The following is a 1,153,433-nucleotide window of genomic DNA, read 5'->3' on the forward strand; positions in this document are numbered from 1 at the left end:
TCATCAACGGTTGAGATCGATTTCAATCAATTGTCAGGATTAAAGGTGAAGTTCAGTCATAAAGGGAGATTTCCAAATTAAAGGGAGTTAACTAATTTAATTTGAGTAAAATAAGGAGTTAACTGATTCAATTTGAGTAGAAAAAGGAGTTAACTGATTTAACTCATTTTTTATCAATAGTGAAATGAAAATTTCCCTTTTTGAACTGAAGAGAGATTTTGTTGAGATATTTAATTTAATAAAATGAGATATGCTCCCATAATTACATTTTGTATTTAATGAAATAATCTTTAATTAATTAAAGACACTTTTCTAATTCAATTAAATAACTTCATTTAATTAGTTAGGAATGGCTTCTCATTTAATTAAATAACTTTGTTTAATTATTTATAATTAAGTACTTCATTTAATTAAATAATTTCTTTTAATTTGTCATGCCCAAAAATTATGGCCAAAAAAAACACACCAATTTTTTTTTTTTTTAATTTTTTTATTTAAATGTATTTATTTAAACTTAAGTGCACTAAGTTGATACAGTAAGTTCACATGAAACAAGGATGCCAAGAAGGCGGTTACACGAACTCTTAACAATCAATTGATTCAGTTAACAACCCCTCTTATTTAATTAGAAGACCCAATTAATTGATAGATTTAATAAATCCCTTTAAAAGATTTACACTCTAAGAACATTAGTAAATTTCTTAAATACAACTTTATTTCAATTTTACATATGAATTTGTCGTCAACTTCGACAAGGAGTAAAACTAAAATTATCATTCATTTTATGAGTTAATCTGGATTGCATGACCCTCCAATAGACATAGATCAATTTTAAACTATAAAATTCTAATGTTTAAGACTTATAAATTTAAACCACATTTTACTAATCCCGAAAATAAAACTTCCCATTAAGAACTGCTAATCGACTAATTAAACTTAATTAAGTTATCCTTAACTACATTAAATAATAACTATATTGCATTCACAGAGTTTAATAATTAACGTTACAAATTAACAATTAATAAATAAACAGATAAAACTATTTTAGAACGATTCTTTAATTAACAATATTCATTAATTATTAAATTCGCTAAGCTAAAATTATTAAATTTATAAGTTGTTAATGAACTTCATTAATACACATTATAATTTAAACTAATAATTAAATAGAATAAAAATAAAAACTACTAACAACTATTTTTAACTAATCTATATAAACGAAAATTTAATTTAAACTAAACTATATAAATGAAAATTTAATTTTAACTAAACTATAAAAAAAAATTTTAAAAAAATAATAAAAAAAAATTTAAAACGCCGCCCCACGCATATATATGCGTGGGGGATCCCACGCAATATATGCGTGGGCCTCACGCATACACATGCGTGGGGATCCCACGCATTTAAATGCATGGTCCTCACACATGGGTATGCGTGGGGTCTCCCACGCGTACGGGGACTGGCCGCCGGGTACGAGCCGCAGGCTCTGCCCGAAATTCGAATTTTTTTTTGTTTTTTTTTTTTTAAAATTTTTTTTTTGATGGGTTGTATTAAATAAGGTAGGTCGCCCACCCTTTGAAGCCTTATAATAGGAGGGTGATTTACTATAATTTATTGACTGTAATAGAGGGGTCTCCCCTTTTTTTTTTGCCCATACATTTTCCAGCAAGTTTGAGCACCTACAGGCCTCTATTTTTTTTTGGAGATTAAGTCTTTATCAAATTTCTCCATTGATCTTGAGACATGGGTGTCAATAGATTGGTGAATCTATACATTGCATATTACATCATGAACACAACCATACATTAATCAAATGATATGCTTATAACATTTTTTTTTTTTAAACTAACTTTAGTTCCTCTTCCTTTGTTGTTGGATCAATACAATTCTATTTTCTTTCACATACAAATGCAACAACTGCATATGAATCCAATTTTATACATAATGCAACTAATTACTCTATGGGAATGGAAAATAGAAAGATCACAATGGATGTTTAAATTCTCTATAATTTCATATGCATATATTTTCTCCATACCATTCTAATGTCTATTTGAACTCAGCCTTTCCTAACATAATTCCTTCATATACAAGATTAACATTCAACATTCTCAATCCATCATACAAGATATAAGATAACTCAATACCTCTTTCCTTTCTTTCTTCAATACATCCCAAGGTTTGAGAGTAATTAATATAGTTTCACACAACCAACAATTCTCCCTTACATATCCATTTTTTTTTGTTATACATCCATCACAATAATATGCATGAACAAAAAGGTGGTTGAATTGGCTATAACAAGTTTCACAAAATGAGAAGACCATTTAACATACATTACGCAAATTTTCCAAAGAACATGGGAGGAATGCAAGGAAATTCTCATAATCTCTTTTTTTTTTGTATTATTCATCCTGGTTCAAGGGCTCCACTCGGGAAAGAACCAGTAAGAAAACCCGAGGTCATTGCCCAATACTTCCAAGTTTCCAATCCATTTTACATCATTTTACAACTCACATAAATCTCTACAAACTTCCAACATTTGCTATCTTCCAAATAACTTCAAAATCACAATAAAGGATAATGGGGAAGACAAAACTAAAACAAGGTGGATAATCACAACAACATCAAATCAAACATACACTCCAAACCCGGTTTGCACAATAGATCTATACATGGAATCAAAACAAGGGGGGGGGTGGATTTTCCCAATGGGAGAAGTCAATCACCATTCCATTACATGGCCCTTTCGGGGCTTGAATTTTAAGAATTTCCATTCTATATAAGGCCCTTTCGGGGCTCCAATCACAAGGATACTCATTTTCTCTTCATACACATGATTTCACAACATCAATAAGGAAGGTGATGACAAGTAGGGGCCCATACACCCTACCCTTTTTTCCTTCCTCTCACCATGAAAGGAGACTCTCACCAATGAGGTCCAACTAAAGCCCTACCCCCATACATGGCCACTTCTTCCCTATCCAAGGGTGAGTGATGCCATCACAATCCCCATGAAAACTCAAAGAACAAGGTCTCAACAAAGCAAGAAATGAAATCCAAAACAAGGTAAAATTCCCTCCAATATCCTCCCAATACACACAACATAAAAGGACAAGAACCTTCACAATACTATAACAAGATTCACACATGATCAACAAAAAGGAAAGCTAAGCCCATGAGAGAGAAATTCCTACCTCCACAAGTGTTATGGCAACAATGGAAGTTTTTGAGAAGAGCTTCTTTCCTTTCTCCTTCCTTTAATCTTCAAGCTTGCTCTCTAAAAACTAGAGATTGGGTAACCCCCTTCACTACTTCCCAAGTGCCTCTAAATAAGAATCTACTTAACTAGGCTTAGGGTAACCCCTTGGTGGAGTCAAGGTCACCAACCTATGAAGTGACAACCAATTTCGAATTCAAGCAAAGATGGAGTGTTTGAGTGACCATAAAGGTCAACCAAGGAGACTTGGGGAGTGGAAAACACTCCCAACCCAAACCCTTACCCTTAGGGTAATTAATTTTGAAGTTTTAAGACTTAAGGATTTAATAAGGACAATAAAACTAGGGGAAAAAAACTACCAAAAGAAATACACCTTAAAGATGGACTAGGTAAAAAAAGAATATAGCACAAAATAAACACGGGGTTCAGCTTTTGTCTTCCCATTGGATTTCCCGGCTAAATTTCTTGCACACTCATTGCACACGTCAGTAATTCGAGAAGCACATGTATATATATATATATAAAAATACGCATCAACAATTTCATGAAATTTAAAACATCCATTCTTCCATAATCTATTCATTCATCTCATTCTACTCATTAAAATTGGAGATTCAAAGTGTTAGTTTGCATTCATTCATTTTATCAGCATATACGTTATAAAACATTAAACTACAGAAATCAAATATCTGAAATAAAGCATCATACATCATAATTAGCAAAATAATGTTCAGTGCCACAAATAATGCTCTGACATATCGAGCCATAAAAAATATATATATATAGTATCATCGAGGCTAGGATGGGTCGAGGCGGGGCCTCACATAATTATTTCTAAATTTTTTTCAAAACTAATCAACTCAAGTATACCATGCTTAAATTTGGTCAACTATTGGTCAAACTTGATCTTTGCGTATGTGAATATGAGTAAATGTGAGTATGAATTCTAGCAATAATTCGATGCAAATTCTCATTCAACCTTTCAAAATGAAGGGATGAGGGTCTCTTAAATAGACTTTCCTGGAATTCATCAATAGTTGAGATCGATTTCAATCAACGGTCAGGATTAAAGGTGAAGTTCACTCATAAAAGGAGCTTTCCAAATTAAAATGAGTTAAATAATTTAATTTGAGTAAAGTAAGGAGTTAACTGATTCAATTTGAGTAGAAAAAAGAGTTGACTGATTTAACTCATTTTTTATCAATAGTGAACTGGAAATTTTCTTCTTTGAACTGAAGAGAGATTTTGTTGAGATATTTAATTTAATAAAATGAGATATGCTCTCATAATTAATTTTTCTATTTAATTAAATAATCTTTAATTAATTAAAAACACTTTTTTTATTTAATTAAATAACTTCATTTAATTAGTTAGGAATAGCTTCTCATTTAATTAGTTAGGAATAGCTTCTTATTTAATTAAATAACTTTGTTTAATTAATTAGAAGTAAATACTTCATTTAGTTAAATACTTTCGTTTAATTATTTCAAAATTCTTTTCGAAAGTAGTCAACTCAAGTCAATTGTGGTTAAATCTGGTCAACTTTTTGTCAAACTTGATCTTTGCGTATGTGAATTTGAGCAAATATGAGTTTGAATTCCAGCAACAATTCGATGCAAATTCTCATTCAACCTTTCAAAATGAAAAGATAAGGGAGTTAACAGATTTAATTTGAGTAAAATAAAGAGTTAACTGAAGAGAGATTTTGTTAAGATATTTAATTTAATAAAAACAAAGATGATCTCATAATTACTTTTTCTATTTAATTAAATAATATTTAATTAATTAGAGACACTTTTTTTATTTAATTAAATAACTTCATTTAATTAGTTAAGAATGGCTTCTCATTTAATTAAATAAGTTTGTTTAATTAATTAGAAGTAAGTAATCCATTTAATTAAATAATTTTGTTTAATTATTTCAAAATTCTTTTCGAAACTAGTCAACTCAACTCAACTGTGGTTAAATCTGGTCAAGTTTTGGTCAAACTTGATCTTTGCGTATGTGAATATGAGCAAATAAAAGTATGAATTCCAGCAACAATGCGATGAAAATTCTAATTCAACCTTTCAAAATGAAGAGATGAGTGTCTTAGAAATAGACTTTTCTGGAATTCATCAACGTTTGAGACATATTTCAATCAACAGTCAAGATTAAAGGTGAAGTTCAGTCATAAAGGGAGATTTCCAAATTAAAGTGAGATAACAGATTTAATTTAAGTAAAATAAGGAGTTAACTGATTCAATTTGAGTAAAAAAAGGAGTTAACTGATTTAACTCATTTTTGATCAATAGTGAACTGAAAATTTTTCTTTTTGAACTGAAGAAATTTTTTTTTGAGATGTTTAATTTAATAAAATGAGATATGCTCTCATAATTACATTTTCTATTTAATTAAATAATCTTTAATTAATTAAAAACACATTACTTATTTAATTAAATAACATCATTTAATTAATTAGGAATGGCTTCTCATTTAATTAAATAACTCTGTTTAATTAGTTAGAAGTAAGCACACCATTTAATTAAATAATTACATTTAATTATTTCAAAATTCTTTTTGAAACTAGTCAACTCAAGTCAACCGTGGTTAAATCTGGTCAACTTTTTGTCAAACTTGATATTTGCGTATGTGAATATGAGCAAATGTGAGTATGAATTCCAACAACAATTCCATGCAAATTCTCATTGAACTTTTCAAAATGAAGAGATGAGGGTCTCTTAAATAGACTTTCCTAGAATTCATCAACAGTTGAGATTGATTTCAATCAACAGTCAGGATTAAAGTTGAAGTTCAGTCATAAAGGGAGATTTCCAAATTAAAAGGAGTTAACAGATTTAATTTGAGTGAAATAATGAGTTAACTGATTCAATTTGAGTAGAAAAAGAAGTTAACTGATTTAACTCATTTTTTATCAATAGTGAAGTAGAAATTTCTCTTTTTGATCTGAAGAGAGATTTTGTTAAGATATTTAATTTAATAAAATGAGATGTGCTCTCATAATTTCTTTTTCTATTTAATTAAATAATCTTTAATTAATTAGAGACACTTTTCTTATTTAATTAAATGATTTCATTTAATTAATTAGGAATGGCTTCTCATTTAATTAAATAACTTTGTTTAATTAATTAGAAGTAAGTACTCAGTTTAATTAAATAGTTTTGTCTAATTATTTCAAAATTCTTTTCGAAACTAGTTGACTCAAGTCAACCGTGGTTTAATCTAGTCAACTTTTAGTCAAACTTGATCTTTGCGTATGTGAATATGAGCAAATGTGAGTATGAATTTCAGCAACAATTCGATGCAAATTCTCATTCAATCTTCCAAAATAAAGAGATGAGGGTCTCTTAAATAGACTTTTTTGGAATTCATCAAGAGTTGAGATCGATTTCAATCAATAGTAAGGATTAAATGTGATGTTCAGTCATAAAGGGAGATTTTCAAATTAAAGAGAGTTAACAGAATTAATTTGAGTAAAATAAGGAGTTATCTGATTCAATTTGAGTAGAAAAAGGAGTTAATTGATTTAACTCATTTTTTATCAATAGTGAACTGTAAATTTTCCTTTTTGAACTGAAGAGAGATTTTGTTCAGATATTTAATTTAATAAAATGAGATATCCTCTCATAACTACTTTTTCTATTTAATTAAATAATATTTAATTAATTAAAGACACTTTTCTTATTTAATTAAATAACTTCATTTCATTAATTAGAAATGGCTTCTCATTTAATTAAAGAACTTTGTTTAATTACTTAGAAATAAGTACTCTATTTAGTTAAATAATTTTTTTTAATTATTTGAAAATTCTTTTCGAAACTAGTCAACTCAAGTCATCCGTCGTTAAATCTGGACAACTTTTGCTCTAACTTGATCTTTGCGTATGTGAATATGAGCAAATGTGAGTATGAATTCTAGCAAGAATTCGATGCAAATTCTCATTCAACCTTTCAAAATGAAGAGATGAGGGTCTCTTAAATAGAGTTTCCTAGAATTCATCAACGGTTGAGCTTGATTTCAATCAACGTTCATGATTAAAGGTGAAGTTCAGTCATAAAGGAAGATTTTCAAATTAAAGTGAGTTAACAGATTTAATTTGAGTAAAATAAAGAGTTAACTGATTCAATTTGAGTAGAAAACGGTGTTTACTGATTTAACTCATTTATGATCAATAGTGAACTGAAAATTTCTCTTTTTGAACTGAAGAGAGATTTTGTTGAGATATTTACAATAATAAATGAAATATGCTCTCATAATTACTTTTTCTATCTAATTAAGTAATCTTTAATTAATTAGAGACACTTTTCTTATTTAATTAAATAACTGTGTTTAATTAATTAGAAGTAAGTACTCCATTTAATTAAATAATTTTGTTTTATTATTTCAAAATTCTTTTCGAAACTAGTCAACTCAAGTCAACCGTGATTAAATTTGGTCAACTTTTGGTCAAACTTGATCTTTGCGTATATGAATATGAGCAAATGTGAGATTGAATTTTGGCAACAATTCGATGCAAATTCTCATTCAAACTTTCAAACTGAAGAGATGAGGGTCTCTTAAATAGACTTTCATGAAATTCATCAATGGTTGAGATCGATTTCAATCAACGGTCAAAATTAAACTTGAAGTTTAGTCATAAAAGGAGATTTCCAAATTAAAGGAAGTTAACAAGTTTAATTTGAGTAAAATAAGGAGTTAACTAGATTCAATTTGAGTAGAAAAAGGAGTTAACCGATTTAAGTCATTTTTGATCAATAGTGAACTAGAAATTTCCCTTTTTGAACTGAAGGAAGATTTTGTTAAGATATTTAATTTAATAAAATGAGGTATGTTCTCATAATTACTTTTTCTATTTAAATAAATAATCTATAATTAATTAGAGACACTTTTCTTATTTAATTAATTAGGAATGGCTTCTCATTTAATTAAATAATTTTGTTTAATTATTTCAAAATTCTTTTCGAAACTAGTCACCTCAAGTCAACCGTGGTTAAATCTGGTCAACTTTTGGTCAAACTTGATCTTTGTGTATGTGAATATGAGCAAATGTGAGTATGAATTCTAGCAACAATTCGATGCAAATTCTCATTCAAGCTTTTAAAATGAAAAGATGAGGGTCTCTTAAATAGAATTTTTTGAAATTCATCAACTGTTGAGATCGATTTCAATCAACGGTCTGGATTAAAGGTGAAGTTCAGTCATAAAGGGAGATTTCCAAATTAAAGAAAGTTAACAGATTTAATTTGAGTAAAATAACGAGCTAACTGAATCAATTTGAGTAAAAAAAAGTGTTAACTGATTTCACTCATTTTTGATCAATAGTTAACTAAAAATTTCCCTTTTTGAACTAATGAGAGATTTTGTTGAGATATTTAATTGAATAAAAGGAGATATGCTCTCATAATTACTTTTTCTATTTAATTAAATAATCTTTAATTAATTAAAGACACTTTTCTTATTTAATTAAATAACTTCATTTCATTAATTAGGAATGGCTTCTCATTTAATTAAAAAACTTTTTTTAATTAATTAGAAGTAAGTACTCCATTTAATTAAATAAATTCTTTTAATTATTTCAAAATTCTTTAATTAAATGAAGTTATTTAATTAAATAAGAAAAGTGTCTCTAGTTAATTAAAAATTATTTATTTAAATAGAAAAAGTAATTATGAGAGCATATCTCATTTTATTAAATTAAATATCTCAACAAAATCACTCTTCAGTTCAAAAAAGAAAATTTTTATTTCACTATTGATCAAAAATGAGTTAAATCAGTTAACTCTTTTTTCTACTCAAATTGAATTAGTTAACTCATTATTTTACTCAAATTAAATCTATTAACTCCCTTTAATTTGGAAATCTCCCTTTATGACTGAACTTCACCTTTAATCCTGACTGTTGATTGAAATCGATCTCAACCGTTGATGAATTCCAAGAAAGTCTATTTAAGAGACCCTCATCTCTTCATTTTGAAAAGTTGAATGAGAATTTGCATCAAATTTTTGCTGGAACTCATACTCACATTTGCTCATATTCACATACGCAAAGATCAAGTTTGACCAAAAGTTGACCAGATTTAACCACGGTTGACTTGAATTCACTAGTTTCGAAAAGAATTTTGAAATAATTAAACAAAATTATTTAATTAAATGGAGTACTTACTTCTAATTAATAAAAAAAAGTTATTTAATTAAATGAGAAGCCATTCCTAATTAATTAAATGAAGTTATTTAATTAAATAAGAAAAGCGTCTCTAATTAATTAAAGATTATTTAATTAAATAGGAAAAGTAATTATGAGAGCATATTTGATTTTATTAAATTAAATATCTCAACAAAATCTTTGTTCAGTTCGAAAAAACAAATTTCTAGTTCACTATTGATCGAAAATGAGTTAAATCAGTTAACTCCTTTTTCTACTCAAATTGAATCAGTTAACTCCTTATTTTACTCAAATTAAATCTGATCACTCTCTTTAATTTGAAAATCTCCCTTTATGATTGAACTTCACCTTTAATCCCGACCGTTGATTTAAATCGATCTCAACCGTTGATGAATTCTAGGAAAGTTTATTTAAGAGACCCTCGTCTCTTCGTTTTGAAAGGTTGAATGAGAATTTGCATCGAATTGTTGCTGGAATTCATACTCACATTTGCTCATATTCACATATGCAAATATCATGTTTGACAAAAAGTTGACCAGATTTAACCATGGTTGACTTGAGTTGACTAGTTTCGAAAAGAATTTTGAAATAATTAAACAAAATTATTTAATTAAACGGAGGACTTACTTCTAATTAATTAAATAAAGTTATTTATTGAAATAAGAAGCCATTCCTAATTAATTAAATGAAGTTATTTAATTAAATAAGAAAAGTGTCTCTACTTAATTAAAGATTATTTAATTAAATAGAAAAAGTAATTACGAGAGCATATCTCATTTTATTAAATTAAATATCTCAACAAAATCTCTCTTCAGTTCAAAAAGAAAAATTTTCAGTTCACTGTTCATCAAAAATGAACTTCAACCGTTGACGAATTCTGACTGTTGATTTAAATCGACCTCAACCATTGACGAATTCTAGAAAATTCTATTTAAGAAACCCTCATCTCTTCATTTTGAAAGGTTGAATGAGAATTTGCATCGAATTGTTGCTGGAATTCATACTCACATTTTCTCATATTCACATACGCAAAGATAAAGTTTGACGAAAAGTTCACTAAATTTAACCACGGTTGACTTGAGTTGACTAGTTTCGAAAATAATTTTCAAATAATTAAACGAAATTATTTAATTAAATAGAGTACATACTTCAAATTAATTAAACAAAGTTATTTAATTAATTGAGAAACCATTCTTAATTAATTAAATGAAGTTATTTAATTAAATAAGAAAAGTGTCTCTAATTAATTAAAGATTATTTAATTAAATAGAAAATGTAATTATGAGAGCATATCTCATTTTATTAAATTAAATATCTCAACAAAATCTCTCTTTAGTTCAAAAAGGGAAATTTCCAGTTCACTATTGATAAAAAAGGAATTAAATGAGTTAACTCCTTCTTCTACTCAAATTGAATCAGTTAGCTCCTTATTTTACTCAAATTAAATCTGTTAACTCTTTTTAATTTGAAAATCTCCCTTTATGACTGAACTTCAGGTTTAATCTTGACCGTTGATTGAAATCAATCTCAACCGTTGATGAATTCCAAGAAAGTCTATTTAAGAGACCCTCATCTCTTCATTTTGAAAGGTTGAATGAGAATTTGCATGGAATTGTTGCTGGAATTCATACTCACATTTGCTCAGATTCACATACGCAAAGATCAAGTTTGACCAAAAGTTGATCAGATTTAACCATGGTTTACTTGAGTTGACTAGTTTCGAAAAGAGTTTTGAAATAATTAAACAAAATTATTTAATTAAATGGAGTACTTACTTCTAATTAATTAAACAAAGTGATTTAATTAAATGAAAAGCTATTCCTAATTAATTAAATGAAGTTATTTAATTCAATAAGAAAAGTGTCTCTAATTAATTAAAGATTATTTAATTAAACAGAAAAAGTAATTATGAGAGCATATCTCATTTTGTTAAATTAAATATCTCAACAAAATCTCTCTTCAGTTCAAAAAGGGAAATTTCCAATTCAGTATTGATAAAAAATGAGTTAAATTAGTTAACTTTTTTTCTACTCAAATTGAATCAGTTAACTCCTTATTTTACTCAAATTAAATCTGTTAACTCCCTTTAATTTGAAAATCTCCCTTTATGACTGAACTTCACCTTTAATCCTGACCGTTGATTAAAATCGATCTCAGTCGTTGATGAATTCCAAGAAAGTCTATTTAAGAGACCTTCATGTTTTCATTTTGAAAGGTTGAATGAAAATTTGCATCAAATTGTTGCTAGAATTCATACTCACATTTGCTCATATTCACATACGCAAAGATCAAGTTTGACCAAAAGTTGACCAGATTTAACCACGGTTGACTTGAGTTGACTAATTTCGAAAAGAATTTTAAAATAATTAAACGAAATTATTTAATTAAATGGAGTACTTCTAATTAATTAAACAAAGTTATTTAATTAAATGAGAAGCCATTCCTGATTAATTAAATAAAGTTATTTAATTAAATAAGAAAAGAGTCTCTAATTAATTAAAGATTATTTAATTAAATAGAAAAAGAAAATATGAGAGCATATCTCATTTTATTAAATTAAATATCTTAACAAAATATCTCTTTAGTTCAAAAAGGAAAATTTTCAGTTCACTATTGATAAAAACTGAGTTAAATGAGTTAACTCCTTTTTCTACTCAAATTGAATCAGTTAACTCCTTATTTTACTCAAATTAAATTTGTTAACTCCCTTTAATTTGGAAATCTTCCTTTATGACTAAACTTCGCCTTTAATCCTGACCGTTGATTGAAATCGACCTCAACTGTTGATGAATTTTAGGAAAGTCTATTTAACAGACCCCCATCTCTTCATTTTGAAAGGTTGAATGAGAATTTGCATCGAATTGTTGCTGGAATTCATACTCACATTTGCTTATATTCACATAAGCAAATATCAAGTTTGACCAAAAGTTGACCAGATTTAACCACGGTTGACTTGAGTTGACTAGTTTCAAAAAAAAAAATTGAAATAATTAAACAAAACTATTTAATTAAATGGAGTACTTACTTCTAATTAATTAAATAAAGTTATTTAATTAAATGAGAATCCATTCCTAATTAATTAAATGAAGTTATTTAATTAAATAAGAAAAGTGTCTCTAATTAATTAAAGTTTATTTAATTAAATAGAAAAAGTAATTATGAGAGTATATCTCATTTTGTTAAATTAAATATCTCAGCAAAATCTCTCTTCAGTTCAAAAAGGGAAATTTCTAGTTCACTATTGATAAAAAATGCGTTAAATCAGTTGACTCCTTTTTCTTCTCAAATTGAATCAGTTAACTCCTTATTTTACTCAAATTAAATCTGTTAACTCTCTAATGCCCCGCCAAGGGATCCAAAGAATTTCACTATGTTTACCAAACAATTTTTTTTTTTAAACATGAGATATAAACCATTCATAACATTCGCGGAAGCAATAGCAATAACCATTTAAAAGTAAACATAACATAAGATAACAGGTTACATTCTTTAAGGATTCCTTAATGTTGTATCACATCTAAATTAACTATTCATCTAACATCACATCCTTAGCAATGATATATCTAATGTACTTAAACAATACATAAGTGTCCTTTAAAATTTACATTTCAGATTGCTCAATCATCCACTGTACATGTTACAAGGTATTAAAAGCTTGAAAGAATAAACATACATCATCATCAAATACTAATCCATGATGCAATAACATAAATGAAACCACATTTTATACATGATATATCATCACAAAAGATATAAACATCCATCATAAAAGATAACCATAAATCACAAATATAAATAAGTGCACGGTTCCTTCCAACCGTAAATAGCATCATTAGACCATCGTGAATCCTAGCCATCCCTCCGTGCGTAACATTCTAAAGTACCGAAGACATCATTGGTATTAACATAGTAGGAATGTCACTCCTATAAATATCCTACTAACATGCAAAGTAAAGCATAATAAATCATCAACTAACATATGCAAATCATCAATGTAAGGAACATACCAGCAAATACATCCATCATAAAGTATATAGCACAAATCTCAAGTCTCAAACAGGCTATCAAATTCATATAGCCCAAATCTCTAATAGTCCAAGAATCTTAAAAGTATACTAACTCAAACGTTTCATCACACAAAATCGACATCTAATTCTCAGAGGCACAACAATGACATGTATGAAACCTACTATGCAAGCAAAAAAGTGTCATCGCATTTATCACGTACAAGTTACCCTCGTAGTTAGCTAAACTCCATGGGTCCATACTGATCTCATGCGGCCACTAGTATCCTCTCATACTAACGAGGCATACTACAAAATTTGCAAGGTCGCAACCATGCGTTCTCACTACTCCCATCCTAGCCTGTACAAGCTCTCAAGGCATGGGTGAGAACCAAAACAATTATCTTTTTACGTTCATTTAATCTCCATTTAGTGTGTAAATATTATCACTTATTAACCAAACTTACAATGAGTTACCTTGGCAACCACTTAGGGCCTCGGCTCCCATTGCAAGCCACTTCCCGACACTACAAGTAGATTACCTACCCTAAGCTCATGGAATTATAAATCTCAAAATCACAAAAGATAATCTATAGTAAAATCATCAAATATGAATAAAATCATCAAATATCCATAATAAGAATCATCAAATCTCCATGAGCATCTGAAAAAGTATCCATAGAAAATCATGAATATAATAGTTCTCTATTGAAAACTGAAGGCATCACTTATAATCATAATAATCATTGGTTCTCAATAATCAAAATACATCTCAAAATAAATCACAATATCCATTGGTTCTCAATAAGCAACCAAGAATATCTCAAAATCATACTGATCGAAGACTCCAAAATAGTTGAGTCAAACATGTCACAACATGACATGATCAAGAAATAAATCCGCATTTCAGTTCCATCATGGCAACTAGAAAATAATCCAAAGATAACTGATCGATGACTCAAAAATGATTAACTCAAGTGTCTCATACACATACATCTCAGCTTCACACATGAAGACTGATAAACAAATACAAACATTTCATAGAGCGTACGGTCACATAAATATAGTTGGGCTTATAAAGATCGAGACCAAATAAGATCAACATACCAACACATCTCATAACCCCCGAGCCTCTGGTAACAACCTAGGACTGGTCAACACTAGTCAACTCAAAACTCAAAACAAGAAGCATATAGAATACACGATGCAAATACATGTTTTGGTTTACTAAATTCACATAGTTGAATAATGTGTAGAGGTATCTAGTTTTCTATTTGCAAGTATACTTTTGAGTGTCTTAAGTTTCATCATTTGACCTACACATGAACCCATTTGTTTCCCCGATAGCATTATCCTTCCATTATTAAGAATTACATTCTAAGAATAACTTAAGGATAAATATTCGCTAAACTGACCATCGTTGACTTTTAATTAATTTGTTCTCTATATTTAACCATGATCCATATTTTAGTTGATTAACTTTTCAATTTTTCTAAAATCATTATTCATTTATAAAAGAACCAATTATCAATCTTCGAATAAGAAGAAGATAACTTTATTAGAATGATCAATTAATATCGGTTTACAATCCTTGACCTTTTATCATTCTAATAATTCTCAATTATATATTACTAAGTCTTCACAATTAAAATATCTAAAGTCGTTATTCTAGTCATCGGAATAAGACCTATCAACTTTGATATCAGTATTTCTACAATCTCATTAAAGAATTATATGAATTAAATTTCTATTACATAACTTAATTATTAATTAAATCTAATTAGCTCTAGTTAATTGATTTAATTAATAATTTCACAACCAAACCATCAACCCAATGAGTATTAGTTGACTAACAATAGTTTGTACGTCAAAGTCAACTTCAATCCAATACACAAATATTAATATTTCAATAATAATAAAATTAACAAGTTATCTTAGAAATCTTATCAATAATGACTACATTTATCTTTCTTAACGATTTCGTATTAATGATAATCATTTCAAGTTAAAACTCTATCACATAATATAATTATATTGATAACTCAATGAATATCAATTGATTAAAATCAATTATAATCCAACTCCAAAAATTATTATCTTTTACACAACTTCAATCAATAAATAATTTCCACTAGATTAACTCTAATCAAATTTGTTAATATATATTTAAACCATTATTTATTAATAGTTTGCTAGTCCTTACAAACATTAATAAATAATAATCTCCTCAAACTATAAATACTGGATCTATAGAATCCTTCCATAAACTCATTAGTTAATATTTGGATAACTCTTAACTGCATTAAATTATTCAACGTATTAACCAATGACATAATAATTTAATCTTAATCCAATATCATATAAATTATCATCTTACAATTATTTAATCAATATTAAAATTAACCATTAGACTCTATTTTCTAATTGTTCTAATAATATTTTGTCTATATAAACGTTATTTGAAAAAGATCCCTATCACAAACCAATAAGACTCATTGTAAATTTTAACATGAATAATTTCTAAATTTTTAACATTATCATCTTCATTAAACAACTCTATATTTTAAATAGTATTCAATATACATTATAAAAGGTCCACTATATAAACTATATTAAAATCTCTTTTCTTTTAATTTTCTCTCATTTAAAAATCCATTTACTTAGATTGACTAATAATTAATTACACTTCTACTATTAACTAATCTTAATTAGATTAGATAATATACCATATAAAACTAATGCATATTAATAAGATTCTAATAAGGGAAGATTACAATAATATCTTTAATTTATTCCATGCTTTGATATATTATTTTTGTGAAATTTAAGCATAAAGAACTCTTAGTTATGAGAAATGGAGAAATATCTCTCCTTGAAAAAAATACTCTCAATACGACAGCCATATCTTCTAATCCTTCTTTAATTTCGAATAAAGGCTAATCCCATCATTTCCTACCCCTAATCCCAACTCAAAATATTTAATTAAGATTAAATATTAATCCTCATGTTTATTAAAAAAGTTTTAATAAATATCTCCTCAACCCAAACCCTTGAAATAAATAAAACTTTATTTATTTCCTAAAAATCTAATTTATCCTCATCTTAAGAAGTTCTAGACTCTTCTAGAAAGTCTTCATCCTTATCTTAGGAAATTCTAGACTATTCTAGAAAGTCTTTATCCTCATCCAAAGTCTAGACTCTTCTAGAAGATGTTTTTAAACCTAATCCTAATCCCCTCCTAACCTTGTCACATTCCCTAAACATGGGTTAAGAATTACTAACCCAAGCCAAAGTTAACAAATATCTCCTCCTTCACCCACCCTCATTAAATGCCATCCACTTGCCTATCCCTAAACTAATCCTAAACCATCCTAATCCATCCTCTAATCATTTGCACAAGCCTAAGCAAGCTTAAAACCTTCCTAATCAAGTCCAAGTCAAATTTGCTCTCATCACCCTCAAAATATCTCAACCATAAAACTTTATGAAGTCCACTAGGTCATAAATGACTCTTACAAGCCCTTTTATTGCTCTTACAAGTCATTATGAGGGTCTTTCTGAAGATTTTATCCCTTGAGCCTCCTTTGTTGACTCATCCTTCCCCTTTTCTCCATCCTCTCACCATGTGACATGTTTCACTCCTTGATTGGTTGTAAGGAAGCACAATCCATGTGCTCTCCTCTCATGCAATCTAAGCCCTCTATGAGCTTTTTCCCATCCTTGCATCTTAGCCCTCAATCCCTCAAGCCTCTTGCCTATAAATTGGATCCTTCCCCTTTGCAAAATAACACAATCCATGAAGTAAAGTTATAATGCTATTTTGAGAGCCAAATCCATACTAAAGCCATCTATCCACACCAAAAATCCACAATTATCCATTGAAGCCTTTGGAAGCATATTGAGCATACATCCTATCCATTTAGATAAAGCTACTCAACAAGAGAGCTTCTTATTGAGAGAGTCCATTAATGGCTCATATTCTCAATTGAGAGCTCATCTTAGTCTATCTTTAAGTTTATGAATTTTGTTTAGTTTGTAGAAGCTTTATTTAAATTTAGTTTCTATTAGCATACTAACATTTTCTCATATACATTTTGGCACGCCCGGTGGGACCCCGCATGGGTCATCTTCATTAGCTTTTTTAGTCAAGTTTTGTATGTCATTTGCTTATTTTGGCTAATTTTTCTTATTTTTGTGATTGGTAGGATTGTATAAATTGCTTTTGTAGGTCCACATGAGCATGAAGAAGACAAAGGAACTCATAATCTATCTCAAAGTGTTTGCAGATTTTTCAAGCTTATAGGTGGACAAAGAACTTGAAATTCTTCTTCCTCTTCTTGTCTATATTCTTCTTATTCCATCTACTTATTCTTCTTCTTCTTGTGGGAGATCTTGGCCATTTTTTTTTAAGGAAGCCAAATCATACACACTTCTTTTTAGTGCTTAAAATGAACCCCCAAATCATACTTAAATCCATTGAAAAATTAAAAATTTGCAAAAAAAAAAAAATCTTTTAAAAAGTGAAACTAAACCAATCTAATCATTTGCATCCTTGCAACATCAAGGTTTTAGATACATTCATGCAAAATTAGGAACACTTCATTTTTGAGAATTTAAAAAGAACTTCAAGTTTCCATTTCAAAAGGTTCAAAATCAACACTAAGTGCACACTAAAGTTCTTTTAAAAAAATCTCATGAAAACTAAGAGTCCTAAATGGTTGCCAAAAATTGTTCTAAAAGCTTTGTTATTTGTTCCAAAAAAATGTTTTATTGAAAAATCTTGAATGTTTCTTAGTTTTTTCATGCATCAAAACAATTTAGGAATATCATTTTTGGGCTTAAAATATGCAAACTAGAACACAAAATCTTGAATGAAAACCAAAGTCCAAAGAGTCATTTTCACTTTTGAGTCCAAAACAATCTTGAATGATCTAAGGTTAAAACAAAGCACTTCAAAGTTCTTAAAACAACACACAAAATCTCAATCTTGAATGCTCAAAAGAAAACACTTGAATGTTTAACCACTTGTCTTTGAATGCATGTTGCTAAAATCACTCTTGAATGCCATGGATTAAAATCAAATTTTCCTTGAATGCATGATTAAAACAACAAATCCAATCTTGAATTCTAAGGATCAATTAACCATTGCAATATCAAACACTTCATTTGGAGCTTCTAAAAATTGAACAAAACAAATCTCTTTTCCACATGCAATCTAGGTAAAGTTTGATTTTTGGACATTTAAGAAACCTTGTTAAGTTAAAATACAAATTTGAAAAAATGAATTTGAGTAGCTCCTTGGACTCACCTCTTTTCTAATCACCCATCAAATATTAACCATTGGTTTCAATCTCAGCGCCATTTATGGGGATGGATCTACTTGAAAAAGGTGTTAAATGTTCCACAATCTAACTCACTCACTTGGTCTTTGAATGTTTGTTTTAACTTTATCAAAATTCTTAAATGATCAAAACTCTAGATTAAATCGATTACACTTCAAGTTTGGGCACTAAAATTGAACAACAACTGACGTGGAGAGCCTTCAGGCGCGCGCTTGAAATCGAATCTCACACACTTTTATTTTGGGCTTAAAACAAACTCACACTCAATCTTGAGTGCCTTAAAGAAAATTAATCGATACTTGACGTGGAGGGCCTCTGGGTGCGCGAGTTTTCTTTTGTTGACCCTAACTCTTCTTATTGTTTGCATTCTTTGATCGATTTACTTTTGTTGGCACTTCAAGTTGGAATTGAACATTGTCTCTTAAACATGAGTGCTTGCAAAGTCTAGATTAGCACACATAAGAGTCAGTTGGTAAAAGAACATGCGTGTTTTTTAGCCCAAGGTCATCCAAGTCTTCTCTCCCCTTGTCGTCTTTCAAGGCCATCTTGGGTGCATAAGATTAGGATCCAAAACCTTGTTTCTTTTTAGGAGGCCTGCTTGAGGATTTTATCACCCCTTGGATGACCTCAACTCTAGTGTTCTGGCGGAGTATAAGAATCGGGAGGTGAATCAAAAGAGACCTCTCTTGGGATCAAGATTTTGTCACTCGGGCTAAGCCTAAAGGAACTTTATACCCTTGAGAAGTGAAAGAGGATAAGTGGGTTACCGCTCCTCTCAGCTGTGTGACATCTTTTTGGTCTCATCTACAGATTTGGGCCTCACGTACCTTGGGTATATCGAGGACTCCTTAGCTAAACCAACTATCAGCCTTATAGACAACCATCTAGGATGTTAATGTGTTTGAAGTGACTGATCGAAAAATTTGTAGAACATACACACTCCTTGGCACAAGTATCACTTTCTGAGGATCAAAAACTTCTATCTGGTTGTTTCTATCTATTGGTTGATCTTTTATTTGTTGAATGAATGTTTGCCAAACTTGGTCAATCCTAGCTTAGGGCATACTTAGCGTAGTCACTGCCTATTCCAGAAGTTGAACGAGTTGAAGCAAAACAACCAAGATCTTTCAAAGCCAAGTAGATTCAGGAATTGATGTCAGAGCGACCCAAGCCCAAACAAAAGTTCCACAAAGTTAAACTCAAACCATCTCTAGCATACCAAGAACTTTCAGCCAAGAGAAAAGAAATAACACCAAGCCCACGAATTGCCAAACTCCACAAAGCAGAGGACAAAGCCACTGACGAAGCACTTCAAGAGACCTGGTTAGAGCACACCATCAAATTTAGCAAAAATCCAGGAGTTAATCCTGCTTATGCCTTACCAACTAGGCATGATTTCTATGATTAGACCCCCTTGTTTCTCCACATCTTCTTGGATAAGCTTCACTTTAGAGTCATCTTTGTAGAAAAGCCAGCCATCTTAGGTTATCCCCTTAAGCATTATTAGCTCATCCATCTCATTTAGAATCAAACCATCTAGCCAACAATCAAAACCTCACATCCAAGCCTTCAAAATTGTTGTCACTTTTGCCAAAAGTTTGCCACTCCTAAAAACTTCCAAATCCATCAATCTCACCAAGGTTATCCCTTTGACAGAGCTTTGTCTAGGGTAATCCAGCTTTGTCACTTGTTATCCCTCATCACCTTGAGCTAAAGGTTGGGATCCACAAGTGGTCAATCTCGTGTTCTTCCTAAAGGATCATTAGTCTATCCTTAAGTTGACACAATCATCACCAAGCTTGCACATAGGAAAGTAGACCTTTCGTGCTTTGGCAACATATCTTTGAAGTTAGAATCTCCAACCCAATCCTCCTTAGGTTTTGTCATATAGCTTTGCCTTAACCTAGGAAATCATTTGCATAGAGAAGCCTTCCCCCTTTTGCATCCATCAACATTATTGCATCTCATCCCTAGCAGCATTTTTCATGCCACCCGTCACTCACTTAGCCAAGAAGAAAGAAACAATGGAGCCCTATCATTTGGATCGAACAGCCTCACCCCCCTTGAGCACTAAACCATCCTTCAGCCCAGAGAAAGCTATGCCATCATGTACTGACATTGAAGCTTTCATGAACCAACCAGGAAATGCAGTATTGGTAAATGCCATTATAGACAAGAACAAAGAGACAATCATGGCTAATTTTTGAAGGGAAAATGTAGGAACCTTTGACTTTGGAAGACCCCCTCCATTATCAGATCCATCTCACCCATTGTTTGGGCAGCTACCACCACCCATAGGCTCTTATGATCCAAATTATCCTCAATATATGCCAAAAGAAGAGCCTTCAGCCAATCCATATGATCCAACAGACCCAAACATACCATCATCCACCCAAGTTGAAATCTCCATGCCGCAAGCCAACCCAGCCACCACCACTCCATCCTTGGTTCATACCTCTCCGCTCCAAACCCCCTTTACCCAAAATAGCTCACCATTCACCCCCTTCACTATTGCTGCTGCTGCTCCCCAACCCAGCCTTCCAAATCCACCCATCTCCCAAATCAGTGCTAGCATCTTTGGCCAACCTCAGCAATATACAACAGGGATGCCACCCATGGGGCCAAGTAATCAACCGTTCATCACCCTCAGCTTGTTCACTGCAGCCCAACGCACAATCCCATCATTTCCATTAGGTCTTGGGAGCTCAATACCATTATCCACAAATCTACAAGCTACTACCCTCACTCCACAAAGCTATCAAATCCCACAAGCTACTACCAATTTTCTACCAAGCTCCCAAGTGACCCCTGCCACCACTCTACCAAGCTTCCAAATCCAACCACAAAGCTATCAAACCCCATCAATTCCATTCCCAAGCTTTCAATTCCCACCACCTCCACCACCAACTAATCCATTACCTCCAATTACCAACTACTTTTCAATGCCACTTCTAGGAGGTAATCCACCACCCCAGCCAACCACCAATTATTTGCAGATACCATCCCAAATGGGGGCACAACCCACATATATTGGTCAAACCCCACAAGCCCCCCGATCCTTTCCCCAAGCCTCTCAACCATCTTATACCTTACCTCCACAAAGCAATCCATTTATCCCACAGCCAGCTTATGTTTCTCAATCCCAACCTCAAATCCCATATCAACAGCAAGCCTCACAGCACATGCAGCAATATGCACCACCTCCCCCTCAACAACCTGTCATCCACCATGTAGCTGCCCAAACAATGTACAATCCCTATCAGCAAATCCCTCATAGCCATCCATATTCAGTGGCCCCATCCAGCACATACCTACCTCAAGGCACTCCTACATTGGGGGCGCCCCAGCCATCACCTATCAATTCAAAATGGGAGCAAATGAAGATAGGTCTGAAAGCCATCCAAGAAGGGAATGATCCAAAGACATTCAAGTTTGAGAATGTGTGTCCTTACCCATTTGACAGAGCCATTACCATGACACCATTTCCCAAACACTTTGAGGTACCCAAATTTGACAAATTCAGAGGAAAAGGAGACCCTGTCACACATATCAAAGAATTTTACATGCACTGCCAGGACATAGCATACAATGATGTCTTCCTCTTGCGCCTTTTTCCCAATAGCTTGGCTGGACCAGCTCTTGAATGGTTTTATAGAATCCCCTATGGCACAATTAAAAACTTTGTTGAATTATCTGAGGCATTTGTAGCCCAATATGCCCATCTTATTGAAACAGAGCTATCAATAGTTGATCTTGTCCACACCAAGCAAAGAGGTGGAGAAAGCCTTGCCGAATACCTGCAAAGATGGCAAACCCTTACCACCCGCATATCCTGCACCTTGCCAGAACGCCATGTGGTGAAAATGTTTATTGATAATGCCCATCCTAGCTTGGCTAACCACATGACCATGAACTATTTGCAGACCTACAAAGATATCAAAGAGAAAGAAATGATCCTTGAGCAAGGACTCATTAAAGATGGTGTGGTCAAGATTTACAAGGAAGCCAACCAAAATCAATCACATTCCAATGATAAGTCTAGGTATTGGAACAAAAACAAGCATGTTGCAACAGATGGCGTCACTGACACCAGACATGTGAATAATGTTGGTCCTTCTCACAACCAGTCCAACCCACCATATCAACCAAACAATCAACAAGCTATCAACTACCAACAAAAGAATAACCAAAGCTATCAAAACCACAATCCAAGACCTAACTTCCAAGGGTCTAGCAATCAAGCTAATGCCATCAATGTAGCTGCAGGACAAAAGCCTAGATTCCAACCTACACCTAGAAACTATACACCCCTTGGTGAGCCATTGGATGTCATTTTTGAGAAATTAGTCAAGGAAAACCTCATCAAATTTCCTCCTACCCAGCAAATTGACCCAAGCCAATCCAAAGCTGCATGGTACAAAGATAATGAGTACTGCAAATTTCATAGGGTAAAAGGTCACACTACCCTCAGATGCATGAAATTGAAAGACTATGTGCAGGACCTCATTGATCGGAAGGAAATCACTATTGGTGCCCAAACCTCTCCCAATGCAGGCTTACAGATCTATCAAAATGCTTTTCCTCCACACCACAACCAAAATCTTGGAAAAAGACCTATCCAAACCAACAACAACAACACCAACAACCGTCAGCCAAACCAACAGCATGGGAAGAACAATGACCACACTTCATCCTATATAGACTATGGTAGCCTTATAGGTTGTATATCCAAGAAAGAGCCTTCCGTCAATGTTATCAATATCCAAGGACCAAGGAAGAGCGCAATTTAACATCGCAGGCCCACCTGTTACACCAACACCATCAACTCCATCAAAAAGCCAGTACAATATCTTGGAACACCTTGGGAACATGCCAGCCCAAATCTCCATTTTAGACCTTCTTCGCACTAGTCCTGTGTACAAGAACATCCTTGACAGTGCTCTCATAGAATCCTATGTCCCTTCTGATATCAATGCTACTGATTTTCGTAATCTTGTTGGACACCTCTCATCCTCATGTGCCCTATCGTTCAAACCCATCAACATACCCGTGGTCGAGCCAGATCACACCCTTCCGCTTCGCATAGCCATCATGGTATCCAAATTTGCTGTGAAAAGAGTAATGATAGATAATGGATCAGCCTTGAATATTTGCACCCTAAAATTCATAAAACAAGCTAGGTATACTGAGGCAGATATCATCAGTGAGGTTATCACCATCAAAGCTTATGACAACTTGGAAAGAACCACAGAAGGAACTATTTTGCTGCCAATCAAGGTTGGGCCAGTCATCCAAGAGACACTCTGCCATGTTATTGATCTAAACCTACCATTTAACATCCTCCTTGGTCGCCCATGGATTCATGCCATGAAAGGTGTTCCATCCACTTACCATCAGTGCATCAAATTTCTGCATCAAGGCACTGAGGTAACCATCCATGCCGATCCAGAACCCTTTGCTTACTGCAATGCAGTTGAAGCTTCATATACAAACCATTGCCTTGGAATTGATATCGGCACATCCATCGCCAGCTCATCCCACACTTATAATGACCCAGAAACCATCCTTTCCTCTACCCTGTCTACTGTGAAGATCAATAACAAAGGTTGTGGAGAGTATAGTCTGTCAAATGCATTTGCTGTCGGGGCACTCCCACTTGATCCACATGCCCATGGACGACCGACATATCACAAAGCTAAGGAGATTCCACCTCCTCGATACAAATAGTTTGGCCCAACAACCTTTGTATCCTCGAAAATCCCTCTTCATGAGGAGCTCACTCCAGATATCAACAAATGGTTACATAAGGATGCACCTCAAAGAAATCAAACATGCCTTGATCGCTTCAGCCAAAAGTATCCCCAAGAACATAAGCTCATCACTAACAAATGGAACTATCAAGGTGGTGGTCTAGGACTAGAAGAAAGAGGCATGCAGTGCCCCATTGACGCACACAAGTGGGAATCGAAGTCAGGTCTTGGCTTTGGCATACCCACAACTGGGGGCACCAATGAGAATGGTCACGCTTTTTTGAACATTCACCGCAACCTTGTCAAAATTGAAGACATTCCTGAGGAAGTTGAAAAGAGAGCCTACGATGATATCCTAGACCAAATCTCCCTCGGAGACTCTATTCTCCAAGAACTATCCATCCACCTCATTGACCTACCACTCGCCCATCCACAACTCATAGATTGGGACCAACCAAGTGTCATACACATCGATGAGTTCACATCAGAGGAGGCACTTCTAAGATTCATGGGAGCTGAAACTCCTCACAAGAAAACAAAGCCAGATTCTGCCTATATCTACAAGCTAGATTCCAAGGGGTATTTTGGACAAAATCCCCAACCTAGTTTCGATACACCCAAAACTGGAACTAAGGTGAATCTGAGACTAGCTAAGGCAACGAAGAGAATCCCTCAGCAAGAAAATCCAGAGCCACAAGAAGAACATGAGGATTTAGCATTGCCTCCTCAAGATAATCGACCAGAGGTGTCTTCTATTCTAATTGAGGATATTCGAGAAGTCAACATTGGTTCTTTAGAGATCCCCAGACTTGTTCACATTGCTACATCCCTATCACAAGACCAAGCTGACCTCCTCTTTGAGGTCTTAAGAGAGAACATTGGCCGATTTGCATGGTCATATCAGGACATGCCAGGACTTGATCCAAAGCTTGTAGTTCATCATCTTGTAGTTGATCCAAAGATCAAGCCCGTCAGACAAAAGCTTAGAAAAATGCACCCCAAGGTGGCATTATTGGTCAAAGCTGAATTAGAAAGAATGTTAGCTGCTAAGGTTATCCGACCTATCGACTACTCAGAGTGGATCTCCAACATGGTCCCTGTCACTAAACCTTCCGGTGACATCAGAATCTACACTGATTTTAGAGATCTTAACAAAGCTTGTCCAAAAGATGATTTTCCCTTGCCCAACATAGATATGATTGTAGATCTTACAGTTGGACATGAAATTTTGTCCCTCATGGATGGATTTTCTGGGTATAATCAAATCAAGATTGCAGAAGAGGATCAGCATAAGACAACATTCACTACCCCTTGGGGAACCTTTTGCTACAACATGATGCCTTTTGGCCTAAAGAATGCTGGGGCTACCTATCAAAGAGCTATGCCAGCCATTTTTCATGATCTCATCCATAGATTTTTGGAGGATTATGTGGATGATATCTTGGTCAAGTCTCATACCTTCATGGATCATCTTGCTGACCTGGAGAAAGTCTTTGATAGGTTAGCCAAATATCATCTCATGCTGAATCCCAAGAAATGTGTCTTTGGGGTCACATCTGGCAAGCTTCTAAGCTTCATAGTTTCTAAATGAGGTATAGAGATCGACCCCAAGAAGGTCAAGGTTATCTTAGACATGCCTCCTGCCCAGACACTGCGACAGCTTCGCTCTCTTCAAGGAAAGCTCCAATCTGTTCGGCGCTTCATCTCCCAGCTTGCAGATAAGTGTACGCCATTTTCACATTTACTGAAGAAGGATGAGAACTTCAAGTGGGATCCTTTATGTCAGCGCAACTTCGACCATCTCAAGCAGTATCTCATCAATCCCCCTATCTTGGTTCCACCAGTTCCTGGTCGTCCCCTGATTTTGTACATATCAGCAACACCTACTTCTCTAGGGGTACTTCTAGCACAACTTGATGACTACAACAGAGAAAGAGCCATCTACTACATCAGTAGAACCCTAGTTGGTTATGAACTCAATTACACTCCTATGGAAAAAGCTTGTTTGGCAGTTGTTTTCTCAACTCAAATGCTTCGCCATTACATGCTAAGTCATACCATCCAACTAGTCTCCAAGATTGACCCTCTCAAGTATATGCTCTATAGAACAACACTTACAGGCCGTTTGGCCAAATGGGTTATGCTCCTTAGTGAATTTGACATCCAGTATGTGGATAGAAAGGCAATCAAAGGGCAAGCTATAGCAAATCACCTAGCCGATGCACCTCTAATAGATGCTTATCCATTGATCACAGAATTTCCAGATGAGCATATCTATCTAATTCAAGAACAACCCCCATGGAAACTTTATTTTGATGGCTCATACACATCTCATGGATCAGGGGCAGGAATATTGTTGGTCACACCTCAAGGAGATTACATTCCAAAAGCCTTCAAGCTACAATTCCCTAGCACCAACAATATAGCTGAATATGAGGCCCTCATAGCAGGATTAAAGATAGCTGCAAAATGGAACATTGTTGAGCTACAAATCTTTGGCGATTCTCAGTTCATCATCAAGAAAGCCCTAAATGAATATCAAACCAAAGATGAAAAGCTATTACCCTACAAAGAGCTAGTTGATTAGCTAACCCAACATTTTACAAAGCTTCAGTTTACACAAGTGCCTCGAATACAGAACAAAGAAGCAAATGCTATGGCTACTATAGGCTCGCTCTTGGAAATTCCCCAAGCAGCTACACAATATGAGTTTTTAGTGGAGCAGCTCCTCACACCCGCCTATGCAAATGAGGATTCAAACTGTGTTTGTATCTTGGTTGGTCCCCAATCCCCTTGGTACCATGAGATTCACGCTTACCTTAACGATGGTATCATATCCCCTCACCTCACACGTACCCAATGCCAGAACCTCATCCAAAAATCATCCCGCTATGTTATCATAGCCAATACCCTATATCGTCAGGGTTATCACGATACTCTCTCTCGATGTTTAGACCAAAATGAGGCCGCAATCGTGTTAAAGGAAGTACACTCTGGACTTTGTGGTGCCCATACGAGTGGTATTGTCCTAGCGCGACAAATCCTTAGAGCATGCTACTATTGGCCTACCATTGAAGAAGACTCTTGTGACTTTGTCAAAAAGTGTCTCCCATGTCAACAGCATGCAAATCTTGTGTACGCTCCAGCACAGGATCTACAGCCTATTGCACCACCTTGGCCTTTCACTTGTTGGGGCCTTGATCTAGTTGGAACTATCACACCCCTCTCATCTGATGGACATAAATGGATAATAACAGCTATAGACTATTTCACTAAATGGGTGGAAGCAGTCCCCCTAGTCTCAGCTACAGGAGTTCAGGTCTCCAAGTTCATCTTGTACCACATTGTTTGCCGCTTCGGTGTCCCATCCACCATCTTCACCGACCACGGAGGTAACTTTGAAAATCTCAACATGGAAGAATTATGCACTTCCCTCCGCATCCATCACCGCTTTTCTAGCCCATATTTCCCACAAGGTAACGGCCAGGCAGAGGCAACTAACAAAACCATCCTCAAAATTCTAAAAAAAGTTGTCAATGATTCCGGCCGTGATTGGTACCTACAAATAAATCCAGCCCTATGGACCTATCGAACTTCCTTCCGTACATCCACAGGCACAACTCCATACTCCCTAGTCTATGGTGCCGAAGTGGTACTACCTATAGAGGTTGAACTTCCCTCCTTGCGCATATCTTTGCAAGGGCAAATATCAGATGAAGAATATAGAGTAGCTCGACTCACCCAGCTAGATCTTTTAGACGAAAAGCGACAACAAGCCTATGATCATCTCATAGTCTATCAAGCTCGTCTCAAAAGGAATTTCAACAAGAAGGTGCTTCCACGAAACTTTTAGCCAGGTGACATGGTCCTCAAAGAAAACATGAAAGTTCAAGTAGATCGAGAAAAGAAAGGCAAGTTTGAACCTACATGGCTTGGTCCTTATGTTGTCACTGCTTCCTTTGGCTCCGGAGCTTATCAGCTATCTACACCAGAAGGAGAACTCTTGAATAATCCTACTAACATCATTCATCTCAAGAAGTTATATACTTGAAGATCCTTGGTATACTCAGCTTTTGAAAAATACAAAAGAAAAAAATAGTAAAGAGAAACAAGCGTCCAATGGTGAAAACTTGGCAATTCAAGCACCTTGGATAGGTACCTTGGTGAAAACCTAGTAATTCAGGCGCCTTGTGTACTAAAGACTAATCCATTATCTATCACTATCCTATCCCTCATCCATTCACCCACCATCCCATAAGACACACTTGGTTGTTCCCTTGGTGTTCCAACCAAATATCCAAAATCTGATGAAGCTTGTAAATACCTCTTGTACAGCTTGTAAATCTTGTACCAAAGCTTGTATTATACCTTGTAAATCTTGTACCATACCTCGTCTATCTGAATCTTGTCCAAGGTTTGTACCATATTCTAGCCTATAAATAATTTTGTATCCTAGCTTGTATACTATCACGTGCACACACAAAACCCCATTTTCACTTAAGCTTTTCGCAAACCATCTACCTATCCACCTATCACCTATTATAGACATCCCATCCTTCACAAACATTTCCATCTCACAAAAACCAAAACATGAACATACTTGTACATTTGTAACATATCTTGGTCCATCAGCTTGTACATCCTCTTTAGCTTAGTACCATTATATCTATCTAGTGTTCGTGTTAGTTCATCCTTGATCAACATCTTGCACCCATCACACATCTTGGTTAGCTATTCCAACGCATCCTTTAGCTAGATTTCCTATCACCAAAGTGTTATCTTTCTTAGTTCAGCTTGCCAGATGCATCACTTATCCAAATCTACCAGCTTTGGTGCTCTCTGATAGGTCCTTGCAAGATATAGCTTTCCTCATGTCTGATCTTGGTCCGTTAGTACCTTGTCCTACCCATCTCGTTGGCAAACGGCTCTCTTTTGGATTTTCACTTTCTTTTGATTTGGGATCTTCCCTTTTGGGTCTTGAAGTATCTTTTCCAAGCAATCTCCTTGTTCCCTCCTCAAGGTTGCCATTATCTTCCATATCATGGTATGCTGCGAATGGGGCAATTAGAGCGTAAGGTCTTGATCAAGTCTTTCATTTGTTTTTCTTTTCTGCTTGTGGGTTCTCCAGTGTCGTTTCCACGCTGCTTCCTCTAAGATTCATGTGTGATGCTGGGGCAATCCTTGTGTGTTTGTTTTGGGTTAGTTTGTCAGTCCTCTGGACAGTTGGTGAAAAGGCCTTGATGTTCTTGGTAACCTTGGCAATTAACCAATAGTCCTATAGAAAATCTAGTGCTCAACTACATGGTGGTACTTCTCTTTGAAGTATCCCCCCGCTCAAAAAGCTTCAATGGTTTTCCTTCATCTCCATTATCCCCCATCCATATCCAGCATCCGTCTCTCCTACCCCAGCTGATGCATCAGTATCTCTTTGAATCACTCATCACTCTTAGCTTTAGGGATCCACAATCCTAGTCTTAGGGATCCACCAATCCAAATCAACCCACCAAGCCTCATCTTTCGAGATCCACAATCCTAGTCCTAGGGATCTCCGAAACCCATCTTTCGCCAATCTAACTCTTTGAAATCCTGTTGCATCAGCTTTATAATCCCCTCATCCATCTCCCTATCCTGGATTCTTTTTTATAGCGCTCCGCTCCTTCATCCTCTGCAATCCCTGAGATCTTAAGCTTACTTCCTCTTGTGCCTCTGATTCTCCCTTTATCATTCTCCCATAGTAAGAGTTTGAGCTAACTAAACCTCTTCTCTTAATCTAATCTGAGTCTCCTTGCTCATCCCAAATTCTTGTATTTTTCAAGAAGCCACCAAGCCTCGCTTTCTCTCCCCGCTGCCTTCTTGAGGGGGCATCTCACAGTCCATTCTCTCCTCTTCTGCTCTAGCCTTGGGCATCTTATTTTCTTATCTTTGATGGCATGCCACTTGCGACATCACATCAAAGAGGGGCAAAATGTAGACACCTAAAAATCCTTTAGAAAATAAAATATTTTTATTTTCTGAAAAAATTCCTGATGACATCATCATTAATTAATTAATTTTTATGCCATTAAATCCCTTTATCTTAATTAAAAATATTTAATTAAGGAATCCCTCCCAAAAATGTTTAAATCTTATTTAAACATTATTTCCTTATTTATTAATTATTTAATTAATAAATTGACCAAAAATTCTAAAATAAATAAAAAATTTATTTTTTGCCCAAAACTTGGCCAATTTCCTTATGACAATTTCAAAATGAAGGGATGAGGGTCTCTTAAATAGACTTTCCTGGAATTCATCAATAGTTGAGATCGATTTCAATCAACGGTCAGGATTAAAGGTGAAGTTCAGTCATAAAGGGAGCTTTCCAAATTAAAACGAGTTAAATAATTTAATTTGAGTAAAGTAAGGAGTTAACTGATTCAATTTGAGTAGAAAAAGGAGTTGACTGATTTAACTCGTTTTTTATCAATAGTGAACTGGAAATTTTCTTTTTTGAACTGAAGAGAGATTTTGTTGAGATATTTAATTTAATAAAATGAGATATGCTCTCATAATTACTTTTTCTATTTAATTAAATAATCTTTAATTAATTAAAAACACTTTTCTTATTTAATTAAATAACTTCATTTAATTAGTTAGGAATAGCTTCTCATTTAATTAGTTAGGAATAGCTTCTCATTTAATTAAATAACTTTGTTTAATTAATTAGAAGTAAATACTCCATTTAGTTAAATACTTTCGTTTAATTATTTCAAAATTCTTTTCGAAAGTAGTCAACTCAAGTCAACCGTGGTTAAATTTGGTCAACATTTTGTCAAACTTGATCTTTGCGTATGTGAATTTGAGCAAATATGAGTTTGAATTCCAGCAACAATTCGATGCAAATTCTCATTCAACCTTTCAAAATGAAAAGATGAGAGTCTCTTAAATAGACTTTCATGGAATTCATCAATAGTTAAGATCGATTTCAATCAACGGTCAGGATTAAAGGCGAAGTTTAGTCATAAAGGGAGATTTCCAAATTAAAGGGAGTTAACAGATTTAATTTGAGTAAAATAAAGAGTTAACTGATTCAATTTGAGTAGAAAAAGGATTTAACTGATTTAACTCATTTTTGATCAATAGTGAACTGAAAATTTTCCTTTTTGAGCTGAAGAGAGATTTTGTTAAGATATTTAATTTAATAAAATCAGAGATGCTCTCATAATTACTTTTTCTATTTAATTAAATAATATTTAATTAATTAGAGACACTTTTTTTATTTAATTAAATAACTTCATTTAATTAGTTAAGAATGGCTTCTCATTTAATTAAATAAGTTTGTTTAATTAATTAGAAGTAAGTAATCCATTTAATTAAATAATTTTGTTTAATTATTTCAAAATTCTTTTCGAAACTAGTCAACTCAAGTCAACTGTGGTTAAATCTGGTCAAGTTTTGGTCAAACTTGATCTTTACATATGTGAATATGAGCAAATAAGAGTATGAATTCCAGCAACAATGCGATGTAAATTCTAATTCAACCTTTCAAAATGAAGAGATGAGTGTCTTAGAAATACACTTTTCTGGAATTCATCAACGTTTGAGACCGATTTTAATCAACAGTCAAGATTAAAGGTGAAGTTCAGTCATAAAGAGAGATTTCCAAATTAAAGTGAGATAACAGATTTAATTTAAGTAAAATAAGGAGTTAACTGATTCAATTTGAGTAAAAAAAGGAGTTAACTGATTTAACTCATTTTTTATCAATAGTGAACTGAAATTTTTTCTTTTTGAACTGAAGAAATTTTTTTTTGAGATGTTTAATTTATAAAATGAGATATGCTCTCATAATTACATTTTCTATTTAATTAAATAATCTTTAATTAATTAAAAACACATTTCTTATTTAATTAAATAACATCATCTAATTAATTAGGAATGACTTCTCATTTAATTAAATAACTCTGTTTAATTAATTAGAAGTAAGCACACCATTTAATTAAATAATTTCATTTATTTATTTCAAAATTCTTTTTGAAACTAGTCAACTCAAGTCAATCGTGGTTAAATCTGGTCAACTTTTTGTAAAACTTGATATTTGCGTATGTGAATATGAGCAAATGTGAGTATGAATTCCAGCAACAATTCCATGCAAATTCTCATTGAACTTTTCAAAATGAAAAGATGAGGGTCTCTTAAATAGACTTTCCTAGAATTCATCAACAGTTGAGATCGATTTCAATCAACAGTCAGGATTAAAGTTGAAGTTCAGTCATAAACGGAGATTTCCAAATTAAAAGGAGTTAACAGATTTAATTTGAGTAAAATAATGAGTTAACTGATTCAATTTGAGTAGAAAAAGGAGTTAACTGATTAAACTCATTTTTTATCAATAGTGAAGTAGAAATTTCTCTTTTTGATCTGAAGAGAGATTTTGTTAAGATATTTAATTTAATAAAATGAGATATGCTCTCATAATTACTTTTTCTATTTAATTAAATAATCTTTAATTAATTAGAGACACTTTTCTTATTTAATTAAATGATTTCATTTAATTAATTAGGAATGGCTTCTCATTCAATCGATGCAAATTCTCATTCAATCTTCCAAAATGAAGAGATGAGGGTCTCTTAAATAGACTTTTCTGGAATTCATCAAGAGTTGAGATCGATTTCAATCAACAGTAAGGATTAAAGGTGATGTTCAGTCATAAAGGGAGATTTTCAAATTAAAGAGAGTTAACAGATTTAATTTGAGTAAAATAAGGAGTTATCTGATTCAATTTGAGTAGAAAAAGGAGTTAACTAATTTAACTCATTTTTTATCAATAGTGAACTGCAAATTTTCCTTTTTGAACTGAAGAGAGATTTTGTTCAGATATTTAATTTAATAAAATGAGATATCCTCTCATAACTACTTTTTCTATTTAATTAAATAATCTTTAATTAATTAAAGACACTTTTCTTATTTAATTAAATAACTTCATTTCATTAATTAGAAATGGCTTCTCATTTAATTAAAGAAATTTGTTTAATTACTTAGAAGTAAGTACTCTATTTAGTTAAATAATTTTTTTTAATTATTTGAAAATTCTTTTTGAAACTAGTCAACTCAAGTCATCCGTCGTTAAATCTGGACAACTTTTGCTCTAACTTGATCTTTGCGTATGTGAATATGAGAAAATGTGAGTATGAATTCTAGCAAGAATTCGATGCAAATTCTCATTCAACCTTTCAAAATGAAGAGATGAGGGTCTCTTAAATAGAGTTTCCTAGAATTCATCAACTGTTGAGCTTGATTTCAATCAACGTTCAGGATTAAAGGTGAAGTTCAGTCATAAAGGGAGATTTTCAAATTAAAGTGAGTTAACAGATTTAATTTGAGTAAAATAAAGAGTTAACTGATTCAATTTGAGTAGAAAACGGTGTTTACTAATTTAACTCATTTATGATCAATAGTGAACTGAAAATTTCTCTTTTTGAACTAAAGAGAGATTTTGTTGAGATATTTACAATAATAAATGAAATATGCTCTAATAATTACTTTTTCTATCTAATTAAGTAATCTTTAATTAATTAGAGACACTTTTCTTATTTAATTAAATAACTGTGTTTAATTAATTAGAAGTAAGTACTCCATTTAATTAAATAATTTCATTTTATTATTTCAAAATTCTTTTCAAAACTAGTCAACTCAAGTCAACCGTTGTTAAATTTGGTCAACTTTTGGTCAAACTTGATCTTTGCGTATGTGAATATGAGCAAATGTGAGATTGAATTTTGGCAACAATTCGATGCAAATTCCCATTCAAACTTTCAAACTGAAGAGATGAGGGTCTCTTAAATAGACTTTCATGAAATTCATCAATGGTTGAGATCGATTTCAATCAACGGTCAAAATTAAACTTGAAGTTCAGTCATAAAGGGAGATTTCCAAATTAAAGGAAGTTAACAGGTTTAATTTGAGTAAAATAAGGAGTTAACTAGATTCAATTTGAGTAGAAAAAGGAGTTAACTGATTTAAGTCATTTTTGATCAATAGTGAAATAGAAATTTCCCTTTTTGAACTGAAGGGAGATTTTGTTAAGATATTTAATTTAATAAAATGAGGTATGCTCTCATAATTACTTTTTCTATTTAAATAAATAATCTTTAATTAATTAGAGACACTTTTCTTATTTAATTAATTAGGAATGGCTTCTCATTTAATTAAATAACTTTGTTTAATTAATTAGAAGTAAGTACTCCACTTAATTAAATAATTTCATTTAATTATTTCAAAATTCTTTTCGAAACTAGTCACCTCAAGTTAACCGTGGTTAAATTTGATCAACTTTTGGTCAAACCTGATATTTGTGTATGTGAATATGAGCAAATGTGAGTATGAATTCTAGCAACAATTCGATGCAAATTCTCATTCAAGCTTTTAAAATGAATAGATGAGGGTCTCTTAAATAGAATTTTCTGAAATTCATCAACTGTTGAGATCGATTTCAATCAACGGTCTGGATTAAAGGTGAAGTTCAATCATAAAGGGAGATTTCCAAATTAAAGAAAGTTAACAGATTTAATTTGAGTAAAATAACGAGCTAACTGAATCAATTTGAGTAAAAAAAGGTGTTAACTGATTTCACTCATTTTTGATCAATAGTTAACTAAAAATTTCCCTTTTTGAACTAATGAGAGATTTTGTTGAGATATTTAATTGAATAAAATGAGATATGCTCTCATAATTACTTTTTCTATTTAATTAAATAATCTTTAATTAATTAAAGACACTTTTCTTATTTAATTAAATAACTTCATTTCATTAATTAGGAATGGCTTCTCATTTAATTAAAAAACTTTTTTTAATTAATTAGAAGTAAGTACTCCATTTAAATAAATAAATTCTTTTAATTATTTCAAAATTCTTTAATTAAATGAAGTTATTTAATTAAATAAGAAAAGTGTCTCTAGTTAATTAAAAATTATTTATTTAAATAGAAAAAGTAATTATGAGAACATATCTCATTTTATTAAATTAAATATCTCAACAAAATCACTCTTCAGTTCAAAAAAGAAAATTTTCAGTTCACTATTGATCAAAAATGAGTTAAATCAGTTAACTCTTTTTTCTACTCAAATTGAATCAGTTAACTCCTTATTTTACTCAAATTAAATCTATTAACTCCCTTTAATTTGGAAATCTCCCTTTATGACTGAACTTCACCTTTAATCCTGACTGTTGATTGAAATCGATCTCAACCATTGATGAATTCCAAGAAAGTCTATTTAAGAGACCCTCATCTCTTCATTTTGAAAAGTTGAATGAGAATTTGCATCAAATTTTTGCTGGAACTCATACTCACATTTGCTCATATTCACATACGCAAAGATCAAGTTTGACCAAAAGTTGACCAGATTTAACCATGGTTGACTTGAATTCACTAGTTTTGAAAAGAATTTTGAAATAATTAAACAAAATTATTTAATTAAATGGAGTACTTACTTCTAATTAATAAAAAAAAGTTATTTAATTAAATGAGAAGCCATTCCTAATTAATTAAATGAAGTTATTTAATTAAATAAGAAAAGCGTCTCTAATTAATTAAAGATTATTTAATTAAATAGAAAAAGTAATTATGAGAGCATATTTGATTTTATTAAATTAAATATCTCAACAAAATCTTTGTTCAGTTCAAAAAAGCAAATTTCTAGTTCACTATTGATCGAAAATGAGTTAAATCAGTTAACTCCTTTTTCTACTCAAATTGAATCAGTTAACTCCTTATTTTACTCAAATTAAATCTGTTAACTCCCTTTAATTTGAAAATCTCCCTTTATGACTGAACTTCACCTTTAATCCCGACCGTTGATTTAAATCGATCTCAACCGTTGATGAATTCCAGGAAAGTCTATTTAAGAGACCCTCGTCTCTTTGTTTTGAAAGGTTGAATGAAAATTTGCATCGAATTGTTGCTGGAATTCATACTCACATTTGCTCATATTCACATACGCAAATATCATGTTTGACCAAAAGTTGACCAGATTTAACCATGGTTGACTTGAGTTGACTAGTTTCGAAAAGAATTTTAAAATAATTAAACAAAATTATTTAATTAAACGGAAGACTTACTTCTAATTAATTAAATAAAGTTATTTATTGAAATAAGAAGCCATTCCTAATTAATTAAATGAAGTTATTTAATTAAATAAGAAAAGTGTCTCTACTTAATTAAAGATTATTTAATTAAATAGAAAAAGTAATTACGAGAGCATATCTCATTTTATTAAATTAAATATCTCAACAAAATCTCTCTTCAGTTCAAAAAAAAAAATTTTCAGTTCACTGTTCATCAAAAATGAACTTCAACCGTTGACGAATTCTGACTGTTGATTGAAATCGACCTCAACCGTTGACGAATTCTAGAAAAGTCTATTTAAGAGACCCTCATCTCTTCATTTTGAAAGGTTGAATGAGAATTTGCATCGAATTGTTGCTGGAATTCATACTCACATTTTCTCATATTCACATACGCAAAGATAAAGTTTGACAAAAAGTTGACTAAATTTAACCATGGTTGACTTGAGTTGACTAGTTTTGAAAAGAATTTTGAAATAATTAAACGAAATTATTTAATTAAATGGAGTACTTTTAATTAATTAAACAAAGTTATTTAATTAAATAAGAAACCATTCCTAATTAATTAAATGAAGTTATTTAATTAAATAAGAAAAGTGTCTCTAATTAATTAAAGATTATTTAATTAAATAGAAAACATAATTATGAGAGCATATCTCATTTTATTAAATTAAATATCTCAACAAAATCTCTCTTCAGTTCAAAAAGGGAAATTTCCAGTTCACTATTGATAAAAAAGGAATTAAATGAGTTAACTCCTTCTTCTACTCAAATTGAATCAGTTAGCTCCTTATTTTACTCAAATTAAATCTGTTAACTCTTTTTAAATAGGAAATCTTCCTTTATGACTGAACTTCAGGTTTAATCTTGACCGTTGATTGAAATCAATCTCAACCGTTGATGAATTTCAGGAAAGTCTATTTAAGAGATCCTCATCTCTTCATTTTGAAAGGTTGAATGAGAATTTGCATGGAATTGTTGCTGGAATTCATACTCACATTTGCTCATATTCACATACGCAAAGATCAAGTTTGACCAAAAGTTGATCAGATTTAACCACGGTTTACTTGAGTTGACTAGTTTCGAAAAGAGTTTTGAAATAATTAAACAAAATTATTTAATTAAATGAAGTACATACTTCTAATTAATTAAACAAAGTGATTTAATTAAATGAGAAGCCATTCCTAATTAATTAAATGAAGTTATTTAATTCAATAAGAAAAGTGTCTCTAATTAATTAAAGATTATTTAATTAAACAGAAAAAGTAATTATGAGAGCATATCTCATTTTATTAAATTAAATATCTCAACAAAATCTCTCTTCAGTTCAAAAAGGGAAATTTCTAGTTCAGTATTGATAGAAAATGAGTTAAATTAGTTAACTCTTTTTTCTACTCAAATTGAATCAGTTAACTCTTTATTTTACTCAAATTAAATCTATTAACTCCCTTTAATTTCAAAATCTCCCTTTGTGACTGAACTTCACCTTTAATCCTGACCGTTGATTAAAATCGATCTCAGTCGTTGATGAATTCCAAGAAAGTCTATTTAAGAGACCTTCATCTTTTCATTTTGAAAGGTTGAATAAAAATTTGCATCAAATTGTTGCTGGAATTCATACTCACATTTGCTCATATTCACATACGCAAATATCAAGTTTGACCAAAAGTTGACCAAATTTAACCACGGTTGACTTGAGTTGACTAATTTCGAAAAGAATTTTAAAATAATTAAATGAAATTATTTAATTAAATGGAGTACTTACTTCTAATTAATTAAACAAAGTTATTTAATTAAATGAGAAACCATTCCTAATTAATTAAATGAAGTTATTTAATTAAATAAGAAAAGAGTCTCTAATTAATTAAAGATTATTTAATTAAATAGAAAAATAAAATATGAGAGCATATCTCATTTTATTAAATTAAATATCTTAACAAAATATCTCTTTAGTTCAAAAAGGGAAATTTTCAGTTCACTATTGATAAAAAATGAGTTAAATGAGTTAACTCCTTTTTCTACTCAAATTGAATCAGTTAACTCCTTATTTTACTCAAATTAAATCTGTTAACTCTCTTTAATTTGGAAATCTTCCTTTATGACTAAACTTCGCCTTTAATCCTGACCGTTGATTGAAATCGACCTCAACTGTTGATGAATTTTAGGAAAGTCTATTTAACAGACCCCCATCTCTTCATTTTGAAAGGTTGAATGAGAATTTGCATCGAATTATTGCTGGAATTCATACTCACATTTGCTTATATTCACATAAGCAAATATCAAGTTTGACCAAAAGTTGACCAGATTTAACCACGGTTGACTTGAGTTGACTAGTTTAAAAAAAAAAATTTGAAATAATTAAACAAAATTATTTAATTAAATGGAGTACTTACTTCTAATTAATTAAATAAAGTTATTTAATTAAATGAGAAACCATTCCTAATTAATTAAATGAAGTTATTTAATTAAATAAGAAAAGTGTCTCTAATTAATTAAAGTTTATTTAATTAAATAGAAAAAGTAATTATGAGAGCATATCTCATTTTGTTAAATTAAACATCTCAGCAAAATCTCTCTTCAGTTCAAAAAGGGAAATTTCCAGTTCACTATTGATAAAAAATGAGTTAAATCAGTTGACTCCTTTTTCTTCTCAAATTGAATCAGTTAACTCCTTATTTTACTCAAATTAAATTTGTTAACTCTCTAATGCCCCGCCAAGGGATCCAAAGAATTTCACTATGTTTACCAAACAAATTTTTTTTTTAAAACATGAGATATAAACCATTCATAACATTCGCGGAAGCAATAGCAATAACCATTTAAAAGTAAACATAACATAAGATAACAAGTTACATTCTTTAAGGATTCCTTAACGTTGTATCACATCTAAATTAACTATTCATCTAACATCACATCCTTAGCAATGATATATCTAATGTACTTAAACAATACATAAGTGTCCTTTGAAATTTACATTTCAGATTGCTCAATCATCCACTGTACATGTTACAAGGTATTAAAAGCTTAAAAGAATAAACATACATCATCATCAAATACTAATCCATGATGCAATAACATAAATGAAACCACATTTTATACATGATATATCATCACAAAAGATATAAACATCCATCATAAAAGATAACCATAAATCACAAATATAAATAAGTGCACGGTTCCTTCCAACCGTAAATAGCATCATTAGACCATCGTGAATCCTAGCCATCCCTCCGTGCGTAACATTCTAAAGTACCGAAGACATCATTGGTATTAACATAGTAGGAATGTCACTCCTATAAATATCCTACTAACATGCAAATTAAAGCATAATAAATCATCAACTAACATATGCAAATCATCAATGTAAGGAACATACCAGCAAATACATCCATCATAAAGTATATAGCACAAATCTCAAGTCTCAAACAGGCTATCAAATTCATATAGCCCAAATCTCTAATAGTCCAAGAATCCTAAAAGTATACTAACTCAAACGTTTCATCACACAAAACTGACATCTAATTCTCAGAGGCACAACAATGACATGTATGAAGCCTACTGTGCAAGCGAAAAAGTGTCATTGCATTTATCACATACAAGTTACCCTCGTAGTTAGCTAAACTTCATGAGTCCATACTGATCTCATGCGGCCACTAGTATCCTCTCATACTAACGAGGCATACTACAGAATTTGCAAGGTCGCAACCATGCATTCTCACTACTCCCATCCTAGCCTGTAAAAGCTCTCAAAGCATGGGTGAGAACCAAAACAATTATCTTTTTACGTTCATTTAATCTCCATTTAGTGTGTAAATATTATCACTTATTAACCAAACTTACAATGAGTTACCTTGGCAACCACTTAGGGCCTCGGCTCCCATTGCAAGCCACTTCCTGACACTACAAGTAGATTACCTACTCTAAGCTCATGGAATTATAAATCTCAAAATCACAAAAGATAATCTATAGTAAAATCATCAAATATGAATAAAATCATCAAATATCCGTAATAAGAATCATCAAATCTCCATGAGCATCTGAAAAAGTATCCATAGAAAATCATGAATATAATAGTTCTCTATTGAAAACTGAAGGCATCACTTATAATCATAATAATCATTGATTCTCAATAATCAAAATACATCTCAAAATAAATCACAATATCCATTGGTTCTCAATAAGCAACCAAGAATATCTCAAAATCATACTGATCGAAGACTCCAAAATAGTTGAGTCAAACATGTCACAACATGACATGATCAAGAAATAAATCCACATTTCAGTTCCATCATGGCAACTAGAAAATAATCCAAGGATAACTGATCGATGACTCAAAAATGATTAACTCAAGTGTCTCATACACATACATCTGAGCTTCACACATGAAGACTGATAAACAAATACAAACATTTCATAGAGCATACGGTCACATAAATATAGTTGGGCTTATAAAGATCGAGACCAAATAAGATCAACATACCAACACATCTCATAACCCTTGAGCCTCTGGTAACAGCCTAGGACTGGTCAACACTAGTCAACTCAAAACTCAAAACAAGAAGCATATAGAATACATGATGCAAATACAGGTTTTGGTTTACTAAATTCACATAGTTGAATAATGTGTAGGGGTATCTAGTTTTCTGTTCGCAAGTATACTTTTGAGTGTCTTAAGTTTCATCATTTGACCTACACATGAACCCATTTGTTTCCCCGATAGCATTATCCTTCCATTATTAAGAATTACATTCTAAGAATAACTTAAGTATAAATATTCGCTAAACTGACCATCATTAACTTTTAATTAATTTGTTCTCTATATTTAACCATGATCCATATTTTAGTTGATTAACTTTTCAATTTTTCTAAAATCATTATTCATTTATAAAAGAACCAATTATCAATCTTCAAATAAGAAAAAGATAAATTTATTAGAATGATCAATTAATATCAGTTTACAATCCTTGACCTTTTATCATTCTAATAATTCTCAATTATATATTACTAAGTCTTCACAATTAAAATATCTAAAGTCGTTATTCTAGTCATCGGAATAAGACCTATCAACTTTGATATCAGTATTTCCACAATCTCATTAAAGAATTATATGAATTAAATTTCTATTACATAACTTAATTATTAATTAAATCTAATTAGCTCTAGTTAATTGATTTAATTAATAATTTCACAACCAAACCATCAACCCAATGAGTATTAGTTGACTAACAATAGTTTTTACGTCAAAGTCAACTTCAATCCAATACACAAATATTAATATTTCAATAATAATAAAATTAACAATATATCTTAGAAATCTTATCAATAATGACTACATTTATCTTTCTTAACGATTTCGCATTAATGATAATCATTTCAAGTTAAAAATCTATCACATAATATAATTATATTGATAACTCAATGAATATCAATTGATTAAAATCAATTATAATCCAACTCCAAAAATTATTATCTTTTACACAACTTCAATCAATAAATAATTTTCACTAGATTAACTCTAATCAAATTTGTTAATATATATTTAAACCATTATTTATTAATAGTTTGCTAGTCCTTACAAACATTAATAAATAATAAACTCCTCAAACTATAAATACTGGATCTATAGAATCCTTCCATAAACTCATTAGTTAATATTTGGATAACTCTTAACTGCATTAAATTATTCAACGTATTAACCAATGACATAATAATTTAATCTTAATCCAATATCATATAAATTATCATCTTACAATTATTTAATCAATATTAAAATTAACCATTAGACTCTATTTTCTAATTGTTCTAATAATATTTTGTCTATATAAATGTTATTTGAAAAAGATCCCTATCACAAACCAATAAGACTCATTGTAAATTTTAACATGAATAATTTCTAAATTTTTAACATTATCATCTTCATTAAACAACTCTATATATTAAATAGTATTCAATATACATTATAAAAGGTCCACTATATAAACTATATTAAAATCTCTTTTCTTTTAATTTTCTCTCATTTAAAAATCCATTTACTTAGATTGACTAATAATTAATTACACTTCTTCTACTATTAACTAATCTTAATTAGATTAGATAATATACCATATAAAACTAATGCATATTAATAAGATTCTAATAAGGGAAGATTACAATAATATCTTTAATTTATTCCATGCTTTGATATATTATTTTTGTGAAATTTAAGCATAAAGAACTCTTAGTTATGAGAAATGGAGAAATATCTGTCCTTGAAAAAAATACTCTCAATACGACAGCCATATCTTCTAATCCTTCTTTAATTTTGATTAAAGGCTAATCCCATCATTTCCTACCCCTAATCCCAACTCAAAATATTTAATTAAGATTAAATATTAATCCTCATGTTTATTAAAAAAATTTTAATAAATATCTCCTCAACCCAAACCCTTGAAATAAATAAAACTTTATTTATTTCCTAAAAATCTAATTTATCCTCATCCTAAGAAGTTCTAGACTCTTCTAGAAAGTCTTCATCCTTATCTTAGAAAATTCTAGACTATTCTAGAAAGTCTTTATCCTCATCCAAAGTCTAGACTCTTCTAGAAGATGTTTTAAAACCTAATCCTAATCCCCTCCTAACCTTGTCACATATCCTAAACATGGGTTAAGAATTACTAACCCAAGCCAAAGTTAACAAATATCTCCTCCTTCACCCACCCTCATTAAATGCCATCCACTTGCCTATCTCTAAGCTAATCCTAAACCATCCTAATCCATCCTCTAATCATTTGCACAAGCCTAAGCAAGCTTAAAACCTTCCTAATCAAGTCCAAGTCGAATTTACTCTCATCACCCTCAAAATATCTCAACCATAAAACTTTATGAAGTCCACTAGGTCATAAATGACTCTTACAAGCCCTTTTATTGCTCTTACAAGTCATTATGAGGGTCTTTATGAAAATTTTATCCCTTGAGCCTCCTTTTTTGACTCATCCTTCCCCTTTTCTCCATCCTCTCACCATGTGACATGTGTCACTCCTTGATTGGTTTTAAGAAAGCACAATCCATGTGCTCTCCTCTCATGCAATCTAAGCCCTCCATGAGCTTTTTCCCATCCTTGCATCTTAGCCCTCAATCCCTCAAGCCTCTTGCCTATAAATTGGATCCTTCCCCTTTGCAAAATAACACAATCCATGAAGTAAAGTTATAATGCTATTTTGAGAGCCAAATCCATACTAAAGCCATCTATCCACACCAAAAATCCACAATCATCCATTGAAGCCTTTGGAAGCATATTGAGCATACATCCTATCCATTTAGATAAAGCTACTCAACAAGAGAGCTTCTTATTGAGAGAGTCCATTAATGGCTCATATTCTCAATTGAGAGCTCATCTTAGTCTATCTTGAAGTCTATGAATTTTGTTTAGTTTGTAAAAGGTTTATTTAAATTTAGTTTCTATTAGCATACTAACATTTTCTCATATATAGAAATAACTAGAAGATAAGCATGACAAGCAAGCATGGGTCTTCTTCAACCTTCTAGATAAGTCTTAAGGTTGTAGACACCATGTGCTCAAATAAATGCTAACTTTTAAGTGTAGACAACTAGTGCATTCTTAGAGTGCAAACTCTTGTGTTGTCTACATGACAACTCTCGAGAACTTGTCAATTCCTATGTGCACAATAATTAATATAATATTTACTTTACTCTTTCCAATTTAATTTATTAATTAATTTATTATTAAATCTCATGCACTAACTTTAATAATTTCACTTTTCAATCTTAATATATTTATATTTTAATGACATGAGATTTAGAATCTTTTATTAATTTACATATATTTTTCACTTTTAAATTTTATTTTCCAAAACTTAAATTGCTAAAATATTTATTAGCTTTAATAATAATATTATTTAGTCATTTATTTAAAAATGAGCTTCAAATATATTATTATTAAAATAAATATTGTCACATTCCAAATTTAAACTTTTAACTTTTATTTTCAAATTTAATTATTTTATTTAATTAATTTTTCAATTAATTAAATAAAATAAATATTAAAATATCATATTAATGTTCCATTTAATTAAACCATTAATTAAATCTTTTAATTAGGCTTAATTAATAGAAAATATATCAAAGACTCATAAGGTAAAAAAATGAAAAAATTCATCATAGCCAAAATACATACAAAATCAAACCAAGGGTTAATATCACGAATTACGTTATTTGACGCATTCGAAGGGTACTCAACTCAGATACTTGTCCTAATTTTCCAATTAGAACAAATGGCTTAAAGGGTTGGGATTTGGACTTGAGAATTTATCTCCCCTCTCTTATCATTGAGATAGTGTGATAGGGTACGCTCATCCTGGCAATTTAGAGAAGTTGATATCCGGTACCTGAAACCTGCATAAAAACTATGCATGTACAAGCACAATATATATATTAAACTAAACAGACAATGGCAAGAAGTGGTGCATCGTGTAGATTTCGACTAGCAGGTGACTACGACTCCCTTCCTTAACCACATCAGACATGCTATACAAAAGCAAAGACGCAAAGCAAACACGCACACCATACACATGCAAGTATGGGGTAAGTATCCATAGAAAACCACATATGACAATAAATCATCTTACTAATCATTATTAATAATTCCAAACATTGAAAAATAATCATCATGCATACATGAAATGCAAAATCTAACTAATCTCATCACATAATAAACTGAATCCATAGCACAATACCTGATAATCTCAAAAGAATGCTGCCAACGAACAACATAAAACTAGCTCTAAAAGAGTTCAACAATGATAAAAAAAATGTGACCTAGGGGCAGGCACTACATCCACCCCCCTTGAAATTAGGCTTACTCCTAGAAGCCTACAAGAATGAAAAAGTAAGATACTCACTATGTGGGTCCCATTGATCCCTTTCCCTCTGTAGGGAGATATGATTCCATTGAATATATTACAACACTCTTAGAGCAATATGATTCTGGTTCAATGGTAAACCAAAAACCACATTGATCGAACATTCAGTCTTTTAACAACTACTAAAATAAATCTCTTAATACATTCTAAACAAGAGCAACTTAATGCTTGCAAAGATAAACATAAGTTTTCTACCTTACAACATAGATAAAAGATACATGTTTTGCAACTAAAATGAGTTTCAATTTTCAGTTTTGCCCTCGTTTAGGTTTTCAGTAGAATTTTTAGTTTTGAAAGCTAAGTGTTGAAGTATGAAAAATATGCAAGTAACAGTTTTAAGCTCTATTTCAGTTCACCTAGTTTCAAGTTTTTAGTTTGAAAGAGATACACATGATAGTTCAAAGTTTTCATTTTGTTCAACTAGTTGACACTAATGGCATTCAAATATACTCAGAGCTCCCAATGTTGAAACTCGGGCTCTGATACCAAATGTAATGCCCCACCAAGGGATCCAAAGAATTTCACTATGTTTACCAAACAATTTTTTTTTTAAACATGAAATATAAACCATTCAGAACATTCGCGGAAGCAATAATAATAACCATTTAAAAGTAAACATAACATAAGATATCAGGTTACATTCTTTAAGGATTCCTTACCGTTGTATCACATCTAAATTAACTATTCATCTAACATCACATCCTTAGCAATGATATATCCAATGTACTTAAACAATACATAAGTGTCCTTTGAAATTTACATTTTAGATTGCTCAATCATCCGCTTTACATGTTACAAGTTATGAAAAGCTTGAAAGAATAAACATACATCATCATCAAATACTAATCTATGATGCAATAACATAAATGAAACCACATGTCATACATGATACAACATCACAAAAGATATAAACAGCCATCATAAAATATAACCATAAATCACAAACATAAATAACTTAGTGCACGGTTCCTCCCAATTGTAAATAACATCATTAGACCATCGTGGATTCTAGTCATCCTTCCGTGAGTAACATTTCAAAGCACCGAAGAGATCATCGGTATTAACATAGTAGGAATGTCACTTCTATAAACATCCTACTAACATGCAAAGTAAAACATAATAAATTATCAACTAACATATGCAAATCATCAATGTAAGAAATATACCAACAAATACACCCATTATAAAGTATATCATCTATCATAATGCTCCAAGAACATGGTGAAGATAAATACCAACCAAGATAGCATTATCCACGGTGTCTATGGATGGATCTCAAATGATAAGAGTGGAAATACACTACCACCTGACCGCGTGGATCCTAAGTCGTCCACTCCCACCGTGCTCAGGAGATAATCTCAAGTCTCAAATAGGCTATCAAAATCACATAGCACAAATCTCTAATAGTCTAGGAATCTTAAAAGTATACTAACTCAAAGGTTCCATCACACAAAATCGACATCTAATTCCCAGAGGCACAACAATGACATGTAGGAAACCTACTATGCAAGCAAGAAAGTGTCATCACATTTATCACGTACAAGTTACCCTGGCAGTTAGCTAAACTCCACGGGTCCATACTGATCTCATGCGGCCACTAGTATCCTCTCATACTGACGAGGCATACTACGAAATGCAAGGTTGCAACCATGCGTTCTCACTACTCCCATCCTAGCATGTACAAGCACTCAAGGCGTGGGCGAGAACCAAAACAATTATCTTTATAGGTTCATTTAATCTCTATTTAGTGTGTAAATGTTATCACTTATTAACCAAACTTACAATGAGTTACACTGGCAACCACTTAGGGCCCCGACCCCTATTGCAAGCCACTTCCTGACACTACAAGTAGATTACCTACCCTAAGCTCATAGAATCATAAATCTCAAAATCACAAAAGATAATCTAAAATAAAATCATCAAATATGCATAAAATCATCAAATATCCATAATAAGAATAATCAAATCTCTATGAGCATCTGGAAAAGTATCCATAGAAAATCATGACCACAACAGTTCTTTATTGGCAACTGAAGGCATCACTGATAATCATAATAATCATTGGTTCTCAATAGCCAAAATACATCTCAAAATAATTCACAATATCCATTGGTTCTCAACAAGAAACCAAGAATATCTCAAAATCATACTGATCGAAGACTCCAAAATAGTTGAGTCAAACATGTCACAACATGACATCATCAAGAAATAAATTCACATTTCAGTCCCATCATGACAACTAGAAAATAATCCAAGGATAATTGATCGATAACTCAAAAATAATTAGCTCAAGTGTCTAATACACATACATCTCAGCTTCACACATGAAGACTAATGAACAAATACAAACATTTCATAGAGCATACAATCATATAACCATGGTTGGGCTTATAAAGATCGAGACCAAATAAGATCAACATACCAACACATCTCATAACCCCCGAGCCTCTGGTAACAACCTAGGACTGGTCAACACTAGTCAACTCAAAACTCAAAACAAGAAGCATATAGAATACACGATACAAATACATGTTTTGGTTTACTAAATTCACATAGTTGAATAATGTGTAGAGGTATCTAGTTTTCTGTTCGCAAGTATACTTTTGAGTGTCTTAAGTTTCATCATTTGACCTACACATGAACCCATTTGTTTCCCCGATAGCATTATCCTTCCATTATTAAGAATTACATTCTAAGAATAACTTAAGGATAAATATTCGCTAAACTAACCATCGTTGACTTTTAATTAATTTGTTCTCTATATTTAACCATGATCCATATTTTAGTTGATTAACTTTTCAATTTTTCTAAAATCATTATTCATTTATAAAAGAACCAATTATCAATCTTCGAATAAGAAGAAGATAACTTTATTAGAATGATCAATTAATATCGGTTTACAATCCTTGACCTTTTATCATTCTAATAATTCTCAATTATATATTACTAAGTCTTCACAATTAAAATATCTAAAGTCGTTATTCTAGTCATCGGAATAAGACCTATCAACTTTGATATCAGTATTTCTACAATCTCATTAAAGAATTATATCAATTAAATCTCTATTACATAACTTAATTATTAATTAAATGCAATTAGCTCTAGTTAATTGATTTAATTAATAATTTCACAACCAAACCATCAACCCAATGAGTATTAGTTGACTAATAATAGTTTGTACGTCAAAGTCAACTTCAATCCAATACACAAATATTAATATTTTAATAATAATAAAATTAACAAGTTATTTTAGAAATCTTATCCATAATGACTGCATTCATCTTTCTTAACGATTTCGTATTAATGATAATCATTTCAAATTAAAACTCTATCACATAATATAATTATATTGACAACTCAATAAATATCAATTGATTAAAATCAATTATAATCCAACTCCAAAAATTATTATCTTTTACAAAACTTCAATCAATAAATAATCTCCACTAGATTAACTCTAATCAGATTTGTTGATATATATTTAAACCATTATTTATTAATAGTTTGCTAGTCCTTACAAATATTAATAAATAATAAACTTCTCAAACTATAAATACTGGATCTATAGAATCCTTCCATAAACTCATTAGTTAATATTTGGATAACTCTTAACTCTATTAAAGTATTCAACGTATTAACCAATAACATAATAATTTAATATTAATCCAATATCATATAAATTATCATCTTACAATTATTTAATCAATATTAAAATCAACCATTAGACTCTATTTTTTTAATTGTTCTAATAATATTTTGTCTATATAAACGTTGTTTTCAAAATGGATCTCTATTACAAATCAATAAGACTCATTGTAAATTTTAACATGAATAATTTTCAAATTCTTAACTCATTAAACAATTCTATATATTAAATAGTATTCAATATACATTATAAAAGGTCCACTATATAAACTATATTAAAATCTCTTTTCTTTTAATTTTCTTTCATTTAAAAATCTATTTACTTAGATTGACTAATAATTAATTACACTTCTTCTACTATTAACTAATCTTAATTAGATTAGATAATATACCATATAAAACTAATGCATATTAATAAGATTCTAATAAGGGAAGATTACAATAATATCTTTAATTCATTCCATGCTTTGATATATTATTTTTGTGAAGTTTAAGCATAAAGAACTCTTGGTTATGGAAAATGGAGAAATTTTTTTCTTTGAATAAAATAGTCTCAATACGACGGCCATATCTCCCTAATGAATCATTAGATTAGGCTAAAATTTAAATATGTTGGAGAGGGCCAAGTTGCTTAAATTTTGACTACAGTGATCGAATAAATTCGATCACGATAAAAAGTTATGAATGACTGAGTTCGAGTCTATCCAAGGGGCAGCGACAGGGCAGTTTGTGATGAATTGAGAATTCCTTTTAAAATAATTGTTCTCTAAATTTATTTAATAATTTTACTAATGGATTTGGCCATAAATATTGAAACCATTTTCAAATCTATTTCAATTTGATTCTAATTCAAACCCAAATCCGTTTAGATCTAATTTCTTCCTTAATTGGATCTAAGGTTTTCTATTATTTTCTTTGCAACTATACATATCTAGATTCCAATTTAATTGTAGAGTCAATTACAAAGAGTATTCAGACACATATAACAAACATGATGAAGATAGGAAGAGAAATAGTGTAAAGAGAATATGCGAATATCATGAGTGCACCTGGACACTGATGCTAATCCGCCATGCCTCAGAAGTTCATAGAAAATCCCTTCCTTCTCCATCATTCACAATTCTTCTAAGATCTAAGCCAACCGAATTCTCCAAGTGATTGGAAGTGCTATAAGGAACATAAAAACATGTAGAAAATATACGAGCATATGAACTTCTCCAATGTATGTAAGCTTTGAAGCTTCCATTCTAAGCTTGTAACTTGTAGCTTTTATTTAAACTTGTAGCTTGTAGCTTCCATTAAGGTTTCATTTAAGCTCGCCAAAACACACTAGGAGAGTCTCTATTTAAAAGCCTCTAAGGTGCATCTAGAGTGTCTGTAGAAACCACTAAAAGATAAGCATGACAACCAAGTACGAGTCTTCTTCAACCTTCTAGATAAGTCTTAAGGTTGTAGACACCATGTGCTCAAATAAAATGCTAACTTTTAAGTGTAGACAACTAGTGCATTCTTAGAGTGAAAACTCCTATGTTGTCTACATGACAATTCCTAAGAACTTGTCAAATCCTATGTGCACAATAATTAATATAATATTTACTTTACTCTTTCTAATTTAATTTATTAATTTATTTATTATTAAATCTCATTCACCAACTTTAATAATTTCACTTTTCAATCTTAATATATTTATATTTTAACCACATGAGATTTAGAATATTTTATTAATTTAAATATATTTTTCACTTTTAAATTTTATTTTTTAAAACTTAAATTGCTAAAATATTTATTAGCTTTAATAATAATATTATTTAGTCATTTATTTAAAAATGAGCTCCAAATATATTATTATTAAAATGAATATTGTCACATTCCAAATTTAAAATTTTTATTTTTATTTTCAAATTTAAATATTTTATTTAATTAATTTTTTAATTAATTAAATAAAATAAATATTAAAATATCATATTAATTTTCTATTTAATTAAACCATTAATTAAATCTTTTAATGAGGCTTAATTAATAGAAAATACATCAAGGACTAATAAGGTAAAAAAAATGAAAAAACTCATCATAGCTAAAATACATACAAAATTAAATCAAGAGTTAATATCACGAATTATGTTATCTGACACATTCGGAGGCTACTCAACTCGGATACTTGTCCTAATTTTTCAATTAGAAAAAATGGCTTAAAGGGTTGGGATTTGGACTTGAGAATTTATCTCCCCTCTCTTATTATTGAGATAGTGTGATAGGGTACGCTCATCCTAACAATTCAAAAAAGTCAATACTCGGTACCTGCAATCTGCATAAAAATTACGCATGTACAAGAACAATATATATACTAAACTAAACAAACAATGGCAGGAAGTGGTGCATCATGTAGATCTCGACAAGTAGGTGACTACGACTCACTTCCTTAACCACATAAGACACGCTATACAAAAGCAAACACACAAAGCAAACATGCACACCATACACATGCAAGTATGGGGTAAGTATCCATAAGAAAACACATATGACAATAAATCATCTTACTAATCATCATTAATAACTCCAAACATTGAAAAATAATCATCATGCATACATGAAATGCAAAATTTAAGTAATCTCATTACATAATAAACTGAATCCATAACACAATATCTGATAATCTCAAAAGAATGCTACCAACCAACAACATAAAACTAGCTCTAAAAGAGTTCAACAATGATAATAAAAATGCGACCTAGGGGCAGGCACTACAAACTCCCTTTAATTTGGAAATCTGCCTTTATGACTGAACTTCAATTTTAATTCTAACTATTGATTGAAATCGATCTCAACCGTTGATGAATTCCAAAAAAGTCTATTTAAAAGACCCTCATCTCTTCATTTTGAAAGGTTGAATGAGAATTTGCATCGAATTGTTACTGGAATTCATACTCACATTTGCTCATATTCACATACGCAAAGATCAAGTTTGACCAAAAGTTGACAAGATTTAACCACGATCGACTTAAGTTGACTAGTTTCAAAATAAATTTTAAAATAATTAAATAAAATTATTAAATTAAATGAACTACTTCTAATTAATTAAACAAAGTCATTTAACTAAGTGAGAACCCATTCCTAATTAATTAAATGAAGTTATTTAATTAAATAAGAAAAGTGTCTCTAATTAATTAAAGATTATTTAATTAAATAGAAAAAGTAATTATGAGAGCATAACTCATTTTATAAAATTAGAAATCTCAACAAAATCTCTCTTCAGTTCAAAAAGGGAAATTTTCAGTTCACTATTAATAAAAAATGAGTTAAATCAGTTAACTCCTTTTTCTACTCAAATTGAATCAGTTAACTCCTTATTTTACTCAAATTAAATCTGTTAACTCCCTTTAATTTGAAAATCTCCCTTTATGACTGAACTTCACCTTTAATCCTAACCGTTGATTGAAATCGATCTCAACCATTGATGAATTCCACGAAAGTCTATTTAAAAGACCCTCATCTCTTCATTTTGAAAGGTTGAATGAGAATTTGCATCGACCAAAAATTGACCAGATTTAACCACAGTTGACTAGTTTCAAAATTTTGTTTGAAATAATTAAACAAAATTATTTAATTAAATGGAGTACTTACTTCTAATTAATTAAACAAAGTTATTTAATTAAATGAGAAGCCATTCCTAATTAATTAAATGAAGTTATTTAATTAAATAAGAAAAGTGTCTTTAATTAATTAAAGATTATTTAATTAAATAGAAAAAGTAATTATGAGAGCATATCTCATTTTATAAAATTAAATGTCTCAACAAAATTTCTTTTCAGTTCAAAAAGGAAAATTTTCAGTTCACTATTGATAAAAAATGAGTTAAATGAGTTAACTCCTTTTTCTACTCAAATTGAATCAGTTAACTCCTTATTTTACTCAAATTAAATCTGTTAACTCCCTTCAATTTGAAAATCTCCCTTCATGACTGAACTTCACCTTTAATCCTGACCGTTGATTGAAATTGATCTCAACCGTTGATGAATTCCAGAAAAGTCTATTTGAGAGACTCTCATCTCTTCATTTTGAAAGGTTGAATGAGAATTTGCATTAAATTGTTGCTGAAATTCATACTCACATTTGCTCATATTATTATACGCAAAGATCAAGTTTGACCCAAAGTTGACCAGATTTAACCATAGTTGACTTGAGTTGACTAGTTTTGAAATTTTTTTTAAATAATTAAATGAAATTATTTAATTAAATAGAGTACTTCTAATTAATTAAACAAAGTTATATAATTAAATGAGAAGCCATTCTTAATTAATTAAATGCAGTTATTTAATTAAATAAGAAAATTGTCTCTAATTAATTAAAAATTATTTAATTAAATATAAAAAGTAATTATGAGAGCATATCTCATTTTATTAAATTAAATATCTCAACAAAATCTCTCTTCAGATCAAAAAGGGAAATTTTCAGTTCACTATTGATAAAAAATGAGTTAAATGAGTTAACTCATTTTTCTACTCAAATTGAATCAGTTAACTCTTTATTTTACTCAAATTAAATTTGTTAACTCCCATTAATTTGAAAATCTTCCTTTATGACTGAACTTCACCTTTAATCCTGACTGTTGATTGAAATCGATCTCAACCATTGATGAATTCTAGTAAAGACTATTTAAGAGACCCTCATCTTTTCATTTTGAAAGGTTGAATGAGAATTTGCATCAAATTGTCGTTGGAATTCATACTCACATTTGCTCATATTTACATACATAAAGATTAAGTTTGACCAAGAGTTTATCAGATTTAAGCACGGTTGACTTCAATTGACCAATTTTGAAAAGAATTTTGAAATAATTAAACAAAATTATTTAATTAAATAGAGTACTTACTTCTAATTAATTAAACAAATTTATTTAATTAAATGAGAAGCCATTCCTAATTAATTAAATGAAGTTATTTAATTAAATAGAAAAAGTGTCTCTAACTAATTAAAGATTATTTAATTAAACAGAAAAAGTAATTATGAGAGCATATCTCATTTTATTAAATTAAATATCTCTACAAAATCTCTCTTCAGTTCAAAAAAAGAAATTTTTAATTCACTATTGATAAAAAATGAGTTAAATTAGTTAACTCCTTTTTGTACTCAAATTGAATCAGTTAACTCCTTATTTTACTCAAATTAAATCTGTTAACTCCCTTTAATTTGAAAATCTCCCTTTATGACTGAACTTCACCTTTAATCATGACCGTTGATTGAAATCAATCTCAACCATTGATAAATTCTATGAAAGTCTATTTAAGAGACCCTCATCTCTTCATATTGAAAGGTTGAATGAGAATTTGCATCAAATTGTTGCTAGAATTCATACTCACATTTGCTCATATTTACATATGCAAATATCAAGTTTGACCAAAAGTTGACCAAATTTAACGACGACTGACTTGAGTTGACTAGTTTCGAAAAGAATTTTGAAATAATTAAATAAAATTATTTAATTAAATGAAATACTTGTAATTAATTAAACAAAGTTATTTAATTAAATGAGAAGCAATTCTTAATTAATTAAATAAAATTTAATTAAATAAAAAGAGTGTCTCTAATTAATTAAAGATTATTTAATTAAATAGAAAAAGTAATTATGAGAGCATATCTCATTTTATTAAATTAAATATCTCAACAAAATCTCTCTTTAGATCAAAAAGAAAAATTTTCAGTTCACTATTGATAATAAATGAGTTAAATCAGTTAACTCTTTTTTCTACTCAAATTGAATCAGTTAATTAATTAATTAAAGAGTTAAATTATTTAATTCTTTTTTCTACTCAAATGGAGTACTTACTTCTAATTAATTAAACAAAGTTATTTAATTAAATGAGAAGCTATTCCTAATTACTTAAATGAAGTTATTTAATTAAATAATAAAAGTGTCTCCAATTAATTAAAGATTATTTTATTAAATAAAAAAAGTAATTATGAGAGCATATCTCATTTTATTAAATTAAATATCTCAACAAAATCTCTCTTCAGATCAAAAAGAAAAATTTTCAGTTCACTATTGATAAAAAAATGAGTTAAATTATTTAAATCCTTATTTTACTCAAATTAAATTTATTAACTCCCTTTAATTTAGAAAATCTCCCTTTATGACTGAACTTCACCTTTAATCCTGACCATTGATTGAAATCGATTTCAACCATTGAATTTCAAGAAAGTCTATTTAAGAGACCCTCATCTCTACATTTTGAAAGGTTGAATTAGAATTTACATAGAATTGTTGCTGGAATTCATACTCACATTTGCTCATATTCACATACGCAAAGATCAAGTTTGACCAAAAGTTGACCAGATTTAATCACGGTTGACTTGAGTTAACCAGTTTCGAAAATAATTTTGAAATCATTAAACGAAATTATTTAATTAAATGGAGTACTTACTTTTAATTAATTAAACAAAGTTATTTAATTCAATGAGAAGCCATTCCTAATTAATTAAATGAAGTTATTTAATTAAATAAGAAAAGTGACTCTAATTAATAAAATATTATTTAAATAAATATAAAATGTAATTATGAGAGCATATCTCATTTTATTAAATTAAATATCTCAACAAAATCTCTCTTCAGTTCAAAAAGGGAAATTTCCAGTCCACTATTGATCAAAAATGAGTTAAATCAGTTAACTCCTTTTTCTACTCAAATTGAATCAGTTAACTATTTTTTTACTCAAATTAAATCTATTAACTCCGTTTAATTTGAAAATCTTCCTTTATGAGTGAACTTCACCTTTAATCCTGACCGTTGATTGAAATCGATCTCCACTATTGATGAATTCTAAAAAAGTCTATTTAAGAGACCCTCATCTCTTCATTTTGAAAGGTTGAATGAGAATTTGCATCGAATTGTTGCTAGAATTCATGCTCACATTTGCTCATATTCAGATACGCAAAGATTAAGTTTGACCAAAAGTTGACCAGATTTAGCCACGGTTGACTTGAGTTTACTAGTTTCAATTTTTTTTAAAAAATAATTAAACAAAATTATTTAATTAAATGGATTACTTACTTCTAATTAATTAAACAAAGTTATTTAATTAAATGAGAAACCATTCCTAATTAATTAAATGAAGTTATTTAATTAAATAAGAAAAGTGTCTCTAATTAATTAAAGATTATTTAATTAAATATAAAAAGTAATTATGAGAGCATATCTCATTTTATTAAATTAAATATCTCAACAAAATCTCTCTTCAGTTCAAAAAAAGAAATTTTCAGTTCATTATTGATAAAAAATGAGTTAAATCAGCTAACTCCTTTTTCTACTCAAATTGAATCAGTTAACTCCTTATTTTACTCATATTAAATCTATTAACTCCCTTTAATTTGAAAATCTCCCTTTATGACTGAACTTCACCTTTAATCCTAACCGTTGATTGAAATCGATCTCAACTGTTGATGAATTTCAGGAAAGTCTACTTAAGAGACCCTCATCTCTTCATTTTGAAAGGTTGAATGAGAATTTGCATCGAATTGTTGCTGTAATTCATACTCACATTTGCTCATATTCTCATATGGAAAGATTAATTTTGACAAAAAGTTAACCAGATTTAACCATGGTTGACTTGAGTTGACTAGTTTTGAAAAAAAAATTGAAATAAATAAACAAAATTATTCAATTAAATGGAATACTTACTTGTAATTAATTAAACAAAGTTATTTAATTAAATGAGAAGCCATTCCTAATTAATTAAATGAAGTTATTTAATTAAATAAGAAAAGTGTCTCTAATTAATTAAAGATTATTTAATTAAATACAAAAAGTAATTATGAGAGCATATCTCATTTTATTAAATTAAATATCTCAACAAAATCTCTCTTCAGTTGAAAAAGGGAAATTTTCAGTTCACTATTGATAAAAAATGAGTTAAATGAGTTAACTCCTTTTTCTACTAAAATTGAATCAGTTAACTCCTTATTTTACTCATATTAAATCTATTAACTCCCTTTAATTTGGAAATCTCCCTTTATGACTGAACTTCACTTTTAATCCTAACTATTGATTGAAATCGATCTCAACCGTTGATGAATTTCAGGAAAGTCTACTTAAGAGACCCTCATCTCTTCATTTTGAAAGGTTGAATGAGAATTTGCATCGAATTATTGGTTGAATTCATACTCACATTTGCTCATATTCTCATATGCAAAGATCAAGTTTGACCAAATATTGACCAGATTTAACCACGGTTGACTTGAGTTGACTAGTTTTGAAACAAATTTTGAAATAATTAAACGAAATTATTTAATTAAATGAAATACTTACTTGTAATTAATTAAACAAAGTTATTTAATTAAATGAGAAGCCATTCCTAATTAATTAAATGAAGTTATTTAATTAAATAAGAAAAGTGTCTCTAATTAATTAAAGATTATTTAATTCAATAGAAAATGTAATTATGAGAGCATATCTTATTTTATTAAATTAAATATCTCAACAAAATCTCTCTTCAGTTCAAAAAGGGAAATTTTCAGTTCACTATTGATCAAAAATGAGTTAAATCAGTTAACTCCTTTATCTACTCAAATTGAATAAGTTAACTCTTTATTTTACTCAAATTAAATTTGTTAACTCTTTTTAATTTGAAAATCTTTCTTTATGACTGAACTTCGCCTTTAATTCTGACCGTTGATTGAAATCGATCTCAACCGTTGATGAATTTTAAGAAAGTCTATTTAAGAGACCCTCATCTCTTCATTTTGAAAGGTTGAATGAGAATTTGCATCGAATTGTTGCTAGAATTCATACTCACATTTGCTCATATTCACATATGCAAATATCAAGTTTGACCAAAAGTTGAACAGATTTAACCACAATTGACTTGAGTTGACTAGTTTCGAAAAGAATTTTGATGTAATGCCCCACCAAGGGATCCAAAAAAAATTTCACTAAGTTTGATAAATAATTTTTTTTTTTAAAACATAAAAGCAAAACCATTCATAACATTTGTGGAAGCAATAGTAACATTCAACTGAAAATAACATAACAGATTACATTTTTTAAGGATCTCTTAACATTGAATCACATCTAAATTAACTATTCATCTAACATCACATCCTTATGAAATAACAATGATACATCCAATGTTCTTAAACAATATTACATGTGTCCTTTTTAGTAATCCCATTTTAGATTACTCAATCATCCACTGTACATGTTACAAGGTATGAAAAGCTTAAAAGAATAAATATCCGTGTAAGTAAAGTACATCATCATCCAATATTAATCCATGATGCAATTAAAGTAAATGAAACCACATATCATACATGTTACATCATCACAAAAGATATAAACATCCATCATAAAAGATAACCATATATCACAAACATAATAACTAAGTGCACGGTTCCTCCCAACCGTTAATAGCATCATTAGACCATCGTGGATCCTAGCCATCCTTCGGTGCGTAACATTCTAAAGCACCGAAGAGATCATCGATATTAACATAGTAGGAATGTCACTCCTAAAAACATCCTACTACCATGCAAAGTAAAGCATAAGATAACATCATCTAACATATGCAAATCATCAATATAAGAAACATACCAATAAATACATCTATCATAAGGTATATCATCTATCATAATGATTCGAGAACACAATGAAGATAAATACCAACCAAGAAAGCATCAGCCACAGTGTCTCCGACGAATCTCAAATGATAAGAGTGATAAAACACTAACACCCTACCACGTGGAACCTAAGTGGTCCACTTCCACCATGCTGACGAGACAATCTCAAGTCCCAAACAGGCTATCAAAACCACAAAGTATAAATCTCTATAAGTCTAGGAATCTTAAAAGTATACTAACTCAAAGGTTCCAAGCACAAAATTGACATCTAATCCCAGAGGCACCCAAAGACATGTAAGAAACCTACTATGCAAGCGGGAAAGTGTCATCGCAATTATCACGTACAAGTTACACTAGCAGTTAGCTAAACTCCACAGGTCCATACTTATCTCATGCGACCACTAGTATCCTCTCATACTAACGAGGCATACTACGAAATGCAAGGTCGCAACCATGTGTTCTCACTACTCCTATCCTAGCCTATACAAGCACTCAAGGCATGGGCGAGAACATCAAAATAATTATCTTTTTAGGTTCATTTAATCTCTATTTAGTGTGTAAATGTTATCACTTATTAATCAAACTTACAATGAGTTACCCTGGCAACCACTTAGGGCTTCGACCCCCATTGCAAGCCACTTCTCGACACTACAAGTAGATTACCTACCCTAAGCTCATGAAATCATAAAATCACCACAGTCCTATACAAGCGACTGTAAAGAAAATTCAAAAGATAATATAAAAAGAATCATCAAATATCCACAATATAAGCATCAAATATCCATAATAAGAATCATCAAATCTCCAAGATAAGAATCATTAAATCTCCATGAGCATCTGAAAAGCATCCATAAAAAATCATGACCACAGCAGTTCTCTGTTGGCAACTGAAGGCATCACTGATAATCATAATAATCATTGGTTCTCAATAACCAAAATATATCTCAAGATAAATCACAATATCTATTGGTTCTCAACCAGCAACCAAGAATATCTCAAAATCATACTGATTGAAGAATCCAAAATGGTTGAGTCAAAACATTCACAACATGACATCATCAAGAAATAAATCCACATTTCAGTCCCATCATGGTGACTAAAAAATAATCCAAGGATAACTTATCAATGACTCAAAAATAATTAGCTCAGGTGTCTCATACACATACATCTCAACTTCACACATGAAGACTGATAAACAATAACAATCAGTAAATACAAATATTTCATAGAGCATACGATCACATTACCATAGTTGGGCTTATAAACATCGAGACCAATTAAGATCAACATGCCAACACATCTCATAATCCCCGAGCCCCTGGTCACAACTTAAGACTGGTCAACACTAGTCAACCCAAAATTCAAAACAAGAAGCATATAGAATACACAATGCAAACACATGTTTTGGTTTACTAAATTCACATAGTTGAATAATGTGTAAGAGTTTCTAATTTTTCGTTTACAAGTATACTTTCTAGTGTCTTAACTTTCATCATTTGACCTACAAGTCAACCCAATTGTTCTCCGATAGCATTATCCTTCCATTATTAAGAATTACATTCTAAGAATAACTTAAGGATAAATATTCACTAAACTGATCATCATTGACTTTTAATTAAATTGCTCTCTATATTTAACCATGATCCATATTCTAATTGATTAACTCTTCTTTAATGTTACTTCAACTTTTCAACATAATAAAAAATCATTATTCGTTATATTATAAGAGGACCAATTATCATTCTTCGAATAAGAGGCTATAACTTTATTAGAACGATCAATTAATATCGATTCACAATCCTTGACCTTTTATCATCCTAATAATTATCAATTATATATTACTAAGTCTACACCATTAAAATATCTAAAGTCATTATTCAAGTCATCGGAATAAGACCTATCAACTTTGATATCAATATTTCTACAATTTTATTAAAAGAATTATATCAATTAAATCTCTATTACATAACTTAATTATTAATTAAAATTCAATTAGCTCTAGTTAATTGATTTAATTAATAATTTCACAACCAAACTATCAACCCAATAAGTATTAGTTGACTAACAATAGTTTGTACGTCAAAGTCAACTTCAATCTAATACACAAATATTAATATTTTAATAATAATAATATTAATAAGTTATTTTGGAAATCTTATCCATAATGACTACATTCATCTTTTTTAACGATTTCGTATTAATGATAATCATTTCAAGTTAAAACTCTATCGCATAATATAATTATATTGACAACTCAATGAATATCAATTGATTAAAATCAATTATAATCCAACTCCAAAAATTATTATCTTTTACAAAACTTGAATCAATAAATAATCTTCACTAGATTAATTCTAATCAAATTTGTTGATATCTATTTAAACCATTATTTATTAATAGTTTGCTAGTCCTTACAAACATTAATAAATAATAAACTCCTCAAACTATAAATATTGGATCTATAGAATCCTTCCATAAACTCATTAGTTAATATTTGGCTAACTGTTAACTTCATTAAGGTATTCAAATGTATTAACCAATAACATAATAATTTAGTCTTAATCCAATATCATTTAGAGTTTCTAAAATTAAATCAACATAATATAAATTATCATCTTACAATTATTTAATCAATATTAAAATCAACCATTAGACTCTATTTTCTAATTGTTCTAATAATATTTTGTCTATATAAACGTTGTTTGAAAAAGATCCCTATCACAAACCAATAAGACTCATTGTAGATTTTAACATGAATAATTAATTAGACTTTTTTTTTTTAAATTTTCTCTCATTTAACCAATTTAATTTTCTTTTAATTTTTTTTTAATTTTAATGAATAAGACTCTTTTCTTTTAATTTTCTCTCATTTAAAAATCTATTTACTTAGATTGACTAATAATTAATTATAATTCTTCTACTATTAACCAATCTTAATTAAATTTGATTTAATTAGATTAGATAATAAACCATATAAAACTAATACATATTAATAAAGATTCTAATAAGGGAAGATTGCAAAAATATCTTACTTTATTCCATGCTTTAATTTTTTTTTTGTGAAGTTTAAGCATAAAGAACTCTTGGTTATGAGAAATGGAGAAATATTTGTCCTTGAATAAAATAGTCTTAGTACGACAGTCATATCTCCCTAATGAACTGTTGGATCGGGCTGAAATTGAAATATGGTGGAGAGGGCCAAGTTGCGTCACTTCTGACCGGAGTGATCAAATAAATTTGATCACGATAAAAAGTTATGAATGACTGAGTTCGGGTCTATTCAAGGGGAAGCGACAAGACAATTTGTGATGAATTAAGAATTTTCTCTTAAAATAATTGTTTATTAATTTCTAAATAGGTTTGACTATAGATTAAGAAATCCCTTTTTCAAATCTATTTATCAATTTGATTCTAATTCGAATCCAAACTCATTTAGATCTAATTTCTTCCTTAATTGGATATAGGGTTTTCTAATGTTTTCTTTGCAACTCTACATATCTCGATTCCAATTTAATTGTAGATTCATTCACAAGAGTATACAGACACATATAACAGACATGATGAAGATAAGAAGAGAAATAGTGCAAAGAGAATATGTGAATATCACGAGTGCACCTGGACACTGATTCTAATCCGCCATGCCTCAGAAGTCCATAGAAAATCCCTTCCTTCTCCATCATTTGCAATTCCTCCAAGATCCAAGCCAACCGAATCCTCCAAGTGACTGGAAGTGTTAGAAGAAGCATAGTGTCATGCCCAAAAATTATGGCCAAAAAAAAACACACCAATTTTTTTTTTTTTTTTTTTTTTTTTTTTCTTTTAATTTTTTTATTTAAATGTATTTATTTAAACTTAAGTGCACTAAGTTGATACAGTAAGTTCACATGAAACAAGGATGCCAAGAAGGCGGTTACACGAACTCTTAACAATCAATTGATTCAGTTAACAACCCCTCTTATTTAATTAGAAGACCCAATTCATTGATAGATTTAATAAATCCCTTTAAAAGATTTACACTCTAAGAACATTAGTAAATTTCTTAAATACAATTTTATTTCAATTTTACATATGAATTTGTCGTCAACTTCGACAAGGAGTAAAACTAAAATTATCATTCATTTTATGAGTTAATCTGGATTGCATGACCCTCCAATAGACATAGATCAATTTTAAACTATAAAATTCTAATGTTTAAGACTTATAAATTTAAACCACATTTTACTAATCCCGAAAATAAAACTTCCCATTAAGAACTGCTAATCGACTAATTAAACTTAATTAAGTTATCCTTAACTACATTAAATAATAACTATATTGCATTCACAGAATTTAATAATTAACGTTACAAATTAACAATTAATAAATAAACAGATAAAACTATTTTAGAACGATTCTTTAATTAATAATATTCATTAATTATTAAATTCGCTAAGCTAAAATTATTAAATTTATAAGTTGTTAATGAACTTCATTAATACACATTATAATTTAAACTAATAATTAAATAAAATAAAAATAAAAACTACTAACAACTATTTTTAACTAATCTATATAAACGAAAATTTAATTTAAACTAAACTATATAAATGAAAATTTAATTTTAACTAAACTATAAAAAAATTTTTTAAAAAAAATAATAAAAAAAAAAATTAAAACGCCGCCCCACGCATATATATGCGTGGGGGATCCCACGCAATATATGCGTGGGCCTCACGCATACACATGCGTGGGGATCCCACGCATTTAAATGCGTGGTCCTCACGCATGGGTATGCGTGGGGTCTTCCACACATACGGGGACTGGCCGCCGGGTACGAGCCGCAGGCTCTGCCCGAAATTCGAATTTTTTTTTTTTTAAAATTTTTTTTTGATGGGTTGTAATAAATAAGGTAGGTCGCCCACCCTTTGAAGCCTTATAATAGGAGGGTGATTTACTATAATTTATTGACTGTAATAGAGGGGTCTCCCCTTTTTTTTTTTGCCCATACATTTTCCAGCAAGTTTGAGCACCTACAGGCCTCTATTTTTTTTGGAGATTAAGTCTTTATCAAATTTCTCCATTGATCTTGAGACATGGGTGTCAATAGATTGGTGAATCTATACATTGCATATTACATCATGAACACAACCATACATTAATCAAATGATATGCTTATAACATTTTTTTTTTAAAAACTAACTTTAGTTCCTCTTCCTTTGTTGTTGGATCAATACAATTCTATTTTCTTTCACATACAAATGCAACAACTGCATATGAATCCAATTTTATACATAATGCAACTAATTACTCTATGGGAATGGAAAATAGAAAGATCACAATGGATGTTTAAATTCTCTAAAATTTCATATGCATATATTTTCTCCATACCATTCTAATGTCTATTTGAACTCAGCCTTTCCTAACATAATTCCTTCATATACAAGATTAACATTCAACATTCTCAATCCATCATACAAGATATAAGATAACTCAATACCTCTTTCATTTCTTTCTTCAATACATCCCAAGGTTTGAGAGTAATTAATATAGTTTCACACAACCAACAATTCTCCCTTACATATCCATTTTTTTTTTGTTATACATCCATCACAATAATATGCATGAACAAAAAGGTGGTTGAATTGGCTATAACAAGTTTCACAAAATGAGAAGACCATTTAACATACATTACGCAAATTTTCCAAAGAACATGGGAGCAATGCAAGGAAATTATCATAATCTCTTTTTTTTGGTATTATTCATCCTGGTTCAAAGGCTCCACTCGGGAAAGAACCAGTAAGAAAACCCGAGGTCATTGCCCAATACTTCCAAGTTTCCAATCCATTTTACATCATTTTACAACTCACATAAATCTCTACAAACTTCCAACATGTGCTATCTTCCAAATAACTTCAAAATTACAATAAAGGATAATGGGGAAGACAAAACTAAAACAAGGTGGATAATCACAACAACATCAAATCAAACATACACTCCAAACCCGGTTTGCACAATAGATCTATACATGGAATCAAAACAAGGGGGGAGGTGGATTTTCCCAATGGGAGAAGTCAATCACCATTCCATTACATTACCCTTTCGGGGCTTGAATTTTAAGAATTTCCATTCTATATAAGGCCCTTTCGGGGCTCCAATCACAAGGATACTCATTTTCTCTTCATACACATGATTTCACAACATCAATAAGGAAGGTGATGACAAGTAGGGGCCCATACACCCTACCCTTTTTTCCTTCCTCTCACCATGAAAGGAGACTCTCACCAATGAGGTCCAACTAAAGCCCTACCCCCATACATGGCCACTTCTTCCCTATCCAAGGGTGAGTGATGCCATCACAATCCCCATGAAAACTCAAAGAACAAGGTCTCAACAAAGCAAGAAATGAAATCCAAAACAAGGTAAAATTCCCTCCAATATCCTCCCAATACACACAACATAAAAGGACAAGAACCTTCACAATACTATAACAAGATTCACACATGATCAACAAAAAAGGAAAGCTAAGCCCATGAGAGAGAAATTCCTACCTCCACAAGTGTTATGGAAACAATGGAAGTTTTTGAGAAGAGCTTCTTTCCTTTCTCCTTCCTTCAATCTTCAAGCTTGCTCTCTAAAAACTAGAGATTGGGTAACCCCTTTCACTACTTCCCAAGTGCCTCTAAATAAGAATCTACTTAACTAGGCTTAGGGTAACCCCTTGGTGGAGTCAAGGTCACCAACCTATGAAGTGACAACCAATTTCGAATTCAAGCAAAGATGGAGTGTTTGAGTGACCATAAAGGTCAACCAAGGAGACTTGGGGAGTGGAAAACACTCCCAACCCAAACCCTTACCCTTAGGGTAATTAATTTTGAAGTTTTAAGACTTAAGGATTTAATAAGGACAATAAAACTAGGGGAAACAAACTACCAAAAGAAATACACCTTAAAGATGGACTAGGTAAAAAAAAAATATAGCACAAAATAAACATGGGGTTCAGCTTTTGTCTTCCCATTGGATTTCCCGGCTAAATTTCCTGCACACTCATTGCACACGTCAGTAATTCGAGAAGCACATGTATATATATATATATATACACACACATCAACAATTTCATGAAATTTAAAACATCCATTCTTCCATAATCTATTCATTCATCTCATTCTAAATAAACATGGGGTTCAGCTTTTGTCTTCCCATTGGATTTCCCGGCTAAATTTCCTGCACACTCATTGCACACGTCAGTAATTCGAGAAGCACATATATATATATATATATATATATATATATATATATATATATATACACACACATCAACAATTTCATGAAATTTAAAACATCCATTCTTCCATAATCTATTCATTCATCTCATTCTACTCATTAAAATTGGAGATTCAAAGTGTTAGTTTGCATTCATTCATTTTATCAGCATATACGTTATAAAACATTAAACTACAGAAATCAAATATCTGAAATAAAGCATCATACATCATAATTAGCAAAATAATGTTCAGTGCCACAAATAATGCTCTGACATATCGAGCCATAAAAAAAAATAATATATAGTATCATCGAGGCTAGGATGGGTCGAGGCGGGGCCTCACACATAGAAGCATGTAGAAAATATACGAGCATGAAGAAACATATGATCTTCTCAATTAATGTAAGCTTTGAAGCTTCCATTTTAGCTTGAAGCTTGTAGCTTGTAGCTTCCATTCAGCTTGTCCAAACACACTAGGAGAGCCTCTATTTAAAAGCCTCTAAGATGCATCTAGAGTGTCTGTAGAAACAATTAGAAGATAAGCATGACAACCAAGCATTAGTCTTTTCCAACCTTCTAAATGAGTCATAAGGTTGTAGACACCATGTGCTCAAATAAAATGCTAACTCCTAAGTGTAGACAACTTATGCATTCTTAGAGTGCAAACTCCTGTGTTGTCTATATGACATCTTTCGAGAATTTACCAACTCCTATGTGAGCAAATATTAATATAATGGATATTAGTTAATTCAATATTTACTTTTACTCTTTTCAATTTAATTTATTTATATATTAAATCTCATGCACTTACTTTAATAATTTCAATTTTCAATCTTAATATATTTATATTTTAATCTCATGAAATCTATAATCTTTTAATAATTTTAAATATATTTTTCACTTTTAAATTTTATTTTCAAAACTTAATTGCTAAAATATTTGTCAGTTTTAATAATAATATTATTTAGTCATTTATTTAAAAATGAACTCCAAATATATTATTATTAAAATAAATATTGTCACATTCCAAATTTAAACTTTTAACTTTTTATTTTTAAATTTAATTAATTTTTCAATTAATTAAATTAAATAAATATTAAAATATCATATTAATTTTTTATTTAATTAAACCATTAATTAAATTTTTTTAATTAGGCTTAATTAATAAAAAATACATCAAAGATTCATAAGGTAAAAATATGAAAAACCATCATAGTCAAAATATATACAAAATCAAACCAAAGGTTTAAATCATGAATTATGTCATCCAACGTATTCAGAGGGTACTCAACTCAGATACTTGTCCTAATTTTTCAATTAGAACAAATAGCTTAAAGGGTTGGAATTTGGACTTCAGAATTTATCTTCTTTCTCTTATCATTGAGATAGTCTGATAAGGTATGCTCATCTTGGCAATTCAGAGAAGTCGATACCCAGTACCTGTAATCTCTATAAAAACTATGCATGTACAAATACAATATACTAAACTAAACAGGCAATGGCAAGAAGTGGTGCATCGTGTAAATCCCGATTAGCAAGTGACTACGACTCCCTTCCTTAACCACATTAGACACGCCATACAAAAGCAAACACACAAAACAAACATGCACACCATACACATGCAAGTATGGGGTAAGTATAGATAAAAAAACACATATGATAATAAATCATCTTACTAATCATCATTAATAACTGCAAATACTGAAAATAATCATTATACATACATGAAATTAAAAATCTAAGTAATCTCATCACATATCAACTGAATCCATAGCACAATATCTAATAGTCTCAAAAAAATGCTACTAATCAACAACATAAAACAAGCTCTAAAAGAGTTTAGCAAAGAATACAAAATGCGAACTAGAGGCAGGCACTACATTTGAAATAATTAAACGAAATTATTTAATTAAATGGAGTACTTACTTCTAATTAATTAAACAAAGTTATTTAATTAAATGAGAAGTCATTCCTAATTAATTAAATGAAGTTATTTATTTAAATAAGAAAAGTGTCTCTAATTAATTAAAGATTATTTAATTAAACAGAAAAAGTAATTATAAGAGCATATCTCATTTTATTAAATTAAATATCTCAACAAAATTTCTCTTCAGTTCAAAAAGGGAAATTTCCAGTTCACTATTGATAAAAAATGAGTTAAATGAGTTAACTCCTTTTTCTACTCAAATTGAATCAGTTAACTCTTTATTTTACTCAAATTAAATCTGTTAACTCCCTTTAATCTGGAAATCTCCCTTTATAACTGAACTTCATCTTTAATCCTGACCGTTGATTGAAATCAATCTCTATCGTTGATGAATTTAAAGAAAGTCTATTTAAGAGACCCTCATCTCTTCATTTTGAAAAGTTGAATGATAATTTGCATTGAATTGTTGCTGGAATTCATACTCACATTTACTAATATTCACATATGCAAAGATCAAGTTTGACCAAAAGTTGACCAGATTTAACCATGGTTGACTTGAGTTGACTAGTTTCAAAAAAAAAATTTAAATAATTAAATGAAATTATTTAATTAAATAGAGTACTTACTTCTAATTAATTAAATAAAGTTATTTAATTAAATGAGAAGCAATTCCTAATTAATTAAATGAAGTTATTTAATTAAATAAGAAGAGTGTCTCTAATTAATTAAAGATTATTTAATTAAATAGAAAAAGTAATTATGAGAGCATATCTCATTTTATTAAATTAAATATTTCAAAAAAATCTCTCTTCAGTTCAAAAAGAGAAATTTTCAATTCACCATTGATTAAAAATGAGTTAAATCAGTTAACTCATTTTTTCTACTCAAATTGAATTAGTTAACTTCTTATTTTACTCAAATTAAATCTGTTAACTCCCTTTAATTTGAAAATCTCCCTTTATGACTGAACTTCACCTTTAATCTTGACCGTTGATTGAAATCGATCTCAACCGTTGATGAATTCTAGGAAAGTCTATTTAAGAGACCCTCATCTCTGAATTTTGAAAGATTGAATGAGAATTTGCATAGCATTGTTGCTGGAATTAATACTCACATTTTCTCATATTCACATACGCAAATATCAAGTTTGAACAAAAGTTGACCAGATTTAACCACGGTTGACTTGAGTTGACTAGTTTGGAAAATAATTTTGAAATAATTAAATAAAATTATTTAATTAAATGGAGTACTTACTTCTAATTAATTAAAGAAAGTTATTTAACTAAATGAGAAGCCATTCCTAATTAGTTAAATGAAGTTATTTAATTAAATAAGAAAAGTGTCTCTAATTAATTAAAGATTTTTTAATTAAATAGAAAAAGTAATTATGAGAGCATATCTCATTTTATTAAATTAAATATCTCAACAAAATCTCTCTTCAATTCAAAAAAGGAAATTTTCAGTTCACTATAGATCAAAAATGAGTTAAATCAGTTAACTCTTTTTTCTACTCAAATTGAATTAGTTACCTCTTTATTTTACTCAAATTAAATCTGTTAACGCCCTTTAATTTGGAAATCTCCCTTTATGACTGAACTTCACTTTTAATCCTGACCGTTGATTGAAATCGATCTCAACCGTTAATGAATTCTAAGAAAGTCTATTTAATAGACCCTCGTCTCTTAATTTTGAAAGGTTGAATGAGAATTTGCATCGAATTGTTGCTAGAATTCATACTCACATTTGCTCATACTCACATACGAAAAGATCAAGTTTGATCAAAAGTTGACCTGATTTAACCACGGCTGACTTGAGTTGACTAGTTTCGAAAAGAATTTTGAAATAATTAAACGAAATTATTTAATTAAATGGAGTACTCACTTCTAATTAATTAAACAAAATTATTTAATTAAATGAGAAGTCATTCCTAATTAACTAAATGAAGTTATTTAATTAAATAAGAAGTGTCTCTAATTAATACTGGAATTCATCAACGATTTAGATCGATTTCAATCAACGGTCAGGATTAAAGGTGAAGTTCAGTCATAAATAGAGATTTCCAAATTAATGGTAGCTAACAGATTGAAGTTGAGTAAAATAAGGAGTTAACTGATTCAATTTGAGTAAAAAAAGGAGTTAACTGATTTAACTCATTTTTAATCAATAGTGAACTGGAAATTTCTATTTTTGAACTGAAGAGAGATTTTGTTAAGATATTTAATTTAATAAAATTAGATATGCTCTCATAATTACTTTTTCCATTTAATTAAATAATCTTTAATTAATTAGAGACACTTTTCTTATTTAATTAAATAACTTCATTTATTTAATTAGGAATGGCTTCTCATTTAATTAAATAACATTGTTTAATTAATTAAAAGTAAGTACTCCGTTTAATTAAACAATTTCGATTAATTATTTCAAAATTCTTTTCGACATTAGTCAACTCAAGTCAAACATGGTTAAATTTGGTCAACTTTTGGTAAAACTTGATCTTTGCGTATGTGAATATGAGCAAATGTGAGTATGAATTCTAGCAACAATTCGATGCAAATTTTTATTCAACCTTTCAAAACGAAGAGATGAGGGTCTCTTAAATAGACTTTCTTAGAATTCATCAACGGTTGAGATCGATTTCAATCAACGATCAGGATTAAAGGTGAAGTTCAGTCATAAAGGAAGATTTTGAAATTAAAAGGAGGTAACAAATTTACTTTGAGTAAAATAAGGAGTTAACTAATTCAATTTGAGTAGAAAAAGGAGTTAACTGATTTAACTCATTTTTTATCAATAGTGAACTGGAAATTTCCCTTTTTGAACTGAAGAAAGATTTTGTTGAGATATTTAATTTAATAAAATGAGATATGCTCTCATAATTACTTTTTCTATTCAATTAAATAATCTTTAATTAATTAGAGACACATTTCTTATTTAAATAAATAACTTCATTTAATTAATTAGGAATTGCTTCTCATTTAATTAAATAACTTTGTTTAATTAATTAAAAGTAAGTACTCCATTTAATTAAATAATTTAGTTTAGTTATTTAAAAATTCTTTTCAAAACTAGTCAACTCAAGTCAACTGTGGTTAAATCTGGTCAACTTTTGGTCAAACTTGATCTTTGCATATGTCAATATGAGCAAATGTGATTATGAATTCCAGCAACAATTCGATGCAAATTCTCATTCAACCTTTCAAAATGAAGAGATAAGGGTCTCTTAAACAAACTTTTCTAGAATTCATCAACGGTTGAGATCGATTTCAATCAACAGTCAGGATTAAAGGTGAAGTTCAGTCATAAAGAGATATTTCCAAATTAAAGTGAGTTAATAGATTTAATTTGAGTAAAATAAAGAGGTAACTGATTCAATTTGAGTAAAAAAAGGAGTTAACTGATTTAACTCATTTTTGATCAATAGTGAACTGAAAATTTCTCTTTTTGAACTGAAGAGACATTTTGTTGAGATATTTAATTTTATAAAATAAGATATGCTCTCATAATTACTTTTTCTATTTAATTAAATAATCTTTAATTAATTAGAGACACTTTTCTTATTTAATTAAATAACTTCATTTAATTAATTAGGAATGGATTCTCATTTAATTAAATAATTTTGTTTAATTAATTAGAAGTAAGCACTCCATTTAATTAAATAATTTAGTTTAATTATTTCAAAATTCTTTTCTAAACTAGTCAACTCAAATAAATTGTGGTTAAATCTGGTCAACTTTTGGTCAAAATTGATCTTTGCGTATGTGAATATGAGGAAATGTGAGTATGAATTCCAGCAACAATTCGATGCAAATTCTCATTCAACCTTTCAAAATGAAGAGATGAGGGTCTCTTAAATATACTTTCCTGGAATTCATCCACGGTTGAGATCGATTTTAATCAACGGTCAGGATTAAAGGTGAAGTTCAATCATAAATAGAGATTTCCAAATTAAAGAGTGTTAACAGATTTAATTTGAGTAAAATAAGGAGTTAACTGATTCAACTTGAGTAAGAAAAGGCATTAACTGATTTAACTCATTTTTTATCAATAGTGAACTGAAAATTTTCCTTTTTGAACTGAAGAGAGATTTTGTTAAGATATTTAATTTAATAAAATGAGATATGCTCTCATAATTACTTTTTCTATTTAATTAAAATATCTTTAATTAATTAGAGACACTTTTCTTATTTAATTAAATAACTTCATTTAATTAGTTAAGAATGGCTTCTCATTTAATTAAATAACTTTGTTTAATTAATTAGAAGTAAGTACTCCATTTAATTAAATAATTTCGTTTAATTATTTTAAAATTCTTTTCGAAACTAGTCAACTCAAGTCAACCGTATTTAAATTTGGTCAACTTTTGGTCAAACTTGATCTTTGCGTATGTGAATATGAGCAAATGTGAGTATGAATTCTAGCAACAATTCGATGCAAATTCTCATTCAACCTTTCAAAATGAAGAGATGAAAGTCTCTTAAATAGACTTTCTTAGAATTCATCAACGGTTGTGATCGATTTCAATCAACGGTCAGGATTAAAGGTGAAGTTCAGTCATAAAGGGAGATTTCCAAATTAAAAGGAGTTAACAGATATAATTTGAGTAAAATAAAGAGTTAACTGATTCAATTTGAGTAAAAAAAGGAGGTAACTGATTTAACTCATTTTTGATCAATAGTGAACTGAAAATTTCCCTTTTTGAACTGAAGAAAGATTTTGTTGAGATATTTAATTTAATAAAATGAGATATGCTCTTGTAATTACTTTTTTTATTTAATTAAATAATCTTTAATTAATTAGAGACACTTTTGTTATTTAATCAAATAACTTCTTTTAATTAATTAGGAATGGCTTCTCATTTAATTAAATAACTTTTTTTAATTAATTAGAAGTAAGTACTCCATTTAATTAAATAATTTATTTTAATTATTTCAAAATTCTTTTCGAAACTAGTCAACTCAAATCAACCATGGTTAGATCTGGTCAACTTTTGGTCAAACTTGATCTTTGTGTATGTGTATATGAGCAAATGTGAGTATGAATTCGAACAACAATTCGATGCAAATTCACATTAAACCTTTCAAAACGAAGAGATGAGGGTCTCTTAAATAGACTTTGTTGGAATTTATCAATGGTTGAGATCAATTTCAATCAACGGTCAGGATTAAAGGTGAAGTTCAGTCATAAAGGTAGATTTTCAAATTAAAAGGAGTTAACAGATTTAATTTGAGTAAAATAACGAGTTAATTGATTCAATTTGAGTAGAAAAAGGAGTTAACTGATTTAACTCATTTTTGATTAATAGTGAAATAAAAATTTTCCTTTTTGAACTGAAGAGAGATTTTGTTGAGATATTTAATTTAATAAAATGAGATATGCTCTCATAATTACTTTTTCTATTTAATTAAATAATCTTTAATTAATTAAAGACACTTTTCTTATTTAATTAAATAACTTCATTTAATTAATTAGGAATGGGTTCTCATTTAATTAAATAACTTTATTTAATTAATTAGACGTAAGTACTCTATTTAATTAAATAATTTTGTTTAAATATTTCAAAATTATTTTTGAAACTAGTCAACTCATGACAGCCGTGGTTAAATCTGTTCAAATTTTGGTCATACTTGATCTTTGCGTATGTGAATATGAGCAAACGTGAGTATGAATTTCAGCAACAATTTGATGCAAATTCTCATTCAACCTTCCAAAATGAAGAGATGAGGGTCTCTCAAATAGACTTTCTTGGAATTCATCAACAGGTGAGATCGATTTCAATCAACAGTCAGGATTAAAGGTGAAGTTCAGCCATAAATGGAGATTTCCAAATTAAAAAGAGTTAACGGATTTAATTTGAGTAAAATAAGGAGTTAACTGATTCAATTTGAGTAGAAAAAGGAGTTAACTCATTTAACTCATTTTTGTTCAATAGTGAACTGGAAATTTTCCTTTTTGAACTGAAGAGAGATTTTGTTGAGATATTTAATTTAATAAAATGAGATATGCTCTCATAATTACTTTTTCTATTTAATTAAATCATCTTTAATTAATTAGAGACAATTTTCTTATTTAATTAAATAACTTCATTTAATTAATTAGGAATGACTTCTCATTCAATTAAATAACTTTGTTTAATTAATTAGAAATAAGTACTCCATTTAATTAAATAATTTTGTTTAATTATTTCAAAATTCTTTTTGAAACTAGTCAACTCAAGTCAACCGTGGTTAAATCTGGTCAACTTTTGGTCAGACTTTATCTTTGCATATGTGAATATGAGAAAATGTGAGTATGAATTCCAGCAACAATTCGATGCAAATTCTATTTCAACCTTTCAAAATGAAGAGATGAGGGTCTCTTAAATAGACTTTTCTAGAATTCATCAACGGTTGAGATCAATTTCAATCAACGATTAGGAATAAAGGTGAAGTTCAATCAGAAAGAGAGATTTCCAAATTAAAGGGAGTTAATAGACTTAATTTGAGTAAAATAAAGAGTTAACTGATTCAATTTGAGTAGAAAAAGCAGTTAACTGATTTAACTCATTTTTTATCAATAGTGAACTGAAAATTTCCCTTTTTGAACTGAAGAGAGATTTTGTTGAGATATTTAATTTAATAAAATGAGATATGCTCTTATAATAACTTTTTCTATTTAATTAAATAATCTTTAATTAATTAAAGACACTTTTCTTATTTAATTAAATAACTTCATTTAATTAATTAACAAAGGGTTCTCATTTAATTAAATAACTTTGTTTAATTAATTAGACATAAGTACTCCATTTAATTAAATAATTTTGTTTAATTATTTCAAAATTATTTTCGAAACTAGTCAACTCATGTCAGCCGTGGTTAAATCTGTTCAAATTTTGGTCAAACTTGATCTTTGCGTATGTGAATATGAGCAAACGTGAGTATGAATTTCAGCAACAATTTGATGCAAATTCTCATTCAACCTTTCAAAATGAAGAGATGAGGGTCTCTTAAATAGACTTTCCTAAAATTCATCAACAGGTGAGATCGATTTCAATCAACGGTCAGGATTAAAGGTGAAGTTCAGCCATAAAAGGAGATTTTCAAATTAAAAAGAGTTAACGGATTTAATTTGAGCAAAATAAGGAGTTAACTGATTTAATTTGAGTAGAAAAAGGAGTTAACTCATTTAACTCATTTTTGTTCAATAGTGAACTGGAAATTTCCCTTTTTGAACTGAAGAGGGATTTTGTTGAGATATTTAATTTAATAAAATGAGATATGCTCTCATAATTACTTTTTCTATTTAATTAAATCATCTTTAATTAATTAGAGACAATTTTCTTATTTAATTAAATAACTTCATTTAATTAATTAGGAATGACTTATCATTCAATTAAATAACTTTGTTTAATTAATTAGAAATAAGTACTCCATTTAAGTAAATAATTTTGTTTAATTATTTCAAAATTCTTTTTGAAACTAGTCAACTCAAGTCAGCCGTGGTTTTAATCTGGTCAACTTTTGGTCAAACTTGATCTTTGAATATGTGAATATGAGAAAATGTGAGTATGAATTCCAGCAACAATTCGATGCAAATTCTCATTCAACCTTTCAAAATGAAGAGATGAGGGTCTCTTAAATAGTCTTTTCTAAAATTCATCAATGGTTGAGATCAATTTCAATCAACGGTTAGAAATAAAGGTGAAGTTCAATCAGAAAGAGAGATTTCCAAATTAAAGGGAGTTAATAGATTTAATTTGAGTAAAATAAAGAGTTAACTGATTCAATTTGAGTAGAAAAAACAGTTAACTTATTTAACTCATTTTTCATCAATAGCGAATTGAAAATTTCTCTTTTTGAACTGAAAAGAGATTTTGTTGAGATATTTAATTTAATAAAATGAGATATGCTCTCATAATTACTTTTTTTATTTAATTAAATAATCTTTAATTAATTAAAGACACTTTTCTTATTTAATTAAATAACTTCATTTAATTAATTAGGAATGGGTTCTCATTTAATTAAATAACTTTGTTTAATTAATTAGACGTAAGTATTCCATTTAATTAAATAATTTCGTTTAATTATTTCAAAATTATTTTTGACACTAGTCAACTCATGTCAGCCATGGTTAAATCTGTTCAAATTTTGGTTAAACTTGATCTTTGCGTATGTGAATATGAGCAAACGTGAGTATGAATTTCAGCAACAATTTGATGCAAATTCTCATTCAACCTTTCAAAATGAAGAGATGAGGGTCTCTTAAATAGACTTTCCTGGAATTCATCAACGGGTGAGATCGATTTCAATCAACGGTCAGGATTAAAGATGAAGTTCAGCCATAAAGGGAGATTTCCAAATTAAAAAGAGTTAACGGATTTAATTTGAGTAAAATAAGGAGTTAACTGATTCAATTTGAGTAGAAAAAAGAGTTAACTCATTTAACTCATTTTTGTTCAATAGTGAACTAGAAATTTCCGTTTTTGAACTGAAGAGAGATTTTGTTGAGATATTTAATTTAATAAAATGAGATATGCTCTCATAATTACTTTTTCTATTTAATTAAATCATCTTTAATTAATTAGAGACAATTTTCTTATTTAATTAAATAACTTCATTTAAATAATTAGGAATGGCTTATCATTCAATTAAATAACTTTGTTTAAATAATTAGAAATAAGTACTCCATTTAATTAAATAATTTTGTTTAATTATTTCAAATTTTTTTTTGAAACTAGTCAACTCAAGTCAACCATGGTTCAATCTGGTCAACTTTTGATCAAACTTGATCTTTGCATATGTGAATATGAGAAAATGTGAGTATGAATTTCAGCAAAAATTTGATGCAAATTCTCATTCAACCTTTCAAAATCAAGAGATAAGGGTCTCTTAAATAGACTTTCCTGGAATTCATCAACGGGTGAGATCGATTTCAATCAACGGTCAGGATTAAAGGTGAACTTCAGCCATAAAGGGAGATTTCCAAATTAAAAAGAGTTAATGGATTTAATTTGAGTAAAATAAGGAGTTAACTGATTCAATTTGAGTAGAAAAAGGAGTTAACTCATTTAACTCATTTTTGATCAATAGTGAACTGGAAATTTTCTTTTTTGAACTGAAGAGAGATTTTGTTGAGATATTTAATTTAATAAAATGAGATATGCTCTCATAATTACATTATCTATTTAATCAAATAATTTTTAATTAATTAGAGACACTTTTCTTATTTAATTAAATAACTTCATTTAATTAATTAGGAATGGCTTCTCATTTAATTAAATATATTTGTTTAATTAATTAGAAGTAAGTACTCCATTTAATTAAATAATTTCATTTAATTATTTCAAAAAAAAAATTTGAAACTAGTCAACTCAAGTCAGCCGTGGTTAAATCAGGTCAACTTTTGGTCAAACTTCATCTTTGCGTATGTGAATATGAGCAAATGTGAGTATGAATTCCAGCAACAATTTGATGCAAATTCTCATTCATCCTTTCAAAATGAAGAGATGAGGGTCACTTAAATAAACTTTCTTGGAATTCATCAACGGTTGAGATTGATTTCAATCAACGGTCAGGATTAAATGTGAAGTTCTATCATAAAGGGAGATTTGCAAATTAAAGGGAGTTAATGGATTTAATTTGATTAAAATAAGGAGTTAACTGATTTAACACATTTTTGATCAATAGTGAACTAGAAATTTCCCTTTTTGAACTGATGAGAGATTTTGTTGAGATATTTCATTTAATAAAATGAGATATGCTCTCATAATTACTTTTTGTATTTAATTAAATAATCTTTAATTAATTAGAGACACTTTTCTTATTTAATTAAATAACTTCATTTAATTAATTATGAATGGCTTCTCATTTAATTAAATAACTTTGTTTAATTAATTACAAGTAAGTACTCCATTTAATTAAATAATTTCATTTAATTATTTCAAAACTCTTTTTGAAACTAGTCAACTCAAGTCAGCTGTGGTTAAATCTGGTCAACTTTTGGTCAAACTTGATTTTTGCATATGTGAATATGAGCAAATGCGAGTATGAATTCCAGCAACAATTCCATGCAGATTCTCATTCAACCTTTCAAAATGAAGAGATGAGGGTCTCTTAAATAGACTTTCCTGAAATTCATCAACGGTTGAGATTGATTTCAATCAACGGTCAGGATTAAAGGTGAAGTTCAGTGATAAAGGGAGATTTTCAAATTAAAGGGAGTTAACTGATTTAATTTGATTAAAATAAGGAGTTAAATGATTCAATTTGAGTAGGAAAAGGAGTTAACTGATTTAACTCATTTTTTATCAATAGTGAACTAGAAATTTCTCTTTTTGAACTGAAGAGAGATTTTGTTGAGATTTTTAATTTAATAAAATGAGATATGCTCTCATAATTACTTTTTCTATTTAATTAAATAACTTCATTTAATTAACTAGGAATAGCTTTTCATTTAATTATATAACTTTGTTTAATTAATTAGAAGTAAGTACTCCATTTAATTAAATAATTTTGTTTAATTATTTCAAAATTCTTTTCGAAATTAGTCAACTCAAGTCAACCATGGTTAAATCTAGTCAACTTTTGGTCAAACTTGATCTTTGCGTATGTGAATATGAGCAAATGTGAGTATGAATTTCAGCAACAATTCGATGCAAATTCTCATTCAACTTTTCAAAACGAAGAGATGAGGGTCTCTTAAATAGACTTTCCTAGAATTCATCAATGGTTGAGATCAATTTCAATCAATAGTAAGGATTAAAGGTGAAGTTCAGTCATAAAGAGAGATTTCAAAATTTAAGAGAGTTAATGGATTTAATTTGAGTAAAATAAGGAGTTAACTGATTCAATTTGAGTAGAAAAAGGAGTTAACTGATTTAACTCATTTTTGATCAATAGTGAAATAGAAATTTTCCTTTTTGAACTGAAGAGAGATTTTGTTGAGATATTTAATTTAATAAAATGAGATATGCTCTCATAATTACTTTTTCTATTTAATTAAATAATCTTTAATTAATTAGAGACAGTTTTCTTATTTAATTATGTCATGCCCTAAATTTACCCTAAATGTACATTAAGCACAATTTTTAAAAAAAAATATTATTATTATTATTATTATTCTTAATTAATTAATTTCATAATTCTAAATAACCTCCAAAAGACATATGTTGCAGTGCCTACCCTTGTTCACATCTTTTCTGGACATTGATGCTATTATTATCAGACTGTGTTAGACTAGTTTTATGTTAATGGATTATTGGTATTGTTTTGACACTATCAGACATTATGTTATGGATTTAGTGGTTATATGATGAGATCATTTAAATTTTGTATTTTGTTCATACATGATGATCATTATACTATTTTCAATTATTACTGATGATTAGATGGATGGTTTATTATCTTATATGTTTTATTATGGATACTTACCCCATACTTGCATGTGTATGGTGTGTGTGTTTTCTTATTGTATGGCATTTCTGATGTGGTTAAGGAAGGGAGTCGTAGTCACCTACTTAGTCGAGATCTACACGATGCACCACTTCCCGCCATTGTCTGTTTAGCTTAGCATTATATATATTGTATGTACATGCATGGTTTTTCTGCAGGTTACAGGTACCAGGTATCAACTTCTCTGAATTGTCAGGATGAGCGTACCCTATTATACTATCTCAATGATAAGAGAAGGGAGATAAATTCTCAAGTCCAAATCTCAAACTCTTAAACCATTTATTTTAGTGAGTTAGGACAAGTATCAGAGTTGAGTACCCACCGAATGTGTTGGATGACATATTTCATGATTTTTAACCCTTTAGACTGATTTTGAGTAATTTTCTCTATGATGGGTTTTCATATTTTATCTTGGAGGTCTATGGTGAATTTTCTATTAATTAAGTCTTAATAAATAGATTTAATTAATAAATTAATTAGGATTTAATTAATAAATTAATTATTTGAGAAGATTAATATAAAATATCATGTTATTTGATATTTTGATTGTAATTAATTAAATGAAAATTATTGAGGAAAATGAATTAAATAAAAGAAAATTAGAAATTAAAATTAATAATAATAATAAAATAATAATAAAGTAATAAATAAATAATAATAATAAAAGTTATAAAAATTAAAATGAAAGTTATAAATATTTAAATAGAAATTATATAAAAAGTAAATTGGAGTTATAAGCTTGCATGGGAGTTAACGCACTTTTTTATTTCTCATGTGTCAACAACACAGGGGTTAGTGCATTAATTAAGCACATGGTGTCTACAACCCTATGGCTCATCTTGAAGGTTAGAAAAGACCCATTCTTAGTTGGTGACACCTTCCAGCTATTTCTAGAAACATTCTAGAGGTTTCCTGAGAGCTCTTTATATTCAGGCATCCCTAGAAGCTTAGAGATAGCGTTTGGAGTGCAATTGGAGCATTGGAGGATTCAAGAATTCTGAAGAAGGGAGCTTGCTCTGTGGGTATTCTGAGAAAGAGTGAATTAGCATTAGAATCTAAGTAGATTCTTGTGATTTTACTTATGCTATTTCAGCATCTTGCATTCCCTGTCTTCTTCGTGTCTTCCATATGTCTTCTAAGGAATTTCATATTTTTATTGTATGCATTCTCAATATGGGCAATTGAATTTATGTGGAAATCTTTATATGCATAGATCTAAAAGAAAACGGGGCTAGGGTTTAAATTCATAGCCAAACCTATTAGATTATTTATTGGATAAATTTGAAGATCAAAGATTTAAAGGAAAATTTTGAAAATTAAAATTTCTAAGTAAACTATGTATATTCTTGAATCTGCATACACAAATACGTATATATCATTATATACATATATATGTACTGTGATGGTGATAAACTCTGCGTGTGTATACACACACACACACAAACATATATATATACATATATATATATATATACATATATATATATATATATATATATATATATATACATATATATATATATATATATATATATATATATATATATATGTATACATACATATGTATATATATACATATATAGTAATCAAATGTCAAATTGCGGTAGAGTTTCATGTTAATAGTATTTCATATCGCATGGGAACGTTTTTATAAAAAATGTTATTAAAAATTGCGTTAAAATAAAATATATATATGATGTTGGACGGGTATTATATACCCCACCCACCGCAGGCTTGCGAGATCGCAGGGTACCTACGACTGTAGTGTACCTGCGGTGGGGATGTATTGGGTTGCTCGATTTTAAAATCGCACTGTGATTTGAGTTTGGTTTTAAATTATATAAAATTTTATTTGCAACGTTATTTCATATGAGATTTGGATATGAATCTCAATTTTGTTGCAATATCATTAATTATTAAATGTTATTATATATATATATATATTTATGTATATATATATATATATTTATGTATATATATATATATATTTATGTATATATATATGTATATAAGTATATATGTATATATAATTAATTATAAATGAATATTATAAAGTTCTAAATTAATGTATCACTCTTTTAATGATTTAAAATATTGATATTGAGCTTGTCAATTATGAAGAGATATTAATAATTAATTTAATCAAACTCAGTTTAATTAAGATTAGTTATTAGAATATATAATCGAAGTTTTGATTCATTGAGAGTGTCAATTTTCAAACAATGTTATATAAACAAAATATTATTAGATCAATTAGAAAATTGAGTCTAATAGTTTTGGGGAGAAACTTTTATCTATCAAACAAATACATGGGTTAGGAAAAACGTGAAATTTCTCCACTTAATATAATTTGGAAAAAACGTAAACTAAGACTTTTAAATTCAAATTTGAAAACTTAGCAAAACCAAAACATGTGTTTACATTGTGTATTCTTGTTGCTATTATTTTGGATTTTGGGTTGACTAGTGTTGACCAGTATAGGACGTCTACCAGAGGCTTGGGGGTTATGTGATTGTGGTGACATGATGATCTTTTAATCTCAATCTTTATAAACCCAACCATAGTTTGTGATGGAATGCTCTATGTATTGGATGTGATTACTGATTGTTATAATTGAGATTCTTGTGTATGAGACTCTTGACCTAATACTAACTAAATGAACCTAAAAAGATAAGTGTTTTGTTCTTGCCCATGCCTTAAGCGCTTGTACAGGCTAGGATGGGAGTAGTGAGATGCATGGTTGCGACCTTGCATTCCGTAGTATGCCTCGTCAGTATGAGAGGATACTAGTGGCTGTATGAAATCAGTATGGACCCGTGGAGTTTAGCTAACTGCTAGGGTAATTTGTACATGATAATTGTGATGACACTTTTTCGCTTGCATAGTAGGTTCCTACATGTCACTGTGTGCCTTTGGAGATTAGATGTCAAATTTTGTGTTAGGAACCTTTGAGTTAGTATACTTTTAGGATTCTTGGACTTATAGAGATTTGTGCTATGTGATTTTGATACCCTGTTTGGGACTTGAGATAATCTCCTCAGCACGGTGGGAGTGGACCACTTAGGTACCACGCGGTCGGGTGGTAGTGTATTTTCCACTCTTATCATTTTGAGATTTATTGAGACATCGTGGTTGATGCGTCCTTCATGATGGTGGATGTGTATCCTTTTTTATTGATGATTAGCATATGTTAGATGATGTTATCTTATGCTTTTATTTGCATGTTAGATTACTTTCTACATATGATATTGTATACATTAGGAGTGACATTCCTACTATGTTAGTATTGATGATCTCTTCAATGATTTGGAATGTTACGCACGGAGGGATGGCTAGGATCCACGATGGTCTAATGATGCTATTAACGGTTGGGAGGAACCGTGCACTTAGTTTATTATATTTGATCTTTATGATGGATGTATATGTCTTCTATGATGATGTATCATGTGTATCATGTGATTATCTCTACTTTGATGTATCATGGATTAGAATAGGATGATGTACCTTATTCTATGTATGTATATTTTTGAGCTTGTCATACCCTGTGACATGTACAGTGGATGAATGAGCATTTGAAATGTAATGTGTAATCATTGGACTTATCATTTCATGAAGTTTTTGTACTAGTTGGATTCATGTATGTAATTCAACATTAAGGGATCTTAAAGAATGTAATCTATTATGTATGTTATGTTTACTTTGAGATGAATATTTCTATTGCTTCCGTTATTGTGCATAAGTTATATGTGATGTTTACTATTATGAAAAAAAAAATGCTACTAATCTTAGTGAAATTCTAGGTTAATTCTTTGGATCTCTTGGTGGGGCATTACATTTGGTATCAGAGCTCGAGTTTCTACATTGGGAGCTCTGGGTATTTTGGAACAACTAGAACTTTGAACTATCAAGTGTATCTGTTCAATTTGAAAACTAGGTGAGCTGAAATAGAACTTGAACTGTTACTTGTATATTTTTCATACTCCAACACTTAGTTTTCAAAACTAGAAATTTTACTTAAACCTAGACATAGAACTGAACTTAGTACCTTGTACTGTTGTAGGATGGTATCTGGGACTAGGTCTTCTATTAGAGTTTGTGGTAGAGGCTGTGGTAGAGGCCATGGCAATGGCAGAACTATCAGTGTCCATGGGTCTGCCCATGAGGGATTGGCTCATGTAGAGAGCAGGGAAGAGCACTCTAGTAGGTAGCAGGAAGAGAGCCGTAGAGAGGACCAAGCTGAGTCTGAAGAGGTTGGTTTGAGATAGATGATGCGAACTATTCCAGAATGTCTACCTCCTATTCAAGAACAACCTAAAGTTCATCAGACAGAACAAGAGCATAGACCCAAGTCTAGGAGTCCTCAAAAGGAACGTCAGAGGTCCATTGTGTCCACTCAGATGAAGGATCTTTCAAGATCCAAGGTTAAGCCTTTCAATGGGCAAGGTTCTGGTTATGTGGTTGAGCAGTGGCTTATTTCCCTTGACAAGATTTTTTCCATGCAGGAGTTTGACACCAATGTTAAGGCAAGGTTTGTGATCACTAATTTAGAGAATTTTGGGGCTACTTGGTGGACAATTGAGGAGAAGAAGTTGGAAATTGATATGAGCAGTGTTACATGGGAGTTATTCCTAGAGAGTTTATATGAACGATTCCTACCAGAGGAATGGAAACAACAAAAGCCTGATGAATTTCATAATCTCAGACAGTACACCTTGTCAATGACCGAGTATGAGCGTAAGTTTTATGAGCTCGTGCCTTTTTTAGGGTTCAATGAAAATTCAGCTTAGTTGACACAACATTTTATTAGGGGTTTGAATGACAGTATTATTGGGGGAGTTAAGGTATTTGAGCCAAAAACCCTCAAGGATGCGGTGCATCGAGCAATCCTTGTTGAGCAAAGTGTCAACCTTGCTCAAGGTGGTTTTGTAGGAGCACGAGCAGTATCAGGATCTAAAAGAAACTACAATTTAGGTGGTAACAAGAAGTTTTCTTTCTCTAAGGGAAACAGTATCAGCAGCAGTCTCAACAGACATAGCAATAGAAGGGCTCAAATTCTCAAGCTCAAGGTGGTGGTAAAGGTTCTAACACCAAGAACAACTGAAATGCTCAACACAATAAACAGAATCAAACCAATCAGCTAGCTCAGAGTAGCCAGTCTTTTGTTAGCAGGAACAGTCGCCAACAATCTAATGTACCACCTATGGGAAGAGGTTCTAGCAGAAATATGGAATGTTTTTCATGTGGTCAGATTGGACATTATGCAGCTCAGTATCCTCAGCGAGCACCTCAGTTTTTAGGACCTAGACCTACAATTTCAGAGCCTACAGTTGGTGATGCAGGTAGAGCTCATAGAGTTTTTGCAGTAGTTGATCAGCATCAGATAGATCATCAAGGAAGAGTGGTTGAAACGACAGGTGCTATTAGAGGTATATCTCTTTCAGTATTGTTTAATTCAGGAGCTACAGATTCATTTATTTCACCATCTATAGTTTCTAAGTGTAAGTTGGATGTGGTGAAGCAAGATCATGGTTGGCAAGTGGAACTAGCCTCAAGCATTAAGGTTTCCACAGATTTCGTAGTTCATAAGTGTGGGCTTAGTTTAGAAAGCTTCGATACGACAGTGGATCTTCGAGTCATACCCCTTCATTCCTATGATGTGGTTTTAGGCATGGATGGGCTTGGATCTCATAGAGCTAGTATAGATTGTAGGAAGAAGATAATTTTGTGCCAAGATGACCAAGGGAATGATGTGCAGATAGTTGGGATACCGAGGCCTATATCTTTGTGGATGATTTTTGCTATGCAAATGAAGCAAAGTTTCCGTAAGGGATGTCAGATATTTTCTGTTATGGTAAATGATCTTGATGAGGAAGATCCTATGAGGAAGACTTTGGATCACCCGATTTTACAGGAGTACGTGGATGTTTTTCCAAGTGAGATTCCAGGCATGCCTCCAAAGAGGGACATTGACTTCAGTATTGATCTGATTCCTGGAGCGGAGCCTATCTCTAAAGCTCCTTATCACATGACTACATAGGAATTGGGTGAGCTACGTCTTCAGCTAGAGGAACTTCTGGCCAAAGGGAGCATTTGACCCAGTGTATCACCATGGGGAGCTCTAGTGCTCTTTGTGAAGAATAAAGATGGTTCTTTGGGCTTTTGTATTGACTACAGATAGTTGAATAAGGTGACTATTAAGAATAGGTATCCTTTGCCTAGGATTGATGACTTATTCGATCAGATCAAGGGAGCTACAGTATTCTCCAAGATTGATCTTAAGTCAGGATACCACCAGCTTCGCATGAAGGAAGCAGATATTCACAAGATCGCTTTTCAAATGCGCTATGGGCATTATGAGTTCACAGTGGTACCTTTTGGGTTGACTAATGCTCCATCGGTTTTCATGAGTTTGATGAATGGTGTTTTTCGATCATATCTTGACAGGTTTATACTTGTGTTTCTTGATGACATATTGATATATTCTAAGACTCAGAAGGAGCATGAGGAACACCTGCGGTTGGTATTGCAGTGTTTGAGGGACAATCAGCTTTATGCTAATGCAGCCAAGTGTGAATTCATCACAAATGAAGATTTAGTAGTTAAGGCATTTATTTTAGGTGATGGTATTTTAGTGGATCCTGCAAAGATTTAGGCGATAATAGATTGGTCGACACCGACTAATGTGTCAGAGGTTCGTAGTTTCATGGGTTTAGCTGGTTATTATAGTAGATTTGTCCAGAACTTCTCTAGGATAGCACATCCTATCACTTCTCTTCAGAGGAAAGGAAAGAAGTTTGTGTGGATAGAGAAATGTGAGGAATCTTTCCAGAAGCTCAAGGAGCTTTTGACCAATGCACCGATTCTAGCCGTACCTGATCTAGAAGGTGATTTCGTGGTATGTACAGATGCTTCTCTTGAAGGGATTGGGGTAGTGTTGATGTAGAATGGATGGGTGATTACGTATGAATCATGCAAGCTCAAGGATCATGAGTTAAATTATCCTACGCATGATTTGAGTTAGCAGCAGTAGTTCATGCTTTGATAAGGTGGAGACATTTCTTGTTGGGGCACAGATTTGAGCCACACAACGATCATCGTAGTCTTCAGTACATTTTTACTTAGCCTAATTTGAATGCTCGCTAGAGGCGATGGATGGAGTTTCTATGCGAGTATGATTTTGAGGTTAAGTACATTCAGGGTAAGGAGAATGTGGTGGCAGATGCTTTGAGTCGCAGGAGACATGTGGTATCATCGATGACCCTTAGTGTGGATTTGAGGAGTCGAATACTTCAGGTAGTTCCTACAGATTCCTGGTATCAGGAAGTGTGCAGAGATATTGGTTCAGGAAGATCTTTGGAAGGTAAGTTTGCAAGTTACGTTCGAGAGTCAGATGGTCTTTTGAGAAATTTGGGGAGAATTTATGTGCCATTTTCGAATGAGCTTCACACCTTGATATTGGCAGAAGCCCATCGTACACCTTACCTAGTACATCCAGGTGTCAAGAAGATGCATGGTAATGTGATCGTATGCTCTATGAAATATTTGTATTTAGTGATTGTTATTGTTCATCAGTCTTCATGTGTGAAGCTAAGAGGTATGTGTATGAGACACTTGAGCTAATCATTTTTGAGTCATCGATCAGTTATCCTTGGATTACTTTCTAGTCACCATGATGGGACTAAAATGTGGATTTATTCTTGATGATGTCATGTTGTGACATATTTGACTCAACCAGGGTAACTCATTATAAGTTTGGTTAATAAGTGATAACATTTACACACTAAATGAGGATTAAATGAACCTAAAAAGATAATTGTTGATGTTCTCGCCCATGCCTTGAGTGCTTGTATAGGCTAGGATGGGAGTAGTGAGAATGCCTGTTTGTGACCGTGCATTCCGTAGTATGCCTCGTCAGTATGAAGGATACTAGTGGCTGCATGAGATCAGTATGTACCTGTGGAGTTTAGCTAACTGCCAGGGTAACTTGTACGTGATAATTGTGATGACACTTTCCTACTTGCAGAGTAGGTTTCCTACATGTCTTTGTGTGCCTCTGGGAATTAGATGTTAGTTTTGTGTGATGGAACCTTTGAGTTAGTATACCTTTAAGATTCTTAAACTTTTTATGCTATGTGTATTGATATCCTATTTGGGACTTGAGATTATCTCCTCAGCACGGTGGGAATGCACCACTTAGGTTCCACACGGTTGGGTGGTAGTGTATTTTCACTCTTATCATTTGAGATCCGTCCGAGACACCATGGCTGGAGTATCCTTAGTTGGTAATTATTCTTCATTATGTTCTTGGAGCATTATGATAGATAATATACCTTATGATGGATGTATTTATTGGTATGTTTCTTATAGTGATGATTTGCTTTACTTTGCATATGTTAGTTGATGATTTATTGTGCTTTACTTTGCATGTTAGTATGATGTTTTAGGAGTGACATTCCTACTATGTTAATATAGATGATCTCTTCGGTGCTTTGGAATGTTACGCACGGAGGGATGGCTAGGATTCACGATGCTCTAATTATGCTATTTACAGTTGGGAGGAACCATGCACTTAGTTATTTATGTTTGTGATATATGGTTATCTTTTGTGATGGATGTTCATATCTTTTGTGATGATGTATCATATGTGGTTTCATTTATGTTATTGCATCATGGATTAATATTAGATGATGATGATATACTTTATTTACTTGGATGTTTATTCTTTTAAGCTTTTCATACCCTGTGATATGTACAGTGGATGATTGAGCTAAACTAAAATATAATTACAAAAGGACACTTCTATATTGTTTAAGTACATTGGATGTATCATTGTTATTTCATAAGGATAGGATGTTACATGAATAGTTAATTTAGATGTGATACAACGTTAAGCGATCTTAAAGAATGCAGCTTGTTATGTATATATGTTATGTTTATTTTCATTTGAATTGTTGCTATTGCTTCCGCAAATGTTATGAATTGTTTTATGTTTCATGTTTTAAAAAAAAAATTGTTTGGCAAACTTAGTAAAATTCTTTGGATCCCTTGGCAGGGCATTACAAGTCATAAAGGGAGATTTCCAAATTAAAGGGAGTTAACAAATTTAATTTGAGTAAAATAAGGAGTTAACTGATTCAATTTGAGTAGAAAAAGGAGCCAACTGATTTAACTCATTTTTTATTAATAGTGAACTGGAAATTTCCCTTTTTGAACTAAAAAGAGATTTTGTTGAGATATTTAATTTAATAAAATGAGATATGCTCTCATAATTACTTTTTCTATTTAATTAAATAATCTTTAATTAATTAGAGACACTTTTCTTATTTAATTAAATAACTTTATTTAATTAATTAGGAATGGCTTCTCATTTAATTAAATAACTTTGTCTAATTAATTAGACGTAAGTACTGCATTTAATTAAATAATTTTGCTTAATTACCGTGGTTAAAATTGGTCAACTTTTGGTCAAACTTGATCTTTGCATATGTGAATATGAGCAAATGTGAGTATGAATTCTAGCAACAATTCGATGTAAATTCTCATTCAACCTTTCAAAATGAAGAGATGAGGGTCTCTTAAATAGACTTTCTTGGAATTCATCAACGGTTGAGATCTATTTCAATCAACGGTCATGATTAAAGGTGAAGTTCAGTCATAAAGGGAGATTTTCAAATTAAAGGGAGTTAACAGATTTAATTTGAGTAAATTAAGGAGTTAACTGATTCAATTTGAGTAGAAAAAGGAGTTAACTGATTTAACTCATTTTTGATCAATAGTGAACTAGAAATTTCCCTTTTTGAACTAAAGAGAGATTTTGTTGAGATATTTAATTTAATAAAATGAGATATGCTCTCATAATTACTTTTTCTATTTAATTAAACAATCTTTAATTAATTAGAGACACTTTTCTTATTTAATTAAATAACTTCATTTAATTATTAGGAATGGCTTCTCATTTAATTGAATAACTTTGTTTAATTAATTACAAGTAAGTACTCCATTTAATTAAATAATTTTGTTTAATTATTTCAAAATTCTTTTCGAAACTAGTCAACTCAAGTCAACCGTTGTTAAATATGGTCAACTTTTGGTCAAACTTGATCTTTGCGTATGTGAATATGAGCAAATGTGAGTATGAATTCCAACAACAATTCGATGCAAATTCTCATTCAACCTTTCAAAATGAAGAGATGAGGGTCTCTTAAATAGACTTTCCTGGAATTCATCAACGGTTGAGATCTATTTCAATCAACGGTCAGGATTAAAGGTGAAGTTCAGTCATAAAAGTAGATTTCCAAATTAAAGGGAGTTAACAGATTTAATTTGAGTAAAATAAGGAGTTAACTGATTCAATTTGAGTAAAAAAAGGAGTTAACTGATTTAGCTCATTTTTGATCAATAGTGAATCGAAATTTTGCCTTTTTGAACTAAAGAGAGATTTTGTTGAGATATTTAATTTAATAAAATGAGATATGCTCTCATATTTACTTTTTTTATTTAATTAAATAATCTTTAATTAATTAGAGGCATTTTTTTATTTAATTAAATAACTTCATTTAATTAATTAGGAATGGCTTCTCATTTAATTAAATATCTTTGTTTAATTAATTAGAAGTAAGTACTCCATTTAATTAAATAATTTCATTTAATTATTTCAAAATTCTTTTCGAAACTAGTCAACTCAAGTCAACCGTGGTTAAATCTGGTCAACTTTTGGTCAAACTTGATCTTTCCGTATGTGAATATGAGCAAATGTGAGTATGAATTTCAGTAACAATTCGATGCAAATTCTCATTCAACCTTTCAAAATGAAAAGATGAGGGTCTCTTAAATAGACTTTCCTAGAATTCATCAACGGTTGAGATCGATTTCAATGAACGGTCAGGATTAAAGGTGAAGTTTAGTCATAAAGGGAGATTTCCAAATTAAAGGGAGTTAACAGATTTAATTTGAGTAAAATAATGAGTTAACTGATTCAATTTGAGTAGAAAAAAGAGTTAACTGATTTAACTCATTTTTAATCAATAGTGAACTGGAAATTTCCCTTTTTGAATTGAAGAGAGATTTTGTTGAGATATTTAATTTAATAAAATGAGATATGCTCTCATTGTTACTTTTTCTATTTAATTAAATAATCTTTAATTAATTAGAGACACTTTTCTTATTTAATTAAATGTCATGCCCAAACTACGAGGGCAAAAAAACACACACAATTTTTTTTTTTAATAATAATTAAATTGCTGTATGTTTGAAATGATTAAGATAGAAGTTTTAGTAAAGGTTCTCTCCACTATGTCTTAAGATTATAAACATGAGTACAATTACATCGTTAAGATATTGAAGCTTTTGTTATAAGATTGATATTGATCAAAGGGTACGTTATATAATTAACTTACAACAATTTGAAACCATTATTTAGATGATAATGTAAATGTATTCGAGTTTAGATTAATTGAAAGTATCTAATCAATATCAACTATAAATCTCTTGGACAATTATCGATTGACAATCTTAATCGATATAGGATAGTCACTCTAAGAAAACAATTAACTAAAATTAAAACTGAATATATATATATATATATATATATATATATATATATATATATATATATATATATATATATATATATATATATATATATATATATATATATATATATATATATATATATATATATATATATATATATATATATATATATATATATATATATATATATATATATATATATATATATATATATATATATATATATATATATATATATCTAAAATTTATTAACTTAAACATTCCGACTATTTTAACATAAAGTTCAACTATCATAAACTTACTAATTTAAAATTTAATCCACTAAAAACTAAATAAATTCTAACTAATTATGAAATTTAAACCTTCCTAAAAAAATTAAACAATTAAAACAAATCTAAAAACCTAAACTATCTAAATCTAATATCTATACTTAAATAAATTAAAACTGACTTGTCTTAAATTCATTCGAATTATCAAAACAAGAACTCATTAAGAGACATCTCGCATCTACCCATACACCTATATAAACTATACTTAATTTTATTCCAATCATAATTTTATAAAAAATCAAATAAAACATTTCTAATATAATGACCATATGAATTTAAATTAAGATAATAAAAATATTTCATGAAACGTTATCTACAATTTTTAACAATACTTTAGCAAAACTAGAACATTATTAGTTATAATTTTAAAGCAATCATTCTGATTATCATTTTAATAAAGTCTATTAATTAACTAATCATTAATTTAAAACTTTCTAAAATAGTAAAACAACTAAATTGCTTTAAAACTAAACTAACTCCAATTGAATTCTATCTTAATTTTTGATACAAAACTAAGCTAAACTATATTTAACTAATATATCATCAATATAAAAATTAACATTACTAAGAAAATTATATATTAAAATTTTGAACAATGGATTACACCAATAACACAAGTAATAACTAACTAAAACTTACTTAATTTACGTTTACAACTTAACTAATTAAAATAAATAACAATTAGCAAAACAATAAATAAAGTAACTATAAAATTGAATATATTCTACTAACTAAAAACAAAATTAATTTAAATTAACAAAATGAACAACTAACTTAATCTTTAAATAGTTAACTATCTACTAATATCAACTAACACATTAATTTACATTTAAAATTTGCTTAATTAAAAAATATATGAAAAGACAATAATAAAAATAAATACTTACTAAAACATATTTTACACTAATCTAATATTAAACAAAATAACTAACAAAAAAACAAAACTTAATACTAACTTACACCTAACCATCTAACCTAACCCTCACCCCCCCCCCCCCGCCCCCCCCTACACCCCCTACCAACATACTTGGGCGGATACCAAAGCTTCCCCACGTAGCCCAAGGTCTGCAAGGCGCAGTCCAAACTTGGGTCAAGTACGTGGGCAGTACAATGGCAAGCCCCAACAAAGGAAACAACGCCCAAGCAAACTTTAAACATAGCAACAACAACTTTCATAAATGAGAAGGCAATTGAGCGCTCAAATAGAGGGGATGGGACATGGGGAAAAGAATAAGGTTTTAAATATATGTTGTCACTTAATCCCAAGGCCTCACGTTTCCTCATGAGCTGAGACAAGCACAAAGTCAAGGTGGGGTGCAGAATAGGGGTGACGTCATCATTATGATGATACAAAGAGTAAGTAAATAAAACATTTTTTATATAAATATTCTGAAACCTTCTTCCAACTGACGTCCAAGTAGAGGTGAGGAAACATTAATGACAATAAAGTTTATATGGTAGGAAAGGATATAAGAAGCTAGGATATTTAGATGTTTATAGAGTATTGTTTTTAAATCATTGAGGGTCTATTATTATATTAAACTATAATAGTATGAACCTTTTTTTTTTTTTTGCCATACAATTTCCAGAATGATATATGTGCTCCTACAGGCCTTTTTTTTTTTTTTACATGCATTTGAAAACTTACTTGTAGGTTTAAGTCTTACTATGGAGTTTTATAGGATTCATGTTTTTATTCATAATGATATTAACTTATCGCCTTATTATGTATCATGCTCAACAAAATCAACTATATATTCATTTAACTATCTACTATAACTGATGGAGCAAAATTTGAATAACATAGAGACTAACTAATCTTAGGGCAATTGAGAAAATAAAGAGATCAAAAAAAGATAATGCTCTATTCATTTGAAGGGAGTATCAAAACACACCGTGTGCTTTCCTCTATCATGTTTCAAATTTAAGTTTGGATATCTTGACATAATTCTTTCCTACATGTCCTTGCAAATTTACTTTCAACACAAACAACCATGAACTAAATCATATCAAACTCAAAAGAGATACCATACATTTACAAATTGAATCTTGCATAATTGAACATCATCAATTCATCTCATCTTTAATATACATTCAAGTGACCAAATAAAATATGAAAACTTCAAGAGAACCAAGGATTACTCAACCACTTATTTTATTAACAACCTGATTCAAGGACTCAGTCGGGAAAGAATCAGGAAGAAACCCGGCTTGGTTGTCATTACAACATAGTTTTGAGATACAAATTACATAGGATTTCAATTCTGAATACAACACTTAAATGAAATTTCCTTCATGACCCTCAACAAGGGTTCCATATCCAATTCTGCAACACATTTCTATGAACCATGAAGGAAACAAAATCTGAATAGGTGATAACAAGCATGACCAAGAAACAAGACAAACATGCATATTCATATAAGGTTTTCACTATAAGATTCACAATGAATCAACACTAGGGAAAGGTGGATTCTTCCAACTAGGAGAAGTCAAGCACAACACCAACAGATGCCCAATCGGGGCTATATACCAAGAACTTCTATTCTTCCATTTCAACATACCATAATCATACAAGGTTTGTGCTGATAGTTAGGGGCCCATAACACCCTACCCTTTCTCCCTCTTCTCATCCTGAGAAGAGACTCTACACTGATTGGAGTCCGACCAAACAAACCTTTCCAAAAATTGGTCACTTCTGCCCTCTCCAAGGGTGAGTAATACCAAAACACCCATGCAGAAAAAATTTCAAAATTGCAAACATGAACATGAAAGGAAATCATCCAAAAATAACATGGTTTTCAAAGCTTCCCAACATACCCACAAAACATACAACCATTGAAACAATAACAAAGTAGCATAAGCATGAAACAAGAATGAAATATGAACAAGGGAGATGAAAATTCCTCCCTGCACAAAGAGGTAATGGCAATCAACAAATTTGAGTAGAGTTTCCACTTCCTTCCTTACATCTTCAAAACTTCTCTCTAAATGTAGAGATTTGGTAACCACCTCCACAAGTCCAAGAAGGGCCTCTAAATAAGCCTCAAACTCAACCACCCAAAAGGACCAATAACTTCACCCACCCACTTACAATTCTAGAAACTCCTAACTCAACCCATACCATGGTTAAAAACTAAGTGGAGGTGGGGTGAGACAACTCATGGCAACCACTTGCAATTTTTGCACATAGGCAAAAAGAGACTTTTTGAGTGCCCTCAAAAGTCAACAAAGGGGGCTTAGGGGTTGGAAAAGACCCCTACCCCATACCCATACCCTTGGGGTATAAATATTCCATGTTTTGAAGCCTTAGAAATAGGTTTAGAGCCAAACAAAGGCTAGGAAATAATTAGGATCAAACTAACAACTCTAAAATGCAGATTAAACACTAATCTAGATTAAGGGAAGACTAACCTTGATTAAGAACCCAAAAGAAAACTGACACCAACTAAATCAACTTGGGTCTAAAGTTTAAACAACTAACCCTAAACAACACATTGAAGCACATAAACAATTTACAAGTGTCAAGCGACAGTAAAAGAACATAATTACAATATTAACATTTACTGAAAACAGAAATAAAATACATACATCTCATAGTACAATACTTGAATTACGAACAACAAGGTTTCCAAAATTAGCCCATAGAGATCAGTTCTGTTCCTTTGTCGGTTTCCTCGACTAAAATATCTGCACACTCATTGCACATTCAGTAGTCCCAAAAATCACATGTATATGTATCCAAAATTCACATAAATTGAACAATACATCAATCAGGGTTTCTTTCATCCTACTTAATTCTTAACCATAAAAAAAAACTCTTAAATCAAGGTATCAATCATACATTTACCGATTTCATCAACATACATATACATAAAACATTAAATGACAAACATCAATATATCTGAAAGTAAAATCACATAACATGAAATAATATAATATGTTCTAAGTATCAGATAATGTCTCAACATCTCAAGTCGTGAAAAACAAAAAGATAAAGCAACAACTAAGGCTACGAAGGGTCGGGGCAAGGCCTCACATTAAATAACTTCATTTAATTAATTAAGAATGGCTTCTCATTTAATTAAATAACTTTGTTCAATTAATTAGAAGTAAGTACTCCATTTAATTAAATAATTTCGTTTAATTATTTAAAAATTATTTTTGAAACTAGTCAACTCAAGACAACCGTGGTTAGATCTGGTCAAATTTTGGTCAAACTTGATCTTTACATATGTGAATATGAGCAAATGTGAGTATGAATTCCAGCAACAAATCGATGCAAATTCTAATTCAACTTTTCAAAACGAAGAGATGAAGGTCTCTTAAATAGACTTTCCTGGAATTCATCAACGGTTGAGATCGATTTCAATAAACGGTCAAGATTAAAGGTGAAGTTCATTCATAAAATGAGATTTCCAAATTAAAGGGAGTTAACAAATTTAATTTGAGTAAAATAAGGAGTTAACTAATTCAGTTTGAGTAGAAAAAGGAGTTAACTCATTTAACTCATTTTTGATCAATAGTGAACTGGAAATTTCCATTTTTGAACTGAAGAGAGATTTTGTTGAGATATTTAATTTAATAAAATGAGATATCCTCTCATAATTACTTTTTCTATTTAATTGAATAATCTTTAATTAATCAGAGCCACTTTTCTTATTTAATTAAATAACTTCATTTAACTAATTAGGAATGGCTTCTCATTTAATTAAATAACTTTGTTTAATTAATTAGAAGTAAATACTCCATTTAATTATTTCAAATTTTTTTTTGAAACTAGTCAACTCAAGTCAACCATGGTTAAATCTGGTCAACTTTTGGTCAAACTTGATATTTGCGTATGTGAATATGAGCAAATGTGAGTATGAATTCTAGCAACAATTCGATGCAAATTCTCATTCCACCTGTCAAAATGAAGAGATGAGGGTCTCTTAAATAGACTTTCCTGAAATTCATCAACGGTTGAGATCGATTTCAATCAACGGTCACAATAAAAAGTGAAGTTCAGTCATAAAGGGAGATTTCCAAATTAAAGGGAGTTAACAGATTTAATTTGACTAAAATAAGGAGTTAACTGATTCAATTTGAGTAGAAAAAGGAGTTAACTGATTTAACTCATTTTTTATCAATAGTGAACTGGAAATTTCCCTTTTCGAACTAAAGAGATATTTTGTTGAGATATTTAATTTAATAAAATGAGATATGCTCTCATAATTACTTTTTCTATTTAATTAAATAATCTTTAATTAAATAGAGGCACTTTTTCTTATTTAATTAAATAACTTCATTTAAATAATTAGGAATGGCTTCTCATTTAATTAAATAACTTTGTTTAATTAATTAGAAGTAAGTACTCCATTTAATTAAATAATTTTATTTAATTATTTCAAAATTCTTTTCGAAATTAGTCAACTCAAGTCAACCTTGGTTAAATCTGATCAAATTTTGATCAAATTTGATCTTTGCGTATGTGAGTATGAGCAAATGTGAGTATGAATTTCAGCAACAATATGATGCAAATTCTCATTCAACCTTTCAAAATGAAGAGATGAGGGTCTCTTAAATAGACTTTCTTGAAATCGATCAACGATTGAGATCGATTTCAATCAACGGTCAGGATTAAAGGTGAAGTTTAGTCATAAAAGGAGATTTCCAAATTAAACAGAGTTAACAGATTTCATTTGAGTAAAATAACGAGTTAACTTATTCAATTTGAGTAGAAAAAGGAGTTAACTGATTTAACTCATTTTTGATCAATAGTGAACTGAAAATTTCCCTTTTTGAACTGAAGAGAGATTTTGTTGAGATATTTAATTTAATAAAATGAGATATGCTCTCATAATTACTTTTTCTATTTGATTAAATAATATTTAATTAATTAGAGACACTTTTCTTATTTAATTAAATAACTTCATTTAATTAATTAGGAATGGCTTCTCATTTAATTAAATAACTTTGTTTAATTAATTAGAAGTAAGTACTCTATTTAATTAAATAATTTTGTATAATTATTTCAAAATTTCTTTCGAAACTAGTCAACTCAAGTCAACCATGGTTAAATCTGGTCAACTTTTGGTCAAACTTGATCTTTGCGTATGTGAATATTAGAAAATGTGAGTATGAATTTCAGCAACAATTCGATGCAAATTCTCTCTCAATATTTCAAAATGAAGAGATGAGGGTCTCTTAAATAAACTTTCCTAGAATTCATCAATGGTTGACATCGATTTTAATCAACGGTCAGGATTAAAGGTGAAGTTCAGTCATAAAGGGAGATTTTCAAATTGAAGGGAGTTAACAGATTTAATTTGAGTAAAATAACGAGTTAACTGATTCATTTGGAATAGAAAAAGGAGTCAACTGATTTAACTCATTTTTTATCAATAGTGAATTGAAAATTTCTCTTTTTGAACTTAAGAGAGATTTTGTTGAGATATTTAATTTAATAAAGTGAGATATGCTCTCATAATTACTTTTTCTGTTTAATTAATTTTTTAAAAATTAATTAGAGACACTTTTCTTATTAAATTAAATAACTTCATTTAATTAATTAGGAATGGCTTCTCATTTGATTAAATAACTTTGTTTAATTAATTAGAAGTAAGTACTCCATTTAATTAAATAATTTTGTTTAATTATTTATAAATTCTTTTTGAAACTAGTCAACTCAACTCAACCGTAGTTAAACCTAGTCAACTTTTGGTCAAACTTGATCTTTGCATATGTGAATATGAGCAAATGTGAGTATGAATTTCAGCAATAATTTGATACAAATTTCCATTCAACCTTTCAAAATGAATAGATGAGGGTCTCTTAAATTGACTTTCTTAGAATTCATCAACGGTTGAGATCTATTTCAATCAACGGTCAAGATTAAAGGTGAAGTTCAGTCATAAAGGAAGATTTCCAAATTAAAGAGAGTTAACATATTTAATTTGAGTAAAATAAGGAGTTAACTGATTCAATTTGAGTAGAAAAAGGAGTTAACTGATTTAACTCATTTTTGATCTATAGTGAACTGAAAATTTCCCTTTTTGAACTGAAGAGAGATTTTGTTGAGATATTTAATTTAATAAAATGAGATATGCTCTCATAATTACTTTTTCTATTTAATTAAATAATCTCTAATTAATTAGAGTCACTTTTTTTATTTAATTAAATAACTTCATTTAATTAATTAGGAATCGCTTCTCATTTAATTAAATAAGTTTGTTTGATTAATTAGAAGTAAGTACTCCATTTAATTAAATAATTTCGTTTAATTATTTCAAAATTCTTTTCGAAACTAGTCAACTCAAGTCAACTGTGATTAAATGTGGTCATCTTTTGGTCAAACTTGATCTTTGCGTATGTGAATATGAGCAAATGTGAATATGAATTCCAGCAACAATTCAATGCAAATTCTCATTCAACCTTTCAAAATGAAGAGATGACGGTCTCTTAAATAGACTTTCCTTAAATTCATTAACGGTTGAGATTGATTTCAATAAACGGTCAGGATTAAAATTGAAGTTTAGTCATAAAGGGAGATTTTCAAATTAAAGGGAGTTAACAGATTTAATTTGAGTAAAATAAGGAGTTAACTGATTCAATTTGAGTAGAAAAAGGAGTTAACTGATTTAACTCATTTTTTATCAATAGTGAACTGAAAATTTCCCTTTTTGAACTGAAGAGAGATTTTGTTAAGATATTTAATTTAATAAAATGAGATATGCTCTCATAATTACTTTTTCTATTTAATTAAATAATCTTTAATTAATTAGAGTCACTTTTCATATTTAATTAAATAACTTCATTTAATTAATTAGGAATCGCTTCTCATTTAATTAAATAATTTTGTTTAATTAATTCAAAGTAAGTACTCCATTTAATTAAATAATTTCGTTTAATTATTTCAAAATTCTTTTCGAAACTAGTCAACTCAAGTCAATCATGGTTAAATTTGGTCAACTTTTGGTCAAACTTGATCTTTGTGTATGGGATCTTTGGTCAAACTTGATCAGGATTAAAGGTGAAGTTCAGTCTTAAAGGGATATTTCCAAATTGAAGGGAGTTAACAAATTTAATTTGAGTAAAATAAGGAGTTAATTGATTCAAGTTGAGTAGAAAAAGGAGTCAACTGATTTAACTCATTTTTGATCAATAGTGAATTGAAAATTATTCTTTTTGAAATGAAAAGAGATTTTGTTGAGATATTTAATTTAATAAAATGAGATATGCTCTCATTATTACTTTTTCTATTTAATTAAATAATTTTGTTAAATTATTTCAAAATTTCTTTTTGAAACTAGTCAACTTAAGTCAACCGTGGTTAAATCTAGTCAACTTTTGGTCAAACTTGATCTTTGCGTATGTGAATATGAGCAAATACGAGTATGAATTGCACCAACAATTCGATGCAAATTCTCATTCAACATTTCAAAATGAAGAGATGAGGGTCTCTTAAACAGACTTTCTTGGAATTCATCAGCGGTTGAGATCGATTTCAATCAACGGTCAGGATTAAAGGTGAAGTTCAGTCATAAAAGGAGATTTCCAAATTGAAGGGAGTTAACAAATTTAATTTGAGTAAAATAAGGAGTTAACTGATTCAATTTGAGTAGAAAAAGGAGTCAACTGATTTAACTTATTTTTGATCAATAGTGAACTAAAAATTTCTCTTTATGAACTGAAGAGAGATTTTGTTGAGATATTTAATTTAATAAAATGAGATATGCTCTCATAATTACTTTTTCTATTTAATTAATTTTTTAAAATTAATTACAGACACTTTTCTCATTTAATTAAACAACTTCATTTAATTAATTAGGAATGACTTCTCATTTAATTAAATAACTTTGTTTGATTAATTAGAAGTAAGTCCTCCATTTAATTAAATAATTTCGTTTAATTATTTCAAAATTCTTTTCGAAACTAGTTAACTCAAGTCAACCGTGGTTAAATCTAGTCAACTTTTGGTCAAACTTGATTTTTGCATATGTGAATATGAGCAAATATGAGTATGAATTCTAGCAACAATTTGATGCAAATTCTCATTCAACCTTTCAAAATGAAGAGATCAGGGTCTCTTAAATAGACTTTCTTGGAATTCATCAATGGTTGGGATCGATTTCAATCAACGGTCAGGATTAAAGGTGAAGTTCAGTCATAAAGGGAGATTTCCAGGTTAAACAAAGTTAACATATTTAATTTGAGTAAAATAAGGAGTTAACTGATTCAATTTGAGTAGAAAAAGGAGTTAACCGATTTAACTCATTTTTTATCAATAGTGAATTGGAAATTTCCCTTTTTGAACTGAAAAGAGATTTTGTTGAGATATTTAATTTAATAAAATTAGATATGCTCTCATAATTACATTTTTTATTCAATTAAATAGAGGCAATTTTCGTATTTAATTAAATAAGTTCATTTAATTAATTAGGAATGGCTTCTCATTTAATTAAATAACTTTGTTTAATTAATTAGAAGTAAGTACTCCATTTAATTAAATAATTTCTTTTAATAATTTCAAAATTCTTTTCAAAACTAATCAACTCAAGTCAGCCGTGTTTAAATCTGGTCAACTTTTGGTCAAACTTGATATTTGCGTATGTGAATATGAGCAAATGTGAGTATGAATTCTAGCAATAATTCAATGCAAATTCTCATTCAACCTTTCAAGATGAAGAGATCAGGGTCTCTTAAATAGACTTTCTTGGAATTCATCAACGGTTGAGATCGATTTTCATCAACGGTCAGGATTAAAGTTAAAGTTCAATCATAAAGGGAGATTTCCAAATTAAAGGGAGTTAACAGATTTAATTTGAGTAAAATAAGGACTTCACTAATTCAATTTGATTAGTAAAAGGAGTGAACTGATTTAACTCATTTTTTATCAATAATGAACTCAAAATTTCCCTTTTTGAACTGAAGAGAGATTTTGTTGAGATATTTAATTTAATAAAATGAGATATGCTCTCATAATTACTTTTTCTATTTAATTAAATAATCTTTAATTAATTAGAGGCACTTTACCTATTTAATTAAATAACTTCATTTAATTAATTAGGAATAGCTTCTCATTTAATTAAATATCTTTGTTTAATTAATTAGAATTAAATACTCTATTTAATTAAATAATTTCGTTTAATTATTTCAAAATTTTTTTCTTAATTAGTAAACTCAAGTCAACCATGGTTAAATCTGGTCAACTTTTTGTGAAACTTGATCTTAGCATATATGAATATGAGCAAATGTGAGTATGAATTCCAGCAACAAGTCGATGGAAATTCTCATTCAACCTGTCAAAATTAAGAGATGAGGGTCTCTTAAATAGACATTCTTGGAATTCATCAATGGCTGAAATCGATTTCAATTAACAGTCGAGATTAAAGGTGAAGTTCAGTCATAAAAGGAGATTTCCAAATTAAAGGGAGTTAACAGCTTTAATTTGAGTAAAATAAGGAGTTAACTGATTTAATTTGAGTAGAAAAAGGAGTTAACTGATTCAATTTGAGTAGAAAAAGGAGTTAACTGATTTAACTCATTCTTGATCAATAGTGAACTAGAAATTTCCATTTTTGATCTGAAAGGAGATTTTGTTGAGATATTTAATTTAATAAAATGAGATACGCTCTCATAATTACTTTTTCTATTTAATTAAATAATCTTTCATTAATTAGAGGCACTTTTCTTATTTAACTGAATAACTTCATTTAATTAATTAGGAATGACTTCTCATTTAATTAAATAACTTTGTTTAGTTAATTAAATGTAAGTACTCCATTTAATGAAATTATTTCGTTAATTATTTCAAAATTCTTTTCGAAACTAGTCAACTCAAGTCAACCGTGGTTAAATATGGTCAACTTTTGGTCAAACTTGATCTTTACGTATGTGAATATGAGCAAATCTCAGTATGAATTCTAGCAACAAATCGATGAAAATTCTCATTGAACTTTTCAAAATGAAGAGATGAGAGTCTCTTAAATAGACTTTCTTGGAATTCATCAATGGTTGAGATCGATTGTAATCAACGGTCAGGATTAAAGGTGAAGTTCAGTCATAAAGGGAGATTTTTAAATTAAAGGGAGTAAACATGTTTAATTTGAGTAAAATAAGGAGTTAACTGACTTAATTTGAGTAGAAAAAGGAGTTAACTGATTTAACTCATTTTTGATCAATAGTGAACTGGAAATTTCCCTTTTTGAACTAAAAGGAGATTTTCTTGAAATTTTTAATTTAATAAAATGAGATATGCTCTCATAATTACTTTTTATATTTAATTAAATAATCTTTAATTAATTAGAGGCACTTTTTTTATTTAATTAAATAACTTCATTTAATTAATCAGGAATGGCTTCTTATTTAATTAAATAACTTTGTTTAAGTAATTAAAACTAAGTACTCCATTTAATTAAATAATTTTGTTTAATTATTTCAAAATTCTTTTCGAAACTAGTCAACTCAAGTCAACCGTGGTTAAATCTAGTCAACTTTTGGTCAAACTTGATCTTTGTGTATGTGAATATGAGCAAATCTCAGTATGAATTCTAGCAACAAATCGATGGAAATTCTCACTTAACTTTTCAAAATGAAAAGATGACGATCTATTAAATAGACTTTCTTAGAATTCATCAACGGTTGAGATTGATTTTAATCAACGGTCAGGACTAAAGGTGAAGTTCAGTCATAAAGGGAGATTTTCAAATTAAAGGGAGTTAACAGATTTAATTTGAGTAAAGTAAGGAGTTAACTGATTCAATTTGAGTAGAAAAGGAGTTAACTGATTTAACTCATTTTTGATCAATAGTGAACTGGAAATTTCCCTTTTTGAACTAAAATGAGATTTTGTTGAGATATTTAATTTAATAAAATGAGATATGCTCTTATAATTACTTTTTCTACTTAATTAAATAATCTTTAATTAATTAGAGGCACTTTTCTTAGTTAATCAAATAACTTCATTTAATTAATTAGGAATGGCTTCTCATTTAATTAAATAACTATGTTTAATTAATTAAAAGTAAGTACTTCATTTAATTAAATAATTTCGTTTAATTATTTCAAAATTCTTTTCGAAACTAGTGAGCTCAAGTCAACCATGGTTAAATCTAGTCAACTTTTGGTAAAACTTGATATTTGCGTATGTGAATATGAGCAAATGTGAGTATGAATTCCAACAACAATGCAATGCAAATTCTCATTCAACTTGTCAAAATGAAAAGATGAGGGTCTCTTAAATAGACTTTCCATAAATTCATCAACGGTTGAGATCGATTTCAATTAAAGGTCAGGATTAAAGGTGAAGTTCAGTCATAAAGGGAGATTTCCAAATTAGAGGGAGTTAATAGATTTAATTTGAGTAAAATAAGGAGTTAACTGATTCAATTTGAGTAGAAAAAGGAGTCAACTAATTCAGCTCATTTTGGATCAATAGTGATCTGGAAATTTCTCTTTTTGAACTGAAGAGAGATTTTGTTGAGATACTTAATTTAATAAAATGAGATATGCTCTCATAATTATATTTTCTATTTAATTAAATAATCTTTAATTAATTAGAGGCACTTTCCCTATTTAATTAAATAACTTCACTTAATTAATTAGGAATGGCTTCTCATTTAATTAAATAACTTTATTTAATTAATTAGAAGAGATGAGGATCTCTTATTTTAATGCAAATTCTAATTCAACTTTTCAAAATGAAGAGATGAGGGTCTCTTAAATAGACTTTTTTGGAATTCATGAACGGTTGAGATCGATTTCAATCAACGGTCTGGATTAAAGCTGAAGTTAAGTCATAAAAGGAGATTTCCAAATTAAAAGGAGTTAACATATTTAATTTGAGTAAAATGAGGAGTTAACTAATTCAATTTTATTAGAAAAAGGAGTTAACTCATTTATCTCATTTTTTATCAATAGTGAAATGAAAATTTCTCTTTTTGAACTGAAGAGAGATTTTGTTATGATACTTAATGTAATAAAATGAGATATGCTCTCATAATTACTTTTTCTATTTAATTAAATAATCTTTAATTAATTAGTGGCACTTTTCTTATTTAATTAAATAACTTCATTTAATTAATTAGGAATGGCTTCTCATTTAATTAAATAACTTTGTTTAATTAATTAGAAGTGAATACTCCATTTAATTAAACAATTTCATTTAATTATTACAAAATTCTTTTTGAAATTAGTGAACTCAAGTCAACCATGGTTAAATCTAGTCAACTTTTTGTAAAACTTGATATTTGCATATGTGAATATGAGCAAATGTGAGTATGAATTCCAACAACAATGCGATGCAAATTCTCATTCAACTTGTCAAAATGAAGAGATGAGGGTCTCTTAAATAGACTTTCCATAAATTCATCAACGGTTGAGATCGATTTCAATTAAAGTTTAGGATTAAAGATGAAGTTCAGTGATAAAGGGAGATTTCCAAATTAGAGGGAGTTAACAGATTTAATTTGAGTAAAATAAGGAGTTAACTGATTCAATTTGAGTAGAAAAAGGAATCAACTGATTTAGCTCATTTTGGATCAATAGTGATCTGGAAATTTCTCTTTTTGAACTGAAGAGAGATTTTGTTGAGATACTTAATTTAATAAAATGAGATATGCTCTCATAATTATATTTTCTATTTAATTAAATAATCTTTAATTAATTAGAGGCACTTTACCTATTTAATTAAATAACTTCATTTAATTAATTAGGAATGGCTTCTCATTTAATTAAATAACTTTATTTAATTAATTAGAAGTAAGTACTCCATTTAATTAAATAATTTTGATTAATAATTTCAAAATTCTTTTCGAAACTAGTCAACTCAAGTCAACAATGATTAAATTTGGTCAACTTTTGGTCAAACTTGATCTTTGCATATGTGAATATGAGCAAATGTGAGTATGAATTTCAGCAACAATTCGATGCAAATTCTCATTGAATCTTTCAAAATGAAGAGATGAGGGTCTATTAAATAGACTTTCCTGGAATTCATCAATGGTTGAGATCGATTTCAATTAACGGTCAGGATTAAAAGTGAAGTTCAGTCATAAATGAAGATTTTCAAATTAAAGGGAGTTAACAGATTTAATTTGAGGAAAATAAAGAGTTAACTGATTCAATTTGAGTAGAAAAAGGAGTTAACTCATTTAACTCATTTTTTATCACTAGTGAACTGGAAATTTCCCTTTTTGAACTTAAGAGAGATTTTTTTGAAATATTTAATTTAATTAAATGAGATATGCTCTCATAATTACTTTTTCTATTTAATTAAATAATCCTTAATTAAATAGAGGCACTTTTCTTATTTAATTAAATAACTTCATTTAATTAATTAGGAATGGCTTCTCATTTAATTAAATAATTTTTTTTAATTAATTCGAAGTAAGTACTCCATTTAATTAAATAATTTGGTTTAATTATTTTAGAATTCTTTTTGAAACTAGTCAACTCAAGTCAACCGTGGTTATATCTGGTAAACTTTTGTTGAAACTTGATCTTTGCGTATGTGAATATGAGCAAATGTGAATATGAATTGTAGAAACAATTCGATGCAAATTCTTATTCAACCTTTCAAAATGAAGAGATGAGGGTCTCTTAAATAGACTTTCTTGGAATTCATCAACGATTGAGATCGATTTCAATCAGCGGTCGGGATTAAAGGTGAAGTTCAGTCATAAAGGGAGATTTTCAAATTAAAGAGAGTTAACAGATTTAACTTGAGTAAAATAAAGAGTTAACTAATTCAATTTGAGTAGAAAAAGGAGTTAACTAATTTAACTCATTTTTTATCAATGGGGAACTGGAAATTTTCTTTTTTGAACTGAAGAGACATTTTGTTGAGATATTTAATTTAATAAAATGAGATATGCTCTCATAATTACTTTTTCTATTTAATTAAATAATCTTTAATTAATTAGAGGCACTTTTCTTATTTAATTAAATAACTTCATTTAATTAATTAAGAATGGCTTCTCATTTAATTAAATAACTTTGTTTAATTAATTAGAAGTAAGTACTCCATTTAATTAAATAATTTCGTTTTATTATTTCAAAAAAAAATTAGAAACTAGTCAACTCAAGTCAACCGTGAATAAATCTGATCAACTATTCGTCAAACTTGATATTTGTGTATCTGAATATGAGCAAATGTGAGTATGAATTCCACAAACAATTTGATGCAAATTCTCATTCAGCCTTTCAAAATGAAGAGATGAGGGTCTCTTAAATAGACTTTCTTGAAATTCATCAACGGTTGAGATCGATCTCAATCAACGGTCAGGATTAAAAGTGAAGTTTAGTCATAAGGGAAGATTTCCAAATTAAAGCGAGTTAACAAATTTAATTTAAGTAAAATAAGGATTTAACTGATTCAATTTGAGTAGAAAAAGGAGTTAACTGATTTAACTCATTTTTGATCAATAGTAAACTGAAAATTTCTCTTTTTGATCTGAAGAGAGATTTTGTTGAGATATTTAATTTAATAAAATGAGATATGATCTCATAATTACTTTTTCTATTTAATTAAATAACTTCATTTAATTAATTAGGAATGGCTTCTCATTTGATTAAATAACTTTGTTTAATTAATTAGAAGTAAGTACTCCATTTAATTAAATAATTTCGTTTAATTATTTCAAAATTCTTTTCGAAACTAGTCAACTCAAGTCAACCGTAGTTAAAATTGGTCAAATTTTGGTCAACCTTGATCTTTGCGTATGTGAATATGAGCAAATGTGAGTATGAGTTCCAGCAACAATTCGATGCAAATTCTCATTCAAACTTTCAAAATGAAAAGATGAGGGTCTCTTAAATTGACTTTCTTAAAATTCATCAATAGTTGAGATCTATTTCAATCAACGATCAGGATTAAAGGTGAAGTTCAGTCATAAAGGGAGATTTTCATATTAAAGGGAGTTAACAGATTTAATTTGAGTAAAATAAGGAGTTAACTGATTCAATTTGAGTAGAGAAAGGAGTTAACTGATTTACCCCATTTTTTATCAATAGTGAACTGAAAATTTCCCTTTTTGAACTGAAGAGAGATTTTGTTGAGATATTTAATTTAATAAAATGAGATATGCTCTCATAATTACTTTTTCTATTTAATTAAATAATTTTTAATTAATCAGAGACACTTTTCTTATTTAATTAAATAACTTCATTTAATTAATTAGGAATGGATTCTCATTTAATTAAATAAATTTGTTTAATTAATTAGAAGTAAGTATTCCTTTTAATTAAATAATTTTATTTAATTATTTCAAAATTTTTCTCGAAACTAGTCGACTCAAGTCAACCATGGTTAAATTTGGTCAACTTTTGGTCAAACTTGATCTTTACGTATGAGAATATGAGCAAATGTGAGTATGAATTTCAGCAACAATTCGACGCAAATTCTCATTCAACCTTTCAAAATGAAGAGATGAGGGTCTCTTAAATAGACTTTCCTTGAATTCATTAACGGTTGAGATTGATTTCAATAAACAGTCAGGATTAAAGGTGAAGTTCAGTCATAAAGGGAGATTTCCAAATTAAATAGAATTAACAGATTTAATTTGAGTAAAATAAGGAGTAATTTGAGTAGAAAAAGGAGTCAACTGATTTAACTCATTTTTGATCAATGGTGAACTGAAAATTTTCCTTTTTGAACTGAAGAGATATTTTGTTGAGATATTTAATTTAATAAAATGAGATATGCTCTCATAATTATTTTTTCTATTTAATTAAATAATCTTTAATTAATTAGAGTCACTTTTCTTATTTAATTAAATAACATTATTTAATTAATTAGGAATGGCTTCTCATTTAATTAAATAATTTTGTTTAATTAATTAGAAGTAAGTACTCCATTTAATTAAATAATTTTATTTAATTATTTCAAAATTCTTTTCGAAACTAGTCAACACAAGTCAATCATGGTTAAATCTGGTCAACTTTTGGTCAAACTTGATCTTTGCGTAGGTGAATATGAGCAAATGTGAGTATGAATTCCAGCAACAATTCGACGCAAATTCTCATTCAACCTTTGAAAATGAAGAGATGAGGGTCTCTTAAATAGACTTTCATTGAATTCATTAACGGTTGAGATTGATTTCAATAAACGGTCAAGATTAAAGGTGAAGTTCAGTCATAAAGGAAGATTTCCAAATTAAATGGAGTTAACAGATTTAATTTGAGTAAAATAAAGAGTTAACTTATTCGAATTGAGTAGAAAAAGGAGTCAACTGATTTAACTCATTTTTTACCAATAGTGAACTAAAAATTTCTCTTTTTGAACTGAGGAGAGATTTTGTTGAGATATTTAATTTAATAAAATGAGATATGCTCTGATAATTACTTTTTCTATTTAATTAAATAATCTTTAATTAATTAGAGACACTTTTCTTATTTAATTAAATAACTTTGTTTAATTAATTAGAAGTAAGTACTCTATTTAATTAAATAATATTGTTTAGTTACTTCAAAATTTCTTTCGAAACTAGTCAACTCAAGTCAACCATGGTTAAATCTGGTCAACTTTTGGTCAAACTTGATCTTTGCGTATGTGAATATGAGCAAATGTGAGCATGAATTCCAGTAACAATTCGATGCAAATTCTCATTCAACATTTCAAAATGAAGAGATGAGGGTCTCTTAAATATACTTTCCTAAAATTCATCAATGGTTGACATCGATTTCAATCAACGGTCATGATTAAAGGTGAAGTTCAGTCATAAAGGGAGATTTCCAAATTGAAGGGAGTTAACAGATTTAATTTGAGTAAAATAACGAGTTAATTGGTTCAATTTGAGTAGAAAAAGGAGTCAACTGATTTAACTCATTTTTTATCAATAGTGAAATGAAAATCTCTTTTTGAACTGAAGAGAGATTTTGTTGAGATATTTAATTTAATAAAATGAGATATGCTCTCATAATTACTTTTTCTGTTTAATTAATTTTTTTAAAATTAATTAGAGACACTTTTCTTATTTAATTAAATAACTTCATTTAATTAATTAGGAATGGCTTCTCATTTAATTAAATAACTTTGTTTAATTAATTAGAAGTATGTACTCCATTTAATTAAATAATTTCATTTAATTATTAAAAAAAATTTGAAACTAGTCAACTCAAGTCAACTGTGGTTAAATCTGGTCAACTTTTGGTCAAACTTAATCTTTGCGTATGTGAATATAAGCAAATGTGAGTATGAATTCCAGCAACAATTTGATGCAAATCCTCATTCAACCTTTCAAAATGAAGAGATGAGGGTTTCTTAAATAGACTTTTCTTGAATTCATCAACGGTTGAGATTGATTTCAATCAATTGTCAGGATTAATGGTGAAGTTTAGTCATAAAGGGAGATTTCTAAATTAAAGGGAGTTAACAGATTTAATTTGAGTAAAATAAGGAGTTAACTGATTCAATTTGAGTAAAAAAATGAGTCAACTAATTTAACTCTTTTTTGATCAATAATGAACTAAAAAATTTCCTTTTTGAACTAAAGAGAGATTTTGGTGAGATATTTAATTTAATAAAATGAGATATGCTCTCATAATTACTTTTTATATTTATTTTGTAGTGCCTGCCCCTGGTTCACATTTTGTTATTGTTGCTGAACTCTTTTAGAGCTAGTTTTATATTGTTGGTTAGCAGCATTTTTTTGATATTATCAGATATTGTGCTATGGATTCAATTTATTATGTGTTGTGATTATTTAGACTCTACATTTAATGTATGTATATTATTATTTTTAGTGTTCTCAATTATTGATGATGATTATTACATTGCTTTCAGTTTTTAATGATAATTAGTAAGATGATTTATTATCATATGTGCTTTCTTATGGATACTTACCCCATACTTGCATATTTATGGTGTGCATGTTTGTCTTGCGTGTTTGCTTTTGTATGGCGTGTATGATGTGGTTAAGAAAAGGATTCGTAGTCACCTGCTAGTCAGGATCTACACGATGCACCACTTCCTACCGTTGTCTGTTTCGTTTAATATATATTGTGTTTGTATATGCATAATTTTTATGCAGGTTGTAGGTACCAGGTATCGACTTTTTTGAATTGCTAGGATGAGCGTACCCTATCACATTATCTCAATGATAAGAGAGGGGAGATAAATTCTCAAGTCCAAATTCCAACCCTTCGAGCCATTTGTCCTAATTGAAAACTTAGGACAAGTATCTGAGTTGAATATCCACCGAATGTGTCGGATGACATATTTCGTAATTTTTAACCCTTTAGATTTATTTTGTATGATTTGTTCTATGATAGATTTTCATATTTTATCTTGAAGGTCTATGGTGAATTTTCTATTAATTAAGTCTTAATAAATAGATTTAATTAATAAATTATTTATTTGAAAAAATTAATAAAATATCATGATCTTTGATATTTTGATTGTAATTAATTAAATTTGAATTATTGGAAAAAAAATTAAATAAAAAAAAACTAGAAATTAAAATGAATAATAATTATAAAATAATAATAAAGTAATAAATAAAATAATAATAATAAAAGTTATAAAAATTAAAATGAAAGTTATAAAATTTAAATAGAAATTATTTAAAAAGTAAATTAGAGTTATAAGCTTGCATGAGAATTACCATGTGTCAACAACACGGGAGTTAGTGCATCAATTAAAAATAAGGTGTCTACAATTCTATGACTCGTCAAAAAGAATTGAAAAAGACCCATACTTAGTTGGTGACACGTTTCAGTGGTTTCAAAAAGCATTTCAAAGGTTTCTTGAGAGCTCTTGATATTCAGGCATTCATAGAAGTTTAAATGAAAAACTTAATGAAAGCTACAAGCTTAATGGAAGCCTCGAGCTACAAGTTAAAAAAAATAAAAACTTCAAAGCTTACATGCATGGAAGAAGATTCATATGCTCATATACTTTCTACTTGCTTCTATGCTCCTTCTAGCTCTTCTAATCACTTGGAGGATTCGATCGGCTTGGATTCTTGGAAAAATTGTGAATGATGTAAAAAGGAGGGATTTTTCATGGACTTCTAAGGCATGAAAAATTAGCATTAGTGTCTAGGTGCACTCGTGATATTCGTATATTCTCTTTGCACTCTTTCTCTTCCTGTCTTCATCATATCTGTTTTATGTGTCTAAATACTCTCTGTATTTGAAATTAAAATCTAGATATTTTATTTGGATGAGAAGATAACAATAAAAAAATTCTAGATCCAATTAAAGAGAAATAATTAGATCTTAATCGGGTTTGGGTTCGAATTTATATTGTGAAATTAGATAGATAAGATTTGAAATTAAAATAGAAATTCTAAGTTTAAAATTAGTATGATTAGATGTAATCTTTCTATCAAATTATAATTTCGGATGCATATGGACAAACCTATTAGATGGATGAATGGGTAAATTTAGAGAACAACTACATTTTAAGAAAAAATTCTTAATTCATCACAAATTGTCCTGTCGTTGCCCCTTGGATAGACCCGCACTCAGTCATTCATAACTTTTTATCAGGATCGAATTTATTTGATCGCTCCAATCAGAATTGGCGTAACTTGGCCCTCTCCAACATATTTAAATTTTAGCCCGATCCAAAGGTTCATTAGGGAGATATGACCGTCATACTAGGACTATTTTATTCAAGGACAAATATTTTTCTATTTCCCATAACCAAAAGTTCTTTATACTTAAACTTCACAAAATTAATATATCAAAACATGGAATGAATTAAAGATAGTATTGAAATCTTTCCTTATTAGAATCTTATTAATATGCATTAGTTTTATATGGTTTATTATCTAATCTAATTAAATTAAATTTATTTAAGATTAATTAATAGTAGAAGAAGTGTAATTAATTATTAGTCAATCTAAGTAAATGGATGAGATAAAATTAAAAGAAAATATATTTTAATATAGTTTATATAGTGGACTTTTTATAATGTATATTGAATACTATTTAATATATATTAAACAATTTTAGAGTTGTTTAATGAAGATGATAATGTTAAGAATTTGGAGATTATTCATTTTAATATTGATTAAATAATTGTAAGATGATAATTTATGTTATGTTGATTTAAATTTAGAAACTCTGAATGATATTGGATTAAGATTGAATTATTATGTTATTGGTTAATATGTTTGAATACTTTAATGGAGTTAAGAGTTAGCCAAATATTAACTAATGAGTTTATGGAAGGGTTCTATAGATCGAGTATGTATAGTTTGAGAAATTTATTATTTATTAATGTTTGTAAGGACTAGCAAACTATTAATAAATAATGGTTTAAATAGATATCAACAAATTTGATTAGAGTTAATCTAGTGGAGATTATTTATTAATTGAAGTTTGGTAAAAGATAATAATTTTTGAAGCTGGATTATAATTGATTTTTAATCAATTCATATTCATTGAGTTGATATTATAACTATGATATTAATATTAAGTTGTGCGATAGAGTCTTATTTGAAAAGATTAATGGTAATACGAATTTGTTAAGGGAATGTTGGTATTCTTTGAAAGATGACGAATATGGTTATTTAAGATTTTTAATAATTATTATTGAATTATTAATATGATCTTTTGAGTATTGAATTATAGTTGACTTTTATCATACAAAATTATATCTAGTTATTAGTTAACTGATATTAATTGGAACGTTGCTATGATTATGTAATTATTAATTAAATCAATCAATGAGAGTTAATTAGATTTAATTAATAATTAAGTTAAGTAATGAAGATTTAATTGATATAATTCTTTTAATAAGATTGTAAAAATATTGATATCAAATTGATAGGTCTTATTCTTATGACTTGAATAATAATCTTAGCTATTTAATGGTGAAGACTTAGTAATATTTAACTGAAAACTATTAGAATATGGACCTATTTTAATTGATTGATGTAATTGATCATTTTAATAAAGTTATCATCTCTTATTCGAAGAATGATAATTGCTTCTCTTATAATATAATGAATAATGATTTTAAGAAAAGTTGAAAAGTTAATCAATTAGAATATGGATCATGGTCAAATATAAAGGACAATTTAATTAAGGTCAATGATGATCAGTTTAGTGAATATTTATCTTTAAGTTATTCTTAAAATGTAATTCTTAATAATGGAAGGGTAATGCTATCGGGGAACAATTGGGTTGACTTGTAAGTCAAATGATGAAACTTAAACCACTTGAAGTATACTTGCAAACAGAAAACTGAAAATCCCTACACATTATTCAACTATGTGAATTTAGTAAATCAAAACATGTGTTTGCATCGTGTATTCTATATGCTTCTTATTTTGGGTTTTGGGTTGACTAGTGTTGACCAGTCCTAGGTTATTACAAGAGGCTCGGGGGTTATGAGATGTGATGGCATGTTGATCTTATTTAGTTTTGATTTTTATAAGCCAAACCATGGTTATGTAATCGTATGCTATATGAAATATTTCTATTTGTTCTTTAGCCTTCATTTGTGAAGCTGAGATGTATATATATCTGAGATGCTTGAGCTAATCATTTTGGAGTCATCGATTAGTTATCCTTGGATTACTTTCTAGTCACCATGATAGGACTGAAATGTGGATTTATTTCTTGATGATGTCATGTTGTGACATGTTTAACTCAACCATTTTCGAGTCTTCGATCAGTATGATTTTGAGATATTCTTGGTTGCTTGTTGAGAACCATTTATCTTGAGATATATTTTGGTTATTGAGAACCAATTGATACTTATGATTATCAGTGATGCCTTCAGTTTCCAATAGAGAACTGTTGTGGTCATGATTTTCTATGAATTTTTTTCAAATGCTCATGGAGATTTGATGATTCTTATTTTGGAGATTTGATGATTCTTATTATGGATATTTGATGTTTTTATGCATATTTGATGATTTTATTATGGATTATCTTTTATGATTTTGAGATTTATGATTCCATGAGCTTAGGGTAGGTAATCTACTTGTAGTGTCGGGAAGTGGCTTGCAATGGGGGTCGAGGCCCTAAGTGGTTGCCAGGGTAACTCATTGTAAGTTTGTTTAATAAGTGATAACATTTACACACTAAATGGGGATTAAATAAACTTAAAAAGATAATTGTTTTGATGTTCTTGCCCATGCCTTGAGTGCTTGTATAGGCTAGGATGGGAGTAGTGACAATGCATGGTTGCGACCGTGCATTCCGTAGTATGCCTTGCCAGTATGAGAGGATACTAGTGGCCGCATGAGATCAGTATGGACCCGCGGAGTTTAGCTAACTGTCAGGGTAACTTGTACGTGATAAATGTGATTACACTTTCCCGCTTGCAGAGTAAGTTTCCTACATGTCTTTGTGTGCCTCTGGAAATTAGATGTCAGTTTTGTGTGATGGAACCTTTGTGTTAGTATATTTTTAAGATTCCTGGACTTATAGAGATTTGTGCTTCGTGAATTGATATCCTATTTGAGACTTGAGATTATCTCTTCAGCATAGTGGGAGTGGACCACTTAGGTTCCATGCGGTCAGGTGGTAGTGTATTTTCACTCCTATCATTTGAGATCCGTCCGAGAGACTGTGGTTGGAGTGCCCTTGATTGGTATATATTCTTCATTATGTTCTTGGAGCATTATGATAGATAATATACCTTATGATGGATATATTTACTGGTATGTTTCTTATATTGATGATTTGTTTTACTTTGCATATGTTAGTTGATAATTTATTATGCTTTACTTTGCATGTTAGTAGGATGTTTTATGAGTGACATTCCTACTATGTTAATACCGATGATCTCTTCGATGCTTTGGAATGTTATGCACAGAGGGATGGCTAGGATCCATGATGGTCTAATGATGTTATTTACTGTTGGGAGGAATTGTGCACTTAGTTATTTATGTTTGTGATATATGGTTATCTTTTGTGATGGATGTTTATATCTTTTGTGATGATATATCATGTATGATATGTGGTTTCATTTATGTTATTGCATCATGGATTAATATTAGATGATGATGATGTACTTTATTTACTTGGATGTTTATTCTTTTAAGCTTTTCATACCTTTTGCTATGTACAGTGGATGATTGAGCTAAACTAAAATATAATTAAAAAAGGACACTTGTATAATGTTTAAATAAATTGGATGTATCATTGTTATGGGATGTTAGATGAATAGTTAATTTAGATGTGATACTACATTAAGGGATCTTTAAACAATGTAGCATGTTATGTATATATGTTATGTTTATTTTCATTTGAAATGTTGCTATTGCTTCCGCAAATGTTATGAATGGTTTTATCTTTCATATTTAAAAAAAAATTGTTTGGCAAACTTAGTAAAATTCTTTGGATCCCTTGGCAGGGCATTACATAATTAAATAATCTTTAATTAATTAGAGATACTTTTCTTATTTAATTAAATAACTTCACTTAATTAATTAGGAATGGCTCCTCATTTAATTAAATAACTTTGTTTAATTAATTAGAAGTAAGTAGTCCATTTAATTAAATAATTTCATTTAATTATTTCAAAATTCTTTTCGAAACTAGTCAACTCAAGTCAACTGTGGTTAAATCTCATCAACTTTTAGTCAAACTTGAACTTTCCGTATGTGAATATGAGCAAATGTGAGTATGAATTCCAACAAGAATTCGATGCAAATTCTCATTCAAACTTTCAAAATGAAGAGATGCGAGTTTCATAAATAGACTTTCCTCGAATTCATCAACGGTTGAGATCGATTTCAATCAACGGTCAAGATTAAAGGTGAAGTTCAGTCATAAAGAGAGATTTCAAAAAAAGGGAGTTAACATATTTAATTTGAGTAAAATAAAGAGTTAACTGATTCAATTTGAGTAGAAAAAGGAGTCAACTGATTTAACTCATTTTTTATCAATAGTGAACTGAAAATTTCCCTTTTTGAACTGAAAAGAGAATTTGTTGAGATATTTAATTTGATATAATTAGATATGCTCTCATAATTACGTTTTCTATTTAATTAAATAATTTTTAATTAATTAAAAGCACTTTTCTTATTTAATTAAATAACTCCATTTAATTAATTAGGAATGGCTTTTCATTTAACTAGTTAACTTGTTTAATTAATTAGAAGTAAGTACTCCATTTAATTAAATAATTTCGTTTAATTATTTCAAAATTATTTTTGAAACTAGTCAACTCAAGTCAACTGTGGTTAAATCTAGTCAACTTTTGGTCAAACTTGATCTTTGCGTATGTGAATATGAGCAAATGTGAGTATGAATTTCAGCAACAATTAGATGCAAATTCTCATTCAACCTGTCAAAGTGAAGAGATGAGGGTCTCTTCAATAGACTTTCAATAAATTCATCAACGGTTGAGATCGATTTCAATTAACGGTCAGGATTAAAGGTGAAATTCAGTCATAAAGGGAGATTTCCAAATTATAGGGAGTTAACAGATTAAATTTCAGTAAAATAAGGAGTTAACTAATTCAATTTGAGTAGAAAAAGGAGTTAACTGATTTAACTCATTTTTAATCAATAGTGAAATGGAAATTTCCCTTTTTGAACTAAAAAGAGATTTTGTTAAGATATTTAATTTAATAAAATGAGATATTTAATTTAATAAAATGAAATATGCTCTCATAATTACTTTTTCTATTTAATTAAATAATCTTTAATTAATTAGAGGCACTTTTCTTATTTAATTAAATAACTTCATTTAGTTAATTAGGAATGGCTTCTCATTTGATTAAATAACTTTGTTTAATTAATTAGAAGTAAGTACTCCACTTAATTAAATAATTTTATTTAATTATTTTTTAAAAAAATTGTAACTAGTCAACTCAAGTCAACCGTAGTTAAATCTGATCAACTTTTGGTCAAACTTGATCTTTGCGTATGTGAATATGAGCAAATGTGAGTATGAATTCTAGCAACAATTTGATGAAAATTCTCATTCAACCTTTCAAAATGAAGAGATGAGAGTTTCTTAAATTGACTTTCTTAGAATTCATCAATGGTTGAGATCTATTTCAATCAACGGTCAAGATTAAAGGTGAAGTTCAGTCATAAAGAGAGATTTCCAAATTAAATGGAGTTAACAGATTTAATTTGAGTAAAATAAGGAGTTAACTGATTCAATTTGAGTAGAAAAAGTAGTTAATTCATTTAACTCATTTTTTATCAATAGTGAACTGAAAATTTCCCTTTTTGAACTGAATAGAGATTTTGTTGAGATATTTAATTTAATAAAATGAGATATGCTCTCATAATTACTTTTTCTATTTAATTAAATAATCTTTAATTAATTAGAGTTACTTTTCTTATTTAATTAAATAACTTCATTTAATTAATTAGGAATGGCTTCTCATTTAATTAAATAACATTATTTAATTAATTAGAAGTAAGTACTCCATTTAATTAAATAATTTCGTTTAATTATTTCAAAATTCTTTTCGAAACTAGTCAACTCAAGTCAACCGTGGTTAAATCTGGTCAACTTTTGGTCAAACTTGATCTTCGCGTATGTGAATATGGACAAATGTGAGTATGAATTCCAGCAACAATTTGATGCAAATTCTAATTCAACATTTCAGAATGAAGAGATGAGGGTCTCTTAAATAGACTTTCCTACAATTCATTAACGGTTGAGATTGATTTCAATAAATGGTCAGGATTAAAGATGAAGTTCAGTCATAAAGGGAGATTTTCAAATTAAAGAGAGTTAAGAGATTTAATTTGAGTAAAATAAAGAGTTAACTGATTTAATTTGAGTAGAAAAAAGAGTCAACTAATTTAACTCATTTTTTATGAATAGTGAACTGAAAATTTTCCTTTTTGAACTGAAGAGAGATTTTGATGAGATAATTAATTTAATAAAATGAGATATACTCTCATAATTACTTTTTCTATTTAATTAAATAATCTTTAATTACCTAGAGACACTTTTCTTATTTAATTAAATAACTTCATTTATTTAATTAGGAATGGCTTCTCATTTAATAAAATAATTTTGTTTACTTAATTAGAAGTAAGTACTCAATTTAATTAAATAATTTTATTTAATTATTTTAAAATTCTTTTCGAAACTAGTCAACTCAAGTCAACTGTGGTAAAATATGGTCAACTTTTGGTCAAACTTGATCTTTGCGTATGTGAATATGAGCAAATGTGAGTATGAATTCCAGCAACAATTCGATGCAAATTCTCATTCAACATTTCAAAATGAAGAGATGAGAGTCTTTTAAATAGGCTTTCCTGGAATTAATCAACGGTTGAGATCGATTTCAATCAACGATCAGGATTAAAGGTGAAGTTCAGTCATAAAGGGAGATTTCCAAATTAAAGGGAGTTACCAGATTTAATTTGAGTAAAATAAGGAGTTAACTGATTCAATTTGAGTAGAAAAGGGATTCAACTGATTTAACTTATTTTTTATCAATATTGAACTGAAAATTTTCCTTTTTGAACTGAAGAGAGATTTTTTTGAGATATTTAATTTAATAAAATGAGATGTGTTCTCATAATTACTTAATAGACTTTTTTGAAATTCATCAATGGTTGAGATCGATTTCAATCAACGGTCAGGATTAAAGGTGAAGTTCAGTCATAAAAGGAGATTTCATAATTAAAGAGAATTAACAAATTTAATTGTATTAAAATGAGGAGTTAACTAATTCAATTTGAGTAGAAAAAGGAGTTAACTGATTTAAGTAATATTTTGTCAATAGTGAACTGAAAATTTCTCTTTTTGAACTAAAGAGAGATTTTGTTGAGATATTTAATTTAATAAAATAAGATATGCTCTCATAATTACCTTTTCTATTTAATTAAATAATCTTTAGTTAATTAGAGACACTTTTCTTATTTAATTAAATATCTTCATTTAATTAATTAGGAATGGCTTCTCATTTAATTAAATAATTTTGTTTAATTAATTAGAAGTAAGTACTCCATTTAATTAAATAATTTCGTTTAATTATTTCAAAATTCTTTTCGAAACTAGTCAACTCAAGTCAACCGTGGTTAAATCTGGTCAACTTTTGGTCAAACTTGATCTTTGCTTATGTGAATATGAGCAAATGTGAGTATGAATTTTAACAACAATTCGATGCAAATTCTCATTCAACCTTTCAAAATGAAGAGATGAGGGTCTCTTAAATAGACTTTCCTAGAAGTCATCAACGGTTGAGATCGATTTCAATCAATGTTTAGGATTAAAGGTGAAGTACAGTCATAAAGGGAGATTTTCAAATTAAAGGGAGTTAATAGATTTAATTTGAGTAAAATAAGGAGTTAACTGATTCAATTTGAGTAGAAGACGGAGTTAACTAATTTAGCTCATTTTTTATCAATAGTGAACTGGAAATTTTCCTTTTTGAACTGAAGAGATATTTTTTTGAGATATTTAATTTAATAAAATGAGATATGCTCTCATAATTACATTGTAGTGTCTACCCCTGGTTTGCATTTTGTTATCGTTGCTGAACTCTTTTGGAGCTAGTTTTATGTTGTTGGTTAGCAGCATTCTTTTGAGATTATCAGATATTGTGCTATGGATTTAGTTGATATGTGATGAGATTACTTAGACTTTACATTTCATGTATGTATGATGTTTATTTTTAGTGTTCACAATTATTGATGATGATTATTACATTGCTTCCAATTATTAATGATGATTAGTAAGATGATTTATTATCATATATGTTTTCTTATGGATACTTACCTCATACTTGCATGTATATGGTGTGCGTGTTTGCTTTTGTATGGTGTGTCTAATGTGGTTAAGGAAGGGAGTCGTAGTCACTTGCTAGTCAGGATCGACACGATGCATCACTTCCTGCCATTGCTTATTTAGTTTAGTATATATTGTGCTTGTACATGCATGGATTTTATGGAGGTTGCAGGTACCAGGTATTGACTTCCCTGAATTGCCAGGATGAGCGTACCCTATCACATTATCTCAATGATAAGAGAGGAGAGATAAATTCTCAAGTCCAAATCCTAACCCTTTAAGCTATTTGCCCTAATTGAAAAATTAGGACAAGTATCCGAGTTGAGTACCCTCCGAATACGTTGGATAATGTAATTTTTGATATAAACCCTTGGTTTGATTTTGTATGTATTTTGGCTATGATGGGTTTTCATATTTTTTGCTTATGAGTCTTTGATGTATTTTCTTTTAATTAAGCCTAATTAAAAGATTTAATTAATGGTTTAATTTAATGGTAAATTAATAGGATATTTTAATATTTATTTTATTTAATTAATTGAGAAATTAATTAAATAAAATAATTAAATTTGAAAATAAAAAGTTTAAAGGTTAAATTTAGAATGTGACAATATTTATTTTAATAATAATATATTTGGAGCTCATTTTTAAATAAATGACTAGATAATAATATTATTAAAGTGAATAAATATTTTAGCAATTGAAGTTTTGGAAAAAAAAATTTAAATGTGAAAAATATATTTAAATTAATAAAAGATTCTAAATCTCATGTGATTAAAATATAAATATATTAAGACTGAAAAGTGGAATTATTAGAGTAAGTGCATGAGATTTAATAAATAAACAAATTAAATTAGAAAGAGTAAATTAAATATTATATTAATATTTTCTCACATAGGAGTTGGCGAATTCTCGAGAGTTGTCATGTAGACAACACTGGAGTTTGCACTCTAAGAATGCACTAGTTGTCTATACTTAGGAGTTAGCATATTATTTTGAGCACATGGTGTCTACAACCTTAAGACTTATCTAGAAGGTTAGAGAAGACTCATGCTTGGTTGTCATGCTTATCTTCTAGTTGTTTCTAGAGACACTCTAGATGCATCTTAGAGGCTTTTAATAGAGGCTCTCCTAGTGTGTTTGGAGAAGCTTAAAGGAAAGCTGAATGGAAGCTACAAGCTACAAGCTTAAAATGGAAGCTTCAAAGCTTACATGCATTGGAGAAGTTCATATGCTCGTATATTTTTTACATGCTTCTATGTTCCTTCTAGCTATTCTAGTCACTTGGCGGATTTGGTTGGCTTTAATCTTGGAGGAATTGCGAATGATGGAGAAGGAAGGGATTTTCTATGAACTTCTGAGGCATGGCTGATTAGCATCAGTGTCTAGGTGCACTCATGATATTCGCATATTCTCTTTGCACTATTTCTCTTCTTGTCTTCATCATGTTTTTTATATGTGTCTAAATACTCTTTGTGATTGAATCTACAATTAAATTAGAATCTAGATATGTATGGTTGCAAAGAAAATAATAGAAAAAATTTAAATCCAATTAAGTAAGAAATTAGATCTAAACAGGTTTGGGTTCGAATTAGAATCAAATTGAGATAGATTTGAAAATGGTTTCAAGATTTATGGCCAAATTCATTGGTGAAATTATTGGTTAAATTTAGAGAACAATTACCTTTTAAGAGGAAATTCTTAATTCATCACAAACTGTCCTGTCACTGCCCCTTAGATAGACCCGAACACAGTCATTCATAACTTTTTATTGTAATCGAATTTATTCGATCGCTCCAGTCAAAAGTGGCACAACTTGGCCCTCTCCAACATATTTCAATTTTAGCTTGATCCAACGGTTCATTAGGGAGATATGGCCATCGTACTGAGACTATTTTATTCAATGACAGATATTTCTCTATTTTTCATAACCAAGAGTTCTTTATGCTTAAACTTCACAAAAATAATTTATCAAAGCATGGAATGGATTAAATATATTATTGCAATCTTTCCTGAGTAGAATCTTATTAATATGCATTAGTTTTATATAAATTATTATCTAATCTAATTAAATCAAATTTAATTAAGATTAGTTAATAGTAGAAGAAGTTTAATTAATTATTAGTCAATCTAAGTAAATAGATTTTTAAATGAGAGAAAAAAATTTAAAAAAAGAGGTTTTAATATAGTTTATATAGTGGACTTTTTATAATGTATATTAAATACTATTTAATAATCGAGAGATGGTAATTTTATATTACATTTTTTTTAAATGAAGAGACTTTAATGATAATTGATTAAGATTTAATTGACATGGAGTCATTATTATAACATTACTTTAAGTAGAAATGTTTTTGATAAGGTAAACAGGTTTTAAGGGGTCCTGAAACCCATAAGTTTAACAACAAGAAAGGCTGAAAATAAGCAAAAAAATGCCCAGCCAAAACATAAGCCTTACGGCTGAAAATAAGCCCAAAGGCCCAGCCCGAAACAACTGCCCACTAAAAAGGCCAAAGAACCAACCAAAAAAATAGAGACCAGACAAAAAGCCAAAGCCAGGAGAAACAAAAACCAAAGGACAGAGACCCAACCTAGTAGACTACTTCTCCATCTCGAGCATGGTCTGGGCAGCTTCGGCGCACTCTTGTTGCTCTTCTGCCTTATGATCCTGGGCGTTTATCAAATCCTGCTCCATAGTGTTGTCCTTGGCTTTATCCACATCTAGCCTATCTTTGTCTCTGTTCTGTTTATCATCTTCCTCCATCTGGTTCTTGTCTTTGAGATTTTCCAAGAGAGAGAGGATGTTGTCGTTGATCGAAGCGAGGAGGGAGATCATTTGACTTGCCAGGTTGTGATTGTAGTTCTCAATATTTTTTACTCTCCTCTCCATCAGAGTCTCCCAGCTGTTCCGGTCGCCTTGGCTTTTTGCACCTATCTTGCTCTTGATTTTTTCCATTTGGGAAACCCTATCTCTGACATCCTCAAGCTCATGGAAAAGCCATTTAATTGATCTGAAGTTGTCGATCATGCTATTGCGGGCATTGTTCAACAGATTCATGCCCGTTTCTCTTGCATTATCAGAAATAGCCACCATAGCCGGGTTAATTAGCTCATTGAGTCTAGGCTTCTCGAGGTCGTCCACCAGGAGTTGGGGGTTCATCGCCTCTCTGTAGATTCCCATAGTGGTCATTCTCACATTGAAGTTCTTCCAAGCCTACCTTCTGTTATTAACTTGCACTTCCCCCTCAATCTGTCCAGAGTTGTCATCTTCCTCCAAAGGAGGCTGAGGATGTATAGGGGAGAGGGGAATGGGCAGAGAATCCTTTCCCTGACTACTGGAGCGCTCCATGCTCTCTCCCTCCCTCTTCTGTCTTTTTCTCAGTTTCTCCTCATCCAGCTCCTCCTTCGAAACCTTGTCAGAATCATCAGTATCCATTTCCTCCTCCACCTCAGCAGAGCCAGTTTTAGCTGGGGTATGACCTCTAGGGCTCTTTCTGCTGGGTAATTTGATAGAGGGGTAATCCTTCTTATGGCTTTTAGTCTTCTTAACTGAATGCTCAAAAACCTCATTAGAGCTGATGCTCTCGACATCGTCGAAATCTGAGAAAAAACTAGAGCTGCTCTTGTCAACATCCGCCCCCTGGATAGGGTTTTTGCTAATGGTTTGAGCATGGAAATGCTCATGAATCAGAAGCAGAAGACCCTCATGCAGGGCCGGGTTGACGATAGCTTTCTTTTTAAAATTAGAAATGGCCTTGTTCATCGAGTTAAAAAGATAATACGGGAAGGAGATCTTACTACCATGGCGAAAATGATTCAGAATCACAAAATGGTGAGTCCTAACCCTATCAAACCTGGGGTCTAGGGTTATATATTCAATGACAGCGTAGAGAACATACCTCCAGAGCTTCTTTATAGTATCCGTTACAAAAAAATGTCTCTTTCTTGCCCAGCTTGTTCAGCTCTTCAGTGTTTTTCACAAAATCCTTGATTGCATTAGAAGACATCTTCTTGTCTCTGAAGAATTTATGCCCCTCCATCGGAATCCCCATGACTTCAGCAACCACATCTTCAGTAATTTGAAAGTAGACCCCGTTCACCTTAACCTTACCATTATTCCACGAATTCACCATGCTGTTAGTGATCTCAGGATCCGAGCCATGAAGTTTCTCGAAGAAATTAGTAACCCCACCCTTTTCTAGCTCTCTCCAAACTTTGGCCTTGTTCTTCCACTTCTGAACTTCCCCCACCGGCTCCTTTCTGCTCCTCTCACCCGTCATGTTTACCTGATCAACTTCCACAATTCTCATGAACTCTGAACTGTGCAAGTTATTTGCATTCGAAAAAATGGTGATGTTTCTTTTATGATACCCGTGAATATACCCCTTTCTGAAAATAATGGTATCGTCCTTTCGAACGTGTCAAAATGTCAGAGGAAACCCCTTTTGCTGGTGAAAATCATGATGCCAATAATGGAACTTACCATTTATTAAGCAATCTTCATTATCCATAATTGCATTGGATTTGAGCCGTCCTTCCCAAGATTTTCTTGGTCGATAAGCAACTTTGCCTCCGCCAGAATCTTTTCCGGCATGCCAGGTCTGATTATTGGTGGCGTTAACCCCTTTATTAGCAAACCAATCAGTGACTGGGTTTGCCTCTCTGTAAACATGAGTGACGTGGACCTTATCGAACTTTGTGAGAGTGGCGCAAGTCTCAGCAATTATGTTCGCAATCATCCACGAGGGAGGGGAAATACCATTAATGGTATTAATAATGTTTTTGGAGTCCCCCTCAAGCCAGAGTTTAGTAATCCCGGCTTCAAAAGCCAACTTGACCACTTTAAGTAGAATTGTTATTATTAATACGTTATGTATTATTAGATAACTTATTGATATACCTTAATGGTGATTAGAGTTAGCCAATGAAATTTTATGTAAAGGTTCTATAGATCGAGTATTTATAGTTTCATGAGTTCATTATTTATTAATGTTTGTAAGGACTAGAAAACTATTAATAAATAATTATTTAAATAATTATCAATAAATTTGATTAGAGATAATCTAGTGGATATTATTTATTGATTGAAGTTTTGTAAAAGATAATAATTTTTAGATTTGGATTATAATTGATTTTAATCAATTGATGTTTATTGAGTTGTTAATATAATTATATGCGATAGAAATGATTATCATGATGAATGTGATCTATTAATAAGATTCCTAATATAGCTTGTCATTAAATATTAGCAAGTTATTATTATTGAACTAAGAACATGAATATTTGTGTATGGCTTGCTTTTAGTTATTAGTCAACTAATATTCATCGGGTTGATGGTTTGGTTGTGAAGTTATTAATTAGATCAATTAACTAGAGTTAATTGGATTTAATTAATAATTAAGTTATGTAATAAAAATTTAATTGATATAATTCTATTAATGAGATTGTAGAAATACTGATATCAAAGTTGATAGGTTTTATTCCGATAACTTGAGTTATGACTTTAGATATTATATGGTTGTCAATGATGGTGACGAATAAATTAAAAGACTCAAACTTTAGTAATACTTAATTAAATTTCTATTTGAAAACTAATAAGATGTTAATAGGTCATGCATGGTGCACCTATGTTAATGGATTGAGATAAATAAAGTTATGATCTTCTTATTCAAAGAATAATAAATGGCTTTCTTATATTTTAACGAATAATGATCCTTGATTTATGTTGCAAGTTGAAGTAATCTTAAAAGAAAAGTTAATTAATTTGAATGTGGATCATGGTTAAATATAGAGAACAATTTAATTAAAGGTCAATGATGATCATGTTTAGTTAATATTTATCCTTAAGTTATTCTTAGAATGTAATTCTTAATAATGGAAGGATAATGCTATCGGGGAACAATTGGGTTGACTTGTAAGTCAAATGATGAAACTTAAGACACCTGAAAGTATACTTGCAAACAAAAAATAGGAAACCCCTACACATTATTCAACTATGTGAATTTAGTAAACCAAAACATGTGTTTGCATCGTGTATTCTCTATCCTTATTGTTTTGGGTTTTGAGTTGACTAGTGTTGACCAGTCTTAGGTTGTTACCAGAGACTCGAGGGTTATGAGATATGATGGCATGTTGATTTTATTTGGTTTCAATCTTTATAAGCCCAACCATGGTAATGTGATCGTATGATCTATGAAATGTTTGTATTTACTGATTGTTATTGTTTATCAGTCTGCATGTGTGAAGCTGAGATGTATGTGTTGAGACACTTGAGCTAATCTTTTTTGAGTCATTGATCAGTTATCCTTGGTTTATTTTATATTCACCATGATGGGACTGAAATGTTGATTTATTGATGATGTCATGTTGTGACATGTTTGACTCAACCATTTTGGAGTCTTCGATCAGTATGATTTTGAGATATTCCTGGTTGCTTGTTGAAGAACCAATGGATATGGTGATTTATTTTGAGATATATTTTGGTTATTGAGAACCAATGGATATTTATGATTATCAGTGATGCCTTCAGTTGCCAAGAGAGAACTGTTGTGGTCATGATTTTCTATGGATGCTCATGGAGATTTGACGATTCTTATCTTGGATATTTGATTATTCTTATTATGGATATTTGATGCTTTTATCATGAATATTTTATGATTCTTTTTATGGATTATCTTTTGGATTTTTTTTACAGTCGCTTGTACAGGACTGTGGTGATTTATGATTCCATGAGCTTAGGGTAGGTTATCTACTTGTAGTGTCGGGAAGTGGCTTGCAATGGGGGCCAGGGCCCTAAGTGGCTGCCAGGGTAACTCATTGTAAGTTTGGTTAATAAGTGATATCATGTACACACTAAATGGGGATTAAATGAACCTAAAAAGATAATTGTTTTGGTTCTGACCCATGCCTTGAGTGCTTGTACAGGCTAGGATGGGAGTAGTGAGAACGCATGGTTGCGACCTTGAATTTCGTAGTATGCCTTGTCAGTATGAGAGGATGCTAGTGGCCGCATGAGATCAGTATGGACCTGTGGAGTTTAGCTAACTACCAGGATAACTTGTACGTGATAAATGTGATGACACTTTTTCGCTTGCTTAGTAGGTTTCCTACATGTTTTTGTGTGCCTCTGGGAATTAGATGTCAATTTTGTGTGATGGAACCTTTGAGTAGTATACTTTTAGGATTCTTGGACTATTAGAGATTTGTGTTATGTGGTTTTGATAACCTGTTTGGTACTTGAGATTATCTCCTCAGCACGGTGGGAGTGGACCACTTAGGTTCCACGCAATCGGGTGGAAGTGTATTTTCCACTCTTATCATTTGAGATCCGTCCGAGACACCGTGGCTAGAGTACTCTTGGTTGGTATTTATCTTCATTCTATTCTTGGAGCATTATGATAGATGATGTACCTTATGATGGATGTATTTACTGGTATGTTTCTTACATTGATGATTTGCTTATGTTAGATGATGATATCTTATGCTTTATTTTGCATGTTAGTAGGATATTTTTAAGAGTGACATTCCTACAACGATAATACCGATGATCTCTTCGGTGCTTTGGAATGTTATGCACAGAGTGATGGCTAGGATCCATGATGTTCTAATGATGCTATTTACAGTTGGGAGGAACCGTGCACTTAGTTACTTATGTTTGTAATATATGATTATCTTTTATGATGGATGTTTATATCTTTCGTGATGATGTATCATATATGGTATGTGGTTTCATTTACTTTAATTGCATCATAGGTTAATATTGGATGATGATGTACTTTATTTACATGGATGTTAATTTTTTTAAGTTTTCCATACCTTATAACATGTACTTTCATTTGAATTGTTGATATTGCTTCTGTTACTATGTATAAGTTGTGAATAGTTTTACTTTCATATTTTAAAAAAAACTATTTGGCAAAATTAGTAAAATTCTAGATTAATTCTTTGGATCCCTAGGCGGGGCATTACATACTTTTTCCATTTAATTAAATAATCTTTAATTAATTAAAGACACTTTTCTTTTTTAACTAAATAACTTCATTTAATTAATTAGGAATGACTTCTCATTTAATTAAATAACTTTGTTTAATTAATTAGAAGTAAGTACTCCATTTAATTAAATAATTTTGTTTAATTATTTCAAAATTCTTTTTGAAACTAGTCAACTCAAGTCAACAGTGTTTAAATCTGGTCAACTTTTGGTCAAACTTGATCTTTGCGTATGTGAATATGAGTAAATGTGAGTATGAATTCCAGCAACAATTCGATGCAAATTCTCATTCAACCTTTCAAAATGAAGAGATGAGGGTCTCTTAAATAGATTTTCCTAGAATTCATCAACGGTTGAGATCGATTTCAATCAACGGTCAGGATTAAAAGTGAAGTTTAGTCATAAAGGGAGATTTCAAAATTAAAGGAAGTTAACAGAATTAATCTGAGTAAAATAAAGGGTTAACTGATTCAATTTGAGTAGAAAAAGGAGTTAACTGATTTAACTCAATTTTGATAAATAGTGAACTGGAAATTTCTCTTTTTGAACTGAAGAGAGATTTTGTTGAATATTCAATTTAATAAAATGAGATATGCTCTCATAATTACTTTTTTTATTTAATTAAATAATCTTTAATTAATTAGAGACACTTTTCTTATTTAATTAAATAACTTCATTTAATTAATTAGGAATGGCTTCTCATTTAATTAAATAACTTTGTTTAATTAATTAGAAGTAAGTACTCCATTTAATTAAATACCTTCATTTAATTATTTCAAAATTCTTTTCGAAACTAGTCAATTCAAGTCAACCGTGGTTAAATCTGGTCAACTTTTGATCAAACTTGATCTTTTCGTATGTGAATGTGAGCAAATGTGAGTATGAATTCCAGCAACAATTCGATGCAAATTCTCATTGAACCTTTCAAAATGAAGAGGTGAGGGTCTCTTAAATAGACTTTCCTAAAATTCATCAATAGTTGAGATCGATTTCAATTAACGGTCAAGATTAAAGGTGAAGTTCAGTCATAAAGGGAGATTTTCAAATTAAAGGGAGTTAACAGATTTAATTTGAGTAAAATAAGGAGTTAACTAATTCAATTTGAGGAAAAAAAGGAGTTAACTCATTTAACTCATTTTTTATCAATAACAAACTAAAAATTTCCTTTTTTGAACTGAAGAGAGATTTTGTTGAGATATTTAATTTAATAAAATGAAATATGCTCTCATAATGACTTTTTCTATTTAATTAAATAATCTTTAATTAATTAGAGACACTTTTCTTATTTAATTAAATAACTTCATTTAATTAATTAGGAATGGCTTCTCATTTAATTAAATAATTTTGTTTAATTAATTAGAAGTAAGTACTCCATTTAATTAACTAATTTTGTTTAATTATTTCAAAAAAAAATTTGAAACTAGTCAACTCAAGTCAACCATGGTTAAATCTGGTCAAGTTTTGGTCAAACTTGATCTTTGCGTATGTGAATATAAGCAAATGTGAGTGTGAATTCCAGCAACAATTTGATACAAATTCTCGTTCAACCTTTCAAAATGAAAAGATGAGGGTCTCCTAAATATACTTTCCTAAAATTCATCAACGATTATGATCGATTTCAATCAACGGTCAGGATTAAAGGTGAAGTTCAGTCATTAAGGGAGATTTCCAAATTAAAGGGAGTTAACAGATTTAATTTGAGTAAAATAAGGAGTTAACTGATTCAATTTGAGTAGAAAAAGGAGTTAACTGATTTAACTCATTTTTTATCAATAGTGAACTAGAAATTTTCCTTTTTGAACTGAAGAGAGATTTTATTTAGATATTTAATTTAATAAAATGAGATATGCTCTCATAATTACTTTTTCTATTTAATTAAATAATCTTAAATTAATTAGAGACACTTTTCTTATTTAATTAAAAAACTTCATTTAATTAATTAGGAATGGCTTCTCATTTGATTAAATAACTTTGTTTAATTAATTAGAAGTACTCCATTTAATTAAATAATTTCATTTAATTATTTCAAAATTCTTTTCGAAACTAGTCAACTCAAGTAAATCGTGGTTAAATCTGGTCAACTTTTGGTCAAACTTGATCTTTGCATATGTGAATATGAGCAAATGTGAGTACGAATTCCACCAACAATTTGATGCAAATTCTGATTTAACCTTTCAAAATGAAGAGATGAGGGTCTCTTAAATAGACTTTATTGGAATTCATCAACGGTTGAGATCGATTTCAATAAACGGTTAGGATTAAAGGTAAAGTTTAGTCATAAAGGAAGATTTCCAAATTAAAGGGAGTTAAAAGATTTAATTTGAGTAAAATAAGGAGTTAACTGATTCAATTTGAGTAGAAAAAAGAGTCAACTCATTCAACTCATATTTTATCAATAGTGAACTGAAAATTTCCCTTTTTGAACTGAAGAGAGATTTTGTTGAGATATTTAATTTAATAAAATGAGATATGCTCTTATAATTACTTTTTCTATTTAATTAAATAATTTTTAATTAATTAGAGACGCTTTTCTTATTTAATTAAATAACTTCATTTAATTAATTAGGAATGGCTTCTAATTTAATTAAATAACTTTGTTTAATTAATTAGAAATAAGTACTTCATTTAATTAAATAATTTCGTTTAATTATTTCAAAATTCTTTTTGAAACTAGTCAACTCAAGTCAACCGTGGTTAAATCTGGCCAACTTTTGGTCAAACTTGATCTTTGCGTATGTGAATATGAGCAAATTTGAGTATGAATTCTGGCAACAATTCGATGCAAATTCTCATTCAACCTTTCAAAATGAAGCGATGAGGGTCTGTTCAATAGACTTTCATAGAATTCATCAACGGTTGAAATAGATTTCAATCAATAGTCAAGATTAAAGGTGAAGTTTAGTCATAAAAGGAAATTTTCAAATTAAATGGAGTTAACAGATTTAATTTCAGTAAAATAAGGAGTTAACTGATTCAATTTGAGTAGAAAAAGGATTCAACTAATTTAACTCATTTTTTATCAATAGTGAACTTAAAATTTCCCTTTTTGAACTGAAGAGAGATATTTAATTTAATAAAATGAGATATGCTCTCATAATTACTTTTTCTATTTAATTAAATAATCTTTAATTAATTAGAGACAAATTTCTTATTTAATTAAATAACTTGAGTTAATTAATTAGGAATGGCTTCACATTTAATTAAATAACTTTGTTTAATTAATTAGAAGTAAGTACTTCATTTAATTAAATAATTTCATTTAATTATTTCAAAATTCTTTTCGAAACTAGTTAACTCAAGTCAACCGTGGTTAACTCTGCTCAAATTTTGGTCAAACTTGATCTTTGCGTATGTCAATATGAGCAAATGTGAGTATGAATTCCAACAGCAATTCGATGCAAATTCTCATTCAACCTTTCAAAATGAAGAGATGAGGGTCTCTTAAATAGACTTCCCTGGAATTCATCAAGGGTTGAGATCGATTTCAATCAACGGTCAAGATTAAAGGTGAAGTTCAGTTAAAAAGGGATATTTTCAAATTAAAGGGAGTTAACAGATTTAATTTCAGTAAAATAAGGAGTTAACTGATTTAATTTGAGTAGAAAAAGGAGTAAACTGATTTAACTCATTTTCTATCAATAGTGAACTGGAAATTTTCCTTTTTGAACTGAAGAGAGATTTTGTTAAGATTTTTAATTTAACAAAATGAGATATGCTCTCATAATTACTTTTTCTATTTAATTAAATAATCTTTAATTAATTAGAGACACTTTTCTTATTTAATTAAATAACTTCATTTAATTAATTAGGAATGGCTTCTCATTTAATTAAATAACTTTATTTAATTAATTAGAAGTAAGTACTTCATTTAATTAATTAATTTTTTAAAAATTTTTCATAAAAAATTTGAAACTACTTAACTAAAGTCAACCGTGGTTAAATCTGGTCAACTTTTGGTCAAACTTGATCCTTGCGTATATGAATATGAGCAAATGTGAGTATGAATTCCAGCAACAAGTCGATGCAAATTTTCATTCAACCTTTCAAAATGAAGAGATGAGGGTCTCTTAAATAGACTTTCCAAGAATTCATCAACGGTTGAGATCGATTTCAATGAACGGTTAGGATTAAAGGTGAAGTTCAGTCATAAAGGGAGATTTCCAAATTAAAGGGAGCTAACAGATTTAATTTGAGTCAAATAAGGAGTTAACTGATTCAATTTGAGTAGTAAAATGATTCAACTGATTTAACTCATTTTTGATCAATAGCGAACTAAAAATTTCTCTTTTTGAAATGAAGAGAGATTTTGTTGAGATAATTAATTTAATAAAATGAGATATGCTCTCATAATTACATTTTCTATTTAATTAAAAAATCTTTAATTAATTAAGAATGGCTTCTTATTTAATTAAATAACATTGTTTAATTAATTACAAGTATGTACTCCATTTAATTAAATAATTTCGTTTAATTATTTCAAAATTCTTTTCAAAACTAGTCAACTCAAGTCAACCGTGGTTAAATCTGGTCAACTTTTGATCAAACTTAATCTTTACGTATGTGAATATGAGCAAATGTGAGTATGAATTCCAGTAATAATTCGATGCAAATTCTCATTCAACCTTTCAAAATGAAGAGATGAGGGTCTCTTAAATGGACTTTCTTGGAATTCATCAACGGTTGAGATCGATTTCAATCAACAGTTAGGATTAGAGATGAAGTTCCGTCATAAAGGGAAATTTCAAAATTAAAGAGAGTTAATAGATTTAATTTGAGTAAAATAAAGAGTTAACTAATTCAATTTGAGTAGAAAAAGGAGTTAACTGATTTAACTCATTTTTTATCAATAGTGAACTTGAAATTTCTCTTTTTGAACTAAAGACAGATTTTGTTGAGATATTTAATTTAATAAAATGAGATATGCTCTCATAATTACTTTTTCTATTTAATTAAATAATCTTTAATTAATTAGAGACACTTTTCTTATTTAATTGAATAACTTCATTTAATTAATTAGGAATGGCTTCTCATTTAATTAAATAACTTTGTTTAATTAATTAGAAGTAAGTACTGAATTTAATTATATAATTTCGTTTAATTATTTTAAAATTATTTTCGAAACTAGTCAACTCAAGTCAACCGTAGTTAAATCTGGTCAACTTTTGGTCAAACTTAATCTTTGCATATGTGAATATGAGCAAATGTGAGTATGAGTTCCAGCAACAATTCGATGCAAATTCTCATTCAACCTTTCAAAATGAAGAGATCGGGGTCTCTTAAATAGACATTCCTGGAATTCATCAACGGTTGAGATTGATTTCAACCAATGGTCAGGATTAAAGGTGAAGTTCAGTCATAAAGAGAGATTTTCAAATTAAAGGGAGTTAACAGATTTAATTTGAGTAAAATAAGGAGTTAACTGATTCAATTTGAGTAGAAAAAAGAGTTAACTAAGTTAACTCATTTTTTATCAATAGTGAATTGAAAATTTCCCTTTTTTGAACTAAAGAGAATTTTTTGAGATATTTATTTTAATAAAATAAGATATGCTCTCATAATTACTTTTTCTATTTAATTAAATAATCTTTAATTATTTAGAGACACTTCTTATTTAATTAAATAACTTGATTTAATTAATTAGGAATGACTTCTCATTTAATTAAATAACTTTTTTTAATTAATTAGAAGTAAGTACTCTATTTAATTAAATAATTTCGTTTAATTATTTCAAAATTCTTTTCGAAAGTAGTCAACTTAAGTCAACCATAGTTAAATCTGGTCAACTTTTGGTCAAACTTGATCTTTCCGTATGTGAATATGAGCAAATGTGAGTATGAATTCCAACAACAATTCGATGCAAATTCTCATTCAACCTTTCAAAATAAAGAGATGAGGGTCTCTTGAATAGACTTTCTTAGAATTCATCAATAGTTGAGATCGATTTAAATCAACGGTCAGGATTGAAGGTGAAGTTCAGTCATAAAGGGAGATTTGCAAATTGAAGAGAGTTAATAGATTTAATTTGAGTAAAATAAAGAGTTAACTGATTCAATTTGAGTAGAAAAAGGAGTTAACTGATTTAACTCATTTTTGATCAACAGTGAACTAAAAATTTCCCTTTTTGAACTGAAGAGAGATTTTGTTGAGATATTTAATTTAATTAAATGAGATATGCTCTCATAATTACTTTTTCTATTTAATTAAATAATCTTTAATTAATTAGAGACACTTTTCTTATTTAATTAAATAACTTCATTTAATTAATTAGGAATGGCTTCTCATTTAATTAAATAACTTTGTTTAATTAATTATAAGTAAGTACTCCATTTAATTAAATAATTTGGTTTAATTATTTCAAAATTCTTTTTAAAACTAGTCAACTCAAGTCAACCGTGGTTAAATCTAGTCAACTTTTGGTCAAACTTGATCTTTGCGTATGTGAATATGAGCAAATGTCAGTATGAATTTCAGCAACAATTCGATGCAAATTCTCATTCAACATTTGAAAATGAAGAGATGAGGGTCTCTTAAATAGACTTTTGTGGAATTCATCAACGGTTGAAATCGATTTCAATCAACGTTCAAAATTAAAGGTGAAGTTCAATCATAAATGAAGATTTCCAAATTAAAGGGAGTTAACTGATTTAATTTGAGTAAAATAAGGAGTTAACTGATTCAATTTGAGTAGAAAATGGAGTTAACTGATTTAACTCATTTTTTATCAATAGTGAACTAGAAATTTTCCTTTTTGAACTGAAGACAGATTTTGTTAAGATATTTAATTTAGTAAAATGAGATATGCTCTCATAATTACTTTGTAGTGCCTACCCCTGGTTCGCATTTTGTTATCGTTGTTGAACTCTTTTGGAGCTAGTTTTATGTTGTTGGTTAGCAGTATTCTTTTGAGATTATCAGATATTGTGCTATGGATTCAGTTGATATGTGATGAGATTACTTAGACTTTACATTTCATGTATGTATGATGATTATTTTTAATGTTCACAATTATTGATAATGATTATTACATTTCTTCCAGTTATTAATGATGATAAGTAAGATAATTTATTATCATATGTATTTTCTTATGGATACTGATCCCATACTTGCGTATGTATGGTGTGCATGTTTTCTTTGTGTGTTTACTTTTGTATGGTGTATCTAATGTGGTTAAGGAAGGGAGTCGTAGTCACCTGCTAGTCGAAATCTACATGATGCACCACTTCCTGCCATTGCTTATTTAGTTTACTATATATTGTGCTTGTACATGAATGACTTTTATGCAGGTTGCAGGTACCGGGCATCCACTTCTTTGAATTGCCAAGATGAGCATATCCTATCAGATTATCTCAATCATAAGAGAGGGGAGATAAATTCTCAAGTCCAAATCCTAACCCTTTAAGCTATTGCCCTAATTGAAAAATTAGGACAAGTATCTGAGTTGAGTACTCTTCGAATATGTTAGATAACGTAATTCGTGATATAAACCCTTGGTTTGATTTTGTATGTATTTTGGCCATGATGGGTTTTCATATTTTTACTTTACGAGTTTTTGATGTATTTTCTATTAATTAAGCCTAATTAAAACATTTAATTAATGGTTTACTTTAAGGAAAAATTAATATGATATTTTAATATTTATTTTATTTAATTAATTGAGAAATTAATTTAATTAAATAATTAAATTTGAAAATAAAAAGTTTAAAGTTTAAATTTGGAATGTGACAATATTTATTTTAATAATAATATATTTGGAGCTCATTTTTAAATAAATGACTAAATAATAATATTATTAAAGCTAATAAATATTTTAGCAATTTAAGTTTTGGAAAATGAAATTTAAAAGTGGAAAATATATTTAAATTAATAAAAGATTCTAAATCTCATGTGATTAAAATATAAATATATTAAGATTGAAAAGTGGAATTATTAAAGTAAGTGCATGAGATTTAATAAATAAATAAATTAAATTAGAAAGAGTAAATTAAATATTATATTAATATTTGCTCACATAGGAGTTGGCAAATTCTCGAGAGTTGTTATTGTTATTGTTCATCAGTCTTTATGTGTGAAGCTGAGATGTATGTGTTGAGAGAGTTGAGCTAATCATTTTTGAGTCATCGATCAGTTATCTTTAGTTTATTTTATATTCGCCATGATGAGACTGAAATGTTGATTTATTGATGATGTCATGTTGTGACATGTTTGACTCAACCATTTTGGAGTCTTCGATCAGTATGATTTTGAGATATTCTTAGTTGCTTGTTGAAGAACCAATGGATATGGTGATTTATTTTGAGATATATTTGTGTTATTGAGACCCAATGGATATTTATGATTATCAGTGATGCCTTCAGTTGCCAAGAGAGAATTGTTGTGGTCATGATTTTCTATAGATGCTCATGGAGATTTGATGATTCTTATCTTGGATATTTGATGCTTTTATCATGGATATTTGATGATTCCTTTTATGGATTATCTTTTGGATTTTTTTTACAGTCGCTTGTACAGGACTGTGGTGATTTATAATTCCATGAGCTTAGGGTAGGTTATCCACTTGTAGTGTCGAAAAGTGGCTTGCAATGAGGGTCGGGGCCCTAAGTGGCTGCCAGGGTAACTCATTGTAAGTTTGGTTAATAAGTGATAATATTTAAACACTAAATGGGGATTAAATAAACCTAAAAAGATAATTATTTTTGTTCTCGCCCATGCCTTGAGTGCTTGTACAGGCTAGGATGGGAGTAGTGAGAGCGCATGGTTGTGACTTTTCATTCTGTAGTATGTCTTGTCAGTATGAGAGGATACTAGTGGTCATATAAGATCAGTATGGACTCGTAGAGTTTAGCTAACTGCCAGGGTAACTTGTACGTGATAAATGTGATGACACTTTCTCGCTTGCATAGTAGGTTTCTTACATGTTTTTGTGTGCCTCTGTGAATTAGATGTCAGTTTTGTGTGATAGAACCTTTGAGTAGTATACTTTTAGGATTCCTGGACTATTAGAGATTTGTGCTATGTGGTTTTGATAGCCTATTTGGGACTTGAGATTATCTCCTCAGCACGGTGGGAGTGGACCACTTAGGTTCCACGTGGTCAGGTGGTAGTGTATTTTCCACTCTTATCATTTGAGATCTGTCCGAGACACCATGGCTGGAGTATTCTTAGTTGGTATTTATCTTCATTCTGTTCTTGGAGCATTATGATAGATGATGTACCTTATGATGGATGTATTTACTGGTATGTTTCTTACATTGATGATTTGCATATGTTAGATGATGATATCCTATGCTTTATTTTGCATGTTAGTAGGATGTTTTTAGGAGTGACATTTCTACTATGATAATACCGATGATCTCTTCGGTGCTTTGGAATGTTACGCACGGTGGGATGGTTGGGATCCATGATGGTCTAATGATGTTATTTACAGTTGGGAGGAACCGTGCACTTAGTTATTTATGTTTGTAATATATGATTATCTTTTATGATGGATGTTTATATCTTTTGTGATGATGTATCATGTATGATATGTGGTTTCATTTACTTTAATTGCATCATAGGTTAATATTGGATGATGATGTACTTTATTTACATGGATGTTTATTCTTTTAAGTTTTTCATACCTTGTAACATGTACAGTGGATGATTGAGCCAAATTAAAATGTAATTACAGAAAGATACTTGTATATTGTTTAAGATCATTGGATGTAACATTTCTAAGGATGTGATGTTAGATGAATAATTATGATTAGATGTGATTCAACGTTAAGGGATCTTTAAAGAACGTAATCTGTTATGTATGTTATGTTTACTTTCATTTGAATTGGTTATATTGCTTCTGTTACTATGTATAAGTTGTGAATGGTTTTACTTTCATGTTTTTAAAAAAATTGTTTGGAAAACTTAGTGAAATTTTAGATTAATTCTTTGGATCCCTTGGCGGGGCATTACATTTGGTATCAGAGCCCGAGTTTCAACATTGGGAGCTCTGGGTATATTTGGAATGCCACTAGTTGTTAACTAGTTGAACAAAATAAAAACTTTGAGCTATCATGTGTATCTCTTTAGAACTGAAAACTTGAAACTAGGTGAACTGAAACAGAATCTAAACTGTTACTTGTATATTTTTCATGCTTCAACACTTAGCTTTCAAATATGAAAATTCTACTTAATCCTGAACATGGGCAAAACTGAAAAAATTGGAACTCATTCTAGTTGTAAAGCATGTATCTTTTATCTATGATTTAAGGTAGTATACTTTTGTTATTTTTGCAAGCATTAAGTTGCTCTTATTTATAATATATTAAAAGATCTATTTTAGTAGTTTTTAAAGGAATGAATGTTGGATCGATATGATTTTCGATTCACCATTAAACTAGAACCATATTGCTCTAAGGGTGTTGTAGTATCTTCAGTGGAATCATATTTCTTTACGAGGGAAAAGGGTTCAATGGGACCCACATAGTGAGTATTTTAGCTTTTCATTCTTGTAGGCTTCCAACAGTAAGCCTAATCCCAAGGGGGGTGGATGTAGTGCCTGCCCCTGATTCGCATTTTGTTATCGTTGCTGAACTCTTTTGGAGATAGTTTTATGTTGTTGGTTAGCAGCATTCTTTTGAGATTATCAGATATTGTGCTATGGATTCAGTTGATATGTGATGAGATTACTTAGACTTTACATTTTATGTATGTATGATGATTATTTTTAGTGTTCACAATTATTGATGATGATTGTTACATTGCTTCTAGTTATTAATGATGATTAGTAAGATGATTTATTATCATATATGTTTTCTTATGGATACTTACCCCATACTTGCATGTGTATGGTGTGCGTGTTTGCTTTTGTATGGTTTGTCTGATGTGGTTAAGGAAGGGAGTTGTAGTCACCTGCTAATCAGAATCTACACGATGCACCACTTCCTACCATTGCTTATTTAGTTTAGTATATATTGTGCTTGTACATGCATGACTTTTATGCAGGTTGCAAGTACCGAGTATCGACTTCCCTGAATTGCTAGGATGAGCATACCCTATCACATTATCTCAATGATAAGAGAGGGGAGATAAACTCTCAAGTCCAAATCTCAACCCTTTAATCTATTTTCCCTAATTGAAAAATTAGGACAAGTATCCGAGTTGAGTACCCTCCGAATACATTGGATAACGTAATTCTTGATATAAACTCTTGGTTTGATTTTGTATGTATTTTGGCTATGATGGGGTTTTCATATTTTTACCTTACGAGTCTTTGATGTATTTTTTATTAATTAAGCCTAATTAAAATATTTAATTAATGGTTTAATTTAATAGAAAATTAATAATGATATTTTAATATTTATTTTATTTAATTAATTGAGAAATTAATTAAATAAAATAATTAAATTCGAAAATAAAAAGTTAAAAGTTTAAATTTGGAATGTGATAATATTTATTTTAATAATAATATATTTGGAGCTCATTTTTAAATAAATGACTAAATAATAATATTATTAAAGCTAATAAATATTTTAGCAATTTAAGTTTTGGAAAATGAAATTTAAAAGTGGAAAATATATTTAAATTAATAAAATATTCTAAATCTCATGTGATTAAAATATAAATGTATTAAGATTGAAAAGTGAAATTATTACAGTAAGTGCATGAGATCTAATAAATAAATAAATTAAATTAGAAAGAGTAAATTAAATATTATATTAATAGTTGCTCACATAAGAGTTGGCAAATTCTCGAGAGTTGTCATGTAGACAACACTGGAGTTTGCACTCTAAGAAAGCACTAGTTGTCTATACTTAGGAGTTATCATATTATTTTGAGCACATGGTGTCTACAACCTTAAGACTTATCTAGAAGGTTGGAGAAGACTCATGCTTGGTTGTCATGCTTATCTTCTAGTTGTTTCTAGAGACACTCTAGATGCATCTTAGAGGCTTTCAAATAGAGGCTCTCTTAGTGTGTTTGGACAAGCTTAAAGGAAAGCTGAATGGAAGCTACAAGCTACAAGCTTAAAATGGAAGCTTCATACATGCATTGGAGAAGTTCATATGCTCGTATATTTTTTACATGCTTCTATGTTCCTTTTAGCTCTTCTAATCACTTGGAGGATTTGGTTGGCTTGGATCTTGGAGAAATTGCGAATGATGGAGAAGGAAGAGATTTTTTATGGACTTCTGAAGCATGGCAGATTAGCATCAGTGTCGAGGTGCACTCGTGATATTTGCATATTCTCTTTGCACTATTTCTCTTCCTGTCTTCATCATGTTTGTTATATGTGTCTAAATACTCTTTGTGATTGAATCTACAATTAAATTAGAATCTAGATATATATGGTTGCAAAGAAAACAATAAAAAAATCTTAGATCCAATTAAGGAAGAAATTAGATCTAAACGGGTTTGGGTTCGAATTAGAATCAAATTGAGATAGATATGAAAATGGTTTCAAGATTTATGACCAAATCCATCAGTGAAATTATTGGATAAAATTAGAGAACAATTACCTTTTAAGAAGAAATTCTTAATTCATCACAAACTGTCCTGTCGCTGCCCCTTGGATAGACCCGAACTCAGTCATTCATAACTTTTTATCATGAACGAATTTATTCGATCGCTCCTGTCAGAAGTGGCGTAACTTGGCCCTCTCCAACATATTTTAATTTCAGCCCGATCCAACGGTTCATTAGGGAGATATGGTCGTCGTACTAAGACTGTTTTATTCAAGGACAGATATTTCTCTATTTTCCATAACCAAGAGTTCTTTATGCTTAAACTTCACAAAAATAATATATCAAAGCATGGAATGGATTAAATATATTATTGCAATCTTCCCTTAGTATAATCTTATTAAAATGCATTAGTTTTATATAGATTATTATCTAATCTAAATAAATCAAATTTAAATAAGATTAGTTAATAGTAGAAGAAGTGTAATTAATTATTAGTTAATCTAAGTAAATAGATTTTTAAATGAGAGATTTTTTTTTAAAAAGAGATTTTAATATAGTTTATATAGTGGACTTTTTATAATGTATATTAAATACTATTCAATAATCTAGAGATGGTAATTTTATATTACGTTTTTTTAAATGAAGAGACTTTAATGATAATTGATTAAGATTTAGTTTACATGGAGTCATTATTATAACATTACTTTAAGTAGAATTGTTATTATTAATACGTTATGTATTATTAGATAACTTGTTGATATACCTTAATGGTGATTAGAGTTAGCCAATGAAATTTTATATAAAGGTTCTATAGATCGAGTATTTATAGTTTGATGAGTTCATTATTTATTAATGTTTGTAAGGACTAGCAAACTATTAATAAATAATGATTTAAATAATTAACAATAAATTTGATTAGAGATAATCTAGTGGAGATTATTTATTGATTGAAATTTTGTAAAAGATAATAATTTTTGGATTTGGATTATAATTGATTTTAATCAATTGATGTTTATTGAGTTGTCAATATAATTATATGCGATAGAAATGATTATCATGATGAATGTGATCTATTAATAAGATTCTCAAAATAGCTTGTCATTAAATATTAGCAAGTTATTATTATTGAACTAAGAACATGAATATTTGTGTATGGCTGACTTTTAGTTATTAGTCAACTAATATTCATCAGGTTGATGGTTTGGTTGTGAAGTTATTAATTAAATCAATTAACTAGAGTTAATTGGATTTAATTAATAATTAAGTTATGTAATGAAAATTTAATTGATATAATTCTATTAATGAGATTGTAGAAATACTGATATCAAAATTGATAGGTTTTATTCCAATAACTTGAATTATGACTTTAGATATTATATGGTTGTCAACGATGGTGACGATTAAATTAAAAGACTCAAACTTTAGTAATACTTAGTTAAGTTTCTATTTGAAAACTAATAAGATGTTAATAGGTCATGGATGGTGCACCTATGTTAATGGATTGAGATAAATAAAGTTATGATCTTCTTATTCAAAGAATGATAATTGGCTTTCTTATATTTTAACGAATAATGATCCTTGATTTATGTTGGAAGTTGAAGTAACCTTAAAAGAAGAGTTAATCAATTTAAATGTGGATCATGGTTAAATATAGAGAACAATTTAATTAAAGGTCAATGATGATCAGGTTTAGTGAATATTTATCCTTAAGTTACTCTTAGAATGTAATTCTTAATAATGGAAGGATAATGCTATCAGGGAACAATTGGGTTGACTTGTAGGTCAAATGATGAAACTTAAGACACTTGAATGTATACTTGCAAATAGAAAATAAGAAACCCCTACACATTATTCAACTATGTGAATTTAGTAAACCAAAACATGTGTTTGCATCATGTATTGTCTATGCTTCTTGTTTTGAGTTTTGGGTTGACCAGTGTTGACCAATCTTAGGTTGTTACGAGAGGCTCAAGGGTTACGAGATATGATGGCATGTTGATTTTATTTGGTCTCGATCTTTATAAGCCCAACCATGTTAATGTGATCGTATGCTCTATGAAATGTTTGTTTTACTGATTGTTATTGTTTATCAGTCTTCATGTGTGAAGCTGAGATGTATGTGTTGAGACACTTGAGCTAATCACTTTTGAGTCATCGATCAGTTATCCTTGATTTATTTTATAGTCACCATGATGAGACTGAAATGTTGATTTATTGATGATATCATGTTGTGACATGTTTGACTCAACCATTTTGGAGTCTTCGATCAGTATGATTTTGAGATATGCTTAGTTGCTTATTGAAGAACCAATGGATATGATGATTTATTTTGAGATATATTTTGGTTATTGAGAACCAATGGATATTTATGATTATCAGTGATGCCTTCAGTTGCCAAGAGAGAACTGTTGTGGTAATGATTTTCTATAGATGCTTTTTTAGATGCTCATGGAGATTTGATGATTCTTATCTTGGAGATTTGATGATTCTTATTATGGATATTTGATGCTTTTATCATGGATATTTGATGATTCTTTTTATGGATTATCTTTTGAATTTTTTTACAGTCACTTGTACAGGACTGTGACGATTTATGATTCCATGAGCTTAGGGTAGGTTATCTACTTGTAGTGTCGGGAAGTGGCTTGCAATGGGGGCCAGGGCCCTAAGTGGCTGCTAGGGTAACTCATTGTAAGTTTGGTTAATAAGCGATAAAATTTACACACTAAATAGGGATTAAATGAACCTAAAAAGATAATTTTTTTGGTTGTTTCCCATGCCTTGAGTGCTTGTACAAGCTAGGATGGGAGTAGTGAGAACGCATGGTTGCAACGTTGCATTCTGTAATATGCCTCGTCAGTATGAGAGGATACTAGTGGCCGCATGAGATCAGTATGGACCTGTGGAGTTTAGCTAACTACCAGGGTAACTTGTACGTGATAAATGCGATGACACTTTTTCACTTGCATAGTAGGTTTCCTACATGTTTTTGTGTGCCTCTAGGAATTAGATGTCGATTTTGTGTGATGAAACTTTTGAGTAGCATACTTTTAGGATTCCTAGACTATTAGAGATTTGTGCTATGTGATTTTGCTAGCTTGTTTGGGACTTGAGATTATCCCCTCAGCACAGTGGGAGTGGACCACTTAGGTTCCACGCGGTCGGGTGGTAGTGTATTTTCCACTCTTATCATTTGATATCCATCCGAGACACCGTGGCTAGAGTATTCTTGGTTGGTATTTATCTTCATTCTATTCTTGGAGCATTATAATAGATAATGTACCTTATGATGGATGTATTTACTGGTATGTTTCTTACATTGATGATTTTCATATGTTAGATGACGATATCTTATGCTTTATTTTGCATATTAGTAGGATGTTTTTAGCAGTGACATTCCTACTATGATAATACCAATGATCTCTTTGGTGCTTTGGAATGTAATGCACGGAGGGATGGCTAGGATCCACGATGGTCTAATGATGCTATTTACAGTTGGGAGGAACCGTGGATTTAGTTATTTATGTTTGTAATATATGATTATCTTTTATGATGGATGTTTATATCTTTTGTGATAATGTATAATGTATGATTTGTGATTTCATTTACTTTAATTGCATCATAGGTTAATATTGGATGATGATGTACTTTATTTGCATGGATGTTAATTCTTCTAAGTTTTTCATACCTTGTAACATGTACAGTGGATGGTTGAGCCAAATTAAAATGTAATTACAGAAGGATACTTGTATATTGTTTATGAGCATTGTATGTAACATTGCTAAGGATGTGATGTTGGATGAATAGTTATGATCAGATGTGATTCAACGTTAAGGGATCTTTAAAGAACATAATCTGTTATGTATGTTATGTTTACTTTCATTTGAACTGTTGATATTGCTTCTGCTACTATATATAAGTTGTGAATGATATTACTTTCATGTTTTAAAAAATTTTTTTTGGCAAACTTAATAAAAATTTAGACTAATTCTTTGGATCCCTTGGCGGGGCATTACATACTTTTTCTATTTAATTAAATAATCTTTAATTAATTAGAGACACTTTTCTTATTTAACTAAATAACTTCATTTAATTAATTAGGAATGGCTTCTCATTTAATTAAATAACTTTGTTTAATTAATTAGAAGTAATTACTCCATTTAATTAAATAATTTCGTTTGATTATTTCTAAATTCTTTTCGGAACTAGTCAACTCAGGTCAACCGTGGTTAAATTTGGTCAACTTTTGGTCAATTTTGATTTTTGGGTATGTGAATATGAGCAAATGTGAATATGAATTCCAGCAACAATTCAATGCAAATTCTCATTCAACCTTTCAAAATGAAGAGATGAGGGTCTCTTAAATAGACTTTCCTAGAATTCATCAACGGTCAGGATTAAAGGTGAAATTCAATCATAAAGGGAGATTTCCAAATTAAAGGGAGTTAACAGATTTAATTTGAGTAAAATAAAGAGTTAACTAATTCAATTTGAGTAGAAAAAGGAGTTAACTGATTTAACTCAATTTTGATCAATAGTGAACTGAAAATATCTCTTTTTGAACTGAAGAGAGATTTTGTTGAGATATTTAATTAAATAAAATGAGATATGCTCTCATAATTACTTTTTCTATTTAATTAAATAATCTTTAATTAATTAGAGACACTTTTCTTATTTAATTAAATAAATTCATTTAATTAATTAGGAATGACTTTTCATTTAATGAAATAACTGTGTTTAATTAATTAGAAGTAAGTACTCCATTTAATTAAATAATTTTGTTTAATTATTTCAAAATTCTTTTCAACACTAGTCAACTCAAGTCAAGCGTGATTAAATCTGGTCAACTTTTGGTCAAACTTGATCTTTTCGTATGTGAATATGAGCAAATGTCAGTATGAATTCCAACAACAATTCGATGCGAATTCTCATTCAACCTTTCAAAATGTAGAGGTGAGGGTCTCTTAAATAAACTTTCTTGAAATTCATCAACGGTTGAGATTGATTTCAATCAATGGTCAGGATTAAAGTTGAATTTTAGTCATAAAGGGAGATTTCCAAATTAAAGAGAGTTAACAGATTTAATTTGAGTAAAATAAGGAGTTAACTGATTCAATTTGACTAAAAAAAGGAGTTAACTGATTTAACTCATTTTTTATCAATAGTGAACTAAAAATTTTCCTTTTTGAACTGAAGAGAGATTTTGTTGAGATATTTAATTTAATAAAATGAGATATGCTCTCATAATTACTTTTTCTATTAAATCAAATAATCATTAATTAATTAGAGACACTTTTCTTATTTAATGAAATAACTTTATTTAATTAATTAGGAATGGCTTCTCATTTAATTAAATAACTTTATTTAATTAATTAGAAGTAAGTACTCCATTTATTTAAATAATTTTGTTGAATTATGTCAAAATTCTTTTCAAAACTAGTCAACTCAAGTCAACCGTGGTTAAATCAGGTCAACTTTTGGTCAAACTTGATCTTTGTGTATGTGAATATGAGCAAATGTGAGTATGAACTCCAGCAACAATTCGATGTAAATCCTCATTCAACCTTTCAAAATGAAAAGATGAGGATCTCTTAAATAGACTTTCTTGAAATTCATCAACGGTTGAGATCGATTTCAATCAATGGTCAGGATTAATGGTGAAGTTCAGTCATAAAGGGAGATTTCCAAATTAAAGGGTGTTAACAGATCAAAAAGGAAAATTTCTAATTCACTATTGATCAAAAATGAGTTAAATTAGTTAACTCTTTTTTCTACTCAAATTGAATCAATTAACTCCTTATTTTACTCAAATTAAATCTGTTAACACCCTTTAATTTGAAAATCTCCCTTTATGACTGAACTTCACCTTTAATCCTAACCGTTCATTAAAATCGATCTCAACCGTTGATGAATTCTAATAAAGTCTATTTAAGAGACCCTCATCTCTTCATTTTGAAAGGTTGAATGAGAATTTCCATCAAATTGTTGTTGGAATTCATACTCACATTTGCTCATATTCACATACGCAAAGATCAAGTTTGACCGAAAGTTCACCAGATTTAACCACAGTTAACTTGAGTTGACTAGTTTCAAATTTTTTTTAAAAATAATTAAACGAAATTATTTAATTAAATGGAGTACTTAATTCTAATTAAATAAAGAAAGTTATTTTATTAAATGAGAAGCCATTCTTAATTAATTAAATTAAGTTATTTAATTAAATAAGAAAAGTGTCTCTAATTAATTAAAGATTGTTTAATTAAATAGAAAAAGTAATTATGAATATCTCATTTTATGAAATTAAATATCACAACAAAATCTCTCTTCAGTTCAAAAAGGGAAATTTCGAGTTCACTATCGATAAAAAATGAGTTAAATGAGTTGACTCCTTTTTCTACTCAAATTGAATCAGTGAACTCCTTATTTTAGTCAAATTAAATCTATTAACTCTCTTTAATTTGAAAATCTCCCTTTATGACTAAACTTCAGCTTTAATCCTGTCCGTTGATTGAAATAGATCTCAACAGTTGATGAATTCTTGGAAAGTCTATTTAAGAGACCCTCATCTCTTCATTTTGAAAGGTTGAATGAGAATTTGCATCGAATTATTTCTAAAATTCATACTCACATTTGCTCATATTCACATACGCAAAGATCAAGTTTGACCAAAAGTTGACCAGATTTAACCACGGTTGACTTGAGTTGACTAGTTTTGAAAAGAATTTTGAAATAATTAAATGAAATTGTTTAATTAAATGGAGTACTTACTTCTAATTAATTAAAAAGAGTTATTTAATTAAATGAGAAGCCATTCCTAAATTATTTTTGCAAAAAGAGGGGTAAAAATTTATTAAGACATAAAGGAATACAACAAGGAGAGCTCAATAAGGAGCTCGATCCTGAGAAACAAGATCATCAAATTCTTGCACCATCTCAAAGGACAGTTGCCCCCTATCCCTAATATTCCAACCCGGATCATGACTAGAATCCCATTTGGCTAAAAAATCAGCAGTTCTATTCCATTCACGAAGAATATACATGAACCTAATGAACTGAAAAGAGGAAGAGGAGAATAGAATCTGCTTAACAACAGTGGCCAGCTGCCAACTAACATTCTCAAGCTCTTGCGAAGAAAGCATGTTCACCACCACCTGAGAATCAGACTCACAAATAATCTTATTCCATCCCCGCAAGCAACATTGTTCCACAGCATATTAAATAAGAAAAATGTCTCTAATTAATTAAAGATTATTTAATTAAATAGAAAAAGTAATTATGAGAGCATATCCCATTTTTTTAAATTAAATATCTCAACAAAATCTCTCTTTAGTTCAAAAAGGGAAATTTTCAATTCACTATTGATCAAAAATGAGTTAAATCAGTTGACTCCTTTTTCTACTCAAATTGAATCAGTCAATTCCTTATTTTACACAAATTAAATCTGTCAACTCCCTTTAATTTGGAAATCTCCCTTAATGACTGAACTTCACCTTTAATCTTGATCGTTGATTGAAATCGATCTCAACCGTTGATGAATTCCAGGAAAGTCTATTTAAGAGACTCTCATCTCTTCATTTCGAAATGTTGAATGAGAATTTGCATCGAATTGTTGCTGGATTTAATACTCACATTTGCTCATATTCACATACGCAAAGATCAAGTTTGACCAAAAGTTGACCAGATTTAACCACGGTTGACTTGAGTTGACTAGTTTCAAAAAGAATTTTGAAATAATTAAATGAAATTATTTAATTAAATGGAGTACGTACTTCTAATTAATTAAACAAAGTTATTTAATTAAATGAGAAGCCACTCCTAATTAATTAAATAAAGTTATTTAATTAAATAAGAAAAGTGTCTCTAATTAATTAAAGATTATTTAATTAAATAGAAAAAGTAATTATGAGAGCATATCTCATTTTATTAAATTAAATATCTAAACAAAATCTCTCTTCAGTTCAAAAAGGAAAATTTTCAGTTCACTATTGATAAAAAATGAGTTAAATCAGTTAACTCTTTTTTCTACTCAAATTGAATCAGTTAATTCCTTATTTTACTCAAATTAAATCTATTAACTCCCTTTAATTTGAAAATCTTCCTTTATGACTGAACTTCACCTTTAATACTGACCATTGATTGAAATCGATCTCAACGGTTGATGAATTTTAGGAAAGTCTACTTAAAAGACCCTCATCTCTTCATTTTGAAAGGTTGAATGAGAATTTGCATTGAATTGTTGCTGGAATTCATACTCACATTTGCTCATATTCACATATTCAAAGATCACGTTTGACCAAAAGTTGACCAGATTTATCCACAGTTGACTTGAGTTGACTAGTTACGAAAAGAATTTTGAAATAATTAAATGAAATTATTTAATTAAATGGAGTACTTACTTATAATTAATTAAACAAAGTTATTTTACTAAATGAGAAGCCATTCCTAATTATTTGAATGAAGTTATTTAATTAAATTAGTAAATTGCCTCTAATTAATTAGAGATTATTTAATTAAATAGAAAAAGTAATTATGAGAGCATATCTCATTTTATTAAATTAAATATCTCAACAAAATCTCTCTTCAGTTTAAAAAGGGAAATTTCCAGTTCACTATTAATAAAAAATGAGTTAAATGAGTTAACTCCTTTTTCTACTCAAATTGAATCAGTTAACTCCTTATTTTATTCAAATTAAATCTGTTAACTCCTTTTAATTTTGAAATCTCCCTTTATGACCGAACTTAACCTTTAATCCCTACCGTTGATTTAAATTGATATCAATTGTTGATGAATTGTGAGAAAGTCTATTTAAGAGACCCTCATCTCTTCATTTTGAAAAGTTGAATGAGAATTTGCATCGAATTGTTGCTGGAATTAATACTCACATTTGCTCATATTCACATACGCAAAGATCAAGTTTGACCAAAAGTTGATCAGATTTAACTACGGTTGACTTGAGTTGACTAGTTTTGCAAAGAATTTTGAAATAATTAAACGAAATTATTTAATTAAATGGAGTACTTACTTCTAATTAATTTTAAAAAGTTATTTAATTAAATGAGAAGCCATTCCTAATTAATTAAATAAAGTTATTTAATTAATCAAAAAGGGAAATTCCCAGTTCACTATTGATCAAAAATGAGTTAAATCAGTTAACTCCTTTTTCTACTCAAATTGAATCAGTTAACTCCTTATTTTACTCAAATTAAATCTGTTAACTCCCTTTAATTTGGAAATCTCCCTTTATGACTGAACTTCACCTTTAATCCTGACCGTTGATTGAAATCGATCTCAACCATTTATGAATTCTAGGAAAGTCTATTTAAGAGACCCTCATCTCTTCATTTTGAAAGGTTGAATGAGAATTTGCATCGAATTGTTGTTGGAATTCATACTCACATTTGCTCATATTGAGATTAACAAAGATCAAGTTTGACCAAAAGTTGACCAGATTTAACCACCATTGACTTGTGTTGACTAGTTTCAAAAAGAATTTTGAAATAATTAAAAGAAATTATTTAATTAAATGGAGTACTTACTTCTAATTAATTAAAAAAAGTTATTTAATTAAATAAAAAGTCATTCCTAATTAATTAAATGAAGTTGTTTAATTAAATAAGAAAAGTGTCTCTAATTAATTAAAGATTATTTTATTAAATAGAAAAAGTAGTTATGAGAGCATATCTCATTTTATTAAATTAAATATCTCAACAAAATATCTCTTCAGTTCAAAAAGGGAAATTTTCAGTTCACTATTGATAAAAAATGAGTTAAATCATGTAGTGCCTGCCCCTAGTTCGCATTTTTTATCATTGGTGAACTCTTTTAGAGCTAGTTTTATGTTGTTGGTTATCAGCATTCTTATGAGATTATCAGATATTATGCTAAAAATTCCGTTTATTATGTGATGAGATCACGTAAATTTTACATTTCATGTATGCATGATGATTATTTTCAGTGTTTGCAGTTATTAATGATGATTAGTAAGATGATTTATTATCATATGTGTTTTTTTATGGATACTTACCCCATACTTGCATGTGTATGGTGTGCATGTTTATTTTTGTATAGTGTGTCTGATGTGGTTAAGGAAGGGAGTCGTAGTCACCTACTGGTTGGGATCTACACGATGCACCACTTCCTGCCATTGCCTGTTTAGCTTAGTATATATATTGTGCTTGTACATGCATAATTTTTATGCAGGTTGCAGGTACCCGGTATCGACTTCCCTGAATTGCCAGGATGAGCGTACCCTATCACACTATCTTAATGATAAGAGAGGGGAGATAAATTCTCAAGTCCAAATCCCAACCCTTTAAGCCATTTGTCCTAATTGAAAAATTAGGACAAGTACCTGAGTTGAGTACCCTCTGAATGCGTCAGATGACGTAATTCGTGATTTAAACCTTTGGTTTGATTTTCTATGTATTTTGGCTATGATGGATTTTCATATTTTTACCTTATGAGTCTTTGATGTATTTTCTATTAATTAAGCCTAATTAATGGTTTAATTAAATGGAAAATTAATATAGTATTTTAATATTTATTTTATTTAATTAATTGGAAAATTAATTAAATAAAATAATTAAATTTGAAAATAAAAAGTGAAAAGTTTAAATTTGTAATGTGACAATATTTATTTTAATAATAATATATTTAGTGTTCATTTTTAAATAAATGACTAAATAATATTATTATTAAGCTAATAAATATTTTAGCAAATTAAGTTTTGGAAAATAAAATTTAAAAGTGGAAAATATATTTTAAAATTATTAAAAGATTCTAAATCTCATGTGATTAAAATATAAATATATTAAGATTGAAAAGTGGAGTTATTAAAGTTAGTGTATGAAATTTAATAAATTAATTAATTAAATTTGGAAAGAGTAAAGTAAATATTATATTAATTATTGTGCATTATTTTAATATTTGCTCACATAGGAGTTTGCAAATTCTCGGGAATTGTCATGTAGACAACACAGGGGTTTGCACTCTAAGAATGCACTAAGTTGTCTACACTTAGGAGTTAGCATTTGATTTGAGCATATGGTGTCTACAACCTTAAGACTCATCTAGAAGGTTGGAGAAGACCCATGCTTGGTTGTCATGCTTATCTTCTAGTTGTTTTTAGAGATACTCTAGATGCATCTTAGAGGCCTTTATATAGAGTCTCTCTTAGTGTGTACGATCATCTTGATAGGCATCTACAAGCTTATATGCATTTGAGAAGCTCATAAGCTTCAACATCCTCATCTGCTTCTACAAGCTCTTCTAGACACTCGGAAGGAGGTTCGATTGTCGAAGGAATTGCGAATGTTGAAGAAAGAGGGGATATACCTATGGCCTCCGAAGGAATAGTGGTTTTGCATCAGAGTCTAGCTAATAACCCAAGATCATTCTACATATTCCATTACTCTCTATTCTTCTACCTTCTTCATGTCTGTTAGTGTTGGGAGAATAACTCTTTGTGAATGAGTCTTAGATTTCATGACATTGTTGGCTATAGGAAAGTTCAAATATATATGAATCTATCATTCCATGAGTAGAATTCAAATTGGTGAAATAATTCGGGAAATAATTTAAGATAGAATTGAAAATTAAGTGATGAATGTGTTCTTTTCCCAACAACTTATTGAAACTTTATCTAAGGTTGACCCGTAGCTGTCTTGCATCTTGATTGAATGTAAGTAATTGCTTTAAATGATGTACTCAATGGTACTGCTCTACGATTCCAAATTTGGCAAAAATTGATGTAACAATAGACAGATTAATGAAGTTTATATGCTATATTGTTTTATATGATTCGAGGACTTAGTGATACATTAGATCTGGGAGTGACGATAATAGATCAGGGAAGTTCCCATCTAAATTGTCGGGAACACATTTATATAAGGAGCCGAGAGGGAATGATCTTGTGTCCCTCACCTTTCTCCTTGTCACCTTTTCCATGTTGATCGAGCAGCAGGCTCTACTGCTAATGCAGCACCCCTTCCTGGCCGCATGACGTCTATGTTTTCAGGTCAGTGGTGCAATCATTATACAATGATTTAGTTACATTTGAATACTCCCTCATAGAGTACCCAGAGATCGGGAAAGACTGGCCTCCTTGTATCCATCTCTCCTTAGGTTAGAGCCTTATATATATATATATATATATATATCCTAGCTCCACTGCGCGCCATACCGAATACTCCAAGTAAGCACACTGATTACAGTCTCTATGTGCAGGCGATGAATTTGGAATTGATTGATTGGATCAACATTACTTTCAACCAGTATAATTTGTGAAACAAAAGAAGTCACTGATCCTCACAATATCGACCACTGAGCAATAGCAGCAGTGTAAGACTATTTTTCTATTGTTGGCAGTGGCTATAATAGCTTAGTCTCATACCTATGAGAATTATGAAGGGTGGTTGTTAATAATTTATTTTTATAAAAACATATATATATATATATATACACACACACACATAGTTAGGGTTTGTTTTCTAATTTATGTATAGATCTCATCAATCGAACACATCATGCTTGGTCCTACCTTTAGTTATATACGTCATTCTCAAATATAGTTTATTATCTCATTTACGTGAGCTTTTAAGGTTTTACGATCTTCTATACTATTATGAGGATCACAGAAAGAATGAGTAATCAAACGGCTAACAAATAGAAAACCAATAGGCATAGTCCCTGTTCAATTGCAGAACATGAAGATTGAAGCCGTGGCATGTCATAATCAATGGGTAAAGATGACTTAGACTTCTTGTGATGCAGAGATACATCATGAGAAATCTGCAAATGGGGACTTTTATCCTTTTACAATCAACAGGGGGCATTGATAATGTCTCACGGCAAGGATACAAACAACTCAAGACTGTAGTGGACTGTGAGGCCTCGCCCCCGACCCATCGTAGCATAGTGATACATTACTCTAATTTTGTTATCCGCGACTCGAGATGTCGAGACATTATTTGATGCTTAGAACATATTTTATTATTTCATGTTGTGTGATGTTATTTCCTAATATATTTGATGATTGTCATTAAATGCTCATGTATATGTATGTTGATGAAATCAGTAAAATGTGGGATTAACACATTGAGTTGGAATCTTTATGATTAAGGATATAAGTAGGATGCAAGAAAACCCTGATTTATGTATGTTTCAAATTATGTAAATTTCTGATACATATATATGTACATGTGATTTTCGGGACTACTGATGTGTGCAATGAGTGTTCAGATATTTAGCTGAGAAACCCTACGGAGGAACAAAACTGATCTCCATGTGCTAAGATTTGGAAACCCTATTGTTCGTAATTATGCTCTTTCAGTGTCGCTTGACACTCGTAAAATGTTTACGTGCTTAATTTGCTAGTTAGAGTTGTTAGATGGACCTATTTTATTCCTAGATTTTATTTTGTCTCTTAACCTCTTTCCTAAGGCTTTTAACATGTTTTTATTCTAACCTATGGGTATGGGTATGGGTTAGGGGTCTTTTCCAACCCCTAAGCCCCTAGCTTTGACTTTTGAGGGCACTCAAAAAGTCCCTTTTTGCCTTTGTGCGAAAATTGCAAGTGGTTGTCATGAGTTGTCTTACCCCACCTCCTCTTAGAGTTTAACCATGGTGTGGGTTGAGTTAGGAGTTTCTAGTGTGGCTAGTGGGTGGAAATAGTTATTGCTCCTTTTGGGTGGTTGAGTTGGAGGCTTATTTAGAGGCCTTCCTTGGTCTAGTGGTTTGGTTACCCAATCTCTACATTTAGAGAATATTTCTTGAAGCTTGAAGGAAGGAGGGATACTCTACTCAAATTTGTTCATTGCCATTACCTCTTTGAGAAGGTAGGAAACTCCCATCTCCCTTATTCAATTTTTATGTTTTGTTTCATGTTCTTGTTACCTTGTTGTTGTATTACTGTTGTATGGTTGTGGGTATGTTGGGAAGATTTTTAAACCTTGTTATTTTGGTTGTTTTCCTTTCTTATTTATGTTTGCAATTTTGAGTTTTCTTGCATGGGTGTTTTGGTATTACTCACCCTAGGAGAGGGCAGAAGTGATCAATTTTGGGAGAGGTCTATTTAGTTCGACTCCAACCTGTGTAGAGTCTCTTCTCAGGATGAGAAGAGGGATAAAGGGTAGGGTGTTACCCGTCAGCACAAACCTGGTATGAGTATGGCAAGTTAAAATGGAAGAACGGAAGTTCTTGGTTATTGGCCCCGATTGGGCATCTGAATTGGTGTTGTGCTTGACTTCTCCAGTTGGAAGAATCCACCTCTTCCTAGTCTTGATTCACTATGAATCTTATTGTGTAAACCATGTATGATTATGCATGCTTGATGTTCTTTTGGTTCTGCTTGGTTGTCACCCGATCAGTTATTGGTTTCTTCCATGGTTCTTGAAATGAGATTTAGAAGACATTACAAACTCCTTGATTTGATCATGAAGAAAATTTGATAAAATTATTGAAAATTGGGATTGCGATCCTATTGTAAATTGTATTTTTTAAACCTTATTATATATGGCAACGAAGCCGGGTTTTCTTCCTGATTCTTTCCCGGCTGAGCCTTGAATTAGGTTGATAATAAAATAAGTGATTGAGTAAATTTACTTCTCTTAAAATTTTCATATCCTATGTTGTCATATGAATGTGTATCAAAGATAAGATGCAACAATGATGTTCAATTATACATGATTCAATTTGTGATGTATGGTGATGCCTCTAGTCATATGGACGGTAGAGAGAGATGTTGCTAATCCATGTAAATGTATGGTGTCTTTATCAAGTTTGAAATGATTTAGTTCATGGTTGATTGTGTTGAAAATAAATTTGCAAGAACATGTAGGAAGAATTATGTCAAGAGATCCAAGCTAAAATTGAAACATGATAGAGAAATAACTTTGTGTATTTTGATACTCCTTTCAAAAGGAATGGAGCATTATCATTTTGATCTCTTATTTTTTCAATTGCCTTAAGACTAGTTTAGTCATTATGTTGATCCATCAATTTTATTAAATAGTTAAATGAATACGTAGATGGTTATTTCATGTAATGTGGTTTCATTGAAATGCATGGTCATTTGAGGTTCATGGAGATGATAAACTAGAAATTTATTAGAGAATGCAAACACCTATTGTGGTAATATAATTGCAAAAGAAAAATATACATTGAGTTTCAAGAGAGAGAGAGAGAGAGTAGACAAATTATCAAATAATCCACCTACAGGATGCTGGAGTTTGTATGAGAGAATGTGATAATCCTTGTTTTGCAACAGAGAATATTCTAAGAATCTATTAGTGTTTAAAATTAGAAATAAAACAATATATATATAAATGATATCTAATACAATGCATAAGTTATTAAGCCTTTATAACTTTAATATTCTGAATATCTTTTCTTCGCCTATAAAACTTTATGTTTTTATTGCCCTCCTTGGCCTTGCACGTCAGTTTAAGCTTGCCTTAAAGAGGTCTTTTTGTGTCTGCCTCATGTCATAGTGGATGGGATGGGTGGGTGATGTCACCCTGCCACCTTGTCCCATCCCCACCCTCCTCCATTCCTAGCGGCCAGTTGTGGGAAAGGTGGCATTAATGTTGTGAAGGGAAAATTTGAATGGCCACCTTCATTTCCTTAACCCTTCCTTGCCCACCTCTGTTCACATGCCCCCTCTTGGGCTGCATTTTCCTTACCTCGGGCTGTGTGGCAAGTGGAGTGGAGAGAGTGTTATGTCATGATATGACATTGCAATTGGACGTTGGTTTAGTTTGGGGATGGTTTTGTTGTTAGTTAGTTTTTTTTGCTTGTTTTAAAACCTTAGTCCTTGTTTCCCCCTGCGTACCTTCTCTTGGATGTGCAGGTTTGGGATTGCGTGGGGCCTAGGGAGAGGAGTAGGGAGGGGTCACATCCACTTGACTTGTGGTCAAGTGGATGTTAGAGGCTAGGGTGTAGGTTAGGTCTTAGGACAGGAGGGTTAGTGGTTAGATGCTAGTCAATAGGTAGGCTTAGTTAGTAGTGTATGATTTAATTGTTTTTTTTTTTAGTTTGATTGTAGTTAGAATTAGAATATAATTTAGTATTAGATTAGCTAGTTAGTATTTAGTTAATTTAGTTATTTTATAAATGTTAATTAGATTTTTAGATTAATTTAAGTCCATTAAAATTGTTTTTTTTAGTTGACAAAATTCTGAATGTAATTAGTTAATTAGTTTAAATCTTTAAGTTATTTTATTTTAGCATGTTAGTTTAGTTAGTTTCTTTTTATATATTATTTTTAAATTTTAAATTGTTAGTTTTAAAATGATATTCTAATTTGTTAAAGTGTACTTAGTTTAATTTAGTAAAGTTTTAAGTTAGTATTACGTTGAAATTTTTATAATCATTTAATTATTAAGTTAGTTGATAACTATGTTGTTTAATTGTGAGTTGGTTTTAGGTTATCTGTTTTAATATAGTTAGTATAAATTTTAAACATTTAAGGTCTTAGCAAACTCATTTTGAAACTATCATCTGTTTCATTACGTTAGCATATGTTAAAACCAATAGAAAATGTTGGATTGTTTCCTTTATCTTTTAGTCAAAAGTTAAGTGTAACTTACACTATTAATATCTTTTGATATGTTTAATTCTTAAATGGCATAACTTAAGATTGATATCAATCTAGTAACAAAAGTTTCAAAATCTTAACAATGTAATCACCCTCATGTTTATAACCTTAAGACGTAAAGTAAAGAACCTCTACTAAAACTATTATCAATCATTTCAAACCTAGGGCATGTTTAATTATTAATTCAAAAAAAAAATTTGTGTGTGTGTTTTTGCCTTCAAGTTTTTGGGCATGACATGGACCACTTAGGTTCCACGCGGTCGGGTGGTAGTGTATTTTCCACTCTTATCATTTGAGATCCGTTTGAGACACCGTGGTTGATGCTTTCTTGGTTGTTATTTATCTTCATTATGATCTTGGAGCATTATGATAGATGATATACCTTATGATGGATGTATTTACTGGTATGTTTCTTATATTGATGATTTGCATATGTTAGATGATGGTATCCTCTTCTTTACTATGCATGCTAGTAGGATGTTTTAGGAGTGACATTCCTACTATGTTAATACTGATGATCTCTTCGGTGCTTTGGAATGTTATGCACGGAGGGATGGCTAGGATCCACGATGGTCTAATGATGCTATTTATGGTTGGGAGGAACTGTGCACTTAGTTATTTATGTTTGTGGTATATGGTTATCTTTTATGATGTATGATTATATCTTTTGAGATGATGTACCATATATGATTTGTGGTTTCATTTATGTTATTGCATCATGGATTAGAGTTAGTATGATGATGTATTTTATTTATACAGATGTGTATTCTTTTAAGCCTTTCAAACCTTGTAACATGTACAGTGGATGATTGAGCAATCTAAAATGGGATTACTAAAAGGACACTTGTATATGGTTTAAGAATATTGGATGTATCATTGTTATTTCATGTGTTGTTAGATAAATAATTAATTTAGATGTGATACAACGTTAAGGGATTTTAAAGAATGTAATCTATTATGTTATGTTTTCTTTTAGTTGGATGTTACTATTGCTTCCACAGATGTTATGAATGGTTTTACTTTCATGTTTTAAAAAAAAATTGTTTGGCAAACTTTAGGTTAATTCATTGGATCCCTTAGCGGGGCATTATATTTGGTATCAGAGCCCGAGTTTCAACATTGGGAGCTTTGGGTATATTTGAATGCCACTAGTTAAAAACTAGTTGAACAAAATGAAAACTTTAAACTATCATGTGTATTTCTCTCAAACTGAAAACTTGAAACTAAGTGAACTGAAACAGAACTTAAAACTGTTACTTGCATATTTTTCATACTTCAACACTTAGCTTTCAAAACTGAAAATTTTACTTAAACCTAAACATGGGTAAAACTGGAAAATTGAAACTTATTCTAGTTGCAAAACATGTATCTTTTATCTATGTTGTAAGGTAGTATGCCCTTGATTATCTTTGTAAGCATTAAGTTGCTCTTGTTTATAATGTATTAGAGGATCTATTTTAGTAGTTGTTAAAAGGATAAATGTTGGATCGATATGGTTTTTGGTTTACCATTAAACCAGAATCATATTGCTCTAAGTGCGTTATAGTATCTTCAGTGGAATCATGTTTCCCTATAGGGAGGAAAGGGGTCAATGGGACCCGCAAAGTGAGTAACTTAGTTTCTTATTCTTGTAGGCTTCCAGGAGTAAGCCTAATCCCAAGGGGGGTGGATGTAGTGCCTGCCCCTAGTTCGCATTTTGTTATCATTGTTGAAGTCTTTTAGAGCTAGTTTTATGTTGTTGGTTAGCAGCATTCTTATGAGATTATCAGATATTGTGCTATAAATTCAGTTTATTATGTGATGAAATCACTTAGATTTTACATTTCATGTATGCATGATGATTATTTTTAGTGTTTGTAGTTATTAATGGTGATTAGTAAGATGATTTATTATCATATGTGTTTTTTTATGGATACTTACCCCATACTTGCATGTGTATGGTGTGCATGTTTTCTTTTGTATGGCATGTCTGATGTGGTTAAGGAAGGCAGTTGTAGTCACCTGTTGGTTGGGATCTACACGATGCACCACTTCCTGCCATTGCCTGTTTATCTTAGTATATATATTATGCTTGTACATGCATGGTTTTTATGTAGGTTGTAGGTACCGGGTATCAACTTCCCTGAATTGCCAGGATGAGCGTACCCTATCACACTATCTCAATGATAAGAGAGGGGAGATAAATTCTCAAGTCTGAATCCCAACCCTTTAAGCCATTTTTCCTAATTGAAAAATCAGGACAAGTACCCGAGTTGAGTACCCTCCGAATGCGTCAGATGAAGTAATTCGTGATTTAAACATTTGGTTTGATTTTGTATGTATTTTGGCTATGATGGATTTTCATATTTTTACCTTATGAGTCTTTGATGCATTTTCTATTAATTAAGCCTAATTAATGGTTTAATTAAATGGAAAATTAATATAGTATTTTAATATTTATTTTATTTAATTAATTGGAAAATTAATTAAATAAAATAATTAAATTTGAAAATAAAAAGTGAAAAGTTTAAATTTGTAATGTGACAATATTTATTTTAATAATAATATATTTAGTGTTCATTTTTAAATAAATGACTAAATAATATTATTATTAAGCTAATAAATATTTTAGCAAATTAAGTTTTGGAAAATGAAATTTAAAAGTGGAAAATATATTTTAAAATTATTAAAAGATTCTAAATCTCATGTGATTAAAATATAAATATATTAAGATTGAAAAGTGGAGTTATTAAAGTTAGTGCATGAGATTTAATAAATTAATTAATTAAAATTGGAAAGAGTAAAGTAAATATTATATTAATTATTGTGCATTATTTTAATATTTGCTCACATAGGAGTTTGCTAATTCTCGGGAGTTGTCATGTAGACAACACAGGGGTTTGCACTCTAAGAATGCACTAAGTTGTCTACACTTAGGAGTTAGCATTTGATTTGAGCACATGGTGTCTACAACCTTAAGACTCATCTAGAAGGTTGGAGAAGACCCATGCTTGGTTGTCATGCTTATCTTCTAGTTGTTTCTAGAGATACTCTAGATGCATCTTAGAGGCCTTTATATAGAGGCTCTCTTAGTGTGTACGATCATCTTGATAGGCATCTACAAGCTTATATGCATTTGAGAAGCTCATATGCTTCAACATCCTCGTCTACTTCTACAAGCCCTTCTAGACACTTGGAAGGAGGTTCGATTGTCAAAGGAATTGTGAACGTTGAAGAAAGAGGGGATATACTTACGGCCTTCGAAGGCATAGTGGTTTAGCATCAGAGTCCAGCTAAGTACCCAAGATCATTCTGCATATTCCATTACTCTCTCTTCTTCTACCTTCTTCGTGTCTGTTAGTGTTGGTAGAATAACTCTTTGTGAATGAGTCTTAGATTTCATGACATTGTTGGCTATAGGAAAGTTCAAATATATATGAATCTATCATTCCATGAGAAGAATTCAAATTGGTGAAATAAGTCGGGAAAGAATTTAAGATAGAATTGAAAATTAAGTGATGAATGTGTTCTTTTTCCAACAACTCATTGAAATTTTATCTAAGGTCAAGACCCGTAGCTATATTGCATCTTGATTGAATTTAAGTGATTGCTTTAAATGATGTACTCAACAGTACTGCTTTACGATTCCAAATTTAGCAAAAACTGATGTAACAATAGACAGATTAATGAAGTTTATATGCTTCATTGTTTTATATAATTCGAGGACTTAGTGATACATTAGATCTACGAGTGACGATAATAGATCAAGGAAGTTCCCATCTAAATTTTCGAGAACACATGTATATAAGGAGTCGAGAGGGAACGATCTTGTGTCCCTCACCTTTCTCCTTGTCACCTTTTCCATGTCGATCGAGCAACAGGCTATGTTGTTAATGCAACACCCCTTCTCGGCCGCACGACTTCTATGTTTTTAGGTCAGCGGTGAAATCATTATACAATGATTTAGTTACATTTGAATAATCCCTCATAGAGTACCCCGAGATCGGGAAAGACTGGCCTCCTTGTATCCGTCTCTCCTTGGGTTAGAGCCTTATATATATATATATATATATATCTTACTTCTACTGCGTGCCATACCGAATACTCCAAGGAAGTACATTGATTACAGTCTCTATGTGTGGGCGATGAATTTGGAACTAATTGATTTGATCAACATTACTTTCAACCAGTATAATTTATGAAACAAAAGAAGTCACCGATCCCCACAATATCGATCGTTGAGCAATAGCAACAGTGTAAGACTATTTTTCTATTGTTGGCAGTGGCTATAATAGCTTAGGCTCATACCTATGAGAATTATTAAGGGTGGTTGTTAATAATTTATTATTATAAAAACATATATATATATATATATACAGTTAGGGTTTGTTTTCTGATTTATGTATAGATCTCACCAATCGAACACATCATGCTTGGTCCTACCTTTAGTTATATATGTCATTCTCAAATATAGTTTATTATCACATTTACCCGAGCTTTTAAGGTTTTACAATCTTCTATACTATTATGAGGATCACAGAAAGAATGAGTAATCAAACGGCTAACAAATAGAAAATCGATAGGCATAGTCCCTGTTCAATTGCAGAACATGAAGATTGAAGCTGTGGCATGTCATAATCAATGGGTAAAGATGACTTAGACTTCTTGTGATGCAGAGATACATCATGAGAAATCTACAAATGGGGACTTTTATCCTTTTACAATCAACAAGGGGCATTGATAATGTCTCATGGCAAGGATGCAAACAACTCAAGACTATGATAAGACAATTCAACATGTAGTGGTGCTGTTAAGATAGATGGTCTTTTTGCACAACCCTGGGTTGATATTATTCATGGCCTATAAAAGCCATTTGCAGTATTTTTTTATATAGTAAGTTTCATGTTGTCCTCTTTTAATAATAGAAAATTTCCCAATTTGAAAGTGGGAAGCTCTCCTCTGCAACGCCCCACCAAGGGATCCAAAAGAATTAACCTAAAGTTTCACTAAGTTTGTTAAACTTTTTCTTTTTCTTTTTTTTTTTAAAGTAAGAATGTACAACATACACATCAAACACATAGTAGCGGAAGCAATAACATGTAATCATCGATAACCATACCTTGCAAGTTACACCTTAAGGATCCCAAGACGTTGAGTCACGTTTAAATTTAATTAATTCTAAGTCAAACAATTACCACATACATATGAAAGAATAATCAAAAAGTCCCATGTCCATATTATACATTTTATCCGAATGCCTCTTGGCAAATTAATTCGAAATGCTCAATCATCCACTGTACAAGTCACAGGGTATGAAAGGCTTAAAAGAATATACATATGTCAAAATAGAAATGCATCAACCTCCACGAATCCATGATACAAAGTACAGTAAAAATATATAAAACTATTCACCATACATGATACATCCATACATCCATAATGATAAAACATCTATCATAAAATCTAACCATCTAACATAATAATCCAAGAACATAGTGAAGGTAAATGCCAATCACGAAAACTCCAACCACGGTGACCACGAAATGGATCTCAATGGTAAGAGTAAAAGAACTATCACCCGACCGCGTGGAACCTAAATGGTCCACTCCCACCACGCTGAGGAGATAGTCTCAAGTCCCAAACAAGGTATCAAAACACAAAACACAAGTACTCTCTAAGTCTGGAAATCCTAAAAGTATACTAACTCAAGGGTTCCAATATAGATAGACATCTAGACCCAGAGGCACCACAAAGACATATAGGAAACCTAATATGCAAGTGGGAAAGTGTCATCGCAAAAGTCACGTAGAAGTTACTCGAGCAATCCCTTAGGAATCTTGGGTCCCTACTGATCCCTACGGCCACTAGTATCCTCTCGTACTGACGAGGCATACTATGGAATGCAAGGTCGTAACCAAGCGTTCTCTCTACCCCATCCTAGTCTGTACTAGCACTCAAGGCATGGGAGAGAACATACAATTATCTTATTAGGTTCATTTTAATCCCCATTTAGTGTAAACATTTTCACTTATTAAAACAACTTACAATGGGTTACTCCAGGCAGCCTCTTAGGGCCCCGATCCCCATTGCAAGCCACTTCCCGACACTACACATAGATAACCTACCCTAGGCTCATGAAATCACAAATCAAAGAATCAAAATAAAATCGCCTCAGTCCTATACAAGCGACTGAAAACATCATAAAAGATAAGCCACAATAATCACATCAGTTCTCATGAGCAACTGACAAGCATCAAATAAAAATCATATGATCACAACAGTTCTCTATCAACAACTGAAGGTATCAATGATAAATCACAATATCCACTGGTTCTCTAATGAGCAACCAAAAAGTATCCCAAAATAAATCACAATACTGATCGAAGACTCTGAAATGGTCAAGTCAAAACATGTCACACAATGACATCATCAAGAACAAATCATACACTTCAATCCTCGCAAAGCAACCAGAAGTAACCCAAGTATAACTGATCGAGACTCAAAAATAGTTATCAAATATAACTGATCGAGACTCAAAAATGGTTAAGTTAGGTATCTCAAATACATACACTTCAGCTTCACGCAAGGAAACTGGAAAGCAATAACAAACAGTAAATACATCCATCATAGAGCCTACTATCACATTACCTTGGTTGGTTTGAAAAGATCGAGAAAAAATCATCATAACATCACATTCATATAACTCCCAAGCCTCTGGTAAAAAACCTAAATTGGTCAAAGCTAAGTCAACCCCAAAACATAAACAGTACAAGAAAACATCATAATCTCATAATTTGGTTTGATTTGAAAACACATAGTTTTGAGTTTAACAATAAGGTTTAAATTTTCCAATGTTCGTGTTCAAGTAATAGTCTCATAGTTCAATTTGATTGATAATATACTGTTGAGTTAATGTGAGGTTTCCATTTCCAGTTGAACGTATGTTTTAAAAAGACAGAACCCATAGTTTATCCTTACAAATTATCCCATTCCTATATCCAAATGGTACGCACAATTACCCCTAATTAATTATAGTAAATTTTCTCAAAAATAGTCAAAGGTAATAATTTATTTATTAAATAATAATTAAATAAATTAAAAACTTCATTTTACAACTTCCTTTATTAATTAACTTTAATTAAACTAAATTAAATTAAATTAATTATTAAATATAAAACTATATCAATATTATTTAATTGATTAATAATATGTAATAATAAATTTTATTAACAATATTAATAATTAATAATTTAAATTCATTATAAATTAAATTTAATAACATTAATAATTAATTATTTAAATTAAATACAATTTAAATAGATTATCATTGAACAATTTATATTAAATATAATTTATTTTTAATAAATTAATAATTTTAAAAAAATCATAATAATAATTTTTTTATAATAAAAACAACCAACGTATATTTGAAAAGCCCGCCAGCTTTAAAATGAAGTCGTGCGGCCTTCTACGTCCGCAGACGGCCTGCTGTCGCAGGCAGTAGTTATTACTACTGCTGCATATAGCAATACGCCTACGTACGCAGAGTAATGTACGCCACGGGGAAGGTAAGAAGTGGGGTAGGGGGGGTTGGTGCTCCCCACCCTCCCAATCAATTTTTTTTAAATTTTTTTTTTTTATAAAATAAGACCCTTCACAATATATATATATATATATATATATATATATATATATATATATATATATATATATATATATATATATATATTTTAAATTTTTTTATTTAAAAAAAAAAAAACATTTGTAACCATAGTCTGATAGGAGAAATACGGACAACCATACAAATTTCCAACTTAGAATATTCAATTTTCAATCTCAATTCTTTCCCAAGTTATCTGATAGGAAGATTCGATTAACCGTTTTAATTTCTAAATTAAATTTTTTTTTAAATCTCAAAATCTCCCAAAAAAAAATGCAATTTTCTTTAAACTATGGATGAGGTTTTCAAATTAATTTATTTTCTTTCAACCATAATATAAGATGGGATATAATTCACACATCATAGATTTAGAACAAGGGAGCAAAAGATTCATGCAACGAAAACCCAGAGAATCAATTTCCACAATCACAAAGAGGATAGGATTATCTAATTGCATAATTCAACCAGTGATCAAACACAAGACCCTACTTGAACCTGATGCTCACACGCAACCAACTAAGAATTGTGAGAAGATTCGCTTCCAAAATCCATGTCCCAAATTCATCTCCCAAAATCTGTCTCCAAATTCCTGTCTCAAAAAAAATTCCCCAAGAATGAACTCCCAAAGTTGTGATAAGCAATTTTCTCCTCAAATCGGGGCACTAATTGTGCGTTCACCCGAGAAGACTCTTTGCACAACTGAGTTAACTCCCAAATTAACCTTTATTATCTTTTCTTTTATTTTGCATTCATCTTTCATGCACATTAAGTTGATTTATTAAATAACTTTATTTAATATTCCACTTGACTTCTATTTTAAATTAATTTATTACTTTAATCTCATGTGCACTTTATGAAATTAAAATAACGTTATTAATTTTTATTATTTAATCTTTTAATTTATTTCTCATATTTAAACTCATGCTTAGATCATGCGATCTAAAATCCTTTAATAATTTAATATCTTTCAACTTTTAAATTTGTTTTAGAACCTAATCGATAACATATTTAATTAATTTAAATAACAATAATATTTAGTATTTATTTAAAAATGAACTCCAAATATATTATTATTAAATTAAATAAATATTATCCTCTTCTAAATTTATCTTTGAACTTTAATCTCCAAATTTAGTTCTTTTATTTAATTAATTTCTCAATTAATTAAATATTAAAGACATCATATTAATTCTCCATTAAATTAAATCATTAATTAATCTTTTTAATTAGACTTAATTAATGGAAAACACATCAAGGACTCATATAACAACATACGAAAACCCTATATAGAAAAATACATACTAAATCAAACAAAAAGGGTTATAATCACGAAATTACATCCTTTGATGCATTTGGAGGGTACTTAACTCAGATACTTGTCCTAATTATCAATTAGGACAATTGGCTAAAGGGTTTAGGATTTGGACTTAAGAGTTTGTCTCCCCTCTCTTACCATTGAGACAATGCGATAGGGTATGCTCATCCTGGCAATTCAGGGAATTCGATACCCAGTACCTACAACCTACATAAAATTCATGCATGTACAAACACAATATTCTAAGCTAAATAGACAATGGCAGGAAGTGGTGCATCGTGTAGATCTCGACTAGCAGGTGACTACGACTCCCTTCTTTAACCACATCAGAAACACCATACGTAAATAAAACAAACACGCACACCATACACATGCAGTATGGGGTAAGTATCCATAAGAAAGCATGTATGATAATAAACTATCTAACTAATCGTCATCGATAACTAAAAATATTGAATAATCATCATACATGCATGAAATATAGAGTAGCAAGTAATCTCATCATATAATAAACTGAATGTAAACCAACATTGGATAATCTCTAAAATAATAATACTAATCATCCAACATAAATTTGCCTAAAAGAGTTTGGCAAGATAACTAAAAATACGACTTAGGGGCAGGCACTACATCCTCACTGAAGATGGGCATTTTCTACGTGCACTACCGAATTAATGTTCAAGCTCTAGATACCAGAAAATCTCTAAAGCTTTCTTAACAAATTCATTTTGAAGCTTTTGCATATGAATTAGTATGTTGTTGTAGATGCGAGGTATCTTTTTAAGATGTCTCTAAAGCTTGATTGATAAGACTCAACTGCACAATTTTGTAGGGTTGTAGTAATATATTAAATGATATTAAAACTATTATATGTTATCTAGAATATATTATTCTTATTCAACTAGTAATAGGTTTTAACTTATAAAATAGTAATGTATGATTATTATTTAATAATTAATATTAAATATTAATTATTAAATAATATTTGTTTTGCCTTTAGAGGTTGTAATTACTAAATATGGAGTATTAAATACTAGTTTTTCTCTAAAGAGTTATAAACTTTATTTAAAGCAATGTGGGTTATTATTAACCACTTGAAATGGTGTTTAATTAAATTATTATAAATAATAAGTTAATTGAGAGGTTTGAATTATGATAAAATTTAGTGAGTTCTCAATTGAGTTTTTATTTAAGGATTTGGGTTAGGTTTGGATCAATAGTCAAATACTATTACTTACTTTCAAGCCATGTTATGACTTATTAAATGTACAGGAGCAAAAACACAATGGTGACTCTTATTGACTCGAAAGTTTATATGGAAATTGAAATCTCCTTATTATGCATAAGTGTTAATTAATATAATTAAAATTAATTTAATTAAGATTAGTTATATTGGAAGAATTGTAATTAATTAACAGTTAACTTGGGTGAATGGATTTTACGTAAGATCGATTCAAAAGAAATGAGATATTGACATAAGTGTCTAACAAAATTATGTACTATTGAACTATTAATAAGATTTATGGTGATCTTGTTTTAAAACAAGGGAAGATTATTTTAAATAAATGATCATTCTTGAAGTGCTCTAAGACAATTACTAATTAAACATTCAAAAGCTGATTTGTATCGTCCAATGGTTTGATTCTATGTCTCAAACGAGGGGATAAATGGGTTGACCTATAGATTAAATGATGAATCTTATTCACTTGAAATATATGGCAAAAATGAAACCCCACATTTATCCCAACTATGTAATTTAATTAAACTAAAACATGTGTTTGCATTGTGTATTTTATATGCTTCTTGTTTTGGGTTTTCGGTTGACTAGTATTGATCAGTTATAGGATGTCTACCAGAGGCTCAAGGGGTTATGATTGTGATGTCATGATGATGTCTTAATTTTGATCTTTATAAATGCAACCATGGTTTTTGATGGAATGCTCTATGTATTGGATGTGATTACTGATTGTTATAGTTGAGATTCTTGTGTTTGAGACACTTGACCTAACCATTATTTTGGTCATCGATCAGTTATCCTTGATTATTTTCTAGTCGCCATGATGGGACTGAAATGTTGATTTATTTCTTAATGATGTCATGTTGTGACATGTTTTGACTCAACCATTTTGGAGTCTTCGATCAGTATGATTTTGAGATATATTTTGGTTGCTTGTTAAAGAACCAATGGATATTGTGATTCATGTTGGAGATTATATTTATGAGGTATATTTTTTGGTGCTTTTATGTGTTCTTGGATGGGAGAACCATCTTATTGTCAGGTTGCCTATTAAAGAACCGAGTTTGATCTTTAAGAGTGTTGTGGTATGGGACACAACTGTGGATTTGTGTGCTTAGGAGAGGTTGTCTAGGTACATGACTATGGGAGTGGCTTGCATAGGGGTCCGGGGCCCAAAGTGGTCAGTACCAGGGTAACCTAATGCAAGTTATGTAATAAGTGATAATCTAGTAATTAAAATTTATGGGAGGGAAAAGACACTAAAAAGATAAGTAAGAGATATTTAAACCACCCATGCCTTGAGTGCTTGTATAGACTAATGATGGGAGAAGTGCCTCATCTTCTTGAGAGGGCTTCTTGGTTTCCACATGTGCCACGTTAAGGGTCCGAGGTTCAGAGTAACCAGTCCAGGGTAACTCAACGCTTGAGGGTCCGGGGTATAATGAGAGACCAGTCTAGGGTAACTCAAGCAGCCATGTGATGACACTCCCTAGTATGTAGCCTGAGTCTCCTCTATAGATTTTGTGTACCTTTGGTGGTGTACTTATTGTTGTGCCTCTAGAATTAGATGTTGATTTTGTGATTGGAACCTTTGAGTTAGTATACTTTTAGGATTTCTATTTTAGAAAGTGTTTGTGCTATGTGATTTGATATTCTTGGGACTTGAGATTATCTCTTTAGCACGGTGGGAGTGGACCACTTAGGTTTCACGCGGTCGGGTGGTAGTGTATTTTCCACTCTTATCATTTGAGATTCGTTTGAGACACCGTGGCTAATGCTTTCTTGGTTGGTATTTATCTTCATTATGATCTTGGAGCATTAAGATAGATGATATATCTTATGATGGATGTATTTACTGGTATGTTTCTTATATTGATGATTTGCATATGTTAGATGATGGTATCCTATGCTTTACTGTGCATGTTAGTAGTATGTTTTAGGAGTGGCATTCCTACTATGTTAATACCGATGATCTCTTCAGTGCTTTGGAATGTTATGCATTGAGGGATGGCTAGAATCCATGATGGTCTAATGATGCTATTTATGGTTGAGAGGAACCGTGCACTTAATTATTTATATTTATGGTATATGGTTATCTTTTATGATGGATGATTATATCTTTTGAGATGATGTATCATGTATGATTTGTGGTTTCATTTATGTTACTGCATCATGGCTTAGAGTTAGCATGATGATATATTTCATTTCTACGGATGTGTATTCTTTTAAGCCTTTCAAACCTTGTAACATGTACAATGGATGATTGAGCAATCTAAAATGGGATTGCTAAAAGGACACTTGTATATGGTTTAAGAATATTGGATGTATCATTGTTATTTCATGTGTTGTTAGATAAATAGTTAATTTAGATGTGATACAACGTTAAAGAATTTTAAAGAATGTAATCTGTTATGTTATGTTTTCTTTCAATTGGATATTACTATTGCTTCCGCAGATGTTATGAATAGTTTTACTTTCATGTTTAAAAAAAAAATTTGTTTGGCAAACATTAGGTTAATTCTTTGGATTCCTTAGCGGGGCATTACAAATCAGTTAACTCATTTTTCTACTCAAATTGAATCAGTTAACTCCTTATTTTACTTAAATTAAATCTGTTAACTCCCTTTAATTTGGAAATCTCCCTTTATGACTGAACTTCACCTTTAATCCTGACCGTTGATTAAAATCGATCTCAACCGTTGATGAATTTTAGAAAAATCTATTTTAGAGACCCTCATCTCTTCATTTTGAAAGGTTGAATGAGAATTTGCATCGAATTGTTGCTGGAATTCATACTCACATTTGCTCATATTCACATACGAAAAAATTAAGATTGACCAAAAGTTGACCAGATTTAACCACGGTTAGCATGAGTTGACTAGTTTCGAGTTTTTCTTTGAAATAATTAAACGAAATTATTTAATTAAATCGAGTACTTACTTCTAATTAATTAAACAAAGTCATTTAATTAAATGAGAAGCCATTCCTAATTAATTAAATGAAGTTATTTAATTAAATAAGAAAAGTCTCTCTAATTAATTAAAGATTATTTAATTAAATTGAAAAAGTAATTATGAGAGCATATCTCATTTTATTAAATTAAATATCTCAACAAAATCCCTCTTCAGTTCAAAAAGGAAAATTTCTAGTTCACTGTTGATCAGAAATGAGTTAAGTCAATTAACTCTTTTTTCTACTCAAATTGAATCAGTTAACTCCTTATTTTACTCAAATTAAATCTTTTAACTCCCTTTAATTTAGAAATCTCCCTTTATGACTGAACTTCACCTTTAATCCTGACTATTGATTGAAATCGATCTCAACTGTTGATGAATTCCAGGAAAGTCTGTTTAAGAGACCCTCATCTTTTCATTTTGAAAGGTTGAATGAGAATTTGCATCGAAATGTTGCTAGAACTCATACTCACATTTGCTCATATTCACATACGCAAAGATCAAGTTTGACCAAAAGTTGACCAGATTTAACCACGATTGACTTGAGTTGACCAATTTCAAAAATAATTTTGAAATATTTAAAAGAAATTATTTAATTAAATGGAGTACTTACTTCTAATTAATTAAACAAAGTTACTTAATTAAATGAGAAGCCATTCCAAATTAATTAAATGAAGTTATTTAATTAAATAAGAAAAGTGTCTCTATTTAATTAAAGATTATTTAATTAAATAGAAAAAGTAATTATGAGAGCATATCCCATTTTATTAAATTAAATATCTCAACAAAATCTCTCTTCAGTTCAAAAAGGGAAATTTCGAGTTCACTATTGATCAAAAATGAGTTAAATCAATTAACTCCTATTTCTACTCAAATTGAATCAGTTAACTCCTTATTTTACTCAAATTAAATCTGTTAACTCCCTTTAATTTTTAAATCTTCCTTTATGAACGAACATCACCTTTAATCCTAACCGTTGATTGAAATCGATCTCAACCGCTGATGAATTCCAAGAAAGTCTATTTAAGAGACCCTGATCTCCTCATTTTGAAAGGTTGAATGAGAATTTGCATCAAATTGTTGCTAGAATTCATACTCACATTTGCTCATATTCACATACGCAAAGATCAAGTTTGACCAAAAGTTGATCAGATTTAACCATGGTTGACTTGAGTTAACTAGTTTCGAAAAGCATTTTTAAATAATTAAAACAAATTATTTAATTAAATGGAGTACTTACTTCTAATTAATTAAACAAAGTTATTTAATTAAATGAGAAGCCATTCCTAATTAATTAAATGAAGTTATTTAATTAAATACGAAAAAGTGTCTCTAATTAATTAAAAATTATTTAATTAAATAGAAAAAGTAATTATGAGACCATATCTCATTTTATTAAATTAAATATCTCAACAAAATCTCTCTTCAGTTCAAAAGGGGAAATTGCCAGTTCACAATTGATCAAAAATGAGTTAAATCAGTTAACTCCTTTTTTTACTCAAATTCAATAAGTTAACTCCCCATTTTACTCAAATTAAATCTCTTAACTCCTTTTAATTTGGAAATCTCCCTTTATGACTGAACTTCACCTTTAATCTTAACCATTGATTGAAATCGATCGCAACCATTGCTGAATTTCAAGAAAGTCTATTTAAGAGACCCTTATCTCTTCATTTTGAAAGGTTGAATGAGAATTTGCATCGAATTGTTGCTAGAATTCATACTCACATTTGCTCATATTGACATACACAAAGATCAAGTTTAACCAAAAGTTGACCAGATTTAACCACGGTTGACTTGAGTTGACCAGTGTCGAAAAGAATTTTGAAATAATTAAACAAAATTATTTAATTAAATAGAGTACTTACTTCAAATTAATTAAAAAAAGTTATTTAATTAAATGAGAAGTCATTCCTAATTAATTAAATGAAGTTATTTAATTAAATAAGAAAAGTGTCTCTAATTAATTAAAGATTATTTAATTAAATAGAAAAAGTAATTATGAGAGCATATCTCATTTTATTAAATTAAATATCTCAACAAAATCTCTCTTCAGTTCAAAAAGGGAAATTTTCAGTTCACTATTGATCAAAATTGAGTTAAATCAGTTAACTCCTTTTTCTACTCAAATTGAATCAGTTAACTCCTTATTTTACTCAAATTAAATCTGTTAACTCCCTTTAATTTAAAAATCTCCCTTTATGACTGAACTTCACCTTTAATCTTGACCGTTGATTGAAATCAATCTCAACTGTTGATGAATTTCAGGAAAGTCTATTTAAGACACCCTCATCTCTTCATTTTGAAAGGTTGAATGAGAATTTGCATCGAATTGTTGCTGGAATTCATACTCACATTTGCTCATATTCACATACGCAAAGATCAAGTTTGACCAAAAGTTGACCAGATTTAACCACGGTTGACTTGAGTTGACTAGTTTCGAAAAGAATTTTGAAATAACTAAACAAAATTATTTAATTAAATGGAGTACTTACTTCTAATTTATTAAACAAAGTTATTTAATTAAATGAGAATCCATTCCTAATTAATTAAATGAAGTTATTTAATTAAATAGGAAAAGTGTTTCTAATTAATTAAAGATTATTTAATTAAATAGAAAACGTAATTATGAGAGCATATCTCATTTTATTAAATTAAATATCTCAACAATATCTCTCTTCAGTTCAAAAAGGGGAATTTTCAGTTCACTATTGATAAAAAATGAGTTAAATGAATTAACTCCTATTTCTACTCAAATTGATTTAGTTAACTCCTTATTTTGCTCAAATTAAATCCGTTAACTTTATTTAATTTGAAAATCTTAATTTATGAGTGAACTTCACCTTTAATCTTGACCGTTGATTGAAATCGATCTCAACCGTTGATGAATTTCAGGAAAGTCTATTTAACAGACCCTCATCTCTTCATTTTGAAAGGTTGAATGAGAATTTGCATTGAATTGTTGTTGGAATTCATACTCACATTTGTTCATATTCACATACGCAAAGATCAAGTTTGACAAAAAGTTGACCAAATTTAACTACGGTTGACTTGAGTTGACTAATTTTGAAAATAATTTTAAAATAATTAAACGAAATTATTTAATTAAGTGGAGTACTTACTTCTAATTAATTAAACAAAGTTATTTAATTAAATGAGAAGCCATTCATAATTAATTAAATAAAATTATTTAATTAAATAAGAAAAGTGTCTCTAACTAATTAAAGATTATTTAAATAAATAGAAAAAGTAATTATGAAAGCATATCTCATTTTATTAAATTAAATATCTCAAGAAAATCTCTCTTCAGTTCAAAAAAGGAAATTTCCAGTTCACTATTAATTAAAAATGAGTTAAATTAGTTAACTCCTTTTTCTACTCAAATTGAATCAGTTAACTCCTTATTTTACTCAAATTAAATTTGTTAACTCCCTGTAATTTGGAAATCTCCCTTTATGACTAAACTTCACCTTTAATCCTGACCGTTGACTGAGATCGATCTCAACCGTTGATGAATTTCAAGAAAGTCTATTTAAGAGACCCTCATCTCTTCATTTTGAAAGGTTGAATGAGAATTTGCATCGAATTGTTGCTAGAATTCATACTCACATTTGGTCATATCCACATATGCAAAGATCAAGTTTAACCAAAATTTGACCAGATTTAACCACGATTGACTTGAGTTGACTAGTTTCGAAAAGAATTTTGAAATAATTAAACGAAATTATTTAATTAAATGGAGTACTTATTTCTAATTAATTAAACAAAGGCATTTAATTAAATGAGAAGCCATTCCTAATTAATTAAATGAAGTTATTTAATTAAATAAGGAAATTGTATCTAATTAATTAAAGATTATTTAATTAAATAGAAAAAATAATTATGAGAGCATATCTCATTTTAGTAAATTAAATATCTTAACAAAATCTCTCTTTAGTTCAAAAATGGAAATTTCCAGTTCACTATTGATGAAAAAAGAGTTAAATCAGTTAACTCCTTTTTCTACTCAAATTGAATCAGTTAACTCCTTATTTTACTCAAATTAAATCTGTTAACTCTTTTTGATTTGAAAATCTTCCTTTATGACTGAACTTCGCCTTTAATCCTGACCGTTGATTGAATTCGATCTCAACTATTGATAAATTCTAAGAAAGTCTATTTAAGAGACCCTCATCTCTTCATTTTTAAAATTTGAATGAGAATTTGCATTAGATTGTTGCTAGAATTCATACTCACATTTGTTCATATTCACATACACAAAAATCAAGTTTGACCAAAAGTTGACCAGATCTAACCATGGTTGACCTGAGTTGACTAATTTCAAATTTTTTTTTTGAAATAATTAAACAAAATTATTTAATTAAATGCAGTACTTACTTCTAATTAATTAAACAAAGTCATTTAATTAAATGAGAAGCCATTCCTAATTAATTAAAGAAGTTATTTAATTAAATACGAAAAGTGTCTATTATTAATTAAAGATTATTTAATTAAATAGAAAAGTAATTATGAGAGCATATCTCATTTTATTAAATTAAATATCTCAACAAAATCTCTCTTTAGTTCAAAAAGGGAAATTTTCAGTTCACTATTGATCAAAAATGAATTAAATCAGTTAACTCCTTTTTGTACTTAAATTGAATCAGTTAACTCCTTATTTTATCCAAATTAAATCTGTTAACTCTCTTTAATTTGGAAAGCTCCCTTTATGACTAAACTTCACCTTTAATCTTGACCGTTGATTGAAATCGATCTCAACCATTGATGAATTTCGGGAAAGTCTATTTAAAAGACCCTCATCTCTTCATTTTGAAAAGTTGAATGAGAATTTGCATCGAATTGGTTCTGGAATTCATACTCACATTTGCTCATATTCACATACGCAAATATCAAGTTTGACCAAAAGTTGACCAAATTTAACCACGGTTGACTTGAGTTGACTAGTTTCGAAAAGAATTTTGAAATAATTAAACGAAATCATTTAATTAATTAGGAATGGCTTCTTATTTAATTAAATAACTTTGTTTCATTAATTAGAAGTAAGTACTCCATTTAATTAAATAATTTCGTTTAATTATTTCAAAAAAAAATTCAAAACTACTCAAGTCAACCATGGTTAAATCTGGTCAACTTTTGGTCAAACTTGATCTTTGCGTATGTGAATATGAGAAAATTTGAGTATGAATTTCAGTAACAATTCGATGCAAATTATCATTCAACCTTTCAAAACGAAGAGATGAGGGTCTCTTAAATAGACTTTTTTTGAATTCATCAATGATTGAGATCGATTTCAATCAACGGTCAGGATTAAAGATGAAGTTCAGTCATAAAGGAAGATTTCCAAATTAAAGGGAGTTAACAGATTTAGTTTGAGTAAAATAAGGAGTTAATTGATTCAATTTGAGTAGAAAAAGGAGTTAACTGATTTAACTCATTTTTCATCAATAGTGAACTAGAAATTTCCCTTTTTGAACTAGAGAGAGGTTTTGTTGAAATATTTAATTTAATAAAATGAGATATGCGCTCATAATTACTTTTTCTATTTAATTAAATAATCTTTAATTAATTAGAGACACTTTTCTTATTTACATAAATAACTTCATTTAATTAATTAGGAATGGCTTTTCATTTAATTAAATAACTTTGTTTGTTTAATTAGAAGTAAGTACTCCATTTAATTAAATAATTTCGTTTAGTTATTTAAATTTTTTTTTCAAAATTGGTCATCTCAAGTCAACCATGGTTAAATCTTGTCAACTTTTGGTCAAACTTGATCTTTGCGTATTTGAATATGAGCAAATGTGAGTATGAATTTCAGTTCTAATTCGATGCAAATTCTCATTCAACATTTAAAAATGAAGAGATGAGGGTCTTTTAAAAAGACTTTCCTAGAACTCATCAACGGTTGAAATCGATTTCAATCAACGATCAGAATTAAAGGTGAAGTTCAATCATAAAGGGATATTTTCAAATTAAAGGGAGTTAACAGATTTAATTTGAGTAAAATAAGGAGTTAACTGATTCAATTTGAGTAGAAAAAGGAGTTAACTGATTTAACTTATTTTTGATCAATAGTGAACTGGAAATTTCCCTTTTTAAAGTGAAGAGAGATTTTGTTGAGATATTTAATTTAATAAAATGAGATATGCTCTCATAATTACTTTTTCTATTTAATTAAATAATCTTTAATTAATTAGAGACACTTTTTTTATTTAATTAAATAACTTCATTTAATTAATTACGAATGGCTTCTCATTTAATTAAATAACTTTATTTAATTAATTAGAAGTAAGTACTTCATTTAATTAAATAATTTTATTTAATTATTTAAATTTTTTTTGAAACTAGTCAACTCAAGTCAACTGTGGTTAAATTTGGTCAACTTTTGGTGAAACTTGATCTTTGTGTATGTGAATATGAGCAACTGTGACTATGAATTCCAGAAAGAATTTGATGCAAATTCTCATTCAACCTTTCAAAATGAAGAGATGATGGTTTCTTAAATAGACTTTCCTGTAATTCATCAACGGTTGAGATCGATTTCAATCAGCGGTCAGGATTAAAGGTGAAGTTCAGTCATAAAGGAAGATTTCCAAATTAAAAGGAGTTAACAAATTTAATTTGAGTAAAATAAGGAGTTAACTGATTCAATTTGAGTAGAAAAAAGAATTAACTGATTTAACTCATTTTTTATCAATAGTGAACTCAAATTTCCCTTTTTGAACTAAAGAGAGATTTTGTTGAGATATTTAATTTAATAAAATGAGATATGCTCTCATAATTACTTTTTCTATTTAATTAAATAATCTTTAATTAATTAGATACACTTTTCTTATTTTATTAAATAACTTCATTTAATTAATTTGGAATGACTTCTCATTTATTTAAATAACTTTGTTTAATTAATTAGAAGTAAGTACTCCATTTAATTAAATAATTTTGTAATGCCCCGTCAAGCGATCCAAAGAATAACCTAGAATTTCACTAAGTTCGGTAACTTTTTTTTTTCATGAAAGTAAATACCACATATAACTTATGCACAATAACGAAAGCAATAGCAATGTCCATTTAAAGAGTAAACATAACATACTCAACAGATTACATTCTTTAACATCGCTTAACGTTGAATTACATACATGAATCCATCTAGTACAACAACCACATGAAATAATAATGATAAGTCGAATGTTCAAATATTACATTCAAAATGCTCAATCATCTACTGTACATGTCATAGGGTATGAAGACTTAAAAGAATATACATATGTAGAATAAGGTACATCATCCTATTCTAATCCATGATACATCAAGTAAAGATAATCATATGATACATCCATCATAAGATCAAACAAAATAAACTAAGTGCACGGTTCCTTCCAACCGTTAATAGCATCATTAGACCATCGTGGGCCCTAGCCATCCCTCCGTGCGTAACATCCCAAATCACCGAAGAGATCATCGATATTAACATAGTAGGAATGTCACTCCTAATAAATACAACATCATATGCAGAAAGTAATCTAACATGCAAATATAAGCATAAGATAACATCATCTAACATATGCTAATCATCAATGAAAGGATACATATCTACCATCACGAAGGACGCTTCAGCCACGATGTCTCAATGAATTTCAAATGATAAGAGTGAAAAATACACTACCACTCAACCGCGTGGTACCTAAGTGGTCCACTCCCACTGTGCTGAGGAGATAATCTCAAATTCCAAACAGGCTATCAAAATCACATAGCACAAGTCTCTAAAGTCCAGGAATCCTAAAAGTATACTAACTCAAAGGTTTCAATCACAAAACAAACATCTACTTCCGAGAGGCACACAATGACATATAGGAACTTACTATGCAAGTGGGAAAGTGTCATCGCATTTATCTCGTACAAGTTACCCTGGAAGTTAGTTAAACTCCACGGGTCCATACAGATCTCATGCGGCCACTAGTATCCTTTCATACTGACAAGGCATACTATGGAATGCAAGGTCGCAACCATGCATTCTCACTACTCCCATCCTAGCCTGTACAAGCACTCAAGGCATGGGCGAGAACCAAAAACTCTTATCTTTTTAGGTTCATTCAGTTAGTATTAGGTGTGAATGTTATCACTTATTAATCCAACTTACAATGAGTTACCCTGACAGCCTCTTAGGGCCCCGGGCCCCATTGCAAGCCACTTCCTGACACTACATGCAGATATCCTACCCTAATGCTCATGGTATCATAAATCATCAAGATCACCAAAGAAAATCCATAATAAAATCATCAAATATCCACAATAAGAATCATTAAATATGCATAAAAGCATCAAATCTCCATGACCAAGTATCCATAGAAAATCATGACCACAACAGCTCTCTATTGGCAACTGAAGTATCACTGATAATCAAAGTATCCATTGGTTCTCAATAACCAAAATATATCTCAAAATAGATCACCATATCCTTTGGTTCTCAACAAGCAATCAAGAATATCTCAAAATCATACTAATCAAAGACTCCAAAATGGTTGAGTCAAACATGTCACAACATGACATCATCAAGAATAAATTCACATTTTAGTCCCATCATGGTGACTAGAAAGTAATCCAAGGATAACTGATCGATGACTCAAAAATGATTAGCTCAAGTCTCTCATACGCATACATCTCAGCTTCACACATGAAGACTGATGAACAATAACAATCAGTAAATACAACCATTTCATAGAGCATACGATCACATTACCATGGTTGGGCTTATAAAAATCGAGACCAAATAAGATCAACATGCCAACACATCTCATAACCCCCGAGCCTTTGGTAACAACCTAAGACTGGTCAACACTAGTCAACCCACAAACCCAAAACAAGAAGCATAAAAAATACACGATGCAAACACATGTTTTAGTTTTGCTATCTTACATAGTTGAATCAAGTGTAGAGGCTTCCAGTTTTCTGTTTGTAAGTATATTTTCAAGTGTCTCAAGTTTCATCATTTGACCTACAAGTCAACCCGTTTGTTCCCCAATAACATTATCCTTCCATTAATAAGAATTACATTTAAAGAATAACTTAAAGATAAATATTCACTAAACTGATCATCATTAACCATTAATTAAATTGTTCTCTTATTTAACCATGATCCATATTCTAATTGATTAACCTTTCAACTTTTCTAAGATCATTATTCGTTATATTATAAGAGAACCAATTATCATTCTTCGAATAAGAGATTATAACTTTATTTATCTCAATCCGTTAATATAGCTACACCATCCATGACCTATTAACATCTTTTTAATTTTCAATTAGAAACTTAATTAAGTATTACTAAAGTTTGAGTTTTTGAATTTAATCGTCGCCATCATTGACAACCATACAATATCTAAAGTCATAATTCAAGTCATAAGAATAAGACCTATCAACTTTAATATAGATATTCTACAATCTCGTTAAAAGAATTATATCAAATAAATTTCTATTACATAACTTAATTATTAATTAAATCTAATTAACTCTCATTAATTGATTTAATTAATAATTGTATAACCATAGAAACGTTCTAATTAACATCAATTGACTAATAACTAACTAGAATTTTGTAAGTTAAAAGTCAACTATAATTCAATACTCAAATGATCATATTAATAATTCAATAATAATAACTTGTTAATATTTAATGACAAGCTATTTTGGAAATCTTACTATTAAATCTTTAATGATCACATACATCACTCTGCAACAATGTTCTCATTTATATTTTAATAATAACAAGTTATAATAAATCTTCAATGCCAGGTATTATTATCTAAAATAAGTTTTCTCTATGTACGTTGATTCAGTTAACTGATAATCCTCCAAATTATTAACCAATTCAATTTAATTAATATCGTTTACAGTACTTTGATCATTAACTAATCTCCTTTAGAGTAACTCTGTTCGTATTAGTTGATAACTATTTAAACTATTTATACTATTATTTATTAATAGTTTGTTAGACTCAACAAACATTAATAAATAATAAACTTATCACAACTATAAATAATCAATCTAGAGAACTTTTACATAGAACTTCATTAGCTAACTTTTAATACCATTAAGGTATTCAAACGTATTAACCAATAACATAATAATTCAATCTTAATCCAATATCATTTAAAATTTCTAAATTTAAATCAACATAATGTAACTTATCATCTTACAATTATTTAATCAATATTAAAATCAACCATTAGACTCCATTTTCTAATTGTTCTAATAATATTTTGTCTATACAAAAGTTGTCTGAAAAAGATCCCTATCACAAACCAATAAGACTCATTGTAGATTTTAACATGAACAATTTTCAAATTCTTAACATTATCATCTTCATTAAACAACTCTAAAATTGTTTAATAGTATTCAATATACATTATAAAAAGTCCACTATATAAACTATATTAAAATCTCTTTTCTTTTAATCCATTTACTTAAATTGACTAATAATTAACTACACTTCTTCTACTATTAACTAATCTTCATTAAATTTGATTTAATTAGATTAGATAATAGGCCATATAAAACTAATACATATCAATAAGATTCTAATAAGGGATAATTAAATAATTTCCAATAGATTATCTCTAATCAAATTTGTTGATAACTATTTAAACCATTATTTATTAATAGTTTGTTAGACCTAACAAACATTAATAAATAATAAACTCATCAAATTATATTTCTATAAGCCCCATTAGTTATTATTTAACTAACCTTTAAGGCATATCAATAATTCAAATCGCAGTTATGTTATAACAATGTTATAATGTAACTATGACTCCTTGTCAATATAATAATTCTTATTTAAATCTAAATTCAATATCATTAAAATTTGAGTCTCTTAATAATCATTATTAAACACTTTTACCACCCCTTAACTATATATTAAATAGTATTTCATATACATTAAATAATTAATATTAAAAGTCATCCATTCTCTATTGAATTCAATATCTCTATCCATCAGCTTCATCCACAAACTTTCCATTAGAAATCTCCATTAATTCATTTAGAACATTCTTATTAGTCTTTAGACTAATTAAATAATTATTAAATTTTAATTATATTACTTTGATATATTATTTTTGTGAAGTTTAAGCATAAAAAACTCTTGGTTATGGGAAATGAAGAGACATCCGTTTTTGAATAAAACAGTCTCAGTATGACGGCCATATCTCCCTAATGAACCATTGGATCGAGTTGAAATTTAAATATGTTGGAGAGGGCTAAGTTGTGTCAATTCTGACTGGAGTGATCAAATAAATTCTATCCCGATAAAAAGTTATGAATGACTGAATGCGGGTCTATCAAAGAGGCAGCGACAGGACAATTTGTGATGAATTAAGAATTTTCTCTTAAAATAATTGTTCTCTAAATTTAACCATAAAAGGGTTTGTTTATATGCATCTAAAAATATAATTGATAGGAAGATTACATCTAATCATTCAAATTTTCACCATAAAATTTTTATTTTTATTTCAAATCTTGTCTATCTAATTTCACAATATAAATTCGAACCCAAACCCGATCAAGATCTAATTATTTCTCTTTAATTGAATCTAAAAAATTTCTATTGTTTTCTTCTCAACCAAATAAAATATCTTGATTCCAATTTCAAATAGTAGATTCAATCACAAAGAGTATTCAGACACGTAAAACAAATATGATAAAGACAGGAAGAGAAAGAGTGCAAAGGAAATATGAGAATATCACGAGTGCACCTGGACATTGATGCTAATTTGTTATGCCTCAGAAGTCCATAGAAAATCCCTTCCTTCTCCATCATTCGCAATTCTTTCAAGAATCCAAACCGATCAAATCCTCCAAGTGATTAGAAGTGCTAGAAGGAGCATAGAAGCAAGTAGAAAATATATGAGCATATGAATCTTTACCCCTGCATGTAAGCTTTGAAGCTTCTATTTTTTTTCTTGTAACTCGTGGCTTCCATTAAAATTGTAGCTTCCATTAAACTGGTAGCTTCCATTAAGCTTTTCTTTTAAGCTTCTATGAATGCCTGAATATCAAGAGCTCTCAAGAAACTTTTGGAATGCGTCTTGAAACCGTTGAAAGGTGTCACCAACTAAGCATGGGTCTTTTCCAATTCTTTTTTGATGAGTCATAGAATTGTAGACACCTTGTGCTTAATTGATGCACTAACCCCCGTGTTGTTGGCACATGTTAATTCTCATGTAAGCTTATAACTCCAATTTACTTTACTCTTTTCAATTTTATTTATTAAGTCTCATGCACTAACTTTAATACCTCTACTATTCAATCTTAATATATTTATATTTTAATCATATGAGATCTAGAATGTTTTAATAATTTAAAATATATTTTCCACTTTTAAATTTTATTTTTCAAAACTTTATTGTTAAAATATTTATTAGCTTTAATAATAATATTATTTAGTCATCTATTTAAAAATGACCTCCAAATATATTATTATTAAAGTAAATATTGTCACATTCTAAATTTAATATTATAACTTTTATCTTCCAATTTAATTATTTTATTTAATTAATTTTCTAATTAATTAAATAAAATAAATATCAAAATACCATATTAATTTTCTATTAAATTAAACCATTAACTAAATCTTTTAATTAGGCTTAATTAATAGAAAATACTCCAAAGACTCACAAAGGTAAAAGTACAAAAAATCCATCATAGCCAATATACATACAAATCAAACCAAAGGGTTTATATCACGAATTACATCATTTGACACATTCGGAGGGTAGTCAACTCAGATACTTGTTCTAATTTTTCAATTAGAACAAATGGATTAAAAGATTGAGATTTGGACTTGAGAATTTATCTCCCCTCTCTTATCATTGAGATTATGTGATAGGGTACGCTCATCTTGGCAATTCAGGAAAGTCGATACCCAGTACCTGCAACCTACATAAAAATCATGCATGTACAAGCACAATATATACTAAACTAAATAGGCAATGGTAGGAAGTGGTGCATCATGTAGATCCCGACTAGCAGATGACTACGACTCCCTTCCTTAACCACATCAACCACACCATACAAAAGTAAACACACAAAGCAAACACGCACACCATACACATGCAAGTATGGGGTAAGTATCCATAAAAAAAATACATATGATAATAAATCATCTTAATAATCATCATTAATAACTGCAAACACTGAAAATAATCATCATACATACATGAAATGTAGAGTCTAAGTAATCTCATCACATATCAACTGAATCCATAGCACAATATCTGATAATCTCATAATAATGTTACTAACCATCAACATGAAACTAGCTCTAAAAGAGTTCAGTAATGATAACAAAATGCAAAAAAAGGGTAAGCACTACATCCACCCCCCCTAGGATTAGGCTTACTCCTGGAAGCCTACAAGAATGAAAAGCTAAGATACCCACTATGCGGGTCCTATTGAACCCTTTTCCTCCTTACAGGGGAATATGATTCCACTGAGAATTTTACAACACACTTAGAGCAATATGATTCTAGTTTAATATTAAATCAAAAATCATATCGATCCAACATCATTCTTTTAACAACTACTGAAATATATCCCTTAATGCATTCTAAACAAGAGCAACTTAATGCTTGCAAAGATAAACAAAGGTATACTACCTTGAAACTTAGATAAAAGATACATATTTTGCAACTAAAATAAGTTTCAATTTTTAGTTTTGCCCTCATTTAAGTTTTCATTAGAATTTTCAATTTTGAAAGCTAAGTGTTGAAGTATGAAAAATATGCAAGTAACAGTTTTAAATTCTGTTTTTAGTTTACCTAGTTTTCAAGTTTTCAGTTTGAAAGAGATACACATGATAGTTCAAAGTTTTTATTTTGTTTAACTAGTTAATAACTAATAACATTTCAATATACGCAGAGCTCCCAATGTTAAAACTTAGGCTCTAATACCAAATGTAATGCCTCGTCAAGGGATCCAAAGAATAACCTAAAATTTTACTAAGTTTGGTAACTTTTTTTTTTTCATGAAAGTAAATACCACATACAACTTATGCACAATAATGGAAACAATAGCAATGTCCATCTAAAGAGTAAACATAACATACTCAACAGATTATATTCTTTAAGATCCCTTAACATTGAATTACATACATGAATCCATCTAGTAAAAAAACTACATGAAATAATAATGATAAGTTGAATGTTCAAATATTACATTCAAAATGCTCAATCATCCACTGTACATGTCACAAGGTATGAAAGTTTAAAAGAATATACATATGTAGAATAAGGTACATCATCCTATTCTAATCCATGATACATCAAGTAAAGATAATCACATGATACATCCATCATAAGATCAAACAAAATAAACTAAGTGCACGGTTTCTCCCAACCGTTAATAGCATCATTAGACCATCGTGGGCCCTAGCCATCCCTCCGTGCGTAACATCCCAAATCATCGAAGAGATCATCGGTATTAACATAGTAGGAATGCCACTCCTAATAAATACAACATCATATGCAAAAAGTAATATAACATGCAAATATAAACATAATATAACATCATCTAACACATGCTAATCATCAATGAAAGGATACATATCCACCATCATGAAGGACACTTCAGCCACGATGTCTCAATGAATCTCAAATGATAAGAGTGGAAAATACACTACCACCCGATCGCGTGGTACCTAAGTGGTCCACTCCCACCGTGCTGAGGAGATAATCTCAAGTCTCAAATAGGCTATCAAAATCACATAGCACAAGTCTCTAAAGTCCAGGAATCTTAAAAGTATACTAACTAAAAGGTTCCAATCACAAAACAAACATCTACTTCCCAGAAGCACACAATGACATGTAGGAACCTACTATGCAAGCGGGAAAGTGTCATCGCATTTATCTCGTACAAGTTACCCTGGTAGTTAGCTAAAATCCACGAGTCCATATAGATTTCATGCGGCCACTAGTATCCTTTCATACTAACAAGGCATACTATGGAATGCAAGGCCGCAACCATGCGTTCTCACTACTCCCATCCTAGCCTGTACAAGCACTCAAGGCATGGACGAGAACCAAAAACTCTTATCTTTTTAGGTTCATTCAGTTAGTATTAGGTGTGAATGTTATTACTTGTTAATCCAACTTACAATGAGTTACCCTGACAGCCTCTTAGGGCCCCGGCCCCTATTGCAAGCCACTTCCTGACACTACATGCAGATATCCTACCCTAATGCTCATGGTATTATAAATCATCAAGATCACCAAAGAAAATTCATAATAAAATCATCAAATATCCACAATAATAATCATCAAATATGCATAAAAGCATCAAATCTCTATGACCAAGTATCCATAAAAAATCATGACCACAACAGCTCTCTATTGGCAACTGAAGTATCACTGATAATCAAAGTATCCATTGGTTCTCAATAACCAAAATATATCTCAAAATAAATCACTATATCCATTAATTCTCAACAAGCAACCAAGAATATCTCAAAATCATACTGATCGAAGACTCCAAAATGGTTGAGTCAAATATGTCACAATATGACATCATCAAGAATAAATCCACATTTTAGTCCCATCATGGTGACTAGAAAGTAATCCAAAGATAACTGATCGATGACTCAAAAATGATTAGCTCAAGTGTCTCATACGCATACATCTCAGCTTCACACATGAAGACTGATGAACAATAACAATCAGTAAATACAACCATTTCATAGAGCATATGATCACATTACCATGGTTGGGCTTATAAAAATTGAGACCAAATAAGATCAACATGCCAACACATCTCATAACCCTCGAGCCTCTGGTAACAACTTAAGACTGGTCAACACTAGTCAACCCATAAACCCAAAATAAGAAGCATAAAGAATACACGATGCAAACACATGTTTTGGTTTTGCTATCTTACATAGTTGAATCAAGTGTAGAGGTTTTCAATTTTTTGTTTGCGAGTATATTTTCAAGTGTCTCAAGTTTCATTATTTGACTTATAAGTCCACCTGTTTGTTCCCCGATAACATTATCCTTCTATTAATAAGAATTACATTTAAATAATAACTTAAGGATAATTATTCACTAAACTGATCATCATTAACCTTTAATTAAATTGTTCTCTTATTTAACCATGATCCATATTCTAATTGATTAACCTTTCAACTTTTCTAAGATCATTATTCATTATATTATAAGAGAACCAATTATTATTCTTCGAATAAGAGATTATAACTTTATTTATCTCAATCCATTAACATAGGTACACCATCCATGACCTATTAACATCTTTTTAGTTTTCAATTAGAAACTTAATTAAGTATTACTAAAGTTTGAGTCTTTGAATTTAATCGTCACCATCATTGACAACCATACAATATCTAAAGTCATAATTCAAGTCATAAGAATAAGACCTATCAACTTCAATATAAATATTCTACAATCTCGTTAAAAAAATTATATCAAATAAATCTCTATTACATAACTTAATTATTAATTAAATCTAATTGACTCTCATTAATTTATTTAATTAATAATTGTATAACCATAGAAACATTCTAATTAACATCAGTTGACTAATAACTAACTAAAATTTTGTAAATTAAAAGTCAACTATAATTCAATACTCAAATGATCACATTAATAATTCAATAATAATAACTTGTTAATATTTAATGACAAGCTATATTGGAAATATTACTATTAAATCTTTAATGATCACATACATCACTCTGCAACAATGTTCTCATTTATATTTTAATAATAACAAGTTATAATAAATTCTCAATACCAGGTATTATTATCTCAAATAAGTTTTCTCTATGTACGTTGATTCAGTTAACTGATAATCCTCTAAATTATTAACCAATTCAATTTGATAACTAATCATTAACTAATCTCTTTTAGAGTAACTCTGTTCGTATTAGTTGATAACTATTTAAACTATTTATACTATTATTTATTAATAGTTTGTTAGACTCAACAAACATTAATAAATAATCAATCTAGAGAACTTTTACATAGAACTTCATTAGCTAACTTTTAATACCATTAAGGTATTCAAACGTATTAACCAATAATATAATAATTCAATTTTAATCCAATATCATTTAGAATTTCTAAATTTAAATCAACATAATATAACTTATCATCTTACAATTATTTAATCAATGTTAAAATCAACCATTAGACTCTATTTTCTAATTGTTCTAATAATATTTTGTCTATACAAAAGTTGTTTGAAAAAGATCCCTATCACAAACCAATAAGACTCATTGTAGATTTTAACATGAATAATTTTCAAATTCTTAGCATTATCATCTTCATTAAACAACTCTAAAATTATTTAATAGTATTCAATATACATTATAAAAAGTCCACTATATAAACTATATTAAAATCTCTTTTCTTTTAATCCATTTACTTAGATTGACTAATAATTAACTACACTTCTTCTACTATTAACTAATCTTAATTAAATTTGATTTAATTAGATTAGATAATAGACCATATAAAACTAATGCATATTAATAAGATTCTAATAAGGGATAATTAAATAATCTCCAATAGATTATCTCTAATCAAATTTGTTGATAACTATTTAAACCATTATTTATTAATAGTTTGTTAGACCTAACAAACATTAATAACTAATAAACTCATCAAACTATATTTTCATAAGTCCCATTAGTTATTATTTAACTAACCTTTAAGGCATATCAATAATTCAAATCGTAGCTATGTTATAACAATGTTATAATGTAACTATGACTCTTTGTCAATATAATAATTTTTATTTAAATCTAAATTCAATATCATTAAAATTTGAGTCTCTTAATAATCATCATTAAACACTTTTACCACCCCTTAACTATTTATTAAATAGTATTTAATATACATTAAATAATTAATATTAAAAGTCATCCATTCTCTATTGAATTCAATATCTCTATCCATCAGCTCTATCCACAAACTTTCCATTAAAAATTTCCATTAATTCATTTAGAACATTCTTATTAGTCTTTAGACTAATTAAATAATTATTAAATTCTAATTATATTACTTTGATATATTATTTTTGTGAAGTTTAAGCATAAAGAACTCTTGGTTATGGGAAATGAAGAAACATTCGTTCTTTAATAAAATAGTCCCAGTACGATAGCCATATCTCTCTAATGAACCGTTGGATCGGGCTAAAATTTAAATATGTTGGAGAGGGTCAAGTTGCGCCAATTCTGACTGGAGCGATTGAATAAATTCGATCCTGATAAAAAGTTATGAATGACTGAATTCGGGTCTATCCAAGAGGCAGCGACAGGACAATTTGTGATGAATTAAGAATTTCGTCTTAAAATAATTGTTCTCTAAATTTAACCATAAAAGAGTTTGTTCATATGCATCTAAAATATAATTGATAGAAAGATTACATCTAATCATTTGAATTTTCAACATAAAATTTTTATTTTAATTCCAAATCTTGTCTATCTAATTTCACAATATAAATTCGAACCCAAACTCGATTAAGATCTAATTATTTCTCCTTAATTGGATCTAAAATTTTTCTATTATTTTTTTCTCAACCAAATAAAATATCTTGATTCCAATTTCAAATAGTAGATTCAATCAAAAAGAGTATTCAAACACCTAAAACAAATATAATAAAGATAGGAAGAGAAAGAGTGCAAAAGAAATATGAGAATATCACGAGTGCACCTGGACACTGATGCTAATTTTTTATGCCTCAGAAGTCCATAGAAAATTCTTTCCTTCTCCATCATTCGCAATTCTTCCAAGAATCCAAGCCGATCGAATCCTCCAAGTGATTAGAAGTGCTAGAAGGAGCATAGAAGCAAGTAGAAAATATATGAGCATATGAATCTTTACCCATGCATGTAAGCTTTGAAGCTTATATTTTTTTGCTTGTAGCTTCCATTAAGCTTTTCTTTTAAGCTTTTATGAATGCCTGAATATCAAAAGCTCTCAAGAAACTTTTGAAATGCTTCTTGAAACCGCTGAAAGGTGTCACCAACTAAGCATGGATCTTTTCCAATTTTTTTTTGATGAGTCATAGAATTGTAGACACTTTGTGCTTAATTAATGCACTAACCCCCGTGTTGTTGACACATGTTAATTCTCATGCAAGCTTATAACTTGAATTTACTTTACTCTTTCCAATTTTATTTAGTAAGTCTCATGCACTAACTTTAATATCTCCACTTTTCAATCTTAATATATTTATATTTTAATCATATGAGATCTAGAATCTTTTAATAATTTAAAATATATTTTTCACTTTTAAATTTTATTTTTCGCAATTTTATTGTTAAAATATTTATTAGCTTTAATAATATTATTATTTAGTCATCTATTTAAAAATGACCTCCAAATATATTATTATTAAAGTAAATATTGTCACATTCTAAATTTAATATTATAACTTTTATTTTTTAATTTAATTATTTTATGTAATTAATTTTTTAATTAATTAAATAAAATAAATATCAAAATACCATATTAATTTTTTATTAAATTAAACCATTAACTAAATCTTTTAATTAGGCTTAATTAATAGAAAATACTCCAAAGACTCACAAAGGTAAAAATATGAAAAATCCATCATAGCCAATATACATACAAATCAAACTAAGGTGTTTATATCACGAATTACATCATCTGACGCATTCGGAGGGTACTCAACTTAGATACTTGTCCTAATTTTTTAATTAGATCAAATGGTTTAAAGGATTGAGATTTGGACTTGAGAATTTATCTCCCCTCTTATCATTGAGATAATGTGATAGGGTACGCTTATCCTGGCAATTCAGGAAAGTCGATACCCGTTACTTGCAACTTGCATAAAAACTATGCATGTACAAGCACAATATATACTAAACTAAACAAGCAATGGCAGGAAGTAGTGCATCGTGTAGATCCTGACTAGCAGGTGACTACGACTCCTTTCCTTAACCACATCAGACACACCATACAAAAGCAAACACACAAAGCAAACACGCACACTATACACATGCAAGTATGGGGTAAGTATCCATAAAAAAAATACATATGATAATAAATTATCTTACTAATCATCATTAATAACTGCAAACACTGAAAATAATCATCATACATAAATGAAATGTAGAGTCTAAGTAATCTCATCACATATCAATTGTATCTATAGCACAATATCTGATAATCTCATAATAATGTTACTAACCATCAACATGAAACTAGCTCTAAAAGAGTTCAGTAATGATAACAAAATTCAAACCAAGGGCAGGCACTACAAATTTTATTTAATTGTTTCAATTTTTTTTTCGAAACTAGTCAACTCAAGTCAATCGTGGTTAAATCTGGTCAATTTTTTGTCAAACTTGATCTTTGCGTATGTGAATATGAGCAAATGTGAGTATGAATTCTAGCAACAATTTTATGCAAATTCTCATTCAACCTTTCAAAATGAAGAGATGAGTGTAATGCCCTACTAAGGGATCCAAAGAATTTTATTAAGCTTGCCAAACAATTTTTTTTTTTAAACATGAAAGATTAAAACATTTATAGCATTTGTGGAAGCAATAGCAACAATTCAAATAAAAATCAATATAACATATATAAATAATAGGCTACATTCTTTAAAGATCCCTTAACGTTGTATCACATCTAAATTATGTATTCATCTAGCATCCCATCCTTATGAAATAATAATGATACATTCAATGTACTTAAACAATATAAAAGTGTCTTTTTGTAATTATATTTTAGTTTAGCTCAGTCATCCACTGTACATATCACAGGGTATGAAAAGCTTAAAAGAATAAACATCCAAGTAAATAAAGTACATCATCATCATCTAATATTAATTCATGATGCAATACTCTAAATGAAACCACATATCATACATGATACATCATCACAAAAGATATAAACATCCATCACAAAAGATAACCATATATCACAAACATAAATAACTAATTGCACGGTTCCTCCCAATTGTAAATAGCATCATTAGACCATCGTGGATCCTAGCCATCCCTCTGTGCATAACATTCCAAAGCACTGAAGAATTCATCGGTATTAACATAGTAGGAATGTCACTCCTAAAACATCCTACTAACATGTAAAGTAAAACATAATAAATCATCAACTAACATATGCAAAGTAAAGAAAATCATCAATATAAAAAATATACCAGTAAATACATCCATCATAAGGTATATTATCTATCATAATGCTCCAAGAACATAATGAAAAATAAATACCAACCAAGGATACTCTAGCTACGGTGTCTCGGATGGATCTCAAATGATAAGAGTGAAAATACACTACCACCCGACCGCGTGGAACCTAAGTGGTCCACTCCCACCATGCTGAGGAGATAATCTCAAGTCTCAAACAGGATATCAATTCATGAAGAAAAAATCTCTATAAGTTCAAGAATCTTAAAAGTATACTAACTCAAAGGTTTCATCACACAAAATTGACATCTAATTCCCTGAGGAACACAAAGACATGTAGGAAACCTACTCTGCAAACGAGAAAGTGTCATCGCAATTATCTCGTACAAGTTACCCTGGCAATTAGCTAAACTCGACGGGTCCATACTGATCTCATGCGGCCACTAGTATCCTCTCATACTAAAAAGGCATACTATGAAATGCACGGTCGCAACCATGCGTTCTCACTACTCCCATCCTAACCTGTACAAGCACTCAAGGCATGGGCAAGAACATCAAAACAATTATCTTTTTAGGTTCATTTAATCTCCATTTAGTGTGTAAATGTTATCACTTATTAACCAAACTTATAATGAGTTACCCTAAGAGCCACTTAGGGCCTCGGTCCCCATTGCAAGCCACTTCCCGACACTACAAGTAAATTACCTACCCTAAGCTCATGGAATCATAAATCTCAAAATCATAAAAGATAATCTATAATAAAATCATCAAATATGCATAAAAGCATCCAATATCTATAATAAGAATCATCAAATCTCCAAGATAAGAATCATCAAATCTCCATGAGCATCTGAAAAAGCATCCATAGAAAATTATGACCACAACAGTTCTCTATTTGCAACTGAAAGCATCACTGATAATCATAATAATCATTGGTTCTCAACAAGTAATCAAAAATATCTCAAAATCATACTGATCGAAGACTCCAAAATGGTTGAGTCAAACATGTCACAATATGACATCATCAAGGAATAAATTCACATTTCAGTCTCATCATGACGACTAGAAAATAATCCAAGGATAACTGATCGATGAGTCAAAAATGATTAGCTGAAGTGTCTCATACACATACCTCTCAGCTTCACACATGAAGACTGATGAACAATAACAATCAGCAAATAAAAATATTTCATAGAGCATACGATCACATTACCATGGTTGGGCTTATAAAGATCAAGACCAAATAAGATCAACATGCCATCATATCTCATAACCCCCGAGCCTCTGGTAACATCGTAGGACTAGTCAACACTAGTCAACCCAAAACCCAAAACAAGAAGCATAGAAAATACACGATGCAGACACATGTTTTGGTTTACTAAATTAACATAGTTGAATAATGTGTAGGGGTTTCCAATTTTTTGTTTGCAAGTATACTCTCAAGTGTTTTAAGTTTCATCATTTGACCTACAAGTCAACCTATTTGTTCCCCGATAGCATTATCCTTCCATTATTAAGAATTACATTCTAAGAATAACTTAAGGGTAAATATTCACTAAATTGATCATCATTGACCTTTAATTAAATTGCTTTCTTTATTTAACTAAGATCCATATTCTAATTGATTAACTCTCCTTTATAAATCAAGGATCATTATTCATTTATAAAAGAACCAATTATCAAACTAAGAAGAATTATAACTTTATTAAAAAGATCAATTAAATCAAACAATTAACATAGGTACACCATCCATGACCTATTAACATCTAATAGTTTATAATTCAATAATACTAAATCTCACCATTAAAACATCTAAGGTCGTTATTCAAGTCATGAAAGTATGACTTATGAACTTCGATGTAAATACTTCACAACTTTGCTAGAGGAATCGATATTAGCATATCAATTAAAACACTATTACATAACTTAATTATTAATTAAATCTAATTAACTCTAATTAATTTAATTAATAATTACATATCCAAGACAACATTCCAATTAATATCAGTTTTCTAATAATTAACTATAATTCTGTATGATAAAAGTAAACTATAATTCAATACTCAAAAGATCATATTAATAATTCAATAATAATTATTGAAATTTTTAAAAGACCATATTCGTCATCTTTCAAAAAATACCAACATTCTCTTGACAAATTTGTATTATCATTAATCTTTTCAAAGAAGACTCTATCGTACAACTTAATTATTAATATCATAGTTATAATATCAACTCAATGAATATCAATTGATTAAAAATCAATTATAATCCAACTCTAAAAATTATTATCTTTTACCAAACTTCAATCAATAAATAATCTCCACTAGATTAACTCTTATCAAATTTGTTGATATCTATTTAAACCATTATTTATTAATAGTTTGCTAGTTCTTACAAATATTAATAAATAATAAACTCTTCAAACTATACATACTCAATCTATAGAATCTTTCCATAAACTTATTAGTTAATATTTGGCTAACTCTTAACTTCATTAAGGTATTCAAATGTATTAACCAATAACATAGTAATTCAGTCTTAATCCAAAATCATTTAGAGTTTCTAAATTTAAATCAATATAATATAAATTATCATCTTACAATTATTTAATCAATATTAAAATCAACCATTAGACTTCATTTTCTAATTGTTCTAATAATATTTTGTCTATATAAACGTTGTTTGAAAGAGATCCCTATTACAAACCAATAAGACTCATTGTAGATTTTAGCATGATTAATCTTCAAATTCTTAACATTATCATCTTCATTAAACAACTCTAAAATTGTTTAATATATATTAAATAGTATTCAATATATATTATAAAAAGTTCACTATATAAACTATATTAAAATCTCTTTTCTTTTAATTTTCTCTCATCCATTTGCTTAGATTGACTAATAATTAATTATAAATAGTATTCAATATATATTATAAAAAGTTCACTATATAAACTATATTAAAATCTCTTTTCTTTTAATTTTCTCTCATCCATTTGCTTAGATTGACTAATAATTAATTACACTTCTTCTACTATTAATTAATCTTAATTAAATTTAATTTAATTAGATTAGATAATAAACCATATAAAATTAATGCATATTAATAAGATTCTAATAAAAGAAGATTTCAATAATATCTTTAATTTATTTCATGTTCTGATATATTATTTTTGTGAAGTTTAAGCATAAAGAACTCTTGGTTATGGAAAATGGAAAAATATTTGTCTTTAAATAAAAGAGTTCCAGTATGACGGTCATATCTCCCTAATGAACCATTGGATCGGGTTGAAATTTAAATATGTTGGAGAGAGCCAAGTTGCACCAATTCTGACCAGAGCGATCGAATAAATTTGATCACGATAAAAAATTATGAATAACTGAGTTTGGATCTATCCAAAGGGCAGCGATAGGTCAATTTGTGATGAATTAAGAATTTCCTGTTAAAATAATTGTTCTCTAAATTTAACCATAAAAGGGTTTGTTCATATGCATCTAAAAATATAATTGATAGAAAGATTACATCTAATCATTCGAATTTTCACCATAAAATTTCTATTTTAATTCCAAATCTTGTCTATCTAATTTTACAATATAAATTCGAACCCAAACTCGATTAAGATCTAATTATTTCTCCTTAATTGAATTTAAGATTTTTCTATTGTTTTCTTCTCATCCAAATAAAATATGTAGATTCCAATTTCAAATACAGAGAGTATTCAGACACATAAAACATATATGATGAAAACAGGAAGAGAAAGAGTGCAAAGGGAATATGAGAATATCACGAGTGCACCTGGACACTGATGTTAATTTGTCATGCCTTAGAAGTCCATAGAAAATTCCTTCTTTCTCCATCATTCACAATTCTTTCAAGAATCCAAGTCGATCGAATCCTCCAAATGATTAGAAAAGCTAGAAGGAGCATAGAAGCAAGTAAAAAATATATGAGCATATGAATCTTCTCCCATGCATGTAAGCTTTGAAGTTTTCTATATTTGTTTTTAGCTTGTAGCTCGAGGCTTCCATTAAGCTTGTAGCTTCCATTAAGCTTTTCATTTAAGCTTCTATGAATGCCTGAATATCAAGAGCTCTCAAAATTTTTTTGGAATGCTTCTTGAAACAGCTGAAAGGTGTCACCAACTAAGCATGATTCTTTTCCAATTTTTTTTGATGAGTCATAGAATTGTAGACACCTTGTGCTTAATTGATGCACTAACCCCCGTGTTGTTGACACATTTTAATTCTCATGCAAACTTATAACTCCAATTTACTTTTTAAATAATCTATATTTAAATTTTATAACTTTCATTTTAATTTTTATAACTTTTATTATTATTATTTTATTTATTACTTTATTATTATTTTATAATTATTATTAATTTTAATTTCTAGTTTTCTTTTATTTAATTTCTTTTCTCCAATAATTCACATTTAATTAATTACAATTAAAATATCAAAGATCATGATATTTTATTAATTTTTTCAAATAAATAATTTATTAATTAAATCTATTTATTAAGACTTAATTAATAGAAAATTCACCATAGACTTCCAAGATAAAATATGAAAATTAATCATAGAACAAATCATACAAAATAAATCTAAAGGGTTAAAAATCATGAAATATGTCATCTGACACATTCAGTGGGTATTCAACTCAGATACTTGTCCTAATTTTTCAATTAGGACAAATGGCTCAAAGGGTTGGGATTTGGACTTGAGAATTTATCTCCCCTCTTATCATTGAGATAATGTGATAGGGTGCGCTCATCTTGGCAATTCAGAAAAGTCGATACCCGGTACCTGCAACCTGCATAAAAACTATGCATGTACAAACACAATATATACTAAACTAAACAGAAAATAGTAAGAAGTGGTGCATCGTGTAGATCCCGACTAGCAGGTGACTACGACTCCCTTCCTTAACCACATCAGACACGCCATACAAAAGCAAACACGCAAGGCAAACACGCACACCATACACATGCAAGTATGGGGTAAGTATCCATAAGAAAACACATATGATAATAAATCATCTTACTAATCATCATTAATAATTGAAAGCAATGTAATAATCATCATCAATAATTGTGAACACTAAAAATAATCATCATACATACATGAAATGTAGAGTCTAAGTAATCTCATCACATAATAAATTGAATTCATAGCACAATATCTGATAATCTTAAAAGAATGCTGCTAACCAACAACATAAAACTAGTTTTAAAAGAGTTCAGCAACGATAACAAAATGTGATTCAGGGGCAGGCACTACATTCACCCCCTTAGGATTAGACTTACTCCTGGAAGCCTACAAGAATGAAAAACTAAGATACTCATTATGTGAGTCCCATTGAACCCTTTCCCTCTGTAGAAAAACATGTTTCCATTGAGGACATTACAACACGCTTAGAGCAATATGATTCTGGTTTAATGGTAAACCGAAAATCATATCGATCTAACATTCTTTTTAAACAAGAGCAACTTAATGATTGCAAAGATAAACAGAGGTTTACTACCTTACAACATAGATAAAAGATACATGTTTTGCAGCTATAATGAGTTTCAATTTTTAGTTTTTCCTTCGTTTAGATTTTTAGTAAAATTTTTAGTTTTGAAAGCTAAGTGTTGAAATATAAGAAAAATATGCAAGTAACAGTTTTAAGTTCTATTTCAGTTCACCTAGTTTCAAGTTTTCAGTTTGAAAAAGATACACATGATAGTTTTATGTTTTTGTTTTATTCAATTAGTTAATAACTAGTAGCATTCCAATATACCCTGAGCTCCCAATGTTGAAACTCGGGCTCTGATACCAAATGTAATGCCCTGCCAAGGGATCCAAAATTTTTTACTAAGTTTGCCAAACAATTTTTTTTTTTAAACATGAAAGATAAAACCATTTATAACATTTGCGGAAGCAATAGCAACAATTTAAATAAAAATAAACATAACATATATACATAACAGACTACATTCTTTAAAGATCCCTTAACGTTGTATCACATCTAAATTATCTATTCATCTAACATCCCATCCTTATGAAATAACAATGATACATCAAATGTACTTAAATAATGTACAAGTGTCCTTTTGTAATTATATTTTAGTTTAGCTCAATCATCCACTGTACATATCACAAGATATGAAAAGCTTAAAAGAATAAACATTCAAGTAAATAAAGAACATCATCATCTAATATTAATCTATGATGCAATAACATAAATGAAGCCACATATCATACATGATACATCATTACAAAAGATATAAACATTCATCACAAAAGATAACCATATATCACAAACATAAATAACTAAGTGCACGGTTCTTCTCAACCGTAAATAGCATCATTAGACCATCGTGGATCTTAGTCATCCCTCCGTGCGTAACATTCCAAAGCACCGAAGAGATCATCGGTATTAACATAGTAGGAATGTCACTCCTAAAACATCCTAATAACATGAAAAATAAAGCATAATAAATCATCAATTGATATATGCAAAGTAAAGAAAATCATCAATATAAGAAATATACCAATAAATACATCTATCATAAAGTATATTATCTATCATAATGCTCCAAAAACATAATGAAAAATAAATACCAACCAAGAATACTCCAGCCATGGTGTCTCAGACGGATCTCAAATGATAAGAGTGAAAATACACTACCACCCGACCGCATAGAACCTAAGTGGTCCACTCCCACCATGCTGAGGAGATAATCTTCAGTCCTAAATAGGATATCAATTCACGAAGCACAAATCTCTATAAGTCTAGGAATTATAAAAGTATACTGACTCAAAAGTTCCATCACACAAAATCGACATCTAATTCCCAAAGGCACACAAAGACATGTAGGAAACTTACTCTACAAGCGAGAAAGTGTCATCGCAATTATCATGTACAGGTTACCCTGGCAGTTAGCTAAACTCCACGGATCCATACTGATCTCATGTGGCCACTAGTATCCTCTCATACTGACAAGGCATACTACAGAATGCATGATCGCAACCATGCGTTCTCACTACTCCCATCCTAGCCTGTACAAGCACTCAAGGCATGGGCAAGAACATCAAAACAATTATCTTTTTAGGTTCATTTAATTCTCATTTAGTGTGTAAATGTTATCACTTATTAACCAAACTTACAATGAGTTACCCTAGCAGCCACTTAGGGCCCCGACCCCCATTGCAAGCCACTTCCCGACACTACAAGTAGATTACCTACCTTAAGATCATGGAATCATAAATCTCAAAATTATAAAAGATAATCTATAATAAAATCATCAAATATGCATAAAAGCATCAAATATCTATAATAAGAATCATCAAATCTCCAAGATAAGAATCATCAAATCTCCATGAGTATCTCAAAAAGTATCCATAGAAAATCATGACCACAACAGTTCTCTATTAGCAACTGAAAGCATCACTGATAATCATAATAATCATTGGTTCTCAACAAGCAACCAAAAATATCTCAAAATCATACTGATCGAAAACTCCAAAATATTTGAGTCAAACATGTCACAACATGACATCATCAAGAAATAAATTGACATTTTAGTTCCATCATGGCGACTAGAAAATAATCCTAGGATAACTGATCAATGACTCAAAAATGATTAGCTCAAGTGTCTCATACACATACCTTTCAGCTTCACAGATGAAGACTAATGAACAATAACAATCAGTAAATACAAACATTTCATAGAGCATACGATCACATTACCATGGTTGGGCTTATAAAGATCAAGACCAAATAAGATCAACATGCCATCATATCTCATAACCCCCGAGCCTCTGGTAACATCCTAGGACTGGTCAATATTAGTCAACCCAAAACTCAAAACAAGAAGCATGTAGAATACATGATGCAAATACATGTTTTTGATTTACTAAATTCATATAATTGAATAATGTGTAGGAGTTTTCATTTTTCTGTTTGCAAGTATACTTTCAAGTGTATAAAGTTATCATTTGACCTACAAGTCAACCCATTTGTTCCTCGATAGCATTATTTTAAAAATAACTTAAAGATAATTATTTACTCATTAAACTGATCATCACTGACCTTTAATTAAATTGCTTTCTTTATTTAACTAAGATCCATATTCTAATTGATTAACTCTCATTCGTAAATCAAGGATCATTATTCATTTATAAAAGAACCAATTATCAAACTAAGAAGAATTATAACTTTATTAAAATGATCAATTAAATCAAACAATTAACATATGTACACCATTCATGACCTATTAACATCTAATAGTTTCCAATTCAATAATACTAAGTCTCACCATTAAAAATCTAAAGTCGTTATTCAAGTCATGAGAGTACGACTTATCAACTTCGATGTAAATACTTCACAACTTTGCTAGAGGAATCGATATTAGCATATCAATTAAAACACTATTACATAACTTGATTATTAATTAAATTTAATTAACTCTAATTAATTTAATTAATAATCACATATGCAAGAAAATATTTCAATTAATATCAGTTGACTAATAACTAACTATAATTTTATAAGTTAAAAGTTATCTATAATTTAGTACACAAATATTCATATTCATAGTTCAATAATAATAACTTGTTAATATTTAATAACAAGCTATATTGGAAATCTTATTAATAAATCTATACTGACCACATTCATCATTCTTTCAACAATGTTTCCATTTTATTTTAATAATAACAAGTTATAATAAATCCTCAATACTAAGTATAATTATCTCAAATAAGTTTTCCCTATGTACGATAATTCAATTAATTAATACTTCAAATTATTACCAATTCAATTTGATTAATATCTTTTACAGTACTTCAATGTTTACCAATCTCCTATAGATTAACTCTAACCAAATTTATTGATATCTATTTAAACCATTATTTATTAATAGTTTGCTAGTCCTTACAAACATTAATAAATCTTCAAACTGTACATACTCGATCTATAGAGTCCTTCTATAAATTCATTAGTTAATATTTGGCTAACTCTTAACTCCATTAAGGTATTCGAACGTATTAACTAATAACATAAAAATTCAGTCTTAATCCAATATCATTTAAAATTTCTAAATTTAAATCAACATAATATAAATTATCATCTTACAATTATTTAATCAATATTAAAATCAACCATTAGACTCCATTTTCTAATTGTTCTAATAATATTTTGTCTATATAACCGTTGTTTGAAAGAGATCTTTATCACAAACCAATAAGACTCATTGTAGATTTAAACATGAATAATCTCCAAATTCTTAACATTATCATCTTCATTAAACAACTCTAAAATTGTTTAATATATATTAAATAGTATTCAATATACATTATAAAAAGTCCACTATATAAACTATATTAAAAAATATTTTTTTTTTTAAATTTCTCTTATTTAAAAATCTATTTACTTAGATTGACTAATAATTAATTACACTTCTTCTACTATTAACTAATCTTAATTAAATTTGATTTAATTAGATTAGATAATAAATCATATAAAACTAATGCATATTAATAAGATTCTAATAAGGGAAGATTTAAATAATATCTTTAATTCATTTCATGCTTTGGTATATTATTTTTGTGAAGTTTAATCATAAAAAACTCTTTATTATGGGAAATGGAGAAATATCTGTCTTTGAATAAAATAGTCTCAGTACGAAGATCATATCTCTCTAATGAACCATTAGATCGGGCTGAAATTAAAATATGTTGGAGAGGGCTAAGTTGCACCAATTCTGACCAGAGCGATTGAATAAATTCGATCTTGATGAAAAGTTATGAATAACTGAGTTCGGATCTATCCAAGGGGTAGTGACAGAACAATTAAAAATTTCTTCTTAAAAGGTAATTGTTCTCTAAATTTATCCAATAATTTCACTAATGAATTTGGTCATAAATCTTGAAACCATTTTCAAATCTATTTTAATTAGATTCTAATTCGAACCCAAACCTGTTTTCTATTTTTTTTAAATCCATGCATATAAGATTATCAAATAAATTTAATTGCCCAAATTGAAAATGCATACAATAAAAATTTAAAATTTCTCAGAAGACATATGGAAGACATGAAGAAGACAAGAATGCATGATGCAGAAATAGCATAAGAAAAATCACAAAAATCTAACCGGATTCTGATACTAATTCGCTCTTCCTCAGAAAACTCGCAGAGCAAGCTCCCTTCTTCAGAGTTCTTGAGTCTTCCAATGCTCCAATTGTTCTCCACCTCCCCTCTAAGCTTCTATGAATGTCTGAATATATAGAGCTCTCAATAAACTTTTGGATTGCTTCTTAAAACTGCTGAAAGGTGTCACCAACTAAGCATGGGTTTTTTTCAATTCTTTTTTGATGAGTCATAGAATTGTAGACACTTTGTGCTTAATTGATGCACTAACCCCTATGTTGTTAACACATGTTAATTCTTATGCAAGCTTATAACTCCAAGTTACTTTTAAAATAATCTCTATTTAAATTTTATAACTTTCATTTTAATTTTTATAACTTTTATTAATATTATTTCATTTATTACTTTATTATTATTTTATAATTATTATTAATTTTTATTTGTAGATTTCTTTTATTTAATTCTTTTTTTTTCAATAATTCACATTTAATTAATTACAATCAAAATATCAAAGATTATGATATTTTATTAATTTTTTCAAATAAATAATTTATTAATTAAATCTATTTATTAAGACTTAATTAATAGAAAATTCACCATAGACTCCCAAGATAAAATATGAAAACTCATTATAGAACAAATCATACAAAATAAATCTAAAGGGTTAAAAATCACAAAATATGTCATCCGACACATTTGGTGGGTATTCAACTCAGATACTTGTCCTAACTTTCCAATTAGGACAAATGAATCAAAGGGTTGGGATTTGGACTTAAGAATTTATCTTCCCTCTCTTATCATTGAGATAATGTGATAGGGTACACTCATTTTGAAAATTCAAGGAAGTTGATACCCGGTACCTGTAACCTGCATAAAAATTATGCATGTACAAACATAATATATACTAAACTAAACACACAATGGTAAGAAGTGGTGCATCGTGTAGATCCCGACTAGCAGGTGACTACGACTCCCTTCCTTAACCACATCAGACACGACATACAAAAAAAAATAAGCAAGGTAAGCACACACACCATACACATACAAGTATGAGGTAAGTATCCATAACAAAGCACATATGATAATAAATCATCTTACTAATCATCAATAACAATTGAAAGCAATGTAATAATCATCATCAATAGTTATGAACACTAAAAATAATCATTATACATACATGAAATGTAGAGTCTAAGTAATCTCATCACATAATAAACTAAATCCATAGCACAATATCTGATAATCTCAAAAGAATGCTGCTAACCAACAACATAAAACTAGTTCTAAAAGAGTTCAGCAACAACAACAAAATGTGAACCAGGGGTAGGCACTACATATGTGAATATGAGCAAATGTGAGTATGAATTCTAGCACCAATTCGATGCAAATTCTCATTCAACATTTTAAAATAAACAGATGAGGGTCTCTTAAATAGACTTTTCTAAAATTCATCAACAGTTGAGATCGATTTCAATCAATAGTCAGGATTAAAGGTGAAGTTCAGTCATAAAAGGAGATTTTCAAATTAAAGGAAGTTAACAGATTTAATTTGAGTAAAATAAGGAGTTAACTGATTCAATTTGAGTAGAAAAAAGAGTTAAATGATTTAACTCATTTTTTATCAATAGTGAACTGAAAATTTTTCTTTTTGAACTGAAGAGAGATTTTGTTGAGATATTTAATTTAATAAAATGAGATATGCTCTCATAATTACTTTTTCTATTTAATTAAATAATCTTTAATTAATTAGAGACACTTTTCTTATTTAATTAAATAACTTTATTTAATTAATTAGAAATGGCTTCTCATTTAATTAAATAACTTTTTTTAATTAATTAGAAGTAAGTACCCCATTTAATTAAATAATTTTTTAAAATTATTTCAAAATTCTTTTCGAAACTAGTCAACTCAAGTCAACCATGGTTAAATCTGATCAACTTTTGGTCAAACTTGATATTTGTGTATGAGAATATGAGCAAATGTGAGTATGAATTCTAGCAACAATTCGATGCAAATTCTCATTCAACCTTCCAAAATGAAGAGATGAGGGTCTCTTAAATAAACTTTCTTAGAATTCATCAACGCTTGAGATCGATTTCAATAAATGGTCAGGATTAAAGGTGAAGTTTAGTCATAAAAGGAGATTTTCAAATTAAAGAGAGTTAAAATATTTAATTTGAGTAAAATAAACAGTTAACTGATTCAATTTGAGTAGAAAAAGGACTTAACTGATTTAACTCATTTTTGATCAATAGTGAAATAGAAATTTTTCTTTTTGAACTGAAGAGAGATTTTATTGAGATATTTAATTTAATAAAATGAGATATGCTCTCATAATTAACTTTTTCTATTTAATTAAATAATGTTTAATTAATTAGAGACACTTTTCTTATTTAATTAAATACTTTCAATTAATTAATTTGGAATGACTTCTCATTTAAATAAATAACTTTGTTTAATTAATTAGAACTAAGTACTCCATTTAATTAAATAATTTTATTGAATTATTTTAAAATTCTTTTCGAAACTAGTCAGCTCAAGTAAATCGTAGTTAAATCTGGTCAAGTTTTGGTCACACTTTATCTTTGCGTATGTGAATATGAGCAAATGTGAGTATGAATTCTAGCAACAATTTCATGCAAATTTTCATTGAAGCTTTCAAAATGAAGAGATGAGGGTCTCTTAAATAAATTTTCCTAGAATTTATCAATGATTGAGATTGATTTCAATCAACGGTCAGGATTAAATGTGAAGTTCAGTCATAAAGCGAGATTTCCAAAATAAATGGAGTCAATGGATTTAATTTGAGTAAAATAAGGAGTTAACTGATTCAATTTGAGTAGAAAAATGAGTTAACTGATTTAACTCATTTTTTATCAATAGTGAATTAGAAATTTTCTTTTTTGAACTGAAGAGAGATTTTGTTGAGATATTTAATTTAATAAAATGATATATACTCTCATAATTACTTTTTCTATTTAATTAAATAATCTATAATTAATTTTAGACACTTTTCTTATTTAATTAACTAACTTAATTTAATTAATTAGGAATGGCTTCTCATTTAATTAAATGATTTTGTTTAATTAATTTAAAGTAAGTACTCCATTTAATTAAATAATTTCGTTTAATTATTTCAAATTTTTTTTTGAAACTAGTCAACCGTGATTAAATCTGATAAACTTTTGGTCAAATTTGATCTTTGCGTATGCGAATATGAGCAAATGTGAGTATGAATTTTAACAACAATTCGCTGCAAGTTCTCATTCAGCCTTTCAAAATGAAGAGATGAGGGTCTCTTAAACAGACTTTCCTAGAATTCATCTATGGTTGAGATCGATTTCAATCAACGGTTAGGATTAAAGGTGAAGTCCAGTCATAAAGAGAGATTTTCAAATTAAAGGGAGTTAATAGATTTAATTTGAGTAAAATAAAGAGTTAACTGATTCAATTTGAGTAGAAAAAAGAGTTAACTCATTTAACTCATTTTTGATCAATAGTGAACTGGAAATTTTCTTTTTTTAACTGAAGAGAGATTTTGTTTAGATATTTAATTTACTAAAATGAGATATGCTCTCATAATTACTTTTTTTATTTAACTAAATAATCTTTATTTAATTAGAGACACTTTTCTTATTCAACTAAATAACTTCATTTAATTAATTAGGAATGCCTTCTCATTTAATTAAATGACTTTATTTAATTAATTAGAAGTAAGTACTCAATTTAATTAAATAATTTTATTTAATCATTTCAAAAAAAAATTCGAAACTAGTCAAGTCAAGTCAACCGTGGTTAAATCTTGTCAACTTTTAGTCAAACTTGATCTATGCGTATGTGAATATGAGCAAATGTGAGTATGAATTTCAGCATCAATTCGATGCAAATTCTCATTCAAATTTTCAAAATGAAGAGATGAGGGTCTCTTAAATAGACTTTGCTGGAATTCATCAACGGTTGAGATCGATTTCAATCAACAGTCAAGATTAAAAGTGAAATTCAGTCATAAATGGAGATTTCCAAAGTAAAGGTAGTTAATAGATTTAATTATAGTAAAATAAGGAGTTAACTGATTCAATTTGAGTAGAAAAAGGAGTTAACTGATTTAACTCATTTTTTATCAATAGTGAACTGAAAATTTTACTTTTTGAACTGAAGAGAGATTTTGTTGAGATATATAATTTAATAAAATGAGATATGCTCTCATAATGACTTTTTCTATTTAATTAAATAATTTTGTTTAATTATTTCAAAATACTTTTTGAAACTAGTCAACTCAAGTCAATTGTGGTTAAATCTGGTCAAGTTTTTGTCAAATTTGATCTTTGCATATGTAAATATGAGCAAATGTGAGTATGAATTCCAGCAACAATTCGATGCAAATTCTCATTCAACCTTTCAAAATGAATAGCTGAGGGTCTCTTAAATAGACTTTTCTTGAATTTATCAACGGTTGAGATCGATTTCAATTAGCGGTCAGGATTAAAGGTGAAGTTCAGTCATAAAGGGAGATTTCCAAATTAAAGGGAGTTAACAGATTTAATTTGAGTAAAATAAAGAGTTAATTGATTCAATTTGAGTAGAAAAAGGAGTTAACTAGTTTAACTCATTTTTTATCAATAGTGAACTGAAAATTTTCCTTTTTGAACTGAAGAGAGATATTGTTGAGATATTTAATTTAATAAAATGAGATATGCTCTCATAATGACTTTTTCTATTTAATTAAATAATCTTTAATTAATTAGAGACACTTTTCTTATTTAGTTAAATAATTTCATTTAATTAATTAGGAATGGCTTCTCATTTAATTAAATAACTTTGTTTAATTAATTATAAGTAAGTACTTCATTTAATTAAATAATTTCGTTTAATGATTTCAAAATTCTTTTCAAAACTAGTGAACCCGAGTCAACCGCGGTTAAATCTAGTCAACTTTTAGTCAAACTTGATATTTGCATATGTGAATATGAGCAAATGTGACTATGAATTCCAACAACAATTCAATGCAAATTCTCATTCAACTTTTGAAAATGAATAGATAAGGGTCTCTTACATAGACTTTCTTGGAATTCATCAACGGTTGAGATCGATTTCAATCAGCGGTCAGGATTAAAGGTGAAGTTCAGTCATAAAGGGAGATTTCCAAATTAAAAGGAGTTAATAGATTTAATTTGAGTAAAATAAGGAGTTAACTGATTCAATTTGAGTAGAAAAAATATCTAACTCATTTAACTCATTTTTTATCAATTGTGAACTGCAAATTTCTCTTTTTGAATTGAAAAGAGATTTTGTTGAAATATTTAATTTAATAAAATGAGATATGCTCTCATAATGACTTTTTTTATTTAATTAAATAATCTTTAATTAATTAGAGACACTTTTCTTTTTTAATTAAATAACTTCATTTAATTAATTAGGAATGGCTTCTCATTTAATTAAATGACTTTGTTTAATTAATTAGAAGTAAGTACTCCATTTAATTAAATGATTTTGTTTAATTATTTCAAAATTCTTTTCGAAACTAGTCAACTCAAGTCAACTATGGTTAAATCTAGTCAACTTTTGATCAAACTTGATCTTTGCGTATGTGAATATGAGCAAATGTGAGTATGAATTCCAACAACAATTTGATGCAAATTCTCATTCAACCTTTCAAAATGAAGAGATGAGGGTCTCTTAAATAGACTTTTTTTGAATTCATCAACGGTTGAGATTGATTTCAATCAATGATCAGGATTAAAGGTGAAGTTCAGTCATAAAGGGAGATTTTCAAATTAAAGGGAGTGAATAGATTTAATTTGAGTACAATAAGGAGTTAACTGATTCAATTTGAGTGAAAAAAAGAGTTAACTCATTTAACTCATTTTTTATCAATAGTAAACTGAAAATTTCCTTTTTTGAACTGATGAGAGATTTTGTTGAGCTATTTAATTTACTAAAATGAGATACGCTCTCATAATTTCTTTTTCTATTTAATTAAATAATATTTAATTAATTAGAGACACTTTTTTTATTTAATTAAATAACTTCATTTAATTAATTAAGAATGGCTTCTCATTTAATTAAATGACTTTCTTTAATTAATTAAAAGTAAGTACTCCATTTAATTAAATAATTTCCTTTAATTATTTCAAAAGTATTTTCGAAACTAGTCAACTCAAGTCAACCGTGGTTAAATCTGGTCAACTTTTGGTCAAACTTGATCTTTACGTATGTGAATATAAGCAAACGTGAGTATGAATTCCAGCAACAATTTGATGCAAATTCTCATTCAACCTTTCAAAATGAAGAGACGAGGGTCTCTTAAATAGACTTTCCTGAAATTCATCAACAGTTGAGATCGATTTCAATCAACGGTCAGGATTAAAAGTGAAGTTCAGTCATAAAGGAAGATTTCTAAATTAAAGGGAGTTAACAGATTTAATTTGAGTAAAATAAGAGATAACTGATTCAATTTGAGTAGAAAAAAGAGTTAACTCATTTAACTCATTTTTGATCAATAGTGAACTAGAAATTTTTCTTTTTAACTGAAAAGAGATTTTGCTGAGATATTTAATTTAATAAAATGAGATATGCTCTCATAATTACTTTTTCTATTTAATTAAATAATCTTGAATTAATTAGAGACACTTTTCTTATTTAATTAAATAACTCCAATTAATTAATTAGGAATGGCTTCTTATTTAATTAAATGACTTTGTTTAATTAATTAGAAGTAAGTATTTCATTTAATTAAATAATTTTATTTAATTATTTCAAAAAAAAATTGAAATTAGTCAACTCAAGTCAACCGTTGTTAAATCTGGTCAACTTTTGGTCAAACTTGATCTTTGCATATGTGAATATGAGCAAATGTGAGTATGAATTCCAGCAACAATTCGATGCAAATTCTCATTCAACATTTTAAAATGAAGAGATAAGGGTCTCTTAAATAGACTTTCCTTAAATTCATCAACGGTTGAAATCGATTTCAATCAACGGTCAAGATTAAAGGTGAAGTTCAGTCATAAAAGAAGATTTCCAAATTAAAGGTGGTTAACAAATTTAATTTGAGTAACCTAAGGAGTTAACTGATTCAATTTGAGTAGAAAAAGGAGTTAATTGATTTAACTCATTTTTTATCAATAGTGAACTGGAAATTTCCCTTTTTGAACTGAAAAAAAATTTCGTTGAGATATTTAATTTAATAAAATGAGATATGCTCTCATAATTACTTTTTCTATTTAATTAAATAATCTTGAATTAATTAGAGACACTTTTCTTATTTAATTAAATAACTCCAATTAATTAATTAGGAATGACTTCTCATTTAATTAAAAGACTTTGTTTAATTAATTAGAAGTAATTACTTCATTTAGTTAAATAATTTCGTTTAATTATTTCAAAATTCTTTTCGAAACTAGTCAACACAAGTTAACCGTGGTTAAATCAGGTCAACTTTTGATCAAATTTGGTCTTTGCATATGTGAATATGAGAAAATGTGAGAATGAATTCCAACAACAATTCGATGCAAATTTTCATTCAACCTTTCAAAATGAAGAGATGAGGATCTCTTAAATAGACTTTCCTGAAATTCATCAACGGTTGACATCGATTTCAATCAACGGTCAAGATTAAAGGTGAAGTTCAGTCATAAAGGGAGATTTTCAAATTAAAGAGAGTTAAGAGATTTAATTTGAGTAAAATAAGGAGTTAACTGATTCAATTTGAGTAGAAAAAAGAGTTAATTGTTTTAACTCATTTTTGATCAATAGTGAACTGGAAATTTTCCTTTTTGAACTGAAGAGAGATTTTGTTAAAATATTTAATTTAATAAAATGAGATATGCTCTCATAATTACTTTTTCTATTTAATTAAATAATCTTTAATTAATTAGAGACACTTTTCTTATTTAATTAAATAACTTAATTTAATTAATTAAGAATGGCTTCTCGTTTAATACTTATCAACTTCAATGTAAATACTTCACAACTTTGCTAGAGGAATCGATATTAGCATATCAATTAAAACACTATTACACAACTTCATTATTAATTAGATCTAATTAACTTTAATTAATTTAATTAATAATTACATATCCAAGGCAACATTCCAATTAATATCAGTTGATTAATAATTAACTATAATTCTGTATAATAAAGTTAACTATAATTCAATACTCAAAGGATCATATTAATAATTCAATAATTATTATTGAAAATTTTTAATGATCATATTCATCATCTTTCAAAGAATACCAACATTCTTTTAACAAATTCGTATTATCATTAATCTTTTCAAAAAAGACTCTATCGCACAACTTACTTATTAATATCATAGTTATAATATCAACTCAATGAATATCAATTGATTAAAAATCAATTATAATCCAACTTCAAAAATTATTATCTTTTACCAAACTTCAATTAATAAATAATCTCCACTAAATTAACTCTAATCAAATTTGTTGATATCTATTTAAACCATTATTTATTAATAGTTTGCTAGTCCTTACAAACATTAATAAATAATAAACTCCTCAAACTATACATAATCGATCTATAGAATCCTTCCATAAACTCATTAGTTAATATTTGGCTAACTCTTAACTTCATTAAGGTATTCAAACGTATTAACCAATAACATAGTAATTCAGTCTTAATTCAATATCATTTAGAGTTTCTAAATTTAAATCAACATAATATAAATTATCATCCTACAATTATTTAATCAATATTAAAATCAACTATTAGACTTCATTTTCTAATTGTTCTAATAATATTTTGTCGATATAAACGTTGTTTGAAAGAGATCCTTATCACAAACCAATAAGTCTCATTGTAGATTTTAACATGATTAATTTCCAAATTCTTAACATTATCATCTTCATTAAACAACTCTAAAATTGTTTAATATATATTAAATAATATTCAATATATATTATAAAAAGTCTACTATATAAACTATATTAAAATTTATTTTCTTTTAATTTTCTCTCATCTATTTACTTAGATTGACTAATAATTAATTACACTTCTTCTACTATTAATTAATTTTAATTAAATTTAATTTAATTAGATTAGATAATAAATCATATAAAACTAATGCATATTAATAAGATTCTAATAATGGAATATTTCAATAATATTTTTAATTCATTTCATGCTTTGATATATTATTTTTGTGAAGTTTAAGCATAAAGAACTCTTGATTATGGAAAATGAAGAAATATCTGTCCTTGAATAAAATAGTCTCAGTACGATGGTCATATCTCCCTAATGAACCGTTGGATCGGGCTGAAATTTAAATATGTTGGAGAGAGCCAAGTTGCGCCAATTCTGATCAGAGCGATCGAATAAATTTGATCACGATACAAAGTTATGAATAACTGAGTTCACTGATAAATCTTAAACCCGAACTCAGTCATTCATAACTTTTTATTGTGATCAAATTTATTCAATCGCTTCGATCAAAAGTGGTGCAGTTTGACCCTCTCCAACATATTTTAATTTCAGCCTGATCCAATAGTTCATTAGGGAGATATGGCCATCTTACTGAGACTGTTTTATTTAAGGATATATATTTTTCCATTTCCCATAACTAAGAGTTTTTTATACTTAAACTTCACAAAAATAATATATCAAAGTATGAAATGAATTAAAGATATTATTGCAATCTTCCCTTATTAGAATCTTATTAATATGCATTAGTTTTATATGATTTATTAACTAATCTAATTTAATTAAGATTAGTTAATAGTAGAAGAAGTATAATTAATCTATTTATCAACCAACATATGAGGTATTTAGTTGAGATATTAATATTGAATATTTATTATAATTCTTATTAGTAAAGTAATAATTTGAACATTGATGGAATGATACATAGTTGACTCTTAATAAACGAAACTATTATCAACTTATAATCATGTAGTTATTGACATAGCTACTAGTTAATTTAATTGTAGAATTAATTAAATTTAATTGATAATAGAGTTTTAACTATTTTATCAAGAGAATATTAGTATTCATTGTAAGAATTACGAATCTGGTTATTATAAATAGGATTTCCAATATCGCTTGTCATTAAATATTAACAAGTTATTATTATTGAACTATGAATATGAATATTTGTGTACTAGATTATAGTTGACTTTTAACTTACAAAATTATAGTTAGTTATTAGTCAACTGATACTTATTGGAACGTTGTCATGGATATGTAATTATTAATTATATTAATTAGAGTTAATTAGATCGAAGTTGACAAGTACTCTCATGACTTGAATAATGACCTTAGATATTTTAATAGTGAGACTTAGTAATATTGAATTGAAAACTATTAGAATGTTAATAGGTCATGGATGGTGTACCTATTGATTTAATTGATCATTTTAATAAAATTATATTCTTCTTATTCGAAGACTAGTAATTGGTTCTTTTATAAATGAATAATGATTCTTTGATTACGTTAAAAGTTGAAGTAACATTAAAGAAGAGTTAATCAATTAGAATATGGATCATAGTTAAATAAAGAGAACAAGTTGATTAAGAGTCAATTATGATCAATTTAATGAGTAAATAATTATTCTTAAGTTATTCTTAAGAATAGTGCTATCGGGGAACAAAAGGGTTGACATGTAAGTCAAATGGTAAATCCTATACACTTGAAGTATTCTCGCAAACAGAAAACTCAAAAACTCTACACTTAATTCAACTGTGATATTAGTAAACCAAAACATGTGTTTGCATCGTGTATTCTCTATGTTTCTTGTTTTAGATTTTGGGTTGACTAGTGTTGACCAGTCTTAAGTTGTTACCAGAGGCTCGGGAGTTATGAGATATGATGGCATGTTGATTTTATTTGGTCCCAATCTTTATAAGCCCAACCATCATAATGTGATCGTATACTCTATGAAATGTTTGTATTACTGATTGTTATTGTTCATCAGTCTTCATGTGTGAAGTTGAGCTGTATGTGTATGAGATACTTGAGCTAATCATTTTTGGGTCATCGATTAGTTATCCTTGGATTATTTTCTAGTCGCCATGATGGGACTGAAATGTGGATTTATTTTTTGATAATGTCATGTTGTGACATGTTTGACTCAACCATTTAGAGTCTTCGATCAGTATAATTTTGAGATATTCTTGGTTGCTTGTTGAGAACCAATGGATATTGTGATTTATTTTGAGATATATTTTGGTTATTGAGAACCAATGGATACTTATGATTATCAGTGATTCCTTCAGTTGCCAATAGAGAATTGTTATGGTCATGATTTTCTATGGATACTTTTTCAGATGCTCATGGAGATTTGATGATTCTTATCTTGGTGATTTGATGATTCTTATTATGGGTATTTGATGCTTTTATCATGGATATTTGATGATTCTTTTTATAGATTATCTTTTAGATTTTCTTTACAATCGCTTGTACAGGACTGAGGTGATTTATGATTTCATGAGCTTAGGGTAGGTAATCTACTTGTAGTGTCGGGAAGTGACTTGCAATGGGGGTCGGGGCCCTAAGTGGCTGCCAGGGTAACTCATTGTAAGTTTGGTTAATAAGTGATAACATTTACACACTAAATGGAGATTAAATGAACCTAAAAAGATAATTTTTTTGGTTCTCGTCCATGCCTTGAGCGCTTGTATAAGCTAGGATGGGAGTAGTGAGAACGCATGTTTGCGATCGTGCATTCCGTAGTTTGCCTCGTCAGTATGAGAGGATACTAGTAGCCGCATGAGATCACTATTGACCCATGGAGTTTAGCTAACTGCCAAGGTAACTTGTACGTGATAAATGCGATGACACATTTTTGCTTGCATAGTAGGTTTCCTACATGTCATTGTGTGCCTCTAGGTATTAGATGTCAATTTTGTTGAGATATTTAATTTAATAAAATGAGATATTTAATTTAATAAAATGAGATATGCTTTCATAATTACTTTTTCTATTTAATTAAATAATTTTTATTTAATTAGAGACACTTTTCTTACTTAATTAAATAACTTAATTTAATTAATTAGAATGGCTTTTCATTTAATTAAATAACTTTATTTAATTAATTAGAAGTAAGAAATCTATTTAATTATTTCAAAAATTTTTTTGAAACTAGTCAACTCAAGTCAACCGTGGTTAAATCTGGTCAAATTTTCGTCAAACTTGATCTTTGCGTATGTGAATATGAGCAAATGTGAGTATGAATTCCAGCAAAAATTCGATGCAAATTCTCATTCAACCTTTCAAAATGAAGAGATGAGGGTTTCTTAAATAGACTTTATTAGAATTCATCAACGGTTGATATCGATTTCAATCAACGGTCAGGATTAAAGGTGAAGTTCAGTCATAAAGGAAGATTTTCAAATTAAAGGGAGTTAACAGATTTAGTTTGATTATAATAAAGAGTTAACTGATTCAATTTGAGTAGAAAAAAGAGTTAACTGATTTAACTCATTTTTTATCAATAGTGAACTGAAAATTTTCTTTTTGAACTGACGAGAGATTTTGTTGAGATATTTAATTTAATAAAATGAGCTATGCTCTCATAATTACTTTTTTTATTTAATTAAATAATATTTAATTAATTAAAGACACTTTTCTTATTTAATTAAATAACTTCATTTAATTAATTAAGAATGGCTTCTCATTTATTTAAATAACTTTGTTTAATTAATTAGAAGAAATTACTTCATTTAATTAAATAATTTCGTTTAATTATTTCAATTTTTTTTTTGAAATTAGTCAACTCAAGTCAACCATGGTTAAATCTGGTCAACTTTTGGTCAAACTTGATCTTTGCGTATGTGAATATGAGCAAATTTAAGTATGAATTCTAGCAACAATTCGATGCAAATTCTCATTCAACCTTTCAAAATGAAGAGATGAGGGTCTCTTAAATAGGCTTTCCTAGAATTCATCAATGGTTGAGATCGATTTCAATCAATAGTAAAGATTAAAGGTGAAGTTCAGTCATAAAGGGAGATTTTCAAATTAAACGGAGTTAACAGATTTAATTTGAGTAAAATAAGGCGTTAACTGATTCAATTTGAGTAGAAAAAAGATTTAACTAATTTCACTCATTTTTTATCGATAGTGAAGAGGAAATTTCCCTTTTTGAACAGAAGAGAGATTTTCTTCAGATATTTAATTTAATAAAATGAGATATAGTCCCATAATTACATTTTATATTTAATTAAATAATCTTTAATTAATTAGAGACAATTTTCTTATTTAATTAAATAACTTCATTTAATTAATTAAGAATGACTTCTCATTTAATTAAATAACTTTGTTTAATTAATTTGAAGTAAGTACTCCATTTAATTAAATAATTTTATTTAATTATTTCAAAATTCTTTTCGAAACTTGTCAACTCAAGTCAACTATGGTTAAATCTGTCCAACTTTTGGTCAAACTTGATCTTTGCATATGTGAATATGAACAAATGTGAGTATGAATTCCAGCAACAATTCGATGCAAATTCTCATTCAACCTTTCAAAATGAAGAGATGAGGGTCTTTTAAATAGACTTTTTTTGGAATTCATCAACGGTTGAGATCGATTTCAATCAACGATCAAGATTAAAGGTGAAGTTCAGTCATAAAGGGAGATTTTCAAATTAAATGGAGTTAACAGATTTAATTTGAGTAAAATAAGGAGTTAGCTGATTCAATTTGAGTAGAAAAAGGAGTTAAATGGTTTAACTTATTTTTAATCAATAGTAAATAGGAAATTTCCCTTTTTGAACTAAAGAGAGATTTTGTTGAGTTAACTGATTCAATTTGAGTAGAAAAAAGAGTCAACTGATTTAACTCATTTTTTATCAATAGTGAACTAGAAATTTCTCTTTTTGAACTGAAGAGAGATTTTGTTGAGATATTTAATTTAATAAAATGAGATATACTCTTATAATTACTTTTTCTATTTAATTAAATAATCTTTAATTAATTAGAGACACTTTTCTTATTTAATTAAATAACTTCATTTAATTAATTAGGAATGGCTTCTCATTTAATTAAATAACTTTGTTTAATTAATTAGAAGTAGGTACTCCATTTAATTAAATAATTTCGTTTAATTATTTCAAAAAAAATTTAAAACTAGTCAACTCAAGTCAACCGTGGTTAAATATGGTTAAATTTTGGTCAAACTTGATTTTTGCATATGTGAATATGAGCAAATGTGAGTATGAATTCTAGCAACAATTCGACACAAATTCTCATTCAACCTTTCAAAATGAAGAGATGAGGGTCTCTTAAATAGAATTTCTTGCAATTCGTCAATGTTTGAGATCGATTTCAATCAACAGTCAGGATTAGAGGTGAAGTTCAATCAGAAAGGGAGATTTCCAAATTATAAGGAGTTAACAGATTTAATTTGAGTAAAATAAGGAGTTAACTGATTCAATTTGAGTAGAAAAAAGAGTTAACTGATTTAACTCATTTTTGATAAAAATTGAAATAAAAATTTCTCTTTTTGAACTGAAGAGAGATTTTGTTGAGATATTTAATTTAATAAAATGAGATATGCTCTCATAATTACTTTTTTTATTTAATTAAATAACTTCATTCAATTAATTAAGAATGACTTCTCATTTAATTAAATAACTTTGTTTAATTATTCAGAAGTAAGTATTCCATTTAATTAAATAATTTTGTTTAATTATTTAAAAATTCTTTTCGAAACTAGTCAACTCAAGTCAATCGTGGTTAAATCTGGTCAACTTTTTGTCAAACTTAATCTTTGCGTATGTGAATATGAGCAAATGTGAGTATGAATTCTACCAACAATTCAATGCAAATTCTCATTCAACCTTTCAAAATGAAGAGATGAGGGTCTCTTAAATTGACTTTCTTGGAATTCATCAACGGTTGCCATCGATTTTGTCAATAGTGAATAGGAAATTTCCCTTTTTGAACTAAAGAGAGATTTTGTTGAGATATTTAATTTAATAAAATAAGATATGCTCTCATAATTATTTTTTATATTTAATTAAATAATCTTTAATTAATTAGAGACACTTTTCTTATTTAATTAAATAACTTTATTTAATTAATTAAGAATGGCTTCTCATTTAATTAAATAACTTTGTTTAATTAATTAGAAGTAAGTAGTCCATTTAATTAAATAATTTTGTTTAATTATTTCAAAATTCTTTTCGAAACTAGTCAACTCAACTCAACTGTGGTTAAATCTGGTCAACTTTTGGTCAAACTTGATCTTTGCGTATGTGAATATGAGCAAATGTGAGTATAATTTCAGCAAAAATTCAATGTAAATTCTCATTCAACCTTTCAAAATTAAGAGATGAGGGTCTCTTAAATAGACTTTCCTGGAATTCATCAATGGTTGAGATCGATTTCAATCAACGGTCAGGATTAAAGATGAAGTTCAGTCATAAAGGGAGATTTCTAAATTAAAGAGAGTTAACAGATTTAATTTGAGTAAAATAAGGAGATAACTGCTTCAATTTGAGTAGAAAAAAGAGTTAACTAATTTAACTCATTTTTGAATAATAGTGAACTGGAAATTTCTCTTTTTGAACTGAAGAAAGATTTTGTTGAGATATTTAATTTAATAAAATGAGATATGCTTTCATAATTACATTTTCTATTTAAGTAAATAATCTTTAATTAATTAAAGACAATTTTCTTATTTAATTAAATAACTTCATTTAATCAATTAAGAATGTCTTCTCATTCAATTAGATAATTTTGTTTAATTAATTCGAAGTAAGTACTCCATTTAATTAAATAATTTCGTTTAATTATTTCAAAATTCTTTTCAAAACTAATCAACTCAAGCCAACCGTGGTTAAATTTGGTCAACTTTTGGTCAAACTTGATCTTTGTGTATGTGAATATGAGAAAATGTGAGTATGAATTCTAGCAACAATTCGATGCAAATTCTCATTGAACCTTTCAAAATGAAGAGATAAGGGTCTCTCAAATAGACTTTCTTGGAATTCATCAACGGTTGAGATTGATTTCAATCAACGGTCAGAATTAAAAGTGAAGTTCAGTCATAAAGGGAGATTTTCAAGTTAAAGGGAGTTAAGAGATTTAATTTGAGTAAAATAACGAGTTAACTAATTTAATTTGAGTAGGAAAAAGAGTTAACTAATTGAACTCATTTTTGATCAATAGTGAACTAGAAATTTCCCTTTTTGAACTAAAGAGAGATTTTGTTAAGATATTTAATTTAATAAAATAAGATATACTCTCATAATTACTTTTTCTATTTAATTAAATAATCTTTAGTTAATCAGAGACACTTTTCTTATTTAATTAAATAACTTCATTTAATTAATTAGGAATGACTTCTCATTTAATTACTTTGTTTATTTAATTAGAAGTAAGTACTACATTTTATTAAATAATTTCGCTTGATTATTTCAAATTTTTTTTTGAAACTAGTCAACTCAAGTCAACCGTGGTTAAATCTGGTCAACTTTTGGTCAAAATTGATCTTTCCGTATGTCAATATGAGCAAATGTGAGTATAAATTCCAACAACAATTCGATGCAAATTCTCATTCAACCTTTCAAAATGAAGAGATGAGGGTCTCTTAAATAGACTTTACTGGAATTCATCAACAGTTGAGATCGATTTCAATCAGCGGTCAGGATTAAAGGTGAAGTTCAGTCATAAAGAGAGATTTCCAAATTAAAAGGAGTTAACAGATTTAATTTGAGTAAAATAAGGAGATAACTGATTCAATTTGAGTAGAAAAAAGAGTCAAGTAATTCAACTCATTTTTTATCAATAGTGAACTGGAAATTTCCCTTTTTGAACTGAAGAGAGATTTTGTTGAGATATTTAATTTAATAAAATGAGATATGCTCTCAGAATTACTTTATCTATTTAATTAAATAATCTTTAATTAATTAAAGACACTTTTTTTATTTAATTAAATAACTTCATTTAATTAATTAGGAATGGCTTCTCATTTAATTAAATAACTTTGTTTAATTAATTAGAAGTAAGTACTCCATTTAATTAATTAATTTCGTTTAATTATTTCAAAATTCATTTTCAAACTAGTCAACTCAAGTCAACCATGGTTAAATTTTGTCAACTTTTGATCAAACTTGATCTTTGTGTATGTGAATATGAGCAAATGTGAGTATGAATTCCACCAACAATTCGATGCAAATTCTCATTCAACCTTTCAAAATGAAGAGATGAGGGTCTGTTAAATAGACTTTCCTTAAATTCATCAACGGTTGAGATTGATTTCAATCAACGGTCAGGATTAAAGGTGAAGTTCAGTCATAACGAAAGATTTCTAAATTAAAGGGAGTTAACAGATTTAATTTGAGTAAAATAAGTAGTTAACTGATTCAATTTGAGTATAAAAAGGAGTCAACTCATTTAACTCATTTTTGATCAATAGTGAACTGAAAATTTCTCTTTTTGAACTGAAGAGAGATTTTGTTGAGATATTTAATTTAATAAAATGAGATATGCTCTCATAATTACTTTCTCTATTTAATTAAATAATTTTTAATTAATTAGAGACACTTTTCTTATTTAATTAAATAACTTCATTTAATTAATTAGGATTGGCTTCTCATTTAATTAAATAACTTTGTTTAATTAATTAAAAGTAAGTACTCCATTTAATTGAATAATTTAATTTAATTATTTCAAAATTCTTTTCGAAACTAGTCAACTCAAGTCAACCGTGGTTAAATCTTGTAAATTTTTAGTCAAAATTGATCTTTGCGTATGTGAATATGAGCAAATGTGAGTATGAATTCCAACAACAATTCGATGCAAATTCTCATTCAACCTTTCAAAATGAAGAGATGATGGTCTCTTAAATAGACTTTCCTGGATTTCATCAATGGTTGAGATCGATTTCAATCAACGGTCAGGATTAAAGGTGAAGTTCAGTCATAAAGGGAGATTTCGAAATTAAAGAGAGTTAACAGATTTAATTTGAGTAAAATAAAGAGTTATCTGATTCATTTTGAGTAGAAAAAGGGGTGAACTGATTTAACTCATTTTTGATCTATAGTGAACTGAAAATTTCCCTTTTTGAACTGAAGAGAGATTTTGTTGAGTTATTTAATTTAATAAAATGAGATATGCTGTCATAATTACTTTTTCTATTTAATTAAATAATCTTTAATTAATTAAAGACACTTTTCTTATTTAATTAAATAACTTAGTTTAATTAATTAAGAATGGCTTCTCATTTAATTAAATAACTTTATTTAATTAATTAGAAGTAAGTACTCCATTTAATTAAATAATTTTGTTTAATTATTTCAAAATTCTTTATGAAACTAGTCAACTCAAGTCAACTATGGTTAAATCTGGTTAACTTTTGGTCAAACTTGATTTTTGCGTATGTGAATATGAGCAAATGTGAGTATGAATTCCAGCAACAATTTGATGCAAATTCTCATTCAACCTTTTAAAATGAAGAGATGAGGGTCTCTTAAATAGACTTTCTTGGAATTCATCAACGGTTGAGATCGATTTCAATCAACGGTCAAGATTAAAGGTGAAGTTCAGTCATAAATAAAGATTTTCAAATTAAAGGGAGTTAACAGATTTAATTTGAGTAAAATAAGGAGTTAACTAATTCAATTTGTGTAGAAAAAGGAGTTAACTCATTTAACTCATTTTTGATCAATAGTGAACTGAAAATTTTCCTTTTTGAACTGAAGAGAGATTTTGTTGAGATATTTAATTTAATAAAATGAGATATGCTCTCATAATTACTTTTTCTATTTAATTAAATAATTTTTAATTAGTTAGAGACACTTTTCTCATTTAATTAAATAACTTCATTTAATTAATTAGGAAGGGCTTCTCATTTAATTAAATAACTTTGTTTAATTAATTAAAAGTAAGTACTCTATTTAATTAAATAATTTCGTTTAATTATTTCAAAATTCTTTTCAAAACTAGTCAACTCAAGTCAATCATGTTTAAATTTGGTAAACTTTTGGTTAAACTTGATCTTTGCGTATGTGAATATGAGCAAATGTGAGTATGAATTCCAGCAACAATTTGATGCAAATTGTTATTCAACCTTTCAAAATGAAGAGATGAGGGTCTATTAAATAGACTTTCTTAGAATTCATCAACGACTGAGATCGATTTCAATCAAGGGTCAAGATTAAAGGTGAAGTTCAGTCATAAAGAAAGATTTCTAAATTAAAGGAAGTTAATAGATTTAATTTGAGTAAAATAAGGAGTTAACTAATTCAATTTGAGTAGAAAAATGAGTTAACTCATTTAACTCATTTTTTATCAATAGTGAACTGGAAATTTCTCTTTTTGAACTGAAGAAAGATTTTGTTGAGATATTTAATTTTAAAAAATGAGATATTCTCTCAGAATTATTATTTTTATTTAATTAAATAATCTTTAATTAATTCGAGACACTTTTCTTATTTAATTGAATAACTTCATTTAATTAATTAGGAATGGCTTCAAATTTAATTAAATAACTTTGTTTAATTAATTAGAAGTAAGTACTCCTTTTAATTAAATAATTTTGTTTAATTATTTAATTTTTTTTTTTTGAAACTAGTCAACTCAAGTCAATCATGGTTAAATCTGGTCAATTTTTGGTCAACCTTGACTTTTGCGTATGTGAATATGAGCAAATGTGAGTATCAATTCCAGCAACAATTCGATGCAAATTATCATTCAACCTTTCAAAATGAAGAGATGAGGGTCTCTTAAATAGACTTTCTTGGAATTCATCAATGGTTGAGATCGATTTTAATCAATGGTCAGGATTAAAGGTGAAGTTCAGTCATAAAGAGAGATTTCCAAATTAAAGGGAGTTAACAGATTTAATTTGAGTAAAATAAGTAGTTAATTGATTCAATTTGAGTAGAAAAAGGAGTTAACTGATTTAAATCATTATTTATCAATAGTGAAATAGAAATTTCCCTTTTTGAACTGAAAAGAGATTTTGTTGAGATATTTAATTTAATAAAATGAAATATGTTCTCACAATTACTTTTTTTATTTAATTAAATAATCTTTAATTAATTAGCATATGTGAATATGAGCAAATGTTAGTATGAGTTCCAGCAACAACTTGATGCAAATTCTCATTCAACCTTTCAAAATAAAGAGGTGGGGGTCTCTTAAATAGACTTTCCTGAAATTCATCAACAGTTGAGATCGATTTCAATCAACGGTCAGAATTAAAGGTGAAGTTCAGTGATAAAAAGAGATTTGCAAATTAAAGTGAGTTAACAGATTTAATTTGAGTAAAATAAGGAGTTAACTGATTCAATTTGAGTAGAAAAATGAGTTAACTCATTTAACTAATTTTTTATCAATAATGAACTGAAAATTTCCCTTCTTGAACTGAAGAGAGATTTTGTTGAGATATTTAATTTAATAAAATGAGATATGCTCTCATAATTACTTTTCCTGTTTAATTAAATAATTTTTAATTAATTAAGACACTTTTGTTATTTAATTAAATAATTTCATTTAATCAATTAGGAATGGCTTCTCATTTAAGTTAATTTTAAGTCAAACTTGATCTTTGCGTATGTGAATATGAGCAAATGTGAGTATGAATTCCAGCAACAATTCGATGCAAATTCTCATTCAATCTTTCAAAATGAAGAGATGAGGGTCTCTTAAATAGACTTTTATGGAATTCATCAACGGTTGAGATCGATTTCAATCAACGGTCAGCATTAAAGGTGAAGTTCCGTCATAAAGAGAGACTTTCAAATTAATGGAAGTTAATAGATTTAATTTAAGTAAAATAAGGATTTTTCTCGTTTTGAACTAAAGAGAGATTTTATTGAGATATTTAATTTAATAAAATGAGATATGCTCTCATAATTACTTTTTCTATTTAATTAAATAATCTTTAATTAATTAGAGACACTTTTCTTATTTAATTAAATAACTTCATTTATTTAATTAGGAATGGCTTCTCATTTAATTAAATAACTTTGTTTAATTAATTAGAAGTAAGTACTCCATTTAATTAAATAATTTCGTTTAATTACTTGAAAATTCTTTTCTAAACTAATCAACTCAAATCAACCGTGTTTAAATCTGGTCAACTTTTGGTCAAACTTGATTTTTGCGTATGTGAATATGAGCAAATGTGAGTGTGAATTTCAGCAATAACTTGATACAAATTCTCATTCAACCTTTCAAAGTGAAGAGATGAGGGTCTCTTAAATAAACTTTCTTTAAATTCATCAATAGTTGAGATCGATTTCAATCAACGGTCTAGATTGAAGGTGAAGTTCAGTCATAAAGGGAGATTTCCGAATTAAAGGGAGTCAACAGATTTAATTTGAGTAAAATAAGGAGTTAACAATTCCAGCAACAATTCGACGCAAATTCTCATTCAACCTTTCAAAATGAAGAGATGACGGTCTCTTAAATAGACTTTCGTGAAATTCATCAACGATTGAGATCGATTTCAATCAACTGTCAGGATTAATGGTGAAGTTCAGTCATAAAGGGAGATTTACAAATTAAAAGTAGGTAACAGATTTAATTTGAGTAAAATAAGGAGTTAACTGATTCAATTTGAGTAGAAAAAAGAGTTAACTGATATAACTCATTTTTTATCAATAGTGAACTGGAAATTTCTCTTTTTGAATTGAAGACAGATTTTGTCGAGATATTTAATTTAATAAAATTAGATATGCTCTCATAATTACTTTTTCTATTTAATTAAATAATATTTAATTAATTAAAGACACTTTTCTTATTTAATTAAATAACTTCATTTAATTAATTAGGAATGGCTTCTCATTTAATTAAATAGCTTTGTTTAATTAATTAGAAGTAAGTACTCCATTTAATTAAATAATTTCGTTTAATTATTTCAAAATTCTTTTCAAAACTAGTCAACTCAAGTCAACCATGGTTAAATATTGTCAATTTTTGGTCAAACTTGATCTTTGCGTATATGAATATGAGCAAATGTGAGTATGAATTCCAACAACAATTCGATGCAAATTCTCATTCAACCTTTCAAAATGTAGAGATGAGGGTCTTTTAAATAAACTTTCCTAAAATTCATCAATGGTTGAGATCAATTTAAATCAACGGTCAGGATTAAAGGTGAAGTTAGGTCATAAATGGAGATTTCCAAATTAAAGGGAGTTAACAGATTTAATTTGAGTAAAATAAGGAGTTAGCTGATTCAATTTGAGTAGAAAAAGAAGTTAACTGATTTAACTCATTTTTTATCAATAGTGAACTAGAAATTTGCCTTTTCGAACCGAAGAGAGATTTTGTTAAGGTATTTAATTTAATAAAATGATATATACTCTCATAATTATTTTTTCTATTTAATTAAATAATCTTTAATTAATTAGAGACACATTTCTTATTTAATTAGATAAATTCATTTAATTAATTAGGAATGGCTTCTCATTTAATTAAATAACCTTTAATTAATTGGAAGTAAGTACCGCATTTAATTAAATAATTTTATTTAATTATTTCAAAAAAAAATTCGAAACTAGTCAACTCAAGTCAACTGTGGTTAAATCTAGTCAACTGTTGGTCAAACTTGATCTTTGCGTATGTGAATACAAGCAAATGTGAGTATGAATTTCAGCAATAATTCGATGCAAATTCTCATTCAACCTTTGAAAATGAAGAGATGAGGGTCTCTTAAATAGAGTTTTCTGAAATTCATCAATAGTTGAGATCGATTTCAATCAACAGTCAGGATTAAATGTGAAGTTTAGTCATAAAGAGAGATTGTCAAATTAAAGGGAGTTAATAGATTTAATTTGAATAAAATAAGGAGTTAACTAATTCAATTTGAGTAGAAAAAGGAGTTAACTGATTTAACTCATTTTTTATCAATAATGAACCGAAAATTTTCCTTTTTGAACTGAAGAGAGATTTTGTTGAGATATTTAATTTAATAAAATGAAATATGCTCTCATAAATACTTTTTCTATTTAATTAAATAATCTTTAATTAATTAGAGACACTTTTCTTATTTAATTAAATAACTTCATTTAATTAAATAGGAATGGATTCTCATTTAATTAAATAACTTTGTTTAATTAATTAGAAGTAAGTACTCCATTTAATTAAATAATTTCATTTCATTATTTCAAAATTCTTTTCGAAACTATTCAACCCTATAATTCATCAATGCTTAACTGGAAATTTCCCTTTTTGAACTGAATACAAATTTTGTTGACATATTTAATTTAATAAAATGAGATATGCTCTCATAATTAATTTTTCTATTTAATTAAATAATCTTTAATTAATTAGAGACACTTTTCTTATTTAATTAAATAAATTTATTTAATTAATTAGCAATGGCTTCTTATGTAATTAAATAAATTTGTTTACTTAATTAAAAATAAGTACTCCATTTAATTAAATAATTTCGTTTAATTATTTTAAAATTCTTTTCGAAACTAGTCAACTCAAGTCAACCGTGGTTAAATATAATCAACTTTTTGTCAAACTTGATCTTTGCATATGTGAATATGAGCAAATGTGAGTATGAATTCCAACAACAATTCGATGCAAATTCTCATTCAACCTTTCAAAATGAAGAGATGAGGGTCTCTCAAATAGACTTTTCTAAAATTCATCAACGGTTGAGATCGATTTCAGTCAACAATCAAGATTCAAGGTGAAGTTCAGTCATAAAGAGAGATTTTCAAATTAAAGGGAGTCAACATATTTAATTTGAGTAAAATAAGGAGTTAACTAATTCAATTTGGGTAGAAAAAGAAGTTAACTGATTTAACTCATTTTTGATCAATAGTGATTTAGAAATTTCCCTTTTTGAACTGAAGAGAGATTTTGTTGAGATATTTAATTTAATAAAATGAGATATCCTCTCATAATTACTTTTTCTATTTAATTAAATAATTTTTAATTAATTAGAGACACTTTTTTTATTTAATTAAATAACTTCATTTAATTAATTAGGAATGGCTTCTCATTTAATAAATAAATTTGTTTAATTAATTAGAAGTAAGTACTCCATATAATTAAATAATTTCGTTTAATTATTTCAAAATTATTTTCAAAACTAGTCAACTCAAGTTAACCGTAGTTAAATCTAGTCAACTTTTGGTCAAACTTGATCTTTGCGTATGTGAATATGAGCAAATGTGAGTATGAATTCTAACAACAATTCGATGCAAATTCTCATTCAAATTTTTAAAATGAAGAGATAAGGGTCTCTTAAATAGACTTTTTTTGAATTCATCAACGTTTGAGATCAATTTATATCAACAGTCGATATTAAAGGTGAACTTTAGTCATAAAGGGAGATTTCCAAATTAAAAGGAGTTAACAAATTTAATTTGAGTAAAATAAGGAGTTAATTGATTCAATTTGAGAAGAAAAAGGACTTAACTGATTTAACTCATTTTTTATCAATAGTGAACTGGAAATTTCCCTTTTTGAACTGAAGAGAGATTTTGTTGAGATGTTTAATTTAATAAAATGAGATATGCTCTCATAATTACGTTTTCTATTTAATTAAATAATCTTTAATTAATTAGAGACACTTTTCTCATTTAATTAAATAACTTCATTTAATTAATTAGGAATGGCTTCTCATTTAATTAAATAACTTTTTTTCATTAATTATATGTAAGTACTCTATTTAATTAAATAATTTCACTTAATTATTTCAAAAAAAAAATTGAAACTAGTCAACTCAAGTCAACCATGGTTAAATCTAGTCAACTTTTGGTCAAACTTGATCTTTGTGTATGTGAATATGAGCAAATGTGAGTATAAATTTCAACAACAATTTGATGCAAATTCTCATTCAACCTTTCAAAATGAAGAGATGAGGGTCTCTTAAATAGACTTTCTCGCTATTCATCAACGGTTGAGATCGATTTCAATCAACGGTCAGGATTAAAAGTGAAGTTTACTCATAAAAGGAGATTTCCAAATTAAAGGCAGTTAACAGATTTAATTTGAGTAAAATAAGGAGTTAACTAATTCAATTTGAGTAGAAAAAGGAGTTAACTCATTTAACTCATTTTTGATCAATAGTGAATTAGAAATTTCCCTTTTTGAACTGAAGAGAGATTTTGTTGAGATATTTAATTTAATAAAATGAGATATGCTCTCATAATTTCTTTTTCTATTTAATTAAAAAATCTTTAATTAATTAGAGACACTTTTCTTATTTAATTAAATAACTTCATTGAATTAAATAGGAATGGATTCTCATTTAATTAAATAACTTTGTTTAATTAATTAGAAGTAAGTACTCCATTTAATTAAATAATTTTATTTCATTATTTCAAAATTCTTTTCGAAACTAGTCAACCGTGGTTAAATCTGGTCAACTTTTGGTCAAACTTGGTCTTTGCGTATGTGAATATGAGCAAATGTGAGTATGAATTCCAGCAACAATTCAATGCAAATTCTCATTCAACCTTTCAAAATGAAGAGATGAGGGTCTCTTAAATAGACTTTCTTGGAATTCATCAAAGATTGAGATCGATTTCAATCAACGGTCAGGATTAAACGTGAAGTTCAGTCATAAAGGGGGATTTTCAAATTAAAGGGAGTTAACAGATTTAATTTGAGTAAAATAAGGAGTTAACTGATTCAATTTCAGTAGAAAAAGGAGTTAACTGATTTAACTCATTTTTGATCAATAGTGAACTGGAAATTTCTCTTTTTGAACTGAAGAGAGATTTTGTTGAGATATTTAATTTAATAAAATGAGATATGCTCTCATAATTACTTTTTCTATTTAATTAAATAATCTTTAATTAATTAGAGACACTTTTTTTATTTAATTAAATAACTTCATTTAATTAATTAGGAATGGCTTCTCATGTAATTAAATAACTTTGTTTAGTTAATTAGAAGTAAGTACTCCATTTAATTAAATAATTTCGTTTAATTATTTCAAAATTCTTTTTGAAACTAGTCAACTCAAGTCAACTGTGGTTAAATCTAGTCAACTTTTGGTCAAACTTGATCTTTGCGTATGTGAATATGAGCAAATGTGAGTATGAATTCCAACAACAATTCGATGCAAATTCTTCTTCAACCTTTGAAAATGAAATGATGAGGGTTTCTTAAATAGACTTTTCTGAAATTCATCAATGGCTGATATCGATTTTAGTCAACTATCAAAATTAAAGGTGAAGTTCAGTCATAAAGGGAGATTTCCAAATTAAAGGAAGTTAACAGATTTAATTTGAGTAAAATAAGGAGTTAACTGATTCAATTTGAGTAGAAAAAAGAGTTAACTCATTTAACTCATTTTTTATCAATAGTGAACTGAAAATTTCCCTTTTTGAACTGAAGAGAGATTTTGTTGATATATTTAATTTAATAAAATGAGATATGCTCTCATAATTACTTTTTCTATTTAATTAAATAATCTTTAATTAATTAGAGACACTTTTCTTATTTAATTAAATAACTTCATTTAATTAATTAGGAATGGTTTCTCATTTAATTAAATAATTTTATTTAATTAATTAGAAGTAAGTACTCCATTTAATTAAATAATTTCGTTTAATTATTTTAAAATTCTTTTCAAAATTAGTCAACTCAAGTCAACCGTGTTTAAATCTGGTCAGCTTTTTGTCAAACTTGATCTTTGCGTATGTTAATATGAGCAAATGTGAGTATGAATTCCAGCAACAATTCAATGCAAATTCCCATTCAACCTTTCAAAATGAAGAGATGAGGGTCTCTTAAATAGACTTTCCTGGAATTCATCAACGATTGAGATCGATTTTAATCAACGGTCAGGATTAAAAGTGAAGTTCAGTCATAAATGGAGATTACCAAATTAAAGGGAGTTAACAGATTTAATTTGAGTAAAATAAGGAGTTAATTGATTCAATTTGAGTAGAAAAAAGAGTTAACTCATTTAACTCATTTATTATTTATAGTGAACTGGAAATTTCTCTTTTTTGTGCTGAAGTGAGATATTGTTGAGATATTTAATTTAATAAAATGAGATATGTGTGAGGCCTCGCCCTGGCCCATCCTAGCACCGATGATACATTGTTATTTTGATACTCATGCTCATCATGTCAGAACATTATTGGATACATTGAACATTGTTAAGCTATTTTTTTTACGATGTGTGATGCTTACTTTAGTTATTTGATTTTGTCATTTAATGCTTATTAATATGTATAACGATGAAGAAAATATATGCAACACTAACACATTTGTTTATGCAGGTTGAAAGGTTACAAATATGAGTAGAACTAGATAAACAATTATTTATTAAGAAATGGATGCTTTAATTTATATAATTCCTCTAATATGTAATTCACATTATGCATGTGGTTTTGGACCTACTAATGTGTGCAATGAGTGTGCAGGAAAATTAGCTGAGACAACTCAACCGAAAAGTGGAGCTAAACTACTTATTAATTTTATGCGAACCTTATATTGTAATTCTTTAAAGGTTGTAATTTGATCTTACTATTCTCCTAACTTTTAATTATTCCTAATAAGCCTTTAAAGGCTTAGAAACATTAAATTTAAGTACCCCTATGAGTAAGGGTATGGGTGGGGGTACTTTCCAACCCTTTAGCCTCCTAGGTTGATTCTTAGGGTCTCTTAAAAACCCTATTATAGGCTGATTTCGAAAATGGGTTGCTCTTTACTTGGGTTAGTGAAACCAAACCTCCATCTTGAGTTACTTGAAGCTTGGTGGAGTTAAGGAGCATACTTAGAGGCATTTTTGGGAGAGTTTAGTTTTTGGCACCCAATCCTCTAGTTTTGGAGGAAGTCTTGAAGATTGAAGGAAGAAAAAGGGAAGCTCTTCTCAAACCACCATTACCATAACTCTTTTAATAAGGTAGGAGTTCTTCACTCCATGAATGGTTCTTCATGTGTGTTCATATTTGGATCTTGCTTGAATCATGTCGGAGACATTATGTAGTTTTGCTTTTTTTGTTGTGTATTGGGGGTGGATTTGGGAGGGATTTTATCTTGTTTTCTTTTGAGGTTATTCATATGTCTTCTTGGTGTGTTGATTGTTTTTGAGAGATTTTCATGGGGATGTTTTTGGCAACACTCACCCTTGGATAGGAAAGAAGTGGTCATGCTTGGAGAAATGACATTAGTTGGACCTCAATAGTGTAGAGACTCCTCTCATGGAGAGAGGAGGGAGAAAGGGTAGGGTGTATGGGCCCCTAATTGTCATCCAATACCTTGTTGTTATTAAGAATTCTTGAATGTGGAATAGAATAAAAATCTTTGTGGATATAGCCTCGAAAGGGCCTTGTGAAAGAATGGAAGTTCTTGAAGTTTTAGCCTCGAAAGGGCTAGGTGAAGATATGTTGATTGACTTCTCCTATTGAGAAAATCCACCTTTCCCCTATATTGGTCCATTGTTGGACCTATTGTGCAACCAGGTAGGAATGCATATTCAAATTGCTTACCTCCTTGTGTTGTTATTTCCATGTTCATTCTTGTCTCTTTCATGTTTTTCCTTGATGCAATGAAGACATTTGAAAAAAGTTATGTTGTGCAAGCCTTGAAGAAAACTCAATGAATTGTAATATTATGTAAATTGTAATTGAATTTGATGTAGTGGCAAAGACATCAAGTTTTCTTACTGGTTCTTTCCCGATGGAGCCTTGAACCAGGATGAATAATAGAGGAAAGAAAAAGATGACGAAATTTTCCTTGCAAATGTCCTCATGTGTTTTTCCAAACTCTGGCATACGTATGGGAGAAATTAGAATGAGAGTAAATGTCTTAAATTGGGAACTCTGAGTTTCAATTATAATAATGAAAGGCAATAGATGTATTGAAGTTTCAATTCAATGTCTTGAACATTACCATGTTATAATATCAATCCTATATTGTGATCACCAAGCTAGCACTTTCATTATTAAGTTACACTAGTGATATAATTAAATTTGATAAGGATTAATTCATCACCTTTTTTGAACTTTGATTATAAGATCATAATTCCTTGTTAAGCTTCATAAGGAATAAAATCAAATTTGATTAAGAAGATTATAATCCTTTGCATGCTTTTGAATCAATTTGATTAAGAGGATTATCACTCCATATTGCCTCTAGAAATGGTTAAACTCATCTTGCATATCAAAGAACTTAAGCAAGAAAGCATGCCAACACTTAGTCAAATTGGCTTTTAAAAAATAAAATAAAAACAAATGTGCACCTCTAGGTCTAAAAAGGCTCTCTGGAAAATGTATGGAGAAGCCTTAAAATTCCCCATGTCACAGAGAATATTCCATAAAATATCCTTCCTTGCATTGCAATTTAAAATTATTGTTATTTCATTTAACTATACAACTTTAATTAGATGGATTATAAAGTATATATATGTATGTATGTATGTATGTATGTATGTATATATATATATATGTATATGTATGTATGTATGTATGTATGTATGTATGTATGTATGTATGTATGTATGTATGTATGTATATATATATGTTAATGCTTTTAAAATCACATCCCTCAACTATAAAACTTTTACATTTACTCCTAGTAGCTAGGAGGCAAGGCTCTAAACTAGGACCCTATGTCCATCCTTTTTTTAAAAAAATCAAATAAATCTAAATCTCACCCACCTTAGTACTACACTTTCCATCTTCTATACTATTTTATTTAGCCTTATCAATGCTAGGCGTGGACTTTACCACCACCTGTATTGTACCCAAGCCAATCGATGGCTAGGTCACGTCATAAGGGGCAAAGTAAGTGTCTCACAAAAACAAATTTAATGCAAGGTGAATGTTGTCACCTCCCCTCCCAAGCGCAGGCTTCATTCCCCCCCCAAATCACGCAAAGACTTAAAGAGGAGTCAGGGAAATAGGTCTACGTACTGCAGACTTAGGGAAGCGTAGGACTAGTCTGTGTACTGCAAACCTAGAGCAGCACGTAGTCATTGGGATGTGGGGGAAACGTGGGCAGCTAGCCCACTTGGTCTAGGGTAAGGGGGTATGGGTAGGTAAGGTTGGTGGTTAAAACAAATGTCAGGTTAGTATAGCTAGTTATGTTTATGTAGTCAGGTTTTATTGTATTAGTTAGTTAATTTCTTCTTGTTTTGATTAAGTTAGCTTAGATTAAGATTGTAGAGTTTAGTAATTAATGGCTTTTAAATCTAGTCTAGTATTAAATTAATATTTGATTGGGTAATTTTAAGTTAGTAAGTTTAGTTTGGATTAAGAATCATTAGTTTAGTTAGTATTATGAGCTTTTTAAATTTTAGAGCAATTAGATTTAGTTGTAATTTCAAATTAGTAGTAGTCATGTTAAATTAGTAATTAGGTTAGTTGTGTAGATGGACTTCCAGATTTTAGTTAGTTAAGTTGTGTTTCAATATGAAGTTAGCTAGGATAGTTTTAAATTTATTTGAGTTAAATTTAGTTGTTACATTGTTAGTGTAGTGCTAAATCATGTTAATTTAAAATTTAATTTATGTTAATTTATATTAATAGTCCAGGTTCATTCAAGTTAATATTTATGTTTAGTTAGTGGAAATGTATGTTAGTTTTGAATGAGGATTTGTGGTTATTGTTACTTGATCAATAGTATTCAAGCTAGGGTATTAGATGTTTAGATAAATTATAGATTGTTTATAGTTTTAATTAAGGATGGCATTAATCGATAAACTAGATTTGAAATTTGATGGCATTAGGAGGTAATGTATTGTGTTAAGAAATGTTGTTAATATTAAATTAGTTATTTAAAGAGTTTTAAATGCAAAATTTGAATATTCCAATTAGAACGATTTTAACATTTTATTAATTAGTTCTATATTATTATGAGCTTTATAGATCAATGTTAATATGGACTTAAATTTTATGATGGTTCAAACAAAGCTTAGATTAAAATATAGAGTATTAAATTATTCTTGTCATCAATGTTAATAATAAATAATAAACTAATTAATCAGATTGTAGAAGTATGTTGGAGTTAATTGTCAATTAAGATGATAAGATTGGTAAGGAAAGTTAATGGATGCATTAAATATTAATTTTCATAGTATGCTTTAGATTAGGTTTCTTCATTTAGACTTAATTTATAATTATCTCTTAGGTAGTTGTAAAAATTCAGTTTTAAATTAGGGATAGTTGAATTTGTAAATTAGCTCAATATCATTTATGATGAAAGATTAATTAATTTTTAATTCACGTGAGAAAATTATAAAACTTAGATGTAGTGTAGAGAACCTTGCTTAAATTTGAGCACAAGTATATCAAGCCTACAGTGGTTTAAGTTTTAACAGTTTAAAAAAAATAAAAAATTTGTGTGTGTTTTTGCCCTTACTTTTTGGGCATGACATTTTGGTATCAAAGCGCGTGTTTCAACACTAGGAACCTAAAACAATTATGCTTTTGAACTTAACTAAAAACTTTAATTGTGTAGGATGCCTCCTGTTACATGGAGCAACCGTCGAGGTAGAGGTCATAAGGTGAGAGGTGGTAGAGCAGGACAGGAGGATGGACCTCCACCTCCGCCACCACCTCCACCTCCACCACCACTGAACCCGAACTAGGACATTATAGATGCACTTCAAACTTTGATCAGTGTAGTTCAGTAGAGAGTAGAACCTGTAGTTCAGCCAGGTCAACAGATTCCAGTTGTGGAAGCAAAAGGGCCTAGAGGAGGCGGACCTAGAGTCTGAGAGAGGACTAGGAGTCCCCCACCGAGACAGTTAGAGGGTCAGGGTGAGCACGAGGGAGAGTAAATAAACCAAAGAGGACCCCCACGTGACAGACCTCCTAGACATATAGGAGATGATATTAAGGAATTGATTCGACTCGGGCCACCTTTATTTATCGATTCCACTGAGGGGACAGTAGTAGAGGCATGGTTGCAGAGCCTACAGCGGTGCTTTGTATTACGTCCGTATGGGAGTAATCTAAAGGCACAACTAGCAGTTCATCAGTTGAGAGGTGATGCCTCCAATTGGTGGCATCAAGAGGAGACCATTGGAGGAGTGAGCATGGATAACCTCACTTGGGAGTCATTCCTAGAGAGGTTCAGGGAGAGGTACCTGTCTAAGCATTTCAGGCAGAAGTAGATAGAGAAATTTCATTCACTACATCAGAGGGGTCTCACCATGGCTCAGTATGAGAGCAGGTTTCTCGAGCTCCTTCCATATGTTGAGTACATGAAGGATGAGAAACTACGAGTGCATCGATTTATCATGGGCCTAAATTTCTCACTTCAGGGTCCAGTTTGCATGGCCTTTCCTACCACCTTCAGACAGGTTGTTGAGATGGCACTAGTGGCAGGGGACACTCGAGGTAGACAGGAGTCACGGGATCGGTCTCATAACCAAAAATCTACCTAGCAGAAACCCCCTTGGAAAGGGAATCAGAACTACACAGCAGGGTCCCCTAAGGGCCAACAGTCTCAGCAGCAGAAACCCCAACAGCAGCAATAGAAACCCTCACAGGCTTATCAGGGCTCCAAGCCCAAGTAGTGGCATTCATAGGGTCTGAGGTAGGATCAGAAAGTACAGGCCCCACAGTCATGGCCAATGAAAACTCAACAGTCTTCTAGGGGTGGATTCAGTGGATCTAGTAGGTCAGGAGGCCCACAGCGGTCTGGATCACAGGGTGCCCAATCCTATACACGAGGTCCATGTTACACTTGTGGTGGCATGGGGCATATTGCTAGAGAGTGTTCTTAGGGACAGTCCTCTAGTGGTCAGAGAGGGGCTTTTTTAGAGCCGATAGTTGGCGACGTAGGCAGATCTCACAAAATTTTTGCAGTGGTTGACAACCGCCAGGTCGAGCATCAGGCCACAGTTATTAAGGCTATAGGTAGTATACGAGGTAGCATGGTTACTATTTTGTTTGATTCTAGATCTATTGATTCATTTATATCTCCTTTCGTTGTGGAGCGTTGTGAGCTAGTGGTAGTTAGTTAGGATATCAGCTGGGAGTTAGAGTTAGCCTCAGGAGCTAGAGTGTCAGTTAGTTCCATGGTGCATGGTTGCCCGATTTAGATTGGAGACATGTCCACGATGTCTGATCTACATATTACCCCTCTAGGTTCTTATGATGTTGTTCTTGGTATGGATTGGTTGTATGCCCATAGTGCCAAGATGGATTGTCGACAAAAGAGGGTGGAATGTGTGGATGAGTATGGTATCTCTAGAGTGATCCTTGGGGTTAAGAGACCCATATCCCTTCGTATGATTTCCGCTATGCAGCTTAGACGGTGCATGCGGAAGGGATGTCAGTTGTTTACTATCACCATCAGCGACAGGGAGGAAGATCCTAAGGGGGACCCATCCCTTGATGATTTTCCTATACTGCAGGAGTTTTCAGATGTCTTTCCTTCAGAGCTTCCTAGTAGGCCTCCACCTAGAGAAGTGGATTTTCATATTGATCTTGTGCCAAGAGTAGAGCCAGTGTCGAGAGCACCCTACAGGATGACTACTCATGAGCTTAGTGAACTTAAGATTCAGTTGGAAGAACTCTTAGAGAAGGGGCATATTCGACCTAGTGTGTCACCTTGGGGCGCACCAGTGATCTTTGTTAAGAAGAAGGACGGATCACTTAGGTTGTGTATTGATTATCGACAATTAAACAAAGTAACCATCAAGAACCGATACCCTCTTCCTAGGATTGATGACCTCTTTGATCAGTTGCAGGGCACTCAAGTATTTTCAAAGATTGATCTCAAGTTAGGCTATCATCAGTTGAGGATTGTGGATAGTGATATTCCTAAGACTGCATTTCGTACTAGGTATGGCCACTACGAGTTCACTGTGGTACCATTTGGCCTCACGAATGCTCCAGCTATATTCATGAGCCTCATGAGTAGAGTATTTCATACCTTTTTGGATAAGTTTCTAGTTGTTTTTTTGGATGACATCTTGATATATTCACGTGATGAGAAGGAGCATGAAGAGCACTTGAGACAAGTATTGTAGAAATTGAGGGAGAACCAATTGTTTGGTAGCTTGTCAAAGTGTGCATTCTTTAGACTTGAGATACGTTATTTGGGTCATGTCATATCAGGCGATGGTGTCTCAGTGGACCCATCGAAGATTAGGGCCATCATGGATTAGCTGGCACCCACCAGTGTCACTGAGGTGAGGAGCTTTATGGGACTAGCAGGGTATTATCGACGCTTCATTGCAGGATTCTCTAGATATGCACATCCCATCAGATCTCTTCAAAGGAAGGAAAAGAAGTATGAGTGGATGGAGAAGTGTGATAGAGCTTTTCAAGAGCTCAAGAGAGCCCTCATGAGTGTAATGCCCCGACAAGGGATCCAAAAAATTACACTAAGTTTGCCAAACAATTTTTTTTTTTAAACATGAAAGTAAAACCATTCATAACATTCACATAGTAACGAAAGCAATAGTAACATCCATTTGAAAGTAATCATAACATAACATAACAGATCAGATTCCTTTAAAGATCCCTTAACTTTGTATCACATCTAAATTAACTGTTCATCTAACATCACATCCTTATGAAATAACAATGATACACCCAATGTTCCTAACAATATACAAGTTCCTTTATTTTTAATTACATTTTAGATTGCTCAATCATCCATTGTACATGTTACAATGTATAAAAAAACATAAAAGAATAAACATCCATGTAAATAAAATACTTCATCATCCAATATTAATCCATGATACAATAACATAAATGAAACCACATGTCATACATGATACATCATCACAAAAGATGTAAACATCCATCATAAAAGATAACTATATATCACAAACATAAATAACTAAGTGCACAGTTCCTCCCAATCGTAAATAGCATCATTAGACCATCATGGATCTTAGCCATCCTTCTGTGCATAACATTCCAAAGCATTGAAGAGATCATCAGTATTATCATAGTAAAAATGTCACTCCTAAAACATCCTACTAACATACAAAGTAAAGCATAAGATATCATCATCTAACATATACAAATCATCAGTATAAGAAACATATCAGTAAATACATCCATCATAAGGTATATCATCTATCATAATGATCCAAGAACATAATGAAGATAAATACCAACCAAGAATACTCCAGCCATAGTATCTCGGACAGATCTCAAATGATAAGAGTGGAAAATACACTACCACCCGACCGCGTGGAACCTAAGTGGTCCACTCCCACTGTACTAAGGAGATAATCTCAAGTCTCAAACAGGATATCAAATCACATAGAATAAATATCTATAGTCTAAGAATCTTAAAAGTATACTAACTCAAAGGTTCCATTACACAAAATCGACATCTAATTCCCAGAGGCACACAATGACATGTAGGAAACCTACTCTGCAAGCAGGAAAGTGTCATCGCATTTGTCACATGCAAGTTACCCTGGTAGTAGCTAAACTCCACGGGTCCATACTGATCTCATGCGGCCACTAGTATCCTCTCATACTGACGAGGCATACTACGGAATGCACGGTCGCAACCATGCATTCTCACTACTCCCATCCTAGCCTGTACAAGCACTCAAGGCATGGGCAAGAACGAAAACAATTATCTTTTTAGGTTCATTTAATCCCCATTTAGTGTGTAAATGTTATCACTTATTAACAAAACTTACAATGAGTTACCCTGGCAGCCACTTAGGGCCCCGACCCCCATTGCAAGCCACTTCCCGACACTACAAGTAGATAACCTACCCTAAGCTCATGGAATCATAAAATCTCCACAGTCCTGTACAAGTGACTGTAAAGAAAATCCAAAAAATAATCCATAAAAAGAATCATCAAATATCCATGATAAAAGCATCAAAAATCTATAATAAGAATCATCAAATCTCCAAGATAAGAATCATCAAATCTCCATGAGCATCTGAAAAAGCATTCATAGAAAATCATGACCACAACAGTTCTCTATTGGCAACTGAAGTATCACTGATAATCATAATAATAATTGTTTCTCAATAACCAAAATATATCTCAAAATAGATCACAGTATCCATTGGTTCTCAACAAGCAACCAAGAATATCTCAAAATCATATTGATCGAAGACTCCAAAATGTTTGAGTCAAACATATCACAACATGACATCATCAAGAAATAAATCAACATTTTAGTCCCATCATGGCAACTAGAAAGTAATCCAAGGATAACTGATCGATGACTCAAAAATGATTAGCTCAAGTGTCTCATACACATACCTCTCAACTTCACACATGAAGATTGATGAACAATAACAATCAGTAAATACAAACATTTCATATTAGAGCATACGATCACATAACCATGGTTGGGCTTATAAAGATCGAGACCAAATAAGATCAACATGCCAACACATCTCATAACCCTCGAGCCTCTGGTAACAACCTAGGACTTGTCAACACTAGTCAACCCAAAATCCAAAACAAGAAGCATATAGAATACACAATGCAAACACATGTTTTGGTTTACTAAATTCACATAGCTAAATAAATTGTAGAGGTTTCCAATTTTCGTTTCAAGTATACTTCAAGTATCTTAAGTTCATCATTTGACCTACAAGTCAACCTATTTGTTTCCCGATAGCATTATCCTACCATTATTAAGAATTACATTCTAAGAATAACTTAAAGATAAATATTCACTAAAATTGATCATCATTGACCTTTAATTAAATTGTTCTCTATATTTAACCATGATCCATATTCCAATTAATTAACTCTTCTTTAATGTTATTTCAACTTTTCAACATAATCAAAGATCACTATTCATTTATAAAAGAACCAATTATCAATCTTCGATTAAGAAGATTATAACTTAATTAAAATGATCAACTTGATCAATCAATTAACATAGGTACACCATCCATGACCTATTAACATTCTAATAGTCTTCAATTAGAAACATAATTAAGTATTACTAAAGCTTGAGTCTTTTAAATTAATCGTTATCATCATTGATAACCATATAATATCTAAAGTCATAATTCAAGTCATAAGACTTATCAACTTCAATATAGATAATCTACAATCTCGTTAAAAAAATTATATCAAATAAATCTCTGTTACATAACTTAATTAATAATTAAATCCAATTAACTCTAGTTAATTGATTTAGTTAATAACTTCACAACCAAACCATCAACCCAATGGATATTAGTTGACTAATAACTAAAAGTTAGCCATACACAAATATTCATGTTCTTAATTCAATAATAATAACTGGTTAATATTTAATAATAGATCACATTCATCATGATAATCGTTTCAAGTTAAAACTCTATCGCATATAATCATATTGTCAACTCAATGAACATTAATTGATTAAAATCAATTATAATCCAAATCCAAAAACTAATATCTTTTACAAAACATTAATCATTAAATAATCTTCACTAGATTAACTCTAATCGAGTTAGTTGATATTTAATTAAACCATTTATACTATTATTTATTAATAGTTTGTTAGATCCAACCAACATTAATAAATAATAAATTTATCAAAACTATTATTAATTGATCTTAAAGAAACCTTACAAGCTTTATTAGTTAATATTTAGCTTAATTCTTAGCACAATTAAGGTGCTCCATTAATCTATTAAACGTATTAATAATTCAGACCTTTGCTATATTATAACAAGGTTATAATGTAACTATGACTCCTTGTCAATATAATAATTCTTATTTAAATCTAAATCCAATATCATTAAAATTTGAGTCTCTTAATAATCATCATTAAACACCTATATAAATTACCACCTCTTAACTATTTAATATATATTAAATAATATTGAATATACATTAAACAGTTAATATTAAAAGTTCGCTCTTCTCTATTAACAAATTATTGAGAACCTCAAATAATAGATAACTTAAATATTTAAAGCTTCATAACAAGTTAAAAATTCCATTAACAAATTATATATATATTAATTAATAATTAATTATATAATGATCAATATATATATAATAATTTAATAATCAACATCTTTTCAATTAATGACAAATTGTTTCTTTTACAATTATCAACATAAAATAACATTTATAAAATAACAATGTTAAAGTCAATTTATATATAATATATATTTACATATATATATACATATACCCATATATATATATATATATACATATATATATATATATATATATATATACATATATATATATATATACATATATATATATATATACATATATATATATATATACATATATATATATATATATACATATATATATATATACATATATATATATATATATGTATATATATATATATATATAACTTTATAAAATACAGTCATGCGGATATAATGCAAGCGCGGATTCTTGCAATTTTGTACTCACCCTGCGGCTTGATACGTAAGCGATTTCAAATCGCTGGCCGACTTTTCTTTTAAAATAATAGTCGTGCCATGACTGTCCCACCATCCCGTCGTTGGTCGCAGGTACTCTGCGATCGTAGGTACCCTACGACCACCACCGCCGTGAGGGTAGAGGGGAGTACGGGGCATGGGTCCGTCCCCCCCCAGTATCAATATATATATATGTATAACGATTTATGAGGTATAATAAACACTTTTATCATATATGAATTTGGATTTGTAAATAAAGTTTCTCATTTTGACTTACATGAATATATATACATATATGTATATATGTATATACGTATATGTGTGTGTATATATATATATATATATATATATATATACAAAATTTGTTATCAATTATCACTGCATTTAAAAATATATATATATTTATATATATATGTAGATTTTACAAAAGAGAACATATATTTAGATCAAAATAAAAAGGGCTTTTCTAACAAGAATTTTTTTCCTTTTAAATAATTGTTTCCTAAACATGACTATTAATCCATCCAATAAGTCTAACTATAAATTTGAAATCATTATTCTCAATTTGATTATAATTCAAACCCAAACCCGTTTAGAACTAATGTCTCTTTAATTGAATCTAGAGTTTTCTAATATTTTCTTCTCAACCAAATAAAATATCTAAATTCCAATTTAATTGTAGATTCAATCACAAAGAGTATTCAGACACATATAACAGACATGATGAAGACAGGAAGAGAAATAGTGCAAAGAGAATATGTGAATATCACGAGTGCACCTGGACACTGATGCTAATCCGTCATGCCTCAGAAGTCCATAGAAAATCCCTTCCTTCTCCATCATTCGCAACTCCTCCAAGATCCAAGCCAATTGAATCCTCCAAGTGACTAGAAGAGCTAGAAGGAACATAGAAGCATGTAGAAAATATATGAGCATATGAACTTCTCCAATTCATGTAAGCTTTGAAGCTTCCATTTTAGCTTTTAGCTTGTAGCTTCCATTAAGCTTGTCCAAACACACTAAGAGAGCCTCTATTTAAAGGCCTCTAAGATGCATCTAGAGTGTCGCTAGAAACAACTAGAAGATAAGCATGACAACCAAGCATGAGTCTTTTCCAACCTTCTAGATGAGTCTTAGGGTTGTAGACACCATGTGCTCAAATAAAATGCTAACTTCTAAGTGTAGACAACTTGTGCATTCTTAGAGTGCAAACTCCAATGTTGTCTACAGGACAATTCTCAAGAATTTGCCAACTCCTATGTGAGCAAATAATGCACAATAATTAATATAATATTTACTTTATTCTTTTCAAATTAATTAATTTATTTATTAAATCTCATGCACTAACTTTAATAATTCCACTTTTCAAACTTAATATATTTATATTTTAATTACATGAGATTTAGAATCTTTTAATAATTTATAATATATTTTCCACTTTTAAATTTTATTTTCCAAAACTTAATTGCTAAAATATTTATTGGCTTTAATTATTTAGTCATTTATTTAAAAATGAGCTCCAAATATATTATTATTAAAATAAATATTGTCACATTCCAAATTTAAACTTTTAACTTTTTATTTTCAAATTTAATTATTTTATTGAATTAATTTTCCAATTAATTAAATAAAATAAATATTAAAATACCATATTAATTTTTAATTTAATTAAACCATTAATTAAATCTTTTAATTAGGCTTAATTAATAAAAAATACATCAAAGACTCGTAAGGTAAAAATATGAAAAACTCATCATAGCCAAAATATATACAAAATCAAACCAAGGGTTAATATCACGAATTACATTATCTGACGCATTTAGAGGGTACTCAATTCAAATACTTGTCCTAATTTTTCAATTAGAACAAATGGCTTAAAGGGTTGGGATTTGGACTTGAGAATTTATCTCCCCTCTCTTATCATTGAGATAATGTGATAGGGTACGCTCATCCTAGCAATTCAGGAAAGTCGATACCCGATACTTGCAACCTACATAAAAACCATGCATGCATGTATAAGCACAAATATACTAAACTAAACAGGCAATGGCAGGAAATGGTGCATCGTGTAGATCTCGACTAGCAGGTGACTACGACTCCCTTAATCACATCAGACACACCATACATAAGCAAACACGCAAAACAAACACGCACACCATACACATGCAAGTATGGGGTAAGTATCCATAAGAAACACATATGATAATAAATCATCTTACTAATCATCATTAATAATCGAAAGCAATGTAATAATCATCATCAATAATTGCGAACACTAAAAATAATCATCATACATACATGAAATGTAGAGTTTAAGTAATCTCATCACATAATAAGCTGAATCCATAGCACAATATTTGATAGTCTCAAAATAATGATGCTAACCAACAACATAAAACTAGCTCTAAAAGAGTTCAGCAACGATAACAAAATGCAAACTAGGGGCAGACACTACAACGAGTGCACCGATTCTTGCAGTACCAGATCCATCCGCGGACTTCGTGGTGTGTAGTGATACATCTTTAGATGGTATAGGGGCAGTCCTTATGCAGGATGGCTGACCCATTTCCTTTGAGTCTAGGAAGTTGAAGACTCATAAACTCAACTACCCTACTCATGACGTAGAGCTTGCGACAGAAGTTCATGCCTTAGTGAGGTGGCGACACTTTCTACTGGGTCATTTATTTGAGCTTCATTCCGACCACCAGAGCTTATAGTACATATTCACACAACCGAACCTTAATGCTAGGCAGAGAAGGTGGATGGAGTTCCTTTGTGAGTACGATTTTGATGTCCATTACATCAAGGGGAAGGAGAATGTAGTTGCGAATGCCTTAAGTAGAAGGTGCCATGAGTTATCATCTATGACTACTTGTACTCATTTGAGGGAAAGGATTTTTCAGCACTTGCCAGTAGATGAGCTTTATACAAAGGTTAGTCAGGTGGTGCGTTCTCAGAGACCCTTAGAAGAGAAGTATTTAGAGTATTCCTTGGAGTCTGATGGACTCTTGTGCCATAGAGGACGTATGTATGTACTTTCCACTAGGGGTTTGCATGAGTTCATTATACTTGAGGCTCAAAGAGCACCTTATGCAGCGCACCCCGGTGTCAAGAAGTTACATGTAGATTTGAGGCAATTATATCACTGGCCAGGCATGAGAGTGCAGATTGCTAACATAGTTGTGAGATGCCTCGAGTGTCAGAGGGTGAAGGCAGAGCATCGGCATCCCAGTGGGCTCCTTCAGCCTCATGAGATCGCTGAGTGGAAGTGGGATGTTATATCTATGGACTTTATTGTTGGTCTCCCCCTGTTGTCTCATCGCCATGATGCCATTTTGGTGATAGTTGACACATTGACCAAGGTTGCCCACTTCTCTCCTATGCGTACTACATATACAATACGAAACATAGTGCAGGTGTTTCTACGAGATATTGTTAGACTTCATGGAATTCTCCATAAGATCATCTCCGATAAGGACTCGTTGTTCACCTCGTCTTTTTGGAGAGAGTTACAATTGGCATTGGGCACTAAGCTCAATTTTAGTATAGCGTACCATCCTCAGACCGATGGGCAGACCGAGCGAGTGAATCAAGTTTTGGAGGACATGTTGCATATGTACGTGATGGACCATCAGGTCAAGTGGGATGAATACCTACACCTTGTCGAGTTTTTCTATAACAATGGGCACCATTCTTCCATAGGTATGCCACCTTATGAGGCCTTGTATGGAAGACCTTGCAGGATGTCGTTGAGTTGGGATAGGATCGAGGACCGAGTATCTATTGGCCCTCATTAAGTTAAGGAGATGGAGCAGTAGGTGACTCTGGTTAGACAATGCCTAAGAGAGGCACAGGGTCGACAGAAGAAGTATGCAGATGCAAAGAGGATAGATCAGGAATATCAGGTTGGCGATAGAGTTTTCTTGAGGGTGCGGCCACATAAGAGTCTGATTTGATTCGAAAAGGGCTCTAAGTTGGTGCCCCGGTTCGTTGGACCATTCGAGATCCTAGAGAGGATAAGACCAATTGCCTATTGTTTAGTCTTGCCACCTAGCCCGTCACGCATCCATGATGTGTTTCATATTTCTGTACTTAAAGGATACATTTATGATGAGTCTCATATTATAGATTGGGATACTTTGCAGGTGGAGTCGGACGGCCAGTTAGCGCTATAGCTCATCCGTATTATTGCCCGAAAAACCCTAGCACTTCGAGGTCGAGAACTAGACCAGGTTAGAGTCTAGTGGGATTGCTACGATGAGGTTACAGCTTCTTGGGAGGATGCAGCGCAGATGCGAGCACAGTACCCTTATCTTTTTGATGAACTCCAGGAGGAAGTTCATGCCTAGTGGGGGAGGATGTGAGGCCTCACCCCGACCCATCCTAGCACCGATGAGACATTTTTATTTTGATACTCATGCTCGTCATGTCAGAACATTATTGGATACATTGAACATTGTTAAGCTATTTTTTTTTTACGATGTGTGATGCTTACTTCAGTTATTTGATTTTGTCATTTAATGCTTATAAATATGTATAACGATGAAGAAAATGTATGCAACACTAACACATTTGGTTATGCAGGTCGAAAGGTTAGAAATATGAGTACAACTAGATAAACAATTATTTATTGAGAAATGAATGCTTTAATTTATATAATTCCTCTAATATGTAATTCACATTATGCATATGGTTTTGAACCTACTAATGTGTGCAATGAGTGTGCAGGAAAATTAGTTGAGACAACTCAATGGAAAAGTGAAGCTAAACTACTTGTTAATTTTGTGCGAACCTTATATTGTAATTCTTTAAAGGTTGTAATTTGATCTTACTATTCTCCTACCTTTTAATTGTTCCTAATAAGCCTTTAAAGGCTTAGAAACATTAAATTTAAGTACCCCTATGGGAAAGGGTATGGGTGGGGGTACTTTGCAGCCCTTTAGCCTCCTAGGTTGACTCTAAGGGTCTCTTAAAAACCCTATTATAGGCTGATTTCGAAAATGGGTTGCTCTTTACTTGGGTTAGTGAAACCAAACCTCCATCTTGAGTTACTTGAAGCTTGGTGGAGTTAAGGAGCATACTTAGAGGAATTTTTGGGGGAGTTTAGTTTTTGTCACCCAATCCTCTAGTTTTGGAGGAAGTCTTGAAGATTGAAGGAAGAAAAAGGGAAGCTCTTCTCAAACCACCATTACCATAACTCTTTTAATAAAGTAGGAGTTCTTCACTCCATGAATGGTTCTTCATGTGTGTTCATATTTGGATCTTTCTTGAATCATGTTGGAGACATTATGTAGTTTTTCTTTTTTTTGTTGTGTGTTGGGGGTGGATTTGGGAGGGATTTTATCTTGTTTTCTTTTGAGGTTATTCATATGCCTTCTTGGTGTGTTGATTGTTTTTGAGAGATTTTCATGGGGATTTTTTTGGCAACACTCACCCTTGGATAGGAAAGAAGTCGCCATGCTTGGGGAAAGGGCATTAGTTGGACCTCAATAGTGTAGAGTCTCCTCTCATAGAGAGAGGAGGGAGAAAGGGTAGGGTGTATGGGCCCCTACTTTTCATCTCATACTTTGTTGTTATTGAGAATTCTTGAATGTGGAATAAAATGAAAATTCTTGTGGATATAGCCTCAAAAGGGCCTTGTGAAAGAATGGAAGTTCTTGAAGTTTTAGCCTCGAAAGGGCTAAGTGAAGGTATGGTGATTGACTTCTCCTATTGAGAAAATCCTCCTTTCCCCTATATTGGTCCATTGTTGGACCTATTGTGCAACCGGGTGGGAATGCATGTTCAAATTGCTTATCTCCTTGTGTTGTTATCTCCATGTTGATTCATGTCTCTTTCATGTTTTTCCTTGATGCAATGAAGACATTTGATAAAAGTTCTGTTGTGCAAGCCTTGAAGAAAACTCAATGAATTGTAATATTATGTAAATTGTAATATTATGTAAATTGTAATTGAATTTGATGTAGTGGCAAAGACATCGGATTTTCTTACTAGTTCTTTTTCGATGGAGCCTTGAACCAGGATGAATAATAGACGAAAGAAAAGGATGACAAAATTTTCCTTGCAAATGCCCTCATGTGTTTTTCCAAACTCTGGCATATGTATGTGAGAAATTAGAATGATAGTAAATGTCTTAAATTGGGAATTCTAAGTTTCAATTATGATAATGAAAGGCAATGGATGTATTGAAGTTTCAATTCAATGTCTTGAACATTACCATGTTATAATATCAATCCTATATTGTGATCACCAAGCTAGCACTTTCATTGTTAAGTTACACTAGTGATACAATTAAATTTGATAAGGATTAATTCATCACCTTTTTTGAACTCTGATTATAAGATCATAATTCCTTGTTAAGCTTCATAAGGAATAAAATCAAATTTGATTAAGAAGATTATAATCCTTTGCATGCTTTTGAATCAATTTGATTAAGAGGATTACCACTCCATATTGTCTCTAGAAATGGTTAAACTCATCTTGCATATCAAAGAACTTAAGCAAGAAAGCATGCCAACACTTGGTCAAATTGGCTTTAAAAAAAAAAAAAAAAAAAAATGTGCACCTCCATGTCTAAAAAGGCTCTCTGGAAAATATATGGAGAAGCCTTAAAATTCCCCATGTCATAGAGAATATTTCATAAAATATCCTTCCTTGCATTGCAATTTAAAATTATTGTTATTTCATTTAACTATACAACTTTAATTAGATGGATTATAAAGCATATATATATATATATATATATATATATATATATATATATATGTTAATGCTTTTAAAATCACATCCCTCAACTATAAAACTTTTACATTTACTCCTAGTAGCTAGGAGGCAAGGCTCTAAACTAGGACCCTATGTCCATCCTTTTTTTTTTAAAATCAAATAAATCTAAATCTCACCCACCTTAGTACTACCCTTTCCATCTTCTATACTATTTTCTTTAGCCTTATCAATGCTAGGCGTGGACTTTACCACCACCTACATTGTACCCAAGCAAATCGATGGCTAGGTCACGTCATAAGGGGCAAAGTAAGTGTCTCACAAAAACAAATTTAATGCAAGGCAAATGCTGTCACCTCCCCTCCCAAGCGCTGGCTTCATTCCCCCCCCCCCCCCCCCCCCAAAATCACGCAAAGACATAAAGAGGAGCTAGGGAAATAGGTCTGCTTACTGCAGACTTAGGGAAGCATAGGACTGGTCTGCGTACTGCAGACCTAATGTAATGCCCCACCAAGGGATCCAAAGAATTTTACTAGGTTTGTCAAACAAATTTTTTTTTTTTTTAACATGAAAGATAAAACCATTCATAACATTTTTGGAAGCAATAGAAACAATTCAAATGAAAATAAACATAACATATATACATAACAGACTACATTCTTTAAAGATCCCTTAACGTTGTATCACATCTAAATTAACTATTCATCTAACATCCCATCCTTATGAAATAACAATGATAGATCCAATGTACTTAAACAATATACAAGTGTCTTTTTGTAATTATATTTTAGTTTGGCTCAATCATCCATTGTACATATCATAGGGTAAGAAAAGCTTAAAAGAATAAACATCCAAGTAAATAAAGTACATCATCATCATGTAATATTAATCCATGATGCAATAACATAAATGAAACCACATATCATACATGATACATCATCACAAAAGATATAAACATCCATCACAAAAGATAATCATATATCACAAACATAAATAACTAAGTGCACGATTTCCTGCCAACCATAAATAGCATCATTAGACCATCGTGGATCCTAGCCATCCCTCCGTGTGTAACATTTCAAAGCACCGAAGAGATCATCGGTATTAACACAGTAGGAATGTCACTCCTAAAACATCTTACTAACATGCAAAGTAAAGCATAATAAATCATTAACTAACATATGCAATGTAAAGCAAATCATCAATATAAGAAACATACCAGTAAATAAATCCATCATAAAGTATATTATCTATCATAATACTCAAAAAACATAATGAAGAATAAATACCAACCAAGGATACTCCAGCCACGGTGTCTCGGACAAATCTCAAATGATAAGAGTGAAAATACAATACCACCCGATTGCGTAGAACCTAATTGGTCCACTTCCACCGTGCTGAGGAGATAATATCAAGTCTCAAACAGGATATCAATTCATGAAGCAAAAATCTCTATAAGTCTAGAAATCCTAAAAGTATACTAACTCAAAGGTTTCAACACACAAAAAATTGACATCTAATTCCTAGAGGCACACAAAGACATGTAGGAAACCTACTCTGCAAGCGAAAAAGTGTCATCACAATTATCACGTACAAGTTACCCTGGCAGTTAGCTAAACTCTACGGGTCTATATTGATCTCATGCAGCCACTAGTATCCTCTCATACTGACGAGGCATAGTACGAAATGCACAATCGCAACCATGCGTTCTCACTACTCCCATCCTAGCCTGTACAAGCACTCAAGGCATGGGCGAGAACATCAAAATAATTATCTTTTTAAGTTTATTTAATTCCCATTTAGTGTGTAAATGTTATCACTTATTAACCAAACTTATAATGAGTTACTCTAGCAACCACTTAGGGCCCCAGACCCCATTGCAAGCCACTTCCCGACACTACAAGTAGATTACCTACTCTAAGCTCATGGAATCATAAATCTCAAAATCATAAAAGATAATCCATAATAAAATCATCAAATATGAATAAAAGCATCAAATATCCATAATAAGAATCATCAAATCTCCAAGATAAGAATCATCAAATCTCCATGAGCATCTGAAAAAGCATCCATAAAAAATCATGACCACAACAGTTCTCTATTGGCAACTGAAGGCATCACTGATAATCATAAGTATCAATTGGTTCTCAATAACCAAAAAATATCTCAAGCTAAATGGTTCTCAACAAGCAACAAGGAATATCTCAAAATCATATTGATCGAAGGCTCTAAAATGGTTGAGTCAAACATGAACAATATGACATCATCAAGAAATAAATTCATATTTCAGTCCCATCATGGCAACTAGAAAATAATCGAAGGATAATTGATCGATGACTCAAAAATGATTAGCTCAAGCATCTCAGATATATATACATCTCAGCTTCACACATGAAGGCTAAAGAACAAATACAAATATTTCATAGAGTATACGATCACATAACCATGGTTGGGCTTATAAAGATCAAGACCAAATAAAATCAACATGCCATCACATCTCATAACCCCCGAGCCTCTAGTAACAACCTAGGACTGATTAACACTAGTCAACCCAAAATCCAAAACAAGAAGCATATAGAATACACGATGCAAACATATTTTTTGGTTTACTAAATTCACATAGTTGAATAATGTGTAGGAGTTTTTAGTTTTATGTTTGCAAGTATACTTTCAAGTATTTTAAGTTTCATCATTTGACCTACAGGTCAACCCAATTGTTCCCCGATAGCATTACCCTTCCATTATTAAGAATTACATTCTAAAAATAACCTAAGGATAAATATTCACTAAACTAATCATCATTGACCTTAATTAAATTGTCTTTTATATTTAACCATGATCCATATTCTAATTGATTAAGCTTTCAACTTTTTTAGGATCATTATTCGTTATATTATAAGAGGACCAATTATCATTTTTCGAATAAGAGATTATAACTTTATTAAAATGATCAATTACATCAATCAATTAACATAGGTTCATATTCTAATAGTCCTCAATTAAATATTACTAAGTCTTCACCATTAAATATCTAAAGTCATCATTTAAGTCATAAGAATAAGACCTATCAACTTGATATCAATATTTCTACAATGTTATTAGAAGAATTATATCAATTAAATCTTCATTACTTAGCTTAATTGTTAATTAAATTTAATTAACTCTTATTGATTGATTTAATTAATAATTACATAATCATAGCAACATTCCAATTAATATCAGTTGACTAATAACTAACTATAATTCTGTATGATAAAAGTCAACTATAATTCAATACTCAAAAGATCATATTAATAATTCAATAATAATTATTGAAAATCTTAAATGACCATATTCGTCATCTTTTAAAGAATACCAACATTCCTTTAACAAATTCGTATTATCATTAATCTTTTCAAATAAGACTCTATCGCACAACTTAATTATTAATATCATAGTTATAATATCAACTCAATGAATATCAATTGATTAAAAATCAATTATAATCCAACTCCAAAAATTATTATCTTTTACCAAACTTCAATAAATAAATAATCTCCACTAGATTAACTCTAATCAAATTTTTTGATATCTATTTAAACCATTATTTATTAATAGTTTGCTAGTCCTTACAAACATTTATAAATAATAAACTCTTCAAACTATACATACTCGATTTATAGAATCCTTCCATAAACTCATTAGTTAATATTTGGCTAACTCTTAACTCCATTAAGGTATTCAAACGTAGTAACCAATAACATAATAATTAAGTCTTAATCCAATATCATTCAGAGTTTCTAAATTTAAATCAACATAATATAAATTATCATCTTACAATTATTTAATCAATATTAAAATCAACCATTAGACTCCATTTTCTAATTGTTCTAATAATATTTTATTTATATAAACGTTATTTTAAAAAATATCCCTATCACAAACCAATAAGACTCATTGTAGATTTTAACATGAATAATCTCCAAATTTTTAACATTATCATCTTCATTAAACAACTCTAAAATTGTTTAATATATATTAAATAGTATCCAATATACATTATAAAAAGTCCACTATATAAACTATATTAAAATATCTTTTCTTTTAATTTTTTCTCATCCATTTACTTAGATTGACTAATAATTAATTAAATTTCTTCTACTATTAATTAATCTTAATTAAATTTGATTTAATTAGATTAGATAATAAACCATATAAAACTAATGCATATTAATAAGATTCTAATAAAAGAAGATTTCAATAATATCTTTAATTCATTCCATGCTTTGATATATTATTTTTGTGAAGTTAAGCATAAAGAACACTTGGTTATGAGAAATAGAGAAATATTTTTCTTTGAATAAAACAGTCCCAGTACGACGGCCATATCTCCCTAATGAACCGTTGGATCGGGCTGAAATTTAAATATGTTGGAAAGGGTCAAGTTGTGCTACTTCTGATCAGAGCGATCGAATAAATTCAATCATGATAAAAAGTTATGAATGACCGAGTTCGGATCTATCCAAGAGGCAGCGACAAGACAATTTGTGATGAATTAATAATTTCCTGTTAAAATAATTGTTCTCTAAATTTAACCATAAAAGGGTTTGTTCATATGCATCTAAAAATATAATTGATACAAAGATTACATCTAATCATTCGAATTTTCACCATAAAATTTCTATTTTAATTCCAAATCTTGTCTTTCTAATTTAATATAAATTCGAACCCAAACCCGATTAAAATCTATTTTCTTTCTCGTTTGGAACTAGGGTTTTTCTATTATTTTCTTCTCATTCAAATAAAATATCTAGATTCCAATTTCAAATACAGAGAGTATTCAAATACATAAAACAGATATGATGAAGACAGGAAGAGAAAGAGTGCAAAGAGAATATGAAAATATCACGAGTGCACTTGGACACTGATGCTAATTTGCCATGTCTCAGAAGTCCATAGAAAATCCCTTCCTTCTCCATCATTCGTAATTCTTCCAATAATCGAAGTCGATCGAATGCTCCAAGTGATTAGAAGTGCTAGAAGAAGCATAGAAGCAAGTAAAAAATATATGAGCATATGAATCTTCTCCCATGCATGTAAGCTTTGAAGCTTCTTTTTTTTTTTTTAGCTTGTAGCTTGTAGCTTCCATTCTCCAATTGCTCTCCACGCTCTATCTAAGCTTCTATGAATGCCTGAATATGAAGAGCTCTCAAAAAAATTTTGGAATGCTTCTTGAGACCGTTAAAAGGTGTCACCAATTAAGCATGAATCTTTTCCAATTCTTTTTTATGAGTCATAGAGTTGTAGACACCTTGTGCTTAATTAATGCACTAACCCCCGTGTTGTTGACACATGTTAATTCTCATGCAAGCTTATAACTCCAATTTACTTTTTAAATAATTTCTATTTAAATTTTATAACTTTCATTTTAATTTTTATAACTTTTATTATTATTATTTTATTTATTACTTTATTATTATTTTATAATTATTATTAATTTTAATTTCTAGTTTTTTTATTTAATTCTTTTTCTCCAATAATTCACATTTAATTAATTACAATCAAAATATCAAAGATCATGATATTTTATTAATTTTTTCAAATAAATAATTTATTAATTAAATCTATTTATTAAGGCTTAATTAATGAAAAATTCACCATAGACCTCCAAGATAAAATATAAAAACTCATCATAGAACAAATCATACAAAATAAATCTAAAGGGTTAAAAATCACGAAATATGTCATTCGACACATTCGGTGGGTATTCAACTCAGATACTTGTCCTAATTTTTCAATTAGGACAAATGGCTCAAAGCGTTGGGATTTGGACTTGAGAATTTATCTCTCCTCTCTTGTCATTGAGATAATGTGATAGGGTACGCTCATCCTGACAATTCAGAGAAGTCGATACCCGGTACATGCAACCTGCATAAGAACTATGCATGTACAAACACAATATATACTAAACTAAATAGACAATGATAGGAAGTGGTGCATCATGTAAATTTTGACTAGCAGGTGACTACGACTCCCTACTTTAACCACATCAGACATGCCATACAAATGCAAAAATGCAAGGCAAACATGCACACCATACACATGAAATTATGGGGTAAGTATCTATAAGAAAGCACATATGATAATAAATCATTTTACTAATCATCATTAATAATCGAAAGCAATGTAATAATCATCATCAATAATTGTGAACACTAAAAATAATCATCATACATACATGAAATGTAGAGTCTAAGTAATCTCATCACATAATAAACTAAATCCATAACATAATATCTGATAATCTCAATAGAATACTGCTAACCAACAACATAAAACTAGTTATAAAAGAGTTTAGCAATGATAACAAAATTTGAACTAGGGGCAGGCAGTACATCCACCTCCCTTGGGATTAGGCTTACTCCTGGAAGCCTACAAGAATGAAAAACTAAGATACTCACTTTGCGGGTCCTATTGAACCTTTTTCCCTCTGTCGGAAAACATGATTCCACTACAGATATTACAACACACTTAGAGCAATATGATTCTAGTTTAATGGTAAACCAAAAATTATATTGATTCAACATCATTCCTTTAACAACTACTGAAATAGATCCCTTAATTCATTCTAAACAAGAGCAACTTAATGATTGTAAAGATAAATAGAGGTTTACTACCTTATAATATAGATAAAAGATACATGTTTTGCAGCTAGAATGAGTTTTAATTTTTAGTTTTGCCTTAATTTAAATTTTCAGTAAAAATTTTAGTTTTGAAAGCTAAGTGTTGAAATATAAAAAAATATGCAAGTAACAGTTTTAAGTTCTGTTTCAGTTCACCTAGTTTCAAGTTTTCAGTTTGAAAAAGATACACATGATAGTTTTAAGTTTTCATTTTATTCAACTAGTTAATAACTAGTAGCATTCCAATATACCTAGAGCTCCCAATGTTGAAACTTGGGCTCTGATACCAAATGTAATGCCCTGCCAAGGGATCCAAAGAATTTTACTAGGTTTGTCAAACAAATTTTTTTTTTAAAACATGAAAGATAAAACTATTCATAACATTTGCGAAAGAAATGACAATAATTCAAATAAAAATAAACATAACATATATACATAACAGGCTACATTCTTTAAAGATCCCTTAACATTGTATCACATCTAAATTAACTATTCATCTAACATCCCATCCTTATGAAATAACATTGATACATCCAATGTACTTAAACAATATACAAGTGTCTTTTTGTAATTATATTTTAGTTTAGCTGAATCATCCACTGTACATATCACAAGGTATGAAAAGCTTAATAGAATAAATATCCAAGTAAATAAAGTACATCATCATCATCTAATATTAATTCATGATGCAATAACATAAATGAAACCACATATCATACATGATACATCATCACAAAAGATATAAACATCCATCACAAAAGATGATCATATATCACAAACATAAATAACTAAGTGCACGGTTCCTCCCAACCGTAAATAGCATCATTAGACCATCCTGGATCCTAGCCATTCCTCTGTGTGTAACATTCCAAAACACTGAAGAGATCATCGGTATTAACATAGTAAGAATGTCACTCCTAAAACATCCTACTAACATGCAAAGTAAAGCATAATAAATCATCAACTAACATATGCAAAGTAAAGAAAATCATCAATATAAGAAACATACCAGTAAATACATCCATCATAAGGTATATTATCTATCATAATGCTCCAAGAACATAATAAAGAATAAATACCAACCAAGGATACTCTAGCAACGGTGCCTCGGATGGATCTCAAATGATAAGAGTGAAAATACACTACCACCCGACTGCGTGGAAACCTAATTCTCAGAGGCACACAAAGACATGTAGGAAACCTATTCTACAAGAGGGAAAGTGTCATCGCAATTATCACGTACAAGTTACGCTGGCAGTTAACTAAACTCCACAGGTCCATACTGATCTCATGCGGCCACTAGTATCCTCTCATACTGACGAGGCATACTAGAAAATTTATGGTCGCAACCATGCGTTCTCACTACTCCCATCTTAGCCTATACAAGATCTCAAGGCATGGGCGAGAATATCAAAAAAATTATCTTTTTAGGTTCATTTAATCTCCATTTAGTGTGTAAATGTTATCACTTATTAACCAAACTTACAATGAGTTACCCTGGCACCCACTTAGGGCCCCGGCCCCCATTTCAAGCCACTTCTTGACACTACAAGTAAATTACCTACCCTAAGCTCATGGAATCATAAATCTCAAAATCATAAAAGATAATCTATAATAAAATTATCAAATATGCATAAAAGCATCAAATATCCATAATAAGAATCATCAAATCTTCAAGATAAGAATAATCAAATCTCCATGAGCATCTGAAAAAGCATCCATAGAAAATCATGACCACAACAGTTCTCTATTGGCAACTGAAGGCATCACTGATAATCATAAGTATCAATTGGTTCTCAATAACCAAAATATATCTCAAGATAAATGGTTCTCAACAAGCAACCAAGAATATCTCAAAATCATACTGATCGAAGACTCCAAAATGGTTGAGTCAAACATGAACAACATGACATCATCAAGAAATAAATACATATTTTAGTCCCATCATGGCGACTAGAAAATAATTCAAGTATAACTGATCGATGACTCAAAAATGATTAGCTCAAGCATCTAAGATATATATACATCTCAGCTTCACACATGAAGGCTGAAGAACAAATACAAACATTTCATAGAGCATACGATCCCATAACCATGGTTGGGCTTATAAAGATTAAGACCAAATAAGATCAACATGTCATCACATCTCATAACCCTCGAGCCTCTGGTAACAACCTAAGACTGGTCAATACTAGTCAACCAAAAATCCAAAACAAGAAGCATATAGAATACATGATGCAAACACATATTTTGGTTTACTAAATTCACATAGTTGAATAATGTGTAGGGGTTTCCCATTTTCTGTTTGCAAATATACTTTCAAGTGTTTTAAGATTCATCATTTGACCTACAAGTCAACCCAATTGTTTTCTGATAGCATTACCCTTTCATTATTAAGAATTACATTCTAAGAATAACCTAACGACAAATATTCACTAAACTGATCATCATTGACCTTAATTAAATTGTCTTTTATATTTAACCATGATCCATATTCTAATTGATTAATCTTTCAACATTTTTAAGATCATTATTCGTTATATTATAAGAGGACCAATTATCAAAATGAATAGATGAGGGTCTCTTAAATAGACTTTCTTGAAATTCATCAATGGTTGAGATCGATTTCAATCAACAGTCAGGATTAAAGGTGAAGTTCAGTCATAAGGGGAGATTTTCAAATTAAAGGGAGTTAACAGATTTAATTTGAGTAAAATAAGGAGTTAACTGATTCAATTTGAGTAGAAAAATGAGTTAACTGATTTAACTCATTTTTTTTCAATAGTGAACTAGAAATTTTCTTTTTCGAACTGAAGAGAGATTTTTTTAAGATATATAATTTAATAAAATGAGATATGCTCTCATAATTAATTAGAGACACTTTTCTTATTTAATTAAATAACTTCATTTAAATAATTAGGAATAGCTTCTCATTTAATTAAATAACTTTGTTTAATTAATTAGAAATAAGTACTCCATTTAATTAAATAATTTCGTTTAGTTCTTTCAAAATTCTTTTCGAAACTAGTCAACTCAACTCAATCGTGGTTAAATCTGGTCAACTTTTGGTCAAACTTAATCTTTGCATATGTGAATACGAGCAAATATGAGAATGAATTTCAGCAACAATTCGATGCAAATTCTCATTCAACTTTTCAAATTAAAGAGATGAGGGTCTCTTAAATAGACTTTCCTAGAATTCATCAATGGTTGAGATCGATTTCAATCAACGGTCAAGATTAAAGGTGAAGTTCAGTCATAAAGGGAGATTTCCAAATTAAAGGGAGTTAACAGATTTAATTTGAGTAAATTAAAAAGTTAATTGATTCAATTTGAGTAGAAAAATGAGTTAACTAATTTAACACATTTTTGATCAATAGTGAACTGAAAATTTCCTTTTTTGAACTGAACAGAGATTTGTTGAGATATTTAATTTAATAAAATGAGACATGCTCTCATAATTACTTTTTCTATTTAATTAAATAATCTTTAATTAATTAGAGACACTTTTCTTATTTAATTAAATAACTTCATTTAATTAATTAGGAATGGCTTCTCATTTAATTAAATAACTTAGTTTAATTAATTAGAAGTAAGTACTCCATTTCATTAAATAATTTTGTTTAATTATTTCAAAATTCTTTTCGAAACTAGTCAACTCAAGTCAACCATGGTTAAATCTAGTCAACTTTTGGTCAAACTTGATCTTTGCGTATGTGAATATGAGCAAATGTGAGTATGAATTTCAAAAACAATTCGATGCAAATTCCCATTTAACCTTTCAAAATGAAGAGATGAGGGTCTCTTAAATAGACTTTCTTGGAATTAATCAACGGTTGAGATCGATTTCAATCAACGGTCAAGATTAAAGGTGAAGTTGAGTCATAAAGAGAGATTTCCAAATTAAACGGAGTTAATAGATTTAATTTGAGTAAAATAAGGAGTTAACTGATTCAATTTGAGTAGAAAAAGGAGTTAACTGATTTAACTCATTTTTGATCAATAGTGAATTGAAAATTTCCCTTTTTGAACTTAAGAGAGATTTTGTTGAGATATTTAATTTAATAAAATGAGATATACTCTCATAATTACTTTTTCTATTTAATTAAATAATCTTTAATTAATTAGAGATACTTTTCTTATTTAATTAAATAACTTCATTTCATTAATTAGGAATGGCTTCTCATTTAATTAAATAACTTTGTTTAATTAATTAGAAGTAAGTACTCCATTCAATTAAATAATTTCAAAAAATATTTGAAACTAGTCAACTCAAGTCAACCATGGTTAAATCTAGTCAACTTTTGGTCAAACTTGATCTTTGCGTATGTGATTATGAACAAACGTGAGTATGAATTTTAACAACAATTCGATGCAAATTCTCATTCAACCTTTCAAAATGAACAGATGAGGGTCTCTTAAATAGATTTTCTTGGAATTGATCCACGGTTGAGATCGATTTCAATCAACGGTCAGGATTAAAAGTGAAGTTCAGTCATAAAGGGAGATTTCCAAATTAAAGGGAGTTAACAGATTTAGTTTGAGTAAAATAAGGAGTTAACTGATTCAATTTAAGTAGAAAAATGAGTTAACTGATTAACTCATTTTTGATCAATAGTGAATTGAAAATTTCTCTTTTTTAACTGAAGAGAGATTTTCGTGAGATATTTAATTTAATAAAATGAGATATGCTCTCATAATTACTTTTTCTATTTAATCAAATAATCTTTAATTAATTAGAGACAATTTTCTTATTTAATTAAATAACTTCATTTAATTAATTAGGAATGGCTTCTCATTTAGTTAAATAACTTTGTTTAATTAATTATAAGTAAGTACTCCATTTAATTAAATAATTTCATTTAATTATTTCAAAATTCTTTTCGAAACTAGTCAACTCAAGTCAACTGTGGTTAAATCTGGTCAACTTTTGGTCAATTTTGATCTTTGCATATGTGAATATGAGCAAATGTGAGTATGAATTCCAGCAACAATTCGATGCAAGTTCTCATTCAACTTTTCAAAATGAAGAGATGATGGTCTCTTAAATAGACTTTCCTAAAATTCATCAACGGTTGAGTTCGATTCCAATCAACGGTCAAGATTAAAGGTGAAGTTCAATCATTAAGGGAGATTTGCAAATTAAAGTGAGTTAACAGATTTAATTTCAGTAAAATAAAGAATTAACTGATTCAATTTGAGTAGAAAAAAGAGTTAACTAATTTAACTCATTTTTTATCAATAGTGAATTAGAAATTTCCCTTTTTGAACTGAAGAGAGATTTTGTTGAGATATTTAATTTAATAAAATGAGATATTCTCTCATAATTATTTTTTCTATTTAATTAAATAATATTTAATTAATTAAAGACACTTTTCTTATTTAATTAAATAACTTCATTTAATTAATTAGGAATGGCTTCTCATTTAATTAATTAGAAGTAATTACTCCATTTAATTAAATAATTTCGTTTAATTATTTCAAAATTCTTTTCGAAACTAGTCAACCGTGGTTAAATCTGGTCAACTTTTGGTCAAACTTGATCTTTGCATATGTGAATATGAGCAAATGTGAGTATGAATTCTAGCAACAATTCGATGCAAATTCTCATTCAACCTTTCAAAATGAAGAGATCAGAGTCTCTTAAATAGACTTTCCTAAAATTTATCAATGGTTGAGATCGATTTCAATCAACGGTCAAGATTAAAGGTGAAGTTCAGTGATAAAGAGAGATTTCCAAATTAAAGGGAGTTAAAAGATTGAATTTGAATAAAATAAGAGGTTAACTGATTCAATTTGAGGAGAAAAAGGAGTTAACTGATTTAACTCATTTTTGATCAATAGTGAACTGGAAATTTCTCTTTTTGAACTGAAGAGAGATTTTGTCGATATATTTAATTTAATAAAATGAGATATGCTCTCATAATTAATTTTTCTATTTAATTAAATAATCTTTAATTAATTAGAGACACTTTTTTTATTTAATTAAATAACTTCATTTAATTAATTAGGAATGGCTTCGCATTTTATTAAATAACTTTAATTAATTAATTAGAAGTAAGTACTCCATTTAATTAAATAATTTTATTTAATTATTTTAAATTTTTTTTTGAAACTAGTCAACTCAAGTCAACCGTGGTTAAATCTGGTCAACTTTTGGTCAAACTTGATCTTTGCGTATGTGAATATGAGCAAATGTGAGTATGAATTCCAACAACAATTCGATGCAAATTCTCATTCAACCTTTCAAAATGAATAGATGAGGGTCTCTTAAATAGACTTTCTTGGAATTCATCAAGGTTTGAGATCAATTTTAATCAACAATCAGGATTAAAGGCGAAGTTTCGTCATAAAAGCAAATTTCCAAATTAAAGGGAGTTAACAGATTTAATTTGAGTAAAATAAGGAGTTAACTGATTCAATTTGAGTAGAAAAAGTAGTTAACTGATTTAACTAATTTTTGATCAATAGTGAATTAAAAATTTCCCTTTTTGAACTGAAGAGAGATTTTGTCGAGATATTTAATTTAATAAAATGAGATATGCTCTCATAATTACTTTTTCTATTTAATTAAATAATCTTTAATTAATTAGAGACACCTTTCTTATTTAATTAAATAACTTCATTTATTTAATTAGGAATGGTTTCTCATTTAATTAAATAACTTTGTTTAATTAATTAGAAGTAAGTACTCCACTTAATTAAATAATTTCATTTAATTATTTAAATTTTTTTTTCAAAACTAGTCAACTCAAGTCAATTGTGGTTAAATCTGGTCAGCTTTTGGTCGAACTTGATCTTTGCGTATGTGAATATGAGAAAATGTGAATCTGAATTCCAACAACAATTTGATGCAAATTCTCTTTCAACCTTTCAAAATGAAAAGATGAGGGTCTCTTAAATAGACTTTCCTGAAATTCATCAACGGTGGAGATCGATTTCAATCAACGGTAAGGATTTAAAGGTGAAGTTCAGTCATAAAGGGAGAATTCCAAATTAAAGAGATATAACAGATTTAATTTGAGTAAAATAAGGAGTTAACTAATTCAATTTGAGTAGAAAAAGGAGTTAACTGATTTAACTCATTTTTTATCAATTGTGAACTGGAAATTTCTCTTTTTAAACTAAAGAGAGATTTTGTTGAGATATTTAATTTAATAAAATGAGATATGCTCTCATAATTACTTTTTCTATTTAATTAAATAATCTTTAATTAATTAGAGACACTTTTCTTATTTAATTAAATAACTTCATTTAATTAATTAGGAATGGCTTCTCATTTAATTAAATAACTTTGTTTAATTAATTAAAAGTAAGTACTCCATTTAATTAAATAATTTTGTTTAATTATTTTAAAATTCTTTTTGAAACTAGTCAACTCAAGTCCACCATGGTTAAATCTGGTCAACTTTTTGTCAAACTTGATCTTTGCCTATGTGAATATGAGAATCTGTGAGTATGAATTTCAGCAACAATTCGATGCAAATTCTCATTCAACCTTTCAAAATGAAGAGATGAGGGTCTCTAAAATAGACTTTCCTGGAATTTATCAATGGTTGAGATCGATTTCAATCAACGGTCAAGATTAAAGGTGAAGTTCAGTCATAAAGAGAGATTTCCAAATTAAAGGGAGTTAATAGATTTAATTTGATTAAAATAAAGAGTTAACTGATTCAATTTGAGTAGAAAAGTGAGTTAATTGATTTAACTCATTTGTAATGCCCCGCCAAGGGATCCAAATAATTTTACTAAGTTTGCCAAACATTTTTTTTTTTTAAACATAAAAGATAAAACCATTCATAACATTTGCGGAAGCAATAATAACAATTCAAATGAAAATAAACATAACATATATACATAACAGGCTACATTCTTTAAAGATTCCTTAACGTTGTATCACATCTAAATTAACTATTTATCTAACATCCCATCCTTATGAAATAACAATTGATACATTCAATGTACTTGAACAATATACAAGTGTCCTTTTGTAATTATATTTTAGTTTAGCTCAATCATCCATTGTACATATCACAGGGCATGAAAAGCTTAAAAGAATAAACATTCAAGTAAATAAAGTACATCATCATCATCTAATATTAATTCATGATGCAATAACATAAATGAAACCACATATCATACATGATACATCATAAAAAAAGATATAAACATCCATCACAAAAGATAACCATATATCACAAACATAAATAATTAAGTGCACGGTTCCTTCCAACCGTAAATAGCATCATTAGACCATTGTGGATCCTAGCCATCCCTCCATGCTTAACATTCCAAAGCACCGAAAAGATCATCGATATTAACATAGTAGGAATGTCACTCCTAAAACATCCTACTAACATGCAAAGTAAAGCATAATAAATTATCAACTAACATATGTAAAGTAAAGTAAATCATCAATATATGAAACATACCAGTAAATACATCCATCATAAGGTATATTATCTATCATAATGCTCCAAGAACATAATGAAGAATAAATACCAACCAATGATACTCTAGACACGGTGTCTAAGACGGATCTGAAATGATAAGAGTGAAAATACACTACCACCCGACCGCGTGGAACCTAAGTGGTCCACTCCCACTGTGCTGAGGAGATAATCTCAAGTCCCAAATAGGATATCAATACACATAGCATAACAAGTTTAGAAATCCTAAAAGTATACTAACTCAAAGGTTCCAACACACACAAAATCGACATCTAATTCCTAAAGGCACACAATGACATGTAGGAAACCTACTCTGCAAGCGAGAAAGTGTCATCGCAATTATCACGTACAAGTTACTCTGGTAGTTAGCTAAACTCCACGGGTCCATACTGATCTCATGTGGCCACTAGTATCCTCTCATACTGACGAGGCATACTACAGAATGCACGGTTGCAACTATGCGTTCTCACTACTCCCATCCTAGCCTGTACAAGCACTCAAGGCATGGGTGAGAACCAAAACAATTATCTTTTTAGATTCATTTAATCCCCATTTAGTGTGTAAATGTTATCATTTATTAACCAAACTTACAATGAGTTACCCTAGCACCCACTTAGGGCCCTGACCCCCATTGCAAGCCACTTCCCGACACTACAAGTAGATTACCTAACCTAAGCTCATAGAATCATAAATCTCAAAATCATAAAAGATAATCCATAATAAAATCATCAAATATTCATGATAAAAGCATCAAATATCAACAATAAGAATCATCATATCTCCAAGATAAGAATCATCAAATCTCCATGAGCATCCGAAAAGCATTCATAGAAAATCATGACCACAACAGTTTTCTATTGGCAATTGAAGGCATCACTGATAATCATAAGTATCAATGGGTTCTCAACAAGCAACCAAGAATGTCTCAAAATCATACTGATCGAAGACTCCAAAATGGTTGAGTCAAATATGTCACAACATGACATCATCAAGAAATAAATCTACATTTCAGTCCCATCATGGTGATTAGAAAGTAATCCAAGGATAACTGATCGATGACTCAAAAATGATTAGCTCAAGTATCTCAAATATATATACATCTCAGCTTCACACATGAAGTTTGAAGAACAAATAAAAACATTTCATAGAGCATACGATCACATTACCATGGTTGGGCTTATAAAGATCGAGACCAAATAAGATCAACATGCCATCATATCTCATAACCTTCGAGCCTCTAGTAACAACCAAGGACTGGTCAACACTAGTCAACCCAAAACCCAAAACAAGAAGCATATAGAATACATGATGCAAACACATGTTTTGATTTACTAAATTCACATAGTTGAATAATGTGTAGAGATTTTCAGTTTTCTGTTTACAAGTATACTTCAAGTGTTTAAAGTTATCATTTGACCTTCAAGTCCACCCATTTGTTCCCCGATAGCATTATTCTAAGAATAATTTAAAAATAAATATTTACTCATTAAATCATTTGCTTTACTTGCTAAGATCCATAGTACTAATTGGATAACTCTTCTTTAATGTTACTTCTACATTTCAACATAATCAAACGATCATTGTTCATTCATAAAAGAATCAATTATTAGTCTTCGATTAAGAAGATCATAACTTAATTAAAATGATCAATTTAATTTACCAATTAACGTAGGTACATGATTCTATGACTTTTTTCATTTAATAGTTTTCAATTCAATATTACTACGTCTCACCATTAAAACATCTAAGATTATTATTCAAGTCATGAGAATAAGGCCTATCAACTTTGATATCAATATTTTACAATCTCGTTAAAAGAATCATATCAATTAAATCTTTATTGCATAACATAATTATTGATTAAATCCAATTAACTTTAGTTAATTGATTTAATTAATAATTTCACAACTAAACCATCAACCCAATGAATATTAGTTGACTAATAACTAAAAGTCAACCATACACAAATGTTCATATTCATAGTTCAATAATAATAACTTGCTAATATTTAATGACAAACTATACTAGAAATCTTATTAATAAATCTATAATGACCACATTCGCCATTCTATCAATGAAAACTAACTTTTCTTTGACAAACCTGTATTATTGATAATCATTTAGTTAAACCTCATTTGATTCAACTAATTATCAATCAACTATATTCCATTTCATTAACATTAGGATTAGTAATAGTTTAATAACTAATAACAAGTTAAAATAAATCTATGATAATAGATTTTATTATTATTTTTGCTAACAATGATGTCACTAGTAAATTAAATATAACTTCTTTAAGAATCGTTCCTCGAATAAGATTTACCAATAATCAATAGGTAATCATTTGTCCAAAATAATTTTTGATGATTCTAAGTATAATGATCACCAACTTCATTAATCACAATTTCATTCATGATAACATGAATTCATTTCCATTGTAGTTTTCCCCTTTTAATTTGATCTCAACTAAATTCTTAATACTATACTTCAATTATTAACTAATCTCAATTAGATTGAACTTAATTGAATCAATTAATAATTATATAAACTTATATATACTATCTTTCATTAATAATTTGTTAAACTTAAAATTTATTAATAAATAATAACTCGCTAATAATTCCAATATTCAATTATAATGATTGGTATTCGAACCAATCAATGAATAACAACTAAATCATTAGTATCTCTTTTCTTTTATTTTTCTCTCATCCATTTACTTAGATTGACTAGTAATTAATTACACTTCTTCTACTATTAATTAATCTTAATTAAATTTGATTTAATTAGATTAGATAATAAACCATATAAAACTAATGCATGTTAATAAGATTCTAATAAAGGAAGATTTTAATAATATCTTTAATTCATTCCATGCTTTGATATATTATTTTTCTGAAGTTTAAGGATAAAGAACTCTTGGTTATTGGAAATGGAGAAATATATCTCTTTAAATAAAACAGTCCCAGTATGACGGCCATATCTCCCTAATGAATTGGTGGATCGGGCTGAAATTTAAATATGTTGGAGAGGGCCAAGTTGCACCAATTCAGACTAGAGCGATCAAATAAATTCGATCTCGATAAAAAGTTATGAATGACTAAGTTCGGGTCTATCCAAGGGGCAGCGACAGGACAATCTGTGATGAATTAAGAATTTCCTCTTAAAATGTAATTGTTCTCTAAATTTACTCATTCATCCATCTAATAGGTTTGTCCATACGCATCTGAAAATATAATTTGATAGAAAGATTACATCTAATCATATGAATTTTTAACTTAGAATTTCTATTATAATTTCAAATCTTGTCTATCTAATTTCACAATATAAATTCGAACCCAAACTCGATTAAGATCTAATTATTTCTCCTTAATTGGATCTAAGATTTTTTAATTGTTTTCTTCTCATCCAAATAAAATATCTAGATTGTAATTTCAAATATAGAGAGTATTCAAACACATAAAATAGATATGATGAAGACAGGAAGAGAAAGAGTCAAAAAGAATATGAGAATATCACGAGTGCACCTGGACACTGATGCTAATTTGCCATGCCTCAGAAGTCCATAAAAAATCCTTTCCTGCTCCATCATTCACAATTCTTCCAAGAATTCAAGCCGATCGAATCCTCCAAGTGATTAGAAGTGCTAGAAGGAGCATAGAAGCAAGTAGAAAATATATAAGCATATGAATCTTCTCCATGCATGTAAGCTTTGAAGCTTCTATTTTAGCTTGTAGCTCGTGGCTTCCCTTAAGCTTATAGCTTCCATTAAACTTGTAGCTTTCATTAAGCTTTTCATTTAAGCTTCTATGAATGCTTGAATATCAAGAGCTCTCAAGAAACTTTTGGAATGCTTCTTAAAACCGCTGAAAGGTGTCACCAACTAAGCATGGGTCTTTTCTAATTCTTTTTTTGATGAGTCATAGAATTGTAGACACCTTGTGCTTAATTGATGCATTAACCCCCGTGTTGTTGACACATGTTAATTTCCATGCAAGCTTATAACTCCAATTTACTTTTTAAATAATCTCTATTTAAATTTTATAACTTTCATTTTAATTTTTATAACTTTTATTATTATTACTTTATTTATTACTTTATTATTATTTTATAATTATTATTAATTTTAATTTCTAATTTTCGTTTATTTAATTCCTTTTTCCCAATAATTCACATTTAATTAATTACAATCAAAATATCAAAGATCATGATATTTTATTAATTTTTTCAAATAAATAATTTATTAATTAAATCTATTTATTAAGGCTTAATTAATGAAAAATTCACCATAGACCTCCAAGATAAAATATAAAAACTCATCATAGAACAAATCATACAAAATAAATCTAAAGGGTTAAAAATCACGAAATATGTCATTCGACACATTCGGTGGGTATTCAACTCAGATACTTGTCCTAATTTTTCAATTAGGACAAATGGCTCAAAGCGTTGGGATTTGGATTTGAGAATTTATCTCCCCTCTCTTGTCATTGAGATAATGTGATAGGGTACGCTCATCCTGACAATTTAGAGAAGTCGATACCCGGTACATGCAACCTGCATAAGAACTATGCATGTACAAACACAATATATACTAAACTAAATAGACAATGGTAGGAAGTGGTGCATCGTGTAGATCCTGACTACCAGGTGACTACAACTCCCTTCATTAACCACATCAGACACACCATACAAAAGCAAACACGCAAAGCAAACACACACACCATACACATACAATTATGGGGTAAGTATCCATAAGAAAATACATATGATAATAAATCATCTTACTAATTATCATTAATAATTGAAAGTAATGTAATAATCATCATCAATAAATGTGAACACTAAAAATAATCATCATAGATACATGAAATGTAGAGTCTAAATAATCTCATCACATAATAAACTGAATCCATAACACAATATCTGATAATCTCAAAATAATGCTGCTAACCAACAACATAAAACTAGTTTTAAAAGAGTTCAGCAACGATAACAAAATGTGAACTAGGGGCATGCACTACATCATTTTTGATCAATAGTGAACTGAAAATTTCTCTTTTTGAACTGAAGAGAGATTTTGTTGAGATATTTAATTTAATAAAATGAGATATGCTCTCATAATTACTTTTTCTATTTAATTAAATAATCTTTAATTAATTAGAGACACTTTTCTTATTTAATTAAATAATCTTTAATTAATTAGAGACACTTTTTTTATTTAATTAAATAACTTCATTTAATTAATTAGGAATGACTTCTCATTTAATTAATTAACTTTGTTTAATTAATTAGAAGTAAGTACTCCATTTAATTACATAATTTCTTTTAATTATTTCAAAATTCTTTTCGAAACTAGTCAACCGTGCTTAAATCTAGTCAACTTTTGGTCAAACTTGATCTTTGCGTATGTGAATATGAGCAAATGTGAGTATGAATTCTAGCAACAATTCGATGCATATTCTCATTCAACCTTTCAAAATGAAGAGATGAGGGTCTCTTAAATAAAATTTCTTAGAATTCATCAACGATTGAGATCGATTTCAATCAACGGTCAGGATTAAAGGTGAAGTTCAGTCATAAAAGGAAATTTTCAGATTAAAGAGAGTTAACAGATTTAATTTGAATAAAATAAGAAGTTAACTGATTCAATTTGAGTAGAAAAAGGAGTTAACTGATTTAACTCATTTTTTATCAATAGTGAACTGGAAATTTCTCTCTTTGAACTAAAGAGAGATTTTGTTGAGATATTTAATTTAATAAAATGAGATATGCTCTCATAATTACTTTTTCTATTTAATTAAATAATCTTTAATTAATTAGAGACACTTTTCTTATTTAATTAAATGACTTCATTTAATTAATTAGGAATAGCTTCTCATTAAATTAAATAACTTTGTTTAATTAATTAGAAGCAAGTACTCCATTTAATTAAATAATTTCGTTTAATTATATTAATTTTTTTTTCGAAACTAGTCAACTCAAGTCAATCGTGGTTAAATATGGTCAACTTTTGGTCAAACTTGATCTTTGCGTATGTGAATATTGCAAATGTGAGTATGAATTCTAGCAACAATTCGATGCAAATTCTCGTTCAAGCTTTCAAAATGAAGAGATAAGGGTCTCTTAAATAGACTTTCCTGAAATTCATCAACGGTTCAGATCGATTTCAATCCACGGTCAGGATTAAAGGTGAAGTTCAATGATAAAGAAAGATTTCCAAATTAAATGGAGTTAACAGATTTAATTTGAGTTTAGTAAAGATTTAACTAATTCAATTTGAGTAGAAAAAGGAGTTAACTGATTTAACTCATTTTTAATCAATAATGAACTGAAAATTTCTATTTTAGAACTGAAGAGATATTTTGTTGACATATTTAATTTAATAAAATGAAATATGCTCTCATAATTACTTTTTCTATTTAAATAAATAATCTTTAATTAAGTAGAGACACTTTTCTTATTTAATTAAATAACTTCATTTAATTAATTAGGAATGACTTCTCATTTAGTTAAATAACTTTGTTTAATTACTTAGAAGTAAGTACTTTATTTAATAAAATAATTTCTTTTAATTATTTTACAATTTTTTTTTAAAACTAATCAACTCAAGTCAACCGTGGTTAAATCTGGTAAACTTTTGGTCAAACCTGATCTTTGCATATGTGAATATGAGCAAATGTGAGTATGAATTCCAACAACAATTCGATGCAAATTCTCATTCAACTTTTCAAAATGAAGAGATGAGGGTCTTTTAAATAAACTTTATTAGAATTCATCAACAGTTGAGATCGATTTCAATCAACGATCATGATTAAAGGTGAAGTTCAGTTATAAAGAGAGATTTCCAAATTAAACAGAGTTAACAAATTTAATTTGAGTAAAATAAAGAGTTCACCGATTCAATTTGAGTAGAAAAAGGAGTTAACTAATTTAACTCATTTTTGATCAATAGTGAACTGTAAATTTTCCTTTTTCAACTGAAAAGAGATTTTTTTTAGATATTTAATTTAATAAAATGAGATATGCTCTCATAATTAATTTTTCTATTTAATTAAATAATCTTTAATTAATTAGAGACAATTTTCTTATTTATTTAAATAAATTCATTTAATTAATTAGGAATGGCTTCTCATTTAATTAAATAACTTTGTTTAATTAATTAGAAGTAAGTACTGTATTTAATTAAATAATTTCATTTAATTATTTTAAATTTTTTTTCGAAACTAGTCAACTCAAGTCAACCGTGGTTAAATCTGGTCAACTTTTGGTGAAACTTGATCTTTGCGTATGTGAATATGAGCAAATGTGAGTATGAATTCCAGCAACAATTCGATGCAAATTCTCATTCAACCTTTCAAAATGAAGAGATGAGGGTCTCTTAAATAGACTTTCCTGGAATTCATCAATGGTTGAGATCAATTTCAATCAACGGTCAAGATTAAAGGTGGAGTTCAGTCATAAAGGGAGATTTCTAAATTAAAGTGAGTTAACAGATTTAATTTGAGTAAAATAAGGAGTTAACTGATTCAATTTGAGTAGAAAAAAGAGTTAACTAATTTGACTCATTTTTGATCAATAGTGAACTGGAAATTTCCCTTTTAGAACTGAAGAGAGATTTTGTTGAGATATTTAAATTAATAAAATGAGATATGCCGTCATAATTACTTTTTCTATTTAATTAAATAATCTTTAATTAATTAGAGATACATTTCTTATTTAATTAAATAACTTCATTTAATTAAGTAGGAATGGCTTCTCATTTAAATAAATAACCTTGTTTAATTAACTAGAAGTAAGTACTCCATTTAATTAAATAAATTTGTTTAGTTATTTTAAATTTTTTTTCGAAACTAGTCAACTCAAGTCAACCGTGGTTAAATCTAGTTAACTTTTGCTCAAACTTGATATTTGTGTATGTGAATATGAGCGAATGTGAGTATGAATTCTAGCAACACTTCGATGCAAATACTCATTGAACCTTTCAAAATGAAGAGATGAGAGTCTCTTAAATAAACTTTCCTGAAATTCATCAACCGTTAAGATTGATTTCAATCAACAGTCAGGATTAAAGGTGAAGTTCAGTCATAAAGGGAGATTTTCAAATGAAACGGAGTTAACAGATTTAATTTGAGTAAAATAAAGAGTTAACTGATTCAATTTGAGTAGAAAAAGCAGTTAACTGATTTAACTCATTTTTGATCAATAGTGAATTAGAAATTTCCCTTTTTGAATTGAAGAGAGATTTTGTCGAGATATTTAATTTAATAAAATGAGATATGCTCTGATAATTAATTTTTCTATTTAATTAAATATTTTTCAATTAATTCGAGACACTTTTCTTATTTATTTAAACAACTTCATTTAATTAATTAGGAATGGCTTCTCATTTAAATAAATAACTTTGTTTAATTAATTAAAAGTAAGTACTCCATTTAATTAAATAATTTTGTTTAATTATTTCAAAATTTTTTTCGAAACTAGTCAACTCAAGTCAATCGTGGTTAAATGTGGTCAAATTTTGGTCAAATTTGATCTTTGCATATGTGAATATGAGCAAATGTGAGTATGAATTTCAGCAACAATTCGATGCAAATTCTCATTCAACCTTTCAAAATGAAGAGATGAGGGTCTCTTAAATAGACTTTCCTGAAATTCATCAATGGTTGAGATCAATTTCAATCAACAGTCAAGATTAAATATAAAGTTCAGTCATAAAGGGAGATTTCCAAATTAAAGTGAGTTAACAGATTTAATTTGAGTAAAATAAGGAGTTAACTAATTCAATTTGAGTAGAAAAAGGAGTCGATTGATTTAACTCATTTTTGATCAATAGTGAACTAGAAATTTCCCTTTTTGAACTGAAGAAAGATTTTGTTGAGATATTTAATTTAATAAAATGAGATATGCTCTCATAGTTGCTTTTTCTATTTAATTAAATAATCTTTAATTAATTAGAGACACTTTTTTTGTTTAATTAAATAACTTCATTTAATTAATTAGGAATGGCTTTTCATTTAATTAAATAACTTTGTTTAATTAATTAGAAGCAAGTACTCCATTTAATTAAATAATTTGGTTTAATTATTTAAAAATGCTTTTTGAAACTAGTCAACTCAAGTCAACTGTGGTTAAATCTGGTCAACTTTTGGTCAAACATGATCTTTACGTATGTGATTATGAGCAAATGTGACTATGAATTTCAGCAACAATTCGATGCAAATTCTCATTCAACCTTTTAAAATTAAGAGATGAGGGTCTCTTAAATAGACTTTCCTTGAATTCACCAATGGTTGAGATCGATTTCAATCAACGGTTAAGATTTAAAGGTGACGTTTAGTCATAAAGTAAGATTTTCAAACTAAAGGTAGTTAACATATTTAATTTGAGTAAAATAAGGAGTTAACTGATTCAATTAGAGTAGAAAAAGGAGTTCCCTGATTTAACTCATTTTTGATCAATAGTGAACTAGAAATTTTCCTTTTTAAACTGAAGAAAGATTTTGTTGAGATATTTAATTTACTAAAATGAGACATGCTCTCATAATTACTTTTTCCATTTAATTAAATAATCTTTAATTAATTAGAGACACCTTTCTTATTTAATTAAAATACTTCATTTAATTAATTAAGAATGGCTTCTCATTTGATTAAATAATTTTGTTTAATTAATTAGAAGTAAGTACTTCATTTAATTAAATAATTTTGTTTAATTATTTTAAAATTCTTTTCGAAACAAGTCAACTCAAGTCAACCGTGGTTAAATCTAGTCAACTTTTGGTAAAACTTGATCTTTGCATGTGTGCATATGAGCAAATGTGAGTGTGAATTTCAGCAACAATTCGATGCAAATTCTCATTCAACCTTTCAAAATGAAGAGATGAGGGTCTCTTAAATAGACTTTCTCTAAATTCATCAACGGTTGAGATCGATTTCAATCAACGGTCAGAATTTAAAAGTGAAGTTCAGTCATAAAGGGAGATTTCCAAATTAAAGGGAGTTAACATATTCAATTTGAGTAAAAAAATGAGTTAACTGATTCAATTTGAGTAGAAAAAGGTTATAATTGATTTAACTCATTTTTTATCAATAGTGAACTGAAAATTTTCCTTTTTGAACTAAAGAGAGATTTTGTTGAGATATTTAATTTAATAAAATGAGATATGCTATCATAATTACTTTTTCTATTTATTTAAATAATCTTTAATTAATTAGAGACACTTTTCTTATTTAATTAAATAACTTCATTTAATTAATTAGGAATGACTTCTCATTTAATTAAATAACTTTGTTTAATTAATTAGAACCAAGTAGTCCATTCAATTAAATAATTTCGTTTAATTATTTCAAAATTCTTTTTGAAACTAGGCAACTCAAGTCAACTGTGGTTAAATCTAGTCAACTTTTGGTCAAACCTAATTTTTGCGTATGTGAATATGAGCAAATGTGAGTATGAATTCCAGCAACAATTCGATGTAAATTTTCGTTCAACCTTTCAAAATGAAGATATGAGGGTTTCTTAAATAGACTTTCCTGGAATTCATCAACGGTTGAGATCGATTTCAATCAACGGTCAAGATTTAAAGGTGAAGTTTAGTCATAATGGGAGATTTCCAAATTAAAGGGAGTTAACAGATTTAATTTGAGTAAAATAAAGAGTTAACTGATTCAATTTGAGTAGAAAAAGGAGTTTACTGATTTAACTCATTTCTGATTAATAGTGACCTGAAAATTTCCTTTTTTGAACTGTAGAGAAATTTTGTTGAGATATTTAATTTAATAAAATGAGATATGCTCTCATAATTACTTTTTCTATTTAATTAAATAATCTTTAGATAATTAGAGACACTTTTCTTATTTAATTAAATAACTTCATTTAATTAATTAGGAATGGCTTCTCATTTAATTAAATAACTTTGTTTAATTAATTAGAAGTAAGTACTCCATTTAAATAAATAATTTTATTTAATTATTTCAAAAAAAATTTAAAACTAGTCAACTCAAGTCAACTGTGGTTAAATCTCGTCAACTTTTGGTCAAACTTGATCTTTGCGTATGTGAATATGAGCAAAGGTGAGTATGAATTCCAGCAACAATTCGATGCAAATTCTCATTCGACCTTTCAAAATGAAGAGATGAGGGTCTCTTAAATAGACTTTCCTAAAATTCATCAACGGTTGAGATCGATTTCAATCAATGGTTAGGATTAAAAGTGAAGTTCAGTCATAAAGGAAGATTTCCAAATTAAAGGGAGTTAACAGATTTAATTTGAGTAAAATAAGGAGTTAACCGATTCAATTTTAGTAGAAAAAGGAGTTAACTCATTTAACTCATTTTTGATCAATAGTGAATTGGAAATTTTCCTTTTTGAACTGAAGAGAGATTTTGTTGAGATATTTAATTTAATAAAATGAGATATGCTCTCATAATTACTTTTTCTATTTAATTAAATAATCTTTAAATAATTAGAGACACTTTTCTGATTTAATTAAATAACTTCATTTAATTAATTAGGAATGACTTCTCATTTAATTAAATAACTTTGTTTAATTAATTAGAAGTAACTACTACGTTTAATTAAATAATTTCGTTTAATTATTTCATAATTCTTTTCAAAACTAGTCAATCGTGGTTAAATCTGGTCAACTTTTTGTCAAACTTGATCTTTGTGTATGTGAATATGACCAAATGTGAGTATGACTTCCAGCAACAATTCGATGCAAATTCTCATTCAACCTTTCAAAATGAAGAGATGAAGGTCTCTTAAATAAACTTTCGTGGAATTCATCAACAGTTGAGATCGATTTCAATCAACGGTCAGGATTAAACGTGAAGTTCAGTCATAAAGAGAGATTTCCAAATTAAAAGGAGTTAACAGATTTAATTTGAGTAAAACAAGGAGTTAACTGATTCAATTTGAGTAGAAAAAGGAGTGAACTCATTTAACTTATTTTTGATCAATAGAGAACAGAAAATTTCTCTTTTTGAACTGAAGAGAGATTTTGTTGAGATAATTTAATAAAATGAGACATGCTCTCATAATTACTTTTTCTATTTAATTAAATAATCTTTAATTAATTAGAGACACCTTTCTTATTTAATTAAAAAACTTCATTTAATTAATTAAGAATGGCTTCTCATTTGATTAAATAACTTTGTTTAATTAATTAGAAGTAAGTACTCCATTTAATTAAATAATTTTGTTTTATTATTTCAAAATTCTTTTCGAAATTAGTCAATTCAAGTCAACCATGGTTAAATCTGGTCAACTTTTCGTAAAACTTGATCTTTGCATGTGTGCATATGAGCAAATGTGAGCATGAATTTCAGCAACAATTCGATGCAAATTCTCATTTAACCTTTCAAAATGTAGAGATGAGGGTCTCTTAAATAGACTTTCTTGAAATTCATCAACGGTTGAGATCGATTTCAATCAACGGTCAGTATTTAAAGGTGAATTTCAGCCATAAAGGGAGATTTCCAAATTAAAGGGAGTTAACATATTTAATTTGAGTTAAAAAATGAGTTAACTGATTCAATTTGAGTAGAAAAAGGTTATAATTGATTTAACTCATTTTTGATCAATAGTGAACTGAAAATTTTCCTTTTTGAACTAAAGAGAGATTTTGTTGAGATATTTAATTTAATAAAATGAGATATGCTATCATAATTACTTTTTCTATTTATTTAAATAATCTTTAATTAATTAGAGACATTTTTCTTATTTAATTAAATAACTTCATTTAATTAATTAGGAATGACTTCTCATTTAATTAAATAACTTTGTTTAATTAATTAGAACCAAGTAGTCCATTTAATTAAATAATTTCGTTTAATTATTTCAAAATTCTTTTCGAAACTAGGCAACTCAAGTCAGCTGTGGTTAAATCTAGTCAACTTTTGGTCAAACCTAATTTTTGCATATGTGAATATGAGCGAATATGAGTATGAATTCCAGCAACAATTCGATGCAAATTTTCGTTCAACCTTGCAAAATGAAGAGATGAGGGTCTCTTAAATAGACTTTCCTAGAATTCATCAACGGTTGAGATCGATTTCAATCAACGGTCAAGATTTAAAGGTGAAGTTTAGTCATAATGGGAGATTTCCAAGTTAAAGGGAGTTAACAGATTTAATTTGAGTAAAATAAGGAGTTAACTGATTCAATTTGAGTAGAAAAAGGAGTTAACTGATTTAACTAATTTCTGATCAATAGTAAACTAGAAATTTCATTTTTTGAACTGTAGAAAAATTTTGTTGAGATATTTAATTTAATAAAATGAGATATGCTCTCATAATTACTTTTTCTATTTAATTAAATAATCTTTAATTAATTAGAGACACTTTTCTTATTTAATTAAATAACTTCATTTAATTAATTAGGAATGGCTTCTCATTTAATTAAATAACTTTGTTTAATTAATTAGAATTAAGTACTCCATTTAAATAAATAATTTCATTTAATTGTTTCAAAAAAAATTTGAAACTAGTCAACTCAAGTCAACTGTGGTTAAATCTGGTCAACTTTTGGTCAAAATTGATCTTTGCGTATGTGAATATAAGCAAAGGTGAGTATGAATTCCAGCAACATGTAACGCCCTACACGAGAACCCAAGAGAAATAAACTTAACATGTTACAATGTTTACTGAACTTTTTTTTTTTTGAAGTTTAAACAACATCAAGATAACATTAATGCGGAAGTAATAAGAACATACATATCAAATACACATAATCAATTACAGATATAGTTTCAATTCCTCAAGAGTTCCTTTACGTTGAGTCACATTTAATGATTTTAAATTAATTAGTTTAAGTTTTGAGTATAATGTCTCATGATCATAAAGAAATAACAGATACATAATCGCATAAGCAAAGCATAAGTATAAACAATACAATGAAAGTACATCCACTAAATAACATCCACTGCACATGTCGCAGGGTATGTGAAAATAGATACAATAAATTAGAATACATGATAACATATATACATCATCTGAAAAGAAGTCTCTAAGATAAGAAATAAGAATGATAAAGGTACATCTTCTGCAACGAATATCCAATAGCTGACAATGTGAAGGGGGACCCAAATGGTAAGAAGGCACTACCTCCCGACCGCGTGGTTACCTAGTCAGGCTTCCACTCCCACCATGCAGGGAAGATAATGAACGATCCACAAACAGCTATCAAACATAAAACATTCCTAGGCAAGGTACCCCTAATAGCCAAAACTACCTCAAAGGTAACACATGCTACTCAAGAAGATAAAATAATCCAAAAGTAAGAACGCTCAATCTAATACCGACACCACATAACCAAACATCATACACAAACCAAGTATAAACCAAATACCAAGATCATAAGATAAAGTCAACGAAAGATAATCATCTCAAGTCAAAAGCCACATGTCAAAAGTACAACATCCATGAATCACCAATCATCCTCAATGAAAGTAAGTAACTATAATAAACACATCCGACAATGGATACACCACCAGAGGTACACACAAAATCTACAGAGGAGACTTAGGGTATATACTAGGGAGTGTCATCACATGGCTGCTTGAGTTACCCTGGACTGATCTCTTAAGAGACCCCGGACCCTCAAGCGTTGAGTTACCCTGGACTGGTTACTATGAACCCTGGACTGGTTACTATGTACCCCAGACCCTCAACATCACACATATGGAAACTAGAAAGCCCTCTCAAGAAGATGAGGCACTCATCTTATTCCCATCCTTAGTCTATACAAGCACTAAAGGCATGGGTAGATCAAATATCTCTAACTTATCTTTTTAGTTTATTTTTCCCCCCATAAATTTTAGTTACTAGAGTATCACTTATTACATAACTTGCATTAGGTTACCCTGGTACTGACCACTTTGGGTTCTGGACCTCTATGCAAGACACTCCCAAGTCACATACCTAGACAACCTCTCCTAAGCACATAAAAACATAGTTGTGTCCCATACCACAACACCCATAAAGATCAAACTCGGTTCCTTAACAGGAAACCTGATAATAAGATCGTTCTCCCATCCAAGTACACATAAATGCTCCACAAGATAAACCTCATAAATATAATCTCCAATATGAATCACAAAACTCATCATAACATCCAGCCACTTAAAATAGTATCAAAGAAATCTAACAAGGCCTCTGGTGTACATCCTAGACTGGTCAACATCTAACCAACTCTAAAAACTCAAAGCATAGACAGTATAAGCAAACAATACAGTTTCATAGTTTGGGTTTGATTTGAAAAGATATTGTTGATATTAAAGTAGGGTTTAAGTTCTAGTGCATATATTTTCAAGTAATAAGTTTCCACATTTAGCCCTTTCAATTAACCTATTTGTCATTCTTATAATTAGAAAATCATATCATAACTTAAGAGCAATAGTAATCATTTATTAAATTAACAATTTATTGATTATTAAATTCAATACTCCCAATTCCATTAATAATCCAATTATTAAATAATAAATATAACTAACATCATTAATTGATATTTATCATTAATTCAATCTTATTCTAATAATTGCATGCATTATTAAGTAATTAATAATCAAGTTATTGGTAAAATTCTTAGATAAATCATAATAATCAAATTAATAATTAATATTTAAATTATGAATTAAATCCTTTTGTAAATAAGATTTACTAATTCACCACTTAATTAAATAATTAATAATAAAATTATTAATTAAAAATTAATAATGACTAATGAGTTAAAAATACATTTAAATTAGTAAATTATATTATTTTAAATGAATTCATATTAACATGGATATATAAAAATATACTATAGGTAATTAATTATATAACATTAATAATAAACTTATCTAACAATTTACATTGAATATCATATAGAACATTTAAACAAAATTAATTAAAAGAAATGGTTTTAACCTAAACCACCACGCGTGGCCTAAATTAATGCAGGCGCCATATACTCACCTTGAATTAAAGAATGGCTCCCACGCTATATGCCCGGTTATATCAGCCGCTTAAAATGGTAAGTGGGGTATGGGGTAAAATGAAGATGTGTTTTATTTTTATGTTTAAAGCAAAATAACCCCCATCGCATGCAAACTGCGATCCACGCAGGCATAGAAAACATGAAGCTGCCGACAGTATGAGAGGTAAGTCGGGGGTGGTGAAACCCCTCTCAACATACATTATATTATATTTAATAATTAATTTTGGTTTTTATTTTATTTTTATAAAAAGATTTAAAATAAACAATCTCCCCTCTAAAGAATATATATGTATGTATATATATATATATATATATATATATATATATATATATATATATATATAATTCAAATAATTTTGTTTTATTTAATACAAAACTCTCCTTCCTAATAATAATCAAATTTTAATATATATATATATTTTGCAATTATCATCTGATAGAGAAAATCCTATTAACCATTCGAATTTTCAATTAAAATTTTTTATTTCCAAAATCAAACATTTATCCAAATTTAAATTTCTCAATCCCATTTTAATTCAACCCAAATCTCGATTTAATATTAATTCCTTTCAATTGTAGAAATACGGTTTTCTAAATAGTTTTTTCAACTCAGGATTCACAGATGAAATCGAATAGTAAAAGATCCAGAACGAAGGATGGCAAGATTCAGACAACAAAATTTGAGAAACAACTTTCAACAAGCACAAAGAAGACAAAGATCTGAAAGTGTTTCTAGAATGGTTCACAAACCCTACCTTGATCTGATGCTAACAATCTGGTGAAACCCTTGCTAATCCGAACCCTTCCAAGCTTCCAAAGATTTCTTTGTTCCCCTTTCCAAAAGTGTGTTCCCTGAAACCTATCTTCAAAAAATCTCCCTTCAAAAATGAACCCTCAAATTTTGATAAGGAGTTCTTTTCCTACAATTGGGGCACTAATTGTGCGTTTACCCAAGAGGTCTCTTGATCCATTTCGTTAACTCTAAAATCAACCTTTATTTATCTTATCTTTCATATTTTCATGCATGTTAAATGGATTATTAAATCTCTTTATTAAATTTCCACTCAACTTCTATTTTAATCAATTTATAACTTATAAATCTCATGCGCACTTAATTTGATTAAATATCTTTATTAATTTCACTTGTTTAATCTTTTCAATTAATTTCTTTTATTTTCAACTCATGCATAAATCATGCGAACTATAATCTTTATGATAATTAAATATCTTTTCACTTTTAATTTCATTTTTAGAAACTTAATTGATAAAATATTTATTAACTTAAATAACAATAATATTTAGCATTTATTTAAAAATGCACTCTAAATATATTATTATTAAATTAAATAAATATAATCACGTTCTAAATTTAAACTTTAACTTTTATCTCCAATATTTAATTCTCTCTTATTTAATTAATTCATTCATGCACAATTAATTTCCTTTTTAAATTAAAATATTCTTTTATTATTCCTTCATGCACTTTAAGTGAATTGTTAAATTACTTTATTTAACTTTCCACTTTACTTTACTTTAATAAATTTATAACTTTAATCTCATGCGCACTATAATAAAATATCTTAATCAAGTTCACATATTTTATCTTTTAAACTAATCTCTTATATTTAAAACTCATTCATGCGAGCTTAAATCTTTTCCATAAATTAATATCTTTTTCCTTTTTAATATATTTTTGAACATTTTAATTTGATAAATATTTATTAACTTAAATAACAATAATATTTAGCATTTATTTAAAAATGAACTCTAAATATATTATTATTAAATTAATAAATCTTATTACGTTCTAAATTTAATCTTAAAACTTTTATCTTCAATTTAATTCTTTATATTTAATTAATTTCTCAATTAATTAAATATAATTAAATATTCATAATATCATAATAATTTTCCATTAAATTAAATCATTAATTTAATCTTTTAATTTAATTAACAGAAAATTCATCAAAGACTCACAAAACAACATACACACACAAATACTCACGGGTTTAAAAAGGGTAGACAGTCTGTTACGAGTCCTCCTTGCAGGACAAGTATTATAGGCTTATGGCTAGGAGTGGACCTGATCATTATCTTCCCATTCTCACCATTTGAGTATTTGTAATAGGGCACGCTCATCTTGGCAATTCAGGGAAGTCGATGCCCGGTACCTGCATCCTGCATAAAAGACGAGCATGTACATGTATATAATATATCTAAACTAAACAGGCAATGGTAGAGAGTGGTTCATCGTGTAGATCTTGACTAGCAGGTGACTACGACTCCCTTCCTTAACCACATCAAACACATCAGACAGAAAAATAAAACAAACACGCACACCATACACATGCAAGTATGGGGTAAGTATTGTAAAAATCATAAGTCTAACATCAAATGCGTACGTATAATAATGCATCTCTATCAATACAACATAATCATCATTAAAGACAACATGTTAACATTTTTATGAAAGAAACCATATTTACTAACTAGGATCATTAAGACATCATTAACGTCATGTGAAATAAAATCAACAAGTATATATATATGTAATCCAAAACATGAAATAATATCATAATATTGTAAATCCAGTATCTCTAAACTAATCAAAGCATAAAATCAACCTAAAGAAAATTGACAATGATAATAGAAATGCGATCTAGGGGCAGACACTACACAACAATTCGATGCAAATTCTCATTCGACCTTTCAAAATGAAGAGATGAGGGTCTCTTAAATAGACTTTCCTAGAATTCATCAACGGTTGAGATCGATTTCAATCAACGGTCAGGATTAAAGGTGAAGTTCAGTCATAAAGTGAGATTTCCAAATGAAAGGGAGTTAACAGATTTAATTTCAGTAAAATAAGGAGTTAACTGATTCAATTTGAGTAGAAAAAGGATTTAACTGATTTAACTCATTTTTAATCAATGGTGAACTGGAAATCTCCCTTTTTGAACTAAAGAGAGATTTTGTTGAGATATTTAATTTAATAAAATGAGATATGCTCTCATAATTACTTTTTCTATTTAATTAAATAACTTCATTTAATTAATTAGGAATGGCTTCTCATTTAATTAAATAACTTTGTTTAATTAATTAGAAGTAACTACTACATTTAATTATTTCATAATTCTTTTCAAAACTAGTCAACTCAAGTCAACCGTGGTTAAATCTGGTCAACTTTTGGTCAAACTTGATCTTTGTGTATGTGAATATGAGCAAATGTGAGTATGACTTCCAGCAACAATTCGATGCAAATTCTCATTCAACCTTTCAAAATGAAGAGATGAAGGTCTCTTAAATAGACTTTCTTGGAATTCATCAACAGTTGAGATCGATTTCAATCAATGGTCAGGATTAAACGTGAAGTTCAGTCATAAAGAGAGATTTCCAAATTAAAGGGAGTTAACAGATTTAATTTGAGTAAAACAAGGAGTTAACTGATTCAATTTGAGTAGAAAAAGGAGTGAACTCATTTAACTTATTTTTGATCAATAGAGAACAAGAAATTTCCTTTTTTGAACTGAAGAGAGATTTTGTTGAGATATTTAATTTAATAAAATGAGATATGCTCTCATAATTACTTTTTCTATTTAATTAAATAATCTTTAATTAATTAGAGACACAATTCTTATTTAATTAAATAACTTTATTTAATTAATTCGGAATGGCTTCTGATTTAATTAAATAACTTTGTTTAATTAATTAGAAGCAAGCACTCCATTTAATTAAATAATTTCGTTTAATTATTTCAAAATTCTTTTCGAAACTGGTCAACTCAAGTCAACTGTGGTTAAATTTGGTCAACTTTTGGTCAAACTTGATCTTTGCGTATGTGTATATGAGCAAATATGAGTATGAATTCTAGCAACAATTCGATGCAAATTCTCATTCAACCTTTCAAAATAAAGAGATGAGAGTCTTTTAAATAAACTTTCTTGGAATTCATCAACAGTTAAGATCGATTTCAATCAACGGTCAGGATTAAAGGTGAAGTTCAATCATCAAGGGAGATTTTCAAATTAAAGGGCGTTAACAGATTTAACTTGAGTAAAATAAGGAGTTCACAGATTCAATTTGAGTAGAAAAAGGAGTTAACTGATATAACTCATTTTTGATCAATAGTGAACTGAAAATTTTTCTTTTTGAACTGAAGAGAGATTTTCTTGAGATATTTAATTTAATAAAATGAGATATGCTCTCATAATTACTTTTTCTATTTAATTAAATAATCTTTAATTAATTAGAGACACTTTACTTATTTAATTAAATACCTTCATTTAATTAATTAGGAATGGCTTCTCATTTGATTAAATAACTTTGTTTAATTAATTAGAAGTAAGTACTCCATTTCATTAAATAATTTAGTTTAATTATTTTAAAATTCTTTTCGAAGCTAGTCAACTCAAGTCAACCATGGTTAAATTTGGTCAACTTTTGGTCAAACTTGATCTTTGCGTATGTGAATATGAGCAAATTTGAGTATGAATTCCAGCAACAATTCGATGCAAATTCTCATTCAACCTTTCAAAATGAAGAGATGAGGGTCTCTTAAATAGACTTTCCTAGAATTCATCAACGGTTGAGATCAATTTCAATCAACGGTCAGGATTAAAGGTGAAGTTCAATCATAAAAGGAGATTTCTAAATTAAAGGGAGTTAACAGATTTAATTTGAGTAAAATAAGGAGTTAACTGATTCAATTTGAGTAGAAAAAGGAGTTCCATGATTTAACTCATTTTTGATCAACAATGAACTGAAAATTTCCCTTTTTGAACTGAAGACAGATTTTGTTGAGATATTTAATTTAATAAAATGAGATATTCTCTCATAATTACTTTTTCTATTTAATTAAATAATCTTTAATTAATTAGAGACACTTTTCTTATTTAATTAAATAACTTCATTTAATTAATTAGGAATGGCTTCTCATTTAATTAAATAACTTTATTTAATTAATTAGAAGTAAGTACTCTATTTAATTAAATAATTTCATTTAATTATTTCAAAAAAAAATTCAAAACTAATCAACTCAACTCGACCGTGGTTAAATCTGGTCAACTTTTAGTCAAACTTGATCTTTGCGTATATGAATATGAGCAAATGTGAGTATGAATTTCAGCAACAATTTGATGCAAATTCTCATTCAACCTTTCAAAATGAAGAGATGAGGGTCTCTTAAATAGGCTTTCCTGAAACTCATCAACGGTTGAAATCGATTTCAATCAACGGTCAAGATTAAAGGTGAAGTTCAGTCATAAAGGGAGATTTCCAAATTATTGAGAGTTAACAGATTTAATTTGAGTAAAATAAGGAGTTAAATGATTAAATTTGAGTAGAAAAAGGAGTTAATTGATTTAACTCATTTTTGATCAATAGTAAACTGGAAATTTCCCTTTTTGAACTAAAGAGAGATTTAGTTGAGATATTTAATTTATTAAAATGAGATATCCTCTCCTAATTACTTTTTCTATTTAATTAGATAAACATTAATCAATTAGAGACACTTTTCTTATTTAATTAAACAACTTCATTTAATTAATTAGGAATGGCTTCTCATTTAATTAAATAACTTTGTTTAATTAATTTGAAGTAAGTACCCCATTTAATTAAATAATTTCATTTAATTATTTCAAAATTCTTTTCGAATGTAGTCAACTCAAATCAACCATGGTTAAATCTGGTCAACTTTTGCTCAAACTTGATCTTTGCGTATGTGAATATGAGCAAATGTGAGTATGAATTCCAGCAACAATTCGATGCAAATTCTCATTCAACCTTTCAAAATGAAGAGACGGGGATCTCTTAAATAGACTTTTTTGGAATTTATCAACAGTTGAGATCGATTTCAATCAACAGTCAGGATTAAAGGTGAAGTTTAGTCATAAAGGGAGATTTCCAAATAAAGGGGAGTTAACATATTTAATTTGAGTAATATAAGGAGTTAACTGATTCAGTTTGAGTAGAAAAAGTAGTTAACTCATTTAACTCATTTTTTATCAATAGTGAACTGGAAATTTCTCTTTTTGAACTGAAGAGAGATTTTGTTGAGATATTTAATTTAATAAAATGAGATATGCTCTCATAATTACTTTTTCTATTTAATTAAATAATCTTTAGTTAATTAGAGACACTTTTCTTATTTAATTACATAACTTCATTTAATTAATTAGGAATGGCTTCTAATTTAATTAAATAACTTTTTTTAATTAATTAGAAGTAAGTACTCTATTTAATTAAATAATTTTGTTTAATTATTTCAAAATTCTTTTCGAAACTAGTCAACACAAGTCAACTGTGGTTAAATCTTGTCAACTTTTGGTCAAACTTGATATTTCCTTATGTGAATATGAGAAAATGTGAGTGTGATTTCCAGCAACAATTCGATGCAAATTCTCATTCAACCTTTCAAAATGAAGAGATGAGGGTCTCTTAAATAGACTTTCCTGAAATTCATCAACTGTTGAGATCGATTTCAATCAACGGTGAGGATTAAAGGTGAAGTTCAGTCATAAAGGGAGATTTCCAAATTAAAGGGAGTTAACAGATTTAATTTGAGTAAAATAAGGAGTTAACTAAATCAATTTGAGTAGAAAAAGTAGTTAACTGATTTTACTCAGTTTTGATCAATAGTGAACTCTAAAATTTTTCTTTTTGAACTTAAGAGATATTTTGTTGAGATATTTAATTTAATAAAATGAGATATGCTCTCATAATTACTTTTTCTATTTAATTAAATAATCTTCAATTAATTAGAGAAACTTTTCTTAATTAATTAAATAACTTCATTTAATTAATTAAGAATGGCTTCTAATTTAATTAAATAACTTTGCTTAATTAATTAGAAGCAAGTACTCCATTTAATTAAATAATTTTGTTTAATTATTTCAAAATTCTTTTCGAAACTAGTCAACACAAGTCAACTGTGGTTAAATTTGGTCCACTTTTGGTCAAACTTGATCTTTGCGTATGTGAATATGAGCAAATGTGAGTATGAATTCTAGCAACAATTCGATGCAAATTCTCATTCAACCTTTTGAAATGAAGAGATGACGGTCTCTTAAATAGACTTTCCTGGAATTCATCAACGGTTTAGATCGATTTGAATCAATAGTCAGTATTAAAGGTGAAGTTTAGTCATAAAGGGAGCTTTCCAAATTAAAGGGAGATAACAGTTTTAATTTGAGTAAAATAAGGAGTTAACTGATTCAATTTGAGTAGAAAAAGGAGTTAAGTGATTTAACTCATTTTTCATCAATAGTGAACTGGAAATTTCCCTTTTTGAATTGAAGAGAGATTTTGTTGAGATATTTAATTTAATAAAATGAGATATGCTCTTATAATTACTCTTTCTATTTAATTAAATAATCTTTAATTAATTAGAGACAGTTTTCATATTTAATTAAATAACTTCATTTAATTAATTAGAAATGGCTTCTCATTTAATAAAATAACTTTGTTTAATTAATTAGAAGTACTCCATTTAATTAAATAATTTCGTTTAATTATTTTTAAAAAAATTTCGAAACTAGTCAACTCAAGTCAACCGTAGTTAAATCTGGTCAACTTTTGGTCAAACTTGATCTTTGCATATGTTAATATGAGAAAATGTGAGTATGAATTCCAATAACAATTCGATGCAAATTCTCATTCAACCTTTCAAAATGAATACATGAGGGTCTCTTAAATAGACTTTCTTGGAATTCATCAACAGTTGAGATCGATTTCAATCAACGGTCAAGATTTAAAGGTGAAGTTCAGTCATAAAGGGAGATTTCCAAATTAAAGGGAGTTAACAGATTTAATTTGAGTAAAATAAGGGGTTAACTGATTCAATTTGAGTAGAAAAAGGAGTTAACTGATTTAACTCATTTTTTATCAATAGTGAACTAGAAATTTCCCTTTTTGAACTGAAGAGAGATTTTGTTGAGATATTTAATTTAATAAAATGAGATATGCTCTCATAATTACTTTTTCTATTTAATTAATTAGAGACACTTTTCTTATTTAATTAAATAACTTCATTTAATTAATTAGGAATGGCTTCTCATTTAATTAAATAACTTTGTTGAATTAATTAGAAGTAAGTACTTAATTTAATTAAATAATTTTGTTTAATTGTTTCAAAATTCTTTTCAAAACTAGTCAACTCAAGTCAACTGTGGTTAAATGTGGTCAACTTTTGGTCAAACTTGATATTTGCGTATGTGAATATGAGCAAATGTGAGTATGAATTCCAGCAACAATTCGATGCAAATTCTCATTCAACCTTTCAAAATAAAAAGATGAGGGTCTCTTAAATAGACTTTCCTGGACTTTATCAACGGTTGAGATCGATTTCAATCAACGGTCAAGATTTAAAAGTGAAGTTCAATTATAAAGGGAGATTTCCAAATTAAAGGGAGTTAACAGATTTAATTTCAGTAAAATAAGGAGCTAACTGATTCAATTTGAGTAGAAAAAGTAGTTAATTGATTTAACTCATTTTTTATCAATAGTGAACTGAAAATTTCTCTTTTTGAACTGAAGAGAGATTTTGATGAGATATTTAATTTAATAAAATGAGATATGCTCTCATAATTACTTGTTCTATTTAATTAAATAATCTTTAATGAATTATATACACATTTCTTATTTAATTAAATAACTTCATTTAATTAATTAGGAATGGGTTCTCATTTAATTAAATAACTTTGTTTAATTAATTAGAAGAAAGTACTCCATTTAATTAAATAATTTTGTTTAATTATTTCAAAATTCTTTTCGAAACTAGTCAACTCAAGTCAACCGTGGTTAAATCTGGTCAACTTTTGGTCAAACTTGATCTTTGTGTATGTGAATATGAGCCAATGTGAGTATGAATTCCAGCAATAATTCGATGCAAATTCTCATTCAATCTTTCAAAATGAAGAGATGAGGGTCTCTTAAATAGACTTTCCTGGAATTCATCAACGGTTGAGATCGATTTCAATCAACGGTCAGGATTAAAGGTGAAGTTCAATCATAAAGTGAGATTTCCAAATGAAAGGGAGTTAACAGATTTAATTTCAGTAAAATAAGGAGTTAACTGATTCAATTTGAGTAGAAAAAGGATTTAACTGATTTAACTCATTTTTAATCAATGGTGAACTGGAAATCTCCCTTTTTGAACTAAAGAGAGATTTTGTTGAGATATTTAATTTAATAAAATGAGATATGCTCTCATAATTACTTTTTCTATTTAATTAAATAATCTTTAGTTAATTAGAGACACTTTTCTTATTTAATTAAATAAGTTTATTCAATTAATTAGGAATGGCTTCTCATTTAATTAAATAATTTTGTTTAATTAATTAGAAGTAAGTACTTCATTTATTTAAATAATTTCTTTTAATTATTTCAAAAAAAATTTCGAAACTAGTCAACTCAAGTGTGAGGCGTCGCCCTGACCCTTCATAGCCTTAGTTGTTATTTTATCATTTTGGCGCTCACGACTCGAGATGTCAAGACATTATCTGATACTTAGAACATATTATATTATTTAATATTATGTGGTGTTACTTTCAGATATATTGATGTTTTTCATGTAATTTTTTATATATATGTATGTGTATGAAATCGGTAAATGTACGATTGATACTTTGATTTAAGAGATTTTTTTTTAATGGTTAAGAATTAAGTAAGATGAAAGAAACTCTGATTGATGTATGTTTCAATTTATGTGAATTTCTAATATGTATATATGTACATGTGATATTTGGGACTACTAATGTGTGCAATGAGTGTGTAGATATTTTAGTCGAGGAAACTGACAGAGGAACAAAACTATTCTCTATGTGCTAATTTTGGAAACTTTGTTGTTCGTAATTCACGTATTGTACTGTGAGATGTATGTATGTATCTTCATTGTTCAGTGAATGTTAATATTCGTAATTATGTTCTTTTAGTGTCGCTTGACACTCGTAAAGTGTTTATGTACTTTATTGTGCTATTTAGGGTTAGTTGTTTAACCTTTGGACCCAAGTTGGTTTATTTGTTGTCAGTTTGCTAATTGGGTTCTTAATTGAGGTTAGTCATCCCTTAATCCAAATTAGTGTTTAATCTACAATGTTAGAGTAGTTAGATGGTCCTATTTTATTTCTAGATTTTGTTTGGTTCTAAACCTCTTTCCTAAGGCTTAAAACTTGATATAATTATACCCAAAGGGTATGGGTATGGGTTAGGGGTCGTTTCCAACCCCTAATCCCCTTTTATTGACTTTTGAGGTCACTCAAAAAGTCTCTTTTTACCTTTGTGCGAAAATTGACCATGGTTATCTTGAGTTACCTCACCTCATATCCACTTAGGGTTTAACCATAGTGTAGGTTGAGTTAGGAGTTTCTAGAACTACCAGTGGGTGGGGGTAGTTATTGAGCCCTTGGGTGGTTGAGTTGGAGGCCTATTTAGAGGTCCTTCTTGGACTTGTGGAGGTTGTTACCCAATCTCTACATTTAGAGAGGAGTTCTTGAAGATTGAAGCAAGAAAAGGGAAGGTCTACTCAAAATTGTTCATTGCCATTACCTCTTTTTGAAGGTTGGAATTCCCATCTCCCTTGTTTAGATTTCTTTCTAGTTTCATGCTTTACCTGTTTGTTGTTTCAATGTTTGTATGTTTGTGGGTATGTTGGGAAGATTTGAAAACCATGTTATTTTGGATGATTTTTTTTCATGTTTTTGTTGCAATTTTGAGATTTTTTTCTTGCATGGGTGTTTTGGTATTACTTACCCTTGGAGAGGGCAGAAGTGACCAATTTTGGGAAAGGTCTGTTTAGTCGGACTTCAACCAGTGTAGAGTCTCTTCTCAAGATGAGAAGAGGGAGAAAGGATAGGGTGTTATGGGCCCCTACCTGTTAGCACAAACCTTGTATGATTATGGTATGTTGAAATGGAAGAACGGAAGTTCTTGGTATATAGCCCCGATTGGGCATCTGCTCGACTTCTCTTGGTTGGAAGAATCCACCTTTCCCTAGTTTTGATTCATTGTGAATCCCATTGTGTAAACCTTGTATGAATATTCATGCTTGATTTGTTTCTTGGTCATGCTTGTTATCACCTGATCAGATTTTGTTTCCTCCTCGGTTCGTAGAAATGTGTTGCAGAATTAGATATGGAACCCTTGTTGAAGGTCATGAAAGAAATTTTATTTAATTGTTGTAATTCAGGATTGAAATCCTATGTAAATTGTATCTCAAAACTTTGTTCGATTGGCAATGAAGCCGGGTTTTCTTCTTGATTCTTTCCCAGCTGAGCCTTTGAATCAAGTTAGCCAATAAAATAATGGTTGAGTATATTTTCTACTCATAAGATTTAATCATAATGTTCAGTTGTATGGATGCTCATCAAAATAGGATGAATAATAGATAAAGGAAACGATTATGGGAATCTCCTTGCATTGTTCTCATGTGATTTCAAAAAAAATAAATGTGTATATATAGGTGAGAAATTAGAATCATAGATAATGTCTTGAATTGTGATATTTCAAGTTTTTAATTTGTTAATGAAGAGAGTTTGATATGATGAAACTTCCAAGTTGATGTATAAGTATTGGATGAATTAGGATTCCTAATTTGAGATCTCAAATTATCTCTTCTTTGTTAAATTTCCTTATGAACAAATCATTTGGACTAAGAGATTATGGATCTCCTTGAATTTTTAAAGCATGAACACACACCTTGAATATAGTATGATTGATAAAACTTAGATTATTGGAGAGAAGGAGAAATTATAAACCTTGTTTTCATCCTTGTTAGTATGTTTGTTAGGATTCATGTAATCCTTAGGGAAGAGTGTACTATTAAGATAATATAAATATAGCAAAGTAATATGCCAACACTTAGTCTAAAATGGGCTTCAAAAAAAATTGCATCTCCAGGAGTGAAAAACCTCTTTGGAAAATACATGGAGAAAAATTAAATTCCTTCTTGGACCAAAGAGAATATTCTCTATATTATTCCTTTGACTTGCAATTGAAATCTAATATTAATTCATATAAAAAGAATATAAATCAATTACCTTTGAAAATTGAAAGTAATTCAATACATGGTTGTTGTTAATCTTCAACCATAAAACTTTTGCATTAATCCTTAGTAGCTAGGAAGCAAAGCTAGCCTGGAACCCTATGTTCTTTTCAAATTCTAAACCATTATGAAATTCAATCTCTACCCACTTAATTAACTTTTCTCTTACCTTTTTCCTCTAACCCTAAGGGCTCGGCGTGGGCAAGGTACTTTGGTCAGCATGCCACATAAGGCACGTCATGTCTTGGGAGAGCAAGTATAGTTTTTTTTTTAAAAAAAAAAATTTATCTTTCCTTCATTGCTTGCCACCCACCCTTTTCCCTTTCCCCATGTTTCCACTTTTGGTTTCACTACCTTCACTCATGCAAGGGGACGTGAAGGGGGAGACAAGGCCTGCAGCGCACAGACCTTGAGCAACACGTAGGTCTTGGGAAGTGGGGTGGGGCACGTTGGGTTAGGGGTGGGAAATAGTTTTTAAGGGGGGGGTTAAGAGTTAAGTTAGCAGTGTTAAGGGTTAGTGGTAGGTTTAGGTTAGTCTAGGTGTGTTAGTAATGATAGTTTTTTTGTTTAAATTGTTATTTATAGATTTAAATTTTGTATTAGTATTAGTGTTAGGATTAGTTTTAGTTTAGTATAGGGATTAAGTTAATTTAATATTTAAGTTGTGAGCGTATTTTATGTAGGGTTAGCATTAGAATTTGTGGTAGTTTCAATTAGATTGTAATAACATTTTATCTTAGCTTTAGATTAATAAGATTTTAGTTTCATGTTTTTTTCTATTTATTTGATAATATTAGCGGTATTAAAAGTATGTTAGAATATTTGTGTTACTTTAAAGTTTTTGTTTTAAAGTTAGTTATAAATTAAGTTAGTTTAGTGTTAAATTAAAATTAAATGTATTATAGTTCAAATTTTAAATTTGTTAGTATTTCTAAATATTTATGGTAATATAATTTAGTTGCGAATACAGTTTAAATTTACTATTAATTAAATTTGGTACTTGATTTGTGATTGTAATAGAATTATAACGATAAGTTTAGATTTGTTATGAATATAGTATCATGTTAAATTAATATAAATTCATAGGTTCTATAATCATTTAAATTTGTGTAACTTTAGTTCTATACAAATATGATTTTAAACTAGTTTAAATGTATTATTGATTTATATTTAGCTAGTGGTTATTTATTTGATTAAGTGTATTTAGTTAAGTTTTTTTTTTTGTTAAGTGTTTGAATGAGTAAATAAGTTTATATGTCTTTCCTTAAATTTTAGTTAGTAATAATTATAAATTTAAAATGCTTAGCAAATTTTTATATATTTTCTTCCTCAGGATTTTGAGCTTAAGAGGTAATGTAGAGAACCTGTACTTGCAATGTTATCTCAATCATTTCAACTTAGAGCACTTTAATTAATAATTATAATTTAAAACAAAAAAAATTGTGTGTTTTTGCCCTCGTAGTTTGGGCATGACATCAAGTCAACCGTGGTTAAATCTGGTCCACTTTTGGTCAAACTTGATATTTGTGTATGTGAATATGAGCAAATGTGAGTATGAATTCCAGCAACAATTCGATACAAATTCTAATTCAACCTTTCAAAATGAAGAGATGACGGTCTCTTAAATAGACTTTCTTGGAATTCATCAATGGTTGAGATCGATTTCAATCAACGGTAAGTATTAAAGGTGAAGTTCAATCATAAAAGGAGATTTCCAAATTAAAGGGAGTTAATATATTTAATTTGAGTAAAATAAGGAGTTAACTGATTCAATTTGAGTAGAAAAAGGAGTTAACTCATTTACTCATTTTTGATCAATAGTGAACTAAAAATTTCCCTTTTTGAACTGAAGAGAGATTTTGTTGAGATATTTAATTTAATAAAATGAGATATGCTCTCATAATTACTTTTTCTATTTAATTAAATAATATTTAATTAATTAGAGACACTTTTCTTATTTAATTAAATAACTTCATTTAATTAATTAGGAATGACTTCTCATTTAATTAAACAACTTTGTTTAATTAATTAGAAGTAAGTACTCCATTTAATTAAATAATTTCATTTAATTATTTCAAAATTCTTTTCGAAACTAGTCAACTCAAGTCAACCGTGGTTAAGTCTGGTCAACTTTTGGTCAAACTTGATCTTTGCGTATGTGAATATGAGCAAATGTGAGTATGAATTTCAACAACAATTCAATGCAAATTCTCATTCAACCTTTCAAAATGAAGAGATGAGGGTCTCTTAAATAAACTTTCCTGGAATTCATCAACGGTTGAGATTGATTTCAATCAACGGTCAGGATTAAAGGTGAAGTTCAGTCATAAAGGGAGATTTCCAAATTAAAGGGAGTTAACGGATTTAATTTGAGTAAAATAAGGAGTTAACTGATTCAATTTGAGTAGAAAAAGGAGTTAACTGATCGAACTCATTTCTGATCAATAGTGAACTGAAAATTTTCCTTTTTGAACTGAAGACAGATTTTGTTGAGATATTTAATTTAATAAAATGAGATATGCTCTCATAATTACTTTTTCTATTTAATTAAGTAATCTTTAATTAATTACAAACACTTTTCTTATTTAATTAAATAACTTCATTTAATTAATTAGGAATGGCTTCTCATTTAATTAAATAACTTTGTTTAATTAATTAGAAGTAAGTACTCCATTTAGTTAAATAATTTTGTTTAATTATTTAAAAATAAATTTGAAACTAGTCAACCGTGGTTAAATCTGATCAACTTTTGGTCAAACTTGATCTTTGTGTATGTGAATATGAGCAAATGTGAGTATGATTTCCAACAACAATTCAATGGAAATTCTCATTCAACCTTCCAAAATGAAGAGATGAGGGTCTCTTAAATAGAATTTCCTAGAATTCATCAACTGTTGAAATCGATTTCAATCAACGATCGAGATTAATCGTGAAGTTCAGTCATAAAGGGAGATTTCCAAATTAAAGCGAGTTAACAGATTTAATTTGAGTAAAATAAGGAGTTAACTGATTCAATTTGAGTAGAAAAAGGATTTAACTGATTTAACTCATTTTTGATCAATAGTGAACTGAAAATTTCCCTTTCTGAACTGAAGGGAGATTTTGTTGAGATATTTAATTTAATAAAATGAGATATGCTCTCATAATTACTTTTTCTATTTAATTAAGTAATCTTTAATTAATTAGAGACACCTTCTTTATTTAATTAAATAATTTCATTTGATTAATTAGGAATGGCTTCTCATTTAATTAAATAACTTTATTTAATTAATTAGAAGTAAGTACTCCATTTAATTAAATAATTTTATTTAATTATTTCAAAATTCTTTTTGAAACTAGTCAACTCAAGTCAACTGTGGTTAAATCTGGTCAACTTTTGGTCAAACTTGATCTTTGCGCATGTGAATATGAGCAAATGTGAGTATGAATTGAAGGGAGTTAACTGATTCAACTCATTTCTGATCAATAGTGAATTGGAAATTTTCCTTTTTCAACTGAAGAGAGATTTTGTTGAGATATTTAATTTAATAAAATGAGAGATGCTCTCATAATTACTTTTTCTATTTAATTAAGTAATCTTTAATTAATTAGAGACACTTTTCTTATTTAATTAAATAACTTCATTTAATTAATTAGGAATGGCTTCTCATTTAATTAAATAACTTTGTTTAATTAATTATAAGTAATTACTCTATTTAATTAAATAATTTCGTTTAATTACTTTAAAATTCTTTTCGAAACTAGTCAACTCAAGTCAACCGTGGTTAAATCTGGTGAACTTTTGGTCAAGCTTGATGTTTGCGTATGTGAATATGAGCAAATGTGAGTATGAATTCCAGCAACAATTTATTTAATTAAATAACTTCATTTAATTAATTAGGAGTGGCTTCTCATTTAATTAAATAACTTTTTTTAATTAATTAGAACTAAGCACTCCATTTAATTAAATCTAGTCAACTTTTGGTCAAGCTTGATCTTTACGTTTGTGAATATGAGAAAATGTGCGTATGAATTATAGCAACAATTCGATACAAATTCTCATTCAACCTTTCAAAATTAAGAGATGAGGGTCTCTTAAATAGACTTTCCCAGAATTCATCAACGGTTGAGATCGATTTCAATCAATAGTCAGGATTAAAAGTGAAGTTCAGTCATAAAGGGAGATTTCCAAATTAAAGGGAGTAGACAGATTTAATTTGAGTAAAATAAGGAGTTAACTGATTCAATTTGAGTAGAAAAAGGAGTTAACTGATTTAACTCATTTCTGATCAATAGTGAAATAGAAATTTCCCTTTTTCAACTGAAGAGAGATTTTGTTGAGATATTTAATTTAATAAAATGAGATATGCTCTCATAATTACTTTTTCTATTTAATTAAGTAATCTTTAATTAATTAGAGTCACTTTTCTTATTTAATTAAATAACTTCATTTAATTAATTAGGAATGGCTTCTCATTTATTTAAATAACTTTGTTTAATTAGTTAGAAGTAATTAATCTATTTAATTAAATAATTTTGTTTAATTATTTAAAAATTCTTTTCGAAACTAGTCAACCGTGGTTAAATCTGGTCAACTTTTGGTCAAACATGATCTTTGCGTATGTGAATATGAGCAAATGTGAGCATGAATTTTAAAAACAATTCGATTAAAATTCTCGTTCAACCTTTTAAAATGAAGAGATGAGGGTCTCTTAAATATACTTTTCTAGAATTCATCAACTGTTGAGATCGATTTCAATCAATGATCGAGATTAATGGTGAAGTTCAGTCATAAAGGGAGATTTCCAAATTAAAGGGAGTTAACAGATTTAATTTGAGTAAAATAAGGAGTTAACTGATTCAATTTGAGTAGAAAAAAGAGTTAACTCATTTAACTCATTTTTTATCAATAGTGAATTGAAAATTTCACTTTCTGAACTGAAGAGAGATTTTGTTCAGATATTTAATTTAATAAAATGAGATATGCTCTCATAATTACTTTTTCTATTTAATTAAGTAATCTTTAATTAATTAGAGACACTTTCTTTATTTAATTAAATAACTTCATTTAATTAATTAGGAATGGCTTCTCATTTAATTAAATAACTCTGTTTAATTAATTAGAAGTAAGTACTCCATTTAATTAAATAATTGCGTTTAATTATTTAAAAAAAATTTTGAAACTAGTCAACTCAAGTCAACCGTGTTAAATCTAGTCAACTTTTGGTCAAGCTTGATCTTTTCGTATGTGAATATGAGAAAATGTGCGTATGAATTCCAGCAACAATTCGATGCAAATTCTCATTCAACCTTTCAAAATTAAGAGATGAGGGTCTCTTAAATAGACTTTCCTAGAATTCATCAACGGTTGAGATCGATTTTAATCAACAGTCAGGATTAAAAGTGAAGTTCAGTCATAAAGGGAGATTTCAAAATTAAAAGGAGTAGACAGATTTAATTTGAGTAAAATAAGGAGTTAACTGATTCAATTTGAGTAGAAAAAGGAGTAAACTCATTTAACTCATTTTTTATCAATAGTGAAATAGAAATTTTCCTTTTTCAACTTAAGAGAGATTTTGTTGAGATATTTAATTTAATAAAATGAGATATGCTCTCTTAATTACTTTTTTTTATTTAATTAAGTAATTTTTAATTAATTAGAGCCACTTTTCTTATTTAATTAAATAACTTCATTTAATTAATTAGGAATGGCTTCTCATTTAATTAAATAACTTTGTTTAATTAATTAAAAGTAATTACTCCGTTTATTTAAATAATTAAGTTTAATTATTTCAAAATTCTTTTCGAAACTAGTCAACTCAAGTCAACCGCGGTAAAATCTGGTCAACTTTTGGTCAAACTTGATCTTTGCGTATGTGAATATGAGCAAATGTGAGTATGAATTTCAGCAACAATTCGATGCAAATTCTCATTCAACTTTTCAAAATTAAGAGATGAGGGTCTCTTAAATAGACTTTCCTGGAATTCATCAACAGTTGAGATCGATTTCAATCAACGGTCAAGATTAAAGGTGAAGTTCAGTCATAAAGAGAGATTTCCAAATTAAAAGGAGTTAACTAATTTAATTTGAGTAAAATAAAGAGTTAACTGATTCAATTTAAGAAAAAAAAGGAGTTAACTGATTTAACCCATTTTTTATCAATAGTGAAATAGAAATTTTCCTTTTTCAACTGAAGAGAGATTTTGTTGAGATATTTAATTTAATAAAATGAGATATGCTCTCTTAATTACTTTTTCTATTTAATTAAGTAATCTTTAATTAATTAGAGTCACTTTTGTTATTTAATTAAATAACTTCATTTAATTAATTAGGAATGGCTTCTCATTTAATTAAATAACTTTGTTTAATTAATTAGAAGTAATTACTCCATTTAATTAAATAATTAAGTTTAATTATTTCAAAATTCTTTTCGAAACTAGTCAACTCAAGTCAACTGTGGTTAAATCTGGTACACTTTTGGTCAAACTTGATCTTTGCGTATGTGAATATGAGAAAATGTGAGTATGAATTTCAGTAACAATTCGATGCAAATTCTCATTCAACATTTCAAAATGAAGATATGAGAGTCTCTTAAATAGAATTTCCTGAAATTCATCGACGGTTGAGATCGATTTCAATCAACGGTCGGGATTAAAGGTCAAGTTCAGTCATAAAGAGAGATTTCCAAATTAAAGTGAGTGAACAGATTTATTTTGAGTAAAATAAAGAGTTAACTAATTCAATTTGATAAGAAAAAGGAGTTAACTCATTTAACTCATTTTTGATCAATAGTGAACTAGAAATTTCCTTTTTTGAACTGAAGAGAGATTTTGTTGAGATATTTAATTTAATAAAATGAGATATGCTCTCATAATTACTTTTTTTATTTAATTAAGTAATCTTTAATTAATTAAAGACACTTTTCTTATTTAATTAAACAACTTCATTTAATTAATTAGGAATGCCTTCACATTTAATTAAATAACTATGTTTAATTAATTAGAAGTAAGTACTCCATTTAATTAAATAAATTTTTTAATTATTTAAAAATTCTTTTCGAAACTAGTCAACCGTGGTTAAATCTAGTCTACTTTTGGTCAAACTTGATCTTTGCGTATGTGAATATGAAAATATGTGAGTATGAATTCCAGCAACAATTTGATGAAAATTCTCATTCAACCTTTCAAAATGAAGACATGAGTGTCTTTTAAATAGACTTTCCTAGAATTCATCAACTGTTGAGATCGATTTCAATCAATGATCGGGATTAATGGTGAAGTTCAGTCATAAAAGGAGATTTCCAAATTAAAGGGAGTTAACAGATTTAATTTGAGTGAAAGGAGTTAACTCATTCAATTTGAGTAGAAAAAGGAGTTAACTGATTTAACTCATTTTTGATCAATAGTGAATTGAAAATTTCCCTTTTTGAACTGAAGAGAGATTTTGTTCAGATATTTAATTTAATAAAATGAGATATGCTCTCATAATTACTTTTTCTATTTAATTAAGTAATATTTAATTAATTAGAGACACTTTCTTTATTTAATTAAATAATTTCATTTAATTAATTAGAAATGGCTTCTCATTTAATTAAATAACTTTGTTTAATTAATTAGAAGTAAGTACTCCATTTAATTAAATAATTGCGTTTAATTATTTCAAATTTTTTTTTGAAACTAGTCAACTCAAGTCAACCGTTGTTAAATCTAGTCAACTTTTGGTCAAGCTTGATGTTTGCGTATGTGAATATGAGCAAATGTGAGTATGAATTTTCGCAACAATTTGATGCAAATTCTCATTCAACCTTTCAAAATTAAGAGATGAGGGTCTCTTAAATAGACTTTCCTAGAATTTATCGACGGTTGAGATTGATTTCAAACAACAGTCAAGATTAAAGGTGAAGTTCAGTCATAAATGGAGATTTCCAAATTAAAGGGAGTAAATAGATTTAATTTGAGTAAAATAAGGAGTTAATTGATTTAATTTGAGTAGAAAAAAGAGTTAACTTATTTAACTCATTTTTGATCAATAGTGAACTGAAAATTTCTCTTTTTCAACTAAAAAGAGATTTTGTTGACATATTTAATTTAATAAAATGAGATATGCTCTCATAATTACTTTTTCTATTTAATTAAGTGATCTTTAACTAATTAGAGACACTTTTCTTATTTAATTAAATAACTTCATTTAATTAATTAGGATTGGTTTCTCATTTAATTAAATAACTTTGTTTATTTAATTAGAAGTAAGTACTCCATTTAATTAAATAATTTTGTTTAATTATTTAAAATTTTTTTTCGAAACTGTTGAGATCGATTTCAATCAACGATCGGGATTAATGGTGAAGTTCAGTCATAAAGAGAGATTTCCATATTAAAGGGAGTTAACAGATTTAATTTGAGTAAAATAAGGAGTTAACTGATTCAATTTGAGTAGAAAAAAGAGTTAACTCATTTAACTCATTTTTTATCAATAAGTAATTGAAAATTTCCCTTTCTGAATTGAAGAGAGATTTTGTTTAGATATTTGATTTAATAAAATGAGATATGCTCTCATAATTACTTTTTCTATTTAATTAAGTAATCTTTAATTAATTAGAGACACTTTCTTTATTTAATTAAATAACTTCATTTAATTAATTAGGAATGGCTTCTCATTTAATTAAATAACTTTTTTTAATTAATTAGAAGTAAGTACTCCATTTAATTAAATAATTGCATTTAATTATTTAAATTTTTTTTTGAAACTAGTCAACTCAAGTCAACCGTATTAAATCTAGTCAACTTTTGGTCAAGCTTGATCTTTACGTTTGTGAATATTAGAAAATGTGCGTATGAATTCCAACAACAATTCGATACAAATTCTCATTCAACCTTTCAAAATTAAGAGATGAGGGTCTCTTAAATAGACTTTCCTAGAATTCATCAATGGTTGAGATCGATTTCAATCAACAGTCAGGATTAAAAATGAAGTTCACTCAGAAAGGGAGATTTCCAAATTAAAGGGAGTAGACAGATTTAATTTGAGCAAAATAAGGAGTTAACTGATTCAATTTGAGTAGAAAAAGGAGTTAACTGATTTAACTCATTTCTGATCAATAGTGAAATAGAAATTTCCCTTTTTCAACTGAAGAGAGATTTTGTTGAGATATTTAATTTAATAAAATGAGATATGCTCTCATAATTACTTTTTCTATTTAATTAAGTAAACTTTAATTAATTAAAGTCACTTTTCGTATTTAATTAAATAACTTCATTTAATTAATTAGGAATGGCTTCTCATTTAGTTAAATAACTTTGTTTAATTAATTAGAAGTAATTAATCTATTTAATTAAATAATTTTGTTTAATTATTTAAAAAAAAATTTCGAAACTAGTCAACTCAAGTCAACTGTGGTTAAATCTAGTGAACTTTTGGTCAAACTTGATTTTTGCGTATGTGAATATGAGCAAATGTGAGTATGAATTCCAGCAACAATTCGATGCAAATTCTCATTCAACCTTTCAAAATGAAGAGATGAGGGTCTCTTAAATAGACATTCCTAGAATTCATCAACAGTTGAGATCGATTTCAATCAACGGTCAGGATTAAAGAAGAAGTTCAGTCATAAAGGGAGATTTCGAAATTAATGGGAGTTAACTGATTTAATTTGAGTAAAATAAAGAGTTAACTGATTCAATTTGAGTAGAAAAAGGAGTTAACTCATTTAACTCATTTTTTATCAATAGTGAATTGAAAATTTTCCTTTTTGAACTGAAGAGAGATTTTGTTGAGATATTTAATTTACTAAAATGAGATATGCTCTCATAATTACTTTTTCTATTTAATTAAATAATCTTTAATTAATTATAGACACTTTTCTTATTTAATTAAATCACTTCATTTAATTAATTAAGAATGGCTTATGATTTAATTAAATGGCTTTGTTTAATTAATTAGAAGTAAGTACTTCATTTAATTAAATAATTTTGTTTAATTATTTCAAAATTCTTTTCGAAACTAGTCAACTCAAGTCAACCATAGTTTAATCTAGTCAACTTTTGGTCAAACTTGATCTTTGCGTATGTGAATATGAGAAAATGTGAGTATGAGTTTCAGTAACAATTCGATACAAATTCTCATTCAACCTTTCAAAATGAAGAGATGAGCGTCTCTTAAATAGACTTTCTTGAAATTCATCAACGGTTTAGATCGATTTCAATCAACAGTCGGGATTAAAGGTGAAGTTCAGTCATAAAAGGAGATTTTCAAATTAAAGGGAGTTGACAGATTTAATTTGAGTAAAATAAAGAGTTAACTGATTCAATTTGAGTAGAAAAAGGAGTTAACTCATTTAGCTCATTTTTTATCAATAGTGAATTGAAAATTTCTCTTTTTGAACTGAAAAGTGATTTTATTGAGATATTTAATTTAATAAAATGAGATATGCTCTCATAATTACTTTTTCTATTTAATTAAGTAATCTTTAATTAAATAGAGACACTTTTCTTATTTAATTAAATAACTTCATTTAATTAATTAGGAATGGCTTCTCATTTAATTAAATAACTTTGTTTAATTAATTAGAAGTAAGTGCTCCATTTAATTAAATAATTTCGTTTAATTATTTCAAAAAAAAATTTGAAACTAGTAAACCGTGGTTAAATCTGGTCAACTTTTGGTCAAACTTGATCTTTAAGTATGTGAATATGAGAAAATGTGAGTATGAATTTCAGCAACAATTCGATGGAAATTCTCATTCAACCTTTCAAAATGAAGAAATGAGGGTCTCTTAAATAGACTTTCCTAAAATCCATCAACTATTGAGATCCATTTTAATCAACGATCAGGATTAATGGTCAAATTCAGTCATAAAGGGAGATTTTCAAATTAAAGGGAGTTAACAGATTTAATTTGAGTAAAATAATGAGTTATTTGATTCAATTTGAGTAGAAAGAGGAGTTAACTGATTTAACTCATTTTTTATCAATAGTGAATTAAAAATTTCCCTTTTTGAACTGAAGAGAGATTTTGTTAAGATATTTAATTTTATAAAATGAGATATGCTCTCATAATTACTTTTTCTATTTAATTAAGTAATCTTTAATTAATTAGAGACACTTTCTTTATTTAATTAACTTCATTTAACTAATTAGGAATGACTTCTCATTTAATTAAATAACGTTGTTTAATTAATTAGAAGAAATTAATCCATTTAATTAAATAATTTTGTTTAATTATTTCAAAATACTTTTTAAAACTAGTCAACTTAAGTCAACCATAGTTAAATTTGGTCAACTTTTGGTCAAACTTGATCTTTGCGTATGTGAATATGAGCAAATGTGAGTATGAATTCCAGCAACAATTCGATGCAAATTCTTATTCAACCTTTCAAAATGAAGAGATGAGGGTCTCTTAAATAGAGTTTCTTTGAATTCATCAACGGTTGAGATCGATTTCAATCAACGGTTGGGATTAAAGGTGAAGATCAGTCATAAAGGGAGATTTTCAATTTAAAAAGAGTTAACAGATTTAATTTGAGTAAAATAAGGAGTTAAGTGATTCAATTTGAGTAGAAAAAGGAGTTAACCGATTTAACTCATTTTTGATCAATAGTGAACTGGAAATTTCCCTTTTTCAACTGAAGAGAGATTTTGTTGAGATATTTAATTTAATAAAATGAGATATGCTCTAATAATTAGTTTTTCTATTTAATTAAGTAATCTTTAATTAATTATAGACACTTTTCTTATTTAATTATATAACTTCATTTAATTAATTAGGATTGGTTTCTCATTTAATTAAATAACTTTGTTTAATTAATTAGAAGTAAGTACTCCATTTAATTAAATAATTTAGTTTAATTATTTTTAAAAAAAATTTGAAACTAGTCAACTCAAGTCAACCGTGGTTATATCTGGTCAACTTTTGGTCAAACTTGATCTTTGCGTATATCAATATGAGCAAATGTGAGTATGAATTTCAGCAACAATTCGATGCAAATTCTCATTCAACCTTTGAAAATGAAGAGATGTGGTTCTCTTAAATAGACTTTCATGGAATTCATCAATGCTTGAGATTGATTTCAATCAGCGGTCAAGATTAATGGTGAAGTTCAGTCATAAAGCGAGATTTCCAAATTAAAGGGAGTTAACAGATTTAATTTGAGCAAAATAAGGAGTTAACTGATTCAATTTGAGTAGAAAAAGGAGTTAACTGATTTAACTCATTTTTTATCAATAGTGAAATGGAAATTTCTCTTTTTGAACTGAAGAAAGATTTTGTTGAGATATTTAATTTAATAAAATGAGATATGCTCTCATAATTACTTTTCCTATTTAATTAAATAATCTTTAATTAATTAGATACACTTTTCTTATTTAATTAAATAACTTCATTTAATTAATTAGGAATGGCTTCTCATTTAATTAAATAACTTTGTTTAATTAATTAGAAGTAAGTAATCTATTTAATTAAATAATTTCGTTTAATTATTTCAAAAAAAATTTTGAAACTAGTCAACTCAAGTCAACCATGGTTAAATTTGGTTAACTTTTGGTCAAACTTGATATTTGCGTATGTGAATATGAGCAAATCTGAGTATGAATTCCAACAACAATTCAATGCAAATTCTCATTCAACCTTTTAAAATGAAGAGATGAGGGTCTCTTAAATAGACTTTTCTGATATTCAGCAATGGTTGAGATCCATTTCAATCAACGGTCAGGATTAAAGGTGAAGTTCAGTCATAAAGGAAGATTTTCAAATTAAAGGGAGTTAACGTATTTAATTTGAGTGAAATAAGGAGTTAACTGATTCAATTTGAGTAGAAAAAGGAGTTAACTCATTTAACTCATTTTTGATCAATAGTAAACTGGAAATTTCCCTTTTTGAACTGAAGAGAGATTTTGTTGAGATATTTAATTTAATAAAATGAGATATGCTCTCATAATTACTTTTTCTATTTGATTAAATAATCTTTAATTAATTATAGACACTTTTCTTATTTAATTAAATAAATTCATTTAATTAATTTGGAATGACTTCTCATTTAATTAGATGACTTTGTTTAATTAATTAGAAATAAGTAATCCATTTAATTAAATAATTTCATTTAAATATTTTAAAATTCTTTTCGAAACTAGTCAACTCTTGAGTCAACCGTGGTTAAATTTGGTCAACTTTTGGTCAAACTTGACCTTTGCGTATGTGAATATGAGAAAATGTGAGTATGAATTCCAGCAACAGTTCGATGCAAATTCTCATTCAACGTTGCAAAATGAAGAGATGAGGGTCTCTTAAATAGACTTTCCTGGAATTCATCAACGGTTGAGATCGATTTCAACCATCTTTCAAGATTAAAAGGGAAGTTCAGTCATAAATGAAGATTTCCAAATTAAAAAGAGTTAACAGATTTAATTTGAGTAAAATAAGAAGTTAACTGATTCAATTTGAGTAGAAAAAGGAGTTAACTGATTTAACTCATTTTTGATTAATAGTGAACTCAATATTTCTCTTTTTGAACTCAAAAGAGGTTTTGTTGAGATATTTAATTTAATAAAATGAGATATGCTCTCATAATTACTTTTTTTATTTAATTAAATAATCTTTAATTAATTAGAGACACTTTTCTTATTTAATAAAATAGCTTCATTTAATTAATTAGGAATGGGTTCTCATTTAATTAAATGACTTTGTTTAATTAATTAGAATTAAGTACTCCATTTAATTATTTCAAAATTCTTTTCGAAACTAGTAAACTCAAGTCAACCGTGCTTAAATCTAGTCAACTTTTGGTCAAACTTGATCTTTGCGTATGTGAATATGAGCAAATGTGAGTATGAATTTCAGCAATAATTTGATGCAAGTTCTCATTCAACCTTTCAAAATGAAGAGATGAGGGTCTCTTAAAAAGACTTTCTTGAAATTCATCAACGGTTTAGATCGATTTCAATCAACGGTCAGGATTAAAGGTGATGTTCAGTCATAAAGGGAGATTTCCAAAATAAACAGAGTTAACAGATTTAATTTGAGTAAAATACAGAGTTAACTGATTCAATTTGAGTAGAAAAAATAGTTAACTTATTTATCTCATTTTTGATCAATAGTGAACTGGAAATTTCCCTTTTTGAATTGAAGAGAGATTTTGTTGAGATATTTAATTTAATAAAATGAGATATGCTCTCATAATTACTTTTTATATTTAATTATTAATCTTTAATTAATTAGAGACACTTTTTTTATTTAATTAAATAACTTCATTTAATTAATTAAGAATGGTTTCTCATTTAATTAAATAACTTTGTTTAATTAATTAGAAGTAAGTACTCCATTTAATTAACTAATTTCGTTTATTTATTTCAATTTTTTTTCTGAAATTAGTCAATCGTGGTTAAATTTGATCAACTTTTTGTCAATCTTGATCTTTGCATATGTGAATATGAGTAAATGTCAGTATGAATTTCAGCAACAATTCGATGCAAATTCTCATTCAAGCTTTCAAAATGAAAGGATGAGGGTCTCTTAAATAGATTTTCTTAGAATTCATCAATGGTTGAGATCGATTTCAATCAACGATCAGGATTAAAGTTGAGGTTCTGTCATAAAGGGAGATTTTCAAATTAAAGAGAGTTAACAGATTTAATTTAAATAAAATAAAGAGTTAACTGATTCAATTTGTGTAGAAAAAGGAGTTAACTGATTTAACTCATTTTTGATCAATAGTGAATTTGAAATTTCCTTTTTTGAACCAAAGAGAGATTTTGTTGAGATATTTAATTTAATAAAATGAGATATGCTCTCATAATTACTTTTTCTATTTAATTAAGTAATCTTTAATTAATTAGAGACACTTTTCTTATTTAATTAAATAACTTCATTTAATTAATTAGGAATAGCTTCTCATTTAATTAAATAAATTTGTTTAATTAATTAGAAGTAAGTACTCCATTTACTTAAATAATTTCATTTAATAATTTCAAAATTCTTTTTGAAACTAGTCAACTCAAGTCAATCGTGGTTAAATTTGGTCAACTTTTGGTCAAACTTGATCTTTGCGTATGTGAATATGAGCAAATGTGAGTATGAATTAAAGTAACAATTTCATGCAAATTCTCATTCAACGTTTCAAAATGAAGAGATGAGGGTCTCTTAAATGACTTTCCTATAATTCATCAACGGTTGAGATCGATTTCAATCAACGGTCAGGATTTAATGTGAAGTTCAGTCATAAAGGGATATTTCCATATTAAAGTGAGTTAACAAATTTAATTTGAGTAAAATAAGGAGTTAACTAATTCAATTTGAGTAAAAAAAAGAGTTAACTCATTTAACTCATTTTTTATCAATAGTGAACTAAAAATTTCCATTTTTGAACTGAAGAGAGATTTTGGTAAGATATTTAATTTAATAAAATGAGATATGCTCTCATAATTATTTTTTCTATTTAATTAAATAATCTTTAATTAATTAGAGACACTTTTCTTATTTAATTAAATAATTTCATTTAATTAATTAGGAATGGCTTCTCATTTAATTAAATAACTTTGTTTAATTAATTAGAAGTAAGTATTTCATTTAATTATTTCAAAAAAAAATTTGAAACTAGGCAACTCAAGTCAATCGTGGTTAAATCTAGTCAACTTTTGGTCAAACTTGATCTTTGCGTATGTGAATATGAGCAAATGTGAGTATGAATTTCAGCAACAATTCGATGCAAATTCTCATTCAACCTTTCAAAATGAAGAGATGAGGGTCTCTGAAATAGACTTTCTTGGAATTCATCAACGGTTGAGATCGATTTCAATCAACGGTCAGGATCAACAGTGAAGTTCAGTCATAAAGGGAGATTTCCAAATTAATGGGAGTTAACAGATTTAATTTGAGTAAAATAAGAAGGTAAATGATTCAATTTGAGTAAAAAATGGAGTTAACTGATTTAACTCATTTTTGATCAATAGTGAACTGGAAATTTCCCTTTTTGAACAAAAGAGAGATTTTGTTGAGATATTTAATTTAATAAAATGACATATGCTCTCATAATAACCTTTTCTATTTAATTATATAATTTTTAATTAATTAGAGACACTTTTCTTATTTAATTAAATAACTTTATTTAATTAATTAGGAATGGCTTCTCATTTAATTAAATAACTTTGTTTAATTAATTACAAGTAAGTACTCCATTTTATTAAATAATTTCGTTTAATTATTTTTAAAAAAATTTTGAGACTAGTCAACTCAAGTCAATCGCGGCTAAATTTGGTCAACTTTTGGTCAAACTTGATCTTTGCGTATGTGAATATGAGCAAATGTGAGTATGAATTCAAGCAACACTTCGATGCAAATTCTCATTCAACCTTTCAAAATGAAGAGATGGCGGTCTCTTAAATAAACTTTCTTTAAATTCATCAACGGTTGAAATCGATTTCAATCAACGGTAAAGATTAAAGGTGAAGTTCAGTCATAAATAGAGATTTCCAAATTAAAGGGAGTTAACAGATTTAATTTTAATAAAATAAGGAGTTAACTATTTCAATTTGAGTAGAAAAAAGAGTTAACAAATTTAACTCATTTTTAACAATAGTGAATTGGAAATTTCCTTTTTTGAATTGAACTGAATTAGAATTAAGTACTCCATTTAATTAAATAATTTTATTTAATTATTTCAAAATTCTTTTTAAAACAAGTCAACTTAAGTCAACCATGGTTAAATCTGGTTAACTTTTAGTCAAATTTGATCTTTGCGTATGTGAATATGAGCAAATGTGAGTATGAATTCCAGCAACAATTCGATGCAAATTCTCATTCAAACTTTCAAAATGAAGAGATGAGGGTCTGTTAAATAGACTTTCGTGGAGTTCATCAATAGTTGAGATCGATTTCAATCAACGATCAGGATTAAAGGTGAAGTTCAATCATAAAGAGAGATTTTCAAATTAAAGGAAGTTAACAGATTTAATTTGAGTAAAATAAGAAGTTAACTTATTCAATTTGAGTAGAAAAAGGAGTTAACTGTTTTAACTCTTTTTTGATCAATAGCGAACTGGAAATTTTTCTTTTTGAACTGAAGAGAGATTTTGTTGAGATATTTAATTTAATAAAATGAGATATGCTCTCATAATTACTTTTTCTATTTAATTAAGTATTCTTTAATTAATTAGAAACACTTTTCTAATTTAATTAAATAACTTTATTTAATTAATTAGGAATGGCTTCTCATTTAATTAAATAACTTTGTTTAATTAATTAGAATGCAAATTCTCATTCAACCTTTCAAAATTAAGAGATGAGGGTCTCTTAAATAGACTTTCTTGAAATTCATCAACAGTTGATATCGATTTCAATCAACGGTCAGCATTAAAAGTGAGGTTCAGTCACAAGGGGAGATTTTCAAATTAAAGGGAGTAATAGATTTAATTTGAGTAAAATAAGGAGTTAACTGATTCAATTTGAGTAGAAAAAAGAGTTAAATGATTTAACTCATTTTTTATCAATAATGAACTGGAAATTTCCCTTTTTGAACTGAACAGAGATTTTGTTGAGATATTTAATTTAATAAAATGAGATATGCTCTCATAATTACTTTTTCTATTTAATTAAGTAATCTTTAATTAATTAGAGACACTTTTCTTATTTAATTAAATAATTTCATTTAATTAATTAGGAATGGCTTCTCATTTAATTAAATAACTTTGTTTAATTAATTAGAATTAAGTACTCCATTTAATTAAATAATTTTGTTTAATTATTTCAAATTTTTTTTTGAAACTAATCAACTCAAGTCAACCGTGGTTAAATCTGATAAGCTTTTGGTCAAACTTGATCATTGCGTATGTGAATATGAGTAAATATGAGTATGAATTTCAGCAACAATTCGATGCAAATTCTCATTCAACCTTTCAAAATGAAGAGATGAGGGTCTCTTAAATAGACTTTCCTGAAATTCATCAACGGTTGAGATCGATTTCAATCAACGATCAGGATTAAAGGTGAAGTTCAATTATAAAGGGAGATTTGTAAATTAAAGGGAGTTAACAGATTTAATTTGAGTAAAATAAGGACTTAACTGATTCAATTTAAGTAGAGAAAGGAGTTAACTCATTTAACTCATTTTTGATCAATAGTGAATTAGAAATTTTCCTTTTTGAAGAGAGATTTTGTTAAAATATTTAATTTAATAAAATGAGATATGCTCTCTTAATTACTTTTTCTATTTAATTAAGTAATCTTTAATTAATTAGAGACACTTTTCTTAATTAATTAAATAACTTCATTTAATTAATTAAGAATGGCTTCTCATTTAATTAAATAACTTTATTTAATTAATTAGAAGTAAGTAATTCATTTAATTAAATAATTTTGTTTAATTATTTTTTAAAAAAATTTGAAACTAGTCAACTCAAGTCAAATGTGGTTAAATCTAGTCAACTTTTGGTCAAACTTGATCTTTGCGTATGTGAATATGAGCAAATGTGAGTATGAATTTCAGCATCATTTCGATGCAAATTCTCATTCAACCTTTCAAAATGAAGAGATGAGGGTCTCTTAAATAAGCTTTCCTGGAATTCATCAACGATTGAGATCGATTTCAATCAGCAATCAGGATTAAAGGTGAAGTTCAGTCATAAAGGAAGATTTTCAAATTAAATGGTGTTAACAAATTTAATTTGAGTAAAATAAGGAGTTAACTGATTCAATTTGAGTATAAAAAAGAGTTAACTCATTTAACTCATTTTTTATCAATAGTGAAATAAAAAAAATTCTTTTTGAACTGAAGAGAGATTTTGTTTAGATATTTAATTTAATAAAATGAGATATGCTCTTATAATTAATTTTTCTATTTAATTAAATAATCTTTACTTAATTAGAGACACTTTTCTATTTTAATTTAATAACTTCATTTAATTAATTAGGAATGGCTTCTCATTTAATTAAACAACTTTGTTTAATTAATTAGAAGTAAGTACTTCATTTAATTAAATAATTTTGTTTAATTATTTCAAAATTCTTTTGAAAACTAGTCAACTCAAGTCAACTATAGTGTCTGCCCCTAGTTCACATTTTGTTGTCATTGCTGAACTCTTTTACAATTAGTTTTATGTTGTTGGTTAGCAGTATTCTTTTGAGATTATCAGATATTGTGCTATGGATTCAATTAATTATGTGATGAGATTACTTAGACTCTACATTTCATGTATGTATGATGATTATTTTTAGTGTTCACAATTATTGATGATGATTATTACATTGCTTTTAAATATTAATGATGATTAGTAAGATAATTTATTATCATATGTGTTTTTTTATGGATACTTACCCCATACTTGCATGTGTATGGTGTGCGTGTTTTCCTTGAGTGTTTGCTTTTGTATGGCATGTCTAATGTGGTTAAGGAAGGGAGTCGTAGTCACCTGCTAGTCGGGATCTACACGATGCACCACTTCTTACCATTATCTGTTTAGTTTAGTATATATTGTGTTTGTACATGCATGATTTTTATGCAGGTTGCAGGTATCGGATATCGACTTTCCTAAATTGCTAAGATGAGTGTACCCTATCACATTATCTCAATGATAAAAGAGGGGAGATAAATTCTCATGTCCAAATTCCAACCCTTTGAGCCATTTATCCTAATTGGAAAAATTAAGATAAGTATCTGAGTTGAATACCTACTGAATGTGTCGGATGACATATTTTGTGATTTTTAACGCTTTAGATTTATTTTGTATGATTTGTTCTATGATGGGTTTTCATATTTTATCTTGGAGGTCTATGGTGATTTTTTCATTAATTAAGTCTTAATAAATAGATTTAATTAATAAATTATTTATTTGAAAAAATTAATAAAATATCATGATCTTTGATATTTTGATTGTAATTAATTAAATGTGAATTATTAGGGAAAAAGAATTAAATAAAAGAAAACTAAAAATTAAAATTAATAATAATAAAGTAATATATAAAATAATCATAATAAAAGTTATAAAAATTAAAATGAAAGTTATAAAATTTAAATAGAGATTATTTAAAAAGTAAATTAGAGTTATAAGCTTGCATGAGAATTAACATGTGTCAACAACACGAGGGTTAGTGCATCAATTAAGCACAAGGTGTCTACAATTCTATGACTTATCAAAAAGAATTGAAAAAGACCCATGATTAGTTGGTGATTTTCAGCGATTTCGAGAAGCATTCCAAAGGTTTTTTGAGACCTTTTGATATTCAAGCATTCATAGAGGCTTAAATAAAAAGCTTAATGGAAGCCACGAGCTACAAGCTAAAATAGAAGCTTCAAAACTTACATGCATGAGAGAAGATTCATATGCTCATATATTTTCTACTTGTTTCTATGCTCCTTCTAGCACTTCTAATCACTTGGGGGATTCGATTGGCTTGGATTTTTGGAAGAATTGCAAATGATGGAGAAGGAAGGAATTTTCTATGAACTTCTGTGGCATGACAAATTAGCATCAGTGTCTAAGTGCACTCATGATATTCTCATATTCCCTTTGCACTCTTTCCTTTCCTGTCTTCATTATATCTATTTTATGTGTCTGAATACTCTCTATATTTGAAATTAGAATCTAGATATTTTATTTGGATGAGAAGAAAATAATAGAAAAATTCTAAATCCAATTAAGGAGAAATAATTAGATCTTAATCAGGTTTGGGTTCGAATTTATATTGTGAAATTAGATAGACAAGATTTGAAATTAAAATAGAAATTCTAAGTTGAAAATTCGTATGATTAGATGTAATCTTTCTATCAAATTATATTTTCAGATGCGTATGGACAAACCTATTAGATGGATGAATGGGTAAATTTAGAGAACAATTACATTTTAAGAGGAAATTCTTAATTCATCACAAATTGTCCTATCGCTGCCCTTTGGATATACTCAAATTCAGTCATTCATAACTTTTTATCCGGATCGAATTTATTCCATCGCTCCAGTCAGAATTAGCGCAACTTGGCCCTCTCCAACATATTTAAATTTCAGCTCGATCCAACGGTTCATTAAGGAGATATGACCATTGTACTGGGACTGTTTTATTCAAGGACAAATATTTCTCCATTTTTCATAACCAAGAGTTCTTTATGCTTAACTTCACAAAAATAATATATCAAAGCTGTGAATAAATTAAAGATAGTATTGAAATCTTCCCTTATTAGAATCTTATTAATATGCATTAGTTTTATATGATTTATTATCTGATCTAATTAAATCAAATTTAATTAAGATTAGTTATTAGTAGAAGTGTAATTAATTATTAGTAAATGGATTTTTAAATGAGAGAAAATTAATAGAGAAAAAATATTAATATAGTTTATGTAGTGAATATTTAATATTAATTATTTAATATATATTAAATACTATTTAGTATATATTAAATAGTTAAGAGGTGGTAATTTATAAAAGTGTTTAAATGATGATTATTAAGAGACTCAAATTTTAATGATATTGGATTTGGACTTAAATAAGGAGTCATAGTTACCTTATAACCTTGTTATAATATAGCAATGGTTTGAATTATTAATATGAATAATGGTACACCTTAATTGTGCTAAGAATTAGTTAAATATTAACCAATGAAGTTTGTAAGATTTCTTAATAATAGTTTTGATGAGTTTATTATTTATTAATGCTTGTTGGGTCTAACAAACTATTAATAAATAATGCTGTAGATAGTTATCAATAAATTCGATTAGATTTAATCTAGTACAGATTACTTAATTATTAAGAGTTTTGTTAAGATAATAATTTTTGGAGTTGGATTATAATTGATTTTTAATCAATTGATATTCATTGAGTTGATATTATAACTATGATATTAATAATTAAGATGTGCGATAGAGTCTTATTTGAAAATATTAATGATAATACGAATTTGTTAAGGAAATGTTGGTATTCTTTGAAAGATGACGAATATGGTCATTTAAGATTTTCAATAATTGTTATTGAATTATTAATATGATCTTTTGAGTATTGAATTATAGTTGACTTTTATCATACAAAATTATAATTAGTTAGTAGTCAACTGATGTTAATTAGAACATTGCTATGGTTATACAATTATTAATTAAATCAATTAATGAGAGTTAATTAGATTTAATTAATAATTAAGTTATGTAATAGAGATTTATTTGATATAATTCTTTTAACGAGATTATAAATTATCTATATTGAAGTTGATAGGTCTTATTCTTATGACTTTAGATATTGTATTGTTGTCAACGATGGTGACGATTAAATTCAAAGACTCAAACTTTAGTAATACTTAATTAAGTTTCTAATTGAAAACTAATAAGATGTTAATAGGTCATGGATGGTGTACCTATGTTAATGGATTGAGATAAATAAATTTATAATCTTTTATTCGAAGAATGATAATTGGTCCTCTTATAATATAACGAATAATGATCTTAGAAAAGTTGAAAGGTTAATCAATTAGAATATGGATCATGGTTAAATATAAAGGACAATTTAATTAAGGTCAATGATAATCAGTTTAGTGAATATTTATCCTTAAGTTATTCTTAGAATGTAATTCTTAATAATGAAGAGATAATGCTATCGGGGAACAAATGGGTGGACGTGTACATCAAATGATAAATCCAATACACTTGAAGTATACTTACAAACAGAAAACAGAAAATCCCTACACATTATTCAACTATGTGAATTTAGTAAACCAAAACATGTGTTTGCATCGTGTATTCTATATGCTTCTTATTTTGGGTTTTGGGTTGACTAGTGTTGACCAGTCTTAGGTTGTTACCAGAAGCACAGGGGTTATGAGATGTGATGGCATGTTGATCTTATTTGGTCTTGATCTTTATAAGCCCAACCATGGTTATGTGATCGTATGCTCTATGAAATATTTATATTTGTTCTTCAGCTTCCATGTGTGAAGCTGAGATGTATATATATATATATATATCTGAGATGCTTGAGCTAATCATTTTTGAGTCATTGATCAGTTATCCTTGGATTATTTTCTAGTCGCCATGATGGGACTGAAATGTGAATTTATTTCTTGATGATGTCATATTGTGACATGTTTGACTCAACCATTTTGGAGTCCTCGATCAGTATGATTTTGAGATATTCTTGGTTGCTTGTTGAGAACCAATGGATATTATGATTTATCTTGAGATATATTGTGGTTATTGAGAACCAATTGTTACTTGTGATTATCAGTGATGCCTTCAGTTGCCAATAGAGAACTGTTGTGGTCATGATTTTCTATGGATGCTTTTTCGAATGCTCATGGAGATTTGATGATTCTTATCTTGGAGATTTGATGATTCTTATTATGGATATTTGATGCTTTTATGCATATTTGATGATTTTATGGATTATCTTTTATGATTTTGGGATTTATGATTCTATGAGCTTAGGGTAGGTAATCTACTTGTAGTGTCGAGAAGTGACTTGCAATGGGGGTCGGGGCCCTAAGTGGCTGCCAAGGTAACTCATTGTAAGTTTGGTTAATAAGTGATAACATTTACACACCAAATGAAAATTAAATGAACCTAAAAAGATAATTGTTTTGATGTTCTCGCCCATGCCTTGAGTGCTTGTACAGGTTAGGATGCGAGTAGTGAGAACGCATGGTTGCGATCGTGCATTCGGTAGTATGTCTCGTCAGTATGAGAGGATACTAGTGGCCGCATGAGATCAGTATGGACTCGTAGAGTTTAGCTAACTGCCAGGGTAACTTGTACGTGATAATTGCAATGACACTTTCTCGCTTGCAGAGTAGGTTTCCTACATGTCTTTGTGTGTGTCTGAGAATTAGATGTCAATTTTGTGTGATGGAACCTTTGAGTTAGTATACTTTTAGGATTCTTGAACTTTTTATGCTATGTGTATTGATATCCTGTTTGGGACTTGAGATTATCTTCTCAGCATGGTGGGAGTGGACCACTTAGGTTCCACGCGGTCGGGTGGTAGTGTATTTTTACTCTTATCATTTCAGATCCGTACGAGACACCGTGGCTGGAGTATCTTTGGTTGGTATTTATTCTTCATTATGTTCTCTGAGCATTATGATAGATAATATATCTTATGATAGATGTATTTACTAGTATGTTTCTTATATTGATGATGTATTTACTTTGCATATGTTAGTTGATGATTTATTACGCTTTACTTTGCATGTTAGTAGGATGTTTTAGGAGTGACATTCCTACTATGTTAATACCGATGATCTCTTCGGTGCTTTGAATTATTACGCACTGAGGGATAGCTAGAATCCATGATGGTTTAATGATGCTATTAACGGTTGGGAGGAACCGTCCACTCAGTTATTTATGTTTGTGATATATGATTATCTTTTGTGATGGATGTTTATATCTTTTGTGATGATGTATCATGTATGATATGTGGTTTCATTTATGTTATTGCATCATGGATTAATATTAGATGATGATGATGTACTTTATTTATTTGGATGTTTATTATTTTAAGCTTTTCATACCCTGTGATATATATAGTGGATGATTGAGCTAAACTAAAATATAATTACAAAATGACACTTGTATATTGTTTAAGTACTTTGGATGTATCATTGTTATTTCATAAGGATGGGATGTTAGATAAATAGTTAATTTAGATGTGATACAATGTTAAGGGATCTTTAAAGAATGTAGCCTGTTATGTATATATGTTATATTTATTTTCATTTAAATTGTTGCTTTTGCTTCTACAAATGTTATGAATGGTTTTATCTTTCATGTTTAAAAAAAATTGTTTGGCAAACTTAGTAAAAAAATTTGAATCCCTTGACGGGGCATTACATAAACTGTGGTTAAATCTGGTCAACTTTTGGTCAAACTTGATCTTTGTGTATGTGAATATGTCCAAAGTATGAATTCAAACAACAATTAGATGCAAATTTTCATTCAACCTTTCAAAATGAAGAGATGAGGGTCTCTTAAATAGACTTTTCTGAAATTCATCAACCGTTGAAATCGATTTTAATCAACGGTTAGGATTAAAGATGAAGTTCAGTCATAAAGAGAGATTTTTAAATTGTAGTGCCTGCCCCTGGTTCACATTTTGTTATTGTTGATGAAATATTTTAGAACTAATTTTATGTTGTTGGTTAGCAGCATTCTTTTGAGATTATCAAATATTATGCTATGGATTCAATTTATTATGTGATGAGGTTACTTAGACTCTACATTTCATGTATGTATGATGATTATTTTTAGTGTTCACAATTATTGATGATGATTATTACATTTCTTTCAATTATTAATGATGATTAGTAAGATGATTTATTATCATATGTGCTTTCTTATGGATACTTACCCTATACTTGCATGTGTATGATGTGCATGTTTGCCTTGCGTGTTTGCTTTTGTATGGCGTGTCTAATGTGGTTAAGGAAGGGAGTTGTAGTCACCTCATAGTCGAGATCTACATGATGCACCACTTCCTACCATTGTCTTTTTAGTTTAGTATATATTGTGTTTGTACATGCATGGTTTTTATGCAGGTTGCAGGTACTAGGTATCGACTTTTTTGAATTGCCAAGATGAGCGTACCCTATCACATTATCTCAATGATAAGAGAGGAGAGATAAATTTTCAAGTCCAAAATCTAATCCTTTGAGCCATTTATCCTAATTAGAAAATTAGGACAAGTATCTAAGTTGAATACCCACCGAATGTGTCGAATGACATATTTCGTGATTTTTAACCCTTTAGATTTATTTTGTATGATTTGTTCTATGATGGATTTTCATATTTTATCTTAGAGGTCTATGGTGAATTTTATATTAATTAAGTCTTAATAAATAGATTTAATTAATAAATTATTTATTTGAAAAAATTAATAAAATATCATGATCTTTGATATTTTGATTGTAATTAATTAAATGTGAATTATTGGAGAAAAGGAATTAAATAAAAGAAAACTAGAAATTTAAATTAATAATAATTATAAAATAATAATAAAGTAATAAATAAAATAATAATAATAAAAGTTATAAAAATTAAAATGAAAGTTATAAAAGTTAAATAGAGATTATTTAAAAAGTAAATTGGAGTTATAAGCTTGCATGAGAATTAGCATGTGTCAACAACACGGGGGTTAGTGCATCAATTAAGCACAAGATGTCTACAACTCTATGACTCATCAAAAAGGTTGGAAAAGATCCATGCTTAGTTAGTGACACCTTTCAGTGGTTTCAAGAGGCAATCCGAAGGTTTCTTGAGAGCTCTTTATATTCAGGCATTCATAGAAGCTTAGGGAGGGGGTGGAGAGCAATTGGAGCATTGGAGGACTCAAGAACTCTGAAGAAGGGAGCTTGCTCTGCGAGTTTTCTGAGGAAGAGAGAATTAGCATCAGAATTCGAGTAGATTCTTGAGATTTTTCTTATGCTATTTTCGCATCATGCACTCTTGTCTTTTTCGTGTCTTCCATATGTCTTCTGAGGAATTTCATATTTTTATTGTATGCATTTTCAATTTGGGCAATTAAATTTATTTGAGAATCTTATATGCATGGATTTTAAAAAAAGAAAATTGTTGATGTTCTCGCCCATGCCTTGAGTGCTTGTACAGGCTAGGATGAGAGTAGTGAGAACGCATGGTTGCGACCGTGCATTCCGTAGTATGCGTCGTCAGTATGAGAGGATACTAGTGTCCACATGAGATCAGTATGGACCCGTAGAGTTTAGCTAACTGCCAAGGTAACTTGTACATGATAATTGCGATGACACTTTCCGACTTGCAGAGTAGGTTTTCTACATGTCTTTGTGTGCCTCTGAGAATTAGATGTCGATTTTGTGTGATGGAACCTTTGAGTTAGTATACTTTTAGGATTCCTAGACATATAGAGATTTGTGCTTCATGAATTGATATCCTATTTGGGAGTTGAGATTATGTCCTCAGCACGGTGGGAGTGGACCACTTAGGTTCCATGCAGTCGGGTGGTAGTGTATTTTCACTCTTATCATTTGAGATCTGTCCGAAACATCGTAGCTGGAGTATCTTTGGTTGGTATTTATTCTTCATTATGTTCTTGAAGCATTATGATAGATAATATACCTTATGATGGATATATTTACTGGTATGTTTCTTATATTTAGGAGTTGCTTTGCTTTGCATATGTTAGTTGATGATTCATTATGCTTTACTTTGCATGTTAGTAGGATGTTTTATGAGTGACATTCCTACTATGTTAATACCAATGATCTCTTCGGTACTTTGGAATGTTATGCATGGAGGGATGGCTAGCATCCACGATGGTCTAATGATGATATTTACGGTTGGAAGGAACCATGCACTTAGTTATTTATGTTTGTGATATATGGTTATCTTTTGTGATGGATGTTTATATCTTTTGTATTGATGTATCATGTATGATATGTGATTTCATTTATGTTATTGCATCATGGATTAATATTAGATGATGATGATGTACTTTATTTACTTGGATGTTTATTCTTTTAAGATTTTCATACCCTATGATATATACAGTGGATGATTGAGCTAAACTAAAATATAATTACAAAAGGACACTTGTATATTGTTTAAGTACATTGGATGTATCATTGTTATTTCATAAGGATGGAATGTTAGATGAATAGTTAATTTAGATGTGATACAACGTTAAGGGATCTTTAAAGAATGTAGCCTGTTATGTATATATGTTATGTTTATTTTCATTTGAATTGTTGATATTACTTCCGCAAATGTTATGAATGGTTTTATCTTTTATGTTTAAAAAAAAAATTGTTTGGAAAACTTAGTAAAAATTTTTGGATCCCTTGGCGGGGCATTATATTTAGTATCAGAGCCCAAGTTTCAACATTGGGAGCTTTGGGTATATTGGAATGCTACTAGTTATTAATTAGTTGAATAAAACAAAAACTTAAAACTATCATGTGTATCTTTTTCAAACTGAAAACTTGAAACTAGGTGATCTGAAACAGAACTTAAAACTGTTACTTGCATAATTTTTATATTTCAACACTTAGCTTTCAAAACTAAAAATTTTACTAAAAATTTAAACAAAGGCAAAACTAAAAATTGAAACTCATTCTAGCTGCAAAACATGTATCATTCTATCTATGTTGTAAGGTAGTAAACTTTTGTTTATCTTTGCAAACATTAGGTTGCTCTTGTTTAGAATATATTAAGGGATCTATTTTAGTAAATGCTAAAGGAATGAATGTTGGATTGATATGGTTTTCGGTTTACCATTAAACCATAATCATATTGCTCTAAGGGTGTTGTAATATCCTCAATGAAAACATGTTTTCCTACAGAGGGAAAGGGTTTAATGGGACCCACATAGTGAGTATCTTAGTTTTTCATTCCTGTAGGCTTCCAAGAGTAAGCCTAATTCCAAGGGAGGTGGATGTAGTGTCTGCCCCTGGTTCACATTTTGTTATCGTTGCTGAACTCTTTTAGAACTAGTTTTATGTTGTTGGTTAGCAGCATTCTTTTGAGATTATTAGATATTGTGCTATGGATTTAGTTTATTATGTGATGAGATTACTTAGACTTTACATTTCATGTATGTATGATGATTATTTGTAGTGTTCACAATTATTGATGATGATTATTAAATTGCTTTTAATTATTAATGATGACTAGTAAGATGATTTATTATCATATGTGCTTTCTTATGGATACTTACCCCATACTTGCATGTGTATGGTGTGCGTGTTTGCTTTGCATGTTTGCTTTTGTATGGCGTGTCTGATGTGGTTAAGGAAGGGATTCATAGTTACCTACTAGTCGGGATCTACACAATGCACCACTTCCTACCATTATCTGTTTAGTTTAGTATATATTGTGTTTGCACATGCATAGTTTTTATGTAAGTTTCAAGTACCGAGTATTGACTTCCTTGAATTGCTAGGATGAGCGTACCCTATCACATTATCTCAATGATAAGAGAGGGGAGATAAATTCTCAAGTCCAAATCCCAACCCTTTGAGCCATTTGTCCTAATTAAAAAATTAAGACAAGTATCTGAGTTGAATACCCACCGAATGTGTCAGATGACATATTTCGTGATTTTTAACCCTTTAAATTTATTTTGTATGATTTGTTCTATGATGGATTTTCATATTTTATCTTGGAGGTCTATGGTGAATTTTCTATTAATTAAGTCTTAATAAATAGATTTAATTAATAAATTATTTATTTGAGAAAATTAATAAAATATCATGATCTTTGATATTTTGATTGTAATTAATTAAATGTGAATTATTGAGAAAAAAGAATTAAATAAAAGAAAACTAGAAATTAAAATTAATAATAATTATAAAAGAATAATAAAGTAATAAATAAAATAATAATAATAAAAGTTATAAAAATTAAAATGAAAGTTATAAAATTTAAATAGAGATTATTTAAAAAGTAAATTGGAATTATAAGCTTGCATGGGAATTAACATGTGTCAACAACACAGGGGTTAATGCATCAATTAAGCTTAAGGTGTCTACAACTCTATGACTCATCAAAAAGGTTGGAAAAGACCTATGCTTAGTTGGTGACACCTTTCAACAGTTTCAAGAGGCAATCCAAAAATTTCTTGAGAGCTCTTTATATTCAAGCATTCATAGAAGCTTAGAGAGAGGGTGGAGAGAAATTAGAGCATTGGAGTACTCAAGAACTCTGAAGAAGGGAGCTTGCTCTGCGAATTTTCTGAGGAAGAGCGAATTAGCATCGGAATCCAAGTAGATTCTTGTAATTTTTCTTATGCTATTTCTACATCATGCATTCCTGTCTTCTTCATATCTTCCATATGTCTTCTGAGGAATTTCATATTTTTATTGTATGCATTTTCATTAGTGAAATTATTGGATAAATTTAGAGAACAATTACTTTTTAAGAAGAAATTTTTAATTGTTTTGTCGCTGCCCTTTGGATAGACCCGAACTCAATTATTCATAACTTTTTAGCAGGATCGAATTTATTTTATTGCTCTAGTAAAAATTGGCACAACTTGGCCCTTTTTCAACATATTTCAATTTCAGCCCGATCCACCAATTCATTAGGGAGATATGGCCGTCGTACTGAACTGTTTTATTCAAAAACAGATATTTTTCCATTTCCCATAACCAAGAGTTCTTTATACTTAACTTAACAAAAATAATATATCAAAGCATGGAATGAATTAAAGATATTATTGAAATCTTCTCTTATTAGAATCTTATTAATATGCATTAGTTTTATATAGTTTATTATCTAATTTAATTTAATAAAATTTAATTAAGATTAATTAATAGTAGAAGAAGTGTAATTAATTACTAGTCAATGTAAGTAAATGGATGAGAGAAAATTTAAAAAAAAAAAAATTTAATATAGTTTATATAGTAAAATTTTTATAATGTATATTGAATACTATTTAATATATATTAAACAATTTTAGAGTTGTTTAATGAAGATGATAATGTTAAGAATTTGGAGATTATTCATGTTAAAATCTACAATGAGTCTTATTGGTTTATGATAGGGATCTCTTTCAAACAACGTTTATATCAAAAAAATATTATTAGAACAATTAGAAAATGGAGTCTAATGGTTGATTTTAATATTGATTAAATAATTGTAAGATGATAATTTATATTATGTTGATTTAAATTTAGAAATTCTGAATGATATTGGATTAAGACTGAATTATTATGTTATTGATTAATACATTTGAATACCTTAATGGAGTTAAGAGTTAGCCAAATATTAACTAATGAGTTTATGGAAGGATTCTATAGATCGAGTATGTATAGTTTGAGGAGTTTATTATTTATTAATGTTTGTAAGGACTAGCAAATTATTAATAAATAATGGTTTAAATAGATATCAACAAATTTGATTAGAGTTAATCTAGTGGAGATTATTTATTGATTGAAGTTTGGTAAAAGATAATAATTTTTGGAGTTGGATTATAATTAATTTTTAATCAATTGATATTCATTGAGTTGATATTATAACTATGATATTAATAATTAAGTTGTGCGATAGAGTCTTATTTGAAAAGATTAATGATAATACGAATTTGTTAAGGGAATGTTGGTATTCTTTAAAAGATGATGAATATGGTCATTTAAGATTTTCATAAATTATTATTAAATTATTAATATGATCTTTTGACTATTGAATTATAGTTGACTTCTATCATATAGAATTATAATTAGTTATTAGTCAATTGATATTAATTGGAACATTGCTATGATTATGTAATTATTAATTAAATCAATCAATGAGAGTTAATTAGATTTAATTAAAAATTAAGTTAAGTAATGAAGATTTAATTGATATAATTCTTTTAATAAGATTGTAGAAATATTGATATCAAGTTCATAGGTCTTATTCTTATGACTTGAATGATGACCTAAGATATTTAATGGTGAAGACTTCGTAATATTTAATTGAGGACTATCAGAATATGAACCTATGTTAATTGTTTGATTTAATTGATCATTTTAACAAAGTTGTAAGTATTCTTAGTTTGATAATTGGTCCTCTTATAATATAATGAATAATGATCCTAAAAAAAGTTGAAAGGTTAATTAATTAGAATATGGATCATGGTTAAATATAAAGAACAATTTAATTAAGGTCAATGATGATCAGTTTAGTGAATATTTATCCTTAAGTTATTCTTAGAATGTAATTCTTAATAATGGAAGGGTAATGCTATCGGAAAACAATTGGGTTAACTTGTAGGTCAAATGATGAAACTTAAAACACTTGAAATATACTTGCAAAAAGAAAACTGAAACCCCTACACATTATTCAACTATGTGAATTTAGTAAACCAAAACATGTGTTTGCATCGTGTATTCTACTTGCTTCTTGTTTTGGGTTGACTAGTGTTGACCAGTCTTAGGATGTTACCAGAGGCTCGGGGGTTATGATATGTGATGACATATTGATCTTATTTGGTCTTGATCTTTATAATCCCAACCATGGTTATGTAATCGTATGCCATATGAAATGTTTGTATTTGTTCTTCAGCCTTCATGTGTGAAGCTGAGATGTATATATATCTGAAATTTTTGAGCTAATCCTTTTTAAGTCATCGATCAGTTATCCTTGGATTAATTTCGAGTCGCCATGATGGGATTGAAATATGGATTTAAATCTTGATGATATCATGTTGTGACATGTTTGACTCAACTATTTTGGAGTCTTCGATCAGTATGATTTTGAAATATTCTTGGTTGCTTGTTGAGAACCATTTATCTTGAGATATATTTTGGTTATTGAGAACCAATTGATACTTATGATTATCAGTGATGCCTTCAGTTGACAATAGAGAACTGTTGTGATCATGATTTTCTATGGATACTTTTTCAGATGCTCATGGAGATTTGATGATTCTTATCTTGGAGATTTGATGATTCTTATTATGGATATTTGATTCTTTTATGCATATTTGATGATTTTATTTTGGATTATCTTTTATGATTTTGAGATTTATGATTCCATGAGGTTAGGGTAGGTAATCTATTTGTAGTGTCGAGAAATGACTTGAAATGGGGGTCAGGGCCCTAAGTGGCTGCCAAGGTAACTCATTATAAGTTTGGTTAATAAGTGATAACATTTACACATCAAATGGGGATTAAATGAACCTAAAAAAATAATTTTTGATGTTCTCGCCCATGCCTTGAGTGCTTGTACAAGCTAGGATGGGAGTAGTGAAAACGCATGGTTGCAACCATGCATTTCGTAGTATGCCTCGTCAGTATGAGAGGATACTAGTGGCCGCATGAGATCAGTATGAACCCGTGGAGTTTAGCTAACTACCAGGGTAACTTGTACGTGATAATTGCGATGACACTTTTCGGCTTGCAGAGTAGGTTTCCTACATGTCTTTGTGTACCTCTAAGAATTATATATCATTTTTGTGTGTTGGAACCTTTGAGTTAATATACTTTTAGGATTCTTGGAATTATAGAGATTTGTGCTTCGTGAACTGATATCCTATTTGGAACTTGAGATTATCTCCTCAGCACGGTGGGAGTGGACCACTTAGGTTTCACGCGGTCGGGTGGTAGTGTATTTTCACTCTTATCATTTGAGATCCGTCCGAGACACCGTGGCTGGAGTATCTTTGGTTGGTATTTATTCTTCATTATGTTCTTGGAGCATTATGATAGATAATATACTTTATAATTGATGTATTTACTGGTACATTTCTTATATTGATGATTTGCTTTACTTTGCATATGTTAGTTGATGATTTATTATGCTTTACTTTGCATATTAATAAGATATTTTAGGAGTGATATTCCTACTATGTTAATACCAATGATCTCTTCGGTGCTTTGGAATGTTACGCATAGAGGGATGGCTAGAATCCACGATGGTCTAATGATGCTATTTTCGGTTGGGAGGAACCATGCACTTATTATTTATGTTTGTGATATATGGTTATCTTTTGTGATGGATGTTTATATCTTTTGTAATGATGTATCATGTATGATATGTGGTTTCATTTATGTTATTGCATCATTGATTAATATTACATAATGATGATGTACTTTATTTAATTGGATGTTTATTCTTTTAAGCTTTTCATACCATGTGATATGTACAGTGGATGATTGAGCTAAACTAAAATATAATTACAAAAAGATACTTGTATATTGTTTAAGTACATATGATGTATCATTGTTATTTCATCAGGATGGTATGTTAGATGAATAGTTAATTTAGATGTGATACAATGTTAATGGATCTTTAAAAAATGTAGCCTGTTATATATATATGTTATGTTTATTTTCATTTGAATTGTTGCTATTGCTTTCGCAAATGTTATGAATGGTTTTATCTTTCATGTTTAAAAAAAAAATTGTTTGGAAAACTTAGTAAAATTCTTTGGATCCCTTGGCGGGGCATTACACAAATTAAAGGGAGTTAACAGATTTAATTTGAGTAAAATAAAGAGTTAACTGATTCAATTTGAGTAGATAAAGGAGTTAACTGATTTAACTCATTTTTTATCAATAGTGAATTGAATTTTTTTTTATTTGAACTAAAGAGAGATTTTGTTGAGATATTTAATTTAATAAAATAATATATGCTCTGATAATTACTTTTTCTATTTAATTAAGTAATCTTTAATTAATTAGAGACACTTTTCTTATTTAATTAAATAACTTCATTTAATTAATTAGGAATGGCTTCTCATTTAATTAAATAATTTTGTTTAAGTAATTACAAATAAGTACTTCATTTAATTAAATAATTTCGTTTAATTATTTCAAACAAAAATTTAAATCTAGTCAACTTAAGTCAACCATGGTTAAATCTGGTCAACTTTTGGTCAAACTTGATCTTTGCGTATTTGAATATGAGCAAATGTGAGTAAGAATTTTAGCAATAATTCTATAAAATTTCTCATTCAACCTTTCAAAATGAAGAGATGAGGGTCTCTTAAATAGAGTTTCCTGTAATTCATCAACGGTTGAGATTAATTTCAATCAACGGTCAGGATTAAAAGTCAAGTTCAGTCATAAAGGGAGATTTTCAAATTAAAGGGAGTTAACAAATTTAATTTGAGTACAATAAGGAGTTAACAGATTCAATTTGAGTAGAAAAATGAGTTAACTGATTTAACTCAGTTTTGATCAATAGTGAAATGGAAATTTCCCTTTTGTAACTAAAGAGAGATTTTGTTGAGATATTTTATTTAAAAAAATGAGATATGCTCTCATAATTACTTTTTCTATTTAATTAAGTAATCTTTAATTAATTAGATACACTTTTCTAATTTAATTAAATAACTTAATTTAATTAATTAGAAATGCCTTCTCATTTAATTAAATAACTTTGTTTAATTAATTAGAAATAAGTACTCCATTTAATTAAATAATTTCGTTTAATTATTTAAAAATTCTTTTTGAAACTAGTCAACTCAAGTCAACCGTGGTTAAATCTGGTCAACTTTTGGTCAAACTTGATATTTGCGTATGTGAATATGAGCAAATGTGAGTATGAATTCCAGCAACAATTCGATGCAAATTCTCATTCAACCTTTCAAAATGAAGAGATGAAGGTCTCTTAAATAGACTTTCTTGAAATTCATCAACAGTTGAGATCGATTACAATCAACGGTCAGGATTAAAGGTGAAGTTCAGTCATGAAGAAAAATTTTTAAATTAAAAAGAGTTAACAGATTTTATTTGAGTAAAATAAGGAGTGAACTGATTCAATTTGAGTAGAAAAAGGAGTTAAATAATTTAACTCATTTTTCAACAATAGTGAACTGAAAATTTCCCTTTTTGAACTGAAGAGAGATTTTGTTGAGATATTTAATTTAATAAAATGAGATATGCTCTCATAATTACTTTTTCTATTTAATTAAGTAATCTTTAATTAATTAGAGACACTTTTCTAATTTAATTAAATAACTTCATTTAATTAATTAAGAATGGCTTCTCATTTAATTAAATAACTTTATTTAATTAATTAGAAATACGTACTCCATTTAATTAAATAATTTTGTTTAATTATTTCAAAATAAATTTCGAAACTAGTCAACTCAAGTTAATCGTGGTTAAATTTGGTCAACTTTTGGTCAAACTTGATGTTTGCGTATGTGAATATGAGCAAATGTGAGTATGAATTCTAGCAACAATTCTATGAAAATTCTCATTCAACTTTTCAGAATGAAAAGATCACGGTCTCTTAAATAGACTTTACTGTAATTCATCAACGGTTGAGATCAATTTCAATCAACGGTCAGGATTAAAGGTGAAGTTCAGTCATAAAGGGAAATTTTCAAATTAAAGGGAGTTAACAGATTTAATTTGAGTAAAACAAGGAGTGAACTGATATAATTTGAGTAGAAAAAGGAGTTAACTGATTTAACTCATTTTTTATTAATAGTGAATTGAAAATTTCCTTTTTTGAACTGAAGAGAGATTTTGTTGAGATATTTAATTTAATAAAATGAGATATGCTCTCATAATTACTTTTTCTATTTAATTAAGTACTTTAATTAATTAGAGACCATTTTTTTATTTAATTAAATAAATTCATTTAATTAATTAGGAATGGCCTCTAATTTAATTAACTTTGTTTAATTAATTAGAAGTAAGTACTCCATTTAATTAAATAATTTTGTTTACTTATTTCAAAAAAAAATTCGAAACAAGTCAACTCAAGTCAACCGTGGTTAAATCTAGTCAACTTTTGGTCAAATTTGATCTTTGCGCATGTGAATATGAACAAGTGTGATTATAAATTTCAACAACAATTTGATGCAAATTCTCATTCAACCTTTCAAAATGAAGAGATCGGGTTCTCTTAAATAGACTTTTCTGAAATTTATCAATGGTTGAGATCGATTCCAATCAATGGTCAGGATTAAAGGTGAAGTTCAGTCATAAAGGGAGATTTTCAAATTAAAAGGAGTTAACATATTTAATTTGAGTAAAATGATTCAATTTGAGTAGAAAATGGAGTTAACTAATTTAATTCATTTTTGATCAATAGTGAACTGTGAAATTCATTTTTTGAACTGAAGAGAGATTTTGTTGAGATATTTAATTTAATAAAATGAGATATGCTCTCATAATTAATTTTTCTATTTAATTAAATAATTTTTAATTAATTAGAGACACTTTTCTTATTTAATTAAATAACTTCATTTAATTAATTAGGAATGGCTTCTCATTTAATTAAATAACTTTGTTTAATTAATTAGAAGTAAGTACTCCATTTAATTAAATAATTTTGTTTAATTATTTCAAAATTATTTTCCAAACTAGTCAACTCAAGTCAACCGTCATTAAATCTGGTCAACTTTTGGTCAAACTTGATCTTTGCGTATGTGAATATGAGCAAATGTGAGTATGAATTCTAGCAACAATTCGATCCAAATTCTCATTCAACCGTTCAAAATGAAGAGATGAGGGTCTCTTAAATAAAATTTTCTGAAATTCATCAACAGTTGAGATTGATTTCAATCAACGGTCAAAATTAAAGGTGAAGTTCAGTCATAAAGGGATATTTTCAAATTAAAGGGAGTTAACAGATTTAATTTGAGTAAAATAAAGAATTAACTGATTCAATTTTAGTAGAAAAAAGAGTTAAATGATTTAACTCATTTTTTAAATCAATAGTAACTGGAAATTTTCATTTTTGAACTGAACAGAGATTTTGTTGAGATATTTAATTTAATAAAATGAGATATGCTCTCATAATTATGTTTTCTATTTAATAAAGTAATCTTTAATTAAATAGACACCTTTTTTTATTTAATTAAATAACTTCATTTAATTAATTAAGAATGGCTTCTCATTTAATTAAATAACTTTGTTTAATTAATTAAAAGTAAGTATTCCATTTAATTAAATAATTTCATTTAATTATTTCAAAATTCTTTTCGAAACTAGTCAACTCAAGTCAACTGTGGTTAAATCTGGTCAACTTTTGGACAATCTTCATCTTTGCGTATGTAAATATGAGCAAAGGTGAGTATGAATTCCAGCAACAATTCGATGCAAATTCTCATTAAACCTTTCAAAATGAAGATATGAGGGTCTCTTAAATAGACTTTCTTGAAATTCATCAACGGTTGAGATCAGTTTCAATCAACGGTCAGGATTAAAGGTGAAGTTCAGTCATAAAGGGAGATTTCCAAATTAAAGGGAGTTAACAGATTTAATTTGAGTAGAAAAAGGAGTTAACTAATTTAACTAATTTTTAAACAATAGTGAAAACGAAATTTCCCTTTTCGAACTGAAGAGAGATTGTGTTTAGATATTTAATTTAATAAATTGAGATATGCTCTCATAATTACATTTCCTATTTAATTAAGTAATCTTTAATTAATTAGAGACACTTTTCTTATTTGATTAAATAACTTCATTTAATTAATTAAGAATGGCTTCTCATTTAATTAAATAACTTTGTTTAATTAATTAGAAGTAAGTACTCCATTTAATTAAATAATTTCGTTTAATTATTTCAAAATTCTTTTCGAAACTAGTCAACTCAAGTCAACTGTGGTTAAATCTGGTCAACTTTTGGTTAAATTTGATCTTTGCGTATGTGAATATGAATTCCAGCAACAATTCGATGCAAATTCTCATTCAACCTTTCAAAATGAAGAGATGATGGTCTCTTAAATAGACTTTCCTGGAATTCATCGACGGTTGAGATCGATTTCAATCAGCGGTCAAGATTAAAGGTGAAGTACAGTCATTAAGGGAGATTTTCAAATTAAAGGGAGTTAGCATATTTAATTTGAGTAAAATAAGGAGTTAACTGATTCAATTTGTGTAAAAAAAAGTGTTAACTGATTTAACTCATTTTTGATCAATAGTGAACTGGAAATTTCCCTTTTTGAACTGAAGAGAGATTTTGATGAGATATTTAATTTAATAAAATGAGATATGCTCTCATAATTACTTTTTCTATTTAATTAAGTAATCTTTAATTAATTGGAGACACTTTTCTTATTTAATTAAATAACTTCATTTAATTAGTTTGGAATGGCTTCTCGTTTAATTAAATAAATTTGTTTAATTAATTAGAAGTAAGTACTCCATTTAATTAAATAATTTCGTTTAATTATTTCAAAATTCTTTTCGAATCTAGTCAACTCAAATCAACCGTGGTTAAATCTGGTCAACTTTTGGTCAAACTTGATCTTTGCATATATGAATATGAGCAAATGTGAGTACGAATTTCAGCAACAATTCGATGCAAATTCTCATTCAACCTTTCAAAACGAAGAGATGAGGGTTTCTTAAATAGACTTTCTTCGAATTCATTAATAGTTGAGATCGATTTCAATCAACATTCAAGATTAAAGCTGAAGTTCAGTCATAAATGCAGATTTCAAAATTAAAAAGAGTTAACATATTTCATTTGAGTAAAATAAAGAGTTAACCGATTCAATTTGAGTAGAATAAGGAGTTAATTAATTAAATAATCTTTAATTAATTAGAGGCACTTTTCTTATTTAATTAAATAACTTCATTTAATTAGTTAAGAATGGCTTCAAATTTAATTAAATAACATTGTTTAATTAATTAGAAGTAACTACTTCATTTAATTAAATAATTTTGTTTAATTATTTCAAAATTCTTTTCGAAACTAGTCAACTCAAGTCAACCGTGGTTAAATCTGGTCAACTTTTCATCAAACTTGATCTTTGCGTATGTGAATATGAGCAAATGTGAGTATGAATTCCAGCAACAATTTGGTGCAAATTCTCATTCAACCTTTCAAAATGAAGAGATGAGGGTCTCTTAAATAGACTTTCTTGGAACTCATCAACGGCTAAGATCGATTTCAATCAATTGTCAGGATTAGAGGTGAGGTTCAGTCACAAAGAGAGATTTCCAAATTAAAAAGAGTTAACAGATTTAATTTGAGTAAAATAAGCAGTTAACTGATTCAATTTGAGTAGAAAAAAGAGTTAACTGATTTAACCCATTTTTGATCAATAGTGAACTGAAAATTTTCTTTTTTGAACTGAAGAGAGATTTTGTTGAGATATTTAATTTATTAAAATGAGATATGCTCTCATAATTACTTTTTCTATTTAATTAAGTAATCTTTAATTAATTAGAGACACTTTTCTCATTTAATTAAATAACTTTGTTTAATTAATTAGAAATGGCTTCTCATTTAATTAAATAACTTTGTTTAAATAATTAGAAGTAAGTACTTCATTTAATTAAATAATTTTGTTTAATTATTTCAAAATTCTTTTTGAAACTAGTCAACTCAAGTCAATCGTGGTTAAATCTGGTCAACCTTTGATCAATCTTGATCTTTGCGTATGTGAATATGAGCAAATGTGAGTATGAATTCCGACAACAATTGGATACAAATTCTCATTCAACCTTTCAAAATGAAGAGATGAGGGTTTCTTAAATAGACTTTCTTGGAATTCATGAACGGTTGAGATCGATTTCAATCAACAGTCAGCATAAAAGGTGAAGTTCAGTCATAAAGGGAGATTTCCAAATTAAAGGGAGTTAACAGATTTAATTTGAGTAAAATAAGGAGTTAACTGATTCAATTTGAGTAGAAAAAAGAGTTAATTGGTTCAGCTCATTTTTTATCAAAAGTGAACAAAAAATTTCTCTTTTTGAATTGAACAGAGATTTTGTTGAGATATTTAATTTAATAAAATGAGATGTGCTCTCATAATTACTTTTTCTATTTAATTAAGTAATCTTTAATTAATTAGAGACACTTTTCTTATTAAATTAAATAACTTCATTTAATTAATTAGGAATGGCTTCTCATTTAATTAAATAACTTTGTGTAATTAATTAGAAGTAAGTGCTCCATTTAATTAAATAATTTCATTTAATTATTTTAATTTTTTTCTGAAACTAGTCTTCTAAAGTCAATTGTGGTTAAATCTGGTCAACTTTTGGTCAAACTTGATCTTTGCGAATGTGAATACAAGCAAATGTGTGTATGAAATCCAGCAACAATTTGATGCAAATTCTCATTCAACCTTTCAAAATGAAGAGATGAGGGTCTCTTAAATAGACTTTCCTAAAATTCATCAACGGTTGAGATCGATTTCAATCAGCAGTCAGGATTAAAGGTGAAGTTCAGTCATAAAGGGACATTTTTAAATTAAAGGTAGTTAACAGATTTAATTTGAGTAAAATAACAAGTTAACTGATTCAATTTGAGTAGAAAAAGGAGTTGATTGATTTAACTCATTTTTTATCAATAGTGAACTGAGAATTTTCTTTTTTGAACTGAAGAGAGATTTTGTTGAGATATTTAATTTAATAAAATGAGATATGCTCTCATAATTACTTTTTCTATTTAATTAAGTAATCTTTAATTAATTAGAGACACTTTTCTTATTTAATTAAATAACTTCATTTAATTAATTAGGAATGGCTTCTCATTTAATTAAATAACTTTGTTTAATTAATTAGAAGTAAGTACTTCATTTAATTAAATAATTTCGTTTAATTATTTCAAAAAAAAATTCAAAAATAGTCAATTCAAGTCAACTGTGGTTAAATCTGGTCAACTTTTGGTCAAATTTGATCTTTGCGTATGTGAATATGAGCAAATGTGAGTATGAATTCTAGCAACAATTCGATGCAAATTCTCACTCAACCTTTCAAAACGAAGAGATGAGGGTCTCTTAAATAGACTTTCCTAGAATTCGTCAACGATTGAGATCGATTTCAATCAGCAGTCAAGATTAAAGGTAAAGTTCAGTCATAAAGGGAGATTCCAAATTACTGGGAGTTAACAGATTTTATTTCAGTAAAATACTGAGTTAATTGATTCAATTTGAGTAGAAAAAGGAGTCAACTCATTTAACTCATTTTTGATCAATAGTGAACTAGAAATTTCTCGTTTTGAACTGAAGAGAGATTTTGTTGAGATATCTAATTTAATTAAATGAGATATACTCTCATAATTACTTTTTCTATTTAATTAGGTAATCTTTAATTAATTAGAGACACTTTTCTTATTTAATTAAATAACTTAAATTAATTACTTAGGAATGGCTTCTCATTTAGTTAAATAAATTTGTTTAATTAATTAGAAGTAAGTACTCCTTTAAATAAATAATTTTTTTTAATTATTTGAAAATTCTTTTCGAAACTAGTCAACTCAAGTCAACCGTGGTTAAATTCAATCAACTTTTGGTGAAACTTGATCTTTGCGTGTTTGAATATAAGCAAATGTGAGTATGAATTCCAGCAACAATTCAATGCAAATTCTCATTCAACCTTTCAAAATGAAGGGATGAGGGTCTCTTAATTAGACTTTCTTGAAATTCATCAATAGTTGAGATCAATTTCAATCAGCGGTCAGGATTAAAGCTGAAGTTCAGTCATAAATGGAGATTTCAAAATTAAAAGGAGTTAACAGATTTAATTTCAGTAAAATAAAGAGTTAACCGATTCAATTTGAGTAGAAAAAGGAGTTAATTGATTTAACTAATTTTTGATCAATAGTGAACTGGAAATTTCTCTTTTCGAACTGAAGAGAGATTTTGTTTAGATATTTAATTTAATAAAATGAGATATGCTCACATAATTACTTTTTCTATTTAATTAAATAATCTTTAATTAATCAAAGACACTTTTCTTATTTAATTAAATAATTTTATTTAATTAATTAGGAATGGATTCTCATTTAATTAAATAACTTTGTTTAATTAATTAGAAGTAAGTACTCCATTTAATTAAATAATTTTATTTAATTATCTCAAAATTCTTTTCGAAACTAGTCAACTCAAGTCAACTATAGTTAAATCTGGTCAACTTTTGGTCAAACTTGATCTTTGCGTATGTGAATATGAGCAAATGTGAGTATGAATTCTAGCAACAATTCGATGCAAATTCTCATTCAACCTTTCAAAATGAAGAGATGATGGTCTCTTATATAGACTTTCCTAAAATTCATCAACGGTTGAGATCGATTTCAATCAACAGTCAGGATTAAAGGTAAAGTTCAGTCATAAAAAGAGATTTCCAAATTAAAAGGAGTTAACATATTTAATTTGAGTAAAATAAGGATCTAACTGATTCAATTTGAGTAGAAAAAGGAGCTAACTCATTTAACTCATTTTAGATCAATAATAAACTATAAGTTTCCCTTTTTGAACTGAAGAAAGATTTTATTTGAGATATTTAATTTAATAAAATGAGATATGCTTTCATAATTACTTTTTCTATTTAATTAAGTAATCTTTAATTAATTAGAGATACTTTTCTTATTTAATTAAATAACTTCATTTAATTAATTAAGATTGACTTCTCATTTAATTAAATAACTTTGTTTAATTAATTAGAAGTAAGTACTCCATTTAATTAAATAATTTCATTTAATTATTTTAAAATTCTTTTTGAAACTTGTCAACTCAAGTCAACCGTGGTTAAATTTGGTCAACTTTTGGTCAAACTTGATCTTTGCGTATGTGAATATGACCAAATGTGAGTATGAATTCCAATAACAATTCGATGCAAATTCTCATTCAACATTTCAAAATGAAGAGATGAGGGTATCTTAAATAGACTTTCTTGGAATTCATCAACGATTGAGATCGATTTCAATCAGCGATCAGGATTAAAGGTGAAGTTTAGTCATAAAGAGAGATTTCCAAATTAAAGGGAGTTAACAGATTCAATTTGAGTAAAATAAGGAGTTAACTGATTCACTTTTGAGTAGAAAAATGAGTGAACTCATTTTACTAATTTTTGATCAATAGTGAACTAAAAATTTTCCTTTTTGAACTGAAGAGAGATTTTGTTGAAATATTTAATTTAATAAAATGAGATATGCTCTCATAATTACTTTTTCTATTTAATTAAATAATCTTTAATTAATTAGAGACACTTTTCTTATTTAATTGAATAACTTCATTTAATTAACTGGGAATGGTTTCTCATTTAATTAAATAACTTTGTTTAATTAATTAGAAGTAAGTACTCCATTTAATTAAATAATTTCGTTTAATTATTTCAAAATTATTTTCGAAACTAGTCAACTCAAGTCAATCGTTGTTAAATTTGGTCAAACTTGATCTTTGCGTATGTGAATATGACCAACTGTGAGTATGAATTCCAACAATAATTCGATTTTAATCAGCGGTCAGGATTAATGGTGAAGTTCAGTCATAAATGAAGATTTCCAAATTAAAGGGAGTGAATAAATTTAATTTCAGTAAAATAAGGAGCTAACTAATTCAATTTGAGTTGAAAAACGAGTTAACTGGTTTAACTCATTTTTAATCAATAGTGAACTGAAAATTTCCCTTTTTGAACTGAAGAGAGATTTTGTTGAGATATTTAATTTAATAAAATGAGATATGGTCTCATAATTACTTTTCTATTTAATTAAATAATCTTTAATTAATTAGAGACACTTTTCTTATTTAATTAAATAACTTCATTTAATTAATTAGGAATGGATTCTCATTTAATTAAATAACTTTGTTTAATTAATTAGAAGTAAGTACACTATTTAATTAAATAATTTCGTTTAATTATTTCAAAATTCTTTTCGAAACTAATCAACTCAAGTCAACTATGGTTAAATCTGGTCAACTTTTGGTCAAACTTGATATTTGCGTATGTGAATATGAGAAAATGTGAGTATGAATTCCAGCAACAATTCGATGCAAATTCTCATTCAACCTTTCAAAATGAAGAGATGAGGGTCTCTTAAATAGACTTTCCTGGAATTCATTAATGGTTGAGATCGATTTCAATCAACGGTCAGGATTAAAGGTGAAGTTCAATCATAAAGGGAGATTTCAAAATTAAAAGGAGTTAATAGATTTAATTTGGGTAAAACAAAGAGTTAGCTGATTCAATTTGAGTAGAAAAAGGACTTAATTCATTTAACTCATTTTTGATCAAAAGTGAACTAAAAATTTCTCTTTTTGAACTGAAGAGAGATTTTGTTGAGATATTTAATTTAATAAAATGAGATATGCTCTCATAATTGCTTTTTCTATTTAATTAAGTAATCTTTAATTAATTAGAGACACTTTTCTTATTAAATTAAATAACTTTATTTAATTAATTAGGAATGACTTATCATTTAATTAAATAACTTTGTTTATTTAATTAGAAGTATGTACTCCATTTAATTAAATAAATTCGTTTAATTATTTCAAAATTCTTTTCGAAACTAATCAACTCAACTCAATTGTGGTTAAATCTGGTCAACTTTTGGTCAAACTTGATCTTTGCGTATGTGAATATGAGCAAATGTGGTTATGAATTCCAGCAAGAATTCGATGCAAATTCTCATTCAACCTTTGAAAATGAAGAGATGAGGGTCTCTTAAATAGACTTTCCTGAAATTCATCAACGGTTGAGATAGATTTCAATCAGCAATCAAGATTAAAAGTAAAGTTCAATCATAAAGGGAGATTTTCAAATTAAAGGGAGTTAATAGATTTAATTTGAGTAAAATAAGGAGTTAACTGATTCAATTTGAGTAGAAAAGGGAGTTAACTGATTTAACTCATCTTTTATCAATAGTGAACTAGAAATTTCCCTTTTTGAACTGAAGAGAGAATTTGTTGAGATATTTAATTTAATAAAATTAAATATGCTCTCATAATTACTTTTTTTATTTAATTAAATAATCTTTAATTAATTAAAGACACTTTTCTTATTTAATTAAATAACTTCATTTAATTAATTAGGAATGGCTTCTCATTTAATTAAATAACTTTGTTTAATTAATTAGAAGTAAGTAATCCATTTAATTAAATAATTTCATTTAATTATATTTAAAAAAAATTTTAAAATAGTCAACTCAAGTCAACTGTGGTTAAATCTGGTCAACTTTTGGTCAAACTTGATCTTTGCATATGTGAATATGAGGAAATGTGTGTATGAATTCTAGCAGCAATTCGATGCAAATTCTCATTCAACCTTCCAAAATGAAGAGATGAGGGTATCTTAAATAGACTTTCCTGAAATTCATCAACGGTTGAGATCGATTTCAATCAGCGGTCAGGATTAAAGGTGAAGTTCAGTCATAAAGGGAGATTTCCAAATTAAAAGAAGTTAACAGATTTAATTTGAGTAAAATAAGGAATTAACTGATTCAATTTGAGTAGAAAAAAGAGTTAACTGACTTAACTCATTTTTGATCAATAGTGAACTGAAAATTTTCTTTTTTGAACTGAAGAGAGATTTTGTTGAGATATTTAATTTAATAAAATGAGATATGCTCTCATAATTACGTTTTCTATTTAATTAAATAATCTTTAATTAATTATAGACACTTTTCTTATTTAATTAAATAACTTCATCTAATTAATTAGGAATGGCTTATCATTTAATTAAATAACATTGTTTAATTAATTAAAAGTAAGTACTCCCTTTAATTAAATAATTTCATTTAATTATTTCAAATTTTTTTTTCAAAACTAGTCAACTCAAGTCAACTGTGGTTAAATCTGGACAACTTTTGGTCAAATTTAATATTTGTGTATGTGAATATGAGCAAATGTGAGTATGAGTTCTAGCAACAATTCGATGCAAATTCTCATTCAACCTTTCAAAATGAAGAGATGAGGGTCTCTTAAATAGACTTTCCTAGAATTCAAGAACGGTTGAGATCAATTTCAATCAACGGTCAGGATTAAAGATAATGTTCAGTCATAAAGGGACATTTTCAAATTAAAGGGAGTTAACAGATTTAATTTGAGTAAAACAGGGAGTTAACTGATTCAATTTGAGTAGAAAATGGAATTAATTGATTTAACTCATTTTTTATCAATAGTGAACTGGAAATTTCTCTTTTTGAATTGAAGAGAGATTTTGTTGAGATATTTAATTTAATAAAATGAGATATGCTCTCATAATTACTTTTTCTATTTAATTAAATAACTTTATTTAATTAATTAGGAATGGCTTATCATTTAATTAAATTACTTTGTTTAATTAATTAGAAGTAAATACTCCATTTAATTAAATAATTTCGTTTAATTATTTCGAATTTTTTTTAAAGCTAGTCAACTCAAGTCAATTGTGGTTAAATCAGGTCAATTTTTGGTCAAACTTGATCTTTGCGTATGTGAATATGAGCAAATGTGAGTATGAATTCTAGCAACAATTCGATGCAAATTCTTATTCAACCTTCCAAAATGAAGTGATGAGGGTCTCTTAAATAGACTTTCTTGAAATTCATCAACGGCTGATATCGATTTCAATCAGCGGTCAGGATAAAAGGCGAAGTTCTGTCATAAAGAGAGATTTCCAAATTAAAGGGAGTTAACAGATTTAATTTGAGTAAAATAAAGAGTTAACTGATTCAATTTGAGTAGAAAAAGGAGTTAACTGATTTAACTCATTTTTGATCAATAGTGAACTAAAAATTTCTATTTTTGAACTAAAGAGAGATTTGGTTGAGATATTTAATTTAATAAAATTAGATATGCTCTCATAATTACTTTTTCTATTTAATTAAATAATTTTTAATTAATTAGAAACACTTTTCTTATTTAATTAAATAACTTCATTTAATTAATTAGGAATGGCTTCTCATTTAATTAAATAACTTTGTTTAATTAATTAAAAGTAAGTACTCCATTTAATTAAATAATTTTGTTTAATTATTTCAAAAAAAAATTCAAAACTAGGCAACTCAAGATAACTGTGGTTAAATCTAGTCAACTTTTAGTCAAACTTGATCTTTGCGTATGTGAATATGACCAAATGTTAGTATGAATTCCAACAACAATTCGATGCAAATTCTCATTCAACCTTTCAAAATGAAGAGATGAGGGTCTCTTAAATAGACTTTCCTAGAATTCATCAATGGTTGAGATAAATTTCAATCAACGGTCAGGATTAAATGAGAAGTTCAGTCATAAAGGGAGATTTTCAAATTAAAGGGAGTTAACAGATTTAATTTGAGTAAAATAAGCAGTTAACTGATTCAATTTTAGTAGAAAAAGGAGATAACTGATTTAACTCATTTTTTATCAATAGTGAACTGAAAATTTCCCTTTTTGAACTGAAGACAGATTTTGTTAAGATATTTAATTTAATAAAATGAGATATGTTCTCATAATTACTTTTTCTATTTAATTAAGTAATCTTCAATTAATTAGAGACACTTTTCTTATTTAATTAAATAACTTTATTTAATTAATTAGGAATGGCTTCTCATTTAATTAAATAAATTTTTTTAATTAATTAGAAGTAAGTACTCCATTTAATTAAATAATTTCGTTTAATTATTTAAATTTTTTTTTCGAAACTAGTCAACTCATGTCAACTGTGGTTAAATCTGGTCAACTTTTGGTCAAACTTGATCTTTACGTATGTGAATATGAGCAAATGTGAGTATGAATTCTAGCAACAATTCGATGCAAATTCTCATTCAACCTTTCAAAATGAAGAGATGAGGGTCTCTTAAATAGATTTTTCTGAAATTCATCAACAGTTGAGATTGATTTTAATCAGCGGTAAGGAATAAAGTTGAAGTTCAGTCGTAAAGGGAGATTTCAAAATTAAAGAGAGTTAACAGATTTAATTTGAGTAAAATAAGGATTTAACTGATTCAATTTGAGTAGAAAAAGGAGTTAACTTTTATAACTCATTTTTTATCAATAGTGAACTGGAAATTTTCCTTTTTTAACTGAAGAGAGATTTTGTTGAGATATTTAATTTAATAAAATGAGATATGCTCTCATCATTACTTTTTCTATTTAATTAAATAATCTTCAATTAATTAGAGACAGATTTCTTATTTAATTAAATAACTTCATTTAATTAATTAGGAATGGCTTCTCATTTAATTAAATAACTTTGTTTAATTAATTAGAAGAATTCCATTTAATTAAATAATTTCGTTTAATTATTTCAAAATTTTTTTTGAAACTAGTCAACTCAAGTCAATCATGGTTAAATTCGGGCAACTTTTGGTCAAACTTGATTTTTGCGTATGAGAATATTAGCAAATGTGAGTATGAATTCCAACAACAATTTGATACAAATTCTCATTCAGCCTTTCAAAATGAAGTGATGAGGGTCTCTTAAATAGACTTTCTTGGAATTCATCAACAGCTGAGATCGATTTCAATCATTGGTCAGGATTAAAGGTGAAGTTCAGTTACAAAGGGAGATTTCCAAATTAAAGGGAGTTAACAGATTTAATTTGAGTAAAATAGGGAGTTAACTGATTCAATTTGAGTAGAAAAAGGAGTTAATTGATTTAACTCATTTTTTTATCAATAGTGAACTGAAAATTTCCCTTTTTGAACTGAAGAAAGATTTTGTTGAGATATTTAATTTATTAAAATGAGATATGCTCTCATAATTACTTTTTCTATTTAATTAAGTAATCTTTAATTAATTACAGACACTTTTATTATTTAATTAAATAAGTTCATTTAATTAATTAGGAATGACTTCCTATTTAATTAAATAACTTTGTTTAATTAATTAGAAGTAAAAAATCCAGTAATTAAATAATTTCATTTAATTATTTCAATAATCTTTTCAAAACTAGTCAACTCAAGCCAATCGTGGTTAAATCTAGTCAACTTTTTTCCAAACTTGATCTTAATGTATGTGAATATGAGCAAATGTGAGTATGAATTCCAGCAACAATTTGATTCAAATTCTCATTCAACCTTTCAAAATGAAGAGATGAGGGACTCTTAAATATACTTTCCTAGAATTCATCAATAGTTGAGATCGATTTCAATCAATGGTCAGGATTAAAGATGAAGTTCAGTCATAAAATGAGATTTCCAAATGAAAGAGAGTTAATAGATTTAATTTGAGTAAAATAATGAGTTAACTGAATCAATTTGAGTAGAAAAGGGAGTTAACTGATTTAACTGATTTTTGATCAATAGTGAACTGAAAATTTTCCTTTTTGAACTGAAGAGAGATTTTCTTGAGATATTTAATTTAATAAAATGAGATATTCTCTCATAATTACTTTTTCTATTTAATTAAGTAATTTTTAATTAATTAGAGACACTTTTCTTATTTAATTAAATAACTTCATTTAATTAATTAGGAATGGCTTCTCATTTAATTAAATAACTTTGTTTAATTAATTAGAAGTATGTACTCCATGTAATTAAATAATTTCATTTAATTATCTTAAAATTCTTTTCAAAACTAGTTAACTCAAGTCAATCGTGGTTAAATCTAGTCAACTTTTGGTCAAACTTGATCTTTGTGTATGTGAATATGAGTTAATGTGAGTACGAATTCTAGCAACAATTCGATGCATATTCTCATTCAACCTTTCAAAATGAAGAGATGAGGGTCTCTTAAATAGACTTTCTTAGAATTCATCAACGGTTGAGATCGATTTCAACCAGTGGTCAGGATTAAAGCTGAAGTTCAGTCATAAAGGGAGATTTTCAAATTAAAGGGAGTTAACAGATTTAATTTGAGTAAAATAAAGAGTTAACCGATTCAATTTGAGTAGAAAATGGAGTTAACTTATTTAACTCATTTTTTATCAATAGTGAACTGGAAATTTCCCTTTTTGAACTGAAGAGAAATTTTGTTGAGATATTTAATTTAATAAAATAAGATATGCTCTCATAATTACTTTTTCTATTTAATTAAATAATCTTTAATTAATTAGAGACACTTTTCTTATTTATTTAAATCACTTCATTTAATTAATAAGGAATGGCTTCTCATTTAATTAAATAACTTTGTCTAATTAATTAGAAGAACTCCATTTAATTAAATAATTCTGTTTAATTATTTCAAAAAAAAATTTAAAATTAGTCAACTCAAGTCAACCATGGTTAAATCCAGTCAACTTTTGGTCAAACTTGATTTTTGCGTATGAGAATATGAGCAAATGTGAGTATAAATTCTAACAACAATTTGATACAAATTCTCTTTCAACCTTTCAAAATGAAGTGATGAGGGTCTCTTAAATAGACTTTTCTAGAACTCATCAACGGTTGAGATCGATTTCAATCAACGGTTAGGATTAAAGGTGAAGTTCGATCATAAAGGAAGATTTCCAAATTAAATGATGTTAATAGATTTAATTTGAGTAAAATAAGGAGTTAACTAATTCAATTTGAGTAGAAAAAGAAGTTAACTAATTTAACTCAATTTTTATCAATAGTGAACTGAAAATTTCCCTTTTTGAACTGAAGAGAGATTTTGTTGAGATATTTAATTTAATAAAATGAGATATGCTCTCATAATTACTTTATTTATTTATTTAAGTAATCTTTAGTTAATTAGAAACACTTTTATTATTTAATTAAATAGCTTAATTTAATTAATTAGGAATGGCTTCTCTTTTCATTAAAAAACTTTTTTTAATTAATTAGAAGTAAGTACTCCATTTAATTAAATAATTTCGTTTAATTATTTCAAAGAAAATTTTGAAACAAGTCAACTCAAGTCAACCGTGGTTAAATGTGGTCAACTTTTGGTCAAACTTGATCTTTGCGTATGTGAATATGCGCAAATGTGAGTACGAATTCCAGCAACAATTCGATGCAAATTCTCATTCAACCTTTCAAAATGAAGAGATGAGGGTCTCTTAAATAGACTTTTTAAAAATTCATCAATGGTTGAGATCGATTTCAATCAACGGTCAGGATTAAAGGTGAAGTTCGGTCATAAAGGGAGATTTTCAAATTAAATGATGTTAACAGATTTAATTTGAGTAAAATGAAGAGTTAACTGATTCAATTTGAGTAGAAAAAGGAGTTAACTGATTTAACTCATTTTTTATCAATAGTTAACTGAAAATTTCCCTTTTTGAACTGAAGAGAGATTTTGTTAAGATATTTAATTTAATAAAATGAGATATGCTCTCATAATTACTTTTTCTAATTAATTAAATAATCTTTAATTAATTAGAGACACTTATCTTATTTGAATATGAGCAAATGTGAGTATGAATTCTAAAACCAATTTGATGCAAATTCTCATTCAACCTTTCAAAATGAAGAGATTAGGGTCTCTTAAATGGAATTTCTTGAAATTCATCCACGGTTGAGATCGATTTGTATCAGCAGTCAGGATTAAAGGTGAAGTTCAGCCATAAAGGGAGATTTCCAAATTAAAGGGAGTTAACAGATTTAATTTGAGTAAAATAAGGAGTTAACCGATTCAATTTGAGTAGAAAAAGGAGTTAACTGATTTAACTCCTTTTTGATCAATAGTGAATTGGAAATTTCCCTTTTCGAACTGAAGAGAGATTTTGTTGAGATTATTTAATTTTTAAAAATGAGATATTCTATTATAATTACTTTTTCTATGTAATTACGTAATCTTTAATTAATTAGAGACACTTTTCTGATTTAATTAAATAACTTCATTTTATTAATTAGGAATGGCTTCTCGTTTAATTAAATAAATTTGTTTAATTAATTAGAAGTAAGTAGTCCATTTAATTAAATAATTTTATTTAATTATTTCAAAAAAAAATTTGAATCTAGTCAACTCAAGTCAATCGTGGTTAAATATGTTCAACTTTTGGTCAAACTTGATCTTCGCGTATGTGAATATGAGCAAATGTGAGTATGAATTCCAACAACAATTCGATGCAAATTCTTATTCAACCTTTCAAAATGAAGAGACGAGGGTCTCTTAAATAGACTTTCCTAGAATTCATCAATGGTTGAGATCGATTTCAATCAACGGTCGGGATTAAAGGTGAAGTTCAGTCATAAAGGGAGATTTCCAAATTAAAGTGAGTTAACAGATTTAATTTGAGTAAAATAAGGAGTTAACTGATTGAATTTAAGTAGAAAAAAGATTTAACTCATTTAACTCATTTTTTATCAATAGTGAACTAGAAATTTTCCTTTTTGAACTGAAGAGAGATTTTGTTGAGATATTTAATTTAATAAAATGAGATATGCTCTCGTAATTACTTTTTCTATTTAATGAAATAATCTTTAATTAATTATAGACACTTTTCTTATTTAATTAAATAACTTCATTTAATTAATTAGGAATGGCTTCTCATTTAATTAAATAACCATGTTTAATCAATTAGAAGCAAGTACTCCATTTAGTTAGATAATTTCGTTTAATTGTTCCAAAATTCATTTCAAAAATAGTCAACTCAAGTCAATCGTGCTTAAATCTGGTCAACTTTTGGTCAAACTTGATCTTTGCGTATGTGAATATGAGCAAATGTGAGTATGAATTTCAGCAAAAATTCGATGCAAATTCTCATTCAACCTTTCAAAATGAAGAGATGAGGGTCTCTTAAATAGACTTTCCTGGAATTCATCAGCGGTTGAGATCGATTTCAATCAACGGTCAGGATTAAAGGTGAAGTTCAGTCATAAAGGGAGATTTCCAAATTAAAGGGAGTTAACAGATTTAATTTGAGTAAAATAAGGAGTTAACTGATTCAATTTGAGTAGAAAAAGGAGTTAACTTATTTAACTCATTTTTGATCAATAGTGAATTAGAAATTTCCCTTTTGAACTGAAGAGAGATTTTGTTGAGATATTTAATTTAATAAAATGAGATATGTTCTCGTATTTTTTTTTCATATTTAATTAAATAATCTTTAATTAATTAGAGAAACTTTTCTTATTTAATTAAATAACTTCATTTAATTAATTAGGAATGACTTCTTATTTAATTAAATAACTTTGTTTAATTAATTAGAATTAAATACTCCATTTAATTAAATAATTCCATTTAATTATTTCAAAATTCTTTTCGAAACTAGTCAGCTTAAGTCAACTGTGGTTAAACCTGGTCAACTTTTGGTCAAACTTGATCTTTGCGTATATGTATATGAGCAAATGTGAGTATGAATTTGAGCAACAATTCGATGCAAATTCTGTTCAACCTTTCAAAATGAAGAGATGAGGGTCTCTTAAATAGACTTTCCTAGAATTCATCAACGGTTAAGATCAATTTCAATCAACGGTTAGGATTAAAGGTGAAGTTCAGTCATAAAGGGATATTTCCAAATTAAAGGGAGTTAATAGATTTAATTTGAGTAAAATAAGGATTTAACTTATCAATTTGAGTAGAAAAAGGAGTTAACTGATTTAACTCATTTTTTATCAATATTGAACTAGAAATTTTCCTTTTTGAACTGAAGAGAGATTTTGTCGAGATATTTTATTTAATAAAATGAGATATGCTCTCGTAATTACTTTTTCTATTTAATTAAATAATCTTTAATTAATTAGAGACACTTTTCTTATTTAATTAAATAGCTTCATTTAATTAATTAGGAATGGCTTCTCATTTAATTAAATAACTTTGTTTAATTAATTAGAAGTAACTACTCCATTTAATTAAATAATTTTTTAAATTTATTTCAAAATTCTTTTCGAAACTAGTTAACTCAAGTCAACGATGGATAAAGTGGTCAATTTTTTGTCAAAATTGATCTTTGCGTATGTGAATATGAGTAAATGTGAGTATAAATTCTAGCAACAATTCGATGCAAATTCTCATGCAAACTTTCAAAATGAAGAGATGAGGGTCTCTTAAATAGACTTTCTTGGAATTCATCAATGGTTGAGATCGATTTCAATCAACGGTTAGGATTAAAGGTGAAGTTCAGTCCTAAAGGAAGATTTCCAAGTTAAAGGGAGCTAACAGATTTAATTTGAGTAAAATAAGGAGTTAACTGATTCAATTTGAGTAGAAAAAGGAGTTAACTGATTTAACTCATTTTTTATCAATAGTGAACTGGAAATTTCTCTTTTTGAACTGAAGAAAGATTTTTTTGGGATATTTAATTTAATAAAATGAGATATGCTCTCATAATTACTTCTTCTATTTAATTAAATAGTCTTTAATTAATTAGAGACACTTTTCTTATTTAATTAAATAACTTCATTTAATTAATTAGGAATGCCTTCTCATTTAATTAAATAACTTTGTTGAATTAATTAGAAGTAAGTACTCCATTTAATTAAATAATTTCGTTTAATTGTTTCAAAATTCTTTTTAAAACTAGTCAACTCAAGTCAACCGTGGTTAAATCTAGACGAATTTTGGTCAAACTTGATCTTTGCGTATGTGAATATGAGCAAATGTGAGTATGATTTCCAGCAACAATTCGATGCATACTCTCATTCAACCTTTCAAAATGAAGGGATGAGGGTCTCTTAAATAGACTTTTTTGGAATTCATCAATGGTTGAGATCGATTGCAATCAACTGTCAGGATTAAAGGTGAACTTCAGTCATAAAAGGAGATTTGCAAATTAAAGGGAGTTAACAGATTTAATTTGAGTAAAATAATGAGTTAACTGATTCAATTTGAGTAGAAAAAGGAGTTAACTGATTTAACTCATTTTTGATCGATAGTGAACTAGAAATTTCCCTTTTTGAACTGAGGAGAGATTTTGGTGAGATATTTAATTTAATAAAATGAGATATGCTCTCATAATTACTTTTTCTATTTAATGAAATAATCTTTAGTTAATTATAGACACTTTTCTTATTTAATTAAATAACTTCATTTAATTAATTAGTAATGGCTTCTCATTTAATTAAATAACTTTGTTTAATTAATTAGAAGTAAGTACTTCATTTAATTATATAATTTTGTTTAATTATTTTAAAAAAAAATTTGAAACTAGTCAACTCAAGTCAACCGCGGTTAAATTTGGTCAACTTTTGGTCAAACTTGATCTTTGCGTATGTGAATATGAGCAAATGTGAGTATGAATTCCATCAACAATTCGATGCAAATTCTCAAATGATGACTTACCAAAAAGGTTGTAATAACCCTTCGAGCACCTCTATTATCCTTCTCTCTACTATTTTTCCCAACGCTATTGAGAGCACTAAAAAGATTCTTCACAATAATGGCATTTCTTTCCAACTTTTTATTGACACAAATTTTCAATTTGTAAAGCATAGGTCTCATCTTTTGCATCTTTAATAAGTACATGAAAAGCTGACATTGCTCTACCACTGTCTTGTTGCCGAAAAACATCTGATATAGTCTTGAAGCCCATAACCGAATGGTTCTTTCTGATTTTTTTCCTTCCAAACTAGTCATAATCGTTTCATCAATTTCAATTATCCATTTTGGTGTTTTAGAACCTTCATGTTAATTATAATTAGGAGATATGTAAGGTTCTTGTGCATTAGGTTCCTATGCATTGTCATCTTCGACAAGGTCAATTATGCAATTTGGATTATGACCTGGTGTCATTTCTTCTTCAAAATCTTCAATCTCTACATTTTCAATTTTCGCATTATCGTTTTCAAGAGATACATTTTCATTCCCCAACTGTACATTTTTATTATCTGACTCTATGATTTCACCTTCTATTAATTCATCATCAACTTTATTGATATTTAGAATACTTTGTCTTTTTTTTCGGTGTTTCATTTTGTCCTTTTCTCTATATGCCGCAATGTCTTCATTGGATATCTTCTTTTTACGTTTATTCTTTCGACGACTACTGCTCCCCATTTAGATGACAAATTTGAACACCTAAGGTTATATTTTTGAATTCTTTTCGATTGGTTGGGCCCCAAAACGCGACTTTTTACAAATTCCGTGAAAAAAAAAGGTAAAAAAGTAATGTTGTTGGGTCTGTAGGGATAGTCAAATATTTGAAATTGATGCCAGTAAAATCGGATATCCGACCGATATGAAATCAGATATCCGATATGGGAAAATGACTTTTGGGGGGAAAACTTGCTAAGGTTTCCCTCCTTTGCCACAATAATATTAATATTATGAAAATATTTGAAGGCAAACAACTTTAATTTATAACTAAGTTAATATTATATTAGTATTAGTATAAAATTTCAATAATATTAATATATAATAGTATTAATATACCTATAGTATCAATATTATTATTATACCTATAATAGTATTAATATTATTAATATAGATATAATAGTGTAAATATATAGTGTTTATTTATATTAAGCTACAATATATAGTATTAATATATATTACTATTATAGCTATAATAGTATTATTATTATTACTATACATATAATAATATTAATATTTAGTGTTTATTTATATTATAATTATTATCCTAAAATATTACGTTATATATACTAAAATATTACATTATTATATAGATATATTAATAATATACATATTAATATAATAATATTTATAGTATATATTATATTTAATAATAATATTACATTGCTATATATATATTATATTATTATACATATTAATATAATAATATATAATACAAAGAGGGTCATCGTTTAATGGGTCAAAGAGGGTCATAGGTCACCCTATGACCCCCTTTGACCCATATGAATGATTCGACTATTTCCCTAGGGTTCCTAGGACCCCTAGGGACATATGTCATCGTTTAATGGGTCAGAGAGGGTCATAGGTCATCCTATGACCCCCTTTGACCCATAATACCCATTCGAATATGTCCCTAGGGGTCATAGGACCGCTAGAGACATATATCATCGTTTAATGGGTAAAAGAAGGTCATAGGTCACCCTATGACCCCCTTTGATCAATATGAACGATTCAAATATGTCCTTAGGGGTCCTAGGACCCCTAGGGACATATGTCGTTGTTTAATGGGTCGATCCCATTTGACCCATATTACCCATTCAAATATGTCCCTAGGGGTCCTAGGACCCTTAGGGACATATGTCATCATTTAATGGGTCAAAAGGGGTTATAGGTCACCCTATGACCCCCTTTGACTCATATGAACGATTCGAATATGTCCCTAGGGTCGTAGGACCCCTAGGGACATATGTTATCATTTAATGGGTCAAAGAGGGTCATAGGTCACCCCATGACCCCCTTTGACCCATATTACCCATTCGAATATGTCCCTTGGGGTCCGAGGACCCTTAGGGATATATGTCATCATTTAATGGGTCAAAGGGGGTCATAGGTCACCCTATGACTCCCTTTGACCCATATTACCCATTCGAATATGTCCCTAGGGGTCCTAGGACCCCTAGTGACATATATCGTCATTTAATGGGTCAAAAGGGTCATAAGTCACCCTATGACCCCCTTTGACCCATATGAATGATTCGAATATGTCCTTAGGGGTCCTAGGACCCCTAGGGACATATGTCATCGTTTAATAGGTCAAAGAGGGTCATAGGTTACCCTATGACCCTATTTGACCCATATTACCCATTCGAATATGTCCCTAGTGGTCTTAGGACCTCTAGGGACATATGTCATCTTTTAATGGGTCAAAGGGGGTCATAGGGTACCTATGACCCCCTTTGACCCGTATGAACGATTCAAATATTCCTTAGGACCCCTGGGGACATATGTCCTCATTTAATGGGTCAAAGGGAGTCATAGGTCACCCTATGACCCCCTTTGACCCATATGAACGATTCGAATATGTCCCTAGGGGTCTGAGTACCCCTAGGGACATATGTCAGCGTTTAATGGGTCAAAGAGGGTCATAGGTCACCCTATGAACCCCTTTGACCCATATTACCCATTTGAATATGTCCCTAGGGGTCCGAGGACCCCTAGGGACATATGTCATCGTTTAATGGGTCAAAGAGGGTCATAGGTCACCCTATGACCCCCTTTGACCCACATTACCCTTTCGAATATGTCCCTTGGGGTCCAAGGACCCCTAGGGACATATGTCATCATTTAATGGGTCAAAGGGGGTCATAGGGTGACCTATGACCCCCTTTGACCCATATGAACGATTCGACTATGTCCTTAGCAGTCCTAGGACCGCTAGGGACATATGTCATCGTTTAATGGGTCAAAGAAGGTCATAGGTCACCCTATGAGCTCCTTTGACCCATATGAATGATTCGAATATGTCCCTAGGGGTCCTAGGACCCTTAGGGACATATGTCATCATTTAATTAGTCAAAGAGAGTCATAGGTTACCCTATGACTCCATTTGACCCATATTACCCATTCGAATATGTCCTTAGAGGTCCTAGGACCCCTAGGGACATATGTCATCATTTAATAAGTGAAAGGGGGTCATAGGTCACCCTATGACCCCGTTTGACCCATATTACCCATTCAAATATGTCTCTAGGGGTCCTACGACCGCTAGAGACATATATCATCGTTTAATGGGTCAAGAGGGTCATAGGTCACCCTATGACCCCCTTTGACCCATATGAACGATTCGAATATGTTCTTAGGGGTCGTAGGACCCCTACAGACATATATCATCATTTAATGGGTCAGAGAGGGTCATAGGTCACCCTATGACCCCCTTTGACCCATATTACCCATTCGAATATGTCCCTAGGGAAAGAGGGTCATAGGTCATCCTATGACCCCCTTTGACCCATATGAATGATTCAAATATGTCCCTAGGGGTCCTAGGACCCCTAGGGACATATGTCATTGTTTAATGGGTCAAAGGGGGTCATAGGTCACCCTATGACCTCTTTTGACCCATATGAACGATTCAACTATGTCCACCCTATGACCCCCTTTGACCCATAATACCCAATCGAATATGTCTCTAGGGGTCCTAGGACCCGTAGAGACATATATCGTTGTTTAATGGGTCAAAGAGGGTCATAGGTCACCCTATGACCCCTTTTGACCCATATGAACGATTCAAATATGTCCCTAGGGGTCTTAGGACCCCTAGGGACATATGTCGTCATTTAATGGGTCAAAGAGGGTCATAGGTTACCTTACGACCCTATTTGATCCATATTAACCATTCGAATATGTTCTTGGGGGTCCTAGGACCCCTAGGAACATATGTTGTCGTTTAATGGGTCAAAGGGGGTCATAGGTCACCCTATGACCCCTTTTGATCCATATGAACGATTCGAATATGTCCCTAAGGTCCTAGGACCCCTAGGGACATATGTCATCGTTTAATGGGTGAAAGAGGGTCATAGGTCACCCTATGACCCCCTTTTACCCATATTACCCATTCGAATATGTCCCTTGGGGTCCGAGGACCCCTAGGGACATATGTCGTCATTTAATGGGTCAAAGGGGGTCATAGGTCACCTTATGACCCCCTTTGACCCATATGAATGATTCGACTCTGTCCCTAAGGGTCCTAGGATCCCTAGGGACATATGTCATCATTTATTGGGTCAAAGGGGGTAACCTACGACCCCCTTTGATCCATATGAACGATTCGACTATGTCCCTAGGAGTCCTAGGACCCCTAGGGACATATTTCATCGTTTAATGGGCCAAAGAGGGTCATAGATCACCCTATGACCCCCTTTGACCCATAATACCCATTCGAATATGTTCCTAGGGGTCCTAGGATCCCTAGGGACATATATCGTCGTTTAATGGTTCAAAGAAGGTCATAGGTCACCCTATGATCCCCTTTGACTCTTATATATTAATAATATACATATATATTAATAATATACATATTAATATAATAATATATATACATATACATATTACATTATTATATTTAATGAAAATATTACGTTATTATATAGATATATTAATAACATACATATTAATGTAATAATATTTATAATATATATTATATTTAATAAAAATATTACGTTGTTATATATATTATATTATTATACATATTAATATAATATTATATAATATGTATTTTATATATATAAATAAATTACTTTATTATATTTAGTAAAAGTAATAATAATATATATTATATTTATAGATTCTAATAAGATTAACATAAGATATTATTATATATTACTAGATTATATCTTGTATGTTTACATTACGGTATTATATATATATATATATATATATATATGCTTTTACATATTAATATAAGTGAAATAATTTAAAAATAAAAAACTATAACGTTTAAATCGAATTTCTTTCCAAAATTTAAAATTTTTTGAAATTTGACTACCGAGCCATATCGAATATCTCATGTCAAATTGGATATCCGATTTTGAATCGGATATTCGACCAGGCTTGTTATTTACGAAGCTTGCTCGGTCAACCCCAAAGACGTGTTTATAGAAACTTTTAGCGATACTCAGATTTTGGGTAGCCGTCTGCCAATGTTATTTTGATCGAAATTGAATGAAATGAAATGAGTTTTTTAATATCGCTCTCTAGATTCCATCAATATAACTTCTGTCAAATTTTAAGTTCGATATGTATTTATTAGTTAATTATCAATGAAGATTATTGTAAAGTGCTAATTGACATACTGAATGAAAAATAGCTATAACTTTCAAACGGTATAACATTTTTTAAATCTAAAAGTTGCGTCACATTCTATACTTTGCCTAGTATAAGAAAAAATAATAATAATAAATTTGATTAAATTTTCTATTAGTTAGGGTGGTCAGACACGAGACTTTTTTTAATCCGAAAATATTTTCATAAAAAATTCATATTTAATTATTTATTTTGAATAAAAATATCAAAAAATATGCGTCACATCCGAGCATGAGTCTAGTTTTCATATCTATAATTATATTAAAAAAATATTATGATTTGATTTTGATTAAGCTGGTCAGACATACACCTACTTTTTATTTTTGCCCTGAAATTTTCTTAGTACTGCATTAAAATTCAAAATTTTGACCAATCAATTATTTCTTTCTCCTAATAAGGCCTAGTAGTTTAGAATCTAAATTCAATTTTTTACAAATTATTTTCTTACAACTTTTTCATATAAAGTCCATAAGCACTTCAAAATTATGTGTCAAGTTGACATAAACTTGATTTGCTGATTTTTCATTGCCACTTAAAGCCATAGTTTGGTACACCATGATCTTGCACATACCTTACTCCATTTAATTAAATAATTTCGTTTAATTATTTTAAAATTCTTTTCGAAACTAGTCAACTCAAGTCAATCGTGGTAAAATGTGATCAACATTTGGTCAAACTTGATCTTTGCATATGTGAATATGAGAAAATGTGAGTATGAATTCTACCAACAATTCGATGCGAATTTTCATTCAACATTTCAAAATGAAGAGATAAGGGTCTCTTAAATAGACTTTTCTGGAATTCATCAACGGTTGAGATCGATTTCAATCAACGGTGAGGATTAAAGGTGAAGTTCAGTCATAAAGAGAGATTTCCAAATTAAAGTGAGTTAACAGATTTAATTTGAGTAAAATAAGGAGTTAACTGATTCAATTTGAGTAGAAAAAGGAGTCAACTGATTTAACTCATTTTTGATCAATAGTGAATTGGAAATTTCTCTTTTTGAACTGAAGAGAGATTTTGTTGAGATATTAAATTTAATAAAATAAAATATGCTCTCATAATTACTTTTTCTATTTAATTAAATAATCTTTAATTAATTAGAGACAATTTTCTTATTTAATTAAATAATTTCATTTAATTAATTAGGAATGACTTCTCATTTAATTAAATAACTTTGTTTAATTAATTAGAAGTAAGTACTCCATTTAGCTAAATAATTTCGTTTAATTATTTCAAAATTCTTTTCGAAACTAGTCAACCGTGGCTAAATTTGGTCAACTTTTGGTCAAACTTGATCTTTCCATATGTAAATATGAGCAAATATGAGTATGAATTCTAGCGAAAATTCGATGCAAATTCTCATTCAACCTTTCAAAATGAAGAGATGAGGGTCTCTTAAATAGACTTTCTTGGAATTTATCAATGGTTGAGATCGACTTCAATCAACGGTCAGGATTAAAGGTGAAGTTCAATCATAAAGGCAGATTTCCAAATTAAAGGGAGTTAACAGATTTAATTTGAGTAAAATAAGAAGTTAACTGATTCAATTTGAGTAGAAATAGGAGTTAACTGATTTAACTCATTTTTTATCAATAGTGAACTGAAAATTTCCCTTTTTGAGCTGAAGAGAGATTTTGTTGAGATATTTAATTTAATAAAATGAGATATGCTCTCATAATTACTTTTTCTATTTAATTAAATAATCTTTAATTAATTAGAGACACTTTTCTTATTTAATTAAATAACTTCATTTAATTAATTAAGAATGGCTTCTCATTTAATTAAATAAATTTGTTTAATTAATTAGAAGTAAGTACTCCATTTAATTAAATGATTTCATTTAATTATTTCAAAAAATTTTTCAAAACTAGTCAACTCAAGTCAACCGTGGTTAAATCTAGTCAACTTTTGGTCAAACTTGATCTTTGTGTATGTGAATATGAGAAAATGTGAGTATGAATTCCAACAACAATTCGATACAAATTCTCATTCAACCTTTCAAAATAAAGAGATGAGGGTCTCTTAAATAGACTTTCCTGGAAATCATCAACGGTTGAGGTCGATTTCAATCAACGGTCAGGATTAAATGTGAAGTTCATTCATAAAAGAAGATTTTCAAATTAAAGGGAGTTAACAGATTTAATTTGAGTAAAATGAGGAGTTAACTGATTCAATTTGAGTAGAAAAAGGAGTTAACTGATTTAAATCCATTTTTATCAATAATGAACTGAAAATTTCCCTTTTTGAACTGAAGAGAGATTTTGTTGAGATATTTAATTTAATAAAATAAGATATGCTCTCATAATTACATTTTCTATTTAATTAAATAATCTTTAATTATTTAGAGACACTTTTCTTATTTAATGAAATAACTTCATTTAATTAATTAGGAATGGCTTCTCATTTAATTAAATAACTTTGTTTAATTAATTAGAAGTAAGTACTCCATTTAATTAAATAATTTTGTTTAATTATTTACAAATTCTTTTCGAAACTAGTCAACCGTGGTTAAATCTGGTCAACTTTTAGTCAAACTTGATTTTTGCGTATGTGAATATGAGCAAATGCGATAATGAATTCCAATGAAAATTCAATGCAAATTCTCATTCAACCTTTCAAAATGAAGAGATGAGGGTCTCTTAAATAGACTTTCCTGGAAATCATCAACGGTTGAGGTCGATTTCAATCAACGGTTAGGATTAAATGAGAAGTTCAGTCATAAAGGGAGATTTTCAAATTAAAGGGAGTTAACAAATTTAATTTGAGTAAAATGAAGAGTTAACTGATTCAATCTGAGTAGAAAAAGGAGTTAATTGATTTAACTCAATTTTGATCAATAGTGAACTGAAAATTTCTCTTTTCGAACTGAAGAGAGATTTTGTTGAGATATTTAATTTAATAAAATAAGATATGCTCTCATAATTACTTTTTCTATTTAACTAAATAATCTTTAATTATTTAGAGACACTTTTCTTATTTAATTAAATAACTTCATTTAATTAATTAGAGTTGGCTTCTCATTTAATTAAATAACTTTTTTTAATTAATTAGAACTAAGTACTGCATTTAATTAAATAATTTTGATTAATTATTTACAAATTCTTTTCGAAACTAGTCAACTCATGTCAACTATGGTTAAATCTGGTCAACTTTTAGTCAAATTTGATCTTTGCGTATGTGAATATGAGCAAATGTGAGTATGAATTCCAGCAACAATTCGATGCAAATTCTCATTCAACCTTTCAAAATGAAGAGATGAGGGTCTCTTAAATAGACTTTCCTGGAATTCATCAACAGTTGAGAACGATTTCAATCAATGGTCAGGATTAAAGGTGAAGTTTAGTCATAAAGGGAGATTTGCAAATTAAAGGGAGTTAGCAGATTTAATTTGAGTAAAATAAGGAGTTGACTGATTCAATTTGAGTAGAAATAGGAGTTAACTGATTTAACTCATTTTTGATCAATAGTGAACTGGAAATTTTTCTTTTTGAACTGAAGAGAAATTTTGTTGAAATATTTAATTTAATAAAATGAGATATGCTCTCATAATTATTTTTTCTATTTAATTAAATAATCTTTAATTAATTAAAGACACTTTACTTAAATAATCTTTAATTAATTAGAGACAATTTTATTATTTAATTATATAACTTCATTTAATTAATTAGGAATGGCTTCTCATTTAATTAAATAGCTTTGTTTAATTAATTAAGAGTAAGTACTCTATTTAATTAAATAATTTCGTTTAATTATTTTAAAATTCTTTTCGAAACTAGTTAACTCAAGTCAACCGTGGTAAAATTTGGTCAACTTTTGGTCAAACTTGATCTTTGCGTATGTGAATATGAGCAAATGTGAGTATGAATTCCAGCAACAATTCGATACAAATTCTCATTCAACCTTTCAAAATGAAGAGATGAGGGTCTCTTAAATAGACTTTCCTAGAATTCATGAACGGTTGAGATTGATTTCAATCAACGGTTAGGATTAAAGGTGAAGTTCAGTCATAAAGGGAGATTTTCAAATTAAAGGGAGTTAATAGATTTAGTTTGAGTAAAATAAGGAGTTAACTCAATCAATTTGAGTAGAAAAAAGAGTTAACTGATTTAACTCATTTTTTATCAATAGTGAACTAAATATTTCTCTCTTTGAACTGAAGAGAGATTTTGTTGAGATATTTAATTTAATAAAGTGAGAAATGCTCTCATAATTACTTTTTCTATTTAATTAAATAATCTTTAATTAATTAGAGACAATTTTCTTATTTAATTAAATAACTTCATTTAATTAATTAGGAATGGCTTCTAGTTTAATTAAATAACTTTGTTTAATTAATTAGAAGTAAGTACTCCATTTAATTAAATAATTTAATTTAATTATTTATAAATTCTTTTTGAAACTAGTCAACTCAAGTCAACCGTGGTTAAATCTGGTCAATTTTTGGTGAAACTTGATCTTTGCGTATGTGAATATGAGCAAATGTGAGTATGAATTCCAGAAACAATTCGATGCAAATTCTCATTCAACCCTTCAAAATGAAGAGATGAGGGTCTCTTAAATAGACTTTCCTGGAATTGATCAACGGTTGAGAATGATTTCAATCATTGTTCATGATTAAAGGTGATGTTTAGTCATAAAGGGAGATTTTCAAATTAAAGGGTGTTAACAGATTTCATTTGAGTCAAATGAAGAGTTGACTGATTCAATTTGAGTAGAAATAGGAGTTAACTTATTTAACTCATTTTTGATCAATAGTGAACTGGAAATTTTTCTTTTTGAACTGAAGAAAAATTTTGTTGAAATATTTAATTTAATAAAATGAGATATGCTCTCATAATTATTTTTTCTATTTAATTAAATAATCTTTAATTAATTAAAGACACTTTACTTATTTAATTAAATAACTTCATTTAATTAATAAGGAATGGCTTCTCATTTAATTAAATAACTTTGTTTAATTAATTATAACTAAGTACTCCATTTAATTAAATAATTTCGTTTAATTATTTCAATTTTGTTTCTAAACTTGTCAACTCAAGTCAACCGTGGTTAAATTTGGTCAACTTTTGGTCAAACTTGATGTTTGCGTATGTGAATATGAGCAAATGTGAGTATGAATTCTAGCAACAATTCGATGCAAATTCTCATTGAACCTTTCAAAATGAAGAGATGACGGTCTCTTAAATAGACTTTCCTAGAATTCATCAACTTTTGAGATCGATATCAATCAATAGAAGATTAAATGTGAAGTTCAGTAATAAAGGGAGATTTCCAAATTAAAAGGAGTTAACAGATTTAATTTGAGTAGAATAAGGAGTTAACTGATTCAATTTGAGTAAAAAAATGAGTTAACTGATTTAACTCATTTTTTATCAATAGTGAATTGGAAATTTCCTTTTTTGAATTGAAGAGAGATTTTGCTGAGATATTTAATTAAATAAAATGAGATATGCTGTCATAATTACTTTATTTATTTAATTAAATAATATTTAATTAATTGGGGACACTTTTCTTATTTAATTAAATAAATTCATTTAACTAATTAGGAATGAGTTATCATTTAATTAAATAACATTGTTTAATTAATTAGAAGTAAGTACTCCATTTAATTAAATAATTTCATTTAATTATTTCCAAATTATTTTTCAAACTAGTTAACACAAGTCAACCCTGGTTAAATCTGGTCAAATTTTGGTCAAACTTGATCTTGCGTATATGAATATGAGCAAATGTCAGTATGAATTCTAGCAACAATTTGATGAAAATTCTCATTCAACCTTTCAAAATGAAGAGATGAGGGTCTCTTAAATAGACTTTCTTGGAATTCATCAACGGTTGAGATCGATTTCAATCAACGGTCAGGATTAAATGTGAAGTTCAGTCATAAAGGGAGATTTCCAAATTAAAGGGAGTTAACAAATTTAGTTTGAGTAAAATAAGGAGTTAAATGATTCAATTTGAGTAGAAAAAGGAGTTAACTGATTTAACTCATTTTTTATCAATAGTGAACTGGAAATTTCCTTTTTTGAACTAAAGAGAGATTTTGTTGAGATATTTAATTTAATAAAATTAGATGTGCTCTCATAATTACTTTTTCTATTTAATTAAATAATCTTTAATTAATTAGTGACACTTTTTTTATTTAATTAAATAACTTCATTTAATTAATTAGGAATGGGTTCTCATTTAATTAAATAACTTTGTTTAATTAATTAGAAGTAAGTACTCTATTTAATTAAATAATTTTATTTAATTATTTTAAAATTCTTTTCGAAACTAGTTAACTCAAGTCAACCGTGATAAAATTTGGTCAACTTTTGGTCAAACTTGATCTTTGCGTATGTGAATATGAGCAAATGTGAGTATGAATTCCAGCAACAATTCGATGCAAATTCTCATTCAACCTTCCAAAATGAAGAGATGAGGGTCTCTTGAATTAGTTAGTTAGAGACACTTTTCTTATTTAATTAAATAACTTCTTTTAATTAATTAGGTATGACTTCTCATTTAATTAAATAACTTTGTTTAATTAATTAGAAGTAAGTACTCCATTTACTTAAATAATTTTAAAAAAAAATTCGAAACTAGTCAACTCAAGTCAACCGTGGTTAAATTTGGTCAACTTTAGGTCAAACTTGATTTTATCGTATGTGAATATGTGCAAATGTGAGTATGAATTCCAACAACAATTCGATGCAAATTCTCATTCAAACTTTCAAAATGAAGAGATGAGAGTCTCTTAAATAGACTTTCGTAAAATTCATCAATGGTTGAGATCAATTAAAATCAACGATCAAGATTAAATGTGAAGTTCAGTCATAAAAGGAGATTTCAAAATTAAAGGTAGTTAATAGATTTAATTTGAGTAAAATAAGGAGTTAACTGTTTCAATTTGAGAAGAAAAAGGAGTTAACTGATTTAACTCATTTTTGATCAATAGTGAATTGGAAATTTTTCTTTTTGAACTGAAGAGAGATTTTGTTGAGATATTTAATTTAATAAAATGAGATATGCTCTCATAATTACTTTTTCTATTTAATTAAATAATCTTTAATTAATTAGATACACTTTTCTTATTTAATTAAATAACTTTATTTAATTAATTAGGAATGGCTTCTCATTTAATTAAATAACTTTGGTTAATTAGTTAGAAGTAAGTATTCCATTTAATTAAATAATTTCATTTAATTATTTCAAAATTCTTTTTGAAACTAGTAAACTCAAGTCAACCGTGGTTAAATCTAGTCAACTTTTGGTCAAACTTGATCTTTGCATATGTGAATATGAGCAAATGTGAGTATGAATTTAAGCAACAATTCAATGCAAATTCACATTCAACCTTTCAAAATGAAGAGATGAGGGTCTCTTAAATAGACTTTCCTAGATTTCATCAACGGTTGAGAGTGATTTCAATCAACAGTCAGGATTAAATGTGAAGTTCAGTCATAAAGGGAGATTTCCAAATTCAAAAGAGTTAACAAATTTAATTTGAGTAAAATAAGGAGTTAACTGATTCAATTTGAGTAGAAAAAAGAGTTAACTGATTTAACTCATTTTTGATCAATAGTGAACTAAAAATTTCCCTTTTTGAACTGAAGAGAGATTTTGTTGAGATATTTAATTTAATAAAATGAGATTTGCTCTCATAATTACTTTTTCTATTTAATTAAATAATCTTTAATTAATTAGAGACACTTTTCTTATTTAGTTAAATAACTTCATTTAATTATTTAGGAATGGCTTCTCATTTGATTAAATAACTTTGTTTAATTAATTAGAAGTAAGTACATCATTTAATTAAATAATTTCGGTTAATTATTTCAATATTCTTTTCGAAACTAGTCAAGTCAAGTCAACCGTGGTTAAATTTGGTCAACTTTTTGTCAAACTTTATCTTTGCGTATATGAATATGAGCAAATGTGAGTATGAATTCCAGCAACAACTTGATGGAAATTCTCATTCAACCTTTTGATGCAGGAGCATCCAGAGGTATAAGGGCAATCCTGTGTCACCCAAAAAAAAATGTACTTAGACTTAGTTTCTATTTTATGTCTTTGCATTTTTGGATACCCATTTGGCTCAAATAAAGGTTCCAACTCTCATAGTTCAACTATCAGTGCATTTAAAAATCCTGAAAAAATAGGAGCATGCAATTTGACCATCATTTTGGTAACCTAGAAGGTGTGACTTGGCCAGATGAATGTAATCAAGATTTAGAGCATTCCAGAAAAAGAATCAGGTCAAAAGGCCCCACGGTTTGAAAGTTATTGCAGTTTTTCGGGTTTTGGAGACCCCCTAAGAATGCTTCAAAGTTAGGTTTGGGGCATTAAATGACCTTGAAAAGGGTCAAAAAATGGAGGACAAGCGAAGCTGGTCCATAGGGCTATAGAGTGCTTCGAGAGCTTTCCGAAAATGTAAACGGTTCGTCAATCGGAGTTACGGTTCAAAAGTTATGCCTCCCGAAAGTTCGGCTACCGTTTCTGGATTCTTCTAGAATTGCACCGACTTCTAACGCAGCTTCCGGAACATTCTATTTTGTCGGTGGATGCCTACTAGCACTTTCTAGAATGTACTCCTAGTCCTTAACCCTCCGGGGTCTATTTAAGGAGATTTCTAGCATTGTAAAAGGCAGTTCGGATTGGAGCTTGAGAGGAGGTGCTAAAAGGAGAAATATTCTCCAGATTTATGCTATTGTAAGCCCGCAGGGCATGTTTTGAGTTTATTTTCTCTGCACTGTTTGTACCAGCTTATTTTCTCAGTTAATATAATTTCCCCTTTCTATTGTGTCTATTCTGGTTGTTGGGTTGTGTCCCCATCACCTTTCAAAATGAAGAGATGAGGGTCTCTTAAATAGACTTTCTTAGAATTCATCAACAGTTGAGATCGATCTCTATCAACGGTCAGGATTAAAGGTGAAGTTCAGTCATAAAGGAAGATTTTCAAATTAAAAGGAGTTAATAGATTTAATTTGAGTAAAATAAGGAGTTAACTAATTCAATTTGTGTAGAAAAAGGAGTTAACTGATTTAACTCATTTTTGATCAATAGTGAATTGGAAATTTCTCTTTTCGAACTGAAGGGAGATTTTGTTTAGATATTTAATTTAATAAAATTAGATATGTTCTCATAATTACTTTTTCTTTTTAATTAAGTAATCTTTAATTAATTAGGAATGGCTTCTCATTTAATTAAACAACTTTTTTTAATTAATTCGAAGTAAGTACTTCATTTAATTAAATAATTTCGTTTAATTATTTGAAAATTCTTTTCATAACTAGTCAACTCAAGTTAACTGTGGTTAAATCTGGTCAACTTTTGGTAAAATTTAACCTTTGCATATGTGAATATGAGCATATGTGATTATGAATTTCAGCAACAATTTGATGCAAATTCTCGTTCACCCTTTCAAAATAAAGAGATGAGGTTCTCTTAAATAGACTTTCATGGAATTTATCAACAGTTGAGATCGATTTCAATCAACAGTCGGGATAAAAGGTGAAGTTCAGTCATAAAGGTAGATCTCAAAATTAAAGGGAGTTAACAGATTAAATTTGAGTAAAATAAAGAGTTAACTGATTCAATTTGAGTAGAAAAAGGAGTTAACTAATTTAACTCATTTTTGATCAACAGTGAACTAGAAATTTCCCTTTTTGAACTGAAAAGATTTAATTAAATAATTTCGTTTAATTATTTCAAAATTCTTTTCGAAACTAGTCAACTCAAGTCTACCGTGGTTAAATTTGGTCAACTTTTAGTCAAACTTGAACTTTGCATATGTGAATATGAGCAAATGTGAGTATGAATTTCAGCAACAACTCGATGCAAATTCTCATTCAACATTTCAAAATAAAGAGATGAGGGTCTCTTTAATAGAATTTCTTAGAATTCATCAACAGTTGAGATCGATTTCAATCAACGGTCAGGATAAAAGGTGAAGTTAAGTCATAAAGGGAGATTTCCAAATTAAAGGGAGTTAACAGATTTAATTTGAGTAAAATAAGGAGTTAACTTATTCAATTTGAGTAGAAAAAGGAGTTAACTGATTTAACTCATTTTTTATCAATAGTGAACGGGAAATTTCTCTTTTTGAACTGAAGAGAGATTTTGTCGAGATATTTAATTTAATAAAATGCGATATGTTTTCATAATTACTTTTTCTATTTAATTGAGTAATCTTTAATTAATTAAAGACACATTCCTTATTTAATTAAATAACTTCATTTAATTAAGTAGGAATGGCTTCTCATTTAATTAAATAACTTTGTTTAATTAATTAGAAGTAAGTACTCCATTTCATTAAATAATTTCATTTAATTATTTCAAAATTCTTTTCGAAACTAGTCATCTCAAGTCAACCGTGGTTAAATGTGGTCAACTTTTGGTCAAACTTGATCTTTTCGTATGTGAATATGAGCAAAAGTGAGTATGAATTCCAGCAACAATTCAATGCAAATTCTCATTCAACTTTTCAAAATGAAGAGATGAGGGTCTCTTAAATAGACTTTCCTGAAATTCATCAACGGTTGAGATCGATTTTAATCAACAATCAGGATTAAAGGTGAAGTTCAGTCATAAAGGGAGATTTCCAAATTAAAGGGAGTTAATAGATTTAATTTGAGTAAAATAAGGAGTTAACTGATTCAATTTGTGTAGAAAAAGGAGTTAACTCATTTAACTCATTTTTTATCAATAATAAACTGTAAATTTCCCTTTTTGAACTAAAGAGGGATTTTGTTGAGATATTTAATTTAATAAAATGAGATATGCTCTCATAATTACTTTTTCTATTTAAATAAGTAATCTTTAATTAATTAGAGACACTTTTCTTATTTAATTAAATAACTTCATTTAATTAATTAGGAATGGCTTCTCATTTAATTAAATCACTTTGTTTAATTAATTAAAATTAAGTACTCCATTTAATTAAATAATTTCATTTAATTATTTCAATTTTTTTTCAAAATTAGTCAACTCAAGTCAACCGTGGTTAAATTTGGTCAACTTTTGGTCAAACTTTATATTTGCGTATGTGAATATGAGCAAATGTGAGTAGGAATTCCAGCAACAATTCGATGCAAATTCTCATTCAACCTTTCAAAATGAAGAGATGAGGGTCTCTTAAATAGACTTTCTTGGAATTCATCAATGGTTGAGATCGTTTTCAATAAGCGATCAGGATTAAAGGTGAACTTCAGTCATAAAGGGAGATTTCCAAATTAAAGTGAGTTAACAAATAAAGAGTTAACTGATTCAATTTGAGTAGAAAAAGTAGTTAACTGATTTAACTCATTTTTTATCAATAGTGAACTAAAAATTTCCCTTTTTGACCTGAAGAGAGATTTTGTTGAGATATTTAATTTAATAAAATGAGATATGCTCTCATAATTACTTTTTCTATTTAATTAAGTAATTTTTAATTAATTAGAGACACTTGTCTTATTTAATTAATTGGGAATGGCTTCTCATTTAATGAAGTAACTTTGTTTAATTAATTAGAAGTAAGTACTCCATTTAATAAAATAATTTTGTTCAATTATTTCAAAATTCTTTTCGAAACTAGTCAACTCAAGTCAGCCGTGGTTAAATCTGGTCAACTTTTGGTCAAACTTGATCTTTGCGTATGTGAATATGAGCAAATGTGAGTATGAATTCCAGCCACAATTCGATGCAAATTCTCATTCCACCTTTAAATATGAAGAGATGAGGGTCTCTTAAATAGACTTTCTTGGAATTCATCAATGGTTGAGATCGATTTCAATCAGCGGTCAGGATTAAAGGTGAAGTTCAATCATAAAGGGAGATTTCCAAATTAAAGGGAGTTAACAGATTTAATTTGAGTAAAATAAGGAGTTAACTGATTCAATTTGAGTAGAAAAAGGTGTTAAATGATTTAACTCATTTTTGATCAATAATTAACTGAAAGTTTCCCTTTTTGAACTGAAGAGATTTTTTTTTGGGATATTTAATTTAATAAAATGAGATATGCTCTCATAATTACTTTTGCTATTTAATTATATAATCTTTAATTAATTAGAGACACTTTTCTTATTTAATTAAATAACTTCATTTAATTAATTAGGAATGGCTTCTCATTTAATTAAATAACTTTTTTTAATTAATTATAAGTAAGTACTCCATTTAATTAAATAATTTCGTTAATTGAGATAGGCATGACTGGAGGTGAACGTGATGGGTTTCTGTGCGAGTTCGATGAGCTAGGGCTGTCGTGCCCTAGCTTTGTTTTGAGTCTTCTGTGCGTGCGTCTGCAGAGGAAGGTGTTCCAGTTGCCGTGAGGGTGGGTGCCTGGTCTTTTGCGCCATTCTTTGCAGGTTGTTCTTTTGTCTTGGGTCGGTCTGCAGGCTGTAAGGATGGTGGGGTGTGTGATGCCTAGTTTATTGTCCCCTACTATGTTCTCTCCAGGCCGGGGGTAGAATGATGAGGGGTGAACCATCAGGGGTCTCACCTGACATTGTTTTGCATGATGCGGAGGACATGCATCCACCAAATCAAGGGGTGAGGGTGTTTGATAATGCCCTTTTTTCTTAGAGTTTAGGAGTTATAGGATCAAATCCATCTAGCAGTTCCTGGATCACAAAGATTAACGGGTGCTTGGAGCAGTGCAAAGAAAGACCTAAATTTGTAATCTGTTTTGAGTTGATTGCTAAGGATGTGGAATACTATTCAAAGCATTCACTATACTGTAAATTTCTATGTTTAAGAGCATCCCTTCAATTTCTAGAAAATTGGGCTCAGAGAGTCTGGGAGCCAGAGTGTGAAATGGATGTCACGTTGCTTGCAAACAACTTTTTCATGGTTACATTCATTTGCATGGCAGATCGTAGCAGGGTTTTTGAGGGCGGCCCCTATTTTTACAACTAGGTTGGATTATTTTTTAAGCCATGGCATGCAAGCTTTAATCCCTCTAAGGAGCTTCCGAATCACATTCCAGTGTGGGTTCGACTACCCAGATTTCCAATAGAGTGTTGTCGGGAAGATGTTTTTCATATGCTCACTTTGATGTTGGGGAAACCGGTTGGGTCCCCAACCCAAACCCTTGGGAAAAGGGTTATGACTTTTGCTCCAATCTATGTGGAGCTTGATTTGAGTAGACCATTGCCAGATGAAGTTGAATTGTGCGCGAGCTCACATTCTTGGGTGCAGCAACTCGATTATGAGACCGTTCCCTTCCGATGCTGACTTTGTCATGAATATGGCCACCTGCTGCGTAGGTGCCCGAAGGCCAAGATGGTTCATCAGCAGCCTATGCCCCCTCCTTGTCACAATCTTGGGGCTGATAAAGGGAAGAAGCCAAGTTTAGGAGAGAAAAAGGATGATTAGGGATTTGTACAGGTCAAGGCTCGCAGCCGTAATAGAGGTCAAAAGAGGACTTTGATGGAGAGACAGAAGGAGGATACCTTTAATAGATTTGAAGTCCTAAATGAGCTGGGGCAGCAAGAATTTATTCCAGGATCTAGTAGCTTGGCTCAATTGGTTGTGGAGCCTAATCAGGAGATTGTCTCTTCTGACCGTCCTCCTACTCCACAGGTTGAACCTGCTATGCCTATGGTCACTGATGGGCAGGCAGGGGCTTAGGTGTCTATTGGGTTAAATGTTGGTTGGGATCAAGAAGCAGGGGGTGTGGCCCTTCCTGCAAGGAGTGTAGTTTCAGATATGGATAAGCATGGCAAGTCTTCTCCTCACTTGGGTATTCTTCAGAAGGATGGCAAGAAGGGGGTTTCTGAGAAAAGTGGTAAAAGTGGGCGTAATAAGGACATGGAGAAGATTAAGATGATTGGTGAGAATCTGGTGGAGTCAGGAGCTATCAAGACCTTGGATTCTCATTTCCCAGCTTCCTAGAAATGATCATTATTTCATGGAATTCAAGGGGCTTGAACAGCGGCCCTAGACAAAAAGTTGTTTGAGATTTGGTTAGAATTCATTCTCCTATTGTTCTTTTTCTTTAGGAGACCAAAGTTTCTGTTGAGAGTATGATGAGTATAGCTCCTAAATTGTGGAAGAATGGTCAATGTCAGTGCATTGGAGCGCAGGGATCTTCAGGGGGGGTAGCTTGCCTCTGGAGCCCTCGAAAGATCTAGCCTATGTGGTGGATATCCTTTAGATCTTCTATTTCCTTGGTCTCTCTATGCTACGAATCAGGAGAGTATGTTCTTCTCTCCAACATCTATGCCCCTGTTGAGCTCCAAGGTAAGATCCTTACATGGAATAATATTCATTTTGTTCATGGGTTATTTCCTTATCTGCCATGGATTATTGCTAGATATTTTAATGCTATTCTAGATCTCTCTGAAAAATGGGGGGGTATCGCAAGACTTGAGCCCTCCTCTGTGCTTCTTCGGGATAACATTTTGGCACTCAATCTTGTTGATATCAAGCCTAGTAATGGCCAGTTCACCTAGAATAATAGAAGAATAGGAGATAATTGCATTGCAGAAAGACTAGATCGCTTCATAGTGTCTTGTTTTTGGGTGGGTGGATTATGGTCATCCAAGTCTGAGATTTTAGATTGGAGAGGGTCAGATCACTGACCCATTAAGTTAGTTATTTCCTCCAATCGGTTGCCTCAGAAGCCACCTTTTAAATTCCAGCTTATGTGGTTAAGGGACCCTAACCTATATGGCTATGTTGCTGAGTGGTGGAAGGATGGTAGACCTGCCTTTGGTACAACAATGTATATCTTTGCTAAACTCCTACAATATGTTAAATTTCAGCTTAAAAGATGGAACAGGTATTGCTTTGGTAATATTTTCCAAGAGAAATATGTGGCCCAAGCTGAGTTGAATGATATTACCATTTTGTTAAGGGAAGAGGGAGTGTCAGATTATTTGTTGCAGGAGAAAGCTAGGGCTCTAAAAACTTTGGAGGAGTGGGAATTGAGAGAGGAAATCTACTGGAAACAAAAAGCTCATATTGTATGGCTTCAAGAAGGTGATAAGAATACTGCTTTCTTCGTCAATTTAGTTAAGGCCAAACAACATGGTAACTCCATATCAACCTTGGTGAATGCTAGGGGAGAGACGCTCTCTTCTTCTCGGGATATTTTCAGCGAAGTTGTACAGTATTTTGAGTCTTTATTTAGGGAGGTTTCACAAGGGGACTCAGTTGAAGAGGCCTAGGTCCTTTCTTGTATTCCTTCTTTAGTCTCTTTGGAAATGAAAGAGCATCTTATGAGTGCCATGTCTTCGAAGGAATTAGAGGGGACTATTTTCCAAATGAAGAAAGGAAAAGCTCCAAGTCCAGACGGCTTTCCGATTGAGTTCTTCCAGGAATTTTGGGATATTATCAAGATAGATTTACTGGTAGTTGTTTAGGAATCCTAGAGAAACAAGAAAATGCTCCGGGATTTGAATTCTACTTTCCTTGCTATCATCCCCAAGGAGGAAGGGGCTGATCGGATTAGTCAATTTTGCCCTATCTCTCTATGCAATGTTGTTTATAAAATTATATCTAAGCTGATAGCTAACATGTTAAAAAAGTGGCTTCCCAAGTTAATTTCTAAAGAACAGAGTGGCTTTGTGATGGGGCGCCAGATCTTGGATGGGGTGGTTATGGCGACTGAGACTATTCACTCTATTGCCAATTCTAAAGACAAGGCTATGTTCATTAAGTTGGACATGGCTAAGGCATATGACAGAGTTCATTGGTCCTTTCTCCAAAGGATTCTAGCTGCCTTTGGTTTTGAAGAGGAATGGATTTGGTGGGTTTTGAGTTGTGTGAATTCGACTTCTTTCTCAGTCTTGATTAATGGGGAACACTCTAATCTCTTTGGTGCTTCTCCAAGTTTACGGCAGGGCGATCCCCTATCTCCTTATTTGTTTCTTCTTTTGGTAGAAGGTCTGGGCCAGCTGATAAATAATAATGTGGAAGGGGGCTTTATTCAAGGATGGCAATGGGGTGGAGGTCTCCTTGTGCAATCTCACCTATAGTTTGTGGATGATAGAGCCTTGATGAGTATGGCTATCGTTCGGGAGGCTTCTAATATACGCAAAGTGTTGGATGTTTATCTTGCTACTTCAAGTCAGATGATTAATGAGGACAACTCTTCCATTTATTTCTTTAATACTCCACCTTCTATTCAGAGGAGAATAGCTCATATTCTCAGATTCCAAATTGGAAGTCTTTCAATGTTCTACCTCGACATTCCTATCTCTGGTGGTAGGCATTCTAAAGAATCATAGCAGGTTATTCTTGATAAGCTTTGGGCCAAAGTTACTCATTGGACTCACCGCTGGCTTTCCTTTGTGGGATGAGTCCAACTGATTCAATCTATGGTTCAAGCTCTTCCTCTTTATAGGAGTATGGTTCAGGTGGCGCCATTGAGCTTTGTTAGGGAATTGGATTCCTTAGCAAGACAATTTTTATGGGTTGGTAATCTATCTTCAACCAAGTGGAGTCTTGTCAAATGGGAGGTTGTCTGTAGTCCAAAACGGTTTGGTGGTCTTGGCTTACGACAATCAGTGCTGACTGGTACTGCTCTGGCTGCTAAATTGTATTAGCGTTAGTGTGTGGAAAAAGAAAAGGTTTGGGCTAGGATTTTGTCTCTGAAGTACCTTCCAGGGATCCCCCATAATGATATTCCTCGGTATGGCTTGTGTGGGAAAGGCTCTGTGATTTGGAGTACTCTCAAGAAAGGAGCAACGCTCATTAAGGGTGGCTTACACTGGATCTGCAAGAGTGGCTCAAAGGCTCAGTTCTAGCATGATGCTTGGGATGTTTATCCTTCCTTGGTTATTTAGTATCCTCATTTGCACAGGCTGGCTCAGAGTTTCTGTGATGCTGGATGGTCTAGAGTGTGTGACTTTAAATCCTTTTCCCCTCAGGGTCGGCTGGTGGAGGCAAGGTGGAAGAATCCAGAGGAGTGGCCTATTCTTGGTTCAAAAGTGGAGCGGGTTGAGCTCCAATTCCTTCTTTTAAGGCGGGACTGTAATGCCCTTTGGGGTGTGGATGTGTTGGCCTGGTCCCCTATTCCCAAGGGAATTTATACTGTTTCCTCTAGTTATCAGGAGTTGCTCTCCCAACAGCTGGTGGGAGGGGAGGTTCATTGGTGGAAGAAAGTTTGGAATAAGTTTTCTTGGCCAAAATGTAACTGCTTTATTTGGACCTTGGCTTGGAACAAGTGTCTGACATGGGGAAAATATTTGGAAGAGGGGTTTTTCTGGCCTTTCGAGATGTATTTTGTGTAGTAGTAGGGAAGAAGACTCTATGCATTTATTCTTCCAGCACTCTTTCACTCTATAGTTATGGCATTTCTGGTGGGAGGTTTGGAAATTCCCGTGCATTCATGCCTCCTCTCTGATAGAGTTTTGGTTGAGACTGGGGAGGCCCCCATCCTTGGCTTCCTTTTTGCAGGATTTTTGGAATACTGGTCCTACCTTTTTGCTTTGGCAAGTCTGGCTGGAACAAAATCGAAGAATATTTTGGGGTGAAGCTTTGGGGATTCAGCAGGTTTGGAGTAGAATCCTGGGAATGATTCAGGACACAATCTTAGTTAAAAGTGAGGTGGTGATGCCTCTCGAGAGGGACGATGCTGTAATGGTTGACAAGTTTGGAATTCAAGGAATTCCTCCAGACTCGGCCTGTGTTAGGAGAGGCAAAAGGGGGAAACATAAAGTCCAAAGGATAGGGAAGTCGATGTCCCCTCCGGATGGCATTTTGAAAGTTAATACTAATGGTTCATCTAGGGGAAACCCAGGGCCTGTTGGTATAGGTGGGATTGGCAGGGACTGTTCTGGGAGGGTGGTTTTTATATTCTTAGTCAATAAAGGGATGCAAACTATTAATAGAATGGAAGGTTTAGCTATTCTTTATGCATTGTAGAGGGCATATGCTTTGGGGTGGCGCAAGGTGATTTGTGAATTTGACTCTCAGGTTCTTGTGAATCTTCTACTTGAGAGAAAGTGTTCAGATGTTACTTGGGAGCTGTCTTTGATAGTGCAATAGATTTTACAGGTTAGTTATATGATGGATTCAGTGTATTATACCAATATTCCAAGGGAGTGGAATAGGGCAGCTAATAGTTTGGCAAAGTGGGCATCTAGAAATGTAGATGGTTGGTGGATTGATGAGTGGGAGCAGCTGCCAGGTGAGTTACGTCAAGACTTGGAGAGAACGTTGTCAGATGATGTAAGTGGAATCAAGGAGAGTTGATTTTGCCTCTACAATTTTTTTGTGGTTTCTAGTGTTTCTTGGGGTTTAGGCCCTGTTCTTTTTTGTACTGATTTGATCTCATTCGCAATAAAGTTTTTACCCCTCTTTTTCAAAAAAAAATATTAAATAATTTCGTTTAATTATTTCAAAATTCTTTTCGAAACTAGGCAACTCAAGTCAACCGTGGTTAAATCTGGTCAACTTTTGATCAAACTTCATCTTTGCATATATGAATATGAGCAAATGTGAGTATGAATTCCAGCAACAATTCCATGCAAATTCTCATTCAACCTTTCAAAATGAAGAGACGAGGGTCTCTTAAATAGACATTCCTGGAATTCATCAACGATTGAGATCGATTTCAATCAGCGATCAGGATTAAAGGTGAAGTTCAGTCATAAAGGCAGATTTCCAAATTAAAGGGAGCTAACAGATTTAATTTGAGTAAAATAAGGAGTTAACTGATTCAATTTGAATAGAAAAAGGAGTTAACTGATTTAACTCATTTTTGATCAATAGTGAACTGAAAATTTTCCTTTTTGAACTGAAGAGAGATTTTGTTGAGATATTTAATTTAATAAAATGAGATATGCTCTCATAATTACTTTTTCTATTTAATTAAATAATCTTTAATTAATTAGAGCCACTTTTCTTAATTAACTAAATAACTTCATTTAATTAATTAGGAATGGCTTCTCTTTTCATTAAATAACTTTGTTTAATTAATTAGAAGTAAGTACTCCATTTAATTAAATAATTTTGTCTTATTATTTCAAAAAATATTTCAAAACTAGTCAACTCAAGTCAACCGTGGTTAAATTTGGTCAACTTTTGGTCAAACTTGATCTTTGCGTATGTGAATATGAGCAAATGTGAGTATGAATTCTAGCAACAATTCAATGCAAATTCTCATTCAACCTTTCAAAATTAAGAGATGAGGGTCTATTAAATAGACTGTTCTGGAATTCATCAACGGTTGAGATCGATTTCAATCAACGGTCGGGATTAAAGGTGAACTTCAGTCATAAAGGTAGATTTCCAAATTAAAGGGAGTTAACAGATTTAATTTGAGTAAAATAAGGAGTTAACTAATTCAATTTAAGTAGAAAAAGGATTTAAGTGATGTAACTCATTTTTTATCAGTAGTGAACTGAAAATTTCTCTTTTTGAACTGAATAGAGATTTTGTTGAGATACTTAATTTAATAAAATGAGATATGCTCTCATAATTACTTTTTCTATTTAATTAAATAATCTTTAATTAATTAGAGATACTTTTCTTATTTAATTAAATAACTTCATTTAATTAATTAGGAATGGCTTCTCATTTATTTAAATAACTTTGTTTATTTAATCAGAAGTAAGTAGTCCATTTAATTAAATAATTTCGTCTAATTATTTCAAAATTCTTTTTGAAACTAGTCAACTCAAGTCAACCGTGGTTAAATCTGGTCAACTTTTAGTCAAACTTCATATTTGCGTATGTGAATATGGGCACATGTGAGTATGAATTCCAGCAACAATTCGATGCAAATTCTCATTCAACCTTTCAAAATGAAGAGATGAGAGTCTCTTAAATAGACTTTCCTGAAATTCATCAACGGTTGAGATCGATTTCAATAAACGGTCAGGATTAAAGGTGAAGTTCAGTCATTAAGGGAGATTTCCAAATTAAAGGGAGTTAACAGATTTAATTTGAGTAAAAGAAGGAGTTAATTGATTCAATTTGAGTAGAAAAAGGAGTTAACTGGTTTAAATCATTTTTGATCAATAGTGAACTGAAAATTTCCCTTTTTGAACTGAAGAGAGATTTTGTTGAGATATTTAATTTAATAAAATGAGATATCCTCTAATAATTACTTTTTCTATTTAATTAAATAATCTTAAATTAATTAGAGACACTTTTCTTATTTAATTAAATAACTTCATTTAATTAATTAGGAATGGCTTCTCATTTAATTAAATAACTTTGTTTAATTAATTAGAAGTACTCCATTTAATTAAATAAATTCGTTTAATTATTTCAAAATTCTTTTCAAAACTAGTCAACTCAAGTCAACCGTGGTTAAATCTGGTCAACTTTTGGTCAAACTTCATTTTTGCATATGTGAATATAAGCAAATGTGAGTATGAATTCCAGCAACAATTCGATGCAAATTCTCATTCAACCTTTCAAAATGAAGAGATGAGGGTCTCTTAAATAGACTTTCTTGGAATTCATCAATGGTTGAGATCGATTTCAATCAACGGTCAGGATTAAAGGTGAAGTTCAGTCATCAAGGGAGATTTCCAAATTAAAGGGAGTTAACAGATTTAATTTGAGTAAAATAAGGAGTTAACTAATTCAATTTGAGTACAAAAAAGGAGTTAACTGATTTAGCTCATTTTTTATCAATAGTGAACTGGAAATTTCCCTTTTTGAACTGAAGAGAGATTTTGTTGAGATATTTAATTTAATAAAATGAGATATGCTCTAATAATTACTTTTTCTATTTAATTAAATAATCTTTAATTAATTAGAGACACTTTTCTTATTTAATTAAATAACTTCATTTAATTAATTAGGAATGGCTTCTCATTTAATTAAATAACTTTTTTTAATTAATTAGAAGTAAGTACTCCATTTAATTAAATAATTTCGTTTAATTATTTGAAAATTCTTTTTAAAACTAGTCAACTCAAGTCAACCGTGGTTAAATCTGGTCAACTTTTGGTCAAACTTGATCTCTGCGTATGTGAATATGAGCAAATGTGAGTATGAATTCCAGCAACAATTTGATGCAAATTCTCATTCAACCTTTCAAAATGAAGAGATGGGAGTCTCTTAAATAGACTTTCATGGAATTCATCAACGGTTGAGATCGATTTCAATCAACGGTCAAGATTACAGGTGAAGTTCAATCATAAAGGGAGATTTCCAAATTAAAGGGAGATAACAGATTTAATTTGAGTAAAATAAGGTGTTAACTGATTCAATTTGTGTAGAAAAAGGAGTTAACTGATTTAACACATTTTTGATCAATAGCGAACTAGAAATTTCCGTTATTGAACTAAAGAGAGAATTTGTTGAGATATTTAATTTAATAAAATGAGATGTGCTCTCATAATTACATTTTCTATTTAATTAAATAATCTTTAATTAATTAGAGACACTTTTCTTATTTAATTAAATAACTTCATTTAATTAATTAGGGATGGCTTCTCATTTAATTAAATAACTTTGTTTAATTAATTAGAAGTAAGTACTCAATTTAATTAAGTAATTTCATTTAATTATTTCAAAATTCTTTTCGAAACTGGTCAACTCAAGTCAACCGTGGTTAAATCTGGTCAACTTTTGGTCAAACTTGATCTTTGCGGATGTGAATATGAGAAAATGTGAGTATGAATTCCAACAAAAATTTGATGCATATTCTCATTCAACCTTTCAAAATGAAGAGATGAGGGTCACTTAAATGGACTTTCCTAGAATTCATCAATGGTTGAGATCGATTTCAATCAACGGTCAGGATTAAAGGTGAAGTTCAGTCATAAAGAGAGATTTCCAAATTAGAGGGAGTTAACAGATTTAATTTGAGTCAAATAAGGAGTTAACTGATTCAATTTGAGTAGAAAAAGGAGTTAATTGATTTAACTCATTTTTGATCAATAGTGAACTTGAAATTTCCCTTTTTCAACTATAGAGAGATTTTGTAATGCCCCGCTAGTGGATCCAAAGAATTAACCTATAATTTCACTAAGATTATTAGCATTTTTTTTTTCATAGAAGTAAACATCACATATAACTTATGCACAATAATGAAAGTAATAGCATTTTCCATCTGAAAGTAAACATAACATAAATCCAGATCACATTCTTTAAGATCCCTTAACATTGAATTACATACATGAATCCATCTTGTACATCATCCACATGAAATAATAATGATACATCCAATATACAAATGTCCTTTCTGAATTACATTCTAGAATGCACAATCATCCACTGTTCATGTCATAGGGTATGATAGGCACAAAGAATATACATATATAGAATAAGGTACATCATCCTATTCTAATCCATGATACATCAAAGTAGAGATAATCACATGATACAGCATCATAGAAGACATATACATCCATCATAAAGATCAAATATAATAAACTAAGTGCACAATTCCTCCCAACCATTAATAGCATCATTAGACCATCGTGGATCCTAGCCATCCCTCCGTGCGTAACATTCCAAATCACGAAAGAGATCATCGGTACTAACATAGTAGGAATGTCACTCCTAATATATACAACATCATATGTATAAAGTAATCTAACATGCAAATAAAAGCATAAGATAACATCATTTAACATATGCTAATCATCAATGAAAAAGGATACACATCCACCATCATGAAGGACGCATCAACCATGATGTCTTAATGAATCTCAAAATGATAAGAGTGAAAAATACACTACCACCCGACTGCATGGTACCTAAGTGGTCCACTCTCACCATGCTGAGGAGATAATCTCAAGTCCCAAATAGGCTGTCAAAATCACATAGCACAAATCTCCATAAGTCCAGGAATCCTAGAAGTATAATAACTCAAAGGTCCCTAACACAAAATTTGACATCTAATCTTCAGAGGCACACAATGACATGTAGGAACCTACTATGCAAGTGGAAAAGTGTCATTGCAATTATTACGTACAAGTTACCCTGGCAGTTAGCTAAACTCCATGGGTCCATACTGATTTCATGTGGCCACTAGTATCCTCTCATACAGACGAGGCATACTACGAAATGAAAGGTTGTAACCATGTGTCTCACTACTCCCATCCTAGCCTATACAAGTGCTCATCGCATGGGTGAGAACAAAACACTTATCTTTTTAGGTTCATTCAGTTGGTATTAGGTGTGAATGTTATCACTTATTAATCCAACTTACAATGAGTTACCCTGGCAGCCTCTTAGGGCCCCGGCCCCCATTGCAAGCCACTTCCCGTCACTACATGCAGATATCCTACCCTAATGCTCATAGACTCATAAATCTCAAAATCACAAAAGATAATCCATAAAATCATCAAATATGCATAAAAGCATCAAATCTCCATAAGCTAACATCCATAGAAAATCATGAACACAACAGCTCTCTATTGGAACCTGAAGTATCACTGATAATCAAATATCCAATGGTTCTCAATAACCCAAATATATATCTCAATCATACTGATCGAAGACTCCAAAAATGGTTGAGTCAAACATGTCACAACATGACATCATTAAGAATAAATCCACATCTCAGTCCCATCATGGTGACTAGAAAATAATCAAGGATAACTGATCGATGACCAAAATAATGGTTGGGTCAAGAGTCTCATACATCTAATCATCAATAATAATTGAAAATAGTATAATGATCATAATGTATGCATGAAATGAAAAATCTAAATGATCTCATCATATAACCACTGAATCCATAACATAATGTCTGATAGTGTCAAAACAATACCATGTCTGATAGTGTCATAAGGGTCTCTTAAGTAGACTTTCCTAGAATTCATCAACAGTTGAGATCGATTTCAATCAACGGTCAGAATTAAAGGTGAAGTTCTATCATAAAGGTAGACTTTCAAATTAAAGGGAGTTAATAGATTTAATATGAGTAAAATAAGGAGCTAACTAATTCAATTTGAGCAGAAAAATGAGTTAACTGATTTAACTCATTTTTTTATCAATAGTGAATTGAAAATTTCCTTTTTTGAACTGAAGAGAGATTTTGTTGAGATATTTAATTTAATAAAATGAGATATGCTCTCATAATTACATTTTCTATATAATTAAATAATCTTTAATTCTTTAGTGACACTTTTCTTATTTAATTAAATAACTTCATTTAATTAATTAGGAATGGCTTCTCATTTAATTAAATAACTTTGTTTAATTAATTAGAAGTAACTAATCAATTTAATTAAATAATTTCATTTAATTATTTGAAAAAAAAATTGAAACTAGTGAATTCAAGTCAACCGTGGTTAAATCTGGTCAACTATTGGTCAAACTTGATGTTTGCGTATGTGAATATGAGCAAATGTGAGTATGAATTCCAGCAAAATTTGATGCAAATTTTCATTCAACCTTTCAAAATTTAGAGATGAGGATCTCTTAAATAGACTTTCTTGAAATTCATCAACGGTTGAGATCGATTTCAATCAACGGTCAAGATTAAAGGTGAAGTTCAGTCATAAAGTGAGATTTCCAAATTAAAGGGAGATAACAGATTTAATTTGAGTAAAATAAGGAGTTAACTGATTCAATTTGAGTAGAAAAAGGAGTTAACTGATTTAACTCATTTTTTATCAATAGTGAATTGGAAATTTCCTTTTTTGAACTGAAGAGAGATTTTGTTGAGATATTTAATTTAATAAAATGAGATATACTCTCATAATTACTTTTTCTATTTAATTAAATAATCTTTAATTAATTAGAGACACTTTTTGTATTCAATTAAATAACTTCATTTAATTAATTAGAAATGGCTTCTCATTTAATTAAATAACTTTGTTTAATTAATTAGAAATAAGTACTCCATTTAATTATATAATTTTGTTTAATTATTATAAAAAAAATTTGAAACTAGTCAACTCAAGTCAACCGTGGTTAAATCTAGTCAACTTTTGGTCAAACTTGATCTTTGCGTATGTGAATATGAGCAAATGTGAGTATGAATTCCAACAACAATTCGATGCAAATTCTCATTCAACCTTTCAAAATGAAGAGATGAGGGTCTCTTAAATAGACTTTCTTGGAAGTCATCAACGGTTGAGATCGATTTCAATCAACGGTCAGGATTAAAGGTGAAGTTCAGTCATAAAGGGAGATTTCCATATTAAAGGGAGTTAATAGATTTAATTTGAGTAAAATAAGGAGTTAACTGATTCAATTTGAGTAGAAAAATGAGTTAACTGATTTAACTCATTTTTGATCAATAGTGAACTAAAAATTTCCCTTTCTTTACTGAAATGAGATTCTGTTGAGATATTTAATTTAATAAAATGATATTTGCTCTCATAATTACTTTTTCTATTTAACTAAATAATCTTTAATTAATTAGAGACACTTTTCTTATTTAATTAAATAACTTCATTTAATTAATTAGGAATGGCTTCTTATTTAATTAAATAACTTTGATTAATTAATTAGAAGTAAGTACTCCATTTAATTAAATAATTTTGTTTAATTATTTCAAAAAAATTTCGGAGCTAGTCAACTCAAGTCAACCATGGTTAAATTTGGTCAACTTTTGGTCAAACTTGATCCTTGCGTATGTGAATATGAGTAAATGTGAGTATGAATTCCAGCAACAATTCGATGCAAATTCTCATTCAATCTTTCAAAATGAAGTGATGAGGGTCTCTTAAATAGAATTTCCTGGAATTCATCAACGGTCAGGATTAAAGGTGAAGTTCAGTCATAAAGGGACATTTCCAAACTAAAGGGAGTTAACAGATTTAATTTGAGTAAAATAAGGAGTTAGTTGATTCAATTTGAGTAGAAAAATGAGTTAACTGATTTAACTTATTTTTTATTTAACTTATTTAATTAAATAACTTCGTTTAATTAATTACGAATGGCTTCTCATTTAATTAAATAACTTTGTTTAATTAATTAGAAGTAAGTACACCATTTAATTAAATAATTTCGTTTAATTATTTTAAAATTCTTTTCGAAACTAGTCAACTCAAGTCAACCGTGGTTAAATTTGGTCAACTTTTGGTCAAACTTGATCTTTGCATATGTGAATATGAGCAAATGTGAGTATCAATTCCAGCAACAATTCGATGCAAATTCTCATTCAACCTTTGCAGACTTGAGTTGACTAGTTTCGAAAGAATTTTGAAATAATTAAACAAAATTATTTAATTAAATGGAGTACTTAATTCTAATTAATTAAACAAAGTTATTTAATTAAATGAGAAGCCCTTCCTAATTAACTAAATGAAGTTATTTAATTCAATAAGAAAAGTGTCTCCTATTAATTAAAGATTATTTAATTAAATAAAAAATTAATTAGGAGAGCATATTTCATTTTATTAAATTAAATATCTCAACAAAATCTTTCTTCAGTTCAAAAAAGGAAATTTCCATTTCACTATTGATCAAAAATGAGTTAAATCAGTTAACTCTTTTTTCTACTCAAATTGAATCAGTTAACTCCTTATTTTACTCGAATTAAATCTATTAACTCCCTTTAATTTGAAAATCTCCCTTTGTGACTGAACTTCACCTTTAATCTGGACCGTTGATTGAAATCAATCCCAACCGTTGATGAATTCCAGGAAAGTCTATTTAAGAGACCATCATCTCTTCATTTTGAAAGGTTGAATGAGAATTTGCATCGAATTGATTCTGGAATTCATACTCACATTTGCTCATATTCACATACGCAAAGATAGAGATTGACCAAAAGTTGACCAGGTTTAACCACGGTTGACTTGAGTTGACAAGGTTTGAAATAATTAAACAAAATTATTTAATTAAATGGAGTACTTAGTTCTAATTAATTAAACAAAGTAATTTAATTAAATAAGAAGCCATTCCTAATTAATTAAATGAAGTTATTTAATTAAATAAGAAAAGTGTGTCTAATTAATTAAAGATTATTTAATTAAATAGAAAAAGTAATTATGAGAGCATATCTCATTTTAAGAAATTAAATATCTCAACAAAATCTCTCTTTAGTTCAAAAAGGGAAATTTTCAGTTCACTATTGATAAAAAATGAATTAAATCAGTTAACTCCATTTTCTACACAAATTGAATCAGTTAACTCCTTATTTTACTCAAATTAAATCTGTTAACTCCCTTTAATTTGAAAATCTCCCTTTATGACTGAACTTCTCCTTTAATCCAGACCGTTGACTGAAATCGATCTCAACCGTTGATGAATTCTAGGAAAGCCTATTTAAGAGACCCTCATCTCTTCATTTTGAAAAGTTAAATGAGAATTTCCATCGAATTGTTGGTGGAATTTATACTCACATTTGCTCATATTCACATATGCAAAGATCAAGTTTGACCAAAAGTTGACCAGATTAAACCATGGTTGACTTGAGTTGACTAGTTTCGAAAAGAATTTTGAAATAATTAAACAAAATTATTTAATTAACTGGAGTACTTGCTTCTAATTAATCAAACAAAGTTGTTTAATTAAATGAGAAGCCATTTGTAATTAATTAAATGAAGTTATTTAATTGAATAAGAAAAGTGTCTCTAATTAATTAAAGATTATCTAATTAAATAGAAAAAGTAATTATGAGAGCATATCTCATTTTATTAAATTAAAAATCTCAACAAAATCTCTCTTCAGTTCAAAAAGGGAAATTTCCAATTCACTATTGATCAAAAATTAGTTAAATCAGTTTACTCCTTTTTCTACTCAAATTGAATCAATTAATTCCTTATATTAGTCAAATTAAATCTGTTAACTCCTTTTAATTTGGAAATCTCTCTTTGTGACTAAACTTCACCTTTCATCCTGACCATTGATTGAAATCAATCTCAACCGTTGATGAATTCCAGGAAAGTCTATTTAAGAGACCCTCATCTCTTCATTTTGAAAGGTTGAATGAGAATTTGCATCGAATTGTTGCTAGAATTCAGACTCACATTTGCTCATATTCACATATGCAAAGATCAAGTTTGACCAAAAGTTGGCCAGATTTAACCATGGTTGACTTGAGTTGACTAGCTTCGAAAAGAATTTTGAAATAATTAAACAAAATTATTTAATTAAATGGAGTACTTACTTCTAATTAATTAAACAAAGTTATTTAATTAAATAAGAAGCCATTCCTAATTAATTAAATGAAGTTATTTAATTAAATAAGAAAAGTGTCTCTAATTAATTAAAGATTATTTAATTAAATAGAAAAAGTAATTATGAGAGCATATCTCATTTTATTAAATTAAATATCTCAACAAGATCTCTCTTGAGTTCAAAAAGGGAAATTTCCAGTTCACTATTGATCAAAAATGTGTTAAATCAGTTAACTCATTTTTCTACTCAAATTGAATCAGTTAACTGTTTATTTTACTCAAATTAAATTGGTTAACTTCCTTTAATTTGAAAATCTACTTTTATGACTGAACTTCACCTTTAATCTTGACCGTTGATTGAAATCGATCTCAACCGTTGATGAATTCAGGGAAAGTCTATTTAAGAGACCCTCATCTCTTCATTTTGAAAGGTGAATGAAAATTTGCATCGAATTGTTGCTGGAATTCATACTCACATTTGCTCATATTCGCATACACAAAGATCAAGTTTGACCAAAAGTTGATCAGATTTAACCACGGTTGACTTGAGTTGACTAGTTTTGAAAAGAATTTCAATATAATTAAATGAAATTATTTAATTAAATGGAGTACTTACTTCTAATTAATTAAACAAAGTTATTTAATTAAATGAGAAGCCATTCCTAATTAATTAAATGAAGTTATTTAATTAAATAAGAAAAGTGTCTCTAATTAATTAAAGATTATTTAATTAAATAGAAAAAGTAATTATGAGAGCATATCTCATTTTATTAAATTAAATATCTCATTAAAATCTCTCTTCAGTTCAAAAAAGGAAATTTTCAGTTCACTATTGATAAAAAATGAGTTAAATCAATTGACTCCTTTTTCTACTTAAATTGAATCAGTTAACTCTCTATTTTACTCAAAATTAATCTGTTAACTCCCTTTAATTTGGAAATCTCCTTTTATGACTGAACTTCACCTTTAATCCTGACCGTTGATTGAAATCGATCTCAACCGTTGATGAATTCTAGGAAAGTCTATTTAAGAGACCATCATCTCTTCATTTTGGAAGGTTGAATGAGAATTTCCATCGAGTTGTTGCTGGAATTCATACTCACATTTGCTCATATTCACATACGCAAAGATCAAGTTTGACCAAAAGTTGACTAGATTTAACAATGGTTGACTAGTTTCAATTTTTTTTTTGAAATAATTAAATGAAATTATTTAACTAAATGGAGTACTTACTTCTAATTAATTAAATAAAGTTATTTAATTAAATGAGAAGCCATTCGTAATTAATTAAATGAAGTTATTTAATTAAATAAGAAAAGTGTCTCTAATTAATTAAAGATTATTTAATTAAATAGAAAAAGTAATTATGAGAGCATATCTCATTTTATTAAATTAAATATCTCAACAAAATCTTTCTTCAGTTCAAAAGGGGAAATTTTCAGTACGCTATTGATCAAAAATGAGTTAAATCAGTTAACTCTTTTTTGTACTCAAATTGAATCAATTAACTCCTTATTTTACTCAAATTAAATCTGTTAACTCCTTTTAATTTTGAAATCTCTCTTTATGACTGAACTTCACCTTTAATCCTGACCGTTGATTGAAATCGATCTCAACCGTTGATGAATTCCAGGAAAGTCTATTTAAGAGACCCTTATCTCTTCATTTTGAAATGTTGAATGAGAATTTCCATTGAATTGTTGCTTGAATTTATACTCACATTTTCTCATATTCACATATGTAAAGATTAGGTTTGAGCAAAAGTTGACAAGATTTAACCACGGTTGACTTGAGTTGACTAGTTTCGAAAAGAATTTTGAAATAATTAATAGAAATTATTTAATTAAATGCAATACTTACTTCTAATTAATTAAACAAAGTTATTTAATTAAATGAGAAGCCATTCCTAATTAATTAAATGAAGTGTAATGCCCTACCAAGAGATCCAAAGAATTAACCTAGTGTTTCACTAAGTTTGGTAACATTTTTCTTTTTTCATGATAGTAAATATCACATATAACTTATGCATAATAACAGAAGCAATAGCAATGTCCATCTGAAAATAAACATAACATACATAACAAATTACATTTTTTAAAGATCCCTTAACGTGAATTATATACATGAATTCATCTAGTACAACATCCACATGAAATAATAATGATACATCCAATATACAAATGTCTTTTCTGATTTACATTCTAGAATGCACAATCATCCAATATACATGTCTCATGGTATGAAGGCTCAAAGAATATAGATATTTAGAATAAGGTACGTCATCCTTTTCTAATGCATGATACATCAAAGTAGAGATAATCACATGATACATCATCATAGAAGACATATACATCCATCATAAAGATCAAACATAATAAACTAACTGCACGGTTCCTCCCAACCGTCAATAGCATCATTAGACCATCGCGGGCCCAAGCCAACCCTCCGTGCGTAATATCTCAAATCACCGAAGAGATAATCGGTATTAACATAGTAGGAATGTCACTCCTAATAAATACAACATCATATGTAGAAAGTAATCTAACATTCAAATATAAGCATAAGATAACATCATCTAACATATGCTAATCATCAATGAAAAAGGATACATATCCACCATCACGAGGGACGCATCAGCCACGATGTTTCAATGAGTATCAAATGATAAGAGTGGAAAATATACTACCACCTGACCACGTGGTACCTAAGTGGTCCGCTCCCACCGTGCTGAGGAGATAATATCAAGTCCCAAACAGGCTATCCATAACACATAACACATATCTCTATAAGTCTAGGAACCCTTAAGGTATACTAACTCAAAGGTTCCAATCACAAAACTGACATCTACTTCCCAAAGGCACACAATGACATGTAGGAACCTACTATGCAAGCGGAAAAGTGTCATCGCATTTATCATGTACAAGTTACCCTGGTAGTTAGCTAAACTCTACGGGTCCATACTGATCTCATGCAGCCACTAGTATCCTCTCATACTGACAAGGCATACTATGGAATGCAAGGTCGCAACCATGCATCTCACTACTCCCATCCTAGCCTGTACAAGCACTCAAGGCATGGGTGAGAAAAAAACACTTATCTTTTTAGGTTCATTCAGTTAGTATTAGGTGTGAATGTTATCACTTATTAATCCAACTTACAATGAGTTACCCTGGTAGCCTCTTAGGACCCCGGCCCCCATTGCAAGCCACTTCCCGTCACTGCATGCATATATCCTACCCTAATGCTCATGGACTCATAAATCTCAAAATTACAAAACATAATCTGTAATAAAATCATCAAATATGCATAAAAGCATCAAATCTTCATGAGCAAACATCCATAGAAAATCATGAACACAACAGCTCTCTATTGGCAACTGAAGTATCACTGATAATCAAAAGTATCCAATGGTTTTCAATAACCAAAATATATCTCAATCATACTGATCGAAGACTCCAAAAATGGTTGAGTCAAACATGTCACAACATGACATCATCAAGAATAAATCCACATTTCAGTCCCATCATGGCGACTAGAAAATAACCAAGGATAACTGATCGATGACCAAAATTAATGGTTAGGTCAAGTGTCTCATATACAAGAATCTCAACTATAACAATTAGTAATCACATCCAATACATAGAGCATTCCATCACATAACCATGGTTGGGTTTATAAATATCGAGATTAAAACATCATCATGACATTACAATCACATAACCCTCAAGCCTCTGGTAGACGTCCTATAACTGGTCAACACTAGTCAACCCAAAACCCAAAACAATAGCATAAAGAATACACAATGTAAACACATGTTTTGGTTTTGCTAAGTTTTTAAATTTGAATTCAAATGCAAAAGTCTCAGTTTACGTTTCCAAATTTAGTGAAAGAATTAGAGGAACATTTTGTACATTTTTCCATGTATTGTTTTTGGATGGATAAAAGTTTTTCTTTTATAAGTCTAAAACCCAATTTCCAATTACAATATTCTGTTGAAATCATTCCCCACCAACTTTTAATTCAATTTCATATACTTTATATATTTTATAATTTAAAGCTATTAATTAAATTTTAATAGTTAAATTATAAAATTACAAAATATTATTATAAAAAAAGAATTCCTAAATCTTTTATCAAATAATTTTAAATTTATTAATAACATATTTACTTATTACATATATACATATATATATATATATATATTTATATTTAAATATATATATACATACATATATAATAAATAAATATTTATTATAATCGAATAACATCGAAGTCGATTGAAACAAAATAACATATGAAAACTGATTACGATTTCATTTATATCAAATGTTAAAATAACTTTTAAACAAGCATATATACGTGACCCGCGGATCGCCGGGTACACTGCGGTCGCAGGTACACTGCACACCGTAGGTACTCTGCGGTACCACAGTCTATTTGGCATTGTCGCTGGCGAGGGTGGGAAAAAATCATGTCCCCTCTGCCCATTCACATTTTAAATTATATTTTTAAATGTTGCATTTTATTAAAATGCCTTCCTCGATTGCGATGTGTCATTCGCTCACTATGAAATATTTGACATTCAATTTTTTTTTAATGAAATATATATATAAATTTCAGTTCTCAGAATTTTCTTATAAGTTTTTAAATCAAAAATTAATCCAAATATTAATCTAATGGATTTGGCCACAATTTAAACCCTAGCCCCATCTTCCTTTCAGATCTATGCAAATAAAATTCTCAAATAAATTTAATTGCCCATATTGAAAATGCATAAAGATATGAAATTCCTCAGAAGACATACGGAAGACACGAAAAAGACAGGGAAAGCAAGATGTGAAAATAGCATAAGTAAAATCACAAGAATCTACTCGGATTCTGATGCTAAATCGCTCTTCCTCAGAAAAATCACAGAGCAAGCTCCCTTCTTCAGGACTCTCGAATCCTCCAATGCTCCAATTGCACTCTAAACGCAATGTCTATGCTTCTAGGGATGTCTGAATATAAAGAGCTCTCAGGAAACCTCTAGAATGCTTCTAGAAATAGCTAGAAGGTGTCACCAACTAAGCATGGGTCTTTTCCAACCTTTTTGATGAGCCATAGGGTTGTAGACACCATGTGCTTAATTGATGCACTAACCCCCATGTTGTTGACACAAGAGAAATAGAAAATGTGTTAATTCTCATGCAAGCTTATAACTCCAATTTACTTTTTAAAATAATTTCTATTTAAATTTTATAACTTTCATTTTAATTTTTATAACTTTTATTATTATTATTTTATTTATTACTTTATTATTATTTTATAATTATTATTAATTTTAATTTACAGATTTTCTTTTATTTAATTCTTTTTCCTCAATTTAGTTCTCATTTAATTAATTATAATCACAATATCAAAAATCATGATATTTCATTAATTTTCTCAAATAATTAATTTATTAATTAAATCTATTTATTAAGACTTAATTAATAGAAAATTTACCATAGACCTCCAAGATAAAATATGAAAATGCATCATAGAACAAATCATACAAAATCAGTCTAAAGGGTTAAAATCATGAATTATGTCATCTAACACATTCGGTGGGTACTCAACTCTGATACTTGTCCTAACTCACTAGGACAAATGGTTTTAGGGTTTGGGATTTGGACTTGAGAATTTATCTCCCTTCTCTTATCATTGAGATAGTATAATAGGGTACGTTCATCCTGGCAATTCAAGGAAGTCGATACCCGATACCTGCAACCTACAGAAAAACTATGCATGTACATATAATATATAATTCTCAGCTAAACAGACAATGGCAGGAAGTGGTGCATCATGTAGATCCTAACTAAGTAGGGGACTATGACTCCCTTCCTTAACCACATCAGAAATGCCATACAATAAGAAAAATGCACACCATACACATGCAAGTATGGCGTAAGTATCCATAATAAAACACATGAGATAATAAACCATCTAACTAATCAACATTAATAATTGAAAACAATATAATGATCATCATGTATGCATGAAATGTAAAGTCTAAATGATCACATCATATAACCACTAAATTCATAACATAATGTCTGATAGTCTCAAAACAATACCACTAATCCATCAAAATAATACTAGTCCATCAAAGTCTGATAAAAATAGCAACAATGAGTCTAGAAAAGATGTGAACGAGGGTAGGCACTACATCCAACCCCCCTTGGATTAGGCTTACTCCTAGAAGCCTACAAACAAGTAGGGATATAACTCCCGTAATCTAGCTGCATCCTCCCAAGTAGCTGAAGAATCATCAATAGGGTCCCGTTGGACCCTTACCTGCTCGATGGTTTGACCCCTGAGGGTCAACCCCTGCTGCTCCAGAATGTGAACTGGCTCCAAAGCCAGCTGCCCATCCTCTACCTGCAATGCATTCGAATCAAGAACATGTACAACATCAAGAGTATACTGCCTAAGCACTGAAACATGGAAAACATCATGAATGTGAGCTAAGCTGGGCAATAGAGCAAGACAGTAAGCAACCGGGCCAATCCTCTCCAAAATCTCAAATGGTCCCACAAAGTGAGGTGCTAGCTTAGAACCCTTTCCATATCGGATCAGACTCTTTTACGGTCGCACTCTCAAGAAAACCTTATCTCCCACAAAAAACTGCTTATCAATCCTATAAGCATCGGCATACTTCTTCTGCCTATCCTGTGCCGTAATCAAATGCTCATGGATACACACTACCTATTGCTCTATATCATGAAGCATCTCAGGACCCAATAGGATGTGATCCTCAAGATTATCCCAACTCAAGGGTGTACGACAAAGACGTCCATATAATGCCTGAAAAGATGCCATGCCAATACAACTATGATACCCATTGTTGTAAGCAAACTCCACTAGGTAGAGATAGTCCTCCCAATGTGTCTGCCTATCCATCACATACATCCATAACATATACTCCAAAACCTGGTTCACCCTCTTTGTCTGACCATCAGTCTTTGGATGATATGCCGAACTGAAGTTTAGCTACGCTCCAAGCTCATGCTGCAATGATGTCCAGAATGTGGATGTGAATATAGGATCCCTGTCAAAAATGATCTTTCTAAAAATACCATGTAATCTCACAATGTCATGCATGAAGACATTTGCTACAGAAGCTGCTATGTAGGAAGACCTAATAGTGAAAAATGTGCCACCTTAGTCAACCGATCAATGGTAACCATGATAGCATCATGACATTGAACTTTCATAGGTAATCCTACTATAAAATTCATGGAGATGATATCCCACTTCCAAGAAGGAATGAGATTTGGCTGCAATAGTCTAGCCGGGTGCTGGTGTTCTGCCTTGACTCTTTGACACTTAAGGCAGCACCTAGCCACAAAATCAACAATGTCTCGCTTCATCCCAGACCAAAAGAACAAACGTCTCAAATCAGCATGCATCTTCTCGACACCTGGATGTGCTGAGTAAGGTGTACGATGGGCTTCTACTAGTATCAAAGTGCGAAGCTCATCCAGTAATGGCACATAAATCCTCCCTAAATGTCTCAAAAGACCATCTGATTCTCGAATGTAACCTACAAACTTACCTTCCAAGGGTCTTCCTGAATCAATCTCTCTGCACACTTCCTGATACCAGGAATCTGTAGGAAGTGCTTGAAGAATCTGACTCCTCAAATCCACACTAAGAGTCATCAATGATACCACATGTCTCCTACGACTCAAAGCATCTGCCACCACATTCTCCTTACCCTGAATGTACTTAACCTCAAAATCATACTCGCATAAAAATTCCATCCATCGTCTCTGGCAAGCATTCAAATTAGGCTGAGTAAAAATATACTAAAGACTATGATGAGTGCTATGTAGCTCAAACCTGTGCCCCAACAAGAAATCTCTCCATCTTGTCAAAGCATGAACTACTGCTGCTAACTCAAAATCATGTGTAGGATAATTTAACTCATGATCTTTGAGCTTGTGTGATTCATATGCAATCACCTATCCATTCTGCATCAACACTGCTCCAATCCCTTCAAGAGAAGCATCTGTACACACCATGAAATCACCTTCTGGATTAGGTACAGCTAAAATCGGTGCACTATTCAAAAGCTCCTTGAGCCCCTAAAAAGATTCCTCACATTTCTCTGTCCACACAAACTTCTTACCTTTCCTCTGAAGAGAAGTGATAGGATGTGCTATCCTAGAGAAGTTCTGGACAAATCTATGATAATAACCAGCTAGGCCCATGAAACTACGAATCTCTGACACATTAGTCAGAGTAGGCCAATCTATTATTGCCTGAATCATTGCAGGATCCACTGAAATACAATCACCTAAGATGACATGCCCTAAATACTGAATCTTTGATTTGAAGAATTCACACTTAGTTGCATTGGCATAAAGCTGATTGTCTCTTAAACACTGCAAAACCAACCGCAGGTGTTCCTTATGCTCCTTCTAAGTCTTAGAATATATCAATATGTCATCAAGAAACATGAGAACAAACCTATCAAGATATGATCGAAAAACATCATTCATCAAACTCATGAACATTGATGGAGCATTAGTCAACCCAAACGGTACCACTGTAAACTCGTAATGCCCATAGTGAGTTCAAAAAGTGGTCTTGTGAATATCAGCTTCCTTGATGTGAAGTTGGTGGTATCCTGACTTAAGGTCAATCTTGGAGAATATTGCAGCTCCCTTGATTTGATCAAATAAGTCATCAATCCCAGGCAAAGGATACCTATTCTTAATAGTCACCTTGTTCAACTGTCTATAGTCAATACAAAGGTGCAAAGAACCATCTTTCTTCTTCACAAAGAGCACTGGAGCTCCCCATGGTGATATGATAGGTCAAATGCTCCCTTTGGCCAGAAGTTCCTCTAGCTAAAGACGTAGCTCACCCAATTTACGAGTAGTCATACGATAAGGAGCTTTAGAGATAGGCTCCGCTCCAGGAATTAGATCAATACTAAAATCAATGTCGCTCTTTGGAGGCATGCCTGGAATCTCACTTGGAAAAACATCTGTGTACTCCTGCAAAATTGAGTGATCTAAAGTCTTCCTCATAGGATCTTCCTCATCAAGATCATTTACCATAACAAAAAATATCTGACATCCCTTGCAGAAACTCTGCTTCATTTGCATAGCAGAAATCATCTGCAGAGATATAGGCCTTGGTATCCCAACTATTTTCACATCATTCCCTTGGTCATCTTGGCACAAAATAATCTTCTTCCTGTAATCTATACTGGCTCTATGAGATCCAAGCCAATCCATGCCTAAAACCACATCATAGGAACTAAGGGGTATGACTCAAAGATCCACTGTAGTATCAAAGCTTCCTAATCTAAGCCCACACTTATGAACCACAGAATCCGTGGAGACCTTAATCCCTAAGGCTAGTTCCACTTGCCAACCATGATCTTGCTTCACCGCATCCAGCTTACACTTAGAAACTATAGATGGTGAAATAAATGAATTTGTGGCTCCTGAATCAAACAATACTGAAAGAGATATACCTCGAATAGCACCTGTGGTCTCAACCATTGTTCCCTGATAATCTGCCTGACGCTGATCAACTGCTGCAAAAAATCTATGAGCTCTACCTGCATCACCAATTGTAGGCTCTGAAGCTGTAGGCCTAGGTCCTGAAAATTGAGGTGCCCACTATGGACACTAAGCTGTATAATGTCCAATCTGTCCACATGAAAAACATTCTGTATTCCTGCCAGATCCTCTACCCATAGGTGGTACATTAGATTGCTGGCGACTATTCCTGCTAACAAAAGACTGGCTACTCTGAGCTAGTTGATTGGGTTGATTTTGTTTATTGCATTGTACATTGCAGTTGTTCTTAAAGTTAGAACCTTTGCCACCACCTTAAGCCTGGGAATTTGATCCTTTCTGCTGCTGCGTCTGCTGAGACTGTTGCTGATACTATTTTCCCTTAGAAAAGAAAGGCTTCTTGTTACCACCTGAATTGAAGTTGCCTTTAGATCCTGATGCTGTTGGTGCTCCTACAAAACCACCTTGACCAAGGTTGACACTTTTCTCAACAAGGATTTCTCGATGTACTACATCCTTGAGAGTTTTTGGCTCAAATACCTTGATACCCCCAATTATATGGTTATTCAAACTCCTAATAAAGTGTTCTATCAACTGAGCTAAATTTTCTCTGAACCCTGAAAAAGACATGAGCTCATAAAACTTACGCTCATACTCGATCATTGACAAGGTGTACTGTCTGAGATTATGAAATTCATCTGCCCTTTGCTACTTCCATTCCTCTGGTGGGAATCGTTCACAGAAACTCTCTAAGAATAGTTCCCACGTGACACTACTCATATCGACTCCCAGCTTCTTCTCCTCAATCGTCCACCAAGTGGCCCCAAAATTCTCTAAATTGGTAATCGCAAATCTTGCCTTAACATTGCTATCAAAATCTTGCATAGCAAAAATCCTGTCGAGGGAATTAAGCCACTGCTTGGCCACATAACCAGAACCTTGCCCATTGAAAGTCTTGACCTTGGATCTTGAAAGATCCTTCATTTGAGTGGACACAATGGACCTCTGACGATCCTTTCAAGGACTTCTAGATCTAGGTCTATGCTCTTGTTCTGTCTGATGCACTTTAGGCTATTCTTGAACAGGAGAGGTAGATGTTTCAAAATAGTTTGCATCATCTATCTCAAACCAACCTCTTCAAACTCAGCTTGGTCCTCTTTACGGCTCTCGTCCTGCTGCCTACTAGAGTGCTCTTCCCTTCTCTCTACATGAGTTGATCCCTCATGGGCAGACTTATGGGCACTGACAGCTCTTCCATGACCACAGCCTCTTCCACAGCCTCTACCACGGCCTCTAACAGAAGACCTAGTCCCAGATACTATCCTACAATAGTACAAAGTACTATTAGAATCAAAAGATGCATGTTTGCAATAGAATAAGTTCAATTCTATGTTTAGGTTTAAGTAAAATTTCCAATTTTGAAAACTAAGTGTTGAAGTATGAAAAATATTCAAGTAACAGTTCAGGTTCTGTTTCAGTTCACCTAGTTTCAATGTTGAAGAGATACACTTTATAGTTCAAAGTTTTAGTTGTTCCAAAATACCCAGAGCTCCCAATGTAGAAACTCGGGCTCTGATACCAAATGTAATGCCCCGCCAAGGGATCCAAAGAATTAACTTAGAGTTTCACTAAGTTTGCTAACATTTTTTTTTTTCATGATAGTAAACATCACATATAACTTATGCACAATAACGGAAGCAATAGCAATGTCCATCTAAAAATAAACATAACATACATAACAGATTACATTCTTTAAAGATCCCTTAACATGAATTACATACATGAATTCATCTAGTACAACATCCACATGAAATAATAATGATACATCCAATATACAAATGTCTTTTCTGAATTACATTCCAGAATGCACAATCATCCACTATACATGTCACAGGGTATGAAGGCTCAAAGAATATAGATATGTAGAATAAGGTACATCATCTTTTTCTAATCCATGATACATCAAAGTAGAAATAATCACATGATACATCATCATAGAAGACATATATATCCATCATAAAGATCAAACATAATAAACTAACTGCACGGTTCCTCCCAACCATCAATAGCATCATTAGACCATCGTGGGCCCTAGCCATCCCTCCCTGCGTAACATCCCAAATCATTGAAGAGATCATCAGTATTAACATAGTAGGAATGTCACTCCTAATAAATACAACATCATATGTAGAAAGTAATCTAACATGCAAATATAAGAATAAGATAACATCATCTAACATATATTAATCATCAATGAAAAAGGATACATATCCACCATCACGAAGGACGCATCAGCCACGATGTCTCAATGAGTCTCAAATGATAAGAGTGGAAAATACACTACCACCTGAGTACGTGGTACCTAAGTGGTTCACTCCCACCGTGCTGAGGAGATAATCTCAAGTCCCAAACAGGCTATCCATAACACATAGCACATATCTCTATAAGTCCAGGAATCCTTAAGGTATACTAACTCAAAGGTTCCAATCACAAAACTGACATCTACTTCCTAGAGGCACACAATGACATGTAGGAACCTACTATGCAAGCAGAAAAGTGTCATCGCATTTATCATGTACAAGTTACCCTGGCAGTTAGCTAAACTCCATGGGTTTATACTGATCTCATGCGGCCACTAGCATCCTCTTATACTGACAAGGCATACTATGGAATGCAAGTTCGCAACCATGCATCTCACTACTCCCATCCTAGCCTGTACAAGCACTCAAGGCATGGGCAAGAACAAAACTCTTATCTTTTTAAGTTCATTCAGTTAGTATTAGGTGTGAATGTTATCACTTATTAATCAAACTTACAATGAGTTACCCTGGTAGCCTCTTAGGACCCTGGCCCCCATTGCAAGCCACTTCTTGTCACTACATGCAGATATCCTACCCTAACACTCATGGACTCATAAATCTCAAAATTACAAAAGATAATCCATAATAAAATCATCAAATATGCATAAAAGCATCAAATCTCCATGAGCAAACATCCATAGAAAATCATGAACACAACAGCTCTCTGTTGGCAACTGAAGTATCACTGATAATCAAAAGTATCCAATGGTTCTCAATAACCAAAATATATCTCAATCATACTGATCGAAGACTACAAAAACGGTTGAGTCAAACATGTCACAACATGACATCATCAAGAATAAATCCACATTTCAGTCACATCATTGCGACTAGGAAATAACCAAGGATAACTGATCGATGACCAAAATTAATGGTTAGGTCAAGTGTCTCATACACAAGAATCTCAACTATAACAATCAATAATCACATCCAATACATATAGCATTCCATCACATAACCATGGTTGGGTTTATAAAGATCGAGATTAAAACATCATCATGACATCACAATCACATAACCCTCAAGTCTCTGGAAGACGTCCTATAATTGGTCAACACTAGTCAACCCAAAACTCAAAACAATAGCATAAAGAATACACAATGTAAACACATGTTTTGGTTTTTCTAAGTTTCCAAATTTGAATTCAAATGCATAAGTCTCAGTCTACGTTTCCAAGTTTAGTGAAAGAATTAGAGGAACATTTTGTACGTTTTTCCATGTATTGTTTTTGGATGGATCAAAGTTTTTCTTTTATAAGTCTAAAATCCAATTTCCAATTACAATATTATGTTGAAATCGTTCCCCACCAACTTTTAATTAAATTTCATTTACTTTATATATTTTATAATTTAAAACTATTAATTAAATTTTAATAGTTAAATTATAAAATTACAAAATTATTCATTATTATAAAAAAAGAATTCTTAAATCTTTTATCAAATAATTTTAAATTTATTAATAACATATTTACATATTACATATATACACACATATATATTTATATTTAAATATATATATACATACATATATAATATATAAATATTTATTATTATCGAATAACATCAATATTTATTATTATCGCATTTTATAAAATCGAATAATATCGAATTTGATTGAAATGAAATAACATATGAAAGTCGATTACGATTTCATTTATATCAAATGTTAAAAGAACTTTTAAAGAAGCATATATACGTGACCTGCAGATCGCAGGGTATACTGCAGTCGCAGGTACACTGCAGACCGTAGGTACTCTGCGGTACTGCAATCCGTTAGGCATTGCCACCGGCGGGGGTGGGAAAAAAAATCACGTTCCCTCCACCCATTTACATTTTAAATTATATTTTTAAATGTTGCGTTTTATTAAAATGCCTTCCTCGATCGCGATGTGTCATTCGCTCGCTGTGAAATATGTGACATTCAAATTTTTTTTAACGAAATATATATATATATATATATATATATATATATAAATTTTAGTTCTTAGAATTTTCCTATAAGTTTTTAAATCACAAAATTATCCAAATATTAATCTAATGGATTTGGCCACAATTTAAACCCTAACCCCATCTTCCTTTCAGATCTATGCAAATAAAATTCTCAAATAAATTGAATTGCCCATATTGAAAATGCATAAAGATATGAAATTCGTCAGAAGACATATGGAAGACACGAAGAAAACAGGGAAAGCAAGATGCGAAAACAACATAAGTAAAATCACAAGAATCTACTTGGATTCTGATGCTAAATCGCTCTTCCTCAGAAAACCCGCAGAGCAAGCTCCTTTCTTGAGGACTCTCGAATCCTCCAATGCTCCAATTGCACTCCAATTGCTATGTCTAAGCTTCTAGGGATTCCTGAATATAAAGAGCTCTCAGGAAACTTCTAGAATGCTTCTAGAAACAGCTAGAAGGTGTCACCAACTAAGCATGGGTCTTTTCCAACCTTTTTGATGAGCCATAGGGTTGTCGACACCATGTGCTTAATTGATGCACTAACCCCTATGTTGTTGACACAAGAGAAATAGAAAATGCGTTAATTCTCATGCAAGCTTATAACTCCAATTTAACTTTTAAAATAATTTCTATTTAAATTTTATAACTTTCATTTTAATTTTTATAACTTTTATTATTATTATTTTATTTCTTACATTATTATTATTTTATAATTATTATTAATTTTAATTTACTAATTTTCTTTTATTTAATTCTTTTTCTTCAATTTAAATCTCATTTAATTAATTATAATCATAATATCAAAAATCATGATGTTTCATTAATTTTCTAAAATAATTAATTTATCAATTAAATCTATTTATTAAGACTTAATTAATAGAAAATTCACCATAGACCTCCAAGATAAAATATGAAAACCCATCATAGAATAAATCATACAAAATCAGTCTAAAGGGTTAAAAATCACGAATCATGTCATCCGACACATTCGGTGGGTACTCAACTATGATACTTGTCCTAACTCACTAGCACAAATGGTTTTAGGGTTTGGGATTTTGACTTGAGAATTTATCTCCCTTCTCTTATCATTGAGATAGTATAATAGGGTACGCTCATCCTGGCAATTCAGGAAAGTCGATACTCGGTACCTGCAACCTACAGAAAAACCATGCATGTACATACAATATATAATGCTAAGCTAAACAAACAATGGCAGGAAGTGGTGCATCGTGTAGATCCTGACTAAGTAGGGGACTACGACTCCCTTCTTTAACCACATCAAAAATGTCATACAATAAGAAAACACGCACACCATACACATGCAAGTATGGGGTAAGTATCCATAATAAAACACATGCGATAATAAACCATCTGACTAATCACCATTAATAACTAAAAACTATATAATGATCATCATGTATGCATGAAATGTAAAGTCTAAATGATCACATCATATAACCACCGAATCCATAACAAAATGTCTGATAGTCTCAAAACAATACCACTAATCCATCAACATAATACTAAACCATCAAATTCTGATAATAATAGCAACAATGAGTCTAGAAAAGATGTGAACGAGGGTAGGCACTAGATGAAGTTATTTAATTAAATAAGAAAAGTGTCTCTATTTAATTGAAGATTATTTAATTAAATAAAAAAGTAATTATGAGATCATATCTCATTTTATTAAATTAAATATCTCAACAAAATCTCTCTTCAGTTCAGAAAGCAAAATTTCCATTTCACTATTGATCAAAAATGAGTTAAATCAGTTGACTCCTTTTTCTACTCAAATTGAATCAGTTAACTCCTTATTTTACTCAAATTAAATCTGTTGACTCCCTTTAATTTGGAAATCTCCCTTTTTGACTGAACTACACCTTTAATCCTGACTGTTGATTGAAATCGATCTCAACCGTTAATGACTTCCAGGAAAGTCTATTAAAGAGACCCTCATCTCTTCATTTTGAAAGGTTGAATGAGAATTTGCATTGAATTGTTGCTAGAATTCATACTCACATTTGCTCATATTCACATATGCAAATATCAAGTTTGACTAAAAGTTGACCAGATTTAACCACGGTTGACTTGAGTTAACTAGTTTTGAAAAGAATTTTGAAATAATTAAACGAAATTATTTAATTAAATTGAGTACTTACTTCTAATTAATTAAACAAACTTATTTAATTAAATGAGAAGCCATTCCTAATTAATTAAATGAAGTTATTTAATTAAATAAGAAAAGTATCTCTAATTAATTAAAGTTTATTTAATTAAATAGAAAAAGTAATTATGAGAGCATATCTCATTTTATTAAATAAAATATCTCAACAAAATCTCTGTTCAGTTCAAAAAAGGAAATTTCCAGTTCACTATTGATAAAAAATGAGTTAAATGAGTTAACTCCTTTTTCTACACAAATTGAATCAGTTAACTCTTTATTTTACTCAAATTAAATCTGTTAACTCCCTTTAATTTGGAAATCTCCCTTTATGACTGAACTTCACCTTTAATCTTGCCCGTTGATTGAAATCGATCTCAAACGTTGATGAGTTTCAGGAAAGTCTATTTAAGAGACCCTCATCTCTTCATTTTGAAAGGTTGAATGAGAATTTGCATCAAATTGTTGCCGGAATTCATACTCACATTTGCTTATATTCACATACGCAAAGTTCAAGTTTGACCAAAAGTTGACCAAATTTAGCCACAGTTGACTTGAGTTGACTAGTTTCGAAAACAATTTTGAAATAATTAAACAAAATTATTTAATTAAATGGAGTACTTACTTCTAATTAATTAAACAAAGTTATTTAATTAAATGAGAAGCCATTCCTAATTAATTAAATGAAGTTATTTAATTAAATAAGAAAAGTGTCTCTAATTAATTAAAGATTATTTAATTAAATAGAAAAAGTAATTATTAGAGCATATCTCATTTTATTAAATTAAATATCTCAACAAAGTCTCTCTTCAGTTCAAAAAGAGAAATTTCCAGTTCACTATTGATCAAAAATGAGTTAAATGAGTTAACTCTTTTTTCTACTCAAATTGAATCAGTTAACTCCTTATTTTACTCAAATTAAATCTGTTAACTCCCTTTAATTTGGAAATCTCCCTTGATGACTAAACTTCACCTTTAATCCTGACCGTTGATTGAAACCAATCTCAACCGTTAATGAGTTCCAGGAAAGTCTATTCAAGAGACCCTCATCTCTTCATTTTGAAAGGTTGAATGAGAATTTTAATCGAATTGTTGCTGGAATTCATACTCACATTTGCTCATATTCACATACGCAAAGATCAAGTTTGACCAAAAAGTGACCAGATTTAACCACGGTTGACTTGAGTTGACTAGTTTCAAAAAGAATTTTGAAATAATTTTAAAAAAAATTATTTAATTAAATGGAGTACTTACTTCTAATTAATTAAACAAACTTATTTAATTAAATGAGAAGCCATTCCTAATTAATTAAATAAGGTTATTTAATTAACTAAGAAAAGTGACTCTAATTAATTAAAGATTATTTAATTAAATAGAAAAATTAATTATGAGAGCATACCTAATTTTATTAAATTAAATATCTCACCAAAATCTCTCTTCAGTTCAAAAAGGGAAATTTCCAATTCACTATTGATCAAAAATGAGTTAAATGAGTTAACTCATTTTTCTACTCAAATTGAATCAATTAACTCTTTATTTTACTCAAATTAAATCTGCTAACTCCATTTAATTTTGAAATCTTCCTTTATGACTGAACTTCACCTTTAATCCTGATCGTTGATTGAAATCGATCTCAATCGTTGATGAATTTCAAGAAAGTCTATTTAAGAGACCCTCATCTCTTCATTTTGAAAGGTTGAATGAGAATTTCCATCAAATTGTTGTTGGAATTCATTGTCACATTTGCCCATATTCACATACCCAAAGATCAAGTTTGGCCAAAAGTTGAGTAGATTTAACCACGGTTGACTTGAGTTGACTAGTTTTGAAAAGAATTTTGAAATAATTAAACAAAATTATTTAATTAAATGGAGTACTTACTTCGAATTAATTAAAAAAAGTTATTTAATTAAATGAGAATCCATTCCTAATTAATTAAATGAAGTTATTTAATTAAATAAGAAAAGTGTTTCTAATTAATTAAAGATTATTTAATTAGATAGAAAAAGTAATTATGAGAGCATATCTCATTTTATTAAATTAAATATCTCAAAAAAATCTCTCTTCAGTTCAAAAAGGTAAATTTCCAATTCACTGTTGATCAAAAATGAGTTAAATTAGTTAACTCCTTTTTCTACTCAAATTGAATCAATTAACTCCTTATTTTACTGAAATTAAATCTCTTAACTCCCTTTAATTTAGAAATCTCCCTTTATGACCGAACTTCACCTTTAATCCTGACCGTTGATTGAAATCGATCTCAACCGTTGATGAATTCCAAGAAAGTCTATTTAAGAGACCCTGATCTCGTCATTTTGAAAGGTCGAATGAGAATTTACATCAAATTTTTGCTAAAATTCGTACTCAGATTTACTCGTATTCATATACACAAAGATCAAGTGTCACCAAAAGTTGACAAGATTTAACCACGGTTGACTTGAGTTGACTAGTTTCGAAAAGAATTTTGAAATAATTAAACAAAATTATTTAATTAAATGGAGTGCTTACTTCTAAGTAATTACACAAATTTATTTAATTTAATGAGAAGCCATTCCTAATTAATTAAATGAAGTTATTTAATTAAATAAGAAAAGTGTCTCTAATTAATTAAAGAATATTTAATTAAATAGAAAAAGTAATTATGAGAGCATATCTCATTTTATTAAATTAAATATCTCAATAAAATCTCTCTTGAGTTCAAAAAGAGAAATTTCCAGTTCACTATTGATCAAAAATGAGTTAAATGAGTTAACTCCTTTTTCTACTCAAATTGAATCAGTTAACTCCTTATTTTACTCAAATTAAATCTGTTAACTCCATTTAATTTGAAAATCTCCCTTTATGACTGAACTTCACCTTTAATCCTGACCATTGGTTGAAATCGATCTCAACCGTTGATGAATTCCAAGAAAGTCTATTTCAGAGACCCTCATCTCTTCATTTTGAAAGGTTGAATGAGAATTTGCATCGAATTGTTGCTGAAATTCATACTCACATTTGCTCATATTCACATATGCAAAGACTAAGTTTGACCAAAAGTTGACCAGATTTAACCACGGTTGACTTGACTTAACTAGTTTTGAAAAGAAGTTTGTAATAATTAAATAAAATTATTTAATTAAATGGAGTACTTACTTCTAAGTAATTAAACATTGTTATTTAATTAAATGAGAAGCCATTCCTAATTAATTAAATGAAGTTGTTTAATTAAATATGAAAAGTGTCTGTTATTAATTATAGATTATTTAATTAAATAGAAAAAGTAATTATGAGAGCATATCTCACTTTATTAAATTAAATATCTCAACAAAATCTCTCTTTAGTTCAAAAAAAAATAAATTTCAGTTCATTGTTGATCAAAAATGAGTTAAATGAGTTAACTCCTTTTTCTACTCAAATTGAATTAGTTAACTCCTTATTTTAATCAAATTAAATCTGTTAACTCCCTTTAATTTGGAAATCTCCCTTTATGATTGAACTTCACCTTTAATCCTGACCGTTGATTGAAATCGAACTCAACCATTGATGAGTTCTAAGAAAGTCTATTTAAGAGACGCTCATCTATTCATTTTGAAAGGTTGAGTGAGAATTTGCATCGAATTGTTGCTGGAATTCATACTCACATTTGCTCATTTTCACATACGCAAAGATCAAGTTAGACCAAAAGTTGACCAGATTTAACCATGGTTGACTTGAGTTGACTAGTTTCGAAAAGAATTTTGAAATAATTAAATGAAATTATTTAATTAAATGGAGTACTTACTTTTAATTAATTAAACAAAATTATTTAATTAAATGAGAAGCCATTCCTAATTAATTAAATGAAGTTATTTAATTAAATAAAAAAATTGTCTCTAATTAATTAAAGAATATTTAATTAAATAGAAAAAGTAATTATGAGAGCATATCTCATTTTATTAAATTAAATATCTCAATAAAATCTCTCTTGAGTTCAAAAAGGGAAATTTCCAGTTCACTATTGATCAAAAATGAGTTAAATGAGTTAACTCCTTTTTCTACTCAAATTGAATCAGGTAACTCCTTATTTTACTCAAATTAAATCTGTTAACTCCATTTAATTTGAAAATCTCCCTTTATGACTGAACTTCACCTTTAATCCTGACCATTGGTTGAAATCGATCTCAACCGTTGATGAATTCCAAGAAAGTCTATTTCAGAGACCCTCATCTCTTCATTTTGAAAGGTTGAATGAGAATTTGCATCGAATTGTTGCTGAAATTCATACTCACATTTGCTCATATTCACATACGCAAAGACTAAGTTTGACCAAAAGTTGACCAGATTTAACCACGGTTGACTTGACTTTACTAGTTTTGAAAAGAAGTTTGTAATAATTAAATAAAATTATTTAATTAAATGGAGTACTTACTTCTAAGTAATTAAACAATGTTATTTAATTAAATGAGAAGCCATTCCTAATTAATTAAATGAAGTTGTTTAATTAAATATGAAAAGTGTCTGTTATTAATTATAGATTATTTAATTAAATAGAAAAAGTAATTATGAGAGCATATCTCACTTTATTAAATTAAATATCTCAACAAAATCTCTCTTTAGTTCAAAAAAAAATAAATTTCAGTTCACTGTTGATCAAAAATGAGTTAAATGAGTTAACTCCTTTTTCTACTCAAATTGAATCAGTTAACTCTTTATTTTAATCAAATTAAATCTGTTTACTCCCTTTAATTTGGAAATCTCCCTTTATGACTGAACTTCACCTTTAATCCTGACCGTTGATTGAAATCGAACTCAACCATTGATGAGTTCTAAGAAAGTCTATTTAAGAGACCCTCATCTCTTCATTTTGAAAGGTTGAGTGAGAATTTGCATCGAATTGTTGCTGGAATTCATACTCACATTTGCTCATATTCACATACGCAAAGATCAAGTTAGACCAAAAGTTGACCAGATTTAACCATGTTTGACTTGAGTTGACTAGTTTCGAAAAGAATTTTGAAATAATTAAACGAAATTTTTTAATTAAATGGAGTACTTACTTTTAATTAATTAAACAAAATTATTTAATTAAATGAGAAGCCATTCCTAATTAATTAAATGAAGTTATTTAATTAAATAAAAAAATTGTCTCTAATTAATTAAAGATTATTTAATTAAATAGAAAAAGTAATTATGAGAGCATATCTCATTTTATTAAATTAAATATCTCAACAAAATATCTCTTTAGTTAAAGAAGAAAAATTTTCAATTCACTATTGATCAAAAATGAGTTAAATGAGTTAACTCCTTTTTTTACTCAAATTGAATCAGTTAACTCCTTATTTTACTCAAATTAAATTTGTTAACTATCTTTAATTTGGAAATCTCCTTTTATGACTGAACTTCACCTGTAATCCTTACCATTGATTGAAATCGATCTCAACCGTTGATGACTTTTAGGAAAGTCTATTTAAGAGACCCTCATCTCTTCATTTTGAAAGGTTGAATGAGAATTTGCATCAAATTGTTGCTGGAATTCATACTCACATTTGCTCATATTTACATACGAAAAAGTTGAGTTTGACCAAAAGTTGACTAGATTTAACCATTGTTGACTTGAGTTGACTAGTTTCAAATTTTTTTTTGAAATAATTAAACGAAATTATTTAATTAAATGGAGTACTTACTTCTAATTAATTAAACAATGTTATTTAATTAAATGAGAAGCCATTCCTAATTAATTAAATGAAGTTATTTAATTAAATAAGAAAAGTGTCTCTAATTAATTAAAGATTATTTAATTAAATAGAAAAAGTAATTATGAGAGCATATCTCATTTTATTAAATTAAATATTTGAACAAAATCTCTCTTCAGTTCAAGAAGAGAAATTTCCAGTTCTATATTGATCAAAAATGAGTTAAATGAGTTAACTCCTTTTTCTACTCAAATTGAATCAGTTAACTCCTTATTTTACTCAAATTAAATCTGTTAACTCCCTTTAATTTGGAAATCTCCCTTTATGATTGAACTTCACCTTTAATCTTGACCATTGATTGAAATCGAACTCAACCATTGATGAGTTCCAAGAAAGTCTATTTAAGAGACCCTCATCTCTTCATTTTGAAAGGTTGAGTGAGAATTTGCATCGAATTGTTGCTGGAATTCATACTCACATTTGCTCATATTCACATATGCAAAGATCAAGTTTGACCAAAAGTTGACCAGATTTAACCACGGTTGACTTGAGTTAACTAGTTTCGAAAAGAATTTTGAAATAATTAAATGAAATTATTTAATTAAATGGAGTACTTACTTCTAATTAATTAAACAAATTTATTTAAATAAATTAGAAGCCATTCCTAATTAATTAAATGAAGTTGTTTGCAACGCCCCGCTCGAGAACCCAAGAGAATTAAACCTAACATGTTACAATGTTTACTGAACTATTTTTTTTTTTTTAAGTTTAAAAGTTTAAACAACATCCAGATAACATTAATGCGGAAGCAATATGAACATACACATCAAGTCAATTACAGATATAATTTCAATTCCTCAAAGGTTCCTTTACGTTGAGTCACATTTAATGATTTTAAGTTAATTAGTTTAAGTTCCACGTACAATGTCTCAAGATCATAAAGGAATAACAGATACATAATCACATAAGCAAATGCATAAGTATATCTAACACAGTGAAAGTACATCCAATAAATAACATCCACTGCTTATGTCACAGGGTATGTGAAAATAGATACAATAAATCAGAATACATGATAACATATATACATCATCTGAGAAGAAGTCTCTGAGATAAGAAATAAGAATGATAAAGGTACATCTTCTGCAATGAACATCCAACAGCTGGCAATGTGAAGGGGGACCCAAATGGTAAGAAGGCACTACCTCCCGACCGCGTGGTTACCTAGTCAGGCTTCCACTCCCACCGTGCAGGGAAGATAATGAACGATCCACCTACGGCTATCAAACATAAAACATTCCTGGGAAAGGTACCCCTAATAGCCAAAAATACCTCAAAGGTAACACATGCTACTCAAGAAGATAAAATAATCCAAAGAGAAAGAACACTCAATCCAATACTGACACCTCATAATCAAACATCAATCACAAACCAACTATAAACCAAATACCAAAATCACAAAATAAAGTCAACAAAAGACAATCACCTCAAGTCAAAAGCCACATGTCAAAAGTACATCATCCATGAATCACCAATCTTCATGTAAGAAATGATAAGATTGAGCACGAAACGATAAACAATCCAAGTAAGTTAAGTGTGAAACAATGTTACCACAAGATAAGAAAAATCCAAGAGCATACACCAAGATGGTTCAACATTGGAGACAAAGATTTATAAGGGGAAAGCAAAGAAAACCCCTTGTGAGTATTATGAATGAAGGCAAATGCCTAGAGAAGAGAGAGAGAGAGTGTTGGAGCAAAATAACTCAATACAATAACATCAAGTGCTAAGAGTGAAGAAGAAAGAAGGAGAAGCATCTCTTATATAGAGATGAGAAAGGAGTTGCATTTGTAACTCCCATTTCTATGAATGCCACATTCATAATAGGTGTGTGCAAAGTGTCACAATCCTCTTAAGGAGGATAAACTAAATAAAGGAATAAAAAAGAGTTGTCCTTACATGTGGAATAAAGTACAAAAAATGACATGTCCTCCACATGTGTACAATAGGACAAATTACATTTAGGGATCCTTGGAATATCCCAATTAATACATCCAAGGAAAGATTAACCTTTCTAACACCCCCCCTTAATCTTTACTTGGGGAGTTTACATCAACGGGTTGTAAACCCATATTTTTACAATGGAACTTAAATCTCTCTTTAGAAAGTGGTTTGGTTAAAATATCAGTCACTTGATCTTCTCCTTTACAATAAATAAGAGTAATTTGCTTGTCTTCAACTTGTTCTCGAATGAAGTGATGTTGAAGTGAAATATGTTTGGTTCGTGCATGAAAAACTGGATTCTTTGCCAAGGCAATAGCACTTTGATTATCACAATCTATAGGGGTAGGTGATGGTTGAGGTAGACCCAAATCGTCAAGAAGTCTTCTAATCCATAAAGCTTCCTTAGCTGCATTGGTACAACCTTTGTATTCAGATTCAGTTGAGAAAAGGGAAATAGAATGTTCTTTTTTGCTTTTCCAAAAAATTGCACCTGAACTAACAAAGAAACAATAACCACAAGTGGATTTCCCATCATTGGGATCTCCACCTAGATCAGAATCAGTATAGCCATGTAAAATAAATTCAGAATTTGCATCATAAAATAATCCCATATTAATAGTGCCTTTAATGTACCTTAAGATTCGTTTAGCAACTTTAAAATGAGTTTGTTGAGGTTTAGACATAAATCGAGAAACTAAACCAACACTATAAGCAATATTAGGTCTAGTAAGAGTTAAATAATTTAAACTTGCTACCAACAGTCTATACAAAGTTTCATCAACAAAAGGGGTATTCATATCAGCCATTAATTTAGTTCCTAATTCACATGGAATTGAAACATGGTTAGAGTCATTCATCTGAAATTTTTCTAAAAGATCATAAGCATACTTGCTTTGAGAAAGAGAGATACCCTTAGGAGTTTGGCAAATTTGCATACCTAAGAAGTAATGTAAGATACCTAAATCAGTCATCTGAAATTTCTATTTAAGCTGGAACTTGATATCAGAAATCAAAGCGTCTGAACTAGAAGTGAGAATTAGATCATCTACATCAACAATAACAATGATAATATCATCGTTAGTATGTTTAATATACAAATTAGGATCATTCTTACTTCTAGCAAAACCTTGAGAAATAAAGAAAGAATTAATTTTAGAATACCATTCTCTAGGTGATTGTTTAAGACCATAAATAGATTTGTTCAATTTGCAAACCAGATTTTCACTACCTTTCTTAACAAATCCAGGAGGTTGAGCCATATATATTTCTTCATGTAAATCACCATTTAAGAAGGCACTTTTAACATCCATTTGATGAATGGGCCAATTCATTTTAGATGCTAAAGCAAGAACTAATTTGATAGTAGGCATTTTAGCAACAGGAGCAAAAGTTTCATTATAGTCTAATCCTTCAATTTGTGAAAAACCTCTAGCAACTAGTCTAGCCTTAAATTTACTAATTTCATTATTAGTATTCAATTTTTTTTTGTATAACCATTTACATGAAACTATATTCTTGCCATGAGGTAACTTGACTAAGTCCCAAGTTTGATTAGCCATTAAAGAATCATATTCCTCTTGCATGGCTTTCTGCCAATGAGGTTGAGAGTTAGCTTGATCAAAAGACTTAGGATCGTTAGAATTCATAATAGTAGTCATCAAAGCATAATTACAATAATTAATCCTTCTATGTTTAATTCCACCAAATCTAGAAATGTAATCATCACCTTCATTGATTAAGTTTTGAGCCCATTTAGGTTTACGTTTAGTTGCAATGGAATTATCACTAGAGGAAGAATCATTAGCAATAAAAGCATCATTAGTAGCTACTTGAATATCATGACTTGTAGGAGCAGAAATAATAGGGGGTACTTGAGTTGAAGGGTTAAGAGGAGGAGTAGGGTTAAGAGAAGGAGGTTGGTCCTCCACCAGCACAATTTTAGTGCCACTGAATTCTGCATCATGTGTAGTAGAATAGTCATGGACTCCATTTTCTACAATACAAACATCTCTAGCAACTTGAACTTTGTTAGTAGTGGAATCATAAACACGATAACCCTTAGTGTTTTCATCATAACCAACAAATATATAAGGAGATGACTTAGCATCTAATTTATGCCTTTTCTGTTTAGGAGTATGAACATAAGCAATAGATCCAAAAATCCGCAAATGATGTAAATTAGGTTTCCTACCAGACCAAGCCTCTTCTAGAGTAATAACCTTGAGAGCTTTGGTAGGAGTCCTATTAAGAATATAAGTTGCACAAAACATGGCTTCAGCCCAAAATTTATAATGCATATTCTTAGCATGCAACATGCTTCTAGCCATTTCAACAATGGTCTGATGCTTTCTTTCTGCCACACCATTTTGTTGTGGTGTATAAGGAATAGTAAGCTCGTGTTTAATTCCACATGATTTCAAATAAGAGTGAAAAGAATTATTCACATATTCCTTTCCATTATCAGTTCTGAGAATTTTAAGTTTAAAACCAGATTGCCTTTCAACATATAACTGAAATTCAATGAATATATCAAGAACTTGATCCTTGCTATGAAAAAAATAGATCCAAGTTTGTCTAGAAAAATCATCAACAAAGGTAAGTGCATACCGAGAACCTTGGATGGAGTTCTTCTCCATGGGGCCCAATAGGTCACTATGGACAAGATGCAACTTATGAGTTTCCTGCCACGATTTTCCACTTGGAAAGGGCTCCCTATGCATCTTACCACTCATAAAACCTGTACAGGAAATCTTAGAAGGAATAATGTGAGGCAAGCCATCAACCATATTGTGCTTTTGCATGAAAGTAATATAATCTGAATTTAAATGGCCAAGTCTTTCATGCCATATATTGAAATCAATAGAAGTATGTAACGAATATCGTGAACTAGCAAATTCATGGAATTTAAACAAATTCTCATTATCCATTTTAGCATGAGCAATCACTTTTTGAGTTTGAGGATCTATGACATAACATGTATCTTTGTAGAATTCAACTTTATAGTCCTGACATAACTGTGAAACAGAAAGAAAATTAGTTTTCAAATTAGGTACATACAATAAATCATGCAATTTACCATTAGGAATAGTTACATCACCTAAACCTTCAACTTTACAAGTCTGATTATTAGCTAATTGAATAGGAATGTTAGCAATATCAGGTTGTAGAGAATCAAAAATTTCTTTATGAGAAGTTACATGTTGTGATGCACCACTGTCAACAATCCATTCTAAAGGTCTACAAAGATTAAAGCTACAAGTAAAAGCATGACGAGAATTAGAACCAGTAGAGTTACCTTTTTTATGATTTGATTTTTGATTATTGTTACTATTGTTCATAGGTTTTTTATCATTTTTCTTTTTAAAACAGTTATTGACAATATGACCATCTTTGCCACAATAAGAACAATGAGGTTTGGAATTGGAATGATTCCTTTGATTATTAGTATTACGATTTTTATTATGATGATTGTTATTATTGTTATATTTCGCATGAAATTTATTGTTGGAATTATTTGAATTAGTATTATATTGTTTGTTGTTATTATTATTATTATTATTGGAACGAAAATTATTATTTGAATTTTGAGACACAAATGCATGTTTAGTTGATTTAAGGGTACCAAACTGAATTAGCTTAGCTTCTTCCTGTCTTAATAAATTTTGAAAAATAACATAAGTTAACTGAGAAGTTAAAGTAGGAATAGCAAGCTGTGCATGAATATTAGTTATAAACTGTTGAAACTGTCTAGGAAGACACTTTTTAAGAATAAGATGAATTAAAAAAATGTCCTCTAATTGAACACCTAAGGAAATAATTTGTCTTTTAAGAGAATCAAATTTTAACAGAAATTCATCCATACTCTTAAAATCTACATACCTAAGATCTTCAAGTTGATCCTGCAAATGTATTTTGCAGTATTCATCTCCACTATCACACTTGGTTTGCAAGATTGACCAGGCATCATGAGCTTTAGAACAGTGAGCAATTAACACATATAAATCTAGAATAATGGAAATACCAATTAAACCTAAAGCTTCTTCATTTTTAGATTTCCAAGTATCTTTTTCGTCTTGGGTAGCTGCTGAACCAGGTTCAAGAGAAGGATCAGCGGCTATTTCGAAGAGGTGTTTAAAACGAAAAATGAATGAGATATGAGTTTTCCAAGAATGATAATTAGAATAACTAAGTTTTATTTCTGGAATTAAGGTTGACATTCTTATGAATAAAAATGCCCCCCCTAATAGAAATATGACTTATACGTTAACTTGAATAAAAAACGTGATGATGGAACTGAACAAAAATAATAATAATAATTCTGCAACAAAACGTTAGTACAAGGATAAACCTGAAAAAGAATCCTGTAGAAGCGTTATTAGGATGATAATAGAAAATGAATCTAATTCTCTATATTTAGGATGCCTATATTAATGATATGCCAAATAAAAACAATGATTGAATGCAAAACAATTGCATGCAAGAAGGAAACAAAATTTCAAATGCTTCTGACGCTATTTGATAAAAATAGCACCCAAAACATTTAAGATGAAACACTTGGAACAAAGTTAAAAATGTATTTGCAGGAAAAAATGATAATGAAAGTGACACGTATCAAAAAGCATCACATGCATCAACTCAGGTAGGAGCGTTTCACTGCGACTACTGCATGGATTCAGAATCGACCTTCAGGAATCAGTAAGCATGGGTGCTCAGAAGAGAAGTGGTGCCATGTTTCCAAGCAAAAATGGGAATATTGAGGGTAAGGGTTTGTTTTTACTATCATATAGAAAAATGTGCAGTAGGGTTCCGTTATGTAAAACGGAGAATGGAGTGGATTCTCAGCTGTGTGGATATAGCTGCTAAACTTATTTCGAGGAATACTCTTGGGATAATATCAACAACAGTTTGTACCTGGAATGAGGTTGGGAGGTACCCAGCTACAAAATTTTATTGTTCCTTTAGTTCGACAAGGCCAGCAAGGCCAGTATCCAAGTGTAAGAAGAGCACTATAGCAACAGCAACTCCAGCCTCAACCACAGTTTCAACAACAGATGATTCTAAGAGGGAGTCGTATGATGCGATACCCACTGGTGAGGAGTGTTCCCGAGGGTTCTTTACCCGAAATCGCTGGAGGAATGCTGTCGTGAAGAGCAAAAAGACACTCTGTACTTCACTAGTTGCCGCTTCCTCTCGCGAATAGAGTCATGGAAACTATTGTTGCAGCCAAATCGGTCTCGTTGGCCTCGAAGGCCTTTTCCAATGATGAAGGAGGCAGGTCGAAGGGAAGAAGCCTAAGCAAATGTATCAGAGCTTCTGTAGCTTCATCTCCGAGGAAGTCAAAATGGGCGAGGCATGCAGAAGACAAAAAGAATGATATTTCTAATACGCAAAGAAAGCAGCTAAAAGAGCGTTCTTATTGCATGCAAGCCTGTGAACAACAGGAAAAAAGAAAGTTTCTAAAAGATCTGAGTGATCATTAAGAGTTAAAAAAGGTAAAAAACAATGAAAAGTTTATGGATAAGAGAGTTTTAATTAAAAACTCATAATTTTTTTTTAAAAAATTGCCAAATAGATATAGATTATAATATATAAAAAATGTATTAGATTTTTTTAAAATTTATAACTCAAAATAGATATTTATTTATTTTTTTAAAAATATGCATATGAATATCTCAAATGAGATATAAAATTTAAAATAGAAATATCAGGAATGATTTAAATTTCAAAAATTTTTTAATAAAAATTCTATTGAATGACTTAAATATTTTAAAAGCACACTTTAAATAATGATATCCTTCAATAATAATAAATAAATGATATGAAGTAATTTATTTATTTTTGCTTTGGCAGCTCGCCTTCCAAAACAAAAAAAATTGAAATCTTTATAGGAAAACCCTTTGGCAGCAAGCCTTCCAAAGAGGGTTAGTAAACAATGATAAAAAAAATGATACACTAAAAATCTGCACACAAAAGATGTTAGAGTAAGCAGAAAATTGCAACACAAACTTCTTCTCTCAATGACGTCTCCAAATAAGGTGTCCTCCAATGAATGGCAATCTTCAACACAAAACTTAAAACAAGGATTAGATAGCCAATCTCTGATACCATGTAAGAAATGATAAGATTGAGCAAGGAATGAGAAACAATCCAAGTAAGTTAAGTGTGAAACAATGTTACCACAAGATAAGAAAAATCCAAGAGCATACACCAAGATGGTTCAACAATGGAGACAAGGATTTATAAGGGGAAAGAAAAGAAAACCCCTTGTGAGTATTATGAATGAGGGAAAATGCCTAGAGAAGAGAGAGAGAGAGTGTTGGAGCAAAATAGCTCAATACAATAACATCATGTGCTAAGAGTGAAGAAAAAAGAAGGAGGAGCGTCTCTTATATAAAGATGAGAAAGGAGTTGCATTTGTAACTCCCATTTCTATGAATGCCACATTCATAATAGGTGTGTGCAAAGTGTCACAATCCTCTTAAGGAGGATAAACTAAATAAAGGAATAAAAAAGAGTTGTCGTTACATGTGGAATAAAGGACAAACAATGACATGTCCTCCACATGTGTACAATAGAAAAAACTACATTTAGGGATCCTTGGAATATCCCAATTAATACATCCAAGGAAAGATTAACCTTTCTAACACTTCATCAATGAAAGTAAATAACCATAATAAACACATCCGACAATAAATACACCACCAGAGGTACACATAGTCTACAGAGGAGACTCAGGCTACATACTAGGGAGTGTCATCACATGGCTTCTTGAGTTACCCTGGACTGATCTCTTAAAAGACCCCGGACCCTCAAGCATTGAGTTACCCTGGACTGGTTACTCTGCACCCCGAACCCTTAACATCACACATATGGAAACCAGAAAGCCCTCTCAAGAAGACGAGGAACTCATCCCATTCCATCCTTAGTCTATACAAGCACTCAAAGCATGGGTGGATCAAATCTCTAACTTATCTTTTTAGTGTGTTTCCCCCCCATAAATTTTAATAACTAGATTTTCACTTATTACATAACTTGCATTAGGTTACCTTGGCACTGACCACTTTGGGTCCCAGACCCCTATGCAAGCCACTCCCAAGTCACATACCTAGACAACCTCTCCTAAGCACATAAAAACATAGTTGTGTCCAATACCACAACACCCATAAAGATCAAACTCGGTTCTTTAACAGGCAACCTGAAAATAAGATGGTTCTCCCATTCGAGTACACATAAAAGCTCCACAAGGTAAATCTCATAAATATAATATCAATTTGAATCACAAAACACATCATGACATCCAGCCATATAAATAGTATAAAATAAATCTCACAAAAACCTCTGGTGTACTCTCTAGACTAGTCGACATCTAATCAACACCAAAATTCAAAGCATAGACAATACAAGCAAAACAATACAGTTCCATCAATATATTTCTGAATTAATAAAAAGTTCCAGTTTGCAGTAAGATTCCAATTTCGTTACAGTACAATTTTTTGAATAAATATGAACTATAGTTTTACCCTTACGATTAAACTCATTCTCGTTCTTATAATTAAAATAATAACATGACTTAAAAGTAATGGTAATCATTTATTAAAATAATAATAATTGATTATTAAAAGGGAATACTCCCAATTCCATGAATAATCAAATTTTACATAATATAATTAACATTATTTAATCGATAGTTATCATTAATCCAAATTATTCCAATTTTATTAAGCCAATATCATAATTTTAAAATAAACTCCAAATATATATATATATATATATATATATATATATATATAACTTAAGTAAATTTCATTTATTTAAGCTAATTAATAAAATAAAAATAATCTTACTCTTTTATTAAATATTTATTAAAACAATAAATATTAATAAATTCATGTAAATAATAACACTCATTAATCAAATTACTAAATACTAATAAAACTTGTTAATAAAATATTATTCAATATTAATTAAAATTCATTAATAAATAATAGTTAATTTTATGTAAAATTATTATTAAATATTAATAAATATTAATAAACTTTAATAATAATTAAAGAAAAACAAACTTTATAAAAGAAACAAATGTACCATTTTATAAAAAGGCCGCTGATATAATAAAGGTAAGTGGGTACTTTTTTATATAATATTTTTATATTTAAAAATTGACATATATTAAGTAATATTAATATTTATTAAATCTCATATATTAATACTAATTAATTAATACATATATTATTAATTGAAAACTATAATTAAACCTCATCATATTAAAACTTATAAATCAAAATGCAAGTGTTTTTTTTCCTTGAAAATCACTGCATGAACTAATTAAGCCGCACGTGAACAGTCACCAAGATTTAGAAAGAGGTAAGTGGGGTTTGTTTTGATATATATATATATATATATATATTTTATTCTTTTATTTATTTATTTAATTAAAGATATATGTTGTTTTGTAATTTTAAATTTTATTTATTACAAAAACTTTTAAAACATTTTTCTAATGTATGTTTTATTTTTATTTAAATATCAATAATAATATTTTAAATAAAAATAATAATTTTTCTTTATTCTATTATGATTATTGTATGATTTTCTTCTGTAAATATAAATAATGAGAGACTAATTTCAATCAATCACATCTGGAAAAACAATCAAAACGACATATAGAATTTCACCACCCAAACAAACACGAAGCAAACAGATATTTTTCAATTGAAATGCTTTCACGAAATTTCAAACCCTACCTCATACTGATGCTAAACTCTGACAACTAGATGCAAAATTCCTACTGCAACAAAAATCTTTCAAGCCACGTAAAATTATTTTCTTTCCGAACCCTTCGAATTGCTCTCCATGAACCTGTGTGTGCCCTGAAACCTGTGTGTGCAATAATGACCCGAAAACCCCTAATATAGAGTCTAATTACCTTTTAGGGTTTTTGTCTCCACAACACTAAAATTGTAATTATTTTATTTAATTAATTCTTTCATGCACAATTAATTCGTATTTAATTAAAATATTATTTTATTATTCCTTCATGCACTTTAAGTGAATTATTAAATTACTTTATTTAATCTTTCCACTAGACTTTACTTTAATAAATTTATAACTTTAATCTGATGCGCACTTTATTAAAATATCTTAATCATGTGCACATATTTTATCTTTTAATTAATTTCTTATATTTTAAACTCATTCATGCGAACTTAAATCTTTTTCATAATTTAATATCTTTTCACTTCTTAATTTATTTTTGAAAGTTTAATTTGATAAATATTTATTAACTTAAATAACAATAATATTTAGCATTTTATTTAAAAATGAACTCTAAATATATTATTATTAAATTAAATTAATATTATCACGTTCTAAATTTAATCTTATAGCTTTTATCTTCCAATTCAATTCTTTATATTTAATTAATTTCTCAATTAATTAAATAAAATTAAATATTAAAATGTCATAATAATCTTCTATTAAATTAAGTTATTAATTTAATCTTTTAATTAGACTTAATTAACAGAAAATTCACCAAAGACTCACAAAACAACATACGCACAAAAATACTCACGGGTTTAAAAAAAGTAGATAGTCTGTTACGAGTCCTCCTTGCAGGACAAGTATTATAGGCTTATGGCTAGGATTGGACCTGGTCATTATCTTCCCATTCTCACCATTTGAGTATTTGTAATAGGGCATGCTCATCTTGGCAATTCAGGGAAGTCAATGCTCGATACCTACATCCTACATAAAAGATGAGCATGTACATGTATATAATATATCTAAACTAAACAGACAATGGTGGGGAGTGGTTCATCATGTAGATCTCGACAAGCAGGTGACTACGACTCCCTCCCTTTACCACATCAAAGACGTCAGACAGAAGGACAAAACAACACACGCACCATACACATGCAAGTATGGAGTAAGTATCGTAAAAATCACAACTCTAACATCAAATGCGTGCATATAATAATGCATCTCTATCAATACAACATAATCATCACTAAAGACATCATGCTAACATTGTTACAAAAGAAACCACATTTACTAATTAGGAATCATTAAGACATCATTAACATCATGTAAAATGAAATCAACAAGTATATATGTAATCCAAAACATGAAATAATATCATAATATTGTAAATCCAATATCTCTAAACTAATCAAAGCATAAAATCAACCTAAAATAATTTGACAATGATACAGAAATGCGATCTAGGGGCAGGCACTACATCCACCCCCCCTAGAATAAGGCTTACTCCTAGAAGCCCATTACAAAGAAACATGAATCAACACAAAACTAAGGTCCACGATCGGGGCAATTGGTTGCTCTATGACCATATTGTCCACAAAAGTAGCAATCTCCACTAAAGCCTCCCTAAGCTCTAGGTGCACGCGACTGATCAAAACTACCAACACTAGCATCCTCGCTGAGAGCCCAAGGAACTCGATCTAACCTATTGCGCATACTACGCTTCCAGTTACAATGGTTCCCTGACTATGAACCACCACTGTTACCATGAAAGAACTTTCTTCCTGGCTTCTCCTGATTACCTTTAGAGAAGTTAGGAGAATTTCTAGAACTTCTAGCCCCCTGAGACTGGTTATCCCTCAATGCTCCTAAATAAAGTGCCCCTCTAGCCTGGACACCTGGTAGGCCACCTTGGCCCAAAGTCACACTCATCTCAACCAAAGTAGCTCGCAATACAACATCCTTAAGGGTTTTAGGTTGGAAAACCTTAACACCCACAATGATGTTAGCATTAAGTCCTCTAATGAAATGTTGGACCATCAATGGTGAACTATCACTAACTCTTGCATAAGACATAAGCTCGAAGAACTTATGCTCATACTCCACCACGGTCTTGGTACCCTGTCTCAAGTCATGAAACTCATCTGCCCTCTGTAGTTGCCACTGCTCTGATAGAAATCGCTCATGGAAGTGTTCGTGGAACATCTCCCATGTGACGGTCTGCATATTTATCCCAAGTTTCTTCTCCTCCATATTCCACCAAATCGCTACAGAGTGCTCTAAATGGGTGATGGCATATCTTGCTTTGACATTGGAGTCAAAGTCTTGCATGGAAAAAAATATATCTAGAGCAATCAACCAATTCTCAGCATCATATCCAGTACCTTCTCCATTAAAAGGTTTGATCTTGACCCGTAATAGGTCCTTCATCTGGATGGATTGGCTAGACTGCCTTATGCTCTCTAGGTTCCTCCCTCTAGGACTCATGGACCTATCTCTATCTCCATGCTCTGAATTATGAGCTCTATCCTGCAATTGTAGGCATGTTAGGATCTCCTTGACCAAGTCCCTAGTGATCGGTCCTTCTGTCTCAGCATCTTGCTTAACACTATCATCCTCTCTAGCCTCTTCCTGAATAGGGTCCCCTGAATGGACCAAGGAAGGAATACGGGGACTAACTCTCCCACGACTCCTACCATGTCCTGAGCTACGACCCCTAGCAATGGATGTAGAACCAGAAGTCATCTCTCCTACAACACCCAAACACAACAACGACATCTAAGAATCCATCATAACCATAGGGTCATAACTTACCGACATAAAGCAATAATCCAAAAAGTTTTATAAGTTTTCTAGTTCCATGTTCAGAATTTGTATTGTTTCAAAGTTTGTTGTTCAACAGTTTGGTTTCAAGTTTGATGTCAATATAAGTTTTTCGTTTAAATAAGTTGCAAGTTTACTAATTGCTCAAGTGATGGCGCACATAATGCCCAGAGTTCTCAATGTTGAAACTCAGGCTCTGATACCATATGTAATGCCCTGCTCAGGAACCCAAGAGAATTAAATCTAACATGTTACAATGTTTACTGAACTTTTTTTTTTTTTTGAAGTTTAAAAGTTTAAACAACATCCAGATAACATTAATGCGGAAGCAATATGAACATACACATCAAATCAATTACAGATATAGTTTCAATTCCTCAAAGGTTCCTTTACGTTGAGTCACATTTAATGATTTTAAATTAATTAGTTTAAGTTCCACGTACAATGTCTCAAGATCATAAAGGAATAACAGATACATAATCGCATTAGCAGAAGCATTAGTATATCTAACACAATGAAAGTACATCCAATAAATAACATCCACTGCACATTTCACAGAGTATGTGAAAATAGATACAATAAATCAGAATACATGATAACATATATACATCATCTGAAAAGAAGTCTCTAAGATAAGAAATAAGAATGATAAAGGTACATCTTCTGCAACGAACATCCAACAGCTGGCAATGTGAAGGGGGACCCAAATGGTAAGAAGGCACTACCTCCCGATCGCGTGGTTACCTAGTTAGGCTTCCACTCCCACCGTGCAGAGAAGGTAATGAACGATCCACATACGGCTATCAAACATAAAACATTCCTAGGCAAGGTACCCCTAATAGCCAAAACTATCTCAAAGGTAACACATGCTACTGAAGAAGATAAAATAATCCAAAGAGAAAGAACACTCAATCCAATACCGACACCTCATAATCAAACATCAATCACAAACCAAGTACAAACCAAATACCAAAATCACAAGATAAAGTCAACAAAAGACAATCACCTCAAGTCAAAAGCCACATGTCAAAAGTACATCATCCATGAATCACCAATCTTCATCAATGAAAGTAAATAACCATAATAAACACATCCGACAATAAATACACCACCAGAGGTACACATAGTCTACAGAGGAGACTCAGGCTACATACTAGGGAGTGTCATCACATGGCTACTTGAGTTACCCTGGACTGATCTCTTAAAAGACCTCGGACCCTCAAGCATTGAGTTACCCTGGACTGGTCACTCTGAACCACGGATCCTCAACATCACACATATGAAAACCAAAAAGCCCTCTCAAGAAGACGAGGCACTCATCCCATTCCATCCTTAGTCTATACAAGCACTCAAAGCATGGGTGGATCAAATCTTTAACTTATCTTTTTAGTGTGTGTCTAAACAACTTGAGAATCCACCAAATTAACAGAAAATTAGACTTAATTAACAAAAAATTCACCTAAGATTCACAAAACAACATACGCACAAAAATACTCACGGGTTTAAAAAAAGTAGACAGTCTGTTACGAGTCCTCCTTGCAGGACAAGTATTATAGGCTTATGGCTAGGATTGGACCTAATCATTATCTTCCCATTCTCACCATTTGAGTATTTGTAATAGGGCACGCTCATTCTGGCAATTCAGGGAAGTCGATGCTCGGTACCTACATCCTGCATAAAAGATGAGCATGTACATGTATATAATATATCTAAACTAAACAAACAATGGTGGGGAGTGGTTCATCATGTAGATCCCGATGAGCAGGTGACTACAACTCCCTCCCTTAACCACATCAAACATGTCAGACAGAAAGATAAAAGAACACACGCAGCATATACATGTAAGTATGGGGTAAGTATCATAAAAATCACAAGTCTAACATCAAATGCGTACATATAATAATGCATCTCTATCAATACAACATAATCATCACTAAAGACATCATGTTAACATTGTTACAAAAGAAACCACATTTACTAATTAGGAATCATTAAGACATCATTAACGTCATGTGAAATGAAATCAACAAGTATATGTGTAATCCAAAACATGAAATAATATCATAATATTGTAAATCCAATATCTCTAAACTAATCAAAGCATAAAACCAACCTAAAAAAATTTGAAAATGATACCAAAATGTGATCTCGAGGCAGGCACTACATTTTTTAATTAAATAAGAAAAGTGTCTCTGATTAATTAAAGATTATTTAATTAAATAGAAAACGTAATTATGAGAGCATATCTAATTTTATTAAATTAAATATCTCAACAAAATCTCTCTTCAGTTCAAAAAGGAAAATTTTTAGTTCACTATTCATAAAAAATGAGTTAAATCAGTTAAGTCCTTTTTCTAATCAAATTGAATCAGTTAACTCCCTATTTTACTCAAATTAAATCTGTTAACACCCTTTAATTTGGAAATCTCCCTTTATCAGTGAACTTCACCTTTCATACTGACCGTTGATTGAAATCGATCTCAACTATTGATGAATTCCAAGAAAGTCTATTTAAGAGACCCTCATCTCTTCATTTTGAAAGGTTGAATGAGAATTTGCATCGAATTGTTGCTGGAATTCATACTCACATTTGCTCATATTCACATACGCAAAGATTAAGTTTGACCAAAAGTTGACCAAATTTAACCACGGTTGACTTGAGTTGACCAATTTCGAATAGAATTTTGAAATAATTAAACGAATTTTTTTTAATTAAATGGAGTACTTACTTCTAATTAATTAAACAAATTTATTTAATTAAAACAGAAGCCATTCCTAATTAATTAAATGAAGTTATTTAATTAAATAAGAAAAGTGTCTCTAATTAATTAAAGATTATTTAATTGAATAGAAAAAGTAATTATGAAAGCATATCTCATTCAATTAAATTAAATATCTCAAGAAAATCTCTCTTCAGTTCAAAAAGGGAAATTTCGAGTTCACTATTGATAAAAAATGAGTTAAATGAGTTAACTCCTTTTTCTACTCAAATTGAATCAGTTAACTCCTTATTTTACTCAAATTAAATCTTTTAACTCCTTTTAATTTGAAAATCTCCCTTTATGACTGAACTTCACCTTTAATCCTGACCGTTGATTGAAATCCATCTCAACCATTGATGAATTCTAGGAAAGTCTATTTAAGAGACCCTCATCTCTTCATTTTGAAAGGTTGAATGACAATTTGCATCGAATTGTTGCTGGAATTCATACTCACATTTGCTCATATTCACATACGCAAAGATCAAGTTTGACCAAAAGTTGACCAGATTTAACCACGGTTGACTTGAGTTGACTAATTTTGAAAAAATTTTTGAAATAATTAAATGAAATTATTTAATTAAATGGAGTACTTACTTCTAATTAAATAAACAAAGTTATTTAATTAAATGAGAAGCCATTCCTAATTAATTATATGAAGTTATTTAATTAAATAACAAAAGTGTATCTAATTGATTAAAGATTATTTAATTAAATAGAAGAAGTAATTATCAGAGCATATCTCATTTTATTAAATTAAATATCCCAACAAAATCTCTCTTAATTTCAAAAAGAAAAATTTTCAGTTCACTATTGATAAAAAATGAGTTAAATTAGTTAACTCCTTTTTCTACTCAAATTGAATTAGTTAACTACTTATTTTACTCAAATTAAATCGGTTAATTGCCTTTAATTTGAAAATCTCCCTTTATGACTGAACTTCACCTTTAATCTTGACTATTGATTGAAATTGATCTCAACTATTAATGAGTTATAGAAAAGTCTATTTAAGAGACCGTCATCTCTTCATTTTGAAAGGATGAATGAGAATTTGCATCGAGTTGTTGCTAGATTTCATACCTACATTTGCTCATATTCACATACGCAAAGATCAAGTTTGACCAAAAGTTGACCCGATTTAAACACGGTTGACTTGAGTTGACTAGTTTCGAAAAGAATTTTGAAATAGTTAAACAAAATTATTTAATTAAATGGAGTACTTAATTCTAATTAATTAAATAAAATTATTTAATTTAATGAGAAGCCATTCCTAATTAATTAAATGAAGTTATTTAATTAAATAAGAAAAGTGTCTTTAATTAATTAAAGATTATTTAATTAAATAAAAAAGTAATTATGAGAGCATATCTCATTTTATTAAATTAAATATCTCAACAAAATCTCTCTTCAGTTCAAAAAGGGAAATTTCCAGTTCACTATTGATCAAAAATGAGTTAAATCAGGTAACTCCATGTTCAACTCAAATTGAATCAGTTAACACCCTATTTTACTCAAATTAAATCTGTTAACTCCCTTTAATTTGGAAATCTCCCTTTATGACTGAACTTCACCTTTAATCCTGACCATTGATTGAAATTGATCTCAACTATTGATGAATTCAAAGAAAGTCTATTTAAGAGACTCTCATCTCTTCATTTTGAAAGGTTGAATGAGAATTTGCATCGAATTGTTGTTGGAATTCATACTCACATTTTCTCATATTCACATACACAAAGATCAAATTTGACCAAAAGTTGACCATATTTAGCCACAGTTGACTTGAGTTGACTAGTTTTGAAATAAATTTTGAAATAATTAAACGAAATTTTTAATTAAATGGAGTACTTACTTCTAATTAATTAAACAAAGTTATTTAATTAAATGAGAAGCCATTCCTAATTAATTAAATGAAATTATTTAATTAAATAAGAAAAGTGTCTCTAATTAATTAAAGATTACTTAATTAAATAGAAAAAGTAATTATGAGAGCATATCTCATTTTATTAAATTAAATATCTCTACAAAATCTCTCTTTAGTTCAAAAAGGGCAATTTCCAGTTCACTATTGATAAAAAATGAGTTAAATGAGTTAACTCCTTTTTCTACTCAAATTGAATAAGTTAGCTCCTTATTTTACTCAAATTAAATCTTTTAACTCCCTTTAATTTGGAAATCTTCTTTTATGACTGAACTTCACCTATAATACTGACCGTTGATTGAAATTGATCTCAACCATTGATGAATTCCAGGAAAGTCTATTTAAGAGACCCTCATCTCTTCATTTTGAAAGTTTGAATGAGAATTTGCATCGAATTGTTGCTGAAATTCATACTCTCATTTGCTCATATTCACATACGCAAAAATTAAGTTTGACCAAAAGTTGATCAGATTTAACCACGGTTGACTTGAGTTGACTAGTTTAGAAAAGAAATTTGAAATAATTAAATGAAATTATTTAATTAAATGGAGTACTTACTTCTAATTAATTAAACAAAGTTATTTAATTAAATGAGAAGCCATTCTTAATTAATTAAATGAAGTTATTTAATTAAATAAGAAAAGTGTCTCTGATAAATTAAAGATTATTTAATTAGATAGAAAAAGTAATTATGAGAGAATATCTCATTTTATTAAATTAAATATCTCAACAAAATCTCTCTTCAGTTCGAAAAGGGAAATTTCCAATTCACTTTTGATCAAAAATGATTTAAAATAGTTAAGCCCTTTTTCTACTAAAATTGAATTAGTTAACTCCTTATTTTACTCAAATTAAATCTGTTAACTCCCTTTAATTTGTAAATCTCCCTTTATGACTGAACTTCATCTTTAATCCTAACCGTTGATTGAAATCGATCTCAACTATTGATGAATTCCTGGAAAGTCTATTTAAGACACCTTCATCTCTTCATTTTAAATGGTTGAATGAGAATTTGCATCAAATTATTGCTGGAATTCATACTCACATTTGCTCATATTCACAGATGCAAAGATCAAATTTGATGAAAAGTTGACCAGATTTAACCACGGTTGACTTGAGTTGAGTAGATTCGAAAAGATTTTTGAAATAATTAAACAAAATTATTTATTGAAATGGAGTACTTACTTCTAATTAGTTAAACAAAGTTATTTAATTAAATGAGAAGCCATTCCTAATTAATTAAATGAAATTATTTAATTAAATAAGAAAAGTGTCTCTAATTAATTAAAGATTATTTAATTAAATAGAAAAAGAAATTATGAGAGTATATCTCATTTTATTAAATTAAATATCTCAACAAAATCTCTCTTCAGTTCAAAAAGGGAAATTTCTAGTTCACTATTGATAAAAAATGAGTTAAATCAGTTAACTCCTTTTTCTACTCAAATTGAATCAGTTAACTACTTATTTTACTCAAATTAAATCTGTTAACTCCCTTTAATTTGGATATCTCCCTTTATGACTGAACTTCTCATTTAATCCTAACCGTTGATTGAAATCGATCTCAACCATTGATGAATTCCAAGAAAGTCTATTTAAGAGACCCTAATCTCTTCATTTTGAAAGGTTGAATGAGAATTTGCATTAAATTGTTGCTGGAATTCATACTCACATTTGCTCATATTCACATACGCAAATATCAAGTTTGACCAAAAGTTGACCAGATTTAACCACGGTTGAGTTGAGTTGACTTGTTTCGAAAAGAATTTTAAAATAATTAAACGAAATTATTTAATTAAATGGAGTACTTACTTCTAATTAATTAAAAAAATTTATTTAATTAAATGAGAAGCCATTCCTAATTAATTAAATGAAGTTATTTAATTAAAAATGAAAAGTGCCTCTAATTAATTAAAGATTATTTAATTAAATAGAAAAAGTAATTATCAGAGTATATCTCATTTCATTAAGTTAAATATCTCAACAAAATTTCTCTTCAGTTCAAAAAAGAAAATTTCCAGTTCACTATTGATCAAAAATGAGTTAAATCAGTTAACTCTTTTTTCTAGTCAAATTGAATCAGTTAACTCCTTATTTTACTCAAATTAAATCTGTTAACTCCCTTTAATTTTGAAATCTCCCTTTATGACTGAATTTCACCTTTAATCCTGACTGTTGATTGAAATCGATCTCAACCGTTGATGAATTCCAAGAAAGTCTATTTAAGAGACCCTTATCTCTTCATTTTAAAAGGTTGAATGAGAATTTGCATCGAATTGTTGCTGAAATTCATACTCACATTTGGTCATATTCACATACACAAATATCAAGTTTGACCAAAAGTTGACCAGGTTTAACCACGGTTGACTTGAGTTGACTAGTTTGGAAAAGAATTTTGAAATAATTAAATAAAATTATTTTATTAAATGGAGTACTTACTTCTAATTAATTAAACAAAGTTATTTAATTAAATGAGAAGCCATTCCTAATTAATTAAATGAAGTTATTTAATTAAATAAGAAAAGTGTCTCTAATTAATTAAAGATTATTTAATTAAATAAAAAAAGTAATTATGAGAGCATATCTCATTTTATTAAATTAAATATCTCAACAAAGTCTCTCTTCAGTTCAAAAAGAGAAATTTCCAGTTCAGTATTGATAAAAAATGAGTTAAATGAGTTAACTCTTTTTTCTACTCAAATTGAATCAGTTAACTCCTTATTTTACTCAAATTAAATCTGTTAACTGCATTTAATTTGGAAATCTACCTTTATGACTGAACTTCAACTTTAATCTTGACCGTTGATTGAAATCAATCTCAACCGTTAATGAGTTCCAAGAAAGTCTCTTTAAGAGACCCTCATCTCTTCATTTTGAAAAGTTGAATGAGAATTTGTATCGAATTGTCGCTGGAATTCATACTCACATTTTCTCGTATTCACATACGCAAATACGAGCAAATGTGAGTATGAATTACAGCAACAAATCAATGCAAATTCTCATTCCACATTTCAAAATGAAGAGATCAGGGTCTCTTAAATAGACTTTCCTGGAATTCATCAATGGTTGAGATCGATTTCAATCAACGGTCAGGATTAAATGTGAAGTTCAGTCATAAAGAGAGATTTCCAAATTAAAGGGAGGTAACAGATTTAATTTGAGTAAAATAAGGATTTAACTAATTCAATTTGAGTAGAGAAAGGAGTTAACTGATTTAACGCCTTTTTTATCAATAGTGAACTAGAAATTTCCCTTTTTGAACTAAAGAGGGATTTTGTTGAGATATTTAATTTAATAAAATGAGATATGCTCTCATAATTACTTTTTCTTTTAAATTAATTAATCTTTAATTAATTAGAAACACTTTTCTTATTTAATTAAATAACTTCATTTAATTAATTAGGAATGACTTCTCATTTAATTAAATTACTTTGTTTAATTAACTAGAAGTAAGTACTCCATTTAATTAAAAAATTTAATTTAATTATTTTAAAATTCTTTTCGAAAGTAGTCAACTCAAGTCAACCGTATTTAAATTTGGTCAACTTTTGGTCAAACTTAATCTTTGCGTATGTGAATATGAGCAAATGTGAGTATGAATTCCAACAACAATTGGATGCAAATTCTCATTCAACCTTTCAAAATGAAGAGATGAGGGTCTCTTAAATAGACTTTTCTATAATTCATCAACGGTTGAGATCGATTTCAATCAACGGTCAGGATTAAAGGTGAAGTTCAGTCATAAAAGGAGATTTCCAAATTAAAGGGAGTTAACAGATTTAATTTGAGTAAAATAAGGAGTTAACTGATTCAATTTGAGTAGAAAAAAGAGTTAACTAATTTAACTCATTTTTAATCAATAGTGAACTTGAAATTTATCTTTTTGAACTGAAAAGAGATTTTGTGGAGATATTTAATTTAATAAAATGAGATATGCTCTAATAATTACTTTTTCTATTTAATTAAATAATCTTTATTTAATTAGAGACACTTTTCTAATTTAATTAAATAACTTCATTTAATTAATTAAGAATGTCTTCTCATTTAATTAAATAACTTTGTTTAATTAATTAGAAGTAAGTACTCCATTTAATTAAATAATTTTGATTAATTATTTCAAAATTCTTTTCAAAACTAGTCAACTCAAGTCAACCATGGTTAAATTTGGTCAACTTTTGGTGAAACTTGATCTTTGCGTATGTGAATATGAGAAAATGTGAGTATGAATTCCAACAACAATTTGATGCAAATTCTCATTCAACGTTTCAAAATGAAGAGATGAGGGTCTCTTAAATAGACATTCCTAGAATTCATCAATGGTTGAGATCGATTTTAATCAACGGTCAGGATTAAAGGTGAAGTTCAGTCATAAAGGGAGATTTCCAAATTAAAGGGAGTTAACAGATTTAATTTGAGTAAAATAAGGAGTTAACTGATTCAATTTAAATAGAAAAAAGAGTTAACTGATTTAACACTTTTTTTATCAATAGTGAAATAAAAATTTTCCTTTTTGAACTGAAGAGAGATTTTGTTGAGATCTTTAATTTAATAAAATGAGATATGCTCTCATAATTACTATTTCTATTTAATTAAATAATCTTTAATTATTTAAAGACACTTTTCTTATTTAATTAAATAACTTCATTTAATTAATTAGGAATGGCTTCTCATTCAATTAAATAACTTTGTTTAAGTAATTAGAAGTAAGTACTTCATTTAATTAAATAATTTCGTTTAATTATTTCAAAATTCTTTTCGAAACTAGTCAACTCAAGTCAGCTGTGGTTAAATCTGGTCAACTTTTGGTCAAACTTGATCTTTGCGTATGTGAATATGAGCAAATGTGAGTATGAATTCCAACAAAAATTCGATGCAAATTCTCATTCAACCTTTCAAAATGAAGAGATGAGGGTCTGTTAAATAGACTTTTCTTGAATTCATCAACGGTTGAGATTGATTTCAATCAACAGTCAGGATTAAAGGTGAAGTTCAGTCATAAAGGGAAATTTCCAAATTAAATGGAGTTAATAGATTTAATTTGAGTAAAATAAGGTGTTACCTAATTCAATTTGAGTAGAAATAGGAGTTAACTGATTTAACTCATTTTTTATCAATACTGAATTGGAAATTTCCCTTTTTGAATTGAAGAGAGATTTTGTTGAGATATTTAATTTAAGAAGATGAGATATGCTCTCATAATGACTTTTTCTATTTAATTAGATAATCTTTAATTAATTAGAGACACTTTTCTTATTTAATTAAATAACTTCATTTAATTAATTAGGAATGGTTTCTCATTTAATTAAATAACTTTGTTTAATTAATTAGAAGTAACTAATTCATTTAATTAAATAATTTTATCTAATTATTTCAAAATTCTTTTCGAAATTAGTCAACTCAAGTCAACCATGGTTCAATCTGGTCAACTTTTGGTCAAACTTGATCTTTGCGTATGTGAATATGAGCAAATGTGAGTATGAATTCCAGCAACAATTCGAGGCAAATTCTCATTCAACCTTTCAAAATGAAGAGATGAGGGTCTCTTAAATAGACTTTCCTGGAATTCATCAACGGTTGAGATCGATTTTAATCAGCGGTCAGGATTAAAGGTGAAGTTCAGTCGTAAAGGGAGATTTCCAAATTAAATGAAGTTAAGAGATTTAATTTGAGTAAAATAAGGTGTTACCTAATTCAATTTGAGTAGAAATAGGAGTTAATTGATTTAACTCATTTTTTATCAATACTGAATTGGAAATTTCCCTTTTTGAATTGAAGAGAGATTTTGTTGAGATATTTAATTTAATCAAATGAGATATGCTCTCAGAATTACTTTTTCTATTTAATTAGATAATCTTTAATTAATTAAATACACTTTTCTTATTTAATTAAATAGCTTCATTTAATTAATTAGGAATGACTTCTCATTTAATTAAATAACTTTGTTTAATTAATTAGAAGTAAGTACTGCATTTAATTAAATAATTTTGTTTAATTATTTCAAAATTCTTTTCGAAACTAGTCAACTCAAGTCAACCGTGGTTATATCTGATCAACTTTTGGTCAAACTTGATCTTTGCGTATATGAATATGAGCAACTCTGAGTATGAATTTCAATAATAATTCGATGCAAATTCTCATTCAACCTTTAGAAATGAAGAGATGAGGTTCTCTTAAATAGACATTCCTAGAATTCATCAATGGTTGAGATCGATTTTAATCAACAGTCAGCATTAAAAATGAAGTTCAGTCGTAAACGGAGATTTTCAAATTCAAGTGAGTGAACAGATTTAATTTGAATAAAATATGGAGTTAACTGATTTAATTTAAGTAGAAAAAGGAGTTAACTCATTTCACTCATTTTTTATCAATAGTGAATTGGAAATTTCGCTTTTTGAACTGAAGAGAGATTTTGTTGAGATATTTAATTTAGGAAAATGAGATATGCTCTCATAATTAATTTTTCTATTTAATTAAATAATTTTTAATTAATTAGAGACACTTTTCTTATTTAATTAAATAACTTCATTTAATTAATTAGGAATGGCTTCTCATTTAATTAAATAACTTTGTTTAATTAATTAGAAGTAAGTACTTCATTTAATTATTTCAAATTTTTTTTTGAAACTAGTCAACTCAAGTCAACCGTGGTTAAATCTGGTCAACTTTTGGTCAAACTTGATCTTTGCGTATGTGAATATGAGCAAATGTGAGTATGAATTCCGACAACAATTCGATGCAAATTCTCATTCAACCTTTCAAAATGAAGAGATGAGGGTCTCTTAAATAAACTTTTCTAGAATTCATCAACGGTTGAGATCGATTTCGATCAACAGTCAGGATTAAAGGTGAAAATCAGTCATAAAGGGAGATTTCCAAATTAAAGGGAGTTAAAAGATTTAATTTGAGTAAAATAAGGTGTTAACTAATTCAATTTGAGTAGAAAAAGGAATTGACTGATTTAACTCATTTTTTATCAATATTGAACTAGAAATTCTCCTTTTTGAACTGAAGAGAGATTTTCTTGAGATATTTAATTTAATAAAATGAGATATGTTGTCATAATTACTTTTTCTATTTAATTAAATAATTTTTAATTCATTAGAGACACTTTTCTTATTTAATTAAATAACTTCATTGAATTAATTAGGAATGACTTCTTATTTAATTAAAGAACTCTGTTTAATTAATTAGAAGTAAGTACTCCATTTAATTAAATAATTTCGTTTAATTACTTTAAAATTATTTTCAAAACTAGTCAACTCAAGTCAATCGTGGTTAAATCTGATCAAATTTTGGTCAAACTTGATCTTTTTGTTTGTGAATATGATCAAATGTGAGTATGAATTCTAGCAACAATTTGGTGCAAATTCTCATTCAACCTTTCAAAATGAAGAGATGAGGGTCGCTTAAATAGACTTTCTTGTAATTCATCAACGGTTGAGATCGATTTCAATCAGCGGTCAGGATTAAAGGTGAAGTTCAGTCATAAAGGGAGATTTCTAAATTAAAGGGAGTTAACAGATTTAATTTGAGTAAAATAAGGAGTTAAATGATTCAATTTGACTAGAAAAATGAGTTAACTGATTTAACTCATTTTTTATCAATAGTGAACTGAAAATTTCCCTTTTTGAACTGAAGAGAGATTTTGTTAAGATATTTAATTTAATAAAATGAGATATGCTCTCATAATTACTTTTTCTATTTAATTAAGTAATCTTTAATTAATTAGAGACACTTTTTTCATTTAATTAAATAACTTCATTTAATTAATTAGAAATGGCTTCTCATTTAATTAAATAACTTTGTTTAATTAATTAGAAGTACTCCATTTAATTAAATAATTTTGTTTAATTATTTCAAAATTCTTTTCAAAACTAGTCAACTCAAGTCAACCATAGTTAAATCTGGTCAACTTTTGGTCAAACTTGATCTTTGCATATGTGAATATGAGCAAATGTGAGTATGAATTCCAGCAACAATTCGATGCAAATTATCATTCAACCTTCGAAAACAAAGAGATGAGGGTCTCTTAAATAGACTTTCCTGAAATTTATCAACGGTTGAGATTGATTTCAATCAACGACCATGATTAAAGGTGAAGTTCAGTCATAAAGGGAGATTTCCAAATCAAAGGGAGTTAACAGATTTAATTTGAGTAAAATAAAGAGTTAACTGATTCAATTTGAGTAGAAAAAGGAGTTAACTGATTTAGATCATTTTTTATCAATATTGAACTGAAAATTTCCCTTTTTTATACTGAAGAGAGATTTTGTTGAGATATTGAATTTAATAAAATGAGATATGCTCTCATAATTACTTTTTCTATATAATTAAATAATCTTTAATTAATTAGAAACACTTTTCTTATTTAATTTAATAACTTCATTTAATTAATTAGGAATGGTTCTCATTTAATTAAAAAACTTTGTTTAATTAATTGGAAGTAAGTACTCGATTTAAATAAATAATTCTTTTTAATTATTTCAAAAATTTTTTCGAAACTAGTCAACTCAAGTCAACCATGGTTAAATCTGGTCAACTTTTGGTCAATCTTAATCTTTGCTTATGTGAATATGAGCAAATGTGAGTATGAATACCAGCAAAAATTCGATGCAATTTCTCATTCAACCTTTCAAAATGAAGAGAAGAGGGTCTCTTAAATAGACTTTCCTAGAATTCATCAACGGTTGAGATCGATTTCAATCAACGGTCAGGATAAAAGGTGAAGTTTAGTCATAAAAGGAGATTTCCACATTAAAAGGAGTTAACAGATTTAATTTCGGTAAAATAAGGAATTAACTGATTCAATTTAAGTAGAAAAAGGAGTTGACTGATTTAACTCATTTTTGATCAATAGTGAACTGAAAATTTTCCTTTTTGAACTGAAAAGATATTTTGTTGAGATATATAATTTAATAAAATGAGATATGCTCTCATAATTACTTTTTCTATTTAATTAAATAATATTAATTTAATTAGAGACATTTTTCTCATTTAATTAAATAACTTTTTTTAATTAATTGGAAGTAAGTACTCCATTTAGTTAAATAATTTCATCTAATTATGTCAAATATTTTTCGAAACTAGTCAACTCATGTCTACCGTGGTTAAATCTGGATGATTTTTGGTCAAATTTTATCTTTGCATATGTGAATATGAGCCAATGTGAGTATGAATTCCAGCAAGAATTCGATGCAAATTCTCATTCAACCTTTCAAAATGAAGAGATGAGAGTCTCTTAAATAGACATTCTTGGAATTCATCAACGGTTGAGATCGATTTCAATCAGCGCTCAGGATTAAAGGTAAAGTTTAGTCATAAAAAGAGATTTCCAAATTAAAGGGAGTTAACAGATTTAATTTGAGTAAAATAAGGAGTTAACTGATTCAATTTGAGTAGAAAAATGAGTTAACTCATTTAACTCATTTTTTATCAATAGAGAACTGAAAAATTCCCTTTTTTAACAGAAGAGAGATTTTGTTGAGATGTTTAATTTAATAAAATGAGATATGCTCTCATAATTACTTTTTCTATTTAATTAAATAATCTTTAATTAATTAGAGGCACTTTTTTAATTTAATTAAATAACTTCATTTAATTAATTAAGAATGGCTTCTCATTTAATTAAATAACTTTGGTTAATTAATTAGAAGTAAGCACTAAATTTAGTTAAATAATTTCGTTTAATTATTTCAAAAAAAATTTTGAAACTAGTCAACTCAAGTCAATTGTGGTTAAATTTGTTCAACTTTTGGTCAAACTTGATCTTTGCATATGTGAATATGAGCAAATGTGAGTATGAATTCTAGTAACAATTCTATGCAAATTCTCATTCAACATTTCAATATAAAAAGATGAGGGTCTCTTAAATAAACTTTCCTGGAATTCATCAACGATTGAGATCGATTTCAATCAATGGTCAGGATTAAAGGTGAAGTTTAGTCATAAAGGGAGATTTCCAAATTAAAGGGAGTTAACAGATTTAATTTGAGTAAAATAAGGGGTTAACTGATTCAATTTGAGTAGAAAAAGGAGTTAACTGATTCAACTCATTCTTTATCAATACTGAACTAGAAATTTCTCTTTTTGAACTGAAGAGAGATTTTGTTGAGATATTTAATTTAATAAAATGAGATATACTCTCATAATTACTTTTTTTATTTAATTAAATAATTCTTAATTAATTAGAGACACTTTTCTTATTTAATTAAATAACTTCATTTAATTAATTAGGAATGGCTTCTCATTTAATTAAATAACTTTGTTTAATTAATTAGAAAGAAGTATTCCATTTAATTATATAATTTCATTTAATTATTTCAAAATTCTTTTCGAAACTAGTCAACTCAAGTCAACCGTGGTTAAATTTGGTCAACTTTTGGTCAAACTTGATCTTTGCGTATGTGAATATGAGCAAATGTGAGTATGAATTTCAGCAACAATTCGATGCAAATTCTAGTTCAACCTTCGAAAACGAAGAGATGAGGGTCTCTTAAATAGACTTTCTTGGAATTCATCAACGGTTGAGATCGATTTCAATCAATGGTCAAGATTAAAGGTGAAGTTCAATCATAAAAGGAGATTTTCAAATCGAAGGGAGTTAACAGATTTAATTTGAGTAAAATAAGGAGTTAATTGATTCAATTTGAGAAGGAAAAAATAGTTAACTGATTTAAATCATTTTTGATCAATAGTGAACTGAAAATTTCCCTTTTTAAATTGAAGAGAGATTTTGTTGAGATATTTAATTTAATAAAATGAGATATGCTCTCATAATTACTTTTTCTATTTAATTAAATAATCTTTAATTAATCAGAAACACTTTTCTTATTTAATTTAATAACTTCATTTAATTAATTTGGAATGGTTCTCATTTAATTAAATAACTTTGTTTAATTAATTGGAAGTAAGTACTAGATTTAATTAAATAATTCTTTTTTAATTATTTCAAAATTCTTTTCGAAACAAGTCAACTCAAGTCAACCGTGGCTAAATCTGGTCAACTTTTGGTGAAACTTGATCTTTGCGTATGTGAATATGAGCAAATGTGAGTATGAATTCCAGCAACAATTTGATGCAAATTCTCATTCAACCTTTCAAAATGAAGAGATGAGGGTCTCTTAAAAAGACTTTTCTAGAATTCATCAATGGTTGAGATCAATTTCAATCAATGGTCAGGATTAATGGTGAAGTTCAGTCATAAAGGGAGATTTCTAAATTAAAGGGAGTTAACAGATTTAATTTGAGTAAAATAAAGAGTTAACTGATTCAATTTGAGTAAAAAAAGAAGTTAACTGATTGAACTCATTTTTTATCAATAGTGAACTGGAAATTTTCCTTTTTGAACTCAAGAGAGATTTTGTTGAGATATTTAATTTAATAAAATGAGATATGCTCTCATAATTACTTTTTCTATTTAATTAAATAATCTTTAATTAATCAGAAACACTTTTCTTATTTAATTTAATAATTTCATTTAATTAATTTGGAATGGTTCTCATTTAATTAAATAATTTTGTTTAATTAATTGGAAGTAAGTACTCGATTTAATTAAATAATTCTTTTTAATTATTTCAAAATTCTTTTCGAAATAAGTCAACAAATGTGAATATGAATTCCAGCAACAATTGGATGCAAATTCTCATTCAACCTTTCAAAATGAAGAGATGCGGGTCTCTTAAATAGACTTTCCTATAATTCATCAATGGTTGAGATCGATTTCAATCAACGGTCAGGATTAAAGGTGAAGTTCAGTCCTAAAGGGAGATTTTCAAATTAAAAGGAGTTAACAAATTTAATTTGAGTAAAATAAGGAGTTAACTGATTCAATTTGAGTAGAAAAATGAGGTAACTGATTTAACTCATTTTTTATCAATAGTGAACTAAAAATTTCCCTTTCTGAACTGAAAAGAGATTTTGTTGAGATATTTAATTTAATAAAATGAGATATGCTCTCATAATTACTTTTTGTATTTAATTAAATAATCTTTAATTAATTAGAGACACTTTTCTTATTTAATTAAATAAGTTCATTTATTTAATTAGGAATGGCTTCTCATTTAATTAAATAACTCTGTTTAATTAATTAGAAGTAAGTACTCTATTTAATTAAATAATTTCGTTTAATTATTTCAAAATTCTTTTCGAAACTAGTCAACTCAAGTCAACCGTGGTTAAATCTGGTCAACTTTTGGTCAAACTTGATCTTTGCATATGTGAATATGAGCAAATGTGAGTATGAATTCCAACAACAATTCGATGCAAATTCTCATTCAACCTTTCAAAATGAAGAGGTCAAGGTCTCTTAAATAGACTTTCTTGGAATTCATCAACCATTCAGATCGATTCCAATCAACGGTCTGGATTAAACGTGAAGTTCAGTCATAAAGGGAGATTTCTAATTTAGAGGGAGTTAACAAATTTAATTTGAGTAAAATAAGAAGTGAACTGATTCAATTTGAGTAGAAAGATAAGTTAATTGATTTAACTCATTTTTGATCAATAATGAACTAAAAATTTCTCTTTTGGAAATAAAGAGAGCTTTGGTTGAGATATTTAATTTAATAAAATGAGATCTGCTCTCATAATTACTTTTTCTATTTAATTAAATAATCTTTAATTAATTAAAGAAACTTTTTTATTTAGTTAAATAACTTCATTTAATTAATTAGGAATGGCTTCTCATTTAAATAAATAACTTTGTTTAATTAATTAGAATTAAGTAGTCCATTTCATTAAATAATTTCGTTTATTATTTCAAAATTCTTTTCGAAATTAGTCAACTCAAGTCAACCGTGGTTAAATTTGGTCAACTTTTGGTCAAACTTGATCTTTGGATATGTGAATATGAGCAAATGTGATTATGAATCCCAGCAACAATTCGATGCAAATTCTCACTCAACCTTTCAAAATGAAGAAATGAGGGTCTCTTAAATAGACTTTCTTGGAATTCATCAACGGTTGAGATCGATTTCAATCAGCAGTCAGGATTAAAGGTGAAGTTTAGTCATAAAGGGAGATTTCCAAATTAAAGGGAGTTAACATATTTAATTTGAGTAAAATAAGGAGTTAACTGATTCAATTTGAGTAGAAAAACGAGTTAATTGATTTAACTCATTTTTTATCAATACCGAACTGAAAATTTCATTTTTTGAACTGAAGAGAGATTTTGTTGAGATATTTAATTTAATAAAATGAGATATGCTCTCATAATTACTTTTTCTATTTAATTAAATAATCTTTAATTAATTAGAGACACTTTTCTTATTTAATTAAATAACTTCATTTAATTAATTAGGAATGGCTTCTCATTTAATGAAATAACATTGTTTAATTAATTAGAAGTAAGTAGTCGATTTAATTAGGTAATTTCGTTTAATTATTAAAAATTCTTTTTGAAACTAGTCAACTAAAGTCAATTGTGGTTAAATCTTGTCAACTTTTGGTCAAACTTGATCTTTGCGGATGTAAATACGAGCAAATGTGAGTATGAATTCCAGCAACAAATCAATTCAAATTCTCATTCAACATTTCAAAATGAAGAGATGAGAGTCTCTTAAATAGACTTTCCTGGAATTAATCAACGGTTGAGATCGATTTCAATCAACGGTCAGGATTAAATGTGAAGTTCAGTCATAAAGAGAGATTTCAAAATTAAAGGGAGATAACAGATTTAATTTGAGTAAAATAAAGAGTTAACTGATTCAATTTGATTAGAGAAAGGAGTTAGCTGACTGAACTCATTTTTATCTATAGTGAACTGGAAATTTCCCTTTTTGAACTAAAGAGGAATTTTGTTGAGATATTTAATTTAATAAAATGAGATATGCTCTCATAATTACTTTTTCTTTTTAATTAATTAATCTTTAATTAATTAGTAACACTTTTTTTATTTAATTAAATAACTTCATTAAATTAATTAGGAATGACTTCTCATTTAATTAAATTACTTTGTTTAATTAAATAGAAGTAAGTACTCCATTTAATTAAATAATTTCATTTAATTATTTTAAAATTCTTTTCGAAAGTAGTCAACTCAAGTCAACTGTAGTTAAATTTGGTCAACTTTTGGTCAAACTTGATCTTTGCTTATGTGAATATGAGCAAATGTGAGTATGAATTCCAACAACAATTCGATCCAAATTCTCATTCAACCTTTCAAAATGAAGATATGAGGATCTCTTAAATAGACTTTCCTATAATTCATCAACAGTTGAGATCGATTTCAATCAACGGTCAGGATTAAATGTGAAGTTCAGTCATAAAAGGAGATTTCCAAATTAAAGGGAGTTAACAGATTTTATTTGAGTAAAATAAGGAGTTAACTGATTCAATTTGAGTAGAAAAAGGAGTTAACTAATTTAACTTATTTTTAATCAATAGTGAACTTGAAATTTCCCTTTTTGAACTGAAGAGAGATTTTGTTGAGATATTTAATTTAATAAAATGAGATATGCTCTAATAATTAGTTTTTCTATTTAATTAAATAATCTTTAATTAATTAGAGACACTTTTCTGATTTAATTAAATAACTTCATTTAATCAATTAAGAATGTCTTCTCATTTAATTAAATAACTTTGTTTAATTAATTAGAAGTAAGTACTTCATTTAATTAAATAATTTTGTTTAATTATTTCAAAATTCTTTTCGAAACTAGTCAACTCAAGTCAACCATGGTTAAATCTGGTCAACTTTTGGTGAAACTTGATCTTTGCGTATGTGAATATGAGCAAATGTGAGTATGAATTCCAACAACAATTCGATGCAAATTCTCATTCAACCTTTCAAAATGAAGAGATGCGGGTCTCTTAAATAGACATTCCTGGAATTCATCAACGGTTGAGATCGATTTCAATCAATGGTCAGGATTAAAGGTGAAGTTCAGTCATAAAGGGAGATTTTCAAATTAAAAGGAGTTAACAGATTCAATTTGAGTAAAATAAGGAGTTAACTGATTCAATTTAAGTAGAAAAAGGAGTTAACTAATTTAACTCATTTTTTATCAATAGTGAATTAGAAATTTTCCTTTTTGAACTAAAGAGAGATTTTTTTGAGATCTTTAATTTAATAAAATGAGATATGCCCTCATAATTACTTTTTCTATTTAATTAAATAATCTTTAATTAATTAGAGACACTTTTCCTATTTAATTAAATAACTTCATTTAATTAATTAGGAATGGCTTCTAATTTAATGAAATAACATTGTTTAATTAATTAGAAGTAAGTAGTCCATTTAATTAGGTAATTTCATTTAATTATTAAACATTCTTTTTGAAACTAGTCAACTAAAGTCAATTGTGGTTAAATCTTGTCAACTTTTGGTCAAACTTGATCTTTGCGGATGTAAATACGAGCAAATCTGAGTATGAATTCCAGCAACAAATTAATTCAAATTCTCATTCAACATTTCAAAATGAAGAGATGAGGGTCTCTTAAATAGACTTTCCTGGAATTCATCAATGGTTGAGATCGATTTCAATCAACGGTCAGGATTAAATGTGAAGTTCAGTCATAAAGAGAGATTTGCAAATTAAAGGGAGATAACAGATTTAATGTGAGTAAAATAAGGAGTTAACTGATTTAATTTGAGTAGAGAAAGGAGTTAGCTGATTTAACTCATTTTTTATTTACAGTGAACTGGAAATTTCCCTTTTTGAACTAAAGAGGGATTTTGTTGAGATATTTAATTTAATAAAATGAGATATGCTCTCATAATTACTTTTTCTTTTTAATTAATTAATCTTTAATTAATTAGTAACACTTTTCTTATTTAATTAAATAACTTCATTTAATCAATTAGGAATGACTTCTCATTTAATTAAATTACTTTGTTTAATTAACTAGAAGTAAGTACTCCATTTAATTAAATAATTTCATTTAATTATTTTAAAATTCTTTTCGAAAGTAGTCAACTTAAGTCAACTGTAGTTAAATTTGGTCAACTTTTGGTCAAACTTGATCTTTGCGTATGTGAATATGAGCAAATGTGAGTATGAATTCCAACAACAATTCGATGCAAATTTTCATTCAACCTTTCAAAATGAAGAGATGAGAATCTCTTAAATAGACTTTCCTATAATTCATCAACGGTTGAGATCGATTTCAATCAACGGTCAGGATTAAAGGTGAAGTTCAGTCATAAAGGGAGATTTCCAAATTAAAGGGAGTTAACAGATTTAATTTGAGTAAAATAAGGAGTTAACTGATTCAATTTGAGTAGAAAAAGGAGTTAACTAATTTAACTCATTTTTAATCAATAGTGAACTTGAAATTTCCCTTTTTGAACTGAAGAGAGATTTTGTTAAGATATTTAATTTAATAAAATGAGATATGCTCTAATAATTAGTTTTTCTATTTAATTAAATAATCTTTAATTAATTAGAGACACTTTTCTGATTTAATTAAATAACTTCATTTAATCAATTAAGAATGTCTTCTCATTTAATTAAATAACTTTGTTTAATTAATTAGAAGTAAGTACTCTATTTAATTAAATAATTTTGTTTAATTATTTCAAAATTCTTTTCGAAGCTAGTCAACTCAAGTCAACCATGGTTAAATCTGGTCAACTTTTGGTGAAACTTGATCTTTGCGTATGTGAATATGAGCAAATGTGAGTATGAATTCCAACAACAATTCGATGCAAATTTTTATTCAACCTTTCAAAATGAAGAGATGAGGGTCTCTTAAATAGACATTCCTGGAATTCATCAACGGTTGAGATCGATTTCAATCAACGGTCAGGATTAAAGGTGAAGTTCAGTCATAAAGGGAGATTTCCAACTTAAAGGGAGTTAATAGATTCAATTTGAGTAAAATAAGGAGTTAACTGATTCAATTTAAGTAGAAAAAGGAGTTAACTGATTTAACTCATTTTTTATCAATAGTGAATTAGAAATTTTCCTTTTTGAACTAAAGAGAGATTTTTTTGAGATCTTTAATTTAATAAAATGAGATATGCTCTCATAATTACTCTTTCTATCTAATTAAATAATCTTTAATTAATTAGAGACACTTTTCTTATTTAATTAAATAACTTCATTTAATTAATTAGGAATGGCTTCTCATTTAATTAAATAACTTTGTTTAATTAACTAGAAGTAAGTACTTCATTTAATTAAATAATTTCGTTTAATTATTTTAAAATTCTTTTCGAAACTAGTCAACTCAAGTCAACTGTGGTTAAATCTGATCAACTTTTGGTCAAACTTGATCTTTGCGTATGTGAATATGAGCAAATGTGAGTATGAATTCCAACAACAATTCGATGCAAATTCTCATTCAACCTTTCAAAATGAAGAGATGAGGGTCTCTTAAATAGACTTTTCTTGAATTCATCAACGGTTGAGATTGATTTCAATCAACGGTCAGGATTAAAGGTGTAGTTCAGTCATAAAGGGATATTTCTAAATTAAATGGAGTTAACAGATTTAATTTGAGTAAAATAAGGTGTTACCTGATTCAATTTGAATAGAAATAGGAGTTAACTGATTTAACTCATTTTTTATCAATACTGAATTGGAAATTTCTCTTTTTGAACTGAAAAGAGATTTTGTTGAGATATTTAATTTAAGAAGATGAGATATGCTCTCATAATGATTTTTTCTATTTAATTTGATAATCTTTAATTAATTAGAGACACTTTTCTTATTTAATTAAATAACTTCATTTAATTAATTAGGAATGGCTTCTCATTTAATTAAATAACTTTGTTTAATTAATTAGAAGTAAGTAATCCATTTAATTAAATGATTTTATCTAATTATTTCAAAATTCTTTTCGAAATTAGTCAACTCAAGTCAACAATGTTTCAATCTGGTCAACTTTTGGTCAAACTTGATATTTGCGTATGTGAATATGAGCAAATGTGAGTATGAATTCCAGCAATAATTCGAGGCAAATTCTCATTCAACCTTTCAAAATGAAGAGATGAGGGTCTCTTAAATATACTTTCCTGAAATTCATCAACGGTTGAGATCGGTTTTAATCAGCGGTCAGGATTAAAGGTGAAGTTCAGTCGTAAATGGAGATTTCCAATTTAAATGGAGTTAAGAGATTTAGTTTGAGTAAAATAAGGAGTTAACTGATTCAATTTGAAATGAGTTAACTGATTTAACTCATTTTTGATCAATACTGAACTGAAAATTTCCCTTTTTGAATTGAAGAGAGATTTTGTTGAGATATTTAATTTAATCAAATGAGATATGCTCTCAGAATTACTTTTTCTATTTAATTAGATAATCTTTAATTAATTAAATAGGCTTTTCTTATTTAATTAAATAACTTCATTTAATTAATTAGGAATGGCTTCTAGTTTAATTAAATAACTTTGTTTAATTAATTAGAAGTAAGTACTGCATTTAATTAAATAATTTTGTTTAATTATTTCAAAATTCTTTTCGAAACTAGTGAACTCAAGTCAACCGTGGTTATATCTGGTCAAGTTTTGGTCAAACTTGATCTTTGCGTATGTGAATATGAGCAAATGTGAGTATGAATTCCAGCAATAATTCGATGCAAATTCTCATTCAACCTTTCAAAATGAAGAGATGAGGTTCTCTTAAATAGACATTCCTAGAATTCATCAACGGTTGAGATCGATTTCAATCAACGGTCAGGATTAAAGGTGAAGTTCAGTTGTAAAGGGAGATTTTCAAATTCAAGTGAGTTAACAGATTTAATTTGAATAAAATAAGGAGTTAACTGATTCAATTTGAGTAGAAAAAGGAGTTAACTGATTTAACTCATTTTTTATCAATATTGAACTGGAAATTTCTCTTTTTGAACTAAAGAGAGATTTTGTTGAGATATTTAATTTAATAAAATGAGATATGCTGTCATAATTACTTTTTCTATTTAATTAAATAATTTTTAATTAATTAGAGACACTTTTCTTATTTAATTAAATAACTTCATTGAATTAATTAGGAATGACTTCTTATTTAATTAAATAACTCTATTTAATTAATTAGAAGTAAGTACTCCATTTAATTAAATAATTTCGTTTAATTATTTTAAAATTATTTTCGAAACTAGTCAACTCAAGTCAATCGTGGTTAAATCTGATCAAATTTTGGTCAAACTTGATCTTTGTGTTTGTGAATATTGGCAAATGTGAGTATGAATTCTAGCAACAATTTGATGCAAATTCTCATTCAACCTTTCAAAATGAAGAGATGAGGGTCTCTTAAATAGACTTTTTCTAGAATTCATCAACGGTTGAAATCGATTTCAATCAGCGGTCAGGATTAAAGGTGAAGTTTATTCATAAAGAGAGATTTCCAAATTAAAGGGAGTTAACAGATTTAATTTGAGTAAAATAAGGAGTTAACTGATTCAATTTGAGTAGAGAAAGGAGTTAACTTATTTAACTCATTTTTTATCAATAGTGAACAGGAAATTTCCCTTTTTGAACTGAAGAGAGATTTTGTTGAGATATTTAATTTAAAAAAATGAGATATGCTCTCATAATTACTTTTTCTATTTAATTAAATAATCTTTAATTAATTAGAGACACTTTTCTTATTTAATTAAATAACTTTGTTTAATTAATTAGAAGTAAGTACTCCATTTAATTAAATAACTTTATTTAATTAATTAGAAGTAAGTACTCCATTTAATTAAATAATTTTTTAAAATTATTTTAATATTCTTTTCGAAACTAGTTAACTCATGTAATGCCCCGCCAAGGGATCCAAAGAATTTTACTAAGTTTACTAAATAAATATTTTTTTAAAACGTGAAAGATAAACCATTCACACCTTATACATAGTAATGGAAGCAATAGTAACATCCAATTGAAAGTAAAACATAACATACATAACTGTTACATTCTTTAAAGATCCCTTAACGTTGAATCACAACTAAATTAACTATTCATCTAGCATCACATCATTATGAAATAACAATGATACATCCCATGTACTTAAACAATATACTAGTGTACTTTTAGTAATTACATTTTAGATTGCTCAATCATCCACTATACATGTTATAAGTTATGAAAAACTTAAAAGAATATACATCCATGTAAATAAAGTACATCATCATCCAATATTAATCCATGATGCAACTAAAGTAAATGAAACCATAAATAATACATGATACATCATCATAAAAGATAACCATATATCACAAATATAAATAACTAAGTGCATAGTTCCTCCCAACCATAAATAGCATCATTAGACCATCGTGGATCCTAGCCATCCCTCCGTGTGTAACATTGCAAAGCACCGAAGAGATCATCAGTATTAACGTAGTATGAATGTCACTCCTAAAACATCCTACTAACATGCAAAGTAAAGCATAGGATACCATCATCTAACATATGCAAATCATCAATATAAGAAACATACCAATAAATACATCCATCATAAGGTACATCATCAATCATAAAGATTCAAGAACATAATGAAGATAAACACCAACCAAGAATACTGTCATGCCCAAAACTCGAAGGCAAAAACACACATACACTAACAATTTTTTTTTTTGAATAATAAATAATAATTAAGCATGCTCTAAGTTGAAATGATAGATAACATTTTTAGTACAGGTTCTCTACATTAACCTTCAACAATGAGAAACCATTAAAACAAATCTGAAAACTTAAACTATCTAAATCTAATATCTATACTTAAATAATTCAAAACTTTATAAGATAGTAAAACAATTAAATTAATTTAAAACTAAACTAACTCCAATTGAATACTATCTTAATTTTCTTATTTAATCAATCATACATTTAATTATAACTAATAGTCATCAAAACTCACTTTACATAATTATGATAATACTTTAAACAATCAATATTAACATTTCTCGCCAACTTCTAATCTAATCTTTTGATATTAGATCAATAAAAGAACGTACTAAATAAATTAATATTTATCGACTAATCACTTGCCAGACTTAAATGATACGTCTACCAACTATTTTATCATTATCTAATTTATACCAAGATTGCGTGTATGAATTTTAATTTAGAACATAGTAAGACACTAATATCAATAATCAATTTAAATGTTATAATTGCGAATCTTAACTTGTCATATATTAAATTAACTAACTAGTAAATTAATTTTAACTTCAAACTAACTAACTAAATCTAAAATTGAAGAATTGAAAAAAACAAACTAACTAATTTTAATACTTAATAAAAGTAACCCATCTAAACAATTTTTTTTTTGAAACTTTTCTTCATAAAATAAATGTAAAAATTCGAATAATTTAATAAAACATTTTCTAACTAATAATACTAATTTAAATATCAACTAAATCTGTGAAACTTAACTACATATTACATTATAAATCTACAAATTATACTAATAACTAAAAATACATTTCCAACTAAACTATTAACTAACTTATATCATAGATGCATTAAACTAATTTGTAAAATAACTAATCCTTTTAGCAATACTATACTAACAAAATAATAACATTAAGAACTAACTAATTAAAAATTTTAACAAACAAAAACAAAACCTAACAAACTAATACTAAAATAAAAACTATCCTAATCATCTAACCTATGATCTTTATAAAATTAAGCTAACAACATAACATAAACCAAACTTAATTCTAATACCAACACACTACTAATATGAATACAACCTATACTAACTACCTACTAACTCCCTACCGCTAACTCCTAACTCTATGCTAACAATCCTACTCTAACCTCCCACACTCAACTCCCCCTACACAAGCTACCTTACTCCCCCCCCCCCAACATGTCACATCGACCCATCCAAGCCCATGTGCTTTCCAAGTGTCGACCCCTGCAAGGGATATGGGCGACCAAATGAAAGGAGGGCATAAAGCACAAAAAGAGACTAGACCCACACGCAACTGCCCACGTCACATCACTCCCAACCTGCAAGCAAAAGCTATGAAAGGACAGGTCGATCCAAAGAAGATGTGCCTGACACAACAAACGGGTGAGGGTGACGCCCAGGACAAAGGTCACACATCAAAATACAATCAAACCCAAAGCAAGAACATTCAGCACATTCTCCAATGAGTGAATCGACCCTTGCACAAAGTCAAGAGGTGATGTACGGGTGACGTCACCCTAGAGTGACGTTATTTAATCATGCACAAGGCTAAACATATCCTTCCTAAGAGCTGGCATCAAGAAGATGCAAGGAAATAAATGCAAAAAGTTAAAATGGTAAGAAAAGAAGACGTTAGTAGCTTGGCTATGAAGATTTTTATAAAGTATTTTCTTTTTCTTTTTTTTAAATTTCATGGAGGGTCTATTATTTTATTGGACTGTAATAGCATCAACTAAATTTGGTGTTTGCCATACAATTTCCAGAATGATAATGTGCTACTACAGGGCTTTTTTTTTTTAACATGCAGTTTGAAACTTCTTGATTGGTTTGAGTCTTACTATGGAGTCTAAAAGGGTTGATGTTATATTGATTAATGATATTAACAAATCATCTAATTTTATAACATATTTAACAAAACAACTATGGACTAAATTATATCAAACCTAAAGGAGATACCCTACATTTATAATTTGAATCTTGCATAATTGAACATCCTCATTTCATCTTGTCTTTGATATACATTCATACGACGAAATAAATATGAAAACTCCAAGAGAAGCAAAAATTACTCTATCACTTATTTCATTAACAACCTGATTCAAGGGCTCAACCGGGAAAGAACCAGGAAGAAAACTCGGCTTCATTTCCATTTACAATAAGGATTAAAATACAATTTACAATAGGATCTCAATCCCAAATTTCTACAATTAAAACAAATTTTTCCTCATGATCAAAACCAAGGAATTTGTAATGTTTTCTGAATCTCTTTTCAAGAACCATGGAGGAAACCAATAACTGATCGGGTGACAACCCAACAGAACCAAAAGAACATCAAGCATGCATAATCATACATGGTTTACACAATAAAATTCACAGTGAATCAAGACTAGGGAGAGGTGGATTCTTCCAACTGGAGAAGTCAAGCACAACACCAATTCAGATGCCCAATCGGGGCCAATAACCAAGAACTTCCATTCTTCCATTTAAACTTGCCATACTCATACCAGGTTTGTGCTGACGGGTAGGGGCCCATAACACCCTACCCTTTATCCCTCTTCTCATCTTGAGAAGAGACTCTACATAGGTTGGAGTCCAACTAAACAGACCTCTCCCAAAATTGGTCACTTCTACCCTCTCCTAGGGTGAGTAATACCAAAACACCCATGCAAGGAAACTCAAAATTGCAAACATAAACAAGAAAGGAAAACAACCAAAATAACAAGGTTTACAAATCTTTCCAACATACCCACAACCATACAACAATAAAACAACAACATGGTAACAAGAACATGAAACAAAACATAAAAACTGAATAAGGGAGATGGGAGTTTCCTACCTTCACAAAGAGGTAATGGCAATGAACCAATTTGAGTAGAGTATCCCTCCTTCCTTCAAGCTTCAAGAAATCTTCTCTAAATGTAGAGATTGGGTAACCAAACCACTAGACCAAGGGAGGCCTCTAAATAAGCCTCCAACTCAACCACCCAAAAAGGAGCAATAACTATTTCCACCCACTAGCCACACTAGAAACTCCTAACTCAACCTACACCATGGTTAAACCCTAAGAGGAGGTGGGGTAAGACAACTCATGACAACCACTTGCAATTTTCGCACAAAGGAAAAAAGTGACTTTTTGAGTGCCCTCAAAAGTCAAAGGTAGGGGCTTAGGGGTTGGAAAAGACCCCTAACCCATACCTATACCCTTAGGTTAGGATAAAAACATGTTAAAAGCCTTAGGAAAGAGGTTAAGAGACAAAATAAAATCTAGGAATAAAATAGGTCCATCTAACAACTCTAACTAGCAAATTAAGCACCTAACATTTTACGAGTGTCAAGCGACACTGAAAGAGCATAATTACGAACAATAGAATTTCCAAATTTTAGCACATGGAGATCAGTTTTGTTCCTCTGTAGGGTTTCTCGGCTAAATATCTGCATACTCATTGCACACATCAGTAGTCCGGAAAATCACATGTACATATATACGTATCAAAAATTTACATAATTTGAAACATACATAATTTAGGGTTTTCTTGCATCCTACTTATATCCTTAATCATAAATATTCCAACTCAATGTGTTAATCCCACATTTTACTGATTTCATCAACATACATATACATGAGCATTAAATGACAATCATCAAATATATCTGGAAATAACATCACACAACATGAAATAATAAAATATGTTCTAAGCATCAGATAATGTCTCGACATCTTGAGTCGTGGATAACAAAATAAGAGTAATGTATCACTATGCTACGATGGGTCGGGGGCGAGGCCTCACAAATACTCCTGCCACGATGTTTCGGATGGATCTCAAATGATAAGAGTGATAAAACACTACCACCCGACCGCGTGGTACCTAAGTGGTCCACTCCCTCCTTGCTGAGGAGATAATCTCAAGTACCAAACAAGATATCCAAAGCACAAAGCATAAATTTCTATAGTCCAGAAATCCTAAAAGTATACTAACTCAAAGGTTCCATCACACACAAAACCGACATCTAATTCTCAGAGGCATACAATGACATGTATCCTCTCATACTGACGAGGCATACTACGGAATGCATGGTCGCAACCATGTGTTCTCACTATTCCCTTCCTAGCCTGTACAAGCACTCAAGGCATGGGCGAGAACATCAACAATTATCTTTTTAGGTTCATTTAATCCCCATTTATAGTGTAAATGTTATCACTTATTAACCAAACTTACAATGAGTTACCCTGGCAGCCACTTAAGGCCCCGGCCCCCATTGCAAGCCACTTCACGATACTACAAGTAGATTACCTACCTTAAGCTCATGGAATCATAAATCTCAAAATCACAAAAGATAATCCATAAAAAAGAATCATCAAATATCCATGATAAAAGCATCAAATATCCATAATAAGAATCATCAAATCTCCAAGATAAGAATCATCAAATCTCCATGAGCATCTGAAAAAGCATCCATAGAAAATCATGACCACAATAGTTCTCTATTGGCAACTAAAGGCATCACTGATAATCATAATAATTATTGGTTCTCAATAACCAAAATATATCTCAAAATAAATCATAATATCCATTAGTTCTCAACAAGCAACCAAGAATATCTCAAAATCATACTGATCGAAGATTCCAAAATGGTTGAGTCAAACATGTCACAACATGACATCATCAAAAAATAAACTAACATTTTAGTCCCATCATGGCGACTAGAAAATAATTGAAGGATAACTGATCGATGATTCAAAAATGATTAGCTCAAGTGTCTCAGATACATAAGAATCTCAACTATAACAATTAGTAAATACAAACATTTCATAGAGCATACAATCACATTACCATGGTTGGGCTTATAAAGATCGAGACCAAATAAGATTAACATGCCAACACATCTCATAATCCCCGAGCCTTTGGTAACAACCTAGGACTGGTCAACACTAGTCAACCCAAAATCTCAAAACAAGAAGCATATAGAATACATGATGCAAACACATGTTTTGGTTTACTAAATTCACATAGTTGAATAATGTGTAGGGGTTTCAAGTTTTTTGTTTGCAAGAATACTTTCAAATGTCTAAGTTTCATCATTTGACCTACAAATCAACCCAATTGTTCCCCGATAGCATTATCCTTTCATTATTAAGAATTACATTCTAAGAATAACTTAAGGATAAATACTCACTAAACTAACATCATTAACCTTTAATTAAATTATTCTCAATATTTAACCATGATCCATATTCTAATTGATTAACCTTTCAAGTTTTCTAGGATCATTTTTCGTTATATTATAAGAGGACCAATTATCATTCTTCGAATAAGAGATCTTAACTTCATTAGAATGATCAATTAATCAATCAATTAACATAGGTACACCATCCATGACCTATTGACATTCTAATAGACCTCAATTAAATATTACTAAGTCTTCACCATTAAAATATCTAAAGTCATTATTCAAGTCATTAAAATAAGACTCATCAACTTCAATGTAGATACTACATAACTTTACTAAAAGAATCGATATATCATATCGATTAAAACTTTGTTACATAACTTAATTATTAATTAAATCTAATTAACTCTAATTAATTTAATTAATAATTACAAATCCAATTGACTAATAACTAACAATAGTTTGTGCATAAAAAGTGATCTACAATCCAAATATTCATATTAATAGTTCAATAACTAATAACAAGTTAAAATAAATCTACGATAACATATTCTTTATTATTTCTACTAACAACGATGTCACTAGTAAATTAAATATAACTACCTTAAAAATCATTCCCCGGATAAGATTTACCAATAATCAATAGGTAATCATTTGTCCAAAATAATATTTGATGATTCTAAGTATAATGATCACCAACTTTATTAATCACAATTTCATTCATGATAACATGAATTCATTTTCATTGTATTTTTCCCCCTTTAATTTGATCTCAACTAAATTCTTAATACTATACTTCAATTATTAACTAATCTCAATTAGATTAAACTTAATTGAATCTATATATAAACTTATCTATACTATCTTTCATTAATAATTTGTTAAACTTAACAATTATTAATAAATAATAACTCACTAATAATTTTAATATTCAATTATAATGATTGATATTCAAACCAATCAATGAATAACAACTAAATCATTAATATCTCTTGTCTTTTAATTTTCTCTCACTTAAAAAATCTATTTACTTAAATTGACTAATAATTAATTACGCTTCTTCTACTATTAACTAATCTTAATTAAATTTGATTTAATTAAATTAGATAATAAATCATATAAAACTAATACATATTAATAAGATTCTAATAAGGAAAGATTACAATAATATCTTTAATTCATTCCATGCTTTGATATATTATTTTTGTGAAGTTTAAACATAAAGAACTCTTGGTTATGGAAAATGTAGAAATATCTGTCTTTGAATAAAATAGTCCTAGTATGAGGGTCATATCTCTCTAATGAACCATTGGATCGAGCTGAAATTAAAATATGTTAGAGAGGGCCAAGTTGTGCCACTTTTGATTGGAGCGATCAAATAAATTCGATCACGATAAAAAGTTATGAATGACTGAGTTCAGGCCTATCCAAGGGGCAACGACAGGGCAATTTGTGATGAATTAAGAATTTTCTCTTAAAAGGTAATTGTTCTCTAAATTTATCCAATAATTTCACTAATGGATTTGGCCATAAATCTTGAAACCAATTTCAAATCTATTTCAATTTGATTCTAATTTGAATCCAAACCCATTTAAATCTAATTTCTTCTTTAATTGGATCTAGGGTTTTTCTATTGTTTTCTTTGCAACCATACATATCTAGATTCCAATTTAATTGTAGATTAAATCACAAAGAGTATTCAAACACATATAACAAACATGATGAAGATAGGAAGAGAAATAGTTCAAAGAGAATATGTGAATATCACGAGTGCACCTGGACACTGATGCTAATCCGCCATGCCTCAGAAGTCCATAGAAAATCCCTTCCTTCTCCATCATTTGCAATTCTTCCAATATCCAAGCCAACCAAATCCTCCAAGTGACTAGAAGAGCTAGAAAGAACATAAAAGCATGTAGAAAATATATGAGCATATGAACTTCTCCAATGCATGTAAGTTTTGAAGCTTCCATTTTAAGCTTGTAGCTTGTAGCTTCCATTCAGCTTGTCCCAAACACACTAGGAGGGCCTCTATTTAAAAGCCTCTAAGATGCATCTAGAGTGTCTCTAGAAAGAACTAGAGGATAAGCACGGAAACCAAGCATGAGTCTTCTCCAACTTTCTAGATGAATATTAAGGTTGTAGACACCATGTGCTCAAATAAAATGCTAACTCCTAAGTGTAGACAACTAGTGCATTCTTAGAGGGAAAACTCCTGTGTTGTCTACATCACAACTCTCGAGAATTTACCAACTCCTATGTGAGCAAATATTAAAATAATGCACAATCGTTAATATAATAATTACTTTACTTTTTTCAATTTAATTTATTTATTTATTAAATCTTATGCACTAACTTTAATAATTCCCCTTTTCAATCTTGATATATTTATATTTTAATCACATGAAATCTAGAATCTTTTAATAATTTAAAATATATTTTCCACTTTTAGATTTCATTTTCCAAAATTTAATTGCTAAAATATTTATTAGCTTTAATAATAATATTATTTAGTCATTTATTTAAAAATGAACTCTAAATATATTATTATTAAAATAAATATTGTCACATTCCAAATTTAAACTTTTAACTTTAATTTTCAAATTTAATTATTTTATTTAATTAATTTTTCAATTAATTAAATAAAATAAATATTAAATACCATATTAATTTTCATTTAATTAAACCATTAATTAAATTTTTTAATTAGGCTTAATTAATAGAAAATACATCAAAGACTCATAAGGTAAAAATATGAAAACCATCATAGCCAAAATACATACAAAATCAAACCAAAGGTTTATATCACGAATTACGTTATTTGACGCATTCAGAGGGTACTCAACTTAGATACTTGTCCTAATTTTCGAATTAGAACAAATGGCTTAAGTGGTTTGGATTTGGACTTGAGAATTTATCTCCCCTCTCTTATCATTGAGATAATGTGAAAGGGTACGCTCATCTTGGCAATTTAGGGAAGTCGATACCTAGTGCCTGCAACCTGCATAAAAACTATGCATGTATAAGCACAATATACTAAACTAAATAGGAAAAGGCAGGAAGTGGTGCATCATGTAGATCCCAACTAACAGGTGACTACGACTCCCTTCCTTAACCACATCAGACACGCCATACAAAAGCAAATACGCAAAGCAAACACGCAGACCATACACATGCAAGTATGGGGTAAGTATCCATAAGAAAAAAAATATGATAATAAATCATCTTACTAATCTTTATTAATAACTGCAAACACTGAAAATAATCATCATACATACATGAAATGTAGAGTCTAAGTAATCTCATCGCATAATAAACCGAATCCATAGCACAATATCTGATCATCTCAAAACAATGTTGCTAACCGATAACATAAAACTAGCTCTAAAAAAGGTCAGCAATGATAATAAAAAGCGAACCAGGGGAAGGCACTACAATTCAAGTCAACTGTGGTTAAATCTGGTCAACTTTTGGTCAAACTTGATCTTTGCGTATGTGAATATGAGCAAATGTGAGTATGAATTCCAGCAAAAATTTGATGCAAATTCTCATTCAAACTTTCAAAATGAAGAGATGAAGGTCTCTTAAATAGACTTTCTTGGAATTCATCAATAGTTGAGATCGATTTCAATCAACGGTCAGTATTAAAAGTGAAGTTTAGTCATAAAGGGAGATTTCCAAATTAAAGGGAGTTAAAAGATTTAATTTGAGTAAAACAAGGAGATAACTGATTCAATTTGAGTAGAAAAAGGACTTAACTGATTTAACTCATTTTAGATCAATAGTGAATTGAAAATTTTCCTTTTTGAAATGAAGAGAGATTTTGTTGAGATATTTAATTTAATAAAATGAGATATGCTCTCATAATTACTTTTTCTATTTAATTAAATGATCTTTAATTAATTAGGGGCACTTTTCTTATTTAATTAAATAACTTTATTTAATTAATTAGGAATGGCTTCTCATTTAATTAAATAACTTTGTTTAATTAATTAGAAGTAAGTACTCTATTTAAATAAATAATTTCGTTTAATAATTTAAAAATTGTTTTCGAAACAAGTCAACTCAAGTCAACCGTGGTTAAATCTGGTCAACTTTTGGTCAAACTTGATCTTTGCGTATGTCAATATGAGCAAATGTGAGTATAAATTCTAGCAATAATTCGATGCAAATTCTCATTCAACCTTTCAAAATGAAGAGATGATGGTCTCTTAAATAGACTTTCCTGAAATTCATCAACGGTTGAAATCGATTTCAATCAACGGTCAGGATTAAAGGTGAAGTTCAGTTATAAAGGGAGATTTCCAAATTAAAGAGAGTTAATAGATTTAATTTGAGTAAAATAAGGAGTTAACTGATTCAATTTGAGTAGAAAAAGGAGTTAACTGATTTAACTCATTTTTGATCAATAGTGAACTGAAAATTTCACTTTTTTAACTAAAGACAGATTTTTTTGAGATATTTAATTTAATAAAATGAGATATTCTTTGATAATTACTTTTTCTATTTAATTAAATAATCTTTAATTAATTAGAGACACTTTTCTTATTTAATTAAATAACTTCATTTAATTAATTAGGAATGGCTTCTCATTTAATTAAATAACTTTGTTTAAATAATTAGAAGTAAGAACTCCATTTAATTAAATAATTTCATTCAATTATTTCAAAATTATTTTCGAAACTAGTCAACTCAAGTCAACCGTGGCTAAATCTGGTCAACTTTTGGTCAAACTTGATCTTTGCGTATGTGAATATGAGAAAATGTGAGTATGATTTCCAGCAACAATTCAATGCAAATTCTAATTCAGCCTTTCAAAATGAAGAGATGAGGGTCTCTTAAATAAACTTTCTTGGGATTCATCAAGCGTTGAGATCGATTTCAATCAACGGTCAGGATTAAAGGTGAAGCTCAGTCATAAAGGGAGATTTCCAAATTAAAGAGAGTTAACAGATTTAATTTGACTAAAATAAGGAGTTAACCGATTCAATTTGAGTAAAAAAAGGAGTTAACTGATTTAACTCTTTTTTTATCAATAGTGAACTAAAAATTTTCCTTTTTGAACTGAAGAGAGATTTTGTTGAGATATTTAATTTAATAAAATGAGATATGCTCTTATAATTACTTTTTCTATTTAATTAAATAATCTATTATTATTTAGAGACACTTTTCTTATTTAATTAAATAACTTCATTTAATTAATTAGGAATGGCTTCTCATTTAATTAAATAACTTTGTTTAATTAATAGAAGTAATTACTCTATTTAATTAAATAATTTTGTTTAATTATTTCAAAATTCTTTTCGAAACTAGTCAACTCAAGTCAACCGTGGTTAAATTTGGTCAACTATTGGTCAAACTTGATCTTTGCGTATGTAAATATGAGCAAATGTGAGTATGAATTCCAGCAACCATTCGATGCAAATTCTCCTTCAACCTTTCAAAATGAAGAGATGAGAGTCTCTTAAATAGATTTTTTTGGAATTCATTAACGGTTGAGATCGATTTCAATCAACGGTCAGGATTAAAGGTAAAGTTCAGTCATAAAGGGAGATTTCCAAATTAAAGGGAGTTAATAGATTCAATTTGAGTAAAATAAGGAGTTAACTAATTCAATTTGAGTAGAAAAAGGAGTTAACTAATTTAACTCATTTTTGATCAATAGTGAACTAGAAATTTCTCTTTTTGAACTGAAGAGAGATTTTGTTGAGATATTTAATTTAATAAAATGAGATATGCTCTCACAATTACTTTTTCTATTTAATTAAATAATCTTCAATTAATTAGAGACACTTTTCTTATTTAATTAAATAACTTCATTTAATTAATTAGGAATGGCTTCTCATTTAATTAAATAACTTTGTTTAATTAATTAGAAGTAAGTACTCCATTTAATTAAATAATTTCGTTCAATTATTTCAAAATTCTTTTGAAACTAGTCAACTCAATTCAACTGTGGCTAAATCTGGTCAACTTTTGGTCAAACTTGATCTTTGCGTATGTGAATATGAGCAAATGTGAGTATGAATTCCAGCAACAATTCGATGAAAATTCTCATTCAACCTTTCAAAATGAAGAGATGAGGGTCTCTTAAATAGGATTTTCTGAAATTCATCAACGGTTGAGATCGATTTCAATCAACGGTCAGGATTAAAGGTGAAGTTCTGTTATAAAGGGAGATTTCCAAATTAAAGGGTGTTAACAGATTTAATTTGAGTAAAATAAAGAGTTAACTGATTCAATTTGAGTAGAAAAAGGAGTTAACTGATTTAACTCACTTTTGATCAATAGTAAACTAAAAATTTCACTTTTTGAATTGAAGAGAGATTTTGTTGAGATATTTAATTTAGTAAAATGAGATATGCTCTCATAATTACTTTTTCTATTTAATTAAATAATCTTTAATTAATTAGAGACACTTTTCTTATTTAATTAAATAACTTCATTTATTTAATTAGGAATGGCTTCTCATTTAATTAAATAACTTTGTTTAATTAATTAGAAGTACTCCAATTAATTAAATAATTTTGTCTAATTATTTCAAAATTCTTTTCGACACTAGTCAACTCAAGTCAACCCTGGTTAAATCTGGTCAACTTTTGGTCAAATTTCATCTTTGCGTATATGAATATGAGCAAATGTGTGTATGAATTACAGCAACAATTCGATGCAAATTCTCATTCAACCTTTCAAAATGAAGAGATCAGGGTCTCTTAAATAGACTTTCCTGGAATTCATCAACTATTGAGATCGATTTCAATCAACGGTCAGGATTAAAGGTGAAGTTTAGTCATAAAGGAAGATTTCTAAATTAAAACGAGTTAACAAATTTAATTTGAGTAAAATAAGGAGTTAAATGATTCAATTTGAGTAAAAAAAAAGAGTTAACTGATTTAACTCATTTTTGATCAATAATGAACTGGAAATATCTCTTTTTGAACTAAAGATAGATTTTGTTGAGATATTTAATTTAATAAAATGAGATATGCTCTCATAATTACTTTTTCTATTTAATTAAATAATCTTTAATTAATTAGAGACTTTTTTTATTTAATTAAATAACTTCATTTAATTAATTAGAAATGGCTTCTCATTTAATTAAATACCTTTGTTTAATTAATAAGAAGCAAGTACTCCATTTAATTATATAATTTTGTTTTATTATTTCAAAATTCTTTTCGAAACTAGTTAACTAAAGTCAGCTGTAGATAAATTTGGTCAACTTTTAGTCAAACTTGATCTTTGCATATGTGAATATGAGCAAATATATGTATGAATTCCAGCAACAATTTGATGCAAATTCTGATTCAACCTTTCAAAATGAAGAGATGAGGGTCTCTTAAATAGACTTTCTTGAAATTCATCAACGGTTGAGATCGATTTCAATCAACGGTCCGAATTAAAGGTGAAGTTCAGTCATAAAGGGATATTTTCAAATTAAAAAGGGAGTTAACAGATTTAATTTAAGTAAAATAAGGAGTTAACTAATTCAATTTGAGTAGAAAAAAGAGTTAACAGATTGAACTCATTTTTGATCAATAGTGAACTGGAAATTTCCCTTTTTGAACTGAAGAGAGATTTTGTTGTGATATTTAATTTAATAAAATGATATATGCTTTCTGTAATGCCTACCCTTAGTTTGCATTTTGTTATCATTGTTGAACTCTTTTATAGCTTGTGTTATGTTGTTGGTTAGCAACATTCTTTTGAGATTATCATATATTGTGCTATGGATTCAGTTTATTATGAGATGTGATCATTTAGACTCCACATTTCATGTATGTATGATGATTATTTTTAGTGTTCGCAATTATTGATGATGATTATTACATTGCTTTAAGTTATTAATGATGATTAGTAAGATGATTTATTATCATATGTGCTTTGTTATGGATACTTACCCCATACTTGCATGTGTATGCTGTGCGTGTTTGCCTTGCGTGTTGGCTTTTGTATGGCGTGTCGGATGTGGTTAAGGAAGGGAGTCGTAGTCACCTACTAGTCGGGATCTACACAATGCACCACTTTCTACCATTATCTGTTTAGTTTAGTATATATTGTGTTTGTACATGCATAGTTTTTATGCAGGTTGCAGGTACCAGGTATTGACTTCTCTGAATTTCCAAGATGAGCGTACCCTATCACATTATCTCAATGATAAGAGAGGGGAGATAAATTCTCAAGTCTAAATTCCAACCCTTTGAGCCATTTGTCCTAATTGGAAAATTAGAACAAGTATCTGAGTTGAATACCCACCAAATGTGTCAGATGACATATTTAATATTTTTAACCCTTTAGATTTATTTTGTATGATTTGTTCTTTGATGGGTTTTCATATTTTATCTTGGAGGTCTATGGTGAATTTTCCATTAATTAAGTCTTAATAAATAAATTTAATTAATAAATTATTTATTTGAAAAAATTAATAAAATATCATGATATTTGATATTTTGATTGTAATTAATTAAATGTGAATTATTGGGGAAAAGGAATTAAATAGAAGAAAACTAAAAATTAAAATTAATAATAATTATAAAATAATAATAAAGTAATAAATAAAATAATAATAATAAAAGTTATAAAAATTAAAATGAAAGTTATAAAATTTAAATAAAGATTATTTAAAAAGTAAATTTGAGTTATAAGCTTGCATGAGAATTAACATGTGTCAACAACACGGGGGTTAGTGTATTAATTAAGCACAAGGTGTTTACAACTCTATGACTCATCAAAAAGGTTGGAAAAGACTGATGCTTAGTTGGTGACACCTTTCAGCAGTTTCAAGAAGCAATCCAAAAGTTTCTTGAGAGCTCTTTATATTCAGGCATTCATAGAAGCTTAGGAAGGGGGTGGAGAGCAATTGGAGCATTGGAGGACTCAAGAACTCTGAAGAAGGGAGCTTGCTCTACGGGTTTTTCTGAGGAAGAGCGAATTAGCATCAGAATTCGTATAGATTTTTGTGGATTTTCTTATGTTATTTCTGCATTATGCATTCCTGTCTTGTTCGTGTCTTCCATATGTCTTCTAAGGAATTTTATATTTTTATTGTATGCATTTTCAATTTGGGCAATTAAATTTATTTGAGAATTTTATATGCATGGATTTAAAAAAAAGAGAAAACGGGTTTGGGTTCAAATTAGAATCAAATTGAAATAGATTTGAAAATGGTTTCAAGATTTATGGCCAAATTCATTAGTGAAATTATTGGATAAATTTAGAGAACAATTACCTTTTAAGAAAAAAAATTTAATTGTTCTGTTGCTGCCCTTTAGATAGACCCGAACTCAGTCATTCATAACTTTTTATCGTGATCAAATTTATTCGATCGCTCTAGTCAGAATTGGTGCAACTTGGCCTTCTCTAACATATTTCAATTTTAACCCGATCCAACAGTTCATTAGGGAGATATGGCCGTCGTACTGAGACTGTTTTATTCAAGGATAGATATTTCTCCATTTCCCATAACCAAGAGTTCTTTATGCTTATCAAATTTATTCGATCGCTCTAGTCAGAATTGGTGCAACTTGGCCTTCTCTAACATATTTCAATTTTAACCCGATCCAACAGTTCATTAGGGAGATATGGCCGTCGTACTGAGACTGTTTTATTCAAGGATAGATATTTCTCCATTTCCCATAACCAAGAGTTCTTTATGCTTAACTTCACAAAAATAATACATATCAAAGCATGGAATGAATTAAAGATATTATTCAAATCTTCCTTTATTAGAATCTTATTAATATGCATTAGTTTTATATGATTTATTATCGAATCTAATTAAATCAAATTTAATTAAGATTAATTAATAGTAGAAGAAGTGTAATTAATTATTAGTCAATCTAAGTAAATGGATGAGAGAAAATTAAAAGAAAAGAGATACTAATGATTTAGTTGTTATTCATTGATTGGTTCGAATATCAATCATTATAATTGAATATTGAAATTATTAGTGAGTTATTATTTATTAATAATTGTTAAGTTTAACAAATTATTAATGAAAGATAGTATATATAAGTTTATATAATTATTAATTGTTTCAATTAAGTTCAATCTAATTGAGATTAGTTAATAATTGAAGTATAGTATTAAAAATTTAGTTGAGATCAAATTAAGGGGGGAAAAATACAATAGAAATGAATTCATGTTATCATGAATGAAATTGTGATTAATGAAGTTGGTGATTATTATACTTAGAATCATCAAAGATTATTTTGGACAAATGATTACCTATTGATTATTGGTAAATCTTATCCGGAGAACGATTCTTAAAGAAGTTATATTTAATTTACTAGTGACATCATTGTTAGCAAAAGTAATAAAGAATCTGTTATCGTAGATTTATTTTAACTTGTTATTAGTTATTAAACTATTACTAATCCTAATGTTAATGAAATGAAATATAGTTGATTGATAATTAGTTGAATCAAATGAGGTTTAACTAAATGATTATCAATAATATGGGTTTGTCAAAAAAAAGTTAGTTTTCATTGATAGAATGGCGAAGGTGGTCATTATAGATTTATTAATAAGATTTCCAACATAGCTTGTTATTAACAAGTTATTGAACTATTAATATGAATATTTGAATTGTAGATGATTTTTTACATACAAACTATTGTTAGTTATTAGTCAACTGGATTTGTAATTATTAATTGAATTAATTAGAGTTAATTAGATTTAATTAATAATCAAGTTATGTAATAGTGTTTTAATTGATATGCTAATATCGATTCCTCTAGCAAAGTTGTGAAGTATTTACATCGAAGTTGATAAGTCATACTCTCATAACTTGAATAACAACTTTAAATGTTTTAATGGTGAGACTTAGTATTATTGAATTGGACACTATTAGATGTTAATAGGTCATGGATGGTGTATCTATGTTAATTGTTTGATTTAATTGATCATTTTAATAAAGTTATAATTCTTCTTAGTTTGATAATTGGTTCTTTTATAAACGAATAATGATCCTTGATTTATGAAGGAGAGTTAATCAATTAGAATATGGATCTTAGTTAAACAAGCAATTTAATTAAAGGTCAATGATGATCAGTTTAGTGAATATTTATCCTTAACTTATTCTTAGAATGTAATTCTTAATAATAGAAGGGTAATGCTATCGGGGAACAATAAGGTTGACTTGTAGGTCAAATGATGAAATTTAAAACACTTGAAGTATACTTGCAAACAAAAAATTGGAAACCCCTACACATTATTCAACTATGTGAATTTAGTAAACCAAAACATGTGTTTGCATCGTGTATTCTATATGCTTCTTGTTTTGGGTTGACTAGTGTTGACCAATCTTAGGATGTTACTAGAGGCTCGGGAATTATGAGATGTGATGGCATGTTGATCTTATTTTGTCTTGATCTTTATAAGCCCAACCATGGTTATGTGATCGTATGCTCTATGAAATATTACTTTCTAGTCGCCATGATGAGACTGAAATGTGGATTTATTTCTTGATGATGTCATGTTGTGACATGTTTGACTCAACCATTTTGGAGTCTTTGATCAGTATGATTTTGAGATATTCTTGGTTGCTTGTTGAGAACCAATGGATATTGTGATTTATCTAGAGATATATTGTGGTTATTGAGAACCAATGATTATTATGATTATCAGTGATGCCTTCAGTTGCCAATAGAGAACTATTGTGGTCATGATTTTCTATGGATGCTTTTTCAGATGCTCATAGAGATTTGATGATTCTTATTATGGATATTTGATGCTTTTATGCATATTTGATGATTTTATTATGGATTATCTTTTATGATTTTGAGATTTATAATTTCATGAGCTTAGGGTAGGTAATCTACTTGTAGTGTCGAGACGTGGCTTGCAATGGGGGTCAGGGCCCTAAGTGGCTGCCAGGGTAACTCATTGTAAGTTTGGTTAATAAGTGATAACATTTACACACTAAATGGGGATTAAATGAACCTAAAAAAATAATTGTTTTGATGTTCTCACACATGCCTTGAGTGCTTGTACAGGCTATGATGGGAGTAGTGAGAATGCATGGTTGCGACCGTGCATTCTATAGTATGCCTTGTCAGTATGAGAGGTTACTAGTGGCCAAATGATATCAGTATGGACCCATGGAGTTTAGCTAACTACCAGGGTAACTTATACATGATAAATGCAATGACACTTTCTTGCTTGCAGAGTAGGTTTCCTACATGTCATTGTGTGCCTTTGCGAATTAGATGTCGATTTTGTGTGTATTAGAACCTTTGAGTTAGTATACTTTTAGGATTCCTGAACTTTTTATGCTATGTGTATTGATATCCTATTTGGGACTTGAGATTATCTCCTCAGCACAGTGGGAGTGGACCAGTTAGGTTCCACACGGTCGAGTGGTAGTGTATTTTCACTCTTATCATTTGAGATCCGTCTGAGACACCGTAGATAGAATAATTTTCTTGGAGCATTATGATAGATAATATACCTTATGATGGATGTATTTACCGGTATGTTTCTTATATTAATAATTTTCTTTACTTTGCATATGTTAGTTGATGATTTATTATGCTTTACTTTGCATGTTAGTAGGATATTTTAGGAGTGGCATTCCTACTATGTTAATACCGACGATCTCTTTGGTGCTTTGGAATGTTACGCATAGAAGGATGGCTAGGATCCATGATGGTCTAATAATGTTATTTATGGTTGGGAGGAACCGTGCACTTAGTTATTTATGTTTGTGATGTATGTTTATCTTTTGTGATGGATGTTTATATATTTTATGATGATGTATCATATATGATATGTGGTTTCAATTATGTTAATGCATCATGGATTAATATTAGATGATGATGATGTACTTTATTTACTTGGATGTTTATTCTTTTAAGCTTTTCATACCCTGTGATATGGACAGTGGATGATTCAACTAAAGAAAAATATAATTACAAAAGGACACTTGTATATTGTTTAAGTACATTGGATGTATCATTGTTATTTCATAAGGATGGGATGTTAGATGAATAGTTAATTTAGATTTGATACAACGTTAAGGGATCTTTAAAGAATGTAGCCTGTTATGTATATATGTTATGTTTATTTTCATTTGAATTGTTGCTACTGCTTCCGCAAATGTTATGAATAGTTTTATCTTTCATGTTTAAAAAAAAATTGGTTGGCAAACTTAGTAAAATTCTTTGGATCCTTTGGTGGGGCATTACACTCTCATAATTACTTTTTCTATTTAATTAAATAATCTTTAATTAATTAGAGACACTTTTCTTATTTAATTAAATAACTTCATTTAATTAATTAGGATTGGCTTCTCATTTAATTAAATAAATTTGTTTAATTAATTATAAGTAAGTACACCATTTAATTAAATAATTTTGTCTAATTATTTCAAAAAAAAATTCGAAACTAGTCAACTCAAGTCAACCGTAGTTAAATCTGGCCAACTTTTGGTCAAACTTGATCTTTGCGTATGCAAATATAAGCAAATGTGTGTATGAATTTCAGCAACAATAAGATGCAAATTCTCATTCAACCTTTCAAAACGAAGAGATGTGGGTCTCTTAAATAGACTTTCCTGGAATTTCTCAACGGTTGAGATCGATTTCAATCAACGGTCAGGATTAAAGGTGAAGTTTAGTCATAAAGGGAGATTTCCAAATTAAAGGGAGTTAACAGATTTAATTTGAGTAAAATAAGGAGTTAACTGATTCAATTTGAGTAGAAAAAGGAGTTAACTGATTTGACTCATTCTTGATCAATAGTGACCTGGAAATTTCCCTTTTTGAACTGAAGATTGATTTTGTTGAGATATTTAATTTAATAAAATGAGATATGCTGTCATAATTACTTTGTCTCTTTAATTAAATAATCTTTAATTAATTAGAGACACTTTTCTTATTTAATTAAATAACTTCATTTAATTAGTCAGGAATGGCTTCTCATTTAATTAACTAACTTTGTTTAATTAATTAGAAGTAAGTACTCCATTTAATTAAATAATTTCATTTAATTATTTCAAAAGTCTTTTCGAAACTAGTCAACTCAAGTCAACCGTGGTTAAATCTAATCAACTTTTGGTCAAACTTGATCTTTGCGTATGTGAATATGAGAAAATGTGAGTATGAATTCTAGCAACAATTCGATGCAAATTCTCATTCAACCTTTCAAAATGAAGAGAAGAGGGTCTCTTAAATAGAATTTTCTGAAATTCATCAACGGTTGAGATCGATTTCAATCAACGGTCGGGATTAAAGGTGAAGTTCAATTATAAAGAGAGATTTCCAAATTAAAGGGAGTTAACAGATTTAATTTGAGTAAAATAAGGAGTTAACTGATTCAATTTGAGTAGAAAAAGGAGTTAACTGATTTGACTCATTTTTTATCAATAGTGAACTGAAAATTTCCCTTTTTGAACTGAAGAGAGATTTTGTTGAGATATTTAATTTAATAAAATGAGATATGCTCTCATAATTACTTTTTCTATTTAATTAAATAATCTTTAATTAATTAGAGACACTTTTCTTATTTAATTAAATAACTTCATTTAATTAGTTAGGAATGGCTTCTCATTTAATTAAATAACTTTGTTTAATTAATTAGAAGTAAGTACTCTATTTAATTAAATAATTTCTTTTAATTATTTCAAAATTCTTTTCGAAACTAATCAACTCAAGTAAACCGTGGTTAAATTTGGTCAACTTTTGGTCAAACTTGATCTTTGCTTATGTGAATAAGAGAAAATGTGAGTATGAATTCCAGGAACAATTCGATGCAAATTCTCATTCAACCTTTCAAAATGAAGAGATGAGAGTCTCTTAAATAGACTTTCCTAGAATTCATCAACAGTTAAGATCAATTTCAATCAAAAGTCAGGATTAAAGGTGAAGTTCAGTCATAAAGGAAGATTTTCAAATTAAAGGAAGTTAACAGATTTAATTTGAGTAAAATAAGGCGTTAACTGATTCAATTTGAGTAGAAAAAGGAGTTAACTAATTTAACTCATTTTTGATCAATAGTGAACTGAAGATTTTTCTTTTTGAACTGAAGAGAGATGTTGTTGAGATATTTAATTTAATAAAATGAGATATGCTCTCATAATTACTTTTTCTATTTAATTAAGTAATCTTTAATTAATTAGAGACACTTTTCTTATTTAATTAAATAACTTCATTTAATTAGTTAGGAATGGCTTCTCATTTAATTAAATAACTTTGTTTAACTAATTAGAAGTAAGTACTCCATTTAATTGAATAATTTCATTTAATTATTTCAAAATTCTTTTCCAAACTAGTCAACTCAAGTCAATCGTGGTTAAATCTAGTCAAGTTTTGGTCAAATTTGATCTTTGCGTATGTGAATATGAGAAAATGTGAGTATGAATACCAGCAACAATTCGATGCAAATTCTCATTCAACCTTTCAAAATGAAGAGATGAGGGTCTCTTAAATAGACTTTCTTTGAATTCATCAACGGTTCAGATCGATTGTAATCAACGGTCAAGATTTAAGATGAAGTTCAATCATAAAGATAGATTTCCAAATTAAAGAGAGTTAACATACTTAATTTGAGTAAAATAAGGAGTTAACTGATTCAATTTGAGTAGAAATAAGAGTTAAATGATTTAACTCATTTTTTATCAATAGTGAACTGGAAATTTTCTTTTTTGAACTGAAGAGAGATTTTGTTGAGATATTTAATTTAATAAAATTAGATATGCTCTCATAATTACTTTTTCTATTTAATTAAATAATTTTAAATTAATTAGAGACACTTTTCTTATTTAATAAAATAACTTCATTTAATTAGCTAGGAATGGCTTCTCATTTAATTAAATAACTTTGTTTAATTAATTAGAAGTAAGTACTCCATTTAATTAAATAATTTCGTTTAATTACTTCAAAATTCTTTTCGAAACTAGTCAACTCAAGTCAACTGTAGTTAAATCTGGTGAACTTTTGGTCAAACTTAATCTTTGCGTATGTGAATATGAGCAAATGTAAGTATGAATTCTAGCAACAATTCGATGCAAATTCTCATTCAACCTTTAAAAATGAAGAGATGAGGGTCTCTTAAATAGACTTTCCTGGAATTCATCAACGGTTGATATCGATTTCAATCAACGATCAAGATTAAAGGTGAAGTTCAGTCATAAAAAACTCATTTAACTCATTTTTGATCAATAGTGAACTGAAAATTTCTTTTTTTGAACTGAAGAGAGATTTTGTTGAGATATTTAATCTAATAAAATGAGATATGCTCTCATAATTACTTTTTCTATTTACTTAAATAATCTTTAATTAATTAGAGACACTTTTCATATTTAATTAAATAACTTCATTTAATTAGTTATGAATGGCTTCTCATTTAATTAAATAGCTTTGTTTAATTAGTTACAAGTAAGTACTCCATTTAATTAAATAATTTCATTTAATTATTTTAAAATTCTTTTCGAAACTAGTCAACTCAAGTCAACCGTGGTTAAATCTGGTCAACTTTTGGTCAAGCGTGATATTTGCATATGTGAATATGAGAAAATGTGAGTATGAATTCCAGCAACAATTCGATGCAAATTCTCATTCAACCTTTCAAAATGAAGAGATGAGGGTCTCTTAAATAGACTTTCCTGAAATTCATCAATGGTTGAGATCGATTTCAATCAACGGTCTGGATTAAAGGTGAAGTTCAGTCATAAAGGGAGATTTCCAATTTAAAGGGAGTTAACAGATTTAATTTGAGAAAAATAAAGAGTTAACTGATTCAATTTGAGTAGAAAAAAGAGTTAACTAATTTAACTCATTTTTTATCAATAGTGAATTAGAAATTTCCCTTTTTGAACTGAAGGAAGATTTTTTTGAGATATTTAATTTAATAAAATGAGATATGCTCTCATAATTACTTTTTCTATTTAATTAAATAATCTTTAATTAATTAGAGACACTTTTCTTATTTAATTAAATAACTTCATTTAATTAGTTAGGAATGGCTTCTCATTTAATTAAATAACTTTGTTTAATTAATTAGAAGTAAGTACTTCATTTAATTAAATAATTTTGTTTAATTATTTTAGAATTCTTTTTGAAACTAGTCAACTCAAGTCAATCATGGTTAAATCTGGTCAAGTTTTTGTCAAACTTGATATTTGCGTATGTGAATATGAGCAAATGTGAGTATGAATTCCAGCAACAATTCGAGGCAAATTCTCATTCATCCTTTCAAAATGAAGAGATAAGAGTTTCTTAAATAGACTTTCTTAGAATTCATCAAGGGTTGAGACCGATTTCAATCAACGGTCAAGATTAAAGGTGAAGTTTAGTCATAAAGGGAGATTTTCAAATTAAAAGGAGTTAAGAGATTTAATTTGAGTAAAATAAGGAGTTAACTGATTCAATTTGAGTGTAATGACCCGCCAAGGGATCCAAAGAATTTTACTAAGTTTGACAAATTTTTTTTTTTAAAACATTAAAGATAAAACATTTATAACATTTGCGGAAGAAATAGCAACAATTCAAATAAAAATAAACATAACATATATACATAACAGGCTACATTCTTTAAAGATCCCTTAACGTTGTATCACATCTAAATTAACTATTCATGTAACATCCCATCCTTATGAAATAACAATGATACATCTAATGTACTTAAACAATATACAAGTGTGTTTTTATAATTATATTTTAGTTTAGCTCAATCATTCACTGCACATATCACAGAGTATGAAAAGCTTAAAAAAATAAACATCCAAGTAAATAAAGTACATCATCATCATTTAATATTAATCCATGATACAATAACATAAATGAAACCACATATCATACATGATACATCATCACAAAAGATAACCATATATCACAAACATAAATAACTAAGTGCACGGTTCCTCCCAACTGTAAATAGCGTCATTAGACCATCATGGACCCTAGCCATCCCTCCGTGCGTAACATTCCAAAGCACCGAAAAGATCATCGGTATTAATATAGTAGGAATGTCACTCCTAAGACATCCTACTAACATGCAAAGTAAAGAAAATCATCTATATAAGAAACATACCAGTAAATACATCCATCATAAAGTATATTATCTATCATAATGCTCCAAGAACATAATGAAGAATAAATACCAACCAAGGATACTCTAGCCAGGGTGTCTCGGACAGATCTCAAATGATAAGAGTGAAAATACACTACCATCCAACTATGTGGAATCTAAGTGGTCCACTCCCACCGTGCTGAGGAGATAATCTCAAGTCCCAAACAGAATATCAATTCACGAAGAACAAATCTCTATAAGTCCAGGAATCCTAAAAGTATACTAACTTAAAGGTTTCATCACACAAAATTGACATCTAATTTCCAGAGGCACACAAAGACATGCAAGAAACCTACTCTGCAAGCTGAAAAGTATCATTGCAATTATCACGTACAAGTTATCCTGACAGTTAGCTAAACTCCACGGGTCCATACTGATCTCATTCGGCCACTAGTATCTCTCATACTGACGAGGCATACTACAAAATGCACGGTCGCAACCATGCGTTCTAACTACTCCCATCCTAACCTGTACAAGCGCTCAAGGCATGGGCGAGAACATCAACAATTATCTTTTTAGGTTTATTTAATCCTCATTTAGTGTGTAAATGTTATCACTTATTAACCAAACTTACAATGAGTTACCCTGGCAGCCACTTAGGGCCCCGGCCCCCATTGCAAGCCACTTCTCGATACTACAAGTAGATTACCTACCCTAAGCTTATGGAATCATAAATTTCAAAATCATACAAGATAATCCATAATAAAATCATCAAATATGCATAAAAGCATCAAATATCCATAATAAAATCATCAAATCTCCAAGATAAAAATCATCAAATCTCCATGAGCATCTAAAAAAGCATTCATAGAAAATCATGACCACAATAGTTCTCTATTGGAAACTGAAGGCATCACTGATAATCATAATAATCATTGGTTCTTAATAACCACAATATATCTCGAGATAAATGGTTCTCAACAAGCAACCAAGAATATCTCATAATCATACTGATCGAAGACTCCAAAATGGTTGAGTCAAACATGTCACAACATGACATCATCAAAAAATAAATCCACATTTCAGTCCCATCATAGTGACTAGAAAGTAATCCAATGATAACTGATCGATGACTAAAAAATGATTAGCTCAAGCATCTCATATATATATATATATATATACATCTAAGCTTTACAAACATTTCATACAGCATACGATCACATAACCATGGTTGGGCTTATAAAAATTAAGACCAAATAGGATCAACATGCCATCACATCTCATAACCCTCGAGCCTCTAGTAACAACCTAGGACTAGTCAATGCTAGTCAACCCAAAACCCAAAACAAGAAGCATATAGAATACATGATGCAAACACATATTTTGGTTTACTAAATTCACATAGTTGAATAATGTGTAGGGGTTTCCAGTTTTCTGTTTGCAAGTATACTTCAAGTGTTTTAAGTTTCATCATTTGACCTACAAATCAACCCAATTGTTTCCCAATAGCATTACCCTTCCATTATTAAGAATTACATTCTAAGGATAACTTAAGGATAAATATTCACGAAACTGATCATCATTGACCTGAATTAAATTGTCTTTTATATTTAACCATGATCCATATTCTAATTGATTAACCTTTCAACTTTTTAAGGATCATTATTCGTTATATTATAAGAGGACCAATTATCATTCTGTGAATAAGAGATTATAACTTTATTAAAATGATCAATTACATCAATCAATTAACATAGGTCCATATTCTAATAGTCCTCAATTAAATATTACTAAGTCTTCACCATTAAATATCTAAGGTCATCATTCAAGTCATAAGAATAAGACCTATCAACTTGATATCAATATTTCTACAATCTTATTAAAAGAATTATATCAATTAAATTTTTATTACTTAATTTAATTGTTAATTAAATCTAATTAACTCTCATTGATTAATTTAATTAATAATTACATAATCATAGCAACATTCCAATTAATATTAGTTGACTAATAACTAACTATAATTTTGTATGATAAAAGTCAACTATAATTCAATACTCAAAAGATCATATTAATAATTCAATAATAATTATTGAAAATCTTAAATGACCATATTCGTCATCTTTCAAAGAATACCAACATTCCCTTAACAAATTCGTATTATCATTAATCTTTTCAAATAAGACTCTATCGTACAACTTAATTATTAATATCATAGTTATAATATCAACTCAATGAATATCAATCAATTATAATCCAACTCCAAAAATTATTATCTTTTACCAAACTTCAATCAATAAATAATCTCCACTAGATTAACTTTAATCAAATTTATTGATCTCTATTTAAACCATTATTTATTAATAGTTTGCTAGTCCTTACAAACATTAATAAATAATAAACTCCTCAAACTATACATACTCGATCTATAGAATCCTTCCATAAACTCATTAGTTAATATTTGGCTAACTCTTAACTCCATTAAGGTATTCAAACGTATTAACCAATAACATAATAATTCAGTCTTAATCCAATATCATTCAAAATTTCTAAATTTAAATCAACATAATATAAATTATCATCTTACAATTATTTAATCAATATTAAAATCAACCATTAGACTCCATTTTTTAATTGTTCTAATAATATTTTGTCTATATAAATGTTGTTTGAAAGAGATCCCTATCACAAACCAATAAGACTCATTGTAGATTTTAACATGAATAATCTCCAAATTCTTAACATTATCATCTTCATTAAACAACTTTAAATTGTTTAATATATATTAAATAGTATTCAATATATGTTATAAAAAGTCCACTATATAAACTATATTAAAATTTCTTTTCTTTTAATTTTTCCTCATTTAATAATCTATTTACTTAGATTGACTAATAATTAATTACACTTCTTCTACTATTAAATAATCTTAATTAAATTTGATTTAATTAGATTAGATAATAAACCATATAAAACTAATGTATATTAATAAGATTCTAATAAGGGAAGATTTTAATAATATCTTTAATTCATTACATATTTTGATATATTATTTTTGTGAAGTTTAAGCATAAAGAACTCTTGGTTATGGGAAATGGAGAAATATCTATCTTTGAATAAAACAGTCTCAGTACGACGGTCATATCTCCCTAATAAACTGTTGGATCAGGCTAAAATTTAAATATGTTGGAGAGGGCCAAGTTGCACCACTTTTGACTGAAGTGATTGAATAAATTCGATCACAATAAAAAGTTATGAAAGACTGAGTTCAGGTCTATCCAAGGGGCAGCGACAGAACAATTAAAAATTTCTTCTTAAAAGGTAATTGTTCTCTAAATTTATCCAATAATTTCACTAATAGATTTAGTCATAAATCTTGAAACCATTTTAAAATCTATTTCAATTTGATTCTAATTCGAACCCAAACCCGTTTCTCTTTTTTTTAAATTCATGCATATACAATTCTCGAATAAATTTAATTGCCCCAAATTAAAAATGCATACAATAAAAATATGAAATTCCTCAGAAGACATATGGAAGACATGAAGAAGACAGGAATGCATGATGCGAAAATAGCATAAGAAAAATCACAAAAATCTACCCGAATTCTGATGCTAATTCGCTCTTCCTCAGAAACCCTGCAGAACAAGCTCCCTTCTTCAGAGTTCTTGAGTCCTCCCATGCTCCAATTGCTCTCCATCCTCTCTCTAAACTTCTATGAATGCCTGAATATAAAGAGCTCTCAAAAAATCTTTGGATTGCTTATTGAAACCGCTAAAAGGTGTCACCAACTAAGCATGGGTCTTTTCCAACCTTTTTGATGAGTCATAGAGTTGTAGACACCTTGTGCTTAATTGATGCACTGACCCTCGTGTTATTGACACATGTTAATTCCCATGCAAGCTTATAACTCCAATTTACTTTTTAAATAATCTCTATTTAAATTTTATAACTTTCATTTTAATTTTTATAACTTTTATTATTATTATTTTATTTATTACTTTATTATTATTTTATAATTATTATTAATTTTAATTTCTAGTTTTCTTTTATTTAATTCTTTTTTCACAATAATTTACATTTAATTACTTATAATCAAAATATCAAAGATCATGATATTTTATTAATTTTCTCAAATAAATAATTTATTAATTAAATCTATTTATTAAGACTTAATTAATGGAAAATTTACCATAGACCTCCAAGATAACATATGAAAACCCATCATAGAACAAATCATACAAAATAACTCTAAAGGGTTAAAAATCACAAAATATGTCATCCGACACTTTCGGTGGGTATTCAACTTAGATACTTGTCCTAATTTTTTAATTAGGACAAATGGCTCAAAGGGTTGAGATTTGGACTTGAGAATTTATCTCCCCTCTCTTATCATTGAGATAATGTGATAGGGTACGCTCATCCTGGCAATTTAGGGAAGTCGATACCCGGTACCTGCAACTTGTATAAAAATCTTGCATGTACAAACACAATATATACTAAACTAAACAAACAATGGTAGGAAGTGGTGCATCGTGTAGATCCCGACTAGCAGGTGACTACGACTCCCTTCCTTAACCACATCAGACACGTCATACAAAAGCAAATATGCAAACCAAACACACACACTATACACATGCAAGTATGGAGTAAGTATCTATAAGAAAGTACATATGATAATAAATCATCTTACTAATCATCATTAATAATTGAAAGCAACGTAATAATTATCATCAATAATTGTGAATACTAAAAATAATCATTATACATACATGAAATGTAGAGTCTAAGTAATCTCATCACATAATAAACTGAATCTATAGCACAATATCTGATAATCTCAAAAGAATGCTGCTAACCAACAACATAAAACTAGTTCTAAAAGAGTTCAGCATTGATAACAAAATGTGAATCAGGGGCATGGACTACATTGAGTAGAAAAATGAGTTAACTCATTTAACTCATTTTTTATCAATAGTGAACTAAAAATTTCTCTTTTTGAACTGAAGAGAGATTTTGTTGAGATATTTAATTTAATAAAATCAGATATGCTCTCATAATTACTTTTTCTATTTAATTAAATAATCTTTAATTAATTAGAGACACTTTTCTTATTTAATTAAATAACTTCATTTAATTAGTTAGGAATGGCTTCTCATTTAATTAAATAACTTTGTTTAATTAATTAGAATTAAGTACTCCATTTGATTAAATAATTTTGTTTAATTATTTCAAAATTCTTTTCGAAACTAGTCAACTCAAGTAACCCGTGGTTAAATTTGGTAAACATTTGGTCAAACTTGATCTTTGCGTATGTGAATATGAGCAAATGTGAGTATGAATTCCAACAATAATTTGATGCAAATTTTCATTCAACCTTTCAAAATGAAGAGATGAGGGTCTCTTAAATAGACTTTTCTAAAATTTATCAACGATTGAGATCGATTTCAATCAACGATCAGGATTAAAGGTGAAGTTCAGTCATAAAGGGAGATTTTCAAATTAAAAGGAGTTAACAAATTTAATTTGAGTAAAATAAGAAGTTAACTGATTCAATTTAAGTAGAAAAAAGAGTTAACTGATTTAACTCATTTTTTATCAATAGTGAACTAAAAATTTTCTTTTTTGAACTGAAGAAAGATTTTGTTGAGATATTTAATTTAATAAAATGAGATATGCTCTCATAATTACTTTTTCTATTTAAATAAATAAACTTTAATTAATTAGAGACACTTTTCTTATTTAATTAAATAACTTCATTTAATTAGTTAGGAATGGCTTCTCATTTAATTAAATAACTTCGTTTCATTAATTAGAAGTAAGTACTCCATTGAATTAAATATTTTCATTTCATTATTTCAAAATTCTTTTCGAAACTAGTCAACTCAAGTCAACCATGGTTAAATCTAGTCAACTTTTGGTCAAACTTGATCTTTGCATATGTGAATATGAGCAAATGTGAGTATGAATTCCAGCAACAATTCGATGCAAATTCTCATTCAACCTTTCAAAATGAAGATATGAGGGTCTCTTAAATAGACTTTCCTAAAATTCATCAATGGTTGAGATCGATTTCAATCAATAGTCAGGATTAAAGGTGAAGTTGAGTCATAAAGGGAGATTTCCAATTTAAAGGGAGTTAATAGATTTAATTTGAGAAAAATAAGGAGTTAACTGATTCAATTTGAGTAGAAAAAGGAGTTAACTAATTTAACTCATTTTTTATCAATAGTGAACTGGATATTTTCCTTTTTGAACTGAAGAGAGATTTCGTTGAGATATTTCATTTAATAAAATGAGATATGCTCACATAATTACTTTTTTTATTTAATTAAATAATCTTTAATTAATTAGAGACACTTTTCTTATTTAATTAAATAACTTCATTTAATTAGTTAGGAATGGCTTCTCATTTAATTAAATAACTTCATTTAATTAATTAGAATTAAGTACTCCATTTAATTAAATTATTTTATTTAATTATTTAAAAATTCTTTTTGAAAGTAGTCAACTCAAGTCAACCGTGGTTAAATCTGGCCAAATTTTGGTCAAACTTGATCTTTGCGTATGTGAATATGAGCAAATGTGAGTATGAATTCTAGCAACAATTCAACACAAATTCTCATTCAACCTTTCAAAATGAAGAGATGAGGATCTCTTAAACAGACTCTCCTGGAATTTATCAAAGGTTAAGATCGATTTTAATCAACGGTCAGGATTAAAGGTGAAGTTGAGTTAACAGATTTAATTTCAGTAAAATAAGGAGTTAACTGATTCAATTTGAGTAGAAAAAGAAGTTAATTGATTGAACTCATTTTTTATCAATAGTGAACTGGAAATTTCCCTTTTTGAACTGAAGAGAGATGTTGTTCAGATATTTAATTTAATAAAATGAGATATGCTCTCATAATATTTTTTTTTTATTTAATTAAATAATTTTTAATTAATTAGAGACACTTTTCTTATTCAATTAAATAACTTCATTTAATTAGTTAGGAATGGCTTCTTATTTAATTAAATAACTTTGTTTAATTAATTATAAGTAAGTACTCCATTTAATTAAAGAATTTCGTTTAATTATTTCAAAATTCTTTTTTAAAATAGTCAACTCAAGTCAATCGTGATTAAATTTGGTCAAATTTTGGTCAAACTTGATCTTTGCGTATGTGAATATGAGCAAATGTGAGTATGAATTTCGGCAATAATTCGATGCAAAATCTCATTCAACCTTTCAAAATGAAGAGATGAGGGTCTCTTAAATAGAATTTGTTAGAATTCATCAACGGTTGAGATCGATTTCAATCAACGATCAGGATTAAAGGTGAAGTTCAGTCGTAAGGATAGATTTCCAAATTAAATGGAGTTAACAGATTTAATTTGAGTAAAATAAGGAGTTAACTGATTCAATTTGAGTAGAAAAAGGAGTTAGCTGATTTAACTCATTTTTTATCAATAGTGAACTGAAAATTTCCCTTTTTGAACTGAAGAGAGATTTTGCTGAGATATTTAATTTAATAAAATGATATATGCTCTCATAATTACTTTTTCTATTTAATTAAATAATCTTTAATTAATTAGAGACACTTTTCTTATTTAATTAAATAACTTCATTTAATTAATTAGAAATGGCTTCTCATTTAATTAAATAATTTTGTTTCATTAATTAGAAGTAAGTACTTCATTTGATTAAATAATTTCATTTAATTATTTCAAAAAAAATTTCGAAACTAGTTAACTCAAGTCAACCGTGGTTAAATCTGGTCAACTTTTGGTCAAACTTGATCTTTGAGTATGTGAATATGAGCAACTGTGAGTATGAATTCCATCAAAAATTCGATGCAAATTCTCATTCAACCTTTCAAAATGAAGAGATGAGGATCTTTTAAATAGACTTTCCTAGAATTCATCAAGGGTTGAGATCGATTTCAATCAACGGTCAGAATTAAAGGTAAAGTTCAACCATAAAGGGAGATTTCCAAATTAAAGGGAGTTAAGAGATCTAATTTGAGTAAAATATAGAGTTAACTGATTCAATTTGAGTAAAAAAAGGAGTTAATTGATTTCACTCATTTTTGATCAATAGTGAACAAGAAATTTCCCTTTTTGAACTGAAGAGAGATTTTGTTGAGATATTTAATTTAATAAAATGAGATATGCTCTCATAATTAATTTTTCTATTTAATTAAATAATCTTTAATTAATTAGAGACACTTTTCTTATTTAATTAAATAACTTCATTTAATTAGTTAGGAATGGCTTCTCATTTAATTAAATTACTTTGTTTAATTAATTAGAATTAGGTACTCCATTTAATTAAAGAATTTTGATTAATTGTTTCAAAATTCTTTTCGAAACTAGTCAACTCAAGTCAACCGTGGTTAAATTTGCTCAACTTTTGGTCAAACTTGACCTTTGCGTATGTGAATATGAGCAAATGTGAGTATGAATTCCGGCAACAATTCGATGCAAATTCTCATTCAGCCTTTCAAAATGAAGAGATGAGGGTCTCTTAAATAGACTTTTTCAGAATTCATCAACGGTTGAGATCGATTTCAATCAACGGTCAGGATTAAAGGTGAAGTTCAGTCACAAATGAAGATTTCCAAATTAAAGGGAGTTAACAAATTTAATTTGAGTAAAATAAAGAGTTAATTGATTCAATTTGAGTAGAAAAAGGAGTTAACTGATTTAACTCATTTTTTATCAATAGTGAATTGAAAATTTCCCTTTTTGAACTTAAGAGAGATTTTGCTAAGATATTTAATTTAATAAAATGAGATATGCTCTCATAATTACATTTTGTAGTTAATTAAATAATCTTTAATTAATTAGAGATACTTTTCTTATTTAATTAAATAACTTCATTTAATTAGTTAGGAATGGCTTCTCATTTAATTAAATAACTTTGTTTAATTAATTACAAGTAAGTACTCCATTTAATTAAATAATTTCGTTTAATTATTTCAAAATTCTTCTCGAAACTAGTCAACTCACGTCAATTGTGGTTAAATCTGGTCAACTTTTGGTCAAATTTGAAATTTGCGTATGTGAATATGAGCAAATGTGAGTATGAATTCAAGCAATAATTCGATGCAAATTCTAGTTCAACCTTTCAAAATGAAGAGATGAGGGTCTTTTAAACAGACTTTTTAAAAATTCATCAACAGTTGAGATCGATTTCAATCAACGGTCAGGATTAAAGGTGAAGTTCAGTCATAAAGTTAGATTTTCAAATTAAAGTGAGTTAACAGATTTAATTAGAGTAAAATAAGGAGTTAACTGATTCAATTTGAGTAGAAAAAGGAGTTAACTGATTTAACTCATTTTTGATCAATAGTGAACTGAAAATTTCCCTTTTTGAATTAAAGAGAGATTTTGTCGAGATATTTAATTTAATAAAATGAGACATGCTCTCATAATTACTTTTTCTATTTAATTAAATAATCTTTAATTAATTAGAGACACTTTTCTTATTTAATTAAATAACTTCATTTAATTAGTTAGGAATGGCTTCTCATTTAATTAAATAACTTGATTTAATTAATTAGAAGTAAGTACTCCATTGAATTAAATAATTTTGTTTAATTATCTCAAAATTCTTTTTGAAACTAGTCAACTCAAGTCAACCGTGGTTAAATCTGGTCAACTTTGGTAAAACTTGATCTTTGCATATGTGAATATGAGCAGATGTGAGTATGAATTCCAACAACAATTCGATGCAAATTCTCATTCAACCTTTCAAAATGAAGAGATGAGGGTCTCTTAAATAGACTTTCCTGGAATTCATTAACGGTTGAGATCAATTTCAATCAACGGTCAGGATTAAAGTTGAAGTTTAGTCATAAAGGGAGATTTTCAATTTAAAGGGAGTTAACAGATTTAATTTGAGTAAAATAAGGAGTTAACTGATTCAATTTGAGTAGAAAAAGGAGTTAACTGATTTAAATTATTTTTGATCAATAGTGAACTAGAAATTTCCCTTTTTGAACTAAAGAGAGATTTTGTTGAGATATTTAATTTAATAAAATGAGATATGCTCCCATAATTTCTTTTTCTATTTAATTAAATAATCTTTAATTAATTAGAGACACTTTTCTTATTTAATTAAATAACTTCATTTAATTAGTTAGGAATGGCTTCTCATTTAATTAAATAACTTTGTTTAATTAATTAGAAGTAAGTACTCCATTTAACTAAATAATTTCATTGAATTAGTTCAAAATTATTTTTGAAACTAGTCAACTCAAGTCAACCATGGTTAAATTTGGTCAACTTTTGGTCAAACTAGATCTTTGCGTATGTGAATATGAGCAAATGTGAGTATGAATTCCAACAACAATTCGATGCAAATTCTCATTCAACCTTTCAAAATGAAGAGATGAGGGTCTCTTAAATAGACTTTCCTGGAATTCATTAACGGTTGAGATCGATTTCAATCAACGGTCAGGATTAAAGTTGAAGTTTAGTCACAAAGGGAGATTTCCAATTTAAAGGGAGTTAACAAATTTAAGTTGAGTAAAATAAGGAGTTAACTGATTCAATTTGAGTAGAAAAAGGAGTTAACTGATTTAAATTATTTTTGATCAATAGTGAACTAGAAATTTCCCTTTTTGAACTAAAGAGAGATTTTGTTGAGATATTTAATTTAATAAAATGAGATATGCCCCCATAATTACTTTTTCTGTTTAATTAAATAATCTTTAATTAATTAGAGGCACTTTTCTTATTTAATTAAATAAATTCATTTAATTAATTAGGAATGGCTTCTCATTTAATTAAATAACTTTGTTTAATTAATTAGAAGTAAGTACTCCATTTAATTAAATAATTTCGTTTAATTATTTCAAAAGAAATTTGAAACTAGTCAACTCAAGTCAACCGTGGTTAAATTTGGTCAACTTTTGGTCAAACTTGATCTTTGGGTATGTGAATATGAGCAAATGTGAGTATGAATTCCAGCAACAATTCGATGCAAATTCTCATTCAACCTTTAAAAATGAAGAGATCAGGGTCTCTTAAAAAGATTTTTCTGGAATTCTTGAATAGTTGAGATCGATTTCAATCAACGGTCAGGATTAAAGGTGAAGTTCAGTCATAAAGGGAGATTTCCAAATTAAAGAGAGTTAACAGATTTAATTTGGGTAAAATAAGGAGTTAATTGATTCAATTTGAGTAGAAAAAGGAGTTAACTGATTTAACTCATTTTTGATCAATAGTGAATTGGAAATTTCCCTTTTTGAACTGAAGAGAGATTTTGTTGAGATATTTAATTTAATAAAATGAGATATGCTCTCATAATTACTTTTTCTATTTAATTAAATAATCTTTAATTAATTAGAAACACTTTTCTTATTTAATTATGTCATGCACTAAATTTACCCTAAATGTACATTAAGCACAATTTATTATTATTTTAGTTATTATTATTATTATTATTATTCTTAATTAATTAATATCATAAGCCTAAATACCCTCCATAAGACATATTTGTGTTACAACTATATCTTCACTAAATTGGACATCCCTCTGACATCTACTGACCAAGGGTTTGGAAAGAGAATACTCATACCTACTACTTAAATCTGTACTCCACATTTCAATGTCATCTTTACTAATTTGTCATATGAGTTAACATTTCTTCAATGCATGTAACCCTCGATTAACCATTCATTAGAACTATCTTCAACTTTGATGCCAACTATGCTACTCTAGGCAATCGATTCAATTAACAATATATACATAATTAACACTTTTCTAGAGTATTTAAAGTGTTCCCAAAATCAATGGGTGTATATTTTTATTTTTTTCATATCCTAACTTACATCTTTCATTGACATAGTTATTAAGATTGAATTATCTATTTATTATTCATATTATATCTCTAATGCAAGCGACATCACATTTTAATATTAGGGTCAATACCTACTACAATTGAAATTGTAGTGAAAAGAATGATGAATTCATTTATATAAACATATATCATAAAAGAATGATTTTAAAAGATAATCTATCCTTACTAATACTAAGGTAACAAAATGAATGCATATGAACATATTAACTATCCATCTATCTAAAATACCCTATTAGTCATAGTCCATTAACTTGACCCCACTCACATTTCTTTTAAGAAGATGAAATACATTTTCTCTAGCAAAGTTCCAAATCACCCTACTACCCACGTGCTACTACCCCATAATCTTCTTCACTTACCCATAGACCAAGCGAATTCCTTGGGTTTCTCTCCATGGTGGACTCACTTACCAAAGTTTTGGCCAAGACAAGCATAGGCGCCTTTTCCATGAGTCAAATCCTATTAATTTTGAGCTAGAAGATATGAATTTCAAATTCCCATGTTAAATTGACTTGCTACTTTGTCCCATATTGTTGGCAGCCTGGAGTTTATCCTAGTCTTAATTAGGTGGGTGAAGAAAGACATATAAAATGCCATAACTTCTTCCAAGGCAAATCAAGGCGTCAAGGACAAAATGGAAGCCATTCCCTCTTGTCAGAATTATGTCATAAAATTGCATGGTATGCCAATATAATATTTTAAGGCACAAAGCGCCTAGGGAATAGGTGGATGAAATAAGTCTTGGTCATGTCAGAGAAATTAAATACCTTGCTCTCCATAGCATATTAAATTGTTTTCTCATTCACCAACCCATGCTAGCCTAGGGTAGATAATATAGTAGGTTTTTTGTCACGCTATGTCTTGTTTAAAATATTACTTGGTGCTAGTTTATGTTTGTTTAACATGAGCATTGTATATTTTTTTTTTTTAAAGTTTCTTTTGATTTGATAGGGTGTTGACTAAAGTTATGTGTCTCATATGAGGTCCCTTCTAATGCAATTAATATGATGGTTAGTTTATTATGTTAAAATATGCTTTATAGGTTATAGGGTCCTAGGAGTCTAAGGAATACTCTTGAATACTTTAATGTCTGTATTAAGAGAAGAGATTTATTCTACTTTCTCATACATTTTCTAGAGGATAAAATGTGCACCTAAAGCAAGCTTATGTCTTAAGTCTTGTATATTTTATATCATCACTTGATTTTCTTGTTCTGTAATCTAGGATATTCAAGGTAAGTTATTGCAAGGATAATTAGGAGATAATTATAAACTAAGTATAGTTTTAAAATTGTGATTCATTTAGCATTCAAAACATTAACTTAATCCAATAACTCAACATTTCATGACAAGACTTTATATGAAGTTATCTGGATTATCCCTATCTATGAATTATAAAATTTAGAAAACATTTTCTCAACAGTATCTTCTTATGCAGATCTAGATTTGAATGTACATTCACAATTGGCAAACAATGGAACTAAAATGATAATAGCAATCCACCAGGATAATCCTTCCTATGAATATTATCTCTTCTATGATATCAAATTTCTTTTGCATTCCACTCAAGAGCATCAAGTAATTTGGATCTCTAATTGGTGTTACCATCCAATAAAACAACAATATTATTACAATAAATTATCTTCAGTGATACCCTCATGATACACGAAAAGGTTGTGAAGTAACATATCATAATATACACAATAGAAAAAAAATTTACTACACATGAGCACTCACAACCTTTCCATTGACAATCAAACCAAGACAGTAGCTTTCTCTTACAATACATTTAGGCTCACATAAAAAAATGGAGTTTCTCTCTCTATCTCATCTCAATGCAATATTGTCTTCTCCTCCTATGCACATGGAAGATAACAAGGACTCCAAGTTTCCAAGATTTTTCTCTAAGAACTTACAAATGCATCACAACAAAACAACAAGGACCATGGGTGCTTTCCACCCAACCATAGGCCTCAAAGAGACCACCCCCGCACTAGGGGAACAAGGCTCAAACAAAATCCACATACACATTTGTAAGAAACATATACACCACATAACAAAACTGCAACAAATCCCATCCCAAGGATATTTCACAAAGGCTCACCATTGGAACCTTGAATATAGGGTGAAGGTGGAAACACAAGGAGGTTTACCATTTCATATCATATTTTCCATAAAACTCATGCCCTTTTGGGGCTAAATCAATAAAATACAAGGCCCTTTCGGGGCTTCATTTACTTCCTTCCTCACCATTTTTTTTTTTTTTTCTTATCCTCCCCCAAGGCAAAATATGAATATGACAATGGCATACAATGGAGCCCATACTCTAAGGTCCTCAACTATGCAATCCAACTGCTGCCCATTCACCCTGGACTTCTCTTCCCTTCCCACAAGGGTGAGTGTAAGTCCCACACCCATAAGAACACTCAAGCACAACAAGAAAACAAAACCAAGTAGCAATAAAACAACAAATTTTCAAGAGCACATCACATTATCACAACACAATATCATCACCCATAATGCAACAAGGAAATAGAGGAAATCCAAACCTCATACTCACAATACTCCACACAATACAACAAGATGCACAATGGTGTCACACTAATCTACATGGAATGAACACCATTCAAACACTCACATGAATGCTACTCCATAATGCAATGCAATGCATACCCCATTGATAAACTCCACACTTGCAGATTGGCTTAACCATGCTAAAAGAAAGAAAAAGGAAAGGAAGCAAGCTTGAGATACCAACCTTGGTCCAAGCTAGGGTAAGGATAGTTGTAGTAGAGCTCCCCTCCTCTCCCTCCAAAACCTAACTGTCTCCAAAATTAGAGAGTTGCCAAGTGGTTTCTCATGTAGCCATACCTCTATATATATATATATATATCCTTCTCATTTTCGGATTCCATAAAGAATGTTATTTTCATGGGGTCTCCTAGGTCCACTAGACACTAACATGGTTGGGGTTAATTTTAATCCCAACTTACCTTAAAGTTACTTTATGACCCTCCCAAAGCTAGGTGATTCAAATTTCAAATTCCCCAAGGTGATGACCTTGTCCTTTTACTGACTAAGGCAATAATCAAATTCCTCAATTGAGGCATTTATCACGGAATAAGGTGGCCACATGATCCATTGACGAATAACATGTCATATCACATAACAAGCACAAGTGTCAAGTGACACACACAAAATATCACACTATATTAAAAAAAATGACTTGTTTTACAATAATACATGAACTAGGCTACTACGCACACATACAATTCACATATACGAAATAAAACACATTACAATTAGGTTTGAATCTTTTCCACTAATTCAACCTTGGTTATGTCATGTTTGTAGTAGTTTGAGCCTTAACTCCCCTTTAACCCATGGTCAAATTCCTGCACACTAAAATCGAGCATCAATAGTCCAAGAAAATCATATAAGCATATGTAAAATAAATCATTATCTCATTCAACATTAGACTTGAATATATTTCATCATCTCAAATTAACTTTCCCTTTCTTAATCATTTCAAATATAACCTTCAAAATATTAAAATATCAAAACTTACATATCACATTCGACATTTGAGTTCCATACTTCATTCCTTATAATTACGTTACTTCTTCTAACAATTTCCATGTAAAATGTTCAAAATACTATAAAACTAAACTTTACTTATCAACATAACATGGTCAATTTAATATTCTGAATAACTTCATATTCTACGACAAGATGTTGAATCCATAACTATTGAATCCCTAGGTATGTGGGTTAGGTCTCAATGCATAACAAAATTTATCTTTTAACTCTAATTTCCACTTCAACATTACGTTCTTATATTACAAGCATTTCTACCATTCAATTTCTATTAAAGCAATGTCAATAGCTTACAACATGAAATAGAATCATTAAATGCATCAATTAGGTCATAATATGCAGAGGTAATTGCGGATCATCAAAATGCAGATATTAAAATGACATAACCCTACAGTCTTAAAAGTGTATCAAACATAGGACTAAAATCACCGTAATGCAATTATCTCATTGGTACTATGACAAATTGGGTGAGGCCTCAAAAATTAAATAACTTCATTTAATTAATTAGGAATGGCTTCTCATTTAATTAAATAACTTTGTTTAATTAATTAGAAGTAAGTACTCCATTTAATTAAATAATTTGATTTAATTATTTCAAAATTCTTTTTGAAACTAATCAACTCAAGTCAACCGTGGTTAAATCTGATCAACTTTTGATCAAACTTGATCTTTGCGTATGTGAATATGAGCAAATGTGAGTATGAATTCCAGCAACAATTCGATGCAAATTCTCATTCAACCTTTCAAAATGAAGAGATGAGGGTCTCTTAAAGAGACTTTTTCGGAATTCCTCAACGGTTGAGATCAATTTTAATCAACGGTCAGGATTAAAGGTGACGTTCAGTCATAAAGAGAGATTTCCAAATTAAAGTGAGGCAACAGATTTAATTTGAGTAAAATAAGGAGTTAAATGATTCAATTTGAGTAGAAAAAGGAGTCGATTGATTTAACTCATTTTTGATCAATAGTGAACTAGAAATTTCCCTTTTTGAACTGAAGAAAGATTTTGTTGAGATATTTAATTTAATAAAATGATATATGCTCTCATAAGTACTTTTTCAATTTAATTAAATAATCTTTAATTAATTAGAGACACTTTTTTTATTTAATTAAATAACTTCATTTAATTAATTAGGAATGGCTTCTCATTTAATTAAATAACTTTGTTTAATTAATTAGAAGTAAGTACTCCATTTAATTAAATAATTTCATTTAATTATTTCAAAATTCTTTTCAAAACTAGTCAACTCAAGTCAACCGTGGTTAAATGTGGTCAACTTTTGGTCAAACTTGATCTTTGCGTATGTGAATATGAGCAAATGTGAGTATGAATTCCAGCAACAATTTGATGCAAATTCTCATTCAACCTTTCAAAGTGAAGAAATGAGGGTCTCTTAGATAAACTTTCCTAGAATTCATCAACGGTTGAGATCGATTTCAATCAACAGTTAGGATTAAAGGTGAAGTTCACTCATAAAAGGAGATTTCCAAATTAAAGGGAGTTAATAGATTTAATTTGAGTAAAATAAGGAGTTAACTAATTCAATTTGAGCAGAAAAAGGAGTCAGCTGATTTAACTCATTTTTTATCAATAGTGAATTGAAAATTTCCCTTTTTGAACTGAAGAGAGATTTCGTTGAGATATTTAATTTAATAAAATGAGATATGCTCTCATAATTACTTTTTCTATTTAATTAAATAATCTTTAATTAATTAGAGACACTTTTCTTGTTTAATTAAATAACTTCATTTAATTAATTAGGAATGGCTTCTCATTTAATTAAATAACTTTTTTTAATTAATTAGCAGTAAGTACTCCATTTAATTAAATAATTTTGTTTAATTATTTCAAAATTCTTTTCAAAACTAGTCAACTCAAGTCAACCGTGGTTAAATCTTGTCAACTTTTGGTCAAACTTGATCTTTGCGTATGTGAATATGAGCAAATGTGAGTATGAATTCTAGCAACAATTCGATGCAAATTCTCATTCAACCTTTCAAAATGAAGAGATGAAGGTCTCTTAAATAGACTTTCCTGGAATTCATCAACGGTTGAGATCGATTTCAATCAACGGTCAGGATTAAAGGTGAAGTTCAGTCATAAAGGGAGATTTCAAAATTAAAGAGAGTTAACAGATTTAATTTGAGTAAAATAAGGAGTTAACTTATTCAATTTTAGTAGAAAAAGGAGTCAACTAATTTAACTCATTTTTGATCAATAGTGAACTGGGAATTTCCCTTTTTGAACTGAAGATAGATTTTGTTGAGATATTTAATTTAATAAAATGAGATATGCTCTCATAATTACTTTTTCTATTTAATTAAATAATCTTTAATTAACTAGAGACACTTCTTATTTAATGAAATAACTTCATTTAATTAATTAGGAATGGCTTCTAATTTAATTAAATAACTTTGTTTAATTAATTAGAAGTACTCCATTTAATTAAATAATTTCGTTTAATTATTTCAAAATTCTTTTCTCAAGTCAACCGTGGTTAAATCTGGTCAACTTTTGGTCAAACTTGATCTTTGCGTATGTGAATATGAGCAAATGTGAGTATGAATTCCAACAACAATTCGATGCAAATTCTCATTCAACCTTTCAAAATGAAGAGATGATGGTCTCTTAAATAGAATTTTTTGAAATTCATCAACGATTGAGATCGATTTCAATCAACGGTTAGGATTAAAGGTGAAGTTCAGTATTAAAGGGAGATTTCCAAATTAAAGGGAGTTAATAGATTTAATTTGAGTAAAATAAGGAGTTAACTGATTCAATTTTAGTAGAAATAGGAGTCAACTGTTTTAACTCATTTTTGATCAATAGTGAATTGGAAATTTCCCGTTTTGAACTGAAGAGAGATTTTGTTGAGATATTTAATTTAATAAAATTAGATATGCTCTCATAATTACTTTTTCTATTTAATTAAATAATCTTTAATTAATTAGAGACACTTTTCTTATTTAATTAAATAACTTTATTTAATTAATTAGGAATGGCTTCTCATTTAATTAAATAACTTTGTTTAATTAATTAGAAGTAAGTACTCCATTTAATTAAATAATTTCGTTTAATTATTTCAAAATTCTTTTCGAAACTAGTCAACTCAAGTCAACCGTGGTTAAATATGGTCAACTTTTGGTCAAACTTGATCTTTGCGTATGTGAATATGAGCAAATGTGAGTATGAATTCTAGCAACAATTCGATGTAAATTTTTATTCAACCTTTCAAAATGAAGAGATGAGGGTCTCTTAAATAGACTTTCCTAGGATTCATCAACGGTTGAGAGTGATTTCAATCAACGGTCAGGATTAAAGGTGAAGTTGAGTCATAAAGGGAGATTTCCAAATTAAAGGGAGTTAACAGATTTAATTTGAGTAAAATAAGGAGTTAACTAATTCAATTTGAGTAGAAAAAAAAAGTCAACTAATTTAACTCATTTTTTATCATGTGAGGCCTTGCCCCGACCCTTCGTAGCCTTAGTTGTTGCTTTATCTTTTTGTTACTCACGACTTGAGATGTCGCGACATTATCTGATACTTAGAACATATTATATTATTTCATGTTATGTGATGTTACTTTCAGATATATTGATGTTTGTCATTTAGTGTTTTATGTATATGTATGTTGATGAAATCGGTAAATGTACGATTGATAGCTTGATTTAAGAGTTTTTTTTATGGTTAAGAATTAAGTAGGATGAAAGAAACTCTGACTGATGTATGGTTCAATTTATGTGAATTTCTGATACGTATACATGTGATTTTCGGGACTACTGATGTGTGCAATGAGTGTGCAGATATTTTAGTCGAGGAAACTGATGGAGGAACATAACTGATCTCTATGTGCTAATTTTGGAAACCTTGTTGTTCGTAATTCAAGTATTGTACTGTGAGATGTATGTATTTTATTTCTATGTTCAGTGAATGTTAATGTTGTAATTATGTTCTTTTAGTGTCGCTTGACACTCATAAATTGTTTATGTGCTTGAGTGTGCTATTTAGGGTTAGTTGTTTAAACTTTGGACCTAGGTTGGTTTAGTTGGTGTCAGTTTGCTTTTGGGTTCTTAATCAAGGTTAGTCTTCCCTTAATCCGAATTAGTGTTTAATCTACATTTTAGAGTTGTTAGTTTGATCCTAATTATTTCCTAGCCTTTGTTTGGCTCTAAACATATTCCTAAGGCTTCAAAACATGAAATATTTATACCCCAGAGGTATGGGTATGGGGTAGGGGTCTTTTCCAACCCCTAAGCCCCCTTTGTTGACTTTTGAGGCCACTCAAAAAGTCTCTTTTTGCCTATCTACGAAAATTGCAAGTGGTTGCCATGAGTTGTCTCACCCCACCTCCACTTAGTGTTTAACCATGGTATGGGTTGAGTTAGGATTTTCTAGAATTGTAAGTGGGTGGGTCAAGTTATTGGTCCTTTTGGGTGGTTGAGTTTGAGGCTTATTTAGAGGCCCTTCTTGGACTTGTGGAGGTGGTTACCAAATCTCTACATTTAGAGAGGAGTTTTGAAGATTGAAGGAAGGAAGTGAAAACTCTACTCAAATTTGTTCATTGCCATTACCTCTTTGTGCAAGTAGGAATTATCTTCTCCCTTGTTCAGATTTCATTCTTGTTTAATGCTTATGCTACCTTGTTGTTGTTTTAATGTTTGTATGTTTTGTGGGTATGTTGGGAAGCTTTGAAAACCATGTTATTTTTGGATGATTTTCTTTCATGTTCATGTTTGCAATTTTGAGATTTTTCCTGCATGGGTGTTTTGGTATTACTCACCCTTGGAGAGGGCAAAAGTGACCAATTTTGGGAAAGGTTTGTTTAGTTGGTCTCCAATCAGTGTAGAGTCTCTTCTCAGGATGAGAAGAGGGAGAAAGGGTAGGGTGTTATGGGCCCCTACTTGTCAGCACAAACCTTGTATGATTATGGTATGTTGAAATCAAAGAACGGAAGTTCTTGGTATATAGCCCCAATTGGGCATCTGTTGGTGTTGTGGTTGACTTCTCCTGGTTGGAAGAATCTACCTTTCCCTAGTGCTAATTCATTGTGAATCTTATAGTGAAAACCTTGTATGAATATGCATGTTTGTCTTGTTTCTTGGTTATGCTTGTTATCACCTGTTCAGATTTTGTTTCCAACACGGTTCATAGAAATGTGTTGCAGAATTGGATATGGAACCCTTGTTGAGGTTCATGAAGGAAATTTCATTTAAGTGTTGTATTCAGAATTGAAATCCTATGTAATTTGTATCTCAAAACTATGTTGTAATGGCAACGAAGCCAGGTTTTCTTCCTGATTGTTTCCCGGCTGAGCCCTTGAATCAAGTTGTTAATAAAATAAGTGATTGAGTAATCCTTGGTTCTCTTGAAGTTTTCATATTTTATTTCATCACTTGAATGTATATTAAAGATGAGATTAATCGATGTTGTTCAATTATGCAAGATTCAATTTGTAAATGTATGGTATCTCTTTTGAGTTTGATATGATTTAGTTCATGGTTGTTTGTGTTGAAAGTAAATTTTCAAGAACATGTAGGAAAGAATTATGTCAAGATATCCAAACTTAAAATTGAAACACGATAGAGGAAAGAACTCGGTGTGTTTTGATACTCCCTTCAAATGAATAGAGCATTATCTTTTTTTGATCTCTTTATTTTCTCAATTGCTCTAAGATTAGTTAGTCTCTATGTTATTCAAATTTTGCTCCATCAGTTATAGTAGATAGTTAAATGAATATATAGTTGATTTTGTTGAGCATGATACATAATAAGGTGATAAGTTAATATCATTATGAATTAAAACATCAATCCTATAAAACTCCATAGTAAGACTTAAACCTACAAGTAAGTTTTCAAATGCATGTAAAAAAAAAAAAAAGCCTGCAGGAGCACATATATCATTCTGGAAATTGTATGGCAAAAAAAAAAAAATTTCATACTCTTACAGTTTAATATAATAATAGACCCTCAACGATTTAAAAACAATACTTTATAAACATCTAAATATCCTAGCTTCTTATATCCTTTCCTACCATATAAACTTTATTGTCATTAATGTTTCCTCACCTCTACTTGGACATCAATTGGAAGAAGGTTTCAAAATATTTATATAAAAATGTTTTATTTACTTACTCTTTGTATCGTCATAATGATGACATCACCCCTATTCTGCACCCCACCATGACTTTGTGCTTGTCTCAGCTCATGAGGAAACGTGAGGCCTTGGGATGAAGTGACAACATATATTTAAAACCTTATTATTTTCCCCATGTCCCATCCTCTCTGTCTGAGCGCTCAATTGCCTTCTCATTTATGAAAGTTTTTGTTGCTATGTTTAAAGTTTGCTTGGGCGTTGTTTCCTTTGTTGGGGCCTGCCCACGTACTTGACCCAAGGTTGGACTACGCCTTGCAAACCTTGGGCTACGTGGGGTAGCTTTGGTATTTGCCCAAGTATGTTGGTAGGGGGTGTAGGGGGGGGGGGGGGGGGGGGGGGGGGGGGGGGTGGGGTGGTGGGATGGGGTGGTGAGGGTTAGGTTAGATGGTTAGGTGTAAGTTAGCATTAAGTTTTGTTTTTTTGTTAGTTATTTTGTTTAATATTAGATTAGTGTAAAATATGTTTTAGTAAGTATTTATTTTTATTATTGTCTTTTCATATATTTTTTAATTAAGCAAATTTTAAATGTAAATTAATGTGTTAGTTGATATTAGTAGATAGTTAACTATTTAAAGATTAAGTTATTTGTTCGTTTTGTTAATTTAAATTATTTTTGTTTTTAGTTATTAGCATATATTCAATTTTATAGTTACTTTATTTATCTTTTTGCTAATTATTATTTATTTTAATTAGTTAAGTTGTAAACGTAAATTAAGTAAGTTTTAGTTAGTTATTACTTGTGTTATTGGTGTAATCCATTGTTCAAAATTTTAATATATAATTTTCTTAGTAATGTTAGTTTTTATATTGATGATATATTAGTTAAATATAGTTTAGCTTAGTTTTGTATAAAAAATTAAGATAGAATTCAATTGGAGTTAGTTTAGTTTTAAAGCAATTTAGTTGTTTTACTATTTTAGAAAGTTCTAAATTAATGATTGGTTAATTAATAGACTTTATTAAAATGATAATCAGAATGATTGCTTTAAAACTATAACTAATAATGTTTTAGTTTTGCTAAAGTATTGTTAAAAATTGTAGATAAGGTTTCATGAAATATTTTTATTATCTTAATTTAAATTCATATGGTCATTACATTAGAAATATTTTATTTTATTTTTTATAAAATTACGATTGGAATAAAATTAAGTATAGTTTATATAGGTGTATGGGTAGATGCGATATGTCTCTTAATGAGTTCTTGTTTTGATAATTCGAATGAATTTAAGAGAAGTCGATTTTAATTTATTTAAGTATAGATATTAGATTTAGATAGTTTAGGTTTTTAGATTTGTTTTAATTGTTTAATTTTTTTAGGAAGCTTTAAATTTCATAATTAGTTAGAATTTATTTAGTTATTAGTGGATTAAATTTAAAATTAGTAAGTTTATGATAGTTGACCTTTATGTTAAAATAGTCAGAATGTTTAAGTTAATAAATTTTAGATATATATATATATATATATATATATATATATATATATATTCAGTTTTAATTTTAGTTAATTGTTTTCTTAGAGTGACTTTCCTATATCGATTAAGATTGTCAATCGATAATTGTCCAAGACATTTATAGTTGATGTTGATTAGATAATTTCAATTAATCTAAACTCAAATGTATTTACACTATCATCTAAATAATGGTTTCATATTGTTGTAAGTTAATTATATAACGTACACTTTGATCGATATCAATTTTATAACAAAAGCTTCAATATCTTAACGATGTAATCGTACTCATGTTTATAATCTTAAGACATAATGGAGAGAACCTTTACTAAAACTTCTATCTCAATCATTTCAAACTTAGAGCAATTTAATTATTATTAAAAAAAAAAAATGTGTGTGTGTTTATTTACCCCTCCTAGTTTGTGAATGACAGATCAATAGTGAACTGGAAATTTCCCTTTTTAAACTGAACAGAGATTTTGTTGAGATATTTAATTTAATAAAATGAGATATGCTCTCATAATTACTTGTTCTATTTAATTAAATAATCTTTAACTAATTAGACATGCTTTTCTTATTTAATTAATTAACTTCATTTAATTAATTAGGAAAAGCTTCTCATTTAATTAAATAACTTTGTTTAATTAATTAGAAGTAAGTACTCCATTTAATTAAATAATTTTGTTGAATTATTTCAAAAAAAAATTGAAACTAGTCAACTCAAGTCAATTGAGGTTAAATTTGGTCAACTTTTGGTCAAACTTGATCTTTGTGTATGTAAATATGAGCAAATGTGAGTATGAATTCCAGCAACAATTCGATGCAAATTCTCATTCAACCTTTCAAAATGAAGAGATGAGGGTCTCTTAAATAGACTTTCCTGGAATTCTTCAACGGTTGAGATCGATTTCAATCAATAGTCAGGATTTAAAGGTGAATTTGAGTCATAAAGGGAGATTTCCAAATTAAACGGAGTTAATATATTTAATTTGAGTAAAATAAGGAGCTAACTAATTCAATTTGAGTAGAAAAAAGAGTTAACTGATTTAACCCATTTTTGATCAATAGTGAACTGGAAATTTCCCTTTTTGAACTGAAGAGAGATTTTGTTCAGATATTTAATTTAATAAAATGAGATATCCTCTCATAATTACTTTTTTTATTTAATTAAATAATCTTTAATTAATTAGAGACACTTTTCTTATTTAATTAAATAACTTCATTTAATTAATTAGGAATGGCTTCTCATTTAATTAAATAACTTTGTTTAATTAATTAGAAGTAACTACTCTACTTAATTAAATAATTTCATTTAATTATTTCAAAATTCTTTTCGAAACTAGTCAACTCAAGTCAACCGTGGTTAAATCTGGTCAACTTTTGGTCAAACTTGATCTTCGCGTATGTGAATATGAGCAAATGTGAGTATGAATTCCAGCAAAAATTCAATGCAAATTCTCATTCAACCTTTCAAAATGAGGAGATGAGGGTCTCTCAAATAGACTTTCCTAAAATTTGTCAATAGTTGAGATCGATTTCAATCAACGGTCAGGATTAAAGGTGAAGTTCATTCATAAAGAAAGATTTCCAAATTAAAGGGAGTTAACAGATTTAAGTTGAGTAAAATAAGGAGTTAACTGATTCAATTTGAGTAGAAAAGGAGTTAACTTATTTAACTCATTTTTGATCAATAGTGAACTGGAAATTTCCTTTTTTTAACTGAATAGAGATTTTGTTGAGATATTTAATTTAATAAAATGAGATTTTCTCTCATAATTACCTTTTCTATTTAATTAAATAATCTTTAATTAATTAGAAACACTTTTCTTATTTAATTAAATAACTTCATTTAATTAATTAGGAATGGCTTCTCATTTAATTAAATAACTTGGTTTAATTAATTAGAAGTAAGTAGTCCATTTAATTAAATAATTTCGTTTAATTATTTCAAAATTCTTTTCGAAAATAGTCAACTCAAGTCAACCGTGCTTAAATCTGGTCAACATTTGGTCAAACTTGATCTTTGCATAGGTGAATATGAGCAAATGTGAGTATGAATTCCAGCAACAATTTGATACAAATTCTCATTCAACCTTTCAAAATGAGGAGATGAGGGTCTCTTAAATAGACTTTCCTGAAATTCATCAACGGTTGAGATCGATTTCAATCAACGGTCAGGATTAAAGGTGAAGTTCAGTCATAAAGGGAGATTTCCAAATTAAAGGGAGTTAACAGATTTAATTTGAGTAAAATAAGGAGTTAACTGATTCAATTTGAATAGAAAAAGGAGTTAACTCATTTAACTCATTTTTGATCAATAGTGAACTGGAAATTTCCCTTTTTGAACTGAAGAGAGATTTTGTTGAGATATTTAATTTAATAAAAGGAGATATGCTCTCATAATTACTTTTTCTATTTAACTAAATAATCTTTAATTAATTAGAGACACTTTTCTTATTTAATTAAATAACTTCATTTAATTAATTAGGAATGGCTTCTCATTTAATTAAATAACTTTGTTTAATTAATTAGAAGTAAGTACTCCATTTAATTAAATAAATTCCTTTAATTATTTCAAAATTCTTTTCGAAACTAGACAACTCAAGTCAACCGTGGTTAAATCTGCTCAATTTTTGGTCAAACTTGATATTTGCGTATGTGAATATAAGCAAATGTGAGTATGAATTCCAGCAACAATTCGATGCAAATTCTCATTCAACCTTTCAAGATGAAGAGATAAGGGTCTCTTAAATAGTAAATTGGAGTTATAAGCTTGCATGGGAATTAATGCACTTCTCTATTTCTTATGTGTCAACAACATTGGGGTTAGTGCATCAATTAAGCACATGGTGTCTACAACACTATGGCTCATCTTGAAGGTTGGAAAAGACCCATGCTTAGTTGGTGACACCTTCCAGCTATTTCTAGAAGCATTCTAGATGTTTCCTGAAAGCTCTTTATATTCAGGCATTCATAGAAGCTTAGACACAGCGTTGGGAGAGCAATTGGAGCATTGGAGGACTCGAGAATTCTGAAGAAGGGAGGAGCTTGCTCTACGGATTTTATGAGGAAGAGCGATTTAGCATCAGAATTTGGGTAGATTCTTGTGATTTTAATTATGCTATTTTCGCATCTCACATTCCCTGTCTTCTTCGTATCTTCTATATGTCTTTTGAGAAGTTTCATATTTATATGTATTCTCAATATGGGTAGATTAATTTTATTGGAGAATTTTATATGCATTCATAATTGTAGATATAATCTTTGTGAAAAAAAAAAAAAAAAAACATACATGGTTATATATGCAGATCTGCATACATACATACATACATACATACATACATACATACATACATACATACATATATATATATGCGTATGTATACATTTATTATGGATCTATTATAAGATTTGATTATATATATATACATACATATATATACCTATGTATATTTATATATAATGCACCGAATTGAACGATTGATAAATCGGAGTGGGAAATTTAATAAATCACATCGCGATTCATATTGGATGAAACAAGTGTATATTATAATGTCATGGGCACGATTCATACCCCACACCTACGGAAGGCAGAGACCTGTCGTTGCAGGTCTGCGGCGATAGGGGTACTACGTACCCACTGTCGGCGTAGTGCCTGCGACCATAGGTACTGCGTATCGCAACAAGAGTTTGGGGGGGTTTAATTGATGTTAATGTTATGCAAAAAAAACTTTATGTTAAAATGCTTATAAACAATCAATTCACATTGCTATATAATATGGTGTCAATCGAAATTGTTAAATCAATTTTATGAAAACGTATTAATATATTTACATATGTATGTGTGTGTGTATATATATGTAAATAAGTTATTTATAAATTTAAGTTATTATTATTTGATCAATGATTTATATTGAAGATTTATTTTCATAAAGGTGACTATTTAATAACTTTCAACCATTTAATAATTTAATTGTTTTAAATTATTAACTAAGGAATTTATAGTTTGGTAGGGGATGTATCAAACAAATATTATAAATTGGAAAATGGATTTTTTTTAGTTCTGTTAAGGAAAACTTATATCTGAAAACAATATGAGTGTTTCTCCATTCATTCTTCAAACTTGGGAACCTTAACTAAGATCTCTACAATTCAAGTTGTAAAACCAAAAATGTGTTTACATTATGTATTCTTTATGCTATTGTTTTGAGTTTTGGGTTGACTAGTGTTGACTAGTATAGGACGTCTACCAGAGGCTTGGGGGTTATGTGATTGTGGTGACATGATGATGTTTTAATCTCGATCTTTATAAATCCAACCATGGTTATGTGATGGAATGTTCTATGTATTGGTTGTGATTACTGATTGTTATATTTGAGATTCTTATGTATGCGACACTTGACTTAACCATTATTTTGGTCATCGATCAGTTATCCTTGGTTATTTTCTAGTCACCATGATGGGACTGAAATGTGGATTTATTCTTGGTGATCTCATGATGTGACATGTTTGACTCAACCATTTTTGTAGTCTTCGATCAGTATGATTGAGATATATATTTTGGTTATTGAGAACCATTGGATATTTGATTATCAGTGATACTTCAGTTGCCAATAGAGAGTTATTGTGTTCATTATTTTCTATGGATGTTAGCTCATGGAGATTTGATGATTTTATGGTTTATCTTTTGTGATTTTGAGATTTATGAGTCCATGAGCATTAGGGTAGGATATCTACATGTAGTGACAGGAAGTGGCTTGCAATAGGGGTCGGGGCCGTAAGAGGCTGCCAGGGTAACTCATTGTAAGTTGGATTAATAAGTGATAACATTCACACCTAATACTAACTGAATGAACCTAAAAAGATAAGTGTTTTGTTCACACCCATGCCTTGAGTGCTTGTACAGGCTAGGATGGGAGTAGTGAGATGCATGGTTGCGACCTTGCATTCTATAGTATGCCTCGTTAGTATGAGAGGATACTAGTGGCCGCATGAAATCAGTATGGACCCGTAGAGTTTAGCTAACTGCCAAGGTAACTTGTATGTGATAATTGTGATGACACTTTCCCGCTTGCATAGTAGGTTCCTACATGTCATTATGTGCCTCTGGGATTAGATGTTAGATTTTGTGTTTGGAACCTTGAGTTAGTATACTTTTAGGATTCCTAGACTTATAGAGATATGTGTTATGTGATTTTGATAGCCTGTTTGGGACTTGAGATTATCTCCTTAGCACGGTGGGAGTGGACCACTTAGGTACCACGCGGTCGGGTGGTAGTGTATTTTCCACTCTTATCATTTTGAGATTCATTGAGACATCGTGGCTGATGCATCCTTCATGATGGTGGATATGTATCCTTTTTCATTGATGATTAGCATATGTTAGATGATGTTATCTTATGCTTTTATTTGCATGTTAGATTACTTTCTACATATGATGTTGTATATATTAGGAGTGACATTCCTACTATGTAATATCGATGATCTCTTCGGTGATTTGGAATGTTACGCATGGAGGGATGGCTAAGATCCACGATGGTCTAATGATGCTATTGACGGTTGGGAAGAACCGTGCACTTAGTTTATTATGTTTGATCTTTATGATGGACGTATATGTTTTTGTATCATGTGATTATCTCTACTTTGGTGTATCATGAATTAGAATAGGATGATGTACCTTATTCTATTTATGTATATTTTTTGAGGTTGTCATACCCTATGACATGAACAGTGGATGATTGAGTATTTGAAATGTAATGTATAAACATTGGACTTATCATTATTATTTCATGTGGATGTTGTACTAGATGGATTTATGTAATTCAATGTTAAGGGAGCTTAAAGAATGTAATCTATTATGTATGTTATGATGGACAATGATATTGCTTCTGTTATTGTGCACGAGTTATATATATGGTATTTATTTTCAAAAAAAAAAATGCTACTAAACTTAGTGAAATTCTAGGTCAATTCTTTGGATCCCTTGGCGGGGCATTACATTTGGTATTAGAGCCCGCATTTCTACATTGGGAGCTCTGGGTATTTTGGAACAACTAGAACTTTGAACTATTAAGTGTAACTTTCCAAACTTGATCTAGGTGAATTGAAACAGGACTCAAACTGTTACTTGAATATTTTTCATACTTCAACACTTAGTTTCAAAACTGGAAATTTTACTTAAACCTAAACATAGAACTGAACTTAATACCTTGTACTATTGTAGGATGGTATATGGGACTAGGTCTTCTATTAGAGGCCGTGGTAGAGGCCGTGGTTGTGATAGAGCTATCAGTGTCCATGAGTCTTCCCATGAGGGATCGGCTCATGTAGAGAGCAAGGAAGAGCACTCTAGTAGGCACTAGGAAGAGAGCCATAGAGAGGACCAAGCTGAGTCTGAGGAGGTTGGTTTGAGGCAAATGATGCAAACTATTCTAGAACATCTACCTCCTGTTCAAGAACAACCTAAAGTGCATCAGACAGAACAAGAGCATAGACCTAGATCTAGAAGTCCTCAGAAGGAACATCAGAGGTCCATTGTGTCCACTCAGATGAAGGATCTTTCAAGATCTAAGGTTAAGCCTTTCAATGGGCAAGGTTCTGGTTATGTGGCTGAGTAGTGTCTTATTTCCCTCAACAGGATTTTTTCCATGCAGGAGTTCGATAGCAATGTTAAGGCAAGATTTGTGATCACTAATTTAGAGAATTTTGGGGCCACTTGGTGGACAATTGAGGAGAAGAAGTTGGGAATTGATATGAGTAGTGTTACATGGGAGTTATTCCTAGAAAGTTTCTATGAACGATTCCTACCAGAGGAATGGAAATAACAAAGGGCTGATGAATTTCATAATCTTAGACAGTGCACTTTGTCAGTGACCAAGTATGAGCATAAGTTTTATGAGCTTATGCCTTTTTCAGGGTTTAGTGAAAATTTTGATCAGTTGACACAACATTTTATTAGGGGTTTGAATAACCGTATTGTTGGGGGAGTTAAGGCATTTGAACCAAAAACCCTCAAGGATGTGGTGCATCGAGCTATCCCATTTGAGCAAAGTGTCAACCTTGGTCAAGGTGGTTTTGTAGGAGAGCCAGCGGCATCAGGATCTAAAAGCAACTACAATTCAGGTGGTAATAAGAAGTTTTCTTTCTCTAAGGGGAAACAGTATCAGTAGGAGTCTCAATAGACACAGCAATAGAAGGGATCAAATTCTCAAGCTCAAGGCGGTGACAAAGGTGCTAACACCAAGAACAACTACAATGCTCAATGCAATAAACAGAATCAGTCCAATTAGCCAGCTCAGAGTAGCCAGTCTTTTGTGAGCAAGAACAATCACTAGCAATCAAATGTACCACCTATGGGAAGAGGTTCTGGTAGAAATACGAAATGCTTTTCATGTGGTCAGATTGGACATTATGCAGCTTAGTGTCCTCAGTGAGCACCTTAGTTTTCAGGACCTAGACCTACCGTTTCAGAGCCTACAATTGGTGATGCAGGTAGAGCTCATAGAGTTTTTACAGTAGTTGATCAGTGTTAGGCAGATCATCAGGGAACAGTGGTTGAGACCACATGTGCTATTAGAGGTATATCTCTTTCAGTATTGTTTGATTCTGGAGCTACAGATTCATTTATTTCACCATCTATAGTTTTTAAGTGTAAGCTAGATGCGGTGAAGTAAGATCGTGGTTAGCAAGTGGAACTAGCCTCAGGCATTAAGGTCTCCACAGATTCTGTAGTTCACAAGTGTGGGCCTAGCTTAGGAAGCTTTGATACTGTAGTGGATCTTCAAATCATACCCCTTGGTTCCTATGATGTGGTTTTAGGCATGGACTGTCTTAGATCTCATAGAGCCAGTATAGATTGTAGGAAGAAGATTATTATGTGCCAAGATGACCAAGGGAATGATGTGCAGATAGTTGGGATACCAAGGCCTATATCTTTGCAGATGATTTCTGCTATGCAATTGAAGAAAAGTTTTCAGAAGGGATGTCAGATATTTGTTGTTATGGTAAATGATCTTGATGAAGAAGATCCCATGAGGGAGACTTTAGATCACCTGATTTTGCAAGAGTATGCAAATGTTTTTCCAAGTGAGATTCCAGGCATGCCTCCAAAGAGGGACATTGACTTTAGTATTGATCAGATTTCTGGAGCAGAGCCTATCTCTAAAGCTCCTTATCGCATGATGACACAGAAATTGGGTGAGCTATGTCTTCAGCTAGAGGAACTTCTGGCCAAAGGGAGCATTTGACCTAGTGTATCACCACGGGGAGTTCCAGTGCTCTTTGTGAAGAAGAAAGATGGTTCTTTGTGCCTTTGTATTGACTATAGATAGTTGAATAAGGTGACTATTAAGAACATGTATCCTTTACCTAGGATTGATGACTTATTTGATCAGATCAAGGGAGCTGCATATTCTCCAAGATTGATCTTAAGTCGGGATACCACCAGCTTCACATTAAAGAAGCAGATATTCACAAGACTGCTTTTCAAACTCGTTACGGGCATTATGAGTTCATAGTGGTACCTTTTGGATTGACTAATGCTCCATCAGTTTTTATGAGTTTGATGAATGGTGTATTCTGATCTTATCTGGACAGGTTTGTACTCGTGTTTCTCGATGACATATTGATATATTGTAAGACTCAGAAGGAGCATGAGGAACACCTACAGTTGGTTTTGCAGTGTTTAAGGGATAATCAACTTTATGCCAATGCAACTAAGTGCGAATTCTTCAAAATGGAGATTCAGTATTTAGGGCATGTTATTTGAGGTAATGGTATTTTAGCGGATCCTGCAAAGATTCAGGCGATAATAGATTGGCCAACACCGACTAATGTGTTAGAGATTCGTAGTTTCATGGGGTTAGCTGGTTATTATCGTAGATTTGTCCAAAACTTCTCTCGGATAGCACATCCTATCACTTCTCTTCAAAGGAAAGGAAAGAAGTTCATATGGATAGAGAAATGTGAGGAAGCTTTTCAAAAGCTCAAGGAGCTTTTGAGTAGTGCACCGATTCTAGCTGTACCTGATCCAGAAGGTGATTTCATGGTATGTACAGATGCTTCTCTTGAAGGGATTGGGGCAGTGTTGATGCAGAATGGACGGGTGATTGTGTATGAATCACGCAAGCTCAAGGATCATGAGTTAAATTATTCTACACATGATCTTGAGTTAGCGGCAGTAGTTCATGCTTTGACAAGGTGGAGACATTTCTTGTTGGGGCACAGATTTGAAAGACATAGCAATCATCGTGGTCTTCATTACATTTTTACTCAACCTAATTTGAATGCTCGCCAGAGGCAATGGATGGAGTTTCTATGCGAATATGATTTTGAAGTTAAGTACATTCAGGGTAAGGAGAATGTGGTGGCAGATGCTTTGAGTCGCGGGAGACATGTGTTATCATCGGTGACTCTTAGTGTGGATTTGAGGTGTCAGATTCTTCAGGCACTTCCTAGGGATTCATGGTATCAGGAAGTGTGTAGAGAGATTGATTCAGGAAGATCTTTGGAAGGTAAATTTGTAGGTTACGTTCGACAATCAGATGGTCTTTTAAGACATTTGGTGAGGATTTATGTGCCATTTTCGGATGAGCTTCACACCTTGATTCTGGTAGAAGCCCATCGTAAACCTTACTCAGCACATCTAGGTGTCAAGAAGATGCATGCTGATTTGAGACATTTTTTCTTTTGGTTTGGGATGAAGTGAGATATTGCTGATTTTGTGGCTAGGTGCCTTGAGTGTCAGAGAGTTAAGGCAGAACATCTGCACCCGGCTAGACTTTTGCAGCCTAATCTTATTCCTTCTTGGAAGTGGGATATCATCTCCATAGATTTTATAGTAGGACTACCTATGACAGTTTGACGTCATGATGCTATCATGGTCACCGTTGATCGGTTGACTAAGGTGGCACATTTTTCACTGATTAGGTCTTCCTACACAGCAGCTTCTGTAGCTAATGTCTTTATGCGTGATATTGTGAGATTACATGGTATTGCTAGAAAGATCATTTCTGACAGGGATCCTGTATTCACATCCGCATTCTAGAAATCGCTGCAGCATGAGCTTGGAGCACAATTAAACTTTAGTTCGGCATATCATCTAAAGACTGATGGTTAGATAGAGAGGGTGAATCAGGTTTTGGAGGATATGTTATGGATGTATGTGATGGATAGGCAGACACATTGGGAGGATTACCTCTACTTAGTGGAGTTTTCTTACAACAACGGATATCATAGTTCTATTGGTATGGCACCATTTTAGGCATTATATGGGTGTCCTTGTTGTACACCATTGAGTTGGGACAATCTTGAGGATCGCATCCTGTTGGGACCTGAGATGCTTTGTGATATGGAGCAACAGGTAGTGCGTATCCGTGAGCATTTGACTACGGCATAGGATAGGCAGAAGAAGTATGCCGATGCTCATAGGATTGATAAGCAGTTTGCTGTGGGTGATAAGGTTTTCTTGAGAGTGTGACCATGAAAGAGTTTGATCCGATATGGAAAGAGTTCTAAGCTAGCACTTTGCTTTGTGGGACCGTTCAAAATTTTGGAGAGGATTAGCCTAGTTGCTTACCACCTTGCTCTACCGCCCAACCTAGCTCGCATTCATGATGTTTTCCATGTTTTAGTGCTTCGACAGTATATTCCTAATATTGTACATGTTCTTGACTGGAATGCATTGCAGGTAGAGGACGGGCAGCTGGCTTTGGAGCCAGTTTGTATTCTAGAGCAGCGAAGGTTGACCCTTAGGGGTCGAACCATCGAGCAGGTAAGGGTCCAATGGGACCCTACTAATGATTCTTCAGCTACTTGGGAGGATGCAACTAGATTGAGAGAGTTATATCCCTACTTGTTTGTAGGCTTTCAGGAGTAAGCCTAACCCAAGGGGGGGTGGATGTAGTGCCTACCCTCGTTCAAATCTTTTCTGGACATTGTTAATATTATCAAACTATGATAGAATAGTTTTATGTTGATAGATTAGTGGTATTGTTTTGACATTATCAGACATTATGTTATGGATTCAGTGGTTATAAGATGAGATCATTTAGACTTTACATTTTATGCATACATGATGATCATTATATTGTTTTCAGTTATTATTGATGATTAGATGGATGGTTTATTATCTTATGTGTTTGATTATGGATACTTATTCCATACTTGCATGTGTATGGTGTGTGTGTTTTCTTATTATATGGCGTTTCTGATGTGGTTAAGGAAGGGAGTCGTAGTCACCTGATTAGTCGGGATCTACACGATGCACCACTTCTTGCCATTGTCTGTTTAGCTTAGCATTATATATTATATGTACATGCATGGTTTTTCTACAGGTTGCAGGTACCGGGTATCGACTTCTTTGAATTGCCAGGATGAGCGTACCCTATTATACTATCTCAATTATAAGAGAAGGGAGATAAATTCTCAAGTCCAAATCCCAAACTCTTAAACCAATTGTCCTAGTGAGGTAGGAAAAGTATCTGGATATTTTACCCACTGAATGTGTTGGATGACATAATTTGTGATTTTTAACCCTTTAGACTGATTTTGAGTGATTTTCTCTATGATGGGTTTTCATATTCTATCTTGGAGGTCTATGGTGAATTATCTATTAATTAAGTCTTAATAAATAGATTTAATTAATAAATTAATGATTTGAGGAAATTAATATAAAATATCATGTTATTTGATATTGTGATTATAATTAATTAAATGTGAATTATTGAGAAAAAATGAATTAAATAAAAGAAAATTAGAAATTAAAATTAATAATAATTATAAAATAATAATAAAGTAACAAATAAATAATAATAATAAAAGTTATAAAGTTAAAATGAAAGTTATAAATATTTAAATAGAAATTATATAAAAAATAAATTGGACTTATAAGCTTGCATGGGAATTAATGCACTTCTCTATTTCTCATGTGTCAACAACACGGGGGTTAGTGCATCAATTAAGCACATGGTGTCTACAACCCTATGGCTCATCTTGAAGGTTGGAAAAGACCCATGCTTAGTTGGTGACACCTTCCAGCTGTTTCTAGAAGCATTCTAGATGTTTCTTGAAAGCTCTTTATATTCAGGCATTCATAGAAGCTTAGACACAGCATTGGGAGAGCAATTGGAGCATTGGAGGACTCGATAATTTTGAAGAAGGGAGGAGCTTGCTCTACGGATTTTGTAAGGAAGAGTGATTTAGCATCAGAATCTGGGTAAATTCTTGTGATTTTAATTATGCTATTTTCGCATCTCATATTCCCTGTCTTCTTCGTATCTTCCATATGTCTTCTGAGAATTTTCATATTTATATGCATTCTCAATATGGGTAGATTAATTTTATTGGAAAATTTTATATGCATTCATAATTGTAGATATAATCTTTGTGAAAAAAAAATAAAAAATACATGGTTATATATTCAAATCTGTACACACACACACACACACACACACAGACACACACACACACACACACATATACATACCTATGTATATTTATATATAATGCACCAAATTGAGCGATTGATAAATCGTAATGAGAAATTTAATAAATTGCATCACGATTCATATTGCATGAAACAAGTGTATATTATAATGTCGTGGGCACGATTCGTACCTCACGCCTGTGGAAGGCAGAGACCTGTCGTCGTAGGTCTGCGGCGATAGGGGTACTATGTACCCGCTGTCGGCGTAGTGCCTACAACTGCAGGTACTGCGTACTGCAACAAGAGTTTGGGGGGGTTTAATTGATGTTAATGTTATGCAAAAAAAATGTTATGTTAAAACATTTGTAAACAATTGATTCACATTGCTATATAATATGGTGTCAATTAAAATTGTTAAATCAATTTTATGAAAACGTATTAATATATTTACATATGTATGTGTGTGTGTGTGTGTATGTGTGTGTGTGTGTGTGTGTGTGTGTGTGTGTGTGTGTGTGTGTGTAATATGTAAATAAGTTATTTATAAATTTAAGTTATTATTATTTGATCAATGATTTATATTGAAGATTTATTTTCATAAAGGTGACTCTTTAATAACTTTCAACTATTTAATAATTTAATTGTTTTAAATTATTAAATAAGGAATTTATAGTTTGGTGGGGGATGTATCAAACAAATATTATAAATTGGAAAATAGATTTTTTTTAGTTCTATTAAGGAAAACTTATATCCAAAAATAATATGAGTGTTTCTCCATTCATTCTTCAAACTTGGGAACTTAAACTGAGATCTCTACAATTCAAGTTGTAAAACCAAAACATGTGTTTACATTGTGTATTCTTTATGCTATGTTTTGGGTTTTGGGTTGACTAGTGTTGACCAGTATAGGATGTCCACTAGAGGCTTGGGGGTTATGTGATTGTGGTGACATGATGATGTTTTAATCTCGATCTTTATAAACCCAGCCATGGTTATGTGATGGAATGCTCTATGTATTGGTTGTGATTATTGATTGTTATAGTTGAGATTCTTATGTATGAGACACTTGACTTAACCATTATTTTGGTCATCGATTAGTTATCCTTGGTTATTTTTTAGTCGCTATGATGGGACTGAAATGTGGATTTATTCTTGGTGATGTGATGATGTGACATATTTGACTCAACCATTTTTGGAGTCTTCGATTAGTATGATTGAGATATATATTTTGGTTATTGAGAACCATTGGATATTTGATTATCAGTGATACTTCAGTTGCCAATAGAGAGCTGTTGTGTTCATGATTTTCTATGGATTTTAATTCATGGAGATTTGATGCTTTTAAGCATATTTGATGATTTTATGGTTTATCTTTTGTGATTTTGAGATTTATGAGTCCATGAGCATTACGGTAGGATATCTACATGTGGTGACGGGAAGTGGCTTGCAATGGGAGTCGGGGCCCTAAGAGGCTGCCAGGGTAACTCATTGTAAGTTGGATTAATAAGTGATAACATTCACACCTAATACTAACTGAATGAACCTAAAAAGATAAGTGTTTTGTTCTCGCCCATGCCTTGAGTGCTTGTACAGGCTAGGATGGGAGTAGTGAGATGCATGGTTGCGACCTTGCATTCCATAGTATGCCTCGTCAGTATGAGAGGATACTAGTGGCCGCATGAAATCAGTATGGACCCATGGAGTTTAGCTAACTGCCAGGGTAACTTGTATGTGATAATTGTGATGACACTTTCCTGCTTGCATAGTAGGTTCCTACATATCATTGTGTGCCTATGGGATTAGATGTCAGATTTTGTGTTTGGAACCTTGAGTTAGTATACTTTTAGGATTCCTGGACTTAGAGAGATATGTGTTATGTGAATTTGATAGCTTGTTTGGGACTTGAGATTATCTCCTTAGCACTGTGGTAGTGGACCACTTAGGTACCACACGGTCGGGTGTATCCTTTTTCATTGATGATTAGCATATGTTAGATGATGTTATCTTATGCTTTTATTTGCATGTTAGATTAGTTTCTACATATGATGTTGTATATATTAAGAGTGACATTCCTACTATGTAATACCGATGATCTCTTTGGTGATTTGGAATGTTACGCACAGAGGGATGGCTAGGATCTACGATGGTCTAATGATGCTATTGACGGTTGGGAGGAACCGTGCACTTAGTTTATTAAGTTTGATCTTTATGATTGATGTATATGTTTTTGTATCATGTGATTATCTCTACTTTGATGTATCATGGATTAGAATAGGATGATGTACCTTATTCTATGTATGTATATTTTTTGAGGTTGTCATACCCTGTGACATGAACAGTGGATGATTGAGTATTTGAAATGTAATGTATAAACATTGGACTTAACATTATTATTTCATGTGGATGTTGTACCAGATGGATTCATGTATGTAATTCAACGTTAAGGGATCTTAAACAATGTAATCTGTTATGTATGTTATGATGGAAAATGCTATTGCTTTCGTTATTGTGCATGAGTTATATATATGGTATTTATTTTCAAAAAAAAAATGCTACTAATCTTAGTGAAATTCTAGGTTAATTCTTTGGAACCCTTGGTGGAACATTACATCTCTTCAGTTCAAAAAGGAAAATTTCTAGTTCATTATTGATAAAAAAAGAGTTAAATCAGTTAACTCCTTTTTCTACTCAAATTGAATCAGTTAACTGCTTATTTTACTCAAATTAAATCTGTTAACTCCCTTTAATTTGAAAATCTCCCTTTATGACTGATCTTCACCTTTAATCCTAACCGTTGATTGAAATCAATCTCAACTGTTGATGAATTCTAGGAAAGTCTATTTAAGAGATCCTCATCTCTTCATTTTGAAAGGTTGAATGAGAATTTGCATCAAATTGTTGCTAGAATTCATACTCACATTTGCAAATATTCACATACGCAAAAATTAGGTTTGACCAAAAGTTGACTAGATTTAACCATAGTTGACTCGAGTTGACTAGTTTTGAAAAGAATTTTAAAATAATTAAATGGAATTATTTAATTAAATGGAGTACTTACTTATAATTAATCAAACAAAGTTATTTAATTAAATGAGAAGCCAATCCTAACTAATTAAATGAAGTTATTTAATGAAATAAGAAAAGTGTCTCTAATTAATTAAATATTATTTAATTAAATAGCAAAAGTAATTATGAGAGCATATCTCATTTTATTAAATTAAATATCTCAACAAAATCTCTCTTCAGTTAAAAAAGAGAAATTTCCAGTTCACTATTGATCAAAAATGAGTTAAATCAGTTAACTCCTTTTTCTACTCAAATTGAATCAGTTAACTCCTTATTATACTCAAATTAAATCTGTTAACTACTTTAATTTGGAAATCTCCCTTTATGACTGAACTTCACCTTTAACCCTGACCATTGTTTGAAATCGATGTCAATCGTTGATGAATTCCAGGAAAGTCTATTTAAGAGACCCTCATCTCTTCATTTTGAAAGGTTGAATTAGAATTTGCATAAAATTGTTGCTGAAATTCATACTCACATTTACTCATATTCACATACGCAAAGATCAAGTTTGATAAAAATTTGACCAGATTTAACCACAGTTGACTTGAGTTTACTAGTTTCGAAAAGAATTTTTAAATAATTAAACAAAATTATTTAATTAAATGGAGTACTTACTTCTAATTAATTAAACAAAGTTATTTAATTAAATGACAAGCCATTCCTAACTAATTAAATGAAGTTATTTAATTAGATAAGAAGAGTGTCTCTAATTAATTGAAGATTATTTAATTAAATAGAAAAAGTAATTATGAGAGCATATCACATTTAACAGCTTATTTTACTCAAATTAAATCTGTTAACTCCCTTTAATTTGAAAATCTCCCTTTATGACTGAACTTCACCTTTAATCCCGACCGTTGATTGAAATCGATCTGAACCATTGATGAATTTCAAAAAAGTCTATTTAAGAGACCCTTATCTCTTAATTTTGAAAGGTTGAATGAGAATTTGCATCTAATTGTTGCTAGAATTCATACTCATATTTGCTCGTATTCACATACGCAAAGATCAAGTTTGACAAAAAATTGACCATATTTAATCACAATTGACTTGAGTTGACTAGTTTCGAAAAGAATTTTGAAATAATTAAACAAAATTATTTAATTAAATGGAGCACTTACTTCTAATTAATTAAACAAATTTATTTAATTAAATGGGAAGCCATTCCTAACTAATTAAATGAAGTTATTTAATTAAATAAGAAAAGTGTCTCTAATTATTAAAGATTATTTATTTAAATAGAAAACGTAATTATGAGAGGATATCTCATTTTATTAAATTAAATATATCAGCAAAATCTCTCTTCAGTTCAAAAAGAGAAATTCCCAATTCACTATTGATCAAAAATGAGTTAAATCAGTTAACTCCTTTTTATACTCAAATTGAATAAGTTAACTCCTTATTTTACTCATATTAAATCTGTTAACTCCCTTTAATTTGGAAATCTCCCTTTATAACTGAACTTCACCTTTAATCATGACCATTGATTGAAATCGATCTCAACCGTTAATGAATTTCAGAGAAGTCTATTTAAGAGACTCTCATCTCTTCATTTTGAAAGGTTGAATGAGAATTTGCATCCAATTGTTCTTGGAATTTATACTCACATTTGCTCATATTCATATACGCAAAGATCAAGTTTGACAAAAAGTTGACCAGATTTAACAACGGTTGAATTGAGTTGACTAGTTTCGAAAAGAATTTTCTAATAATTAAACAAAATTATTTAACTAAATGGAGTACTTACTTCTAATTAATTAAAAAAAGTTATTTAATTAAATGAGAAGCCATTCCTAACTAATTAAATTAAGTTATTTAATTAAATAAGAAAATTGTCTCTAATTAATTAAAGATTATTTAATTAAATAGAAAAAGTAATTATGAGAGCATATCTCATTTTATTAAATTAAATATCTCAACAAAATCTCTCTTCAGTTCAAAAAGGGAAATTTTCAGTTCACTATTGATAAAAAATGAGTTAAATCAGTTAACTCCTTTTTCTACTCAAATTGAATCAGTTAACTCCTTATTTTGCTCAAATTAAATCTGTTAACTCCCTTTAATTCGAAAATCTCCCTTTATGACTGAACTTCACCTTTAATCCTAACCGTTGATTGAAATCAATGTCAACTGTTGATGAATTCTAGGAAAGTCTATTTAAGAGAACCTCATCTCTTCATTTTGAAAGGTTAAATGAGAATTTGCATCGAATTGTTGTTGGAATTCATACTCACGTTTGCTCATATTCACATTCGCAAAGATCAAGTTTGACCAAAAGCTGATCAGATTTAACCACGGTTGACTAGTTTTGAAAAGAATTTTCCAATAATTAAATGAAATTATTTAATTAAGTGGAGTACTTACTTCTGATTAATTAAACAAAGTTATTTAATTAAATGAGAAGCCATTCCTAACTAATTAAATGAAGTTATTTAATGAAATAAGAAAAGTGTCTGTAATTAATAAAAGATTAATTAACTAAATAGAAAAAGTAATTATGAGAGCATATCTCATTTTATTAAATTACATATCTCAACAAAATCTCTCTTCAGTTCAAAAAGGGAAATTTCTAGTTCACTATTGATCAAAAATGAATTAAATGAGTTAACTCTTTTTTCTACTAAAATTGAATCAGTTAACTCATTATTTTACTCAAATTAAATTTGTTAACTCCCTTTAATTTGGAAATCTCCCTTTATGACTAAACTTCACCTTTAATTTTAACTGTTGATTGAAATCGATCTCAACCATTGATGAATTCCAAAAAAGTCTATTTAAGAGACCCTCATCTCTTCATTTTGAAAGGTTGAATGAAAATTTGCATCGAATTGTTGCTGGAATTCATACTCACATTTGCTCATATTCACATACGCAAAGATCAAGTTTAACCAAAAGTTGACTAGATTTAACCACGGTTGACTAGTTTCGAAAAGAATTTTGAAATAATTAAACGAAATTATTTAATTAAATGGAGTACTTACTTCAAATTAATTAAACAAAGTTATTTAATTAAATGAGAAGCCATTACTAATTAATTAAATAAAGTTATTTAATTAAATAAAAAAAGTGTCTCTAATTATTTAAAGATTATTTAATTAAATAGAAACTGTAATTATGAGAGCATATCTCATTTTATTAAATTAAATATCTCAACAAAATCTCTCTTAAGTTCAAAAAGGGAAATTTCCAGTTCACTATTGATCAAAAATGAGTTAAATGAGTTAACTCCTTTTTCTACTCAAATTGAATTAGTTAACTCCTTATTTTACTCAAATTAAATCTGTTAACTCGCTTTAATTTGGAAATCTCCCTTTATGACTAAACTTCACCTGTAATTCTGACCGCTGATTGAAATCAACCTCAACTGTTGATGAATTCCAGGAAAGTCTATTTAAGAGACCCTCATCTCTTCATTTTGAAAGGTTGAATGAGAATTTGCATTGAATTGTTGCTGGAATCCATACTCACATTTGGTCATATTCACATACGCAAAGATCAAGTTTGACCAAAAGTTGACCAGATTTAACCACGGTTGACTTGAGTTGACTAGTTTCGAAAAAAAATTTAAAATAATTAAATAAAATTATTTAATTAAATGGAGTACTTACTTCTAATTAATTAAATAAAGTTATTTAATTAAATGAGAAGCCATTCCTAACTAATTAAATGAACTTATTTACTTAAATAAGAAAAGTGTCTCTAATTGATTAAAGATTATTTAGATAAATAGAAAAAGTAATTATGACAGCATATCGCATTTTATATAATCTCTTCAGTTCAAAAAGGGAAATTTCCAGTTCACTATTTATAAAAAATGAGTTAAATGAGTTAACTCTTGTTTATACTCAAATTGAATGAGTTAACGCCTTATTTTACTCAAATTATATCTTTTAACTCTTTTTAATTTTAAAATCTCCTTTTATGACTGAACTTCACCTTTAATCCTGACCGTTGATTGAAATCGATCTCAATCGTTGATGAATTCTAGGAAAGTATATTTAAGAGACCCTCATATTTTCATTTTGAAAGGTTGAGTGAGAATTTGCATCGAATTGTTGTTGAAATTCATACTCACATTTACTCATATTCACATACGCAAAGATCAAGTTTGACCAAGAGTTGACTAGATTTAACCATGGTTGATTTTAGTTGACTAGTTTAAAAAAGAATTTTGAAATAATTAAACAAAATTATTTAATTAAATGGAGAACTTTCTTCTAATTAATTAAACAAAGTTATTTAATTAAATGAGAAGCCATTGCTAATTAATTAAATGAATTTATCTAATTTAATAAGAAAAGTGCCTCTAACTAATTAAAGATTATTTAATTAAATAGAAAAAGTAATTATGAGAGCATATCTCATTTTATTAAATTAAATATCTCAACAAAATCTCTCTTCAGTTGAAAAAGGGAAATTTTTAGTTCACTATTGATCAAAAATGATTTAAATGAGTTAACTCATTTTTCTGTTCAAATTGAATCAGTTAACTCCTTATTTTACTCAAATTAAATCTATTAACCCCCTTTAATTTGGATATCTCCCTTTATGACTAAACTTCATCTGTAATCCTAACCGTTGATTGAAATCGATATCAATCGTTGATGAATTCCAAGAATGTCTATTTAAGAGACCCTCATCTCTTCATTTTGAAAGGTTAAATGAGAATTTGCATCAAATTGTTGTTCAAAAAGGGAAATTTCCTAGTCACTATTGATAAAAAATGAGTTAAATTAGTTAACTTCTTTTTCTACTCAAATTGAATCAGTTAACTCCTTATTTTACTCAAATTAAATCTGTTAACTTTCTTTAATTTGGAAGCCTTGTTTTATGACTGAACTTCACGTTTAATCCTGATCGTTGATTGAAATCAATGTCAACCATTGATGAATTCAAGGAAAGTCTATTTAAGAGACCCTCATCTCTTCATTTTGGAAGGTTGAATGAGAATTTGCATCGAATTGTTGCTGAAATTCATACTGACATTTACTCATATTCACGTATGCAAAGATCAAGTTTGACCAAAAGTTCACCAGATTTAATCACGGTTTACTTGAGTTGACTAGTTTCAAAAAGAATTTTGAAATAATTAAATGAAATTATTTAATTAAATGGAGTACTTACTTCTAATTAATTAAAACAAGTTATTTAATTAAATGAGAAGCCATTCCTAATTAATTAAATGAAGTTATTTAATTAAATAAGAAAAGTGTCTCTAATTAATTAAAGATTATGTAATTAAATAGAAAAAGTAATTATGAGAGCATATCTCATTTTATTAAATTAAATATCTCAACAAAATCTCTCTTCAGTTCAAAAAGAGAAATTTCCAGTTCAATATTGATAAAAAATGAGTTAAATGAGTTAACTCATTTTTCTACTTAAATTGAATCAGTTAACTCCTTATTTTACTCAAATTATATCTGTTAACGCCCTTTAATTTGGAAATCTCTTTTTATGAATGAACTTCACCTTTAATCCTGACCGTTGAATGAAATCGATCTCAACCGTTGATAAATTCTAGGAAAGTCTATTTAAAAGACCCTCATCTCTTCATTTTTAAAGGTTGAATGAGAATTTGCATGGAATTGTTGCTGGGATTCATACTCACATTTTCTTATATTCACATACGCAAAGATCAAGTTTGACCAAAAGTTGACCAAATTTAACCATGGTTGACTTGAGTTGACTAGTTTTAAAAAGAGTTTTAAAATAATTAGACGAAATTATTTAATTAAATGGAGTAATTACTTATAATTAATTAAACAAAGTTATTTAATTAAATGAGAAGCCATTCCTAATTAATTAAATGAAGTTATTTAATTAAATAAGAAAAGTGTCTCTAATTAATTAAAGATTATTTAATTAAATAGAAAATGTAATTATGAGAGTATATCTCATTTTATTAAGTTAAATATCTTTAAAAAATCTCTCTTTAGTTCAAAAAGAGAAATTCTCTGTTCACTATTGATCAAAAATGAGTTAAATCAGTTAACTCCTTTTTCTACTCAAATTGAATCAGTTAACTCCTTATTTTACTCAAATTAAATCTATTAACTCCCTTTAATCTGAAAATCTGCCTTTATAACTTAACTTCACCTTTAATCCTGATCGTTGATTGAAATCGATCTCAGCCATTAATGAATTCCAAGAAAGTCTATTTAAGACACCCTCATCTCTTCATTTTGAAAGGTTGAATGAGAATTTGCATCGAATTGTTGCTGAAATTCATACTCACATTTGCTCATATTCACATACGCAGAGATCAAGCTTGACAAAAAGTTGACCAGATTTAACCACGATTGACTTGAGATGACTAGTTTCGAATTTTTTTTTGAAATAATTCAACAGAATTATTTAATTAAATGGAGTACTTCTAATTAATTAAATAAAGTTATTTAACTAAATGAGAATCCATTCCTAATTAATTAAATGAAGTTATTTAATTAAATAAAAAAAGTGTCTCTAATTAATTAAAGATTATTTAATTAAATAGAAAAAGTAATTATGAGAGCATGTTTCATTTTATTAAATTAAATATCTCAAAAAAATCTCTCTTCTGTGCAAAAAGGGAAATTTCCAGTTTATTATTGATCAAAAATGAGTTAAATCAGTTAAATCCTTTTTCTACTTAAATTGAATCAGTTAACTTGTTATTTTACTATAATTAAATATGTTAACTACCTTTAATTTGAAAATCTCCCTTTATGACTGAATACACCTTTAATCCTGACCGTTGATTGAAATCGATCTCAACGATTGATAAATTTCAGAAAAGTCTATTTAAGAGATCCTCATCTCTTCATTTTGAAAGGTTGAATGAGAATTTGCATCGAATTGTTGATGGAATTCATACTCACATTTGCTCATATTCACATACGCAAAGATCAAGTTTGACCAAAAGTTGACCAAATTTAACCACGATTGACTTGAGTTGACTACTTTCAATTTTTTTTTGAAATAATTAACCAAAATTATGTAATTAAATGGAGTACTTACTTCTAATTAATTAAACAAAGTTATTTAATTAAATGAGAAGCCATTCCTAATTAAATAAATGAAGTTATTTAATTAAATAAGAAAAGTGTCTCTGATTAATTAAAGATTAATTAATTAAATAAAAAAAGTAATTATGAGAGCATATCTCATTTTATTAAATTAAATATCTCAACAAAATCTCTCTTCAGTTCAAAAAGGGAAATTTGCAGTTTACTATTGATAAAAAATGAGTTAAATCAGTTAACTCCTTTTTCTACTCAAATTGAATCAGTTAACTCCTTATTTTACTCAGATTAAATCTGTTAACTCCCTTTAGTTTTGAAATCTCCATTTATGACTGAACTTCACCTTTAATCCTGACCGTTGATTGAAATCGATCTCAACAGTTGATGAATTCCAAGAAAGTCTATTTAAGAGACCCTCATCTCTTTATTTTGAAAGGTTGAATGACAATTTGAATCGAGTTGTTGCTAGAATTCATACTCACATTTGTTCATATTCACATACGCAAAGATCAAGTTTGAGCAAAAGTTGACCAGATTTAACCATAGTTGACTTGAGCTGACTAGTTTCGAAAAGAATTTTGAAATAATTAAACAAAATTATTTAATTAAATGGAGTACTTACTTCTAATTAATTAAACAAAGTTATTTAATTCAATCAGAAGCCATTCCTAATTAATTAAATGAAGTTATTTAATTAAATAAGAAAAGTAACTCTAATTAATTAAAGATTATAATTAAATAGAAAAAGTAATTATGAGGGCATATCTCATTTTATTAAATTAAATATCTAAACCAAATTTCTCTTCAGTTCAAAAAGAGAAATTTCGAGTTCACTATTGATCAAAAATGAGTTAAATCCATTAACTCCTTTTTCTACTCAAATTGAATCATTTAACTCCTTATTTTACTCAAATTAAATCTGTTAACTTCCTTTAATTTAAAAATCTCCCTTTATGACTGAACTTCACCTTTAATCCTGACCGTTGATTGAAATCGATCTAAATCGTTGATGAATTCCAGGAAAGTCTATTTAAGAGACCCTCATCTCTTCATTTTGAAAGGTTGAATGAGAATTCGCATCGAGTTGTTGTTGGAATTCATACTCACATTTACTCATATTCACATACGCAAAGATCATGTTTGACCAAAAGTTGACTAGATTTAACCACGGTTCACTTGAGTTGACTAATTTTGAAAAGAATTTTGAAATAATTAAATAAAATTATTTAATTAAATGAAGTACTAACTGATAATTAATTAAACAAAGTTATTTAATTAAATGAGAAGCCATTCCTAATTTATTAAATTAAGTTATTTAATTAAATAAGAAAAGTGTTTTTAATTAATTAAAAATTATTTCATTAAATAGAAAAAGTAATTATGAGAGCATATATCATTTTATTAAATTAAATATCTCAACAAAATCTCTCTTCAGTTCAAAAAGGGAAATTTTCAGTTCATTGTTGATCAAAAATGACTTAAATCAGTTAACTCTTTTTTCTACTCAAATTGAATCATTTAACTCCTTATTTTACTCAAATTAAATCTTTTAACTCCCTTTAATTTTGAAATCTCCCTATATGACTGAACTTCACCTTTAATCCTGACCATTGATTGAAATCGATCTCAACCGTTGATGAATTTCATGAAAGTCTATTTAAGAGACCCTCATCTCTTCATTTTGAAAGGTTGAATGAGAATTTGCATTGAATTGTTGCTGAAATTCATACTCGCATGTGCTCATATTCAAATATGAAACGATCAAGTTTGACCAAAAGTTGACCAGATTTAACCACAGTTGACTTGAGTTGACTAGTTTCAAAAAGAATTTTAGAATAATTAAAATTAATTATTTAATTAAATGGAGTAGTTACTTCTAATTAATTAAATAAAGTTATTTAATTAAATGAGAAGCCATTCCTAATTAATTAAATGAAGTTATTTAATTAAACAAGAAAAGTGTCACTAATTAATTAAACATTACTTAATTAAATAGAAAAAGTAATTATCAGAGCATATCTCATTTTATTAAATTAAATATCTCAACAAAATCTCTCTTCAGTTCAAAAAGGAAAATTTTCAATTCACTATTGATTAGAAATGAGTTAAATCAGTTAACTCCTTTTTGTACTCAAATTGAATCATTTAACTCCTTATTTTACTCAAATTAAATCTGTTAACTCCTTTAATTTGAAAATCTTCTTTTATGACTGAACTTCACCTTTAATCCTAACCGTTGATTGAAATTGATCTCAACCATTAATGAATTTCAGGAAAGTCTTTTTAAGAGACCCCCATCTCTTCATTTTGAAAGGTTGAATGAGAATTTGTATCGAATTGTTGCTAGAATTCATACTCACATTTGCTCATATTCACATACGCAAAGATCACTTTGACCAAAAGTTGACCAGATTTAGCCACGATTGACTAGTTTCGAAAATAATTTTGAAATAATTAAATGAAATTATTTTAATAAATAGAGTACTTAGTTATAATTAATTGAACAAAGTTATTTAATTAAATGAGAAGCCATTCCTAATTAATTAAATGAAGTTATTTAATTAAATAAGAAAAGTGTCTTTAATTAATTGAAGATTACTTAATTAAATAGAAAAAGTAATTATGAGAGCATATCTCATTTTATTGAATTAAATATCTCAACAAAATCTCTTTTCAGTTCAAAAAGGAAAATTTCCAGTTCACTATCGATCAAACATGAGTTAAATCAGTTAACTCCTTTTTCTACTCAAATTGAATCAGTCCAGTCTTTATTTTACTCAAATTAAATCTGTTAACTCCCTTTAATTTGGAAATCTCCTTTTATGACTGAATATCACCTTTAATCTTGACCGTTGATTGAAATCGATCTCAACCGTTGATGAATTCTAGAAAAGTCTATTTAGAAGACCCTCATCTCTCCATTTTGAAAGGTTGAATGAGAATTTGCATCGAGTTGTTGCTGGAATTCATACTCACATTTGCTCATGTTCACATACGCAAAGACCAAGTTTGACCAAAAGTTGACCAGATTTAACCACGATTGACTTGAGTTGACTAGTTTCAATTTTTTTTCAACATAATTAAATAAAATTATTTAATTAAATGGAGTACTTACTTTTAATTAATTAAACAAAGTTATTTAATTAAATGAGAAGCCATTCCTAATTAATTAAATGAAGTTATTTAATTAAATAAGAAAAGTATCTCTAATTAATTAAATATAAAAAGTAATTATGAGAGCATATCTCATTTTATTAAATTAATTATCTCAACAAAATCTCTCTTCAGTTCAAAAAGGGAAATTTCCAGTTCACTATTGATAAAAAATGAGTTAAATCAATTAACTCGTTTTTCTACTCAAATTGAATCAGTTAACTTCTTATTTTACTCAAATTAAATCTGTTAACTCCCTTTAATTAGAAAATCTTCCTTTATGACTGAACTTCACTTTTAATCCTGACCGTTGATTGAAATCGATCTCAACCATTGATGAATTTCAAGAAAGTCTATTTAAGAGACTCTCATCTCTTCATTTTGAAAGGTTGAATGAGAATTTGCATCAAATTGTTGCTGGAATTCATAGTCACATTTGCTCATACTCACATACGCAAGGATCAAGTTTGACCAAAAGTTGACCAGATTTAACCACGGTTGACTTGAGTTGACTAGTTTCGAAAAAAATTTTAAAATAATTAAATGAAATTATTTAATTAAATGGAGTACTTACTTCTAGTCAATTACACGAAGTTATTTAATTAAATAAGAAGCCATTCCTAATTAATTAAATGAAGTTATTTAATTAAATAAGAAAAGTGTTTCTAATTAATTAAAGATTATTTAATTAAATAGAAAAAGTAATTATGAGAGCATATCTCATTTTATTAAATTAAATATCTCATCAAAATCTCTCTTCAGTTCAAAAAGGGAAATTTTCAGTTCACTATTGATCAAATATGAGTTAAATCAGTTAACTCCTTTTTCTACTCAAATTGAACGAGCTAACTCCTTATTTTACTCAAATTAAATATGTTAACTCTTTTTAATTTGAAAATCTCCCTTTATGATTGAACTTCACCTTTAATCCTGACTGTTGATTGAAATCAATCTTAACCGTTGATGAATTCCAGAAAAGTCTATCTAAGAGAACCTCATCTCTTCATTTTGAAAGGTTGAATGAGAATTTGCACCGAATTGTTGCTGGAATTTATACTCACATTTGCTCATATTCACATATGCAAAAATCAAGTTTGACCAAAAGTTGACCAGATTTAACCACAGTAGACTTGAGTTGACTAGTTTCGAAAAGAATTTTGAAATAATTAAACGAAATTATTTAATTAAATGGAGTACTTACTTCTAATTAATTTAAAAAATTATTTAATTAAATGAGAAGCCATTCCTAATTAATTAAATGAAGTTATTTAATTAAACAAAAAAGTGTTTCTAATTAATTAAAGATTACTTAATTAAATAGAAAAAGTAATTATGAGAGCATATCTCATTTTATTAAATTAAATATCTCAACAAAATCTCTCTTCAGTTCAAAAAGGGAAATTTTCAGTTCACTGTTGATAAAAAAATGAGTTAAATCAGTTAACTTTTTTTTTTACTCAAACTGAATCAGTTAACTCCTTATTTTACTCAAATTAAATTTGTTAACTCCCTTTAATTTGGAAATCTCCCTTTATGACTGAACTTCACCTTTAATCCTGACCGTTGATTAAAATCGATCTCAACCGTTGATGAATTCTACGAAAGTCTATTTAAGTGACCCTAATCTCTTCATTTTGAAAGGATGAATGAGAATTTGCATCGAATTGTTGCTAGAATTCATACTCACATTTGCTCATATTTACATACGCACAGATCAAGTTTGACCAAAAGTTGACTAGATTTAATCACGGTTGAGTTGAGTTGACTAGTTTCAAAAATAATTTTGAAATAATTAAACAAAATTATTTAATTAAATGCAGTACTTACTTCTAATTAATTAAACAAAGTTATTTAATTAAATGAGAAGCCATTCCTAATTAATTAAATGAAGTTATTTAATTAAATAAGAAAAGTGTCTCTAATTAATTAAAGATTATTTTATTAAATAGAAAAAGTAATTATGAGATCATATCTCATTTTATTAAATTAAAAATCTCAACAAAATCTCTTTTCAGTTCAAAAAGAAAAATTTCCAGTTTACTCTTGATCAAAAACAAGTTAAATTAGTTAACTCTTTTTTCTAATCAAATTGAATAAGTTAACTCCTTATTTTACTCAAATTAAATCTGTTAACTCTCTTTAATTTGAAAACCTCCCTTTATGACTGAACTTCACCTTTAATCCTAACAGCTGATTGAAATCGATCTCAACCGTTGATGAATTTCAACAAAGTCTATTTAAGAGACCCTCATCTCTTTATTTTGAAAGGTTGAATGAGAATTTGCATTGAATTGTTGTTGGAATTCATACTCACATTTGCTCATATTCACATACGCAAAGATCAAGTTTGACCAAAAGATGACCAGATTTAACCACGGTTGACTTGAGTTGACTAGTTTCGAAAAGAATTTTGAAATAATTCAATAAAATTATTTTATTAAATGGAGTACTTACTTCTAATTAATTAAATAAAGTTATTTAATTAAATGAGAAGACATTCCTAATTAATTAAATGAAGTTATTTAATTAAATAAAAAAAGTGTCTCTAATTAATTAAAGATTATTTAATTAAATAGAAAAAGTAATTATGAGAGCATATCTCATTTTATTAAATTAAATATCTCAACAAAATCTCTTTTCAGTTCAAAAACGGAAAATTTCAATTCACTATTGATAAAAAATGAGTTAAATCAGTTAACTCCTTTTTCTACTCAAATTGAATCAATTAGCTCCTTATTTTACTTAAATTAAATCTGTTAAGTCCCTTTAATTTGAAAATCACCCTTTATGATTGAACTTCACCTTTAATCCTGACCATTGATTGAAATCGATCTCAACCATTGATGAATTCCAGGAAAGTCTATTTAAAAGACCCTCATCTCTTCATTTTGAAAGGTTGAATGAGAATTTGAATCGAGTTGTTGCTGGAATTCATACTCACATTTGCTCATATTCACATATGAAAAGATCAAGTTTGACCAAAAGTTGACCTGATTTAACCAAGGTTGACTTGAGTTGACTACTTTCAAAAAGAATTTTGAAATAATTAAATGAAATTATTTAATTAAATGGAGTACTTACTTCTAATTAATTAAACAAAGTTATTTAATTAAATGAGAAGCCATTCTTAATTAATTAAATAAGAAACATGTCTCTAATTAACTAAAGATTATTTAATTAAATAGAAAAAGTAATTATGAGAGCATATCTCATTTTACTAAATTAAATATCTCAACAAAATCTCTCTTCAGTTCAAAAAAAAAAAGTCCAATTCACTATTGATCAAAAATGAGTTAAATCAGTTAACTCCTTTTTCTACTCAAATTGAATCAGTTAACTCCTTATTTTACTCAAATTAAATCTGTTAACTCATTTTAATTTGAAAATCTCTCTTTATGACTAAACTTCACTTTTAATCTTAACCGTTGATTGAAATCGATCTCAACCATTGATAAATTCCAAGAAAGTCTATTAAAGAGACCCTCATCTCTTTATTTTGAAAGGTTGAATGAAAATTTGCATCGAATGGTTGTTGAAATTCATACTCACATTTTCTCATATTCACATACGCAAATATCAAGTTTGACAAAAAGTTGACCAGATTTAGCCACGGTTGACTTGAGTTGAGTAGTTTCAAAAAGAATTTTGAAATAATTAAAAGAAATTATTTAATTAAATGGAGTACTTACTTCTAATTAATTATACAAAGTTATTTAATTAAATGAAAAGCCATTCCTAATTAATTAAATGAAGTTATTTAATAAAATAAGAAAAGTGTCTCTAATTAATTAAAGATTACTTAATTAAATAGAAAAAGTAATTATGAGAGCATATCTCATTTTATTAAATTAAATATCTAAACAAAATCTCTCTTCAGTTCAAAAAGGAAAATTTTCAGTTCACTATTGATAAAAAATGAGTTAAATCAGTTAACTCCTTTTTCTACTCAAATTGAATCAGTTAACTTCTTATTTTGCTCAAATTAAATCTGTTAACTCTCTTTAATTTGTATATCTCGCTTTATGACTGAACTTCAACTTTAATCCTGATCGTTGATTGAAATCGATCTCAGTCGTTGATGAATTCTAGAAAAGTCTATTTAAGAGACCCTCATCTCTTCATTTTAAAAGGTTGAATGAGAATAAGCATCGAGTTGTTGCTGGAATTCATACTCACATTTGCTGATAATCACATACACAAAGATCAAGTTTGACAAAAAGTTGACCAGATTTAACCACGGTTGAATTGAGTTGACTAGTTTCGAAAAGAATTTTGAAATAATTAAATGAAATTATTTAATTAAATGGAGTACTTACTTCTAATTAATTAAAGAAACTTATTTAATTAAATGAGAAGACATTCCTAATTAATTAAACAAAGTTATTTAATTAAATAAGAAAAGTGTCTCTAAATAATTAAAGATTATTTAATTAAATAGAAAAAGTAATTATGAGAGCATATCTCATTTTATTAAATTAAATATCTCAACAAAATCTCTCTTCAGTACAAAAAGGAAAATTTTCAGTTCACTATTGATCAAAAATGAGTTAAATCAGTTAAACCTTTTTTCTACACAAATTGAATCAATTAACTCCTTATTTTACTCAAATTAAACCTGTTAACTCCCTTTAATTTAGAAATCTCCCTTTATGAATAATCTTCATCTTAAATCCTGACCTTTGATTGAAATTGATCTCAAGCATTGATGAATTCCAGAAAAGTCTATTTAAGAGACCCTCATATCTTCATTTTGAAAGGTTGAATGAGAATTTGCATCAAAATATTGTTGGAATTCATACTCACATTTACTCATATTCACATACGCATAGATCAAGTTTGACCAAAAGTTGACCAGATTTAACCATGGTTGACTTAGTTGACTAGTTTCGAAAAGAAATTAGAAATGATTGAAAAAAATTATTTAATTAAATGGAGTACTTACTTCTAATTAATTAAATAAGAAAAGTGTCTCTAATTAACTAAAGATTATTTAATTAAATAGCAAAAGTAATTATGAGAGCATATCTCATTTTAGTAAATTAAATATATCAAAAAAATCTCTCTTCAGTTCAAAAACGGAAATTTCCAGTTCACTATTGATCAAAAATGAGTTAAATCAGTTAACTCCTTTTTCTACTCAAATTGAATTAGTTAACTCCTTATTTTACTCAAATTAAATCTATTAACTCCCTTTAATTTGGAAATCTCCCTTTATGATTGAACTTCACCTTTAGTCATGACTGTTGATTGAAATCGATCTCAACCGTTGATGAATTCTAAGAAAGTCTATTTAAGAGACCCTTATCTCTTCATTTTGAAAGGTTGAATGAGAATTTGCATCAAATTGTTGCTAAAATTCATACTCATATTTGCTCATATTCACATACGCAAAGATCAAGTTTGACCAAAAGTTGACCATATTTAACCAGAGTTGACTTGAGTTGACTAGTTTCGAATAGAATTTTAAAATAATTAAATGAAATTATTTAAATAAATGGAGTACTTACTTCTAATTAATTAAACAAAGTCATTTAATTAAATGAGAAGTCATTCCTAATTAATTAAATTAAATTATTTAATTAAATAAGAAAAGTGATTCTAATTAATTAAATGAAGTGTCATCTCCTACATGTCTAGGAGGTCTGTCAAAAGGGGGTCCTCTCTTTTGTATGGACTCTTCCTCATGTTCACCCTGACCCTCTAACTGTCTCGGTGGGGGACTCCTAGTCCTCTCTTTGACTTTGGGCCCGCCTCCTCTGGGTCCCTCTGCTTCCACTACTAGAATCTGCTGAACTGGTTGAACTACAGGTACTACTCTTTGCTGAACTACACCAATCAAGGTCTGAAGTGCATCTATAATGTCCTGGTTCAGGTTCGGTGGTGGTAGAGGTGGAGGTGGTGGTGGTCCATCCTCCTGTCCCGCTCTACCACCCCTAGTCCTACGACCTCTACCTCGCCGATTACGAGTAACAGGTGGCATCTACACAATTTAAAATTTGAGTTAAGTTTAGGAAGCATAATGGTTAAGGTTCCTAGCGTTGAAACACGGGCTCTGATACCAAAATGTCATGCCCAAACTACGAGGGCAAAACACACACAATTTTTTTTTTTAAATAATTAATACTTAAACGTGCTCTAAGTTTGAAAAGATTGATTACAGTTTAAGAAAAGTTTCTCTACAGCATTCTTGGTTTAAAAACTTTTGTGGAGGAATACATCGTCAGGATTCTGAGGTACATTGTTATCAGGTTGATATAAATGTTTACTGATTCGTTATTACATTGCTTAAACAATCATGCGAAGATTATTTTAATAACAATCTAAAAAAAAAGATTGGGTTTAGATTATTCGAATAACTTAAGCTATTAGGACACTAATCAAACAAATTTTCAAAGATACTATTAATACCAACATTTATTAAATCTCCAACTTAGCTTAATCTTCAACAAAAATTTAATTGAATATAAATTAGATCTAAACTAAATTTAATATTAATTTCATATTAAGCTAATTTATCTTAAACTAACTAACTAAATCTATAGTTGATCTAATTATTCATAAAAGAACGTCTAATCTATTAAATAGAACTTTACTTTTCAATTTAAATAAAATTCAAAGACTATCAATTAAAACATGAAATTAAACTAGCATTACTAAAGCAATATATATATAAAATTTAAACAATATACTTTAATCAAATTACACTTTAAACTAATAAAACTAAAAAACTAAATACTAACACCACTTGCTAAAATATAGCTTAATAATTATAAAACTAATAAATAAACTCACTAACATATTTTAACATTAAAATAAACCCAAACTAAATTTAACAACCTAACTACTAAAACAACTAATCTAACCTAACTAATATCTAAACTAACCCCCTTAACATTCTAACATAATATTAAAACATCTAAAAAAACTCAACTAAAAATAATTAAAAACTAACTTAACAAAACTTAACACTAACCTACACCCAAAACACCTACCCCCCCCCCCCCCCCCTTGCATACTTGGGCGAATACCAAAGCTGCCCCACGTACCCTAAGGTTTGCAAGGCGCAGTCCATCCTTGGGTCAAACACGTGGGCAGTACGATGGCAAGCCCCAAAAATGGCGCCCAAGCAAAATTTTGAACATAGCAATTACAACTCCCAATATTTAAGAAGGCAATAGAGCGCTTGGATAGAGGGGATGGGATGTGGTGAAAAGAAATAAGATTTTAAAAGTAAGTTTGCCACTTCATCCCAACGCCTTACATTTCCTCATGAGCTGAGACCAGCACAAAGTCAAGGTGGGGTGCAGAATAGGGTGACATAATCCATACTTTGGATAGTTGACTCTGATTCCATGAGATACGACTAAATTTAAGGGTTAAGGGTTTGCAATTATGTTTTAAAGTTTATTTGGTATGGTAGGATATTTAGAGTATTAGATATGAGTTTTTATATTGCTTTAGATATTCATGTTTAATTTATTGATTATTTATTTATTTACTTTTTTAAATTTAAATATGAACAAAAGATCTACAGAGAATATTCTCTGTTCTACAATGATTTAATTTCCTTTCCCATGCAAAATCCAGAGAGCATTTTGTTCTTGGAAATTTTCTTTTGAAGCTTTATTTTCTATAAGCATAGATTACAAGGTGATGGATATATTTATTTTCTTTTGTTCTACAAGGAATATATTAATAGAACAGATTTATAACAAGAAGTTAATGTTTGGGTCACAATAATGCATGGTAAATTTTATTGACAAACAATTATGCTCAAAACACCAATTTTATTGACAAACCTGATTCAAGGCTCAGCCAGGAAAGAATCAGGAAGAAAACCTGGCTTCGTTGCCATAAATAATAAGGTTTAAAATACAATTTACAATAGGATCTCAATTCCAAATTTCAACAATTTTATCAAATTTTCTTCATGATCATAATCAAGGAGTTTGTAATGTTTTCTGAATCTCATTTCAAGAACCATGGAGGAAACCAATATCTGATCAGGTGACAACCAAGCAGAACCAAGAGAAAATCAAACATGCATAATCATACATGGTTTACACAATAGGATTCACAATGAATCAAGACTAGGGAAAGGTGGATTCTTCCAACAGGAGAAGTCAAGCACAACACAGATTCAGATGCCCAATCGGGGCTAATAACCAAAAACTTTCGTTCTTCCATTTAAACTTTCCATACTCATACCAGGTTTGTGCTGACGGGTAGGGGCCCATAACACCCTACCCTTTATCCCTCTTCTCATCCTAAGAAGAGACTCTACACAGGTTGGAGTCCAACTAAACAGACCTTTTTCAAAATTGGTCACTTCTGCCCTCTCCAAGGGTGAGTAATACCAAAACACCCATGTAAGGAAAACTCAAAAAAAATTGCAAACATAAACAAGAAAGGAAAACAACCAAAATGACATGGTTTTAAAATCTTCCCACATACCCACAACCATACAACAGTGAAACAATAACAAGGTAACAAGAACATGAAACCAAACATAAAAACTAAATAAGGGAGATGAGAATTTCCTACCTTCACAAAGAGGTAATGGCAATGAACAAGTTTGAGTAGAGTATCCCTTTCCTTCCTTCAAGCTTCAAGAAATCTTCTCTAAATGTAGAGATTGGGTAACAACCAACTAGTCCAAGGAAGGCCTCTAAATAAGCCTCCAACTCAACCACCCAAAAGGAGCAATAACTATCTCCACCCACTAGCAACTCTAGAAACTCCTAACTCAACCTACACCATGGTTAAACCCTAAGTGGAGATAAGGTGAAGTAACTCGAGATAGCCATGGTCAATTTTCGCACAAAGGCAAAAAGGGACTTTTTGAGTGACCTCAAAAGTCAAAGAAGGGGGCTTAGGGGTTGGAAAAGACCCCTGACCCAAACCCATACCCATTGGTTAGAAAAATAACAAGTTTTAAAGCCTTAGGAAAGAGGTTTAGAGTCAAATAAAATCTAGGAATAAAATAGGACCATCTAACTACTCTATCATGTAAAAAGGCACTAATCTGGATTAAGGGATGACTAACCTTGATTAAGAACCCAATAGAAAACTGACACTAAATTAAACCAACTTGGTCCAAAGGTTAAAAAATTAATCCTAACAGCACACCGAAGCACATAAACATTTTACGAGTGTCAAGCGATACTGAAAGAACATAATTACGAACATTAACATTCACTGAACAAAGAAGATGAATACATACATCTCACAATACAATACGTGAATTACGAACAACAAAGTTTTCAAATTTAGCACATGGAGATCAGTTCTGTTCCTCCATAGGGTTTTTCGGCTAAATATCTACACACTCATTTCACACATCAGTATTCACGTAAAATCACATGTACATAATGTATACGTATTCAGAAAATTCACATAAATTAAAACATACATCAATAAGGGTTTCCTTATCCTACTTAATCCTTAATCATTTAAAATCTCTTAAATCAAAGTCTCAATCCTACATTTACCAAGTTCATCAACATACATATACATGAAACATTAAATGACAATCATCAAATATATTTGAAAATAACATCACACAATATGAAATAATAAAATATGTTCTAAGCATCAAATAATGTCTCGACATCTCGAGTCGTGAATATCAAAAAAAATAATAGTAATGCATCACTATGCTACGATGGGTCAGGGCGAGGCCTCACATCCTCAACCACTAAGCATAAACTTCCTCCTGGAGTTCATCAAAAAGGTACAGGTACTGAGATCGCATCTGCGCTACATCCTCCCATGAAGCCATGACCTCATCGTAACAATCCCATTAGACCCTAACCTGGTCTAGCTCTCAACCTCGAAGTGCTAGGGTCCGTCGGGCAATAATGCGGATAGGCTCCAGTGCTAGCTGTCCGTCTGACTCCACATGTAAAGCATCCCAATCTATAATATGAGACTCATCATAAATGTATCCTCTAAGTACTGAAATATGAAACACATCGTGGATGCGTGACAGGCTAGGTGGCAAAGCTAAACAGTATGCAATAGGACCTATCCTCTCAAGGATCTTGAACGGCCCAACAAACTAGGGTGCCAACTTAGAGCCCTTTTCGAAACGAATCGGACTCTTGTGTGGTCGCACCCTCAGGAACACTCTATCTCCAACCTGATACTCTCGATCTGTCCTCTTCGCATCTGCATACTTCTTCTGCTTATCCTGTGCCTCTCTCAGGCACTGTCTAATCAGGGTCACCTACTGCTCCATCTCCTTTACTAACTTGAGACCAATAGATACTCGATCCTCGATCCTATCCCAAATCAAGGGTGTCCTGCACAGTCTCCCGTAAAAAGCCTCATAAGGCGGCATACCTATGGAAGAATGATGCCCATTATTGTAGGCAAACACGACAAGATGTAGGTATTCCTCCCATTTGACCTCATGATCCATCACGTACATATGTAGCATGTCTTCCAAAACCTTATTCACTCGCTCAGTCTCGCCATCAGTCTGAGGATGGTATGTTGTACTAAAATTGAGCCCGGTGCCCAAAGCCGACTGCAACTCTCACTAAAATGAAAAAGTGAACAAGGAGTCTCTATCAGAGATGATCTTACGAGGAATACCATGAATTCTAACAATGTCCCGCAAGAACACCTGAGCTATATCTCGTGCTGTGAATGTAGTAGGCACGGATGAAAAATGGGCAACCTTGGTCAATGTGTCAACTATTAAATGAGAAGTCATTCCTAATTAATTAAATAAAGTTATTTAATTAAATAAGAAAAGTGTCTCTAATTAATTAAAGATTATTTAATTAAATAGAAAAAATAATTATGAGAGCATATCTTATTTTATTAAATTAAATATCTCAACAAAATCTATATTCAGTTCAAAAAGGGATATTTTAAGTTCACTATTCATCAAAAATGAGTTAAATCAGTTGACTCCTTTTTTTACTCAAATTGAATCAGTTAACTCCTTATTTTACTCAAATTAAATCTGTTAACTCCCTTTAATTTGGAAATCTCCCTTTATGACTGAACTTCACCTTTAATCTTCACCGTTGATTGAAATCGATCTCAACCATTGATGAATTCCAAAAAAGTCTATTTAAGAGACCCTCATCTCTTTATTTTGAAAAGTTGAATGAGAATTTGCATCGAATTGTTGCTGAAATTCATACTCACATTTGGTCATATTCACATATGCAAAGATCAAGTTTGACCAAAAGTTGACCAGATTTAACCACGGTTGACTTGAGTTGACTAGTTTCAAAAAGAATTTTAAAATAATTAAACAAAATTATTTAATTAAATGGAGTACTTACTTCTAATTAATTAAACAAAGTTATTTAATTAAATGAGAAACCATTCCTAATTAATTAAATGATGTTATTTAATTAAATAAGAAAAGTGTCTCTAATTAATTAAAGATTATTTAATTAAATAGAAAACATAATTATGAGAGCATATCTCATTTTATTAAATTAAATAACTCAACAAAATCTCTCTTTAGTTCAAAAAGGGAAATTTTCAGTTTACTATTGATAAAAAATGAGTTAAATCAGTTAACTCTTTTTTCTACTCAAATTGAATCAGTTAACTCCTTATTTTACTCAAATTAAATCTGTTAACTCCCTTTAATTTGAAAATCTCCCTTTATGACTGAACTTCACCTTTAATCCTGATCGTTGATTGAAATCGATCTCAACCTTTGATAAATTCCAGAAGAGTCTACTTAAGAGACCCTCATCACTTCATTTTAAAAAGTTGAATGAGAATTTGCATCGAATTGTTGCTGGAATTCATACTCACATTTGCTCATATTCACATACGCAAAGATCAAGTTTGACCAAAAGTTGACCAGATTTAACCACGGTTGACTAGGGTTGACTAGTTTCAAAAAGAATTTTGAAATAATTAAACGAAATTATTTAATTAAATGGAGTACTTACTTCTAATTAATCAAACAATGTTATTTAATTAAATGAGAAGCCATACCTAATTAATTAAATGAAGTTATTTAATTAAATAAGAAAAGTGTCTCTAATTAATTAAAAATTATTTAATTAAATAGAAAAAGTAATTATAAGAGCATATCTCATTTTATTAAATTAAATATCTCAACAAAATCTCTCTTCAGTTCAAAAAGAAAAATTTCCAGTTCAATATTGATTAAAAATTTGAGTTAAATCAGTTAACTCCTTTTTCTACTCAAATTGAATCAGTTAACTCCTTATTTTACTCAAATTAAATCTGTTAACTCCCTTTAATTTGAAAATCTCTTTTTATGACTGAACTTCACCTTTAATCCTGACCGTTGATTGAAATCGATCTCAACCATTGATGAATTCCAAGAAAGTCTATTTAAGAGACCCTTATCTCTTCATTTTGAAATGTTGAATGATAATTTGCATCAAATTGTTGCTGGAATTCATACTCACATTTGCTCATATTCACATAGGCAAAGATCAAGTTTGACCAAAAGTTGACCAGATTTAACCACGGTTGAATTGAGTTGACTAGTTTCGAATTTTTTTTTGAAATAATTAAATGAAATTATTTAATTAAATGGATTACTTACTTCTAATTAATTAAACAAAATTATTTAATTAAATGAGAAGCCATTCTTAATTAATTAAATGAAGTTATTTAATGAAATATGAAAAGTGCCTCTAATTAACTAAAGATTATTTAATTAAATAGAAAAAGTAATTATGAGAGCATATCTCGTTTTATTAAATTAAATATCTCAACCAAATCTCTCTTCAGTTCAAAAAGGATAATTTTTAGTTCACTATTGATCAAAAATGTGTTAAATCAGTTAACTCCTTTTTCTACTCCAATTGAATCAGTTAACTCCTTATTTTACTCAAATTAAATTTGTTAATTCCCTTTAATTTGGAAATCTTCCTTTATGACTGAACTTCACCTTTAATCCTGACCGTTGATTGAAATCGATCTCAACTGTTGATGAATTTCAATAAAGTCTATTTAAGAGACCCTCATCTCTTCATTTTGAAAGGTTGAATGAGAATTTGCATCGAATTTTTGCTAGAATTCATACTCACATTTGCTCATATTCACATACGCAAAAATCAAGTTTGACCAAAAGTTGACCAAATTTAAGCACAGTTGACTTCAGTTGACTAGTTTCAAAAATAATTTTGAAATTATTAAATGAAATTATTTAATTAAATAGAGTACTTACTTCTAATTAATTAAACAAAGTTATTTAATTTGTAATGTCTGCCCCTGGTTCGCATTTTGTTATCATTGCCGAACTCTTTTGGATCTAGTTTTATGTTGTTCGTTAGTAGCCTTGTTTTGAGATTATCAGATATTGTGCTATGAATTCAATTGATATGTGATGAGATTACTTAGACTCTACATTTCATGTATGTATCATAATCATTTTAGTGTTCACAATTATTGATGATGATTATTACATTGCTTTCAGTTATTGAAGATGATTAGTTAGATGGTTTATTATCATATGTGTTTTTTTATGGACACTTACCTCATACTTGTATGTGTATGGTGTGCGTGTTTTCTTTGTGTATTTGCTTTTTCCTGACGTGTATGATATTGTTAAGGAAGGGAGTCGTAGTCACCTTCTAGTCGAGATCTACACGATGTACCACTTCCTGCCATTGCCTGTTTAACGTAGTATATATTGTGCTTGTAAATTCATAGTTTTTATGTAGGTTGCAGGTACTGGGTATCGACTTCTCTAAATTTCCAAGATGAGTGTACCCTATCACATTATCTCAATAATAAGAGAGGGGAGATAAATTCTCATGTCCAAATCCCAACCTTTTAAGCCGTTTGTTCTAATTGGAAAATTAGGACAAGTATCTAAGTTGAGTACCTTACGAATGCATCAAATGATGTAACTCATGATATAAACCTTTGGTTTGATTTTGTATGTATTTTGGCTATGATGGATTTTCATGTTTTTACCTTATGAGTCTTTGATGTATTTTCTATTAATTAAGCCTAATTAAAAGATTTAATTATGGTTTAATTTAATAAAAAATTAATATGATATTTTAATATTTATTTTATTTAATCAATTGAAAAACTAATTAAATAAAATAATTAAATTTGAAAATAAAAGTTAAAAGTTTAAATTTGGAATGTGACAATATTTATTTTAATAATAATATATTTGGAGCTCATTTTTAAATAAATGACTAAATAATATTATTATTAAAGCTAATAAATATTTTAGCAATTAAGTTTTGGAAAATAAAATTTAAAAGTGGAAAATATATTTAAATTATTAAAAGATTCTAGATTTCATGTGATTAAAATATAAATATATTAAGATTGAAAAGTGGAGATATTAAAGTTAGTACATGAGATTTAATAAATAAATAAATAAAATTAGAAAGAGTAAAAGTAAATATTAAATTAATTAATGTGCATTATTTTAATATTTTCTCACATAGGAGTTGGCAAATTCTCAGGAGTTGTCATGTAGACAACACAAGAGTTTGTACTGTAAGAATGCACAAGTTGTCTACACTTAGAAGTTAGCATTTTATTTGAGCACATGGTGTCTACAACCTTAAGACTTATCTAGAAGGTTGGAGAAGACTCATGCTTGGTTGTCATGTTTATCTTCTATTTGTTTTTAGAGACACTCTAGATGTATTTTAGAGGCCTTTAAATAGAGGCTCTCCTGGTGTGTTTGGACAAGCTTAATGGAAGCTACAAGCTACAAGCTTCAAAGCTTATATGCATTTGAAAAGCTCATATGCTTCTACATGCTCATATTCTTCTACATGCTCATGCTCATATGTTTTTACATGTTCTTATGCTTCTTCAACCACTTCTTGTCATGTGGAAATTTTGGTTGGCTTGGATCATGGAGGAATTGCGAATGTTGGAGAAGGAAGGGGTTTTCTATGGAATTTTGAGGCATGAAAAATTAGCATCAGTGTCCAGGTGCACTCGTGATATTCTCATATTCCCTTTGCATTATTTCTCTTTTTATCTTCATCATGTCTGTTATATGCGTCTGAATACTCTTTGTAATTGAATCTATAATTTGAAATTGAAATCTACATATTTTATTTGCTTGAGAAGAAAACAATAGAAAAACTCTAGATCCAATTAAGGAGAAATAATTAGATGTGAATCGGGTTTGGGTTCGAATTTATATTAAATTAGAAAGACAAGATTTGGAATTAAAATAGAAATTTTATGGTGAAAATTCAAATTATTAGATGTAATCTTTCTATCAATTATATTTTTAGATGCGTATCAACAAACCCTTTTATGGTTAAATTTAGAGAACAATTATTTTAATAGAAAATTCTTAATTAATCACAAATTGTCCAATCGCTGCCCATTGGATAGAACGGAACTCATTCATTCATAACTTTTTATCGTGATTGAATTTATTCGATCGCTCCGGTCAGATGATAATTATTTTTAGTGTTCACAATTATTGATGATGATCATTACATTACTTTCAGTTATTAATGATGATTAGTAAGATGATTTATTATCATGTGTTTTCTTATGGATACTTACCCCATACTTGCATGTGTATGGTGTGCGTGTTTGCCTTGCGTGTTTGCTTTTGTATGGCATGTCTGATGTGGTTAAGGAAGGGAGTTATAGTCACCTGCTAGTTGGGATCTACATTATGCACCACTTCCTACCATTGTCTATTTAGTTTAGTATATATTGTGTTTGTACATGCATAGTTTTTATGTAGGTTGCAAGTACTGGGTATCGACTTCCCTGCATTGCCAGGATGAGCGTACCCTATCACATTATCTCAATAATAAGAGAGAGGAGATAAATTCTCAAGTCCAAATCCCAACCCTTTGAGCCATTTGTCCTAATTGGAAAATTAAGACAAGTATCTGAGTTGAATAACCACTGAATGTGTCGGATGACATATTTCGTAATTTTTAACCCTTTAAATTTATTTTGTATGATTTGTTCTATGATGAGTTTTCATATTTTATCTTGGAGGTCTTTGATAAATTTTTTATTAATTAAGTCTTAATAAATAGATTTAATTAATAAATTTTTTATTTAAAAAAATTAATAAAATATCATGATCTTTGATATTTTGATTGTAATTAATTAAATGTGAATTATTGGAGAAAAGAAATTAAATTAAAAAAAAACTAGAAATTAAAATTAATAATAATTATAAAATAATAATAAAGTAATAAATAAAATAATAATAATAAAAGTTATAAAAAATTAAAATGAAAGTTATAAAATTTAAATAGAGATTATTTAAAAAGTAAATTGGAGTTATAAGCTTGCATGGGAATTAAGATGTGTCAACAATATGGGGGTTAGTGCATCAATTAAGCACAAGGTGTCTACAACTTTATGACTCATCAAAAAAAAATTGGAAAAGACTCATGCTTAGTTGGTGACACCTTTCAGCGGTTTCAAAAAGCATTCCAAAAGTTTCTTGAGAGTTCTTGATATTCAGGCATTTATAGAAGCTTAAATGAAAATCTTAATGGAAGCTACAAGCTTAATGGAAGCCTCGAGCTACAAGCTTAAAAAAATAGAAACTTCAAAGCTTACATGCATGGGAGAAGATTCATATGCTCATATATTTTCTACTTGCTTCTACGCTCCTTCTAGCACTTCTAATCACTTGGAGGATTCGATCAGTTTGGATTCTTGGAAGAATTGTGAACGATGGAGAAGGAAGCGATTTTCCATGGACTTCTGAGGCATGGAAAATTAGCATCAGTGTCCAAGTGCACTCATGATACTCTCATGTTCCCTTTGCACTCTTTTTCTTCCTATCTTCATCATATCTATTTTATGTGTCTGAATACTCTCTGTGATTGAATCTACTATTTGAAATTGGAATCTAGATATTTTATTTGGATGAGAAGAAAACAATAGAAAAACTCTAGTTCCAAATGAGAAAGAAATTAGATTTTAATCGAGTTTTGGTTCGAATTTATATTAAATTAGAAAGACAAGATTTGAAATTAAAATAGAAATTTTATGGTGAAAATTTGAATGATTAGATGTAATCTTTCTATCAATTATATTTTTAGATGCGTATGAATAAACCCTTTTATGGTTAAATTTAGAGAACAATTATTTTAAGAGAAAATTCTTAATTCATCACAAATTGACCTATCGCTGCCCCTTGGATAGACCCAAACTCATTCATTAATAACTTTTTATTGGGATCGAATTTATTCGATATCTCCAGTCAGAATTGGCGCAACTTGGCCCTCTCCAACATATTTAAATTTTAGCCCAATCCAATGGTTCATTATGAAGATATGGCCATCGTACTGGGACTATTTTATTCAAAGACAAATATTTCTCCATTTCCCATAACCAAGAGTTCTTTATTCTTAAACTTCACAAAAATAATATATCAAAGCATGGAATGAATTAAGATATTATTGCAATCTTCCCTTATTATAATCTTATTAATATGCATTAGTTTTATATGGTTTATTATCTAACATAATTAAATCAAATTTAATTAAGATTAATTAATAGTAGAAGAAGTGTAATTAATTACTAGTCAATCTAAGTAAATGGATGAGAAAAAATTAAAAGAAAAGAGATTTTAATATAGTTTATATAGTGAACTTTTTATAATGTATATCGAATACTATTTAATATATATTAAACAATTATAGAATTGTTTAATGAAGATGATAATGTTTAGAATTTGAAGATTATTCATGTTAAAATCTACAATGAGTCTTATTGGTTTGTAATAGGGATCTCTTTCAAACAACGTTTATATAGACAAAATATTATTAGAACAATTAGAAAATGGAGTCTAATGGTTGATTTTAATATTGATTAAATAATTGTAAGATGATAATTTATATTATGTTGATTTAAATTTAGAAACTTTGAATAATATTGGATTAAGACTGAATTATTATGTTATTGGTTAATATGTTTTGATATTTTAATGGAGTTAAGAGTTAGCCAAATATAAACTAATGAGTTTATGAAAGGATTCTATAGATCGAGTATGTATAGTTTGAGGAGTTTATTATTTATTAATGTTTGTAAGGACTAGCAAACTATTAATAAATAATGGTTTAAATAGATATCAACAAATTTGGTTAGAGTTAATCTAGAGGAGATTAGTTAATGATTGAAGTACTGTAAAAGATATTAATCAAATTGAATTAGTTAATAATTTGGAGTATTAATTAATTGAATTATTGTACATAGGGAAAACTTATTTGAGATAATAATACTTGGTATTGAAAATTTATTATAACTTGTTATTATTAAAATAAAAATGGGAATATGACGAATGTGGTCATTAAAGATTTATTAATAAGATTTTCAATATAGTTTTTCATTAAATATTAGCAAATTATTATTATTGAACAATGAATATGAACATTTGTGTATGGTTGACTTTTAGTTATTAGTCAACTAAATATTCATTGGGTTGATGGTTTGGTTGTGAAATTATTAATTAAATCAATTAACTAAAGTTAATTAGATTTAATCAATAATTATGTTATGTAATAAAGATTTAATTCATATGATTCTTTTAATGAGGTTGTAAAATATTGATATCGAAGTTGATAAACCTTATTCTCATGACTTGAATAATAATCTTAGATGTTTTAATGGTGAGATGTAGTAATATTGAATTGAAAACTATTAAATGACAAAAGTCATGGAATCATGTACCTATGTTAATTGGTAAACTAAATTGATCATTTTAATTAAGTTATAATCTCTTATTCGAAGAATGATAATTGGTCCTCTTATAATATAACGAATAATGATCCTAAAAAAATTGAAAGATTAATCAATTAATACTATGGATCTTAACGAATAAAGCAAATGATTTAATGAGTAAATAATTATCCTTAAGTTATTCTTAGAATAATGCTATTGGGGAACAAATGGGTTGACTTGTAGGTCAATTGATAACTTAAAACACTTGAAGTATACTTGCAAACAGAAAATTGGAAACCCTTACACATTATTCAACTATGTGAATTTAGTAAACCAAAACATGTGTTTGCATCGTGTATTCTATATGCTTATTGTTTTGGGTTTTGGGTTGACTAGTGTTGACCAGTCCTAGGTTGTTACCAGAGGCTCGGGGGTTATGAGATGTGATGGCATGTTGATCTTATTTGGTCTTGATTTTTATAAGCCCAACCATGGTTATGTGATCGCATGCTCTATGAAATGTTTGTATTTGTTCTTCAGCCTTCATGTGTAAAGTTGAGATATATATATATATCTGAGATGCTTAAGCTAATCATTTTTGAGTCATCGATCAGTTATACTTGGATTACTTTCTAGTTGCCATGATGAGACTGAAATGTGGATTTATTTCTTGATGATGTCATGTTGTGACATGTTTGACTCAACTATTTTGGAGTCTTCGATCAGTATGATTTTGAGATATTTTTGGTTGCTTGTTGAGAACCATTTATCTTGAGATATATTTTGGTTATTGAAAACCAATTGATACTTATGATTATCAGTGATGCCTTTAGTTGCCAATAGAGAACTATTGTGGTCATGATTTTCTATGGATGCTTTTTTAGATGCTCATGGAGATTTGATGATTCTGATTATGGATATTTGATGCTTTTATGCATATTTGATGATTTTATTATGGATTATTTTTTTATGATTTTGAGATTTATGATTCCATGAGTTTAGGGTAGGTAATCTACTTGTAGTTTCGGGAAGTGGCTTGCAATGAGGGTTGGGGCCCTAAGTGGCTGCCAGGGTAACCCATTGTAAGTTTGGTTAATAAGTGATAACATTTACACACTAAATGGAAATTAAATGAACCTAAAAAGATAATTTTTTTGATGTTCTCGCCCATGCCTTGAGTGCTTGTATAGGCTAGGATGGGAGTAGTGAGAATGCATGGTTGCGACCGTGCATTTCGTAGTATGCCTTGTCAGTATCAGAGGATAGTAGTGGCTGCATGAGATCAATATGGACCCGTGGAGTTTAGCTAACTGCCAGGGTAACTTGTACGTGATAATTGTGATGACACTTTCTCGCTTGCAGAGTAGGTTTCCTACATGTCATTGTTGTGCCTCTGGGAATTAGATATCGGTTTTGTGTGATGGAACCTTTGAGTTAGTATACTTTTAGGATTCCTAGACTTATAGAGATTTGTGCTTCATGAATTGATATCCTATTTGTGACTTGAGATTATCTCCTCAACACGATGGGAGTGGACCACTTAGGTTCCACGCGGTCGGGTGGTAGTGTATTTTAACTCTTATCATTTTAGATCCGTCCGAGACACCGTGGCTGGAGTATCCTTGGTTGGTATTTATTCTTCATTATGTTATTGGAGCATTATGATAGATAATATACCTTATGATGGATGTATTTACTAGTATGTTTCTTATATTAATGATTTTCTTTACTTTGCATATGTTAGTTGATGATTTATTATGCTTTACGTTGCATGTTAGTAGGATGTTCTAGGAGTGACATTCCTACTATGTTAATACTGATGATCTCTTTGGTGCTTTGGAATGTTACGCACGGAGAGATGGCTAGGATCCACGATGGTCTAATGATGCTATTTATGGTTGGGAGGAACCGTGCACTTAGTTATTTATGTTTGTGATATATGGTTATCTTTTGTGATGGATGTTTATATCTTTTGTGATGATGTATCATGTATAATATGTGGTTTCATTTATGTTATTGCATCATGGATTAATATTAGATGATAATGATGTACTTTATTTACTTCGATGTTTATTCTTTTAAGCTTTTCATACCCTGTGATATGTACAGTGGATGATTGAGCTAAACTAAAATATAATTACAAAAAAACACTTGTATATTGTTTAAGTACATTGGATGTATCATTGTTATTTCATAAAGATGGAATGTTAGATGAATAGTTAATTTAGATGTGATACAACGTTAAGGGATCTTTAAAGAATGTAACCTGTTATGTATATATGTTATGTTTATTTTCATTTGAATTGTTGCTATTGCTTTTGCAAATGTTATGAATGGTTTAATATTTCATGTTTAAAAAAAAATTGTTTGGCAAACTTAGTAAAATTCTTTGGATCCCTTGGCGGGGCATTACATTTCTTTATGCTTAAACTTCACAAAAATTATATATCAAAGCATGGAATGAATTAAAGATATTATTGCAATCTTCCCTTATTAGAATCTTTTTAATATGCATTAGTTGTATATGGTTTATTATCTAATCTAATTAAATCAAATTTAATTAAAATTAGTTAATAGTAGAAGAAGTGTAATTAATTATTAGTCAATTTAGATAAATAGATTTTTAAGTGAGGAAAAATTAAAAGAAAAGAGATATTAATGATTTAGTTGTTATTCATTGATTGGTTCGAATATCAATCATTATAATTGAATATTGAAATTATTAGTGAGTTATTATTTATTAATAATTGTTAAGTTTAACAAATTATAAATGAAAGATAGTATAGATAAGTTTATATAATTATTAATTGATTCAATTAAGTTCAATCTAATTGAGATTAATTAATAATTGAAGTATAGTATTAAGAATTTAGTTGAGATCAAATTAAGGGGAGGAAAAATACAATGAAAATGAATTCATGTTATCATGAATGAAATTGTGATTAAAGAAGATGGTGATCATTATACTTAAAATCATCAAAGATTATTTTGGACAAATGATTACCTATTAATTATTGGTAAATCTTATCCGAGGAACGATTCTTAAGGAAGTTATATTTAATTTACTAGTGACATCGTTGTTAGAAAAAATAATAAAGAGTCTATTATCGTAGATTTATTTTAACATGTTATTAGTTATTAAACTATTATTAATCCTAATGTTAATGAAATGAAATATAGTTGATTGATAATTAGTTGAATCAAATGGGATTTAACTGAATGATTATCAATAATACGGGTTTGTCAAGGAAAAGTTAGTTTTCATTGATAGAATGGCAAAGGTGGTCATTATAGATTTATTAATAAGATTTCCAACATAGCTTGTTATTAATAAGTTATTGAACTATTAATATGAATATTTGGATTGTAGATGAATTTTTACGTACAAACTATTGTTAGTTATTAGTCAACTGAAATTGTAATTATTAATTGAATTAATTAGAGTTAATTAGATTTAATTAATAATTAAGTTATGTAACAAAGTTTTAATCGATATGATATATCGATTCTTTTAGTAAAGTTGTGTAGTATCTACATTGAAGTTGATGAGTCTTATTTTAATGACTTGAATAATGACTTTAGATATTTTAATGGTGAAGACTTTATAATATTTAATTGAGGATTATTAGAATAATAAAAGGTCAAGGATTGTGAATCGATGTTAATTGATCATTTTCAATAAAGTTATAATCTCTTATTCAAAGAATGATAATTGGTCCTCTTATAATATAACGAATAATGATCTTAGAAAAGTTGAAAGGTTAATCAATTTGTAGTATGGATCTTAGTTAAATAAAGAGAACAAGTTAATTAAAGGTCAATGATGATTAGTTTAGTGAATATTTATCTTTAAGTTATTTTTAGAATGTAATTCTTAATAATTGAAGGATAATGCTATCGAAGAACAATTGGGTGGACTTGTAGGTCAAATGATGAAACTTAAGACACTTGAAAGTATACTTGCAAACAGAAAACTGAAAATTTCTACACTTAATGATTTTAGTAAACCAAAACATGTGTTTACATAATGTATTCTCTATGCTTCTTTTTTGAGTTTTGCGTTGACTAGTGTTGACCAGTCTTAGGTTGTTACCAGAGGCTCGGGGGTTATGAGATGTGTTGGCATGTTGATCTTATTTGGTCTCGATCTTTATAAGCCCAACCATGGTAATGTGATCGTATGCTCTATGAAATGTTTGTATTTAGTGATTGCTATAGTTGAGATTCTTATGTATCTGAGACACTTGAGCTAATAATTTTTGAGTCATCGATCAGTTATCCTTGGATTATTTTTCAGTCGCCATGATGGGACTGAAATATTGATTTATCGATGATGTCATGTTGTGACATGTTTGACTCAACCATTTTGGAGTCTTCGATCAGTATGATTTTGAGATATTCTTCGTTGCTTGTTGAGAACCAATGGATATTGTAATTTATTTTGAGATATATTTTGGTTACTGAAAACCAATGGATACTTATGATTATCAGTGATGCCTTCAGTTGCCAATAGAGAACTATTGTGGTCATGATTTTCTATGGATGCTTTTTCAGATGCTCATGGAGATTTGATGATTCTTATCTTGAAGATTTGATGATTCTTATTATGGATATTTGATGCTTTTATCATGGTTATTTGATGATTCTTTTGATGGATTATCTTTTGGATTTTCTTTACAGTCGCTTGTACAGGACTGTGTTGATTTTATGATTCCATGAGCTTAGGGTAGGTTATCTACTTGTAGTGTCAGGAAGTGGCTTGCAATGGGGGCCGGGGCCCTAAGTGGCTGCCAGGGTAACTCATTGTAAGTTTGGTTAATAAGTGATAACATTTACACACTAAATGGAGATTAAATGAACCTAAAAAGATAATTGTTCTGGTTCTCGCCCATGCCTTGAGTGCTTGTACATGCTAGGATGGGAGTAGTGAGAACGTATGGTTGTGACCGTGCATTCTATAGTATGCCTCGTCAGTATGAGAGGATACAAGTGGCTGCATGAGATCAGTATGGACCCGTGGAGTTTAGCTAACTGCCAGGGTAACTTGTACGTGATAATTACGATGACACTTTCTTGCTTGCAGAGTAGGTTTCCTACATGTCATTGTTGTGCCTCTGAGAATTAGATGTCAATTTTGTGTGATGAAACCTTTGAGTTAGTATACTTTTAAGATTCCTGGACTTATAGAGATTTATGCTTTGTGGATTGATAGCCTGTTTGTGACTTGAAATTATCTCCTCAGCACGGTGGGAGTGGACCACTTAGGTTCCATGCGGTCGGGTGGTAGTGTATTTTTCACTCTTATCATTTGAGATCTGTTTGAGACAACATGGCTGGAGTATTTTTGGTTGGTATTTATCTTCATTATGTTCTTGGATCATTATGATAGATGATATACCTTATGATGGATGTATTTACTGGTATGTTTCTTACATTGATGATTTGCATATGTTAGATGATGATATCTTGTGCTTTATTTTGCATGTTAGTAGGATGTTTTTAGGACTGACATTCCTACTATAATAATACCTATGATCTCTTTGATGCTTTGGAATATTACACACGGAGGGATGGCTAGGATCTACAATGGTCTAATGATGTTATTTACGGTTGGGAGAAACTGTGCAATTAGTTATTTATGTTTGTGATATATGGTTATATTTTGTGATGGATGTTTATATCTTTTACGATGATGTATCATGTATGGTTTATGGTTTCATTATGTTATTGCATCATGGATTAGTATTGGATGATGATGTTCTTATTTACAAAGATGTATGTTCTTTTAAGTTTTTCATACCTTGTAACATGTACAGTGGATAATTGAGCAATCTAAAATGTAATTTATAAATATTGGATGTATCATGGTTATTTCATAAGGATGTGATGTTAGATGAATAGTTAATTAAGATGTGTTTCAATGTTAAGAGATCTTTAAAGAATGTAATATGTTATGTTATGTTATGTTTACTTTCAGTTGGATGTTACTATTGTTTCCGTGAATGTTATGAATGGTTTTACTTTCATATTTTAAAAAAAAATGTTTGACAAATTTAGTGTAATTCTTTGGACCCCTTGGCGAGGCATTACATAATTAAATGAGAAGCCATTCCTAATTAATTAAATGACGTTATTTAATTAAATAAGAAAAGTGTCTCTAATTAATTAAAGATTATTTAATTAAATAAAAAAAGTAATTATGAGAGCATATCTCATTTTATTAAATTAAATATTTCAACAAAGTCTCTCTTCAGTTCAAAAAGGGAAATTTCTAGTTCACTATTGATAAAAAATGAGTTAAATCTGTTAACTCCTATTTTTTTCTCAAATTGAATTAGTTAACTCCTTATTTTACTCAAATTAAATCTGTTAACTCCCTTTAATTTGAAAATCTCCCTTTATGACTGAACTTCACCGTTAATCCTGACCGTTGATTGAAATTGATCTCAACCGTTGATGAATTCTAGGAAAGTCTATTTAAGAGACCCTCATCTCTTCATTTTGAAAGGTTGAATGAGAATTTGAATCGAATTGTTGCTGGAATTCATACTCACAGTTGCTCATATTCACATACGCAAAGATCAAGTTTGACCAAAAGTTGACCAGATTTAACCACGACTGACTTGAGTTGACTAGTTTCGAAAAGAATTTTGAAATAATTAAATGAAATTATTTAATTAAATGGAGTACTTACTTCTAAATTGTTGGAAAATGAAGATGGGATAACTGAGAGGGGAGGGGTGAATCAGTTACCCCAAAAACATTTTCAACAGTCCCAAAGATGCCTTAAACTTAGTTGCTGCTGCTACTTGGTAAACACAAATTGCTGCTTAAAATTGGATAGATGTTTAGTTAATTTATTAAGCATTTACTGAAATAAGCAACCATGCAAAAGAAAGCAATTATGAACACAGTAGACACCAGATTTACGTTGAAACCCAATATGGGAAAAACCACCAGCAACTAGTCACCAATTTTCACTCTTCTGAAGTGAGCCCTGTTAGGAGCCAACCCTGTTAAAGGTTACAAAACACACTGTTAGGTGTGACCCTGTTAGAGGATTTAATCACCCTGTTAGGAGTGGCCTTGTAAGAGGTCTTTAGAAAAATTGAACTGAATTGCCACCCTGTTAAAGGATTTATGGAATGGTTGTTAAACGAACTCTGTTAGGAGATTTTGGAATCACTGTTACAATGGTTAGAAAGAAACAATGAATGATCTGAAAATACATGCAACTTATCTTGCTGAATACAGATCTCAGTTTAACTCCACAAGATCCTTACTGATTAAATATATCTTTGCAACTCCAAGATTTCCTTTTGCTCAACTCTGCTTAGGCACACACAAGTCTCTTCATTGCATTTCCTTACATTATTTGTATATACTCTTTTTCCACACTTTTCCGCATCTTGAGCCTCTCTTTATATACTATACATGATACCAGGTTGGCCCAACCAACTTGACAAAACATATTCCAAAAGTCGGCTTGAACTAATAATCAAAACAAAATTCTTCACTAGCCGACTCTGCAAAAAAAAAATTGCTTCCTGTGTTAACCGGTAGAACTCGGTAAAAACTACACTTACCGGGGAATTCGGTAAACCTGCCACTTCCTTTGGAAATCGACTGGACTCGGTAAAAGTTGTCTTCGATTACCGAGTGAGCTCGGTGAAAACTAAGCTTTCCTTAGCTTACCGTGCGAACTCAGTTAATACTAACCGTTCGCTACAAAATCCTTTGATACCCGAGTGATCTCGGTAAGAACTAAACTTTTCTTAGCTTACCGAGCAAACTTGGTTATCATTAACTCACCGTGTGACATACAGGAACACTCGGTATACACTGCAAAAGGCTTTACTGACTGACTGAGCTCGATAGACTCTGTAAACTATTTTTCTGACCGACAGAACTCGGTAGACTCTGTCTGATAACTGATATGGCATTTGTGTAACATCAAAGACAATACACAATTACTTAATTGTATCCAACAATCTCCCTCTTTGGCATTGATGGCAACACAACATGTCATAGCAGAAATGAAATTTGAAAGCAAGTCTACAGCAACACAACACAATTAACAATTCTCCCTCTAAGATAGAGAACTCTCCCTCTTACAGTAATCTCCCTCTGTGAAGAAATTACATAATCAAATTTTGGAAAAGATATGACAGTAAAACTCTCCCTTTTTGACAACACATGCCAAAGACAATCCAAGTTCAATGAATTTCATTGTACCTTTAGTACTGATTCATATGCAATATTTTCTTGATTTGCTGCATCAACTGATGATTGTTCAATTTGTAGGAGTTGATGCATCACTAAAACTTATTTTAAGTGAACTTTAGATAGGGGAATAACCCCTAACTTACCTCTGAGATACAAAAATGCATCCTTAGGTAAAGGCTTTGTGAATATGTCAGCAATCTGTTCCTTTGTATGAACATATTCCAATCTGATTTCCTTGTCCTGCACCAATTCTCTGACAAAGTGATACTTGATTGCAATGTTCTTAGTCTTAGAATGCATTACTGGATTTTTAGATGTGTTGATTGCACTTGTATTATCACAAAACATGACGACTGGTTCCTTGATTTCCATCTTCATGCCTTGTAGCAATTGTTTGAACCAAACAATATTAGAACAGTTTACTGCTGTAGCAACATACTCTGCCTTTGCTGTTGATTGAGCTGTACAATTTTGCTTTTTGCTTGTCCAAGAAACCAACCTCTTTCCAAGAAAGAATGCACCTCCACTTGTGCTTTTTTTGCCGTTAAGGTTTCCTGCCCAATCAGCATCAGTAAACACTTTTAAGTCTAGGTTTCCTCCAAGTTTATACCATAATCCATAATCTTCAGTTCCTTTCAGATATCTCATTATCCTCTTGATTGCCATCATGTGATTTTCTCTTGGTTTGGCTGAAAATCTTGCCACAATTCCAACTGCAAGAGCAATATCTGGCCTAGTATGAACTACATATTGCAACTTTCCAATCATAGATCTGTACAATGTCTGATCTATTTCTTTTGAATCATTTTCTTTGGTAAGTTTTAGTCCAGTACACATGGGAGTTCCAACTGGTTTACAGTCTTCCATACCAAATTTTTTCAATATCTCTTTGATGTATTTTGCTTGAGTGATGTAGATGCCATTCTTGTTCTGCTAAATTTGAAGTCCCACAAAGAATTTGATTTCACTGAACATTGACATTTCAAATTCCTTGCTCATTTGTTCTGAAAATTCTTTGCAAAGATCATCATTCCCTGTGAAAATAGTATCATCTACAAATATTTCTGCCAGGACAATCTTATTTTCTATTCCTTCCTTGATATACAAACTACTGTTATCATTATTTCTTCAAAATCCAATTTGAATAAGATAGCTATGCAATCTTTCATACCATGCTCTAGGGGCTTGTTTCAGACCATACAATGCCTTGTGCAATTTGCAAACCATGTTCTTTTTATCTGAATCTATAAAGCCTTCAGGTTGTTCAATGTAGACCTCTTCATCTAGTATACCATTTAGAAATGCTGACTTGACATCCATCTGATAAACTTTAAATCCTTTGTAGGCAGCATATGCTAATAAGGTTCTAACACCTTCCAATCTAGCAACGGGAGCAAAAGTTTTTCCATAATCTATGCCTTCCTCTTGAGAATATCCTTTGCACACTAATCTAGCTTTGTTTCTTGATACTTTACCATTTTCATCCAACTTATTTCTGAAAACCCACTTTGTACCGATTACATTTTTGTCTTTAGGCCTAGGTACAAGAGTCCATGTTTTGTTTTTCTCTATCTGCTCTATTTCTTCATTCATTGCTTCAATCCAATTATCATTTTCTAATGCATCTTTGACAGTTCTAGGTTCAAAATTAGCAAGTAAACAAGTACCTTTCAACTTACTTCTTGTGATGGTTCCTTCAGATTTATTTCCAATGATCTGATCTACTGAATGATGTCTCCTGACATATTTGGCTAGAACAGGTTCTTTTCCTTTTGGATGAATCTTGTCGTTATCTTCTTGCATTTCTCCTTCATGCTCGGTTTGGTCTGGCTCGGTATCAATTGGCTCGATATGCACATGCTCGGTTACCTCTGGCTCGGTAATCTCTAACTCAGTATTTTTTGACTCGGTAGACGTTGGCTCGGTAGATGTTTCCTGCAACTCGGTTAGTGATGACTCGGTAGAAGAAGGTTTTTGATTCTCAGATGCAGTTGATATTATATCCGGATCACTGAAGACGAATCTTTTGTAATCTTCTGGTTATTTTCTACTTTCTTCTTCAGTCTTTTCTGCAAACTCATCAACTTTCACATGTATACTTTCTATGACTTTGTGAGTAGATAAGTTCAAGAATCTATATGCTTTACTCTTGCATGAGTATCCAAGAAATATACCTTCATCGCCTTTTACATCAAATTTACCTTTTCTAGATTCTTTCAAGATATAACATTTGCTTCCAAAACTTTCAGATAACTTACATTGGGTTTATAGCCATACCATATTTCATAGAGAGTTTTGAATGAGTCCTTTTTTAACTGTACTCGGTTTAAGGTATGAACTGCTGTACTGATAGCCTCCTTCCAGTATTTGATAGCAACATTCTTTTCTATCATCAAGGTTCTTGCACAATCCATGATGGATATGTTCCTTCTTTCAGCTATGCCATTTTGTTCAGGAGTACCTGGTGCTGAAACCTGTCTTTTGATTCCTCTTTCAATACAAAAGTTATTGAATTCATGTGAAATAAATTCACCACCTCTGTCTGACCTTAGGCATTTCAATCTTTTCCCTGTTTCTTTTTCTACTCTTGCCAAATACCATTTGAACTTTTCAAATGCTTCTGATTTGTTCCTTAGGTACATGATGGTCATCATTCTTGAATAATCATCAACAAAAAGAATAAAATATTTTTTGCCAGTATAGCTTTCAGTTTCAGTAGGTCCACATAAGTCAGTATGCACAATTTCTAATAAATCTTTAGACTGATAATTTTTGCTTTTGAAGCTAGACTTACCCATCTTTCCAATTTGACAATTTTTGCATAAACTGACCTCTGGTTTCTTTAAATCAGGAATGCCTCTTACTTTCTTGAATTTGCTTATCTTTACCAGATTGTCAAAATTCACATGACATAACCTTTTATGCCATAACCAACTCTCTTCTACTTGAGCAATAAAACATGAATGTTCATCAAGTTCAAGATAGAACAAGTTACCTTTAGTTTGAGTACCAGATCCATTCAGCTTTCCTTTACCGTTCAGCAGTCTTGCTTTGCCTTGGATGAATTCTACTTTGAGTCCATTGTTGAGTAACTGTGCCACACTCAACAAATTGTGTTTTAGGCCTTCTACCCAATAAGCATTATCACATACAAGTTCCTGGGTTAGAGTGATTCTTCCTTTTCCTTTGATGCAACAAAGTTCATTGTTTCCAAATCTTACACTGCCACCATCATACTCTTCAAATTGATCAAACTTTGTTTTATCTCCAGTCATATGATGTGAGCAGCCACTATCAATGATCCATGTATCATTCTTACTTATGTGAGAGATGAGTGCCATTTCTTCATTGTCAGATTCATCTTTTACAGCAATGTAAACAATCTCATCCTCTTCTTCATCATTAGAATCGTTAGAATCTTTAGCCATAAAACATGATTTCTTACTTTTATCCTTAAATGATTTGAAATATTTCTTACTGTTTCATTTATTATCTTTCTTTTCATCTTTATCTTTCTTGTTTGGACACCTTGCAGCAATATGACCGACTTCTTCACATGAAAAGCAGATTAGGGGTACTTTACCTTTGTATTTACCTCTTCCTCTTGAATATTTCCTTGCAAGTAGGGCTTCAATTACTTCAAGGTCGCTGTCAGAGCTCTGATCTGATTGATCTTCACTCTTTGACTGAGATTCCTTCTTCTTTTTTCCTTTGTCCTTGAGTGAAAGCTTGGCTTCAAATGCAGACTCAATGTTCTTTGTAGCTGGAACATAATTATCAAAATTATCTAGTTCAAATGCTGTCAATCTTTCAACTATGGCCTCTAGGTTTATCTTGTGATTGGCCTCACACCTTTTTTCTTGAATGGCTGATACCCTGATGGCATAAACTGGAAGTAGAGTTCTAAGAACTTTACTTATGACTGTCTCTTCATTGATACTTCCTCCAGAAGCTTTGATAGCACTGACACATGCTTTAATTCTTTCAACATATTTGGCAATGTTTTCATCTTCTTTCATTTTCATCTGATCGAACTGTCCTCTCAGACTTTCAGCTTTGGCTCTTCTGACATTGTCATCTCCACTATAGATCTCTTTCAGTCTTTCCCACATTTCATAGGCAGTAGTGCAGTCCTTGACATCATCAAACTCTTCATAACTCAAGGCAGATGCAATATCAATCATCATAATATTATGAGTTTTCTTTATAGCAATGTCATTGACTGATAATGTACCTGATAGTTCTACATATTTCTCATCAAGATATTTCAGACCAGTGTCACCAATGGAAGCTAGATAAAGTCTCATTAATCCCTGCCATGCTGAGAAGTTGTTTCGGTTAAGCCTTGGGATTTTCCTCTTGTAAGACATCTTGATCTTTGGCTTAGATCTTTGAAATCTCCTCCTGAAAGCACCAAAAGCTCTAATACCAATTGTTGGAAAATGAAGATGGGATAACTAAGAGGGGAGGGGTGAATCAGTTACCCCAAAAATATTTTCAACAGTCTCAAAGATGCCTTAAACTTAGTTGCTACTGCTAGTTGGTAAACACATAAATTGCTGCTTAAAACTGGATAGATGTTTAGTTAATTTATTAAGCATTAACTGAAATAAGAAACCATGCAAAAGAAAACAATTATGAACACAGTAGACACTAGATTTACGTGGAAACCCAATATGGGAAAAACCACCAGCAACTAGTCACCAATTTTCACTCTTCTGAAGTGAGCCCTGTTAGGAGCCAACCCTGTTAAAGGTTACAAAACACACTGTTAGGTGTGACCCTGTTAGAGAATTTAATCACCCTGTTAGGAGTGGCCTTGTAAGAGGTCTTTAGAACAATTCAACTGAATTGCCACCCTATTAAAGGATTTATGGAATGGCTGTTAAACCAACTCTGTTAGGAGATTTTGAAATCACTGTTACAATGGTTAGAAAGCAACAATGAATGATCTGAAAATACATGCAACTTATCTTGCTGAATACAGATCTCAGTTTAGCTCCACAAGATCCTTACTGATTAAATATATCTTTGCAGCTCCAAGATTTCCTTCTGCTCAACTCTGCTTAGGCACACACAAGTCTCTTCATTGCATTTCCTTGCATTATTTGTATATACTCTTTTTCCACACTTTTCCACATCTTGAGCCTCTCTTTATATACTATACATGATACCAGGTCGGCCCAACCAACTTGACAAAACATATTCCAAAAGTCGGCTTGAACTAATAATCAAAATAAAATTCTTCACTAGCCGACTCTGCAAAAAAAACTGCTTCCTGTGTTAACCGGTAGAACTCGGTAAAAACTACACTTATCGAGGAATTCGGTAAACCTGCCACTTCCTTTGGAAACTGACTGGACTCAGTAAAAGCTTTCTTCGATTACCGAGTGAGCTTGGTGAAAACTAAGCTTTCCTTAGCTTACCGTGCGAACTCGGTTAATACTAACCATTCACTACAAAATCCTTTGATACCCGAGTGATCTCGGTAAGAACTAAACTTTTCTTAGCTTACCGAGCGAACTTGGTTATCATTAACTCACCGTGTGACATACAGGAACGCTCGGTATACACTGCAAAATTCTTTACTAACCGACTGAGCTCGATAGACTCTGTAAATTGTTTTCCTGACCGACAAAACTCGGTAGACTCTGTCTGATAACTGATATGGCATTTGTGTAACATCAAAGACAATACACAATTACTTAATTGTATCCAACAATAATTAAACAAAGTTATTTAATTAAATGAGAATCCATTACTAATTAATTAAATGAAGTTATTTAATTAAATAAGAAAAGTGTCTCTAATTAATTAAATATTATTTAATTAAATAGAAAAAGTAATTATGAGAGCATATCTCATTTTATTAATTTAAATATCTTAACAAAATCTCTCTTCAGTTGAAAAAAGGAAATTTTCAGTTGACTATTGATAAAAAATGAGTTAAATCAATTAACTGCTTTTTCTACTCAAATTGAATCAGTTAACTCCTTATTTTACTAAAATTAAATCTGTTAACTCCCTTTAATTTGAAAATCTCCCTTCATGACTGAAATTCACCTTTAATCCTAACCATTGATTGAAATCGATCTCAACCGTTGATGAATTCCAAGAAAGTCTATTTAAGAGATCCTCATCTCTTCATTTTGAAAGGTTGAATTAGAATTTGCATTGAATTGTTGTTGGAATTCATACTAACATTTGCTCATATTCACATACACAAAGATCAAGTTTTACCAAAAGTTGACCAGATTTAACCACGGTTCACTTGAGTTAAGTAGTTTTGAAAAAATAATAATAATAATTAAACAAAATTATTTAATTAAATGAAGTACTTACTTCTAATTAATTAAAAAAAGTTATTTAATTAAATGAGAAGCCATTCCTAATTAATTAAATGAAGTTATTTAATTAAATAAGAAAAGTGTCTCTAATTAATTAAAGATTATTTAATTAAATTGAAAAAGTAATTATGAGAGCATATCTGATTTTATTAAATTAAAAATCTAAACAAAATCTCTCTTCAATTCAAAAAGGAAAATTTCTAGTTCACTATTGATAAAAAATGAGTTAAATGAGTTAACTCATTTTTCTACTCAAATTGAATCAGTTAACTCCTTATTTTACTCAAATTAAATCTATTAACTCTCTTTAATTTGGAAATCTCCCTTTATTACTGAACTTCACCTTTAATCTTAACCATTGATTGAAATCGATCTCAACCATTGATGAATTCTACGAAAGTCTATTTAAGAGACCCTCATCTCTTCATTTTGAAAGGTTGAATGAGAATTTGAATTGAATTGTTGCTGGAATTCATACTCACATTTGCTCATATTCACATACGCAGAGATCAAGTTTGACCAAAAGTTGACCATATTTAACCACGATTGACTTGAGTTGACTAGTTTCGAAAAGAATTTTGAAATAATTAAACAAAATTATTTAATTAAATGGAGTACTTACTTCTAAATAATTAAATAAAGTTATTTAATTAAATGAGAAACCAATCCTAATTAATTAAATGAAGTTATTTAATTAAATAAGAAAAGTGTCTCTAATTAATTAAAGATTATTTAACTAAATAGAAAAAGTAATTATGAGAGCATATCTCATTTTATTAAATTAAATATCTCAACAAAATCTCTCTTTAGTTCAAAAAGGGAAATTTCCAGTTCACTATTGATCAAAAATGAGTTAAATCAGTTAACTCCTTTTTCTACTCAAATTGAATCAATTAACTCCTTATTTTACTCAAATTAAATCTGATAAGTTCCTTTAATTTGAAAATCTCCCTTTATGACTGAACTTCACCTTTAATCTTGACCGTTAATTGAAATCGATCTCAACCGTTGATGAGTTCCAAGAAAGTCTATTTAGGAGATCCTCATCTCTTCATTTTGAAAGGTTGAATGAGAATTTGCATCGAATTATTGTTGGAATTCATGCTCATATTTGCTCATATTCACATACGCAAAGATCAAGTTTGACCAAAAGTTGATCTGATTTAACCAGGATTGACTTGAGTTGACTAGTTTCGAAAAGAATTTTGAAATAATTAAATAATAATAATTTAATTAAATGGAGTACTTACTTCTAATTAATTAAACAAAGTTATTTAATTAAATGAGCAGCCATTCCGAATTAATTAAATAAAGTTATTTAATTAAATAAGAAAAGTGTCTCTAATTAATTAAAGATTATTTAATTAAATAGAAAAAGTAATTATGAGAGCATATCTCATTTTATTAAATTAAATATCTCAACAAAATCTCTCTTCAGTTCAAAAAGTAAAATTTCCAGTTCACTATTGATAAAAAATGAGTTAAATTAGTTAACTGCTTTTTCTACTCAAATTGAATCAGTTAACTCTTTATTTTACTCAAATTAAATCTGTTACCTCCCTTTAATTTGGAAATCTCCCTTTATGACTGAACTTCACCTTTAATCCTGACGATTGATTGAAACCGATCTCAACCATTGATGAATTCCAAGAAAGTCTATTTAAGAGACCCTCATCTCTTCATTTTGAAAGGTTGAATGAGAATTTGCATCGAATTGTTGCTCGAATTTATACTCACATTTGCTCATATTCACATACGCAAAGATCAAGTTTGACCAGAAGTTGACCAGATTTAACCACGGTTGACTTGATGTCATGCCCAAACTACGAGGGCAAAAACACAATTTTTTTTTGTTTTAAATTATAATTATTAATTAAAGTGCTCTAAGTTGAAATGATTGAGATAACATTTCAAGTACAGGTTCTCTACATTACGTCTTAAGCTCAAAATCCTGAGGAAGAAAATATATAAAAATTTACTAAGCATTTTTAATTTATAATCATTACTAACTAAAATTTAAGGAAAGACATATAAACTTAATTACTCATCCAAACACTTAACTAAATATAAATCAATAATACATTTAAACTAGTTTAAAATCATATTTGTATAGAAGTAAAGTTACACAAATTTAAATGATGATAGAACCTATGCATTTATATTAATTTAACATGATACTAAATTTATAACAAATCTAAATTTATCGTTATAATTATATTACAATCACAAATCAAATACCAAATTTAATTAACACTAAATTTAAACTATATTCGCAACTAAATTATATTACCATAAATATTTAAAAATACTAAAAAATTCAAAATTTGAACTATAATACATTTAATTTTAATTTAACACTACACTAACTTAATTTATAACTAAATTTAAAACAAAAACTTTAAAGTAACACAAATATTCTAACATACTTTTAATACCGCTAATATTATCAAATTAAAAAAAAAAAATATTAAACTAAAATCTTATTAATTTAAAGCTAAAATAAAACCTTATTACAATCTAATTGAAACTACCACAAATTCTAATGCTAACCCTACATAAAATATACTCACAACTTAAATATTAAATTAACTTAATCCCTATACTAAACTAAAACTAATCCTAACACTAATACTAATACAAAATTTAAATCTATAAATAACAATTTAAACAAAAAAACTATCATTACTAACACCTAAACTAACCTAAACCTACCACTAACCCTTAACACTGCTAACTTAACTCTTAACCCCCCCCTTAACAACTATTTCCCACCCCTAACCCAATGTGCCCCACCCCACTTCCCAAGACTTGCACGCTGCTCAAGGTCTGTGCGCTGCAGGCCTTGTCTCCCCCTTCATGTCCCCCTGCGTGAGTGAACGCAGCGAAACCCCAAGTGGAAACATGGGGAAAGGGAAAAAGGTGGGTGGCGAGCAATGAAGGAAAGATAATTTAAAAAAAAAAAAGAAAAACTATACTTGCTCTCCCAAGACATAACGTGCCTTATGTGGCATGCTAACCACAGTACCTTGCCCACGCCTTGCCCTTAGGGTTAGAGGAAAAAGGTAAGAGAAAAATTAATTAAGTGGGTAGAGTTTGAATTTCATAATGGTTTAGAATTTGAAAAGAACATAGGGTCCCAGGCTAGCTTTGCCTCCTAGCTTCTAAGGATTAATGCAAAAGTTTTGTGGTTGAAGATTAACAACAACCATGTATTGAATTACTTTCAATTTTCAAAGGTAATTGATTTATATTGTTTTTATATGAATTAATATTAGATTTCAATTGCAAGTCAAAGGAATAATATTGAGATTATTCTCTGTGGTCCAATAAGGAATTTAATTTTTCTCCATGTATTTTCCAGAGAGGTTTTTTACTCCTGGAGATGCAATTTTTTTTGAAGCCCATTTTAGACTAAGTTTTGGCATATTACTTTGCTATATTTATATTATCTTAAGAGTACACTCTTCCCTAAGGATTGCATCAATCCTAACAAACATACTAACAAGGATGAAAAAAAGGTTTATAATTTCTCCTTCTCTCCAATAATCTATGTTTTATCAATCATACTATATTCAAGGTGTGTGTTCATGCTTTAAAAATTCAAGGAGATCCATAATCTCTTAGTCCAAATGATTTGTTCATAAGGAAATTTAACAAAGAAGAGATAATTTGAGTTCTCAAATTAGGAATCCTAATTCATCCAATACTTATACATCAACTTGGAAGTTTCATCATATCAAATTTCTCTTCATTAACAAATTAAAAACTTGAAATATCACAGTTCAAGACATTATCTATGATTCTAATTTCTCACCTATATATACAATTTTTTTTTTTAAAATCACATGAGAACAATGCAAGGAGATTCCCATAATCTTTTCCTTTATCTATTATTCATCCTATTTTGATGAGCATCCATACAACTGAACATTATGATTAAATCTTATGAGAAGAAAATATACTCAACCATTATTTTATTGGCTAACCTGATTCAAAGGTTGAGCCGGGAAAGAATCAGGAAGAAAACCCGGCTTGGTTGCCAATCCAACAAGGTTTTGAGATACAATTTACATAGGATTTCAATCCTGAATTACAACACTCAAATGAAATTTCCTTCATGACCTTCAACAAGGGTTCCATATCCAATTCTGCAACACATTTCTATGAACCGAGGAGGAAACAAAATCTGATCAGGTGATAACAAGCATGACCAAGAAAAAAAGCAAACATGCATAATCATGCAAGGTTTACACAATGGGATTCACAATGAATCAAAACTAGGAAAAGTTGGATTCTTCCAACCAGGAGAAGTTGAGCACAACACCAAACAGATGCCCAATCGGGACTATATACCAAGAACTTCCATTCTTTCATTTCAACATACCATAATCATACAAAGTTTGTGCTGATAGGTAGGGGCCCATAACACCCTACCCTTTCTCCCTTTTCTAATCCTGAAAAGAGACTCTACACTAGTTGGAGTCCAACTAAATAGACCTTTCCAAAAATTGGTCACTTCTGCCCTCTCCAAGGGTGAGTAATACCAAAACACCCATGCAAAAAAAAAATCTCAAAATTGCAACAAAAACATGAAAAGAAATCATCCAAAATAAGATGGTTTTCAAATCTTCCCAACATACCCACAAAAATACAAACATTAAAACAACAACCAGGTAGCATAAGCATGAAACTAGAAAAAAATCTGAACAAGGGAGTTAAGAATTCCAACCTTCACAAAGAGGTAATGGCAATGAACAAGTTTGAGTAGAGCTTCCCTTTCCTTGCTTCAATCTTCAAGAACTCCTCTTTAAATGTAGAGATTGGGTAACAACCTCCACAAGTCCAAGAAGGACCTCTAAATAGGCCTCCAACTCAACCACCCAAGGGCTCAATAACTAACCCCACCCACTAGCAATTCTAGAAACTCCTAACTCAACCTACACTATGGTTAAACCCTAAGTGGAGATGAGGTGAGGTAACTCAAGATAACCATGGTCAATTTTCACACAAAGGAAAAAAGAGACTTTTTGAGTGACCTCAAAAGTCAATAAAAGGGGCTTAGGGGTTGGAAAAGACCCCTAACCCATACTCGTACCCTTTGGGTATAATTATATCAAGTTTTAAGCCTTAGGAAAGAGGTTTAGAGCCAAACAAAATCTAGGAATAAAATAGGACCATCTAACTACTCTAACATTGCAGATTAAACACTAATTTAGATTAAGGGATGACTAACTTTGATTAAGAACTCAATTAGCAAACTAACACCAACTAAACCAACTTGGGTCCAAAGGTTAAACAACTAACCCTAAACAACACACTGAAGCACATAAACACTTTACGAGTGTCAAGCGACACTAAAAGAACATAATTACGAACATTAACATTCACTGAACAATGAAGATATATACATACATCTCACAGTACAATACGTGAATTGTGAACAACAAGGTTTCAAAAATTAGCACATTGAGATCAGTTATGTTCCTCCGTCAATTTTCTCGACTAAAATATCTGCACACTTATTGTACACATCAGTAGTCCCGAAAATCACATGTACATATATACGTATTAGAAATTCACATAAATTGAAACATACATCAATCAGGGTTTCTTTCATCTTACTTAATTCTTAGCCATTAAAAAAAAATCTCTTAAATCAAAGTATCAATTGTACGTTTACCGATTTCATCAACATACATATACATAAAACATTAGATGACAAACATCAATATATCTGAAAGTGACATCACATAAAATAAAATAATATAATATGTTCTAAGTATCAGATAATGTCTCGACATCTCGAGTCGTGAGTGTCAAAATAATAAAATAACAACTAAGGCTATGAAGGGTCAGGGCGAGGCCTCACACTTGAGTTGACTAGTTTCGAAAAGAATTTTGAAATAATTAAACAAAATTATTTAATTAAATGAAATACTTACTTCTAATTAATTAAACAAAGATATTTAATTAAATGAGAAGCCATTCCTAATTAATTAAATGAAGTTATTTAATTAAATAAGAAAAGTGTCTCTAATTAATTAAAGATTATTTAATTAAATAGAAAAAGTAATTATGAGAGCATATCTCATTTTATTAAAGTAAATAACTCAACAAAATCTCTCTTCAGCTCAAAAAGGAAAATTTCCAGTTCACTATTGATCAAAAATGAGTTAAATCAGTTAACTCCTTTTTCTACTCAAATTGAATCAGATAACTCCTTATTTTACTCAAATTAAATTTGTTAACTCCCTTTAATTTGGAAATCTCCCTTTATGACTGAACTTCACCTTTAATCCTGACCGTTGATTGAAATCGATTTCAATTGTTGATGAATTCCAGGAAAGTCTATTTAAGAGACCCTCATCTCTTCATTTTGAAAGGTTGAATGAGAATTTGCATCGAATTGTTGCTGGAATTCATACTCACATTTGCTCATATTCACATATGCAAAGATCAAGTTTGACCAAAATTTGACCAAATTTAACCACGGTTGACTTGAGTTGACTAGTTTCTAAAAGAATTTTGAAATAATTAAAAAAAAATTATTTAATTAAATGGAGTACTTACTTCTAATTAATTAAACAAAGATATTTAATTAAATGAGAAGCCATTCCTAATTAATTAAATGAAGTTATTTAATTAAATAAGAAAAGTGTCTCTAATTAATTAAAGATTATTTAATTAAATAGAAAAAGTAATTATGAGAGCATATCTCATTTTATTAAATTAAATATCTCAACAAAATCTCTCTTCAGTTCAAAAAGGAAAATTTTCAATTCACTATTGATAAAAAATGAGTTAAATCAGTTATATCCTTTTTCTAATCAAATTGAATCAGTTAACTCCTTATTTTAATCAAATTAAATTTGTTAACTCCCTTTAATTTGGAAATCTCCCTTTATGACTGAAATACACCTTTAATCCTGACCACTGATTGAAATCGATCTCAATCATTGATGAATTTCAGGAAAGTCTATTTAAGAGACCCTAATCTCTTCATTTTGAAAGGTTGAATGAGAATTTGCATCGAATATTTGACGGAATTCATACTCACATTTGCTCATATTCACATACGCAAACATTAAGTTTGATCAAAAGTTCACCAGATTTAACCACGGTTGACTAGTTTCGAAAAGAATTTTGAAATAATTAAACAAAATTATTTAATTAAATGGAGTACTTACTTCTAATTAATTAAACAAAGTTATTTAATTAAATAAGAAGCCATTCCTAATTAATTAAATAAGAAAAGTGTCTCTAATTAATTAAAAATTATTTAATTAAATAGAAAAAGTAATTATGAGAGCATATCTCATTTTATTAAATTAAATATCTCAACAAAATCTCTCTTCAGTTCAAAAAGGGGAATTTCCAGTTCACTATTGATCAAAAATGAGTTAAATCAGTTAACTCCTTTTTCTACTCAAATTGAATCAATTAACTCCTTATTTTACTCAAATTAAATCTGTTAACTCCTTTTAATTTAGAAATCTCTCTTTATGACTGAACTTCACCTTTAATCCTGACCATTGATTGAAATCAATCTCAACCATTGATGAATTCCAGAAAAGTTTATTTAAGAAAGCCTCATCTCTTCATTTTGAAAGGTTGAATGAGAATTTGCATCGAATTGTTGTTGGAATTCATACTCACATTTGCTCATATTCACATACGCAAAGATCAAGTTTGAGCTAAAGTTGACCAGATTTAACCACAGTTGACTTGAGTTGACTAGTTTCAAAAATTTTTTTGAAATAATTGAACGAAATTATTTAATTAAATGGAGTACTTACTTCTAATTAATTAAATAAAGTTATTTAATTAAATGAGAAGCCATTCCTAATTAATTAAACGATGTTATTTAGTTAAATAAGAAAAGTGTCTCTAATTAATTAAAGATTATTTAATTAAATAGAAAAAGTAATTGTGAGAGAATATCTCATTTTATCAAATTAAATATCTCAACAAAATCTCTCTTTAGTTCAAAAAGGGAAATTTGCAGTTCACTATTTATTAAAAATGAGTTAAATCAATTAACTCCTTTTTCTACTCAAATTGAATCAGTTAACTCCTTATTTTACTCAAATTAAATCTGTTAACTCCCTTTAATTTGAAAATCTCCGTTTATTACTGAACTTCACCTTTAATCCTAACCGTTGATTGAAATCAATCTCAACCATTGATGAATTCCAAGAAAGTCTATTTAAGAGACCCTCATCTCTTCGTTTTGAAAGGTTGAATGAGAATTTGCATTGAATTGTTGCTGGAATTCATACTCACATTTGCTCATATTCACATACGCAAAGATCAAGTTTGACCAAAAGTTGACCAGATTTAACCACGGTTGACTTGAGTTGTCTAGTTTCGAAAAGAATTTTGAAATAATTAAACGAAATTATTTAATTAAATGAGAAGCCATTCCTAATTAATTAAATGAAGTTATTTAATTAAATAAGAAAATTGTCTATAATTAATTATAGATTATTTAATTAAATAGAAAAAGTAATTATGAGAGCATATCTCATTTTTTTAAATTAAATATCTCAACAAAATCTCTCTTCAGTTCAAAAAGGGAAATTTCCAGTTCACTATTGATAAAAAATGAGTTAAATCACTTAACTCCTTTTTCTACTCAAATTGAATCAGTTAACTGCTTATTTTACTCAAATTAAACCTGTTAACTCCCTTTAATTTGGAAATCTCCCTTTATGACTGAGCTTCACCTTTAATCCTGACTGTTGATTGAAATCGATCTCAAACGTTGATGAATTCTAAGAAAGTCTATTTAAGAGACCCTCATTTCTTCATTTTAAAAGGTTGAATGATAATTTGCATCAAATTGTTGCTGGAATTCATACTCACATTTGCTCATATTCACATTCGCAAAGATCATGTTTGAGCAAAAGTTGACTAGATTTAACCACGGTTGACTTGAGTTAACTAGTTTCGAAAAGAATTTTGAAATAATTAAACGAAATTATTTAATTAAATGGAGTACATACTTCTAATTAATTAAACAATGTTATTTAATTAAATGAGAAGCCATTCTTAATTAATTAAATGAAGTTATTAAAGTAAATAAGAAAAGTGTCTCTAATTAATTAAAGATTATTTAATTAAATAGAATAAGTAATTATGAGAGAATATCTCATTTTATTAAATTAAATATCTCAACAAAATCTCTCTTCAGTCCAAAAAGAGAAATTTCCAGTTCACTATGGATCAAAATGAGTTAAATCAGTTAACTCCTTTTTCTTCTCAAATTGAATAAGTTAACTCCTTATTTTACTCAAATTAAATATGTTAACTCTCTTTAATTTTGAAATCTTCCTTTATGACTGAACTTCACCTTTAATCATGACCATTGATTGAAATCAATCTCAACCGTTGATGAGTTTGAGGAAAGTCTATTTAAGAGGCCCTCATCTCTTCATTTTGAAAGGTTGGATGAGAATTTACATCGAATCGTTTCTGGAATTCATACTCACATTTGCTCATATTCACATACGCAAAGATCAAGTTTGACCAAAAGTTGAGCAGATTAAACTATGGTTGACTTGTGTTGACTAGTTTTGAAAAGAATTTTGAAATAATTAAACGAAATTGTTTAATTAAATGGAGTACATACTTCTAATTAATTAAACAATGTTATTTAATTAAATGTGAAGCCATTCTTAATTAATTAAATGAAGTTGTTAAAGCAAATAAGAAAAGTGTCTCTAATTAATTAAAGATTATTTAATTAAATAGAAAAAGTAATTATGAGAGCATATCTCATTTTATTAAATTAAATATCTCTACAAAATCTCTTTGAAGTTCAAAAAGGGAAATTTTCAGTTCGCTATGGATCAAAAACGAGATAAATCAGTTAACTCCTTTTTCTACTCAAATTGAATCAGTTAACTCTTAATTTTACTCAAATTAAATGTGTTAACTCCCTTTAATTTGGAAATCTCCCTTTATGACTGAACTTCACCTTTAATCTTGACCGTTGATTGAAATCAATCTTAACCGTTGACGAATTCGAGAAAAGTATATTAAGAGACCCTCATCTCTTCATTTTGAAAGGTGAAATGAGAATTTGCATTGAATTGTTGTTGGAATTCATACTCACATTTGCTCATATTCACATACGCAAAGATCAAATTTGACAAAAAGTTGACCAGATTTAACCAAAGTTGACTTCAGTTGACTAGTTTCAAAAAGAATTTTGAAATAATTAACTGAAATTATTTAATTAAATGGAGTACTTCTAATTAATTAAACAAATTTATTTAATTAAATGAGAAGCCATTCCTAATTAATTAAATAAAGTTATCTAATTAAATAAGAAAAGTGTCTCTAATTAATTAAAGATTATTTAATTAAATAGAAAAAGTAATTATGAGAGCATATCTCATTTTATTAAATTAAATATTTCAACAAAATCTCTCTTCAGTTCAAAAAAGGAAATTTCTAGTTCACTATTGATAAAAAATGAGTTAAATGAGTTATCTTCTTTTTCTACTCAAATTGAATTAGTTAACTCCTTCTTTTACTCAAATTAAATCCGTTAACTCCCTTTAATTTGGAAATCTCCCTTTATGACTGAACTTCAGCTTTAATCCTGACCCGTTATTGAAATCGATATCAACCATTGATGAATTCCAAGAAAGTCTATTTAAGAGACCCTCATCTCTTCATTTTGAAAGCTTGAATGAGAATTTGCATCAAATTGTTTTTTGAAATTCATAGTCACATTTGCTCATATTCACATACGCAAAGATCAAGTTTGAGCAAAACCTGACCAAATTTAACACAGTTCACTTGAGTTGACTAGTTTCAAAAAGAATTTTGAAATAATTAAATGAAATTACTTAATTAAATGGAGTACTTACTTCTAATTAATTAAACAAAGTTATTTAATTAAATAAGAAGCCATTCCTAATTAATTAAATGAAGTTATTTAATTAAATAAGAAAAGTGTCTATAATTAATTAAAGATTATTTAATTAAATAGAAAAAGTAACTATGAGAGAATATCTAATTTTATTAAATTAAATATCTCAATAAAATCTCTCTTCAGTTCAAAAATGGAAATTTCCAGTTCACTATTGATCAAAAATGAGTTAAATTAGTTAAATTCTTTTTCTACTCAAATTGAATCAGTTAACTCCTTATTTTACTCAAATTAAATCTGTTAACTCTTTTTAATTTAGAAATCTCTCTTAATGATTGAACTTCACCTTTAATCCTGATCGTTGATTGAAATCGATCTCAACCATTGATGAATTCTAGAAAAGTCTATTTAAGAGACCTTCATCTCTTCATTTTGAAAGGTTGAATGAGAATTTGCATCGAATTGTTTTTTGGAATTCATAGTCACATTTGCTCATATTCACATATGCAAAGATCAAGTTTCACGAAAAACTGACCAAATTTAACCACGGTTGACTTGAGTTGAGTAGTTTTAAATTTTTTTTTGAAATAATTAAATGAAATTATTTAATTAAATGGAGTACTTACTTCTAATTAATTAAACAAAGTTATTTAATTAAACGAGAAGCCATTCCTAATTAATTAAATGAAGTTATTTAATTAAATAAGAAAAGTGTCTATAATTAATTAAAGATTATTTAATTAAATAGAAAAAGTAATTATGAGAGCATATCTCATTTTATTAAATTAAATATCTCAACAAAATCTCTCTTTAGTTCAAAAAGGGAAATTTCCAGTTCACTACTGATAAAAAATGAGTTAAATAAGTTAACACCTTTTTCTACTCAAATTGAATCAGTTAACTCCTTATTTTACTCTAATTAATTCCATTAACTCCCTTTAATTTGAAAATCTCCCTTTATGACTGAACTTCACCTTTAATCCTGACCGTTGATTGAAATCGATCTTAACCATTAATGAATTTAAAGAAAGTCTATTTAAGATACCCTCATCTTTTTATTTTGAAAGGTTGAATGAGAATTTGCATCGAATTTTTGCTGGAATTCATACTCACATTTGCTCATATTCACATACGCAAAGATCACGTTTGACCAAAAGTTGACCATATTTGACCACGGTTGACTTGAGTTGACTAGTTTTGAAAAGAATTTTGAAACAATTAAACGAAATCATTTAATTAAATGAAGTACTTACTTCTAATTAATTAAACAAAGTTATTTAATTAAATAAGAAGCCATTCGTAATTAATTAAATGAAGTTATTTAATTAAATAATAAAAGTGTCTCTAAATAATTAAAGATTATTTAATGAAATAGAAAAATTAATTATGAGAGCATATCTCATTTTATTAAATTAAATATCTCAACAAAATCTCTCTGCAATTCAAAAAGGGAAATATTCAGTTCACTATGGATCAAAAATGAGTTACATGAGTTAATTCCTTTTTCTACTCAAATTGAATCATTTAACTCCTTATTTTACTCAAATTAAATCTGTTAACTCCCTTTAATTTGGAAATCTCCCTTTATGACTAAACTTCACCTTTAATCCTGACCGTTGATTGAAATCGATCTCAACCATTGATGAATTTTAGGAAAGTCTATTTAAGAGACCCTCATCTCTTCGTTTTGAAAGGTTGAATGAGAATTTGCATCGAATTGTTGCTGGAATTCTTACTCACATTTTCTCATATTCACATACGCAAAGATCACGTTTGACGAAAAGTTGACCATATTTGACCACGGTTGACTTGAGTTGACTAGATTCGAAAAGAATTTTGAAATAATTAAATGAAATCATTTAATTAAATGAAGTACTTATTTCTAATTAATTAAACAAAGTCATTTAATTAAATGAGAAGCCATTCCTAATTAATTAAATGAAGTTATTTAATTAAATAAGAAAAGTGTCTATAACTAATTAAAGATTATTTAATTAAATAGAAAAAGTAATTATGAGAGCATATCTAATTTTATTAAATTAAATATCTCAACAAAATCTCTCTTTAGTTCAAAAATGGAAATTTCCAGTTCACTATTGATAAAAAATAAGTTAAATCGGTTAACTCCTTTTTTTACTCAAATTGAATCAGTTAACTCCTTATTTTACTCAAATTAAATTCGTTAACTCCCTTTAACTTGGAAATCTTCCTTTATGACTGAACTTCACCTTTAATCCTGACCATTGATTGAAATCAATCTCAACCATTGATGAATTCTAGGAAAGTCTATTTAAGAGACCCTCATCTCTTTATTTTGAAAGGTTGAATGAGAATTTGCATCAAATTTTTGCTGAAATTCATACTCACATTTGCTGATATTCACATTCAAAGATCAAGTTTGACCAAAAGTTGACCATATTTAACCACGATTGACTTGAGTTGACTAGTTTCGAAAAGAATTTTAAAATAATTAAATGAAATTATTTAATTAAATGGAGTACATACTTCTAATTAATTAAACAATGTTATTTAATTAAATGAGAAGCCATTCCTAATTAATTAAATGAAGTTATTTAATTAAATTAGAAAAGTGTGTCTAATTAATTAAAGATTATTTAACTAAATAGAAAAAAGTAATTATGAGAGCATATCTCATTTTATTAAATTAAATATCTCAACAAAATCTCTCTTTAGTTCAAAAAGTGAAATTTTCAGTTCACTATTGATCAAAAATGAATTAAACCAGGTAACTTCTTTTTCTACTCAAATTGAATCAGTTAACTCCTTATTTTACTCAAATTAAATCTGTTAACTCTCTTTAATTTAAAAATCTCCCTTTATGACTGAACTTCACCTTTAATCCGGACCATTGATTGAAATCGATCTCAACCGTTGATGAATTCTAGGAAAGTCTATTTAAGAGACACTCATCTATTCATTTTTAAAGGTTGAATGAGAATTTGCATCGAATTGTTGTTGAAATTCATACTCACATTTGCTCATATTCACATACGCAAAGATCAAGTTTGAGCAAAACCTGACCAGATTCAACCACGGTTGACTTGAGTTGACTACTTTTGAAAAGAATTTTGAAATAATTAAACGAAATTATTTAATTAAATGGATTACTTACTTCTAATTAATTAAACAAAGTTATTAAATTAAATGAGAAGCCATTCCTAATTAATTAAATGAAGTTATTTAGTTAAATAAGAAAAGTGTCTCTAATTAATTAAAGATTATTTAATTAAGTAGAAAATGTAATTATGAGAGCATATCTCATTTTATTAAATTAAATATCTCAACAAAATCTCTCTTCAGTTCAAAAAGGGAAATTTCTAGTTCACTATTGATAAAAAATGAGTTAAATCAGTTAACTCCTTTTTCTACTCAAATTGAATCACTTATCTCCTTATTTTACTCAAATTAAATCCGTTAACTCCCTTTAATTTGAAAATCTTCCTTTATGACTGAACTTCACCTTTAATCCTGACCGTTGATTGAAATGGATCTCAACAGTTGATGAATTCTAGAAAAGTCTATTTAAAAGACCCTCATCTCTTCATTTTGAAAGGTTGAATGAGAATTTGCATCGAATTGTTGCTAGAATTCATACTCACATTTGCTCATACTCAGATACGCAAAGATCAAGTTTGACCAAAATTTGACCAGATTGAACCATGGTTGACTTGAGTTACCTAGTTTTGAAAAGGATTTTGAAATAATTAAACGAAATTATTTAATTAAATGGAGTACTTACTTCTAATTAATTAAACAAAGTCATTTAATTAAATGAGAAGCCATTCCTAATTAATTAAATGAAGTTATTTAATTAAATAAGAAAAGTATCTATAATTAATTAAAGATTATTTAATTAAATAGAAAAAGTAATTATGAGAGCACATTTCATTTTATTACATTAAATATCTCAACAAAATCTCTCTTCAGTTCAAAAAGGGAAATTTCTAGTTCACTATTAATCAAAAATAAGTTAAATCAGTTAACTCCTTTTTCTACACAAATTGAATCAGTTAACTTCTTATTTTACTCAAATTAAATCTGTTAACTCCCTTTAATTTGGAAATCTCCCTTTATGACTGAACTTCACCTTTAATCTTGACCATTGATTGAATTTGATCTCAACCGTTGATGAATTCCAGGAAATTCTATTTAAGATACCCTCATCTCTTCATTTTTAAAAGTTGAACGAGAATTTGCATTGAATTGTTGCTAGAATTCATACTCACATTTGCTCATATTCATATACTCAAAAATCAACTTTGACCAAATGTTGACCAGATTTAACCATGATTGACTTGAGTTAACTAGTTTCAAATAAAAATTTGAAATTGTTTAATTAAATCGAGTACTTAATTCTAATTAATTAAATGAAGATATTTAATTAAATGAGAAGACATTCCTAATTAATTAAAGGAATTTATTTAATTAAATAAGAAAAGTGTCTCTAATTAATAAAAGAATATTTAATTAAATAGAAAAAGTAATTATAAGAGCATATCTCATTTTATTAAATTAAATATCTCAAGAAAATCTCTCTTCTGTTCAAAAAGGGAAATTTCCAGTTCACTATTGATCAAAAATGAGTTAAATCAGTTAACTCCTTTTTTTTACTCAAATTGAATCAGTTAACTCCTTATTTTACTCAAATTAAATCCATTAACTCTCTTTAATTTGAAAATCTCCCTTTACGACTGAACTTCAGCTTTAATGCTGACCGTTGATTGAAATCAATCTTAACCATTGATGAATTCTAGGAAAGTCTATTTAAGAGACCCTCATCTCTTCATTTTGAAAGGTTGAATGAGAATTTGCATCGAATTGTTGCTAGAATTCATACACACATTTGCTTATATTCACATACGCAAAGATCAAGTTTGACCAAAGGTTGACCAAATTTAACCATGGTTGACTTAAGTTGACTAGTTTCGAAAAGAATTTTGAAATAATTAAACGAAATTATTTACTTAAATGGAGTACTTACTTCTAATTAATTAAAAAAAGTTATTTAATTAAATGAGAAGCCATTCCTAATTAATTAAATGAAGTTATTTATTTAAATAGAAAAAGTAATTATGAGAGCATATCTCATTTTATTAAATTAAATATCTCAACAAAATCTCTCTTCAGTTCAAAAAGGGAAATTTCCAGTTCACTATTGATAAAAAATGAGTTAAATCAGTTAACTCCTTTTTCTACTCAAATTGAATCAGTTAACTCCTTATTTTACTCAAATTAAATCTGTTAACTCCCTTTAATTTGAAATCTCCTTTTATGACTGAACTTCACCTTTAATCCTGACCGTTGATTGAAATCGATCTCAACCATTGATGAATTCCAGGAAAGTCTATTTAAGAGACCCTCATCTCTTTATTTTGAAAGATTGAATGAGAATTTGCATCGAATTGTTGCTGGAATTCATATTCACATTTACTCATATTCACATACACAAAGATCCAATTTGACCAAAAGTTGACCAGATTTATCCATGGTTGACTTGAGTTGACTAGTTTCAAAAACAATTTTGAAATAATTAAATAAAATTATTTAATTAAATGGAGTACATACTTCTAATTAATTAAACAATGTTATTTAATTAAATTAGAAGTCATTCCTAATTAATTAAATAAAGTTATTTAATTAAATAACGAAAGTGTCTTTAATTAATTAAAGATTATTTAATTAAATAGAAAAAGTAATTATGAGAGCATATCTCATTTTATTAAATTAAATATCTCAACAAAATCTCTCGTTAGTTCAAAAAGGAAAATTTCTAGTTCACTATTGATAAAAAATGAGTTAAATCAGTTAACTCCTTATTTTACTCAAATTAAATTTGTTAACTCCCTTTAATTTGTAAATCTCCCTTTATGATTGAACTTCACCTTTAATCTCGACCGTTGATTGAAATCGATCTCAACCATTGATCAATTTCAGGAAAGTCTATTTAAGAGACTCTCATCTCTTCATTTTGAAAGGTTGAATGAGAATTTGCATCGAATTGTTGCTGGAATTCATACTCACATTTGCTCATATTCACATATGCAAGGATCAAGTTTGACCAAAAGTGGACCAGATTTAACTAAGGTTGACTTGAGTTGACAAGTTTTGAAAAGAATTGTAAAATAATTAAACAAAATTATTTAATTAAATGGAGTACTTGCTTCTAATTAATTAAACAAAGTTATTTAATTAAATGAGTAGTCATTCCTAATTAATTAAATGAAGTTATTTAATTAAATAAGAAAAGTGGCTCTAATTAATTAAAGATTATTTAATTAAATAGAAAAAGTAATTATGAGATTATATCTCATTTTATTAAATTAAATATCTTAATAAAATCTCTCTTCAGTTCAAAAAGGAAAATTTCCAGTTCACTATTGATCAAAAATGAGTTAAATTAGTTAACTCTTTTTTCTACTCAAATTGAATAAGTTAACTCTTTATTTTACTCAAATTAAATCTGTTAACTCCTTTTAATTTGGAAATCTCCCTTTATGACTGAACTTCACCTTTAATCCTGACCATTGATGAATTCTAGGAAAGTCTATTTAAGAGACCCTCATCTCTTCATTTTGAAAGGTTAAATGAGAATTTGCATCGAATTGTTGCTAGAATTCATACTCACATTTGCTTATATTCACATACGCAAAGATCAAGTTTGACCAAAAGTTGACCAGATTTAACCATAGTTGACTTGAGTTGACTAGTTTCAAAAAGAATGTTGAAATAATTAAACGAAATTATTTAATTAAATGGAGTACTTACTTCTAATTAATTAAACAATGTTATTTAATTAAATGAGAAGCCATTCCTAATTAATTAAATGAAATTATTTAATTAAATAAGAAAAGTGTCTCTGTGAGGCCTCGCCCCGACCCTTCGTAGCCTTAGATGTTACTTTATCATTTTGAAATTCTCGACTTGAGATGTCGAGACATTATCTGATGCTCAGAACATATTATATTATTTCTTTTTGTGTGATGTCACTTTTAGATAGATGATGTTGTCATTTAATGTTTTATGTATGTCGATGAATTAAGTAAGAGGTAGGATTAACAGTTTGGTTTAAGATATTTTAAATGGTTAAAGAATTGAATAGGATGAGAGGAACCCCGATTGATGTATGGTTCAATTTATGTGAATTTCTGATATGTATATATGTACATGTGATTTTCGAGACTACTAATGTGTGCAATGAGTGTGCAAATATTTTAGTCGAGGAAACTGATGGAGGAACTGAACTGATCTTTATGTGCTAATTTTGGAAACCTTGTTGTTCGTAATTCACGTGTTGTACTATGAGATGTATGTATGTATCTTTCTGTGTTTAGTAAATGTTAGTCTTCATAATTATGTTGTTTAAGTGTCGCTTGACACTCGTACATTGTTTATGTTCTTCAGTGTGCTGATTAGGGTTAGTTGTGTAACCTTTGGGCCCAAGTTGGCTTAAGTTGGTGTCAGTTTGCTAATGTTGAAAATATTCAAGATATGACAAGTTACTGAGAGGGGAGGGGTGAATCAATAACTTCTAAAATTTCAAACGATAAAACTGTATACTGATATATTCACCATTCATCCAAGTAACCTACTGTAAGCATGAAACAAAATCATTTGCAACACTTGAACACACAGATTTGGTGACCCAGAAACCTTCCAAATAGAAAGTAAAACTGGGGTGGGGATGAAACCCACAAGCTTCGTTACTGCAGTATGAAGTTGGCCGGTTAAGGCTTACAATGACCACTTCTGGTGATCTGCCCTGTTAGGAGCACAAAGGATTGCTAGATCCACCTTGTTAGAGGATTTCCAAACATACAATAAAGTATGCACTCTGTTAGGAGATTTACAAAAGACTGTTAAGTCTACCTTGTTAAAGGATTTACAAAAACTGATTCACCTGTTAGAATGAAACAGTGGATCTGATTACAACTGATTGCTGATAAGATCCGCTATGCTCTGATTCACCTTGATGTGATAGATAAAACTTTTCTGCTCCAAAACTCGACCTTGCTGAATATCTTCACAACTCAGCACACATACTTTCGCACGCATGTATTTCTTTCACACTTTCGCAGTTTCATTAATCACAATTTCTATTGCCATTGCAATTGCTTTTCATCTCATTTCTTACTTTTTTTTTAAATCTGAATGATACAATACATTACATATATATACCATCCAAATAAACAATGCATGCAAGGTCGGCCAAAACAACAAGTACAAATCTCTATACAAAGTCGGACCAAGGTAAAAACTCGGGTTCACTGAACTGACTCGGTGTCCTTCTGATACTTGGCGTCCACTGCGTTACTTGGCATCGTCATGCACTCGGTAGAAGTGAAGGCACGGTTCATACTAAACACTTCGAGTAGTTCTAAACTCGGTAACCACTGGAGACTCGGTAGAAGAGATGTCACTCGGTGAATACTTCTATCTGAACTGTAGCTCGGTGATCAAAGGAAACACTTGATAGAACCTTGTGACTCGGTGATAGTTAGTTTCCTTGATATCCGTCTGAGCTCGGTAAAAATTAATTTCCTTGATAACCTCAGGAGCTCGGTTATCATGAAGTTCTCGGTTACATCTTAGTACATCTTTACTCGGTCAAAATTGATTCCTTTCTTTACCTTGAACACTCGGTAAACACTAGCTGCTTTGTTCACCTTGATCACTCGGTAAACACTGACTTCTTTGTTCACTTTGATTACTCGGTAAACACTGACTTCTTTGTTCACCTTGATTAATCGGTAAACACTGAGAACTAGGTAAAGCTTGGCTTCCGGTGAGAGCTCGGTAAGCATTCAGAATCCAATAAGTGTTGTAACTAATGACAAAAATGTATCATAATGCCAACAATCTCCCCCTTTGGCATTAGTGACAAAAACACTTATGAGATAAAATTTATCTGACATGCTGATGACTGATTCTGAATATACATAGCTTCGTTATATACAACTCCCCCATAGAATAGCTTTGTTATATACAACTCCCCCATAGAATGTACATACATTATTTACATGAGCTGTATATCTCTTCCTTTGTACAATTTTTCTGAAAACACTTATTCACCCATAGTATACATATCCAACAATAATCTTCCCCTTTTTGACAATAATGCCAAAGAATAAAGAATATATATACTTATATAGAAACACCAAAATGAGAGATGAACTCTGAATGTACCTGGAGAATAAGCTGGAGAGTCTTATCCCAATTCTACCTAGCTTAGTTGGTCAGTAAAAGCCTTTTGTAGTGTATACCGAGCATTCCGATATGTCACACGGTGAGTTAGTGTTAACCGAGTTCACTCGGTAAGCTAAGGAAAGTTTAGTTCTTATCGAGATCACTCGGGTATCAAAGAATTTTGTAACGAACGGTTAAGTGTTAACCGAGTTCGCACGGTAAGCTAAGGAAAGCTGAGTTTTCACCGAGCTTACTCGGTAGTCGAAGACAGCTTTTACCGAGTCCAGTCGATTTCCAAAGGAAGTGGCAGGATTACCGAATTTCTCGGTAATTGTAGTTCTTACCAAGTTCTGCCGGTTAACACAGGAAGGAAGTTTTTGTTCTGTATTGACTGAGCAGCGTCGGCCAGTGAAAGTTTTTTAGTTCATGCCGACTTTAGAATATGTTTAGTCAAGTTGGTTGGGCAAGCCGACTTTGGAATTGTTTTAACAAGTTGGTTGGGCCGACCTGGTATTATGAATAATATATAAAGAGGTGCTCAAGATGAAAAAAAGTAGAGGAGAAAATGAATATACGAAAAGTGCAAGGAAGTGCAAGGAAGAGACTTGCGTGTGCCTAAGCAGAATTGAGCAAAGGGGAATCTTGGAGCTGCAGAGATATATTTGATCAGTAAGGATCTCGTGGAGCTAAACTAAGATCTGTATTCAGCAAGATAAGTTGCATGTATTTTCAGATCATTCATTGTTGCTTTCTAACCATTGTAACAGTGATTCCAAAATCTCCTAACAGAGTTGGTTTAACAGCCATTTCATAAATCCGTTAACAGGGTGGCAATTTAGTTGAATTGTTCAAAAAGACCTCTTACAAGGCCACTCCTAACAGGGTGATTAAATCCTCTAACAGGGTCACACCTAACAGTGTGTTTTGTAACCTTTAACAGGGTTGGCTCCTAACAGGGCTCACTTCAGAAGAGTGAAAATTGGTGACTAGTTGCTGGTGGTTTTTCCCATATTGGGTTTCCACGTAAATCTGGTGTCTACTGTGTTAATGATTACTTTCTTTTGCATAGTCGCTTATTTCAGTAAATGCTTCATAAATTAACTAAACACCTATCAAGTTTTAAGCAGTGATTTTTGTAGCAGCAGCAACTAAGTTTAAGGCATCTTTGAGACTTTTGAAAATGTTTTTGTGGTAACTGATTCACCCCTCCCCTCTCAGTTACACCATCTTCATTTTCCAACAATTGGTATCAGAGCTTTTGGTGCTTGCAGGAGAAGATTTCAAAAATCTAAGCCAAAGATCAAGATGTCTTATAAGAGGGAAATCCCAAGGCTTAACCGAAACAACTTCTCAGCATGGCAGGGATTAATGAGACTTCATCTAGCTTCCATTGGTGACACTGGTCTGAAATATCTTGATGAGAAATATGTAGAACCATCAGGTACATTATCAGTCAATGACATTGCTATAAAGAAGACTCATAACATTATGATGATTGATATTGCATCTGCCTTGAGTTATGACGAGTTTGATGATGTCAAGGACTGCACTACTGCCTATGAAATGTGGGAAAGACTGAAAGAGATCTATGGTGGAGATGACAATGTCAGAAGAGCCAAAGCTGAAAGTCTGAGAGGACAGTTCGATCAGATAAAAATGAAAGAAGATGAAAATATTGCCAAATATGTTGAAAGAATTAAAGCATGTGTCAGTGCTATCAAAGCTTCTGGAGGAAGTATCAGTGAAGAGACAGTCATAAGTAAAGTTCTTAGAACTCTACTTCCAGTTTATGCCATCAGGGTATCAGCCATTCAAGAAAGAAGGTGTGACGCCAATCACAAGATAAACGTAGAGGCCATAGTTGAAAGATTGACAGCATTTGAATTAGATAATTTTGATAATTATGTTCCAACTGCAAAGAACATTGAGTCTGCATTTGAAGCCAAGCTCTCACTCAAGGACAAAGGCAAAAAGAAGAAGGAATCTCAGTTAGAAAGTGAAGATCAATCAGATCAGAGCTCTGACAGCGACCTTGAAGTAATTGAAGCCCTACTTGCAAAGAAATATTCAAGAGGAAGAGGTAAATACAGAGGTAAAGTACCCCTAATCTGCTTTTCATGTGAAGAAGTCAGTCATATTGCTGCAAGGTGTCTAAACAAGAAAGATAAAGATGAAAAGAAAGATAATAAATGGAACAGTAAGAAAGATTTCAAATCATTTAAAGATAAAAGTAAGAAATCATGTTTTATGGCTAAAGATTTTAATGATTCTAATGATGAAGAAGAGGATGAGATTGTTTACATTGCTGTAAAAGATGAATCTGACAATGAAGAAATGACACTCATCTCTCACATAAGTAAGAATGATACATGGATCATTGATAGTGGCTGCTCACATCATATGACTGGAGATAAAACAAAGTTTGATCAATTTGAAGAGTATGATGGTGGCAGTGTAAGATTTGGAAACAATGAACCTTGTTGCATCAAAGGAAAAGGAAGAATCACTCTAACCCATGAACTTGTATGTGATAATGCTTATTGGGTAGAAGGACTAAAGCACAATTTATTGAGTGTGGCACAGTTACTCAACAATGGACTCAAAGTAGAATTCATCCAAGGCAAAGCAAGACTGCTGAACGGTAAAGGAAAGCTGATTGGATCTGGTATTCAAACTAAAGGTAACTTGTTCTATCTTGAACTTGATGAACATTCATGTTTTATTGTTCAAATAGAAGAGAGTTGGTTATGGCATAAAAGATTATGTCATGTGAATTTTGACAATCTAGTAAAGATAAGCAAATTCAAGAAAGTGAGAGGCATTCCTGATTTAAAGAAACCAGAGGTCGGTTTATGCAAGAATTGTCAAATTGGAAAGATGGGTAAGTCTAGTTTCAAAAGCAAAAATTATCAGTCTGAAGATTTATTAGAAATTGTGCATACTGACTTATGTGGACCTATTGAAACTAAAAGCTATACTGGTGAAAAATATTTCATTCTTTTTGTTGATGATTATTCAAGAATGATGACCATCATGTACCTAAGGAACAAATCAGAAGCATTTGAAAAGTTCAAATGGTATTTGGCAAGAGTAGAAAAAGAAACAGGAAAAAGATTGAAATGCCTAAGGTCAGACAGAGGTGGTGAATTTATTTCACATGAATTTAATAACTTTTGTATTGAAAGAGGAATCAAAAGATAGGTTTCAGCACCAGGTACACCTGAACAAAATGGCATAGCTGAAAGAAGGAACAGATCCATCATAGATTGTGCAAGAACCTTGATGATAGAAAAGAATGTTGCTATCAAATACTGGAAGGAGGCTATCAGTACAGCAGTTCATACCTTAAACCGAGTACAGTTAAAAAAGGACTCATTCAAAACTCCCTACGAAATATGGTATGGCTATAAACCCAATGTAAGTTATCTGAAAGTATTTGGGAGCAAATGTTATATCTTGAAAGAATCTAGAAAAGGAAAATTTGATGTAAAAGGTGATGAAGGTATATTGCTTGGATACTCATGTAAGAGTAAAGCATATAGATGCTTAAACTTATCTACTCACAAAGTCATAGAAAGTATACATGTGAAAGTTGATGAATTTGCAGAAAAGACTGAAGAAGAAAGCAGAAAAAAATCAAAAGATTACAAAAGATTCATCTTTAGTGATTCAGATATAATATCAACTGCATCTGAGAATCAGAAATCTTCTTCTACCGAGTCATCACTAACCGAGTTGCAGGAAACATCTACCGAGCCAACATCTACCGAGCCAACGTCTACCGAGTCAGAAAATACCGAGTTAGAGATTACCGAGCCTGAGGTAACCTGGCAGGTACATACCGTGCCAGTTGATATCGAGCCAGACCAAACCGAGCAAAGAGGAGAAATGCAAGAAGATAACGACAAAAATCATCCAAAAGAAAAAGAACCTGTTCTAGCCAAATATGTCAGGAGACATCATTCAGCAGATCAGATCATTGGAAATAAATTTGATGGAACCATCACAAGAAGTAAGTTGAAGGGTACTTGTTTACTTGCTGATTTTGAACCTAGAACTGTCAAAGATGCATTAGAAAATGATAATTGGATTGAAGCAATGAATGAAGAAATAGAGCAGATAGAGAAAAACAAAACATGGACTCTTATACCCAGGCCTAAAGACAAAAATGTAATCGGTACAAAGTGGGTTTTCAGAAATAAGTTGGATGAAAATGGTAAAGTATCAAGAAACAAAGCTAGATTAGTGTGCAAAGGATATTCTCAAGAAGAAGGCATAGATTATGGAGAAACTTTCGCTCCCATTGCTAGATTGGAAGGTGTTAGAACCTTACTAACATATGCTGCCTACAAAGGATTTAAAGTTTATCAGATGGATGTCAAGTTAGCATTTCTAAATGGTATACTGGATGAAGAGGTCTACATTGAACAACCTGAAGGTTTTATTGATCCAGATAAAAAGAACATGGTTTGCAAATTGCACAAGGCATTGTATGGTCTGAAACAAGCCCCTAGAGCATGGTATGAAAGATTGCATAGCTATCTTATTCAAATTGGATTTTAAAGAAATAATGATAATAGTAGTTTGTATATCAAGGAAGGACCAGAAAATAAGATTGTCCTGGCAGAAATATTTGTAGATGATACTATTTTTACAGGGAATGATGATCTTTGAAAAGAATTTTCAGAACAAATGAGCAAGGAATTTGAAATGTCAATGTTCAGTGAAATCAAATTCTTTGTGGGACTTCAAATTCAGCAGAACAAGAATGACATCTACATCACTCAAGCAAAATATATCAAAGAGATATTGAAAAAGTTTGGTATGGAAGACTGTAAACCAGTTGGAACTTCCATGTGTACTGGACTAAAACTTACCAAAGAAGATGATTCAAAGGAAATAGATCAGACATTGTACAGATCTATAATTGGAAAGTTGCAATATGTAGTTCATACTAGGCCAGATATTGCTCTTGCAGTTAGAATTGTGGCAAGATTTTCAGCCAAACCAAGAGAAAATCACATGATGGCAATCAAGAGAATAATGAGATATCTGAAAGGAACTGAAGATTATGGATTATGGTATAAACTTGGAGGAAACCTAGACTTAAAAGTGTTTACTGATGCTGATTGGGCAGGAAACCTTGACGACAGAAAAAGCACAAGTGGAGGTGCATTCTTTCTTGGAAAGAGGTTGGTTTCTTGGATAAGCAAAAAGCAAAACTGTACAGCTCAATCAACAGCAGAGGCAGAGTATGTTGCTGCAGGAGTAAACTGTTCTAATATTGTTTGGTTCAAGCAATTGCTACAAGGCATGAAGATGGAAATCAAGGAACCAGTCGTCATGTTTTGTGATAACACAAGTGCAATCAATATATCTAAAAATCCAGTAATGCATTCTAAGACTAAGCACATTGCAATCAAGTATCACTTTGTCAGAGAATTGGTGCAGGACAAGGAAATCAGATTGGAATATGTACATACAAAGGAACAGATTGCTGACATATTCACAAAGCCTTTACCTAAGGATGCATTTTTGTATCTCAGAGGTAAGTTAAGGGTTATTCCCCTATCTGAAGTTCACTAAAATAAGTTTTAGTGATGCATCAGCTCTTACAAAATTGAACAATCATCAGTTGATGCAGCAAATCAAGGAAATATTGCATATGAATCAGTACTAAAGGTACAATAAAATTCATTTGAAATTAGATGGTCGTTGGCATGTGTTGTCAAAGAGGGACAGTTTTACTGTCATATCTTTTTCGAAATCCAAAATTTGATTAAGTAATTTCTTCACAGAGGGAGATTACTGTAAGAGGGAGAGTTCTCTATCTTAGAGGGAGAATTGTTAATTGTGTTGTGTTGTAGTAGACTTGCTTTCAAATTTCATTTCTGCTATGACATGTTGTGTTGCCATCAATGCCAAAGAGGGAGATTGTTGGATACAATTAAGTAATTTTGTATTGTCTTTGATGTTACACAAATGTCATATCAGTTATCAGACAGAGTCTACCAAGTTCTATCAACCAGGAAAACAATTTACAGAGTCTACCGAGCTCAGTTGGTCAGTAAAAGCCTTTTGCAGTGTATACCGAGCATTCCGGTATGTCACACGGTGAGTTAGTGTTAACCGAGTTCACTCGGTAAGCTAAAGAAAGTTTAGTTCTTACCGAGATCACTCGGGTATCAAAGAATTTTGTAACGAACGGTTACGTGTTAATCGAGTTCACACGGTAAGCTAAGGAAAGCTGAGTTTTCACCGAGCTTACTCGGTAGTCGAAGACAGCTTTTACCGAGTCCAGTCGGTTTCCAAAGGAAGTGGTAGGATTACCGAATTTCTCGATAATTGTAGTTCTTACCGAGTTCTGCCGGTTAACACAGGAAGGAAGTTTTTGTTCTGTATTGACCGAGCAGCGTCGGCCAGTGAAAGTTTTTTAGTTCAAGCCGACTTTAGAATATGTTTAGTCAAGTTGGTTGGGCAAGCCGACTTTGGAATTGTTTTAACAAGTTGGTTGGGCCGACCTGGTATTATGAATAATATATAAAGAGGTGCTCAAGATGAAAAAAAGTAGAGGAGAGAATGAAGATACGAAAAGTGCAAGGAAGTGCAAGGAAGAGACTTGTGTGTGCCTAAGCAGAATTGAGCAGAGGGAAATCTTGGAGCTGCAGAGATATATTTGATCAGTAAGGATCTCGTGGAGCTAAACTAAGATCTGTATTCAGCAAGATAAGTTGCATGTATTTTTAGATCATTCATTGTTGCTTTCTAACCATTGTAACAGTGATTCTAAAATCTCCTAACAGAGTTGGTTTAACAACCATTTCATAAATCCGTTAACAGGGTGGCAATTCAGTTGAATTGTTCAAAAAGACCTCTTACAAGGCCACTCCTAACAGGGTGATTAAATCCTCTAACAAGGTCACACCTAACAGTGTGTTTTGTAACCTTTAACAGGGTTGGCTCCTAACAGGGCTCACTTTAGAAGAGTGAAAATTGGTGACTAGTTGCTGGTGGTTTTTCTCATATTGGGTTTCCACGTAAATCTGGTGTCTACTGTGTTAATGATTACTTTCTTTTGCATAGTCGCTTATTTTAGTAAATGCTTCATAAATTAACTAAACACCTATCAAGTTTTAAGCAGTGATTTTTGTAGCAGCAGCAACTAAGTTTAAGGCATCTTTGGGACTTTTGAAAATGTTTTTGTGGTAACTGATTCACCCCTCCCCTCTCAGTTACACCATCTTCATTTTCCAACACCTGATATATTTGAAATACTGATTTGATCATATTTTCATTCTAGGACTGCTTAGGATATTGCTTTGTAGATACAGTCCTGATCTTATCCTGATGAGTCTTAATTGGAAATGGTAGAGTCACTCACTTCTTGAGTGACCATTCCATCACTTGAATTATCTAGCTCGGTAGACTTAGGAATCCATTACTGCTTCATTTGCTTCCGAATATTTTCCACTTTGATTTTCTTTTCATCCTCAACTTTCTTTATGTTCATGCAGTTTTTAGATATATGACCAAGTTCTGTACATGTATAACATCTTACAGTGGTATCCCTTTTTCTTAGGTGATGCCTTGCACAGTTTATGCCAATATGACCATATTCTCCACAATAATGACATCTGCACCAAGTGTTGTAGTCCCAACCAAATATTGCTTTGACAAATTGTTCAGCTGGATTAAATGATTTGAATTTGCATTGTGATGCCTTATGACCTTGCTTTTGGCATTTGTGACATTTACCTTCAAATTTTGGTTTCTTTTTGCATTCATTGGCTTTGTGTCCATGCTGATTGCAATTGTAGCACTTTTCATTAAATTTGCCTTTTCCATTGCTCCAACATCCGTTAGATGTATGACCTAACTTACCATAGTGGCTGCAAGTAGGTTTTTGATTCTTTTGAGTACCCTGTTTGGAGGATTCACCTTCTTCCTTGTATCCAAGGCCTGCTTTACCATTTTGTTTATGAAAGTTTTCTTCATTTTGCAGATTCAATTGATCCATGTCCTTTTGAGATTTTACCATTCTCTCATTGACTTATTTTTCAGCGATTAGATCACTTTGTAAGCTTGCATTGATTTGTCTTTCAGTAATTAAGTCATTTCTCAAAATCTCATTCTCAGATCTCAGATTCATAATTTCTTCATTTGCATTAGATAATTGAGTTACAAGATTTTCAAGCTGAGAGGATTGATTATTCCTTACCTCTAAGTCTTCAGCTGCCTTGTTCCTTTGCTCCAAGATTTCGCATAGCCTGATGGATTGGATTTCTTGTTCCCTTTTGAGCTTTCTTACTTCTTCCTGCAGAGATCCATTCTTTTCTAAGAGCTCTTTGATTGCTTTGTCAGCTTCATCTAAACTATTTGATGGTGAGAGATCTTCAATCTTTTCTTCAACATACTGATGGTCATTCATTTGCTTTTCAAGTTCTTTTCTTCTTTTCAAAGATTGTGAAAGATGCTCTTTTGCTTCATTGAGTTGAGCCATGGCCATTTTCAGATCTAGCTTTTCATTCTCAATAGTTTTGTCAAGTCTGAATATCTCCATTGTTCTTGATCTTTGCTCAAGCTATGAAACTTTTATCTTGAGAACTTTATAGCTCTGATACCAATTGTTGGAAATATTCAAGATATGACAAGTTACTGAGAGGGGAGGGGTGAATCAGTAACTTCTAAAATTTCAAACAATAAAACTGTATACTGATATATTCACCATTCATCCAAGTAACCTACTGTAAGCATGAAACAAAATCATTTGCAACACTTGAACACACAGATTTGGTGACCCAGAAACCTTCATAATAGAAAGTAAAACTGGGGTGGGGATGAAACCCACAAGCTTCGTTACTACAGTATGAAGTTGGCCGGTTAAGGCTTACAATGACCACTTCTGGTGATCTGCCCTGTTAGGAGCACAAAGGATTGCTAGATCCACCTTGTTAGAGGATTTCCAAACATACAATAAAGTATGCACTCTATTAGGAGATTTACAAAAGATTGTTAATTCTACCTTGTTAAAGGATTTACAAAAACTGATTCACCTATTAGAATGAAACAGTGGATCTGATTACAACTAATTGCTGATAAGATCCGCTATGCTCTGATTCACCTTGATGTGATAGATAAAAATTTTCTGCTCCAAAACTCGACCTTGCTGAATATCTTCACAACTCAGCACACATACTTTCGCACGCATGTATTTCTTTCACACTTTCGCAGTTTCATTAATCACAATTTCTATTGCCATTGCAATTGCTTTTCATCTCATTTCTTACTTTTTTTTTTAATCTGAATGATACAATACATTACATATATATACCATCCAAATAAACAATGCATGCAAGGTCGGCCAAAACAACAAGTGCAAATCTCTATACAAAGTCGGCCCAAGGTAAAAACTCGGGTTCACTGAACTGACTCGGTGTCCTTCTGATACTCGGCGTCCACTGCGTTACTCGGCATCATCATGCACTCGGTAGAAGTGAAGGCACGGTTCATACTAAACACTTCGAGTAGTTATGAACTCGGTAACCATTGGAGACTCGGTAGAAGAGATGTCACTCGGTGAATACTTCTATCTGAACTGTAGCTCGGCGATCAAAGGAAACACTTGATAGAACCTTGTGACTCGGTGATAGTTAGTTTCCTTGATATCCGTCTGAGCTCGGTAAAAATTAATTTCCTTGATAACCTCAGGAGCTCGGTTATCATGAAGTTCTCGGTTACATCTTAGTACATCTTTACTCGGTCAAAATTGATTCCTTTCTTTACCTTGAACACTCGGTAAACACTGGCTGCTTTGTTCACCTTGATCACTCGGTAAACACTGACTTCTTTGTTCACCTTGATTACTCGGTAAACACTGACTTCTTTGTTCACCTTGATTACTCGATAAACACTGAGAACTAGGTAAAGCTTGGCTTCCGGTGAGAGCTCGGTAAGCATTCAGAATCCAATAAGTGTTGTAACTAATGACAAAAATGTATCATAATGCCAACAGCTAATTGGGTTCTTAATCGAGTTTAGTCACCCTTAATCCAGATTAGTGCTTAATCTGCATTTTAGAGTTATTAGTTGGTCCTATTTTATTTCTAGATTTTATTTGGCTCTAAACTTCTTTCCTAAGGCTTAAAACATGATATAATTATACCCAAAGGGTATACGTATGGGTTGGGGGTATTTTCCAACCCCTAAGCCCCTTTTGTTGACTTTGGAGGCCACTCAAAAAGTGTCATTCTACCTTTGTGCAAAAATTGCAAGTGGTTATCTCAAGTTACCTCACCTCATCTCTACTTAGGGTTTAACCATAGTGTAGGTTGAGATAGGAGTTTCTAGAATTGCTAGTGGGTGGAAGTAGTTATTGCTCCTTTTGGGTGGTTGAGTTGGAGGCTTATTTAGAGGCCTTCATTGGACTAGTTGGGGTTGTTACCCAATCTCTACATTTAGAGAGGAGTTCTTGAAGATTGAAGTAAGGAGAAGGGAACTCTACTCAAACTTGTTCATTGCCATTACCTCTTTGTGAAGGTTGGATTTCTCATCTCCCTTGTTCAGATTTTATTCTTGTTTCATGCTTATGCTACCTTGTTGTTGTTTCAATGTTTGTATGTTTGTGGGTATGTTGGGAAGCTTTGAAAACCATGTTATTTTTGGTTGATTTTCTTTCATGTTTATGTTGCAATTTTGAGATTTTTCTTGCATGGGTGTTTTGGTATTACTCACACTTGGAGAGGGCAGAAGTGACCAATTTTGGGAAAGATATATATAGTCGGACTCCATCCAATGTAGAGTCTCTTCTCAAGATGAGAAGAGGGAGAAAGGGTAGGGTGTTATGGGCCCTTACCTATCAGCACAAACCTAGTATGATTCTGGTATGTTGAAATGGAAGAACGGAAGTTCTTTGTATATAGCCTCGATTGGGCATCTGTTTGGTGTTGTGCTTGACTTCTCCTAGTTGTAAGAATCCACCTTTCCCTAGTTTTGATGCATTGTTAATCTTATTGTGTAAACCATGTATGATTATGCTTGTTTGAATTGTTCTTGGTCATGCTTGTTGTCACCTGATCTGAATTCTATTCCATCCATGGTTCAAATAGTGAGTTGCAAAAAACATTATAAATCCCTTGATGAGGGTCTTGAAGAAAATCCAATTTAATTGTTGAAATTTGGGATTGATATCCTATTGTAAATTGTATTTTAAGCTTGTTGTAATGGCAACGAAGCTGGGTTTTCTTCTTGGTTCTTTCCCGGCTGAGCCTTTGAATCAGGTTTCCCAATAAAATTGGTGTTTGGGTATAATTGCTTGTCATGTGATTTATTTGCAAATTTTAAATTTTGATAGATGCACATCAAAATAGGATGAATATGATGACATTCAATTATGAAATTTTGAGATTAAGTATGTTAAAAAAAAAAGATGGATATGATTAATATTTCAATACAATTTCGTACCTATTAGAACATCAAATAAATATTGTATTGTTGTGAGTTATTGGACCTATGTTTTAAAGCCATTAAGAAAATAAAATAATAACAACCCTTCTTGAAAGATCATTTACATTGCTTAAAAAATTCATACTTAGAAAAATAAAGCTTCAAAAAAAATTTCTCTAAGAGCAAAATGCTCTCTGGATTTTGCATGGAAGAAAAAAAATTAAATAGTTTTGTGGAACAGAGAATATTCTCTTTTAATTCTTTGTTTCAAATTTAATTTCAAAATTAATAATCAATAAAATGAATATCAATAACTAAAGTAGTATTATGCTAATTCCTAATATCCTAAATATCTACTTGCTACCTAATAAACTTTATGACTTTATGTCTTAACTATCTCTTCCATCTTGGACATCAGTTTGGAATGATTACTTAACAAGGTTTTATTTAAAAAGTTTTTTTTTTTTAGCTTGTCAACAAATCAACATGGGGGGGGGGGGGGGGGGGGGGGGCGATGACGTCACCCTTCTCCCATGTCCCATCCACCTTTTATCTTCCTTTGTTGGAGTGCTCATTGTTTTTTTTTGTTTTTACTCATGTTTATGCTTGCTAGTGGGCAAGTTTATTTTCTTACCTTCTTAATTTATTGGGGCTTGCGTACTATTGGGCGGCCTTGTCCTCACCCGTGTCAAGTTGGGGTGGAGGAGGGGACAGGACTGACGCAGGGTCAGTCCTTGGGCAACACACGGGGTTGGGAAGCATAGAGGTGAGCTAGAATGTGGGGTGGGGAGAGTAGAGTGTAGGGGTAGCTTAGGTGTTAAGGGTTAGTTAGATGTCAGGTTAGTTTAGTTGTAATTTATTGTTTTATTAATGTTTTTTTTTATTAAGTTAGAATGTTAAGGTGTTATTATGGGATTAGTTAGATTAGTTTTGTTAAGTTAAGTTAGTATTTTAGTTAGTCATTGCTTGATAGGTAGTTTTTTTTTTTAAAGTATTATAAATATTTATATTTATATTTTAGTAGCTTTAATTTAGTATAGTTTTATTATTTATTTTTCAATGAAATTTGGTTAGTTTAATATTAATGGTCATTTTTTTTTATGTTCATTTGTTTTTTTTAAAAATTATATACATATATATAGTTGAGTTAAAGCATTAAATTCAATTAAATCTCAAAGTTTTGTTTTGATAATTATTAAATAAATTTAGCTATATTTTTGGTTAATTCTTTTTTGAATAGTATTTAATTAATTTAAAGATTAGATTACGTTAGATGTAGTTAGTTTAGTTTTGCAATTAGTTTAGTTGTAAATCAACTTAGAAAGTCATAACGTAATGATTAGTTAAAAGATTTGTTGATTTTAAGATTAATATTAAATTTGTCTTCGAATATATATATTTTGAATATAGTTTAGCGGCTATTATAGTTTTAATTTTATGACAATTGAATTTGGTATTTGATTTGAAATTGTATTAAGATTAGAATGATAAGTGTAGTTGGTTATGAATTAAGTATCATGTTAAATTAATATTAATTTATAGGATCTATCCTCATTTAAATTGGTGTAACATTAGTGCTATACTGATATGTTTTTGAATAGTTTAAATGTATTTTTGATTTATATTTAGTTAGTTTTTATTTTATTAAATTTAAACTTAGTAAGATTTTGATGGTTCATTAATAGGTTAAAAATAGTTGAAATGTTTTAAGTTAATAATTTGACAAACATATCTTCAGTTTTAATTCTAGATAAATTGTTTTTCTTTAAAGTGATTTTTTTTTAATATTGATTAATTCGTAAATTGATAATTGTTTAAGAGTTTTATAGTTGATTTGATTGTATACTTTCAATGAATCTAAACTCGAATACATTTACATTGCCTTTTAAATAATTGTTTCTTATTGTTGTAAGTTAATGTAACAACATAAGTTTATTGATATCAATCTTATAACAAGAGTTTCAAATCTCAATAATGTAATCGTTCTCATGCTTATAATCTTAAGACATAATGTAGAGAACCTATACTAAAACTATTATCAATCTTTTCAACTTAGAGCACTTTAATTATAATTATAATTTTAAAAAAAAAAAAATTGTGTGTGCTTTTGCCTCGTAGTTTAGGCATGACAGTCTCTAATTAATTAAAGATTATTTAATTAAATAGAAAAAGTAATTATGAGAGCATATCTCATTGTATTAAATTAAATATCTAAACAAAATCTCTCTTCAGCTCAAAAAGGAAAATTTTCAGTTCACTATTGATAAAAAATGATTCAAATCAGTTAACTCCTTTTTCTACTCAAATTGAACCAGTTAACTCCTTATTTTACTCAAATTTAAATCTGTTAACTCCCTTTAATTTGAAAATCTCCCTTTATGACTGAACTTCACCTTTAATCCTGACCGTTGATTGAAATCGATCTCAACCGTTGATGAATTTCAAAAAAGTCTATTTAAGAGACCCTTATCTCTTCATTTTGAAAGGTTGAATGAGAATTTGCATCGAATTGTTGCTGGAATTCATACTCATATTTGCTCATATTCACATACGCAAAGATCAAGTTTGACCAAAAGTTGACCAGATTTAACCATGGTTGATTTGAGTTGACTAGTTTCGAAATTTTTTTTTAAATAATTAAACAAAATTATTTAATTAAATGGAGTACTTACTTCTAATTAATTAAACAAAGTTATTTAATTAAATGAGAAGCCATTCCTAATTAATTAAATAAGAAAAGTATCTCTAATTAATTAAATATTATTTAATTAAATAGAAAAAGTAATTATCAGAGTATATCTCATTTTATTAAATTAAATATCTCAATAAAATCTCTTTTTAGTTCAAAAAGAGAAATTTACAGTTCACTATTGATCAAAAATGAGTTAAATCAGTTATGTCATTTTTCTACTCAAATTGAATCAATTCACTTCCTATTTTATTCAAATTAAATCCATTAACTCCCTTTAATTTGAAAATCTCCCTTTATGACTGAACTTCACCTTTAATCCTGACCATTGATTGAAATCGATCTCAACCGTTGATGAATTCCAAGAAAGTCTATTTAAGAGACCCTCATTTTTTCATTTTGAAAAGTTGAATGAAAATTTGCATCGAATTGTTGCTGAAATTTATACTCACATTTGCTCATATTCACATACCCAAAGATCAAGTTTGACCAAAATTTGATCAGATTTAACCACGATTGACTTGAGTTGACTAGTTTCGAAAAAAAAATTTGAAATAATTAAACAAAATTATTTAATTAAATGGAGTACTTACTTCTAATTAATTAAAAAAAGTTATTTAATTAAATGAGAAGCCATTCCTAACTAATTAAGAGAAGTTATTTAATTAAATAAGAAAAGTGTCTCTAATTAATTAAAGATTATTTAATTAAATAGAAAAAGTAACTACGAGAGCATATCTCATTTTATTAAATTAAATGTCTCAACAAAATCTCTCTTCAGTTCAAAAAGGGAAATTTTAAGTTCACTATTGATAAAAAATGAGTTAAATCAGTTAACTCCTTTTTCTACTCAAATTAAATTAACCACGGTCAACTTGAGTTGACTAGTTTCGAAAAGAATTTTGAAATAATTAAATAAAATTATTTAATTAAATGGATTACTTTTAATTAATTAAACAAACTTATTTAATTAAATGAGAAGCCATTCCTAATTAATTAAATGAAGTTATTTAATTAAATAAGAAAAGTGTCTCTAATTAATTAAAAATTATTTAATTAAATAGAAAAAGTAATTATGAGAGCATACCTCATTTTATTAAACTAAATATATCAACAAAATCTCTCTTCAGTTCAAAAAGGAAAATTTCCAATTCACTATTGATAAAAAATGAGTTAAATCGGTTAACTTCTTTTTCTACTAAAATTGAATCAGTTAACTTCTTATTTTACTCAAATTAAATCTGTTAACTCCCTTTCATTTGGAAATCTCCTTTTATAACTGAACTTCACCTTTAATCTTGACCGCTGATTGAAATCGATCTCAACCAGTGATGAATTCTAGGAAAGTCTATTTAAGAGACTCTCATCTCTTCATTTTTAAAGGTTGAAAGAGAATTTGCATCGAATTATTACTGGAATTCATACTCACATTATCTCATATTAACATATGCAAAGATCAAGTTTGACCAAAAGCTGACCAGATTTAACCACGGTTGACTTGAGTTGACTAGTTTAAAAAAAAAATTTAAAATAATTAAACAAAATTATTTAATTAAATGGAGTACTTTCTTCTAATTAATTAAACAAAGTTATTTAATTAAATGAGAAGCCATTCCTAATTAATTAAATGAAGTTATTTAATTAAATAGGAAAAGTGTCTCTAATTAATTAAAGATTATTTAATTAAGGAGAAAAAGTAATTATGAGAGCATATCTCATTGTATTAAATTAAATATCTCAACTAAATCTCTCTTCAGTTCAAAAAGGGAAATTTTCAGTTCACTATTGATAAAAAAATGAGTTAATTCAGTTAACTCCTTTTTTTTCTCAAATTTAATTAGTTAACTAATTATTTTAATCAAATTAAATCCGTTAACTCCCTTTAATTTGGAAATCTCCTTTTATGACTGAACTTCACCTTTAATCCTGACTGTTGATTGAAATTGATCTCAACAGTTGATGAATTTCAGGAAAGTCTATTTTAGAGACCCTCATTTCTTCTGTTTGAAAGGTTGAATGAGAATTTCAATCGAATTTTTGCTAGAATTCATACTCACATTTGTTCATATTCACATACGCAAAGATCAAGTTTGACCAAAAGTTGACCAGATTTAACCACGATTGACTTGAGTTGACTAGTTTCGAAAAGAATTTTGAAATAATTAAACAAAATTATTTAATTAAGTGGAGTATTTACTTCTAGTTAATTAAAAAAATTATTTAATTAAATGAGAAGCCAATCTTAATTAATTAAATGAAGTTATTTAATTAAATAAGAAAAGTGTCTCTAATTAATTAAAGATTATTTAATTAAATAGAAAAAGTAATTATGAGAGCATATCTCATTTTATTAAATTAAATATCTCAACAAAATCTCTCTTCAGTTCAAAAAGGAAAATTTTCAGTTCACTATTGATAAAAAATGAGTTAAATCAGTTAACTCCTTTTTCTACTCAAATTGAATTTGTTAACTCTTTATCTTACTCAAATTAAATCCATTAACTCCCTTTAATTTGGAAATCTCCCTTTATGACTGAACTTCACCTTTAATCCTGGCCGTTGATTGAAATCGATCTCAACCGTTGATGAATTTCAGGAAAGTCTATTTAAGAGACCCTCATCTCTTAATTTTGAAAGGTTGAATGAGAATTTGCATCGAATTTTTGCTAGAATTCATACTCACATTTACTCATATTCACATACGCAAAGATCAAGTTTGACCAAAAGTTGACCAGATTTAACCACGGTTGATTTGAGTTGACTAGTTTCGAATTTTTTTTTGAAATAATTAAACAAAATTATTTAATTAAACGGAGTACTTACTTCTAATTAATTAAACAAAGTTATTTAATTAAATGAGAAGCCATTTCTAATTAATTAAATGAAGTTATTTAATTAAATAAGAAAAGTGTCTCTAATTAATTAAAGATTATTTAATTAAATAAAAAAATTAATTATGAGAGCATATCTCATTTTATTATATTAAATAACTCAACAAAATTTGTCTTCAGTTCAGAAAGGAAAATTTCCAGTTCACTATTGGTAAAAAATGAGTTAAATGAGTTAACTCCTTTTTCTACTCAAATTGAATTAGTTAACTCCTTATTTTACTCAAATTAAATCTGTTAACTCCCTTTAATTTGAAAATCTCCCTTTATCACTGAACTTCACCTTTAATCCTGACCGCTGATTGAAATCGATCTCAACCGTTGCTGAATTCGAGGAAAGTCTATTTAAGAGACCCTCATCTCTTTATTTTTAAAGGTTGAATAAGAATTTGCATCGAATTATTGCTGAAATTCATACTCACATTTTCTCATATTCACATACGCAAAGATCAAGTTTCGAAAAGAATTTTGAAATAATTAAATGAAATAATTAAATGGAGTACTTACTTCTAATTAATTAAACAAAGTTATTTAATTAAATGAGAAGCCATTCCTAATTAATTAAATGAAGTTATTTAATTAAATAAAAAAAGTGTCTCTAATTAATTAAAAATTATTTAATTAAATAGAAAAAGTAATTATGAGAGCATATGTCATTTTATTAAATTAAATAACTCAACAAAATCTCTCTTCAGTTCAAAAAGGAAAATTTCCACTTCACTATTCATCAAAAATGAGTTAAATCAGTTAACTCCTTTTTCTACTCAAATTGAATCAGTTAACTTCTTGTTTTACTCATGTGAAATCCATTAACTCCCTTTCTGACTGAACTTCACCTTTAATCCTGACCGTTGATTGAAATCGATTTCAATCGTTGATGAATTTCAAGAAAGTTTATTTAAGAGACCCTCATCTCTTTATTTTGAAACGTTGAATGAGAATTTGCATCGAATTGTTGCTGGAATTCATACTCACATTTGCTCATATTCACATATGCAAAGATCAAGTTTGACCAAAAGTTGATCAAATTTAACCACGGTTGACTTGAGTTTACTAGTTTCGAAAAGAATTTTGAAATAATTAAACAAAATTATTTAATTAAATGGAGTACTTACTTGTAATTAATTAAACAAAGTTATTTAATTAAATGAGAATCCATTCCTAACTAATTAAATAAATTTATTTAATTAAATAAGAAAAGTGTCTCTAATTATTTAAAGATTATTTAATTAAATAGAAAAAGTAATTATGAGACAATATCTCATTTTATTAAATTAAATATCTCAAACAAATCTCTCTTCAATTCAAAAAGGGAAATTTCTAGTTCGCTACTGATAAAAAATGAGTTAAATCAATTAACTCCTTTTTCTACTCAAATTGAATCAGTTAACTCCTTATTTTACTCAAATTAAATCTGTTAACTCCCTTTAATTTGGAAATCTCCTTTCATGACTGAACTTCACCTTTAATCCTGACCGCTGATTGAAATCGATCTCAACCATTGATGAATTCAAGGAAAGTCTATTTAAGAGACCCTCATCTCTTTATTTTGAAATGTTGAATGAGAATTTGCATCGAATTGTTGCTAGAATTCATAGTCACATTTGCTCATATTCACATACACAAAGATCAAGTTTGACCAAAAGTTGATTAGATTTAACCACAGTTAACTTGAGTTGACTAGTTTCGAAATTTTTTTTGAAATAATTAAACAAAATTATTTAATTAAATGGAGTACTTACTTATAATTAATTAAACAAAGTTATTTAATTAAATGAGAAGCCATTCTTAATTAATTAAATGAAGTTATTTAATTAAATAAGAAAAGTGTCTCTAATTAATTAAAAATTATTTAATTAAGTAGAAAAAGTAATTATGAGAGCATATCTCATTTTATTAAATTAAATATCTCAATAAAATCTCTCTTCAGTTCAAAAAGAGAAATTTCGAGTTCACTATTGGTCAAAAATGTGTTAAATCAGTTAACTCCTTTTTATACTCAAATTGAATCAGTTAACTTCTTATTTTACACAAATTAAATCTATTAACTCCTTTTAATTTGGAAATCTCTCTTTATGACTGAACTTCACCTTTAATCCTGACCCTTGATTTAAATTGTAGTGCATTCCCCTAGTTCACATTTTGTTATCATTGTTGAACTCTTTTGGAACTAGTTTTATGTTGTTGGTTAGCAACATTCTTTTGAGATTATCAGATATTGTGCTATGGATTCAGTTTATTATGTGATGAGACTCTATATTTCATGTATGTATGATGATTATTTTTATTGTTCACAATTATTGATGATGATTATTACATTGCTTTCAATTATTAATGATGATTAGTAAGATGGTTTATTATCATGTGTGTTTTCTTATATATACTTACCCCATACTTGTATGTGTATGGTGTGCTTGTTTGCTTTGTGTGTTTGCTTTTGTATGGTGTGTCTTATGTGGTTAAAGAAGGAAGTCATAGTTACCTGCTAGTCGGAATCTACATGATGCACCACTTCCTACCATTGCCTGTTTAGTTTAGTATATATTGTGTTTGTACATGCATAATTTTTATGCAAGTTGCAGGTACCGTGTATCGACTTCCCTGAATTGCCAGAATGAGCCTACCCTATCACATTATCTCAATGATAAGAGAGGGGAGATAAATTCTCAAGTCCAAATTCCAACCCTTTGAGCCATTTGTCCTAATTAGAAAATTAGGACAAGTATCTGAGTTGAATACCCACCGAATGTATCGGACAACATATTTCATGATTTTTAACCCTTTAGATTTATTTTGTATGATTTTTTCTATGATGAATTTTCATATTTTATCTTGGAGGTCTATCGTGAATTTTTTATTAATTAACTCTTAATAAATAGATTTAATTAATAAATTATTTATTTGAAAAAATTGATAAAATATCATGATCTTTGATATTTTGATTGTAATTAATTAAATGTGAATTATTGGAAAAAAAAATTAAATAAAAGAAAACTAGAAATTAAAATTAATAATATTAGATGGATGAATGAGTAAATTTAGAGAGCAATTACATTTTAAGAGAAAATTCTTAATTTTATCACAGATTGTCATGTCGCTGCCCCTTGGATAGATTCAAACTCAGTCATTCATAACTTTTTATCGGGATCAAATTTATTCGATCGCTCCGGTAAGAATTGGTGCAACTTGGCCCTCTTCAACATATTTAAATTTCAGTCAGATCCAATGGTTCATTAGGGAGATATGGCCGTCACACTGAGACTGTTTTATTCAAGGATAGATATTTCTCCATTTCTCATAACCAAGAGTTCTTTATGCTTAACTTCACAAAAATAATATATCAAAGCATGAAATGAATTAAGATATTATTTAAATCTTCCCTTATTATAATCTTATTAATATACATTAGTTTTATATGGTTTATTATGTAATCTAATTAAATCAAATTTAATTAAGATTAGTTAATAGTAGAAGAAGTGTAATTAATTATTAGTCAATCTAAGTAAATGGATGAAATTTTTCTTTTTTAAAAATAGATTTTAATATAGTTTATATAGTGGACTTTTTATAATGTATATTGAATACTATTTAATATATATTAAACAAAGAGTTGTTTAATGACGATGATAATGTTAAAAATTTGGAGATTATTCATGTTAAAATCTACAATGAGTCTTATTGTTTTGTGATCGGAATTTCTTTCAAAAAATGTTTATATAGACAAAATATTATTAGAACAATTAGAAAATGGAGTCTAATAGTTGATTTTATTATTAATTAAATAATTGTAAGATGATAATTTATATTATATTGATTTAAATTTAGAAACTCTGAATGATACTAGATTAAGACTGAATTATTATGTTATTGGTTAATACGTTTGAATACTTTAATGGAGTTAAGAGTTAGCCAAATATTAACTAATGAGTTTATGAAAGGATTCTATAGATCGAGTATGTATAGTTTGAGGAGTTTATTATTTATTAATGTTTGTAAGAACTAGCAAACTATTAATAAATAATGATTTAAATAGATAACACCAAATTTGATTAGAGTTAATCTAGTGAAGATTATTTATTGATTGAAGTTTGGTAAAAGATAATAATTTTTGGAGTTGGATTATAATTGATTTTTAATCAATTAATATTCATTGAGTTGGTATTATAACTATGAAATTAATAATTAAGTTGTGTGATAGAGTCTTATTTGAAAAGATTAATAATAATACGAATTTGTTAAGGGAATGTTGGTATTTTTTGAAAGATGACGAATATGGTCATTTAAGATTTTCAATAATTATTATTGAATTATTAATATGATCTTTTGAGTATTGAATTATAGTTGACTATTATCATACAAAATTATAGTTAGTTATTAGTCAACTGATATTAATTGGAACGTTGCTATGATTATTTAATTATTAATTAAATCAATCAATGAGAGTTAATTAAATTTAATTAACAATTAAGTTAAGTAATGAAGATTTAATTGATATAATTCTTTTAATAAGATTGTAGAAATATTGATATCAAGTTGATAGGTTTTATTCTTATGACTTGAATGATGATCTTAGATATTTAATGGTGAAGACTTAGTAGTATTTAATTGAGGACTATTAGAATATGGACCTAAGTTAATTGATTGATGTAATTGATCATTTTAATAAAGTTATAATCTCTTATTCGAAGAATGATAATTGGTCCTCTTATAATATAACGAATAATGATCCTAAAAAAAGTTGAAAGGTTAATCAATTAGAATATGGATCATGGTTAAATATAAATGACAATTTAATTAAAGTCAATGATGATCAGTTTAGTGAATATTTATTCTTAATTTATTCTTAAAATGTAATTCTTAATAATGGAAGGATAATGCTATTGGAGAACAAATGGGTTGACTTGTAGGTCAAATAATAATGAAACTTAAAACACTTGAAAGTATACTTGCAAATAGAAAGCTGAAAACCCCTACACTTGATTCAACTATGTAATATAACAAAACCAAAACATGTGTTTGCATCGCGTATTCTATATGCTTATTGTTTTGGATTTTGGGTTGACTAGTGTTGACCAGTCCTAGGATGTTACTAGAGGCTCAGGGGTTATAAGATGTGATGGCATGTTGATCTTATTTGGTCTTGATCTTTATAAGCCCAACCATGGTTATGTGATCGTATGCTCTATGAAATGTTTGTATTTGTTCTTCAGCCTTCATGTGTGAAGCTGAGATGTATATATATCTGAGATGCTTGAGCTAATTATTTTTGAGTCATCGATCAATTATCCTTGGATTACTTTCTAGTCGCCATGATGGGACTGAAATATGAATTTATTTTTTGATGATGTCATATTGTGATATGTTTGACTCAACCATTTTGGAGTCTTCGATCAGTATGATTTTGAGATATTCTTGGTTGCTTGTTGAGAACCATTTATCTTGAGATATATTTTGGTTATTGAGAACCAATTGATACTTATGATTATTAGTGATGCCTTCAGTTGCCAATAAAGAACTGTTGTGGTCATGATTTTCTATGGATGCTTTTTCAGATGCTCATGGAGATTTGATGATTCTTATTTTGGAGATTTGATAATTTTTATTATGGATATTTGATGCTTTTATGCATATTTGATGATTTTATTATGGATTATATTTTATAATTTTGAGATTTATGATTCCATGAGCTTAGGTTAGGTAATCTACTTGTAGTGTCGAGAAGTGGCTTGCAATGGGGGCCGGGACCCTAACTGGCTACCAGGGTAACTCATTGTAAGTTTGGTTAATAAATGATAACATTTACATACTAAATGGGGATTAAATGAACATAAAAAGATAATTATTTTGATGTTCTCGCCCATGCCTTGAGTGCTTGTACAGGCTAGGTTGAGAGTAGTGAGAACGCATGGTTGCGACCATGCATTCTATAGTATGCCTCATCAGTATGAGAGGATACTAGTGGCCGCATGAGATCAGTATAGACCCATAGAGTTTAGCTAACTGCCAAGGTAACTTGTATGTAATAAATCTGATGACACTTTCCCGCTTGCAGAGTAGGTTTCCTACATGTCTTTGTGTGCCTCTGAAAATTAGATGTCGATTTTGTGTGATGGAACCTTTGAGTTAGTATACTTTTAGGATTTCTGGACTTATAGAGATTTTTGCTTCGTGAATTAATATCCTGTTTGGAACTTGAGATTATCTCCTCAGCACGGTGGGAGTGGACCACTTAGGTTCCACGCAGTCGGGTGGTAGTGTATTTTCACTCTTATCATTTGAGATCCGTCCGAGACACTGTGGCTAGAGTATCTTGGTTGGTATTTATTATTTATTATGTTCTTGGAGCATTATGATAGAAAATATACCTTATGATGGATGTATTTACTGGTATGCTTCTTATATTGATGATTTGCTTTACTTTGCATATGTTAGTTGATGATTTATTATGTTTTACTTTGCATGTTAATAGGATATTTTAAGAGTGACATTCCTACTATGTTAATACTGATGATCTTTTTGGTGCTTTGAAATGTTATGCACGGAGGGATGGCTAGAATTCACGATGGTCTAATGATGCTATTTACTGTTGGGAGGAACCGTGCACTTAGTTATTTATGTTTGGGATATATGGTTATATTTTGTGATGGATGTTTATATCTTTTGTGATGATGTATCATGTATCATATGTGATTTCATTTATGTTATTACATCATGGATTAATATTAGATGATGATGATGTACTTTATTTACTTGGATGTTTATTCTTTTAAGCTTTTCATACCCTATGATATGTATAGTGGATGATTGAGCTAAACTAAAATATAATTACAAAATGACACTTGTATATTGTTTAAATACATTGGATGTATCATTATTATTTCATAAGGATGGAATGTTAGATGAATAGTTAATTTAGATGTGATACAACGTTAAGAAATCTTTAAAGAATGTTGCCTATTATGTATATATGTTATATTTATTTTTATTAGAATTGTTGCTTTTGCTTTCACAAATTTTATGAATGGTTTTATCTTTCATGTTTTAAAAAAAATTGTTTGGCAAACTTAGGAAAATTCTTTGGATCCCTTGGCGGGAAATTACATTTAGTATCAGAGCTCGAGTTTCAACATTGGGAGCTCTGGGTATATTGGAATGCTACTAGTTATTAACTAGTTGAATAAAATGAAAACTTAAAAGTATCATGTGTATCTTTTTCAAACTAAAAACTTGAAACTAGGTGAACTGAAATAGAACTTAAAACTGTTACTTGCATATTTTTTTATATTTCAACACTTAGCTTTCAAAACTAAAAATTTTACTGAAAATCTAAATGAATACAAATCTAAAAATTGAAACTCATTCTAGCTGCAAAACACGTATTTTTTATCTATGTTGTAAGGTAGTAAACTTCTGTTTATCTTTGCAATCATTAAGTTGCTCTTGTTTAGAATGTATTAAGGGATATATTTTAGTAGTTGTTAAAGGAATAATGTTGGATCAATATCGTTTTCGGTTTACCATTAAACCAAAATCATATTGCTCTAAGGGTGTTGTAATATCCTCAATGGAAACATGTTTCCCTACAGAGGGAAAGGGTTCAATGGGACTCACATAATGAGTATCTTAGTTTTTCATTCCTGTAGGCTTCCAAGAGTAAGCCTAATCCTAGGGGAGGTGGATGTAGTGCCTACCTCTAGTTCACATTTTATTATCGTTTTTGAACTCTTTTAAAAAAAATATTTATATATTTTTGGTTAGCAACATTCTTTTGAGATTATCAGATATTGTGCTATGGATTCAGTTTATTATGTGATGAGACTCTACATTTCATGTATGTATAATGATTATTTTTAGTGTTCACAATTATTGATGATGATTATTACATTGCTTTCAATTATTAATAATGATTAGTAAGATGATTTATTATCATGTGTGTTTTCTTATGGATACTTACCCCATACTTGCATGTGTATGGTGTGCGTGTTTATTTTGCGTGTTTTCTTTTGTATGACGTGTTTGATGTGGTTAAGGAAGGGAGTCGTAGTCACCTGTTAGTTGGGATCTACACGATACAGCACTTCCTATCATTGTCTGTTTAGTTTAGTATATATTGTGTTTGTACATGCATAATTTTTATGTAGGTTGCAGGTACCAGGTATCGATTTTTCTGAATTGCCAAGATGAGCGTACCCTATCACATTATCTCAATAATAAGAGAGGGGAGATAAATTCTCAAGTTCAAATCCCAACCCTTTGAGCCATTTGTCATAATTGAAAAATTAGGACAAGTATCTAAGTTGAATACCCATTGAATGTGTCGGATGACATATTTCGTGATTTTTAACCCTTTAGACTTATTTTGTATGATTTGTTCTATGATGAATTTTCATATTTTATCTTGGAGGTCTATGGTGAATTTTTCATTAATTAAGTCTTAATAAATAGATTTAATTAATAAATTATTTATTTGAAAAAATTAATAAAATATCATGATTTTTGATATTTTGATTGTAATTAATTAAATGTGAATTATTGGAAAAAAATGAATTAAATAAAAGAAAATTAGAAATTAAAATTAATAATAATTATAAAATAATAATAATAAAAATTATAAAAATTAAAATGAAAGTTATAAAATTTAAATAAAGATTATTTAAAAGTAAATTGGAGTTATAAACTTGCATGAGAATTACCATATGTCAACAACACGGGGGTTAGTGCATCAATTAAGTATAAGGTGTCTACAATTCTATGACTCATCAAAAAAGAATTGAAAAAGACTCATGCTTAGTTGGTGACACCTTTCAGCGGTTTCAAGAAGCAATCCAAAGGTTTCTTGAGAGTTCTTGATATTTAGACATTCATAGAAGCTTAATGGAAGCTACAAGCTTAATGGAAGCCTCAAGCTACAAGCTAAAAAGAAAATAGAAACTTCAAAGCTTACATGCATGGGAGAAGATTCATGTGCTCATATATTTTGTACTTGCTTCTAAGCTCCTTCTAGCTCTTCTAATCACTTGGAGGATTCGATCGGATTTGATTCTTGGAAGAATTGTGAATGATGGAGAAGGAAGGGATTTTATATAGACTTCTGAGGCATGACAAATTAGCATCAGTGTCTAGGTGCACTCGTGATATTCTCATATTTCCTTTGCACTCTTTCTCTTCCTGTCTTCATCATATCTGTTTTATGTGTCTGAATACTCTCTGTATTTGAAATTGGAATCTAGATATCTTATTTGGATGAGAAAAAAATAATAGAAAAATATTAGATCCAATTAAGGAGAAATAATTAGATCTTACTCAGGTTTGGGTTTGAATTTATATTATGAAATTAGATAGACAAGATTTGAAATTAAAATAGAAATTCTAAGTTAAAAATTCATATGATTAGATGTAATTTTTCTATCAAATTATATGTTTAAATGCGTATAAAAAACCTATTAGATGGATGAATGGGTAAATTTAGAGAACAATTACATTTTAAGAAGAAATTAAATTAAATTTAATTAAGATTAGTTAATAGTAGAAGAAGTGTAATTAATTATTAGTCAATCTAAGTAAATGGATGAGAGAAAATTAAAAGAAAAGAGATTTTAATATATTTTATATAGTGAACTTTTTATAATGTATATTGAATATTATTTAATATATATTAAACAATTTTAGAGTTGTTTAATAAAGATGATAATGTTAAGAATTTGGAGATTATTCAAGTTAAAATCTACAATGAGTCTTATTGGTTTGTGATAGGGATCTCTTTCAAACAACATTTATATAGACAAAATATTATTAGAACAATTAGAAAATAGAGTCTAATGGTTGATTTTATTATTGATTAAATAATTGTAAGATGATAATTTATATTATGTTGATTTAAATTTAAAAATTCTGAATGATATTGGATTAAGACTGAATTATTATGTTATTGGTTAATACGTTTGAATACCTTAATGGAGTTAAGAGTTAGCCAAATATTAACTAATGAGTTTATGGAAGGATTCTATAGATCGAGTATGTATAGTTTGAGAAGTTTATTATTTATTAATGTTTGTAAGAACTAGCAAACTATTAATAAATAATGGTTTAAATAGATAACACCAAATTTGATTAGAGTTAATCTAGTGGAGATTATTTATTGATTAAAGTTTGGTAAAAGATAATAATTTTTGGAGTTAGATTATAATTGATTTTTAATCAATTGATATTCATTGAGTTGGTATTATAACTATGATATTAATAATTAAGTTGTGCGATAGAGTCTTATTTGAAAAGATTAATAATAATATGAATTTGTTAAGGGAATGTTGGTATTCTTTGAAAGATAACGAATATGGTCATTTAAGATTTTCAATAATTATTATTGAATTATTAATATGATCTTTTGAGTATTGAATTATAGTTGACTTTTATCATACAGAATTATAGTTAGTTATTAGTCAACTGATATTAATTGGAACGTTGCTATAATTATGTAATTATTAATTAAATCAATCAATGAGAGTTAATGAGATTTAATTAACAATTAATTTAAGTAATAAAGATTTAATTGATATAATTCTTTTAATAAAATTGTAGAAATATTGATATCAAGTTGATAGGTCTTATTCTTATGACTTGAATGATGACCTTAGATATTTAATGGTGAAAACTTAGTAATATTTAATTGAGGACAATTAGAATATGGACCTATGTTAATTGATTGATGTAATTGATCATTTTAATAAAGTTATAATCTCTTATTCGAAGAATGATAATTGTTCCTCTTATAATATAATGAATAATGATCCTAAAAAAAGTTGAAAAGTTAATCAATTAGAATATGGATCATGGTTAAATATAAGAGACAATTTAATTAAGGTCAATGATAATCAGTTTAGTGAATATTTATCCTTAATTTATTATTAGAATGTAATTCTTAATAATGGAAGGATAATGCTATCGGGGAACAAATGGGTTGACTTGTAGGTCAAATAATGATGAAACTTAAAACACTTGAAAGTATACTTGCAAATAGAAAATTGGAAACTCCTACACTTGATTCAACTATGTAATATAGCAAAACCAAAACATGTGTTTGCATCGTGTATTCTATATGCTTCTTGTTTTGAGTTTTGGGTTGACTAGTGTTGACCAGTCCTAGGATGTTACCAGAGGCTCGGAGGTTATGAGACGTGATGACATGTTGATCTTATTTGGTCTTGATCTTTATAAGCCCAACCATGATTATGTGATCGTATGCTCTATAAAATATTTGTATTTGTTCTTCAGCCTTCATGTGTGAAGCTGAGATGTATGTATATCTGAGATGCTTGAGCTAATCATTTTTGAGTCATCGATCAGTTATCATTGGATTACTTTCTAGCCGCCATGATGGGACTGAAACATGAATTTATTTTTTGATGATGTCATGTTGTGACATGTTTGACTCAACCATTTTGGAGTCTTCGATCAGTATGATTTTGAGATATTCTTGATTGCTTGTTGAGAACCATTTATCTTGAGATATATTTTGGTTGTTGAGAACCAATTGATACTTATGATTATCAGTGATGCCTTTAGTTGCCAATAGAGAACATTTGTGGTCATGATTTTCTATGGATGTTTTTTTCAGATGCTCATGGATATTTGATGATTCTTATCTTGGAGATTTGATGCTTTTATGCATATTCGATGATTTTATTATGGATTACCTTTTTATAATTTTGAGATTTATAATTCTTTGAGCTTAGGGTAAGTAATCTACTTGTAGTGTCGGGAAGTGACTTGCAATGGGGGCCGGAGCCCTAAGTGACTACCACTGTAAGTCATTGTAAGTTTGGTTAATAAGTGATAATATTTACACACTAAATGGACATTAAATGAACCTAAAAAGATAATTATTTTGATGTTCTCGCCCTACAGGCTAGGATGGGAGTAGTGAGAATGCATGGTTGTGACCATGCATTCCGTAGTATGCCTCGTCAGTATGAGAGGATACTAGTGGCCGCATGAGATCAGTATGAACTCGTGGAGTTTAGCTAACTACTAGGGTAACTTGTACGTGATAATTGCAATGACACTTTCTCACTTGCAGAGTAGGTTTCCTACATGTCATTATGTGCCTCTAGGAATTAGATGTCAGTTTTGTGTGATGAAACCTTTGAGTTAGTATACTTTTAGGATTCTTGGACTTATAGAGATTTGTGCTTTGTGAATTGATATCCTATTTGGGACTTGAGATTATCTCCTCAGCACGGTGGGAGTGGACCACTTAGGTTCCACGCGGTCGGGTGGTAGTGTATTTTCACTCTTATCATTTGAGATCCATCTGAGACACCGTGGCTAGAGTATCCTTGGTTGGTATTTATTCTTCATTATGTTCTTGGAGCATTATAATAGATAATATACCTTATGATAGATGTATTTACTGGTATGTTTCTTATATTGATGATTTATTATGCTTTACTTTGCATGTTAGTAGGATGTTTTAGGAGTGACATTCCTATTATGTTAATACTAATGATCTCTTCGGTGCTTTGGAATGTTATTCACGGAGGGATGGCTAGGATCCACGATGGTCTAATGATGCTATTTACGATTGGGAGGAACCGTGCACTTAGTTATTTATGTTTGTGATATAAAGTTATCTTTTGTGATGGATGTTTATATCTTTTGTGATGATGTATCATGTATGATATGTGGTTTCATTTATGTTATTGCATCATGGATTAATATTAGATGATGGTGATGTAATTTATTTACTTGGATGTTTATTCTTTTAAGCTTTTCATACCCTGTGATATGTACAGTGGATGATTGAGCTAAACTAAAATATAATTACAAAATGACACTTGTATATTGTTTAAGTATATTGGATGTATCATTGTTATTTCATAAGGATCGAGTGTTAGATGAATAGTTAATTTAGATGTGATAAAACATTAAGAGATCTTTAAAAAATGAAGCTTGCTATGTATATATGTTATGTTTATTTTCATTTGAATTATTGCTATTGCTTCCGCAAATGTTATGAATGGTTTTATCTTTCATGCTTAAAAAAAAATTGTTTGGCAAACTTAGTAAAATTCTTTGGATCCCTTGGCGGGGCATTACAAAATCAGTTAACTTCTTTTTCTACTCAAATTGAATCAGTTAACTCTTCGTTTTATTCAAATTAAATCTGTCAACTCCCTTTAATTTGGAAATCTCCCTTTATGGCTGAACTTCACCTTTAATCCTGACCGTTGATTGAAATCGATCTCCACTGTTGATGAATTCCAGAAAAGTCTATTTTAGAGATCCTCATCTCTTCATTTTGAAATGTTGAATGAGAATTTGCATTGAATTGTTGCTAGAATTCATACTCACATTTACTCATATTCACATACGCAAAGATCAAGTTTGACAAAAAGTTGACCAAATTTAACCATGGTTGACTTGAGTTGACTTGTTTCAAAAAAAAATTTAAAATAATTAAATGAAATTATTTAATTAAACGGAGTACTTACTTCTAAATAATTAAACAAAGTCATTTAATTAAATGAGAAACCATTCCTAATTAATTAAATGAAGTTATTTAATTAAATAAGAAAAGTGTCTCTAATTAATTAAAGATTATTTAATTAAATAGAAAAAGTAATTATGAGAGCATATCTCATTTTATTAAATTAAATATCTCAACAAAATCTCTCTTCAGTTCAAAAAGGGAAATTTTTAATTCACTATTGATAAAAAAATGACTTAAATCAGTTGACTCCTTTTTCTACTCAAATTAAATCAATTAACTCTTTATTTTACTCAAATTAAATCTATTAACTCTCTTTAATTTGAAAACCTCCCTTTATGAATGAACTTCACCTTTAATCCTGACCGTTGATAGAAATCGATCTCAATTGTTGATGAATTCCAAGAAAGTCTATTTAAGAGACCCTCATCTCTTCATTTTGAAAGGTTGAATGAGAATTTGCATTGAATTGTTGTTGGAATTCATACTCACATTTGCTCATATTCACATACGCAAAGATCAAGTTTGACCAAAAATTAACCAGATTTAACCACGATTAACTTGAGTTGACAAATTTCAAAAAGAATTTTGAAATAATTAAACGAAATTATTTAATTAAATGAAATACTTACTTCTAATTAATTATACAAAGTTATTTAATTAAATGAGAAGCCATTCCTAATTAATTAAATGAAGTTATTTAATTAAATAAGAAAAGTGTCTCTAATTAATTAAAGATTATTTAATTAAATAGAAAAGGTAATTATGAGAGCATATCTCATTTTATTAAATTAAATATCTCAACAAAATCTCTCTTCAGTTCAAAAAGGAAAATTTTCAGTTCACTATTGATAAAAAATAAGTTAAATCAGTTAACTCCATTTTCTACTCAAATTGAATAAGTTAACTATTTATTTTACTCAAATTGAATAAGTTAACTCTTTATTTTACTCAAATTAAATATGTTAACTCCCTTTAATATGGAAATCTCCCTTTATGACTAAACTTCACCTTTAATCTTGACCGTTGATTGAAATCGACCTCAACTGTTGATGAATTCCAGGAAAGTCTATTTAAGAGACTCTCATATCTTCATTTTGAAAAGTTGAATGAGAATTTTAATCGAATTGTTGCTGGAATGCATACTCACATTTGCTCATATTCACATACGCAAAGATCAACTTTGACCAAAAGTTGACTAGATTTAACCACGGTTGACTAGTGTCGAAAAGAATTTTGAAATAATTAAACAAAATTATTTCATTAAATGAAATACTTACTTCTAATTAATTAAACAACGTTATTTAATTAAATGAGAAGCCATTCCTAATTAATTAAATGAAGTTATTTAATTAAATAATAAAAGTGTCTTTAATTAATCAAAGATTATTTAATTAAATAGAAAAAGTAATTATGAGTGGATATCTGATTTTAATAAATTAAATATCTCAACAAAATCTCTCTTCACTTCAAAAAGGGAAATTTCCAGTTCACTATTGATCAAAAATGAGTTAAATGAGTTAACTCCTTTTTCTACGCAAATTGAATCAGTTAACTCCTTATTTTACTCAAACTAAATTTCTTAACTCCCTTTAATTTGGAAATCTCCCTTTATGACTGAACTTCACCTTTAATCCTGACCGTTGATTAAAATCGATCTCAACCGTTGATAAATTTTAAGAAAGTCTATTTAAGAGACCCTCATCTCTTCATTTTGAAAAGTTGAATAAAAATTTGCGTCGAATTGTTGCTGAAATTCATACTCACATTTGCCCATATTCACATACGCAAAGATCAAGTTTGACCGAAATTTGACCATATTTAACTACGGTTGACTTGAGTTGACTAGTTTCGAAAAGAATTTTGTAATAATTAAACAAAATTATTTAATTAAATAGAGTACTTACTTCTAATTAATTAAACAAATTTATTTAATTAAATGAGAAACTATTCCTAATCAATTAAATAAAGTTATTTAATTAAATAAGAAAAGTGTCTCTAGTTAATTAAAGATTATTTAATTAAATAGAAAAACTAATTATGAGAGCATATCTCATTTTATTAAATTAAATATCTCAACAAAATCTCTCTTCAATTCAAAAAAGAAAATTTCTAGTTTATTATTGATCAAAAATGAGTTAAATGAGTTAACTCTTTTTTCTACTCAAATTGAATCAGTTAACTCCTTATTTTTCTCAAATTAAATCTTTTAACTTCTTTTAATTTTGAAATCTCCCTTTATGACTGAACTTCACCTTTAATCCTGACCATTGATTGAAATCGATATCAACCGTTGATGAATTACAGGAAAGTCTATTTAAGAGAACCTCATCTCTTCATTTTGAAAGGGTGAATGAGAATTTGCATTGAATTGTTACTAGAATTCATATTCACATTTGCTCATATTCACATACACAAAGATCAAGTTTGACCAAAAGTTGATCAGATTTAACCATGTTCGACTTGAGTTGACTAGTTTCGAAAAGAATTTTGAAATAATTAAATGAAATTATTAAATTAAATGGAGTACTTACTTCTAATTAATTAAACAAAGTTATTTAATTAAATGAGAAGCCATTCCTAATTAATTAAATAAAGTTATTTAATTAAATAAGAAAAGTGTCTCTAATTAATTAAATATTATTTAATTAAATAGAAAAAGTAATTATGAAAGCATATCTCATTTTATTAAATTAAATATCTCAACAAAATCTATATTCAGTTCGAAAAGGAATATTTCCAGTTCACTATTTATCAAAAATGAGTTAGATCAGTTGACTCCTTTTTTTACTCAAATTGAATCAGTTAACTCCTTATTTTATTCAAATTAAATTTGTTAACTCCCTTTAATTTGGAAATCTCTCTTTATGACTGAACTTCACGTTTAATCTTCATCGTTGATTGAAATCGATCTCAACCATTGATGAATTCCAGAAAAGTCTATTTAAGAGGTCCTCATCTCTTCATTTTGAAAGGTTGAATGAGAATTTGCATCGAATTGTTGCTAAAATTCACACTCACATTTGGTCATATTCACATATGCAAAGATCAAGTTTGACCAAAAGTTGACCAAATTTAACCACGGTTGACTTGAGTTGACTAGTTTCAAAAAAAAATTTAAAATAATTAAACGAAATTATTTAATTAAATAGAGTACTTACTTCTAATTAATTAAAAAAAGTTATTTAATTCAATGTGAAACCATTCCTAATTAATTAAATGAAGTTATTTAATTAAATAAGAAAAATGTCTCTATTTAATTAAAGATTATTTAATTAAATAGAAAACGTAATTATGAGAGCATATCTCATTTTATTAAATCAAATAACTCAACAAAATCTCTCTTCAGTTCAAAAAGGGAAATTTTCAGTTCACTGTTGATAAAAAATGAGTTAAATCAGTTAACTCCTTTTTCTACTCAAATTCAATCAGTTAACTTCTTATTTTACTCAAATTAAATCTGTTAACTCCCTTTTATTTGGAAATCTCCCTTTATAACTGAACTTCACTTTTAATCCTGACCGTTGATTGAAATTGATCTCAACCATTGATGAATTCTAGGAAAGTCTATTTAAGAGACCTTCATCTCTTCATTTTGAAAGGTTGAATGAGAATTTGCATCGAATTATTGGTGGAACTGATACTCACATTTGCTCTTATTCACATACGCAAATATCAAGTTTGACCAAAAGTTGATCAGATTTAACTACGGTTGACTTGAGTTGACTAGTTTCGAAAAGAATTTTGAAATAATTAAACGAAATTATTTAATTAAATGAAGTACTTACTTCTAATTAATTAAACAATGTTATTTTATTTAAATGAGAAGCCATTCTTAATTAATTAAATGAAGTTATTTAATTAAATAAGAAAAGTGTCTCTAATTAATTAAAGATTATTCAATTAAATAGAAAAAGTAATTATGAGAGCATATCTCATTTTATTAACTTTAATATCTCAACAAAATCTCTCTTCACTTCAAAAAAGGAAATTTCCAGTTCACTATTGATAAAAAATGAGTTAAATCAGTTAACTTCTTTTTCTAATCAGATTGAATCAGTTAACTCCTTATTTTACTCAAATTAAATCTGTTAACTCCCTTTAATTAGGAAATCTCTTTTTATGCCCGAACTTCACTTTTAATCTTGATCGTTGATTGAAATCGATCTCAACCATTGATGAATTTCAAGAAAGTCTATTTAAGAGACCCTCATCTCTTCATTTTGAAATGTTGAATAAGAATTTGCATCGAATTATTGCTGAAATTCATATTCACATTTTCTCATATTCACATAAGCAAAGATCAAGTTTGACCAAAAGTTGACCAAATTTAACCACAGTTGACTTGAGTTGACTAGTTTTAAAAAGAATTTTGAAATAATTAAACAAAATTATTTAATTAAATGGAGTACTTACTTCTAATTAATTAAACAAAATTATTTAATTAAATGAGAAGCCATTCTTAATTAATTAAATGAAGTTATTTAATGAAATATGAAAAGTGCCTCTAATTAATTAAAAATTATTTAATTAAATAGAAAAAGTAATTATGAGAGCATATCTCATTTTATTAAATTAAATATCTCAACAAAATCTCTCTTCAGTTGAAAAAAGAAAATTTTCAGTTCAGTATTGATAAAAAATGAGTTAAATCAGTTAACTCCTTTTATTACTCAAATTGAATCAGTTAATTCCTTATTTTACTCAAATTAAATCTGTTAACTCTCTTTAATTTGGAAATCTCCTTTTATGATTGAATTTCACCTTTAATCCTGACCGTTGATTGAAATCGATCTCAACCATTGATGAATTTCAAGAAAGTCTATTTAAGAGACCCTCATCTCTTCATTTTGAAAGTTTGAATGAGAATTTGCATCGAATTGTTGCTAGAATTCATACTCACATTTTCTCATATTCACATATGCAAAGATCAAGTTTGACCAAAAGTTGACTAAATTTAAGCACGGTTGACTTTAGTTGACTAGTTTCAAAAAGAATTTTGAAATTATTAAATGAAATTATTTAATTAAATAGAGTACTTACTTCTAATTAATTAAAAAAAGTTATTTAATTTGTAGTGCTTGCCCCTGGTTCACATTTTGTTATCGTTGCTGAACTCTTTTGGAGCTAGTTTTATTGTATTAGTTAGCAGCATTCTTTTGAGATTATCAGATATTGTGCTATGAATTCAGTTTATAATTGATGAGATTACTTAAACTCTATATTTCATGTATGTATGATGATTATTTTAGTGTTCACAATTATTGATGATGATCATAACATTACTTTCAATTATTGGCGTGTCTGATATTGTTAAGGAAGGGAGTCGTAGTCACCTGCTAGTCGGGATCTACACGATGCATCACTTCCTGCCATTGCTTGTTTAACGTAGTATATATTATGCTTGTACATGCATTGTTTTTATGTAGGTTGCAGGTACCGGGTATCGACTTTCCTGAATTGCCAGGATGAGCGTACCTTATCACATTATCTCAATAATAAGAGAGGGGAGATAAATTCTCAATTCCAAATCTCAACCTTTTAAGTCATTTGTTCTAATTGAAAAATTAGGACAAGTATCTAAGTTGAGTACCCTCTGAATGCCTCAGATGATATAATTCGTGATATAAACCTTTGGTTTGATTTTGTATGTAGTTTGGCTATGATGGGTTTTCATATTTTTATCTTATGAGTCTTTGATGTATTTTCTATTAATTAAGTCTATTTAAAAGATTTAATTATGGTTTATTTTAATAAAAAATTAATATAATATTTTAATATTTATTTTATTTAATCAATTGGAAAACTAATTAAATAAAATAATTAAATTTGAAAATAAAAGTTTAAAGTTTAAATTTGGAATGTGACAATATTTATTTTAATAATAATATATTTGGAGCTCATTTTTAAATAAATGACTAAATAATATTATTATTAAAGTTAATAAATATTTTAGCAATTAAATTTTAAAAAATAAAATTTAAAAGTGAAAAATATATTTAAATTATTAAAAGATTCTAGATTTCATGTGATTAAAATATAAATATATTAAGATTGAAAAGTGGAGATATTAAAGTTAGTGCATGAGATTTAATAAATAAATAAATTAAATTGGAAAGAGTAAAAGTAAATATTAAATTAATTAATGTACATTATTTTAATATTTGCTCACATAGGAGTTGGCAAATTCTCGGGAGTTGTCATGTAGACAACACAGGAGTTTGTACTCTAAGAATGCGCAAGTTGTCTACACTTAGAAGTTAGCATTTTATTTGAACACATGGTGTCTACAACCTTAAGACTTATCTAAAAAGTTAGAAAAGACTCATGCTTGGTTGTCATATTTATCTTCTAGTTGTTTCTAGAGACACTCTAGATGTATCTTAGAGGCCTTTAAATAGAGGCTCTCCTGGTGTGTTTGGACAAGCTTAATAGAAGCTACAAGCTACAAATTTTAAAGCTTATATGCATTTGAGAAGATCATATGCTTCTACATGCTCATGCTCATATGTTTTTACATGTTCTTATGCTTCTTCAACCACTTCTTGTCAGGTGGGAATTTCGGTTGGCTTGGATTATGGAAGAATTGCGAATGTTGGAGAAGGAAGGGGTTTTCTATGAACTTCTGAGGCATGGAAAATTAGTATTAGTGTTCAGGTGCACTCATGATATTCTCATATTCTCTTTGCACTATTTCTCTTTCTATCTTCATCATGTCTGTTATATGTGTCTGAATACTCTTTGTGATTGAATCTATAATTTGAAATTGGAATCTAGATATTTTATTTAGTTGAGAAAAAAACAATAGAAAAACCCTAGATCCAATTAAGGAGAAATAATTAGATGTGAATCGAGTTTGGGTTCGAATTTATATTAAATTAGAAAGACAAGATTTGGAATTGAAATAAAAATTTTATGGTGAAAATTCAAATTATTAGATGTAATCTTTTTATCAATTATATTTTTAGATGCGTATCAACAAACCCTTTTATGGTTAAATTTAGAGAACAATTATTTAAAGAGAAAATTCTTAATTAATCACAAATTTTCCTGTCATTTCCCCTTGGATAGACCAGAACTCAGTCATTCATAATTTTTTATCGTGATTAAATTTATTCGATCGCTCCGGTCAGAATCGGTGCAACTTGGCCCTCTCCAATATATTTTAATTTCAATCCGATCCAACGGTTCATTAGGGAGATATGGCCATCGTACTAAGACTATTTTATTCAAGGACAGATATTTCTTCATTTTTCATAACCAAGAGTTCTTGTAGTGCATGCCTCTGGTTCACATTTTGTTATCATTGCTGAACTCTTTTAAAACTAGTTTTATGTTGTTGGTTAGCAGCATTCTTTTGAGATTATCATATATTGTGCTATGGATTCAGTTTATTATGTGATGAGATTACTTAGACTCTACATTTCATGTATGTATGATGATTATTTTTAGTGTTCGCAATTATTGATGATGATCATTTCATTGCTTTCAGTTATTAATGATGATTAGTAAGATGATTTATTATCATGTGCTTTTTTATGGATACTTACCTCATACTTGCATGTGTATGGTGTGAGTGTTTGCCTTGCGTGTTTGCTTTTGTATGGCGTGTTTGATGTGGTTAAGGAAAGGAGTCGTAGTCACCTGCTAGTCGGGATCTACACGATCCACCACTTCCTACCATTGTCTATTTAGTTTAGTATATATTGTGTTTGTACATGCATAGTTTTTATGCAGGTTGCAGGTACCGGGTATCGGCTTTCCTAAATTGCCAAGATGAGCCTACCCTATCACATTATCTCAATGATAAGAGAGGGGAGATAAATTCTCAAGTCCAAATCCCAACCCTTTGAGCTATTTTTCCTAATTGGAAAATTAGGATAAGTATCTGAGTTGAATACCCACCGAATGTGTCAGATGACATATTTCGTGATTTTTAACCCTTTAGATTTATTTTGTATGATTTTTTCTATGATGAGTTTTCATATTTTATCTTGAAAGTCTTTGGTGAATTTTTCATTAATTAAGTCTTAATAAATAGATTTAATTAATTAATTATTTATTTAAAAAAATTAATAAAATATCATTATCTTTGATATTTTGATTGTAATTAATTAAATGTGAATTATTGGAAAAAAAGAATTAAATAAAAAAAAATTAGAAATTAAAATTAATAATAATTATAAAATAATAATAAAGTAATAAGTAAAATAATAATAATAAAAGTTATAAAAAATTAAAATGAAATTAATAAAATTTAAATAGAGATTATTTAAAAAGTAAATTGGAGTTATAAGCTTGCATGAGAATTAACATATGTCAACAACACGAGGGTTAGTGCATCAATTAAGCACAAGGTGTCTACAATTCTATGACTCATCAAAAAAGAATTGGAAAAGACCCATGCTTAGTTGGTGACACCTTTCAGCGGTTTCAAGAAGCAATCCAAAAGTTTCCTGAGAGCTCTTGATATTCAGGCATTCAGAGAAGCTTAAACTAAAAGCTTAATGGAAGCTACAAGCTTAATGGAAGCCTCGAGTTACAAGCTAAAAAAAATAAAAACTTCAAAGCTTACATGCATAAGAGAAGATTCATATGTTCATATATTTTCTACTTGCTTCTATGCTCCTTCTAGAACTTCTAATCACTTGGAGGATTCGATCGGTTTGGATTCTTGGAAGAATTGTGAAGGATGGAGAAGGAAGAGATTTTCTATGGACTTCTGAGGCATGACAAATTAGCATCAGTGTCTAGATGCACTCATGATATTCTCATATTCCCTTTGCACTCTTTCTCTTCCTATCTTCATCATATCTGTTTTATGTGTCTGAATACTCTCTGTGATTGAATCTACTATTTAAAATTGAAATCTAGATATTTTATTTGGATGAGAAGAAAACAATAAAAAAAATCTAGTTCTAAATGAGAAAGAAATTAGATTTTAATCGAGTTTGGGTTCAAATTTATATTAAATTAGAAAGACAAAATTTGGAATTAAAATAAAAATTTTATGGTGAAAATTTGAATGATTAGATGTAATCTTTCTATCAATTATATTTTTAGATGCGTATGAATAAACCCTTTTATGGTTAAATATAGAGAACAATTATTTTAAGAGGAAATCTTTAATTCATCACAAATTGACCTGTCGCTACCCCTTGGATAGACCCGAACTCAGTCATTCATAACTTTTTATTGGGATCGAATTTATTCGATCGCTCCTATCAGAATTAGCGCAACTTGGCTTTCTCCAATATATTTAAATTTCAGCCTAATTTAATGGTTCATTAGGGAGATATGGCCATCGTACTGGGACTGTTTTATTCAAGGATAGATATTTCTCCATTTCTCATAACCAAAAGTTCTTTATCCTTAAACTTCACAAAAATAATATATCAAAGCATAGAATGAATTAAGATATTATTGCAATCTTCCCTTATTAGAATCTTATTAATATGCATTAGTTTTATATGGTTTATTATCTAATATAATTAAATCAAATTTAATTAAGATTAATTAATAGTAGAAGAAGTGTAATTAATTACTAGTCAATCTAAGTAAATGGATGAGAGAAAATTAAAAGAAAAGAGATTTTAATATAGTTTATATAATGGACTTTTTATAATGTATATGGAATACTATTTAATATATATTAAACAATTTTAAAATTGTTTAATGAAGATGATAATGTTAAGAATTTGAAGATTATTCACGTTAATATCTACAATGAGTCTTATTGGTTTGTGATAGGGATCTTTTTCAAACAGCATTTATATAGACAAAATATTATTAAAACAATTAGAAAATAGAGTCTAATGGTTGATTTTAATATTAATTAAATAATTGTAAGATGATAATTTATATTATGTTGATTTAAATTTAGAAACTCTGAATAGTATTGGATTAAGACTGACTTATTATGTTATTGGTTAATACGTTTTGATACCTTAATAGAGTTAAGAGTTAGCCAAATATAAACTAATGAGTTTATGGAAGGATTCTATAGATCGAGTATGTATAGTTTGAGGAGTTTATTATTTATTAATGTTTGTAAGGACTAGCAAACTATTAATAAAGAATAGTTTAAATAGATATCAAAAAATTTGGTTAGAGTTAATCTAGAGGAGATTAGTTAATGATTGAAGTACTGTAAAAGTTATTAATCAAATTGAATTGGTTAATAATTTGGAGTATTAATTAATTGAATTATTGTACATAGGGGAAACTTATTTGAGATAATAATACTTGGTATTGAAGATTTATTATAACTTGTTATTATTAAAATAATAATGGAAACATGACGAATGTGGTCATTATAGATTTATTAATAAGATTTCCAATATAGTTTGTCATTAAATATTAGCAAATTATTATTATTGAACAATGAATACGAACATTTGGGTATGGTTGACTTTTAGTTATTAGTCAACTAAATATTCATTGGATTGATGGTTTGGTTGTGAAATTATTAATTAAATCAATTAACTAAAGTTAATTGGATTTAATTAATAATTATGTTATGTAATAAAGATTTAATTGATATGATTCTTTTAACGAAGTTGTAAAATATTGATATCAAATTTGATAGGCCTTATTCTCATGACTTGAATAAAAATCTTAGATATTTTAATGGTGAGACGTAGTAATATTGAATTGAAAACTATTAAATGACAAAAGTCATGGTATCATGTACCTATGTTAATTGGTAAGTTAAATTGACCATTTTAATTAAGTTATAATCTCTTATTCGAAGAATGATAATTGGTCCTCTTATAATATAACAAATAATGATCTTAAAAAAAGTTGAAAGGTTAATCAATTAGTAATATGGATCTTAGCAAATAAAGCAAATAATTTAATGAGTAAATAATTATCCTTAAGTTATTCTTAGAATAATGCTATCGGGAAACAAATGGGTTGACTTGTAAGTCAATTGATAACTTAAAACACTTGAAGTATACTTGCAAATAGAAAAATAGAAACCCCTACACATTATTCAACTATGTGAATTTAATAAACCAAAACATGTGTTTGCATCGTGTATTTTATATGCTTCTTGTTTTGGGTTTTGTGTTGACTGGTGTTGACCAGTCCTAAGTTGTTACTAGAGGCTTGAGGGTTATAAGATATGATGGCATGTTGATCTTATTTGGCCTTGATCTTTATAAGCCCAACTATGGTTATGTGCTCATATGCTCTATAAAATGTTTGTATTTGTTCTTCAGCCTTCATGTGTGAAGTTGAGATATATATATCTGAGATGCTTAAGCTAATGATTTTTGAGTCATCGATCAGTTATCTTTGGATTACATTCTAGTCGCTATGATGAGACTGAAATGTGAATTTATTTCTTGATGATGTCATGTTGTGACATGTTTGACTCAACCATTTTGGAGTCTTCAATCAGTATGATTTTGAGATATTCTTGGTTGCTTGTTGAAAACCATTTATCTTGAGATATATTTTGGTTATTGAGAACTAATTGATACTTATGATTATCAGTGATGGCTTCAGTTGCCAATAGAGAACTATTGTGGTCATGATTTTCTATGGATGTTTTTTCAGATGCTCATGGAGATTTGATGATTTTGATTATGGATATTTGATGCTTTTATGCATATTTGATGATTTTATTATGGTATATCCTTTTATAATTTTGAGATTTATGATTTCATGAGCTTAGGGTAGGTAATCTACTTGTAGTGTCGGGAAGTGACTTGCAATGGGGGCCGGGGCCCTAAGTGGCTGCCAAGGTAACTCATTGTAAGTTTGGTTAATAAGTGATAGCATTTACACACTAAATGAGAATTAAATGAACCTAAAAAGATAATTGTTTTGATGTTCTCGTCCGTGCCTTGAGTGCTTGTACAAGATAGGATGGGAGTAGTGAGAATGCATGGTTGCGACCGTGCATTACGTAGTATGCCTTGTCAGTATGAGAGGACACTAGTGGCTGCATGAGATCAGTATGGACCCGTGGAGTTTAGCTAACTGCCAGGGTAACTTGTACGTGATAATTGCGATGACACGTTCCCGCTTGTAGAGTAGGTTTCCTACATGTCATTGTTGTGCCTTTGGGAATTAAATGACAATTTTGTGTGATGGAACCTTTGAGTTAGTATACTTTTAGGATTCCTGAACTTATAGAGATTTGTGCTTTGTAAATTGATATCCTATTTGGGACTTGAGATTATCTCCTCAGCACGATGAGAGTGGATCACTTAGGTTCCACGTAGTCGGGTGGTAGTGTATTTTTACTCTCATCATTTGAGATCCGTCTGAGACACCGTGGCTGAAGTATCCTTGGTTGGTATTTATTCTTCATTATGTTCTTGGAGCATTATGATAGATAATATACGTTATGATGGATGTATTTACTGGTATGTTTGTTATATTGATAATTTTCTTTACTTTGCATATGTTAGTTGATAATTTATTATACTTTACGTTGCATGTTAGTAGGATATTTTAAGAGTGACATTCCTACTATGTTAATACCGATGATCTCTTCGGTGCTTTGGAATGTTACGTACGGAAGGATGGCTAGGATCCACGATGGTCTAATGATTTTATTTACGGTTGGGAGGAACTGTGCACTTAGTTATTTATGTTTGTGATATATGATTATCTTTTGTGATGGATGTTTATATCTTTTGTGATGATGTATCATGTATGATATGTGGTTTCATTTATGTTATTGCATCATGGATTAATATTAGATGATGATGATATACTTTATTTATTTGGATGTTTATTCTTTTAAGCTTTTCATACCTTGTGATATGTACAGTGGATGATTGAGTTAATTTAGATGTGATACAACGTTAAGGGATCTTTAAAGAATGTAACCTGTTATGTATATATGTTATGTTTATTTTCATTTGAATTGTTTCTATTGCTTCCGCAAATGTTATGAATGGTTTTATCTTTCATGTTTAAGAAAAAATTGTTTGGCAAACTTAGTAAAAATTTTTGGATCCCTTGGCGGGGCATTATAGTTCATTATGCTTAAACTTCACAAAAATAATATATCAAAGCATGGAATGAATTAAAGATATTATTGCAATCTTCCCTTATTAGAATCTTATTAATATGCATTAGTTTTATATGGTTTATTATCTAATCTAATTAAATCAAACTTAATTAAGATTAGTTAATAGTAGAAGAAGTGTAATTAATTATTAGTCAATTTAAGTAAATGGATTTTTAAGTGAGAAAAAATTAAAAGAAAAGAGATATTAATGATTTAGTTGTTATTCATTGATTGGTTCGAATATCAATCATTATAATTGAATATTGAAATTATTAGTGAGTTATTATTTATTAATAATTGTTAAGTTTAACCAATTATTAATGAAAGATAGTATAGATAAGTTTATATAATTATTAATTGATTCAATTAAGTTCAATCTAATTGAGATTAGTTAATAATTGAAGTATAGTATTAAGAATTTAGTTGAGATCAAATTAAGAGGGGGAAAATTACAATGAAAATGAATTCATGTTATCATGAATGAAATTATGATTAAAGAAGATGGTCATCATTATACATAAAATCATCAAAGATTATTTTGGACAAATGATTACCTATTAATTATTGCTAAATCTTATCCGAGGAATGATTCTTAAGGAAGTTATATTTAATTTACTAGTGACATCGTTGTTAGCAAAAATAATAAAGAGTCTGTTATCAATAATACGGGTTTGTCAAGAAAAAGTTAGTTTTCATTGATAGAATGGTGAAGGTGGTCATTATAGATTTATTAATAAGATTTCCAACATAGCTTGTTATTAATAAGTTATTGAACTATTAATATGAATATTTGGATTGTAGATGAATTTTTATGTACAAACTATTGTTAGTTATTAGTCAACTGAAATTGTAATTATTAATTGAATTAATTAGAGTTAATTAAATTTAATTAATAATTAAGTTATGTAACAAAGTTTTAATCGATATGATATATCGATTCTTTTAGTAAAGTTGTGTAGTATCTACATTGAAGTTGATGAGTCTTATTTTAATGACTTGAATAATGACTTTAGATATTTTAATGGTGAAGACTTAGTAATATTTAATTGAGGATTACTAGAATAATAAAAGGTCAAGGATTGTGAACCGATGTTAATTGATCATTTTTAATAAAGTTATAATCTCTTATTCGAAGAATGATAATCGGTCCTCTTATAATATAACGAATAATGATCTTAGAAAAGTTGAAAGGTTAATCAATTCGTAGTATGGATCTTAGTTAAATAAAGAGAACAAGTTAATTAAAGGTCAATGATGATCAGTTTAGTGAATATTTATCCTTAAGTTATTTTTAGAATGTAATTCTTAATAATTGAAGGATAATGCTATCGAGAAACAATTGGGTTGACTTGTAGGTCAAATGATGAAACTTAAGACACTTGAAAGTATACTTGCAAATAGAAAATTGAAAACTTCTACACTTAATGATTTTAGTAAACCAAAACATGTGTTTACATCGTGTATTTTCTATGCTTCTTGTTTTGGGTTTTGGGTTGACTAGTGTTGACTAGTCTTAGGTTGTTACCAGAGGCTCGGGGGTTATGAGATGTGTTAGCATGTTGATCTTATTTGGTCTCGATCTTTATAAGCCCAACCATGGTAATGTGATCGTATGCTCTATGAAATGTTTGTATTTACAGATTGTTATAGTTGAGATTCTTATGTATCTGACACACTTGAGCTAATCATTTTTGAGTCATCGATCGGTTATCCTTGGATTATTTTTTAGTCACCATGGTGGGACTTAAATGTTGATTTATTGATGATGTCATGTTGTGACATGTTTGACTCAACCATTTTGGAGTCTTCGATCAGTATGATTTTGAGATATTCTAGGTTGCTTGTTGAGAACCAATGGATATTGTGATTTATTTTGAGATATATTTTGGTTACTGAGAACCAATGGATACTTATGATTATCAGTGATGCCTTCAGTTGCAAATAGAGAACTGTTGTGGTCATGATTTTCTACGGATGCTTTTTCAGATGCTCATGGATATTTGATGATTCTTATCTTGAAGATTTGATGATTCTTATAATGGATATTTGATGCTTTTATCATGGTTATTTGATGATTCTTTTTATGGATTATCTTTTGAATTTTTTTTACAGTCGCTTGTATAGGACTATGGTGATTTTATGATTCCATGAGCTTAAGGTAGGTTATCTACTTGTAGTGTCAGGAAGTGGCTTGCAGTGGGGGCCAGGGCCCTAACTGGCTACCAGGGTAACTCATTGTAAGTTTGGTTAATAAGTGATAACATTTACACACTAAATGGGCATTAAATGAACTTAAAAAGATAATTGTTTTGGTTCTCGCCCATGCCTCAATGCTTGTACAGGCTAGGATGGGAGTAGTGAGAATGCATGGCTGTGACTATGCATTCCGTAGTATGCCTCGTCAGTATGAGAGGATACTAGTGGCTGCATGAGATTAGTATGGACCCGTGGAGTTTAGCTAACTGCCAGGGTAACCACATATCATACATGTTACATCATCACAAAAAATATAAACATCCATCATAAAAGATAACTATATATCACAAACATAATAACTAAGTGCACGGTTCCTCCCAATCGTTAATAGTATCATTAGACCATCATGGATCCTAGCCATCCCTTCGTGCATAACATTCCAAAGCACCGAAGAGATCATCGGTATTAACATAGTAGGAATGTCACTCTTAAAAAATCCTACTAACATGCAAAGTAAAGCATAAGATAACATCATCTAACATATGCAAATCATCAATATAAGAAATATACCAATAAATACATCTATCATAAGGTATATCATCTATCATAATGATCCAAGAACATAATGAAGATAAATACCAACCAAGAAAGCATCAGCCACGGTGTCTCCGATGAATCTCAAATGATAAGAGTGATAAAACACTACCACTCGACCGTGTGGAACCTAAGTGGTCCACTCCCACCATGCTAAGGAGACAATCTCAAGTCCCAAACAGGCTATTAAAACTACAAAGTATAAATCTCTATAAGTCTAGGAATCTTAAAAGTATACTAACTCAAAGGTTCCAAGCAAAAAATCGACATCTAATCCTAGAGGCACACAAAGACATGTAGGAATCCTACTATGCAAGCAAGAAAGTGTCATCGTAATTATCACGTACAAGTTACCCTAGCAGTTAGCTAAACTCCATGGGTTCATACTGATCTCATGCAGCCACTAGTATCCTCTCATACTGACGAGGCATACTATGGAATGCAAGGTCACAACCATGCGTTCTCACTACTCCCATCTTAGCCTGTACAAGCACTCAAAGCATCGGTGAGAATATCAAAACAATTATCTTTTTAGGTTCATTTAATCCCCATTTAGTGTGTAAATGTTATCACTTATTAATCAAACTTACAATGAGTTACCCTGACAGTCACTTAGGGCTCCGACCCCCATTGCAAGCCACTTCCTGACACTACAAGTAGATTACCTACCCTAAGCTCATGGAATCATAAAATCACCATAGTCCTATACAAGCGACTGTAAAGAAAATACAAAAGATAATATAAAAAGAATCATCAAATATCCACAATATAAGCATCAAATATCCATAATAAGAATCATCAAATCTCTAAGATAAGAATCATCAAATGTCCATGAGCATCTGAAAAGCATTCATAGAAAATCATGACCACAACAGTTCTCTATTGAAAACTGAAGGCATCACTGATAATCATAATAATTATTGATTCTCAATAACCAAAATATATCTCAAGATAAATCACAATATCCATTGGTTCTCAACCAGTAACCAAGAATATCTAAAAATCATAGTGATCGAAGACTCCAAAATGGTTGAGTCAAAACATTCACAACATGACATCATCAAGAAATAAATCCACATTTCAGTCCCATCATGGTGACTAGAAAATAATCCAAGGATAACTAAGGGATGACTCAAAAATAATTAGCTCAGGTGTTTCATACACATACATCTCAGCTTCACACGTGAAGACTGATGAACAATAATAATCAGTAAATACAAACATTTCATAGAGCATACAATCACATTACCATGGTTGGGCTTATAAAGATCAAGACCAATTAAGATCAACATGCCAACACATCTCATAACCCTTGAGCCTCTGGTCATAATCTAAGACTGGTCAACACTAGTCAACTCAAAATTCAAAGCAAGAAGCATATAGAATACACAATGCAAACACATGTTTTGGTTTACAAAATTCACATAGTTGAATAATGTGTAGGGGTTTCCAATTTTCTGTTTACAAGTATACTTTCTAGTGTTTTAAGTTTCATCATTTGACCTACAAGTCAACCCAATTGTTCTCTGATAGCATTATCCTTCCATTATTAAGAATTACATTCTAAGAATAACTTAATGATAAATATTCACTAAACTAATCATCATTGACTTTTAATTAAATTTCTCTCTATATTTAACTATGATCCATATTCTAATTGATTAACTTTTCTTTAATGTTACTTCAACTTTTCAACATAATCAAAGATCATTATTCATTATATTATAAGAGGACCAATTATCATTCTTCGAATAAGAGATTATAATTTCATTAGAACGATCAATTAATATCGATTCACAATCCTTGACCTTTTATCATCTTAATAATTCTCAATTATATATTACTAAGTCTATACCATTAAAATATCTAAAGTCATTATTCAAGTCATCAGAATAAGACCTATCAACTTTGATATTAGTATTTCTACAATCTTATTAAAAGAATTATATCAATTAAATCTCTATTACATAACTTAATTATTAATTAAAATCTAATTAGCTCTAGTTAATTGATTTAATTAATAATTTCACAACCAAACCATCAACCCAATAAGTATTAGTTGACTAACAATAGTTTGTACGTCAAAGTCAACTTCCATCCAATACAAAAATATTAATATTTTAATAATAATAATATTAATAAGTTATTTTGGAAATCTTATCCATAATGACTACATTCATCTTTCTTAACGATTTCGTATTAATGATAATCATTTCAAGTTAAAACTCTATCGGATAATATAATTATATTGACAACTCAATGAATATCAATTGATTAAAATCAATTATAATCCAACTCAAAAAATTATTATCTTTTACAAAACTTCAATGAATAAATAATCTCCACTAGATTAATTCTAATCAAATTTGTTGATATTTATTTAAACCATTATTTATTAATAGTTTTCTAGTCCTTACAAACATTAATAAATAATAAACTCCTCAAACTATAAATACTCGATCTATAGAATCCTTCCATAAACTCATTAGTTAATATTTGGCTAACTGTTAACTTCATTAAGGTATTCAAATGTATTAACCAATAGCATAATAATTCAGTCTTAATCCAATATCATTTAGAGTTTCTAATTTTAAATCAACATAATATAAATTATCATCTTACATTTATTTAATCAATATTAAAATCAACCATTAGACTCCATTTTCTAATTGTTCTAATAATATTTTGTCTATATAAACATTGTTTGAAAAAGATCCCTATCACAAACCAATTAGACTCATTGTAGATTTTAACATGAATAATCTCCAAATTTTTAACATTATCATCTTCATTAAACAATTCTAAAATTGTTTAATATATATTAAATATTATTCAATATACATTATAAAAAGTCCACTATATAAACTATATTAAAATCTCTTTTGTTTTAATTTCCTTTCATTTAAAAATCTATTTACTTAGATTGACTAATAATTAATTATACTTCTTCTACTATTAACCAATCTTAATTAAATTTGATTTAATTAGATTAGATAATAAACCATATAAAACTAATGCATATTAATAAGATTTTAATAAGGAAAGATTGCAATAATATCTTAATTCATTCCATGCTTTGATATATTATTTTTGTGAACTTTAAGCATAAAGAACTCTTGGTTATAAGAAATCGAGAAATATTTGTCATTGAATAAAATAGTCTCAGTACAACGGTCATATCTCCCTAATGAATCGTTGGATCGGGCTGAAATTGAAATATGTTGGACAGGGCCAAGTTGCGTCACTTTTGACTAGAGAAATTGAATAAATTTGATCACGATAAAAAATTATGAATGACTGAGTCCGGGTCTATTCAAAGAGCAACGACAAGACAATTTATGATGAATTAAGAATTTCCTTTTAAAATAATTGTTCATTAATTTCTAAAAAGGTTTCACTATAGATTAAGAAATCTTTTTTTCAAATCTATTTATCAATTTGATTCTAATTCGAACCCAAACCCATTTAGATCTAATTTCTTCCTTAATTGGATCTAGGATTTTCTAATGTTTTCTTTGCAACTCTACATATCTAGATTCCAATTTAATTGTAGATTCATTCACAAGAGTATACAGACACATATAATAGACATGATAGAGATAGGAAGAGAAATAGTGCAAAGAGAATATGTGAATATCACAAGTGCACCTAGATACTGATGCTAATCCGCCATGCCTTAGAAGTCTATAGAAAATCCCTTCCTTCTCCATCATTCGCAATTCTTCCAAGATCCAAGCCAACTAAATCCTCCAAGTGACTAGAAGTGATAGAAGAAGCATAGAAGCATGTGTTGGAAATATTCAAGATATGACAAGTTACTGAGAGGGGAGGGGTGAATCAGTAACTTCTAAAATTTTAACAGTAAAATTGCATACTGATATGTTCACCATTCATCCAAGTAACCTACTGTAAGCATGAAAAATCATTTGCAACACTTGAACACACAGATTTGGTGACCCAGAAACCTTCCAAATAGAAAGTAAAACTGGGGTGGGGATGAAACCCACAAAGCTTCGTTACTGCAGTATGAAGTTGGTCGGTTAAGGCTTACAATGACCACTTCTGGTGATCTGCCCTGTTAGGAGCACAAAGGATTGCTAGATCCACCTTGTTAGAGGATTTACAAACATACAATAAAGTACGCACTCTGTTAGGAGATTTACAAAAGACTGTTAAGTCTACCTTGTTAAAGGATTTACAAAAACTGATTCACCTGTTAGAATGAAATAGTGGATCTGATTGCAACTGGTTGCTGATAAGATCCGCTATGCTCTGATTCACCTTGATGTGATAGATAAAACTTTTCTGCTCCAAAACTCGACCTTGTTGAATATTTTCACAACTCAGCACACATACTTTCACACGCATGTATTTCTTTCTCACTTTCACACTTTCACACTTTCACATTTTCACACTTTCATACTTTTATTCATTCCTTTGTTCCTGTTTCTTCCTGTTTCATTATATTTAAGTGATTGTATATATATACCATCCAAATAAACAATCCATGCAAGGTCGGCCAAAACAACAAGTGCAAATCTCTATACAACGTCGGCCCAAGGTAAAAAACTCGGGTTCACTGAACTGACTCGGTGTCCTTCTGATACTCGGCGTCCACTGCGTTACTCGGCATCGTCATGCACTCGGTAGAAGTGAAGGCACGGTTCATACTAAACACTTTGAGTAGTTCTAAACTCGGTAACCACTGGAGACTCGGTAGAAGAGATGTCACTCGGTGAATACTTCTATCTGAACTGTAGCTCGGTGATCAAAGAAAACACTCGATAGAACCTTGTGACTCAGTGATAGTTAGTTTCCTTGATAATCATCTGAGCTCGGTAATCACGAAGTTTCTTGGTTAATACTAAGTACATTTTTACTCGGTCAAAACTGATTCCTTTCTTTACCTCGAACACTCGATAAACACTGGCTGCTTTGTTCACCTTGATCACTCGGTAAACACTGACTTCTTTGTTCACCTTGATTACTCGGTAAACACTGACTTCTTTGTTCACCTTGATTACTCGGTAAGCACTGAGAACTAGGTAAAGCTTGGCTTACAAAGGAATGTTCGGTGAGAGCTCGGTAAGCATTCAGAATCCAATAAGTGTTGTAACTAATGACAAAAATGTATCATAATGCCAACAGCATGTAAAAAATATATGAGCATGTAGAAGCATATGATCTTCTCAATGAATGTAAGCTTTGAAGCTTCCATTTTAGCTTGAAGCTTGTAGCTTGTAGCTTCCATTCAGCTTGTCCAAACACACTAGGAGAGCCTCTATTTAAAAGCCTCTAAGATGCATCTAGAGTGTCTCTAGAAACAATTAGAACATAAGCATGACAACCAAGCATGAGTCTTCTCCAACCTTCTAAATGAGTTATAAGGTTGTAGACACCATATGCTCAAATAAAATGCTAACTCTTAAGTGTAAACAACTTATGCATTCTTAGAGTGCAAACTCCTGTATTGTCTATATGACATCTTTCGAGAATTTACCAACTCCTATGTGAGCAAATATTAAATATATGAAATCTAGAATCTTTTAATAATTTTAAATATATTTTCCACTTTTAAATTTCATTTTCAAAACTTAATTGCTAAAATATTTGTTAGCTTTAATAATAATATTATTTAGTCATTTATTTAAAAATGAACTCCAAATATATTATTATTAAAATAAATATTGTCACATTCCAAATTTAAACTTTTAGTTTTTTATTTTCAAATTTAATTATTTTATTTAATTAATTTTTCAACTAATTAAATAAAATAAATATTAAAATATCATATTAATTTTTTATTTAATTAAACCATTAATTAAAGTTTTTTAAATAGGCTTAATTAATAGAAAATACATCAAAGACTCGTAAGGTAAAAATATGAAAACCCATCATAGCCAAAATACATACAAAATGAAACCAAAGGTTTAAATCATGAATTATGTCATCCAATGTATTCGGAGGGTACTCAACTCAGATACTTGTCCTAATTTTTCAATTAGAACAAATGGCTTAAAGGGTTGGAATTTGGACTTTAGAATTTATCTCCCTTATCTTATCATTGAGATAGTGTGATAGGGTACGCTCATCCTGGCAATTCAGGGAAGTCGATACCCAGTACCTGCAATCTGCATAAAAAGTATGCATGTACAAATACAATATACTAAACTAAATAGGCAATGGCAAGAAGTGGTGCATCGTGTAGATCCTGACTAGCAGGTGACTACGAATCTCTTTCTTAACCACATCAGACACATCATACAAAAGCAAACGCGCACACCATACACATGCAAGTATGGGGTAAGTATCCATAAGAAAACACATATGATAATAAATCATCTTACTAATCATCATTAATAACTGCAAATACTGAAAATAATCATCATACATACATGAAATGAAAAATATAAGTAATCTCATCACATATCAACTGAATCCATAGCACAATATCTAAGTCTCAAAAAAATGCTACTAATCAACAACATAAAACTAGCTCTAAAAGAGTTTGCAAATAATACAAAATGTGAACTTGAGGTAGGCACTACATTTGAAATAATTAAATAAAATTATTTAATTAAATGGAGTACTTAATTAAACAAAGTTATTTAATTAAATGAGAAGCCATTCCTAATTAATTAAATGAAGTTATTTAATTAAATAAGAAAAGTGTCCCTAATTAATTAAAAATTATTTAATTAAATAGAAAAAATAATTATGAGAGCATATCTCATTTTATTAAATTAGATATCTCAACAAAATCTCTCTTCAGTTCAAAAAGGAAAATTTTCAGTTTACTATTAATCAAAAATGAGTTAAATGAGTTAACTCCTTTTTCTACTCAAATTGAATTAGTTAACTCCTTATTTTACTCAAATTAAATCTGTTAACTTCCTTTAATTTAGAAATTTTCCTTTATGACTGAACTTCACCTCTAATCCCAACTGTTGATTCAAATCGATCTCAACCATTGATGAATTTCAAGAAAGTCTATTTAAGAGACCCTCATCTCTTCATTTTGAAAGGTTGAATGAGAATTTGCATCGAATTGTTGCTGGAATTCATACTCACATTTGCTCATTTTCACAAAGGCAAAGATCAAGTTTGACCAAAAGTTGATCAGATTTAACCATGGTTGACTTGAGTTGACTAGTTTCAAAAAAAATTCTGAAATTATTAGACGAAATTATTTAATTAAATGGAGTACTTACTTCTAATTAATTAAACAAAGTTATTTAATTAAATGAGAAGCCATTCCTAATTAATTAAATGAAGTTATTTAATTAAATAAGAAAAGTGTCTCTAATTAATTAAAGATTATTTAATTAAATAGAAAAAGTAATTATGAGAGCATATCTCATTTTATTAAATTAAATATCTCAACAAAATCTCTCTTCAGTTCAAAAAGTAAAATTTTCAGTTCACTATTGATAAAAAATGAGTTAAATCAGTTAACTCCTTTTTCTACTCAAATTGAATCAATTAACTTTTTAATTTACTCAAATTAAATCTGTTAACTCCTTTTAATTTGAAAATCTCCCTTTATGACTGAACTTCACCTTTTATCTTGATTGTTGATTGAAATCGATCTCAACTGTTGATGAATTCCAGGAAACTCTATTTATGAGACCCTCATCTCTTCATTTTGAAAGGTTGAATGAGAATTTGCATAGAATTGTTGCTAGAATTCATACTCACATTTGCTCATATTCACATACGCAAAGATCAAGTTTGATCAAAAGTTGACCAGATTTAACCACGGTTGACTTGAGTTGACTAGTTTCGAAAAGAATTTTAAAATAATTAAATGAAATTATTTAATTAAATGAAGTACTTACTTCTAATTAATTAAACAAAGTTATTTAATTAAATGAGAAGCCATACCTAATTAATTAAATGAAGTTATTTAATTAAATAAGAAAAGTGTCTCTAATTAATTAAAAATTATTTAATTAAATAGAAAAAGTAATTATGAGAGCATATCTCATTTTATTAAATTAAATATCTTAACAAAATCACTCTTCAGTTCAAAAAGAGAAATTTCCAGTTCACTATTGATCAAAAATGAGTGAAATCGATTAACTCCTTTTTCTACTCAAATTGAATCAGTTAACTCTTTCTTTTACTCAAATTAAATCTATTAACACCATTTAATTTGAAAATCTCCCTTTATGACTGAACTTCACCTTTAATCCTGACTGTTGACTGAAATCGATCTCAACCGTTGATAAATTCCAAGAGAGTCTATTTAATAGACCCTCATCTCTTCATTTTGAAAGGTTGAATGAGAATTCGCATCAAATTGTTGCTGGAATTCATACTCACATTTGCTCATATTCACATACGCAAAGATCAAATTTGACCAAAAGTTGACCAAATTTTACCACGGTTCACTTGAGTTGACTAGTTTCGAAAAGAATTTTGAAATAATTAAATGAAATTATTTAATTAAATGGAGTACTTACTTCTAATTAATTAAACAAAATTATTTAATTCAATGAGAAGCCATTCTTAATTAATTAAATGAAGTTATTTAATCAAATAAGAAAAGTGTCTCTAATTAATACTGGAATTCATCAACAGTTGAGATCAATTTAAATCGACGGTCAGAATTAAAGGTGAAGTTCAGTCATAAAGGGAGATTTTCAAATTAAAGGCAGTTAAAAGATTTAATTTGAGTAAAATAAGGAGTTAACTGATTCAATTTGAGTAGAAAAAGAAGTTAACTCATTTAACTCATTTTTTATCAATAGTGAACTAAAAAATTCTCTTTTTGATCTGAAGAGAGATTTCGTTGAGATATTTAATTTAATAAAATGAGATATGCTCTCATAATTATTTTTGCTATTTAATTAAATAATCTTTAATTAATTAGAGACACTTTTCTTATTTAATTAAATAACTTCTTTTAATTAATTAGGAATGGCTTCTCATTTAATTAAATAACTTTGTTTAATTAATTAGAAGTAAGTACTTCATTTAATTAAATAATTTCAAAAAAAAATTCGAAACTAGTCAACTCAAGTCAACCGTGGTTAAATTTGGTCAACTTTTGGTCAAACTTGATCTTTGCGTATGTGAATATGAGCAAATGTGAGTATGAATTCCAGTAAGAATTCGATGCAAATTCTCATTCAACCTTTCAAAATGAAGAGATGAGGGTCTCTTAAATAAACTTTTCTGGAATTCATCAATGGTTGAGATCGATTTCAATCAATGGTCAGGATTAAAGGTGAAGTTCAATCATAGAGGTGGATTTCCAAATCAAAAGGAGTTAACAGATTTAATTTGAGTAAAATAAAGAGTTAACTGATTCAATTTGAGTAGAAAAAGGAATTAACTGATTTAACTCATTTTTTGTCAATAGTGAACTGGAAATTTCTCTTTTTGAACTGAAGAGAGATTTTGTTGAGATATTTAATTTAATAAAATGAGATATGCTCCTGTAATTACTTGTTCTATTTAATTAAATAATCTTTAATTAATAAAAGACACTTTTCTTATTTAATTAAATAACTTCATTTAATTAATTAGGAATGGATTCACATTTAATTAAATAACTTTGTTTAGTTAATTAGAAGTAAGTACTCTATTTAATTAAATAATTTCATTTAATTATTTCAAATTTTTTTTGAAACTAGTCAACTCAAGTCAACCATGGTTAAATTTGGTCAAATTTTGGTCAAACTTGATCTTTGCGTATGTGAATTCAGAGCAAATGTGAGTATGAATTTCAGCAACAATTCGATACAAATTCTCATTCAACCTTTCAAAATGAAGAGATGAGGGTCTCTTAAATAGACTTTCATAGAATTCATCAATAGTTGAGATCGATTTCAATCAACGGTCAAGATTAAAAGTGAAGTTGAGTCATAAAGGGAGATTTCTAAATTAAAAAGAGTTAACGGATTTAATTTGAGTAAAATAAGGAGTAAAATAATTTGGTTTAACTATTTCAAAATTCTTTTCGAAACTAGTCAACTCAAGTCAACCGTGGTTAAATTTGGTCAAATTTTGGTCAAACTTGATCTTTGCGTATGTGAATATGAGCAAATGTGAGTATGAATTCCAGCAACAATTCGATGCAAATTCTCATTCAACCTTTCAAAATGAAGAGATGAGGGTCTCTTAAATAGACTTTCCTGGGATTCATCAACGGTTGAGATCGATTTCAATCAACGATCAAGATTAAAAGTGAAGTTCAGTCATAAAGGGAGATTTCCAAATTAAACGGAGTTAACGGATTTAATTTGAGTAAAATAAGGAGTTAACTAATTCAATTTGAGTAGATAAAGGAGTTAACTGATTTAACTCATTTTTGATCAATAGTGAACTGGAAATTTCCCTTTTTGAACTGAAGAGAGATTTTCTTGAGATATTTAATTTAATAAAATGAGATATGTTCTTATAATTACTTTTCTATTTAATTAAATAATTTTTAACTAATTAGAGACAGTTTTCTTATTTAATTAAATAATTTCATTTAATTAATTAGGAATGGCTTCTCATTTAATTAAATAACTTTTTTTAATTAATTAGAAGTAAGTACTCCATTTAATTAAATTATTTCATTTAATTATTTGAAAAATCTTTTCAAAACTAGTCAAGTCAAGTCAACCATGGTTAAATCTGGTCAACTTTTGGTCAAACTTGATCTTTGCGTATGTGAATATGAGCAAATGTGAGTAGGAATTCCAACAACAATTTGATGCAAATTCTCATTCAACGTTTCAAAATAAAGAGATGAGGGTCTCTTAAATAGACTTTCTTGAAATTCGTCAATGGTTGAGATCGATTTGAATCAACGGTCAAGATTAAAGGAGAAGTTCAGTCATAAAGGGAGATTTCTAAATTAAAGGGAGTTAACAAATTTAATTTGAATAAAGTATAGAGTTAACTGATTCAATTTGAGTAGAAAAAGGAGTTAATTGATTTAACTCATTTTTTATCAATAGTGAACTGAAAATTTTCCTTTCTGAACTAAAGAGAGATTTTGTTTAGATATTTAATTTAATAAAATGAGATATGCTCTCATAATTACTTTTTCTATTTAATTAAATAATCTTTAATTAATTAGAGACACTTTTCTTATTTAATTAAATAACTTCATTTAATTAATTAGGAATGGCTTCTTATTCAATTAAATAACTTTGTTTAATTAATTAGAAGTAATTACTCCATTTAATTAAATAATTTTATTTAATTATTTCAAAATTCTTTTCAAAACTAGTCAACTCAAGTCAATCGTGGTTAAAACTGGTCAGCTTTTTTTCAAACTTGTTTTTTGCGTATGTGAATATGAGCAAATGTGAGTATGAATTCCAAAAACTATTTGATGCAAATTCTTACTCAACCTTTCAAAATGAAAAGATGAGGGTCTCTTAAATAGACTTTCTTAGAACTCGTCAACAGTTTAGATCGATTTCAATCAACGGCCAGCATTAAAGGTGAAGTTTAGTCATAAAGGTAGATTTCCAAATTAAAGGGAGTTAACAGATTTAATTTGAGTAAAATGAGGAGTTAACTGATTCAATTTGAGTAGAAAAAAGAGTTAACTGATTTAACTCATTTTTTATCAATAGTGAACTGGAAATTTCGCTTTTTGAACTGAAGAGAGATTTTGTTGAGATATTTAATTTAATAAAATGAGATATACTCTCATAATTACTTTTTCTATTTAATTAAATAACTTTATTTAAATAATTAGGAAAGGCTTCTCATTCAATTAAAAAACTTTGTTTAATTAATTAGAAGTAAGTACTCCATTTAATTAAATAATTTCGTTTATTTATTTCAAAATTCTTTTCGAAACTAGTCAACTGAAGTCAACCGTGGTTAAAACAAGTCAACTTTTGGTAAAACTTGATCTTTGCGTATGTGAATATGAGAAAATGCGAGTATGAATTCCAGCAACAATTCGATGCAAATTCTCATTCAACCTTTCAAAATGAAGAGATGAGGGTCTCTTAAATAGACTTTCCTGGGAGCCATCAACGGTTGAGATAGATTTCAATCAACGGTCAAGATTAAAGGTGAAGTTCAGTCATAAAGGGAGATTTCTAAATTAAAGGGAGTTAATAGATTTAATTTGAGTAAAATAAAGAGTTAACTGATTCAATTTGAGTAGAAAAAGCAGTTAATTGATTTAACTCATTTTTGATCAATAGTGAACTGCAAATTTCCCTTTTTGAACTAAAGAGAGATTTGGTTGAGATATTTAATTTAATAAAATGAGATATGCTCTCATAATTACTTTTTATATTTAATTAAATAATCTTTAATTAATTAAAGACACTTTTCTTATTTAATTAAATAACTTCATTTAATTAATTAGGAATGGCTTCTCATTTAATTAAATAAGTTTGTTTAATTAATTAGAAGTAAGTACTACATTTAATTAAATAATTTTATTTAAGTATTTCAAAAAAATTTTTGAAACAAGTCAACTCAAGTCAATAGTGGTTAAATTTAGTCAACTTTTGGTCAAACTTGATCTTTGCGTATGTGAATATGAGCAAATGTGAGTATGAATTCCAGTAACAATTCGATGCAAATTCTCATTCAACCTTTCAAAATGAAGAGATGAGGGTCTCTTAAATAGACTTTCCTGAAATTCATCAATGGTTGAGATTGATTTCAATCAGTGGTCAGGATAAAAGGTAAAGTTCAGTCATAAATAGAGATTTTCAAATTCAAGAGAGTTAACAGATTGAATTTGAGTAAAATAAAGAGTTAACTGATTCAATTTGAATAGAAAAAGGAGGTAACTCATTTAACTCATTTTTTATCAATAATGAATTGAAAATATCCCTTTTTTAACTGAAGAGAGATTTTTTTGAGATATTTAATTTAATAAAATGATATATGATCTCATAATTACTTTTTCTATTTAATTAAATAATATTTAATTAATTCGAGACACTTTTCTTATTTAATTAAATAACTTCTTCTAATTAATTAGGAATGGCTTCTCATTTAATTAAATAACTTTGTTTAATTAATTAGAAGTAAGTACTGCATTTAATTAAATAGTTTTGTTTGATTATTTCAAAATTCTTTTCGAAACAAGTCAACTCATGTCAACCGTGGTTAATTTTGATCAACTTTTGGTCAAACTTGATCTTTGCATATGTGAATATGAGCAAATGTGAGTATGAATTCCAGCAACAATTCAATGCAAATTCTCATTCAACCTTTAAAAATGAAGAGATGAGGGTCTCTTAAATAGACTTTCCTGAAATTCATCAACGGTTGAGATAGATTTCTATCAACGGGTAGGATTAAAGGTGAAGTTTAGTCATAAATGTAGATGTCCAAATTAAAAGGAGTTAATAGATTTAATTTGAGTAAAATAAGGAGTTAACTGATTCAATTTGAGTAGAAAAAGGAGTTAACACATTTAACTCATTTTTTATCAATAGTGAACATGAAATTTTCCTTTTTGACCTGAAGAGAGATTTTGTTGAGATATTTAATTTAATAAAATTACATATGCTCTCATAATTACTTTTTCTATTTAATTAAGTAATCTTTAATTAATTAGTGACACTTTTCTTATTTAATTAAATAACTTCATTTAATTAATTAGGAATGGTTTCTCATTTAATTAAATAACTTTGTTTAATTAATTAGAGGCAAGTACTTCATTTAATTAAATAATTTCCTTTAATTATTTCAAAATTCTTTTCGAAACTAGTCAACTCAAGTCAGTCGTGGTTAAATCTGGTCAGCTTTTGGTCAAACTTGATCTTTGCGTATGTGAATATGAGCAAATGTGAGTATGAATTCCAACAACAATTCGATGAAAATTCTCATTCAACCTTTCAAAAAGAAGAGATGAGGGTCTCTTAAATAGACTTTTCTGAAATTCATTAACGATTGAGATCGATTTTAATCAACGATCAGGATTAAAGGTGACGTTCAATCATAAAAGGAGATTTCCAAATTAAAGAAAGTTAAGAGATATAATTTGAGTAAAATAAGGAGTTAACTGATTCAATTTGAGTAGAAAAAGGCGTTAACTTATTTAACTCATTTTTGATCAATAGTGAACTGAAAATTTCTAGTTTTGAACTGAAGAGAGATTTTGTTGAGATATTTAATTTAATAAAATGAGATATGGTCTCATAATTACTTTTTCTATTTAATTAAGTAATCTTTAATTAATTAGAGACACTTTTCTTATTTAATTAAATAACTTCATTTAATTAATTAGGAATGGCTTCTCATTTAATTAAATAACTTTGATTAGTTAATTAGAAGTAAGTACTCCATTTAATTAAATAATTTTGTTTAATTATTTTAAAATTCTTTTCAAAACTAGTCAACTCAAGTCAACCGTAGTTAAATCTGGCCAACTTTTGGTCAAACTTGATTTCTGCGTATGTAAATATGAGCAAATGTGAGTATGAATTCCAGCAACAATTCGATGCAAATTTTTATTCAACCTTTCAAAATGAAGAGATGAGGGTCTCTTAAATAGACTTTCTTGGAATTCATCAACAATTGAGATAGATTTCAATCAACAATCAGGTTTAAAGGTGAAGTTTAGTCATAAAGGGAGATTTCCAAATTAAAGGGAGTCAACAGATTTAATTTGAGTAAAATAAAGAGTTAACTGATTCAATTTGAGTAGAAAACGGAGTTAACTGATTTAACTCATTTTTGATCAATAGTGAACTGAAAATTTTACTTTTTCAACTGAAGAGAGATTTTGTTAAGATATTTAATTCAATAAAATGAGATATGCTCTCATAATTAATTTTTCTATTTAATTAAATAATCTTTAATTAATTAGAGACACTTCTTATTTAACTAAATAACTTCATTTAATTAATTAGGAATGGCTTCTCATTTAATTAAATAACTTTGTTTAATTAATTAGAAGTAAGTAGTCCATTTAATTAAATAATTTTGTTTAATTATTTCAAATTCTTTTTCGAAACTAGTCAACTCAAGTCAACCATGGTTAAATTTTGTCAACTTTTCGTCAAACTTGATCTTTGCATATGTGAATATAAGCAAATGTCAGTATGAATTCTAGCAACAATTCGATGCAAGTTTTCATTCAACTTTTCAAAATAAAGAGATGAGGGTCTCTTAAATATACTTTCCTGAAATTCATCGACGGTTGAGATCGATTTCAATCAGCGGTCGGGATTAAAGGTGAAGTTCAGTCATAAAGGGAGATTTCCAAATTAAAGGGAGTTGACAAGTTTAATTTGAGTAAAATAAAGATTTAACTAATTCAATTTGAGTAGAAAAAGGAGTTAACTGATTTAACTCATTTTTTATCAATAGTCAACAGGAAATTTCCCTTTTTGATCTGAAGAGAGATTTTGTTGAGATATTTAATTTAATAAAATTAGATATGATCTCATAATTCCTTTGCCTATTTAATTAAATAATCTTTAATTAATTAGAGACACTTTTCTTATTTAATTAAATAACTTCATTTCATTAATTAGGAATAGCTTCTCATTTTATTAAATAACTTTTTTTAATTAATTAGAAGTAAGTAAACCATTTAATTAAATGATTTCGTTTAATTATTTCAAAATTATTTTCGAAAATAGTCAACACAAGTCAACTGTGTTTAAATCTGGTCAACTTTTGGTCAAACTTGATCTCTGCGTATGTGAATATGAGCAAATGTGAGTATGAATTCTAGTAACAATTCGATGCAAATTCTCATTCAACCTTTCAAAATGAAGAGATGAGGGTCTCTTAAATAGACTTTCTTGGAATTCATCAACGGTTGAGATCGATTTCAATCAACGGTCAGGATTAAAGGTGAAGTTCAGTCATAAAGGGAGATTTTCAAATTAAAGGGAGTTAACAGATTTAATTTGAGTAAAATAAAGAGTTAACTGTTTCAATTTGAGTAAAAAAAAAGAGTTAACTGATTTAACTCAATTTTGATCAATAGTGAACTGGAAATTTCCCTTTTTGAATTGAAGAGAGATTTTGTTGAGATATTTAATTTAATAAAATGAGATATTCTCTCATAATTGCTCTTTCTATTTAATTAAATAGTATTTAATTAATTAGAGACACTTTTCTTATTTAATTAAATAACTTCATTTAATTAATTAAGAATGGCTTTTCATTTAATTAAATAACCTTGTTTAATTAATTAAAAGTAAGTACTCCATTTAATTAAATAAATTTTGTTTAATTATTTTAAAAAAAAATTTAGAACTAGTCAACTTAAGTCAACCGTGTTTAAATCTTGTCAGCTTTTGGTCAAACTTGATCTCTGCATATGTAAATATTAGCAAATGTGAGTATGAATTTCAGCAACAATTCAATTCAAATTCTCATTCAACCTTTTAAAATGAAAAGATAAGGGTCTTTTAAATAGACTTTCCAGGAATTCATCAATGGTTGATATCGATTTCAATCAACGGTCAGAATAAAGGTCAAGTTCAGTCATAAAGGGAGATTTTCAAATTAAAGGGAGTTAACAGATTTAATTTGAGTAAAATAAGGAGTTAACTGATTCAATTTGAGTACAAAAAAGAGTTAACTGATTTAACTCATTTTTTATCAATAGTGAACTGGAAATTTCCCTTTTTGAACTGAAGAGAGATTTTGTTGAGATATTTAATTTAATAAAATGAGATATGCTCTCATAATTACTTTTTCTATTTAATTAAATAATTTTTAATTAATTAAAGACAATTTCTTATTTAATTAAATAACTTTATTTACTTAATTAAAAATGGCTTCTCATTTAATTAAATAACTTTGTTTAATTAATTAGAAGTACTCCATTTAATTAAATAATTTCGTTTAATTATTTCAAAATTCTTTTCGAAACTAGTCAACTTAATTCAATCGTGGTTAAATCTGGTCAACTTTTGGTCAAACTTGATCTCTGCGTATGTGAATATGAGCAAATGTGAGTATGAATTCCAGCAACAATTCAATGCAAATTCTCATTGAACCTTTCAAAACGAAGACTCCTAAATAGACTTTCGAGGAATTCATCAACGGTTGAGATCGATTTCAATCAACGATTAGGATTAAAGATGAAGTTCAGTCATAAAGGGAGATTTTTCAAATTAAAGACAGTTAACATATTTAATTTGAGTAAAATAAGGAGTTAACTGATTCAATTTGAGTAGAAATAGGAGTTAACTGATTTAACTCATTTTTTATCAATAGTGAACTGAAATTTTCCCTTTTTGAACTGAAGAGAGATTTTGTTGAGATATTTAATTTAATAAAATGAGATATGCTCTCATAATTACTTTTTCTATTTAATTAAATAATCTTTAATTAATTATAGACACTTTTCTTATTTAATTAAATAACTTCATTTAATTAATTAGGAATGGCTTCTCATTTAATTAAATAACTTTGTTTAATTAATTAGAAGTAAGTACTACATTTAATTAAATAATTTTGTTTAATTATTTCAAAAAATAATTTGAAACTAGTCAACTCAAGTCAACTGTGGTTAAATCTAGTCAACTTTTTTTCAAACTTGATCTTTGCATATGTGAATATGAGCAACTGTGAGTATGAATTTCAACAACAATTCGATGCAAATTCTCATTCAACCTTTCAAAATGAAGAGATGAGGGTCTCTTAAATAGACTTTCCTAGAATTCATCAACGGTTGAGATCGATTTCAATCAACGGTTAGGATTAAAGGTTAAGTTTAGTCATAAAATGAGATTTCCAAATTAAACGGAGTTAACATATTTAATTTGAGTAAAATAAGGAGTTAACTGATTCAATTTGAGTAGAAAAAGGAGTTAACTGATTTAACTCATTTTTTATCAATAGTGAACTGAAAATTTCTCTTTTTGAACTAAAGTAAGATTTTGTCGAGATATTTAATTAAATAAAATGAGATATGCTCTTATAATTACTTTTTCTATTTAATTAAATAATCTTTAATTAATTAGAGACACTTTTCTTATTTAAATAAATAACTTCATTTAATTAATTAGGAATGGCTTCTCATTTAATTAAATAACTTTGTTTAATTAATTAGAAGTAAGTACTCCATTTAATTAAATAATTTCAAAAAAAAATTCGAAAATAGTCAACTCAAGTCAACCGTGGTTAAATCGGGTCTACTTTTGATAAAACTTGATCTTTGCGTATGTGAATATGCGCAAATGTGAGTATGAATTCTAGCAACAATTCGATGCAAATTCTCATTCAACCTTTCAAAATGAAGAGATGAGGGTCTCTTAAATAGACTTTACCGGAATTCATCAATGGTTGAGATCGATTTCAATCAACGGTCAGGATTAAAGGTGAAGTTCAGTCATAAAGGGAGATTTCAAAATTAAATGTAGTTAACAGATTTAATTTGAGTAAAATAAGGAATTAAATGATTTAATTTGAGTAGAAAAAGGAGTTAACTGATTTAACTCATTTTCTATCACTAGTGAACTGGAAATTTTCGGTTTTGAACTGAAGAGAAATTTTGCTAAGATATTTAAATTTATAAAATGAGATATGCTCTCATAATTACTTTTTCTATTTAATTAAATAATCTTTAATTAATTAGAGACACTTTTCTTATTTAATTAAATAACTTCATTTAATTAATTAGGAATGGTTTCTCATTTAATTAAATAATTTTGTTTAATTAATTAGAATTAACTACTCAATTTAATTAAATAATTTCGTTTAATTATTTCAAAATTCTTTTCAAAACTAGTCAACTCAAGTCAACTGTGGTTAAACCTGGTCAACTTTTGGTCAAACTTGATCTTTGCATATGTGAATATGAGCAAATGTGACTATGAATTCCAACAACAATTCGATGCAAATTCTCATTCAACCTTTCAAAATGAAAAGATGAGGGTATCTTAAATAGACTTTCCCTGAATTCATCAATGGTTGAGATCGATTTCAATCAACGGTCAGGATTAAAGGTGAGGTTCAGTCATAAAGGGAGAGTCACAAATTAAAGGGAGTTAACAGATTTAATTTGAGTAAAATAAGGAGTTAACTGATTCAATTTGAGTAGAAAAAGGAGTTAACTCATTTAACTCATTTTTTATCAATAGTGAACTGCAAATTTCCCTTTTTGAACTGAAGAAAGATTTTGTTGAGATATTTAATTTAATAAAATGAGATATGCTCTCATAATTACTTTTTCTATTTAATTAAATAATCTTTAATTAATTAGAGACACTTTTCTTATTTAATTAAATAACTTCATTTAATTAATTAGGAATGGCTTCTCATTTAATTAAATAAGTTTGTTTAATTAATTAGAAGTAAGTACTACATTTAATTAAATAATTTTATTTAAGTATTTCAAAAAAATTTTTGAAACTAGTCAACTCAAGTCAATCGTGATTAAATTTAGTCAACTTTTGGTCAAACTTGATCTTTGCGTATGTGAATATGAGCAAATGTGAGTATGAATTCCAGTAACAATTCGATGCAAATTCTCATTCAACCTTTCAAAATGAAGAGATGAGGGTCTCTTAAATAGACTTTCCTGGAATTTATCAACTGTTGAGATCGATTTCAATCAGTGGTCAGGATAAAAGGTAAAGTTCAGTCATAAATAGAGATTTTCAAATTCAAGAGAGTTAACAGATTTAATTTGAGTAAAATAAAGAGTTAGCTGATTCAATTTGAGTAGAAAAAGGAGGTAACTCATTTAACTCATTTTTTATCAATAGTGAACTAGAAATTTCCATTTTTGATCTGAAGAGAGATTTTGTTGAGATATTTAATTTAATAAAATGTGATATGCTCTCATAATTACTTTTTCTATTTAATTAAATAATCTTTAATTAATTAGAGACACTTTTCTTATTTAATTATGTCATGCCCTAAATTTACCATAAATGTATATTAAGCACAATTTTTTTAAAAAAAATTATTATTATTATTATTCTTAATTAATTAATTTCATAAGCCTAAATAACTTCCAAAAGACATATATTGTAGTGCCTACCCTCGTTCACATCTTTTCTGGACATTGATGCTATTATTATCAAACTATGATAGACTAGTTTTATGTTGATGGATTAGTGGTATTGTTTCGACACTATTAGACATTATGTTATGGATTCAGTGGTTTTATGATGAGATCATTTAGATTTTACATTTCATGCATACATGATGATCATTATACTATTTTCAGTTATTATTGATGATTAGATGGATGGTTTATTATCTTATGTGTTTTATTGTGGATACTTACCCCATACTTGCATGCGTATGATGTGCATATTTTCTTATTGTATGGCGTTTCTGATGTGGTTAAAGAAGGGAGTCGTAGTCACCTGCTTAGTCGGGATCTACACGATGCACCACTTCCTGCCATTGTCTGTTTAGCTTAGCATTATATATATTGTATGTACATGCATAATTTTTTTGCATGTTGCAGGTACCGGGTATCGACTTTCCTAAATTGCAAAGATGAGCGTACCCTATTATAATATCTCAATGATAAGAGAAGGGAGATAAATTCTCAAGTCCAAATCCTAAATCCTTAAACCATTTGTCCTAGTGAGTTAGGACAAGTATCAGAGTTGAGTACCCACCGAATGTGTCGAATGACATATTTCGTGATTTTTCACCCTTTAGACTGATTTTAAGTGATTTGCTCTATGATGAGTTTTCATATTTTATCTTGGAGGTCTATGGTGAATTTTCTATTAGTTAAGTCTTAATAAATTAATTATTCGACAAGATTAATAGAAAATATCATGTTATTTGATATTTTGATTGTAATTAATTAAATGAGAATTATTGAGGAAAATGAATTAAATAAAAGAAAATTAGAAATTAAAATTAATAATAATAATAAAATAATAATAAAGTAATAAATAAATAATAATAATAAAAGTTATAAAAATTAAAATAAAAGTTATAAATATTTAAATAGAAATTATATAAAAAGTAAATTGGAGTTATAAGCTTGCATAGGAGTTAACACACTTTTCTATTTCTCATGTGTCAACAACATGGGGGTTAGTGCATTAATTAAGCACATGGTGTCTACAACCCTATGGCTCATCTTGAAGGTTGGAAAAGACCCATGCTTAGTTGGTGACACCTTCCAGCTATTTCTAAAAACATTCTAGATGTTTCCTGAGAGCTCTTTATATTCAGGCATCCCTAGAAGCTTAGAGATAGCGTTTGGAGTGCAATTGGAGCATTGGAGGATTCGAGAATTCTGAAGAAGGGAGCTTGGTCTATGGGTATTCTGAGGAAGAGTGAATTAGCATTAGAATCTGGGTAGATTCTTGTGATTTTACTTATGCTATTTCCGCATCTTGCATTCCCTGTCTTCTTCGTGTCTTCCATATGTCTTCTGACGAATTTCATATTTTTATTGTATGCATTCTCAATATGGGCAATTGAATTTATGTGGAAATCTTTATATGCAGAGATCTGAAAGAAAATGGGGTTAGGGTTTAAATTCATAGCCAAACCTATTAGATTATTTATTGGATAAATTTGAAGATCAAAGATTTAAAAGAAAATTTTGAAAATTAGAATTTCTAAGTAAACTGTGTATATTCTTGAATCTGCATACACATATATGTATATATCATTATATACATATATATATATATATGTGTGTGTGTGTGTTGTGATGGTGATAAACTCTGTGTGTATATATATATACACACATATATATATATATATACACACACATATATATATACACACATATATATATATACATATATATACCCATATATATATATTTCATATCGCATGAAAACGTTTTTATAAAAAACATTATTGAAAATCGCGTTAAAATAAATAAATATATATATATATATGATGTTTGGCGGGTATTATATACCCCACCCACCACAGGCTTACGAGATCGCAAGGTACCTGCGACCGCAGTGTACCTGCGATCCGTAGTGTACCTGTGGTGCGGATGTTATGGATCACACAATTTTAAAATCGCATTGCAATTTGAGTTTGGTTTTAAATTATATAAAATTTTATTTGCAACGTTATTTCATATGAGATTTGGATATGAATCTTGATTTTGTTGCAATATTAATAATTATTAAATGTTATATATATATATATATATATATATATATATATATATATATATATATATATATATATATATATATATATATATATATATATATATATATATATATATATATATATATATATATATATATGTGTATGTATATAAGTATATATGTATATATAATTAATTATAAATGAATATTATAAAGTTCTAAATTAACAGATCACTCTTTTAATGATTTAAAATATTGATATTGAGTTTGTCAATTATGAAGAGATATTAATAATTAATTTAATTAAACTCAGTTTAATTAAGATTAGTTATTAGAATATATAATCGAAGTTTTGATTCATTGAGAGTGTCAATTTTCAAACAATGTTATATCAACAAAATATTATTAGATCAATTAGAAAATTGAGTCAAATAGTTTTGGGGAGAAACTTTTATCTATCAAACAAATACATGGGTTAGGAAAAATGTGAAATTTCTCCACTTAATAGAATTTGGAAAAACGTAAACTGAGACTTTTAAATTCAAATTTGAAAACTTAGCAAAACCAAAACATGTGTTTGCATTGTGTATTCTTTATGTTTTTGTTTTGGGTTTTGGATTGACTAGTGTTGACTAGTATAGGACGTCTACCAGAGGCTTGGGGGTTATGTGATTGTGGTGACATGATGATTTTTTAATCTCGATCTTTATAAACCCAACCATGGTATGTGATGGAATTCTCTATGTATTGGATGTGATTACTGATTGTTATAGTTGAGATTCTTGTGTATGGGACTCTTGACCTAACCATTATTTTGGTCATCGATCAGTTATCCTTGATTATTTTCTAGTCGCCATGATGGGACTGAGATGTGGATTTATTCTTGATGATGTCATGTTGTGACATGTTTGACTCAACCATTTTTGGAGTCTTCGATCAGTATGATTGAGATATATATTTTGGTTATTGAGAACCATTTGATATTTGATTATTAGTGATACTTCAGTTGCCAAAAGAGAGCTATTGTGTTCATGATTTTGTATGGATGTTAGCTCATGGAGATTTGATGCTTTTATGCATATTTGATGATTTTATGGATTATCTTTTGTGATTTTGAGATTTATGAGTCCATGACCATTATGGTAGGATATCTGCATGTAGTGATGAGAAGTGGCTTGCAATGGGGCCCGGGGCCCTAAGAGGCTGCCAGGGTAACTCATTGTAAGTTGGATTAATAAGTGATAACATTCACACCTTATACTAACTCAATGAACCTAAAAAGATAAGTGTTTTGTTCTCGCCCATGCCTTGAGCGCTTGTACAGGCTAGGATGGGAGTAGTGAGACGCATGGTTATGATCTTGCATTCTGTAGTATGCCTCGTTAGTATGAGAGGATAGTAGTGGCCACATGAAATCAGTATGGACCCATGGAGTTTAGCTAACTGCTAGGGTAACTTGTACGTGATAATTGTGATGACACTTTTTTGCTTGCATAGTAGGTTCCTACATGTCATTGTGTGCCTCTAGAGATTAGATGTCAGATTTTGTGTTAGGAACCTTTGAGTTAGTATACTTTTAGGATTCTTGGACTTATAGAGATTTGAGCTAAGTGATTTTGATAGCCTATTTGGGACTTGAGATTATCTCTTCAGCATGGTCGGAGTGGACCACTTAGGTACCACACGGTCTGGTGGTAGTGTATTTTTCACTCTTATCATTTTGAGATTCATTGAGACATCATGGTTGATGCATCCTTCATGATGGTGGATAGGTATCCATTTTCATTGATGATTAGCATATGTTAGATGATGTTATCTTATGCTTTTATTTGCATGTTAGATTACTTTCTACATATGATGTTGTATATATTAGGAGTGACATTCCTACTATGTTAGTACCGATGATCTCTTCGATGATTTGGAATGTTATGCACGGAGGGATGGCTAGGATCCATGATTGTCTAATGATGCTATTAACGGTTGGGAGGAACCATGCACTTAGTTTATTATATTTGATCTTTATGATAGATGTATATGTCTTCTATGATGATTTATCATGTGTATCATGTGATTATCTCTACTTTGATGTATCATGGATTAGAATAGGATGATGTACCTTATTCTATGTATGTATATTTTTGAGCTTTTCATACCCTATGACATGTACAGTGGATGAATGAGCATTTGAAATGTAATGTGTAATCATTGGACTTATCATTTCATGAGGATGTTGTACTAGATGGATTCATGTATGTAATTCAACTTTAAGGGATCTTAAAGAATGTAATTTGTTATGTATGTTATGTTTACTTTCAGATGAACATTGCTATTGCTTCTGTTATTGTGCATAAGTTATATGTGATGTTTACTATCATGAAAAAAAAAATGCTACTAATCTTAGTAAAATTTTAGGTTAATTCTTTGGATCCCTTGGCAGGGCATTACGTTTGGTATCAGAGCCCGAGTTTCTACATTGGGAGCTCTGGGTATGTTGGAACAGCTAGAACTTTGAACTATCAAGTGTATATGTTCAATTTGAAAACTAGGTGAGCTGAAACAAAACTTGAACTGTTACTTGTATATTTTTCATACTTCAACACTTAGTTTTCAAAACTGGAAATTTTACTTAAACCTAGACATAGAACTGAACTTAGTACCTTGTACTGTTGTAGGATGGTATCTGGGACTAGGTCTTCTATTAGAGGTTGTGGTAGAGGTCATGGACGTGGTAGAACTATCAGTGTCCATGGGTCTGCCCATGAGGGATCGGCTCATGTAGAGAGCAGGGAAGAGCACTCTAGTAGGCAGCAGGAAGAGAGTCGTAGAGAGGACCAAGCTGAGTCTGAAGAGGTTGGTTTGAGATAGATGATGCGAACTATTCTAGAATGTCTATCTCCTGTTCAAGAACAGCCTAAAGTGCATCAGACAGAACAAGAGCATAGACCCAGGTCTAGGAGTCCTCGGAAGGAACATCAGAGGTCCATTGTGTCCACTCAGATGAAAGATCTTTCAAGATCCAAGGTTAAGCCTTTCAATGGGCAAGGTTCTAGTTATGTGGCCGAGCAGTGGCTTATTTCCCTCGATAGGATTTTTTCCATGTAGGAGTTCGACAACAATGTTAAGGCAAGGTTTGTGATCACTAATTTAGAGAATTTTGGGGCCACTTGGTGGAAAATTAAGGAGAAGAAGTTGGGAATTGATATGAGAAGTGTTACATGGGAGTTATTCCTAGAGAGTTTTCGTGAACGATTCCTACTAGAGGAATGGAGACAACAAAGGGCTGATGAAATTCATAATATCAGATAGTACACCTTGTCAGTGATCGAGTATGAGAAAAAGTTTTATGAGCTCATGCCTTTTTTAGGGTTCAGTGAAAATTCAGCTCAGTTGACACAACAATTTATTAGGGGTTTGAATAACCATATTATTGGGGGAGTTAAGGTATTTGAGCCAAAAAACCTCAAGGATGCGGTGCATCAAGCAATCCTTGTTGAGAAAAGTGTCAACCTTGGTCAAGGTGGTTTTGTAGGAGCACCAGCAACATCAAGATCTAAAAGCAACTACAATTCAGGTGGTAACAAGAAGTTCTCTTTCTCTAAGGGGAAACAGTATCAGCAGCAGTCTCAACAGACACAGCAACAGAAGGGCTCAAATTCTCAAGCTCAAGGTGGTGGCAAAGGTTCTAACACCAAGAATAATCACAATGCTCAATGCAATAAATAGAATCAGACCAATTAGCCAGCTCAGAGTAGCCTGTCTTTTGTTAGCAGGAACAGTCGCCAACAATCTAATGTACCACCTATGGGAAGAGGTTCTGGTAGAAATATGGAATTTTTTTCATGTGGTCAAATTGGAAATTATGTAGCTTAGTGTCCTCAGTGAGCACCTCAATTTTTAGGACCTAGACCTACAGTTTCAGAGCCTACAGTTGGTGATGCAGGTAGAGCTCATAGAGTTTTTGCAGCAGTTGATCAGCGTCAGGCAGATTATCAAGGAACAGTGGTTGAAACCACAGGTGCTATTAGAGGTATATCTCTTTCAGTATTGTTTGATTTAGGACCTACAGATTCATTTATTTCACCATCTATAGTTTCTAAGTGTAAGCTAGATGCGGTGAACCAAGATCATGGTTGGCAAGTGGAACTAGCCTCAGGCATTAAGGTTTCCACAAATTCCATACTTCATAAGTGTGGGCTTAGTTTAGGAAACTTTGATACGGAAGTGGATCTTCGAGTCATACCCCTTGGTTCCTATGATGTGGTTTTAGGCATGGATTGGCTTGGATCTCATAGAGCCAGTATAGATTGTAGGAAGAAGATCATTTTGTGCCAAGATGACCAAGGGAATGATGTGCAGATAGTTGGGATACGGAGGCCTATATCTCTGTGGATGATTTCTGCTATGCAAATGAAGCGAAGTTTCCATAAGGGATGTCAGATATTTGTTGTTATGGTAAATGATCTTGATGAGGAAGACTTTGGATCACCCGATTTTGCAGGAGTACGCGGATGTTTTTCCAAGTGAGATTCCAGGCATGCCTCCAAAGAGGGACATTGACTTCAGTATTGATCTGATTCGTGGAGCAGAGTCTATCTCTAAAGCTCCTTATCGCATGACTACACAGGAATTGGGTAAGCTACGTCTTCAGCTAGAGGAACTTCTAGCTAAAGGGAGCATTTGACCTAGTGTATCACCATGGGGAGCTCCAGTGCTCTTTGTGAAGAAGAAAGATGGTTTTTTGTGCCTTTGTATTGACTACAGACAGTTGAATAAGGTGACTGTTAAGAATAGGTATCCTTTGCCTAGGATTGATGACTTATTCGATCAGATCAAGGGAGCTATAGTATTCTCCAAGATTGATCTTAAGTCAGGATACCACCAGCTTCGCATTAAGGAAGCAGATATTCACAAGACTGCTTTTTGAACGTGCTATGGGCATTATGAGTTCACAGTGGTACCTTTTGGGTTGACTAATGCTCCATCGATTTTCATGAGTTTGATGAATGGTGTTTTTTGATCATATCTTGATAGGTTTCTACTTGTGTTTCTTGATGACATATTGATATATTCTAAGACTCAAAAGGAGCATGAGGAACACCTACGGTTGGTATTGCAGTATTTAAGGGACAATCAGCTTTATGCTAATGCAACTAAGTGCAAATTCTTCACAAATAGAGATTCAATATTTAGGGCATGTTATTTCAGGTGATGGTATTTAAGTGGATCCTACAAAGATTCAAGCGATAATAGATTGGCCAACACCGACTAATATGTCAGAGATTCGTAGTTTCATGGGTTTAGCTGGTTATTATCATAGATTTGTCTAGAACTTCTCTAGGATAACACATCCTATCACTTCTCTTCAAAGGAAAGGAAAGAAGTTTGTGTGGATAGAGAAATGTGAGGAAGCTTTCCAGAAGCTCAAGGAGCTTTTGACTAGTGCACCGATTCTAGCCGTACCTAATCTAGAAGGTGATTTCATGGTATGTACAGATGCTTCTCTTGAAGGGATTGGGGCAGTGTTGATGCAGAATGGGCGGTTGATTGCGTATGAATCACGCAAGCTCAAGGATCATGAGTTAAATTATCCTACACATGATCTTGAGTTAGTAGTAGTAGTTCATGCTTTGACAAGGTGGAGACATTTCTTGTTGGGGCACAGATTTGAGCTTCACAGTGATCATCATAGTCTTCAGTACATTTTTACTTAGCCTAATTTGAATGCTCGCTAGAAGCGATGGATGGAGTTTCTATGCGAGTATGATTTTGAGGTTAAGTACATTCAGGGTAAGGAGAATCTGGTGGTGGATGCTTTGAGTTGTAGGAGACATGTGGTATCATTGATGACCCTTAGTGTGGATTTAAGGAGTCGAATACTTTAGGCACTTCCTATAGATTTCTGGTATTAGGAAGTGTGCAGAGAGATTGATTCAGGAAGATCTTTGGAAGGTAAGTTTGCAGGTTACATTTGAGAGTCAGATGGTCTTTTGAGACATTTGAGGAGAATTTATGTGCAATTTTTGGATGAGCTTCGCACCTTAATACTGGAAGAAGCCCATCGTACATCTTACCCAGTACATCCAAGTGTCAAGAAGATGCATGCTAATTTGAGACATTTTTTCTTTTGGTCTGGGATGAAGCGAGATATTGTTGATTTTGTGGCTAGGTGTCTTGAGTGTCAGAGAGTCAAGGCAGAACACTAGCACCTGGCTGGACTTTTGCAGCCAAATCGTATTCCTTCTTGGAAGTGGGATATCATCTCCATGGATTTTATTTTAGGATTACCTATGACAGTTCGACGTCATGATGCTATCATGGTCACCGTTGATCGGTTGACTAAGGTGGCACATTTTTCACTGATTAGGTCTTCCTACATAGCAGCTTCTGTAGCTAATGTCTTTGTGCATGATATTGTGAGGTTACATGGTATTCCTAGAAAGATTATTTTTGACAAGGATCCTGTATTCACATCTGCATTCTGGACATCGTTGTAGCATGAGCTTGGAGTGCAGTTAAACTTCAGTTCGACATATCATCTAGAGACTGATGGTCAGATAGAGAGGGTGAATCATCTTTTGGAAAATATGTTATGGGTGTATGTGATGGATAGGCAGACACATTGGGAGGATTATCTCTACCTGGTGGAGTTTTCTTACAATAATGGGTATCATAGTTCTATTGGTATGGCACCATTTTAGGCATTATATGGTCGCCCTTGTCGTACACCATTAAGTTGGGACAATCTTGAGGATCGTATCGTGTTGGGTCCTAAGATGATTTGTGATATGGAGCAACATGTAGTGCATATCCGTGAGCACTTGACTACGGCATAGGATAGGCAGAAGAAGTATGTCGATGCTCACAGGACTGATAAGCAGTTTGTTATGGGTGATAAGGTTTTCTTGAGAGTGCGACTGCGAAAGAGTCTGATCCGATATGGAAAGGGTTTTAAGCTAGCACCTCATTTTGTGGGACCATTCGAGATTTTAGAGAGGATTGGCCTGGTTGCTTACCATCTTGCTCTACCACCCAGCCTAGCTCGCATTCATGATGTTTTCCATGTTCCAGTGCTTAGGCAGTATATTCTTGATATTGTGCATGTTCTTTATTGGAATGCGTTGTAGGTAGAGGATGGGCAGCTGGCTTTGGAGCCGGTTCGTATTCTAGAGCAGCAGGGGTTGACCCTTAGGGGTCGAACCATCGAGTAGGTAAGGGTCCAATGGGACCCTACTGATGATTCTTCAGCTACTTGGGAGGATGCAGCTAGATTGAGGGAGTTATATCCCTATTTGTTTGTAGGCTTCCAGGAGTAAGCCTAATCCAAGGGGGGTGGATGTAGTGCCTACCCTCGTTCACATCTTTTCTGGACATTGATGCTATTATTATCATACTGTGATAGACTAGTTTTATGTTGATGGATTAGTGGTATTGTTTTGACACTATAAGACATTATGTTATGGATTCAGTGGTTATATGATGAGATCATTTAGATTTTACATTTCATGCATACATGATGATCATTATACTATTTTCAGTTATTATTGATGATTAGATCGATGGTTTATTATCTTATGTGTTTTATTATGGATACTTACCCCATACTTGCATGTGTGTAGTGTGTGTATTTTCTTATTGAATGGCATTTCTAATGTGGTTAAGGAAGGGAGTCATAGTCACCTGCTTAGTCGGGATCTACACGATGCACAACTTTCTGCCATTGTCTGTTTAGCTTAGCATTATATATATTGTATGTACATGCATGCTTTTTTTGTAGCTTACAGGTATCGGGTATCGACTTCCCTGAATTGCCAGGATGAGCGTACCCTATTATACTATCTCAATGATAAGAGAAGGGAGATAAATTCTCAAGTCCAAATCCCAAACCCTTAAACCATTTGTCCTAGTGAGTTAGGACAAGTATCAGAGTTGAGTAGCCACCGAATGTGTCGGATGACATATTTCATGATTTTTAACCCTTTAGACTGATTTTGAGTGATTTGCTCTATGATGGGTTTCCATATTTTATCTTGGAGGTCTATGGTGAATTTTCTATTAATTAAGTCTTAATAAATGGATTTAATTAATAAATTAATTATTTGAGAAGATTAATAAATAATATCATGTTATTTGATATTTTGATTGTAATTAATTAAATGAGAATTATTGAGGAAAATGAATTAAATAAAAGAAAATTAGAAATTAAAATTATTAATAATAAAATAATAATTAAGTAATAAATAAATAATAATAATAAAAGTTATAAAAATTAAAATGAAAGTTATAAATATTTAAATAGAAATTATATAAAAAGTAAATTGGAGTTATAAGCTTGCATGGTTGTTAACGCACTTTTCTATTTCTCATGTGTCAATAACACGGGGGTTGGTGCATTAATTAAGCACATGGTGTCTACAACCCTATGGCTCATCTTGAAGGTTGGAAAAGACCCATGCTTAGTTGGTGACACCTTCCAGCTGTTTCTAGAAACATTCTAGAGATTTCCAGAGAGCTCTTTATATTCAGGCATCCCTAGAAGCTTAGAGATAGTGTTTGGAGTGCAATTGGAGCATTGGAGGATTCAAGAATTCTGAAGAAGGGAGCTTGCTTTGCGGGTATTCTGAGGAAGAGCGAATTAGCATCAAAATCTCGGTAGATTCTTGTGATTTTACTTATGCTATTTCTGCATCTTGCATTCCCTGTCTTCTTCGTGTCTTCCATATGTCTTCTGAGGAATTTCATATTTTTATTGTATGCATTTTCAATATGGGCAATTGAATTTATGTGGAAATATTTATATGCATAGATCTGAAAGAAAACGGGGCTAGGGTTTAAATTCATAGACAAACCTATTAGATTATTTATTGGATAAATTTTAAAATCAAAGATTTAAAGGAAAATTTTGAAAATTAGAATTTCTAAGTAAACTATGTATATTCTTGAATCTGCATACACATATATGTATATATCATTATATACATATATATGTGTTGTGATGGTGATAAACTCTATGTCTATATAGATATACATATATATACCCATATATATATATATATATACATACATATATATATATATACATATATAGTAATCAAATGTCAAATCGCGATAAAGTTTCATGTTAATAGTATTTCATATCGCATGGGAACATTTTTATAGAAAATGTTATTGAAAATCGCGTTAAAATAAAATATATATATGATGTTGGGTGGGTATTATATACCCCACCCACTTCAGGCTTGCAAGATTGTAGGGTACCTGCGATCTGCAGTGTACCTGCGGTGCGGATGTATTGGGCCGCGCGATTTTAAAATTACATTGTGATTTGAGTTTTCTTTTAAATTATATAAAATTTTATTTGCAACATTATTTCATATGAGATTTGGATATGAATCTCGATTTTGTTGCAATATCATTAATTATTAAATGTTATTATATATATATATTTATCTATGTATATATATATATAAGTATATATGTATATATAATTAATTATAAATGAATATTATAAAGTTCTAAATTAATAGATCACTGTTTTAATGATTTAAAATATTGATATTGAGCTTGTCAATTATGAAGAGATATTAATAGTTAATTTAATTAAACTTAGTTTAATTAAGATTAGTTATTAGAATATATAATCGAAGTTTTGATTCATTGAGAGTGTCAATTTTCAAACAATGTTATATAAACAAAATATTATTAGATCAATTAGAAAATTGAGTCTAATAGTTTTGGGGAGAAACTTTTATCTATCAAACAAATACATGGGTTAGGAAAAATATGAAATTTCTCCACTTAATATAATTTGGGAAAACGTAAACTGAAACTTTCAAAATTCAAATTTGAAAACTTAGCAAAACCAAAACATGTGTTTACAATGTGTATTCTTTATGCTATTGTTTTGGGTTTTGGGTTGACTAGTGTTGACCAGTATAGGACGTCTACCAAAGGCTTGGGGGTTATGTGATTGTGGTGACATAATGATGTTTTAATCTCAATCTTTATAGACCCAACCATGGTTTGTGATGGAATGCTCTATGTATTGGATGTGATTACTGATTGTTATAGTTGAGATTCTTGTGTATGAGACTCTTGACCTAACCATTATTTTGGTCATCGATCAGTTATCCTTGATTATTTTCTAGTTGCCATGATGGGACTAAGATGTGGATTTATTCTTGATGATGTCATGTTGTGACATGTTTGACTCAACCATTTTTGGAGTCTTCGATCAGTATGATTGAGATATATATTTTGGTTATTGAGAACCATTGGATATTTGATTATCAGTGATACTTCAATTACCAATAGAGAGCTGTTGTGTTCATGATTTTCTATGGATGTTAGCTCATGGAGATTTGATGCTTTTATGCATATTTGATGATTTTATGGATTATCTTTTGTGATTTTGAGATTTATGAGTCCATGAGCATTAGGGTAAGATATCTGCATGTAGTGACGGGAAGTGGCTTGCAATGGGGGCCGGGGCCCTAAGATGCTGCCAGGGTAACTTATTGTAAGTTGGATTAATAAGTGATAACATTCACACCTAATACTAACTGAATGAACCTAAAAAGATAAGTGTTTTTTTCTTGCCCATGCCTTGAGCGCTTGTATAGGCTAGGATGGGAGTAGTGAGACGCATGGTTGCAACCTTGCATTTCATAGTATGCCTTGTCAGTATAAGAGGATACTAGTGGCTGCATGAAATCAATATGGACCCGTGGAGTTTAGCTAACTACTAGGGTAACTTGTATGTGATAATTGCGATGACACTTTCCCGCTTGCATAGTAGGTTCCTACATGTCATTGTGTGCCTCTGGAGATTAGATGTCAGATTTTGTGTTAGGAACCTTTGAGTTACTATACTTTTAGGATTCCTGGACTTATAGAGATTTGTGCTATGTGATTTTGATAGCCTGTTTAGGACTTGAGATTATCTCCTCAGCACGGTGGGAGTGGACCACTTAGGTACCACGCGATCGGGATGTAGTGTATTTTCCATTCTTATCATTTAAAGTTCATTGAGATATCGTGGTTGATGCGTCCTTCATGATGGTGGATGTGTATCATTTTTCATTGATGATTAGCATATGTTAGATGATGTTATCTTATGCTTTTATTGTCATGTTAGATTACTTTCTACATATGATGTTGTATATATTAGGAGTGACATTCCTACTATGTTAGTACCGATGATCTCTTTGGTGATTTGGAATGTTACGCATGGAGGGATGGCTAGGATCCACGATGGTCTAATGATGCTATTAACGGTTGGGAGGAACTGTGCACTTAGTTTATTATATTTGATCTTTATGATGGATGTATATGTCTTCTATGATGATGTATCATGTGTATCATGTGATTATCTCTACTTTGATGTATCATGGATTAGAATAGGATGATGTACCTTATTCTATGTATGTATATTTTTGAGCTTGTCATACCCTGTGACATGTACAGTGGATGAATGAGCATTTGAAATGTAACGTGTAATCATTGGACTTATCATTTCATGAGGATGTTGTACTAGATGGATTCATGTATATAATTCAACGTTAAGGGATCTTAAAGAATGTAATCTGTTATGTATGTTATGTTTACTTTCAGATGAACATTGCTATTGCTTCCGTTATTGTGCATAAGTTATATGTGATGTTTACTATCATGGAAAAAAAAATGCTACTAATCTTAGTTAAATTCTAGGTTAATTCTTTTGATTCCTTGGCGGGGCATTACATATGTGTGCTACAACTATATCATCATTGAGTTGGACATCCCTCTGACATCTACTAACCCAAGGTTTGGAAAGAGAATACTCATACCTACTCCAAATTTCAATGTCATCTTTACTAATTTGTCATATCAGTTAACATTTCTTCAATGCATGTAACCCTCGATTAACCATCCATTAGAACTATCATCAACTTTGATGCCAACTATGCTACTCTAGGCAATTGATTCAAATAACAATATATACATAATTAACACTTTTCTAGAGTATTTAAAATGTTCCCAAAATTAATGGGTGTATATTTTTATTTTTTTCATATCCCAACTTACATCTTTCATTGACATAGTTATTAAGATTGAATTATCTATTTATTATTCATATTATATCTCTAATGCAAGTGACATCACATTTTAATATTAGGGTCAATACCTACTACAATTGAAATTGTAGTGAAAAGAATGATCAATTCATTTATATAAACATATATCATAAAAGAATGATTTAAAAAGATAATATATCCTTACTAATACTAAGGTAACAAAATGAATGCATATGAACATATTAACTATCCATCTATCTAAAATACCCTATTAGTCATAGTCCATTAACTTGACCCCACTCACATTTCTTTTAAGAAGATGAAATACTTTTTCTCTAGCAAAGTTCCAAATCACCCTACTACCCACGTGCTACTACCCCATAATCTTCTTCACTTACCCATAGACCAAGCAAATTCCTTGGGTTTCTCTCCATGGTGGACTCACTTACCAAAGTTTTGGCCAAGACAAGCATAGGTGCCTTTTCCATGAGTCAAATCTTATTAATTTTGAGCTAGAAGATATGCATTTCGAATTCCCATCTTAAATAGACTTGCTACTTGGTCCCATATTGTTGGCAGCATGGAGTTTATCCTAGTCTTAATTAGGTGGGTGAAGAAAGACATATAAAATGCCATAACTTCTTCCAAGGCAAATCAAGGCATCAAGGACAAAATGGAAGCCATTCCCTCTTGTCAAAATTATGTCATAAACTTGCACGGTATTCCAATATAATATTTGAAGACACAAAGCGCCTAGGGAATAGGTGGATGAAATAAGTCTTGGTCATGTCAGAGAAATTAAATACCTTGGTCTCCATAGCATATTAAATTGTTTTCTCATTCACCAACCCATGCTAGCCTAGGGTAGATAATATAATAGGTTGTTTGTCACGCTATGTCTTGTTTAAAATATTACTTAGTGCTAGTTTAGGTTTGTTTAACATGAGCATTGTATATTTTTTTTTTAAAAAGTTTCTTTTGATTTGATAGGGTGTTGACTCGAGTTATCTGTCTCATATGAGGTCCCTTCTAATGCAATTAATATGATGGTTAGTTTATTATGTTAAAATATGCTTTATAGGTTATAGGGTCCTAGGAGTCTAAGGAATACTCTTGAATATTTTAATGTCTGTATTAAGAGAAGAGATTTATTTTACTTTCTCATACATTTTTCAGAGGATAAAATGTGCACCTGCAGCAAGCTTATGTCTTAAGTCTTGTATATTTTATATCATCGCTTGATTTTCTTCTTCTATAATCTAGGATATTCAAGGTAAGTTATTGCAAGGATAATTAGGAGATAATTATAAACTAAGTATAGTTTTAAAATTGTGATTCATTTAGCATTCAAAACATTAACTTAATCCAATAACTCAACATTTCATGACAAGACTTTATATGAAGTTATCTGTATTATCCCTATCTATGAATTATGAAATTTAGAAACCATTTTCTCAACATTATCTTCTTATGCAAATCTAGATTTGAATGTACATTCACAATTGGTAAACAATGGAACTAAAATGATAATAGCAATCCACCAGGATAATCCTTCCTATGAATATTATCTCTTCTATGATATCAAATTTCTTTTGCATTCCACTCAAGAGCATCAAGTAATTTGGATCTCTGATTGGTGTTACCATCCAATAAAACATCAATATTATTACAATGAATTATCTTCAGTGATACCCTCATGATACACAAAAAGGTAGTGAAGTCAACATATCATAATATACATCATGGAAAATAATTTTACTACACATGAGCACTCACAACCTTTCCATTGACAATCAAACCAAGACAGTAGCTTTCTCTTACAATACATTTAGGCTCACATAACAAAATGGAGTTTCTCTCTCTATCTCATCTCAATGCAATATTGTCTTCTCCTCCTATGCACATTGAAGATAACGAGGACTCCAAGTTTCAAAGATTTTTCTCTAAGAACTTGCAAATGCATCACAACAAAACAACAAGGACCATAGGTGCTTTCCACCCAACCATAGGCCTCAAAGAGACCACCCTTGCGCTAGGGGAACAAGGCTCAAACAAAATCCACATACACACTTGTAAGAAACATATACACCACATAACAAAACTACAACAAATCCCATCCCAAGGATATTTCACAAAGGCTCACCATTGGAACCTGGAACATAGGGTGAAGGTGGAAACACAAGGAAGTTTACCATTTCATATCATATTTTCCATAAAACTCATGCCCTTTCGGGGCTAAATCAAAAAAATACAAAGCCCTTTCGAGGCTTCATAATATCATGCCCTTTCGGGGCTTCATAAACATCTTCCATCACACACACTACCAATACAACATCCTCCACCACACACTACCAAAAACTTTAGCTTCCTACAAACCCATACTTCAGTTACTTCCTTCCTCACCATTTTTTTTTTCTTTTCTTATCCTCTCCCAAGGAAAAATATGAATATGACAATGGCATAAAATGGAGCCCATACTCCAAGGTCCTCAACTATGCAATCCAACTGCTGCACATTCACCTTGGACTTCTCTTCCCTTCCCACACGGGTGAGTGTAAGTCCCACACCCATAAGAACACTCAAGCACAAGAAGAAAACAAAACCAAGTAGCAATAAAACAAGAGATTTTCAAGAGCACATCACATTATCACAGCACAATATCAACACCCATAATGCAACAAGGAAATAGAGGAAATCCAAACCTCATACTCACAATACTCCACACAATACAACAAGATGCACAATGGTGTCACACTAATCTACATGGAATGAACACCATTCAAACACTCACGTGAATGCTACTCCACAATGCAATGTAATGCATACTCCATTGATAAACTCCACACTTGTAGATTGGCTGAACCATGCTAAAAGAAAGAAAAAGGAAAGGAAGCAAGCTTGAGATACCAACCTTGGTCCAAGCTAGGGTAAGGATAGTTGTAGTAGAGCTCCCCTCCTCTCCCTCCATAACCTAACTGTCTCTAAAATTAGAGAGTAGCCAAGTGGTTTCTCATTTAGCCATACCTCTATATATATCATTCTCATTTTCGGATTCCATAAAGAATGCCATTTTCATGGGGTCTCCTAGGTCCACTAGACACCCTAGAGGTCATTAATAGCTCCCTAGCCTATAGTTATAACATGGGTGGGGTTAATTTTAATCCCAACTTACCTTAAAGTTACTTTATGACCCTCCCAAAGCTAGGTGATTCAAATTTCAAATTCCCCAAGGTGATGACCTTGTCCTTTTACTAACTAAGGCAATAATCAAATTCCTCAATTGAGGCATTTATCACAGAATAAGGTGGCCACATGATCCATTGATGAATAACATGTCATATCACATAATAAGCACAAGTGTCAAGTAACACACACAAAATATCACATTATATTACAAAAAATGACTTCTTTTACAATAATACATGAACTAGGCTACTACGCACACATACAATTCACATATACGAAATAAAACAAATTACAATTAGGTTTGAATCTTTTCCACTGATTCAACCTTCGTTATGTCATGTTTGTAGTAGTTTGAGCCTTAATTCCCCTTTAACCCATGGTCAAATTCCTGCACACTAAACTCGAGCGTCAGGAGTCCAAGAAAATCATATAAGCATATGTAAAATAAATCATTATCTCATTCAACATTAGACTTGAATATATTTCATCATCTCAAATTAACTTTCCCTTTCTTAATAATTTCAAATATAACCTTCAAAATATTAAAATATCAAAACTTACATATCACATTCAACATTTGAGTTCCATACTTCATTCCTTATAATTACATTACTTCTTCTAACAATTTCCATGTAAAATGTTCAAAATACTATAAAACTAAACTTTACTTATCAACATAACATGGACAATTTAATATTCTGAATAACTTCATATTCTACGACAAGATGTTGAATCCATAACTATTGAATCCTTAGGTATGTGGGTTAGGTCTCAATGCATTAAAAAAATTATCTTTTAACTATAATTTCCACTTCAACATTACCTTCTTATATTACAAGCATTTCTACCATTCAATTTCTGTTAAAGCAATGTCAATAGCTTACAACATGAAATAGAATCATTAAATGCATCAATTAGGTCATAATATGTAGAGGTAATTGCGGATCATCAAAATGCAGATATTAAAATGACATAACCCTACAGTCTTAAAAGTGTATTAAAAATAGGATAAAAATCACCATAATGCAATTATCTCATTGGTACTATGACGAATTGGGTGAGGCCTCAGAAATTAAATAACTTCATTTAACTAATTAGGAATGGCTTCTCATTTAATTAAATAAATTTGTTTAATTAATTAAAAGTAAGTACTCCATTTACTTAAATAATTTTGTTTAATTATTTCAAAATTCTTTTCGAAACTAGTCAACTGTGGTTAAATTTGGTCAAATTTTGGTCAAACATGATCTTTGCGTATGTGAATATGAGTAAATGTGAGTATGAATTTTAGCAACAATTTGATGCAAATTCTCATTCAACCTTTCAAAATGAAGAGATGAGGGTCTCTTAAATAGACTTTCCTGGAATTTATCAACTGTTGAGATCGATTTCCAAATTAAAGGTGAAGTTCAGTCATAAAGGGAGATTTCCAAATCAAAGGGAGTTAACAGATTTAATTTGAGTAAAATAAGGAGTTAACTGATTCAATTTGAGTAGAAAAAGGAGTTAACTCATTTAACTCATTTTTGATCAATAGTGAATTGAAAATTTCCCTTTTTGAACTGAAGAGAGATTTTGTTGAGATATTTAATTTAATAAAATGAGATATGCTCTCATAATTACTTTTTCTATTTAATTAAATAATCTTTAATTAATTAGAGACACTTTTCTCATTTAATTAAATAACTTCAGTTAATTAATTAGGAATGGCTTCTCATTTAATTAAATAACTTTGTTTAATTAATTAGAAGTACGTACTCCATTTAATTAAATAATTTCATTTAATTATTTCAAAATTCTTTTCAAAACTAGTCAACCGTGGTTAAATCTGGTCAACTTTTCATCAAACTTGATCTTTACGTATGTGAATATGAGCAAATGTGAGTATGAATTCTAGCAAAAATTCGATGCAAATTCTCATTCAACCTTTCAAAATGAAGAGATGAGGTTATCTTAAATAGACTTTCTTGGAATTCATCAATAGTTGAGATCGATTTCAATCAACGGTCAAAATTAAAGGTGAAGTTCAGTCATAAAGGGAGATTTCCAAATAAAAGGGAGTTAACAGATATAATTTAACTAAAATAAGGAGTTAACTAATTCAATTTGAGTAGAAAAAGGAGTTAACTGATTTAACTCATTTTTTATCAATAGTGAACTGAAAATTTCTCTTTTTGAACTTAAGAGAGATTTTGTTGAGATACTTAATTTAATAAAATGAGATATGCTCTCATAATTACTTTTTCTATTTAATTAAATAATCTTTAATTAATTAGAGCCACTTTTCTTAATTAATTAAATAAATTCATTTAAATAATTAGGAATGGCTTCTCATTTAATTAAATAACTTCGTTTAATTATTTCAAAATTCTTTTCGAAACTAGTCAACTCAAGTCAAACATGGTTAAATTTGGTCAACTTTTGGTTAAACTTGATCTTTGCATATATGAATATGAGCAAATGTGAGTCTGAATTCCAGCAACAATTTGATGCAAATTCTCATTCAACCTTTCAAAATGAAGAGGTGAGGGTCTCTTAAATAGACTTTCTTGGAATTCATCAATGGTTGAGATCGATTTCAATCAACGCTCAGGATTAAAGGTGAAGTTCAGTCATAAAGGGAGATTTCAGAATTAAATGGAGATTTCAATCAACGGTTAGGATTAAAGGTGAAGTTAAATCATAAAGGGAGATTTCCAAATTAAAGGAAGTTAACAAATTTAATTTGAGTAAAATAAGGAGTTAACTGATTCAATTTGAGTAAAAAAAGGAGTTAACTAATTTAAGTCATTTTTGATCAATCGTGAACTGAAAATTTTCCTTTTTGAGCTGAACAGAGATTTTGTTGAGATATTTAATTTAGTAAAATGAGATATGCTCTCATAATTACTTTTTCAATTTAATTAAATAATCTTTAATTAATTAGAGTCACATTTCTTATTTAATTAAATAACTTCATTTAATTAATTAGGAATGGCTTCTCATTTAATTAAATAACTTTGTTTAATTAATTAGAAGTAAGTACTCCATTTAATTAAATAATTTCATTTATTTATTTCAAAATTCTTTTCGAAACTAGTCAACTCAAGTCAACCATGGTTTAATCTGGCCAACTTTTTGTCAAACTTGATCTTTGCATATGTGAATATGAGCAAATGTGAGTATGAATTCCAGCAACAATTCGATGCAAATTCTCATTCAACCTTTCAAAATGAAGAGATGAGGATCTCTCAAATAGACTTTCTTGGAATTCATCAACGGTTGAGATCAATTTCAATCAAAGGTCAGGATTAAAGGTGAAGTTCAGTCATAAAAGGAGATTTTCAAATTAAAGGGAGTCAACAAATTTAATTTGAGTAAAATAAGGAGTTAACTAATTCAATTTGAGTAGAAAAAAGAGTTAATTCATTTAACTCATTTTTTGTCAATAGTGAACTGGAAATTTCCCTTTTTGAACTGAAGAGAGATTTTGTTGAGATATTTAATTTAATAAAATGAGATATGCTCTCATAATTACTTTTTCTATTTAATTAAATAATCTTTAATTAATTAGAGACACTTTTTTTATTTATTTAAATCACTTCATTTAATTAATTAGGAATGGCTTCGCATTTAATAAAATAACTTTGTTTAATTAATTAGAAGTAAGTACTCCATTTAATTAAATAATTTCAATTAATTATTTCAAAATTATTTTCGAAACTAGTCAACTCAAGTCAACCGTGGTTAAATCTGGTCAACTTTTGGTCAAATTTGATCTTTTCGTATGTGAATATGAGCAAACGTGACTATAAATTCCAGCAACAATTCGATGCAAATTCTCATTCAACCTTTCAAAATGAAGAGATGAGGGTCTCCTAAATAGACTTTCCTGGAATTCATCAATGATTGAGACCGATTTCAATCAACGGTCAGGATTAAAGGTGACGTTAAGTCATAAAGGGAGATTTCCAAATTAAAAGGAGTTAATAGATTTAATTTGAGTAAAATAAGGAGTTATCTGGTTCAATTTGAGTAGAAAATCTTTAATTTTTCTATTTAATTAAATAATCTTTAATTAATTAGAGACACTTTTCTTATTTAATTAAATAAATTTATTTAATTAATTAGCAATGGCTTCTCATTTAATTAAATAACTTTTTTTAATTAATTAGAAGTAAGTACTCCATTTAATTAAATAATTTCATTTAATTATTTCAAAATTCTTTTCAAAACTAGTCAACTATGGTTAAATCTAGTCTACTTTTGATCAAATTTGATCTTTGCATATGTGAATATGAGCAAATGTGAGTATGAATTCTAGCAACAATTCGATGCAAATTCTCATTCAACCTTTCAAAATGAAGAGATGAGGGTCTCTTAAATAGAGTTTTTAAGAATTCATCAACGGTTGAGATCGATTTCAATCAACAGTCAGGATTAAAGGTGAAGTTCAGTCATAAAGGGAGATTTCCAAATTAAAGGGAGTTAATAGATTTAATTTGAGTAAAATAAGGAGTTAACTGATTCAATTTGAGTAAAAAAATGAGTTAACTCATTTAACTCATTTTTTATCAATATTGAACTGAAAATTTTTATTTTTGAACTGAAGAGAGATTTTGTTGAGATATTTAATTTAATAAAATGAGATATGCTCTCATAATTACTTTTTCTATTTAATCAAATAATCTTTAATTAATTAGAGGCACTTTTCTTATTTAATTAAGTAACTTCATTTAATTAATTAGTAATGGCTTCTCATTTAATTAAATAACTTTGTTTAATTAATTAGAAGTAAGTACTCCATTTAATTAAATAATTTCATTTAATTATTTCAAAATTGTTTTCCAAAGTAGTCAACTCAAGTCAATCGTGGTTAAATCTGGTCAACTTTCGGTCAAACTTGATCTTTGCGTATGTGCATATGAGCAAATGTGAGTATGAATTCCAACAACAATTCGATGCAAATTCTCATTCAACCTTTCAAAATGAAATGATGAGGGTCTCTTAAAAATACTTCATTTAATTAGGAATGGCTTGTCATTTAATTAAATAACTTTTTTTCATAAATTAGAAGTAAGTACTCCATTTAATGAAATAATTTCGTTTAATTATTTCAAAATTCTTTTCGAAACTAGTCAGCTCAAGTCAACCATGGTTAAACCTAGTCAACTTTTGGTCAAACTTGATCTTTGCGTATGTGAATATGAGCAAATGTGAGTATGAATTCCAGCAACAATTCAATGCAAATTCTCATTGAACCTTTCAAAATGAAGAGATGAGTGTCTTTGAAATAGACGTTCTTGGAATTCATCAACGGTTGAGATCGATTTCAATCAACGGTCAGGATTAAAGGTGAAGTTCAGTAATAAAGGGAGATTTCCAAATTAAAGAGAGTTAAAAGATTTAATTTGAGTAAAATAAGGAGTTAACTGATTCAGTTTGAGTATAAAAAGGATATAACTAATTTTAACTCATTTTTGATCAATAGTGAAGTGGAAATTTTCCTTTTTGAACTGAAGAGAGATTTTGTTGAGATATTTAATTTAATAATATGAGATATGCTCTCATAATTATTTTTTCTATTTAATCAAATAATCTTTAATTAATTAGAGGCACTTTTCTTATTTAATTAAATAACTTCATTTAATTAATTAGCAATGGCTTCTCATTTAATTAAATAACTTTGTTTAATTAATTAGAAGTAAGTACTCCATTTAATTACATAATTTCATTTAATTATTTCAAAATTCTTTTCCAAACTAGTCAAATCAAGTCAGTCATGGTTAAATCTGGTCAAGTTTTGGTCAAACTTGATCTTTTTGTATGTGAATATGAGCAAATGTGAGTATGAATTCTAGCAACAATTCGATGCAAATTCTCATCCAACCTTTCAAAATGAAGAGATGAGAGTCTCTTAAACAGACTTTCCTGGAATTCATCAACGGTTGACATCGATTTCAATCAACGGTCAGGATTAAAGGTGAAGTTCAGTCATAAAGGGAGATTTCCAAATTAAATGGAGCTAACATATTTAATTTGAGTAAAATAATGAGTTAATAGATTCAATTTGAGTAGAAAAAGGAGTTAACTGATTCAGCTCATTTTTGATAAATAATGAACTAGAAATTTCCCTTTTTGAACTGAAGAGAGATTTTGTTAAAATATTTAATTTAATAAAATGAGATATGCTCTCATAATTACTTTTCTATTTAATTAAACAATCTTTAATTAATTAGAGGCACATTTCTTATTTAATTAAATAACTTCATTGAATAAATTAGGAATGGCTTTTCATTTAATTAAATAACTTTGTTTAATTAATTAGAAGTAAGTACTCCATTTAATTAAATAATTTCATTTAATTATTTCAAAATTCTTTTTGAAACTAGTCAACTCAAGTCAACCGTGGTTAAAGTTGATCAACTTTTGGTCAAACTTGATCTTTACATATGTGAATATGAGCAAATGTAAGTATGAATTCTAGAAACAATTCGATGCAAATTCTCATTCAACCTTTCAAAATGAAGAGATGAAGGTCTCTAAAATAGACTTTTCTTGAATTCATCAACGGTTGAGATCAATTTCAATCAACGGTTAGGATTAAAGGTCAAGTTCAGTCATAAAGGGAGATTTTCAAATTAAAGGGAGTTAATAGGTTTAATTTGAGTAAAATAAGGAGTTAACTGATTCAATTTGAGTAGAAAAAGGAGTTAACTGATTTAACTCATTTTGGATCAATAGTGAACTGGAAATTTTCCTTTTTGAACTAAAGAGAGATTTTGTTGAGATATTTAATTTAATAAAATGAGATATGCTCCGATAATTACTTTTTCTATTTAATTAAATAATCTTTAATTAATTAGAGGCACTTTTCTTATTTAATTAAATAACTTCATTTAATTAATTAGGAATGGCTTCCATTTAATTAAAAAAAATTGTTTAATTAATTAGAAGTAAGTACTCCATTTAATTAAATAATTTCGTTTAATTATTTTAAAATTCTTTTAGAAACTAGTCAACTCAAGTCAGCTGTTGTTAAATCTGGTCAACTTTTGGTCAAACTCGATATTTGGGTATGTGAATATGAGAAAATGTGGGTATGAATTTCAGCAACTATTCGATGCAAATTCTCATTCAACCTTTCAAAATGAAGAGATGGCAGTCTCTTAAATAGACTTTCTTGGAATTCAGTGACGGTTGAGATCGATTTCAATCAACGGTCAGGATTAAAGGTCAAGTTCAGTCATAAAGGGAGATTTCCAAATTAAAGTGAGTTAACAGATTTAATTTGAGTAAAATAAGGAGTTAAGTAATTCAATTTGAGTAGAAAAAGGTGTTAACTGATTTTACTCATTCTTTATCAATAGTGAACTGAAAATTTTCCTTTTTGAACTAAATAGAGATTTTGTTGAGATATTTAATTTAATAAAATGAGATATGCTCTCATAATTACTTTTTCTATTTAATTAAATAACTTCATTTAATTAATTAGGAATGGCTTCTAATTTAATTAAATAATTTTTTCTAATTAATTAGAATTAAGTACTCCATTTAATTAAATAATTTCGTCTAATTATTTTAAAATTCTTTTCAAAATTAGTCAACTCAAGTCAACCGTGGTTAAATCTGATCAAGTTTTGGTCAAACTTGATCTTTGCTTATGTGAATATGAGTAAATGTGAGTATGAATTTCAGCAACAATTTGATGCAAATTCTCATTGAACCTTTCAAAATGAAGATATGAGGGTCTCTTAAATAGACTTTCCTGAAATTCATCAACTGTTGAGAATGATTTTAATAAAATGAGATATGCTCTCATAATTACATTTTCTATTTAATTAAATAATCTTTAATTAATTAGAGGCACTTTTCTTATTTAATTAAATAACTTCCTTTAATTAATTAGGAATGGCTTCCATTTAATTAAAAAAAATTGTTTAATTAATTAGAAGTAAGCACTCCACTTATTTAAATAATTTCGTTTAATTATTTTAAAATTCTTTTAGAAACTAGTCAACTCAAGTCAGTCGTTGTTAAATCTGGTCAACTTTTGGTCAAACTCGATCTTTGCGTATGTGAATAAGAGCAAATGTGAGTATGAATTTCAGCAACAATTCGATGCAAATTCTCATTCAACTTTTCAAAATGAAGAGATGAGGGTCTCTTAAATAGACTTTCCTGGAATTCATCAATGGTTGAGATCAATTTCAATCAACAGTCAGGATTAAAGGTGAAGTTCAGTCAAAAAGGTAGATTTCCAAATTAAAGGGAGTTAACAGATTTAATTTGAGTAAAATAAGGAGATAATTGATTCAAATTGAGTAGAAAAAGGAGTCAACTAATTTAACTCATTTTGGATCAATAGTGAAGTGGAAATTTCCCTTTTTGAATTGAAGAAAGATTTTGTTCAGATATTTAATTTAATAAAATGAGATATGCTCTCATAGATATTCTTTCTATTTAATTAAATAATCTTTAATTACTTAGAGACACTTTTCCTATTTAATTAAATAACTTCATTTAATTAATTAGGAATGGCTTCTCATTTAATTAAATAACTTTGTTTAGAAGTAAGTACTCCATTTAATTAAATAATTTCATTTAACTATTTCAAAATTCTTTTTGAAACTAGTCAACTCAAGTCAATCGTGGTTAAATCTAGTCAACTTTTGGTCAAACTTGATCTTTGTGTATGTGAATATGAGCAAACGTGGGTATGAATTCCAGCAACTATTCGATGCAAATTCTCATTCAACCTTTCAAAATGAAGAGATGAGGGTCACTTAAATAGACTTTCTTGGAATTCATCAACGATTGAGATCGATTTCAATCAACGGTCGGTATTAAAGGTGAAGTTCAGTCATAAAGGGAGATTTTCAAATTAAAGGGAGTTAACAGATTTAATTTGAGTAAAATAAGGAGTTAACTGATTCAATTTGAGTAGAAAAAGGTGTTAACTGATTTAACTCATTCTTTATCAATAGTGAACTGGAAATTTCCCTTTTTGAACTGAAGAGAGATTTTGTTGAGATATTTAATTTAATAAAATGAGATATGCTCTCATAATTACTTTTTCTATTTAATTAAATAATCTTTAATTAATTAGACGCACTTTTCTTGTTTAATTAAATAACTTCATTTAATTAATTAGGAATGGCTTCTAATTTAATTAAATAATTTTGTTTAATTAATTAGAAGTAAGTACTCCATTTAATTAAATAATTTCGTTTAATTATTTTAAAATTCTTTTTTAAATTAGTCAACTCAAGTCAACCATGGTTAAATCTGATCAAATTTTGGTCAAACTTGATCTTTGCATATCTCAATATGAGTAAATGTGAGTATGAATTTCAGCAACAATTTGATGCAAATTCTAATTCAACCTTTCAAAATGAAGAGATGAGGGTCTCTTAAATAGACTCTCCTGGAATTCATGAACGGTTGAGATCGATTTCAATCAACGGTCAGGATTAAAGGTGAAGTTCAGTCATAAAGGCAGATTTCCAAATTAAAGGGAGTTAACAGATTTAATTTGAGTAAAATAAGGAGTTAACTGATTCAATTTGAGTAGAAAAAGGAGTTAACTAATTTTACTCATTTTTTATCAATAATGAACTGGAAATTTTCCTTTTTGAACTGAAGAGAGATTTTGTTGAGATATTTAATTTAACAAAATGAGATATTTTCTCATAATTACTTTTTCTATTTAATTACATAATCTTTTTAATTAATTAGAGGCACTCTTCTTTTTTATTTAAATAACTTCATTTCATTAATTAGGAATAGCTTCTCATTTAATTAAATAACTTTGTTTAATTAATTAGAAATAAGTACTCCATTTAATTAAATAATTTCATTTAATTATTTTAAAATTCTTTTCGAAACTAGTCAACTCAAGTCAGCTGTGGTTAAATCTGGTCAACTTTTGGTCAAACTTGATATTTGCGTATGTGAATAGGAGCAAATGTGAGTATGAATTTCAGCAAAAATTCGATGCAAATTCTCATTCAACTTTTCAAAATGAAGAGATGAGGGTCTCTTAAATAGTCTTTCTTGGAATTCATCAACGGTTGAGATCGATTTCAATCAACAGTCAGGATTAATGTTCAAGTTCAGTCATAAAGGGAGATTTACAAATTAAAGAGGGCTAAAAGATTTAATTTGAGTAAAATAAGGAGTTAACTGATTCAATTTGTGTAGAAAAAGTAGATAACTGATTTAACTCATTTTGGATCAATAGTGAATTGGAAATTTCCATTTTTGAACTGAATAGATATTTTGTTGAGATATTTAATTTATTAAAATGAGGTATGCTCTCATAGTTACTTTTTCTATTTAATTAAATAATCTTTAATTAATTAGAGACACTTTTCTTATTTAGTTAATTAACTTCATTTAATTAATTAGGAATGGCTTCTCATTTAATTAAATAACTTGATTTAATTAATTAGAAGTAAGTACTCCATTTAATTAAATAATTTCGTCTAATTATTTCAAAATTATTTTTGAAACTAGTCAACTCAAGTCAACCGTGGTTAAATATGGTCAACTTTTGGTCAAACTTGATCTTTGCGTATGTGAATATGAGCAAATGTGAGTATGAATTCCAGCAACTATTCGATGCAAATTCTCATTCAACCTTTAAAAATGAAGAGATGAGGGTCTCTTAAATAGAATTTCATGGAATTCATCAACGGTTGAGATCGATTTCAATGAATGGTCAGGATTAAAGGTGAAGTTCAATCATAAAGGGAGATTTCCAAATTAAAGGGAGTTAACGGATTTAATTTGTGTAAAATAATGAGTTAACTGATTCAATTTGAGTAGAAAAAGGAGTTAACTGATTTAACTCATTTTTTATCAATAGTGAAATGGAAATTTCTCTTTTGAACTGAAGAGAGATTTTGTTGAGATATTTAATTTAATAAAATGAGATATGCTCTCATAATTACTTTTTCTATTTAATTAAATAATTTTTAATTAATTAGAGACACTTTTCTTATTTAATTAAATAACTTTATTGAATTAATTAGGAATGGCTTCTCATTTAATCAAATAACTTTGTTTAATTAATTAGAAGTAAGTACTCCATATAATTAAATAATTTCATTTAATTATTTCAATTTTTTTTTCGAAACTAGTCAACTCAAGTCAACCGTGGTTAAATCTGGTCAAGTATTGGTCAAACTTGATCTTTGCATATGTGAATATGAGAAAATGTGAGTATGAATTCCAACAACAATTCGATGCAAATTCTCATTAAACCTTTCAAAATTGTGAGGCCTCGCCTCGACCCATTGTAGCATAGTGATGCATTACTATTATTTTGATATTCACGACTCGAGATGTCGCGACATTATCTGATGCTGAGAACATACTTTATTATTTCATGTTGTGTGATGTTACTTTCAGATATAGTTGATGATTGTCATTTAATGTTTCATGTATATGTATATTGATGAAATCAGTAAATGTAGGATTGAGACTTTGATTTAAGAGATTTTAAATGTTTAAGAATTAAGGAGGATGAAGAAACCCTTATTGATGTATGTTTTAATTTATATGAATTTTTGATACGTATACATTTATGTACATGTGATTTTTTGGGACTACTGATGTGTGCAATGAGTGTGCAAATATTAAGCCGAGAAACCCTACAGAGGAACAGAACTGATCTCTTTGTCCTAATTTTGGAAACCTTGTGGTTCATAATTCACGTGTTGTATTGTGAGATATATGTATGTATCTTCTTTGTTTAGTAAATGTTAATGTTCGTAATTATGTTCTTTTAGTGTCGCTTGAAACTCGTAAACTGGTTATGTTCTTCAGCATGTTGCTTAGGGTTAATTGTTTAACCTTTGGACCAAGTTGGTCTAAGTTAATTTCAGTTTTCTATTAGGTTCTGAATTGAGGTTAGTCATCCCTAATCTGGATTAGTGCTTAATCCGCAATGTTAGAATAGTTAGATGGTCCTATTTTATTCTTAGATTTTATTTGGCTCTAAACTTCTTTCCTAAGGCTTAAATCATGAAATTATTATACCCAAAGGGTATGGGTATGGGTTAGGGGTCTTTTCCAACCCCTAAGCCCCTTTTTTTGACTTTTGAGGTCACTCAAAAAGTCTCCTTTTTCCTTTGTGCGAAAATTGACCATGGTTATCTTGAGTTACCTCACCTCATCTCCACTTAGGGTTTAACCATAGTGTAGGTTGATTTAGGAGTATCTAGAATTGCTAGTGGGTGGAAATAGTTATTGCTCCTTTTGGGTGGTTGAGTTGGAGGCTTATTTAGAGGCCCTTCTTGGACTTGTGGAGTTTGTTACCCAATCTCTACATTTAGAGAGGAATTCTTGAAGGTTGAAGGAAGGAAATGGGATACTCTACTCAAACTTGTTCATTTTCATTACCTCTTTGTGAAGGTAGGAAATTCTCATCTCCCTTATTCAGTTTTTATGTTTGTTTCATGTTCATGTTACCTTGTTGTTGTTTCAAGGTTTATATGTTTGTGGGTATGTTGGGAAGATTTGGAAACTATATTATTTTGGTTGTTTTCCTTTCATGTTTATGTTTGCAATTTTGAGTTTTTCTTGCATGGGTGTTTTGGTATTACTCACCCTTGGAGAGGGCAGAAGTGACCAATTTTGGGAAAGGTCTATTTAGTTGGACTCCAACCAGTGTAGAGTCTCTTCTCAGGATGAGAAGAGGGAGAAAGGGTAGGGTGTTCTGGGCCCCTACCTGTTAGCACAAACTTTGTATGATTCTAGTATGTTGAAATGGAAGAATGGAAGTTCTTGGTATCTAGCCCCGATTGGGCATCTGTTGGTGTTATGCTTGACTTCTCCTGGTTGGAAGAATCCACCTTTCCCTAGTTTTGATTCATTGTGAATCCTATTGTGTAAACTATGTATGATTATGCATGTTTGATTCTCTCTTGGTTATGCTTGGTTGTCACCCAATTAGATATTTGTTTCCTCCTTGGTTCTAGAAATGTATTGCAAAAAACATTATAATCCCTTGATGAGGATCATGGAGAAAATTCTATTAAATTAATGAAATTTGGGATTGAGATCCTATTGTAAATTGTATTTTAAACTTATTATAAATGGCAACGAAGCTAGGTTTTCTTCCTGATTCTTTCCTGGCTGAGCCTTTGAATCAGATTTGCCAATAAAATTGTTGTTGAGAATAATTTGTTTATCATGTGAATCATTCATGGTTCAAATTTAGATAGATGAATCTCAAAAAAAAAAGGATGGAATTGAGGATATCAATTTGGTAAAATTTAAAGTTTACCTCTATGTTGAAAATGAAAAAAATATCATTTCCAAAACCTAGAGAAAATTAATAAAAAATATATATATATTTGTGTGTTTTTCCCTCGTAGTTTGGGCATGACATTTTGGTATCAGAGCCCGTATTTCAACACTAGGAACCTTAAACCATTGTGCTTCCTAAACTTAACTCAAACTTTTAATTGTGTAGATGTCGCCTGTTACTCGTAGTCGGTGAGGCAGAGGTTGTAGGATTAGGGGTGGTAGAGCGGGACAGGAGGATGGACCACCACCACCTCCACTACCACCTCCACCTCCACCACCACCGAACCTGAACCAAGACATTATAGATGCACTTCAGACTTTGATCGACGTAGTTTAGCAGAGAGTAATACCTATAGTTCAGCTAGTTCAGCAGATTCCAGTAGTGGAAGCAGAGGGACCCGGAGGAGGCAGACCCAGAGTCAGAGAGAGGACTAGGAGTCCCCCATCGAGGCAGTTAGAGGGTTAGGGTGAACACAAAGAAGAGTCCATACACCAGAGAGGACCCCCTTTTGACAGACCTCCTAGACATGTAGGAGATGACATCAGGGAATTGATTCGACTCGGACCACCATTATTTACCAGTACCACTGAGGGTTCAGTAGCAGAGGCATGGTTTCAGAGCTTACAGTGGTGCTTTGGGTTATGCTCTTATGGGAGTAATCTAAAAGCATGCTTAGCAGTTCATCAGTTGAGAGGGGATGCCTCCAAATGGTGGCATCAGGAGGAGATCATTGGTGGAGTGAGGATGGACACCCTCACATGGGAATCTTTCCTAGAAAGATTTTGAGAGAGGTACTTGTTAGAGCATTTTTGATAGAAATAGATAGAGGAGTTCCATTCTCTTTATCAGAGAGGCCTTATAGTGGCTCAGTACGAGAGCAAGTTTCTCGAGCTCCTTCCTTATGTGAAATACATGAAGGACGAGAAACTTAGGGTACATCACTTTATCATGGGTCTAAATTTCTCACTTCAGGGCCCAATTAGGATGGCATTCCCTACCACCTTCAGACAGGTAGTGGAGATAGCACTAGTTGCTGAGGATACTCGAGGTAGGTAGGAGTCACGGGATCGGTCTCAGAACTAAAACTCTTCCCAGCAGAAACCCCCTTGGAAAGGGAATCAGAACTATATAGCAAGGTCCTCTAAGGGCCAGTAGTCACAACAGCCAAAACCCCAGAAACAACAATAGCAAAAACCTTCTTAGGGTTATTAGGGCTCCAAGCCTAGGCAATGGCAGTCACAGGGTCCTAGGCAGGATCAGAAAGTACAGGCCCCACAGTCGCAGTCAGTGAAGACTCAGGAGTCTTCTAGGGGTGGATACAACTGATCTAGCAAGTCAAAAGGCCCACAACAGTCTGGGTCACAGGGTGCACGATCTTATACTTGTGGACCATGTTATACTTGTGGCGGCATGGGTCATATAGCTAGGGAGTGTCCGCAGGGATAGGCATCCAGTGGTCAGAGCAGGGCTTTTTCAGAGCCGACAGTTGGTGACATGGGTAGATCCCATAGAGTTTTTGTAGCGATTGACAACCGTCAGGCTGAGCATCAGGCCACAGTTATCGAGGCTATAGGTATTATACAGGGCCATATGGTTGAAGTTTTATTTGATTCTAGGGCTACTGACTCTTTTATATCTCCATTTGTGGTGGAGCATTGCGGGCTAGTGGCAGTTAGACAAGATGTTAGTTGGTAGGTAAAGTTAGCCTCGGGAGCCAGAGTGTCAGTTAGTTCCATGGTGCGGAGTTGTCAGATACAGATTGGAGACATGTCCACTAGGACTGATCTACGCATTACCCCTCTAGGTCCTTATGATGTTGTTCTTGGCATGGATTGACTTTATGCCCACATTGCCAAGATGGATTTTCGACAGAAGAGGGTGGAATGTGTGGATGATGATGGTATCTCTAGGGAGATCTTTGGAGTGAAGAGGCCAGTGTCCCTTCGTATGATTTCTGCTATGCAGCTTAGACGATGCATGCGAAAGGGTTGTTAGTTGTTTGCTATCACTATTAGTGACTGATAGGAAGATTCAGAAAGGGAGCCATCCCTTGATGATTTTCCAATCCTTCAGGAGTTTGCAGATGTGTTTCCTTCAGAGCTTCCTGGTATGCCTCCACCGCAAGCAGTGGATTCTCACATAGACCTAGTGCCAGGAGCTGAGCCAGTTTCGAGAGCCCCATACAGGATGACTACTCATGAGCTTAGTGAGCTAAAGGCTTAGTTGGAGGAACTCTTAGAGAAAGGGCATATTCAACCTAGTGTGTCACCTTGGGCTGCACCAGTGATCTTTGTCAAGAAGAAGGATGGATCACGTAGGTTGTGTATTGATTATCGACAATTGAGCAAAGTAACCATCAAGAATCGATATCCTCTTCCTAGAATCGATGATCTCTTTGATCAGTTGCAGGTTGCCCGAGTATTTTCAAAGATTGACCTAAAGTCGGGTTACCATCAGTTGAGGATTGTGGATAATGATATCCCCAAAATAGCTTTTCATACTAGGTATGGCCACTACGAGTTCACTGTGGTACCTTTTGGCCTTAAAAATACTCCAGCTGTATTCATGAGCCTCATGAATGGAGTATTTCATACTTTTTTGGATAAGTTTGTGGTTGTGTTTCTTGATGACATTCTAATTTATTCTCATGATGAAGAGAGCATGAAGAGCACCTGAGACAGGTATTGCAGAGGCTGAGAGAGAATCAGTTGTTTGGCAGGTTGTCGAAGTGTGCATTCTTCAAACCCGAGATACATTATTTGGGACATGTCATATCAGTTGATGGTGTCTCAGTAGAGCCATCAAAGATTAGGGCTATCATGGATTGGCTAGCGCCCACCAGTGTTACTGAAGTGAGGAGCTTTATGGGGCTAGCAGGTTATTACCGACGCTTCATTTCAGAATTCTCTAGATTGGCACACCCCATCACTTCTCTTCAGAGGAAGGGGAAGAAGTATGAGTGGACAGAGAAGTGTGGTAGAGCTTTTGAAGAGCTCAAGAGAGCCCTCACGAGTGCACCGATTCTTGCAATACCAGATCTTGTTGCAAATTTTGTGGTGTGCACCGATGCATCTTTAGATGGGTTAGGAGCAGTCCTTATGCAGGAAGGACGACCTATTTCCTTTGAGTCTAGGAAGTTGAAGACTCATCAACTCAATTATCCTACTCATGACCTAAAACTAGCAGCAGTGGTTCATGCCTTGGTGAGATGGCGACATTTCCTTCTGGGTCATAGATTTGAGCTTCATTCCAATCACCAAAGCTTGTAGTACATATTTTCTCAGCCGAACCTTAATGCTAGGCAAAGAAGATGGATGGAGTTCCTGTGTGAGTATGATTTTGATGTTCATTACATCAAGGGAAAGGAGAATGTGGTTGCAAATGCCTTAAGTAGAAGGCGCCATGAGCTTTCATCTGTGACTACTTGAACTGACTTGAGAGAGTAGATCTTGCAGCACTTACCAGCTGATGAGCTTTATGCAAAAGTTAGTCAGTTAGTACATTCTCAGAGACCCTTGGAAGGGAAGTTTGCAGAGTATTCCTTAGAGTCTGATGGACTTTTGCATTATAGGGGACGTATGTATGTACCTTCCATTGGGGGTTTGCGCGAGCTCATTGTACTTGAGGCTCACAGAGCACCTTATGCAGCGCACCCCAGTGTTAAGAAGTTACATGTAGATTTGAGGCAGTTGTATCATTGGCCAGGCATGAGAGTGCAGATTGTTGGCATAGTTGCGAGATGCCTTGAGTGCCAGAGGGTGAAGGCGGAGCACCGTCATCTTGGTAGGCTTCTCCAGCCGCATTAGATTGCAATGTGGAAATGGGACACTATATCTATGGATTTTAGTGTTGATCTTCCTATGTCATCTCGTCACCATGATGCCATTTTGGTGATAGTTGATACATTGACCAAGGTTTCCCATTTCTCACCCGTGCGTACTACATTCACAGCACGAGACATAGCTCAAGTGTTCTTGTGGGACATTGTTAGATTTCATGGTGTTCCTCGTAAGATCATATCTGACAGAGTCTCTTTGTTCACTTCTTCATTTTAGAGAGAGTTGCAATCAGCTTTGGGCACTAGGCTCAATTTTAGTACAACGTACCATCCTCAGACCGATGGCCAGACTGAGTGAGTAAATCAAGTTTTGGAGGACATGCTATGTATGTATGTGATGGATCATCAGGTCAAATGGGAGTAATACCTTCATCTTGTCAAGTTTTTCTATAACAATGGGCATCATTCTTCCATAGGTATGCCACCTTATGAGGCCTTGTACAAAAGACCATGTAGGACACCCTTGAGTTGGGACAAGATCGAGGATCGAGTATCTATTGGTCTCCAGTTAGTAAAGGAGATGGAGCAGTAGGTGACCCTGATTAGACAGTGCTTGAGAGAGGCACAAGATAGGTAGAAAAAGTATGCTGATGCGAAGAGGATAGATTGAGAGTATCAGGTTGGTGATAGAGTGTTCTTGAGGGTGCAACCACACAAGAGTCCGATTCAGTTCAGAAAGGGCTCTAAGTTGGCACCCCGTTTTGTTGGGCCGTTCAAGATCCTTGAGAGGATAGGACCTGTTGCATACCATTTAGCTTTGCCACCTAGCCTGTCATGCATCCATGATGTGTTTCATATTTCAGTACTTAGAGGATACATTTATGATGAGTCTCATATTATAGATTGGAATGCTTTACAATTGGATTCGGACGGACAGCTAGCACTGGAGCCTATCTGCATTATTGCCCGACGGACCCTAGCACTTCGAGGCCAAGAGCTGGACCAGGTTAGGGTCCAATGGGATTGTTACGATGAGGTCACAACTTCATCGGAGGATGCAGCGCAGATGTGATCTCAGTACCCGTACCATTTTGATAAACTCCAGGAGGAATTTCATGCCTAGTGGGGGAGGATGTGAGGCCTCGCCCTGACCCATCGTAGCATAGTGATGCATTACTATTATTTTGATATTCACAACTCGAGATGTCGAGACATTATCTGATGCTTAGAACATACTTTATTATTTCATGTTGTGTGATGTTACTTTCAGATATATTTGATGATTGTCATTTAATGTTTCATGTATATGTATATTGATGAAATCAATAAATGTAGGATTGAGACTTTGATTTAAGAGATTTTAAATGTTTAAGAATTAAGCAAGATGAAGAAACCCTTATTGATGTATGTTTTAATTTATGTGAACTTCTGATACGTATACATTTATGTACATGTGATTTTTTGGGACTACTGATGTGTGCAATGAGTGTGCAGATATTTAGCCAAAAAACCTTCCAAAAGAACAGAACTGATCTCTTTGTGCTAATTTTGGAAACCTTGTTGTTCGTAATTCACGTGTTGTATTGTGAGATATATGTATGTATCTTCTTTGTTTAGTAAATGTTAATGTTCGTAATTATGTTCTTTTAGTGTCGCTTGACACTCGTAAACTGATTATGTTCTTCAAAATGATGCTTAGGGTTAATTGTTTAACCTTTGGACCAAGTTGGTCTAAGTTAGTGTCAGTTTTCTATTAGGTTCTGAATTGAGGTTAATCATCCCTAATCCGGATTAGTGCTTAATCCACAGTGTTAGAATAGTTAAATGGTCCTATTTTATTCCTAGATTTTATTTGGCTCTAAACCTCTTTCCTAAGGCTTAAATCATGAAATTATTATACCCAAAGGGTATGGGTATGGGTTAGCGGTCTTTTCCAACCCCTAAGCCCCTTCTTTTGACTTTTGAGGTCACTCAAAAAGTCTCTTTTTGCCTTTGTGCGAAAATTGACCATGGTTATCTTGAGTTACCTCACCTCATCTCCACTTAGGGTTTAACCATAGTGTAGGTTGAGTTAGGAGTTTCTAGAATTGCTAGTGGGTGGAAATAGTTATTGCTCCTTTTGGGTGGTTGAGTTGGAGGCTTATTTAGAAGCCCTTCTTGGACTTGTGGAGGTTGTTACCCAATCTCTACATTTAGAGAGGAATTCTTGAAGGTTGAAGGAAGGAAAAGGGATACTCTACTCAAACTTGTTCATTGCCATTACCTCTTTGTGAAAGTAGAAAATTTTCATCTCCCTTATTCAATTTTTATGTTTGTTTCATGTTCATGTTACCTTGTTCTTGTTGCAAGGTTTGTATGTTTGTGGGTATGTTGGGAAGATTTGGAAACTATGTTATTTTGGTTGTTTTCTTTTCATGGTTATGTTTTCAATTTTGAGTTTTTTTTGCATGGGTGTTTTGATATTACTCACCCTTGGAGAGGGTAGAAGTGACCAATTTTGGGAAAGGTCTATTTAGTCGGACTCCAACCAGTGTAGAGTCTCTTCTCAGGATGAAAAAAGGGAGAAAGGGTAGGGTGTTATGAGCCCCTACCTGTCAGCACAAACTTTGTATGATTCTATTATGTTGAAATGGAAGAACAGAAGTTTTTGGTATCTAGCCCCAATTGGGCATCTATTGGTGTTGTGCTTGACTTCTCCTAATTGGAAGAATCCACCTTTCCCTCATTTTGATTCATTGTGAATCCTATTGTGTAAACTATGTATGATTATGCATGTTTGATTCTCTCTTGGTTATGCTTGGTTGTCACCTGATCAGATATTTGTTTCCTCCTTGGTTCTAGAAATGTATTGCAGTAAACATTATAATCCCTTGATGAGGATCATGGAAAAAATTCTATTAAATTAATAAAATTTGGGATTGAGATCCTATTGTAAATTGTATTTTAAACTTATTGTAAATGGCAACGAAGCCGGGTTTTCTCCTGATTCTTTCCCGGCTGAGCCTTTGAATCAGGTTTGCTAATAAAATTGGTGTTGAGAATAATTTGTTTGTCATATGAATCATTCATGGTTTAAATTTAGATGGATGAATCTAAAAAAAAAATAGGATGGAATTGAGGATGTCAATTTGGTAAAATTTTAACTTTACCTCTATGTTGAAAATGAAAAAAATATCATATCCAAAACCTAGAGCAAATTAATAAAAAAAAAAAAATTGTGTGTTTTTCCCTCGTAGTTTGGGCATGACAAAAATGAAGAGATGAGGGTCTCTTAAATAGACTTTCTTGAAATTCATCAACGGTTGAGATCGATTTCAATCAACGGTTAGAATTAAAGGTGAAGTTCAGTCATAAAGGGAGATTTCCAAATTAAAGGGAGTTAACAGATTTAATTTGAGTAAAATAAGGAGTTAACTGATTCAATTTGAGTAGAAAAAGGAGATAACTCATTTAACTCATTTTTGATCAATAGTGAACTGAAAATTTTTCTTTTTGAACTGAAGAGAGATTTTGTTGAGATATTTAATTTAATAAAATGAGATATGCTCTCATAATTACTTTTTTTATTTAAATAAATAATCTTTAATTAATTAGAGACACTTTTCTTATTTAATTAAATAACTTCATTTAATTAATTAGGAATGACTTCTCATTTAATTAAATAACCTTTTTTAATTAATTAGAAGTAAGTACTCCACTTAATTAACTAATTTCGTTTAATTATTTCAAAATTCTTTTCGAAACTAGTCAACCGTGGTTAAATCTGGTCAACTTTTGGTGAAACTTGATCTTTGTGTATGTGAATATGAGCAAATGTCAGTATGAATTCTAGCAACAATTCGATGCAAATTCTCATTCAACCTTTCAAAATGAAAAGATGAGAATCTCTTAAATAGACTTTCCTAGAATTCATCAATGATTGAGATCGATTTCAATCAACGCTCAAGATTAAAAATGAAGTTTTGTCATAAAGGGAGATTTCCAAATTAAAGGGAGTTAACAGATTTAATTTGAGTAAAATAAGGAGTTAACTGATTCAATTTCAGTAGGAAAAGGAGAAAACTGATTTAACTCATTTTTCATCAATAGTGAAATGAAAATTTCCCTTTTTAAACTGAAGAGAGATTTTGTTGAGATATTTAATTTAATAAAATGAGATATGCTCTCATAATTAATTTTTCTATTTAATTAAATAATCTTTAATTAATTAGAGACACTTTTCTTATTTAATTAAATAACTTTGTTTAATTAATTAGAAATATGTACTCCATTTAATTAAATAATTTCATTTAATTATTTCAAATTTCTTTTCGAAACTAGTCAACTCAAGTCAATCGTGGTTGAATCTGGTCAACTTTCGGTCAAACTTGATCTTTGCGTATGTGAATATTAGCAAATGTGAGTATGAATTCCAGCAACAATTCCATGCAAATTCTCATTCAACCTTTCAAAATGAAGAGATCGATTTCAATCAACGGTCAGGATTAAAGGTGGAGTTCAGTCATAAAGGGAGATTTTCAAATTAAAGGGATTTAACAGATTTAATTTGAGTAAAATAAGGAGTTAACAGATTCAATTTGAGTAGAAAAAGGAGTCAACTAATTTAACTCATTTTTGATCAATAGTGAACTGAAAATTTCCCTTTTTGAAGTGAAAAGAGATTTTGTTAAGATATTTAATTTAATAAAATGAGATATGCTCTCATAATTACTTTTTCTATTTAATTAAATAATCTTTAATTAATTAGAGACACTTTTCTTTTTTATTTAAATAACTTCATTTAATTAATTAGGAATGGCTTCTCATTTAATTAAATAACTTTATTTAATTAATTAGAAGTAAGTACTCCATTTAATTAAATAATTTCACCTAATTATTTCAAAATTATTTTTGAAACTAGTCACCTCAAGTTAACTGTGGTTAAATCTAGTCAACTTTAGGTCAAACTTGATCTTTGCATATGTGAATATGAGCAAATGCGAGTGTGAATTTCAGCAACAATTTGATGCAAATTCTCATTCAACCTTTCAAAATGAAGAGATGAGGGTCTCTTAAATAGAATTTCTTGGAATTCATCAAGTTTGAGATCGGATTCAATCAATGGTCAAGATTAAAGGTGAAGTTTAGTCATAAAGGGAGATTTCCAAATTAAAGGGAATTAACGGATTTAATTTGAGTAAAATAATGAGTTAACTAATTCAATTTGAATAGAAAAAAGAGTTAACTCCTTTAACTCATTTTTTATCAATAGTGAACTGGAAATTTCCCTTTTTGAACTGGACAGAGATTTTGTTGAGATATTTAATTTAATGAAATGAGATATGCTCTCATAATTACTATTTCTATTTAATTAAATAATCTTTAATTAATTAGAGGAACTTTTTTTATTTAATTGAATAACTTTGTTGAATTAATTAGGAATGGATTCTCATTTAATTAAATAACTTTGTTTAATTCATTAGAAGTATGTACTCCATTTAATTAAAAAAATTCGTTTAATTATTTCAAAAAAAAAATCGAAACTAGTCAACTCAGGTCAACCGTGGTTAAATCTGATCAACTTTTGGTCAAACTTGATCTTTGCGTATGTGAATATGAGCAAATGTGAGTACGAATTCCAGCAATAATTTGATGTAAATTCTCATTCAACCTTTCAAAATGAAGAGATGAGGGTCTCTTAAATAGACTTTCCTGGAATTCATCACCGGTTGAGATCAATTTCAATTAACGCTCAGGATTAAACGTGAAGTTCAGTCATAAAGGAATATTTCCAAATTAAAGGGAGTTAACAGATTTAATTTGAGTAAAATAAGGAGGTAACTGATTCAATTTGAGAAGAAAAATGAGTTAACTGATTTAACTATTTTTTTATCAATAGTGAACTAAAATTTACCTTTTTGAATTGAAGAGAAATTTTGTTGAGATATTTAATTTAATAAAATGAGATATGCTCTCATAATTACTTTTTCTATTTAATTAAATAATCTTTAATTAATTAGAGGCACTTTTCTTATTTAATTAAATAACTTCATTTAATTAATTAGGAATGGCATCTCGTTTAATTAAATAACTTTGTTTAATTAATTAGAAGTAACTACAACATTTAATTAAATAATTTCATTTAATTATTTAAAAATTCTTTTCGAAACTAGTCAACTCAAGTCAACCATGGTTAAATCAGGTCAATTTTTGGTCAAACATGACCTTTGCTCATGTGGATATGAGCAAATGTGAGTATGAATTCCAACAACAATTCGATGCAAATTTACATTCAACCTTTCAAAATGAAGAGATGAGGGTCTCTTAAATAGACTTTTCTGGAATTCATCAACGGTTGAGATTGATTTCAATCAACAGTCAGGATTAAAGGTGAAGTTCAGTCATAAAGGGAGATTTCAAAATTAAAGGGTGTTAACAGATTTAATTTGAGTAAAATAAGGAGTTAACTAATTCAATTTGAATAGAAAAAGGAGTCAACTGATTTAACTCATTTTGGATCAGTAGTGAACTGAAAATTTCCCTTTTCGAACTGAATAGAGATTTGGTTCAGATATTTAATTTAATACAATGAGATATGCTCTCATAATTACTTTTTGAGTAAAGGAAAATTTTCAAATTAAAGGGAGTTAACAGATTTAATTTGAGTAAAATAAAGAGTTAACTGATTCAATTTGAGTAGAAAAAGGAGTTAACTAATTTAACTCATTTTTTATCAATAGTAAACTAAAAATTTCGCATTTTCAACTGAAGACAGATTTTGTTGAGATATTTAATTTAATAAAATGAGATATGCTATCATAATTACTTTTTCTATTTAACTAAATAATCTTTAATTAATTAGAGATACTTTTCTTAAATAGACTTTCATCTAATTCATCAACAGTTGAGATCAATTTCAATCAACGGTCAGGATTAAAGTTGAAGTTCAGTCATAAAGGAAGATTTCCAAATTAAAGGGAGTTAACAGATTTAATTTGAATAAAATAAAGAGTTACCTGATTCAATTTGAGTAGAAAAAGGAGTTAACTGATTTAACTCATTTTTGATCAATAGTGAACTGGAAATTTCCGTTTTCGAACTGAAGAGAGATTTTGTTGAGATATTTAATTTAATAAAATGACATATGCTCTCGTAATTACTTTTTCCATTTAATTAAATAATCTTTAATTAATTAGAGACACTTTTCTTATTTAATTAAATAACTTCATTTAATTAATTAGGAATGACTTCTGATTTAATTAAATAACTTTGTTTAATTAATTATAAGTAAGTACTCCATTTAATTAAATAATTTCATTTAATTATTTCAAAATTCTTTTCAAAACTAGTCAACTCAAGTCAACTGTAGTTAAATCTGGTCAAATTTTGGTCAAACTTGATGTTTGCGTATGTGAATATGAGAAAATATGAGTATGAATTCGAGCAACAATTCGATCCAAATTCTTATTCAACCTTTCAAAATGAAGAAATAGGGGTCTCTTAAATAGACTTTCCTGGAATTCATCAATGGTTGAGATCGATTTCAATCAACGGTCAAGATTAAAGGTCAAGTTAAGTCATAAAGGGAGATTTCCAAATTAAAGGGCATTAACAGATTTAATTTGAGTAAAATAAGGAGTTAACTGATTCAATTTGACTTGAAAAAGGAGTTAACTAATTTAACTCATTTTTTATCAATAGTGAACTGAAAATTTCCCTTTTTCAACTGAAGAGAGATTTTGTTGAGATATTTAATTTAATAAAATGAGATATGCTCTCATAATTACTTTTTCTATTTAATTAAATAATCCTTAATTAGTTAGAGACACTTTTCTTATTTAATTAAATAAATTCATTGAATTAATTAGGAATGGCTTTTCATTTAATTAAATAACTTTGTTTAATTAATTAGAAGTAAGTACTCCATTTAATTAAATAATTTCGTTTAATTATTTCAAAATTCTTTTTGAAACTAGTCAACTCAAGTCAATCGAGGTTAAATTTGGTCAACTTTTGGTGAAACTTGATCTTTGCGTATGTGAATATGAGCAAATGTGAATATGAATTCCAACAACAATTTGAATCAAATTCTTATTCAACCTTTCAAAATGAAGAGACGAGAGTTTCTTAAATAAACTTTCCTGGAATTCATCAACGGTTGAGATCGATTTCAATCAACAATCAGGAATAAAGGTGAAGTTCAGTCATAAAAGGAGATTTCAAAATTAAAGGGAGCTAAAAGATTTAATTTGAGTCAAATAAGGAGTTAATTGATTCAATTTGAGTAGAAAAAGGAGTTAACTAATTTAACTCATTTTTAATCAAAAGTGAACTGAAAATTTCCCTTTTTCAACTGAAGAGAGATTTTGTTGAGATATTTAATTTAATAAAATGAGATATGCTCTTATAATTACTTTTTCTATTTAATTAAATAATCTTTAATTAATTAGAGACACTTTTCTTATCTAATTAAATAACTTCATTTAATTAAAATAGGAATGGCTTCTTATTTAATTAAATAACTTTGTTTAATTAATTAGAAGTAAGTACTCCATTTAATTAAATAATTTCGTTTAATTATTAAAAAATTCTTTTCGAAACTAGTCAACTCAAGTCAACTGTAGTTAAATTTGGTCAGCTTTTGGTCAAACTTGATATTTGCGTGTGTGAATATGAGCAAATGTGAGTATGATTTCCAGCAACAATTTGATGCAAATTCTCATTCAACCTTTCAAAATGAAGAGATGAAGGTCTCTTAAATAGACTTTTCTGGAGTTCATCAAAGGTTGAGATCGATTTCAATCAGCGGTCAGGATTAAAGGTGAAGTTGAGTCATAAAGGGAGATTTCCAAATTAAAGGGAGTTAACAGATTTAATTTGAGTAAAATAAGGAGTTAACTGATTCAATTTGAGTAGAAAAAGGAGTTAACTGATTTAACTCATTTTTGATAAATAGTGAACTGAAAATTTTCTTTTTTGAACTAAAGAGAGATTTTGTTTAGATATATAATTTAATAAAATGAGATATGCTCTCATCATTACTTTTTCTATTTAATTAAATAATCTTTAATTAATTAGAGGCATTTTTCTTATTTAATTAAATAACTCCATTTAATTAATTAGGAATGGCTTCTCATTCAATTAAATAACTTTGTTTAATTAATTAGAAGTAAGTACTCCATTTAACTGAATAATTTCGTTTAATTATTTCAAAATTCTTTTCAAAAGTAGTCAACTCAAGTCAACCGTGGTTAAATTTGGTCAACTCTTGGTCAAACTTGATCTTTGCGTATGTAAATATGAGCAAATGTGAGTATGAATTCTAGAAACAATTCGATGCAAATTCCCATTCAACCTTTCAAAATGAAGAGGTGAGGGTCTCTTAAATAGACTTTCCTGGAATTCATCTATGGTTGAGATCGATTTCAATCAACGGTCAGGATTAAAGGTGAAGTTTAGTCATAAAGGGAGATTTCAAAATTAAAGGGAGTTAACAGTTTTGATTTGAGTAAAATAAGGAGTTAACTGATTCAATTTGAGTAGAAAAAGGAGTTAATTGATTTAACTCATTTTTTATCAATAGTGAACTGAAAATTTCCCTTTTTGAACTGAAGATAGATTTTGTTGAGATATTTAATTTAATAAAATCAGATATGCTCTCATAATTACTTTTTCTATTTAATTAAATAATCTTTAATTAATTAGAGACACTTTTCTTATTTAATTAAATAATTTTATTTAATTAATTAGGAATGGCTTCTCATTTAATTAAATAACTTTGTTTAATTAATTAGAAGTAAGTACTCAATTTAATTAAATAGTTTCATTTAATTATTTCAAAATTCTTTTCGAAACTAGTCAACTCAAGTCAACCGTGGTTAAATTTGGTCAACTTTTGGTCAAACTTGATCTTTGCGTATATGAATATGAGCAAATGTGAGTATGAATTCTAGCGACAATTCGACGCAAATTCTCCTTCAACCATTCAAAATGAAAAGATGAGTGTCTCTTAAATAGACTTTTCTGGAATTCATCAACGGGTAAGATCGATTTCTATCAAAAGTCGGGATTAAAGGTGAAGTTAAGTCATAAAGGGAGATTTCCAAATTAAGGGGAGTTAATAGATTTAATTTGAGTAAAACAAGGAGTTAACTAATTCAATTTGAGTAGAAAAAGGAGTTAACTAATTTAACTATTTCTTTATCAATAGTGAACTGGAAATTTCCCTTTTTGAACTGAAGAGAGATTTTGTTGAGATATTTAATTTAATAAAATGATATATGCTCTCATAATTACTTTTTTTATTTAATTAAATAATCTTTAATTAATTAGAGGCACTATTCTTATTTAATTAAATAACTTCATTTAATTAATTAGGAATGGCTTCTCATTTAATTAAATAATTTTGTTTAATTAATTAGAAGTAAGTACTCTATTTAATTAAATAATTTTGTTTAATTATTTCAAAATTCTTTTCGAAACTAGTCAACACAAGTCAACCGTGGTTAAATCAGGTCAACTTTTGGTCAAATTTGATCTTTGCATATGTGAATATGAGCAAATGTGAGTATGAATTCCACCAACAATTCGATGCAAATTCTCATTCAACCTTTCAAAATGAAGAGATGAGAGTCTATTAAATAGACTTTCATGGAATTCATCAACGGTTGAGATCGATTTCAATCAACGGTTAGAATTAAAGGTGAAGTTTAGTCATAAAGGTAGATTTCCAAATTAAAGAGAGTTAACAGATTTAATTTGAGTAAAATAAGGAGTTAACTGATTCAATTTGAGTAGAAAAAGGAGTTAACTGATTTAACTCATTTTTGATCAATAGTGAACTGGAAATTTCCCTTTTTGAACTGAAGAGAGATTTTGTTGAGATATTTAATTTAATAAAATAAGATATGCTCTCATAATTACTTTTTCTCTTTAATTAAATAATCTTTAATTAATTAGAAACACTTTTCTTATTTAATTAAATAACTTCATTTAATTAGTTAGGAATGGCTTCTCATTTAATTAAATAACTTTGTTTAATTAATTAGAAGTATGTACTTCATTTAATTAAATAATTTCATTTAATTATTTCAAAGAAAATTTTGAAACTAGTCAACTCAAGTCAATCGTGGTTAAATTTGGTCAACTTTTGGTCAAACTTTATCTTTGCGTATGTTAATATGAGAAAATGTGAGTATCAATTTCAACAATAATTCGATGCAAATTCTCATTCAACCTTTCACAATGAAGAGATGAGTGTCTCTTAAATAGACTTTCCTAGAATTCATCAACGGTTGAGATCGATTTCAATCAACGGTCAGGATTAAAGGCGAAGTTCAGTCATAAAGGGAGATTTTCAAATTAAAGGGAGTTAACAAATTTAATTTGAGTAAAATAAGGAGTTAACTGATTCAATTTGAGTAAAAAAGGAGTTAACTGATTTAACTCATTTTTTATCAATAGTGAACTGAAAATTTCCCTTTTTGAACTGAAGAGAGATTTTGTTGAGATATTTAATTTAATAAAATGAGACATGCTCTCATAATTACTTTTTCTATTAAATTAAATAATCTTTAATTAATTAGAGGCACTTTTTTTATTTAATTAAATAATTTCATTTAATTAATTAGGAATGGCTTCTCGTTTAATTAAATAATTTTATTTAATTAATTAGAAGTAAGTACTCTATTTAATTAAATAATTTCATTTAATTATTTCAAAATTCTTTTCGAAAGTAGTCAACTCAAGTCAACCGTGGTTAAATCTGGTCAACTTTTGGTCAAACTTGATCTTTTTGTATGTGAATATGAGCAAATGTGAGTATGAATTCCAGCAACAATTCGATGCAAATTCTCATTCAACCTTTCAAAATGAAGAGATGAGGGTCTCTTAAATAGACTTTCCTGGAATTCATTAATGGTTGAGATCGATTTCAATCAACGGTCAGGATTAAAGGTGAAGTTCAGTCATAAAGGGAGATTTCCAAATTAAAGGGAGTTATCAGATTTAATTGGAGTAAATTAAGGAGTTAACTGATTCGATTTGAGTAGAAAAAGGAGTTAACTGATTTAACTCATTTTTTATCAATAGTGAACTGGAAATTTCCCTTTTTGAATTGGAGAGAGATTTTGTTGAGATATTTAATTTAATAAAATGAGATATGTTCTCATAATTACTTTTTCTATTTAATTAAATATTTTTTAATTATTTAGAGGCACTTTTCTTATTTAATTAAATGTCATGCCCAAACTACGAGGGCAAAAAAAACACACACAATTTTTTTTTTTTAATAATAATTAAATTGCTCTAAGTTTGAAATGATTGAGATAGAAGTTTTAGTAAAGGTTCTCTCCATTATGTCTTAATATTATAAACATGAGTACGATTACAACATTAAGATATTGAAGCTTTTGTTATAAGATTGATATCGATCAAAGGGTACGTTATATAATTAACTTACAACAATATGTAACCATTATTTAGATGATAATGTAAATGTATTCAAGTTTAGATTAATTTAAAGTATCTAATCAACATCAACTATAAATCTCTTGGACAATTATCGATTGACAATCTTAATTGATATAGGAAAGTCACTCTAAGAAAATAATTAACTAAAATTAAAACTGAATATATATATATATATATATATATAATTTATTAACTTAAACATTCTGACTATTTTAACATAAAGATCAACTATCATAAACTTACTAATTTTAAATTTAATCCACTAACAACTAAATAAATTCTAACTAATTATGAAATTTAAAGCTTCCTAAAAAAATTAAACAATTAAAACAAATCTAAAAACCTAAACTATCTAAATCTAATATCTATACTTAAATAAATTAAAACTGACTTCTCTTAAATTCATTCGAATTATCAAAACAAGAACTCATTAAGAGACATATCGCATCTACCCATACACCTATATAAACTATACTTAATTTTATTCCAATCGTAATTTTATTAAAAATCAAATAAAACATTTCTAATATAATGACCATATGAATTTAAATTAAGATAATAAAAATATTTCATAAAATGCTATCTACAATTTTTAACAATACTTTAGCAAAACTAAAACATTATTAGTTATAATTTTAAAGCAATCATTCTGATTATCATTTTAATAAAGTCTATTAATTAACCGATCATTAATTTAAAACTTTCTAAAATAGTAAAACAACTAAATTACTTTAAAACTAAACTAACTCCAATTGAATTCTATCTTAATTTTTGATACAAAACTAAGCTAAACTATATTTAACTAATATATCATTAATATAAAAACTAACATTACTAAGAAAATTATATATTAAAATTTTGAACAATGGATTACACCAATAACACAAGTAATAACTAACTAAAACTTACTTAATTTACGTTTACAACTTAAATAATTAAAATAAATAACAATTAGCAAAAACATATATAAGGTAACTATAAAATTGAATATATGCTACTAACTAAAAACAAAAATAATTTAAATTAACAAAACGAACAACTAACTTAATCTTTAAATAGTTAACTATCTACTAATATCAACTAACACATTAATTTACATTTAAAATTTGCTTAATTAAAAAATATATGAAAAGACGATAATAAAAATAAATACTTACTAAAACATATTTTACACTAATCTAATATTAAACAAAATAACTAACAAAAAAACAAAACTTAATACTAACTTACACCTAACATCTAACCTAACCCTCACCCCCCCCTACCAACATAGAAACAACAACTTGCATAAATGAGAAGGCAATTGAGCACTCAGATAGAGGGAATGGGACATGGGGAAAATAATAAGGTTTTAAATATATGTTGTCACTTCATCCCAAGGCCTCACATTTCCTCATGAGCTGAGACAAGCACAAAGTCAAGGTGGGGTAAAGAATAGGGGTGACATCATCATTATGATGATACAAAGAGTAAGTAAATAAAACATTTTTATATAAATATTTTTAAACCTTCTTCCAACCGACGTCCAAGTAGAGGTGAGGAAACATTAATGACAATAAAGTTTATATGGTAGGAAAGGATATAAGAAGCTAGGATATTTAAATGTTTATAAAGTATTGTTTTTAAATCATTGAGGGTCTATTATTATATTAAACTGTAACAGTATGAACTTTTTTTTTTTTTTTGCCATACAATTTCTAGAATGATATATGTGCTCCTACAGGCCTTATTTTTTTTTAACATGCATTTGAAAACTTACTTGTAGTTTTAAGTCTTACTATGGAGTTTTATAGGATTGGTGTTTTAATTCATAATGATATTAACTTATCACCTTATTATGTATCATGCTCAACAAAATCAACTATATATTCATTTAACTATCTACTATAATTGATGGAGCAAAATTTGAATAACATAGAGACTAACTAATCTTAGGGCAATTGAGAAACTAAAGAGATCAAAAAAAGATAATGCTCTATTCATTTGAAGGGAGTATCAAAACCCACCGAGTTCTTTCCTCTATCGTGTTTCAAATTTAAGTTTGGATATCTTGACATAATTCTTTCCTACATGTTCTTGCAAATTTACTTTCAACACAAACAACTATGAACTAAATCATATCAAACTCAAAAGAGATACCATACATTTACAAATTGAATCTTGCATAATTGAACATCATCGATTCATCTCATCTTTAATATACATTCAAGTGACGAAATAAAATACAAAAACTTCAAGAGAACCAAGGATTACTCAATCACTTATTTTATTAACAACCTGATTCAAGGGCTCAGCTGGGAAAGAATCAGGAAGAAAACCCGGCTTCGTTGCCATTACAACATAGTTTTGAGATACAAATTACATAGGATTTCAATTCTGAATACAATACTTAAATGAAATTTCCTTCATGACCCTCAACAAGGGTTCCATATCCAATTCTGCAAGACATTTTTACGAACCGTGGAGGAAACAAAATCTGAACAGGTGATAACAAGCATGACCAAGAAACATGACAAACATGCATATTCATACAAGGTTTTCACTATAGGATTCACAATGAATCAACACTAGGGAAAGGTGGATTCTTCCAACCAAGAGAAGTCAAGCACAACACCAACAGATGCCCAATTGGAGCTATATACCAAGAACTTCCGTTTTTCCATTTCAACATACCATAATCATACAAAGTTTGTGCTAACAGGTAGGGGCCCATAACACCCTACCCTTTCTCCCTCTTCTCATCCTGAGAAGAGACTCTACATTGACTGGAGTCCGACTAAATAGACCTTTCCCAAAATTGGTCACTTCTGCCCTCTCCAAGGGTGAGTAATACCAAAACACCCATGTAGGAAAAATCTCAAAATTGCAAACATGAACATGAAAGGAAATCATCCAAAAACAAAATGGTTTTCAAAGCTTCCCAACATACCCACAAAACATACAAATATTGAAACAACAACAAGGTAGCATAAGCATGAAACAAGAATGAAATATGAACAAGGGACATCACAATTCCTACCTGCACAAAGAGGTAATGGCAATGAACAAATTTGAGTAGAGTTTCCACTTCTTTCCTTCAATCTTCAAAACTCCTCTCTAAATTTAGAGATTTGGTAACCACCTCCACAAGTCCAAGAAGGGCCTCTAAATAAGCCTCAAACTCAACCACCCAAAAGGACCAATAACTTCACCCACCCACTTACAATTCTAGAAACTCCTAACACAACCCATACCATGGTTAAACACTAAGTGGAGGTGGGGTGAGACAACTCATGGCAACCACTTGCAATTTTCGCACATAGGCAAAAAGAGACTTTTTGAGTGGCCTCAAAAGTCAACAAAGGAGGCTTAGGGGTTGGAAAAGACCCCTACCCCATACCCATACCCCTGGGGTATAAATATTCCATGTTTTGAAGCCTTGGGAATAGGTTTAGAGCCAAACAAAGGCTAGAAAATAATTAGGACACCAACTAAACTGACACCAACTAAACCAACCTGGGTCCAAAGTTTAAACAACTAACCCTAAACAACACACTGAAGCACATAAACAATTTACGAGTGTCAAGCGACACTAAAAGAACTTAATTACAACATTAACATTCACAGAACACAGAAATAAAATACATACATCTCACAGTACAATACTTGAATTACGAACAACAAGGTTTTCAAAAATAGCACATAGAGATCAGTTCTGTTCCTTTGTCGGTTTACTCGACTAAAATATCTGCACACTCATTGCACACATCAGTACTCTCGAAAATCACATGTATATGTATCAAAAATTTCCATAAATTGAACCATACATCAATCAAGGTTTCTTTCATCCTACTTAGTTCTCAACCATAAAAAAAAAACTCTTAAATCAACGTATCAATCGTACATTTACCGATTTCATCAACATACATATACATAAAATATTAAATGACAAAACATCAATATATATGAAAGTAACATCACATTACATGAAATAATATAATATGTTCTAAGTATCAGATAATGTCTCAACATCTCGAGTCATGAGTAACAAAAAGATAAAGCAACAATTAAGGCTACGAATGGTCAAGGCGAGGCCTCACATTAAATAACTTCATTTAATTAAATAGGAATGACTTCTCATTTAATTAAATAACTTCATTTAATTAATTAGAAGTAAGTACTCCATTTAATTAAATAATTTCATTTAATTATTTCAAAATTCTTTTCGAAACTAGTCAACTAAGGTCAACCGTGGTTAAATCTGGTCAACTTTTGGTCAAACTTGATCTTTGGATATGTGAATATGAGCAAATGTGAGTATGAATTCCAATAACAATTCGATGCAAATTCTCATTCAACTTTTCAAAATGAAGAGATGAGGGTCTCTTAAATAGACTTTCCTGGAATTCATCAATGGTTGAGATCGATTTCAATCAACGATCAGGATTAAAGGTGAAATTCTGTCATAAATGGAGATTTCAAAATTAAAGTGAGTTAACAGATTTAATTTGAGTAAAATAAGGAGTTAACAAATTCAATTTGAGTAGAAAAAGGAGTTAACTCATTTAACTCATTTTTCATCAATAGTGAAGTAGAAATTTCTCTTTTTGAACTGAAGAGAGATTTTGTTGAGATATTTAGTTTAATAAAATGAGATATGCTCTCATAATTACTTTTTCTATTTAATTAAATAATATTTAATTAATTAGACGCACTTTTCTTATTTAATTAAATAACTTCATTTAACTAATTAGGAATGGCTTCTCATTTGATTAAATAACTTTGTTTAATTAATTAAAAGTAAATACTCCATTTAATTAAATAATTTCATTTAATTATTTAAAAATGCTTTTCAAAACTAGTCAACTCAAGTCAACCATGGTTAAATCTGGTCAACTTTTGGTCAAACTTGATCTTTGCGTATGTGAATATGAGCAAATGTGAGTATGAATTCCAACAACAATTCGATTCAAATTCTCATTCAACCTGTCAAAATGAAGAGATGAGGGTCTCTTAAATAGACTTTCCTGAAATTCATCAATGATTGAGATCGATTTCAATCAACGGTCAAGATTAAAGGTGAAGTTCAGTCATAAAGGAAGATTTCCAAATTAAAGGGAGTTAACAGATTTAATATGAGTAAAATAAGGTGCTAACTGATTCAATTTGAGTGGAAAAAGGAGTTAACTGATTTAACTCATTTTTCATCAATAGTCAACTGAAAATTTCCCTTTTTGAATTGAAGAGAGATTTTGTTGAGATATTTAATTTAATAAAATGAGATATGCTCTCATAATTACTTTTTCTGTTTAATTAAATAATCTTTAATTAAATAGAGGTAGTTTTCTTATTTAATTAAATAACTTCATTTAATTAATTAGGAATGGCTTCTTACTTAATTAAATAACTTTGTTTAATTAATTATAAGTAAGTACTCCATCTAAATAAATAATTTTGTTTAATTGTTTCAAAATTCTTTTCTAAATTAGTCAACTCAAGTCAACCGTTGTTAAATCTGGTCAAATTTTGGTCCAACTTGATCTTTGCCTATGTGAATATGAGGAAATGTGAGAATGAATTTTAGCAACAATTCGATGCAAATTCTCATTCAACCTTTCAAAATGAAGAGATGAGGGTCTCTTAAATACATTTTCCTTGAATTAATCAACGGTTGAGATCGATATCAATCAACAGTCAGGATTAAAGGTAAAGTTAAGTTATAAAGGGAGATTTCTAAATTAAAGGGAGTTAACAGATTTAATTTGAGTAAAATAAAGAGTTAACTGATTCAATTTGAGTAGAAAAAAAAGTCAATTGATTTAACTCATTTTTGATCAATAGTGAGATAGAAATTTATCTTTTTGAACTGAAGAGAGATTTTGTTGAGATATTTAATTTATTAAAATGAGATATTTTCTCATAATTACTTTTTCTATTTAAATAAATAATCTTTAATTAATTAGAAACAATTTTCTTATTTAATTAAATAACATCATTTAATTAATTACGAATGCATTCTCATTTAATTAAATAACTTTGTTTAATTAATTAGAAGTAATTACTCCATTTAATTAAATATATTCATTTAATTATTTCAAAATTCTTTTTGAAACTAGTCAACTCAAGACAACAGTGGTTAAATCTGATCAACTTTTGGTCAAACTTGATCTTTGCGTATGTGAGTATGAGCAAATGTGAGTATGAATTCTAGCAACAATTAGATGAAAATTCTAATTCAACCTTTAAAAATGAAGAGATGAGGGTCTCTTAAATAGACTTTCCTGAAATTCATCAATGGTTGAGATCGATTTCAATCAACGGTCAGGATTAAAGGTGAAGTTCAGTCATAAAAGGAGATTTCCAAATTAAAGGGAGTTAACAGATTTAATTTGAGTAAAATAAGGAGTCAACTAATTCAGTTTGAGTAGATAAAAGTGTTAACTGATTTAACTCATTTTTGATCAATAGTGAACTGAAAATTTCCCTTTTTGAACTGAAGAGAGATTTTGTTGAGATATTTAATTTAATAAAACGAGATACGCTCTCATATTTAGTTTTTCTATTTAGTTAAATAATTTATAATTAATTAGAGACACATTTCTTGTTTTATTAAATAACTTCATTTAATTAAGTAGGAATGGCTTCTCATTTAATTAAATAACTTAGTTTAATTAATTAGAAGTAAGTACTCCATCTAATTAAATAATTTCGTTTAATTATTTCAAAATTCTTTGTGAACATAAGCAAACGTGAGTATGAATTCCAACAACAATTCGATGGAAATTCTCATTCAATCTTTCAAAATGAAGAGATGAGGGTCTCTTAAATAGACCTTTCTTGAAATTCATCAACGACTGAGATCGATTTGAATCAACTATTAGAATTAAAAGTGAAGTTCAGTCACAAAGGGAGATTTCCAAATTAAAGGGAATTAACAGATTTAATTTGTTTAGAATTAGGAGTTAACTGATTCAATTTGAGTAGAAAAATGAGTTAACTAATTTAACTCATTTTTGATCACTAGCGAACTGAAAATTTTCTTTTTTGAACAGAAGAGAGATTTTGTTGAGATATTTAATTTAATAAAATGCGACATGCTCTCATAAATAAGTTTTCTATTTAATTAAATAATCTTTAATTAATTAAAGACACTTTTTTTATTTAATTAAATAACTTCATTTAATTAATGAGGAATGGTTTCTGATTTAATTAAATAACTTTGTTTAATTAATTAGAAGTACTCCATTTAATTAAATAATTTTATTTAATTATTTCAATTTTTTTTTCAAAACTAGTCAACTCAAGTCAACCGTAGTTAAATCTAGTCAACTTTTGGTCAAACTTGATCTTTGCATATGTGAATATGAGCAAACGTGACTATGAATTCCAGCAACAATTCGATGCAAATTCTCATTCAACCTTTCAAAATGAAGAGGTGAGGGTCTCTTAAATAGACTTTCCTAGAATTCATGAACGGTTGAGATCGATTTCAATCAACGGTCAGGATTAAAGGTGAAGTTGAGTCATAAAGGGAGATTTTCAAATTAAAGGGTGTTAACAGATTTAATTTGAGTAAAATAAGGAGTTAGCTAATTCAATTTGACTAAAAAAAGTAGTGAACTAATTTAACTCATTTTTTATCAATAGTGAACTGGAAATTTCCCTTTTTGAACTGAAGAGAAATTTGTTTGAGATGTTTAATTTAATAAAATCATATATGCTCTCATAATTACTTTTTCTATTTAATTAAATAATCTTCAATTAATTAGAGACAAATTTCTTATTTAATTAAATAATTTCATTTAATTAATTAGGAAGGGCTTCTCATATAATTAAAAAACTTTGTTTAATTAATTAGAAGTAAGTACTCCATTTAATTAAATAATTTTGTTCAATTATTTCAAAATTCTTTTCGAAACTAGTCAACTCAAGTCAACCGTGGTTAAATCTGGTCAACTATTGGTCAAACTTGATCTTTGCGAATGTGAAATTGAGCAAATGTGAGTATGAATACCAGCAACAATTCGATGGAAATTCACATTCAACCTTTCAAAATGAAGAGATGAGGGTCTCTTAAATAGACTTTCCTAAAATTCATCAACGGTTGAGATCGATTTCAATTAGCGATCAGGATTAAAGGTGAAGTTCAGTCATAAAAGGAGATTTTCAAATTAAAGGGAGTTAACAGATTTAATTTGAGTAAAATGAGGAGTTAACTGATTCAATTTGATTACAAAAAGGAGTTAACTGATTTAGCTCATTTTTTATCAATAGTGAACTGGAAATTTGCCTTTTTGAACTGAAGAGAGATTTTGTTGAGATATTTAATTTAATAAAATGAGATATGCTCTCATAATTACTTTTTCTATTTAATTAAATAATCTATAATTAATTAGAGATAATTGTTTTATTTAATTAAATAACTTCATTTAATTAATTAGGAATTGCTTCTCATTTAATTAAAAAACTTTGTTTAATTCATTAGAAGTAAGTACTCCATTTAATTAAATAATTTTGTTCAATTATTTCAAAATTCTTTTCGAAACTAGTCAACTCAAGTCAACCCTGGTTAAATCTGGTCAACTTTTGGTCAAACTTAATCTTTGTGTATGTGAATATGAGGAAACGTGAGTATGAATTACATCAATAATTTGATGCAAATTCTCATTCAACATTTCAAAATGAAGAGATGAGGGTCTCTCAAATAGACTTCCCTGGATTTCATCAACATTTGAGATCGATTTCAATCAGCGGTCAAGATTAAAGGTGATGTTGAGTGATAAAGGAAGATTTCCAAATTAAAGGGAGTTAACAGATTTAATTTGAGTAAAATAAGGAGTTAACTAATTCAATTTGAGTAGAAAAAGGAGTTAACTGATTTAACTCATTTTTGATCAATAGTGAACTAAAAATTTCTCTTTTTGAACTAAAGAGCGATTTTGTTGAGATATTTAATTTAATAAAATGAGATATGCTCTCATAATTACTTTTCTATTTAATTAAATAATCTTTAATTAATTAGAGACACTTTTCTTATTTAATTAAATAACTTCATTTAATTAATTAGGAATGGCTTCTCATTTAATTAAATAACTTTCTTTAATTAATTAGAAGTAAGTACTCCATTTTATTAAATAATTATATTTAATTATTTCAAAATTCTTTTCGAAACTAGTCAACTCAAGTCAACCGTGGTTAAATCTGGCCAACTTTTGGTCAAACTTGATCTTTGCATATGTGAATATGAGCAAATGTGAGATGAATTCTAGCAACAATTCGATGCAAATTCTCATTCAATCTTCAAAATGAAGAGATGAGGGTCTCTTAAATAGATTTTCATGAAATTCATCAAAGGTTCAGATCAATTTCAATCAATGGTCCGGATTAGAGGTGAAGTTCAGTCATAAAGGGAGATTTCCAAATTCAATGGAGTTAACAAATTTAATTTGAGTAAAATAAGGAGTTAACTGATTCAATTTGAGTAGAAAAAGGAGTTAACTGTTTTAACTCATTTTTGATCAATAGTGAACTGGAAATTTCCCTATTTGAACTAAAGAGAGATTTTGTTGAGATATTTAATTTAATAAAATGAGATATGCTCTCATAATTACTTTTTCTATTTAATTAAATAATATTTAATTAATTAGAGACACTTTTCTTATTTAATTAAAAAAATTATTCTAATTAATTAGGAATGCCTTCTCATTTAATTAAATAACTTTGTTTAATTTATTAGAAGTAAGTACTCCATTTAATTAAATAATTTCGTTTAATTATTTCAAAATACTTTTCGAAACTAGTCAACTCAAGTCAACTGTGGTTAAATCTGGTCAACTTTTGGTCAAACTTGATCTTTGCGTATGTCAATATAAGCGAATGTGAGTATGAATTCCAGCAACAATTCGATGCAAATTCTCATTCAATCTTTCAAAATGAAGAGATTAGGGTCTCTTAAATAGACTTTCCTAGAATTTATCAACAGTTGAGATTGATTTCAATCAACGGCCAGAATTAAAGGTCAACTTCAGTCATAAAGGGAGATTTCCAAATTAAAGGGAGTTAACATATTTAATTTGAGTAAAATAAGGAGTTAACTGATTCAATTTGAGTAGAAAAATGAGTTAACTGATTTAACTCATTTTTTATCTATAGTGAACTTTAAATTTCCCTGTTTGAACTAAAGAGAGATTTTGTTGAGATATTTAATTTTATAAAATGAGATATGCTCTCATAATTACTTTTTCTATTTAATTGAATAATCTTTAATTAATTAGAGACACTTTTCTCATTTAATTAAATAACTTCATTTAATTAATTAGGAATGGCTTCTCATTTAATTAAATAACATTTTTTAATTAATTAGAAGTTAGTACTCCATTTAATTAAATAATTTCATTTAACTATTTCAAAATTCTTTTCGAAACTAGTCAACTCAAGTCAACCGTGGTAAAATATGGTCAATTTTTGGTCAAACTTGATCTTTGCGTATGTGACTATGAGCAAATGTGAGTATGAATTCTAGCAACAATTCGATGCAAATCTTCATTCAACCTTTCAAAATGAAGAGATGAGGGTCTCTTAAATAGACTTTCCTAGAATTCATCAACGGTTGAGAACGATTTCAATCGACGGTCAGGATTAAAGGTGAAGTTCAGTCATAAAGAAATATTTCCAAATTAAAGGGTGTTAACAGATTTAATTTGAGTAAAATAAGGAGTTAACTGATTCAATTTGAATAGAAAAAAGAGTTAATTGATTTAACTCATTTTTGATAAATAGTGAACCGAAAATTTCCCTTTTTGAGCTGAAGAGAGATTTTGTTGAGATACTTAATTTAATAAAATGAGATATGCTCTCATAATTACTTTTTCTATTTAATTAAATAATCTTTAATTAATTAGAGACACTTTTCTTATTGAATTAAATAACTTCATTTAATTAATTAGGATTGACTTGCCATTTAATTAAATAACTTTGTTTAATTAATTAGAAGTAAGTACTCCATTTAATTAAATAATTTCGTTTAATTGTTTCTAAATTCTTTTCAAAACTAGTCATCTCAAGTCAACCATGGTTAAATCTAGTCAACTTTTTGTCAAAGCTGATCTTTTCGTATGTGAATATTAGCAAATGTGAGTATGAATTCTAGCAATAATTCGATGCAAATTCTCATTCAACCTTTCAAAATGAAGAGATGAGTGTCTCTTAATTACACTTTCTTGGATTTCATCAATGGTTGAGATCGATTAAAATCAACAGTCAAGATTAAAGGTGAAGTTCAGTCATAAAGGGAGATTTTTAAATTAAAGGGAGTTAACAAATTTAATTATAGTAAAATAAGGAGTTAACTGATTCAATTTGAGTAGAAAAAAGAGTTAACTCATTTAACTCATTCTTGATCAATAGTGAACTGGAAATTTCCCTTTCTGAATTGAAGGGAGATTTTGTTGAGATATTTAATTTAATAAAATGAGATATGCTCTCCTAATTACTTTTTCTATTTAATTAAATAATCTTTAATTAATTAGAGACACTTTTCTTGTTAATTAAATAACTTCATTTAATTAATTAAGAATGACTTCTCATTTAATTAAATAACTTTGTTTAATTAATTAGAAGTAAGTACTCCTTTTAATTAAATAATTTTGTTTTGATTATTTTGAAATTCTTTTCGAAACTAGTCAACTCAAGTCAACCATGGTTAAATCTGGTCAACTTTTGGTCAAACTTGATCTTTGCGTATGTGGATATGACCAAATGTGAGTATGAATTCCAACAATAATTCGATGCAAATTCTCATTCAACCTTTCAAAATGATGAGATGAGGGTCTCTTAAATAGACTTTCCTAAAATACATCAACGGTTGAGATCGATTTCAATCAACGATCAGGATTAAAGGCGAAGTTCAGTCATAAAGGAAGATTTGAAAATTAAAGGGAGTTAACGGATTTAATTTGACTAAAATAAGGAGTTACCTGATTCAATTTGAGTAGAAAAAGTAGTTAACTAATTTAACTCATTTTTGATCAATAGTGAGATATGATCTCATAATTACTTTTTCTATTTAATTAAATAATCTTTAATTAATTACAGACACTTTTCTTATTTAATTAAATAACTTCATTTAATTAATTAGGAATGGCTTCTGATTTAAATAAATAACTTTGTTTAATTAATTAGAAATAAGTGTTGAAAATGTTTAAGATATGACAAGTTACTGAGAGGGGAGGGGTGAATCAGTAACTTTTAAAATTTCAAACAATAAAACTGCATACTGATATATTCACCATTCATCCAAGTAACCTACTGTAAGCATGAAACAAAATCATTTGCAACACTTGAACACACAGATTTGGTGACCCAGAAACCTTCCAAATAGAAAGTAAAACTGGGGTGGGGATGAAACCCACAAAGCTTCATTACTGCAGTATGAAGTTGGCTGGTTAAGGCTTACAATGACCACTTCTGGTGATCTGCCCTGTTAGGAGCACAAAGGATTGCTAGATCCACCTTTTTAGAAGATTTACAAACATACAATAAAGTATGCACTCTGTTAGGAGATTTACAAAAGACTGTTAAGTCTACCTTGTTAAAGGATTTACAAAAATTGATTCACCTGTTAGAATGAAACAGTAGATCTGATTACAACTGATTGCTGATAAGATCCGCTATGCTCTGATTCACCTTGATGTGATAGATAAAAATTTTCTACTCCAAAACTTGACCTTGCTGAATACCTTCACAACTCAGCACACATACTTTTGCACGCATGTATTTCTTTCACACTTTCACATTTTCATTCATTACCATTATATTTGAATGATACAATACATTGCATATATATACTATCCAAATAAACAATACATGCAAGGTCGGCCAAAACAACAAGTGCAAATCTCTATACAAAGTCGGCCCAAGGTAAAATCTTGGGTTCACTGAACTGACTCGATGTCCTTCTGATACTCGACGTCCACTGCGTTACTCGGCATCGTCATGCAATCGGTAGAAGTGAAGGCACGGTCCATACTAAACACTTCGAGTAGTTCTGAACTCGGTAACCATTGGAGACTCGGTAGAAGAGATGTCACTCGGTGAACACTTCTATCTGAACTGTAGCTCGGTGATCAAAGGAAACACTCGATAGAACCTGGTGACTTGGTGATAGTTAGTTTCCTTGATAACCTCAGGAGCTCAGTTATCACGAAGTTCTCGGTCAATAGTAAGTACATCTTCACTCAGTCAAAACTGATTCCTTTCTTTACCTCGAACACTCGGTAAACACTGGTTGCTTTGTTCACCTCGATCACTCGGTAAACACTGACTTCTTTGTTCACCTCGATCACTTGGTAAACACTGAGAACTAGGTAAAGATTGGCTTACAAAGGAATGTCCAGTGAGAGCTCGGTAAGCATTCAGAATCCAATAAGTGTTGTAACTAATGACAAAAATGTATCATAATGCCAACAATCTCCCCCTTTGGCATTAGTGACAAAAACACTTATGAGACAAAATTTATCTGACATGCTGATGACTGATTCTGAATATACATAGCTTTGTTATATACAACTCCCCCATAGAATGTACATACAGTATTTACATGAGCTGTATATCTCTTCCTTTGTACAATTTTTCCGAAAACACTTATTCACCCATAGTATACATATCCAACAATAATCTCCCCCTTTTTGACAAAATGCCAAAGAATAAAAGAATATATATACTTATATAGAAACACCAAAATGAGAGATGAACTCTGAATGTACCTGAAGAATAAGCTGGAGAGTCTTATCCCAATTCTCTTGCAAAATTTTGCAGGTGGAAAGAGCTACTTGAACTTCAGCCGAAAGTTCAATCACATGGTCTGCAATGGAGAAGTTATTATCATGGATTAATGTCTTTGAATGTGCAATGTGCTTCTGCATTGAATCCATGATGGGAAGGATCATGTTTTGGATATCTATCAATGTAGATCGGATCCTTGCCTCTTCTCTCAACAGCTTTGCCTGCTTCTCTAACAAAAATTTGATCCTGAGGTGATGAGATGAGCTTGAACTGGGGTCAAGCTTCAAGTTCTGTGTGCTCACCTTCAGATCCTCATCAATTTTATTTAGTTTCTCTCTTATTCCCTTAGTGTACTCAGTAACATCACAAAGCTTAGCAAAAAGAGATGTTACATTATTAAAAGAATTTTCCATATCTGCCAAAACTGAGGTTAATGCAATCTAATTTATTGCAATGTTCTGGGCAATGTGCCCCAACACCTTATTATCAAATTTCTTTGCTGCACGCTCAATCAGCTTTTCTTGTCCGGAGGCATCTTCATTGAATTTATTAACTGCCTCTTCCAATTGAATCAAAATGTGTTGATAAGTATCAACATCAACACCTATAGCCTCAGTAATTATGTTCCGGGCATCCTCAATTATCCTGTATTCCTTATCCCTTTCTGATCTTAACTGCATCTGAGTAGCCTTTTTCTCAATAAGTTGACTAGCATACCTCATTTCTTCAATGGTAGCATTATCAAAGTCAATCTTTGGAATTACTATCTCTGTGTCCAAGTCAATGTCTTCAGGAATTTCCTTTCCAGTGATCATAAGTCTTAATGGTTGCTTTTGTTTGACTTCTGAGATGACTGGTTTGACCTTTGGAATAGACACAACAGTAGAGACAGAAGGACTAGCACTAAAAACTGGGATGCTTGAGGGTTGAGTGTCAATAGGAGTATTTATAGGGTCAAAAATTTGAGTACTAGCCAAAAATGGTGATACACTCGGTAATATAGTATCTAAGCTCACTGTGCCTGAAGTAGATGGCGACAAAATTGTAGAACAAATTGGAGTAGTCAAAATTGGAGAACTCACAACAATACCAACTGATGATGATGGAGTCGAGGAGGCCAACTTGGTAGATGAAGAGGGGTGCAGCTTGGTAGACTAAGAGGGATGCAGCTCGGTAGATGAAGTGGTAGTCACTTCCACTGATGATACCTGGAGCTGAGATATGGCAGGTGTAGATGGTAAATCTGGTGTAGATGAACCTGTTGAAGCTGACTCCAACCTTGATGATGTCACAGGTTTAGCTGGGGAGTGAGGAAGGGATGCAATAACTGCTGCTGCAATTTTTACCGGATCATCCTCCTTATCTTCCTCTTCAGCTTCTTCCTCTTTGTCTTCTTCCTCTTTCTCTTCCATCATTGCATGCAACTCTCCTGGTGTAACTGTGATGGATGGAGCGCTATCTGATTCATCACTGCTGCTGCTGCTGTCATCATCTTTTATTTCTACTAGGTCTACACTGGGCTTATGTAGATGATAGATGTTTTTCCACATGTTTGTAGCATCATTTACAACATGCTCTATATCTTTGATCAAAATCAAACAAGTGTGGAATCTTATCATCATTTTACCTTCATAGGTTTTCAATTCAGATTTTACCTCTACTCCAGTGAGACTAGGTCGAAGATTCTTCAGGGATTACTCATATATATCTTTTACTGTCTTGGTGGCTAACTCCCATCTTGACTGTACTCTCTCCAGTAGTTCTTTAGAGATACGAGGAGCAATCTAGTCCGGGGAGTATTTCCATTTTCTCATTTTGTTAAGTACCAGTTCCTTAATCTGCATTTTCTCTGCATCAGTCCTTGTCTCAAATTTCAATGCCTTGAAATTTGTGATGCCAGCTCCTTCTTCCAATGATTTGAGCCTTTTCTCAAATGTAGGTGCAGGCTTGACCAATACAGGTTCCTGAATACCTTTTCTTGTCCTCCGAGTAAATACTGCAGTAGGCTGCTTCTTGGGCTTGGTAATGATTACCTTGCCTTTCTTCTTTGCCGATTGCTCTTCTTCTGATTCTTCTTCTCCTTCTTCTTCTTCTTCACTTTCTTTATCTTCACCTTTTCCCTTGGTGAGCATAAGAGGACCCATTGCAGTTTTCAGTTTGGCCACTTCCTCTTACCTTTGCTGATGGCCTATGGAATTTTGATTTCCAGTTCAATTCTGGCCTTTGCTTTATCATAAGTACCAAAAATCTGTTGCCTTGGGTCTACTGGCTCATTTACCAGTGCTTCAATGATATCCCTTGTTTCATCAATATTTTACCTCATATGGAAGAGGTTTCACCCATGCAACTCGGGGTCTAACTACCTGTATGTACACCTTGTCACAGTCAACCATAAAACATACGTCATCTTTATATTCTTCAACAAGCCTAGGAGGAATTCTGAATCGGTTATTCATCCTCTCCTTAAAGTCTTCAAAATAGTTATCCATGATTCTATCAAAATTTTCTCCCATCTCTGCTATAAACTCATTAATCTGATACAAAATTGGGACATCTTTTCTCCATTCTACGGTTCCCTTTGATGGAAAGAATTTTTGTACATAAAATAGTAAACATATTAACAGAGATCCAAATTTATAGGGGTTATTCTTCGATGTCCTTATACTATCCATGTTCTTGTTTAACTGCTTCAACATTACTTCTGACAGATCAAACTCAAGATTCTTCTTTACAATTTTCAGGGCCAAATCCACAGCTTCACACGGTACACTATTTAACCTGCTGGAATTATATAACTTATATGCAATAATATGTATGCCAAATCTTAGTTTCGGATCTATTACAGTGTTAACCTTCAAACCTCTACCGTCCCACTTGGCTAGGGTTTGCCTCTGTAACTCATCCCATCCTAGGATTTTGGTGGTTTTGGCTTTGCTGAGCATCGGGAGACCCGTGATTTTGTGAATCATCTTCTTGGTTATCAAAACGGGTTGTTCCAACCACAACTGACCATTATGCACTGGACTCAAGATATACCTAATCCATTTGGTTTGGAAGTTTCTAGGCATATGCACGATGTGAGTCAAACCTTTAGTTTCCAAATGCTTGTGCTCGATTTTGAGAGAACCATTTACACATAACTCCGCTAGGGCATTATCCATGTCCAATGTCCCTATTTCTTGAATAGCACACTTAAAATGAGTGCGAATGTCGTTCATGAGGAGTACCTTCGGATCGAGCGATTCAGCGATGGCAGGAACGAGCTTGAACGTAGGTGCCTTCCATTTCGTTCCCTTCACAAGCATTTCAGAACCCTTCTTCGCCTTGCTGCTGCTGGTGCTTGTGGATGCCATTGCTGCTCGATGAGTGAAAAGGTTTCGTAAGAATACTTCGCTGGAAAATCTCTTCAAATTGCTTGAACTCGCTTGAAAGCCCTTTTTTTGTGTAAATCTCAAATTCGCGGTGAAAAATGAGGTCGAAATCTGCCCTTTTGATGAAAAATTCGCTATTAATGTTTAGTACGGAGGTAGCTGCGATCGACAGACTGTCATCCACTAGCTCGGCTTAAACTTTGCAACTCGGTGACCAAAAAAAAAAAGGTTAAACCGACCTTAACTCGGTAAGAGAAGAACCAACCATGCTCGGTAAGTGCAACTTGGTGAAAGAAGCCTTATTGCACTCGACTGAGCTCGGTAAGGTCATGTACCGACCATGATCCTGATGTATCTGAAATACTGATTTGATCATATTTTCATTCTAGGATTGCTTAGGATATTGCTTTGTAGATACAGTCCTGGTCTTATCCTGATGAGTCTTAATTGGAAATGGTAGAGTCACTCACTTCTTGAGTGACCATTCCATCACTTGAATTATCTGGCTCGGTAGACTTAGAAATCCATTGCTGCTTCATTTACTTTTGAATATTGTCTACTTTGATTTTCTTCTCATCCTCGACTTTCTTTATGTTCATGCAGTTTTTAGATATATGACCAAGTTCTGTACATGTATAACATCTTACATTGGTATCCCTTTTTCTTAGGTGATGCCTTGCACAGTTTATGCCAGTATGACCATATTCTCCACAATAATGACATCTACACCAAGTGTTGTAGTCCCAACCAAATATTGCTTTGACAAGTTGTTCAGCTGGATTAAATGATTTGGATTTGCATTGTGATGCCTTATGACCTTGCTTTTGGCATTTGTGACATTTACCTTCAAATTTTGGTTTTTCTTTGCATTCATTGGCTTTGTGTCCATGCTGATTGCAATTGTAGCGCTTTCCATTAGATTTGCCTTTTCCATTGCTCCAACATCTGTTAGATGTATGACCTAACTTACCACAGTGGCTGCAAGTAGGTCTTTGATTGTTTTGAGTACCCTGTTTGGAGGATTCACCTTCTTCCTTGTATCCAAGGCCTACTTTACCATTTTGTTTATGAAAGTTTTCTTCATTTTGCAGATTCAATTGATCCATGTCCTTTTGAGATTTTACCATTCTCTCATTGACTTGTTTTTCAGAGATTAGATCACTTTGTAAGCTTGCATTGATTTGCCTTTCAGTAATTAAGTCATTTCTCAAATTCTCATTCTCAGATCTTAGATTCATAATTTCTTCATTTGCATTAGATAATTGAGTTACAAGATTTTCAAGCTGAGAGGATTGATTATTCCTTACCTCTAAGTCTTCAGCTGCCTTGTTCCTTTGCTCCAAGATTTCGCATAGCCTGATGGACTGGATTTCTTGTTCCCTTTTGAGCTTTCTTACTTCTTCCTGCAGAGATCCATTCTTTTCTAAAAGTTCTTTGATTGCTTTGTCAGCTTCATCTGAACTACTTGATGGTGAGAGATCTTCAATCTTTTCTTCAACATACTGATGGTCATTCATTTGCCTTGCAAGTTCTTTTCTTCTTTTCAAGGATTGTGAAAGATGCTCTTTTGCTTCATTGAGTTGAGCCATGGCCATTTTCAGATCTAGCTTTTCATTCTCAATAGTTTTGTCAAGTCTGAATATCTCCATTGTCCTTGATCTTTGCTCAAGCTGTGAAACTTTTATCTTGAGAACCTTATTGCTCTGATACCAATTGTTGGAAATATTCAAGATATGACAAGTTACTGAGAGGGGAGGGGTGAATCAGTAACTTTTAAAATTTCAAACAATAAAACTGCATACTGATATATTCACCATTCATCCAAGTAACCTACTGTAAGCATGAAACAAAATCATTTGCAACACTTGAACACACAGATTTGGTGACCCAGAAACCTTCCAAATAGAAAGTAAAACTAGGGTGGGGATGAAACCCACAAAGCTTCATTATTGCAGTATGAAGTTGGCCGGTTAAGGCTTACAATGACCACTTCTGGTGATCTGCCCTGTTAGGAGCACAAAGGATTGCTAGATCCACCTTGTTAGAGGATTTACAAACATACAATAAAGTATGCACTCTATTAGGAGATTTACAAAAGACTGTTAAGTCTACCTTGTTAAAAGATTTACAAAAACTGATTCACCTGTTAGAATGAAATAGTGGATCTGATTACAACTGATTGCTGATAAGATTCGCTATGCTCTGATTCACCTTGATGTGATAGATAAAACTTTTCTACTCCAAAACTTGACCTTGCTGAATACCTTCACAACTCATCACACGTACTCTCGCACGCATGTATTTCTTTCACACTTTCACATTTTCATTCATTACCATTACATTTGAATGATACAATACATTGCATATATATACCATCCAAATAAACAATACATGCAAGGTCGGCCAAAACAACAAGTGCAAATCTCTATACAAAGTCGGCCCAAGGTAAAAACTCAGGTTCACTGAACTGACTCGGTGTCCTTCTGATACTCGGCATCCACTGCGTTACTCGGCATCGTCATGCACTCGGTAGAAGTGAAGGCACGGTCCATACTAAACACTTTGAGTAGTTCTAAACTCAGTAACCACTGGAGACTCGGTAGAAGAGATGTCACTCGGTGAACACTTCTATCTGAACTGTAGCTCGGTGATCAAAGGAAACACTCGATAGAACCTTGTGACTCGGTGATAGTTAGTTTCCTTGATAACCTCAGAAGCTCGGTTATCACGAAGTTCTCGGTCAATACTAAGTAGATCTTCACTCAGTCAAAACTGATTCCTTTCTTTACCTCGAACACTCGGTAAACACTGGCTGCTTTGTTCACCTCGATCACTCGGTAAACACTGACTTCTTTGTTCACCTCGATCACTCGGTAAACACTGAGAACTAGGTAAAGCTTGCTTACAAAGGAATGTCTGGTGAGAGCTCGGTAAGCATTCAGAATCCAATAAGTGTTGTAACTAATGAGAAAAATGTATCATAATGCCAACAATAAGTACTCCATTTAATTAAATAATTTTGCTCATTTATTTCTAATTTCTTTTCGAAACTAGTCACCTCAAGTCAACCATGGTTAAATCTGGTCAACTTTTGGTCAAACTTGATCTATGCGTAAGTCAATATGAGTAAATGTGAGTATGAAATCCAACAACAATTCGATGCAAATTCTCATTCAACCTTTTAAAATGAAGAAATGAGGGTCTCTTAAATAGACTTTCCTGGAATTCATCAACGGTTGAGATCGATTTCAATCAATGGTCAGGATTAAAGGTGAAGTTCAGTCATAAAGGGAGATTTCCAAATTAAAGGGAGTTAACAGATTTAATTTGAGTAAAATAAGGAGTCAACTTATTCAATTTGAGTAGAAAAAAGAGTTAACTGATTTAACTCATTTTTTTATCAATAGTGAACTGGAAATTTCCCTTTTTGAACTGAAAAGATATTTTGTTGAGATATTTAATTTAATAAAATGAGATATGCTCTCATAATTAGTTTTTCTATTTAATTAAATAATTTTTAATTAATTACAGACACTTTTCTTATTTAATTAAATAACTTGATTTAATTAATTAGGAATGGGTTCTCATTTAATTAAATAACTTTGTTTAATTAATTAGAAGTAAGTACTCCTTTTAATTAAATAATTTTTTTTAATTATTTCAAAATTCTTTTCAAAACTAGTCAACTCAAGTCAACGGTGGTTAAATCAAGTTAACTTTTGGTCAAACTTGATCTTTGCGTATGTGAAAATGAGAAAATGTGAGTATGAAATCTAGCAACAATTCGATGCAAATTCTCATTCATCCTTTCAAAACGAAGAGATGAGGGTCTCTTAAATAGACTTTCTTGGAATTCATCAATGGTTGAGATCGATTTCAATCAACAGTCAGGATTAAAGGTGAAGTTCAGTCATAAAAGGGAGATTTCAAAATTAAAGGGTGTTAACAGATTTAATTTGAGTAAAATAAGGAGTTAACTGATTCAATTTAAGTAGAAAAAGGAGTTAACTGATTTAACTCATTTTTTATCAATAGTGAACTAGAAATTTACCTTTTTGAACTGAACAGAGATTTTGTTGACATATTTAATTTAATAAAACGAGATATGCTCTCATAATTACTTTTTTTATTTAATTAAATAATCTTTAATTAATTAGAGACACTTTTCTTATTTAATTAAATAACTTAATTTAATTAATTAGGAATGGCTTCTCATTTAATTAAATAACTTTTTTAATTAATTAGAAGTACTCCATTTAATTAAATAATTTTGTTTAATTATTTCAAAATTCTTTTCGAAACTAGTCAACTCAAGCCAACCGTGGTTAAATCTGGTCAGCTTTTGGTCAAATTTGATCATTTTGTATGTGAATATGAGCAACTATGAGTATGAATTCCAGCAACAATTCGATGCAAATTCTCTTTCAACCTTTCAAAATGAAGAGATCTCTATGTGATAAGTTTGGAAACCTTGTTGTCCGTAATTCACGTATTGTACTGTGAGATGTATGTATGTATCTTCATTGTTCAGTGAATGTTAATGTTCATAATTATGTTCTTTTAGTGTCGCTTGACACTCGTAAAGTGTTTATGTGCTTCAGTGTGCTGTTTAGGGCTAGTTGTTTAACCTTTGGACCCAAGTTGGTTTAGTTGGTGTCAGTTTGCTAATTGGGTTCTTAATCAAGGTTAGTCATCTCTTAATCCAAATTAGTGTTTAATCTGCAATGTTAGAGTAGTTAGATGGTCCTATTTTATTCCTAGATTTTGTTTGGCTCTAAACCTCTTTCCTAAGGCTTAAAACTTGATATAATTATACCCAAAGGGTATGGGTATGGGTTAGGGGTCTTTTCCAACCCCTAAGCCCCTTTTATTGACTTTTGAGGTCACTCAAAAAGTCTCTTTTTGCCTTTGTGCGAAAATTGACCATTGTTATCTTGAGTTACCTCACCTCATCTCCACTTAGGGTTTAACCATAGTGTAGGTTGAGTTAGGAGTTTCTAGAATTGCTAGTGGGTGGGAGTAGTTATTGAGCCCTTGGATGGTTGATTTGGAAGCCTATTTAGAGGTCCTTCTTGGACTTGTGGAGGTTGTTACCCAATCTCTACATTTAGAGAGGAGTTCTTGAAGATTGAAGCAAGGAAAGGGAAGCTCTACTCAAACTTGTTCATTGCCATTACCTCTTTCTGAAGGTTGGAATTCTCATCTCCCTTTTTCAAATTTCTTTCTAGTTTCATGCTTATGCTACCTGGTTGTTGTTTCAATGTTTGTATGTTTATGGGTATGTTGGGAAGATTTGGAAACCATGTTATTTTGGATGATTTATTTTCATGTTTTTGTTGCAGTTTTGAAATTTTTTTCTTGCATGGGTGTTTTGGTATTACTCACCCTTGGAGAGGACAGAAGTGACCAATTTTGGGAAAGGTCTATTTAGTTGGACTCCAACCAGTGTAGAGTCTCTTCTCAGGATGAGAAGAAGGAGAAAGGGTAGGGTGTTATGGGCCCCTACCTGTTAGCACAAACCTTATATGATTATGGTATGTTGAAATGGAAGAACATAAGTTCTTGGTATATAGCCCTGATTGGGCATCTGTTTGGTGTTGTGCTCGACTTCTCCTGGTTGGAAGAATCCACCTTTCCCTAGTTTTGATTCATTGTGAATCCCATTATTTAAACCATGTATGATTATGCATGTTTGATTTGTTTCTTGGTCATGCTTGTTATCACCTGATCAGATTTTGTTTCCTCCTCGGTTCGTAGAAATGTGTTGCAAAATTGGATATGGAACCCTTGTTGAAGGTCATGAAGGAAATTTCATTTAAGTGTTGTAATTCAGGATTTAAATCCTATGTAAATTGTATCTCAAAACTTTGTTGGATTTGCAATGAAGCTGAGTTTTCTTCCTGATTCTTTCCCAACTGAGCCTTTGAATTAGGTTAGCCAATAAAATAATGGTTGAGTATATTTTCTTTTCATAAGATTTAATCATAATGTTTAGTTGTATGGATGCTCATCAAAATAGGATGAATAATAGATAAATGAAAAGATTATGGGAATCTCCTTGCATTGTTCTCATGTGATTTCAAAAAAACAAAATTTGTATATATAGGTGAGAAATTAGAATCATAGATAATGTCTTGAATTGTGATATTTCAAGTTTTTAATTTGTTAATGAAGAGAAATTTGATATGATGAAACTTCCAAGTTGATGTATAAGTATTGGATGAATTAGGATTCCTAATTTGAGAACTCAAATTATCTCTTCTTTGTTAAATTTCCTTATGAAAAAATAATTTGGACTAAGAGATTATGGATCTCCTTGAATCTTTTAAGCTTGAACACACACCTTGAATATAGTATGATTGATAAAACTTAGATTATTGGAGAGAAGGAGAAATTATAAACCTTGTTTTCATCCTTGTTAGTATGTTTGTTAGGATTCATGTAATCCTTAGGGAAGAGTGTACTCTTAAGATAATATAAATATAGCAAAGTAATATGCCAACACTTAGTCTAAAATGGGTTTCAAAAAAAAATTGTATCTCCAGGAGTGAAAAACCTCTCTAGAAAATACATGGAGAAAAATTAAATTCCTTCTTGGACCACAGAGAATATTCTCTGTATTATTCCTTTGACTTGCAATTGAAATCTAATATTAATTCATATAAAAAGAATACAAATCAATTACCTTTGAAAATTGAAAGTAATTCAATACATGGTTGTTGTTAATCTTCAACCACAAAACTTTTGCATTAATCCTTATAAGCTAGGAGGCAAAGCTAGCATGGGACCCTATGTTCTTTTCAAATTCTAAACCATTATGAAATTCAAACTCTACCCACTTAATTAACTTTTCTCTTACCTTTTTCCTCTAACCCTAAGGGCTAGGCATGGGCAAGGTACTATGGTCAGCATGCCACATAAGGCACGTCATGTCTTGGGAGAGCAAGTATAGTTTTTTTTTAAAATTTTTTTTTATCTTTCCTTCATTTCTCGCCACCCACCTTTTTCCCTTTCCCCATGTTTCCACTTGGGGTTTCGCTGCCTTCACTCACACAGGGGGATGTGAAGGGGGAGACAAGGCCTGCAGCACGCAGACCTTGAGCAGCGTGCAGGTCTTGGGAAGTGGGGTGGGGCACGTTGGGTTAGGGGTGGGAAATAGTTGTTAAGGGGGGGGTGGTTAAGATTTAAGTTAGCAGTGTTAAGGGTTAGTGGTAGGTTTAGGTTAGTTTAGGTGTGTTAGTAATGATAGTTTTTTTGTTTAAATTGTTATTTATAGATTTAAATTTTGTATTAGTATTAGTGTTAGGATTAGTTTTAGTTTAGTATAGGGATTAAGTTAATTTAATATTTATGTTGTGAGTATATTTTATGTAGGGTTAGCATTAGAATTTGTGGTAGTTTCAATTAGACTGTAATAAGGTTTTATTTTAGCTTTAGATTAATAAGATTTTAGTTTAATGTTTTTATTTATTTATTTGATAATATTAGCGGTATTAAAAGTATATTAGAATATTTGTGTTACTTTAAAGTTTTTGTTTTTAAGTTAGTTATAAATTAAGTTAGTTTAGTGTTAAATTAAAATTAAATGTATTATAGTTCAAATTTTAAATTTGTTAGTATTTTTAAATATTTATGGTAATATAATTTAGTTGGGAATATAGTTTAAATTTAGTGTTAATTAAATTTGGTATTTGATTTGTGATTGTAATAGAATTATAACGATAAGTTTAGATTTTTTATGAATTTAGTATCATGTTAAATTAATATAAATTCATAGGTTCTATCATCATTTAAATTTGTGTAACTTTAGTTCTATACAAATATGATTTTAAACTAGTTTAAATGTATTATTGATTTATATTTAGCTAGTGGTTATTTATTTGATTAAGTGTATTTAGTTAAGTTTTTTTTTTTTAGTTAAGTGTTTGGATGAGTAATTAAGTTTATATGTCTTTCCTTAAATTTTAGTTAGTAATGATTATAAATTTAAAATGCTTAGCAAATTTTTATATATTTTCTTCCTCAGGATTTTGAGCTTAAGACGTAATGTAGAGAACCTGTACTTGAAATATTATCTCAATCATTTCAACTTAGAGCACTTTAATTAATAATTATAATTTAAAACAAAAAAAAATTGTGTGTTTTTGCCCTCGTAGCTTGGGCATGACATCAAGTCAACCGTGGTTAAATCTAGTCAACTTTTGGTCAAACTTGATCTTTGCATATGTGAATATGAGCAAATGTGAGTATGAATTCCAGCAACTATTCGATGCAAATTCTCATTCAACCTTTCAAAATGAAGAGATGAGGGTCTCTTAAATAGAGTTTCCTGGAATTCATCAACGGTTGAGATCGATTTCAATCAACAGTCAGGATTAACAGTGAATTTCAGTCATAAAGTGAGATTTCCAAATTAAATGGAGTTAACAGATTTAATTTGAGTAAAATAAGGAGTTAACTGATTCAATTTGAGTAGAAAAAGGAGTTAACCGATTTAACTCATTTTTGATCAATAGTGAACTGGAAATTTCCTTTTTTGAACTAAAGAAAATTTTTGTTGAGATATTTAATGTAATAAAATGAGATATGCTCTCATAATTACTTTTTCTATTTAATTAAATAATCTTTAATTAATTAGAGGCACTTTTCTTATTTAATTAAATAACTTCACTTAATTAATGAGGAATGGCTTCTCATTTGATTAAATAACTTTGTTTAATTAATTAGAAGTAAGTACTCCATTTAATTAAATAATTTCAAAATTCTTTTCGAAACTAGTCAACTCAAGTCAACCGTGGTTAAATCTGGCCAACTTTTGGTCCAACATGATCTTTGCGTATGTGAATATGAGCAAATGTGAGTATGAATTCCAGCAACAATTCGATGCAAATTTTCATTCAACCTTTCAAAATGAAGAGATGAGGGTCTCTTAAATAGACTTCCTTGGAATTCATCAACGGTAGAGATCGATTTCAATCAATGGTCAGGTTTAAAGGTGAAGTTCAATCATAAAGGGAGATTTACAAATTAAAGGGAGTTAACAAATTTAATTTGAGTAAAATAAGGAGTTAACTGATTCAATTTGAGTAGAAAAAGGAGTTAACTAGCTTAACTCATTTTTGATCAATAGTGAACTTGAAATTTCCCTTTTTGAACTGAAGAGAGATTTTTTGAAAATATTTAATTTGATAAAATGAGATATGCTCTCATAATTACTTTTTCAATTTAATTAAATAATCTTTAATTACTTAGATCCAGTTTTCTTATTTAATTAAATAACTTCATTTAATTAATTAGGAATGGCTTCTCATTTAATTAAATAACTTTATTTAATTAATTAGAATTAAGTACTCGATTTAATTAAATAATTTTGTTTAATTATTTAAAAAAAATTTGAAACTAGTCAACTCAATTCAACTGTGGTTAAATCTGGTCAACTTTTGGTCAAACTTGATTTTTGCGTATGTGAATATGAGCAAATGTGAGTATGAATTCCAGGAACAATTTGATGCAAATTCTCATTCAACCTTTCAAAATGAAGAGATGAGGGTCTCTTAAATAGACTTTCCTGAAATTTATCAACGATTGAGATCAATTTCAATCAACGGTGATGATTAAAGGTGAAGTTCAGTCATAAAGGGAGATTTCCAAATTAAAGGGAGTTAACATATTTAATTTGAGTAAAATAAGGAATGAACTGATACAATTTGAGTAGAAAAAGGAGTTAACTCATTTAACTCATTTTTGATCAATAGTGAACTGCAAATTTCCCTTTTTGAACTGAAGAGAGATTTTGTTGAGATATTTAATTTAATAAAATGAGATATGCTCTCATAATTACTTTTTCTATTTAATTAAATAATCTTTAATTAATGAGAGACACTTTTCTTATTTAATTAAATAACTTCATTTAATTAATTTGGAAAGGCTTCTCATTTAATTAAATAACTTTGTTTAATTAATTAGAAGTAAGTACTCCATTTAATTAAATAATTTTGTTTAATTAATTCAAAATTATTTTTGAAACTAGTCAACTCGAGTCAACCGTGGTTAAATTTGGTCAACTTTTGGTCAAACTTGATTTTTGCGTATGTGAATATGAGCAAATGTGAGTATGAATTCCAGCAACAATTTGATGCAAATTCTCATTCAACCTTTCAAAATGAAGAGATGAGGGTCTCTTCAATAGACTTTCCTAGAATTCATCAACGGTTGAGATCGATTTCAATCAACGGTCAAGATTAAAGGTGAAGTTCAATCATAAAGGGAGATTTCCAAATTAAAGGGAGTTAACAGATTTAATTTGAGTAAAATAAGGAGTTAACTGATTCAATTTGAGTAGAAAAAGGAGTTAATTGGTTTAACTCATTTTTTATCAATAGTGAACTGGAAATTTTTCTTTTTGAACTGAAGAGAGATTTTGTTGAGATATTTAATTGAATAAAATGAGATATGCTGATATAATTACTTTTCCTATTTAATTAAATAATCTTTAATTAATTAGAGACACTTTTTTTATTTAATTAAATAACCTCATTTAATTAATTAGGAATGGCTTCTCATTTAATTAGATAACTTTGTTTAATTAATTAGAAGTAAGTGTTCCATTTAATTAAATAATTTCGTTTAATTATTTCAAATTTTTTTTTGAAACTGGTCAACTCAATTAAACCATAGTTAAATTTGGTCAAATTTTGGTCAAACTTGATCTTTGCGTATGTGAATATGAGCAAATGTGAGTATGAATTCTAAAAACAATTTGATGCAAATTCTCATTCAACCTTTCAAAATGATGAGATAAGGGTCTCTTAAATAGACTTTTCTTGAATTCATCAATGGTTGAGGTTAATTTCAATCAACAGTCAGGATTAAAAGTGAAGTTCAATCATAAAGGACGATTTCCAAATTAAAGAGAGTTAACAAATTTAATTTGAGTAAAATAAGGAGTTAATTGATACAATTTGAGTAGAGAAAGGAGTTAACTCATTTAACTCATTTTTTATCAATAGTGAACTAGAAATTTTCCTTTTTGAACTGGAGATAGATTTTGTTGAGATATTTAATTTAATAAAATGAGATATGCTCTCATAATTACTTTTTCTATTTAATTAAATAATTTTTAATTAATTAGAGACATTTTTCTTATTTAATTAAATAACTTCATTCAAGTAATTAGGAATGGCTTCTCATTTAATTCAATAAATTTGTTTAATTAATTAGAAGTAAATACTCCATTTAATTAAATAATTCCGTTTAATTATTTCAAAATTCTTTACGAAATTAGTCAACTCAAGTCAACCGTGGTTAAATCTGGTCAACTTTTGGTCAAACTTGATCTTTGGGTATGTGAATATGAGAAAATGTGAGTATGAATTCCTGCAACAATTCGATGCAAATTCTCATTCAACCTTTCAAAATGAAGAGATGAGGGTCTCTTAAATGGACTTTCTTGGAATTCATCAACGGTTGAGATCGATTTCAATCAACAGTCAAGATTATAGGTGAAATTCAGCCATAAAGGGAGATTTCCAAATTAAAAGGAGTTAACAGATTTAATTTGAGTAAAATAAGGTCTTAACTGATTCAATTTGATTAGAAAAGTGAGATAATTGATTTAACTCTTTTTTTATCAATAGTGAACTGGAAATTTCTCTTTTTTAACTAAAGAGAGATTTTGTTGAGATATTTAATTTAATAATATGAGATATGCTCTCATAATTACTTTTTCTATTTAATTAAATAATCTTTAATTAATTAAAGACACTTTTCTTATTTAATTAAATAACTTCATTTAATTAATTAGGAATGACTTCTCATTTAATTAAATAACTTTGTTTAATTAATTAGAAGTAAGTACTCCATTTAATTAAATAATTTCGTTTAATTATTTTAAAATTCTTTTCGAAACTACTCAACTCAAGTCAACCGTGGTTAAATATGGTGAACTTTTGGTCAAACTTTATCTTTGCGTATGTGAATATGAGCAAATGTGAGTATGAATTTCAGCAACGATTCGATGCAAATTCTCATTCAACCTTTCAAAATGAAGAGATGAGGGTCTCTTAAATAGACTTTCCTGAAATTCATCAACGGTCGAGATCGATTTCAATCAACGGTCAAGATTAAAGGTGAATTTCAGTCATAAAGGGAGATTTTCAAATTAAAGGGAATTAACAGATTTAATTTGAGTAAAATAACGAGTTAATTGATTCAATTTGAGTAGAAAAAGGAGTTAACTGATTTAACTCATTTTTTATCAATAGCTAACTGAAAATTTCCTTTATTGAACTGAACAGAGATTTTGTTGAGATATTTAATTTAATAAAATGAGATATCCTCTCATAATTACTTTTTCTATTTAATTAAATAATCTTTAGTTAATTAGAGACACTTTTCTTATTTAATTAAATAACTTCATTTAATTAATTAGGAATGGCTTCTCATTTAATTAAATAACCTTGTTTAATTAATCAGAAGTAAGTACTCCATTTAATTAAATAATTTCGTTTAATTGTTTCAAATTTTTTTTTGAAACTAGTCAACTCAAGTCAACCGTGGTTAAATCTGGTCAACTTTTGGTCAAACTTGATCTTTGCGTATGTGAATATGAGCAAATGTGAGTATGAATTCTTGGAACAATTCGATGCAAATTCACATTCAACATTTCAAAATGAAGAGATGAGGGTCTCTTAAATAGACTTTCCTGATATTTATCAATGATTGAGATCGATTTCAATCAACGGTCAGGATTAAAGGTGAAGTTCAGTCATAAAGGGAGATTTTCAAATTAAAGGGAGTTAACATATTTAATTTGAGTAAAATAAGGAATGAACTGATACAATTTGAGTAGAAAAAGGAGTTAACTCATTTAACTCATTTTTGATCAATAGTGAACTGCAAATTTCCCTTTTTGAACTGAAGAGAGATTTTGTTGAGATATTTAATTTAATAAAATGAGATATGCTCTCATAATTACTTTTTCTATTTAATTAAATAATCTTTAATTAATGAGAGACACTTTTCTTATTTAATTAAATAACTTCATTTAATTAATTAGGAATGGCTTCTCATTTAATTAAATAACTTTGTTTAATTAATTAGATGTAAGAACTCCATTTAATTAAATAATTTTGTTTAATTAATTCAAAATTCTTTTTGAAACTAGTCAACTCGAGTCAACCATGGTTAAATCTGTTCAACTTTTGGTCAAACTTGATCTTTGCGTATGTGAATATGAGAAAATGTGATTATGAATTCCAGCAACAATTCGATGCAAATTCTCATTCAACCTTTCAAAATGAATAGATGAGGGTCTCTTAAATAGACTTTCTTTGAATTTATCAATGGTTGACACCGATTTCAATCAACGATCGGGATTAAAGGTGAAATTCAGTCATAAAGGGAGATTTTCAAATTAAAGGGAGTTAACAGATTTAATTTGAGTAAAATAAAGAGTTAACTGATTCAATTTGAGTAGAAAAAAGAGTTAACTCATTTAACTCATTTTTTATCAATAGTGAACTGGAAATTTCTGTTTTTGAACTGAAGAGAGATTTCATTGAGATATTTAATTTAATAAAATGAGATATGCTCTCATAATTACTTTTTCTATTTAATTAAATAATTTTTAATTAATCAGAGACACTTTTCTTATTTAATTAAATAACTTCATTTAATTAATTAGGAATGGGTTCTCATTTAATTAAATAACTTTTTTTAATTAATTAGAAGTAAGTACTTCATTTAATTAAATAATTTCGTTTAATTATTTCAAAATTCTTTTCAAGATTAGTTGACTCAAATCAATCGTTGTTAAATTTGGTCAACTTTTGGTCAAACTTGATCTTTGCGTATGTGAATATGAGCAAATGTGAGTATGAATTCTAGCAACAATTCGATGCAAATTCTCATTCAACCTTTCAAAATGAAGAGATGAGGGTCTCTTAAATTGACTTTTTTGGAATTTATCAACGGTTGAAATCGATTTCAATCAATGGTCAGGATTAAAGATGAAGTTCAGTCATAAAGGGAGATTTCCAAATTAAAAGGAGTTAACAGATTTAATTTGAGTAAAAGAAGGAGTTAACTGATTCAATTTGAGTAGAAAAAGGAGTTAACTGATTTAACTCATTTTTTATCAATAGTGAACTGAAAATTTCCTTTTTTGAACTTAAGAGAGATTTTGTTGAGATATTTAATTTAATAAAATGAGATATGCTCTCATAATTACTTGTTCTATTTAATTAAATAATCATTAATTAATTAGAGACAATTTTCTTATTTAATTAAATAACTTCATTTAATTAATTAGGAATGACTTCTCATTTAATTAAATAATTTTGTTTAATTAATTAGAAGTAAGTACTCCATTTAATTAAATAGTTTTGTTTAATTATTTCAAAATTCTTTTCGAAACTAGTCAACTCAAGTCAATCGTGGTTAAATCTGGTCAACTTTTGGTCAAACTTGATCTTTGCATATGTGATTATGAACAAATGTGAGTATGAATTTTAGCTACAATTCGATGCAAATTCTCATTCAACCTTTTAAAATGAAGAGATGAGGGTCTCTTAAATAGACTTTCCTGGAATTCATCAACGGTTGAGATCAATTTCAATCAACTGTCAAGATTAAAAGTGAAGTTCAGTAATAAAGAGAGATTTTCAAATTAAAGAGAGTTAACAGATTTAATTTCAGTAAAATAAGGAGTTAACTGATTCGATTAGAGTAGAAAAAGGAGTTAACTGATTTAACTCATTTTTTATCAATAGTGAACTGGAAACTTCCCTTTTTGAACTGAAGATAGATTTTTTTGAGATATTTAAGTTAATAAAATGAGTGTAATGCCCTACCAAGGGATTCAAAAGAAATAACCTAAAGTTTGTCTAAGTTTGATAGCATTTTTTTAAAAAAAATTTATAACATACACATCAAACAGAAAGTAGTGGAAGCAATAACATACATAACAGGTTGCATTCCTTAAAGATCCCATGACGTTGAATCACATGTAAAATCTAATCTAAAACCAAGTCCATCATTTAATACATCCATATGAAAGAATAATGAAAAGTCCAATGTTCGTAATATATACAACTGTTTTGAATGCCTCTCTGCAAATTAATTCGGAATGCTCATTCATCCACTATACATGTCACAAGGTATGAAAGTTTTAAAAGAATATATAGAAACAAGATAAAATACATCATCCTCTTTAGATCCATGATACACGTGCATCAAATAAATAAAAGCATTCATCATACATAATAAATCCATACATCAAGAAACATACATACATCATAAAATGATACTACATCCAACATATAATATAACCATCTATCATAATGATCCATGAACAGAACGAAAGTATAAGCCATCAGTAATACTCCAGCCATGGTGTCTCGGATGGATCTCAATGGTAAGAGTAAAAAGCACTACCAGCCGACCACGTGGAACCTAAATGGTCCACTCCCATGGCACTGAGGAGATAGTCTCATGTCCGAATGGAATAAAAAAACATGTAACATAATTACTTTCTAAGTCCAGGAAATCCTAGAAGTATACTAACTCAAACGTTCCTAAAAATAGACTGACATCTAAACCCAGAGGCACACAAAGACACGTAAGAAATCTACCATGCAAGTGGGAAAGTGTCATCGCAAAAAGTCACATCGGAAGTTACTCGAGTAATCCCTTAGGAATCTCGGGTCCCCTGTGATCCTGCGGCCACTAGTATCCTCTCGTACTGACATGGCATACTACGGAATGCAAGGTCACAACCAAACGTTCTCTCTACCCCATCCTAGTCTGTACTAGCACTCAAGGCATGGGGGAGAACATACAATTATCTTATTAGATTCATTTAAGTCAGTATTTAGATGAGATGTTTTCACTTATTAAAACAACTTATAATGAGTTACCTTTGCAGCCACTTAGGGCCCCGGCCCCCATCGCAAGCCACTTCCCGACACTGCACATAGATAACCTACCCTAGGCTCATGAAATCACAAATCACAAATATCACCTCAGCCCTATACAAGTGACTAGAAAATATCAAATGATAATTATAATGATCACAACAGTTCTCTATCACCAACTGAAGGCATCAATAATAAGTCACAAAAATCCAATGGTTCTCCAACGAGCAACCAATAAGTATCCCAATAATAGATCACAATACTGATCGATGACTCCAAAATGGTCAAGTCAAAACATGTCACAACGTGACATCACCAAGAACAATTCACTTAAAAACACCTTAGCTTCACACAAGGAAATTGGAAAGCAATAACAACTAGTAAAGACATCCATAATAGAGCATAGCATCACATTACCAAGGTCAGGTATAAAGATTGAGAACAACTCACCATAACATCACAATCACACAACCCCCGAACCTCTGGTAACATCCTAAGACTAGTCAACATCTAATCAACTCCAAAACACAGATAACATAAACAAAACAGTACAGTTCATAGTTTGGGTTGATTTTCAAAAAACATAACAGGGTTAACAGTAAAGTTCAGTATGCGTTTCAAAGTACATTCTAAGTACATGAGATTCTCCGCTTAATTTACAAGTCAACCCATTAATTAATTGGCTCAAAAATACATATAAGGTTACCATTATTATTAAATTTACTATCCTAAAATAGTTTAGGATTAATATTTAATTAAATAATGATTTATTTAACTATTATTCATGAACTATTAATTTATTTAATTATTAATTAATAATATGACTTAATAATAAAATTTGATTTAATAATAATATAAATTTATTAATAAAATTATTAATAATTAATATTATGAATTTAATATTATTTAAAATTCCATTAAAATAAATATGATTTATGACGCACGTAATTAAATAAATCAAAATAACAAAAAAAAGGAAAGCCTTTTTAAAAGGTTGTCAGCTTCTGGCGCAGTACCTGCTTTCGTATGGCCTGCGGTTGCCGAGTACATAGTACCCTACTGTCGTAGTACTTGCGACACAGAGTACTGGTCGCAGAAGGGGACAAGGGGTGGGGCACGGGGTAAATCCCTCCCCCCCATACCATCAATAAAAAAAAAAAAATTATAAATATTATTTTGTTTTTAAAAAAAAAACTTTTAAGCTTAATTTTAAAAATCGCCCTTTTAAAAAATACTTTTGTTTATCAAAAACAAACAATTCTCACTTAATTAGATTTTAATAATATATATTTATTTATATATATATATTTTTTCCAAACATTCAAAAATATATTCTGGTAGAGAAAATAATATTAACCATTCGAATTTTAATCTACAATTTTCATTTATAAGTTTAAAATTTAACCCTTCCCCAATTAAATTAAGATTTCTTTAATCTATCAAATAAGAACTCTTGATCACTCTTCTAATTTTTACATATGTCGAATATATTGACAAGCATTTAATAATTTACAATCAAAATATTTAAGCTTTCATCACAGAGAATTTAGTTATACAATCCACAGGCACGAAGAAGACAGGAAAGGATAATTGCGTATTTAATCGATAATCAAAACACAAGACCCTACCTGATCCTGATGCTATTATGCAATCCCCAAGAACTGTAAGAGAGTTCGCTCCTCTTCAATAATCTTCTTCCGAAAATCTTTCTTGGAATTAGCCTTCTGAAATTCGCTTCCAAAAGTTGTCTCCAAAAAATTCCCGTCCAAATTCGTGTCCCCGCAAAAATGAACCCCAAAGTTTTGATAAAAAGTTTTCTCCTCAAATCAGGGAACTAATTGTGCATTCACCTAAGAAGACTCTTTGCTCAACTGAGTTAACTCAAAAGTAACTTTTATTATCTTTTCTTTTATTTTGCATTCATCTTTTCATGCACATTAAGTTGAATTATTAAATAACTTTATTTAATATTCCACTTGACTTCTATTTTAAATTAATTTAATACTTTAATCTCATGTACACTTTATAAAATTAAAATAACATAACTATTTTCACTTATTTTATCTTTTAAATTAATTTCTTTTATTTTCAACTCATGCTCGCATCATGCGATCTAGAACTTTATTAATTTAATATCTTTCAACTTTTAATTTATTTTTGAAACTTAATTGATAAAATATTTAATTAATTTAAATAACAATACTATTTAGCATTTATTTTTTTTAAAATGAACTCTAAATATATTATTATTAAATTAAATAAATATTATCGCGTTCTAAATTTATCTTTAAACTTTTATCTCCAATTTGAATTGTTTTATTTAATTAATTTCTTAATTAATTAACTATGAAAATGTGAAAATAATTTTCCAGTAAATTAAATCATTAATTAATCTTTTTAATTAGACTTAATTAATAGAAAATACATCAAGAACTCATAAAGCAACATACGAAAACCCATCATAGAAAAACACGTACTAAATCCAACAAAAATGGTTATAATCATGAAATTACATCATTTGATGCATTCAGAGGGCACTTAACTGAGATACTTGTCCTAATTATCAATTAGGACAATTGGCTAAAGGGTTTAGGACTTGGACTTAAGAGTTTATCTCCCCTCTCTTACCATTGAGATAATGCGATAGGGTACGCTCATCCTAGCGATTCAGGGAAGTCGATACCTGATATCTGCAAACTACATAAAATCCACACATGTAAAAACACAATATTCTAAGCTAAATAGACAATAGTAGGAAGTGGTGCATCGTGTAGATTCCGACTAGCAGGTGACTATGACTCCCTTCCATAACCACATCAGAAACACCATACATAAAGAAAAAAACATGCACACCATACACATGCAAAATGGGGTAAGTATCCATAAGAAAGCACATGTGATAATGAACCATCTAACTAATCATCATCGATAACTGAAAACATTGAATAATCATCATACATGCCTGAAATATAGAGTACCAAGTAATCTCATCATATAATAAACTGAGTGTAAAACAACATCTGATAATCTCAAGATAATGCTACTAATTATCAAACATAAAACTTGGCCTAAAAGAGTTTGGCAATGATATCAGGAATGTAACTATAAAAATGTAGACTAGGGGCAGTCACTACATCCAGCCCCCCTAGACTTAGGCTTACTCCTAGAAGCCTATAAACAAATAGGGATATAAATCCGGTAATCTATATGCATCCTCCCATGTAGCCGAAGAGTCATCAGTAGGGTCCCATTGGACCCTCACCTGCTCTATGGTTTGACCCCTGAGGGGCAACTCCCACTGCTCCAGAATATGAATTGGCTCCAAAGCCAACTGCCAATCCTCTACCTACAATGCATTACAATCAAGAATATGTAGAACATTAGGAATATACTGTCTAAGTATTGAAACATGGAAAACATCGTGAATGCGAGCAAGGCTGGGCGGTAAAGCAAGACGATAGGCAACTGGACCAATCCTCTCAAGAATATCGAATGGTCCCACAAGGCAAGGTGCTAGCTTCGAGCCCTTTCCATAACAGATCAGACGCTTCCACGGACGTACTCTCAAAAAAACCTTCTCTCCCACAACAAACTTCATATCTGTCTTATGTGCATCAGCACACTTTTTCTGCCTATCCTGTGTCATTTTCAAGTGCTCTCAGATACGCTCAACCTATTGCTCCATGTCACAAATCATCTCAGGACCCAACGAGATGTGATCCTCAAGACTGTCCCAACTCAAAGGTGTACGACAAGGACGTCCATATAAGGCTTGGAAAGGTGCCATGCCAATAGAACTGTGATACCCATTGTTGTAAGCGAACTCCACTAGGTAGAGATAGTCCTCCCAATGAGTCTGCCTATCCATCACGTACATCCTCAACATATTTTCGAGAACATAATTCACTCTCTCTATCTTAGTCAACCAATCAACGGTGACCATGATAGCATCATGACGATGAGGAGTCATAGGTAATCCTACTATGAAGTCCATAGAGATGATGTCCCACTTCCATGAAGGAATGAGATTTGGTTGCAAAAGTCCTGCCAGATGCTGGTGTTCTGCCTTGACCCTTTGACACTAAAGAATTCTAGCCACAAAATTAGCAATGTCACACTTCATTCTGGACCAATAGAATAAATTTTGTAAGTCTGCATGCATCTTCTTGACACCTGGATGTGCCGAGTAAGGTGCACGATGGGCCTCTAATAGGATCAATACGCGAAGCTCATCCAGTAGCAGCACATAAATCCTTCCTGAATGTCTCAAAAGGCCATCTGACTCTAGGGCATAGCCTAAAAACTTACCCTCCAAAGGTCTCCTTCAATTGATCTCACTACACACCTCCAGATATCACGAATCAGTGGGGAGTGCCTGAAGTATCTGACACCTAAAATCAACACTAAGAGTCATAGATGATATCACATGTTTCCTATGATTCAAAGCATTAGCTACTACATTCTCCTTCCCTTGGATATACTTCACTTCAAAGTCATGCTTGCACAAAAACTCCATCCAATGCCTCTACCTAGCATTCAGATTAGGCTGCATGAATATGTATTGAAGACTACGATGATCACTATGTAGTTCAAATCTGTGTCCCAACAAGAAATGTCTCCATCTCACTAAGGCATGAACTACTATTGCTAACTCAAGGTCATGTGTAGGATAATTCAACTCATGATCCTTGAGTTTGTGTGATTCATATTCAATCACTCGACCATTCTGCATTAGGACTACTCCAATACCCTCAAGGGAAGCATCTGTACACACCATGAAATCACCTTCTGGATCAGGTACTGCTAAGATCGGTGCACTAGTCAGAAGCTCTTTAAGTTTTTGAAATGCTTCTACACATTTTTCTGTCCATAGAAACTTCTTTCCTTTCCTCTGAAGGGAGGTAATAGGATGTGCTATTATGGAGAAGTTTTGGACAAGTTTGCAATAATAACTAGCTAGACCCATGAAACTATGAATCTTTGGCACAGTAGTGGGTGCAGGCCAATCTACTATTGCTTGGATCTTCCCAGGGTCTACAGAGATACCTTCACCTGAAATAACATGTCCTAAATACTGTATCTCTGATTGAAAGAAATCACACTTTTTCGCATTGGCATAAAGTTTATTATCTCTCAAGCACTGTAAAAGAAAACTCAAATGTTCCTCATGTTCCTTCTAGGACCTAGAATATATTAGTATATCATCGAGGAACACAAGAAAAAATCTACCAAGATAGGAATTAAACACCCTATTCATTAAGCACATGAAAACTGATGGAGCGTTCGTCAGCCCAAAGGGTACCACTGTGAACTCATAATGCTCGTAGTGAGTTCAGAAGGCAGTCTTATGAATATCAGCCTCCTTGATGTGAAATTGATGGTATCCTGACTTAAGATCAATCTTGGAGAACACTGTAGCTCCCTTGATCTGATCAAATAAATCATCAATCCTTGGTAAAGGATACCTATTCTTTCTTTTCACCTTGTTCAGCTATTTGTAATCAATGCAAAGGCGCAAAGAACCATCCTTCTTCTTCATGAAGAGCACTGGAGCTCCCCATGGTGATACACTAAGTTGAATACTACCCTTGGCTAAAAGTTCCTCTAATTGTAACCGCAACTCACTTAACTCCTAAGTGGTCATATGATAAGGAGCTCTAGAGATAGGCTCTGCTCCTGGAGTGAGCTCAATGCTAAAATCAATGTCTCTCTTCAGAGGCATGCCTTGAATAACACTTGGAAAGACATCTGCATACTCTTGTAAAATAGGGTGATCTAGGGTCTTCCTCATAGAGTCTTCTTCATCTAGCTCATTTACCATAACGGAAAATACCTGACATCCCTTATGAAAGCTTCACTTTAATTGCATAGCAAAGATCATCCATAGAGATATAGGTTTGGGTACTCCCACAATCTCAACATCCTTCCCTTGGTCATCCTGACACACAATGGTCTTCTTTCTATAGTCTATACTAGCCCTACGAGAGCCAAGCCTATCCATACCTAAGACCACATCGTAGGAGCCAAGAGGAATAACTCAAAGATCAACTAAAGTCTCAAACTCTCCTATGTTAAGTCCACACTTATGAACTATAGAATCTGTGGAAACTTTAGCACTTGAGGCTAGTTCCACTTGCCAACCATGATCTTGCTTAACCAACACCAACTTACACTTAACAACTAGAGATGGAGAAATAAAAGAATCTGTAGCACCTGAATCAAACAATACAGAGAGAGGTGTACCTCGAATAGCTCCTAAAGTCTCAATTATTGTCCCCTGATGGTCTACCTGACGGTGATCCATCGCTGCAAATACTCTATTAGATCTACTTGCATCTCTGACTATAAGCTCAGATGCTGCTGGCTTAGGTCCTCAATACTGAGATGCTCGCTATGGATAGTATGTTGCAATGTGACCAATCTGTCCACACGAATAACATCTAGTGCCCCTACCAAATCCTCTCCCTATAGGTGGTACATTCGACCACTGGTGGCTATCCCTGCTAGCAAAAGACTGGCTACTTTGTGCAGGTTGAGCCTGCTGGTTCCGTATATTGCGTTGAGCATGCCGATTGTTTCTAAAGTTGGAACCACTGCCACCACTCTGTGCCTAAGGGTAAAATCCCTTCTGCTGCTGAGGTTGCTGCTAAGATTGATTCCCCTTAGGGAAGGGAGGCTTCCTATTTCTTCTAGAATTGTGGTTGCCCTTAGATCCTGCTATAGTAAGTGCTCCCACAAAACCCCCCTGTCGAAGGTTGACACTCTGCTCTACAAGTATAGCTTGATGTACCGCATCCTTGAGGGTTCTAGGCTCAAATACCTTAACACCCCCAAAAAAATGGTTGTTCAAGCCTCGAATAAAATTTTGTGCCAACTGTGCTAGGTTTTCACTGAATCCCGAAAAGGGCATGAGCTCATAGAACTTGTGCTCATACTCTACAACGGTCATAGTGTATTGTCTCAGGTTATGGAACTCATCTGATCTATGCTGCTTCCATTCCTCTAGTAGGAAACATTGTCAAAATCCTGCATAGAAAAAATTCTATCAAGGGCAATAAGCCACTGCTCAGCTACATAACCAAAACCTTGCCCATTAAAGGGCTTGATCTTGGACCTCTGAAGGTCCTTCATCTGAGAAGATACAATGGATCTATGTCGATCCCTCTGAGGACTCCTAGACCTGTGTCTATGCTCATGTCCTGCCTGGTGTGCTCTATCCTATTCATGAACAGGAGGTAGGGGATCAATGATGGTTCACATCATTTGCCTCAGATCAACCTCCTCAGAGTTAGCATGTTCCTCTTTGTGGTTCTCTTCCTGATGTTCACTAACATGCTCTTCCCTATTCTCTTCCTGAATGGAGCTCTCGTGGATAGACTCATGAACACTAATATCTCTGCCTCATCCACGGCCTTTGCCATGGCCAAGGCTACGGCCTCTAATGGAAGATCTTGTCCCAAATACAATCCTACAATAATATCCAAGATACAAAATACTATAACAACCATAAAGCATAAAATTGTAAATCATATATATAAAAGACACACATTTTGCAAACAGTAAAAGTGTCATTTTTAGTTTTAAAGTCTAAGTGTTGAAGTATGAAAAATATGCAACTAATAGTTTACATCATGTTTCAGTTCAACTAGTTTCAAGTTTTAGTTTAAGGTTTGCATTCTTGTTCAACTAGTTAACACTAGTGGTGTTCCAATATACCCAGAGCTCCCAATGTAGAAACTTGGGCTCTGATACTAGATGTAACGCCCCACCAAGGGATCCAAAAGAAATAACCTAAAGTTTGTCTAAGTTTGATAGCATTTTATTTTTTTAAAAAGTATAACATACACATCAAACACAAAGTAGTGGAAGCAATAACATACATAACAAGTTGCATTCCTTAAAGATCCCATGAGGTTGAATCACATGTAAAATCTAATCTAAAACCAAGTCCATCATTTAATACATCCATATGAAAGAATAATGAAAAGTCCAATGTTCGTAAAATATACAATTGTTCTGAATGCCTCTTGGCAAATTAATTCAGAATGCTCATTCATCCACTGTACATGTCACAGGGTATGAAAGGCTTAAAGGAATATATAGAAACAAGATAAATAGACATCATCCTCTTTAGATCCATGATACACGTGCATCAAATAAATGAAACCATTCATCATACATAATAAATCCATACATCAAGAAATATACATACATCATAAAATGATACTACATCCAACATATAATATAACCATCTATCATAATGATCCATGAACAGAATGAAGGTATAAGCCAAGAGTAATACTCCAGCCATGGTGTCTCGGACATATCTCAATGGTAAGAGTAAAAAGCACTACCACTCGACCACATGGAACCTAAATGATCCCCTCCCACCGCGCTAAGGAGATAGTCTCAAGACCATATGGAATAACAAAACATGTAACATCAATACTTTCTAAGTCCAAGAAATCCTATAAGTATACTAACTCAAAGGTTCCTAAAAATAGATTGACATCTAAACCCAGAGGCACACAAAGACATGTAGGAAATCTACCATGCAAGCGAGAAAGTGTCATCGCAAAAAGTCACATCAAAAGTTACTCGAGTAATCCCTTAGGAATCTCGAGTCCCATGTGATCCTGTGGCCACTAGTATCCTCTCGTACTGACAAGGCATACTATGGAATGCAAGGTCGCAACCAAGCGTTCTCTCTACCCCATCCTAGTCTATACTAGCACTCAAGGCATGGGGGAGAACATACAGTTATCTTATTAGATTCATTTAAGTGAGTATTTAGATGAGATGTTTTCACTTATTAAAAAACCTTACAATGAGTTACCCTGGCAGCCACTTAGGGCCATGGCCCCCATCGCAAGCCACTTCCCGACACTACACATAGATAACTTACCCTAGGCTCATGAAATAACAAATCACAAATATCACCTCAGCCCTATACAAGCAACTGGAAAACATCAAATGATATTCATAATGATCACAACAGTTCTCTATCAGCAAATGAAGGCATCAATAATAAGTCACAAAAATCCAATGGTTCTCTAACGAGCAACCAACAAGTATCCCAATAATAGATCAAAATACTGATCGAAGACTCCAAAATGGTCAAGTCAAAACATGTCACAACGTGACATCACCAAGAACACTTCACTTAAAAACACCTCAACTTCACACAAGGAAATTGGAAAGCAATAACAACCAATAAAGACATCCATAATAGAGCATAGCATCACATTACCAAGGTCAAGTATAAAGATCGAGAACAACTCACCATAACATCACAATCACACAACCCCCGAACCTCTAGTAACATCCTAAGACTGGTCAACATCTAATCAACTCCAAAACATAGATAACATAAACAAAATAGTACAGTTCATAGTTTGGGTTGATTTTCAAAAAACATAACAGGGTTAACAATAAAGTTCAGTATGTCTTTCAAAGTACATTCTAAGTACATGAGATTCTTCGCTTAATTTACAAATCAACCCATTAATTCATTGGCTCAAAAATAAATATAAGGTTACCCTTATTATTAAATTTACTATCCTAAAATAGTTTAGGATTAATATTTAATTAAATCAAATATAATTAAATTAAGTAATAATTTATTTAACTATTATTCATGAACTATTAATTTATTTAATTATTAATTAATAATATGACTTAATAATAAAATTAGATTTAATAATAATATAAATTTATTAATAAAATTATTAATAATTAATATTATGAATTTAATATTGTTTAAAATTCCATAAAAATAAATATGATTGATGATGCACATAATTAAATAAATTGAAATAACAAAAAAAAGGAAAGCCTTTTTAAAAGGTTGTCGGCCTCTGTCGTAGTACCTATTTTCGCAAGGCCTGCGGTAGTCGGGTACAAAGTACCTTGCCGCCGCAGTACTTGCGATGCAGAGTACTGGTCGCAAATGGCGACAGGGGGTGGGGCACAGGGTAAATCCCTCCCCCCCCATACCATCAATAAAAATTGTTTTTTTTTATAAATATTATTTTGTTTTAAAAAAAAAAAACTTTTAAGCTTAATTTTAAAAATTGCCCTTTTAAAAAATAGTTTTGTTTATCAAAAGCAAACAATTCTCACTTAATTAGATTTTTTTAAAAAAAAATTATAAAAAAAAAATTATAAAAAAAAAAAATAAATAAATATCTATATATATATATATATATATATATATATATATATATTCCAAACATTCACAAATATATTCTGGTAGAGAAAATAATATTAACCATTAGAATTTCAATCTACAATTTTCATTTATAAGTTTAAAATTTAACCCTTCCCCAATTAAATTCAGATTTCTTTAATCTATCAAATAAGAACTCTTGATCACTCTTCTAATTTTTACGTATGTCGAATATATTGACAAGCATTTAATAATTTACAATCAAAATACTTAAGCTTTCATCACAGAGAATTTAGTTATACAATCCACAGGCACGAAGAAGACAGGAAAGGAGAATTACGTATTTAATCAATGATCAAAACACAAGACCCTACCTGATCCTGATGCTATTATGCAATCCCCAGGAACTGTAAGAGAGTTCACTCCTCTTCAATAATCTTCTTCTGAAAATCTTTCTTGGAATTAGCCTTCTGAAATTTGCTTCCAAAAGTTGTCTCCCAAAAATTCCCATCCAAATTCGTGTCCTTCCAAAAATGAACCCCAAATTTGTGATAAGAAGTTTTCTCCTCAAATCAGGGCACTAATTGTGCGTTCACCCGAGAAGACTCTTTGCTCAACTGAGTTAACTCAAAATTAACTTTTATTATCTTTTATTTTATTTTGCATTCATCTTTTCATGCACATTAAGTTGAATTATTAAATAACTTTATTTAATATTCCACTTGACTTCTATTTTAAATTAATTTAATACTTTAATCTCATGTGCACTTTATGAAATTAAAATAACATAATTATTTTCACTTATTTTATCTTTTTAATTAATTTCTTTTATTTTCAACTCATGCTCGCATCATGCGATCTAGAACTTTATTAATTTAATATCTTTCAACTTTTAATTTATTTTTGAAACTTAATTGATGAAATATTTAATAAATTTAAATAACAATACTATTTAGCATTTTTTTTTTAAAAATGAACTCTAAATATATTATTATTAAATTAAATAAATATTATCGCGTTCTAAATTTATCTTTAAACTTTTATCTCCAATTTTAATTCTTTTATTTGATTAATTTTTTAATTAATTAAATATGAAAATGTCATAATAATTTTTCATTAAATTAGATCATTAATTAATTTTTTTAATTAGACTTAAATAATAGAAAATACATCAAGAACTCATAAAGCAACATACGAAAACCCATCATAGAAAAACACATACTAAATCAAACAAAAAGGGTTATAATCATGAAATTACATCATTTGATGCATTCGGAGGGTACTTAACTTAGATACTTGTCGTAATTATCAATTAGGACAATTGGCTAAAGGGTTTAGGATTTGGACTTAAGAGTTTATCTCCCCTCTCTTACCATTGAGATAATGCGATAGGGTACGCTCATCCTAGCAATTCAAGGAAGTCGATAACCGGTACCTGCAACCTGCATAAAATCAACGCATGTACAAACACAATATTCTAAGCTAAATAGACAATGGCAGGAAGTGGTGCATCGTGTAGATCCCGACTAGCAGGTGACTATGACTACCTTCCTTAACCACATCAAAAACACAACACATAAAGAAAACAAACACGCACACCATACACATGCAGTATGGGGTAAGTATCCATAAGAAAGCACATGTGATAATGAATCATCTAACTAATCATCATCGATAACTGAAAACATTGAATAATCATCATACATGCCTGAAATATAGAGTACCAAGAAATCTCATTATTTAATAAATTGAGTGTAAAACAACATCTGATAATCTAAAGATAATGCTACTAATTATCAAACATAAAACTTGGCTTAAAAGAGTTTGGCAATGATATCAGGAATGTAACTAGAAAAATGTAGACTAGGGGCATGCACTACATCCACCCCCCCTAGACTTAGGCTCACTCCTGGAAGCCTATAAACAAATAGAGATATAAATCTCGTAATCCATATGCATCCTCCCATGTAGCCAAAGAGTCATCAGTAGGGTCCCATTGGACCCTTACCTGCTCTATGGTTCCACCCCTGAGGCTCAACTCCCACTGCTCCAGAATAGGAACTGGCTCCAAAGCCAACTGCCCGTCCTCTACCTGCAATGCATTCCAATCAAGAATATGTACAACATCAGGAATATACTGTCTAAGTACTAAAACATGGAAAATATCATGAATGCAAGCAAGGCTGGGTGGTAAAGCAAGACGATAGGCAACTGGTCCAATCCTCTCAAGAATATCGAATGGTCCCACAAAGCGAGGTGCTAGCTTCGAGCCCTTTCCATAATGGATCGGACTCTTCCACGGATGTACTCTCAAGAAAACCTTCTCTCCCACAGCAAACTACTTATCTGTCCTATGTGCATCAGCATACTTTTTCTACCTATCCTATGCCATTGTCAAGTGCTCTCGGATACGCTCAACCTGTTGCTCCATGTCACGAAGCATCTTAGGACCCAACAGGATGCGATCCTCAAGACTGTCCCAACTCAAAGGTGTACAACAAGGATGTCCATATAAGGCTTGGAAAGGTGCCATGCCAATAGAACTGTGATACCCGTTGTTGTAAGCAAACTCCACTAGGTAGAGATAGTCCTCCCAATGAGTTTGCCTATCCATCACGTACATCGTCAACATATCTTCGAGAACCTGATTCACTCTCTCTATCTGTCCATCTGTCTTTGGGTGATATGCTGAATTGAAATTCAATTGCACTCAAAGATCATGCTGTAGTGATGTCCAAAATGCGGAAGTGAAAACATGATCCCTATTCGAATGATCTTTCGGGGAATACCATGTAGTCTCACAATGTCACGCATGAAGACATTAGCTCAACGGTGACCATAATAGCATCATGACGATGAGGAGTCATAGTTAATCCTACTATGAAGTCCATAGAGATGATGTCCCACTTCCATGAAGGAATAAGATTCGGTTAAAAAAGTCCTGCCAGATGCTGGTGTTCTACCTTGACCCTTTGACACTCAAGACATCTAGCCACAAAATTAGCAATGTCGCGCTTCATCCCAGACTAATAGAATAAATTTTGTAACTCTACATGCATCTTCTTGACACCTGGATGTGTCGATTAAGGTGCATGATGGGCCTCTAATAGGATCAATATGTGAAGCTCATCGAGTAGTGGCACATAGATCCTTCTTGAATCTCTCAAAAGGCCATCTGACTCTAAGGCATAGCCTGAAAACTAACCCTCCAAAGGTCTCCCTAAATTGATCTCACTGCACACCTCCAAATACCACGAATCGATGGGGAGTGCCTAAAGTATCTGACACCTCAAATCAACACTAAGAGTCATAGATGATATCACATGTTTCCTACAACTCAAAGCATCAGCTACTACGTTCTCCTTCCCTTGGATATACTTCACTTCAGAGTCATACTCGCACAAAAACTCCATCCAACGCCTCTGCCTAGCATTCAAATTAGGCTACATGAATATGTACTAAAGACTACAATGATCGCTATGTAGTTCAAATCTGTGTCCCAACAAGAAATGTCTCCATCTCACTAAGGCATGAACTATTGCTGCTAACTCAAGGTCGTGTGTAGGATAATTCAACTCATGATCCTTGAGTTTGCATGATTCATATGCAATCACTCGACCATTTTGCATTAGGACTACTCCAATACCCTCAAGCGAAGCATCTGTACACACCATGAAATCACCTTCTCGATTAGGTACTGCTAAGATCGGTGCACTGGTCAGAAGCTCTTTGAGTTTCTGAAATGCTTCTACACATTTTTCTATCCATAGAAACTTATTTCCTTTCCTCTGAAGGGAGGTAATAGGATGTGCTATTCTGGAGAAGTTTTGTACAAATCTGTGATAATAACCAGCTAGACCCATGAAACTACGAATCTCCGGCACAGTAGTGGGTGCAGGCTAATCTACTATTGCCTTGATCTTCACAGGGTCTACAGAGATACCTTCACTTGAAATAACGTGTCCTAAATATTGTATCTCTGATTGAAAGAAATCACACTTTGCTGTATTGGCATAAAGTTGATTATCTCTCAAGCACTGTAAAACCAGCCTCAACTGTTCCTCATGTTCCTTCTGGGACCTAGAATATATCAGTATATCATCGAGGAACACAAGAACAAATCTATTAAGATAGGAATGGAACACCCCATTCATTAAGCACATGAAAACTGATGGAGAATTCGTCAACCGAAAGGGTACCACTGTGAACTCATAATGTTCGTAGCGAGTTTGAAAGGCGGTCTTATGAATATCAGCCTCCTTGATGCAAAGTTGATGGTATCCTAACTTAAGATCAATCTTGGAGAACACTGTAGCTCCCTTGATCTGATCAAATAAATCATTAATCCTTGGTAAAGGATACCTGTTCTTTATTGTCACCTTGTTCAACTGTCTGTAATCAATGCAAAGGCGCAAAGAACCATCCTTCTTCTTCACGAAGAGCACTGGAGCTCCCCATGGTGATACACTAGTTCGAATACTACCCTTGGCCAAAAGTTCCTCTAACTGTAACTGCAACTCACTTAACTCCTGAGTGGTCATACGATAAGGAGCTCTAGAGATAGGCTCCGCTCCTGGAGTGAGCTCAATGCTAAAATCAATGTCTCTCTTCGGAGGCATGCCTAGAATCTCACTTGGAAAGACATCTACATACTCTTGTAAAATAGGGTGATCTAGGGTCATCCTCGTAGAGTCTTCTTCATCTAGCTCATTTACCGTAATGGCAAATACCTGACATCCCTTATGAAAGCTCCACTTTAATTGCATAGCAGAGATCATCTGTAGAGATATAGGTCTCGGTATCCCCACAATCTCAACATCCTTCCCTTGGTCATCCTCACACACAACGGTGTTCTTTCTGCAGTCTATACTAGCCCTATGAGAGCCAAGTCAATCCATACCTAAGACCTATTAGTCAACTCAAGTCAACCGTGGTTAAATTTGGTCAACTTTTGGTCAAACTTGATCTTTGCGTATATAAATATGCGCAAATGTGAGTATGAATTCCAGCAATAATTCGATGCAAATTCTCATTCAACCTTTCAAAATGAAGAGATGAGGGTCTCTTAAACAGACTTTCCTGGAATTCATCAAAGGTTAAGATCGATTTCAATCAACGGTCAGAATTAAAGGTGACGTTCAGTCATAAAAGGAGATTTCCAAATTAAAAGGAGTTAAAAAATTTAATTTGAGTAAAATAAGGAGTTAACTGATTCAATTTGAGTAGAAAAAGGAGTTAACTCATTTCACTCATTTTTTATCAATAGTGAACTAGAAATCTCTCTTTTTGAACTGAAGAGAGATTTTGTTGAGATATTTAATTTAATAAAATGAGATATGCTCTCATAATTACTTTTTCTATTTAATTAAATAATATTTAATTAATTAGAGACACTTTTCTTATTTAATTAAATATCTTTTTTTAATTAATTGGGAATGGATTCTCATTTAATTAAATAACTTTGTTTAATTAATAGAAGTAAGTACTCTATTTAATTAAATAATTTGGTTTAATTATTTCAAATAAAAATTCGAAACTAGTTAACTCCAGTCAATCCTGGTTAAATATGGTTAACTTTTGGTCAAACTTGATCTTTGTGTATGTGAATATGAGCAAATGTGAGTATGAATTTTAGCAATAATTCGATGCAAATTCTCATTCAACCTTTCAAAATGAAGAGATGAGGGTCTTTTAAATACACTTTCCTGAAATTCATCAATGGTTGAGATCGATTTCAATCAATGGTCAAGATTAAAGGTGAAGTTCAGTCATAAAGGGAGATTTCTAAATTAAAAGGAGTTAACAGATTTAATTTGAGTAAAATAAAGAGTTAACTGATTCAATTTGAGTAGAAAAAGGAGTTAACTGATTTAATTCATTTTTGATCAATAGTGAACAGAAAATTTCTCTTTTTGAACTGAAGAGAGATTTTGTGAGTTATTTAATTTAATAAAATGAGATATGCTCTCATAATTACTTTTTCTACTTAATTAAATAGTCTTTAATTAATTAGAGACACTTTTCTTATTTAATTAAATAACTTCATTTAATTAATTAGGAATGGCTTCTCATTTAATTAAATAACGTTGTTTAATTAATTAGAAATAAGTACTCCATTTAATTAAATAATTTCATTTAATTATTTCAAAAATTTTTTCGAAACTAATCAACTCAAGTCAACCGTGGTTAAATCTGGTCAAGTTTTGGTCAAACTTGATCTTTGCGTATGTGAATATGAGCAAATGTGAGTACAAATTCCAGCAACAATTTGATGCAAATTCTCATTCAACCTTTCAAAATGAAGAGATGAGGGTCTCTTAAATAGACTTTCTTGGAATTCATCAATGGTTGAGATCGATTTTAATCAACGATCAAGATTAAAGGTGAAGTTAAGTCATAAAGGGAGATTTCCAAATTAAAGGGAGTTAACAGATTTAATTTGAGTAAAATAAGGAGTTAACTGATTCAATTTGTGTATAAAATGGAGTTAACTGATTTAACTCATTTTTTATCAATAGTGAACAGGACATTTCCCTTTTTGAACTGAAGAGAGATTTTGTTGAGATATTTAATTTAATAAAATAAGATATGCTCTTATAATTACTTTTTCTATTTAATTAAATAATCTTTAATTAATTAGAGACACTTTTCTTATTTAATTAAATAATTTCATTTAATTAATTAGGAATGGCTTCTCATTTAATTAAATAACTTTTTTTAATTAATTAGAGGTAAGTACTCCATTTAATTAAATAATTTTGTTTAATTATTTCAAAATTCTTTTCGAAATTAGTCAACTCAAGTCAACCATGATTAAATCTAGTCAACTTTTTGGCAAATTTGATCTTTGCGTATGTGAATATGAGAAAATGTGAGTATAAATTTCAGCAACAGTTCGATGCAAATTCTCATTCAACCTTTCAAAATGAAGAGATGAGGGTCTCTTAAATAGAGTTTCTTAGAATTTATGAACAGTTGAGATCGATTTCAATCAACGGTCAGGATTAAAGGTGAAGTTCAGTCATAAAGGGAGATTTCCAAATTAAAGGGAGTTAACAAATTTAATTTTAGTAAAATAAGGAGTTAACTGATTCAATTTGAGTTGAAAAAGGAGTTAACTCATTTAACTCATTTTTGATCAATAGTGAACTGGAAATTTCACTTTTTGAACTGAAGAGAGATTTTGTTGAGATATTTAATTTAATAAAATGAGATATTCTCTCATAATTACTTTTTCTATTTAATTAAATAATCTTTAATTAATTAGAGACACTTTTCTTATTTAATTAAATAACTTCATTTAATCAATTAGGAATGGCTTCTCATTTAATTAAATAACTTTGTTTAATTAATTAGAAGTAAGTACTCAATTTAATTTAAGAATTTTGTTTAATTATATCAAAACCCTTTTCGAAACTAGTCAACTCAAGTCAATCGTGGTAAGATCTGGTCAACTTTTGATCAAACTTGACCTTTGCGTATGTGAATATGAGCAATTGTAAGTATGAATTCCAGCAACAGCTTGATGCAAATTCTCATTCAATCTTTCAAAATGAATAGATGAGGGTCTCTTAAATAGACTTTCTTAAAATTCATCAATGGTTGAGATCAATTTCAATCAACGATCAGGATTAAAGGTGAAGTTCAATCAGAAATGGAAATTTCTAAATTAAAGGGAGTTAACAGATTTAATTTGAGTAAAATAAGGAGTTAACTGATTCAATTTAAGTAGAAAAAGGAGTTAACTAATTTAATTCATTTTTCATCAATAGTAAACTAGAAATTTCCCTTTTTGAACTAAAGAGAGATTTTGTTGAGATTTTTAATTTAATAAAATAAGATATGCTCTCATAATTACTTTTTCTATTTAATTAAATAATCTTTAATTAATTAGAGAAACTTTTCTTATTTAATTAAATAATTTTATTTAATTAATTAGGAATGGTTTCTCATTTAATTAAATAACTTTGTTTAATTAATTAGAAGTAAGTACTCCATTTAATTAAATAATTTCTTTTACTTATTTCAAAAATCTTTCTGAAATTAGTCAACTCAAGTCAACTGTGGTTAAATCTGGTCAACTTTTCGTCAAACTTGATCTTTGTGTATGTGAATATGAGCAAATATGAGTATGAATTCTAGCAACAATTCGATGCAAATTCTCATTCAACCTTTCAAAATGAAGAGATGAGGGTCTCTTAAACAGACTTTCCTGGAATTCATCAAAGGTTAAGATCGATTTCAATCAACGGTCAGAATTAAAGGTGACGTTCAGTCATAAAAGGAGATTTCCAAATTAAAAGGAGTTAAAAAATTTAATTTGAGTAAAATAAGGAGTTAACTGATTCAATTTGAGTAGATAAAGGTGTTAACTAATTTTTTTATCAATAGTGAATTAGAAATTTCTCTTTTTGAATTGAAGAGAGATTTTGTTGAGATATTTAATTTAATAAAATGAGATATGCTCTCATAATTACTTTTTCTATTTTATTACTTTAATTAATTAGAGAAACTTTTCTTATTTAATTAAATAACTTCATTTAATTAATTAGGAATGGCTTCTCATTTAATTAAATAACTTTGTTTAATTAATTAGAAGTAAGTACTCCATTTAATTAAATAATTTTGTTTAATTATATCAAAATTCTTTTCGAAACTAGTCAACTCAAGTTAACCGTGATTAAATCTGCTCAACTTTTGGGCAAACTTGATCTTTGCGTATGTGAATATGAGCAAATGTGAGTATCAATTCCAGCAACAATTCGATCCAAATTCTCATTCAACCTTTCAAAATGAAGAGATGAGGGACTCTTAAATAGACTTTCCTAGAATTCATCAACAGTTGAGATCGATTTCAATCAACGGTCAGGATTAAACGTGAAGTTTAGTCATAAAGGAAGATTTCCAAATTAAAGAGATTTTGTTGAGATATTTAATTTAATAAAATGACATATTCTCTCATAATTACTTTTTCTATTTAATTAAATAATCTTTAATTAATTAGAGACAATTTTCTTATTTAATTAAATAACCTCATTTAATCAATTAGGAATGGCTTCTCATTTAATTAAATAAATTTGTTTAATTAATTAGAACTAAGTACTCCATTTAATTAAATAATTTCATTTAAATATTTCAAATTCCTTTTAGAAACTAGTCAATTCAAGTGAATCGAGGTTAAATCTGGTCAACTTTTTGTCAAACTTGACCTTTGCGTATGTGAATATGAGCAAATGTGAGTATGAATTCTAGTAACAACTCGATGCAGATTCTCATTCAACCTTTCAAAATGAAGAGATGAGGGTCTCTTAAATAGACTTTCCTGAAATTTATCAACGGTTGAGATCGATTTCGATCAACGGTTAGGATTAAAGGTGAAGTTCAATCAGAAAGGGAGATTTCCAAATTAAAGGGAGTTAACAAATTTAATTTGAGTAAAATAAGGAGTTAACTAATTCAATTTGAGTAGAAAAGGGAGTTAACTAATTTTACTCATTTTTCATTAATAGTGAACTGGAAATTTCCCTTTTTGAACTGAAGAGAGATTTTGTTGAGATATTTAATTTAATAAAATGAGATATGCTCTCATAATTACTTTTTCTATTTAATTAAATAATCTTTAATTAATTAGAGAAACTTTTCTTATTTAATTAAATAACTTCATTTAATTAATTAGGAATGACTTTTCATTTCATTAAATAAATTTGTTTAGTTAATTAGAAGTAAGTACTCCATTTAATTAAATAATTTTGTTTAATTATTTCAAAAATTTTTTTGAAACTAGTCAACTCAAGTCAACTGTGGTTAAATCTGGTCAACTTTTGGTCAAACTTGATCTTTGCATATGTGAATATGAGCAAATGTGAGTACAAATTCCAGCAACAATTTGATGCAAATTCTCATTCAACCTTTCAAAATGAAGAGATGAGGGTCTCTTAAATAGAATTTCTTGGAATTCATCAATGATTGAGATTGATTTTAGTCAACGGTCAAGATTAAAGGTGAAGTTCAGTCATAAAGAGAGATTTCCAAGTGTAAGGGAGTTAACAGATTTAATTTGAGTAAAATAAGGAGTTAACTAATTCAATTTGAGTATAGAAAGGAGTTAACTGATTTAACTCATTTTTTATCAATAGTGAACTGAAAATTTTCCTTTTTGAACTGAAGAGAGATTTTGTTTAGATATTTAATTTAATAAAATGAGATATGCTCTCATAATTACTTTTTCTATAAGTTTTCTTATTTAATTAAATAACTTTATTTAATTAAATAACTTTATTTAATTAAATAACTTTATTTAATTAATTAAGAATGGCTTCTCATTTAATTAAATAACTTTGTTTAATTAATTAGAAGTAAGTACTCCATTTAATTAAATAATTTCATTTAATTATTACAAAATTCTTTTCGAAACTAGTCAACTCAAGTCAACCGTGATTAAATCTATTGAACTTTTGGGCAAACTTGATCTTTGCGTATGTGAATATGAGCAAATGTGAGAATGAATTCTACCAATAATTCGATGCAAATTCTCATTCAACCTTTCAAAATGAAGAGATGAGGGTCTCTTAAATAGACTTTCCTAAAATTCATCAACAGTTGAGATCTATTTCAATGAACGGTAAGGATTAAAGGTGAAGTTCATTCATAAAGGGAGATTTCCAAATTAAAGGGAGTTAATAAATTTAATTTGTGTAAAATAAGGAGTTAACTGATTCAATTTGAGTTGAAAAAGGAGTTAACTGATTTAACTCATTTTTGATCAATAGTGAACTGAAAATTTCCCTTTTTTAACTGAAGAGAGATTTTGTTGAGATATTTAATTTAATAAAATGAGATATTATCTCATAATTACATTTTCTATTTAAATAAATAATCTTTAATTAAATTAGAGACACTTTTTTTATTTAATTAAATAACTTCATTTAATCAATTAGGAATGGCTTCTCATTTAATTAAAGAACTTTGTTTAATTAATTAGATGTAAGTACCCAATTTAATTAAATATTTTCATTTAATTATTTTAAAAAACTTTTCGAAACTAGTCAACTCAAGTCAATCATGGTAAGATCTGGTCAACTTTTGGTCAAACTTGACGGTTGAGATTGATTTCAATCAACAGTCAAGATTAAAAGTGTAGTTTAGTCATAAAGGGATATTTTCAAATTAAAGGGTGTTAACAGATTTAATTTGAGTAAAATAAAGAGTTAACTGATTCAATTTGAGTAGAAAAGGGAGTTAGCTCATTTAACTCATTTTTGATCAATAGTGAACTGGAAATTTCCTTTTTTGAACTGAAGAGAGATTTTGTTGAGATATTTAATTTAATAAAATGAGATATGCTCTCATAATTACTTTTTCTATTTAATTAAATAATCTTTAATTAATTAGAGACACTTTTCTTATTTAATTAAATAACTTCATTTAATTAATAAGGAATGGCTTCTCATTTAATTAAATAACTTTGTTTAATTAATTAGAAGAAAGTACTCCATTTAAATAAATAATTTTATTTAATTATATCAAAATTTGAGTTCCAGAAATAATTTGATGCAAATTCTCATTCAACCTTTCAAAATAAAAGAGATGAGGGTCTCTTAAGTAGGCTTTCTTGAAATTCATCAACGGTTGAGATCGATTCAATCGACGGTCAGGATTAAAGGTGAAGTTCAGTCATAAAGAGAGATTTTCAAATTAAAGGGTCTTAACAGATTTAATTTGAGAAAAATAATGAGTTAACTGATTCAATTTGAGTAGAAAAAGGAGTTAACTGATTTAACTCATTTTTGATCAATAGTGAACTGGAAATTTCCCTTTTTGAACTGAACAGAGATTTTGTTGTGATATTTAATTTTATAAAAAGAGATATGCTCTCATAATTACTTTTTCTATTTAATTAAATAACTTTAATTAATTAGAGACACCTTTCTTATTTAATTAAATAACTTCATTTAATTAATTAGGAGTGGCTTCTCATTTAATTAAATAACTTTGTTTAATTAATTATAAGTAAGTACTCCATTTAAATAAATAATTTCGTTTAATTATATCAAAATTATTTTCAAAACTACTCAACTCAAGTCAACCGTGGTTAAATCTAGTCAAGTTTATGTCAAACTTGATCTTTGCGTATGTCAATACGAGCAAATGTGAGTATGAATTCCAGCAACAATTTGATGCAAATTCTCATTCAACCTTTCAAAATGAAGAGATGAGGGTCTCTTAAATAGACTTTCCTGGAATTCATCAATGGTTGAGATCAATTTCAATCAATGGTCAGGATTAAAGGTGAAGTTCAGTCATAAAGGGAGACTTCCAAATTAAAGCGAGTTAACATATTTAATTTGAGTAAAATAAGGAGTTAACTGATTCAATTTGAGTAGAAAAAGGAGTTAACTGATTTAACTCATTTTTTATCAATAGTGAACTGGAAATTTTCCTTTTTGAACTGAAGAGGGATTTTGTTGAGATATTTAATTTAATGAAATGAGATATGCTCTCATAATTACTTTTTCTATTTAATTAAATAATCTTTAATTAATTAGAGGCACTTTTCTTATTTAATTAAATAACTTCATTTAATTAATTAGGAATGGCTTCTCATTTAATTAAATAACTTTGTTTAATTAATTAGAAGAAAGTACTCCATTTAATTAAATAATTTTGTTTAATTATTTCAAAATTCTTTTCGAAACTAGTCAACTCAAGTCAACTGTGGTTAAATCTGGTCAACTTTTGGTCAAACTTGATCTTTGCGTATGTGAATATGAGCAAATGTGAGTATGAATACCGGCAACAAGTCGATGCAAATTCTCATTCAACCTTTCAAAATGAAGAGATGAGGGTCTCTTAAAAGGACTTTTTTGAAATTCATCAACGGTTGAGATCGATTTCAATCAACGCTCAGGACTAAAGGTGAAGTTCAGTCATAAATGGAGATTTCCAAATTAAAGTGAGTTAATGAATTTAATTTGAGTAAAATAAGGTGTTAAGTGATTCAATTTGAGTAGAAAAAAGAGTTAACTCATTTAACTCATTTTTTATCAATAGTGAACTGAAAATTTCCCTTTTTGAACTGAAGAGAGATTTTGTTAAGATATTTAATTTAATAAAATGAGATATGCTCTCATAATTACTTTTTCTATTTAATTAAATAATCTTTAATTAATTAGAGATACTTTTCTTATTTATTTAAATAACTTCATTTAATTAATAAGGAATGGCTTCTCATGTAATTAAATAACTTTGTTTAATTAACTAGAAGTAAGTAGTTTATTTAATTAAATAATTTCGTATAATTATTTCAAAAAAAAATTCAAAATTAGTCCACTCAAGTCAATCGTGGTTAAATCTAGTCAATTTTTGGTGAAATTTGATATTTGCGTATGTGAATATGAACAAATGTGAGTATGAATTCCAGCAACAATTCGATGCAAATTCTCATTCAAACTTTCAAAATGAAGAGATGAGGGTCTCTTAAATAGACTTTCCTTGAATTCATCAACAGTTGAGATCGATTTCAATCAACGGTCAGGATTAAAGGTGAAGTTCAGTCATAAAACAGATTTCCAAATTAAAGGGAGTTAACAGATTTAATTTAAGTAAAATAAGGAGTTAACTGATTCAATTTGAGTAGTAAAAAGAGTTAACTAATTTAACTCATTTTTTATCAATTGTGAATTGAAAATTTCCCTTTTTGAACTGAAGAGAGATTTTGTTGAGATATTTAATTTAATAAAATGAGATATGCTCTCATAATTACTTTTTCTATTTAATTAACTAATCGTTAATTAATTAGAGACAATTTTCTTATTTAATTAAATAACTTCATTTAATTAATTAGGAATGGTTTCTCATTTAATTAAATAACTTTATTTAATTAATTAGAAAAATACTCCATTTAATTAAATAATTTTGTTTAATTATTTCAAAATTATTTTTGAAACTAGTCATCTCAACTCAACCGTGGTTAAGTCTGGTCAACTTTTGGTCAAACTTGATCTTTGCGTATGTGAATATGAGCAAAAGTGAGTATGAATTGCAGCAACAATTCAATGCAAATTCTCATTGAACCTTTCAAAATGAAGAGATGAGGGTCTCTTAAATAGACTTTCTTGGAATTCATCAATGGTTGAGGTCGATTACAATCAATGGTCAGGATTAAAGATGAAGTTATGTCATAAAGGGAGATTTCCAAATTAAAGGGAGGTAACAGATTTAATTTGAGTAAAATAAGGAGTTAACTGATTCAATTTGAGTAGAAAAAGGAGTTAACTGATTTAACTCATTTTTTTATTAATAGTGAACTGGAAATTTTCCTTTTTGAACTGAAGAGAGATTTTGTTGAGATATTTAATTTAATAAAATGAGATATGCTCTCATAATTACTTTTTCTATTTAATTAAATAATCTTTAATTAATTAGAGACACTTTTCTTATTTAATTAAATAACTTCATTTAATTAATTAGGAATGGCTTCTAATTAAATTAAATAACTTTATTTAATTAATTAGAATTAAATACTCCATTTAATTAAATAATTTGTCTTAATTATTTCAAAATTCTTTTCAAAAATATTCATCTCAACTCAATCGTGGTTAAGTCTGGTCAACTTTTGGTCAAATTTGATCTTTGCGTATGTGAATATGAGTAAAAGTGAGTATGAATTGCAGCAACAATTCGATGTAAATTCTCATTCAACATTTCAAAATAAAGAGATGAGGGTCTCTTAAATAGACTTTCCTGGAATTCATCAACGGTTGAGATCGATTACAATGAATGGTCAGGATTAAAGATGAAGTTTAGTCATAAAGGGAGATTTCCAAATTAAACGGAGTTAACAGATTTAGTTTGAGTAAAATAAGGAGTTAACTGATTCTATTTGAGTAGAAAAAAGAGTTAACTAATTTAACTCATTTTTTATTAATAGTGAATTGGAATAACTAATATAACTCATTTTTTATTAATAGTAAACAGGAAATTTTTCTTTTTGAATTGAAGAAAGATTTTGTTGAGATATTTAATTTAATAAAATGAGATATGCTCTAATAATTGCTTTTTCTATTTAATTAAATAATCTTTAATTAATTAGAGACACTTTTCTTATTTAATTAAATAACTTCATTTAATCAATTAGGAATGGCTTCTCATTTAATTAAATAAATTTGTTTAATTAATTAGAAGTAAGTACTCCATTTAATTAAATAAATTTATTTAATTATTTCAAAATTCTTTTTGAAACTAGTGAACTCAAGTCAACCGTGGTTGAATCTGATCAACTTTTGCTCAAATTTGATCTTTGCGTATGTGAATATGAACAAATGTAAGTATGAATTCTAGCAACAATTCGATACAAATTCTCATTCAACCTTTCAAAATGAAGAGATGAGGGTCTCTTAAATAGACTTTCCTGAAATTCATCAATGGTTGAGATCGATTTCAATCAATGGTTGAGATCGATTTCAATCAACGGTCAAGATTAAAGGTGAAGTTCAGTCATAAAAGGAGATTTCAAAATTAAAGTGAGTTAACAGATTGAATTTGAGTAAAATAATGAGTTAAATGATTCAATTTGAGTAGAAAAAGGAGTTAACTGATTTTACTCATTTTTGTTCAATAGTGAACTGAAAATTTCCCTTTTTGAACTGAAGAGAGATTTTGTTGAGATATTTAATTTTATAAAATGAGATATGCTCTTATGATTACTTTTTCTATTTAATTAAATAATCTTTAATTAATTAGAGACACTTTTCTTATTTAATGAAATAATTTCATTTAATTAATTACGAATGGCTAATCATTTAATTAAATAACTTTGTTTAATTACTTAGAAGTAAGTACTCCATTTAATTAAGTAATTTTGTTTAATTATTTCAAAATTCCTTTCAAAACTAGTCAACTGAAGTCAACTGTGGTTAAATCTGTTCAACTTCTGGTCAAACTTGATCTTTCCGTATATGAATATGAGCAAATGTGAGTATGAATTTCAACAAAAATTCGATGCAAATTCTCATTCAAGCTTTAGAAATGAAGAGATGAGGGTCTCTTAAATAGATTTTCCCTAAAATTCATCAACGGTTGAGATCGATTTCAATCAATGGTAAAGATTAAAGGTGAAATTCAGTCATAAAGAGAGATTTCCAAATTAAAGTGAATTAACAGATTTAATTTGAGTAAAATAAGGAGTTAACTGATTCAATTTGAGTAGAAAAAGGAGTTAACTCATTTAACTCATTTTTTATCAATAGTGAACTGGAAATTTCCCTTGTTGAACTAAAGAGAGATTTTGTTGAGATATTTAATTTAATAAAATGACATATGCTCTCATAATTACTTTTTCTATTTAATTAAATAATCTTTAATTAATTAGAAACACTTTTCTTATTTAATTAAATAACTTCATTTAATTAACTAGGAATGGCTTCAAATTTAATTAAATACCTTTGTTTAATAAATTAGAAATAAGTAATCCATTTCATTAAATAATATTGTTGAATTATTTTAAAAAAAATTTTGAAACTAGTCAACTCAAGTCAACCGTGGTTAAATCTAGTCAACTTTGGGTCAAACTAGATCTTTACGTATGTGAATATGAGCAAATGTGAGTATGAATTCTAGCAACAATTTGATGCAAATTCTCATTCAACCTTTCAAAATGAAGAGATGAGGGTCTCTTAAATAGACTTTTCTGAAATTCATCAACGGTTGAGATCGATTTCAATCAACGGTCAAAATTAAACGTGTAGTTCAGTCATAAAGGGAGATTTCCAAATTAAAGAGAGTTTACAGATTTAATTTGAGTAAAATAAGGATTTAACTGATTCAATTTGAGTAGAAAAAAGAGTTAACTCATTTAACTCATTTTTTATCAATAGTGAACTGAAAATTTCCCTTTTTGAACTGAAGAGAGATTTTGTTGAGATATTTAATTTAATAAAATGAGATATGCTCTCATAATTACTTTTTCTATTTAATTAAATAATCTTTAATTAATTAGAGACACTTTTCTTATTTAATTAAATAATTTTATTTAATTAATTAGGAATGGCTTCTCATTTAGTTAAATAACTTTTTTTAATTAATTAGAGGTAAGTACTCCATTTAATTAAATAATTTTGTTTAATTATTTCAAAATTATTTTCGAAATTAGTCAACTCAAGTCAACCGTGATTAAATCTGGTCAACTTTTGGGCAAACTTGATCTTTGCGTATGTGAATATGAGCAAATGTGAGTATGAATTCCACCAACAATTCGATGCAAATTCTCATTCAACCTTTCAAAACGAAGGGATAAGGGTCTCTTAAATAGACTTTCCTGAAATTCATCAATGGTTGAGATTGATTTCGATCAATGGTCAGGATTAAGGGTGAAGTTCAGTCATAAATGAAAGTTTCCAAATTAAAGGGAGTTAACAGATTTAATTTGAGTTAAATAAGGAGTTAACTAATTCAATTTGAGTAGAAAAATGAGTTAACTAATTTAACTCATTTTTTATCAATAGTGAACTGAAAATTTCCATTTTTTAACTGAAGAGAGATTTTGTTGAGATATTTAATTTAATAAAATTAGATATGCTCTCATAATTACTTTTTCTATTTAATTAAATAATCTTTAATTAATTAGAGACACTTTTCTTATTTAATTAAATAACTTCATTTAATTAATTAGGAATGGCTTCTCATTTAATTAAATAACTTTGTAAATTAATTAGAAGTAAGTACTTCATTTAATTAAATAATTTTGTTTAATTATTTCAAAAAAAATTTGAAACTAGTCAACTCAAGTCAACTATGGTTAAATTTAGTCAACTTTTGATCAAACTTGATATTTGCGTATGTGAATATGAGTAAATGTGAGTATGAATTCCACCAACAATTCGATCCAAATTCTCAGTCAACCTTTCAAAATGAACAGATGAGGATCTCTTAAATAGACTTTTCTAGAATTCATCAATGGTTGAGATCGATTTCAATCAATGGTCAAGATTAAAGGTGAAGTTTAGTCATAAAGGGAGATTTCAAAATTAAAGGGAGTTAATAGATTTAATTTGAGTAAAATAAAGAGTTAACTGATTCAATTTGAGTAGAAAAAGGAGTTAACTGATTTAACTCATTTTTTATCAATAGTGAATTGAAAATTTCTCTTTTTGAACTGAAGAGAGATTTTGTTGAGATATTTAATTTAATAAAATGAGATATGCTCTCATGATTACTTTTTCTATTTAATTAAATAATCTTTAATTAATTAGAGACACTTTTCTTATTTAATTAAATAACTTCATTTAATTAATTATAAATGGTTTCTCATTTAATTAAATACTTTTGTTTAATTAATTAGAAGTAAGTACTCCATTTAATTAAATAATTTTGTTGAATTATTTAAAAAAAAAATTTGAAACTAGTCAACTCAAGTCAACCGTGGTTAAATCTGGTCAATTTTTAGTCAAACTAGATCTTTGCGTATGTGAATATGAGCAAATGTGAGTATGAATTCCACCAACAATTCGATGCAAATTTTCATTCAACTTTTCAAAATGAAGAGATGAGGGTCTCTTAAATAGACTTTCTTGAAATTCAGCAACGGTTGAGATCGATTTCAATCAACGGTCAAGATTAAACATAAAATTCAGTTATAAAGGGAGATTTTCAAATTAAAAAGAGTTAACAGATTTAATTTGAGTAAAATAAGGAGTTAACTGATTCAATTTGAGTAAAAAAATGAGTTAAGTCATTGAACTCATTTTTGATCAATAGTGAACTAAAAATTTCTCTTTTTGAACTGAAGAGAGATTTTGTTGAGATATTTAATTTAATAAAATGAGATATGCTCTCATAATTACTTTTTCTATTTAATTAAATAATCTTTAATTAAACTGATATATTTCTAGATTTGATTGTCTAAAGATGGTAAAAATCTTTACACAATCAAATCCAAAAATATATCAGTTTAATTTCTATGGATTGTGGAAATTTAATCTCTTTAATCTTTAATTAATTAGAGACATTTTTCTTATTTAATTAAATAACTTCATTTAATTAATTAGGAATGGCTTCTCATTTAATTAAATACTTTTGTTTAATTAATTAGAAGTAAGTACTCCATTTAATTAAATAATTTCGTTAAGTTATTTCAAAATTCTTTTTGAAACTAGTCAACTCAAGTCAACCGTGGTTAAATCAAGTCAACTTTTGGTCAAACTTGATCTTTGCGTATGTGAATATGAGCAAATGTGAGTATGAATTCCACCAACAATTCGATGCAAATTCTCATTCAACCTTTCAAAATGAAGAGATGAGGGTCTCTTAAATAGACTTTTCTGAAATTCATCAACAGTTGAGATCGATTTCAATCAACAGGCAGGATTAAAGGTGAAGTTCAGTTATAAAGGGAGATTTCCAAATTAAAGGGAGTTAACAGATTTAATTTGAGTAAAATAAGAAGTTAACTGATTCAATTTGAGTAGAAAAAGGAGTTAACTGATTTAACTCATTTTTGATGAATAGTGAATTTGAAATTTCCCTTTTTGAACTGAAGAGAGATTTTGTTGAGATATTTAATTTAATAAAATGAGATATGCTCTCATGATTACTTTTTTTATTTAATTAAATAATCTTTAATTAATTAGAGACACTTTACTTATTTAATTAAATAACTTCATTTAATTAATTAGGAATAGCTTCTCATTTAATTAAATAACTTTGTTTAATTAATTAGAAGTAAGTGCTCCATTTAATTAAATAATTTCATTTAATTATTTCAAAATTCTTTTCGAAACTAATCAACTCAAGTCAACCATGGTTAAATTTAGTCAACTTTTGGTCAAACTTGATCTTTGCATATTTGAATATGAGCAAATGTGAGTATGAATTCAAAGAACAATTCGATGCAAAATCTCATTCAATTCAAAATGAAGAGATGAGGGTCTCTTAAATAGACTTTCCTAAAATTCATCAATGATCGAGATCGATTTCAATCAACAGTCAGGATTAAGGGTGAAGTTCAGTCATAAAGGGAGATTTTCAAATTGAAGGGAGTTAACAGATTTAGTTTGAGTAAAATAAGGAGTTAACTGATTCAATTTGAGTAGAAAAAGGAGTTAACTGATTTAACTCATTTTTTATCAATAGTGTACTGAAAAATTCCTTATTCTAACTAAAGAGAGATTTTGTTGAGATATTTAATTTAATAAAATGAGATATACGCTCATAATTACTTTTTCTATTTAATTAAATAATCTTTAATTAATTAGAGACACTTTTCTTATTTAATTAAATAACTTCATTTAATTAATTAGGAATGACTTCTCATTTAATTAAATAACTTTGTTTAATTAATTAGAAGTAAGTACTGCATTTAATTAAATAATTTTATTTAATTATTTCAAAATTCTTTTCAAAACTAGTTAACTCAAGTCAACCGTGGTTAAATCTGGTCAACTTTTGGTCAAAATTGATCTTTGCGTATGTGAATATAAGCAAATGTGTAATGCCTCGCCAAGGAATCCAAAGAATTTTACTAAGTTTGCCAAACAATTTTATTTTTTTAAAACATGAAAGATAAAACCATTCATAATATTTGCAGAAGCAATAGCAAAAATTCAAATGAAAATAAACATAACATATATACATAACAGGCTACATTATTTAAAGATCCCTTAACATTGTATCACATCTAAATTATCTATTCATCTAACATCCCATCCTTATGAAATAAAAATGATACAAGTGTCCTTTTGTAATTAAATTTTAGTTTAGCTCAATCATCCACAAAAGAATAAACATCAAAGTAAATAAAGTACATCATCATCATCTAATATTAATCCATGATGCAATAACATAAATGAAACCTCATATCATACATGATACATCATCACAAAAGATATAAACATCCATCACAAAAGATAGTCATATATCACAAATATAAATAACTAAGTGCACAGTTCCTCCCAACTGTAAATAGCATCATTAGACCATCGTGGATCCTAGCCATTCCTCTGTGCGTAACATTTCAAAGCACCGAAGAGATCATCAGTATTCATATAGTAGGAATGTCACTCTTAAAACATCCTACTAACATGCAAAGTAAAGATAAATAAATCATCAACTAACATATGCAAAGTAAAGCAAATCATCAATATAAAAAATACACCAGTAAATACATCCATCATAAGGTATATTATCTATCATAATGCTCTAAGAACATAATGAAGAATAAATACCAACAAAGGATACTCCAGCCACAGTGTCTCAGACGGATCTCAAATGATAAGAGTGAAAAAACACTACCACCCGACCGCATGGAACCTAAGTGGTCCACTCCCACCGTGCTGAGGAGATAATCTCAAGTCTCAAACATGATATCAATACACATAGCATAAAAAGTTCAAGAATCCTAAAAGTATACTAACTCAAAGGTTCCATCACACAAAACCGACATCTAATTCCCAAAAGCACACAATGACATGTAAGAAACTTACTCTGCAAGCGAGAAAGTGTCATCGCAATTATCACGTACAAGTTACCCTAGCAGTTAGCTAAACTTCACGAGTCCATACTGATCTCATGTGGCCACTAGTATCCTCTCATACTAACGAGGCATACTATGGAATGCACGGTCGCAACCATGCGTTCTCACTAGTCCTATCCTAGCCTATACAAGCACTCAAGGCATGGGCAAGAACATCAACAATTATCTTTTTAGGTTCATTTAATCTTCATTTAGTGTGTAAATGTTATCACTTATTAACCAAACTTACAATGAGTTACCCTGGCAGCCACTTAGGGCCCCGGCCTCCATTGCAAGCCACTTCCCGACACTACAAGTAGATTACCTACCCTAAGCTCATGGAATCATAAATCTCAAAATCATAAAAGATAATTCATAATAAAATCATCAAATATGCATAAAAGCATCAAAATCCATAATAAGAATCATCAAATCTCCAAGATAAGAATCATCAAATCTCCATGAGCGTCTGAAAAAACATCCATAGAAAATCATGACCACAACAATTTTCTATTGGCAATTGAAGGCATTACTGATAATCATAATAATCATTGGTTCTCAATAACCATAATATATCTCAAGATACATCACTGTATCCATTGTTTTTCAACAATCAACCAAGAATATCTCAAAATCATACTAATCGAAGACTTCAAAATGGTTGAGTCAAACATGTCACAACATGACATTATCAAGAAATAAATTCATATTTCAGTCCCATCATGGCGACTAGAAAATAATCCAACGATAACTAATCGATGAATCAAAAATGATTAGCTCAAGTGTCTCATACACATACTTCTCAGCTTCACACATGAAAATTGATGAACAATAACAATTAGTAAATACAAATATTTCATAGAGCATACGATCACATTACCATGGTTGGGCTTATAAAGATTGAGACCAAACAAAATCAACATGCCAACACATTTCATAACCCCCGAGCCTTTGGTAACAACCTAGGACTGGTCAACACTAGCCAACTCAAAAATCCAAAACAAGAAGAATATAGAGTACACGATGAAAACACATGTTTTGGTTTACTAAATTCACATAGTTGAATAATGTGTAAGAGTTTTCAATTTTCTGTTTGCAAGTATACTTTCAAGTGTATAAAGTTATCATTTGACCTACAAGTCAACCCATTTGTTTCCCTATAGCATTATTCTAAGAATAACTTAAAGATAATTATTCACTAAACTGATCGTCATTGACCTTAATTAAATTGTCTTTTATATTTAATCATGATCCATAATCTAATTGATTAATTCTTCTTTAATGTTACTTCAACTTTTCAACATAATCAAGGATCATTATTCGTTTAAGTTATAAGTAAGTCAGTTACTAGTCTTCAAGTAAGAAGATTATAACTTAATTAAAATGATCGATTTAATTTACCAATTAACATAGGTACATGATTCCATGACTTTCCAACATTCTATTAGTTCTCAATTAAATATTACTAAAGTTTAAGCCTTTTAATTAATTTGTTATCATCGTTGACATCCATATAATACCTAAACTCATTATTCAAGTCATGAGAGTATGACTTGTCAACTTCGATGTAAATACTTCACAACTTTGCTAGAAAAAATCGATATTAGCGAATCAATTAAAACACTATTACATAACTTGATAATTAATTAAATCTAATTAACTCTAATTAATTTAATTAATAATTAAATATCCAAGGCAACATTCCAATTAATATTAGTTCACTAATAACTAGCTATAATTTTGTAAGTTAACAGTCATCTATAATTTAGTACACAAATATTCATATTCATAGTTCAATAATAATAACTTGTTAATATTTAATAACAAGCTATATTGGAAATCTTATTAATAAATCTATAATGACCACATTCTTCATTCTTTCAACAATGTTTCCATTTTAGTTTAATAATAACAAGTTATAATAAATCCTCAATACCAAGTACTATTATCTCAAATAAGTCTTCCCTATGTACGATAATTCAATTAATTAATACTCCAAATTATTAACCAATTCAATTTGATTAATATCTTTTATAGTACTTCAATCATTAACTAATCTCCTCTAGATTAACTCTGATCATATTGATTTGATAACTATTTAAACTATTTACACTATTATTTATTAATAGTTTGTTAGTCCCAACAAACATTAATAAATAATAAACTCATCAAAAATATTGTTAATCGATCTAGAGAACTTTACATAAGCTTCATTAGTTAACTCTTAATACCATTAAGATATATCAATAATTTAGTTAATAATATATAACGTATTAATAATACCATAGTAATTCAAATTATAACAATGTTATAATAGTGAGTTCATGTCAATTAAATCTTAATCCATTATTATTAAAGTCTCTTCATTTAAAAATGTAATATAAAATTAACATCTCTAAATTATTTAATATATATTAAATAGTATTTAATATACATTACAAAAAGTCCACTATATAAACTATATTAAGAATTTTTTTTCTTTTAATTTTCTCTCATTTAAAAATCTATTTACTTAGATTGATTAATAATTAATTACACTTCTTCTACTATTAATTAATCTTAATTAAATTTGATTTAATTAGATTAGATAATAAATCATATAAATCTAATGCATATTAATAAGATTATAATAAGAGAAGATTTCAATAATATCTTTAATTCATTCCATGCTTTGATATATTATTTTTGTGAAGTTTAAGCATAAAGAACTGTTGGTTATGGGAAATGGAAAAATATTTGTATCTGAATAAAACAGTCTCAGTACAACGGTTATATCTCTCTAATGAACCGTTGGATCAGGCAAAAATTTAAATATGTTGGAGAGGGCCAAGTTGCGCCAATTCTGACTGGAGCGATCGAATAAATTAGATCCCAATAAAAAGTTATGAATGACTGAATTCGAGTCTATCGAAGGGGCAGCGACATGTCAATCTGTGATGAATTAAGAATTTTCTCTTAAAATGTAATTGTTTTCTAAATTTAACCATAAAAGAGTTTGTTCATATGCATCAAAAAATATAATTGATAGAAAGATTACATCTAATCATTCGAATTTTTACCATAAAATTTCTATTTTAATTTCAAATCTTGTCTTTCTAATTTAATATAAATTCGAGCCCAAACTCGATTAAAATCTAATTTCTTTCTCATTTGGAACTAGAATTTTTCTATTGTTTTCTTCTCATCCAAATAAAATATCTAGATTCCAATTTCAAATACAGAGAGTATTCAGACACATAAAATAGATATAATGAAGATACGAAGAGAAAGAGTGCAAAGGGAATATGTGAATATCACGAGTGCACCTGGACACTGATGCTAATTTGTTATGCCTCAAAAGTCTATAAAAAATCTCTTCTTTCTCCATCATTCGCAATTCTTCCAAGAATCCAAGCCGATCGAATCCTCCAAGTGATTAGAAGAGCTAGAAGGAGCATAGAAACAAGTAGAAAATATGAGCATATAAATCTTCTCCCATGCATGTAAGCTTTGAAGTTTCTATTTTTTTTTAGCTTATAGGTCGAAGCTTCCATTTAGCTTGTAGCTTCCATTAAGCTTTTCATTTAAGCTTCTATGAATGCCTGAATATCAAGAGCTCTCAAGAAACTTTTAGAATGCTTCTTGAAACTGTTGAAAAGTGTCACCAACTAAGCATGAGTCTTTTCCAATTTTTTTCGATGACTCATAGAATTATAGACACCTTGTGCTTAATTGATGCACTAACCCCCTTGTTGTTGACACATGTTAATTCTCATACAAGCTTATAACTCCAATTTACTTTTTAAATAATATCTATTTAAATTTTATAACTTTCATTTTAATTTTTTATAACTTTTATCATTATTATTTTGTTTATTACTTTATTATTATTTTATAATTATTATTAATTTTAATTTCTAGTTTTCTTTTATTTAATTTTTTTTCCAATAATTGACATTTAATTAATTACAATCAAAATATCAAAAATCATGATATTTTATTAATTTTTTCAAATAAATAATTTATTAATTAAATCTTTTTATTAAGACTTAATTAATGGAAAATTCACCATAGACCTCCAAGATAAAATATGAAAACCCATCATAGAATAAATCATACAAAATAAATTCAAAGGGTTAAAAATCACAAAATATGTCATTCGACACATTCGGTGGGTATTCAACTCAGATACTTGTCCTAATTTTCCAATTAGAACAAATGGCTCAAAGGGTTGGGATTTGGACTTGAGAATTTATCTCCCCTCTCTTATCATTGAGATAATGTGATAGGGTACGCTCATCCTGGCAATTCAGGAAAGTGGATACCCGGTACCTGCAACCTGCATAAAAACCATGCATGTAGAAACACAATATATACTAAACTAAACAGAAAATGGTAAAAAGTGGTGCATCGTGTAGATCCCGACTAGCAGGTGACTACGACTCCCTTCCTTAACCACATCAGACACGCCATACAAAAACAAATATGCAAAAAAAATACGCACACCATACACATGCAAGTATGGGGTAAGTATCCATAAAAAAACACATATGATGATAAATCATTTTACTAATCATCATTAATAAATGAAAGTAATGTAATGATCATCATCAATAATTGCGAACACTAATAATAATCATCATACATACATGAAATGTAGAGTCTAAGTAATCTCATCACATAATAAACTAAATCCATAGCACAATATCTGATAATCTCAAAAGAATGCTGCTAACCAACAACATAAAACTAGTTCTAAAAGAGTTCAGCAACAATGATGGAGACACAACCCAACAACAGAATGGACACAACAGAAAAGGGAAATTATATTAACTGAGAAAATAAGCTAGTACAAATAGTACAGAGAAAATAAACTTCATAACATGCCTTAAGGGCTTACAATAGCATAAATCTGGAGAATATTTCTCCTTTTAGCACTTCTTCTCAAACTCCACTCTGAACTACCTTTTACAATGTCAAAAATCTTCTTAACTAGACCTCGGAGGGTTAAAGATTAGGAGTACATTCTTGAAAGTGCTAGTAAGCATCCACCGACGAAATAGAAGGTTCCAGAACCTACGTTAGAAGTCGGTGCAAATCTAGAAGAATCCATAAATGGTAACCGAACTTCTGGCAGGCATAACTTTTGAACCGTAGCATAACGGTAACCGTTTACTTATGGTTGATTTTATTATTGATTAAATAATTGTAAGATGATAATTTATATTATGTTGATTTAAATTTAGAAACTCTGAATGATATTGGATTAAGACTGAATTATTATGTTATTGGTTAATACGTTTGAATACCTTAATGAAGTTAAGAGTTAGCCAAATATTAACTAATGAGTTTATGGAAGGATTCTATAGATCGAGTATGTATAGTTTGAGGAGTTTATTATTTATTAATGTTTGTAAGGACTAGCAAACTATTAATAAATAATGGTTTAAATAGATAACAAAAAATTTGATTAGAGTTAATCTAGTGGAGATTATTTATTGATTGAAGATTGGTAAAAGATAATAATTTTTGGAGTTCGACTATAATTGATTTTTAATCAATTGATATTCATCGAGTTGGTATTATAACTATGATATTAATAATTAAGTTGTGCGATAGAGTCTTATTTGAAAAGATTAATAATAATACGAATTTGTTAAGGGAATGTTGGTATTCTTTGAAAGATAACAAATATGGTCATTTAAGATTTTCAATAATTATTATTGAATTATTAATATGATCTTTTGAATATTGAATTATAGTTGACTTTTATCATACAGAATTATAGTTAGTTATTAGTCAACTGATATTAATTGAAACGTTGCTATGATTATGTAATTATTAATTAAATCAATCAATGAGAGTTAATTAGATTTAATTAACAATTAAGTTAAGTAATAAAAATTTAATTGATATAATTCTTTTAATAAGATTTTAGAAATATTGATATCAAGTTGATAGGTCTTATTCTTATGACTTGAATGATGACCTTAGATATTTAATGGTGACGACTTAGTAATATTTAATTGAGAACTATTAGAATATGGACCTATGTTAATTGATTGATGTAATTGATCATTTTAATAAAATTATAATCTCTTATTCGAAGAATGATAATTGGTCCTCTTATAATATAACGAATAATGATCCTAAAAAAAGTTGAAAGGTTAATCAATTAGAATATAAATCATGATTAAATATAAATGACAATTTAATTAAGGTCAATGATGATTAGTTTAGTGAATATCTATCCTTAATTTATTCTTAGAATGTAATTCTTAATAATGGAAAGATAATGCTATCGGAGAACAAATGGGTTGACTTGTAGGTCAAATAATGATGAAACTTAAAACACTTGAAAGTATACTTGCAAATAAAAAACTGAAAACTCCTACATTTGATTCAACTATGTAATATAGAAAAACCAAAACATGTGTTTGCATCGTGCATTCTATATGCTTCTTGTTTTGGGTTTTGGGTTAGCTAGTGTTGACCAGTCCTAGGATGTTACTAGAGGCTCGGAGGTTATGAGATGTGATGGCATTTGGATCTTATTTGGTCTTGATCTTTATAAGCCCAACCATGGTTATGTGATCATATGCTCTATGAAATGTTTGTATTTGTTCTTCAGCCTTCATGTGTGAAGCTGAGATGTATGTATATCTAAGATGCTTGAGCTAATTATTTTTTGGTCATCGATCAGTTATCCTTGGATTACTTTCTAGTCGCCATGATGGGACTGAAATATGAATTTATTTCTTGATGATGTCATGTTGTGACATGTTTGACTCAACCATTTTGGAGTCTTCGATCAGTATGATTTTGAGATATTCTTGGTTGCTTCTTGAGAACCATTTATCTTGAGATATATTTTGGTTATTGAGAACCAATTGATACTTATGATTATCAGTGATGCCTTCAGTTGCCAATAGAGAACTGTTGTGGTCATGATTTTCTATAGATGCTTTTTCAGATGCTCATAGAGATTTGATGATTCTTATCTTGGAGATTTGATGATTTTTATTATGGATATTTGATGCTTTTATGCATATTTGATAATTTTATTATGAATTATCTTTTTATAATTTTGAAATTTATGATTCCATGACCTTAGGGTAGGTAATCTACTTGTAGCGTCAGAATGTGGCTTGCAATGGGGGTCGAGGCCCTAAGTGGCTGCCAGGGTAACTCATTGTAAGTTTGGTTAATAAGTGATAACATTTACACAATAAATGAGGATTAAATGAACCTAAAAAGATAATTGTTTTGATGTTCTCGCCCATGCTTTGAGTGCTTGTACAGGCTAGGATGAGAGTAGTGAGAACGCATAGTTGCGACTATGCATTTTGTAGTATGCCTCGTTAGTATGAGAGGGTACTAGTGGCCACATGAGATCAGTATGGACCCGTAGAGTTTAGCTAACTATCAGGGTAACTTGTATGTGATAAATGTGATGACACTTTTCCGCTTGCAGAGTAGGTTTCCTACATGTCTTTCTGTGCCTCTGGGAATTAGATGTCGATTTTGTGTGATGGAGCCTTTGAGTTAGTATACTTTTAGGATTCTTAGACTTATAGAGATTTTTGTTTCGTGAATTAATATCCTATTTGGGACTTGAGATTATCTCCTCAGCACGGTGGGAGTGGACCACTTAGGTTCTACGCAGTCGGGTGGTAGTGTATTTTCACTTTTATCATTTGAGATCCGTCCGAGACACCATGCCTGGAGTATCCTTAGTTGGTATTTATTCTTCATTATGTTCTTGGAGCATTATGATAGATAATATACCTTATGATGGATGTATTTACTGGTATGTTTCTTATATTGATGATTTGCTTTACTTTGCATATGTTAGTTGATGATTTATTATGCTTTACTTTGCATATTAGTACGATGTTTTAGGAGTGACATTCCTACTATGTTAATACCAATGATTTTTTTGGTGCTTTGGAATGTTATGCACGGAGGGATGGCTAAGATCCACGATGGTCTAACGATGCTATTTACGGTTAGGAGGAACCATGCACTTAGTTATTTATGTTTGTGATATATGGTTATATTTTGTAATGGATGTTTATATCTTTTGTGATGATGTATCATGTATGATATATGGTTTCATTTATGTTATTGCATCATGGATTAATATTAGATGATGATGATGTACTTTATATAATTGGATGTTTATTTTTTTAATCTTTTCATACCCTGTGATATGTACAGTGGATGATTGAGCTAAACTAAAATATAATTACAAAATGACACTTGTATATTGTTTAAGTACATTGGATATATCATTGTTATTTCATAAGGATGAGATGTTAGATGAATAGTTAATTTAGATATGATACAACATTAAGGAATATTTAAAGAATGTAGCCTATTATGTATATATGTTATATTTATTTCCATTTGAATTGTTGCTTTTGCTTCCACAAATGTTATGAATAGTTTTATCTTTCATGTTTAAAAAAATAATTGTTTGGCAAACTTAGTAAAAATTTTTGGATCCCTTGGCGGGGCATTAAATTTGTTATCAGAGCCTGAGTTTCAACATTGGGAGCTCTAGGTATATTGGAATGCTACTAGTTATTAACTAGTTGAATAAAATAAAAACTTAAAACTATCATGTGTATCTTTTTCAAACTGAAAACTTGAAACTAGGTGAACTGAAATAGAACTTAAAAATGTTACTTGCATATTTTTTTATATTTCATCACTTAGCTTTCAAAACTAAAAATTTTACTGAAATTCTAAACGAATACAAAACTAAAAATTGAAACTCGTTCTAGCTGCAAAACATGTATCTTTTATCTATGTTGTAAGGTAGTAAACCTCTGTTTATCTTTGCAATCATTAAGTTGCTCTTGTTTAGAATGTATTAAGGGATATATTTTAGTAGTTGTTAAAGGAATGATGTTGGATCGATATGGTTTTCGATTTACCATTAAACCAGAATCATATTGCTCTAAGGGTGTTGTAATATCCTCAATGGAAACATGTTTTCCTATAGAGGGAAAGGGTTCAATGAGACCCACACAGTGAGTATCTTAGTTTTTCATTCCTGTAGGCTTCCAAGAGTAAGCCTAATCCCAGGGGGGGTGGATGTAATGCCTGCCTCTAGTTCACATTTTGTTATTGTTTTTGAACTCTTTTAGAACTAGTTTCATGTTGTTGGTTTGCAGCATTCTTTTGAGATTATCGAATATTGTGCTATAAATTCAGTTTATTATGTGATGAGACTCTACATTTCATGTATGTATGATGATTATTTTTAGTGTTCACAATTATTGATGATGATTATTATATTGATTTCAATTATTAATGATGATTAGTAAGATGATTTATTATCATGCGTGTTTTCTTATGGATACTTACCCCATACTTGCATGTGTATGGTGTGCGTGTTTGCTTTTTTATGGCGTGTCTGATGTGGTTAAGGAAGAGAGTTGTAGTCACCTGGTAGTCGAGATCTACACGATGCACCACTTCTTACCATTGTCTGTTTAGTTTAGTATATATTGTGTTTGTACATGCATGGTTTTTATGCAGGTTGCAGGTACCGGGTATCGACTTTCTTGAATTGGCAAGATGAGTGTAACCTATCACATTATCTCAATGATAAGAGAGGGGAGATAAATTCTCAAGTTCAAATCCCAACCCTTTGAGCCATTTGTCTTAATTGCAAAATTAGGACAAGTATCTGAGTTGAATACCCACCGAATGTGTCGGATGACATATTTCGTGATTTTTAACCCTTTAGATTCATTTTGTATGATTTGTTCTATGATGGGTTTTCATATTTTATCTTGGAGGTCTATGGTGAATTTTTCATTAATAAAGTCTTAATAAATAGATTTAATTAATAAATTATTTTTATGAAAAAATTAATAAAATATCATGATCTTTGATATTTTGATTGTAATTAATTAAATGTAAATTATTGGAGGAAAATGAATTAAATAAAAGAAAACTAAAAATTAAAATTAATAATAATTATAAAATAATAATAATAAAAGTTATAAAAATTAAAATGAAAGTTATAAAATTTAAATAGAGCTTATTTAAAAGTAAATTGGAGTTATAAGCTTGCATGAGAATTAACATGTGTCAACAACACGGGCGTTAGTGCATCAATTAAGCACAAGGTGTCTACAATTCTATGACTCATCAAAAAATAATTGGAAAAGACTCATGCTTAGTTGGTGACACCTTTCAGTGGTTTCAAGAAGCAATCCAAAGGTTTCTTGAGAGCTCTTGATATTCAAATATTCATAAAAGCTTAAATGAAAAGCTTAATAGAAGCTACAAGCTTAATGGAAGCTTCAAGCTACAAGCTAAAAAAGAAATAGAAACTTCAAAGCTTACATGCATAGGAGAAGATTGATATGCTCATATATTTTCTACTTGCTTCTATGTTCCTTCTAGCTCTTCTAATCACTTGGAGGATTCGATCGGCTTGGATTTTTTGAAGAATTGTGAATGATGGAGAAGGAAGGGATTTTCTATGGACTTCTGAGGCATGGCAAATTAGCATCAATGTCTAGGTGCACTTGTGATATTCTCATATTCCCTTTGCACTCTTTCTATTCCTATCTTCATCATATATGTTTTATGTGTTTGAATAGTCTCTGTATTTGAAATTAGAATCTAGATATTTTATTTGGATGAGAAGAAAATAATAAAAAAATCTTAGATCTAATTAAGGAGAAATAATTAGATCTTAATCATGTTTGGGTTCGAATTTATATTGTGAAATTAGATAGACAAGATTTGAAATTAAAATAGAAATTCTAAGTTAAAAATTCGTATGATTAGATGTAATCTTTCTATCAAATTATATTTTTAGATGTGTATGGACAAACCTATTATATGGATGAATGGGTAAATTTAGAGAACAATTACATTTTAAGAGGAAATTCTTAATTCATCACAGATTGTCCTGTCACTGCCCCTTGGATAGACTCGAACTTCGTCATTCATAACTTTTTATCAGGATCGAATTTATTTGATCGCTCTGATCTGAATTGGCGCAACTTGTTTGTCTCCAACATATTTAAATTTCAGCCCGATCCAAAGGTTCATTAGGGAGATATGACCGTCGTACTGAGACTTTTTATTCAAGGATAGATATTTCTCTATTTCCCATAACCAAGAGTTCTTTATGCTTAACTTCAAAAAAATAATATTTCAAAGTATGGAATGAATTAAGATATTATTGAAATCTTCACTTATTAGAATCTTATTAATATGCATTAGTTTTATATGGTTTATTATCTAATCTAATTAAATCAAATTTAATTAAGATTAGTTAATAGTAGAAGTGTAATTAATTATTAGTCAATCTAAGTAAATGGATGAGAAAAAATTAAAAGAAAAGAGATTTTAATATAGTTTATATAGTGGACTTTTTATAATGTATATTGAATACTATTTAATATATATTAAACAATTTTAGAGTTGTTTAATGAAGATGATAATGTTAAGAATTTGGAGATTATTCATGTTAAAATCTATAATGGGTCTTATTGGTTTGTGATAGGGATCTCTTTTAAACAACGTTTATATAGACAAAATATTATTAGAAAAATTAGAAAATGGAGTCTAATGGTTGATTTTATTATTGATTAAATAATTGTAAGATAATAATTTATATTATGTTGATTTAAATTTAGAAAATCTGAATGATATTGGATTAAGACTGAATTATTATGTTATTGGTTAATACGTTTGAATACCTTAATGAAGTTAAGAGTTAGCCAAATATTAACTAATGAGTTTATGGAAGGATTCTATAGATCGAGTATGTATAGTTTGAGGAGTTTATTATTTATTAATGTTTGTAAGGACTAGCAAACTATTAATAAATAATGGTTTAAATAGATAACAACAAATTTTATTAGAGTTAATCTAATGGAGATTATTTATTGATTAAAGTTTAGTAAAAGATAATAATTTTTGGAGTTGGATTATAATTGATTTTTAATCAATTGATATTCATTGAGTTGGTATTATAACTATGATATTAATAATTAAGTTGTGCGATAGAGTTTTATTTGAAAAGATTAATAATAATTCGAATTTGTTAAGAGAATTTTGGTATTTTTTGAAAGATGACGAATATGGTCATTTAAGATTTTCAATAATTATTATTGAATTATTAATATGATTTTTTGAGTATTGAATTATAGTTGACTTTTATCATACAGAATTATAGTTAGTTATTAGTCAACTGATATTAATTGGAACGTTACTATGATTATGTAATTATTAATTAAATCAATCAATGAGAGTTAATTAGATTTAATTAACAATTAAGTTAAGTAATAAAGATTTAATTGATCTAATTCTTTTAATAAGATTGTAGAAATATTGATATCAAGTTGATAGGTCTTATTTTTATGACTTGAATGATGACCTTAGATATTTAATGGTGAAGACTTAGTAATATTTAATTGAGGACTATTAGAATATGGACCTATGTTAATTGATTGATGTAATTGATCATTTCAATAAAGTTATAATCTCTTATTCGAAGAATGATAATTGGTCCTCTTATAATATAACGAATAATGATCCTAAAAAAAGTTGAAAGGTTAATCAATTAGAATATGGATCATGGTTAAATATAAATGACAATTTAATTAAAGCCAATGATGATTAGTTTAGTGAATATTTATTTTTAATTTATTTTTAGAATGTAATTCTTAATAATGGAAGGATAATGCTATCAAAGAACAAATGGGTTGACTTGTAGGTCAAATAATGATGAAACTTAAAACACTTAAAAGTATATTTGCAAATAGAAAACTGGAAACCCCTACACTTGATTCAACTATGTAATATAGCAAAACCAAAACATGTGTTTGCATTGTGTATTCTATATGCTTCTTGTTTTAAATTTTGGGCTGACTAGTGTTGACCAGTCCTAGGATGTTACCAGAGGCTCGGGGGTTATGAGATGTGATGGCATGTTGATCTTATTTGGTCTTGATCTTTATAAGTCCAACCATGGTTATGTGATCGTATGCTCTATGAAATGTTTTTATTTGTTCTTCAACCTTCATGTGTGAAGCTGAGATGTATGTATATCTGAGATGCTTGAGCTAATTATTTTTGAGTCATCGATCAATTATCATTGGATTACTTTCTAGTCGCCATGATGGGACTGAAATATGGATTTATTTTTTGATGATGTCATATTGTGACATGTTTGACTCAACCATTTTGGAGTCTTCGATTAGTATGATTTTGAGATATTCTTGATTGCTTGTTGAGAACCATTTATCTTGAGATATATTTTGGTTATTGAGAACCAATTGATACTTATGATTATCAGTGATGCCTTCAGTTGCCAATAGAAAACTGTTGTGGTCATGATTTTCTATGGATGCTTTTTCAAATGCTCATAGAGATTTGATAATTCTTATCTTGGAGATTTGATGATTCTTATTATGGATATTTGATGCTTTTATCCATATTTGATGATTTTATTATGGATTATCTTTTTATGATTTTGAGATTTGTGATTCCATGAGCTTAGGGTAGGTAATCTACTTGTAGTGTCAGGAAGTGGCTTGCAATGGGGGTCGGGGCCCTAAGTGGCTGCCCAGGTAACTCATTGTAAATTTGGTTAATAAGTGATAACATTTACACACTAAATGGGGATTAAATGAACCTAAAAAGATAATTGTTTTGATGTTCTCGCCCATGCCTTGAGTGCTTGTACAGGCTAGGATGGGAGTAGTGAGAACGCATGATTGCGACCGTGCATTCCGTAGTATGCCTCATCAGTATGAGAAGATACTAGTAGCCACATGAGATCAGTATGGACCCATGGAGTTTAGGTAACTTCCAGGGTAACTTGTATGTGATAAATGCGATTACACTCTCCTGCTTGTAGAGTAGGTTTCCTACATGTCTTTGTGTGCGTCTGGGAATTAGATGTCAGTTTTGTGTGATGGAACCTTTGAGTTAGTATACTTTTATGATTTCTGGACTTATAGAGATTTTTGCTTCGTGAATTGATATCCTATTTGGGACTTGAGATTATCTCTTCAGCACGGTGGGAGTGGACCACTTAGGTTCCACGCGGTCCGGTGGTAGTGTATTTTCACTCTTATCATTTGAGATCCGTCCGAGACACCGTGGTTGGAGTATCCTTGGTTGGTATTTATTCTTCTATATGTTCTTGGAGCATTATGATAGATAATATACCTTATGATGGATGTATTTACTGGTATGTTTCTTATATTGATGATTTGTTTTACTTTGCATATGTTAGTTGATGATTTATTATGTTTTACTTTGCATCTTAGTAGGATGTTTTAAGAGTGACATTCCTACTATGTTAATACCGATGATCTCTTCGGTGCTTTGGAATGTTATGCATGGATGGATGGCTAGGATCCATGATGGTCTTATGATGCTATTTACGATTGCGAGGAACCGTGCACTTAGTTATTTATGTTTGTGATATATGGTTATCTTTTGTGATGGATGTTTATATCTTTTGTGATGATGTATCATGTATGATATGTGGTTTTATTTATGTTATTGCATCATAGATTAATATTAGATGATGATGATGTACTTTATTTACTTGGATGTTTATTCTTTTAAGCTTTTCATACCCTGTGATATATACAGTGGATGATTGAGCTAAACTAAAATATAATTACAAAAGGACACTTGTATATTATTTAAGTACATTGGATGTATCATTGTTATTTCATAAGGATGGGATGTTAGATGAATAGTTAATTTAGATGTGATACAACATTAAGGGATATTTAAAGAATGTAGTCTGTTATGTATATATGTTATGTTTATTTTCATTTGAATTGTTGTTTTTGCTTCTGCAAATGTTATAAATGGTTTTATCTTTCATGTTTTAAAAAAAAAAATTGTTTGGCAAACTTAGTAAAATTCTTTGGATCCCTTGGCCGGGCATTATAAAAATTGATCTCAACCATTGATGAATTCAAGGAAAGTCTATTTAAGAGACCCTCATCTCTTCATTTTGAAAGGTTGAACGAGAACTTGGATCGAATTGTTGCTGGAATTCATACTCACATTTGCTCATATTCACATACGCAAAGATCAAGTTTGACCAAAACTTGATCAGATTTAACCACGGTTGACTTGAATTGACTAGTTTCAAAAAAAAAATTTAAATAATTAAACAAAATTATTTAATTAAATGGAGTAGTTACTTCTAATTAATTAAACAAAGTTATTTAATTAAATGAGAAGCCATTCCTAATTAATTAAATAAAGTTATTTAATTAAATAAGAAAAGTGTCTCTAATTAATTAAAGATTATGTAATTAAATAGAAAAGGTAATTATGAGAGCATATCTCATTTTATTAAATTAAGTATATCAACAAAATCTCTCTTAAGTTCAAAAAGAGAAATTTTCAGTTCACTATTGATAAAAAATGAGTTAAATCAGTTAACTCTTTTTTTTACTCAAATTGAATTAGTTAACTCCTTATTTTACTCAAATTAAATCTGTTAACTCCCTTTAATTTGGAAACCTCCATTTATGACTAAACTTCACCTTTAATCCTGACCACTGATTGAAATCGATCTCAGTAGTTGATGAACTCCAAGAAAATCTATTTAAGAGACCCTCATCTCTTCATTTTGAAAAGTTGAATGAGAATTTGCATTGAATTGTTGCTGAAATTCATACTCACATTTGCTCATATTCACACAGGAAAAGATCAAGTTTGACCAAATCTTAACCAGATTTAACCACAGTTGACTTGAGTTGACTAGTTTTGAAATTTTTTTTGTAATAATTAATTGAAATTATTTAATTAAATGGAGTACTTACTTCAAATTAATTAAACAAAGTTATTGAATTAAATGAGAAGTCAATCCTAATTAATTAAATAAAGTTATTTAATTAAATAAGAAAAGTGTCTCTAATTAATTAAAGATTATTTAATTAAATAGAAAAAGTAATTATGAGAGCATATCTCATTTTATTAAATTAAATATCTCAACAAAATCTCTGTTCAGTTCAAAAAGAAAAATTTTCAAACCACTATTGATAAAAAATGAGTTAAATCAGTTAACTCATTTTTCTACTCAAATTGAATCAGTTAACTTCTTATTTTACTCAAATTAAATCTGTTAACTCCCATTAATTTGAAAATCTCACTTTAAAACTGAACTTCACCTTTAATTCTGACCGCTGATTGAAATCAATCTCAACCGTTGATGAATTTTAGGAAAGTCTATCTAAGAGACCCTCATCTCTTCATTTTGAAAGGTTGAATGAAAATTTGCATCGAATTGTTGATGGAATCCATATTCACATATGCAAATATCAAGTTTGACCCAAAGTTGACCAAATTTAACTACGGTTGACTTGAGTTGACTAGTTTTGAAAAGAATTTTGAAATAATTAAACGAAATTATTTAATTAAATGGAGTACTTACTTCCAATTAATTAAACAAAGTTATTTAATTAAATGAGAAGCCATTCCTAATTAATTAAATGAAGTTTTTTAATTAAATAAGAAAAGTGTCTCTAATTAATTAAAGATTATTTAATTAAATAGAAAAAATTATAATGAGAGCATATCTCATTTTATTAAATTAAATATCTTAACAAAATCTCTCTTCAGTTCAAAAAGGGAAATTTCTAGTTCACTATTGATCAAAAATGAGTTAAATTAGTTAACTCTTTTTTCTACTCAAATTGAATCAGTTAACTTCTTATTTTACTCAAATTAAATCTGTTAACTCTCTTTAATTTGGAAATCTTCATTTATAACTGAACTTCACCTTTAATCCTAACCTTTAATTGAAATCGATCTCAACCGTTGATGAATTTCAGGAAAGTCTATATAAGAGACTCTCATCTCTTCATTTTGAAAGGTTGAATGAGAATTTCCATCAAATTGTTGCTGGAATGCATACTCACATTTGCTCATATTCACATACACAAAGATCAAGTTTGACCAAAAGTTGACCAGCCTTAACTATGATTGACTTGAGTTAACTAGTTTTGAAAAGAATTTTGAAATAATTAAACGAAATTATTTAATTAAATGGAGTACTTACTTCTAATTAATTAAACAAAGTTATTTAATTAAATGAGAAACCATTCCTAACTAATTAAATGAAGTTATTTAATTAAATAAGAAAAGTGTCTCTAATTAATTAAAAATTATTTAATTAAATCAAAAAAGTAATTACAAGAGAATATCTCATTTTATTAAATTAAATATCTCAACAAAATCTCTCTTCAATTCAAAAAAGGAAATTTCTAGTTCACTATTTATCAAAAATGAGTTAAATCAGTTAACTCCTTTTCTACTCAAATTGAATCAGTTAACTTCTTATTTTACTCAAATTAAATCCGTTAACTCCCTTTAATTTGGAAATCTCCCTTTATGACTGAACTTCACCTTTAATCCAGACCGTTGATTGTAATCGATCTCAACTGTTGATGAATTTCAAGAAAGTCTATTTTAGAGACCCTCATCTCTTCTTTTTGAAAGGTTGAATCACAATTTGCATTGAATTTTTGCTAGAATTCATACTCACATTTGCTCATATTCACATATACAAAGATCAAGTTTCACCAAAAGTTGACTAGAATTAACCACGGTTGACTTGAGTTGACTAATTTTGAAAAGAATTTTAAAATAATTAAATAAAAATATTTAATTAAATGGAGTACTTACTTCTAATTAATTAAACAAAGTTATTTAATTAAATGAGAAGCCATTCCTAATTAATTAAATGAATTTATTTAATTAAGTAAAAAAAGTGTCTCTAAGTAATTAAAGATTATTTAATTAAATAGAAAAAGTAATTATGAGAGCATATCTCATTTTATTAAATTAAATATCTCAACAAAATCTCTCTTCAGTTCAAAAAGGGAAATTTTCAATTCACTATTGATCAAAAATGAGTTAAATGAGTTAACTCTTTTTCCTACTCAAATTGAATCAGGTAACTCTTTATTTTACTCAAATTAAATCTGTTAACTCCCTTTAATTTGGAAATCTCCCTTTATGACTAAACTTCACCTTTAATCTTGACCATTGATTGAAATCGATCTCAACCGTTGATGAATTTCAGGAGAGTCTATTTTAGAGACCCTCATCTCTTCATTTTGAAAGGTTGAATGAGAATTTGCATCGAATTGTTGCTGAAATTCATACTCACATTTGCTCATATTCACATACGCAAAGATCAAGTTTGACCAAAAGTTGACCAGATTTAACCATGGTTGACTTAATAGATTTAATTTAATTAGAGATTATTTAATTAATTAAAGATCATTTAAATAAATAATCTTTAATTAATTAAATGCAATACTATAGAAAGCCCTGCTATAGAATCAATCTTTGCTTTTGATTCTCATTTTATTAAGTCAACCGTGGTTAAATCTGGTCAACTTTTGGTCAAACTTGATCTCTGCGTATGTGAATATAAGCAAATATGAGTATGAATTTTAGCAACAATTCAATGCAAATTCTCATTCAACCTTTCAAAATGAAGATATGAAGGTCTTTTAAATAGACTTTCCAGGAATTCATCAATGGTTGAGATCGATTTTAATCAACGGTCAGGATTAAAGGTGAAGTTCAGTCATAAAGGGAGATTTTCAAACTAAAGGGAGTTAACAGATTTAATTTGAGTAAAATAAGGAGTTAATTGATTCAATTTGAGTAGTTAAAGGAGTTAATTGATTTAACTCATTTTTTATCAATAGTGAACTGGAAATTTCTCTTTTTGAACTAAAGTGAGATTTTGTTGAGATATTTAATTTAATAAAATGAGATATGCTCTCATAATTACTTTTTCTATTTAATTAAATAATTTTTAATTAATTAGAGACACATTTCTTATTTAATTAAATAACTTCATTTAATTAATTAGGAATGGCTTCTCATTTAATTAAATAACTTTTTTTAATTAATTAGAAGTAAGTACTCCATTTAATTAAATAATTTTATTTAATTATTTCAAAAAAAATTTGAAACTAGTTAACTCAAGTCAACCGTGGTATGAATTCCAGCAACAATTCGATGCAAATTCTCATTCAACCTTTCAAAATGAAGAGATGAGGGTCTCTTAAATAAACTTTCCTAGAATTCATCAATGGTTGAGATCGATTTCAATCAACGGTCAGGATTAAAAGTTAAGTTCAGTCGTAAAGCGAGATTTCCAGATTAAACAGAGTTAAAATATTTAATTTGAGTAAAATAAAGAGTTAACTGATTCAATTTGAGTAGAAAAAGGAGTTAACTGATTTAACTCATTTTTTATCAATAGTGAACTGAAAATTTTCCTTTTTGAACTGAAGAGAGATTTTGTTGAGATATTTAATTTAATAAAATGAGATATGCTCTCATAATTACTTTTTCTATTTAATTAAATAATCTTTAATTAATTAGAGACACTTTTCTTATTTAATTAAATAACTTCATTTAATTAATTAGGAATGGTTTTTCATTTAATTAAATAACTTTGTTTAATTAATTAGAATTAAGTACTCCATTTAATTAAATAATTTCAAAAAAAATTTGAAAATAGTCAACTCAAGTCAACCGTGGATAAATCGAGTCAACTTTTGGTCAAACTTGATTTTTGCATATGTGAATATGAGCAAATGTGAGTATAAATTCTAGCAACAATTCGATGCAAATTCTCATTCAACCTTTCAAAATGAAGAGATGAGGGTCTCTTAAATAGACTTTCCTGGAATTTATCAATGGTTGAGATCGATTTCAATCAACGGTCAGGATTAAAGGTGAAGTTCAGTCATAAAGGGAGATTTCCAAATTAAAGGTAGTTAATAGATTTAATTTGAGTAAAATAAGGAGTTAACTGATTTAATTTGAGTAGAAATAGGAGTTAACTGATTTAACTCATTTTTGATCAATAATGAACTGGAAATTTCTTGTTTTGAACTGAAAAGAAATTTTGCTAAGATATTTAATTTAATAAAATGAGATATGCTCTCATAATTACTTTTTCTATTTAATTAAATTATCTTTAATTAATTAGAGACACTTTTCTTATTTAATTAAATAACTTCATTTAATTAATTAGGAATGGCTTCTTATTTAATTAAATAATTTTGTTTAATTAATTAGAAGTAAGTACTCAATTTAATTAAATAATTTTGTATAATTATTTCAAAATTCTTTTCGAAACTAGTCAACTCAAGTCAACTGTGGTTAAATCTGGTCAACTTTTGGTCAAACTTGATCTTTGCGTATGTGAATATGAGCAAATGTGAGTATGAATTCTAGCAACAATTTGATGCAAATTATCATTCAACCTTTCAAAATGAAGAGATGAGGATCTCTTAAATAGACTTTCCTGGAATTCATTAATGGTTGAGATCGATTTCAATCAACGGTCAGGATTAAAGGTGAATTTCAATCATAAAGGGAGATTCACAAATTAAAGGGAGTTAACAGATTTAATTTGAGTAAAATAAGGAGTTAACTGATTCAATTTGAATAGAAAAAAGAGTTAACTCATTTAACTCATTTTTGATCAATAGTGAATTGGAAATTTCCCTTTTTGAACTGAAGAGAGATTTTGTTGAGATATTTAATTTAATAAAATGAGATATGCTCTCATAATTACTTTTTCTATTTAATTAAATAATCTTTAATTAATTAGAGACACTTTTCTTATTTAATTAAATAACTTCATTTAATTAATTAGGAATGGCTTCTCATTTAATTAAATAACTTTGTTTAATTAATTAGAATTAAGTACTCCATTTAATTAAATAATTTCGTTTAATTATTTCAAAATTCTTTTCGAAACTAGTCAACTCAAGTCAATCGTGGTTTAATCTGATCAACTTTTGGTCAAACTTGATCTTTGCGTATGTGAATATGAGAAAATGTGTGTATGAATTCCAGCAACAATTCGATGCAAATTTCATTCAACCTTTCAAAATGAAGAGATGGGGGTCTTTTAAATAGACTTTCTTAGAATTCATCAACTGTTGAGATCGATTTCAATCAACGGTTAGGATTAAAGGTGACGTTCAGTCATAAAGGGAGATTTCCAAATTAAAGAGAGTTAACAGATTTAATTTGAGTAAAATAAGGAGTTAGCTGATTCAATTTGAGTAGAAAAAGGAGTTAACTGTTTTAACTCATTTTTGATCAATAGTGAATTAGAAGTTTCCCTTTTTGATCTGAAGAGAGATTTTGTTGAGATATTTAATTTAATAAAATGAGATATGCTCTCATAATTACTTTTTCTATTTAATTAAATAATCTTTAATTAATTAGAGACACTTTTCTTATTTAATTATGTCATGCCCTAAATTTACCCTAAATGTACATTAAGCACAATTTTTTTAAAAAAAGTTATTATTATTATTATTATTCTTAATTAATTAATTTAATAAGCCTAAATAACCTCCAGGAGACATATGTTGTAGTGCCTACCCTCGTTCACATCTTTTTTGGACATTGATGCTATTATTATCAAACTGTGATAGACTAGTTTTATGTTGATGGATTAGTGGTATTGTTTTGACACTATTAGACATTATGTTATGGATTTAGTGGTTATATGATGAGATCATTTAGATTTTACATTTCGTGTATACATGATGATCATTATACTATTTTCAGTTATTATTGATGATTAGATGGATGGTTTATTATCTTATGTATTTTATTATGGATACTTACCCCATACTTGCATGTGTATGATGTGCATATTTTCTTATTGTATGGTGTTTCTGATGTGGTTAAGGAAGGGAGTCGTAGTCACCTGCTTAGTCGGGATCTACACGATGCACCACTTCCTTCCATTGTCTATTTAGCTTAACATTAAATATATTGTATGTACATGCATGATTTTTCTGCAGGTTGCAGGTACCGGGTATCGACTTTCCTAAATTCCAAAGATGAGCGTACCCTATTATACTATCTCAATGATAAGAGAAGGGAGATAAATTCTCAAGTGAAAATCCCAAATCCTTAAACCATTTGTCCTAGTGAGTTAGGACAAGTATCAGAGTTGAGTACCCACCGAATGTGTCGAATGACATATTTCATGATTTTTCACCCTTTAGACTGATTTTGAGTGATTTTCTCTATGATGAGTTTTCATATTTTATCTTGGAGGTCTATGGTGAATTTTTTATTAATTAAGTCTTAATAAATGGATTTAATTAATAAATTAATTATTCGACAAGATTAATAAAAAATATCATGTTATTTGATATTTTGATTGTAATTAATTAAATGAGAATTATTGAGGAAAATGAATTAAATAAAAGAAAATTAGAAATTAAAATTAATAATAATAAAAAAATAATAATAAAGTAATAAATAAATAATAATAATAAAAGTTATAAATATTTAAATAGAAATTATATAAAAAGTAAATTAGAGTTATAAGCTTGCATGGGAGTTAACACATTTTTCTATTTCTCATGTGTCAACAACATGGGTGTTAGTGCATTAATTAAGCACATGGTGTCTACAACCCTATGGCTCATCTTGAGGGTTGGAAATAACCCATGCTTAGTTGGTGACACCTTCCAGCTTTTTTTAGAAATATTTTAGATGTTTCCTTAGAGCTCTTTATATTGAGGCATCCCTAGAAGCTTAGAGATAGCGTTTGGAGTGCAATTGGAGCATTGGAGGATTTGAGAATTCTGAAGAAGGGAGCTTGCTCTGCGGGTATTCTGAGGAAGAGTGAATTAGCATCAGAATCGAGGTAGATTCTTGTAATTTTACTTATGCTATTTCCGCATCTTGCATTCCCTGTCTACTTCGTGTGTTCCATATGTCTTCTGAGGAATTTCATATTTTTATTGTATGCATTCTCAATATGAGAAATTGAATTTATGTGGAAATCTTTATATGCATAGATCTGAAAGAAAATGGGGCTAGGGTTTAAATTCATAGCCAAACCTATTAGATTATTTATTGGATAAATTTGAAGATCAAAGATTTAAAAGAAAATTCTGAAAATTAGAATTTCTAAGTAAACTGTGTATATTCTTGAATCTGCATACACATATATATATATATCATTATATACATATATATATGTGTTGTGATGGTGATAAACTCTGTGTGTATATATATATACACATATATACCCATATATATATATATTTCATATCACATGGAAATGTTTTTATAAAAAACATTATTGAAAATTGCGTTAATATATATATATGATGTTTGGTGGGTATTATATACCCCACCCACAGCAGGCTTGCGAGATCGCAGGGTACTTGCGACCACAGTGTACTTGTGATCCGTAGTGTACCTGTGGTGCGGATGTATTATGCTGCACAATTTTAAAATCACATTGCAATTTGATTTTGGTTTTAAATTATATAAAATTTTATTTGCAACGTTATTTCATATGAGATTTGGATATGAATCTCGATTTTGTTGCAATATCATTAATTATTAAATGTTATTATATATATATATATATATATATATATATATATATATATATATATATATATATATATATATATATATATATATATATATATTTATGTATTATATATATATATATATATATATATATTTATGTATGTATATATATATATATATATATATATATATATATATATATATATATATATATTTATGTATGTATATATATATATATATATATATATATATATATATATATATAAGTATATATGTATATATAATTAATTATAAATGAATATTATAAAGTTCGAAATTAACGGATCACTCTTTTAATGATTTAAAATATTGATATTGAGCTTGTCAATTATGAAGAGATATTAATAATTAATTTAATTAAACTCAGTTGAATTAAGATTAGTTATTAGAATATATAATCGAAGTTTTGATTCATTGAGATTGTCAATTTTCAAACAATGTTATATAAACAAAATATTATTATATCAATTAGAAAATTGAGTCTAATAGTTTTAAGGAGAAACTTTTATCTATCAAACAAATACATGGGTTAGGAAAAATGTGAAATTTCTCCACTTAATATAATTTGAAAAAATGTAAACTGAGACTTTTAAATTCAAAATTGAAAACTTAGCAAAACCAAAACATGTGTTTACATTGTGTATTCTTTATGCTTTTGTTTTGGGTTTTGGGTTGACTAGTGTTGACCAGTATAGGACGTCTACCAGAGGCTTGGGGGTTATGTGATTGTGGTGACATGATGATGTTTTAATCTCGATCTTTATAAACCCAACCATGGTTTGTGATGGAATTCTCTATGTATTGGATGTGATTACTGATTGTTATAGTTGAGATTCTTGTCTATGAGACTCTTGACCTAACCATTATTTTGGTCATCGATCAGTTATCCTTGATTATTTTTTAGTCGCCATGATGCGACTGAGATGTGGATTTATTCTTGATGATGTAATGTTGTGACATGTTTGACTCAACCATTTTTAGAGTCTTCGATCAGTATGATTGAGATATATATTTTGGTTATTGAGAACCATTGGATATTTGATTATCAGTGATACTTTAGTTACCAATAGAGAGCTGTTGTGTTCATGATTTTCTATGGATGTTAGCTCATGGAGATTTGATGCTTTTATGCATATTTGATGATTTTATGGATTATCTTTTGTGATTTTGAGATTTATGAGTCCATGACCATTAGGGTAGGATATCTGTATGTAGTGACAAGAAGTGGCTTGCAATGGGGCCCGGGGCCCTAAGAGGCTTCCAGGGCAACTCATTGTAAGTTGGATTAATAAGTGATAACATTCGCACCTAATACTAACTGAATGAACCTAAAAAGATAAGTGTTTTGTTCTTTCCCATGCCTTGAGTGCTTGTACAGGCTAAGATGGGAGTAGTGAGACGCATGGTTGCAATCTTGCATTCTGTAGTATGCCTTGTCAGTATGAGAGGATACTAGTGGCCACATGAAATTTGTATGGACCCGTGGAGTTTAGCTAACTGCTAGGGTAACTTGTACGTGATAATTGTGATGATACTTTTTTGCTTGCATAGTAGGTTCCTACATGTCATTGTGTGCCTCTGGAGATTAGATGTCAGATTTTGTGTTCGGAACCTTTGAGTTAGTATACTTTTAGGATTCTTGGACTTATAGAGATTTGAGCTATGTGATTTTGATAGCCTATTTGGGACTTGAGATTATCTCATCAGCACGGTGGGAGTGGACCACTTAGGTACCACGCGGTCTGGTGGTAGTGTATTTTCCACTCTTATCATTTTGAGATTCATTGAGACATCATGGTTGATGCATCCTTCATGATGGTGGATGTGTATCTATTTTCATTAATGATTAGCATATGTTAGATGATGTTATCTTATACTTTTATTTGCATGTTAGATTACTTTCTACATATGATGTTGTATATATTAGGAGTGACATTCCTACTATGTTAGTACTGATGATCTCTTTGATGATTTGGAATGTTACGCACGGAGGAATGGCTAGGATCCACGATGGTCTAATGATGCTATTAACGGTTGGGAGGAACCATGCACTTAGTTTATTATATTTGATCTTTATGATAGATGTATATGTCTTCTATGATGATGTATCATATGTATCATGTGATTATCTCTACTTTGATGTATCATGGATTAGAATAGGATGATGTACCTTATTCTATGTATGTATATTTTTGAGCTTGTCATACCCTGTGACATGTACAGTGGATGAATGAGCATTTGAAATGTAATGTGTAATCATTGGACTTATCATTTCATGAGGATGTTGTACTAGATGGATTCATGTATGTAATTCAACGTTAAGGGATCTTAAAGAATGTAATCTGTTATGTATGTTATGTTTACTTTTAGATGAACATTGCTATTGCTTCCGTTATTGTGCATAAGTTATATGTGATGTTTACTATCATGAAAAAAAAAATGCTACTAATCTTAGTGAAATTCTAGGTTAATTCATTGGATCCCTTGGCGGGGCATTACGTTTGGTATCAGAGCCCGAGTTTCTACATTGGGAGCTCTGGGTATTTTAGAACAGCTAGAACTTTGAACTATCAAGTGTATATGTTAAATTTGAAAACTAGGTGAGCTGAAACAAAACTTGAACTATTACTTGTATATTTTTCATACTTCAACACTTAGTTTTTGAAACTAGAAATTTTACTTAAACCTAGACATAGAACTGAACTTAGTACCTTGTACTGTTGTAGGATGGTATATGGGACTAGGTCTTCTATTAGACGCTGTGGTAGAGGCCATGGACATGGCAGAACTATCAGTCTCCATGGGTCTTCCCATGAGGGATCGGCTCATGTAGAGAGCAAGGAGGAGCACTCTAGTAGGCAGCAGGAAGAGAGCCGTAGAGAGGACCAAGCTGAGTCTGAAGAGGTTGGTTTGAGACAGATGAAGCGAACTATTCTAGAATGTCTACCTCCTATTCAAGAATATCCTAAAGTGCATCAGATAGAACAAGAGCATAGACCCAGGTCTAGGAGTCCTCGAAAGGAACGTCAAAGGTCCATTGTGTCCACTCAGATGAAAGATCTTTCAAGATCCAAGGTTAAGCCTTTCAATGGGCAAGGTTCTGGTTATGTGGTCGAGCAGTGGCTTATTTCCCTCGATAGGATTTTTTCCATGTAGGAGTTTGACAAAAATGTTAAGGCAAGGTTTGTGATCACTAATTTAGAGAATTTTGGGGCCACTTGGTGGACAATTTAGGAGAAGAAGTTGGGAATTGATATGAGCAGTGTTACATGGGAGTTATTCCTAATGAGTTTTTGTGAATGATTCCTACCAAAGGAATGGAAACAACAAAGGGCTGATGAAATTCATAATCTCAGACAGTACACCTTGTCAGTGATCGAGTATGAGCATAAGTTTTATGAGCTCATTCCTTTTTTAGGGTTCAGTGAAAATTCAGCTTAGTTGACACAACATTTTATTAGGGGTTTGAATAACTATATTATTGGGGGAGTTAAGGTATTTGAGCCAAAAACCCTCAAGGATGTGGTGCATCAAGAAATCCTTGTTGAGAAAAGTGTCAACCTTGGTCAAGGTGGTTTTGTAGGAGCATCAACAGCATCAGGATCTAAAAGCAACTACAATTCAGGTGGTAACAAGAAGTTTTCTTTCTCTAAGGGGAAACAGTATTAGCAGCAGTCTCAACAGACATAGCAACAGAAGGGCTCAAATTATCAAGCTCAAGGTGGTGGCAAAGGTTCTAACACCAAGAACAACCGCAATGATAAATGCAATAAATAGAATCAGACCAATCAGCCAGCTCAGAGTAGCCAGTCTTTTGTTAGCAGGAACAGTCGCCAGCAATCTAATGTACCACCTATGGGAAGAGGTTCTGGTAGAAATACAGAATTTTTTTCATGTGGTCAGATTGGACATTATGTAGCTCAGTGTCCTTAGTGAGCACCTCAATTTTTAGGACCTAGACCTATAGTTTTAGAGCCTACAATTGGTGATGCAGGTAGAACTCATAGAGTTTTTGCAGCAGTTGATCAGCGTTAGGCAGATCATCAAGGAACAGTGATTGAAACCACATGTGCTATTAGAGGTATATCTCTTTCAGTATTGTTTGATTTAGGACCTACAGATTCATTTATTTCACCATCTATAGTTTCTAAGTGTAAGCTGGATGTGGTGAAGCAAGATCGTGGTTGGCAAGTGGAACTAGCCTCAAGCATTAAGGTTTCCACAAATTCCATATTTCATAAGTGTGGGCTTAGATTAGGAAGCTTCGATACAGAAGTGGATCTTCGAGTCATACCCCTTGGTTCCTATGATGTGGTTTTAGGCATGGATTGGCTTGGATCTCATAGAGCCAATATAGATTGTAGGAAGAAGATCATTTTGTGCCAAGATGACCAAGGGAATGATGTGTAGATAGTTGGGATACCGAGGCCTATATCTCTGTGGATGATTTTTGTTATGCAAATGAAGCGAAGTTTCCGTGAGGGATGTCAGATATTTTTTGTTATGGTAAATGATCTTGATGAGGAAGATCTTGTGAGGAAGACTTTGGATCACCCAATTTTGCAGGAGTACGCATATGTTTTTCCAAGTGAGATTCCAGGCATGCCTCCAAAGAGGGACATTGACTTCAGTATTGATCTGATTCATGGAGTAGAGCCTATCTCTAAAGCTCCTTATTGCATGACTACATAGGAATTGGGTAAGCTACGTCTTCATCTAGAGGAACTTCTAGCTAAAGGGAGCATTCGACCTAGTGTATCACCATGGGGAGCTCCAATGCTCTTTGTGAAGAAGAAAGATGGTTCTTTGCACCTTTTGTATTGACTACAAATAGTTGAATAAGGTGACTATTAAGAATAGGTATCCTTTGCCTAGGATTGATGACTTATTCGATCAGATCAAGGGAGCTATAGTATTCTCCAAGATTGATCTTAAGTCAGGATACCACCAGCTTTGCATTAAGGAAGAAGATATTCACAATACCACTTTTTGAACGTGCTATAGGCATTATGAGTTCACAGTGGTACCTTTTGGGTTGACTAATGCTTCATCGATTTTCATGAGTTTGATGAATGGTGTTTTTCTATCATATCTTGATAGGTTTGTACTTGTGTTTCTTGATGACATATTGATATATTCTAAGACTCAGAAGGAGCATGAGGAACACCTGCGGTTGGTATTGCAGTGTTTAAGGGACAATCAGCTTTATGCTAATGCAGCTAAGTGCAAATTCTTCACAAATAGAGATTCAGTATTTAGGGCATGTTATTTTAGATGATGGTATTTAAGCGGCTCCTGCAAAGATTCAAGTGATAATAGATTGGTCAACACCGACTAATGTGTCAAAGATTCATAGTTTCATGGGTTTAGTTGGTTATTATCGCAGATTTGTCTAGAACTTCTCTTGGATAGCACATCCTATCACTTCTCTTCAGAGGAAAGGAAAGAAGTTTGTGTGGACAAAGAAATGTGAGGAAGCTTTCCAGAAGCTCAAGGAGCTTTTGACTAGTGCACTGATTCTAGCCGTACCTGATCCAGAAGGTGATTTCATGGTATGTACAGATGCTTCTCTTGAAGGGATTGGGGCAGTGTTGATGCAAAATGGGCGGGTGATTGCGTATGAATCACGCAAGCTCAAGGATCATGAGTTAAAATATCCTACGCATGATCTTGAGTTAGTAGTAGTAGTTCATGCTTTGACAAGGTGGAGACATTTCTTGTTGGGGTATAGATTTGAGCTACACAGTGATCATCATAGTCTTCAGTACATTTTTACTTAGCCTAATTTGAATGCTCGCTAGAGGTGATGGATGGAGTTTCTATGCGAGTATGATTTCAAGGTTAAGTACATTCAGGGTAAGGAGAATGTGGTGGTAGATGCTTTGAGTTGTAGGAGACATGTGGTATCATTGATGACCCTTAGTGTGGATTTAAGGAGTTGAATACTTCAGGCACTTCCTACAGATTCCTGGTATCAGGAAGTGTGCAAAGAGATTGGTTCAGGAAGATCTTTGGAAGGTAAGTTTGCAGGTTACATTTGAGAGTCAGATGGTCTTTTGAGACATTTGGGGAGAATTTATGTGCCATTTTCGGATGAGCTTCACACCTTGATACTGGTAGAAGCCCATCGTACATCTTACCCAGTACATCCAAGTGTTAAGAAGATGCATGCTAATTTGAGACATTTGTTCTTTTGGTCTGGGATGAAGCGAGATATTGTTGATTTTGTGGCTAGGTGTCTTGAGTGTCAGAGAGTCAAGGCAGAACACTAGCACCTGGCTGGACTTTTGTAGCCAAATCTTATTCCTTCTTGGAAGTGGGATATCATCTCCATGGATTTTATTGTAGGATTACCTATGACAGTTCGACGTCATGATGCTATCATGGTCATCGTTGATCGGTTGACTAAGGTGGCACATTTTTCACCGATTAGGTCTTCCTACATAGTAGCTTCTGTAGCTAATGTCTTTATGCGTGATATTGTGAGGTTACATTGTATTCTTAGAAAGATTATTTTTGACAGGGATCCTGTATTCACATCTGCATTATGGACATTGCCGTAGCATGAGCTTGGAGCACAGTTAAACTTTAGTTCGGCATATCATCTAGAGACTGATGGTCAGATAGAGAGGGTGAATCATGTTTTGAAGGATATATTACAGATGTATGTGATGGATAGGCAGACACATTGGGAGGATTATCTCTACCTAGTGGAGTTTTCTTACAACAATGGGTATCATAGTTCTATTGGTATGGCACCATTTCAGGCATTATATGGTCGCCCTTGTCGTACACCATTGAGTTGGGACAATCTTGAGGATCGCATCCTATTGGGTCCTGAGATGATTCGTGATATGGAGCAACAGGTAGTGCGTATCCGTGAGCACTTGACTATGGCACAGGATAGGTAGAAGAAGTATGTTGATGCTCACAGGATTGATAAGCAGTTTGCTATGGGTGATAAGGTTTTCTTGAGAGTGCGACTGCGAAAGAGTCCGATCCGATATGGAAAGGGTTTTAAGCTAGCACCTCATTTTGTGGGACCATTCGAGATTTTAGAGAGGATTGGCCCAGTTGCTTAGCATCTTGCTCTACTGCCCAGCCTAGCTCGCATTCATGATGTTTTCCATGTTTCAGTGCTTAGGCATTATATTCTTGATATTGTGCATGTTCTTGATTGGAATGTGTTGCAGGTAGAGGATGGGTAGTTGGCTTTGGAGCCGGTTCGTATTCTGGAGCAGCAGGGGTTGACCCTTAGGGGTCAAACCATTGAGTAGGTAAGGGTCCAATGGGACCCTACTGATGATTCTTCAGCTACTTGGGAGGATGCAGCTAGATTGAGGGAGTTATATCCCTACTTGTTTGTAGGCTTCCAGGAGTAAGCCTAACCCAAGGGGGGTGGATGTAGTGCCTACCCTAGTTCACATCTTTTCTGAAAATTGATGCTATTATTAGCAAACTGTGATAGACTAGTTTTATGTTGATGGATTAGTGGTATTGTTTTGACACTATCAGACATTATGTTATGGATTCAGTGGTTATATGATGAGATCATTTAGATTTTACATTTCATGCATACATGATGATCATTATACTATTTTCAGTTATTATTGATGATTAGATGGATGGTTTATTATCTTGTGTTTTATTATGGATAGTTACCCCATACTTGCATGTGTATGGTGTGTGTGTTTTCTTATTGTATGGCGTTTCTGATGTGGTTAAGGAAGGGAGTCGTAGTCACCTGCTTAGTCGGGATCTACACGATGCACCACTTCCTGCCATTGTCTATCTAGCTTAGCATTATATATATTGTATGTACATGCATGATTTTTCTGCAGCTTACAGGTACCGAGTATTGACTTCCCTGAATTGCCATGATAAGCGTACCCTATTATACTATCTCAATGATAAGAGAAGGGACATAAATTCTCAAGTCCAAATTCCAAACCCTTAAACTATTTGTCCTAGTGAGTTAGGACAAGTATCAGAGTTGAGTAGCAACCGAATGTGTCAGATGACATATTTCGTGATTTTTAACCCTTTAGACTGATTTTGAGTGATTTGCTCTATGATGGGTTTTCATATTTTATCTTGGAGGTCTATGGTGAATTTTCTATTAATTAAGTCTTAATAAATAGATTTAATTAATAAATTAATTATTTAAGAAGATTAATATAAAATATCATGTTATTTGATATTTTGATTGTAATTAATTAAATGAGAATTTTGAAAAAAATGAATTAAATAAAAGAAAATTAGAAATTATAATTATTAATAATAAAAAAATAATTAAGTAATAAATAAATAATAATAATAAAAGTTATAAAAATAAAATGAAAGTTATAAATATTTAAATAGAAATTATATAAAAAGTAAATTGGAGTTATAAGCTTGCATGGTTGTTAACACACTTTTCTATTTCTCATGTGTCAACAACACGGGGGTTAGTGCATTAATTAAGCACATGGTGTCTACAACCCTATGGCTCATCTTGAAGGTTGGAAAAGACCCATGCTTAGTTGGTGACACCTTCCAACTATTTCTAGAAACATTCTAAAGGTTTCCTGAGAGCTCTTTATATTCAGGCATCCCTAGAAGCTTAGAGATAGTGTTTGGAGTGCAATTGGAGCATTGGAGGATTCAAGAATTCTGAAGAAGGGATCTTGCTTTGTGGGTATTCTGAGGAAGAGCGAATTAGCATCAAAATCTGGGTAGATTCTTGTGATTTTACTTATGCTATTTATGCATCTTGCATTCCCTATCTTCTTCGTGTCTTCCATATGTCTTCTGAAGAATTTCATATTTTTATTGTATGCATTTTCAATATGGGCAATTGAATTTATGTGGAAATCTTTATATGCATAGATATGAAAGAAAATGGGGCTAGGGTTTAAATTCTTAGCCAAACCTATTAGATTATTTATTGGATAAATTTTAAGATCAAAGATTTAAAGGAAAATTCTAAAAATTAGAATTTCTAAGTAAACTGTGTATATTCTTGAATCTGCATACACATATATGTATATATCATTATATAAATATATATGTGTTGTGATGGTGATAAACTCTATATATATATATATATATATATATATATATATATATATATATATATATACACACACACATATATACCCATATATATATATATATATACATACATATGTATATATGTACATATATAGTAATCGAATGTCAAATCGCGATAGAGTTTCATGTTAATAGTATTTCATATCACATGGGAACATTTTTATAAAAAACGTTATTGAAAATCACGTTAAAATAAAATATATATATGATGTAGGGCGGGTATTAAATACCCCACCCACCGCAGGCTTGCGAGATCGCAGGGTACCTGCGATCCGCAGTGTACCTGCGGTGCGGATGTATTGGGCTGCGCGATTTGACTTTGGTTTTAAATTATATAAAATTTTATTTGCAACGTTATTTCATATGAGATTTGGATATGAATCTCGATTTTGTTGCAATATCATTAATTATTAAATGTTATTATATATATATAAGTATATATGTATATATAATTAATTATAAATGAATATTATAAAGTTCTAAATTAATAGATCACTCTTTTAATGATTTAAAATATTGATATTGAGCTTGTCAATTATGAAGAGATATAAATAGTTAATTTAATTAAACTCAGTTTAATTAAGATTAGTTATTAGAATATATAATCGAAGTTTTGATTCATTGAGAGTGTCAATTTTCAAACAATGTTATATAAACAAAATATTATTAGATCAATTAGAAAATTGAGTCTAATAGTTTTGGGGAGAAACTTTTATCTATCAAACAAATACATGGGTTAGGAAAAACGTGAAATTTCTCCACTTAATATAATTTGGAAAAACGTAAACTAAGACTTTCAAAATTCAAATTTGAAAACTTAGCAAAACCAAAACAAGTGTTTACATTGTGTATTCTTTATGCTATTGTTTTGGGTTTTGGGTTTACTAGTGTTGACCAGTATAGGACGTCTACCAAAAGCTTGGGGGTTATGTGATTGTGGTCACATGATGATGTTTTAATCTCAATCTTTATAAACAAAACCATGGTTTGTGATGGAACTCTCTATGTATTGGATGTGATTATTGATTGTTATAGTTGAGATTTTTGTGTATGAGACTCTTGACCTAACCATTATTTTGGTCATCGATCAGTTATCCTTGATTATTTTCTAGTCACCATGATGAGACTAAGATGTGGATTTATTCTTGATGATGTCATGTTGTGACATGTTTGACTCAACCATTTTTAGAGTCTTTGATCAGTATGATTGAGATATATATTTTGGTTATTGAGAACCAGTGGATATTTGATTATCAGTGATACTTCAGTTGCCAATAGAGAGCTATTGTGTTCATGATTTTCTATGGATGTTAGCTCATGGAGATTTGATGCTTTTATGCATATTTGATGATTTTATGGATTATGTTTTATGATTTTGAGATTTATGAGTCCATGAGCATTAGGGTAGGATATCTGCATGTAGTGACGGGAAGTGGCTTGCAATGGGGGCAGGGGCCCTAAGAGGCTATCAGGGTAACTTATTGTAAGTTGGATTAATAAGTGATAACATTCACACCTAATACTAACTAAATGAACCAAAAAAGATAAGTGTTTAATTCTTGCCCATGCCTTGAGCGCTTGTACAGGCTAGGATGGGAGTAGTGAGACACATGGTTGCAACCTTGAATTTCGTAGTATGCCTCGTCAGTATGAGAGGATACTAGTGGCTGCATGAAATTAGTATAGACCCGTGGAGTTTAGCTAACTGCCAGGGTAACTTGTATGTTATAATTGCAATGACACTTTCCCGCTTGCATAGTAGGTTCCTACATGTCATTGTGTGCCCCTGGAGATTAGATGTCAGATTTTGTGCTAGGAACCTCTGAGTTAGTATACTTTTAGGATTTCTGGACTTATAGAGATTTGTGCTATGTGATTTTGATAGCCTGTTTAGGACTTGACATTATCTCCTCAGCATAGTGGGAGTGGACCACTTAGGTACAACGGGGTCGGGATGTAGTGTATTTTCCACTCTTATCATTTTGAGATTCATTAAGACATCATGGTTGACGCGTCCTTGATGATGGTGGATGTGTATCCTTTTTCATTGATGATTAGCATATGTTAGATGATGTTATCTTATGCTTTTATTTGCATGTTAGATTACTTTCTACATATGATGTTGTATATATTAGGAGTGACATTCCTACTATGTTAGTACCGATGATCTCTTTGGTAATTTGGAATGTTATGCACAGAGGGATGGCTAGGATCCACGATGGTCTAATGATGCTATTAACGGTTGGGAGGAACCGTGCACTTAGTTTATTATATTTGATCTTTATGATGGATGTATATGTCTTCTATGATGATGTATCATGTGTATCATGTGATTATCTCTACTTTGATGTATCATAGATTAGAATAGGATGATGTACCTTATTCTATGTATGTATATTTTTGAGCTTGTCATACCCTGTGACATGTACAGTGGATGAATGAGCATTTGAAATGTAATGTGTAATCATTGGACTTATCATTTCATGAGGATGTTGTACTAGATGGATTCATGTATGTAATTCAACGTTAAGGGATCTTAAAGAATGTAATTTGTTATGTATGTTATGTTTACTTTCAGATGAACATTGTTATTGCTTCCGTTATTGTGCATAAGTTATACGTGATGTTTACTATCATGAAAAAAAAAATGCTACTAATCTTAGTGAAATTCTAGGTTAATTTTTTGGATCCCTTGGTGGGGCATTACATATGTGTGTTACAACTATATCATCATTGAGTTGGACATCCCTCTGACATCTACTAACCCAGGGTTTGGAAAGAGAATACTCATACCTACTCCAAATTTCAATGTCATCTTTACTAATTTGTCATATGAGTTAAAATTTCTTCAATTCATGTAACCCTCGATTAACCATCCATTAGAACTATCATCAACTTTGATGCCAATTATGCTACTCTAGGCAATCGATTCAAATAACAATATATACATAATTAACACTTTTCTAGAGTATTTAAAATGTTCCCAAAATCAATGGGTGTATATTTTTATTTTTTTCATATCCCAACTTACATCTTTCATTAACATAATTATTAAGATTGAATTATCTATTTATTATTCATATTATATCTCTAATGCAAGCGACATCACATTTTAATATTAGGGTCAATACCTACTACAATTGAAATTGTAGTGAAAAGAATGATCAATTCATTTATATAAACATATATCATAAAAGAATGATTTTAAAAGATAATATATCCTTACTAATACTAAGGTAACAAAATGAATGCATATGAACATATTAACTCTCCATTTATCTAAAATACCCTATTAGTCATAGTCCATTAACTTGACCCCACTCACATTTCTTTTAAGAAGATGAAATACTTTTTCTCTAGCAAAGTTCCAAATCACCCTACTACCCGCGTGCTACTACCCCATAATCTTCTTCACTTACCCATAGACCAAGCGAATTCCTTGGGTTTCTCTCCATGGTGGACTCACTTACCAAAGTTTTGGCCAAGACAAGCATAGGCACCTTTTCCATGAGTCAAATCCTATTAATTTTGAGCTAGAAGATATGCATTTTGAATTCCCATGTTAAACCGACTTATTACTTGGTGCCATATTGTTGGCAGCGTGGAGTTTATCCTAGTCTTAATTAGGTGGGTGAAGAAAGACATATAAAATGCCATAACTTCTTCCAAGGCAAATCAAGGCGTCAAGGACAAAATGGAAGCCATTCCCTCTTGTCAAAATTATGTCATAAACTTGCACGGTATTCCAATATAATATTTGAAGACACAAAGTGCCTAGGGAATAGGTGGATGAAATAAGTCTTGGTCATGTCAGAGAAATTAAATACCTTGGTCTCCATAGCATATTAAATTGTTTTCTCATTCACCAACCCATGCTAGCCTAGGGTAGATAATATAATAGGTTGTTTGTCACGCTATGTCTTGTTTAAAATATTACTTGGTGCTAGTTTAGGTTTGTTTAACATGAGCATTGTATATTTTTTTTAAAAAAAGTTTCTTTTGATTTGATAGGGTGTTGACTCGAGTTATGTGTCTCATATGAGGTCCCTTCTAATGCAATTAATATGATGGTTAGTTTATTATGTTAAAATATGCTTTATAGGTTATAGGGTCCTAGGAGTCTAAGGAATACTCTTGAATATTTTAATGTCTGTATTAAGAGAAGAGATTTATTTTACTTTCTCATACATTTTCCAAATGATAAAATGTGCACCTACAGCAATCTTATGTCTTAAGTCTTGTATATTTTATATCATTGCTTGATTTTCTTCTTCTGTAATCTAGGAGATTCAAGGTAAGTTATTGCAAGGATAATTAGGAGATAATTATAAACTAAGTATAGTTTTAGAATTGTTATTCATTTAGCATTCAAAACATTAACTTAATCCAATAACTCAAAATTTCATGACAAGACTTTATATGAAGTTATCTGGATTATCCCTATCTATGAATTATGAAATTTAGAAACCATTTTCTCAACATTATCTTCTTATGCAGATCTAGATTTGAATGTACATTCACAATTGGTAAACAATGGAACTAAAATGATAATAGCAATCCACCAGGATAATCCTTCCTATGAATATTATCTCTTCTATGATATCAAATTTCTTTTGCATTCCACTCAAGAGCATCAAGTAATTTGGATCTCTAATTGGTGTTATCATCCAATAAAACAACAATATTATTACAATGAATTATCTTTAGTGATACCCTCATGATACACAAAAAGGTGGTGAAGTCAACATATCATAATATACATCATGGAAAATACTTTTACTACACATGAGCACTCACAACCTTTCCATTGACAATCAAACCAAGACAGTAGCTTTCTCTTATAATACATTTAGGCTCACATAACAAAATGGAGTTTTTCTCTCTATCTCATCTCAATGCAATATTGTCTTCTCCTCCTATGCACATGGAAGATAACAAGGACTCCAAGTTTCCAAGATTTTTCTCTAACAACTTGCAAATGCATCACAACAAAACAACAAGGACCATGGGTGCTTTCCACCCAACCATAGGCCTCAAAGAGACGACCCTTGCGCTAGGGGAACAAGGCTCAAACAAAATCCACATACACACTTGTAAGAAACATATACACCACATAAAAAAACTACAACAAATCCCATCCCAAGGATATTTCATAAAGGCTCACCATTGGAACCTTGAACATAGGGTGAAGGTGGAAACACAAGGAGGTTTACCATTTCATATCATATTTGCCATAAAACTCATGCCCTTTCGGGGCTAAATCAACAAAATACAAGGCCCTTTCGAGGCTTCATAATATCATGCCCTTTCGGGGCTTCATAAACATCTTCCACCACACACACTACCAATACAACATCCTCCACCACACACAACCAAAAACTTTAGCTTCCTACAAACCCATACTTCAGTTACTTCCTTCGTCACCATTTTTTTTTTTTTTTTCTTATCTTCTCCCAAGGCAAAATATGAATATGACAATGGCATACAATGGAGCCCATACTCCAAGGTCCTCAACTATGCAATCCAACTGCTGCACGTTCACCCTGGACTTCTCTTCCCTTCCCACAAGGGTGAGTGTAAGTCCCACACCCATAAGAACACTCAAGCACAACAAGAAAACAAAACCAAGTAGCAATAAAACAACAGATTTTTAAGAGCACATCACATTATCACAACACAATATCAACACCCATAATGCAACAAGGAAATAGAGGAAATCCAAACCTCATACTCACAATACTCCACACAATACAACAAGATGCACAATGGTGTCACACTAATCTACATGGAATGAACACCATTCAAACACTCACGTGAATGCTACTCCACAATGCAATGTAATGCATACTCCATTGATAAACTCCACACTTGTAGATTGGCTGAACCATGCTAAAAGAAAGAAAAAGGAAAGGAAGCAAGCTTGAGATACCAACCTTGGTCCAAGCTAGGGTAAGGATAGTTGCAGTAGAGCTCCCCTCCTCTCCCTCCAAAACCTAACTGTCTCTAAAATTAGAGAGTAGCCAAGTGGTTTCTCATTTAGCCATACCTCTATATATATATCCTTCTCATTTTCGGATTCCATAAAGAATGTCATTTTCATGGGGTCTCCTAGGTCCACTAGACACCCTAGAGGTCATTAATAGCTCCCTAGCCTATAGTACTTACATGGGTGGGGTTAATTTTAATCCCAACTTACCTTAAAGTTACTTTATGACCCTCCCAAAGCTAGGTGATTCACATTTCAAATTCCCCAAGGTGATGACCTTGTCCTTTTACTAACTAAGGCAATAATCAATTTCCTCAATTGAGGCATTTATCACGGAATAAGGTGGCCACATGATCCATTGATGAATAACATGTCATATCACATAACAAGCACAAGTGTCAAGTGACACACACAAAATATAACATTATATTACAAAAAATGCCTTGTTTTACAATAATACATGAACTAGGCTACTACGCACACATACAATTCACATACACGAAATAAAATAAATTACAATTAGGTTTGAATCTTTTCCACTGATTCAACCTTGGTTATGTCATGTTTGTAGTAGTTTGAGCCTTAATTCCCCTTTAACCCATGGTCAAATTCCTGCACACTAAACTCGAGTGTCAGTAGTCCAAGAAAATCATATAAGCATATGTAAAATAAATCATTATCTCATTCAACATTAGACTTGAATATATTTCATCATCTCAAATTAACTTTCCCTTTCTTAATAATTTCAAATATAACCTTCAAAATATTAAAATATCAAAACTTACATATCACATTCGACATTTGAGTTCCATACTTCATTCCTTATAATTACATTACTTCTTCTAACAATTTCCATGTAAAATGTTCAAAATACTATAAAACTAAACTTTACTTATCAACATAACATGGTCAATTTAATATTATGAACAACTTCATATTCTACGACAAGATGTTGAATCCATAACTATTGAATCCCTAGGTATGTGGGTTAGGTCTCAATGCATAAAAAAATTTATCTTTTAACTATAATTTCCACTTCAACATTACCTTCTTATATTACAAGCATTTCTACCATTCAATTTCTGTTAAAGCAATGTCAATAGCTTACAACATGAAATAGAATCATTAAATGCATCAATTAGGTCATAATATGTAGAGGTAATTGCGGATCATCAAAATGCAGATATTAAAATGACATAACCCTACAGTCTTAAAAGTGTATCAAACATAGGATTAAAATCACCATAATGCAATTATCTCATTGGTACTATGACGAATTGGGTGAGGCCTCAGAAATTAAATAACTTCATTTAATTAATTAGGAATGGCTTCTCATTTAATTAAATAACTTTGTTTAATTAATTAGAAGTAAGTACTCCATTTAATTAAATAATTTCGTTTAATTATTTCAAAATTCTTTTCGAAACTAGTCAACTGTGGTTAAATCTGGTCAACTTTTGGTCAAACTTGATCTTTACGTATGTGAATATGAGCAAATGTGAGTATGAATTCTAGCAACAATTCGATGCAAACTCTCATTCAACCTTTCAAAATGAAGAGATGAGGGTCTCTCAAATAGACTTTCCTGAAATTCATCAAAGGTTGAGATCGATTTCAATCAACGGTCAAGATTAAAGGTGAAGTTCAGTCATAAAGGGAGATTTCCAAATTAAAGCAAGTTAATAGATTTAATTTGAGTAAAATAAGGAGTTAACTGATTCAATTTGAGTAGAAAAAGGAGTTAACTAATTTAACCCGTTTTTGATCAATAGTGAACTGAAAATTTCTCTTTTTTGAACTGAAGAGAGATTTTGTTGCGATATTTAATTTAATAAAATTAGATATGCTCTCATAATTACTTTTTCTATTTAATTAAATAATCTTTAATTAATTAGAGACACTTTTCTTATTTAATTAAATAACTTCATTTAATTAATTAGGAATGGCTTCTCATTTAATTAAATAACTTTGTTTAATTAATTAGCAGTAAGTACTACATTTAATTAAATAATTTAATTTAATTATTTCAAAATTCTTTTCGAAACTAGTCAACTGTGGTCAAATCTGGTGAACTTTTGGTCAAACTTGATCTTTGAGTATGTGAATATGAGCAAATGTGAGTATGAATTCCAGAAACAATTTGATGCAAATTCTCATCCAACCTTTCAAAATGAAGAGATGAGGGTCTCTTAAATAGACTTTCCTAGAATTCATCAACGGTTGAGATCGATTTCAATCAACGGTCAGGATTAAAGGTCAAGTTCAGTCATCAAGGGAGATTTCCAAATAAAAAGGAGTTAACAGATTTAATTTGAGTAAAATAAGGTGTTAACTGATTCAATTTGAGTAGAAAAAGGAGTTAATTGATTTAACTCATTTTTTATCAATAGTGAACTGAAAATTTCCCTTTTTGAACTGAAGAGAGATTTTTTTGAGATATTTAATTTAATAAAATGAGATATGCTCTCATAATTACTTTTTCTATTTAATTAAATAATCTTAAATTAATTAGAGACACTTTTCTCATTTAATTAAATAACTTCAGTTAATTAATTGGGAATGGCTTCTCATTTAATTAAATAACTTTATTTAATTAATTAGAAGTAAGTACTTCATTTAATTAAATAATTTCATTTAATTATTTCAAAATTCTTTTCAAAATTAGTCAACCGTGCTTAAATCTGGTCAACTTTTGGTCAAACATGATCTTTGCGTATGTGAATATGAGCAAATGTGAGTATGAATTTCAGCAACAATTTGATGCAAATTCTCATTCAGCCTTTCAAAATGAAGAGATGAGGGTCTCTTAAATAGACTTTCTTGGAATTCATCAATGGTTGAGATCGATTTCAATCAACCATCAAAATTAAAGGTGAAGTTCAGTCATAAAGGGAGATTTCGAAATTAAAGGGAGTAAACAGATTTAATTTAAGTAAAATAAGTAGTTAACTAATTCAATTTGAGTAGAAAAAGGAGTTAACTGATTTAACTCATTTTTTATCAATAGTTAACTGAAAATTTCCCTTTTTGAACTTAAGAGAGATTTTGTTGAGATATTTAATTTAATAAAATGAGATATGCTCTCATAATTACTTTTTTTATTTAATTAAATAATCTTTGTTTAATTAGAGCAACTTTTCTTATTTAATTAAATAACTTAGTTTAATTATTTCAAAATTCTTTTCAAAACTAATCAACTCAGGTCAACCATGGTTAAATTTGGTCAACTTTTGGTCAAACTTGATCTTTGCGTATATGAATATGAGCAAATGTGAGTATGAATTCCAACAACAATTCGATGCAAATTCTCATTCAACCTTTCAAAATGAAGAGATGAGGGTCTCTTAAATAGATTTTCCTGAAATTCATCAACTGTTGAGATAGATTTCAATCAACGGTCAGGATTAAAGGTGAAGTTCAGTCATAAAGGGAGATTTCCAAATTAAAGGGAGTTAACACATTTAATTTGAGTAAAATAAGGAGTTAACTGATTCAATTTGAGTAGAAAAATGAGTTAACTGATTTAATGAAATGTCCCTTTACTGATTTTTTATGATATTTCCAGCCTCAAATCAGAACTTTAAAATCAAACAACCAATATTACAAAGATCTGCCAATTTCCCAATAAAACCCAAATCGGGTATGTCCAAATTAGTGCCAAAAACTTCACAACTTCACAAATTATTAATAAATCTGAAAATGGACATTTTTATAGAAATTTCAGCAGCATAACAGCCTACAAAATGACATTTCCAGATTTGTATAGCCTTTACACAAAAGCTCACAAATGTAGGGCAAAACTATGCTCAATCGGGCTCCCGAAATTAACACAAAAGATGCCCGGAAACACCACAAAACACTCATAAACTATCTCAGAAGTTTAATCACGACCCAATACATATATTCAACTCTATTTTAACATCATAAAGTCTGAAATACAGCAGCAAACCAAACTGATATGAAACACTCAACTGAAAACCCAAACTCAAACAAAAAACAACCCCGAAAATACCCAAATCGGCACTATCCAGCACAAAGGCAAACTCTGTATGAGCATGCACATGGAATGGCTTCAAACTCCCATCTTTAGCCTTCTTGGAAACCTGCAAACTCCCGTTCTTGGGTCTCCTTTTCCACAGGTTTGGCAGCCTCTGAAGAACAACAAGAAAATTAGCAAGAATCAAGATGTAGAATGAGCCCAAAATGCCTCCAAACCCCTTTTAAAGAGGGCATAACCCTAACTCACATCCAAGAGGGGTTAATAAAATATAATTTAATAATAATTTTTATTTATTAGTCCATTGGTTTCCAAAGATTAACCCCTTTTTCCGAAATTTCACCTTTTTGGAGCCTGCCTGCCTTAACAAAGTTTTTTTTTTTTAAATTATTTGAATAGGGGACATGACAAGTCCTCCCCTCCCAAATATTGCTTGTCCTCAAGCAATGAAGGTTGGAATTCTCAAGAATACGTTCTCCTTCCCAAGTTGCATCCTCTTGTGGTAATCCTTTCCATTTGACCAAATGCTCTATGATGCTCCTATTTCTCAACTTTTTCTCTCTTGTATCCAAAATCTCTTCTGGTATCAAAACTAATTTCCCTTCATCATCAAGAGGTGGTAATTCTGTAGATACTATGGTTTGCTGGCCTAGAACCTTTTTTAATCAAGATACATAAAAAATATTATGTATTTTGCTGTTTGGTGGGAGCTCCAATTCATAAGCTACCTCTCCTACCTTCTTGATGATTTTATAAGGCCCATAGAACCTTGGCTTGAGTTTCTCTGCCCCACTTCTCTTCAAGGTGCTTTGCTTATATGTCTGCAACCTAACAAATACCAAATCTCCCACCTCAAAAGATCTTTCAATCCTTTTCCTGTCAGCATATATCTTTTGTTGGTTTTGTGCATGTTGTAGATTATCCTTGAGAGACCTTATTATGTCTTGGCTTTGCTTGATGAAATCACTTGCTGCGGGTACTCTGCTATCAAAAAGTATTAGATCAACAAAGGAAAGGGCATTGTAACCATAAAGAGCACGAAAAGGAGGCATACCAATAGACATGTAATGAGATGTATTGTAACAATACTCCCCTAGGTGTAACCATTTCACCCAAGCATGTTGTTGATTTGAAACATAGTTCCTCAAATATCCTTCTATCCATTTATTAACTATCTCTGTTTGTCCATCTATTTGAGGGTGATAGCTAGTACTGGGAGTGATTTCAGTTCCTGCCAAATGAAAGAGCTCCTTCCAAATAGAGCTGAGGAATCTACTGTCCCGGTCACTAACAATGTTTCTAGGCAAACCATGTAATCTAAAAATTTCCTTGAAGAACAATTTGGCCACTTGTGATGCCTTGAAATCATATGTGATAGGAAAGAAATGTGCATACTTAGTTATTCTATCTACCACCACATATATGCAATCCTTACCTTGGACCTTGGGCAACCCAGTGATGAAATCCATGGAAATACTTTCCCATTTTTGTTCGGGAATAGGAAGTGGCTGCAACAACCTTGCAGGAAAATTTTGTTCACTCTTGCTTTTTTGGCATACCATACATTCCTTAATGTGTTTAAGGACATCCTCCTTCATACCCTTCCATGAAAACCGCTCTCAAATTTGCCTGTATGTCTTGAAGTATCCCTGGTGACCAGCCAAAGGTGTGTCATGAAAGGCCCTCAATATCCTCCCCTTAGTTTTTGACCCTGGCACTAAGAAGATCCTGTTCTTGTAATAAATCAATTCATCAACAACATTGTACCTGTTATCATCCACTAACTTATCCAAAATCTTGGTGGAAAATGAATCTTTAGCATACTCTAAAATTATGGAGACTTTCCAATCAGCAGAGATAGATGATAAGGAACACAAAGTGGGCTTTCTTGAGAGAGCATCAACAACCACATTATTCTTTCCTTTCATGTATTCAATATCAAAATCATAAGCTTAAAATTTTCTTACCCATTTTTGTTGACGATCATTCAAATCCCTTTGGTTCAAGAAGAACCTGAGGTTATTATGGTCTGTCTTTACAATGAATCTCCCACATACCAAATATTGTCTAAACTTATGAAGTGCATGCATGATTGCCAACATTTCCTTAAAGTACTCTTTTGTCTTAACTGATTTGGTTTTCTTCAACTTTGACAATTCTTTAAAGTACTCTTCATCATCCTTGAGGTCAAATCTATCTATCACCCTTTGACTGAAATCTTCAAATGTAGTTACCTAATCGTGACCTTGAGTAGTCATTCCATGATACCACCAATCATAAGCTGCATCTTCCAAGTGTAGACTTGCAAATTGAATAGCATCACTCTCTTTCATGGAGTTAAGTGTGAAGAAAGTTTGTAATTTTTGTAGCCATGCTCTAGCTGAAATTTTATTTGTTCCATCAAAAGTAGGTGCTGTAAACTTGCTTATTTTATTTTTGAGCTCTCTTCCACTTGTGTCATGCTCCCTCCTGTTCTCTTTCTTGGGCATCAAAGCGTTCATCATATCCACATATTCTCTAAAAGGAACTGAACTACGAAAGTCATCATCCAAGCCATTGTAAGTAGCTCTTAATGTAATCAAATTACCTGTAACCTCTTCCAATGGATTAATGGCTGGATTTGGTACTGGTGGCTCATCTGCAGGCAAGAAAATAGATTTGGTTGATTTAGATGGTGTGGATCTCCCATTTCTCGGCTCCTCTGAAGTGCTCCCTTTCTCATTAATAGATGCAATTCCTTGTAATTTTTCTGTCAATATTCGTAAAGCCTCTCTAGTTTTCGCCAAACCATCCACTGTTTGCTTCTGAGTATTTTGGATGTCTTGGAAGAATTTCTTTGCAATCTCATCTGGATCAGCCATACTTTTTTCTTCCTTGGATTTTGTACTTTTGCTTTCAACTGGGAGTTTGATCAAAATTTCTTTATTCTTTTCTCGCTGCAAATATCTTTTTTCTCTTTCACTTAGTTGCATGCAATCATAAAATATGACATGCAAGATCTGGGTAGTTATCAAAACTTGACATGCAAGATCTGGGTAGTTGTTAAAACTGACATACAACTTCTACAAACCCTCAGGCTAGCAAGATCACGGCTCTGATACCACTGAAATGTCCCTTTACTAATTTTTTATGATATTTCTAACCTCAAATTAGAACTTTAAAATCAAACAACCAATATTACAAAGATCTGCCAATTTCCCAATAAAACCCAAATCGGGTATGTCCAAATTAGTGCCAAAAACTTCACAACTTCACAAATTATTAATAAATCTAAAAATGGACATTTTTACAAAAATATCAGTAGCATAATAGCCTACAAAATGACATTTCCAAATTTGTATAGCCTTTACACAACAGCTCACAAATGTAGGGCAAAACTATGCTCAATCGGGCTCCCGAAATTAACACAAAAAATGCCTGGAAACACCACAAAACTCTCATAAACTATCTCAGAAGTTTAATCATGACTCAATACATATATTCAACTCTATTTTAACATCATAATGTCTGAAATACAGCAGCAAACCAAACAGATATGAAACACTCAATTGAATACCCAAACTCAAACCAAAAACAACCCCGAAAACACCCAAATCGGCACTATCCAGCACAAAGGCAAACTCTGTATGAGAATGCCCATGGAATGGCTTCAAACTCTCATCCTTAGCCTTCCTGGAAACCTACAAACTCCTGCTCCGGGTCTCCTTCTCCACAGGTTTGGCAGCCTCTGAAGAACAACAAAAAAATTAGCAAGAATCAAGATGTAGAATGAGCCCAAAATGCCTCCAAACCCCTTTTAAAGAGGGCATAACCCTAACTCACGTCCAAGAGGGGTTAATAAAATATAATTTAATAATAATTTTTATTTATTAGTCCATTGGTTTCCAAAGATTAACCCCTTTTTTCAAAATTTCACCTTTTTGGAGCCTGCCTGCCTTAACAAAGTTTTTTTTTTTTAAATTATTTGAATAGGGGACATGACATTTAACTCATTTTTGATCAATAGTGAACTAGAAATTTCCTTTTTTGAACTGAAGAGAGATGTTGTTGAGATACTTAATTTAATAAAATGAGATATGCTCTCATAGTTACTTTTTCTATTTAATTAAATAATCTATAATTAATTAGAGACAATTTTCTTATTTATTAAATAACTTCATTTAATTAATTAGGAATGGCTTCTCATTTAATTAAATAACTTTGTTTAATTAATTAGAAGTAAGTACTCCATTTAATTAAATAATTTTGTTTAATTATTTCAATAAAAAATTCGAAACTAGTCAACTCAAGTCAACCGTGGTTAAATCTGGTCAACTTTTGGTCAAACTTGATCTTTGCGTATGTGAATATGAGCAAATGTGAGTATGAATTCTAGCAAAAATTTGATGCAAATTCTCATTCAACCTTTCAAAATGAAGAGATGAGGGTCTCTTAAATAGACTTTCCTGGAATTCATCAACGGTTGAGATCAATTTCAATCAACGGTCAGGATTAAAAGTGAAGTTCAGTCATAAAGATAGATTTTCAAATTAAAGGGAGTTAACAGATTTAATTTGAGTAAAATAAGGAGTTAACTGATTCAATTTGAGTAGAAAAAAGAGTTAATTCATTTAACTCATTTTTTATCAATAGTGAGTTGGAAATTTCCCTTTCTGAACTGAAGAGAGATTTTATTGAGATATTTAATTCAATAAAATGAGATATGCTCTCATAATTACTTTTTCTATTTAATTAAATAATCTTTAATCAATTAGAGACACTTTTTTTACTTAATTAAATCACTTCATTTTATTAATTAGGAATGGCTTCTCATTTAATTAAATAACTTTTTTTAATTAATTAGAAGTAAGTACTCCATTTAATTAAATAATTTCAATTAATTATTTGAAAATTCTTTTCGAAACTAGTCAACTCAAGTCAAGCGTGGTTAAATCTGGTCAACTTTTGGTCAAACTTGATCTTTACGTATGTGAATATGAGCAAATGTCGGTATGAATTCCAGCAAATATTCGATGCAAATTCTCATTCAACCTTTCAAAATGAAGAGATGAGGGTCTCTTAAATAGACTTTCCTGGAATTCATCAACGGTTGAGATCGATTTCAATCAACGGTCAAGATTAAAGGTGAAGTTTAGTCATAAAGGGAGATTTCCAAATTAAAGTGAGTTAACAGATTTGATTGGAGTAAAATAAGGAGTTAACTAATTCAATTTGAGTAGAAAAATGAGTTAACTGATTTAACTCATTTTTGATCAATAGTGAACTGAAAATTTCCCTTTTTGAATTGAAGATAGATTTTGTTGACATATTTAATTTAATAAAATGAGATATGCTCTCATAATTACTTTTTCTATTTAATTAAATAATCTTTAATTAATTAGAGACATTTTTCTTATTTAATTAAATAACTTCATTTAATTAATTAGGAATGGCCTCTCATTTAATTAAATAACTTTGTTTAATTAATTAGAAGTAAGTACTCCATTTAATTAAATAGCTTCATTTAATTATTTCAAAATTCTTTTCGAAACTAGTCAACTAAAGTCAACCATGGTTAAATTTGGTCAACTTTTGGTCAAACTTGATCTTTGCGTATGTGAATATGAGCAAATGTGAGTATGAATTCCAGCAAACATTTGACGCAAATTCTCCTTCAACCTTTCAAAATGAAAAGATGAGGGTCTCTTAAATAGATTTTCCTGAAATTCATCAACAGTTGAGATCGATTTCAATCAACGGTCAAGATTAAAGGTGAAGTTCAGTCATAAAGGAAGATTCCCAAATTAAAAGGAGTTAACAGATATAATTTGAGTAAAATAAGGAATTAACTAATTCAATTTGAGTACAAAAAATAGTTAATTGATTTAACTCATTTTTTATCAATAGTGAACTGAAAATTTCCCTTTTTCAACTGAAGAGAGATTTTGTTGAGATATTTACTTTAATAAAATGAGGTATGCTCTCATAATTACTTTTTCTATTTAACCGTAGTTAAATCTGGTCAGCTTTTGGTCAAACTTGATCTTTGCGTATGTGAATATGAGCAAATGTGAGTATGAATTCCAGCAACAATTTGATACAAATTACCATTCAACCTTTCAGAATGAAGTGATGAAGGTCTCTTAAATAGACTTTCTTGGAATTCATCAATGGTTGAGATCGATTTCAATCAGCGGTCAGGATTAAAGGTGAAGTTCAGTCATAAAGGGAGATTTCCTAATTAAACGGAGTTGACAAATTTAATTTGAGTAAAATTGTGAGTTAACTGATTCATTTTGAGTCGAAAAATGAGTTAACTGATTTAAATCATTTTTGATCAATAGTGAACTGGAAATTTCCTTTTTTGAACTGAAGAGAGATTTTGTTGAGATATTTAATTTAATAAAATGAGATATGCTCTCATAATTACTTTTTCTATTTAATTAAATAATCTCTAATTAATTGGAGACAACTTTCTTATTTAATTAAATAACTTCATTTAATTAATTAGGAATGGCTTCTCATTTAATTAAATAACTTTGTTTAATTAATTAGAAGTAAGTACTCCATTTAAATAAATAATTTCTTTTAATTATTTTAGAATTCTTTTCGAAACTAGTCATTTCAAGCCAACCCTAGTTAAATCTGGTCAACTTTTGGTCAAACTTGATCTTAGCATATATGAATATGAGCAAATGTGAGTATGAATTCTAGCAACAATTCGATGCAAATTCTCATTCAACTTTTCAAAATGAAGAGATGAGGGTCTCTTAAATAGACTTTCCTGGAATTCATCAACGGTTGAGATCGATTTCAATCAGCGGTCAGGATTAAAGGTGAAGTTCAGTCATAAAGGGAGATTTTAAAATTAAAGGGTGTTAACAGATTTAATTTGAGTAAAATAAGGAGTTAACTGATTTATTTGAGTAGAAAAAGGAGTTAACTGATTTAACTCATTTTTTATCAATAGTGAACTGGAAATTTCCCTTTTTGAACTGAAGAGAGATTTTGTTGAGATATTTAATTTAATAAAATGAGATATGCTCTCATAATTACTTTTTCTATTTAATTAAATAATCTTTAATTAATTAGAGGCACTTTTCTTATTTAATTAAATAACTTCATTTAGTTAATTAGGAATGGCTTCTCATTTAATTAAATAACTTTGTTTAATTAATTAGAAGTAATTACTCCATTTAATTAAATAATTTTGTTTAATTATTTCAAAATTCTTTTCGAAACTAGTCAACTCAAGTCAACCCTGGTTAAATCTGGTCAACTTTTGGTTAAACTTAATCTTTGCGTATGTGAATATGAGCAAATGTGAATATGAATTCCAGCAACAATTCGATGCAAATTCTCATTCAACTTTTCAAAATGAAGAGATGAGGGTCTCTTAAATAGACTTTCCTGGAATTCATCAACGGTTGAGATCAATTTCAATCAACGGTCAGGATTAAAGGTGAAGTTCAGTCATAAAGGAAGATTTCAAAATTAAAGGGAGTTAACAGATTTAATTTGAGTAAAATAAGGAGTTAACTGATTCAATTTGAGTAAAAAAAGGAGTTCACTTATTTAACTCATTTTTTATCAATAATGAACTAGAAATTTCCCTTTTTGAACTGAAGAGAGATTTTGTTGAGATATTTAATTTAATAAAATGAGATATGCTCTTATAATTACGTTTTCTATTTAATTAAATAATCTTTAATTAATTAGAGTCACTTTTTTTATTTAATTAAAAAACTTTATTTAATTAATTAGGAATGGCTTCTCATTTAATTAAATAACTTTGTTTAATTAATTAGAAGTAAGTACTCCATTTAATTAAATAATTTTGTTTAATTATTTCAAAATTCTTTTTGAAAGTAGTCAATTGAAGTCAACCTTGGTTAAATTTGGTCAACTTTTGATCAAACTTGATCTTTGCGTATATGAATATGAGCAAATGTGAGTATGAATTCTAACAACAATTCGATGCAAATTCTCATTCAACCTTTCAAAATGAAGAGATGAGGGTCTCTTAAATAGATTTTCCTGAAATTCATCAACTGTTGAGATAGATTTCAATCAACGGTCAGGATTAAAGGTGAAGTTCAGTCATAAAGAGAGATTTCCAAATTAAAGGGAGTTAACACATTTAATTTGAGTAAAATAAGGAGTTAACTAATTAAATTTTAGTAGAAAAAGGAGTCAACTCATTTAACTCATTTTTTATGAATAGTGAACTGAAAATTTCCCTTTTTGAACTGAAGAGAGATTTTGTTGAGATATTTAATTTAATAAAATAAGATATGCTCTCATAATTACTTTTTCTCTTTAATTAAATAATCTTTAATTAATTAGAGACACTTTTCTTATTTAATTAAATAACTTCATTTAATTAATTAGGAATGGCTTCTCATTTAATTAAATAACTTTGTTTAATTAATTAGAAGTAAGTACTTCATTTAATTAAATAATTTCGTTTAATTATTTGAAAAGAAAATTCGAAACTAGTCAACTCAAGTCAACCGTGGTTAAATTTGGTCAACTTTTGGTCAAACTTTATCTTTGCGTATGTGAGTATGAAAAAATGTGAGTATGGATTCCAACAACAATTCGATACAAATTCTCATTCAACCTTTCAAAATGAAGAGATGAGGTCCTCTTAAATAGACTTTCCTAGAATTCATCAACGGTTGAGATCGATTTCAATCAACGGTCAGGATTAAAGGCGAAGTTCAGTAATAAAGGGAGATTTCCGAATTAAAGGAAGTTAACAGATTTAATTTGAGTAAAATAAGGAGTTAACTGATTCAATTTGAGTAAAAAAAGGAGTTAACTAATTTAACTCATTTTTTATCAATAGTGAACTGAAAATTTTCCTTTTTCAACTGAAGTGAGATTTTTTTGAGATATTTAATTTAATAAAATGAGACATGCTCTAATCATTACTTTTTCTATTAAATTAAATAATCTTTAATTAATTAGAGGCACTTTTTTATATAATTAAATAACTTCATTTAATTAATTAGGAATGGCTTCTCGTTTAATTAAATAACTTTGTTTAATTAATTAGAAGTAAGTACTCCATTTAATTAAATAATTTCGTTTAATTATTTCAAAATTCTTTTCGAAACTAGTCAACTCAAGTCAGCCGTGGATAAATCTGGTCAACTTTTGGTCAAACTTGATCTTTGTGTATGTGAATATGAGCAAATGGGAGTATGAATTCCAGCAACAATTCGATGCAAATTCTCATTCAACCTTTCAAAATGAAGAGATGAGGGTCTCTTAAATAGACTTTCCTGGAATTCATCAACGATTGAGATCGATTTCAATCAACGGTCAGGATTAAAGGTGAAGTTCACTCATAAAGGGAGATTTCTAAATTAAAGGGAGTTAACAGATTTAATTTGAGTAAAATAAGGAGTTAACTGATTCAATTTGAGTAGAAAAAGGAGTTAATTGATTTAACTCATTTTTGATCAATAGTGAACTGGAAATTTCCCTTTTTGAACTGAAGAGAGATTTTGTTGAGATATTTAATTTAATAAAATGAGATATGTTCTCATAATTACTTTTTCTATTTAATTAAATAATCTTTAATTAATTAGAGTCACTTTTCTTATTTAATTAAATGTCATGCCCAAACTACGAGGGCATAAAAAACACACACAAATTTTATTTTTTAATAATAATTAAATTGCTCTAAGTTTGAAATGATTGAGATAGAAGTTTTAGTAAAGGTTCTCTCCATTATGTCTTAAGATTATAAACATGAGTACGATTACATCATTAAGATATTGAAGCTTTTTGTTATAAGATTGATATCGATCAAAGGGTACGTTATATAATTAACTTACAACAATATGAAACCATTATTTAGATGATAATGTAAATGTATTCAAGTTTAGATTAATTGAAAGTTTCTAATCAACATCAACTATAAATCTCTTGGACAATTATCGATTGACAATCTTAATTGATATACGAAAGTCACTCTAAGAAAATAATTAACTAAAATTAAAATTGAATATATATATATATATATATATATATATATATATATATATATATATATATATATATATATATATATCTAAAATTTATTAACGTAAACATTCCGACTATTTTAACATAAAGATCAACTATCATAAACTTACTAATTTTAAATTTAATCCACTAACAACTAAATAAATTCTAACTAATTATGAAATTTAAAGCTTCCTAAAAAATTAAACAATTAAAACAAATCTAAAAACCTAAACTATCTAAATCTAATATCTATACTTAAATAAATTAAAACTGACTTCTCTTAAATTCATTCGAATTATCAAAACAAGAACTCATTAAGAGACATATCACATCTACCCATACACCTATATAAACTATACTTAATTTTATTCCAATCGTAATTTTATAAAAAATCAAATAAAACATTTCTAATATAATGACCATATGAATTTAAATTAAGATAATAAAAATATTTCATGAAACGTTATCTACAATTTTTAACAATACTTTAGCAAAACTAAATCATTATTAGTTATAATTTTAAAGCAATCATTCTGATTATCATTTTAATAAAGTCTATTAATTAACCAATCATTAATTTAAAACTTTCTAAAATAGGAAAACAACTAAATTGCTTTAAAACTAAAATAACTCCAATTGAATTCTATCTTAATTTTTGATACAAAACTAAGCTAAACTATATTTAACTAATATATCATCAATATAAAAACTAACATTACTAAGAAAATTATATATTAAAATTTTGAACAATGGATTCCACCAATAACACAAATAAAAGCTAACTAAAACTTACTTAATTTACGTTTACAACTTAACTAATTAAAATAAATAACAATTAGCAAAAACATATATAAAGTAACTATAAAATTGAATATATGCTACTAACTAAAAACAAAAATAATTTAAATTAACAAAACGAACAACTAACTTAATCTTTAAATAGTTAACTATCTACTAATATCAACTAACACATTAATTTACATTTAAAATTTGCTTAATTAAAAAATATATGAAAAGACAATAATAAAAATAAATACTTACTAAAACATATTTTACACTAATCTAATATTAAAAAAAATAACTAACAAAAAAACAAAACTTAATACTAACTTACACCTAACATCTAACCTAACCCTCACCCCCCACCCCCCCCCCCCTACACCCCCTACCAACATACTTGGGCGTATACCAAAGCTGCCCCACGTAGCCCAAGGTCTGCAAGGCGCAGTCCAACCTTGGGTGAAGTACGTGGGCAGTACGATGGCAGGCCCCAACAAAGGAAATAGCGCCCAAGCAAACTTTAAACATAGAAACAACAACTTTCATAAATGAGAAGGCAATGAGCGCTCAGATAGAAGGAATGGGACATGGGGAAAATAATAAGGTTTTAAATATATGTTGTCACTTCATCCCAAGGCCTCACATTTCCTCATGAGCTGAGACAAGCACAAAGTCAAGGTGCGGTAAAGAATAGGGGTGACATCATCATTATGATGATACAAAGAGTAAGTAAATAAAACATTTTTATATAAATATTTTGAAACCTTCTTCCAACTGACGTCCAAGTAGAGGTGAGGAAACATTAATGATAATAAAGTTTATATGGTAGGAAAGGATATAAGAAGCTAGGATATTTAAATGTTTATAAAGTATTGTTTTTAAATCATTGAGGGTCTATTATTATATTAAACTGTAATAGTATGAACTTTTTTTTTTTTTTTCCATACAATTTCTAGAATGATATATGTGCTCCTACAGGCCTTATTTTTTTTTAACATGCATTTGAAAACTTACTTGTAGTTTTAAGTCTTACTATGGAGTTTTATAGGATTGGTGTTTTAATTCATAATGATATTAACTTATCACCTTATTATGTATCATGCTCAACAAAATAAACTATATATTCATTTAACTATCTACTATAACTGATGGAGCAAAATTTGAATAACATAGAGACTAACTAATCTTAGGGCAATTGAGAAAATAAAGAGATCAAAAAAAGATAATGCTCTATTCATTTGAAGGGAGTATCAAAACGCACCGAGTTCTTTCCTCTATCGTGTTTCAAATTTAAGTTTGGATATCTTGACATAATTCTTTCCTACATGTTCTTGCAAATTTACTTTCAACACAAACAACTATGAACTAAATCATATCAAACTCAAAAGAGATACCATACATTTACAAATTGAATCTTGCATAATTGAACATCATCGATTCATCTCATCTTTAATATACATTCAAGTGACGAAATAAAATACAAAAACTTCAAGAGAACCAAGGATTACTCAATCACTTATTTTATTAACAACCTGATTCAAGGGCTCAGCTAGGAAAGAATCAGGAAGAAAACCCGGCTTCGTTGCCATTACAACACTTAAATGAAATTTCCTTCATGACCCTCAACAAGGGTTCCATATCCAATTCTGCAACACATTTCTATGAACCGTGGAGGAAACAAAATATGAACAGGTGATAACAAGCATGACCAAGAAACATGAAAAACATGCATATTCATACAAGGTTTTCACTATAAGATTCACAATGAGTCAACACTAGGGAAAGGTGGATTCTTCCAACCAGGAGAAGTCAAGGACAACACCAACAGATGCCCAATCGGAGCTATATACCAAGAACTTCCATTTTTCCATTTCAACATACCATAATCATACAAAGTTTGTGCTGACAGGTAGGGGCCCATAACACCCTACCCTTTCTCCCTCTTCTCATCCTGAGAAGAGACTCTACACTGATTGGAATCCGACTAAACAGACCTTTCCCAAAATTGGTCACTTCTGTCCTCTCCAAGCGTGAGTAATACCAAAACACCCATATAGGAAAAATCTCAAAATTGAAAACATGAACATGAAAGGAAATCATCCAAAAATAACATGGTTTTCAAAGCTTCCCAACATACCCACAAAACATACAAACATTGAAACAACAACAAGGTAGCATAAGCATGAAACAAGAATGAAATCTGAACAAGGGAGACCACAATTCCTACCTGCACAAAGAGGTAATGGCAATGAACAAATTTGAGTAGAGTTTCCACTTCCTTCCTTCAATCTTCAAAACTCCTCTCTAAATGTAGAGATTTGGTAACCACCTGCACAAGTCCAAGAAGGGCCTCTAAATAAGCCTCAAACTCAACCACCCAAAAGGACCAATAATTTCACCCACCCACTTACAATTCTAGAAACTCCTAACTCAACCCATACCATGGTTAAACACTAAGTGGAGGTGTGGTGAGACAACTCATGGCAACCACTTGCAATTTTCGCACATAGGCAAAAAGAGACTTTTTGTGTGGCCTCAAAAGTCAACAAAGGAGGCTTAGGGGTTGGAAAAGACCCCTACCCCATACCCATACCCCTGGGGTATAAATATTCCATGTTTTGAAGCCTTGGGAATAGGTTTAGAGCCAAACAAAGGCTAAGAAATAATTAGGATCAAACTAACAACTCTAAAATGCAGATTAAACACTAATCTAGATTAAGGGAAGACTAACCTCGATTAAGAACCCAAAAGCAAACTGACACCAACTAAACCAACCTGGGTCCAAAGTTTAAACAACTAACCCTAAACAACACATTGAAGCACATAAACAATTTACGAGTGTCAAATGATACTAAAAGAACTTAATTACAACATTAACATTCACTGAACACAGAAATAAAATACATACATCTCACAGTACAATACTTGAATTACGAACAACAAGGTTTCCAAAAATAGCACATAGAGATCCGTTATGTTCCTTCGTCGGTTTACTCGACTAAAATATCTGCACACTCATTGCACACATCAGTAGTCCCGAAAATCACATTTATACGTATCAAAAATTCTCATAAATTGAACCATACATCAATCAAGGTTTCTTTCATCGTACTTAATTCTTAACCATAAAAAAAAACTCCTAAATCAAGGTATCAATCATACATTTACCGATTTCATCAACATACATATACATAAAATATTAAATGACAAACATAAATATATCTGAAAGTAATATCACATAACATGAAATAATATAATATGTTCCAAGTATTAGATAATGTCTCAACATCTCGAGTCATAAGTTACAAAAGGATAAAGCAACAACTAAGGCTATGAAGGGTCAGGGCGAGGCCTCACATTAAATAACTTCATTTAATTAATTAGGAATGGCTTCTCATTTAATTAAATAACTTTGTTTAATTAATTAGAAGTAAGTACTCCATTTAATTAAATAATTTCGTTTAATTATTTCAAAATTCCTTTTGAAACTGGTCAACTCAAGTCAACCGTGGTTAAATCTGGTCAACTTTTGGTCAAACTTGATCTTTGGATATGTGAATATGAGCAAATGTGAGTATGAATTCCAGCAACAATTCGATGCAAATTCTCATTCAACTTTTCAAAATGAAGAGATGAGGGTCTCTTAAATAGACTTTCTTAGAATTCATCAACGGTTGAGATCGATTTCAATCAACGATCAGGATTAAAGGTGAAGTTCAGTCATAAATGGAGATTTCAAAATTAAAGGGAGTTAACAGATTTAATTTGAGTAAAATAAGGAGTTAACAAATTCAATTTGAGTAGAAAAAGGAGTTAACTGATTTAACTCATTTTTCATCAATAGTGAACTGGAAATTTCCCTTTTTGAACTGAAGAGGGATTTTGTTGAGATATTTAATTTAATAAAATGAGATATGCTCTCATAATTACTTTTTCTATTTAATTAAATAATCTATAATTAATTAGAGGCACTTTTCTTATTTAATTAAATAACTTCATTTAACTAATTAGGAATGGCTTCTCATTTTATTAAAATAACTTTTTTTAATTAATTAGAAGTAAATACTCCATTTAATTAAATAATTTCATTTAATTATTTCAAAATTCTTGTCGAAACTAGTCAACTCAAGTCAACTATGGTTAAATCTGGTCAACTTTTGGTCAAACTTGATCTTTGCATATGTGAATATGAGCAAATGTGAGTATCAATTCTAGCAACAATTCGATGCAAATTCTCATTCAACCTGTCAAAATGAAGAGATGAGGGTCTCTTAAATAGACTTTCCTAAAATTCATCAATGGTTGAGATCGATTTCAATCAACAGTCAAGATTAAAGGTGAAGTTCAGTCATAAAGGAAGATTTAAAAATTAAAGGGAGTTAACAAATTTAATTTGAGTCAAATAAGGTGCTAACTGATTCAATTTGAGTGAAAAAAGGAGTTAACTGATTTAACTCATTTTTGATCAATAGTGAACTGGAAATTTCCCTTTTTGAACTGAAGAGAGATTTTGTTGAGATATTTAATTTAATAAAATGAGATATGCTCTCATAATTACTTTTTATATTTAATTAAATAATCTTTAATTAAATAGAGGCACTTTTCTTATTTAATTAAATAACTTCATTTAATTAATTAGGAATGGCTTCTCACTTAATTAAATAACTTTGTTTAATTAATTAGAAGTAAGTACTCCATTTAATTAAAAAATTTCGTTTAATTATTTCAAAATTTTTTTCAAAATTAGTCAACTCAAGTCAACCGTGGTTAAATCTTGTCAAATTTTGGTCCAACTTGATCTTAGCGTATGTGAATATGAGCAAATGTGAGTATGAATTCCAGCAACAATTCGATGCAAATTCTCATTCAACCTTTCAAAATGAAGAGATGAGGGTCTCTTAAATAGATTTTCCTGAAATTCATCAATGGTTGAGATCGATTTCAATCAACGGTCATGATTAAAGGTGAAGTTCAGTCATAAAGGGAGATTTCTAAATTAAAGGGAGTTAACAAATTTAATTTGAGTAAAATAAGGAGTTAACTGATTCAATATGAGTAGAAAAAGAAGTCAACTGATTTAACTCATTTTTGATCAATAGTGAGATGAAAATTTCTCTTTTTGAACTGAAGAGAGAATTTCTTGAGATATTTAATTTAATAAAATGAGATATGCTCTCATAATTACTTTTTGTATTTAATTAAATAATCTTTAATTAATTAGAGTCACTTTTCTTATTTAATTAAATAACTTCATTTAATTAATTAGGAATGCCTTCTCATTTAATTAAATAACACTTTTTAATTATTTAGAAGTAAGTACTCCATTTAATTAAATAATTTCTTTTAATTATTTTGAAATTCTTTTCGAAACTAGTCAACTCAAGTAAACCATGCTTAAATCTGGTCAACTTTTGGTCAAACTTGATCTTTGCGTATGCGAATATGAGCAAATGTGAGTATGAATTCCAGCAACAATTCGATGCAAATTCTCATTCAACCTTTCAAAATGAAGAGATGAGGGTCTCTTAAATAGACTTTCCTTTAATTCATTAACGGTTGAGATTGATTTCAATCAACGGTTAGGATTAAAGGTGAAGTTTAGTCATAAAGGGAGATTTCCAAATTAAAGAGAGTTAACAGATTTAATTTGAGTAAAATAAGCAGTTAACTGATTCAACTTGAGTAGAAAAAGGAGTCAATTGATTTAACTCATTTTTTATCAATAGTGAACTGAAAATTTCCCTTTTTTGAACTGAAGAGAGATTTTGTTGACATATTTAATTTAATAAAATGAGATATGCTCTCATAATTACTTTTTCTATTTAATTAAATAATCTTTAATTAATTAGAGACATTTCTCTTATTTAATTAAATAACTTCATTTAATTAATTAGAAAAGGCTTCTCATTTAATTAAATAACTTTGTTTAATTAATTAGAAGTAAGTACTCTATTTAAGTAAATAATTTCGTTTAATTATTTCAAAAAAAAATTTGAACCTAGTCAACTCAAGTCAATCGTGGTTAAATTTGGTCAACTTTTGGTCAAACTTGATCTTTGCGTAATTGAATGTGAGCAAATGTGAGTATGATTTCCAGCAACAATTCGATGCAAATTCTCATTCAACCTTTCAAAATGAAGAGATGAGGGTCTCTTAAATAGACTTTCTTGGAATTCATCAACGGCTGAGATCGATTTCAATCAACGGTCAGGATTAAAATTGAAGTTCAGTCATAAAGGGAGATTTCCAAATTAAAGGGAGTTAACAGATCAAATTTGAGTAAAATAAGGAGTTAACTGATTCAATTTGAGTAGAAAAAGGAGTTAATTGATTTAACTCATTTTTGATCAATAGTGAACTGGAAATTTCCCTTTTTGAACTGAAGAGAGATTTTGTTGAGATATTTAATTTAATAAAATCAGATATGCTCTTATAATTACTTTTTCAATTTATTTAAATAATCTTTAATTAATTAGAGGCCCTTTTTTATTTAATTAAATAAGTTCATTTAATTAATTAGGAATGGCTTATAATTTAATTAAATAATTATGTTTAATTAATTAAAAGTAACTACTCTATTTAATTCAATAATTTTGTTTAATTATTTCAAAATTCTTTTCGAAACTAGTCAACTCAAGTCAACCGTGGTTAAATCTGATCAACTTTTGCTCAAACTTGATCTTTGCGTATGTGAATATGAGCAAATGTGAGTATGAATTCCAACAACAATTCGATGCGAATTCTCATTCAATCTTTCAAAATGAAAAGATGAGTGTCTCTTAAATAGACTTTCTTTGAATTCATCAACAGTTGAGATCGATTTCAATCAACGGTTAGAATTAAAGGTGAAGTTCAGTCATAAAGGTAGATTTCCAAATTAACGAGAGTTAACAGATTTAATTTGAGTAAAATAAGGAGTTAACTGATTCAATTTGAGTAGAAAAAGGAGTTAACTGATTTAACTCATTTGTCATCAATAGTGAACTGGAAATTTCCCTTTTTGAACTGAAGAGAGATTTTGTTGAGATATTTAATTTAATAAAATGAGATACGCTCTCATAATTAGTTTTTCTATTTAATTAAGTAATCTTTAATTAATTAGAGACACTTTTCTTATTTAATTGTTTAACTTCATTTAATTAATTAGGAATGGCTCCTCATTTAATTAAATAACTTTTTAAAATTAATTATAAGTAAGTACTCCATTTAATTAAATAGTTTGGTCTAATTATTTCAAAATTCTTTTCGAAACTAGTCAACTCAAGTCAACCGTGGTTAAATCTGGTCAAATTTTGGTCAAACTTGATCTTTGCGTATGTGAATATTAACAAATGTGAGTATGAATTCTAGCAACAATTAGATGCAAATTCTCATTCAACTTTTCAAAATGAAGAGATGAGGGTCTCTTAAATAGACTTTCCAGAAATTTATCAACGGTTGAGATCGATTTCAATTAACGATCAGGATTAAAAGTGAAGTTCAGTCATAAAGGGAGATTTCCAAATTAAAGGGAGTTAACAGATTTAATTTGAGTAAAATAAGGAGTTAACTGATTCAATTTAAGTAGAAAAAGGAGTTAATTGATTTAACTCATTTTTTATCAATAGTGAACTGAAAATTTCCCTTTTTGAACTGAAGAGAGATTTTGTTGAGATATTTAATTTAATAAAATAAGATATGCTCTCATTATTACTTTTTCTATTTAATTAAATAATCTTTAATTAATTAGAGTCACTTTTCTTATTTAATTAAATAACTTCATTTAATTAATTAGGAATGGCTTCTCATTTAATTAAATAACTTTGTTTAATTAATTAGAAGTAACTACTTCATTTAATTCAATAATTTCATTTAATTATTTCAAAATTCTTTTCGAAACTAGTCAACTCAAGTCAACCATGGTTAAATCTGGTCAACTTTTCGTCAAACTTGATCTTTACGTATGTGAATATGAGCAACTGTGAGTATGAATTCCAGCAACAATTCGATTCAAATTCTCATTCAACCTTTCAAATTGAAGAGATGAGGGTCTCTTAAATAGACTTTCCTAAAATTCATCAACGGTTCAGATCGATTTCAATCAACGGTCAGAAGTAAAGGTGAAGTTCAGTCATACAGGGAGATTTCCAAATTAAAGGGAGTTAACAGATTTAATTTGATTAAAATAAAGAGTTAACTGATTCAATTTGAGTAGAAAAATGAGTCAACTAATTTAACTCATTTTTGATCAATTGAATTGGAAATTTCCCTTTTTGAACTGAAGAGAGATTTTGTTGAGATATTTAATTTAATTAAAGGAGATATGCTCTCATAATTACTTTTTCTATTTAATTAAATAATCTTTAATTAATTATTGACACTTCTCTTATTTAATTAAATAACTTCATTTAATTAGTTAGGAATGGCTTCTGATTTAATTAAATAACTTTGTTTAATTAATTAGAAGTAAGTACTTCATTTAATTAAAAATTTTTGTTTAATTATTTCAAAATTCTTTTTCAAACTAGTCAACTCAAGTCAACTGAGGTTAAATCTGGTCAACTTTTGGTCAAACTTGATATTTGAGTATTTGAATATGAGCAAATGTGATTATGAATTCTAGCAACAATTCGATGCAAATTCTCATTCAACCTTTCAAAATGAAGAGATGAGGGTCTCTTAAATAGACTTTCTTGGAATTCATCAATGTTTGAGATTGATTTTATTCAACGGTCAGGATTAAAGGTGAATTTCAGTCATAAAGAGAGATTTCCAAATGAAAGGGAGTTAACAGATTTAATTTGAGTAAAATAAAGAGTTAACTAATTCAATTTGTGTATAAAAAGGAGTTAATTGATTTAACTTATTTTTTATCAATAGTGAACTGAAAATTTCCCTTTTTGAACTAAAGAGACATTTTGTTGAGATATTTAATTTAATAAAATGAGATATTGTCATGCCCATATTTTCCTACCCAAAAATAAGAAATAAATTTCTTTAAAGGAAGACATGATTAAGATAACTATTTTAAACTACAAATTTTAGATCCACACTATAGGGAAATTGAAACTTTGATTAACTAATTGATTTAAACTCAAAAGAGCATTAGATTTCCATTTAACATTCTTTCAAATATGCATCTTAATAAGACATTGAACTATTTATTTTATTTTCTTGGTTTTCTTGTATTCAAATAGGAAACCTTTCATACATCACAAATGTAAGATCACAAACTTCTCTTTTGCATTGAATCATATACACAATCTTAAATCAAGTAGCAAGGCTTAGCTTTTATAAGTTTCATTTTCATTTCTTTGCAAGATACAACAATAATTATCAAAACCATTCACACAAGTGCTCTTTTCCACCCTACCATAATGGCATCATGAGGCTGCTTGTGCCCTAGCCATACCCCCGGGCAAGAGAACTCATTTCAACCAAGAGATCATGGATGCAATCCTAAGAGTTCTCTTTAAACACTATGTCATAAATTTTCTAACAATATTTCATCTCAATAAGTAAGAACTGCTCTAAATGTATATAAGTTACTTATCTTTTCAAGAGCTCTCCCTTTAGATGGATCTTCATCTTCAACCAAGAATCATTCCTCCTCTTCCTCCATCTTCTTCTTCCTCTCCATATTTTTGTCATTCTCCCCTCCTCTTCTGCATATATCTTCCCCTTTTCATCTCCAACAATGGTGAAAAAGTCCCTCCTCCAAAGTCTTCCTCCCTCTTTAATGAAGGCACATGGCTTTCTTATCAATGTGTCATAACCCATTGTTTCCCACTATTCATTTTCGTCACATTTGAAGTGGGGCCCTTTTGAGGTGTCATAATGTAAATTTTAACCATGATTTGACCCTCAACTAACGCCCAACCTTAGGTAGTATAAGTGGGTTAGGTTATTTTAACCTAGAATGCACTCTAGGATCCATTTTAACCCCTCTAAAGTCCAACTTTAGTTCATATCCGATTTTACAAAAAGTTTGCATTGAGGTCGACTTTGATTGTTGTACAAGAGTTGGCATAGTTTTCTCAAAGATCTTCATAATCATTCGATTAGGCCTTCATAATCATCCGCTGTACAAATTCAAATTTAACATCAGTAACTCAGACATATAAATATAAGACTGTAAACATTAATACATATCCTTGAATTAACCATAGATCAACCCATTAGATCAATATCATATTCCAACATCATTTCTTCAGAATCATTTGCATATGAAATTCATTTACAAATAAGTATCATTCTTTTTACTTTAATTTCTCTAATTACAAACTTTTCAAGAATAATAACCACATTAATAATTCATAGCATATGTATCAAAACACCTTACACCTTACACATACATTAATCAAATTTATCAAGCATAAGTACTTACTCTCACTAATTATAGGATTCAAATCATAATATCTCTTAGAATAACATAACAAGTATCACTAGTACTCATTGTGTTATCTATATTCTATTCATTTCTATACTTCTTTATTTTGAATTAAAATGATACATAATTTACTTCAAAATAATAATCACATAACGCAAACTTGATTTCCATTTTCATAGTCACCTTATGTAGAATGTATTTACCACAACACAATATCTATTCAATTCAATTGGCCATAATTTCAATTACTAAAACTATCTAATTATCATGATGACATAAGATGAATAATATAAATTATTTATCCATAAGGTAACTCACATTAGCTAATCAAGATGTTAACATAAATTACACAATTCATCATAGTGTGAATTAGTTCTAATGCTACCAGTCTCATAAACTATCTAAACTATCGTATCATATGTAAAGAGGTCCGACCATTTCTATTTATAATTATTGTCAATTGTATGAACAAAATCCACAGTTGATCATAAGTTGAGTCTAACTTTGCACATTAATTAAATAAGTAGAATTCTTCTATACAAAGTATCACATACACATTTGCATCTAATATTTAGATGGTTACGAATGATAAGTCAATCTTTTTTAAACAATACTAATCATAGCAAGTCACATAAGGATTCTCCCTAATCATATTATTTCATAAGTCTTATAATGTTCTTCTAATGAGAAAATTAATATTTACTACTAATCAAATTATATTGTAGACAAATTAACAATCATACTAGTCCTTACTTGGATGGGACCTTACATTCCCCTCCACTAGTCTTTGACTTCCTCCTGGAAGTCACCAGTGGGTTTTTTTTTTTTTTTTGTTCTATCTATCAATTCCTACTCATGTAAGTGATCTTTCCAACATTTAGCAATTTATAATTGTATGAGCATACATAAAACATGATATATTAAACAAAATTGAAACACTCAATTAGGGAAACAAGGCTCAAAGGAGTTACACTCAAGCACCAACAAGGCATACAACATATAGTAACAACACATAAACTCCCTTCCAAGGCTTAACACAATGATTCACCATTGGAATCATGAAACAATGGGTGAAGGTGGGCTCTCCAAGGAGGAGAATCTCTCAACTTCAATGTTGAGCCCAACTAAGCCCTTCACCCAAGGCATCTCTTCCCTCCCAAGGGTGAGTGAAGCCTTCACACCCATTGACATCCTATACACTCATACACAAGCCACATCACTGGGATAAACACATCACAAGGTTCATGAATGGTCAAGAGGCAAAATGTTAATCTCATCTGGGTCTGAAGTGCACTATACCATATAACTGTCTGAACCCACATCCATAGTCCAAAATTATTAATCTGTGATCCAAGCCTCACTTGGTGGCTCGATGGTAAATAGACCCATCACATAAGAGGTCATCCATACGAAACCACGTGTCATATCCCTTGTTTATGTAATGTGGTTAGCCTCCAATGAATACACACCACACACATAGGAAGGTAGTGGATAATAGTTGCATAACAGCCTCACATACCCCCATCCTCAAGGGTTCCCTGTGTCTGCTTCCTCGTATACACTCATCAAGTTCATCTCCATCGTCCTTGATGAGGAATCACATTACAACACAAGACCAACATCCACAAACACCAAGGAAACTAGTCTAGCCACACAAAAAAATTTCCAATGAAAGAAGTTAAATCATATATTTCAACAACAATAAAACAAGAAAATTTCAATGTATTGCAACAATAAGCTAAGTAAAAAAAAAAAGAAGATTAAGGTTGTGGCTAGACTATCAAAGAGAAAGTAAATAAACTTGTTGGTCTACACAATAAAATAAATCATAAAGTGCACATTACATCACTATGTGACTATATCTAGCCACCTCACGAGGAAGGAGGGAACGTCTGGCTAGCGCAGTAGCCTTTCATGTGGGCACTCTAGGTGCACTAACCACATGGCATGGGGTGTTCACCTCGGCAACACCTTACATCAAGTGGTACAGACTAAGCACGTCAACTCACCTGGCATGACCATACACTAGGTGGAGAACACCCACTCTAGTCGTATGTCGCATGGCATTGTTCATCATAAAGAAAGCACGTGCAGGACACACTCCACATAGTGATCTCATGTAAGCATCGTCGTAGCCAAAGGTATACATGGCTAGGGTCCACCCATATGCACTTCCGCGTACACATGATCGAGCATCCATGGGTACCCCTCCACAAGAATGCAAGCATCTCCTATATGCTTTGCATCAAGTGGGAACTGAAACATACAAAAACAATAGCGCCTTCACATAACTATATACGTGGCATCATGTTCTCGAGCTTGGCTCGCTACCATCAGCAACACGGCATCATTACCCATTGCATTATGTCGGAACATGTGCAGAAATGGTATCTATCACAACATGGGAAATCCTCCTTCCACATGTTGGATCTCATAGGAGAATATACACAAATATGTCTAAGGAGTCTTATTCTGAGTACTGGTATTTTGTTTTCAACTATGGGAATAGGTAACAACATTATCCTTTGTAAACATCCTTAAAGGTGGTATTTAGTAGGGTTACAACCAAGCAATAACTCATACAAGGTATGACTTCCACATACTTATGTACAAACATAATTTCCAAGAACATTTGTTTTTAATTTACATGGGCACACATGACAATTGTTGGTTTTATACAATACTTCAACACAAATGGCAACACTGGTTTAATCACATGGATGAGGAATCACAAGATGTCATGAGTCATGGCTTCACATAGGTTACTAACATATATAAAGGAAGGTATGATATATTATATTGCTTCATGAACCCATACGCTTGCATCTACATAACCACATGTAATATTAGCATTAACCACAATGCTCATCTAATCTTCCCTAGATGAGGACATCAAACAATATTTATAGCCACATAAGATATTCCCACAACATAAAAAAAATCTTATCAACACAAGAACATATTAGCCCATGTACATCATTGCACAATTTCATTTTTCATTGGATCTCTACTCTACTCATTATTCCATCCACTAGTTTATTATTGAACAAAATAGCTCACATTGTCATTACTGTAACATACAAGCTATCCACATACATATAAATTTTCTTCTCTTACAATACATACCTTAAATTAAGCAAGGAGCATCTATTGGGAACTTTCATAATCAACATTTTCAATCACTAATATAAGATGGTATACATAAACATTCAATTTTTGAATACACACCTAAGCAAGGAAAAAAAAAAGGAGAAAATTAACCAAATGACATGGTATATCACTAATTTTAGATTTGAGAGTGAAAACGATATATAACTTATATTCCAATTCCTCTATAGGTATTGATTATCCTCATACTAAGGCCTTACTAAAGGTTTTAAGTACATTTAGCAATCTAATTCCTATAAGAAGTTTCTTATTACATCCTTCAAAATTTAAAAACTATGAATGACTATTAAAAATGATGTCGGTTTTCTATAGTCTTGACCCTTTGGTCTAGTACCCTCTTATATCTATCACAAGTAAACATCACAAAACTTTATTTATCTTCTAAATGTGCGAATACTAATTTAATTATACTCCTTGAGATTATGTTTCTTTGTAAAAACATAAAAATTTGATTTGTCTCTCATAGTTTAGACTTTTAGCATTTGAACTAGAGTTCTCATGATATCTACTAATTTTGATAATCTCGTCGGTTAAATGTGAAATCTTATATTCAGTAGTTGCTTGAATATAACAATGTTATTTTTAAACTACCCTTTTGTGGTATAAGATTAACATTAATCCCAAGATTTTATTTCAAAGAAAACAATTTAAGAAAATTCATGCTTGACTAATTATATGACATTCAATATCTTAAAATTCAAACAAACTTTAACATCTAAGCAAAATATTTGCATTCGACATAATATGAAATGTATATCTTTAAAACCAATATGAGATGCCATTAAGTATAAACTTATTGCCCCCCTTCACTTTGTTTTACAACATAGCAATAAATTTTCATTTATAGATTTTAGACTAACTTTAATAAAGTGAAATAATATATAAATAATTTTTTTTGTATCCCCAATGTTATTTTCATTTTAATGACTTAATATCTAAATGGATTAATTGATTCCATTACATTATTGAATATAAACTATTAATTATTTCCTTCACATCATAATGAATCTTTTAAAACAACATTATTACTTCTATTAATTAAATCGAGACAAATATTTAATCTAACAATCCTCCTTTTTAAGCTCACTCTTAAATTTAAGAAATACTAAAGATAGTAATGAAATATTCTAATAAATTACTCTCCTTAATTTATTAATTAATATTATAATAATACTAAATTTAAAATACAATTTCTAAAATGTTGTTTAGAAACAGAACTTGCATTTATTAAATTTAAAGCACTTTATAAATTCTACTATTTACTAAAAGAGAGAAATCATATTTCCCTCATAGTAAGTCAATAAATTCACTTTACATCATTTAAATATTGAGCTTAGAAAGAAATCTATTTAGATTAAAAGCTCACTACTTTACTCACTTGCTAATATTGAAATTAGAAAGAAATCTTTTATTGATTTATTAAAAGCCCACTTCAACATTTAAAATGAAAACACTTTCTTTTTATTTTAAATCTGAAATTTAAATTCACTTTCCAAAAGAAAACTAAAAGTCAACAAGGAAATAAATAAAATAATCACAACCTAGTTAGGGTTCTCCAAAAAATTTTATAGAAAGAAACCTAAATCTACTCTTTCATTATTTTCATTTCAATCTTGTTTCTTTTATTTTCTCTTCTTCTCCTTTCATATTCTAACCCTAATGCATGTTGTTCTTATTCATTATTGTTTCTTGCTCTTGTTTATTTGTGTTTCAGGTTTGGATTCAAGAGCTCAATGAAAGAGATTTAGCATTCTTTTCATCTCTATTTTTCAAAATTTTGTTATTCTAGATTTTGTTGCAGGTTGAAAATGAAGCTTTGATGAAAGATTCATGGTGTGTGTGTATACTTGATGCATATTTACTCATGTTGGTTGTGTAAATATGCATAAAGCATATTCATCCATTAGGGTTGCAGATTTGAGCAGAGAGCCATGCTTATCCTTTTTGTGGCATAATAATACCCATACTTTCATTTTGCAAGTTTGTAAATTTTGTTTGTATGCCCTCTACTATAGACATTTATTACTGAACTTTATTCCTATTAATCATTCTCTATTTTCTCTAATCTAGACATATGATTACATGAACAATCAATCTTTGTTTCTTTTCTTTTTTTTTAAATAACAATACCAATGATATTTACAATCAAAGTATACTAATAAACTAATAATTTTATTATATGTGTTGAGATATTTTAAGAATAACTCGGATTTTCAATACTCTTTTATATCATTTACTTACATACTTTTTTTAAATTTTTTTTTATTACTACTATGCTGATAATTAATTTTTATTTTTTTTTGATATTATGTTTTAGTTCTATACTATTGTATTTGAAGATATTGAATCTACTACCAAAATCATATATAAAAATGACCAAAATGAATAGATATTACCAAATAATTACTTAATCCACAAAATCCCTAAATGCTAACCCCATTCCTACCTCCTCTCTCACTAGCTTTACAATAGATAACTATAATTTTCATATCTTGTGTCACCACAAGTGACCCCACCATATTCATAAATATGGTTTACCAAGACCCCACTAACCTCCTTCTAGAAAATCAGCGCATGTCCAAGTTGTAATTAATTATGTTGCTTGCTCATTACGTGGGTAAATTCCTCCTAGGCATGAGAGTTGAAGAGTCTATAGCATTATTGACCGTACTTTGTATTTTTGCTAAACATGACTTAGGTGGCAAAAAGGGCATGGAAGAGCCCATAATTTTAAATTGTTTGTTTAAGCTAAGTACTTTCCCCTTAAAAAGGTTGCCCATTCCATCTTGCTGCCCACGTAAGCTGAGATTTGTTGTTATAAGGAATGGATGGGTAGTTGACAAGACTTCTATCTCCTTCATTAATAGACTTGGATGATTTTGGGCGCTAGAAATTTGATTAAGATTTAGTGCTTATTTATTGCATTAGACTTTTGCTCCAACATGGTCGCCTCTTCATTGATTCTAGAAAACTGTGTTTTTTTTTTTCAAGTTTCTTTGATGGTGTTAATGATTTATATATATATTTTTTTGTTTTTAATGTCTGACCAAGGTACAAGTCCTATACCATGTCCATTCTTCATAATAATGAGTACCTAACATATTATCATTTTCTTTTTATTATCATTAGTTATATTAGAATACAAAATTGTAGTATTATTATTATAATCAAACTGAATATTTTAATGGACTGTAATAAGAGTGGCGTGGTTTTTTTCTTCTTCTCATACATTTTCCAGCAAGCTAATTTGCACTCCCAGGTCTTAGGTAAGTAGGTGATCTTGTTGGCTATATTGTTCTCATACTTCCCTTGGATGGTTCTAAGGTGGAAGGGTGATATTTGATCAAGTACATGCAAGCTAATATATGATCTATAAAGTAAAACTAAAGGATTGTGTTCATTGAGTTTTCTTAATCCTCCAATTTAATGACAAGAATGTTTTCCATGATCATCACAAAGAGGTATAAACTTCAGTATGCATATTTTAAACAACTAGTATTCAAAGACAAAATGAATCCTTTAGAAATCTCTGAATCTATAAAATGCAATTAAAACATGATCAAACATGAACCTAATAAACTGACTTTTTCTATCATAATGGTATTTTAATAGACTTTTTCTTATGGTACTAAGTCATGAAGAAATTTCCTTATATTTTCCCATGTCTATAATGGTCCCAAACAATGTCCCAATGTTGCAACCATGCTCTGATACCAAATGTCATGCCCATATTTTCCTACCCAAAAATAAGAAATAAATTTCTTTAAAGGAAGACATGATTAAGATAACTATTTTCAACTACAAATTTCAGATCCACACTATAAGGAAATTGAAACTTTGATTAACTAATTGATTTGAACTCAAAAGAGCATTAAATTTCCATTTAATAGTCTTTCAAATATACATCTTAACAAGACATAGAACTATTTCTTTTATTTTCTTGGTTTTCTTGTATTCAAATAGGAAACCTTTCATACATCACAAATGTAAGATCACAAACTTCTCTTTTGCATTGAATCATATACACAATCTTAAATCAAGTAGCAAGGCTTAGCTTTTATAATTTTTATTTTCATTTCTTTGTAAGATACAACAATAATTATCAAAACCATTCACACAAGTTCCCTTTTCCACCCTACCATAATGGCATCATGAGGCTGCTTGTGCCCTAGCCATACCCCTGGGCAAGAGAACTCGTTTCAACCAAGAGATCATGGATGCAATCCTAAGAGTTCTCTTTAAACACTATGTCATAAATTTTCTAACAATATTTCATCTCAATAAGTAAGAACTACTCTAAATGTATATAAGTTACTTATCTTTTCAATTGCTCTCCCTTTAGATGGATCTTCATCTTCAACCAAGAATCATTCCTCCTCTTCCTCCATCTTCTTCTTCCTCTCCATATTTCTGTCATTCTCCCCTCTTCTGCATATATCTTCCCCTTTTCATCTCCAACAATGGTGAAAAAGTCCCTCCTCCAAAGTCTTCCTCCCTCTTTAATGAAGGCACATGGCTTTCTTATCAATGTGTCATAACCCATTGTTTCCCACTATTCATTTTCGTCACATTTGAAGTGGGGCCCTTTTGAGGTGTCATAATGTAAATTTTAACCATGATTTGACCATCAACTAATGCCCAACCTTAGGTAGTATAAGTGGGTTAGGTTATTTTAACCCAGAATGCACTCTAGGATCCATTTTAACCCCTCTAAAGTCCAACTTTAGTTCATATCCGATTTTACAAAAAGTTTGCATTGAGGTCGACTTTGATTGTTGTACAAGAGTTAGCATAGTTTTCTCAAAGGTCTTCATAATCATTCGATTAGGCCTTCATAATCATCCGCTGTACAAATTCAAATTTAACATCAGTAACTCAAACATATAAATATAAGACTATAAACATTAATACATATCCTTGAATTAACCATAGATCAACCCATTAGATCAATATCATATTCCAACATCATTTCTTCAAAATCATTTGCATATGAAATTCATTTACAAATGAGTATCATTCTTTTTACTTTAATGTCTCTAATTACAAACTTTTCAAGAATAATAACCACATTAATAATTCATAGCATATGTATCAAAAAACCTTACACCTTGCACATACATTAATCAAATTTATCAAGCATAAGTACTTACTCTCACTAATTATAGGATTCAAATCATAATATCTCTTAGAATAACATAACAAGTATCACTAGTATTCATTGTGTTATCTATATTCTATTCATTTCTATACTTTTTTATTTTGAATTAAAATGATACATAATTTACTTCAAAACAATAATCACATAATGCAAACTTGATTTCCATTTTCATAGTCACCTTATGTAGAATGTATTTACCACAACACAATATCTATTCAATTCAATTGGCCATAATTTCAATTACTAAAACTATCTAATTATCATGATGAGATAAGATGAATAATATAAATTATTTATCCATAAGGTAACTCACGTTAGCTAATCAAGATGTTTACATAAATTACACAATTCATCATAGTGTGAATTAGTTCTAATGCTACCAGTCTCATAAACTATCTAAACTATCGTATCATATGTAAAGAGGTCCGACCATTTCTATTTATAATTATTGTCAATTGTATGAACAAAATCCACAGTTGATCATAAGTTGAGTCTAACTTTGCACATTAATTAAATAAGTAGAATTCTTCTATACAAAGTATCACATACACATTTGCTACTAATATTTAGATTCTTACGAATGATAAGTCAATCTTTTTTAAACAATACTAATCATAGCAAGTCACATAAGCATCCTCCCTAATCATATTATTGCATAAGTCTTATAATGTTCTTCTAATGAGAAAATTAATATTTACTACTAATCAAATTATATTGTAGACAAATTAACAATCATACTAGTCCTTACTTGGATGGGACCTTACAGATATGCTCTCATAATTACTTTTTCTATTTAATTAAATAATCTTTAATTAATTAGAGGCACTTTTCTTATTTAATTAAATAACTTTAATGAATTAATTAGGAATGGCTTCGCATTTAATTAAATAACTTTGTTTAATTAATTAGAAGTAAGTACTCCATTTAATTAAATAATTTCATTTAATTATTTCAAAAATTTTTTCGAAACTACTCAACTCAAGTCAACTGTGGTTAAATTTGGTGAACTTTTGGTCAAACTTGATCTTTGCGTATGTGAATATGAGCAAATGTGAGTATGAATTCTAGCAATAATTCGATGCAAATTCTCATTCAACCTTTCAAAATGAAGAGATTAGGGTCTCGTAAGTAGACTTTTCTGAAATTCATCAACGGTTGAGATCGATTTCAATCAACGGTCAGGATTAAAGGTGAAGTTCAGTCATAAAGGGAGATTTCCAAATTAAAGGGAGTTAACAAATTTAATTTTAGTAAAATAAGGAGTTAACTAATTCAATTTGAGTAGGAAAAGGAGTCAACTGATTTAACTCATTTTTTATCAATATTGAACTAAAAAATTTCCTTTTTGCACTGAAGAAAGATTTTGTTGAAATATTTAATTTAATAAAATGAGAAATGCTCTCATAATTACTTTTTTTATTTAATTAAATAATCTTTAATTAATTAGAGGCACTTTTCTTATTTAATTAAATAACTTCATTTAATTAGTTAGGAATGGCTTCTCATTTAATTAAATAACTTTTCTTAATTAATTAGAAGTAAGTACTCCATTTAATTAAATAATTTTGTTTAATTATTTCAAAATTCTTTACGAAACTAGTCAACTCAAGTCAATCGTGGTTAAATCTGGTCAACTTTTGGTCAAACTTGATATTTGCGTATGTAAATATGAGCAAATGTGAGTATGAATTGCAGCAACAATTCAATGCAAATTCTCATTCAACCTTTCAAAATGAAGAGATGAGGGTCTCTTAAATAGATTTTCTTAGAATTCATCAACGGTTGAGATCAATTTCAATCAACGGTGAGGAATAAAGGTGAAGTTCAGTCATAAAGAGAGATTTCCAAATTAAAGGGAGTTAACAGATTTAATTTGAGTAAAATAAGAAGTTAACTAATTCAATTTGAGTAGAAAAAGGAGTTAATTGATTTAACTCATTTTTTATCAATAGTCAACTGAAATTTTCCCTTTTTGAACTGAAGAGAGATTTTGTTGAAATATTTAATTTAATAAAATGAGATATGCTCTCATAATTACTTTTCCTATTTAATTAAATAATCTTTAATTAATTAGAGACAATTTTCTTATTTAATTAAATAACTTTATTTAATTAGTTAGGAATGGCTTCTCATTTAATTAAATAACTTTGTTTAATTAATTGGAAGTAAGTACTGTATTTAATTAAATAATTTTGTTTAATTATTTCAAAATTCTTTTTGAAACTAGTCAACTCAAGTCAACCGTGGTTAAATCTGGTTAACTTTTGGTCAAACTTGATCTTTGCATATGTGAATATGAGCAAATGTGAGTATGAATTCCAACAACAATTCTATGCAAATTCTCATTCAACTTTTCAAAATGAAGAGATGAGGGTCTCTTAAATAGACTTTCCTTAAATTCATCAATGGTTGAGATCGATTTCAATCAACGATCAGGATTAAAGCTGAAGTTCAGTCATAAAGGGAGATTTTCAAATTAACAGGAGTTAAGAAATTTAATTTGAGTAAAATAAGGAGTTAACTGATTCAATTTGAGTAGAAAAAATAGTTTATTGATTTAACTCATTTTTTATCAATAATGAACTGGAAATTTCCCTTTTTAAACTGAAGAGAGATTTTGTTGAGATATTTAATTTAATAAAATGAGATATGCGCTCATAATTATTTTTTCTATTTAATTAAATAATCTTTAAGTAATTAGAGACACTTTTCTTATTTAATTAAATAACTTCATTTAATTAGTTAGGAATGGCTTCTCATTTAATTAAATAACTTTGTTTAATTAATTAGAAGTAAGTACTCCATTTAATTAAATAATTTTGTTTAATTATTTCAAAATTCTCTTCGAAACTAGTCAACTCAAGTCAACCGTGGTTAAATCTAGTCAACTTTTGGTCAAACTTGATCTTTCTGTATGTGAATATGAGCAAATGTGAGTATGAATTCCAACAACAATTCGATGCAAATTCTCATTCAACCTTTCAAAATGAAGGGATTAGCGTCTCTTAAATAGACTTTCTTGAAATTTATCAACGGTTGAGATCGATTTTAATCAACGGTCAGGATTAAAGGTGAAGTTCAGTCATAAAGGGAGATTTCCAAATTAAAGGGAGTTAACAAATTGAATTTGAGTAAAATAAGGAGTTAACTGATTCAATTTGAATAGAAAAAGGAGTTAACTGATTTAACTCATTTTTTATCAATAGTGAACTGGAAATTTCACTTTTTGAACTGAAGAGAGATTTTGTTGAGATATTTAATTTAATAAAATGAGATATGCTCTCATAATTACCTTTTCTATTTAATTAAATAATCTTTAATTAATTAGAGACACTTTTCTTATTTAATAAAATAAATTCATTTAATTAATTAAGAATGGCTTCTCATTTAATTAAATAACTTCGTTTAATTCATTAGAAGTAAGTACTCCATTTAATTAAATAATTTTGTTTAATTATTTCAAAATTCTTTTCGAAACTAGTCAACTCAAGTCAACCGTGGTTAAATTTGGTCAACTTTTGGTCAAACTTGATCTTTGCATATGTGAATATGACGAAACATTAGTATGAATTCCAGCAATATTTCAATGCAAATTCTCATTCAACATTTCAAAATGAAGAGATGAGGGTCTCTTAAATAGACTTCCATGGAATTCATCAACATTTGAGATCGATTTCAATCAGCGGTCAAGATTAAAGGTGAAGTTTAGTGATAAAGGGAGATTTCCAAATTAAAGGGAGTTAACAGATTTAATTTGAGTAAAATAAGGAGTTAACTGATTCAATTTGAGTAGAAAAAGGAGTTAACTGATTTAACTTATTTTTTATCAATAGTGAACTGAAAATTTCCCTTTTTGAACTAAAGAGCGATTTTGTTGAGATATTTAATTTAATAAAATGAGATATGCTCTCATAATTACTTTTTCTATTTAATTAAGTAATCTTTAATTAATTAGAGACACTTTTCTCATTTAATTAAAGAACTTCATTTAATTAATTAGGAATGACTCCTCATTTAATTAAATAAGTTTGTTTAATTAATTAGAAGTAAGTACTCCATTTAATTAAATAATTTTTTTTAATCAACTCAAGTCAACTCAAGTCAACTGTGGTTAAATCTGGTCAACTTTTGGTCAAACTTGATCTTTGCGTATGTGAATATGAACAAATGTGAGTATGAATTCTAACAACAATTCAATGCAAATTCTCATTCAACCTTTCAAAATGAAGAGATGAGGGTCTCTTAAATAGACTTTCATAGAATTCATCAAAGGTTCAGATCAATTTCAATCAACGGTCGGGATTAAAGATGAAGTTCAGATATAAAGGGAGATTTCCAAATTAAAGGGAGTTAACAAATTTAATTTGAGTAAAATAAGGAGTTAACTGATTCAATTTGAGTAGAAAAAGGAGTTAACTGTTTTAACTCATTTTTTATCAATACTGAACTGGAAATTTCCCTTTTTGAATTGAAGAGAGATTTTGTTGAGATATTTAATTTAATAAAATTAGATATGCTCTCATAATTACTTTTTCTGTTTAATTAAATAACCTTTAATTAATTAGAGACACTTTTCTTATTTAATTAAATAACTTCATTTAATTAATTAGGAATGGCTTCTCATTTAATTAAATAAATTTATTTAATTAATTAGAATTAAGTACTCCATTTAATTAAATAATTTTATTTAATTATTTCATAATTCTTTTCGAAACTAGTCAATTGTGCTTAAATCTGGTCAACTTTTGGTCAAATTTGATCTTTGCATATGTGAATATAAGCGAATGTGAGTATGAATTCTAGCAAAAATTCGGTGCGAATTCTTATTCAACCTTGCAAAGTGAAGAGATTAGGGTCTCTTAAATAGACGTTCGTAGAATTCATCAATAGGTTAGATTGATTTCAATCAACAGTTAGAATTAAAGGTCAACTTCAGTCATAAAGGGAGATTTCCCAATTAAAGGGAGTTAACAGATTTAATTTGAGTAAAATAAGGAGTTAACTAATTCAATTTGAGTAAAAAAAGGAGTTACCTGATTTGACTCATTTTTGATCAATAGTGAACTGAAATTTTCCCTTTTTGAACTGAAGAGAGATTTTGTTGAGATATTTAATTTAATAAAATGACATATGCTCTCATAATTACTTTTTCTATTTAATTAAATAATCTTTAATTAATTAGAGACACTTTTCTTATTTAATTAAATAACTTCATTTAATTAATTAGGAATGGCTTCTCATTTAATTAAATAACTTTGTTTAATTAATTAGAAGTAAGTACTCCATTTAATTAAATAATTTTGTTTAATAATTTCAAATTTTTTTCGAAACTAGTCAACTCAAGTCAACCGTGGTTAAATTTGGTCAATGTTTGGTCAAACCTGATCTTTGCATATGTGAATATGAGCAAATGTGAGTATGAATTCCACCAACATTTCGATGCAAATTCTCATTCAAACTTTCAAAATGAAGAGATGAGGGTCTCTCAAATAGACTTTCCTAGAATTCATCAACGTTTGGGATCGATTTCAATCACTGATCAGGATTAAAGGCGAACTTCAATCATAAAGGGAGATTTTCAAATTAAATGGAGTTAACAGATTTAATTTGAGTAAAATAAGGAGTGAACCGATTCAATTTAAGTAGAAAAAGAAGTTAACTGATTTAACTCATTTTTTTATCAATAGTGAACTGGAAATTTCTCTTTTTCAACTGAAGAGGATTTTGTTGACATATTTAAGTTAATAAAATGAGATATGCTCTCATAATTACTTTTTCTATTTAATTAAATAATCTTTAATTAATTAGAAACACTTTTCTTATTTAACTAAATAACTTCATTTAATTAATTAGGAATGGTTTCTCATTTAATTAAATAACTTTGTTTAATTAATTAGAAGTAGGTACTCTATTTAATTAAATAATTTTGTTTAATTATTTCAAAATTCTTTTCGAAACTAGTCAACTCAAGTCAACCGTGGTTAAATCTGGTCAACTATTGGTCAAACTTGATCTTTGTGTATGTGAATATGAGCAAATGTGAGTATGAATTCCAGCAACAATTCGATGCAAATTCTCATTCAAGCTTTCAAAATGAAGAGATGAGGGTCTCTTAATTAGACTTTCTTGAAATTCATCAATGGTTGAGATCGATTTGAATCACCTATCAGGATTAAAAGTCAAGTTCACTCATAAAGGAAAATTTCCAAATTAAAGAGAATTAACAGATTTAATTTGATTAAAATTAGGAGTTAACTTATTCAATTTGAGTAGAAAAATGTGTTAATTGATTTAACTCATTTTTGATCAATAGTGAACTGAAATTTTCCCTTTTTGAATTGAAGAGAGATTTTGCTGAGATATTTAATTTAATAAAATGAGATATGGTCTCATAATTACTTTTTCTATTTAATTAAATAATCTTTAATTAATTAGAGACACATTTCTTATTTAATTAAATAACTTCATTTAATTAATTAGGAATGGTTTCTCATTTAATTAAATCACTGTGTTTAATTAGTTAGAAGTAAGTACTCTATTTAATTAAATAATTTCCTTTAATTATTTCAAAATTCTTTAAGAAACTAGTCAACTCAAGTTAATTGTGGTTAAATCTGCTCAACTTTTGGTCAAACTTGATCTTTGCATATGTGAATATAAGCAAATATGAGTATGAATTCCAGCAACAATTCGATGCAAATTCTCATTCAACCTTTCAAAATGAAGAGATGAGGGTCTGTTAAATAGACTTTTCTGAAATTCATCAATGATTGAGATCGATTTCAATCAACGGTCAGGATTAAAGGTAAAGTTCAGTCATAAAAGGAGATTTCCAAATTAAAGGGAGTTAACAGATTTAATTTGAGCAAAATAAGTAGTTAACTGATTCAATTTGAGTAGAAAAATGAGTTAACTGATTTAACTCATTTTTTATCAATAGTGAACTTTAAATTTCCCTTTTTGAACTGAAGAGAGATTTTGTTGAGATATTTAATTTAATAAAATGAGATATGCTCTCATAATTACTTTTTCTATTTAATTAAATAATCTTTAATTAATTAGAGACACTTTTCTTATTTAATTAAATAACTTCATTTAATTAATTAGGAGTGACTTCTCATTTAATTAAATAACTTTTTTTAATTAATTAGAAGTTAGTACTCCATTTAATTAAATAATTTTGTTTAATTATTTCAAAATTCTTTTCGAAACTAGTCAACTCAAGTCAACCGTGGTTAAATCTGGTCAATTTTTGATAAAATTTGATCTTTGCGTATGTGAATATGAGGAAATGTGAGTATGAATGCTGGCAACAATTCGATGCAAATTCTCATTTAACCTTTCAAAATGAAGAGATGACGGTCTGTTAAATAGACTTTTTCTGAAATTCATCAATGATTGAGATCGATTTCAATCAACGGTCAGGATTAAAGGTGAAGTTCAGTCATAAAGGGAGATTTCCAAATTAAAGGGAGTTAACAGATTTAATTTGAGTAAAATAAGGAGTTAACTGATTCAATTTGAATAGAAAAAGGAGTTAACTGATTTAACTCATTTTTGATAAATAGTGAACTGAAAATTTCCCTTTTTGAGTTGAAGAGAGATTTTGTTAAGATATTTAATTTAATAAAATGAGATATGCTCTCATAATTACTTTTTCTATTTAATTAAATAATCTTTAATTAATTAGAGAAACTTTTCTTATTTAATTAAATAACTTCATTTAATTAATTAGGAATGGCTTCTCATTTAATTAACTTTGTTTAATTAATTAGAAGTAAGTACTCTATTTAATTAAATAATTTCGTTTAAGTATTTCAAAATTCTTTTCGAAACTAGTCAACTCAAGTCAACTGTGGTTAAATTTGGTCAACTTTTGGTCAAACTTGATCTTTGCGTATGTGAATATGAGCAAATGTGAGTATGAATGCCAACAACAATTTGATGCAAATGTGAGGCCTCGCCCCGACCCATCGTAGCATAGTGATACATTACTATTATTTTGATATGCATGGCTCGAGGTGTCGAGGCATTATCTGATGCTTAGAACATACTTTATTAGTTCATTTTGTGTGATGTTACTTTCAGATATATTTGATGATTATCATTTAATGTTTCATGTATATGTATGTTGATGAAATCAGTAAATGTAGGATTGAGACTCTGATCTAAGAGATTTTAAATGATTAAGAATTAAGCAGGATGAAGAAACCCTTATTGATGTATGTTTTAATTTATGTGAATTTTTGATACGTATACAATTATGTACATGTGATTCTACGGGACTACTGATGTGTGCAATGAGTGTGCAGATATTTAGCCGAGAAACCCTACGGAGGAACATAACTGATCTCTATGTGCTTTATTTTTGAAACCTTGTTGTTTGTAATTAAAGTATTATACTGTGAGATGTATGTATTTTATTTTTGTATTCAGTAAATGATAATATTTGTAACTATGTTCTTTAGTGTTGCTTGACACTTGTGAATTGGTTGTGCTCTTTAGCGTGCTAGTTAGGATTAGTTGTGTAACCCATGGACCTAAGTTGGTTTAAGTTAGTGTCAGTTTGCTACTTGGGTTCTTAATCAAGTTTAGTCACCCTTAATCTGGATTAGTGCTTAATCTATTTTGTTAGAGTTGTTAGTTGGTCCTATTTTATTGCTAGATTTTGTTTGGCTATAAACCTTTTTCCTACGGCTTAAAACATGAAATTTTTCTACCCAAAGGGTATGGGTATGGGTTAGGGGTCTTTTCCAAACCCTAAGCCCCTTTTTTTTACTTTTGAGGTCACTCAAAAAGTCTCTTTTTTCTTTTGTGCAAAAATTGACCATGGTTATCTTAAGTTACTTCACCTCATCTCCACTTAGGGTTTAATCATAGTGCAGGTTGAGTTAGGAGTTTCTAGAATTGCGAGTGGGTGGGGTAGTTATTGAGCCCTTGGGTGGTTGAGTTGGAGGCCTATTTAGAGGCCCTTCTTGGACTTGTGGAGGTTGTCACCCAATCTCTACATTTAGAGAGGAGTTCTTGAAGATTGAAGCAAGGAAAAGGAAACTCTACTCAAACTTGTTCATTGCCATTACCTCCTTATGAAGGTTGGATTTCTCATCTCCCTTGTTCAGTTTTTATTCTTGTTTCATGCTTATGCTACCTTGTTGTTTCAATGTTTGTATGTTTGTGGGTATGTTGGGCAGATTTGAAAACCATGTTATTTTGGTTGTTTTTCTTTCATGTTTATGTTTGCAATTTTGAGATTTTCCTTGCATGGGTGTTTTGGTATTACTCAACCTTGGAGAGGGCAGCAGTGACCAATTTTGGGAAAGGGTAGGGTGCTATGGGCCCCTACCCATCAGCACAAACCTTGTATGGGTATGGCATTTTTAAATGGAAGAATGGAAGTTCTTGGTTAATAGCCCCGATTGGGTATCTGATTTGGTGCTGTGCTCGACTTCTCCTAGTTGAAAGAATCCACCTTTCCCTAGTGTTGACTTATTGTAGATCTTATTGTGAAAACCTTGTATAAATATGCATGTTTTGAATTGTTCTTGTTCATGCTTTTGGTCACCTGATCAGATTTTGTTTCCTCCATGGTTCTAGAAATGAGTTGTAGAAAACATTATAAATCCCTTGATTAGGGTCATGAAGAAAATTTGATTAAATTGTTGAAAATTAGGATTGAGATCCTATTGTAAATTGTATTTTAAACCTTGTTGTATTGGCAATGAAGCCGGGTTTTCTTCTCGATTCTTTCCCAGCTGAGCCTTTGAATCAGGTTGGCCAATAAAATTGGTGTTGAGTATAATTGCTTGTCATGTGATTTAATTGTAAATTTTAAATTTAGATGGATGAATTTTAAAATTGGATGGAATTGATGATGTTTAAATTGGTAAAAATGTCAAGGTTTTTCTTTATGTTGAAATGAAAATTATATCATGGATGTAGATTTAGTTGGATTGAGCAAATTTTAAAGTTCTTTATATGTTCCTTATATGTTCAAAAGATAACTACGTTTAGGAAAGGAATTAACGTCTATGGTTGTTTTATTGCATTGCAAGTTACATAGGAGTTCATGTTAAATATGATGTTAATATACTTTAAACTATTGTACCAATATTTAAAGCTTTGAAAAGCAAATATACATGGCTTGAAGTTTACACTTAGAAAATTTCATCAAAAAAATGTGTGTTGCAAGAGAGTAAAACTCTTTGCCTTTTGTATGGGAGGAGATTTAAATGCCTCCTTGCAATAGAGAATATTCTCCAAAATATTCTTCCTTTTCAAAATTAGAAATAAAACAAATTATTAAGGAAATATGGGTAATAATGTTCAAAATATTAAAAGTAATTGAAAAAGAAAATATCCTATTCCTATAAACTAAACTTTATGTAATAACTGTTATAATTATCCATCCTAGCTATTTGCAAAACTTTATGAAATTAATGTTTGGTAGATGTCAGTTTTGGAGGGAGAAATATTAATATTTTAATTTTGGGGTAGGTCATCACATGGGATGACATCACCCCATGTCCCATCCTCCACCCCCATGAAAAATGGCGCTCAGTTTTTATTAAGTTGCTATTGCAACTTTTGACTTCCCCTTTTGTTTTTGGGCCGCAGGTTTTTAGGAGGGGGGCGGCTTTTCCATGTGTGCCCTCGGGCAGAGCATTGTCCCAAGGACAGTGCTTGGGAAGCACTTGCCCAAGGGCTAGTGGGGCTAGGGAGTTAGAGTAGGTGTTAGGGGTTTAAGTGTAGGTTAGTAAATTTTATTTAGTTTTAAAATTAAGTTAGTTCAGTTTTCTTTTGTATATTGTTTTAAATTAGTTTTTTTTTTTTTTTTTAAATAATTTTGTATTGTAATATAATTTAGTTGCAAATTATAGTTGTAATTTAGTTAGTTTTGTTCTTAGATTAATTTAGTTGTTTTATATCTAATGCTAGATAATTTTCAATTAGTTTTAGATTAATAAGAGTTGGTTAATGTTATTTAAATAATTATTAGTTGAGATCAGTCTACATATTATGTCGATTAAAATTTGAATTAGTATTAATTATGTTAGTTTGGTAGTGTTTTTTTTATGTATGCTTTCGTAATTAAATGGTTATATAGTTAAGTGTTAATCGATTAAGTTTTAAATGTGTTTAGCAAAGTAGCTTAATTTAAGAGTTATTGGCTAATTAAAACAAATTTTTAACTAGATTTTAATTGCTTAGATAATTGACCTAACAATCTCGTAGTCATCTACAATTTTAATTTAAACAATTTTAACTATGATGTTGTATTAGACATGTAAGAACATAAGTTACCATTATAAATCTTAGAACAACGTTTTAATATCTTAACGATGTAATCATCCTCATGTTATTATCCTAAGACATAATGTAGAGTACCTTTATTTTAGCTGTGATCACAACCTTATTCAACTTAGAGCTTTTTAATTATGAATTTAAAAAAAAAATATTTGTGAGTTTTTGCCCTCTTAGTTTGGGCATGACAGCAAATTCTCATTCAACTTTTCAAAATGAAGAGATGAGGGTCTCTTAAATAGACTTTCCTGGAATTCATGAACGGTTGAGATCGATTTCAATCAACGGTCAGGATTAAAGGTGAAGTTCAATCATGAAGGGAGATTTCAAAATTAAAGGGAGTTAACAGATTTAATTTTAGTAAAATAACGAGTTAACTGATTCAATTTGAGTAGAAAAAGAAGTTAACTGATTTAACTCATTTTTTATCAATAGTGAACTAGAAATTTCCCTTTTTGAACTGAAGAGAGACTTTTTTGAGATATTTAGTTTAATAAAATGAGATATGCTCTCATAATTACTTTTTCTATTTAATTAAATAATCTTTAATTAATTAGAGACACTTTTCCTATTTAATTAAATAACTTCATTTAATTAATTAGGAATGTCTTCTCATTTAATTAAATAACTTTTTTTAATTAATTAGAAGTAAGTACTCCATTTAATTAAATAATTTTGTTTAATTATTTCAAAATTCTTTTCGAAACTAGTCAACTCAAGTCAACCGTGGTTAAATCTAGTCAACTTTTGGTCAAACTTGATCTTTGTGTATGTGAATATGAGCAAATGTGAGTATGAATTCCAGCAACAATTCAATGCAAATTCGCATTCAACCTTTCAAAATGAAGAGATGAGGGTCTCTTAAATAGGTTTTCATAGAATTCATCAACGATTGAGATCGATTTCAAACAACGGTCAGGATTTAAAGGTCAAGTTCAATCATAAAGGGAGATTTCCAAATCAAATGGAGTTAACAGATTTAATTTGAGTAAAATAAGGAGTTAACTGATTCAATTTTAGTAGAAAAAGGAGTTAACTGATTTAACTCATTTTTTATCAATAGTGAACTAGAAATTTCCCTTTTTGAACTGAAGAGAGATTTTGTTGAGATATTTAATTTAATAAAATGAGATTTTCTCTCATAATTACTTTTTTTATTTAATTAAATAATCTTTATTTAATTAGAGACACTTTTCTTATTTAATTAAATAACTTCATTTAATTAATTAGGAATGGCTTCTCATTTAATTAAATAACTTTGTTTAATTAATTAGAAGTAAGTACTCTATTTAATTAAATAATTTTGTTTAATTATTTCAAAATTCTTTTCAAAACTAGTCAACTCAAGTCAACCATGGTTAAATCTCGTCAACTTTTGGTCAAACTTGATATTTGCGTATGTGACTATGAGCAAATGTGAGTATGAATTCCAACAACAATTCGATCCAAATTTTCATTCAACATTTCAAAACGAAGAGATGAGGGTCTGTTAAATAAAATTTCTTGGAATTCATCAACGGTTGAAATCGATTTGAATCATTAGTCAGGATTAAAGGTGAAGTTCAGTCATAAAGTGAGACTTCCAAATTAAAGGGAGTTAACAGATTTAATTTGAGTAAAATACGGAGCTAACTGATTTAGTTTGAGTAGAAAAAGGAGTTAATTGATTTAACTCATTTTTGATCAATAGTGAACTGGAAATTTCCCTTTCTGAACTAAAGAGAGATTTTGTTGAGATATTTAATTTAATAAAATGAGATTTTCTCTCATAATTACTTTTTTTATTTAATTAAATAATCTTTAATTAATTAGAGACACTTTTCTTACTTAATTAAATAACTTCATTTAATTCATTAGGAATGGCTTCTCATTTAATTAAATAACTTTTTAAAATTAATTAGAAGTAAGTACTCCATTTAATTAAATAATTTCATTTAATTATTTCAAAATTCTTTTCGGAACTAGTGAACTCAAGTCAACCGTGGTTAAATCTTTTCAACTTTTGGTCAAACTTGAACTTTGCGTATGTGAATATGAGCAAATGTGAGTATGAATTCCAGCAACAATTCGATGCAAATTCTCATTGAACCTTTCAAAATGAAGAGATGAGGGTCTCTTACATAGACTTTCCTCGAATTCATCAACAGTTGAGATCAATTTCAATCAACGGTCAGGATTTAAAGGTGAAGTTTAGTCATAAAGGGAGATTTCCAAATTAAAGGGAGTTAACAAATTTAATTTGAGTAAAATAAGGAGTTAATTGTGTCATGCCCAAAAATACGGGGCTAAAACACAATTATATTTTAATCTTAAATTTCATAAATTGATACATATCACTATGTTTATCTAACTAATTTCAATCAAACGAATATGATTACAATCATACGAATACCGTAAGAAGAATGAAACATCATCATTTTATCCATTTTTAATTAAATAGGTGCAAAGAACTGGAATATAAAAAGGCTCCATGCAAGAGTATTACTAAATCTTTTCTCTTCTATTAACCAACCTGGTTCAAGGCTCCATCGGGAAAGAACCAGTAAGAAAACCCGATGTCTTTGCCAATACATCAAAATTCAAATACATTTTAGATACTATTACAATTCGTTGAGTTTTCCTCAAGGCTTTCACAAGAGAACTTTTATCAAATGTCTTCATTGCATCAAGGGAAAACATGAAAGAGACAAGAATCAACATGGAGATAACAACACAAGGAGATAAGAAAATAAAACATGCATTCCCACCCAGTTGCACAATAGGTCCAACAATGAACCAATATAGGGGAAAGGTGGATTTTCTCAATAGGAGAAGTCAATCACCATACCTTCACTTAGCCCTTTTGGGGCTAAAACTACAAGAACTTTCATTCTTTCACAAGGCCCTTTCGAGGCTATATCCACAAGGATTTTTTATTCTTTTTCACATTCAAGAATTCTCAATAACAACAAGGTATGGGATGACAAGTAGGGGCCTATACACCCTACTCTTTCTCCCTCCTCTCTCCATGAGAGGAGACTCTACACTATTCAGGTCCAACTAATGCCCTTTTCCCAAGAATGGCCACTTCTTCCCTATCCAAGGGTGAGTGTTGCCAAGAACATCCCCATGAAATCCTCTCAAAAACTATCAAAACATCAAGAAGGCATATGAATAACATCAAACGAAAAGAAGATAAAATCCCTCCCAAATCCACCCCCAACACACAAGAAAGAAATGCATAATTGTACAATGTCTCCAACATGATTCAAGCAAGATTCAAAACATGAACACACATAAAGAACCATTCATGGAGTGAAGAAATCCTACCTTCATAAAAGAGTTATGGCAATGGTGGTTTGAGAAGAGCTTCCCTTTCTTCCTTCAATCTTCAAGACTTCCTCCAAAACTAGAGGATTGGGTGACAAAAACTAAACTCTCCAAAAAATGCCTCTAAGTATGGTCCTTAACTCCAATAAGCTTCAAGTAACTCAAGATGGAGGTTTGGTTTCACCAACCCAAGTAAAGAACAACCCATTTTCGAAGTCAACCTAAAATAGAGTTTTTGAGTGACCCTAAGAGTCAACCTAGGAGGCTAAAGGGTTGGAAAATACCCCCACCCATAGCCTTACCCATAGGGGTACTTAAATTTAATGTTTCTAAGCCTTTAAATACTTATTAGGAATAATTAAAAGTTAGGAGAATAGTAAGATCAAATTACAACCTTTAAATAATTACAATACAAGGTTAGCACAAAATTAACAAGTAATTTAGCTCCATTTTTCCATTGAGTTATCTCGGCTAATTTTCCTGCACACTCATTGCAAACATCAGTAGGTCCAAAAACCACATGCATAATGTGAATTACATATTAGAGGAATTATATGAATTAAAGCATCCATTCCTTAATAAATAGTTGTTTATCTAATTCTACTCATATTTCTAACCCTTCGACTTGCATAACCAAAAGTGTTAGTGTTGCATAAATTTTCTTCATCATTATACATATTTATAAGCATTAAATGACAAAATCAAGTAACTGAAGTAAAGCATCACACATCGTAAAATAGCATAAAATGTTCAGTATATCCAATAATGTTCTGACATAACAAAGCATGAGTATCAAAATAGCAATGTATCATCGATGCTACGATGGGTTAGGGCGAGGCCTCACAAATCAAAACATGAATCTTTCATTTAAGCAACCCTTTTTATTTCTACACACCTTTAATCATTATAAATTATGTAATCAACGTAACTTTATTCATTAATTCAGATTAAAATACTAGAATAATCATCGTTAGGCATGCATATAATTAAACATCATAAATATCATTGATAAGGCAAAATGAACTATCTGAAAGCATACCACTTAATCATCAAGGTACCAAAATTAGTGACCTCATTATTAGGTGAAAATACCTCACATCACTAATAGTAACAATTAATGTTTTAAACAGTCAAGGTGATGAAATAGTTCTTCAATCACTAAGTATTAGAACATGGATATATCAACTACTCTAGATTTCATTACAACAGTCACAATATAAGCATTACTTCATATCTATTTCCAATCTCCTATAATGGTTTTAATATAGGGTTCAAATTTGATAAGTACATACGAGGAGGGTCCTTACATCCTCCCCCACTAGCCTTTGACTTCCTCCTGGAAGTCACACAACTAGAATGTTTCATTGTATGGTAGACCTTGTCTAGACTTGTTCCAAAATTTACTCTTATAAAAAAGTAATGATTAATAATTCACATACATACTCAGGGGAGATTACACATTGCCTGATTACCATTACTTTAAAAAAATCAAGTTTACTTCATAACTCTGACATGGTTACATTTTTTTTTATATTTATTTATTTTTTGTTTCCAGGGTCAAATACTTCTTAAAACATATAGGCCACATAAAAACAACTTTCTAATCTAAAATAAATATACCTATAGAGTCTCTAGCCATAACAATATCATAAGATGTTCTGAAACACACGTACCCACTCATTAGGGTAATAGTCGTACAGGACTCCCTCAATGAGGTTTCATATTAAGCAACTTTTCCCTTTATATAAGGTTAATCAATTTTCTATAGAGTTTCCATGATGCACTAATACTTGATAGGATACTTAACAAGTCCATCGCTACACATGCCCCCTTACCAACTAGAAGTCCATTCTATTAACTCATAACAGTCAACAAAATTCACTGCTACTAATCTTGAAGTCTTGGGAGAGGGTGGGCATGACTACTCTCACTAAGACCCCAAACCCTAGTGTTATATACCTGCTTGATTGTCAGGTATCCCTCTGGTAGGACCAGCATATGTCACTTTGCCAACAAAATTTAAAAGAAAGTGCCTCACAATTTAAATTCAACATCAAGGATGAGAGATCCAACGCATAAGTTTGAAATCAACGAAATAAAGAGTGGCCACAATAGTAAAATTTTAAATCAAGAAATAAAGAGAACCAAGAGGAAAAATAGAATCATCAATAATGCAGTTGGCTAAACAGCCCCACCTCACACTGTTGAAAAGAGGAAAGAACATTGAAATACCAATATCTAAAATCAACAATTAAGGAAATAAATCCAATTACTTACAAAATTTACATCACTGACATAATGCGGCCATACCAAGGTCACTGAGGAAAATGAGGAATCTTAGGTCCTCCAAATACATTGCAGGGTTCCTGAATCAAATTGGGTGGTGGTCTAAAGACCATGTCGCTCAAACTCTGATATCCTACACCAAAATAAATACTAACTAAAAACATACTAGAATACTAACATCCACCAATAAATATCCTTTATTAAATTCTGACATCAACAATTAACATCTAATTTAGCTTGCTTATTTAAATCTAACTCTCTTTACCCTAACACAAAACCCCATGGAATCCTTACTAACACTACTAAATAAAATATCTTAACCCAAAAATAAAACTAACTTTCTAGCTTCATAATACAAATCTTATAATATCATTATACATTACTAATACAACTAGCTAAGTATTAATCCATAATAACAAACAAACTATCTTAATCTTAATTATAATCTAACATTAAATCATTCTAACTAAAATATACTAAATACCCTTTTCAACTAACACTAATCAAAATCTAACAGCAATTAATATTAGTTAAATAAAACCAAACTTACAAAAAAAAACAACATAGTTGCTACTGAAATATTATCACCCTTAACTTGATAAAGTATTAATATTAAAATAATAATAATATACTAATTCTAACAACAAAATTCTAACATAAAAACATCCTAATTTGAGAATAATAGAGTAAAGTTTATATCTAATCCATCTCTAATCCTACTCTGTAATCAAATTAAAAACAAACATTAATAATTAACACTATAAGATATAACCAGATGTTAAACTAAGCCATAACAAATTATAGATAACCTGAATACTATTAATATTGACAACTAATCTATCTCTAACTTGAATTTATTATCATCTTAACGTCACCAAATAAATTAAATAACAACTAATTCTATCATTAAAAATAATAATAATAAAAAATATATATATATATATATATATAACAACTAACATCTAACATTTAGAATTTACTAACTACTTAACAATAAAACTAACTACTTCCTGACATTTAATACACTTTTAATGAATAAAATAACTAACTGACTTTCTTACTTACTAACCCGTACTATCTTACTTAGGGCTAATTCAAAGCTGATACATACAATGTGAGTGAGTCAGGATGCATTTATTAAAAAAGTGCACTAATTCGAACAAATGATGAACAAAATAACTTTTCCCTATGTGAGCGGTCACAATTTAAGTTATATGCACAACAATTGAGATACAGGTTACCTAGTTTTGGCTTGAATTGACCGCAATTTGTAACAATGATGACACCGCATTAATATCTTAGGTAAGTTCACAGTCTATTCATGCAGCCATCATATCGGCCAGATTTGAGTATCATCTAAAGCAATTACCAAAGATATTCGGATGTATAGATGTGGCTTGGCAGATTTAAAGTACCCATGATGTCCGATACCAGTTTTTAATTCTTCATTATTGTCACTACTTTGGTGATTCTAACTGTGTGAAAGGAATCTCGTTGCAATAAATGAATTGAGCAATGCCTTAAATTGAAATCTACCCTATCTCATTCTTGAAGGCCTTCTCCAACGGACCTCTTGTTAGTTTTATGATCAGATTAAGGAAATGCAGGTGTGAAGTAATTCACACAACAAAAATTGCATCGTACCTACCATAGGAAACCTTCCAACTCGGAGATGAAACCCGACAACAAGAGTATTTAATTGTATTCATTGGTTGCCAAACGTCTGATTTCAAATTTTCCAATATTGATCTGACTGTAGCAATCTACCAATACTAATCAATCTTTAATACGTATCGATCTGGAAATAGATACTTGTCTAAAGAAATACCGATCAACATGCATGCATGAATATAGATCTGTTAATACTTGATAGTATGCGTGCTTGATAGGATGATGGTCTGTCCCATGTTAGGGTACGCCAGAGCAAGGACGCAGGCACGAGAAATTTGTGGGGGATGAGTGTTGGTTCAAACCCGAACTTGCTTCCTCTGAAATCAACGCGTGAAAGACTCTTTGTTTGAAGTTCTTTTGTGGCAGAAGAACTCCCTATATTATAAATCTTTGATGGCTTTTACTAATGTGCGTATCCCATGTGGTGATTTGGCATTGATGACATGACACCGTCTTGCTTCCTCACGAGTTTGTTCATATTTTATGTGTTGCTTTTGATGCATATCACTATTGTTGTGGATTAGCAGTTTAGTATACAGCTCAACGGATGATACCTCATGATGGTCCACTGATATAACTCCTATTTCTGTATAGTTTTCTAAAGAATTTAAGAATAGAAACTGACAAGTAACTAGGGCTATAAGCCTCATAAAGACACAGGTTCCTCTGAAACTTCAAACTTAACAGAGTTCCTCTTTCTTCTTAACAATTCTCCTCTGATACTTCAAATCTTAGTCGCTAGGAAACTCTAGTTTCCTGTAACCCCATCTTCCACCAGACCGCTGATGATTATACTCAATGTTTACATATAATATTGCATATTATTCATTTAGAAAAATACTTCCCCATCTCTATCACTACTAACCTTACATTTCAAATTGTGCTTTAAACATGTCAGAGCGTCCCGCCGCCTTCACAGTAAGGGTAAAAGCGAACACATTTAAATGCTTCAGCCACAACTAGTAAGATTTTCTTCACAAGGCTTTAGGAGGTGCTTTAAAAATAGCACACAACTTCAATTTCTTTTGCTAAAGAGAAACTGGCAGTTCAAATGAAGAGTTGCAAAAATAATAGGAGCAAAGCTTTGACAAAGATCTCATCAACGGTGAACTTAAAGTCGCATAAAATTAGAAATGAGCGAGAATGTGTAGTTTTTACATAAATATGTAAATTAAAAGCCGGCAGGTAAACTTAAACATGGTAAAGATATCCGAAGTTATTTCAAGCTCCAGACCTAGAATGGATATAATATATTATAATTTGCTTAAAGACTTGTTAATTTTACCTTACTCTTAAAGCTCCTATAATAAACTACATTGTCAGATATTCTAAAAAATTACTTGCATTATTATAATCGACAGTGTGAATCTCTTCAAAATGTAAACAAATATTGAAGAATACTCTCCTTGGAGCAATGTAACACTAATCTTCAAACTCCCACAGAAGGCGAAGGATCTTTACATACTCCTTGGCTTCTACCTCTAATAGCATAAATCCTTCATTGTAAAGACACTTGACCAAAGTTTCAGCAGTTGTGGTTTCGAGCTTCGAACCTCTGTCAAAATCGGCCGAATAGCCTTCCAATTTGGATCGCAATTGTCCAATTACCCCTCGGCATGTGCACGGCTCGTGTGATGCATTGGTGGTATGCCAAGAAATTTAGAAAGGTACTGATTATCTGCTCCATCTCCTCTGTGAAAGTGTGTCCTGTCATCTTATTGATTGTGGATACTAGTTGGCTTTGTAACTGGCATATGTTGCATTACACATGTAAGCTAAGGATGGCTGCCTCCTGAAGGTCAAGGTACATTGGTCCAAGCTACCACCTTCTGTCCAAGGAATAAATGCACTATTTTGAGCTTGCCTACGTGTTGCCCCAAACAGTCTCCTCCAATATGGTACACCTGACAAGGAATTTGTTACATGAAACAAGGGCAGATGATTTCATAAAGTCACCCACCTTTCTAACCCCAGCCGACCAAGCAAGGTGTCACGTGGCTCAAAACCTAAAAAAAAAAGTATGCATGGGCAAGTTTGAACAGCATCAAAGGCTTCTCCTCCAAACAAGCCAAATTTTTCTAAAAAAAAGTAAGCCTCACCATTCTCCTTGGGCGGCTTCTTATGGAGACTTTAGCAAGGTCTCCACATGGGCACATGGTCCAAGACCTGTCAAGGCTGTTTTGTCCCCAGGACATGGTCGTGGGTGTGAGTTTCTAAATAAATAAGATTTTATTTGATCTCTTATTGGAGGGTTCAAACACCACTTTTCAAAGGAATGTCAGCATCATAAATGCATGTTGCGCCCAAGGTAAAGAGGTTTTATTAAGTATAAAGTTAAGTGGTTGGAGTCTAGGTCATTTGACTTATCATATATATATTTAATTTCATTAAATCTTATAATTTATGTTTAAAAGAAAGTCCATAAGATATTAAAAGAATCTCTAAGAATATGCTCTATTGTAAAGGAGATTAAAATTTTTCCCATACAAAATACAGCATCCTGTAGGTGCTTATTTTGAATGTATATTTTTTTTTGAGACTTTTCTCTTGCTTCTTTTGAAAGTCTATATATATTTTTGAATTATAACATAGATTTTAAATGTCTTGCTAATACAACAAGATAGGATTTTTATTTTTATTTATTTTTATTTCCAATCACATACAAAAATGCGAGAGGAGGTTTAGTTCATGTATTTTTAAATGTTGACTCTCTTCATAGACCCATTATTGCCCAAGTGTTATGAAACCTGGGGCTCTGATACCAAAATGTCATGCCCAAAAATACGGGGCTAAAACACACAATTATATTTTAATCTTAAATTTCATAAATTGATACATATCACTATGTTTATCTAATTAATTTCAATCAAAAAAATATGATTTCAATCATACGAATACCGTAATAAGAGTGAAACATCATCATTTTATCCATTTTCAATTAAATAGTTGCGAAGAACTGAAATATAAAAAGGCTCCATGCAAGAGTATTACTCAATCTTTTCTTTTCTATTAATCAACCTGGTTCAAGGCTCCATCGGGAAAGAACCAGTAAGAAAACCCAATGTCTTTGCCAATACATCAAAATTCAAAAACATTTTACATACTATTACAATTCGTTGAGTTTTCTTCAAGGCTTTCACAAGAGAACTTTTATCAAATGTCTTCATTGCATCAAGGGAAAACATGAAAGAGACAAGAACCAACATGGAGATAACAACACAAGGAGATAAGCAAATAAAACATGCATTCCCACCCAGTTGCACAATAGGTCCAACAATGAACCAATATAGGGGAAAGGTGGATGTTCTCAATAGGAGAAGTCAATCACCATACCTTCACTTAGCCCTTTCGGGGCTAAAACTACAAGAACTTCCATTCTTTCACAAGGCCCTTTCGAGGCTATATCCATAAGGATTTCTCATTCTTTTCCACATTCAAGAATTCTCAATAACAACAAGGTACGGGATGACAAGTAGGGGCCCATACACCCTACCCTTTCTCCCTCCTCTCTCCATGAGAGGATACTCTACACTATTAAGGTCCAACTAACGCCCTTTCCCCAAGCATGACCACTTCTTCACTATCCAAGGGTGAGTGTTGCCAAGAACATCCCCTTGAAAGCCTCTCAAAAACAATCAAAACATCAAGAAGGCATATGAATAACATCAAGAGAAAACAAGATAAAATCCCTCCCAAATCCACCCCCAACACACAAGCAAGAAATGCATAACTGTACAATGTCTCCAACATGATTCAAGCAAGATTCAAAACATGAACACACATAAAGAACCATTCATGGAGTGAAGAGCTCCTACATTCATAAAAGAGTTATGGCAATGGTGGTTTGAGAAGAGCTTCCCTTTCTTCCTTCAATCTTCAAGACTTCCTCCAAAACTAGAGGATTGGGTGACAAAAAATAAACTCTCCATAAAATGCTTCTAAGTATGGTCCTTAACTCCACTAAGCTTCAAGTAACTCAAGATAGAGGTTTGGTTTCACCAATCCAAGTAAATAACAACCCATTTTCGAAGTCAACCTAAAATAGGGTTTTTGAGTGACCCTAAGAGTCAACCTAGGAGGCTAAAGGGTTGGAAAATACCCCCACCCATACCCTTACCCATAGGGGTACTTAAATTTAATGTTTCTAAGCCTTTGAAGACTTATTAGGAACAATTAAAAGTTAGGAGAATAGTAAGATCAAATTACAACCTTTAAATAATTACAATACAAGGTTAGCACAAAATTAACAAGTAATTTAGCTCCATTTTTCCATTGAGTTATCTCGGCTAATTTTCCTGCACACTCATTGCAAACATCAGTAGGTCCAAAAACCACATGCATAATGTGAATTACATATTAGAGGAATTATATGAATTAAAGCATCCATTCCTTAATAAATAGTTGTTTATCTAATTCTACTCATATTTCTAACCCTTCGACTTGCATAACCAAAAGTGTTAGTGTTGCATACGTTTTCTTCATAATTATACATATTTATAAGCATTAAATGAAAAAATCAAGTAACTGAAGTAAAGCATCACACATCATAAAATAGTATAAAATGTTCAGTGTATCCAATAATGTTCTGACATAACAAAGCATGAGTATCAAAATAACAATGTATCATCGATGCTACGATGGGTCGGGGCGAGGCATCACAAATCAAAACATGAATCTTTCATTTAAGCAACTCTTTTTTATTTCTACACACCTTTAATCATTATAAATTATGTAATCAACGTAACTTTATTCATTAATTCAGATTAAAATACTAGAATAATCATTGTTAGGCATACATATAATTAAACATCATAAACATGATTGATAAGGCAAAATGAACTATCTGAAAGCATATCACTTAATCATCAAGGTACCAAAATCAGTGACCTCATTATTAGGTGAAAATAGCTCACATCACTAATAGTAACAATTAATGTTTTAAACAGCTAAGGTGATGAAATAGTTCTCCAATCACTAAGTATTAAAACATGGATATATCAACTACTCTAGATTTCATTACGACAGTCACAATATAAGCATTAATTCATATCTATTTCAAATCTCCTATAATGGTTTTAATAGAGGGTTCAAATTTGATAAGTACATACGAGGAGGGTCCTTACAAACTGATTCAATTTGAGTGGAAAAATGAGTTAACTCATTTAACTCATTTTTGATCAATAGTGAACTGGAAATTTCTCTTTTTGAATTGAAGACAGATATTGTTGAGATATTTAATTAAATAAAATGAGATATGCTCTCGTAATTACTTTTTCTATTTAATTAAATAATCTTTACTTAATAAGACACAATTTTCTTATTTAATTAAATAACTTCATTTAAGTAATTAGGAATGGCTTCTCATTTAATTAAATAAATTTGTTTAATTAATTAGAAGTAAGTACTGCATTTAATTAAATAATTTCGTTTAATTATTTGAAAATTCTTTTCAAAACTAGTCAACTCAAGTCAACATTTCAAAATGAAGGGATGAGGGTCTCTTAAATAGACTTTCTTGGAATTCATCAACGGTTGAGAACGATTTCAATAAACGGTCAGGATTAAAGGTGAAGTTCAGTCATAAAGGGAGATTTCCAAATTAAAGGCAGTTAATAGATTTAATTTGAGTAAAATAAGGAATTAACTGATTCAATTTGAGTAGAAAAAGGAGTTAACTGATTTAAATCATCTTTGATCAATAGTGAACTAAAAATTTCCCTTTTTGAACTGAAGAGGGATTTTGTTGAGATATTTAATTTAATAAAATGAGATATGCTCTCGTAATTACTTTTTCTACTTAATTAAGTAATCTTTAATTAATTAGGAATGGCTTCTCATTTAATTAAATAACTTTGTTTAATTAATTAGAAGTAAATACTCCATTTAATTAAATAATTTCGTTTAATTATTTCAAAATTCTTTTCGAAACTAGTCAACTCAAGTTAATCGAGGTTAAATCTGGTCAACTTTTGGTCAAACTTGATCTTTGCGTATGTGAATATGAGCAAATGTGAGTACGAATTCTAGCAACAATTCGATGCAAATTCTCATTCGACCTTTCAAAATGAAGAGATGAGAGTCTCTTAAATAGACTTTCCTAGAATTCATCAACAGTTGAGATCAATTTCAATCAACGGTCACAAATAAAGGTGAAGTTCAGTCATAAAGAGAGATTTCCAAATTAAAGGGAGTTAACAAATTTAATTTGAGTAAAATAAGGAGTTAACTGATTCAATTTGAGTAGAAAAAAGAGTTAACTAATTTAACTCATTTTTTATCAACAATGAACTGAAAATTTTCTTTTTTGAACTGAAGAGAGATTTTGTTGAGATATTTAATTTAATAAAATGAGATATGCTCTCGTAATTACTTTTTCTATTTAATTAATTAATCTTTAATTAATTAGTGATACTTTTCTTATTTAATTAAATAATTTCATTTAATTAGTTAGGAATGGTTTCTCAATTAATTAAATAACATTGTCTTATTAATTAGAAGTAGGTACTCCATTTAATTAAATAATTTTTTTTAATTATTTCAAAATTTTTTTCGAAACTAGTCAACTCAAGTCAATCGTGGTTAAGTCTGGTCAAATTTTTATCAAACTTGATCTTTGCATATGTGAATATGAGCAAATGTGAGTATGAATTCCAGCAACAATTCGATGCAAATTCTCATTCAACCTTTCAAAATGAAGAGATGAGGGACTCTTAAATAGACTTTCCTAGAATTCATCAATGGATGAGATCAATTTTAATCAACGGTCAGGATTAAAGGTGAAGTTAAGTCATAAAGGGAGATTTCCAAATTAAAAGGAGTTAATGAATTTAATTTGAGTAAAATAAAGAGTTAACTGATTCAATTTGAGTAGAAAAAAGAGTTAACTGATTTAACTTTTTTTTTTATCAATAGTGAACTGGAAATTTTCATTTTTGAACTTAATAGAGATTTTGTTGAGATATTTAATTTAATAAAATGAGATATGCTCTTGTAATTACTTTTTCTATTTAATTATATCATCTTTAATTAATTAGAGACAATTTTCTTATTTAATTAAATAACTTCATTTAATTAATTAGGAATGGCTTCTCATTTAATTAAATAACTTTATTTAATTAATTAGAAGTAAACACTCCATTTAATTAAATAATTTCTTTTAATTATTTAAAAATTCTTTTCGAAACTATTCAACTCAAGTCAACTGTGGTTAAATTTGGTCAACTTTTGGTCAAACTTGATCTTTGCGTATGTGAATATGAGCAAATGTGAGTATGAATTTTAGCAACAATTTGATGCAAATTCTCATTCAACCTTTCAAAATGAAGAGATGAGGGTCTCTTAAATTGACTTTCCTGGAATTCATCAACGGTTGAGATCGATTTCAATCAACGGTCAGGATTAAAGGTGAAGTTCAGTCATAAAAAGAGATTTTCAAATTAAAGGGAGTTAACAGATTTAATTTGAGTAAAATAAGGAGTTAACTGATTCAATTTGAGTAGAAAAAAGAGTTAACTGATTTAACTCATTTTTAATCAATACTGATCTGGAAATTTCCCTTTTTGAACTGAAGAGAGATTTTGTTGAGATATTTAATTTAATAAAATGAGATATGCTCTCATAATTACTTTTTCTATTTAATTAAATAATCTTTAATTAATTAGAGACACTTTTCTTATTTAATTAAATTACTTCATTTAATTAATTAGGAATGGCTTCTCATTTAATTAAATAATTTGGTTTAATTAATTAGAAGTAAGTACTCAATTTAATTAAATAATTTTGTTTAATTATTTCAAAATTCTTTTTGAAACTAGTCAATTCAAGCCAACCGTACTTAAATCTAGTCAACTTTTGGTCAAACTTGATCTTTGCGTATGTGAATGAGCAAATGTCGGTATGAATTCTAGTAACAATTCGATGCAAATTCTCATTCAACCTTTCAAAATGAATAGATGAGGGTCTCTTAAATAGACATTCCCGAAATTCATCAACGGTTGAGATTGATTTCAATCAGCGGTCAGGATTAAAGGTAAAGTTCAGTCATAAAGAGAGATTTCCAAATTAAAGGGAGTTAACAAATTTAATTTAAGTAAAATAAGGGAGTTAATTGATTCAATTTGAGTAGAAAAAGTAGTTAACTGATTTAACTCATTTTTGATCAATAGTGAACTGGAAATTTTCCTTTTTGAACTGAAGAGAAATTTTGTTGAGATATTTAATTTAATAAAATGAGATATGCTTTCATAATTACTTTTTCTATTTAATTAAGCAATCTTTAATTAGTTAGAGACACTTTTCTTATTTAATTAAATAACTTCATTTAATTAATTAGGAATGGCTTCTCATTTAATTAAATAACTTTGTTTAATTAATTAAAAGTAAGGACTCCATTTAATTAAATAATTTCGTTTAATTTTTTCAAAATTCTTTTTGAAACTAGTCAACTCAAGTCAACCGTGGTTAAATCTGGTCAACTTTTGGTCAAACTTGATCTTTGCGTATGTCAATATGAGAAAATGTGAGTATGAATTCCTACAACAATTCGATGCAAATTCTCATTCAACCTTTCAAAATAAAGAGATGAGGGTCTCTTAAATAGACTTTCCTGGAATTCATCAACGGTTGAGATCGATTTCAATCAACGATCAGGATTAAATGTGAAGTTCAGTCATAAAGGGAGATTTCTAAATTAAAGGGAGTTAACAGATTTAAATTGAGTAAAATAAGGAGTTAACTAATTCAATTTGTGTAAAAAAATGAGTAAACTGATTTGACTCATTTTTTATCAATAGTGAATTGAAAATTTCCGTTTTTGAACTGAAGAGAGATTTTGTTGAGATATTTAATTTAATAAAATGAGATATGCTCTCACAATTACTTTTTTTTATTTAATTAAGTAATCTTTAATTAATTATAAACACTTTTCTTATTTAATTAAATAACTTCATTTAATTAATTAGGAATGACTTCTCATTTAATTAAATAACTTTTTTTAATTAATTAGAAGTAAGTACTCCATTTAATTAAATAATTTCATTTAATTATTTTAAAATTCAATTCGAACTAGTCAACTCAAGTCAACTGTGGTTAAATCTGGTCAACTTTTGGTCAAACTTGATCTTTGCGTATGTGAATATAAGCAAATGTGAATATGAATCCTAGCAACAATACGATGCAAATTCTCATTCAACCTTTCAAAATGAAGAGATGAGGGTCTTTTAAACAAACTTTCTTGGAATTCATCAATGGTTGAGATCGATTTCAATCAGCGGTCAGGATTAAAGGTGAAGTTCAGTCATAAAGGGAGAATTCCAAATTAAAGGGAGTTAACATATTTAATTTGACTAAAATAAGGAGTTAAATGATTCAATTTGAGTAAAAAAATGAGTTAACTGATTTAACTCATTTTTTATCAATAGTGAACTGGAAATTTCCCTTTTTGAACTGAAGAGAGATTTTGTTGAGACATTTAATTTAATAAAATGAGATATGCTCTTATAATTATTTTTTCTATTTAATTAAGTAATCTTTAATTAATTAGAGAGACTCTTCTCATTTAATTAAATAACTTCATTTAATTAATTAGGGATGGCTTCTCATTTAATCAAATAACTTTGTTTAGTTAATTAGAAGTAAGTACTCTATTTAATTAAATAATTTCATTTAATTATTTCAAAATTTTTTACGAAACTAGTCAACTCAAGTCAACCATGGTTAAATCTGGTCAACTTTTGATCAAACTTTATCTTTGCCTATGTGAATATGAGCAAATACACTACCACCTGACTGCGTGGAACCTAAGTGGTCCACTCCCACCGTGCTGAGGAGATAATCTCAAGTCTCAAACAGGATATCAATCACAACCAAAGTACTCTCTAAGTCTAGGAATCCTAAAAGTATACTAACTCAAAGGTTCCAATCACACACAAACCGACACTAATTCCTAGAGGCACATAAAGACATGTAGGAAACTGACTCTGCAAGTGGGAAAGTGTCATCGCAATTATCACATACAAGTTACCCTAGCAGTTAGCTAAACTCCACAGGTCCATACTGATCTCATGCGGTCAATAGTATCCTTTCATACTGACGAGGCATACTACGGAATGCACGGTCGCAACCATGCGTTTTCACTACTCCCATCCTAGCCTATACAAGCACTCAAGTCATGGGCGATAACATCAAAACAATCATATTTTTAGGTTCATTTATTCCTCACTTAGTGTGTAAATGTTATCACTTATTAACCAAACTTACAATGAGTTACCCTGGCAGCCACTTAGGGCCCTGACCCCCATTGCAAGCCACTTCCCAACACTACAAGTAGATTGCCTACCCTAAGCTCATGGAATCATAAACCTCAAAATAATAAAAGATAATCCATAATAAAATCATCAAATATGCATAAAAGCATCAAATATCCATAACAAAAATCATCAAATCTCCAAGATAAAAATCATCAAATCTCCATGAGCATCTGAAAAATATCCATAGAAAATCATGACCACAACAGTTCTCTATTGGCAACTAAAGACATCACTGATAATCATAAGTATCAATTGGTTCTCAATAACCAAAATATATCTCAAGATAAATAGTTCTCAACAAGCAACCAAGAATATCTCAAAATTATACTGATCGAAGACTACAAAAATGGTTGAGTCAAACATGTCATAGCATGACATCATGAAAAAATAAATCCACATTTCAGTCCCATCATGGTGACTAAAAAATAATCCAAGGATAACTAATCGATGACTCAAAAATGATTAGCTCAAGTGTCTCATACACATACCTTTCAACTTCACACATGAAGACTGATGAACAATAATAATCAGTAAATACAAACATTTCATAAAGCATACAATCACATTACCATGGTTGGGCTTATAAAGATCGAGACCAAATAAGATCAACATGCAATCATATCTCATAACCTCTGAGCCTCTGGTAACATCCTAGGACTAGTCAACACTAGTCAACCCAAAACTCAAAACAAGAAGCATATAGAATACACAATGCAAACACATGTTTTGGATTACTAAATTCACATAGTTGAATAATGTGTAGAGGTTTTCAGTTTTTTGTTTGCAAGTATACTTTCAAGTGTTTAAAGTTATCATCATTTGATCTACAAGTCAACCCAATTGTTCCCCAATAGCATTATCCTTCCATTATTAAGAATTACTTCCTAAGAGCAACTTAAGGATAATTATTCACTAAACTGATCATCATTGACTTTTAATTAAATTGTTTTTTTTATTTAACCATGATCCATATTCTAATTGATGTTACTATAACTTTTATAGGATCATTATTCGTTATATTATAAGAGGATCAATTATCATTCTTCGAATAAGAGATCATAACTTTATTTATCTCAATCCATTAATATAGGTACACCATCCATGACCTATTAATATCTTATTAGTTTTCAATTAAAAAATTAAGTATTACTAAAATTTGATTCTTTTAATTTAATTGTTGTCATCAATAAAAACCATATAATATCTAAAGTCATAATTCAAGTCATAAGACTTATCAACCTTGATATAGATAATCTACAATCTCGTTAAAAGAATTATATCAATTAAATCTCTATTACATAACTTAATTATTAATTAAATCTAATTAACTCTCGTTAATTGATTTAATTAATAATTTTATAACCATAGCAACGTTCTAATTAACATCAGTTGACTAATAACTAATTAGAATTCTGTAAGTTAAAAGTCAACTATAATTCAATACTCAAATGATCATATTAATAATTCAATAATAATAACTTGTTAATATTTAATGACAAGCTATATTGGAAATTTTATTATTAAATCTTTAGTGATCACATACATCACTCTGCAACAATGTTCTCATTTATATTTTAATAATAACAAGTTATAATAAATGCTCAATACCAAGTATTATTATCTCAATAAGTTTTTCTTATGTACGTTGATTCAGTTAACTGATAATCTTCCAAATTATTAACCAGTTCAATTTGATTAATATCTTTTACACTACTTCAATCATTAACTAATCTCCTTTAGAGTAACTCTATTCGTATTTATTGATAACTATTTAAACTATTTATACTATTATTTATTAATAGTTTGCTAGACTCAACAAACATTAATAAATAATAAATTTATCACAACTATAAATGATCAATCTAGAGAACTTTTACATAGAACTTCATTAGCTAACTCTTAATACCATTATGGTATTCAAACGTATTAACCAATAACATAATAATTCAATCTTAATCCAATATCATTTAGAGTTTCTAAATTTAAATCAACAAAATATAAATTATCATCTTACAATTATTTAATCAATATTAAAATCAACCATTAGACTCCATTTTCTAATTGTTCTAATAATATTTTGTCTATATAAAAGTTGTTTGAAAGAGATCCCTATCACAAACCAATAAGATTCATTGTAGATTTTAACATGAATAATCTCCAAATTCTTAACATTATCATCTTCAATAAACAACTCTAAAATTGTTTAATATATATTAAATAGTATTCAATATACATTATAAAATGTCCACTATATACACTATATTAAAATCTCTCTTTCTTTTAATTTTCTCTCATCCATTTACCTAGATTGACTAATAATTAATTACACTTCTTTTACTATTAACTAATCTTAATTAAATTTGATTTAATTAGATTAGATAATAAATCATATAAAACTAATGCATATTAATAAGATTCTAATAAGGGAAGATTATAATAATATCTTAATTCATTTCATGCTTTGATATACATTAATTTTGTGAAGTTTAAGTATAAAAAACTCTTGGTTATGGAAAATGGAGAAATATCTGTCCTTGAATAAAATAGTCTCAGTACGACGGTCATATCTCCCTAATGAACAGTTGGATCGGGCTGAAATTTAAATATGTTGGAGAGGGCCAAGTTGCGCCAATTCTGACTAGAGTGATCGAATAAATTCGATCTCGATAAAAAGTTATGAATAACTGAGTTTGGGTCTATGCAAGGGACAGCGACAGGACAATCTATAATGAATTAAGAATTTTCTCTTAAAATAATTGTTTTCTAAATTTAACCATAAAAGGGTTTGTTCATATGCATCTAAAAATATAATTGATAGACAGATTACATCTAATCATTCGAATTTTTACCATAAATTTTTTATTTTAATTCCAAATTTTGTCTTTCTAATTTAATATAAATTCGAACCCAAACTCGATTAAAATCTAATTTTTTTCTCATTTGTAACGAGGGTTTTTATATTATTTTCTTCTCATCCAAATAAAATATCTAGATTCTAATTTCAAATAGTAGATTCAATCACAGAGAGTATTTAGACACATAAAACAGATATGATGAAGATAGGAAGAGAAAGAGTGCAAAGGGAATATGAAAATATCACGAGTGCACCTGGACACTGATTCTACTTTGTCATGCCTCAGAAGTCCATAGAAAATCTCTTCCTTCTCCATCATTCACAATTCTTCCAAGAATCCAAGCTGATCGAATCCTTTAAGTGATTAGAAGTGCTAGAAGGAGCATAGAAGCAAGTAGAAAATATATGAGCATATGAATCTTCTCTCATGCATGTAAGCTTTGAAGCTTCTATTTTAGCTTGTATCTCGTGGCTTCCATTAAGCTTATAACTTCCATTAAACTTTTCATTTAAGCTTCTATGAATGCCTGAATATTAAGAGCTCTCAAGAAACCTTTGGAATGCTTTTTGAAACCGCTGAAAGGTGTCACCAACTAAGAATGGGTCTTTTCCAACCTTTTTAATGAGTCATAGAATTGTAGACACCTTGTGTTTAATTGATGCACTAACCCCCATGTTGTTGACACATGTTAATTCCCATGCAAGCTTATAACTTCAATTTACTTTTTAAATAATCTCTATTTAAATTTTAGAACTTTCATTTTAATTTTTATAACTTTTATTATTATTATTTTATAATTATTATTAATTTTAATTTCTAGTTTTCTTTTATTTAATTCATTTTCCCTAATAATTCACATTTAATTAATTACAATCAAAATATCAAAGATCATGATATTTTATTAAGTTTCTCAAATAAATAATTTATTAATTAAATCTATTTACTGAGACTTAATTAATGAAAATCTCACCATAGACCTCCAAGACAAAATATGAAAATTCATCATAGAACAAATCATACAAAATAAATCTAAAGGGTTAAAAATTACAAAATATGTCATCCGACATATTCGGTGGGTATTCAACTTAGATACTTGTCTTAATTTTCCAATTTAGGACAAATGGCTCAAAGGGTTGAGATTTGGACTTGAGAATTTATCTCCCCTCTCTTATCATTGAGATAATGTGATAGGGTACGCTTATCCTGGCAATTCAGAGATGTCGATACTCGGTACCTGCAACCTATATAAAAACCATGCATGTACAAATATAATATATACTAAACTAATACGACGATGGTAAGAAGTGGTGCATCGTGTAGATCTCGACTAGCACGTGACTACGACTCCCTTCCTTAACCACATCAGACACGCCATACAAAAGCAAATACGCACACCATACACATGCAAGGATGGGGTAAGTATCCATAATAAAGCACATATGATAATAAATCATCTTACTAATCATTATAAATAATTGAAAGCAATGTAATAATCATTATCAATAATTGTGAACACTAAAAATAATTATCATACATACATGAAATATAGAATCTAAGTAATCTCATCACATAATAAACTGAATCCATAGCACAATATCTGATAATCTCAAAAGAATGTTGCTAACCAACAACATAAAACTAGATCTAAAAGAGTTCAGCAATGATAACAAAATATGAACTAGGGGCAGGCACTACGTCCACCCCCCTCGAGATTAGGCTTACTCCTGAAAGCCTACAAGAATGAAAAACTAAGATACTCACTATGCGGGTCCAATTGAACCCTTTCCCTCTGTAGGAAAACATGTTTCCATTGAGGATATTACAACACCCTTAGAGCAATATGATTCTGGTTTAATGGTAAACTGAAAACCATATCGATCCAACATTCATTCTTTTAATAACTACTAAAATACATCCCTTAATTCATTCTAAACAAGAGCAACTTAATGATTGCAAAGATAAACAGAGTTTTACTACCTTACAACATAGATAAAAGATACATGTTTTGCAGCTAGAATGAGTTTCAATTTTTAGTTTTACTTTCGTTTAGATTTTCAGTAAAATTTTTATATTTGAAAGCTAAGTGTTGAAATATAAAAAAAATATGCAAGTAACTATTTTAAGTTCTATTTTAGTTCACTTAGTTTCAAGTTTTCAGTTTGAAAAAGATACACATGATAGTTTTAAGTTTTCATTTTATTCAACTAGTAGCATTCCAATATACCCAGAGCTCCCAATGTTAAAACTCGGGCTCTGATACCAAATGTAATGCCTCGCCAAGGGATCCAAAGAATTTTACTAAGTTTGCCAAATAATTTTTTTTTAAAAACATGAAAGATAAAACCATTCATAACATTTTTGAAAGCAATAGCAACAATTCAAATGAAAATAAACATAACATATATACATAATAGGCTACATTCTTTAAAGATCCCTTAACGTTGTATCACATCTAAATTAACTATTCATCTAACATACTATCCTTATGAAATAACAGTGATAAATCCAATGTACTTAAACTATATACAAGTGTCCGTTTGTAATTATATTTTAGTTTAGCTCAATCATCCACTGTACATATCACAGAATATGAAAAGCTTACAAGAATAAACATCCAAGTAAATAAAGTACATTATCATCATCTAATATTAATTCATGATGCAATAACATAAATGAAACCACATATCATACATGATACATCATCACAAAAGATATAAACATCCATCACCAAAGATAATCATATATCACAAACATAAATAACTAATTGCACGATTCCTCCCAACCATAAATAGCATCATTAGACGATCGTGGATCCTAGCCATCCCTTCGTATGTAACATACCAAAGCACTAAAGATATCATCAGTATTAACATAGTAGGAATGTCACTCCTAAAACATCCTACTAACATGCAAAGTAAAGCATAATAAATCTTCAACTAACATATGCAAAGTAAAGCAAATCATCAATATAAGAAACATACTAGTAAATACATCCATCATAAGGTATATTATCTATCATAATGCTCCAAGAACATAATGAAGAATAAATACCAACCAAGGATACTCCAGCCACGGTGTCTTAGACGGATCTCAAATGATAAGAGTAAAAATATGCTACCACCCGACAACGTGGAACCTAAGTGGTCCACTCCCACTATGCTGAGGATATAATCTCAAGTCCCAAACAAGATATCAATTACAACCAAAGTACTCTCTAAGTCCAGGAATCCTAAAAGTATACTAACTCAAAGGTTCCAATCACACACAAAATCGACATCTAATTCCCAGAGGCACATAAAGACATGTAGGAAACCTACTCTACAAGCGGAAAAATGTCATCGCAATTATCACGTACAAGTTACCTTGGCAGTTAGCTAAACTCCATGGGTCCATACTAATCTCATGTGGCCACTAGTATCCTCTCATACTAACGAGGCATACTACGGAATGCACAGTCGCAACCATGCATTCTCACTACTCTCATCCTAGCCTATACAAGTACTCAAGGCATGGTATGAGAACATTAAAACAATTATCTTTTTAGGTTCATTTAATCCTCATTTAATGTGTAAATTTTATCACTTATTAACCAAACTTAAAATGAGTTACCCTGACAACCACTTAGGGCCCCGGCCCCCATTGCAAGCCAGTTCCCGACACTACAAGTAGATTACCTACCCTAAGCTCATGGAATCATAAATCTCAAAATCATAAAAGATAATCCATAATAAAATCATCAAATATGCATAAAAGCATCAAATATCCATAATAAGAATCATCAAATCTTCATGAGCATCTGAAAAACATCCATAGAAAATCATAACCACAATAGTTCTCTATTGGCAACTGAAGACATCACTGATAATCATAAGTATCAATTGGTTCTCAATAACCAAAATATATCTCAAGATAAATGGTTCTCAACAAGCAACCAAGAATATCTCAAAATCATACTGATTGAAGACTCCAAAAATGGTTGAGTCAAACATGTCACAACATGACATCATGAAGAAATAAATCCACATTTCAGTCTCATCATGGCGACTAGAAAATAATCCAAGGATAGCTGATCCATGACTCAAAAATGATTAGCTCAAGTATCTCATACACATACCTCTTAGCTTCACACATGAAGATTGATGAACAATAACAATCAGTAAATACAAACATTTTATAGAGCATACGATCACATTACCATGGTTGAGCTTATAAAGATCGAGACCAAATAAGATCAACATGCCATCATATCTCATAACTTCCGAGCCTCTGGTAACATCCGAAGACTGGTCAACACTAGTCAACCCAAAATCCAAAATAAGAAGCATATAGAATACATGATGCAAACACATGTTTTGGATTACTAAATTCATATAGTTGAATAATGTGTAGGGGTTTTCAATTTTTTGTTTGCAAGTATACTTTCAAGTGTTTAAAGTTATCATCATTTGACCTACAAGTCAACCCAATTGTTCTCCGATAGCATTATCCTTTCATTATTAAGAATTACTTCCTAAGAGCAACTTAAGGATAATTGTTCACTAAACTGATCATCATTGACCTTTAATTAAATTGTCATTTTTATTTAATCATGATCCATATTCTAATTGATGTTACTATAACTTTTTTAAGATAATTATTCGTTATATTATAAGAGGACCAATTATCATTCTTCAAATAAGAGATCATAACTTTATTTATCTCAATCCATTAACATAGGTACACCATCCATGACCTATTAACATCTTATTAGTTTTCAATTAGAAACTTAATTAAGTATTACTAAAGTTTGATTCTTTTAATTTAATCATTATCATCAATGACAACCATATAATATCTAAAGTCATAATTCAAGTCATAAGACTTATCAACTTTGATATAGATAATCTACAATCTTGTTAAAAAATTTATATCAATTAAATCTCTATTACATAACTTAATTATTAATTAAATCTAATTAACTCTCATTAATTGATTTAATTAATAATTGTATAACTATAGCAACGTTCCAATTAACATCAATTGACTAATAACTAACTATAATTCTGTAAGTTAAAAGTCAACTATAATTCAATACTCAAATGATCATATCAATAATTCAATAATAATAACTTGTTAATATTTAATGACAAGCTATATTAGAAATTTTGTTATTAAATCTTTAATGATCACATACATCACTCTGCAACAATGTTCTCATTTATATTCTAATAATAACAAGTTATAATAAATTCTCAATACCAAGTATTATTATCTCAATAAATTTTTCCTATGTATGTTGATTCAATTAACTGATAATCTTCCAAATTATCAACCGATTCAATTTGATTAATATCTTTTACAGTACTTCAATTATTAACTAATCTCCTTTAGAGTAACTCTTTTCGTATTTATTGATAACTATTTAAACTATTTATACTATTATTTATTAATAGTTTGTTAGACCCAACAAACATTAATAAATAATAAACTTATCACAACTATAAATAATAAATCTAGAGAACTTTTACATAGAACTTCATTAGCTAACTCTTAATACCATTAAGGTATTCAAACGTATTAACCAATAATATAATAATTCAATCTTAATCTAATATCATTTAGAATTTCTAAATTTAAATCAACAAAATATAAATTATCTTCTTACAATTATTTAATTAATATTAAAATCAACCATTAGACTCCATTTTCTAATTGTTCTAATGATATTTTGTCTATATAAAAATTATTTGAAAGAGATCCCTATCACAAACCAATAAGACTCATTATAGATTTTAACATGAATAATCTCCAAATTCTTAACATTATCATCTTCAATAAACAATTATAAAAGTGTTTCATATATATTAAATAGTATTCAATATACATTATAAAAAGTCCACTATATACACTATATTAAAATCTCTCTTTCTTTTAATTTTCTCTCATCCATTTACCTAGATTGACTAATAATTAATTACACTTCTTCTACTATTAACTAATCTTAATTAAATTTGATTAGATTAGATTAGATATTAAACCATATAAAACTAATGCGTATTCATAAGATTTTAATAAGGGAAAATTGCAATAATATCTTAATTCATTCCATGCTTTGATATATATTAATTTTTATGAAGTTTAAGCATAAAGAACTCTTGGTTATCTGAAATAGAAAAATATCTATCTTTGAATAAAATAGTCTCAGTACGATGGTCATATCTCCCTAATGAACCGTTGGATTAGGCTGGAATTTAAATATGTTGGAGAGGGCCAAGTTGCACCAATTCTGACTGAAGCAATCGAATAAATTTGATCTCGATAAAAAGTTATGAATAACTGAGTTTGGGTCTATCCAAGGAGCAGCGATAGGACAATCTGTGATGAATTAAGAATTTTCTCTTAAAATAATTGTTCTCTAAATTTAACCATAAAAGTGTTTGTTCATATGCATCTAAAAATATAATTGATAGAAAGATTACATCTAATCATTCGAATTTTCACCATAAAATTTTTATTTTAATTCCAAATCTTGTCTTTCTAATTTAATATAAATTCGAACCCAAACACGATTAAAATCTAATTTCTTTCTCATTTGGAACGAGAGTTTTTCTATTGTTTTCTTCTCATCCAAATAAAATATCTAAATTCCAATTTCAAATAATAGATTCAATCACAGAGAATATTCAGACACATAAAACAGATATGATGAGGACGGGAAGAGAAAGAGAGCAAAGGGAATATGAGAATATCACGAGTGCACCTGGATACTGATTCTACTTTGTCATGCTTAGAAGTCCATATAAAATCTCTTCCTTCTCCATCATTTGCAATTCTTCCAAGAATCCAAGCTGATTGAATCCTCCAAGTGATTAGAAGTGCTAGAAGGAGCATAGAAGCAAGTAGAAAATATATGAGCATATGAATCTTCTCCCATGCATGAAGCTTTGAAGCTTCTATTTTAGCTTGTAGCTCGTGGCTTCCATTAAGCTTGTAGTTTCCATTAAGCTTTTCATTTAAGCTTCTATGAATGCCTGAATATCAAGAGCTCTCAAGAAACCTTTGGAATGCTTCTTGAAACCACTGAAAGGTGTCACCAACTAAGCATGGGCCTTTTTCAACCTTTTTGATGAGTCATAGAATTGTAGACGCCTTATGCTTAATCGATGCACTAACCCCCGTATTGTTGACACATGTTAATTCTCATGCAAGCTTATAACTCCAATTTACTTTTTAAATAATCTCTATTTAAATTTTATAACTTTCATTTTAATTTTGATAACTTTTATTATTATTATTTTATTTATTACTTTATTATTATTTTATAATTATTATTAATTTTAATTTCTAGTTTTTTTTATTTAATTCCTTTTTTCCAATAATTCACATTTAATTAATTACAATCAAAATATCAAAGATCATGATATTTTATTAATTTTCTCAAATAAATAATTTATTAATTAAATCTATTTACTAAGACTTAATTAATGAAAAATTCACCATAGGCCTCCAAAATAAAATATGAAAATCCATCATAGAACAAATTATACAAAATAAATCTAAAGGGTTAAAAATCACGAAATATGTCATCTGACACATTCGGTGGGTATTCAACTCAGATACTTCTCCTAATTTTTCAATTTAAGACAAATGACTCAAAGGGTTGGGATTTGGACTTGAGAATTTATCTTCCCTTCCTTAACCACATCAAACATGCTATACAAAAGCAAACACGCAATGCAAACAAGCACACCATACACATGCAAGTATGGGGTAAGTATCCATAAGAAAGCACATATGATTAAAAATCATCTTACTAATCATCATTAATAATTGAAAGCAATGTAATAATCATCATCAATAATAGTGAACACTAAAAATAATCATCATATATACATGAAATCTAGAGTCTAAATAATCTCATCACATAATAAACTGAATCCATAACACAATATCTGATAAACTCAAAAGAATGTTCCTAACTAACAATATAAAACTAGTTATAAAAGAGTTCAGCAACGATAACAAAATGTGAACCAGGGGAATGCACTACACAAATTAACGGGAGTTAATAGATTTAATTTGAGTAAAATAAGGAGGTAACTGATTCAATTTGAGTAAGAAAAGGAGTTAACAAATTTAACTCATTTTTGATCAATAGTGAACTGGAAATTTCCCTTTTTGAACTGAAGAGAGATTTTGTTGAGATATTTAATTTAATAAAATGAGATATGCTCTCATAATTACCTTTTCTATTTAATTAAATAATCTTTAATTAATTAGAGACACTTTTCTTACTTAATTAAATAACTTTATTTAACTAATTAGGAATGGCTTCTCATTTAATTAAATAACTTTGTTTAATTAATTAGAAGTAAGTACTTCATTTAATTAAATAATTTCATTTAATTATTTCAAAATTCTTTTCGAAACTAGTCAACTCAAGTCAACCGTGGTTAAATTTGGTCAAATTTTTGTCAAACTTAATCTTTGCTTATGTGAATATGAGCAAATGTGCGTACGAATTTCAGCAACAATTCGATGCAAATTCTCATTCAACCTTTCAAAATGAAGAGATGAGGGTCTCTTAAATACACTTTCCTGGAATTCATCAATGGTTTAGATCGATTTCAATCAATGGTCAGGATTAAAGGTGAAGTTCAGTCATAAAGGAAGATTTCCAAATTAAAGGGACTTAACAGATTTAATTTGAGTAAAATAAGGAGTTAACTGATTCAATTTGAGTAGAAAAAGGAGTTAACTGATTTAACTCATTTTTTATCAATACTGAACTCAAAATTTTCCTTTTTGAACTAAAAAGAGATTTTGTTGAGATATTTAATTTAATAAAATGAGATATGCTCTCATAATTACTTTTTTTATTTAATTAAATAATCTTTAATTAATTAGAGACACTTTTCTTATTTAATTAAATAACTTCATTTAATTAATTAACAATGGCTTCTCATTTAATTAAATAACTTTGTTTAATTAATTAGAAGTAAGTACTTCATTTAATTAAATAATTTTATTTAATTATTTCAAAATTCTTTTCGAAACTAGTCAACTCCAGTCAATCGTGGTTAAATCTGGTCAACTTTTGGTCAAACTTGATCTTTGCGTATGTGAATATGAGCAAATGTGAGTATGAATTCTAGTAACAATTTGATGCAAATTCTCATTCAACTTTGAAAAATGAAGAGATGAGGGTCTCTTAAATAGACTTTCGTGGAATTCATCAACAGTTGAGATCGATTTCAATCAACGGTCAGGATTAAAGGTGAAGTTCAGTCATAAAGGGAGATTTCCAAATTAAAGAGAGTTAACAAATTTAATTTGAGGAAAATAAGGAGTTAACCGATTCAATTTGAGTAGAAAAAGGAGTTAACTGATTTAACTCATTTTTGATCAATAGTGAACTGGAAATTTCCCTTTTTGAACAAAAGAGAGATTTTGTTGAAATATTTAAATTAATATAATGAGATATGCTCTCATAATTACTTTTTCTATTTAATTAAATAATCTTTAATTAATTAGAGACACTTTTCTTATTTAATTAAATAACTTCATTTAATTAATTAGGAATGGCTTCTCATTTAATTAAATAACTTTTTTTAATTAATTAGAAGTAAGTACTCCATTTAATTAAATAATTTCGTTTAATTATTTCAAAATTCTTTTCGAAACTAGTCAACTCAAGTCAACCATGGTTAAATCTGGTCAACTTTTTGTCAAACTTGATCTTTGCGTATGTGAATATGAGCAAATGTGAGCATGAATTTCAATAACAATTCGATGCAAATTCACATTCAACCTTTCAAAATGAAGAGATGAGGGTCTCTTAAATATACTTTCCTAAAATTCATCAACGGTTGAGATCGATTACGATGAGCGTTCAGGATTAAAGGTGAAGTTCAGTCAAAAAGGAAGATTTCCAGATTAAAGGGAGTTAACAGATTTAATTTGAGTAAAATAAAGAGTTAACTGATCCAATTTGAGTAGAAAAAGGAGTTAACTGATTTGACTCATTTTTGATCAATAGTGAACTGAAAATTTCCCTTTTTGAACTAAAGAGAGATTTTGTTGAGATATTTAATTTAATAAAATAAGATATGCTCTGATAATTACTTTTTCTATTTAATTAAGTAATCTTTAATTAATTAGAGACACTTTTCTGATTTAGTTAAATAACTTTATTTAATTAATTAGGAATGGCTTCTCATTTAATTAAATAACTTTGTTTAATTAATTAAAAGTAAGTACTTCATTTAATTAAATAATTTCGTTTAATTATTTCAAAATTATTTTTGAAACTAGTCAACTCAAGTCAACCGTGGTTAAATCTGGTCAACTTTTGGTCAAACTTGATCTTTGCGTATGTGAATATGAGCAAATGTGAGTAGGAATTCTAGCAACAACTCGATGCAAATTCTCATTCAAACTTTCAAAATGAAGAGATGAGGGTCTCTTAAATAAATTTTCTTGGAATTCATCAACGGTTGACATCGATTTCAATCAACGGTCAGGATTAAAGGTGAAGTTCAGTCATAATGAGAGATTTTCAAATTAAAGGGAGTTAACAGATTTAATTTCGTTAAAATAAGGAGTTAACTGATTCAATTTGAGTAGAAATAGGAGTTAACTGATTTAACTCGTTTTTGATCAATAGTGAACTAAAAAATTCCTTTTTTGAACTGAAGAGAGATTTTGTTGAGATATTTAATTTAATAAAATGAGATATCCTCTCATAATTACTTTTTCTATTTAATTAAGTAATCTTTAATTAATTAGAGACACTTTTCTTATTTAATTAAATAACTTCACTTAATTAATTAGGAATGGCTTCTCATTTAATTAAATAACTTTGTTTAATTAAATTAGAAGTAAGTACTCGATTTAATTAAATAATTTCATCTAATTATTTCAAAATTCTTTTCGAAACTAGTCAACTCAAGTCAACCGTGATTAAATCTGGTCAACTTTTGGTGAAACTTGATCTTTGCATATGTGAATATGAGCAAATGTGAGTATGAATTCCAGCAACAATTCGATGCAAATTATCATTCTACTTTGAAAAATGAAGAGATGAGGGTCTCTTAAATAGATTTTCTTGGAATTCATCAACGGTTGAGATCGATTTCAATCAACGGTCAGGATTAAAGGTGAAGTTCAGTCATAAAGGGAGATTTTCAAATTAAAGAGAGTTAATAGATTTAATTTTAGTAAAATAAGGAGTTAACCGATTCAATTTGAGTAGAAAAATGAGTTAACTGATTTAACTCATTTTTGATCAATAGTGAACTAAAAATTTCCCTTTTTGAACTGAAGAGAGATTTTTTTGAGATATTTAATTTAATAAAATGAGATATGCTCTCATAATTACGTTTTCTATTTAATTAAATAATCTTTAATTAATTAGAGATACTTTTCTTATTTAATTAAATAACTTCATTTAATTAATTATGAATGGCTTCTCATTTAATTAAATAACTTTTTTTAATTAATTAGAAGCAAGTACTCCATTTAATTAAATAATTTCGTTTAATTATTTCAAAAAAAAATTTGAAATTAGTTAATTCAAGTCAACCGTGGTTAAATCTGGTTAACTTTTGGTCAAACTTGATCTTTGCATATGTGAATGTGAGAAAATGTGAGTATGAATTCCAGCAACAATTCGATGCAAATTCTCATTCAACCTTTCAAAATGAAGAGATGAGGGTGTAATGCCCCGCCAAGGGATCCGAAGAATATTACGAAGTTTGCCAAACAATTTTTTTTTTTTTTTAAACATGAAAGATAAAACCATTTCTAACATTTGTGGAAGCAATAGCAACAATTCAAATGAAAATAAACATGACATATATACATAACAGGCTACATTCTTTAAAGATCCCTTAACATTGTATCACATCTAAATTAACAATTCATCTAACATCCCATCCTTATGAAATAACAATGATACATCCAATGTACTTAAACAATATACAAGTGTCCTTTTGTAATTATATTTTAGTTTAGCTCAATCATCCACTGTACATATCACAGGGTATGAATAGCTTAAAAGAATAAACATCCAAGTAAATAAATTACATCATCATCATCATCTAATATTAATCCATGATGCAATAACATAAATGAAACCACATATCATACATGATACATCATCACAAAAGATATAAACGTTCATCACAAAAGATAACCATTTATCACAAACATAAATAACTAAGTGCACATTTCCTCCCAACCATAACTAGCATCATTAGACCATCGTGGATCCTAGCCATCCCTCCATGCATAATATACCAAAGCACCGAAGAGATCATCGATATTAACATAGTAGGAATGTCACTCCTAAAACATCCTACTAACATGCAAAGTAAAGCATAATAAATCATCAACTAACATATACAAAGTAAAACAAATCATCAATATAAAAAACATACTAGTAAATACATCCATCATAAGGTATATTATCTATCATAATGCTCCAAGAACATAATGAAAAATAATTACCAACCAAGGATACTCTAGCCACGGTGTCTCGGACGGATCTCAAATGATAAGAGTAAAAATACATTACCACCTGACCACGTGGAACCTAAGTGGTCCACTCCCACCATGCTGAGGAGATAATCTCAAGTCCCAAACAGGATATCAATTCATGAAGCAGAAATCTCTATATGTCCAGGAATCTTAAAAGTATACTAACTCAAAGGTTTCGACGCACACAAAATTGACATCTAATTTCTAGAGGCACACAAAGACATGTAGGAAACCTACTCTGCAAGCGAGAAAGTGTCATCGCAATTATCACATACAAGTTACCCTGGAAATTAGCTAAACTTCACAGGTCCATACTGATCTCATGCGGCCACTAGTATCCTCTCATACTGACGAGGCATACTACAGAATTCACAGTCGCAACCATGCATTCTCACTACTCCCATCCTAGCCTGTACAAGCACTCAAGGCATGGGCGAGAACATCAACAATTATCTTTTTAAGTTCATCTAATTTCCATTTAGTGTGTAAATGTTATCACGTATTAACCAAACTTACAATGAGTTACCCTAGCAGCCACTTAAGGCCTTGACCCCCATTGTAAGCCACTTCCCGACACTACAAGTAGATTACCTACCCTAAGCTCATGGAATCATAAATCTAAAAATCATAAAAGATAATCCATAATAAAATCATCAAATATGCATAAAAGCATCAAATATCCATAATAAGAATCATCAAATCTCCAAGATAAGAGTCATCAAATCTCCATGAGCATCTGAAAAAGCATCCATAAAAAATCATGACCACAACATTTCTCTATTGGCAACTGAAGGCATCACTGATAATCATAAGTATCAATTGGTTCTCAATAACCAAAATATATCTCAAGATAAATGGTTCTCAACAAGCAACCAAGAATATCTCAAAATCATACTGATCGAAGGCTCCAAAATGGTTGAGTCAAGCATGTCACAACATGACATCATCAAGAAATAAATCCATATTTCAGTCTCATCATGGCGACTAGAAAATAATCTAAGGATAACTGATCGATGACTCAAAAATGATTAGCTTAAGTGTCTCATACACATACCTCTCAGCTTCACACATGAAGACTGATGAACAATAACAATCAGTAAATACAAATATTTCATAGAGCATACGATCACATTACCATGGTTGAGCTTATAAAGATCGAGACCAAATAAGATCAACATGCCATCATATCTCATAACATGCCATCATATCTCATAACCCCCGAGCCTTTGGTAACAACTAAGACTGGTCAACACTAGTCAACCCAAAATCCAAAACAAGAAGCATATAGAATACACGATGCAAACACATGTTTTGGTTTACTAAGCATAGTTGAATAATGTGTAGGGGTTTTCAGTTTTTTGTTTGCAAGTATACTTCAAGTGTTTTGAGTTTCATTATTTGACCTACAAGTCAACCCAATTGTTCTCCGCTAGTATTATCCTTCCATTATTAAAAATTAAATTCTAAGAATAAGTTAAGGATAAATATTTACTCATTAAATCATTTGCTTTACTTGGTAAGATCTATAGTACTAATTAATCAACTCTTCCTTAATGTTACTTCTACATTTCAACATAATCAAAGGATCATTATTCATTCATAAAAGAACCAATTATCAATCTTCGATTAAGAAGATTATAACTTAATTAAAATGATCAATTTAATTTACCAATTAACATAGGTACGTGATTCCATGAATTTTGTCATTTAATAGTTTTCAATTCAGTATTACTACGTTTCACCATTAAAACATCTAAGGTCGTTATTCAAGTCATGAGAGTACGACTTATCAACTTTGATGTAAATACTTCACAACTTTGCTAAAGGAATCGATATTAGCATATCAATTAAAACACTATTACATAACTTGATTATTAATTAAATCTAATTAACTCTAATTAATTAAATCTAATTAACTCTAATTAATTTAATTAATATTTACATATCCAAGGCAACATTCTAATTAATATTAGTTGACTAATAACTAACTATAATTTTGTAAGTTAAAATCCATCTATAATTTAGTACACAAATATTCATATTCATAGTTCAATAATAATAACTTGTTAATATTTAATAACAAGCTATATTGGAAATCTTATTAATAAATCTATAATGACCACATTCGTCATGTTCCTATTTTTATTTTAATAATAACAAGTTATAATAAATCTCCAATACCAAGTATTATTATCTCAAATAAGTTCTCCCTATGTACAATAATTCAATTAATTAATACTCCAAATTATTAACCAATTCAATTTGACTACTAGATTATCACTTATTACATAACTTGCATTAGGTTACCCTGGCACTGACCACTTTGGGTCCCGGACCCCTATGCAAGCCACTCCCAAAATCATGTACCTAGACAACCTCTCCTAAGCACATAAATCCACACTATACTCATTATCTTGGTATTTGGTTTATACTTGGTTTGTGTATGATGTTTGGTTATGTGGTGTCAGTATTGGATTGAGTGTTCTTACTTTTGGATTATTTTATCTTCTTGAGTAGTATGTGTTACCTTTGAGATAGTTTTGGCTAGTAGGTATTCCTTGCCTAGGAATGTTTTATGTTTGATAGTCGTATGTGGATCGTTCATTATCTTCCCTGCACGGTGGGAGTGGAAGCCTGACTAGGTAACCACGCTTTCGGGAGGTAGTGCCTTCTTACCATTTGGGTCCCCCTTCACATTGTCAACTGTTGGATGTTCATTGCAGAAGATGTACCTTTATCATTCTTATTTCTTATCTCAGAGACTTCTTTTCAGATGATGTATATATGTTATTACGTATTCTGATGTATTGTATCTTTTCTCACATACCCTGTGACATGTGCAGTGGATGTACTTTCATTGTATTGTTATACTTATGCATTTGCTAATGCGATTATGTATCTGTTATTCCTTTATGATCTTGAGACATTGTACTTGAAACTTAAACTAATTAATTTAAAATTATTAAATGTGACTCAACGTAAAGGAATCCTTGAGGAATTGAAACTGTATCTGTAATTGCAAATGTGTATTTAATATGTATGTTCTTATTGCTTCCGCATTAATGTTATCTTGATGTTGTTTAAACTTCAAAAAAAAAAATAGTTCAGTAAACATTGTAACATGTTAGGTTTGTTTCTCTTGGATTCCCGAGCGGGGTGTTATATCTGGTATATAATAAAAAAAAAATTTAATTAAAAAAAAATTTAATTATGCATGAAAGAATTAATCAAATTAAATAATTATTCTAATTTAGAGTTGTGATAAGGAGCCTCCTCCTCAAATCGGGGCACTAATTGTGCATTCACCCGAGAGGACTCTTTGCTCAACTGGGTTAACTCTCAAATTAACTTGTATTAATCTTTGCTTTATCTTTTTAATGCACATTAATGAATTATTAAATAAATTTATTTAATATACCACTTGACTTATATTTTAAATTAATTTATTACTTTAATCTCATGTGCACTTCACAAAATTAAAATTGACATTATTAATTTCTATTATTTAATCTTTTAATTTAATTCTCATATTTAAACTCATGCTTAGATCATGCGATCTAGAATTCTTAATAATTTTATATCTTTCAACTTTTAATTTATTTTAGAACTTAATTGATAACATATTTAATTAATTTAAATAACAATAATATTTAATATTTATTTAAAAATGAACTCCAAATATATTATTATTAAATTAAATAAATATTATCCTGTTCTAAATTTATCTTTGAACTTTAATTTCCAAATTTAATTCTTTTATTTAATTAATTTCTCAATTAATTAAATATTAAAGATATCATATAATTCTCCATTAAATTAAATTTTTAATTAATCTTTTTAATTAGACTTAATTAATAGAAAAATACATCAAGGACTCATATAACAACATACGACTCACAAAACAACATACATACAAAATACTCACGGGTTTAAAAAGGGTTGACAGTCTGTTACGAGTTCTCCTTGCAGAACAAGTATTTTAGGCTATGGCTAGGATTGGACTTGATCATTATCTTTCCATTCTACCCAGTTGAGTATATTTCCTACACTTGATCGTTCATTGTAATGCAAATTGAAAACATTACTTTTAACTTTTTTTTATGTCTTTTCAAAAAATAAAAAAAATAAAAATTAAATAATGAGAAGAAAGAAAGAGGTTTTATTTTATATATATAAATTGTTATTATTTTTAAAAAGATATATTTTTAAAAAATAATTTGATACCAGATGTAACACCCCGCCAAGGGATCCAAAAGAATTAACTTAAAGTTTCACTAAGTTTGTAAACATTTTTTTTTAAAAGTAAGAATGTATAACATACACATCAAACACATAGTAGTGGAAGCAATAACATATAATCATTGACAAACATACATTGTAAGTTACATTTCTTAAAGATCTCAAGACATTGAGTCACGTTTAAATTTAATTAAATTTTAAGTCTAACAACTATCACATACATATGAAAGAATAATCAGAAGTCTCATGTCCATATTATACATTTGTTCTGAATGCCTCTTGGCAAATTAATTCAGAATGCTCAATCATCCACTGTACAAGTCATAGGGTATGAAAGGCTTAAAAGAATATACATATGTAAAAATAAAGATACAACATCCTCAAATTCATGATACAAAGTATCGTAAAAATATATGAAACTATTCACCATACATGATACATCCATACATCCATAATGATAAAACATCTATCATAAAATATAACCATCCATCATAATAATCTAAGAACATAGTGAAGGTAAATGCCAATCACAAAAACTCCAGCCACGGTGACCACGGAACGGATCTCAATGGTAAGAGTAAAAGCACTACCACCCGACCATATGGAACCTAAATGGTCCACTCCCACTGCGCTGAGGAGACAGTCTCAAGTCCCAAATAGGATAACAAAACCTATAATCATAAATACTCTCTAAGTCCAAGAAATCCTATAAGTATGCTAACTCAAGGGTTCCTAAAAAGATCGACATCTAAATCCCATAGGTACCACAAGACATGTAGGAAACCTAATATGCAAGCAGGAAAGTGTCATCGCAAAAGTCACGTAGAAGTTACCCGAGCAATCCCTTAGGAATCTCGGGTCCCTACTAATCCCTGCGGCCACTAGTATCCTCTCGTACTGATGAGACATGCTATGGAGTACAAGGTCGTAACCAAGCATTCTCTCTACCCCATCCTAGTCTGTACTAGCACTCAAGGCATGGGAGAGAACATACAATTATCTTGTTAGGTTCATTTTCTCTCATTTAGTGTAAATGTTTTTACTTATTAAAAAAACTTACAATGGGTTACTCCAGGTAGCCTCTTAGGGCCCCGATCCCCGTTACAAGCCACTTCCCGACACTACACATAGATAACCTACCCTAGGCTCATGCATACAAAAGAAAACACGCAAATAAAACACGCACACCATACACATGCAAGTATGATATAAGTATCCATAAGAAAGCATATATGATAATAAATTATCTTACTAATCATCATTAATAACTGAAAGCAATGTAATAATCATCATCAATAACGGTGAACACTAAAAATAATCATCATACATACATGAAATGTAGAGTCTAAGTAATCTCATCACATAATAAACTGAATCTATAGAAAAATATCTGATAATCTCAAAAGAATACTGCTAACCAACAACATAAAACTAGTTCTAAAAGAGTTCAACAATGATAACAAAATGCAAACTAGGAGCAAACACTACAGAGGGTCTCTTAAATAGACTTTCCTAAAATTCATCAATGGTTGAGATTGATTTCAATCAACAGTCAGGATTAAAGGTGAATTTCAGTCATAAGAGGAGATTTCCAAACTAAAAGGAGTTAACAGATTTAATTTGAGTAAAATAAGGAGTTAACAGATTCAATTTGAGTAGAAAAAGGAGTTAACCCATTTAACTCATTTTTGATCAATAGTGAATTGGAAATTTCCCTTTTTCAACTGAAGAGAGATTTTGTTGAGATATTTAATTTAATAAAATGAGATATGCTCTCGTAATTACTTTTTCTATTTAATTAAATAATCTTTAATTAATTAAAGATAGTTTTCTTATTTAATTAAATAACTTCATTTAATTAATAAGGAATGGTTTCTCATTTAATTAAATAACTTTGTTTAATTAATTAGAAGTAAGTACTCCATTTAATTAAATAATCGTTTAATTATTTCAAAATTCTTTTCGAAACTAGTCAACCGTGGTTAAATTTGGTCAACTTTTGGTCAAACTTGATCTTTGAGTATGTGAATATGAGCAAATGTGAGTATGAATTCTAGCAAACAATTCGATGCAAATTCTCATTCAACCTTTCAAAATGAAGAGATGAGGGTCTCTTAAATAGACTTTTCTGAAATTCATCAACGGTCGAGATCGATTTCAATCAATGGTCTGGATTAAAGGTGAAGTTCAGTCATAAAGGGACATTTCCAAATTAAAGGGAGTTAATAGATTTAATTTGAGTAAAATAAGGAGTTAACTGATTCAATTTGAGTAGAAAAATGAGTTAATTGATTTAACTCTTTTTTGATCAATAGTGAACTAGAAATTTCCCTTTTTGAACTGAAGAGAGATTTTGTTGAGATATTTAATTTAATAAAATGAGATATGCTCTAATAATTAATATTTTTATTTAATTAAATAATTTTTAATTAATTAGAGACACTTTTCTTATTTAATTAAATAACTTAATTTAATTAATTAGGAATGGCTTCTCATTTAATTAAATAACTTTGTTTAATTAATTAGAAGTAAGTACTCCATTTAATTAAATAATTTCATTTAATTATTTCAAAATTCTTTTCGAAACTAGTCAACTCAAGTCAACCATAGTTAAATCTAGTCAGCTTTTGGTCAAACTTGATCTTTGCGCATGTGAATATGAGCAAATGTGAGTATGAATTTTAACAACAATCCGATGCAAATTCTCATTCAACCTTTCAAAATGAAGAGATGAGGGCCTCTTAAATAGACTTTCTTGGAATTCATCAATGATTGAGATCAATTTCAATCAACGGTTAGGATTAAAGGTGAAGTTCAGTCATAAAGGGAGATTTCCAAATTAAAGGGAGTTACAAGATTTAATTTGAGTAAAATAAAGAGTTAACTGATTCAATTTGAGTAGAAAAAGGAATTAACTGTTTAACTCATTTTTGATCAATAGTGAACTAGAAATTTCCCTTTTTGAACTAAAGAGAGATTTTGTTGAGATATTTAATTTAATAAAATGAGATATGCTCTGATAATTACTTTTTCTATTTAATTAAATAATCTTTAATTAATTAGAGTCACTTTTCATAGTTAATTAAATAACTTCATTTAATTAATTAGGAATAGCTTCTCATTTAATTAAATAAATTTGTTTAATTATTTAGAAGTAAGTACTCCATTTAATTAAATAATTTCGTTTAATTATTTCAAAATTCTTTTCGAAACTCGTCAACTCAAGTCATCTGTGGTTAAATCTGGTCAACTTTTGGTCAAACTTGATCTTTGCGTATGTGAATATGAGAAAATATGAGTATGAATTCCAGCAAAAATTCGATGCAAATTGTCATTCAACATGTCAAAATGAAGAGATGAGGGTCTCTTAAATACACTTCCCTGAAATTCATCAACGGTTGAGATCGATTTCAATCAACGGTCAGGATCAAAGGTGAAGTTCAGTCATAAAGGCGGATTTCCAAATTAAAGGGAGTTAACAAATTTAATTTGAGTAAAATAAGGAGTTAACTGATTCAATTTGAGTAGAAAAATGAGTTAACTGATTTAACTCATTTTTTATTATTAGTGAACTGGAAATTTCCTTTTTTGAACCGAAGAGAGATTTTTTTGAGCTATTTAATTTAATAAAATGAGATATGCTCTCTTAATTACTATTTCTATTTAATTAAATAATCTTTAATTAATTAGAGACACTTTTCTTATTTAATTAAATAACTTCATTTAATTAATTAGGAATGGCTAGTCATTTAATTAAATAACTTTGTTTAATTAATTAGAAGTAAGTGAATATGAATATGAGCAAATGTAACAATGAATTCCAGCAACAATTCGATGCAAATTCTCATTCAACCTTTCAAAATGAAGAGTTGAGGGTCTCTTAAATAGACTTTTCTAGAATTCATCAATGGTTGAGATCGATTTCAATCAACGGTCAAGATTAAAGGTGAAGTTTAGTCATAAAGGGAGATTTCTAAATTAAAGGGAGTTAACATATTTAATTTCAGTAAAATAAGGAGTTAACTGATTCAATTCGAGTAGAAAAAGGAGTTAACTGATTTAACTCATTTTTTATCAATAGTGAACTGAGAATTTCCCTTTTTGAACTGAAGAGAGATTTTGTTGAGACATTTAATTTAATAAAATGAGATATGTTCTCGTAATTACTTTTTCTATTTAATTAAATAATATTTAAATAATTAGAGACACTTTTCTTATTTAATTAAATAACTTCATTGAATTAATTAAGAATGGCTTCTCATTTAATTAAATAATTTTGTTTAATTAATTAGAAGTAAGTACTCCATTTAATTAAATAATTTCGTTTAACTATTTGAAAATTCTTTTTGAAACTAGTCAACTCACGTCAAACGTGGTTAAATCGGGTCAACTTTTGGTCAAACTTGATATTTGCGTATGTGAATATGAGCAAATGTGAGTATGAATTTCAACAACAATTCGATGCAAATTCTCATTCAACCTTTCAAAATGAAGAGATGAGGGTCTCTTAAATAGACTTTCCTATATTTCGTCAACGGTTGAGATTGATTTCAATCAACGGTCAGGATTAAAGGTGAAGTTCAATCATAAAGGGAGATTTCCAAGGTAAAGGGAGTTAACAGATTTAATTTGCGTAAAATAAGGAGTTAACTGATTCAATTCAAGTAGAAAAAGGAGTTAACTAATTTAACTCATTTTTTATCAATAGTGAACTGAAAATTTTCCTTTTTGAACTGAAGAGAGATTTTGTTGAGATATTTAATTTAATAAAATGAGATATGCTCTCGTAATTACTTTTTCTATTTAATTAAATAATCTTTAATTAATTAGAGACACTTTTCTTATTTAATTAAATAACTTTATTTAATTAATTAGGAATGACTTCTCATTTAATTAAATAACTTTGTTTAATTAATTAGAAGTAAGTACTCCATTTAATTATTTAAAAATTCTTTTCGAAACTAGTCACCTCAACTCAACCGTGGTTAAATCTTGTCAACTTTTGGTCAAACCTAATCTTTGTATATGTGAATATGAGCAAATGTGAGTATGAATTCTAGCAACAATTCGATGCAAATTCTCATTCAACCTTTCAAAATGAAGATATGAGGGTCTCTTAAATAGACTTTTCCGAAATTCATCAATGGTTAGGATTAAAGGTAAAGTTCAGTCATAAATGGAGATTTCCAAATTAAATGGAGTCAACAGATTTAATTTGAGTAAAATAAGGAGTTAACTGATTCAATTTAATTAAAAAAAGGAGTTAATTAATTTAACTCATTTTTTATCAATAATGAACTAGAAATTTCCCTTTTTGAACTGAAAAGATATTTTGTTGAGATATTTAATTTAATAAAATGAGATATGCTCTCATAATTACTTTTTTTATTTAATTAAATAATTTTAATTAATTAGAGACACTTTTCTTATTTAATTAAATAACTTCATTTAATTAATTAGGAATGGCTTCTCATTTAACTAAATAACTTTGTTTAATTAATTACAAGTAAGTACACCATTTAATAAAATAATTTCATTTAATTATTTCAAAATTCTTTCCGAAACTAGTCAACTCAAATCTACCGTGGTTAAATCTGGTCAACTTTTGGTCAAACTTGATTTTTGCGTATGTGAATATGAGCAAATGTGAGTATGAATTCCAGCAACAACTCGATGTAAATTCTCATTTAACCTTTCAAAATGAAGAGATGAGGGTCTCTTAAATAGAGTTTATTGAAATTTATCAACGGTTGAGATCGATTTCAATCAACGGTCATGATTAAAGGTGAAGTTCAGTCATAAAGTGACATTTCCAAATTAAAGAGAGTTAATAGATTTAATTTGAGTAAAATAAAGAGTTAACTGATTCAATTTGAGTAGAAAAAGTTGTTAACATATTTAATTCATTTTTGATCAATAGTGAACTGAAAATTTCCCTTTTTGAACAGAAGAGAGATTTTGTTGAGATATTTAATTTAATAAAATGAGATATACTCTCATAATTAATTTTTCTATTTAATTAAATAATCTTTAATTAATTAGAGACAATTTTCTTATTTAATTAAATAACTTCATTTAATTAATTAGGAATGGCTTCTCGTTTAATTAAATAACTTTGTTTAATTAATTAGAAGTAAGTACTCCATTTAATTAAATAATTTCATTTAATTATTTCAAAATTCTTTTCGAAACTAGTCAACTCAAGTCAACCGTGGTTAAATCTGGTCAACTTTTGGTGAAACTTGATCTTTGCGTATGTGAATGTGAGCAAATGTGAGTATGAATTGAAGTAACAACTCGATGCAAATTCTCATTCGACTTTTCAAAATGAAGAGATGAGGGTCTCTTAAATAGACCTTCCTAGAATTCATCAACGGTTGAGATCGATTTGAATCAATGATTAGGATTAAAGGTGAAGTTCAGTCATAAAGGGAGATTTCCAAATTAAAGGAAGTTAACAAATTTAATTTGAGTAAAATAAAGAGTTAACTGATTCAATTTGAGTAGAAAAAGGAGTTAACTCATTTAACTCATTTTTTATCAATAGTGAACTAGAAATTTGCCTTTTTGAACTTAAGAGAGATTTTGTTGAGATATTTAATTTAATAAAATGAGATATGCTCTCATAATTACTTTTTTTATTTAATTAAATAATCTTTAATTAATTAGAGACACTTTTCTCATATAATTAAATAACTTCATTTAATTAATTAGGAATGGCTTCTCATTTAATTAAATAACTTTGTTTAATTAATTAGAAGTAAGTACTCTATTTAATAAAATAATTTCAATTAATTATGTCAAAAAAATTTTCGAAACTAGTCAACTCATGTCAATCGTGGTTAAATCTAGTGAGCTTTTGGTCAAACTTGATCTTTGTGTATGTGAATATCAGCAAATGTGAGTATGAATTCCAGCAAAAACTCGATGCAAATTTTCATTCAACTTTTCAAAATGAAGAGATGAGGGTCTCTTAAATAGACCTTCCTAGAATTCATCAACGGTTGAGAATGATTTGAATAAATGGTTAGAATTAAAGGTGAAGTTTAGTCATAAAATGAAGATTTCCAAATTAAAGGGAGTTAACAGATTTAATTTGAGTAAAATACGGAGTTAACTGATTCAATTTGAATAGAAAAAGGAGTTAACTGATTTAACTTTATTTTGATCAATAGTGAACTGGAAATTTCCCTTTTTGAACTGAAGAGAGATTTTGTTGAGATGTTTAATTTAATAAAATGAGATATTCTCTCATAATTACTTATTCTATTTAATTAAGTAATCTTTAATTAATTAGAAGTATGTACTCCATTTAATTAAATAATTTCGTTTAATTATTTTTAAAAAAATGTTGAAACTAGTCACCTCAAGTCAACCGTGGTTCATCTGGTCAATTTTTGGTCAAACTTGATCTTTGCGTATGTGAATATGAGCTAATGTGAGTATGAATTCCAGCAAAAACTCGATGCAAATTCTCATTCAACCTTTCAAAATGAAGAGATGAGGGTCTCTTAAATAGACTTTCCTCGAATTCATCAACGGTTGAGATTGATTTCCATCAATCTTCAGGATTAAAGGTGAAGTTCAGTCATAAAGGGAGATTTCAAAATTAAATGGAGTTAACAAATTTAATTTGAGTAAAATAACGAGTTAACTGATTTAATTTGAGTAGAAAAAAGAGTTAACAGATATACTCATTTCTAATCAATAGTGAACTAGAAATTTCCTTTTTTGAACTGAAGAGAGATTTTGTTTAGATATTTAATTTAATAAAATAAGATATGCTCTCATAATTATTTTTTCTATTTAATTAAGTAATCTTTAATTAATTAGAGACAATTTTCTTATTTAATTGAATAACTTCATTTAATTAATTAGAAATGGCTTCTCATTTAATTAAATAACTTTGTTTAATTAATTAGAAGTAAGTACTACATTTAAGTAAATAATTTCATTTAATTATTTCAAAATTCTTTTTGAAACTAGTCAACTGAAGTCAACCGTGGTTAAATTTGGTCAACTTTTGGTCAAACTTGATCTTTGCGTATATTTATATGAGCAAATGTGTGTGAAGAACCTCCTTATAGCAATATCGTGAGAATGCTCGAAATAACAGAATACAAAGTGATAGCAGAACTCAGAATGAATCTACTGATCGCAGGCCACTTCGAGGGGGTAACCTCCTTTGAGCAAGCTCAATACAATAAATTCGTCCGTGCCCATCAAGGGCCTCAACCTATTCTTATATACTGAGTACGATCTAGAAAAGTAATACTACCTATGCATGTGGAATAATAAAATATACTCACGGGACGACTTACAAAGCATATGCGTCCAACAACACTACTCTGACAAAATAAACAGAAGGAACACACAGGTTCCTAACAATGTGAGTATGAATTGCAGCAACAATTCGATTCAAATTCTCATTCAACCTTTCAAAATGAAGAGATGAGTGTCTCTTAAATAGACTTTGCTCGAATTCATCAATGTTTGAGATCGATTTCAATCAACGGTCAGGATTAAAGGTGATGTTCAGTCATAAAGAGAGATTTCCAAATTAAAAGGAGTTAAAAGATTTAATTTGAGTAAAATAAGGAATTAACTGATTGAATTTGAGTAGAAAAAGGAGTTAACTGATTTAACTCATTTTTGATCAATAGTGAACTGGAAATTTCCCTTTTTGAACTAAAGAGGGATTTTGTTGAGATATTTAATTTAATAAAATGAGATATGCTCTCATAATTACTTTTTCTATTTAATTAAATAATCTTTAATTAATTAAAGACACTTTAGTATTTAATTAAATAACTTCATTTAATTAATTAGGGATGGCTTCTCATTTAACTAAATTACATTGTTTAATTAATTAGAAGTAAGTACTCCATTTAATTAAATAATTTCGTCTAATTATTTCAAAATTTTTTACGAAACTAATCAACTCAAGTCAACTATGGTTAAATCTGGTCAACTTTTGGTCAAATTTGATCTTTGTGTATGTGAATATGACTAAATGTGAGTATGAATTTCAGCAACAATTCGATGCAAATTCTCATTCAACCTTTCAAAATGAGGAGATGAGGGTCTCTTAAATAGACTTTCCTGGAATTCATCAACTGTTGAGATCGATTTCAATCAACGGTTAGGATTAAAGGTGAAGTTCAATCATAAAGGAAGATTTCCAAATTAAAAGGAGTTAACAGATTTAATTTGTGTAAAATAAGGAATTAACTAATTCAATTTGAGTAGAAAAATGAGTTAACTGATTTAACTCATTTTTTATCAATAGTGAATTGGAAATTTTCCTTTTTGAACTGAAGAGAGATTTTGTTGAAATATTTAATTTAATAAAATGAGATATGCTCTCCTAATTACTTTTTCTATTTAATTAAATAATCTTTAATTAATGAGAGACACTTTTCTTATTTAATTAAATAACTTCATTTAATTAATTAGGAATTGCTTCTCATTTAATTAAATAACTTTTGTTTAATTAATTAAAAGAAAGTACTCCATTTAATTAAATAATTTTGTTTAATTATTTCAAAATTCTTTTCGAAACTAGTCAACTCAAGTCAACCGTAGTTAAGTTTGGTCAACTTTTGATCAAACTTGATCTTTGCGAATGTGAATATGAGCAAATGTGAGTATGAATTCTAGCAACAACTCGATGCAAATTCTCATTCAACCTTTCAAAATGAAGAGATGAGGGTCTCTTAAATAGACTTTCCTAGAATTCATCAACGGTTGAGATCGATTTTAATCAATGGTCAGAATTAAAGGTGAAGTTCAGTCATAAAGGGAGATTTCCAAATTAAAGGGAGTTAACAGATTTGATTTGAGTAAAATAAGGAGTTAACTGATTCAATTTGAGTAAAAAAAGGAGTTAACTGATTTAACTCTTTTTTTATCAATAGTGAACTGAAAATTTTCCTTTTTGAACTGAAGAGAGATTTTGTTGAAATATTTAATTTAATAAAATGAGATATGCTCTCATAATTACTTTTTCTATTTAATTAAATAATCTTTAATTAATTAGAGACACTTTTCTTATTTATTCAATAACTTCACTTAATTAATTAGGAATGGCTTCTCATTTAATCAAATATATTTGTTTAATTCATTAGAAGTAAGTACTACATTTAATTAAATAATTTCATTTAATTATTTCAAAATTCTTTTTGAAACTAGTCAAGTCAAGTCAACCATGGTTAAATTTGGTCAACTTTTGGTCAAACCTGATCTTTGCGTATGTGAATATGAGCGAATGTGAGTATGAATTCTAGCAGCAACTCGATGAAAATTCTCATTCAACCTTTCAAAATGAAGAGATGAGGGTCTTTTAAATAGACTTTCCTGGAATTCATCAACGGTTGAGATCAATTTCAATCAACAGTCAAGATTAAAGGTGAAGTTCAGTCATAAAGGGAGATTTCCAAATTAAAGGGAGTTAACAGATTTAATTTGAGTAAAATAAGGAGTTAACTAATTCAATTTGTGTAGAAAAAGGAGTTAACTAATTTAACTCTTTTTTGATCAATAGTGAATTGGAATTTTTTTTTTTCAACTGAAGAGAGATTTTGTTGAGATATTTAATTTAATAAAATGAGATATGCTCTCATAATTACTTTTTCTATTTAATTAAATAATGTTTAATTAATTAGAGACACTTTTCTCCTTTAATTAAATAACTTCATTTAATTAATTAGGAATGACTTCTAATTTAATTAAATAACTTTGTTTAATTAATTAGAAGTAAGTACTCCATTTAATTAAATAATTTCATTTAATTATTTCAAAATTCTTTTCAAAACTAGTTAACTCAATTCAACTGTGGTTAAATCTCGTCAACTTTCGGTCAAACTTGATCATTGCCTAAGTGAATATGAGCAAATGTGAGTATGAATTCCAGCAACAACTCAGATCAAATTCTAATTCAACCTTTCATAATGAAGAGTTGAGGGTCTCCTAAATAGACTTTCTTGGAATTCATCAACTGTTGAGATCGATTTCAATCAACGGTCAGGATTAAAGGTGAAGTTCAGTCATAAAGGTAGATTTTTAAATTAAAGGGAGTTAACAAATTTAATTTGAGTAAAATAAGAGTTAACTGATTCAATTTGAGTAAAAAAAGGAGTTAACTGATGTAACTCATTTTTTATCAATAGTGAACTGAAAATTTCCCTTTTTTAACTAAAGAGAGATTTTGTTGAGATGTTTAGTTTAATAAAATGAGATATGCTCTCATAATTACTTTTTCTATTTAATTAAGTAATCCTTAATTAATTAGAGACACTTTTTTTATTTAATTAAATAACTTAATTTCATTAATTAGGAATGGCTTCTCATTTAATTAAATTATTTTGTTTAATTTATTAGAAGTAAGTACTTCATTTAATTATTTCAAAATTTTTTTCAAAACTAGTCAACTCAAGTCAACCGTGGTTAAATCTGGTCAACTTTTCGTCAAACTTGATCTTTGCGTATGTTAATATGAGCAAATGTGAGTATGAATTTTAGCAACAATTCGATGCAAATTCTCATTCAACATTTTAAAATGAAGATATGAGGGTTTCTTAATTACGCTTTCATGGAATTCATCAACGGTTGAGATCGATTTCAGTCAACGGTTAGGATTTAAGGTGAAGTTCAGTCATAAAGGGAGATTTCCAAACTAAAGGGAGTTAACAAATTTAATTTGAGTAAAATAAGGAGTTAACTGATTCAATTTGAGTAGAAAAAGGAGTTAACTGATTTAACTCATTTTTGATCAATAATGAACTGGAAATTTCCCTTTTTGAACTGAAGAAAGATTTTTTTGAGATATTTAATTTAATAAAATGAGATATGCTCTCATAATTACTTTTTCTATTTAATTAAATAATCTTTAATTAATTAGAGATAATTTTCTTATTTAATTAAATAACTTCATTTGATTAGTTTATGAATGGCTTCTCATTTGATTAAATAACTTTTTTTAATTAATTAGAAGTAAGTACTCCATTTAATCAAATAATTTCATTTAATTATTTCAAAATTCTTTTCGAAACTAGTCAACTCAAGTCAACCGTGGTTAAATCTGGTCAACTTTTGGTCAAACTTGATCTTTGCGTATGTGAATATGAGTAAATGTGAGTATGAATTCTAGCAACAATTCAATGCAAATTCTCATTCAACCTTTCAAAATGAAAAGATGACGGTCTCTTAAATAGACTTTTCTGAAATTCATCAATGGTTGAGATCGATTTCAATCAACGGTTTAGATTAAAAGTGAAGTTCAGTCATAAAGGGCAATTTCCAAATTAAAGGTTGTTAACAGATTTAATTTGAGTAAAATAAGGAGTTAACTAATTCAATTTGAGTAGAAAAAGGAGTTAACTGATTTAACTCATTTCTGATCAATAGTGAACTGAAAAATTTCCCTTTTTGAATTGAAGAGAGATTTTGTTAAGATATTTAATTTAATAAAATAAGATATGCTCTCATAATTACTTTTTCTATTTAATTAAATAATCTTTAATTAATTAGAGACAGTTTTCTTATTTAATTAAATAACTTGATTCAATTCACCTAGATCAAGTTTGGAAAGTTACACTTAATAGTTCAAAGTTCTAGTTGTTCCAAAATACCCAGAGCTCCCAATGTAGAAATGCGAGCTCTGATACCAAATGTAATGCCCCGCTAAGGATTCCAAAGAATTAACCTAAAATTTCAATAAGTTTAGTAGCATTTTTTTAAAAAAAATAAATAAATACCGTATATATAACTCATGCACAATAACGGAAGCAATAGCATTGTCCATCATAACATACATAAGAGATTACATTATTTAAGATCCCTTAACATTGAATTACATAAACGAATCCATCTAGTACAACATCCACATGAAATAATAATGATAAGTCCAATGTTTATACATTACATTTCAAATACTCAATCATCCATTGTTCATGTCACAGGGTATGACAACCTCAAAACATATACATACATAGAATAAGGTACATCATCCTATTCCAATCCATGATACATAAAAGTAGAGATAATCACATGATACAAAAACATATACATCCATCATAAAGATCAAACATAATAAACTAAGTGAATAGTTCCTCCCAACTATCAATAGCATCATTGGACCATCGTGGATCCTAGCCATCCCTCCGTGCGTAACATTCCAAATCACCGAAGAGATCATCGGTATTACATAGTAGGAATGTCACTCTTAATATATACAACATCATATGTAGAAAGTAATCTAACATGCAAATAAAAGAATAAGATAACATCCTCTAACATATGCTAATCATCAATTAAAAAGGATACATATCCACCATCATGAAGGACGCATCAGCCACGATGTCTCAATGAATCTCAAAATGATAAGAGTGGAAAATACACTACCACCTGACCGCATGGTACCTAAGTGGTCCACTCCCACCATGCTAAGGAGATAATCTCAACTCCCAAATAGGCTATCAAAATCACATAACGCATATCTCTATAAGTCCAAGAATCCTAAAAGTATACTAATTTCATGCGGCCACTAGTATCCTCTCATACTGACGAGGCATACTACAGAATGCAAGGTCGCAACCATGCGTCTCACTACTCCCATCGTAGCCTGTACAAGAACTCAAGGTATGGGCGAGAACAAAACGCTTATCTTTTTAGGTTCATTCAGTTAGTATTAGGTGTGAATGTTATCACTTATTAATCCAACTTACAATGAGTTACCCTGGTAGCCTATTAGGGCCTTGGCCCCCATTGCAAGCTACTTCCCATCACTACATGTAGATATCCTACCCTAATGTTCATGGACTCATAAATCTCAAAATCACAAAAGATAAACCATAAAATCATCAAATATGCATAAAAGCATCAAATCTCCATGAGCTAACATCCATAGAAAATCATAAACACAACAACTCTCTATTGGCAACTGAAGTATCACTGATAATGAAATATCCAATGGTTCTCAATAACCAAAATATATATCTCAATCATACTGATCGAATACTCCAAAAATGGTTGAGTCAAACATGTCACATCGTGACATCACCAAGAATAAATCCACATTTCAGTCCCATCATGGCGACTAGAAAATAACCAAGGATAATTGATCGATGACCAAAATAATAGTTAAATCAAGTGTCTCATACATAAGAATCTCAACTATAACAATCAGTAATCACAATCAATACATAGAGCATTCCATCACATAACCATGGTTGGGTTTATAAAGATCGAGATTAAAAAATTATCATGTCACCACAATCACATAACCCCCAAGCCTCTGGTAGATGTCCTATACTGGTCAACACTAGTTAACCAAAAACCCAAAACAATAGCATAAAGAATACACAATGTAAACACATGTTTTGATTTTACAACTTGAATTGTAGAGATCTCAGTTTAAGTTCCCAAGCTTGAAGAATGAATGGAGAAACACTCATATTGTTTTTGGATATAAGCTTTTCCTTAATAGAACTAAAAAAAATCCATTTTTCAATTTATAATATTTGTTTGATACATCCCCCACCAAACTATAAATTCCTTATTTAATAATTTAAAACAATGAAATTATTAAATAGTTGAAAGTTATCAAAGAGTCACCTTTATGAAAATAAATCTTCAATATAAATCATTGATCAAATAATAATAACTTAAGTTTATAAATAAATTATTTACATATTACATATACATATATATATATATATACATACATATGTAAATATATTAATATGTTTTCATAAAATCGATTTAACAATTTCGATTGACACCATATTATATAGCAATGTGAATCGATTGTTTGCAAACATTTTAGCATAACATTTTTTTTGGATAACATTAACATCAATTAAACTCCCCCCTAAACTCTTGCTGTGGTACGCAGTACCTGCAGTTGCAAGCACTGCGTCGACAGCGGGTACGTAGTACCCCTATCACCGCAGACCTGTGGCGACAGGTCTCTGCCTTCCACAGGCGCAGGGTATGAATCGTGCCCATGGCATTATAATATACACTTGTTTCATGCGATATGAATCACGATGCGATTTATTAAATTTTTCATTGTGATTTACCAATCGCTCAATTCGGTGCATTATATATAGATATACATAGGTATATATATATATATATATATCAGTATATATATATATATATATATATGTATGTATGTATGTATGTATGTATGTATGTATATATGTATGTATGTATATATATATAATCAAATTTTATAATAGATCCATAATAAATGTATACATATGCATATATATATATATATATATATATATATATATATATATATATATGCAGATCTGAATATATAACCATGTATGTTTTTTTTTTTTTTCACAAAAATTATATCTACAATTATGAATGCATATAAAATTCTCCAATAAAATTAATCTACCCATATTGAGAATGCATATAAATATGAAACTTCTCAGAAGACATATGGAAGACACGAAGAAGACAGGGAATGTGAGATGTGAAAATAGCATAATTAAAATCACAAGAATCTACCCAGATTCTGATGCTAAATCGGTCTTCCTTAAAAAATTTGCACAACAAGCTCCTCCCTTCTTCAGAATTCTCAAGTCCTCCAATGCTCCAATTGCTCTCCCAACACTGTGTCTAAGCTTCTATGAATGCTTGAATATAAAGAGCTTTTAGGAAACATCTAGAATGCTTCTAGAAACAGCTGGAAGGTGTTACCAACTAAGCATGGGTCTTTTCCAACCTTCAGGATGAGCCATAGGGTTGTAGACACCATGTGCTTAATTGATGCACTAACCCCCGTGTTGTTGACACATGAGAAATAGAGAAGTGTGTTAATTCCCATGCAAGCTTATAACTCTAATTTACTTTTTATATAATTTCTATTTAAATATTTATAACTTTCATTTTAACTCTATAACTTTTATTATTATTATTTATTTGTTACTTTATTATTATTTTATAATTATTATTAATTTTAATTTCTAATTTTCTTTTATTTAATTCATTTTTCCTCAATAATTCACATTTAATTAATTATAATCAAAATATCAAATAACATGATATTTTATATTAATTTCCTCAAATCATTAATTTATTAATTAAATCTATTTATTAAGACTTAATTAATAGATAATTCACCATAGACCTCCAAGATAGAATATGAAAACCCATCATAGAGAAAATCACTCAAAATCAGTTTAAAGGGTTAAAAATCACGAATTATATCATCCGACACATTTGGTGAGTAAAATATCCAGATACTTGTCCTACCTCACTAGGACAATTAGTTTAAGGGTTTGGGATTTGGACTTGAGAATTTATCTCCCTTCTCTTATCATTGAGATAGTATAATAGGGTACGCTCATCCTGGCAATTCAGGGAAGTCAATACCCGATACCTGCAACCTGTAAAAAAATCATGCATGTACATATAATATATATATAATGCTAAGCTAAACAGACAATGGCAGGAAGTGGTGCATCATGTAGATCCTGACTAAACAGGTGACTACGACTCCCTTCCTTAACCACATCAGAAACACCATACAATAAGAAAACACGCACACCATACACATGCAAGTATGCGGTAAGTATCCATAATAAAACACATAAGATAATAAACCATCCATCTAATCATCAATAATAACTGAAAACAATATAATGATCATCATGTATGCATGAAATGTAAAGTCTAAATGATCTCATCTTATAACCACTGAATCCATAACATAATGTCTGATAATGTCAAAACAATACCACTAATCTATCAACATAAAACTAGTCTATCATAGTCTCATAATATTAAGAATGTCCAAAAAAGATGTGAACGAGGGTAGGCACTACATCCACCCCCCCTTGGGTTAGGCTTACTCCTGGAAGCCTACAAACAAGTAGGGATATAACTCCCTCAATCTAGCTGCATCCTCCCAAGTAGTTGAAGAATCATCAGTAGGGTCCCATTGGACCATTACCTACTCGATGGTTAACCTTCGTTGCTCCAGAATATGAACTGGCTCCAAAGCCAGTTGCCCGTCCTCTACCTGCAACGCATTCCAATCAAGAACATGTACAATATCAAGAATATACTGCCGAAGCACTGAAACATGGAAAACATCATGGATGCAAGCTAGGCTGGGCAGTAGAGCAAGGCGATAAGCAATTGGGCAAATCCTCTCCAAAATCTTGAATGGTCCCACAAAGTGAGGTGCTAGCTTAGAACCCTTTCCATATCAGATCGAACTCTTTCACGATCACACTCTCAACAAAATCTTATCACCCACAACAAACTGCTTATCAATCTTATGAGCCTCGACATACTTCTTATACCTATCTTGTGCCGTAGTCAAATTCTCACGAATATGCACTACCTGTTGCTTCATATCACGAAGCATCTCAGGTCCCAACAGGATGCGATCCTCAAGACTGTCCCAACTTAATGGTGTATGACAAGGATGCCCATATAATGCTTGAAATGGTGCCATACTAATAGAACTATGATATCCGTTGTTGTAAGCAAACTCCACTCAGTAGAGGTAATCCTTCCAATGTGTCTGCCTATCCATCACATACATCCGTAACATATCCTCCAAAACATGATTCACCCTCTCTGTCTGACCATCAGTCTCTGGATGATATGCCAAACTGAAGTTTAACTATGCTCCAAGCTCATGCTGCAGCGATGTCCAGAATGCAGATGTGAATACAAGATCCCTATCAGAAATGATCTTTCTAGGAATACCATGTAATCTCACAATATCATGCATAAAGACATTAGCTACAGAAGTTGCTGTGTAGGAAGACCTAATCGGTGAAAAATGCGCCACCTTAGTCAACCGATCAACAGTGACCATGATAGCATCATGATGTCGAACTGTCATAGGTAATACTACTATGAAATCCATGGAGATGATATTCCACTTCCAAGAAGGAATAAGATTAGGCTGCAAAAGTCCACTGAAATACCATCACCTAAAATAACATGCCCTAAATACTAAATCTCCATTTTGAAGAATTCACACTTAGCTGCATTGGCATAAAGTTGATTGTCCCTTAAACATTACAAAACCAACCACAGGTGTTCCTCATGCTCCTTCTGAGTCTTAGAATATATCAATATATCATCAAGAAACACGAGTACAAATCTATCCAGATAAGATTAGAACACACCATTCATCAAACTCATAAAAACCGATAGAGCATTAGTCAATCCAAAAGGTACCACTGTGAACCCATAATGCCCGTAACGAGTTCAAAAAGCATTCTTTCGAATATCTGCTTCCTTAATGCGAAGCTGGTGGTATCTTGACTTAAGATCAATCTTGGAGAATACTGTAGCTCCCTTAATCTGATCAAATAAGTCTTTAATCCTAGGTAAAGGATACTTGTTCTTAATAGTCACCTTATTCAACTGTCTATAGTTAATACAAAGTTGCAAAGAACCGTCTTTCTTCTTCACAAAGAGCACTGGAGCTCCCCATGGTGATACACTAGGTTGAATGCTCCCTTTGGCCAGAAGTTCCTCTAGCTGAAGATGTAGCTCACCCAATTACTGTGTTGTCATGTGATAAGGAGCTTTAGAGATAGGCTCCACTACAAGAATCAGATCAATACTAAAGTCAATGTCCCTCTTTGGAGGCATGCCTAGAATCTCACTTGAAAAAACATCCACATACTCTTGCAAAATCAGGTGATCTAAAGTCTTCCTCATGGGATCTTCTTCAGCAAGATCATTTACCATAACAGAAAATATCTGACATCCCTTTCGAAAACTTCGCTTCAATTGCATAGCAGAAATCATCTGCAGAGATATAGGCCTCGATATCCCAACTATCTGCACATCATTCCCTTGGTCATCTTGGCACATAATAATCTTCTTCCTACAATCTATACTGGCTCTATGAGATCCAATCCAGTCCATGCCTAAAACCACATCATAGGAACCAAGGGGTATGATTCGAAGATACACTGCAGTATCAAAGCTTCCTAAGCTAAGCCCACACTTATGAACTAAAGAATCTGTGGAGACCTTAATGCCTGAGGCTAGTTCCACTTGCCAACCACGATCTTGCTTCACCGCATTCAGCTTACACTTAAAAACTATAGATGGTGAAATAAATGAATCTGTAGCTCTTGAATCAAACAATATTGAAAGAGATATACCTCTAATAGCACCTATGGTGTCAACCACTATTCCCTGATGATCTGCCTAATGCTGATCAACTGCTGTAAAAACTCTATGAGCTCTACCTGCATCACCAATTGTAGGCTCTGAAATGGTAGGTCTAGGTCCTAAAAATTGAGGTGCTCGCTGAGGACACTAACCTGCATAATGTCCAATCTAACCACATGAAAAGCATTTCATTTTTCTGCCAGAACCTCTTCCCATAGGTGGTACATTTGATTGTTGGCAACTATTTCTACACACAAAAGACTAGCTACTCTGAGCTGGCTGATTGGATTGATTCTGTTTATTGCGTTGAGCATTGCGATTGTTCTTGGTGTTAGCACCTTTGCCACCGCCTTGAGCTTGAGAATTCGATCCCTTCTATTACTGTGTCTGTTGAGACTACTGCTACTACTGTTTCCCCTTGGAGAAAGAAAACTTCTTGTTACCACTTGAATTATAGTTGCTTTTAGATCCTGATGCCACTAGTACTCCTACAAAACCACCTTGACAAAGGTTGACACTTTGCTCAACAAGGATAGCTCGATGCACCGCATCCTTGAGAGTTTTTGGCTCAAATACCTTAACTCTCCCAATAATATAGTTGTTCAAACCCCTAATAAAATGTTGTGTCAACTGAGCAGAATTTTCACTGAACTCTGAAAAAGACATAAGCTCATAAAACTTACGCTCATTCTCGGTCACTGACAAAGTGCACAGTCTAAAATTATGAAATTCATCAGCCCTTTGTTGTTTCCATTCCTCTGGTAGGAATCGTTCACAAAAAATTTCTAGGAATAACTCCCATGTAACACTGCTCATATCAATTCCCAACTTCTTCTCCTCAATCATCCACTAAGTGGCCTCAAAATTCTCTAAATTAGTGATCGCATATCTTGCCTTAACATTGTTGTCGAACTCCTGCATGGCAAAAAACCTATTGAGGGAAATAAGCCACTGCTCGGCCACATAACCAGAACCTTGCCCATTGAAAGGCTTAACCTTAGATCTTGAAAGATCCTTCATCTAAGTGGACACAATGGACCTCTAACGTTCCTTTCGAGGACTTCTAGATCTAGGTCTATGCTCTTGTTCTGTCTGATGCACTTTAGGCTGTTCTTGAATAGGAGGTAGATATTCTAGAATAGTTTGCATCATTTGCCGCAAACCAACCTCCTCAGACTTAGCTTGGTCCTCTCTATGGCTCTCTTCCTGCTGCCTACTAGAGTGCTCTTCCCTGCTTTCTACATGAGCCGATCCCTCATGGGTAGACTCATGGACACTGATAGCTCTGCCACGACCACGGCCTCTACCACAACCTCTAACAGAAGACCTAGTCCCAAATACCATCCTACAATAGTACAAGGTACTAAGTTCAGTTCTTTGTTTAGGTTTAAGTAAAATTTCCAATTTTGAAACTAAGTGTTGAAGTATGAAAAATATTCAAGTAACAGTTTGAGTCCTGTCTCAATTCACCTAGATCAAGTTTGGAAAGTTACACTTAATAGTTCAAAGTTCTAGTTGTTCCAAAATACCTAGAGCTCCCAATGTAGAAATGCGAGCTCTGATATGAAATGTAATGCTCCGCCAAGGGTTCCAAAGAATTAACCTAGAATTTCACTAAGTTTAGTAGCATTTTTTTTTTTGAAAATAAATACCATATATATAACTCATGCACAATAACGGAAGCAATAGCATTGTCCATCATAACATACATAATAGATTACATTCTTTAAGATCCCTTAATGTTGAATTACATGCATGAATCCATCTAGTACAACATCCACATGAAATAATAATGATAAGTCCAATGTTTAAACATTACATTTCAAATACTCAATCATCCACTGTTCATGTCATAGGGTATGACAACCTCAAAAAATATACATACATAGAGTAAGGTACATAATCCTATTCTAATCCATGATACATCAAATTAGAGATAATCACATGATACAAAAACATATACATCCATCATAAAGATCAAATATAATAAACTAAGTGCATGATTCCTTCCAACTGTCAATAGCATCATTAGACCATCGTGGATCCTAGCCATCCCTCTGTGTGTAACATTCCAAATCATCGAAGAGATCATCGATATTACATAGTAGGAATGTCACTCCTAATATATACAACATCATATGTAGAAAGTAATCTAACATGCAAATAAAAGCATAAGATAACATCATCTAACATATGCTAATCATCAATGAAAAAGGATACATATCCACCATCATGAAAGATGCATCAGCTACGATGTCTCAATGAATCTCAAAATGATAAGAGTGAAAAATACACTACCACCTAATCGCATGGTACCTAAGTGGTCCACTCCCACCGTGCTAAGGAGATAATATCAACTCCCAAATAGGCTATCAAAATCACATAACACATATCTCTATAAGTCCAGAAATCCCAAAAGTATACTAACTCAAGGTTCCAAACACAAAATTTGACATCTAATCCTAGAGGCACACAATGACATGTAGGAACCTATTATGAAAGCGAGAAAGTGTCATTGCAATTATCACGTACAAGTTATCCTGGTAGTTAGCTAAACTCCATGGGTCCATACTAATTTCATGCGGCCACTAGTATCCTCTCATACTGACGAGGTATACTACAGAATGCAAGGTCGCAACCATGCGTCTCACTACTCCCATCGTAGCCTGTACAAGAACTCAAGGTATGGGCGAGAACAAAACGCTTATCTTTTTAGGTTCATTCAGTTAGTATTAGGTGTGAATGTTATCACTTATTAATCCAACTTACAATGAGTTACCCTGGTAGCCTCTTAGGGCCTTGGCCCCCATTGCAAGCTACTTCCCGTCACTACATGTAGATATCCTACCCTAATGTTCATGGACTCATAAATCTCAAAATCACAAAAGATAAACCATAAAATCATCAAATATGCAGAAAAGCATCAAATCTCCATGAGCTAACATCCATAGAAAATCATAAACACAACAACTCTCTATTGGCAACTGAAGTATCACTGATAATGAAATATCCAATCGTTCTCAATAACCAAAATATATATCTCAATCATACTGATCGAATACTCCAAAAATGGTTGAGTCAAACATGTCACATCGTGACATCACCAAGAATAAATCCACATTTCAGTCCCATCATGGCGACTAGAAAATAACCAAGGATAATTGATCGATGACCAAAATAATAGTTAAATCAAGTGTCTCATACATAAGAATCTCAACTATAACAATCAGTAATCACAACCAATACATAGAGCATTCCATCACATAACCATGGTTGGGTTTATAAAGATTGAGATTAAAAAATCATCATGTCACCACAATCACATAACCCCCAAGCCTCTGGTAGATGTCCTATACTGGTCAACACTAGTTAACCAAAAACCCAAAACAATAGCATAAAGAATACACAATGTAAACACATGTTTTGATTTTACAACTTGAATTGTAGAGATCTCAGTTTAAGTTCCCAAGCTTGAAGAATGAATGGAGAAACACTCATATTGTTTTTGGATATAAGTTTTTCCTTAATAGAACTAAAAAAAATCCATTTTTCAATTTATAATATTTGTTTGATACATCCCCCACCAAACTATAAATTCCTTATTTAATAATTTAAAACAATGAAATTATTAAATAGTTGAAAGTTATCAAAGAGTCACCTTTATGAAAATAAATCTTCATGCAAAGTCGCAACCATGCATCTCACTACTCCCATCCTAGCCTGTACAAGCACTCAAGGCATGGGCGACAATAAAACACTTATCTTTTTAGGTTCATTCAGTTAGTATTAGGTGTGAATGTTATCACTTATTAATCCAACTTACAATGAGTTACCCTGGCAACCTCTTAGGGCCCCAACCTCCATTGCAAGCCACTTCCTGTCACTACATGTAGATATCCTACCCTAATGCTCATGGACTCATAAATCTCAAAATAAAAAAAGATAAACCATAAAATCATCAAATATGCATAAAAGCATCAAATCTCCATGAGCTAACATCCATAGAAAATCATGAACACAACAGCTCTCTATGGGCAACTGAAGTATCACTAATAATCAAATATCCAATGGTTCTCAATAACCAAAATCTATATCTCAATCATACTGATCGAAGACTCCAAAAATGGTTGAGTCAAATATGTCACATCATGACATCACCAAGAATAAATCCACACTTCAGTCCCATCATGGCGACTAGAAAATAACCAAGGATAATTGATCGATGACAAAAATAATAGTTAATTCAAGTGTCTCATACATAAGAATATCAACTATAAGAATCAGTAATCACAACCAATACATAGAGCATTCCATCATATAACCATGGTTGGGTTTATAAACATTGAGATTAAAACATCATCATGTCACCACAATCACATAACCCTCAAGCCTCTGGTAGACGTCCTATATTGGTCAACACTAGTCAACCCAAAACCCAAAACAATAGCATAAAGAATACACAATGTAAACACATGTTTTGGTTTTACAACTTGAATTGTAGAGATCTCAGTTTAAGTTCCCAAGTTTGAAGAATGAATGGAGAAACACTCATATTATTTTTGGATATAAGTTTTCCTTAACAGAACTAAAAAAATCCATTTTCCAATTTATAATATTTGTTTGATACATCCCCCACCAAACTATAAATTTCTTATTTAATAATTTAAAACAATTAAATTATTAAATAGTTGAAAGTTATTAAATAGTCACCTTTATGAAAATAAATCTTCAATATAAATCATTGATCAAATAATAATAACTTAAATTTATAAATAACTTATTTACATATTACATATATACATACATACATACATACATACATAAATATATATATTTAAATATATATATACATACATACATATGTAAATATATTAATACGTTTTTATAAAATCGATTTAACAATTTTGATTGACAACATATTATATAGCAATGTGAATCGATTTTTTATAAACGTTTTAACATAACATTTTTTTGGCATAACATTAACATCAATTAAACCCCCCCAAAACTCTTGCTATGGTATGCAGTACCTGCGGTCGCAGGCACTGCATTGATAGTGGGTACGTAGTACCCTTGTTGCCGCAGACCTGTGATGGCAGGTCTCTGCCTTCCACAGGCGCGGGGTACGAATCGTGCCCACGACATTATAATATACACTTGTTTCATGCAATATGAATCGCGATGCAATTTATTACATTATATATAAATATACATAGGTATATATATATATATGTATATATATATATGTATATATATATATATGTATATATATATGTATATATATGTATGTATATATATATGTATATATATATATATATGTATATATATATATGTATATATGTATGTATATATGTATATATATGTATATATGTATGTATATATATATATGTATGTATGTATATATATATATGTATGTATATATATATATATATATATATATGTATAATCAAATTTTATAATAGATCCATAATAAATGTATACATATGCATATATATAAATATATAAATATATATATATATATATGCAGATTTGAATATATAACCATGTATATATATATTTTTTTTTTCACAAAGATTATATTTACAATTATGAATGCATATAAAATTCTCCAATAAAATTAATCTACCCATATTGAGAATGCATATAAATATGAAACTTCTCAGAAGACATATGGAAGATATGAAGAACACAAGGAATGCGAGATGCGAAAATAGCATAATTAAAATCACAAGGATCTACCCGAATTCTGATGCTAAATCGCTCTTCCTCAGAAAATCTGCAGAGCAAGCTCCTCCCTTCTTCAGAATTCTCGAGTCCTCCAATGCTCCAATTGCTCTCCCAATGCTGTGTCTAAGATTCTATGAATGGCTGAATATAAAGAGCTTTCAGGAAACATCTATAATGCTCCTAGAAACATCTGGAAGGTGTCACCAACTAAGCATGGGTCTTTTTCAACCTTCAAGATGAGCCATAGGGTTGTAGACACCATGTGCTTAATTGATGCACTAACCCCTATGTCGTTGACACGTGAGAAATAGAGAAGTGCGTTAATTCCCATGCAAGCTTATAACTCCAATTTACTTTTTATATAATTTCTATTTAAATATTTATAACTTTTATTTTAACTTTATAAATTTTATTATTATTATTTATTTGTGACTTTATTATTATTTTATAATTATTATTAATTTTAATTTCTAATTTTCTTTTATTTAATTCATTTTTTCTTAATAATTCACATTTAATTAATTATAATCAAAATATCAAATAAGATGATATTTTATATTAATTTCCTCAAATAATTAACTTATTAATTAAATCTATTTATTAAGACTTAATTAATAGATAATTCACCATAGACCTCCAAGATAGAATATGAAAACCCATCATAGAGCAAATCACTCAAAATCAGTCTAAAGGGTTAAAAATCACGAATTATGTCATCCGACACATTCGATGGGTAAAATATATAGATACCTGTCCTACCTGACTATGACAATTGTTTTAAAGATTTGGGATTTGAACTTGAGAATTTGTCTCCCTTCTCTTATCATTGAGATAGTATAATAAGGTACGCTTATCTTGGCAATTTAGGGAAGTCGATACTCGGTACCTGTAACTTGCAAAAAAACCATGCATGTACGTATAATATATATAATGCTAAGCTAAACAGACAATGGTAGGAAGTGGTAAATCGTGTAGATCCTGACTAAGCAGGTGACTACGCCTACCTTCCTAAACCACATCAGAAACGCCATACAATAAGAAAACACACACACCATACATATGCAAGTATGGGGTAAGTATCCATAATAAAACATATAAGATAATAAATCATCTATCTAATCATCAATAATAGCTAAAAACAATATAATGATCATCATGTATGCATGAAATGTAAAGTCTAAATGATCTCATCTTATAACCACTGAATCCATAACATAATGTCTGATAATGTCAAAACAATACCACTAATCTATCAACATAAAACTAGTCTATCATAGTCTGATAATATTAAAAATGTCCAAAAAAGATGTGAATGAGGGTAGCCACTATAAGAGAGATTCTGTTGAGATATTTAATTTAATAAAATGAGATATGCTCTCATAATTACTTTTTCTATTTAATTAAATAATCTTTAATTAATTAGAGACACTTTTATTATTTAATTAAATAACTTCATTTAATTAATTAGGAATGCCTTCTCATTTAATTAAATAACTTTGTTTAATTAATTAGAAGTAAGTACTCCATTTAATTAAATAATTTCGTTTAATTATTTCAAAATTCTTTTCGAAACTAGTCAGCACAAGTCAATCGTGGTTAAATTTGGTCAACTTTTGGTCAAAGTTGATCTTTGCGTATGTGAATATGAGCAAATGTGAGCATGAATTCCAGCAATAATTCGATGCAAATTCTCATTCAACCTTTCAAAATGAAGAGATGAGGGTCTCTTAAATAGACTTTCCTGGAATTCATAAACGGTTGAGATCGATTTCAATCAACGGTCAGGATTAAAGGTGAAGTTCAGTCATAAAGGGAGATTTCCAAATTAAAGGGAGTTAACAGATTTAATTTAAGTAAAATAAGGAGTTAACTAATTCAATTTAAGTAGAAAAAGGAGTTAACTGATTTAACTCATTTTTGATCAATAGTGAACTGGAAATTTTCCTTTTTGAGCTCAAGAGAGATATTGTTGAAATATTTAATTTAATAAAATGAGACATGCTCTCATAATTACTTTTTCAATTTAACTAAATAATCATTAATTAATTAGAGACACTTTTCTTATTTAATTAAATAACTTCATTTAATTAATTAGGAATAGCTTCTCATTTAATTAAATTACTTTGTTTAATTAATTAGAAGTAAGTACTCCATTTAATTAAATAATTTTATTTAATTATTTCAAAATTATTTTTGAAACTAGTCAACTCAAGTCAACCGTGGTTAAATCTTGTCAACTTTTGGTCAAAATTGATCTTTGCGTATGTGAATATGAGCAAATGTGAGTATGAATTACAGCAACAATTCGATGCAAATTATAATTCACCCTTTCAAAATGAAGAGATGAGGGTCTCTTAAATAGACTTTCCTTTAATTCATCAATGGTTGAGATCGATTTCAATCAACGGTTAGGATAAAAGGTGAAGTTCAGTCATAAAGGAATATTTCCAAATTAAAGGGAGTTAACAAATTTAATTTGAGTAAAATAAGGAGTTAACTGATTCAATTTGAGTAAAAAAATGAGTTAACTCATTTAACTCATTTTTAATCAATAGTGAACTGGAAATTTCCCTTTTTGAACTGAAGAGAGACTTTGTAGAGATTTTTAATTTAATAAAATGAGATATGCTCTCATAATTACTTTTTCTATTTAATTAAATAATATTTAATTAATTAGAGACACTTTTCTTATTTAATTAACATCATTTAATTAATTAGGAATGGCTTCTCATTTAATTAAATAACTTTGTTTAATTAATTAGAAGTAAGTACTCAATTTAATTAAATAATTTCGTTTAATTATTACAAATTTTTTTTTCGAAACTAGTCAACTCAAGTCAACCGTGGTTAAAATTGATCAACTCTTGGTCAAACTTGATCTTTGCGTATGTGAATATGAGTAAATGTGAGTATGAATTCCAGCAACAATTTGATGCAAATCCTCATTCAACCTTTCAAAATGAAGAGATGAGGGACTCTTAAATAGACTTTCCTAGAATTCATCAACTGTTGAGATCGATTTCAATCAACAGTCAGAATTAAAGGTGAAGTTCAGTCATAATGGGAGATTTCCAAATTAAAGAGAGTTAAGAGATTTAATTTGAGTAAAATAAAGAGTTAACTGATTCAATTTGAGTAGAAAAAGGAGTTAATTGATTTAACTCATTTCTGATCAAAAGTGAGCTGAAAATTTCTCTTTTTGAACTAAAGATAGATTTTCTTGAGATATTTAATTTAATAAAATGAAATATGCTCTCATAATTACTTTTTCTATTTAATTAAATAATCTTTAATTAATTAGAGACACTTTTCTTATTTAATTAAATAACTTCATTTAATTAATTAGGAATGGCTTCTCGTTTAATTTAAAAACTTTGTTTAATTAATTAGAAGTAAGTACTCCATTTAATTAAATAATTTCGTTTAATTATTTTAAAACAATTTTCGAAACTAGTCAACTCAAGTCAACCGTGGTTAAATCTGGTCAACTTTTGGTCAAACTTGATCTTTGCGTATGTGAATATCAACAAATGTGAGTATGAATTTCAACAACAATTTGATGCAAATTCTCTTTCAACCTTTCAAAATGAAGAGATGAGGGTCTCTTAAATAGACTTTCCTGATATTCATCAACGGTTGAGATCGATTTCGATCATAGGTCAGGATTAAAGGTGAAGTTCAATCATAAAAGGAGATTTCTAAATTAGAGGGAGTTAACAGATTTAATCTGAGTAAAATAAGGAGTTAACTCATTCAATTTGAGTAGAAAAAAGAGTTAACTCATTTAACTCATTTTTTATCAGTAGTGAACAGAAAATTTCTCTTTTTGAACTGAAGAGAGATTTTGTTGAGATATTTAATTTAATAAAATTAGATATGCTCTCATAATTACTTTTTGTATTTAATTAAATAATCTTTAATTAATTAGCGACACTTTTTTTATTTAATTAAATAACTTCATTTAATTAATTATGAATGGCTTCTTATTTAATTAAACAACTTTGTTTAGTTAATTAGAAGTAAGTACTCCATTTAATTAAATAATTTCCTTTAATTATTTCAATATTCTTTTTGAAACTAGTCAACTCAAGTCAACCGTGGTTAAATCTAGTCAATTTTTGGTCAAACTTGATATTTGCGTATGTGAATATGAGCAAATGTGAGTATGAATTCCAGCAACAATTCGATGCAATTTCTCATTCAACCTTTAAAATGAAGAGATGAGGGTCTCTTAAATAGACTTTCCTGGATTTCATCAACGATTGAGATCGATTTCAAGTAACAATCAGGATTAAAGGTGAAGTTCAGTCATAAAGGGAGATTTCCAAAGTAAAGGGAGTTAACAGATTTAATTTGAGTAAAATAAGGAGTTAACTGATTCAATTTTAGTAGAAAAAGGTGTTAAATGAGTTAACTCATTTTTGATCAATAGTGAACTGAAAATTTTCCTTTTTGAACTGAAGAGAGATTTTGTTGAGATATTTAATTTAATAAAATGAGATATGCTCTCATAATTACTTTTTTTATTTAATTAAATAATCTTTAATTAACTAGAGACAATTTTCTTATTTAATTAAATGACTTCATTTAATTAATTAGGAATGGCTTCCCATTTAATTAAATAACATTGTTTAATTAATTAGAAATAAGTACTCCATTTAATTAAATAATTTCGTTTAATTATTTCAAAATTCTTTTCGAAACTAGTCAACTCAAGTCAACCATGGTTAAATCTGGTCAACTTTTGGTCAAACTTGATGTTTGCGTATGTGAATATGAGCAAATGTGAGTATGAATTCTAGCAACAATTCGATGCAAATTCTCATTCAACCTTTCAAAATGAAGAGATGAGGGTCTCTTAAATAGACTTTCCTGGAATTCATCAACGGTTGAGATCGATTTCAATCAACAGTCATAATTAAAGGTGAAGTTCAGTCATAAAGGGATATTTTCAAATTTAAGGGATTTAACAGATTTAATTTGAGTAAAATAATGGGTTAACTGATTTAATTTGAGTAGAAAAACGAGTTAACTGATTTAACTCATTTTTTATCAATAGTGAATTGAAAATTTCCCTTTTTGAACTGAAGAGAGATTTTGTTAAAATATTTAATTTAATAAAATGAGATATGCTCTCATAATTACTTTTTCTATTTAATTAAATAATTTTTAATTAATTAGAGACACTTTTCTTATTTAATTAAATAACTTCAATTAATTAATTAGGAATGGCTTCTCATTTAATTAAATAGCTTTGTTTAATTAGTTAGAAGTAAGTACTCCATTTAATTAAATAATTTTGTTTAATTATTTCAAAATTCTTTTCGAAACTAGTCAACTCAAGGCAACCGTGGTTAAATTTTGTCAACTTTTGGTCAAACTTGATCTTTGCGTATGTGAATATAAGGAAATGTGAGTATGAATTCTAGCAACAATTCGATGTAAATTCTCATTCAACCTTTCAAAATGAAAAGATGATGGTCTCTTAAATAGACTTTCTTGGAATTCATCAACAGTTGAGATTGATTTCAATAAACGGTCAGGATTAAAGGTGAAGTTCAGTCATAAAGGGAGATTTTCAAATTAAAGGGAGTTAACAGATTTAGTTTGAGTAAAATAAGGAGTTAACTGATTCAATTTGAGTAAAAAAGGAGTTAAATGATTTAACTCATTTTTTATCAATAGTGAACTAAAAATTTCCCTTGTAGTGCCTGCCCCTAGTTTGCATTTTGTTATCATTGCTGAACTCTTTTAGAGTTAGTTTTATGTTATTGATTAGTAGCATTCTTTTGAGATTATCAGATATTGTGCTATGGATTCAGTTTATTATGTGATGAGATTATTTAGACTCTACATTTCATGTATGTATAATGATTATTTTTAGTGTTCTTAATTATTGATGATGATCATTACATTGATTTCAATTATTAATGATGATTAGTAAGATGATTTATTATCATATGTGATTTATTATGGATACTTACCCTATTATTGTATGTGTATGGTGTGCGTGTTTACCTTGTTTGTTTGCTTTTGTATGGTGTGTCTGATGTGGTTAAGGAAGGGAGTCATAGTCACCTGCTAGTCGGGATCTACATGATGCACCACTTCCTATCATTTTCTATTTAATTTAGTATATATTGTGTTTGTACATGCATAGTTTTTATGCAGGTTGCAGGTACCAGGTATCGACTTTCCTGAATTGCCAGAATGAGCGTACCCTATCACATTATCTCAATGATAAGAGAGGGGAGATAAATTCTCAAGTCCAAATCCCAACCCTTTGACCCATTTGTCGTAATTGGAAAATTAGAAGAAGTATCTGAATTGAATACCCACCGAATGTGTCGGATGACATATTTCGTGATTTTTAACCCTTTAGTTTTATTTTGTATGATTTGTTCTATGATGAGTTTTCATATTTTATCTTGGAGGTCTATGGTGAATTTTCCATTAATTAAATCTTAATAAATAGATTTAATTAATAAATTATTTATTTGAAAAAATTAATAAAATATCCTGATCTTTGATATTTTGATTGTAATTAATTAAAATTATTGGAGAAAAGAAATTAAATAAAAGAAAACTAGAAATTAAAATTAATAATAATTATAAAATAATAATAAAGTAATAAATAAAATAATAATAATAAAAGTTATAGAAATTAAAATGAAAGTTATAAAATTTAAATAGAGATTATTTAAAAAGTGAATTAGAGTTATAAGCTTGCATGAGAATTAACATGTGTCAACAACATGGGGGTTAGTGCATCAATTAAGCACAAGGTGTCTACAATTCTATGACTCGTCAAAAAGAATTGGAAAAGACCCATGCTTAGTTGGTGACACCTTTCAACGGTTTCAAGAAGCAATTGAAAGGTTTCTTGAGAGCTCTTTATATTCAGGTATTCATGGAAGCTTAGAGAGAGGGTGGAGAGCAATTGGAGCATTGGAGGACTCAAGAACTTTGAAGAAGGGAGCTTGCTCTGCGGGTTTTTTAAGGAAGAGCGAATTAGCATCAAAATTCGGGTAGATTCTTGTAATTTTTCTTATGCTATTTCCGCATCATGCACTCTTGTCTTCTTCGTGTCTTCCATATATCTTCTGGAAAATTTTTATATTTTTATTGTATGCATTTTCAATTTGGGCAATTAAATTTACTTGAGAATTTTATATGCATGGATTTAAAAAAAAGAGAAAACAAGTTTGGCTTCGAATTAGAATCAAATTGAAATAGATTTGAAAATGGTTTCAAGATTTATGGCCAAATCCATTAGTGAAATTATTGGATAAATTTAGAGAACAATTACCTTTTAAGAAGAAATTTTTTAAATTGTTCTGTCGCTGCCCTTTGGATAGACCCGAACTCAGTCATTCATAAATTTTTATCGTGATCGAATTTATTCAATCGCTCAAGTTAGAATTGGCGCAACTTGGCCCTCTCCAACATATTTAAATTTCAACCCGATCCAACAGTTTATATGGGAGATATGACCGTCGTACTGGGACTGTTTTATTCAAAGACAGATATTTCTCCATTTTCCATAACCAAGAGTTCTTTATGCTTAAACTTCACAAAAATAATATATCAAAGCATGAAATGAATTAAAGATATTATTGAAATCTTCTTTTATTAGAATCTTATTAATATGCATTAGTTTTATATGGTTTATTATCTAATCTAATTAAATCGAATTAAATTAAGATTAGTTAATAGTAGAAGAAGTGTAATTAATTATTAAACAATCTAAGTAAATAGATTTTTAAATGAGAGAAAATTAAAAGAAAAGAGATTTTAATATAGTTTATATAGTGGACTTTTTGTAATGTATATTAAATACTATTTAATATATATTAAATAATTTAGAGATGGTAATTTTATATTACGTTTTTAAATAAAGAGACTTTAATGATAATGGATTAAGATTTAATTGACATGAAGTCATTATTATAACATTGTTATAATTTGAATTACTATGATATTATTAATACGTTATATATTATTAACTAAATTATTGATATACCTTAATGGTATTAAAAGTTAACTAATGAAGCTTATGTAAAGTTCTCTAGATCGATTAATAATACTTTTGATGAGTTTATTATTTATTAATGTTTGTTGGGACTAACAAACTATTAATAAATAATAATGTAAATAGTTTAAATAGTTATCAATTAATACAATCAGAGTTAATCTAGAAGAGATTAGTTAATGATTGAAGTACTGTAAAAGATATTAATCAAATTGAATTGGTTAATAATTTGGAGTATTAATTAATTGAATTATCGTACATAGGGGAAACTTATTTGAGATAATAATACTTGGTATTGGGGATTTATTATAACTTGTTATTATTAAAATAAAATGGGAACATTGTTGAAAGAATGACGAATGTGGTCATTATAGATAAGATTTCTAATATAGCTTGTTATTAAATATTAACAAGTTATTATTATTGAACTATGAATATGAATATTTGTGTACTAAATTATAGATGACTTTTAGCTTACAAAATTATAGTTAGTTATTAGTCAACTGATATTAATTGGAATGTTGCCTTGGATATGTAATTATTAATTAAATTAATTAAAGTTAATTAAATTTAATTAATAATCAAGTTATGTAATAGTGTTTTAATTGATATACTAATATCGATTCCTCTAGCAAAGTTGTGAAGTATTTACATCAAAGTTGATAAGTCATACTCTCATGACTTGAATAACGACCTTAGATGTTTTAATTTGTGAGACTTAGTATTATTGAATTGAAAAGTATTAGATGTTAATAGGTCATGGATGGTGTACCTATGTTAATTGTTTGATTTAATTGATCATTTTAATAAGTTATAATTCTTCTTAGTTTGATAATTGGTTCTTTTATAAATGAATAATGATCCTTGATTTATGAAGGAGAGTTAATCAATTAGAATATGGATCTTAGTTAAATAAAGAAAGCAATTTAATTAAGGTCAATGATGATCAGTTTAGTGAATGTTTATCCTTAAGTTATTCTTAGAATGTAATTCTTAATAATGGAAGGGTAATGCTATCGGGGAACAATTGGGTTGAACTTGTAGGTCAAATGATGAAACTTAAAACACTTGAAGTATACTTGCAAACAAAAAACTTGAAACCCCTGCACATTATTCAACTATGTGAATTTAGTAAACCAAAACATGTGTTTGCATCGTGTATTCTATATGCTTCTTATTTTGGGTTTTGGGTTGACTGGTGTTGACCAGTCCTAGGATGTTACCAGAGGCTCGGAGGTTATGAGATGTGATGACATATTGATCTTATTTGGTCTTGATCTTTATAAGCCCAACTATGGTTATGTGATCGTATGCTCTATGAAATATTTGTATTTGTTCATCAGTCTTCATGTGTGAAGCTCAGATGTATGTTTAAGAGATACTTGAGCTAATCATTTTTGAATCATCGATTAGTTATCTTTGGATTATTTTTTAGTCGCCATGATGGGACTGAAATGTGGATTTAATTTTTGATGATGTCATGTTGTGACATGTTTGTCTCAACCATTTTAGAGTCTTCGATCAGTATGATTTTGAGATATTCTTGGTTGCTTGTTGAGAACCATTTATCTTGAGATATATTTTGGTTGTTGAAAACTAATTGATACTTTTGATTATTAGTGATGCTTTAAGTTGCCAATAGAGAACTGTTGTGGTCATGATTTTCTATGGATGTTTTTTCAGATGCTCATGGAGATTTGATGATTCTTACCTTGGTGATTTGATGATTCTTATTATGGATATTTGATGCTTTTATCATGGATATTTGATGATTCTTTTTATTGGATTATCTTTTGAATCTTTTTTACAGTCGCTTGTACAGGACTATGGTAATTTTATGATTCCATAAGCTTAGGGTAGGTAATCTACTTGTAGTGTCAAGAAGTGGCTTGCAATGGGGGCCGGGGCCCTAAGTGGCTGCCAAGGTAACTCATTATAAGTTTGGTTAATAAGTGATAACATTTACACACTAAATGGAGATTAAATTAACTTAAAAAGATAATTGTTTTGGTTCTCACCTATTTCATGAGTAATTGTACAAGCTAGGATGGGAGTAGTGAGAACACATGGTTGCGACCGTACATTTCGTAGTATGCCTCATCAGTATGAGAGGATACTAGTGGCTGCATGAGATCAGTATGGACCCGTGGAGTTTAGCTAACTGGCAGAGTAACTTGTACGTGATAAATGCGATGACACTTTCCCGCTTGCAGAGTAGGTTTCCTACATGTCTTTGTGTGCCTCTAGGAATTAGATGTCGGTTTTGTGTGATGGAACCTTTGAGTTAGTATACCTTTAGGATTCTTGGACCTATAGAGATTTGTGCTTCATGAATTGATATCCTATTTGGGACTTGAGATTATCTCCTCAGCACGGTGGGAGTGGACCACTTAGGTTCCACGCGGTCAGGTGGTAGCATGTTTTCACTCTTATCATTTGAGATCCGTCTGAGACACCGTGGCTAGAGTATCCTTGGTTGGTATTTATTCTTCATTATGTTCTTAGAGCATTATGATAGATAATATACCTTATGATGGATGTATTTACTAGTATGTTTCTTATATTGATGATTTTTCTTTACTTTGCATATGTTAGTTGATGATTTATTATGCTTTACTTTGCATATTAGTAGGATGTTTTAGGAGTGACATTCCTACTATGTTAATACCAATGATCTCTTTGGTGCTTTGGAATGTTACACACGGAGTGATGGTTAGGATCCACAATGGTCTAATGATGCTATTTACGGTTCGGAGGAACCGTGCACTTAGTTATTTATGTTTGTGATATATAGTTATCTTTTGTGATGGATGTGTATATCTTTTGTGATGATGTATCATGTATGATATGTGGTTTCATTTATGTTATTGCATCATGGATTAATATTAGATGATGATGATGTACTTTATTTACTTTGATGTTGAATACCCTGTGATATGTATAGTGGATGATTGAGCTAAACTAAAATATAATTACAAAAGGACATCTGTATATTGTTTAAGTACATTGGATGTAACATTGTTATTTCATAAGGATGAGATGTTAGATAAATAGTTAATTTAGATGTGATACAATGTTAAGGGATTTTTAAATAATATAGCATGTTATGTATATATGATATGTTTATTTTCATTTGAATTGTTTCTATTGCTTTCGCAAATGTTATGAACAGTTTTATCTTTCATGTTTAAAAAAAAAAATTATTCGGCAAACTTAGTAAAATTCTTTGGATCCCTTGATGGGGCATTACATCCCTTTTTGAACTGAAGAGAGATTTTGTTGAGAAATTTAATTTAATAAAACGAGATATGCATCTGGTCAACTTTTGGTCAAACTTGATCTTTGCATATTGAATATGAGCAAATATGAGTATGAATTTCAGCAATAATTCGATGCAAATTCTCATTCAACCTTTCAAAATGAAAAGATGAGGGTCTCTTAAATAGACTTTCTTGAAATTCATCAACGGTTGAGATTGATTTCAATCAACGGTCAGGATTAAATGTGAAGTTCAGTCATAAAGAGAGATTTCCAAATTAAAGGGAGTTACCAGATTTATTTTGAGTAAAATAAGAAGTTAACTGATAAAATTTGAGTAGAAAAAGGAGATAACTGATTTAACTCATTTTTTATCAATAGTGAACTAGAAATTTCCCTTTTTGAACTGAAAAGAGATTTTGTTGAGATATTTAATTTAATAAAATGAGATATGCTCTCATAATTACTTTTTCTATTTAATTAAATAATCTTTAATTAATTAGAGACACTTTTCTTATTTAATTAAATAACTTCATTTAATTATTTAGGAATGGCTTCTCATTTAATTAAATAAGTTTGTTTAATTAATTAAAAGTAAGTACTCCATTCAATTAAATAATTTCGTTTAATTATTTCAAAATTAGTTTCAAAATTAGTCAACTCTAGTTAACCATGGTTAAATCTGGTCAACTTTTGGTCAAACTTGATCTTTACGTATGTGAATATGAGCAAATGTGAGTATGAATTCTAGCAACAATTCGATGCAAATTCTCATTCAACCTTTCAAAATGAAGAGATGGGGGTCTCTTAAATAGACTTTCCTATAATTCATCAACGGTTGAGATCGATTTCAATCAACAGTTAGGATTAAACGTGAAGTTCAGTCATAAAGGGAGATTTTCAAATTAAAGGGAGTTAAAAGATTTAATTTGAGTAACATAAGGAGTTAACTGATTCAATTTGATTAGAAAAAAGAGTTAACTGATTTAACTCATTTTTGATCAATAGTGAACTGAAAATTTCCCTTTTTGAACTAAAGATAGATTTTGTAGAGATATTTAATTTAATAAAATGAGATATGCTCTCATAATTATTTTTTCTATTTAATTAAATAATCTTTAATTAATTAGAGACACTTTTCTTATTTATTTAAATAACTTCATTTAATTAATTTGGAATGGCTTCTCATTTAATTAAATAACTTTGTTTAATTAATTAGAAGTAAGTACTCCATTTAATTAAATAATTTCGTATAATTATTCCAAAATTCTTTTCAAAACTAGTCAACTCAAGTCAACCGTGGTTAAATCTGGTCAACTTTTGGTCGAACTTGATCTTTCCGTATGTGAATATGAGCAAATGTGAGTATGAATTTCAGCAACAATTCGATGCAAATTCTCATTCAACCTTTCAAAATTAAGAGATGAGGGTCTCTTAAATAGACTTTCTTGGAATTCATCAACAGTTGAGATCGATTTCAATCAACAGTCAGGATTAAAGGTGAAGTTCAGTCATAAAGAGAGATTTCCAAATTAAAGGGAGTTAACAGATTTAATTTGAGTAAAATAAGGAGTTAACTGATTCAATTTGGTTAGAAAAAAGAGTTAACTAATTTAACTCATTTTTTTATCAATAGTGAACTTGAAATTTCCATTTTTGAATTGAAGAGAGATTTTTTTGAGATATTTAATTCAATAAAATTAAATATGCTCTCATAATTACTTTTTCTATTTAATTAAATAATCTTTAATTAATTAGAGACACTTTTTTTATTTAATTAAATAACTTCATTTAATTAATTAGGAATGGCTTCTCATTTAATTAAATATCTTTGTTTAATTAATTAGAAGTAAGTACTCTATTTAATTAAATAATTTCGTTTAATTATTTCAAAATTTTTTTCGAAATTAGTCAACTCAAGTCAACCGTGGTTAAATCTGGTCAACTTTTAGTCAAACTTGATCTTTGCGTATGTGAATATGAGTAAATGTGAGTATGAATTCTAGCAACAATTTGATGCAAATTCTCATTCAACCTTTCAAAATGAAGAGATGAGGCTCTCTTAAATAGACTTTCTTGGAATTCATCAACATTTGAGATTGATTTCAATCAACACTCAGGATTAAAGGTGAAGTTCAGTCATAAAGGAAGATTTCCAAATTAAAGGGAGTTAACAGATTTAATTTGAGTAAAATAAGGAGTTAACTGATTCAGTTTGAGTAGAAAAAGGAGTTAATTGATTTAACTCATTTTTTATCAATAGTGAACTGGAAATTTCCCTTTTTGAATTGAACAGAGATTTTGTTGGAATATTTAATTTAATAAAATGAGATATGCTCTCATAATTACTTTTTCAATTTAATTAAATAATGTTTATATAATTAGAGACACTTTTCTTATTTAATTAAATAACTTCATTTAATTAATTAGGAATGGCTTCTCATTTAATTCAATAACTTTGTTTAGTTAGTTAGAAGTATGTACTCCATTTAATTATATAATTTTGTTTAATTATTTAAAAATTCTATTCTAAACTAGTCAACTCAAGTCAACCGTGGTTAACTCTGGTCAACTTTTGGTTAAACTTGATCTTTGTGCATGTGAATATGAGCAAATGTGAGTATGAATTCCAGTAACAATTTGATGCAAATTCTCATTCAACCTTTTAAAATGAAGAGATGAGGGTCTCTTAAATAGACTTTCTTTGAATTCGTCAACGGTTCAGATCGATTTCAATCAACGATCAGAATTAAAGGTGAAGTTCAGTCATAAATGGAGATTTCCAAATTAAAAGGGAGTTAACAGATTTAATTTGAGTAAAATAAGGAGTTAACTTATTCAATTTGAGTAGAAAAAGGAGTTGACTGATTTAACTCATTTTTTATTAATAGTGAACTAAAAATTTCACTTTTTGAACTGAAGAGAGATTTTGTTGAGATATTTAATTTAATAAAATGAGATATGCTCTGATAATTAGTTTTTCTATTTAATTAAATAATCTTTAATTAATTAGAGACACTTTTCTTATTTAATTAAATAACTTCATTTAATTAATTAACAATGGCTTCTCATTTCATTAAATAACTTTGTTTGATTAATTACAAGTAAGTACTCCATTTAATTAAATAATTTCATTTAGTTATTTCAAAATTGTTTTCGAAACTAGTCAACTCAAGTCAACCGTGGTTAAATTTGGTCAACTTTTGGTCAAACTTGATCTTTGCGTATGTGAATATGAGCAAATGTGAGTATGAATTCCAGCAACAATTCGATGCAAATTCTCATTCAACCTTTCAAAATGAAGAAATGAAGGTCTCTTAAATAGACTTTCCTAGAATTCATCAACGGTTGAGATCGATTTCAATCAACGGTCAGAATTAAAGGTGAAGTTCAGTCACAAAAGGAGATTTCCAACTTAAAGAGAGTTAACAGATTTAATTTGAGTAAAATAAGGAGTTAACTTATTCAATTTGAGTAGAAAAAGGAGTTAACTGATTTGACTCATTTTTTATCAACAGTGAACTAAAAATTTCCCTTTTTGAACTGAAGAGAGATTTTATTGAGATATTTAATTTAATAAAATGAGATATGCTCTCATAATTAGTTTTTTTGTTTAATTAAATAATCTTTAATTAATTAGAGACAGTTTTCTTATTTAATTAAATAACTTCATTTAATTAATTAAGAATGACTTCTGATTTAATTAAATAAGTTTGTTGAAATAATTAGAAGTAAGTACTCCATTTAATTAAATAATTTCGTTTAATTATTTTAAAATTCTTTTCGAAACTAGTCAACTTAAGTCAACCGTGGTTAAATCTAGTCAACTTTGTGTCAAACTTGATCTTTGCGTATGTCAATATGAGAAAATGTGAGTATGAATTCCAACAATAATTTGATGCAAATTCCCATTCAACCTTTCAAAATGAAGAGATGAGGGTGTCTTAAATAAACTTTCCTATAAGTCATCAACGGTTGAGATCGATTTCAATCAATAGTCAGGATTAAAGGTGAAGTTCAGTCATAAAGGGAGATTTCCAACTTAAAAGGAGTTAACAGATTTAATTTGAGTAAAATGAAGAGTTAACTAATTCAATTTGAGTAGAAAAATGAGTTAACTGATTTAACTCATTTTTGATCAATAGTGAACTGGAAATTTCCCTTTTTGAACTGAAGATAGATTTTGTTGAGATATTTAATTTAATAAAATGAGATATGCTCTCATAATTACTTTTTCTATTTAATTAAATAATCTTTAATTAATTACATACTCTTTTCTTATTTAATTAAATAACTTCATTTAATTAATTAGGAATGACTTCTGATTTAATTAAATAAGTTTGTTTAATTAATTAGAAGTAAGTACTCCACTTAATTAAATAATTTCGTTTAATTATTTCAAAATTCTTTTGAAACTAGTCAACTCAAGTCAATCGTAGTTAAATCTAGTCAACTTTTGGTCAAAGTTGATCTTTGAGTATGTGAATATGAGCAAATGTGAGTATGAATTTCAGCAACAATTCGATGTAAATCCTCATTCAACCTTTCAAAATGAAGAGATGAGGGTCTCTTAAATAGACTTTCTTTGAATTCATTAACAGTTGAGATCAATTTCAATCAACGGTCAGGATTAAAGGTGAAGTTCAGTCATAAAGGGAGATTTTCAAATTAAAAGGAGTTAACAGATTTAATTTGAGTAAAATAAGGAGTTAACTGATTCAATTTGAGTAGAAAAAGGAGTTAACTGATTTAACTCATTTTTTATCAATAGTGAACTGGAAATTTCCCTTTTTCAACTGAAGAGGGATTTTGTTGGGATATTTAATTTTATAAAATGAAATATGCTCTCATAATTACTTTTTCCATTTAATTAAATAATCTTTAATTAATTAGAGACACTTTTCTTATTTAATTAAATAACTTCATTTAATTAATTAGGAATAACTTCTCATTTAATTAAATAACTTTGTTTAAATAATTAGAAGTACTCCATTTAATTAAATAATTTCGTTTAATTATTTCAAAATTCTTTTTGAAACTAGTCAACTCAAGTCAACTGTGGTTAAATCTGGTCAACTTTTGGTCAAACTTGATCTTTGCGTATGTGAATATGAGCAAATGTGAGTATGAATTTCAGCAACAATTCGATGCAAATTCTCATTCAACCTTTCAAAATGAAGAGATGAGGGTCTCTTAAATAGACTTTCTTTGAATTCATCAACGATTGAGATCAATTTCAATCAACGGTCAGGATTAAAGGTGAAGTTCAGTCATAAAGGGAGATTTTCAAATTAAAGGGAGTTAACAGATTTAATTTGAGTAAAATAAGGAGTTCACTGATTCAATTTGAGTAGAAAAAGGAGTTAACTGATTTAACTCATTTTTGATCAATAGTGAACTGAAAATTTCTCTTTTTCAACTAAAGAGGGATTTTGTTGAGATATTTAATTTAATAAAATGAGATATGCTCTCATAATTACTTTTTTCAGTTAATTAAATAATCTTTAATTAATTAGAGACACTTTTCCTATTTAATTAAATAACTTCATTTAATTAATTAGGAATAGCTTCTCATTTAGTTAAATAACTTTGTTTAAATAATTAGAAGTACTCCATTTAATTAAATAATTTTTTTTAATTATTTCAAAATTCTTTTTGAAACTAGTCAGCTCAAGTCAACCGTGGTTAAATTTGATCAACTTTTGGTCAAACTTGATCTTTGCGTATGTGAATATGAGCAAATGTGAGTATGAATTTCAGCAATAATTCGATGCAAATTCTCATTCAACGTTTCAAAATGAAGAGATGAGAGTCTCTTAAATAGACTTTCCTGGAATTCATCAACGGTTGAGATCGATTTCAATCAACGGTCAGAATTAAAGGTGAAGTTCAAACAGAAAGGGAGATTTCCAAATTAAAGGGAGTTAACAGATTTAATTTGAGTAAAATAAGGAGTTAACTGATTCAATTTGAGTAGAAAAAGGAGTTAACTGATTTAACTCATTTTTTATCAACAGTGAACTGAAAATTTCTCTTTTTGAACTGAAGAGAGATTTTGTTGAGATATTTAATTTAATAAAATTAGATATGCTCTGATAATTATTTTTTCTGTTTAATTAAATAACCTTTAATTAATTAGAAATACTTTTCTTATTTAATTAAATAACTTCATTTAATTAATTAGGAATGGCTTCTCATTAAAGTAAATAACTTTGTTTAATTAATTAGAAGTAAGTACTCAATTTAATTAAATAATTTCGTTTAATTATTTCAAAATTCTTTTCGAAACTAGTGAACTCAAGTCAACTGTGGTTAAATATGGTCAACTTTTGGAAAAAATTGATCTTTGCGTATGTGAATATCAATAAAAGTGAGTATGAATTCCAGCAACAATTCGATGCAAATTCTCATTCAACCTTTTAAAATGAAGAGATGAGGATCTGTTAAATAGACTTTCCTAAAATTCATCAACGGTTGTGATCGGTTTCAATCAACGGTCAAGATGAAAGGTGAAGTTCAGTCATAAAGGGAGATTTTTAAATTAAAGGGAGTTAACAGATTTAATTTGAGTAAAATAAGGAGTTAACTGATTCAATTTGAGTAGAAAAAGGGGTTAACTGATTTAAATCATTTTTTATCAATAGTGAACTGGAAATTTTCCTTTTTGAACTGAAGAGAGATTTTGTTGAGATATTTTATTTAATAAAATGAGATATGCTCTCATTATTACTTTTTTTATTTAATTAAATAATCTTTAATTAATTAGAGACACTTTTCTTATTTAATTAAATAACTTCATTTAATTAATTAGGAATGGCTTCTCATTTGATGAAATAACTTTGTTTAATTAGTTAGAAGTAAGTACTCGATTTAATTAAATAATTTCGTTTAATTATTTTTAAATTCTTTTCGAAACTAGTCAACTCAAGTCAACCGTGGTTAAATCTGGTCAACTTTTGGTCAAACATGATATTTGCATATGTTAATATGAGAAAATGTAAGTATGAATTCCATTAACAATTCGATGCAAATTCTCATTCAACTTTTCAAAATGAAGAGATGAGGGTCTCTTAAATAGACTTTCCTGGAATTCATCAACGGTTGAGATCGATTTCAATCAACGGTCAGGATTAATGGTGAAGTTCAGTTATAAATGGAGATTTCCAAATTCAAGGGAGTTAAGAGATTTAATTTGAGTAAAATAAGCAACTAACTGATTAAATTTGAGTAGAAAAAAGAGTCAACTGATTTAACTCATTTTTTATCAATAGTGAACTGAACTGATTTAACTCGTTTTTTATCAATAGTGAACTGGAAATTTCCCTTTTTGAACTGAAGAGAGATTTTGTTGAGATATTTAATTTAATAAAATGAGATATGCTCTCATGATTACTTTTTCTATTTAATTAAATAATCTTTAATTAATTAGAGACATTTTTCTTATTTAATTAAATAACTTCATTTAATTAATTAAGAATGCCTTCTCATTTAATTAAATAACTTTGTTTAATTAATTAGAAGTAAGTACTCCATTCAATTAAATAATTTTATTTAATTATTTTAAAAATCTTTTCGAAACTAGTCAACTCAAGTCAACCGTGGTTAAATCTGGTCAACTTTTGGTCAAACTTGATCTTTGCATATGTGAATATGAGAAAATGTGAGTATGAATTTCAGCAATAATTTGATGCAAATTCTCATTCAACCTTTCAAAATGGAGAGATGAGGGTCTCTTAAATAGACTTTCTTGAAATTCATCAATGGTTGAGATCGATTTTAATCAACGGTCATAATTAAAGCTGAAGTTCAAACAAAAAGGGAGATTTCCAAATTAAAGGGAGTTAAGAGATTTAATTTGAGTAAAATAAGGAGTTAACTGATTTAGTTTGAATAGAAAAAGGAGTTAACTGATTTAACTCATTTTTTATCAACAGTGAACTGAAAATTTCCCTTTTTGAACTGAAGAGAGATTTTGTTGAGATATTTAAGTTAATAAAATGAGATATGCTCTCATAATTACTTTTTCTATTTAATTAAATAATCTTTAATTAATTAGAGACGCTTTTCTTATTTAATTAAATAACTTCATTTAATTAATTAGGAATGGCTTCTCATTTAATTAAATAATTTTGATTAATTAATTAGAAGTAAATACTCCATTTAATTAAATAATTTCGTTTAATTATTTCAAAATTCTTTTCGAAACTCGTCAACTCAAGTCAACCATGGTTAAATCTGGTGAACTTTTGGTCAAACTTGATCTTTGCGTATGTGAATATGAGCAAATGTGGGTATGAATTCCAGCAACAATTCGATGCAAATTCTCATTCAACCTTTCAAAATGAAGAGATGAGGGTCTCTTAAATAGACTTTCTTGGAATTCATCAACGGTTGAGATCGACTTCAATCAACGGTTAGAATTAAAGGTGAAGTTCAGTCATAAAGGGAGATTTCCAAATTAAAGGGAGTTAACAGATTTAATTTGAGTAAAATAAGGAGTTAACTTATTCAATTTGAGTAGAAAAAGGAGTGAACTGATTTAACTCATTTTTTATAAACAGTGAACTAAAAATTTCCCTTCTTGAACTGAAGAGAGATTTTTTTGAGATATTTAATTTAATAAAATGAGATATGCTCTCATAATTACTTTTTCTGTTTAATTAAATAATCTTTAATTAATTAGAGACACTTTTCTTATTTAATTAAATAACTTCATTTAATCAATTAGGAATGACTTCTCATTTAATTAAATAACTTTTTTTAATTAATTAGAAGTAAGTACTCCATTTAATTAAATAATTTCATTTAATTATTTCAAAATTGTTTTCGAAACTAGTCAACTCAAGTCAACCGTGGTTAAATCTGGTCAACTTTTGGTCAAACTTGATCTTTGCGTATGTGAATATGAACAAATGTGAGTATGAATTCTAGCAACAATTTGATGCAAATTCTCATTCAACCTTTCAAAATGAAGAGATGAGGGTGTCTTAAATAGACTTTCCCAGAAGTCATCAACGGTTGAGATTGATTTCAATCAACGGTCAGGATTAAAGGTTAAGTTCAGTCATAAAAGGAGATTTCCAAATTAAAGGAAGTTAACAGATTTAATTAAAGTAAAATAAAGAGTTAACTGATTCAATTTGAGTAGAAAAAGGAGTTAACTGATTTAACTCATTTTTGGTCAGTAGTGAACTGAAAATTTCTCCTTTTGAACTGAAGAGAGATTTTGTTGAGATATTTAATTTAATAAAATGAGATATGCTCTCATAATTACTAGTTCTATTTAATTAAATAATCTTTGATTAATTAGAGACTCTTTTCTTATTTAATTAAATAACTTCATTTAGTTAATTAAGAATGGCTTCTCATTTAATTAAATAAGTTTTTTTAATTAATTAGAAGTAAGTACTCCATTTAATTAAATAATTTCATATAATTATTTCAAAATTCTTTTTTAAACTAATAAACTCAAGTCAACTGTGGTTAAATCTGGTCAACTTTTGGTCAAACTTGATCTTTGCCTATGTGAATATGAGCAAATGTGAGTATGAATTCTAGCAACAATTCGATGCAAATTCTCATTCAAACTTTCAAAATGAAGAGATGAGGGTCTCTTAAATAGACTTTCTTAAAATTTATCAACGGTTGAGATCGATTTCAATCAACGGTCAAGATTAAAAGTTAAGTTCTTTCATAAAGGGAGATTTCCATATTAAAGGGAGTTAACAGATTTAATTTGAGTAAAATAAGGAGTTAACTGATTCAATTTGAGTAGAAAAATTAGTTAACTGTTTTAAGTCATTTTTGATCAATAGTGAACTGAAAATTTTCCTTTTGAACTGAAGAGAGATATTGTTGAGATATTTAATTTAATAAAATGAGATATGCTCTCATAATTACTTTTTCTATTTAATTAAATAATCTTTAATTAATTAGAGACACTTTTCTTATTTAATTAAATAACTTCATTTAATTAATTAGGAATGGCTTCTCATTTAATTAAATAGCTTTGTTTAATTAATTAGAAGTAAGTACTCCATTTAATTAAATAATTTCATTTAATTATTTCAAAATTCTTTTCGAAACTAGTCAACTCAAGTCAACTATGGTTAAATCAAGTCAACTTTTGGTCAAACTTGATCTTTGTGTGTGTGAATATGAGCAAATGTGAGTATGAATTCTAGCAACAATTTGATGTAAATTCTCATTCAACCTTTCAAAATGAAGAGATGAGGGTGTCTTAAATAGACTTTCCTGGAATTCATCAATGGTTGAGATCGATTTCAATCAACGGTTAGTATTAAAGGTGAAGTTCAGTCATAAAGGGAGATTTCCAAATTAAAGGGAGTTAACAGATTTAATTTGAGTAAAATATGGAGTTAACTGATTCAATTTGAGTAGAAAAAGGAGTTAACTGATTGAACTCATTTTTTATCAATAGTGAACAGAAAATTTCCCTTTTTGAACTGAAGAGAGACTTTGTTGAGATATTTAATTTAATAAAATGAGATATGCTCTCATAATTACTTTTTGTATTTAATTAAATAATCTTTAATTAATTAGAGACACTTTTCTTATTTAATTACATAACTTCATTTAATTAATTAGGAATGGCTTCTCATTTAATTAAGTAACTTTGTTTAATTAATTAGAAGTAAGTACTCGATTTAATTAAATAATTTCGTTTAATTATTTCAAAAAAATTTCTGAAACTAGTCAACTAGTGTCAAGTGTGATTAAATTTGGTCAACTTTTGGTCAAACTTGGTCTTTGCGTATGTGAATATGAGCAAATGTGAGGATGAATTCCAGCAACAATTCGATGCAAATTCTCATTCAACCTTTCAAAATGAAGAGATGAGGGTCTCTTAAATAGACTTTCTTGGAATTCATCAAAGGTTGAGATCGATTTCAATCAACAGTCAGGATTAAAGGTGAAGTTCAGTCATAAAGAGAGATTTCCAAATTAAAGGGAGTTAACAGATTTAATTTGAGTAAAATAAGGAGTTAACTAATTCAATTTGAGTAGAAGAAATAGTTAACTTATTTAACTCATTTTTTATCAATAGTGAACTGGAAATTTCTCTTTTTGAACTGAAGAGAGATTTTGTTGAGATATTTAATTTAATCAAATGAGATATGCTCTCATAATTACTTTTTCTATTTAATTAAATAATCTTTAATTAATTAGAGACACTTTTCTTATTTAATTAAATAACTTTATTTAATTAATTAGGAATGGCTTCTCATTTAATTAAATAACTTTGTTTAATTAATTAGAAGTAAGTACTCCATTTATTTAAATAATTTTGTTGAATTATTTCAAAAAAAATTTCAAAACTAGTCAACTCAATTCAACTGTGGTTAAATCTGGTCAACTTTTGGTCAAACTTGATCTTTGCGTATGTGAATATGAGCAAATGTGAGTATGAATTCTAGCAACAATTCGATGTAAATCCTCATTCAACCTTTCAAAATGAAGAGATGAGGGTAACAGAATTAATTTGAGTAAAATAAGGAGGTAACTGATTCAATTTGAGTAGAAAAATGAATTACCTAATTTAACTCATTTTTGATCAATAGTGAACTAAAAATTTCCCTTTTTGAACTGAAAAAAGATTTTGTTGAGATATTTAATTTAATAAAATGAGATATGCTCTCATAATTACTTTTTCTATTTAATTAAATAATCTTTAATTAATTAGAGACTCTTTTCTTATTTAATTAAATAACTTCATTTAATTAATTAGGAATGGCTTCTCATTTAATTAAATAACTTTGTTTAATTAATTAGAAGTAAGTACTCCATTTAATTAAATAATTTCATTTAATTATTTCAAAATTCTTTCTGAAACTAATCAACTCAAGTCAACTGTGGTTAAATTTGGTCAACTTTTGGTCAAACTTTATCTTTACATTTGTGAATATGAGCAAATGTGAGTATGAATTCTAGCAACAATTTGATGTAAATTTTCATTCAACCTTTCAAAATGAAGAGATGAGTGTGATGCCCAAAATATAAGGCCAAAAATGCACATAATTTTTTTTAAAAAATAGAATGATATTAATGTCGTAAAAGATTTTAGATGCAAGTTCCCAACGATATAAAGAAAGATACAACTTAGTTTGGACATTTCGTTAGTGGGGTCATCAGGGTGAACTAAAAATTTCTTATTAATTCAATTAATTAAATCAATGACTAATCCATTTAACTAAAGACCTAATCCATCAATTAACTTTAATACTTTCTTAAAATATTACCCCCTAAGGATGATGATGGGTAGGTCTCCACATTTTGTTCGTTACATCAAAATGACCTACCAACAGAAAGGCCATAAAACCCTTCATTTCATATCTTGTCTAGCATCAAAGAATTATGATCTAAAACTAATTAACTAGTTCCTTCCACCTACTTGATAACTCAAGTGTTGCTACAATTTTTAAACATTTAACACTAAGAGAATTCGTTACATTAGAGAATCAATTTAAAATCCCATTTGTCCACGCATGCTAACAATATTTTTATTTTGTGTTTTATTTATTTTATTTCTATTTAAAAAGAAACCTTACTTTCCAAGTTTACACTAACTTTTATAACTTTTCTAACATACTTATAACATTCTCATTTACTAATCTATCAATCTTCAAATAAAGTTGGAGGCTAGATTTATTTCAATTAAATCCATAAGTGAAACTAAACTTTATATAACACTATTATAAATCTAAATCCATATTATTGATACCAATACAATGTTCAATCTATCTAATCTTACAATCTATGATATAATGTACTTAATAATATAATAAATCCAAACTAACTTAAATCAAATCAAAATAAAATAAAATAAACTAAACTATATTTAATATGAAACAACCATCACATAAACTTAAAACTAATCTAGACTACATTAGCATTAACTAACTATATGAATTCATGATTACAAGTACATGTTAAAATTTCACCCATCCTTTCTTTTCTTTCTTTTTTTATATACTAAATTTTAAAAGATAACAAACAATACTAACAAAAGAGTAGCTAAAATTTTAATTAAAACAAGTCTTTCTAAACTAACCTTAACATCTAAACTTACTAAACTAACACTAACTAACAACTTTAAAAAAAAAAAAAAATTGACTTACTATTCTAAAGCATAATTACCTATACTAGCTTCCCACTAACACCATCCTACGTGGCCACCTACCCACCAACCAACATCCAAACTACCCCACATCCTACGGCCAAGTGGCTCGCCTCATGCGTGGGGCACTTCCCAAGGCGTCACACTATCCAATGCTTGCGCAATGCAAACTTGGTTTTCGCCCCCTCTCCTCATTGCGTGATCCTACAGTAAGGAGGTAAGCGCTAGCAGGAGAAAGGAGTAGATCGTTTGCCAGGTAAGGAATTTAATGAAAGACTTACTTTGCCCCCCTGCCCCCCCAAACTCAACTCATCTAATCCCAACCATGGCCACACACAAGGACAACACACTGCAGACCCAATACCCACATCACCTCCATCTTTCATGACCTTCAACCAAGAACATGCGCCTGGTAAGAGGTGGAATAAAGGGGGTTGGTAAAAAGGTCAGACTTTACAACCTTACTCCCCTCTTGACTGACGTGACATGCCATAAGTGGCATGAGGAATTCATGCTGGCAGTTTTGTCCCATACTCCTCAAGGTGTGTGCGAGGTGGGCGAGCCAAGGTCAGCGCATCGAATTAGTGAAGTGAGGGTGGGCGATATGAAGGGGTTTAAATATGAATATATGCATTGTTCTAAGAGACTCCATTGCTCTCCCCATGACATGACGTGTCATTAGTGGGATGATTAACCACTGAACCCCCTGCCACGCCTAGCCTAGATAGGAGGGTGGAAGAAAATATGGGGAATAGGGATATTAATTTAGTGGGTACGATGGGGGTTTTTTTTTATTAATTAAATTAAATGGAATGATGTTTAGGAAGGTACCCTTCCCCCGCAGTCCTTAAGAGTTAAATGCAAAGTTTTGTAGTTGAGATAAGTCAACCAAATTTCCATTTAAATATTTTAAAGTTTCAAATGGATTTTATTTATATTCTTTTTTTAAAGAATTTATTATTGATTTTTATCGCAAACCAAAAGAATAATATAGAGAATATTCTTTGTGACTTGGGGGAAATAAAAATATCTCCCATACATTTTCTAGAGAGCCTTTTTGACCTAGAGATGCACATTTTTCTCTTAAGAGGCCAATTTGGATAAGTGTTGACATGTTTCCTTGTTAAGATTCTTTGATAAACAAGATGAGTTAAACATTCCTAGAGGCAATATGGAGTTATAGTCTTCTAAATCAATTTGACACACAAGCATGCAAAGGAATATAATCCTCCTAATCAAAATTGATTTTATTCCTTATGAAGTTTATAAGGAATTATGATCTTATAATCAGAGTTCAAAAAGGTGATGAATTAATCCTTACAAATTTAATTGTATCACTAGTGTAACTTAACAATGAAAGTGCTAGCTTGGTGATCACAATATAGGATTCATATTATAACATGTTAATATTCAAAACATTGAATTGAAACTTCAATACATCCATTGCCTTTCATTATCATAATTGAAACTCAAAATTCCCAATTCAACACATTGACTATCATTCTAATTTCTCACATACGTATGCCAAAGTTTGGAAACACATGAGAACATTGCAGGGAAAATTTCATAATCTTTTTCTTTCCTCTATTATTCATCCTGGTTCAAGACTCCATCGGGAAAGAACTAGTAATAAAACTCGATGTCTTTGCCACTACATCAAATTCAATTACAACTTACATAATATTACAATTCATTGAGTTTCTTCAAGGCTTGCACAAGAGAACTTCTATCAAATGTCTTCATTGTATCAAGGAAAGACTTGAAAGAGACAAGAATCAACATGGAGACAACAACACCAGGAGACAAGCAATTTGAACATGCATTCCCACCTGGTTGCACAATAGGTCCAACAATGGACCAATATAGGGGAAAGGTGGATTTTTTCAATAAGAAAAGTCAATCACCATACCTTCACTTAGCCCTTTCGGGGCTAAAACTTCAAGAACTTCCATTCTTTCATAAGGCCCTTTTGAGGCTATATCCACAAGGATTTTTTTTCATTCTTTTCCACCTTCAAGAATTCTCAATAACAACAAGGTATGGGATGACAAGTAGGGGCCCATACACCCTACCCTTTCTCTCTCCTCTCTCCATGAGAGGAGACTCTACACTATTGAGGTCCAACTAATGCCCTTTCCCCAAGCATGGCCACTTCTTCCCTATCCGAGGGTGAGTGTTGCCAAAAACATCCCCATGAAAATCTCTCAAAAACAATCAACACACCAAGAAGGCATATGAATAACATCAAAAGAAAACAAGATAAAATCCCTCTCAAATCCACCGCCAACACACAACAAGAAATGCAAAACTACATAATGTCTCCAACATGATTCAAGCAAGATTCAAAATATGAACACACATGAAGAACCATTCATGGAGTGAAGAACTCCTACCTTCATAAAGAGTTATGGCAATGGTGGTTTCAGAAGAGCTTCCCTTTCTTCCTTCAATCTTCAAGACTTCCTCCAAAACTAGAGGATTGGGTGACAAAACTAAACTCCCCCAAAAATGCCTCTAAGTATGGTCCTTGACTCCACTAAGCTTCAAGTAACTCAAGATGGGGGTTTGGTCTCACTAACCCAAGTAAAGAGCAACCCCATTTTCGAAATCAGCCTATAATAGGGTTTTTAAGAGACCCTAAGAGTCAACCTAGGAGTCTAAAGGGTTGGAAAGTACCCCCACCCATACCCTTACCCATAGGGGTACTTAAATTTAATGTTTCTAAGCCTTTAAAAGCTTATTAGGAAAAATTAAAAGTTAGGAGAATAGTAAGATCAAATTACAACCTTTAAAGAATTACAGTATAAGGTTAGCACAAAATTAACAAGTAGTTTAGCTCTGCTTTTTTGTTGAGTTGTCTCAGCTAATTTTGTTGTACACTCATTGCATACATCAGTAGGTCCAAAACCATATGGATAATGTGAGTTACATATTAGAGAAATTATATAAATTAAAGCATCCATTTATCAATAACTAATTGTTTATCTAATTCTACTCATATTTCAAACATTTCGACTTGCATAACCAAATGTGTTAGTGTTGCAAACATTTTTTTCATCATTATGCATCTTTATAAGCTTTAAATGAAAAAATCAAATCACAGAAGTAAACATCACAAATCATAAAAATAGCTTATCAATGTTCAATGTATCCAATAATGTTCTGACATAACAAGCATGAGTATCAAAATAACAATATATCATTGGTGCTAGGATGCGTCGAGGCAAGGCCTCACAATGAGGGTCTCTTAAATAGACTTTCCTGGAATTCATCAACGGTTGAGATCGATTTCAATAAACGGTCAGGATTAAAGGTGAAGTTCAGTCATAAAGGGAGATTTGCAAATTAAATGGAGTTAACAGATTTAATTTGAGTAAAATAAGTAGTTAACTGATTCAATTTGAGTAGAAAAAGGAGTTAATTGATTTAACTCATTTTTTATCAATAGTGAACTGGAAATTTCCATTTTTGAACTGAAGAGAGATTTTGTTGAGATATTTAATTTAATAAAATGACATATGCTCTCATAATTACTTTTTCTATTTAATTAAATAATCTTTAATTAATTAGAGACACTTTTCTTATTTAATTAAATAACTTCATTTAATTAATTAGGAATGGCTTCTCATTTAATAAAATAACTTTGTTTAATTAATTAGAAGTAAGTACTCCATTTAATTAAATAACTTTGTTTAATTAATTAGAAGTAAGTACTCCATTTAATTAACTAATTTTGTTTAATTATTTCAAAACTCTTTTCGAAACTAGTCAACTCAATTCAACCGTGGTTAAATCTGGTCAACTTTTTGTCAAACTTGATCTTTGCGTATGTGAATATGAAAAAATGTGAGTATGAATTCCAGCAAAAATTCGATGCAAATTCTCATTCAACCTTTCAAAATGAAGATATGAGGCTCTCTTAAATAGACTTTCCATGAATTCATCAACGGTTGAGATCGATTTCAATCAACGGTAAGGATTAAAGGTGAAGTTCAGTTATAAAGGGAGATTACCAAATTGAAGGGAGTTAATAGATATAATTTGAGTAAAATAAGGAGTTAGCTGATTCAATTTGAGTGGAAAAAGGACTTAACTGATTTAACTCATTTTTTATCAATAGTGAACTGAAAATTTCTCTTTTTGAACTGAAGAGAGATTTTGTTGAGATATTTAATTTAATAAAATGAGATATGCTCTCATAATTACATTTTCTATTTAATTAAATAATCTTTAATTAATTATAGACACTTTTCTTATTTAATTAAATAACTTCATTTAATTAATTAGGAATGACTTCTCATTTAATTAAATAACTTTGTTTACTTAATTAGAAGTAAGTACTCCATTTAATTAAATAATTTTGTTTAATTATTTCAAAATTCTTTTCGAAACTAGTCAACTCAAGTCAACCGTGGTTAAATCTGGTCAACTTTTGGTCAAACTTGATGTTTGCATATGTGAATATGAGCAAATGTAAGTATGAATTCTAGCAAAATTTTGATGCAAATTCTCATTCAACCTTTCAAAATGAAGAGATGAGGGTCTCTTAAATAGACTTTCCTAGAATTCATCAACGGTTTAGATCGATTTCAATCAACGGTCAGGAGTAAAGGTGAAGTTCAGTCATAAAGGGAGATTTTCAAATTAAAGGGAGTTAAGAGATTTAATTTGAGTAAACTAAGGAGTTAACTAATTCAATTTGAGTAGAAAAAGGAGTTAACTGATTTAACTCATTTTTGATCAATAGTGAACTGAAAATTTCCCTTTTTGAACTGAAGAGAGATTTTGTTGAGATATTTAATTTAATAAAATTTGATATGCTCTCACAATTACTTTTTCTATTTAATTAAATAATCTTTAATTAATTAGAGACAATTTTCTTATTTAATTAAATAACTTCATTTAATTAATTACGAATGGCTTCTCATTTAATTAAATAACTTTGTTTAATTAATTAGAAGTAAGTACTCCATTTAATTAAATAATTTCATTTAATTATTTCAAAAAAAATTTCAAAACTAGTCAACTCAAGTCAACCGTGGTTAAATCTGGTCAACTTTTGGTCAACCTTCATCTTTGCATATGCGAATATGAGCAAATGTGAGTATGAATTTCGGCAACAATTCGATGCAAATTCTCATTCAACCTTTCAAAATGAAGAGATGAGGGTCTCTTAAATAGACTTTCCTGGAATTCATCAACGGTTGAGATCAATTTCAATCAACGGTCAAGATTAAAGGTGAAGTTCAGTCATAAAGGGAGATTTTCAAATTAAAGAGAGTTAACAGATTTAATTTGAGTAAAATAAAGAGTTAACTGATTCAATTTGAGTAGAAAAAGGAGTTAACTGATTTAACTCATTTTTTCTCAATAGTGAACTGGAAATTTCCCTTTTTGAACTGAAGAGAGATTTTCTTGAGGTATTTAATTTAATAAAATGAGATATGCTCTCATAATTATTTTTTCTATTTAATTAAATAATCTTTAATTAGTTAGAGACACTTTTCTTATTTAATTAAACAACTTCATTTAATTAATTAGGAATGGCTTCTCATTTAATTAAATAACTTTGTTTAATTAATTAGAAGTAAGTACTCCATTTAATTAAATAATTTTATTTAATTATTTCAAAATTCTTTTTTAGACTAGTCAACTCAAGTCAACCGTGGTTAAATTTGGTCAACTTTTGGTCAAACTTGATCATTGCGTATGTAAATATGAGCAAATGTGAGTATGAATTCCAGCAACAATTCGATGCAAATTCTCATTCAACCTTTCAAAATGAAGAGATGAGGGTCTCCTAAATAGACTTTCTTGGAATTCATCAACGATTGAGATTGATTTCAATCAACGGTCAGGATTAAAGGTGAAGTTCAGTCATAAAGGGAGATTTCCAAAATAAAAGGAGTTAACAGATTTAATTTGAGTAAAATAAGGATTTAACTGATTCAATTTTAGTAGAAAAATGAGTTAACTGATTTAACTCATTTTTGATCAATAGTGAACTGGAAATTTCCCTTTTTGAACTGAAGAGAGATTTTGTGGAGATATTTAATTGAATAAAATGAGATATGCTCTCATAATTACTTTTTCTATTTAATTAAATAATCTTTAATTAATTAGAGAAACTTTTCTTATTTAATTACATAACTTCATTTAATTAATTAGGAATGGCTTCTCATTTAATTAAAAAACTTTGTTGAATTAATTAGAAGTAAGTACTCGATTTAATTAAATAATTTCATTTAATTATTTCAAAAAAATTTCTGAAACTAGTCAACTAGTGTCAAGTGTGATTAAATTTGGTCAACTTTTGGTCAAACTTGATCTTTGCGTATGTGAATATGAGCAAATGTGAGTATGAATTCCAGCAACAATTCGATGCAAATTCTCATTCAACCTTTCAAAACGAAGAGATGAGGGTCTCTTAAATAGACTTTCCTAGAATTCATCAACAGTTGAGATCGATTTCAAACAACGGTCAGGATTAAATGTGAAGTTCAGTCATAAAGGAAGATTTTCAAAGTAAAGGGAGTTAACAGATTTAATTTGAGTAAAATAAAGAGTTAACTGATTCAATTTGAGTAGAAAAAGGAGTTAACTGATTTAACTCATTTTTGATCAATAGTGAATTGGAAATTTCCCTTTTTGAACTGAAGACAGATTTTGTTGAGATATTTAATTTAGTAAAATGAGATATGCTCTCATAATTACTTTTTCTATTTAATTAAATAATCTTTAATTAATTAGAGACACTTTTCTTATTTAATTAAATAACTTCATTTAATTAATTAGGAATGGCTTCTCATTTAATTAAATAACTTTGTTTAATTAATTAGAAGTAAGTACTCCATTTAATTAAATAATTTTGTTTAATTATTTCAAAATTCTTTTTGAAACTAGTCAACTCAAGTCAACCATTGTTAAATCTAGTCAGCTTTTGGTCAAACTTGATCTTTGAGTATGTGAATATGAGCAAATGTGAGTATGAATTCTAGCAACAATTCGATGCAAATTCTCATTCAACCTTTCAAAATGAAGAGATGAGGGTCTTTTAAATAGACTTTCTTGGAATTCATCAACGGTTGAGATCGATTTCAATCAACGGTTAGAATTGAAGGTGAAGTTCAGTCACAAAGTGAGATTTCCGAATTAAAGGGTTTTAACAGATTTAATTTGAGTAAAATAAGGAGTTAACTGATTCAATTTGAGTGGAAAAAGGAGTTAACTGATTTAACTCATTTTTTATCAATAGTGAACTGAAAATTTCCCTTTTTGAACAAAAGAGAGATTTTGTTGAGATATTGAATTTAATAAAATGAGATATTGAATTGAAATTGTAGTGAAAAGAATGATCAATTCATTTATATAAACATATATCATAAAAGAATGATTTTAAAAGATAATCTATCCTTACTAATACTAGGGTAACAAAATGAATGCATATGAACATATTAACTATCCATCTATCTAAAATACCCTACTAGTCATAGTCCATTAACTTGACCCCACTCACATTTCTTTTAAGAAGATGAAATACTTTTTCTCTAGCAAAGTTCCAAATCACCCTACTACCCACATGCTACTACCCCATAATCTTCTTCACTTACCCATAGACCAAGCGAATTCCCTGGGTTTCTCTCCATGGTGGACTTACTTACCAAAGTTTTGGCCAAGACAAGCATAGGTGCCTTTTCCATGAGTCAAATCCTATTAATTTTGAGCTAGAAGATATGCATTTCGAATTCCCTTGTTAAATCGACTTGCTACTTTGTCCCATATTGTTGGCAGTGTGGAGTTTATCCTAGTCTTAATTAGGTGGGTGAAGAAAGACATATAAAATGCCATAACTTCTTCCAAGGCAAATCAAGGCGTCAAGGACAAAATGGAAGCCATTCCCTCTTGTCAGAATTATGTCATAAACTTGCACGGTATTCCAATATAATATTTGAAGGCACAAAGCGCCTAGGGAATAGGTGGATGAAATAAGTCTTGGTCATGTTAGAGAAATTAAATACCTTGGTCTCCATAGAATATTAAATTATTTTCTCATTCACCAACCCATGCTAGCCTATATTAGATAATATAGTAGGTTGTTTGTCATGCTATGTCTTGTTTAAAATATTACTTGGTGCTAGTTTAGGTTTGTTTAACATGAGCATTGTATATATATTTTTAAAAAAGTTTCTTTTGATTTGATAGGGTTTTGACTCAAGTTATGTGTCTCATATGAGGTCCCTTCTAATGCAATTAATATGATGGTTAGTTTATTATTTTAAAATATGCTTTATAGCTTATAGGGTCCTAGGAGTCTAAGGAATACTCTTGAATATTTTAATGTCTATATTATGAGAAGAGATTTATTTTACTTTCTCATACATTTTCCAGAGGATAAAATGTGCACCTATAGCAAGCTTATGTCTTAAGTCTTGTATATTTTATATCATCACTTGATTTTCTTCTTCTGTAATCTAGGATATTCAAGGTAAGTTATTGCAAGGATAATTAGGAGATAATTATAAACTAAGTATAGTTTTAAAATTGTGATTCATTTAGCATTCAATACATTAACTTAATCCAATAACTCAACACTTCATGACAAGACTTTATATGAAGTTATTTGGATTATCCCTATCTATGAATTATGAAATTTAGAAACCATTTTCTCAACATTATCTTCTTATGCAAATCTAGATTTGAATCTACATTCACAATTGGTAAACAATGGAACTAAAATGATAATATCAATCCACCAGGATAATCCTTCCTATGAATATTATCTCTTCTATGATATCAAATTTCTTTTGCATTCCACTCAAGAGCATCAAGTAATTTGGATCTCTGATTGGTGTTACCATCCAATAAAAAAAATATATTATTACAATGAATTATCTTCAGTGATACCCTCATGATACACAGAAAGGTGGTGAAGTCAACATATCATAATATAGACAATGGAAAATACTTTTACTACACATGAGCACTCACAACCTTTCCATTGACAATCAAACCAAGACAGTAGCTTTCTCTTACAATACATTTATGCTTACATAACAAAATGGAGTTTTTCTCTCTATCTAATCTCAATGCAATATTGTCTCCTCCTCCTATGCACATGGAAGATAACAAGGACTCCAAGTTTCCAAGATTTTTCTCTAAGAACTTGCAAATGCATCACAACAAAATAGCAAGGACCATGGGTGATTTCCACCCAACCATAGGCCTCAAAGAGACCACCCCCGCGCTAGGGGAACAAGGCTCAAACAAAATCCACATACACACTTGTAAGAAAAATATACACCACACAACAAAACTGCAACAAATCCCATCCCAAGGATATTTCACAAAGGCTCACCATTGGAACCTTGAACATAGGGTGAAGGTGGAAACACAAGGAGGTTTACCATTCCATATCATATTTTCCATAGAACTCATGCCCTTTCGGGGCAAAATCAACAAAATACAAGGCCCTTTCGGGGCTTCATAATATAATGCCTTTTCGGGGCTTCATAAGCATCTTCCACCACACACACTACCAACACAACATCCTCCACCACACACAACCAATAGCTTTAGCTTCCTACAAACCCATACTTCAGTTACTTCCTTCCTCACCATTTTTTTTTTTTTTTCTTATCCTCCCCCAAGGCAAAATATGAATATGACAATGGCATACAATGAAGCCCATACTCCAAGGTCCTCAACTATGCAATCCAACTACTGCCCATTCACCCTGGACTTCTCTTCCCTTCCCACAAGGGTGAGTGTAAGTCCCACACCCATAAGAACACTCAAGCACAACAAGAAAACAAAACCAAGTAGCAATAAAATAATAGATTTTCAAGAGCACATCACATTATCACAACACAATATCAACACACATAATGCAACAAGGAAATAGAGGAAATCCAAACCTCATACTCACAATACAACAAGATGCACAATGGTGTCACACTAATCTACATAGAATGAACACCATTCAAACACTCACATGAATGCTACTCCACAATGCAATGCAATGCATACTCTATTGATAAACTCCACACTTGCAGATTGGCTTAACCATGCTAAAAGAAAGAAAAAGGAAAGGAAGCAAGCTTGAGATACCAACCTTGGTCCAAGCTAGGGTAAGGATAGTTGCAGTAGAGCTCCCCTCCTCTCCCTCCAAAATGTAACTGTCTCTAAAATTAGAGAGTGGCCAAGTGGTTTCTCATTTAGCCATACCTCTATATATATATCCTTCTCATTTTCGGATTCCATAAAGAATGTCATTTTCATGGGGTCTCCTAGGTCCACTAGACACCCTATAGGTCATTAATAGCTCCCTAGCCTATAGTACTAACATGGGTGGGGTTAATTTTAATCCCAACTTACCCTAAAGTTACTTTATGACCCTCCCAAAGCTAGGTGATTCAAATTTTGAATTCCCCAAGGTGATGACCTTGTCCTTTTACTGACTAAGGCAATAATCAAATTCCTCAATTGAGGCATTTATCAAGGAATAAGGTGGCCACATGATCCATTGATGAATAACATGTCATATCACATAACAAGCACAAGTGTCAAGTGACACACACAAAATATCACATTATATTAAAAAAATGACTTGTTTTACAATAATACATGAACTAGGCTACTACGCACACATACAATTCACATATACGAAATAAAACACATTACAATTAGTTTTGAATCTTTTCCACTGATTCAACCTTGGTTATGTCATGTTTGTAGTAGTTTGAGCCTTAATTCCCCTTTAACCCATGGTCAAATTCCTGCACACTAAACTTGAGCGTCAGTAGTCCAAGAAAATCATATAAACATATGTAAAATAAATCATTATCTCATTCAACATTAGACTGGCATATATTTCATCATCTCAAATTAACTTTCCCTTTCTTGATCATTTCAAATATAACCTTCAAAATATTAAAATATCAAAACTTACATATCACATTCGACATTTGAGATCCATACTTCATTCCTTATAATTACATTACTTCTAACAATTTCCATGTATAATGTTCAAAATACTATAAAACTAAACTTTACTTATCAACATAACATGGTCAATTTAATATTCTGAATAACTTCATATTCTATGACAAGATGCTGAATCCATAACTATTGAATCCCTAGGCATGCGGGTTAGGTCTCAATGCATAACAAAATTTATCTTTTAACTCTAATTTCTAGTTCAACATTACCTTCTTATATTACAAGCATTTCTACCACTCAATTTCTATTAAAGCAATGTCAATAGCTTACAACATGAAATAGAATCATTAAATGCATCAATTAGGTCATAATATGCAGAGGTAATTGAGGATCATCAAAATGCAGATATTAAAATGACACAACCCTACAGTCTTAAAAGTGTATAAAACATAGGATTAAAATCACAATAACGCAATTATCTCATTGGAACTATGATGAATTGGGTGAGGCCTCACAAATTAAATAACTTCATTTAATTAATTAGGAATGGCTTCTCATTTAATTAAATAACTTTGTTTAATTAATTAGAAGTAAGTACTCCATTTAATTAAATAATTTCAAAATTCTTTTCGAAACTACTCAACTCAAGTCAACTGTGGTTAAATCTGGTCAACTTTTTGTGAAAATTGATATTTACGTATGTGAATATGAGCAAATGTGAGTATGAATTCCAGCAACAATTCGATGCAAATTCTCATTCAACCTTTCAAAATGAAGAGATGAGGGTCTCTTAAACAGACTTTTCTGGAATTCATCAACGGTTGAGATCGATTTCAATCAACGGTCAGGATTAAAGGTGAATTTCAGTCATAAAGGGAGATTTTCAAATTAAAGGAAGTTAACAGATTTAATTTGAGTAAAATAAGGAGTTAACTGATTCAATTTGAGTAGAAAAAGGAGTTAACTGATTTAACTCATTTTTGATCAATAGTGAACTGGAAATTTCACTTTTTGAACTGAAGAGAGATTTTGTTGAGATATTTAATTTAATAAAATGAGATATGCTCTCATAATTACTTTTTCTATTTAACTATATAATCTTTAATTAATTAGAGACACTTTTCTTATTTAATTAAATAACTTCACTTAATTAATTAGGAATGGCTTCTCATTTAATTAAATAACTTTGTTTAATTAATTAGAAGTAAGTACTCCATTTAATTAAATAATTTCATTTAATTATTTCAAAATTCTTTTCGAAACTAGTCAACTCAAGTCAACTGTGGTTAAATCTGGTCAAATTTTGGTCAAACTTGATCTTTGTGTATGTGAATATGAGCAAATGTGAGTATGAATTCCAGCAACAATTCGATGCAAATTCTCATGCAACCTTTCAAAATGAAGAGATGAGGGTCTCTTAAATAGACTTTCCTGGAATTCATCAACGATTGAGATCGATTTCAATCAATGGCTCGGATTAAAGGTGAAGCTCAGTCATAAAGGGAGATTTCTAAATTAAAGGGAGTTAACAGATTTAATTTGAGTAAAATAAGGAGTTAACTAATTCAATTTCAGTAGAAAAAGGAGTTAACTCATTTAACTCATTTTTGATCAATAGTGAACTGGAAATTTCCCTTTTTGAACTGAAGAGAGATTTTTTTGAGATATTTAATTTAATAAAATGAGATAAGCTCTCATAATTACTTTTTCTATTTAATTAAATAAACTTTAATTAATTAGAGATACTTTTGTTGTTTAATTAAATAACTTCATTTAATTAATTAGGAATGGCTTCTCATTTAATTAAATAACTTTGTTTAATTAATTAGAAGTAAGTAATCCATTTAAATAAATAATTTTGTTTAATTATTTCAAAATTCTTTTCTAAACTAGTCAACTCAAGTCAAGCGTGGTTAAATCTGGTCAACTTTTGGTCAAACTTGATCTTTGCATATGTGAATATGACCAAATGTGAGTATGAATTCTAGCAACAATTTCGTGCAAATTCTCATTCAACCTTTCAAAATGAAGAGATGAGGGTCTCTTAAATAGACTTTCCTAAAATTCATCAACGGTTGAGATCGATTTCAATCAACGGTCAGGATTAAAGGTGAAGTTCAGTCATAAAAGGAGATTTCCAAATTAAAGGGAGTTAACAGATTTAATTTGAGTAAAATAAGGAGTTAACTGATTCAATTTGAGTAGAAAAAGGAGTTAACTGATTTAACTCATTTTTGATCAATAGTGAACTGAAAATTTCCCTTTTTGAACTGAAGAGAGATTTTGTTGAGATATTTAATTTAATAAAATGAGATATGCTCTCATAATTAATTTTTCTATTTAATTAAATAATCTTTAATTAATTAGAGACACTTTTCTTATTTAATTAAATAACTTCATTTAATTAATTAGGATTGGCTTCTCATTTAATTAAATAACTTTGTTTAATTAATTAGAAGTAAGTACTCCATTTAATTAAATAATTTATTTTAATTATTTCAAACTTCTTTTCGAAACTAGTCAACTCAATTCAACAGTGGTTAAATCTGGTCAACTTTTGGTCAAACTTGATCTTTGCATATGTGAATATGACCAAATGTGAGTATGAATTCCAGCAACAATTCGATGCAAATTCTCATTCAACCTTTCAAAATGAAGAGATGAGGGTCTCTTAAATAGACTTTTATAGAATTCATCAACGGTTGAGATCAATTTCAATCAATGGTCAGGATTAAAGGTGAAGTTCAGTCATAAAGGGAGATTTCCAAATTAAAGGGAGTTAACAGATTTAATTTGAGTAAAATAAAGAGTTAAGTGATTCAATTTGAGTAGAAAAAGGAGTTAACTCATTTAACTCATTTTTGATCAATAGTGAAGTGGAAATTTCCCTTTTTGAACTGAAGAGAGATTTTGTTGAGATATTTAATTTAATAAAATGAGATATGCTCTCATAATTACTTTTTCTATTTAATTAAGTAATCTTTAATTAATTAGAGACACTTTTCTTATTTAATTAAATAACATCATTTAATTAATTAGGAATGGCTTCTCATTTAATTAAATAACTTTGTTTAATTAATTACAAGTAAGTACTCCATTTAATTAAATAATTTTGTTTAATTATTTCATAATTCTTTTTGAAATTAGTCAACTCAAGTCAACCGTGGTTAAATCTGGTCAATTTTTGGTCAAACTTGATGTTTTCATATGTGAATATGAGCAAATATGAGTATGAATTCCAGCAATAATTCAATGCAAATTCTCATTCAACCTTTCAAAATGAAGAGATGAGGGTATCAAAGCTTGAAGATCTTGAGTGTGTGGGTAGAGCGCCGAGGGAGGCAATCCACACCAAGACCTTGAAGAATTGGTATTTGTTTTGTTGATGAGTTTTGATTGCAGGTGCTTATCCATCTTGTTGCACATGAAGGTCAAGATGTATGGGTAGACAAGAGACTAGGGAGAGAGCCAAAGAGGAGGACTCCTAGGTGAGGCATAGGGGAGATTTTTTTATGGTGAGTTTGAAGTAGCAATGGTAAAGATGGATTTCTTACTGGTAAGGCACCGTGGAGTTGCAACCATTAATGCTCCACTAAAAGGAGTATTTGAGAAGATGATTTTGAGGACAGTCCTATGTCCTTAAGGAAAAAGATGATGGTGATAAAGGCATGAAGAGGCAAAGGAAAAGATGAGGATTTTGATCTAATATTTATTCTTGCAGGTTATTGATTCCATGTTTCTAAGGGACTTGGAAACTTTTCAAGGTTGGGAGTATGGTGTAGAGGCACCTAAATTTCAAGAAGACAAAGATTCAAAAGCTAGAGAAGTCATTTGTAATAAGTTGTCAAAGGAGGTCTTAATATGATAAGTAATACAAAAATATTTATTTAATTGGTGAGTAGATCTATTAGTATCTATCTAAAGTCATTTGAGTCATAATGTTGGTCTAGGTTGGTGTATAAAATTTGTAATGTAAAAATGCATAAAGTGCATAAAATATTGTCAAAAATCCAAAAGGGTTAAAGGAATGTAATAGGTTGGTTTAAAGGGTGGTTTGAAAGTTATAACCAACTAAAAAAATTTAAAAAAATGGATGTAAGGTTGAACCAAAGAATTAATGAAAGGAAGAGATTCATTTTGAAACAAATTTGGTAATATCCTGAGTTGTTATTTTGATTGGTTTTCAGTTTTAGTGTTGGTTCTAGGCCTTGTATGACCATGTACAACCTAGGAACCATGTAAATATTGTATATTTGAAAATATTAGTGAATAAGATTTATTTTGGCTTTGGTTTGAATTTATTTCATGTAGAAATGAAGAAATTATGCACATTTTGGTGAAAGTTAGCATTTAAAGATTTGAAAATTTCAGGAAATAGTCATGTTGTAGCATTTGGTATGAACACATTGTGATGAATCAAGACCTATAAGAATATTCATTGGAAATATATGTGAACTAAATTTCTTTCCTTTTTGATTTGAGTCATTTTTATGAATATTTCTGAAAGGTATCAGCATTTTAGTGGAAACTGGTTTTTAAAGATATCCATTCGAGATCAAGGCAGTGATTTGTGCTTGAAAAATTATTTATCAATGGGAAAAATAAATGGATTATAGATTTGGAGACTAGATTCATTATTAGAAAATGTGAAATTTATTTGGTATCATTTTGAGGAAGATATGAGATGCCCTAGGAAGGGTTTGGTGTTTTAAATCTGGTTTATGGCAGAAAAATGATAGTCTGAAATAGTTATTGGTTGAGGAACCAAATAAAATAATAAAATCTTGTAATTTTGGGAAATGGTAGTTCTTGATTTTGGCTGAAAACTTCATTCTTTCTAGAAAATTTAATATTGTGATTTTATGGGTGAAATAAATCTATCTTTAAAGACTGTCTTGAAGACAGCAATGTGGTGGTTTTTCCTCATAAGTTGCCTTTGTTCAAAGATATTATTGAATGGGTGTTGAAAGGATCATAAAGATTCCTATTTATTGTTGGTTTTGTATGTTGCTCTACATCAGTAAAATAAGGAGTTAACTAATTCAATTTGAGTAGAAAAAGGAGTTAACTGATTTAACTCATTTTTTATCAATAGCGAACTGAAAATTTCCCTTTTTGAACTAAAGAGAGATTTTGTTGAGATATTTATTTTAATAAAATGAGATATGCTCTCATAATTACTTTTTCTATTTAATTAAGTAATCTTTAATTAATTAGAGACACTTTTCTTATTTATTTAATTAACTTCATTTAATTAAATAGGAATGGCTTCTCATTTAATTAAATAACTTTGTTTAATTAATTAAAATTAAGTACTCCATTTAATTAAATAATTTTGTTTAATTATTTCAAAATTCTTTTCGAAACTAGTCAACTCAAGTCAACCGTGGTTAAATCTGGTCAACTTTTGGTCAAACTTGATCTTTGCGTATGTGAATATGAGCAAATGTGAGTATAAATTCCAGTAACAATTCGATGCAAATTCTCATTCAACCTTTCAAAATGAAGAGATGAGGGTCTCTTAAATAGACTTTCCTAAAATTCATCAACGGTTGAGATCGATTTTAATCAACGGTTCAGATTAAAGGTGAAGTTCAGTCATAAAGGGATATTTTCAAATTAAAGGGAGTTAACAGATTTAATTTGAGTAAAATAAGGAGTTAACTGATTCAATTTGAGTAGAACAAGGAGTTAACTCATTTAACTCATTTTTTATCAATAGTGAACTGGAAATTTCCCTTTTTGAACTGAAGAGAGATTTTGTTGAGATATTTAATTTAATAAAATGAGATATGCTCTCATAATTTATTTTTCTATTTAATTAAGTAATCTTTAATTAATTAGAGACACTTTTCTTATTTAATGAAATAACTTCATTTAATTAATTAGAAATGGCTTCTCATTTAATTAAATAACTTTGTTTAATTAATTAGAAGTAAGTACTCCATTTTATTAAATAATTTCATATAATTGTTTTAAAATTCTTTTTGAAACTAGTCAACTCAAGTCAACCGTAGTTAAATCTGGTCAACTTTTGGTCAAACTTGATATTTGCGTATGTGAATATTAGCAAACATGAGTATGAATTCCAACAACAATTTGATGCAAATTCTCATTCAACCTTTCAAAATGAAGAGATGAGGGTCTCTTAAATAGACTTTCCTGGAATTCATCAACGGTTGAGATCGATTTCAATCAACGGTCAGGATTAAAAGTGAAGTTCAGTCATAAAGGGAGATTTCCAAATTAAAATGAGTTAACAGATTTAATTTGAGTAAAATAAGGAGTTAAATGATTCAATTTGAGTAGAAAAAGACGTTAACTGATTTAACTAATTTTTGATCAACAGTGAACTAGAAATTTCACTTTTTGAAATGAAGAGAGATTTTGTTGAGATATTTAATTTAATAAAATGAGATATGCTCTCATAATTTATTTTTCTATTTAATTAAATAATCTCTAATGAATTAGAGAAATGTTTCTTATTTAATTAAATAACTTCATTTAATTAATTAGGAATGGCTTCTCATTTAATTAAATAAATTTGTTTAATTAATTAGAAGTAAGTACTCCATTTAATGAAATAATTTCATTTAATTGTTTCAAAATTCTTTTTGAAACTAGTCAACTCAAGTCAACCGTGGTTAAATCTAGTCAACTTTTGGTCAAACTTGATCTTTGCGTATGTGAATATGAGCAAACATGAGTATGAATTCCAGCAACAATTCGATGCAAATTCTCATTCAACCTTTCAAAATGATGAGATGAGGGTCTCTTAAATAGTCTTTCCTAAAATTCATCAACGGTTGAGATCGATTTCAATCAACGGTCAGGATTAAAGTTGAAGTTCAGTCATAAAGGGAGATTTCCAAATTAAAGGGAGTTAACAGATTTAATTTGAGTAAAATAAGGAGTTAACTGATTCAATTTGAGTAGAAAAAAGAGTCAACAGATTTAACTCCTTTTTGATCAATAGTGAACTGGAAATTTCCCTTTTTGAACTGAAGAGAGATTTTGTTGAGATATTTAATTTAATAAAATGAGATATGCTCTCATAATTACTTTTTCTATTTAATTAAGTAATCTTTAATTAATTAGAAACACTTTTCTTATTTAATTAAATAATTTCATTTAATTAATTAGAAATGGCTTCTCATTTAATTAAATAACTTTTTTTAATTAATTAGAGGTAAGTACTCCATTTAATTAAATAATTTTTTTAAATTATTTCAAAATTGTTTTCGAAACTAGTCAACTCAAGTCAAGCATGGTTAAATCTGGTCAACTTTTGGTCAAACATGATCTTTGCGTATGTGAATATGAGAAAATGTGAGTATGAATTCTAGCAACAATTCGATGCAAATTTTCATTCAACCTTTCAAAATGAAGAGATGAGGGTCTCTTAAATAGACTTTCCTGGAATTCATCAACGGTTGAGATTGATTTCAATCAACGGTGAGGATTAAAGGTGAAGTTCAGTCATAAAGGGAGATTTCCAAATTAAAGGGAGTTAACAGATATAATTTGAGTAAAATAAGCAGTGAACTGATTCAATTTGAGTAGAAAATGAGTTAACTGATTTAACTAATTATTTATCAATAGTGAACTGATAGTTTCCCTTTTTGAACTGAAGAAAGTTTTTGTTGAGATATTTAATTTAATAAAATAAGATATGCTCTCATAATTACAATTTCTATTTAATTAAATAATATTTAATTAATTAGAGGCACTTTTCTTATTTAACTAATTCGAGACACTTTTCCTAATTAGAGACACTTTAATTAATTAGAAAAATTCTTTTCAAATTAAATAGACTTTCCCGGAATTCATCAATGGTTGAGATCGATTTCAATCTACGGTTAGATTTAAAGGTGAAGTTTAGTTATAAAGGGAGATTTCCAAATTAAATGGAGTTAACATATTTAATTTGAGTAAAATAAAGAGTTAACTGATTCAATTTGAGTAGAAAAAGGAGTTAACTGATTGAACTCATTTTTGATCAATAGTGAACTGGAAATTTCCCTTTTTGAACTGAAGAGAGATTTTTTTGAGCTATTTAATTTAATAAAATGATATATGCTCTCATAATTACTTTTTCTATTTAATTAAGTAATCTTTAATTAATTAGAGACACTTTTCTTACTTAATTAAATAACTTCATTTACTTAATTAGCAATGGCTACTCATTTAATTAAATAACTTTGTTGAATTAATTAGAAGTAAGTACTCCATTTAATTAAATAATTTCGTTTAATTATTTCAAAATTCTTTTCGAAACTAGTCAACTCAAGTCAACCGTGGTTAAATTTGGTCAACTTTTGGTAAAACTTGATCTTTGCGTATGTGAATATGAGGAAATGTGAGTATGATTTCCAACAACAATTCGATGCAAATTCTCATTCAACCTTTCAAAATGAAGAGATGAGGGTCTCTTAAATAGACTTTCCTAGAATTCAACAACGGTTGAGATCAATTTCAAACAATGGTCAGGATTAAAGGTGAAGCTCAGTCATAAAGGGAGATTTCCAAATTAAAGGGAGTTAACAGATTTAATTTGAGTAAAATAAGGAGTTAACTGATTCAATTTGAGTAGAAAAAGGAGTTAACTCATTTAACTCATTTTTTATCAATAGTGAACTGGAAATTTCCCTTTTTGAACTGAAGAGAGATTTTGTTGAGATATTTATTTTAATAAAATGAGATATGCTCTCATAATTACTTTTTCTATTTAATTAAGTAATCTTTAATTAATTAGAGACACTTTTCTTATTTAATTAAATAACTTCATTTAATTAATTAGGAATGGCTTCTCATTTAATTAAATAACTTTGTTTAATTAATCAGAAGTAAGTACTCCATTTAATTAAATAATTTCGTTTAATTATTTCAAATTTTTTTTCGAAACTAGTCAACTCAATTCAACCATGGTTAAATCTAGTCAACTTTTGGTCAAACTTGATATTTATGTATGTGAATATGAGAAAATGTGAGTATGAATTCTAGCAACAATTCGGTGCAAATTCTCATTCAACCTTTCAAAATGAAGAGATGAGGGTCTCTTAAATAGACTTTCTATAGTGCCTACCCTCGTTCACATCTTTTCTGGACATTTTTATTATTATTAAACTTTAATAGACTAGTTTTATGTTGATGGATTAGTGGTACTTTTTTTTTTGACACTATCAGATATTATGATATGGATTCAGTTGATATATGATGAGATCATTTAGATTTTACATATCATGCATACATGATGATCATTATACTGTTTTCATTTATTATTGATGATTAGATGGATGGTTATTATCTTATATATTTTATTATGGATACTTACCTCATACTTGCATGTGTATGGTGTGCGTGTTTTAATATTGTATGGCATTTTTGATGTGGTTAAGGAAGGGAGTCGTAGTCACCTGCTTAGTCAGGATCTACATGATGCACCACTTTCTGCCATTGTCTATTTAGCTTAGCATTATATATATTGTATGTACATGCATAGATTTTTTGCAGGTTGCAGGTACTGGGTATCAACTTCCATGAATTGCCAAGATGAGCGTACCCTATTATACTATCTCAATGATAAGAGAAGGGAGATAAATTCTCAAGTCGAAATCCCAAACCTAAAAAACATTTGTCCTAGTGAATTAGGACAATTATCAAAGTTGAATACCCACCGAATGTGTCAGATGACATATTTCATGATTTTTAACCCTTTAGACTGATTTTCTATGATTTGTTCTATGATGGGTTTTCATATTTTTTCTTGAAGGTCTATGGTGAATTTTCTATTAATTAAGTCTTAGTAAATAGATTTAATGAATAAATTAATTATTTGAGAAAATTAATAAAATATCATGATCTTTGATACTTTGATTGTAATTAATTAAAAGTGAATTATTTTGGAAAAATGAATTAAATAAAAGTAAATTGGAGTTATAAGCCTGCATGGGAATTAACATGTGTCAACAACACGGGGGTTAGTGCATCAATTAAGCACAAGGTGTCTACAACTCTATGACTCATCAAAAAGGTTGGAAAAGACCCATGCTTAGTTGGCGACACCTTCCAACTATTTCAAGAAGCATTCCAAAAGTTTCTTGAGAGCTCTTTATATTTAGGAATTCATAGAAGCTTAAAAAAAAAAGGAGGAGAGAAATTAGAGGATTGGAGGGCTCAAGAACTCTGAAGAAGGGAGCTTGCTCTTCGGGTTTTCTGAGGAAGAACGAATTAGCATCAGAATTCGAGTAGATTCTTTTAATTTTTCTTATGCTATTTCCGCATCATGCATTTCTGTCTTCTTTGTGTCTTCCATATGTCTTCTGAGAAATTTCACATTTTTATTGTATGCATTTTCAATTTGGGCAATTAAATTTATTTGAGAATTTTATATGCATGGATTTAAAAAAAAGAGAAACGGGGCTAGGGTTTAAATTCATGACCAAATCCATTAGATAATTTTTTTGGATAAAATTGAAAATTAAAAGTTTACAGAAAAATTCTTAGAATTAGAATTTATATATGGTGTATATATATTTTTTTATTTTTTTTAAATCTGGATACATATATATATATATATATATATATATATATATATATGCACTATTCATACATACACTATGATATGAAATTTGTATATATACATACACACACATATATATAAATATATATATACACATGTATATATATTTAATTGAGGAATCGAACATCAAATCGCAACAGAGATTCATATTGGAAGGAAATGTTTTTATTAAAAAAAATGTTATTGGAAATCGTTGTATAAATATATATATATATATATATATATATATGAAAGTCTGAACAGAGTACACATCGATTTAGAAAGTTACAAATTCATATATGAGTGGGGGCGGGTTGCACCCCACCCCATATTCTGTATTTATATTGGTCGCAAGGTACCTGCGTACGCAACGTACCCACAACAGTGTCTTAATACACCCATCGCAGGGTACCTGCGTAAGCAGGGTACCCGCGATAGTAGTCACATAAGTGACGGTCGCCGAAAACACTAGCGACGTTTTTTTATGATTACATTTTAAAAAAAAAAAGAATTTAGAAAAAATGTTTATATGTTTTCTTTGAAATCGAAATTTTATTGTTATAAATTTTCATATGGTATGAATCGAAATTACTAATTCAATTTTATGAAATAATAAATATTTATATATTATATATGTATGTATATATATATTTAAATATAAATATATTTATATGTATATATGTAATATGTAAATATGTTGTTAATAAATTTAAATAATTTGATAAAAGATTTAAGAGTTCATCTTTTTCTTAATAATGAATAATTTTATAATTTAATTATTAAAATTTAATTAATAGTTTTAAATTATAAAACATATATATATGAAATTTAGTGGGTAGTTGATGGGAAACGATTTCAACAAATATTATAATTTGAAAACAGGTTTCTTGATTTATAAAGGAAAACTTTTATCCATCCAAAACAATACATGGAAAAACATACAAAATGATTCCTCAAATTCTTTCTCTAAACTTGGAAACGTAAATCGAGACTTTTGCATTTAAGTTATAAACTTAGCAAAACCAAAACATGTGTTTGCATTGTGTATTCTTTATGCTATTATTTTGGGTTTTGAGTTGACTTGTGTTGACCAGTATAGGACATCTACCAGAGGCTTGGGGGTTATGTGATTGTGATGCCATGATGATGTTTTAATCTCGATCTTTATAACCCAACCATGGTTATGTGATGGAATGCTCTGTGTATTAGTTGTGAATACTGATTGTTATAATTGAGATTCTTATTTATGAGACACTTGACTTAACCATTATTTTTGGTCATCGATCAGTCATCCTTGGTTATTTTCTAGTCGCCATGATGGGACTGAAATGTGGATTTATTCTTGATGATGTCACGTTGTGACATGTTTGACTCAACCATTTTGGAGTCTTCGATTAGTATGATTTATATTTTGGTTATTGAGAACCATTGGATACTTTTGATTATCAGTGATGCTTCAATTGCCAATAGAGAGTTGTTGTGGTCATGATTTTCTATGGATGTTTGCTCATGGAGATTTGATGCTTTTATGCATATTTGATGATTTTATTATGGATTATTTTTGTGATTTTGAGATTTATGATTCCATGAGCATTAGGGTAGGATATCTGTATGTAGTGATGGGAAGTGGCTTGCAATGGGGGCCGGGGCCCTAAGAGGCTACCAGGGTAACTCATTGTAATTTGGATTAATAAGTGATAACATTCACACCTAATACTAACTAAATGAACCTAAAAAGATAAGAGTTTCGATTCTCGCCCATGCCTTGAGTGCTTGTATAGGCTAGGATGGGAGTAGTGAGAATGCATGGTCGCGACCTTGCATTCCATAGTATGCCTTGTCAGTATGAGAGGATACTAGTGGCTGCATGAGATCAGTATGGACCTATCGAGTTTAGCTAACTGCCAGGGTAGCTTGTATGTGATAAATGCGATGACACTTTCCCACTTGCATAGTAGTTTCCTACATATCATTGTGTGCCTCTGGGAAGTAGATGTCAGTTTCGTGATTGGAACCTTTGAGTTAGTATACTTTTAGGATTCCTGGATTATAGGGATTTATGCTATGTGATTTTGATAACCTATTTGGGACTTAAGATTATCTCCTCAGCACGGTGGGAGTGGACCACTTAAGTACCACGCGGTCGGGTGGTGGTGTATTTTCCACTCTTATCATTTGAGATTCATTGAGACATCGTGGTTGATGCGTCCTTCATGATGGTGGATATGTATCCTTTCATTGATTATTAGCATATGTTTGGTGATGTTATCTTATGCTTATATTTGCATGTTAGATTTCTTTCTACATATTATGTTATATATGTTAGGAGTGACATTCCTACTATGTTAAAATAGATGATCTCTTTAGTGATTTGGGATGTTACGCACGGAGGGATGGCTAGGGCCCACGATGGTCTAATAATGTTATTAACGGTTGGGAGGAACCGTGCAATTAGTTAGTTATGTTTGATCTTATGATGGATGTATATGTATTCTATGATGATGTATCATGTGTATCATGTGATTGTCTTTGATGTATCATGGATTAGAATAGGATGATGTACCTTATTTCACATATGTATATTCTTTTAGGCCTTCATACCCTGTGACATGTACAGTGGATGATTGAGCATTTGGAAATGTAATGTATGAACATTGTACTTATCATTGTTATTTCATGTGGATGGTGTACTAGATGGATTCATGTATGTTAGTTAATTTAGATGTGACTCAATGTTAAGGGATCTTTAGAGAATGTAATATGTTATGTATGTTATGTTTACTTTTCAGATGAACATTGCTATTGCTTCTGTTATTGTGAATAAGTTATGTATGGTATTTACTTTCATGTAAAAAAAAAAAAAATGTTACCAAACTCGTTGAAACTCTAGGTTAATTCTTTGGATCCCTTGGTGGAGCATTACATTTGGTATCAGAGCCGAGTTTCTACATTGGGAGCTCTGGGTATTTTTGGAACAACTAGAACTGTGAACTATTAAGTGTATCTCTTCAACTTGAAACTAGGTGAACTGAAATAGAACCTGAACTATTACTTGAATATTTTTCATACTTCAACACTTAGTTTCAAAATTGGAGATTTTACTTAAACCTAAACATAGAATTGAACTTAGTCTATAGCAAACATGTGTCTTTTGATTGTAATAGTACCTTGTTCTGTTGTAAGATGGTGTCTAGGACTAGGTCTTTTGTTAGAGGCCATGGTAGAGACCAAGGAAGAGGCCGTGGTCATGGCAGAGCTGTTAGTGCCCATGAGTCTACCCATGAGGGAACAGCTCGTGTAGAGAGCAGGGAAGAGCACTCTAATAGGTAGTAGGAAGAGAGCCGTAGAGAGGACCAAGTTGAGTCTGAAGAGGTTGGTTTGAGACAGATGATGCAGACTATTTTAGAACGTCTACCTCCTGTTCAAGAATAGCCTAAAGTGCATTAGACAGAACAAGAGCATAGACCCAGATCTAGGAGTCATCGGAAGGATCGTCAAAGGTCCATTGTGTCCACTTAGATGAAGGATCTTTCAAGATCCAAGGTCAAGCCTTTCAATGGGCAAGGTTCTAGTTATGTGGCTGAGCAATGGCTGATTTCCGTCGACAGGATTTTTGCCATGTAGGATTTTGACAGCAATGTTAAGGCAAGATTTGCAATCACTAATTTAGAGAATTTTGGGGGCACTTGGTGGATGATTGAGGAGAAGAGGCTAGGAATCGCTATGAGCAGTGTCACATGGGAATTATTCTTAAAGAGTTTTCATGAACGATTCCTACCAGAGGAATGGAAACAACAAGGGGCTGATGAATTTCATAATCTCAGACAGTACACTTTGTTAGTGATCGAGTATGAGCGTAAGTTTTAAGAGCTTATGCCTTTTTTAGGGTTCAGTGAAAATTCAGCTCAGTTGACACAACACTTTGTTAGGGGTTTGAATAACTGTATAATTGGGGGTGTCAAGGTATTTGAGCCAAAAAATCTCAAGGATGCGGTACATCGAGCAATCCTTGTTGAGCAAAGTGTCAACCTTGGTCAAGGTGGTTTTGTAGGAGCACCAGTAGCATCAGGATATAAGGCAACTTCAATTTAGGTGGTAACAAGAAGCCTTTCTTTTCTAAGGGAAAACAGTATCAACAACAGTCTCAGAAAATGCGGCAGCAGAAGGGATCAAATTCTCAGGCTCAAGGTGGTGGCAAAGGTTCTAACTTTAAGAACAACTGCAATACTCAATGCAATAAACAAAATCAGTCCAATCAGCTAGCTCAAAGTAGCCAGTCTTTTGTAAGCAGGAACAGTCGCCAACAATCTAATGTACCACCTATGGGAAGAGGATCTGGCAGGAATATAGAATGTTTTTCATGTGGTCAGATTGGACATTATGCAGCTCAGTGTCCACAATGAGCACCTCAATTTTTAGGACCTAGGCCTATAGCTTTAGAACCCATAGTTGGTGATGCAGGGAGAGCTCATAGAGTTTTTGCAGCAGTTGATCAGCGTCAGGCAGATCATCAGGGAACAGTGGTTGAGACCACAGTTGCTATTCGAGGTATATCTCTTTCAGTATTGTTTGATTCAGGAGCTACAGATTCATTTATTTAACCATCTATAGTTTTTAAGTGTAAGCTGGATGCGGTGAAGCAAGATCATGGTTGGCAAGTGGAACTAGCCTCAGGGATTAAGGCCTCCACAGATTCTATAGTTCATAAGTGTGGGCTTAGCTTAGGGAGCTTTGATACGACAGTGGATCTTCGAGTCATACCCCTTGGTTCCTATGATGTGGTTCTAGGCATGGACTGGCTTGGATCTCATAGAGCCAGTATAGATTGTAGGAAGAAGATCATTTTGTGCCAAGATGACCAAGGGAATGATGTGCAGATAGTTGGGATACCGAGGCCTATATCTCTACGAATGATTTCTTCTATGCAAATGAAGCGAAGTTTCCGTAAGGGATGTAAGATATTTGCTATTATGGTAAATGATCTTGATGAGGAAGATCTTGTAAGGAAGACTTTGGATCACCTAATTTTGCAAGAGTATGCAGATGTCTTTCCAAGTGAGATTCCAGGCATGCCTCCAAAGAGGGACATTGATTTTAGCATTGATCTAATTCCTAGAGCGGAGCCTATCTCTAAAGCTCCTTATCGTATGACTACTCAGGAACTGGGTGAGCTATGTCTTCAGCTAGAGGAACTTTTTCCCAAAGGGAGCATTCGAGCTAGTTTATCACCATGGGGAGCTCCAGTGTTGTTTCTGAAGAAGAAAGATGGTTCTTTGTGCCTTTGTATTGACTACAGACAGTTGAACAAGGTGACTATTAAGAACAGGTATCCTTTGCCTAGGATTGATGACGTATTTGGTCAGATCAAGGGAGCTATAGTATTCTCCAAGATTGAACTTAAGTTAGGATACCACCAGCTTCATATTAAGGAAGCAGATATTCACAAGACCACTTTTTGAACGCGCTATGGGCATTATGAGTTCACAATGGTACCTTTTGGGTTGACTAGTGCTCCATCAATGTTCATGAGTTTGATGAATGGTGTTGTTCGATCATATCTTGACAGGTTTGTTCTTGTGTTTCTTGATGACATATTGATATTTTCTAAGACTCAAAAGGAGCATGAGGAACACCTGCGGTTGGTATTGTAGTGTTTGAGAGGCAATCACCTTTATGCCAATGCCGCTAAGTGTGAATTCTTCAAATCAGAGATTCATTATTTAGGGCATGTTATCTTAGGTGATGGTATTTCAGTGGATCCTATAAAGATTCAGGCGATAATAGATTGGCCTACCCCGACTAATGTTTCAGAGATTCGTAGTTTCATTGGTTTAGCTGGTTATTATTGCAGATTTGTCCAGAACTTTTCTAGGATAGCACATCCTATCACTTTTCTTCAGAGGAAAGGTAAGAAGTTTTGTGTGGACAGAGAAATGTGAGGAAGCATTTCAGAGGCTGAAGGAGCTTTTGACTAGTGCACCAATTTTAGCTGTACCTAAACTAGAAGGTGATTTCATGGTGTGTACAGATGCTTCTCTTGAAGGAATTGGAGCAGTGTTGATGCAGAATGGTCAAGTGATTACGTATGAATCACGCAAGCTCAAGGATCATGAGTTACATTACCCTACACATGATCTTCAGTTAGCAGTAGTAGTTCATGCTTTGACAAGGTGGAGACATTTCTTGTTGGGGCACAGATTTGAGCTACATAGTGATCATCATAGTCTTCAGTACATTTTTACTCAGCCTAATTTGAATGCTCGCTAGAGACGATGGATGGAATTTTTATGCGAGTATGATTTTGAGGTTAAGTACATTCAGGGTAAGGAGAATGTGGTGGCAGATGCTTTGAGTTGCAGGAAACATGTGGTAACATCGATGACTCTTAGTGTGGATTTGAGGAGTCAGATTCTTCAGGCACTTCCTATGGATTCCTAGTATCAGGAAGTGTGCAGAGAGATAGATTCAAGAAGACCCTTGGAAGGTAAGTTTGCAGGTTACGTTCGAGAATTAGATGGTCTTTTGAGACATTTGGGGAGGATTTATGTGCCATTACTGGATGAGCTTCACACCTTGATTCTGACAGAAGCCCATCGTACACCTTACTCAGCACATCCAGGTGTCAAGAAGATGCATGTTGATTTGAGATGTTTGTTCTTTTGGTTTGAGATGAAGCGAGATATTGCTGATTTTGTGGCTAGGTGTCTTGAGTGTCAAAGAGTTAAGGTAGAACACCAGCACCTGGCAGGACTATTGCAGCCTAATCTCATTCCTTCTTGGAAATGGGATATCATCTCCATGGATTTTATAGTAGGATTACCTATGACAGTTCGACGTCATGATGCTATCATAGTTATCGTTATTCGGTTGACTAAGGTGGTGCATTTTTCACTGATTAGGTCTTCTTACATAGCAGCTTCTGTAGCGAATGTCTTCATGCGTGACATTGTGAGATTACATGGTATTCCTAGAAAGATCATTTCTGACAGGGATCCTATATTCACATCTACATTTTGGACATCGTTGCAGCATGAGCTTGGAGCGCGGCTAAAGTTCAGTTCGACATATCATCTAGAGACTGATGGTCAAACAGAGAGGGTGAACCAGATTTTGGAGGATATGTTACGGATGTATGTGATGGATAGGAAGACACATTGGGAGGACTATCTCTACCTAGTGGAGTTTTCTTACAACAATGGGTATCATAGTTCTATTGGCATGGCACCTTTTCAAGCATTATATGGACATCCTTCTCGTACACCATTGAGTTGGGACAGTCTTGAGGATCGCATCCTGTTGGGTCCTAAGATGCTTCATGATATGGAGCAATAGGTAGTGTGTATCCGTGAGCATTTGACTATGACACAGGATAGGCAGAAGAAGTATGACGATGCTCATAGGATTGATAAGTAGTTTGCTGTGGGAGATAAGGTTTTCTTGAGAGTGTGACCATGAAAGAGTTTGATTCGATATGGAAAGGGTTCTAAACTAGCACCTCATTTTGTGGGACCATTCAAGATTCTAGAGAGGATTGGCCTAGTTGCTTACCGCCTTGCTCTACTGCCCAGCCTAGCTCGCATTCATGATGTTTTCCATGTTTCAGTGCTTAGGCAATATATTCCTGATATAGTGCATGTTCTTGATTGGAATGCGTTGCAGGAAGAGGACGGGCAACTGGCTTTAGAGCCGGTTCGTATTCTGGAGCAGTGGGAGTTGACCCTCAGGAGTCGAACCATTAAGTAGGTAAGGGTCCAATGGGACCCTACTGATGATTCTTCAGCTACTTGGGAGGATGCAGCTAGATTGACGGAGTTATATCCATATTTGTTTGTAGGCTTCCAACAGTAAGCCTAACCCAAAAGGGGGTGGATGTAGTGCCTACCCTCGTTCACATCTTTTCTGGACATTGTTATTATTATTAGACTTTAATAGACTAGTTTTATGTTGATGGATTAGTTGTACTTTTTTTTTTGACACTATCAGATATTATGATATGGATTCAGTTGATATATGATGAGATCATTTAGATTTTACATTTCATGCATACATGATGATCATTATACTGTTTTCAGTTATTATTGATGATTAGATGGATGGTTATTATCTTATGTGTTTTATTATGGATACTTATCCCATACTTGCATGTGTATGGTGTGCGTGTTTTCATATTGTATGGCATTTCTGATGTGGTTAAGGAAGGGAATCGTAGTCACCTGCATAGTCAGGATCTACATGATGCACCACTTCCTGCCATTGTCTGTTTAGCTTAGCATTATATATATTATATGTACATGCATGGATTTTTTGCAGGTTGCAGGTACCAGGTATCAACTTCCCTGAATTGCCAGGATGAGCGTACCCTATTATACTATCTCAATGATAAGAGAAGGGAGATAAATTCTCAAGTCCAAATCCCAGACCTAAAAACCATTTGTCCTAGTGAGTTAGGACAAGTATCAAAGTTGAATAGCCACCGAATGTGTTGGATAACATATTTCATGATTTTTAACCCTTTAGACTAATTTTGTATGATTTGTTCTATGATGGGTTTTCATATTTTATCTTGAAGGTCTATGGTGAATTTTCTATTAATTAAGTCTTAATAAATAGATTTAATTAATAAATTAATTATTTGAGAAAATTAATTAAATATCATGATCTTTGATATTTTTATTGTAATTAATTAAATGTGAATTATTGAAGAAAAATGAATTAAATAAAAGTAAATTGGAGTTATAAGCTTGCATGGGAATTAACATGTGGCAACAACATGGGGGTTAGTGCATCAATTAAGCACAAGGTGTCTACAACTCTATGACTTATCAAAAAGGTTGGAAAAGATCCATGCTTAGTTGGTGACACCTTCCAGCTATTTCAAGAAGCATTCCAAAGGTTTCTTGAGAGCTTTTTATATTCAGGCATTCATAGAAGCTTAAAAAAAAAAGGAGAGCAATTGGAGGATTGGAGGACTCAAGAACTCTGAAGAAGGGAGCTTGCTCTGCAGGTTTTCTGAGGAAGAGCGAATTAGCATCAAAATCTGAGTAGATTCTTGTGATTTTTCTATGCTATTTCAACATCATGCATTCCTGTCTTCTTTGTGTCTTCCATATGTCTTCTGAGGAATTTCATATTTTTATTGTATGCATTTTCAATTTGGACAATTAAATTTATTTGAGAATTTTATATGCATGGATTTTAAAAAAAGAGAAACGGGGCTAGGGTTTAAATTCATGACCAAATCCATTAGATAATTTTTTTGCATAAAATTGAGAATTAAAAGTTTACAGAAAAATTCTGAGAATTAGAATTTATATATGGTGTATATATATATTTGTATTTTTTTTTAAATCTGCATATATATATATATATATATATATATATATATATATATATATATATATATATATATATATATATATATATATATATATATATATATATATATATATATATATATATATATATATATATATATATATATATATGCACTATTCATACATACACTGTGATATAAAATTTGTATATATACATACACACATATATATATAAATATATATACACATGTATATATAATTAATTGAGGAATCAAATATCAAATCACAATAGAGATTCATATTGGAAGGAAACATTTTTATTAAAAATAATGTTATTGGAAATCGTTGTATAAAAATATATATATATGAAAGTCTGAACAGAGTACACATCGATTTCAAAAGTTACAAATTCATATATGAGTGGGGGCGGGTTGCACCACACCCCATATTCTGTATTTATAATGGTCGCAGGGTACTTGCGTATGTAGCGCACCCACGACAGTGCCTTAATACACCAGTCGCAGGGTACCTGCGACAGTAGTCACATAAGTGACGGTCGCCGAAAACACTAGCGACATTTTTTTATGATTACATTTTTTTTTTAAAAAAGAAAAAAAAAAAAAAACGTTTATACGTTTTCTTTGAAATCAAAATTTCATTGTTATAAATTTTCATATGGTATGAATCGAAATTACTAATTCAATTTTATGAAATAATAAATATTTATATATTATATATGTATGTATATATATATTTAAATATAAATATATTTATATGTATATATGTAATATGTAAATATGTTGTTAATAAACTTAAATTATTTGATAAAAAATTTAAGAGTTCATCTTTTTCTTAATGATGAATAATTTTATAATTTAACTATTAAAATTTAATTAATAGTTTTAAATTATAAAACATATATATATATGAAATTTAGTTGGTAGTTGATGGGAAACGATTTCAACAAATATTATAATTTGAAAACAGGTTTCTTGATTTATAAAGGAAAACTTCTATCCATCCAAAACAACACATGGAAAAACATACAAAATGATTCCTCAAATTCTTTCTCTAAACTTGGAAACGTAAACCGAGACTTTTGCATTTAAGTTATAAACTTAGCAAAACCAAAACATGTGTTTTCATTGTGTATTCTTTATGCTATTGTTTTGAGTTTTGAGTTGACTAGTGTTGACTAGTATAGGACATCTACCAGAGGCTTGGGGGTTATGTGATTGTGATGCCATGATGATGTTTTAATCTTGATCTTTATAACCCAACCATGGTTACATGATGGAATGCTCTGTGTATTAGTTGTGAATACTGATTGTTATAGTTGAGATTCTTATTTATGGGACACTTGACTTAACCATTATTTTTGGTCATCGATCAGTCATCCTTGGTTATTTTCTAGTTGCCATGATGGGATTGAAATGTGGATTTATTCTTGATGATGTCATGTTGTGACATGTTTGACTCAACCATTTTGGAGTCTTCGATCAGTATGATTGATATTTTGGTTATTGAGAACCATTGGATACTTTTGATTATCAGTGATGTTTTAGTTGCCAATAGAGAGCTATTGTGGTCATGATTTTCTATGGATGTTTGATCATGGAGATTTGATGCTTTTATGCATATTTGATGATTTTATTATGGATTATTTTTGTGATTTTGAGATTTATTATTGCATGAGCATTAGGGTAGGATATCTGCATGTAGTGACGGGAAGTGGCTTTCAATGGGGGTCGGGGCCCTAAGAGGCTGCCAGGGTAACTCATTGTAAGTTGGATTAATAAGTCATAACATTCACACCTAATACTAACTAAATGAACCTAAAAAGATAAGAGTTTTGGTTCTCGCCCATGCCTTGAGTGCTTGTATAGGCTAGGATGGGAGTAGTGAGAATGCATGGTTGTGACCTTGCATTCCATAGTATGCCTTGTCAGCATGAGAGGATACTAGTGGCCGCATGAGATCAGTATGGACCCATGGAATTTAGCTAACTGCCACGGTAACTTGTACGTGATAAATGCGATGACACTTTTCCGCTTGCATAGTAGGTTCCTACATGTCATTGAGTGCCTCTGGAAAGTAGATGTTAGTTTCATGATTGGAACCTTTGAGTTAGTATACTTTTAGGATTCCTGAATTATAGGGATTTATGCTATGTTATTTTGATAACTTGTTTGGGACTTGAGATTATCTCCTCAGCACGGTGGGAGTGGACCACTTAGGTACCATGTGGTCGGGTGGTAGTGTATTTTCCACTCTTATCATTTGAGATTCATTGAGACATCGTGGCTGATGTGTCCTTCGTGATGGTGGATATGTATCCTTTCATTGATGATTAGCATATGTTAGATGATGTTATCTTATGCTTATATTTGCATGTTAGATTTCTTTCTACATATGATGTTATATATGTTAGGAGTGGCATTCCTACTATGTTAAAACTGATGATCTCTTTGGTGATTTGGGATGTTACGCACAGAGGGATGGCTAGGGCCCACGATGGTCTAATAATGCTATTAACGGTTGGGAGGAACCATGCAATTAGTTAGTTATGTTTGATCTTATGATGGATGTATATGTATTCTATGATGATGTATCATGTGTATCATGTGATTGTCTTTGATGTATCATGGATTAGAATAGGATGATGTACCTTATTTCACATATGTATATTTTTTTAGGCCTTCATACCCTGTGACATGTACAGTGGATGATTGAGCATTTGGAAATGTAATGTATGAACATTGTACTTATCATTATTATTTCATATGGATGTTGTACTAGATGGATTCATGTATGTTAGTTAATTTAGATGTAACTCAACGTTAAGAGATCTTTAAAGAATGTAATCTGTTATGTATGTTATGTTTACTTTTCAGATGAACATTGCTATTGCTTCTGTTATTGTGAATAAGTTATGTATGGTATTTACTTTCATGTAAAAAAAGAAAAAAACTAATGTTACCAAACTCTGTGAAACTTTAGGTTAATTCTTTGGATCTCTTGGCGGGGTGTTACACTTTCTTGGAATTCATCAACGGTTGAGATCAATTTCAATCAGCAGTCAGTATTAAAGGTGAAGTTCAGTCATAAAGCTAGATTTTCAAATTAAAGGGAGTTAACCAATTTAATTTGAGTAAAATAAAGAGTTAACTGATTCAATTTGAGTAGAAAAAGGAGTTAACTGATTTAAGTCATTTTTGATCAATAGTGAACTGGAAATTTTCCTTTTTGAACTGAAGAGAGATTTTGTTGAGAAATTTAATTTAATAAAATGAGATATGCTCTCATAATTACTTTTTCTATTTAATTAAGTAATCTTTAATTAATTAGAGACACTTTTCTTATTTAATTAAATAACTTCATTTAATTAATTAAGAATGGCTTCTCATTTAATTGAATAACTTTTTTTAATTAATTAGATGTAAGTACTCCATTTAATTAAATAATTTCATTTAATTATTTCAAAACTCTTTTCGAAACTAGTCAACTCAAGTCAACCGTGGTTAAATTTGGTCAACTTTTGGTCAAACTTGATCTTTGCATATGTGAATATGAGCAAATGTGAGTATGAATTCCAGAAAAAATTCGATTCAAATTCTCATTCAACCTTTCAAAATGAAGAGATGAGGGTCTCTTAAATAGACTTTCCTGAAATTCATCAACGGTTGAGATCGATTTCAATCAGCGGTCAGGATTAAATGTGAAGCTCAATCATAAAGGGAGATTTCCAAATTAAAAGGAATTAGTAAATTTAATTTGAGTAAAATAAGGAGTTAACTGATTTAATTTGAGTAGAAAAAGGAGTTAACTAATTTAACTCATTTTTTATCAATAGTGAACTGGAAATTTCCTTTTTTGAACTGGAATAGATAACATCATCTAACATATGCAAATCATCAATATAAGAAACATACCAGTAAATGCATCCATCATAAGGTATATCATCAATCATAATGATTCAAGAACAAAATGAAGATAAATACCAACCAAGCAAGCATTAGCCACGGTGTTTTAGACGGATCTCAAATGATAAGAGTGGAAAATAATCTACCACCCGACCACGTGGAACCTAAATGGTCCACTCCCACTGTGCTAAGGAGATAATCTCAAGTCCCAAACAGGCTTTCAAAAATCACATAGCATAACTCTCTATAAGTTCAAGAATCTTAAAAGTATACTAACTCAAAAGTTCCACTCACACAAAATCGACATCTAATTCCCAGAGGCACACAAAGACATGTAGGAAACCTACTCTGCAAGCGAGAAATTGTCATCGCATTTATTACGTACAAGTTACCCTGGCAGTTAGCTTAACTCCAGGGGTCCATACTGATCTCATGTGGCCACTAGTATCCTCTCATACTGACGAGGCATATTACAGAATGCAAGGTCGCAACCATGTGTTCTCACTACTCCCATCCTAGCCTGTACAAGTGCTCAAGGCATGGGCAAGAACATCAAAACAATTATCTTTTTAGGTTCATTTAATCCCCATTTAGTGTGTAAATGTTATCACTTATTAACCAAACTTACAATGAGTTACCCTGGCAGCCACTTAGGGCCCCGACACCCATTGCAAGCCACTTCCCAACACTACAAGTAGATTACCTACCCTAAGCTCATGGAATCATAAAATCATCATTGTCCTGTACGAGCGACTGTAAAGAAAATTCAAAAGATAATCCATAAAAAGAATCATCAAATATTCATGATAAAAACATCAAATATCCATAATAAGAATCATCAAATCTCCAAGATAAGAATCATCAAATCTCCATGAGCATCTGAAAAGCATCCATAGAAAATCATGACGCCAATAGTTCTCTATTGGCAACTGAAGGCATCACTGATAATCATAAGTATCAATTGGTTCTCAATAACCAAAATATATCTCAAGATAAATGGTTCTCAACCAGCAACAAAAAATATCTCAAAATAATACTGATCAAAGACTCTAAAATGGTTGAGTCAAACATGTCACAACATGACATCATGAAGAAATAAATCAACATTATAGTCCCATAATGGCGACTAAAAAATAAACCAAAGATAACTAATCGATGACTCAAAAATGATTAGCTCAAGTGTCTCACATATGAAAACTGATGAACAATAACAATCAGTAAATACAAACATTTCATAGAGCATACGTTCACATTACCATGGTTGAGCTTATAAAGATCGAGATCAAATAAAATCTACATGCCATCACATCAGAAAACGTCTGAACCTCTAGTAACAACCTAAGACTGGTCAACACTAGTTAACCCAAAACTCAAAACAAGAAGCATATAGAATACACGATGCAAACACATGTTTTGGTTTACTAAAATTTTATAGTTGAATAATGTGTAGGGGTTTCCAATTTTTTCTTTGCAAGTATACTTTTCAAGTATCTTAAGTTTCATCATTTGACCTACAAGTCAACCCAATTCTTCACCAATAGCATTATCCTTCCATTATTAAGAATTACATTCTAAGAATAACTTAAGGATAAATATTCACTAAACTAATCATCATTGACCTTTAATTAAATTGTCTTCTATATTTAACTATGATCCATATTCTAATTGATTAACCTTTCAACTTTTTTAGGATCAGTTAATTGATACTCCTCCAAATTATTAACCAATTCAATTTGATTAATATGTTTAACAGTACTTCAATCATTAACTAATCTCCTCTAGATTATCTCTAATCAAATTTGTTGATAACTATTTAAACCATTATTTATTAATAGCTTGTTAGACCAAACAATCATTAATAAATAATAAACTCATCAAACTATATTTTCATAATCCTCATTAGTTAATATTTAACTGACCTTCAAGACATATCAATAATTTACAATCAATATAATAACTTAAATCGTAGCTATGTTATAACAAGCTCAAAATGTAACAATGACCCATTGTCACATTAAAATTTGAGTCTCTTAATTTAAAATCATCTTCGTAATATAAAATTATCATCTCTAAATTATTTAATATATATTAAATAGTATTTAATATACATTATAAATATAAAAAGTCTACTATATAAACTATATCAAAATCTCTTTTCTTTTAATTTTCTCTCATTTAAAAATTCATTTACTTAGATTGACTAATAATTAATTACACTTCTTCTACTATTAATTAATCTTAATTAAGTTTGATTTAATTAGATTAGATAATAAACCATATAAAACTAATTTATATTAATAAGATTCTACTAAGGGAAGATTGCAATAATATCTTTAATTCATTCCATACTTTGATATATTATTTTTGTGAAGTTTAAGCATAAAGAACTCTTGGTAATGAGAAATGGAGAAATATTTGTCCTTGAATAAAATAGTCCCAGTACGATGGCCATATCTCCCTAATGAACCATTGGATCGGGCTGAAATTGAAATATGTTAGAGAGGGCCAAGTTGTGCCAATATCTACTGGAGTGATCGAATAAATTTGATCACAATAAAAAGTTATGAATGACTGAGTTTGGGTCTATCCAAGGGGCAGCGACAGGGCAGATTGTGATGAATTAAGAATTTCTCCTAAAAAGTAATTGTTCTCTAAATTTATCCATTCATCCATCTAATAATTTTGTCCGTACACATATGAAAATATAATTTGATAGAAAGATTACATCTAACTATTCAAATTTTCACCTTAGAATTTTTATTTTTATTTAAAAATCTTGCCTATCTGATTTCACAATATAAATTCGAACCCAAACTCGATTCAGATCTAATTTCTTTCTTAAATTGAAGCTAAAGTTTTCTAATGAGTTCTCTATTGTTTTCTTTGCAACTCTATATATCTAAATTCTAATTTAATTGTAGATTCATTCACAAGAAGTATTCAAACACATATAATAGACATGATGAAGACAGAAAGAGAAATAGTGAAAATAGAATATGAGATTATCACGAGTGTACTTGGACACTGATGCTAATCTGCCATGCCTTAGAAGTCCATAAAAAATATCTTCTTTCTCCATCATTTGCAATTCCTCCAAGATCCAAGCCAACTGAAAATCTCCAAGTGACTAAAAGAGCTAGAAGGAGCATATAAGCATGTAGAAAATATGTGAACTTCTCCAATGCATGTAAGCTTTGAAGCTTCTATTTTAAGCTTGTAGCTTGTAGCTTCCATTCAGCTTGTTCAAATACACTAGGAGAGCCTCTATTTAAAAGCCTCTAAGATGCATCTGGAGTGTTTTTAGAAACAACTAGAAGATAAGCATGACAACCAAGCATGGGTCTTCTCCAACCTTCTATATGAATCTTAAGGTTGTAGACACCATGTGTTCAAATAAAATGCTAACTCCTAAGTGTAGACAACTTATGCATTCTTAGAGTGCAAACCCCTGTGTTGTCTACATGACAACTCTAAAAAATTTGCCAACTCCTATGTGAGCAAATATTAAAAATAATGCACATTAATTAATTTAATATTTACTTTACTCTTTCCAATTTAATTTATTTATTTATTAAATCTCATGTACTAACTTTAATAATTCCACTTTTCAATTTTAATATATTTATATTTTAGTCATATGAAATCTAGAATCTTTTAATAATTTTAAAATATATTTTTCACTTTTAAATTTTATTTTCCAAAACTTAATTTGCTAAAATATTTATTAGCTTTAATAATAATATTGTTTAGTCATTTATTTAAAAATGAACTCCAAATATATTATTATTAAAATAAATATTGTCACATTCCAAATTTAAACTTTTAACTTTTATTTTCAAATTTAATTATTTTATTTAATTAATAGAAAATACACTAAAGACTCACAAAGGTAAAAATATGAAAATTCATCATAGCCAAAATACATACAAAATTAAACCAAGGGTTTAAATCACGAATTATGTCATCCGACATATTTGGAGGGTACTCAACTCAGATACTTGTCTTAATTTTTCAATTAAGACAAATGGCTTAAAGGGTTGGGATTTGGACTTGAGAATTTATCTCCCTTATCTTATCATTGAGATAATGTGATAGGGTACACTCATCTTGGCAATTCAAGAAAGTCGATACCCGGTACCTCCAACCTGCATAAAAATCATGCATGTACAAACACAATATATACTAAACTAAATAGGCAATGGCAAGAAGTGGTGCATCATGTAGATCTCGACTAGAAAGTGACTACGACTCCCTTCCTTAACCACATCAGACACGCCATACAAAAGCAAACATGCACAACAAACACACACACCATACACATGCAAGTATGGGGTAAGTATCCATAAGAAAACACATATGATAATAAATCATATTACTAGTCATCATTAATAACTGCAAACACTGAAAATAATCATGCATATATGAAATGTAAAGTACTAAGTGATCTCATCACATATCAACTGAATCCATAGCACAATATCTGATAATCTCAAAAGAATGCTACTAACCAACAACATAAAGCTAGCTCTTAAAAGAGTTCGACAATGTTAGCAAAATGCGAATTAGGGGCAGACACTACATCCACCCCCGTGGGATTAGGCTTACTTCTGGAAGACTACAAGAATAATAAAACTAAGATACTCACTATGTGGGTCCCATTGATCTCTGTTTTTACTCACTATGTGGGTCCCATTGATTCCTTTTTCTCTGCAGGGAGACATGATTCCACTAAAGATATTACAACATCCTTAGAGCAATATGATTCTGGTTTAATGGTAAACCAAAAATCATATCGATCCAACATCCATTCTTTTATCAACTACTAAAATAGATTCCTTAATACATTCTAAACAAGAGGTACTTAATGCTTGCAAAGATAAACAAATGCATACTACCTTACATCATAATTAAAAGATACATGTTTTGCAACTAAAATAAGTTTCAATTTTTAGTTTTCACCCATGTTTAAGTTTAAGAAAAAAATTTAGTTTTGAAAGCTAAGTGTTGAAGTATGAAAAATATGCAAGTAACAGTTTTGGCTTTGTTTTCAGTTCACCTAGTTTCAAGTTTTCAGTTTGAGAGAGATACACATGATAGTTCAAAGTTTTCGTTTTGTTCAACTAGTTAACAACTAGTGGCATTCAAATATACCTAGAGCTCCCAATGTTGAAACTCGGGCTTTGATACCAAATGTAATGCCCCGCCAAGGAATCCAAAGAATTTCACTAAGTTTACCTAACAATTTTTTTTTTAAACATGAAAGATTAACCATTCACAACACTTGCAAAAGTAATAGAAACAATTCGAATAAAAGTACACATAACATAATATAACAAGTTACATTCTTTAAAGATCCCTTAACGTTGTATCACATCTAAATCAACCATTCATCTAACATCACATTCTTATGAAATAACAATGATACATCCAACATTCTTAAAATCATATACAAGTGTCTTTTTATAATTACGTTTTAGTTTAGCTCATTCATCCACTGTACATGTCACAAGGTATGAAAAGCTTGAAAGAATAAACATCTATGTAAATAAAGTACATCAACATCCAATATTAATCCATAATGCAACTAAAGTAAATGAAAACACATATTATACATGATACATCATCATCATAAAAATATAAATATCCATCATAAGAGATAACCATTTATCACAAACATAAATAATTAAGTGCACGGTTGCTCCCAACCGTAAATAGCATAATTAGACCATCGTGGATCCTACCCATCCCTCCGTGCATAGTCATTCCAAAGCACCGAAGAGATCATCGGTATTAACATAGTAGGAATGTCACTCCTAAAACATCCTACTAACATGCAAAGTAAAGCATAAGATAACATCATCTAACATATGCAAATAATCAATATAAGAAACATACTAGTAAATACATTCATCATAAGGTATATCATCAATCATAATGATTCAAAAACAGAATGAAGATAAATACCAACCAAGAAAGCATCAGCCATGGTGTTTCAGATAGATCTCAAATGATAAGAGTGGAAAATACAATACCACCTAACCGCGTGGAACCTAAATGGTCCACTCCCACCGTGCTAAGGAGATAATCTCAAGTCCCAAACAGGCTTTCAAAAATCACATAGCATAAATCTTTATAAGTTCAAGAATCTTAAAAGTATACTAACTCAAAGGTTTCACTCACACAAAATCGATATCTAATTTTCAGAGGCACACAAAGACATGTAGAAAACCTACTCTGCAAGTAGGAAAGTGTCATCACATTTATCACGTACAAGTTACACTAGCAGTTAGCTAAACTCCATGGGTCCATACTGATCTCATGCGGCCACTAGTATCCTCTCATACTGACAAGGCATACTACGAAATGCAAGGTCGCAACCATGCATTCTCACTACTCTCATCCTAGCCTGTACAAGCGCTCAAGGCATGGGTGAGAACATCAAAACAATTATCTTTTTAGGTTCATTTAATCCCCATTTAGTGTGTAAATGTTATCACTTATTAACCAAACTTACAATGAGTTACCCTAGCAGCCACTTAGGGCCCCGACCCCCATTGCAAGCCACTTCCCGACACTACAAGTAGATTACCTACCCTAAGCTCATGGAATCATAAAATCATCACAGTCTTGTACAAGTGACTGTAAAGAAAATCCAAAAGATAATTCATAAAAAGAATCATCAAATATCCATGATAAAAGCATCAAATATCCATAACAAGAATCATCAAATCTCCAAGATAAGAATCACCAAATCTCCATGAGCATCTGAAAAGCATCCATAGAAAATCATGACCACAATAGTTCTCTATTGACAACTAAAGGCATCACTGATAATAATAAGTATCAATTCGTTCTCAATAACCAAAATACATCTCAAGATAAATGGTTCTCAACTAGCAACTAAGAATATCTCAAAATCATACAGATCGAAGACTCTAAAATAGTTGAGTCAAACATGTCACAACATGACATCATCAAGAAATAAATCAACATTTTAGTTCCATAATGGCAACTAGAAAAGAAATCAAGGATAACTGATCGATGACTCAAAAATGATTAGCTCAAGTGTCTCACACATGAAGACTGATGAATAATAACAATCAGTAAATACAAACATTTCATAGAGCATACGTTCACATTACCATGGTTGGGCTTATAAAAATCGAGATTAAATAAAATCAACATGCCATCACATCTCAAAACCCCCGAGCCTCTTGTAACAACCTAGGACTGATCAACACTAGTTAACCCAAAACTCAAAACAAAAAGCATATAGAATACATGATGCAAACACATGTTTTTGTTTACTAAATTCTCATAGTTGAATAATGTGTTGGGGTTTCCAGTTTTCTGTTTGCAAGTATACTTTTCAAGTGTCTTAAATTTCATCATTTGACCTACAAGTCAATCCAATTGTTCACCGATAGCATTATCCTTCCATTATTAAGAATTGCATTTTAAGAATTGAATCGTAAGATCCTTCCATTATTAAGAATTAAATTCTAAGAATAACTTAAGGATAAATATTCACTAAACTAATCATCATTGACCTTTAATTAAATTGTCTTCTATATTTAACTATGATCCATATTCTAATTGATTAACCTTTCAACTTTTCTAAGATCATTATTCGGTATATTATAAGAGGACCAATTATCATTCTTCGAATAAGAGATTATAACTTTATTAGAATGATTAATTAATATCGGATCACAATCTTTGACATTTTATCATTCTAATAATTCTCAATTACATATCACTAAGTCTTCACCATTAAAATATCTAAAGTCGTTATTCAAGTCATCGGAATAAGATGTATCAACTTTGATATCAAAATTTTACAACCTTGTTAAAAGAATCATATCAATTAAACTTTTATTATATAACATAATTATTCATTAAATCAAATTAACTCTAGTTAATTGATTTAATTAATAATTTCACAACCAAACCATCAACCCAATGAATATTAGTTGACTAATAACTAAAAGTTAGCCATACACAAATATTCATGTTCATAGTTCAATAATAATAACTTGTTAATATTTAGTAACAAGCTATATCGGAAATCTTATTAATAAATCTATAATGACTACATTCGTCACTCTGCAACAATGTCCCATTTATATTTTAATAATAACAAGTTATAATAAATTTTCAATACCAAATATTATTATCTTAAATAAGTTTTCCCTATGTACGTTGATTCAGTTAATTGATACTCCTCCAAATTATTAACCAATTCAATTTGATTAATATCTTTAACAGTACTTCAATCATTAACTAATCTCCTCTAGATTATCTCTAATCAAATTTGTTGATAACTATTTAAACCATTATATATTAATAGCTTGTTAGACCCAACAATCATTAATAAATAATAAACTCATCAAACTATATTTCCATAATCCCCATTAGTTAATATTTAACTAACCTTCAAGGCATATCAATAATTTACAATCAATATAATAACTTAAATCGTAGCTATATTATAACAAGGTCAAAATGTAACAATGACCCATTGTAACATTAAAATTTGAGTCTCTAAATTTAAAATCATCTTCGTAATATAAAATTATCATCTCTAAATTATTTAATATATATTAAATAGTATTTAATATACATTATAAATATAAAATGTCCACTATATAAACTATATCAAAATCTCTTTTCTTTTAATTTTGTCTCATTTAAAAATCCATTTACTTAGATTGACTAATAATTAATTACACTTCTTCTACTATTAACTAATCTTAATTAAATTTGATTTAATTAGATTAGATAATAAACCATATAAAACTAATGCATATTAATAATATTCTACTAAAGAAAGATTGCAATAATAGCTTTAATTCATTCCATGCTTTGATATATTATTTTTGTAAAGTTTAAGCATAAAGAACTCTTGGTTATGAAAAATGGAGAAATATCTGTCTTTGAATAAAACAGTCCTAGTACGATGGCCATATCTCCCTTATGAACCATTGGATTGGGCTGAAATTGAAATATGTTAGAGACGACCAAATTGTGCCATTTCTAACTGGAGTGATCGAATAAATTTGATCAAAATAAAAAGTTATGAATGACTGAGTTCGTGTCTATCCAAGGGGTAGCAACAGGACAGTTTGTGATGAATTAAGAATTTCTCCTAAAAGATAATTGTTCTCTAAATTTACCCATTCATCCATCTAATAAGTTTGTCCGTACACATATGAAAATATAATTTGATAGAAAGATTACATCTAAGTATTCAAATTTTCAACTTAGAATTTTTATTTTAATTTCAAATCTTGTCTATCTAATTTCACAATATAAATTCAAACCCAAACCCGATTCAGATCTAATTTCTTTTTTAAATTGAAGCTAAAGTTTTCTAATGAGTTCTTTATTGTTTTATTTGTAACTCTCTATATCTAAATTCCAATTTAATTGTAGATTCATTCATAAGAAGTATTCAGACACATATAACAGACATGATGAAGACAGGAAGAGAAATAGTGAAAATAGAATATGAGATTATCACAAGTGCACCTAGACACTGATGCTAATCTGCCATGCCTCAGAAGTCCATAGAAAATCCCTTCTTTCTCCATCATTCGCAATTCTTCCAAGATCCAAGCCAACCGAAAATCTCCAAGTGACTAAAAGAGTTAGAAGGAGCATAGAAGCATGTAGAAAATATATGAACTTCTCCAATGCATGTAAGCTTTGAAGCTTCTATTTTAAGCTTGTAGCTTGTAGCTTCCATTCAGCTTGTTCAAACACACTAGGAGAGCCTCTATTTAAAGGCCTATAAGATGCATCTAGAGTGTCTCTAGAAACAACTAGAAGATAAGCATGGCAACCAAGCATGGGTATTCTCCAACCTTCTAGATGAGTCTTAAGGTTGTAGACACCATGTGCTCAAATAAAATGCTAACTCTTAAGTGTAGACAACTTATGCATTCTTAGAGTGCAAACCCTTGTGTTGTCTACATGACAACTCTCGAGAATTTGCCAACTCCTATGTGAGCAAATATTAAAAATAATGCACATTAATTAATTTAATATTTACTTTACTATTTCCAATTTAATTAATTTATTTATTATATCTCATGCACTAACTTTAATAATTCCACTTTTCAATTTTAATATATTTATATTTTACTCACATGAAATCTAGAATCTTTTAATAATTTTAAAATATATTTTTCACTTTTAAATTTCATTTTCCAAAACTTAATTTGCTAAAATATTTATTAGCTTTAATAATAATATTATTTAGTTATTTATTTAAACATGAACTTCAAATATATTATTATTAAAATAAATATTGTCGCATTCCAAATTTAAACTTTTAACTTTTATTTTCAAATTTAATTATTTTATTTAATTATTTTTTTAATTAATTAAATAAAATAAATATTAAAATACTATATTAATTTTTCATTTAATTAAACCATTAATTAAATTTTTTTTAATTAGGCTTAATTAATAGAAAATACACTAAAGACTCACAAAGGTAAAAATATGAAAATTCATCATAGCCAAAATACATACAAAGTCAAACCAAGGGTTTAAATCACGAATTATGTCATCTGACATATTCGGAGAGTACTCAACTCAGATACTTGTCCTAATTTTCTAATTAGGACAAATGGCTTAAAGGGTTGGGATTTGGACTTGAGAATTTATCTCCCCTCTCTTATCATTGAGATAATGTGATAGGGTATGCTCATCCTGGCAATTTAGGGAAGTCGATACTCGGTACCTACAACCTACCTAAAAATCATGCATGTACAAACACAATATATACTAAAATAAACAGTCAATGGCAGGAAGTAGTGCATCGTGTAGATCCCGACTAGCAGGTGAGTACAACTCTTTTCTTTAACCGCATCAGACACGCCATACAAAAAGAAACATGCAAAGAAAACACGCACACCATACACATGCAAGAATGGGGTAAGTATCCATAAGAAAACACATATGATAATAAATCATTGTACTAGTCATCATTAATAACTGCAAACACTGAAAATAATCATGCATATATGAAATGTAAAGTACCAAGTAATATCATCATATATCAACTGAATCCATAGCACAATATCTGATAATCTCAAAAGAATGCTACTAACCAACAACATAAAGCTAGCTCTTAAAAGAGTTCAACAATGTTAGCAAAATGCGAACTAAGGGCAGACACTACATCGTATGTGAATATGAGCATGAATTTCAGCAACAATTCGATGCAAATTCTCATTCAACCTTTCAAAAAGAAGAGATGAGGGTCTCTTAAATAGACTTTCTTGGAATTCATCAATGGTTGAGATCAATTTCAATCAATGGTCATGATTAAAGGTGAAGTTTAGTCATAAAGGGAGATTTTCAAATTAAAAGGAGTTAACAGATTTAATTTCAGTAAAATAAGGAGTTAACAAATTCAATTTGAGTAGAAAAAGGAGTTAACTCATTTAACTCATTTTTTATCAATAGTGAACTGGAAATTTTCTTTTTTGAACTGAAGAGAGATTTTGTTGAGATATTTAATTTAATAAAATGAGATATGCTCTCATAATTACTTTTTTTATTTAATTAAATAATCTTTAATTAATTAGAGACACTTTTCTTATTTAATTAAATAACTTCATCTAATTAATTAGGAATGGCTTCTCTTTTAATTAAATAACTTTGTTTAATTAATTAGAAGTAAGTACTCCATTTAATTAAATAATTTCGTTTAATTATTTTAAAATTCTTTTCAAATTTAGTCAACTCAAGTCAACCATGGTTAAATCTGGTAAGCTTTTGGTCAAACTTGATCTCTGTGTATGTGAATATGAACAAATGTGAGTATGAATTCTAGCAACAATTCAATGCAAATTCTCATTCAACCTTTCAAAATGAAGAAATGAGGGTCTCTTAAATAGACTTTCCTATAAGTCATCAATGGTTGAGATCGATTTCAATCAACGGTCAGGATTAAAGGTGAAGTTCAGTCATAAAGGGAGATTTTCAAATTAAAGAGAGATAACAGATTTAATTTGAGTAAAATGAGGAGTTAACTGATTCAATTTGATTAAAAAAAGGAGTTGACTGATTTAACTCATTTTTGATCAATAGTGAACTAGAAATATCTTTTTTTGAATTGAAGAGAGATTTTGTAGAGATATTTAATTTAATAAAATGAGATATGCTCTGATAATTACTTTTTCTATTTAATTAAATAAACTTTAATTAATTAGAGACACTTTTTTTATTTAACTAAATAACTTCATTTAATTAATTAAGAATGGCTTCTCATTTAATTAAATAACTTTGTTTAATTAATTAGAAGTAGGTAGTCCATTTAGTTTAATAATTTAGTTTAATTATTTCAAAATTCTTTTCGAAACTAGTCAACTCAAGTCAATCGTGGTTAAAACTAGTCGACTTTTGGTCAAACTTGATCTTTGTATATGTGAGTATGAGCAAATGTGAGTATGAATTCTAGCAACAATTCAATGCAAATTCTCATTCAACCTTTCAAATGCAAGAGATGAGGGTCTCTTAAATAGACTTTCCTGAAATTCATCAACAGTTGAGATCATTTCAATCAACGGTCAGGATTAAAGGTGAAGTTAGGGCATAAAAGGAGATTTCCAAATTAAAGGGAGTTAACAAATTTAATTTGAGTAAAATAAGGAGTTAACTGATTCAATTTGAGTAGAAAAAGGAGTTAACTGATTTAACTCATTTTTTATCAATAGTGAACTGAAAATTTTTCTTTCTGAACTGAACAGAGATTTTGGTAAGATATTTAATTTAATAAAATGAGATTTGCTCTGATAATTACTTTTTCTATTTAATTAAATAATCTTTAATTAATTAAAAACACTTTTCTTATTTAATTGAATAACTTCATTTAATTAATTAGGAATGACTTCTCATTTAATTAAATAAATTTATTTAATTAATTAGAAGTAAGTACTCCATTTAATTAAATAATTTCGTTTAATTATTTCAAAAAAAATTTTGAAACTAGTCAACTCAAATCAATCATGGTTAAATCTGGTCAACTTTTGGTCAAACTTGGTCTCTGCGTATGTGAATATGAGCAAATGTGAGTATGAATTTCAGCAACAATTCGATGCAAATTCTCATTCAACCTTTCAAAATGAACAGATGAGGGTCTCTTAAATAGACTTTCCTAGAATTTTTCAGCGGTTCAGATCGATTTCAATCAACGGTTAGGATTAAAGGTGAAGTTCAGTCATAAAGGGAGATTTCCAAATTAAAGGGAGTTAACAGATTTAATTTGAGTAAAATGAGGAGTTAACTGATTCAATTTGATTAGAAAAAGGAGTTGACTGATTTAACTTATTTTTTATCAATAGTGAACAGAAAATTTCCTTTTTTGAACTGAAGAGAGATTTTGTTGAGATATTTAATTTAATAAAATGAGATATGCACTGATAATTACTTTTTCTATTAAATTAAATAATCTTTAATTAATTAGAGACACTTTTCTTATTTAACTAAATAACTTCATTTAATTAATTAGGAATGACTTCTCATTTAATTAAATAAATTGTTTAATTAATTAGAAGTAAGTACTCCATTTAATTAAATAATTTTATTTAATTATTTCAAAATTCTTTTCGAAACTAGTTAACTCAAGTCAACCGTGGTTAAATCTGGTCAACATTTGGTCAAACTTGATCTCTACGTATGTGAATATGAACAAATGTGAGTATGAATTCCAGCAACAATTCGATGTGAATTCTCATTCAACCTTTCAAAATGAAGAGATGAGGGTCTCTTAAATATACTTTCCTAAAATTCATCAACGGTTGAGATCGATTTCAATCAACGGTCAGGATTCAAGGTGAAGTTCAGTCATAAAGGGAGATTTCCAAATTAAAAGGAGTTAACAGATTTAATTTCAGTAAAATAAGGAGTTAACTGATTCAATTTGAGTAGAAAACGAAGTTAACTGAATTCACTCATTTTTTATCAATAGTGAACTGAAAATTTCCCTTTTTGAACTGAAGAGAGATTTTGTTGAGATATTTAATTTCATAAAATAAGATATGCTCTGATAATTACTTTTTCTATTCAATTAAATAATCTTTAATTAATTAGAGACACTTTTCTTATTTAATTAAATAACTTCATTTAATTAATTACGAATGGCTTCTCATTTAATTAAATAACTTTGTTTAATTAATTATAAGTAAGTACTCCATTTAATTAAATAATTTTGTTTAATTATTTCAAAATTCTTGTCGAAACTAGTCCACTCAAGTCAACCGTGGTTAAATCTGATCAACTTTTGGTCAAACTTGATCTCTGCGTATGTGAATATGAGCAAATGTGAGTATGAATTCCAACAACAATTCGATGCAAATTCTCATTCAACCTTTCAAAATAAAGAGATGAGGGTCTCTTAAATAGACTTTTCTAAAATTCATCAACGGTTGAGATCGATTTTAATCAACAGTCAAGATTAAAGGTGAAGTTCAGTCATAAAGGGAGATTTCCAAATTAAAGGGAGTTAACAAATTTAATTTGAGTAAAATAAGGAGTTAACTAATTCAATTTGAGTAGAAAAAGGAGTTAACTGATTTAACTCATTTTTTATGAATAGTGAACTGGAAATTTTCCTTTTTGAACTGAAGATATTTTTTTTTGAGATATTTAATTTAATAAAATGAGATATGCTTTGATAATTACTTTTTCTATTTAATTAAATAATCCTTAATTAATTAGAGACACTTTTCTTATTTAATTAAATAACTTTATTTAATTAATTAGGAATGGCTTCTCATTTAATTATATAACTTTTTTTAATTAATTAGAAGTAAGTACTCCATTTAATTAAATAATTTCGTTTAATTATTTAGAAATTCTTTTTGAAACTAGTCAACTCAAGTCAACCATAGTTAAATCTGGTCAACTTTTGGTCAAACTTGATCTCTACATATGTGAATATGAGCAAATGTGAGTTTGAATTCCACCAACAATTCGATGCAAATTCTCATTCAACCTTTCAAAATGAAGAGATGAGGGTCTCTTAAATAGACTTTCTTAGAATTCATCAACGGTTGAGACCGATTTCAATCAACCATTAGGATTAAAGGTGAAGTTCAGTCATAAAGAGAGATTTACAAATTAAATGGAATTAACAGATTTAAGTTGAGTAAAATAAGGATTTAACTGATTCAATTTGAGTAGAAAAGGGAGTTAACTGATTTAACCATTTTTGATCAATAATGAACTGAAAATTAACTTTTTTGAACTGAAGAGAGATTTTTTTGAGATATTTAATTTAATAAAATGAGATATGCTCTCATAATTACTTTTTCTAGTTAATTAAATTATTTTTAATTAATTAAAAACACTTTTCTTATTTAATTTAATAACTTTATTTAATTAATTAGGAATGGCTTCTCATTTAATTAAATAACTTTGTTTAATTAATTAGAAGTAAGTACTCCATTTAATTAAATGATTTCATTTAATTATTTCAAAATTCTTTTCGAAACTAGTCAATGCAAGTCAACCTTGGTTAAATCTGGTCAACTTTTGGTCAAACTTGATCTCTACGTATGTGAATATGAGCAAATGTGAGTGTGAATTCAAGCAACAATTCGATGCAAATTCTCATTCAACCTTTCAAAATGAAGAGATGAGTGTCTCTTAAATAGACTTTCCTATAATTCATCAACGGTTGAGATCGATTTCAATCAACGATCAGCATTAAAGGAGAAGTTAAGTCATAAAGGGAGATTTCAAAATTAAAGGGGATTAACAGATTTAATTTGAATAAAATAATGAGTTAACTAATTCAATTTGAGTAGAAAAAAGAGTTAACTCATTTAACTCATTTTTTATCAATAGTGAACTTAAAATTTCCCTTTTTCAACTAAAGAGAGATTTTGTTGAGATATTTAATTTAATAAAATGAGATATGCTCTCATAATTACTTTTATCTATTTAATTAAATAATCTTTAATTAATTAGAGACACTTTTTTTATTTAATTAAATGACTTCATTTAATTAATTAGGAATGGCTTCTCATTTAATTAAATAACTTTTTTTAATTAATTAGAAGTAAGTACTCCATTTAATTAAATAATTTCGTTTAATTATTTAATTTTTTTTTCAAAACTAGTCAACTCAAGTCAACTGTCGTTAAATCTGGTCAACTTTTGGTCAAACTTGATCTCTGCGTATGTGAATATTAGCAAATGTGAGTATGAATTTCAGCAACAATTCGGTGGAAATTCTTCTTCAACCTTTCAAAATGAAGAGATGAGGGTCTCTTAAATAGACTTCCCTGAAATTCATCAACGGTTGAGATAGATTTCAATCAATGGTCAAGATTAAAGGTGAAGTTCAGTCATAAAGGGAGATTTTCAAATTAAAGGGAGTTAACAGATTTAATTTGAGTAAAATAAAGAGTTAACTGATTCAATTTGAGTAGAAAAAAGAGTTAACTGATTTAACTCATTTTTTATCAATAGTGAACTGAAAATTTCTCTTTTTGAACTGAAGAGAGATTTTGTTGAGATATTTAATTTAATAAAATGAGATATGCTCTCATAATTACTTTTTCTAGTTAATTAAATAATTTTTAATTAATTAGAGACACTTTTCTTATTTAATTAAATAACTTCATTTAATTAATTAGGAATGGCTTCTCATTTAATTAAATAAGTTTGTTTAATTAATTAGAAGTAAGTACTCTATTTAATTAAATAATTTTATTTAATTATTTCAAAAAAAAAATCAAAACTAGTCAACTCAAGTCAACTGTGATTAAATCTGGTCAACTTTTGATCAAACTTGATCTCTGTGTATGCGAATATGAGCAAATGTGAGTATGAATTCCAGCAACAATTCGATGCAAACTCTAATTCAACCTTTCAAAATGAAGAGATGAGGGTCTCTTAAATAGTTTTTCTTAGAATTCATCAATAGTTGAGATCGATATCAATCAACCGTCAGGATTAAAGGTGATGTTCAGTCATAAAGGGAGATTTCCAAATCAAAGGGAGTTAACCGATTTAAGTTGAGTAAAATAACTAGTTTACTGATTCAATTTGAGTAGAAAAAGGAGTTAACTGATTTAACTCTTTTTTTATTAATAGTGAACTAGAAATTTCCCTTTTTGAACTGAAGAGAGATTTTTTTGAGATATATAATTTAAGAAAACTAGATATGCTCTCATAATTACTTTTTCTATTTAATTAAATAATCTTTAATTAATTAGAAACACTATTCTTATTTAATTAAATAACTTCATTTAATTAATTAGGAATGGCTTCTCATTTAATTAAATAACTTTGTTTAATTATTTATAATTAAATACTCCATTTAATTAAATAATTTTGTTTAATCATTTCAAAATTCTTTTCGAAACTAGTCAACTCAAGTCAACCGTGCTTAAATCTAGTCAACTTTTCGTCAAACTTGATCTCTGCGTATATGAATATGAGCAAATGTGTGTATGAATTCCAGCAATAATTCGATGAAAATTCTCATTCAACCTTTCAAAATGAAGAGATGAGGGTCTCTTAAATAGACTTTCTTAGAATTCATCAACGGTTGAGACCGATTTCAATCAACTGTCAGGATTAAAGGTGAAGTTCAGTCATAAAGAGAGATTTCCAAATTAAAGGGAGTTAATAGATTTAAGTTGAGTAAAATAAGCAGTTAACTGATTCAATTTGATTAGAAAAAAGAGTTAGCCGATTTAACTCATTTTTTATTAATAGTGAACTAGAAATTTCCCTTTTTGAACTGAAGAGAGATTTTGTTGAGATATTTAATTTAAAAAAATGAGATATGCTCTGATAATTACTTTTTCTATTTAATTAAATAATCTTTAATTAATTAGAGACACTTTTCTTATTTAATTAAATAACTTCATTTAAATAATTACGAATGGATTCTCATTCAATATTTCAAAATGAAGAGATCAAGGTCTCTTAAATAAACTTTCCTTGAATTCATCAATGGTTGAGATCGATTTCAATCAACGGTCAGGATTAATGTTGAAGTTGAGTCATAAAGGGAGATTTCCAAATTAAAGAGAGTTAACGGATTTAATTTGTGTAAAATAAGAAGTTAACTGAGTCAATTTGAGTAGAAAAAGGAGTTAACTGATTTAACTCATTTTTTATTAATAGTGAACTGGAAATTTCCCATTTTGAACTGAAGAGAGATTTTGTTGAGATATTTAATTTAATAAAATGAGATATGCTCTTATAATTAAATTTTCTATTTAATTAAATAATCTTTAATTAATTAGAGACACTTTTCTTATTTAATTAAATAACTTCATTTAATTAATTAGGAATGACTTCTCATTCAATCAAATAACTTTGTTTAGTTAATTAGAAGTAAGTACTCCGTTTAATTAAATAATTTCGTTTAATTATTTCAAAATTCTTTTCGAAACTAGTCAACTCAAGTCAATCGTGGTTAAATATGGTCAACTTTTAGTTAAACTTGATCTTTGCATATGTCAATATGAGCAAATGTGAGTATGAATTTAAGCAATAATTCGATGCAAATTCTCATTCAACCTTTCAAAATGAAGAGATCAGGGTCTCTTAAATAAACTTTCCTGGAATTCATCAATGGTTGAGATCGATTTCAATCAACGGTCAGGATTAATGGTGAAGTTCAGTCATAAAGGGAGATTTCCAAATTAAAAAGAGTTAACGGATTTAATTTGAGTAAAATAAGGAGCTAACTGATTCAATTTGAATAGAAAAAAGAGTTAACTGATGTAACTCATTTTTTATTAATAGTGAACTGGAAATTTTCCTTTTTGAACTGAAGAGAGATTTTGTTGAGATATTTAATTTAATAAAATGAGATATGCTCTTATAATTACTTTTTCTATTTAATTAAATAATCTTTAATTAATTAGAGACACTTTTCTTATTTTATTACATAACTTCATTTAATTAATTAGGAATGACTTCTCATTCAATTAAATAACTTTGTTTAATTAATTAAAAGTAAGTACTCTGTTTAATTAAATAATTTCGTTTAATTATTTTAAAATTCTTTTCGAAACTAGTCAACTCAAGTAAACCGTGGTTAAATCTGGTCAACTTTTGGTCAAACTTGATATTTCCATATGTGAATATGAGCAAATTTGAGTATGAATTCTAGCAACAATTTGATGGAAATTCTCATTCAACCTTTCAAAATGAAGAGATGAGGGTCTCTTAAATAGACTTTCCTAGAATTCATCAACGGTTGAGATCGATTTCAATGAACGGTCAAGATTAAAGGTGAAGTTCAGTCATAAAGGGAGATTTCCAAATTAATGGGAGTTAACAGAATTAATTTTAGTAAAATAAGGAGTTAACTGATTCAATTTGAGTAGAAAAAGGAGTTAATTGATTTAACTCATTTTTTATCAATAGTGAACTCCAAATTTTTGAAACTAGTCAACCGTGATTAAATCTGGTCAACTTTTGGTCAAACTTGATCTTTGTGTATGTGAATATGAAAAAATGTGAGTATGAATTCCAGCAACAATTCGATGCAAATTCTCATTCAACCTTTCAAAATGAAGAGATTTAACCAAAAGTTGACCAAAAGTTTATTTAAGAGACCATCAAATAAGATTAAGTTTTACCAAAAGTTGACCAAATTTAACCACGGTTGACTTGAGTTAAATAAAAAAACTCAAGTCAATCGTGGTTAAATTTGGTCAACTTTTGTTCAAACTTGATCATTGCGTATGTGAATATGAGCAAATGTGAGTATGAATTCTAACAACAATTCGATGCAAATTCTCATTCAACCTTTCAAAATGAAGAGATGAGGGTCTCTTAAAAAGACTTTTCTAGAATTCATCAACGGTTGAGATCGATTTTAATCAACGATCAGGATTAAAGGTGAAGTTCAGTCATAAATGAAGATTTTCAAAATTAAAGGGTGTTAACAGATTTAATTTGTGTAAAAAAAAGAGTTAACTGATTCAATTTAAGTAGAAAAAGGAGTTAACTAATTTAACTCATTTTTTATCAATAGTGAACTGGAAATTTCCCTTTTTGAACTAAAGAGAGATTTTGTTGAGATATTTAATTTAATAAAATGAGATATGCTCTCATAATTACTTTTTCTATTTAATTAAATAATCTTTAATTAATTAGAGGCACTTTTCTTATTTAATTAAATAACTTCATTTAATTAATTTGAAATGGCTTCTCATTTAATTAAATAACTTTGTTTAATTAATTGGAAGTAAGCACTTCATTTAATTAAATAATTTCATTTAATTATTTCAAAATTCTATTCAAAACTAGTTAACTCAAGTCAACTGTGGTTAAATCTGGTCAACTTTTGGTCAAACTTGATCTTTGCGTATGTGAATATAAGCAAATGTGAGTATGAATTCTAGCAACAATTCGATGCAAATTCTCATTCAACCTTTCAAAATGAAGAGATGAGGGTCTCTTAAATAGACTTTCCTGGAATTCATCAATGGTTGGGATCGATTTCAATCAACGGTCAGGATTAAAGGTGAAGTTTAGTCATAAAGGGAGATTTCCAAATTAATGGGAGTTAACAGATTTAATTTTAGTAAAATAAGGAGTTAACTGATTCAATTTGAGTAGAAAAAGGAGTTAATTGATTTAACTCATTTTTGATCAATAGTGAACTGGAAATTTCCCTTTTTGAATTGAAGAGAGATTTTGTTGAGATATTTAATTTAATAAAATTAGATATGCTCTCATAATTACTTTTTCTGTTTAATTAAATAACCTTTAATTAATTAGAGACACTTTTCTTATTTAATTAAATAACTTCATTTAATTAATTAGGAATGGCTTCTCATTTAATTAAATAAATTTATTTAATTAATTAGAATTAAGTACTCCATTTAATTAAATAATTTCATTTAATTATTTCATAATTCTTTTCGAAACTAGTCAACTCAAGTCAATCATGGTTAAATTTGGTCAAATTTTGGTCAAACTTGATCTTTGCGTATGTGAATATGAGCAAATGTGAGTATGAATTTCAGCAAAAATTCGATGCAAATTCTCATTCAACTTTTCAAAATGAAGATATGAGGGTCTCTTAAATAGACTTTCCTAGAATTCATCAACGGTTGAGATTGATTTCAATCAATGGTCAGGATTAAAGGTGATGTTCAATCATAAAGGGAGATTTCCAAATTAAAGGAAGTTAACAGATTTAATTTGAGTAAAATAAGGAGTTAACTGATTCAATTTGAGTAGAAAAAGGAGTTAACTGATTTAACTCATTTTTTATCAATAGTGAACTAGAAATTTCCCTTTTTGAACTGAAGAGAGATTTTGTTGAGATATTTAATTTAATAAAATGAGATATGCTATCATAATTAATTTTTCTATTTAATTAAATAATCTTTAATTAATTAGAGGCACTTTTCTTATTTAATTAAATAACTTCATTTAATTAATTAGGAATGGCTTCTCATTTAATTAAATAAATTTGTTTAATTAATTAGAAGTAAGTACTCCATTTAATTAAATAATTTCATTTATTTATTTCAAAAAAAATTCAAAAATAGTCAACTCAAGTCAAGCGTAGTTGAATCTGGTCAACTTTTGGTCAAACGTGATCTTTGCGTATGTCAATATGAGCAAATGTGAGTATGAATTCCAGGAACATGTCATGCCCAAACTACGAGGGCAAAAACACACACAAAACTTCTTCTTTTTTATAATTAAGAAGCACTAAGATGATAAGGTTATGCTCACAATTTAGGTAAAGGTTTTCTACACTGTTAAATTAATACTCTTGTCATAAAGTTGATATCGATCATTAGTTTATGATATTACATTAACTTATAATTATATGCAAAATTAGCAAAAATAACAATGTATATGAAAAGAAAATTAATTGTAAAATCTAATTAAATAAATTCCCCTATTTAAACTTATTTTAAAAAGCCAATTAAACTTTAAATTAACACTAGTTAATACTAAAAAAATTAAATTAACTTTAATACTAAAACTAAAGAGATTTAGAATTTTAAGAACATTCTAAGATAACGATGACATAATAATATAACTGACATTGAATAAAACCAAATCTAAATTACATTTGTTAGTAAATCTATTAATTAACATATTATAACTACCTTAACTTAACCAAAACTAAACAGTAAATACTAACCAATTTACTTTTCAATTTCGATAAACCATTTTAATAATCAACCATTATCTTAAGTTATTATCAACTAATCTAATTTAAAATTACTATCAATTAATTCAAAATTATTTTTCTAATTTAATCCATACATCAACAAATTAATAATATCTACTTCAAATATTTACTATCAAATTAGAAGCTTTCAAATGAAAAAATGTATCAACTAAATCCTTTGGCTGAAATAAGAATCTATTCTAAAGTAGTGACATTAATAAAGAAAAAACTATATATATAAATAATTTATTTTTAAAAAAATTTAAACTAGATTAACATGACTAAAATTTAACTAACTTTATATAAAACTAGCTAAATTATTAACAATAACAAATTTAATAACAAATTTTAAAACTTAAATAAGTTAAACTAACTATTAATTTGAAACTAATCTTTCTAACAATGATATACTCCAAAAATTAATAACATTGTAAACTAACTAATTTAATCTAACTAACATCTATTTCTAACTAATCTAAAATCTAACACTAACTTAATTTAAACATTAAATAAAACACAATTACTAAACTATAATCAAAACTAATCTACACCCTCTAACTTTATTACTAACTTAACAATAAACTAACCTAAATTAACAACTTTAAAATAACACTATTAACAAATGAGAAAACAAAATAACTAACATCAAACTAAATTTAATACTAACCTAACTACTAATTACCCACCACATCCTATATTACTACCCTCTAAAACCTGGCACCCCATGCGCTGACCTACCCGTCAAAACCATGCGCTCTCGTTTCCAAGTGCTGACATATAGTACTGGCAGGTCTATCCCCCCACTGCGCAAGGCAGAGCCTGCCAAGATCTAGAAGCAGGGTATAGTGGAGAATAAGTTTTTTTTTTAAAACTACCAATCACTTCAATCAAACTCCAATCAAAAGATGACCTGCGAAAAGGTTAAAAGGTGGGGTGACATCCCCCTCCAAGACCCACACGCAAGTACCCACGTCACATTAGCTACCAACCAGCAAGAAAATGCTATGAAAGGATAGGTCGATCCAAGGAAGATGTGCTTGACACAGCAAAAGGGTGAGGGTGACGCCCAAGACAAAAGGTCACACATCAAAATGCATTCAATCACTAAACAAGAAAATTCAGTGCACTCTCCAAGGGGGAGAATCGACCCTTGCACAAAGCCAAGAGGTGATGTATAGTTGATGTCACCCTAGACTGACGTTTTTTTACCATGCAAAAGGGCTAATTAAACCTTCCTAAGAGCTGGCGTCAAGTGGATGCAAGGAATAAATGCATAATGTTAATATGGTAAGAAAAGACATTAGTAGCTTGGATATTAAGATTTTTATAAAGTATTGTTTTTTTTATTTCATTGAGGGTCTATTATTTTATTAGTCTGTAATAGCATCAACTAAATTTTGTGTTTGCCATACAATTTCCAGAATGATAATGTGCTACTACAGGCCTTTTTACATGCATTTTGAAACTTTCTTGATTGGTTTGAGTCTTACTATGGAGTCTTAAAGGGTTGGTGTTCTATTGATTAATGATATTAACTAATCATCTTATTTTACAACATACTCAAAAAAACAACTATTGCAAGATCATCAAAATCTACTTAGACCTCTTATGATTTCCTGGTTAATAATTTCATGAACCTCAGATGCTATGCATTTCAATGATACCACATTACAAGGAACAATCATCTACATATTCATTTAACTATCTATTATAACTGATGGAGCACAAATTAAATAACATAGTGACTAAACTAATCTTAAGGAAATTGAGAAAATAAGGAGATCATGATGATGATGTTCTATTCATTTGAAGGGAGTATCTAACACACAAAGTCTTTGCAAATTTACTTCCAAGACAATCAATCATGAACTAAATCATATCAAACTCAAAGGAGATACCATACATTTTCAAATTGAAAACTTGCATAATTGAATATCCTCATTTCATCTTTTCTTTGATATACATTCATATGATGAAATAAAATATGAAAACTTCAAGAGAAGCAAAAATTACTCAATCACTTATTTTATTGTCAACCTGATTCAAGGGCTCAACCGGGAAAGAACTAGGAAGAAAACCCAGTGTCATGGCCACTACAACAAAATTGAAATACAATAATCATAGGATTCCAATCTCCAAATTTTCAACAATCCAAAATAAGTTTCCTTCATAGCCCTTATCAAAGGGTATTTATCTTTTTCTGCATCACATTTCTGAGAATCGTGGAGGGAACAGAATCTAATCAGGTGACCAAAAGCATGACCAAGAACAATTCAAACATGCATATACATACAAGGTTATCACAACATGATTCACAATGAATCAAAACTAGGGAAAGGTGGATTCTTCCAACCAGCAGAAGTCAACCACAACACCAAACAGATGCCCAATCGGGGCTATATACCAAGAACTTTCATTCTTCCATTTCAACATACCATAATCATACAAAGTTTGTGCTAACAGGTAGGGGCCCATAACACCCTACCCTTTCTCCCTCTTCTCATCTTGAGAAGAGACTCTACACTGGTTGGAGTCCGACTAAACAGACCTTTCCCAAAATTGGTCACTTCTGCCCTCTCCAAGGGTGAGTAATACCAAAACACCCATGCAAGAAAAATCTCAAAATTTCAAACATAAACATGAAAGGAAATCATCCAAAAATAACATGGTTTTCAAAGCTTCCCAACATGCCCACAAACATAAAAACATTGAAACAATAACAAGGTAGCATAAGCATGAACAAAAACGAAATCTGAACAAGGGAGATGAGAACTCCTCTCTAAATGTAGAGATGGGTAACAACCTCTACAAGTCCAAGAAAGGCCTCTAAATAAGCCTCCAACTCAACCACCCAAAAGGAGCAATAACTACTTCCACCCATTAGCAATTCTAGAAACTCCTAACTCAACCTACACTATGGTTAGACACTAAATGGAGGTGAGGTGAGGCAACTCATGATGGTCAAATTCAATTTTCACACAAAGGCAAAATGAGACTTTTTGAGTGGCCTCAAAAGTCAAGAAAAGGGGCTTAGGGGTTGGAAAAGACCCCTAACCCATACCCATACCCTTTGGGTATAATAATTCGAAGTTTTAAAGCCTTAGGAATGGGTTTAGAGCCAAACAAAAGCTAAGAAATAATTAGGACCAACTAATAACTCTAAAATGCAGATTAAGCACTAATCCAGATTAAGGATGACTAAGCTCGATTAAAAACCCAATAAGCAAACTCACACTAACTTAAACCAACTAAAGTCCAAAGGGTACACAACTAAACCCAAAATAGCACACTGAAGAGCATACACAATTCACGAGTGTCAAGTGACACTAAAAGAACATAGTTTACGAACATTAACATTCACTGAACAAAGAAGATACATACATATATCTCACAAAACAATACGTGAATTATGAACAACAAAGTTTCCAAAATTAGCACAAAGAGATCAGTTATGTTCCTCCATAGGGTTTCTCAGCTAAATATCTACACACTCATTGCACACATCAGTAGTCTCGTAAAATCACATGTACATATATACGTATCAAAACTTCACATAAATTGAAACATACATCAATTAGGGTTTCTTGCATCTTACCTATATCCTTAATCTTAAACATTCCAAGATCAATGTGTTAATCCTACATTTTACTTAATTCATCAACATACATGTACATAAAATATTTAAATGACAAACATCAATATATCTGAAAGTAACATCACATAACATTAAATAATATAATATATTCTAAGTATCAGATAATATCTCGACATCTCAAGTCGTGAGTGACAAAAAGATAAAGTAACATCTAAGGCCACGAAGGGTCGGGGCGAGGCCTCACACAACAATTCGATGCAAATTCTCATTCAACCTTTCAAAATGAAGAGATGAGGGTCTCTTAAATAGACTTTCCTGGAATTCATCAACGGTTGAGATCGATTTCAATCAACGGTCAGGATTAAAGGTGAAGTTCAGTCATAAAGGGAGATTTTCAAATTAAAGAGAGTTAACAGATTTAATTTGAGTAAAATAAGGAGTTAACTAATTCAATTTGACTAAAAAAAGGAGTTAACTCATTTAACTCATTTTTTTACAAATAGTGAATTAGAAATTTCCCTTTTTGAACTGAAGAGAGATTTTGTTGAGATATTTACTTTAATAAAATGAGATATGCTCTCATAATTACTTTTTATATTTAATTAAATAATCTTTAATTAATTAGAAGCACTTTTCTTATTTAATTAAATAACTTCATTTAATTAATTAGAAATGGCTTCTCATTTAATTAAATAACTTTGTTTAATTAATTAGAAGTAAGTACGTCGTTTAATTAAATAATTTCGTTTAATTATTTCAAAATTCTTTTCGAAACTACTCAACTCAAGACAACTATGGTTAAATTTGGTCAACTTTTGGTCAAACTTGATCTTTGCGTATGTGAATATGAGCAAATGTGAGTATGAATTCCAGCAACAATTCGATGCAAATTCTAATTCAACCTTTCAAAATGAAGATATGAGGGTCTCTTAAATAGCCTTTTCTGGAATTCATCAACTGTTGAGATCGATTTCAGTCTACGGTCAGGATTAAAGGTGAAGTTCAGTCATAAAGGCAGATTTCCAAATTAAAAGGAGTTAACAAATTTAATTTGAGTAAAATAAGGAGTTAACTGATTCAATTTAGTAGAAAAAGGAGTTAACTGATTTAACTCATTTTTTATCAATAGTGAACTAGAAATTTCCCTTTTTGAACTGAAGAGAGATTTTGTTGAGATATTTAATTTAATAAAATGAGATATGCTCTCATAATTACTTTTTCTATTTAATTAAATAATCGTTAATTAAATAGAGGCACTTTTCTTATTTAATTAAATAACTTCATTTAATTAATCAGGAAAGGCTTCTCATTTAATTAAATAAATTTGTTTAATTAATTAGAAGTAAGTACTCCATTTAATTAAATAATTTCATTTAATTATTTCAAAATTCTTTTCGAAACTAGTCAACTCAAGTCAACTATCGTTAAATCTCGTCAGCTTTTGGTCAAACTTGATCTTTACGTATGTGAATATGAGCAAATGTGAGTATGAATTCCAGCAACAATTCGATGCAAATTCTCATTCAACCTTTCAAAATGAAGAGATGATGGTCTCTTAAATAGACTTTCCTGGAATTCGTCAACGGTTGAGATCGATTTCAATCAACGGTCAGGATTAAAGGTGATGTTCAGTCATAAATAGAGATTTTCAAATTAAAGGGAGTTAACAGATTTAATTTTAGTAAAATAAGGAGTTAACTGATACAATTTGAGTAGAAAAAGGAATTAACTGATTTAACTCATTTTTGATCAATAGTGAACTGAAAATTTCCCTTTTTGAACTGAAGAGAGATTTTGTTGAGATATTTAATTTAATATAATGAGATATGCTCTCATAATTACTTTTTTTATTTAATTAAATAATCTTTAATTAATAAGAGGCACTTTTCTTTTTTAATTAAATAACTTTATTTAATTAATTAGGAATGGCTTCTCATTTAATTAAATAACTTTGTTTAATTAATTAGAAGTAAGTACTCCATTTAATTAAATAATTTCGTTTAATTATTTCAAAATTCTTTTCGAAACTGGTCAACTCAAGTCAATCGTGGTTAAATCTGGTCAACTTTTGGTCAAACTTGATCTTTGCATATGTGAATATGAGCAAATGTGAGTATGAATTTCAGCAATAATTCGATGCAAATCCTTATTCAACCTTTCAAAATCAAGAGATGATGGTCTCTTACATAGACTTTCCTAGAATTTATCAACGGTTGAGATCGATTTCAATCAACGGCCAGGATTAAAGGTGAAGTTCAGTTATAAAGGGAGATTTCCAAATTAAAGGGAGTTAATAGATTTAATTTAAGTAAAATAAAGAGTTAACTGATTCAATTTGACTAGAAAAATGACTTAACTCATTTAACTCATTTTTTATCAATAGTGAATTGGAAATTTCCCTTTTTGAATTGAAGAGAGATTTTGTTGAGATATTTAATTTAATAAAATGAGATATGCTCTCATAATTACTTTTTCTATTTAATTAAATAATCTTTAATTAATTAGAGACACTTTTCTTATTTAATGAAATTTCTTCATTTAATTAATTAGGAATGGCTTCTCATTTAGTTAAATAACTTTGTTTAATTAATTAGAAGTAAGTACTCCATTTAATTAAATAGTTTCGTTTAATTATTTCAAAAAAAATTTCGAAACTAGTCAACTCAAGTCAACCGTGGTTAAATCTAGTCAATTTTTGGTCAAACTTTATCTTTGCGTATGTGACTATGAGCAAATGTGAGTATGAATTCCAGAGCCAATTCGATATAGATTCTTATTCAACCTTTCAAAATGAAGAGATGAGAGTCTCTTAAATAGACTTCCCTAGAATTCATCAATGGTTCAGATCGATTTCAATCGACGGTCAGCATTAAAGGTGAAGTTCAGTCATAAAGGAAGATTTCCAAATTAAAGGGAGTTAACAGATTTAATTTGAGTAAAATAAGGAGTTAACTTATTTAATTTGAGTAGAAAATAGAGTTAACTGATTTAACTCATTTTTTTATCTATAGTGAACAGGAAATTTCCCTTTTTGAACTGAAGAGAGATTTTGTTGAGATATTTAATTTAATAAAATGAGATATTATCAGAGCCTAGTTTCAACACTAGGAACCTTAACCACTATGCTTCTGAAATTAATTAAAAACTTTCATTGTGTAGGATGCCTCCTGTTACACGGAACAACCGCCGAGGTAGAGGTCGTAGGGCGAGAGGTAGTGGAGTCAGACAGGAGGATGGACCACCACCTCCACCACCACCACCACCACCTCAGAACCCGAATCAGGACATTTTGGATGCCCTTCAGACACTGATTGGTGTAGTTCAGCAGAGACTACCCCCACCTGTAGCAGAGCTAGTTCAGCAGGTTCCCGAAAGGGAAGCACAGGATCCTGGTGGTAGAGAGAGGAGTAGGAGTCCCCCACCGAGGCAGGATGAGGGACAAGGTGAGCACGAGGGGGAATCCATTCATCAGAGAGTACCACCACCCGAGAGACCTCCTAGACACATAGGAGATGACATCAGAGAGCTGATACGTCTTGGACCCCCACTTTTTGCCGGTTCCACAGAAGGGACAGTGGCAGAGGCTTGGTTGTAGAGCCTCCAGCGGTGTTTTGGATTACGTTCCTATGGGAGTAATCTGAAGGCATGTGTTGCAGTCCATCAGTTGAGAGGAGATGCCTCCAATTGGTGGCATCAGGAGGAGACGATCGGAGGGATGAGCATGGATACCCTCACGTGGGAGACCTTTTTGGAGAGATTCAGAGAGAGATTCCTGTCTGAGCATTTCAGGCAGAAGCAGATAGAGGAGTTTCATTCTCTTCATCAGAGAGGTCTCACTGTAGCTCAGTATGAGAGCAGGTTTCTCGAGCTCCTTCCATATGTCGAGTACATGAAGGACGAGAAACAGCGTGTGCATAGATTTATCATGGGCCTAAATTTCTCTCTTCAGGGTCCAGTGCATATGGCTTTTCCTACTACTTTCAGACAAGTAGTTGAGATGGCCTTGGTTGCAGAGGATACTCGGAGTAGACAGGAGTCACGAGATCGATCTCAGAACCGAAACTCTACCCAGCAGAAACCCCCTTGGAAGGGGAATCAGAACTACTCAGCAGGGTCCTCTAAGGGCCAACAGTCTCAGCAACAGAAACCTCAGCAGCAGCAGCACCAGAAACCCTCACAGGGTTATCAGGGCTCCAAGCCCAAGCAGTGGTACTCATAGGGACCGAGGCAGGATCAGAAAGTACAGGCTCCACAGTCTCAGCCAGCGAAGTCTCAGCAGTCTTCTAGGGGTGGTTTCAGTGGGTCTAGCAGGTCAGGAGGGCCACAGCAGACTAGTTCATAGGGTGCACGGCCTTATGCACGGGGACCATGCTACACTTGTGGTGGCATGGGTCACATAGCTAGAGAGTGTCCACAGGGACAACCCTCCAGTGGTCAGGGAGGGGCTTTTTCAGAGCCGACAGTTGGTGATGTAGGCAGATCACACAGAGTATTCACAGCAGTTGACAACCGCCAGGCCGAGCATCAGGCTACAGTCATTGAGGCTACAGGTATCATTCAGGGTAGCATGGTTACAGTTTTATTTGATTCAGGAGCTACTGACTCCTTTATATCTCCTTTTGCTGTGGAGCATTGCGGGCTGGTGGCAGTTAGACAAGATGTCGGTTGGGAGGTAGAGTTAGCCTCAGGAGCTAGAGTGTCAGTTAGTTCCATGGTGCATAGTTGCCCGATTCAGATGGGAGCCACATTCACGGTGTCTGATCTACGCATTACCCCACTAGGTTCTTATGATGTTGTTCTTGGCATAGATTGGCTTTATTCCCACAGCGCCAAGATGGATTGTCGACAGAAGACAGTGGAATGTGTGGATGATGATGGTATCGGTAGAGTGATTCTTGGGGTTAAGAGACCCATATCCCTTCGTATGATATCCGCTATGCAGCTTAGGCGGTGCATGCGAAAGGGGTGTCAGCTGTTTGCAATCACCATTAGTGACAGAGAGGAAGGCTCAGAAGGGGAACCATCCCTTGATGAATTTCCTATATTGCAGGAGTTTGCAGATGTTTTTCCTTCAGAGCTCCCTGGTAGACCCCCACCTAGGGCAGTAGACTTTCATATTGATCTTGTGCCAGGCGCGGAACCAGTATCGAGAGCACCATACAGGATGACTACACATGAGCTTAGTGAACTAAAGGTTCAGTTGGAGGAACTCCTAGAGAAGGGGCATATTCGACCTAGTGTGTCACCTTGGGGTGCACCAGTGATCTTCGTTAAGAAGAAGGATGGATCACTTAGGTTATGCATTGATTATCGGCAATTGAACAAAGTAACCATCAAGAACCGATATCCCCTTCTCAGAATTGATGACCTATTTGATCAGTTGCAGGGTGCTCGTGTATTTTCAAAAATTGATCTTAAGTCAGGTTACCACCAGTTGAGGATTGTGGGGAGTGATATCCCTAAGACCGCTTTCTGTACTAGGTATGGACACTATGAGTTCACAGTGGTGCCATTCGGTCTCACAAATGCTCCAGCTGTATTCATGAGCCTCATGAACGGAGTATTTCGTACCTTCTTGGATAAGTTCGTAGTTGTGTTCCTGGATGACATCCTGATATATTCCCATGATGAGGAAGAGCACGAGGAACACCTGAGGCAGGTGTTGCAGAAGCTGAGAGAGAATCAGTTGTTTGGTAGCTTATCGAAGTGTGCATTCTTTCGATCAGAGTGGCGCAGCGTACGCGTGGAAGACCCCACGCATACCCATGCGTGAGGACCACGCATTTAAATGCGTGGGATCCCCACGCATGTGTATGCGTGAGGCCCACGCATATATTGCGTGGGATCCCCCACGCATATATATGCGTGGGGCGGCGTTTTAATTTTTTTTTTTTTAATTTTTTTTATAGTTTAGTTAAAATTAAATTTTCATTTATATAGTTTAGTTTAAATTAAATTTTCGTTTATATAGATTAGTTAAAAATAGTTGTTAGTAGTTTTTATTTTTATTTTATTTAATTATTAGTTTAAATTATAATGTGTATTAATGAAGTTCATTAACAACTTATAAATTTAATAATTTTAGCTTAGCGAATTTAATAATTAATGAATATTATTAATTAAAGAATTGTTCTAAAATAGTTTTATCTATTTATTTATTAATTGTTAATTTGTAACGTTAATTATTAAATTCTGTGAATGCAATATAGTTATTATTTAATGTAGTTAAGGATAACTTAATTAAGTTTAATTAGTCGATTAGCAGTTCTTAATGGGAAGTTTTATTTTCGGGATTAGTAAAATGTGGTTTAAATTTATAAGTCTTAAACATTAGAATTTTATAGTTTAAAATTGATCTATGTCTATTGGAGGGTCATGCAATCCAGATTAACTCATAAAATGAATGATAATTTTAGTTTTACTCCTTGTCGAAGTTGACGACAAATTCATATGTAAAATTGAAATAAAATTGTATTTAAGAAATTTACTAATGTTCTTAGAGTGTAAATCTTTTAAAGGGATTTATTAAATCTATCAATGAATTGGGTCTTCTAATTAAATAAGAGGGGTTGTTAACTGAATCAATTGATTGTTAAGAGTTCGTGTAACCGCCTTCTTGGCATCCTTGTTTCATGTGAACTTACTGTATCAACTTAGTGCACTTAAGTTTAAATAAATACATTTAAATAAAAAAATTAAAAGAAAAAAAAAAAAAAAAAAAAATTGGTGTGTTTTTTTTTGGCCATAATTTTTGGGCATGACAGATATGCTCTCATAATTACTTTTTCTATTTAATAAAATAATCTTTAATTAATTAGAGACACTTTTCTTATTTAATTAAATAACTTCATTTAATTAATTAGGAATGGCTTCTCATTTAATTAAATAACTTTCTTTAATTAAATAGAAGTAAGTACTCTATTTAATTAAATAATTTCATTTAATTATTTCAAAATTCTTTTCGAAACTAGTCAACTCAATTCAACTATGGTTAAATCTGGTCAATTTTTTGTCAAACATGATCTTTGTGTATGTGAATATGAGCAAATGTGAGTATGAATTCTAGCAACAATTCGATGCAAATTCTCATTCAACCTTTCAAAATGAAGAGACGAGGGTCTCTTAAATAAACTTTTTTAAAATTCATCAACAGTTGAGATCGATTTCAATCAATGGTCAGGATTAAAGGTGAAGTTCAGTCATAAAGGGAGATCCAAATTAATGGGAGTTAACAGATTTAATTTGAGTAAACTAAGGGGCTAATTGATTCAATTTGAGTAGAAAAAGGAGTTAACTGATTTAACTCATTTTTGATCAATAGTGAACTAAAAATTTCCCTTTTTGAACTGAAGAGAGATTTTTTTGAGATATTTAATTTAATAAAATGAGATATGTGCTGATAATTACTTTTTCTATTTAATTAAATAATTTTTAATTAATTAGAGACACTTATCTTATTTAATTAAATAACTTCATTATTAATTAGGAATGGCTTCTCATTTAATTAAATAACTTTGTTTAATTAATTAGTGTTAGAGTAATTATTTGTTCTAACTTATTAATTAAATCACTTTGATTTAATTAATTAAATTGCCTATTACTCTAGTTTTTTTAAGCTATCTACTAGGTGCATATAATTAATAAAATAATATTTTCTTAATTATATTGTGCAATCCTAAAAATTTTAGGCTTTAGTTTCCCTTTTCGAGTTTCGTGATTCCTATATAAGGATTCACCTCTATGTATTTTAAAAATTTACTTATTGGATTATATGAGATATTTCTCTTTGCATGTCCATCATATGGATTTGGCTTTTTGGCCTCCTTGATTTTTCCTTGCCTCTGTTCTTTGCTTCACCCATGTGAGAGAGTTATGCATGCAGGTGTTCTTGGGAGATTAGTTTTTCACCTAATCTAACAAATAGAAGTATGTACTCCACGTAATTAAATAATTTTGTTTAATTATTTCAAAATTCTTTTCGAAACTAGTCAACTCAAGTCAATTGTGGTTAAATCTGGTCAACTTTTGGTCGAACTTAATTTTTGCGTATGTGAATATGAGCAAATGTGAGTATGAATTCTAGGAACAATTCGATGCAAATTCTCATTCAACCTATCAAAATGAAGAGACGAGGGTCTCTTAAATATACTTTTTTGGAATTCATCAATGGTATAGATCGATTTCAATCAATGGTCAAGATTAAAGGTGAAATTCAGTCATAAAGGGAGATTTATAAATTAAAGGGAGTTAACAGATTTAATTTGAGTAAAATGAGGAGTTAACTGATTCAATTTGAGTAGAAAAAGGAGTTAAATGATCTAACTCATTTTTTATCAATAGTGAACTGAAAATTTCTCTTTTTGAACTGAAGAGAGATTTTGTTGAGATATTTAATTTAATAAAATGAGATATGCTCTCATAATTACTTTTCCTATTTAATTAAATAATCTTTAATTAATTAGAGACACTTTTCTTATTTAATTAAATAACTTCATTTAATTAATTAGGAATGGCTTCTCATTTAATTAAATAACTTTATTTAATTAATTAGAAGTATGTACTCCATTTAATTAAATAATTTTGTTTAATTATTTTAAATTCTTTTCAAAACTAGTCAACTCAAGTCAACTGTGGTTAAATCTGGTTAACTTTTGGTCAAACCTTACCTTTGCGTATGCGAATATGAACAAATGTGAGTATGAATTTCAGCAACAATTCGATGCAAATTCTCATTCAACCTTTCAAAATGAAGAGATGAGGGTCTCTTAAATAGACTTTCTTGAAATTCATCAACGGTTGAGATCGATTTCAATCAACGGTTGGGATTAAAGGTGAAGTTCAGCCATAAATGGAGATTTCCAAATTAAAGGGAGTTAACAGATTTAATTTGAGTAAAATAAGGAGTTAATTGATTCAATTTGAGTAGAAAAAGGAGCTAACTGATTTAACTCATTTTTGATCAATAGTGAACTAAAAATTTCCCTTTTTGAATTGAAGAGAGATTTTGTTGAGATATTTAATTTAATAAAATGAGATATGCTCTCATAATTACTTTTTCTATTTAATTAAATAATCTTTGATTAATTAGAGACACTTTTCTTATTTAATTAAATAACTCCATTTAATAAATTAGGAATGGCTTCTCATTTAATTAAATAACTTTGTTTAATCAATTAAAAGTAAGTACTGTATTTAATTAAATAATTTCGTTTAATTAATTCAAATTTTTTTTCAAAACTAGTCAACTCAAGTCAACCGTGGTTAAATCTGGTCAACTTTTGGTCAAACTTGATCTTTGCGTATGTCTATATGAGCAAATGTGAGTATGAATTCCAGCAACAATTTGATGCAAATTCTCATTCAAACTTTCAAAGTGAAGAGATGAGGGTCTCTTAAATAGACTTTGCTGGAATTCATCAACGGTTGAGATCAATTTAAATCAACGGTTAGGATTAAAGGTGAAGTTCAGTCATAAATGGAGATTTTGTAATTAAAAGGAGTTAACAGATTTAATTTGGGTAAAATAAGGAGTTAAATGATTCAATTTGAGTAGAAAAAGGAGTTAACTGATTTAACTCATTTTTTATCAATAGTGAGCTGAAAATTTCCCTTTTTGAACTGAAGAGAGATTTTGTTGAGATATTTAATTTAATAAAATTAGATATGCTCTCATAATTACTTTTCTATTTAATTAAGCAATCTTTAATTAATTAGAGACACTTTTCTTATTTAATTAAATAACTTCATTTAATTAATTAGGAATGGCTTCTCATTTTATTAAATAACTTTGTTTAATTAATTAGAAGTAAGTACTCCACTTAATTAAATAATTTAGTTTAAATATTTCAAAATTCTTTTTGAAACTAGTCAACTCGAGTCAACCGAGGTTAAATCTGGTCAACTTTTAGTCAAACTTGATCTTTGCGTATGTGAATATAAGCAAATGTGAGTATGAATTCCAGCAACAACTCGATGGAAATTCTCATTAAACTTTTCACAATGAAGAGATTAGGGTGTGTTAAATAGACTTTCCTGGTATTCATCAACGGTTGAGATTGATTTCAATTAGGAGTCAGGATTAAAGGTGAAGTTCAGTCATAAAAGAAGATTTCCAAATTAAAGAGAGTTAATAGATTAAATTTGAGTAAAATAAAGTGTTAACTGATTCAATTTGAGTAGAAAAAGGAGTTAACTAATTTAACTCTTTTTTTATCAATAGTGAGCTAGAAATTTCCCTTTTTGAACTGAAGAGAGATTTTGTTAAGATATTTAATTTAATAAAATGAGATATGCTCTCATACTTACTTTTTTTATTTAATTAAATAATCTTTAATTAGTTAGAGACAATTTTCTTATTTATTTAAATAACTTTATTTAATTAATTAGGAATGGCGTCTCATTTAATTAAATAACTTTATTTAATTAATTCGAAGTAAGTACTCCACTTAATTAAATAATATCATTTATTAATTTCAAAATTCTTTTCGAAACTAGTCAATATAAGTCAACCGTGATTAAATCTAGTCAACTTTTGGTCAAACTTGATATTTGCGTATGTGAATATGAGCAAATGTGAGTATGAATTTCAGTAACAATTCGATGCAAATTCTCATTCAACCTTTCAAAATGAAGAGATAATTGTCTCTTAAAAAGACTTTCCTGGAATTCATCAATGGTTGAGATTGATTTTAATCAACGTTCAGGATTAAAGGTGAAGTTCAGTAATAAAGGGAGATTTCCAAATTAAAAGGAGTTAATAGATTCAATTTGAGTAAAATAAGGAGTTAACTGATTCAATTTGAGTAGAAAAAAGAGTTAACTGATTTAACTCATTTTTGACCAATAGTGAAATGAAAATTTCTCTTTTTGAACTGAAGAGAGATTTTGTTGATATATTTAATTTAATAAAATGAGATATGCGCTCATAATTACTTTTCCTATTTAATTAAATAATCTTTAATTAATTAGAGACACTTTTCTTATTTAATTAAATAACTTCATTTAATTAATTAGGAATGGCTTCTCATTTAATTAAATAACTTTGTTTAATTAATTATAAGTAAGTACTCCATTTAATTAAATAATTTTGTTTAATTATTTCAAAAAAAATTTGAAACTAGTCAACTCAAGTCAACCGTGGTTAAATCTGGTCAACTTTTGGTCAAACCTATTCTTTGCGTATGTGAATATGAGCAAATGTGAGTATGAATTCCAGCAACAATTCAATGCATATACTCATTCAACCTTTCAAAATGAAGAGATGAGGGCCTCTTAAATAGACTTTCCTGAAATTCATCAACTGTTGAGATCGATTTCAATCAACGGTTAGCATTAAAGGTGAAGTTCAGTCATAAACAAAGATTTTCAAATTAAATGAATTTAACAGATTTAATTTAAGTAAAATAAGGAGTTAACTGATTCAATTTGAGTAGAAAAAGGAGTTAACTGATTTAACTCATTTTTTATCAATAGTCAACTGAAAATTTCTATTTTTGAACTGAAGAGAGATTTTTTTGTGATATTTAATTTAATAAAATGAGATATGCTCTCAGAATTATGTTTTCTATTTAACTAAATAATCTTTAATTAATTAGAGATACTTTTCTTAGTTAATTAAATAACTTCATTTAATTAATTAGGAATGGCTTCTCATTTAATTAAATAACTTTGTTTAATTAATTAGAAGTACTCCATTTAATTAAATAATTTTTTTTAATTATTTCAAAATTCTTTTCGAAACTAGTCAACTCAAGTCAATAGTGGTTAAATCTGGTCAACTTTTGGTGAAACTTGATATTTGCATATGTGAATATGAACAAATGTGAGTATAAATTCTAGCAACAATTCGATGCAAATTATCATTCAACCTTTCAAAATGAAGAGATGAGGGTCTTTTAAATAGACATTCTTAGAATTCATCAACGGTTGAGATCGATTTCAATCAACAGTCAGCATTAAAGGTGAAGTTCAATCATAAAAGGAGATTTCCAAATTAAAGGGAGTTAACTGATTCAATTTGTGTAGAAAAAGGAGTTAACTCATTTAACTCATTTTTGATCAATAGTGAACTGGAACTTTCTCCTTTTGAACTGACGAGAGATTTTGTTGAGATATTTAATTTAATAAAATGAGATATGCTCTCATAATTACTTTTTTTATTTAATTAAATAATATTTAATTAATTAGAGACACTTTTCTTATTTAATTAAATAACATCATTTAATTAATTAGAAATGACTTCTCACTTAATTAAATAACTTTGTTTAATTAATTAGAAGTAAGTACATCATTTAATTAAATAATTTTGTTTAATTATTTCAAAATTCTTTTCGAAACTAGTCAACTCAAGTCAACTGTGGTTAAATCTGATCAACTGTTAGTCAAACTTGATTTTTGCGTATATGAATATGAGCAAATTTGAGTATGAATTCCATCAACAATTCAATGCAAATTCTCATTGAACCTTTCAAAATAAACAGATGAGGGTCTCTTAAATAGACTTTCATAGAATTCATCAATGGTTGAGATCGATTTCAATCAACTGTCAGGATTAAAGGTGAAGTTCAATCATAAAGGGGGATTTCTAAATTAAAGGGAGTTAACAGATTCAATTAGAGTAAAATAAGGAGTTAACTGATTCAATTTGAGTAGAAAAGGAGTTAACTGATTTAACTCATTTTTGATCAATAGTGAACTGAAAATTATCCTTTTTGAACTAAAGAAAGATTTTGTTGAGATATTTAATTTAATAAAATGAGATATGCTCTCATAATTACTTTTTCTATTTAATTAAATAATCTTTAATTAATTAGAGACACTTTTCTTATTTAATTAAATAACTTCATTTAATTAATTAGGAATGGCTTATCATTTAATTAAATAACTTTGTTTAAATAATTAGAAGTAAGTACTCCATTTAATTAAATAATTTTGTTTAATTATTTTAAAATTCTTTTCAAAACTAGTCAACTCAAGTGAACCGTTGTTAAATCTGGTCAAATTTTGGTCAAACCTGATCTTTGCGTATGTGAATATGAGCAAATGTGAGTATGAATTCCAACAACAATTCAATTTAAATTCTCATTCAACCTTTCAAAATGAAGAGATGAGGGTCTCTTAAATAGACTTTTCTGAAATTCATCAACAATTGAGATCGATTTCGATGAACGGTCAGGATTAAATGTGAAGTTCAGTCATAAAGGGAGATTTCCAAATTAAAGGGAGTTAATAGATTTAATTTGAGTAAAATAAAGAGTTAACTGATTCAAATTGAGTAGAAAAAGGAGTTAACTGATTTAACTCATTTTTGATCAATAGTGAACTAGAAATTTCCCTTTTTGAACTGAAGAGAGATTTTGTTGAGATATTTCATTTAGTAAAATAAGATATGTTCTGATAATTACTTTTTCTATTTAATTAAATAACCTTTAATTAATTAGAGACACTTTTCTTATTTAATTAAATAACTTCATTTAATTAATTAGGAATGGCTTCTCATTTAATTAAATAACTTTGTTTAATTAATTAGAAGTAAGTACTCCATTTAATTAAATAATTTCTTTTAATTATTTCAAAAAATAATTTTAAACTAGTCAACTCAAGTCAACCTTGGTTAAATTTGGTCAACTTTTGGTCAAACTTGATCTTTGCATATGTGAATATGAGAAAATGTGAGTATGAATTCAAGCAACAATTCGATGCAAATTCTCATTCAACATTTCAAAATGAAGAGATGAGGGTCTCTTAAATAGACTTTCGTAGAATTCATCAACGGTTGACATCGATTTCAATCAACGATCAGGATTAAAGGTGAAGTTTAGTCATAAAGAGAGATTTCCAAATTAAAGTGAGTTAACAAATTTAATTTGAGTAAAATAAGGAGTTAACTGATTCAATTTGAGTAGAAAAAGGATTTAACTCATTTAACTCATTTTAATCAATAGTCAACTGGAAGTTTTCCTTTTTGAACTAAAGAGAGATTTTGTTTAAATATTTAATTTAATAAAATGAGATATGCTCTCATAATTACTTTTTCTATTTAATTAAGTAATCTTTAATTAATTAGAGAGACTTTTATTATTTAATTAAATAACTTGATTTAATTAATTAGGAATGGCTTCTTGTTTAATTAAATAACTTTGTTTAATTAATTAGAAGTAAGTACTCCATTTAATTAAATAATTTTGTTTAATTATTTCAATTTTTTTTTTAAAACTAGTTAACTCAAGTCAACCGTGGTTAAATCTGGTCAACTTTTGGTCAAACTTGATCTTTGCGTATGTGAATATGACCAAATGTGAGTATGAATTCCGGCAACAATTCGATTCAAATTTTCATTCAAGTTTTCAAAATGAAGAGATGAGGGTCTCTTAAATAGACTTTCTTTGAATTCATCAACGGTTGAGATCGATTTCAATCAACAGTCAAGATTAAAGGTGAAATTCAGTCATAAAGGGAGATTTCCAAATTAAAGCGAGTTAACAGATTTAATTTGAGTAAAATAAGGAGTTAATTGATTCAATTTGAGTAGAAAAAGGAGTTAACTGATTTAACTCATTTTTTATCAATAGTGAACTAAAAATTTCCCTTTTTGAACTGTAGAGAGATTTTGTTGAGATATTTAATTTAATAAAATGAGATATTCTATTATAATTACTTTTTCTATTTAGTTAAATAATCTTTAATTAATTAGAGACACTTTTCTTATTTAATTAAATAACTTCATTTAATTAATTAGGAATGGCTTTTCATTTAATTAAATAACTTTTTTAATTAATTAAAAGTATGTACTTCATTTAATTAAATAATTTTATTTAATTATTTTAAAATTCTTTTCGAAACTAGTCAACTCAAGTCAACCGTAGTTAAATTTGGTCAACTTTTGGTCTGTATTGCCTGCCCCTAGTTCACATTCTGTTATCGTTGCTAAACTCTTTTAGAACTAGTTTTATGTTGTTGGTTAGCAGCATTCTTTTGAGATTATCAGATATTATGCAATGAATTTAGTTTATTATGTGACGAGATTACTTAGACTCTACATTTCATGTATGTATGATGATTATTTTTAATGTTCACATTTATTGATGATGATTATTACATTGCTTTCAATTATTAATGATGATTAGTAAGATGATTTATTATCATAGGTGCTTTCTTATGGATACTTACCCCATACTTGCATGTATATGGTGTGCGTGTTTGCCTTACGTGTTTGCTTTTGTATGGCATGTCTGATGTGGTTAAGAAAGGGAGTTGTAGTCACCTGCTAGTCGGGATCTACACGATGCACCACTTCCTACCATTGTCTGTTTAGTTTAGTATATATTGTGTTTGTACATTCATAGTTTTTATTCAGATTGCAAGTACCAGGTATCAACTTTCCTGAATTGCCAAGATGACCGTACCCTATCACATCATCTCAATGATAAGAGAGAGGGGATAAATTCTCAAGTCCAAATCCCAACCCTTTGAGCTATTTGTCGTAATTGAAAAATTAGGACAAGTATTTGAGTTGAATACCCTCCGAATGTGTCGGATGACATATTTCATAATTTTAACCCTTTAAATTTATTTTGTATGATTTGTTCTATGATGGATTTTCATATTTTATCTTGAAGGTCTATGGTGAATTTTTCATTAATTAAGTCTTAATAAATAGATTTAATTAATAAATTATTTATTTGAGAAAATTAATAAAATATCATAATCTTTGTTATTTTGATTGTAATTAATTAAATGTGTATTATTGGAAAAAAAGAATTAAATAAAAAAAAATTAGAAATTAAAATTAATAATAATTATAAAATAATAATAATAAAAGTTATAAAAATTAAAATGAAAGTTATAAAATTTAAATAGAGATTATTTAAAAAGTAAATTGGAGTTATAAGCTTGCATGAGAATTAACATGTGTTAACAATACAGGAGTTAGTGCATCAATTAAGTACAAGGTGTCTACAATTCTATGACTCATCAAAAAATAATTGGAAAAGACTCATGCTTAGTTGGTGACACCTTTCAGCAGTTTCAAGAAGTAATCCAAAAGTTTCTTGAGAGCTCTTGATATTCAGGCATTCATAGAAGCTTAAATAAAAAGCTTAATGGAAGTCTCGAGCTACAAGCTTAAAAAAAAAATAGAAACTTCAAAGCTTACATGCATGGGAGAAGATTCATATGCTCATATATTTTCTACTTGCTTCTATGCTCCTTCTAGCTCTTCTAATCACTTAGAGGATTTGATCGGCTTGGATTTTTGGAAGAATTGTGAATGATAGAGAAGGAAGAGATTTTCTATAGACTTCTGAGGCATGACAAATTAGCATCAGTGTCCAGGTGCACTCGTGATATTCTTATATTCCCTTTGCACTTTTTCTCTTCCTGTCTTCATCATACCTATTTTATGTATTTGAATACTCTCTGTATTTGAAATTAGAATCTAGATATTTTATTTGGATGAGAAGAAAACAATAGAAAAATTTTAGATCCAATTAAGGAGAAATAATTAGAACTTAATCGAGTTTGGGTTCGAATTTATATTGTGAAATTAGATAGACAAGATTTGAAATTAAAATAAAAATTCTAAGTTGAAAATTCGTATGATTAGATGTAATCTTTCTATCAAATTATATTTTCAAATGCGTATGGACAAATCTATTAGATGGATGAATGGGTAAATTTAGAGAATAATTACATTTTAAGAAGAAATTCTTAATTAATCACTGATTGTCCTGTCGCTGCCTCTTGGATAGACCCGAACTCAGTCATTCATGACTTTTTATCGAGATCAAATTTATTCGATCGCTCCGGTCAAAATTGGCGCAACTTGGCCCTCTCCAACATATTTAAATTTCAGCCCGATCTAATGGTTCATTAGGGAGATATGACTATCATACTGGGACTGTTTTATTCAAAGACAAATATTTCTCCATTTCTCTTAACTAAGAGTTCTTTATGCTTAAACTTTACAAAAATAATATATATATATATCAAAGCATGAAATGAATTATAGATATTATTGCAATATTCTTTTATTAGATTCTTATTAATATGTATTAGTTTTATATTGTCTATTATCTAATATAATTAAATCAAATTTAATTAAGATTAGTTAATAGTAGAAGAAGTGTAGTTAATTATTAGTCAATCTAAGTAAATGGATTAAAAGAAAAGAGATTTTAATATGGTTTATATAGTGAACTTTTTATAATGTATATTGAATACTATTAAATAATTTTAGAGTTGTTTAATGAAGATGATAAAGTTAAGAATTTGAAAATTGTTCATGTTAAAATCTACAATGAGTCTTATTGATTTGTGATAGGGATCTTTTTAAAACAACTTTTATATAGACAAAATATTATTAGAACAATTAGAAAATAAAGTCTAATGGTTGATTTTAATATTGATTAAATAATTGTAAAATGATAATTTATATTATGTTGATTTAAATTTAAAAACTCTAAATGATATTAGATTAAGATTGAATTATTATGTTATTGGTTAATACGTTTGAATACTTTAATGGTATTAAGAGTTAGCTAATGAAGTTCTATGTAAAAGTTCTCTAGATTGATTATTTATAGTTGTGATAAATTTATTATTTATTAATGTTTGTTGGGTCTAACAAACTATTAATAAATAATAGTTTAAATAGTTATCAACTAATACGAATAGAGTTACTCTAAAGGAGATTAGTTAATGATTGAAATACTGTAAAAGATATTAATCAAATTGAATGGTTAATAATTTGGAGGAGTATCAATTAACTGAATCAATGTACATAGGGAAAACTTATTTGAGATAATAATACTTGGTATTGGAGATTTATTATAACTTGTTATTATTAAAATATAAATGAGAACTTTGTTGAAGAGTGATGAATTTGGTTAGTATAAAATTATTAATAAGATTTTCAATATAGCTTGTTATTAATTATTAACAATATTATTATTATTGAATTATTAATATGATCATTTGAGTATTGAATTATAGTTGATTTTTAACTTACAAAATTTTAGTTAGTTATTAGTCAACTGATATTAATCGAAATGTTGCTTTGGATATATAATTATTAATTAAATTAATTAGATTTAATTAATAATCAAGTTATGTAATAGTGTTTCAATTGATATGCTAATATCGATTCTTTTAGCAAAGTTGTGAAGTATTTACATCGAAATTGATAAGTCGTACTCTTATGACTTGTATAATAACTTTAGATGTTTTAATGGTGAGACTTAGTAATATTGAATTGAAAACTATTAGATTTTAATAGGTCATGGATGTACCTATGTTAATTAATTGGTTTAATTGATCATATTAATAAAGTTATAATCTTCTTATTTGAAGATTGATAATTGGTTCTTTTATAAATGAATAATGATCATTTGATTATCTCGAAAGTTGTAGTAACATTAAAGGAGAGTTAATTAATTAGAATATGGATCTTAGTTAAATAAAGAGAACAATTTAATGAAAGGTCAATGATGATCAGTTTAGTGGATATTTATCTTTAAGTTATTCTTAAAATATAATTCTTAATAATGGAAGGATAATGCTATCGGGGAACAATTGGGTTGACTTGTAAGTCAAATGATGAAAATTTAAACACTTGAATTATACTTGCAAACAGAAAATTGGAAACCCCTACACATTATTCAACTATGTGAGTTTAGTAAACAAAAACATGTGTTTGCATCGTGTATTCTATATGCTTCTTGTTTTGAGTTTTGGGTTGACTAGTGTTGACCAGTCCCAGGTTGTTACCAGAGGCTCGAGGGTTATGAGATGTGATGGCATGTTGATCTTATTTGGTCTTGATCTTTATAAGCCCAACCATGGTTATGTGATTGTATGCTCTATGAAATGTTTGTATTTGTTCTTCAGCCTTCATGTGTGAAGTTGAGATGTATATATATCTGAGATGCTTGAGCTAATCAATTTTTAGTAATCGATCAGTTATCTTCGGATTACTTTCTAGTCGCCATGATGGGACTAAAATGTGGATTTATTTTTTGATGATGTCATGTTGTGACATGTTTGACTTAACCATTTTGGAGTCTTCGATCAGTATGATTTTGAGATATTCTTAGTTGCTTGTTGAGAACCAATGGATACTTATGATTATAAGTGATGCCTTCAGTTGCCAATAGAGAACTGATGTGGTCATAATTTTCTATGGATTCTTTTTCAGATGCTCATGGAGATTTGATGATTTTATCTTGGAGATTTGATGATTCTTATTATGGATATTTGATGCTTATATGCATATTTGATGATTTTATTATGGATTATCTTTTATGATTTTGAGATTTATGATTTCATGAGCTTAGGGTAGGTAATCTACTTATAGTGTCGGAAAGTGGCTTGCAATGGGGGTCGGGGCCCTAAGTGGCTACTAAGGTAACTCATTATAAGTTTGGTTAATAAGTGATAACATTTACACACTAAATGGGTATTAAATGAACCTAAAAATATAATTGTTGATGTTCTCACCCATGTCTTGAGTGCTTGTACAAGCTAGGATGGGAGTAGTGAGAACGCATGGTTGCGACCGTGCATTTCGTAGTATGCCTCATCAGTATGAGAGGATACTAGTGGCCGCATGAGATCAATATGGACCAGTGGAGTTTAGCTAACTGCCAGGGTAACTTGTACATGATAAATGCGATGACACTTTTTCGCTTGCAGAGTAGGTTTCATACATGTCTTTGTGTTCCTTTGAGAATTAGATGTCAATTTTGTGTGATGGAACTTTTGAGTTAGTATACTTTTAGGATTCTTAAACTTGTAGAGATTTGTGCTTTGTGATTTTGGTAGCCTGTTTGGAACTTGAGATTATCTCCTCAGCACGGTGGGAGTGGACCACTTAGGTTCCACAAGGTTGGGTGGTAGTGTATTTTTCACTCTTATCATTTGAGATCCGTCCGAGACACCATGGCTGGAGTATCCTTAGTTGGTATTTATTTTTCATTATGTTCTTAGAGCATTATGATAGATAATATACCTTATGATGGATGTATTTACTGGTATGTTTCTTATATTGATGATTTGCTTTACTTTGCATATGTTAGTCGATGATTTATTATGCTTTACTTTGCATGTTAGTAAGACGTTTTAGGAGTGACATTCCTACTATGTTAATATCGGTGATCTCTTCGATGCTTTGGAATGTTACGCACGGAGGGATCGCTAGGATTCACGATGGTCTAATGATGTTATTTACGGTTGGGAGGAACCGTGCACTTAATTATTTATGTTTGTGATATATGGTTATCTTTTGTGATGGATGTTTATATATTTTGTGATGATGTATCATGTATGATATGTGATTTCATTTATGTTATTGCATCATGGATTAATATTAGATGATGATGATGTACTTTATTTACTTGGATTTTTATTCTTTTAAGCTTTTCATACCCTGTGATATGTACAGTGGATGATAGAGCTAAACTAAAATATAATTACAAAAGAACACTTGTATATTGTTTAAGTACATTGGATGTATCATTGTTATTTCATAAAGATGGGATGTTAGATGAATAGTTAATTTAGATGTGATACAACATTAAGGGATCTTTAAAGAATGTAGCCTGTTATGTATATATGTTATGTTTATTTTCATTTGAATTGTTGCTATTGCTTCCGCAAATGTTATGAATGGTTTTATCTTTCATATTTTTTTTAAAAAAAATAAAAAAATTATTTGGCAAACTTAGTAAAATTCTTTGGATCCCTTGACGGTGCATTACATTTTGGTATCAGAGCCCGAGTTTCAACATTAGGAGCTCTGGGTATATTGAAATGCTACTAGTTATTAACTAGTTGAACAAAACAAAAACTTAAAACTATCCTGTGTATCTTTTTCAAGCTGAAAACTTGAAATTAGGTAAACTGAAACAGAACTTAAAACTGTTACTTGCATATTTTTCATGTTTCAACACTTAGCTTTCAAAATAAAAAATTTTACTGAAAATCTAAACGAAAGAAAAACTAAAAATTGAAACTCATTCTAGCTGCAAAACATGTATCTTTTATCTATGTTGTAAGGTAGTAAACCTCTGTTTATCTTTGCAATCATTAAGTTGCTCTTGTTTAGAATGAATTAAGAGATCTATTTTAGTAGTTGTTAAAAGAATGAATGTTGAATCGATATGATTTTCGATTTACCATTAAACCAGAATCATATTGCTCTAAGGGTGTTGTAATATCTTCAATGGAAACATGTTTTCCTACAAAGGGAAAGGGTTCAATGAGACCCACATAGTGAGTATCATAATTTCTCATTCTTGTAGGCTTCAAGGAGTAAGCCTAATCCCAGGGGGGTGGATGTAGTGCCTGCCCCTGGTTCACATTCTGTTATCATTGTTGAACTCTTTTAGAACTAATTTTATGTTGTTGGTTAGCAGCATTCTTTTGAGATTATCAGATATTGTGCGATGGATTTAGTTTATTATGTGATGAGATTACTTAGACTCTACATTTCATTTATGTATGATGATTATTTTTAGTATTCACAATTATTGATGATGATTAATACATTACTTTCAATTATTAATGATGATTATTAAGATGATTTATTATCATAGGTGCTTTCTTATGGATACTTACCCCATACTTGCATGTGTATGGTGTGCGTGTTTGCTTTTGTATGATGTGTCTAATGTGGTTAAGGAAGGGAGTCGTAGTCACCTGCTAGTCGAGATCTACACGATACACCACTTCCTACCATTGTCTGTTTAGTTTAGTATATATTATGTTTGTACATGCATAATTTTTATGCAGGTTGCAGGTACCGGGTATCGACTTTTCTGAATTGCTAGGCTGATCGTACCCTATCACATTATCTCAATGATAAGAGAGGGGAGATAAATTCTCAAGTCCAAATCCCAACCCTTTGAGCCATTTGTCCTAATTGGAAAATTAGGACAAGTATCTGAGTTGAATACCCACCGAATGTGTCGGATGACATATTTCGTGATTTTTAACCCTTTAGATTTATTTTGTATGATTTGTTCTATGATGAGTTTTCATATTTTATTTTGGAGGTCTATGGTGAATTTTCCATTAATTAAGTCTTAATAAATAGATTTAATTAATAAATTATTTATTTGAGAAAATTAATAAAATATCATGATCTTTGATATTTTGATTGTAATTAATTAAATGTGTATTATTGGGGAAAAAGAATTAAATAAAAGAAAATTAGAAATTAAAATTAATAATAATTATAAAATAATAATAATAATAAAATTTATAAAAATTAAAATGAAAGTTATAAAATTTAAATAGAGATTATTTAAAAAGTAAATTAGAGTTATAAGCTTGCATGGAAATTAACATGTGTCAACAATACGAGAGTTAGTGCATCAATTAAGCACAAAGTGTCTACAATTCTATGACTCGTCAAAAAAGAATTGGAAAAGACCCATGCTTAGTTGGTGACACCTTTCAGCGGTTTCAAGAAACAATCCAAAAGTTTCCTGAGAGCTATTGATATTCAGGCATTCGGAGAAGCTTAAACTAAAAGCTTAATGGAAGCCTCGAGCTACAAGCTTAAAAAAAAATAGAAACTTCAAAGCTTACATGCATGGGAGAAGATTCATATACTCATATATTTTTTACTTGCTTCTATGCTCTTTCTAGCTCTTCTAATCACTTGGAGGATTCGATCGGTTTGGATTTTTGGAAGAATTGTGAATGATGGAGAAGGAAGAGATTTTCTATGGACTTCTGAGGCATGGAAAATTAGCATCAGTGTCCAAGTGCACTCGTGATATTCTCATATTCTATTTGCGCTTTTTCTCTTCCTGTCTTCATCATATCTATTTTATATGTCTGAATACTCTCTGTATTTGAAATTGGAATCTAGATATTTTATTTGGATGAGAAAAAAATAATAGAAAAATCTTAGATCCAATTAAGGAGAAATAATTAGATCTTAATCGGGTTTGGGTTCGAATTTATATTGTGAAATTAGATAGACAAGATTTGAAATTAAAATAGAAATTTTAAGTTAAAAATTTGTATGATTAGATGTAATCTTTCTATCAAATTATATTTTCAGATGCGTATGGACAAACCTATTAGATGAATGAATGGGTAAATTTAGAGAATAATTACATTTTAAGAGAAAATTCTTAATTCATCACAGATTGTCCTGTCACTGCCCCTTGCATAGACCCAAACTCAATCATTCATAACTTTTTATCGGGATCGAATTTATTCGATTGCTCTAGTCAGAATTGGCACAACTTGGCCCTCTACAACATATTTAAATTTTAGCCTGATCCAACAGTTCATTAGGGAGATATGACCGTCATACTAGGACTATTTTATTCAAAGACAGATATTTCTCCATTTCTCTTAACTAAGAGTTCTTTATGCTTAAACTTCACAAAAATAATATATATATCAAAGCATGAAATAAATTAAAGATATTATTGCAATATTCCCTTATTAGATTCTTATTAATATGTATTAGTTTTATATGGTCTATTATCTAATCTAATTAAATCAAATTTAATTAAAATTAGTTAATAGTAGAAGAAGTGTATTTAATTATTAGTCAATCTAAGTAAATGGATTAAAATAAAAGAAATTTTAATATGGTTTATATAGTGGACTTTTTATGATGTATATTGAATACTATTAAACAGTTTTAGAGTTGTTTAATGAAAATGATAAAGCTAAGAATTTGAAAATTATTCATGTTAAAATCTACAATGAGTCTTATTAGTTTGTGATAGGGATCTTTTTAAAACAACTTTTATATAGACAAAATATTATTAGAACAATTAGAAAATGGAGTCTAATGGTTGATTTTAATATTGATTAAATAATTGTAAGATGATAATTTATATTATGTTTATTTAAATTTGGAAACTCTAAATGATATTGGATTAAGATTGAATTATTATGTTATTGGTTAATACGTTTAAATACCTTAATGGTATTAAGAGTTAGCTAATGAACTTTTATGTAAAAGTTCTCTAGATTGATTATTTATAGTTGTGATAAGTTTATTATTTATTAATGTTTGTTGGGTCTAACAAACTATTAATAAATAATAGTATAAATAGTTTAAATAGTTATCAAATAATACGAATAGAGTTACTCTAAAAGAGATTAGTTAATGATTGAAATAATGTAAAAGATATTAATCAAATTGAATTGGTTAATAATTTGGAGGAGTATCAATTAACTGAATCAACGTACATAGGAAAAACTTATTTGAGATAATAATACTTGGTATTGGAGATTTATTATAACTTGTTATTATTAAAATATAAATGGGAACTTTGTTGAAGAGTGATGAATTTGGTTAGTATAGAATTATTAATAAGATTTCCAATATAGCTTGTTATTAATTATTTACAAGATTATTATTATTGAATTATTAATATGATCATTTGGGTATTGAATTATAGTTGATTTTTAACTTATAGAATTATAGTTAGTTATTAGTCAACTGATATTAATCGGAACATTACCTTGGATATGTAATTATTAATTAAATTAATTAGAGTTAATTAGATTTAATTAATAATCAAATTATGTAATAGTGTTTTAATTGATATTCTAATATTGATTCCTCTAGCAAAGTTGTGAAGTATTTACATCGAAGTTGACAAGTCGTACTCTCATGACTTGAATAATAACCTTAGATGTTTTAATGGTGAGACTTAGTAATATTGAATTAAAAACTATTAGATGTTAATAGGTCATAGATGGTGTACCTATGTTAATTAATTGATTTAATTGATCATATTAATAAAGTTATAATCTTCTTATTCGAAGATTGATAATTCGTTCTTTTATAAATGAATAATGATCATTTGATTATCTCGAAAATTGTAGTAACATTAAAGGAGAGTTAATTAATTAGACTATGGATCTTAGTTAAATAAAAAAAAAAAATTAATTAAAGATCAACGATGATCAGTTTAGTGAATATTTATCCTTAAGTTATTCTTAGAATGTAGTTTTTAATAATGGAAAGATAATGCTATCGGAGAACAATTGGGTTGACTTGTAGGTCAAATGATGAAACTTTAAACACTTGAAGTATACTTGCAAACAGAGAATTGGAAACCCCAACACATTATTCAACTATGTAAATTTAGTAAACCAAAACATGTGTTTGCATTGTGTATTCTATATGCTTCTTGTTTTGGAATTTGGGTTGACTAGTGTTGATCAGTCCTAGGTTGTTACCAGAGGCTCGGGAGTTATGAGATGTGATAGCATGTTGATCTTATTTGGTCTTGATCTTTACAAGTCCAACTATGGTTATGTGATCGTATTCTCTATGAAATGTTTGTATTTGTTCTTCAGCCTTCATGTGTGAAGCTGAGATGTATATATATCTAAGATGCTTGAGCTAATCATTTTTTAGTGATCGATCAGTTATCTTTGGATTACTTTCTAGTCGCCATGATGGGATTGAAATGTGAATTTATTTTTTGATGACGTCATGTTGTGACATATTTGACTCAACCATTTTGGAGTCTTCGATCAGTATGATTTTGAGATATTCTTGGTTGCTTGTTGAGAACCAATGGATACTTATGATTATCAGTGATGCCTTCAGTTGTCAATAGAGAACTGATGTGGTCATGATTTTCTATGGATACTTTTTTAGATGCTCATGGAGATTTGATAATTCTTATCTTGGAGATTTGATGATTCTTATTATGGATATTTGATGCTTATATGCATATTTGATGATTTTATTATGGATTATCTTTTATGATTTTGAGATTTATGATTCCATGAGCTTAGGGTAGGTAATCTACTTATAGTGTCGGAAAGTGGCTTGCAATGGGGGTCGGGGCCCTAAGTGGCTACCAAGGTAACTCATTGTAAGTTTAGTTAATAAGTGATAACATTTACACACTAAATGAGAATTAAATGAACCTAAAAAGATAATTGTTGATGTTCTTGCCCATGCCTTGAGTGCTTGTACAGGCTAGGATGGGAGTAGTGAGAACACATGGTTGCGACCGTGCATTCTGTAGTATGCCTCGTCAGTATGAGAGGATACTAGTAGCCGCATGAGATCAGTATGGACCCATGGAGTTTAGCTAACTGTCAGTGTAACTTGTACGTGATAAACGCGATGACACTTTGCTGCTTGCAGAGTAGGTTTCCTACATATCTTTTTGTGCCTCTAAAAATTAGATGTCGATTTTGTGTGATGGAACCTTTGAGTTAGTATACTTTTAGGATTTCTGGACTTGTAGAGATTTGTGCTTTCTGATTTTGATAGCCTATTTGGGACATGAGATTATCTCCTCAACACGGTAGGAGTGGACCACTTAGGTTCCATGCGATCACGTGGTAGTGTATTTTTCACTCTTATCATTTGAGATCTGTCTGAGACACCGTGACTGGTGTATCCTTGGTTGGTATTTATTCTTCATTATGTTCTTTGAGCATTATGATAGATAATATACCTTATGATGGATGTATTTACTGGTATGTTTCTTATATTGATGATTTGTTTTACTTTGCATATGTTAGTCGATGATTTATTATGCTTTACTTTGCATGTTAGTAAGATGTTTTAAGAATGTCATTCCTACTATGTTAATACCGATGATCTCTTCGGTGCTTTAGAATGTTACGCAAGAAGGGATGGCTAAGATCCATGATGGTCTAATGATGCTATTTACGGTTGGGAGGAACTGTGCACTTAGTTATTTATGTTTGTGATATATGGTTGTCTTTTGTGATGGATATTTATATCTTTTGTGATGATGTATCATGTATGATATGTGGTTTCATTTATGTTATTGCATCATGGATTAATATTAGATGATGATGATGATGTACTTTATTTATTTAGATGTTTATTCTTTTAAGCTTTGCATACCCTGTGATATGTACAGTAGATGATAGAGCTAAACTAAAAAATAATTATAAAATGACACTTGTATATTGTTTAAGTACATTGGATATATCATTGTTATTTCATAACGATGGGATGTTAGATGAATAGTTAATTTAGATTTGATACAACGTTAAGGGATCTTTAAAGAATGTAGCCTATTATGTTTATTTTTATTTGAATTGTTTCTATTGCTTCCGCAAATGTTATGAATGGTTTTATCTTTCATGTTTTAAAAAAAAAAAAAAAAAAAAATTATTTATAAAACTTAGTAAAATTCTCTGAATCCCTTGACGAGGCATTACATTTTGGAATCAAAGCCCGAGTTTCAACATTGAGAGCTCTGGGTATATTGGAATGCTACTAGTTATTAACTATTTGAACAAAACGAAAACTTAAAACTATCATGTGTATCTTTTTCAAACTGAAAATTTGAAACTAGGTGAACTGAAACAAAACTTAACTGAAGTCAACCGTGGTTAAATCTGGTCAACTTTTGGTCAAACTTGATCTTTGCGTATGTGAATATGAGCAAATGTGAGTATGAAATTCAGCTACAATTCGATGCAAATTCTCATTCAACCTTTCAAAATGAAGAGATGAGGGTCTCTTAAAAAGACTTTTCTGAAATTCATCAACGGTTAAGATTGATTTCAATCAGTGGTCAGGATTAAAGGTGAAGTTTAGTCATAAAGGGAGATTTTCAAACTAAAAGGAGTTAACAGATTTAATTTTAGTAAAATAAGGAGTTAACTAATTCAATTTGTGTAGAAAAAGGAGTTAACTGATTTCACTCATTTTTTATCAATAATGAACTGGAAATTTCTCTTTTTGAACTAAAGAGATATTTTGTTGAGATATTTAATTTAATAAAATGAGATATGCTCTCATAATTACTTTTTCTATTTAATTAAGTAATCTTTAATTAATTAGAGACACTTTTCTTGTTTACTTAAATAACTTCATTTAATTAATTAGGAATGACTTCTCATTTAATTAAATAACTTTGTTTAATTAATTAGAAGTAAGTACTCCATTTAATTAAGCAATTTCGTTTAATTATTTCAAATTTTTTTTGAAACTAGTCAACTCAAGTCAACCGTGGTTAAATCTAGTCAACTTTTGGTCAAACTTGATCTTTGCGTATGTGAATATGACCAAATGTGAGTATGAATTCTAGCAACAATCGGATGCAAATTCTAATTCAACCTTTCAAAATGAAGAGATGAGGGTCTCTTAAATAGACTTTCCTGGAATACATCAATGGTTGAGATCGATTTCAATTTGCGGTTAGGATTAAAGATGAAGTTCAGTCATAAAAGGAGATTACCAAATTAAAGGGAGTTAACAGATTTAATTTGAGTAAAATAAGGAGTTAACTGATTCGATTTGAGTAGAAATAGGAGTTAACTAATTTAACTCATTTTTTATCAATAGTGAACTGGAAATTTCCCTTTTTGAATTGAAGAGAGATTTTGTTAAGATATTTAATTTAATAAAATGAGATATGCTCTCATAATTACTTTTTCTATTTAATTGAATAATATTTAATTAATTAGAGACACTTTTCTTATTTAATTAAATAACTTCATTTAATTAATTAGGAATGGCTTCTCATTTAATTAAATAACTTTGTCTAATTAATTAGAAGTAAGTACTCTGTTTAATTAAGTAATTTTGTATAATTATTTTAAAAAAAAATTTGAAACTAGTCAACTCAAGTCAACTGTGGTTAAATCTAGTCAACTTTTGGTCAAACTTTATCTTTGCGTATGTGAATATGAGAAAATGTGAGTATGAATTTCAGCAACAATTCGATGCAAATTCTCATTCAACCTTTCAAAATGAAGAGATGACGGTCTCTTAAATAGACTTTCCTGAAATTCATCAATGGTTAAGATCGATTTCAATCAGTGGTCAAGATTAAAGGCGAAGATCAGTCATAAAAAGAGATTTTCAAATTAAACGGAGTTAAAAAATTTAATTTGAGTAAAATAAGGAGTTAACTGATTAAATTTGAGTAGAAAAACAAGTTAACTGATTTAACTCATTTTTTATCAATAGTGAACTAGAAATTTCCCTTTTTGAACTAAAGAGAGATTTTGTTGAGATATTTAATTTAATAAAATGAGATATGCTCTCATAATTACTTTTTCTATTTAATTAAGTAATCTTTAATTAATTAGAGACACTTTTCTTATTTAATTAAATAACTTCATTTAATTAATTAGAGACACTTTTCTTATTTAATTAAATAACTTCATTTAATTAATTAGGAATGGCTTCTCATTTAATTAAATAACTTTGTTTAATTAATTAGAAGTAAGTATTTCATTTAATTAAGTAATTTCGTATAATTATTTTTAAAATTTTTTTGAAACTAGTCAACTCAAGTCAACTGTGGTTAAAACTAGTCAACTTTCGGTCAAACTTTATCTTTGCGTATGTGAATATGAGAAAATGTGAGTATAAATTTCAGCAACAATTCGATGCAAATTCTCATTCAACCTTTCAAAATGAAGAGATGATGGTCTCTTAAATAGACTTTCCTAGAATTCATCAATAGTCGAAATCGATTTCAATCAGCGGTCAGGATTAAAGGTGAAGTTCAGTCGTAAAGGGAGATTTCCAAATTAAAGGGAGTTAACAGATTTAATTTGAATAAAATAAGGAGTTAACTGATTCAATTTGAGTAGGAAAAGGAGTTAACTATTTGAACTTATTTTTTATCAATAGTGAACTAGAAATTTCCTTTTTTCAACGAAAAAGAGATTTTGTTGAGATATTTAATTTAATAAAATGAGATATACTCTCATAATTACTTTTTCTATTGAATTAAGTAATCTTTAATTAATTAGAGACACTTTTCTTTTTTAATTAAAAAATTTCATTTAATTAATTAGTAATGGCTTCTCATTTAATTAAATAACTTTGTTTAATTAATTAGAAGTAAGTACTTCATTTAATTAAATAATTTTGTTTAATTATTTCAAATTTTTTTGTGAAACTAGTTAACTCAAGTCAACCGTGGGTAAATCTGGTCAAGTTTTGATCAAACTTGATCTTTGCGTATGTGAATATGAGCAAATGTGATTATGAATTTCAACTACAATTCGATGCAAATTCTCATTCAACCTTTCAAAATGAAGAGATGAGGGTCTCTTAAATAGACTTTTCTAGAATTCATCAACGGTTGAGATCGATTTCAATCAGTGGTCAGGTTTAAAGGTGAAGTTCAGTCATAAAGGGAGATTTACAAATTAAAGGGAGTTAACAGATTTATTTTTAGTAAAATAAGGAGTTAACTGATTCAATTTGAGTAGAAAAATGAGTTAACTGATTTCACTCATTTTTTATCAATAGTGAACTAGAAATTTCCCTTTTTGAACTGAAGAGAGATTTTGTTGAGATATTTATTTTAATAAAATGAGATATGCTCTCATAATTACTTTTTCTATTTAATTAAGTAATCTTTAATTAATGAGAGACACTTTTCTTATTTAATTAAATAACTTCATTTAATTAATTAGGAATGGCTTCTCATTTAATTAAATAACTTTGTTTAATTAATTAGAAGTAAGTACTCTATTTAATTAAGTAATTTCGTATAATTATTTCAAAATTCTTTTCTAAATCAGTCAACTCAAGTCAACCGTGGTTAAATCTAGTCAACTTTTGGTCAAACTTGATCTTTGCGTATGTGAATATGAGCAAATTTGAGTATGAATTCTAGCAACAATTCGATGCAAATTCTCATTCAACCTTTCAAAATGAAGAGATGAGGGTCTCTTAAATAGTTTTTTCGGTAATTTATCAATAGTTGAGATCGATTTCAATCTACGGTTAGGATTAAAGATGAAGTTCAGTCATAAAGGGAGATTACCAAATTAAAGGGAGTTAACAGATTTAATTTGAATAAAATAAGGAGTTAACTGATTCAATTTGAATAGAAAAAGGAGTTAACTGATTTAAATCATTTTTGATCAATAGTGAACTGGAAATTTTCCTTTTTGAACTGAAGACATATTTTGTTGAGATATTTAATTTAATAAAATGAGATATGCTCTCATAATTACTTTTTCTATTTAATTAAATAATATTTAATTAATTAGAGACACTTTTCTTATTTAATTAAATAACTTCATTTAATTAATTAGGAATGGCTTCTCATTTAATTAAATAACTTTGTTTAATTAATTAGAAGTAAGTACTCCATTTGATTAAATAATTTCATTTAATTATTTTTAAAAAAAAATTGTAACTAGTCAACTCAAGTCAACCTCGGTTAAATTTGGTGAAGTTTTGGTCAAACTTGATCTTTGGGTATGTAAATATGAGCAAATGTGAGTATGAATTCCAGCAACAATTCGAATCAAATTCTCATTCAACATTTAAAAATAAAGAGATGAGGATCTCTTAAATGGACTTTTCTAAAATTCATCAACGGTTGAGATCGATTTCAATCAGCGCTTAGGATTAAAGGTGAAGTTCAGTCATAAAGGGAGATTTCCAAATTAAAGGGAGTTAATAGATTTTATTTTGAGTAAAATAAGGAGATAATTGATTCGATTTGAGTAGAAAAAAGAGTTGACTCATTTAACTCATTTTTTATCAATAATGAACTAAAATTTCCCTTTTTGAACTGAAGAGAGATTTTGTTGAGATATTTAATTTAATAAAATGAGATATGCTCTCATAATTACATTTTCTATTTAATTAAATAATATTTAATTAATTAGGAATGGTTTCTCATTTAATTAAATAACTTTGTTTAATTAATTAGAACTAAGTACTCCATTTAATTAAACAATTTCATTTAATTATTTCAAAATTCTTTTCGAAACTAGTCAACTCAAGTAAACAATGGTTAAATTTCGTCAAGTTTTGGTCAAACTTGATCTTTGCGTATGTGAATATGAGCAAATGTGAGTATGAATTCCAGCAACAATTCGATGCAAATTCTCATTCAACTTTTCGAAATGAAGATATGAGGGACTCTTAAATAGACTTTCGTCGAATTCATCAACGGTTGAGATCGATTTCAATCAGCGATCAAGATTAAAGGTGAAGTTCAGTCATAAAGGGAGATTTCCAAATTAAAAGGAGTTAACAGATTTAATTTGAATAAAATAAGGAGTTAACTGATTCAATTTCAGTAGAAAAATGAGTTAATTGTTTGAGCTCATTTTTTATCAATAACGAACTGAAAATTTACCTTTTTGAACTGAAGAGAGATTTTGTTGAGATATTTAATTTAATAAAATGAGATATGCTCTCATAATTATTTTTTCTTTAATTAAGTATTCTTTAATTAATTAGAGACACTTTTCTTATTTAATTAAATAACTTCATTTAATTAATTTGAAATGGCTTCTCATTTATTTAAATAACTTTGTTTAACTAATTATATGTAAGTAATCCATTTAATTAAATAATTTCATTTAATTATTTTAGAATTCTTTTCGAAACTAGTCAACTCAAGTCAACCGTGGTTAAATCTGATCATCTTTTGGTCAAACTTGATATTTGCGTATGTGAATATGAGCAAATGTGAATATGAATTCCAGCAACAATTCGATGCAAATTTTCATTCAACCTTTCAAAATGAAGAGATGAGGGTCTCTTAAATAGACTTTCCTAGAATTCATGAACGGTTGAGATCGATTTCAATCAGTGGTCAGGATTAAAGGTGAAGTTCAGTGATAAAGGAAGAATTCCAAATTAAAGGGAGTTTACAGATTTAATTTGAGTAAAATAAGGAGTTATCTGATTCAATTTGAGTAGAAAAAGGAGTTAACTGATTTAACTCATTTTTATCAATAGTGAACTGGAAATTTTCATTTTTGAACTGAAGAGAGATTTTGTTGAGATATTTAATTTAATAAAATAAGATATGCTCTCATAATTAGTTTTTCCATTTAATTAAATAATCTTTAATTAATTAGAGACACTTTTCTTATTTAATTAAATAACTTCATTTAATTAATTAGGAATGGCTTATCATTTAATTAAATAATTTTGTTTAATTAATTAGAAGTATGTACTCCATTTAATTAAATAATTTAGTTTAATTATTTAAAAATTCTTTTTGAAACTAGTCAACTCGAGTCAACAGTTGTTAAATCTAGTCAACTTTTGGTCAAACTTGATATTTGTGTATATGAATATGAGCAAATGTGAGTATGAATAACAACAACAATTCGATGCAAATTCTCATTCAACCTTTCAAAATGAATAGATGAGGGTCTCTTAAATAGACTTTCTTAGAATTCATCAATGATTGAGATCGATCTCAATCAACGGTCAGGATTAAAGGTGAAGTTCAGTTATAAAGGGAGATTTCCAAATTAAATGGAGTTAACAAATTTAATTTTATTAAAATAAGGAGTTAACTGATTTAACTCATTTTCTATCAATAGTGAATTGAAAATTTTCCATTTCGAATTGAAGAGGGATTTTGTTGAGATATTTAATTTAATAAAATGAGATATGCTCTCATAATTACTTTTTCTATTTAATTAATTAATCTTTAATTAATTAGAGACACTTTTCTTATTTAATTAAATAACTTCATTTAATTAATTAGGAATGGCTTCTTATTTAATTAAATAACTTTGTTTAATTAATTAGACGTAAGTACTCCGTTTAATTAAATAATTTGGTTTAATTATTTCAAAATTCCTTTCGAAACTAGTCAACTAAAGTCAACCATGGTTAAATCTGGTCAACTTTTGGTCAAACTTGATCTCTGCTTATGTGAATATGAGCAAATGTGAGTATGAATTCCAGCAACAATTCGGTGCAAATTCTCTTTCAACCTTTCAAAATGAAAAGATGAGGGTCTCTTAAATAGACTTTTTTGGAATTCATCAACGGTTGAGATTGATTTCAATCAACAGTCAAGATTAAGGGTGAAGTTCAGTCATAAAGGGAGATTTCCAAATTAAATGGAGTTAACAGATTTAATTTGAGTAAAATAAGGAGGTAACTGATTCAATTTGAATAGAAAAAGGAGTTAACTGATTTAACTCATTTTTCATCAATAGTGAACTAGAAATTTTCCTTTTTGAGCTGAAAAGAGATTTTGTTGAGATATTTAATTTAATAAAATGAGATATGCTCTCATAATTACTTTTTCCATCTAATTAAGTAATGTTTTATTAATTAGAGACACTTTTCTTATTTAATTAAATAACTTCATTTAATTAATTAGGAATGGCTTCTCATTTAATTAAATAACTTTGTTCAATTAATTAGAAGTAAGTACTTCATTTAATTAAATAATTTTGTTTAATTATTTCAAAATTCTTTTCGAAACTAGTCAACTCAAGTCAACCGTGGTTAAATCTGGTCAAATTTTGGTCAGACCTGATCTTTGCGTATGTGAATATGAGCAAATGTGTGTATGAATTCCAGTAATAATTTAATGCAAATTCTCATTCAACCTTTGAAAATGAAGATATGAGGGTCTGTTAAATAGACTTTCTTGGAATTCATCAACGGTTGAGATCGATTTCAATCAACAGTCAGGATTAAAGGTGAAGCTCAGTCATAAAGGGAGATTGCCAAATTAAAGAGAGTTAACATATTTAATTTGAGTAAAATAAGGAGTTAACTGATTCAATTTGAGTAGAAAAAGAAGTTAACTCATTTAACTCATTTTTGATCAATAGTGAACTGGAAATTTCTCTTTTTTAACTGAAGAGAGATTTTGTTGAGATATTTAATTTTATAAAATGAGATATGCTCTCATAATTATTTTTTCTATTTAATTAAGTAATCTTTAATTAATTAGAGACACTTTTCTTATTTAATTAAATCACTTCATTTAATTACTTAAAAATGGCTTCTCATTTAATTAAATAGCTTTGTTTGATTAATTAGAAGTAGTACTCCATTTAATTAAATAATTTCATTTAATTATTTCAAAATTCTTATTGAAACTAGTCAACCGTGGTTAAATTTGGTCAACTTTTGGTCAAACTTGATCTTTGCGTATATGAATATGAGCAAATGTGAGTATGAATTCCAGCAACAATTCGATGCAAATTCTCATTCATCCTTTCAAAATGAAGAGATGAGGGTCTCTTAAATAGACTTTCCTTGAATTCATCAATGGTTGACATCGATCTCAATCAACGGTCAAGATTAAAGGTGAAGTTCAGTCATAAAGGGAGATTTCCAAATAAAGGGAGTTAACAGATTTAATTTGAGTAAAATAAGGAGTTAACTCATTCAATTTGAGTAGAAAAAGGAGTTAACTGATTTAACTCATTTTTGTTCAATAGTGAACTGAAAATTTTTCTTTTTGAACTGAAGAGAGATTTTGTTGAGATATTTAATTTAATAAAATGAGATATGCTCTCATAATTACCTTTTCCATTTAATTAAGTAATCTTTAATTAATGACAGACACTTTTCTTATTGAATTAAATAACTTCATTTAATTAATTAGGAATGGCTTCTCATTTAATTAAATAACTCTGTTTAATTAATTAGAAGTAAGTACTCCATTTAATTAAATACTTTCGTTTAATTATTTTAAAAAAAAATCGAAACTAGTCGACCATGGTTAAATCTGGTAAACTTTTGGTCAAACTTGATCTCTGCGTATCTGAATATGAGCAAATGTGAGTATGAATTCTAGCAACACTTCGATGCAAATTCTCATTCAACCTTTGAAAATGAAGAGATGAGGGTCTCTTAAATAGACTTTTCTACAATTCGTCAACGCTTGAGATTGATTTCAATCAACGGTCAAGATTAAAGGTGAAGTTCAGTCATAAAGGGAGATTTTCAAATTAAAGGGAATTAACAGATTTAATTTGAGTAAAATAAGTAGTTAACTTATTCAATTTGAGTAGAAAAACGAGTTAACTGATTTAACTTATTTTTTATCAATAGTGAATTTGAAATTTTCCTTTTTCAACTGGAGAGAGATTTTGTTGAGATATTTAATTTAATAAAATGAGATATGCTCTCATAATTACTTTTTTTATTTAATTAAGTAGTCTTTACTTAATTGGAGACACTTTTCTTATTTAATTAAATAACTTCATTTAATTAATTAGGAATGGCTTCTCATTTAATTAAATAATTTCATTTAATTATTTCAAAATTCTTTTCAAAACTAGTCAACTGTGGTTAAATTTAGTCAACTTTTGGTCAAACTTAATATTTGTGTATGTGAATATGAGCAAATGTGAGTATGAATTCCAGCAACAATTCGATGCAAATTCTCATTCAACCTTTCAAAATGAAGAGATGAGGGTCTATTAAATAGACTTTCTCTGAATTCATCAACGTTTGAGATCGATTTCAATCAGCGGTCAGGATTAAATGTGAAGTTCAGTAATAAATGGAGATTTTTAAATTAAAGGGAGTTAAGAGATTTAATTTGAGTAAAATAAGGAGTTAACTAATTCAATTTGAGTAGAAAAAGGAGTTAACTGATTTAACTCATTTTTTATCAATAGTGAACTGGAAATTTCTCTTTTTGCACTGAAGAGAGATTTTGTTGAGATATTTAATTTAATAAAATGAGATATGGTCTCATAATTACTTTTTCTATTTAATTAAATAATCTTTAATTAATTACAGACACTTTTCTTATTTAATTAAATAACTTCGTTTAATTAATTAGGAATGGCTTCTCATTTAATTAAATAACTTTGTTTAATTAATTAGAAGTACTCCATTTAATTAAATAATTTTGTTTAATTATTTCAAAATTCTTTTCAAAACTAGTCAACTCAAGTCAATCGTGGTTAAATCTGGTCAACTTTTGGTCAAACTTGATCTCTGTGTATGTGAATATGAGCAAATGTGAGTATGAATTTCAGCAACAATTCGATGCAAATTCTCATTCAACCTTTTTAAAATGAAGAGATGAGGGTCTCTTAAATAGACTTTCCTCGAATTCATTAACGATTGTGATCGATTTCAATCAACGGTCAGGATTGAAGGTGAAGTTTAGTCATAAAAGGAGATTTCCAAGTTAAAGAGAGTTAGCAAATTTAATTTGAGTAAAATAAGGAGTTAACTGATTCAATTTGAGTAGAAAAAGGAGTTAACTGATTTAACTCATTTTTTATCAATAGTGAACTGGAAATTTCCCTTTTTGAATTGAAGAGAGATTTTGTGGAGATATTTAATTTAATAAAATGAGATATGCTCTCATAATTACTTTTTCTATTTAGTTAAGTAATCTTTAATTAATTAGAGACACTTTTCTTATTTAATTAAATAACTTCATTTAATTAATTAGGAGTGCCTTCTCATTTAATTAAATAACTTTGTTTAATTAATTAGAAGTAAGTACTTCATTTAATTAAATAATTTTGTTTAATTATTTCATGTAGTGCCTTCTCCGAGGTCGCATTTTTGTTAACATTGTTGAACTCTTTTAGAGCTAATTTTATGTTGATGGTTAGTAGCATTGTTTTGAGACTATCAAATATTGTGTTATGGATTGAGTTGATATGTGATAAAATTACTTAGGCTTTACATTTCATGTATGCATGATGATTATTTTTAGTGTTTGCAGTTATTAATGATGATTAGTAAGATGGTTTATTATCATATGTGTTTTCTTATGGATACTTACCCCATACTTGCATGTGTATAGTGTGCATGTTTGCTTTGCTATTTGCTTTTGTATGATGTGTCTAATGTGGTTAAGGAAGGGAGTCGTAGTCACCTGCTAGTTGAGATCTACACAATGCACCACTTCTTGTCATTGATTTTTTAGTTAGTATATATTGTGCTTGTACATGCATGGTTTTTATGTAGGATGTAAGTACTGGGTATTGACTTCCCTGAATTGCCAAAATGAACGTACCCTATCACATCATCTCAATGATAAGAGAGGGGAGATAAATTCTCAAGTCCAAATCCCAACCCTTTAAGCCATTCATTCTAATTGAAAATTAGGACAAGTATTTGAGTTGAGTACCCTCCGAATACTTCAGATGACGTAATTCGTGATATTAACCCTTGGTTTGATTTTGTATGTATTTTGACTATGATGAGTTTTCATATTTTTACCTTGTGAGTCTTTGGTGTATTTTCTATTAATTAAACTTAATTAAAAAATTTAATTAATGGTTTAATTTAATGGAAAATTAATATGATATTTTAGTATTTATTCTATTTAATTAATTGGGAATTAATTAATTAAAATAATTAAATTTGGAAATAAAAGTTATAATATTAAATTTGGAATGTGACAATATTTATTTTAATAATATATTTGGAGTTCATTTTTAAATAAATGACTAATATTATTATAAATATTTTAGCAATTAAGTTTTGAAAAATGAAATTTAAAAATGAAAAATATATTTAAAATTATTAAAACATTATAGATCTCATGTGATTAAAATATAAATATATTAAGATTGAAAAGTGGAGATATTAAAGTTAGTGTATGAAATTTAATAAAATAAATAAATTAAATTGGAAATAGTAAATTAAATATTATATTAATTACCGTGCATTATTTTAATATTTGCTCACATAGGAGTTGGCAAATTCTCAAGAGTTGTCATGTAGACAACACAGGGGTTTGCACTCTAAGAATGCATAAGTTGTCTACAATTAAGAGTTAGCATTTTATTTGAGCACATGATTTCTACAACCTTAGGACTCATCTAGAAAGTTGGAGAAGACCCATGTTTGGTTTTCATGCTTATCTTTAAGTTGTTTCTAGAGACACTCTAGATGCATCTTAGAGGCCTTTAAATAGAGGCTCTCCTAGTGTGTTTTGACAAGCTTAATGGAACCTAGAAGCTACAAGCTAAAAATGGAAGCTTCAAACTTACATGCTCATATTCTTCTTCATGCTCATATGCTCCTTCATGCTCATATGTTTTCTACATACTCTTATGCTTCTTCTAGCTCTTCTCATCACTTGGAGGATTTGGTTGACTTGGATTTTGGAGGAATTGCGAATGTTAGAGAAGGAAATGATTCTCTATGGACTTTTGAGGCATGGAAAATTAGCATCAGTGTCTAGGTGCACTCCTGATAATCACATAATTTATTTGCACTCTTTCTCTTCCTGTCTTCATCGTGTCTGCTATATGTGTCTGAATATTCTTTGTGATTGGATTTGCAATTTTGAAATTGAAATCTAGATATTTTATTTGATTGAGAAGAAACAATAGAAAACCCTAGATCCTATTGAGGAAGAAATTGGATCTAAACAAGTTTGGGTTCGAATTAGAATCAATTAGATTTGAAAATGATTTCAAGATTTATGGCCAAACCCATTAGATTATTTATTGGATAAATGTGAAGATCAAAGATTTAAAGGAAAATTCTAAAAATTAGAATTTCTAAATAAACTGTGTATATTCTTGAATCTGCATACACATATACATATATATCATTATATACATATATGTATGTATGTGTTGTGATGGTGATAAACTCTGCATGTGTGTGTGTGTGTGTGTGTGTGTATATATATAAATATAATAATTGAATGTCAAATCACGATAGAGTTTCATGTTAATAGTATTTCATATCGCAAAGAAACATTTTTATAAAAAATGTTATTGAAAATCGCGTTAAAAAAAAAAAATTATATATATATATATGATGTTGGGCGGGTATTATATACCCCACCCACCGCAGGCCTGCAAGATCACAGGGTACCTGCGACCGCAGTGTACCTGCGATGCGGATGTATTGAGCCACGCGATTTTAAAATCGCATTGCGATTTGTGTTTGGTTTTAAATTATATAAAATTTTATTTGCAACGTTATTTCATATGAGATTTGGATATGAATCTCAATTTTGTTGCAATATCATTAATTATTAAATGTTATTATATATATATATCTATATATATATGTATATTTATGTATGTATATATATGTATGTATGTATGTATGTATGTATATATGTATATATATATATATATATATATATATATATATATATATATATATATATATATATATATATATAATTAATTATAAATGAATATTATAAAGTTCTAAATTAATGGATCACTTTTTTAATGATTTAAAATATTGGTATTGAGCTTGTCAATTATGAAGAGATATTAATAATTAATTTAACTAAACTCAGTTTAATTAAGATTAGTTATTAGAATATATAATCAAAGTTTTGATTCATTGAGAGTGTCAATTTTCAAACAATGTTATATAAACAAAATATTATTAGAACAATTAGAAAATGGAGTCTAATGGTTGATTTTGATATTGATTAAATAATTGTGAGATGATAATTTATATTATGTTGATTTAAATTTAGAAATTCTAAATGATATTGGATTAAGATTGAATTATTATGTTATTGGTTAATACGTTTGAATACCTTAATGGTGTTAAGAGTTAGTCAAATATTAACTAATGAGATTTATGAAAATAATAGTTTGATGAGTTTAGTATTTATTAATGTTTGTTGGGTCTAACAAACTATTAATAAATAATGGTTTAAATAGATATCAACAAATTTGATTAGAGTTAATCTAGTGGAGATTATTTAATGATTAAAGTTTTGTAGAGATATTAGTTTTTGGGGATTTGAAGTATAATTGATCAATTGATATTCATTGAGTTGATATTATAACTATGATATTAATAATTAAGTTGTGCGATAGAGTTTTATTTGAAATGATTAATGATAATACAAATTTGTCAAGAAAATATTGGTATTCTTTGTGAGATGTCAAATGTGGTCACACGGAATTATTATTAAGATTTTCAATATAGCTTGTATTTAAATATTATCAAGATATTATTATTGAATTATTAATATGATCATTTGAGTATTGAATTATAGTTAACTTTTATCTTACAGAATTATAGTTAGTTATTAGTCAACTAATGTTAATTGGAACGTTGCCATGGATATGTAATTATTAATTAAATTAATTAGAGTCAATTAAATTTAATTAATAATTAAGTTATGTAATAAAATTTTAATTGATATGCTAATATCGATTCCTCTAGAAAAGTTGTGAAATATGTATATCAAAGATGACAAGTCATACTCTCATGACTTGAATAATGACTTTAGATATTATATAGTTGTCAACGATGATAACGAATAAATTAAAAGCCTCAAACTTCAGTAATATTTAATTGAGAACTATTAGAATGTTAATAGGTCATAGATGGTGTACCTATGTTAATTGATTGATTAAATTAATCATTTTAATAAAGTTATAATCTTCTTATTCGAAGATTAGTAATTGGATCTCTTATAATTTAGATGATTCATAATCCTTGATTTATGTTAAAAGTTGAAGTAACATTTAAGAAGAGTCATTCAATTTGTAACATTGATCTTAGCAAAATAAAGTGAATGATTTTATTAAGTGTCAAATGATTTAATATTTATCATTAAGCTATCCTTAGAATATGATTTTAATGATAGAAGGATAATGCTATCAGGGAACAAATGGGATGACGTGTAGGTCAAATGATAAATCCTATACACTTGAAGTATACTAGTAAACTGAAACTGGAAACCTCTCCACATTATTTAGCTATGTGAATTTAGTAAACCAAAACATGTGTTTGCATTGTGTATTCTATATGCATTTTGTTTTGAGTTTTGCGTTGACTAGTGTTGACCAATTATAGGACGTCTACCAGAGGCTCGGGGGTTAAGATTGTGATGTCATGATGATGTCTTAATTTTGATCTTTATAATCCCAACCATGGTTATGTGATGGTATGCTCTATGAGATGATTGTATTACTGAATGTTATTGTTTATCAGTCTTCTTGAGTGAAACTGAGTTATTTGTATCTAAGACACTTGAGCTAAATATTTTTGAGTCATCGATCAGTTATCGTTGGATTACTTTCCAGTTGCCATGATGGGACTAAAACATTGATTTATTTCTTGATGATGTCATGTTGTGACATTTTTTACTCAACCATTTTGGAGTCTTTGATCAATATTATTTTTAGATATTCTTGGTTGCTTGTTGAGAAACAATGGATATTGTGATTCATATTGGAGATTATATTTATGAGGTTTATTTTGTAAAGGCTTTATGTGTTCTTGTATGGGAGAACCATCTTATTATCAGGTTGCCTATTAAGGAACCGAGTTTGATCTTTATAAGTGTTGTGGTATGGGACACAACTATGAATTTATGTGCTTATGAGAGGTTGTCTAGGTACATGACTATGGGAGTGGCTTGCATAGGGGTCCGGGGCCCAAAATGGTCAGTACCAGGGTAACCTAATGCAAGTTATGTAATAAGTGATAATCTAATAATTAAGATTTATGGGGGGAAAACACACTAAAAAGATAAGTTAGAGATATTCAAACCACCCATGCCTTGAGTGCTTGTATAGACTAAAGATGGGAGAAGTGTCTCATCTTCTTGAGAGGGCTTTTTGGTTTCCACATGTGCCACATTGAGGGTTCGGGGTTCAGAGTAACCAGTCCAGGGTAACTCAACGCTTGAGGGTCCGGAGTCTAATGAGAGACCAGTCTAGGGTAACTCAAGCAACAATTTGATGAAACTCCCTAGTATGTAGCCTGAGTCTCCTCTATAGATTTTATGTACCTTTGGTGGTGTACTTATTGTTGTGCCTCTGGAATTAGATGTCAGTTTTGTGATGGAACCTTTGAGTTAGTATACTTTAAGGATTTTTGGACTTATAGACATTTATGCTATGTGGTTTTGATAGCCTGTTTGGAACTTGAAATTATCTCCTCAGCATGGTGGGAGCGGACCACTTAGGTTCCACGCGGTCGGGTGGTAGTGTATTTTTCACTCTTATCATTTGAGATCCATCTGAGACATAGTGGCTGATGCATTTTTTGTTGGTATTTATCTTCATTTAGTTCTTGGATCATTATGATAGATGATATAGCCTATGATGGATGTATTTGCTGGTATGTTTCTTATATTGATGATTTGCATATTTTAGATGATGGTATCTTATGCTTTACTTTGCATGTTAGTAGGATGTTTTAGGAGTGACATTCCTACTATGTTAATACTGATGATCTCTTCAATGCTTTCGAATGTTACGCACAGAGGGATGGCTAGGATCCACGATGGTCTAATGATGCTATTTATGGTTGGGAGAAACCGTGCACTTAGTTATTTATGTTTTTGATTTATGGTTATCTTTTATGATGGTTGTTTATATCTTTTGTGATGATGTATCATGTATGATATGTGGTTTCATTTACTTTAATTGCATCATGGATTAATAATGGATGATGATGTACTTTATTTACATGGATGTTAATTCTTTTAAACTTTTCATACCATGTGTCATGTACAGTGGATGATTGAGCAAATGAAAATGTAGTTTATGAATGTTGAATGTATCATTGTTATCTCATATGGATGTGATGATAGATGAATAGTTAGTCTAGATGTAATTCAACGTTAAGGGATCTTTAAAGAATGTAACTGTTATGTATGTTATATTTACATTCATTTGAATTGTTGCTATTGCTTCCGCTATCATGTGAATGATGTAGATGGGTTATCTTTCATGTTTAAAAAAAAAAATGTTTTGCAAATTTTAGGTTAATTCTTTTGGGTCCCTTGGTAGAGCATTACATTTAAAAATTCTTTTTGAAATTAGTCAACTCAAGTCAACCCTGGTTAAATCTGGTCAACTTTTGGTCAAACTTGATCTCTACGTATGTGAATATGAGCAAATGTGAGTATGAATTTCAGCAACAATTCGATGCAAATTCTCATTTGACCTTTCAAAATGAAGAGATGAGGGTCTCCTAAATAAAATTTTCTGAAATTCATCAACGGTTGAGATCGATTTCAATCAACGGTCAAGATTAAAGGTGAAGTTCAGTCATAAAGGGAGATTTCCAAATTGAAGGGAGTTAACAGATTTAATTTTAGTAAAATAAGCAATTAACTGATTCAATTTGAGTAGAAAAAGGAGTTAACTGATTTAACTCATTTTTTATCAATAGTGAACTGGAAATTCCCCTTCTTGAACTGAAGAGAGATTTTGTTGAGATATATAATTTAATAAAATGAGATATGCTCTCATAATTACTTTTTCTATTTAATTAAGTAATCTTTACTTAATTAGAGACACTTTTCTTATTTAATTAAATAACTTCATTTAATTAATTAGGAATGACTTCTCATTTAATTAAATAACTTTGTTTAACTAATTAGAAGTAAGCACTCCATTTAATTAAATAATTTTGTTTAATTATTTCAAATTTCTTTTCGAAACTAGTCAACTCAAGTCAACTGTGGTTAAATCTGGTCAACTTTTGGTCAAACTTGATCTCTGCGTATGTGAATATGAGCAAATGCGAGTCTAAATTCTAGCAACAATTCAATGCAAATTCTAATTCAACCTTTCAAAATGAAAAGATGAGGGCCTCTTAAATAGACTTTCCTGGAATACATCAACGGTTGAGATCGATTTCAATCAACGGTAAGGATTAAAGGTGAAGTTCAGTCATAAAGGGAGATTTTCAAATTAAAGGGAGTTAATAAATTTAATTTGAGTAAAATAAGGAGTGAACTGATTCAATTTAAATAGAAAAAGGAGTTAACTGATTTAACTCATTTATTATCAATAGTGAACTGAAAATTTCCCTTTTTGAACTGAAGAGAGATTTTGTTGAGATATTTAATTTAATAAAATGAGATATGCTCTCATAATTACTTTTTCTATTTAATTAAATAATCTTTAATTAATTAGAGACACTTTTCTTATTTAATTAAATAGCTTTATTTAATTAATTAAGAATGGCTTCTCATTTAATTAAATAACTTTGTTTAATTAATTAGAAGTAAGTACTCCATTTAATTAAATAATTTCATTTTATTTATTTCAAAATTCTTTTCCAATCTAGTCAACTCAAGTCAACCGTGGTTAAATCTGGTCAACTTTTGGTCAAACTTGATCTCTGCGTATGTGATTATGAGCAAATGTGAGTATGAATTCCAGCAACAATTCAATGCAAATTCTCCTTCAACCTTTCAAAATGAAGAGATGAGGGTCTCTTAAATAGACTTTCTTGGAATTCATCAACGGTTAAGATCGATTTCAATCAACGGTCAGGATTAAAGGTGAAGTTCAGTCAGAAAGGAAGATTTCCAAATTAAATGGAGTTAACAGATTTAGTTTGAGTAAAATAAGGAGTTAACTTATTCAATTTGAGTAAGAAAAGGAGTTAACTAATTTAACTCATTTTTTATCAATAGTGAACTGAAAATTTTCCTTTTTGAACTGAAGAGAGATTTTTTTGAGATATTTAATTTAATAAAATGAGATATGCTCTCATAATTACTTTTTCTATTTAATTAAATAATTTTTAATTAATTAGAGACAGTTTTGTTATTTAATTAAATAACTTCAATTAATTAATTAGGAATGGCTTCTCATTTAGTTAAATAACTTTGTTTAATTAATTAGAAGTAAGTACTCCATTTAATTAAATAATTTCATTTAATTATTTAAAAATTCTTTTCAAAACTAGTCAACTCAAGTCAACCGTTGTTAAATCTGATAAACTTTTGGTCAAAGTTGATCTTTGCCTATGTGAAAATGAGCAAATGTCAGTATGAATTCCAGCAACAATTCGATGCAAATTCTCATTCAACCTTTCAATATGAAGAGATGAGGGTCTTTCAAATAGACTTTCTTGGAATTCATCAACGGTTGAGATCGATTTCAATCAACAGTCAGGATGAAAGGTGAAGTTCAGTCATAAAGGGAGATTTTCAAATTAAAGGGAGTTAATAGATTTAATTTGAGTAAAAAAAGAGTTAACTGATTCAATTTTAGTAGAAAAAGGATTTAACTGATTTAACTCATTTTTGATTGATAGTGAATTGAAAATTTCTCTTTTTGAACTAAAAAGAGATTTTGTTGAGATATTTAATTTAATAAAATGAAATATGCTCTCATAATTACTTTTTCTATTTAATTAAATCATCTTTAATTAATTAGAGATACTTTTCTTATTTAATTAAATAACTTCATTTAATTAATTAAGAATGGCTTCTCATTTAATTAAATAACTTTGTTTAATTAATTAGAAGTAAGTACTCCATTTAATTAAATAATTTCATTTAAATATTTTTAAAAAAAAATTGATACTAGTCAACTCAATTCAACCGTGGTTAAATTTGGTCAACTTTTGGTCAAACTTGATCTTTGCCTATGTGAATAAGAGTAAATGTGAGTATGAATTCCAGCAACAACTCGATGCAAATTCTCATTCAACCTTTCAAAATGAAGAGATGAGGGTATCTTAAATAGACTTTCCTGGAATTCATCAACGGTTGAGATCGGTTTCAATCAACGGTTAGGATTAAAGGTGAAGTTTAGTCATAAAAGGAGATTTCCAAATTAAAGGGAGTTAACAGATTTAATTTGAGTAAAATAAGGATTTAACTGATTCAATTTGAGTAGAAAAAAGAATTAACTCATTTAACTCATTTTTTTATCAATAGTGAACTGAAAATTTTCCTTCTTGAACTGAAGAGAGATTTTTTTGAGATATTTAATTTAATAAAATCAGATATGCTCTCATAATTACTTTTTCTATTTAATTAAATAATCTTTAATTAATTAGAGACACTTTTCTTATTTAATTGAATAACTTCATTTAATTAATTGTGAATGTATTTTCATTTAATTAAATAACTTTGTTTCATTAATTAGAAGTAAGTACTTCATTTATTTAAATAATTTCGTTTAATTATTTTAAGAATTTTTTCGAAACTAGTCAACTCAAGTCAACCGTAGTTAAATCTGGTCTACTTTTGGTCAAACTTGATCTTTGCGTATGTGAATATGAGCAAATGTGAGTATGAATTCAGGCAACAACTCGATGCAAATTTTGATTAAACCTTTAAAAATGAAGAGATGAGGGTCTCTTAAATAGACTTTCCAGGAATTCATCAGCGGTTGAGATCGATTTCAATCAACAGTCAGGATTAAAGGTGAAGTTCAGTCATAAAGGGAGATTTCCAAATTAAAGGGAGTCAACAGATTTAATTTAAGTAAAATAAGGAGTTAGCCGATTCAATTTGAGTAGAAAAAGGAGTTAACTGATTTAACTCATTTTTGATCAATAGTGAACTAAAAATTTCCCTTTCTGAACTGAAGAGAGATTTTCTTGAGATATTTAATTTAATAAAATGAGATATACTCTCATAATTACTTTTTCTATTTAATTAAATAATCTTTAATTAATTAGAGACACTTTTCTTATTTAATTAAATAACTTCATTTAATTAATTAGGAATGGCTTCTCATTTTATTAAATAACTTTTATTAATTAATTAGAAGAAAGTACTTCATTTAATTAAATAATTTCATTTATTTATTTTAAAGTTCTTTTCGAAACTAGTCAACTCAAGTGAACCATGGTTAAATCTGGTCAACTTTTGGTCAAACTCGATCTTTGTGTATGTGAATATGAAAAAATGTAAGTATGAATTCCAACAACAATTTGATGCAAATTCTCATTCAACCTTTCAAAATGAAGAGATGAGGGTCTCTTAAATAGACTTTCCTGAAATTCATCAATGGTTGAGATCGATTTTAATCAACGGTTAGGATTAAAGATGAAGTTCAGTCATAAAGGGAGATTTCTAAATTAAAGGGAGTTAACAGATTTAATTTGAGTAAAATAAGGTGTTAATTGATTCAATTTGAGTGGAAAAAGGAGTTAACTGATTTAACTCATTTTTGATCAATAGTAGGCTGGAAATTTCCATTTTTGAACTGAAGAGAGATTTTGTTGAGATATTTAATTTAATAAAATGAGATATGCTTTCATAATTACTTTTCTATTTAATTAAATAATCTTTAATTAATTAGAGACACTTTTCCTATATAATTAAATGACTTCATTTAATTAATTAGGAATGGCTTCTCATTTAATTAAATAACTTTGTTTAATTAATTAGAAGTAAGTACTCCATTTAATTAAGTAATTTTTTTTAATTATTTGAAAATTCTTTTCAAAACTAGTCAACTCAAGTCAATCGTGGTTAAATCTGGTCAACTTTTGGTCAAATCTGATATTTGCATATGTGAATATGAGCAAATGTGAGTATGAATTCCAGCAACAACTCAATGCAAATTCTCATTCAACCTTTCAAAATGAAGAGATGAGGGTCTCTTAAATAGACTTTCTTGGAATTCATCTATGGTTGAGATCGATTTCAATCAACAGTCAGGATTAAATGTGAAGTTCAGTCATAAAGGGAGATTTCCAAATTAAAGGGAGTTAACGGATTTAATTTGAGTAAAATAAGTAGTTAACTGATTCAATTTGAGTAGAAAAAAGAGTTAACTGATTTAACTCATTTTTTATCAATAGTGAGTTGGAAATTTCCCTTTTTGAACTGAAGATAGATTTTGTTAAGATATTTAATTTAATAAAATTAGATATGCTCCCATAATTACTTTTTCTATTTAATTAAATAATTTTTAATTAATTAGAGACTCTTCTCTTATTTAATTAAATGACTTCATTTAATTAATTAGGAATGGCTTCTCATTTAATTAAATAACTTTGTTTAATTAATTAGAAGTAAGTACTCCATTTAATTAAATAATTTTGTTTAATTATTTAAAAAAAAAATTGAAACTAGTCAACTCAAGTCAACCGTGGTTAAATCTGGTCAACTTTTGGTCAAACTTGATATTTGCGTATGTGAATATGAGCAAATGTGAGTATGAATTCCAGCAACAACTCGATGCAAATTCTCATTCAACCTTTCAAAATGAAGAGATGAGGGTCTCTTAAATAGACTTTCCTAGAATTCATCAATGGTTGAGATCGATTTCAATCAATGATCAGGATTAAAGGTGAAGTTCAGTCATAAAGGGAGATTTCCAAATTAAAGGTAGTTAATAGATTTAAGTAGAGTAAAATAAGGAGTTAGCTGGTTCAATTTGTGTAGAAAAAGGAGTTAACTAATTTAACTCATTTTTGGTCAATAGTGAACTTGAAATTTCCCTTTTTCAACTGAAGTGTAATGCCCCGCCAAGCGATCCAAAGAATTAACCTAGAATTTCACTAAGATTAGTAGCATTTTTTTTTTTTTTAAATTTCATGATAGTAAACATCATATATAACTTATTCACAATGATGGAAGCAATATCATTGTCCATCTGAAAGTAAACATAACATAAATAACAGATTACATTCTTTAAGATCCTTTAACGTTGAATTACATACATGAATCCATCTAGTACATCATCCACATGAAATAATAATGATACATCCAATATACAAATGTCTTTTTTGAATTACATTCCAGAATGCACAATCATCCACTGTACATGTCATAGGGTATGATAGGCACAAAAAATATACATATATAGAATAAGGTACATCATCCTATTCTAATCCATTATACATCAAAGTAGAGATAATCACATGATACAACATCATAGAGGACATATACATCCATCATAAAGATCAAACATAATAAACTAAGTGCACGGTTCCTCCCAACCGTTAATAGCATCATTAGACCAACATGGATCCTAGTCATCCCTCCGTGCGTAACATTCCAAATCACCGAAGAGATCATCGAAACTAACATAGTAGGAATGTCACTCCTAATATATACATCATATGTAAAACGTAATCTAACATGCAAATAAAAGCATAAGATAACATCATCTAACATATGCTAATCATCAATGAAAATGGATACACATCCACCATCATGAAGGATGCATCAACAAGGATGTCTTAATGAATCTCAAAATGATAAGAGTGGAAAATACACTACCACCTGACCGCGTGGTACCTAAGTGGCCCACTCCCACCATGCTGAGGAGATAATCTCAAATCCCAAACAGGCTATCAAAATCACATAGCACAAATCTCCATAAGTCTAGGAATCCTAAAAGTATACTAACTCAAAGGTTCCTAACACAAAATTTGACATCTAATCTCCAGAGGCACACAATGACATGTAGGAACCTACTATGCAAGCGGGAAAGTGTCATTGCAATTATCACGTACAAGTTACCCTAGCATTTAGCTAAACTCCACGGGTCCATACTGATTTCATGCGGCCACTAGTATCCTTTCATACTGACGAGGCATACTTTGAAATGCAAGGTCGCAACCATGTGTCTCACTACTCCCATCCTAGCCTGTACAAGCACTCAAGGCATGGGCGAGAACAAAACACTTATCTTTTTAGGTTCATTTAGTTAGTATTAGGTGTGAATGTTATCACTTATTAATCCAACTTACAATGAGTTACCCTAGCAGCCTCTTAGGGCCCCGGCCCCCATTGCAAGCCACTTCCCGTCACTACATGTAGATATCCTACCCTAATGCTCATGGACTCATAAATTTCAAAATCACAAAAGATAATCCATAAAATCATCAAATATGCATAAAAGCATCAAATCTCCATGAGCTAACATCCATAAAAAATCATGAACACAATAGCTCTGTATTGGCAACTGAAGTATCACTGATAATCAAATATCCAATGGTTCTCAATAACTAAAATATATATCTCAATCATACTGATCAAAGACTCCAAAAATGGTTGAGTCAAACATGTCACAACATGATATCATCAAGAATGAATGCACATCTCAGTCTCATCATGGCGACTAGAAAATAATCCAAGGATAACTGATCGATGACCAAAAATAATAGTTAAGTCAAGTGTCTCATACATAAGAATCTCAACTATAACTATCAGTAATCATAACCAATACATAGAGCATTCCATCACAAACCATGGTTGGGTTTATAAAGATCGAGATTAAAACATCATCATGTCACCACAATCACATAACCCCCAAGCCTCTGCTAGACATCCTATACTGGTCAACACTAGCCAACCCAAAACCCAAAACAATAGCATAAAGAATACACAATGTAAACACATGTTTTGATTTTGCTAATTTTTCAAATTTGAATTTAAAAGTCTCATTTTACATTTTTCCAAATTATATTACGTGGAGAAATTTCACATTTTTCCTAACCCATGTATTTGTTTGATAGATAAAAGTTTCTCCCCAAAACTATTAGACTCAAATTTTTAATTGATTTAATAATATTTTATTTATATAACATTGTTTGAAAATTGACACTCAAAAAATCAAAACTTCGATTATATATTCTAATAACTAATCTTAACTAAACTAAGTTTAATTAAATTAATTATTAATATCTCTTCATAATTGACAAGCTCAATATCAATATTTTAAATCATTAAAAGAGTGATCCATTAATTTAGAACTTTATAATATTCATTTATAATTAATTATATATATATAAGTATATATATATATATATATATATATATATATATATATATATATATATATATATATATATATATAAGTATATAAGTATATAAGTATATATATATATATATATATATACATTAATAAATATATATATATAATAACATTTAATAATTAATGATATTGCAACAAAATCGAGATTCATATCCAAATCTCATATGAAATAATGTTGCAAATAAAATTTTATATAATTTAAAATCAAACTCAAATCGTAATGCAATTTTAAAATCGCGCGGTCCAATACATCCGCACCGCAGGTACACTGCAGTCGTAGGTACCCTACGATCTCGAAAGCCTGCGGTGGGTGGGGTATATAATACCCACCCAACATCATATATATATATATATATATTTTTTTTTTTTTAATACGATTTTCAATAACTTTTTTTATAAAAACGTTCCCATGCGATATGAAATACTATTAACATGAAACTCTATCGCGATTTGACATTCGATTACTATATATGTATATATATACATATGTATGTATATATATATATATATATACATATGTATGTATATATATATATATATATATATATATATATATACACGTAGAGTTTATCACCATCACAGCACATATATATATGTATATAATGGTATATATGCATATGTGTATGCAGATTCAAGAATATACACAATTTACTTAGAAATTCTAATTTTCAGAATTTTCCTTTAAATCTTTGATCTTCAAATTTATCCAATAAATAATCTAATAGGTTTGCCTATGAATTTAAACCCTAGCCCTGTTTTCTTTCAGATCTATGCATATAAAGATTTTCACATAAATTCAATTGCCCATATTGAGAATGCATACAATAAAAATATGAAATTCTTCAGAAGACATATGGAAGACACGAAGAAGAAAGAGAATGCAAGATGCGAAAATAGCACAAGTAAAATCACAAGAATCTACCCGGATTCTGATGCTAATTCACTCTTCCTCAGAAAACCCGCAAAGCAAGCTCCCTTCTTCAGAATTCTCGAATCCTCCAATGCTCCAATTGCACTCCAAACACTATCTCTAAGCTTCTAGGGATGCCTAAATATAAAGAGCTCTCAGGAACCCTCTAGAATGTTTCTAGAAACAGCTGGAAGGTGTCACCAACTAAGCATGGGTATTTTCTAACCTTCAAGATGAGTCATAGAGTTGTAGACACCATGTGCTTAATTAATGCACTAACCCTTATGTTGTTGACACATGAGAAATAGAAAAGTGTGTTAACTCCCATGCAAGCTTATAACTCCAATTTACTTTTTATATAATTTCTATCTAAATATTTATAAATTTCATTTTATTTTTTATAACTTTTATTATTATTATTATTTATTTATTACTTTATTATTATTTTATTATTATTATTAATTTTAATTTTTAATTTTTTTTTATTTAATTCATTTTCTTCAATAATTCTCATTTAATTAATTACAATCAAAATATCAAATAACATGATATTTCATATTAATTTTCTCAAATAATTAATTTATTAATTAAATTCATTTATTAAGACTTAATTAATAGAAAATTCACCATAGACCTCCAAGATAAGATATGAAAACCCATCATAGAGAAAATCACTCAAAATCAGTCTAAAGGGTTAAAAATCACGAAATATGTCATCCGACACATTTGGTGGGTACTCAACTCTGATACTTGTCCTAACTCACTAGGACAAATAGTTTAAGGGTTTGGGATTTGGACTTGAGAATTTATCTCCCTTCTCTTATCATTGAGATAGTATAATAGGGTACGCTCATCTTGGCAATTCAGAGAAGTCGATACCCGGTACCTGCAACTTGTAGAAAAACCATGCATGTACATACAATATATATAATGCTAAGCTAAACAGACAATGGTAGAAAGTGGTACATCATGTAGATCTCGACTAAGTAGGTGACTATGACTCCCTTCCTTAACCACATCAAAAATGCCATACAATAAGAAAAAATGCACACCATACACATGCAAGTATGGAGTAAGTATCCATAATAAAACACATAAGATAATAAACCATCCATCTAATCATCAATAATAACTAAAAATAGTATAATGATCATCATGTATGCATGAAATGTAAAATCTAAATGATCTCATCATATAACCACTGAATCCATAACATAATGTCTGATAGTGTCAAAACAATACCACTAATCCATCAACATAAAACTAGTCTATTACAGTCTGGTAATAATATCATCAATGTCCATAAAAGATGTGAATGAGGGTAGGCACTACATCCACCCCCCCCTTGGGTTAGGCTTACTCCTGGAAGCCTACAAAGAAGTAGGGATATAACTCCCTCAATCTAGCTGCATCCTCCCAAGTAGTTGAAGAATCATCAGTAGGGTCCCACAAAACGAGGTGCTAGCTTAGAACCCTTTCCGTACCAGATCGGACTCTTTCACGATCGCACTCTCAAGAAAACTTTATCACCCATAGCAAACTACTTATCAGTCCTACGAGCATCGACATACTTCTTTTGCCTATCCTGTGCCGTAGTCAAGTGGTCACGGATATGCACTACCTATTGCTCCATATCACGAAGCATCTCAAGACCCAACAGGATGTGATCCTCAAGATTGTCCCAACTCAATGGTGTACGACAAGGATGACCATATAATGCCTAAAATGGTACCATTTCAATAGAACTATGATACCCGTTGTTGTAAGAAAACTCCACTAGGTAGAGATAATCCTCCCAATGTGTCTACCTATCCATCACATACATCTGTAACATATCCTCCAAAACCTGATTCACCCTCTCTGTCTGACCATCAGTCTCTGGATGATATGTCGAACTGAAGTTTAGTTGTGCTCAAAGCTCATGCTACAACGATGTCCAGAATGCAAATGTGAATACAGGATCCCTGTCAGAAATAATCTTTCTAGGAATACCATGTAACCTCACAATATCACGCATAAAAACATTAGCTACAGAAGCTGCTGTGTAGGAAGACCTAATCGGTGAAAATGCACTACCTTAGTCAACTGATCAACGGTGACCATGATAGCATCATGACGTCAAACTGTCATAGGTATTCCTATAATAAAACCCATGGAGTTGATATCCCACTTCCAAGAAGGAATGAGATTTGGCTGCAAAAGTCCAGTCGGGTGCTGGTGTTTTGCCTTAACTCTCCGACACTCAAGGAACCTAGCCACAAAACCAGCAATATCTCGCTTCATCCCAGACCAAAAGAACAAACGTCTCAAATTAGCATGCATCTTCTTGACACCTGGATGTGTTGAGTAAGGTGTACGATGGGCTTCTGCTAGTATCAAGGTGTGAAGCTCATTAGAAAATGGCACATAAATTCTCCCCAAATGTCTCAAAAGACCATCTAACTCTCGAACGTAACCTGCAAACTTACCTTCCAAAGATCTTTCCGAATCTATCTCTCTGCACACTTCCTGATACCAGGAATCTGTAGGAAGTGCCTGAAGAATTTGACTCCTCAAATCCACACTAAGGGTCATCGATGATACCACGTCTCCCACAACTCAAAGCATCCGCCACCATATTCTCCTTACCCTAAATGTACTTAACCTCAAAATCATACTCGCATAGAAACTCCATCCATTGCCTCTAGCGAGCATTCAAATTAGGATGAGTAAAAATGTACTGAAGACTACGATGATCACTGTATAGCTCAAATCTATGCCCCAATAAGAAATGTCTCCACCTTGTCAAAGCATGAACTACTACTACTAACTCAAGATCATTCGTAGGATAATTTAACTCATGATCCTTGAGCTTGCATGATTCATACACAATCACCCGTCCATTCTGCATCAACACTGCCCCAATCCCTTCAAGAGAAGCATCTGTACATACCATGAAATCACCTTCTGGATCAGGTACGGCTAGAATCGGTGCACTAGTCAAAAGCTCCTTGAGCTTCTAGAAAGCTTCCTCACATTTCTCTATCCAGACAAACTTCCTTCCTTTCCTTTGAAGAGAAGTGATAGGATGTGTTATCCTAGAGAAGTTTTGGAAAAATCTGCGATAATAACCAGCTAAACCCATGAAACTATGAATCTCTGACACATTAGTCGGTGTCGGCTAATCTATTATCGCTTGAATCATTGTAGGATCCACTAAAATACAATCACCTGAAATAACATGCCCCAAATACTGAATCTCTGATTTGAAGAATTCACACTTAGCTGCATTGGCATAAAACTGATTGTCCCTCAAACACTGCAACACCAACTGTAGGTGTTCCTCATGCTCCTTTTGAGTCTTAGAATATATCAATGTGTCATCAAGAAACACAAGTACAAACCTATCAAGATATGATCGAAAAACACCATTCATCAAACTCATGAAAATCGATGGAGCATTAGTCAACCCAATAGGTACCACTTTGAACTCATAATGCCCATAGCGCGTTCGAAAAGCGGTCTTGTGAATATCTGCTTCCTTAATGCAAAGCTGGTGGTATCCTGACTTAAGATCAATCTTGGAGAATACTGTAGCTCCCTTGATCTGATCAAATAAGTCATCAATCCTAGGCAAAGGATATCTATTCTTAATAGTCACCTTATTCAACTGTCTATAGTCAATACAAAGGCACAAAAAATTGTCTTTCTTCTTCACAAAGAGCACTGGAGCTCCCCATGGTGATACACTAGGTTGAATGCTCCCTTTGGCAAGAAGTTCCTCTAGCTGAAGATGTAGCTCATCCAATTCTTGTGTAGTCATGCGATAAGGAGATTTAGAGATAGGCTCTGCTCTAGGAATCAGATCAATATTAAAGTCAATGTCCCTCTTTGGAGGCATGCTTGGAATCTCACTTGGAAAAAACATCTGCGTACTCCTACAAAATTGGGTGATCCAAAGTCTTCCTCATAGGATCTTCCTCATCAATATCATTTACCATAACAGCAAATATCTGACATCCCTTACAGAAACTTTGCTTCATTTGCATAGCAAAAATCATCCACAGAGATATAGGCCTCGGTATCCCAACTATTTGCACATCATTCCCTTGGTCATCTTGGCACAAAATGATCTTCTTCCTACAATCTATACTGGCTCTATGAGATCCAAGCTAGTCCATGCCTAAAACCACATCATAGGAACCAAGGGGTATGACTTGAAGATCCACTGCCGTATTGAAGCTTCCTAAACTAAGCCCACACTTATGAACTACAGAATCTGTGGAAACCTTAATGCTTGAGGCTAGTTCCACTTGCCAACCATGATCTTGCTTCACCGCATCTAGCTTACACTTAGAAACTATAGACGGTGAAATAAATGAATCTGTAGCTCCTGAGTCAAACAATACTGAAAGAGATATACCTCTAATAGCACCTATGGTTTCAAGCACTATTCCTTGATGATCTGTCAGACGCTAATCAACTGCTGCAAAAACTCTATGAGCTCTACCTACATCACCAATTGTAGGCTCTGAAACTATAGGTCTAGGTCCTAAAAACTAAGGTTCTCACTGAGGACACTAAGCTGCATAATGTCCAATCTGACCACATAAAAAACATTTCATATTTCTGCCAGAACCTCTTCCCATAGGTGGTACATTAGATTGCTGACGATTGTTCCTGCTCACAAAAGACTGGCTACTCTAAGCTGGCTGATTGGTCTGATTCTATTTATTGCGTTGAGCATTGCAGTTGTTCTCGATGTTAGAACCTTTGCCACCACCTTGAGCTTGAGAATTTGAGCCCTTCTTCTATTGTTTCTATTAAGACTGCTCCTGATACTGTTTCCCCTTAGAGAAAGAAAACTTCTTATTACCACCTGAATTGTAGTTGCTTTTAGATCCTGATGCTACTGGCACTCCTACAAAACCACCTTGACCAAGGTTGACACTTTTCTCAACAAGGATTGCTCGATGCACTGCATCCTTGAGGGTTTTTGGCTCAAATACCTTAACTCCCCCAATTATACGGTTATTCAAACCCCTAATAAAATGTTGTGTCAACTGAGCTAAATTTTCACTGAACCTTGAAAAAGGCATGAGCTCATAAAACTTATGCTCATACTCGGTCACTGACAAAGTGTACTATCTGAGATTATGAAATTCATCAGCCCTTTGCTGTTTCCATTCCTCTGGTAGGAATCGTTCACAGAAACTCTCTAGGAATAACTCCCATGTAACACTGCTCATATCAATTCCCAACTTCTTCTCCTCAATTGTCCACCAAGTGGTCCCAAAATTCTCTAAATTAGTGATCACAAATCTTGCCTTAACATTGTTGTCAAACTCCTGCATGGAAAAAATCCTGTCGAGGGAAATAAGCCACTGCTCGGCCACATAACCAGAACCTTGCCCATTGAAAGGCTTAACCTTGGATCTTGAAAGATCCTTCATCTGAGTGGACACAATGGACCTCTGACGATCCTTCTGAGGACTCCTAGACTTGGGTCTATGCTCTTGTTCTATCTGATGCACTTTAGGCTATTCTTGAACAGGAGGTAGATGTTCTAGAATAGTCTGCATGATCTATCTCAAACCAACCTCTTCAAACTCAGCTTGGCCCTCTCTATGGCTCTCTTCCTGTTGCCTACTAGAGTGCTCTTCGTTGCTCTCTACATGAGTCGATCCCTCACGGGTAGACCCATAGACACTGATAGTTCTGCCACGTCCACGGCCTCTATCATGGCCTCTACCATGGCCTCTAACAGAAGAACTAGTCCCAAATACCATCCTAGTTTTCAAATTGAACAGATACACTTGATAGTTCAAAGTTCTAGTTGTTAAAAAATACCCAGAGCTCCCAATGTAGAAACTCGAGCTCTGATACCAAATGTAATGCCCCGCCAAGGGATCCAAAGAATTAGCCTAGAATTTCACTAAGATTAGTAGCATTTTTTTTAATTTATTTTTCATGATAGTAAACATCACATATAACTTATGCACAATAACATAAGCAACAACATTGTCCATCTGAAAGTAAACATAACATAAATAACATATTACATTCTTTAAGATCCCTTAACGTTGAATTAAATACATGAATCCATCTAGTACATCATCCACATGAAATAATAATGATACATCCAATATACAAATGTCCTTTCTGAATTACATTCTAGAATGCACAATCATCCACTGTACATGTCACAGGGTATGATAGGCACAAAGAATATACATATATAGAATAAGGTACATCATCCTATTCTAATCCATCATACATCAAAGTAGAGATAATCACATGATACAGCATCATAGAAGACATATACATCCATCATAAAGATCAAACATAATAAACTAAGTGCATGGTTCCTCCCAACCGTTAATAGCATCATTAGACCATCGTGGATCCTAGCCATCCCTCCGTGCGTAATATTCCAAATCACCGAAGAGATCATCGATACTAACATAGTAGGAATGTCACTCCTAATATATACAACATCATATGTAAAAAGTAATCTAACATGCAAATAAAAGCACAAGATAACATCATCTAACATATGCTAATCATCAATGAAAAAGGATACACATCCACCATCATGAAGGACGCATCAACAAGGATGTCTCAATGAATCCCAAAAATGATAAGAGTGGAAAATACACTACCACCCAACCGCGTGGTACCTAAGTGGTCCACTCCCACCGTGCTGAGGAGATAATCTCACGTCTCAAATAGGCTATCAAAATCACATAGCACAAATATCCATAAGTCCAGGAATCCTAAAAGTATACTAACTCAAAGGTTCCTAACACAAAATTTGACATCTAATCTCCAGAGGCACACAATGACATGTAGGAAACTACTATGCAAGCGGGAAAGTGTCATCGCAATTATCACGTACAAGTTACCTTGGCAGTTAACTAGACTCCACGGGTCCATACTGATTTCATGCGACCACTAGTATCCTCTCATACTGACGAGGCATACTACAGAATAACTTTCATTTTAATTTTTATAACTTTTATTATTATTATTTATTTATTACTTTATTATTATTTTATTATTATTAATTTTAATTTCTAATTTTCTTTTATTTAATTCATTTTCCTCAATAATTCTCATTTAATTAATTACAATCAAAATATCAAATAACATGATATTTTATATTAATTTTCTCGAATAATTAATTTATTAATTAAATCCATTTATTAAGACTTAATTAATAGAAAATTCACCATAGACCTCCAAGATAAGATATGAAAACCCATCATAGACCAAATCACTCAAAATTAGTCTAAAGGGCTAAAAATCACAAAATATGTCATCTGACACATTCGGTGGGTACTCAACTCTGATACTTGTCCTAACTCACTAGGACAAATGGTTTAAGGGTTTGGGATTTGGACTTGAGAATTTATCTCCCTTCTCTTATAATTGAGATAGTATAATAGGGTACGCTCATCCTGGCAATTCAGGCAAGTCGATACCCAGTACCTGCAACCTACAAAAAAACCATGCATGTACATGCAATATATATAATGCTAAGCTAAACAGACAATGGCAGGAAGTGGTCCATCGTGTAGATCCTGACTAAGTAGGTGACTACGACTCCCTTCCTTAACCACATCAAAAATGCCATACAATAAGAAAACATGCACACCATACACATCCAAGTATGAGGTAAGTATCCATAATAAAACACATAAGATAATAAACTATTCATCTAACCATCAATAATAATTTAAAACAGTATAATGATCATCATGTATGCATGAAATGTAAAATCTAAATGACATCATCATATAATCACTAAATCCATAGTGTCAAAACAATAAAACTAATCCATCAACATAAAACTAGTCTATCACAATCTAGTAATAATAGCATCAATGTACCGAAAAGATGTGAACGAGGGTAGCCACTACATGAAGAGAGATTTTGTTGAGATATTTAATTTAATAAAATGAGATATGCTCTCAAAATTACTTTTTCTATTTAATTAAATAATCTTTAATTAATTAGAGACACTTTTCTTATTTAATTAAATAACTTCATTTAATTAACTAGGAATGGCTTCTCATTTAATTAAATAACTTTGTTTAATTAAATAAAAGTAAGTATTCTATTTAATTAAATAATTTCATTTAATTATTTCAAAATTCTTTTCGAAACTAGTCAAATCAAGTCAACCGTGGTTAAACCTGGTCAAATTTTGGTCAAACTTGATATTTGCGTATGTGAATATGAGGAAATGTGAGTATGAATTCTAGCAACCATTCGATGCAAATTCTCATTCAACCTTTCAAAATGAAGAAATGAGGGTCTCTTAAATAGACTTTCTTGGAATTCATCAACAATTGAGATCAATTTCAGTCAACGGCAAGGATTAAAGGTGAAGTTCAGTCATAAAGGGAGATTTCTAAATTAAAGGGAGTTAACAGATTTAATTTGAGTAAAATAAGGAGTTAACTGATTCAATTTGAGTAGAAAAAGGAGTTAACTGATTTCACTCATTTTTTATCAAAAGTGAACTAGAAATTTCCCTTTTTGAACTGAACAGAGATTTTGTTGAGACATTTAATTTAATAAAATGAGATATGCTCTCATAATTACTTTTTGTATTTAATTAAATAATCTTTAATTAATTAGAAACACTTTTCTTATTTAATTAAATAACTTCATTTAATTAATTAGGAATGGCTTCTCATTTAAAAAAATAACTTTGTTTAATTAATTAGAAGTAAGTACTCCATTTAATTCAATAAATTTGTTTAATTATTTCAAAATTCTTTTCGATACTAGTCAACTCAAGTACATCGTGGTTAAATCTGGTCAACTTTTGGTCAAACATGATCTTTGCGTATGTGAATATGAACAAATGAGAGTATGAATTCCAGCAACAATTCGATGCAAATTCTCATTCAACAGTTCAAAATAAAGAGATCAGGGTCTCTTAAATACTCTTTCTTAGAATTCATCAACGATTGAGATTGATTTCAATCAACGGTCAAGATTAAAGGTGAAGTTCAGTCATAAAGGGAGATTTCCAAATTAAAGGATGTTAATAGATTTAATTTGAGTAAAATAAGGAGTTAACTGATTCAATTTGAGTAGGAAAAGGAGTTAACTGATTTAACTCTTTTTTGATCAATAGTGAACTGGAAATTTCCATTTTTCAACTCAAGAGATATTTTGTTGAGATATTTAATTTAATAAAATGAGACATGTTCTCATAATTACTTTTTCTATTTAATTAAATAATCTTTAATTAATGAGAGACGCTTTTCTTATTTAATTAAGTAACTTCATTTATTTAATTAGGAATGGCTTCTCATTTAATTAAATAACTTTGTTGAATTAATTAGAAGTAAATACTCCATTTAATTAAATAATCTCATTTAATTATTTCAAAATTCTTTTTGAAACTAGTCAACTCAAGTCAATCGCGGTTAAATCTGGTCAACTTTTTGTCAAACTTGATCTTTGCGTATGTGAAAATGAGAAAATGTGGGTATGAATTCCAGCAACAACTCGAGGCAAATTCTCATTCAACCTTTTAAAATGAAGAGATGAGGGTCTCTTAAATAGAGTTTCCTGGAATTCATCAATGGTTGAGATCGATTTCAATCAATGGTCAGGACTAAAGGTGAAGTTCAGTCAAAAAGGGAGATTTCCAAATTAAAGGGAGTTAACTGATTTAATTTGAGTAAAATAAGGAGTTAACTGATTCAATTTGAGTAGAAAAAGGAGTTAACTGATTTAACTCATTTTTGATCAATAGTGAACTAGAAATTTCCCTTTTTGAACTGAAGAGAAATTTTGTTGAGATATTTAATTTAATAAAATGAGATATGCTCTCATAATTAATTTTTCTATTTAATTAAATAATCTTTAATTAATTAGAGACACTTTTCTTATTTAATTAAATAACTTCATTTAATTAATTAGGAATGTCTTCTCATTTATGAGCAAATGTGAGTATAAATTCTAGCAACAACTCAACGCAAATTCTCATTCAACCTTTCAAAATGAAGAGATGAGGGTCTCTTCAATAGACTTTCCTTGAATTCATCAACGGTTGACATCGATTTCAATCAACGGTCAAGATTAAAGGTGAAGTTCAGTCATAAAAGGAGATTTCCAAATTAAAGGGAGTTTAAAGATTTAATTTGAGTAAAATAGGGAGTTAAATGATTCAATTTGAGTAGAAAAAGGAGTTAGCTGATTTAACTCATTTTTTATCAATAGTGAAATAGAAATTTCCCTTTTTGAACTGAAGAGAGATTTTGTTTAGATATTTAATTGAATAAAATGAGATATGCTCTCATAATTACTTTTTGTATTTAATTAAATAATCTTTAATTAATTAGAGACACTTTACTTATTTAATTAAATAACTTCATTTAATTAATTAAGAATGGCTTCACATTTAATTAAATAACTTTGTTTAATTAATTAGAAATAAGTACTCCATTTAATTAAATAATTTCTTTTAATTATTTCATAATTCTTTTCGAAACTAGTCAACTCAAGTCAACCGTGGTTAAATTTGGTCAACTTCTGGTAAAACTTGATCTTTGCATATGTGAATATGAGCAAATGTGAGTATGAATTTCAGCAACAATTCAATGCAAATTCTCATTCAGACATTCAAAATGAAAAGATGAGGGTCTCAAAAATAAACTTTTCTGAAATTCATCAACGGTTGAGATCGATTTCAGTCAACGGTCAGGATTAAACGTGAAGTTCAGTCATAAAAGGAGATTTTCAAATTCAAAGGAGTTAATAGATTTAATTTGAGTAAAATAATGAGTTAACTGATTCAATTTGAGTAGCAAAATGAGTTAACTCATTTAACTCATTTTTGATCAATAGTGAATTAGAAATTTCCCTTTTTGAACTGAAGAGAGATTTTGTTGAGATATTTAATTTAATAAAATGAGATATGATCTCATAATTACTTTTTCTATTTAATTAAATAATCTTTAATTAATTAGAGACACTTTTCTTATTTAATTAAATAACTTCATTTAATTAATTAGGAATGGCTCCTCATTTAATTAAAAAACTTTGATTAATTAATTAAAAGTAAGTACTTCATTTAATTAAATAATTTCATTTAACTATTTTAAATTTTTTTTGAAACTAGTCAACTCAAGTCAACTGTGGTTAAATCTGGTCAACTTTTGGTCAAACTTGATAATTGCGTATGTGAATATGAGCAAATGTGAGTATGAATTCCAGCAACAATTCGATGCAAATTCTCATTCAACCATTCAAAATGAAGATATGAGAGTCTCTTAAATAGACTTTCCTAGAATTCATCAACAGTTGAGATCGATTTCAGTCAACGGTCAGGATTAAAGGTGAAGTTCAGTCATAAACGGAGATTTCCAAATTAAAAGGAGTTAACAGATTTAATTTGAGTAAATTAAGGAGTTGACTAATTAAATTTGAGTAGTAAAAGGAGTTAACTCATTTAACTCATTTTTTATCAATAGTGAACTGAAAATTTCTCTTTTTGAATTGAAGAGAGATTTTCTTGAGATATTTAATTTAATAAAATGAGATATGCTCTCATAATTACTTTTTCTATTTAATTAAATAATCTTTAATTAATTAGAGGCACTTTTCTTATTTAATTAAATAACTTCATTTAATTAATTAGAAATGCCTTGTCATTTAATTAAATAACTTTGTTTAATTAATTAGAAGTAAGTACTCCATTTAATTAAATAATTTCATTTAATTATTTCAAACCTTTTTTCGAAACTAGTCAACTCAAGTCATCAGTGGTTAAATTTTGTCAACTTTTGGTCAAAATTGATCTTTGTGTATGTGAATATGAGCAAATGCGAGTATGAATTCCAGCAACAATTCGATGCAAATTCTCATTCAACCTTTCAAAATGAAGAGATGAGGGTCTCTTAAATAGACTTTCCAGGAATTCATCAACGGTTGAGATCGATTTCAATCAACAGTCAGGATTAAAGGTGAAGTTCAGTCATAAAGGAAGATTTCCAAATTAAAGAGAAATAATAGATTTAATTTGAGTAAATTAAGGAGTTAACCGATTCAATTTGAGTAGCAAAAGGAGTTAACTGATTTAACTCATTTTTGATCAATAGTGAACTGGAAATTTCCCTTTTTGGACTGAAGAAAGATTTTGTTGAGATATTTAATTTAATAAAATGAGATATGCTCTCATAATTACTTTTTCAATTTAATTAAATAATTTTTAATGAATTAGAGACACTTTACTTATTTAATTAAATAACTTCATTTAATTAATTAGGAATGGCTTCTCATTTAATTAAATAACTTTGTTTAATTAATTAGAAGTAAGTACTCCATTTAATTAAATAATTTCGTTTAATTATTTCAAATTTTTTTTCAAAACTATTCAACTCAAGTCAACTGTGGTTAAATCTGGTCAACTTTTGGTCAAACTTGATCATTGCGTATGTGAATATGAACAAATGTGATTATGAATTCTAGCAACAATTTGATGCAAATTCTCATTCAACCTTTCAAAATAAAGAGATCAGGGTCTCTTAAATGGACTTTCCTATAATTCATCAACGATTGAGATTGATTTCAATCAACGGTCAGGATTAAAGGTGAAGTTCAGTCATAAAAGAAGATTTCCAAATTAAAGGGAGTTAACAGATTTAATTTGAGTAAAATTACGAGTTAACTGATTCAATTTGAGTAGAAAAATGAGTTAACTGATTTAACTTATTTTTGATCAATAGTTAACTAGAAATTTACCTTTTTGAACTGAAGAGAGATTTTGTTGAGATATTTAATTTAATAAAATGAGATATGCTCTCATAATTACTTTTTCTATTTAATTAAATAATCTTTAATTAATTAGAGACACTTTTCTTATTTAATTAAATAACTTGATTTAATTAATTAGGAATGGCCTCTCATTTAATTAAATAACTTTGTTTAATTGATTAGAAGTAAGTACTCCATTTAATTAAATAATTTTGTTTAATTATTTAAAAGTTCTTTTCGAAACTAGTCAACTCAAGTCAACCGTGGTTAAATCTGGTCAACTTTTACTCAAACTTCATCTTTGCGTATGTCAATATGAGCAAATGTGAGTATGAATTCTAGCAACAACTCAATGCAAATTCTCATTCAACCTTTCAAAATGAAGAGATGAGGGTCTATTAAATAGACTTTCCTGAAATTCATCAACGGTTGAGATCGATTTCAATCAACGATCAAGATTAAAAGTGAAGTTCAGTCATAAAGGGAAATTTCCAAATTAAAGGGAGTTAACAGATTTAATTTGAGTAAAATAAGGAGTTAACTGATTAAATTTGAGTAGCAAAAGGATTTAACTAATTTAACTCATTTTTGATCAATAGTGAACTGGAAATTTCTTTTTTTGAACTGAAGAGAGATGTTGTTGAAATATTTAATTGAATAAAATGAGATATGCTTTGATAATTACTATTTGTATTTAATTAAATAATCTTTAATTAATTAGAGACAGTTTTCTTATTTAACTAAATAACTTCATTTAAGTAATTATGAATGGCTTCTCATTTAATTAAATAACTTTGTTTAATTAATTACAAGTAAGTATTCCATTTAATTAAATAATTTCATTTAATTATTTTAAAATTCTTTTCAAAACTAGTCAACTCAAGTCAATCGTGGTTAAATCTGGTCAACTTTTCGTCAAACTTGATTTTCGCGTATGTGAATATGTGCAAATGTAAGTATGAATTCCAGCAACAACTCGATGAAAATTCTCATTCAACCTGTCAAAATGAAGAGATGAGTGTCTCTTAAATAGACTTTCCTGGAATTCATCAACGGTTGAGATCGATTTCAATCAACGGTCAGGATTAAAGGTGAAGTTCAGTCATAGAGGGAGATTTCCAAATTAAAGGGAGTTAACAAATTTAATTTGAGTAAATTAAGGAGTTAGCTGATTAAATTTGAGTAGCAAAAGGAGTTAACTGATTTAACTCATTTTTTATCAATAGTGAACTGAAAATTTCCCTTTTTGAACTGACGAGAGATTTTGTTGAAATATTTAATTTAATAAAATGAAATATGCTCTCATAATTTCTTTTTCTATTTAATTAAATAATCTTTAATTAATTAGAGACAGTTTTCTTATTTAATTAAATAACTTCATTTAATTAATTAGGAATGGCTTCTCATTTAATTAAATAAATTTGTTAAATTAATAAGAAGTAAGAACTCCATTTAATTAAATAATTTTGTTTAATTATTTCAAAATTCTTTTCGAAACTAGTCATCTCAACTCAACCGTGGTTAAATTTGGTCAAATTTTGGTCAAACTTGATATTTGCGTATGTGAATATGAGCAAATGTGGGTATGAATTCCAGCAACAACTCGATGGAAATTCTCATTCAACCTTTCAAAATGAAGAGATGAGGGTCTCCTAAATAGACTTTCCTGAAATTCATCAACAGTTGAGATCGATTTTAATCAACAGTCAAGATTAAAGGTGAAGTTCAGTCATAAACGTAGATTTCCAAATTAAACGGAGTTAATAGATTTAATTTGAGTAAAATAAGGACTTAACTAATTCAATTTGAGTAAAAGAAAAAGTTAACTGAATTAACTCATTTTTTATCAATACCGAACTGAAAATTTCCCTTTTTGAACTGCAGAGAGATTTTGTTGAGATATTTAATTGAATAAGATGAGATATGCTCACATAATTACTTTTTGTATTTAATTAAGTAATCTTTAATTAATTAGAGACACTTTTCTTATTTAATTAAATAACTTCATTTAATTAATTAGGAATGGCTTCTCATCTAATTAAATAACTTTGTTTAATTAATTAGAAGTAAGTACTCCACTTAATTAAATAATTTTATTTAATTATTTTAAAAAAAAATTTGAAACTAGTCAACTCAAGTCAATCGTGGTTAAATTTGGTCAACTTTTGGTCAAACTTGATCTTTGCGTATGTGAATATGAGCAAATTTGAGTATGAATTCTAGCAACAACTCGATGCAAATTCTCATTCAACCTTTGAAAATGAGGAGATGAGGGTCTCTTAAATAGACTTTCCTGAAATTCATCAACAGTTGAGATCGATTTCGATCAACGGTCAGGATTAAAGGTGAAGTTCAATCATAAAGGGAGATTTCCAAATTAAAGGGAGTTAACAGATTTAATTTGAGTAAAATAAGGAGTTAACTGATTCAATTTGAGTAGAAAAAGGAGTTAACTTATTTAACTCATTTTTTATCAATAGTGAACTAAAAATTTCTGTTTTTGAACTAAGGAGAGATTTTGTTGAGATATTTAATTTAATAAAATGAGATATGCTCTCATAATTACTTTTTCTATTTAATTAAATAATCTTTAATTAATTAGAGACACTTTTCTTATTTAATTAAATAATTTCATTTAATTAATTACGAATGGCTTCTCATTTAAGTAAATAACTTTGTTTAATTAATTAGAAGTAAGTACTCCATTTAATTAAATAATTTCATTTAATTATTTCAGAATTCTATTCGAAACTAGTGAACTCAAGTCAACCGTGGTTAAATCTTGTCGACTTTTGGTCAAACTTGATCTTTGCGTATGTGAATATGAGCAAATGTCAGTATGAATTCTACCAACAATTCGATGCAAATTCTCATTCAACCTTTCAAAATAAAGAGATGAGGGTCTCTTAAATAGACTTTCCTGGAATTCATCAATAGTTTAGATCGATTTCAATCAACGGTCAGGATTAAAGGTGAAGTTCGGTCATAAAGGGAGATTTCCAAATTAAAGGGAGCTAAAAAATTTAATTTGATTTAATTAGGAATGGCTTCTCATTTAATTAAATAATTTTGTTTAATTAATTAAAAGTAAGTACTCCATTTAATTAAATAAATTCGTCTAATTTTTTCAAAATTCTTTTCGAAACTAGTCAACTCAAATCAACTCTAGTTAAATCTGGTCAACTTTTGGTCAAACTTAATCTTTGCGTATGTGAAAATGAGCAAATTTGAGTATGAATTCCAGCGACAACTTGATGCAAATTCTCATTCAACCTTTGAAAATGAGGAGATGAGGGTATCTTAAATAGACTTTCCTGAAATTCATCAACGATTGAGATCGATTTCGATCAACGGTCAGGTTTAAAGGTGAAGTTGAGTCATAAAGGGAGATTTCCAAATTAAAGGGAGTTAACAGATTTAATTTAAGTAAAATAAGGAGTTAACTGATTCAATTTGAGTAGAAAAAGGAGTTAACTAATTTAACTCATTTTTGATCAATAGTGAACAAAAAATTTCTCTTTTTGAACTGACGAGAGATTTTGTTGAGATATTTAATTTAATAAAATGAGATATGCTCTCATAATTACTTTTTCTATTTAATTAAATAATCTTTAATTAATTAGAGACACTTTTCTTATTTAATTATATAACTTCATTTAATTAATTAGGAATGGATTTTCATTTAATTAAATAACTTTGTTTAATTAATTACAAGTAAGAACTCCATTTAATTAAATAATTTCATTTAATTATTTTAAAATTCTTTTCGAAACAAGCCAACTCAAGTCAACCATGGTTAAATTTGGTCAACTTTTGGTCAAAATTGATATTTGTGTATGAGTATGAGCAAATATGAGTATGAATTCCAGCAACAATTCGATGCAAATTTTCATTCAACCATTCAAAATGAAGGGATGGGGGTCTCTTAAATAGACTTTTAAGGATTTCATCAACGATTGAGATCGATTTCAATCAACGGTCAAGATTAAAGGTGAAGTTTAGTCATAAAGGGAGATTTCCAAATTGAAGTGAGTTAACAGATTTAATTTGAGTAAAATAAGGAGTTAACTAATTCAATTTGAGTAGAAAAAGGAGTTAACTAATTTAACTCATTTTTCATCAATAGTGAACTGGAAATTTTGCTTTTTGAACTGAAGAGAGATTTTCTTGAGATATTTAATTTAATAAAATGAGATATGCTCTCATAATTACTTTTTCTATTTAATTAAATAATCTTTAATTAATTAGAGACAATTTTCTTATTTAATTAAATAACTTCATTTAATTAATTAGGAATGGCTTCTCATTTAATTAAATAACTTTTTTTAATTAATTAGAAGTAAGTACTCCATTTAATGAACTAATTTCATCTAATTATTTCAAAATTCTTTCCAAAACTAGTCAACTCAAGTCAATTGTGGTTAAATCTGATCAACTTTTGGTCAAACTTGATCTTTGCGTATGTGAATATGAGCAAATGTGAGTATGAATTCCAGCAACAATTCGATTCAAATTCTCATTCAACATTTCAAAATGAAGAGATGAGGGTCTCTAAAATAGACTTTCCTAGATATCATCAACGGTTGAGATCGATTTCAATCAACGGTCAGGATTAAAGGTGAAGTTTAGTCATAAAGAGAGATTTCCAAATTAAACGGAGTTAATAGATTTAATTTGAGTAAAATAAGGAGTTAACTGATTCAATTTGAGTAGAAAAAGGAGTTAACTGCTTTAACTCATTTTTTATCAATATTGAACCAAAAATTTCTTGTTTTGAACTGAAGAGAGATTTTGTTGAGATATTTAATTTAATAAAATGAGATATGCTCTCATAATTACTTTTTTCATTTAATTAAATAATCTTTAATTAATTAGAGAAACTTTTCTTATTTTATTAAATAACTTCATTTAATTGGTTAAGAATGGCTTCTCATTTAATTAAATAAATTTGTTTAATTAATTAGAAGTAAGTACTCCATTTAATTAAATAATTTCATTTAATTATTTCAATTTTTTTCGAAACAAGTCAACTCAAGTCCACCGTAGTTAAATCTAGTCAACTTTTGGTCAAACTTGATCTTTGTGTATGTGAATATGACCAAATGTGAGTATGAATTCCAACAACAATTTGATGCAAATTCTAATTCAACTTTTCAAAATGAAGAGATGAGGGTCTCCTAAATAGACTTTCTTGGAATTCATCAACGGTTGAGATCGATTTCAATCAACGGTCAGGATTAAAGGTGAAGTTCAATCATAAAAGGAGATTTCCAAATTAAAGGGAGTTAACAGATTTAATTTGAGTAAAATAAAGAGATAACTGATTCAATTTGAGTAAAAAAAGGAGTTAACTGATTTAAATTATTTTTGATCAATAGTGAACTAGAAATTTCCCTTTTTGAACTAAAGAAAGATTTTGTTGAGATATTTAATTTAATAAAATGAGATATGCTTTCATAATTACTTTTTCTATTTAATTAACTAATCTTTAATTAATTAGAGACACTTTTCTTATTTAATTAGATAACTTCATTTAATTAATTAGGAATGGCTTCTCATTTAATTCAATAACTTTTTTTAATTAATTAGAAGTAAGTACTCCTTTTAATTAGATAATTTCGTTTAATTATTTCAATTTTTTTCTAAACTAGTCAACTCAAGTCAATCGTGGTTAAATCTAGTCAACTTTTGGTCAAACTTGATGTTTGCGTATGTGAATATGAGCAAATGTGAGTATGAATTCTAGCACCTATTCGATGCAAATTCTCATTCAACCTTTCAAAATGAAGAGATGAGGGTCTCTTTAATAGACTTTCATGGAATTCATCAACAATTATGATCGATTTCAATCAACGGTCAGGATTAAAGGTGAAGTTCAGTCATAAAGGTAGATTTCCAAATTAAAGGGAGGTAATAGATTTAATTTGAGTGAAATAAGGAGTTAACTTATTCAATTTGAGTAGAAAAATGAGTTAACTGATTTAACTCATTTTTGTTCAATAGTGAACTGAAAAATTTCTGTTTTTGAACTGAAGATAGATTTTCTTGAGATATTTATTTAATAAAATGAGATATTCTCTCATAATTACTTTTTCTATTTAATTAAATAATCTTTAATTAATTAGAGACACTTTTCTTATTTAATTAAATTACTTCGTTTAATTAATTAGGAATGGCTTCTGATTTAATTAAATAACTTTGTTTAATTAATTAGAAGTAAGTTCTGCATTTAATTAAATAATTTAGTCTAATTATTTAAAAAAAAAATTCGAAACAAGTCAACTCAAGCCAGCTGTGGTTAAATCTGGTCAACTTTTGGTCAAACTTGATCTTTGCGTATGTGAATATAAGCAAATGTGAGTATGAATTTCAGCAACAATTCGATGCAAATTCTCATTCAACCTTTCAAATTGAAGAGATGAGGGTCTCTTAATAAACTTTACTTGAATTCATAAATGGTTGAGATAGATTTCAATCAATGGTTAGGATTAAAGGTGAAGTTCAGTCATAAAGGGAGATTTCCAAATTAAAGGGAGTTAATAGATTTAATTTGAGTAAAATAAGGAGCTAACTGATTCAATTTGAGTAGAAAAAGGAGTTAACTGATTTAATTCATTTTTTATCAATAGTGAACTGAAAATTTCCCTTTTTGAACTGAAGAGAGATTTTGTTTAGATATTTAGTTTAATAAAATGAGATATGCTCTCATAATTACTTTTTTTATTTAATTAAATAATCTTTAATTAATTAGAGACACTTTTCTTATTTAATTAAATAACTTCATTTAATTAATTAGGAATGGCTTCTCATTTAATTCAATAACTATTTTTAATTAATTAGAAGTAACTACTTCTTTTAATTAGATAATTTCGTTTAATTATTTCAATTTTTTTTTTCTAAACTAGTCAACTCAAGTCAATCGTGGTTAAATCTGGTCAACTTTTGGTCAAACTTGATGTTTGCGTATGTGAATATGAGCAAATGTGAGTATGAATTCTAGCACCTATTCGATGCAAATTCTCATTCAACCTTTCAAAATGAAGAGATGAGGGTCTCTTTAATAGACTTTCATGGAATTCAGCAACAATTGTGATCGATTTCAATCAACGGTCAGGATTAAAGGTGAAGTTCAGTCATAAAGGTAGATTTCCAAATTAAAGGGAGGTAACAGATTTAATTTGAGTGAAATAAGGAGTTAACTGATTCAATTTGAGTAGAAAAATGAGTTAACTGATTTAACTCATTTTTGTTCAATAGTGAACTGAAAAATTTCGGTTTTTGAACTGAAGATAGATTTTCTTGAGATATTTATTTAATAAAATGAGATATGCTCTCATAATTACTTTTTCTATTTAATTAAATAATCTTTAATTAATTAGAGACACTTTTCTTATTTAATTAAATTACTTCATTTAATTAATTAGGAATGGCTTCTCATTTAATTAAATAACTTTGTTTAATTAATTAGAAGTAAGTACTGCATTTAATTAAATAATTTCGTCTAATTATTTAAAAAAAAAATTTGAAACAAGTCAACTCAAGCCAGCTGTGGTTAAATCTGGTCAACTTTTGGTCAAACTTGATCTTTGCGTATGTAGTTAACTATGGAGGGAACTCTGTAGTTAAGCGCGCTCAGGCTGGAGTAGTACTGGGATGGGTGACCTCCCGGGAAGTCCCGGTGCTTCACCCCTATGAGCATCACCTAGATCCAATGAGTGCTAAGTGTTCCATTTATCTCATGAGAGATGGATTCATGTTGAATCACTACTCATGAAACATGGGTCATCGAGTTTGACTCAAAATCACACAGTTAAATTCTGATATTCATATCACAATTTGACTAGCTGTGGAAATTATCTCCTACTTATCATTAAAGGTGAAGTTTAGTTATAAATGGAGATTTCCAAATTAAAAGGAGTTAATAGATTTAATTTGAGTAAAACAAAGAGTTAACTGATTCAATTTGAGTAGAAAAATGAGTTAACTGATTCAATTTGAGTAGAAAAAGGAGTTAACTGATTTAACTCATTTTTGATCAATAGTGAGCTGGAAATTTCTCTTATTGAACTGAAGAGAGATTTTGTTGAGATATTTAATTTAATAAAATGAGATATGCTCTCATAATTACTTTTTATATTTAATTAAATAATCTTTAATTAATTAGAGACATTTTTATTATATACTTAAATAACTTCATTTAATTAATTAGGAATGGCTTCTCATTTAATTAAATAACTTTGTTTAATTAATTAAAATTAAGTACTCCATATAATTAAACAATTTCATTTAATTATTTCAAAATTCTTTTCTAAACTGGTCAACTCAAGTCCACCATGGTTAAATTTGGTCAACTTTTTGTCAAACTTGATCTTTGCATATGTGAATATGAACAAATATGAGTATGAATTCTAGCAACAATTCGATGCAAATTCTCATTCAAACTTTCAAAATGAAGAGGTGAGGGTCTCTTAAATAGACTTTCAAAGAATTTATCAACGGTTGAGATCGATTTCAATTAACGGTCATGATTAAAGTTGAAGTTTAGTCATAAACGGAGATTTCCAAAGTAAAGAGAGTTAACATATTTAATTTGATTAAAATAAGGAGTTAACTGATTCAATTTGAGTAAAAAAAGGGGTTAACTGATTTAACTCATTTTTGTTCAATAGTGAACTGAAAAATTTCTGTTTTTGAACTGAAGATAGATTTTCTTGAGATATTTATTTAATAAAATGAGATATGCTCTCATAATTATTTTTTCTATTTAATTAAATAATCTTTAATTAATTAGAGACACTTTCCTTATTTAATTAAATTATTTCGTTTAATTAATTAGGAATGGCTTCTCATTTAATTAAATAACTTTGTTTAATTAATTATAAGTAAGTACTGCATTTAATTAAATAATTTCGTCTAATTATTTAAAAATTCTTTTCGAAACAAGTCAACTCAAGCCAGCTGTGGTTAAATCTGGTCAACTTTTGGTCAAACTTGATCTTTGCGTATGTGAATATGAGCAAATGTGAGTATGAATTCCAACAACAATTCGATGCAAATTCTCATTCAACGTTTCAAAATGAAGAGATGAGGGTCTCTTAAATAGACTTTTCTAGAATTTATTAATGGTTGAGATCGATTTCAAACAATAGTCAGGACTAAAGGTGAAGTTTAGTTATAAATGGAGATTTCTAAATTAAAAGGAGTTAATAGATTTAATTTGAGTAAAATAAAGAGTTAACTGATTCAATTTGAGTAGAAAAAGGAGTTAACTGATTTAACTCATTTTTGATCAATAGTGAGCTGGAAATTTCCCTTTCTGAACTAAAGAGAGATTTTGTTGAGATATTTAATTTAATAAAATGAGATATGCTCTCATAATTACTTTTTATATTTAATTAAATAATCTTTAATTAATTAGAGACACGTTTCTTATTTACTTAAATAACTTCATTTAATTAATTAGGAATGGCTTCTCATTTAATTAAATAACTTTGTTTAATTAATTAAAACTAAGTACTCCATATAATTAAACAATTTCATTTAATTATTTCAAAATTCTTTTCTAAACTAGTCAACTCAAGTCCACCGTGGTTAAATTTGGTCAACTTTTGGTTAAACTTGATCTTTGCATATGTGAATATGAGCAAATATGAGTATGAATTCCAGCAACAATTCGATGCAAATTCTCATTCAAACTTTCAAAATGAAGAGGTGAGGGTCTCTTAAATAGACTTTCAAAGAATTCATCGACGGTTGAGATCGATTTCAATCAACGGTCATGATTAAAGCTGAAGTTTAGTCATAAACGGAGATTTTCAAAGTAAAGAGAGTTAACAGATTTAATTTGAGTAAAATAAGGAGTTAAATGATTCAATTTGAGTTAAAAAAGGGGTTAACTGATTTAACTCATTTTCGATCAATAATGAACTGGAAATTTTCCTTTTTGAACTGAAGAGAGATTTTGTTTAGATATTTAATTTAATAAAATGAGATATGCTCTCATAATTACTTTTTTATTTATTTAAATAATCTTTAATTAATTAGAGACACTTTTCTTATTTAATTAAATAACTTCATTACATTAATTAGGAATGGCTTCTCATTTAATTCAATAACTTTGTTTAATTAATTACAAGTATGTACTTCTTTTAATTAGATAATTTCGTTTAATTATTTCAAAATTCTTTTCAAAACTAGTCAACTAAAGTCAATCGTGGTTAAATCTGGTCAATTTTTGGTCAAACATGATCTTTGCGTATGTGAATATGAGCAAATGTGAGTATGAATTCCAACAACAATTCAATGCAAATTCTCATTGAACCTTTCAAAATGAAGAGATGAGAGTCTCTTAAATAGACTTTCTTAGAATTCATCAACGGTTGAGATCGATTTCAATCAACGGTCAAGATTAAAAGTGAAGTTTAGTCATAAAGGGAGATTTCCAAATTAAAGGGAGTTAACAGCTTTAATTTGAGTAAAATAAGGAGTTAACTGATTCAATTTGAGTAGAAAAAGGAGTTAACTGATTTAACTCATTTTTTATCAATAGTGAACTGTAAATTTCCCTATTTGAACTTAAGAGAGATTTTGTTGAGATATTTAATTTAATAAAATGAGATATACTCTCATAATTAATTTTTCTATTTAATTAAATAATATTTAATAAATTAGAGACACTTTTCTTATTTAATTAAATAACTTCATTGAATTAATTAGGAATGGCTTCCGATTTAATTGAATAACTTTGTTTAATTAATTAGAAGTAAGTACTCCATTCAATAAAATAATTTCGTTTAATTATTTCAAAATTCTTTTTGAAACTAGTCAACTCAAGTCAACTGTGGTTAAATCTGGTCAACTTTTTGGTCAAACTTGATCTTTGCGTATGTGAATATGAGCAAATGTGAGTATGAATTTCAGCAACAATTCGATGCAAATTCTCATTCAAATTCTCAAAATGAAGAGATGAGGGTCTCTTAAATACACTTTCGTAAAATTCATCAACGGTTGAGATCGATTTTAATCAATGGTCAGGATTAAAGGTGAAGTTCAATCATAAAGGAAAATTTCCAAATTAAAGGGAGTTAACAGATTTAATTTGAGTAAAATAAGGAGTTAATTGATTCAATTTGAGTAGAAAAAGGAGTTAACTGATTTAACTCATTTTTTATCAATAGTGAACAGGAAATTTGCCTTTTTGAACTGAAGAGAGATTTTGTTGAGATATTTAATTTAATAAAATGAGATATGCTCTCATAATTACTTTTTCTAATTAATTAAATAATCTTTAATTAATTAGAGACAATTTTCTTATTTAATTAAATAACTTTATTTAATTAATTAGGAATTGCTTCTTATTTAATTAAATAACTTTGTTTAATTAATTAGAAGTAAGTACTCCATTTAATCAAATAATTTCGTTTAATTATTTCTAAATTCTTTTTGAAACTAGTCAACCGTGGTTAAATCTGCTCAACTTTTGGTCAAAATTGATATTTGCGTATGCGAATATGAGCAAATGTGAGTATGAATTCTAGCAACAGTTCGATGCAAATTCTCATTCAACTTTTCAAAATGAAGAGATGAGGGTCTCTTAAATAGACTTTCCTAGAATTCATCAACGGTTGAGATCGATTTCAATCAACGGTCAGGATTAAAGGTGAAGTTTAGTCATAAAGGGATATTTCCAAATTAAAGGGAGTTACCAGATTTAATTTGAGTAAAATAATGAGTTAACTGATTGAATTTGAGTAGAAAAAGGAGTTAACTGATTTATTTCATTTTTTATCAATAGTGAACTCGAAATTTCCCTTTTTGAACTGCAGAGAGATTTTGTTGAGATATTTAATTTAATAAAATAAGATATGCTCTCATAATTACTTTTTCTATTTAATTGAATAATCTTTAATTAATTAGAGACACTTTTCTTATTTAATTAAATAACTTCATTTAATTAATTAAGAATGGCTTCTCATTTAGTTAAATAACTTTGTTTAATTAATTAAAAGTAAGTACTCCATTTAATCAAATAATTTCGTTTAATTATTTCTAAATTCTTTTCGAAACTAGTCAACCGTGGTTAAATCTAGTCAACTTTTGGTCAAACTATATCTTGGCATATGCGAATATGAGCAAATGTGAGTATGAATTCTAGCAACAGTTCGATGCAAATTCTCATTCAACTTTTCAAAATGAAGAGATGAGGGTCTCTTAAATAGACTTTCCTAGAATTCATCAATGGTTGAGATCGATTTCAATCAACGGTCAGGATTAAAGGTGACGTTTAGTCATAAAGGGAGATTTCCAAATTAAAGAGAGTTAATAGATTTAATTTGAGTAAAATAAGGAGTTAACTGATTCAATTTGAGTAGAAAAAGGAGTTAACTGATTTAACTCATTTTTTATCAATAGTGAACTCAAAATTTCCCTTTTTGAATTGAAGAGAGATTTTGTTGAGATATTTAATTTAATAAAATGAGATATGCTCTCATAATTACTTTTTCTATTTAATTAAATAATCTTTAATTAATTAGAGACACTTTTCTTATTTAATTAAATAACATCATTTAATTAATTAGGAATGGCTTCTCATTTAACTAAATAACTTTGTTTAATTAATTAGAAGTAAGTACTCCATTTAATTAAATAACTTTGTTTAATTATTTCCAAATTCTTTTCGAAACTAGTCAACTCAAGTCTACCGTGGTTAAATCTGGTCAACTTTTGGTCAAACTTGATCTTTGCGTATGTGAATACGAGAAAATGTGAGTATGAATTTCAGCAACAATTTGATGCAAATTCTTATTCAACCTTTCAAAATGAAGAGATGAGGGTCTCTTAAATAGACTTTCCTGAAATTCATCAACGGTTGAGATCGATTTCAATCAACGGTCAGGATTAAAGGTGAAGTTCAATCATAAAGGGAGATTTCCAAATTAAAGGGAGTTAACAGATTTCAGTTGAGTAAAATAAGAAGTTAACTGATTCAATTTGAGTAGAAAAAGGAGTTAACTAGTTTAACTCATTTTTGATCAATAGTGAACTGGAAATTTCCCTTTTTGAACTGAAGAGAGATTTTGTTGAGATATTTAATTTAATAAAATGAGATATGCTCTCATAATTACTTTTTCTATTTAATTAAATAATCTTTAATTAATTAGAGACACTTTTCTTATTTAATTAAATAACTTTATTTAATTAATTAGGAATGGCTTCTCATTTAATTAAATAACTTTGTTTAATTAATTAGAAGTAAGTACTCCATTTAATCAAATAATTTTGTTTAATTATTTCAAAATTCTTTTTGAAACTAGTCAACTCAAGTCAATTGTGGTTAGATCTGGTCAACTTTTGGTCAAACTTGATCTTTGCGTATGTGAATATGAGCAAATGTGAGTATGAATTCCAGCAACAATTCGATGCAAATTCTCATTCAACCTTTCAAAATGAAGAGATGAGGGTTTCTTAAATAGACTTTCCTAGAATTCATCAATGATTGAGATCGATTTCAATCAACGGTCAGGATTAAAGGTGAAGTTCAGTCATAAAGGGAGATTTCCAAATTAAAGGGAGTTAATAAATTTAATTTGAGTAAAAAATAAGGAGTTAACTGATTCAATTTGAGTAGAAAAAGGAGTTAACTGATTTAACTCATTTTTTATTAATAGTGAACTGAAAATTTCCCTTTTTGAATTGAAGAGAGATTTTGTTGAGATATTTAAGTTAATAAAATGAGATATTCTCTCATAATTACATTTTCTATTTAATTAAATATTTTTTAATTAATTAGAGACATTTTTTTAATTTAATTATGTCATGCCCTAAATTTACCCTAAATGTACATTAAGCACAATTTTTTTAAAAAAAATTATTATTATTATTATTATTAATTAATTAATTTCATAAGCCTAAATAACCTTGGAAAGACATATGTGTGTTACAACTATATCATCACTGAGTTGGACATCCCTTTGACATCTACTAACCCAGGGTTTGGAAAGAGAATACTCATACCTACTACTTCAATCTATACTTCACATTTCAATGTCATCTTTACTAATTTGTCATATGAGTTAACATTTCTTCAATGCATGTAACCCTCGATTAACCATCCATTAGAACTATCATCAACTTTGATGCCAACTATCTACTCTAGGTAATCGATTCAAATAACAATATATACATAATTAACACTTTTCTAGAGTATTTAAAATGTTCCCAAAATCAATGGGTGTATATTTTTATTTTTTTCATATCTCAACTTACATCTTTCATTGACATAGTTATTAAGATTGAATTATCTATTTATTATTCATATTATATCTCTAATGCAAGCGACATCACATTTTAATATTAGGGTCAATACCTACTACAATTGAAATTGTACTGAAAAGAATGATCAATTCATTTATATAAACATATATCATAAAAGAATGATTTTAAAAGATAATGTATTCTTACTAATACTAAGGTAACAAAATGAATGCATATGAACATATTAACTATCCATCTATCTAAAATACCCTATTAGTCATTGTCCATTAACTTTACCCCACTCACATTTCTTTTAAGAAGATGAAATACTTTTTCTCTAGCAAAGTTCCAAATCACCCTACTACCCACGTGCTACTACCCCATAATCTTCTTCACTTACCCATAGACCTAGTGAATTCCTTGTGTTTCTCTCCATGGTGGACTCACTTACCAAAGTTTTGGCCAAGACAAGCATAGGTGCCTTAAATAGACAAGACATGAATTTCGAATTCCCGTGTTAAATTGACTTGCTACTTGGTCCCATATTTTTGGCAGCATGGAGTTTATGCTCCTCTTAATTAGGTGGGTGAAGAAAGACATATAAAATGCTATAACTTCTTCCAAGGAAAATCAAGGCGTCATGGACAAAATGGAAGCCATTCCCTCTTGTCAGAATTATGTCATAAACTTGCACGGTATTCCAATATAATATTTGAAGGCACAAAGCGCCTAGGGAATAGGTGGATGAAATAAGTCTTGATCATGTCAGAGAAATTAAATACCTTGGTCTCCATAGCATATTAAATTGTTTTCTCATTCACCAACCCATGCTAGCCTAGGGTAGATAATATAGTAGGTTGTTTGTCACGCTATGTCTTGTTTAAAATATTACTTGGTGCTAGTTTAGGTTTGTTTAACATGAGCATTGTATATTTTTTTTTAAAAATGTCTCTTTTGATTTGATAGTGTGTTGACTCGAGTTATGTGTCTCATATGAGGTCCCTTCTAATGCAATTAATATGATGGTTAGTTTATTATGTTAAAATATGCTTTATAGGTTATAAGGTCCTAGGAGTCTAAGGAATACTCTTGAATATTTTAATGTCTGTAGATTTATTTTACTTTCTCATACATTTTCTAGAGGATAAAATGTGCACCTACAACAAGCTTATGTCTTAAGTCTTGTATATTTTATATCATCACTTGATTTTCTTCTTCTGTAATCTAGGATATTCAAGGTAAGTTATTGCAAGGATAGTTAGGAGATAATTATAAACTAAGTATAGTTTTAAAATTGTGATTCATTTAGCATTCAAAACATTAACTTAATTCAATAACTCAACATTTCATGACAAGACTTTATATGAAGTTATCTAGATTATCCCTATCTATGAATTACGAAATTTAGAAACCATTTTATCAACATTATCTTCTTACGTAGATCTAGATTTGAATGTACATTCGCAATTGGTAAAAAATGGAACTAAAATGATAATAGCAATCCACTAGGATAATCCTTCCTATGAATATTATCTCTTCTATGATATCAAATTTCTTTTGCATTCCACTCAAGAGCATCAAGTAATTTGGATCTCTGATTGGTGTTACCATCCAATAAAACAACATATTATTACAATGAATTATCTTCAGTGATACACTCATGATACACAAAAAGGTGGTGAAGTTAACATATCATAATATACACAATGGAAAATACTTTTACTACACATGAGCACTCACAACCTTTCCATTGACAATCAAACCAAGACAGTAGCTTTCTCTTACAATACATTTAGGCTCACATAACAAAATTGAGTTTGTCTCTCTATCTCATCTCAATGCAATATTGTCTTCTCCTCCTATGCACATGGAAGATAACAAGGACTCCAAGTTTCTAAGATTTTTTTCTAAGAACTTGCAAATGCATCACAACAAAACAACAAGGACCATGGGTGCTTTCCACCCAACCATAGGCCTCAAAGAGACCACCCCCAGGCTAGGGAAATAAGGCTCAAACAAAATCCACATACACACTTGTAAGAAACATATACACCACATAACAAAACTGCAACAAATCCCATCCCAAGGATATTTCACAAAGGCTCACCATTGGAACCTTGAACACAGGGTGAAGGTGGAAACACAAGGAGGTTTACCATTTCATATCATATTTGCCATAAAACTCATGCCCTTTTGGAGCTAAATCAACAAAATACAAGGCCCTTTTGGGGCTTCATAATATCATGCCCTTTTGGGGCTTCATAAACATCTTCCACCACACACACTACCAACACAACATCCTCCACCACACACAACCAACAGCTTTAGCTTCCTACAAACCCATACTTCAGTTACTTCCTTCCTCACCATTTTTTTTTTTCTTATCCTCCCCCAAGGCAAAATATGAATATGAAAATGGCATACAATGGAGCCCATACTCCAAGGTCCTCAACTATGCAATCCAACTACTGTCCGTTCACCCTAGACTTCTCTTCCCTTCCCACAAGGGTTAGTGTAAGTCCCACACCCATAAGAACACTCAAGCATAACAAGAAAACAAAACCAAGTAGCAATAAAACAACAGATTTTCAAGAGCACGTCACATTATCACAACACAATATCAACACCCATAATGCAACAAGGAAATAGAAGAAATCCAAACCTCATACTCACAATACTCCACACAATACGACAAGATGCACAATGGTGTCACACTAATCTACATGGGTGGGGTTAATTTTAATCCCAACTTACCTTAAAGTTACTTTATGACCCTCCCAAAGCTAGGTGATTCAAATTTCAAATTCCCCAAGGTGATGACCTTGTCCTTTTACTAACTAAGGCAATAATCAAATTCCTCAATTGAGGCATTTATCACGTAATAAGGTGGCCACATGATCCATTGACGAATAACATGTCATATCACATAACAAGCACAAGTGTCAAATGACACACACAAAATATCACATTATATTAAAAAAAATGACTCGTTTTACAATAATACATGAACTAGGCTACTATGCACACATACAATTCACATATACGAAATAAAACACATTAAAATTAGGTTTAAATCTTTTCTACTAATTCAACCTTGGTTATGTCATGTTTGTAGTAGTTTGAGCCTTAATTCCCCTTTAACCCATGGTCAAATTCTTGCACACTAAACTCGAGCGTCAGTAGTTCAAGAAAATCATATAAGCATATGTAAAATAAATCATTATCTCATTCAACATTAGACTTGAATATATTTCATCATCTCAAATTAACTTTCCCTTTCTTAATCATTTCAAATATAACCTTCAAAATATTAAAATATCAAAACTTACATATCACATTCGACATTTGAGTTCCATACGTCATTCCTTATAATTACATTACTTCTTCTAACAATTTCCATGTAAAATGTTCAAAATACTATAAAACTAAACTTTACTTATTAACATAACATGGTCAATTTAATATTCTGAATAACTTCATATTCTACGACAAGATGCTGAATCCATAACTATTGAATCCCTAGGTACGCGGGTTAGGCCTCAATGCATAACAAAATTTATCAATTAACTCTAATTTCCACTTCAACATTACCTTCTTATATTACAAGCATTTCTACCATTCAATTTCTATTAAAGCAGTGTCAATAGCTTACGACATGAAATAGAATCATTAAATGCATCAATTACGTCAAATATGCAGAGGTAATTGCAAATCATCAAAATGTAGATATTAAAATGACATAACCCTACAGTCTTAAAAGTGTATCAAACATAGGATTAAAATCACCGTAATGCAATTAACTCATTGGTACTATGACGAATTGGGTGAGGCCTCACAAATTAAATAACTTCATTTAATTAAATAACTTTGTTTAATAATTAGAAGTAAGTACTCGATTAATTAAATAATTTCGTTTAATTATTTCAAAATTCTTTTCAAAACTTGTCAACTCAAGTCAACTGTAGTTAAATTTGGTCAACTTTTGGTCAAACTTGATCTTTGCGTATGTGAATATGAGCAAATGTGAGTATGAATTCCAGCAACAATTCGATGCAAATTATCATTCCACCTTTCAAAATGAAGAGATGAGGGTCTCTTAAATAGACTTTTCTGGAATTCATCAACGGTTGAGATCGATTTCAATCAACGGTCAGGATTAAAGGTGAAGTTCAGTCATAAAGGGAGATTTCCAAATTAAAGGGAGTTAATAGATTTAATTTGAGTAAAATAAGGAGTTAACTAATTCAATTTGAGTAGAAAAAGGAGTTAATTGACTTAACTCATTTTTTATCAAAAGTGAACTGAAAATTTGCCTTTTTGAATTGAAGAGAGATTTTGTTGAGATATTTAATTTAATAAAATGAGATATGCTCTCATAATTACTTTTTCTATTTAATTAAATAATCTTTAATTAATTAGAGACACTATTCTTATTTAATTAAATAATTTCATTTAATTAATTAAGAATGGCTTCTCATTTAATTAAATAACTTTGTTTAATTAATTAGAAGTAAGTACTCCATTTAATTAAATAATTTTGTTTAATTATTTCAAAATCCTTTTTGAAACTAGTCAACCATGGTTAAATCTGGTCAAATTTTGGTCAAACTTGATCTTTGCGTATGTGAATATGAGCAAATGTAAGTATGAATTCCAGCAACAATTCGTTTCAAATTCTCATTCAACCTTTCAAAATGAAGAGATGAGGGTCTCTTAAATAGACTTTCCTGAAATTCATCAATGGTTGAGATCGATTTCAATCAACGATCAGGATTAAAGGTGAAGTTCAGTCATAAAGGGAGATTTCCAAATTAAAGCGAATTGACAGATTTAATTTGAGTAAAATAAGGAGTTAACTAATTCAATTTGAGTAGAAAAAGGAGTTAACTGATTTAACTCATTTTTGATCAATAGTGAACAGGAAATTTCCATTTTTGAACTTAAGAGAGATTTTGTTGAGATATTTTATTTAATAAAATGAGATATACTCTCATAATTACTTTTTCTATTTAATTAAATAATCGTTAATTAATTAGAGACGCTTTTCTTATTTAATTAAATAACCTCATTTAATTAATTAGGAATGGCTTCTCATTTAATTAAATAACTTTGTTTAATTAATTAGAAGTAAGTACTACATTTAATTAAATAATTTCTTTTAATTATTTCTAAATTCTTTTCGAAACTAGTCAACTGTGGTTAAATTTGGTCAACTTTTGGTCAAACTTGATCTTTGCGTAAGTGAATATGAGAAAATGTGAGGATGAATTCCAGCAACAATTCGATGCAAATTCTCATTCAACCTTTCAAAATGAAGAGATGAGGGTCTCTTAAATAGACTTTCCTAGAATTCATCAACGGTTGAGATCGATTTCAATCAATGGTAAGGATTAAAGGTGAAGTTCAATCATAAAGGGAGATTTCAAAATTAAATCGACTTAACAGATTTAATTTGAGTAAAATAAGGAGTTAAATGATTCAATTTGAGTAGCAAAAGCAGTTAACTGATTTAACTCATTTTTCATCAATAGTGAACTGAAAAATTTGCCGTTTTGAACTGAAGAGAGATTTTGTTGAGATATTTCATTTAATAAAATGAGATATACTCTTATAATTAATTTTTCTATTTAATTAAATAATCTTTAATTAATTACAGACACTTTTCTTATTTAATTAAATAACTTCATTTAATTAATTAGGAATGGCTTCTCATTTAATTAAATAACTTTGTTTAATTAATTAGAAATAAGTACTCCATTTAATTAAATAATTTTGTTTAATTATTTCAAAATTCTTTTCGAAACTAGTCAACTCAAGTCAACTGTGGTTAAATCTGGTCAACTTTTGGTAAAACTTGATCTCTGCAAATGTGAATATGAGCAAATGTGAGTATGAATTTTAGCAACAATTCGATGTAAATTCTCATTCAACCTTTCAAAATGAAAAGATAAGGGTCTCTTAAATAGACTTTCCTGGAATTCATTAACGGTTGAGATCAATTTCAATCAATGGTCAGGATTAAACGTGAAGTTCAGTCATAAATGAAGATTTCCAAATCAAAGAGAGTTAAAAGATTTAATTTGAGTACAATAAGGAGTTAACTGATTCAATTTGAGTAGAAAAAGGAGTCAACTGATTTAACTCATGTTTTTATCAATAGTGAACTAGAAATTTCCTTTTTTGAACTGAAGAGAGATTTTATTGAGATATTTAATTTCATAAAATGAGATATGCTCTCATAATTAATTTTTCTATTTAATTAAATAATCTTTAAATAATTAGAGGCACTTTTCTTATTTAATTAAATAACTTCATTTAATTAATTAGGAATGGTCTCTCATTTAATTAAATAATTCTATTTATTTAATTAGAATTAAATACTCCATTTAATTAAATAATTTCGTTTAATTATTTTAAAATTATTTTCAAAACTACTCAACTCAAGTCAACCGTGGTTAAATCTGGTTAACTTTTGGTCAAACTTGATATTTGCGTATGTGAATATGAACAAATGCGAGGATGAATTCCAGCAACAATTTGATGCAAATTCTCATTCAACCTTTCAGAATGAAGAGATGAAGGTCTCTTAAATAGATTTTCTTAGAATTTATCAACGGTTGAGTTCGATTTCAATCAACGGTCAGGATTAAATGTGAAGTTCATTCATAAAAATAGATTTTCAAATTAAAGAGAGTTAACAGATTTAATTTGAGTAAAATAAGGAGTTAACTGATTCAATTTGAGTAGAAAAATGAGTTAACTGATTTAACTCATTTTTTATTAATAGTGAACTAAAAATTTTCCTTTTTGAACTGAAGAGAGATTTTGTTGAGATATTTAATTTAATAAAATGAGATATGCTCTCATAATTACTTTTTCTATTTAATTAAGTAATCTTTAATTATTTAGATGCACTTTTCTTATTTAATTAAATAACTTCATTTAATTAATTAGGAATGACGTGTCATTTAATCAAATAACTTTTTTTAATTAATTAGAAGTAAGTACTCCATTTAATTATTTCAAAAAAAATTTCGAAACTAGTCAACTCAAGTCAACCGTGGTTAAATCTGGTCAACTTTTGGTAAAACTTGATCTTTGCGTATGTTAATATGAGCAAATGCGAGTATGAATTCCAGCAACAATTCGATGCAAATTCTCATTCAACCTTTCAAAATGAAGAGATGAGAGTCTCTTAAATAGACTTTCTTGGAATTCATCAATGGTTAAGATCAATTTCAAAGAACTGTCAGAATTAAAGGTGAAGTTCACCAATAAAAGTAGATTTCCAAATTAAAGGAAGTTAACAGATTTAATTTGAGTAAAATAATGAGTTAACCAATTGAATTTGAGTAGAAAAAAGAATCAACTGATTTAACTCATTTTTTATCAATAGTGAACTGAAAATTTCCCTTTTTGAACTAAAGAGAGATTTTGTTGAGATATTTAATTTAATAAAATGAGATATGCTCTCATAATTACTTTTTAAATTTAATTAAATAATTTTTAATTAATTAGAGACACTTTTTTTATTTAATTAAATAACTTCATTTAATTAATTAAGAATGACTTCTCATTTAATTAAATAGCTTTGTTTAATTAATTAGAAGTAAGTACTCCATTTAATTATTTCAAAATTCTTTTCAAAACTTGTCAACTCAAGTCAACCGTAGTTCAATCTGGTCAACTTTTGGTCAAACTTGATATTTGCGTATGTGAATATGAGCAAATGTGAGTATTAATTCTAGCAACAATTCAATGCAAATTCTCATTTAACCTTTCAAAATGAAGAGATGAGGGTCTCTTAAATAGACTTTCTTGGAATTCATCAACGGTTGAGATCGATTTCAATCAACGGTCAGGATTAAAGGTAAAGTTCAGTCACAAAGGGAGATTTCCAAATTAAAGGGAGTTGACAGATTTAATTTGAGTAAAATAAGGAGTTAACTGATTCAATTTGAGTAGTAATAGGAGTTAACTGATTTAACTCATTTTTTATCAATAGTGAACTGAAAATTTTCCTTTTTGAACTGAAGAGAGATTTTGTTGAGATATTTAATTTAGTAAAATGAGATATGCTCTCATAATTACTTTTTCTATTTAATTAAATAATATTTAATTAATTAGATGCACTTTTCTTATTTAATTAAATAACTTCATTTAATTAATTAGGAATGGCTTCTCATTTTATTAAATAATTTTGTTTAATTAATTAGAAGTATGTAGTGTCTACCCCTGGTTCACATTTTGTTATCTTTGCTAAACTCTTTCAGAACTAGTTTTATGTTGTTTTGTTAGTAGTATTCTTTTGAGATTATCAAATATCGTGCTGTTGATTCAGTTTATTATGTGATGAGATTACTTAGACTCTACATTTCATGTAGGTATGATGATTATTTTTAGTGTTCACAATTATTGATGATGATTATTACATTGCTTGCAATTATTAATAATGATTAGTAAGATGATTTATTATCATATGTGCTTTTTTATGGATACTTACCCCATACTTGCATGTGTATGGTGTGCGTGTTTTCCTTGCGTGTTTGCTTTTGTATGGTGTGTCTGATGTGGTTAAGAAAGAGAGTCGTAGTCACCTGCTAGTTGGTATCTACACGATGCACCACTTCCTACCATTGTCTGTTTAGTTTAGTATATATTGTGTTTGTACATGCATAGTTTTTATGCAGGTTGTAGGTACCGGGTATCGACTTCCCTGAATTGCCAGGATGAGCGTACTCTATCACATTATCTCAATGATAAGAGAGGGGAGATAAATTCTGAAATCCAAATCACAACCCTTTGAGCCATTTGACTTAATTGAAAAATTAGGACAAGTATCTAAGTTGAATACCCACCGAATGTGTCAGATGACATATTTCATAATTTTTAACCCTTTAGATTTATTTTGTATGATTTGTTCTATGATGGATTTTCATATTTTATCTTGGAGGTCTATGGTGAATTTTCCATTAATTAAGTCTTAATAAATAGATTTAATTAATAAATTATTTATTTGAGAAATTAATAAAATATCATGATTTTTAATATTTTTATTTTAATTAATTAAATGTGAATTATTGGAAAAAATAAAATAAATTAAAAAAAAACTAAAAATTAAAATTAATAATAATTATAAAATAATAATAAAGTAATAAATAAAATAATAATAATAAAAGTTATAAAAATTAAAATGAAAGTTATAAAATTTAAATAGAGATTATTTAAAAAGTAAATTTGAGTTATAAGCTTGAATGGGAATTAACATTTGTCAACAACACGGGAGTTAGTCCATCAATTAAGCACAAGGTGTCTACAATTCTATGACTCATCAAAAAAGAATTGAAAAAGACCCATGCTTAGTTGGTGATACCTTTCAGTGGTTTCAAGAAGCAATCCAAAGGTTTCTTGAGAGCTCTTTATATTTAGGCATTCATAGAAGCTTAGGGAGGGGGTGGAGAGCAATTGAAAGATTGGAGGACTCAAGAACTCTGAAGAAGGAAGCTTTCTCTATGGGTTTTTCTGAGGAAGAGCAAATTAGCATCAGAATTCGGGTAGATTCTTGTCATTTTTCTTATACTATTTTCGCATCATGCATTCCTGTCTTCTTCGTGTCTTCCATATGTCTTCTGAGGAATTTCATATTTTTACTGTATGCATTTTCTATTTGGGCAATTAAATTTATTTGAGAATTTTACATGCATAGATTTAAAAAAAAGAGAAAACAAGTTTGGGTTCGAATTAGAATCAAATTGAAATAGATTTGAAAATGGTTTCAAGATTTATGGCCAAATCCATTAGTGAAATTATTGGATAAATTTAGAGAACATTTACCTTTTAAAAAAAAAAAAAAAATTATATTCTTGTCGCTGCCCCTTGGATAGACCCAAACTCAGTCATTCATAACTTTTTATTGGAATCGAATTTATTCGATCGCTCTGGTCAGAAATGACGCAACTTGGCCCTTTTCAACATATTTCAATTTCAATCCGATCCAACGGTTCATTAGGGAGATATGGCCGTCGTACTGAAACTATTTGATTCAAGGACAAATATTTCTCTATTTCCCATAACCAAGAGTTCTTTATGCTTAAACTTCACAAAAATAATATATCAAAGCATGGAATGAATTAAATATATTATTGAAATCTTCCCTTATTAGGATCTTATTAATATGCATTAGTTTTTTATGGTTTATTATCTAATCTAATTAAATCAAATTTAATTAAGATTAGTTAATAGTAGAAGAAGTGTAATTAATTATTAGTCAATCTAAGTAAATAAATTTTTAAATGAGAAAAAATTAAAAGAAAAGAGATTTTAATATAGTTTATATAGTGGACTTTTTATAATGTATATTGAACACTATTTAATATATATTAAACAATTTTAGAGTTGTTTAATGAAGATGATAATGTTAAGAATTTGGAGATTATTCATGTTAAAATCTACAATGAGTCTTATTGGTTTGTGATAGGGATCTCTTTCAAACAATGTTTATATAAACAAAATATTATTGGAACAATTAGAAAATGGAGTCTAATGGTTGATTTTAATATTGATTAAATAATTGTAAGATGATAATTTATATTATGTTGATTTAAATTTAAAAATTCTAAATGATATTGGATTAAGAATGAATTATTATGTTATTGGTTAATACGTTTGAATACCTTAATGGAGTTAAGAGTTAGCCAAATATTAACTAATGAGTTTATGGAAGGATTCTATAGATCGTATATGTATAGTTTAAGGAGTTTATTATTTATTAATGTTTGTAAGGACTAGCAAACTATTAATAAATAATGGTTTAAATAGATATCAACAAATTAGATCAAAGTTAATATAGAGGATATTAGTTAATGATTGAAGTACTGTAAAAGATATTAATCAAATTGAATTGGTTAATAATTTGGAGTATTAATTAATTGAATTATCGTGCATAGGGGAAACTTATTTGAGATAATAATACTTGGTATTGAGGATTTAGTATAACTTGTTATTATTAAAATAAAATGTGAATATTGTTGAAACAATGACGAATGTGGTCATTATAGATTTATTAATAAAATTTCTAATATAGCTTGTTATTAGATATTAACAAGTTATTATTATTGAACTATGAATATGAATATTTGTGTACTAAATTATAGATGACTTTTAACTTACAAAATTATAGTTAGTTATTAGTCAACTGATATTAATTGGAGTGTTGCCTTGGATATGTAATTATTAATTAAATTAATTAGAGTTAATTAGATTAAATAAATAATCAAGTTATTTAATAGTGTTTTAATTGATATGCTAATATCGATTCCTCTAGCAAAGTTGTGAAGTATTTACATCGAAGTTGATAAGTCGTACTCTCATGACTTGAATAATGACCTTAGATGTTTTAATGGTGAGACTTAGTATTATTGAATTGGAAACTATTAGATGTTAATAGGTCATGGATGGTGTACTTATGTTAATTGTTTGATTTAATTGATCATTTTAATAAAGTTATAATTCTTCTTAGTTTGATAATTGGTTCTTTTATAAATGAATAATGATCCTTGATTTATGAAAGAGAGTTAATCAATTAGAATATGGATCTTAGTTAATTAAAGAAAGCAATTCAATTAAAGGTCGGTGATGATCAGTTTAATGAGTAAATAATTATCCTTAAGTTATTTTTAGAATGTAATTCTTAATAATGGAAGGGTAATGCTATCGGAGAACAATTGGGTTGACTTGTAGGTCAAATGATGAAACTTAAAACACTTGAAGTATAATTGTAAACAAAAAATTAGAAACCCCTACACATTATTCAACTATGTGAATTTAGTAAACCAAAACATGTGTTTGCATCATGTATTCTATATTCTTCTTGTTTTGGGTTTTGGGTTGACTAGTGTTGACCAGTCCTAGGTTGTTACCAGAGGCTCGGAGGTTATGAGATATGATGGCATGTTGATCTTATTTGGTCTTGATTTTTATAAGCCTAACCATGGTTATGTGATCGTATGATCTATGAAATATTTGTATTTTTTCTTCAGCCTTCATGTGTGAAGCTGAGATGTATATATATCTGAGATGCTTGAGCTAATCATTTTTGAGTCATCGATCAGTTATCCTTGGATTACTTTCTAGTCGCCATGATGGGACTGAAATGTGGATTTATTTTTGATGATGTCATGTTGTGACATGTTTGACTCAACCATTTTGGAGTCTTCGATCAGTATGATTTTGAGATATTCTTGGTTGCTTGTTGAGAACCATTTATCTTGAGATATATTTTAGTTATTGAGAACCAATTGATACTTATGATTATCAGCGATGCCTTCAATTGCCAATAGAGAACTGTTGTGGTCATGATTTTCTATGGATGCTTTTTCAGATGCTCATGGAGATTTGATGATTCTTATTTTGGAGATTTGATGATTCTATGCATATATTATGATTTTATTATAGATTATCTTTTTTATTTTGAGATTTATGATTCCATGAGCTTAGGTTAGGTAATCTACTTGTAGTGTTGGGAAGTGACTTGCAATGGGGGTCGGGGCCCTAAGTGGCTGCCAAGGTAACTCATTGTAAGTTTGGTTAATAAGTGATAACATTTACACACTAAATGGGGATTAAATGAATCTAAAAAGATAATTGTTTTGATATTCTCGCCCATGCCTTGAGTGCTTGTATAGGCTAGGATGGGTGTAGTGAGAACGCATGCTTGCGACCATGCATTTCGTAGTATGCCTTGTCAGTATGAGAGGATACTAGTGGCCGCATGAGATCAGTATAGAACCGTGGAGTTTAGCTAACTGCCAGGGTAACTTGTACGTGATAATTGCTATGACACTTTTCCGCTTGCAGAGTAGGTTTCCTACATGTCTTTGTGTGCCTCTGGAAATTAGATGTCGGTTTTGTGTGATGGAACCTTTGAGTTAGTATATTTTTAGGATTCTTAAACTTTTTATGTTATGTGTATTGATATCCTATTTGAGACTTGAGATTATCTCCTCAACACGGTGGGAGTGGACCACTTAGATTCCACGCGGTTGAGTGGTAGTGTATTTTCACTCTTATCATTTGAGATCTGTCCGAGACACCGTGGCTGGAGTATCCTTGGTTAGTATTTATTCTTCATTATGTTCTTTGAGCATTGTGATAGATAATATATGTATTTATTGGTATGTTTCTTATATTGTGATTTGCTTTACTTTGCATATGTTAGTTGATGATTTATTATGCTTTACTTTGCATGTTAGTAGGATATTTTAGGAGTGACATTCCTACTATGTTAATAACGATGATCTCTTCGGTGCTTTGGAATGTTACGCACGGAGGGATGGCTAGGGTCCACGATAGTCTAATAATGATATTTATAGTTGGGAGGAACCATGCAAAGCATATGTAAAATAAATCATTATCTCATTAAACATTAGACTTGAATATATTTCATCATCTCAAATTAAGTTTCCCTTTCTTAATAAATTCAAATATAACCTTCAAAATATTAAAATATCAAAACTTACATATCACATTTGACATTTGAGTTCCATACTTCATTCCTTATAATTACATTACTTCTTCTAACAATTTCCATGTAAAATGTTCAAAATACTATAAAACTAAACTTTACTTATCAACATAACATGGTCAATTTAATATTTCGAATAACTTCATATTCTACGACAAGATTTTGAATCCATAACTATTGAATCCCTAGGTATGCGGGTTACGTCTCAATGCATAACAAAATTTATCTTTTAACTCTAATTTCCACTTCAACATTACGTTCTTATATTACAAGCATTTCTACCATTCAATTTCTATTAAAGCAATGTCAATAGCTTACAACATGAAATAGAATCATTAAATGCATCAATTAGGTCATAATATGTAGAGGTAATTGCGGATCATCAAAATGCAAATATTAAATGACATAACCCTACAGTCTTAAAAGTGTATCAAACATAGGATTAAAATCACCGTAATGCAATTATCTCATTGCTACTATCACGAATTGGGTGAGGCCTCACAAATTAAATAACTTCATTTAATTAATTAGGAATGGCTTCTCATTTAATTAAATAACTTTGTTTAATTAATTAGAAGTAAGTACTCCATTTAATTAAATAATTTCTTTTAATTATTTAAAATTCTTTTCGAAACTAGTCAACTCAAGTCAACCGTGGTTAAATCTGGTCAACTTCTAGTCAAACTTGATCTTTGCGTATGTGAATATGAAAAAATGTGAGTATGAATTCCAGCAACAATTTGATGCAAATTCTCATTCAACCTTTCAAAATGAAGAGATGAGGGTTTCTTAAATAGACTTTCCTAGAATTCATCAACGGTTGAGATCGATTTCAATCAACGGTTAGGATTAAAGGTGAAGTTCAGTCATAAAGGGAGATTTCCAAATTAAAGGGAGTTAACAGATTTAATTTGAGTAAAATAAGGAGTTAACTAATTCAATTTGAGTAGAAAAAGGACTTAATTGATTTAACTCATTTTTGATCAATAGTGAACTGAAAATTTCCCTTTTTGAACTGAAGAGAGATTTTGTTGAGATATTTAATTTAATAAAATGAGATATGCTCTCATAATTACTTTTTCTATTTAATTAAATAATCTTTAATTAATTAGAGACACTTTTCTTATTTAATTAAATAACTTCATTAAATTAATTAGGAATGGCTTCTCATTTAATTAAATAACTTTAAGTAATTAATTAGAAGTAAGTACTCCATTTAATTAAATAATTTCATTTAATTATTTCAAAATTCTTTTCGAAACTAGTCAACCGTGGTTAAATCTGGTCAACTTTTAGTCAAACTTAATCTTTGCGTATGTGAATATGAGCAAATGTGAGTATGAATTCTAGCAACAATTCGATGCAAATTCTAATTCAACCTTTCAAAATGAAGAGATGAGGGTCTCTTAAATAGACTTTCCTGAAATTCATCAACGGTTGAGATCGATATCAATCAACCGTCAGGATTAAAGGTGAAGTTCAATCATAAAGGGAGATTTCCAAATTAAAGGGAGTTAACAGATTTAATTTGAGTAAAATAAGGAGTTAACTGATTCAATTTGAGTAAAAAAAAGAGTTAACTGATTTAACTCAATTTTTATCAATAATAAACTAGAAATTTCCCTTTTTGAACTAAAGAGAGATTTTGTTGAGATATTTAATTTAATAAAATGAGATATGCTCTCATAATTACTTTTTCTATTTAATTCAATAATCTTTAATTAATTAGAGGCACTTTTCTTATTTAATTAAATAACTTCACATAATTAATTAGGAATGGCTTCTCATTTAATTAAATAACTTTTTAAAATTAATTAGAAGTAAGTACTCTATTTAATTAAATAATTTTGTTTAATTATTTCAAAATTCTTTTCGAAACTAATCAATTGTAGTTAAATCTGGTCAACTTTTGGTCAAACTTGATCTTTGCGTATGTGAATATGAGTAAAATGTGAGTATGAATTCCAGCAACAATTCGATGCAAATTCTCAATCAACCTTTCAAAATAAAGAGATGAGGGTCTCTTAAATAGACTTTCCTAGAATTCATCAACGGTTGAAATCGATTTCAATCAACGGTCAGGAATAAAGGTGAAGTTAAGTCATAAAGGGAGATTTCCAAACTAAAGAAAGTTAACAGATTTAATTTGAGTAAAATAACGAGTTAACTGATTCAATTTGAGTAGAAAAAGGAGTTAACTTATTTATCTCATTTTTTATCAATAGTGAACTGAAAATTTCCCTTTTTGAACTGAAGAGAGATTTTGTTGAGATATTTAATTTAATAAAATGAGATATGCTCTCATATTTACTCTTTCTATTTAATTAAATAATTTTTAATTAATTAAAGACACTTTTCTTATTTAATTAAATAACTTCATTTAATTAATTAGTAATGACTTCTCATTTAATTAAATAACTTTGTTTAATTAATTAGAAGTAAGTACTCCATTTACTTAAATAATTTCGTTTAATTATTTCAAAATTCTTTTCCAAACTAGTCAACCGTGGTTAAATCTGGTCAACTTTTAGTCAAATTTGATCTTTGCGTATGTGAATATGAGCAAATGCGAGTATGAATTCTAGCAACAATTCAATGCAAATTCTCATTCAACCTTTCAAAATGAAGAGATGAGGGTCTTTTAAATAGACTTTTCTAGAATTCATCAATGGTTGAGATCGATTTCAATCAATGGTTAGGATTAAAGGTGGAGTTCAGTCATAAAATAAGATTTGCAAATTAAAGGAAGTTAACAGATTAAATTTGAGTAAAATAAGGAGTTAACTGATTCAATTTGAGTTGAAAAAAGAGTTAACTGATTTAACTCATTTTTCATCAATAGTGAACTTGAAATTTCTTTTTTGAACTGAAGAGAGATTTTGTTGAGATATTTACGTTAATAAAATTAGATATGCTCTCATAATTACTTTTTCTATTTAATTAAATAATCTTAAATTAATTAGAGACACTTTTCTTATTCAATTAAACAACTTCATTTAATTAATTAGGAATGACTTCTCATTTAATTAAATAACTTTGTTTAATTAATTAGAAGTAAGTACTCTATTTAATTAAATAATTTCTTTTAATTATTCCAAAAAAAATTTGAAACTAGTCAACTGTGGTTAAATCTGGTCAACTTTTGGTGAAACTTGATTTTTGCGTATGTGAATATGAGCAAATGTGAGTATGAATTCCAGCAACAATTCGATGCAAATTCTCATTTAACCTTTCAAAATGAAGAGATGACGGTCTCTTGAATAGACTTTCCTAGAATTCATCAATGATTGAGATCGATTTCAATCAACGGTCAGGATTAAAGGTGAAGTTCAATTATAAAGGGAGATTTCCAAATTAAAGGGAGTTAACAGATTTAATTTGAGTAAAATAAGGAGTTAACTGATTCAATTTGAGTAGAAAAAGGAGTTAACTCATTTAACTCATTTTTTATCAATAGTGAATTGAAAATTTCTTTTTTTGAAATGAAGAGAGATTTTGTTGAGATATTTAATTTAATGAAATGAGATATGCTCTCAGAATTACTTTTTCTATTTAATTAAGTAATCTTTAATTAATTAGAGAAACTTTTCTTGTTTAATTAAATAACTTCTTTTAATTAATTAGGAATGACTTCTCATTTACTTAAATAGCTTTGTTTAATTAATTAGAAGTAAGTACTCTATTTAATTAAATAATTTCATTTAATTATGTCAAAATTCTTTTCGAAACTAGTCAACTCAAGTCAACCGTGGTTAAATCTGGTCAATTTTTGGTCAAACTTGATCTTTGCGTAGGTGAATATGAGAAAATGTGAGTATGAATTTCAGCAACAATTCGATGCAAATTCTCATTTAACCTTTCAAAAAGAAGAGATAAGGATCTCTTAAATAGACTTTACTGGAATTCATCAACGGTTGAGATCGATTTCAATCAACGGTCAGGATTAAAAATGAAGTTTAGTCATACAGGGAGATTTTCAAATTAAAGGGAGTTAATAGATTTAATTTGAGTAAAATAAGGAGTTAACTGACTCAATATAGAGTAGAAAAAAGAGTTAACTCATTTTTGATCAATAGTGAACTAGAAATTTTTCTTTTTTGAACTGAAAAGAGATTCGGTTGAAATATTTAACTTAATAAAATGAGATATGCTCTCATAATTTACTTTTCTATTTAATTAAATAATCTTTAATTAATTAGAGGCACTTTTCTTATTTAATTAAATAACTTTATTTAATTAATTAGGAATGGCTTCTCATTTAATTAAATAACTTTGTTTAATTAATTAGAAGTACATACTCCATTTAATTAAATAATTTTGTTTAATTATTTCAAAATTCTTTGCAAAACTAGTCAACTCAAGTCAACCATGGTTAGATGTGGTCAACTTTTGATCAAACTTGATCTTTCCGTATGTGAATATGAGCAAATGTGAGTATGAATTCCAGCAATAATTCGATGCAAATTCTCATTCAATCTTTCAAAATGAAGAGATGAGGGTCTCTTAAATAGACTTTCCTATAATTCATCAACGGTTGAGATCGATTTCAATCAACGGTCAGGATTAAAGGTGAAGTTCAATCATAAAGGGAGATTTCCAAATTTAAGGGATTTAACAGATTTAATTTGAGTAAAATAAGAAGTTAACTGATTCAATTTGAGTAGAAAAAGGAGTTAACTAATTTAACTCATTTTTTATCAATAGTGAATTGAAAATTTCTTTTTTTGAACTGAAGAGAGATTTTGTTGAAATATTTAATTTAATGAAATTAGATATGCTCTCATAATTACTTTTTCTATTTAATTAAGTAATCTTTAATTAATTAGAGACACTTTTCTTATTTAATTAAATAACTTCATTTAATTAATTAGTAATGGCTTCTAATTTAATTAAATAACTTTATTTAATTAATTAGAAGTAAGTACTCTAGCTAATTAAATAATTTTGTTTAATTATTTAAAAATTCTTTTTGAACCTAGTCAACTCAAGTCAACCGTGGTTAAATATGGTCAACTTTTGGTCAAACCTGATCTTTATGTATGTTAATATGAGCAAATGTGAGTATGAATTCTAGCAACAACTCGATGCAAATTCTCATTCAACCTTTCAAAATGAAGAGATGAGGGTCTCTTAAATAGACTTTCCTGGAATTCATCAACGGTTGAGATCTATTTCAATCAATGATCAGTATTAATGGTGAAGTTCAATTATAAAGAAAGATTTCTAAATTAAAGGGAGTTAACAAATTTAATTTGAGTAAAATAAAGAGATAAATGATTCAATTTGAGTAGAAAAAGGAGTTAACTGATTTAACTCATTTTTTATCAATAGTGACCTAGAAATTTCCCTTTTTGAACTAAAGAGAGATTTTGTTGAGATATTTAATTTAATAAAATGAGATATGCTCTCATAATTACTTTTTATATTTAATTAAACAATCTTTAATTAATTAGAGACACTTTTCTTATTTAATTAAATAACTTCATTTAATTAATTAGGAAATGCTTCTCATTCAATTAAATAACTTTGTTTAATTAATTAGAAGTACTCCATTTAATTAAATAATTTTATTTAATTTGATTTAATTAATTAGAAGTACTCAAGTCAGCCATGGTTAAATCTGGTCAATTTTTGGTCAAACATTATCTTTGCGTATGTGAATATGAGAAAATGTGAGTATGAATTCCAACTACAATTCAATGCAAATTCTCATTCAACCTTTCAAAATGAAGAGATGAGGGTTTCTTAAATAGACTTTTGTGGAATTCATCAATGGTTGAAATCGAATTCAATCAACGTTCAAGATTAAATGTGAAGTTCAGTCATAAAGGGAGATTTCCAAATTAAAGGGAGTTAATAGATTTAATTTGAGTAAAATAAGGAGTTAACTAATTCAATTTGATTAGCAAAAGGAGTCAACTGATTTAACTCATTTTTTATCAATAGTGAACAGAAAATTTCTCTTTTTGAACTGAATAGAGATTTTGTTGAGATATTTAATTTAATAAAATGAGATATGCTCTCATAATTACTTTTTCTATTTAATTAAATAGTTTTTAATTAATTAGAGGCACTTTACTTATTTAATTAAATAATTTAATTAATTAGGAATGACTTCTCATTTAATTTAATAACTTGTTTTAATTAATTAGAAGTACTCCATTTAATTAAATAATTTCATTTAATTATTTCAAAATTCTTTTCGAAACTAGTCAACTCAAGTCAACCGTGGTTAAATCTGGTCAACTTTTGGTCAAACTTGATCTTTGCGTATGTGAATATGAGCAAATGTGAGTACAAATTCTAGCAACAATTCGATGCAAATTCTCATTCAACCTTTCAAAATGAAGAGATGAGGGTCTCTTAAATAGACTATCCTTGAATTCATCAATAGTTGAGATTGATTTTAATCAACAGCCAGGATTAAAGGTGAAGTTCAATCATAAAGGGAGATTACCAAATTAAAGGGAGTTATCAGATTTAATTTGAGTAAAATAAGGAGTTAAATGATCCAATTTGAGTAGAAAAAGGAGTTAACTGATTTAACTCATTTTTTATCAATAGTAAACTGAAAATTTCTCTTTTTGAACTGAAGAGAGATTTTGTTGAAATATTTAATTTAATAAAATGTGATATGCTCTCATAATTACTTTTTCTATTTAATTAAATAATCTTTAATTAATTAGAGACACTTTTCTTATTTAATTTAATAATTTCATTTAATTAATTAGGAAAGGCTTCTCATTCAATTAAATAACTTTGTTTAATTAATTAGAAGTAAGTACTCCATTTAATTAAATAATTTTGTTTAATTATTTCAAAAACAAATTCGAAACTACTCAACTCAAGTCAACCGTAGTTAAATCTGGTCAACTTTTGGTGAAACTTGATCTTTGCGTATGTGAATATGAGCAAATGTGAGTATGAATTCCAGCAATAATTCGATGCAAATTGTCATTCAACCTTTCAAAATGAAGAGATAAGGGTCTCTTAAATAGACTTTTCTAAAATTCATCAACGGTTGAGATGGATTTCAATCAACGATCAGGATTAAAGGTGAAGTTTAGTCATAAAGGGAGATTTCCAAATTAAAGGGAGTTAACAGATTTAATTTGAGTAAAATAAGGAGTTAACTGATTCAATTAGAGTAGAAAAAGGAGTTAACTGATTTAACTCATTTTTTATCAATAGTGAACTGGAGATTTCCCTTTTTGAACTGAAGAGAGATTTTATTGAGATATTTAATTTAATAAAATGAGATATGCTCTCATAATTACTTTTATTATTTCATTAAATAATCTTTAACTAATTAGAGGCACTTTTCTTATTTAATTAAATAGCTTCATTTAATTAATTAGGAATGGCTTCTCATTTAATTAAATAACTTTGTTTAATTAATTAGATATAAGTACTCTATTTAATTAAATAATTTAATTTTGATTATTTCAAAATTCTATTTGAAACCAGTCAACCATGGTTCAATCTAGTCAACTTTTGTTCAAACTTGATCTTTGCGTATGTGAATATGAGCAAATGTGAGTTATGAAATCCAGCAACAATTCGATGCAAATTCTCATTCATTCTTTCAAAATGAAGAGATGAGGGTCTCTTAAATAGACTTTCCTGGAATTCATCAGTGGTTGAGATCGATTTCAATCAACGGTCAAGATTAAAGGTGAAGTTCAATCATAAAGGGAGATTTCCAAATTAAAGGGAGTTAACAGATTTAATTTGAGTAAAATAATAAGTTAAGTAATTCAATTTGAGTAGAAAAAGGAGTTAATTGATTTAACTCATTTTTTATCAATAGTCAACTGAAAATTTCCCTTTTTGAACTAAAGAGAGATTTTGTTGAGATATTTAAGTTAATAAAATGAGATATGCTCTCATAATTACTTTTCCTATTTAATTAAATAATCTTTAATTAATTAGAGGCACTTTTCTTATTTCAGTAAATAACTTCATTTAATTAATTAGGAATGGTTTCTTATTTAATTAAATAACTTTGTTTAATTAATTAGAAGTAAGTACTCCATTTAATTAAATAATTTTTTTTAATTATTTCAAAATTCTTTTCGAAACTAGTTAACTCAATTGAACCGTGGTTGAATCTGGTCAACTTTTGGTCAAACATGATGTTTGCTTATGTGAATATGAGCAAATGTGACTATGAATTCTAGCAACAATTTGATGCAAATTCTCATTCAACCTTTCAAAATGAAGAGATGAGGGTCTCTTATTTCTCAGAATTCATCAACGGTTGAGATCGATTTCAATCAATGGTCAAGATTACAAGTGAAGTTCAGTCATAAATGGAGATTTTCGAATTAAAGGAAGTTAACAGATTTAATTTGATTAAAATAAGGAGTTAACTGATTAAATTTGAGTAGAAAAATGAGTTAACTGATTTAACTCATTTTTTATCAATAGTGAACTGGAAATTTTCCTTTCTGAACTGAAGAGAGATTTTGTTGAGATATTTAATTTAATAAAATGAGATATGCTCTCATAATTACTTTTTCTATTTAATTAAAGAATCTTTAATTAATTAGAGGCAGTTTTCTTATTTAATTAAATAACTTCGTTTAATTAATTACGAATGGCTTCTCATTTAATTAAATAACATTGTTTAATTAATTAGAAGTAAGTATTTCGTTTAATTAAATAATTTCGTTTAATTATTTCAAAATTCTTTTTAAAACTAGTCAAATCAAGTAAACCGTGGTTAAATCTAGTCATCTTTTGGTCAAACTTAATATTTGCGTATGTGAATATGAGCAAATGTGAGTATTAATTATAGCAATAATTCGATGTACATTGTCATTCAACCTTTCAAATTGAAGAGATGAGGGTCTCTTAAATAGACTTTCTTAGAATTCATCAATGGTTGAGATCGATTTCAATCAACGGTTAGGATTAAAGGTGAAGTTCAGTCATAAAGGGAGATTTTCAAATTAAACGGAGTTAACATATTTAATATGAGTAAAATAAGGAGTTAACTGATTCAATTTGAGTAGAAAAAGGAGTTAACTGATCTAACTCATTTTGGATCAATAGTGAACTGAAAATTTCCCTTTTTAAACTGAAGACAAATTTTGTTGAGATATTTAATTTAATAAAATTAGATATGCTTTCATAATTAGTTTTTCTATTTAATTAAATAATCTTTAATTAATTAGAGACACTTTTCATATTTAATTAAATAACTTCATTTAATTAATTAAGAATGGCTTCTCATTTAATTAAATAACTTTGTTTAATTAATTAGAAGTAAGTACTCCATTTAATTAAATAATTTCTTTTAATTATTTCAAAATTCTTTTCGAAACTGGTCAACTCAAGTCAACCGTAGTTAAATCTAGTCAACTTTTGGTAAAATTTGATCTTTGCGTCTGTTAATATGAGCAAATGTGAGTATGAATTCTAGCAACAATTCGATGGAAATTGTCATTCAACCTTTCAAAAAGAAGAGATGAGGGTCTCTTAAATAGACTTTCTTCGAATTCATCAATGGTTGAGATCGATTTCAATCTACAGTCAGGATTAAAGGTGAAGTTCAATCATAAAGGGAGATTTTCAAATTAAAGGCACTTAACAGATTTAATTTGTGTAAAATAAGGAGTTAACTGATTCAATTTGAATAGAAAAAGGAGTTAACTGATTTAACTAATTTTTGATCAATAGTGAACTGAAAATTTCTCTTTTCGAACTGAAGAGAGATTTTGTTAAGATATTTAATTTAATAAAATGAGATATGCTCTGATAATTAGTTTTTCTATTTAATTAAATAATTTTTAATTAATTAGACACACTTTTCTTATTTAATTAAATAACTTCATTTAATTAATTAGGAATGGCTTTTCATTTAGTTAATTAACTTTGTTTAATTAATGAGAAGTATGTACTCTATTTAATTAAATAATTTCATCTACTTATTTCAAAAAAAATTTTGAAACTAGTCAACTCAAGTCAACGGTGGTTAAATTTTGTCAACTTTTGGTCAAACTTGATCTTTTCATATGTGAATATGAGCAAATGTGACTATGAATTCTATCAACAATTCGATGCAAATTCTCATTCAACTTTTCAAAATGAAGAGATGAGGGACTCTTAAATAGACTTTCATTGAATTCATCAATGGTTGAGATCGATTTTAATCAATGGTCAAGATTAAAAGTGAAGTTCAGTCATAAAGAAAAATTTCCAAATTAAAGGGAGTTAACAAATTTAATTTGAGTAAAGTAAGGAGTTAACTGAATCAATTTGAGTAGAAAAAGGAGTCAACTGATTTAACTCATTTTTGATCAATAGTGAACTGAAAATTTCTCTTTTTGAACTGAAGAGAGATTTTGTTAAGATATTTAATTTAATAAAATGAGATATGCTCTCATAATTACTTTTTATATTTAATTAAATAATCTTTAATTAATTAGAGGCACTTTTTTTATTTAATTAAATAACTTTATTTAATTAATTAGGAATGGCTTCTCATTTAATTAAATAGCTTTGTTTAATTAATTAGAAGTAAGTACTCCATTTAATTAAATAATTTCATTTAATTATTTCAAAGTTCTTTTCAAAACTAGTCAACTCAAGTCAACTGTGGTTAAATCTGGTCAACTTTTGCTCAAACTTGATCTTTGTGTATGTGAATATGAGCAAATGTGAGTATGAATTCTAGCAACAATTCGATGCAAATTCTCGTTCTACCTTTAAAAATGAAGAGATGAGGGTCTTTTAAACAGACTTTCTTGAAATTTATCAATGGTTGAGATCGATTTGAATCAACGGTCTGGATTAAATAGTGAACTGGAAATTTCCCTTTTTGAACTGAAGAGAGATTTTGTTGAGATATATAATTTATTAAAATGAGATATGCTCTCATAATTAGTTTTTCTATTTAATTAAATAATCTTTAATTATTTAGAGACACTTTTCTTATCTAATTAAATAACTTCATTTAATTAATTATGAATGGCTTCTCATTTAATTAAATAACTTTGTTTAATTAATTACAAGTAAGTACTTAATTTATTTAAATAATTTTATTTAATTATTTCACAATTCTTTTTGAAACTAGTCAACTCAAGTCTACCGTGGTTAAATCTGGTCAACTTTTGGTCAAATTTGATCTTTACGTATGTGAATATGACCAAATGTGAGTATGAATTTTAGCAACAATTCAATGCAAATTCTCATTCAACCTTTCAAAATGAAGAGATGATGGTCTCTTAAATAGACTTTCTTAGAATTCATCAACGGTTGAGATCGATTTCAATCAACGGTCACGATTAAAGGTGAAGTTCAGTGACAAAGGAAGATTTTCAAATTAAAGGGAGTTAACAGATTTAATTTAAGTAAAATAAGGAGTTAACTGATTCAATTTGAGTAAAAAAATGAGTTAACTGATTTAACTCATTCTTGATCAATAGTGAACTAGAAATTTTCCTTTTTGAACTAAAGAGAAATTTTGTTGAGATATTTAATTTAATAAAATGAGATTTTCTCTCACAATTAATTATTGTATTTAATTAAATAATCTTTAATTGATTAGAGACACTTTTCTTATTTAATTAAATAGCTTCATTTAATTAATTCTGAATGGTTTCTCATTTAATTAAATATCTTTGTTTAATTAATTAAAAGCAAATACTCCATTTAATTAAATAATTTCATTTAATTATTTCAAAATTCTTTTCGAAACTAGTCAACCCAAGTCAACCGTAGTTAAATCTAGTCAACTTTTGGTCAAACTTGATCTTTACATATGTGAATATGAGCAAATGTGAGTATGAATTTTAGCAACAATTCTATGCAGATTCTCTTTCAACCTTTCAAAATGAAGATATGAGGGTATCTTAAATAGACTTTCCTGTAATTCATCAACGATTGAGATCGATTTCAATCAACGGTCAGGATTAAAGGTAAAGTTCAGTCATAAACTAGAAATTTCCCTTTTTGAACTGAAGAGAGATTTTTTTGAGATATTTAATTTAATAAAATGAGATATGCTCTCATAATTACTTTTTCTATTTAATTAAATAATCTTTAATTAATTATAGACACTTTTGTTATTTAATTAAATTACTTCATTTATTTAATTACGAATGGCTTCTTATTTAATTAAATAATTTTGTTTAATTAATTAGAAGTAAGTACTACATTTAATTATATAATTTCATTTAATTATTTCAAACTTTTTTACAAAAATAGTCAACTCAAGTCAACTGTGGTTAAATCTGGTCAACTTTTGGTCAAACATGATCTTTGTGTATGTGAATATGAACAAATGTGAGTATGAATTTCAGCAACAATTCGATGCAAATTCTCGTTCAACCTTTCAAAATGAAGAGATGAGGGTCTCTTAAATAGACTTTCCTAGAATTCATCAACAGTTGAGATAGATTTCAATCAACGGTGAAGATTAAATGTGAAGTTCAGTCATAAAGGGAGATTTCCAAGTTAAAAGGAGTTAACAAATTTAATTTGAATAAAATAATGAGTTAACTGATTCAAATTGAGTAGAAAATGGAGTCAACTGATTTAACTCATTTTTTATCAATAGTGAAATGGAAATTTCTCTTTTTGAACTGAAGAGAGATTTTGTTGAGATGTTTAATTTAATAAAATCAAATATGCTCTCATAATTCCTTTTTATATTTAATTAAATAATCTTTAATTAATTAGAGTCACTTTTCTTATTTAATTAAATAACTTCATTTAATTAATTAGGAATGGCTTCTCATTTAATTAAATAACATTGTTTAATTAATTAGAAGTAAGTACTCTGTTTAATTAAATAATTTTATTTAATTATTTCAAAATTCTTTTCGAAACTAGTCAACTCAAGTCAACCGTGGTTAAATCTGGTCAACTTTTGGTCAAACTTGATCTTTGCGTATGTGAATATGAGCAAATGTGAGTATGAATTCTAACAACAATTCAATGCAAATTCTTATTCAACCTTTCAAAATGAAGAGATGCGGGTCTCTTAAATAGACATTTTTGAAATTCATCAACAGTTGAGATCGATTTCAATCAACGGTCAGGATTAAAGGTGAAGTTCAGTCATAAAAGGAGATTTCCAAATTAAAGAGAGTTAATAGATTTAATTTGAGTAAAATAAGGAATTAACTGATTCAATTTGAGTAGAAAAAAGAGTTAACTGATATAACTCATTATTTATCAATAGTGAACAGGAAATTTCCCTTTTTGAACTGAAGAGAGATTTGGTTGAGATATTTAATTTAATAAAATGAGATATGCTCTCATAATTACTTTTTCTATTTAATTAAATAATCTTTAATTAATTAGAGACACTTTTCTTATTTAATTAAATAACTTCATTTAATTAATTAGGAATGGCTTCTCATTTAATTAAATAACTTTATTTAATTAATTAGAAGTAAGTACTCCATTTAATTAAATAATTTCTTTTAATTATTTCAAAATTCTTTTCGAAACTAGTCAACTCAAGTAAATCGTGGTTAAATTCGGTCTACTTTTGGTCAAACTTGATATTTGCGTATGTGAATATGAGAAAATGTGAGTATGAATTCCAACAACAATTTGATGGAAATTGTTTTTCATCCTTTCAAAAAGAAGAGATGAGGGTCTCTTAAATAGACTTTATCGGAATTCATCAACGGTTGAGATCGATTTCAATCAATGGTCAGGATTAAAGGTGAAGTTTAGTCATAAAGGGAGATTTTCAAATTAAGGGGAGTTAATAGATTTAATTTTAGTAAAATAAGGAGTAAACTGATTCAATTTGAGTAGAAAAATGAGTTAACTGATTTAACTCATTTTTTATCAATAGTGAACTGAAAATTTCTCTTTTTGAACTGAAGAGAGATTTTGTTGAGATATTTAATTTAATAAGATGAGATATGCTCTCATAATTACTTTTTCTATTTAATTAAATAATCTTTAATTAATTATAGGCACTTTTCTTATTTAAATAAATAACTTCATTTAATTAATTAAAAATGGCTTCTCATTTAATTAAATAACTTTATTTAATTAATTAGAAGTAAGTACTCCATTTAATTAAATAATATCATTTAATTATTTCAAAAAAAAATTCGAAACTAGTCAACTCAAGTCAACCATGGTTAAATTTGGTCAACTTTTGGTCAAACTTGATCTTTGCGTATGTGAATATGAGCAAATGTGAGTATGAATTTCAGCAACAATTCGATGCAAATTCTCATTCAACTTTTCAAGATGAAGGGATGAGGGTCTATTAAATAGACTTTCCTGAAATTCATCAACGATTGAGATCGATTTCAATCAACGGTCAGGATTAAAGGTGAAGTTCAGTCATAAAGGGAGTTTTCCAAATTAAAGGGAGTTAAAAGATTTAATTTCAGTAAAATAAGGAGTTAACTGATTCAATTTGAGTAGAAAAATGAGTTAACTGATCTAACTCATTTTTATCAATAGTGAACTGGAAACTTCCCTTTTTGAACTGAAGAGAGATTTTGTTGAGATATTTAATTTAACAAAATGAGATATGCTCTCATAATTAGTTTTTCTATTTAATTAAATAATCTTTAATTAATTAGAAACACTTTTCTTATTTAATTAAATAACTTCATTTAATTAATTAGGAATGGCTTCTCATTTAATTAAATAACTTTGTTTAATTAATTAGAAGTAAGTACTCCATTTAATTAAATAATTTTCTTTAATTATTTCAATTGTTTTTCGAAACTAGTCAACTCAAATCAACCGTGGTTAAATCTAGTCAACTTTTGGTCAAACTTGATTTTTGCGTATGTGAATATGAGAAAATGTGAGTATGAATTTCAGCAACAATTCTATGCAAATTCTTATTGAACCTTTCAAAATGAAGAGATGAGGGTCTCTTAAATAGAATTTCCTAGAATTCATCAATGGTTGAGATCGATTTCAATCAACGATCAGGATTAAAGGTGAAGTTCAGTCATAAAGGGAGATTTCCAAATTAAAGGGAGTTAACAGATTTAATTTGTGTAAAATAACGAGTTAACTGATTCAATTTGAGTAGAAAAGGGAGTTAACTAATTTAACTCATTTTTTATCAATAGTGAACTAGAAATTTCCCTTTTTAAACTGAAGAGAGATTTTTTTGAAATATTTAATTTAATAAAATGAGATATGCTCTCATAATTACTTTTTCTATTTAATTAAATAATCTCTAATTAATTAGAGGCACTTTTCTTATTTAATTAAATAACTTCATTTAATTAATTAGGAATGGCTTCTCATTTAATTAAATAACTTTGTTTAATTAATTAGAAGTAAGTACTCCATTTTATGAAATAATTTTGTTTAATTATTTCAAAATTCTTTTCAAAATTAGTCAACTCAAGTCAACTGTGGTTAAATCTGGTCAACTTTTGGTCAAACTTGATCTTTGCATATGTTAATATGAGATAATGTGAGTATGAATTCCAGCAACAATTCGATGCAAATTCTCATTCAACCTGTCAAAATGAAGAGATGAGGGTCTCTTAAATAGACTCTCGTGGAATTCATCAACGGTTGAGATCGTGCAGTGCCTGCCCTTAGTTCACATTTTGTTATCGTTGCTGAACTCTTTTAGAACTAGTTTTATGTTGTTAGTTAGTAGCATTCTTTTGAGATTATTGGATATTGTGCTATGGATTCAGTTTATTATGTGATGAGATTACTTAGACTCTACATTTCATGTATGTATGATGATTATTTTTAGTGTTCACAATTATTGATGATGGTTATTACATTGCTTTCAATTATTAATGATGATTAGTAAGATGATTTATTATCATATGTGCTTTCTTATGAATACTTACCACATACTTGCATGTGTATGGTGTGTGTGTGTTTGCCTTATGTGTTTGCTTTTGTATAGCATGTTTGATGTGGTTAAGGAAGGGAGTCGTAGTCACCTACTAGTCAGGATCTACACGATGCACCACTTCCTACCATTGTCTGTTTAGTTTAGTATATATTGTGTTTGTACATGCATAATTTTTATGCAGGTTGTAGGTACCGGGTATCGACTTCCCTGAATTGCTAGGATAAGCGTACCCTATCACATTATCTCAATGATAAGAGAGGGGAGATAAATTCTCAAGTCCAAATCTCAACCCTTTGAGCCATTTGTCCTAATTGGAAAATTAGGACAAGTATGTGAGTTGAATACCCACTGAATGTGTCAGATGACACATTTCGTGATTTTTAACCCTTTAGATTTATTTTTGATGATTTGTTTTATGATGGATTTTCATATTTTATCTTGGAGGTCTATGGTGAATTTTCTATTAAATAAGTCTTAATAAATAGATTTAATTAATAAATTATTTATTTGAAAAAATTATTAAAATATCATGATCTTTGATATTTTGATTGTAATTAATTAAATATGAATTATTGGGAAAGAGGAATTAAATAAAAGAATACTAGAAATTAAAATTAATAATAATTATTAAATAATAATAAAGTAATAAATAAAATAATAATAATCAAAGTTATAAAAATTAAAATAAAAGTTATAAAATTTAAATAAGAATTATTTAAAAGTAAATTAGAGTTATAAGCTTGCATGGGAATTAACATGTGTCAACAACATAGGGGTTAGTGCATCAATTAAGCATAAATGAAAAACTTAATGGAAGCTACAAGTTTAATAGAAGCTACAAGCTTAATGGAAGCCTCGAGCTAAAAGTTTAAAAAAAATAGAAGCTTCAAAGCTTACATGAATGGGAGAAGATTCATATGCTCATATATTTTCTACTTGCTTCTATGCTCTTTCTAGCTCTTCTAATCACTTGGAAGATTCGATCGGCTTGGATTCTTGGAAGAATTGTGAATGATGGAGAAGGAAGGAATTTTATATTGACTTCTAAGGCATGGCAAATTAGCATCAGTGTCCAGGTGCACTCGTGATATTCTCATATTCCCTTTGCACTCTTTCTCTTCTTGTCTTCATCATATCTGTTTTATGTGTCTGAATACTCTCTGTATTTGAAATTGGAATTTAGATATTTTATTTGGATGAGAAGAAAATAGTAGAAAAATCTTAGATTCAATTAAGGAGAAATAAATTAGATTTTAATCGAGTTTGGGTTCAAATTTATATTAAATTAGAAAGACAAGATTTGGAATTAAAATAGAAATTTTATGGTGAAAATTTGAATGATTAGATGTAATCTTTCTATCAATTATATTTTTAGATGCATATGAATAAATCCTTTTATGGTTAAATTTAGAGAACAATTATTTTAACAGAAAATTTTTAATTCATCACAAATTGACCTGTCGCTGCCTCTTGGATAGACCCGAACTTAGTCATTCATAATTTTTTATTGAGATCAAATTTATTCGGATCGCTCCAGTCAAAACTGGCGCAACTTGGTCCTCTCCAATATATTTTAATTTCAGCCCGATCCAACGATTGATTAGGGAGATATGACCATCATACTGAGACTATTTTATTTAAAGACAGATATTTTTCTATTTCCCATAACCAAGAGTTTTTTATGCTTAAACTTCATAAAAATAATATATCAAAGCATGGAATGAATTAGAGATATTATTGCAATCTTCCCTTATTAGAATCTTATTAATATGAATTAGTTTTATATGGTTTATTATCTAATCTAATTAAATCAAATTTAATTAAGATTAGTTAAAAGTATAAGAAGTGTAATTAATTATTAGTCAATCTAAGTAAATAGATTTTTAAATGAGAGAAAATTTTTTTAAAAAAAGATTTTTAATATAGTTTATATAGTGGACTTTTTGTAATGTATATTAAATACTATTTAATATATATTAAGTAATTTAGAGATGGTAATTTTATATTACGTTTTTAAATAAAGAGACACTAATGATAATGGATTAAGATTTAATTGACATGAAGGCACTATTATAACATTGTTATAATTTGAATTACTATGGTATTATTAATACGTTATATATTATTAACTAAATTATTGATATACCTTAATGGTATTAAGAGTTAACTAATGAAGCTTATGTAAAGTTCTCTAAATCGATTAATAATAGTTTTGATGAGTTTATTATTTATTAATGTTTGTTGGGACTAACAAACTATTAATAAATAATAGTGTAAATAGTTTAAATAGTTATCAATTAATACGATCAGAGTTAATCTAGAGGAGATTAGTTAATGATTGAAGTACTATAAAAGATATTAATCAAATTGAATTGGTTAATAATTTGGAGAAGTATTAATTAATTGAATCAATGTACATAAGGAAAACTTATTTAAGATAATAATACTTGGTATTGGAGATTTATTATAACTTGTTATTATTAAAATAAAAATGGGAACATGACGAATGTGGTCATTATAGATTTATTAATAAGATTTCTAATATAGTTTGTCATTAAATATTAGCAAGTTATTATTATTGAACTATGAATATGAACATTTGTGTATGGTTGACATTTAGTTATTAGTCAACTAAATATTCATTGGGTTGATGGTTTGGTTGTGAAATTATTAATTAAATCAATTAACTAAAGTTAATTGGATTTAATCAATAATTATGTTATGTAATAAAGATTTAATTGATATGATTCTTTTAATGAGATTGTAGAAATATTGATATCAAGTTGATAGGTCTTATTCTTATGACTTGAATTATGACTTTAGATATTATATAGTTGTCAACGATAATGACGATTAAATTAAAAGACTCAAACATTAGTAATACTTAATTAAGTTTGTGATTGAAAACTAATAAGATGTAATAGGTCATGGATGGTGTACCTATGTTAATGGATTGAGATAAATAAAGTTATCTTCTTATTTGAAGATTAATAATTGGTTCTTTTATAAATGAATAATGATTCTTCGATTACGTTGAAAGTTGAAGTAACATTAAGGAAGAGTTATTCAACTAGTAATCTCAGTAAAATAAAGTGAATAATTTTATTAAGAGACAAATAATTTAATGAGTAAATATCTATCCTTAAGTTATTCTTAGAATGTAATTCTTAATAATAGAAGGGTAATGCTATCAGAGAACAATTGGGTTGACTTGTAGGTCAAATGATGAAACCTAAAACACTTGAAGTATACTTGAAACGAAAACTGAAAACCTCTACACATTATTCAACTATGTGAATTTAGTAAACCAAAATATGTGTTTGCATTGTGTATTCTATATGCTTCTTATTTTGAGTTTTGGTTTGACTAGTGTTGACCAGTCTTAGGTTGTTACCAGAGGCTCGGGGGTTATGAGATGTGATGGCATGTTGATCTTATTTGGTCTTGATCTTTATAAGCCCAACCATGGTTATGTGATCGTATGCTCTATAAAATGTTTGTATTTGTTCTTCAGCCTTCATGTGTGAAGCTGAGATGTATATATATCTGAGATGCTTGAGCTAATAATTTTTGAGTCATCGATCAGTTATCCTTGGAATACTTTTTAGTCGCCATGATGAGACTAAAATATGGATTTATTTTTTGAGAATGTTATGTTGTGACATGTTTGACTCAACCATTTTGGAGTCTTTGATTAGTATGATTTTGAGATATTCTTGGTTGCTTGTTGAGAACCAATGGATATTGTGATTTATCTTGAGACATATTATGGTTATTGAGAACCAATGATTATTATGATGATCAGTGATGTCTTCAGTTGCCAATAGAGAACTGTTGTGATCATAATTTTCTATAGATGTATTTTCTGATGCTCATAGAGATTTGTTGATTCTTATCTTGGAGATTTGATGATTCTTATTATGGATATTTAATGCTTTTATGCATATTTGATAATTTTATTATGGATTATCTTTTATGATTTTGAGATTTATGATTCCATGAGCTTAAGGTAGGTAATCTACTTGTAGTGTCGGAAAGTGGCTTGCAATGGGGGTCGGAGCTCTAAGTGGCTGCCAGGGTAACTCATTGTAAGTTTAGTTAATAACTGATAAAATTTACACACTAAATGGAGATTAAATGAACCTAAATAGATAATTATTTTTATGTTCTCGCCCATGCCTTGAGTGCTTGTACAGGCTAGGATGGGAGTCGTGAGAACGCATGGTTGTGACCGTGCATTTCGTAGTATGCCTTGTCAGTATGAGAGAATACTAGTGGCTGCATGAGATCAGTATGGACTTGTGGAGTCTAGCTAACTGCCAGGGTAACTTGTACGTGATAATTGCGATGAAACTTTTTCGCTTGCAGAGTAGGTTTCCTACATGTCATTGTGTGCCTCTAAGAATTAGATGTTAATTTTGTGTGATGGAAGCTTTGAGTTAGTATACTTTTAGGATTCCTAAACTTATAGAGATTTGTGTTTCGTGAATTGATATCGTGTTTGAAACTTGAGATTATCTCCTCAGCATGGTGGAAGTGGACCACTTAGGTTTCATGCGCTTAGGTGGTAGTGTATTTTCACTCTTATCATTTGAGATCCGTCCGAGACACCGTGGCTGGAGTATCCTTGGTTGGTATTTATTCTTCATTATGTTCTTGGAGCATTATGATAGATAATATACCTTATGATAGATGTATTTATTGGTATGTTTCTTATATTGATGATTTGTTTTACTTTGCATATGTTAGTTGATGATTTATTATGCTTTACTTTGCATGTTAGTAGGATGTTTTAGGAGTGACATTCCTACTATGTTAATACTGATGATCTCTTCGGTCCTTTGGAATGTTACACACGGAGGGATGGCTAGGATCTACGATGGTCTAATGATGCTATTTACGGTTGGGAGGAACCGTGCACTTAGTTATTTATATTTGTGATATATGGTTATATTTTGTGATGGATATTTATATCTTTTGCGATGATGTATCATGTATGATTTATGGTTTCATTATGTTATTGCATCATGGATTAATATTAGATGATGATGTACTTTAATTATATGGATGTTTATTCTTTTAAGCGCTTTCATACCATGTGACATATACAGTGGATGATTGAGCAATCTAAAATGTAATAACTAAAAAGACATTTGTATATTGTTTAAGAACATTGGATGTATTATTGTTATTTCATAAGGATGAGATGTTAGATGAATAGTTAATTTAGACGTGATACAACCTTAAGGGATTTTTAAAGAATGTAGCCTGTTATGTATATATGCTATATTTATTTTCATTTGAATTATTGCTATTGCTTACGAAAATGTTATGAATAGTTTTATCCTTCATGTTTAAAAAAAAATTGTTTGGCAAACTTAGTAAAATTCTTTGAATCTCTTGGCAGGGCATTACAGATCAATTTCAATCAACGGTCAAGATTAAAGGTGAAATTCAGTCATAAAGGAAAATTTCCAAATTAAAGGGAGTTAACAGATTTTATTTGAGTAAAATAAGGAGTTAATTGATTCAATTTGAGTAGAAAAATGAGTTAACTGATTTAACTCATATTTTATCAATAGTGAACTGAAAATTTTCCTTTTTGAACTTAACAGAGATTTCGTTGAGATATTTAATTAAAAAAAATGAGATATGCTCTCATAATTACTTTTTCTATTTAATTAAATAATCTTTAATTAATTAGAGGCACTTTTATTATTTCATTAAATAACTTCATTTAATTAATTAGGAATGGCTTCTCATTTAATTAAATAACTTTGTTTAATTAATTAGAAGTAAGTACTCCATTTAATTAAATAATTTTGTTTAATTATTTCAAAATTCCTTTCGAAACTAGTCAACTCAACTCAACCGTGGTTAAATTTGGTCAACTTTTGGTCAAACTTGATCTTTGCGTATGTGAATATGAGCAAATGTGAGTATGAATTCCAGCAACAATTCGATGCAAATTCTCATTCAACCTTTCAAAATGAAGAGCTGAGGGTCTCTTAAATAGACTTTCTTGGAATTCATCAACGGTTGAGATTGATTTCAATCAACGGTTAGGATTAAAGGTGAAGTTCAGTCATAAAGGGAGATTTCCAAATTAAAGGGAGTTAACAGATTTAATTTGAGTAAAATAAGGTGTTAACTGATTCAATTTGAGTAGAAAAAAGAGTTAACTGATTTAACTCATTTTTCATCAATAGTGAACTGGAAATACCCCTTTTTGAACTGAAGAGAGATTTTATTGAGATATTTAATTTAATAAAATGAGATATGCTCTCATAATTACTTTTTCTATTTAATTAAACAATCTTTAATTAATTAGAGGCATTTTTCTTATTTAATTGAATAACTTCATTTAATTAATTAGGAATAACTTCTCACTTAATTAAATAACTTTTTCTAATTAATTAGAAGTAAGTACTCCATTTAATTAAATAATATCGTTTAATTATTTCAAAATTCTTTTCAAAACTAGTCAACTCAAGTCAACCGTGGTTAAATCTGATCAACTTTTGGTCAAACTTGATCTTTGCGTATGTGAATATGAACAAATGTGAGTATGAATTCCAGCAACAATTTGATGCAAATTCTCAATCAACCTTTCAAAATGAAGAGACGAGGGTCTCTTAAATAGATTTTCTTGGAATTCATCAACGATTAAGATCGATTTCAATCAACAGTCAGGATTAAAGGTGAAGTTCAGTCATAAAGCAAAATTTTCAAATTAAAGGGAGTTAACATATTTAATTTGAGTAAAATAAGGAGTTAACTGATTCAATTTGAGTAAAAAAAGGAGTTAACTGATTTAACTCATTTTTGATCAATAGTGAACTACAAATTTCTCTTTTTGAACTGAAAAGAGATATTGAAGAGATATTTAATTTAATAAAATGAGATATGCTCTCATAATTACTTTTTCTATTTAATTCAATAATCTTTAATTAATTAGAGACACTTTTCTTATTAAATTAAATAACTTCATGTAATTAATTAGGAATGGCTTCTCATTTAATTAAATAACTTTGTTTAATTAATTAGAAGTAAGTACTCGATTTAATTAAATAATTTCATTTAATTATTTTAAATTTTTTTTCAAAACTAGTCAACTCAAGTCAACCATGGTTAAGTCTGGTCAAGTTTTGGTCAAACTTGATCTTTGCGTATATGAATATGAGCAAATGTGAGTATGAATTCCAACAACAATTCGATGCAAATTTTCATTCAACCTTTCAAAATGAAAAGATGAGGGTCTCTTAAATAGACTTTCCTGGCATTCATCAACGATTGAGATCGATTTCAATCAACGGTCAGGATTAAAGGTGAAGTTCAGTCATAAAGGGAGATTTCTAAATTAAAGGGAGTTAACAGATTTAGTTTGAGTAAAATAAGAAGTTAACTGATTCAATTTGAGTAGAAAAAGGAGTTAACTCGTTTAACTCATTTTTTATCAATAGTGAAGTAGAAATTTCCCTTTTTGAACTGAAGAGAGATTTTGTTGAGATATTTAATTTAATAAAATGAGATATGCTCTCATAATTACTTTTTTTATTTAATTACATAATCTTTAATTAATTAGAGACACTTTTCTTATTTAATTATATAACTTCATTTAATTAATTAGGAATGGCTTCTCATTTAATTAAACAACTTTGTTTAATTAATTAGAAGTAAGTACTCTATTTAATTAAATAATTTTTTAAAATTATTTCAAAATTCTTTTTGAAACTGGTCATTCTTATTCAACCTTTCAAAATGAAGAGATGAGGGTCTCTTAAATAGACTTTATTAGAATTCATCAACAGTTGAGATTGATTTCAATCAACGGTCAGGATTAAAGGTGAAATTTAGTCATAAAGGGAGATTTCCAAATTAAAGGGAGTTAATAGATTTAATTTGAGTAAAATAAGGAGTTAACTGATTCAATTTGAGTAGAAAAAGGAGTCAATTGATTTAACCCATTTTTGATCAATAGTGAACTAAAAATTTCCCTTTTTGACCTAAAGAGAGATTTTGTTGAGATATTTTATTTAAGAAAATGAGATATGCTCTCATAATTACTTTTTCTATTTAATTAAATAATCTTTAATTAATTAGAGGCACTTTTCTTATTTAATTAAATAACTTCATTTAATTAATTAAGAATGGCTTCTAATTTAATTAAATAACTTTTTTTAATTACTTAGAAGTAAGTACGCCATTTAATTAAATAATTTCATTTAATTATTTAAAAATAAATTTGAAACTAGTCAACTCAATTCAACCATAGTTAAATCTGGTCAACTTTTGTTCAAACTTGATCTTTGCGTATATGAATATGCGCAAATGTGAGTATGAATTCCAGCAACAATTCGATGCAAATTCTCATTCAACCTTTCAAAATGAAGAGATGAGGGTCTCTTAAATAGACTTTCCTGAAATTCATCAACGGTTGAGATCGATTTCAATCGACGGTCAGGATTAAAGGTGAAGTTTAGTCATAAAGGGAGATTTCCAAATTAAAGGGAGTTAACAGATTTAATTTGAGTAAAATAAGGAGTTAACTGATTCAATTTGAGTAGAAAATAGAGTTAACTGATTTAACTCTTTTTGATCAATAGTGAACTAGAAATTTCTCTTTTTGAACTGAAGAGAGATTTTGTTTAGATATTTAATTTAATAAAATGAGATATGCTCTCATAATTACTTTTTCAATTTAATTAAATAATCTTTAATTAATTAGGGACACTTTTCTTATTTAATTAAATAACTTCATTTAATTAATTAGAAATGGCTTCTCATTTAATTAGATAACTTTGTTTAATAAATTAGAAATAAGTACTCCATTTAATTAAGTAATTTCGTTTAATTATTTCAAAATTCTTTTCGAAACTAGTCAACTCAAGTCAACCGTGGTTAAATCTTGTAAACTTTTGGTCAAACTTGATCTTTGCGTATGTGAATATGAGCATTTTTGAGTATCAATTCCAGCACCAATTCGATGCAAATTTTCATTCCACCTTTCAAAATGAAGAGATGAGGGTCTTTTAAATAGACTTTCCTAGAATTCATCAACGGTTGAGATCGATTTCAATCAACGGTCAAGATTAAAGGTGAAGTTCAATCTTAAAGGGAGATTTCCAAATTAAAGGGAGTTAACAAATTTAATTTGAGTAAAATAAAGAGTTAACTGATTCAATTTGAGTAGAAAAAGGAGTTAACTAATTTAACTCATTTCTAATCAATAGTGCACTGGAAATTTTCTTTATTGAACTGAAGAGAGATTTTGTTCAGATATTTAATTTAATAAAATGGGATATGCTCGCATAATTACTTTTTCTATCTAATTAAATAATTGTTAATTAATTAGAGGCACTTTTCTTATTTAATTAAATAACTTCTTTTAATTAATTAGGAATGGCTTCTCATTTAATTAAATAACTTTGTTTAATTAATTAGAAATAAGTACTCCATTTAATTAAATAATTTTGTTTAATTATTTTAAAATTTTTTTCAAAACTAGTCAACCGTGGTTAAATCTGGTCAACTTTTGGTCAAACTTGAAATTTTCCTTTTTGAACTGAAGAGAGATTTTTTTGAGATATTTAATTTCATAAAATAAGATATGCTCTCATAATTACTTTTTCCATTTAATTAAATAATCTTTAATTAATTAGAGATACTTTTATTATTTAATAAAATAACTTCATTTAATTAATTAGGAATGGCTTCTCATTTAATTAAATAACCTTGTTTAATTAATTAGAAGTACGTATTTCATTTAATTAAATAATTTCGTTTAATTATTTCAAAATTCTTTTCGAAAATAGTCAACTCAAGTCAATCGTGGTTAAATTAGGTGAACTTTTGGTCAAACTTAATCTTTGCGTATGCGAATATGAGCAAATGCGAGTATGAATTCCAACAACAATTCGATCCAAATTCTCATTCAATATTTCAAAATGAAGAGATGAGGGTCTCTTAAATAGACTTTTCTTGAATTCATCTACGGTTAAGATCAATTTCAATCAACGGTCAGGATTAAAGGTGAAGTTCAGTCATCAAAAGAGATTTTCAAATTAAAAGGAGTTAACAGATTTAATTTTAGTAAAATAAGAAGTTAACTGAATCAATTTGAGTAGAAAAATGAGTTAACTGATTTAACTGATTTTTGATCAATAGTGAACTGAAAATTTCCCTTTTTGAACTGAAGAAAGATTTTGCTGAGATATTTAATTTAATAAAATGAGATATGTTCTGATAATTAATTTTTCTATTTAATTACATAATCTTTAATTAATTAGAGACATTTTTCATATTTAATTATATAACTTCATTTAATTAATTAGGAATGGCTTCTCATTTAATTAAATAACTTTGTTTAATTAATTAGAAGTAAGTACTCTATTTAATTAAATAATTTTTTTTAATTATTTCAAAAAAAAATTTGAAATTGGTCAACTCAAGTCAATCGTCATTAAATCTGGTCAACTTTTGTCCAAACTTGATCTTTGCGTATGTGAATATGAGCAAATGTGCGTATGAATTCCAGCAACAATTTGATGTAAGTTCTTAGTCAACCTTTCAAAATGAAGAGATGAGGGTCTCTTAAATAGACTTTTTTGGAATTCATCAATGGTTGAGATCGATTTCAATCAACGGTCAGAATTTAAATGTGAAGTTCAGTCATAAAGGGAGATTTCTAAATTAAAAGGAGTTAACAGATTTAATTTGAGTAAAATAAGGAGTTAACTGATTCAATTTGAGTAGAAAAAGGTGTTAACTTATTTAACTCATTTTTGATCAATAGTGAACTCGAAATTTCTCTTTTTAAACTAAAGAGAGATTTTGTTGAGATATTTAATTTAATAAAATAAAATATGCTCTCGTAATTACTTTTTCTATTTAATTAAATAATCTTTAATTAATTAGAGACAATTTTCTTGTTTAATTAAATAACTTTATTTAAATAATTAAGAATGGCTTCACATTTAATTAAATAACTTTGTTTAATTAATTAGAAGTAAGTACTCTATTTAATTAAATAATTTTGTCTAATTATTTCAAAAAAAAATTCGAAACTAGTCAACTCAAGGCAACTGTAGTAAAATCTAGTCAATTTTTTATCAAACTTGATCTTTGCGTATGTGAATATGAGAAAATGTGAATATGAATTCCAGCAACAATTCGATGCAAATTCTCATTCAACCTTTCAAAATGAAAAGATGAGGGTCTCTTTAATAGACTTTGCTGGAATTCATCAACGATTGAGATCGATTTCAATCAACGGTTAGGAATAAAGGTGAAGTTCAGTCATAAAGGGAGATTTCCAAATTAAAGGGAGTTAATAGATTTAATTTGAGTAAAATAAGGAGTTAACTGATTCAGTTTGAGAAGAAAAACGAGTTAACTGATTTAACTCATTTTTTATCATCAGTGAACTAAAAATTTTCATTTTTAAATTGAAGAGAGATTCTTTTGAGATATTTAATTTAATAAAATGAGATATGCTCTCATAATTACTTTTTCTATTTAATTACATAATCTTTAATTCAGTAGAGACACTTTTTTTATTTAATTAAATAATTTCATTTAATTAATTAGGAATGGCTTCTCATTTAATTAAATAAATTGGTTTAATTAATTAAAAGTAACTACTCCATTTAATTAAATAATTTTGTTTAATTATTTTAAAATTTTTTTTGATACTAGTCAACTAATGTCAACCGTGGCTAAATTTGGTCAACTTTTGGTCAAACTTGATCTTTGCGTATGTGAATATGAGCAAATGCGAGTATGAATTCTAGCAACAATTCGATGCAAATTCTCATTCAACCTTTCAAAATGAAGAGATGAAAGTCTCTTAAATAGACTTTCCTGGAATTCATCAATAGTTGAGATCGATTTCAATCAACGGTCAGGATTAATGGTGAAGTTCAGTCATAAAGAGAGATTTCCAAATTAAAGGGAGTTAACAGATTTAATTTGAGTAAAATAATGAGTTAACTGATTCAATTTGAGTAGAAAAAGGAGTCAACTGATTTAACTCATTTTTTATTAATAGCGAACTGGAAATTTCCCTTTTTGAACCGAAGAAAAATTTTGTTGAAATACTTAATTTAATAAAATGAGATATGCTTGCATAATTACTTTTTCTATTTAATTAAATAATCTTTAATTAATTAGAGGCACTTTTTTATTTAATTAAATAACTTCTTTTAATTAATTAGGAATGGCTTCTCATTTAATTAAATAACTTTGTTTAATTAATTAGAAGTAAGTACTCCATTTAATTAAATAATTTCGTTTAATTATTTTAAAAATCTTTTCGAAACTAGTCAACTCAAGTCAACCATGGTTAAATCTGGTCAAATTTTGGTCAAACTTGATCTTTGCATATGTGAATATGACCAAATGTGAGTATGAATTCTAGCAACAATTTGATGCAGATTCTCATTCAACCTTTCAAAATGAAGAGATGAGGGTCTCTTAAATAGACTTTCTTGGAATTCGTCAACGGTTGCGATCGATTTCAATCAACGGTCAGGATTAAAGGTGAAGTTCAGTAATCAAGGAGGATTTTCAAATTAGAGAGAGTTAACAGATTTAATTTGAGTAAAATAAGGAGTTAACTGATTCAATTTGAGTAGAAAAAAGAGTTAACTCATTTAACTCATTTTTCATCAATAGTGAACTAGAAATTTTCCTTTTTGAACTGAAGAGAGATTATGTTGAGATATTTAATTTAATAAAATGAGATATGCTCTCATAATTACTTTTTCTATTTCATTAAATAATCTTTAATTAATTAGAGGCACTTTCTTATTTAATTAAATAACTTCATTTAATTAATTAGGAATGGCTTCTCATTTAATTAAATAACTTTGTTTAATTAATTAGAAGTAAGTACTCCATTTAATTAAATTATTTTGATTAATTATTTCAAAATTTCTTTCGAAACTAGTCAACTCAAGTCAGCCGTGGTTAAATTTGATCAACTTTTGGTCAAACTTGATCTTTGCATATGTGAATATGAGCAAATTTGAGTATGAATTCTAGCAACAGTTCGATGCAAATTCTCATTCAACCTTTCAAAATGAAGAGATGAGGGTCTCTTAAATAAACTTTCTTGGAATTCATCAACGGTTGAGATCGATTTCAATCAACGGTCAGGATTAAAGGTGAAGTTCAGTCATAACTGGAGATTTCCAAATTAAAGAGAGTTAACAGATTTAATTTGAGTAAAATAAGGAGTTAACTGATTCAATTTGAGTAGAAAAAGGAGTTTACTAATTTAACTCATTTTTGATCAATAGTCAACTGAAAATTTCACTTTTTGAACTAAAGAGAGATTTTGTTGAGATATTTAATTTATTAAGAGATATGCTCTCATAATTACTTTTTCTATTTAATTAAATAATCTTTAATTAATTAGAGACACTTTTTTTATTTAATTAAATAACTTCATTTAATTACTTAGGAATGGCTTCTAATTTAATTAAATAACTTTGTTTAAATAATTAGAAGTAAGTACTCCATTTGATTAAATAATTTCGTTTAATTATTTCAAAATTCTTTTCAAAACTAGTCAACTCAAGTCAATCATGGTTAAATCTGGTCAACTTTTGGTCAAACTTAATCTTTGCTTATGCGAATATGAGAAAATGTGAGTACGAATTCCAGCAAGAATTCGATGCAAATTCTCATTCAACTTTTCAAAATGAAGAGATGAGGGTGTCTTAAATAGACTTTACTGTAATTCATCAATAGTTGAGATAGATTTCAATCATTGGTCAAGATTAAATATGAAGTTTAGTCATAAAGAGAGATTTCCAAATTAAAAGGAGTTAATAGATTTAATTTGAGTAAAGTAAGGAGTTAACTGATTCAATTGGAGTAGAAAAAGGAGTCAACTGATTTAACTCTTTTTTTATTAATAATGAATTGAAAATTTTTCTTTTTGAACTGAAGAGAGATTTTGGTTAGATATTTAATTTAATAAAATGAGATATGCTCGCATAATTACTTTTTCTATTTAATTAAATAATCTTTAATTAATTAGAGACACTTTTCTTATTTAATTAAATAACTTCATTTAATTAATTAGGAATGGCTTCTCATTTAATTAAATAAATTTATTTAATTAATTAGAAGTAATTACTCCATTTAATTAAATAATTTTATTTAATTATTTCAAAATTCTTTTCGAAACTAGTCAACTCAAGTCAACCGTAGTTAAATCTGGTCAACTATTGGTTAAACTTAATTTTTGCGTATGTGAATATGAGCAAATGTTAGCATGAATTCCAGCAACAATTCGATGCAAATTCTCATTCAACCTTTCAAAATGAAGAGATGAGGTTCTTTTAAATAGACTTTCCTAGAATTCATCAACAGTTGAGATCGATTTCAATTAATGGTTAGGATTAAAGGTGAAGTTCAGTCATAAAGGGAGATTTTCAAATTAAATGGATTTAACAGATTTAATTTGAGTAAAATAAGGAGTTAACTGATTCAATTTGAGTGGAAAAAGGAGTTAACTAATTTAACTAATTTTTGATCAATAGTGAACTGAAAATTTCCCTTTTTGAATTGAAGAGAGATTTTGTTGAGATATTTAATTAAATAAAATGAGATACGCTCTTATAATTAGTTTTTCTATTTGATTGAATAGACTTTAATTAATTTGAGACACTTTTCTTATTTAATTAAATAACTTCATTTAATTAATTAGAAATGGCTTCTCATTTAATTAGATAACTTTGTTTAATAAATTAGAAGTAAGCACTCCATTTAATTAGATAATTTTATTTAATTATTTCAAAATTCTATTCGGAACTAGTCAACTCAAGTGAACCGAGGTTAAATCTAGTCAACTTTTGGTCAAACTTGATCTTTGCATATGTGAATATGAGCAAATGTGAGTATGAATTATAGTAAAAATTCGATGCAAATTCTCATTCAACCTTTCAAAATGAAGAGATGAGGGTCTCTTAAATAGACTTTCATAGAATTCATCAACGATTGAGATCGATTTCAATCAATAGTTAGGATTAAAAGTGAAGTTCAGTCATAAAATAATATTTTCAAATTAAATAGTGTTAACAGATTTAATTTGAGTAAAATAAGAAGTTAACTGATTCAATTTGAGTAGAAAAAGGAGTCAACTGATTTCACTCATTTTTTATCAATAGTGAACTGAAAATTTCCCTTTTTGAACTGAAGAGAGATTTTGTTGAGATATTTAATTTAATAAAATAAGATATGCTCTCATAATTACTTTTTCTATTTAATTAAATAATCTTTAATTAATTAGAGACACTTTTCTTATTTAATTAAATAACTTCGTTTAATTATTTATGAATGGCTTCTAATTTAATTAAATAACTATGTTTAATTAATTAGAAGTAAGTTCTCCATTAAATTAAATAATTTTGTTTAATTATTTTAAAATTCTTTTGAAAACTAGTCAACTCAAGTCAACCGTGGTTAAATCTGGTCAACTTTAGGTCAAACTTGATCTTTGCGCATGTGAATATGAGCAAATGTGAGTATGAATTCTAGCAAAAATTCGATGCAAATTCTCATTCAACCTTTCAAAATGAAGAGATGAGAGTCTCTTAAATAGACTTTCTTGAAATTCATCAACGGTAAAGGGAGATTTTAAAATTAACTCAGTCATAAAGGGAGATTTCAAAATTAAAAAGAGTTAACAGATTTAATTTGAGTAAAATAAGGAGTTAACTGATTCAATTTGAGTAGAAAAAGAAGTTAACTGATTGAATTTGAGTAGAAAAAGCAGTTAACTGATTTAACTCATTTTTTATCAATAGTGAACTAGAAATTTTTCCTATTGAATTGAAGAGAGATTTTGTTGAGATATTTAATTTAATAAAATGAGATATGCTCTCATAATTACTTTTTTAATTTAATTAAATAATCTTTAATTAATTAGAGACACTTTTCTTACTTAATTAAATAACTTGATTTAATTAATTAGGGATGGCTTCTCATTTAATTAAATAATTTTGTTTAATTAATTAGAAGTAAGTACTCCATTTAATTAAATAATTTTTCTTAATTGTTTAAAAAAAAAAATTTGAAACTAGTCAACTCAAGTCAGCCATGGTTAAATTTGGTCAACTTTTGTCAAACTTGATATTTGCGTATGTGAATATGAGCTAATGTGAGTATGAATTTCAGCAATAATTCGATGCACATTCTCATTCAACCTTTCAAAATGAAGAGATGAGGGTCTCTTAAATAGACTTTTCTGGAATTCATCAACGGTTGAGATTGATTTCAATCAACGGTCAGGATTAAAGGTGAAGTTCAGTTCTAAAGGGATATTTCCAAATTAAAGGGAGTTAACAGATTTAATTTGAGTAAAATAAGAAGTTAACTGATTGAATTTGAGTAGAAAAAAGTGTTAACTGATTTAACTCGTTTTTTATCGATAGTGAAGTGAAAATTTCCCTTTTTGAACTGAAGAGAGATTTTGTTGAGATATTTAATTTAATAAAATGAGATATTCTCTCATAATTACTTTTTCTATTTAATTAAATAATCTTTAACTAATTAGAGACACTTTTTTATTTAATTAAATAACTTCATTTAATTAATGAGGAATGGCTTCTCATTTAATTAAATACCTTTTTTAAATTAATTAGAAGTACTAAATTTTGTTTAATTATTTCAAAATTCTTTTTGACACTAGTCAACTCAAGTCAACCATGGTTAAATCTGGTCAACTTTTGTTCAAATTTGATCTTTGCATATTTGAACATGAGCAAATGTCAGTATAAATTTCAGCAACAATTTGATGCAAATTCTCATTCAACCTTTCAAAATGAAGAGATGAGGGTCTCTTAAATAGACTTTTGTTGAATTCATCAATGGTTAACATCGATTTCAATCAACGGTCAGGATTAAAGGTGATGTTCAGTTATAAAAGGAGATTTTCAAATTAAAAGGAGTTAACAGATTTAATTTTAGTAAAATAAGGAGTTAATTGATTCAATTTGAGTAGAAAAAGGAGTTAACTGATTTAACTCATTTTTTATTAATAGTGAACTGGAAATTTCCCTTTTTGAACTGAAGAGTGATTTTGTTGAGATATTTAATTTAATAAAATGAGATATGCTCTCATAATTACTTTTTCTATTTAATTAAATAATCTTTAATTAATTAGAGACACTTTTCTTGTTTAATTAAATAACTTTATTTAAATAATTAAGAATGGCTTCACATTTAATTAAATAACTTTGTTTAATTAATTAGAAGTAAGTACTCCATTTAATTAAATAATTTTGTTTAATTATTTCAAATTTTTTTTCGAAACTAGTCAACTCAAGTCAACCGTGGTTAAATCTGGTCAACTTTCCATGAAATTTGATATTTGTGTATGTGAATAAGAGCAAATATGAGTATGAATTCTAGCAACAGTTCGATGAAAATTCTCATTCAACCTTTCAAAATGAAGAGATGAGGGTCTCTTAAATAGACTTTCCTAGAATTTATCAATGGTTGAGATAGATATTAATCAACAGTCAGGATTAAAGGTGAAGTTCAGTGATAAAGGAAGATTTCCAAATTAAAGGGAGTTAATAGATTTAATTTGAGTAAAATAAGGAGTTAACTGATTCAATTTGAGTAGAAAAAGGAGTTAACTGATTTAACTCATTTTTGTTCAATAGTGAACTGAAAATTTCACTTTTTGAACTAAAAAGTGATTTTTTTGATATATTTAATTTAATAAAATGAGATACACTCTCATAATTAATTTTTCTATTTAATTAAGTAATCTTTAATTAATTAAAGAAACTTTTCTTCTTTAATTAAATAACTTCATTTAATTATTTAGGAATGGCTTCTCATTTAATTAAATAACTTTGTTTAATTAATTAGAAGTAAGTAATCCATTTAATTAAATAATTTCATTTAATTATATCAAAAAAAATCTCGAAATTAGTCAACTCAAGTCAACCAGGGTTAAATCTGGTAAACTTTTGGTCAAACTTGATATTTGCATATGTGAATATGAGCAAATGTGAGTATGAATTCCAACAACAATTCGGTGCAAATTCTCATTCAACCTTTCAAAATGAAGAGATAAGGGTCTCTTAAATAGATTTTTCTGGAATTTATCAACGGTTGAGATCGATTTCAATCAACGGTCAAGATTAAAGGTGAAGTATAGTCATAAAGGGAGATTTCCAAATTAAAGAGAGTTAATAGATTTAATTTGAGTAAAATAAAGAGTTAACTGATTCAATTTGAGTAGAAAAATGATTTAACTGATTTAACTCATTTTTTATAGATAGTGAACTGGAAATTTCCCTTTTTGAACTGAAGAGAGATTTTGTTGAGATATTTAATTTAATAAAATGAGATATGCTCTCATAATTACTTTTTCTATTTCATTAAATAATCTTTAACTAATTAGAGGCACTTTTCTTATTTAATTAAATAGCTTCATTTAATTAATTAGGAATGGCTTCTCATTTAATTAAATAACTTTGTTTAATTAATTAGAAATAAGTACTACATTTAATTAAATAATTTAAGTTTGATTATTTCAAAATTCTGTCCGAAACCAGTCAACTCAAGTCAACTATGGTTAAATCTGGTCAACTTTTGGTTAAACTTGATCTTTGCGTATGTGAATATGAGCAAATGTGAGTATGAATTTCAACAACAATTCGATGCAAATTCTCATTCAACGTTTCAAAATGAAGAGATGAGGGTCTCTTAAATAGACATTCCTAAAATTCATCAACGGTTGAGATCGATTTCAATCAACAGTCAAGATTAAATGTGAAGTTCAGTCATATAGGGAGATTTCCAAATTAAAAGGAGTTAACATATTTAATTTGAGTAAAATAAGGAGTTAACTGATTCAATTTGAGTAGAAAAAGGAGTTAACTCATTTTGATCAATAGTGAACTGAAAATTTCTCTTTTTGAACTGAAGAGAGATTTTGTTGAGATATTTAATTTAATAAAATGAGATATGCTCTCATAATTTCTTTTTTTATTTAATTAAATAATCTTTAATTAATTAGAGACACTCTTCTTATTTAAATAAATAACTTCATTTAATTAATTAGGAATGGCTTATCATTTAATTAAATAACTTTGTTTAATTAATTAGAAATACGTTCTCCATTTAATTAAATAATTTCATTTAATTATTTCAAAATTCTTTTCGAAACTAGTCAACTCAAGTAAACCATGGTTAAATTTGGTCAACTTTTGGTCAAATTTGATGTTGGCGTATGTGAATATGAGCAAATGTGAGTATGAATTCAAGCAGCAATTCGATGCAAATTTTCATTCAACCTTTCAAAATGAAGAGATGAGGGTCTCTTAAGTAGACATTCCTAAAATTCATCAACGGTTGAGATCGATTTCAATCAACGATCAGGATTAAAGGTGAAGTACAGTCATAAAAAGAGATTTCTAAATTAAAGAGAGTTAACAGATTTAATTTGAGTAAAATTAGGAGTTAACTGATTCAATTTGAGTAGAAAAAGGAGTTAATTGATTTAACAAATTTTAAATCAATAGTGAACTAGAAATTTTCCTTTTTGAACTGAAGAGAGATTTTGTTGAGATATTTAATTTAATAAAATGAGATATGCACTCATAATTACTTTTTCTATTTAATTAGGTAAACTTTAATTAATTAGAAACACTTTTCTTATTCAATTAAATAACTTCATTTAATTAATTAGTAATGTCTTCTCATTTAATTAAATAACTTTGTTTAATTAATTAGAAGTAATTACTCCATTTAATTAAATTATTTCGTTTAATTATTTTAAAAAAAATTTGAAACTAGTCAACTCATGTCAACCGTGGTGAAATCAAGTCAACTTTTGGTCAAATTTGATCTTTGCGTATATGAATATGAGCAAATGTGAGTATGAATTCCAGCAACAATTCGATGCAAATTCTCATTCAACCTTTCAAAATGAAGAGATGAGGGTCTCTTAAATAGACTTTCCTGAAATTCATCAATGGTTGAGATCGATTTCAATCATCGGTCAGGATTAAATATGAAGTTCAGTCATAAAGAGAGATTTCTAAATTAAAGGGAGTTAACAGATTTAATTTGAGTAAAATAAGGAGTTAACTGATTCAATTTGAGTAGAAAATGGAGTTAACTCATTTAACTCATTTTGATCAATAGTGAACTGAAAATTTCCCTTTTTGAACTGAAAAGATTTTTTGTTGAGATATTTAATTTAATAAAATGAGATATGCTCTCATAATTGCTTTTTCTATTTAATTAAATAATCTTTAATTAATTAGAGACACTCTTCTTATTTAAATAAATAACTTCATTTAATTAATTAGAAATGGCTTCTCATTTAATTAAATAATTTGGTTTAATTAATTAGAAATACGTACTCCATTTAATTAAATAATTTCGTTTAATTCTTTCAAAATTCTTTTCGAAACTAGTCAACTCAAGTAAACCGTGGTTAAATCTGGTCAACTTTTTATCAAATTTGATGTTTGCGTATGTGAATATGAGCAAATGTGAGTATGAATTCAACCAACAATTCGATGCAAATTTTCATTCAACCTTTCAAAATGAAGAGATGAGGGTCTCTTAAATAGACATTCCTGAAATTCATCAATGGTTGAGATTGATTTCAATCAACGGTCAGGATTAAAGGTGAAGTACAGTCATAAAGGAGATTTCTAAATTAAAGAGAGTTAATAGATTTAATTTGAGTAAAATTAGGAGTTAAATGATTCAATTTGAGTAGAAAAAGGAGTTAATTGATTTAACTCATTTTAAATCAATAGCGAACTAAAAATTTCCCTTTTTGATCTGAAGAGAGATTCTGTTGAGATATTTAATTTAATAAAATGAGACATGCTCTCATAATTACTTTTTCTCTTTAATTAAATAATCTTTAATTAATTAGAGACACTTTTCTTATTTAATTAAGTACTTTCATTTAATTAATTAGGAATGCCTTCTCATTTAATTACATAACTTTGTTTAATTAATTCAAAGTAAGTACTCCATTTAATTAAATAATTTTGTTTAATTATTTCAAATTTTTTTTCGAAACTAGTCAACTCAAGTCAACCGTGGTTAAATTTGGTCAACTTTTTGTCAAACTTGATCTTTGCGTCTGTGAATATGAGCAAATGTGAGTATGAATTGCAGCAATAATTCAATGCAAATTCTCATTCAACCTTTCAAAATGAAGAGATGAGGGTCTCTTAAATAGACTTTTTTGGAATTTATCAACGGCTGAGATCGATTTCAATCAACGGTCAGGATTAAAGGTCAAGTTCAGTCATAAAGAAAGATTTCCAAATTAAATGGAGTTAATAGATTTAATTTGAGTGAACTAAGTGGTTAACTAATTAAATTTGAGTAGAAAAAGGAGTTAACTGATTTAACTCATTTTTGATCAATAGTGGACTGGAAATTTCTCTTTTTGAACTGAAGAGAGATTTTGTTGAGATATTTAATTCAATAAAATGAAATATGCTCTCATAATTACTTTTTTTATTTAATTAAATAATCTTTCATTAATTAGAGACACTTTTCTTATTTAATTAAATAACTTAATTTAATTAATTAGGAATGGCTTCTCATTTAATTAAATAACTTTGTTTAATTAATTAGAAGCAAGTACTCTATTTAATTAAATAATTTTGTTTAATTATTTCAAAAAAAAATTTGAAATTGTTCAACTCAAGTCAACTGTGGTTAAATCTGATCAACTTTTGGTCAAACTTGATCTTTGCGTATGTGAATATCAGCAAATGTGAGTATGAATTGTAGCAACAATTCGATGCAAATTCTTATTCAACCTTTCAAAATGAAGAGATGAGGGTCTCTTAAATAGACTTTCCTAGAATTCATCAACGGTTGAGATCGATTTCAATCAACAGTCAGGATGAAAGGTGAAGTTCAGTCATAAAGGGAGATTTCCAAATTAAAGGGAGTTAACAGATTTAATTTGTGTTAAATAAGGAGTTAACTGATTCAATTTGACTAGAAAAAAGAGTTAACTCATTTAACTCATTTTTTATCAATAGTGAACTGAAAATTTTCCTTTTTGAACTGAAGAAAGATTTTGTTCAGATATTTAATTTAATAAAATGAGATATGCTCTTATAATTACTTTTTCTATATAATTAAATAATCTATAATTAATTAGAGACACTTTTCTTATTTAATTAAATAAATTCATTTAATTAATTAGGAATGGCTTCTCATTTAATTAAATAACTTTTTTTAATTAGTTAGAAGTAAGTACTCCACTTAATTAAATAATTTCGATTAATTATTTAAATTTTTTTTTGAAACTAGTAGACTCAAGTCAACCGTCGTTAAATCTGGTCAACTTTTGGTCAAACTTGATCTTTGCGTATGTGAATATGAGCAAATGTGAATATAAATTCTAGCAACAATTTGATGCAAATTCTCATTCAATCTTTTAAAATGAAGAGATGAAGGTCTCTTAAATAGATTTTCATGGAATTCATCAATGGTTGAGATCGATTTCAATCAACGGTCAGGATTAAATGTGAAGTTCAATCATAAAGGAAGATTTCCAAATTAAAGGAAGTTAACATATTTAATTTGAGTAAAATAAGGAGTTAATTGATTCAATTTGAGTAGAAAAAGGAGTTTACTGATTTAACTAATTTTTGATCAATAGTGAACTAAAAATTTCCCTTTTTGAACTAAAGAGAGATTTTGTTGAGATATTTAATTTAATAAAATGAGATATGCTCTCATAATTACTTTTTCTATTTAATTAAATAATCTTTAATTAATTAGAGGCACTTTTCTTATTTAATTAAATAACTTCATTTAATTAATTAGTTAGAAGTAATTACTCTATTTAATTAAATAAATTCGTTTAATTATTTCAAAATTCTTTTTGAAACTAGTCAACTCAAGTCAACCGTGGTTAAATCTGGTCAAATTTTGGTCAAACTTGATCTTTGCGTATGTGAATATGAAAAAATGTGAGTATGAATTCCAACAACAATTCGATGCAAATTCTCATTCAGCATTTCAAAATGAAGATATGAGGGTCCCTTAAATAAACTTTCTTGAAATTCATCAACAGTTGAGATCGATTTTAATCAATGGTCAGGATTAAAGGTGAAGTTCAGTCATAAAGGGAGATTTCCAAATTAAAAGGAGTTAATAGCTTTAATTTGAGTAAAATAATGAGTTAATTGATTCAATTTGAGTAGAAAAAAGAGTTAACTGATTTAAATCATTTTTGATCAATAGTGAATTGAAAATTTCCCTTTTTGAACTGAAGAGAGATTTTGTTGAGATATTTAATTTAATAAAATTAGATATGCTCTCATAATTGCTTTTTCTATTTAATTAAATAATCTTTAATTAAGTAGAGACACTCTTCTTATTTGATGTAGTGCCTGCCCCTGGTTCTTATTTTGTTATAGTTGCTGAAATCTTTTAGAACTAGTTTTATGATGTTGGTTAGCAACATTCTTTTGAGATTATTAGATATTGTGCTATGGATTTAGTTTATTATGTGTTGAGATTACTTAGACTCTACATTTCATGTATGTATGATGATTATTTTTAGTGTTCACAATTATTGATGTTGATTATTATATCGCTTTCAATTATTAATGATGATTAGTAAGATGATTTATTATCATATGTGCTTTCTTATGGATACTTACCTCATACTTGCATTTGTATGGTGTGCGTGTTTGCCTTGCGTGTTTACTTTTGTAAGACGTGTCTGATGTGGTTAAGGAAGGGAGTCTCTGTCACCTACTAGTCAGGATCTACACGATGCACCACTTCCTACCATTATCTATTTAGTTTAGTATATATTGTGTTTGTATATGCATAGTTTTTATGCAGGTTGCAGGTACTGGGTATCGACTTCCCTGAATTGCCAGGATGAGCGTACCCTATCATATTATCTCAATGATAAGAGAGGGAAAATAAATTCTCAAGTCCAAATCCTAACCCTTTGAGCCATTTGTCCTAATTGAAAAATTAAGACAAGTATCTGAGTTGAGTACCCACCGACTGTGTCAGATGACATATTTCATGATTTTTAACCCTTTTGATTTATTTTGTATGATTTGTTCTATGATGGGTTTTCATATTTTATCTTGGAGGTCAATGGTGAATTTTTCATTAATTAAGTCTTAATAAATAGATTTAATTAATAAATTATTTATTTGAAAAAATTAATAAAATATCATGATCTTTGATATTTTGATTGTAATTAATTAAATGTGAATTATTGGAGAAAATGAATTAAATAAAAGAAAATTAGAAATTAAAATTAATAATAATTATAAAATAATAATAAAGTAATAAATAAAATAATAATAATAAAAGTTATAAAAATTAAAATGAAAGTTATAAAATTTAAATAGAGATTATTTAAAAAGTAAATTGGAGTTATAAGCTTGCATGAGAATTAACATGTGTCAACAACACGGGGGTTAGTGCATCAATTAAGTACAAAGTGTCTACAACTCTACGACTCATCAAAAAGGTTAAAAAAGATCCATGCTTAGTTGGTGACACCTCTCAGCGGTTTCAAAAAGCAATCCAAAGGTTTCTTGAGAGCTCTTTATATTCAGGCATTCATAGAAGCTTAGAGAGAGGGTGGAGAGCAATTGGAGCATTGAAGGACTCAGGAACTCTGAAGAAGGGAGCTTGTTGTACGGGTTTTCTGAGGAAGAGCGAATTAGCATCAGAATATGGGTAGATTCTTGTGATTTTTCTTATGCTATTTTTGCATCATGCATTCCTGTCTTCTTTGTATCTTCCATATGTCTTCTGAAGAATTTCATATTTTTATTGTATGCATTTTCAATTTGGGCAATTAAATTTATTTGAGAATTTTATATGCATGAATTTTTTAAAAAAAGAAAAAACGGTTTTGGGTTTGAATTAGAATCAAATTGAAATAGATTTTAAAATGGCTTCAAAATTTATGGCCAAATCCATTAGTGAAATTATTGGATAAAATTTAGAGAACAATTACCTTTTAAGAAGAAATTTTTAATTGTCTTGTCGCTGCCCCTTGGATAGACCTGAACTCAGTTATTCATAACTTTTTATTGTGATTGAATTTATTCGATCGCTCCAGTCAGAATTGGCACAACTTGGCCCTCTCCAACATATTTCAATTTCAGCCCGATCCAATGATTCATTAGGGAGATATGGCCGTCGTACTAAAACTTTTTTATTCAAAGACAAATATTTCTCTATTTCCCATAATCAAGAGTTCTTTATGCTTAAACTTCACAAAAATAATATATCAAAGCATGGAATGAATTAAAGATATTATTGAAATCTTCCCTTATTAGAATCTTAATAATATGCATTAGTTTTATATGGTTTATTATCTAATCTAATTAAATCAAATTTAATTAAGATTAGTTAATAGTAGAAGTGTAATTAATTATTAGTCAATCTAAGTAAATGGATGAGAGAAAATTAAAAGAAAAGAGATTTTAATATAGTTTATATAGTGGAATTTTTATAATGTATATTGAATACTATTTAATATATATTAAACAATTTTAAAGTTGTTTAATGAAGATGATAATGTTAAGAATTTGGAGATTATTCATGTCAAAATCTACAATGAGTCTTATTGATTTGTGATAGGGATCTCTTTCAAATAACATATTATTAGAAAAATTAGAAAATGGATTCTAATGGTTGATTTTAATATTGATTAAATAATTGTAAGATGATAATTTATATTATGTTGATTTAAATTTAGAAACTCTGAATGATATTGGATTAAGACTGAATTATTATGTTATTGGTTAATACGTTTGAATACCTTAATGGAGTTAAGAGTTAGCCAAATATTAACTAATGAGTTTATGGAAGGATTCAATAGATCGAGTATGTATAGTTTGAGGAGTTTATTATTTATTAATGTTTGTAAGGACTAGCAAACTATTAATAAATAATGGTTTAAATAGATATCAACAAATATGATTAGAGTTAATCTAGTGGAGATTATTTATTGATTGAAGTTTGGTAAAAGATAATAATTTTTGAAGTTGGATTATAATTGATTTTTTAATCGATTGATATTCATTGAGTTGATATTATAACTATGATATTAATAATTAAGTTGTGCAATAGAGTCTTATTTGAAAAGATTAATGATAATAAGAATTTGTTAAGGAAATGTTGGTATTTTTTGAAAGATGATGAATATGGTCATTTAAGATTTTCAATAATTATTATTGAATTATTAATATGATCTTTTGAGTATTGAATTATAGTTAATTTTTATCATACAGAATTATAGTTAGTTATTAGTCAACTGATATTAATTGGAACATTGCTATGATTATGTAATTATTAAATAAATAAATCAATGAGAGTTAATTAGATTTAATTAACAATTAAGTTAAGTAATGAAGATTTAATTGATATAATTCTTTTAATAAGATTGTAGAAATATTGATATCAAGTTCATAGGTCTTATTCTTATGACTTGAATGATGACCTTAGATATTTAATGGTGAAGACTTAGTAATATTTAATTAAGGACTATTAGAATATGGACCTATGTTAATTATTTGATTTAATTGATCATTTTAATAAAGTTATATTTCTTCTTAGTTTGATAATTGGTTCTTTTATAAATGAATAATGATCCTTGATTTATGAAGGAGAGTTAATCAATTAGAATATGGATCCTAGTTAAATAAAGAAAACAATTTAATTAAAAGTCAGTGATGATCAGTTTAATGAGTAAATAATCATTTTTAAGTTATTCTTAGAATAATGCTATCGGGGAACAAATGGGTAGACTTGTAGGTCAAATGATAACTTTATACACTTGAAAGTATACTTGCAAACAGAAAATTGAAAACCCCTACACATTATTCAACTATTTGAATTTAGTAAACTAAAACATGTGTTTGCATCGTGTATTCTATATGCTTCTTATTTTGAGTTTTGGGTTGACTAGTGTTGATCAGTCTTAGGTTGTTACCAAAGGCTCGAGGGTTATGAGATGTGATGGCATGTTGATCTTATTTGGTCTTGATATTTATAAGCCCACCATGGTTATGTGATCGTATGCTCTATGAAATGTGTGTATTTGTTCTTCAACCTTCATGTGTGAAGCTGAGATGTACATATACCTGAGATGCTTGAGCTAATCATTTTTGAGTCATCGATCGGTTATCCTTGGATTACTTTCTAGTCACCATGATGGGACTGAAATGTGGATTTAATTCTTGATGATGTCATGTTGTGACATACTTGACTCAACCATTTTGGAGTCTTTGATCAGTATAATTTTGAGATATTCTTGGTTGCTTGTTGAGAACCATTTATCTTGAGATATATTTTGGTTATTGAGAACCAATTGATACTTATGATTATCAATGATGCCTTCAGTTGCCAAGAGAGAACTGTTGTGGTCATGATTTTCTATGGATGCTTTTTTAGATGCTCATAGAGATTTGATGATTCTTATCTTGGAGATTTGATGATTCTTATTAGGGATATTTGATGCTTTTATGCATATTTGATGATTTTATTATGGACTATCTTTTATGATTTTGAGATTTATGATTCCATGAGCTTAGGGTAGGTAATCTACTTGTAGTGTCGAGAAGTGGCTTGCAATGGGGGTCGGGGCCCTAAGTGGTTGCCAGGGTAACTCATTATAAGTTTGGTTAATAAGTGATAACATTTACACACTAAATGGAGATTAAATGAACTTAAAAAGATAATTGTTTTGATGTTCTCGCCCATGCCTTGAGTGCTTGTACAAGCTAGGATGGGAGTAGTGAGAACGCATGGTTGCGACCGTGCATTCCGTAGTATGCCTTGTCAGTATGAGAGGATACTAGTGGCCGCATGAGATCAGTATGGACCCATAGAGTTTAGCAAACTGCCAGGGTAACTTGTACGTGATAAATGCGATGACACTTTCCCACTTGCAGAGTAGATTTCCTTCATGTCTTTGTGTGCCTCTGGGAATTAGATGTCGGTTTTGTGTGATAGAACCTTTGAGTTAGTATACTTTCAGGATTCTTGGACTTATAGAGATTTGTGCTTCGTGAATTGATATCCTGTTTGGGACTTGAGATTATCTCCATAACATGGTTGGAGTCGACCACTTAGGTTCCATGCGATCGGGTGGTAGTTGTTATACCCCAAAATTGGCTCATTGCCATTTCAACCAATTCTGGTCTATTTTTTATCAATCCTAAGACCTATTCTAATAGGCAATCTTTATTCGGCTACTCACTACTTGACTTAATTTTTAGATGCAGAAAACCCAAATCTGCATTCATCATACTCTTTATTTAATTCCTATAGTATTGACTCATATTAGTTACATTAAACCTATTGATTAATATTTAATTTAATTACTAAGTATTTATACTTTAATTAAATTAAATCATATCCTAAGGCTAATGTACTATGGAATTAAATTTATTTAATTTAATAAATGTGCCTATTTTAATTAATTAAACAAAATTATTTAATTAAATAGAGAAAGCTATTTCTAATTAATTAAATGAAGTTATTTAATTAAATGAAAAATCATTCCTATATAATTAAATGAAGTTATTTAATTAAATGAGAAAAGCATATTTTATTAATTAAATAAAATTATTTAATTAAATGAAAAAGGTAATTACGAGAGCATATCTCATTTTATTAAATTAAATTTGGAAGAGAATCTATGACGTGTCATAAGATTCCTCAACCCACTTAAAGCCAAGAATCTATGACGAGTAAGTCAAACAGAGACATGCGTAAATGGTAATAATGACTTCAATCCTCATTGTTGATTGAAATCAATCTCAACCGTTGATGGATTTCAGGAAAGTCTATTTAAGAGACCCACCTCCCTTCATTTCGAGGAGGATGATGTGATTTGCTATCGGATTGCTGTTGAAATTTATGCTCACTTACATTTCTTGCATGCATTCTCATTCTTAGTTTGATCTTATTTTAGTTTAATCATGCATATGCTTAATCTAGTTTACTTTATTTGTTCTTAGATTACATTGCATCTTTCATTCTAGATGAATTTGCATTCTCATATAGATTAGTCATACTTTCTTACAAATCCTTCATTCTTAGAGGGTCTGGTTGTTTAAACACCTCGAATCTGAGGATATCTGATAAGCAATTCCCTTTAGATAGAAGGCAACAGGTCGCTTTGCAGGGCTAATTTTCGGATGAACAACCCAACGTTCATTCCAGGATGAACCTGCATACAATGACCGTGTTGAAGTGTCTATGAGGTTTAGAAGCCCACATTTCACAGGTACATTTTTGGCGCCCACTGTGGGGCAACCCACCTTTGCTTGCTGGTTTTTGTGTAGATCTGTTTGCAGACTCAAAGAGACCCTAGATTTCAAATATTTGCTCATATCTTTCAAACGGATGTGTATTTTGAGCTGGAATTTTTTTTGCAAGGCGATGATATGTCCAAGAGGCTTTGGTCCAATTTTTAGACTTTTCTAAAATGTTTTCGAGCTTTTATGATATTTTTTTCATTTTTCATAAAAAATGATTTTTGGGCTTAAATCAACACATTTTTTGGAAAAATTTACAATTTTGGAAAGCTTTTGGAACTTTAAATAGAGTTTGTTCTTTGTGGTTCAATTTTAGAGGTCATATTATGGGTCAATAATTCAATTTGCAAAAACTGGTCTATTTGACAAAACAACTCCCTAGGGCACAAATTAAAACATCTTTTCAAAATTTTTGCTTTTTGGGAAAGCTCTCTAATTTTTGATAGAGTTTACTTTTTTGTATTTTGAGTTTTGGATCCGAATTCATATCATGTAGATCTTATCTTTATGACTAAGTCAAAAATCAATTGAAAAAAAAAAGGCATTGAATGAATAGTTTGCAATTCATTTTTACAATGAATCAATGCATAATGTGGGCTTTCATTTGGGTTACTTGCTGATTATCATCACTGTTAAAAATTAGATTTTTAGATCTAACCTTGATTTTGCATGAGTTGACATATATTGCATTCATGAGTTTGTTGCTTTGTTCATTGCGAGCGAGGGATCAAGTGTAAACGAAAGGTACAACAAAGAAAAGACACGTTGCGAGGATTACCAGGTAATTTTTTTTTTGACTAATAACAATTCATTTGGAGCTAAAATGAACATCTCTTGTGTCAAGCTTGTGTGTGTATTTTCTTTCATGTTCTCATTTTACAACACATGCATAATTTGATACTAGGTTGTGATCTCCATTAGTTTCCATTTAGCAGGCTTAGTTACTTGTGATAGATCTAATTAGCTATCTTGAGTTATTGGACTTGCTAATCTGCCGACCCCTCATTCCACCCTGTGGTTGCAAGCTCAACACCATGTTAAATAGGGGAGGGTTCTACAAGATAAAAGCGTTAAATGTTTCACTATGCAACCCTTTTGTGCTTTTAGAACTCACTAGTTTTTGAGTTGTGGACTCATTTTGGCTTGTGTGAGGGGTTAAATGTTTCACATCTTTGGACTCACCTCACATTAGTTAAAGCGTTAAGTGTATGACCTTGTGCTCTTTGGTTGCTTTTGGATAGATTTACTTTCGGGAATTAACATCTGTACACACATAGTAATTAGGCCTCATGAAAACTATTTGTGGATCTTGAGAGAGTGGGTTCCTAGTGAAACTTCTCTCTACAATAGATTCCTTGTAAGTGGGGAGGATACTTTGAGCATATCACAGATAGATGAATCTTCAACTTTTTGATTGAGGCATCCTTTCTCCGAGGAGGTTGATAGATCACTGGGAGTTGATATCATAGATCTTTAAGAGATACTCTTAGTTTAGCGTGTCAGATTAATCTATTTGCTTTCATTGGGCTAAAAGTGAAAAGGTGTCAAAACCTTGAATCTGGAAGCTAAGTCCCCTTGTGGTACACTATTGTGAGTCGGTCACCTTTAGAGAGGGTTAACCATAGCAGACAATCCCTTTACAGGGCAAACTGCGTTGACGGAACCTCAAGCAATAATAGCCATTTTTGTCATGGTAGTGACAACCGCTATATAAATGTCCTTGTGGAAGAAATCTCCATAGGTGTAGTTCATTGTGGGTTGTTAGATCTCCCCAGTAGCTCTTGAAGATTAAGTTCTCAGACTGTGTTAGAACTTCAGTGCGTTGGGATTGGAGGTCACCCCTGTGAGTCATAAAAGTTGCAGAGTCAAACCATTACTAAAAACCTTAGAGAGGCCAAACTTTTTCATTTTTTAGGAATGTGTGCAATGATTGCAAATTTTTTTGAAAACATACACAATTAGCTCTCTTATGGATTAGCACAAACTAAGTCACTCGATTGTTCATGCGCAAGGTTGCTTTTTCCCTTGCTCATTGTTTTCAGACATGCTTGATATCACCTGCTTGCTATTCTACGTGCATGTTTATCTGCCTGGTTACTAAAACGAATCAACAATCTGTCCAAAACTGTCTGAAATCTTTAAAGTCTTTTCAAAATCTAGTTTAGTTGTCAGTCTAGTTTCCATTTTTGCACACTTTTGGCAAAATTTTGCGTGAATACTTGTTGTCCTACTACTTCTTCACACAGCTTTGTCCAAGTTCTCATGCAAACAGTTGCACATCTCCGTGTGAGATCTTTATGCTATCCAAGTTAACCTTGCACTACTTTGCGTGGCTTACATCACATCCTCGTGTGAAATCTTTATGCTATCTAGAGTCTTTGCATGGCCCTATGTACTTTCTCATGTGCCTTCCAGAGGATCTTCACGTGAGATCTTGAGTCTGAACTATCAAGTTAGTCTATTAGAGCTATTTGTGCTCTGTACCAAGTTTGTTTCTTGCATCAGTTTACTACTTCTCTATCTGAAAACAGTCTGAAACAATGGCATCCTTCTTAGCTAATGACTTGTGATCCATACTTTAACTAGTCTTGTCTCTCAGTTATCTCACTCTTGTCCTTTAGTGCTTGTTGTACTCTATGTTATGATAGTCATAATCTTTGGCTATTCTAGCATTCAAATCAGACTATTCATGCCTTAGTATACAACACTCTTATCTTGTCCCATTGAGACTAAGTTCTAGTGTGGTCCTTGTCTAAGCTTCTGCTTTTTGTCATTGTCTATGACTGTGGCAACTTGACTTATGTTCTAAAACTTGGCTGCCACTACTTGAAACATAGTACATCAAAATGGCTAACAACAAATGTGCTAAATCCAATATTCCTAGTGAGGAAGAAGGGATTCTAATTACAAACATGAAGCAACAAATCCAATCAATGAGTGCTCAACTTCAAAGACTAAAAGAAGAGGAAAACACATCATCAAACAAATTCTCCTTGAGAGAAATTTTCCCTTCCTCCTATGACAATCAAAAATCACATTCTTGTGATCTTGAATCCAAAACATCTGAGAACACCTCACATACACCCAAGAAATCTAGGAATATCTTTGAAAACAAACCTTGGGAACCTAAAAAAAAGCATGATTTCACACCTTTGGGAAAATCTTATGAATTGTTCTTGGAAGAACTTCTCGAAGAAAAACTCATTACTTTACCTAAGCTCACTTTGGCGGGAGTTTCCTTTATAAGTAAGTATTGTGCCTATCATAGACATAGTTTACATAAAACTTCCCATTGTAAGGAGCTGAAAAACAAGATCCAAGATCTCTTTGACAATGGCATAATTCAAAAAACTAAGCTCTCATATACTAAAGATTCTACTCTCAAGAAGGATCAACCTCATAAAACCATGTCTAGTAATGGTTCAAATGCAACTAATACTTCCTCCAACATACATCCACCTTCTCATTTGTCCAATCTTTCCAACACATACTCACCAAAAGAATTCACTACTCCCCCAGTTGACTATGTGTACCCTCAAGGACTACCTTCAAAGGAAACTCAAGCTAATCTTAACTTAGCTGCAAACCTCTCTCATACTACACAAAGAAAAGATCCAAAACCTCCACGTTTTGCTCCTCCTATTATCCCCAATCCAACTATTCCTCCATTGTCCCTTCAAGATCCTATTATGGAGACTCTAGAAATATATTCAAATACAGATTTAGATACGCCCTCATCCTTGGATTTGGTTTCATGTCAAGAGGACTACTTAAATGATAAAGAAACAAGTGTTGATCAAGACCAAGATTGCTTCATCCCCTTTCAAATCTTCCAAGATCTTGTGCCTCCATCTCAAGAGCCACATAGTCCTCCATCTCCCATGTCATGCACCTCTACTAAGCAAGATCAAGATATTCCTTCCACCATCCTTAAGGAGATTATAAAAGACCAAGAGAAGGATACTTTTCCTATGTTACCTAAAATTTCTTTTGAAGAGAAAAGTGTTCCCTCACTCTCTTATTCTACCTCGCTACATTCACTTCCAAACTATGTTCAAGCTTTAAATACTCTCGTCAAAGATATTGCTCCTATAACAATTATTCATAAATCTATTGATGACTTTGGTCATATTGCTCACTCTAAAGATGTTGATATCCCTACTCATGGTCCATTCACATCTTCTAAATCTATCCTTGGTCCCTACCCATCCAAGCTAAAACATTCAAGTCTTCCATTCATATTGGGACCTTATGTTCCTCTATCTCATATTGCCACTACTAGCTCATTACACGTTCTTCCTACCCTACCCCAAGATCAACAAAGATACACATACTTGAACTCTTCACATTCACCTTTCCATCCAAACCAGTCATATTGGCCTCATTCATCCACAAGTCCCAAGTCCTTTGGAAGAAATTTGGATGATGAACTCAAACACAAGTGCATGAATCCATCCTCAAAAGTTCACTATGTCTCCTCTAATCGACATGTGAACGTCAAGAAGGAAAAAAAAAAAGAGACCACAAAGGTCCACTATTCAAAGAGCTCAACCAGAAACAATGTGGGTTCTTAAATCTGTTCTTGAAGAAATGTGTTCCAAAGCATCTAATGAAAAATCAAAAGCTATATGGATTCCCAAGTCTCTTTTGAAGGACTTGAATATTGAAAACAAATCAAAGTTGACATTCAAGTTTCCAAAGGCTTCCACTCCATCTTCTTCCCAACATCTTCCTAAAAAGGTGTCAAAACCTTCTACTCCACCTTCCTCCAAAATGGCTTTGCTACCTCATATATCTAAGCCTCAATCTATTCCATCCATATTTCCTCCATCATTCCACTACCCTTCAAGGTGTGTGTCAATGTTGATCTTTCCTAATATCTCATCCACCCTCATGAGATCCTCTAAATCTTATGCCTACTTGCCATCCTTGCTTGTTTCAGTCTTCCAAAACCAACAACCTTATCCTCCATCTACCTCTCATTTTCCTATCTCCCTCCATTACCTTATCAGCATCTTTGAGCGTACCTTGCTATGGTCTTGGCTTATCATAACTTATCTTTCTTATAGGAGCACTATTCAAATTGAAGAAGGCTTGAATTCTTTCCAAAAACTCTAAAAATTCCAAAAAAAAAAGAAAAAAAAAAAAGAAAATGAAAAAGTGCCTTGGTGAAAATCACTTCTTGTGGCACCTTGGTAGCAAAAGTAAAGAAAAATAAATCCGTCCTATTGTGAAAACCACTTCTTGTGGCACCTTGGACAAGTACCATGATGAAAACCTAGTAAACAAGCATCATGCGTAATTCTTCCATCCATGAAATCCTATCACGATCTTGCTTATCGTTCAAATGTCCTCATTCCTGAAGTCATTGACTCATAACCTCCATTAAAAACTTTTCTATCCTATTCAGTTAACCCTTTGGTCTTGATCAACGAAAGAAAGAAGAAAACTCAGTTCTTAGCAATCTCATGACATGGTCATTTTTGTGGATTACTTACACAATACCCTTCATTACACCATGAGCTTATATTGTTATATCCTTTTCCCTAGCTTGGGTAATCTTGTGAAGGCTTTCCTTGAGGGTAACATTCACTGCTTCATACTCCTTGCCTATCCATCTCCACTTATCCACCAGCTTGTTACTACATCTCATCCTACACCTTGCTAGACACTAGAACAAAATCAAGGTGATCCTTCTTCAGAGCTAGTAATCTTTAAAAAATCCTACAAAAAAAAAAAGATCTGGAAAGAAATTTGTTACCCTAGTGAAAACCTAGCAATAGGCGCCTTGGTAACACCAAAAAAATTGAAAGATCTCAATAAAATACCCTTAGTGTCACTTTTTTCGAGGTTCTCCTCATAGAATCTCTTTCGCGATAGTCACCAGTTGTTTCAACTGCGTCTGCCTACTGTCGCTAGTGTCACACTTTTTGAGATTCTCTTCATAGAATCTCTTTCGCAATAGTCACTAGTTGTTCTAGCTGTGTCTACCTACTGTTGCTTAGGTCATGTCTCCAGCTTCATTTATGGAAGATCTCTATTGCATCAGTCACTAGTCGTTTTGGCTGTGTCTGTCTACTGTCGCCCAATCCTCTTTAGGTTCTTCATCATGAAGATTCCTCTTTGACATCAGTCACCAATTGTTCTGACTATGTCTACCTACTGTTGTCACCCTACTAAAGAGATTTCTTTCAAATGTATTCTGGACATTAGCACTGGACATCAATCCCAAAACATTGAACTCAAAACTGATGTACTTGTTTGGATATGCTGAGCATTTTCTTTGTTTTCTTTGTTTTGCTTTATCATATCTCCTCAAGCAACTCGATGATGTCATCTTTGACTAGAGAAGTAATGACTAGAGGCATGATCTTTTTCTTTGCTTGCTGTTTGCGATTTAGTTCCAATAAGTTGATCTACTCCTATAAAACGGGTGTCCACTATAAGAGCCTCCATCTCGTATTGGATGGCTGTGTGTACCTCGACTCCTTTTATAAGAATACATCAATAACGTTGGTGCTTCTCCTTGTTTGTTGGAGTGAACTCTTCATGCTACAGTAAATACTAATACTCGTCCTGCTAAGTGAACGTATGGGTCACTGCGAGTATATCTAGCACACTTCTGTCTCAGGTTATGAACGCAAGGGTTGTTGCAGACAAAATGAATACTAAATACTTAGCATAAGAAAGATCTCTCGTGTGTTTGGTGTGCCTATTATGCAAGCAACATTTAGGTCATCCTAGTGTTTATGCTTTGATGCTTATGTTAACTTGCTACATTAAAAGGGACAAATGTTCTGGTCATTCTGGCTTCTTGTGCCTCGAATGCTTACATTTAATCCCGACAAACCGATAACGTATGTTATATTCATATTTCCATGATTGCAATGTCAGTGGGAATTGTATGACCTACGAGCTTTGTTCTATATCCAGTGATGATTAAATACCGAGGCTTGGTAACCAAACCTAGGGTTGCATTCAACATAGTCTTGCATTACTTCATTTGCATAAGCACGCAATTCGATGGTCATTCTGTTCATGCTCCACATACATCAGATTCCTTCATGACTACTCAAATGATCGATTAATCACTCTTTTGGCTACTTTTGCTGCTTAGAACCCATTTTTTTTGGGATCAAATTTGAAATCTGACACACCTAAGGGCCTCAAAAATGTGTTTTAAAATTTTGGCAACCAATGCGATCGAACACTTGTGCAGCTCAAATCTGTCTGATACTTTATGATTCTTGGAATCCTTTCAACTTTACATTCTCAATATTTTCAAAATTCATTCTAAAAATAGTCAACTTAAGTCAACTATGGCTGAATCTAGTCAATTTTTGGTCAAACTTGGTCTTTTGGATCTCGAAATCACTTTGGATCAATCTCCAAATTTCTTTAGATCTTTCTGATCTCTTCATATTTCTTCAGATCATTTCTTTTGATCATTCTGATCTCTTCCTATGTCTTCAGATCTTTTTGATCTCTTCATATTTCTTCAGATCATTCTGATCTCTCCAAATTTCTTCAAATCGTTCTAATCTCTTTATATTTCTTTAGATCGTTTTGATCTCTTTATATTTCTTCTGATTGTTCTAATCTCTTCTTTATTCATTTTGATCTCTTCTACATTTTATTAAATCTCAGATTTTTTCTACTGCTTTACATCATATTTTTGGTGTGTCATCTTTCGATTTCGCTCCCGAGGGGGCAGGATGATTACATCATTGAACTTGAATTTCAAATCAATCTGAATCTTCATTGCTTGGGGCATCTTGTTCCCTTCTATCCGGCATCTTTGCTATCTATCTTATCTTTTCATCAATTGATCAACCTTATAATAGCTCCTCTTAGAGTTCGATGGATAGGTATTGGGACAGTCTAAACCCTGACTCCTGAGGATCAAGCCTCGTTCTGGGGATGATCCTATGACTCATGATTAGACTTTGTTATCTTTTAGCAATCTTAGGTATCTAGGTGTTCTATCTGGATCCTTGAAGGTTAAGCTCCATTCTGGAGATAATCTTCTAAATGCTTTTAATCTCAAGTATCTAGGTGTTCTATCTAGATCCTTGAAGGTTAAGCTCTGTTTTGGAGATAATCTTCTAAATGCTTTCAATCTTAGGTATCTAGGTGTTCTATCTGGATCCTTGAAGGTTAAGCTCCATTCTGGAGATAATCTTCTAAATGCTTTCAATCTCAGGTATCTAGGTGTTCTATCTGGATCCTTGAAGGTTAAGCTCCGTTCTGGAGATAATCTTCTAAATGCTTTCAATCTCAGGTATCTAGGTGTTCTATCTAGATCCTTGAAGGTTAAGCTCCGTTCTGGAGATAATCTTCTAAATGCTTTCAATCTCAGGTATCTAGGTGTTCTATCTGGATCTTTGAAGGTTAAGCTCTGTTCTGGAGATAATCTTCTAAATGCTTTCAATCTTAAGTATCTAGGTGTTCTATCTGGATCCTTGAAGGTTAAGCTCCATTCTGGAGATAATCTTCTAAATGCTTTCAATCTCAGGTATCTAGGTGTTCTATCTAGATCCTTGAAGGTTAAGCTCTGTTCTGGAGATAATCTTCTAAATGCTTTCAATCTTGGGTATCTAGGTACTCTGCCTAGATTCCTTGGGATTAAGCTCTATTCTAGAGATGGTCCTTAAAAGCTTATCAATTGGTCTTTGTGTCATCAATTACAGAACCAATCTTGTCCTCTTGATCGTCGCATCACGCTTTTTTGATTTTCTTTGAATTAAACGTGCTGCTTGCACATTCATTCAAAGAGGGGCAAAATGTAATACCCCAAAATTGGCTCATTTCCATTTCAACCAATTCTGGTCTATTCTTGATCAATCTTAAGACCTATTCTAATAGGCAATCTTTATTCGGCTACTCACTACTTGACTTAACTGTCAAATGCAGAAAACCCAAATCTGCATTCATCATACTCTTTATTTAATTCCTATAGTATTGACTCTTATTAGTTACATTAAACCTATTGATTAATATTTAATTTAATTACTAAGTATTTATACTTTAACTAAATTAAATCATATCCTAAGGCTAATGTACTATGAAATTAAATTTATTTAATTTAATAAATGTGCCTATTTTAATTAATTAAACAAAATTATTTAATTAAATGAGAAAAGAATCTTTTATTAATTAAATAAAATTATTTAATTAAATGAAAAAGGTAATTATGAGAGCATATCTCATTTTATTAAATCAAATTTGGAAGAGAATCTATGACCCGTCATAAGATTCCTCAACCCACTTAAAGCCAAGAATCTATGACGAGTAAGTCAAACAGGGACATGCGTAAGAGGTAATAATGAATTCAATCCTCATTGTTGTTTGAAATCAATCTCAACCATTGATGGATTCCAAGAAAGTCTATTTAAGAGACCCTCCTCCCTTCATTTCGAGGAGGATGAACTGATTTTCTATCGGATTGCTGTTAAAATTCATGCTCACTTATATTTCTTGCATGCATTCTCATTCTTAGTTTGATCTCATTTTAGTTTAATCATGCATATGCTTAATCTAGTTTATTTTATTTGTTCTTAGATTACATTGAATCTTTCATTCTAGATTAATCTGCATTCTCATATAGATTAGTTGTACTTTCTTACAAATCCTTCATTCTTAGAGGGTTTGGTTGCTTAAACACCTCGAATCTGAGGATATCTGATAAGCAATTCCCTTTAGATAGAAGGCAATAGGTCGCTTTGCAGGGCTAATTTTTGGATGAACAACCCAATGTTCATTTCGAGATGAATCCACATACAATGACCATGTTGAAGTGTCTGTGAGGTTCAGAGGCCCACATTTCACAGGTACAGTAGTGTATTTTCACTCTTATCATTTGAGATCCGTCCGAGACACCGTGGCTGGAGTATCCTTGGTTGGTATTTATTCTTCATTATGTTCTTGGAGCATTATGATAGATAATATACCTTATGATGGATGTATTTACTGGTATGTTTCTTATATTGATGATTTGCTTTACTTTGCATATGTTAGTTAATGATTTATTATGCTTTACTTTGCATATTAGTAGGATCTTTTAGGAGTGACATTCCTACTATGTTAATACCGATGATCTCTTCGGTGCTTTGGAATGTTATGCATGGAGGCATGGCTAGGATCCACAATGGTCTAATGATGCTATTTACGGTTGCGAAGAACCGTGCACTTAGTTATTTATGTTTGTGATAGATGGTTATCTTTTGTGATGGATGTTTATAGCTTTTGTGATGATGTATCATGTATGATATGTGGTTTCATTTATGTTATTGCATCATGGATTAATATTAGATGATGATGATGTACTTTATTTACTTGGATATTTATTCTTTTAAGCTTTTCATACCCTGTGATATGTACAGTGGATGATTGAGCTAAACTAAAATATAATTACAAAAGGACACTTGTATATTGTTTAAGTACATTGGATGTATCATTGTTATTTCATGAGGATAGGATGTTAGATGAATAGTTAATTTAGATGTGATACAACGTTAAGGGATCTTTAAAGAATGTAGCCTGTTATTTATATATGTTATGTTTATTTTCCTTTGAATTATTGCTATTGCTTCCGCAAATGTTATGAATGGTTTTATATATCATATTTTTAAAAAAAAATTATTTGGCAAACGTAGTAAAATTCTTTGGATCCCTTGGCAGGGCATTGCATTTAATTAAATAACTTCATTTAATTAATTAGAAATGGCTTCTCATTTAATTAAATAACTTTTTTTAATTAATTAGAAGTAAGTACTCCATTTAATTAAATAATTTTGTTTAATTATTTAAAATTATTTTCGAAACTAGTCAACTCAAGTCAACTATGGTTAAATCTGATCAACTTTTGGTCAAACTTGATCTTTGCGTATGTGAATATGAGAAAATGTGAGTATGAATTCCAGCAACAATTCGATGCAAATTCTTATTCAACTTTTCAAAATGAAGAGATGAGGGTCTCTTAAATAGACTTTCTTGAAATTCATCAACGGTTGAGATCCATTTCAATCAACGGTTAGGATTAAAGGTGAAGTTTAGTCATAAAGGGAGATTTCCAAATTAAAAGAAGTTAACAGATTTAATTTGAGTAAAATAAGGAGTTAACTGATTCAATTTGAGTAAAAAAAAAGAGTTAACTAATTTAACTCATTTTTTATCAATAGTGAACTGGAAATTTCTCTGTTTGAACTGAACAGAGATTTTGTTGAGATATTTAATTTAACAAAATGAGATATGCTCTCATAATTGCTTTTTCTATTTAACTAAATAATTTTTAATTAATTAGAGACACTCTTCTTATTTAATTAAATAACTTCATTTAATTAATTAGGAATGGCTTCTCATTTAATTAAATAACTTTGTTTAATTAATTAGAAGTAAGTACTCCATTTAATTAAATAATTTTGTTTGATTATTTCAAAATTCTTTTCAAAACTAGTCAACTCAAGTCAACCATGGTAAAATCTGGTCAACTTTTGATCAAACTTGATCTTTGCCTATGTGAATATGAGAAAATGTGAGTGTGAATTTCAGCAACAATTCGATGCAAATTCTCATTCAACCTTTCAAAATGAAGAGATGAGGGTCACTTAAATAGACTTTCTCGGAATTCATCAATGGTTGAGATCGATTTCAATCAATGGTAAGGATTAAAGGTGAACTTCAGTCATAAAGGGAGATTTCCAAATTAAAGGGAGTTAACAGATTTAGTTTGAGTAAAATAAGGAGTTAACTGATTAAATTTGAGTAGAAAAAGGAGTTAACTCATTTAACTCATTTTTGATCAATAGTGAACTGAAAATTTCCCTTTTTGAACTGAAGAGAGATTTTGTTGAGATATTTAATTTAATAAAATGAGATATGCTCTCATACTTACTTTTTCTATGTAATTAAGTAATTTTTAATTAATTAGAGACACTTTTCTTATTTAATTAAATAACTTCATTTAATTAATTATGAATGGCTTCTCATTTAATTAAATAACTTTCTTTAATTAATTGAAAGTAAGTACTCCATTTAATTAAATAATTTTGTTTAATTACTTCAAAATTCTTTTTGAAACTAGTCAACTCAATTCAATCGTGGTTAAATTTGATCAACTTTTGGTCAAAATTGATCTTTGCGTATGTGAATATGAGCAAATGTGAGTATGAATTCTAGCAACAATTTGATGCAAATTCTCATTCAACCTTTCAAAATGAAGAGATGAGGGTCTCTTAAATAGACTTTCCTGGAATTTATCAACGGTTGAGATCAATTTCAATCAACGGTCAGGATTAAAGGTAAAGTTCAGTCACAAAGGGAGATTTCCAAATTAAAGGGAGTTAACAGATTTAATTTGAGTAAAATAAGGAGTTAACTGATTCAATTCGAGTAGAAAAAGGAGTTAACTGATTTAACTCATTTTTGATCAATAGTGAACTAGAAATTTCCCTTTTTGAACTGATTGGAGATTTTGTTGAGATATTTAATTTAATAAAATGAGATATGCTCTCATAATTACTTTTTCTATTTAATTAAGTATTTTTTAATTAATTAGAGAAACTTTTCTTATTTAATTAAATAGCTTCATTTAATTAATTAGGAATGGCTTCTCATTTAATTAAATAACTTTGTTTAATTAATTAGAAGTAAGTACTCTATTTAATTAAATAATTTCATTTAATTATTTTAAAACTCTTTTTGAAACTAGTGAACTCAAGTCAACCGTAGCCAAATTTGGTCAACTTTTGGTCAAATTTGATCTTTGCATATGTGAATATGAGAAAATGTGAGTATGAATTCCAGCAACAATTCGATGCAAATTCTCATCCAACCTTTCAAAATGAAGAGATGAGGGTCTCTTAAATAGACTTTCCTAGAATTCATCAACAATTGAGATCGATTTCAATCAACGGTCAGAATTAAAGGTGTACTTCAGTCATAAAGGGAGATTTCCAAATTAAAGGGAGTTAACAGATTTAATTTGAGTAAAATAAGGAGTTAACTGATTCAAATTTAGTAGAAAAAGGACTTAACTGATTTAACTCATTTTTTATCAATAGTGAACTAAAAATTTCCCTTTTTGAACTGAAGAGAGATTTTGTTGAGATATTTAATTTAATAAAATGACATATGCTCTCATAATTACTTTTTCTATTTAATTAAGTAATCTTTAATTAATTAGAGACACTTTTCTTATTTAATTAAATAACTTCATTTAATTAATTAGGAATGGCTTCTCATTTAATTAAATAACTTTGTTTAATTAAGTAGAAGTAAGTACTCCATTTAATTAAATAATTTCATTTAATTATTAAAAAATTATTTTCTAAACTAGTCAACTCAAGTCAACCGTTGTCAAATTTGGTCAACTTTTGGTCAAACTTGATCTTTGCGTATGTGAATATGAGCAAATGTGGGTATGAATTCTAGCATTAATTCGATGCAAATTCTCATTCATCCTGTCAAAATGAAGAGATGAGAGTCTCTTAAATAGAATTTTTTGAAATTCGTCAACGGTTGAGATTTATTTCAATCAATGGTCAAGATTAAATGTGAAGTTCATTCATAAAGGGAGATTTCCAAATTAAATGGAGTTAACAGATTTAATTTGAGTAAAATAAGGATTTAACTAATTCAATTTGAGTAGAAAAAGGAGTTACTTAATTTAACTCATTTTTGATCAATAGTGAACTGAAAATTTCCCTTCTTGAGCTAAAGAGATATTTTGTTGAGATATTTAATTTAATAAAATGAGATATGCTCTCATAATTACGTTTTTTATTTAATTAAGTAATCTTTAATTAATTAGAGACACTTTTCTTATTTAATTAAATAGCTTCATTTAATTAATTAGGAATGGCTTCTCATTTAATTAAATAACTTTGTTTAATTAATTAGAAGTAAGTACTCCATTTAATTAAATAATTTTGTTTAATTATTTCAATTTTTTTTGAAACTAGTCAAGTCAAGTCAACCGTGGTTAAATCTGGTCAACTTTTCATCAAAATTGATCTTTGCGTATGTGAATATGAGAAAATGTGAGTATGAATTCTAGCAACAATTCGATGCAAATTCTCATTCAGCCTTTCAAAATGAAGAGATGAGGGTCTCTTAAATAGACTTTTCTAGAATTCATCAACAGTTGAGATCGATTTCAATCAACGGTCAGAATTAAATTTGAAGTTCAGTTATAAATGGAGATTTCATAATTAAAGGGAGTTAATAGATTTAATTTGAGTAAAATAAGGAGTTAACTGATTCAATTTGAGTAGAAAAAAGAGTTAACTGATTTAACTCATTTTTTATCAATAGTGAACTAAAAATTTCTTTTTTTGAACTGAAGAGAGATTTTGTTGAGATATTTAATTTAATAAAATGAGATATGCACTCATAATTGCTTTTTTTATTTAATTAAATAATCTTTAATTAATTAGAGACACTCTTCTTATTTAATTAAATAACTTCATTCAATTAATTCGGAATGTCTTCTCATTTAATTAAATAACTTTGATTAATTAATTAGAAGTAAGTACTCCATTTAATTATTTCAAAACTTTTTTTAAAACTAGTCAACTCAAGTCAAGCATGGTTAAATCTGGTCAACTTTTGGTCAAACTTGATCTTTGAGTATGTGAATATAAGCAAATGTGAGTATGAATTCCAACAACAATTCGATGCAAATTCTCATTCAACGTTTCAAAATGAAGAGATGAGGGTCTCTTAAATAGACTTTCCTAAAATTCATCAATGGTTGAGATCAATTTCAATCAACAGTCAGGATTAAATGTGAAGTTCAGTCATAAAGGGAGATTTCCAAATTAAAGGGAGTTAACAGATTTAATTTCAGTAAAATAAGGAGTTAATTGATTCAATTTGAGTAGAAAAAGAAGTTAACTAATTTAATTCATTTTGATAAATAGTGAACTGAAAATTTCTCTTTTTGAACTGAAGAGAGATTTTGTTGAGATATTTAATTTAATAAAATGAGATATGATCTCATAATTGCTTTTTCTATTTAATTAAATAATCTTTAATTAATTAGAGACACTCTTCTTATTTAATTAAATAACTTCATTTAATTAATTAGGAATAGCCTCTCATTTAATTAAATAACTTTGTTTAATTAATTAGAAGTACGTACTCCATTTAATTAAATAATTTCGTTTAAATATTTCAAAACTCTTTTTGAAACTAGTCAACTCAAGTAAACTGTAGTTAAATCTGGTCAACTTTTGGTCAAACTTGTTGTTTGCGTATGTGAATATGAGCAAATGTGAGTATGAATTCAAGCAACAATTCGATGCAAATTCTCATTCAACCTTTCAAAATGAAGAGATGAGGGTCTCTTAAATAGACATTCCTAAAATTCATCAATGTTTGAGATCAATTTCAATCAACGATCAGGATTTAAGATGAAGTACAGTCATAAAGGGAGATTTCCAAATTAAATAGAGTTAACAGATTTAATTTGAGTAAAATTAGGAGTTAACTGATTCAATTTGAGTAGAAAAAGGAGTTAATAGATTTAACTCATTTTAGATCAATAGTGAACTAGAAATTTCCCTTTTTGAACTGAAGAGTAATTTTTAATTAATTAGAGACACTTTTCTTGTTTAATTAAATAACTTCATTTAATTAATTAGGAATGGGTTCTCATTTAATTAAATAACTTTGTTTAATTAATTAGAAGTAAGTACTCCATTTAATTAAATAATTTCATTTAATTATTTCAAAATTCTTCTCGAAACTAGTCAACTCAAGTCGACCGTGGTTAAATCTGGCCAATTTTTGGTCAAACTTTATCTTTGCGAATGTGAATATGAGCAAATGTGAGTATGAATTCCAGCAACAATTCGATGCAAATTCTCATTCAATCTTTCAAAATGAAGAGATGAGGGTCTCTTAAATAGACATTCCTGGAATTCATCAACGGTTGAGATCGATTTCAATCAACGATCAGGAATAAAGGTGAAGTTCAGTCATAAAGGGAGATTGTCAAATTAAAGGGAGTTAAAAGATTTCATTTTAGTAAAACAAGGAGTTAACTGATTCAATTTGAGTAGAAAAAGGAGTTAATTGATTTAACTCATTTTTTATCAATAGTGAACTTAAAATTTCCCTTTTTGAACTGAAGGGAGATTTTGTTGAGATATTTAATTTAATAAAATGAGATATGATCTCATAATTACTTTTTCTATTTAATTAAGTAATCTTTAATTAATTATAGACACTTTTCTTATTTAATTAAAAAACTTCATTTAATTAATTAGGAATGGCTTCTCATTTAATTAAATAACTTTGTTAAATTAATTAGAAGTAAGTACTCCATTTAATTAAATAATTTCGTTTAATTATTTCAAAATTCTTTTTGAAGATAGTAACCTCTAATCAACCGTGGTAAAATCTCGTCAACTTTTGGTCAAAATTGATGTTTGAGTATGTGAATATGAGCAAATGTGAGTATGAATTCCAGCAATAATTCAATGCAAATTCTCATTCAACCTTTCAAAATGAGGAGATGAGGGTCTCTTAAATAGACTTTCTTGGAATTCATCAACTGTTGACATCGATTTCAATCAACGGTCAGGATTAAAGGTGAAGTTCAATTATAAAGGGAGATTTCCAAATTAAAAGGAGTTAACAGATTTAATTTGAGTAAAATAAGGAGTAAACTGATTCAATTTGAGTAAAAAAAGGATTTAACTCATTTAACTCATTTTTTATCAATAGTGAATTGAAAATTTCTTTTTTTGAACGGAAGAGAGATTTTGTTGAGATATTTAATTTAATGAAATGAGATATGCTCTCAGAATTACTTTTTCTATTTAATTAAGTAATCTTTAATTAATTAGAGACACTTTTCTTGTTTAATTAAATAACTTCATTTAATTAATTAGGAATGACTTCTCATTTAATTAAATAGCTTTGTTTAATTAATTAGAAGTAAGTACTCCATTTAAATAAATAATTTGATTTAATTATGTCAAAATTCTTTTCTAAACTAGTCAACTCAAGTCAACTGTGGTTAAATCTGGTCAATTTTTGGTTAAACTTGATCTTTGCGTAGGTGAATATGAAAAAATGTGAGTATGAATTTCAGCAACAATTCAATGCAAATTCTCATTTAACCTTTCAAAATGACGAGATAAGGGTCTCTTAAGTAGACTTTACTAGAATTCATAAACAGTTGAGATTGATTTCAATCAACGGCCAGGATTAAAAATGAAGTTTAGTCATACAGGGAGATTTTCAAATTAAAAGGAGTTAACAGATTTAATTTGAGTAAAATAAGGAGTTAACTGACTCAATTAGAGTAGAAAAAAGACTTAACTCATTTTTGATCAATAGTGAATTGGAAATTTTCCTTTTTTGAACTGAAGAGAGATTCGGTTGAAATATTTAATTTAATAAAATGAGATATGCTCTCATAATTTACTTTTCTATTTAATTAAATAATCTTTATTTAATTAGAGACACTTTTCTTATTTACTTAAATAACTTTATTTAATTAATTAGGAATGGCTTCTCATTTGATTAAATAACTTTGTTTAATTAATTAGAAGTACGTACTCCATTTATTTAAATAATTTTGTTTAATTATTTCAAAATTCTTTGCAAAACTAGTCAACTCAAGTCAACCGTGGTTAAATCCGGTCAACTTTTTGTCAAACTTGATCTTTGCGTATGTGAATATGAGCAAATGTGAGTATGAATTCCAGCAACAATTCGATGCAAATTCTCATTCAATCTTTCAAAATGAAGAGATGAGGGTCTCTTAAATAGACTTTCCTGGAATTCATCAACAGTTGAGATCGATTTCAATCAACGGTCAGGATTAAAGGTGAAGTTCAATCATAAAGGGAGATTTCCAAATTTAAGGGACTTAACTGATTTAATTTGAGTAAAATAAGAAGTTAACTGATTCAATTTGAGTAGAAAAAGGAGTTAACTAATTTAACTCATTTTTTATCAATAGTGAATTGAAAATTTTCTTTTTTGAACTGAAGAGAGATTTTGTTGAAATATTTAATTTAATGAAATGAGATATGCTTTCATAATTTATTTTTCTATGTAATTAAATAATCTTTAATTAATTAGAGGCACTTTTCTTATTTAATTAAATAACTTCATTTAATTAATTAGGAATGACTTCTCATTTAATTAAATAGCTTTGTTTAATTAATTAGAAGTAAGTACTCCATTTAATTAAATAATTTCATTTAATTATTTCAAAATTCTTTTTGAAACTAGTCAACTCAAGTCAATCGTGGTTAAATCTGGTCAACTTTTGGTCAAACTTGATCTTTTAGTATGTGAATATGAACAAATGTGAGTATGAATTCCAGCAACAATTTGATGCAAATTCTCATTCAACCTTTCAAAATGAAGAGATGAGGGTCTCTTAAATAGACGTTCTTGAAATTCATCAAAGGTTGAGATCGATTTCAATCAACAATCAAGATTAAATGTGAAGTTCAATCATAAAGAGAGATTTCCAAATTAAAGGGAGTTAACAGATTTAATTTGAGTAAAATCAGGAGTTAACTGATTCAATTTGAGTAGAAAAAGGAGTTGACTGATTTAACTCTTTTTTGATCAATAGTGAACTGGAAATTTCCCTTTTTGAGCTGAAGAGAGATTTTGTTGAGATATTTAATTTAATAAAATGAGATATGCTCTCATAATTACTTTTTCTATTTAATTAAATCATCTTTAATTAATTAGAGACACTTTTCTTATTTAATTAAATAACTTTATTTAATTAATTGGGAATGGCTTCTCATTTAATTAAATAAACTTGTTTAATTAATTAGATGTAAGTACTCCATTTAACTAAATAATTTCGTTTAATTATTTTAAAATTCTTTTTGAAACTGGTCAACTTAAGTCAACCGTTGTTAAATCTGGTCAACTTTTGGTCAAACTTGATCTTTGCATATGTGAATATGAGCAAATGTGAGTATGAATTCTAGCAACAATTCGATGCAAATTCTCATTCAACCTTTCAAAATTAAGACATGAGGGACTCTTAAATAGACTTTCTTGGAATTCATCAACGGTTGAGATCAATTTCAATCAACGGTCAGGATTAAATGTGAAGTTCAGTCATTAAGGGAGATTTCCAAATTAAAGGGTGTTAACAAATTTAATTTGATTAAAATAAAGAGTTAACTAATTCAATTTGTATAGAAAAAGGAGTTTATTGATTTAATTCATTTTTTATCAATAGTGAACTAGGAATTTCCCTTTTTGAACTGAAGAGAGATTTTGTTAAGATATTTAATTTAATAAAATGAGATATGCTCTCATAATTTCTTTTTCTATTTAATTAAGTAATCTTTAATTAATTAGAGAAACTTTTGTTATTTAATTAAATAACTTCATTTAATTAATTAGGAATGACTTCTCATTTAATTAAATAACTTTGTTTAATTAATTAGAACTAAGTACACCATTTAATTAAATAATTTTGTTTAATTATTTCAAAAAAAAATTTGAAACTAGTCAACTCAAGTCAACCGTGGTTAAATCTGGTCAACTTTTGGTCAAACTTGATCTTTGCGTATGTGAATATGAGCAAATGTGAGTATTAATTCTAGCAACAATTCGATGCATATTCTCATTCAACTTTTCAAAAAGAAGAGATGAGGGTCTCTTAAATAGATTTTCCTAGAATTCATCAATGGTTGAGATCGATTTCAATCAATGGTCAGGATTAAAGGTGAAGTTCACTCATAAAGGGAGATTTCCAAATTAAAGGGAGTTAAAAGATTTAATTGTAGTAAAATAAGGAGTTAGCTGATTCAATTTGAGTAGAAAAAGGAGTTAACTGATTTAACTCATTTTTGATCAATAGTGAACTGGAAATTTCCCTTTTTGAACTGAAGAGAGATTTTGTTGAGATATTTAATTTAATAAAATGAGATATGCTCTCATAATTAAATATCTGAACAAAATCTCTCTTCTGTTCAAAAAGGAATTTTTTCAGTTCACTATTGATCAAAAATGAGTTAAATCCGTTAACTCCTTTTTCTACTCAAATTGAATCAGTTAACTCCTTATTTTACTCAAATTAAATCTGTTAACTCATTTTAATTTGGAAATCTTCCTTTACGACTGACCTTTGAAATTTTAATTTGCATCAAATTTTTTCTGGAATTCATACTCACATTTGCTCATATTCACATATGCAAAGATCAAGTTTGACCAAAAGTTGACCAGATTTGAGCACGGTTGGTTTGAGTTGACTAGTTTCAAAAAAAATTTGAAAATAATTAAATGAAATTATTTAATTAAATGGAGTACTTACTTCTAATTAATTAAACAAAGTTATTTAATTAAATGACAAGCCATTCCTAATTAATTAAATGAAGTTATTTAATTAAATAAGAAAAGTGTCTCTAATTAATTAAAGATTACTTAATTAAATAGAAAAAGAAATTATGAGAGCATATCTCATTTTATTAAATTAAATATCTCAACAAAATCTCTCTTCAGTTCAAAAAGAGAAATTTCTTGTTCACTATTGATCAAAAATGAGTTAAATCAGTAAACTCTTTTTTCTACTCAAATTGAATCAGTTAACTCCTTATTTTACTCACATTAAATTTGTTAACTCCGTTTAATTTGGAAATCTCCCTTTATGACTAAACTTCAACTTTAATCCTGACCGTTGATTGAAATTGATCTCAACCGTTGATGAATTCCAAAAAAGTCTATTTAAGAGACCCTCATCTCTTCATTTTGAAAGGTTGAATGAGAATTTGCATCGAATTGTTGCTAGAATTCATGCTCACATTTTCTCATATTCACATACGCAAAGATCAAGTTTGACCAAAAGTTGACCAAATTTAACCAAGGTTGATTTGATTTGACTAGTTTCGAAAAGAATTTTAACATAATTTAACGAAATTGTTTAATTAAATGGAGTACTTCTAAATAATTAAACAAAGTTATTTAATTAAATGAGAAGCCATTCCTAATTAATTAAATGAAGTTATTTAATTAAATAAGAAAAATCTCTCTAATTAATTAAAGATTATTTAATTAAATAGAAAAAGTAATTATTAGAGCATATCTCATTTTATTAAATTAAATATCTCAAAAAAATCTCTCTTCATTTCAAAAAGAGAAATTTCCAATTCACCATTGATGAAAAATGAGTTAAATCATTTAACTCCTTTTTCTACTCAAATTGAATCAGTTAACTTCTTATTTTACTCAAATTAAATCTATTAACTCCCTTTAATTTAGAAATCTCCCTTTATGACTGAACTTCACTTTTAATCCTAACAGTTGATTGAAATCGATCTCAACCATTGATGAATTCTAGGAAAGTCTATTTAAGAGACCCTAATCTCTTCATTTTGAGAGGTTGAATGAGAATTTACATCGAATTGTTACTGGAATTCATACTCACATTTGCTCATATTCACATATGCAAAGATCAAGTTTAACCAAAAGTTGACCAGATTTAACAATGGTTGTCTTGAGTGAACTAGTTTAGAAAAGAATTTTGAAATAATTAAACAAAATTATTTAATTAAATGGAGTACTTACTTCTAATTATTTAAACAAAGTTATTTAATTAAATGAGAAGCCATTCCTAATTAATTAAATGAAGTTACTTAATTAAATTAGAAAGTTGTCTCTAATTAATTTAAGATTATTTATTTAAATAGAAAAAGTAATTATGATAGCATATCTTATTTTATTAAATTAAATATCTCAACAAAATCTCTCTTCAATTCAAAAAGGGAAATTTCCAGTTCACTATTGATAAAAAATGAGTTAAATCAATTAACTCTTTTTTCTACTAAAATTGAATCAGTTAACTCCTTATTTTACTCAAATTAAATCTGTTAACTCCCTTTAATTTGGAAATCTCTCTTTATGACTGAACTTCACCTTTAATCCTGACCGTTGATTGAAATCGATCTCAACCGTTGATGAATTTCAAGAAAGTCTATTTAAGAGACCATCATCTCTTCATTTTGAAAGGTTGAATGAGAATTTGCATCAAATTGTTGCTAGAATTCATACTCACATTTGCTCATATTCACTTACGCAAAGATCAAGTTTGAGCAAAAGTTGACCAGATTTAACCACGGTTGACTTGAGTTGACTAGTTTAGAAATTTTTTTTGAAATAATTAAACGAAATTATTTAATTAAATGGAGTACATACTTCTAATTAATTAAATAAAGTTATTTAATTAAATGAGAAGCCATTCCTAATTAATTAAATGAAGTTATTTAATTAAATAAAAAAAGTGTCTCTAATTAATTAAAGATTATTTAATTAAATAGAAAAAGTAATTATGAGAGCATATCTCATTTTATTAAAATAAATATTTCAACAAAATCTCTCTTCAGTTCAAAAAGGGAAATTTCTAATTCACTATTGATAAAAAAAAATTTGTTAAATCAATTAACTCCTTTTTCTACTCAAATTTTGTCAGTTAACTCCTTAGTTTACTCAAATTAAATCTGTTAACTCCCTTTAATTTGGAAATCTACCTTTATGACTAAACTTCACATTTAATCCTTACCGTTGATTGAAATCGATCTCAACCGTTGATGAATTCCAAAAAAGTCTATTTAAGAGACCCTCATCTCTTCGTTTTAAAGGTTGAATGAGAATTTGCATCGAATTGTTGCTGGAATTCATACTCACATTTGCTCATATTCACAAACGCAAAGATCAAGTTTTACCAAAAGTTGACTAGATTTAACCACGGTTGACTTGAGTTGACTAATTTCGAAAAGAATTTTGAAATAATTAAATGAAATTAATTAATTAAATGGAGTACTTACTTCTAACTAATTAAACAAAGTTATTTACTTAAATGAGAAGCCATTTCTAATTAATAAAATGAAGTTATTTAGTTAAATAAGAAGAGTGTCTCTAATTAATTAAGGATTATTTAATTAAATAGAAAAAGTAATTATGAGAGCATATCTCATTTTATTAAATTAAACATCTCAACAAAATCTCTCTTCAGTTCAAAAAGGGAAATTTCCAGTTCACTATTGATCAAAAATGAGTTAAATTAGTTAACTCTTTTTTCTACTCAAATTGAGTCAGTTAACTACTTATTTTACTCAAATTAAATATGTTAACTCCCTCTAATTTGGAAATCTACCTTAATGACTGGACTTCACCTTTAATCCTGACCGTTGATATAAATCGATCTCAACTATTGATGAATTCCAGGAAAGTCTATTTAAGAGACACTTATCTCTTCATTTTGAAAGGTTGAATGAGAATTTGCATCGAATTGTTGCTAGAATTCATACTCATATTTGCTCATATTCACATACGCAAAGATCAAGTTTGACCAAAAGTTGACCAGATTTAACCACAGTTGACTTGAGTTGACTAGTTTCGAAAACAATTTTAAAATAATTAAATGAAATTATTTAATTAGATGAACTACTTACTTCTAATTAATTAAACAAAGTTATTTAATTATATGAGAAGCCATTTCTGATTAATTAAATGAAGTTATTTAATTAAATAAGAAAAGTGTCTCTAATTAATTAAAGATTATTTAATTAAATAAAAAAATTAATTATGAGAGCATATCTCATTTTATTAAATTAAATATCTCAACAAAATCTCTCTTCAGTTCAAAAAGGAAAATTTCCAATTCACTATTGATCAAAAAGGAGTTAAATCAGTTAACACCTTTTTCTACTCAAATTGAATCAGTTAACTCCTTATTTTACTCAAATTAAATCTGTTAACTCCCTTTAATTTGGAAATCTCCCTTTATTACTGAACTTCACTTTTAATCCTGACTGTTGACTGAAATCGATCTCAACCGTTGATGAATTTCAGCAAAGTTTATTTAAGAGACCCTCATCTCTTCTTTTTCAAAGGTTCATTGAGAATTTGTATCGAATTGTTGTTGGAATTCATACTCACATTTGCTCATATTCACATACACAAAGATCAAGTTTGACCAAAAGTTGAGCAGATTTAACCACGATTGACTTGAGTTGACTAGCTCCAAAAAGAATTTTGAAATAGCTATACAAAATTATTTAATTAAATGGAGTACTTACTTCTAATTAATTAAACAAAGTTATTTAATTAAATGAGAAGTCATTCCTAATTAATTAAATGAAGTTATTTAATTAAATAAGAAAAGTGTCTCTAATTAATTAAAGATTATTTAATTAAATAGAAAAAGTAATTATGAGAGCATATCTCATTTTATTAAATTAAATATCTCAACAAAATCTCTCTTCAGTTCAAAAAGAGAAATTTTCAGTTCACTATTGATCAAAAATGAGTTAAATCAGTTAACTCTTTTTTCTACTCAAATTGAATCAATTAACTCGTTATTTTACTCAAATTAAATCTGTTAACTCCCCTTAATTTGGAAATCTCCCTTTATGAAATTGAACTTCACCTTTAATCCTGACCATTGATTGAAATCGATCTCAACCATTGATGAATTCCAAGAAAGTCTATTTAAGAGACCCTCATCTCTTCATTTTGAAAGTTTGAATGATAATTTGCATGGAATTGTTGCTAGAATTGATACGCACATTTGCTCATATTCACATATGCAAAGATCAAGTTTGACTAATAGTTGACCAGATTTAACTACGGTTGACTTGAGTTGACTAGTTTCGAGAAGAATTTTGAAATCATTAAACAAAATTATTTAATTAAATAGAGTACTTACTTCTAATTAATTAAACAAAGTTATTTAATTAAATGAGAATCCATTCTTAATTAATTAAATGAAGTTATTTAATTAAAAAATAAAAGTGTCTCTAATTAATTAAAGATTATTTATTTAAATAAAAAAAGTAATTATGAAAGCATATCTCATTTTATTAAATTAAATATCTCAACAAAATCTCTCTTTAGTTCAAAAAGGGAAATTTCTAGTTCACTATTGATCAAAAATGAATTAAATCAGTTAACTCCTTTTTCTACTCAAATTGAATCAGTTAACTCTTTATTTTACTCAAATTAAGTCTGTTAACTCCCTTTAATTTGGAAATCTCCCTTTATGACTGAACTTCACCTTTAATCCTGACTGTTGATTGAAATCGATCTCAACCGTTGATGAATTCTGGAAAATTCTATTTAAGAGACCCTCATCTCTTCATTTTGTAAGGTTGAATGAGAATTTGCATCGAATTGTTGCTGGAATTCATACTCACATTTGTTCATATTCACATACGCAAAGATCAAGTTTGACCAAAAGTTGGCCAAATTTAACCACAGTTGACTTGAGTTGACTAGTTTTGAAAAGAATTTTGAAATAATTAAATAAAATTATTTAATTAAATAAGAAAAGTTTCTCTAATTAATTAAAGATTATTTAATTAAATAGAAAAAGTAATTATGAGAGCATATCTCATTTTATTAAATATAATATCTCAACAAAATCTCTCTTGTAGTGCCTACCCTCGTCCACATCTTTTCTGGACATTGTTAATATTATCAAACTATGATAGACTAGTTTTATGTTGATAGATTAGTGGTATTGTTTCTACATTATCAGACATTATGTTATGGATTCAGTGGTTATGAGATGAGATCATTTAGACTTTACATTTCATGCATACATGATGATCATTATATTGTTTTCAGTTATTCTTGATGATTAGATGGATGATTTATTATCTTATGTGTTTTATTATGGATACTTACCCCATACTTGCATGTGCATGGTGTGCGTGTTTTCTTATTGTATGACGTTTCTGATGTGGTTAAAGAAGGGAGTCGTAGTCACTTGCTTAGTCGGGATCTACACGATGCACCACTTCCTGCTATTGTCTATTTAGCTTAGCATTATATATATTATATGTACATGCATAGTTTTTCTGCATGTTGCAGGTATTAGGTATCGACTTCTCTGAATTGCCAAGATGAGTGTACCCTATTATACTATCTCAATGATAAGAGAAGGGAGATAAATTCACAAGTCCAAATCCCAAACCCTTAAACCCATTGTCCTAGTGAGGTAGGACAAGTTTCTGGATATTTTACCCACCAAATGTGTCAGATGACATAATTTGTGATTTTTAACCCTTTAAACTGATTTTGAGTGATTTGCTCTATGATGGGTTTTCATATTCTATCTTGGAGGTCTATGGTGAATTATCTATTAATTAAGTCTTAATAAATAGATTTAATTAATAAATTAATGATATAAGGAAATTAATATAAAATATCATGTTATTTGATATTTTGATTATAATTAACTAAATGTGAATTATTGAGGAAAAATGAATTAAATAAAAGAAAATTAAAATTAAAATTAATAATAATTATAAAATAATAATAAAGTAACAAATAAATAATAATAATAAAATTTATAAAGTCAAAATGAAAGTTATAAATATTTAAATAGAAATTATATAAAAAGTAAATTGGAATTATAAGCTTGCATGAGAATTAACACACTTCTCTATTTCTCATGTGTCAACAACATGGGGGTTAGTGCATCAATTAAGCACATGGTGTCTACAACCCTATGGCTCATCTTGAAGGTTGAAAAAGACCCATGCTTAGATTGTGACACCTTCCAGCTGTTTCTAGAAGCATTCTAGATGTTTTCGGAAAGCTCTTTATATTCAGGCATTCATAGAAGCTTAGACACAGCGTTGGGAGAGCAATTGGAGCATTGGAGGACTCGAGAATTCTGAAGAAGGGAGGAGCTTGCTCTACGGATTTTTTGAGGAAGATCGATTTAGCATCAGAATCCCGGTAGATTTTTGTGATTTTAATTATTCCATTTTCGCATCTCACAGTCCCTGTCTTCTTCGTATCTTCTATATGTCTTTTGAGAAGTTTCATATTTATATGCATTCTCAATATGGGTAGATTAATTTTATTGGAGGATTTTATATGGATTCATAATTGTAGATATAATCTTTGTGAAAAAAAAAAACATACATGGTTATATATTCAAATCTGCATATACATACATACATACATACATACATACATACATACATACATACATACATACATACATATATATATATATACGTATGTATGTATACATTTATTATGGATCTATTATAAAATTTGATTATATATATATACCTATGTATATTTATATATAATGCACTAAATTGAGTGATTGATCAATCGCAGTGGGAAATTTAATAAATCGCATCGTGATTCATATCGCATGAAACAAGTCTATAGTATAATGTTGTGGGCACGATTCATACCCCGTGCCTGCAGAAGGCAGAGACCTGTCGTCACAGGTCTGCGGTGATAAGGGTACTATGTACTTACTGTCGGTGTAGTGCCTGCGATCGCAACTACTTCGTACCGCAACAAGAGCTTGGGGGGGTTTAATTGATGTTAATGTTATGCAAAAAAAAATTATGTTAAAACATTTATAAACAATTGATTCACATTGCTATATAATATGGTGTCAATCGAAATTGTTAAATCAATTTTATAAAAACGTATTAGTCTATATATATATATATATATATATGTAAATAAGTTATTTATAAATTTAAGTTATTATTATTTGATTAATGATTTATATTAAAGATTTATTTTCATAAAGGTGACTATTTAATAACTTTCAACTATTTAATAATTTAATTGTTTTAAATTATTAAATAAGGAATTTATAGTTTGGTAGGGGATGTATCAAAAAAATATTATAAATTGGAAAATGGATTTTTTTTAGTTCTGTTAAGGAAAACTTATATCCAAAAACAATATGAGTGTTTCTCCATTCATTCTTCAAACTTAGGAACTTAAACTAAGATCTCTACAATTCAAGTTGTAAAACCAAAACATGTGTTTACATTGTGTATTCTTTATGCTATTGTTTTGAGTTTTGGGTTGAGTAGTGTTGACTAGTATAGGACGTCTACCAGAGGCTTGGGGGTTATGTGATTGTGGTGACATGATGATGTTTTAATCTCGATCTTTATAAACCCAACCATGGTTATGTGATAGAATGCTCTATGTATTGGTTGTGATTACTGATTGTTATAGTTGAGATTCTTATGTATGAGACACTTGACTTAACCATTATTTTGGTCATCGATCAGTTATCCTTGGTTATTTTCTAGTCGCCATGATGGGACTGAAATGTGGATTTATTCTTGGTGATGTCATTATGTCACATGTTTGACTCAACCATTTTTGGAGTCTTCGATCAGTATTATTGAGATATATATTTTGGTTATTGAGAACCATTGGATATTTGATTATCAGTGATACTTCAGTTGCCAATAGAGAGCTGTTGTGTTCATGATTTTCTATGGATGTTAGCTCATGGAGATTTGATGCTTTTATGCATATTTGATGATTTTATGGTTTATCTTTTGTGATTTTGAGATTTATGAGTCCATGAGCATTAGGGTAGGATATCTACATGTAGTGATGGGAAGTGGCTTGCAATGGGGGCTGGGGCCCTAAGAGGCTACCAGGGTAACTCATTGTAAGTTGGATTAATAAGTGATAACATTCCCACCTAATACTAACTGAATGAACCTAAAAAGATAAGTGTTTTGTTCTCACCCATGCCTTGAGTGCTTGTACAGGCTAGGATGGGAGTAGTGAGACACATGGTTACGACCTTGCATTTCGTAGTATGCCTTGTCAGTATGAGAGGATACTAGTGGCCACATGAAATCAGTATGGACCCATGGAGTTTAGCTAACTGCCAAGGTAACTTGTACGTGATAATTGCGAGGACACTTTTCCACTTGCATAGTAGGTTCCTACATGTCATTGTGTGCCTCTGGGATTAGATATCAGATTTTGTGTTTGGAACCTTGAGTTAGTATACTTTTAGGATTCCTGGACTTATAGAGATATGTGTTATGTGATTTGGATAGCCTGTTTGAGACTTGAAATTATCTCCTTAGCACGGTGGAAGTGGACCACTTAGGTACCATGCGGTCGGGTGGTAGTGTATTTTCCACTCTTATCATTTTGAGATTCATTGAGACATCATGGCTGATGCATTCTTCATGATGGTGGATATGTATCCTTTTTCATTGATGATTAGCATATGTTAGATGATGTTATCTTATGCTTTTATTTGCATGTTAGATTACTTTCTACATATGATGTTGTATATATTAGGATTGACATTCCTACTATGTAATACCGATGATCTCTTCGATGATTTGGAATGTTACGCACAGAAGGATGGATAGGATCCACGATGGTCTAATGATGCTATTGCCAGTTGGGAGAAACCATGCACTTAGTTTATTATGTTTGATCTTTATGATGGATGTATATCTTTTTGTATCATGTCATTATCTCTACTTTGATGTATCATGGATTAGAATAGGATGATGTACCTTATTCTATGTATGTATATTTTTTGAGGTTGTCATACCTTGTGACATGAATAGTGGATGATTGAGTATTTGAAATGTAATGTATAAACATTGAACTTATCATTATTATTTCATGTGGATGTTGTACTAGATGGATTCATGTATGTAATTCAATGTTAAGGGATCTTAAAGAATGTAATCTGTTATGTATGTTATGATGGACAATGCTATTGCTTATGTTATTGTGCATGAGTTATATATATGGTATTTATTTTCAAAAAAAAAGAAAATGCTACTAAACTTAGTGAAATTTTAGGTCAATTCTTTGGACCCCTTGGCAGGGCATTACATTTGGTATCAGAGCCCACGTTTCTACATTGGGAGCTCTGGGTATTTTGGAACAACTAGAACTTTGAATTATTAAGTGTAACTTTCCAAACTTGATCTAGGTGAATTGAAACATGACTCAAACTATTACTTGAATATTTTTCATACTTCAACACTTAGTTTCAAAATTGGAAATTTTACTTAAACCTAAACATAGAACTGAACTTAATACCTTGTACTATTGTAGGATGGTATCTAGGACTAGGTCTTCTGTTAGAGGCCGTGGTAGAGGTCGTGGTCGTGGAAGAGCTATCAGTGTCCATGAGTCTGCCCATGAGGGATTGGCTCATGTAGAGAGCAGGGAAGACCACTCTAGTAGGCAGCAGGAAGAGAGCCGTAGAGAGGACCAAGCTGAGTCTAAGGAGGTTGGTTTGAGGCAGACGATGCAAACTATTCTCGAACATCTACCTCCTGTTCAAGAACAACTTAAAGTGCATCAGACAGAACAAGAGCATAGACCCAAATCTAGAAGTCCTCGGAAGGAACATCAGAGGTCCATTGTGTCCACTCAGATGAAGGATCTTTCAAGATCCAAGGTTAAACCTTTTAATGGGAAAGGTTCTGGTTATGTGGCCGAGCAGTGTCTTATTACCCTCGATAGGAATTTTTCCATGTAGGAGTTCGACAGCAATGTTAAGGGAAGATTTGCGATCACTAATTTAGAGACTTTTGGGGCCACTTGGTGGATGATTGAGGAGAAGAAGTTGGGAATTGATATGAGCAGTGTTAGATGGGAGTTATTCTTAGAAAGTTTTCCTGAATGATTCCTACCAGAGGAATGGAAACAACAAAGGGCTGATGAATTTCATAATCTTAGATAGTGCACTTTGTCAGTGACCGAGTATGAGCGTAAGTTTTATGAGCTTATGCCTTTTTCAAGGTTCAATGAAAATTTTTCTTAGTTGACACAACATTTTATTAGGGGTTTGAATAACCGTATTATTGGGGGAGTTAAGGTATTTGATCCAAAAACCCTAAAGGATGCAGTGCATCGAGCTATCCTTGTTGAGCAAAGTGTCAACCTTGGTCAAGGTGGTTTTGTATGAGAGCCAGCATCATCAAGATCTAAAAGCAACTGTAATTCAGGTGATAATAAGAATTTTTCTTTCTCTAAGGAGAAACAGTATCAGCAGCAGTCTCAACAGATATAGCAATAGAAGGGATCAAATTCTCAAGCTCAAGGCAGTGGCAAAGGTGCTAACACCAAGAACAACTGCAATGGTCAACACAATAAATAGAATTAGTCCAATTAGCCAGCTTAGAGTAGCTAGTCTTTTGTGAGGAAGAACAGTTGCCAGAAATCAAATGTACTACCTATGGGAAGAGGTTCTGGCAGAAATACGAAATTCTTTTCATGTGGTCAGATTGGACATTATGCAGCTCAGTGTCCTCAGTGAGCACCTCAATTTTTTGGACCTAGACCTACTGTTTTAGAGCCTACAGTTGGTGATGCAGGTAGAGCTCATAAAGTTTTTGCAGCAGTTGATCAGCGTTAGGCAGATCATCAGGGAATAGTGGTTGAGACCACAGGTGCTATTAGAGGTATATCTCTTTCAGTATTGTTTGATTCTGGAGCTACAGATTCATTTATTTCACCATCTATAGTCTCTAAGTGTAAGCTGGATGCGGTGAAGCAAGATCGTGGTTAGCAAGTGGAACTAGCCTCAGGCATTAAGGTCTCCACAGATTCTGTAGTTCATAAGTGTGGGAGCTTAGGAAGCTTTGATACTATAGTGGATCTTCGAATCATACCCCTTGGTTCCTATGATGTGGTTTTAGGCATGGACTAGCTTGGATCTCATAGAGCTAGGATAGATTGCAGGAAGAAGATTATTATGTGCGAAGATGACCAAGGGAATGATGTGCAAATAGTTGGGATACCAAGGCCTATATCTTTGCAGATGATTTCTGCTATGCAATTGAAGTGAAGTTTTCGAAAGGGATGTCAGATATTTGTTGTTATGGTAAATGATCTTGAAGAAGAAGATCCCATGAGGGAGACTTTAGATCACCTAATTTTGCAAGAGTATGTAGATGTTTTTCCAAGTGAGATTCCAGGCATGCCTCCAAAGAGGGACATTGACTTTAGTATTGATCTAATTTTTGGAGTGGAGCCTATCTCTAAAGCTCCTTATCGTATGATGACACAGGAATTGGGTGAGCTACATCTTCAGCTAGAGGAACTTCTTGCCAAAGGGAGCATTCGACCTAGTGTATCACCATTGGGAGCTCCAATGCTCTTTGTGAAGAAGAAAGATGATTCTTTGTGCCTTTGTATTGACTATAGACAGTTGAATAAGGTGACTATTAAGAACAGGTATCCTTTACCTAGGATTGATGACTTATTTGATCAGATCAAGGGAGCTAAATATTCTCCAAGATTGATCTTAAGTTAGGATACCACCAGCTTTGCATTAAAGAAGTAGATATTCACAAGACTACTTTTCAAACTCGTTACGGGCATTATGAGTTCATAGTGGTACTTTTTGGATTGACTAATGCTCCATCGATTTTTATGAGTTTGATGAATGGTGTGTTTCAATCTTATCTGGATAGGTTTGTACTCGTATTTCTTGATTACATATTGATATATTCTAAGACTCAGAAGGAGTATGAGGAACACCTATAGTTGGTTTTGCAGTGTTTAAGGGACAATCAGCTTTATGCCAACGCAACTAAGTGTGAATTCTTCAAAACAGAGATTCAGTATTTAGGGCATGTTATTTCAAGTGATGGTATTTTAGTGGATCCTGCAAAGATTTAGGCAATAATAGATTGGCCAACACTGACTAATGTGTCAGAGATTCATAGTTTCATGGGGTTAGCTGGTTATTATTGTAGATTTGTCCAAAAGTTCTCTCAAATAGCACATCCTATCACTTCTCTTCAAAGGAAAGGAAAGAAGTTCGTATGGATAGAAAAATGTGAGGAAGCTTTTCAGAAGCTCAAGGAGCTTTTGACCAGTGCATTGATTCTAGTTGTACCTGATCCAGAAGGTGATTTCATGGTATGTACAGATGCTTCTCTTGAAGGGATTGGGGCAGTGTTGATGCAGAATGGACGGGTGATTGCGTATGAATCATGCAAGCTCAAGGATCATGAGTTAAATTATTCTACACATGATCTTAAGTTAGCGGTAGTAGTTCATGCTTTGACAAGGTGGAGACATTTCTTGTTGGGGCACAGATTTGAGCAACATAGCAATCATCGTAGTCTTCAATACATTTTTACTTAGCCTAATTTGAATGCTCGCCAGAGGCGATGGATGGACTTTCTATGCGAATATGATTTTGAGGTTAAGTACATTCAGGGTAAGGAGAATGTGGTGGCATATGCTTTGAGTCACAGGAGACATGTGTTATCACTGATGACTCTTAGTGTGGATTTAAGGAGTCGGATTCTTTAGGCACTTCCTATGGATTCATGGTATCAGGAAATGTGTAGAGAGATTGATTCAGGAAGATCTTTGGAAGGTAAATTTGCAGGTTACATTCAAGAATCAGATGGTCTTTTAAGACATTTGGAGAGGATTTAAGTGCCATTTTCGGATGAGCTTCACACCTTGATTCTGGCAGAAGCCCATCGTACACCTTACTCAGCACATCTAGGTGTCAAGAAGATGCATGCTGATTTGAGACGTTTGTTCTTTTGGTCTGGGATGAAGCGAGATATTGCTGATTTTGTGGCTAGGTGCCTTGAGTGTCAGAGAGTTAAGGTAGAACATCAGCACCCGGCTGGACTTTTGCAGCCTAATCTTATTCCTTCTTAGAAGTGGGATATCATCTCCATGGATTTTATAGTAGTACTACCTATGACAGTTCGACGTCATGATGCTATCATGGTCATCATTGATCGGTTGACTAAGGTGGCACATTTTTCACTGATTAGATCTTCCTACACAATAGCTTCTGTAGCTATTATCTTTATGCGTGATATTGTGAGATTACATGGTATTGCTAGAAAGATCATTTTTGACAGGGATCTTGTATTCACATCCGCATTCTAGACATCGCTACAGCATGAGCTTGGAGCACAATTAAACTTTAGTTTGACATATCATCCAGAGACATATGGTCAGATAGAGAGGGTGAATCGGATTTTGGAGGATATGTTACGGATGTATCTGATGGATAGGCAGACACATTGGGAGGATTACCTCTACTTAGTGGAATTTGCTTACAACAACGGATATCATAGTTCTATTGGTATCGCACCAATTGAGGCATTATATGGATGTCCTTGTCATACACCATTGAGTTGGGATAGTCTTGAGGATCACATCCTATTGGGACCTGAGATGCTTCGTGATATAGAGCAACAGGTAGTGCGTATCCGTGAGCATTTGACTACGACACAGGATAGGCAGAAGAAGTATGCCGATGCTCATAGGATTGATAAGCAATTTGCTATGGGTGATAAGGTTTTCTTGAGAGTGTGATCGCAAAAGAGTTCGATTCGATATGGAAAGGGTTCTAAGCTAGCACCTCACTTTGTGGGACCGTTCGAGATTTTGGAGAGGATTGGCCGAGTTTCTTACCACCTTGCTCTACCGCCCAACCTTGCTCGCATTCATGATTTTTTCCATGTTTCAGTGCTTTGGCAGTATATTCCGAATATTGTACATGTTCTTGATTGGAACGCGTTGCAGGTAGAGGACGGGCAGCTAGCTTTGGAGCCGGTTCATATTCTGGAGCAGCAGAGGTTGACCCGCAGGGGTCGAACCATCGAGCAGCTAAGCGCCCAATGAGACCCTACTGATGATTCTTTAGCTACTTGGGAGGATGCAGCTAGATTGAGGGAGTTATATCCCTACTTGTTTGTAGGTTTCCAGGAGTAAGCCTAACCCAAGGGGGGGTGGATGTCATGCCTACCCTCATTCAAATCCTTTCTGGACATTGTTAATATTATCAAACTATGATAGACTAGTTTTATGTTGATAGATTAGTGGTATTGTTTTGACATTATCAGATATTATGTTATGGATTCAGTGGTTATAAGATGAGATCATTTAGACTTTACATTTCATGCATACATGATGATCATTATATTGTTTTCAGTTATTATTGATGATTAGATGGATGGTTTATTATCGTATGTGTTTTATTATGGATACTTACCCCATACTTGCATGTGTATGGTGTGTGTGTTTTCTCATTGTATGGCATTTTTGATGTGGTTAAGGAAGGGAGTCGTAGTCACCTACTTAGTCGAGATCTACACGATGCACCACTTGTTGCCATTGTTTGTTTAGCTTAGCATTATATATATTATATGTACATGCATGGTTTTCCTGTAGGTTGTAGGTACCGGGTATCAACTTCCCTGAATTGCCAAGATGAGCGTACCCTATTATACTATCTCAATGATAAGAGAAGGGAGATAAATTCTCAAGTCCAAATCCCAAACTCTTAAACCAATTGTCCTAGTGAGGTAGGACACGTATCTGGATATTTTACCCACCGAATGTGTTGGATGACATAATTTGTGATTTTTAATCCTTTAGACTGATTTTGAGTGATTTTCTCTATGATGGGTTTTCATATTCTATCTTGGAGGTCTATGGTGAATTATCTATTAATTAAGCCTTAATAAATAGATTTAATTAATAAATTAATGATTTGAGAAAATTAATATGAAATATCATGTTATTTGATATTGTGATTATAATTAATTAAATGTGAATTATTGAGGAAAAATGAATTAAATAGAAGAAAATTAGAAATTAAAATTAATAATAATGATAAAATAATAATAAAGTAAAAAATAAATAATAATAATAAAAGTTATAAAGTTAAAATGAAAGTTATAATATTTAAATAGAAATTATATAAAAAGTAAATTGGAGTTATAAGCTTGCATGGGAATTAATGCACTTCTCTATTTCTCATGTGTCAACAACATGGGGGTTAGTGCATCAGTTAAGCACATGGTGTCTACAACCCTATGGCTCATCTTGAAGGTTGGAAAAGAATCATGCTTATTTGGTGACACCTTCCAGCTATTTTTAGAAGCATTCTAGATGTTTCCTGAACGCTCTTTATATTCAGGCATTCATAGAAGCTTAGACACAGCGTTGGGAGAGCAATTGGAGCATTGGAGGACTCAAGAATTTTGAAGAAGGGAGGAGTTTGCTCTACGGATTTTGTGAGCAAGAGCAATTTAGCATCAGAATTATGAGAGCATATCTCATTTTATTGAATTAAATATCTCAACAAAATCTCTCTTCAGTTCAAAAAGGGAAATTTCCAGTTCACTATTGATAAAAAATGAGTTAAATCAGTTAAATCCTTTTTCTACTCAAATTGAATCGATTAACTCCTTATTTCATTCAAATTAAATTTGTTAACTTCCTCTAATTTGGAAATCTCCCTTTATGACTGAACTTCACCTTTAATCCTGACCGTTGATTGAAATCGATCTCAACCATTGATGAATTCAAGGAAAGTCTATTTAAGAGACTCTCATCTCTACATTTTGAAAGGTTGAACGAGAATTTGCATCGAATTGTTGCTGGAATTCATACTCACATTTGCTCATATTAACATACGCAAAGATCAAGTTTGAACAAAAGTTGATCAGATTTAACCATGATTGACTTGAGTTGACTAGTTTCGAAAAGAATTTTGAAATAATTAAATGAAATTATTTAATTAAATGGAGTACTTACTTCTAATTAATTAAACAAAGTTATTTAATTAAATGAGAAGCCATGCCTAATTAATTAATGAAGTTATTTAATTAAATAAGAAAAGTGTCTCTAATTAATTAAAGATTATTTAATTAAATAGAAAAAGTAATTATGAGAGCATATCTCATTTTACTAAATTAAATATCTCAACAAAATCTATATTCAGTTCAAAAAGGGAAATTTCCAGTTCACTATTCATCAAAAATGAGTTAAATCTGGTGACTCTTTTTTTTAGTCAAATTGAATCAGTTAACTCCTTATTTTACTCAAATTAAATTTGTTAACTCCCTTTAATTTGGAAATCTCCCTTTATGACTGAACTTCAACTTTAATCTTCACCGTTGATTGAAATCGATCTCAACCGTTGATGAATTTCAATAAAGTCTATTTAAGAGACCCTCATCTCTTCATTTTGAAAGGTTGAATGAGAATTTGCATCGAATTGTTGCTGAAATTCATACTCACATATGCAAAGATCAAGTTTGACTGAAAGTTGACCAAATTTAGCCACAGTTGACTTCAGTTGACTAGTTTCGAAAAAAATTTCAAATAATTAAACGAAATTATTTAATTAAATGGAGTAGTTACTTCTAATTAATTAAACAAAGTTATTTAATTAAATGAGAAGCCATTCCTAATTAATTAAATGAAGTTATTTAATTAAATAAGAAAAGTTTCTCTAATTAATTAAAGATTATTTAATTAAATAGAAAAAGTAATTATGAGAGCATATCTCATTTTATTTAATTAAATAATTCAACAAAATCTCTCTTTAGTTCAAAAAGGGAAATTTTCAGTTTACTATTGATCAAAAATGATTTAAATCAGTTAACTTTTTTTTCTACTCAAATTGAATCAGTTAACTCCTTATTTTACTCAAATTAAATCTGTTAACTCCCTTTAACCTGGAAATCTCCCTTTATGACCGAACTTCACCTTTAATCCTAACCGTTGATTGAAATCGATCTCAACCATTGATGAATTCCAAGAAAGTCTATTTAAGAGACCCTCATCTCTTCATTTTGAAAGGTTGAATGAGAATTTGCATCGAATTATTGGTGGAACTCATACTCACATTTTCTCATATTCACATACGCAAATATCAAGTTTGACCAAAAGTTGACCAGATTTAAACACGGTTTACTTGAATTGACTAGTTTCGAAAAGAATTTTGAAATAATTAAACAAAATTATTTAATTAAATGGAGTACTTACTTCTAATTAATTAAACAAAGTTATTTAATTAAATGAGAATCCATTCCTAATTAATTAAATGAAGTTATTTAATTAAGTAAGAAGAGTGTCTCTAATTAATTAAAGATTATTTAATTAAATAGAAAAAGTAATTATAAGAGTATATCTCATTTTATTAAATTTAATATCTCAACAAAATCTCTCTTCAATTCAAAAAGGGAAATTTCTAGTTCACTATTGATTAAAAATGAGTTAAATTAGTTAACTCCTTTTTTTACTCAAATTGAATCAGTTAACTCCTTATTTTACTGAAATTAAATCTGTTAACTCCCTTTAATTTGGAAATCTCCCTTTATGACTCAACTTCACCTTTAATCCTGACCGTTGATTGAAATCGATCTCAACCGTTGATGAATTCTAGGAAAGTCTATTTAAGAGACCCTCATCTCTTCATTTTAAAATGTTGAATGAGAATTTGCATCGAATTGTTGCTCAAATTCATACTGACATTTGCTCATATTCACATACGCAAAGATCAAGTTTGACCAAAAGTTGACTAGATTTAACCACAGTTGACCTGAGTTGACTAGTTTCGAAAAGAATTTTAAAATAATTAAACAAAATTATTTAATTAAATGGAGTACTTACTTCTAATTAATTAAACAAAGTTATTTAATTAAATGAGAAGCAATTCCTAATTAATTAAATGAAGTTATTTAATTGAACAAGAAAAGTGTCTCTAATTAATGAAAGATTCTTTAATTAAATAAAAAAAGTAATTATGAGAGCATATCTCATTTTATTAAATTAAATATCTAACCAAAATCTCTCTTCAGTTCAAAAAGGGAAATTTCCAGTTCAGTATTGATCAAAAATGAGTTAAATGAGTTAACTCTTTTTTCTACTCAAATTGAATCAGTTACCTCCTTATTTTACTCAAATTAAATTTGTTAACTCGCTTTAATTTGGAAATGTCCCTTTATGACTGAATTTCACCTTTAATCCTGACCGTTGATTGAAATCGATCTCAACCGTTGATGAATTTTAGGAAAGTCTGTTTAAGAGACCCTCATCTCTTCATTTTGAAAGGTTGAATAATAATTTGCATCAAATTGTTGCTAGAATTCATACTCACATTTGCTCATATTCACATACGCAAAGATCAAGTTTGACCAAAAGTTGACCAGATTTAACCACAGTTGACTTGAGTTGACTAGTTTTGAAAAGAATTTTGAAATAATTAAACAAAATTAATTAATTAAATGGAGTAGTTACTTCTAATTAATTAAAAAAAGTTATTTAATTAAATGACAAGCCATTCCTAATTAGTTAATTGAAGTTATTTAATTAAATAAGAAAAGTGTCTCTAATAAATTAAAGATTATTTAATTAAATAAAAAAAGTATTTATGAGAGCATATCTCATTTTATTAAATTAAATATCTCAAAAAAATCTCTCTTCAGTTTAAAAAGGGAAATTTCCAGTTCACTATTGATAAAAAATGAGTTAAATTAGTTAACTCCTTTTTCTACTCAAATTGAATCTGTTAACTCTTTATTTTACTAAAATTAAATCTATTAACTCCCTTTAATTTGGAAATCTCCCTTTATGATTGAACTTCACCTTTAATCCTGACCGTTGATTAAAATCGATCTAAACCATTGATGAATTCAAAGAAAGTCTATTTAAGAGACCCTCATATCTTCATTTTGAAAGGTTGAATGAGAATTTGCATCGAATTGTTGCTGGAATTCATAGTCACATTTGCTCATATTCACATATGCAAAGATCAAGTTTGACCAAAAGTTGACCATATTTAACTATGGTTGTCTTGATGTCATGTCCAAACTACGAAGGCAAAAACACACAATTTTTTTTTGTTTTAAATTATAATTATTAATTAAAGTGCTCTATGTTGAAATGATTGAGATAACATTTCAAGTACAAGTTCTCTACATTACGTCTTAAGCTCAAAATCCCGAGGAAGAAAATATATAAAAATTTGCTAAGCATTTTAAATTTATAATCATTACTAACTAAAATTTAAGGAAAGACATATAAACTTAATTACTCATCCAAACACTTAACTAAAAAAAAAAGGTTAACTAAATACACTTAATCAAATAAATAACCACTAGCTAAATATAAATCAATAATACATTTAAACTAGTTTAAAATCATATTTGTATAGAACTAAAGTTACACAAATTTAAATGATGATAGCACCTATGAATTTATATTAATTTAACATGATACTAAATTCATAACAAATCTAAACTTATTGTTATAATTATATTACAATCACAAATCAAATACCAAATTTAATTAACACTAAATTTAAACTATATTCGCAACTAAATTATATTACCATTAATATTTAAAAATACTAACAAATTCAAAATTTGAACTATAATACATTTAATTTTAATTTAACACTAAACTAACTTAATTTATAACTAACTTAAAAACAAAAACTTTAAAGTAACACAAATATTCTAACATACTTTTAATACCGCTAATATTATCAAATAAATTAAAAAAAAACATTAAACTAAAATCTTATTAATCTAAAGCTAAAATAAAATCTTATTACAATCTAATTGAAACTACCACAAATTCTAATGCTAACCCTACATAAAATATACTCACAACTTAAATATTAAATTAACTTAATCCCTATACTAAACTAAAACTAATCCTAACACTAATACTAATACAAAATTTAAATCTATAAATAACAATTTAAACAAAAAAACTATCATTACTAACACCTAAACTAACCTAAACCTACCACTAACCCTTAACACTGCTAACTTAACTCTTAACCCCCCACTTAACAACTATTTCCCACCCCTAACCCAACGTGCCCCACCCCACTTCCCAAGACCTGCACACTAGTCAAGGTCTACACGCTGCAGGCCTTGTCGCCCCCTTCACGTCCCCCTGCGTGAGTGAAGGCAGCGAAACCCCAAGTGGAAACATGGGGAAAGGGAAAAAGGTGGGTGGTGAGCAATGAAGGAAATATTAATTTAAAAAAAAAAAAAAAAAACTATACTTGCTCTCCCAAGACATGACGTGCCTTATGTGGCATGCTGACCACAGTTAATTAAGTGGGTAGAGTTTGAATTTCATAATGGTTTAGAATTTGAAAAGAACATAGGGTCCCAGGCTAGCTTTGCCTCCTAGCTTCTAAGGATTAATGCAAAAGTTTTGTGATTGAAGATTAACAACAACCATGTATTGAATTACTTTCAATTTTTAAAGGTAATTGATTTATATTCTTTTTATATGAATTAATATTATATTTCAATTGCAAGTCAAAGAAATAATACAGAGAATATTCTCTGTGGTCCAAGAAGGAATTTAATTTTTCTCCATGTATTTTCCAGAGAGGTTTTTCACTCTTGGAGATGCAATTTTTTTTGAAGCCCATTTTAGACTAAGTGTTGGCATATTACTTTGCTATATTTATATTATCTTAAGAGTACACTCTTCCCTAAGGATTACATGAATCCTAACAAACATACTAACAAGGATGAAAACAAGGTTTATAATTTCTCCTTCTCTCTAATAATCTAAGTTTTATCAATCATACTATATTCAAGGTGTGTGTTCATGCTTTAAAAATTCAAGGAGATCCATAATCTCTTAGTCCAAATGATTTGTTCATAAGGAAATTTAACAAAGAAGAGATAATTTGAGTTCCCAAATTAGGAATCCTAATTCATCCAATACTTATACATCAACTTGGAAGTTTCATCATATCAAATTTCTCTTCATTAACAAATAAAAAACTTAAAATATCACAGTTCAAGACATTATCTATGATTCTAATTTCTCACCTATATATACAAATTTTTTTTTTTAAAATCACATGAGAACAATGCAAGGAGATTCTCATAATCTTTTCCTTTATCTATTATTCATCCTATTTTGATGAGCATCCATACAACTGAACATTATGATTAAATCTTATGAGAAGAAAATATACTCAACCATTATTTTATTGGCTAACCTGATTCAAAGGCTCAGTTGGGAAAGAATCAAGAAGAAAACCCAACTTTTTTGCCAATCCAACAAAGTTTTGAGATACAATTTACATAGGATTTCAATCTTTAATTACAACACTTAAATGAAATTTCCTTCATGACCTTCAACAAGGGTTCTATATCTAATTCTGCAACACATTTCTACGAACCAAGGAGGAAACAAAATTTGATCAGGTGATAACATGCATGACCAAGAAAAAAAAAAAACATGCATAATCATACAAGGTTTACGCAATGGGATTCACAATGAATCAAAACTAGTGGAAGGTGGATTCTTCCAACCAAGAGAAGTTGAGCACAACACCAAACAGATGCCCAATCGGGGCTATATACCAAGAACTTCTGTTCTTCCATTTCAACATAACATAATCATACAAAGTTTGTGCTGATAGGTAGGGGCCCATAAAACCCTACCCTTTCTCCCTCTTCTCATCCTAAGAATAGACTCTACACTGGTTGGAGTCCAACTAAAGAGACCTTTCCCAAAATTGGTCACTTCTGCCCTCTACAAGGGTGAGTAATACCAAAACACCCATGTAAGAAAAAAATCTCAAAATTGCAACAAAAACATGAAAAGAAATCATCCAAAATAACATGGTTTTCAAATCTTCCCAACATACCCACAAACATACAAACATTGAAACAACAACCAGGTAGCATAAGCATGAAACTAGAAAGAAATCTGAACAAGGGAGTTGAGAATTCCAACCTTCACAAAGAGGTAATGGCAATGAACAAGTTTGAGTAGAGCTTCTCTTTCCTTGCTTCAATCTTCAAGAACTCCTCTCTAAATGTAGAGATTGGGTAACAACCTCCACAAGTACAAGAACAACCTCTAAATAGGCCTCCAACTCAACCACCCAAGGGCTCAATAACTACCCCCACCCACTAGCAATTCTAGAAACTCCTAACTCAACCTACACTATGGTTAAACCCTAAGTGGAGATGAGGTGATGTAACTCAAGATAACCATGGTCAATTTTCGCACAAAGGACAAAAGAGACTTTTTGAGTGACCTCAAAAGTAAATAAAAGGGGCTTAGGGGTTGGAAAAGACACATAACCCATACCCATACCCTTTGGGTATAATTATATCAAGTTTTAAGCCTTAGGAAAGAGGTTTAGAGACAAACAAAATCTAGGAATAAAATAGGACCATCTAACTACTCTAACATTGCAGATTAAACACTAATTCGGATTAAGGGATGACTAACCTCGATTAAGAACCCAATTAGCAAACTGACACCAACTAAACCAACTTGGGTCCAAAGGTTAAACAACTAACTCTAAACAACACACTGAAGCACATAAACACTTTACGAGTGTCAAGCAACACTAAAAGAACATAATTACGAACATTAACATTCACTAAAAAATGAAGATACATACATACATCTCACAGTACAATACATGAATTATGAACAACAAGGTTTAAAAAATTAGCACATAGAGATCAGTTATGTTCCTCCGTCGGTTTCCTCGACTAAAATATCTGCACACTCATTGCACACATTAGTAGTCCCAAAAATCACATGTACATATATACGTATTAGAAATTCACATAAATTGAAACATAAATCAATCAGGGTTTCTTTCATCTTACTTAATTCTTAACCATTAAAAAAAAATCTCTTAAATCAAAGTATCAATCATACATTTACCGATTTCATCAACATACATATACATAAAACATTAGATGACAAACATCAATATATCTGAGAGTAACATCACATAACATGAAATAATATAATATGTTCTAAGTATCAAATAATGTCTCGACATCTCGAGTCGTGAGTGTCAAAATAATAAAATAACAACTAAGGCTATGAAGGGTCAGGGCGAGGCCTCACACTTGAGTATACTAGATTCGAAAAGAATTTTGAAATAATTAAATAAAATTATTTAATTAAATGAAGTTATTTAATTAAATAAGAAAAGTGTCTCTAATTAATTAAAGATTATTTAATTAAATAGAAAAAGTAATTATGAGAGCATATCTCATTTTATTAAATTCAATAACTCAACAAAATCTCTCTCTTTAGTTCAGAAAGGAAAATTTCCAGTTCACTATTGATATAAAATGAGTTAAATCAGTTAACTCTTTTTTCTACCCAAATTGAATCAGTTAAATCCTTATTTTACTCAAATTAAATCTGTTAACTCCCTTTAATTTGAAAATCTCCCTTTATGATTGAACTTCACCTTTAATCCTGACCGTTGATTGAAATCGATCTCCATCGTTGATGAATTCCAGAAAAGTCTATTTAA

Source organism: Cupressus sempervirens, chromosome 8 (assembly GCF_028749045.1).
Source record: "Cupressus sempervirens isolate cs-2001-9-10 chromosome 8, ASM2874904v1, whole genome shotgun sequence".
NCBI classification, from domain to species: domain Eukaryota; kingdom Viridiplantae; phylum Streptophyta; class Pinopsida; order Cupressales; family Cupressaceae; genus Cupressus; species Cupressus sempervirens.